The 1,153,433-nt window shown below is 44.0% G+C and overlaps 2 protein-coding genes across 2 annotated transcripts; one reads left to right on the top strand and one right to left on the bottom strand.

Moving 5' to 3' along the window:
• The first annotated feature begins 281,135 nt into the window (after positions 1–281,135).
• nkain2 (sodium/potassium transporting ATPase interacting 2) lies at positions 281,136–1,085,420 on the top strand. Its single transcript, XM_068018278.1, has 7 exons — positions 281,136–281,821; positions 581,018–581,155; positions 658,621–658,701; positions 891,330–891,530; positions 1,044,755–1,044,815; positions 1,058,217–1,058,298; positions 1,084,255–1,085,420. Exons 1-7 carry the CDS (start codon positions 281,768–281,770, stop codon positions 1,084,262–1,084,264), a joined length of 627 nt encoding a protein of 208 aa, XP_067874379.1. The 5' UTR covers positions 281,136–281,767; the 3' UTR covers positions 1,084,265–1,085,420.
• On the bottom strand, positions 536,727–537,626 carry LOC137353509 (N-myc proto-oncogene protein-like). The gene has a single exon (XM_068019897.1). It carries the CDS (start codon positions 537,624–537,626, stop codon positions 536,727–536,729), a length of 900 nt encoding a protein of 299 aa, XP_067875998.1.
• Positions 1,085,421–1,153,433: the final 68,013 nt, after the last annotated feature.

The raw sequence follows: 1,153,433 nt of genomic DNA, 5'->3' as shown, positions 1-1,153,433 counted from the left end.
CTACCTCTTCACCTGTGTTGACCCTTCCTTAATTAATGTCTCCGACTAAACCAGACAGTTCTCAATCTTGGTGCCCTATTTGACTCTGAACTGAACTTTTGACTTCATATCCGCTTCATCACAAAGATTGCCTAATTCCATCTCGAGAACATCACCCATTCCTGCTCCTGCCTCAGCCCATCTGCCATTGAAATCCTCATCCATGCCTTTGTTACATTCATACTCAACTATTCCAATGCTCTCCTGGCTGGTCTCTTCAGCTCATTTAACTTCAGCTCAGCTAAAACTCTTCTGCCCATGTTCTATCCTGCACCAGATCCTGCTCACCCATTCCTCTCACTGAGCAACATTTGCACCCAGTTCCACAAAGGCTCAAATTTAAAATTCTCATCCTTGTGTTTGAATCCTGTCCTCAGTCAACTTCCAGGCATGTACATTTTCCACTAGGTATCAGTGGATAATAATCAGGAGTGGAAAACATGGCTTATTTAATCCCTTCTAATTCCGAGATGTTGAGATCAACTGTATTGGCCTTACCACCACCGTGAGACGAGCTAGATGTTAAATCTGGAAAACTTCCTCAGAAATACTCAAAGCTTGTCAACTCAGGTATCGAGAAAGCTAATGCCACTGAAGCTAAGATTTTAAAAATTATTTGTTACTGAAATATTAGCAACATTGGCCAGACCACATTTAAAGTCCATCCATAGCTACCTTTGAACCACTACAGTCCTTAATTGGTGTTGCTGTCATGATATTGTTGGTTTAGAAATTTCAGGATATTAACTCAGCGACAAAGAAGAAATGGCTATTTGTTCAAGTCAGGATGCTGTGTGATTTGATGGGGAACTTGGAGGTGACAGTGTTCCCATGACATTGCTGCTCTGTCCTTCTTAGTGGTAGAGTTTGCAGAGAGGGAGGTAACCTTGTGCCAGTGCTTCCCATACATCATACATACTGCAGCCACTATCCACCTCTTCCACCACCAGTGGACTGAGTCCAGTGGCAAGGGCACTGATCAACCAAACTGCACTGTTCAGGATGGTGTCGAGCTTTTTGAATTTCGTTGCACTTGTACCCATCTAGCCAAGTGGTTAGTATTAGAATACGCCTCTGATTTGAATCTTGTGGGGATGGTGGAAATGCTTTGAGGGTTCAGGCAGTTAGCCACTCATTACAGAGTACTTATTCTCTGTCCTGTTCTTGTAAATGCAGCATTTATATAGTTGAGCGACTTAAGCTTCTGGCCATTGGTGACATCCAAAATGTTGATGGTGGTGGTCTTAATGATAGTGATGCCATTAAAGGTCAAATGGGTGGCTGGGCTTTCTCTTCTTCAAGCTGGTTACTGCCTGGTACTTATGTGGTATGAATGTTTGCTGGCACTTATCAGCCTTGGCTTGGATGTTATTCCAGCCCTACTGGCATTCCCTGCATTGTTATTGGAATTGTCAGTGTACTTTTTCACTTCTGACCTAATCACAAGGGATGACCATTGATGAACCAGCGGAAGATGGTCAGGCAAGGACACTTCCCTGAGGAACTCCTGCAGTGATGTTCTCTGACTGTGATGACTGGCCTTTTGACAATAATGGCGGGAATTTTACCAGCCCTCTGGACACAGGCTGGGAGGTGAGAGGGTAGGTAAAATGGTGATGGAAGGCGTCAGGAGAGAAGCTTGACGTCTTCCCATCGCCACAGATGTTTTCAGAAGTGGGAATGGCAGCGGTGTGGCCGCTTGCCTAACAGAGGCAGAGAGCCAATTGATTCATTTAAGTGGCCGATTGCCAGTCACTTTCCACCGCCATTGGCATTTTATTGGATCCTGCCTAGTGTGAGACCTCCCAATGGGTTACCGAGGTGAGGGAGGGCCTTCATTTCTGGGTGCTCTATGGCCCATGGAGCAGCCCCCTGGTGGCAATAGCTGCCCCTGAGGCTTTGACACCGCCGTTAGAGGGTTCAACTCTCTGATTACTGCAGCCTGCCTGCCTGGCCCTGGCACAATAAGAAAAATCATTATCCACCCTTCGAGGGCGCCTTATCATGGAGGCGCCTTCTCCTTCTTTCTGCAGCGCAGCAGCAGCCACTTCTATCGGTAGCGCTGCCAAGACTGCCGAGCTGCCAGCCCTCTGGTTGGGCGGCAGCTCTGAGAGGCAGGCCGCCATTCTTAATAGGATGGCTGTCCTGGTGTCGGCCTCTTAATCGGTTAGCACCGATAAAATCGCCCCTGGGTCCCGCTGTCCGCTCACACGGGCTTGGGTCCTGCTGGCAGGACTTCCTACCTTTTGGTAAAATCCAGCTCAACATCTTTGTTTCTGACAGGTATGATTTCAGCCACCTGGATAAACCCTTTGACTGCCTTGGCCCTCAGTTTGCTCAGGCTCCCTGGTCAAATGGTGCCTGATGTCAAAGGACAACTATTCTCACATCTCCTCTAGCATTCAGCTTGCATCCTTGTCTGAATCAAAGCTGTGCTGAGGTCTGGAGCCAAGTGGTTCTGGCAGAACGCAAGATGAACCCTGGTGAGCAGGTAATTGGTGAGTAGATATTCCCTGATAGACATATTGATAATTCCTTCCATCACTTTACTGATGATTGGCAAGGAGTTGATAGGGCAGCATGGGTTAGTTTAATCATGTTTTATTGTGGATAGGATACATCGAGACAATCCCAGTTTGTCAGACAGGTGTCAGTGTCACAGCTGAACTGATGCAACTTGGCTAGGGGGCAGCTAGCTCTGGAGTGCAGATCTTCAACAGTACAGTGAGCTGTGTTCACCTTTGACACTGTCAAGTTGACTGAACCTTTATTCTTTACTCTGTAAACTTTCCACCTCATACTGATCAAAACACATCTGGGGTAACATTAATTTGCAGATCTCCCTCAACTTAATTCTATTTTCCAAAAAGAGAATTGGGTCGAGTTTCAACTTGACACCCAGGGAAAAAACTGACATTGAAGATTGGCTGCCTGTTATAGAAACTGGCCAAATTTTATTTCTGTTGACATCAATGCAAATGGAAACCAGGTGGTTTCTATGATATGTGGCTGATCCACCATGTCAGTTTCACACCCCAGTGATAAGTTGAAAATGCACCCCATAGTCTTGCATCAGAGGAACAGTTGAACATGAAATTTATTTTAAAAAATCATTTGCAATACTTGTACAAATAAAAAATAGCACATTCCAGTAATGATGCTTTGTTCAATCTAATGACACTTAATTGCATCATCCATCGCAGAGCTTATTGATTCATTGAAATGAATAGCAGACATTCCACAGACTTGCAGATAAGGTGAAAATGCTGTTTGCCTGAAGTGAGCTAAATCAGTATCAATTGTGCCACTTATTTATTTAACTTGTTGAATTGAAAATGATCAATAGTAGATCCTCCACTAAGTAACAGACTTAACTAAATGTGAAATCCCTTTAACTGCTCAACTGTAAATTGACTATTTTGAAATTGAACAAAACTGCATACGTTGGGTAGACTTTAGAATCATTTAAAACCTGAAAACATTGCAAACACTGGGCTGGATTTTACAGGGCAGCGGTGGCCCCAACTACGGGCCAGAAAGCTGGTGGCAACACTGCCTCGGTTGTTTGGGGAGCCCCAGCCAGACACTATGCCAAACTAGCACCTAATGACCTGCCACAGTGGCTCCCAGCCCTTCAAGGGACGATAGCCCACCTCCAAGAGCTGCTAGCCAATTGGTGGGCCGGTAAATCTTCAGTCCCAGCAGCGCCAATAGGAGCAGTGGCCAGTGCTGGAACTGTACCCAGCCGAGAGAAGCAGCAAGGTAAGTGGGGTCGGGGTTTGCTGGGGCCAGTCAGACAAACCCCGTCAAGGGGGAGGGCTGGATCGTTGGTGAGAGCGGGGAGGTAGTGTTGCCACGGGGGCGGCCATTGCTGCTGGGGGACCCCTCCATGGGCCACAGGGTGCATGATTAGAAGGGATCCCACCCCCAAGCCCACAGGGAGGCCACCAAGGTTCACCAGGCAGTGTCCCCACATGGCGGAGGGTCTACCTGCCGCTGGTAAAATGCCAGCTGTGGCTGAAAGAGGCCACTCCTTTAATTGGCCACTTAAGTGGCACAATTACCTCTGGGCAGGAGGGACGTCCTCCAGCTTCCCCATCACTGGCAAAATGCCATTCCGGCAGGAAAGCAACGGACACGCTACCGGCCCCACCCTACCTCCTGATTCCGTCCCCCATCCTGCCTCCTATCCCATTCCTCCAGGCCCCATAAAATTCAGTCCACTGTAAATTTGGTAAACAGGTAAAGTACATTGAACTTGAACAGACAGTGTTAAAACATGAGCTGTATTCAGTAGGCTGAATATATTAATATGATATTTCAGGCATGAAACATAGATTAAACACAGCTTAATACAACAAATATACAATTTTAAAGGTTTTAAATCAAGGAGTAGGACGGAATGTCAAACTAGCCACTTGCCTTCCACTTACAAAAGAAAGCTCTGGGAGTGTGTTACATTAAGATGAGAAATCACCAACCTTTTCTTTTAAATGGAGGATGAGCTTCATCTGAATAAAAAGAAAGACAAGCGATTTTTTTTTGGCATGACATTTCTGGAAGATAACCCAATGAAAAATCACAGTCCTACTAATGAAAAAGGGGATTGGAAATATTCTTTGGGAATACTATTACCAAGGTATCCAGTATTCGCACATATCAACTTGATAAAAAAATTTTGTTCTTGCATATTTAAATCTTTTCCATAGCTCTCCAGGTGCAATTTTCCAAAACTCTGTAAATCTAGTATGATTCTATCCTTTCTCCAGATATGATAAAACTGAATTTTACTTTTTTCTGACAAAATGCATTACTTTTTTTTAATATAAAATTAAATCAAAATTTAGCAAATCAGTCAAAACAGACTAAGGTTATAAATCATTTCCAGAGCAGTTATAACTGCTTTCTATTGGGTAACTATTTATCCTTGGAAGCTGTAGGCTATCTTTAGAGATAAATGAAGCAAAATAAATCTTTGTAGAGAAGGAAATTACCACTGTTTGAATTACAAGAAGCGGAAGAACTGATTAGCTAGGCTTACAGTAGTACAATCATCAAAGATTGATAACTGTTTTCCAACAAACTCCATTCAGCTATATGGTGTTTATCCCCAACAATATCAAAAAGATTTCTTCCACAGATCATAGATGTGCAACGTAAACAACGTCCAGGCCAGAGTGAGTTTCCATCAGTTATGAGGGAATTGACACTAAGGCACAAGGTGTGGAATTTGGACCTCATTGATCCTGCTTTATGAGAATAAAATGAACTCAATTAGGGCCAATTTCAAGGACCAACGTCCCACAATCAAAGGACACCTAAAAAGGGTCTGATCCAATATTGTGTCAGGCTATTTATCTGGCATACTCAACAGGTCTGGCAGCATCTGTGGAGAGAGAAGCAGAGTTAACGTTTCAGGTCAGTGACCCTTCATCAGAACTGGCAAATATTAGAAATGTAAAAGGTTTTAAGCAAGTAAAGCGGGGGGTGGGGCAAGAGATAACAAAAGAGAAGGTGTTCATAGGACAAGGTCACAGAGAATAACTGACCAGAAAGTCATGGAGCAAAGGCAAATGGTATGTTAATGGTGTGCTGAAAAACAAAGCATTAGTCCAGAGAGGGTATTAAGGGACAGAAAACTGAACAGCCTAGCCCCAAGCACAAACATGAAAAAAACAGTGGGTAGGCACGGTAGAAACAAACTAAACAAACTAAAATAAAATAAACATATAAAAAAGAAAAAAGAAAAAATAGTGAAGAAGTGTAGTCGAGGTAGCTGTGGGAGTTGGTGGGCTTATAATGAATATTTGTAGACAGCCTATCCTCAGAGATGGAGACAGAGAAGTCCAAAGTGATGCCACTACCAAATGTATCTTCTCTTCCCCTCCGCTCCCCTGTCAGCATTCCGAAGGGATCCTTCCCTCCGCGACACCCTGGTCCACTCCTCCATTACCCCCACCACCTCGTCTCCTTCCCACGGCACCTTCCTCTGCAATCACAGGAGGTGTAATACCTGCCCATTTACCTCCTCTCTCCTCACTACCCAAGGCCACAAACACTCCTTTCAGGTGAAGCGACGATTTACTCGTACTTCTTTCAATTTAGTATACTGTATTCGTTGCTCACAATGTGGTCTCCTCTACATTGGGGAGACCGAATGCAAACTGGTTGACCGCTTTGTGGAACACTTCCGCTCAGTCCGAAAGCAAGACCCCGAGCTTCCGGTTGCTGGCCATTTCAACACTCACCCCTGCTCTCATGCCCACATCTCTGTCCTGGGATTGCTGCGGTGTTCCAGTGAACATCAACGGAAGCTTGAGGAACAGCAGCTCATTTATCGATTAGGCATGCTGCAGCCTACCGGACTGAACATTAAGTTTAATAATTTCAGAGCATGACAGGGCCCCCCCATTTTATTTTTATTTTTACTTACTTTTTCTTTTTTATGTGTTTATTTTATTTTAGTTTGTTTGTTTGTTTCTACTGTGCCTACCCACTGTTTTTTTCATGTTTGTGCTTGGGGCCAGGCTGTTCAGTTTTCTGTCCATTAACACCCTCTCTGTATTTAACACTTTGTCTTTCATCACACCATTAACTTGCCATTTGCCTTTGCTCCTTGACCTTTATTTTCTGTGACCTTTCCTATTAACACTTTCTCTTTTGTTATCTCTTGCCCCACCCCCGCTTTACTTGCTTAAATCCTTTTACATTTCTAATATTTGCCAGTCCTGAAGAAGGGTCACTGACCTGAAACGTTAACTCTGCTTCTCTCTCCACAGATGCTGCCAGACCTACTGAGTATTTCCAGAATTTCTTGTTTTTATTTCAGATTTCCAGCATCTTCAGTATTTTGCTTTTATTTATCAGGCAACCCTGGTTGCTCCTAAAACAAGTGTTAGGTCCCTTACATATGTAAATGAGGGGTCTAACTCCTATTTTAAGCTCCTTATGGGAAACTGGACATTGCAGAGTGCTTTGGATTCTTTAGCAGATATTGCAGCCTAAGCAGTGGCCCCTCCCCCAGGATGTCATTACACCCTCTGCCAAAGTAATTACTTCAGGCCCGCTGCCCGTGAGGCAAATGGCTTTATATTCATCTTTTTAAAATAGCCAAGCAGCCTGTGGAGGCTACCATATATTTCATCATGATGAAAGGTCACAGACCTGAAATGTTAACTCTGCTTCTCTCTCCACAGGTGCTGCCTGACCTGCTGAGTATTTCCATCATGTTTTGTTTTTATTTCAGATTTCTAGCATCTGCAGCATTTTGCTTCTACTTGATCAACTGAGGTCATCTAATTCAGCCCAGACCAGAAGCTGAACTTTGGACTGACCCGATAAAATCTTTCTACTCTGAAAATACCAACCTTTTCGCTTAGCTGGGGGGCGAAGAACTCCTATATTGGGTTAAATAAAAAGAAAAGAATCAGCTACATAGCACAATAAATAATTATAATTAAACATATACAAATGTGCACAATTAGATCAAGTAGCAAGTCATTACAGTGTTCAATTAATTAAAAGAAAACATCTTTCTCTATTGGGTAAGTATTTATCCTCAGAAGCTATATGTTATCCTCAGAGATAAATGAGGTACAAGAAAACAATGCAGAGAAGGAAATCAACATTGTTTGAACTACAAGAAGCAGAATAACTGATTAAATAGGTTTACAGTAAGTAGTACAATCTCTAAAGATTGATAACTTTTCTAACAAAATGCATTCAGCTATAGGGTGTTTATCCCCAAAGATATCAAAAAGATTCCTTCCACAGATCGTGGATATGCAACTTATACAACCTCCAGGCTGGAGTGAGCTTCATTCAGTTATCAGGGAATTGACATTATTTAACCCAATGTAGAAATCGGACCTCATTGCTTCTGATTTACGGGAATAAAATGAACTCAATGAGGGTCAATTTCAGGGACCAATGGAACACTGAAATATGGAATCACAGAAGAAAACACCAAAGCCTACAATCAAATCCATGGGGCATCATTACTTCAGGCAGTGGGCCTGAAGTAATTAGTCCATTAGGCCAGTAGTCCATGGAAAAAACAGAAATTGGGGTTTCCCCCATGCTGTGTGCGTGACATCATAAAAAGCGTCCGCGCCTGGAAGTCAGCCTGATCGACAGGCTTGAATTCCAGGCAGGCAGGATACACCAGAGAAGAGGATGCAGGACCAGGTAAGTTGAAGCTGCGACCCAGGGGTGGAGGTCCAATTCTGGTAGTAGGGGGTCCAACCCTGACCCTGACGGATGTCATGAGTTTCTTTGTGTTATCTTAAGCAACACAATGAGGTACGTGGATTCCAGTTCCTTGAAGATCTCTAGATTGTTTATGAACATCTAAACTAGTGCATACAATACAGAGCAAACTATATCGAGAACTTTGTCCACACTGTTGGCTGTACAGAGTGACTAGGGCTTCTACCATTCGCTCGGCAAGACCATTGAATCTAGGGTAATGTGTTGAGGACGTCACATGTTTTATGCCCCATTTGGCACACATATCTCTGAAAGGTCTGCTCATGTACTGTAGCCCATTGTCAGAAATAATTTCTCCAGGTGCACCGAACAGACTGAATATGGCACTCAATGTGTTTGCAACAACCATGCTTGAAGTGTCTTTTACCTATCTGATAACTGGAAATTTGGAGAAATAATTGGTGACTAAGATAAAGTTGCCTCCATTCACTGTAAATAGATCAGTCGCGATTTTGGACCGAGGGACTGACGGAATCTCGTAAGGGTGTAGAGGTTGTTGTGGCTGATGTCTCTGGCATGACTCGCACATCCTCACTAACCATTCGATGTCACTGTTGATCCCTGGCCAATAAACTGTGTCTTGTGCCAGTCAGCTCATTCACTCTGTACCCATATGGCTTTGGTAAAGTCATGACAAGATGTCCTGTCAGAGAGCTTTGGGCACAATCACTTGTTTTCCCTTGAAGGTGATGCCTCTCGAGATACCAAGTTCATCTCTGTAAGGCCCAAAGCATCTGAGGGTTTCTGGCACCTCTTTCACCGTATCAGGCCAACCTTCTATGATGACTCTCCACAGTGCCTTCAGTTCTGGGTCATTGGCTGTTTCTAATTGCAGTTGGTCTCATTTGTGATGACCAAAATGCAATAAATCAATTTTGAGTACATCTTCCCCCTCAATGTCCATGCTGTCTACTTGTGGATCCAGTGGGGCTTCTTCATTATTCTTCGGATTTGGCAATCTGCTCAGCGTATCTGAGGTGACCAATTTAGTACCCGGTCTGTAGCAGACATCAATGCCGTACGCCTGTACTTTCACTAAAAGTCACTGTAGTCGAGGTGGTGCGCTTCTCATTGGTTTATGCCAGATCATCTCCAGTGGTTTGTGGTCAGTTTCCACAGTGAACTGCTTACCGAACAGATAAAACAGTATATCATGCTCTATGTTTGAGTAATTGGATTGTGATGAGGATATACTTTTGGATCCAAATCCAAATCCTGCAGGATTCACACTCCTAGCCCTTTCGGTGAGACATTGACTTCTAGAATTGTCTTCTTCCTTGGATCATAGTACTGCAAGGTACATGTTTCTGCTGATAATGCTTGTTTGAGAGACTCAAACGTATGCTGATGGTCCTCCTGCCATACATATGTTACGTCTTTAAGAGCTCTCTCAGTGATGATGCTTTGTCAGAAAAATTTGGAATGTATGGTGTCAAGAAGTGAAAAATCCAAGACATCTCTCCAGATCTTCTTTGTCTTGTGGAGTAGGCATATGCCTTACATCTTTGACCTTTCCTGGGTCAGGATGGTTTCCGCAACCGGAATTGATGGAGCCAAAGAAATTGATCTGACTTACATTCACCTGGCACTTCTTCTGTTAAAAACAAACCCTTCGTGATGAGCTACTGCCATCAAGGAATAAAGATTTTGAGCATCCCCTTCTTTGCTTTCGCCTATTAATACAATATCATTGGCATTGCATATACATCCAGGCATGTTTTCCAAAATTCTGTCCATAAGCTGCTGAAACAGATCTTGACTGACTGATAAGCCAAAGGGTAGACTCTGGAAGCAATATCTTCTAAATGGTGTTCTGAAGGTGGTGACTTCCTAAGATTCCTTAGCTCGGTGTACCGACCAAATCCATGTTTAGCATCCAACTTGGAGAAGAATTTGGCTCCTGTGAACTTGGGATTCAATCCCTCTAGTGTTGGAATCTTGTGGGGACATCTCTTTAGGGAGAGGTTTAGACGCCTCTGATCTAGTCATACCCTGATTGTTCCATCCTTCTTTAGTACGCACATAATTGAACTGCACCAGTCTGATGATGCACACAGCGAATGATACCATTGCATTCCATGTCATCTAAGTCGTGTCTAAGCTGGTCCGCTTGTGTCTACCAGGTAAAATATTTGTGGTTTCCATGCCGACTTGCCATAGCTGCATTGCATTGTTAGTGTGCCACTGTAAAGGATGGGTGACCCATTGTATGCCGTTAATTTTGCAGTTCTCAGTTATGTCATTAATTTCCAACGAACCCAATACATATCCTTCAGGATTGGTAAGATATTTGCACTAGATCCTGCGTCAATCTTAATCCTGAGTGTGTGTTTGAGAGTGGGCATATGATATTAACAGGAGCAAAAGCTTCTAGTTGTTTGACTTCATCAACACAATGTGGCAGGTTCACAATGTGAAACGCTTGCTTGTCTTATGACTGAGAATCGCTCCACTCTAAGTCTTGTGTCAGGTCTATTTTGCGGTGGACTTCGTGTATTAGTTGGCATTTATGCAGGTCTCTGGTGCTGTTTTTGCTGCTGTTGCCCTGTTGCTGTGCCTGTCTTCTGTTTGTTTGTGTCTTATTGTGACTTCCGGCTGCACCTTTGGAGCCGGATTTCTTGCATAACCGGGCTAAGCGTCCTTTTGCACCACATGCCTTGCACAGATCTTGAAATGCAGGACAACTTTGTGGTGAATGGGGCAAACCACACTTACCATACAGCTTTCTTGCTTTTTGTGACCTGGTTACTGGGTCGATACTGCGAGCTGCACTGGTGCTTGCAGATGCTGTTGTCCAGCTACAATGGCTTTGCATTTCCTGCCATCTTTTAGCAGTGCATCAATGCTGTGACCTTTCTCTTTCCCAAGAGGTCTTTTAGCAATACTTCAATAGGTGTTGAGACAATCACCAGCTCCACTATTCACTCCGACAGCTCAGATTCTGAAAAATCACATTAGTTGCCCTTACTACAGCATCTATTGATGAATTGACCTATTGATTCCTGTGACTGTTACCTGTAGGACATCAATTCCAGGCGATGAATTCTAAAATTCACTTTTACCCGAAGCTGATCTTCTAGCACTTTCCATATCTTTGAGGGATCTTTCCAATCCTCTTCAGATAAGCCAGAGGTATTGATTCTTTATAACACCTAATTTACAACTGCTATCAGTATTTTCACAGCTTGCTTCTTTGGTGCTGCAACCATTTGGTCTATGAAGCATAACTGCATTCTTTGTTTAATAAGTTTGAACTCGGATAAGATATCAATGGCCTTCCAGTTCATGCTGGGAAATTTTATATCCATCCTTCTGCTGTTCTTTTGCTTTCAACTCTATATTTAACTTTGTTCAGCTCTGTGTGTGCTTTCAGCACTGCACATATTATGACTTTTCAATTTGTAGCTTGTTTTAAACTTGTTCACTTAACTCTGCGCTATTTCTCCTTTAAGAAATTCTTTTCTTTAGGCTAGCTACTTTGATGGAGTGTAACAGGCACTTGACAGTGTCTCTGTTTTTCTCTTTGAGCACTTTGCTTGCATGTTTACATAGCCGTTCAATTGGCATTTCAAGGGATTTCCCCTTTGCTTTTTTATTTGCTAGAGTTTATTTATCTTCTTCATGCTTGACTGGTTGAATGATTTTTTTCAGCTTGACCGCTCTAATGGAGACTGTGTTGTGTTCAAGGGTTTACCGAGCTTTTTTTCTATCAGACTTTTTTTTGAGTTTGTGCGCTTTACAGGGTTTCCCTTTTTTCCCCCATTCACACGGATCCTTTAGAAAATGATTTTTTTTTACTCTTCCAAAGACTTTTTTTACTACCAGGATTTCTCAATCATCGGCATAATTACTCACCTGATGCTTGCTTTTCAGCCATTTTTCCATTTTATGGAGCTTTTCTCAGCCTTCTAAAGTATGTAGTTTTCTTTCACTTTTTTCAGGTATGATTTTCAAAGTTTCTTAACTTGTTTACTGTTTTACCTGTGGGCTTCAAGCTAATAGCTTGTCTTTTCAACACCGCTGCCACCATTTCATGAATTTCTTTATGTTATCTTAAGAAACACAATGAGGTATGTGGATTCCAGTTCCATAAAGATCTCTAGATTGTTTATTGACAGCTAAACCAGTACATACAATACAGAGCAAACTATATACACAGCCTTTGTCCAGAGTGTTGCCATGCAGAGTGACTATGGCTTCTAGTCACATGACTACATCCTGGTACTTAGCTCATTCGCATTCTGAGTTCTTAAAGGGACATCATTATTAAGGTGATCATACAACAATGGGGGTTTGTCCAAGCCCAGGGTAGAGAGTAAGGGGGTTGCCATTGAAGGCCTCATGGATCGGAAGCTGAGTAGGTTGGGGGATGGGGTCAGAGGCTTTGGAGCTGGGAACGTTATAGAATCATAGAATCATAGGATGGTTAGAGCACAGAAGGAGGCCATTTGGCCCGTCATATCGTTGCAAGAACAATAAGCTAGTCCCACTCCCCTGCCTTTTCTATGTGACCCTGCAAATTTTTTCTCTTCAGGTGCTTATCCAATTTCCCTTTGAAAACAACGAGTGAATCTGCCTCCATCACACTCTCAGGCACTGCATTCCAGATCCTAACCACTTGCTTGGAAAAAGTTTTTCCTCATGTCACAGTTGGTTCTTTTGCCAATCACCTTAAATCAGTGTCCTCTGGTTCTCAAACTTTCCGCCAGTGGGAACAACTTCTCTCTATCTACTCTGTCTCCACACATCATGATTTTGAACACTTCGATCAAATCTCGTCTCAACTTTCTCACCTCTGAGGAGAACAACTCTACTTTCTCCAATCTACCCATGTAATTGAAGTTCCTCATCCCAGATACCCTTCTCATAAATATTTTCTGCACCCTCTCTAAAGCCTTCACATACTTCCTAAAGGGCAGTGCCCACAATTGGACACAATACTTCAGTTGAGGCTGAACCAGTGTTTTATAAAGGTTCATCATAATTTCCTTGCTTTTGTATTCAATGCCTTTCTTTATAAAGCCCAGGATCCCATATGCCTTTTAACCACTTGTTCAACCTGTCCTGCCACCTTCAACGATTTATGCATATATATCTCCAAGTCTCTATGTTCCTGCACCCCTTTGAGAATTGCACCCTTTATTTTATATTGCATTTCCTCGTTCTTCCTACAAAATGTTTCACAGGTTGGAGGCCTCAGGGGGAATTGAGGCCTCAAGAGGAGACTGGAGGCCATGGTGAGGTGGTGGGAGGAAGTCAGAGGCCTTGGGGTGGAGGAGGTTGGATGCCTCATTGTGGAGGGAACAAGATCGGAGCCCTAATGGGGGAGATTGAAGGCCTTGTGGGGGAGTGGATTTGGCTAGGGCTGTTTATTATTCTGTCATTAACTCTCTGTCAGCACTAATGCTTTGTCTTTCACCACACCATTAGCACACTCTTTTTGCCTTTGCCCCTTGACCTCCTTGTCATTTAGCTCTCCAGCCCTCTGTCCTATGAAACATCTTCCCTTTTGTTCTCTTTTCCCCCACCCTTGCTTTACTTGATTAAAACCTATTAAATTTCTAACCTTTGCCAGTTATGATGAAAGGTCATCTGCCTGAAACATTAGCTCTGCTTCTCTCTCCACAGATGCCACTTGACCTGCTGAGCATTTCCAGCACTTTCTGTTTTTGTTTCAGATTTCCAACACCTGCAGTATTTTGCTTTTATTTTAGGCTAATGGAAGGTTAGCCTTCATGACTAGAGGGCTAGAATATAAAGGGGAGGAAATTTTACTGCAACTACACAAATCCCTAGCTAGACCATGGGCTGACTTTTATGCCACCCCAGCGGGTTGGTTGGTGGCGTGGACAAAAAATAAAATTGAGCAGGAAGCTCAGGAGGCCTTCCCGCCCTGCTCCTGCCTCTGGCCAACTTTACGGCGGTTGAGCGTGGGCGGGGGGTGGAAACGACCCGCCCGCCCAAGGCCAATTGAGGCCCTTAAGTGACCACTTAACGGCCACTTAAGGGCCCTCGCTCGCCTCCACGGGTATTTTACCCATGGCAAGCGGGTGGGCTGGGGACGTAAAAAGCCGCACAGTGATAACTGCCAGCCTTTCCACGTGCCAGGTGGGTGCCATGGCAGTTGGAACAGGGGGTCCATTTGAGGGCCGCCCCTGCCTCCCAACTCACCCCCAGGACCCAAGACGCCCTCCTTCTCCCCAAATGACTACCCTTGCCTCGCCGCCACAACAGATCACCACCCACCCCCCCCCCCCCCCCCTCCCCCCCACCGGCGAAGCAAGCCCAACTTACCTGAAGTACTGGCTCCATGGTGTCGACTGGGCTGCAGTCCCAACAGTGGTCACCACTCCTGGTGGCACTGTTGAGTCTAAGAGCTGCCGGCCCGCTGATTGGCCAGCAGCTCAGTGAGGCGGGACCTCCTCCGTCATGCAGGTGGAAGTCCCATCTCGGGACAATTAAAGCCCAAGGACCAGTAAAATGCGGGTCGGATCCCCAGGCTAGGCGGAAGCGGGTTCGCCACCAACTTTTACTTCGGTGGCGAAGTCCCGTCCGCCTACGGTAAAATCCAGCCCCTAGTCTGGAGTACTTTGAACAGTTCTGTGCGCCACATCTTGGAAGGAACTCAGCGCATTTTCACCACAATGTTACCAGGGCTCCAAGTGTTAGATAATGAGTAGAGATTATTAACTAGACTTGTATTCCCTGTAATATATCAGGTTGGGGATGATTTGATTGAGATTTTAGGATTTTGAAATGAATTGCTAGTGTGATAGAGAGAAATTTTTCTGATATTTGGGGAGTCTGGGACAAGGGACTTAACCTTAAAGTCGGAGTCAGGCCATTCAGGAGAGAAGTTGGGCTATTACTTCTTCATGCAAAGCAATATAGAAGTGTGGAACTCTCTCCCACTAAAAGCAGTAGATGCTAGCTTAATTAATAATTTTAAATCTGAGATCAATACATTATTACTAGATAAAATATATAAAAGGATATGGAACCAAGGCAGGTGGATGAAGTTAAGATATAGATCTGTCATGATCTCATTGAATGACAAAATAGACTTAAGGGGCTGAATGGTTACCCTATGTTTGATCACCTGCTTTCTTTAGATAAGGAAACTCTGTCATCTGGAAATTAAATTGAATCACATCTTTTATTTTGACTAAAGCACTTCAATGAAAGACTTGCTCACAGCTTGAAGTCAATGGCAAAGAGAATTAGGCAGGGTTGTATAATGAGCAGCCGATCTGCTCTGGTCAGTTTTCTGCCTCCACTGAAGTGAAAAATATTCTTCCACCAATCACATCCCACCCAATCTGCTTTTGTTAACTTTGCAAATAAGTTTGCTCTTTATCGGCTGGTAATATTTTTGGGGTCATTTGTTTTGTTTTGTTTAGATCATTTTTCCTTCTTATTAAAATTACCCACATCACAGAACAAAGCAACAGGACAAAAAAATATGCAAGAAACTGGAATCAGAGGAATGAAGAGTTTGGGGGGGGTGGGTTTATTGGGCTGGAGCAGGTTAGGGAGATGGGGAGGAGTTCAGTCATGGAGGAATTTTAAAACAAGGAAGAGAAATTTAAATTTGAGGCACCAGTGGACTGAAGAAAATATAGATCAGCGAGGATAGGAGTAATGGTTAAGTGAAACGATGCAGGAAAGGAAGTGAACAGTAAAAGGTTTTAGATGAACTGAAGTTCATGGAGGGTGGAGGATGGGAGTCAGGTAAGATGAGCATTTGAAGCACTCAAGCCTGAATATGATGAAAGCATCTAGAAGAGTTTCAGCACAGATGGGCTGAGGTAGAGGTATAGGCGAGTAATGTTACAGAGGTTGTGATAGGCAGACTTTGAAATACAGAGGATATGGGGTCATAAGCTGAGCTCATGATCAGCTTGGATACCAAAACTGCAAATAGTCTATTTCAGTTTGAGACAGTGGGCTGGATTTTACCTTAGGCGGACGGGAATTCGCTACCAAAGTTGGTGGCGAACCCGCTTCTGCCTAGCCCGTGGATCCGTCCCGCATTTTATGAGTCCCTGGGCTTTAATTGTCCCGAGGCGGTACTTCCACCCGCTTGAGAGAAGAAGTCCCATCTCATTGAACTGCTGGCCAAACAACAGGTTGGCAGCTCCCAGCCACTGCTGGGACTGCAGCCCAGCCAACCAGATGGAGCCAGGAGACAAGATAAGCTGGGCATGCCTCACCAGGGAGATCAGTCCTTCCCTGGTGAGGATAGAGTGTTTGTTTGGGGAGAGTGGGTGTCTTGGGTCCCATGGGTGGGTTGGGAGGTGGGGCCACCCTCAATCGGGCACCCTGTGCCCGACTGCCACGGCATCCCTGCCCGGCGCGCGGAATGGACAGCAGCTATTGTTGGGTGGCCTTTCACGTCTCCAGCATGCCCGCTTGTCACGGGTAAAATACCCGTGGAGGTGGGCGAGGGCCCTTAAGTAGCTGTTAAGTGCCACTTAAGGGCCTTGATTGGCCTCGGGCAGGTGGGCCGTTCCCCACCGCATCCTCTCCCCCGCCCGACCGCCGTAAAATTGACCGGAGGCGGGAGCAGGGCGGAAAGACCTCCCGGAGCCCCCGATTCAATTTTACGCCGCCCCTACATCACCACCCGACCCGCTAGGGCGGCGTAAAATTCAGCCCAGTGATTAGGTAGGTAGATGGAGTCAGTTTGGATATTATTCTCTGGGCATCTGGATTTCCTTCACACTATAAAGTCACTCATAAATTCTTAGATATGTTTGAACCAAGGACAGTAGTACACTGACACAGTTACCACAATGACACTCCCCTAAAAACTGAGGGAATTAATTAAAGGCTAGCTCAGGTCACACTAAAGGCAAGATTGGATCTGTTCCCCTCCACAATAATTTTTTATTACCCCATCGTCATAGTGGCAGATCAGTGACTGGATTCACAACAATACATCTAGGGATGCCAAAGACGTTGGTAAATCTGGCACACTCCACTGTATGTCCTGCAAGAGTGCAGCAGAAGCATCATGAATTTGGCTAGGACCGAGATCCCAAAGCCCAAAGCCTTTTATTCATATATAAGGAGCAAGAAGGTAACTAGAGAAAGGATTGTCCCACTCAAGGACAAAGGAGGAAACTTATGCGTGGAGTCAGAGAAAATGGGTGAGATTCTAAACGAGTACTTTGCATCGGTATTCACCGAGGAGAGGGACATGACGGATGTTGAGGTTAGGGACAGATGTTTGATTACTCTAGGTCAAGTCGGCATAAGGAGGGAGGAAGTGTTGGGTATTCTAAAAGGCATTAAGGTGGACAAGTCCCCAGGTCCGGATGGGATCTATCCCAGGTGGCTGTGGGAAGCGAGAGAGGAAATAGTTGGGGCCTTAACAGATATCTTTGCAACATCCTTAAACACGGGTGAGGTCCCGGAGGACTGGAGAATTGCTAATGTTGTCCCCTTGCTTAAGAAGGGTAGCAGGGAAAATCCAGGTAATTATAGACCGGTGAGCCTGACGTCAGTGGTAGGGAAGCTGCTGGAGAAGATACTGAGGGATAGGATCTATTCCCATCTGGAAGAAAATGGGCTTATCAGTGATAGGCAACATGGTTTTGTGCAGGGAAGGTCATGTCTTACCAACTTAATAGAATTCTTTGAGGAAGTGACAAAGTTGATTGATGAGGGAAGGGCTGTAGATGTCATATACATGGACTTCAGTAAGGCGTTTGATAAGGTTCCCCATGGTAGGCTGATGGAGAAAGTGAAGTCGCATGGGATCCAGGGTGTACTAGCTAGATGGATAAAGAACTGGCTGGGCAACAGGAGACAGAGAGTAGCAGTGGAAGGGAGTTTCTCAAAATGGAGACGTGTGACCAGTGGTGTTCCACAGGGATCCGTGCTGGGACCACTGTTGTTTGTGATATACATAAATGATTTGGAGGAAAGTATAGGTGGTCTGATTAGCAAGTTTGCAGATGACACTAAGATTGGTGGAGTAGCAGATACTGAAGGGGACTGTCAGAGAATACAGCAGAATATAGATAGATTGGAGAGTTGGGCAGAGAAATGGCAGATGGAGTTCAATCAGGGCAAATGCGAGGTGATGCATTTTGGAAGATCCAATTCAAGAGTGAACTATACAGTAAATGGAAAAGTCCTGGGGAAAATTGATGTCCAGAGAGATTTGGGTGTTCAGGTCCATTGTTCCCTGAAGGTGGCAACGCAGGTCAATAGAGTGGTCAAGAAGGCATACGGCATGCTTTCCTTCATCGGACAGGGTATTGAGTACAAGAGTTGGCAGGTCATGTTACAGTTGTATAGGACTTTGGTTCGGCCACATTTGGAATACTGTGTGCAGTTCTGGTCGCCACATTACCAAAAGGATGTGGATGCTTTGGAGAGGGTGCAGAGGAGGTTCACCAGGATGTTGCCTGGTATGGAGGGCGCTAGCTATGAAGAGAGGTTGAGTAGATTAGGATTATTTTCATTAGAAAGTTGAGGGGGGACCTGATTGAGGTGTACAAAATCATGAGAGGTATAGACAGGATGGATAGCAAGAAGCTTTTTCCCAGAGTGGGGGATTCAATTACAAGGGGACACGAGTTCAAAGTGAAAGGGGAAAAGTTTAGGGGGGATATCCGTGGAAAGTTCTTTACGCAGAGGGTGGTGGGTGCATGGAACGCATTACCAGCGGAGGTGGTAGACGCGGGCACGATAGCGTCTTTTAAGATGTATCTAGACAGATACATGAATGGGCAGGAAGTAAAGAGATACAGACCCTTAGAAAATAGGCGACAGGTTTAGATAGAGGATTTGGATCGGCGTAGGCTTGGAGGGCCGAAGGGCCCGTTCCTGTGCTGTAATTTTCTTTGTTCTTTGTTCTTTGTTCTTTGAGATACAACAACCTGATATCTTTATATGGTATCTTTAAGATAGAAAATTTAGCAGAGGCATAATCAAACAAAAGGGAACTTAAGAACACGCAGACATTCAGCCCCTTGGGCATGTTCCACTATTCAATTAGATCATGGTTGATCTGCACCACAATTCTATTTACCTGCATTTGCTTCATATTGCTTTAAAGCTTTACTTAACAGAAATCTGTTGATCTTGAGCATTTCAAATGTTTCAGCATCCCCAGTCTTTTTGGGGAGCGAATTCCAGATTTGCACCACTCTTTGGGCTGGATTTTATTTTTCCACTGCCGGGAGTGGCGGCGGGCAAAAAAAATGGCAGCCCACACGTGCAGGCCAAGCGCCACCACGCTGCCGCGATCTTGAGTGTGACAGCTCATTTAAATATGCAGGGCAGCCAGCGCCCCCCGCCCCACCCCCAAATCACGTGGTGGGGGCGGCCTCGGTGATGCCTTGAATGACGTTAGCTGTTTCTGCGCAAGCGCTGATGCCGTTTTTAAAGGGCTACCAGCCCTACTCAGAGAATGCAAAGTTTCCCCTATCCCCCAACCTCCCACTACACTGAAAATAAATGTTTTCCCCATACTCCATCCCCAATACACTGAATTAGCAGAGTTGCCCCCTTCTCCCTCCAATGCACAAAGTGCAAGGTTGATCCCTCTCCCCAACAACTGCACAAAGTGCAGAGGTCACCTCTTCCCTCTCTACACGAAAAATGCAGAGTTAACCCCATTTCTCCTCCACCCGCCCGACTACACTAAAAATGCTCTGATCCCCCCTTCCCCACCTCAGTGGCGCCAGCTTTCCCTGCATGGGAAAGTTGAAGGCACGTGAGTGCTGCCCATCGCAATATTGCAGAGTTGCCCCCTTCTCCTCGCAACTGCACAAAGTGCACAGCTAACCCTTCTACCCCACACCTGCACAAAGTGCAGAGCTAACCCTTCTTCCCCACAACTGCACTAAGTGCAGAGGTCACCCCTCCCCTCCCCACACTAAAAATGCATTCGGATCCGACAGTAAGATTGCAGGGAATTGGATTTAAATGTATGCGTAAAGTTAATTTCAATATTTAAAGTTGGGTCCCATCGCCGAACGGCAGGAGGGCCACCACAGAACCTGGCCGCCACTGGGAAACTCAGGCCTGGCAATTCTGGCGTCAGGCTCTGTGGCAGCTGCTGCTACTGCAATTTTCAGGCCCCCTGCACCCCCTCCCACCCCCCAGCACCGCCACGGAGCCCAACGTCGGGAGCTCAACAAATCCAGCCCTCTATGAGAAAATGATTCCTGATTTCATTTGTGATTAAAAATAATTTTAAAAAAGGTCTAATGTTAAGATTGTGCCTCCTTTTCTGGATTCTCCCACCACAGAAAACAGTTTCTTTTGTTTAACTTTGTTTTTATTTTTAAAAACATTTTCGAGGGATTAAGTGAGATTTGGATGGTGTGCTCCATAAAAAGTAGCATCTGCAAATTGTGTAAATTAATTTGGTTTCTGATTAGCTTGACTGAATCTTTTTAAAATCCCTTGCTCATTCTCCTGAGTTTTTATAATGTCAAAAAATAAAACTGCTTTTTGCTGATTTTCCCTTGATTTACTGGGATTTTCGGAACAGCTATTTCACCAGTGATTTTCTCCCTCTTGAAACCAAAACTAAAACCCTATCAAACTGAATAAAATTTCAGGCTTTGAAAGTGGGAATCAAAACTCAAGTACTGAGGAAATGTTGCATTGCTAGGGTATTTAGGATGAACTGTTAAGCTGAAGCCCCAAGAATCAGCTCAGGTGAATGTAAAAAATAAACATATTTCACATTTCAAAGAAGGGTAGAACCTTCTCCTGGTGTTCTAGGTAACATTCCCCCATCAACCAACACCACCAAAACAGATTATCTGGTCATCCATTATTTTGCTGTCTTTGGATTCTTGCTGTGTGCAAATGATGGGGGAGCCCAGCACATCAGTGTGAAAGATAAGGCTGATGTATTTGCAACAATCTTCAGCCAGAAGTACCGAGTTGATGATCCATCTGGGCCTCCTCCTGAAGTCCCCACCATCACAGATGCAAGACTTCAACCAATTTGATTTACTCTGCGTGATACCAAGAAACAACTGAAGACACTGAATACTGCAAAGGCTATGGGCCCTGACAATATTCCGGCAATTGTACTAAAGACCTGTGCTCTAGAACTTGGCACACACCTAACCAAGCTGTTCCAGTACAGCTATAATACTAGCATCCATCTGGCAATGTGGAAAATTGCCTAGATATGTCCTGTCCACAAAAAGCAGGACAAGTCCAACCCGCACAATTACCGCCCCATCAGTCTACTCTCAATCATCAGTAAACTGATGGAAGGTGTCATCGACAGTGCTATCAAGCGGCACTTGCTTAGCAATAACCTCTCAGTGACACTAAGTTTGGGTTCTGCCAGGGCCACTCAGCTCCTGACCTCATTCCAGCCGTGGTTCAAACATGGACAAAAGAGCTGAATTCAAGAGGTGAAGTGAGAGTGACTGCCCTTGACATCAAGGCAGCATTTGACCGATTATGGCATCAAGGACCCCTAGCAAAACTGAAGTCAATGGGAATCAGGTGGAAATTCTCCACTGGTTGGAGTCATACCTAGCGCAAAGGAAGATGGTTGTGGTTGTTGGAGGTCAATCATCTCAGCCCCAGGACATCACTGCAGGAGCTCCTCAGGGTCGTGTCCTAGGCCCAACCATCTTCAGCTGCTTCATCAATGATCTTCTTTCAATCATAAGGTCAGAAGTGGGGATGTTCGCTGATGATTGCACAATGTTCAGCACCATTCGCGACTCCTCAGATACTGAAGTAGTCCGTGTAGAAATGCAACAAGACCTGGACAACATCCAGACTTGGACTGATAAGTGGCAAGTAACATTCGCGTCACACAAGTGCCAGGCAATGACCATCTCCAACAAGAGAGAATCTAACCATCTCCCCTTGACATTCAATGGCATTACAATCACTGAATCCCCCACTATCAAAATCTTAGGGGCTACCATTGACCAGAAACTGAACTGGAGTAGCCATACAAATACCGTGGCTAGAAGACATCTCGCCACCACCTTCTCAAGGGCAATTAGGGATGGGCAATAAATGCTGGCATAGCCAGCGATGCCCACATCCCATGAATGAATTTTAAAAAATTGTTTTTTTTATTCTTTCCTGGGATGTGATTATCACTGGCAAGGCCAGCATTTGTTGTCCATCCCTAATTTCCCTTGAGGAGGTGGTGGTGAGTTACCTTTTTGAACTGCTGCAGTCCATCTGGTGTAGGTACACCCACAGTGCTGTTCGGAAGGGAGTTCCAGGGTTTTGAACACAGTGACAGTGATGTGTTTCTCTACATAATAACAGTGACTGTACCCCAATAAGTAATTAATTGGCCATACAGTACTTTGAGATGGCCTGAACACATGGTATGACATTACATAAATGCAAGTTCTATCTTTACAAAACAAAAATGAATACTTCTTCAACTTTAAATTATTAGAAGAAGATATAGCTTAGAAACTCAGATGTGCACAACCATATTTTGGGAGCTAAATGGCCTCTTAAGTCTCCAATGTGGTAGGTAGGAAGTGCACACCCATTATGAACCAAAGGTGCACAACTCACCATATTGGTAAATACCACAAGAAATCAGTATGCAGTGCTCACACATGAAACAGGCATTAAGTCCCATTGTATATGCAAATATGGGACCTATCTGAGGCCACCACTGCAAATTTGGTTTGCTAATAGGTAGCCGGCACTAGCTGCACTCAGGAAAACCAAGCTCCAACCAACAAAAAGTTAATATATACTCACCTGAATGTGGAGCCATGAGGAGCGGCAGTTGCATTGAACACGTGCCACTCCCAGCCAACACAACCTCCCAATCCCTGCGTCCCTTTCTACCATCCCCCATTGACTACTGCTACTTCAGCTTGCTGGCTCAATGAAATGAGGCCCAATATCACAAACTCCTCAGGCCTCACCATTCAGTTGTGGAGAGTGGTCGCTGCATCTCCACGGTGTATCCAGTAATAGGTGCGTCTGAATTTCTATGCCTATATTTTCCAACACAATGGCTGGGAATTTACTGGCTCTGAGGCAATGGGCTGGGAGGCAGGTGAAGCAGTGAAATGGTGGGGAGCTGCATCAAGAATGAGTCCCTGATGCAGTCATGCCACAGGTGAAGCAGCGGCTTGGCTGCCTACAGACAGGTGGTGAGCAGCCAATTTAATTAATTAAAGGCCAAATTAAGGGCCATTTTGCTGGTGGCTGACTGGCCCCCTGCCACAATGGGAGGCCGCTAGTTGCATGGAAATGGCCTCCCAGCAGCTTCTGGGGCTCCATGGCTCAAGGTGGGGGTCGTCAATGGCAAAGGTTGCAATCATGGCCCCACCGCCACCACTGAAAGGGTTTCCTCTCCAATTTCTAGGGCCTGCCTACTTGGCCCCAGCAAAAGAAACAAATCTTTGCCACCCCTTGCATTCTGCTTGCTGCAGCCACCTATCTCATTGGAGCTGCCGAGGCTGTAAAGCTGTTGGCCTCCGATTGGGCCGGAATGCGGAAGGCCCACCCGCCTTCCTTAGTTGGCCGCTTCCCCCGCCTGCCATTCGATAATCGGATGGCCCCGACAACATTGCTTTCTCACTTTCACCACCGCCCCCACCACTCCCTGCCCGTGCAGCCACACCATCCGCTTTACATCCCAACATCAGTATTTTGTCGTTGCTGGCAAAATCTCACTCAATATAACTTCAATCAATGCAGAAAATAAATATTTCAATCCCACTAGAACAGTTTCATAATATAGCACTGAACTCAATTCATGTTTTTCCCTGCAGCAATGAAACTCTTTCTGTTTAGTTTTTAAAAAAATATGTACTGTGTGCTTTATATTCACCACATTTAGCTGCTTACTAATAAATGTCCTGAGGATAATGCTAGATTCCGAATGGAGTCACTCCAAGCTGAGATAAAGTTCATAGCAGCCTGTTTTGATATGCTGATAGTGATTGAGCTGCTTCAGAAAATGTTCACAGGTATTGAAACATAGAGGTGAATTTACCTCCAGAGCAGTGTCTCGGCAGCTGGCCAGTGGAACACCTGGTAATCCCACAAGGAGACCTAGTCCATTTGAAGGTGAGCATCATTTGCATCGGATGGACAAACCAAGGCTGAAAACTCCATGTGCCATCGGCACTGGGCCTCTCCAAAATCAGGGGCTGGGGCCAACAGATGTGCTCCTCCCAGTCCCATGCAATGAAGAAGCACTCACATACAGGATCCTAGTCAGGCGGACAGATACTGGTCAGACTGTGCACAGCATGCACTCCACCCATATCCAGAAAAAAATGGTAATAGGAGTCGAAATATTAAGTGCTAAAAATAAAAGATATATGAATTGAATTTTAATTGGATCTCATTTTTAGTGTGGAGCTTGCCACTGAAACCAATTATTGCTCACATTACTGACACATTGAATACCATGCTATACATATATTTCCTGTTCCCAGTTAATATATGTATGAATTTTTTTGTACAAAAATGCAAAATAATACATTTTATTTTGCTTTTTCAGAGAAAATTAAGAATAAGGGTTCATGTAGTTACTTCCTCCAAGCTACACAGCATTTGAAAATAAAGTATAAATAATATTACAAGCTTTAAAAATGAATCTGAACAGAATCCATTATGCTGCAGCTAACTTGACAGTGGACTAATAAATAATGCACAATAGAGATCAGTGCTCTGCTGAGATAAAACCACATCCAGCAGAGATCAAAGACAGAATCAAGGGACTTTAAAAAGCTGCTATCAAAATGGCCTCATTTGATATTTCTGTTTGTAAGGAAAATACATGTCAATTTTCTTTCAATACTAATACACACTATGGATTATACTTTACAGTATCAGTCATCATTGTCATATTTCTGGTTGGCTAAAATACAAACCTGTCCCTATGTTCTATATGATTGTGTTCTGTTAACATAACTGTTTTCCTATGGTATAACTATTTCATTCTGTCTCAGTTTAAATATCCAAAGTATTAGCAAAGTTGTTCAGCACAACAGGGGAGGTGGTGATGGAGTGGTATTGTCACTGGACGAGTAACCCAGAGACCCAGGGTATTGCTCTGGGGACATGGGTTTGAATCCCACCACAGCAGAAGATGGAATTTAAATTCAATTAATAAATCTGGAATTAAAAAGCTAGTCTAATGATGTCCATGAAATAATTGTCGATTGTTGAAAAAACCCATCTGGTTCACGAATGCCCTTTAGGGAAAGAGATCTGCTATCCTTACTTGGTCTGGCATCCACAGCAATGTGGTTGACTCTTAAATGCCCTTTGAAATGGCCTAGCAAGCTACTCAGTTGTATCTAGCCATTACAAAGTCAATAAGGAATGAAACTGGATGGACCATCCGGCATCGACCTAGGCACTGAAAACGACAATAGCAAGCCCAGCCCTGTCGACCCTGCAAAGTCCTCCTTACCAACATCTGGGGGCTTGTGCCAAAGTTGGGAGAGCGGTCCCACAGCCTGACATAGTCATACTCACTGAATCCTACCTTACAAAGACCCAGGCACCCCCAATACCATCCCTGGTTATGTCCTGTCTGACCAGCAGGACAGACCCTTCAAAAGTGGTGGCACAGTGATATACTGTCGGGAGGGAGTTGCCCTGGGAATCCTCAACATCGACTCCTAGACCCCATAAAGTATCATTGCATCAGGTCAAACATGGGCAAGGAACCTTCCTGCTGATTACCGCCCCCACTCAGCTGATGAATCAGTATTCCTCCATGTTGAGAAGCACTGAGGGTAGCAAGGGCGCAGAATGTACTCTGGGTGAGGAACTTCAATGTCCATCACCAAGTGTGGCTCGGTAGCACCACTACGGGTCCTAAAGGACATAGCTGCTAGATTGGGTCTGCAGCAGGTAGTGAGGGAAAAACATACTTGACCTCATCCTCACCAATCTGCCAGCTGAAGATGCATCTGTCCATGACAGTTTTGGTAGGAGTAACCACCGCACAGTCCTTGTGGAGACAAAGTCCAGTCTTTACATTGAGGATAACCTCCATTGTGTTGTGTGGCACTACAACCGTGCTAAATGGGATAGATTCCCAACAATGCAAAATTGGGCATCCATGAGGCACTGTGGGCCAGCAGCAGCAGCAGCTGTATTGTACTCAACCACAATCTGTAACCTCATTGCCCAGCATATCCCCCACTTTACCATTCCATCAATCGGAGGAATCAATGAAGAGTGCAGGAGGGCATGCCAGGAGCAGCATCAGACCTACCTCAAAATGAGGTGTCAACCTGATGAAGTTACAACCCAAGAATACTTGCGCACCAAACAGCGTAAGCAGCATGCGATAGAGCTAAGCAATCCCACAACTAACAGATCAGATCTAAGCTCTGCAGTCCTGCCACATCCAGTCATGAATGGTGGTGGACAATTAAACAACTAACTGGAGGAGGTGGCTCCTCAAATATCCCCATCCTTAATGATGGGGGAGCCCAGCACATCAGTGCAAAAGCTAAGGTTGAAGCATTTTCAACATTCTTCCCTAGCATCACAGATGCCAGTCTTCAGCCAATTTGATTCACTCCACGTGATATCAAGAAATGACTGAAGGCACTGGACACTGGGCCCTGACAATATTCCGGCAATAGTACTGAAGACCTGTGCTCTAGAACTTGGCACACACCTAGCCAAGCTGTTCCAGTACAGCGACAACACTGGCATCGACCCGGCAATGTGGAAAATTGCCCAGGTATGGCAAGTACACAAAAAGCAGGACAAATCCAACCCAACCAATTACCCCCCCCCTCAGCCTGCTCTCAATCATCAGTAAAGTGATGGAAGGTGTCGTCGGCTATCAAGCAGCACTTGCTTAGCAATAACCTGCTCAGTGACACTCACTTTGGGTTCCGCCAGGCCCACTCAGCCCCTGACCTCATTACAGCCTTGGTTCAAACATGGACAAAAGAGCTGAATTCAAGAGGTGAGGTGAGAGTTACTGCCCTTGACATCAAGGCAGCATTTGACAGGGGATGGCATCAAGGACTCCTAGCAAAACTGAAGTGAATGGGAATCGGGGAAATTCTCCACTGGTTGGAGTCATACCTAGCGCAAAGGAAGATGTTTTGTGGTTGTTGGAAGTCAATCATCTCAGCCCCAGGACATCACTGCAGGAGTTCCTCGGGGTTGTGTCCTAGGCCTAACCATCTTCAGCTGCTTCATCAATGACCTTCCTTCAATCATAAGGTCAGAAGTGGGTATGTTCGCTGATGATTGCACAATGTTCAGCACCATTCGTGACTCCTCAAATACTGAAGCAGTCCATGTAGAAATGCAGCAAGACCTGGACAATACCCTGGTTTGGGCTGATTAGTGGCAATTAATATTCACGCCACACAAGTGGCAAGCAATGACCATCTCCAACAAGAGAGAATCAAGCCATCTCCCCTTGACATTCAACGGCATTACGATCGCTGAATCCCCCACTATCGACATTCTGGGGTTGTGAGAAAGAGATGGGAGCAGACAGGAGAGATCTCCTCAGTCCAGGAGGAAACAGTCTTTATCAGTTCAAACTCTCTGTGGCTAGTTCAAAAGACCCTGGAACAGCCAGTTAGTCAATGTGACCAGCTGGTCTCACTGGTCCTGGATTGTATCAACTTAGCAGTCTCTGGAATGATTCCCTTACACACAATACCAGCTGATCAAGGTCCATTGTGGGTTGAATGTGTCAGGAAATGGTCCTTTGTCCTTCCAAGTACTCTCTGTTAATATGCAAATATCTTTTCCAGCCACAGCTGATCTGTTTGGCAAGTGTTGCCCCGCTCCAGCAAGAGTTTAAAATCAAGGTTCATGACAAAATTAATGTGCCTCATTCTTGGCAGGTGGGGGCCGAGCATTAAAATATAAATACCATGGCTACAAGAGCAGGCCAGAGGCTAGGAATCCTGTGGCGAGTAACTCACCTCCTGACTCCACAAAGCCTGTCCACCAACTACAAGGCACAAGTCAGGAGTCTTATGGAATACTCTCCACTTGCCTGGATGGGTGCAGCTCCAACAACACTCAAGAAGCTCAATATCATCTACGGCAAAGCAGCCCGCTTGATTGGCACCCCATTGACAAACATTCACTCCCTCCACCACCGACACACAGTAACAGCGGTGCGTACCATCTACAAGATGCACTGCAGAAACACTCCAAGGCACCTTAGACAGCACCTTCCAAACCCACGACCTCTACCAACTAGAAGGACAAGGGCAGCAGATGCATGGGAACACTCCCACCTGCAAATTCCCCTCCAAGCCACATTTCAACCTGACTTGGAACTATATCGCCGTTCCTTCACCGTTGCTGGGTCAAAATCTTGGAACCCCCTTCCCAACAGCACTGTGGGTGTACTTGCCCCACATGGACTGCAGCGGTTCAAGAAGGCAGCTCACCACCACCTTCTCAAGGACAATTAAGGATGGGCAATAAACGCTGGCCTTGTCAGCGATGCCCACGTCCCATGAATGAATAAAAAAGAAAGTGCCATTATTTAATATAAATAATAATAGCCTGGAAATTCTCATTGTATGAAGTGTCTGTACTATCCATGTGTTAGTGAACAGTGTATTGGGAATGTGCAATATTTTCACATATTGAAGCTTATGGGTGCTATAGCACTAAAAATATGCATTAGGATTGTTAAAGTAATTGTTACCAACAACAAGTATATATATCTGAAGTGCACCACATATCAGATGTATGGTGCTTTGCAACACTCATAGGAATCCGGCTGTACTAACAAATTTCTTAATTTTAGCTAGAAAGACTTGCCATAATTTTTAAAAAATTCTTCCTTGATTAGTTGATATTTTGTTCTGTGTGTACATGGACAGTTTGATGCTGTAAATCACCCACCTTTCTTTTTTGACTGAGGTTCAATTTCACCTAAATCAGAGAAAAACAAAATGAGACAGGGTAGCCATGTGGTTCCAACAGGCACAGGCTAAATTGAAGTATTGAAAACTCTACACATATCAATTACCATTTAATAAAGTATAGTATTAATGTTAACAACTGCCTTGTCAATGTAAAGATTATCATTCCAAAGCATAATAACATTTTCTGCACTTGATACCAACTTCCACAGCAAGAGCATGCAAAACAAATAAGCTCAGCAGCTCAACACATTCTCCTCAGAAAAGAATAAATGAACATAATTGATAAATATTCTGATACATCACATCCATTTTAGATTCTTTTCAGGAAGCAAAAAATCAATTATTCTTTCCAGTGTTACATTTTCAAAGATTTTGAAATGGAAACGCATCATTTTTGTTAAGTTCAAAGTTTACAAAGAAATTGTACTGTAAATAGAAAAGAGATAGGCTTTTGTTTTAAAATAACATGTTTGTAAATGTTCTACAATTCTAATAAATACAGAAAGCATTTAACAAAGGCTCTTGTCATACTACAACTTTCTCATGGGTGTGAATCCATTTGTTATGCATATTGACATAAAAACAGCAGTATAACTTGAGAGTGTCATCCCAATCTCCCACCCCAGTACACTGAAGATGCAAGGTATGAGAACAACTTTAGCAGGTGGTCTCACAACTCTTGGCCTTCACACCAGGTGGAGAATAATTACAAAGCAGTGTAAAACAATTTTTTTTAAATGCCCAGATGGCCCACTGAACTTCATGGGAACTTTATTAACTTAATGTTCAATCTTTAAAATGTCATGAGAAAAACAATATGGGAGATTTTCTATTTGGTTATTCCTGGGATGTGATGGGATCTAATGTTCCTGTCTGCACTCTTAAAGCATTAAAAGTTAATGGGTGGGTGTAGAATAGTGGGTAATATAACACGTTAACAGCCTGGTGTGGGTAAAAGGAGGCCATGGGTTAACTGGCATAGGGAGTTACAGAGAGTACAGCATGTGAAAAATAAGCAGCCTGAGAAAGACAAGACAGCTGGTGCACAAGTGATGAACTGTCTTAGTTTAAAAAAAATTCATTCATGGGATGTGGACATCGCTGGTTCAGCCAGAATTTATTGCCCATCCCTAATTGCCCTTGAGAAGATGGTGGTGAGCTTCCTTCTTGAACTGCTGCAGTTCATGTGGGGTAGGAACACCCACAGTGCTGTTAGGAAGGGAGTTCCAGGATTTTGGCCCAACGACAGTGAAGAAATGGTGATATAGTTCCAAGTCAGGATGGTGTGTGGCTTGGAGGGGAACTTGCAGGTGGTGGTGTTCCCATGCATTTGCTGCCCTTGTCCTTCTAGTTGATAGAGGTCATGGGCTTGGAAGGTGCTGTCTAAGGAACCTTGGTGCATTTCTGCAGTGCATCTTGTAGATGGTACACACTGCTGCCACTGTGCGTCGGTGATGGAGGGATTGAATGTTTATCGATGGGGTGCCAATCAAGTGGTTGCTTTGTTCTGGATGGTGTCAAGCTTCTTGAGTGTTGTTAGAACTGCACCCATCCAGGCAAGTGGAGAGTACACCATCACACTGCTGACTTGTGCCTTGTAGATGGTGGACAGGCTTTGGGGAGTTAGGAGGTGAGTTACTCGCCACAGGATTCCCAGCCTCCAACCTGCTCTTGTAGCCATAGTATTTATATAACTACCCCAGTTCAGTTTCTGGTCAATGGTGACCCCCAGGATGTTGATAGTGGGGGATTCTGCGAAGATAATGCCATTGACTGTCAGGGGGAAATGGTAGATTGTCTCTTGTTGGAGATGGTCATTGCCTGGCACTTGTGTGGCACGAATGTTACTTGCCACTTATCAACCCAAGCCTGTATATTGTCAGGTCTTGCTGCATTTCTACACGGATGGCTTCAGTATTTGAGGAGTTATGATTTGTGCTGAACATTGTGCAATCATCAGCGAACATCCCCACTTCTGAACTTATGACTGAAGGAAGGACTTTGATGAAGCAGCTGAAGATGAAGGTCTAGGACATGACCCTGAGGAACACTTGATGTCAAGGGCAGTCACTCACCTCACCTCTTAAGTTCAGCTCTTTTGTCTATGTTTGAACCAAGGCTGTAATGAGGTCAGGAGCTGAGTGGCCCTGGCGGTACCCAAACTGAACACGTTATTGCTAAGCAAATACTGCTTGATAGCACTGTTGATGATACCTTCCATCACTTTACGGATGATTGAGAGTAGACTGATGGGGTGGTAATTGGCTGGGTTGGACTTGTCCTGCATTTTGTGTACAGGACATACTTGGGCAATTTTCTATATTGCCAGGTAGATGCCAGTGTTGTAACCTATACCGGAACAGCTTGGCTAGGTGTGTGGCAAGTTCTGGAGCACTGTTAGTACTATTGTCGGAATACTGTCAGGGCCCATAGCCGTTGCCGTATCCAGTGCCTTCAGTTGTTTCTTGATATCACGTGGAGTGAACCGAATTGGCTGAAGACTGGCATCTGTGATGCTGGGGACTTCAGGAGATGAATCATCAACTCGGCACTTCTGGCTGAAGATTGTTGCAAATGCTTCAGCCTTATCTTTTGCACTGATGTGCTGGGCTCCCCCATCATTGAGGATGGGAACATTTGTGGGGCCACCTCCTCTTGTTAGTTGTTTAATTGTCCACCACCATTCACGACTGGATGTGGCAGGACTGCAGAGCTTAGATCTGATCCGTAGTTTATGGGATCGCTTATCTCTGTCTATCGCATGCTGCTTACACAGTTTGGCACGCAGATAGTCCTGTGTTGTAGCTTCACCAGGTTGACACCTCATTTTGAGGCATGCCTGGTGCTGCTCCTGGCATGCCCTCCTGCACTCTTCATTGAACCAGGATTGGTCCCCCGGCTTGATGGTAATGGTAGAGTGGGGGGATATGCCAGGCCATGAGGTTACAGATTGTGGTTGAGTACAATGCTGCTGCTGCTGCTGCTGATGGCCCACAGTGCCTCATGGATACCCAGTTTTGCATTGTTAGAAATCTATCCCATTGAACACAGTGTTAATGCCACACAACACGGCGCAGGGTATCCTCAAGGTGAATACAAGACTTTGGCTCCACAAGGACTGTCCGGTGGTCACTCCTACCAATACTGTCATGGACAGATGCATCTGCGGCAGGCAGATTGGTGAGGATGAGGTCAAGTATGTTTTCCCCTCTTGTTGCTTCCCTCACCACCTGCTGCAAATCCAGTCTAGCAGCTGTGTCCTTTAGGACTCGGCCAGGTCAGTCAGTCGTGGTGCTCCCAAACTACTCTTGGTGATGGACATTGAAGTTTCCCACCCAGAGTACATTCTGAGCCCTTGCCACCCTCAGTGCTTCCTCAAAGTGCGGTTAAACATGGAGGAGTACTGATTCATCAGCTGAGGGAGGGCGGTAGGTGGTAATCAGCAGGAGGTTGTAAAGCTGGTTTTTGACAATAAGCTCTTAAACAAGTTTAAGATAGTTAAATCGGGAGGGTTACCATGGATACAAAAGTATAGTGGAAAAGCACTGAAAAAACAAGATGAAGTAACCCTGAATCTGAGATTAGCGATGAAGCCTCCTTTCTGACAGTGTTATGCAGACTAGCCAGTGGTCAGACTGCTGCAGAGCTGGAAAAATCTGGTTTGAGTCATTTTCCAGACAAAGGAATAGCACAAGGTGCTCGAGTCACATCATATTTTGTGACCAGCGAGCGGGAAACAGCGAGAGTGGAGCCGGAACATAAAGAGACCAGGAGAGAGAGCGAGAGTTTGCTCAGCAAGCGGGAAACAGCGAGAGCGGAGCCGGAGCACAAAGAGACCAGGAGACAGAGAGAGAGAGTTCATTCAGCGAGCCGGCTTACCTTCCGGGAGCAGTCTGGGCACGCTAGAGTTTTGGAAAAACTAGTCAACAGTGACATCACAGGAAAGCTGCAAGGCAATTGGTTGGTGAATAACAGCTGTTAGGGAATAACTCTAAATAGCTCAGTAAGTAACTAAAGTAAAGATAAAGGTCTACAGTTCTTTTTACTATAGTAGGTAGTGTTTTTTGGGGGGGAACCAATATACCTAGTGTAAACCTAATATTTGGGTAATTTAAGAGAGTAAAAACAGAGTGAAAAAAAACAAAGAGTGACATCACAGGAAAACCGTAAAGTTCATCGGTTGGTAAGTAATTGCTAATTTGAATTACCTATTCTAATTTGATTTCAGATTAAAGGTGAATAGGGGAAATATTTTACAGATTAAAAACTGAAGACCAATCGGAAATTTAAAAAACACATTAACATCTAATTAAATAAAATAGAGATGCAGGGCCAGGCGATGTGTTGTACCTGCATGATGTTGGAGCTGGTGGACCCCATTGTGGTTCCCAGTGACCACATCTGTAGCAAGTGTTGGCTGCTCGAGGAACTCCGGCTCAGTGTTGATGAACTGGAGTCTGAGCTTCAGGCATTGCGATACATCACGGAGGGGGAGAATTCCTGGATGCTGTGTTTCAGGAGGCAGTCACACCCCTGAGATTAACTACCATGAATTCGGCCAATGGTCAGGGGCAGGAGGGTGTGACAATGAGTGAGGCAGGTGGTAGTGCTGCAGGAGCCTCAGCCATTGTCCTTGTCCAACAGGTTGGAGATTCTTGCTCCCTGTGTAGACGAGAGCAGAGACTGTAGGGAGGATGAGCAAACTGACAACAGCACCGTGGTACAGGGAGCCATTCAAGTGGGGGGAGAAAAGAGAAATGTAGTCGTAATCGGGGATAGTATAGTTAGGGGCATAGACACTGTTCTCTGTGGCCAGGATCGAGAGTCCCGAAGGCTCTGTTGCCTACCTGGTGCCAGGGTTCGGGATATCTCATCTGGGCTGCAGAGGAACTTGGTGTGGGAGGGGAAAGATCCAGTTGTCGTGATCCACGTAGGTACCAATGATATAGGTAGAACAGGGTTAGAGGTTCTGCTGAGGGAATATGAGCAGCTAGGGACTAAATTAAAAAGCAGAACCAAAAAGGTAATAATCTCTGGATTACTACCTGAGCCATGAGCAAATTGGCAAAGGGTCAATAAGATTAAAGAGGTAAATGCGTGGTTCAAAGATTGGTGTAGGAGAAATGGGTTTGAATTCGTGGGACATTGGCACCAGTACTGGGGAAGGAGGGAGCTGTTCCAATGCGACGGGCTCCACCTGAATCATGCTGGGACCAGAGTCCTGGCGAATCGTATAACTAGGGCTGTCGATTGGGCTTTAAACTAAATAGTGGAGGGAGGGTTCAGTTACATGGAAAAACAGGAAGTTAAAGGAGAAGGTAGGAGTGCAGGTTAGTGGTGAGGCTGATTGTTACCAAACTGCAAGATGTATACTGGTTAAACCAGAAGAGAAAAATAATAAACAGGCGAATAAAGTTTCAGTGCTGAGGGACAGGTTAGGGGGTATAGCCCAAATATGAGTTTTATATACAAATGCATGGAGTGTAGGAAATAAACTAGATGAACAGCAGGCGCAAATTCAAATGGAAGATTATGATGTGGTGGCCATTGCAGAGACGTGGCTGCAGGATGGTTGGGACTGGAAACTAAATATACCTGGTTATAAAGTTTACAGGAGGGACAGGGAAAATGGCAGAGGGGATGGAGTAGCCTTACTGATTAGAAATAATATCACCTCATTGGTGAGGGAGGATATAATGAGGGGAAAGCATCCAGTGGAGACCTTATGGGTGGAATTGAGGAACAGAAAAGGATCTAAAACTGTAATGGGTGTTGTGTATAGACCCCCTGGTAGCAGTTCTGAGGTGTTAGATTGTATAAATGCACAAATTAGGCAAGTGTGTAACAAAGGCAGAGTAGTATTAATGGGGGATTTTAACTTATACATAGATTGGCAGAGGCAGACTAGCACCTGTCAGAAAGGTAGTGAATTTCTGGAATGTGTCCGGGATAGTTTCCAACAGTAATATGTCCTAGATGTAACAAGGGGACAGGCAATATTAGATTTAGTTATGAGTAATGAGCTAAATTTAATTAGTAGCCTAACTGTGCGTGAACATTTATCAAATAGTGATCACAACATGATCGAATTCAAGGTAACGTTTGAAAGTGAAAAGCACGAATCAGCTACTAGAATTAGGCTGACTTTACCGGGATGAGACAGAGACTGTCCACAGTAAACTGGGTAGATCTGTTAATGGGTCAAACGACCGAAGAACAGTGGAGAATATTTAAAGAAACATTTAACGAAATACAGAGCGAGTTTCTACCCCTGAGAGGAAAAAGCTCCACTTCACAGAAAAAAACAGCCATGGACAACTAAAGAGATTAGGGATAGCATAAAACAAAAAGAAATGGCTTACAAAAATGCAAAACGCAGGACAGATCCGGCCGAATGGAATCGATACAAAGACCAGCAAAAGGTCACAAAGCAGCTTATAAGAGCTACTAAAAGAGGTTATGAAAGGAAACTTGCAAGGGACATCAAAATCAATAAGAACAAATTTTATAGTTACATAAAGGGAAAGCGGGTGGTCAAGAGCAATGTAGGCCAACTAAAAGCTGAAACTGGAGATATTGTCATTGATAATGGGGAAATGGCAGACATGTTGGACAATTACTTTGCCTCAGTATTTACAATTGAAAAGGAGGATAACTTGCCGGAAGTCCCGAAAAAGTTAATAGTCAATAGGGGACAGGGACTTAATATAATTAATGTAAGTAAATCATCAGTAACAAGGAGATTAATGGAACTAAAGAGTGAGAAATCCCCAGGACCTGACGGTTTCCATCCGAGGGTCTTAAAGGAAGTAGGGGAGCACATTGTAGATGCCCTAACTATAGTCTTTCAGAGTTCCCTAGATTCAGAAGTGGTCCCTCTGGATTGGAAAGTTGCACATGTCACTCCATTTTTTAAGAAGGATGAAAGGAGGAACCAAGGAAATTACAGACCAGTTAGCCTGACATCTGTGGTGGGCAACTTGCTGGAGTTGATAATCAAGGATAGGGTGACTGAACACCTAGAAAAATTTCAGTTAATCAGGGATAGCCAGCATGGATTCATGACGGGAAGGTCATGCCTGACAAATCTCATTGAATTTTTTGAAGAGGTGACCAAGGTCGTGGACAGGGGAGTGTCTATGGATGTTATTTATATGGACTTCCAGAAGGCATTTAATAAAGTCCCACATAAGAGACTGTTACAAAGGTAGAAGCCCATGGAGTTGAGGGCAAATTATTGACATGGTTAGAAAGTTGGTTGAGTGGTAGGCGACAGAGAGTGGGGATAATGGGTAAGTACTCCGATTGGCAGGATGTAACTAGTGGTGTCCCGCAGGGATGTGTGTTGGGGCCTCAATTATTCACATTATTCATTAATGATTTGGATGATGGCATAGTAAGTCATATATCCAAATTTGCTGATGATACAAAGTTAGGCGGCATTGTAGACAGTCTAGATGATGGCATAAAAATTGCAAAGAGATATTGACAGACTAGGTGGGTGGGCAAAACTGTGGCAGATGGATTTCAATGCGGGCAAGTGTGTGGTTATCCATTTTGGACAAAAAAGGATAGAGCAGGATACTTTATAAATGGGAAGAGGTTAAGTACAGTGGATGTCCAAAGAGACTTGGGGGTTCAGGTGCATAGATCTTTAAAATGCCACGAGCAAGTGCAGAAAATAATCACAAAGGCTAATGGAATGCTAGCCTTTATATCTGGAGGACTGGAGTATAAAGACACAGAGGTTATGCTGCAGCTGTACAAAACCCTGGTTAGACCCCACTTGGAGTACTGTGAGCAGTTCTGGGCACTACACCTTAGGAAGGATATATTGGCCTTGGAGGGAGTGCAACGTAGGTTTACAAGAATAATCCCTGGACTACAGGGGTTAAGTTACGAGGAGAGATTACACAAATTAGGCCTGTTTTCGCTAGAATTTAGAAGGTTAAGGGGTGATCTAATTGAAGTCTTCAAGATATTAACAAGAAAAAACAGGCTAGATAAAGATAAACTATTTCCACTGGTTGGAGATTCTAAAACTAGTGGGCATAATCTAAAAATTAGGACCAGACCCTTCAGGAGAGATTAACGCAAAGGGTGGTAGAGGTTTGGAACTCTCTCCCACGAACAGCAGTTGAAGCTAGAACAGTTGTTAATTTTAAATCTGAGATAGATAGATTTTTGTTAAGCAAAGATGTTAAGGAATATGGGCCAAAGGCAGGTATATGGAGTTAGGCTGCGAATCAGCCATGATCTCATTGAATGGTGGGATAGGTTTGAGGGGCTGAATGGCCTACTTCTGTTCCTATGTTCCTAAGGGGATGTGTGAGGCAAGTTCTTTACAAAGAGGGTGGTGAGTGCCTGGAACTTGCTGCTGGGGGAGGTGGTGGAAGCAGGTACGATAGAGACGTTTAAGAGGCATCTTGACAAATACATGAATAGGATGGGAATAGAGGGATACGGTCCCCGGAAGTGCAGAAGATTTTAGTTTAGACAGGCATCAAGATCGGCACAGGCTTGGAGGGCTGAATGGCCTGTTCCTGTGCTGTACTGTTCTTTGTTCTTTGTTCTTTGTGTATTATCGAAAAGGTATAAAAGGTGTATGAAAATCTCTTCAGTGGGATACTTCTAATCAGGAACAGCCTGAGTTGTTTACACAATTCCTGATGGATATATACCTGTGTAGAGAATAGATATAACTGCTTATGTGTAATCTCAGTCATTCAATAAAATGTCTCTGGAGTCTGAGCCTTTCCTAGGACTGGATTGGATGTCTTATAAGATCCCAGTCCCACAGCACAGTGAGGCACAGCTAGCAGTATAACTTGGGATCTTCTTGCTGCACCTCATAATCCACAGATATTGCTCCAAAAGCAGTGCCTATATTATAAGAACAACTAAAGCATAATTTACAGTTTTGTGGACTCTGACTAACCACATTTAAATGATCCTAACCTGAGAATCTGATTGTTTCGAAATGAGAATGGTACAATCTCATTTTCAGGCATGTTTTGATTTGGAAAAATTCCCATTTACTTTTATTGCTGCTGTGGCCAGGGGGAAGGAAGGCATAGACTTTGCGCTGCAACAGAGCAGAAATAAGCTGTTTCACTGAGTGCTTCCATCAGCTCAAAGCCTACAGTTGCAACTTAGAGTCTGTCTTCTTGAACTGTAACTTTTAGTGCTTTACATAGTCTCATGATACCTCTTTGATATATTCAATGATGTTCTAAGATTCTGCTCCACTGTAAATTACAGTCATTCTCTACCAGCCAGCCAATCAAATTGCTCAATAACAATAATCTGCAATGATCCGAGGCAGCAACAGGGAAGGCAAAGGGAAAATGAAATTTTTTTTTCAAAGGAAGGTTTTCCAAAAATACAGCAGAATGGAGTATACTTCCCTCCTGATTGGAAATTAAAATTAGGTGGACTGTATTACAGATGGCTGATATGATAACACTTATTTTGTGTTAGTGTCTAAGACAAATTTCTACCACCATATTCTTACCCTAGACCATTCCTTATCAAAATGCATTTATTTCATTATTTCATAATGTTTTAATTGATTTTAACATATATTTAGCCATTGCTGACTCCCGAGTTGGAGCTCTGTACTTATTGTAATTTCTCAGGTCTAGGAAAGATGGCCACAGGAGCCCTGAGGCATGTTAACTTATCATCTAGCCTAATGATGCCAGAGCCTTTTCCCAAATACCGAATCTCAATTGCTGGTAACATTTTTTATAGACCTGACCCACATTCTCAGTGGATAAGTAGGTAAACAGTCACATTGTGAGTGACTGAACCATGCAGATCAGCAAGCTCCAAGATTCGAATCCTGGTCCGTGCTAACTTAGCTGATCTCATCTGAAATTGAAACAGGTTTCGGTGCCCCTGGACTGAAGGGGAGATCCATATCCTCTCTAACATCAAGACCGCCTACTTCCATCTCCATAACACTGCTGTCTCTGCCCCTGCCTCAGCTCATCTGTGTTAAAACTCTCTTTCATACTTTTGTTAATGTTCTCCCATTTTCCATCTTCCATAAATTTAAGCTCATCCAAAACTCTGATGCACATATCCTAACTTGCACCCAAGTCCTGGTCACCCACCATCCCTATGTCACTGGCCTACATTTTCTCCCAGTCCACTAATGCCTTGATTTTAAAATTCTCATCCTCATGTTCAAATCTATCCATGATCTTATCCCGCCTATATCTGTATCTCCTCCATCCTGACAATCCTCCAAGAACTGCTTTTCTCCAACTCTTCTTGTGCATCTCCCACTTCTTTTGTCTCACAATTGGTTGCTGTGACTTCACATGTCTGGGCCCTAAGCTCTGGAATTCCAATTTTCTCTCCTCCTTTAATACATTCCTTAAAACCTACCTCTTTGATCAAGCTTTGGGTCATCTGCCCTGATATCTCTTTTGGCTTAGAGTCAATTTTTGCCTGATTATATTTCTGTGAAGCACCTTGAGATATGTACTTTGTTAAAAGTGCCACATAAATGCAAATTTTTGTTGTTCTTTGGAAAGGAACACTGGTTAGGGTTCCAGTTTTTAATTGATGTTGGGTGATCCCTGCTAGAAAGTGTGGATGTATAGATATCAAGTCAGGATTGGGTTGGGCTCAACTATGATGCCCCTACAGTAGATTTGGGTGCCAGGATCAACATATGAGGTGTGACCAATTGAGCAAGTTGGCATTTGGGCAACATGAACTGAAAGATATTTTGTGGCTAAAACCAAACAGATTCATCCTCCAATTTCAAACGCGCAAGTTCAGACAATTAAATATTTTATTTATAGTACCTTGTGCATCTCTTTAACAATATTAACTTTTCTGAGGAGTGTATATGATTCAAGTTCAAAATGCATACAGCATTCATCATAAAAATGTCAGTGTCAGTGAATCATACAAGGAATCAAAGTGAGACAAAATGCATTAGTTTTTCACTAACACTAACATGCAAATGGACTTAGAAAACTGGCTGTTTAGAAAGAAGATATGGCATTCAATAGGTAAAATGACAACTATACAAGGCAACTTCAAAACGACACAAGGGCATTTTAATCAAAAATCAGTCCAAAAATAATCATTCCTTCAACAAGATATCTTGGATGGTTATTCTCCTGCTTCCGTTGCAAGGCCAATGTGAACAAAAGCATTGTACTTTTAGCTTTGTGAATGTCTTAGAATATGAATTTGAATAAAAGAAAGTAAATTGTACCATAAAGCTGGTATTATAATCTCAATAATCATTCGAACATTTTAATAGCATTTAGGAACTGACATACTTATTGGACATTTCTATGGTATTTTGTTACTGCTGTTTCAGTAAATAAAACATGAACGCTTTCTTTTTGTAGTAGGGGTTAAATTGAAAATATTTTCTTGAAAACATATTTGATATGAATTATTCCAAGTTAAAAATATCTTTGTTTTCCCATGCCTAGATCACAAAAAAATTAAAAATATTACTTTTGATTTATCCTATGGTATTTCCGGCAAGAAAGTCTTTACCCTTTATTTCAATAATTCATTTACAGCCAGAACTTGGACGGCGAGAACAAATTAAAAATTGATCAAGGTAATCTTATGAAATATATGCTACCGGTTGGAGCCTTACTCACTGATAGAATAATTTCTTTTGTTGATAGAAATTAATGAATGGAAAACCGAGTGTCTGAATTCATGATATGCACTCTCAGCGGGAGAAGCTTTGTGCTAGGAGCATAATTTTGTTAAATTCTCTTTAAACTTATTAACATATGTTTATATATTTCTCTCTGCTTTCCCTCCCACGTGCTCTCCATTTATGAATGAATGTTGATTTCCTGGAGCTGAGTAATATTTATACTGAAAATTGGAACATTATTACACTTTTTGCACCCAGGTACGTCCTGGTTAAATGTCGCATGAATTAAATGCTCAATAGAACTCACTCAAATTTGCTGCAAAAATGTGCCTTAACCTGAGCCTCAGAAGTACATCTACCCACTGAGTCAGTGTGACATTTCCATTTTCTACACCAGCTTTTCCTCTGGCACCTCTGAATCAGAAGACTTGTTTAGTGCCAAATAGTGGCAACTTGTGATTGGTTTCATACTGTTTACCCAGGCCCATAGGGAACTGCTCAAACCAATTTCACATAAGACTCCTTACAGCAGAGAGAGATTTTCATCTTACCAGTCATTCCTAGGGGTGAAAGAACAAGTCCTAATCGATTATACCAACAATTCCCAATAATCAAGTACTGGCATTAACAGGGACCAGAACTTCATGTGCTTTTTAAAAATAAATGTAACTAATTTTAATATTGTGCTCTTAATATAAACATATGGAACTGATGAGACTTGGGAGAAGAACGCCCTCTTTTTAACTAACAATAAAGTAGAAAAGTACCACAGAATTTTCAATGCAAGAAGCTTTCCAAGTCCATAAAAATCAAAATGTCTTACTATAAAAACATAGAAAGCAGAAATATAGCATACTTTAAATTATAAAACGGGAATAAAGTAATTCTAATTACTTCAATCAGGTTGGACATAGTGCTCATATAATTTAATCATCTAATGCACGTGCTACATATAAAATGTATCTACTATACAAGTCTGTTTGTTCTGAATACCTTCATCCATATCGTCATCAGGGTATTCTGCAGTTGTTAATATATCACATAGTACAGACATAAAGCCATAGATCCAATCTGAGGTATCTTCCACAGCCTCATCTATGACTTTCATAGGGTCTGAGCTTAAATCTTTAAAACCTCCTGAATGCATATAAGGAAAGAGCAGTAAGAAATAAAGACAATAGTTCAGAGATTAAAAGGAGAAAATGGAATACCTGCAAAATAATTTATTGTTTGACTTCTGGTTCAGAGATGAGAAATTTATTTATTTTATGCACATTACTATTATGTACAATATTACATGTACATTTCTCTTTGAACTAGTTTACCAGATGCAATGGTAGAAATTAAAAAGTGTCAGGTACAAAAAATACTTTTCTAGTACATATAGGTATGAACGCTACTTCAGTGCATTTAGCCATAGTTTTTGATGAGAAAGCAATTTATTTGTAAATAAAACTCCATTGCTTAAAAAACCCTGTAATTTCATGAGCTAACATAAAAATGATAATTTTCTTAAGAAAATCTTATAAAATTATATTTAATTTGAGTAAGGATAAAGAAGACAGTAGTATTTTGAAATTACAGGCAATTCCCAGCCGGAGTTGAGGACAGACACTCTTTAACCTGGAACAGTTATTATTCTGTCACTGATCTAGCTCCATTTACACAAATACTTTTGTGTTATTTTGTCCAATAAACAAGACACAAATTTCAATTTCTGAAACTGGGTAGAGTAATTCTTTACGAATGCCCTTTAAAATGGATTAATTTGCTCAAGAACACATATGGGTACAAAGCAAAAAACGGCAGCTCACTTGAGTTGGGACAATTAAAAGAATTTGGACACAGCTGATTCTAGCTGGGTGTTTGTGGAACGGGTTTAAGTGATGTTCTCCAGAACAATGCAGAATAAATATTAAGGACAAAACCTAGAAAAACAAGTGTGACCATAGAGCTTGTGAATGGTGCTTTTTAAAAACCGCAACAAGAATTAAAGACACTCTGGGGTTGATTTGTATGTTTGCCATCCAAGCATTAACCTATGAAGTTGATCAACTGCATGGTTTAGAAGCCTACATAATTTAATTCATTGAAATCAATGGAATGACAATTAGGCAGGTTCTATAACCTGTGGGTGATTTGGTTTACCAAGTGGTTCAAGATAAAATCTACCCCTAAATGGTTTGAATCTGTGGTGTTCACAATAGAATATGCACAGAGAAATCTGTTGAAGAATCGAGGCCATTACTGCCCTCAGTGCTATTTAAGAATTGCTACTTCCTTGATATACTGTGTTAACCCTGTGCTCATTTTCACCATCAAGCAAAGATGCTGCAAAGGCAAAAGCAGTAAAACATGTATGTACATGCCACTCATTTGGAGACCATGCAATGATCATTCACAAAATCAAAAACAAAGCTGTTAGTTTCTCAATATATCAATGGGTGTTACGAATGAAAAAAATAATTCTACATCTCTTTGACCAGTGAGTAGGAATGTACAATCTGTTGCACTTTCAATTAGCCCATTTTTAGGGAGTAGGGTTGCTTCAGCACATTCTACCTTGTCAAATTAACCAGTATGGAGAACACAACATTGAACCAAGGCATAGAAGGAAGAGTAAAATGCTTGTAGAGCAGGATTGGTGAAACTTAAAAGACTTTTATCCTTCAAGGTTAAACAGTGAACAGCATAATTTCATAGAATGCAAAAATACTTCCCTTCAAGGAATACAAACATTTATTGATTGCACCTTTTGGTTAATGGTGTACCACAATTCTTTGTAAATGTATTACAATTTGTCACTTTGATTTGGCACGTAAGTCTAAGTATTATGGTTCCTTGAAGGCAATGCCAAGATTTTAATGAAGAACATGAAATGAGTCCTTGCCTCCAGGGCTCTGTGCTTCCTTTAGTACTTTGCCGACATCAACTTGATGTTTTCCTGTTAGGACAAAATGCATTAGAAAAAGGAGAATGAAGAGTAACAGGCATGCACCATAGGAAAAGTCAAGAGAGATCATTTTCATTCTCAGTACAGTACTCAAGATACCAGTGACTGCTAGCAAAAAGTAGCAAATACATAGACACACCAATAAACACTTCAGTGAAAACACTGACTCAATAAGAGGTAACACTGAGCCTTTAAAATTCAGTTCCACTCAGTTAATCAATCATAGAGGCTGCACTATGTTATGCATTAGGCTCATCGCAGGGCATGCTAACAACCAAGGTGCAATTCCTCTTTAAAAATACTAATACATATATTAATGCTGCATATCTCCTGTTTGCAAGTTTAGAAAGCAAGTGAAATTCTACTGATGAAACAAATAAAACATTTAATGTTGAACTTTGGCATACTTTATATCAATTATACCTTTTTTATTTTCAAAACAATGAAAATAAGTTTCAGGCAAACCTATATTGTTCATACTTTTTACATTGATCAGAGAATATTTATAAAAATAATTATTTATAATTATGTGTTTGTCATCTGATGTTGTAGATTATGATCTATAGCACGTTAAAAAAGGACTCTTTACTCCTCCAATGATTGGGAAAGTGCTACAAGTATAAACCATCTGTTTTCCCTATGTATTGTTTCGGTGTTTCTCAAAAGTACTATTAATGTGTAAAATGAATCTCTAAACAGTGGAAGCAAAATTTAAATAGCAAGCTATTAACTCGGCCTCCACAGGCACCTACCTAAGAATGTAAATGAGCTCAACAATATTCGAGACAATGCCCCAGCCTTATCATGCAGAAGGGGAGGGAGCGGGGTGGTCGTCGAAGGAGTGTGTAATTTTGTGGTTGGGCTCAGTTCCTGCTAAATTTATTACCAGTTTTTTATCTCTGTTTCCTGGTCGCAGCTAGCCAGAATGAAAGGCTGGGTTCTTCGGCAATGGACTTCAGCCAGGGAGCAGAGAGGAGGGAGGGATCAAAAAGCAGGAGAAGGGGGAAGGTAGAGGTCGGAGAGGAGATCAGAAGCATTGGTGGGGGGAGATCAGAAGGGTCAGGTTTGTGGGGGAGATTGGAAGGGTTGGGGGACAAATTAGAATGATTGGGAGGGCAGTTTCTGATCAAGGAGGGGTAGATAAATGGAAAGGCACTTAACTCCTGAATCCAGCAGCCCATGGCCAGAATTTTACGCCACCCCAGTGAGCCAGATGGTCGCAGGGAGTGGGTGGCGTGAAATTGAGCGGGAGACTCCAGGATGCCTTCCCTACCCGCTCCCGCCTCCGCCCTATTTTACGTGGGCTGGGTGTGGTAAAAAACGGGCCACCCACCCCAGGTCAATCAAGGCCCTTAACTGGCCACTTAACAGCTACTTAAGGGCTTTCGCCTGCCTCCACGGGGATATTACCTATGGCAAGTGGGCGTCTGGGAGACATGAATGGTCGCCCAGTGAAAGCTGGCGGTCTCTCAGCACCCCGGGGGTGGGCCCTGACAAACGGGCACAGCATGCCGAATGAGGGCCACCCCCACTTCCCCAACCACACCCAGGACCCGAGACACCCCCCTTCCCCATAAATGACCACCTTTGCCTCGCCGGGACACAATTGATCTCCCTGGCGAGGCAAACTAAACTTACCTGCACTCCTGGCTCCATGTCCTCAACTGGGCTGCAGTCCTAGCAGTGGCCACCGCTCACTGAAAATAGAGTGATTTACACAAGCTTTGACGTCAATGAATTTTAAAAATGGGAAAGATATTTAAAAATATCATCACAACCATAATGGCTGTTACAGCACAGATTTTTACATTTTTTTTTATTCATTCATGGGATGTGAGTGTCGCTGGCTAGCCAGCATTTTATTGCCAGTCCCCAATTGCCCTTGAGAAGGTGGTGGTGAGCTGCCTTCTTGAACTGCTGCAGTCCATGTGAGGTAGGTACACCCACAGTGCTGTTAGGAAGGGAGTTTCAGGATTTTGACCCAGCGACAGTGAAGGAATGGCGATATATTTCCAAGTCAGGATGGTGTGTGACTTGGAAGGAAACTTGCAGGTGGTGGTGTTGCCATGCATTTTCTGCCCTTCTCCTTCTAGTTGGTAGAGGTTGTGGGTTTGGAAGGTGCTGTCTAAGGAGCCTTGGTGTGTTGCTGCAGTGCATCTTGTAGATGGTACACACTGCTGCCACTGTGCGTCGGTGGTTGAGGGATTGAATGTTTGTCGATGGGGTGCCAATCAATCGGGCTGCTTTGTCCTGGATGGTGTCGAGCTTCTTGAGTGTTGGAGGAGCTGCACCCATCTAGGCAAGTGGAGAGTATTCCATCACACTCCTGACTTGTGCCTTGTAGATAGTGGACAGGCTTTGGGGAGTCAGGAGGTGAGTTACTCGCCATTGGATTCCCAGCCTCTGATCTGCTCTTGTAGCCATGGTATTTATAAGGCTACTCCTATTCATTTTCTGGTCAATGGTAGCCCCTAGGATGTTGAAAGTGGGGATTCAGTGATCATAATGCCATTGAATGTCAAGGGGAGATGGTCAGATTCTCTCTTGTAGGAGATGGTCATTGCCTGGCACTTGTGTGGTACAAATGTTACTTGCCACTTATCAGCCCAAGCCTGGATATTGTTGGGTCTTGCTGCATTTCTACACGGACTGCTTCAGTATCAGAGGAGTCACGAATGGTGCTGAACATTGTGCAATCATTAGCAAACATCCCCACTTCTGACCTTCTGATTGAAGGAAGATCATTGATGAAGCAGCTGAAGATGGTTAGGCCCAGGATACTACCCTGAGGAACGCCTGCAATGATCTCCTGGAGCTGAGATGATTGACCTCCAACAACCACAACCATCTTCCTTTGTGCTAGGTATGACTCCAACCAACAGAGAGTTTTCCCCCTGATTCCCATTGACTTCAGTTTTGCTAGGGGTCCTTGATGCCATACTCGGTCAAATGCTGCCTTGATGTCAAGGGCAGTAACTGTCACCTCACCTCTTGAATTCACCTCTTTTGTCCATGTTTGAACCAAGGTTGTAATGAGGTCAGGAGCTGAGTGGGCCTGGCGGAACCCAAAGTGAGTGTCACTGAGCAGGTTATTAGTAAGCAAGTGCCGCTTGATAGCCGACGACACCTTCCATCACTTTACTGATGATTGAGAGCAGGCTGAGGGGGCGGTAATTGGTTGGGTTGGATTTGTCCTGCTTTTTGTGTACTTGCCATACCTGGGCAATTTTCCACATTGCCGGGTCGATGCCAGTGTTGTCGCTGTACTGGAACAGCTTGGCTAGGTGTGTGCCAAGTTCTAGAGCACAGTTCTTCAGTACTATTGCCGGAATATTGTCAGGGCCCATAGCCTTTGTACTATCAGTCATTTCTTGATATCATGCGGAGTGAATCGAATTGGTTGAAGTCTGGCATCTGTGATACTGGAGACTTCAGGAGGAGGCCGAGATGGATCATCAACTCGGCACTTCTGGCTGAAGACTATTGAAAATGCTTCAGCCTTATCTTTTGCACTGATGTGCTGGGCTCCCCCATCATTGAGGATGGGGATATTTGCGGAGGCACCTCCACCAGTCAGTTGTTTAATTGTCCACCACCATTCACGGCTGGATGTGGCAGGACTGCAGAGCTTAGATCTGATCCATTGTTTATGGGTTCGCTAAACTCTGTCTGTTGCATGCTGCTTACACATTTTGGCATGCACGTAGTCCTGTGTTGTAGCTTCACCTGGTTGATATCTCATTTTGAGGTATGCCTGGTACTGCTCCTGGCATGCCCTCCTGCACTCTTCACTGAACCAGGGTTGGTCCCCTGGCGTGATTGTAATGGTAGAGTGGGGGATATGCCAGGCCATGAGGTTACAGATTGTGGATGAGTACAATTCTGCTACTGCTGATGGTCCACAGCACCTCATGGATGCCCAGTTTTGCATTGCTAGATCTGTTCAAAATCTATCCCATTTAGTACGGTGGTAGTGCCATACAACACGATGGAGGGTATCCTCAATGTGAAGGCGAGACTTTGTCTCCACAAGGACTGTCGGGTGGTGACTCCTACCAATACTGTTCTGGGCAGACGCATCTGCGGCAGGCAGTTTGGTGAGGACAAGCTCAAGTATGTTTTTCCCTCTTGTTGGTTCCCTCACCACCTGCCACAGACCCAGTCTAGCAGCTATGTCCTTTAGGACTCGGCCAGCTCGGTCAGTAGTGGTGCTACCGAGCCACTTTTGGTGATGGACATTGAAGTCCCCCACCCAGAGTACATTCTGTGCCCTTGCCACCCTCAGTGCTTCGTCCAAGCGGTGATCAACATGGAGGAGTACTGATTCATCAGCTGAGGGAGGGCAGTAGGTGGTAATCGGTAGGAGGTTTCCTTTCCCATGTTTGACTTTATGCCATGAGAGTTCACAGGCTCTGAAGTGGATGTTGAGGACTCCCAGGGAAATTCCCTCCCAACTGTATACTACTCCGCCGCTACCTCTGTTGGGTCTTTCCTGTCAGTGGGACATGACATACCCGGGGATGGTAATGGCAGTGACTGGGACATTGTAAGGTATGATTCCGTGAGTATGACTATGTCAGACTGTTGCTTGACTAGTCTGTGGGACAGATCTCCCAACACTGGCACAAGCCCCAAGATGTTAGTAAGGAGGACTTTGCAGGGTCGACAGGGTTGGGTTTGCTGTTGTTGTTTCCGGTGCCTAGGTCGATGCCGGGTGGTCTGTCCAGTTCAATAGGATATGCAGCACACGTTCCTGTACTTTGTTAGAAAATTGGAAATAACAAGAGATAAATGGGTGCTTTTACATGAATAGAGAATATTGTGTGTCTAGTAGTAAATTCAGAAATACAATAATTACATTTGATTTTCAAATGTTGACCTGAAACATTGGGCCGGATTTTATTCCAGCGATGTGGATCCCGATGCCAAGTCGAAAGGTGGATGCAAAACCCTGTTGCTATTTAACAGAAGGCAGCCAATTAACTACCCACCATCGGCCCCTCCACATTTAATAAGATCAGAGTGGAGGTGTAAAGAGGCCCTTAAATGACCATTTATTGGCCACTTAAGAGCCACAATTGGCCTGGGGCAGAAACGGTGCCCGCTGCCTCCCACCTGCGTGCCCGTCTCCAGGGGCAGAATAAAATCCTGTCCACTATCTTCTGTTTTGTTGTGTTTGGCATGGCTATCAATTAATCTGATCCCATGAAAACATATTACTGTCCAAATTGCAATATTACAGCACCAAGTACTTCACTGGAAGAACAGCACATGTTTAAAACTTGTCCTTCTTTATAGAGCTTATGCTATTCATAGATCACATAGAATTGGTTTAATTCATTACCAATGAAAACATCTAACATTAGATATGATAATACAAACCTACAATGTAAAAACATGAATTATTTAATGACCACTTTCCTAACAGTTATCCTAACTATTTGTTCAATAATCATAGCTAATGTAAGAAACCAAAATAAAAATATTGCAAATCTTGCATGAATCTTACATCATTAGTACTGACAACATTGTAAATCTTAGTATATCTGTTAACCCTTCATTTTCTTGCAATCAATTCACTTAGCACAATGCATCACACTTTAAAGCAATGTCTGGCAGCACGAGTAGTAAAGGTGCATCAGTACTTTAGAGGTTCGTGACAGTAATAAGACACACAGCACTTACAGGATACATGATTTTAAAAGTCAAAGGTAAACACTAGGTTTTGTACCAATTCAAGTGGCTGACTTATGCTTTCCATTTCAAGGAGAAACTGAGAGGATATTTATTTATATATTTTCTGCATTGTGTGTTTCACTTACTTTAATATGTTTACATATTTTATCAAGGCAAAAAAGGTAGCAGATTTAAGTTACATGGGCCATGGCGCATCCTTGTGTTTACTTTCATAACTGGAATTTTGATTTCACAAGGCATTCAGAGTTACTGAGGTTTTCTTACAACTTTCAGAATTCCTTTCACTTAACCTGTCTGTTTAACTGGAACCAACATTTTTCATAAATAGTGGAAGTATTAACTTTTGGACTCTGCTGTGCGTAAATTGGCTGCCACAGAACATCATAAGAAATAAGTAGTAGACTTACTACACATTGGTTTCAAATAATACAGAATATCAAGCTTTGGTATCTTGTCCACAGACAAGGTATTGCAGAGTTCAGTTAAGATCTAAGAAATAGGAGCAGGCCCCTCAAGCCTATTCCACCATTCAGTAAGATCGCGGCTGCCCAAGAGTCTATCAATCTCGTCTTGAATATATTCATCGATTGAGCATCCACAGCCCTCTGGGGCAAAGAATTCCAAAAATTCACAACACTCAAATTGAAGAAATTTCTCCTCATTTCAGTCCTAAATAGCTGAACTCTTATCCTGAGACTATGACCCCTAGTTCCAGACTCTCCAACCAGGGGAGACATTTTCTCAACATCTAGCCCTCTAAGAATCGTTTTTGTTTCATTGAGATCACCTCTCAGTCTTCTAAGGTGCAGAGAATATAGTGTTAATCTGTTAATTGTATGTCAATTGTGTACTTATATTTACTTATATGGAGGATGTTAATTGGAGTCTTACTTGAGCACTTATAAGCAGACACTTATTGAGGTTGGTGAAGGGGTTTGAGTGAGGAGCGACATGTTTATAATCCTTTTACTCTGTACAATAAATGTGAAACTGAGCAAAGATGGGCTTCAGCATCATCCTTCCACAACAAGCTTTCTGGAATTTAACATATAGATCCATTCTACTCAATCTCTTCTCATAGAACAGATCTCTCATCCCAGAAATCTTCACTGTGCCTCCACTAACACAAGTATATCCTTACTTAGGTAAGGAGAACAAAATTGTACACAATACTCCAGGTGTGATATCACCATGGCCATATCAAATTGCAGTGAGACATCTTTACTCTTATACTCCAGTCCCTTTGTCATAAAGGCTAACATATCTTTTGCCTTCCTAATTGCGTTCTGTGCATGTATGTTAACTTTATATGATCTATGTAAAAGTTCCCCAAATCTCTCCAAATACCAACATTTACTAATCTCTCACATTTAGATTAGATTTAGATTAGATTAGAGATACAGCACTGAAACAGGCCCTTCGGCCCACCGAGTCTGTGCCGAACATCAACCACCCATTTATACTAATCCTACACTAATCCCATATTCCTACCAAACATCCCCACCTGTCCCTATATTTCCCTACCACCTACCTATACTAGTGACAATTTATAATGGCCAATTTACCTATCAACCTGCAAGTCTTTTGGCTTGTGGGAGGAAACCGGAGCACCCGGAGAAAACCCACGCAGACACAGGGAGAACTTGCAAACTCCACACAGGCAGTACCCGGAATCGAACCCGGATCCCTGGAGCTGTGAGGTTGCGGTGCTAACCACTGCGCCACTGTGCCGCCCATTCAAAAAATATTCTGCTTTTCCATTCTTCCGACCAAAGTGGATAATTTCATACTTCCCCACATTATACTCCATCTTGCCCAATCACTTAACCAGTCTATAACCCTTTGCAGCCTCTTACATTACGATCGGTACCCTCATCTAAGTCATTGATAGAAATTGTAAATAGCTGAAGTCCAAGCATTGATCCTTGTAGCATTCCTCTAGTTACATCCTGCCATCCCTAAAATAACCTGTTTGTCAAACACGATTACCCTTTCATAAAATCGTGTTGACTCTGCCTAATCATATTGTGATTTTCTAAGTGCTCTGTTACCACATCCTTAACAACTGACTGATGTTGGGTTAATTGGCCAAGAGTTCTGTTTTCTTTCTCCCTCCATTCTTGAACAGCTTACTTTTGCTACCTTCCAATCTACAGGGACTGTTCTAGAAACAAAAGAATTCTGGAAAATTAAAACCAATGCATCCACTATCTCTGCAGCCACCTGTTTTAAAACCCTAAGATGTAGGTCATCAGATTCAGGGTTCGATTGGCTTTTAGTCCCATTACCTTTTGCTTTACTTTTTCTTTACTAATATTAATTACTTTAAGTTTCTCACTCTCATTAGACCCTTGATTCTTCACAATTTCCTGTATATTCTTTGTGCCTTCCACCATGAAGACAGACTCAAAATATTTGTTCAACATCTCTACCTTATTCCCCATTAAAATTTCTCCTGTTTCTGCCTCTAAGGGATGCACAATTGCTTTCACTAAACTCTTTTTTACATACTTGTAAAAACTCTTCAAATCTGTTTTTTATTTTTTGCTAGTTTATTCTCATATATTTTCTCCTTCTTTTTCAATTTCCTGGTCATCCTTTTGCTAATTTTCCAAACCCTCCCAATCCTCAGGCTTACTACTTTCCGGCAACATTGTGTAAGATTCTTCTTTTAAGATAATACTATCCTTAACTTCACAAAAGCAAAATTCCAAGCAAAATGTTGGAAATCTGAAGTAAAAGCAGAAAATACTGGAAATATCCAGCAGGTCGGGCAGCATCTTTGGGAAGAGAAATATAGTTAACGGGAGTAGGCTGGGAGGTGGGGGGGGTGCATTAGAATTAGGAGGGAAGGTGGGGGAGTTGAGTGCCCATCACCTTCCTGACACCGTGCTATTCACTCAGGGGCAGGGATGGCCTTCTTGCCCAGAGGCCAACTGAGGGCCACGTAAGGGCCTCATCCTGCCACTACTGGTAGAACACCAGTGGTGGGCGACCCTCTGCCACGCAAGTAGACTGAGTAAAAGCTGGCGGCCTCCTTACCGGCTTGGGGTTGGGAGGGGACCTCCAACTGGATACCCTGCTGCCCACAGAGGGCTCCCCTGGTGGCAAGAGCCACCTCCTCATAAATACCCCCCCCTTCCCTGAACAATGACCATCCCCCGCCCCCTACAACTGCCTCGCTGGGGCCTGCCTGACTGGGACTGAAGAGTTGCTGGCTGTCTGATTGGCCGACAGCTCGTGGAGGCGGGATCTCCACCCTTAAAAGGAGGGGAGCCCCGATGTCAGGCAGCTAATTGAACAAAGAACAAAGTACAAAGAAAATTACAGCACAGGAACAGGCCCTTCGGCCCTCCAAGCCTGCGCCGATCCAGATCCTCTATCTAAACCTGTCGCCTATTTTCTAAGGGTCTGTATCTCTTTGCTTCCTGCCATCCATGTATCTGTCTAGATACATCTAAAAAGATGCTATCGTGCCCGCGTCTACCACCTCCGCCAGCAACGCTTTCCAGGCACCCACCACCCTTTGCGTAAAGAACTTTCCACGCATATCCCCCCTAAACTTTTCCCCTCTCACTTTGAACTCATGACCCCTAATAATTGAATCCCCCACTCTGGGAAAAAGCTTCTTGCTATCCACCCTGTCATGATTTTGTACACCTCAATCAGGTCCCCCCTCAACCTCCATCTTTCTAATGAAAATAATCCTAATCTACTCAACCTCTCTTCATAGCTAGCGCCCTCCATACCAGGCAACATCCTGGTGAACCTCCTCTGCACCCTCTCCAAAGCATCTACATCCTTTTGGTAATGTGGCAACCAGAACTGCACGCAGTATTCCAAATGTGGCCGAACCAAAGTCTTATATAACTGTAACATGACCTGCCAACTCTTGTGCTCAATACCCCGTCCGATGAAGGAAAGCATGCCGTATGCCTTCTTGACCACTCTATTGACCTGCTTTGCCACCTTCAGGGAACAATGGACCTGAACACCCAAATCTCTCTGTCCATCAATTTTCCCCAGGACTTTTCCATTTATTGTATAGTTCACTCTTGAATTGGATCTTCCAAAATGCATCACCTCGCATTTGCCCGAACTGAACTCCATCTGCCATTTCTCTGCCCAACTCTCCAATCTATCTATATTCTGCTGTATTCTCTGACAGTCCCCTTCACTATCTGCTACTCCACCAAGCTTAGTGTCGTCTGCAAACTTGCTAATCAGACCACCTATACTTTCCTCCAAATCATTTATGTATATCACAAACAACAGTGGTCCCAGCACGGATCCCTGTGGAACACCACTGGTCACACGTCTCCATTTTGAGAAACTCCCTTCCACTGCTACTCTCTGTCTCCTGTTGCCCAGCCAGTTCTTTATCCATTTAGCTAGTACACCCTGGACCCCATGTGACTTCACTTTCTCCATCAACCTACCATGGGGAACCTTATCAAACGCCTTACTGAAGTCCATGTATATGACATCTACAACCTTTCCCTCATCAATCAACTTTGTCACTTCCTCAAAGTATTCTATTAAGTTGGTAATACATGATCTTCCCTGCACAAAGCCATGTTGCCTATCACTGATAAGCCCATTTTCTTCCAAATGGGAATAGATCCTATCCCTCAGTATCTTCTCCAGCAGCTTCCCTACCACTGACGTCAGGCTCACCGGTCTATAATTACCTGGATTATCCCTGCTACCCTTCTTAAACAAGGGGACAACATTAGCAATTCTCCAGTCCTCCGGGACCTCACCCGTGTTTAAGGATGCTGCAAAGATATCGCCTGAAGCGCATAGAATTGTGTCAGGGCTCCTCGAAGCGGCTGCGGCAAGATTGCCCCCAGCTTTGCAGCCAGCCATCTGGGCCACTGCGCAGCTATTAAACTTAGCCCAACGTTTCAGGTCAGTGACGTTAACTCTGTTTCTCTCTCCTCAAATGCTGCCTGACTTACTGAATATTTCCAGCATTTTCTATCCTTCTCAAATTAGCCATGGCTGTGCCATTTTCCCAGTGAAATCTTTATTCCTCAAGGGAATTTTATGTGTGTGTATATATATATGTTCATTGAGAATTATGATTTTTATTCTTTAAATGTTTGCCACTGATTATCTATCATTATAACGTTAATCTAATTTATAAATCTACCTCAGCCAACCTTGTTTAAATTTAAGACCCTGGGGCTGGGAGTGAGGTGGGAGGATTCATAATTTCACCATTAAAGGCATCAGGAGGGAAGCCCAATGTCTTCACATTGCAACCGCATATTACGAAAGGCGGCAGGGCTGGCGGGAGGACCTCACACAGGGACACGGCAGTAATTAAGCCTGCTAAACAGGCAATTGACTCCAATTTTACAAGGGTTTTCTAATTTTATGATGGATGGTAGGAAACAATGGGGCTTCATAGCCTCGCCAGGTATAAAGAGGTGATGGATTCATGGGAGGTCAGTGCTGGCTGCAGATGGCAGCCATTGTGAATGGCTGCATGGCTTGGCAGATAGGATGGAACACCCTAGGCAGCAGAAGTGGCAATTTGGAGCAGTGGCAAACATGCCCGCATATCAGGGGAATACCACTTGTGTGTCATTTTGGACGTGACACGTATTTAGAGAGCAAGATGGATGTGAGGCTCTGAAGACTGAGTTTAACGTTCCGCTATGGGCCCCATTCACTCAGGCTTTGAGACCTCCAGTGAAGAGGAGCATCAGAGAGGGAGAGAGCTGCAGCCACAGGCAGAGGGGCAGCAGCAACCTGAGGACCACCAGGAACTTCAGCCTCGGAGAAGGTATGGATAATGAGGAAACAGAGGGACACACAACCAGCCTCTTGTGTGCAGAAGAGGTTATCCACCAGACCGGGTCTATTGTCAAAGGATCAGCGTCCTGCAAAATGTCAGAGCAGCAGTGTTGCTGAAGACTGCGCCTCTCCAGAAAGACAGTCACAGAGCTGTGCACCATGATGGAGGATGAGCTGAGCCCTATGGGAAGTGGTGGCCACCCAATGCTTGTGGCACTGAAGGTCACTGTGGTGCTGAATTTCTATGTCTCAGGATCATTCCAGGATCTTCCAGAGATGTCCCAGTCTGTGACTCATTGCTGCCTCAAGATGGTCACCAAATGCCATCTTCAAGAGGGCTAGACAATGCATGTTCTTTTGTACCAATCCGGAAAGTCAAGCTGAGAGGGCCAAAGGGTTTAGGGCCATTGCTGGATTCCCCAAGTGCAGGGTGTCATCGACTGCACGCATGTGGCAATCAAGGCTTCCACAGACCAGGCAGCAGCTTTCATCAACAGGAAGGGCTTCCACACAAACAATGCACATCTGGTCTTCAGCCACCGGGAAGCAACCAAAGTACCTACGTACTAAGGCAGTCCCAGGTGTCAGACCTTTTCAGGCTCCCCGCGCACCTTCAAGGATGGATACTGGATGATAAGGCCAACCAATGAAGATATGGCTACTGAAACCTGTGAGGAACCCAAACACAGATGCAGAGGAGAGATACAACACCTGCCACTGGACAACTCAAGTGATCATCGAGCAGGCCATAAGGCTTCTGAAGATGCGGTTTAGATGCCCGGATATATCTGGTGGAGCCCTGCAGTATGCCCCAGTCAGGGTCTTGCACACCATTGTGGTGTGCTGTGCTTTGCATAATCTGGCATTACTGAAGGGAGAGGCTTTGACCAATGAGGACATCCTGGAGTATGATCCTCCTACAATGGGAATAGGGAGGAAGATGCTGACCAGGTGCTGCATGATGAAGGACCGCAGGCAAGGCACAATGAGATACGCGCAAGGGAGGCTCATGCCACACATTTCAGCTGATCCTGACTAACAGATCCATGCAATCCAAAAAACTACAGATTTCTGCAACTCTACAGGGGAAAATAGAGTATGAGAGTAAGCTTGCGGGGAACATAAAAAATGACTGTAAAAGTTTCTATAGGTATGTGAAGAGAAAAAGATTGGTGAAGACAAATGTCGGTCCCTTACAGTCAGAAATAGGGGATTTTATTGTGGGAACAAAGAAATGGCTGAACAAATGGTTCTGTCTTCACAAAGGAGGACACAAATAACATACCAGAAATGTTGGGGAATACAGGGTTTAGTGAGAGGGAGGAACTGAATGAAATTAGTATTAGTAGAGAAATGGTGTTGGGGAAATTGATGGGATTGAAGGCCGATAAATCCCCAGGGCCTGATAATCTACATCCCAGAGTTGTTAAGGAAGTGGCCTTAGAAATAGTGGATGCATTGGTGGTCATCTTTCAAGATTCTATAGACTCTAGAACAGTTCCTACAGATTGGAGGGTAGCTACTGTGGCACCACTATTTAAAAAGGGAGGTAGAGAAAAAACAGGGAATTATAGACCAGTCAGCCTGCTGTCGGTAATGGGGAATATTCTAGAGTCCATTATCAAAGATTTTATAGCAGAGCACTTGGAGAACAGTGGCAGAATTGGACAGAGTCAGCATGGATTTACGAAAGGGAAATCATTTTGGACAAATTTACTAGATGTAACTAGTAGAGTTGATGAGGGGAAGCCAGTGGATGTGGTTTATTTGGACTTTCAGAAGGCTTTCGACAAAGTCCCACATAAGAGGTTAGCGTGTAAAATTAAAGTGCATGGGATTGGGGGTAGTGTATTGCGATGGATAGAAAATTGGTTGGCAGACAGGAAACAAAGAGTAGGAATAAACGGGTCTTTTTCCGAATGGCAGGCAGTGACTATTGGGGTACCGCAATGATCGGTGCTAGGACCCAAGTTATTCACAATATATATTAATGATTTAGATGAGGGAACTATCAAACTTCTCACATTCCACTTGGTGTTGTCATCCAACAGAAAAGAACAAAGAACAAAGAACAAAGAACAGTACAGCACAGGAACAGGCCATTCGGCCCTCCAAGCCTGCGCCGATCTTGATGCCTGCCGAAACTAACAGCTTCTGCACTTCCAGGGCCCATATCCCTCTATTCCCTTCCTATTCATATATTTGTCAAGATGTCTCTTAAATGTCGCTATCGTATCTGCTTCCACCACCTCCCCTGGCAGCAAGTTCCAGGCACTCACCACCCTCTGTGTAAAAAACGTGCCTCGCACATCCCCTCCAAACTTTGCCCCTCGCACCTTAAACCTATGTCCCCCAGTAAGTGACTCTTCCACCCTGGGAAAAAGCTTCTGACTATCCACTCTGTCCATGCCGCTCATAACTTTGTAAACCTCTATCATGTCGCCCCTCCACCTCCGTCATTCCAGTGAAAACAATCCGAGTTTTTCCAACCTCTCCTCATAGCTAATGCTCTCCAGACCAGGCAACATCCTGGTAAACCTCCTCTGTACCCTCTCCAAAGCCTCCACGTCCTTCTGGTAGTGTGGCGACCAGAATTGCACACAATATTCTAAGTGTGGCCTAACTAAGGTTCTGTACAGCTGCAACATGACTTGCCAATTTTTATACTCTATGCCCCGACCGATGAAGGCAAGCATGCCGTATGCCTTCTTGACTACCTTATCCACCTGCGTTGCCACTTTCAGTGACCTGTGGACCTGTACGCCCAGATCTCTCTGCCTGTCAATACTCCTAAGGGTTCTGCCATTTACTGTATACCTCCCATCTGCATTAGACCTTCCAAAATACATTACCTCACATTTGTCCGGATTCAACTCCATCTGCCATTTCTCCACCCAAGTCTCCAACCGATCTATAACCTGCTGTATCCTCTGACAATCCTCATCATTATCCGCAACTCCACCAACCTTGGTGTCGTCCGCAAAGTTACTAATCAGACCAGCTACATTTTCCTCCAAATCATTTATATATACTACAAACAGCAAAGGTCCCAGCACTGATCCCTGCGGAACACCACTAGTCACATCCCTCCATTCAGTAAAGCACCCATCCACTGTTACCCTCTGTCTTCTGTGACTGAGCCAGTTCTGTATCCATCTTGCCAGCTCACCTCTGATCCCGTGTGACTTCACCTTTTGCACCAGTCTGCCATGCGGGACCTTGTCAAAGGCTTTACTAAAGTCCATATAGACAACATCCACCGCCCTTCCCTCATCAATCATCTTCATCACTTCCTCAAAAAACTCAATCAAATTAGTAAGACATGACCTCCCCTTCACAAAACCATGCTGTCTCTCGCTAATAAGTTTGTTTGTTTCCAAATGGGAGTAAATCCTGTCCCGAAGAATCCTCTCTAATAGTTTCCCTACCACTGACGTAAGGCTCACCGGCCTATAATTTCCTGGATTATCCTTGCCACCCTTCTTAAACAAAGGAACAACACTGGCTATTCTCCAGTCCTCTGGGACCTCACCTGTAGCCAACGAGGATGCAAAGACTTCTGTCAAGGCCGCAGCAATTTCTTCCCTTGCCTCCCTCAGTATTCTAGGGTAAATCCCATCAAGCCCTGGGGACTTATCGACTTTAATGCTTTGCAAGACACCCAACACCTCCTCCTTTTTGATAATGAGATGACTGAGACTATCTGCACTCCCTTCCCTAGGCTCATCATCCACCAAGTCCTTCTTTTTGGTGAATACTGATGCAAAGTACTCATTTAGCACCTCGCCCATTTCCTCTGGCTCCACGCATAGCTTCCCATCTCTGTCCTTGAGTGGGCCAACCCTTTCCCTGGTTACCCTCGTGCTCTTTATATATGTATAAAAAGCCTTGGGATTTTCCTTAATCCTGTTTGCCAATGACTTTTCATGACCCCTTTTAGCCCTCCTCACTCCTTGATTAAGTTCCTTCCTACTGTCTTTATATTCCTCAAGTGCTTCATCTGTTCCTAGCCTTCCAGCCCTTACAAATGCTTCCTTTTTCTTTCTGACTAGGCTCACAATATCCCGTGTTATCCAAGCTTCCCGAAACTTGCCAAACTTGTCTTTCTTCCTCACAGAACATGCTGGTCCTGGATTTTAATCAGCTGACGTTTGAAAGACTCCCACATGTCAGATGTTGATTTACCCTCAAATAGCCGCCCCCAGTCTAAATTCTTCAGTTCCTGCCTAATATTGTTATAATTATCCTTCCCCCAATTTAGCACCTTCACCCGAGGACTACTCTTATCCTTATCCACAAGTACCTTAAAACTTATGGAATTATGGTCACTGCTCCCGAAATGCTCCCTCACTGAAACTTGGACCCCCTGACCGGGCTCATTCCCCAATACCAGGTGCAGAATCGCCCCATCCCTAGTTGGACTATCTACATACTGTTTCAAGAAGTCCTCCTGGATGCTCCTTACAAATTCTGCCCCATCCAAGCCCCTAGCACTAAGTGAGTCCCAGTCAATATTGGGGAAGTTAAAATCACCCGCCACTACAACCCTGTTACCTTTACATCTTTCCAAAATCTGTCTACATATCTGCTCCTCTACCTCCCGCTGGCTGTTGGGAGGCCTGTAGTAAACCCCCAACATCGTGACTGCACCCTTCTTATTCCTGAGCTCCACCCATATTGCCTCGCTGCATGACCTCTCTGAGGTGTCCTCCCGCAGTACAGCTGTGATATTCCCCTTAACCAGTAATGCAACTCCCCCACCCCTTTTACATCCCCCTCTATCCCGCCTGAAGCTTCCAAAGCCTGGAACATTTAGCTGCCAATCCTTCCCTTCTCTCAACCAAGTCTCTGTAAGAGCAACAAAATCATATTTCCAAGTACTAATCCAAGCTCTAAGTTCATCTGCCTTACCTGTTATACTTCTCGCATTGAAACAAATGCACTTCAGACCACCAGTCCCGCTGTGCTCAGCAACATCTCCCTGCCTGCTCTTCCTCTTAGTCCTACTGGCCTTATTTACTATGTCCTCCTCATTTACTTCACTAGCTGTCCTACTGCTCTGGTTCCCACCCCCCTGCCACACTAGTTTAAACCCTCCTGAGTGACGCTAGCAAACCTTGCAGCCAGGATATTAGTGCCCTTCCAGTTTAGATGCAGCCCGTCCTTCTTGTACAGGTCCCATCTGTCCCTGAAGAGAGCCCAATGGTCCAGATATCTGAAACCCTCCCTTCTACACCAGCTGGTCAGCCACGTGTTTAGCTGCACTATCTTCCTATTTCTAGCCTCACTGGCACGTGGCACAGGGAGTAATCCAGAGATTACAACCCTAGAGGTCCTGTTTTTTAACTTACTACCTAACTCCCTAAACTCCCCTTGCAGGACCTCATCACTCTTCCTGCCTATGTCATTGGTACCGATGTGTACCACAACCTCTGGCTGTTCACCTTCCCCCTTCAGAATGCCCTCTGTCCGTTTAGAGACATCCTTGACCCTGGCACCAGGGAGGCAACATACCTTCCTGGAGTCTCTTTCACATCCACAGAAGCACCTATCTGTGCCCCTGACTATAGAATCCCCTATAACTATTGCTCTTCTGCGCTTTGTCCCTCCCTGCTGAACAACAGTGCCAGCCGTGGTGCCACTGCTCTGGCTGCTGCTGTTTTCCCCTGATAGGCATTGGTTCCGAACAACCGCTTGATTTGCTTTGGACCTGAAACTGAAAAAGCAAATTTGTGGTCACGATTTGGTCATTTGATTCGAACCCATTCTCCAATGTTTAATTGTGGTTCCCTTGTGCCTGTCCATTTGTCAAAGTATGCTTTTCTATCGCAAGCACTGTCTGCAATAATATTACAGCGAGACATATCAGCTACTCGGTTGCGTGAACCTGCAAGAATTTATATTGATGAAGATGATCGGACCATCTGTAGATGCACAGAGGTCGATGACCTGATCCTAATTGGGCTAACAATGTAGTCAACATTTGGTGATCGGTGTGGAGAATAAACTTTCTACCAAAAAGATACATGTACCAATGTTCACATGCACAGATACAGGCTAGTGCTTCCCGCTCACCAGTAGAATATTTGCGTTCACTTTTTGACAACGGACATGACGCATTAGCTATTGGTCGTTCGCACAGAGGGTCGTGAGTCTTTGGAACTCTCTTCCTAAAAAGTTGGCGGAAGCAGAGTCTTTAACTATTTTTAAGGAAGAGGTAGATAGATTATTGATAAGCAAAGGGGTGAAAGGTTATTGGGGGTAGGCAGGAATGTGGCCTAATCAGTTCCGCCATGATCTTATTGAATGGCGGAACAGGCTCGAAGGGCTGAGTGGCCTATTCCTGCTCCTAATTCATATGTTCATATGTTCGTATGTTCACATCTGTCAATGGACTGAGAGAGTACAGCTCCAATTGCAGTTCCTGATGCATCTGTGACATACTGCGTGTGGTCTGAAATGCGGAAGTGTGTGAGGACTGGCGGAGATGTTATCTTCACCTTTAAAGTATCGAACTCTGTTTGCTGTGCGATTGACCATTCCCATTGAGCATTTGCATAGTAGCTTCCGAAGAGGCTTCGTGATCTAGGAACGAATTTGTGATAAAAGTTGGTAGTACCGAGGAACAATGCCAACTCTTTCACATTAGACAGTGTATAAAAGCGCATGAAGGCCTTTGACGTTGTTGTGTGTACTCTAGCTGTACTCTAGCTGTTGTCACTCTGTACCCTAGAAAGTCAATCTCGGGTGCCACAAACGTGCATTTGTCTTTGTTGAGTCAAATCGCATTTTGCGAGTCGTGTGAGCACTATTGATCATCGTTGATCTTTTTCAGCTTTGTCCCTTCCATGGACAACGATGCCATCAAGTAGGTTGAGCATCCCCTCAACATCCAGCAAGACTTAAGAAACGATCTTCTGGAATGCACTAGGTGCTGAACTTAGCCCACTGGCCATTCTTCGGTACTGAAACACACCTTCATGAATAACAAAAGCTGTAAGATATTGGCTTTGTTCTTCTCGAGGTATCTGAAAATAGCTCTGTCACATATCAAGCTTAGTGAAAACTGTGGAGTCATGAAATGATGCCGACAGTTCTTGGATTGGAGGAAGTGGATACTTGTCTGGTATGATTGCATTGACCTTAAGGCAGTCAACAAAGCTTAGTCTAAGTTTGCCATTTTTTCATCGTTCAATAACTAGATTTGATATCCACGGTGATGAGTCGATTCAATGATACCATCTGCTTCTAATCATTTCAGCTCCTGTGACACTTCAGCCTGGATTGCAAATGACAACTGACTCAAATTTTGTGAAACTGGTTGAATTGATGTGACAGTGCAAGGAACATTACAGAACCCTTTGATCTCTTCAAATCCAGTAAATAAGGAAAGATCTTTGGCCTCCTTGTCTCGAGAGACAATGGGTAAGCACCTGGAGGTGGTCGGTGGTTTGTGAAGCAGCGCCTGGAGTGGCTATAAAGGCCAATTCTAAAGTGACAGACTCTTCCACAGGCGCTGTAGATAAAATTGGTTGTCGGGACAGTTACACAGTTGGCTCTCCCCTTGTGCCTCTGTCTTTTTTCCTGCCAACTGCTAAGTCTCTTCGACTCGCCACACTTTAGCCCTGCCTTTATGGCTGCCCACCAGCTCTGGCAATCACTGGCAACTGACTCCCATGACTTGTGATCAATGTCACAGGACTTCATGTCGCATTTGCAGACGTCTTTAAAACGGAGACATGGACGGCTGGTGGGTCTGATACCAGTGACGAGCTCGCTGTACAATGTGTCGTTGGGGAGCCTGCCATCTTCCATGCAGCACACATGGCCAAGCCATCTCAAGCGCTGCTGGCTCATCAGGGTGTATATGCTGGGGATGTTGGCCACCTCGAGGACTTCTGTGTTGGAGATACGGTCCTGCCACCTGATGCCAAGGATTCTCCGGATGTTAACTCGCTGGGGGCTTTCTTGTAGTTCAACAGTGCAATGCGCTTAGGGGCTATGACAGGTTCCAGCTCTTCAAAGTGAGATTGAAACCAGTCTGCATTCTGCTTCACACGTTTGCCAAAGGTGGTCATTGCTGAGTCAGAGATAACGTCTCTGATGTGGGCCCACTTGGTCTCTGCATCCCCTGTAGGAGTGTTTCGAAAGGGCTTTTTCAAGTGAATTTAGAAACTTATGTAACAGTTGTGGATAAGAATTTCTGCTAGTGTTAATGCACGGGCAGCCCTTCTGCTTGCAGTCATAGAGTCATAGAGTCGTACAGCATAGAATCAGTGATGCAGCTTCTTTGGTTTGAGTCTAACCTTGCTGCACGTTAGGGAGTGGTCGGTGTCGCAGTCCGCACTGTGGAAGCTGCGTGTGATTTGAATGCTGTTTAAAGAGGCTCGCCTTGTGATGAGGTCCAGCTGGTGCCAATGACGTGATCTTGGGTGCCTCTGAGAAACCTAGTGACAGGGTTTAGTATGAAAGAACGAGTTGGTGATGCAGAGGATGTGATAGGTACACAACTCAAGCAGGCTCTGTCCATTCTCATTCAACCTTCCAATACCATAGCGCCCAAGGCAGGAGGGCCATGAGTCATGGTCAGCCCCACTCCTGGCATTAAAGTCCCCCAGCAGGAACAGATGTTCAGTATTGGGGATGCTACTAATGCTATTATGGAGTTCCTTGTAGAACTGGTCTTTAGCTTCAGGTGGGGAGCAGAGTGTTGGAGCATAGATGCTGAGTAGGTGTACTGGACCAGAGGCGGTGAGCAGTCGGATGGACAGTATGCATTCCAAGCCATTTGAAGGTGGCTCTATCATGTTGAGCAAAGGGTTTCTGATGGCGAAGCCCACTCCAAGCTGTCTTGGTTCTTCAGGATCCCTACCCTGCCAGAAGAAGGCGTAGTCTTGCTCTCTTAGAGATCCGCTCGCAGGGAGGCGAGTCTCCTGAAGTGCTGCAATGTCCACATTGAGTCTACTGAGCTCATTGTTAATGATGGCGGTCTTCCGAGAATAGTTGATTCGTGTAAGGTCTTCCGACAGGCCAGGACATATAGTTCTGACGTTCCAGCTTGCAAAACGAAGGACTGGTACCTTCTTTTATTTTTTTGTCGTGCTGTTTGATGCGGTGTTGCAGTCCACTTTTCGGGCAATGACCCTGAGCTCCAAGCACCCATTGAAGCAGGTTGACTGTGGCGGGACAGAGCCTTACTGATCAGGGGCTGCCCGGTTTGAGGCGGGCAGTAGCTGTCCAGTGAGATGCGATGACCTCTCCCACTGACAGAGGCAACCCTTGGCACCCAGTCTCTACGCCAATTGAGCTGGACTTATAACCTGTAACTGCTGCCTTCCGTATTGTTTTGGTTGCTGTGAGGCGACTATGGAGTAACCTCTCCATGGCATATGCCTGGGCGGATGTATGGAGGTTGTGAGTTGCCCAAGCGTCAAAACCCCCCTCTCGGCCTTCCTGGTGGGGTCCAAAGGAGTGCAGAGCACGACGTTTGGCACCGGTATGGCTGCAGGAACTGCCGGAAATATGCCAAAGGTGACACATGACTGCCTTCGGGGTTCCGCTCCGGATTTTCTGTTAGGGTTTTACTCCCCTAGCCTTGGTCTCTCCCGAGACGCCCACAAGGCAGTGGGATAGGTGGATGCCAGTGGGAGGGGCTGCAGGGAAGGGGGTGCAAGGGGAAGATGGTGCGAGGGGGGAGCTGGGAAGGGGGATCAGTGGGGGGAGGGGGTGGAGGAAGCGGGTGCAGGCAATAAAATAATGGCGTGTATAATCGGCATCATAAATCATGTTAATGTGTTATCTGGTGGGGTCAGCGAGTTTGAATCCAAGCCCATCGAAAAGGTTTACCCCCATAAGGCTTCAGCCTTTAGCTACATAGAAAGTGAGATGTTTAGGGTGACATTTCTTCGTGGCGTACTGGAACTGTGATCATCCCCAAAACTGGAATGATCACATTGTCATAAGCTTGAATAGTGTCTATTGTAGGAGTGAGAGAATTGTGAAAAATAAAGATAGTAGAGTTTATCACTCAAAACAGATACTTTCGCACCAGCGAAGTAACACTGAGATGCCTACAATCTCGACTGATCACTCCTTAAAATGACCTGACGCTTTACCTTTTGTAATGGTATATACATGTTGTACCTCACTCAGGAAGAGACTCTGCCACGTGTCAAACCGATGAAGTCTTTCTCTTTGACGACCTGCACATCTTTGCAAAATGGTTCCACTTTAAGCATGAGTTGCACTTTTTCCCTCAGGCTGGACATGTCGTTATGTTGCGAAGAGCATTTCCACAGTTTGGGCACAGTTTTGAACGTATCTCACTGTGATGGGCATGTTTTGATGAGGTTGATGAGGTCTGCTTGTCTGTAACCCTTGCATTGAAGCTGGTTGGACAAGCTGTGTCTGCAACCCTGAATCTACAGGTACATGTGTGCATAACCTCTTCGAATCTAACGTGGCAGATTCAATTTGGACTGCCAAGGTTGTGGCTTTTTCCAAGGTTAAATCATCATTCTCCCTGAGGAGATGTTCTGTAATTTGCAGAATTGAAGCTTTTTCAATTAATTGGTCACAAATTAGTGTGCCAAATTTACATGTTGAAGCCAATTATGGCAACGCCGTCACATATTGATTAATGGGCTCACCACATCCCTGGGATCTCTGGCAGAATGTGTATCATTCAATCGTCACACTTTTCTGTGGCCCCAAGTATTTTTCAAGAGCTGTATCAAATGTAGACGCATCTTCTGTGAGTTGCTCAAATATTCGTTGTCCTTCTGCTCCGAGACAAAATACAAGTACACTTTCTTGCGGGTCACTGCTACATTCAGACTGTCGGTCATGAGCAAGTAAGTCTTGAACCCTGAAATCCATCGCTTCCAGGACATGGGCGGATTCCCCCAGCGATGAAAGAAATAGTTCTTGAGCTGATAAAGTTACACTTTAATCAACCATTCTCATAGCTACCTTTGATATGTATGCACCGGTTTTCTAGATATTTTATATCGTTGATTCATCTCAAAGAAATACAGGGATGACATTAGTTCTAAATCAACAACAGGTTTATTCATAGTACTTTAAAATATCTCAGCACTGACAAGCTTTCTACACATTGTCTATATAGAATTCCATCAGTTTTTTTTACCAGAACTTTCTCTTATGTAGTTTCAGCTTCTAACTCTTAAGCTCCACCCACAGGCTTAAACAATTAAGCACTGTGAACAATGATCAGTGAACAGGCTAACACAATCAAACACCGATCAATTAAACCATTGAACACTACATCCATGGAGCCACAGGAATGCCTCCTGCATGCAGCCACTCCATAGCGGCAGAGCAGGAGTCAATTCTGATGGATTGGGGTCCTTCATAAAGAGGCTGCCAAGCCTCTGACAGCCAATACTGCTCCTTGGCCATTGCCAGTGACTGGATGAGCATGCCCTTTCTACCAACCTTACATTTACGTCTAGCCACATGTAAGGCTGCAAGGCAAACAATGTGTGGTGCACTAACCTTGGCAGATCACATGAGATCATTAACCCTTTTCTATCACTGCAGCCAGGTTTGAGGGACGACCCCATGGCTGCAGACCTCCTGTGCAACCTCTGTCCTGGCTTGCTTCATCTGTCCGTCCGATCCCCTCCTCCTGTCCTGGGGCAAAAGGACCTCCCTCCTTGCCCAAGTGGCCTGGAGGAGAACAGGCAAGACGGCATCAGTCAACTGTAGGGGCACCCTGGATCGTCCTTCAGCCATTCCAAGTAGTGCCCTGTTCTTCAGGTTGGCCTCTGTGCTGCTTGTGTGGATGATTCCATTTACAGAATGCTGACAACCCTTTAAATATGACACCAGCACTTCCAGTGGAATGATCTGATATCACCTGTGCTTTCTGAGTGGATGGCTCCTCCGCCTCCCAGCAGTTACTTGGCCGGCTGCGACGTAATTGCGAGCTTTAGCCCAGCCCCATCTGTGCGGCAATGGCTCTTTCTTCCTATCCCAATGGCGGGACCTTGGGCATTCCATAAAATCCAGCCCCTAGTTTCAGACTTAAATACATCATTCTCAATCTCAATATAAAATTCTACCATAGAATTATCATTCTTCTCCAGGTGATCCCTTACTTGTTGACCCTGTCTCGTTACACAACACTAGATCTAAAATAACCTGTACCCTAGTTGGTTCCTCGACATGTAGTTCTAGAAAACTGTTTCAAAGGCATTCCTCCCAGCTACTTCTGTGTATTTGATTTTCCCACTCGATTTGAAGATTAAATCCCCCACGTTATTGCATCACCCTTGTTACATGCTCTGTTAATTTCTTGATTTATACTCTGTCCAACACTATGGGCTGAATTTTGAAAGCTGCAGCCTTCTTGCATGGAAGTGCCGCCGCACAGCCCCCGTGATATTACACGCAGGAACTGATTTAAATAGAGGGGATGGAGCGGCCCAAATTTACATTTTTAAAGGGATATTAGATTTCATTTGTTTTTAATAAATAATTAGAAGATGGAAGCCCTTTCCCAACCCCCCAATGGTCTTTTCATTGCCCTGTATTCAGAAAACTTGTTTTATTTCCAACCAAACTTTCCCCCCCAACCTTCTCACATTTGCCCTTCAATCCCTTCCGACCATCCCCACAGTTTTCCCCGCTCCCCCATCCCTCCCGCCCTGATAACTTTATTCCTACCCCTCCCCATCAGTGTCTCGCCTGGGAACTCCAACGGCCGATTGACCGTAAAATCGGCGTGGGATGGCCACAGTTGGCTGGGAAGTTAATTTGCATTTTATTAATCTCATTTAAATATTTAGATGAAGGCCAAGTGGTGCGGGGGGGAGGTGGGGTGCACACCGAAGTCTCACGGCCGCCACTAATATCCATTGGGGCCTTCTCAGCGTCGTGGGTCGTGGCGGGCCACTCCAGCTAGCATTTTATGGGCCTTCCCGCCATGACCCACAGTGTCGAGGGGCTGGTAAAATTCAGCCCTATGTTTATTGTTAGAGGGCTTATAAACTACTCCAGTGTTTGCTGCCCTTTTTTATTTCATAGCTCCAGCCATACTGATTCCATTTCCAGATTTTCTGGGCTGGGATTCTTTTTCTCGACTGCCTTTACTTCAGCCTTTAATATCAGGGCTAACCCACCTTCTTTTCCATTTTTCTTATCTTTTCTAAAAGTCAATACCCTGGAATATTTAGTTTTCAACCTTGGTCACCCTTTAACTACATCTCAGTAATGGCTACCAAAGCAAATCCATTTATCCATATTTATGCCATTAATTCGTCCACCTTGTCACGAATGCTTTGTGCCTTTAATTTTAGATTTTTACTATTTTTCCCTGATTTTCGCCATAGTCACTAAAACCCTATTACCATTATTAAACTCCCTGTCCCTTGCTGATGCGTTCTGTTTGATTTTACCCAAATTGTGACTGTGCTCTAGAGATTTGACTTTTCTCTTCAGCCTTATAAATTTACTATTATCTGAATCCTCCCCCTTCTTTGTTTAAAGCCTTATCTACTGCCCTAGTTATTTGATTCACTAGGACACTAGCCCCAGCCTGGTTTAAGTGGAGCCCATCCCAATGGAACACCTCTCTCTTTCCCAAGCACTGGTGTCAGTGCCCCATAAATTGAAACCCTTGCCTCCCATATCACTTTTTCATCACTCATGCATTTAAACCTCTAATTCTATATCTCTATGACAATTTGCAAATGGCTCAGGTAGTAATCCAGAGATTATTACCTTTGAGGTTCAGCTTTTTAATTTATAACCTCGCTCTTCAAACTCTCAGTTGAACCTCATTCCTAGTTCCAGCTATGCCATTAGTTCCTATGTTGACTACAACAAATTGATCCTCCCCTCCTTCTCAAAGCTCTTCTTGAGCCACAAGGAAATGCCCTTAACCCTGGCACTGGCAGGCAGCATAGCCTTTGGGCTCCCAGTCATGGCTGCAGAGAACATTATTCACTCCCCTGACTATAATATCTCCTACCACTACCATATTCCTTTCTTTTCCTTCCCACTTGAATGGCCTCCTATACCATGGTACCATGGCTAATTTGTTCATCCTCCTTACAGTCTTTGTTCTCATCCACACTGGTAGCAACTACCTTGGACTTATTGGACAATTGCAAAGGCTGAAACTCTTTCACCACTGCATCTGCTGTCCTCTTGCCTGCCTGAGTTGCAGTCACATCCTCCTGTCACTGACCTCTAACCAAATCTAAACCACTGCCTAACCTAAGGGATGTGACTGCCTCCTGGGTCAAAGTGTCTCGGTAACTCCTCCCCTCCCTGAGGCATCACAATGTCTGCATCTTAGACTCCAGCTCAAAAACCCGGAGCTTCTCAAGTTGCAGACCCTTATTGCAGATGTGGGCCTGAATTTAAAGCTACCCCCATCCGGGAGTGGACTAGGAGGTGGGTGGAGCATAAGGTAGCCCACCTGCACCAGGCCAATTGAGGCTCTTAAGTGGCCAATTAAATCCCACTTAAGGACCTCTTCCTGCCACCGCTGATATTTTACCAGCAACGGACAGACACTTCAGCACCTGAGGAGGCCACCCAGTCATACCTGGCAGCCTCCTTAGGGGCTAGGAGGGGCCCTCCTCCAGTTCATTGTCTTCAGCCCCCATCACAAACTCCCCTAGCAGCACCACCCCTGCTGCCCTGCTCTTCGACCCACTTTCTCACGTCACCGGGGCCCAGCCGACTGTCCTCGGTGAGGTCCGACCCCCACTTACTTCTTTGAAGGGCAACTCTGATTGGCTGGCAGCTCTTGGAGGCGGGACGTCCTGCCTCAGAGGGGTGGTTGTCCCAACCGAGGCCAATTAAGGGCCTGAGCCACACAAAATAGCAGCTTGGCTTCCAGGCCCAGCAGAAGTGGGCTCGCCCCTGGCTTTCCAGTTGGTGGGCAGGGCCACCACCTCAACGTTAAATTCCATGCTCACCTGAGGTCACAATGTTCTTTGTTATCTCCCACATGCTGCGGATGCGGCACACCTGCTGCACTGCCATCTCTATCTAACCTTGTTTTATGTATTTAATTAATTAAAGTTGTATGTAATTAATTCACTTGATTTATTTTAAACAAATTAATTTATCTAAAAGGAGCGCCTCCTTCCTCCTCTGCACCAAATTCCACACTCACCAAATTCCTACATTACAACTGTGATTACACTTCATTGGCTAGGAAGCACTTTTGGATATTCCAAACTTATGAAAAAGGTGCCATGTAAATGCAAGTTCTGTTGTTCTTCCTTTCTTTATTATGCATTGATTACCAATGTGAATCTGTTGATGCCTTACCTTCATCTGTTCACTTCGGATGAGATGTATATATGGGGGTTGTGAAGCACTCTTTTGCAATACTGCTTGTCAACCTGATGAAGGACTACTATCACATAAAGGGCAAAGTTTCCTATATTCAGGGACTGTGATGACCTCAGAGAAACCAGTGGCAACATTTTGGCAGGAATAGTTTAGTTATACAGAGGTTTGGTAGTAGGAGTTTATTCCTTCACACAATTCAAGGTTTTAATTAGATAATGACATATATACAAAGGAGGTTATAAATAACCAGCTCAGAGAAGAGGAAATCAGGGCAGTCCAATACAGGAATGTCCTAATTGCTCTAAGAAGGCAGCTTCAGAAATTGCTGATCAAGTTGAATGAGTCTAAGGTTCAAAACATCCAAAGAAACTCAACAGAATAAGACGATTTCAGGTGGAAGTTTGATGGTTAGCTCTGAGCATCATGGAGATGGGCTGGTTAGTGGTACATGGTGTGCCAAATGACATTTGGATTTGCATGGTCCGGGGGAGATTACAAACCAGGGGAGGGGTGGAAGAGGTAGAGTTGGAAAACCACACATGAGTGCTCAAGAGGGAACAGAAAGAAAGCTTACTCGCCACCTCACAGGCTGAATTTACAAAGGCACCATATCCTGGAAGAATCTGTTCAGTCACACAGTGTTCAGGGAGCTGGTCTGCAAAGTACTCACACAGGAAGAACTAGCACTATGTGTCTTATGTGCTCAAGATAGAGACACGGGAGCATTAGTGGTACAGCAACATGCTGGGGGGTGGGAGTTGTTCATTGGGCATGGCTACCTTTTCTAAACAGCAGATGGGCAGGCAGAGGTGGGCGTCGGTAGAATCCAGGAGTGGCACCGAAGGTAGTTAATATGCTAAATGGAAATTGTTTTCTCCAGAGACTAAACAAGTGATTTATTAGCTTGTTCTACTAACCAAAATAAAACCTCACAGCCTCTATGTTGAAAAGTCCTTTGCTTTTTGGCTGTGAAAAGAGAAATTGAAAGAAAGAGACTGGAACACAGGCAAGAAGCGAGACAACCTTTTCAGTGAAACAGAACAGCTACAGAGGTTTTAGAAGGAAAGCTGTGAGGGCTTTCGTGGACAGGAAGAGGTTAGAAATGCCGCAAGATAGTTAGAAACTACTTTGTTTCCAACCAGGATGGATGGCCTCGACTTTAATGCCAGGAGTATTACAGGTAAAACGGATGAGTTAAGGGCAAGGATTGACACATGGAATTGTGAAATAGTAGCCATCACGGAGACATGGTTGAGGGAGGGGCAGGATTGGCAGCTCAATATCCCAGGATATAGAATCTTCAGGCGAGACAGAGGAGGGGGTAAAAGAGGAGGGGGCATTGCAATATTAGTTAAGGAGTCAGTTACTGCAGTAAGGAAAGATGATATCTTGGAGGCGGCATCAAATGAAGCTTTATGGGTAGAGTTTAGGAATAAAAAAGGGACAGCCACATTGCTAGGTGTTTATTATAGACCCCCAGATAGTCAGCGGGAAATTGAGGAGCAAATATGTGAGCAATTTGCAGAGGTGTGTAAAAATAATAATAGGGTAATTATATTAGGTGATTTCAACTTTCCTAACATTAATTGGGATAGTCATCATGTTAAGGGCTTAGATGGAGTGGAGTTCTTAAAATGTATACAGGAGAACTTTTTAGCTCAATATGTAAAGGATCCAACAAGGGAGGGTGCTGTGCTGGACCTAATTCTGGGGAATGAAGCCGGACAGGTGGTTGATGTGTTGGTGGGGGGGCATTTTGGTGATAGTGACCACAACATGGTACAATTTAAGCTTGTTATGGAGAAAGAAATAGACAAGTTGCAAAAAAAGGTTTTGGATTGGGGGAGAGCGAATTTTAGTAAAATAAGGCAGGATCTGGCCAAGGTAGACTGGAAAGAATTACTTGTCGGGAAATCTACAGAAGAGCAGTGGAGGGCATTCAAAAAAGAAATGGGAAGGGTACAGGCCCAACATGTTCCCTTTGGAGTAATAGGTAGGAGCAACAAACCCAGAGAACCATGGATGACCAGAAACATTCAGGGTACGATGAGAAGGAAAAGAGAGGCTTTTAGCAAGTACAAGGAGAGCAAATCAACAGAAGCATTCATGGAGTACAGAAAGTGTAGGATGGAGATTATGAAAGCAATTAGGAGAGCAAAATAGGGATATGAGAAATCTCTGGCTGGTAAAAGTAGGGAAAATCCCAAGATATTCTATAAGTATATCAATGGGAAGAGGATAACCAGGGAAAGAGTAGGACCCATTAGGGACCAAGGGGGATATCTGTGGGTGGAGCCAGAGGACATTGGTAAGGTGTTGAACGAATACTTCACATCTGTCTTCACCCAAGAGAATGAGGATGTAGATATCGAACTCAGAGAGAGAGACTGTGTGGTTCTTGAACAAATTGTCATAGGGAGTGACAAGGTATTGGAGGTTTTGGCAGGCTTAAAAGTGGACAAATCTCCAGGTCCGGACGATTTGTGTCCCAGGATGCTGTGGGAGGTGAGGGTGGAAATTGCAGGGACTCTGACCCTAATTGTTCATTCCTCTCTGGAGGGAGGTGCCAGAGGACTGGAGAACAGCTAATGTGGTCCCACTATTTAAGAAAGGCTGTAAAGATAAGCCAGGGAACTACAGACCAGTGAGTCTCACGTCTTTGGTAGGGAAACTATTGGAGAAAATTCTGAAGGAGAGGATCTATCTCCACTTGGAGAGGCAAAATTTGATAAAGAATAGTCAGCATGGCTTTGTCAGAGGGAGGTCATGCCTAACAAATTTGATTGAATTTTTTGAGCATGTGACCAGGTGTGTAGATGAGGGTAGTGCAGTCGATGTAGTTTACATGGATTTCAGCAAAGCCTTTGACAAGATCCCACATGGGAAACTTATCAAGAAAGCAAATGCACATGGGATACCGGGTAACTTGATAAGGTGGATTCAAAATTGGCTTAGCTGTAGGAGACAGAGAGTGATGACAGACAGCTGTTTTAGTGACTGGAAGCCAGTGTCCAGTGGCGTACCACAGGGATCTGTGCTGGGTCCCCTATTATTTGTCATTTATATAAACGACATAGATGACTATGTGGGGGTAGGATCAGTAAGTTCACGGATGACACAAAGATTGGCCGAGTGGTTAACAGTGAGGTTGAGTGTCTTGGGTTACAGGAAGATATAGACAGGATGGTCAAATGGGCAGAAAAGTGGCAGATGGAATTTAAGCTTGAAAAGTGAGGTGATAGACTTTGGAAGAAGTAATATGACACGGAAGTATTCAATGAATGGCCTGACACTGGGAAGTTCTGAGGAACAAAGGGACCTTGGCGTGCTTGTCCATAGATCTCTGAAGGCAGAAAGGCAGGTTAATAGTGTGGTGAAAAAGGCATATGGGACACTTGCCTTTATCAATCGAGGCATAGATTACAAAAGCAGGGAGGTCATGTTGGAGTTGTATAGAACTTTGGTAAGGCCACAGCTGGAGTACTGTGTGCAATTCTGGTTGCCACATTATAGGAAGGATGTGATTGCACTGGAGGGGGTGCAAAGGCGATTCTCCAGGATGTTGCCTGGGATGGAACATTTAAGCTATGAAGAGAGGTTGGATAGGCTTGGGTTGTTTTCGCTGGAGCAGAGAAGACTGAGGGGTGACCTGAATGAGGTGTACAAGATTATGAGGGGCATGGACAGGGTGGATAGGGAACAGCTGTTTCCCTTAGTTGAAGGGTCAGTTACGAGGGGACACAATTTTAAGGTGAGGGGCAGGAGATTTAAGGGGGATTTGAGGAAGGACTTTTTTACCCAGAAGGTGGTGACAGTCTGGAATGCACTACCTGGAAGGGTGGTAGAGGCGGGTTGCCTCACATCCTTTAAAAAGTACCTGAATGTGCACTTGGCACGTCATAACATTCAAGGCTATGGGCCAAGTGCTGGCAAATGGGATTAGGTAGACAGGTCAGGTGTCTTTAATGCATCGGTGCAGACTCGATGGGCTGAGGGCCTCTTCTGCACTGTATTATTCTGTGATAATGTGATACTGTGATTCTGTTTCATTCATGTAAGATGACCCAATGGTGTGATATTGTCCTTTATGCAAAGGCAAGTTCTACAGATTGAATTAAGCGAATCTGGCTCTAAGATCTGGTCTGTATGGTCACCTTCCTGTATAATTAAGCAGTTATGTGATTCATATCTAAGCTTGTACATCAAGGGCTGGATTTACCTGCAGGCTCTGAACCCCACCGTCAGGCTTAAATGTGGGTCAGAAGCCCGCACTGTGTGGGAAACACTCATTGTGATATTCCCCGGGGCCGTCAATTAATGTTCCAAGGGTGGGTTCGCCATCCAATTAAGGATGGTGGGCGACTCTGGAAGCTGGAGGGCCAATCAGAAGCCTTCCAGCTTGAATGTAGCAGCAAGCTGTAATGACAGGTATGGAAGGGAGAGGGTGCTTCAAAATCGAGGTGCTCTCTCTCCAACCTCTTTAAATTTAAACAAAAAAATGGCTTTTGCAGCCAGGCCACCACTGTGCTAGGGGTGGGAGGGACCAGGGATGGGGAACCCTCTACAGGGTAGCCTGTGGCTGCTGCTGCACCTCGGCAGGCAGGGAGGGCCTCTAGACCTGCCTGGAGTGCTGGCCTCCCGGTCTGCCACCGGGAGGCCACTTTCAGGCAGGTAAACTGGCCCCCACTATAATGAGTTCTTTATGTTGTCTGATGCAACATAAATGAGGTGCTTGGAGTCCAGTTTGCTGAAGATCTCAAACAGGTTTATTAACAGCTAAACTATTATATATACAGTCGGCCTCCTTTAATTGGCCTTAAGTGAGCCATAATTACTTGGATTGACTACTTGCACATACAGATGGGTAGCCCTGTTGCCCCCCCCCCACATCCCACCTCTGTAAAAATGGCCTTGGGCAGGATGAAGTCATGAAACTGGCATACACGCTAGTGGCGCTATTATTTAAACATTCATCCGCCTCTGTTCCCGGCCCTGATCGGCCTAAAAATCAAGTCCCAAATATTTGCTTGGTTCGATTATCTGTTTTGAGTCACAAGTGTCTACAATCCACATCATGATATCATACAAGCAGATATAGGGGAGTATAAGTCAATTTGCAAATAAAAAAGACTTTCAGACTGCTCATGGTTATGACTGACACCACTAAACCTGAGAAGATACCTATGCCAGACCTGAAATTGTAACAGGAATGTATTGCTGACCTTGGGCATTTCCAGTTACATTGAATTAGTCTGCAAAACTGAAATCTTGTGGAAAGTAAGTAAGGATGGAGTGACTGAACACGTTGAAAATTTCCAACTGATCAGAGACAGCCAGCATGGATTTATAAAGAGTAGGCCACGTCTGATGAACCTGATTGTAATTTGTGAAGAGGTGACTTATGTAGTGGACAGGCGATATCTATGGATGTTACTTATATGGAATTCCAGAAGGTATTTGATAAACTCCCTCATAAGAGACTGTGAGCTAAGTTTGAAGTTCATGGAATTGAAGGCAAATTATTGCCTTGGTTAGGAGATTGGATGAATGACAGGTGACAGAAGGTAATGATAATGTTTAGGTATTCTAATTGGCTGAATATGACAAGTGGTGTCCCACAGGGATCTATGTTGGGTCCTCAACTATTCACTGTATTTAGTAGCAACTTGACTGATTGAATAGAAAGCCATATATGAAGATAGGTCGCATTGTAAATAGTCTAGATGGATGCATTAAATTACAAAGAGATATTAATTGATTAATGAATGGGCAAGATTCTGGCAAGTGGATTTCAATGCAGGAAAGTGTGAGGCCATCCACTTTAGACCTAAAACAGATAGATCAAAGTATGTTCTACATGGTGTAAAGCTAGAAACAGTGGGCATTCTAAGACACTCAGGAGTCCATATCCATAGATCATTAAAATGTCAAGGACAGGTGCAAAAATAATCAAAAAGGCTAATGGAATGCCGGCCTTTACATCTAGAGAACTAGAATACAAAGGGTTAGAAGTTATGCTGCATCTATACAAAGTCCTGGTTAGACTACACTTGGAGTACTGTGTTCAGTTCTGAGCCTTAGGAAGGATAAATTGGCCTTGGAGGGAGTGCAGCATAGACATACCAGAATGATATCTGGACTCCAAGGGTTAAACTGAAAGGAGAGATTACATAAACTCTGGTTGTGTTCCCTGGAATTTGATTTAAGTTTTTAAGATATTAGCCGGAACTGATAAGGTAGATGGAAAGTATTTCAGTTGGTTGGGGAATCTAGAAGTAGGGGTCTTAGCCTAAAATTAGAACAAGGCCCTTCAGGAGTTGAGTTAAGAAATATGCTCTACATACAAAGTGTGGTAGAAGTTTGGAACTCTCTTCCAAAAATGGCAGCTGATGCTAGGTCAATTGTTAATTTTAAATGTGGGATTGATAGATTTCTGTTTGCCAAAGGTATTAAAGGATATGGGGCAAAGGCGGGTATATGGATCTATGCCACAGATCAGCTATGGTCTCACTGAATAGTGGAACAGATTCAAGGGCTAAATGGCCCACTCCTGTTGTTACGTTCCTATGCATTGACAGAAAAATAATAATTCTATCAAAACTTTTTTGCCCTAGGTGCATTGTTTTTGCAATCATTGCAATTGAGTAGTTAATGCTCAATAACTTCATCAGTCTTTTCCTTTCCAAAGCTTTTTACTTTTTGTGTTGTTACTTTACCTTTGACTTTGCACACAGCAATATCAGCAGAAAATAATTGTTCATTAATACACTATTGTCACCAGCACAGCCTGAAATGCTTGAAAATATAGCAACAGTACTTTGAAAGACACCTTAGCTCATATTTGAAATGTTTTACAAAGTATGGAAATACAATTGATATGAAATCTATATTCAGCCATTCAGATCTTTATTTATTTGTATCCACAGATTAAATCCTAAGTATGGGGTCTGGTAATGTTTATGTTGTTTTAAATATTCATTTATTTCAGTCACTGTTGCATGTAAATAGCATGAGATCTGCCTTTGCCATCTTCACATAAACAAACTGATATTTAACTGACCTGTACTGTCATGGCTATTTATTCTATTATTAGGGTTTATTTAAATGGTTCAGGTATTAGCACCTTCTGCTCTATTGTGTTCTTAAAGACATATAAGAAAGAGATCAACATTAAATCTCGAAACACAAAACAACCTTCAATGACATGTTCAAGATCTGATTCTTCAGCAATATCTTTTAAAATCTGGATTTGTGCCTTTATATGTAACATCCCAGATAGTAGCTGGGTTGGCACAACTGAATTAAAGGTTTGGTTTCATTTTGAATTCTTCTCTTCCTCCTCCCAATATAATGAGCAAATGGAAAAAAAAGCTTATTTTAATCTTCCAAGAAAGAAAATCACAATTCATGCCATGTTTTTTCTTAAACTTAAAGGTTCAGGAATTAGGTCCATAGTGTAAAGGCATTTATTGAATATATGTTCTCATTTTTCTAATAAGAAGCATGCTATGGGTTTGTCAGGTCATATGTGTTAACCATCTGACTGCAAGCATTCTGGAGACATATTGAAAATCAGTCAGTCATGTTGTTGGTAGGCTACAAGTTAATTATTTATAGATCACTTCCATAATTGGACAGGAAGATAGGTTTGATTATTTTTGGAAAAATCAGCCATGTTGGATTAAGGTCAATTCGCTAAATTATAGTTGGATCTAAATATATTTTCAAACATTCCAGAAATTAAAGCAATCAAAGCAGTTTCAACACCACCACTGCATGCAGTATATCTTTACCAGGTGGCAAACAGGGCTCATCACAGTATAGAGAATAGGCGGGCTCTATGTCAGCTTTAGAAACCAGGACGACAACGAGATGAAGTGTGGCATGATCGATCAAGAAAGGAGGAAAAAGCATTAAAAGAAGTGAGGACCCAGAAATGGCTCAACCACTGTTGGTATTCAGAAAAACATCCATCATTTCAATAAAAGGTGACAGTACAACATTAGGAAATGACTGCATTGCAAAGTGTTTTGGACTGAACAGATTGTAGGCTATGACCAACTAGAGAAAGGTTCCCTTACAATCTTTAAGCACTACCCGCTGTAGTCGTACTTTCGTAATATTATCAGTTACCTGTTTTTGTTTTGACTTGGAACAAAAATGAAGATATTCCATATAATATTACAGAGTTAATTTGTTTGTTAGGTTACACAATGGAGCAAGGTTGTCACCTGTCCTGTTTTGAACTAGCCACTCAAAATTTTGAGTAGGTTGCCTGGACATGTACAAAAGGTATCAAAGTGGTAATTGCCCGACTTCACACCTGATGCAGCGTCTCGACCACTAAATGTACAAATCAGAAAATTGTGCATCATGCAGGCTGGAATTTGCAATATTGGCTTTTCATGACTGAGATACCCTACTAGGAACATACAACCAGAAAAATTCCCTCTCTGGCATGTTCTTCTAAAAGGATCTAGAATGCACTGCCTGAGAATGTGGGGAAGGCAGATTCAAACAAGGCCTACAAAAGAGAATTGGATAATTATCTAAACAGAAAAAAATTGCAGGGCTACAAGGAAAAGGCGGGGGATTGGGACTAGGTTAGTTGCTCTTGCAGGGAGCCAGCACAGATATGACAGCTGAATAGCCTCCTTCTGTGCTGTAACCATCCTATGATTCCAAAAAAAGTGCATTTTTTTTTGCACATTGCTTTTGGGTCTTAATGGCGTGTAGGGGATGAAAACATAGTGGTAATGTTACTGGACTAGTAATCCAGAGACCTGGACTAATGCTCCAGAGACATGAGTTCAAATCCCACTATGGTAGCTGGGGGAATTTGAATTCAATTAATTAATAAATCTGAATTGAAATGCTAGTCTCATTAATAATGATTATAAAACTCCTGGATTGTCATAAAAACTCATCTGGTTCATTAATGTCCTTCAGGGGAGGAAATCTGCTCTCTTTACCTGATCTGGCCTACATGTGACTCCAGACCCACAGAAATGTGGTTGTCTTTTAACATCCTAGCAAGCCACTCAGTTGTAGGTGGCTCACCACTATCTGCTCAAGGGAAATTAGGGATGGGCAATAAATGCTGGCCTTGCCAAGAATGAATAATAAAAAGTTTTCAATGAATTTATCAGCAGCAAAGCTGATATCAGCATCCTTGTCATAATGTAGCCCTTACCCTGTTCCTAACCTATCCTTCTGGCTTTCCTTCTGGAAAGGTGTCAATCCAAGATTTTACAGGAAGAGAGAAAGATATGCACTTTATACACATCCTATTGCTAACGACAGGTAAACAAACATGAAGATGAAATCTATCTAAAATGTCTCAGTTAACCTGTTTTCTCACCATTCCATAGTTTATCAATGGGAAAATCCCCACAGATGTGTTGGAAAAGTGAATTTTGTCGTCATGGTAACAGGGATACATCTACATGGAGACTTTGCAGCAAAATTGTGAATTTAGAAGTAAATTGAAGTAACTAATTTGCTTTTAGAAGCCACTGCAGGTTTTAATATTGCTCTTAATATAAAGTCATTTTTAATAGGTTCTGGCATATTATCAACCAGGAGTACAGAAGAAATTAGGGAACATACTAATTCATGAATAAAATCAATGCAAAATTCATTGCTATATCTAAAGCCTGGGTGAGATGGGAGAATATACCAATCCCCTCCTCACTTGCAAGATGTCACTCTTGAAAGCTTTCCATTGAATTTAAACTTATAGCTGTGATTGCTATCCCTCCCCATTTGCTTTTGCATCAAGTAGGCTCCTAAAACCCTGCCACTTTGTGAAGATTAGTGTAACAAAACATGAAGCCATCATATTTTTCAAGGTTAATAATGTCTGAGTCAGAGTGACATTCCTTCACTTTAGATAATTGGATTTGCAATGAACAAAAGTGAACCACACACATGATCCAAGTAAGAGAAGCTGCTTAATTGTGACAAGCAGACTTTTTCAGTCCTACTTATTCCCATTACTTTTCTACTGCATGGTACCAAATGTGATGTAAAATATCAGAGTGCTTACTTTGCAGTAGAAAAGCAATGGGAATAGCCATGGCTAATCATGGAGGAAGTACTCTGATATTTTTGATTACAGGTGAAGATAGACTGGTGAAACAGGAATGTATTTGGCGTCATGAGATGTGATAGTTGCAAAGCCCCCATTTGTTAGCGATACAAAAACAGGTTTGCTTAGATATGAATGTGTTGCTGTTTCAGTCACTCTTATTTTCATTTTTGCACAGCACCTCACAGAAGCAGTTTAAATCACGAGAATGTGGCCTAATTAGCTACTAGTTATTTACATTGTTTTCAAAATTCACAAGCATATTCAGTTATGAAATTAAGCTCATTGTGCTCCATAAATAAATTGATGACCTAGCTAAGATGTAAATAGAAAAATGTCAATTAGTATAACAACTTCTCTTAAACTCCTATTACGTGAAATATGCTAATCTATTAAAGCCAGTATTATAATTAGTAAATATGCCCTTTAAAGGAGCATTGCCAAATAGCTGTACAAATCATTGTTGTTTTGCTTATTACCACTGGCTGCATAAAAAAGTTCTTTCTCACACCCCTCTCCCATACTTATTGCCCAAAACCTTAAATCTGTGTCCCCTCAGCTAATGGGAACAGCTTTTCTTTGTCATTCGCCAATCTTACTTGAATCATCCAGAGTGATCCAGAGATTCCCAAAATAGCATCAATTATCTCTTAAATGATTCCAGTTTTTGGTTCCATTACCCTATATGAAAGATTATTCTGTGTTTTAGTCATTACATGTGAAGCAAAATTTCTTGATATAAGTCTTGAAATACCTTTTACTGTGCTCAGGCAAAGTAATATTCTGGGTTAACTTTTCCTATGTCCTTAACAATCATATACACCTCTGTAAGATCAGCTCTCAGATGCTTCCTTCTAGGCTGAGCAGCCCAAGTTTCTCTAGTCCTTCATAACTCAGATCCCTGGGATTGCAAATCAACCTTGTAGCTCTTTTCTGCACTGCCTCCAACACTTAATTGCATCACTTGTTTCTACATGCGGAATTCAAATTGCAGTCTTACCCAAACACTGGCAAGTTTGATCACTACCTCCTCTGACCTAGAGTCTATTGTTTTGACTATATAGTTCAACATCCTCAGCAGGTCTGGCAGCATCTGTGGAGAGATGCCACAGATGCTGCCAGACCTGCTGAGTATTTCCAGCATTTCTTGTTTTTATTTCAGATTTCCAGCATCTGCAGTATTTTGCTTTCATTTTAGTTCAACATCCTATTGGCTTTTGCTAAAGTCCTACATGAAAGGTAATTAATTCAATTTACAGTTATGGTTAGTAAGATTAAATCCTGAACAGGGTAGGAAACAATGAATACTCATTAGAGGAGTTGTCAGAGTGGGAGAAAGTACTGAGTGGGGTGCTCAAAGCTTGATGCTGAAACCATTATTACCTCTAATTTACATAAATAATCTGGATTCAGAAAGTCAATGCAAAGTGGTAACATTTGCAGATGATACCAAAGCAGGGGAAGGTCAGTGGAATTGGTTGCTGCTCTGGATTGGTTGGATGCATTTAGCATTGAGCTTACCAAGACTCCTGCATCTCTTTTAGATTAATCCTTAGCAATTTCAGCACCACTCATAGAGAACACCTGTCATCTATGTTTTCTTCATATGTGCAACTGTTCACAGTTATGTGCATTAAATTATTTTGTCCACTTATGTAACTTGTAATTCTGTAATTTCTGAGTTGCCTTTTCCAATTCCACTGACATTCCCAGTTGCTGATATGAATGTAATTTACCCCTTTCTGTCCCTTTCAGTATTCCTTCTAACCTTTCCTCAATATGTACAAGGTAGACTGCTCATTATCCTGTAGGTATTGCCCTTATGACAGGTATAGTCATCAACTTTCCTCAGTAAAGAATCTCTGGGCTGGATTTAATTCCCCCCCAGGCATTGGGGTCCGTGGTGGGGTGGGGGGCAGGGGGTGGTGCCTGAAGATACTTCCAGGAGAGGGCTGCCAAGCACCCTGATGCCAGGAGAATCCAGCCCGATATTGCTGGTGGCAGCAAGGCCTCGTGGTGGCCCTGCTGCCGCTCGGCGATGGGTCCCCCATTTGCATATTTAAATAAATTAAAATTAATGAATTAATCATACTTACCTTGCCGCCTGAGTTCCCTCTCCGATCTCCGGCCTGGTGGCCAGCACTCCCGCGCCTTCGGATCCCCATCCAGGGAAATGAGGCACTGGGGAGGGGGATGAGGTATGTTTCTCAGTGTGGGGGCGGTGGGAATGGAGTCAAAGTAACATCATTGGTGTAGGGGATGGTGGGAAGGGTTGGAGGTTAAAGTTTATGCAGTTTGTAGGGGGAGGGGGAAGATCAGATTGTAAAGGTAAGTGTTTTTTGGGGTGGGAAGGGAAAATTAATAATTTTATGGTTCTTGAGGGGTGGGAGAGGGACAAAATAAATGCAGTTAATTTTTTTAGTTTGCTTTATCTTTAAATATTTAAATCTGCTGGTAGAGCTTACAGCCCTTTAAAAACAGCGTCAACGCCTGCACACAGGCAGCTGGCACCATTGCCAGGGATGGGCAGCCCACCCCCTCCTACCTGATCAGGAATGGGGCGCGGCCTGCCCTGGCCATTCAAATGAGCCTCTGCATGGAAAATGACGGTCACTGAAAATTCAGCCCTCTATGACTACAATCCCTCCATGATCTGCAATCTGTCTTTGTTCAGATTGCTGTCTCTGGTTTCCTAACTATCCTTTCACAAGAATGCAATTACCTTCTGTAATGTTGAACTGTGCCTGATATATGTTTGCCAGTGTGATCTCCTGTACAGCTTCCCAGAGTCTCCTACCTTTCTTGCTTCTGTTGCCCAAGCTTTGTCCATTCAGTATCCCCATTTCTGTGGCTTCCTTCAGCATTTTCCCCTCCATCGTGGCAAATCTTTTCCTGATTGTACTTGTCTCTAGCTCTCATCACTAAAGGTTCACTCGTGATTTATGATTCTAGCCTGGCAAAACATTTACCTGAGATTATTATCTTACTGAATCTAACACTATTCTCAGGCCCACAAACATCGCCTTCTTTGTGCCCTTGTAGGCTCTTGTTTTCTAAAGATTATGGGCGGCACAGTGGCGCAGTGGTTAGCACTGCAGTTTCACAACTCCAAGGACCCGGGTTCAATTCTGGGTACTGTCTGTGTGGAGTTTACAAGTTCTCCCTGTGACCGTGTGGGTTTTCGCTGGGTGCTTCGGTTTCCTCCCACGGCCAAAGACTTGCAGGTGATAGGTAAATTGGCCGTTGTAAAGTGCCCCTAGTGTAGGTAGGTGGTAGGGAATATGGGATTACTGTAGGGTTAGTATAAATGGGTGGTTGTTGGTCGGCACAGACTCGGTGGGCCGAAGGGCTTGTTTCAGTGCTGTATCTCTAAATAAAATAAAAAATTATATATCTTTCTTTAAACGTACTGAATGACATTTTTTGTACATCTTTATGCCTCTATTGAATCTGGCTATCCTGTTTGTAAACATCAATGGCAATACACCTCATTTTTTCTAGTTTAGTAAAATTCACTTGGCTGTTTTCCTTATTCTTTATATTCCTCCTCTTGATCCCCTTTAATTTTACGTTTTTACTTCAGGTATTCCCTTTTGATCTACTTCTGTTTGATGTCACTTATAATTATTACTTGACTTAAGTATTCTGCTTTGCTTTTAATAGTCTCATTGGCCTTTCAGTTCATTTAGTTGTTCTCTTTGTAACAAATCTGTTTCTGCCTATTAGATTTCTTTGGCCTTGTGGTCCCTTTTTAGTTCTTTCACTCCCTTTGCTTTACCTGCTCGCTCAGATGCTCCATGCTGTGCTGAGCCGTTCTCGAGGCTTAGGAGCGTTTAACTTAGTTTTGTGGGGTTTTTCCCCACAATGTTCATCGCACCTAATGGAGTCTTACGTCCTACCTTGGTTCTAAATATAAAGTTTCTAGTTCTCCTCTTCCTTGATGTATTAGGTTTAGTAATTGCAGATCATGGAAAATCTCCAAAGTTACAGCCATCCCGATGATCAGAAGTGCCAGCCTACGGGAAGCGGCAGACTACCTCAATATTTAATATTACTTTAATATTTTTAAGGCAGAGGTAAATAGATTCTGCATAAGCAAGGGGGTGAAAGATTATCAGGGATAGGTGGAAATGTGGAGTAATCAGTTCAGCCATGAACTTATTGAATGGCTTGAGGGGCCGAGTGGCCTACTCCTGCTCTGTATTCGTATGTTCATATGCTCATATGTACCTTCAGCCCACCTCTGCAAGCTAGCCATGCATTTTTCTACAAATTGCTGGCCCATATGAACCTGCTTTTCACATCAGTGAATGTCAAGGCCATAGTATCAAAGTCAGATTCATTACTTTGGGCCAATTGTAACTGTGCAAATGATTATGAATCTTGACAGTCACTCTGGGATGCACTGATAGGACTGCTCCTGAGCTGTCTGGACAGTGAAAGCATTGTTTCAGGACACTGATGATTTGCTCAATCAGAACTCTTGTCATGACATGGCTCTTATTAGATTGTTGCACGGTGTCATTGTTAGGGTTCCTGATAGGAATCATGACTCATTTGCTGAGGATATTGTAGCATAAGGTTTGAAAGGGTTAATGTTTGAGACAGTGTGAGGAATACCTCCCAACATGATGATATAAGAGATCATGTGTGAGAGAGACTGGAGGGAGAAGCAGCATGGCTTCAGAGGAGTAATACAGACTTATGTAAATCTGTATATAGTTAAAATGAAACAATAGAGTGAATGTTAAAATTACTGAAGACTCAGTAATGTTTAGTTTAGTTTAGAGATACAGCACTGAAACAGGCCCTTCGGCCCACCAAGTCTGTGCTGACCATCAACCACCCATTTATCCTAATCCTACACTAATTCCATTTTTCCTACTACATCCCCACCTGTCCCTATATTTCCCTACCACCTACCTATACTAGGGGCAATTTATAATAGCCAATTAACCTATCAACCTGCAAGTCTTTGGCATGTGGGAGGAAACCGGAGCACCCGGAGAAAACCCACACAGACACAGGGAGAACTTGCAAACTCCACACAGGCAGTACCCAAAATTGAACCTGGGTTGCTGGAGCTGTGAGGCTGCGGTGCTAACCATTGCACCACTGTGCCACCCCAATCTCTCCTCGCTGGACTAACCAAATACACAAACAGTGGCAGACTAACCAAAAATATAAAATGGTGAACAGCAGTGGTTCTTACCATACAACACCCAGACGAATTTGAAGAAATACTTTGAAGAAAGCTGACCTGGAAAACAAAGGCACCAAAATTGAACTTGAGAAGATGCTGTGAAAAAGCTCCAGAGCTACTCTGTGAGTGAAGGATGCACAGAGAGTCAGGAAATCGGCTTGCAGAGGCATTTAGGCCAAACCATAAAGGAGTGATGGTCGGTGAAAAAACAGCGGTCCAGCGATCGCAGGCTTCAAATCAGAGAACCAAGCAACGGTTGGGGATCTGGTGAGCAACTCATAAAGAAAGCAAAATTTTGTTCCTAACGGCACAAGGCAGGCAGCACCGGGAAAACCAAAAGTCCTTAGCAAAGGTGGATCCGAGGTCAGCACCATTACATGTGGCGACCGCAAGGCAGAAAAAAAAAGAGACTACAAATATTCAATGCTCTAACTGAAGGGAGTAAAAAGAGTATAGAAAAAAAAAGCTGCAAAACTGTGTTTAAAGAAATAAATAAATACAGAGTCTCGATGCGAGATTTCATAGGGAGAAATGGTGAACATAGCAGGAGTCAGTGCGAGGCTGAAAAGCATGGGAAACTTCCGATACTGGAGGGAAATTTTTAAAAAGAAAGTAAACCAAATAGAAAGCCATGGGATCTTAAAATCACAATACCAGAGAGGTTTGGACACATGAAAGGACCAAATCAAACTCACAATTGGTCACTCTGGCGAGAAAGATTTTTGAGATACAGAATTGCTTCCAAATTAGACATCCAGTCCGAAGCAGAGCAAGTTAACATATTGCTGTATTCCATCGGAGCAATAGCAGATTGATGTTATTGCAAGACTAGGCATTAATGAGATATCAGACAAATTTGATTAAGTTTTAAAAGCCTTTGATGCCATTTCAATCTGAGGAGCAATAAGATTCTGGAAGGGTAAGATTTAACAGATGGGTCCAGAAACCAGGTGAAACTGTTGATACTTTTATTAATAACCTTTACAGACCAGCTGAAGGATGTGAATAAGCAGAATTAATAAGAGATCGCACTGTAGTAGATATTACTGATGAATCCCTATCAGATTTATTGCAGCCTAAGGAAGACTTTGCCCTAGACAAAGCAATGCAGCCAGTGAGACAAGCAGAGGTCCATAAGAAGAATAGTGCAATCCTGAGAGGAGAAGAAAAACCTTGCTTCAGGAAACCTCCAGAGACCGTACAGTTCCTTAATCAGAGGGCTGTAAAAGAAGCACTGGGAAAGTGGGGGGGGGCGGGGGGGGGGGGGCAGTACAAGACGCCACGAAACCCTGCCAGCGCTGTGGCACTAAAAAGGTACACGGGCATGAACAGTAACCTGCAAACAAAGCAGAATGCTTTCACTCTAAGAAAGTAGGCCATTTTGGGAAGATGTGACTAAGTAAAATCTCTACTCCTATAGGTTCGAAAGAAAAAGTCTTCAAGCATAGAGCTGTTAATGAAGTTGAGCAATCTCCATCAGAAGAGAAATCAGAAAATTTCCTTGGTGAAATCAATTACCCTAATCAGCATTCCGGACTGCAGATTTATATGTCAACGGACACATCACCAATTTTAAACTAGACACTGGAGCAAGTGTAACAGTTTTATCAGACAATGAACCGTGGTTATCAAAACATCAGCTGCGACCAACAGAAACTCAGTTATATGGCCCAGGAGAGCTAGAACTGAAGGTGAAGGGAAAGCTGCAGGCAACACTCCAGTACAAGGGAAAGCAGATATTGGGAACACGGTATATTCTAAGGAATTAGGAATTTTCTCTTTTATGTAGAATAGCTTATATTGACCTTCATCTTCATCTTATAAGAAAAGTGGAAGAAGTTAAACAACAAGAATCCAGGAGTCATTTCCAAAAAGACTTCCCAAAATTATTTACTGGTCCAGGAAGACTGAAGACCGAATACAGCATTAGGTTGAGAAAAGATGCTAAACCTGTTTGTCTTTTCACGCCTAGGAAGATACCATATCCACTAATGAAGCAAGTCCAACATCATCTGGAAGAGATGACCAGGACGGGAGTCATTTCTCCTGTCACTGAGCGTACAGAATGGTGGCTGAGAATATCAAGAGATATAGATGAAATGATTTCTAATTTCAGTTATGCACAGTCCACAGACAGAATCAGAGAGAACCTCTTATCTCAACCCAATTTCCAAGCAGACTATGGGAAAGCATGGGGATCCTACCTGATTGTCACCTGCCAAGAATGAGGCACATGAATTTTGTCATGAACATTGATTTTAAACTGTTACTGGAGTAAAGAAAGAACCTGTTAAACAGATCAGCCGGAGCTGGAAAATACATTTGCATATTAACAGACAGTGTTTGAAAGGACAAAGCAGCCATTCCATGACACATTCAACCCACAATGGACTTTTGATCACCTAGTCAAAAAGAAAAAGGAAGCATTCGTAAGGGCTAGAAGGCTGGGAACAGCCGAAGCCCTTGAGGAATATAAAGAAAGTAGGAAGGAACTTAAGCAAGGAGTCAGGAGGGCTAAAAGGGGTCATGAAAAGTCATTGGCAAACAAGATTAAGGAGAATCTCAAGGCTTTTTATACGTATATAAAGAGCAAGAGGGTAACCAGGGAAAGGGTTGGCCCACTCAAGGACAGAGGAGGGAGTCTATGTGTGGAGCCAGAGGAAATGGACGAGGTACTAAATGAGTACTTTGCATCAGTATTCTCCAAAGAGAAGGACTTGGTGGATGATGAGTCTAGGGAAGGGAGTGCAGATAGTCTGGGTCATGTTGTTATCAAAAAGGAGGAGGTGTTGGGCGTCTTGCAAAGCATTAAGGTATATAAGTCCCCAGAATACTGAGGGAGGCAAGGGAAGAAATTGCTGGGGCCTTGACAGAATTTTTTGTATCCTCATTGGCTACAGGTGAGGTCCCAGAGGACTGGAGAATAGCCAATGTTGTTCCTTTGTTTAAGAAGGGTAGCAAGGATAATCCAGGAAATTATAGGCCGGTGAGCCTTACGTCAGTGGTAGGGAAATTATTAGAGAGAATTCTTCGGGACAGGATTTACTTCCATTTGGAAACAAATGAACTTATTAGCGAGAGACAGCATGGTTTTGTGAAGGGGAGGTTGTGTCTCACTAACTTGATTGACTGTTTTGAGGAAGTGACGAAGATGATTGATGAAGGAAGGGCAGTGGATGTTATCTATATGGACTTCAGTAAAGCCTTTGACAAGGTCCCTCATGGCAAACAGGTACAAAAGGTGAAGTCACACGGGATCAGAGGTGAGCTGGCAAGATGGATACAGAACTGGCTCAGTCATAGAAGACAGAGGGTAGCAGAATGGAGGGCTGTGACTAGTGGTGTTCCGCAGGGATCAGGGCTGGGACCTTTACTGTTTGTATTATATATAAATGATTTGGAGGAAAATGTAACTGGTCTGATTACTAAGTTTGCGGACAACACCAAGGTTGGTGGAGTTGCGGATAGTGATGAGGATTGTCAGAGAATACAGCAGGATATCGATCGGTTGGAGACTTGGGCGGAGAAATGGCAGATGGAGCTTAATCCGGACAAATGTGAGGTAATGCATTTTGGAAGATCTAATACAGGTGGGAAGTATACAGTAAATGGCAGAACCCTTCGGAGTATTGACAGGCAGAGAGATCTGGACGTACAGGTCCACAGGTCACTGAAAGTGGCAACGCAGGTGGATAAGGTAGTCAAGAAGGCATACAGAATGCTTGCCTTCATCGGTCAGGGCATAGAGTATAAAAATTGGCAAGTCATGCTGCAGCTGTACAGAACCTTAGTTAGGCCACACTTAGAATATTGCGTGCAATTCTGGTCGCCACACTACCAGAAGGACGTGGAGGTTTTGGAGAGGGTACAGAAGAGGTTTACCAGGATGTTGCCTGGTCTGGAGGGCATTAGCTACGAGGAGAGGTTGGATAAACTGAGATTGTTTTCACTAGAACGACGGAGGTGGAGGGGCAACATGATAGAGGTTTACAAAGTTATGAGCAGCATGGACAGAGTAGATAGTCAGAAGCTTTTTCCCAGGGTGGAAGAGTCAGTTACTAGGGGACAGAGGTTTAAGATGCAAGGGGCAAAGTTTATAGGGGATGTGCGAGGCAAGTTCTTTACACAGAGGGTGGTGAGTGCCTGGAACTTGCTGCCGTGGGAGGTGGTGGAAGCAGGTACAATAGCAACGTTTAAGAGGCATCTTGACAAATACATGAATAGGATGGGAATAGAGGGATACGGTTCCCAGAAGTGCATAAGGTTTTAGTTTAGACAGGCATCAAGATCGGCGCAGGCTTGGAGGGCCGAATGGCCTGTTCCTGTGCTGTATTGTTCTTTGTTCTTTGTTGAAGGTGAGGGAGCTTGCATTCCAGGTTGACTGCTAAGATGGTCATATAAACAAACGGACATGGTCAAACCAGCTAGTCACATGACTAACCTGCTAGGCAACCTGAATTTTTCGAATTTATGCAAACAGTTTGGGCAGAAAGTCTGTTTGCTCCTGAGCTGAGAAGATCACTCCTGTCTGCGCCCATCTCTTTCTTACAAACAAGCCTCTAAATCCACTGAGGACACATGAACTCAAAAGAGGGAAAAGTCTTAGACAGCGAACAAGGTTTAAGAAGATTACTGAGCCCCAACGAAAAACAAGATCTACCTACAATCAAGGACTCTACAGTGAGCTAGAAGAACTGCAACAACAACTCTTCAGATTTTGCCTCAAACTTTTCCATTTTATTTTTCTTCTAATTTTTTCTGTCTCAATTTGCATGTGTGTGTTGTGTATGCATGCCAGCGTGGGGTGCGTCATGTATCCGTAGGTGTTAACCAAATTAAAGTTTAAGTTTAATAAATTTCAACTTTTCTTTTGTAAACCTAATAAAAACATGTTTGTGCTGGTTTCTTTGCCTTATAATTGGAAAGCATGAACAAGGATTCATCAAGGGGGAGCTAAAAACACAGTGTGTTTAAAATTAAACCCTGTTACAGTAAAACCAGGTGAAGGCTGAAAGGGAACCTTAGACCTCTTTCTCACCTGGTCATAATGCTATGTGGACTAGCACCATCAGAACTGGTGATAGGAAGGAAGCTTCAAACACAACTTCCCATCCTTCCCAAAAAATTCCAGGGATAGAAATCCAAGATTATCAGAGTTCAAGTCAGAGAAAAGTCTTACCGAAAGCAACAAGCATATAATTACAATAGGAAATATTGTACCAGAAACCTACCTAAGTTGATGAAGAAGAAACGTTATGGATATGAAACTAAGGCAGAGAAGGAGTAATTGTCCAGAGAGATGGGAATCGACAAAGATCTTATTTAGTGCTAATTTCAGATGGTACTATAAGAAGAAACAGGAGAAATCTTATTTCTATTGTTGCACCAATATGCTTTGTTGAATGATAATTTTCTTTAATGCACTGACTGCAGATCTGAATTTGTATATTTTTTAAAGGAGATTTTTAAAAAGACATTTGAAAAAAGATGACTTTGCTGGCAGCTTTGGATGTCACCTACTTTGTAACACTGCATCCTACATGCAAGGACTGTGAGGAGGGAGACAAAATGTCTGCTAATTTGCCAGCAAGAACCGAAACCCAGGAAGTTTAAGGGAACTGTTTGTTCTCTTTCTTTTAGCCAGAAGAAGAAATATTGCAAACTGCTATGTTTGAATCACTGAATGACTATCATGTGACAAGCCTCTCCCCATCCATGGTTTTCTGCTGGTGTTTTCTCTGCAGCAGAGAAGAAGCAACTGGACTCTGAAATGTGCAGACCCAAGTGGGGGGTCTCTTCCACCCTCTTTCTCTCTCTCTCTCCATTCCAGCTTGAAAGCTTTCAAATCCTGCCTGTTGACTGACCACCTTTGCATACTCTGGCAACAGTCAAAAACCCCGTTGAAGGAATTCCATCCGCATTGCTGTCTCCAAGAGACCCACCAAACCAGTCATCTGCATCTTTAATCTAAAAGCCTTAGGACCACTGAATTCAGCTAGAAGCCAGCCAAATCATAAAACCCCACAGGCTGTATACTCCTTTTTTCTGTGGACTCTAACTCAACCAATCTACCTTTCCCCATTCTGTAACCTATTTGTGTGCATATAAAACTCTAGTGTGTGTGTGTGTATGTGTGTGTGTGTGAGTGAAAGTTGGTGCATTGTTTATTATTTTTATTCATTAGGTACAATAAAGTTAACCTCTTTCTTTGTTAAACTCAAGAAAACCTGTCCGATTGGTTATTGTTATGATCATAGCAAGTAAGTAATCAAACACTACTTAATTGGTCAGTACATCCACTTTAAGAAAGAATTAATCCTGTTGTGGTCAAACAAGGAGAGGAAAAGAGGGAAACCCTTTGACCTCTCCTCACTTGACAGTGACACTATTCATCAAAGATGTCAATCTCAGTCATACATTTGGATGAACCAGATGTTGAACCTGGAATTTAGAAAACACTAGATACTACAAACATCAATGAAGGCCATCCCAAGTCAAGAAGCAAGAGTTCAGAGAAAGACTACTAATCTTCCATGTCTGACAAAAACACAATCAAGGAGAGTTGTGAAGCATCCTGACCGATCTCTGATGTCAAAGACTTGGGGGGAGATGAGATAGTATATAAAAATATAAAAAAATGAATGCATAAATATATATATGGATAAAGACTGGGGAGAAGATGTAGTATTAGGGTTGAAAGGGTTAATGTTTGAGACAGTGTGAGGAATACCTTCCACGTTGATGATGTAAGAGACAACGGCTGGAATTTTTCACTGGGGGGGTGGGGGGAGGCCCCGTCCACCAGCTGAAAAGTCAGTGGTGAGCCCATCTCCGCTGGGCCTGGGGAGCCAGACCAGGATTTTTCACTCCCCAGGCCTTAAGGGGGGCGGGGGAGTGTTGTGCATTGAGGGCAGTTGGGGCTTCGGGGGCAGCCTTCCATGGGGCACAGGGTGCCCGATCAGGAGGGCCTCCCACCAGCCCGCAAGAAGGCTGCCTGGTTGCACCAGGTGGGATCTTTGAGGCCTCAGCCACCTGCTAGCCAAGGGTAAAATACCCGTGGCAGCAGGCGAGGCCCTTAAGTGCCAGTTAATTAGTCACTAAAGGATCTTGATTGGCTCGGGGTGGGCAGGCCTTTTCTCGCTGCCCTGCATAAAATTGCAGCAGGGGCAGGAGGGGGTCAGGAATGGCCCCCCACCTCCCACCTCCCACTCAATTTTACGCCCAACCCTCCCCCCACCACCAGCCCACTCATTTGGGGGGGCGTAAAATTCTGGCCAATGTGTGAGAGAGACTGGAGGGAGAAGCAACATGGCTTCAGAGGAGTCATACAGACTTATGTAAAGCTGTATATAGTTAAAATGTAATCAATGTGTTAATGTTAAAATTACTGAAGACTCAATAATTTCTCCGAGCTAGACTAACCAAATACACAAATGGTGACAGACTAAACAAACATACAACAGATATACCCTTTGTCCGTCAGCAGTCAGTCTGTCACTCGATGGTCTGGATGGAATGAAGGACTGGCACAGTATGAAAGTACAGCATAGCATACTGGATGAAGTTGCTGATATCACCAGAAGCAGTTTGTAAGGGCTTCAATTTTATCTCTAATAGCTGTCAGAGATAATTCACTGTCTTCCTCATAGTCACTGTACACACTCTGTGAGGTTCAGCTATGATCTGTTTCTGAAGACCCATATGCTGTAAACCATTACTAATACTACCTCTTCCCATTCTTCATGCTGTTCTTGTATCCTCAGCAGTCTTTGCTGCCTACCTTGCTGCTACTCTTCCTCTTGATCTAGCAGCCTTGAGGATAAGCCCAGCAGCAACCTCATGTTCAGCAATTCTGAAGAAGCAAATCCTGGGAAAGAGCTCAACATTTCTGAAAACTCTCTCTCCATAAGAATTTCACGGCCAAACACTAGTCAAAACAACCAGAAAAATTGGCCAAAAACCACCCTCGAAGTCTAAAATGACTAACCAGCAACTCACTTCGAAAGAGGTGACGATCCCTTTAAATAGCACCTATGAGAGCTTACCTTTCCTGCTGTCGTATGCTGGGCAGGGTTTAGGAAGTGATGTTTCAGGCGTGCACTGGCAACAGTTTCACAAAACTGTTTCAGGTCCTGATTCAGGTGCAGGATCCTTATTAACATGTTTTAATGATGCCTGCATTTGTTACAGGTGGCCAACAAGAATGTTGAACAAGCACCCGAACAAATAAGGTGCTGAGCATACTTCCAGTGCACTGCAAAATCCCACTTTTGTGGTGTCTATTTTGGACACAGAAAATGGGCAAGACACACACCAATTTTTGCCCCTTATGTTTCTCTGTAGAAAACACTAATTATTGCAAGATTGTTTTTTGGGAAAATTAAACAAGTAATTACTCTCCCCTGTATTCCCACCTTCCACAAGTTAGATTTGAAATATAATGCAGGCCCAGGCAATGCTGTCACTCTAATAATACACGAAATGAGCTGCTAGCATGCCTCGTCTATTGCCCTGTTTAATAAATTATAGAGAACAAGATAGCTGACAGTGGGTTTCTGAGGATAAGACTCAGGTTGCATTGGCAGTGAGTGCCAGACGTCGCACATTCCTGCTGAACTGCACGGTATCTTGCTTATCCGCTACTTTGCTTTCCTCTTTGACCAAACTTTTGGTCATCTGCCCTAATTTCTCCTTATGTGGCTGAGTGTCATATTCTGCTTTACATTGACTCCGAGTGCCTTGGGACGTTTTATTACATTAAAGGCACTATATAAATACAAGCTGTTGCTGTAAATATAAGTTTCAGACAGAACACCTCCTCTCAAACCATAGCAGATATTTATAATATTTTACAAAATTATACCTTTATTGCAAAAATAATTTATTTTAATTCAACATAACCAAAACAGTCCTTTTGTGCTGCTAATAGCTTGAAAAAATGAAATTTGTTTTTTTGGAATCTTAAGTTGAAAGTGAATTAACAAGTTGAAACATAAACTACTGTGCACAAAACAAGCACTTTTTAAGCTGCTGGTTAGTTTAATTATTACAAATAAAACGTTCACACCTGATGCTTTTTGTTCATGGGTTGGGGGAGGGATATTTCTGCCATTGCATTAGCAAACTAGTGAAAACTATTCAATGTTATCATATTCGTCACCTCCATTTTTTGTTTTTTTTGAGAAATCAAATCTTTCAAGTACTTTCAATGAAGAAAAGGACTCATTTTCCAACTTGATACTCCTGTAGAAAGCTTCACCTGTCAAGAGTGCTTATCATAAATTTTGGCATGCATTTTGACCATTATTTGGTATGTTTGAAAAATTGTGTGTAATGTGCATTTGAATTCCTAATATGCACTGTCAGAAGGTGAGGATCATCAGCAGGAGTATGGAATTGGAAAATTATCCTTTTTACTGAGCATCTGGTAATCTCCTGCACAGTACTGAAAATATTCATTTCAGTATCAAGAATGGAAATATAGGTCAGTCTGAGTAAATTCACCTTCTTTGATGCTTCAGTCCTATTCTAGGTGAACAGTCAATTCAAAGCCAACCTCTCAGTGTTAAATGAAAATAGTTATCCACCATCTTGAGCATAGCTTAAAGGCATTGAAGATGTTTGCACCTACTTGTTTAATAATATGCAACAATTAAATTACATTTGAACTACGCGATTCTTGCAGTTTATCTGTAAAAATGGTGCAATTCTTCTTGTGGATTGTATTACATACCAACAAGGCTCTTGTAGTTGATCAAGTCAAACATCACAATGGCCACTGCTGACCAGGTTACAATCAAAGCCACGACTAGGAACCATGCTGCCGGAGAGCTGAAAGTTGTAGCAAGATCATCAGAGACAGATTTCTTCGATAACTTAGCCAAAGGTGCTGGGACAGCTCCATTCTTGTTATCAAATGTGGTGATAGTTGTTGGGTGACCTAGATAATTAATGTTATGAACAAGGTTAGAATTCAATATATTCAAAAAGCAAATTACAAGACAGTGACAAAATGCAATAGTACTATGCATTGGACTATAAAAGAACTTCAGGTGAGGTTTTTTACAACATATTGCTTTCTCGTGTCTAGTATCATTAGTAAATGTTATCAACACACAGGGGATTATTTTTGACCAAGTCCACCCAGTGGGAGCAGGGTGGTGGTGGTGGGGGTTGTTGCTGTAATAACACTGGCTACCATTTTAACTGCTCACTGCAGTTAGATGGCTGCAATGCCTACTGGAAGCAGGCGGGAGCCTCATGAATTAATAAAAGTTGGGGCGCTATTACATCAGTGGGACCCTGAATACATTTAAACCCAGGCCTGAACACAAAAACCGCTATGGCTCCTACCAGGTGAAGGAGGTTGACAGCTATCAGGAAGGAAGAACAGACCTTCCAAGGTACATGAAAAGCATTTCTTTGTGGGGCCCGGAAGAATAGAAGTGCTATTTTCCTCCTGTAGACTATTCCCTCCCTCTCCCACCTTGAGACTCTTCCAAATTTCTCCCTCTCTCTCTCTTCAACCTACCTGCTTGGCAGTGAGCCTTCTTTGGTGCTTTTGGCCTCCTCTAGCCACATGAGCATCCTGTCCTAACACCCTGCTCATCTGAAACTCACTGGGGTTAAAATTGACCCTGTAATATCTCCTGGTAGCATTTCTTGGCTGGTCCTTTGATAAGACCTGTAAACAGGTAGATTTAGTAATATTGGTTCCCCAGTGGGATGCCATGCTTAAATAGAGCATGGGTAGGAGAACTAGCCATTGTGCTCTAGCTTTACCTCCAACTCAGAATGTTGTGGGTTCGAGTCTATTCCAGAGACTGAGCACAAAAACTAAGCTGATACTCCAGTGCAGAACTGAGGGAGCGCTGCACTGTCAGAGGTGCCATCTTTCAGTTGAGATGTTAAACCCAGGCCCCATCTGCTCTCTCAGGTGGACGTAAATGATCCAATGGCACTATTTCGAAGAAGTAAAGGGGATTTATCCCTGGTGTCCTGATCAATACTTATACCTCAATCAGCATCAGTAAACACACATATTATCTGGTCACTATCAGATTGCTGTTTGTGGGAGCTTGCTGCATGCAATTTGGCTGCCACATTTCCTACATTACAACTGTGACTACACTTCAAAACTACTTCATTGAATGTAAGCTGCTTTGGGATGTCCTGAGGTTGTGAAGATGCTATATAATTGCATGCCTTTCTTCCTCTCTTTGGGAACATGGGAACAGGAGTAGGCCATTTAATCCTTCGGGCCTGTTCCGCCATTCAGTGGGATCATGGCTGATCAGTGAATTAACTCTATATACCCACCTTTGTCTTAATATCTTTGGGTAACAGAAATCTAGCAATCTCAGACTTAAAATTAACAATCAATTTAGCATCATTTGCTGCTTGCAGAAGATAGTTCCAAACTTCTACCATCCTTTGTGTGTAGAGGTGATTCCTAATTTCATTCCTGAAAACGCAGTTGCTGAATTTTCCCTACAATCTCATGATTGGTAATGTAATGGCATTGTCATATCATCACTTCCTAATGACATATTTTACCTCTTAGAATGACAGCAGCTCCAGGCAACTTTATGCACCCTGCGTCATCAATTTTTAAAGAGATTTCAGCACATACACTTGATGTTGAAAAATCCCCAAATATTACAGCTACAAAACTAATAAAGTGTTAGGAGTAACTTTAGTGCTGTAACATCAATGTGCATTAGCAAAATAAAGAAGCCCAGGAACTACTCTTAGCAATAACAGTGGATGAATGCTTGAGGTGTGTTATGACATTTTTCTGATCACTAGAAAATGGGGTAATATCAGGTGGTGAGGGGGACCTTAATTTCTCTTCCCAGCCCCATCAGCGCGGATACTGGTCACTCCTCCCCCACTCACCACATGCAAATGGCACTGGGGAGGCATAGCCTGTTTTTCCACCAGATTGTATTGCAGGAGATAATTCTCCAAAATAATAGCCCAGACTTTACATTGGTAATGAGGATCAAACTGTCAGCATTTACCACCTTTTAAAAATACAGGATTTTTTTTTATCATAATGGAGAAAACTGACATTCCACTAATATAAAATAAGTTTTTCAAAGCCAGTGAGGGTTTTTAGCTGTAATTCTGAAGTTAGTACGCAATTAAAAACCCAGTTACACCTCATTCAAAAAAATGTAATTTTTTTTCAGGGTTTTTTACAGTCAGACTAACAGAGTAAAAGTGGAAGTTTTCATCAATTCACTGATTTGTTAAAGATAGCACTCTGGGGGTATCTGAACAGCACACCCTCTATACGAGTGCAAAATCACAGACAGCAGCTTCTGGATTGCCACATTATTCTGCACATGTGGGGGCTCCTGAAGTTACTGTCAATATCAGTGAAGTTTTTAAAATTGTTAAAAGTTTGATATTTTAGCTTCTCTCTTAATCCAATCATTAGTATTTATTTTGCTATCTGAAAAATTAAAAGCAAAAGCATTCATAGCTTTCAACTTCCTGCTTTGCTGTCTGTGAGAATACCTCAGTGTGATTGATTGTTTACCATACTTGCTGACATCACTGTTGCTAAATGCTTGGAGATCCCCTTGACTTGGCAACAGATTCAAACTGCAGTCGGAAAAGGGGAAGTCCGTGCCACGGAGATCGGTAGATCGTTGCTGGCAGATTTCTTTGAGGTGAATGGCAAGCAGCATAGCTTTGCCACTGATCACAAAAATCTAGTCCCGTTTTATTTCATTAAGTTTTTGAGAGAATGTAGCTTAGTTTGGAATTGGGGGAGGCCCAGGATGTATGGCACCTGTGTAATATTTATTTATTTTATTTTGAGATACAGCACTGAAACAGGCCCTTCAGCCCACTGAGTCTGTGCCGACCAACAACCACCCATTTATACTAACCCTACATTAATCCCATATTTTCTACCACATACCCACCATTCTCCTACCACTTACTAGGGGATATTTACAATGGCCAATTTACCAATCAACCTGCAAGTCTTTTGGAGGTGGGAGGAAACCGGAGCACCCGGCGGAAACCCACGCAGACACAGGGAGAACTTGCAAACTCCGCACAGGCAGTACCCAGAACTGAACCCGGGTCGCTGGAGCTGTGAGGCTGCGGTGCTAACCACTGCACCACTGTGCCGCCCTGCTAACCACGGCGCCACTGTGCCATTGTGCAAGGATTCAGATGCTTTTACAGTGCAAATAGCATTTACAACACTTTATAGCTTCTGTGGCTCTTCTGTCAAAGTTTCTGTGGTCAAGTGAGAGATGCCACAGAAATTCACCCCTTCTATCATTTAAACCACCAAATCTATACTCCTCCGAATCCTTAATCTTCTGTAATGCACAGTACTTTTGTTTTTAAAATTTACCTTTTGCTTAAAACACTTACATGGCCTGGCTACCCTTAAAGGTCGACTTTAGTTTTCACCTAAAAAATAGATGGGATTAGAACAGACTCATTTTGCTGAAAGACTTTGGAGCCCCTGCTGCAGGAAGTCCTACAGTGAAGAGAGGCTCCATTTGTTGGAAACAGTCGCACTGTAGTCAGTGGCAAAGCAATGGTGCTAGTGGTTCACCTCAAGGAAAGTTGCCAACAACGATCAACCAATCTCCATGGCATGGACTTCCCCTTTTCCGACTGCAGTTTGAATCTGTCGCCAAGTCAAGGGGATCTCCAGGTGCCAACAACAGTGATGTCAACAAGTATGGTAAACTGTAAGAAGAGTATAGCCAAGAAAGGTTGATGGTAATAGAACATGTCAATGGAGTCTGAGCTGCAGATTGAACATAATACATGTGAGGCAGAGTTTTTCTAGCCTACATAAGATTGCTAAGGTAAGTATGGGACAACATCTTAATAGGTTATCCAGGCAAGCTTGTTTAATTCTTCTCACTATTCGTATGATCCACCATCACAGAAGGAAAACAGAGGGAACATAGCCAACTGCTGAACTTTTAATAAATGCACATACAGGATTTTTTTTTCTGTCCTGCTGTGGTATGTTGTCCCTGTCATCCATTAAATATCAAGCATCAAGTACTATGCCAGCTCAAGGTTCACTGTCTACTGGATGTTCACTGACTTAAAAAAAGATGGCTGATATCCTTGACATTTCAGTACAGGTCATTTATTTTTCAAAGTCCCCTTGCCAACAGACCTCATATTTTACATCTTCTTGCAGATGAAGAGTGCCTGTAACAGGAGGCAGTGCTTTCAGACAGGAGGGGAGTTACCAAAGCTATGACCTCTGACTTCTTATCAGGAAATGATTATCAACATTCTGAGTGTGGAAACACTAGATAATGGGGGAGAGTGAACTCAATGGCCTCAGCAAGCTCATGGCTGGTAGTTCTTTCTTTTCATTGCTTATCTTCTTATTGATTAACTCATTCAATCTCTTACACAGGTATGCATTCACACGATATTCTTTCATCATGCACAGCAGTGTTGCAAGAGGTATATTAATGCAAGGATTATAAAGTATGTTCTGCTGCTCCAGGTGCCCAAGAGGAGGCTATGGCCAAGAAAACTGTACAGCCTTGCCCAACCATCTCATTACTCTAAGTCACCCCTCCTATAGTGTCAAGAACCATAGATATATAAAAGACTTTGTTCGTAAGCAGCACCAGAGAGCAGTTGGTGAAGCACTGAGCATGAGGGAGGGGGGAAAGTATGGGAGATGCAAACTGCTGGCCTGAGGTTCAACTAAAGATGTTCTTTAGTTGTTATTCCCATGGATTTAGATTGCACAGGATCTGCCTGCAAATCATTTTTGTAGCTTAGCAGCAGCATTTAATACAATAATTTGAGAGTGAGCCACAAGCCTGTACAGTCCTTGGAGGAGTCCGCTATCTGTGAAGTGTCACATTACTGCCTGACCAAGCTGCAGACCATCATATAGCCATTCCAGAATACTTTGCAGAGGAGCATCCCTTGGCCAAGGTTCTGAGCTCAAGCATGGTTTCTCTCAGAAAGGTTTTGTTTTGAGCCATGGGGATCATCAGCTTCAATCTACAGTAACCAAGCTTAGAGCTTGGTGAGCATTGGGTGATTATGTTAAATGCAGTGGCTTGCTAATAGAGTTATAACAAGAATTTGTTAAGAGTGGGAATTAGGTGCAGGGCAGGAAGGTGCAGGGCAGGGAGGTGGTGCTAAATAACAAAGGGGCAACAGTAAAAAAGCAAATTTATAAATAATCAGAATAATTAATGAGATATAAGGGGATAGAATTAAAATTAACTAAGCAGAGGATGCAACATTGAAGGGAATGCATTAAATAAAAATTTTGGATACATAAATAATAGACAATTAATAAATAGGAATAAGAGGACACAAATAAAAACACACAAATACACAAATATACATTTAAGCAAAATGATCCATCAGCGGAGACCCATTGCCTGCAATTCTTGTACCATGTGGGAACTCCAGAAAGTTTCATGTGCCCTGGATAATCACATCTGCTGGAGGTGCCTTCAAGTTGGTCAAACGTGAAGGAGTGGTTGGAGTCATTGCAGAGCCAACAAAAGGGTGAAAATTTCCTGGCGTGCACGTTCCATGAGATGGTCACTATAGCATGCTACCGAGAACTCAGGAGGATATTAAGAGGATATTAAGAAGGAAGGTGACAGACAGGAAGAGGCAGGCAGTGCAGAAATCCTTCGAGAGGGTGCCACTTTATTAAGTGTAGATTTCTTCTTTTGTTTTCTCATCCTCTTTGATCTTTAATGTGTGCAGTTTACAATCTGAAAGTGCTGTAAAATGTTTTAATGTTGTTTTGATATGCAGATAGATTTTTAACTTCTTAATTAGAGAGCTGCATTGATTCGCTGAACGGTATGAGCAGATCTTGGCATTTGATGTCATGGAAGAGAATGCTACAAAACAAAGCTTCAAAACGCGGCACTTTGCCTACTTCTCAAACCTCATACTGATAATTCAACCGGAATTAACTTTGAAGTTTCTGTTTAGGAATTCCTTGTAGATTATTCTGTGATTTTAAAATAATCTAGTAAACAATTGAATAGTGTGGGATCGTGTGTGGAAAATACTAATTAAAAGATTCGAAGTTTGAGTCTTTAAGCAATTGAAACAGTTCCATTAATTTGGATCGTCACTGGGTGTCAAGCCAGCAACTTCAAACAATACTCAATTTTGGACTGTAATGTCTGAAGAAGCTTGTAGCATTATAAGCAAAACTTTAAGCAATATGAAGCGGTACTGGTTTAATTGCCAAACTAAGAAAAATAACCCGTTTGGCAGCATAATCCACTTTTTTTCTTAGAAATATTCAAATATCTGTAGCTATTTTCCTTGTCCATCATAACAACAATCATTTCACTGTTTTTCACTATGAAACATTTCACACCATTTGAAAGGTACATCAACAAAAAGATAAAATGTTGCTGCTGTATAAATTGGGCAACCAATTCAACAGAGAAGAATAAAAGAGAAACATCAAATGGACCATGTAGAGTTCCTACCATACAATAAATTTAAAGCAGTACAGTGATCAAGTGCCTCAGTTATATTCAGTCAGTAACTCATTAATATCTTGCCCATAGCGACAATGGGCAAATAGTGGCAATTACTCTTGTTAATGATTTTTTTTTCAACAGGTGGCAGAGAATGACCATTTTCTGATATTACAGTCTATACCAAGCCATTAAAGTTGGTAAGAAAGATATTTGTGGAGAAGGAGCTACAGAGCCATACATACTGATCTATTAGTGTTTATAAATTCCATCCCATTATTTGGCACCATGGAGTAGATTTTAATTGGAGCGGGTGTCCGGCAGCAATGGAAGGCCAATGTCATTTTAACTGCATTTGAAAGTCATTGGTCTACTTCCTGCCCAGAGTGGCTGTCAGCAGGGAAAGGTCAGGTAGCCTTTGGCTACCCACCAGCTTCCAGGTAAGTGGCAGGGAGGGGGTTCCCAGAGGGTCTTGCAAAAGAGTCCATGGCAGGGGAGGCCATAACCTTCATTGCAGACACATGGAGCACTCCTGTTCTTCCTGGCCCCACTACAAACATTTTCTGACTTACCCGGAGAGCCTCTTCATCCTTTTCACCGCTGTCAACTTGTTTCAACCTGGCAGGAAAGTCATGGTAGCTTTCTCCTTCAAGTATTGGTTAAAATGCCATCAGGGTCTTATTGACATAATGGGACCCCGAGTTACATGAATTCATGATGCTCCCATGTGGTTTAGTCGGGTGTCTCATGTGCCTTTTAGTATTTTGACTCTGCATACTCAATGGGAATGGAACGGTGAGGGTTAAACTAGTGGTAGAGTGCTTACTGCTGTGTTCCTGATGTGCTCCCATCCACCACCATCTTAACCATGTACATCTCTGAGTCGACTGAGAAGGCCAGCAGAGGTTCCCTAACTTTACTAGTCCTCTAAGGTACTCCCCTAGTGGCCTCAGCAAAGCTGGTGGAAGGCTGTTATTGCTCATGTTGTGAACCCTTGAGATGCTTGTGACTGGCGACTTCTGTGTGCTCAAGCCTGTGCATGATCGACTGCTGCACCTCAGTTGCTGCCTCGGCTGCCTGGCATCATGGCGGGTATTGGTTGAGGGGATGCTGAAGGAGCAGACATGCTGAGAGAAGGCAACATGTAAAGCTCCAATCATGCTATTGTCATTTCTTTGGGCTGGAGCTCATCACTTCCACTGATCCGCAGGCCTGCAGAAGATGAGTGAGTTCCTTGAAAAAGCTCAAATCCACTAACCTGTGGCTCTGTAAAGGGAATGTTTGCCTCTCCAAGGCAGAGCACATGTCTGATCCCAGAGTGTGCATGGCAACTGTTTCTGTTTCCACCAATGTTGCAAGGACCAGTGACACTGACCATCTTTGTCAGTACCCAGTTGCAGTGTCCCTGGAGGTGGTTACTTTCCAGGGTAGTCTAATGCCAGGAGAGATGACAGTACACAGGCTGGAAGTCATCTCCACTATACTTTTAACCATTGTGCTGAAACTCCCCTGAACATTTTAGGAATTTACAAACTATGGCAATAATCTTCTCCCCTTCTTTGATTGGGGCACATTCCCAATGAGGAAAAGTAAGACTCCTGTATAGAGGTGTGCCTGACCCTGGCTGATGTTTCAGCCTTGGGGTTATTAGCATTTTGGAGGGCGTTTTGCTGTTGCAGTCTACAAAAGCAGAATTTATTGCTAAAATCCATGGGGTCTTCACTTTGGCCTACATACTGTAAGCACTTGAAAAGACACTGGTGAAAACAAATTTCAGGACATCAGTGATCAAAGGATGTAAATTACCACCACCAAATTCAGGAAAAATTAGAGGGTGATGAACAAGCAATCTAGGCTAATAGGTGTAATAGGACTAACTTTGAAATTACACATCACTAGCAGTCAGATTATTAGAAAATCATAAGTGGACTGTCCTGATTTTTCTTTGTTGACATTAAAGATTTTGACCTCAAAATCATACAGTGGCTTAATAGCATGCAAACACATTTATTTGAAATATTTGCTTTTACTATTTTAACAGAGGCATCAACACATCTTAAGCCTGCTTATAACACATCTACTAAAGTACTGGAGAGAGGAACCGGAGGGACACATTAAGCATTTTCACACTGGCATCACAATACAATTTCTATCTCTTTGATGTTATCATCAGTGCACTACACAGGAAAAGTACTTTTAAGGTTCATGGAAATTCCTATTATAATACAAGCCAAAGTCCGAATATTGGTCCACAGTAATGTGAACAGCAATGTGTTGATTGAGTGTACTTCTATAATATTAATGCTTCAGACAACACAGGTGTTCAACTATGGAATAAATTGGTTTAGAGTGTTATTGGATGAGCAGAAAAAAAATTTAAATTCAAAAGGTAATTTCCTGTCCTGACAGCATTTCTAATAATATGATATCATGACAACAGTGCTTATGCACATGACATCAGTCATTTATCTTGGATCGGTTTCTGTGCTAGAAATTAGTTTCTGAATGTGTTGTGAAAATGCCAATTAAAATCATTAAGCAGTGAATCTTAGTAAAGAAACTCAAGTTGAAAGTTGAAATTACTTCATGAGCCTGAAAACATACAAATCCAGTTCAGAGCTGCTTTTAATTCGATAAACTCAAAGCCAAAAACAGCAAGAGGATGCAACATAACTGTTCAGAGGAGGACAGGGACAAACCAGAAGTTCAAATGCACAAGCAGAGGAGAAGACCATATCCAAGGGACATGGTTTAAGCGACCATAAGACCATTCTTGGTATTAATAGATGAGTAGGGCTCTTCAGGGATATGATTACTGAACTGGAACAATGTCTTGAGATTCTCTGTTATTTGAACTGCTCCGTCTGCAGATATGAAAAAAAATCACATATGTTCTGATTGTTCTCTTTTTCACATTTAGTTCATTCTAATCTGGTGCTGATTTGCTATGGATTAGCCAGGGTACAGTATCAATGCCTATTCAATGCTTGACTGATGCATTATTCCAGGAGTCACAAACTCATCCATTTCCAGAGAGATGCAGACTAACAGTTAGAGTCTATACCATTGTTACTTTTCCATTTTTGGCTGTAATCGATTATATTCAGGTGGGGTAAGGGTACCCACAATAGGTATTTTATGGCCTGTATCACTCATTGTGCAAGTTGTTGCAAGTCGTTAGAAGAATCTTGCATCTAAATGCACAATAGCTGGCTAATCATAGAATTCCTTGTTCTTCGGTCAGTGTCACCAATGTGACAACTGACTTCAAGGTTGGTTGTTGAGATTTTGGGCTATGATCTGATGAGAAAAATTATTTTCTCAGTAGTCATGACTAAATAATAATGGAGCAAAAATTATGGCTCTGTGCGTTAGTGGCATAGGTGTATGGCAGGCACTTGAGAGAGCAGAAAATTGTGATCATAATAATTTGTGTTTCACCCAGATTTTCTGATGGGCATGCATAGGGCCGTGGACCGGGTTTTCTAGGCCACATTGGCTTTAATTTGGATTGTAATGATCTTGTGCTTTTGTTGTCCTGTGAAGTTGGATACCTTTTGCCGTTGGGGTCACATCAGCTGCGTGGACCTTTAAAAGCTGGGGAAAAGCATGCTCCTACAGACATACAACAACTGGAAGTTGTCTTAAAACTGTAAGGACAGATCTTTTGATGACAACTGTCCTCATCATTGCCATTTTTGGTTTATTGGCATTACACCAAGGCTTGTATTTTTGTACTGTAAGTGTACCAGGTGCACATAAATGAGGGGCCAATAGAAAACCTGCATCAGCATTGTGAAATGTACTGATTAAAATGGCTTAATGCTGTTGATGTGCCAGAATGGAAGTTTAACCTGAATATAGATGGGTTGAAGTAAAATAAGTTGAACGAGCTACTATGCATCCAGTTACCTATCATATTGATACTATTGCTCCTGCTCAATGGACAAGAGAATTGAAAGTTTGATCGACGAACAAGACTCTTAGGGCAAATTTTTCAAATGAACTATTTATATTTAATTACAGAAAGTGCCATAAAATTTTAGTAGGTCCATAAACACCTGGAAGGTGAAAAGATATATCAACAATTTGGGTGTAGACATACGAACATAGGAACACCAACCACACAAGGAGGATTGGTAACTCAATTCAGTGGGTTCTTTATTTGAAGAGATTAAACTATATACAACAATAACTGGGAGGTTAGTTAACACGTCTGGTCTCTAGGACTGCTCCTATCTTCTGCCTGATGGTTAAATGAATATATACCTCACATCCTGTCTGGTGATGCACTGTAGTTTTAGACACACCCCTTAAAGGTATCCATAACAGACCCTGCTTCAGAACAGTTCTGATACTTGAAATGCTAAACTATCTGCTAAGTCTTTCCAATATTTTCTCCTCTTCTTTGGGACTTGCAGTCTGGGAAGTAAACAAAATGAGGTAGAAAGCTGCACAAGGTATTAATCTGCTCAGCCTGCATATGAGTTGGAAAGCTCATCTGCTCCTATGTGCTAGAATAGTAGTCTGTGTCAAAGGGATGCAGTGTGAGTGCTGCTTAGTACCCAGATAGACTGACAATGCTATCTATGGTGCTTGTAACATTGCAGTGCATCAAGCACAAGCTTCTTTCACGTTCAGACACTAGGGCTTATTCAGTGCCTGATGTGCACAGCAGGAAATAATCCAAAAGTGAAGCACTGTCAGCAAGGCTCATTAAAGTTCTGATTTGCATACAAATTGGGGTAATGCCCATAAGGTACCAGAAATGCCTAAGCAGACCTGCAGATGCTCAGTGCCTGTTCTAAATGCAATGGAGGCCCCGTTATTATTTTATTTTCTTGCTTAAAGTGGTCTTACTATTTCCTGTCATTATCTGATGCTTATTTTCACCAGTAAATCTCATTGTTTTACCCCTTAAGCCCAACTTTGAACTTTTTACAGTAACCTTGTCAAGGTCTGCTGAATCTGCCATCTCAGTCTGTTTGCAGAAAGATATTTTATGCTGCCTAGCTGAAAAGTTTTTTTTAGCTTTTCCTCTGTTTGGTGAAGGATTAGGATCAGAGAAGGCATGCCAGGCAGATAGTATTGGCACCTTCTGCAATTCTCCATGATCTATTCTTAAGTCGTTGTCTGTCAGTAGAGGGTGAGACATTCATATCTGTACATTCACCTGTAGGTAGAGATAACAAGGCCCCAGAGGAGGCATCATAGTTTTGCATAGTTCTACAGACAGACAGATAACTCAGTTTCATGACAGATGTGGCCCAGTAAGTGCTTTTTAAGGTAACCATGGCCTCAAACCTTGGCTTGCAGAGAATTTTGCAGCAATAGCAGGTGTATAGCACATCACCTAACCTGCAGTGTGCAGTTGCATCATGTAAATCAAAGGTGCCTTGTTTGCATTGGCAACTCAATCATGCACTTGCTGATTCTCAACACTCAGCAGCACAAGCTTGCTTTGAAAAGGTACCTACTATGATAGACAAGCACCAAATACCAGTGCCAAAATAAACCCCTCAACAAAAGCCAGTAAAGCTACCTATATATCTAACCAGTCAAATAGCTAAAATGAAAAAAAATTAGTGAATGATTATGTAACCACTAAATTGCCTTAAACATCCAGTGCAAAACAGTTATATACCTTTACATCAGGACTCCTTAACAGGCTTTCTCCCCAGCAGTAATACTCTGTTCCATCACAGATGAAATGTCAGTTCCAATTTATCCAAATTTTATTGACTGTCACAGTGAGTGTGTTCAGGTGTGTTCATTGGTTTTTCAACAATATTTACCTTTAGTGGCAATGTATGGGGTGTTTCTTCAACTTTCTACCCTGTGCTCCTTCAAAATGTTTCTCTGGTGGGTGTAACATGTGAGATGGATGTCTGCTGTGCATTAATGCATGCTTCTCAGGTTAGTGATGGTCCTGCAGCTCCTTGTGTCAGGTTAGTCGTTCATTGTGTAACTTCAGACATCCCAGGTATTGAAGCAGTGGGTGCCTATATGCTGTCCAATACCTTAATTCTGCAGCAGGCAGGTTATTTCTTCTCCAATTCTACCTTCCCTTGCTCCTCTTCACATGTGCCATTGGGTGCAATTCATTAACAAAGCCCCACTAGAATGGATATATCTGTGATGATGCCTGAAACACAGTCACTGCATGATTCTATTTTATTTATTTGTTCTTGAGATATGAGAATCACTGGCTAGGCAACACTTATTGCCCATCCTAATTGCCCTTGAGAAGGTGGTGGTGAGCCGCCACCTTGAACTGCTGCAGTCCATGTTATGTAGATACACCCACAGTGCTGTTAGGGAAGGAATTCCAGGATTTTGATCCAGCAACAGTTAGGAACAGCGATATAGTTCCAGGTCAGAGTGGTATGTGATTTGGAGGGGAACTTGCAGGTGGTGCTGTTCCCATGCATCTGCCGCCCTTGTTCTTCTAGGTGTTAGAGGTCAGGGCTTAGAAGGTGCTGTCGAAAGAGCCTTGGCAAGTTGCTGCAGTGCATTTTATAGATGATATACAATGCTGCCACTATGCACCGGTGCTGAAGGGAGTGAATGTTTAAGGTGATGGATGGGAAGCCAATCAAATGGGATGCTTTGCCCTGGATGGTGTTGAGCTTCTTGAGTCTTGTTGGAGCTGCACTCATCCAGGCAAGTGTAGATTATTCCATCACATTCCTAACTTGTGCCTTTTAGATAGTGGACAAACTTTGGGGAGTCAGGAAGTGAGTTACTCAATGCAAAATCCCAGCCTCTAACCTGCTCTGGTAGCCACAGTAATTATATGGCTGGTCCAGTTGATTTTCTGGTCAATGATAACCCCCAGAATGTTGATGGTGGGGGATTCAGCGATGGTAATGCCATTGAATTTCAAGGGGAGATGTATAGATTCCGTTCCGAAGAAGGGTCACTGATCTGAAACGTTAACTCTGCTTCTCTCTCCACAGATGCTGCCAGACCTGTTGAGTTTTTCCAGCACTTTCTGTTTATTTTATGTATAGATTTTCTCTTGTTGGAGATGGTCATTGCTGGCACTTGAATGGCACGAATGTTAATTGCCACTTATCAGCTCACGCCAGGATGTTGTCCAGGTCTTGCTGCATGTGGACACAGACGGCTTCAGTAGCTGAGGAGTCACGAATAGTACTGTACACTGTGCAGTCATCAGCGAACACCCCCCTCTGGACCTCATGTTGGAGGGAAGGTCATTGAAGCAGCTGAAGATGGTTGGGCCGAGGATACTACCCTGAGGAACTCCTGCAGCGAAGTCTTTGGGCTGAGTTAATTGGCCTCCAACAACCACACGATCTTCATTTGTGCTAGATATGACTCCAACCAGTGGAGGGTTTTCCCCCTGATTCCCATTGACTTCAATTTTGCTATGGCTCCTTGATGCCACACTGGGTCAAATACTATCTTGATGTCAAAGGCAGTCACTCTCACCTCCTCCCCTTTTGAATTCAGCTCTTTTGTCCATGTATGGATCACGGCTGTACTGAGGTATGGAGCCAAGTGACCCTGGCAAAACCCTAACTGAGCATCGGTGAGCAGGTTGTTGCTGAGTAAATAACACTGGATATGACACCTTCCATCATCATTGAGGTGTTGGTGGAGCTTCCTCTCCTGGTTAGTTGCTTAATTGTCCATCATCATTCACGACTGGATGTGGCAGGACTGCAGAGCTTTGATCTGGTCCGATTGTTGTGGGATTATTTAGCTTTGTCTATAGCATGCTCCTTCGGCTGTTCAGCATGTATGTCATCCTGTGCTGTAGCTTCACCAGGTTGGCATCTCACTTTTACGTATGCCTGGTGCTGCTCCTGTCATGATCTTCTACACTCCTTATTGAACCAGGGTTGATTCCCCGGCTTGATGGTAATGGGATGAGGGATATGCTGAGCCATGAGGTTACGGATTGTGGTTAAACACATTTCTGCTGCTGCTGATTCCCCACAGCACCTCATGGATGCCCAGTTTTGTGCTGTTAGATCTGTTCTGAGTCAATCCCATTTAGCATGGTGTCATACCCACACATCACACTGGAAGGTGTCCTCAGTGTGGAGATGGGACTATGTCTTCACAAGGACTGTGTGGTGGTCACTCCTACCAATACTGTCCTGGACAGATGCATCTGTGACAGGTAGATTGGTGAGGAAGAGGTCAAGTTGCTTTTTTATTCTCTACAGTAAGACTGTCTTGAAACATTGTTGCAAATAGCAAGACATTGCAGCAAGTTTCACTCAACTGTGTGTGAGGAAATCAATGAAAGTGTGAATAAAGAAATGAGAAATGAAAATGAAAGGATACTAGTCCTGCACTTGGGAGAAGTCTGACTTTATTCTCCCCCACTCTTTTCATTGTCTCCATGCCTATAATCTCCAATGCTGGCTCTTAATGAGTCAAGTGTTACAGCTTCGGTGACCACATTCTCTTGTCAGCAAGTACTGATTTCTGTTATGTGCAGAAGTAAAGGAAGCATATGTTGAAAAGAGGATTGTGAAACATGAATGCTACCCAAATGTCAAGGACATTAGCTGCTTTAACTGAATCTGTGAACACACAGCATTAATATCCTTGTGCTGACATAGTTATTGGTATTTGTTACTTGCCACATTTGATGGTTGACATAGTCAGCACTTTGATATGGAAACATACTTTTTGGAATGTCAGAACATGAGTATGACTGTACATTTAAAAGGAGAACAATTTGGCACTATTCACTGTTTCTGGGATGATGTTCTTAGCTCACAATGAAGAGCCATAAAGAAACTTGGCAAGACTACCAACTTCCTCACACCCAAGCAGACATTGCAGCATTTTAATGTATCACACTACAGTGCCTTGCCACTTGTGGCAATATTTCATGGTTGTCTTACTGCAATCGCTAGAAAATATGTTGTTCTTCTGCTTGTCCAAAAAGGAGAAGGTGGTAGAACTCAATATGCAAATTCAATTGAGTGAATGCTGTTCTGTGCTTAGCCAGCATTTCTCCTTTTAATAGCTGCTGGTATCAGAAATCTCATCCCACAGCCTCAGCACGCTCCTAATATGTCGTGCATGATGAGCTAGAAGCACCTTCTAAACATATTAAGCAGCTGCACTCACATTGTAAGGGAGAATCAGCATGGAATTCCCAGTTCTTGGCTGCATGGCCCCAGAGTGCACTGTAACCTAGGTAGACCAACTTTAAAACAGCAATTGTGAGGGAATGCTGATGGAAGAAAATCTTTAGCAAGATTGATTGTCTTTTGGTTTGGGGCCTGCCGGTGTGGAAGCAGAAGAGCAGCTCCAAAATTTTCCATTTATCTCCAGCCCAATTGGCTTGCTACTTGTCTGCAGAGTGCCAGGGTACTGCTCCAAAAATCCTTTATTAATGCAATGTTAGCACCTCTGTTGCACGGCAGCTTGTGTGGGTACAACCCTCAATATGTTGGTGAGCCTGTTGATGGGATTTGACATAGGGTCAAACCAGAAAGTGGAAATTCCACCCTGCTACACTTCCGGAAGAATCATTGTTCCATGGTAACTTCTAAACCTTCAAATCCTAATTTTTTTCCAGCCTTTTACACAACCTATGCCATTGAATAAAAATTAGGAGCTAAATATTGAGAGAGTGGTTAGCAAAGCATGTGAGATCTTGGGCTTCATAATTAGAGGCATAGAGTACAAAAGCAGGGATGTTATGCTGAACCTTTATTAATCTCTGGTTAGGTCCCAATAGTCCCCAAAAAATTTTGGAGCTGCTCTTCTGCTTCCACACTGGCAGGCCCCAAACCAAAAGACAGTCAATCCCCAGAGGAGATTTACCAGAATGGTCTGGGAATGGACGATTTTAGTTACAAGGTTAGATGGGAAAAGCTGGGGTTGTTTTTCCTGGAGAAAAGCAGATTGAAGGGAGATTTGATAGAGGTGTACAAGATTATGACATGCTTGGGCAAGTTAGACAAGGAAAACGTGTTCCCATTAACTAATGGTACAAGGACTAAGTGTCACAGATTGAAAGTTTTGGGCAAGAGATGCAGGGGTATGTGAGGAGAATTTTATTTACGCAGATGTTGGTAATGGTCTGGATGCTGCTGCCCACGAGCATGGTGGAAGCGGAGACGATCAATGATTTCAAAAGGAAATTGGATAGGCTGTTGAAGGAAATAAACTTGCAGGGCTACAGAGATTGTGCTGGGGAGTGGGACTGTCTGGATCGTTCCGCAAAGAGCCGTCGTGGGCCGAATGGCCTCCTTCTCTGCCATAAATGACTATAGCTCTAATGGTATTGGGATGATTTTTGTTTTGCTGAGCAGGATTGATGATGGCAATGGATCAAATGATATAATTATGAGCTAGTTTGGTACTGACCTCAGACACTGCGTTCAAAGTCAGTCAATCAGTCAGATTCTGACCAGGCGAATGATCAGCTGATCAGGTGCTAGTCATTGGAGACTTGAGAGTGTGGAAAAACATTCCTTGGCAAGGCTATACTCAAGGCAGCAATAGCAGCAAGAACTGCCAAGCAAGGCAGAATTTTTTTTTAATATTATGTAAAGAACTGAGAAAAAAGTTTGAGAGAAGAAAAAATTGCAATTCTTGCCTCTTAAGCAACTGTAATATCATACGAAACTAGAAATAAGAGAGATAGTAAAGTCCACTGTAACTCCAGTAAAGCCCACAGAGAAATGGAAGAAATGGCCATTACTACTGTTTCTCCGGGGGCTCCACCAGTCTCCCACCGGAGATATGTCAGAAGATGCATGGAACGCACATGCACTTTCAGGCCCAAGTGATTTTTGGAAGGAACAACAAAGCTACTTGCGTGTTAGAAAGAAAATATAACTGGCATTTCTATAGTCTTAGGCTCTCTGAAAATGCTTTACAGCCAATCTTATGAATGATTTTATAAGGTTTATGCAAGTGGCACTGAAAAATGTATTTATGAATCCTGTACCATTCAGTTGAAACATAGGAACATAGACCCCCAAGCCTGTTTCACCATTCAATTAGATCACAACTAAGCAGTAGGGATACTGTGGTGTAATGGTAATGTTACTGGGGTTAGTAATGCAGAAGCACTGACTAATGCTCTGGGGACATGGGCTCAAATCTGACCATGGTATCTGGCAGAATTTAATTAATAAATCTACAGTTAAAAGCTAGTCTTAGTCATGATAACCAGGAAACTGGTGAATTGTCATCAAAAAGACCCCATCGACTCACTAATTCCTTACTTGGTCTGGCCTACATATCACTCCAGACCTGCAGCAATGTGGTTAACACTTAAATGCCTAGCAAGTCATTCAATTGCAACAGAAAAGTTGAAAATAAATAAAACTGGTCAGACCACCTGGCATTGACCTAGGTACTGATATTGACATTGGCACAACCTGCCTGCCCAGTTGACCCTGCAAAGTCCTTTTTACGAACATCTGGAGAGTTGTGTCAACATTGGGAGAGCTGTCACATACACTCACTGAATCATATCTTAGAGCCAATGTGCTAGACTCCACCATCAACATCCTGGTAGGACAGGACATACCCACCAGAGGGTGACAGCACAGTGGTATACAGTGCGGAGGGAGTTGCTGCCTTAACCTGGCATGAGGGTAGTAAGGGCACAGAATGCACTCTGGAGGGGAACTTCAATGCCCATCATCAAAAGTGTCTCAGTAGCACCACTACTGGCTAAGTCCTGAAGGGCGTATCTGCCAGACTGTGCCTTCAGCAGGTGCTGAGGGAAAACCTTGCTTGACCTCGCCCTTGCCAATGCATCTGTCCAAGACAGTAATAGTAGGAATTACCACTGCACAGTCCTGCGGAAACAAAGCCCTGTCTTCACACTGAGGATACTGTCCATCATGATGTGTGGCACTAACACTGTGCTAAATGGAATTGATTCATAGCAGATCTAGAAGCTCAAAACTAGGCATCCATGAGGTGCTGTGGGCCATCAGAGGCAGCAGAATTGTATTCAACCACAATCTGTAAACTCATGGCCTGATATATCCCTCACTTTAACATTACCATCAAGCCAGGGGATCAACGCTGCTTCAATGAAAACTTCATGACAGTACGCCAGGAGCAGGACAAGGTGTACCTAAAAATGAGGTGCCAACCTGGTGAAGCTACAACACAGGACTACATGCGTGCTAAACAGTGGAAACAGCATGCGATAGACAGAGCTAAGCAATCTCACAACCTATGGATCAGATCAAAGCTCTGCAGTTCGGCCACATCCACTCGTGAATGATGATGGACAATTAAACAACTAATCGGAGGAGGAGGCTCCACAAACATCCCCTTCCTCAATGAGGGGGGGAACCCAGCACATGAGGCATTTGCAACCATCATCAGCTAGAAGTGCCGAGTGGATGATCCATCTCAGCCTACTCCTGAAGTCCCCAGCATCACAGATTCCAGTCTTCAGATAATTTAATTCACTCCACTTGATATCAAAAAATGGCTGACGGCACTGGATACAACAAAGGCTATAAGCCCTGACAACATCCCGACAGTAGTACTAAAGACTTGTGTTCCAGTAATAGCCATGCCCCTAGCCAAGCTGCAACAGTGGCATCTACCTGACAATGTGGAAAATTGCCCAGGTATGTCATGTCCACAAAAGGAACAAATCCAATCCAGCCAATTACCAGCCCATCAGTCAACTCTTGATCATCAGCAAAGTGATGGAAGGTGTCATTGATAGCGCTATCAAGCTACAATTACTCAACAACAACCTGCTCACCGAAGATGCTCAGTTAGGTTTTCACAAGGATCACTCAGCTCCAGGCCTCCATGCCTTGATCCATGCATGGAGAAAAGAGCTGAATTCAAGAGGTGAGGTGAGTGTGACTGCCCTTGACATCAAGGCAGCATTTGACCAAGTATGGCATTGAGGAGCCCTAACAAAATTGAAGTTGATGGGAATCAGGGGGAAAACTCTCCACTGGTTGAGTCATACATAACACAAAAGAAAGAGGTGTGGCTGTTGGAGGCCAATTATCTCAGTCACAAGACGTTGTTGCAGGAGTTTATCAGGGTAATGTCCAAGGCCCAACCATCCTCAGCTACTTCATCAATGACCTTCCCTCCAACTTAAGGTCAGAAGTAGGGATGTTTGTTGATAAACGCACTGTTTTCAGTACCATTCGTGACTCCTCAGATACTGAAGCAGTCTGTGTCCACATGCAGCAAGACCTGGACAACATTCAGGCTTGGGCTGATAAGTGGCAAGTATCATTTGTAGCACACAAGTGCCAGGCAATGACAATCTCCAACAAGAAATAATCTAAGCATCTCCCCTTGACATTCAACGGCATTAAATGAATCCCCACGATCAACATCCTGGGGGTTACCATTGACCAGAAACTGAACTGAACCAGCCATATAAATACTGTGGCTACAAGAGCAGGTCAGAGGCTAGGAATCCTGTGGTGAGTAACTCACTTCCTAACTCCCTAAAGCCTGTCCACCATCTACAAGGCACAAGTCAGGAGTGTGATGGAATACTCTCCACTTGCCTGGATGAGTGCAGCTCCAACAACACTCAAAAAGCTTGACATCATCCAGGACAAAGCAGCCTGTTTGATTGGCACCCCATTCACCAACTTAAAAATTCACTTCCACTGCTACTGGCACACTGTGGCAGCAGTGTGTACCATCTACAAGATGCACTACAGCAACTTCGACAGCACCTTCCAAACCCACAACCTCTACTACCTAGAATGACAAGGGCTGCAGATGCATGGGAACACCACCACTTGCAAGTTCTCCTCCAAGCCTGAGTGGGAGCTTTATTCTTGTTCCTTCACTGTCGCTGGGCCACAAACCTGGAACTCCCTTCCTAACAGCGCTATTGGTATACCTATACAGGAGGTATAGGTATACAGGAGAAATGCCGCGAACAACAGATGCCCCTCTACATTGCTTTCATTGATCTCACCAAAGCCTTTGACCTCGTCAGCAGACGTGGTCTCTTCAGACTACTAGATAAGATTGTATGTCCACCAAAGCTACTAAGTATCATCACCTCATTCCATGACAATATGAAAGGCACAATCCAACATAGCGGCATCTCATCAGACCCCTTTCCTATCCTGAGTGGCGTGAAACAGGGCTGTGTTCTCGCACCCACACTTTTTGGGATTTTCTTCTCCCTGCTGCTCTCACATGCGTTCAAGTCCTCAGAAGAAGGAATTCTCCTCCACACAAGATCAGGGGACAGGTTGTTCAACCTTGCCCGTCTAAGAGCGAAGTCCAAAGTACGGAAAGTCCTCATCAGGGAACTCCTCTTTGTTGACGATGCTGCTTTAACATCTCACACTGAAGAGTGTCTGCAGAGTCTCATCGACAGGTTTGCGGCTGCCTGCAATAAATTTGGCCTAACCATCAGCCTCAAGAAAATGAACATCATGGGACAGGACGTCAGAAATGCTCCATCCATCAATATTGGCGACCACGCTCTGGAGGTGGTTCAAGAGTTCACCTACCTAGGCTCAACTATCACCAGTAACCTGTCTCTAGATGCAGAAATCAACAAGTGCATGGGAAAGGCTTCCACTGCTATGTCCAGACTGGCCAAGAGAGTGTGGGAAAATGGCGCACTGACACGGAACACAAAAGTCCGAGTATATCTAGCCTGTGTCTTCGGTACCTTGCTCTATGGCAGCGAGGCCTGGACAATGTATGTCAGCCAAGAGCGACATCTCAATTCATTCCATCTTCGCTGCCTCCAGAGAATCTTTGGCATCAGGTGGCAGGACCGTATCTCCAACACAGAAGTCCTCAAGGCGGCCAACATCCCCAGCTTATACACACTACTGACTCAGCGGCGCTTGAGATGGCTTGGCCATGTGAGCTGCATGGAAGATGGCAGGATCCCCAAAGACACATTGTACAGCGAGCTCGCCACTGGTATCAGACCCACCGGCCATCCATGTCTCCGCTTTAAAGACGTCTGCAAACGTGACATGAAGTCCTGTGACATTGATCACAAGTCGTGGGAGTCAGTTACCAGCGTTCGCCAGAGCTGGCGGGCAGCCATAAAGGCGAGGCTAAAGTGTGGCGAGTCGAAGAGACTTAGCAGTTGGCAGGAAAAAAGACAGAAGCGCAAGGGGAGAGCCAACTGTGTAACAGCCCCGACAAACAAATTTTTCTGCAGCACCTGTGGAAGAGCCTGTCACTCTAGAATTGGCCTTTATAGCCACTCCAGGCGCTGCTCCACACACCACTGACCACCTCCAGGCGCTTACCCATTGTCTCTCGAGATAAGGAGGCCAAAGTAGAAGAAGACATCAGATGGACTGCAGCAGTTCAAGATGGCAGCTCACTACCAACTTCTCAAGGGCAATTAGGGATGGGCATCAAATGCTGGCCTTGCCAGTGACGCTTACATCCCGTGAAAGATTAGAAATAACTATCAATAAGGTTTGCAATATTTTCATCTCTCGTCAGTTATTTGATATAATGCATTAGTAGCTTCCCTGTACTAGCAATAGGTAAACCATTGTTGTATTTAGGCTGGAGGGAGACTTTCTCTTTGCATCCTTTGCAGTAACAATAGCTCTAAGTGAAGAAAGAGCATCCAATTCGGGCCATTATGATTAGCATGATTTCTTGTTGTCCATAAATCAGGGAAGGAGTGTCTTGAGTCATCAGCTGATGGTTTCACTATCTTTGAGAGGGACTTGTGTGAATGCATTACCTGGGCTCATTAATATAATTGTTGTTGACTTGAGGCCACATGTTTCAGTCCTGAACTCTTCATCTTAAGGTACTGTCAATCTGGCAGAAACAGATGATTGAACATTTGGAGGTCCAGCTGATCTTTGCAATCTCTCTCCAAAGTCTGAAAAACCTTCCCTTTATTTCCCCAAGACCTGTGAGTCAATAACTGCACTTGCTTGGATGGCTAAGCCCAAGCCAGCCATAGACAAATGCTGAATATTTTAAATGGGATAACCAGGGGCAAAAATGCTAGTTTGAACTCGCTTCAAAGAACTCATCATGAGTTGGCACTGAATGGTGGATGCTCTTCATGAATATTATTTTCTGTAGATCTTCAGTGAAGGGTTCCAGTACAATAAAAATGAGTGTACTATTCAGGTTTAATATATTCCGTTAGGAATATTCAGGGAATGGTCGATGTTTGCCATCATAATGCCTGCCAGTGCCAACATCTTCCTGTGCAAATAATTGACTCCCCAACACTCTGAGCAAGACAGTAATGTTATAAAACTATTCTTTCCCCTAAATATTTTTCAATGCTGTTGAAGAAATGCGTGAACTTCTTAACTCCCCAGAGAAGTGCATCAATCATCCCTTGGTACAAGAGGAAATGGTGCATTGCCTGATACCTGTATTAAAAAAAATCCTCCTGGTCCCAAATGATTAATGTGTCATCATGTTTAAAACCATAGCAAAAGTCATCATAACTTCTAAATGTCTGCTAGTCACTCAGCAGTACCTCCCAAGTTAACTTAAATCTTTAAATACAGTTTTTACAAAATGATATCTATTGAGTCCTGCTCTCATCTGCTAAACCTGCTCACAATTCTAGGATCATCTTAGAATGCAAAGATAACCTCTGGCTTCTTTTCTGTACTGCAAACTGACTTCTTAAACCCTTCTCCCCTGTCATCTCACCCTCACCTCCAACAATAAGTGCGAGGAGCTCATGGACTTCTTTGTCACTAAGATGGAGTCCATTCAATCAGCTGCCTTTGCCGCATCCCTCCCTTCTACTAGCCCACCTGGCCAAACTTCCTCTAAGGCTACCCCCCTGCCCTAGCCTTGAACTTCTTTCTTCTCCAGTTTTTCTCCTATCTCCCTTCATGCCCTCCCTGAGTACATCTTGTCCATAAGACCTACCTCCTGCGTTCTCGATCTCATTCCCACAAAACTGATGGCCACTCTACTTGCCCTCCGCTATCCATTTTAGCTGATATTGTAAGTGGTTCTCTCTCTTCAGGTGTCGTCCCTCTCTCCTTTAAATCCGCTGTTATCACCTCTCCCCTCAAAAAACAATCCTTGACCCCACTGCCCTTGTAAACAATGGTCTTACCTCCAACCCCCTTTTTCCTCTCCAAAGCCCTTGAACGTATTGTCGCCTTCCAAATCCATTCCCATATTTCCCAGAACTCCATATTTGAATCCCTCCAATCAGGTTTCCGCCCCTGCCACAGTAATGAAGCAGCTCTTACCAAAGTCACAAATGGTATGCTATGTGACTATGACAAAGGTAAACTTTACCTCCTCGTCCTTCTCAATCTGTCTGCAACCTTTGACACGGTCCTCCAATGCCTCTCCAATATGGTCGAGCTGGGTGAGACTGCACTCACTTGTTTCCATTCTTATCTATCTAATCGTCGCCAGAGAATCACTTGCAAAGGCTTCCCTTCCTGCTCCCGTACCATTACCTCTGATGTTTCCTAAGGATCGATATTTGTCCCCCTCCTATTTCTTATCTACATACTGCCCCTCGGCGACATTATCCAAAAGCACAGTATTTGTTTTTGCATGTTTGTGGGTGACACTCAGCTTCACCTTACCATCACTTCTCTCGACTCCTCCACTGTTGCTAAATTATCAGATTGCTTATATGACATCCAGTGAGCAGAAACGTTCTGCAATTAAATATTCAGAAGACTGAAGTCATTGTTTTCAGTCCCCACTCCAAACTCTGTTCCGTAGCTACTGGCTCCATCCTTCTCCCTGGCCTGAGATTAGTCTGAGATTAAGCCAGTCTGTGCGCAATCACATTTGACCCCAAGATGAGCTTCCAATCTCATATTTGTGCCATCATTAAGACTGCCTATTTCCACCTCTGTAACATCACCCGGCTTCTCTCCATAAACTTGAGGTCATCCAAAACTCTGCTGCTCATGTCTTAACTCGCACCAAGTCCCATTCCACTATGACCCCTGTGCTTGCTGACCTACACTGACACGTGGTCAAGAAACATCTTGATTTTAAAATTCTCATCCTCGTTTTCAAATCCCTCCATGGCCTCACCCCTCCCTATCTTTGCAATCTCCTCCAGCCCCACAACCCTCCTAGATAGCTGCGCTCCTCTAATTCTGGCATCTTTTGCAGCCCTGATTTTAATCGCTCCACCATTGGTGGCCGTGTCTTCATTTGCCTAGGCCCTAAGCTCTGGAGTACCCTCCTTATACCTCTCCACCTTTCCACCTCACTTTCCTCCTTTAAGACACTCCTTAAAACCAACCTCTTTGACCAAGCTTTTGATCATCTTCTTTTGTGGCTCCTGTGAAGTGCCTTGGGGCATTTTATTATGTTAAAGGCGCTATATAAACGTAAGTTGTTGTTCTTATGATATGAAAGGTCGATGTCGTCTCTTCCTCTGAGTTGGCATTTTCTTCATAGATTCTCCACATTCCACATTTCCTTCCTACTGTTCTTGATATGATTATGACTTCTGCAAGTGGCACAGATGTCATATTTTCAGACAAACAGCAACAGTTTAGCTTGCTGTTACGATTACTAACTGGTCCAAGTGTTAATTACGACTGTCCCAAGGTTCAGAATTCACAGCATTGATAGCATCCACTTCATTCCAAGATAAATGGCTGAGTTTTTTACTCGTTTACCAGTGTTAAGTAAGCTGCTGTGTTGGCCTAACATGAAAATTACAACTGACATCAGTTGGAAAAGAACTGCTAATACTTAGAATGCAGCCCTCATGATCTTCCGTGAGTTGTTATCTAGAAAATATCTCAATAGGGTCTGCGACAATAAAATTATGTGCACTCTTCCTATCTTCTTAGGCGGAACTTCAATATCTTGCTGCCGCTGTTCAACTCTGATTATTTGTTACATTTTTTTTTGCAATTGTTGATTCCCTTTATTGTTCCCCCTATGTTTTAGATAGAATCTGGTATACGTATTCCTCATGAGTTGAGCATCCTCCACCCTCTTTTGACATATAAGTACATAATTCCCAGGTCCCTTAGCATGGTTTTTCCACTATTCCAGCCTCTGATAAACCCCCGAGTTCCAATGTATTTGGTTTTTGCTATTTGTATATACTACTGGATCTACTATTGCTCAGATGGTTTAGGATTTCAGCATAGATGTTCTAATTATCGAGTTAATTGTAGATACATGTGAACAGCTGAGGTTAATCAGTGAACAACTGCAACCCTTTGTAAATGTTTAAGATGGCATCTGTAATAAATGTGGCTTCTGAGGTGTGACAGATGCACATCAGATGTAAGACTTTCACATAAATAGATATTCAACATGTAACACGGTTCTTAATCAGATACTTAGTACTTTTTAAAGTTAATAATTTGCACAGATTTAAATGCTTTAGATGCTAATGGATTCCATTACATTGCAGAGTAGTTGGGCTGGATTTTCAAGGTGATTAAATGGTGAGCATGGGTGCGGGCAAGGATTGAAGATCATGTTCCCAGAAGGCGCCTCGGGATCCCAATACCTCAAGGATGTGCAGCAATTTTTAAAGTGAAGGTAGAGGCGGGGTAGTGGAGGGAGTCAGGAACGCTCTGTTCAGCTCCTTCAGGAGTTTGTTAGTGGGATTGGGAGGGCGAGATCATGATTTTCAATTGGCAAGCCTGAACAGTCTGCTGCAAATCAGTGAACAGCTGTCAGGTTAAATGCTGGGAAAAGTTTAAAGATTTTTTTTTGTAAGATTAAAGATCATCTCGGGACCTGTGAGATCTTGGGCCAGATTATGTGCAGCACCTTTCATTTGTCCGTTTGGCCACATCCCTGCGTGGTTAGACTGCTGGCTCTCCAAGTTTCTGCCTGCTCTCTTCTGCAAGGCAGCGGCAGACCCCATCATGGCTGCCGTCTGCCTTTGCACTCGTACTGTGCAGGCAGCTCCTGCCTCCTGGTAATGCTCGGTACCACTAAAGGGTGCCAAGCTCGCCTCTGGCCCAATTAGGGCATTTACATTTAAAAATAGCATCGCGTGAGCATTGCAGATGCAGACGGGATCAGGATTGAAAAATTGTCCGGGTGTTGTGCTCCCAATCCCGAATTGAAAAATAAGCCAGTTGAGTCAGAGACCATCTTATTTTTCAAGGGAAGCAAAGACAATAATTGAAGTTGAGGCCTTATTTGATAACTGAACCACACTCTGCATATTTAAGGTAGGATCCCCGAGTTTGGCCACATGTCCACAATTGATGGCAGAAAGCTGATTTTTAAAAATTTGTTCATGGGATGTGGGCATCGCTGGCTAGACCAGCATTTATTGCTCATCCCTAACAGCCCTTGAGTAGGTGGTGGTGAGCTGCCTTCTTCAACCACTGCAGTCCATGTGGGGTAGGTACACCATAGTGCTGTTAGGAAGGGAGTTCCAGGATTTTGACAATGAAGGAACAGTGACATAGTTAAATATGAACATACGTACATACTAACATAAGAATTAGGAGCAGGTGTAGGTCACTCGTCCCTTCAAGCCTGCTCCAGCATTCAATAAGTTCATGGCTGAACTGATTACTCCACATTTCCACCTACCCCAAATAATCGTCCACCCCTCTTGCTTATCAAGAATCTATCTACCTCTGTCTTAAAAATATTCAATGACTCTGTTTCCACTGCCTTTTGAGGAAGAGCATTCCAAAGACTCACGGCCCTCTGAGAGAAAAAATTTCTCCTCATCTCTGTCTTAAATGGGCGACTCCTTATTTTTAAACAGTGACGCCTAGTTCGAGATTCTCCCATAAGGGGAAATATCCTTTCCACATCCACCCTGTCAAGACCCCTCAGGATCTTATATGTTTCAATCAAGTCACCTCTTACTCTTCTAAATTCCAGTTGATATAAGCCGAGCCTGTCCAAACTTTCCTCATTAGATAGCCCGCCCATTCCAGGTATCAGTCTAGTAAACCTCTGTACTGCCACCAATGCATTTACATTCTTCCTTAAATAAGAAGACCAGTACAGTACTCCAGATGTAGTCTCACTAATGCCCTGTATAGCTGAAGCATAACCTCCCTACTTTTGTATTCAATTCCCCTCGCGATAAACAATAACATTCTATTAACTTTCCTAATTACGTGCTGTACCTGCAGAATAACTTTTGCGATTCATGCACTAGGACACCCAGATCCTTCTGCATCTCAGAGCTCTGCAAACTCTCACCATTTAGATAATATACTTCTTTTTTATCCTTCCTGCCAAAGTGGACAATTTTCCACATTATACTCCATTTGCCAGGTCTTTGCCCACTCAATTAACCTATCTAAATCCCTTTGCAGCTTCCTTATGTCCTCGTCACAACTTACTTTCCTACCTATCTTTGTGTCATCAGCAAATTTAGCAAACGTACCTTTGGTCCCTTCATCTAAGTCATTTATATAAATTGTAAAAGGTTGAGGCACCAGCACAGATCCCTGTGGCACAATTACATCTTGCCAACCAGAAAATGACCCATTTATGCATACTCTCTGTTTCCTGTTAGCTAGCCAGTCTTCTATCCATGCCAATATGTAATCCCCTACACCATGAGCTTTTATTTTCTGCAATAACTTGATGTGGTACCTTATCAAATGCCTTCTGGAAATCTAAGTACAATACATCCACCGGTTTCCCTTCATACACAGCACATATAACTCCCTCAAAGAACTCCAATATATTGGTTAAACGTGATTTCCCTTTCACAAAACCATGCTGACTCTGCCTGATGACCTTGAATTTTTCTAAATGCCCTGCTACAACATCTTAAATAATAGCTTCTAACATTTTCCCTAAGACAGATGTTAATCTAATTGGCCTGTAGTTTCCTCCTTTCTGTCTCCCTCCCTTTTTGAATAAAGGAGTTACATTCGCTATGTTCCAATCTAATGGAACCTTCCCCGAATCTAGGGAATTTTGGAAAATTAAAACTAACTCATCAACTATCTCACTAGCCACTTCTTTCAACACCATAGGATGAAGTCCATCAGGACCCGTGGACTTGTCAGCCCGCATCTCCAACAATTTGTTCAGTACGACTTCCCTGGTGATTGTAATTTTCTTGAGTTTCTTGCTCCCTTCCATTTCCTGACATACAGCCAATAATGGGATGTTAATTGTATCCTCAAGACAGGATGGTGCGTGGCTTGGAGGGGAGCTTGCAGATGGTGGTGTTCCCTTGCATCTGCTGCCCTTGTCCTTCTAGGTGGTAGAGGTGGTGGGTTTGGAAGGTGCTGTCGAAGGAGTCTTGTTGAGTTGCTGCAGTGCATCTTGTAGATGGTACACACTGCTGCCACTGTGCGTCAGTAGTGGAGGGAGTGAACGTTTGTGGATGGGGTGCCAATCAAGTGGGCTGCTTTGTCCTGGATGGAATTGAGCTTCTTGAGTGTTGTTGGAGCTGCACCCATCAAGGCAAGTGGAGAGTATTCCATCACACTCTTGACTTATGCCTTGTAGATGGTGGACAGGATTTGCGGAGTCAGGAGGTGAGTCACTCACCACGGGATTCCTAGCCTCTGACTTGCTCTTGTAGCCAAAGGATTTATATGGCTATTCCAGTTCACTTCCTGGTCAATGGTAACCCCAGAATGTTGATAGTGGGGGATTCAGCGATGCTAATGCCATTGAATGTCAAGGGGAGATGGTAAGATTCTCTCTTGTTTGAGATGGTCATTGCCTGGCACTTGTGTAGTGTGAATGTTACTTGCCATTTATCAGCCAAGCCTGGATATTGTCCAGGTCTTGCTGCATTTCTACATGGACTGCTTCAGTATCTGAGGAGTCACGAATGATACTGAACACAATGCAGTCATCAGTGAACATCCCCACTTCTGACCTTATGATTGAAGGAAGGTCATTGATGAAGCAGCTGAAGATGGTTGGGCCTAGGACACTACCCTGAGGACCTTCTGCAGTGATGTCCTGGAGCTCAGATGATTGACCTCCAACAACCACAACCATCTTCCTTTGTGCTAGGTACGATTCTAACCAGAGGAGTGTTTTCCCCCTGATTCCCATTGACTCCAGTTTTGTTAGGGCTCCTTGATGCCATACTCAGTCAAATGCTGCCTTGATGACAAAGGACTCTCACCTCACCTCTTGAGTTCAGCTCTTTTGTCCCTGTTTGAACCAAGGCTGTAATGAGGTCAGCAGCTGAGTGGCCCTGGTGGAACCCAAACTGAGCATCACTGACCAGGTTATTGCTAAGCAAGTGCCGCTTGATAGCACTGTTGATGACACCTTCCATTGCTTTACTGATGATAGAGAGTAGTGTTACGACCAGGTGAGAAAAAGGTCTAACTGTCCCTTTCAACCTTCACCTGGCCTTACTGTAACAGGGTTTTATTTTTTAAACACACTGTGTTTTTAGCTCCCCCTTGGTGAACCCTTGTTCACCGCTTTCCAATTATAAGGGCAAGAAACAAGCACATACAGGCTTTCTTAGGTTTTAAGAAGAAAGGTGAAATTTTATTAAACATAAACTTAAACTCTAATTCGGTTGATGCCTACGGATACACAACGCGCCCACGCTAGCATGCATACGCGATACATACATGCAAATAGAGACAGAAAAGAGCAGAAGAAAAATAAAGTGGAAAGGTTTGAAGCAATCACTGAAGAGTTTTTGGTTACTGGTCTTTGAGCTCACAGTATAGTCCTTGATTGTAGGTAGTTCTTGATGTTCGTTAGATTAGAATATTACAGCGCAGTACAGGCCCTTCGGCCCTCGATGTTGCGCCGAGCTGTGAAACCATCTGACCTACACTATTCCATTTTCATCCATGTGTCTATCCAATGTCCACTTAAATGCCCTTAAAGTTGGCGAATCTACTACTGCTGCAGGCAGGGCATTCCACGCCCTTACTACTCTCTGAGTAAAGAAACTACCTCTCACATCTGTCCTATATCTATCACCCCTCAACTTGAAGCTATGTCCCCTCGTGTTTGCCATCACCATCCGAGGAAAAAGACGCTCACTATCCACCCTATCTAACCCTCTGATTATCTTATATGTCTCTATTAAGTCACCTCTCCTCCTCCTTCTCTCCAATGAAAACAACCTCAAGTCCCTCAGCCTTTCCTCGTAAGACCTTCCCTCCATACCAGGCAACATCCTAGTAAATCTCCTCTGCACCCTTTCCATAGCTTCCACATCCTTTCTATAATGCGGTGACCAGAACTGCACGCAATACTCCAGGTGCGGTCTCACCAGAGTTTTGTACAGCTGCAGCATGACCTCGTGGCTCCGAAACTCGACCCCCCGACCCAGGGCCCAGTATTCTTCTTAAACCTTGTTCACTGTAGGAGACTTTTCTCTCTTGGGGTTCTTGTGTCTTCAGTCAGTTTTTGGAGTTCCATGAGAAAGAGATGGGAGAAGAGAAGAGGAGAGGAGGTCTTTTCAATCCAGCAGCCAAGAGCTTTCTGCCAGTTCAAACACTGTCTCCACAATTTAAAACTCCCCAGGTTGGCCAGCAGGGTAGTCACGTGACTGGTATCACCACTTCTGGCTTTGTGTATTGGGTGGGTCAGGGAATGGTCCTTTGTCTACAAATACGACCATTAATATGCAAAAATGCCTTTCCAGCCAGGGGCTTGGCAACCCCTTTTATCAGGCCTTCTCATCTGCCCAGCAACAATTTGAAATTGAATGGCGAAATTAATATGCCTCATTCTTGGCAGGTGGGGGCCTGCATGACAGTAGACTGATGGGGCAGTAATTGGCCGGGTTGGATTTGTCCTGCTTTTTGTGTTCAGGATGTACCTGGGCAATTTTCAACATTGCCGGGTAGATGCCAGTGTTGTAGCTGTACTGAAACAGCTTGGCTAGGGGTGCAGCAAGTCTGGAGCACAGGTCTTCAGTACTATTGCCAGAATATTGTCAGGGCCCATAGCCTTTGCAGTATCCAGTGCCTTCAGTCGTTTCTTGATATCACATGGAGTGAATCAGATTGGCTGAAGTCTGGCATCTGTGATGCTGGGGACTTCAGGAGGAGGCCACAATGGATCATCCACTTGGCACTTCAGGCTGAAGATTGTTGCAAATGCTTCAGCCTTACCTTTTGCACTGATGTGCTGGGCCCCCCATCATTGAGGATGGGGATATTTGTGGAGCCTCCTCCTCCAGTCAGTTGTTTAAGTGTCTACCATCATTCACAACTGGATGTGGCAGGACTGCAGAGCTTCGATCTGATCCATTGTTTATGGGATCGCTTAGCTCTGTCAATCACATGCTTCTTACGCTGTGTGGCATGTATGTATTCCTGGCTTCTAGCTTCACCAGGTTGACACCTCATTTTGCGGTATGCCAAGTGCTGCTCCTGGCATGCCCTCCTGCACTCTTCATTGAACCAGAGTTGGTCCCCGGCTTGATGGTAATGGTAGAGCAGAGGATATGCCAGGCCATGAGGTTACAGATTGTGGTTGTGTACAATTCTGCTGCTGCTGATGGCCCACAGCAGCTCATGGATGCCCAGTTTTGCATTGCTAGATCTGTTTGAAATCTATCCCATTCAGCATGGTGATAGTGCCACACAACACGATGGATGGTATCCTCAATGTGAATACAAAACGTTGTCTCCACAAGGACTGTGCGGTAGTCAGTTCTACCAATACTGTCATGGGCAGATGCATCTGCGGCAGGCAGATTGGTGAGGACGAGGTCAAGTATATTTTTCCCTCTTGTTGGTTCCCTCACCACCTGCCGCAGATGCAATCTTGCAGCTTTGTTCTTTAGGACTCGGCCAGCTCTGTCAGTCGTGGTGCTACCAAGCCACTCTTGGTGATGGACATTGAAGTCTCTGACCCAGTGTACATTCTGTGCCCTTCCACCCTCAGTACTTCCTCCAAGTGCTGTTCAACATGGAGGAATACTGACTCATCAACTGATGGGGGGTGGTAGGTGGTAATCAGCAGGACGTTTCCTTGCCCATGATGCCATGAGACTTCATGGGGTCTGGAGTCAATGTTGACGACTCCCAGGACAACTCCCATCCGACTAAGTATCGCTGTGCCACCACCTCTGCTGGGTCTGTCAGACCGGTGAGACAGGACATACCCGGGGATGGTGATGGTGGTGTCTGGACATTTTATGTAAGGTATGATTCGGTGAGTATGACTATGTCAGGCTGTTGCTTGACCAGTCTGTGGGACTGCGCTCCCAACTTTGGCACAAGCCCTCAGATGTTAGTAAGGAGGACTTTGCAGGGTTGACAGGGCTGGGTTTGCTGTTGTCGTTTTCGATTCCTAGTTTGATGCCGAGTGGTCCGTCCAGTTTCATTCCTTATTGACTTCGTAGTGGCTTGCTAGGCAATTCCAGAGGGCATTTAAGAGTCAACCACATTTCTGTGGGTCTGGAGTCACATGTCGGACTGACCAGGTAAGGACAGCAGATTTCCTTCCCTAAAGGAATCAGTGGATATGGATGAGATATCAACAAGTAAGTCACCCTGTGGATTTTAATAGCTTACTTGCCTGGATTTTGGTATCTACTTATATACATTAAGCACGATCACTTAATAAATTTATAAAATTCAAAATGCATTTTTCCAACAAATTTCACATTTTAATTTGGAAGTTAATACATATTGAAGGTGGTCTTGTATTCATTTATTTCAAATCACTGTTTAAACATGGCAAAAGTATTTTTCGGGAACAGAATTACCCTATAATTTGAAGACAGCGAATAATGATTAAAACAGACTGCCTTTACTTTTCCAGTCAGACCATGAGCAGGTTGAAAATAACTTCACAGCTTTTCCTATCTTAGTCAGAAGCTCAGAATCTCATGCCAGATGCTGCCATCAGCACTAGTTATCTTCAGGCATGCAGGTCAGATTATGCCCAGTAATCAGTGATTATGATATAAGAGACCCTAGAAATCCAAGTTCAAGTTACAGCTAGTTAAACTCAGAAATATAATAACTGCCACAAAAACCCTCCTGAGACGCATGAAAAAGATATCTATGGAGATCATGCAAAGGACAATCCAAATGTAGAACTTGCCGTGCAACTTATTAGGTGCACTTTCTAAAACATAAATGTGTATGGGGAAGGAATGTTTCATGAAATAAAAGTGCACACAATCAGCAGTGCATGTTACATTAATAAAACATTCCCATATTGTTTGTACTGTACCAAGATAATAAACTGAAGTCCACTGATACTGAACTTGAATACATGAAAAACAATTAGTTTGCTTAATGTTACAAAGCAGCACCAGAATCTAGGCTGCTCAATCATAAATTGTGAAAGTGGAGAATCACAAATAATCATACTTGTGACTAACTTAATGACAGCTTACTGTCGACCACTACCTGCTTTTATATGATGCCAGCAGATCTCATGTGGCATAACCTGTGGCGAGTCAGAGATTTTATATAAACAGAGATGTTATACCATGTAATATTACAGGGGATACTGGGCGGATTCTTCCCGGTCTCGCGGAGATGGGTTTGGAGGTAAGACCAGGAGAAATCACGTGTCGGTGCGGCTCCCCAACACGTTCCTGCCTCCGAGCGATTTTGCCAGAGGCGGGGTCTGTCTGGCACTGGCTACCCACCTGGAAATGGCAAGTAGCTAATTATTACCAATTAAATGCCCACTTAGGGGCCAGGATCTTCCCAGTGGCGGCCGGGCCCTGCGCAGAAGCCAAAGCCGAGCAGGTGCCTGGAGGCAGCTTCCTGCGGTAGCCCAGGGGGCTAGCGAGGTCTCCTTTAATTTCTGCTCCACCTCCGGTGCCAGGGAACCTCTGTTGCAGCTGCAGGCAATCCTGTGAAGAAATCTTCACAATATGCTTCCGTTTTAAGGCGCCCTTGCAATCTCCCACCTATATCAGTAGCATCCACCTCTCCCAGTGGGGTTGCCAGCCAGCCATAGCCTCAGGCACTCCGCTTGGCCCTCCTGCTTGCAGAACCCACCCACCGTCCCTAATTTGATGGAGCTCCCAGAGGCAGCTTGTTAACTGGTTGCATCCAGGAAGATTGTGAGACTCATATACCTTCGAGGTCAGGACCTGCATGTGGTCCCAACATCTGTGAATCTTTTATGTTGGGAAGATTCCACCCACTAATTTATCAGTGGTAAAAATGACCCTTGGAGAAATGGGAAGGGCTCCAGGATGTGGCAGTATTGAAAATGAATCTTTGGGTCTTGCTATATTTTGCAGACGTGGACCTAGGTTCTGATAGCACTGAGGTGGAGAGATATCCAGTATTTTGGAAACACTGAAAGAGGAGGTTCCAGGAATACTGGGGCAGGTCCTGGGCTATGAAATGATTGAGAGAGAAATCCTGGGAATGTTGAGGAGAGAACAGTCATGCTGTGTAAGAATGAGGGCATTCAAGGATCTGGAGCAAGGAGAATGCAATCTAAGGGTTTGTGAGCATGGAGGATGTATCCCAGGATCCCAGGATCTGGGGGTGTGTGGGAAGTTTTTCAAAGTTTTCTAGACAAAGTAAAAGTCTCAAATACTTGCTGGATTAGAAAATGTCAGCTTCTATGCGGCACCACCTGTTGCTGCGCCAGGTGAACATATGGAGTTTGCAATCATGATGTTGAAATGCAACAAACTGCTATATTTTTTCAGGACCTCCATACATATATACCCAAAAAAGAAAAAAATTGCAGTATCTAAATTCACTTCACAGGGTTTTTTTCAAATACAAATTATGCTCCCAAGAATTTAGGTGTACACCGGGAATCTAAGGAATGTAAATTCATAAAATACTGTGATGAAAAAACACACCTGCCAAATGGAAACATATTAATATCCATATGGAACACTATTTGAATGCTTACTGGACATTGAAAATAACTTGTTTAAAAACACCACAGAGCAGTAGCTGAAAATATGGTGCACATTTGCATTCTGAGAGACAGTTGCGCAGAGAGACAATGGAAGTGCCCCCTGATTCAATCAGCCAGATGTGTTTTGTCAATAATGATGATCAAAAAACATTGAGAGTCAATGTCTGTGTAAGAGCTAGCATTCCACCCTCCCTCTTCCCCCACCCCCCCCACCCCCAACTGAGTATGTCTGGTAAGCATTTCAAACAAGGAGCTAGTCATCTGACTAACCTGCTGGCCAATCTGGGAATTGATTGAATTGTGTTCACAGTAAAGTTTTGGCAGACTGTTTTTGAAGACCAAAGAGAAGCAAGGTCTCTCTTTCTCTCTCTCTCTCTCTCTCTCTCTCTCTCTCACATGCAAAGTTGCAGGGGCCCACGGAAGTAACTTAAGCCTCAAGACAGAAGACCCTGCAGCCTTCTGGTACCAGCGAACCAAGCTTGAAAGTGTGCGCTGGGCCCCAACGAGAACTGCAAGACTTAACTTCAATCAAAGACTGTACATCCAACCCAAAACCCCAAACCATCTACTACTTAAAACCTTCCCCCTTTTAATTCTTTCCCCTCCTCTGTATCTATTTGTGTGTGTTTATTGCGTATGCATGCTAGCATGGTCATGTCACGTATTTTTAGTAGTCTTAACTGAGTTAGAGTTTTAAGGTTAATAAACTTACACTTTTCTTGTTCAAACCTAAGAAAACCTATTTGTTTGATTTCTTTACAATAACAATTAGAGAGCAGTGAGCAAGGACTCACTGAGGGGAAGCTTAAAAAAAATACATTGTTTTAAAAGTTAAACCCTGTTACAGCCAAACCAGGAAAAGGTCAAGAGGGGAGCCCTAGACCCTTTCCTCAAATGGTCATAATAACTAGTCACATGTAACAAAGATTGATTGCCAATAAATTACCTCTGAAAATCTGAGCACCAATCTTTCATTGTTTATCCCATAAGGAGCAGTAATACGCATCTCAGTTAATTTTTGGTATTAGTACTTCTAGTCATCTGGTATTTTATCACTATTTTTCCCCTTTTGAAAATGTTTATTCTGCTTAAACTACAGGAGCAAGTTAGCCTCAGGATCATTATCCTTCTCACAAGATAAGCAGTCAGCTTCACAATGGCTCAAAATGTGAAGGTGCAAGCGATGTCGTAATGCTTATGAGTTTTTTTCTGAATAGGTCACTTTCAGGATTCATGACTTGGTACTTTTTCCACTTCATCAAACTATTACGCACCAACTGTCAGCCAACCCTCAATTTTTGTATGAAAGCAATTTGAAAAGTTGCAATGCGTAACCTATTACACAATTAATCACAAGTAAGAATCATGGAGGTGTATTGCCCCCAGAGGAGATTTTGGGCAGCTGGTCAATGGAGCTATAGCTGGCTGCAAGATAGCCCTTGCAGCATACCGGCTCCATTTTGAGGACTAGACCTAATTAGCATCGAGTTGGCAGACTGTTGCTGGATATCAAACACTGCAGAGCAACCACTGGTTCCAGGTTGCTGCAATATAATGCCTTTGGGCCTGAATGTATGTTGGTTTCCTAGAGGAGGCCTCAATCTCTGGGGAGGAGCATGGTCCTGGAGATATTGAATCACAGTGGCCCAGCGTTACGATATAGAGTCGAAAGGAGCACTATTGCTCCTCCCAGCCCCACAAAAATTACATCTAACTTAACTTTGAGTCCTCTTCACTCCAGCTACCATCTGATAATGACATGCTCTTCTCAAAATGGCATCACAGTCCTATCAACATTATAGGATCCCAGCTTAAATATTTCAGTCAGCTTGGCACCCTATTTACGCAGTTGTTCAGGATGCCTATTGAGAAAACGCTGCAAAATGGCAATGGCCACCATGATGATGCAATGAGGCAGTAAGTTCTTACACTCCTTTTTTCAGATCATCACCATAGGAACAAGAGTAGGCCATTCAGCTCCTGGAGCATGTTCCATCATTCAATCAGATCATGATTGATCCATACCTCAACTCCATTTATCTCCCTTTGATCCAAATCCCTTCATTTCCTTACCTAATAGAACCTGTCAATCTCAGTCCTGAAGATTACAATAGAGTCAGCAACAATTCTAGACTACCTGGTGTGTGAAAAAGTGCTTCCTGATTTCACTCCTAAATGGTCAAGGTCTAATTTTAAGATTGTGTCCTCTTGTTCTGGATTCCCCACCAGAGGAATTAACTGTATCTACTGTTGCAGGTCCCACTGTCTCACAGCCTCCTTTTCCTTACAAGCAGCAGTTATTTAAGTTCTAAACAACTCTTCTAATGCACATAACACAAAGCAAGACCGCACAATGGATTAAAATTTGTCAGCCAATCACCGGTCCTGGTGGTAGGCCCGGAAATAGGTGCCATTTCTGAATGCAATGTAGATAGCCGCCCGCCGCAATCATGCAGTGGGTGGCTGTTTTACATACTGGAGGCAATGGCCACCACCCCCCACCTAGTAATGCGGTGGGAGGTGGGAGGTAAGTCAGTGATTACAACATCAGATGACTGCGGAGCAGGTGTTGGCACCATATTTAAAGGCCTGCCAGCCCTGCATTCACTCCTGCCTTAGAGTCACTGGCAGCTTTCATTGTACTGCTGAAAAAGTTGCTGAGCTCATTTATGGAACAGCCAACCCTCCGTGGAGGACAGCAAAGGATGCCTGAGGCCAAGGACTCGGTGGTCCCATGTTTCAGTGATGCCTCCCTGCAGATTTTCCGCCTGAATGAAGGGAAGGGAGGGAGGTTCTCTTCCCCAGTGATGGCAAGAAGAGGTCCTCCTGCCTGATCAAGCGAGCCTGGGTGGAGATCGCAGAGGAGGTCAGCAACTATTGAGTCACCCAATGGAACTGGGTCCAGTGTTGAGAAAGGATGAATGACCTCCAGCATTCGGCCAAGGTGAGTGCTCCATTACTCTCTCCTTTTTGGGGAGTGGATGTGACTATGCAGTAGAGTGCGCAATATGGAGAGGGTAGCACTAGAACAGAGCTTGCAGAGGTGCTAGTATATTACCTCATCCTGACAGATACATGGCTGCGTCTTGGCCACAGGCCACCTTCCTTCATAGCTCACCCCTCTTAACTCTCCTGATAGCATGTGGAAGCACGGGAGATATCAGATCTCCCAGTAGGGGATGAGGTGCTGACATTACCAGCACTGTCATGTTGATCTCACTGCCGTGCATTACTATCTCCCTCCTTCTTTTTGCATGACAAGAGAGCCTACAACAGAAGGGAAACGGCCTGGATTGGTGGAAGAGTTCCAGATCTGGGTCTTCTCACCACCGCCAAGGAAGAGGCCTTGGAGATGTCAGGCACCCAGGTTGGCCATACAATTTTGGACAGGGAGCCTGGAGTCAATGTGCAAGAGAGTAAGGATTGGCTCCCACTGGCATACGCATTAATGTGGAGACCCACATCATATATGCTTGGCATGAGGAGATCTGCACAGCCTAACCCACAAATGTTTGTGTTCTCTCATGCAGGTCGGCGTGCGCAGGAGACTGCAGTCACAGGGGGTAAGTCAGCACCTCTGAGGAGGAGGACCACTCAGAGGATGCACCATCCCATGATGCTCCTGTACCTTCCACCAGCATAGGGACTTTCATCTCAGTGGGTAACCGCGCGGCTGTAGAATCAGGGTCACAAGCTGTTGAGAGCATCGCACACACATCTGAGCAGCTGGCTGAGGCTGAGGCAGCTGAGGCCTCCGGCTGTCAGAGGACTTTGGGTGGCAAGGCCCCTGCTGAGTCCGAGGCTGATGATAAGTTACTGGTGTCGACAGCACAGCGCATGCTGGAGCAGGGGTCGGCAACCAATGTCCGTGGTAAAAGATTTTGAGGTCTGTGAATGGAAATTTCAGGGTTGAGAAATTTCCCATCGGCTTCTTCAGATTAGCTTTTAAAAAAATGTGCAGCTGTCAGTTTCACAGCTGACAGGTGCTGAAGCGGAACAGCACTTTTGAACTTCAGACAGATTTGTGGTTTTCCATAGCGTTCTGATTTGTTTTTAAAAGCCTGCCGGAAAACCATGAATATGTTTGAAGTTCAGAAACTGCTGTTCCCACTCTCTGTAATGGTCAGAGAGAAAGAGAGAGGGGAGAGAGAAGAGAGAGTGCGCGGGCAGAGTGGAGGAGAGAGAGAGAGAAGAGAGAGAGAGAGAGACAGGGGAGATAAAGGGGGACAAAAAGAGGGGAGGGGGGAGAGGGAGAGAGAGTGGTGAGAGAAATAGAGGGGGAAAGAGAGAAGGGAGAGAGAGTGAGGGTAAGAGAGAGAGTGGGGAGAGAAAGGGGGAAGGGAGGTGAGAGAAAGGGCGGAGAGAAAGGGGAGAGAGAGGGGAGAGAGTGGAGAGAGGGGGAGAGAGAAAGGGGGGAGAGAAAGGGGAGAGAGAGAGGAGAGAGTGGAGAGAGGGGGAGAGAGAAAGGGGAAAGAGAAAGAGAGGTGAGGGAGAGACAGAAGGGAGGAAAGAGAGAGGGGGGAAAGTGAGAGAGGTGGTGGGAGAGAGAGGGGTGAGAGAGTGGAGGAAGTGAGAGAGAGGGGAGGGAGGGGGAGAGAGAGAAGGGAGGAAAGAAAGAGAGGTGAAGGAGAGAGAGGGGAGAAAGCGAGAGGGAAAGAGAAGGCAGAGGGAGAGGGGGAGAGAGAGAGAAGGGAAAGAGGGGGAAAGAGAGAGAGGGGGAGAGCGAGAGAGAGGTGGAAGGAGAGCGGGAGAGAGAGAGGAGGCAGAGAAAGGGAGAGAAGTGGGAGGAGAGAGAGAGCGGAGGCAGAGAGGGGGAGAAAGAGGGTGGAGAGAGTGTGGGGAGAGGAGGGGGAGAGGAGAGAGAGAGATGGGGGAGATAGGGGGAGAGAGACGGCGAGAGAGAGAAGGGAGAGAAAGGGGAGGGGGAGAGGGAAAGGGAGAGAGAGGGAAAGGGGGGGACAGAGGAGGGGCAGAGAGAGAAAGGGGGAACGACACAGAGAGGGGAGGGAACAATACAGAGGGGGAACACAGAGAAGGGGGAACACAGAGAGGGAGGGGGAGAGAGAGACAGAGAGAGAGAGAGAGACCCCGAGAGAGAGGAAGGAGAAAGAGCAATCAAGATCACTCCTGACAGATGAACATTGGTACAAGCATGCAAATAGGCATTGTGCAAGCAAAAAAGAATGCTAGGTATCTCATGAATTTAGTGTCCAACATAGTGTTGAGAAAGTATGTCAATTAATTTCATTTAAAGCTTCTTCGCAAAAATGCACGTGTTTTTTAGATGACTTAGAAGATACATTTTTTATGCCTTATTTTTCATAAATTGTCTCAGCGGCCCCCTATGTAAGACAAAAATGGTAATGCGCCACCCCCCCCCCACACCACATGCAAAAAAGTTAGACACTCCCTCTGTCTCTGTCCCCCCTCTCTCTTTCTTTCCCCTCCCTAGCAGCTAGTTTATTTTAAAACACAAGTTTAATGGTTTGTGTTTTATAAACTCATTTTAAAATAGCAAAAATCACTTAGGGAATGGCTCAATTTCTATACTCTGGCATGCATTACATTCACTTGGGGCACGAGCTCAGTGACATGTTGAAAGTTGCTGGACTTTACTTCGATATAAATGTTGCAATTCCATGCTATCCTTTTGAAATCACATTGTTCCAGAACATTTATTGAGAGGAAAATGGGCAAGAAAATCCAAGGAATCTCCAGAAGTCAGCACTGTAAGTTCCTCATGAATGTAACAATACAGTATAATGGGGCTGAGTGATATTGGCAAAAACAGGATGTGGCTGACCTGTATACAATAGTTAATGGATAGCTTGAACAAACCTTAATCGATGAGGAACTGTCTACAATTCCTTCACAAAATCCGTACTGCATTTGTAGTTTATAAAACTGTTAGGAAGACATAGTAAAAATTTATTATGTTTCAATGGCCATGTTCGAAACAGTCATTAACTGAATTTTTTGCTGCAAATTGGATTAAAGGCCAAGTTTTACAAATATGTCAAAGATCAGTAACTGAAATTTACAACATCCACTATCCAGTTGGAGGGCAGATAACATGAGTGGCCAAAGTCATTTGTAAGTTGTCTGTATCATATAATTACATTACGTTAAAAGTCTTCTTTGGCCTCCTTATCTCGAGAGACAATGGGTAAGCGCCTGGAGGTGGTCAGTGGTGTGTGGAGCAGCGCCTGGAGTGGCTATAAAGGTCAATTCTAAAGTGACAGGCTCTTCCACAGGTGCTGCAGAAAAATGTGTTTGTCGGGGCTGTTACACAGTTGGCTCTCCCCTTGCACCTCTGTCTTTTTTCCTGCCAACTGCTAAGTCTCTTCGACTCGCCACACTTTAGCCCTGCCTTTATGGCTGCCCACCAGCTCTGGCGAACGCTGGCAACTGACTCCCACGACTTGTGATCAATGTCACAGGACTTCATGTCGCGTTTGCAGACGTCTTTAAAGCGGAGACATGGACGGCCGGTGGGTCTGATACCAGTGGCGAGCTCGCTGTACAATGTGTCTTTGGGGATCCTGCCATCTTCCATGCGGCTCACATGGCCAAGCCATCTCAAGCGCCGCTGACTCAGTAGTGTGTATCAGCTGGGGATGTTGGCCGCCTCGAGGACTTCTGTGTTGGAGATACGGTCCTGCCACCTGATGCCAAGTATTCTCCGGAGGCAGCGAAGATGGAATGAATTGAGACGTCGCTCTTGGCTGACATACGTTGTCCAGGCCTCGCTGCCATAGAGCAAGGTACTGAGGACACAGGCTTGATACACTCGGACTTTTGTGTCCCGTGTCAGTGCGCCATTTTCCCACACTCTCTTGGCCAGTCTGGACATAGCAGTGGAAGCCTTTCCCATGCACTTGTTGATTTCTGCATCTAGAGACAGGTTACTGGTGATAGTTGAGCCTCGGTAGGTGAACTCTTGAACCACTTCCAGAGCGTGGTCGCCAATATTGATGGATGGAGCATTTCTGACGTCCTGCCCCATGATGTTCATTTTCTTGAGGCTGATGGTTAGGCCAAATTCATTGCAGGCAGCCGCAAACCTGTCGATGAGACTCTGCAGGCACTCTTTAGTGTGAGATGTTAAAGCAGCATCATCAGCAAAGAGGAGTTCCCTGATGAGGACTTTCCGTACTTTGGACTTCGCTCTTAGATGGGCAAGGTTGAACAACCTGCCCCCTGATCTTGTGTGGAGGAAAATTTAAGTGCACCTTTGATAACAGGTAAGAGATTTGGCTTGGACATAAATTACTTAGTCTGGAGTACAATGTTAAAGACAGTGACTAAACATTTTATAACTGAATAATACATACAGTAACAACTGTTCAACATTTTGCAGAAAAGCTTTTTGTTAATAACTATCATCAGAGCTGTATCAGAATTGACAATGATAGACTGAGATATAGATATTAATAAAATTAAGAGAATCGTTTTATTGGAGGAACTGAAGCACACTCTTTATTTGTAATTGTGTTTATCCAATTTTGTCACTAGCTTTGGTGAGCAAATGACATTTTGTCTATGAGAGATTCTGTTGTTTCTGTATTTTAGAATCCAGGACCTAGTTTAACAGACTGTCAAGATGAATAAACTAGTCTTGGCTACCTACCATTAATATCTCAGTCTCTTCCTGTCCCACTCTGCTTTTTCTGTACATGACTCTTCTGAAGTACTATCTGTTCCATCCTATAAAATTGTCATAATTTGGAGATCACTGCCTTTTTATTGGATGCCCTGTCTTCAGACATATATTACAAGCAGGTGGAGAAGTTGCACAAACATTGACCATCGTGGTTTAAATTGTCTTGTGATAACAGCAGTGTGAGAAATGGTCCGTCTTCCTATTTCTTATTGTTTTTGCTACCTCACCTCAATAACCACAAGAACAATCAGCTCCTTGAGTTTCATGGTTTATTGGGTGAATTTGCACTCCTAACACAGTGTAAATTCACAGTGGTCATCCAATAAGGTTCATCTACCACCCCATGACATGGTGTAGGCTTGCTCTATTCTGTCAACAAAAGTAATTTGCAATGGCATTGCATACTATTTTGTTTTCTCGCTAGCTAATACAGTTGTGCTGCTCTCCATTGATGTTTGTATGCTTAGCTACTTTATTTATAGGGAGAAATGTGTTTTAAATTGGACTATACACTTTATATACAGATTAATTGCACCCATGTCCATGGCTGAGTCTATAATTTTGTCAAATGTCCGTAGTGCAACATGTTGATGCCTATCCCCGTGCTGGCGTTGCTGGAGATATGTAAGGCAACATCTGGCGGAGATGCCAGAGGCCATTTGTAGCCATGAATGGACGATGGAGGTGTGCTGCCATGTCTCAGGCTTGTGAAGGGATGGCTTCCTCCATCGAGAGGTTGGCAACCCTCATAGAGAGCCAGATCCCAAGGTTGCACACAGACCTGCACACCATCACCTTGGCCATGAGCTCAATGCAGCTGTGGTAAGACGAGTGAGGAACAGGAGCCTGGAGACTTCTCCTGCTCCTCGTCCTTCTCTGGTGAGTAGGGAGGTTCTTGTGAACCTTCAAAGGGAGGAGGAGACGCTCCTCTCCACATCTGGGGACTCCCCTCAGGGCGCTCTGAGTATGGACACCAGCTCCTCAGCCCCTCCGCCAGTAAGCCCAGTAGCCATAAAATCTGAGAAGAGCCCTGCATCGGGACCTTCCATGGCTCAGGCAGCCAGAGGATGGCTGCCGAAGTCATCACAGGCGAAGGGGCAACTGATCAGCAAGCTACCTCCAGCCCAGCTGCTGTCGCAGGAATCAGACCACATAAGAGCACTCACAAATATATTAGACAGACCACCTAGTCACACTTTAGGGATCACAGCTGTTTCTAATATGTTCTGTGGGAAATAATTAAAAGTTCTTTTGTCCAGATCATTAGCCATCATTGTCTGAAAGACATGTGTCGTTATACCTTTATTTTGAGCCGCTGACTTCCCCCTTCCCCCTTAGAGCAATGCCAATGTGACCACATCCCTCATTAACATGCCAATGTGAAGAGAGCCCTATGGTCTCCCATGGGCACTAACGTGCAAGACAGGGAAAACAAATGGAAAGGAGGTAACAGAGTTCATGCATTAAGGTGAGCCTTTATTTGACTCTTTTGAATCGATATCAGGGTGGCTGGAAATGGGTAATTATGAGGTTGTCTCTTGCCTCCTTTGCACATCGCTCAACTTATCTGGCCTCTTGTGCAGGATCTTCACCATCCATTATTACTTGCCACTCTCTGTCTTCTGTGTCCTTTTTGTTGGTAGATGAGTGTCGCACAGGCATCTCATCATCATATAAGGCCTCTCCCCTCTGCAGAGCTAGATTGTGTAGAGCACAGCAGACCACCACGATACATTTTACCTTCACTAGGACATACTGCAGGGCTCCACCAGATCATTCAAAGCAGTGACTTCTCATCTTCAGCAGTCCAATGACCTGCCCAATGGTCTCTCAGGTGGTGCCATTGCAATTGTTGTAGCTCTCCTCCACTGCATTGCAAGGTTCCTCACAGGTGTAAGTAGCCATGTCTTCAATGGCTATCCCTTACCCCTGAGAATCCATCCCTGAAGGCTAGAGGGGCGTCTGAAATGCTATGGCATCTGGGACTGATATCGGCATTGTTGCTGCTTCCCGAGAAGCGGGCACACACCTGCAGGAAACACTTTCAGTGGTTGATGACCAGTTGATTGAATGAAAACCCTTCATGTTGATGAAGGCGGCTGGGTGGTCCATAGGAACTTTGATTACCATACAACTTGCACCTGGGGGGAATCCATCAAAGGCCCTGAATCTGATAGCCCTCTCAGCTTGACTGTCAGGGCCAGACTGGTAGTGCACATAGTCACTGGCCCTCTTGAACAGGGCATTGGTCAGCTCCTTGATGCAGTGGTGGCTTGCTGCCTGACAGACCCCACACATTGTCCCCAGTAGATCCCTGGAAAGATCCAGATGCTGTCAAGAAAACATGCTATACCAAATAAAGATTTTTAATTCGTTGATTGGAAACCTACATTAAACTTTTAAATTTAAAAGGAGCTGGGATCCAGCAGTTAACTTTTAAAAAGCTGGCAGCCAAGATGGCCATCACAATTTGCATCTGAAATACCTCACATTCCAGGACATCGAATTGGAGACACATGTCTAACAAGAATCCTATCCAGGACAATGATTTGGCTAACTGAGTAGATTATCCATAGCTTCCTCATTAGCGGGACATACAAAGCCATCTTGAGGCATTCATGAGTGGAGATGTCCCTCTATGGGGTAAACACTGACAATACCACCTGAGAGAGGTTTGGATTTTAAACTTTGGACCTCATTAAAAACAAAGGGGATTGAGAGAACCATGTGACAGTCTCCCCAGGCTGTGTAAAACTGGGAGTTTTGTTACACACAGGAGACAAGCTCCTGAGACTTTGAAGCAGACAAGCTTTGAGTGCTAACCAGGCAGAACCCCAGTGGGGGCTGCCTCTCTCTCTCTCTCTCTCTCTCCAGATAGCATCGCAAGTTTGAAAACCATCTGCAACAGTGCACTATCCAAGCCTACAGATTGCTATGGACAGAGAGCCCAAGAGAAGAATGCCACCTACAGTTCTTTCTCCAAGAAAAACCTAAACCAGGTGGGCAAGCCACAAAGTACACTTCTACCAGCCAAAAACATCAAGAACACAACTTCAGCTGGAAGACAACAGAATTACCCAACCCCACAGACTGTATATTATCTTTTACTCATTCTGGACTCCAATCCAAACCAAACTGTTTCTTATCACTCTGTACTCCGTGTGTGTGATTCTCCTGTACGTGTGTGAGTCAAAGTGTAGCGTAGTTTTATTCAAGGAGATAATGTGGAGTGTCGCGGCGAGGAAGATGGAAAAGAGCATTGGTGTGATGTGTTGCAGCCTTGTTTGACCCCAGTTTGCACTCGGATTGGGTCAGTAGCAAATCCTTTGGCAAGGATTACAGCTTGCATGTTGTCTTGTTGGAGGATGGTGACGAATTTTTCCAGGAAGCCAAATTTGAGGAGGATGTTCCATAATCGCTCCTGGTTGATAGAGTCAAAGGCCTTTGTGAGGTCAAAGAAGTCCATGTATAAAGGTTGCTGCTGCTCCCTACATTTTTCTTGGTGATGTCTTGCTGTGAAGATCATGTTCACTGTGCCTCTTGATGGATGGGATCCACATTGTGATTCCGGTAGGAGCTCTTCTGCCATGGGGAGAAGGCAGTTGAGAAGGACTCTTGCGATGACCTTCCCTGTGGTGGACAGCTGGGATACCCCTCTATAGTTACCACAGTTGGTCTTCTTGCCTTTTTTGAAGATGGTCACAATTACGGCATCTCGGAGATCCCCGGCATGCTCTCCTCCTTCCAGATAAGGGAGATGAGATCATGTATTTGTGTCAAGAGTGCCTCTCTCATATTTTAGAATTTCAGTGGGAATCCCATCTACACCGGCAGCCTTATTGTTTTTTAGCTGTCGGATGGCTTTTTCAATCTCATGTCGGGCTGGGGTTGCGCTGAGGTCGTGGCGGGTAGCATGCTGTGGAATGTGGTCAAAGGCGCTCGCATCAAGGACTGAGTCACAATTGAGACGATCTTCAAAGTGCTCCTTCCAACGAGCGCTGACTGCCTCTCTGTCCTTGATCAGTGCCACTCCATTGTTTGCTCTCAGTGGTGTAGGTCCTTGGGTACTTGGGCCATAAATGATCTTGACTGCGCTGAAGAATCCATGCATGTTGTGGCTGTCAGTGAGTTGCTGTACTTCCTGTGCTCTTTCAGCCCACCAGCTGTTCTTTAGGTCATGGATTTTTTGTTGAAACTCAGCCTTCAATTGTCTGCATACCTGCTTTTTTCCCCTCGAATTTTGATGCTGCTTCTAGTTCAGGAACGCCTTGCGCTTGCAAATTATAGCTCCTGGATCTCCTGGTTGTTCTGGTCAAACCAGTCTTGATGTTTCCTGGTTGAGAAACCAAGAATACCTTCACAAATGCTGATTATGGTAGCTTTGAGGGTTGCCAAGTCGCTTGTAAGACTCTGCCTGAGTAGGTCTTTCTTCGCAGATTCTTTGATACCATCGACATCGATTTTCCCGCGGCAGTGCTTCTGCTGCCGCTGCCGTTTTTGGACTGGATTTATAGAGTTAGTAACTCGGATTAGGTGGTGGTCGGTCCAGCAGTCATCGGCTCCTATCATAACACAGGTGATGCGAGCATCCTAGCGGTCCTTCGATCGGACGATGATAATAGTCAAGCAAATGCCAATGTCTGCAGCGTGAAAAAATGTGACATCGCCACCGATTTGTGGGAATCTCTTGCCTGAGACTGCCCATAATGGAGAAGAAGCATCCACAACTGTGCCAGCCAGTTCGTACAATGTCGACATGCCCAGGCAGCGACCAAGTGCAAACAGCGGAAGGAGCGTTCGGAATTTCAAGCATCCCAATCACTCGCCTCACCAAACACCACCTGCCCCACGTGTGGCAGAATGTGCGGATCCAGAATTGGACTATTCAGTCACCTAAGGACCCACAAGCCTGGAGTGGAAGAAAGTCATCCTCGTTCCCGAGGGACTGCCTAAGAAGAAGGGCGTAGTTTTATTATTTTATCTAGATCGGGTATAGATTTTTTAAAGTACTATAAACTCACCTCTTTCTTGTTTAAACTCAAGAAAACCTGCCCAATTTGTTCTTTACGATCACAACAAAGATGAAAGGTAAAACACTCACTGAAGTGGTAAGCATCACCAGTGTTTTTTTAAGCATCACCACTGTGTTACCCCTCCCTCTGTCGGAGGCACTTCATAATGCCATGGGGGTCCAGAAATACAGGGTGTTTGAAACCCAAGCCAGATGACCTGTGGGCATGCAGAGCGCTGTTGATGCAGAGATGACCCTGCCTTGGCAACTAAGGTTCTGACAGTTCTCTTGGTGGAGTTGCTGATGGACCTCAGAGCCCAACCTTGATGATGGTCCACCCTCTGTTCCAGCAGTGTGAGTGACCAAACACATCACACAGCAGCTTGTCAACCCCATACTGCCCCTGCCCCATAACCCATGCTGAACCCTCTTGCAGAGCTCCCGAGACCCTGGACCCCTTTCCAGAGCCCTTGAGACCCCAGACCCACTTGTAGAGCCCCAGAAACCCCAGACCCCCTTGCAGAATCCACAGCAATACAGTCCCACAATGACTTCTGAACCCCCTTCTTCCCCTATGCAGCAATGCCCAAGGCTGCCTATCCATCACGGCAATGTGGCCTCTCGCCTCGTTGCCACCAGGTTTTAATTAGATGCATTTAGATCAGCATTTCAGCAATTTTAAATAGCTTCCTGTCGCTTGGGGTGGCAGTGCCACTGACAATATCTGGAACTGACGTCATGATGGATTTCTGGGGGGATGGATCTGGAGCGATTCTCTGTCCCTCCACACCACCATACCCGCCTTTGACGGCCGCATTTAATTCAGCCCAATATGTCTTTCAACTCTTCTCCTCCCAGAATCTTTCAAGCCCTACTTTTCTTGAACCTCCCCTTTAATGCTTAGCCAGCAGGGGAACATCTCCTCTCACACCATGTTCTTAAAGAGGCCGTATTCTTCCTCTGGGATCAGGGACCTCATCATTCTGCTAAACGTGCCTGCTGGAAGCTATATATATTAATACACAGGGCAGACAGAATGAACATGTACACACATTGCGCCTGTTTCAACTAAACAAAATAAGTGACAGCCATTCGCTGGTTCATTTCTCAGGGCCATGCCTTGACCAATCAGAGTCAAGCTGCCTGGTTTAAATTTCAAACAAAGCTTGGCAGTTAACTGTAAGTCACCATAAACTGATGGATTCTCCATGGCAATGCCTCTATCAATCAAATTCACTTGCCAACCAAGCAGCACTCTCTTCTCATACAATATAAAGTTGTTGTTTTCCCTTACATTGGTATTCTTGCGAATTGTCCTGATGAGTGCAAGAAGAAAAGCTTGTCTCTATTTTCAGCGATCACTAGATTAATGAATGAAAGGTAATTTTCATGTTTTTCCAGTAGAATGCAATAGCATGCCACTTTTGAATTGGAGTTTAACAGAAGTGGGGAATTACACATCCACCAGTAAGTAATGGCAAATGTTTTCTCAGGCTGGTATATGAGCAATTAAAGCACTTTCAAAAGCTGGTCAAATGTTGCTCAGAGAAGCCTCGTATAACTTGCTTAAAAAAATCATAGCTCATGATTGGCTGTACCACACACACGACTCTGGTTCCAGTATTTCCATCTTTAAATAGCTAGATGAATTCCAAGTAAATTTATAATAAATCAGTAGCAAAATTCTGCAGTAGATTTATGGCAGCTAGGACCATGACTCCAAGCTATAATGCAATTTTAGCATAATTGAGAAGTGGAAACCACTTTGCAATGATGCTGAAGTTGCAGGAAAAACAAACTCGTAGAGAAAGTCTGGAACTTCCATTGCAAATCCGTCCATTTTTGAGGGGTTTTGTGAGTTTAGAGGCGTGAAATGAGGCCAATATGGATTCCACCACAATCCCAGCACAAAAAAATGGCCACCAAATTGTTAATCTTAAACATCCACCAGTATTGATAACCATCTGCTCTGAGCCTTCCTTGCTGTATGGTAAACCTGGGCAGATGGATATGTCAAAGTTCTCTGAGCAATTTCCTCTAATTAGCATCCTAATCCAATCACATGAAACAATGCTACTATATCGGTGGTAGTAGATGCAGCAAAGCAGCATCAGTGACACAGAGAATGCATTGAGGAGGTCATCTTTGGTGGAACTACTGTAACTTTCTAAGACTTCCCCAGGACAGCAATGTGGATTGTGTTATGAAGAGGAGGATGATGATGAGATCATGGAAGTAGCCAGACTCTAAGAACTGAGAGTAATGTCATTTGTTTCCAACAAGCTGATACGTATTCCATAGGTTATGCTGACCTAGAGTTCTCATATAGATTTCTCTGCCCATCAATGTTTTTGAAGAATGCACTTCCCCAGAGGCTATCAGCGAATTATGCCAGCCCTTGTCTCATGGACTGCAGTCCACTTAATAAAGAGTTCAGAATTATTTTCAGAAGTGCAAATGACCAGTGCCTTGAAATTTATTTTTGGATTGTTCCAGGCAGCCTCAGGTGACCTTTGTCACATTAGTCAGACAGCATTTCAGCACTCTATAAAGAAGGTCACTGATACATTCTTCAGGTGGATCCTGTAGTTCAGCAAAACAAATCAATCTATTTCTATGAACTGGCAGGGTTTTCACAGGTTGAGGCGCTATTGACAGGAGCTATGTGGGCTTGAAATGTTCATAATGACAGTCCCCTCTATTTCATTAATAGGAAAGGGTTTCATGCTATCAATGTCAAGCTAGTGTGTGATGACAATCACCTTACCCTGAACATTAAAGTCTGCCAACCAGGACATAGTCACAATACTTTTATCATATGAAAATTCACTATGTGCTCCTATACCAGGCCTGATGACTCAAAACCATTTACAAGGATGGTTAACTGGTGTTATGGATCTCTCCTGCAGTCCTGGCATATTACTCCCATAGGCCATCTACAGACAGAGAGGAAAAACAAATATAATGAAGTCCAAGGGGCTACAAGTATGATAAAATAGTCAGTGGCTTTCTGAAGTTTCATTTTAAGTGGCTGGGCAAATCTGGAGCAGCCTTGCAATACAGCCCAGCCTAGAGCCCAGAATTCTGTAGTGTGCTGCATGCAGAGTAATGTTGCTATGCAGAAAATATTGGTACTTCCTGAACTTAAAGAGGATAATGATTAGAAAAGAGAAACGTCGACAGGAGAGTGCAAAGGAAGAAGCAAGAAATCCATCAACAAGCAGCCAAAGGAGGCAACAGATTATTTTTGAAAGGTCATGAAGACAAATAAACATACTTCACTCATAGCTGATTCCACACATCATTTCCATATGCCTCATTGAAACAGACATTTCCAATGGTGCTTGGACCTTATCTCAACAATGGAAATATCACATTTCATCAATTCAGTCCACTAAGTTGCATACATCTAGAAAAATGAAGTCTATGTGGTCAATCAATTTGTATTTTCCCGTATATTTTCCAAATGATTCCAATAATTTCAACACTAACTACAGCTACTTCTTACTTTCAGCTACTTCACTACCAAGTATTTCTTTAAACCCCTCTCCCCTGCCCCTCAACCCTCACTTCCAACAAGAAGTGTGAGGAGTTTAAGGACTTAGTTGTTAATAAATTGAGACTATCCATTTAAATGCTTCTGTTGTTTTCTACATTTGCCCCTTGACCACCAAGCCAAGTATTACCCTAAGCACTTTCCTGCCCTCGTCCAGATCCCACATCCTCCACTAGTTTCTCTCCTATTTTCTCTCAAGCCCTCTCCAAGCTCATCTTGTGCCTGAGACTCACCACTTAGTCTCTTGACCCCTTTCTCACCAAACTGCCGACCACTTCCCTTCCTGTCCTCCATGCTAGCTTATATTATAAATAGCTCCCTACCCTTAAATACTGTCCTCCCACTTGTCAAAACAGCCTTCATTACCCCTCAACCTACCCTGATCCCTCTGGCCTTGCAAATTATCACCTCGTCATCAACCTCCCTTTCTCCTCCAAAGTCTCTGAACAAGTTGTCACTTCCCAAATCTATGCACATCTTTCCTGCAATTCCATTTTTGAATCTTTTCAGTTAGATTTTCACTCCCGCTACACCACTGAAACAGCTCTAATCAAAGTGTCAGATGATATCCAATGTGACTGTGACCATGGAACATTTTGCCTTCTCAACCTGTCTGCAGCCTATGATAAAGTTGATCACACCATACTCCTCCAATACCTCTCCTTCACTGTCCAGTGCAGTGACACTGCTGTTACTCAGTTCCAATATTACTTATCAAATCATAGCCACAGCATTTACATCAATGCCTTCTCATTAGACTCCTGCACTGATCTCTCTGTGGTTTCCCCAAGGATCCATCCTCATGCTCTCCTTTCCTTCATTTATATGCGACCCCTAGATAACTATCCCCAAAGACATAGGCCCCAGCCCAATTTTAACAAGAGTGCATAAGCCCCGACGTGCACAGCGCCCCCAGAAGTAAATGACATTGAGACCCAAAGGATTTAATGGCGGGGTGTCATTACATGCCAATTGCTAACTTCCTAAGGAAAGTGGCTGGGAATTCCCTGGGAAGCATTAAAATTGTGTCTGTTGGAAACAGCCAGCAGTGACTAAAGGGAATGGTCGCCAGCAGTAACGTAAGTGAATAGTCAACATAGGGAGGGTGAGGGTTGCATGGAGGGAATCCAGGAACTGGGGAGGCTCAAGGTTGCCTTGTGAGGCTCAGCGCAACACTCGTATGAACATATGAACATACGAATTAGGAGCAGGAGTAGGCCTTTCAGCCCCTCGAGCCTGCACTGCGATTTGATACGATCATGGCTGATTTGAATGTAGCCTCAACTCCACTTTCCTGTCTGCCCCGCATAACACTCAACTCTCTTGCCTATCAAGAATCTATTTAACTCAGACTTGAATATATTCAATGAACCAGCCTCCACTGCTCTCTGGGGAAGAGAATTCCGCAGACTAATGACCCCCTGAAAGAAAAAATTTCTCCTCATCTCCTTCTTAAATAGGAAACCCCTTATTTTTAAATTGTGTCCCCTAGTTCTAGTCTTGCGCATAAGTGGAAACATTCTTCCAGCAGCCACCCTGTCAAGTCCCCTCAGGATCTTATATGTCTAAATAAGATCACCCCTCATTCTGCTGAACTCCAATAGGTATTGGCCCAACCTGTTCAACCTTTCCTCATAAGATAGCACCTTCATCCCAGGAATCAGTCGAGTGAACCTTCTCCGAACTGCTTCTAATGCAATTTTATCTTTTCTTAAGAAAGGAGACCAAAACTGTACTCCAGATGTAGTCTCACTAAGGCCCTGTACAACTGTTGCAAAACTTCTCTATTCTATTTTATATTCTATTCCTCTTGCAATAAATGACAACATTCCATTTGCCTTCCTAATCACTTGCTGTACCTGCATACTAACTTTTTGTGAATCGTGTACCAGGACACCCAGGTCCCTCTATACCGCAGAGTTCTGTAGTCTCTCTCCATTTAAATAATATTCTGCTTTTCTATTATTCCTACCAAAGTGGACAAGTTCACATTTTCCCACATTATACTCCATCTACCAAATTTTTTGCCCACTCACTTAATCTAACTATATCCCTTTGTAAATGCTTTATATCCTCTTGACAACTTACCTTCCTACCTATCTTTGTGTCATCTGCAAATTTAGCTACCATAATTCGGTCCTTTCATCCTGTAACTCTTGGATCACAAGGAAAGTTAAAAGGCTAACACAACCAACTTATGGCAGGCAGCATAACTTAGACAGAGGTCTGGAGTTAAGAAGATGCATTATTGGATCCACAAATTACTTAAAACCAGTGAATGACAAGAGGAAAACATGACAGGTGCCATCTCGTCTCCGTTTGGTGCAGCGGAAGGCTTTGTCACAAACCATAGATCTCTCCCTCAGGATAACCAGCAGCCTCAGTGATGGCAGATGTGCGGTGTCTAAGTGAGTCCTAACTTCATCTGGCCAGCTTCCATTCCCACCCTCACTGGTTCTAAGTGGACAGGAAACCAGTCTACCTATCAATGAAGGGTTCACTCCTGTGAAAATGTGAACTTTAATCAGTTTCTCACCAGAGGTGGGTCCCTGACCCAAAAACAGGCCCAACTCTTGTTTCCTGCACAGACATGGCTCCTGTTTCCTGCTTCCATGGCTAAAATCCAACCCTTTATCATTGTACTGATAATCAAGGACTTTGTATAGATCATTAGTTCTGTATTATTATTGCCAAAACAGGGCATTAAAGACTCAGACCTTAACTTTCCTCATAGTTGTCATCCAAGTTCTGTCAGTCCTGAGGCAAATCAGGCTATGAAATTGGTCAGTAGTTGTGCCGAACATAAATCCCTGCCATGTATAGAATCAGTCCCATAAAATTTAAATTTCAGCTTCTAATGGCCTTTTCCCGTGGACAACTGTGCCAAAGATGAACGTGCTCTCTGTTATAACTGCCATTTTCCAGGAATTGCTTTGGGATCAACACTGGTTCAATTGGGTTGGCAGAAAGCCAGCCTTGTCACACTTTAAGCAACAAAGCCACTGCTGAGGAAAATCTGAGCCTCAACTTTGTCCAATCTATATGTTGTGGCAGTCTGTGCTCATAGCATTGACATCCAGCACTCTTCCTCACAAACCTGGACATTTGCACAAGGTGATTAAAATGGTGTTATCGCACTGTTCACCAAATCAGAATGTTTATGAGCACCACTTTTTATGAGAATTAAAGTTAACATTTTATTGATATTGGAGGGCAGACCTTCTTCTTGGACTTAATGTAAAGGTTTGTCAGAGCGCAGTGCAGAGAGGAAATCTGAGCAGAGCAGAACCATTACCCTTAACAGAGCCAACGTCATTTTTTATCCTTTTATATTAATTAGTGGAAAAAAAGGATGGGCTCCTTGCCCAATTTTCCTCACTGTGTTGCACTCAGGCAATCCTTTATGCTTCAGTTCAATAAGAGGGATGTTCTGAGCCTAGCACCTTATCAGACAAGCAAGAAGATGGAGATTCTCAGCTCTTGGTTTTGACAGAGATTAGTCCACTGCTGTCTGCTTATATGTGAAACAATCCAACTTAATCACTTGTTTATATACTTTGCCACAGGTTGTTATATTTAAATTCAACTTTCCAAAAATAACTGGCAAAAGCAGTTTACTGCACTAATTACACCTTTAGTTCATTAGCACAATGCAAACAATTTTGCTAACTATCTTGGGAGAAATAATGAAACAAAATATGATTTAAAGAATTTAGACTATACATGGCCTTTCCAAGTAATAAAATGAATATACTTTAGTCTAAAATATCAGTTGAGTAAAGCATGATGCATTGCTTTTAATCAAAGCATACTAGATTATGTTGTCTTTTTCCCCAGTTCATATCAATCTCTATTATTTTCCACTGATATGTATTACACAGACAAGCAAATTGATAGAATCAGTGATCTGATTAATGCTGCCATCCATGTGGAATTTCAACAATGCTACTTCAATCATAATTCCCTGATGAATTTAAAATTCATGTAGCTGAAATTAATGTGCCCATCCCCCAAATGCACCCGCCATAAACTCCCCCACATAATTTCTCAGGCTGCACAATCTGTGTTATTTATAGAAAGCTATGGTAATCTAATTCTGCTGCTGACTGATGCAGCCACTTCCAATTCACACAGTAACTGGGAAAATCTTTTTTCAGCACAAAACATACTTTGATTATTTTTTTTATTCGTGGAGCTTTCAAATTAAATATATTTTCCATGCAGACACTAAACAAATGACAGAGGCACTTTTGCAGCTCTTCACAATACCTTCAGTTGTGATTTCAGTCATACTGGTCAAGATTCTTATTTCCACTCTCCTGGCAATTCAATGAACGTCTTCAAGTATGATGAATTTCGTTAATCAGAACTGTGATAATAAAAAGAAAGGAAGGAATGATCCTCACACATATCAAGTCATGGTACTGTTGAGATCTTCTGTGTCCTTTGTGGAGTCCTCCCCCCTCCCCAGCAAGAGCTTTCTAAACTGGAGACTTGTTGCTCGCAATAAGGATATCAACTTCAATCTAAAATAGAAATGTCTCACAATATGTTTCCATTTTAGAATCATTCATATCTGAAGGAATCCAGCACCATGGGACAGCAAAGCAGGAAAGGACACTACAAAGCACAGTTACTCTATGACACAGTTCAAGCCCTTGCAACTACCCCTCTGTATCTACTGCTGCCCAATGTATAAGTCAAAATAATGAAATATTTGCTTCAAGGTAACCTTATCCATATTACTCAGTTTTATTATTAGAACAGTTAATGCTTAGTCCATTCTGCATTGCCTTTTTTAGCCAGGGGAGGGTCCTGACACGACTGGTGTCAGGAGGCATTGAATGATGGGTACTGAGCTAATTTATTTTTTATGTTCCCTGATGATTTAAATTACAGCTGCCAAACAGGATTTACAGGGACTGGAGATTAGTCCTGTAATAAGATAGAGATTATACAAGAAACACTCCCATTTTTCTTGCTTTTCTTTGTTTTTTATGTGCTTTATATGGATGTGAAATATTTGCCTGCATTTGCCTTTATTCATGCAAGTAATTAATAATTTGATCTCAATTTTTATGATAAATGAAACCTATCAAAATCCTGATCATTGTTTACACGCTGTCCCAATACTGTATTGCTCCACATGAGCCAGATCACCTCTGCACCATAAGAAGAATGAGAGAAAGACTTGCATTTATATAGTGCCTTTCATGACCTCGGGACTTCCTAAAGCACATTTTAGCCAATGAAGTACTTTTGAAGAGTAGTCACTGTTGTAATGTAGGACATGCAGCAGCCAATTTGTGCTCAGCAAGATTCCACAAATAGCTATGAGATAAATAATCAGATAATCTGCTTTAGGTGTTGGTTGAGAGATAAATATTGGCCAAGACACTAGGTAGTACTCTCATGCACTTCTTCAAAATAATGCCTTGGGATCGTTAACGTCAACCTGAGAGGGTGAATAGGTCCTCAGTTTAACATCTCATCTGAAAGACGGGATACTCCGCAATTCCCATTTAACCAAATTATACTGTATCACAGAGTATGCAGGAGTCTTTTTTATTTAATAATTCTTGGGATGAGAGTGTTGCTGGCAAGGCTGGCATTCATTGCCCATTACTGCCAGGCCTACTTCTTGAACTGCTGCAGTCCTTGTGATGAAGGTACTCCCACAATGCTGTAGGTAGGAAGTTCCAAGATTTTGACCGAACAATAGTGAAGATATGGGTTAAATTTTAACCTCAAAAAGGCGAGTAAGTTCCTTCACACCTTCCTCCTGGATACAGGTGCCTGCCTGAGAAGCCTTCCTGATTGGGACCATCCTTCCCAACGACCTTCCCCCTGAAGCCTCCGATTCCATCATGAGGCCTCCAACCTTGCCCCCATCAGGCCTCCAATTCCACCACCACTAGTCCTCCAACCTCTCCCCTCTTCAGGCCCCTGACCACCTGCCCATCCCCGGATCGGCAACCCACCTGATCGACCTCCCCACTTTGATCAGCTCTCCATCTGATTGATCCCCTCTCCCATACCCGATTGATCACCTCTCCTCTCCCCAGTCAACCCCTCCCTGGTCAACCCCCACCCCCACTATCCTCAGCTTGGACTTACCTGCTGCTGCAACCTTCATTCTGGCTGACTGGAAGCCCAGCCTGTCAATCAGTTTGATTTCTGGACAGGTTCCGATCAATGATGACAGTGACACGCTGTGGAGTTCGAGCCTCACAGCGTGTGGGGGAATCTCGATTTGTGGGTCCCCCAGATTTTCTGACTGACCAATTTTCTGCAGATTCTTTCATTAACAATTCTGTCCTATATTTCCAAGTCAGGATGATGTATGACTTGGAGGGGAACTTGGATATGATGTTGTTCCCATACACCTTGTTCTCTTGTCCTTCGAGCTGGTGGAGGTTGTGAGTTTGGGAGGTGCTGCCGAAGAAGACTTGGCAAGTTGCTGTGGTGCATTTTTTAGATAGTAGACACTACAGCCAGGGTATACTGCTAATGGAGGGGGTGAATGTTTAGGCTAGTGGATGAGATGCCAATCAAACAGACCATTTTGTCCTGGATGGTGCCGAGCTGCTTGACAATTGTTGCAACTATTCCTATCCAGGCAAATACTCCTGACTTCTGCTACAGTAAATCATGACAGGATAATATCATTTTAAGGGATGACTGCTTCTTTTCACCAATGTTTTCAATTTCACTATTGATAAGGGCAGAAGAAATGCTCCTCCTATGTTGCTTCTTTTCTCCTAAATGGAGCACCACACTTGTACATACCCTCATGGCTTTCCAACACCAGCACAGGCTTGTATTCTGCTCATCAGTCAGCACAAGTTCTGGCACTCACGTCACTGAGGACAGGCTCAAGTAACAAGCAGTACAGAAACTTGATCCTGTGGCTGTCTGGTCAGAAATCTTCACTACTCAAATTGCTATCTAAGTTTATGGAAAGTTTAAAAGAAACTTTAAATAAGGAAAACATGCTTCAAACAAATCAGTGATTAATTTGCAAGTATTTATTCAAACTTGAATAATATATTCAAACTAGCATAGACCCACAAAACATTTATGGTAAAATTAGTATCTTTATTGCAATTGTTCTTTAAATATAGGATTTATAGCTATTTTTTCATTAAAAATTTTAACAGAATCAAAACTTTCACTGGAAAAAGCTACATAGAGATGTCCATGTGTAAAGACAGGCCTAGGAATATAAATACAAATTTTGTCAAGAGTATGGCTTTGTGACTTGTTTATAGTCATAGAATATGAAAGTATAATTGGGAACTGTTTTCTCCTGAGTTGAAAAGGCCGGTTTACATCTCAAATAAACACATTATTTCCTTGAAATTTCCCTGTTATAATTTCAGCATCTATCATTGAAAACTGCTTCCTAACTACCAATCTTGTTCCATGACAAAGTTCTTGTTTAGGATTCAAATTTTGTAGCAACATTATAACTGCTCCTTCCTTGAGTCTACGTTTGTGCAGTAGCATGCCCATTGGAGTTAGACTGTGGAAGGTATAGACTATTATCATCTGATTCATCTATATAATCAATGCTGACATATTCTTTTAATTCATCTGATAACTTTTCTAAAACCTTTTCATTCAAATCTAGTGAACCTTCATTTTTATCACAAAACATTGCTTTCAAATAAGTTGTATCAAATAATTGTCTCTACCATTTTGCCACTCTTAACCAATTCCAACATCTCTTCCACCCCTTCCATGCCATCCCCACCCTCCCATGCCGTTCCATCCTTCCTATACCATCCCTCTTATGCCATCCCCATCCCATTCCTTCCATTCCTCCCACACCATCCCCATTCCTCCCATCAATCAAATCCCATCCCTCAAAGAAACAATCTCTCCGGCCAGGGTAACTTTGTTGTTGGGCTGCCTTTGCCTTCGGCTGTTTTTGTTCTCCATCAATCCCTCATCCCACCGCCACTGCCTCTGCCACAAACCATTGGCAGCCACTCATGCACCACATGCTCCAGTACTCCACGTGCCCGACATGCCTCTGTGTGCACCAGTCACCACCCACCAAATAAACCCGTCAACAGACACATCCCTTAAACTGACCAATCAAAACAGTCCAGACTCTCAAAAACTGTGATTTATTATAGTTGCAAAATTTTTAGAAATTCATCAAAAATGATTGCTGGTGATTAAGCTTAACTAAATATTCTCTGAGGTCTACAATTTATTCTTTTCGTATACAGTACACACATGACCTTTTGGCCAGCTGTCGTATGACAGCTGGCGACACAGTGGTGCAGTGGTTAGCACTGCAGCCTCACAGCTCCAGGGACCCGGGTTCGTTTCTGGGTAGTGCCTGTGTGGAGTTTGCAAGTTCTCCCTGTGACCGCGTGGGTTTTCGCTGGGTGCTCTGGTTTCCTCCCACCGCCAAAGACTTGCAGGTGATAGGTAAATTGGCCATTGTAAATTGCCCCTCGTGTAGGTAGATGGTAGGGAATATGGGATTACTGGTCGGCACAGACTCCGTGAGCCGAAGGGCTTGTTTCAGTGCTGTATCTCTAAATAAATAAATAAATTGCATGCCTCTCATGCCATTCTGTGTTACTAATGCAGATGCAGTAAATAACTACCATTTCATACACAATATTGACGATCAACAGTATCCTAATCTATAATCTTCAAATCAAATGTGAAATTTTGTATGAGGTTCTCCAAGACAGTAGTGAAAAAATAATCAACTCTTTAATTTTTCGTGCTGCACAAATCGGCACAGACTCGGTGGGCCGAAGGGCCTGTTTCAGTGCTGTATCTCTAAAAAAATAAAAATAAAAATAACACAGCAGTAGCAGTCTGCATCTTTATGAAAAGACCAGTATCTTCGAACAATATAAAAACTATAGGTAATCCTTCTTTGTGTACGATAACAACTGTAGTGTTGTAGTGTTTTGACATTGCAATTGCATTGTGCATTGTGTACTCTCGAGGCTGCTGTAGAACACATGTGTTAGCAAAGTAAAAGTGAAACTAAGACAGAATAAATGGAGAAGCCTTTGAGTTCAGCTGCTGCAGTCTTTGTCTCTTTGGCTTTGCCTTATACCTTATACTAAACTTCGCTAAACCTCACTTAAGTCCTGAGGATATCACAATGGTGACAAGATCAACAGCAAAGGATAGAAAAAAAAGGAAATGTTGCTTTCAAGTATGAAAATTTTGGAAGGATTTTGTCTACTTTCACAGACAGCATTTTAACCTGGAGACTGTTAGAGTGACACACAGGAAGCTTGTACAGTATATACACACACACACTGATCTCTCCAAAATAATGATCCAAACAAAAAATATAGATATAATCTCAGATCACTGCAGAGAAGTATCCTCTGAAAGGAACGTGATCCCATATCCTTTCTCACTGCGTTGCTGATCAGTATGGCATTGTCGATGCCCAATCTGCCACCTTTTGATGTGCATTCAGAGCCATCACCCGTAAGCCCATGTTGGCAAAAGCGGCTGTGACATTTCACAGACGTGATGGCAGGTTTTGCAATCACAGACAATGCAAGCAAAAAGGCCTTACTTCTACACTATAGAGGTGAAGAATTAGCAGATATCTTTGAGACACTTACGCCTGAGCAAAATGACTACAACTTAGCAAAAATGCACACCTGAGAAAAACACCATATATGAAACCATTGTTTTCTGATGCAATAAGCAGGAAGCAAATGAGACAATTGATCAATATTGCATGAGGTTGAGGCAACTAGCAACCAAATATGACATCAGTGATGCTGAACATGTTGAATAGGAAATCAAACAGAAATAACTGAAGGCTGTCTCTCCAGTCAACTATGCTGAAAAGCACTCAAGAAAGATAGAAAGCTGTCAGAGCTGCTGCAGTTAGCACTTTCAGAATACAGAGCTACTGAAGGTAAGGCTAACGGCAACTACCACACTCCAAGTTCAACTCCTTTGAACATGATTCATCGCTCACGTACCAGCAAAGGAACAACAGCCATCTCACAAACAGAGCTGCGATTTATCCAAAGAATGTTTCCACTGTGGAGCTTACCCACACCAGATAGAGTGTCCTGCTACTGGTAAACAGTGTTAAGCCTATGGAAAACCCAACTACTTTGCTTGTGTTTGTCGCTCATCAGCAAAATCAACTACTACTCAAAGGTGCCCCCAGTTGTGCATTAATGGCGACGAATACCATTTCATGTCAGGAAAGAGACAGAGAAGGAATTTCAATGCCTACTTGACCTTGACATTATTGAGAAAGTTGGGGATGAGCCTATCCCTTGGATCTCACCTATACAAGTCATCAAGAAACCCAAGAGTGAGAACCAGATTAGAATCTGCGTTGATATGCAATCACCAAACAAGCCATACAACAAGAAAGACACTTGACACTAACAATCAATTATATCACAGAGAAAGTGAATGGTGCTAAACACTTCACTAAACTTGACCCCAATGCAGGCTACCATCAAATCGAGCTTGCAGAAGAATCAAGATAGGTTAATGTATTTGCTACTCACATCGGTCTTTTCTAATACAAGAGGCTCAACTTTGGTGTCAGCTCAGCAGCTGAGGTATTTCAGCATTTGATTCACACCGCACTTCAAGGACTTGAAGGCACACTGAATATCAGTGATGACATTCTCATCTACGGTCACGCTGAAAGGGAACTCGAGACACACCTACATGCATGTCTACATTATCTCAGAGAATGTAACCTCACCTTGAAAAAAGACAAGTGCTTGTTCAATGAAAGCAGAATTGAATTCTTCAGTCATGTGTTCAGTGGTGAAGAAGTATCACCAGATCCAAGGAAAGTTGAAGCCATTACAAAAGCTGTGAATCCTGTGAGCATACAGGAAGTCTGGAGTCTGCTAGGACTCATAACGTACTGCAGTCACTCCATTCCTGAATTCACTATACTATATGCAACCCCCCCACCATGTGATCTGACAAAAGAGACCACCATTTGGGAATGGACTAAATCACACAAACAGGCAGTACACAAAATCAAATGACTTTTGTCAACAAGTTGCATAAATGCCTATTTCAACCCAGATAGTCATGGATACAAGCCCAGTTGGCTTAGGTACAGTTCTTGTACGGGGCACAAGACAGGTAACCCATCAATCGTTGCAATCGCAAGAAGATCACTAACATCTGTAGAGCAACATTGTTCACAAACAGAGAGAGAAGTGCTCTCAATCACATGGGGTATCTTACACATTCATCTCTACTTATATGAAAGTGAATTCAAAGCACCAAATGATCATAGACCACCAGAGAGCTGGTAATGGAATATAGGTATAATAGGCTTAATTAGGTAGAATTTAGATATACTTAATATATTATACCTTTTAGAATTAAAGATTGAATAAATGGCCAGTTTTCAAGACTCACTGACATTCCCCTTTCAGAAGGTAGAGTTAAAAAAAATTTCAAGGTCTTTCAAAGTCCCTGTCACAATATAATGTGAACCAGAAACCAGTTGGAAAATCCATTTCAGTGTCTTTGTCCCATGGACTTGGACGATAAACAAACACATTGAAATATTCTGTGTGACATCAATAAAAGGTAGCTATAAATTTAATTAATTGATGGTGTTGGTAAATGTAGGCAGATTGACCCACAAAGAGGGTTTAACCTACCATAAAACACAATTATAGGTAATCAAAAAATAAAATGGAATAGTACTTATAGGAACAAGAGGTCAAATAAACACAATTATACATATTTTGACCAGATAAATGGTCACAACTTCAAGAGCAGGGGGATTCCAGTAAAACATGGTGGAGATCTTAGTTACTGATACTACTAAATATGGATATTGAAAACAAGAAAAACACACACAGAAAGGTAACACCTAGTTGCTAAAAGGTCATATGACACCTTAGAAACAGTATAAACATGAGAGTATCTGAAGCTAAAATTAGAAGTGTTGAATTCCTCAAACAATACTTCTCACCCCATGGCTTACTTGGGGGATTTAAGCTAAAAGTTTACTTTAAATTTTGATGGATATTCTAAGATATTTTGCTGTACCATTAGCAAGGTTAAACTTTTGTATTCTATGTTAGAAATAAGGTTATGTGCTACATCTCCTAGTAATATCTGATATTGTGATATACATGTCTACTTAAAAGTGTATTGCAAGTTAAATTCTTTAATAAATATATAAAAGTTAATAAATCATCTCATGTAGCATTCTGTAGACAACTACAAGAACCCCCTCTCTGTGTCTCTTTAGGTGGAGAGATACATATTGAAAAGAGTTTCCCAGTGCCTTATAATATCTGGGATATTTATGACATAGCCATAATTATTAAAAATAAGCTATCCGAAAGATGGTAATATTCTCTGTTAGTTTTCTTTCTTTGAGGGAAAGCTAGTTCAATTCTTTGGATCCAAATAAGTGTCTATAAGAATTTGTCTGGTTTGAACTTAATTAAAGAACTTAATTAAAGGAGATACATAGGGATGTACTCCTGATTTGGTTTAGTCCCTATAAGGGGTTAAAGTCATAAATCACTTCAAGTTTGTTCAACAATCCACATAGCAAATGACCAACTCGAATAGAACAAAAACAGAAAGTGCTGGAAGTACTCAGCAGGTCTGGCAGCTCAGACCTGCTGAGTATTTCTAGCACTTTCTGTTTTTGTTTCAGATTTTCAGCATCCACAGTATTTTGCTTTTACTAAATAGAACATCAGATACTCAGACTACAAGAGTATGTGTTTCATGTTGAGTATCAGCCAGGCAAGCTCAATTCAGCAGACTATCTTTTGTGACATCTGCTGCTGACAGTCAGTCCTACCAGTCGTGAGGAAAAGGTTGCTGAACAACTTCTTAACTACATAAGTGTACATCAGTGCTAAAGTCGCTAAAAGTAGCTGACATCAAAGCAACAACAAAACAAGATGAAGCTTTGCAACTATGCATGGAAGATATAGAATCATGAAACTGGAAAGACATGATCCAGAAAGCATACAAACATATGAATTAGGAGCAGGAGTAGGCCATTTGACCCCTCGATCCTGCTCCACCATTCAATAAGTTCATGGCTGAACTGATTACTCCACATTTCCACTTACCCCCGATAACCTTCCACCCTCTTGATTATCAAGACTCTTATCTACCTCTGCCTTAAAAATATTCAAAGACTCTGCTTCCACTGCCTTTTGAGGAAGAGAATTCCAAAGACTCATGACCCTCTGAGAGAAAAAATTTCTCCTCATTTCTGTCTTAAATGGGCGACCCCTTATTTTTAAACAGTGACCCCTAGTTCTAGATTCTCCCACAAGGGGAAAAATCCTTTCTACATCCACCCTGTCAAGACCCCTCAGGACCTTATATGTTTCAATCAAGTCGCTTCTTACTCTTCTAAATTCCAGCCGATACAAGCTTAGTCTGTCCAATCATTCCTCATAAGATAGCGCACCCATTCCAGGCATTAGTCTAGTAAACCTTCTCTATACTGCCTTCAACACATTTACAACCTTCCTTAAATAAGGAGAGCAGTACTGTACACAGTACTCCAGGTGGGGTCTCACTAATGCCCTGCATAGCTGAAGCATAACGTCCCTACTTTTGTATTCAATTCCCCTCACGATATACGATAACATTCTATTAGCTTTCCTAATTGCGTGCTGTACCTGCATACTAACCTTTAGCGATTCATGCACTAGGCCACCCAGATCCCTCTGCATCTCAGAGCTCTGCAACCTCTCACCATTTAGATAATATACTTCTTTTTTATTCTTCCTGCCAAAGTGGACAATTTCCCACTTTCCCACATTATACTCCATTTGCCAGGTCTTTGCCCACTCACTTAACCTATCTATATCCCTTTGTAGCCCCCTTATGTCCTCTTCACAGCTTACTTTCCTACCTATCTTTGTGTCATTGGCAAATTTAGCAACCATACCTTTGGTCTCTTCATCTAAGTCATTTATATAAATTGTAAAATGTTGAGGCCCCAGCACTGATCACTGTGACACACCACTTATTACATCTTGCCAACCAGAAAATGATCCATTTATGCATACTCTTTGGTTCCTGTTAGCTAGCCAATCTTCTATCCATGCCAATATGTTACCCCCTACACCATGAGCTTTTATTTTCTGCAATAACCTTTGGTGTGGCACCTTATCAAATGCCTTCTGGAAATCTAAGTACAATACATCCACTGGTTCCCCTTCATCCACAGCACATGTAACTCCCTCAAAGAACTCCAATATATTGGTTAAACATGATTTCCCTTTCACAAAACCACGCTGACTCTGCCTGATGACCTTGAATTTTTCTAAATGCCCTGCTACAACATCTTAAATAATAGCTTCTAACATTTTCCCTAAGACAGATGTTAAGCTAATTGGTCTGTACTTTCCTGCTTTCTGTCTCCCTCCCTTTTTGAATAAAGGAGTTATATTCGCTATGTTCCAATCTAATGGAACCTACCCCGAATCTAGGAAATTTTGGAAAATTAAAACTAACTCATCAACTATCTCACTAGCCACTTCTTTTAACACCCTAGGATGAAATCCATCAGGACCCGAGGACTTGTCAGTCCGCAACTCCAACAATTTGTTCAGTACCACTTCCCTGGTGATTGTAATTTTCTTGAGTTCTTCCCTCTCTTCCATTTCCTGACTTACAGCTAATACTGGGATGTTACTTGTACCCTCAGTAGTGAAGACCGATGCAAAATATCTGTGCAATTCATCTGCCATCTCCTTATTATCCATCATTAATTCCCCAGACTTACTTTTTATAGGACCAATGCTCACTTTGTTAACTTTTATCTTTTTTAAATATCTAGAGAAACTCTTATTATCTGTCTTTATTTTTCTAGCTAGCTTTCTCTCGTACTCTATTTTTACCTTCCTTATCAATCTTTTGGTCATTCTTTGCTGTTTTTTATATTCTGTCTAATCTTCTGACCTGCCTCCCGTCTTTGCACAATTATAGACCTTTTCTTTAAGTTTGATACTCTCTTTAACTGTTTTAGTCAACCACGGATGACGGGTCCCACTCTTGGAATTTTTCTACAAATGAAATCACTCACACACTACAATAAATGCCAGTTTTCAAATAGTAAATCAAACACACTTCAGAGATAGTTCTCATGATTTTGGCACATGCCTTTATAAAGTACCAACAGATGTACATAAAATTACCAGGCTGGGCATCATCTCTGCCCCTTCTGTCATTTAACAGTTAACTCCCCACAAAATCAATTGTTTTTTGAATATTCACACAGCCTCTGCTATGTATACACATGTAGGGCTGGATTTTAAGAGCCTGCCACCGATCTCACTGGTGAGCTCAAAAATTGGCATCCCATATTCTATCGCGAGGTGGCTCCTTTAAATAGCCAGGGCTCCCGCCCACCCCCACCCCTCCCCCAATCATGTGGAGGGGGCAGGCTGTCTGTCGCCAGCAATAGCATCAGATGCCTGTGTGCAGGCGCTGGCACCATTTTTAAATGGCAGCCAGCTCTGAAAGCACATTTAAATATTTAAAGAAGTAACCCCCCCAAAATTAAACAAATATACTTATGACGCCGCTTTCCCACCCACCCCCCCCCCCCCATAACAGTTACAGTAACTATTTGCCCTTCCCCCCAAAACACTTACCTTTGACACCTGACCTCCCCCCACAAACTGCACAAAGTTTAAAGTTCAACCCTTCCCACCATCCCCCACACCCATTACATTTATTTGACTCCGTTCCCCCATCCTCCCGCACTGAAACTCTTACCTCCTTTCCGGCCCCAGTGTGGTGCCACATTTCCCCGGACGGGGATTTGAAGGCGCGGGAGTGCCGGCCACTGCGCCAAAGATTGCGGTGGGCCCTCAAGATCGCAGGTAACTCTATTTAAATGTATTTATTTCATTGATTTGAATATTTTAATTGATGTTCCATTGGCCAGCGGTGGGGTGGGTGCTGCCACAGAGCCTTGCTGCCGCCAGGAGTATCGGGCCGGGCCCTCCCGGCATCGAGGTCCGTGGCGGGCCTCATCCAGAGCCATCTTCAGGTTCCCCCCCCCACCCCACGTCAAGAAACCCGACGCCTGGGGAAGAACAAAATCCACAGTACAAAAATGCACATGCAGCATAAAAATATTTAAAAATAAAGATATTAAAAAGTAAAGATGGCAAGATAGCAGCCAAGCAATCCAGGCAAAGTTAAGGCTAAACTACAGCATTGAGTTAGTGTTTATAATGGAATATTAATGCCTAATGGAATATTAGTGTAATAATGGAACAGGGCAGTGCAGAGGTTATGATATGGTTTAAGTTCAAGTCCCACATAGCTAGTTGTGAAACTGAATTCAATAAATCTGTTAATTTGTAAGCTGGCTCCAGGAAAAATTACCTTAAAATTTGCCCAATTGTCATAAAAACCGAAAGGTTGACTCTAGTCCCACAACTTGTGGCTGACTTTTAATGGGTTCTGAAGCCACTACAAAACAGTATAGTATCATAAAATATCGGAGACACCTATCAGCAATGATAAAGGCAATACCAGCTCAGTCGACCTTGTAAAGTACTCCTCACTAACATTTGGGGACTGGTGCTCAATTGGGAGAACTGTCCCACAAACAGGCACCTGCCTGGCATATTTGATCTCACAATCATATCTATCAGCCAACATTCATCACTACCACAGGTTTGTTATAACCCAGTGGCAGAATTGCCCCCTAGAGGTAGGGGCATAGTGGTATACCGTGAGGTGGGAATGGCTGTGGGAGTCAACACTGACTCTGAACCCAATGAAGTCTCAAAACTCAGGGTCAAACAGGGCCAAGGAAACCTCCTGATTACCAGCTATAGTTTTCTCTACTCATCAATGATGATTCAGTACTCTATCATGTTGGACATCATCTGGAGAAAACACTAAGGGAAGGTAGGGCACAAAATATACTCTGGGTAGGGAACTTGAATGTTCACCACCAAGAATAGCTTGTGAGCACCATAACATGCCACCACTGAATATGCTGTCCTGAGGAACAAGTTGCAAACACTTGGCCTGCATCAGATGACAAGGAAAACAGTCATAAGGGAATAATTCACTGGACCTTGTCTTCACCAAACTACTTCTCACAGACACATCGGCCCATGAAAGGATTGATGGAGTGACAATGTGTACTCACTGTGATGACAAAGTCTGTATTCTCAGTTAGATCACTATTCATCTTGCAGTATGGCAGTAAAAACTGGAACTGTGATAAAATCAAAATCAGATTTAGCAACCCAAAACTGGGCATCCATGAACTGGTGTCAATTAACAGAAGCAGAATTGCATATGATGGTGACCCAGTATATCTGCAGCAGTCAGTATGCCAAGCGCCGAGCGAGGTGCGATACACCGGCCTCACCAAGGGTACGTTTTGGCCCATGCATCTGGACCATGTAAAGGCAAAATTATATATTTTTTAATCTCTGGGTCTCCCTGCCTTGTTGAAGGGCTAATTGGAGCAGTGGCAAGGCCATGGGATGTATCTGACACCCCATGGTCGGAATTTTACATTGGGCGGGAGGCCCCACCCACCGGCTGAAAAGTTGGGGCGAGCTCGCCTCCGCTGGGCCTGGGGTGCCACGCTGGGATTTTCATTCCTGGCCCTTAATTGGCCTTGGGCAGGACTTCCACCTCCTTGAGTCAGGAAGTCCCACCTAATGGAGCTACAGGCCAATCAGAGGGCTGGCAGCTCTTAGTCCCAGCAGCGCCACCTGGAACGGTGGCCACTGCTGGGACTACACCCATCCATTGCAAGTAAGGTAAAGAATGACTCAGAACGAAAGTAAGTTTTTTGGGCCTTGCTGGGGCGATCAGCTGAGCCCTGGTGAGCCAAGCGGCGTCGGTTGGCAGGGCAGATTGTTGTGTGATGGGGGCAGTTAGGGATATGGGGGCAGCCATCTGTGCGGCACGGGGTGTCCGATCAGGACAGCCCTCCCCCAGCCCACAAGAAGGCCGCCAGCTTTTACCTGTCGGGGTTCTTGGGGTATTTGCTGTCTACCCGCTGAGGGTAAAATACCCGCGATAGCAGCAGGAGGCCCTTAAATGGCAGTTAATTGGCCACTTAAGGGGCTTGATTGTCCTGGGACAGGCAGGTAGTTTCTAGCCGCCCCTGCTCTGCATAAAATTGCAGCGGGGGAGGGAGGGGGTTGGGAACGACCCCCGCCTCCCACTCAATGATACGACCACACCCTCCCCACCACCAATCTGCTTGTTGTGGGGGGGCCATAAAATTCCGGCCCATACCTCTGAAAAATTTCTGTTTTAAACTGGGAATCATTCTTGTGGCCCTCCATAGAATCAGAGAGTTATACAGCACAGAAACAGGCCCTTCAGCCCTTCATGTCCTTGCCGGCCATCAAGCACCTTACTATTCCAATCCCATTTTCCAGCACTTCACCCCGAGCCTTGTATGCTATGGCGTTTCAAGTGCTCATCTCAATACTTCTTCAATGTTGTGAGGGTTCCTGCCTCTACCACCCCTTCAGGCAGTGTGTTCCAGATTCCAAACACCCTCTGGGTGAAAAGAAAATTCCTCAAATCCCCTCCAAATCTCCTGCCCCTTACCTTAAATCTATGCCCCCTGGTTATTGACACCTCTGCTAAGGGAAAAAGTTTCTTCCTATCTACGCAATCTATGCCCCTCATAATTTTGTATATCTCAATCAGCTGCCCCCTCCGCCTTCTCTGCTCTAAGGAAAACAACCCTAGTGCAATCACATCCTTCCTATAGTGTGGTAACCAGAACTGTACACAGTACTCCAGCTGTGGCCTAACTAGTGTTTTATACAGCTCCATCATAACCTCCCTGCTCTTATATTCTATGCCTCAGCTAATAAAAGCAAGTATCCCAAATGCCTTCCTAATGACCTTATCTACCTGTGCTGATGCCTTCAGTGATCTATGGACAATTACACCAAGATCCCTCTGACTCTCTGTACTTCCTCGGGTCCTACCATCCATTATATATTCCCATGCCATGTTAGTCCTCCAAAAATGCATCACCTCACACTTCTCAGGATTAAATTCCATTTGCCACTGCTCCACGCTTTTACCAGCCCATCTACATCATCCTGTAATCTAAGGCTTTCCTCTTCACTATTTACGACACCACCAATTTTCATGTCATCTGCGAACTTACTGATCATACCTTCTAATTTCACATCTAAATCATTAATGTACACTACAAATAGCGAGGGTCCCAGCACAGATCCCTGTGGTACACCACTAGTCACAGGCTTTCACTTGCAAAAACAACTCTCGACCATCACCCTCTGCCACCTGCCACTAAGCCAATTTTGGATCCAATTTGCCAAATTGCCCTGGGTCTCATGGGCTCATACCTTTTTGACCAATCTCCCATGCGGGACTTATCAATAGCCTTACTGAAGTCCATGTAGACTACATCAACTGCTTTACCCTCATCTACACACTTAGTCACCGCCTCAAAAAATTAAATCATATTTGTTAAATATGATCTCCCCCTGTCAAAGCTTGATTAATCTCTGCCTCTCCAAGTGGAGATTAATCCTGTTGCTCAGAATTTTTTCCAATAGTTTCCCAACCACTGATATTAGACTCACTGGCCTGTAAGTACCTGGTTTATCCCTACTGCCCTTCTTGAATAATGGTACCACATTTGCTGTCCTCCAGTCCTCTGGCACCTCTCCTGTGACCAGAGAGGATTTGAAAATTTTTGTCAGAGCCCCTACAATCTCCTCTCTTGCCTCACATAGCAGCCTGGGATACATGTTGTCTGGGCCTGGGGATTTATCCACTTTTAAGCCCGCTAAAACCGCTACTAGCTCCTCCCTTTCAATGCTAATTTGTTCAAATATATTACAATCCCCCTCCCTGATTTCTACACCTACATCATCCTTCTCCATAGTGAACATAGATGAAAAGTAATCATTTAAAACCTCACCTATGTCCTCCGGCTCTACATACTGATTGCCACTTTGGTCCCTAATGGGCCCTACTCTTTCCCTAGTTATCCTCTTGCTCTTAACATATTTATAAAACGCCATGGGATTTTCCCTTATCTTGTCCGCCAGTGCTTTTTTATGCCCCCCCTTTGCTCTCCTAATTAGTTTTTTAAGTACCCCCCCCCCCCCCCCCCCCACACCTTCTATTCTCCTCTAGGGCCTCCACTGTTTTCAGCCCTCTGAATCTGCCATAAACCTCCTTTTTTTCCTTATCCAATCCTCTATATCCCTTGACATCCAGGGTCCCCCAGACTTGTTGGTCCAACCTTCACCTTTACGGGAACATGTTGGCCCTGAACTCTCACTATTTCCTTTTTGAATGACTCCCACTGGTCTGATGTACCCTTTCCTCCAAGTAGCTGCTCCCAGTCCACTTTGGCCAGATCTTGCTTTATCATATTGCAATCAACCTTCCCCCAATTCAGTACCTTTGTTTCCAGTCTATCTTTGTCCTTTTCTGTAACTACCTTAAATCTTACAGAGTTATGGTCCCGATCCCTGAAATGGTCCTCCACTGACACTTCTACCACTTGTCTGACTTCATTCCCTAAGATTAGATCCCGTACCACCCCTTCACTTGTAGGATTTTCTACGTGCTGGCTCAAAAAGCTTTCCTGGATGTACTTTAAGAAATCCACCCCCTTTAAGCCTTTTGCACTAAGACTATCCCAGTTAATATTGAGGAAGTTGAAATCCCCTACTATTATTACCCTATTATTTTTACACCTCTTGAGATTTGCCTACATATCTGCTCCTCTATCTCTACCTGACTGTTTGGAGGCCTGTAGTACACTCCCAGAAAAGTGATTGCCCCCTTTTTGTTTTTAAGTTCTACCCAAATGGCCTCATTTGAGGAACATTCTAAGATATCATCCCTCCTTACAGCAGTAATTGACTCCTTGATCAGTAGTGTAATGCCACCTCCTCTTTTACACCACCCCCTTTCACGTCTGAAGATTCTATACCCTGGAATATTGAGCTGCCAGTCCTGCCCTTCTCTCAACCATGTCTCTGTGATAGCAATAATATCATATTCCCATGTGTTAATCAATGCCCTCAATTCATCTGCCTTAGTAGTAAGACTCCTTTCATTAAAATAGATGCAATCCAGCCTTGCATTATTCGCTTGTGCCTTAACAGGTTTATATTTGCTCTGCCTTCCAGACTGACTTAGTTTCTCTTCTATATTTGGCTGTGCATCACCCCCCTACTGTACCTCCACTCTGTATCCCGTCCCCCTGCCAAATTAGTTTAAACCCCCCCCCCCCCACCTCAACAGCACTAGCAAACCTCCCAGCAAGGATGTTGGTCCCGTTCCGGTTCAGGTGCAACCCGTCTGATTTGTACAGGTCCCACCTTTGCCAGAAACAGACCCAGTGATCCAGGAAACTAAAGCCCTCCCTGTTGCACCATCTCTTCAGCCACGCATTCATCTGCTCTATCCTCCTATTCCTATTTTCACTAACAGGTGGCACCAGGAGTAATCCAGAGATTACAACCTTTGAGTTCCTGCTTTATAATCTGCTATCTAGCTCCCTAAATTCTTGTTGCAGGACCTCATCCCTCTTTCTACCTATGTCGTTGGTACCAATGTGTACCACGACCTCTGACTGTTGCCCCCTCTCCCCCACTTCAGAATGTCCTGCAGTCGCTCCATGACATCCTTGACCCTTGCACCAGGGAAGCAACATACCATCCTGGAGTCACATTTGTGGCCACAGAAACACCTATCTGTACCCCTTACGATAGAATCTCCTATCACTATAGCTCTCCCACTCTTTTTCATGCCCTCCTATGCAGCTGAGTCAGCTGTGGTGCCAACGACTTGGCTCTTGCTGCATTCCCCTGAGAAGCTATCTCCCCCCAACAGTATCCAAAGCAGAAAATCTGTTAGAGAGGGAGATGGACCCGGGGCACTCCTGCACTATCTGCCTAGTTCTTCTACTCTACCTGTGGTTACCCATTCCCTTTCTGCCTGAGCAGTCTTTACCTGCGGTGTGACCATCTCCCTGTACACGCTATCCACGATGATCTTAGCCTCGCAGGTGCTCCAGTGGCCCCAGCTGCTGCTCCAGATCCGAAACGTGGATTCGAGTAGCTGCAGCTGGAGACACTTCCTGCATACATGTTCGCCCTGGACACTGGAAGTGTTCCTGACTTCCCACATTGCACAGGAGGAGCAATCCACACTTCTGAGCTGCCCTGCCATGATTACCCTTAATTTACTCCCTTAAATTACTCAAAAATTTAGATTATTTACACTAGGGACCTTGATTCCCTAAAAAACACTACTTACCATATAAAAAACTATAGATCTTACCTTTCTCTTTACTTTAGTTCCTAACCCAGCTATTTACTGATACTCCCTAACAGCAGTTACTCACCAACTAATCACCTTGCAGCTTTCCTGTGATGTCACTGTTTTCTTTGTTTTCACTTTGCACCTGGACTCCTCTCCGCTGCTCTCCCGGAAGATAAGTGTTCTAGGCCACGATCCTCAGGCTGCGTTTATTAGCTCCCCGCTCCATGCTCTTCCCGCACGTCTGCTCCTCTCCTGGAAGGTTAGTGCTCTGACAAACATTTTCTGAAGCCTCAATATCACCCACTATGTGAGCAGACCAAAACTGAACACAGTATGCTCAAGATGGCCTAACCATGTTCTTGTACAAGACAAAATGGTAAGTTGTGATTTTTAATGAATAATCCATTGACTGCAGTTCAGTGCTCTACTTACTTTCACTATAGCTTTGCCGGATTCATCATGAACCTTTAGATTGTCATGATTATTGCAAATGGTCTGGACCCCAGAAGAGGTACCAATTAAAAAAATGATAGGGCATAGATAGACCCCTTTGTTAAGAAGCAAATTAGACAAGTGTCGGGGTGGTGGATGTCGCCTGGGCCACCCCCTGCCAAGATCATTTGCAAACAATTTCAAGATCATGGGGGGAGTTTTATGCTGTCTGCCATGGCGGATTTGGTTCTGTGCAGGATGATATAATTAGACGAGAGGTTTTTTTTGGATTCCTGACAGCAGGATGTTTTAGAGAAATTAAGTCGGCGGCGGGTTGGCAGGGTTCCGGGACTCCCTCAGCATGGTGGCAGATTGCATCTTTGCATTCATTTAAATAACATGAATACTCATTACCATACTCATAGTTACAATTTAGTCCTACCTGCCAGATTAAGTGAATGGTGAGCGATACTCCTGTGCCACCCAGTTCCTGAATGTTTCAACGTGGCGTGCAACAGTTTGTGCAGTTGAATCTCAGGTCCCTTTAACTCATCCACTAAACTAACAGCAGCATTGGAATGGATGTTTGCTTCCAGGCCAGCATTGCAATGGATGTTTGTCTCCACACCAGCATCAGGAACATAGGAGCAGGAGTAGGCCATTCAGCCCATCGAGCCTGCTCTGCTATTCAATACGATCATGGCTGATCATCCACTTCAATACCTTTTTCCCACACTATCCCCATATCCCTTCATACCATTGGTATTTAGAAAGCTGTCAATCACTGCTTTAAACATACTCAATGACTGAGCTTCCACAGCCCTCAGGGTAGAGAATTCCAAAGATTCACAACCCTCTGGGTGAAGAAATTTCTCATCATCTCGGTCATAAGTGGCTTCCCCTTTATTTTGAAATTCTGGAATCCCCAACCAGGGGAAAGATCTTACCTGCATCTACCCTGTCTATCTCTTTAAGTATTTTATAGGTTTCAATGAGATAACCTATCATTCTTTGAAACTCTAGAGAATACAGGCCCAGTTTCCCCAATCTCTCTCCATAGGACAGTCCCGCCATCCCGGGAACAAGCCTGGTGAACCTTCATTGCACTCCCTCTATGGCAATAATATACTTCCTAAGGTAAGGGGAACAAAGCTGCACACAGTACTCCAGGTGCAGTCTAACCATGGTTCTACACAATTGAAGCAAGACTTTGCTATTCCTGTGCTTAAATCCTCTTGCGATAAAAGGCTAACACACCATTAGTCTTCTAATTGCTTGCTGCATCTGCATGTTAGTGTTCAGTGACTTATTGACGAGGACACCCTTTGCACATCTACCCTTTATAATCTCTTACCATTTAAGAAATACTCTGCACATCTATTCCTCCTACCAAAGTGGATAACCTCACATTTTTCCACATTATATTCCATCTGCCATGTTCTAGCCCATTCACTTAGCCTGCCCTAATCCCCTTGAAACCGCTTTGCATCTTCCTCATAACACACATTCCCACCTAATTTTGTGTCATCCGCAAACTTGGAAATATTACATTTGGTCTCCACATCCAAATCATTGATATATATTGTGAACAGCTGGGTCCCAAGTATTGATCCATGTGGTACCCCACGAGTTACAGCTTACCAATGCAAGAATGACCCATTTATTCCTACTCTCTGTTTTCTGCCTGTTAATCAATCCTTAATCCATGCCAGTATATTACCTCCTATCCCATGTGTTTTAATTTTGCTAACCAACCTCCTGTGGGGGACTTTATCGAACGCCTTCTAAAAATCCAAGTATACCATATCCACTGACTCCTCTTTATCAATTCTGTTAGTAATATCCTCAAAAACTCCAACAGGTTCATCAAATATGATTTCCTTTTCATAAATCCATGTTGACTATGCCCAATCAGATAATTATTATCCAAGTGTCCATTTATCACATCCTTTGGAATAGATTCTAGCATTTTCCCTACTACTGATGTAAGGCTAACAGGCCTGTAGTTCCTTGTTTTCTCTCTCCCTCCCTTCTTAAATAGTGGGGTGACATTTGCTCCCTTCCAATCTGCAGGAACTGTTCCATTGGAATGAATGTGTGCCTCCAGGCTTGGCACCAGCAAGGGTGAATCATCTCAGGGGATGGCAGAGAAGGCATGGGTGGGAGCAACATGGAGGAGAGGATGGTAGTCGGGGAGGGAAGGATGGGGAAATTGTGTGCATGGAGGAGCAGGGGAGAGTAGTCGGCGAGGGTAGGGTGGGACTGATGGGGTGCATTGGAGGGTGGAGTGGAGGGTCCAGGTTGTTGAATGGTTGATGTTGATGGTGAAGATGCATTTTGTTGGCTGCGGGGGTGGTGGATGGATTAGTTCAGTACTATGTGAAGACATTTAGCAAGGGCCTAATGGGAGGGATGAGTGCTGACAACATTAGGGAGCTGTGGGGAAAATTGAAGGTACTGGCTAGCAGAGGGAATGGTCACAGTCAATGGTGGAAAATGGATTCTGTCGGGGGGAACGTCAAGACTAATGAGTGGGTATTCAATAGCTTCGTATGCAGGGGAATGGGACTCAGCAACAATGGTCAGTTTGCTGTGAGGATGTTCAAGGGTAAGAATCAGCATGTTGATAGTAATGGGAGTAGGAATGGTGGGGAAGGATGGCATGAATATATTGATGGTTACACTGTGCATGGTAATGGGGGGAGGCTAAATGGTAATGGAGGGAAGGTTAACTGTGACATTGGTCAAGGGTGATGGGTTCAAGCTGGAAGGTTACAGGAGGAGGTTGGAAGGTGGGGAGACTTGCCCTGAATTCCACACACACCATTTTCTCTAACGATAATGGAAACCACGTGGACACTCAAGGATTGCAAAGAGAGTGGGAGGAGGCAAACAACAGTGGGTGTGTCTTCTACCTGGCTGCAATTTGAAGTTCATTGCCTCAATGTTTCAGCTTGCTGTCAACAGAGGGTTGAATGGGTGTGCTCTGTTTATTTATTGTTCAGAAAAGCCACAGCGACATGGGTCTCATACATCCAATTTGTCTAGTACCATGGAAATAAAAACAAAGAGAGAGACTAAGTAGAGCTCTTTTCCCTCAACTCATGATGCCTGAGCGCCAGCAACAGGCAGAACAGGAAGGCGAGGATGCTCCAAATGATACATCCAGGAAAGACCTTATCGAAGACAAGCACTAGCACGTCATAACATCCTCAAGACAAGGACAAATTACCTCCAAAGTTCAGAGAGGCAATGCCAGAGATGCCTAAGGATGTAACGTGAAATGGTCACAGAAATTTGTAGGATCCTGCAGCATGAACTGTAGCTGCTTGGCTTCGGTGGGAATCCCATGCTAGTTGCTCACAAGGTGACTGCTGCACTCAATTGTTTCTCCAGCAGCTACTTCCAGGGATCCACAGGCAACTTCTGTGGCATCTCACAGTCTGCGACCCACAGGTGCATCAAAGAAGTGACCAATGCCCTTTCTCAACGTGCCAACAATTTCATCTACTTACCTGTAGACGAGGACAGCCAGGAAGCAAGGTCTGTGGCCTCTGACGCCATCACTGGGTTCCCTAGAGTGCAAGGGGTGATCAACTGTACTCATGTGGCCATTAGAACTCCCTGGGACCAGACTGCTGTCTTTATCAATTACAAAGGCTTCCACTCTTTAAACGTATAGCTGGCTTGCGACCACGAGAGAAGAATCATGCATGTTTGTGCACATTTCCCAGGGAGCTGCCATGACTCCTACATTTTGAGGCACTCCCAGCTGCCAGTGGTTTTCAAAGAACCAGCCTAAATGGACAGATGGATCCTGAGTGACAAGAGTTACCCACTTTGTACATGGTTGATGTCACCAGTACATCATCCCCAAAGTGCTACTGAACAGCAACACAATGTTGCTCATGCATCCACTGAAGCCATCATTGAACACATCATTGGCATGCTGAAAATACGATTCTGCTGCCTTAACCAGTCAGGAGGGACTCTTCAGTATGCGCCACAGAGGTGTCACAAATAATCGTTGTCTGTTGTGCCTTGCACAACCTTGTAATTAAATGCGGCAACATTCTGCAGGCGGAGGAACAGGAGGTACATCAGTCCTCCTCAGATGAGGATGACTATGAAGAGGGTGAGGAGGAGGACAACAATAATAACGATGCTGTCGTTGATATTAATGCCATGGAGAGCCATGCAAGAGACATCAGGGAGAACCTTATTTATGCATGTTTCAGCCAATAATAAGCCACATCTTCAAGGAACATTGAGAGGAGAAACGTAACAATTCCTCACAGAAGTTCCCTTTTGCATGAGGTCTTATTCATCTCTGCAATCTATTGCTGCACTTTCATGTGATTGGCGTTTGGAATCATCTATGGGCTATGATGAATGCGACTACACACCACTGCAAGCAGCATTTAGAAATGACCGTAGAAAACAAAAGTAAGGCATGACAGTATTGGAAAAAGTTATTTATCATCAATGGGAAAACAGCTATCATTGAAGAGTGAAGGCTCAAATTCCAATGAGATATGAACACTGGACATTTCCTGAGAAGCTTTGCAAACATCATTGTGCTGCTGCCATAGGCCTCCAAAAAACTTCTTTGTATCCAACTGTAACCAAGCAAAATATTATCAAGAGTGGATCAAATTTAGCATGAAATAAAAATGTATTGATAAATCTTTTCAATCGTCACAATTTGTACAACACTCCTGCCTCCTTCATGATTAAAACTCTTTCAATTTCCTTTTTCTCCCATTACGTCTTGGTGCGACCCCGACATTAGCAGCTGAGGTGTTCAGTGTGCTGCCCCGTTGCTGTGGATGACCATGGCAAGCGTCTTCTGGGGGAACGGGACCTTGATGGCTCCATCCTACTGGGGGTCTGCAGCAATGGTGCTTGAGTATCCCCCATGTGCTCACCTGCTGGAGGTAAGGGGGTCACTGTCAGGGGGGAGGACGAGACGCTGCTTACCCTGGCGGTGTCCTGAGAGGAAGACCCGGGGGCAGCTGGCACGTGCTCCTCCTCCATCTGTGTGTGCACAATGGCACCTGCCAGTCTTCCTGAGAGGAATGAGCACCTGGAGGGTGGTCCTGGTTTCTCGTCCCCCTCTTGCATAGACTCTGCTGCATGAAACCATTGGCAAAAACGGCAGAGTGCAGGTCAGATTGAACATGGCTCGAGTGCTCAACGAGACTCGCCACGGAGCTCACCAGACTCTCAGCTGAGGAAGCCATACGCTCAAATGCCTGGGTCATGGCAGACGTCATGGCTTGCATAGACTCCTCCATGGCACGCGCAAAGCCACGTATGACCTCAGGCATCTCCAACATATTTTCCATATGGTTTTGCTGCACATCCAGCAGACTTGTTGTAGCAACAAACAGAGGATCATCATGAGCATGGGGCTGAGCAGGGGCCTCGTACCCAGCAGTCATCTGATTATCAGGGGACCTGGCTGGCACATGCTCCCTCAGCTGCTGAATGTGTCTGTATCATGCACACCAGCTTGTGACCTAGATTCTAATCTTAAACCCCCCGCAGACCATGTGGATGTATCTGCGCTGACAGAGGTGGAAGAAGAGGCAGGTGACAGTGCACCCTCCGGGGCATTGGCTTCTTCTTCCTCCCAGAAGAGGATTCTTGGGCCACGCAGCATTCTGCTACTCGCGTGCGGGCACCTGCATTGGAGATACAAACAGAGGCAGTTGAAGCATGTGCTTCACATGAGTTCACACAATTTCCTTCAGTTTTTACATATGGCTGCAAGAGCAGAGATGACACTTCATCTTTACGCCTTGTGGCTCCTGCCTCACCATCTCCACGCGCCCTGCTTCCCTCCTCTCTCGCGATCTCAGACACCTTCTCCTCATCATTGGTCAGCAGCCTTATATCAGGGACCCCTCCTCCCATTCTAGCATGCTCACGTTGGTTGTGGCTTTGTTTATCCTGGAGCAGACAGTGCAGATTTATTGAACTGGAAAATGATGCATCACAACCATTGCATACATGCATCAACATCACTCATTCTGCATTGGGTTTGCATGACACATCCAATCACATAAACAATGCAAATCTTCATCTTGGCAAAACATCATTTAGTGAATGGCACCAAGGCTGATCATGCATTCCACACATTCCTTGTGTACCCTCTGTCTTAAAGACGTGGAGCCATGGAAGAAAACAATGGAGCAACTTCGCCAGGGCCATTTACCCTCGCTGATCTGAGCAAGTCATTGATGCGCTTGCAGCACTGCACCCATGTTCTACGAGTGACCCCACAGTTCAAGACCTCCAGGCCGACTTCGTGACTCCATCTGCAAGGAAGAGGACCTCCCGCCTTTCCCTCATGGCCTGGAGGAGCACCTGCAGGGAAGCATCACTGAACCGTGGGGTGGGACACTGCCTGATGGCTGCCATTTGATTCACCTTGGCTGTAGGGGAAATAAATAATATGAAGTTGGTGGTGACTTTCACAAAATAAGGGAGGCAAAAACCTTTTGATTTAAGTAAAAGCTTCAATATAAGTTAGTCGGAAGATACTTACAGGAAAGGAAGGCTGCTGATCCTTGAGGCTGCAAGCACAGAATGTTTTATACCTGTGGCGAGCATGGTGCTCAGGGCAGTGATGGCGGGTTCCACCAATGAAAAGCCAACCCCGCCGTATGATCCCACATGTCCCTGTGCCCATCGCTGCATGACTAATTTATATACAAAATCGTGTGGGGAACGGGATTTGCAGCGGGACTGGAATTTGTCAGGAACCAGCAGTAGAGGCCAAATGCAGAAACATTTGTTTTTGCAAGCTGTTGTAATCTGGAATGTGCTGCCTGAAAGTTTGGTGAAAGCAAATTCAATAATAACTTTCAAAAGGGAATTGGATAAATACTGGAAACAGAAAGAAATTGCTGGACTATGAGGAAAGAACAGGTAAGTGGGACGAATTGGATAACTCTTTCAAAGGCACAGGGACAATGGCCTCCTTCTATGATTCAAGCAGAATTTCATCACATTGGCACTTTAGTTGCTGCCTATGTAAAACCCATTTCAACCAAATACTTTTTTTATTCTCTCCTGAGATGTGGGTGTCGCTGGCAAGCCTATTAGTGTCTAATAAGTTCTCTTAATGGATGTTAAATACCTCGTAGTTGAAGGTAATAGGGTGAACAAGTGTTGGGTGTTAATTAGTTAATTGTACTCAGATGTATATATAAAGAAGAGCCAGCTAACAGTGGCTGGGTGTTGTTCGGAATGGGGAAGTAAGCTCTATAGCAAGTAATACACAGTTTCCATCAAAACAGCTTACTTAGTGTTTTCTTCACCAAACAGGCTTGGCAGTTTCTCTAACGAAGGCCAGCATTTGTTGCCTATCCCTAATTGCTCTTGACAACTTAGTGGCTTGCTGGGCCATTTCAGAAGGCAGTTATGAGTTAATCACATTGCTGTGGGTCTGGAGTCACATAGGCTAGACTAGGTAGGGATGGCAGACTTCCTTCTTTAAAGGACATTAGTGAACCATTTTCTCATTGTAAATTTTAAATTGTCATTTATTGAAACTAACTTTACAAATCATGATGCAATATTTTTTCTTATGATTAAGTTAAATAAGAAAGGGATTACCATAAGATCCAGCTGCTTTGGCCAAATCGTCACATGGGTTCTTATGATTTGTATTGCTCTGCCCAATTCACTGCACTTTTCAGAGATTAATGTTTGAGATTTTTTAAAAATGTGACAACTTGCTACTATTATGATACATTAATTGACACCCGCCTCCCAACTATAATTGTTCTTTGCTGATGTAACATGCTGCATGTGGTGATGATGATGGGAAACTTGCCACTAACTGGCATTTATTCTGAGTGCTGATAACGCAACAAAGACAGCTCCAGAGGATACAATCTGTAATGGCAGTTTAAACACCAATGGAAAAAAATACTGACTTTTCTCTACTGCTGCACCCTGTGAGGTGCCATTATCATTATCCTGTGATTAGCTGAAGCTGCCATAATAACTTTTAAAGTGACTTGACTGCTGCATTCAATGATGTTATAATGACTCCGTATACCCCTGAGTATTCTTTAAATTGCTAAAACTTTTATTAAATTTGAATTTTTGTAGTTAACATATTGAGTTGGAAGCCAATAGGCCAGGAATTATGAAAAATACCATCTTGTTAACCAGCTAAAATACTACACATGCAGTCCCACAGCTGTGTAAATGTGTAGCATATGATTTATGAGGTCATAATTATTCAACTCCATTGACTAAGATTATTTTCTGTTGCTCCTTTCCCTTAGGTTTAAGCAGTTATCTTTTACCTGAGCACTAAATACAACCTTTTTGTCGTTAAAAAGTTGCATGATTTATTACTACAGAAAATTAACTACAACATAGAATGCATCATTGATAGTTGCATGGGAACAAAAAATGCTGAAATTAAATAAGAAATTGATACCTTTGAAATAAACAAGTGGATAAAGCTTTTTCAAATAAACTTACAAATGCTTGCAAGATTTTGCATTTGTGCTGCATTCAGGTCACTTTGGATTAACCTATCCTTTAACAAAGGCACAACGTGGAGTGGCATAGTAACCTCTACATAGATCCCACTCTGGGATAGGGATTCCATGTTTATGATGGATATACAGGTGCACTATGATTAACATCAAGCCAACAAAGATAGTTACTAGCGCTTAATTCTTGAGGGCATATTGAAAAGGAATAAATGCGTGGCTCAAAGATTGGTGTGGGAGAAATGGGTTCTGATTCATGGGACACTGGCACCAGTACTGGGGAAAGAGAGAGCTGTTCTGTTGGGATGGGCTTCACTTGAACCATGCTGGGACCAGTGTCCTGGCGAATCATATAACTAGGGCTATAGATAAGGCTTTAAACTAAATAGTCGGGGGGGGGGGGTGGGAGTGGGGGTTCAATTAAAGGGAAGTTTAAAAAGTAACAAGAGAGCAGAGATGCAAGTGAAGGGGCACATATTAATCAGAGTGTGACAGGAAGGGACAGAGAATGCAAGCATAAGAGTACAACAGAAATTAGAACCAGAGTAGGTAAAAATGGTAAAAAGTCAAAGATTAAGGCTCTTTATCTGAATGCATGTAGCATTTGTAACAAGATAGATGAGCTGATGGCACAGATAGAAACAAATGAATACGATTTGATAACTATCACAGAGACGTGGTTGCAGGATGACCAGGACTGGAAACTCTATGTTCAAGGATATTCGTTGTTCTTGAAGAATAGGCAGAAAGGAAAAGGAGGTGGGGTAGCTTTGTTATTAAAGGAAGGGATCAGTGCAGTTGTGAGTAATGATATAGGTATAATAGATCGATGTAGAATCAGTTTGGGTGGAAATAAGGAATAGCAAGGGAAAGAAATCATGGGTGGGAGTCGTCTATAGGCCCCCGAGGAGTTGCCTCACTGTAGGACAAAGTATGAATCAGGAAATAATGGAGGTGTGTAAGAAGGGCACTACAATTATCATGGGTGATTTTAATCTGCATATAGACTGGACAAATCAAATTGGCAAAGTGCATCAGAGATTATTTCTTGGAATAATACATTGCAGAACCGACCCGGGAACAGGCTATTTTAGATTTGGTAAAGTTTAATGAGGTAGGATTAATAAGAGATCTCATAGTTAAGGATCCTCTAGGGGAAGCGATCATAACATGGTAGAATTTCAAATTCAGTTTGAGGGTGAGCAACTTGGGTCTCAAACCAGTGTCTTCAACTTAAACAAGGGCATTTACAGAGGTATGAAGAAAGAGTTGTCTAAAGCGGGCTGGGAAAATAGACTAAAGGGAAAGTCAGTAGATGAGCGGTGGCAGACTTTTAAGCAGATACTTCAAAACACTCAGCAAACATGAAGGAAGGACTCGATGAGAACAATGAACCACCCGTGGATAACAAAAGAAGTTAAGGAGAGTATCAAATCAAAAACAAAGGCGTACAAAGCGGTGAAAGCTAGTGGTAGGCCAGAGGGTTGGGAATTTTTTAGGAACCAGCAGTGGATGACTAAAAAACTAATAAAGAGGGAGAAAATTGGATTATGAGAGTAATTGGCAAGAAATATAAAAACAAACAGCAAGAGCTTCTACGGGTATATAAAAAGAAAGAGAGTAGCTAAAGTAAGTGTGGGACCCTTAAAGAATGAGATTGGGGAATTATTAACAGGGAACAGGAAAATGGCAGATAATTTAAACCAATATTTTGCATCGGTCTTCATGGTGGAGGACACTATAAACATCCCAACAATAATAGATGAGCAAGGTGTAAATGTGGGGGGAGGAAGTTGTAACAATTTCTATCATGAGGGAAAAGGTGCTGGACAAACTGATGGGACTAAAGTGGCTGCAGAGATAGTGAAGGCATTGATCGTAATATACCAAAACTCACTGGATTCTGGTCGGGTACCAGCAGATTAGAAAACCGTTAACGTGATGCCCCTATTCAAGAAAGGAGGGAGACAGAAAGCAGGAAACTATAGACCAGTTAGCTTAACATCTGTCATTGGGAAAATGCTAGAGTCCATTATTAAGGAAGAAATAGCAGGACATTTAGAAAAATATAATGCAATCAGACAGAATCAACATGGTTTTATGAAGGGGAAATCATGTTTGACAAATTTGTTAGAATTCTTTGAGGATATAACAAGCAGAGCGTATAAAGGGGAACCAGTAGATGTAGTGTAATTGGATTTTCAGAAGGCTTTCGGAAAGGTGCTACATAAAAGGTTATTGCACAAAATAGGAACTCAGGGTATTCGAGGTAATGTGTTGGCATGGATTGAGGATTGGCTAACACACAGAAGGCAGAAAGTCGGGATTAATGGGTCTTTTTCAGGTTGGAAAGCCGCAACTATTGGGGTGCCACAAGGATTGGTCCTAGGGCTTCAAATATTTACTATCTATATTAATGACTTGGAGGAAGGGACAGAATGTCGTGTATCCAAATTTGCTGATGATACAAAAATAGGTGGGAAGACATGTTGTGATGAGGCCACAAAGAATCTGTAAAGGGATATAGATAGGTTTCGTGAGTGGGCAAAAACTTGGCAGATGGTGTTCAAAGTGGGAAAATGTGAGGTCATCCACTTTGGTAGGAAGAATAAAAAGGCAGATTATTATTTAGATGGAGAAAGACTACAAAATACTGCAGTACTGAGGGATCTGGGTGTTCTTGTATATGAAATAGAAAAAGATAGCATGCAGGTGCACAAAGTAATTAGGAAGGCAAATGGAATTTTGGCTTTTATTGCTAGGGGGTTTGAGGTCAAAAATAAGGAAGTCTTGTTACAAATGTACAGCGTGTTGGTGAGGCCACATCTGGAGTACTGCGTACAGTTTTGGTCCCCGTATTTAAGGAAGGATATACTAGCATTGGAGGCAGTTCAGAAAAGGCTCACTAGGCTGATTCCTGGGATGAAGGGGCTGTCTTATCAAGAATGGCTGAACAGGTTAGGCCTTTATGCATTGGAGTTTAGAAGAATGAGAGGTGATCTTATTGAAACATATAAGATTCTAAGGGGGCTTGACAGGGTAGATGTTGAGAATATGTTTCCATAGTTAGAGAATAAGGGGTCACGCATTTAAAACTGAGATGCGAAGGAATTTCTTCTCTCAGAGGGTGGTGAATCTCTGGAATTCTCTACCTCAGAGAGTTGTGGAGGCTGGGTCACTAAATGTATTTAAGGAGGCGGTAGACAGATTTTTGAAATCTCAGGGAGTTGAGGGTTACACCGAGCAGGCTTGAAAGAGGAGTTGAGGCATGGGACAGATTAGCCAAGATCTTATTGAATGGGTGGCAGCCTTGAGGGGCTGAATGGCCTATTCCTGCTCCTGTTTCTTATGTTACAGGGTCCTGGGAGTGGATTTAACAAGGCAGCAGGAGATGGAACGTTGTGACAAAGGGCAGTGGGAGGGAAGCCCGACATCGTTGTCGCAACCAGATATTCAGTAGGGCGACCGGCATGGCGGGAAGACATTGTGCTGAAACGTGGTGAAATGGTAATTAAGCCAGTTTAACAGGCAATTAACTACAATTTTACAAGGATTTCAAATTTTACAAAGAGTGCAAGGGAACCATGGGGCTTCAGAGCCTCACCAGGTATAAGGAGGCGGTGGATTAACGGGAGGTCAGCGCTGGCCCCAGACGGTAGCCATTGTGAATGCTAGCATAACTTGGCAGGGAGGGTGGAACAGCGTGGGCATTGGCACTGGCAGCAGTAAGGAGCAGGGACAAATTTGCCTGCACAGCAGGGGCATACCTCTTGAGTGCATTCTCGAAAGTGACAGTAGTATGAATAGAGTTGGAGGCATGAGAGGCCCTGAGTGCAGCTATCTGCCATGGGCCTCATTCACTCAGGCTTCGAGACCTCGAGTGAAGAGGAGCATCAGAGATGGAGAGAGCTGCAGCCACAGGCAGCAGGGCAACAGCAACCTTAGGGCCACCAGGAGCTTCAGCCTCAGAGGAGGACACAGAGAAGCACGCAACCAGCCTATTGTGTGCCAAAGTGGTTACCCAACAGAGAGGCTCTACCATCAGAGGCTCAGCTACCTGCAAATTCTGGAGCTGCAGTGTCGCTGAAGACTGCGACTCTCCAGGGAGGCAGTCACTGAACTGTGTCCCATGATGGAGGACAAACTGAGCCTTATGGGAAGTGGTGGTACTGAAGGTTACTGTGACGCTGAATTTCTATGCCTCAGAATCATTCCAGGGATCCTCCAGAGATATGTATGGGATATCCCAGTCTGCAGCTCATCGTTGCATCAAGATGATCACCTATGCTATCTTCAAGAGGGCCAGATAATACATTCATTTTCACACTGATCCAGACCGTCAGGCTGAGAGGGCCATAGGGTTTGGGGATGTCACTGGATTCCCCCAGGTGCAAGGTGTCATTGACTGCACACATGCAGCAATCAAAGCTCCCATGGACTAGACAGCAGCCTTCATCAACAGAAAGGGCTTCCTCACTCAAGGTGCAACTGGTCTGCGACCACCACAAATGGTTCCTTCAGGCCTGTGCTAGGTTCCTAGGAAGCAGCCACAGTGCCTACATACTAAGGCAGTCCCAGGTGTCAGACCTTTTCAGATCTCTCACGTGCATTCAAGAATGGATACTGAGTGATAAGGGCTACCCACTGAAGACAAGGCTACTGACGCCTGTGAGGAACCCAAGCACTCATGCAGAGGAGAGATACAGCACCTTCCATGGTACAAACTCAAGTGACCATCGAGCAGGCAAAAGATTTCTGAAGATCGATCTGACAGAGCCCTTCAGTATGCCCTAGCAATGGTCTCGCATATCGTGGTGGCACACTGTGCTTTGCACAACCTGCTGCTAACAGCGGGGAGAGGCTCTGAAAAATGAGGATATTGTGCAGCATGATGTTTCCTCTGACAATGAGGACATGGAGGAAGATGCTGGCCAGGTGCTATGTGATGAAGAACCCCAGTGACCACAGTCAAGGCACGAAGAGATGTGTGCAAGGGAGGTTCGCTACGTACTAATACAGGAACGTTTCAGATGTTCTTTAATAACAGATCCATGCACTCCAAGAAAGCTACAACCTTCTGCAGTCCTGTCGCCATTTCCTTGATCACCCTTACCATTTACCTGGACCCATTAAGATATTAGCCTGATGCATGAGGAATGCATTGACCTTGCGCAATGTGGTCCTTCCCAACACATCCTTTTGCGGGTACCAAGGTACTACTGACAGTCCAGCACCTGGATGAAAGGAAAGGATTCTTCTTGCCTTGCAACATTACACATTTATGGGAGAACAAAAATATTGCAAGGCAACATGCATTAATAAAATTTAAACCCATGAACCCTGGGCGCAGCTCGATGCTCTTCTTAAATCCCTTAAGTGTGCTCCTGCATGATGCTGCATCTGACTGTCAGCTGAGGTGGAGGATAGCTGCTGATCAGGCTGCCCTGTGGCTTTTGATGTCCTTGGTGGCCATCCTCTGGCTATCTGAGTCCTGGAGGGCCCTGGCATATTGTGGGCCTCCTGCACAAGTGCTGTCATTGTGGCTACGTGAGTCACTGGTCTTATTGGCAGAAGGGCTGAGGAGCCACTACCCATGCCAAGAGCACTCTGAGAGAAGCCCCCAGATGCATCAGGCTGCCACTCCTCTACCCTTTCAGGGCACACTTGTCTCTCCTTGCTCACCTGAGGAGTCTGGGGACCTGGCAGTGACTCCACACACCTCAAACCCTCCACTCCACCACCCCACCCACCCATCCCCCAACCACCAGTCACCCAGCCATTGCTCCACAGAACTCATGGAGGTGGCGATGGCATGGAGGTTTGCGCACATCTCTGACACTCCATGAAGGTCACTAATCTCTCAAGGGAAGAAGCCAAGCATGCACAAACCAGAGGGCATGGTGACACTCATGGCCTGGATGGACTCCTCCATCATCCGTGCTATGGTATGCATAGCTTCTGGAAGTTCCCACCAGATGTTCCCACACCTCACACTGCAGCTCCAACATCAACTGCCTTGTTGACGACTCCAGAGGCATGTCATCAGCCTGAGGCTCAGCATAGCACTGGCCTCCCACAATCCTTCGAGTCTGAGTGGCCTCAGCTGTCATAACCTTCATCAGTGCCAGGTTGTGAACTCAAACCTATGTGCTATATTTGGCTGGTGGAGGGTGCAGGGGAATGATGTGACGGTGTACCCTCTGAGGGTCTATCCTCCTCCTCAGAGATGGATGGCTGTCCTCCCGATCACTGGAGCTACCTGTTCTTGTCATTGGCCTGTGTGAGGGTGAAGATTAATTAGAGAGTAATGTGCATTCCATCACATCCTTCACTTTGGAGTCCATGTGACCAGTGGTGGAGGTATGAGCACTATGCCTTGTGTTTGGCATTGGCTGTCTTGTGCCCATCCATTCGGTCACTCACTCTCTCAGGGCTCCACTCCTCTGTATCTGCTGTGAACCAGCCTGTATACTGGCCTCTGAGCTCCAGAGCGTCCTTCACCATTGATGTCAGGATGGCCAGGTAAGGGACACCACCGCCCCTCTTGGCCCTTTCTTTGGTTTTCTCCTGTAAGCACAAAAATGACCATCATTAGTCAGCCACCAAAGACACGCATAATACCTATGCTGGTGGCAACCACTTAGTAGCGGCAGTACAGGAGTCAACGCTGACTGAACGGGGCCCTTCACAGAGAGGCTGACATGCCTCTGACAAGTCATGCTGCTGCCTAGCTATTGCCATTGGCTGGGTGGGCATGCCCTTTCTCCCAATCTCACATTCATGCCTAGTCACTTGTAAGGCTGTAGGATAAGTGATGTGTGGTGCACTCAACTTGGCGGAATGCATGAGGTCATTTAACTCACTTGTGGCACTGCAGCTAGGTTTGAGGGATGACCCCACAGCTACTGACCCCCTCTGCGATCTCCATCCAGGCTTGCTTCATCTGGCAGACTGTTCTCCACCTCCCATCCCGGGATAAAATGACCTCCCTCCTTGCCCAAGCAGCCTGGAGGAGAACCTATAGGGAGGCATCACTGAACTGTGGGGTCATCCTGGATCTTCTTTCAGCCATCCCTTGTGTTGCCGCCTTCTTCAGGGCTTCACTTTGTTACCTTTGTGGGTGGATGGAATTGTCAGAGTGCTGGCAGCCTTTAAATATGGCGCCAGCACTTCCAGCGGCGTGATCTCACACCTCCCATGGTGCCTGAGTGGATGGCTCCTCTGCTGCCTGGAAGTTAATTGGCCGTCTGCCACTGAATTGCGTCCTCTAGTATGCCCCTGACAACCAAGTGACAGCATCTCCTGCTTCCGGTCCCAGCAGTGAGACCTCAAGCCTTTCCACAAAATTCAGCCCCTGTTTTCTGAATCCAGCCAATCGTGATTATGCATTATTTTTTCAAACATTTTGCGTGAATGGGCTAGTGTAACATCTGACTCCCCTGTCATGGCGTCAATTTCCCTCATAAAGATATCAGATTAATCAGTCTTGGGAACCAGTTTTAATCCCTCTAGGTACAGAGCTGAGGGTAGTGAAGCAGAGCTCTACCCTGTTGCGTATCACAAAATGTAGGGTTAATTTTACAAGTCCATGCTATCAGCAATGTTTTAACCCCATCTCTGATCTGCAATCCGTTTGAGCATAGCTTAAAGCTGGAAATTCACAATCACTGAATCCCCAGGCAAGTTCACAAAAAACACAATATTATCTGCAAAATAAAGTTCTGCATTTCTGAAGTTGACACTCTAGGGGTATTTTTAACTTAAGCCACATGCTGAGAAACTGACATGATCAGATCAGTCATCAGTTTTATATACTGCTCAATTTTACTTTCCAATGGAACATTATATTGGGTGTTGTGTAAAATAAGCGTCCAATCGGATCTTGTCAGTTTCCTGCCTAGTGTGTCAAGTTAAATATTTATGGATTAATTGAAGGTAATAATTTGTAGAGAATCTGGATATAGTAGGGATGACTAAAACATAACTAGATAGAGAACAGGATTAGCAACTAAATATTGCATTTAGGAAGGAAAGGGAAAGAAGGAGGGGAGGTAGAGTAGCTATACTAGATAAAGATAACAATGGCAATGAAAAAAAAAGATGTAACTAGCATTAAGATAATCTGGAATCCATATGGATTGAGGGAAAAGATAAGGGATCGATCACTCTCATAGTAAAAGGGAATTGGAGGAAGAAATACAGAAGCAAATCTTGGAGCTGAGTAGCAGGCATAGAATAATGATCATGGGAGATTTCAACTACCCACAAATAAACTGGCAAAAAGAAGCAGAGAAAGGCAAAAAAGGAATCAAGTTTTTAAAGTGTATGCAGTACTCCTTTCTCATTCAGTAATGCAAGAAGTTCAACAAGTAAAGAATCACTGCTGGCAGTTGCAATGGATAATGAACTGGAACAGTTCGGAGAAGTAAGAGTAGGAGAGAATCTTAGTAATAGTGATCACAACATAGTGAGGTTCAAGATTAGAATTGAGAATGACATAAATCGGATGAAGATTAAAGTTACAGATTAGAGAAGAACAAATTATGAAAATAATGAGTATGGAACTGAAGAAAATAAACTGGGAGAAAATCTTGAAAAACAAAGAAACAGAAAAACAATATAAGAAATATTTAGGTATTAAAGGAGAGGAGGACAAAAGGGCAATAGAAGAATTTAGGAGTTAATTTTTTTTTTAAAAAGCATCAGGATGGCAAAGATAAAATACGAAATCAAATTATCAAGTGTTACGACAGTGCTTTCATTTTTTGTTAAATTTTTTGAGGACCCATATTTAAATTGTGGAAATGCATTAATTTTTTTGGAGGTTGAACATTTCACAGTTACTGGACTCTTTTTTTTTAAGTTCACTGAGGGGACACTTGAGGTGTTGTTGAAAACAACCTTTTGTTGGAAATCATGTGATTTAAGATAAATAAGCAACAGAAACCTTGGACTAAGGAGAGATGTTTACAGAGAAGCAACAAGGCAAGATTTATGAGAGTCAGGGGACATTTGACCTGCTGGCTGGAGTATTTCATTGAGCGGGAAGCCCTGTCCACCGGTTGCAAAGTCGGGGGCGAGCCTACCTCCGCCATGCCTGGGGAGCCGGACCAGGAGTTTTCACTCCCCAGGCCTTTAATTGGTCTTGGGCGGGACTTCTACCTCCTTAAGGCAGGAAGTCCCGCCTAATGGAGCTGCCAGCCAATCAGCGGGCTGGCAGCTGAGTCCCAGCAGCACCACTGGGAGCGGTGGCCATTACTGGGACTACACCCAGCCATCGCAAGCAAAATGAAAGATGGCCTAGGAACTAAGCTGTTTTTAGGGCCTTGCTGGGGACAATTGGTCACTCTCCAGCGAGACAAGGGGTGTCAGATAGGGGGGCAGGGAGTGTTGTGCTTTGGGGGTTGTTGAGGCTTTGGGGGCAGCCCTCCGAGGGGCACAGGGTGTCTGATCAGTAGGGCCCCCCACCAGCCTGCAATAAGGTCACCTGGTTTCACTTGGTGGGGTTTTTGAAGCCAGAGCTGCCCACCAGCCAAGGGCAAAGTACCCGCCACGGCAGGCAGAGGCCCTTAAGTGCCAGTTAATTAGCCACTTAAGGGCCTTGTTTGGCCATGGCGGGCGGGCCGTTTCTTGCCACCACCCTGCATAAAATTGCAGCAGGGTGAGAGGGGGTTGGGAACTGCACCCCCCACTCAATTTTATGCCGCCCCCCCCTCTACCAGCCCACTCGTTTGGGGGCCTTAAAATTCCAGTGCTGTTTGGAGTTTTGCTTTTGGAGAGATTGTTTTTGCTTTCTCTTTGGACAGAGTTGGGCGTGTGGACAGTGTTTTAAAAAAAACAGTTGGAAAAAACTTGCCAAGGGAGCAAACCCCAACTCAGCTTGTTCTATCTCTTTGAAAAGTCTTCCAGCTTTTCAATCTCTTTAACAAGCTCTGAGAAGCAAGTGTAAAAAACAGACTGAAACTGTTGCCACATTTCTCCTGAAAGGCCTGCCAAACTGACCCTCAATGCCACCTGAATGGAACTGTTCTAGGAAGATTTCAATGACAGCTGTCTATTGGTAATTGGGACGCCAGACAAAAAAGGGACAACTGACATCTTTCCATATCGTATCTTTTTTTTAATTCAAGAATTAGCAAGTACTTGGCCAAAGTATTCATTTCCTTTTTGTAACAGAGCTCAAAAGAGAAAATCTCTTTATTTTTCGGTTAACCAGTGTGTGTGTGAGGGGCGAAGGTAAAAGGGAACTTTCATATTTCAATTTGTGTATTAATGCTTTGCTTCGTTACTGGTTATGTCTTGTTTTATTATAATTTGATAATTTTGTTGCTTATTAAAGAAACCTGGTTGATGTATTTTATTCTGGGATAAAAATAGAGTCTATGGTTGACTGTATTGGTAACTGGGTAAATATTTAAATATATGTTGTGACCTGTGGAAAAGTGGAACTAGAAAAAACTGTGCACTCCTCGCACCTCGGTTGTAACACAAGGAATACATAAAGTGTTCTATAGACACATAGCTAAAGTAAAGATAGGGCCACCAAAGAATCAGCAAAATAAATTCACTGGTAATGACAAAAAAAAAATGGCAGAAGTATTGAATAATGACCGCCTAAGTTTTTACTAAGGAAGATTAACAAAATAGATATTTCACTTGATAATCAGCTTAAAAAGAATATTAATATAGTTGGGACAGAAAGGAGAAAAATAATTGACAAATTAGCAAAACTAAAAGAAGACAAACTTCGGGTCCAGATACTATACAACCACGCATACTCAAGAACATCAGGGAGGAGATAGCACAGGCGCACTAGTTTATATATGTAAAAAATCCATAGAAGAGATGATGGTGCCAGAGGATTGGTGGATAGCTAAAGTTGTTGCTATATACAAAAAGGAAGGTATAAAAAAACCGAGGAACTAGAGAACAGTCAGATTAACATCAGTGATAGGAAAGAATCTATACCAAAAGAAATGATAGAAAAGAGAGAAAGCATAATAAACAAAAATGTCAGCATGGATTCCAAAAGGATAAGTCATGTTTAACCAAGCTGATAGAATTCTTTGAAGAGATAACGGAAAGAGTAGACAAGATTAATGCAATACATGTCAAATGCTTGGATTGTCAAAAAGCGTTCGATAAGGCACCACATGGTAGGCTCATAAGAAAGGTTAGGCATGTGGATCAGGGACAAATAGCTGAAAGAGTAGCAAATTAGCTAAAAATAAAATAGATTGTAAGGGTAAAGGATAGTTATTCAGATTGGAGGAAGGTAGAAAGTGGTGTTCCACAAGGATCAGTGCTGTAACCACTGCTATTCATAATTTACAGTAAAGATTTAGGGGGAGAAATTTGTTTGCATAGCGTCAGTGTGCAGTCTTGTATCAATTCCCCAGGGCAGACAGTGCCACGGACAGCTACCTGCACGACCCATGTGAGTTTCCCCATTGATATAATGGCAGCAACCCGCACGGGCCACATAGGTAGTGTTCTGTGGTACTGTCTGTCCCTGAGGAACCACTTGAAGCAATGCTACACGATCAAATTTCTCCCTTTTAGACTTAGGAACAAGTAACTCAACTTCAAAATTTACAGATGATACCAAACTAGACAGCATAACTAACACTGAGGAAGAATGCAACGTAATGCAAAAGACATTAGAAAACTTGCAGACTGCGTAGTTAAGTGGCAAATAAACTTTAACATAGATGTTATGAGAGTGTTTCTATATTTTGTGAAATATATCTTTAAGGACTATAGTTGAATTATGGACATTGATTCATCTGGAAGCTTGAAGATATGCTGAACTTTGTGGGGTTTTTTAAGGGAGGTCACCAGAAGGTTTTTGTAAACGAGATCTAAAACCAAAATCTCTTTTATTTTTTACGGTTAACTGATGTGTGTGTGTGTGTGTGTGTGTGTGTGTGTGTGTGTGTGTGTGTGTGTGTGTGTGTGTGTGTGTGTGTGTGTGTGTGTGTGTGTGTGTGTGTGTGTGTGTGTGTGCGCTAAGGTAAAAAGGGAACTCTTATACTTCAATCTGTGTGTTTATGCTTTGCTTCATTACTGGTTAAGAATTGTTTTATACTAAACTGATAATTTTGCTGTTTATTAAAGAAACCTGGTTAGTGTGCTTTATTCTGGGATAAAAATAGAGTATCTGATTGAGCGTATCGGTAAGTGGGAAAAAATTTAAAATATATGTTGTGACCCGTGGATAAGTGGAACTAGAATAAACAGTGCACTCCTCCCGCCTCGGTCGTAACAAGATAAATGTGGAGTGATGCACTTTAGTAGGAAAAATGGAACCATCAGCTTAGAAATTTTTTTTAAAAACTGAATGGAGTAGAAGAGCAAAGGGATCTAAGGAAACAGGTGAACAAATTATTAAATGCAGCATTGCAGGCCAGCAAAGCAATTAAATGTGCTACCAAACCATTGGGATTTATTTCTAGGGATATAGAATTCAAAAGAGTGAGGCTATGTCAAACTTGTATGGAACTCTAGTCAGGCCACACTGAGATTACAGGGCATAGTTCTGGTCTCCATGCTATAAAAAGGACATAAGAGCACTGGAGAAAGTATAAAAAAGATACACAAGCATGGTACCAGAACTGTTGGTTACAGCTATCAGGAAAAATTGAAGAGGTTGGGCTTTCTTCTGTAGAAAGGAGAAGACTTAGAGGTGACCCAATAGCGACATTTAAAATTATGAATGGATTGGGCAGGTTAGATGTGGAGAGACTGTTTCTGTTCCAGGAAGAATCTAAAACTAGGGACCATGAATACAAGATAATTATTAATAAATCTAATAGGGAAATAAGGGGAAATTTCTTTACTCAGAGAGGAGTGAGAGTATGGAAATCACCACCACAGAAAGTGCTGGGACAAATACATGGCTAAAAATATATAAAGAGGAGGTTTTAGAAAGGCTGGCTGTACTTGAATTTGATATGTCACCAGGGCCAGAGCAGATGCATCTGAGTATACTGAGGGAAGTAAGGGTGGAAATTGCAGAAGCACTAGTCATAATCTTCAAATTCTCCATAGATACAGGGGTTGTACCGGAGGACTAGAGAATTGCATATGCTGTAATCCTGTTCAAAAAAGGGTGTAAGGATAAACCCAGCAACTACAGACCAGTAATCTTAACCTCAGTGGTGGGAAAGCTTTTAGAAATGATAATCTGCATCAAAATTAATAAGTACTTGGGCAATTGTGGATTATTTAAGGAAAGGCAGCGCAGATTTTCTAAGGACTATTATGAATGCTGGGCTTTATACCATGATTATGTTTATAAAAACTAGTATTTTTTATGTGGTGCAAGAAGGATTCAGAGGAGACATGTGACCTCACATCAACTCTAACTAGAGACAAGACAGTAATCCTGGTTACCATGTGAACAAGGAATCCAGATCAATGACCCTTCTGAAAGCAGAATGCAGTGGGTTTCACTCTCCCAGACTCTCAGATCATAAACAGGAAGCAGAGGCTTTGAAGGTACAATCTTGAGTTGAAATTTTTAACACCTGGAAACAAAGGAAGGCCCGGGTGGTTCTGTTGTGGCCAGACTTGTGGACTCTGCATATTAGAAAAGACAAATGGCTATTGACTTTTGATTCTGGATAAATTCAACAGACTTTCAGAAGTCTGGAAGCTATAAAGAAGACCGGAAGACACAGAGACCAGCAGATGCAGCCTCAGAAGAGAGAGAGAGATCTGCTGTCAGCAGACTGATACAGCAAAAGCCTGCTAAGACTTGAACCGATTTCGAAGGCTAAGGTTTAAGGAGAGATAAAAAACAATGGGGGTCACCAGAAATCGCCTTATTAACAGAAGTCCAGGTCAAAAGTGTTCAGAAGAAGTGAGTGAAGAGGACATTGACTTTGAAAAGGACTGGGAGATCCAACCGATTGCAACTGGGAGGAGTTTGGGACTTATAACTGCAAAAATATCACTTCAATGAAGAGTGTATAACATATAAATGTGGTGCGAGGTTTTCAAGTGTTTAATAAGTTGAAGGGTAATTCCTTTCCCTATAATTTAATGTATTAAATAATAATTTTTAGTTTAGTTATAGTAAAAGTCTTAAAATGCGAAATTGTGTGTGCTTCTTTAAGTTGATCTGAGGAGTTCGTATCTCGTTTTAACATTAACAGTCTCACTAAGGTTGTAATAAGGGCAAATTGTGTTTAACTAATTTGAGTTTTTCAATGACGGAATGGAGAGGGTTGATGTGATGTACATGGACTTCCAAAAGGCGTTTCTTCAAGTGGCACATTACAGCCTTGTCAGCAAATTTGAAGCCCATGAAATAAAAGGGACAGTGGCAGTATGCATATAGACTGTAGTCCTACAACTCTGGACAGCCCGCTTCTACCTCCTTCCCAAAATCCATAAACAAGACTGTCCTGGCAGACCCATCGTTTCAGCTTGTTCCTGCCCCACTGAACTTATTTCTTCCGAGCTTGACACTATCTTTTCTCCCCTGGTCCAATCTCTTCCCACCTACATCTGTGACACTTCTGATGCCCTACATCGTTTTGCCAATTTCCAGTTTCTTGGCCCTAACCGCCTCTTCTTCACTATGGACGTCCAATCTCTCTACACCTCCATCCCCCACCAGGACGGCTTCTTCCTTAAACAGAAGCCCAACCAGTCCCCATCCACCACCACTCTCCTCCACCTGGCTGAACATTGAACAACTTCTCCTTCAACTCCACTCACTTCCTTCAAGTAAAAGGTGTTGCTATGGGTACACACCTGGGTCCTAGTTATGCCTGTCTTTTTGTGGGGTATGTTGAACATTTCTTGTTCCAGTCCTACTCAGGCCCCCTCCCCCAACTCTTTTTCTAGTACATTGATGACTGTTTCGGTGCGTTTCCTGCTCCCACCCCGAACTGGAAAACTTCATCAACCTTGCTTCCAATTTCCACCCTTCTCTCACCTTTACATGGTCCATCTCTGATATTTCCCTTCCCATCCTCGACTTCTCTGTCTCCATATCCATGTCCACTAATATTCATGACAAGCCCACCGACTCCCACAGCTACCTCGAATACACTTCCTCATACCCCAATTCCTGTAAGAACTCCAGTCCATTCTCCCAATTTCTCCGTCTCCGACACATGATGATGCAACCTTCCACAACAGTGCTTCTATATGTCTTCCTTTTTCCTCAACCGTGGATTCCCAACCACCCAACCCACCCACCCCACTGTGGTTGACAGGGCCCTCAATCAAGTCCGACCCATTTCCTGCACTTCTGCCCTCACCCGTTCCCCTCCCTCCCAGAACCATGACAGGGTACTCCTTGTCCTCACTTTCCACCCCACTGGCCTAAACATCCAAAGGATCATCCTCCACCATTTCTGCCACCTCCACTGTGATGCCACCAACAAATGCATCTTCCCCTCCCCTTTCCTGTCAGCATTCTGAAGGGATTGTTCCCTCTGCGACACCCTGGTCCACTCCTCCATTAACCCCAAACCTCGTCGTCTTCCCACAGCACCTTCCCATGAAATCGCAGGAGGTGTATTACCTGTCCTTTTACCTCCTCTCTCCTCACCATCCAAGGCCCCAAACACTCCTTTCACATGAAGCAGCAATTTAATTGTACTTCTTTCAATTTAGAATACTGTACTTGCTGCTCACAATGCAGTCTCCTCTATACTGGGGAGACCAAACGTAGGTTGGGTGACTGCTTTGCGGAACACCTCTGCTCAGTCCGTAAGCATGATCCTGAGCTTCCAGTTGCTCGGCATTTCAACACATCCCCCTGCTCTCATGACCACATTTCTGTCTTTGGCCTGCTGCAGTGTTCAATCAACTGCAAGCTCGAGGAACAGCACCTCACTTTCCGATTAGGCACTCTACAGCCTTCCGGACTGAACATTGAGTTCAATAATTTCAGAGCATGACTGGCCCTTTTTTATTATTATTTTATTTTGTTTAATCATTTTTTTTTACCATGTGCCTGCCTTAAACTGGGTTTTTCATGGTTTTGCTTTTGGCTAGGGCTGTTAATCTCTCTGACCCTCTGTCCTATAACATACCTCCCCGTTTTACTTGCTTAAGACCTATTACATTTCTAACCTTTGCCAGTTCTGATGAAAGGTCACAGATCTGAAATGTTAACTCTGTTTCTCTTCCAACAGATGCTGCCAGACCTGCTGAGTATTTCCAGAACTTGCTGTTTTTAAGTCAAGGAACGAAGCCCGGTACAAGGAGGAGTGTAGAAAAGCATGCCAGAAGTAGCACCAGGCATGCCTAAAAATGAGGTGTCATCCTATTAAAGCTACAATACAGGATTGCATGCATGCTAAACAGAGGAGGCAGCATGCTATAGACAAGGCTAAACTATCCCACAACCAATTAATCAAAATAAAGCTCTGCAGTCATGCCACATCCAGTCAAGAATGGCTGAGGACAATTAAACATAGTACGTTGGTTAGTATGTTGAGACAGTATGTTTGATAGAATTATTTGAATGTATGTTTCTGCAGATATATACCTCATCACAGGAAGTAATGTAATCTCACATGTTGCAGCTATATTGCCCAGTCATTAGCACATGTACGTTCCACAAATATCCCTATCCTCAATGATGGTGTAGCCCAGCAGGCAAGTGCAAAAGACAAAGCTGAAGCATTGCAAACATCTTCAGCCAGAGGTGCCGATAGATGATCCATCTTGGCCTCCTCCTGAGGTCCCCACCATCACAGAAACCAGTCCTCAGCCAATTTGATTCACTCAACATTATATCAAGAAACAGCTTAATTCACTGGATACAGCAAAGGCTATGGGCCCCAACAACATCCCAACTGTAGTGCTAAACACTTGTGTTCCAGAATTAGTTGTGCCTCTAGCCAGGTTGTTCCAGTACAGCCACAACACTGACATCTATCTGACAATGTGGAAACTTGCTCAGGGATGTCTGTGCACTAAAAGCAGGGCAAATCCACTGCAGCCAATTTCTGCCCTATCAGTCTACTCTCAATCATCAGCAAAGTGATGGAAGGTGTCATCAACAGTGCTATCAAGCAGGAGTTACTCAGCAATAACCTGCTTACTGATGCACAGTTTGGATTCTGCCAGGACCACTTGGCTCTAGACCTTATTACAGACTTGGTCCAAACAAGAACAAAAGAACAAAACTCCAGAGGTGGGGTGAGAGTGAGTTTCCTTGATATCATGGCATCATTTGACCGAGTGTGGCGTCAAGGAGCCCTCGCAAATTTGAAAACAATGGGAATCAATCATGAGGAAATCTCTAACCTGACTGAAGAAAACTCTAAAATGTTAAACTGAAAACTATAAACTGTCCAGAGTACAAAGCAAGATGGTTGTAGTTGTTAGAGGCCAATCATCTCAGCCCTAGGATATCGCTCAGGCAGTGTCTTAGGTCCAATCACCTTCAGCCGCTTCAGCAAAGACTTTCCCTCCATCATAAGGTCAGAAGCGGGGATGGTCACTGATCATTCAACAGTGTTAAGTTCCATTCACAACTCCTCAGATACTGAAGTAGTCCGTACCCATATGCAACAAGACCTGGACAACATTCAGGCTTGGGCTAATAAGTGGCAAGTGACATTCATGTCACACAAGGGCCAAGCTAAGACATCTACAACAAGAGAGAGTCTAACCACCTACTCTTGACATTCAATGGCATTACCATTGTCAAATCCCCCACCATCAAAATCCTGGAGGCTTACCATTGACCAGAAACTTGACTGGAGCAGGCACATAAATACTGTGGCTACAAGAGCAGGTCAGAGCCATGGTAATTTAGTTTAGTTTAGTTTAGAGATACAGCACTGACACAAGCCCTTCGGCCCACCGAGTCTGTGCCGACCATCAACCACCCATTTGATACTAATCCTACACTAATTCCATATTTCTACCACATCCCCACCTGTCCCTATATTTCCCTACCACCTACCTATACTAGGGGCAATTTCTAATGGCCAATTTGCCTATCAACCTGCAAGTCTTTGGCATGTGGGAAGAAACCGGAGCACCCGGAGGAAACCCACGCAGACACAGGGAGAACTTGCAAACTCCACACAGGCAGTACCCAGAATTGAACCCGGGTCGCTGGAACTGTGAGGCTGCGATGCTAACTACTGCGCCACTGTGTGTACTCTATGGTGAGTAACTCACCTCCTGAATCCGCAACGCCTGTCCACCATCTACAAGACACAAATCAGGAATGTGATAGAATACTGTCCACGAGCCTGGATGACTGCATCTCCAGCAACACTCAGGAAGTTCAACATCATCCAGGACAAGGCAGCTTGCTTGATTGGCAACCCATCCATCTTCATAAACATTCACTCCCTCCCCCAGCACATCATGGCAGCAGTGTGTACCAACTACAAGATGCACTGCAGCAACTCACCAAGGCTTCTTTGAGAGTACCTCAGAAACCTGCGACATCTGCCACCTAGAAGAACAAGGGCAGTAGGCACATGGGAACACAAGCACCTGCAAGTTCCCCTCCAAGTCATACACCATCCTGACTTGGAACTATATCACTGTTCCTTCATTAGCATTAAGTCAATATCCTGGAACTCCCTACCAAACAGCACTATGGGAGTACCTTCAACACATGGACTGCAGCAGTTCAAGAAGGGATCTCAACACCACCTGCTTATGGGCAATTAGGAATGGGCGATTAATGCTGGCCTTGCCTGCGACACCCACATCCCATGAATGATTAAGAGTAAAAGGCTAGTTGGGCCGAATGGCCTGTTTCTGTACTGTACATTCTATGTAATTCTATGTACTCCCTCTGAGTCTGTCCTTACGATGCTACATCCATCATCATTGAAGAAGATATTGAATAAAATAAGTCATAATGGGCTACCTGAACTCACCACTCTATCATAAGAAATAAGAGCAGGAGTAGGCTATTCAGCACCTCAAGCCTGCCCCACCATTCAATAAGATCATGGCTGATCTGTCCCAGGCCTCAACTCCTCTTTCAAGCCTGTTCCGCATAACCCTCGACCCCCTGAGATTTCAAAAATCTATCTACCTCCTCCTTCAATACATCTGGTGACCCAGCCTCCACAACTCACTGAGGTAGAGAATTCCAGAGATTCACCACCCGATGAGAGAAGAAATTCCTTCGCATCTCAATTTTAAATGTGTGACCCCTTATTCTGTAACCATGTCCCCTAGTTCGAGATTCCCCCACCAGTGGAAACATATTCTCAACATCTATCCTGTCAAGCCCCCTTAGAATCTTATATGTTTCAGTAAGATCACCTCTCATTTTTCTAAACTCTAATGAATAAAGCCTAATCTGTTTAGCCGTTCTTGATAAGACAACCCCTTCATCCCAGGCATCAGCCTAGTGAACCTTTTCTGAACTGCCTCCAATGCTAGTGTATCCTTCCTTAAATAAGTGTACCAAAACTGTATGCAGTACTCCAGGTGTAGCCTCACCAACACACTGTACAGTTGTAACAAGACTTCCCTATTTTTAAACTCTAACCCCCTAGCAATATAAGCCAAAATTCCATTTGCCTTCCAAACTACCTGCTGCAGCTGCATGCTAACTTTTTGTGTTTCATGCACAAGAACACCCAGATCCCTCTGTAATGCAGTATTTTGTAGTTTTTCTCCATCTAAATAATAATCTGCCTTTTTATTCTTCCTACCAAAGTGGATGACCTCACACTTTCCCACATTGAACACCATCTGCCAAGTTTTTGCCCACTCACAAAACCAATCTATATCCCTTTGCAGATTCTTTGTGTCCTCATCACAACATGCCTTCCCACCTATTTTTGTATCATCAGCAAATTTGGATACACTGCACTCTGTCCCTTCCTCCAAGTCATTAATATATAGAGTAAATATTTGAGGCCCTAGGACCCAACCTTGTGGCACCCCACTAGTTACCACCTACCAACCTGAAAAAGACCCATTGATCCCGACACTCTGCCTTCTGTGTGTTAGCCAATCCTCAATCCATACCAACACATTACCCCCAATAACCTGAGCTCCTGTTTTGTGAAATAACCTTTTATGAGCATCTTATCGAAAGCCTTCTGAAAATCCAAATACACTACATCTACCGGTTCCCCTTTATACAATCTGCTTGTTATATCCTCAAAGAATTCTAACAAATTTGTCAAACATGATTTCCCCTTCATAAAACCATGTTGGCTCTGTTTGATTGCATTATGTTTTTCTAAATGTCCTGCTATTTCTTCCTTAATAATGGACTCTAGCATTTCCCCAATGACAGATGTTAAGCTAACTGGTCTATAGTTTCCTGCTTTCTGTCTCCCTCCTTCCTTGAATAGGGGCATCACATTAGCAGTTTTCCAATCCGCTGGTACCCTACCGGAATCCAGTGAGTTTTGATATAATATGGGCAATGCCTCCACTATCTCTGCAGCCACTTCTTTTAAAACCCTTGGATGTAGGTCATCAGGTCCTGGCGACTTGTCTGCCTTTAGTCCCACCAGTTGGTCCAGCACCTTTTCCCTCGTGATAGAGATTGTTACAATTTTCTCCTTCCCATTTACACCTTGCTCATCTATTATGGTTGTGATGTTTATAGTGCCCTCCAACGTGAAAACCGATGCAAAATATTGGTTTAAATTATCTGCCATTTCCATATTCCCTATTATTAATTCCCCAGTCTCATTCTCTAAGAATCCCACACTGACTTTAGCTACTCTTCTCCTTTTTATATACCCATAGAAGCTCTTACTGTTTGTTTTTATATTTCTTGCCAATTTACTCTCATAATCCAATTTTCTCCCACTTTATTAGTTTTTTAGTCATCTGCTGCTAGTTCCTAAAAAATTCCCAATCCTCTGGCCTACAACTAGCTTTCGTCGCTTTGTACGCCTTTGTTTTTGATTTGATACTCTCCTTAACTTCCTTTGTTATCCACAGGTGGTTCATTGTTTTCTTCGAATCCTTCCTTCTTACTGGAATAAATGTTTGCTGAGTGTTTTGAAATATTTGCTTAAATATCTGCCGCTGCTCATCTACTAACTTCCCCTGTAGTCTATTTTCCCAGCCCGCTTTAGACAACTCTTTCTTCATACCTCTGCAATTGCCCTTGTTTAAATTGAAGACACTGGTTTGAGACCCGAGTTGCTCACCCTCAAACTGAATTTGAAATTCTACCATGTTATGATCGCTTCCCCCTAGAGGATCCTTAACTATGAGATCTCTTATTAATCCTGATCTATCAGGAGAGTTCGGATCAGTAAGTCTTTTATACAATAACTACATAATTTTTGTATCACTCTGCATGAGCAGGAAGAATTCTCAGGGATCTTTATATAGTCGTGAGTGCCAAACAGGAGTGGAAAAGGTTAAACAGAAAATGAAAATGGTTGGGGTGGCATGCCCAATGCATAGTCAAATATAAGGGTCTGTGGATGGGTTAAAATCCTCCGAGTTAGCTTATCAATTCCAGGCCATTGCATTTCTGCTCGTTACATCTTCTCTTCACTGATTTTCAAGTTGGTCAAGGATTCTATTGCAGGCAGGCAGGTGCCTTATGATTATCATGCAAATTTGGACCTTAACACCATTTTAACAAAGAAAAGGAAGTCCCATCCATTGACCAGCTTGTTGCCGGGATTGTCTGAAGAGTGTAGAGCCTGACGTTGATCCCTAAACCCACCTTGCTGCAGGAGATCAGTTACAATAACATACCACAGCAATGAGGAGCATCAAGCTCACCATCCAGTTCTTCAAGCAACGCCTCAGATGTCTTGACAGGTATAGGGCTTCTTGCAATATTTTCCAGGCAAGGCTCCCAAATAATAATAGGCTACTAAGTCCTACCCAACATAGCCATCCAGAAAGGATTAGAGCTTCAGGAGGCAGATGAGCACTGACTCATCCTCCAATGAGGTGGGGGAATGCAATGCAGAGGCAGAGGAAGAATAGCCAGTGTGAGATGCAAGTGAAGCTCTTATTGAACAATGGTTCCATTAAGCATCTCAGTACCCAGCCAGTAAAAAAGGAGGCCAATGGCCCTTACAGTAACAGTCCTGATCAACTCAATGACCACTCCATTACACGAAAAGTGTTCAGCCAACTTTCAAATCAAAGTCTTAATGAGAACACACACTCATAACATTCTCTACAAACACTCTGCAGACTAAATGGAAGAAGATTTGAATGAGTGCCCAGACACAATCATTTGCATCAAATAATCCAAGTGTCAACCAAAGCTTCTGTTTAACAGAAGCTTTACTCACTTTGCTACTTCTATGAGGAGCTCCCCGAGTGGCTTCAGCAGAGCTGATGGTACACTGTTGTAGATCATGTTGGGGCACCTGATGGTCTCATGAGTGGTGACCTCTGGGTGCTCGAGCCCATGAGGGCACAAATGCTGACTGCAGCTCCTCAGTTGCTGCCAAGGCAATTTACCCAGCTGGCTTTCAGGCACCGTGGAAGGCATTGATTGAGGGGATGGTAAGGGAGTAAGCATTACTCTGTGCGTGACACCATCATTACTCCAAATGGCTGCAGTTCATCACTCCTACTGATCTGAGGGAGAACAGACTGCGGTAGATGAGTAACACCTTGAAAATCCCCATTGACATGGTCCACCAGTCAATCATTCAGGTGCACCAGTGTCTACCAGATGGTGCCCAAAGTCTGAGATTTCTTTCAAAGCTGAAAACATTTGTGACACAAACTCCTGCTGTGATGGCCTAGTTGCAGAATTTTTGGAGGTAGCCACACACTCCAGGGCAGATTGTGGAAATGCTATGCAAGAGAACTTCGCATAGAACTTAATAGAATTCTTTGAGGAAGTGACAAAGTTGATTGATGAGGGAAGGGCTGTAGATGTCATCTACATGGACTTCAGTAAGGCGTTTGATAAGGTTCCCCATGGTAGGCTGATGGAGAAAGTGAAGGCGCATGGGGTCCAAGGTGTACTAGCTAGATGGATAAAGAACTGGCTGGGCAACAGGAGACAGAGAGTAGCAGTGGAAGGGAGTTTCTCAAAATGGAGACGTGTGACCAGTGGTGTTCCACAGGGATCCGTGCTGGGACCACTGTTGTTTGTGATATACATAAATGATTTGGAGGAAAGTATAGGTGGTCTGATTAGCAAGTTTGCAGACGACACTAAGATTGGTGGAGTAGCAGATACTGAAGGGGACTGTCAGAGAATACAGCAGAATATAGATAGGTTGGAGAGTTGGGCAGAGAAATGGCAGATGGAGTTCAATCAGGGCAAATGCGAGGTGATGCATTTTGGAAGATCCAATTCAAGAGTGAACTATACAATAAATGGAAAAGTCCTGGGGAAAATTGATGTACAGAGAGATTTGGGTGTTCAGGTCCATTGTTCCTTGAAGGTGGCAACGCAGGTCAATAGAGTGGTCAAGAAGGCATACGGCATGCTTTCCTTCATCGGACGGGGTATTGAGTACAAGAGTTGGCAGGTCATGTTACAGTTGTATAGGACTTTGGTTTGGCCACATTTGGAATACTGCGTGCAGTTCTGGTCGCCACATTACCAAAAGGATGTGGATGCTTTGGAGAGGGTGCAGAGGAGGTTCACCAGGATGTTGCCTGGTATGGAGGGCACTAGCTATGAAGAGAGGTTGAGTAGATTAGGATTATTTTCATTAGAAAGACGGAGGTTGAGGGGGGACCTGATTGAGGTGCACAAAATCATGAGAGGTATAGACAGGCTGGATAGCAAGAAGCTTTTTCCCAGAGTGGGAGATTCAATTACTAGGGGTCACGAGTTCAAAGTGAAAGGGGAAAAGTTTAGGGGGGATATGCGTGGAAAGTTCTTTACGCAGAGGGTGGTGGAACGCGTTGCCAGTGGAGGTGGTAGACGCGGGCACGATAGCGTCTTTTAAGATGTATCTAGACAGATACATGAATGGGCAGGAAGTAAAGAGATACAGACCCTTAGAAAATAGGCGACATGTTTAGATAGAGGATCTGGATCGGCACAGGCTTGGAGGGCCGAAGGGCCTGTTCCTGTGCTGTAATTTTCTTTGTTCTTTGTTCTTATATGTTGGAAATTGAATCTTCTGTACTTTCAAAAGAAAGTAAAGGAAGAATTGGTACTCATGATCTCAAGCTATCCCAAAGTGATTCACAGCAAAATAAGTACTTTTGAAGTGTATTCATTGTTGTAATTTAGGAAACACGACAACCAGTTTGCATGCAGCAAGGTCCCACAAACAGCAATGAGATGATGACCAAATGATCTAGTTTTGTGATGTTAGTTGAGGGATGAATGCTATCCAGAACCCCAAGCAGAATCCCTTTCTCTTCTTCAAAAAGTGCCATGGGACCTTTTACGTCCACCTGAGAGGGGGCCTCAGTTTCATGTTCTCATTGGGAAGACAGTACCTCCAACAATGTCCTGCACATCCAGCAACACTCCTTCAGTACTGCACTGAAGCCTGGCTTATGTGCTTGAAACTTCAACTTCTGACACAGCATTGAGAGAGCTACTAGTGAACCAAGACTGATACTTTTCTTGCTATGGTGCTCAAAGTCTTTGGCAGGCTTTCCGATACCTCATATAATTGCTGCTGTGCCTCAAACACTTTTCATTTAATGGTCAGACCTCGAAGGTCTGCATCATTGTATTGTTCAGCAGAGACAGGACAGGACAGCACCTTCCAGTGAGTGATCACCTGGGTTGTCACTTGTTCACTTGGGGGATTTTTATTTTTCTAGATTTTTTTTCATGATTACTTGGGGGATTTTATTTTTCTGGAATTTTTTCATGATCTTTCCTAGGTTTAAGTTATAATTTTCCAAACTTTACTGTGGGGTTTGTTCAGTCAAGTTTGTTTTTTGTAAACTAATATTGACTGCTGCAAGAAATTATTTTGCAATAAAAAGCAAGAAGGGAGAATGCTGGAAACCTGGAAATAAAATATAAAATCAGGATGTTATGATGGAATCCCTTTCTCTGAGCTGAGCTCTGACAAATCTGCTGTATATTTTGAACACTTTTTCTTCTAATTTAAGAAATTATTCTTCAAGAGCTATAATTCATTACAGAGCATACAACGCTCTTTTGATGGCATATTGGGTAAGGGCCTCTCTTGGTGCAGTAGTAGATTATACAGACAAGAGGGCCAAAGTTCAATTTGTAGCTGGTCTCAGGTACAGTGACATTTTGGGTGTTACAAGTGATCTCTGTTAGAAGATAAATTAGCCTGTTGCTGCTGACTGCGATCCCATAACCTCTGCTGAAAAGTTTATTTTTGTGAATGTTGGATGGGGAGAGGAAAATGAAAATGAAAAAGACCAAAGAATATGTGGTGGTGTTCATCACAATCCTCTTTATATTAATGTCAGAATCAATCGTTAGCCATTCTAGATGTGCTATTAGCTTGCTATTATTCGGATCAATAACAGCAATATCAGTTATTCAAGTTGAAGAAAGATAAGTACTGCATCCTGTTGCAATAAAGTATTGTGTCCTGTTACAATATTAGCATTCTTGCTAATTTAACACTGAATGTTTAAAGTGGGCTGAATGTTAGATAGCATTCCTTTTTAATACATGCAGTTCCTACATTTTAGAATTAGAATTAGAACATTACAGCGCAGTACAGGCCCTTCGGCCCTTGATGTTGCGCCGACCTGGGAAACCATTTGACCTACACTATTCCATTTTCATCCATATGTCTATCCAATGACCACTGAAATGCCCTTAAAGTTGGCGAGTCTACTACTGTTGCAGGCAGGGCGTTCCACGCCCCTACTACTCTCTGAGTAAAGAAACTACCTCTAACATCTGTCCTATATCTATCACCCCTCAACTTAAAGCTAGGTCCCCTCGTGTTTGCCATCACCATCCGAGGAAAAAGACTCTCACTATCCACCCTATCTAACCCTCTGATTATCTTATATGTCTCTATTAAGTCACCTCTCCTCCTCCTTCTCTCCAACGAAAACAACCTCAAGTCCCTCAGCCTTTCCTCGTAAGACCTTCCCTCCATACCAGGCAACATCCCAGTAAATCTCCTCTGCACCCTTTCCATAGCTTCCACATCCTTCCTATCATGCGGTGACCAGAACTGCACGCAATACTCCAGGTGCGGTCTCACCAGAGTTTTGTACAGCTGCAGCTGTCGTGGCTCCGAAACTCGATCCCTCTAATAATAAAAGCTAACACACCATATGCCTTCTTAACAGCCCTATTAACCTGGGTAGCAACTTTCAGGGATTTATGTACCTGGACACCAAGATCTCTCTGCTCATCTACACTACCAAGAATCTTCCCATTAGCCCAGTACTCTGCATTCCTGTTACTCCTTCCAAAGTGAATCACCTCACACTTTTCCGCATTAAACTCCATTTGCCATCTCTCAGCCCAGCTCTGCAGCCTATCTATGTCCCTCTGTACCCCACAACATCCTTCGGCACTATCCACAACTCCACCGACCTTCGTGTCATCCGCAAATTTACTAACCCACCCTTCTACACCCTCTTCCAGGTCATTTATAAAAATGACAAACAGCAGTGGCCCCAAAACAGATCCTTGCGGTATACCACTAGTAACTAAACTCCAGGATGAACATTTGCCATCAACCACCACCCTCTGTCTTCTTTCAGCTAGCCAATTTCTGATCCAAAGCTCTAAATCACCTTCAACCCCATACTTCCGTATTTTCTGCAATAGCCTACCGAGAGGAAGCTTATCAAAAGCCGACTGAAATTCATATACACCACATCCACTGCTTTACCCTCATCCACCTGTTTGGTCACCTTCTCGAAAAACACAATAAGGTTTGTGAGGCACGACCTACCCTTCACAAAACCGTGCTGACTATCGCTAATGAATTTATTCTTTTCAAGTTGATTATAAATCCTATCTCTTATAACCTTTTCCAACATTTTACCCACAACCGAAGTAAGGCTCACAGGTCTATAATTACTAGGGCTGTCTCTACTCCCCTTCTTGAACAAGGGGACAACATTTGCTATCCTCCAGTCTTCCGGCTCTATTCCTGTCGACAATGACGACATAAAGATCAAGGACAAAGGCTCTGCAATCTCCTCCCTGGCTTCCCAGAGAATCCTAGGATAAATCCCATCTGGCCCAGGGGACTTATCTATTTTCACACTTTCCAAAATTGCTAACACCTCCTCCTTGTGAACCTCAATCCCATCTAGCCTAGTAGTCTGAATCTTAGTATTCTCCTCGACAACATTTTCTTTCTCTACTGTAAATACTGACGAAAAATATTCATTTAACGCTTCCCCTATCTCCTCTGATTCCACACACAACTTCCCACTACTATCCTTGATTGGCCCTAATCTAACTCTAGTCATTCTTTTATTCCTGATATACCTATAGAAAGCCTTAGGGTTTTCCTTGATCCTATCCGCCAATGACTTCTCGTGTCCTCTCCTTGCTCTTCTTAGCTCTCCCTTTAGATCCTTCCTGGCTAGCTTGTAACTCTCAAGCGCCCTAACTGAGCCTTCACGTCTCATCCTAACAAAAGCCTTCTTCTTCCTCTTGACAAGCGCTTCAACTTCTTTAGTAAACCACGGTTCCCTCGCTCGACAACTTCCTCCCTGCCTGACAGGTACATACTTATCAAGGACACGCAGTAGCTGCTCCTTGAATAAGCTCCACATTTCGATTGTGCCCACCCCCTGCAGTTTCCTTCCCCATCCTACGCATCCTAAATCTTGCCTAATCGCATCATAATTTCCTTTCCCCCAGCTATAATTCTTGCCCTGCGGTATATACCTGTCCCTGCCCATCGCTAAGGTAAACCTAACCGAATTGTGATCGCTATCACCAAAGTGCTCACCTACATCTAAATCTAACACCTGGCCGGGTTCATTACCCAGTACCAAATCCAATGTGGCATCGCCCCTGGTTGGCCTGTCTACATATTGTGTCAGAAAACCCTCCTGCACACACTGGACAAAAACTGACCCATCTAAAGTACTCGAACTATAGTATTTCCAGTCAATATTTGGAAAGTTAAAGTCCCCCATACCAACTACCCTGTTACTCTCGCTCCTGTCGAGAATCATCTTCGCTATCCTTTCCTCTACATCTCTGGAACTATTCGGAGGTCTATAGAAAACTCCCAACAGGGTGACCTCTCCTCTCCTGTTTCTAACCTCGGCCCATACTACCTCAGTAGACGAGTCCTCAAACGTCCTTTCTGCCGCTGTAATACTCTCCTTGATTAACAATGCCACACCCCCCCCTCTTTTACCATCTTCTCTGTTCTTACTGAAACATCTAAATCCCGGAACCTACAACATCCATTCCTGCCCCTGCTCTACCCATGTCTCCGAAATGGCCACAACATCGAGATCCCAGGTAGCAGCCCATGCTGCAAGCTCACCCACCTTATTCCGGATGCTCCTGGCGTTGAAGTAGACACACTTTAAACCAAGTTCTTGCTTGCCAGTGCCCTCTTGCGTCCTTGTAACCTTATCCCTGACCTCACTACTCTCAACATCCTGTACACTGGAACTACAATTTAGGTTCCCATTCCCCTGCTGAATTAGTTTAAACCCCCCCCCCCCCGAAGAGCACTAGCAAATCTCCCCCCAGGATATTGGTACCCCTCTGGTTCAGGTGAAGACCAGCCTGTTTGTAGAGGTCCCACCTACCCCAGAAAGAGCCCCAATTATCCAGGAAACCAAAACCTCCCTCCGACACCATCCCTGCAGCCACGTGTTCAACTCCTCTCTCTCCCTATTCCTCGCTTCGCTATCACGTGGCACGGGCAACAATCCAGAGATAACAACTCTGTTTGTTCTTGCTCTAAGCTTCCACCCTAGCTCCCTGAATTTCTGCCTTAAATCCCCATCTCTCTTCCTACCTATGTCGTTGGTGCCTATGTGGATCTCGACTTGGGGCTGCTCCCCCTCCCCCTTAAGGATCCCAAAAACACGATCCGAGACATCACGAACCCTGGCACCTGGGAGGCAATACACCAACCGTGAGTTTCTCTCGTTCCCACATCATCAATGATTTTCATCATCAAACTTTCAAAACAGATATGAGAAGCTTAAAGAAAGCTTGCATTGCAGATATCTAAACAGAGATCAATGAAACTAATGTTTCTTGTGAAATAGTGATAATTAAATTCCGGTCCCAAGAGTTCACACACAGCCTGTGAATGTTCTATTTCTCACTGTGCCATCTATTCTCAAGGATTGTTTTATTTTCAAAGGCTTGTTTTATTTTCTCTGAGTTCACTCTTCAGTGGATAAGAACTAAGTTAACATCTGAATACTAAACATGTGCATTTGGATTCCCCATGGAATTGCAGATATTGTGTACTAAGCTTCTTAGAATTCAAACTTAAAAATTAGCAAACAATCTGAAAAGTCACATCCATATTATTCTACTCACCTTCCTACAAGCAATAAAGTTATTCCAACAAATTCTGCATGTATTCTGGAGGTACCAGCATTAATATGGTCTTGATGAATCTTTGGTACATTATTTCTCTTTACAAAAATAAAAAGAATTATGTCAGCATAAGTAACATTAACAACAAAGTTATGGCAAAAAGTACTCTGTTTTGTAGAAAGTTTTCTAGGCAGCTTCTGCTGAGTTTCACACTGTTATATTGATGCACTCGGAGGCTAATTTTAACTCTCTTGTGAATTTCTGTACTCTTAGAAAATCTATCATGTTGTTCCTAACATCGTCACTCTGAACTTGTAGTTGCAGAATATCTAGCTGAAGTGTGTTAACTGACAGTTAGATATTGTGCCTTTGTATAAGGTATAATACAAGGAAATGTTAATAGGCCAGTTATTATACAGAGTTTACTTAAATGAAAAGTAGTTTCAGATTCACATGGATTCACAATACATTGTAATCACCTGAAAGGCACTCGCAGATGTGATTGCCCCTTGGAGAAAATATAACTAACTTAAGATGCCTGAGATCTTATGGAACTTAAGAGTTACTTTTTTCTGCTTGGATCAGAGTATAATGAATGCATGTTCTGTCAGATGTGCATGGAGTAGATCTCATGATATTTTGTGAGGTGTGATCAATTTCAAATATTCAGCATTCCAGTATGCACTACAGGCTGGGAGAAGAAATAACTGGTGCAGCAGTACATTTAAAACTGCAGTTGTGGCTTTGAGGGGCAGTGACAATTTCAGCAGTGCAAGGTAGCAGCAAGTATAATGAAAGATACAGTTGAGTATACTGCCAGAGCCTGAAGAAAAGTGAGAACTATTCTCGAGTGGTGATGCTGAGGGGCATGCAGCAAACAAGAGATGCCATCATTGGATCTAACAGGAACTCTCCTTAGAAGTCTGCTGCCTGGGCTACATAGAAAGAGAATGAAAGAGCAAGCAAATGTCATTTCACATGTGAGGAACATAGGTGAGAAAATAGTTTAACAGTTTGACTTAAGTTTGATAGAGTAATGCACACCCTGAAATTAGTTGCTTCAAGTTTAATTCTATGGAACAGATGTAACACATCATTTCACCTCATCCTGCTACATCCTAGCTTGTGATACATGAAGATCAAGGAACACAACATTTCTGGAGATGCTGGCACTGTCACAGTTAATGATCCATCATCAACTCACTTTTAAAATCAGTTAAATAAAAAAAAGAAACAACTTGCAATTATACAGCACCTTTCATGACCTCAGGACACTCCAAAGCACTTTACAGTCAATTAAGTACTCCTGAAATGTGGTCAGTGTTGTGGTGTCAAAAATAAAGTCACAGTTACTGTTATTATTATGCTTCTCTTATTGAATATTTTGGTTTAGTTATCAACAAAAATGATGACTGCAATGAGAAGCATTTTTTTATCCATTGCTGCCACCATGCAATGAGAAGCTTTTGTAATGTTGTCTGATGCAACATAAATGAGATGCGTGGAGTTCAGGTTGTTTGAAGATCTCAAACAGGTTTATTAAACAGCTAACAACTATATACAGTACAGAGCTAACTATTACAGGACTTGCAGCTTGGTGTTACAATAGCAGAGTGAGACTGGCAAGTAGTCACATGATTGCACCCTGATATTCAGCTCATTAGCATACCAAGATCTTAAAGGTACATTATTCTTAAAGGCAAACACATAACATCCCCTTCTTTCCATAGATAAGTCTTGTATGCTAACTGTAAAAACACATAACATTAAATAACATCAAAATTATTTACACAGGTATAAATGTTGAATTTTACCCTTGTCAGACGGGTAAAAAGTCGGTGGCGTTCCCACCACCGCCTAGCCTGGAGATCTAATCTGGATTTTACAGTCCTCAGGCCTTTAATAGATCTAAGGCAGGACTTCCACCTCATTCAGGCAGGAAGTCCCACCTAATGGACCTGCTGGCCAATCAGTGGCCTGGCAGCTCTTAGTCCCAGCAGTGCCACCAGGAGCAGTGGCCACTGCTGGGACTAAAGCACAGCTTCGTGACCAAAAGAATGGACGGCCCCAGGAAAAGGTAGGTTTTAGGGGCCTCACCGGGGATAATCGGTTGGGTGCCAGCAAGGCAAGGGTGGTCAATTGGGGTTGGGGGGGGGGGGTGGGGAGGGGTGTGCTGGACGTTGGGGGTGGTTGGGGCATCGGGGGTGGCCCTCCATCGGGCACAGGTTGCCTGACCAGGAGGGCCTCACCACCCCCCCAGGCCCTCAGAGAGCTGCCTGCTTTTGTCAGGCAGCTTATCTCAGGCCTGGGCTGCCTGACCAGCCAAAGGTAAAATCCCCATGGTGGCCAGTGAAAGCCCTTATGTGGCTGTCAATTGGGCACTTAGGGACCTTGATTGGCCTGAGGTAGGCTGGCCGTTTCTCGGTGCCGCCGCCCCACATAAAATGGCGGCGGAGGCAGGAGCGGGTCTGGAAGGGTGCCCCCACCCCCCACCATCCTGCTGTTTGGGGGGCGTAAAATTTCAGCCAAAGATTCATCTCGGTGGTTTGCAACCCTTGCTCGGGGACTTTATGTCTCATCTGTTGCTGTTCTTTCTGAAGTTTCTTCCTTTCTGCATTCAGTTTCTGTTGCTCCGCCTTCTCTGCCTTCAGCCGAACATGCTCTGTTACTTTTCTCAAGATGACCACCTTTGAGGCCTTGTCATTCTTGGAAAGTTCTAACACCATATCCCGAAGAGCCAATAGGCATTGCTTCAACTCATTTCTCCTCTGCCTCTTCAGGACATTGCGTGTCCTTCACCTCTCCTCATCCTCCATGTCTGAAGGCTTGGGGCTCAAGGTTGAGGACTTGTTGGGGAAAGAGTACTTGATCTCATGGAGATACCTGTTTATTTTGGCTCGGTGTGGTGCTGCGGTTATCTGGATAGCGGAAGTCCCGCGGCATAGTCATGCTGTTCCTGGGTTTTCAGACTGCACCACTTGATGCTGGTCGGAATCTGCGAGCGGGTTCCGGTTCATGGAGATTTCCCCTTGACAATGCACTTGTGAATAGTTATGATGTTGAGATACTTACACACTGGTAATTCTGCCACTGCTGGTCCACCTTTGTCTACTAGGTAGAATGTTTGTTGCTTCCATGCCAACTTGCTGTATCTGCATTGCATTGTTAATGTGCCACATTAAGGGATGGGTGACCCGTTATATGCAGATAACTTGGCAGTTGTCGTAACATCAATCTCCAATGACTCCGGTACATATCTTCGAGGATTCGGACTGGTAGGATATTTGCACTAGCACTGGTGCGAATCATTGCCTTGAATGTGTATTCGCCAGCTTTCTTTGGACACATGATGTTGATGGTGGTGAAATCTTCCAGTTGCTTGACTTCATCAACATGATTTGTCAGGTTCACAATGTGGAATGCTTGCTCGTCTTCTTACTGAGACTTACTTCTCACTGGGTCTTGTCTGAGGTCTGTTTTGCTGTGGACCTCATGTATTGGCTTGCATTTATACAGGTCTCTGGCACTTTCCTTGCTGCTGTTGCAGTGCTGCTGTGCCTATCTTCTGTTGGCTCGTGTCCTACGATGGCTTATGGCTGTGTCTTTGGAGCCAGAATTACTGCATAGGCAAGCCCAGTGTCTTTTTACACCGTACTCCTTGCATAGGTGTCAAAATGCACGGCAATTTCGCCGTGAGTGGGAACAACTACACTTACCACACAGCTTGCTTGCTCTTTTCGATCTGGTTATGATGCTGATACTGTTGCCAGTACCTAGTACTTGCAGGTGCTGTTGACCAGCTACAATGGCTTTGTATTTTCTGCCATCTTCCAGTAGTGCATCAATGCTGTGGCTTTCTTTTTCCCCTAACAGGTTTTTCTGAAATACTTCAATGGGTGTTGATACATACACCAACTCCATTAGTTGGTTTGACAGCTCAGCTTCTGAGAAGTCGCATTCATTACCCTTGCTGTAGCATCTGCTGACGAACTGGTCTATTGATTCCAGTGGCTATTGCCTGTAGGACATCAATTCCAGGCAGTGAAGTCGAAATTTCATTCTCAATCGGAGCTGATCTTCCAGAACTTTCCGTACTTTAGCAGGATCTTTCTCATCCTGTTCAGATAATCCAGAGGTATTGATTCTGTGCAATCCCTCAATTGCAATCACTATCATTATTTTTAGAGGTTGCTTCTCTGGTTCTACCATCACTTGGTCTGTGAAATGTTATGATCAGGTGAGAAAGAGGTCTAGGGGGTCCCTCTCAGCCTTCACCTGATCATATCATAACAGGGTTTAATTTTAAACACACCGTGTATGTAGCTCCCCCTTGGTGAATCCTTGTTCACCGCTTTCCAATTATAAGGCAAATAAACCAGCACAAACAGGCTTTCTTAGGTTTAAAGAAGAAAAGTTGAAATTGATTAAACTTAAACTTTAATTTGGTTAACGCCTACAGATACATGCCGTGCCCGATGCTAGCACGCATACGCAATACACACATGCAAATAGAGACAGAAAAGAGCAGAAGAAAAATAAAATCGAAAGGTTTGAGGCAATATCTGAAGAGTTTGTTGTTACGGTTCTTTGAGCTCACTGTAGAGTCCTTGATTATAGGTAAATCTTGCTTTTTATTGGGGCCCAGTATTCTTCTCAAACCTTGTTTGCTGTAGGAGACTTTTCTCTCTTGGGGTTCATGTGTCTTCAGTGGATTCAAAGGCTTATGAGAAAGAGATGGGAGCAGACAGGAGAGAGATTGTCTCAGTCCAGGAGCAAACAGCTTTCTGCTCAAACAGTTTGTACAAATTCAAAAAGCTCAGTTGCCCAGCAGGTTAGTCATGTGACTAGCTGGTTGAGCATGACCGTTTGTCTCTTCGGCCATCTTAGCAGTCAACCTGGAATGCAAGCTCCCCCACCTTCAATGTCTGGTAATCAAAAGTCCATTGTGGGTTGAATGTCAGGGAGTGGCTGCTTTGTCCTTCTAAACACTGTCTGTTAATATGCAAATGTCTTTTCCAGCCATGGCTGATCTGCTTAACAAGTCCTTTACAAGTACAGTGGTGCAGTGGTTAGCATCGCAGCCTCACAGCTCCAGCGACCTTGGTTCGATTCTGGGTACTGCCTGTGTGGAGTTTGCAAGTTCTCCCTGTGACCGTGTGGGTTTTCGCCGGGTGCTCCGGTTTCCTCCCACAGCCAAAGACTTGCAGGTGATAGGTAAATTGGCCATTGTAAATTGCCCCTAGTACAGGTAAGTGGTAGGGAATATGGGATTACTGTAGGGTTAGTATAAGTGGGTGGTTGTTGGTCGGTACAGACTCGGTGGGCCAAAGGGCCTGTTTCAGTGCTGTATCTCTAAATAAATAAAAATAAAATAATTTTTTTTTAACTCCAGTAACAGTTTAAAACCAATGTTCATGACAAAATTAATGTGCCTTGTTCTTGGCAGGTGGGAGCCTAGCATGACACCTCCACACCCAGCAGAATAAAATGCAATTTGAGAAAAGCGCATTTCATTAATAGGGTCAAGAGAAAAATGTAAGAGACAGAAAAAAACGTGCATTTCTCTCATTCATTCCCATTCATTCATAAATCCTAAAACTTATTACAGCCTGTCTTCTCTTGGTGCCAGTGCTGCAATAATTGCCCCCTTTTTTGCATCCCAATAAACATGTGGTTCTTTTTTTGGGGGAAGTTTCTCTTCCATTTGCCAATTTCCATGGCTGCCTAGAGTCTTTGTTCCTGCTAAGGTTTTTTTTTTAAAGAGTCAGCAGTGGGCAGGTCTATCCTGAACTCTCTTTCAGTGCTTCGCTGAGTCATGCAAAGGCTTTTGACTTCAGGGGATGAATGGTTCACTTTTTTTCTGACTGTGGGGTGGATTCTTTGCTAATCTCCGCTTTGTCCCAGAGAACACTCCGGCCTGCAGGTATTTGTGCAGTCTCTACTGCATAGAGTCATAGAGTCATAGTGTATTACAGCACAGAAACAGGCCCTTCGGCCCATCGTCTCTGTGCCAGCCATCAAGCACCTAACTATTCTAATCCCATTTTCCAGCACTTGGCCTATAGCCTTGTATGCTATGGTGTTTCAAGAGCTCATCTAAATACTTCTTAAATGTTGTGAGGGTTCCTGCCTCTACCACCCCTTCAGTCAGTGCGTTCCAGAGTGCAAACACTCTCTGGGTGAAATTTTTTTCCTCAAATCCCCTCGAAACCTCTTGTCCCTTACCTGAAATCTATGCCCCCTGGTTATTGACCCCTCCGCTACGGGAAAAAGTTTCTTCCTATCTAACCCATCAATGCCCCTCATAATTTTGTGCACCACAATCATTTCCCCCTCATCCTTCTCTGTTCTAAGGATAACATCCCAAGCCTTTTCAGTCTCTCTTCATAGCTGAAATGCTCCAGCCTAGGCAACATCCTGGTGAATCTCCTCTGCACCCTCTCCAGGGCAATCACATCTTTCCTATAATGTGGTGCCCTGAACTGTACACAGTACTCCAGCTGTGGCCTAACTAGCGTTTTATACAGCTCCATCATAACCTCCCTGCTCTTGTATTCTGTGCCTCAGCTAATAGAGGCAAGTATCCCATATGCCTTCTGAACCACCTTACCTACCTGTGCTGATGCCTTCAGTGATCGATGGACAAGTACACCAAGATCCCTCTGACCCTTTATACTTCCTAGGGTCCTACCATCCATTGTATATTCCCCTGCCTTGTTAGTCCTCCCAAAATGCATCATCTCACACTTCTCAGGATTAAATTCCATTTGCCACTGCTCTGCCCATCTTCCCAGCCCATCTATATCATCCTGTAATCTAAGGCTTTCCTCCTCACTATTTACAACACCACCAATTTTCGTGTCATCTGCGAACTTACTGATCAGACCTTCTATATTCACGCCGAAATCATTAATGTACACTACAAACAGCAAAGGTCCCAGCACCAATCCCTGTGGTGCACCACTGGTCACAGGCTTCCACTCGCAAGAACAACCTTCGACCATCACCCTCTGCCTTCTGCCACTACTTTCTGAACCAATCTCCCATGCAGGACCTTATCAAAAGCCTTACTGAGGTCCATGTAGACTATATCAACTGTTTTACCCTCATCTACACATCTAGTCACCGCCTCAAAAAATTCAATCAAGTTAGCCAGACACGATCTCCCCCTGACAAAGCCATGCTGACTATCCCTGATTAATCCCTGCCTCACCAAGTGGAGATTAATCCTGTCCCTCAGAGATTTTTCCAATAGTTTCTCTACCACTGATGTTAGACTCCCTGACCTGTAATTACCTGGTTTATCCCTGCTACTCTTCTTGAATAATGGTACCACATTCGCTGTCCTCCAATCCTCTGGTACCTCTCCTGTGGCCAGAGAGGATTTGAAAATTTGAGTAAGAGCTATCTCCTCCCTTGCCTCACATAACAGTCTGGGATACATATCATTTGGCACTTCAACTAGGTGAGGCATCACCCTCATGGTTTCTCTGCCCCTGGAGGACTTTATTTTTTCTCTGCAGGTTCCTGTAAATGCTGTTAGCAACTCTGGTGGGGTGCTTCTAGTGTCTGCATTTACCTAGGAGGAATCTTCAGGGTTGGCTGACAAGACAGTAGGGGTTTTCATCTGGGATTCCTCCTGGACTTCCTTTAATCTGCCCTCTTGGTCACTTTTTCCCTTTCCCTTTCTAAACTTTTGCCAGCCTTGTGCCTGCCTGTCCACTTTTGTTCTCGGCGGGGATCCCTTACAGTTCACCAGCCCTCTGTTGCAGGTACAGGACTTAGGGTTGCAGGTTTCACTGTACGTTCGGGTTTCCCCTCAACCTGGCACATGTGGCAACTCCTGCAGTACTCCACCACATCTTTGTGGAGTTCTGGCCAGTCTAACTGCTGTCTTATGCGGACTTTGGTCTTTCATATACCGGCATGTACAGCCACTGTAGTCTCGTGGGCCCTTCTTAATATTTCTCCCCCATACCTCTGCGGCACCACTAACTGGTGAACCACTGCCCACTCCTTGTTCTCAGGTCTATGAGGAGAACTCCATTTCCTCATCAGTACCTCATTCTTTAAATAGTAGTAATCAGGGACTCCCTCTGCTTCACTTTCTGACTGGCAGCCTCTGCTAATTCTTGCAATACTGGGTTGGCTCGCTGAGCCTCAGCTAGGAAAAATCCATTTAATTCATTCCTTGGGTCTCCAAATGTTCCAAAGAAAGCCTTGGACAGACAGACCTCATGATCCTCTGCCTGCCGTGCCAATGCAGTCTCCTCTGGGGGAGCTGGTTTGAGCATGGCCTGATTCACTACACATTCAGGGAAACTGCAGGGGTGCGTCTCCCGCCACTGCCCTGTCTCTCTGACCTCCTGCGGTCTTTCTTTCACTACCAGGGAGGGGCTACCACCTTCACCCCTGCCAGATCATTAATTAGGAGCAGGTCAACCCCGTCCACAGGCAAACTAGGGATAATCCCTACGGTCACCAGTCCCAAAACTAGGTCACACTCCAGGTGCACCCTGCGTATAGGTACAAGCATACACTGCCCTCCAATACCATTCACCATCATTTTGGTATTTACTGCACTCTCTGGGAGAAAGGTCAGTTCTTTTCCCAGTAAAAGGGATCTAGTGGCCCCTGTGTCCCTGAGAATCACTATGGGATTGCTTGTCCCACTCGAGGGGTGTGGGATTACTCGCCCTTCAGACACAATATCCTGATAACCCTCAGGAACTCTATTAAATGTTCATGCACCCTGATAACCTTCAGGAACCCTATTAAATTTTCCAGCACTTGCAGCGCTAGTCTTCCTGGGTCTCACTCTGACTGCAGTTAAAGCCACAGCTTGTTCTGCTGTGCTTTCCATCAAGTTCTCTTCATCACTGAGCGGGTGTGCCCTGATTACCCCTACAGGTTTTCCCTTTAGTTTCCAGCAGTCAGCTTTTAGATGACCTGCCTTATTACAATGGAAGCATACAGGTCTCTGGGTCTCACTCCTACTCACTGCACCTTCTTTTTTGGCTTATAAAGTAAAGCAAACTCATCGGCCAGAACAGCCGCTTACCGGGCTCTCCGAATCCGCTGCCCCTCGACATGTGTCTTTATGGAGTTTGGGACAGAGTTTTTAAATTTCTCGAACAGAACTCTTTCCCTGAGATTCTCATAGCTGAGCTGTACTTTAAGAGCCCTCAGCCACTGGTAAAAAACCAGCTGCTTACTTCTTTCAAACTTTGGATAAGTTTGATTAGCTTGCTTCTTGAGGGTTCTAAACTTTTGGCGATAGGCTTCAGGTACTAATTCATATGCCCCGAGGATAGCATTTTTGGTCAGTTCATAATTTGCTGAACTCTCATCTGGCAACAGGAAATAATCCTCATGGGCTTTTCCAACTAGCTTGCTTTGTAGTAAAAGAGGCCAGGTCTCAGCTGGCCATTTTAGCTGCCTCGCCTGTTTCTCAAAAGACCAAATAAATCTTCTACATCCTCCACTTTGAATCTTGGAATTAGTTGAGCTAGTTTGAACAATTCTGCACCCAGCCCTGAATTATGCTCCTCCATATTGGCCATGCTTTCACTGGGGTTACTCTGTCACTCCCTAGTTAACTCAAGCTGCTTCAGCTCTTTGTCTTCACATTCCTTCTGGAATATTCTTTCTATCTCTCTCTCCTCTCTCTCCTGTTTCTCTCTCCTCATGTTCCTTCTGGAAAGCTCTTTCTTTCTCCCTCTCCTGCCTCTCTCTCGCTCTCTCTTTCCCTTTCCTCAAATTCAAGTTTCCTCTGTTCCAATTGTATCTTTGCTAACAATGCCCTGTCATAATCTACTTCTAACCCTGTTTCTGCTTCTTCAGATTCAAGGGAAAAAAATGGTTGGCCACTAGCCTTAGAAGTTCAGACTTCGTCTCCTTGCCACGTACAGTGATCCCACACTACTCAGCCATTTTCCTCAACTCTTCCATAGACAGTGCTTTTAACTTATCCCAAATTACTTCACCACTGCCATCACCATCCCCGGGTATGTCTTGTCCCACCGGCAGGACAGACCCACCAGAGGTGGCGGGACAGTGGTATACAGTAGGGAGGGAGTTGTCCTGGGAGTCCTCAACATCGACTCCGGACCCCATGAAGTCTCATGGCATCAGGTGAAACATGGGCAAGGTAACCTCCTGCTGATTACCACCTACCGCCCTCCCTCAGCTGATGACTCAGTACTCCACCATGTTGAACACCACTTGGAGAAAGCACTGAGGGTGGCAAGGGCACAAAATGTGCTCTGGTTGGGGGACTTCAATGTCCATCACCAAGAGTGGCTCGGTAGCACCACTACTGACTGAGCTGGCCGAGTCCTAAAGGACATAGCTGCTAGACTGGGTCTGCGGCAGGTGGTGGGGGAACCAACACGAGGGAAAAACATACTTGACCTTGTCCTCACCAGTCTGCCTGCTGCAGATGCTTCTGTCCATGATTGTATTGGTAGAAGACCAACCCTGGTTCAATGAAGAGTGCAGGAGGGCATGCCAGGAGCAGTACCAGGCATGCCTCAAAATGAGGTGTCAACCTGGTGAAGCTACAACACAGGACTACTTGCATGCCAAACAGCTTAAGCAGCATGCGATAGACAGAGCTAAGCGATCCCATAACCAACGGATCAGATCGAAGCTCTGCAGTCCTGCCACATCCAGCCGTGAATGGTGGTGGACAATTAAACAACTAACTGGAGTAGGTGGCTCCACAAATATCCCCATCCTCAATGATGGGGGAGCCCCGCACATCAGTGCGAAAGATAAGGCTGAAGCATTTGCAACAATCTTCAGCCAGAAATGCCGAGTTGATGATCCATCTCGGCCTCCTCCTGAAGTCCCCAGCATCACAGATGCTAGACTTCAGCCAATTCGATTCACTCCACATGATATCAAGAAACGACTGAAGGCACTGGATACTGCAAAAGCTATGGGCCCTGACAATATTCCGGCAATAGTACTGAAGACCTGTGCTCCAGAACTTGCCGCGCCCCGAGCCAAGCTGTTCCAGTACAGCTACAACACTGGCATCTACCCTGCAATGTGGAAAATTGCCCAGGTATGTCCTGTACACAAAAAGCAGGACAAGTCCAACCCAGCCAATTACCGCCCCATCAGCCTACTCTCAATCATCAGTAAAGTGATGAAAGGTGTCATCAACAGTGCCATCAAGTGGCACTTGCTTAACAATAACCTGCTCAGTGACACTCAGTTTGGTTCTGCCAGGGCCACTCAGCTCCTGACCTCATTACAGCCTTGGTTCAAACATGGACAAAAGAGCTGAACTCAGGAGTGAGGTATGAGTGACTGCCCTTGACATCAAGGCAACATTTGACCGAGTATGGCATCAAGGAGTCCTCACGAAACTGAGGTCAATGGGAATCAGGGGGAAAACCCTCCACTGGCTGGAGTCATACCTCGCACAAAGGAAGATGGTTGTGGTTGTTGGAGGTCAATCATCTGAGCTCCAGGACATCACTTCAGGAGTTCCTCAGAGTAGTGTCCTGGGCCCAACCATCTTCAGCTGCTTCATCAATGACCTTCCTTCAATCATAAGGTCACAAGTGGGGATGTTCACTGATGATTGTACAATGTTCATCACCATTTGTGACTCCTCAGATACTGAAGCAGTCCGTGTAGAAATGCAGCAAAACCTGGACAATATCCAGGCTTGGGCTGATAAGTGGCAAGTAACATTCACGCCACACAAGTGCCAGGCAATGACCATCTCCAAAAAGAGAGGATCTAACCATCTCCCCTTGACATTCAACAGCATTACCATCGCTGAATCCCCCACTATCAACATCCTAGGGGCTACCATTGACCAGAAACTGAACTGGAGTAGCCATATAAATACCGTGGCTACAAGAGCAGGTCAGAGGCTAGGAATCCTGAGGCGAGTAACTCACCTCCTGACTCCCCAAAGCCTGTCCACCATATACAAGGCACAAGTCAGGACTGTGATGGAATACTCTCCACTTGCCTGGATGGGTACAGCTCCAACAACACTCAAGAAGCTCGACACCATCCAGGACAAAGCAGCCCACTTGATTGGCACCCCATCTACAAACATTCACTCCCTCCACCACTGACGCACAATGGCAGCAGTGTGTACCATCTACAAGATGCACTGCAGCAATGCACCAAGGCTCCTCAGACAGCACCTTCCAAACCTGCAACCTCTACCAACTAGAAGGACAAGGCAGCAAATACATGGGAACACCACCACCTGCAAGTTCCCCTCCAAGTCACACACCATCCTGACTTGGAACTATATTGCCGTCCCTTCACTGTTGCTGGGTCAAAATCCTGGAACTCCCTTCCTAACAGCACTGTGGGTATACCTACCCCAAATGGACTGCAGAGGTTCAAGAAGGCAGCTCACTACCACCTTCTCAAGGGCAATTTGGGATGGGCAATAAATGCTGGCCTGGCCCGCGTCGCCCACATCCCATGAATGAATTAAAAATAAAAACATGGCTTGAGGAGCTATGAGCTTCAGTTGCAGACATGTTAGAATTCAATCACACACAACCACAAGAAAACCTGTATTGAAATCTTGCTCGTTTTCCCTTGGGAACAATTTGGCTTCCCACTTCCAATTTCTCATTTGTCTGTGGCTTAATTCCAGATGCTAGCACCAAATTTCTGTTATAACCAGGTGAGAAAGGTGTCTCGGGCCCCTCTCAGCCTTCACCTGGTCTTACAGTAACAGAGTTTAATTTTAAACACACTGAGTTTTTAGCTCCCCCTTGGTGAAGCCATGTTTATTGCTTTTTAATTAACAGGCAAAGAAAGCAACACAAACAAGCTTTCTTAGGTTTAAAGAAGAATAGTTGAAATTTATTAAACTTAAACTGTAATTTGGTTAACGTCTATGAATGCATGCCGCGCCCCATGCTAACATGCATACACAATACACACATGCAAATAGAGACAGAAAAGAGCAGAAGAAAAATAAAGTTGAAAGGTTTGAGGCAATATCTGAAGAGTTTGTTGTTACAGCTCTTCGAGCTCACTGTAGAGTCCTTGATTGTGGGTAGATCTTACTTTTTGTTGGGGCCCAATATTCTTCGTAAACCTTGTTCGCTGTAGGAGACTTTTCTCTCTTGGGGTTCATGTGTCTTCAGTGGATTCAGAGGCTTGTGAGAAAGAGATGGGAGCAGACAGAAGAGATCTTCTCAGTCTAGGAGGAAACAGCTTTCTGCTCAAACAGTTTGTACAAATTCAAAAAACTCAGGTTGCCCAGCAGGTGGCTAGCCGGTCTTACAGTAACAGGGTTTAATTTTAAACACACTGAGTTTTTAGCTCCCCCTTGGTGAAGCCATGTTTATTGCTTTCCAATTAACAGGCAAAGAAAGCAACACAAACAAGCTTTCTTCGGTTTAAAGAAGAATAGTTGAAATTTATTAAACTTAAGCTGTAATTTGGTTAACGTCTATGAATGCATGCCGCGCCCCATGCTGACATGCATACACAATACACACATGTGACTAGCCGGTTTGAGCATGACCATTTATGTTTTTGGCCATCTTAGCAGTCAACCTGGAATATGAGCTCCCCCACCTTCAATATCTGGTAATCAAAAGTCCATTGTGGGTTCAATGTCAAGGAATGGCTGCTTTGTCCTTCTAAATGCTATCTGTTAATATGCAAATATATTTTCCAGCCACAGCTGATCTTTTTAACAAGTCCTTTCTTAACTCCAGTAACAGTTTAAAATCAATGTTCATGACAAAATTAATGTGCCTCGTTCTTGGCAGGATGGGGCCTAGCATGACAGAAGCATAACTGCTTTCTCTGTTTGAACATTTGGAACTCAGAATATCCAAGGCTTTCCAGTGATTGCTTGGAAAATTGGAACCCATCTTTCTGCTGTTCTTTTGCTTTAAAACTTGCTTTAGGAGCTGGTTCTGTAACTCTGTACTGCTTTCCCCTTTAAGAACCCCTCTTGGCTGATTTGATTGACAGCAGCAGCTTGTCTGTTTGTCTATTTTCCAGTACTAAGCCTGTTCTGTTTACACAGCTGTCGGATAGGTATTTCAAGTGCCTTTTTTGCTAGTTTGTTTATACAGCCATTCATTAGGCAATTCTTAACACTTGCATGGTTTTATGAGGTTTTTTTTAAACTCAGGTTGAGTGAACGAAAGCCCTTCATGCTTGAGTGACTTAAGGGGGTTTCTGTTTATAGCTCTAGCTGCGAGCTGCATGAATGGAGGATTCCTGTGCTTTTTGCTGCCAGGGACCTCCTATAATGGAGCCAACTACTGTTCAGCCTGGGAGGGGAGTCAGGTCTTCTCCATTTTTTTTTAGCAAAGGCTTTGAAACAGGTCAATTTTTAGACACTTCAGAGATTTTGGAAAAAAATTCTATTTGCTGAATGACTTCAAAGCTTTGTTTTAAAGTAGTAACACTTGCCCGTTAGCAGAATGACTCACTCAATTTCCTTGCAGCCTGTCATTCAGCTCTGTCTTCTGCAGCTTGAGGTAAGTGTTTTCTTCTTTCCTTGTTTGGGCCGGTATTTTTCTTTAACTTTCTCTCTTCCAGCTGTAGGGAGGTAGTTTTTAAAAGCTGTTTTCCTGTGGTCTTCAAACTTGGATTTTTTTTCTTCTCACCATATGCAATGAGAAGCTTTTTTTATGTTGTCTGAAGCATCATAAATGAGATGCGTGGAGTTCAGGTTGTTTGAAGATCTCAAATAGATTTATTAAACAGCTAACAACTATATACAGTACAGAGCTAACTATTACAGGATAATAAAAGCAGCCAAGCTTCCAACCTCATAGTCCCGCAACCCCAGACAGCCCGCTTCTATCTCCTTCCTAAAATCAACAAACAGGGCTGTCCTGGCAGACCCATCGTTTCAGCCTGTTCCTGCCCCACTGAACTTATTTCTTCCAATCTTGACTCTATCTTTTCTCCCCTGGTCCAGTCTCTTCCCAACTTCACCCGTGACTCTTCTGATGCCCTACGTCATTTTGACAATTTCCAGTTTCTTGGGCCTAACCGCCTCCTCTTCACTATGGACGTCCAACCTCTCTACACCTCCATCCCCGACCTAAACTATCTGAGGTCTTCTTCTTTGAACAGAGGCCCAACCAGTCCCTCTCCACCACGACCCTCCTCTGCCTGGCCGAACTTGTTCTCACATTTAACAACTTTTCCTTCAACTCCACGCACTTCCTTCAAGTAAAAGGTGTTGCTCTGGGTACTTGCATGGGTCCTAGTTATGACTGTCTTTTTGTGGGATATGTCGAACATGCCCTGTTCCAGTCCTACTCAGGCCCCAACCCTCAACTCTTTTCCCGGTACATTGATGACTGGATCAATGCTGTTTCCTGCTCCTGCCCCAAACTGGAAAAGTTCATCAACTTTGTTTCCAATTTCCACCTTCTCTCACCTTTACATGGTCCATCTCTGACACTTCCCTTCCCTTCCTCAACTTCTCTGCCTCCATCTCTGGGGATAGACTGTCCACTAATATTCATTATAAGCCCACCAACTCCCACAGCTACCTTGAATACAACTCTTCACACCTTGCCTCCTGCAAGGACTCCATTCCATTCTCCCAGTTTCTCCTCCATCTCTGTCATATCTGCTCTGATGATGCAACCTTCCACAAAAGCGCTTCTGATATGACTTCCTTTTACCTCAACCGAGGATTCCACCCCCCATACCCCGCCCACCGTGGTTCACAGGGCCATCAACCGTGTCCGGCCCATTTCCTGCACTTCACCCTCACCCCTTCCCTCCCCTCCCAGAACTGCGACAGGGTTCCCCTTGTCCTCACTTTCCACCCCACCAGCCTCCAGATCCAAAGGAGCATCCTCCACCATTTCTGCCACCTCCAGCGTGATGCCACCACCTTCTTCCCTTTGGTTCCATCTTCCCCTCCCCTCCCCTGTCAGCAATCTGAAGGGTTCATTCCCTCTGCGACACCTGGTCCACTCCTCCATTACCCCCGACAGCTCGTCCCCTTCTCACCGCACCTTCCCACACAATCGCAGGAGGTGTAATACTTGCCCTTATACCTCCTCTCTCCTCACTATACAAGGCCCAAGACACTCCTTTCAGGTGAAGCAGCGATTTACTTATATTTCTTTCAATTTAGTATACTGTATTCACCGCTCACAATGCGGTCTTCTCTACATTGGGGAGAACAAACGTAGACACGGTGAACACTTTGCAGAACACCTCCGCTCAGTCGGAAAACATGACCCCCTCCCCCACCCCGCAACCCCCCCCCCCCACCACCAACCAGCTCTCATGCCCATATCTCTGTCCTGGGTTTGCTGCAGTGTTCCAGTGAACATCATTGCAAACTCAAGTAACAGCACCTCATTTACCCATTGGGCACATTAGGCATACTACAGCCTATCGGACTGAACATTGAGTTCAATAATTTCAGAGCATGACTGGCCCTTTTTATTTTTACTTTTATTTTATTTCATCTTTTTTTTAACCATGTGCCTACCCACTGTTTTCTTCATGTTTGTGCTTTTGGCTGGGGCTGTTCATTATTCTATCATTTAACACCCTTTCCGCACTTATGCTATGTCTTTCACCACACCTTGAGCACACTCTCTTTGCCTTTGCCCTGTGACCTCCTGGTCAGTTAGTCTCTCCAACCCTCTGTCCTATCAATACTTCTCTTTTATTCTCTTTTCCCCAACCCCACTATATTTGCTTAAAACCTATTACATTTCTAACCTTTGCCAGTTCCGATGAAAGGTCACTGACCTAAAACATTAACTCTGATTCTCTCTCCACAGATGCTGCCAGACCTGCTGAGTATTTCCAACACTTTCTGTTCTTATTTACAGGACTTGCCTCTTGGTGTTACAGTAACAGAATGAAACTGGCATGACTGCATCCTGGTACTCAGCTCATTAGCATACTAAGATCTTAAAGGTACATTACTCTTAAAGGCAATCACACAGCAATGACTTAATCAGAGGAGTTTCAGAGACAGATGTTATGAGGAAGAAGAATTAACTTGCATAGTTGGAGCCAAAGCAACCCTAGTGAATGAATACATCTTTGCTAATGGTATTGAGTAGTTTATTTACCATAAACCACTTGACTGAATGCATATTTTGACTATTCTATATGTATGTTTATCTCCAAATTCAAGTGTAAAATGTGGTCATAGAGTCATAGAGTCATACAGCACAGAAACAGGCCCTTCAGCCCATTGTTTCTGTGCCAGCCATCAAGCACCTTACTATTCTAATCCCATTTTCCAGCACTTGGCCCATAGCCTTGTATGCTATGGCGTTTCAAGTGCTCATCTAAATACTTCTTAAATGTTGTGAGGGTTCCTGCCTCTACCGCCTCTTCAGGCAGTACGTTCCAGATTCCAACCACCCTCTGGGTGAAATTTTTTTTCCTCAAATCCCCTCTAAACCTCTTGTCCCTTACCTTAAATCTATGCCCCCTGGTTATTGACCCCTCCACTAAGGGAAAAAGTTTCTTCCTATCTAATCCATCAATGCCCCTCATAATTTTGTACACTTCAATCATATCCCCCCTCAGCCTTCTCTGCTCTAAGGAAAACAACCTTAGCCATTTCAGTCTCTCTTCATAGCTGAAATGTTCCAGCCCAGGCAACATCCTGGTGAATCTCCTCTGCACCCTCTCCAGTGCAATCACATCCTACCTACAGTGTGGTGCCCAGAACTGTACGCAGTACGCCAGCTGTGGCCTAACTAGCATTTTATACAGCTCCATCATAACCTCCTTGCTCTTATACTCTATGCCTCGGCTAATAAAGGCAAGTATCCCATTGGCTTCCAAACCGCTTTATCTACATGTGCTGATGCCTTCAGTGATCTGTGGACTAGTATACCAAGGTCCCTCTGACCCTCTGTACTTCCTAGGTCCTACCATTCATTGTATATTCCCTTGCCTTGTTAGTCCTCCCAAAATGCACCACCTCACACTTCTCAGGATTAAGTTTCATTTGCCACTGCTCTGCTCATCCTACCAGCCCATCTATATCATTCTGTGATCTAAGGCTTTCTCCTCACTATTTATGACACCACCAATTTTCGTGTCATCTGTGAACTTACTGATCATGCCTCCTATATTCACGTCTAAATCGTTAATGTACACTACAAACAGCAAGGGTCCCAGCACTGATCCCTGTGGTACACCACTGGTCACAGGCTTCCACTCGCAGAAACAACCCTCGACCATCACCCTCTGCCTCCTGCCACTAAGCCAATTTTGGATCCAATTTGCCAAATTGCCCTGGATCCCATGGGCTCTCACCTTCTTAACCAATCTCTCATGCAGGACCTTATCAAAAGCCTTACTGAAGTCCATGTAGACTACATCAACTGCTTTACCCTCATCGATACATCTAGTCACCGCCTCGAAGAATTCAATCAAGTTTGTTAGACACGATCTCCCCCTGACAAAGCCATGCTGACTAATCTCAATTAATCCCTGCCTCTCCAAGTGCAGATTAATCCTGTCCATCAGAATTTTTTCCAATAGTTTCCCAACCATTGATGCTCCTTTTTTTAACTTTAAGTAATGCTATTCCTTAGTGGGAGGATGACTTGCACTATGATACATTCATAATGCAATTTTCTTGATATCTGAGAAATATTAAACCCTCAGTTATTTGCTTGCAGCCTATTGTTAACATCAAGAAGTTTTACATAGCAGAGAGATTAGAAAACAGAAATAGATAAGGACAGGAAACAAATAAGGAGAACATGAGGGAAGAGAGAGAGGCTGGAAGATGGCTAGTGAGAAGACATGACAATGATACAATTTGAAGGAAGAATACAAAACAGAAAACAGATGGAAATTGGTGATAAGATGGGTTAGAATGGAAGACCCATAATATCAGACAGATTAAGAGAGAGCCAAAGAGGCATAGGGGAAAGCCAGTGAACAGAAGTATTAAGACAAAGACTCTTATAGCCATTATCAATGATGCTGATTATTGTGATGAGAAGCAGAAAGGAAGAGAATGCACATTCAAATATTCTAGAAGACATCTGACACTGGTGATTAGATTTGCCAAACCATTGAGTATGCTGCTTAGACCAGAAGGAAAAAAAACAGTTCTAAATATATTTAAATGATGAATTTCATAAAGGTTAAGAGGTATGTATAGACACAGGAGCCTATTCAGCACATCCACCTTATTTCTTCATAGAAATCTCCCAAATCCCTTTTTTATTCATTTGTGGAATGTGAGAATCACTGACAAGGCCAGCATTTCACATCACCCAATTGCTTTTTGGATGATACCAGAATTTTTGCACTCAATACATTATCCAGAAGACAATTCATGGTCTTAGTTATTCTCTACACAGGGAAGTGTCTCCATATGTCAGTTCTGATCTTATCTTTTACTCTCAATGGCATCCGTCCATCTCGGGAGATGATGGACTGTGCCCGGGATGTATATCACTTCTGGATTGAACATCGTCTGTTGTGGCTGTACAGGTTGAATCATCAGTGGCAGTCTCTTCCACATCTGGCAAAGATGGATAACATTGAACTGAGGTCGACTGATGTTTTTCCTTCTGCCGGGCTCTCTTTTCTGTCATCTGGTCATTTCTTTTGTCCTCTACTTTCTCCACGCCCTTCCTGACTGCTTGTCTACAAGCATTCCAGTCAGCAGCAAGGACTTCCCACGCATCGACTCTGATCCTAGTCAACTTGAGGTCTCACTTGTAGACATCCTTGTATCGCAGATGTGGGTGACCTGTTGGTCTTGTGCCAATAGCAATCTCACCATACAGCATATCTTTGGGGATGCAGCCATCATCCATTCAGCTCACATGACCCAGCCAATGGAGTCACTGCTGACTCAAGAGAACAAACATGTTGGAGATCCCTGCACACTGGTGTACTTCTATATTCAGCACTCTATCTTGCCAGGAGATGCCCAATATTTGCCTGAGGCAGTGGAGGTGAAAGCTGTTCAGCCGCTTTTCTTGGCTTGCATAAGTTGTCCATGCTTCGCTATTGGAAAGGAGGGTGCTGAGAACACAAGCCTGGTACTCACGAAGCTTTGTATTTTTAGTTAGTTTGCTTTTGGTCCACACTCACCTTCTCACCTTTGACATGACAGCTGTGGCCTTGGCAATTCTGGTGCTGATTTCGGCATCAAGGGACAGGTTGCTGGTAACTGTTGATCCAAGGTATGTGAAGCTGTCGACGACCTTCGGAGTGAGGTTGTCAGTGTTGATGGAAGGTGGAGTTTCTATATCCTGGCCCATAACTTTGGTCTTCCTGAAGCTAATTGTCAGTCCAAACTCCTTACAGGCCTAGTAGAAGCAATCTACAAGCTGTTGCAAGTGAACTTCAGTATGGGGTGCCAACGCGGCCTTATCAGCATACAGCAACTCATGGACTAGGACTTTACGCACTTTGGTCTTGCCAAGTTGAACAGCTTACCATCAGCACTGGCATGCAGGTAGACACCCTCCTTTGTGTCACTGAAAGGTACAATAGCAGCATAAAGAAAAATATGCAAAATAAAGTTGACACCAGGACGCAGCCCTGCTTTACCCCACATTCATGGAAATGCTGCAGCAGTGCCACTTTTCCACTCTTGATGATTTCAGGTGGAATGCCATCATTTCCACTGGCGAGACAATCAATGGCCTTGTTGAGCTCTACTATGGTGCGCTTGCTGTCCAGCCCATCCATGGCAGGAAAGTCTGGAATAGCGCTGATAGCTTCTGCAGTGACAACATTCTTCATTGCATAGAGTTCAAGGTAATGCTATACCTGCCTTTCCATCTGCCAGTTAGGTTCAGTGATGAATACCCTGTCATTGTCTTCAAGGGAGCTGATTTGGTTGCTGCTGGGCCTGTTGCTTTTTTAATTCCTTCATACATCCTTCCAGCATTCCAGGATTCAGCAGCAGATTTTATGCTGTTGCAGAGTTTCAATCAATATTGATTGGCTCAGTGCCGAGCAGTTGCTGAGACTTGATCCTGGCTCCTCTGAGAGCATCTAGATTTTGTTTGCTGGGGACTTGCTTGTAGTTCAAGAGAGCTCTCCTCTTAGTTGCGGTAACTGACTCCATTTCGGTCCAGTAAGCCTCAAACCAGTTAGCATTCCTCCAATAACAAGGGTCTGAAGAAGGTTCACTGACCTGAAATGTTAACTCTGCTTCTCTCTCCACAGATGCTGCCAGACCTGCTGAGTATTTCCAGCATTTCTTGTTTTTATTTCAAATTTCCAGCATCCGCAGTATTTTGCTTTTATTATCGCATTCCTCCAATCTCTTTTCCCACACGCAATGAGTGCAGAGTTACAGATGTGTGTCTCTGGTTGATGTGATGTCTCAAGTGTGTTAGCATAGTGGGTGGTGCATAGCAGTTAGTCTGCTTGACACCTCTCACCATTGGCTATCAGTACAAGTATTGTGAAAAAAAGAGCCGAGTGTGTAACTCTCTCCCTATCAGTACGTAGCCCTGTGTAGTGCCTCACCGTGGTGACATACGTAAACTGGGTACTCCACGGTCCCAGGTTAAACTACAGGGGACTTGGAGGAGGCCTGGCCCCCAGACACATGGCTTGCAGGTCCATTGGCATGTGGTTCCACTCTAATACCCATGAACCATACCCCCAGCTATAGATAAGTAGCCTCAATGCCTTGTAGGTATTTTGGGAGAGAAGAAGGCTAAGGGAATAAACACTGACAGAAGATCCAGAGTGGATTCCCGCAGGCCGCTATCTGTCATTTATCAGGCAACTCTCCGGCAACTCCTGCAGCAAAGCTGGTACCAAACAGTACTTTTTTGTCCTTACAATACTAGCAATGCTGAGAGGGGGTCCTGATGCTTGGGCAATCCAGGGTCTCCATGCTGTTTGCTCAGGCCTGTGCCCTGGTGAGGACACTCCAGCTTCATGGTTTATGTTGGCATAACACAGGAAGCAACAGTTACCAATTATAAGTTCTTGCTTGATTGGCATAGCGAATGAGTGCCAGGGGTTACTGCCAATGATGGGAGAGATCATTGTGTTTTATTCTATAGCTACCACCCGCCCTCAGCTGAGCTTCCCCCAATCAGTTAGATGCTGTCCCACCATGGCCTACTTGCTGCAGTGGGTGCTTCGAGCTTGGAGAGTCATCTCTCAACAGGCGGATCGATAATTTATGCAACAGACAAGACAAATTCAAGAAAGAAGACACCAGTCTAGTGCATTGTTAGCTGGAATATGCGTCCTGGCCTTACCAACGACCTTCTGCAGGTTGATGATGCATGCAAGACAGGTGTGATTGACAGAGAATTTACAGACTCAATGTGGACTTTGCTGCACTGCAAAAAACTAGGCTCGCTCAAAGTGGATCCCTTAAAGAGAAACACTACACGTTCTTCTGGCAGGGGGAAGCCCATGAGGCACCACGTGAGGAGGGAGTGGGATTCACCATAAAAATCATGCTACTTGCAAGGATTGAACTACCCACAGAAGGCTCAGAGGGACTTCTTACTTTTCACTTGTCAACAAGAATGTGCATCTATGCCCCAACACTCACCTCCACCATAGATGTCAAGGATCAGTTCTATGAGAGACTCAACGCTGACGTCAGCACAATTCCCAGCACCAAGGGACTGTACCTTCTAGGGGGCTTAACACAAGTGTGGGTATGGCTACACAACTTTGCCAATGTGAACAGGCACCAGAGAATTGGCAAGATGAATGAAAATGGGTAGGGGTTGCTAGAGCTATGCTGTTACCATGGGTTGTGTGGTGAACAGCTACTTCCAAACGAAGACATGCCACAAGGTGTCCTGGAGACATCTGAGATCTTTTGCTAATATATCCTAAACTTGCCTGATCCTGTAGCCAAAATTTAGTTCAAAGTAACATTCAAATTTAGCTTTCCTGCCTTGCATTTTATAATGCAAATAATCCCAATAAGGTCTCCTCCTCTCTCCTTTCAAAGCTGGACAGTCCATATTTTCCTGTCTTTCCTCTTAACTCTATCCACAGAACATTGAGTACCAAACAATTATTTTATGAAATGTACATAATGGCTTGAGGTTCAGCTAACAGTAGCGAGTAGAAATATTTCACTTAATTCTTCATAAATACCATAATGCTACATAATAGAAACTTTTTGGCTCTGGGTCCCGTGAAAAATTGTAAAGTTTACTTTTTGGGTGGAGATTCTTTTGTGCTCTTACGCTAAAGCTTGAGACATTAGTCTTCTATCTAAGGTGCTACAGTACAAGATTGCTCTTTTGTCAGCTGTGTAAACAAAAGAAAATACTTTCCCTATTGTTCAAATCATTTCTGATAGGCTAATATCTACAACAACAACTTGTAATTATATAAAAACAAGAAATGCTGGAACCACTCAGCAGGTCTGGCAGCATCTGTGGAAAGAGAAGCAGAGTTAACGTTTCAGGTCAGTGACCCTTCTTCGGAACTGACAAATATTAAAAATGTCACAGGTTATAAGCAAGTGAGGTGGGGGTGGGGCAAGAGATAACAAAGGAGAAGGTGTAGATTGGACAAGGCCACATAGCTGACCAAAAGGTCATGGAGCAAAGGCAAACAATATGTTAATAGTGTGTTGAAAGACAAAGCATTAGTACAAATAGGGTGTTAACGAACTGAAGGTTGAACAGCAGCAAGTACAAACATGAAAAAAAAAACAGTGGGTAAGCAAACTGAACAAACTAAGATGAAATGAAATAAACATTAAAAAAGTTTTTAAAAATGTAAAAAAGAAAAAAAGAAAAAACAACTAAAAATGAAAGTAAAATGGGGGGCTGTCATGCTCTGAAATTATTGAACTCAATGTTCAGTCGGGCAGGCTGTAGTGTGCCTAATCGGAAAATGAGATGCTGTTCCTCGAGCTTGCGTTGATGTTCACTGGAACACTGCAGCAATCCCAGGACAGAGATGTGAGCATGAGAGCAGGGGGGAGTGTTGAAATGGCAAGCAACCGGAAGCTCAGGGTCCTGCTTGCGGACTGAGCAGAGGTGTTCCACAAAACTGTCACCCAGTCTGCGCTTGGTCTCCCTAATGTAGAGGATACCACATTATGAGCAGCGAATACAGTATACTACATTGAAAGAAGTACAAGTAAATCGCTGCTTCACCTGAAAGGAGTGTTTGGAGTGAGGAGAGAGGAGGTAAATGGGCAGGTATTACACCTCCTGCGATTGCAGGGGAAGGTGCCATGTGACAGGGACGAGGTGGTGGGGGTAATGGAGGGGTGGACCAGGGTGTCACGGAGGGAATGATCCCTTCGGAATGCTGACAGGGGAAGGGAGGGGAAGATGCGTTTGGTAGTGGCATCACGCTGGAGGTGGCGGAAATGGCGGTAAATACCATTTACTCCTTCAAGTAAAAGGTGTCGCTATGGGTACCTGCATGGGTCCTAGTTATGCCTGTCTTTTTGTGGGATATGTCGAGCATTCTTTGTTCCAGTCCTACTCAGGCCCCCTCCCCCAACTCTTTTTCCGGTACATTGATGACTGTATCGGTGCCGTTTCCTGCTCCCGCCCCAAACTGGAAAACTTTATCAACTTTGCTTCCAATTTCCACCCTTCTCTCACCTTTACATGGTCCATTTCTGACACTTCCCTTCCCGTCCTCGACTTCTCTGTCTCCATCTCTGGGGATAGGTTGTCTACTAATATCCATTATAAGCCCACCGACTCCCACAGCTACCTCGACTACACTTCTTCACACCCTACCGCCTGTAAGGACTCCATTCCATTCTCCCAGTTTGTCCGTCTTCGACGCATCTGCTCTGATGATGCTACCTTCCATGACGATGCTTCTGGTATGACCTCCTTTTTCCTTAACCGAGGATTCCCCCCACTGTTGTTGACAGGACCCTCAACCGTATCTGGCCCATTTCCCGTACCTCTGCCCTCAACCCTTCCTCTTCCTCCCAGAACCGTGACAGGGTTCCCCTTGTTCTCACTTTCCACCCCATCAGCCTCCATACCCAAAGGATCATCCTCCGCCATTTCTGCCACCTCCAGCGTGATGCCACTATTGTAGCTATTATGGTTGAGGGATGGGCAGGACTGGCAGTTCAATGTTCTGGGGTACCGATGCTTCCGGCGTGACAGAGGTGGAGGTAAGAGAGGAGGGGGAGTTTCACTATTGATTAGGGAGAACATCACGGCAGTACTTAGAGAGGATATCCCGGTGGGAACATCAAGCAAGGCCATATGGGTAGAACTTAGAAATAAGGAAGGGGTGATCACTTTGATGGGATTATACTATAGGCCTCCCAATAGTCAGAGGGAATTGGAGGAGCATATATGTAGGGAAATCACAGATAGGTGTAGGAATTATAGGGTTGTAATAGTAGGTGATTTTAACTTCCCTAATATTGACTGAGACTGCCTTAGTGCTAAGGGATCAGATGGGGAAGAATTTGTTAAGTGTGTCCAGGATAGTTTTCTGAAGCAGTATGTGGATGGCCCTACTAGAGAAGGGGCTACACTTGACCTCCTCTTAGGAAATGAGGCTGGGCAGGCGGTTGATATGTCAGTGGGGGAGCACTTTGGGACCAGTGACCATAACTCTATTAGCTTCAAGATAGTTATGGAAAAGGATAGGACTGGGTTGGGGGAAGGCTAATTTCGATGGCATCAGACAGGAACTCTCAAAAGTTGAATGGGAGAGGCTGTTTACAGGTAAAGGGACGTCTGGCAAGTGGGAGGCTTTTAAAAGTGAGATAGGAAGAGTTCAGGGCCAGCATGCTCCTGTTAGATGGAAGGGCAAGGCTGGCAAGTTTAGGGAACCTTGGTTGACGAGGGATATTGAGGATCTGGTCAGGACAAAGAAGGAGGCATATGTCAGGTATAGGCAGCTGGCATCAAGTGAGTCCCTCGAGGAGTATAGGGGATGCAGGAGTACACTTAAGAAGGAAATTAGGAGGGCGAAAAGGGGCCATGCGTTTTCCTGGCAGATAAGTTAAAGGAGAATCCTAAAAGATTCTATAAGTATATTAAGAGTAAAAGGGTAGATAGGGAGAGAGTAGGTCCCTTTAAGGATCAGTGTGGTAATCTATGTGTGGAGCCACGGGAAATGGGCGAGGTCTTAAATGAATACTTCTCGTCTGTCTTTACCGTGGAGAAGGTCATGGAAGCTAGTGAGTTCAAAGGAGGGAACAATGATATCCTGGAGCATATCAACATTACAAAGGAGAAGGTGTTGGAGGTTTTGAAGCGCATTAAGGTGGGTAAATCCCCGGGGCCTGACCAGGTGTATCCGAGGATGCTATGGGAAGCAAGGGAGGAGATTGCTGGGGCCCTGGCAGAGATTTTTATATCATTAGCCACGGGTGAGGTACCGGAAGACTGAAGGATAGCTAATGTTCCTTTGTGCCTTTATTTAAGAAGGGCAGCAGGGATAGCCAGGGAACTACAGGCCGGTGAGCCTTACATCAGTGGTGGGAAAGTTATTGGAAGGGATTCTGAGAGACAGGATTTATATGCATTTGGAAAGGCAAGGTCTGATTAGGGATAGTCAGCATGGCTTTGTGCGTGGGAAATCATGTCTCACGAATTTGATTGAGTTTTTTGAGGAGATAACCAAGAGGATTGACAAGGGCAGGGTGATGGACGTTGTCTACATGGACTTTAGCAAGGCCTTTGACAAGGTCCCGCATGGTAGGCTGGTCCAGAAGGTTCGAACACATGGGATCCAAGGTGAGCCAGCCAATTGGATACAAAATTGGCTTGGTGATAGGCGGCAGAGGGTGGTAGTGGAGGGTTGTTTTCCAGATTGGAGGCCGTGTGTCGCAGGGATCGGTGCTGGGCCCTCTGTTATTTGTCATATATATTAATGACGTGGATGTGAATGTAGGGGGCATGATTAGTAGGTTTGCAGATGACACCAAAATTGGTGATATAGTGGACAGTGTATAAGGTTGTCGAAGGTTACAACAGGATATCGATAAACTGGGAAAGTGGGCAAGGGATTGGCAAATGAAATTTAACGCAGACAAGTGCGAAGTGATGCATTTTGGGAAGTTAAACCAGGGTAGGACATATACAGTGAATGGCAGGGCCCTGGGGAGTGTTGTTGAGCAGAGAGACCTTGGGGTGCAAGTACATAGTTCCCTGAAAGTGGCAACACAGATAGACAGGGTAGTGAAGAAGACATATGGCATGCTTGCCTTCATCAGCCGAGGCATTGCGTACAAGAGTTGGGACGTTATGTTACAGTTGTACATAACTTTGATTCGGCCGCATTTGGAGTACTGTGTGCGGTTCTGGTCGCCGCACTACAGGAAAGATGTGATTAAGCTGGAGAGGGTGCAAAAAAGATTCACAAGGATGTTGCCTGGTTTGGAGGGCTTGAGTTATAAAGAGAGATTGGATAGGCTGTGTCTGTTTTCCCTGGAGCGAAGGAGGCTGAGAGGGGACATGATAGAGGTTTATAAAATTATGAGAGGCATAGATAGGGTAGATAGCTAGAGTCTGTTTCCTATGGTAGGGGTGACTAAAACTAGAGGGCATAGATTTAAGGTGAGAGGGAGGAGGTTTAAAGGGGATCAAAGGGGTAAATTTTTCACACAAAGAATAGTGGGTATCTGGAATGAGCTGCCAGAGGAGGTGGTGGAGGCAGGAACATTAGCAACATTTAAGAGGCATCTGATACTTGAATGAGCAAGGCATAGAGGGATATGGAATTAATGCCGGCAGGTGGGATTAGTATAGATAGGCATTATGGTCGGCATGGACGCGGTGGGCCGAGGGGCCTGTTTCTATGCTGTACGACTCTATGACTCTATTACCTTGGAGCAGGTCAACCCCGTCCACAGGCAAACTAGGGCCAATCCCTACAGTCACTGGTCCCGAAACTAGGTCGCACTCTAAGTGCACCCGGTATAAAGGTACAGGCATATGCTGCCCTGCAATACCATTCACCACCTTTCTGGAGTTTACTGCACTCTCTGGGGAAAAGGTCAGGCCTTTTCCCAGTAAATGGGATCTAGTGGCCCTTGTGTCCCTGAGAATTATTATGGGCTTGCTTGCCCCACTCGAGGGGTATGGGGTTACTCTCCCTTCAGACACAAAACCCTGATAACCCTCAGGAATCCTATTAAATTTCCCTGTACTTGCAGCCTTACTTGCAGTAAGCTTCCTGGGTCTCACTCTTACTGCAGTTAAAGTCATAGCTTGTTCTGCTGTGCTTTTCATCAGGTTCCCGTTTTCACTGAGCGGGTGTGCCCTGATTAACCCGACTGGTTTTTTCCTTTAGTTTCCTGCAGTCAGCTCTTAAATGCCCTTCTTTATTACAATGGAAGCACATCGGTCTCCGGGTCTCACTCCGTCTCACATCACCTTCCTTTTTGGATAGAGGGGGGCCCCTGTGTCTCCTGCTTTCCCTTTCCTCCCAGGACTGCTTGAGCTTCTATCACCTTCCCACCCTTTGTCTTTTTCAGATGTAGTGGGTAATTAAGAAAGGTTTTCCCCTGGGAAACTGACTTATAAATGACAGCAAACTCATTAGCCAGGACTGCTGCCTGCCGGACTCTATGAACCTTTTGTTCCTCTGCATGGGTCTTTATGGAAAGTGTGAAAGAGTTTTTAAATTCCTCGAACAAAATTTCTTCCCTGAGGTTCTCATAGCTGAGCTGTACTTTAACAGCCCTCAGCCACTGGTCAAAAGCCAGCTGCTTACTCCTCTCAAACTCCAGGTAAGTTTGATTAGCTTGCTTCTTGAGGGTTCTAAACTTTTAGCGATAGGCTTACGGTACTAACTCATATGCCCCGAGGATAGCATTTCTTGTCAGTTTGTAATTTGATGAACTCTCATCTGGCAACATGGAATAAACCTTACGGGCTTTTCCTCCTAATTTGCTCTGTGACAGCAGAGTCCAAGCGTCAGCTGGTCATTTTAACTGCCTTGCGAGTTTTTCAAAAGACACAAAAAATGCTTTCACATCTCTTTCATTGAATTCTGGCATCAGTTGGGAGAGTTTTAACAATTCTGTACCCAGCCCTGAATTACGCTGCTCCATATTGGCCGTGTTTTCACTGGGGTTACTCTGTCAGCCCCTAGTTAACTCAAGCCACCTTAGCTCTCTCTCTTCACAGTCTTTTTGGAAGGTTCTTTCTCTTTCTCTCTCCTCCCTCTCTTTGTCTTCACATTCCTTCTGGAAGGGTCTTTCTTTCTGTCTCTCCCTTTCCTCAAATTCAAGATTCCTCTGTTCCAATTGTAGCTTTGTTAGCAACACCCTGTTGGAGTCTACTTCTAACCCTGATCTGCTTCTTCAGACTCAAGGGGAAAATGGTTGGCCACTAATCTTCGAAGATTAGACTTCCTAATCTTACCACAGACAGTGATCCCACACTGCTCAGCCATGTTCCTCAACTCTTCCATAGACAGTGCTTTTAACTTATCCCAAGTCACTTCACCCTGGCTTAGGGAGCTACCAGCTTCAGTCACAGACATGTTAGTATTCTAGTACACACAACAAGAAAACCTGTATTGAAATCTTTTCCTTTTTGTTTGGGATAATTTGGCTTCCCACTTCCAATTGCCTCATTTGGCTGTGGGTCAAATTTCTGTTACGACCAGGTGAGAAGGGGTCTAGGGGTTTCCTCTCAGCCTTCACCTGGTTTAAACATAACAGGGTTTAATTTTAGAAACACCGTGTTTTTAGCTCCCCCTCAGTGTATGCTTCTTCACTGCTCCAATTGTAAGGCAAAGAAATCAGACAGGTTTCCTTCGATTTAAACAAGAAAGGTAAAAGTTTAATAATTTTTAACTCTAATCCAGTTAACGACTACAAATATGCGACGTGACCACGCTCGCATGTTAATGTGACAAACACACACACAGATAGAGACAGAAAAAGTAGAAAAGAATAAAAGGAAAAAGTTTGAGGCAATATTGGAATTATAATTACAGTCCTTTGAGTTCAATGTGGAGTCTTTGGTTGCTGGTAAGTCCTGCTATTCATTAGGGCCCAGTTCATGCTTCAACTTGTTTCCATATCAGAGTCTTTTCTCTCTTGAGGTTTACATGTCCTCCGTGGATCCAGTGGCTTGGGAGAAAGCAAGAGAGAGACAGCCAGGAGAGAGGCTTCCTTGTTCCAGCTTTAGTTGCAAACGCCCTTCTGTTCCTTTCTGTGTGGCACAATTCAACTCCAAGTTGGCCAGCAGGTCAGTCATGTGACTAACTAGCTTAACCACTTCTACTTTTGTGGATTGTATCATCTTAGCAGTCCCTAGAATATGTTTCCTTACACCTTCAATGTCTGGGTTAATTGGTCCAAGGAGTAGTCCTTTGTCTCCACAAGCACTATCTCTTAGTATGCAAATATCCTCCAGTCAAAGGTCTGGTGATCTCTTTAACAACTCATTTCTTCACTCCAGCAACAGTTTAAAATCAATGTTCATATGACAAAATTAATATGCCTCATTCTTGTCAGGTGGGGGTCTGCATGACATCATGGAGGGATTTGAAAACAAGGATGAGAATTTTAAACTCAAGGCATTGCTTAACTAGGAGTCAATGTAGGTCAGCAAGCCCAGGGGTGATGAATGAATGGATTTGGTGTGAGTTAGGATATGGGCAACCTAGTTTTGGATAGCCTTATGTTTATGGAGGATTGAATCTGGGAGGCTGGCCAGAAATGCATTGGAATAGTCAAATCTAGAGTTAACACAGGCATGTGAGGAATCAGCAGCAGATGAGCTGAGGCAATGGTGGAGCCAGGCAATGTTACAGAAGAAGAAATAAGCAATCTTTGTGATGCAAAGATATGTGATCGGAAGCTCATCTTGGGATCAAAGATGACACTAAGGTTGCAAAACGTCCGATTCAGCCTCAGACAGTTGCCAGGGACAGAGATGGAGTCAATGGCTAGAGAAAAAGGTTTGTAATGGGGATTGAAGTCAATGGCTTCAGTCTTCCCAATATTTAATCGGAGGATATCGCCTGATGATTTACCAGTGCATAAACAAACCATTAGATTTTTCAGTGTTTGGTAAGCTTGTTCTGTTGCTAAGAATGATTGTTTAATACTGTAACTTTTCAAATCCTGAATTTTAAGCACTAATCTCAAACTTGTTAACAGAATATCATGAGAGTTAATTTTCATTTACATGTGTCATGACGTATTTTTTGGAGCTGACATAATCATTGCCTGCGTTTGTCATGGATTATAGAAACTGATACAAGCAGATCATACGTCAAAATTTCCCTTGAAAACTATAAAATCATGAATTTGGAAAATATACATTATTTGACCCAAGAACTTACTCTGGCAATATGACGATTGTTGAAACAATTGGCTATCCAGTTAGATATTGTCAATCAAGGTGGCCGAGCAATTGACAGATAGTGAAACAGCACCGAAAATATCAAGAAGAGAACACTTGTAATTTATCTGAGCTAAAATTAGCCTTTTTAGCTCTTTATTGCAGTCTATGTATTGATTTATATACATTTTATTTTTTATGATTACTTAATTGCTCATAACACAAGTAGAAGCTGACATATAATTGCCACTCTTGAAATATTGACTTTGTCTGGATCAGTTGTTTATTGAATGCATTATTTTTATGGAATCATCTAGAGTCTAAGCTCTTTGATATATCATTTTGTTCTTTTAGTTTGTTTGTCTCTTATGATGGGATTTGATAAAAGGTGAGACCGCAGTGAACAATCACATGTGTAGGAAGTGTTGTCAGTTAGAGCTCCAGGTTTTGGAGTTTGCGCAGCAGCTGGAATCACTGCAATGCATCTGCAAGGCTCAAAGTTTCACGGATAGCATATTTCAGGATGTGGTCACCCCGCAGCTGAAGGTTGTGATGGCAGAGAGGAAATGGGTGACTGCCAGCCAGTCAAGGAAGACGAAGCAAGTAGTGCAGGAGTCCCCTGAGCGCACCTTGCTATTCAACAGGTATTGAGTTCTCAATACTGGTGAGAATGATGGTTCCTCTGGGGTGTGTAGCCAGAGCCAAGTCCACGGCACCACAGTTGACTCGGTTGTACAGGGGGCAGGAGGAAGATTGGGATAGCAATATGATAGAGAATGCAATAGTTAGGAGAACAGACAGGTATGTCTGTGGCCGTAGATGTGAATCCAGGATGGTATGTTGCCTCCTTGGTGCAAAGGTCCAGGATGTCACTGAGTGGCCACTTTGAGTGGGGAGGGCGAAAAGCCAGCCATGGTGGCCCTGATTGGTACAGATGACATGGGTAGAAAGAGTGCTGAAGTCCTGCAGGTAGATTTTAGGGAGCTAGGAAGGAAACTAGCAAGCAGCAGCTCAAAGGTAGTAATCTCTGGATTACTCCTGGTGCCATGCGCTAGTGAATATAGAAACAGGAGAATAGAGCACATGAATACGAGGCTAGAGAAATGGTGTAGGTGTGAGGGCTATAGATACATGGGATATTGGGACCACTTCTGGAGGTGGTGAGACCTGTACAGGCCAGACAGATTGCACCTCACAGGCCAGACCAATGTCCTTGAGGGACAGCTTACTAGTGCTATTGAGGGTTTAAACTAACTTAGCTGGGGATGGATACCAGGATTTAACATTGCAAAAGCAAACAAGGTTCACCAAGGACTGGGAGAAACAGATAGCGCTCGAGTGGAAATAGTAAGGTATGAGGTGGGGTCAGAATAAGGGACAATGCGATAAGGTCTAAATTAGGTTTACTGTGCATGTGTGTGAATGCATGCAGGGTGGTAATTAAGGTTGGTGAGCTGCAGGCATGGTGAATGGAGATGTGGCTCAAAAAAGGGCAGTACCGGGTACCAAATATTCCTGGATACAATGTGCTCAGGAAAGATAGGGAAGGAAAGAAAGGAGGAGGGGTAGCAGTATTAATTAAGGACAATGAAATCGTGCTGAAGAGAAAGGATGTTCTAAAGGGATCAAGGACAGAACCAATCTGGTTGGAGCTAAGAAACAATAAAAGTACCACTGCACTACTGGGTATATTATATCAGCCACAAACTAATAGGAAAGAAGTAGAGGAACAAATTTGCAAAAACTATAGAGTAGTTATAATTATCCTAATATATACTAGGATATTAATAGTGTAAAGGACAGAGAGGGGGAAGAGATTCTGAAGTGTGTTTAGGAGAATTTTCTTGGTCAGTATGTTTTCAGCCCAACAAAGGAGACATTGCTGAATCAGGTTCTGGGGAAGGTAGTGAGTCAAGTGGATCAAGTGTCAGTAGGGGAACATTTAGGGGACAGTGATCATAGTATCATAGGCTGGAATTTTACCCGCCTACCAGGAGTGGGCTGGGAGGCGGGAGGGGGGCATTAAATCGGGTGGAAGGTGAGGGGATGCCATGCCCATTGCCTACCCACCTACCCACCTCCACTGTTATTTTACCAGTGGCAGGGGAGGTTGTAGGTGGCCCGCCCACTCTTTGGCTAACTCAGGCCCTTAAGGGCCTCTTCCTGACGCTGCGTTTTTTTGTTTACCAGCAGTGGATGAGCAATTTGCTACCTGGAGAGGCTGCCCAGTAAAACTGGGCGGTGTCCCTGTGGGCTTACGGGTAGGTGGTGGAGTTCCCACTAGATTGGGCACCCTGTGCCCCAGGACGTCCCCCCAGCAGCACAGGCTACCCGCACTGGAAGACTGTTCACCTGCCCTCCCCTTACCAGGGCTGGGCTGATTGGACCCAATGAGCCCAGACCCAACTTACCTGCACTCCAGGGCCTCCTTGATGGCTGTTGCTCTGGGGACTGCTGCAATCCCAGCAGTGGCCACTGCTCCCAGTGGTGCTGCTGGGACTGAAGAGCTGCTGGCCCCAATTGGCCAGCAGTTCTTGGAGTTGGGACATCCTGCCTCAGAAGGGCAGCAGCCCTGACTTCAGGCAATTAATTGCCTGAGCCACACAAAATCGCGTTGTGGCTTCCAGAGCCGGCAGAGGCGGGCTCACCCCTGACTTTCCAGCTAGTGGAGGGGCCCCTGCCTCTTCATTAAATCCCGGCCATAAGGTTTATGTTAGCTATGGAAACTGACAAGGTGCAATCCAGAGTAAAAATAATTAACTGGGGGATGGCCAATTTCAATGGGGTAAGAACAGATCTGGCCCAGGTAATTTGGAATCAAATACTGGCAGTGAAAACTGTAACGGAACAATGGGCTGCCTTTAAAGTGGAGATGGTTCGGGTACAGTCAATGTATATTCTCACAGCAGGGAAAGGAAGCACAAACAAATCTGGAGATCCCTGGATGACGAAAGAGATAGAAAGTAAGATGAAGTAGCAGAAGGGTGCTGTTTACGACCAGGTGAGAAAGGTGTGTAGGGGTCTTTTACTGTCTTCTGGTCTTATTGTAACAGGGTTTAATTTTTAAACACACTGTGTTTTGAGCTCCCTCTTTGTGAATCCTTATTATAAGGCAAATAAATGAGCATAAACAGGCTTTCTTTGGGGTAAAGAAGAAAAGTGAAATATATTAACCTTTAAACTTAAACTCTAATATAGTTAACACCTATGGATATACGACACGCCCACGCTAGCATACACAGAAAAGAGCAGAAGATAAAATAAAATGGAGAGGTTTGAAACAGTCTCTAAAAGGGGGTTTCTTGTTACTGTTTCTGTGTTTCCAGATCACCGTTGAGTCCTTGATTGTAGACAGCTCTTACTTTTCGTTGGGGTCCAGTATTCTTCTTAAACCTTGTTGACTGGAGGAGACTTTTCTCTCTTGGGGTTCATATGGCTTCAATGATTTCCAAAGCTGGTGAGAGCGAGATGAGAGCAGACAGGAGAGAGGTGTTCTCAGTCCAGGAGAAAACAGCCTTCTTAGTTCAAAATTCTGTTAGAAGCTCAAATTTTAAAAACTCCAACAGTCAGTCAGTCATGTGACCTAACTGGCCGACTACTTCTATTTGTGTATTCGGCCATCTTCGTAGTTAACCTGGAATGCTCAACGTCTGGTAATCAAAAGTCCATTGTGGATTAAATTGGAGCAGGGAATAACCCCTTTGTCCTTTGAAGTACTTGTCTGTTGGATATGCTAATGTCTCTCTCCAGCCAAAGTCTCCAATTGTGTGCTTACAGTTGATAAGTCACCAGGATCAGATGAGATGCATCCGAGGATACTAAGGGAAGTTAGGGTGGAAATTGCGAAGGCACTGGCATCTTCCAAACCTGCTTAGATACATGGGTTGGTGCCAGAGGACTGAAGAATTGCAATTTATTTTATTCGTTCATGGGATCTGGTTGTCGCAGGTTAGGCCAGCATTTATTACCCATCCCTAATTGCCCTTGGGAACATGGCGATGAGCTGCATTTTTGAACCACTGCAGTCCATGTGAGGTAGGTACACCTACAGTGCGGTTAGGAAGGGAGTTCCAGGATTTTGACCCAGCAACAGTGAAGGAACAGCAATATAGTTCCAAGTCAGGATGGTGTGTGGCTTGGAGGAGAACTTGCAGCTGTGTTCCCATGTATCTGTTGCCCTTGTCCTTCTAGGTGGTAGAGGTCAGGGATTTGGAAGGTGCTTTCAAAGGAACCTTGGTGAGATGCTGCAGTGCATCTTGTAGATGGTACACATTGCTGCCACTGTGCATTGGTGGTAAAGGGAGCGAATGTTGAAGGTGGTGGATGGGGTTCCAATTAAGTGGGCTGCTTTGTCCTGGATGGTGTCGAGCTTCTTGAGTGTTGTTGGAGCTGCACCCATCTAGGCAAGTGGAGAATACTCCATCACACTCCTGACTTGTGCCTTGTAGATGGTGGACAGGCATTGGGGAGACAGGAGGTGAGTTACTTGCAGCAGAATTCTTAGCCTCTGAGCCACTCTTATAGCCACAGCATTTATGTGGCTAGTCCAGTTCAGTTTCTGGCCAATGGTAACCACTAGGATGTTGATAGTGGGGGATTCAGCAATGGTAATGCCATTGAACATCAAGGGGAGATGGTTAGATTTTCTCTTGTTTGAGATGGTCATTGCCCAGCACTTGTGTGGTGCGAATGTTACTTGCCACATATCAGCCCAAGCCAGGAGGTTGTCCAGGTCTTGTTGCATATGGACATGGGCTGCTTCAGTATCTGAGGAATCACGAATGATGCTGAACATTGTGCAATCATCAGCAAACATCCCCACTTCTGATCTTATGATGGAGGGAAAGTCACTGGTGAAGCAGCTGAAGATATTTGGGCCTAGGACACTATCCCAAGGAACTCTTGCAGTGATGTCCTGGGACTGAGATGATTGATGTCCAACAACCACAACTATCTTCCTTTGTGATAGGTATGACTCTAAATGCTACACCCTTGTCAACAAAGGGTGTAAGGATAAGCACAGCAACTACAGGCCAGCCAGTTTAACCTTGGTGGTGGGAAAGCTGTTAAAATTTTTTTATCCGAGACAAAATTAACAGTCACTTGGACAAATGTGCCTTAATTAAGGAAAGCCAGCATGGTTTTGTCAAAAGAACCAGAGGCAACAAGAGGAAAAACATTTTTACGCAGCAAGTAGTTAGGATCTGGAATGCACTGCCTGAGAGTGTAGTGGAGTCAGATACATTTGTGGTTTTCAAAAGGGAATCCGATAAGCACCTGAAGAGAGAAAATATGTAGGGCTAATGGGGAAAAAGCAGGGGAGTGGGACAAGCTGAGTTGCTCTCGCAGAGAACCAGAATAGACACGCAGGGCCAAATGTCGTCCTTCTGTGCTGTAACCGTTCTATGATTCTGTTTCTATTTCCCAGCTATTTGGTGATGGACGTCTGAAAATATAGCTATTCTGATATATATTGTGTCAGCATATAATTTTGCTGCTGCAAATAGCTCACAGGGCCTCTTTGCTGCCCAGTTTTAGGCTGTTAGATCAGTGTCCTAACTGTGGAGTCAAGACTCTGGTTCCAGCATTTCTGGGGACATGTACATCAGATCGGAATCCCCATCTTCCCATGTCGGTAGCCAAAGACCCTGTCCCAAATTGTAGGGACAGTATTATATGCCTGGCTGGGGATGGGACATCATGCCTCCAAGGGTGCTTCAGCCACACCCACTCCAAACCACTGACTGGATTGTTGTAGTATTGCCCTTCCACTCCAAAGACAGAGTGAAGAGCCAGTAAGCACTGACAAAAATTCTCTTCTTTCTAACTTCTGCTCCAAATGGAGCAATCAGGCCTCTTTGGGAGAGTAAGCAATCCGGCACCAGATCAATTACTTCTCCCTAGTAAAATGTTGGGGGTGTTAAGGTTCAGAGTGGGACTCACATTAGTTTTCAGCTGTTGAGAGTGCCTTTTTAAGGACAGCAATCCACGGTACTCAGGGATGTCGCCCAGGAATGGCTGGTGTCATTAACTTCCAAAACAGCAGCTTGCCAATGCTGTTTTTCCTGTCACCTCCTTTGGGAGGCACCAAAGATGTGCCCATAACGTAGCAGGTACTTGCCTCCTGCATGCTAATTAGCTGACATTTCTCTGACCTAGAAACTCTAGTGATGTCAGGAGCAGATGTCCACAACACCTGTTCTGCCACAAGTCTGCTGTGGAGTGAGGCTGAGGATTTTTGCATTTTATCAGCAGCAAAAGAACATTACCTCTTCAATAACTTCTTGTATACATTACTAATACAGGCAGGTAAGCAAAGGGAAAAAATGGATAGAATATTTCTATCCAAATATTCACAATATTGCCAAAAATTGTCATTTTCCATGCAGTCATTGCAGAGATCCATGGCCATATTTCATGTTATGCAATTAGGCTGGGAACACTTGACAGAACAGACTGTTTTCTAATCATTTTTCCCACCACAATGTTGTGAAATTGAAAGGTCTCCTTGCACCAATTCAAGAATGTTGCCATTCAAGTCTACCTGGAGCCCATAATTAGCCATGATAGTGCAGAACAATCAGACGTTTCTCTGTAGTCTTCAGATTAATGCAACCCAGATGCGGTGTGTTACCCTTTGTGTGATAAGGCCTCTCAGAGCTTCATGATTAGGTCTTGAGGATATGGCTAAGTAGAAGAAATGTGAATCTTTTTAATATGTATTCCTCACAAGACATTCAACACAATAAATGCTCAATTCCATTATTAATTTTCGATTGTTGTTTTCACTTACTTATACTGAGATAAGCAGACTGCCTCATGATCAAAATCTGGAAACATAATGGTCCTGATACTTCTCTCCATAATGCTTGCCAAAAATTAGCATAAACAAGAAAGACAAGAAGAATGAATGAGAATCAAAATATTTGTAACATAAACTCTGCAGGTGAAATAAAACCAGTTCAAACTAAATTTGAAGAAGTGCTCAGGATGCCTTCTTCCACTAAAAAACAATGGCCCAAAATTCCTGAAGCAATATAACCAGGAAGTTAAGTCGAAATTTATGCAGATCTTCACGTTGGCATGAATTTAATTAGCATATGCTGGAGCATAAAAAAACAATGCAACGCAAGTGGAAATCTGCCTTAATAATTGTGGCTGCAGAAAAGTACCAACATTACTCCATATTCCATACTTAAGTCCCTCATTATGCATGAAAATGAAAGTTTAAAGCCATCAACACATAATTTATAAACACGAGGTACAGCATGGTAGAAATTGCATCTTGCTGCACATATTTAATTAGGTGGAGTTATGTTAATGAGCGACAAAAGGATTCAGTAGCATCATTATAAAATATGAAGGAAATTCTGGCATATTGGAAAAAGTGGCATAAGTCACTTACGCCCAAATTTCCTTGATGTCTTGCACCAAATTATTCCATAAATATGCCGTCATTTCAGCTCAAGATTCCAGGTCAATGTATGCAGAAAATTGGATTAAGGAACATTGGAAATAGGAGCAGGAGTAGAACATTCAGCGCCTGCTCTGCCATTCAACTAGATCATGGCTGATCTTCTACCACAAGGCCATTTTCCCACACTACCCCCATATCCCTTGATGCCTTTAATATCTAGAAATCTATCGATCTCTGTCTTAATACTCAATGAATGAGCCTCCACTGCAGGGAATTCCAAAGATTTACCATCCTCTGAGTGAAGAAATTCCCCCTCATCTTAGTCCTAAATGGCCTACGCCTTATTCTGAGACTGTATCTGTTTATTCAATTATTCAAATGACTAGCTAACTGTGTCAGTGTGTGTCTGACCAGGCCATTCGAAAGACTTGCCCGACCAAATATAGGCATAGTCAGATCCAGTGTCAGGAAAATCAGGCCTTTGCAAATAAAATGTGTGGAAAGTGATCACAATCTGCCTGAAGCCATTTTGAGCAACAATCTAACTTGTATAAAAGGGTCCAAAGAATTATGTTATTTTTTACAAGAGAAGCAAGAAGATACTGAACACAGCATAACTGTCTCATGTGGTCTGACATGAGAACTGCCACCTTTTGATTAGTGTACTTCAAAATCAGGGAGGAACACAGGGCTAGATTTAGTGTTCCTGTCGCAGCTTCCGGCAGCGAACCGAGAGGTGGTCACCATCACCACTCATCATGTGTGTGGCCTGCCCACCACAATTATGCGGTGGGCAGCCAATTATAAAAATGGAGGTGTGGGACCTGGTCAATTCTGTGACGGGAGCAGGAATCGATGTGCCGAATGTGGCATTGAATGATACAAGAACAGGTGCTGGCGCATATTTAAAGACCTGCCAGACCTTCCAGCCCTGCTTGCATTGCTGCCTTCGAGTCATTTGTTGATTACTGCTAAAACTGGTGTTGGAGGGACTCCTGGAACAAAGAATAAAGAACAAAGAACAGTACAGCACAGGAACAGGCCATTCGGCCCTCCAAGCCTGCGCCGATCTTGATGCCTGCCTAAACTAATACCTTCTGCACTTCCGGGGCTCATATCCCTCTATTCCCTTCCTATTCATGTATTTGTCAAGATGTCTCTTAAACGTCGCTATCGTATCTGCTTCCACCACCTCCCCTGGCAGCAAGTTCCAGGCACTCACCACCCTCTGTGTAAAAAACTTACCTCGCACATCCCCTCTAAACTTTGCCCCTTGCACCTTAAACCTATGTCCCCTAGTAACTGACTCTTCCACCCTGGGAAAAAGCTTCTGACTATCCACTCTGTCCATGCCGTTCATAACTTTGTAAACCTCTATCATGTCGCCCATCCACCTCCGTCGTTCCAGTTAAAACAATCCGAGTTTTTCCAACCTCTCCTCATAGCTAATGCCCTCCAGACCAGGCAACATCCTGGTAAAACCCCAGCCCGCCTGATAAAGAAACCACAGTATGGCATAGGCAAGACACTAGGTAGCCTCATGGTTTAGCGATGCTTCCCTTGAGATTCTCCTCCAGGCTGCAAGGGAAAGGCAGGTGGTCCTTTTCCCCAGTGATGGCAAGAAGAGGTCCACCCACCTGACCGAGCAAGCCTGGATGGAGATCACAGCGGAGGTAAGCAGCCATGGGATCACCCCCTCCCCCCCAAACATGGTGCAGTGCAGGGAAAGACAATGACCTGCTTTGGTTTGCCAAGGCAAGTGCTCCATACCTCTCTCTTTTTTGGGGATTGCATGTGGATGCATGAGAGGAAGCAGGACATGGGGTGGGAGGTACAGCAAAGAGGGTTAGGCATCACCACATCCCACCAGATGCAGGTGGGTCTTTCTCAGCATCGCCAGCTGCTGTTGCTTGTGTCATGGAGCTTCACAGGCAGGCAGAGCTGCCTCCTGGCCCTCCCTCTCTCAGAGGTGCGGCACCACGCCACAGGCTCTACAAAGACAGGGTGTATGAGACCCATGCTAGGTGATCAGTAGGCCTCCAGAGCACTGGTCTTGCAGAGACAAAGTTGCCTTGGCTACTTCTCTCGGCTTACGCACTGATAGCCTTCAGTGCCCACCCTTGCTGAGAGCCAACCCTCTCAACCGATAGTATGGTCACTCGACCCTCTCACCCAACAGTATGGCCACCCATGTAGATGGGCCTGCAGTATGGCCACCCATGCTGACCATCTGAGAATGACCCTACCCATGCAGAGCGCATAGCACAGCAGGCCTACAATGGCTTCCACTCCTCCAATTGAGTGCTGGTCAAGGCTGCCTACCTGTCATGGCACTGAGGCCTCACCTGGATGATACCACCTTTCAATAGTTGGGAATCCGAAGGTATGTGTGGGCCACCTGTTGTCCACTTAATCCCAAGCCCCCCATTGAATTACTTTCAATTACATGCAAATGTATTACAACTAACTGTTCTACAATTTAAATGGCAGTCCCGTTGCATCGGGGTGGCAAAGCCACCTTGGCACTTTCCCGCCGCTGACTAAATCCAGAACCGCATCACAACATCAGATTTCCGGGTGGACACGTCCAACACTATTCCGCGATTCCCCACGCCTCCATTCCTGCTCCCAACAGGCTTACTAAATTCAGCCCCCAGTGTACTGTTTAAGAGCATAAGAACATATAAATGTAAGAAATAGGAGCTGTAGAAGGCCATTTGACCCTTTGATCCTGCTCCACCATTCAACAAGATCATGGCTGATCTTCTACTTTAACTCCACTGTCATGTTCATGCATGGAGAAATTATGAACTATATAATGAACTTATGGAACAAACCCAAAATGGACCCTTTTCCTGAAAAACAAGATGGAGTCGAGACATCAGGTGACCTTATCCTGTAACTACAAGAACCCAGAGTCAATCTTTATGTCTGGACCAGCCTTGGAGAAGGCATTAAAATGTAAATGGTCTATTCTGTGTTAATGGCTACCTCTCTTCAACAAACTGGGTTAGCAATGGCATAGCAGATGTGGTGTCTCTAAATTCAAATTCAAATGAATGGGTGTGAAAAAGTAAACTTTATCAAAATGGAATGAAGAGGGGTGACAGCCGGACCCCATTGTCTAACAGTGGCCCTACCATCAGACACCCTTTATGAAGACAATGGTAAAAAAAACCATGGTCATGATTACCAGGGGTCTGATAAGGCGCTTAATAAGAGTTTATGCTGGGCAGACAAAGAGAGAGCCAGAGAAAGAGAGAGAGAGAGAGACAGAGATTCCATCTGTTCCAGCGGAAGAAGAAGGACCCTGCCTAAGACCACAATCTTTATACTACAAGTAGTCAGTGACCTTGAACTCCATACCTGAAAAATTATACCAGGGTTTTCAACATTGAACTGTGACTGAGATACAATAAAATGAAGTCTGCAACAATGCATTCACCCTCCTGAAATTTTCCAAGTTTTGTCTTCAGTGAACCAGGAAAAAGGAAAAACAGGCCTGCACCATTTTGTAAATCTTCACCCCACCCCCAGCCCCTGCCCCCAACCCCAAGTAAGAACACCAGCTTTACAGTGAACATTTTTTGTTAAAAAAGCCATCAATCCTAAACACATTATCTTTTAATCTCTATCTTTTCTTGTCTGTGTGTGCCTGTGAGCTTGTGTGTGTGGGTGAAATTGTGAATATTTTCAAGTGTTGTTTACTAAACAGTTACCTTTCTTCAAACCTACGTGAAAACCCAACTTTTGTCTGTTTGTTTGTCACTTTAAGGCTGAAAGCAAGAAAGCCTGAGATCCTTAAAACACTAGCTAGTCTTTTTAATATTGTCTCAGAAATAGAAGAAACAAGCTTGAAACCTGAGACTGACCAAGTATCCTTAGCTAGAATTCAAATGGAAAAAGAACTTGCCATGTGAAAATTGGAATTAGAGTTTCAAATTCAAAGGGAAAAATAGCAACAAGAGAGAAAGAAGCAGAGAAGCAAAAGAGTTTGAACTAGCTAAGGAAAGGATGAAATCACAAAGTGAAGGTACAGCCAGCAATTCAGACACTGGCCCGAATTTGGAGCAAAGCTTTGATCTTTATGAGACATTCACAATTAGTGCCAAAATGTAATGATGCTGAGGTCAAATCATATTTTATCTCTTTTGAGATAATTGCCCACAGCTTAAAGTTGTCAAAACAGTTTTGGACCCTCCTTTTACAAGGCGAATTAGTGGGAAGAGCCCATGTAGCTTACTCCATGTTGTCAGAGGAAAGCTCTTTAGATTATGAGCAAACCAAAGTTACTATATTAAGCGTCTATGAGTTAGTCCCTGAGGCATACTGCCAAAAACTCAGAAATACTAGAAAAAGGCCTACTCAAGCCTTCATTGAATTTGAGCGAGTTAAATACATGGCATTCGATCACTGGGTGAGACCTCTGAAGTTAGAACCCTTGTATGAGAACTTATGGGAGGTGATCCTATTAGAGGAATTTAATAACAGTATTACAAATAATATAAAGACCCATATTGAGGAGCAAAGGGTCATAAAGGTGAGGGACGCTGCTGCGATGGCAGTTAATTATGAACTCACAAACAAGCCCTTTCATCATGGAAAACCCTTCCCTAATAATCCCCAGCGGTCCAGGCAGGACATAAAGTGGGATAGCAATAGCCAAGGGCTGGTAGTGAAAGGGAGGAGTGAGAACGCAGGGGGCCCTCCACAAGTTAGGAAAGAAGGTGCAGAGGGTAAAAGCTCTGTGTTCCCACTGTTGTAAATCAGGGTGTGTGAAAGCCTACTGTTGGAAATTAAAGGGGAAGCTAGTGGATTTTGTTGGGGTTCACAAGGACAGTCCAGGAAATAGTGCTCTAACAGGTGGCAAGGCGAACCAGTCTGTGGCCCTAACCACAACTAATGATCCCTCCAGGAATATTGCCATGGGTGTGGTAGAGAAAGACAAAATCCCTGAGGGCTGCCAGAATTTTGCCTTCAAGGGAAAGGTGACCCCATACCCAATTGTCGTGCTTGGGGATATAGGGACCACTCACTCCTTAATGCTGGATAAAGGCATGACCATCCCACCAGAGAGCTTGGTGATTGCAAAGGTTCTTATAAAATGCATTGAGGGCAGGTACATACCCGTACCCCTATTTTGAGTCCACATCGAATGCGAGCTAGTTCTCTGGACTGGTTACATTGGGAATTGTTCCTCGTTTGCCTGTGGCTGGAATAGATTTGCTGTTGGGCTATGATTTAGCTGGGGGTAGAGTGATAGCCTACCCGGTAATCTTAGACGAGCAAAATGAGGCCAGGGAGATGGAACAATTAGAGGAGGAAGTCCCTCGAATATTCTCTGACTGTGTAGTGACCAGGTCCATAGCTAAGCAAGCTCTGCCAGAGAGAGCTGAGCCAGTAATGTGGACAGATGACCCAGAGGTTTGACTGGCTGAAACTTTTTTCAGAGATTTAGGAGAGAAGGAGGTATTCAGCAGATACTCCTTGACTGAGACTCAGTAAGCAGATCCAGTCTTAAAAAGAATAGCACAGACTGCCTGTTCTGAGGCAGAGGCAGAAGGAGTTACCGAATGTTACTACTTTAAAAACAGGGTAGTAATGAGAAAGTGGAGTCCTTCGCAGCGACCTGCAGAGGAGCAGTGGACAGTGGTTCACCAAATTTTTGTTCCCCCCAAATATTGTAGGGAAATCTTGAGGATTGCCCACAAAATCCAAATGGTTGGACATGTGGGCATCCAAAAGACCCAGGCCTGGATAATCCAACACTTTTATTGGTCTCACCTCCACAAAGATGTGGTTGAATTTTGTAGAGCCTGCCATACCTGCTTGGTTGTTGGGAAACCACAGCCTGCAATCAAGCCCACCCCACTAATGCCCATGCCTGCTTTTGCAGAACCCTTCAGCAGAGTTCTGGTAGATTGTGGGACCTTTACCTAGAGCTAGGACAGGTTTTCATTATCTCTTAACAATCATGGATATGGCCACCCAATTCCCAGAGGCCATACCCCTCAGAAAAATCACGGCAAAAGCCGTGATCGAGGGGCTGATCCAATTTTTCACCTGCTATGGACTGCTCAAAGAGATCCAATCAGATCAAGGATCTAATTTTCTGTCCTGGGTATTCCAAGAGGTTATGAATAACCTCAGCATCGAACAGCTAAAATCCTCGACATACCACCCACTGTCACAAGGGGCTCTAGAACGGTTTCACCAAACCCTGAAAACGATGATCAGAGCCTAGTGCTGTGAGTATCCCCATGATTGAGATAAGGGGTTGCTTTTCTGCTGTTTGCTACTCAAGATTCACCCAGTAAATCAACAGGCTTCAGTCTGTTTGAACTGGTCTTGGGGCATGAGGTGAGAGGCCCCCTTAAGCTGATAGAAGAAAAATTTCTAGATCAAAGGGAGGAAACCTTGCTATTAAATTATGTATCAGCCTTTCGCGAGTGACTTTTAAAAGCATGCCAGGAAGCACCTTAAAGCCTCTCAGCAGAGCATGAAAAGGCTAGTACCCATTCTTCCATAATTCTGTTCCTTAAAGGAGTTAGTCCTTCATTTGCAAATTCTCCTAACAGTATCTCATATCATGGCAAATAGTGGTGAATTTATTCCGTGGCGATTACAATGTGTGCTTTTCCTCATTGTATTTCTGTAGGGCTACTGGTGGAGAAGCTGCTCACAGCTTCATTCACTTTGCACCACACTGCATCATGAACTTTACCTGTGACATCATGCACTCAGGAATATCGCCTCCAGGATTAGAACAATTGGAAAAGTGAAATGGGTCCCAGCACAAGTACAAGAAGTGGATAACAGAACCTACAGTGTAAGGATGGGAGATGGGAAAGTTTTTAAGATGTAGCTGCAAAAACAGAACCATCATTTGTACAAAGACTCAGTAGTTTCTTAAATGCTCTCTAAACATGGCAATTTAACTCAAGCACTGAGAAAACAGAAAAAAAGACAAAAACAAAATACTGTGGATGCTAGAATTCTGAAATAAAAACAGAAAATGCTGGAAATGCTAAGCAGATCTGACAGCATCTGTGAAGAGAGAAACAGAGTTAATTGGCTGAATTTTCTCAGATCCATGGAGATAGGGTTGGAGGTGGGAGGGGTGGGGGAATGGGGGGCAGCCACATTGGAACATTCCCTGCATTGGAGGTCTTTTCCAGGGTAGGCTAAGACCAGGGTCGGAGGCCCTCTCCAGGGAGGTGGGCAGCCAATTTGGGCAATTAGTTTTCCACCATTGAAGCAGCCCCCTTGTCATGTGTGGAAGCCACCAGCTCATTGGGGTTGGCCTCCCCATGGTAGGCCGGGCAGCCATCAAAGCCAGAGGCTCCATGATGGGGTCACAGGGGTTAAAGGCCGCAACTTTGTCCATCACTAAACCTGTGGAGGGGTTTCCAGTCTATCACGATGGCCTTACTGGCTTTGAGCCTCTTTATTTGATGACTGCTTAGCAGGCAACCAAGGGTGTCTCCATGTTGAGGCTCCCTCGCGCCTGTCTGCCTGCCTCAGCAGCATCCACCTCTTTCGGTGGGACTGCTGGCCTGACATTGCTGTAGGATCTCTGATTGGGTTTCGCTTTGCTCTGGTCTGCCCACAATCCTTAATTGGACAAGGCTCCCAGAAGCGGCTTCTTTCATTGGCTGCATCTGGAAGTTTGCATCCTATATCCCGCCACAACCACTTCTGGGTTCCCGACCCAGAATTGAGGCCGATGTAAGGATTGTGCCTCAACTAGGAAAATCAAGCCCAACATTTCGGTTTGATGACCTTGAATCAAAAGAAAAGACATTGCTGCCAACCAACAAAATAGTGAACTAGCAATACAGCCAGAACCTCAGAAGAAAAAGGCTTCAATCAACAATACAAATAGTGAGTTTGCTACTCGAATGACAAGAAATGATAAAGTAATGTAAAAGTCATCTAACAATTTTATCTACCAGCAATTTTTTTGAACTATTAAGACAGGTACTAAAACTGTTGATTTATGCTTGACGTAGATTTCATCATTGCTGATGAAATGTTGCCATTAAAAATGTTCATTACTTTTCTGGAGAAAATTCCTCAACTGTTCCCTCTAACCTGAAAATACTTTTATGATTAATAATTCCATGCCGTTGAGTTGAAATGACAGATTGCTAAACACAATTTTTTTGTGATGGCAGAATTGCAACAGGGAATGACTTGACCCTGCTTGATTCCTGCAGATCATGGATATTTGAATATTTTGGTTTGGTACCAATGCAATTCCACATTGAAGCAAGGAAAACAATACATTGAGGCAAGTTACTCCATTGTAAGTGGACCATATTTCTGGGGAAACAGGTAAATATATTGCTTTTAAAGTTGCTTGTTTTCCATTTTGCCAGTTTCTGTAATGTAGTTAATCAATTTGTGATCAATTACATTAACAAAACTGAATTCTAAAATGTAAATTACTTCCCCCAGGGTCAGTAGTAACTCTGGATGCATAGGCACTTCAAGTGCGCAGATGACAGGAAATATGTTGTGTGAAATGTTGCCTTCATTTGGCATGATTAAAATATGCTGGCCATATTTGGGTGGGTGCATTATGCCACTTTAATCAGAAGATTCTGTAAGTGTTGTTAGTGGCACAAAGATCTGGCAGAATGGCTCTGTGCCTGAATTTCTTCCCTCAACTGGCATAAGACTGACAGGAAATTCAACATTGACACACTTTAAGCTTTGTCGTCTTTTCTAACTTTTTAACAACTGAACTGAATAATAAATGCTAAAGAACTCATTTTTACCTACCTATTTTACTTTATACATATATATCACTAATTTTCTTCTCTTCACTCCCCACCTTGTCTTCAGTTATTATTCATCTGTAAATCTTGATAAAGGTTTAGGAGACCATTTGAACAGGGTAAGGGGAACAGAGGTGGAGGGGAGGCATTGCGGCTGAGCCTAAAACAGTAGTCATCTGATGTTCACATGCACCTTCCAACAGACAGAATTCACTTGAAGATAATAAAAAAAAACTTAGATTACTATTCTAAAAGGGTAGATCAGGTTTAAGAGAAAATGAAAACTCAAGCTGTGTCTTGTAATTTCTAAGCAATAAAAAACTACTTGTCAGTAAAAAGATTTTCCATTTATATGGAATATTACAGGGCCTCAGAATGCCCTAAAGCACTTTATAACCAATGAAAGGCTTTGTGAAATGCAGTCACTGTTATTATGCATAGCAAGCTCTCACAAATAGCAAATAAATAAATTACCAAATAATCTGTTTTTGGTAATAATGGTTAAGTGCTAAATGTCGACCACGACACTGATGCAATGACATACTGTTCTTCAAACAGTACCATGACATCTTGTACATCCACCTGAACAAACTCAACAGGTCCTTGGTTTAAAGTTTCTTCAAAAAGGAGTGCATCCAATGATGCAGAATTCCCTAAGTATTGCACTGAAGTGTCAAGCTTGGCTTGTGTGCTCAGGATTTGAAATGGGCTTGAATCCATAGCCTTCTGACTCAATATAAATCCCCATTGCAATTGGGCTAATCTTAATTTACCCTGCTCATCAAGAAACTAACAGGTCAGGTCAAACACCACTTTTACACCCTTACCAATTTTACTCTCAAAGCAACTGATAGCAAAATCAGATGGGTGCAAAACTGTCATTCAACCCAATCAAGTCAGGTTCCTTTAAGGCAGGTTAAATTAAAGTTATCCCAATATCTCTGAACATTTGATTGATTAGAGAACAGGTGGAATATCTGGGTTCAGCTTCTGGTGAGTCAAAGTCTTGGGACAGGGTATTCCTTCCGGCAGCAGGAAATAGAAGTTAGGACTGTTTTGGGTCCCAAGCCTGCCCCTGGGTGGCGGCGGGGGGGTGGTGGTTGGCAAAAAGTCATCGGCCCAGGTTTCATGACGGTGCCCCCTTAATTAGCATGGAGACGGGTTTGGTGGCAAATTAGCGGCTGCGGGGGCAGGGATGGGATGAAGGTGGGCCCGATTTAAACAGATAATGGTAGCCAATACTGTGGCTTCCGTTTGGGTGCTATAACTTCAGCTTAAAAGATATTAGATTGCGAGAAACTTAGAATGTCTCAGGACAGCCAGAGGCCTGGAACCCTGGGGAGGGCAATCCTTGATTCACTGATGCAGACCTCAATGCCCTCCTGGCCGCCGTAAGGGAGAGGAAGGAGGTCCTCTTCTGGGAGGGTGGCAGCCAGACTAAGCAGGCCTGAATGGAGGTAACTATCACAGTCAGGATAAGGAATGTGGCACGCAGAAGTTGTATCCAGTGTCAAAAGAGGTTCAATGACCATATACGCTCTAGCAAGGTGAGTGCAGCCTCCAAGCCTCAAGATAGACCTCTAGGTATTCACCCTCCAGTAGACACATCAGCTGAGGACCCTCAGGGCACATGCTGCTCCTGAACACGGTAGGAGTGTGTGACGAGGACAATTAATCACCCCTCAGAATGGCTAAGAGCCATAGTGCTACTGTGGACCTACCAGCACTGAACCTTGCAACTTATAATGAATTGGAGCACCTGGTACTGGGCATAGAGGACAGCAGTTCCTTATCATGCTCTTGTTTGTCCATGCAGGAGAAATGGGCTCATAATGTATGGGAAAGGGGCCAAAATGTAGGTGGGGTTCTGTACCTACATGTGATCAGATCCATGGAGGATGGAGCCATGGAAATCACCTGGATCACTAACCATGAGGACGTCAGACAAGATGAAATGGGCATCCATGCTGGAGATGGTGATTAGCGAGTGCAATGCATTTAGTAGGAGGATGAATGCACTCCATCCCATCCAACAGCATACTGAACACGGAGTTGCATTGGGAAGCTTTAGCATTACAGAAGCTTCTGCTCTCCAAGGATAGTTCTCATGATCCCTTCTTGTGTCTCCCACAAGTGCAGATATTAAAGCAAGGAGACCAACTCCCTCACCATCACTGGGCCAAGAGCAGTAATAGCAGAGCTCAGAAAAAGTACCATCAAAACTTACAAGTGCACCCTCCATCAGTGCAGATACAGTCACCTCCATGGTGACTTGCGCACGGTTAGATAGGGTGGCACTGGATGATAAGCACAGGTGCCAGAGGCAAAGGCAGCTGTGGGCCATTCCCCTCAGAGGAGGGAGGACAGACACGGTCCTGCACAGCTGGGCACAGATGCATGACCTCAGGAGTCACTGTAATTTGTAATTTGGGTTATCAGCTACTTACAAAATACTATTTAGTTAATGGGGATTTCTTTTAGGTGCGTTGATATAATAAAAATCTTAAAATGTGAAATCGTGTCATGTAATTCTTTAAATTGGTCCGGGGGTTCATATCTCGTATTTTTAATATGAATGGACTTACTGAGGTTGTAATAGTTAGCCCTGGCAGCTCAGAGTGAGTTCCATACCATGATGTTCTTCCTGAGGCAGAGGGGCTCACTCAAAAAATTTCTGAATCAGATGGCGCCTGATGTTGAAGGCATCCTGACAAGATGCTCGCAGACCACGCTAGGCCCGGCCATCTCCCTGTGCAGCTGGGGCACATCAGTCTTCTGCACCTTCCCCCTCCACCTCCTCTTCCTCATCCCCTTCCACATCCTCTTCCTCTGATGAGCTGTGTTATTCCAGGGCCTCATCCTTTTCAAGGTGCACACTTCTCTGAGGGCCATGTTATGGAGAGTGCAGCAGAATATCACAATAAATGAGACCCTTGCAGGACTGTATTGCAGTGCACCACCCAACTGGCCCAGGCACCAGAACCGCATCTTCAGAAGCCTGATGGCCTGCTTGTCCTCGTGAGCAGATGATTTTGGTTATATTGCCTTTGTATCCAGGGCTGTCCCAGAGGAGTGAGTAGCCATCTCTTCAAGGGATATCCTTGTCCCCTAGAATCCATCCTCAGAATGGGGGATGGAGTGAAGAGCTGCGGCAGCTTGGACAGGGAGAGGACGAAGGAGTCATGTCAGCTGCCAGAAAGGCAAGCGCACACATGAAGGAAGCTCTTGTGGTGGCAGACCAGATGGACATTGAAGAAATGGAAAGTCTTCCTGTGAATGAATCTCACTGGGGGCTCAGTCAATTCCTTGATGGGTGTAATCAATGATGTCCTGCACCTGGGAAATTCCAGCAATGGAGGCAAAACTCACTGCCTTTTGTGCTTGCAAGGCTGCATCTGTCTGAAATTGAAAATACTGTCCAGTTTTCGCAAATAGAGCATCAGTGACCTGGTGGTGTGAGGCCATTTGTGAGATGCCACCAAGGTCTACAGCAAATCTTTGGAAGAAGCCAGAGGCAAAGAAGTTCAAGGCATCAGTGACTTTCATGGCTACTGACAGGTTATGGAATCAGTGCTGAGAGGTGTGAGGTCTTCAGCAACAAGGGCACAGATCACAGAATTGTTACAGTGCAGAAGGGGGTCATTCAGCCCATCATGTCCGCACCACTCTCCAAAAGAACAATTCACTAAGTTCCACTCCCCCGCCTTCTCCCCGTAAGCCTGCACATTTTTCCTTTTCATATAACAGTCTAATTCTCTTTTGAATGCTTCAATTGAACCTGCCTCCACCACATTCTCAGAGAGTGCATTCCAGACCTTAACCACTCTCTGCGTGAAAAAGATTTTCCTCATGTCACTTTTGCTTCTCTTACCAAATACTTTAAATCTGTGCCCTCTCATTCTTGATCCTTTCACGAGTGGGAACAGTTCCTCTCTATCTGCTCTGTCACCTCTCAGCCTCCTCTTCTCCAAGGAAAGTAGACCTAACTTCTCCAATCTATCTTCATAACTGAATATCCTCATCCCTGGAATCATTCTTGTGAATCTTTTCTGAACTGTCTCCAATGCCCTCACATCTTTCCTAAAGTACGGCACTCACAAGTGGACACAATACTCCAGCTAAGGCTGAATTAGTGACTTATACAAGTTCAACATAACTTCCTTGCTCTTGTACTCAATGCCCCTATTAATAAATTCCAGGATACTATATGCTTTATTAACCACTCTCTCAACCTGTCCTGCTATCTTCAATGACTTATGCATAGAAACACCTCGGTCCCTCTGCTTCTGCGCTCCCTTTAGAATTGTACCCTTTGTTTTCCATTGTTTCTCCATGTTCTTCATACCAAAATGAATCACTTCACATTTCTCCACATCGAACTTCATCTGCCATCTGTCTGCCCATTCCACCAACTTGTCTATGTCCTTTTGAAGTTCTACACTATCCTCCTCACAGTTCACAATGCTTCCAAGTTTCGTATCATCTGCAAACCTTGAAATTGTGGCCTGTACACCAAGGTCTAGGCCATTAATATATATGAGGAGAAGGAAGGGTCCCAACAATGATCCTTGGGGAACTCCACTTCAAACCTTCATGCAGCCTGAAAACATCCATTAACCTCTACTCTTTGTTTCCTGTCACTCAGCTAATTTCATTTCCATGTTGCTGCCGTACCTTATTTTTTTTATTCATTCATGGGATGTGGGTGTCGGTGGCTAGGCCAACATTTATCGCCCATCCCTAATTGCCCTTGAGAAGGTGGTGGTGAGCTGCCTTCTTGAACTGCTGCAGTCCATGTGAGGTAGGTACACCCTCAGTGCTGTTAAGAAGGGAATTCCAAGATTTTGACCCAGCGACAGTGAAGGAACGGCGATATACTTCCAAGTCAGGATGGTGTGTGACTTGGATGGAAACTTGCAGGTGGTGGTGTTCCCATGCATTTGCTGTCCTTGTCCTTCTAGTTGGTAGAGGTCGCGCGTTCGCAAGGTGCTATCTAAGGAGCCTTGGTGCATTGCTACACTGCATCTTGCAGATAGTACACACTGCTGCCACTGTGCGTTGGTGGTGGAAGGAGTGAATTTTTGTGGATGGGGTGCCAATCAAGCGAGCTGCGTTGTTCTGGATGGTGTCCAGCTTCTTGAGTGTTGTTGGAGCTGCACCCATCCAGGCAAGTGGAGAGTATTCCATCACACTCCTGACATGTGCCTTGTAGATGGTGGACAGGCTTTGAGGAGTCAGGAGATGAGTTACTCACTGCAGCATTCCTAGCTTCTGACCAGCTCTTGTAGCCATGGTATTTATATAACTACTCCAGTTCAGTTTCTGGTCAATGGTAGCCCCTAGGATGTTGATAGTGGGGGATTCAGTGATGGTAATGCCATTGAATGTCCAGGGGAGATGGTTAGATCTTCTCTTGTTGGAGATGGTCATTGACTGGCACTTGTGTGGCATGAATGTTACTTGCCACTTATCAGCCCAAGCCTGGATATTGTCCAGGTCTTGCTGCTTTCGACACAGACTGCCTCAGTATCTGAGGAGTCACGAATGGTGCGAAACATTGTGCAATCATCAGCGAACATCCCCACTTCTGACCTAATGATTGAAGGAAGGTCATTGATGAAGCAGCTGAAGATGGTTGGGCCTAGGACACTACCCTGAGGAACACCTGCTGTGATGTCCTAGAGCTCAGAAGATTGACCTCCAACAACCACAACCATCTTCCTTTGTGCTTCATATGACTCTATCACCAGAGAGTTTTCGCCCTGATTCCGATTGACTTCAGTTTTGCTAGGGCTCCTTGATGCCGTACTCGGTCAAGTGCTGCCTTGATGTCCAGGGCAGTCACTCTCACCTCATCTCTTGAGTTCAACTCTTTTGTCCATGTTTGAACCAATGTTGTAATGAGGTCAAGAGCCGAGTGACTCTGGCGGAACCCAAACTGATCGTCACTGAGCAGGTTATTGCTCAGCAAGTGCTGCTTTATGGCACTGTTGATGACACCTTCCATCACTTTACTGGTGATTGAGACTAAACAGATGAGGCAGTAATTGGCCGGGTTGGACTTGTCCTGCTTTTTCTGTACAGGACATACCTGGGCAATTTTCCACATTGCCGGGGAGATGCCAGTGTTGTTGCTGTACTGGATCAGCTTGGCTAGGGGTGCAGCAAGTTCTGGAGCACAGATCTTCAGTACTATTGCCGGAATATTGTCAGACCCCATAGCCTTTGCAGTATCCAGTACCTTCAGTCATTTCTTGATATCATGCGGAGTGAATCAAATTGGATGAAGTCTGGCATCTGTGATGCTGGGGACTTCAGGATGAGGCTGAGATGGATCATCAACTCGGCACTTCTGGCTGAAGATAATTGCAAATGCTCCTGCCTTATCTTTCGCACTGATGTTCTGGGCTCCCCCATCATTGAGGATGGGGATATTTGTGGAGCCACCTCTTCCAGTTAGTTGTTTAATTGTCCACCACCATTCAAGGCTGGATGTGGCAGGACTACAGAGCTTAGATCTGATCCGTTGGATATGGGATTGTTTAGCTCTGTCTATCGCATGCTGCTTACACAGTTTGGCATGCAAATAATCTTCTGTTTTAGCTTCACCAGGTTGACACCTCATTTTGAGGTATACCTGGTGCTGCTCCTGGCATGCCCTCCTGCACTCTTCATTGAACCAGGGTTGGTCTCCTGGCTTGATGTTAATGATAGGGTGGGGGATATGCTGGGCCATGTGGTCACAGATTGTGGTTGAGTACAATTCTGCTGCTGCTGATGGCCCACAGCGCCTCATGGATGCCCAGTTTTGCATTGCTAGATCTGTTCGAAATCTATCCGATTTAGCACGGTGATAGTGCCACACAACACGATGGAAGGTATCTTCAATGTGGAGGCGGGACTTCGTCTCCACAAGGAGTGTACGGTTGACACTCCTACCAATACTGTCACGGACAGATGCATCAGCGGCAGGCAGATTGGTTAGGACGAAGTCAAGTATGTTTCTCCCTCTTGTTGGTTCCCTCACCACCTGCCGCAGACCCAGTCGAGCAGATATGTCCTTTAGGACTCAGCCAGCTCGGTCAGTAGTGGTGCTACCGAGCCACTCTTGGTGATGGACATTGAAGTTCCCCACCCAGAGTACATTCTGCGCCCTTGTCACCCTCAGTGCTTCCTCCAAGTGGTGTTCAACATGGAGGAGTAATGACTCATCAGCTGAGGGAGGGTGGTAGGTGGTAATCAACAGGAGGTTTCCTTGCCCATGTTTGACCTGATGCCATGAGACTTCATGGGGTCCGGAGTCAATGTTGAGGACTCCCAGGGCAACTCCCTTCTGACTGTATACCACTGTGCCTCCACCTCTGCTGGGTCTGTCCAGCCGGTGGGACAGGACATACCCGGGGATAGTGATGGCAGTGTCTGGGATATTGTTTGTAACGTATGATTCCGTGAGTCTGACTATGTCAGGCTGTTGCTTTACTAGTCTGTGGGACAGCTCTCCCAACTTTGGAACAAGCCCCCAGATGTTAGTAAGCAGGACTTTGCAGGTTCGACAGGGCTGGATTTGCCGTCGTTGTTTCTGGTGCCTAGGTCGATGCCGGGAGGTCCGACAGGTTTCATTCCTTTTTACTGACTTCATAGTGGTTATATACAACTGAGTGGCTTGCTAGGCCATTTCAGAGGGCATGTAAGAGTCAACCACATTTATTCCATGTGAGGTAATGCATTTTGGAATGTATAATGCAGTTGGGAGGTATACAGTAAATGGCAGAACCCTTAGGAGTATTGACAGGCACAGAGATCTGGGCGTGCAGGTCCACAGGTCACTGAAAGTGGCAACGCAGGTGGATAAGGTAGTCAAGAAGGCATTCGGCATGCTTGCCTTCATTGGTCGGGGCATAGAGTATAAAATTGGCAAGTCATGTTGCAGCTGTACAGAACCTTAGTTAGGCCACACTTAGAATATTGCGTGCAATTCTGGTCGCCACACTACCAGAAGGACGTGGAGACTTTGGACAGGGTACAGAGGAGGTTTACCAGGACGTTGCCTGGTCTGGAGGGCATTAGCTATGAGGAGAGGTTGGAAAAACTCGGATTGTTTTCACTGGAACGACGGAGGTGGAGGAGCGACATGATAGAGGTTTACAAAGTTATGCGCGGCATGGACAGAGTGGATAGTCAGAAGCTTTTTCCCAGGGTGGAAGAGTCACTTACTGGGGGACATAGGTTTAAGGTGCGAGGGGCAAAGTTTGGAGGGGATGTGCGAGGCACGTTTTTTACACAGAGGGTGGTGAGTGCCTGGAACTTGCTGCCAGGGGAGGTGGTGGAAGCAGATACGATAGCGACGTTTAAGAGACATCTTGACAAATATATGAATAGGAAGGGAATAGAGGGATATGGGCCCTGGAAGTGCAGAAGGTGTTAGTTTCGGCAGGCATCAAGATCGGCGCAGGCTTGGAGGGCCGAATGGCCTGTTCCTGTGCTGTACTGTTCCTGTGCTGTACTGTTCTTTGTTCTTTGTTCTTTTCTGTTGGATGACAACACCAAGTGGAATGTGAGAAGTTTGATAGTTCCCTCATCTAAATCATTCATATATATTGTGAATAGCTTGGGTCCTAGCACCGATCATTGCGGTACCCCAATAGTCACTGCCTGCCATTCGGAAAAAGACCCGTTTATTCCTACTCTTTGTTACCTGTCTGCCAACCAATTTTCTATCCATCGCAATACACTACCCCCAATCCCATGCACTTTAATTTTACACGCTAACCTCTTATGTGGGACTTTGTCGAAAGCCTTCTGAAAGTCCAAATAAACCACATCCACTGGCTTCCCCTCATCAACTCTACTAGTTACATCTAGTAAATTTGTCCAAAATGATTTCCCTTTCGTAAATCCATGCTGACTCTGTCCAATTCTGCCACTGTTCTCCAAGTGCTCTGCTATAAAATCTTTGATAATGGACTCTAGAATATTCCCCATTACCGACAGCAGGCTGACTGGTCTATAATTCCCTGTTTTTTCTCTACCTCCCTTTTTAAATAGTGGTGCCACAGTAGCTACCCTCCAATCTGTAGGAACTGTTCGAGAGTCTATAGAATCTTGAAAGATGACGACCAATGCATCCACTATTTCTAAGGCCACTTCCTTAACAACTCTGGGATGTAGATTATCAGGCCCTGGGGATTTATCAGCCTTCAATCCCATCAATTTCCCCAACACCATTTCTCTACTAATACTAATTTCATTCAGTTCCTCCCTCTCACTAAACCCTGTATTCCCCAACATTTCTGGTATGTTATTTGTGTCCTCCTTTGTGAAGACAGAACCATTTGTTCAGCCATTTCTTTGTTCCCACAATAAAATCCCCTATTTCTGACTGTAAGGGACTGACATTTGTCTTCACCAATCTTTTTCTCTTCACATACCTATAGAAACTTTTACAGTCATTTTTTATGTTCCCCGCAAGCTTACTCTCATACTCTATTTTCCCCTGTAGAGTTGCAGAAATCTGTAGTTTTTTGGATTGCATGGATCTGTTAGTCAGGATCATCTGAAATGTGTGGCATGAGCCTCCCTTGCGCGTATCTCATTGTGCCTTGCCTGCGGTCCTTCATCATGCAGCACCTGGTCAGCATCTTCCTCCCTATTCCCATTGTAGGAGGATCATGCTCCAGGATGTCCTCATTGGTCAAAGCCTCTCCCTTCAGTAATGCCAGATTATGCAAAGCACAGCACACCACAATGGTGTGCAAGACCCTGACTGGGGCATACTGCAGGGCTCCACCAGATATATCCGGGCATCTAAACCGCATCTTCAGAAGCCTTATGGCCTGCTCGATGATCACTTGAGTTGTCCAGTGGCAGGTGTTGTATCTCTCCTCTGCATCTGTGTTTGGGTTCCTCACAGGTTTCAGTAGCCATATCTTCATTGGTTGGCCTTATCACCCAGTATCCATCCTTGAAGGTGCGCGGGGAGCCTGAAAAGGTCTGACACCTGGGACTGCCTTAGTACGGAGGTACTTTGGTTGCTTCCCGGTGGTTGAAGACCAGATGTGCATTGATTGTGTGGAAGCCCTTCCTGTTGATGAAAGCTGCTGCCTGGTCTGTGGAAGCCTTGATTGCCACATGCGTGCAGTCGATGACACCCTGCACTTGGGGAATCCAGCAATGGCCCTAAACCCTTTGGCCCTCTCAGCTTGACTTTCCGGATTGGTACAAAAGAACATGCATTGTCTAGCCCTCTTGAAGATGGCATTTGGTGACCATCTTGAGGCAGCAATGAGTCACAGACTGGGACATCTCTGGAAGATCCTGGAATGATCCTGAGGCATAGAAATTCAGCACCACAGTGACCTTCAGTGCCACAAGCATTGGGTGGCCACCACTTCCCATAGGGCTCAGCTCATCCTCCATCATGGTGCACAGCTCTGTGACTGTCTTTCTGGAGAGGCGCAGTCTTCAGCAACACTGCTGCTCTGACATTTTGCAGGACGCTGATCCTTTGACAATAGACCCGGTCTGGTGGATAACCTCTTCTGCACACAAGAGGCTGGTTGTGTGTCCCTCTGCTTCCTCATTATCCATACCTTCTCCGAGGCTGAAGTTCCTGGTGGTCCTCAGGTTGCTGCTGCCCCTCTGCCTGTGGCTGCAGCTCTCTCCCTCTCTGATGCTCCTCTTCACTGGAGGTCTCAAAGCCTGAGTGAATGGGGCCCATAGCGGAACGTTACACTCAGTCTTCAGAGCCTCACATCCATCTTGCTCTCTAAATACGTGTCACGTCCAAAATGACACACAAGTGGTATTCCCCTGATATGCGGGCATGTTTGCCACTGCTCCAAATTGCCACTTCTGCTGCCCAGGGTGTTCCATCCTATCTGCCAAGCCATGCAGCCATTCACAATGGCTGCCATCTGCAGCCAGCACTGACCTCCCATGAATCCATCACCTCTTTATACCTGGCGAGGCTATGAAGCCACATTGTTTCCTACCATCCATCATAAAATTAGAAAACCCTTGTAAAATTGGAGTCAATTGCCTGTTTAGCAGGCTTAATTACTGCCGTGTCCCTGTGTGAGGTCCTCCCGCCAGCCCTGCCGCCTTTCGTAATATGCGGTTGCAATGTGAAGACATTGGGCTTCCCTCCTGATGCCTTTAATGGTGAAATTATGAATCCTCCCACCTCACTCCCAGCCCCAGGGTCTTAAATTTAAACAAGGTTGGCTGAGGTAGATTTATAAATTAGATTAACGTTATAATGATAGATAATCAGTGGCAAACATTTAAAGAATAAAAATCATAATTCTCAATGAACATATATATATACACACACATAAAATTCCCTTGAGGAATAAAGATTTCACTGGAAAAATGGCACAGCCATGGCTAATTTGAGAAGGATAGAAAATGCTGGAAATATTCAGTAAGTCAGGCAGCATTTGAGGAGAGAGAAACAGAGTTAACGTCACTGACCTGAAACGTTGGGCTAAGTTTAATAGCTGCACAGTGGCCCAGATGGCTGGCTGCAAAGCTGGGGGCAATCTTGCCGCAGCCGCTTCTAGGAGCCCTGACACAATTCTATGCACTTCAGGCGATATCTTTGCAGCATCCTTAAACACGGGTGAGGTCCCGGAGGACTGGAGAATTGCTAATGTTGTCCCCTTGTTTAAGAAGGGTAGCAGGGATAATCCAGGTAATTATAGACCGGTGAGCCTGACGTCAGTGGTAGGGAAGCTGCTGGAGAAGATACTGAGGGATAGGATCTATTCCCAATTGGAAGAAAATGGGCTTATCAGTGATAGGCAACATGGTTTTGTGCAGGGAAAATCATGTATTACCAACTTAATAGAATTCTTTGAGGAAGTGACAAAGTTGATTGATGAGGGAAAGGTTGTAGATGTCATATACATGGACTTCAGTAAGGCGTTTGATAAGGTTTCCCATGGTAGGTTGATGGAGAAAGTGAAGTCACATGGGGTCCAGGGTGTACGAGCTAGATGGATAAAGAACTGGCTGGGCAACAGGAGACAGAGAGTAGCAGTGGAAGGGAGTTTCTCAAAATGGAGACGTGTGACCAGTGGTGTTCCACAGGGATCCGTGCTGGGACCACTGTTGTTTGTGATATACATAAATGATTTGGAGGAAAGTATAGGTGGTCTGATTAGCAAGTTTGCAGACGACACTAAGCTTGGTGGAGTAGCAGATAGTGAAGGGGACTGTCAGAGAATACAGCAGAATATAGATAGATTGGAGAGTTGGGCAGAGAAATGGCAGATGGAGTTCAGTTCGGGCAAATGCGAGGTGATGCATTTTGGAAGATCCAATTCAAGAGTGAACTATACAATAAATGGAAAAGTCCTGGGGAAAATTGATGGACAGAGAGATTTGGGTGTTCAGGTCCATTGTTCCCTGAAGGTGGCAACGCAGGTCAATAGAGTGGTCAAGAAGGCATACGGCATGCTTTCCTTCATCGGACGGGGTATTGAGCACAAGAGTTGGCAGGTCATGTTACAGTTATATAAGACTTTGGTTCGGCCACATTTGGAATACTGCGTGCAGTTCTGGTTGCCACATTACCAAAAGGATGTAGATGCTTTGGAGAGGGTGCAGAGGAGGTTCACCAGGATGTTGCCTGGTATGGAGGGCGCTAGCTATGAAGAGAGGTTGAGTAGATTAGGATTATTTTCATTAGAAAGATGGAGGTTGAGGGGGTACCTGATTGAGGTGTACAAAATCATGACAGGGTGGATAGCAAGAAGCTTTTTCCCAGAGTGGGGGATTCAATTATTAGGTGTCATGAGTTCAAAGTGAGAGGGGAAAAGTTTAGGGGGGATATGCGTGGAAAGTTCTTTACGCAAAGGGTGGTGGGTGCCTGGAAAGCGTTGCTGGCGGAGGTGGTAGACGCGGGCACGATAGCATCTTTTAAGATGTATCTAGACAGATACATGAATGGGCAGGAAGCAAAGAGATACAGACCCTTAGAAAATAGGCGACAGGTTTAGATAGAGGATCTGGATCGGCGCAGGCTTGGAGGGCTGAAGGGCCTGTTCCTGTGCTGTAATTTTCTTTGTACTTTGTTCTTTGTTCAATTAACTGCCTGACATCGGGGCTCCCCTCCTTTTAAGGGTGGAGATCCCGCCTCCACGAGCTGTCGGCCAATCAGACAGCCAGCAACTCTTCAGTCCCAGTCAGGCAGGCCCCAGCGAGGCAGTTGTAGGGTGCGGGGGATGGTCATTGTTCAGGGAAGGGGGGGGGTATTTCTGAGGAGGTGGCTCTTGCCACCAGGGGAGCCCTCTGTAGGCTGCAGGGTATCCAGTTGGAGGTCCCCTCCCAACCCCAAGACGGTAAGGAGGCCGCCAGCTTTTACTCAGTCTACTTGCGTGGCAGAGGGTCGCCCACCACTGGTGTTCTACCAGTAGTGGCAGGATGAGGCCCTTACGTGGCCCTCAGTTGGCCTCTGGGCAAGAAGGCCATCCCTGCCCCTGAGTGAATGGCACGGTGTCAGGAAGGTGATGGGCACTCAACTCCCCCACCTTCCCTCCTAATTCTACAGCACCCCCCCCCCCCCCCCACCTCCCAGCCTACTCCCGTTAACTATATTTCTCTTCCCAAAGATGCTGCCCGACCTGCTGGATATTTCCAGCATTTTCTGCTTTTACTTCAGATTTCCAACATTTTGCTTGGAATTTTGCTTTTGTGAAGTTAAGGATAGTATTATCTTAAAAGAAGAATCTTACACAATGTTGCCAGAAAGTAGTAAGCCTGAGGATTGGGAGGGTTTGGAAAATCAGCAAAAGGATGACCAGGAAATTGAAAAAGAAGGAGAAAATATAATATGAGAATAAACTAGCAAAAAATATAAAAACAGATTTGAAGAGTTTTTACAAGTATGTAAAAAAGAGTTTAGTGAAAGCAATTGTGCATCCCTTAGAGGCAGAAACAGGAGAAATTTTAATGGGGAATAAGGTAGAGATGTTGAACAAATATTTTGAGTCTGTCTTCATGGTGGAAGGCACAAAGAATATACAGGAAATTGTGAAGAATCAAGGGTCTAATGAGAGTGAGAAACTTAAAGTAATTAATATTAGTAAAGAAAAAGTAAAGCAAAAGGTAATGGGACTAAAAGCCAATCGAACCCTGAATCTGATGACCTACATCTTAGGGTTTTAAAACAGGTGGCTGCAGAGATAGTGGATGCATTGGTTTTAATTTTCCAGAATTCTTTTGTTTCTAGAACAGTCCCTGTAGATTGGAAGGTAGCAAAAGTAAGCTGTTCAAGAATGGAGGGAGAAAGAAAACAGAACTCTTGGCCAATTAACCCAACATTAGTCAGTTGTTAAGGATGTGGTAACAGAGCACTTAGAAAATCACAATATGATTAGGCAGAGTCAACACGATTTTATGAAAGGGTAATCGTGTTTGACAAACAGGTTATTTTAGGGATGGCAGGATGTAACTAGAGGAATGCTACAAGGATCAATGCTTGGACTTCAGCTATTTACAATTTCTATCAATGACTTAGATGAGGGTACCGATCGTAATGTAAGAGGCTGCAAAGGGTTATAGACTGGTTAAGTGATTGGGCAAGATGGAGTATAATGTGGGGAAGTATGAAATTATCCACTTTGGTCGGAAGAATGGAAAAGCAGAATATTTTTTGAATGGGCGGCACAGTGGCGCAGTGGTTAGCACCGCAACCTCACAGCTCCAGGGACCCGGGTTCGATTCCGGGTACTGCCTGTGTGGAGTTTGCAAGTTCTCCCTGTGTCTGCGTGGGTTTTCTCCGGGTGCTCCGGTTTCCTCCCACAAGCCAAAAAGACTTGCAGGTTGATAGGTAAATTGGCCATTATAAATTGTCACTAGTATAGGTAGGTGGTAGGGAAATATAGTGACTGGTGGGGATGTTTGGTAGGAATATGGGATTAGTGTAGGATTAGTATAAATGGGTGGTTGATGTTCGGCACAGACTCGGTGGGCCGAAGGGCCTGTTTCAGTGCTGTATCTCTAATCTAATCTAATCTACACTTCAAGAATTCCTCCTCTGCGGTATTGTGACTAATTTGATTTGCCCAATCTATATGCAGATTAAAGTCACCTATAATTACAGATGTTCCTTTGTCACATGCATCTCTAATTTCCTGTTTTTTGCCATTCCCAACATCACCACTCCAGTTTGGGGATCTCTTTACAACCCCCACTAACGTTTTTTGCCCCTTAGTGTTTCTATGCTCTACCCATACAGATTCCACATTGTCAGAGCTAATATCTTTCCTCACTATTGCGTTACTTTCCTCTTTAACCAGCAATGCAACTCCACCGCCTTTTGCTTTTTGTCGGTCCTTCCTTAATATTGAATATCCCTGGATGTTGATTTCCCATCCCTGATCACCTTGCAGCCATGTCTCCGTCATCCCGACTATATCATATCTGTTTACATCTATTTGCGTGATCATCCACTTTATTGCGAATGCTCCGCGCGTTAAGGCACAAAGCTTTAAGGCTTGTCTTTTTAACATTACTTGTCCTCTTCCCACTATTTTTCACTGTGGCCCTGTTTGATTCTGGCCCTTGATTTCTCTGCCAATCACTTTTCTTATTCCCTTTACTGTCTTTTGTTCTTGTCTTTGATCCTCCCTCCTCTGACTCCTTGCAAAGGTTCCCATCCTCCTGCCATTTTAGTTTAAACCCTCCCCAACCACTCTAGCAAATACTCCTCCTAGGACATCAGTCCCGGTCCTGCCCAGGTGTAACCCGTCCAGTTTGTATTGGTTCCACCTCCCCTAGAACCGGTCCCAATGCCCCAGGAATCTAAAACCCTCTCCCTCATACCATCTCTTCAGCCACGTATTCATCCAATATATCCTGCTATTTCTACTCTGACTAGCACGTCGCACTGGTAGTAATCCTGAGATCACTACCTTTGAGGTCCTACTTTTCAACTTACTTCCTAGCTCCCTATATTCTGCTTTTAGGACCTCATCCTTTTTTTTTACCTATGTCGTTTGTACCAATGTGTACCACGACCACTGGCTGTTCACCCTTCCCCCTTCAGAATGTCCTGGAACCACTCTGAGACATCCTTGACCCCAGCACCAGGGAGGCAACTTGTCATCCTGGAGTCTCTTTTGCGGACACAGAAACGCCTATCTATTCCCCTTACAATTGAATCCCCTATAACTATTGCATTCCCAACTGTGATGCAACAAATTGGGCTGTTGCTGCTTTCCCCTGAGAGGCCACTCCCCCCAACAGTATCCAAGGCAGTATATCTGTTTTGCAGGGGAATAGCCAGAGGAGATTCCTGAACTGCCTGCCTAGTCCTCTTGCTCTGCCTGGTGGTCACCCATTCCCCTCCTGCCTGTGGGGTCTGAGCCTGCAGTGTGACCACCTCTCTATACATGCTATCCATGATACTCTCCACCTCGTGGATGCTCTACAGTGCCCCCGCTGCCACTCCAGCTCCGAAACCCAGGCTTCCAGGAGCTGCAGCTGGAGACACTTCCTGCACACATGCTGGTCCCGGGCACTGGAAATGTTTCCGGATTCCGACATGGAGCACGAGGAGCACACCACGGCTTTGAGTTCTCCTGCCATGACATAACCCTTTAAATTAAATTAAACCTTCTGGAAGATCTTAATGTCCAATAATATCAGTTACTCCAGGGCCCTTCTTCCCTGGTCCTTGGTGCTACAGAACTCCATTAAAAAAAACACTACTTACTGCATTTGAAATAAACTTTAAACTTTTAAACTTTTCTTACCTGAGTTACTTACCCAGCTATTTGGAGCTATTCCCTAACAGCAGTGACCTAACACCAACCAATCACCTTGCAGCTCTCCTGTGATGTCACTTAGTTTTTTCAAAACTCCAGCGCGCTGGAAGAGCTCCTTTCCGCTCCGCTCCCAGAAGGTAAGAGTTGATGGTGATGGTGTAGTACAGTTCCTAAGGATTGGAAGGCAGCAAACATTTATTGAAGAAGTTTATTTAAGAAAGGAGGAAGAGAGAAAACAGGGAACTATAGGCAATTTGCCTTACATCTGTAGTAGGCAAAATGCTCGAATCTATTGTAAGGAATATTGTAACAGGATGCTTAGAAATTCATAATATGATTAAGCAGAGTCAACATGGATTTATGAAAGCAAATCATGTTTGATAAATCTGTTTGTTGAGGATGTAACTACTAGGGTGGATAAGGGGGAACCAGTGGATGTAGTGTATTTGGATTTTCAAAAAGCATTCAATAAGGTGCCACACAAGAGATTATTACACAAAATTAGTACTGATGGGATTAGGGGTAATATATTAGCATAGATTGAGGATTGATTAATGGTCAGAGAACAGGAATAAATAGGAGATTTTCAGATTGGCAGGCTTTAACTAGCAGGGAACTGCAAAGATTAGTACTTGGGCCTCCGCTTTTTGGAATCTATATTAATGACTTAGATGGAGGGACTGATTGTAATGTATCCAAGTTTGCTGATGACACAAAGTTAGGCAAGAAAGTAAACGGTGAGGTGGACACAATAGGGGCTGCAGAGGGATAAAGACAGGTTGTGTGAGTGGTGAAGAACATGGCAGATGGAATCCAATGTGGCAAAATGTGAAGTTATCCACTTTTGTAGGAAGAATAAAAAAAGAATATTTTTTGAATGGTGAGAGACTGGGAAATGTTTGCATTCAGAGGGACTTGGGAGTCCATGTACGTGAATCACAGAAAGTTAACATGGAGGTATAGCAAGCAATCAAGAAGGCAAATGGTAAGTTAGCTTTTGTTACAAAGTGATTGGAGTATATGAGTAAAGAAGTCTTAATACAGTTACACAGAGTATTGGTGAGGCTACATTTGGAGTACTGTGTGCAGTTTTAGTCTCCTTACCTAAGGTCTGGACAGACTAGATAGTAAAAAACTGCTCCCATTGGCCGAAGGATCCAGAACCAGAGGACACTGATTTAAGGTGATTGGCAGAAGAAGCAATAGCGACATGAGGAAAAGCTTTTTTACGGGTGAGTGGTTAGGATTTGGAATGCACTGCCTGAGAGTGTGGTGGAGGCAGATTCAATCAAGGCCTTCAAAAGAGAACAGGAGAATTATGTGAAAACGGGTGCAGGGCTATGGGGAAAAGGCAGAGGATTGGGACTATGTGAGTTGCTCTTGCAGAGACCCAGCATGGGTATGACAGGCCGAATGGCCTCCTTCTGTGCAACAAATGTTCATTCGACTGGCTCCTAGGATCAGGGGATTGTGCTATGAGAAGAGATTAAATAGAATAGGCCTGTATTCCCTGGAGTTTAAAGGAACGAGAGGTGATCTAATTGGAACATAAAGCATTGTTAAGGGGCTTGACAGGATAGATGCTGAGAAAATGTTTCCCCTGGCTGGGGAATCTAGATCACGGGATGACAGTCTTAAAATAAGGGATTGGCCTTTTTGGACTGAGTTGAGAAGAAATTTCTTCACTCAAAGGATTGTGAATCTTTGGAAATCTCTATCCTAGAGGGTTGCGGATGTTCAATTTTTGAGTATACTCAAGGCAGAGGTTGATAGATTTTTGGGTACGAAGGGAATTAGTGGATATAGTGATAGTGTAGGAAGGTGAATTTGAGCTAAAAGGTTAGCAATAATCTTATTCAATAGCGGAGCAGGCTCAAAAGTTCAAATGGCCTACACCTGCTCCGACATCTTATGTTCCTGTGTTCTTTTGACAGCAAAATAAGAAGAAACTGCTGTGGGCTTTTCTGGAATAACATGTTTTTCAAATGGAACAGGGCATTGCTAATTGTACCCATATAGTTTTGCATGCTCCATATGAAGACTTAGGACAATTCCTAAGCAGGACAGGCTTCCACTCATTCAATGTGCAGCTGGTGTGTGACAAATGGAATTGAATCATGCATGTCTGTGCTTGGTTTGCTGTCACTGTCATTTTGCATTTATTCTATGCCAGTCTTTAATCCTGCTTATGTTCCACCAAGACCATTGAGTGTCAGGCTGACTGCTTGGGATCAAAGGGTATCCCCTGAGATTATGCCACACAGATCTTATCAGGAACCTGAGCACAGATGCCGAGGCATGCTACAAGGAGTCATGCCTCTAACAGAGCTCTGATTGAGGAAACAATTGGAATTCTCAAACAGAAGTTCCTGGATAGGTCTGGAGGCATCCAATGTTGCAGCCCTGGCAGTGTCTCCAGATTCTTTATGCTCCACTGGAATGTCTTGCAAAAGCCACCTGGGGGAGAAGTAGTGGAAGCACATAAACAGAAAGATCAGCAGGAAACTGTGGATGAAGAGGAAGAGAAAGGGCTACCAATGCTACCATCTGACAGAGTTCTATGGCATCAAATGATTGACAAATGCTTCAGTTGAATCATGACTCCACAGCAAATCCCCCGCCCCCACCCCCACACCAACAGTCCCTCCTACCAGCACACCCAGTTCTAACATCTTCCAAATAAATGTTCTTAAATTCATGCATGTGTACTGGAATTTCATCACTAGGCAAGGCCAAGCAAATCACCAATCCAAAGAAACTGTGTGCATTAACAACACTGTTTCCAAAGAAACTGTGTGCATCAACAACATTGTTTCCATGCCCTGTGCAAATAGCCCACACAAGGTGGAGTTGGACTCCATCATGCTCTCTGATATTGTATGCAGGTTCCCTGACAGGCAACCCAATGTACTGAGTGTTTGGTGGAGCAGAGGAATCAGTCTTCTTCTGGAGGCTCAGCCCTTGAAGTCAGCATCTGTGCCTTCTGCAATATGGCCAGGTAGCAAGCTCCCCTTCCAATACCTCTGCCTTTGTTCTTTCATACGTGCTTGGTAAATCTACCTGCAGATCCCTCTAACTGACTCGCTGAACTATGGAGGGCCTTTGCTGCACTGAATTTACCTGCTATTTTCAATGTACAGCACAGATTATGTTAAGTCAAAAAAGTGCACCTCCGCTTTAAAAAGTGAAAGCTGCCCTTAAATAGCTTCATTGACACCTGATTTCCTGCTGTTCCCCATCAGAAAACAGCCAATAATCAGCACGGGTACCACTGGCTGTTCATTAATTTTAATGAAATATGGCACTAAGTTTGTACATGCATCACCCTGACTTAATCAGTAGATATTCCAATCTTGCTACCTATTTTACTCCTGTTTCCAGCACTAATTGAATTTCACCCCCAAAAGGTTTCAGTTTGTTTCACTATTCTCACCATACCTCTATACAGTCACTTTATATTCATGATGAACCAATAATAAATTAATTTGATTTTAAAATATTACCAGCAAAGTGCATGACTCAGAGACTGACAAAATCAATACACTCAGGTATTTATTTAAAAACTAGAGACAGGGAGCACAAAATGTTTAGCCAGTAGAAAAAGATGTAAGTATGATAATTATAACTAGACAAATATATGGAGATTTTATTACCCTTTTAATGGCAGCGTTCATGTATAAACATGTTTAGTGAAGGATTCAGCATCTTCATCATATTTAATCACTTTTGTGTTGATTTGAATTGAAATTTGATGTGTTTGATGCAAATTTCACATTACGATCTCCTCTATCAGACCAAACACCACAACTTAGAAGAAATCTGCTAAGCTGAAATGATCAACAATTTTTTACCTGTTGGAAGCCACACGAAATTGTTCTGTGAAATCTTAATATTTTGTCTTTTCTGGATAAAAGCAAGAAATTACTTATGCTACATAGGAGCATAGGAGGATAGGAAGATCTCAGGGCCGGCATGAGAGATAGGAAGAGTTCAGGGCCGGCATGTTCTTGTTAGATGGAAGGGCAAGGCTGGCAAGTTTAGGGAACCTTGGTTGACGAGGGATTTTGAGGGTCTGTCAGGACAAAGAAGGAGACATATGTCAGGTACAGGCAGCTGGGATCAAGCGAGTCCCTTGAGGAGTATAGGGGTTGTAGGTCTACACTTAAGAAGGAAATTAGGAGGGCGAAAAGGGGCCATGAGATTTCCCTGGCAGATAAGATAAAGGAGAATCCTAAAAGATTCTATAAGTATATTAAGAGTAAAAGGGTAGCTAGGGAGAGAGTAGGTTCCCTTAAGGATCAGTGTGGCAATCTATGTGTGGAGCCACGGGAAATGGGCGAGATCTTAAATTAATATTTCTCATCCATATTTACCGTGGAGAAGGTCATGGAAGCTAATGAGTTCAAGAGAGGGAACATTGATCTCCTGGAGCATATCAACATTACAAAGGAGGAGGTGTTGGAAGTTTTGAAGCACATTAAGGTTGATAAATCCTCAGGGCCTGACCAGGTGTATCCTAGGATGCTATGGGAAGCAAGGGAGGAGATTGCTGGGTCCCTGGCAGAGATTTTTGTATCGGCGTTAGCCACGGGTGAGGTACTGGAAGACTGGAGGAAAGCTAATGTTGTGCCTTTATTTAAGAAGGGCAGCAAGGATAAGCCAGGGAACTACAGGCCAGTGAGCCTTACATCAGTGGTGGGAAAGTTATTGGAAGGGATTCTGAGAGACAGGATTTATATGCATCAGGAAAGGCATGGTCTGATTAGGGATAGTCAGCATGGCTTTGTGTGTGGGAAATCATGTCTCACGAATTTGATTTAGTTTTTCGAGGAGGTAACCAAGAGGATTGACGAGGGCAGGGCGATGGATGTTGTCTACATAGACTTTAGCAAGGCCTTTGACAAGGTCCTGCATAGTAGGCTGGTCCAGAAGGTTCGAACACATGGGATCCAGGGTGAGCGAGAAAATTGGATACAAAATTGACTTGGTGATAGGAGGCAGAGGGTGGTAGTGGAGGGTTGTTTTTCAGATTGGAGGCCGGTGACCAGTGGCGTGCCGCAGGGATCAGTGCTGAGCCCTCTGTTGTTTGTCATATATATTAATGACTTGGATGTGAATGTAGGGGGCATGATTAGTAAGTTTGCAAATGACACCAAAATTGTTGGTATAGTGGAGAGTGAAGAAGGTTGTCTAAGGTTACAACAGGATATAGATCAACTGGGAAAGTGGGCAAGGGAGTGGCAAATGAAATTTAATGCAGACAAGTGTGAAGTGATGCATTTTGGGAAGTTAAACCAGGGCAGGACATATACAGTGAATGGCAGGGCCCTGGGGGCTGTTGTTGAGCAGAGAGACCTTGGGGTGCAAGTACATAGTTCCCTGAAAGTGGCAACACAAGTAGACAGGGTGGTGAAGAAGGCATATGGCATGCTTGCCTTCATCGGCCAAGGCATTGAGTACAAGAGTTGGGACGTCATGTACATAACGTTAGTTAGGCCGCATTTGGAGTACTGTGTGCAGTTCTGGTCGCCGCTCTACAGGAAAGATGTGATTAAGCTAGAGAGGGTGCAGAAAAGATTCACAAGGATGTTACCTGGTTTGGAGGGCTTGAGTTATAAAGAGAGATTGGATAGGCTGGGTCTGTTTTCCTTGGAGCGAAGGAGGCTGAGAGGGGATATGATAGAGGTATATAAAATTATGAGAGGCATAGATAGGGTAGATAGCCAGAGTCTGTTTCCCATGGTAGGGGTGACTAAAACTAGAGGGCATAGATTTAAGGTGAGAGAGAGGAGGTTTAAAGGGGATCAAAGGGGTAAATTTTTCACACAAAGAATAGTGGGTATCTGGAATGAGCTGCTGAGGAGGTGGTGGAGGCAGGAACAGTAGCAACATTTAAGAGGCATCTGGACAGGTACTTGAATGAGCAAGGCATAGAGGGATATGGAATTAATGCAGGCAGGTGAGATTAGTATAGATAGGCATTATGGTCAGCATGGACACGATGGGCCAAAGGGCCTGTTTCTATGCTGTACAACTCTATGACTCTATGACTCCATGATCAATGCAGAAAATGGCCATAATCTTCTGAATATGCAGACAATACATTTCAGAAATGCAAACAGATTCATACAACATTAAAAATGTTATACACATGCAAGTATTTTAACTAGACACAAATTTTCACCGCCCCTTCAGGAACATTGATTTATTTTGTCCCTAAAGACTTGCTTAAATCACACATCTTCCACATGTTCATGATAGCAACAACTGGTTTGATCAGGCCACTTGAAATCTTATAGTTACAACTATGTGTCCATCGGCCATTTAACATATCTAGTCACCATATGAACTTTATTTTAAGCTGACTAAAACAACATCCAGCCAATTATTATAAAAGTACTTCATAAGCTTACTTTATAGAAAGCTAAAGAAATGAGTCTAGAAATTACGTTGCCTATATCATCAGATGAACACTTAATGCATTTGTATAAAATTACTTTGTATGCTATTTTAATTGAGTTATTAATTTATTTAAAACAGATGGTTTTTTTATTCCTTTGAAAGAGTTGACAGGAACACATTACGTGGTTCTACAGTAATAATACTGCATAATTTCTGAACGATGATCTTATTGGGTTTATCTCTCTCTTCAAGATTTGGTGAGGAAACATTTTAAATATATATAAAGCAATCTGTAGTGTTACTAAGGCACGCTCAGCAATGCTGCAGTTGTATAAAAAGAAATCGGATGTATCCTGTCACAATCCTCTCAAGACAGAAATGTATTTTTAATTAAATGCCCTCCCTGAAATACCTGATACAAAAAACAGATGTGTTTTTTTTCCATTATTTTCAAGATAACAGCCTTCAAATCTGCCCCGTATTGTAGTGGCAATGCTAGGTTGTTATTTTAGTGACAGCTAATTATCAAGTAGTCATATAGGTTTATGGTCATGTTTAGATTTAGGCCTAATTATTCTGATCAGCAGTAACATTTTACTCACCACTAACTTCCAGCAAAATGGGAATCCGATTATCAGAATTTTGCATGACTAAACAAATAATATCTTATGTATGGACCGAAACGCCTAATTTACCTATTACAATTTTACACTAAATATTGTTTTGAGGTTTTATTAATTAAATTGGAGTTCAGTCTGAGCCCCGTGCCCGCGCCTAATATAAGTGCTTAAGAAGAATTATTCTTTAGTATTTTAATTATAGTATGTTGCTTGACTTTAAGTACAGATATAATGAAGCTTTCACGCAGCTGAGCAATTGTCAGAAAGAACACTGTCGACGTTTGCCAATGGCATTTCCCAATACTGTCGGTGATTGAAGTAGCCAGAAGAGGTCGCTTTGATAACCAGAAACTGCCTCCGGGCTTCTTCCTGACAAAACAGTTTCACCCTGGACGAATCGATATCGTTAGTAATTATTGTGTGTACAGGAGTACACTTACCGTAAAGGTGTGAAAAGTACTTTAACTGATGGATACTAGTTGAGTTGCAGATTACTATACTGTATACGAAAAGACGTATGTGAATGGGAAAGAGCCTGATGCCTAACAGAACTATACTCAGAGGCAACAATAGTGTAGCCCTTTGGCAGCATTGCAGGCAGGCATCTTAGATCGAAAGTCCCCACAGTATATACCGAATAGGTTACTCTATTTCCCTTGAGTCTTCAATTCCGTACAATTTGCGTGGCATGTAATTTGGAAAATACTTAGCTTTGGAGAAGAAACGTGATTTTTGATATTTGCTCATTAAAGAAAGAAAGCATTCGAGATAGTTTGTAATCAACGTAGCGAAAATAAAAATAAATTCTGTTAATACTCTTGAGCTAAACGTGAATTAAAAAATGTATTAATATTTAACAGGAAATTGTAAAAATCCTGCAGTGGAAAAATGCATTACTAGGTACGAAGCAGGGACTTTGAGATTATTATTCCCACGCTGCCTATGTTGGTAATAAAAGCAGAACCTGCTGGAACCGTTCAGTAGGTCAGCCAGCCTCTGTGGAAAGAAGTCCACGTTACAGTTCATTTCAGACTATTTTTCTCTGTCTCTGAAGTGATCAATTATGCAATATTTTCGGCAGTATTGGCTTTATCCTTACATAAATTAAGATCAAGTAAAGCCGTGGTTTTACACTTTAAAAACGCTTGGTTCAATAACAATTTGTAGATAAAAAAGTAACTTTTCATCTGGGGCATTAAAATATGTTCGGTAGTGTCACTGATCTCATTGTTTATAGCACAACACCGTCCCTCGGTCATTAGCATTGAAAACACTACATAAAGATACGGCGTAACTGGATAAATGGTTGTTAAAATGTGGTAGCGACGATCGGTTGTTGTTTCAAGCATACAAAATACACTAGAAATTTCTCGTTACATTCTGATAAAGAGATAGGGCATTACCATTCCGTTGTTCATTCTAATTGTGGAATACCTTTCATATTATTGTACAATATTTCTCAGATTAAAAGATATAAAGAATTCACACACTTTGCTTCTTAAAGTAGTCATCGAAACTGAGGAGCTGGAACAATAATAACTATTCAATGCCATATGTTCTAGCTGAAAGGCGTCCTAATACAGCTATTCGAGCTACAACGGCAAGTCTTTGATTTCCAACAAGGGGGTGACACAGTGCTCGCTTTGCCAATCTGTAGCGTCAGATGGCATCTCTGGGTATTTATTGCATGGTGTCTCCCCTCTCTATAATCTCTATTGCTGTTCCTGTTCTGGTGAGAGCAAAAGGGGAGAAAATAACTGGAGGATAGAGAACAAGTTGTTAAAGCGATTAATTTGGCAACAGAAACTGAGCAGATACTCTCTCTTACATCTCAGCAGCAGTAGCAGGAGTGAGGATTTTTTTGTCTGACAGAGCCGAGCTCCATTTCAGCGCTCGCACTGAACAGGAGAGCGAGACCGACTGGAGGGCAGAAAGGAGATTATGATCCGGGTTTGTTCAACATTTCGCATCAGTAGTTTCCACCCCCACCCAGTCGCGGCGTCAGCAAAGCTGTGAGCTGGAAAAAAAGATTCACCTAACAACCATCGCCAGCAGTGACACAGTTAGCATCAAAGATAAAGGAGGTGTGCCTCTGCCAATCTTCTGACAAGTGAATTGTCGGGAAGCCTGTCTTAAACACGGTCTTGTGTGGATGGTAACACTACAACAACAACAAAAAGAGTTTGCACAGCCCGCCCCCCGCCCCTTTCCTTGCCTGCTTGGCGAGTCGTGTTCCTGTTGTGCGGATTGTGTGTGTGTCTGTGTTGCTTGCCACAGTGATGGTGATGGTGAGGAGGAGGATCGCGAGCTGCGTGTCCTAGCCTGGCGGACAGTCCGTGCTGCTGAGACCGGGAAAGCCGCGCGCTCGCCAGCCAGGTGTCCCCAGGCCGGCAATCAGAGCGGCAGGAAAGGTGCAGAGAGACAGAGACTGAGAAGGGGCTTCGACACCGGATAGGCACCTTACCCCCACCGCCCACCCACTGCCAACCATGGGCTGCTGCAGCGGCAGGTGCACCCTCATATTCCTCTCCAGCCTACAGCTCGTAAGTGAAAACAGAAACTTTATTTTAAGATATAATCATATGTTTTATATATTTGAGGGGGGGGGGGAGTTCGTGCTTCTGTGTTCTTACAATAGCATTTTTTTTCTTATTTCTGGCTCCAGTAACTGGATGAAATGAATACTGGAAAGTTTTACATCTTGGTCCATTTTAATTGGTGTTATGGATTAGATGCGAACTAATGCAGTATGTTGTTTTTACATGCCTTAGATCCGCGTGTTTAACGATTTTCACAGCTTGGAATGGTGCTTTAGTACGGTTAGGACAGTCACAGACAACTGAAGTTTACCTTTGTTCAATAATTTACATATCTGAAGCAAGGTTCTCCTAAATATATAGTGCATCAAGTGTACACGTTGAGGATGCGTGACTGCTTTTTGATTACACACCGCGATTTTGCATTTATCAGTAGAAATGGTTTAAGTGCGGTCACATTTTGGGTGTCAAAGCGTTGAATTACATTGTCCCAGAAAATAGACAGGTGGCCAGATAAGTATTGGCAGCCACTCAGTGTGTCAGGTTTCTGATTTACAGAAGATTCACATATTTATTTAGCTTTTATCCTGGCACAGTAATATGTAAGTGTGCTAGGTGAGCGGTCGCTCCAATCTACGTGTTCACTTCTGCTGTCTGATTTATTGCAGCTTTGGTTTACTGTGAACTCTGACAATAGAGTTGTACTTGTGTATAGTTTTGTAATCGAGTGATGCAGTGAGCAAGGTGTGCACTCTTCTTTTACATTTCCAGTGGATAAAGTAATGCGATAAATTGCGAGCTCACTCCGTTTCTCCCTTCCTACTATTTATGATATCATTTATCATCTCCCTGCAAGCCAGATGTGCGTGATACCAGAAAGTTTTAATAGTGCTTTAAATTGATTTGCTTGTAGCTGCCTGTAAAAAGGAAAAATAATAAGGTGGGATAAAGCATGCCGATTGATACTGCTTGATACAGTTGAGATTTCTTTACCAAAGGGGACCTGAATTGTGAAATTGTACGTCAAAGTTCCAATCGTTGTAAAGCTCGATCCATGTAGGCTACCAGCAGTACTATTTTATTTTAAGCTGTCATTTGTTCACTGAACCAAAATGATTTAGAGTCATAGAGTCTTGGATTTGTCTAATTGGGCCTTGTTTCCATGTCAAAGTTATTGAAATGGTGTCTTCCAGATTTGAAAACAATATAAGCAGCATTCATTTTGGGTTCCACGAGGCCACTTGTGCCGTAATATCCCTCTTCACTTACACAGTCTCTGTGTAACCAGGACATGAGTACTACTAACTCAACGGCTAAAATGTATTAAAACCACTCCATCTTGTAGTCTGTATACAAAGAAGTCTGTATATACAATTGCAGCAGCTCATACAAGTGACTGTGAAGCCCGTTCCCGTCCGATTTTATTAAGCGTGCAACATTTCTTTAATGTTATTTCTCATCGTGGATTGAGATTTTTGAATTGAGCTGTTGTTATTTGTTATCGATGCGTTCGAACACTAGTCATTGTATCAATCTTTGCGATGTTTTTGTTCCAAATATTTACAGCATTGCACTGAAACCAAGTTAGGACCAGATTAGTTGTATTTCTTCCCAGCTTATTAATATTAAGACCATTTTATTCTAATCCCTGCTTGATAATTGGTCACACTGGCTGTTTCTATTATGTTGAATGCACATTTGTCATGGTTTTATTTGCAAACATGGAAATTAAGCAGTCTCAAAAATTGAGTGGAGTGAGGGTGATGAAATTTGAACTTAAGTCCTTATTAGATGCATTTTTTTGATTTCTCGTAAGTTTTCAGAAAAAAATACATTCTGTAGCTGTAACGACAAACGAGCTGCTGGCTGGTGTACAAAATATGTGGGGTTCCAAAGCAATTCTATTATTGATATCAGCAACAAAAATCTACAATTGTCTTCTGACAAGCATTTTGTTGGGACAATATATGGACTTTTACACACCATGTGGATTTTGTTTCCCTGCAAGTACCACTTGTCTATTGTCTAGATGGGCTCTTAATAGTACGATGGTACAATTGTTATTAATTTCTGATTAAAGATCTTCTTCATGTAGATACATTTTATTAATGATTATAAATTGTTCTAGTTGTAAAGGCATGTGCCTCATAGACCAATTAACATTATATAAAGATTTTACACTGAAAGAGCTAACAAAGTAGATGCATCTTTAATATAGTAATACCGAACTTACAGTGGAGCATGCAGCTTTCTGCTGCTGCCAAGTGAGGGTTGTGCCAGGCTGCATGCTAGAGAGAACTTGTACTCTTTAGTGAATATGAACAATTAATATAGAGACTTTTGGAATTGCAACTGATCTTTCTAGCCTCTTCGAATGACGTTCAGAATGGCTGAATGTAAACGTCACCAAGATATATTGTAATGATCCTGTATTTTTTTTTCTTTTCGGGGAAGTATGCAGTGTGCCTTTAAGGCTGTAACAGGATCAGTACTGCTTTAAGGCAGCAAGCTCCAGGGACTGAGTCAAAGGATGCATTCTCATTGCCGTAGGATACAGCCAGCTTCAAATGTGCATTCTTGTTGCTGTAGGATACAGCCACTCAGGGTCAAGGACACGATATACAATGTTGTCGATTGACATTTGAAACTAGCTGAAAAACTGGCTTTTGAGACACAGTTGACAGACACAGTTGGACAGCTGGACCAGCATGAACACAACAGAGTTCTCTGATCGTTTAAAGGTGAAGGAAGGTGAATTTTAGACTGATCACTTTTTCACCCCTCAAAATTCTAAAGCTAAATTGATTCATTGAAGTGTTTGTGAGTTGTTTATCTGTAATTGCTGAAATTCATCGCTGGAAAAGAGCATCAATTCAAATGTTGAATTAGACTACTGACTATCCTACTGTTGAAGTACTTTTTTTCCTCATCGGACAGCTGTGAGAACTTCAAGCAACCTCGGACTGTTCCACATTGGAAGATTCCACTTTGGCAGGAGCGCAAATCTGCAAGGACACTAATTTTTCTATTTTAAATATTGTTTATATTCTAGTTTAAGAATTTGGTTTTTCTATGTAAACAGTTAATTTGTTGATCTAAAGACACCTGGTTTGGTTAGCCTCATTCGGGGGTTAATAGATGGTACAATTTGGCTGGGTCTTTCTTTAAGTTGGAAAGTTTAAAATTATATGTTAGGTGATCTGTGGAGGGGTGGGACTGAAACAATGGTGCGTTTCTCACACCACAATCAGAATCATATATCTTGATTGGGGGCTTTGTCTTAAGCGGTCGGTCGTAACATATTAATTGGGGGCTCGTCTGGGATTGAATCATATTTAATTCAGTGGCTCACGTCTGGGATCAGAATCAGACTATTTTGGAGGGCTCGCATTTGGAATCATATTGATTACTCATTTCTGGGAAAACATATTTAAATTGGGGTCCTGTATTTGGCATCATATTTATTTCTCTCGCATTTGGGATCATAGCAATTGGAAACTCAATTGTTGGGATCTAAATCTAATGCCAATTAAAAAGAAATAAAAGAACCAGGTCTCTTGTAGAATAAGGTACAGTTTATACCATTGTAATGACATTAGTGGTTGAAGCAGAGTTTTTGGGAAAGCAGAATCTTTCTTTGAGTGACTTGATAACTTTAACTAAGAACAGCTTGAAAGAATTGGCAGTAAAATTGGGGTTGGATTTGAAATTAGGTGCCAAAAAGCAGAGATAATTGACATAATAGCCAAACATCTGGAATTAGTAAAAGAAGGTGATGATGATGTTGATGATGCTGATGAAGGGGAATATGAGAAACATGAAAGTAGTAGGTCTGAGAGTGATGCAGTCATATTGGCTCGCATTCAGTTAGAAAGGAACAAACGTGAGGCTGATAAAGAACTAAGAAAACTTGAATTGGAAGACAGGGAGAAAGAGAAGGAATTTCGTCTAAAAGAGTTGGAACTAAGACAAAAGGGTCAAGAAGAATATGAATTTAGATCAGAACCCAGCGAGCAGTTGTTTAAATTTATAAAGGCTCTTCCTAAGTTCGAGGAAAGGGATGTAAAGACATTTTTCATATCTTTTGAAAAAATAGCCAAACAGATGAAATGGCCAAAAGAAAGCTTGACACTGCTTATTCAGGGCAGGCTGGTAGGCAGAGCTCATGAAGCTTATGCCATCATTCATGAAGAGGCTTCTGCAGATTATGAGATGGCAAAAAAGGCTATTCTCACTGCATATGATTTAGTCCCTAAAGCTTACCGTCAGAAGTTTAGGAACTTGCGAAGATTGGCTAGGCAGACATATATAGAATTTGAGAGGGTGAAACAAATTACTTTTGACCATTGGATGCAGGCATTGAAGAAACCTTCGAGAATTGATTCTCTTAAAAGAGTTTAACAACTCCATTCCTTCAGTAGTGAGAACTCATATAGATAATGTTAAAGTTTTGAAAGCTAGGCAAGCAGCAGAGATTGCTGATGATTTTGAGCTTGTGAATAAGTAGGACATGCCATAGCTGTGAAATAGTGGGAAAACCACAACTTACCATAAACCAGGGATGAAGTATTAGTGTTGTTACATTGCAGGGAGAACCATTAGAATCATGGTTCCATGGCTCATATAGAGTGATCAAAAGAGTGGGTAAGGTAGATTACTTGATTGACACCTCTGATCTCCGGAAGAAGAACTGGATGTGTCACCTTAATATGCTCACGCAATATTACCACAGAGAGGAGGATAAGCAGTGCAGGTATGTCAGGTAATCAGGACTGTGGAGAAGGGAAAGGATAGTGTGGAAAAGGCAGAAGCAGGCCTAGGAAATTCTCAGATTGGATCTCCAACTATCTGATTGGCGAATACAGAATGGCTTTTACACTTAGAGGCAAAACAGTGTGAAGTCCTAACCAGGGTTTTCACAATGTTTTAAAAAGTTTGTAGGGATAACCAAGGATATAGAACCTTAGCCACACATGATGTGATTTCCTGCATTTGGAAGATTAGCCTCACTTCTTGTTTTGGAAGCTGAAAACTCTTTTAATCTCTTGACAACACAGAAGAACTTTGAGATGCTATTGTTCAAGTAAAGATATATAGGGCTGGATTCTATAGGCCCGCCGTTAAAATAAGCGGCCCACACACACAGGGCGCACGTCGCAGAGCTGCTGCAATTTCAAACACAGTGGCTTATTAGCATGGCCGGGGTGGCCACCTCTCCCCCCCACCTCCAATGACGTGGATGGGGCATGCTATCCCCAGCAACAGCATCTGGTGCCACTATGCAGGTACCGGTGCCATTTTTAAAGGATTTAGAGCCCCAAATGACAATTTACATTTTTAAAGGTACAGTGCTTTTAAAGTTAATAAAAATGAATAGGAAACATTTCCATGCTTTCTCCCACCCCCCAATAGCGTTACATGTCATTCCTGCCCTTGCCCCACCCCTCCCCACTGGAATACTTACTTTGAATGTATGACCTTGCCGCCCACGAAAGTTCACAACCTTTGTCCTTTACCCCTTCCCATCACCCCCTCGACCAATCAGGTAAGTTTGACCATGGTTCCCCCCCTCCCCCACCTCCTGCACTGAGAAAATTATCCCCTCCCCCTTCCCACAAGTGTCGCGCCTCCTTTCCCCAGACGGGGATTCGAAGGCGCACCGTGCTAGCTGCCACAATGAAGATCGGTGCGGCAAATCAGGAGGTGACGGGAGCTTCATTAATGCGGGTGAGGTACTTAATTTAAATATGTAAATTGTGGTCCTGTCGCTGAGCGGCGGAGGGGCCGCCATGAGGCCTCTCCGCCTCCGTTGAGATCGAGATGAGCCCTCATGGCATCGGGGTTGGTGGCAGGCCTCATGTGGAGGGATCTTCATGCCCCCTGCCACCATTCCCAATGTCAAGGGCTCTATAAAATTCAGTGCATAATGTTATACATTAGGGCATTCTAAGCAAAATGTCTGCTTTTAGACTGACTCCAATAAGAAATTATAAATGTCAACGATATGCCAAATGAGGAATTTTAATTGATCGGTGGAAAACTTACATTAAACTTTTAATGAGAAAGCCCCTGCAGTTAACTTTAAAAAAAATTGACAGCCAATATAGCCGCCATGGTTTGCATCTGAAACACCTTTTCATATTCAAAAGATCCACCTCTAGCCAGAGGTTTGAACCGCATCGACCCAGGACAATGGCTTGCTCTCAGTGATTGAATGACCTAAAATGACTTCATTAGTACGGCAGTCAAGGCAATCCTAACACATTGACATTCAAAGAGCAAACCCCCTCCAAGTGTAAATTGGCACACTGGGGCCTGTGAAGCCAATTCCTAACCTTGAATTTCATTAGAAGGTTCCAGAAAACTTGAAACACCCATGTGACTGCCTGTCCATCTCGGAGAAAGCTTTCTTTTCCCCTTGGACAAAGAGGCAGGTAGTAACTCAGACTGTGCAGCAGCAAAAGTCTGCGTGCCTTTCTCTCTCTCTCTCTCTCCAGAAAACGTCAAGTTTGAAAATTGTCTGTGACGGTAGACCCTCCAGGCTTATAGACTGCTGCAGGGGAAGAGAGACAACTACAATTCTGTCTCCAAGAGAACCAGGCAAGCCAGAAAGTGGACTTTGACTAGCCGAGGACTTCAAGGATACAGCTCCAGCCAGAAGGTGACTGGATCATCCACTTCACAGACTATGTATTTAAGTTCCATTTATTCTGGGCTCTAATCCAACTACCAGATCTATGTTTCCCCTTGGAATCTATTTGTGTGTGTGATTCTCGTGTGAATGTGTGCGTGTATGTGTAGCATTTTTTAAATTATATTTAAATCGGAGTTAGATTGTTAAGCATAATAAACTTACCTCTTTCTTGTTTAAACTTAAGAAAACCTGTCCAGTTGGTTCTTTCATGATCACAGTAAAGGGAAAAGGTAAAACACTCACAGAGGTGATAAGCACAACCACTGTTTAAAAGGAATAAACCCTGTTGCGGTCAAATAAAAGGAAGGGCAAGAGGAATGACTGTGACCCCGCCCCCCCCTCACTTGGCCGTAACATAAAGCATTTTATGCAATCACAAGGAGTGGCTAAGAGACATCAAAAATTATAGAAATATCTCCCTTTATAACATTTACAATATGTAATGTTTCAATAGAATGCTTATCATCTGTACGGAAATGTTAATGTTAGAATAACAGCTACCTACTCCACGCCCCTCCACTATTTCAACCACACTGCACCTCTACTCAGCATGGAGCTCGCACAGGTATAGGGATAGTAAAGATTATTTGTGGTCTAAAACTTGGTTGCACCTTCTTTCATATGTTCAGCAACACTGACCTATGGCATGGTACTGAAAGCCTTCCTCATAAGCATTTTCACTTCATCAGCTATCAAATAGGCAGCCAAGCAGTGGGCTGCACTCCCACTTGTCTGCAGACTCATGCCTGCACCTATGTTTCCTTTCCCTTCATCCTGGCCTGCCACTTCTTAATTGCATACCTCTTAAGCCTAAGTAAAGGTTGCTGATGGGTTACGATGCTTTTTAATGCTCCGCAGAAGCTTACTAAACTTTTATTCTCCTTCTTGTAACACTCATTTTTAATTATTTAAATTTAAATTTGATTTGCACACAAGTTTCCTCTTCTACCAGTGGTGTCATCCCTCAATCCACTGAGGTTGCATTTGGAGTATAATTAATGAACAAATAAAATTAGATAGAACACTTAGTGCTGTTAGCATAGGGTTCAGGCTGATCTTAAAGCAGTGTCATCCAAATTGGAACAGTGCTCTACTTGAAAACAGAAATAATTTAAATGAAATTTTAAAAAAAAATTTCCAGCCCGATATCTTTTATGAATTAAGTCATAAAACCACAATGTGGAAGTTTCATCTTGAATAATATGTCATTAACAGATAAATGTAAAATAAAAAGTTGTTAAATATTTCAAAAAATACATGCAATGCTTATGCGGAGGGTTTTCAGCACTATCCCATAGGTTCGTGCTGCAGAATATCTGCAAGAAAGTGCAGCCAAGTTTCAGGTCACAGCTAACCTTTAGTGCCCATACACATCCACAAATTCTATGCGCGTTGCAGCCACTGGTGTTCAGTAATTGTTACCATGAATGATTATCTAGCTGTCTCAAGATATTTTTATGACAACCCATTAAATAATGTACCAGGCTTAAAAAGGATTTAGAACTTTAAATGTTGGAGACTGTCAATGATCAAATTTGGGAATCTGGCTTTTTCCATGAATAGGACCCAGACATGAAGAGATAGAAATTTGTATGCGTCGTCCTCAATTTAACGTACAAATTATATGCATAAAATAGTTTTACAATTTTGGGCTTTTAGTGGAGAGTCTCACTTGCTGACAGTGCTTATTGAAAATTTGGGCATATGCTGCACATGATTGTCTGGTGATTTATTTAAATGGGCAGAAAATCATTTGTAGTTTGCACTCAGATTTCTGATGTGCGCCACTGGCAGGTAAGCCTCCCCACCAGAAGCACAAAGTTGAAAAAGAGCCCCATAAAATTTACTTTTGGCACATTCAAATACAAATTGTGTGCCACAAACCACATACACAATGCTTACTGGGAGCAAGGAAATATGGGAGAAGTGGTCAAATGATTAACCTATTTTGATACCATATTATTTCTAATGATTAAGCTTTTCAAAACCAAAATAGTTGCCCTTTTGTTTTTAATTTATATTTTCAGTCTCTGAATCATATTTATTCAGTATGTAACCATTGTTTGTTCACAGGGTAACCACAATAAACTCTTATTGGAATCTCAAAGTTAACAGATTACACTCTCCCCAGCTCCTATAGGAGCTGCAACCCCATAAGAATGTTTTATGTTAATTTATGTTTTACATTCATAAAATATGGTTGAAAGTTCAAAGCCAATAACAACCAAGAACTTAAAGCAAATTAGGACAATTTTAACTTGAAAGAACATCAATGGCGGAACTGTGTATTACAGTCCCAGTAATGTAATGGATTTACATTGCAGATAAATTCCTTTATATATATATATATATATATATATATACCTGATGAGAGGCTAAGCTGTGATGGCATAGGACTCTGCTGAGCATTTTTGTTTTAAGGTGCCACTACCTTTCTTGACTCTTATTTCCCTGTTATTCCCTGTTATTCTAAATAAAGACAACATAGAGGCTGTTCCCATTCTGTCAGTAAAATGATCAAGTATGTTGTAATCAATGCCAGGCAACAAACATATTCTTTGAGGATGCCGCTATCTGACATCAATGAAGTGTGTCTTTTTCACTTTCCTTTAAATGAAATTTTGACTTCTGGGCTCCATGCAGCATTTGTCTTTGAAAGATTGAAGCACACATGGAGGGTGCAATGAAGTGAGAACTTTGTATTCTTTAAGTTTTATGTATTTCATGTTTTTTGTTGTCACAGTAAGGAACTGTAATGCTGGTGTGTAGGATACCTTTTCATTATAGATACTGCTGGCATCAAACAATTCCTAATTAATTGCGGCAAAACCAATTATGACAAAAGCTCTCTTTACACTCCCCAACAATATGCCTCAACTGAGAACAGCACCATACTTCGTACCAGTACAAATATTTCCACTTACACACAAAAGTCTTTATGGCTTATTGTAGTAAGATTATAAGAGGCAGAACCATAGAAATTTACGGCAATGACCATGTACAGTAAAGCTGCCAAGTGAGAGGGCAGAACCATAGGGGTTTACTGTGGAAAAGGAGGCCATTCAGCCTATTTTCTCTGTGCTAGCTCTTTACTGGAACAGGCAAACTGCCTTGCTCCCTGCTCTTGCAACTTCCTTTGCTTCAAATGTTTAGCTGCTTTTCCCCAAACGGATGAAACAGTCGATGCCTCAACTACTAGCTGTGGCAACTTTCCATAAAGAAATTTCTACTATCCTTTCTCTGTACTTTCTTATGGATAATTTGAATTTGGTAATCCCTCATCATTGACTCAGTCACCAAAGGAAATAGTCTTCCCTATCCAAGCAACAACTTATAGTATCTTTAGAATAGGAAAGCATCTTAAGGCCCTTCATTGGAGCGTAATCAGTGTGGAAGATGGGAAGCTGGCCAAGAAAACATTGGAATAGTTGGGTCTGGAGGTAATAAGAGCATGGCTGACGGTTGTAAATACATAATTCCAATGAAGCCATGATACCGATTGCCCTACTCTGTCACTGGAAGTGAGCTGGGACTGGACTTAAGTGTGCTCATAAAGGAAGATACTGACACCCTCCACATTGTGGGAAGACGGTTATCTGTATAGTCAGAGCATACCACCAGAGCCTGTAAAGTTATATCGATGGGATCAACCTAAATCTGCTAGCGGAGAGCGGTGTCGATGAGAGCTGCTCTTCTGTGACCCAAAATTAAAAATATCCAGAAGTTCTTAACTAAACCTCCTCTGGATCTCAGCCAGCTCTCAGCTGATGAGAGTTTTACTGAAGCTGCAAACTTGCCCAGACATTCCCCTGCCACTCATCCCTATATTGGAAAATATCTTGAGATAACAAAAAGTGCAGAATCTGTCCTGGATTCTGTGGCAGGAAGGCAATTTTGCCTTTTTCCCTCCATGGGCATCTAGAATTTCAGGCCCCAAGTGTTTACAGTTTGCTTAAAATACCAAAGGAAATCTTCAGGAACACATTTCCAGTATCACTGCACATGATGATCAAAGTAATTATTGCTCCCTAGTGATAAGCTATATTACAAACGGGTGACAACTCTGCCTCAGTGGTAGATTTCTTGCCTCTGAATCAGAAGATTGTGGGTTCAAATCCCACTCCAGTGTCTTGAGCACAAAATCCAGGCTGGCAATTCAGTATAGTATGAGGAAATTCTCAACTATCAGTCGGTGCTGTCTTTAACATGTGATATTGAATAGAGGTCCCATCTGCTCTTGCATGTAACCATAAAATATTCCAAGACACTCCAAAGAAGTTCAGGTAGCTCTCTGGAGTGTCCTGACCAATGTTTATCTCTTAACCATCACAGGGCTGCATTTTAAAACTCTGCCGCTGAAGTAGGCGTAGACCTTAAAAAATTAGGCCTTCGCGCATGGGGACCACGTCACGGAGCCGCCGTGATTTCAAACGGGCGACTCATTTGCATGGCCATGGCGCCCGCCCCCCTGCAATGATGTGGAGGGGGCGGGTGAGCTGTCATTGGCAACGACGTCGGGCGCCAGCGCCATTTTTAAAGGGCTTATGGCCCTCAATGTTCATCTTAAAATTAAAGGGTCAGGTAATGTCAAGTTTCGTAAAACTGAATAAAATAACCTAACCATACAATCCCACCCCCCCCCCCCCCCCCCCACCAAAAGGCATATCGCAACATTCCTGCCTTTTTTCCCCCCCGGAATACAGATATTAACAATTTGACCTTCACCCACCCCCCCCCCCCCAAAGTTGAGCACCTTTGTTCTTTACCCCTTCCTATCATACCCCCCCGATCAATCCGCAGTGTTGTAACCCCGCTCCCCACCTCCCGCACAGGGGAAAAAACCTCCTTCCCCTCCCCACAGGTGTCGCACCCTCATTTCCCTGAACGGGGATTCAAAGGCTGTCTGAATGAAGATCGGTGCGGCGATTAAGGAGGCGATGGGAACTTTATTAAATCAGATATGTAAAATAATTTCCATATGAAAATCGTGGTCCCGTCATCAAGTGGCGGGGCGGCCGCCACAAGGCCTCGACGCCACTGACGAGATCGGTACGGGGCCTACGGCCATCGGGGTTGGTGGCAGGCCTCCGCCGTACCGATCTTCATTGCCCCCTCAGCACCATTCCCGACAGTGGAGGGGCTTTAAAATCCAGCCCATAATAAAACAGATTATCCGATCATTGTTGTTTGTGGGACCTTACGGTGTGCAAGTTGGCTGCCACTTTTACTACAGTACAACAGTGACTATGCTTCATTGGCTGTAAAGCATTTTGGGATGTCCTAAGGTTCTGAAAGGCATTATATGAATACAAGTCTTTTTTAAAATGGTGATGCGGAGCGGTAGCATTGTGGTTATGTTGCTGGGCCAGTAATCCAGAGGCCAGAGCTAATAAATGGGAGATGCAAGTTCAAATGCCACCGTGGCAGCTGCAGAGTTTAAATGCAGTTGATAAAATAACTCTGGAATAAAAAATTATTATCAGTAATGGCAAGCATGAAACTATCGGATGGTTGTAAAAGCCCATTTTGTTCACTAATGTCTGACAGAGAAAGAATTCTGCTGTTCTTCCCCAGTCTGGCATACCTATGATTCCAGACCCACATTAATATAGTCGACTCTTAACTGCCCTCTGAAATGGCCTAGCAAGGCACCCAATTAACGGCAATTAGGGATGGCCAAGAAATGTTCAACTTGCCAATGACACCCACATCCTGTGAATGAATAAAAATAAAAGTTTATGCTATGTTCCTAAGAAGCAAACAAAAAAGCAATTATATTGGAACTTCTGCAGTTATTCCATATAAGATCCTCAAATTATCAGAGAGAAATGTTTTATCACATTAACCTTGGTCCGACAAATGAAGGATTTCTCCACAATCTCCTATATTCTTTAGGCTTAAAGCTACCTAGGGAAGCCAATCTATATATATCCAAGCAGAAAGTTGTCAAACTGACTGGATACTGCTGTATACCTATAGAAGATATATCTATTCAAATAACAAATATGCAGGCTGTTTGATGGCCTCCATTGAAGGCATTGCCACTTTCTTTTTGTTAAAAGAAAGCTTTAATTCAATATATCAGTTCACAAAAGCTATCAGTTGCAGTGTTGCATTTTTTCTTTTTATTGTGCTTGCCATGTTCAGCATTACTGCAATACATTGTATTTAGTTACATAGGTCAGCTGTCTTCTATTTGCTTGTTTTAACATCTGGAAAAATACATTAAAAGTGGTCTGATTTAGAACCAGATTAGTCTTTCAAGCCTTGAAACTCATTTAACTGAAAAATTAATCTCATGTACATAATGGATGGTGGGATCTCAGAGGCTGAATTTAAAATAAAGTGCGTCTGATAAAAGAACTGTTTCTATTTAAAACTTCCTCAAAAGTATTTGAAAAGGCTAGAGGACAAATTTCAAAAACTTTACTGAGGTTAGATTTATATTGTGTTTTTTTTTTAAAAAGCTGTGTGTATGAGAGAAAAACTTTGTTCGTGGAGTGCCTTGGCATTCTTCAATGATATCAATGAGGAAAGCAGTGCAGACCGCGCAGATATCGGCCCATGGCGTTGACTGCCCCAGGGAATCGGCATAAGTCTGCTTAGCACTGATTGAAGTGGTGCTAAATGAACAAATTTTTCTCCCAAAGTGTTTTTCATTCTGCAAGTGTTAGAAAGTGAAGAGAAAGAGAGACTAGCCATGTCCCTGAGGGTTCAAACTGATCTCTGGTCAGAGTTACACCAGAAGATGGGTTAATCTGATCTGGAGTGCATTCCCTGAAACAATGTTGGAAACAGCTTCAACTGTAACTTTCTAAAAGGAATTGCTTATATAACAGATGTTACAGACAAGAGAGAGATGATCGGGATGCCTCCCATTTTCACCTCTTGACTGACCGAAGACAGCGTGTTTAAAAAAATGTTTTAGCTCCTGAGTGCTTTAATTGTCAGGAACAGTCAAATGACAGGTTTTCTCCTAAATTTTAAAAAGAAAGGTAAATGTTTATTGTTCAACACCCGAATATATATGCAAATATACCCAATCTCGCACTCATACAGATACACGCACACTCAAGAAAAGATTACGATTATAAAAGTAGCATGTGTTTAGGTCCTGTGATTTCAAGTGATTACACTTGCTTTTCCCCGGGGAGAAGACTTGAAATGATCCAGGCCTGTCATTTTTTTTGTCCACTGAAGAAAAGCCCTGGAGGGTTAGGAGGACAGATTCGCTGTTTGATGTTCGCAGTAGCGGGCCTCTACTTATACTGCAGTCACAGTTCAATGGCGAAGCCTGATATGATTCCTCATGTGAAGAGTTCAAGGCCAACTCGAGTCACTGCCTATATCTGGCTTAAGTTGGTGGTCTTAGGCAGGATCTTTTCTCTTCATTGGCATATATGATACTGTCTCTGCCTATCCGGAATGTGCCTTATTAAAACCCCTTATGAGAAACCTAGTTTCTGTCATGTGACCAGAGCATCTCTTTCTATTGTCCTCATAAATAGTTTCTGATGGTTAGGCCATTGTCAGATAATGGAGTTCGGGTATCACTCATCCATATACCATGTTGATAAAATAGAGCTTTTCACACTCATTTTCTGGAGTTCAAGTTTGGAGTTGAAGAATCTGCAACAGTGTTGTGAACCCTGTTCTTTCTTTAATTAGTTGGAGAAAGGGAGCCATTACCACAGGAAGGGTCATTTGCATTTTAATGACTTCTCAAAGATATGCCCAGAAAAGTCATTTGCATTTTAATGACTTTGCCAAGAGTTGTTACAGACATGAAAAGTAGCTCAGGGTTCTTGCAGTTCCATGAGTATTGGCAAGAAAGAAAAGGTCACCTGACCCCTCAACTCCATTTTGTTTTACATTAAAGTGTCCATTTCGGGTTTACTTCATAAGTTCATATTTATAGTTCATAAGTTCATATTGCATGAGCATGACACAGAAAAAGAAAAATTTGCAGGGTCTATGGGAAAAGAGCAGGGGAGTGGGACTTATTGGATAGCTCTTTCAAAGAGCCAACACAGGCACGATGAAGCAAATGCCCACTCTGTGCTGTATGATTGTATGATTTTTACCAACCCCCCTCCCCCACCACCCCCATGAAATTTCTGGGTCTCCGTATTTAAATGAATTATATGAAATGTTATATATATTTTACATTGATTCATTTTGACTGTCATTTCTTTTTTCCAAACCCCTAACTTCAAATGCACTCACCACCCAAAGCCCTCCCTTTTTTTCCTACATGACCTCAACACCCATACATGAAGGCTCTACTACAGTCCTTGCCTCCAGCCATCTCTCTCAACAGCACATTTTCATCTACTTACCAAACAGAGGCCACTAGTCACTGCTCGAGGACCATCTTCCTCTAAATACAAGTAGGTCACATTCACAGATGATAGATGCCCATGATCAATAATATTTATATTTATAAAAACAATAGTACCTAATTAATTTCTCATTTATTATTAAAAGGTATATCAAGTAAATCTAACAGCTTAATACAATAATCCTAAAGTGTACACCTCTGAAATTTATTTTATTATGAAATGACATCACCTATAAAAAAGCGGTTTGGCTGAAAATTGTAATAGACCTTCAATGAAAGATCATGCACTGAACGCAACCCCAACCATGATCCATGTATAATTAACAACTACACAAATGCATAACTGAGATCAGGAGGAAAAAATATGGGTGGGATTATAAGTACAACTTTGCAAAGTATGACACCGCAACATGATGATCCTGATTTTGCTCTGAGTGGCAAATGAACAGTATTAGCGTTTTGTTAGACTTGCACTTGCCCCTAGGCTTTCTATAATTAAAATCTGAAAGAATGAGACTGTACACTTGAATTTTCAGTGCTGGAGATGTTGCTTGGCAGTAATTAAGACCTACCATGCTGTTAAAATAGTACTTTTACTGAAATGGACAAGCCCGATCTTTTTCTGGCGACTTCAGCCCTTATTTATGAGGTAAGTACAGGAACTCACATGGTTCAATGTATTTAACAGCAACTTCCGAATTTCCATATTAAACTGTGTATGTGCAGTAGTCGGAAGGAGCTGTCTGATTTACACTTAATAACAATGAACGCTGTTCGCCTCACTGTTACCTTAATAGCAAATTCTTGCCTAATGTGTCAGAGCTCCAAAACACAATGCTACGCATCTGCTGATAAATGTACCAACTATGGTTCACACATCTTTTAATTGACCTTCCTCTGTCTCAGCCCGAAATTTCACAGAGCTGCTGCATGTGCATATTTGTCTGATTGCTGTCTGTTTTCATCTCTACCGGCTCACAATCCCATTGCTATTGTATTATAAGTGGATGCTTCCAGTTATGAGCGGCAAAGCAGTGGGATGAATTGTGCTGTCATTCATGCTGATCCACTCTGAAATTCAAACATAAATTGTTTCCAGTGGAGGTTCTCTCTAAGTTCTGACAAGTGTCAGAAATAACAGACACATTCTGTAATTTCAGTAAACATTGGCAGAAGTATTGTTCCAATATTGTTAAGGAACAGATTGTAGAGTGTATGTAGCAATGACAACAACAACTTGCATTTATTAAGTGCCTTTAATTATAGCAAAACATTCCAAGGCAATTATCTAGAGTTATCAATAAAAATGTTGACATCGAGCCATAGAAGGAGATATCATGACAGATGACCAAAAGCTTGGTTGAAGAGGTAGGTTTTAAGGATAGAGAGGTGAAGAGGTTTATGGAGGGAATTCCAGAGCTTAGACCTAAGGCAGCTGAATGCACAGCCATCAACAGTAGAGCAATTAAAATTGAGGATGTGTAAAATGCCAGAATTGGAGGAATGCAGAGATCTCAAAGGCTTGTAGGGCTGGAGGAGGTTACTGAGATAGGGAGGGGAGTGGTCATGGAGTGATTTGAAAACAAGAATGGGGATTTAAAAATTGATGCATTGTCAGATCAGGAGCCAGTGCAGATCAACAAGCACAGGGGTGATGGGTGAATGGATTTAGTGCCAGTTAAAATACAGGAAGCAGAGTTTTGGATTATGTCACACTCATGAAAGGGACAGTTATGAACTAAAGTGAACTGCAGCAATTAGGAACTATAAAAATGAACTGATGAGTTAAAGGCCAAAAAATGGACACACATTTGCTCCAGACAAGATGGAGTAAAAGGTTAGGTGATCTCTAATGTACTGCAAATATAGATGGGGACTATTGGAGACAAAACCCATAATCACATCTGGACTAGTCCTAGGGAAGGCACATTGAAATGCTAAACAGCCCAGTCAATGCCAAATGGCTCCTATCTCCAAGAATTGGGTTGACAAAGGCCTTCACAGACAGGAAGACTCAGATTCAAAGCCAAGATAATAGGTGGGGCATAACACCACTTTATCAAGTTAAACTACATTCAACCCCCATTGTGTAACAAAGGCCTCATGTTCATAGACATTTTATGAACACACCAGGGGAGAGCATCTATAATCAGCTGATCAAAACCAAACCTGATAAGATTTTTTCTTAAAATGGAAACTTCTCTGAAAGACAGAAGAGAAAGACAGCCAGCCAGGAAGCTGAGCGATCCATTCCAGTCAAGAAGAAGACCCTGCCTGCAACATCTTTAAACCACAAAGGCAGAGACTGCAAGGTGACCTTGAAAACTCCCCATCTGAGAAATCGTAACAGGCTTCTTGCCACCGACTTTGACTGAATCTTAACCAGAGGAGTCTGCAATATTTCAGTGAACCAAGAAAAGGAACACCAGGCCTGCACTGCTGTTAAAAAATTCCTCCCAGAAAACCAAGCAGGTTTCAAAATGAACTCTTTTTACAACAATAGGACTTAAATGCATGCTATCCTGTAATCTCTATCTCTTCTTGTGTGTGTGCATGTGTGAGTGGATGAGGTTGCAATACCTATTGGGTATTTTTAAATAAATAACATCTGTTATTTAATCCTATGAGAAAACTGTCATTTGTCTGTTTATTTGACCTCTAAAACATTCAGGGGCTAAAACAATATATTTTTTAAATCAATGTTTACAGTCAGTTGAGAGGTGAAAAGTGGAAGTCATCCATACGATCTCCCCCCTATCTGTAACAATGAGCACAAGTTTATGTAAGGTGGGAGACCAGCCAGGAGAGCATTGGAATACTCAAGTCTGAGGTAACAAAGACATGCATAAGGGTTTCAGCAGTAGATAAGCTAAGGCAAGGTCAGATGAAGGCAATGTTATAGAGGTGAAAGTAGGCAGTCTTACTGATAGAGTGGATATGTGGTTGGAAGCTCATCTCATGGTCAAACTCAACACCAAGGATGCGAATGGTGTGGGTAAGCTTCAGACAATTGCAGGGAAAGGGGTGGAAATGGTGGGCAGGGACCAAAGATAATAGCTTCAGTCTTCTCAGTATTTAGTTGGAGGAAATTTCTGCTCATCCAATTCCAGATGCTAGACAAGCAGTGTGAGAAATCAGGGACAAGAGAGGTGGTGGTGAGATAGAGCTGAGTGCCATCAGCATAATGTAGAGTGTGATGTATTTTTGGATGATATCAATCATGTAGATGAGAAATAGAAGGGGCCAAGGATAGATCCTTGGGGGAACTCCAGAGGTGAGGGAGCAGGAAGAGAAGCCATTGCAGATGATTCTCTGACTACAATGTGCTAGGTAAGAATGGGACCAGTAAGAGCTGTTCCACCCAGCTGGATGATAGAGAAGAGGCTTGGGGAAAGATGTTATGGTCAACTGTGTTGAAGGCTGCAGATAGCTCAAGAAGGATGAAAAGGGATAATTTATCGTTGTGACAGTCATAGAGAATGCCATTTGTGGCTTTAATAAGGGCCATTTCAGTACAGTTGCACAGGTAGAAACTTGATTGGAGAGATTCAAATGTAGAATTGCAGGAAAGATGGATTTGGGATGCAAAATTATGATCAAGGACTATGGACAGGAAAGGAATGTTGGAGATGGGATGGTAGTTCGCAAGGACAGAGGGGTCAAGGGTGTTTCTTTATTGACGCGAAGGGTAATGGCAGCAGATTCAAAAGGGAAGCGGTCATAGGGGAAGGAACCAATAACAGCGTCAGCTAACATTGGGGGAGAAGAAGGGAAGTTGAGGGTCAACAGGTTGGTGGGAATAGTGCCGACGGAGCAGGAGGTGAGACTTAAGGATAAGATGAGATTGGAGAGAGAAGGGCAGGAGATGGAATAGAACCTAGAGTGGATGGAATACTGGTATCCTACATTAGTTTTATGAATTCTCAGGATGTGTTGCTAACAAGTCTGGCATGTATTGCCAATTCCTAGGTGCTTTTTATTTATTTATTTAGAGATATAGCACTGAAATAGGCCCTTCGGCCCATAGAGTCTGTGCCGACCAACAACCACCCATTTATACTAACCCTACAGTAATCCCATATTCCCTACCACCTACCTACACTAGGGGCAATTTACAATGGCCAATTTACCTATCAACCTGCAAGTCTTTGGCTGTGGGAGGAAACCGGAGCACCCAGCAGAAATCCACATGGTCACGGGGAGAACTTGCAAACTCCGCACAGGCAGTACCCAGAATCGAACCTAGGTCCCTGGAGCTGTGAGGCTGCGGTGCTCACCACTGCGCCACTGTGCTGCCCTTTTTTTTTAGCTACCCCAATCAACTTTTTTTTAACTACCCCAATATTAACTGGGATTATTTAGTGTGAAAGGAGTTGAGGGAGCAGAATTCTTGAGGTGCATACAGGAGAACTTTTTTGCCCAGTAAGTAGCAAGTCCAACAAAGAGAGGCCATAGTTTGAGACTTAGTTTTAGGAAATGAAGTTGGGCAGATGAAAGGGATGGCAGTGGGAGAGCATTTTGGTGGTAGTGTTCATAATTCAGTCAGTTTTAACATAATTATGGAAAATGACAGAGATAGAACAGGAGTTAGAGTTCTTAATTGGGGCAAGGCCAATTTTACTAAACCGAGGAGTGATTGAGCAAAATTGGACTGGAAGCAGCTACTTGAAGGTAATGTCAGAACAGCATTCAAAGGGAGATTCAAGGGGTTCAGAGTAAACATGTTCCCATAAAGAAAAAGGGTGAGACAAATCTAGAGCCCCATGGATGTCAAGGAGCCTACAGAGTAAGATCAGGCAGAAAAGGAAAGCTTATGTCCAAAACCAAGAACTCAATACTACAGAACGCTAAGAGGAGTATAGAAAGTGGAGGGGAGAAATCAAAAAGGAAATTAGGAAAGCAAAGAGAGGGCATGAAAGAATATTGGCAAGTAAAATCAAGGTGAACCCAAAGATGTTTTATCAATACATTAAGAGTAAGAGGATAACTAAGGAAAGAGTAGGGCCCATAAAAGACCAAAAAGGTAACCTATGTGTAGGAGCGGAAGATGTTGGTATGGTTCTTGATGAATATTTTGCATCTGTCTTCACAAAAAAGGGGGACGATGCAGATATTGCAGTTAAGGAGGAAGAGTGTGAATTATTGGATGTGATAAGCATAAAGAGAGAGGAAGTATTAATGGGATTAGCATCCTTGAAAGTTGATAAATCACAAGGGCCAGATGAAATGTACCCTAGGTTGTTAAAAGAAGCAAGAGAGGGAATAGAAAAAGGTCTGACCATCATTTTCCAGTCCTCACTGTATACAGGTATGGTGCTGGAGGGTTGGAAATTTGATAACAAAGAACAAGAACAAAGAACAGTACAGCACAGGAACAGGCCATATTCGGCCCTCCAAGCCGAATATACCTCTGTTTAAAAAGGGAATGAAGGATAGACCGAATAATTACAGGCCAGTCAGTCTAACCTCAGTAGTGGGCAAATTATTGGAATATATTCTGAGAGACAAGATAAACTGTCACTTAGAAAGGCACAGGTTAATCAAGGACAGTCAGCATGGATCTGTTAAGGGAAGATATTGTTTGACCAACTTGATCGAATTTTTTGAAGAAGTAACAAGGAAGATAGATAAGGGCAGTGCAATTGATGTGGTCTACATGGATTTTAGCAAGGCTTTTGACAAGGTCTCACATGACAGACTAGTTAAAAAAATAAAATGCCATGGGATCCAGGGAAATGCAGCATGGTGGATACAAAATTGGCTCAGTGGCGGGAAACAAAGGGTAATTTTGTTGGGTGTTTTAGTGACTGGAGGGCTGTTTCCAGTGGCGTTCCTCAGAGCTCAGTACTGGGCCCCCTGCTTTTTGTAGTATATATTAATGATTTGGACGTAAATGTAGGGGGGCATGATCAAGAGGTTTGCAGATGATACAAAGATTGGCCGTGTGGTAGATAGCAAGGAGGGTAGAAGTAGGCTGCAGGAGGATATTGATGGGCTGGTCAGATGGGCAGAAAATTGGCAATTGGAATTCAACCTGGAGAAGTGTGAGGAGATGCATTTGGGGAGGTCAAACAAGGCAAAGGAATACATGATCAATGGAAAAATACTGAGAGGGGTAGAGGAAGTGAGGGACCTTGGAGTGAATGTCCACAGATCCCTGAAGGTAGCAGGACAGGTCGATCGGTGGTTAAGAAGGCATATGGAATCCTTTCCTTTATTAGCCGAGGTATAGAATATAAGAGCAGGGAGGTTATGCTGGAACTGTACAACTGATTGGTTGGGCCACAACTTGAGTGCTGTGTGCAGTTCTTGTCACCTCATTACAGAATGGATGTAATTGCACTGGAGAGGGTACCAAGGAGATTTACGAGGATTTTGCCAGGACTGGAAAAATGCAGCTATGAGGAAAAATTTGATAGGCTGGGGTTGTTCTCCTTGGAACAGAGAAGACTGAGGAGAGATTTGATTGAAATGTACAAAATTTTGAGAGGCCTGGATAGAGTGGAGGTGAAGGGTCTATTCACTTTAGCAGAGAGGTCAGTGACTAGGGGGCATAGATTTAAAATGATTGGTAGAAACATTTCGGGGAGATGAGGAATAACGTTTTCACCCAGAGAGTGGTGGAGGTCTGGAACTCAATGCCTGAAAGGATAGTTGAGGCAGAAACCCGCAATTCATTTGAAAGGAATCTGGATATGCACCTCAAGTGCCTTAATCTGCAGGGCTATGGACAAATGCTGGAAGGTGGGAATAGAATAGGTGGTCGTTTTTTGGCCAGCACTGACACGATGGGTCAAATGGCCTCTTTCTGTGCCTTAAACTTTCTACTCAGTGGGGAAATCAGAGGTAAAATCAACCAAGACCTTAAACTTTTATAACAATTGATTTTATTAACATTAAAACACAATAGGGTTACAGATAGAGTTGCATACAACTTAAGTCAGTAGTACCGCTCTAAAATTAGAATGGTCACATACTTCTCCTTTGGGAAACCAAGTGGTTAACTCTCAGTTTGCATCTTTTTTAGTTTTATTCTGATCTGTCTCATGGTCTGTTTCCAGTCTGTCTTGCGGACTGTCTCTGAATCTGTCCTGTGAACTGTCTCGGCTCTGTCTCAAGAACTCTTCTCCTTTCATTTTAGAATGCCTGCTCTTCAGTCATCCTCACTAGCAAAAACAAACTAGCTGGTATTTCTCCCACTTTTTTCCCCATAGTTCAGACAGACTGGTGCTACAACATTTGATGTTTATGAGCGCTTTCCACAGACTTTCAAATCCTACAAGGGCAGTTGTTTTATCTTTAACTTGTCCATACCTCCATAAAATTGCATTGTTTCAGCTAGCCTTATAAATAGTCCAAAGTAATAATTTTTTGCCTTCTTGAGCTGCTGCAGTCCATGTGGGGTAGCTACACCCACAGTGCAGTTAGGAAGGGAGTTCCAGGATTTTGACCCAGCGACAGTGAAGGAACGGCAATATAGTTCCAAGTCAGGATGGTGTATGACTTGGAGGGGAACTTGCAGGTGGTGTTGTTCCCATGCATTTGCTGCCCTTGTCCTTCTAGTTGGTAGAGGTCGCGGTTTTGGAAGGTGCTGTCTAAGGAGCCTTGGTGCGTTGCTGCAGTACATCATGTAAATGGTACACATTGCTGCCACTGTGCGTCAGTGGTGGAGGGAGTGAATGTTTGTAGATGGGGTGCCAATCAAGCGGGCTGCTTTGTCCTGGATCGTGTCGAGTTTCTTGAGTGTTGTTGGAGCTGTATCCATGCAGGCAAGTGGAGAGTATTCCATCGCACTCCTGACTTGGGTCTTGTAGATGGTGGACAGGCTTTGGAGAGTAGGAGGTGATAATACCTTTTGAACTTGGTTAACCTCCCAGACTGTAGGTAGCTGAGCTCAGTTAGCTCCATGTGAAACATTTGCTTTGGTATTATTAAATAATTAAATTTTAATGTTATCTATGTAAGAGAAGGGAGTTGCTTTTTTCATTATGCTTTTTGAAATAAAATAAGTTTCAGAAAATCTTTAGATTCCATGAATAATAATGTGACCAGCATAATTAAAATCTTTTTCTGATGGCTTTGCTTAGCAGCTAGTATTAAATCATATTTTCAGATATAAAGTTAATACAATGGATGTTCTATCGATCAAAGCACCCAGCTACTTTATATAGAGTTATAGAGAGATAAAGCACTGAAACAGGCCCTCTGGCCCACCAAGTCCATGCTGACCATCAGTCACCCATTTTTACTAATCCTACATTAATCCCATTTTCTTTCTCACATTCCCATAATTTTCCTATCACCTACCTACACTACGGGCAATTTTTTTTTTGACAATGGTCAATTTACCTATTGACCTGCAAGTCTTTGGCATGTGGGAGGAAACCGGCACACCTGGAGGAAGCCCACACAGTCACAGGTAGAACTTGCAAACTCCGCACAGGCAGTACGCAGAACCAAACCCGGGTCGCTGGAGTTGTGAGGTTGCAGTGCTAGCCACTGCAGCACTGTGTCACCCGTATGAGGTAGAAAAGCATCTGTAATAGGCAAAGATCATTTCAGCTAGGTACTTTTCACACTTACTTTAATGCTTTAAAGCACTTTACTGAATTGGAGAACATGCACTGAAAATTGTATATATTCTTGAAAAAGAGTAAAGAGCTCCATATCATGCAGAATAAAGGGTTTTTAAAATTCAGATTATTATTCAAAAATTGAATTAATGAATGTAGGATAAAGATTGCTGTAAATAGAGAAATACATTTTCATTGAAAAGAGAATTTTAAAAAAGTTGAACATGTCTCCTTACAATTTATTTCATTGAACCTTTTTTTAAGAACAGAGAACCATGTCAGATAATTATAAGTAACTTTCTGGTGTAAAGCTTGGTAATCTCAGTACATCAGGAGTGATCACAGTCAATTTCCTGAGATGCACCACTTGTGAATGACACTTCCTGCTGGAAGCGCTGGATGGCAAAATCATCCCTGAAGAAAAATTTATTTTGAGGATCTTAGAATGAAAGCCATTAGGCTTATCATTACTTTATTTGCCTATGTACAGTAAATTATATTGAATTTCAAAAAGTTATAATACATATTCAGGATACTTAATGGATGAAACGATGGCTACTGCAGAAGAGTTTATAAAGCACAAAGAAACTGTATATGTAATGTTGTGAGTGCTTCTATATCTTTAAGGGTTTTTTGAGATCTCATTTTAGAACTGGACATTGGTTTATTTTAGGAAAACCTGAAAGACTCCATTGGTGGGTTTTTACCAGGACCACTAAGAGGTCTGGCTTTGAAAACAAACAGTTACTGGAAGACACCTGTTTTCAAATAATAACCCAGCAGGGGTTGTTTTTGACTTAGGGAAATATATATACAAAGGAGTGATAGGTCGAGATTTATAGTGGTCAGGAGGCTTGACTCCTGACACTGTTTATGATTTCAGTTTGGACAGTGAGTTTGGATATGGACAATAGTTTGAAAAGACAGTTGGAGAAAACCTGCCCAGAAGAACAAACCATCCCAACTCAGTCTGTTCCAGCAGTTTGGAAAACTCCTGCTAGTGAAAAGCAAGTGTAAGAAGCAGATTGAGACTGCTGCTGCATTCCTCCTGTAAGGCCTATCACTGAAACCTCTGTTGCTGCATTTCTCCTAGAAAGCCTACCCAACCTGATCTTCAACATTTCCCAGAAGGTACTGTTCTAGTGTCATCCTAGTGACACATTTGGGATGGCAAAACAAAACAAAAAACATCTTTCCATATCTTCCCTTTCTTCTTCAAGAATTAGCTAGTATTTAACCCAAGTGTTTGTGTCTGTTTTTGTTTGGTAATAGAGCTCTAAAACGCACATCCCTTTATTTTTCCAGTTATCCGGTATATGTGTGCGTGAGTGTGAGGGTCTAAGTTAAAAAAGGAACTTTAATATTTAAATCTGTGTGTTTATGCTTCACTTCATTACTGATTAAGACTTGTTTAATAATAAACTGATAATTGTGCTGTTTATTAAAGAAACCTGCTTGGTGTGTTTTATTCTGGAAAAAATAGAGTATATGATTGATTGTATCAGTAAGTGGGAAAATTTAAATATATGTTGTGACCTGTGGAGAAGTAGAACCAGAATAAACAGTATACTCCTCCCGCCTTGATCGTAACAGTAGCTAAAGTCAAAAGAAGGGCATATGGCAAGAGTCCTCATGTAAAAAGGCAAATTGACATCAAAGTTATTTAATAGATTAAAATAATGCAACTTTTAGGAAAACAAAGATGTATATCATTCACAATTGATCGAAACAAAAGCTGCTATCAGAGCAGCTAAACATTTGCGATACAAAGGATAAAAGCTGTTCTTAAGCTATGTCAGGAGTCAGGGAACTGTTAAAGACTGTATAAGACCATACAAAGATTTCCAGGGACAAATTTGAATGAATTCCCATGGGATAGCAAAATTATGACTTGATTATTTCACATCAGTCATTAGTCCTGAAGATGATGATCAACTACTTAGAGTTAACAGAACAATTGTAAATATTAAAATAAATAGAATGAGAAACCTGAAAATAGATCATACTGCCAGGCCAGATGAGATCCATTTGAGGGTTAGTAAAGCAATGTGGTATGTGCTTTGTGATCCCCTTGCTCATGGAACCAAAGGTTATTGCAGAAAATAAAAGCTCATCCTGTAGGGGGTAACATATTGGCATGGATAGAAGATGGCTTGCCTACCAGAAACACAGAGTAGGCATAAATGGGTCATTTTCTGATTGGCAAGATGTAACAAGTGGTGTGCCACAGGGCTCTGTGTTGGGGTCTCAACTTTTTACAACTTATATAAATGACTTAGATAAAGGGACCAAAGATATGGTTGCTAAATTTGTTGATGACACAAAGAAAGACAGGAAAGTAAGTTGTGAATAGGACATAAGGGGGCTGAAAGGGATATAGATAGGTTAAGTGAGTGGGCAAAGTCCTGGCAAATGGAGTATAATGTGGGAAAGTGTGAAATTGTCCACTTTGGCAGGAAGAATAAAAAAGAAGCATATTATCTAAATGGTGAGAGATTGCAGAGCTCTGTGATTCAGAGGGATCTGGGTGACCTAGTGCATGAATCACAAAAGGTTAGTATGCAGGTACAGCTGGGACAGGTAATTAGGAAAGCGAATAGAATGTTATTGTTTATCGCGAGGGGAATTGAGTACAAAAGTAGGGAGGTTATGTTTCAGCTATACAGGGCATTGATGAGACCACATCTGGAGTACTGTGTACAGTATTGGTCTCCTTATTTAAGGAAGGATGTAAATGCGTTGGACGCAGTACAGAGAAGGTTTACTAGACTAAGACCTGGAATGGGCGGGCTGTCTTATGAGGAAGTATTGGACAGGCTAGGCTTGTATCTGCTGGAATTTAGAAGAGTAAGAGGCGACTTGATTGAAACATATAAGATCCTGATGTGTCTTGACAGGGTAGATGTGGAAAGGATATTTCCCTTTGTGGGAGAATCTCGAACTAGGGGTCACTGTTTAAAAATAAGGGGTCGTCCATTTAAGACAGAGATGAGGAGAAATTTTTTCTCTTAGAGGGTCGTGAGTCTTTGGAATTCTCTTCTTTAAAAGGCAGTGGAAGCAGAGTCTTTGAATATTTTTAAGGCAGAGGTGGATAAATTCTTGATAAGCAAGGGGGTGGAAGGTTATTGGAGGTAGGTAGAAACATGGAGTAATCAGTTCGGCCATGAACTGACTGAATGGCAGAGCAGGCACGAAGGGCCGAGTGCCCTACTCCTGCTCCTAATTCATATGTTTGTAATTACGGCACAGAAGCAGGCCATTCAGCCCATCGTGTCCGTGTTGGCCGAAAAAAAACTAGCCTCCCAATCTAATCCCACCTAGCAGCACCTGGTCCATAGCCTTAGAGGTTACAGCACTTCAGGTTCATGTCCAGGTACCTTTTAAAAGAATTGAGGGTTTCTGCCTCCATCACCATTCCTGGTAGCAAATTCCAGACACCCACCACCCTCTGGGTGAAAATGCTTTTTCTCATGTCCCCTCTAATCCTTCTACCAATCACCTTAAATCTGTGTCCCCTGGTAACTGACCTCCCCTGGGATTTTATTGGGATTTTATTTTTTTTAACCAGTCTGCCATGTGAGACCTTGTCAAATGCCTTATTAAAATCCATGTAGATCACATCCACTACACTACCCTCGTCAATCCACTACACTACCCTCGTCAATCCACTACACTACCCTCGTCGATCCACCCTGTTACTTGCTCAAAAAACTCAATAAGTTAGTAAGACATGACCTTCCCCTACCAAATCCATGCTGACTATCCCTGATTAATCTGTGCCTTTCTAAGTAGCAGTTTATCCTGTCCCTCAGAATAGATTCTAACAATTTACTCACCACCGAAATCAGACAGAGTGGCCTATAATTACTTGGCCTATCCCTCGCACCCTTTTTAAACAATGGTACAACGTTCGCAGACCTCCAATCATCTGGTACCTTGCCTGTATCTAGTGAGCATTTGAAAATAATCCTCAGCGCATCTGCTATTTCCTCCATAGTTTCCTTTAACAACCTGGGATGCAATCCATCTGATCCTTGGGATTTATCCATTTTCAAGGATGTCAAACTGTCTAGTACCTCCTCTCTCATTATGCTTATCGTATCTAAGATTTCACACTCCTGTTCAACTACAATGTCTGCATCAACCCTCGCCTTTGTGAAGACAGAGACAAAAAACTCATTAAGAATCCTGCCCATATCTTCTGCATCCATGCATAAGTTCTCTTGTACATCTCTGGTAGGCCCTACCCTTTCCGTAGTTGTCCTATTGTTCTTAATGTACTGATAAAACATCTTTGGGTTTTCCTTGATTTTACCTGCCAATAATTTTTCATGTCCTCTCTTTGCTTTTCTAATTTCTTTTTTTACTTCACTCCGACACTTTCTATACATCTCTAGGCTTTTTAAAGTATTAAGATATTTGTGATCATCATAAACTTTCTTTTTCTGCTTTTACTTACCCTGTAAGCTTCTAGATAACCAGGGGGCTCTAGATTTGACAGTGCCACCTTTAATCTTTGTGGGGACATGCCTACACTGTGCCTGTAGTATCTCGCTTTTGAATGCCTCCCACTGGGTTTGCCACTGATTTTTCTTCAAGTAGTTGTATCCACTCCACTTTCACCAGGTCACCTTTCAGTTTCGTAAAATTTGCCTTCCCCCAATTTAGAACATTTGCTCCTATTTTATCTTTGTCCTTTTCCATGATTATGCTAAAACTAACTGTATTATGGTCACTATCTCCAAAATCATCACCCACTGTTACTTCATCCACTTGCCCAGCTTCATTACCGAAGACTGAATCTAGAATTGCACCCCATCTCTTTGGGCTTGTTACGTGCTAGCTAAATAAGTTCTCTTGAACACAGTTCAAGAATTTTGTCCCCTCTGTGCCCTTCAAACTGTTTGAATCCCAGTTGATTTTGGGGTAGTTGAAGTCCCCAACTATTATTGCCCTATACTTTTTGCACTCAGAAACTTACCTACATATTCGTTCTTCTATCTTCCTCTCACTATTTGGGGGTCTACAGTACACTCCTAGTAATGTGATCTTCACACATATGACCCTGTTTGAAGATTCATTTCACATACCATCCCTTCTCAAAGCTGTTATTGATTCCTTAATTAATAATGCTACACCCCCCTCCTTTTTATCTCCCTCTCTATCCCGCCTGAAAACTCTATATCCAAGGATGTTGCGCTGCCATTCTTGCCCCTCTTTAAGCCAAGTTTCCATTATAGCAACGATATCGTGTTGCCAAGTATCAATCTGCGCCCTCAACTCATCAGCTTTTTTTTTCATTCATGGGATGTGAGTGTCGCTGGCTAGGCCAGCATTTATTACCCTTCCCGAATTGCCCTTGAGAAGGTGGTGGTGAGCTGCCTTCTTGAACCGCTGCAGACTATGTGGGGTCGGTACACCCACAGTGCTGTTAGGAAGAGAGTTCCAGGATTTTGAAGGAACAGCGACAGTGAAGGAACGGCAATATAGTTCCAAGTCAGGATTGTGTGTGGCTTGGAGGGGAACTTGCAGGTGGTGGTGTTCCCATGCATTTGATGCCCTTGTCCTTCTAGTTGGTAGAGGTCACGGGTCTGGAAGGTGCTGGCTAAGGAGCCTTGGTGCGTTGCTGCAGTGCATCTTGTAGATGGTACACATTGCTGCCACTGTGCTTCGTTGGTGGAGGAAGTGCATGTTTGAGGATGGGGTGCCAATCAAGTGGGCTGCTTTGTCCTGGATGGTGTCGAGCTTCTTGAGTGTTGTTGGAGCTGCAACTATTCAGGCAAGTGGAGAATATTCCATCACACTCTTGGCTTGTGCCTTATAGATGGTGGACAGGATTTGGGGAGTCAGGAGATGAGTTACTCGCCGCAGGATTCCTAGCCTCTGACCTGCTCTTGTAGCCATGGTATTTATATGGCTACTCCAGTTCAGTTTCTGGTCAATGGTAGCTCCTAGGATGTTGACAGTGGGGGATTCAGTGATGGTAATGCCATTGAATGTCAGGTGGAGATGGTTAGACTCTCTCTTGTTGGAGATGGTCATTGCCTGGCACTTGTGTGGCGCAAATGTTACTTGCCACTAATCAGCCCAAGCCTGGATATTGTCCGCGTCTTGCTGCTTTACTACACGGACTGCTTCAGTGAGGGGTTGTGAATGGTGCTGAACATTGTGCATTCATCAGCGAACATCCCCACTTCTGACCTTATGATTGAAGGAAGGTCATTGATAAAGCTGATGAAGCAGCTGAAGATGGCTGGGCTGAGGACACTACCCTGAGGAACTCCTGCAGTGATGTCCTGGAGCTCAGATGATTGACCTCCAACAACCACAACCACCTTCCTTTGCGTTAGGTATGACTACAACCAGCGGAGAGTTTTCTCCCTGATTCCCATTGACTCCAGTTTTGCTAGGGCTCCTTGATGCCATACTCGGTCAAATGTTGCCTTGACATCAAGGGCAGTCACTCTCACCTCACCTCTTGAGTTCAGCTCTTTTGTCCATGTTTGAACCAAGGCTGTGATGAGGTCAGGAGATGAGTGGCCATGGCGGAACCCAAACTGAGCATCACTGAGCAGGTTTTTGCTAAGCAAGTGCTGATTGATGGCAATGTTGATGACACCTTCCATCACTTTACAGAATAGACTGTATGTGACATTTCATATGGGGACTTTTAGTCATCCAGGATGTCCACCTGAAACAGGTGTTCGACTTATTAAATAAGCAACTCGGGGTCCTATGATGGTTGTAGAACCGCAACTGTAATATTCAAATAAAAATGTTAGAGATTTTTCCGTAAGATCTCTGCCACACTGTACTTGATCTTAAGTGACCAGTACGTTTGAGGCCCTCCTGTTGCCCCACCTGCAAACCCCTGCATCCCCACCCCACCCCACCCCCCTACTGACCCAACCTGTCAGGAAATGAAAACCTAAGCAAGCATAATGCTGGATGCTTCCTCAGAAGTGTTATGATTTGTGGTTCCCAGAGTTTCTTAAATAATCACACTTTCGGCACAGATACTTGCATCATATTTTCTCATGCCTTGTCAATTCTGGCAGAATAATACAATGTGTGTTTGGTACACAGGTTGTAGTGAAGTAGTGAATGATGTGTCATTGTGGAGATATATATATAAATACACTTGAACAATGTAGTCCCGAAGTCATTTTGGATAATATAACAATATAAAAAGTATACAAATCAGAGTATGTCATACCTTTGGTTGCAGTGAATGAAAGAAGGCAGGTCAACTGGCCAGCACAACTGGATTGGCTGCATCTGCCAAGATGCCATCAAACTTATTTGCAGTCACCAAAGTGCATATATGGTAATGACGTTGGGGCACTCTCTTCACAATGTCTCAGTCAGCAAAGAACCAGATTCAAGACTTTGCCATCTGCTGCTAGGACACCTGCAGCTATCATGCAGTGTAGGTTTGGCACAGCTAGTGATAGTACTGATCAGCTGTGGCCTCGACCACCTTTGTTGTATGCATGTGTGCATGCACACATACACACATGTACACCCATAGCCAAGAAGCTGCATGTATTAATCCATTACTCTGAGGCAGCTTACTGGTTGGGGAGAGTGAGAAATTGGCTGATGTTTATGTGGAGCTGGCTACATCAGAGCCTGTGGGGGAGGTGATCCTGGGGAGGTGCATATGAGACAGCAGAAGGCCAGGGTAATTTCATGCGAAAATAAATATAAGTTAAAAGCATTTTTGGGCAGTTCTTTGAGATGCTTTGAGCTTTAAAGACTGATAATTAGGCTGCACTTAGACAGTACGGATGGCTTTCCACAGATGGCCCTATTCACCGAGGGTCTTCAGGCAGCACTTCTTCTCCTTCAATCTTAGCCAGTAGCAATGCCTGACTCACCTGCAATTCACCATAGGAGTTGGTCACAGAACAGTGGCACCTCCTATAACAGGACCTGCAGCATCATAGCAAGACAAGGACAGTGCTTCCAGTGGCTGAAAAGATCACCGTCGCTCTTAATGTCTACGTGACTGGATCCTTCCCGGAAGGAGCAGATGACATTGCCAACATTATTGGGCTCATCATCCATCATTGCACCTGAGAGGTGATGGAGGCCCTGTATTCCAGGAGAGGTAATTTGATCATATTTAACCAGAGAGAAGCAGGTTGAGTGAACACGTGGTAGGGAGTCATCAATTGCACGCATGTGGCTCTGCAGGCACAACCCATGTAAATGGGGAGATGTACTGTAACCGCAAAGGGTTCCACTTCATTTACATGTAGTTGGTGTGTGACCATGCCTTGACAATCATGTCAGTGAATGCCCGCTATCCTGGCAGCAGCACGACACCTTCATCCTGAGGCAGACTGCCGTTCCTAACATCTTCAGGCCACCATGAAGGACCAGAGGCTGGTTGCTTGGAGATGAAGTATACCCACTGTGCATCTCCTCCACTCTACCATGTGAAGACAACCAGCTTATAACAAGAGCATGCTGCTGCCACCAAGAATGTTATGGAGCAGATCATCGCCATTCTCAAGCAATGTTTCTGCTTTCTGGACCGCTTAGGAGTTGTCCTACAATCCTCCTGGAGCATGTCTCCAAACTTATGGTGTTCTGTTGCATCCTCCAGAACCTCACTATAATGAGTGCGCAACTCTTGCCATGGGATATATGGAGGCCACCTGAGGAGGGCGAACAGAAGGAAGAAGAAGAGGAGGGGAAGCGGAAGCAGGGAGGAGGCATGCAGGATCCCTTTGCTCCAGATGGGCTGTCCATGAATGCCTACTGAGACTCCGGTTCCTTTAGGACACCATCCGATCCTCACCATTGCGTCACAATTCCACACTTTCCCATCCATCTGCGATGTCCCACCTCAGCCTCCACTTGGTCAAAATCCTGCAATAAAAGCTACCAACAATAACCTCTCCCAAGCAAGGTTATCTAACAACACACCCAATAATACAAACAGAAATGAACTATTCACCCTGGCTTGGTGCTTCTACACAGTGCTACTCCAGTGGTTGCAGTATAGTGGTGGTGGCTGCTGACTTTCACAAGGGGAGACTGAGATGGCCTATCAGGACACCATTAATGAACTATGATCTTGAGACCACATTGTGGACTGCACCACCTCAAAATGGCTGGCAGTAGTCTGTGCTGGCTGACTGAGAGACAAGAGCAAGGGCACTGGTGAAGTGATATTGGTGGGAGTACGAATCCTGTCATCCTGAGAAAAGACAGCAAGTTTGTCCACCACAAAGGTACTGGCACTCCCTCAAGGCAAAGCCTCAGCAATTCTAGTAATCTACTGAAGGACAGATTGCTGGACAGGTGTGTGAGCTTGCAAGCCCCTTTGAGCACTGAGATCCACAGCCATGATGGTAGCACTCTGAGCTTGCTGGGCAGCAAATATGGGTCTCATGATCTGAACTTCCAATGCAGCACTGAGACATTAGGTGGCTTCCACTTGTGCTGCAATGGAAGTTGAGACATTGGCCACCAAATGCTATATCACAGTTGGGTCCGCAAGTGCTGTCATGGAGTTGGTCACCATTTCCATGCTGGAAAGCATGAGCTTCAAGCTGTACATGAAGCCCTCTGTCAAGTTGGAGCCGGACTCTTCCATGCTCCTAGACAGTGACAGGAGGCCACCTGGTCAATGCACGAAGTATCTCGGTGTGCATACTCTTCAGAATTCTGATACAGGCTGTGGCCATTAAAGTCTTTATCTGAGTCCCCTGTAGAAGAACTCATCTGTGACCTCACACTGCTTGGAGCTGGCAAATGAACTGTTCTATTTCCCTGGCCTGGCTGCAACCACCTATGTTCCATGACAGTTCTTCGAGCTCACAGTAGAGTCCTTGATTCTAGGTACATCTTGCTTTTCGTTGGGGCTCAGTATTCTTCATAAACCTTGTTCGCTGACGGATACTTTTTTCTCTTGAGGTTTAGTGGATTCAGAGGCTTGTGAGAAAGAGATAGGAACAGACAGGAGAGATCTTCTCAGTCCAAGAGCAAACAGTCTTTCCCATTTCAAACTCTCTGTGGCTAGTTCAAAAATCCCTGGAACAGCTAGTTAGTGATGTGACCTGCTGGTCCAACCTGTCCTGGCCCCTGTGGATTGCATCACCCCAGCAGGCCCTGGAATATCCTTCCTCACCCCCTCACTGTCCAGTGATCAACATCCATTGTGGGTTGAATGTGTCAGGGAATTGTCCTTTGTCTACATAAGCACCATCTGTTAGTATGCAACTGTTTTTTCCAGCCACAGCTTATCTGATAAACAAGTCATTTCCTCGCTCCAGCAACAGTTCAAAATCAGTGTTCATATGACAAAACCAATGTGCCTCATTCTTGGCAGGTGGGGACCTGCATGACAATACTTATACACTTATCTAAAAAAAAACGCATGGTCTGCTTTCCCCCCTCTTTCACCATATTTTCCGATGATACCAAACTTGGATGAGTGCCAAACAGTCAGCATGATACAAATCACATGTAATAGGACATAGATAGGCGAGCAGAATGGGCAGACAAGTGGCAGATGAAATTTAATACAGACAAATGTGAGGTGATGCATTTTGGCAGAATGGATAGAGTGAGACAATATAAACTTAATGGCACATTTCTGAAGAGTATGCCGGAACAGAGGGACCTGATGGTGCATCTGCGTCGATCTTTGAAGGTGGCAGGACATATTAAGAGAATGGTTAGCAAAGCAGATGGGATCTTGAGCTTCATAAAAAGAGGCACAGTGTACAAAAGCAGAGAAGTTATGCTCAACCTTTATGAAGCTCTGGTTAGGCCCCAACTACAGTATTGCATCCAGTTCTGATCACCACACTTTAGGAAGGACGTGAGGGTCATTGAGAGGGTGCAGAGGAGATTTACCTGAATGGTTCCAAGGATGGGGGATTTTAGTTACAAGCGTAGGTTGGAAAAGCTGGGTGTGTCGTCCCTGGAGCAAAGGAGATTGAGGGGAGATTTGATAGATGTGTACAAGATTATGACAGGGTTAGATAAGTGAGACAAGGAAAAACTAATGGTAACTAATGGTCCAAAGACTAGGGGACACAGCTTGAAGGTTTTGGGCAAGAGATGCAGAGGGAATGTGAGGAAGAACGGTGGTAATGACCTGGAACTCTCTGCCATGAAGGTGGTGATGAAAGTGGAGACAATCAATGATTTCAAAAGGAAATTGGATGGGCACTTGAAGGAAATAAATTTGCAGGGCTACAGGGATCGAGCAGGGGAATGGGCCTGACTGGATTGGTCCGTGGAGAGCCAGCATAGACTTGATGAGCTGAATAACTTCCTAGGCCATAAATGACTCTCTGACGTGCAGATCCTGACTCAATGCAACCATCTCAAGTACGTGCAGTGCCAGTACCTGAGCTGAGGCTGTGGATGTCAGATCAACTGATGGTGATTCTTCCTCAGAGGCATGCTGTTCCTGTGAGCCTTCATTCTCAGGTGCCACTGTCTAGCCAGGCAATATTTCTTAGCTATCTGAATGTTTAAATGCAAAAGCAGAGGGTTGGGATGAGGTGGAAAACAAGAAGCCTAAGGTCACACAGGTAGCAAGTTGAGGGCGATGGGATTTGAGAAGGACCATAAGGCAGGAAGATATCAACACCCTGAATAGCCCAGATGCAAAGATCTCTGTCTCATGAAGGCCCCATGATGTGGATCACTGTCTCTTCCAGCAGGCTTAGATGATGCAGTTGTGCCTTTTCCCCTCCAGTTCTGCTCCCTAAAGTTATGGGTGATATTGTCCTGCAAGAGAGAGGGACGAATGCCAATGATTGTGTTACACTTGGTTGATGTGCCTGCCACAGGTGAATAGCCGGAGGTATATGGAAGCAGGGGTGGATGTGAGTCTGACATCATTGGAAGGTTTATGAGGGTGAGGTGGAATATCTGAATGTTACACATGAGTCCTCTGTGCTAGAAATTGCTGATGGCTGAGTGATAGGTGTTTGGTGCTTTGAGCAGCATGAGAAGTTGGTGGTGTGGTGGGTCAGAAATATCATGCGAAAATGCTTTTTTTAATTCATTCATGGGATGTGGGCATAGCTGGCTAGGCCAGCATTTATTGCCTATCCCTAATTGCCCCTGAGTGGCTTGCTCTGCCATTTCAGAGGGCATTTAAGAGTCAATCACATTGCTGTGCATCTGGAGTCACCTGTAGGCCAGACCAGGTAAGAACGGCAGATTTCTTTCCCTAAAGGACGTTAGTGAACCAGATGAGTTTTTACAACAATTGACAATGGTTTCATGGTCACCAATAGACTAGTTTTTTTAAATTCCAGATTTATTAATTGAATTCAAATTTCACTAAATGCCGTGAGGGGATTCGAACCCATGTCCCCAGAGCATTAGCCTAGGCCTCTGGATTACTAGTCCAGTGACATTACCACTATGCCACCTCCTCCCCCATTCACTGACCTTGACCACCCACGTGAGATCGTTGCACTTCTTGTGGCATTGTTGCCTACCCTTGGGCAAGACTGTGGGGATTGACCTCCCCAACCACCTGTTCCCGTTCCCTTCTGAGGGTTTTCTTTCAGTGCCTCCTTCCCCTCCGCCTACCCCTCGCCACCCTGCACCACCACCACCACTGAAACATGGCCTCTCTCCTTCTGTTGACCTCCTGGACTAAGGCCTCCTATACCGTATCCAAGAACTTAGAGTCCTCGCTCTCCCCTGGTGCCCCATTTGGTGTCCTTCTCCTTACAGCCACTTGCACTACAGGCAGTCAGCAGTAGCTTCTGTGCAATGAATGCAGCTCCTCTTTAAGAGGGGCAGGCCACCTTTAAGAGGGACAGGCTAGCTGAAACACATGCTGGCGAAGCACGCTGCTAGGCCCTCTGTTGAAAGTTTAGCTAGCCAGCACTGTGGGTTGCGCTTGGCTGAATGCTGAAATAATTCAAATGAGAAGGCAGCACAAAGCTAATGTGCTACCTGCCTGAATGGAATCAGGCACGGGCTGATGGCAAATTGCACCCCCTGTACCCGAAAATGAGAGTAAACTAATTTTTAGCCTCCAATTTTAAGTTTTCCAATCCTCCCCTTTTTTGAACCAGGTCTATGTTATTTTCATGATATCATCATCCTCTAGGTGACAATGGACCCTGCACTGTTGAACTTTGACGTGTCCATCTTGAACAGGTCACTCCAGCCCCAGAACGGGTTTCAATGCTTTAGCAATCTGAAGCCCTCCCTCCTGGACCATTTCTTAAACCTGTCTTATGCTACTATTCTTATAGTCAGCATTGCATAGCACTGGGAGTAATCAACAGAATACTACTTTTGAAGTCCTGCTTTTTAATTTCCTTCCTAGCTCCTGAAACTCTAACTGCAGGACCTCAACCCTTTGCCTTCCAATGCCATTGGTTCCGATATGAACCACAACTACTGGCTGTTCTCCTACCCCATTAAAATGTAAAATGTTCAGCACCATCTCAGTGATGTCCTTTACTCAGGCACCAGGGAAACAAAACACCATGCAGGACTTATGTCAGCGATTTCAAAAAACCTATCTATCCCCTGACTATCGAATCACCTAGTACTACTGCATTTCTACACTTTGCTGTGCCCTCCTGTGCAGTCATTTGCCCCATGGTGCTATTGGTGTGCATTGTAGACTGTACTCCCCATGGTGTCATCACCCTCACTGGTATTGCCCCTATATGCCCAACAGTAGCTCCAGCCACTCCTCAAGTTGAGCAACTCTGAATTCGAACTCAAACATCAGGGAGCACTTCCTGTACACATGGATATCCAGGATACAGGAATTGACCTGGAGTTCCCACATGGCACAGGAATTACAGGCCATGGTCTCAGTTGCTCCATCATTTATATATTATATATTTGTGTGTGTATAGTTTTAATTTACTATCACCTTACTCCTATTTATTATTTATTTATACCAAATTTATATTTATTGCAATTTGGATCTCTTTATTGTTGGTTACCTCTGCTTAGTAAAGTTTAATTTTATCCCCTTAGATCTAACTAATTAGTCTGATTAATTATATATTTACTTATCTACTGTTGTCCCTTGCATTAAAATACTGAGCACTTCCTTAATCCTCTGCACTGAATTCCCACTCTCACTAAATTCCCATTGTCACTCTGTTTAGCAAGCCACTGTTTTGCTGATTCAACCCACTCTCACCACGCTCTGTGCTTAAAGTTCTTAAACATCTTAATGTTATTGAATTGAGACACTAACAGAATGAACTTTGTGAGAGAGCCACTGGCACAAGTCTGATGTATTCTCTGACCAACACAATTCATTTGAAGTCTATTTAATAACTGTCAGAATATCTTGAAAAATAAATAGAAGTCATGTTATGTAAATGCTTTCCTAAATCAGTATATTTATTAAGAGTTACTACCTTGGTTTATAAGCAAGAACTTCAAGTAATCAGTGCCACCAGTTGTGGTTAATGAATTAGGATTAATACAGTAAACATTTATCATTTAATTGCATCATGTAAGCACTGATTATAATACAAATGAGCTAACAAGCTCATGTTGATTCAATGCACTGCTCAGTCTGACAAATATGCTGATTTGGTGTTAATACATTGTGCAAATCATGAGTGGAAATTTACGGCAGATCAAGACTAGGCCCAACCATCTTCAGCTGCTTCATCATAAGGTCAGAAGGCAGATGTTCACTGAAGATTTCACAGTGTTCAGTACCATTCTTTATGCTGAAGCAGTCCATGCCCACATGCAGCAAGACCTGGGCAACATTCAGGCCTGGGCTAACAAATAGCAAGTGACATTCACACCACACAAGTGCCCGGCAATGACCATCTCCAACAAGGGACAATCTTCCCTTGATGTTCAACAGCATTAGCATCACTGAATCCCCCACCATCAAACATCCTGGGGATCACCATTGACCAGAAACTTAACTGGACTAGCCATCTAAATAGTAAGCCTATAGAGTGGTCAGAAGCTGGGAATTCTGTGCTGAGTGACTCACCTCCTGACTCCCCTAAACCTGCCCTCCATCTACAAGGCACAAATCAGGAGTGTGATGGAATACTCTCCACTTGCCTGGATGAACACAGCTCCAAAAACATTCAAGAAACACAACACCATCCAACACAAAGCAGCCCGCTTGATCGCCAACCCATCCGCCATATTAAATATTCAGCACTGGCACACAGTGGCAGCAGCGTGCACAACTTACAAGATGCACTGCAGCAACCTGCCAAAGCTTCTTCAACAGCAACTTCCAAACCCTCTACCACCTTGAAGGACAAGGGCAGCAGATGCATGGGAACACCACCATCTACAAGTTCCCCTCCAAGCCACACGTCATCCTGACTTGGAACTATATTACTGTTCCTTCATTGTCACTGGGTCAAAAACCTACAACTCCCTCCCTAACAGCACTGCGGGTGTTAGGAAAGTGCTTCCATTTTTAAATATTTTTTGAGGACTTGTGCTTTAGAATTGTTGAGATGGATTCATTGGAGGACTGAAGTGATTCCATAGATGCTGGACTTTGTTTTTAAAGGGTCACTGGAAGAATTCTGTCAAAAAACAAAAATTTACTGGATATCACATGCCTTCAGCTAAGTGCCATCTGACCCTATGGGAGTTGTTTACAAGAGAAGTGACATGTTAAGATTTATGGTGCTCAAAAGTGGGTTTCATTTTTGCATACTGTTTTGAGTCAGTTCGGTTTGTAGCCTGCTGAAAGAAACACCCAGCTCATCTTTTCTCCACCTCTCAGAGAAACCCTGAAAAAAAATCCAGTGTGTGATAACTATAACACCCGATGCTGCATTTCTCCTGAGAAGCTTTTGGAAGACTTCTTCTCGACATCTCCTGAACGAAATGCTTCTGAAAAGATCCCAGTGACCCATCTAAGTGTACTCGGATGCCAAACTGTATGCGATTTGGGACATAACATATTTTATCCTTTTTCTTCAAGAATGAACAAGCACTTTGGCCAAAGCATTTTTATTTTTCCTTTCACGTGTGTGTGTGTGAGTGTGTGTGTGTGTGTGTGTTGAGTATTTAAAAGGGAATGTATATATTTACTATCATATTTCAAATTGTATGTTAAAGCTTTGCATCTTTATTGACTAAGTCTTGTTTGAAAATAAATTAATACTTTTGTTGTTTATTCAAGAAAGCTGGTTGGTGGATTTTATTCTGAAACTAGAATAGATAGAATATATAATTGGCTGCAGCAGTAACTGAGTACACATTTAAATATATGTTGTGACGTGGAGAAGTGCAACGAGAGAAAGACAGTGCACTCCTCCCACATTGGTCATAACAGGGTGTACCTACACCATATAGATTGTTCAAGGAGGCAGCTCCACACTACCTGCTCAAGGGCAATTAGAGATGGGCAGTAAATGCTAGCCTTGCCAACGACACCACATTCCATGAACGAATGAAAAAAAAACTTACAACTCAAATTCTCCGTCTGTCTACCTGACTATCTCTGTTCATGTTAAAGCTTTGAGAACGTCAGTCACACTCCAGCCAATATAGTTTAGATGTTACTGTTTATATAAGACATAAAGGCTGGTATTTTATGTGGCCCCCTTTGGCAGGATTGGAGGTAGGGGGTGGGGCCTGGAGTGTCACGATGGGTGGTGGGGGGCATGGAGTATCGCGATGGGTGGCGGGGATGGCTGGAGCGCCTGTCGCCTCCCTGTCATCAAGCATTCTTCCCAGGGCCGGGATAGGCCAATGACGACCAATTAAGGGCCTTCTTCCCACTGCCACTGGGATGTTACCAGCGGTGAGGATGAGGTATGGTATGCCTTCGCCACACAGGAAGGTCACCTTGTAAAATGAGGCGCCCTCCCTGTGAGTTTGGGTGGGGGGGCCTTCTTCCTCCGCAGGCAATCTGTAGCCCATAGAGGACCCCCGCCAGGAACCAGTTTACCCCCTGGTGTCCCCCTCTCCCTGGACTGCACCACCATCCGCAACCCCCCCCCCCCTCCCCCGACGCCTCGCCAAGACTTTCCAGACTGGCTCCTCACTCACCTTGGGTCCAGGGTTGCAGCACTGGGTCTGGGTCCGAGGCCTCTGCTCTATCAGCAGTGGTCACTGCTCCCCAGTCAGAGGGCTGGCAGCTCTTGGAGGCGGGATCTCCATCTTTAAAGGGACAGGGATTGCTCCGATGAGGGTTGGGCACGAAAAGGCAAAGGCGGGCTTTACCCTGCCTTTTCAGCCCAGTGCCAGCTCAAATCCAGCCCAAACGATGAGAAATTGAGATAAATTGTACCCATATTTTGGGCACTACAAGTGCCCTTAGAGCTTAAAAATGCCATCTGCAGATGCATGCACTTTTGGGCAAATCACAGTGGATGCCACTGTGGTGAGGGTATTAGTCTGCACACACTGAACAACAGAGCAGGCAGATCTTAATGGCAATCGGTGTACAATGCTGATTTGATGCCAATTGTGCCATTTTGGAGCTCTATGCTTCAGCTAATTCCCTATCTTAACCTTGCACAGCTGAGCACAGGTTTTGTAGTAGGAAGAATCCCACCTCCCCCCACCACCAACACAATTTAACGGGATCAACAACTTCTTACAGGTTCGTTGCTAGTTTATTTCTTCTGGCTGTTGCATTGATTCTACAAGTATTTGGTGCTTTATATAGTTGTTGACAGTTGCAAACTTCTACAGGGAGAGGTGTGGCAGGTACTGAACGAGATTTTGCTGTCTACATGGATTCTGCAGAAACCAGATGCTCCAGATATGGATGCACTTGTAGGCATTCCACTTGGAGCATAGCATGACTTGGAAAATGAACAGAGGGCATGCAGAACAGGACAAGCTGCTGGAAGAGGGAGGAGGAGGAGGAGGGGAGAGAAAGGCTCTCAGCAGGAGGCCATATCAATCCAGGGTGTTCAGGGAACAATTTTCCTATCTGGACCTCAGTGAGGAGCAATCTTCTGAGATCTACAACCCAGGCCTGGACCTCCAGTAGGGGGCCTGCTTCCACCAACTGGCAAGCCAGTGCACATGCTTTTTCTCAGCCTTTCGACCTATGTATCATGCATGCCTCTATTATCTCTAGACTTGACAATTCTAATGCGCTTCTGGCTGACAAGCCACATTCTGTCCTCTGTAAACTTATGGTCATCAAAAACTCTATTGCCCGTGTCCTAACCAAGTCCCTTTCATCTATCCCCTGTGCTTGGTCAAGCAACTCCTCAATTTTAAAATTCTCATCCTTGTTTTCAAGCACCTTCATGGTCTCACCCCTTCCTATCTCTGCAATCTGCTCCAGCCCCCCAACCCTCCAAGTATTCCTCCAATTCTGGCCTCTTGATCATCCTTGATTTTAATTGCTCCACCATTGATAGCCGTGTGTTCAGCTGCCTAGGCCCTAAGCTCAGAAATTCCCTCCTGAAATCTCTTCACCTCTCTTTCCCCCTTTAAGACGTTCCTTAAAATCTACCTATTTGGCTAAGCTTTTGCCATCTGTCCCTATATCTCCTTATATGGCCCGATGCCCAATTTTGCTTCATTATGCTTCTGTGAAGTGCCTTGGTACATTTTATTGTGCTGAAGGCACTATATAAATACAAGTTGTTATAGTTGTTATTGATATTCTTCCAGGCCAGGCACATGAAAACTTGAGGCTTAGGTGTCTGGTCCATTGGCGTCATCACCTCCTATGCAGCTGGCTTTGTTTGTGACAGGCAGAGCATCTGCTTCTTACTGTGCCCCATGAAAACTGATGTGGAAGGCGGGACCCTGTATATCTCAGTCTCTGCATGATCTGCAGTCCTTCTGCCAGAGTTGGATCATAGTTATAGCAAGTGTGCCAAAAGACCCACAGATTTTTAGCTTGGATGCACTTCCTGTGATTCACTGTGAGCAATGACACAGGAGTTACAGTTACAGAGATACAGCACTGAAACAGGCCCTTCGGCCCACCGAGTCTGTGCCGACCATCAACCACCCATTGATACTAATCCTACACTAATTCCATATTCCTACCACATCCCCACCTGTCCCTATATTTCCCTACCACCTACCTATACTAGGGGCAATTTTATATAATGGCCTGATAACCGAACTTGTACTAATACAAAACTTAGGTCAAGCATGTATTTTGTTCATCACATTTCAATTCACAAGAGCATCTGATCAGTTTAAATGTCATTAACATTAAACAGCAACAAATTATATTTGGACAGGTTGGGGAAGAAACTTTCAAAACCTGAAAATGTCAGAATAATAGGTGTAATTTTCCAAATATGTGCTGGCGGTAGAGAAGCAGTTGGACCGCAGCTAACAAGGTGAGATTTTAAAATATATTTACCTGATAGCAGGAGTCTCCTCTCGACTCCACATTAAAAGAGCGCAGGCTGATCTCCCCACCATCCCATAAACACACACATACACACATGCGTACACAGTCACCAATCATCCTGGCAGTTGCTGCAATGCCAGCAGGGGCCCAATCTTCGCTTATGCTTTTCAGGCAGCTCTGTGCAGCTCGCCAGCTCCATGGAAATGAGGCCTGTGGCCCAATATTGGGTGTGCTTCAGGCTTCACCCCTTAGGTGTCGGGGTCATATCTAAAATGGACATGCCTGAAATTCTAGGCCATGGTGTTTGAGATCTACTGATTCTGTAGAGATTGTAGTGTTGATCTGGGCTACCTACCAATATTTTTGGGTTTGAGAGCATGCTAAACTTTATTTTTCATTCTGTGTTTGCAGTCTTTGATAATTAGCAATGATCTCACACTGTTTCTAAGAGCCCAAGTTTACAGTATGCACTGCTAGCTTTCTACTGGGAGTGCAAAGTCATAAAATTACCACTTACATTTCCAACAAAAAGCCCCTGCCTGTGATGCTGGTTCACCAAGGTTATATGAAAAAACTTATATCGGCCAACACTTCCCATCTCCAAATTCTCACTGCTTCATGATTTTGTCACACCTTTGTGCCAATTTAACATTTAAATTGTTATTTGTGTCAATTTCTTCCCACTATGAATTCCTATGTTCAGCTTTATAATGGAAATTGACTAAGTGAACTTAACGTTGCATCTCATTTTTGTATCTCTTAGCTATTTGGTATGTACTGCAGATAAACTCTTATGCTCTGACAAACTGTACTTCTCTACTTCCTAAAAGGCCTCAGTTGTGCATGTTAACTATAAATAATATTACATCAAAGTATTTGATAAAATGATCAGATGTCACCTGGTATTACTCATGATGATTCAGAGGATTCACTCTTTTATAATCGGGATGCTTATGCCATGTTGTATGTAACATCTAGACAACTGATTTATGGAGATTAAATAACTCAAATTCTATGTTTATTTATATATATTCTGGGATATTTTACTGGTGCATTGAGGATTGAATTCCACAACTTTGTCCAATATTTTTTTGATAACGATAAAACAGTGACCTTTATATTTTGTATACAGTTCCCGCTGCTATTAGCAGGCACGTTGGTGTGAACATAGGTGGCAAACAGTATAACAAGTCGCAAGAAGGCAGGAGGAAGATGTGTGACTAACTACACTGCTCCTCTGACTGTGGCAGCTGCAAATACAGTGAGACCAATCTGCATGTTCAGTGCCACACAGTGATTCCACATTTTCCCTTTTTCTAATCAAAAATCACAGTTCTAGCCAACCGCTGACTATGGAGCAACTCTCAGGGGTACTAGGGTGCAGGTTTACCTTTACAGTTTCCCCATTCCTGCCTCAAACTGAGCAACCTGGGGTGGGAGGTGTGCATTATGCAGTGCCAATGGAAAGGGAAGGGGAACATGGATGATATGGAATTGTGGAGGTAGATAGCTGGGCTTGAAACTCCTCAGAGGTTCTCCAGGTTTTCTGACAAAGTTGTAGTGGGAGATTTTGGGAATCCCTGTGGAATTTCTGGTGTTTAGCAGTATTGTGGAGGGGCAACAGAATATACCTTCACTTGGGGGCAATGAGAATTTTTGTAACAGAGGGGACTATCCTTAGCTTTGGTAGCACTGGGAAGCAATCCTATAGAAACATAGGAAATTTTTAGCACATTTGGCTTATCATATTGGTGCTGGCTAAGAAAGAGCTATCCATCTTAATCCCGCTTTCCAGCTCTTGGTCCGTAGCCCTGTAGGTTACAGCACTTCAAGTGCATATCCAAGCATTTTTTTAAAATGTGAAAACAGTTTCAGTCTCTACTATAATTTCAATCAGTGAGTTCCAGATCCCCACCATCCTCTGGGTAAAAAAAATCTCCTCAACTCCTCTCGCATCCTTCTGCCCCCTGATTGTTGACCTCTCTGTTAAGGAAATTCCTATGCACTCTATCTAGGCCCTTCATAATTTTATACACCTCAATTAAATCTCCCCTCAGCCTCTTCTGTTCCAAAAAAATTGCTCCAGCCTATCCAATCTTTCCTCACAGCTAAAATTCTCCATTCCTGGCAACATCCTCGTAAATCTCCTCTCTAACGCAAGGAGAAATGCACTTGCAATGCGGTGACCTGAACTGTACCTAGTACTCTAGATGCTGCCTAAATAGTGTTTTATACAGTTCTATCATAATCTCCCTGCTCTTATATTCTATGTTTTGGCTAATATGCTTGCTTAACCACCTTATCTACCTTCTTTTTATTCATCTTCATGGGATGTGGCGTCGCTGGCAATGTCAGCATTTGTTGCCCATCCCTAATTGCCCTCCGCCTCTATATTAGCTACATTTTCTTGCCTTTTTGTTGTGGTACCATATGTATTGGCATTGGTCTTAGTAGTTGATTTTGCTGATGAGTAAAGTGGTTGGGTTTTCCACAGGATTTGCACTGTTTACTAGTAGCAGGACACTCTGTTTGGTATGGGTAAGCACTGCCATCGTGGAAACATTCTTTGGATAAATCACTGCTCTGTTTGTGAGATGGCTGTTCTTGCTTTGCAGGTGGTTTCCTTGCACGTTAAGGATGAATGGTGTTCACAGGAGTTGCACTTGGAGTGTGGTAATTACTGTTAGTAGCCTCAACTTTAGCAACCCTGGTCTCTGAGAGTGACATTGATTTGCTAGCTCCGGCATCTCTGTCAGCTTTCTGTCTTTCTTGAGTGCTTTTTGGCATAGTTGACGGGAGAGACAAGCCTTTGATAATTTGTGTTTTGATTTCCCGCTCAACATGTTCAGCATCATCGAAGTCACATTTAGTTGCTAGTTGCCTCAATCGCGTGCAATATTGGTCAATTGTCTTATTTGCTTCTTGCTTAGTGCATTGGAAGTCAATAGTTTCATATTTGGTGTTTTTCTTGGCTGTGAAGTAGGTCATCAGTGCATTTTTTGCTAAGTCGTAGTCATTCTGCTCAAGCGAATGTGTCTCAAAGATATCTTCTAATTCTTCACCTCCATAGTGTAGAAGTTAGGCCGTTTTCCTTGTGTCATCTATGATTGCATAACCTACCATCGTGCCTTAAAATCATTGCAGCCACTTTTACCAACATGATGATGGCTCTGAATGCACATCAAAAAGTAGTAGGTTAGGTACAGACAATGCCATACTGATCAGCAAGGTAGAGATAAAGGATCCTGGATCACGCTCCTTTCAGAGGAAATTTCTCTGCAATGATCCGAGATTATGTATATTTTTGATAGGATGGTTATTTTGGAGAGATCAGTGTGTGGGTATACACTGTCCAAGCTTCCTGTGTGTTACTTAAACAGTCTCCAAGTTAAAAGTAGACAAAAACCTTTCAAGAGTTTCATACCTGAAAGCAATGTTTCTGGTTTTTGACCATCCTTTTCTCTTTACCTCATTCCATTGTGATGTCTCTCAGAGCTGGAGTGAGGATTAGCCAGGATTGGTGTAGGATATTTGAGACAGAGGCTGAGACAGAAGCAGCAGGCTGTTGAACATAATGGATTCACTTTCCCTTTGCTAGCATGTGTTTTGTACATTGGCCTCAAGTTAACAAAATGTACAATGCAATTTCAAAACACTGCAACACTAATTATTAACTACCAATATGACATAGGCAAAAATTTGAGGTTTCAACTCATAGGTTCTTATTTTTTAAAAATGAAATTAGGAAAGCCAATCTGACTCTTTAGAAATAATTTTAACCTTCCGGGAGAGCAGACTTAACTTCCAGGACAGCAGCAGAGAGGAGCGGTCCTGCGGGAGGAGCAGGGAGCAGTTAAATACAGCCCAAGGACCGCAGCTAACAGCACTTATCTTCCAGGAGAGCAGTGGAGAGGAGCGGACCTGCAGGAGGAACACAGAGTGGACAGCAGTCAAATCCAGCCCAAGGATCGCAGCGGACAGGAGATCAGGTGCGCCAGAGTTTGAAAAACAAGTGAATAGTGACATCACAGGAAAGCTACAAGGTGATTTGTTGGTGAATAACTGCTGTTAGGGAGTATCTGTAAATAGCTGGGTTAGTACACTACTGTTAGGGTGCGTGTGTAAAAGTGCAAGAACAGGGCAGCAATGGTGGGGGATTTTAACTACCTCAATATTAATTGGGATAGTTTTAGTGTGAAAGGAGCAGAATTCTTGAGGTGCATTCAGGAGAACTTTTTTGCCCAGTATGTAGCAAGTCCAACAAGAGAGGGTGCAGTTTTAGACATAGTTTCAGGAAATGAAAATGGGCAGGTGGAAGGAAGGAGAGCATTTTGGTCGTAGTGATCATAATTCAGTCAGTTTTAACATAATTATGGAAAAGGACAGAGATAGAATAGGAGTTAGAGTTCTTAATTGGGGCAAGGCCAATTTTACTAAACTGAGGAGTGATTTAGCGAAAGTAGACTGGAAACAGTTACTTGAAGGTAAATCAGTGTCAGAACAGTGGGAGGCATTCAAAGGGAGATTCAAGGAGTTCAGAGTAAACATGTTCCCACAAAGAAAAAGGGTGAGACGGCCAAATCGAGAGCCCCATGGATGTCAAGGAGCTTACAGGGTAAGATAAGGCAGAAAAGGAAAGCTTATGTCCAAAACCAAGAACGCAATACTACAAAAAGCTGAGAGGAGTATAGAAATTGGAGGGGTGAAATCAAAAAGGAAATTAGGAAAGCAAAGAGAGGGCATAAAAGAATATTGGCAAGCAAAATCAAGGTGAACCCAAAGATGTTTTGTCAATACATTAAGAATAAGAGGATAACAAAGGAGAGAGTAGGGGCCATAAAAGACCAAAAAGGTAACCTATGTGTAGGGGCAGAAGATGTTGGTATGGTTCTTAATGAATACTTTGCGTCTGTCTTCACAAAAGAGGGGGACAATGCAGATATTGTAGTTAAGGAGGAGGAGTGTGAAGTATTGGATGTGATAAACATAGGGCGAGAGGAAGTATTAATGGGATTAGCATCCTTGAAAGTTGATAAATAACCAGGGCCGGATGAAATCTACCCCAGGCTGTTAAAAGAAGCAAGAGAGGATATAGCAAAAGGTCTGACCATCATTTTCCAGTCCTCACATAACTCTGTTTAAAAAGGGAGTGAAGGATAGACCGAATAATTACAGGCCAGTCAGTCTAACCTCAGTAGTGGGCAAATTATTGGAATATATTCTGAGAGACATGATAAACTGTCACTAAGAAAAGCTAGTCAAGGATAGTCAGCATGGATTTGTTAAGGGAAGATCTTGTTTGTTGAACTTGATTGCATTTTCTGAAGAAGTAACAAGGAAGATAGATGAGGGTAGTGCAGTTGATGTGGTCTGCATGGATTTTAGCAAAGCTTTTGACAAGGTCCCACATGGCAGACTGGTTAAAAAAAAATGATCTCATGGGATCCAGGGAAATGTCGCAAGGTGGTGTAACGGAAACCACACCTGCCAAAATGAGACATATTAATTTTGTCATATGGAACATTATTTTTGAACTGTTACTGGACTTGAAATAACTTGTTTAAAAAGACGACAACAGTGGCTGAAAACATGGCTGCACATTTGCATTCTGAAAGACAGTTGCATGTAGAAGACAATGAGAGTATTCCCTGATTCAATTAGCCAGATGGATTTTTGTCAATAGAGATAATCAAGAGACACTGAGAGTCTTTGAGCCAGCATTCCCACCCTGTCCCCCACCCCCACTGAGAGTGTATTGGTGAGCTTGAAGGAATCCACAAATCTCACAGGAGAGGTTGTTCCAAATAAGGAGCTAGTCACATGACTAATCTGCTGACCAACCTGGGGGTTTATGAACTGTGCCTGGCACAGAACAGTTTTGAAGGAAACTGCAAGGGAACTTCAAGAAGGGAGCACCTCTCTCTCTCTCCCTCTCTCTCTCAAAAAGTTCCTGGGACCCACAGATGTAACACAAGAAGACTAGTGAAGCAAGTTTGAAAGTGTGGACTGAGCCCCAATGAGAACTGCAAGACTTAACTTCAATCAAAGACTTTACATCCAATCCAGAACCAGTAACTAAATTTCATTTACTGCTTCAAACTTTTCCCCTTTGATTCTTTCTCCTTTCATGTCTCTATTTGCGTGTGTGTTTATCGCGTCTGCATGCTAGTGTGGATGCATCGCATATTTTTAGTAGCTTTAACTGAATTAGGGTTTTAAGGTTAATAAACTGACACCTTTCTTGTTTAAATCTGATAAAACCTGTCTGGTTGATTTCTTTGCCACTACAATTAGAGAGCAGTGAGCAAGGCTTCACTGAGGGGAAGTTGAAAACACAGTGTTTTAAAAATTAAACCCTGTTACGGCCAAACCAGGAAAATATTGAGAGGGGAGACCTAGACCCCTGCCTCACCTAGAGTCATAGAGTTATACAGCACAGAAACAGGCCCTTCGACCCATTCTGTCTGTGCCAGCCATCAAACACCTAACTATTCTAATCCCATTTTCCAGCACATGGCCCGTAACCTTGTGTGCTATGGTGTTTCAAGCGCTCATCTAAATACTACTTAAACGTTGTGAGGGTTTCTGCCTCTACCACCTCTTCAGGCAGTGCGTTCCAGATTCCAACCACCCTCTGGGTGAAAAACTTTTTCCTTAAATCACCTCTAAACCTCCTGCACCTTACTTTAAATCTATGCCGCCTGGTTATTGACGTCTCTGCTAAGGGAGAAAGTTTCTTCCTATCTAACCTATCAATGCCCATCATAATTTTGCATACCTCAATCATATCTCCCCTCAGCCTTCTCTGCTCTAAGGAAAACAACTCCAGCCTTTTCAGTCTCTCTTCATAGCTGAAACAGGCCCTTCGGCCCACCGAGTCTGTGCCAACCAACAACCACCCATTTATACTAATCCTACATTAATCCCATATTCCCTATCACATCCCCACCATTCTCCTGCCACCTACCTACATTGGGGGCAATTTACAATGGCCAATTTACCTATCAACCTGCAAGTCTTTGGCTTTGGCTATATCATCCTGTAATCTAAGGCTTTCCTCCTCACTATTTATGACACCATCAATTTTCATGTCATCTGCGAACTTACTTCTCATACTTTCTATATTCATGTCTAAATCATTAATGTACACTACAAACAACAAGGGCCCCAGCACCAATCCCTGCGGTACACCACTGATCACAGGCTTCCACTCGCAAAAAGAACCCTCGACCATTACCCTCTGCCCCCTGCCACTAAGCCAATTTTGGATCCAAATTGCCGAATTTCCCTGGATCCCATGGGCTCTCACCTTCTTAACCAATCTCCCATGCGGGACCTTATCAAAAGCCTTACTGAAGTCCATGTAGACTACATCAACTGTTTTACCCTCATCTACACATTTCATCACCGCCTCAAAAAATTCAATCAAGTTAGTTAGACACGATCTCCCCCTGACAAAGCCATGCTGGCTATCCCTGATTAATCCCTGCCTCTCCAAGTGGAGATTAATCCTGTCTCTCAGAATTTTCTCCAATAGTTTACCAACCATTGATGCTAGACTCACCGGCCTGTAATTACACGGTTTAACCCTGCTACCCATCTTAAATAATGGTACCACATTCGCTGTCCTCCAATTCTCCCCTGTGGCCTGAGTGGATTTGAAAATTTGTGTCAGATCCCCTACAATCTTCTCTCTTGCCTCACATAACAGCCTGGTCATAACAGTGGATAGAAAATTAGCTCAGTGGCAGGAAACAAAGGGTAATTGTTGACGGCTGTTTTAGCGACTGGAAGGCTGTTTCCAGTGGTATTACGCAGAGCTCAGTACTGGGTCCCCTGCTTTTTGTGGTATATATTAATGATTTGGGCGTAAGTGTAGGGGGCATGATTAAGAAGTTTGAAGACGACACAAAGATTGGCCATATGTTAGATAGTGAGGAGGATAGCTGTAGGCTGTAGGAAGATATTGATGGTCTCGTCAGATAGGCAGAAAAGTGGCAAATGGAATTCAACCCAGAGAGGTATTTGGAGAGGTCAATCAAGGCAAAGGAATACATAATTAATGTTTAGTTTAGTTTAGAGATACAGCACTGAAACAGGCCCTTTGGCCCACCGAGTCTGTGCCGACCATCAACCACCCATTTATACATTTCATCCGGCCCTGGTTATTCCTACCACATCCCCACCTGTCCCTATATTTCCCTACCACCGACCTATACTAGGGGCAATTTATAATGGCCAATTAACCTATCAACCAGCAAGTCTTTGGCATGTGGGAGGAAACCGGAGCACCCGGAGAAAACCCACGCAGACACAGGGAGAACTTGCAAACTCCACACATGCAGTACCCAGAATTGAACCCGGGTCGCTGGAGCTGTGCGGCTGCAGTGCTAACCACTGCGCCACTGTGCCGCCTTTTCCACTGTGTGGGAAAATACTGAGAAGGGTAGAGGAAGTGAGAGACCTTGGAGTGAATGTCTACAGATCCCTGAAGGTAGCAGGACAGGTCGAAAAGGTGGTTAAGAAGGCATATGGAATCCTTTCTTTTATTGGCTGAGGTATAGAATAAAAGAGCAGGGAGGTTATGCTGGAACTGTATAACTCAATCGTTAGACCACAACTTGAGTACTGTGTGCAGTTCTGGTCACCTCATTGCAAAAGGGATGTAATTGCACAAGAGAGGGTACCAAGGAGATTTACGAGGAAGTTGCCAGGAAACATGGAAAAATGCAGCTATGAGGAAAGATAGGATAGGCTGGGATTGTTCTCCTTGGAACAGAGAAGGCTGAGGGGAGATCTGATTGAAATGTACAAAATTGTGAGGGGCCTGGATAGAGTGGAGGCGAAGGGCCTATTAACCTTAGCAGAGAGGTCAGTGACTAGGGGGCATAGATTTAAAGTGATAGATAGAAAGATTAGAGGGGAGATGAGGAAACATTTTTTCACCCAGAGGGTGGTGGGGGTCTGGAACTCACTGCCTGAAAGGGTAGTTGAGACAGAAACCCTCAACTCATTCAAAAGGAGTCTAGATATGACCTCAAGTGCCGTAATTTGAAGGGCTACGGACCAAATGCTGGAAGGTGGGATTAGAATGGGTGGATTATTTTTTGGCCAGTCCAGACACGATGGGCCAAGTGGCCTCTTTCTATGATTCTACGATTCTATGATTCTAACCTTACCCTCCCGGCACCTGTTTCCGATGCCACTCGACTTTTACTTCCTATTGACCTGCATCGGACTAACTGTAAAATGGGCAGCAACTTGATCCATCCCGTGAGTTTCCTGTCGGGTGCGTTAGGTTAAAATTTCTTCCTCTGTGTCTGACAGCTGTTAAAAACTAGAAAGTTTACATTTTGTGTTGTTTTAGTATGCGCACATTTCTGGGTCTACCACTGGGATCTGCGATGGGCGCACTAAATACAGGCCTTTGTCACTATGGTGGAGAACATCTGATTAGCTGCATCTGTCGCTTTACTCCCTTCTCCTAGCCCACTAGGGTCCAACCTCCTCTAAGGTTCCTGCCATGCCCTAGTCTTGATCTTGCATCTTTCTCTGGTTTCTCTCCCATCTCCCCTCATGCCATTTCCCAGCTCATCTTGCCCATGAGATCCACCTCCTGTTCCCTTGACCCTATTCCCACTAAGCTGCTAACCACATAATTTCCCTGTCTGGCTCCCATGTTAGCTAAAATTGTTAACAGTTCTCTTTCCTCAGCTACTGTCCTCTCTCCTTCAAATTGAAATTTAACATGCAAGTACAGCAAGCAATTAGAAAGACAAATACATACGAATTAAGAGCAGGAGTAGGCCACTCGGCCCCTCGAGCCTGCTATGCCATTTAATAAGATCATGGCTGATCTGATTGTAACTTTAACTCCACATTCCTACCTACCCCGATAACCTTTCACCCCCTTGCTTATCAAGAATCTATCTATCACTGCCTTAAAAATATTTAAAGACTCTGCTTCCACTGCCTTTTGAGGAAGAGTTCCAAACACAACCCTCTGAGAGAAAAAAATTATATGCTAGCTTTTATTACCCTCATCCCTTCCCCTGCCTCCCAGAATCACGACAGGGTTCCCCTTGTCCTCACTTTCTACCCCATCAGCCTCCACATCCAAAGGATCATCCTCTGCCACTTACACCACATCCAACGTGATGCCACTACCAAACGCATCTTCCCCTCCCTTCCCCTGTCAGCATTCCAAAGGATTGTTCCCTCGGCGACACCCTCGTCCACTCCTCATTACCCCCACCACCTCGTCCCCATCCCACGGCACCTTACCCTGCAATTGCAGGAGATGTAATACCTGCCCATTTGCCTCCTCACTATCCAAGGCCCCAAACACTCCTTTCAGGTGAAGCAGTGATTTACTTGTACCTCTTTCAATTTAGTATACTGTATTCGCTGCTCACAATGTGGTCTCCTCTACCTTGGGGAGACCAAACGCAGATTGGGTGGCCACTTTGTGGAATACCTCCGCTCAGTCCATAAGCATGACCCCAATCTTCCGGTTGCCGGCCATTTCAACACCCCCCCCCCCCGCCCGCTCATATCTCTGTCCTGGGATTGCTGCAATGTTCCAGCGAACATCAATGCAAGCTCGAGGAGCAGCATCTGAATATTGAGTTCAATAATTTCAGAGCATGACAGGGACCCCCTTTTTATGTTTAGTTATTTTTTCTTTTTTCTTTTTTCTTTTTTATTTGGTTATTTTATTTTAGGTTTTTTAGTGTGTTTAGTTTGTTTCTACTGTGCCTACCCACTGTTTCTGTTTTTAAAATTTTTTTTGAATGTTAGTGCTTGGAGTAATTTGTGCTTTACAATCTATTCACACCCTCTCTGTACTAGTGCTTTGTCTTTCAGCACACCATTAACATACCGTTTGCCTTTGCTCCATGACATTCTGGTCAGTTATTCTCTGTGACCTTGTCCTATCAACACCTTCTCTTTTGTTATCTCTTGCCCCACCATCCACTTTACCTGCTTAAAATCTTTTACATTTCTAATATTTGTCAGTTCTGAAGAAGATTCACTGATCTGAAACGTTAACTCTGCTTCTCTCTCCACAGATGCTGCCAGACCTGCTGAATATTTCAAACATTTCTTGTTTTTATTTCAGATTTCCAGCATCTGCAGTATTTTGCTTTTATTTATTACAAAGGAATTGGAGTATAAAAGTAAAGAAGTCTTATTAAAATTATATAGGGTCTTGATGAAATCACACTTGGAATATTGTGTACAGTTTTGATCTTCTTACAAAAGGGAGGATATATTTGTCTTAGAGGGAGTGCAACAAAGGTTCACTATACTGATTCCTGGGATGAGATGATTGTCCTTGGAGGACAGATTGAGTAGGCTAGGCCTATATTCCGTGGAAATTAGAAGAATGAGAGATGATCTCATTGAAACATATAAAATTCTTAAGGAACTTCAAGGAGTAAATGCTGGGAGGATGTTTCCACTGGTTGCAAGTTTAGAACTAGGGGTCACAGTCTCAGAATAAAGGGTTGGCCATTTACAACTGAAATGAGGAGACATTTTTTCACTCAAAAAGTTGTGAATTTTTGGAATTCGCTACCCTAAAGAGCTATGGATGCGCAAGCGTTGAATATATTCAAGATAGAGATTGATAGATTTTTGAGTAGTAATCAAATTAAAGGATATGGGGATAGTGTGGAAAGGTGGAGTTGAGGTAGAAGATCAGCCATGATCTTATTTAATGGCAGAGCATGCTCGAAGGGCTGAAAGGTCTACGCCTGTTCGTATTTCTTATGCTCATACAAATCTGCTGTTATCAACCCTCTCCTGAAAAGATTAACCTTTCCCCCTCCATCCTTGCAAACTATTGTTCCATCTCCAACCTCCTTTTCCTCTCCAAAGTCCTTGAATGTGTTGTCACCTCTCAAATCCATGCCCATCTTTCCTAGAACTCCATGGTTGAATCCCTCCCATCAGGTTTCCGTCCCTATCACAGTACCAAAGCAGCTCTTATCAAAGCTACAAGTGACATCCAATGTGACTGTGACAAAGGTAAACTATCCCTGTTCATTCTTCTCGACCTGTCTGTAGGTTGACCATGCCATCCCCTTCCAATATCTCTCCAACGTCATCCAGCTGGGTGGAATGCACTTACCTACTTCCATTCTTATCTATCCAATCATAGCCAGAGAATCACCTGAAAAGGCTTTTCTTCCTGCTCCCACACCATTAGCTGTTGTATCTCCCAAGGATCTATCCTTTTCCACTCTTATTTCTCATTTACATGCTGCACCTTGTCAACATCATCTGAAAACACAGTGTCAGTTTCCATATGTACACTGAAGATATGCACCTCAACCTCACTGACAACTCTCCTGACCTCTGTCTCTAAATTGTCAGATTGCTTTTCTGACATCCAGTACTGTTTGAGCAGAAATTTTCTCCAACTAAACATTGGCAAGAGCGCCATTGTCTTCAGCACCTGCCACAAAGTCTATTCTCTAGCCATCGATTCCATCCCTCTCCTTGGCAACTGTCTGAGGCTGACTGAGACTGTTCGCAACCTTGGTGTTATATTTGACCCCAAGATGAGCATCTGACCACTTATCCATGCCATAACTGAACACTTATTTCCACCTCCATAACATCACACAATTCCATCCCTACCTCAGCTCATGTGCATGCGTTTGTTACCTCTAGACGTGACTATTCTAATGCACTCCTGGCAGACCTCCGATGTTCCATCTTCCATAAACTTGAAGCCATCCAATAACTCTGCTGCTGTTACGGCCAGGTGCATGATGGCACCTGATCCTCCCAAATGACCACAGTGAGTGTTTATGTTACTAGGGTTTTAACCTCTTGTGTTTATTTCTCAAATAAACAGACAGTGACGGGTTTTCTTGTGGGTTTAAAAGAGAAGATTAAATATTTATTGAACAATATTCATTACCGAAATGGTTTCAACTGCACCAACACATACATTCACTCACACACATACAAGAACAGATGGATAGAGAGGAAAAGGGTAAATGGTTTGAAGTGAGGTAGGTGTTCAGGGTTCATGGTCAACCTGTTGAATTTTTCGGAGGACAGTTTCACTTTTAAAGTTGCAGGCCTGGATGTTTGTAGTCTTTTTGGTGGTTAAGACTTCAGACTGGAGGCCGTGGTCAGTTAAAGTGTAGAATTTGAAACAGGGCTCCTTCTTTATATTTTGCTGGGCTTCTTTTCACAATCCTTGGCTGGACTGCTTTTCTGTGATGTTCCTGTGATCTCTCTTCCTCTCTCTCCAGTGGCGCAGTGGTTAGCACCGCAGCCTCACAGCTCCAGCGACCCGGGTTCAATTCTGGGTACTGCCTGTGTGGAGTTTGCAAGTTCTCCCTGTGTCTGCGTGGGTTTCCTCTGGGTGCTCCGGTTTCCTCCCACATGCCAAAGACTTGCAGGTTGGTAGGTAAATTGGCCATTAGCAATTGCCCTTAGTATAGGTAGGTGGTATGGAAATATAGGGACAGGTGGGGATGTGGTAGGGAATATGGAATTAGTGTAGGATTAGTATAAATGGGTGGTTGATGGTCGGCACACTGTTTCAGTGCTGTATCTCTAAACTAAACGAAAGAAACCTCTTAAGGTAAAAAAACTCTTGCATTAGCTTCTGTTAGGAGATGCATGGCCCCCTCCCTGTGATGACCACACAAAGGACCAGGATGTGGCTACTTAACACCTTCTTTGTTTAAGAAGAACCCGCTCAATTCAGGAATGTCTCTCGACGGTTACAGGATGAGTGTAATTGACACCTCCTAGCCTGGAACATATCCATCTGTCCCTAACAGGCAATGAGACAGTTTGAATATAGAGGCAAGTCATCTGACCTTTGGTGGCCATTTTGCAGCACATTGTCCACTTTTTAAAGGAAAAGTCAGTATTTTTATAACACTTCAGTTTGGTTCTGTATTTGCATCACTGCCCTTCTTGTGAGCATGATAGCTGCCCATGCCCTAACTTGCACCAACTCCTGTTCACCCATCACCCTTATATTTGCTGACCTATATTGGTTCCAAGTTAAACAATGCCTCAATTTTAAAATTCTCATCCATGTTTTCAAATTCCTCCATTGCCTCACCCCTTCCTATCCTTGTAATCTCCTCCAGCCCTACAACCCTTTGAGATACATGCTCTCCTCCAATACTGGCCTCTTGAGCAGCCCCAATTTTAATCACTCCACCATTGGCAGCTATGCCTTCAGCTGGAAATGCCCAAAGCCCTAGAATTCCCTCCCTAAACTTCTACACTCTCTTCCTCTATTTCCTCCTTTAAGGCATGTCTTAAAACCTACCTCTTTGACAAAGCATCATATTCAGGTCATCAACCTGAATATCTCCTTATGTGGCTTGGTGTCAAGTTTTGTTTGATAATGCTCCAATTAGCTACCTTGGGGTGTTTTACTACATGACTGCCACTATGTAAATGCAAGTTGTTGTTGAAACAAGGTACAATGCACATGCTCATAGCACACAATCCAAACTTGGTTCACAGAATCATAGGTCTGGGAAAAATGTCAAGTTCAAGCCTATGAATTTTGGAAGTAGGTGTGATCTTCAAGTGAAATTGGAATGAAGGCATTAAAGGACACACAAGTCAATTCAATGAATTAATGTTATCTTAATATTGTGAAATATGCAATCTCTTCGAATTTTTCATTTTAGTTTAACATGTTATTTTAGATATTTCAGTTAATCAGGAAATAATTGGTGGATGAAAAATAATTTCAGAAAAGACTTTCATATCAGATTTTTAATAATGTAAAAAAAAATGTCATTATCTTCACACTGTCCGACTCATCATCAGATAGAAAGGTGATCCTCTCAGCAAATGTTCCTCCTCTTCATCTCTAGAGTTAGATGCAACGTAACTATTTAGAACTCTGTTACCTCTTCATCCTGCAACTTCAGTTCCCACTATTGTGCCTAAAGCATTAATATTTTATCTTATCATTTGTTTACTACATGTATGTGTTTGAAAAACACTTTATTGAAGCACAATTGATTTTATTAAGGTTAAATGTACTTATTTTGGGATTCTCATTTTTCTTCCTGCATAGTTCACTTTGTAAAGATGTTAGTACATCTCTCGATTAGGCACTTTTCAGCCTTCTGGACTCAACATTGAATTCAACAATTTCAGACTGTAATCCCTGTCCCCTGCTCCATTTTGTTTCCTTTTCTTTGCAGGTTTCAGTCTTAATCTTGTTTTCTCTTGTTTTGCTTTCGGATGACAGATGATCATTATTCTGCCATTCACACCTCCTCTGGACACATCTTTTCTCTTATATAATATATCTTTTCTCTTACTTGTCCCATTATTACTCCCTTTGGCTCTGCCCTACTAACTGTTTTGTCATTTAATGTATCCCGTCTTCCGCTCTGTCACATAATTTCCCTTTTGTTTCTTTTCCGCGCTCCCCTATTTGACCTACTTAAAGCCTATCATATTCCTAACTTTTCCCAGTTCTGATAAAGGATCATCGACCTGAAACATTAACTTTGTTTCTCTCTCCACAGATGCTGCCAGATCTGCTGAATATTTCCAGCCTTTTTTGTTATCTTATTTCAGATCTCCAGAATCTGCGGTATTTTGCTTTTGTATTAGTACATTATTTGCTTTAGCTGGAAGCCTATTTCACATACCCACGACTTCATCAGGGGAAAAAAAACTCCTAATCTCAGGAAGGAGGAGGAGGTTTACCAAAATGGTTCCAGGGATGAGAGATTTTAGCTACAAGGTTAGTTTGGAGAAGTTGTGATTGATCTCCTTGGAGCAAATGAGATTGTGAGGAGATTTGTTAGAGGTGTACAAGATTATGACAGGTTTGGATAAGGTAAACAAAGAAAGGCAGTTACCATTAATGATGGTACAAGGACTAAGGGTCACAGATTTAAGGTTTTGGGCAAGAGATTCAGTGGGATGTAAGGAAGAACTTTTTTATGCAACGAGTGGTAATGACCTGGAACTTGGTGCCAATGAGGGTGGTGGAGACAGAGGGCCAATCAATGATTTCAAAAGGAAATTGGATGGTCACTTGAAGGAAATAAAGTTGCAGGGCTATGGGGAGAGAGCATGGGAATGGGACTGACTGGATTGCTCTATGGGGAGTTGGCATGGACTCGATGGGCCAAATGGCCTCTTTCTGTGCTGTAAATGAGTCTATGACTATTCATAAAGCAAATATAATTGATCTGGATTCCATCTCAACTATAATCTAAATAATTTGTTTCTATCTAAATTATAATTTGCATTTTTGTTGCATGTGATGTGATGGAAAACTGTAAAAATAATTTGATTCAATACAATCCAAATGAAACAGAATCTAAAAATATATGAATAGACTACATTTAGGTAACTGTGAATGGATTTGAGTTGCTTGAAATCGATCTCGCTTTGGATTTCTAAAGGTTCAGTTATCTGTCCATCTGGAGTCATAATCAGACTGATCTACTTGTTCTTCCATTGATTGGAGATGAGATCTGTTTTATAGTTCCCATTTGGAATTTTAAAAATTCTAAAATGTAGCAGGTGGCTTATTAGAAAGAGAGATTAACAATTTATTGCTGTTCTGCTTCTAGATATTACTAATAAAAAGAATTGTACAAACAAAACCAAATATATTTAATTTCATGCTGTGTTTTTAAATGAAATCAAACTTCAGTCCATGTCCATAGATTTCTATTAATAAAATTTTCAAAATGGTATTTAAGGCTTCTATTTGGGTTTTTGAAAAGACTGTCTAGGACACAGATATTGGGCTGAATTTTACCAGTCCTCTAGAGATGGGCAGGGAGGCAGGGGGCCCATAAAATAGCAAGGGAAGGCAGAGGTTGGAGTGCCCATTGCCTTCCCAATGCCATTGAATTTTGTCAGAGGTGGGGAAGGATGAGGACAGCCAACCTGCCCAGTGGCCAAATGAGGCCAATTAATGGCCACTTAAGGGCCTCTTCCTGCGCCTGCTGGTATTTGAACCAGCAACAGGAGGGAGCTCTACCACATTGGGAGACTGCCCAGTAGAACCAGGTGGCCTTCCTGCAAGCTTGGGTGGCCCTCCTGCTTGGGAAATCTGTGGTCCATTGAGGCCCCTTGTTACCTCCCCCGCCCCCCTCCAGTGGCAATAGCCATCGTGTGCCAACAACTCCCTGCGCCCTCAACAGCCACCATCCCCCCAACTCCTCGCCAGGGTCTGCCTGAGTGGTCCCTCTGATTGGCCAGCAGTTCTTGAGGGTGAGATTTCCCTCCTTAAAGGAACGGGAATCCTGGCCCCCGGCAATGAGATGCCTGAGTGCCGTAAAATGCGGCTGAGTACCCTAAACGGCCGAAGAGTGGAAACCCTGCCTTTCTGGCCTGGCGGCGGGACCCCTGCTGCCTCCATAAAATTCAGCCTCATTGTTACACTGGATTCAGAGAAAATTATGAAGTCTAATACTCAAGTCAGAAGGTCAATTCTCAACATGGTTGAGGCTCATTATTGTCTTGGCAACATCATTACCTGCCAATGTTCTATCCTTTGATCTAAAAAAGCAAAACAGACTAATCTTATAATTGTGTCACACTTCCTGCCTGTGCTAAACTGCGTAGTAATAATTCTGTTGCAGAAAATTGATCAACTGCTGCAACATAAGTTTTATAAACTCCAATATTACTGATGCCAAACACTTTTGATACAGCCTGTTCCAGAATCTCAAGCTGCCCTCAAGTTCCCCAAAGGATATGCATTGTGCAGTAAAAAAAACACAAAAAAGGCATCTTTGACACTGTCAAATTTGGTCTCAGAAGACCACATCTCAACATGGCCAACAAATAGTAGCTCATTGCTTTCAATGGCAGTCAAGCTGAAAACAGTGAGTAATGCTTTTCAAAAAAGCTTTCAAGTGAAGCAATGCAAAAGACAAAATGAAATCTCAAAAACGAGTTCCTATTTAAAAATGAAATATTATTAACGCATAATTTTAGTGATGCCAATATTTTACATCTGTTATATTTCTGTGTTTTATGATTGAAATACTGCTCTATTATTAGCTGACTGCAACATGTAGTTATGAAGGTTGTTGTGCAATGTAAGATTACTTATTATTCAAGGCTGAATTTTAACCTGGAAGCGTGCATGCGCTTGGGTGCAAGTGAGGGTTTAAAACCAAGAAAAATGTCACTGTGTCCGGACACCAGCTCCAACCAGCCAACATTCACATTTCTCTTCAGCTCGTTAGGCTGCATGTCTGCAACTCCCCTTGGGAGAGGTGGGTTCCAATTAACACATGTTGATCACTCAATTAAAGCAATATTAACACACACTTTTGACTTTAATGTTGGGTGTACAGGTTTCTCAGACTTCCTGAAACTCCGTGTGAAAGCAAGTTTAGTATACAATTGCATAAAATCCGGGAAAAATGCCAATAAATTCTCAGTACTCACAGCTGCTTTCTCGAATGGTGTGGGAAAGGTTTGTTCACAATAATTTGCTGAAAGGTTACTTTCTACATTTTAGAGGTTTGCTCTATTTCATCCAGATACCTGCTGCTTATCCTGCCTTGAATTGGACCTCAGATGAGAACCAAGATGACCAGCAATATCACCAGCCACAGCACCCGCAGCAATCTGTAGTTCCACAGCAAAGTTTTGCAGCAGAGAGGTGACCAGCAGAGAGGCGCAGCTTGTAGAAGGCAAAAGCCATGTAACAGGGTCTACAGGCAGAGACTGAGCTTCCTTGACTTCTCTGAACACTAGTGTCTCAAGAAGCTCAGGCTGTCGTGTCAGGTCGTGGCAGACATCTCCAGCCACCTAGATGAAGACCTACTGCCTGCTAGATCAGGTGGTCACACATTACCGATGACTGTCAAAGTTACCATCATCCTCAACTTCCTTGCCTCCGATCGCTTCAAGGGCTCTCCCAAAAACAAGGATCTCCCAATTGACCAGCCATAAATGCTTAAGATAGGTGACTGATGGCTTGCTAGGGCCGGCAGTTATGTCAACTTTGCCACCAATGATGCCAGTCAGCATGAGCAGACGCTCAGCTCTGTGATTCTGGCTGGCTTCCCACAGGTGCAAGATACCAACAATTTCACACATGTGTCAATTTGGGCACTCTGAGATAAACCAGGCATATTCGTGAACCACTCTATCAATGTGTAGCTGGTGTGCAACCACAAAAAGATGTTTATGCAGAGGTGTGCAAAGTTTATTGGCAGCATCCATGATGCAATCTAAGCTCCCAGATCTGTTCAGATTTGAAGCAGAATGATTGCGTGGTGAAAAAGGATACCCACTGTAAGCCTGGCTCATGACACCACTCAGGCCACTGAAGCCCACATTGAAGTGGTACAGTGAATACTACATCAACACCAGATGTATGATTGAACATGCCTTCACATGTTGAAGATGCATTTCAACTCCTGGACAGATCTGGCAATGTCATTCAGTATGCACAGATCAGGGTCTCCAGAATGGGGGTGGTTCGCTGCGCTCTGCACAGCATGGCACAGCTGCGAGGCTTGGATCCACAGGAGAAACAAGACAAAGAGATCAGGTCCTGGAGGACAAGGAGGCTGATGAGGCAATGCACCCAATGCACCCACTAGCTGCTTACGTTGCTGCCCAGGATTCCAGGGATGCCCTTATTAATGCAAGATCCACTTAGGCTGCACCAGTGGATGCATGTCACAAAGAAATGTAAACATCATTCTTCCTGGTATACCCTCCACCAATGCCACTGATACAAAGCATTTCTGGCACCAACCAACCCTTCAACAACCTCCCATGATTCCCCAGCAATTCATGCCCTCACATTCATCATCAAGCAACTTAGAAGGCCACTTACCATCCAGCACCCAGGAACAATCTGCTACTCCTATGTGGTGCCACCTGTCTTGCTTCATCAGGAGTAGAGGCAGTTTTTCAGATCCCTGCTCTGACTGTTTAGATGCTCTGGAATGACATCCTCTGGGTGTCAGACCCCACCAGAGTTTGTGAGGGTGAATGGGCATTGTGGCTGTAGAATGTGAGTAAGTAGATACAAAGAGAAGGCTGGGTTCACCTGCAAGGTAAGTGGGTGTGAGGAGTGATGTGATGGAATAAACTTGAAAAGGCAGAGTGAGGGGATGCAATTATGTGGAAAGCAGGATGTTGGTGAATGTGCACTGTACTTACCTTTCCTGCCTTGCTTCGGTCTTTCAATCTCTTTCTACATTTAATCCAGGAGCGTGGCACCATGCTTCTGTTGCTGTCCTACTGGCAACCTCCAACCATGCCTTTTTTTGTCTCACCAGCAGACTTCTTTCCCTATTGCTAGGAAAGTGTACTGCCTTCTGGCCCCTCACAGACCCCAGCTGGATAACTATGGAGGTATCTGTGAGATGAATGGGGTGGGGGCAGGCAGTGGGGGTGACGGGGCAGTTGCTGCCTTTGCCCATCTCAACTTCATTGCCACACTTCCAGTTCCCTGAAGGCAACTCCAACTTCTTCCACTTGGATCTGTGGATTGTCTCTTTAAGTACTGGAGTTACGATCGCAGGTCATGCGGGTCCCCATCACACTGAAGGAAAATGATTATGAAGTGGCTGAGTTAAAAAGCCACTGACAGATGCGCGTAGCATTTTTTCAGGTTTCCTCCATGCTTTAGGACCCCCCCCCCCACCCCCCACCAGTGCGCCTGCACATTAAACTCCAGCCCCATGTGTGATGTTTGTTGTACTTATTACAAGGTCTATAAAATATATATTTACATATTATTACAGTGGAGTTTGTCACAAGGCAATAGGGATGAATTTTTTCTTTCAACTAAAAAGGCCAAATACCTATTTTTATCTCTGCAATTAATAGCTCACTAAGAAAATTATGGGAACATCTGGCATTGAAACATGCAATTTCAGAGACAGGGATTTCACTTGAAACTGGTTACTTACTAAAAGTAAGCTTCAGGGATTATGATCACTAAATCCTGCATAGTACTCGCAGTGAATATAAAATATTTGCCCAGAAATTGCTGTCAAAATAATGGCGAGGTTAATAGCACCTTGCTAAAGTGGCAAATTTGCTGTTGGGGATGTGCAGCTCCTGTTAGCTTTGCAAAAACGGCATCTAGCTCACCATTCAAATTCATTGGGTGGCGTGAAGTTCCTGTCCTTGCACTCATAATACAATGTAAACACACCACTAAAAGTTAAGTCAAATCATTTCCTATCTAAGTACCCTTTTGATGACTTGCATAAATATTTTTGCAAAAATATCATAGAGATTAATTAGGCAAGACGGAGTCTAACTAACAGACTTTTGTTGACTGGTTACAGGAATCTTTGGGCCATTGTATTGAGAAATTTCTACATATGGCCTATATTAGTTAAAGGGTAAAGGGCAAATATTCACCCTTTTTCATCTATAGATCTGAATTTGCTGTTTATATTTTTGAGTTTATATCTTTTGCCCAAATCATCACACTTCAAACTATACCACATAACCCTCTCTGAAAGATACTGGAATTTGTCAGCCAATTGTAGGACCACATTACAACACTGAATGAAATAAAACTTAATTTTTACTTGCCACAGCCATCAAGAACTAGGCTACATCACTAACACTGCTTTACTTGATGACACCGACTTGACAAGAATAGTGCCAGCATAAGATTTTGTATTGGTAATTATCATAAAAGTAACTGATATTTTAGATCAATCAACAAAATGCAAATTTTCATAAGCACAGCATTAAATTTCTTTGCAAGTACCACAAATATTAGCATTAGTTGAGTTTCATTTAACTACAGCAAAATAACTTTGATGTCCAGGATTACAACACCTACTAACTTCATAGTTCATATTGAAAGCTGACATTGCTACTCCAAGTGTTAAATTTGTTCTTTGAAGGATGTTCCCGTAAAGGTATCCAGCCTATCCTTAGGTACTAGGCTGGTTGTGTTGTTAGGGATTTCTGTTTCCCTTTACAACTTAGTTTTCTCTCAGGCATACATCCATTGTGAACCATCTTTCACTGGAGGTAATTTTAACTTTCGGTGGTGGTGTAAAACAGTGATATTGGATAGGCTTCCTGCGAATAACAGACCACCAATGCGATATCATCCATTTTACATCAGCGCTTAAAGCTAAAATGATAAAATTATCTCCTCTTGTTTTTTTTTTCTTTTCTTTTCCATTTCCAGATTTACAGACATAAAATGTATCCCTTAATCCTACAGTTGGACTCACTGCAAGGCCTTTGTTTTCTTTAAAAAAAGGAATTTCACTATCCACCTGACCAACAATGTCATTTGGAACAATAAATGAACAACAGCTTCGGCTTAGACCTCTATCAAACAACTGTCGAGAAAGACCAAAGTATATTGACCTCAGCGGTAACCACTTTTTCAATATATTCTTCAGTATTAAATAATTTTGATAACTATTAAAATATGTATTAGAATATCCAATTTATGGTGATACAATGATATTTAAAGAATCCAAGTTATGTTTTTAAAATCTTATTACATTCAATTCTTCATATGTCATGATACTTATCCACGTCTTAGCAGTAGCAGAAATAAATTCGTACTAGAACTTCAATTTATCCTTTCTCATTATCATCATTTGTAGGCATCTGTTTTCAGGGTATAGGAGAGATAGTGAGTGGGTTAAGTGCTACTTGGCTGCTAAACCATTTTCCATCCTTTCCAATGGTACTGGTGGTAGTGGAGATAAAGCCACATAGAAACTAGTTCATCTCCAAAGTAGGCTGCACAGAATTCTCCTTTGGCTGATGGAGCTTGGATTATGGCTTGAATTCTGATCCTTTGTGGAACAGAATTTCAACTATGTATGACATAAAATGGTTTTTGAGAAAAAACAAATCAACTTGCTGAATGTATATAGTTACTAGAGACTGGCTGCATTTTACTGTTTCATTTCACTGGCAGTGTGGTCTGGTTCTTTAACATGCAAGATGGAAATTTGACCAATATCATTCAATTGGACCACATGTATCTAAATGGCATATATTTGTTAATTATTAGACTGAACATCATATTTGTACTGCCAATTATGTTATTCATAGTGACTTTTTAAAACTTTTTTTTAGCTCAGAAGGGATACAATGATAACTCCTGGTCTTTTGTTTTAATATTTAAACTTTGAAATCTCTAATCAGGTGCAACTTGGCAGCTATGATTTTTGCACATTCTGTTCTGCAATAAGATCAAGTTCTGCTTCAGTGATATCTATAATTGGAGATAGAGGGTGCTGGACAGCACTCCCAATTCATGATCTCAGTAGAGATGAGTCAGACAACATGACCAAAGGAAGGGTTTTACACCACATGGCTATTCGCACCAACTAAGAGGTGTCACTGAGTACACAGTTGATAATGATGAAGCATTGAATGAATAAAGATTGTTCCAACAAAACCCATTCCTTTCACAGACTTGGCATAAATGGGGCTGTAGCGGTCTGGAAATGGAGTTGGATCACTTATCACTCCATTTATGCTGCCATTCCAGTCAGAAACAAGGACAATGGAACAAGCAAAATGGGCATGTTGTAATTCCTTTGGGTGTTCAAGATCTCAAGGGCAGTCACTCTCACCTCACCTCTGGAGTTCAGCTTTTTTGTTCATGTTGGGCCCAGTCTGTAATGAGGTCAGGAGCTGAGTGGCGCTGGTGGAACCCAGACTGAGTGGCAATGTGGAAAAAACAATGCTGAGAACCCTACATTGCCTCTTCTCCGGAAGGCCCGCCGAATCTATGCCAATCAGGCACTTAAGTGGACAGCAGCGGGTCTTCTGCAGGATCACAGACCCCAGCGGAATTCTTTCAGGGGGTTACACATGCTGTGGATAAAGGGGAACCGGTGGATGTAATGTACTTAGATTTCCAGAAGGCATTTGAGAAGGTGCCACATCAAAGGTTATTGCATAAAATAAAAGCTCGTGGTGTAGGGGGTAACATATTGGCATGGATAGAAGATGGCTAGCTAACAGGAAACAGAGAGTAGGCATAAATGGGTCTTTCTTTTTGGTTGGCAAGTAACGAGTGGTGTGCCACAGGGATCTGTGCTGAGGCCTCAACTTTTTACAATTTATGTAAATGACTTAGATGAAGGGACCATAGGTATGGTTGCTAAATTTGCTGATGACACAAAGATAGGTAGGAAAGTAAGTTGTGAAGAGGACATAAGGGGGCTACAAAGGGATATAGATAGGTTAAGTGAGTGGGCAAAGATCCGGCAAATGGAGTATAATGTGGGAAAGTGTGAAATTGTCCACTTTGGCAGGAAGAATAAAAAAGAAGCATATTATCTAAATGTGAGAGATTACAGAGCTCTGAGATTCAGAGGGATCTGGGTGTCCTAGTGCATGAATCACAAAAGGTTAGTATGCAAGCACAACATGTAATTAGGAAAGCTAATAGAATGTTATTATTTATCACGAGGGGAATTGAATACAAAAGTAGGGAGGTTATGCTTCAGCTATACATGGCATTGGTGAGACCACATCTGGTGTACTATGTACAGTACTGGTCTCCTTATTTAAGGAAGGTTGTAAATGCGTTGGAGGCAATACAGAGAAGGTTTACTAGACTAATATCTGGAATGGGTGGGCTGTCATATGAGAAAAGCTTGGACAGGCTAGGCCTATATCCATTGGAATTTAGAAGAGTAAGAGGTGACTTGATTGAAACATATAAGATCCTGAGGGGTCTTGATAGGGTGGATGTTGGAAGGATGTGGGAGAATCTAGAACTAGGGGTCAGTGTCTAAAAATAAGGGGTCGCCCATTTAAGATGGAGATGAGGAGAAATTTTTTCTCTCAGAGGATCATAAGTCTTTGGAATTCTTTTCCTCAAAAGGCAGTGGAAGCAGAGTCTTTGAATATTTTTAAGGCAGAGGTAGATAAATTCTTGATAAGCAAGGGGGTGGAAGGTTATCGGGGGTAGGTGGAAATGTGGAGTAATCAGTTCAGCCATAAACTTATTGAATGGCGGAGCAGGCTCCTGGGGTCGAGTGGCCTACTCCTGCTCCTAATTCATATGTTCGTATGTAAGACTTGCCCTCGGAGAGCTGCCGGCCAATGGGAGGCTGGCAGCTCTTACACTGAGCAGCACCACCATGGAGGTGGTGGCTGCTACCAGTGGAGCAACTATTCGAGGCCCAGCTGTGGCGCAGGACCCAGGCCACTGGTAGGTCAGGGAGGGAGGGTTCTCGTGGGGTCGCAGGGTGGGAGGGCCTATGGGGGTTTTTAGCAAGGGTGTGGTGTGGCACTCAGCAGGCCACTCCCTTCCTGATGCCGTGTTCTTCATTCAGACACTAAGTGCCTTTTAATGAAGGACCCCTCCCCCCGCCCTCCCCCCCCGCCCCACCCCCACACCGGAGCCAGGAAGCAGTGTGCACGGTTTTTCTTGGTGTGCTTCCTGTGCGGCGACAGGGCCGCACGTGGCATGGCTAATTTCGGCAGCGATGGGATGAGGCCCTTAACTGGGGATTAATTGGGTTACAGTTATGGGTAACAGTTACAGTTGGGTAATAGTTAAGGGCCTCAATTGGTGACAGGGCGGGAAGGCCGTTCACGGGTCTTCCCACCCCAGACTAAATTTTGGTGGAAGCAGGAAGGTGATGGGAATCCATCCGCGGCACCATCCCATCCAATTTTATGCTTTCCTCACCTCCAAACCAACTACGGGGGAGAGCATAAAATTCCCCCCATACGATCCAGTCTAGACATTTCAGGGTAATCCTGTACTTTGATGCCTCTGTAGATTTTTTGAGTGTAATGAGAGAGGTCGTGGTGTAGTGGTATTGGCGTTGAACTAGTAATCCAGTTATGATCCAGTTTTGATCCAGAAACATGGGTTCAAATCCCACCACAGTAAGTGGTGAAATTTGAATTCAATTAATAAATCTGGAATTAAAAGCGAGTCTAATTAAAACCATTGTTGTTTGTTGTAAAGAAAACCCCATCTGGTTCATTAATGTCCTTTAGGAAAGGAAATCTGCTGTCCTTATCCATTCTGGCCTACTTGTGACTCCAGACTCACAGCAATGTGGTTGACTCTTAAAAGCCCTTTGAAATGGCTGAACAAGCCACTCAGTTGTATCGAACTGCTTTGAAGTCAATAAGGAATGCAACCAGACAGAAAGTAACATCTGGGGGTTTGTGCCAAAGTTGGGAGTGATGTCCCACAGACTAGTCAAGCAACAGCCTGACATAGTCATACTCACGGAATCATACCTTGCTCACAATGCCCCAGACAGTGGCATCACCATTCCCAGGTATGTCCTGTCCCACCGGCAGGAAAGACCCAGCAGAGGTGGTGGCACAGTGGTATACAGTAGGGAGGGAGTTGCCCTGGGAGTCCTCAACATTGACTCCAGACCCCATGAAGTCACATGGCATCAGGCCAAGCATGGGCAAGGAAACCTCCTGCTGATGACCACCTACTGCCCCCCCTCAGCTGATGAATCAGTGCTGCTCCATGTTGAACAGCACTTGGAGGAAGCACTGAGGGTGGTAAGGGTGCAGAATGTACTCTGGGTGGGGAACTGCAATGTCTATCACCAAGAGTGGCTCGGTAGCACCATTACTGACTGAACTGGCCGAGTCCTAAAGGACATAGCTGCTAGACCGAGTCTGGGGCAGGTGGTGAGGGAACCAACAAGAGGGAAAAATACACTTGACCTCGACTTCACCAATCTGCCTATCGCAGATGGATCTGTCCATGAAAGTATTGGTAGGAGTGACCACCGCACAGCCCTTGTGGAAACAAAGTCACGTCTTCACATTAAGAATACCCTCCATCGTGTTGTGTGGCACTACCACAGTGATAAATTTTTGAACAGATCTAACAATGCAAAAATGGGCATCCATGAGGCACTGTGGGTCATCAGCAGCAGTATTGTACTCAACCACAATCTGTAACATCAAGGCCCGGCATACCCCCCACTCTACCATAATCATCAAGCCGGCGGACCAACCCTGGTTCAATGAAGAGTGCAGGAGGGCATGCCAAGAAGAACAACAGGCACAACTCAAAATGAGGCGTCAACCTGGTGAAGCTTACAACCCAGGACGACTTGCGTCCCAAACAGCGTAAGCAGCATGTGATAGACAGACCTAAGTGATCCCATAACCAACGGATCAGATCTAAGCTCTGCAGTCCTGCCACATCCAGTTGTGAATGGTGGTGGACAATTAAACAACTAACTGGAGGAGGTGGCTTCCACAAATATCCCAATCCTCAGTGATAGGGGGATGGTGGTGGGGGGCAGCACATCAGTGCAAAAGATAAGGCTGAAGCTTTTGCAAATATCTTCAGCCAGAAGTGCCAAGTGGATGATCCATCTTGGCCTCCTCCTGAAGTCCCCAGCATCACAGATGCCAGACTTCAGCCAATTCGATTCACTCCATGTGATATAAAGAAACGCCTGAAGGTATTGGATACTGTAAAGGCTATGAGCCCTGACAACATTCCGGCAATAGTACTGAAGATCTGTGCTTGAGAACTTGCCGTGCCCCTAGCCAAGCTGTTCCAGTACAGTGGCATCTACCCGGCAATGTGGAAAATTGCCCAGGTATGTCCTGTACACAAAAACCAGGACAAGTCCAACCTGGCCAATTACTGCCCCATCAGTCGACTCTCAATCATCAGCAAAGTCATGGAATGTGTTGTCAACAGTGCTATCAAGTGGCACTTGCTGAGCAATAACCTGCTCAGTGACGCTCAGTTTGGGTTCCGCCAGGGCCACTCAGCTCCTGATCTCATTACAAACTTGGTTCGAACATGGACAAAAGAGCTGAATTCAAGAGGTGAGGTGCGAGTGATTGCCCTTGACATGAAGGCAGCATTTGAAGGTGTATGGCAACAAGGAGCCCTAGCAAAACTGGAGTTAAGGCGAATCAGGGGGAAAACTCTCCGCAGGTTAGAGTCGTACCTAATGGAAAGGAAGATGGTTGTGGTTGTTGGAGGTCAATCATCTCAGCTCCAGGACATCACTGCAAGAGTTCCTCAAGGTAGTGGTCCTAGGCCCAACCATCTTCAGCTGCTTCATCAATGACCTTCCTTCAATCATAAGATCAGAAGTGGGGATGTTCGCTGATGATTGCACAATGTTTAGCACCATTTGTGACTCCTCGGATACTGAAGCAGTCCGTTTAGAAATTCAGCAAAACATGGACAATATCCAGGCTTGGGCTGATAAGTGGCAAGTAACATTCATGCCACACAATTGCCAGGCAATGACCATCCCCAACCTGAGAGAATCTAACCATCTCCCTTTGACATTCAATGGCATTACGATCGCTGAATCCCCCACTATCAACATCCTGATGGTTACCATTGACCAGAAACTGAACTGGAGTAGCCATATTAATACCATGGCTACAAGAGCAAGTCAGAGGCTAGGAATCCTGTGGCGAGTAACTCACCTCCTGACTCCCCAAAGCCTGTCTGCCATCTAAAAGGCACAAGTCAGGAGTGTGATGGAATACTCTTCACTTGCTTGGATGGGTGCAGCTCCAACAACACTCAAGAAGCTTTTTTTTTAGAATTAGAATATTACAGCGCAGTACAGGCCCTTCGGCCCTCGATGTTGCGCCGATCATCTGACCTACACTATTCCATTTACATCCATATGTCTATCCAATGACCACTTAAATGCCCTTAAAGTTGGCGAGTCTACTACTGTTGCAGGCAGGGCGTTCCACGCCCCTACTACTCTCTGCGTAAAGAAACTACCTCTGACATCTGTCCTATATCTTTCACCCCTCAACTTAAAGCTATGTCCCCTCGTGTTTGCCATCCTCATCCGAGGAAAAAGACTCTCACTATCCACCCTATCTAACCCTCTGATTATCTTGTATGTCTCTATTAAGTCACCTCTCCTCCTCCTTCTCTCTAATGAAAACAACCCCAAGTCCCTCAGCCTTTCCTCGTAAGACCTTCCTTCCATACCAGGCAACATCCTAGTAAATCTCCTCTGCACCCTTTCCAAAGCTTCGACATCCTTCCTATAATGCGGTGACCAGAACTGCACGCAATACTCCAGGTGCGGCCTCACCAGAGTTTTGTACAGCTGCATCATGACCCCGTGGCTCTGAAACTCGATCCCCCTACTAATAAAGGCTAACACACCATATGCCTTCTTAACAGCCCTATTAACCTGGGTAGCAACTTTCAGGGATTTATGTACCTGGATACCAAGATCTCTCTGCTCATCTACACTACCAAGAATCTTCCCATTAGCCCAGTACTCTGCATTGCTGTTACTCCTTCCAAAGTGAATCACCTCACACTTCTCCGCATTAAACTCCATTTGCCATCTCTCAGCCCAGCTCTGCAGCCTATCTATGTCCCTCTGTACCCTACAACACCCTTCGACACTATCCACAACTCCACCGACCTTCGTGTCATCCGCAAATTTACTAACCCACCCTTCTACACCCTCATCCAGGTCGTTTATAAAAATGACAAACAGCAGTGGCCCCAAAACAGAACCTTGCGGTACACCACTAGTAACTAAACTCTAGGATGAACATTTGCCATCAACCACCACCCTCTGTCTTCTTTCAGCTAGCCAATTTCTGATCCAAAGCTCTAAATCACCTTCAACCCCATACTTCCGTATTTTCTGCAATAGCCTACCGTGGGGAACCTTATCAAACGCCTTACTGAAATCCATATACACCACATCCACGGCTTTACCCTCATCCACCTGTTTGGTCACCTTCTCGAAAAACTCAATAAGGTTTGTGAGGCACGACCTACCTTTCACAAAACCGTGCTGACTATCGCAAATGAACTTATTCTTTTCAAGATGATTATAAATCCTGTCTCTTATAACCTTTTCCAACATTTTACCCACAACCGAAGTAAGGCTCACAGGTCTATAATTACCAGGGCTGTCTCTACTCCCCTTCTTGAACAAGGGGACAACATTTGCTATCCTCCAGTCCTCCGGCACTACTCCTGTCGACAATGACGACTTAAAGATCAACAACAACGGCTCTGCAATCTCCTCCCTGGCTTCCCAGAGAATCCTAGGATAAATCCCATCTGGCCCAGGGGACTTATCTATTTTCACTCTTTCCAAAATTGCTAACACCTCCTCCTTGTGAATCTCAATCCCATCTAGCCTAGTAGGCTGTATCTCAGTAATCTCCTCGGCAACATTTTCTTTCTCTACTGTAAATACTGACGAAAAATATTCATTTAACGCTTCCCCTATCTCCTCTGATTCCGCACACAACTTCCCACTACTATCCTTGATTGGCCCTGTTCTAACTCTTATCATTCGTTTATTCCTGATATACCTATAGAAAGCCTTAGGGTTTTCTTTGATCCTATCCGCCAATGACTTCTCGTGTCCTCTCCTTGCTCTACTTAGCCCTCCCTTTAGATCCTTCCTGGCTAGCTTGTAACTCTCAAGCGCCCTAACTGAGCCTTCACGTCTCATCCTAACATAAGCCGCCCTCTTCCTCTTGACAAGCGCTTCAACTTCTTGAGTAAACCACGGCTCCCTCGCTCGACAACTTCCTCCCTGCCTGACAGGTACATACTTATCAAGGACACGCATTAGCTGCTCCTTGAATAAGCTCCACATTTCGTTTGTGCCCATCCCCTGCAGTTTCCTTCCCCATCCGACACATCCTAAATCTTGCCTAATCGCGTCATAATTTCCTTTCCCCCAGCTATAATTCTTGCCCTGCGGTATATACCTGTCCCTGCCCATCGCTAAGGTAAACCTAACCGAATTGTGATCACTATCGCCAAAGTGCTCACCTACATCTAAATCGAACACCTGGCCGGGTTCATTACCCAGTACCAAATCCAATGTGGCATCGCCCCTGGTTGGCCTGTCCACATACTGTGTCAGAAAACCCTCCTGCACACACTGGACAAAAACAGACCCATCTAAAGTACTCGAACTATAGTATTTCCAGTCAATATTTGGAAAGTTAAAGTCCCCCATAACCACGACCCTGTTACTCTCGCTCCTGTCGAGAATCATCTTCGCTATCCTTTCCTCTACATCTCTGGAACTATTCGGAGGTCTATAGAAAACTCCCAACAGGGTGACCTCTCCTCTCCTGTTTCTAACCTCGGCCCATACTACCTCAGTAGACGAGTCCTCAAACATCCTTTCTGCCGCTGTAATACTTTCCTTGATTAACAATGCCACACCCCCCCCTCTTTTACCCTCTTCTCTGTTCTTTCTGAAACATCTAAATCCCGGAACCTGCAACATCCATTCCTGCCCCTGCTCTACCCATGTCTCTGAAATGGCCACAACATCAGGGTCCCAGGTACCAACCCATGCTGCAAGCTCACCCACCTTATTCCGGATGCTCCTGGCGTTGAAGTAGACACACTTTAAACCAAGTTCTTGCTTGCCAGTGCCCTCTTGCGTCCCTGTAACATTGTCCCCTACCTCACTACTCTCAACAGCCTGTACACTGGAACTACAATTTAGGTTCCCATTCCCCTGCTGATTTAGTTTAAACCCCCCCGAAGAGCACTAACAAATCTCCCCCCCAGGATATTGGTACCCCTCTGGTTCAGGTGAAGACCATCCTGTTTGTAGAGGTCCCACCTACCCCAGAAAGAGCCCCAATTATCCAGGAAACCAAAACCCTCCCTCCTACACCATCCCTGCAGCCACGTGTTCAACTCCTCTCTCTCCCTATTCCTCTCTTCGCTAGCACGTGGCACAGGCAACAACCCAGAGATAACAACTCTGGTTGTTCTCGCTCTAAGCTTCCACCCTAGCTCCCTGAATTTCTGCCTTAAATCCCCATCTCTCTTCCTACCTATGTCGTTGGTGCCTATGTGGACCACGACTTGGGGGTGCTCCCCCTCCCCCTTAAGGATCCCAAAAACACGATCGGAGACATCACGTACCCTGGCACCTGGGAGGCAACACACCAACCGTGAGTCTCTCTCGTTCCCACAGAACCTCCTATCTGTTCCCCTAACTATGGAGTCCCCAATGACTAATGCTCTGCTCCTCTTCCCTTTTCCCTTCTGAGCAACAGGGACAGACTCTGTGCCAGAGACCTGCACCCCATTGCTTACCCCTGGTAAGTCGTCCCCCCCAACAGTATCCAAAACGGTATACCTGTTGTTGAGGGAAACGGCCACAGGGGATCCCTGCACTGCCTGCTGGTTCCCTTTCCTTCCCCTGACGGTAACCCATCTACCTACTTCTTTTACCTGAGGTGTGACTGCCTCCCTATAACTCCTGTCAATAATCCCCTCCGCCTCCCGAATGATCCGAAGTTCATCCAGCTCCAGCTCCAGTTCCCTAACGCGGTCTGCGAGGAGCTGGAGTTGGGTGCACTTCCCGCAGATGCAGTCAGCAGGGACACTCTTGGCGACCCCTACCTCCCACATTCTGCAGGAGGAACATACAACTGCCTTTACCTCCATTCCCACTATTCTAGATTCCCAATAAATCTACTGAAAAAACAAACGAAAAAACAGCTCAAAACTTGTTCGCTTAGCAATCCGACGGACTGAACTTTTTAAATAAAAAGCTTACCTTATCAACACACTAGAGTCCTTTTTTTTTGGTTAGAGGAGGAGGGTGGGTGGGAGACACTACACGTGTAGTGTCTCGGGTACTGCCACTGCCCAAATAAATAGTTTTCCCCTACCCAGCAGTCCCCGGTCCTCCGAAACAAAAAAGGGATTAACTTGTAACTTACTGAAATTGACCGCTCAGCTGAAAGTCCGCTCCGCACCCCGTTCTATCAAGGCTGTTCCTCGCAAAAGACAAAGATTTTAAAACTGCCCAAATAAATAGTTTTCCCCTACCCAGCAGTCCCCGGTCCTCCGAAACAAAAAAGGGATTAACTTGTAACTTACTGAAATTGACCGCTCAGCTGAAAGTCCGCTCCGCACCCCGTTCTATCAAGGCTGTTCCTCGCAAAAGACAAAGATTTTAAAACTGCCCAAATAAATAGTTTTCCCCTACCCAGCAGTCCCCGGTCCTCCGAAACAAAAAAGGGATTAACTTGTAACTTACTGAAATTGACCGCTCAGCTGAAAGTCCGCTCCGCACCCCGTTCTATCAAGGCTGTTCCTCGCAAAAGACAAAGATTTTAAAACTGCCCAAATAAATAGTTTTCCCCTACCCAGCAGTCCCCGGTCCTCCGAAACAAAAAAGGGATTAACTTGTAACTTACTGAAATTGACCGCTCAGCTGAAAGTCCGCTCCGCACCCCGTTCTATCAAGGCTGTTCCTCGCAAAAGACAAAGATTTTAAAACTGCCCAAATAAATAGTTTTCCCCTACCCAGCAGTCCCCGGTCCTCCGAAACAAAAAAGGGATTAACTTGTAACTTACTGAAATTGACCGCTCAGCTGAAAGTCCGCTCCGCACCCCGTTCTATCAAGGCTGTTCCTCGCAAAAGACAAAGATTTTAAAACTGCCCAAATAAATAGTTTTCCCCTACCCAGCAGTCCCCGGTCCTCCGAAACAAAAAAGGGATTAACTTGTAACTTACTGAAATTGACCGCTCAGCTGAAAGTCCGCTCCGCACCCCGTTCTATCAAGGCTGTTCCTCGCAAAAGACAAAGATTTTAAAACTGCCCAAATAAATAGTTTTCCCCTACCCAGCAGTCCCCGGTCCTCCGAAACAAAAAAGGGATTAACTTGTAACTTACTGAAATTGACCGCTCAGCTGAAAGTCCGCTCCGCACCCCGTTCTATCAAGGCTGTTCCTCGCAAAAGACAAAGATTTTAAAACTGCCCAAATAAATAGTTTTCCCCTACCCAGCAGTCCCCGGTCCTCCGAAACAAAAAAGGGATTAACTTGTAACTTACTGAAATTGACCGCTCAGCTGAAAGTCCGCTCCGCACCCCGTTCTATCAAGGCTGTTCCTCGCAAAAGACAAAGATTTTAAAACTGCCCAAATAAATAGTTTTCCCCTACCCAGCAGTCCCCGGTCCTCCGAAACAAAAAAGGGATTAACTTGTAACTTACTGAAATTGACCGCTCAGCTGAAAGTCCGCTCCGCACCCCGTTCTATCAAGGCTGTTCCTCGCTTGACACCATCTAGGACAAAGCAGCCCACTTGATTAGCACCCCATCATCAAACATTCACTCACTCTACTACCGATGCACAGTGGCAGCAGTGTGTACCATCTACAAGATGCCCTGCAGCAACGCACCAAGGCTCCTTCGACAGCACCTTCCAAACCTGCGACCTCTACCAACTAGAAGGATAAGGGCAGCAAATGCATGGGAACACCACCAACTGCAAGTTCCCCTCCAAGCCACACACCATCCTGACTTGGAACTATATTGCCGTTCCTTCACTGTTGCTGGGTCAAAATCCTGGAACTCCCTCCCTGACAGCACTGTGGGTGTACCTACCCCACATGGACTGCAGCAGTTCAAGAAGGCAGCTCACCATCACCTTCTCAGGGGCAATTAGGGATGGGCAATAAATGCTGGCCTAGCCAGTGATGCCCATATCCCATGAATGAATAAAAAAAGGCCATTATCGATGTCACTTACTTGACCATCTATCCAGTAGTCAACGTATGTCAGCCAAGAGCGACGTCTCAATTCATTCCATTTTCGCTGCCTCCGGAGAATACTTGGCATCGGGTGGCAGGACCGTATCTCCAACACAGAAGTCCTCGAGGCGGCCAACATCCCCAGCTTATACACACTACTGAGTCAGCGGCGTTTGAGATGGCTTGGCCATGTGAGCCGCATGGAACATGGCAGGATCCCCAAAGACACATTGTACAGCGAGCTTGCCACTGGTATCAGACCCATCGGCCGTCCATGTCTCCGCTTTAAACACGTCTGCAAACGCGACATGAAGTCCTGTGACATTGATCACAAGTCGTGGGAGTCAGTTGCCAGCGTTCGCCAGAGCTGGCGGGCAGCCATGAAGGCGGGGCTAAAGTGTGGCGAGTCGAAGAGACTTAACAGTTGGCAGGAAAAAAGACAAAAGCGCAAGGGGAGAGCCAACTGTGTAACAGCCCCGACAAACACATTTTTCTGCAGCACCTGTGGAAGAGCCTGTCACTCTAGAATTGGCCTTTATAGCCACTCCAGGTACTGCTCCACACACCACTGATCACCTCCAGGTGCTTACCCATTGTCTCTCGAGATAAGGAGGCCAAAGAGAGAGAGAATATCCAGTAGGCTTTTTAAAAAATGTGTTCGGGGAATGGCTGTGTTGAGGTCTGAAGGTGGCAGAACTGAGCATCACTGAGCATATAATTGTTGGTGGGTAGATGTTGCTTGATGGCACTATTGATGATTCCTTGTGTCACTTTATTGATGATCAAGGAGATGCTTCTCGCTGATAATTGAGCAGGTTATATTAATCTTGTCTTTTATGGTTATAACATAGTTGGACAATCCTCCACATAGTCAGATTGATGCGAGTCATATATGTATTGGAACAGCTTGCCTAGGGAAGCAGCTAGGTCTGGTACAGGTGCCTTAAGCATTCCACCTGCAATATTGTAAGTGCCAATAGCCTTTTTCATGTCCAGTGCACTTAGCCATTTCTTAATGTCATGTGGAGTATACCAAATTGCCTGGATAACTATGTTGGTGGGAACCTTGGGTTCATCTACTCGACACTTCTGGCTGAAGACATTTGCAAACACTTCAGCCTTGTCTCTTGCTCCTTTGTGCTATCTATGGAGGCATCAAAGTACAGGATTACCCTGAAATGTCCAGACTTGATTTTACGGGGGGATTTTTATGCTCTGCCCCCGTGGCGGGTTTGGAGGTGGGGAAAGCATAAAATTGGGTGGGATGGTGTTGTGGTTGGTGAGTGGGGTGGGGGTTCCCGCCACCTTCCCATCTCCACCCCAGTTGAGATTGGGAATGTTCATGAAACATCCTGCTTTCTGTTAGTTAGTTTCATCTTATTTCCCACTATCACATACTCCTCCCCATGCTCCCTGATAGTATCCTCTGGGATGTGTTTTCTTTCTTGTTGTTGCTTTCACACTTTGATGAAAGAGATCCAGATTATCATGTAGCTCTTCTTTAATGTGGGCTACTGACCATGCTGACAGGCTGGTCTCCAGATGTACAATGATGAAAAAGGGATAATTGATTTAAATGGAAATTAAAATTGCTAGACACATATGATGGTCTGCTGTCTTACTATCAATATCACACAGGCAAAATCTACCTAAATTTGTTTGGGGAGAGAACATAAAGCGAACTACAGTGAATACTGGAAATGTGCTGTTTTATGGTCTTATACACTATCTGAATTTGAAGTACCTTGGCTACGGAAAGTCTCTAAGAATTTTTGAAAACTGACAGTGCTTTGCATATGCCAGATGTAGGTGTGAATCATCAAAATCAATCCTCAATCTTTCTCAGCTGCCTTGTTCAGGGTTCTCCTGTTGCATCCTACTATGCCTGTTCTCAGCCATGCTTATTGCTTCTCTTTGTGTTGCAGTTACAGCAGCTTAAATTCAGGCTAAATATATAAAGGTAGTCAAGCAAATTTGACTGGTACCTGTAACTTATTTTAGCAGGCATCAGTGGATATCAAGATTCATGCACATGCATTATTTTGCTTTTGTTTTTCTGGGAAAAAGCACTATTTTAGTCCTAGAATTAATTTTAGGTTTTTTTGATCTCATCTTTCACAGTCAGATTTTTTATTATTGTATTCATAGGCTGTGAAATTCCACGAAGTTGCTTCCACTCAGCTGGTGCCACTTAGCTGGAAGTGTGGTGGAACCACTGTTTATTGTCCACTGCACTTCCAACAAATTAAAGCCAGCAGAACTGAGCAGTACTGAGAAATTTCTCAGCAGTAGGCCAGGATTTTCCAGGCTCTTTGAGGACGGTGTTGGAGGCTAGAAGGCATCAGGTGCTGTGCCTGACACCTTCCAGCCGCCATGCCATTTTGCCAGCTGTGGGAAAGGTGACAGACGCCCATCCCGCTCAGAGCCCAATTGAATCACTTAAGTGGCTAATTAAGGGCCTCTTCCTGCCTCTGCTGGCATTTTACCAGCAGCAGGGAGCCCTCCTCCACGTGGAGAGACTATCAGGTAAACCCTGGTGGCCTCCCAGCGGGCTCCGGGGAGGGTCCTCTGTTTTGGGCACTCTTGGGCCCACAAAGGGGTCCTGGGGCAATGGCCACCTCCGCAGCATCGACACCACCCTCCCTCAGTGACAACCACCCTCCCCCGTCGGGGCCTGCCTGACTGGCCCCAGCGCCCCTAGACCCTGCTCACCTGGTTGTGAGCACACACGTCGATTGCTGCATCTTCTTCCTCCAAGTGCAGACCCAGCAGTGACCACTGCTCCTGGTGATGCTGCTGTGGCTGCTCTTGGGGGCAGGCCAGCATCCTTAATTGGTTGGCAGACCCGGCGGCTACCACTTAATTGGCTGCTGTCCCTAAAATGTCGCACCGTATCCCGCCGCCTACCGACGCAGGGTCACTCCCCTGTTTCCAGCCCTGGCAGTAGGATCCTGCCCCCTCAGAAAAATCTCAGCCCTAGTCTTTAAATTAAATTTACCCAGTCTTAGTGGAGGGGTATTGACCCTGAATCATTTTGCTGACATTATCACTACCCGGGAACCTCTGTTTATAGTTTCCTGCATAGACAGCTGGATACGTCAACAAAAACTTATATTTATATAATATATATAAAGGAGATCTCTGTTTGCCACCTCTGCTTCACAAGACAGGATGTCACAGATTTGTACCATCTGCTGCAGCATGACCTGCAGACAACATGTGGATCCGGAACTGCTCTTTCATAGAAATGAAAGTTACCACAGCATGAAACTTTCAAGCTAACAGATTCTTCCAATCCATTCCACACCAGGAAGTTTGTACTTCAGACCTTTATCAAACAAGTGACAAATTCTGTGTTTGCAAGGCTAAATACCTTCACCACTTTCCCTGTGAAAAAGAGACATGAAACAGTCATGGCAACATTTCTTCATATGCAAGGCATTGAAGATTGCATCCCATGGTCATCAGAGCTTCTAACATCAACCCCTTAAAAATATACAAAGGTTTGCACTTAATTAACATGCTGGTGGTATCTAACCATAAGACCATCATTATGACATCCTTAGACAGCACCTTCCAAACCCGCGACCTCTACCAACTAGAAGGACAAGGCAGCAAATACATGGGAAAACCACCACCTGCAAGTTCACCTCCAAGTCACATACCATCCTGACTTGGAACTATATCGCCGTTCCATCACTGTCGCTGGGTCAAAATCCTGGATCTCCCTTCCTAACAGCACTGTGGGTATACCTACCCCCAATGGACTGCAGCGGTTCAAGAAGGCAGCTCACCACCACCTTCTCAAGGGCAATTAGGGATGGGTAATAACTGCTGGCCTGGATAGTGACGCCTACATCCCATGAATGAATAAATAAAAAAAATGCATGTCAATGGTCATTATTCAGAAAACAGCCATGACTATGCATCAGTCCATGGTGCCTGCACTGATTAGAAGGAGCACAACTACTGAGGGGATTGACAGGTTAAGAAGAGGAAAATTAGGACCAGCAAACTTGGCTGCAGGACTACTGCTTGAGGGCATAATTTACAATTTTGGGGCAGTGCAGCAAGTTACGGAACAAAGGTAGGCTACACTGAAGGGATGGCCTTCACCTAATCTGAAATGGCACAAATGATCTTGCGAGAGGGCAAATAGAGCAGTGGGGTAGGATAACATATGGCAGGCAGTGGGGAAAATCTTGGGGCACAAAATTTGGCTCCATAGCGCTCATGATTTTGGCTCTATGCGTGCCGTTTTGGAACCAAAATGGTGGCTGCACCATGCGTACACGCAGACTTTTGGCATTTCTGGATATGATCTTGCTGAAGGTATTGGGTACCTGTGCTGGAAGCATGCAGAGTAGGCATTTGATGCCGATCTGACACCAGCACTGCCATTTTTGACCTCACTGCTCCAGCTTAAGGACTTTCTTAAATTTGCACAGATGAATATGTGTTCAGCAGCATGAAGGATCCCACCCCAACTCCTAGTGCTATTTAAGGGGATCATCAAAAACTTGCAGGTTAGTTGCTGATTAATTCGTACTGGCTCTGGTTGAGTTTGTGGAAGTGTTCGATATTTTAAGGAGGTGGCTACAGTTGGTCAAGTCTACCAAAAGTGGTGCTGCATGATGTGACTGCAAGGGTTCTGGGTACATCACTTGCTCATGCGTGCTTAGACTGTAGTATGAAGGAGATGGAGCAGTGGAAGAAAATAAGAGGACAGGCTCTCACAAAGGAAGGAGGAGGGGGTAGTAGGGCTTTCAGCAGGTGGTCTTATCCCTCGGCTCTTCTGAGAGTATTTCTCTTATCTCAAATTAAGCTAGCAGCATAGTGTGCATCATCTGCACTTTACAAGAAAGGAACTCACAGAACACTGCCATTTGTTGTAACCAGCCCTGCAGCGTCAGTGCAGGGCAGGCTTTCTGGTTGGCCTACCATGCACCAAGCATTTCTATGTGCATACCCATCTGCATTCTTCTATACGCTACCCTGTCAAAATCCTCATCTGAGTCCTCGGCAGCAGAACTTGTGTGCGTCCTTGCTCTCCTGGGAGCTGGCACCCTTGCTATTCTTTCCCTCTGTCCTGACTGCAGTCCCACCATGTGTCACCTCTATACTATCCTCTAACATTCACACAATGCCAGTAACTGAGATGGTGGCTGCAATTGTGAGATCGAGTGTTTATTCTTAATTAGTCTCCTGTTCCTCTTGCACATTGAGCTCATGCACCAGTTGTTGACAAGTCAGCAGCTCTTGGGTACCTGAAAGAGTAAAGGCACAAGGGTGGGGCTGGGGTCCAGGAAGGAGGGGAAGAAAAGAGGTACATACTTAGATCATCTGCAGCATGTAAATCAGAAGAAATTGTGGGATGAGGAGAAGTGGGATGTAAGAAGGTGGATTGGATAGAAGCATACTATCGTCCTTGATAGTTTCAGCCCCACCACTGGCTACAGCCTCAGTCATGGCCACTCCATTGATGGAGAACACCGTCTCCTCCATGCGGGTAAGAAAATACCGGTCCGGATCCAGTTGCATGCTGCTACCTCCAGTTGTGCACCACCTTGTCCTGCAAGAGGGAGGGAAGTGTGTCAGTAAGTGGGGTACAATGTGTTTGGCTGATGTGCCTGTCATGGTTGAATAGCTGGCAGTATGTGCAAACTGTGGAATATGGGTGTGATGCTTGCAGCAGTGCTAAATGTGTAATGGTGAGGTGAGGCTTTGAATGTTTGGTTTGAGTTGTGAAGTATTGTGGGGATGGTGAATTGAGCCATGTGTGAGGCTAGTCATTCATTTGTAAGGATATGGCATTTCAAGATGAATTCACTGACCTTGACCACTTGTGTGAGGTCATTGAACTTTTTGTGGCACCACATTTGAGTCCTCGGAGCAAGACTCCTGGCATTGACCACGATGGTTGTCTGCCTCCTCTGCCTTTGTAATGTCTGTCTGGAGGGCCGCCTGAGGGAAGAGGACCACTCTCTTCCTGTCCTTTCCCTGCACCGAAGCTTCCATTTCTGCATTGGAGAATCTAAGGTCCTCTGGCCTGTTGAATCATATCCACTCCTCATTCTGCTCATAAACTCTTCCACACAAACCTCCACCACCTGATGCAGCCAGCCAGCATGTAATTCGCCTTGAAGAGGTATAGGCTGGCTTTAAGTGGTACAAGCTTCGTACAAATTTCAGCAGGCAGCCACTCAGCAGTGTGCTTAGAGCTTGGAGCTGCACATCACTATCACTTAAAGTAGTAGGTAGCCTGCATGCGCTGACATTACTTTGAACAGGTGCAGGTTAATCTCACATTGCAATCCCAGTGCCCGTTTTAGGGGGCAATCAAATTTTTAGCCCTTGGTTTGAGAGTAGCGAGGCAGAGAAGGATCGATAAAGCTGTTGGAATAGAAGCAGTAGGTTTACAGGAAGTAAATATTTTTTATTATTTTAGAGATACAGCACTGAAACAGGCCCTTCGGCCCACCGAGTCTGTGCCGACCATCAACCACCCATTTATACTAATCCTACATTAATCCCATTACCCTCTCACATCCCCACCTTCCCTCAATTCCCCTACCACCTACCTATACGAGGGGCAATTTATAATGGCCAATTTGCCTATCAACCTGCAAGCCTTTGGCTGTGGGAGGAAACCAGAGCATCCAGCGAAAACCCACGAGGTCACAGGGAGAACTTGCAAACGCCGCACAGGCAGTACCCAGAATCGAACCCGGGTCGCTGGAGTTGTGAGGCTGCAGTGCTAACCATTGTGCCGCCCTTTTAATGTCTCATCTGGAAGACCACACCTCCATAACAACTTGAAATAGTCTGTTTACAGTAAGAGTTCAATCTTAAAAACAATATGAAAGGAAATTCTATGAAGTGTACAGAGTATTGAAGTTGGAGCTCTCCCTCAGGACTGCACTGAAGTTTAGCTGAGATTTTTGTGCTCAAGTCCTAGAGTGGGACCTGAGCCCACAATCTTGTGACTCAGAGGTGAAAGTGCTACCCACTGAGCCACAGCCAACATCTAAACAAAATAGCAATAAAATATTTTCAGAGAAGAAATTAAAAGAAACTTTGAGGTTATGAGAGTCAAAAACACTGTTTAGTAGGGGTAAGGAACATAAAAAATTAAATGAGATGGGAAAAGAAAATTGATAAGTAAAATATTTTATCACAGTGTTCGAATGTAAAGTTGTCCTAAGAGATTGATAAAACTGAATTTAACCGATGATGTTGAAACAGACAGTCAGGAGATAGCCACAATTTTTAAATCCTCCTTTAAAAGACAAATTGTGAAGTAGAGCTGCAGAGAAACTAATGAAACATTTTTATTCAAGAAGGGAAATTGGAGACCAGTAAGTCTAATGTCAGCTCTGGCCTTACTGTTAAAATCCACAATTCAGCATAAAGTTATTAAGCATTTAGAAATGCAATGCTTATCAAGGGCAGCCAGCAAAGAGTTGTTAAAGGAAAGTTGGGCTAGATTTTTCTCTCAAAATAACACTGAGACTAACAATGCTCACTGTCATTTATATATACAAGTAGTACAGCAGATTTAGGCCGGGACAGATACAAGGTTAAGTGCAAATATCGAAAAGTTGCTGTCGGAGGTGTGGCACTCTGCCATTAGCTTTGCAAAACTGTCATCAGGTGAAATAAGATATGCATAAGGGAGGCTTGGGACGCCATCATACAGAGCCGTTTCCTGTCACCCTTGTGTCCTTTTGGAAAGATTCCAATGAATCAGTCCTGCTGTCATCTCCTTCATTTGGCTGTCCATAGTCCAGGTGCATAATGCATAGTAGCAAGGCTGAGGAGCTAAACAGATGCAGTTTAGTCCACCGTTTCCAGCCACTTGAGGGAGAAAGGATGTAGATGCGATCTTACAGGGCACTGAGAGTTAAAATGAGAAGCAAGAAGATTGAGTGAAAGATTTATTGAGGTGCACACCAGAAAGGAAACTTAACATCTAGATCTGTAAATCACCTGTGACCACCAAGTGCAGCTAAATGATTTTCTTAACTCTCTTACGGGTGCTCCTACGTGTTGCTTCCCCTGTGCTTTCAGTTGAAATGGAAGCAGGTTGCTGATCATGCTGCCCCATGGCTTGGATGACCTTAGCCATCGACATCTGGCTGCCTGAGGCCTGAAGGGCTCTGGCATGCTGAGGGGCTCCTGCATATGTTCAAGACCCTTCTCGGTCATCATGGCTATTGGAGCTGGTGTCACTGCCAGAGGGTCTGTGGAGCCGCTATCCATACCAGGAGCGCCCTGAGTGGAGTCTCCAGAAGCGGAAGGCAGCTATCCTCCTCCCTTGCGAGGCAAACTTGTACCTCCCTGCTGACCTGTAAAGGATGAGGACCATGTGGTGGATCTGATGTCACTAAAGTAGAGGGTATGCAAACAGGAAGGAGAACTGTGAAAGGCAACAGGAATACTCAGACAAAGTAGGAGGATGTATAGACAGGTGGTAGATGCAGTTTATTATGGGGTTATGACCAGGTGAGAAAGTGGTCTATGGGTTCCCTCTTCTGGTTTGACTGTAACAGTGTTTGATTTTTAAAACACCATGTTTTAGCCTCCCGTCAGTGAATCCTTGTTCACTGCTCTCCAATTGTAAGGCAAAGAAATCAACCAGACAGATTATCTTAGATTTAAACAGGAAAGGTGTAAGTTTATTAACCTTAAAATTCTAATTTGGTTAAAACTACTACAAATATGCGACATGACCATGCTAGCATGCACATGCGATAAACACACATGCAGATAGAGACAGAAAAGGAACAAGAATAAAGGGGAAAAGTTTGGGGGCGGCACAGTGGCGCAGTGGTTAGCACCACAGCCTCACAGCTCCAGCGACCCGGGTTCAATTCTGGGTACTGCCTGTGTGGAGTTTGCAAGTTCTCCCTGTGTCTGTGTGGGTTTTCTCCGGGTGCTCCAGTTTCCTCCCACAAGCCAAAAGACTTGCAGGTTGATAGGTAAATTGGCCATTATAAATTGCCCCTAGTGTAGGTAGGTGGTAGGGAAATATAGGGACAGGTGGGGATGTGGTAGGAATATGGGATTAGTGTAGGATTAGTATAAATGGGTGGTTGATGGTCATCACAGACTCGGTGGGCCGAAGGGCCTGTTTCAGTGCTGTATCTCTAAACTAAACTAAACTAATAGCTGGAGTTTATTTACTGTTTTGAGTTCAATGTGGAGTCTTTGATTGCAGTTAAATCTTGCCGTTTCATTGGGGCTCAATGCACGCTTTCAAAATTATTTCAAAAGTCTTCTCTCTTGAGGTTTAAATGGCTTCAGTGGATATGGAAATTCGTGAGAGAAAGAGAGCCAGGGAGAGAGGCCTTCCTTCTCTTTGGTCTTCAAAGCAGTCTCTGTCTTCAAACTGTTCTGTGAGCACAATTCAAACATCAGAGTTGGCCAGCAGGTTAGTCATGTGACTAGTTTTTTTCAACAAACTCTCCTGCGTTTTTTATGGATTCTCCATCTTAGCAGATACCCTCAGTGCGGGAGGCGGGGAGGGGGCGGGGGGAGTTGCGTGGGTGGAATGCTGGCTTGTTCCACATTCATTGGTAATCCAAATCCATTTGGGTTAATTGGATCAGGGAGCAGTTCTATTGTCTCTTCAGACAACTATCTCTTAGTATGCAAATGTTTCCAGCCACTGCTGTGATTTCTTTAAACAAGTCACCTTTTCAGTCCAACAACAGTTTAAAATTAATGTTTCATCTGACAAAATTAATATGTCCCATTCTTGGCAGGTGGGGTCTTCATGACAATGTGGAACACAGTATGTTTTGGCAGGTAAAAAAGAATGGCTCCCGCGGGGGAGAATTTTATTTGAGCTCTACGCAGGCCTACACCGATTCCCCTGGGGCTAGTAGAACAATGACCCATGAAGGATTCTCCATTGATATAAGTGAGGAACACCGCATAGGCTGTGTAGACCTGTAGGTAATGGCCCACAGTGCTACAAGCCCCCGCGGAATCTAAGTAGTCTGCGTAGAGCCACCAGAAGTGGGGCTAAGTGAACATATTTCTCCCCCATAGTTTTTAATGTATATAATTCAATAACTAGATAAAACCATAACAAAGGCCTGAAGCATTTTGGGTTTGCAAAATAGGGACAAAGGGCACAGGACTGAATAAACAAGTCCAATAACGTTGTATAAAATACGATTAAGCCAGAGAACTTAAGAACATAAGAAATAGGAGCTGGAGTAGGCTATTTAGTCCTTCAAGCCTGCTCCACCATTCAACAAGATATGGGTGATCTTCTACATCAACTCCACATTCTCATACTATCTCCGTACCTTTAATTCCCTTAGTACCCAAAAATCTATTGATCTCTGTCTCGACTATATTCAGCATCTATCTGGGATAGAGAATCCCAAAGGTTCACAATCCTTTGGGTGAAGAAATTTCTCCTCATCTCAGTCCTAAATGGATGACCCCTTATTCTGAGACTGTGATCCCATGTTCCAGAATCCACAGCCATGGAAACATTTTCTCAGCATCTACGCTGACAAGCCTCATAAGATGTTTTTTTATATATTTGTTCTAGGGATAGGAGCATCACTGGCAAGGCCAGCATTTATTTCCCAATCCTAATTACTCTTGAGAAGATGGTGGTGAATCATCAGCTCTCCCTAGATTTGAGGAGGATATCTACTCAGGGTTGTGAGTTTCTACCAGGGGTCTTCATGCGACTGAGTGGGCAGATTTTCGACCTGCAGATCTTTGAGCACATGGGGCAGGGCATCCCATGAGTTCATGGGATCCGGAGTGCAAGATTTGTTTCCTTTTCATTCCTTCTGTGCTGTTGCTCCACCTTATCATTAAGGCGTTAGGACTCAAAGCATGGTGCAGTTTTGTGGACAAGTTGTTACCACTCTGAGATATTGGTAGCAAGATTTTCCCGGTCATTAAGGTTGGTGGTGAGCCACCTTCCTGAACCGCTGCAGTAGTTACACCCACAGTGCTGTTAGGGAAAGAGTTCCAGGATTTTGACCCAGAGACAGTGGAGGAACGGCGATATAGTTCCAAGCCAGGATGGTGTGTGGCTTGTAGGAGAACTTGCAGGTGGCAGTGTTCCCTTATGTTTGCTGCCCTTGTTATTCTAGGTGGTAAATGTCTTGGATTTGGAAGGTGTTTTGAAGGAGCCTTGGCGAGTTGCTGCAGTGCATCTTGTAAATGGTACACGTGCTGCCACTGTGCACTGGTGGCAGAGGGAGTGAATGTTTAAGATGGCGGATGGGGTGCCGATCAAGCATGCTGCTTTGTCTTGGATGGTGTTGAGCTTCTTGAGTGTTGTTGGAGCTGCATTCATACAGGAAAGTGGAGAGTATTTCATCACACTCCTGGCTTGTGCCTTGTAGATGTCGGACAGGCTTTGAGGAGTCAGGAGGTATATTACTCACTGCAGACTTCCCAGTCTCTGACCTGCACTTGAAACCACAGTGTTTATCTGTCTGGTCCAGTTAGGTTTCTGGTCAATGGTGACCTCCAGATGTTGATGGTGGTGGATTCAGCGATGGTAATGCCATTGAATGTCAAGGAGAGATGGTTAGATTCTTTCTTGTTGGAGATAGACATTGCCTGGCACTTGTGTGTGAATGTTACTTGACATATGCTTCAATTAGATCATTTCTCATTCTTCTAAACTCCAGGGAAAAGAGGCCTAGTCTACTCAATCTCTTCTTATAGGACAATCCCCTCATCCCAGGAACCAGTCCAGTGAACTTTTGTTGCAATCCCTTGAGACAAATATATCTTTCCTTAGGTAAGGAGAACAAAACTGCACACAATAGTCCAGGTGTGGCCGCATCAATGCCTTGTATAATTGTAGTAAGACTTATTTACTCGTATATTCCAATCCCTTTGTATCAAAACCTAACATATCATTTGCCTTATTAATTGCTTAATGTACTGGCATGCTACTTTTCTGTGATTCATGAACAAGGAGACAGACCTAGGGTCCTTCTGAATGCAAGTATTTCCCAGTCTCTCACCATTCAAAAAATATTCATTTTTTAAAAATTTTTCCTACCAAAATGGATAACTTCACACTTTGCCACATTGCATTCCAACTGCCATATTCTTACCCACTCATGCAACCTGTCCATGTCACTCTGCAACCTCTTTGCATCTACCTCACTGCTAACTTTTCCTATTAACTTTGTATCATCAGCAAATTTGGATATGTCCCCTCATCATTTGGGCGGCACAGTGGCGCAGTGGTTAGCACCGCAGCCTCACAGCTCCAGCAACCCGGGTTCAATTCTGGGTACTGCCTGTGTGGAGTTTGCAAGTTCTCCCTGTGTCTGCGTGGGTTTTCTCCGGGTGCTCCGGTTTCCTCCCACATGCCAAAAGACTTGCAGGTTGATAGGTAAATTGGCCATTATAAATTGCCCCTAGTATAGGTAGGTGGTAGGGAAATATAGGGACAGGTGGGTATGTGGTAGGAATATGGGAATAGTGTAGGATTAGTATAAATGGGTGGTTGATGGTCGGCACAGACTCGGTGGGCCGAAGGGCCTGTTTCAATGCTGTATCTCTAAACTAAACTAAACTAAATCATTAATATAAGTTGTAAATAGCTGAGGCCCATGTATTAATCTATGTCTACATCACCACCACCACCCCCCACCCCCCCGCACCACGCGGGCCATGTTACAGCCCTAAAATGACCCAGTTATTTCTACTCTCCGTTTTCTGTCCATTAACCAATCCTCAATCCATGCTAATATATTACCCCCAATCCCCTGAGTCCTAATTTTGTGCAATAATCTCTTGTGTGGCACTTTATTGAATGCTTTGTCAAAATCGAAATACATTACACCAACTGGTTCTCCCTTATCCATTTTATTAGCTACATCCTCAAAAAACTCAACAGATTTGTCAAACATGATTTCCCTTTCATAAATCTGTGTTGACTCTGCTTAATCATGTTATGATTTTCTAAGCAAGAGCAAAATACTGCAGATGCTGGAACTCTGAAATGAGAACAGAAAGTGCCAGAAATATTCAGCAGGTCTGACAGCGTCTGTGGAGAGATAATGTTTCAGGTCTGTGACCCTTCACGTTATCACATCCCTAATAATAAATTCTAGCGTTTTGTCTCCTACTTTTGTGAGGCTAACTGTCCTATAGTTCCCTGTTTTCTCGCTCTTCCTCCTTTCTTAAATAGCTGTGTTATGTTTGCTACCTTCTAATCCTTGGAAACTGTTCTAGAATCTAAGGAATTCTGTAAGATCAAAACCAACGCATCCACCATCTCTGCAGCTACCTCTTTTAAAACCCCACGATGCAGATCATCAGGCCCAGGGGATTTGTAACCACTCAGTCCCATTAATTTCTCTTGTACTGCTTCTTTACTTATACTGATTTTTTTAAGTTCCTCATTTTCGTTGGATCCTTGGTTCCATTATTTCTGGATTTTTTTTTGTGCCTTCCACCTTGAAAACAGACGCAATGATTTTGTTTAATGTCCCTGCCATTTCCTTATTCTCCATTATAATTTCACCTGTCTCTGCCTCTAATGGGCCTACATTTACTTTCACTAATCTCTTCCTAGTTACATGCCTATAGAAATGTTTACAATCTGTATTTAGTCTACTCGCATGTTCTGTTTTCACTTTTCTTATCAATTTCTTGGTCCTCCTTGCCTAAATTCTAAAATCTTCCCAATCCTCAGGCTTCGTACTCCTTTTGGCTACATTGTAAGACTCTTCCTTTGATCTAATACTATCTTTACCTTCTCTAGTTCGGCACAGTTAAGTCACTTTTTCAGTGGCATTTTTGTGCCTTAATGGAATATATGTTGCAAATTATGTATTAATTCTTTAAATGCTAGACATTGCTTGTTTACTGTTGTTTCCCAATCTACCTTCGCCCACTTACCTCTCATACCTATAGAGGTTTTTTTGTTTAGATTTAAGACAGAGCAGTTTGTGACGTGTTGGATAGCTAACGGAATAAGGATATTGATGTGTCAGGAAGTGTTTACCGTAGATACACCAAAATTATACTAGAAATGGGAAACCATGGTTATGAGGAGAAATTTGATGGTCCTTACAAGAATGGAAGAATAGACTTAAAATAGAATGATATCAGCAAATTTCTCTCTCATTGGCAGTCAGTTCCAAAGGATATTTGTGACTCTGTTGGCTCTTTTAATTACCTCCTTCCCTGAAGTTTGCATCTGTGCTTTCACTGGTGGCTGGTTTTCACCTCAAATAGTCTACCCTCTTTTATTGAATCTGTGGTCGGACCTCCAAAGCATCAGCATCAATTGGAATATTATACATATATGTCACCTTTGTATAATTCTGAATAATTAATCTTTTTGTTACTGCTGTAACTTTTGTTAAATTCCAGGAAGCATGTTCTGGAAGGATAATGCTGGACTTTTATAATGCTTTACTCAGTTTCACATTTATTGTACAGAGTAAAAGGATTATAAACATGTAGCTCCTCACTCAAACCCTTCACCAGTCTCAGTGTCTGCTTATAAGTGCTCAAGTAAGACCCAAATTAACACCCTCTACCTGCATATAATTAAACAATTGATACACAATTGACAAATAAACAACTTTTACTTCAATGATAAGTTGTGACACATAAAGAGCTTGTGGCTTGGTGAATTTTACACTCCACAGCCAAATGTGTTACAAATTGAGCTGTCACAAAGGTATTGTGTGTAAATAGTTTATTGGAATTTGAGACTTCCATCATAAAATTTAGTCCAGCCTGCCATCTGAGCAGCCAGCAAAGGTGAGTCTGTGCCATGGACCACTTTGACTATTTCTGTGTAAAAAAAATAGGGCACCTATTCCCGAATTACCCTGCTATAGTATATTAAGGCACAGTAGGTAGTTAAAATCTGATGCTCAGATTATAATGTTATACCTATAAGCCATATCTCTATGCACCCTGGAGAGATGGTGCAGGGGTGGAGGTGCTGGTTAGATTGCTGAGGCTTCTGGGGGAGGTGGGACCTGTACAAGCCAGACAGGGTGCAACTCAACAGGATCAGGACCAATATCCTCACAGAGGGTTTTGCTAGTGCTGTTGGGGAGGTTTTAAATCAGCTTGGCAGGGGGATGGGTACCTGAGAATAGATTCAGAAGTGAGAGAAGAAAAGTTGGAAATGGAAAGCACAAAATTAGTAAGCTTGTTTCAAAGGTAGAGTAAATAAAGGCAAGAAAATAGACAGCAAGGTACTTTGGCAGTGATAAATGCTATATACTTCAATACAAGAAGTTCAGAGAATAAGGCTGATGAGCTGAGAGCACAGATTGGAATGTGGGAATATGATATTATAGCTATTACTGAGACATGGCTGAAAGAAGGGCAGGAATGGCAACTCAACATTCCTGGTTACAGGGTTTTCTGATGAGATAAGGGGGATAGAAAAAGGTATGGGGGTATGCAATATTGATAAAAGAAACAATTATAACTGTGGGGAGGGATGATATCATGGAAGGATGATCAAATGAGGCCATATGGGCTGAACTGAAGAACAAAAAAGGGAAATCATACTACTGGGGGCATACTCTAGCTCCTCAAACAGTCAAAGCGAGATGGAAGCGCAAACATTTAAGAAGTATTAAGATGAGCACTTGAAACGCCATAGCTACGGGCCAAGTGCTGGAGATGAGATTAGAATAGATAGGTGTTTGATGGCTGGCACAGACACGATGAGCCGAAGGGCCTGTTTCTGTGCTGTAAAACTCTATGACTAAATATTAACTGGGATAAAATTAGTGTGAAAGGCACAGAGGGAGCAGAATTCTTAAAATGCATTCGGGAGAACTTTTTTCAGCCATTGTATAGCAAGTCCAACAAGAGAGGGGGTGGTTCTGGACTTAATTTTAGGGAATGAAGCTGGGCAGGTGGAAGGGGTATCAGTTGGGGACCACTTTGATGGAAGTGATCATAACTCAGTTAAATTTAGGGTAGTTATGGAAAAGGACAAAGATAGACCAGGAATAAGAGTTCTCAATTGGGGAAAAGCTAATTTTATTAAGCTGAGATGTGATTTTGTTAAAGTGGACTGGAGAAAGCTACTTAAAGGTAAATCAGTGCCAGATCAGTGGGAGGCATTCAAGGAAAACACAGTAATAGTTTGGAGCAACTATGTTCCCTTAAAGAGAAAGGGTGGTACTAACAAATCCAGAGCCCTCTGGGTATCAAGAGCTTAAAGAAGAGGATAAAGACAAAAAGGGAAGTTTATCACAGGTACCGAGGGCAAGATACTGCAGAAAACCTAAAGCTGTGTAAAAAGTGTAGGGGTGAAATTAAAAAAGGAAATTACGAAAGCAAAAAGAGAGCATCAAAAATATTGTCAAGGAAAACCCAAAGGTTTTCTAGAAATACATAAAGAGCAAAAGGATAACGAAAGAAAGAGTAGGGTCATTGGGGCTGTAAGGATAACCTGTGTGTGGAGGTGGAGAATATATTTATGGTTCTTAATGAATACTTTGCATCTGTTTTTACATATAGACATTGCAATCAGGGAAGAGGAGTGTGAAATATTAGCTGACGTTAGCATAGTGAAAGAGGAAGTATTAAGGAATTTAACATCTTTGAAAGAGATGAAATGTATCCTAGCCTGTTAAGGGAAGTAAGAGAAGAAATAACAGAGGCTCTGACCATCATTTTTAAATCCTCTCTGGCTACAGTTTTCGTGCCAGAGGACGACAGGAGAGCTAACATTGTAACATTGTTTAAAAAGGGAGAAAGGAATAGACCAAGTAATTACAGACCAGTTAGCCTAACCTCAGTGGAGGGAAAATTATTTTAAAAATTCTGAGGGAGAGGATAAATCATCATTTAGAAAGACATGGATTAATCAAAGACAGTCAGCACAGATTTGCTAAGGGAAGGTCATATCTGACAAACAAGATTGAATTTTTTGAGGAGGTAACAAAGAGGGTCAATGAGGGTAGTGCATTTTATGTAGTCAATATGGATTTTGGCAAGGCTTTTAATAAGGTCTCACATAGTAGGCAGACTGGTCACGGAAAATAAAAGCCCATGGAATCCAAGGCAAAGTGGCAAGTTGGATTCAAAATTGGCTCAGAGACAAGCAGCAAAGAGTAATGGTCAATGGGTGTTTTGTGACTGGAAGCCTGTTTCCAGTTGAATTCCACAGGGATCAGTACTAGGTTCTTTGTTTTTTTTGTGGTATATACCAATGATTTGGATTTGAATGTAGGGAATGAGCTGTGGGCTGACAAGTCCCCGGGTCCTGATGGACTTTTTCCTAGGGTGTTAAAAGAAGTGGCTAGTGAGATAGTTGATGCGTTAATTTTAATTTTCCAAATTCCCTAGATTCAGGGAAGGTTCTGTTAGATTGGAAAATAGTGAATGTAACTTCTTTATTCAAAAAGGGAGGGAGACAGAAAGCAGGAAACTACAGACCAGTTAGTTTAACATCTATCTTAGGGAAAATGTTAGAAGCTATTATTAAAGACGTTATAGCAGGGCATTTAGAAAAATTCAAGGTAATCAGGGAGAGTCAACATGGTTTTGTGAAAGGGAAATCATGTTTAACCAATTTATTGGAGTTCTTTGAGGGAGTTAAAGGTGCTGTGGATAAAGGGGAACCGGTGGATGTATTGTACTTAGATTTCCAGAATTGGCATGGATAGAAGATTGGCTAGCTAACAGGAAACAGAGAGTAGGCGTAAATGGGTCATTTTCTGGTTGGCAAGATGTAAAGAGCGGTGTGCCACAGGGATCTGTGCTGGGGCCTCAACTTTTTACAATTTATATAAATGACTTAGCTGAAGGAACCGAAGGTGTGGTTGCTAAATTTGCTGATGACACAAAGATAGGTAGGAAAGTAACTTGTGAAGAGGACATAAGGGGGCTACAAAGGGATATAGATAGGTTAAGTGAATGGGCAAAGACCTGGCAAATGGAGTATAATGTGTGAAAGTGTGAAATTGTTCACTTTGGCAAGAAGAATAAAAAAGAAGCACATTATCTAAATGGTGAGAGATAGCAGAGCTCTGAGATGCAGAGGGATCTGGGTGCCCGAGTGCGTGAATTGCAAAAGGTTAGTATGCAGGTACAGTACGTAATTAGGAAAGCTAATAGAATGTAATCATTTATCCCGAGGGGAATTGAATACAAAAGTAGGGAGGTTATGCTTCAGCTGTACAGGGCATTGATGAGACCACATCTGGAGTACTGTATACAGTACTGGTCTCCTTATTTAAGGAAAGATGTAAATGCATTGGAGGCAGTACAGAGAAAGTTTACTAGACGAATACCTGGAATGGGTGGGCTATCTTATGAGGAAAGATTGGACAGGCTAGGCCTGTATCTGTTGGAATTTACCTCCTTCACCAGCTAGTAACTCCCAACTGTGGTAGTTGACATTTACGGCTTTCATATCAAGAATTCTTGAAGTGGTGCTTTGGGCGCCCCACTGGTCGTCTGGCCCTAGCTACCTCAACATACAGAAGGTCCTTGGGTATGTGACCATCTTCCATCCTGCGGACATGTTGCAGTTCTGGTCACTGGACTATAGAAAATATGTGATTGCACCAGAAAGTGTACAGAGGATATTTAGAGGATGTTGCTTGGACTGAATTTTAGTTATGAGGAAAGATTGGATAGGCTATTGTTGTTTTCTTTGGAACAGAGAAGGCTGAGGGGAAACCTATTAATGAATTGTATAGAATTATGAGGGGTCTAGATCTAATGGAAAGGAAGGTCCTATTGCCCTTGTTTGAGGGATCCCTAACCAGTGGGAACAGATTTAGGTTAAGAGGTAGGAGGTTTAGAAGGGTTTCAAGGGGAAATTATTTCACCCAGAGGCTGGTGGGGATCTGGAACTCACTACCTGAAAGGGTGGTAAAGGCAGAAACCCTCATAGCATTTAAAAAGTACTTGGATATGCACTAGAAATGCGTAACCTACCAGGCTATGGATCAAGAGCTGGAAAGTGGGATTAGGATGGCTAATTGTCAGCTGATGTGGACACAATAAACCAAATGGCTGCCTTCTGTGTTGTAAATTTCTGTGATTTTATGATTCTGTTCAGTATTATTCTGAGACTATACTTGAATTGCTAAAATATGTTGCATGGTCTTCAAGCAATCACAGCACTAGTACAATTTGAATAATAGTATTTTTTCAATGACAGGTAGGAGTTTATGTGGTACTTTTTCTGAATGATTCTGAATTGAAATTTGTATTATTTGATCTACTACTTTTAAATTATTGTAATATTCACAATTAGACTCCATGAAGATTGTGGAAGCAAATCTGTATGATATTCAATCTAACTATAAAAATGTAGAATGGCATGTCTAATTTGACTATATTATTACTATTCAGTGCTTTGAATTTAATTCAGAAGCACACTGACTTCGTAATATTGTAGAGTGTAATTTACTACGTAATGTATTTTTGACACCAAAGCTGAAATATTCCCCTGGTGGCAAGTGGATGGTAAAATTATCAACATCATTATATCTGACTTCAGAAAATTTTTTAATATGCTAGAAAGGTTAATTACTCAGAAGCTGAAAAAAAATCTTTGAGTCCACAAGGAATATAGTTGAAAGTTATCTGAATACGTTCTCAGATGGATACTTCACCTGTCAGTTCAAAAGAATTAAATTTTTTTGAATAATCATATGTTCTACAGACAAGAGAATTGGAAGCAATTTGCATTTGATAATAGCTTCATTTTGTGTTCAAGAATAAGGAAAGAATAGATTTCTCATCAATTGTCACTCTACACAATTTGTGTCTCAACACTATTGATCACATAACTGCACTGTGCCAGCACCTTATCATCTTTTGGCTAACATATAGAAGGATAGAAATTCTGTAATATGCAGTCCCAGATGGGAATGGTACACAATGGTGTTCCTGATGGAACATCCTTTTTGACTCCTAACAAATTGTGCATGGTGAAGTCTAACATACATTGTGAAAAGCTGTTGGAAGTTCACAGGTATCAACAAAGGATTCCAAAGTGTTGCTGCAGTAATGTAAAGAGCTGTAGCAAGAAACGTTGCATGTTTTATCTCTCTTCTCCCCACCCTCTTCCACCCCATACTGCACTTGCTGATAAAATTAGGAATTTGGATGTAAATGTGAAAGTGCAGATGTTAGACCATGCTGTTTAATAATGAGTGCATAAACAGGAAAACTGAGTGCACAGATCTATTCATTTAAAAGAGTGAAAAATCATAAGCTTATGAAGACAGTAAACTAAGGCCTTTTTTAATTTTTTCATGGAATGTGGGCGTCACTGGCAAGGACAGAATTTGTTGCCCATCCCTAATTGCTCTTAACCAGTGGCTTGCTAGGTCATTTCAGAGGCCAGTTAAGAGGTAACCACATTGCTGTGGGTCTGGAGTCACATGTAGGCCAGACCAGGTAAGGACAGCAGATATCCTTTCCTAAAGAAAATTAGTGAACCAGATGGGTTTTTATAACAATCAATGATAGCTTCATGTCGCCATTACTGAGAATAGATTTCAAGGCTAAATTTTATTAATTGAATTTAAATTCTACCAGCTGTTGCAGTGGAATTTGAACCTGTGGTTCCCAGGGAATTAAATGTTACTAACAGAATTGATAAAGTAGAGTCAGTGAACGTGCTATACTTGGATTTTCAGAAGGCTTTGATAAAGTCCCCCACAGGAGGTTGGTTAGCAAAATTAGAGCACATGAGATTGGAGGTAATGTACTGGCATGGATGAAGGATTGGTTAACAGATAGAAAGCAAAGAGTAGGAATAAATAGGTCATTCTCGCATTGGCAGGCTGTGAATAGTGGGGTACCCCAGGAATCAGTGTTTGGGCTCCATCTGTTCACAATATGTATCAATGATTTGGGTGTGGGGCCCAAATGTAATATTTCCAAGTTCAAGATGACACAAAACTGGGTGGGAATGTGTGTTGAGGAAAATGCAAAGCGGCTTCAAGGGAATTTGGACAGACTTAGTGAATGGGCAAGAATGTGGCAGATGGAATATAATGTTGAAAAATGTGAGGTTATCCATTTTGGTAGGAGGAACAGATGTGCAGTTACATTGCTCGGGCTTGTCTATAGGAAACTAGCTAGTGGGAAGGACGTGGAGGAACAAATTTGCAAGGAAATTACAAAGAGGTGCAAAAATTATAGGGTAGTTTTAATGGAGGACTTTAATTATCTAAAGAGAGCTTGGGATAATAGTAGTGTAAAGGGCAGTGAAGGGCAAGAGTTCCTAGTGTGTGTTCAGGAAAAATTTCTACAACAGTATGTTGCTAGTCCAACAAGAAAGGAGGCACCGCTGGAACTGGTTCTTGGGAATGAGGTGGGCCAAGTGGATCAAGTTTCAGTAGGAGAGCATTTCGGGGATAGTGATCATTGTATCATTTAGATTTAGGCTGACTATGGAAAAGGACAAAGAGCAATCCAGGGTAAGAATAATTAACTGGGCAAAGGCCTACTTCAATGGGCTCAATAAATTGGAGTCAAAAGCTCACAGAAAAACCAGTAGATGAACAATGGGCTACATTCAAAGAAGAGTTACTTCAGGCACAGTCGAGGTATGTTCCCTCAAAGGGGAAAAGTAGAGCAAACAAATCCAGGGCTCCCTGGATGACAAAAGAGGTAGAGATTAAGATAAAGAAGAAAAAGTGTACTTATGACAGATGCCAGGTGGAAAATACTATTGAGAACCAGGCTAAATATGGAAGGTCCAGAGGGGGAGTGAAAAAGCAAATAAGAGAAGCAAAGACAGAGCATGAGAAGAGACTGGCAGTTAGCATTAAAGAAAATCCCAAAGTTTTCTATAGGCATATAAATAGTAAAAGGGTGGTAAAAGGAGGAGTCGGGCTGAATAGAGACCAGAAAGGGGATTTATACATGGAGGCAGAAGGCACAGCCGAGGTATTAAATGAATACTTTGCATCTGTCTTTACCAAGGAAGAAGATGCAATAAAGGCAATGTTGAAAGAGGAGGTAAGTCAGACACTAGAGGTGTTTAAAATTGATAAAGAGGAATTATTAGATAGGCTGTCTGAACTTAAAGTGGACAAAGCATCAGGGTCGGATGAGATGCATCCAACGATATTGAGGGAAGTGAGGGTGGAAATCGCAGAGGCATTGGCCATAATTTTTCAGTCTTCCTTAGACTCAGGGTTGGTGCCAGAGGACTGGAGAATTGCAAATGTTACACCCGTGTTCAGAAAAGGTGTAACGATAAGCCCAGCAACTACAGGCCAGTCAGTGTAACTTCGGTGGTGGGAAAACTTCTAGAAAAAATAATTCGGGACAAAATCAATAGTCACATGGAAAAATGCAGGTTAATTAAGGAAAGCCAGCATTGATTTCTTAAGGGAAAATCATATCTAACCAGCTTCCTGGAATTTTTTAAGGAGGTAACAGAGAGGGTTGATGAGGACAATGCTGTTGATGTGGTGTACATGGACTTTCAAAAGGCATTTGATACAGTGCCACACAACAGACTTGTGAGCAAACTTGTAGCTCATGGAATAAAAGGAACGGTAGCAACATGGATACAGAATTGGCTGGGTGACAGGAAACAAAGAGTAATGGTTAATGGATGTTTTTCGGGCTGGAGGAAGGTTGGTAGTGGAGTTCCCCAGGGATCAGTATTGGGGACCTTGCTTTTCCTGATATATGTTAATGACCAAGACCTTGGTGTACAGAGCACAATTTCAAATTTTGCAGATGATACAAAACTTGGAAGCATTGTGAACTGTGAGGAGGATAGTGTAGAACTTCAAAAGGACATAAACAAGTTGGTGGAATGGACAGAAAGGTGGCAGATGAAGTTCAATGCAGAGAAATGTGAAGTGATTCATTTTGGTAGGAAGAACATGGAGAGACAATATAAAATAAAGGGCACAATTCTAAAGGGGGCACAGGAGCAGAGGGACCTAGGTGTATATGTGCATAAGTCATTAAAGGTGGCAGGACAGTTTGAGAGAGCAGTTAATAAAGCATACAGTATCCTGGGCTTTATTAATAGGGGCATAGAGTACAAGAGCAAGGAAGTTATGTTGAACTTGTATAAGACACTAGTTCAGCCTCAGCTGGAGTATTGCGTCCAATTTTGGGCGCCGCACTTGAGAAAAAACATGAGGGCATTGGAGAGTGTATTGAAGTGGTTCACGAGAATGGTTCCAGGGATGAGGAATTTCAGTTATGAAGATAGATTGGAGAAGTTAGGACAGTTTTCCTTGAAGAGAAGGCTGAGAGGTGATTTGATAGAGGTATTCTAAATCATGAGGGTCTGGACATAGTAGATAGAGAGAAACTGTTCCCACTCATCAGAGGATCGAGATATTTGGTAAGAGAAGCAAAAATGACATGAGGTACAACTTTTTCACGCAGCGAGTGTTTAAGGTCAGGAATGCGCTGCCTGAGAAAGTGGTGGAGGCAGGTTTAATTGAAGCATTCAACAGGGAACAAGATAGTTATATGAAAAGGAAGAATGTGTCGGGTTATGGGGAGAAGGTAGGGGAATGGGACTGAGGGAATTTCTCTTTCAGCGAGCCAGTGCGGACACAATGGGCGGAATGGCCTCCTTCTGTTCTGTAACAATTCTGTGATTCGGTGATTCTGTGCCTAGTATTTCTTAAATGGTAAGAGATTAGAAAGTGTAGATGTACAAAGGGATCTGGGTGTCCTTGTCAATAAGTCAGAGAACTAACATGCAGGTGCAGCAAGCAATTAGGAAGGCTTAGGAAGGTATGTTAGCCTTTATCACAAGAGGATTTGAGTACAGGAGCAGTGAAGTCTTGCTTCAATTGTATAGAACCTTGGTTAGACCGCACCTGGAGTATTGTGTGCAGTTTTGGTCCCCTTACCTTAGGAAGGATATTATTGCCACAGAGGGAGTGCAACAAAGGTTTATCAGACATGTTCCTGGGATGGTGGGACTGTCCTATGAAGAGAGATTGGCGAAACTGGGCCTGTATTCTCTAGAGTTTCGAAGAATGAGAGGTGATCTCATTGAGAACCTACAAAATACATAAAGGGATAGACAGGGTAGATGTAAGATGTAAGGTAGATGCAGGTAAGATGTTTCCCCTGGTTGGGGAGTCTAGAATCATGGGACACAATTTCAAAATAAGGGAAATCCACTTAGGACAGAGATGAGGAGAAATTTCTTTACTCAGAGGGTTGTGAATCTTTGGAATTCTCCTCCCCAGAGAGCTGTGGAAGCTCAGTTATTGAGTATGTTTAAAACAGGGATTGACCGATTTCTAAATACAAATAACATAAAGGGGTATGAGGATAGTGTGGGGAAAAGGCATTGAAGTGGATGATAAGCCATGATCATATTGAACGATGGGGCAGGTTTGATGGGCTGACTGGCTACTCCTTCTCTTATGTTTCTATGTTCCTAACTGTTCCTTTTACCACTACACCACTATCTCTCCCACATTCCAGGGAGTAACAATGTACTATGTTAAGCATCTTTTGATCACTTTAAATCATTTGTTTGCAGGTTTAACTAAAGAACAGTTTGTTTAGTTCGAAAAAAGTTAAGGTTCGAGGGATTTTGTTCCAAATTGATTTCCATAGTTTCCAAAAGCAGTGGTGAGCATGCTTTTAAGTTTTCCCCATGTGACATACAAATAAAATACATTAACTAAGGAAATGAAAGAAAATATTGAAGTGCAAGTTAGTTAATAATGTCATGTGATCTGATAGCAAGTGTCTTATGCCGCAAAATTTGGTTGCATTACAACCATATTTTCAGTGCTGCCGATGCTGTTTCCTCCCCCAAAACATTGTCCACACCAGGTGTGCACATTTCTGGTGTGGGCCGCCCCAGATGGCATTTTGGGTAGGTCATTAGCATGGGCGCTGGGAAATATGCAGAGTCGGCAGATTGTGTGTCAGTCGGTGTTGCTGCAGTAACTTAAAGGGCTGCAGTAATGAAATGCTGAATGTTTTTTTCCTCTTCTCCCCACCCTCTCCCACTGCACTGCACTGAAATATGCCACCTTTTGCAGGCTTATCTGCAGCCTCAGAGCAGGGCGAAGACAATTTTGCCAGTGGCTGTGAAGACAGCTGTGGCCATGATCTTTGCATTGAGCTTCTTCTAGGCTGGAACAGTTAATACTTGCAACATCTTCTAATGTGCCGTCCACTATTGCGTGGTGGAGTTCATGTGGCTTCCCTGGGATTGTGGGCTTTCCCATTATGCAGGATGCCATTGACTGCATACACATCACTTTGCGGGTGCTACATCTAAGTTCAGAGATGTACCACTCCCTCAATGTCCCCCTGGTGTGCGACCATATTCAGCGCAACATGCAAGTGAATGGCAGCAGTCATGATGGATTATTCTGTGGCAGACCACTATACCATCTGCATTCGAACCACCACAATATACCAAAGGATGGCTACCAGGTGACATGGGCTATCCACTGAACAACTAGGTCATGACTGCAGTGCACAACCCACACACATGTTGGCAGCATGCCTATAACAAGAGCATGAAATATCATCAAGCAGACTATTAGAGTGTTTTAGGAACACTTCCGCTGCCTGGAGTGCTCTGGAGGAGCCCTGCAGCACTTGCCAGAGCTCATGTCACAACTCACCATGGTCTGCTGCATGCTGCACAACCTCACCATCATGAAGGCAGAGTCCTTGCCACCAGGTATACGGTGAGCAACAGAGGACGAATAAGGGAGGTGGCAACCAACACATCCCCCTTCTGGCGAGGCTGTCTGTGATTGGCTCATTTGACTGTGGTACCCATGAACACAACCCGAACTCCCCATTCACCAACTGTCCCATATGTAACCTTCCCTCTATTACTGACCATCACAACTTCTTCTTGGCCACAGTGCTGAAATATAACCAGAACAAAATAAACATTCCAACCAACCTCATAAATTAGCCATCCAATATTTCATACAAAAGTCAATTTTTTTTTTCATTCACGGGATGTGGGCGTCGCTGGCCAGGCCAGCATTTATTGCCCATCCCTACTTGCCCTTGAGAAGGTGGTGGTGAGCTGCCTTCTTGAACTGCTGCAGTCCATGTGGGGTAGGTACACCCACAGTGCTGTCAGGAAGGGAGTTCCAGGATTTTGACCCAGCGACAGTGAAGGAACGGCGATATAGTTCCAAGTCAGGGTGGTGTGTGACTTGGAGGGGAACTTGCAGGTGGTGGTGTTCCCATGTATTTGCTGCCCTTGTCCTTCTAGTTGGTAGAGGTCGCGGGTTTGGAAGGTGCTGTCGAAGGAGCCTTGGTGCATTGCTGCAGTGCATCTTGTAGATGGTACATACTGCTGCCACTGTGCGTCGGTGGTGGAGGGAGTGAATGTTTGTAGATGGGGTGCCAATCAAGCGGGCCGCTTTGTCCTGGATGGTGTCGAGCTTCTTGAGTGTTGTTGGAGCTGCACCCATCCAGGCAAGCGGAGAGTATTCCATCACACTCCTGACTTGTGCCTTGTAGATGGCGGACAGGCTTTGGGGAGTCAGGAGGTGAGTTACTCGCCTCAGGATTCCTAGCCTCTGACCTGCTCTTGTAGCCACAGTATTTATATGGCTACTCCAGTTCAGTTTTAGGTCAATGGTAGCCCCTAGGATGTTGATAGTGGGGGATTCAGCGATGGTTATGCCGTTGAATGTCAAGGGGAGATGGTTAGATTCTCTTTTGTTGGAGATGGTCATTGCCTGGCACTTGTGTGGCGCGAATGTTACTTGCCACTTATCAGCCCAAGCCTGGATATTGTCCAGGTCTTGCTGCATTTCTACACAGACTGCTTCAGTATCTGAGGAATTGCGAATGGTGCTGAACATTGTGCAATCATCAGCGAACATCCCCACTTCTGACCTTATGATTGAAGGAAGGTCATTGATGAAGCAGCTGAAGATGGTTGGGCCTAGGACACTACCCTGAGGTACTCCTGCAGTGATGTCCTGGAGCTCAGATGATTGACCTCCAACAACCACAACCATCTTCCTTTGCACTAGGTATGACTCCAGCCAGCCGAGGGTTTTCCCCCTGATTCCCATTGACCTCAGTTTTGCTAGGGCTCCTTGATGCCATACTCAGTCAAATGCTGCCTTGATGTCAAGGGCAGTCCACTCTCACCACACCTCTGGAGTTCAGCTCTTTTGTCCATGTTTGAACCAAGGCTGTAATGAGGTCAGGAGCTGAGTGGCCCTGGCGGAACCCAAACTGAGCATCACTGAGCAGGTTGTTGCTAAGCAAGTGCCGCTTGATGGCACTGTTGATGACACCTTCCATCACTTTACTGATGATTGAGAGTAGGCTAATGGGGCGGTAGTTGGCCGGGTTGGATTTGTCCTGCTTTTTGTGTACAGGACATACCTGGGCAATTTTCCACATTGCAGGGTAGATACCAGTGTTGTAGCTGTACTGGAACAGCTTGGCTAGGGGTGCGGCAAGTTCTGGAGCACAGGTCTTCAGTACTATTGCCGGAATATTGTCAGGGCCCATAGCTTTTGCAGTATCCAGTGCCTTCGGTCATTTCTTGATATCACGTGGAGTGAATCGAATTGGCTGAAGTTTGGCATCTGTGATGCTGGGGACTTCAGGAGGAGGCCGAGATGGATCATCAACTCGGCACTTCTGGCTGAAGATTGTTGCAAATGCTTCAGCCTTATCTTTCGCACTGATGTGCTGGGCTGCCCCATCATTGAGGATGGGGATATTTGTGGAGCCACCTCCTCCAGTTAGTTGTTTAATTGTCCACCACCATTCACGGCTGGATGTGGCAGGACTGCAGAGCTTAGATCTGATCCGTTGGTTATGGGATCGCTTAGCTCTGTCTATCGCATGCTGCTTACGCAGATTGGCATGCAAATAGTCCTGGGTTGTAGCTTCACCAGGTTGACACCTCATTTTGAGGTATGCCTGGTGCTGCTCCTGGCATGCCCTCCTGCACTCTTCATTGAACCAGGGTTGGTCTCCTGGCTTGATGGTAATGGTAGAGTGGGGGATATGCCGGGCCATGAGGTTACAGATTGTGGTTGAGTACAATTCTGCTGATGGCCCACAGCGCCTCATGGATGCCCAGTTTTGCATTGCTAGATCCGTTCGAAATCTATCCCATTCAGCACAGTGATAGTGCCACACAACACGATGGACGGTATCCTCAATGTGAAGGCGGGACTTCGTCTCTACAAGGACTGTGCGGTGGTCACTCCTACCAATACTGTCATGGACAGATGCATCCACGGCAGGCAGATTGGTGAGGACGAGGTCGAGTATGTTCTTCCCTCGTGTTGGTTCCCCCACCACATGCCGCAGACCCAATCTAGCAGCCATGTCCTTTAGGACTCAGCCAGCTCGGTCAGTAGTGGTGCTACCGAGCCACTCATGGTGATGGACATTGAAGTCCCCCACCCAGAGTACATTTTGTACCCTTGCCACCCTCAGTGCTTCCTCCAAGTGGTGTTCAACATGGAGGAGTACTGAGTCATCAGCTGAGGGAGAGCGGTAGGTGGTAATCAGTAGGAGGTTACCTTGCCCATATTTAACCTGATGCCATGAGACTTCATGCGGTCCAGAGTCGATGTTGAGGACTCCCAGGGCAACTCCCTCCCTACTGTATACCACTGTGCCACCACCTCTGCTGGGTCTGTCTTGCCGGTGGGACAGGACCTACCCGGGGATGCTGATGCCCTTGTGCATTCCCTTAGTCAATGTCTTCTGTGTGCAGTCACTCAACAACAGATTTAGCACTGCTGCATGCTACAGTCATGAACAGTGTTAAGACCAGGTGAGAAATGGGTCTTGGGCTCTGGTATTATCTTCACCTAGTCTTCGTGTAACAGGGATTTTTAAATACACTGTTTTGAGCTCCCCTTTTTGTGAATCCTTGTTCACAGTTTTCCAATTATAAGACAAAGAAACCAATTCACACATGCTTTCTCAGGTTTAAAGAAGAAAGATGGCATCTTATTAGAACTTAAAACTTAAACTCTAATACGGTTCACGCCTACAGAGATATGACGTACCCACAATAGCATGCACACGCAATATCACATGCAGATAGGGACAGAAAAGAGAAGAGGAAAATATAGTAGAGGGGGGTTTGAGGCAATCTGTTGTTAGTGCTTTGAGCTCACTGTAGTCCTTTTGTAAGTAGTCTTGCTTTTCTTGGGGCCCAGTAGTCTTCTTAAAACCTTGTTCACGTAGGAAACTTTTCTCTCTTTGAGTTTCACGTGTTTTCACAAGATTCAGTTCTGTGGGAAGGAGCTGGAAGCAGGCAGGAGAGGGGTCTTCTTGCTTCAGTTCCAGGAGAGATCTTTACTCCATGAGCACACAGCTTTGTCTCAGTTCAAAATCCTTTGTTGGAAGTTCAAATTCTCTAACAGCCATTTAGCCATGTGACTAAAACGGGTCTGACCACTTCTTCTGTGTATTGGGGGAGCAACCACTGGGTCCCCATTGTTCCAACACTGCTAGTACTATGCAAATGTCCTTCCAGTCAGAGCATCATAGATGCCAGTCTTTGGCCAATTTGATTCACTCCACGTGATATCAAGAAACGACTGAAGGTACTGGATACTACAAAGGCTATGGGCCCTGAAAACATTCCAGCAATAGTACTGAAGACTTGTGCTCCAGAACTTGTCGCGCCCCTAGCCAAGCTGTTCCAGTATTGCTCCAACACTGGCATCTACCTGGCAATGTGGAAAGTTGCCCAGGTATGTCCTGTCCACAAAATGCTGAACAAGTCCAACCTGGCCAATTACCGACCCATTAGTCAACTCCCGATCATCAGTAAAGTGATCGAAGGTATCTTTGACAGTGCTATCAAGCAGTACTTGCTCAGCAATAACCTGCTCAGTGACTCTCAGTTTGGGTTCGGCCAGGGCCACTCAGCTCCTGACCCCATTACAGCCTTGGTTCAAACATGGACAAAAGAGCTGAACAGAAGAGGTGAGGTGAGAGTACCTGCCCGCGACATCAAGGTAGCATTTGACTGAGTATGGCATCGAGAAGCTCTTGCAAAACTGGAATCAATGGGAATCAGGGGAAAACTCTCCGCTGGTTGGATTTATACCTAGCACAAAGGAAGATGGTTGTGGTTGTTGGATCATCTCAGTTCCAGGACATCACTCGGGAGTTCCTCAGGGTAGTGTCCTGGGCCCAACCATCTTCAGCTGCTTCATCAATGACCTTCCTTCAATCATAAGGTCAGGCTTGGGAATGTTTGCTGATGATTGCACAATGCTCAGCACCATTTACGACTCCTTCGATACTGAAGCAGCTCATGTCCAGATGCAGCAAGACCTGGACAATATCCAGGCTCGGGCTGATAAGTGGCAAGTAACATTCGCACCAAACAAGTGCCAGGCAATGACTATGTCAAACAAAAGAGTATCCAACCATCTCCCCTTGACATTTCATGGCATTATGATCACTGAATCCCCCACTATCAACATCCTGCGGGTTACCATTGACCAGGAACTGAACTGGAGTAGCCATATAGGTCTACAAGAACAGGTCAAAGGCTGGGAATTCTGCGGCGAGTAACTTACCTCCTGACTTCCCAAAGCCTGTCCACCATCTACAAAGCACAAGTCAGGAGTGTGATGGAATACTCTCCACTTGCCTGGATGGGTGCAGCTCCAACAACACTCAAGAAGCTCGACACCATCCAGGACAAAGCAGCCCACTTGATTGGCACCCCATCCACAACATTCACACCCTCCACCACCGACGCACAGTGGCAGCAGTGTGTACCATCTACAAGATGCACTGCAGCAACGCACCAAGGCTCCTTAGACAGCACCTTCCAAACCCGCAACCTCTACGACCTAGAAGGACAAGGAAAGGAGATGCATGGGAACACCACCACCTGCAAGTTTCCCTCCAAGCCAGACACCATCCTGACTTGGAACTATATTGCCTTTCCTTCACTGTCATTGGGTCAAAATCCTGGAACTCCCTTCCTAACAGCACTGTGGATGTACCCACCCCTCATGGACTGCAGCAGTTCTAGAAGGTGGCTCACCACCACATTCTCAAGGGCAATTAGGGATGGGCAATAAATGCTGTCCTAGCCAGCGAAGCCCACATCCCATGAACGAATAAAAAAAAAATGTATGGCCATGGTGCATCATGATACACATGCAGAATGCAGTTTAAATATAGAACTATTGTTACACTGAAATCTTAATGATGTTTCGCAAGACAAATCCTGCATGATGGTGCTCTATCACGGGCACACAGTAACATCTGTAGGATACTATCAATAACCTGCTCTACTTTATGAAATGCAGCAATGTGCTGAAATTGGGTAATCATCTCAGTTACTGACAGACAGATTGTCACAGAGATGTCATCAGTGACCTCCTGCACCATGTGAAACGTAACAATATGGTGAAAATGAGTAATCATGTCAGGCTGCTAGTGCTATTCAATGAAAAAATAGGTAAAACTATTTGTTGAACAATGCCTTCGTCACTTGTTTGATGCATCAATGAACATCAAATAGGCTTATACTACAGATAACCCCTCTTCATGCCTGCAAAGAGTTGGAGGCATAACATTTTAGGGAGCACATGAACTCGACTGCCTCTGGAAGTGTGGCACTTATGATAGAATTTTGCTGAATTTGTTGCAACAGATGGCAAGCATCTTCAATGACCTCTGTGCCAAGAGCCTGCAGAGGGGAGTTCCCTTTGATCCTTGCCAGGTAGGTGTACCAGAATCTGCCCATTGTTATGACCGAGGTTGGAGGAATGCAATGTCTTTCTCTGGCTCCACTACTCCATTAGTCACAATATATATTTAAATGTTTACCCAGTTACCGATATGTCCAATTATATACATATAATACTTTATATTAGTTTCCAAATAAAAATCTACCAACCAGGTTTCTTTAATAAAGAACAAAATTATTGATTTATTATAAAACAAGGTTTATTCAATAAAGATGAAAATCTTATTAACACACTGTTTGAAAGATGAAAGTATAAATATCTACCATTCCAAATATCTTACCACACTCACACACACACCGGTTAAAGAAAAAGCAAAGAAAAATGAAAGAAACTGGCTCTGCAGAGATAGACTTTTAAAAAAAAAAATACTTTAGCCAAGTTATTGTCAATTCTTGAAGAAAAAGGATATGATATGGAATGTTCCAATGACCCTTTGTTCTGGCATCTGGGTAAACACAGATAGCTGTCCCTGGGATCTTTCTGGAGCAGTTCTGTTCAAGAGACATCAAGGAGCAGTCTTGCATGCTTTTCGTGAAAATTACTGCATCAGTTGAGTTCAGCTATCACACTGGATTCTCAGAAGATTTTCTAAAGTAGGTGGAAAAGCATGAGTTGGGTGGCTTCTCTCTTAGCAGAATACATCAACTGAACTCCAAACAATATTTAAAAAGAAACCAAAACTCCTGATAGCCATAAATCCAGACATGTGACTTCTCTAAGTCCAAACAGTTCCATAGTCCATAAGGCTCCGGATGTTTAATTAGCTTAAGACATGTGACTTCTATTAAGTTTTTTTTTAAACAAAGTCCCAAGTGTCCTTCCAGTGACCCTTAAAAAAAATGCCAGGGACCTTCTCAGGTATTTTCCACAATCTTTTAAATGCAAGTTCTCAAAAAAATATTAACAGTGGAAGCACCTTCATGACAACATACAATTGGTGGCATAATTGTGGGTGCTCACAGTCTGGCTATGATGACAGCTGATCTTCCTGGTGAGTTTTTTCTTGATGTTCTTCAAATTAAAATATGAAAACATGTCATGAAAATGCTTAAACATATTTATAAAAGAAAAGTCATTTTAAAAATGGCTGTGTACTCTTAAGTGTTCCCTTACCAGCAAAACTAACTGTGTCTCCAGCCAACTTTTCCACTGCAAAACTGGCATCTACCCAACAAAGTGGAAAAGTGTCCGGGCATGTCTTATCGACAAAAAGCAGCACAAATCCAATCCAACCAATTACTACCCCATCAGTCTACTCCTCATCATCAGCAAAGTGATGGAAGGTATCATTGACAGTGCTAGAAAGAGGCACTTACTCACCAATAACCTGCTCACCATTGCTCAGTTTTGGTTCCACCAGAACCACTTGTCTCCAGATCTCATTACAGCATTGGTCTAAACATGATGAAAAAGATGAATTCCAGAGATGAGGTGAGAGTGACTGCTCTTGAGATCAAGGCAGCATTTAACCGAGTGTGGCACCAAGGACCTTAGTAAAATTGAAGTCAATTGGGTATCGGGAAAAAGCACCCAGATTGGAGTCATACATAGCACAAAGGAAGATATTATAATTGTTGGAGACCAAAATCTCAGCCTCTGGACATCGCTGCAGGAGATTGTCAGGGCAGTGTCCTAGGCCCAACCATCTTCAGCCAATTAATAAATGACCTCCATCATAAGGTCAGAAGTGGGGACATTCACTAATGATTGCAGTGTTCAGTTTCATTTATAATAAAAACAAAAAAATACTTGAAGTACTCCGCCGGTCAGGCAGCATCTATAGAGGGAGAAACAGTTAATATTTCAGGTCAGGGAAAAGTTAGAAATATAATTGGTTTTCAGCAGGTGAAATGGGGGAAGGTAGGAAATGAACAGAAATGAAAGTCTGTGATAGGCAGAAGATGAAAGACATGAAATGACAAAAGAGTTGGTGGTGCAACATCAAAGAGAGTGGTAATGGGATAAGTAGAGAAACAAAAAATGTTTCTCGAGGAGGTGTGAAAGGTAGAATGATGAACTGCTGCTGTCCAAAAGAAAAAACAAGAGTAAGACTGAAACATGCAAACAAAATGGGGCAGAGATTATAGTCTGAAAATGTTGAACTCAATGTTGAGTCTGGAAGGCTGTGAAGTGCTCTACATTGGGGAGACCAAAGGCAGAGTGTATGACCGCTTTGCGGAATACTTCCATTCAGTCTGCAAGCGTGCCCGAGCTTCTGATGGCCTGCCATTTTAGTTTTCCTCTTGCTCTCACTGATCTCTCTGTCCTCGGCCTCCTGTAATGTTCCAGCGAAGAACACTTGACCATGATTTGTCAGGGCGCTCGACGTGTCCGATCCATTTCCCACATTCTGCTCACAACCCTTACCCTCCCTTCGAGAGCCACAATAGAATTCCCCTTGTCCTCACCTTTCACCCCACCAGCCTTCGTATTCAACAGATCATCCTCTGCCATTTCCAGCATTTCCAGCTTGATGTAATCACCTCTTCTTGCAGCATTCCAAAAGGATGATTCCCTCCATAACACCCTGTCCTTTCCTCAGTCACCCTCATCCCAGGGCACCTTTCCATGCATGTGCTGGAGATGCAACACCTGCCTTTTTATCTCCTCACTCATCAGCGTCCAACGCCCCAAATACTCCTTCCAGATGAAACAGCGATTTCCATGTACTTCTTTCAATTTACTAGACTGTGTTCAGTGCTGATAATGCAGTCTGCTCTACACTGGGGAGACCAAACACTGATCGGATAATTGCTTTGCAGAACACCTCAGTTCAGTCCACAAGCATGACCCCGAGCTTCTAGTGACCTGCCATTTTAATTCTCCACCTTGATCTCACGCTAACCTCTTTGTCCTCAGCCTACTTCTGTGATGCAAGCTCAAGGAACAGCACCTCATCTTTCGTTTAAGCACTTTACAGCCTTCCAGAGTCAACATTGAGTTCAAAAATTTCAGACTGTAATCACTGCCCCTATTTTGTTTCCTTTGCATGTTTCAGTGTTATTCTTGTTTTTCTCTTGTTTTTGCTTTTTGACGTCAGCTGTTCATTATTCTGACATTCACACTCCTCTAGACAGATTCGTTGTTTCTTTACTTATCCCATTACCACTCTCTTTTTCCCTGCACCATCAAGTCTTATTATATAATGCCCGCCCTATCACAGACCTTCCCTTTTGTGCTTTTTCCACCCTCCCCCCTTTCACCTACTTAAAACCTGTTACATTTCTAATTTTTCCCAGTTCTGATGAAAGGTTATCGACCTGAAACATAGGGCAGAATTTTATCCTGTCCTTAGAGATGGGAACTGGAGGCGGGAGGAGGGGCACACAAATGGCATGGAGTGGCATCAGGAAGCATGGCCGACTTCATCCTGCCCCCATGTTATTTTGCATGCAGTGTGGAAGTTGGAGGACGGCCTTCCCGCTCAAGGCCAATTAAGTGCAGCTTTCCACCTCCGCTCCCACTTCACCAACTTTGGAGAGGCCTGCTGCTGTGTTGAGATGCTGTCAGGTGACCTGGTGGCCCTTTAGTGGGGTCAGGGTGGGGGTCCCTTCTCTGGGGGCAATCCTTAGCCCACAACGGGCCTCCTGGCAGAGATGGTCACCCTGGGGAAAGACACCCTCCCCACCGCCCTCACCAATGCCCCCACACCCCCTCACCAGAGTCTGCCTGACTGGCCCAGGTGACCCCAAACCTGTGTCCTGAGGCCTCCGACATCTTTGCCACTGTCAACCTCCTGCAGTACCGTCAGTGGCCACCTCTCCCAGTGGAACTGCAGAGTTAGAAACATAGAAACATACAAAATAGGAGCAGGAGTAGGCCATTCGGCCCATCAAGCCTGCTCCGCCATTCATGATTATCATGGCTGATCATCCAACTCAGTAACCTGTTCCCGCTTTCGCCCGATATCCTTTGATCCCTTTAAACCCAAGAGATATATCTAACTCCTTCTTGAAAACATACAATGTTTTGGCCTTAACTGCTTTCTGTGGTAACGAATTCCACAGGTTCACCACACTCTGTATAATTGCAGCAAGACATCCCTGCTCCTGTACTTGAATCCTCTTGCTATGAAGGCCAACATACCATTTGCCTTTTTTACCACCTGTTGGACCTGCATGCTTACCTTCAGCGACTGGTGTACAAGAACACCCAGGTCTCACTGTATATTCCCCTCTCTCAGTTTATAGCCATTCAGATAATAACCTGCCTTCCTGATTTTGCTTCAAAGTGAATAACCTCACATTTATCCACATTATACTGCATCTGCCATGCATTAGCCCACTCACTCAACTTGTCCAAGTCACACTGAAGCCTCTCTGCATCCTCCTCACAGCTCACCCTTCTATCCAGTTTTGTGTCATCTGCAAATTTGGAGATATTACGTTTAGTTCCCTCATCTAAATCATTAATATATATTGTGAATAGTTGGGGTCCCAGTACCGATCCCTGCGGTACCCCACTAGTCACTGCCTGCCATTCGGAAAAAAACACATTTATCCCTACTCTTTGTTTCCTGTCTGCCTACCAAGTTTCTATCCATCGCAATACACTACCCCCGATGCCATACGCTTTAATTTTACACACTAATCTCTTATGTGGGACTTTGTCGAAAGCCTTCTGAAAGTCTAAATAAACTACATCCACTGGTTCCCCCTATCAACTCGACTAGTTACATCCTCGAAGAATTCTATTAGATTTGTCAAGCATGATTTCCCTTTCGTAAATCCATGCTGACTCAGTCCGATTCTACCACTGTTCTCCAAGTGCTCTTTGATAATGGACTCTAGAATTTTTCCCCACGACTGACATCAGGCTGACTGGTCTATAATTCCCTGCTTTCTCTCTACCCCCATTTTTAAATAGTGGGGTTACATTAGCTACCCTCCAATCTGTAGGAACTGTTCCAGAGTCTATCGAATCTTGGAAGATGACCACCAATGCATCCATTATTTCTAGGACCACTTCCTTAAGTACTCTGGGATGCAGACTATCAGGCCCTGGGGATTTATCAGCCTTCAATCCCATCAATTTCCCCAACACCATTTCTCTACTAATACTGATTTCTTTCAGTTCGTCTCTCCTCCAATTGGCCGGCAACTCTGGAGGCGGGGGCTTGTCCCTTAAACCGACAGTGTACCCCACACTGGGCAATTAATTGGCTGCCCGCCATTGGCTGCAGCAGAGGGCCGAGGCCAGAATAAAATCCAGCCCAGATATTATTTTATGAAGGATTTGTAGAGCAACAATTCCTTTATGTCTAATAACTTTATATAATCTAGGAGACTGAATAATTTTGCACTCACTCAGCATAATAGGTTTTTTTAGCATAGTAAAAATATTACACAAAATATTTCCTGCTCTTAGTTAAGCTCTGCTCTTCCTCATTAGACTGCAGGTCCACAATAATTACTATGAAATTCATACCAATTAGGCATGGACAAAAATGGGTACCTTTTCAAATGCTCACTGGCAAAGACTCCTGCTTGAGTCTACAACAGTGCATGTACACTGAAATATCATTGACTATATTTGTCTGCGCTGCAGCATATGGCAAGTAGCATGGTTATCTTGGTTAGCTAAATCATTATATGATGATATAATACCAAAAACTCTACAGGAGCAGTCATCCAGCTGAGAGCCTGAATTTTATTAATTTGTTGTTAACCTTTCTCTGTCCTTGAGCACAGTGTTGGCTTCTTGCGAATTTATTGCCTATATTTACATTAGCAACCGCATTTTAAAGCCTTGAGTTTTGTTTTAAGAAGACAGCATATGGGCGGGACAAAATGATAATCAAACATCATTCTCGTCTATTGCATTTAATTTATGCAGTGTTGTCGTGTTTTGAAATTGCATTGTGCATCGTGTACACTAGAGGCTGCTGCAGAACATACATGCTCGTAAAGAGAAAGTGAAACTAAAAGGGAATAAAAGGAGGACCCATTATTTTCAGCTGCTGCAGTGTCTGTCTCTCTGTCTTTGCCTTATATCTAATACTAAACCGGCTAAACCTCACTCAAGCCCTGGGGACAACACAATGACAATGTGGTAAACAGAAAAAGAATGGAAAAAAGCAGAAACATTGCTTTCAGGTAAGAACTTTCTGGACAGCTTTTGTCTACTTTCAGAGACAGCATTTTAACTTGGAGACTGTTAGTGACACACAGTAAGCTTGTACAGTGTAAACACACACACCGATCTCTCCACTCCAAAAAAAAATGATCTTGGATCACTGCAGAGAGGTTTCCTCTGAAGGGAGTGCAATCCCAGATTCTTCATCACTGCTAACATTTCAGGTCTGTGACCCTTCATCAGAATTGGCAAAATTTAAAAATGTAACAGTCTTTGAGCAAGTGAAAGGGGAAGGGGGGGGGGGGGGGAAGAAGAACAAGAAGGAAGGTCTGTGATAGGATGGAGGGGGGTGGGGGAAAGAGATTAAATAACAGATGTCATGGAACATGATGCAAATAAAGTGTTAAATAGTTGTAGCGAAAGACAAAGCACGAGTCCAGAGAGAGTGCTAATGGCAGAATAATGAACAGATCTCAATAAATTTCGTGCACGACATGATGTTGAGCTTTTCTTCTGTCACCTTCATCCCTGGGCTCACTTCTCTGGCCAGGAGTCCTCCCCCTGACCAGCAGACCCAGTCACCCACCTCCAGTACTCTCCCTCCATCTAGACCCCTCCTTTTGGCCACTTATCCGCTCTTGATCTTTTATTTGAAAACTGTCGGCATGACATCGGCCATCTTAATTTCTCTGCCCCCCTCACTTACTCCAACCTCTCTCCCTCTGAACCTGCTGCACTCTGTTCTCTCAGGTCTAACCCTGACATTGTGATCAAACCCACTGACAAGGGTGGTGCTGTTGTTGTCTGGTGCACCGACCTCTACCTTGCAGAGGCTGAGCGCCAGCTCTCAGACATTTCTTCCTACCTCCCCGTGGACCATGACCCTACCACCAAACATCAAGCCACTGTCTCCAGGACTGTCACTGACCTCATCTCCTCTGGAGACCTTCTCTCTACAGCTTCCCACCTCAGTCTCGCAATCCCGAACAGCTGACTTCTATCTTCTTCCAAAAGTCCACAAACAGGACAGTCCTGATAGACCCATCGTTTCAGCCTGTTCCTGCCCCATTGACCTTATTTACTCCTATCTTGATTCTATTTTTTCTCCCACCTACATCCGTGACTCTTCTGATGCCCTGCGTCATTTTGACAATTTCCAGTTTCCTGGCCCTAACCAGCTCCTCTTCACTATGGATAACCAATCTCAATACACCTTCATCTCCCACCAGGACAGTTTGAGGGCTCTCTGCTTCTCCCTTGAACAGAGGCCTAACCAGTCTCCATCCACCACCCTCCTCCGCCTGGCTGAACTTGTTCACATTGAACAACTTCTCCTTCAACTCCACTCACTTCCTCCAAATTAAAGGTATTGCTATGGGTACCCACATGGGTTCTAGTTTGGACAAGTTGAGTGAGTGGGCTGATGCATGGCAGATGCAGTATAATGTGGATAAATGTGAGGTTATCCACTTTGGTAGCAAAAACAGGAAGGCAGATTTTTTTCTGAACAGCTATAAACTGAGAGGGGAATATGCAGCAAGACCTGGGTGCTCTCATACACCAGTCGCTGAAGATAAGCATGCAGATCCAACAGGCGATAAAAAAGGCAAATGGTATGTTGGCCTTCATAGCAAGAGGATTCGAGTACAGGAGAAGGGATGTCTTGCTGCAATTATACAGGGCCTTGGTGAGGCCACACCTGGAATATTGTGTGCAGTTTTGGTCTCCTTATCTGAGGAAGGACATTCTTGCTATAGAGGGATTCCAGCGAAGGTTTATCAGACTGATTCCTGGGATGGCGGGACTGAAGTATGAGAAGAAATTGAGTCGGTTAGGATTATATTCGCTGGAGTTCAGAAGAGTGAGGGGGGATCTCATAGAAACCTATAAAATTCTAACAGGACTTGACAGGGTAGATGCAGGAAGGATGTTCCCGATGGTGGGGGAGTCCAGAACGAGGGGTCATAGTCTCAGGATATGGGGTAAACCTTTGAGGACTGAGATGAGGAGAGATTTCTTCACCCAGAGAGTGGTGAGCCAGTGGAATTCATTACCACAGAAAGCAGTCGAGGCCAAAACATTGTATTTTTTCAAGAAGGAATTAGATATAGCTCTTGGGTCTAAAGGGATCAAAGGGTATGGGGCGAAAGTGGGAACAGGCTACTGAGTTGGATGATGATGATAATGAATGGTGGAGCAGGCTCGAAGGATCAAATGGCCTACTCCTGCTCCTATTTTCTATGTTTCTGTGTTATAGGTCTTTTTGTGTGATAGGTCAAACATTCCTTGTTCCTACTCAGGCCCCCTTCCCCAACTCTTTTTCCAGGCCATTGATGATTGTATCAGTGCCACTTCCTGCTCTCGCCCCGAACTGGAAAATCTAATCAACTTTGCTTCCAACTTCCACCCTTCTGTCACCTTTACATGGTCCATCTTTGATACTTCCCTTCCTTGACTTCTCCGTCTCCATCTCTGAGGATAGGCTATCCACTCGTATTTATTATAAGCTACCTTAACTACACTTCCGCACACCCAGCCTCCAGTAAGGATTCCATTCCATTCTCCCAGTTTCTCCATCTCCGACGCATCTGTTCTGATAATGCAACCTTCCACAACAGCGCCTCGGATATGTCTTTCTTTATCCTCAACCAAGGATTCCCCTGCACTGTGGTGGACAGGGCCCTCAACGTGTCCAACTCATTTCCTGCACTTCTGCCCTCATCCCTTCCCTTCCCTTCCAGAAGTGCAACAGGGTTCCCCTTGTCTTCACTTTCCACCCCACCAGCCTCCACATCCAAAGGATCATCCTCCGCCATTTCTGCTGCCTCCAGTGTGATGCCACCAGAAAACACATCTTCCCCTCCCCTTCCCTGTCATCATGCCAAAGGGATTGTTCCCTCCACGACACCCTGTTCCACTCCATCACCCCAACACCCCTTCCCTTTCCCATGGCACCTTACCATGCAATCGCAGGAGATGTAATACCTGCCCTTTTACCTCCACTTTCCTCACCATCTAAGGTCTCAAACACTCCTTCCAGGTAAAGTAGAAATTTACTTGTATTTATTTCAATTTAGTATACTGTATTCTCTGCTCGCAGTGTGGTCTGCTCTACACTTGTGAAACCAAATTCAGATTGGGTGATCCCTTTGCAGAACACCTCCGCTCGGTCTGCAAGCGTGATCCCAAGCTTCAGGTTGCTTGCCATTTTAATTCTCCACCTTGTTCCCATGCCCACCTTTCTGTCCTCAGCCTGCTGCAGTGTTCAGTGAACATCAATGCAAGCTCGAGGAACAGCACTTCATTTTTCGATTAGACAATCTACGGCCTTCTGGACTCAATATTGAGTTCAATAATTTCAGAACATGAGCCCCATTATTTTTTGTTTTTTTATTATTTTAATTTTATTTTTATATATATTCTTTTGTAATTGTTTTTATCCATGTGCTAGTCTTAAACTTATTTTTCATGTTTTTGCTTTTGCACAGAGCTGTTTATTATTCTGCCATTAGCGCTCTCTGTGGACTTGTGCTTTGTCTTTCACTACAACTATTTAGCACTCTATTAGCATTCTGTTCCATGACATCTGTCATTTAATCTCTTCCCCCCTTCATCCTATCACAGTCCTTCCTTCATGTTCTTCTTCCCGCCTTTTACTTGTTCATTTCTAACTTATGCCAGTTCTGATGAAGGGTCACAGATCTGAAATGTTAATTCTGTTCTTCTCTCCACCGATGCTGCCAATCCTGCTGAGTATTTCCAGCACTTTCCATTCTCATTTCAGCATTCCAGCATTTATAGTATTTTGCTCTTACTTCCTTTATTGCTGATCAGTATGGTGTTGTCTGTGCCCAATCTACCACCTTTTGATGTACATTCAGATCTATCATCCATATCCCCACATTGGCAAAAGTGGCTGCGACATTTCGAAGGTGTAATGGTGGGTTTTGCAATCACAGATGATACAAGGAAAAATACCTTCTTTCTGCACTATGGAGGTGAAGAATTAGAAGATATCTTTAAGACACTTACGTCTGAGTAAAATGACTACAACTCTGCAAAAAAATACACAAATTACCTAGTTTATGCCTAAGAAAAATACCATATACAAAACCATTGTCTTCCGACACTCAGAGCAAAAAGCAAACAAGACAATTGACCAAAATTGCATGCGATTGAGACAAGCAACCAAATGTAACTTCAGTGATGTAGAACATGTTGAGTGGGAAATCAAAACACAAATAGTTGAAGGCTGTCTCTCCAGTCAAATACAGTAAAAAGCAGTCGAGAAAGATAGAAAGCTGTCAGAGTTGTTGGAGTTAGCAAGATCGCTATCACTCTCAGAGTCCAGAGCTACTAAATTTGAGGATACTAACAGTAACTAACACATTCCAAGTTCAACTCCTGTGAACACTGTACATCGCTCACATGCCAGAAAACTACCTGCAAAGCAACAACAGCCATCTCACAAACAGAGATGTGATTTATCCAAAGAATGTTTCTACTCTGGCGGTGCTTACCCACACCAGACAGAGTGCCCTGCTACTGGCAAGTGGTGTAAAGCATGTGGAAAACCCAACCATTTTGCTCTTGTTTGTCGCTCACCAGCAAAATCGACTAGTAAGACCAAGACCAACAGAAGGTTGCCGCATATGCGTACCACAGCAAAAAAGCAAGAGAATGTAGCTAAAGTAGAGGCAGATGACCTTGAACATACTTTTGTCCTCTCTCTTAGATACAGCAAACAGCCACAGGAGCATCTGTCAATGTCATGAGACACAAAAAATTCAACCAACTTCAGGATTGGCCCATATTCTGCAAACCAGGAAATACAGAAATTTTCCCATACAATAGCGACAAACCGCTGAAAATTCTCGGAACTTTTCAAACACCTGTCTCATTCAAAGGCACTAGAACGAATGCTGTATTCTACATCATATCTGGGGAATGTGACAGTTATCAGTTTCCACATAGCAACAGATCTGTACATGATTGCAGTCACATTCGTGATTCCTTCGCATAACAAAAACATTCTCGAACTGTATGCTGAAAGGTTTTACATGCAATTTGGATGTAGACTTCAATATACCCCCAGTTGCACATCAATGGTGATGAATATCATTTTATGTCAGGAAACAGACAGAGAAGGAACTTCAATGCCTACTTGTCCTTGACATTATTGAGAAAGTTGGGGATGAGCTTACTCCTTGAGTCTCACCCATGCAAGTCATCAAGTAACCCAAGAGCAAGAACCAGATTAGAATCTGCATTGATATGCGATCACCAAACCAAGCCAAACAATGAGGAAGACACTAGACACCGATAATCAATATCATAGAGAAAGTGAATGGTGCTAAATACTTCACTAAACTTGACCTTAATGCAGGCTACCATCAAATTGAGCTTGCAGAAGAATCGTGATATCTTACTGTATTCTCCACTCACGTTGGACCTTTCCGATACAAGAGGCTCAACTTTGGTGTCAGCTCGACAGCTGAGGTGTTTCAACACATGATTCAATCTGCACTTCAAGGACTTTAAGGCACACTGAACATCAGTGATGACGTTCTCATCTCTGGCCACACCAAAAAGGAACTTGAGACACGCCTACAAGCATGTTACAACATCTCAGAGAATGTAACCTCACCTTGAACAAAGACAAGTGCTTGTTCAATGAAAGCAGAATTGAATTCTTTGGTCATGTGGTCAGTGGTGAAGGAGTGTCACCAGATTTATGGAAATTTGAAGCCATTGCAAACGCTGTAGATCCTACAACTGTGCAAGAAGTGGATTCATCACATACTGTAGTCGTTTCATTCCTGACCTTGCTACCCTATCTGCCCCGCTACACGATCTGGCAAAAGAGTCCACCAAGTGGAAATGGACTAAATCACACAAACAGACAGTACACAAGATCAAAAGACATTTGTCAGCAAGTTGCACAGGTGCTTATTTTGACCCTGAGAAAATCACCCAGGTACTCATGCATGCAAGCCCCATTGGCTTAGGTGCAGTTCTCCTGCAGAAAGACAAGACAGGTAACCCATCAATCGTTGCGATGGCAAGCAGATCACTAATGCCTGTAGATCAACGTTATTCACAAATAGAGAGAGAAGCACTATCAATCACGTGGGGTATCTTGCACTTTCATCTCTACTTATATGGAAGTGAGTATAAAGTAATAACCGATCATAGACCACTTGTGAGCTTGTTCAACAATCCACATAGCAAACCACCCACTCGAATAGAACGTTGGATACTCAAACTAGAAGAGTATGAGTTCCATGTTGAGTATCAGCCAGGCAAGCTCAACCCAATGGACTGTCTTTCACAACATCCGCTGCCGATAGTCGGCCCTACTCGTTGGTGAGGAAAAGGTTGCTGAACAACATCTTAACTATGTAAGCATAAATGCAGTGCCAACATCGTTAAAACTAGCCATCATGAAAGCAGCAACAAAACAAGATGAAGCTTTACAACTATGAATGGAGGCTATGGAATCTCAAAACTGGAAAGACGTGATTAAGAAAGCGTCTACAAGCAAAATCGCTCGCACACTACAAGGTCTTCACAATGTTCGAGATGAGCTAACCGTTGCAACCACATCTGATCTTGTATTATGCAATAACTGTATTGTTATTCTACACTCATTGAGGGAATATGTTGTCGATATAGTACATGAAGGACACCAAGGAATAGTCAAAACCAAAGAACTGCTTACGGAAAAGGAGTTAGGGACCAAACAACTCCTTGGGAATTGACCCTATGGTAGAGCACAAAATCAATGTTTACCATGTCAAGCAACTACAATGTCAAATCTTCATGATCCTCTCAAAATGTCTGAACTACCTCCAGGACCATGGATTAAAGTCAGCATTAATTTCGCAGGTTTGCCCACTGGTAAACACTTACTTATTGTCACTGACGACTACAGCAGATTCCCAATCGTGGAATTAGTTATGTCAACTTCAATGAAAGCAGTCATTGTAAAGCTTGACCAGGTCCTCGCTTTGTTTGGAATCCCTCAAACGGTAAGAAGTGACAATGGACCCCCAATCAGCAGGGATTAGTTCAGCTAATTTGCAAACAACCTAGGGTTCACTTATAGGAAAATCACATCCCTTTGGCCAAAAGCTAATGGTGAAGTCAAGAGATTTATGCGAACCTTGAAAAAAGTGATATGTACAGCTACAGCTGAGCACAAGTCATGAAAGCAAGAGCTATATCACTTTTTTTGTAATTACAGAGTGACACTTCACCCAACTAATGGAAAACCTCCAGCTGCACTCATCTTTGCACATGCAAAGTGCACACATCTTCCTGAGCTACCCCGCGGAGTTAACGATCAACATGTACGCAAATGCGATCGAGAACAGAAGGATTGAATGAAAGTGCATGCAGAGTGAAACATGAAACTTAGAGCGACACCATTTAAGCCAGGAGATAAAGTACTTGTGAAATGTGATGGTCATGTTGGAAAACAAACTCTCCTTATGATATCCAACCATTCGTTGTGACCAACACAAAAGGATTACTGATCACTGCTAAACCCAATTCACAAATCACCACAAGAAACGTGTCATTCTTCAAAGCACTGAAAACACCACTCGCAAGCATTGAATCTGATCTTGACATCAACACCTCAGACGAAGAACATGAGTCAAATGAGACTACGTCTGATTTCAAACGATATCCTATACTTGAGAGAAAACACCCACTATACTTAAGTGACCATGTGACGAAGTGAACTATTTATGTTTGAGTTATTGTTTACAATTTTAGAAACCATTGAAACATGCTATATCTCTCATTTACTAAGAAGAGGGAAGTAGTGTTGTAGTGTTTTGAAATTGCAACTGCATTGTGCATTGTGTACTCTAAAGGCTGCTGTAGAACACACATGCTGGCAAAGAGAAAGTGAAACTAAGAGAGAATGACAGGAGAAACCTTTACATTCAGCTGCTGCAGTCTTTGTCTCCCTGTCTTTGCCTCATATCCTATACTAAACCTCACTCAGGTCCTGAGGACATCACAATTTAGTCACTGATACCTTTCATCTAAAAGATAATTTAAATGTGAGTGACTCTCAGTAGTCTTTTATGCAGAGTTTGAACTGTTGTTTACTGCTGTTATTCTGAGACTATTGAAATAAGAACTGTCTGTTGGATAACCATTTATTCTTTGACCCTTTAATTTTTTGCTGACCTATCTATTAGCGATGGTTTAAGTACCTGCAATTGGAACTGCTGTCATCTATGCAACTATATCACATTTTAACATAAAGGGCACAACATTGGGTTCTGTAATGGCACTGGAGCTCGCACTATGGAAACCGAAGGCCCTTCAAGTGAGGCACGCAGTGCCTGGGGCAACTTCTGGCAAAGCCCATGCGGCGCCTCATGTTGGGAAGGACACTTGCATGGGCTTTCTGTGCATGTGCTGAAAGCTTCCCAGCTGGCCAGATTGTGATGTCAAACAGCTGTACCAGATGATTTGATACACAATCTACAAAGTTGGACCACACAGGTCCATTCAATGTATTTACTTGTCACTCACCATAGAACATTTGTACGGCTACAAGAGGGACCCACCACAAATGTTATTTAAAGTGCCAGACACCCAACTTGCAGGTAAGGTGATTGGGGCTGGATTTTATTCCAGCAACAAGGATCCTAGCAACGGGCCGGAAGGTGGATAAGACCCCATCTCTACCCTCCACTGGGCTCCCATTGCTATTTCATGGTGGGCAACCAATTAACTGCCCGCCATCAGAGAGACTGTCCCTTTAAGGCATGAGCTCCTGCCTCTAGAGGTACCAGCCAATCGGAAGACCAGCAGCTCTGCAATACCGACAGTGCCATGGGGAGTGGTGGCTACTGCTGGTACTGCAGGAGGCCCTGCAGAGTAGAAGAGTGATGAAGATCCCAGGAGAGGTAAGTGGGGTTGGGGTCACCGTGGCCATTCAGGCATGCCCTGGCGAAAGGGTGGGGGGTTGTTAGTGAGCGTGGTGTGGGGGTCTTCTGGGGAGTCGGGGGCTGTCCGGGAACCCTGGATTGCCCCCAAAGGAGGGACCCCTGACCCTGCTAAAAGACCAAAATAAAAGCAGAATGCTGATGAATTCTGATGAAGGGTCACTGACCTGAAACGTTAACTCTGCTTCTCTCCACAGATGCTGCCAGACCTGTTGAGTATTTCCAGCATTTCTTGTTTTTATTCCTGCTAAAAGAACGTCAGGTTTTACCTGGCGGCATCTCCCTGCTTGGAGGCCCCTCTGCCTTCAACAAAATTGAGGTGGAAGCGGGAATGGGCCCTTAAGTAGCCATTAATTGGCCACTTAAGGGTCTCAATTGGCCTGGGTCGGGAAGCCTGTCCTCCGCCTTCCCTGCCTCGCACTAAAATTGAAGGCTTCGGGAAGGGAACGGGCACTCCACTCCATCCCACGCAATATTGTGGGCCCCCCGCCTCTGTTTCCATCCCTAGCAGGCCCATAAAATTCAGCCCTAACTTATGCTATTGTGAAGTTTGTGGAAGTACAATGGAGGGTTTTTGGAAGTGTTGTGGTGTGTTGCATGAATTTGGCAGGGCGTATTGGGGCATCCTGACAGGGAGGGCAGAAAATTTGGTGACCTGTCCAAACAAAAGCTGCAACAGGTATTGGGGCTGCTGTTGCTGTGCCTCTGGGTCTGCAACGCAACAGAGAGATAGAGCAGAAACAGCAGAGAGGGTAAGCTCTGCACGATGCCCTCTGCCAAGTTGGAGCTAGAATCCTCCATGCTCCTTGAAAATGACAGGAGACTGTCTGATTGGCCAGCCAATGCACACAACATCTCGGTGTGCCTCCTCATCCTCATTCTTTTGTATGCCACCCCACCAAAGCCTCATCTGAGTCCCCTGTAGCAGAACACATCTGCACCCTCACCCTCCAGTGAGCTCATTGTAGCCTACTTGTGCCTGGTGACTCACCACCTGCAGATCCCAACTTTGTACTAATCTCTAAGGTAAGTGCAGTGCCAGTATCTGAACTCATGGCTGTGAATATCAGATAAAGTGACCGGGCCTCTTCATCAGTGCTGTGGTGTTGATCTTTCTCTATTTGATGGGCAAGTGGCTGTTCTTGGGTACCTGAAGGCAGAAAAACAGAAAGTGGAAGGTTGGGGGTGAGGGAAAGGGGTTGGGATGGAAAGCAAGAAGTTTATGGTCACACCATCAACAGCTTGCATATCATTCCAGACAACAGAATGAGGATGTGCTGGAAGTTGAGAAGGGGCATAGACATATCAACATCCTCAATGTTCTCAGCAACGGTGGATGTCATGGGCTGTGTTGTAGCCTGAATCATGATGCGGAGAACTTCCACCACTGGGCTCAGGAGATGCAGGTGTCCTTGTTCCCCACTGGTTCTGTTCTGACCACCATTTGTTGCCTCAGCGTTACGATCACTTAGAAAGTTTTGTGGCCACTGGAATTGAATGTTCCTGAGGGCAGACATCGATCCATTGATATGACATGAGGGCATGGCATCAACAATTATTAATTTAATATTTTAGACAATCAAAATTTGGAAAAACTCTTGTTTCTGATTAAGGACAAATGTTCATAATTGTATCTATGCATTATAGAAATAAAAACAAGTACTGCTGGTAATGTGTTGTACATAAGAGTTTTGCCAGTGTTTTATGGCAGTATGGACATACTGCAAATTACATTTAGCACTATCTCACCATACAGAAGGAAGTAAATATAACATACTGGTAGTGATAGTACAAATTGCACAATACAGCAACAATGCTCCTGTTTGTACTATTTGTGAGATTGATGTGATGTCAGGGCTGATGTCAAGACAAGGCTGAAGCATTTGCAACCATCTTCAGCCAGAAATGCCAAGTGGATGATCTATCTAGGCCTCCTCCTGAGGTCGCCAGCAAAACAGCTGTCAGTTTTTAGCCAATTCGATCCACTCCACATAATATCACTGAAGGCACTGAATACAGAAAAGGCTCTGGGCCTTGACAACATCTTGGCTGTAGAACTGAAGACACGTGCTCCAGTAATAGCTGCGCCCCTAGCCAAGCTCTTCCAGTACAGCAACAACCCTGGCATCCATCTGACAATGTGGAAAATTGCCCAGGTATGTCCTGATCACGAATAGCAGGACAAATTCAATCTAGCCAATTATCACTCCATCAGTCCACTCTCAATCACCAGCAAAGTGATGGAAGGTGTTATTGACAGTGCTATGAAGCGGCACTTACTCAGCAATAACCTGCTCACTGATGCTCAGATTGGGGCACTTGGCGCCAGACCTTATTACAGCTTTGGTCCAAACATGGATAAAAGAGCTGAAATCAAGAAGTGAGGAGAGAGTGACTGCCCTTGACATCACGTCAACGTTTGACTGAGTGTGGCATCAAGAAACCCTAGCAAAATTGAAGTGAATGGGAATCAAGGGAAATCTCTTCATTGGTTGGAATCATATACTCATCTGAGTCCCCTGTAGCAGAACTCATCTGCGACCTCACCCTCCAGTGAGCTGGTTGCAGCCTACTCATGCCTGGTGACTCAGGAAGATGGCTGTGGTTGTTGGAGGCCATTCATCTCAGCCCCAGAACATAATTGCAAGAGTTCCTCTGGGTAGGCCCAACCATCTTCTGCCGCTTCATCAATGACCTTCCCTCCTACATACGTTCAGAAGTGGAGATGTTTGCCGATTATTGCACCAGTACCATTCACGACTCCTCAGATACTGAAGCAGTCCATGCCTGCCTGCAGCAAGACCTGGACAACTTTATGAATGGGCTGATAAGTGGCAAGCTGCATTCATGCCCCACAAGTTCCAAGCAATGACCATCTCCAACAACAGAGAATCTAAACATCTTGCCTTGACATTCAATGACATTACCATGCTGAATTCCCCATCAACATTCTGAGGGTTACCATTGACCAGAACTTAACTGGACCAGCCATATAAATACTGTAGCTACAAGAGGCTGGGAATTCTGCTGCGAGTAACTCACCTCCTGACTCCCCAAAGCCTGTCCACCATCTACAAGGCAAAAGTCAGGAGTTTGTTGGAATACTCCCCACATACCTGGATGAGTGCAGCTCCAACAACACTCAAGCAGCTCGACACCACCCAGGACAAAGCAGCCCGCTTGATCGGCACCCCATCCACCACCTTAAACATTCATTCCCTGCACCATCGGCGCACAGTGGCAGTAGTGTGTACCATATACAACATACACTGGACCAATGCGCCAAGCCTCCTTTGACAGCACCTTCCAAACTCACGACCTTTTCCACCTAGAAGGAAAAGGGCACTAATCACATGGTCACCTACAAGTTCCCCTCCAAGCCACACATCATTCTGACTTGGAATTATTGCCATTCTTTCACTGTCATTGGGTCAAAATCATGTAATTCCCTAACAGCACTGTGTGTGTACCTACACCAGATGGACTGCAGGAGTTCAATAAGGCAGCTCACCACCACCTTCTCAAGGGCAATAAGGGATGGGCAACAAATGCTGGCCTGGACAGTGAAGCTCACATCCAGTGAAAGAAGAAAAAAAAATTCAAAATTAGTGATGTTTATTTTATCTATTTATCTATTATTACCCTCTGAGTCAAAATGTTGTAGTTTCAAGTCGCACTCCAGGATGTGAGCTCAAAAAGCACAGCTAATAATCCAGAACAGTACTGAGGCCCTATCTGCCCTCTCAGGTTGATCCCGTGGCACTATTTAAAAAAAGACCAGGGGAATTATACCCAATCTCCTGGCCAATATTTGGCCTTAATCAACATCACAAAAAACATGTTATCTGGTTATTATCCATTGCTATTTGTGGGAGCTTGCTGTGTCTAAGTTGGCTGCTGCATTTGCTACAACAGTGACTGCACTTCAAAAGTAATCTGTAAAGTGCATTGAGATATCTAGCGGTTATGAAGGGCACCATATAAATGCAAGTCTTTCTTTTATTTTCTTTCTATTTGCAATATTGAAATATGCATGAGATGACATTTTAAAATATTTGAATTGGAACAAATTTATTATTCTAAAATGGTTGCTGGTTTCAGGAATATAAATCAGGGAAGATTAAATCATTTGGAGTTAGCCTCATTAAAAAGGGATTCATCTTCAAGGTAACCTAATAAAAGTTTTCAAGGTGAAAAGGCGATGGATAAAATTGGTGAAAGTTTGAAAAATAGGTGAAGTAGTTATTACAAACTCGCAACCAGTAAATATTCCTTCAAGGAATTCAGCTTAATGAGATTTGAGCTTTTTCACTGTCAAGAATTACATTTTTAAGGCAAACAAAATTGTTTGAGTAGGAATTTGTAATATCAGGGCTCAGCTCAGTCCCACTCTTTCCTCTGAGTCAGAAAGTTGTGTGGGTTCAAGCTGAGTTACCGTATTTAAAGTAATGCTGTAAGGATGAGATAAAGTGCCATATCAATGAAATTCCTTTCTTTATGACAAAGCCCACTTTGTAATTGATTTTTATATTTGTACTTTTGCAATTGAGCATGGCAGAGTGGAAGTAAATCATCTTTGAAAAATCTGCACTGCAATCTGAATCTTTTTTTTGGAAACTATTTCAAAATCTAGATGAAATGTTTGCTTGGATAACAAAATAAATATCGAACCAATTCTGTAATTTTTTTTAACTAAATGTCGGGGAGTATTTTACTACAGGGAATGAAGTTAATATCTGCCATGTGTTCATTTCTTGGTTGAATGCTTTATTTACCTTCTGTTAGTCAAGGTTGCATGTGGAAAAAGAACAATTCTCATTATAATTGCCAATATTCCAGGTGACAAAACTGAAGGACAGCAATGGATTTTTCATCGCTCCAGGGCACGATCACCATGTGAAAGCAATTCAGTAGTGTGATCTGTCACTAAAGAAAACAAGCAGTGCTCTGAAATGTCTGCTATTCTGATGAACTAATTACAGATAAATGTATTGAGCCTTTTGTACAATATTTATGACAAAAAAAATTCAGTCAGCTCTTCAGAAAATGTGTAGTATCATTCCAGTAAGTATATACTGAAAGGCACAAAATTCCCAGAACTTTGTCACACCATGCTATACCACAGTTCAGTGTAATATATTAGTTGAAGGACAACAGTATATCTTTTTGCAAGATGAGAATTTTTGACAGATTTTCCCAAAGGATTCAGCTTGGCTGCCAGACCTAACAATTATTCCCCTGAAAGGAGGTCATTTTGAAAGTATCTGAGGTACTAAAAGGTTAAAGTCATAGCGAGAAACATAGAAAATAGGAGCATTCGGCCCTTCGAGCACGCTCCGCCATTCATTATGATCATGGCTGATCATCCAACTCAGCAATCCGTTCCCGCTTATGCCCCATACCCTTTGATCCCTTTAGACCCAAGAGCTGTCTCTAACTCCTTCTTGAAAACATACAATGTTTTGGCCTCAACTGCTTTCTATGGTAGCGAATTCCACAGGCTCACCACTCTCTGGGTGAAGAAATTTCTCCTCATCTCAGTCCTGAAAGGTTTACCTTGTATCCTTAGACTATGACTCCTGGTTCTGGACTCCCCCACCATCGGGAACATCCTTCCTGCATCTACCCTGTCAAGTCCTGTTAGAATTTTATAGGTTTCTATGAGATCCCCCTTCTTCTAAACTCCAGCGAATATAATCCTAACCGACACAATCTCTCCTCATACATCAGACCCACCATCCCAGGAATTAGTCTGGTAAACCTTCGCTGTACTCCTTCTATAGCAAGAATGTCCTTCCTCAGATACGGAGACCAAAACTGCATACAATATTCAGGTGTGGCCTCACCAAGGCCCTGTATGATTGCAGCAAGACATCCCTGCTCCTGTACTTGAATCCTCTTGCTATGAAGGCCAACATACCATTTGCCTTTTTTACCACCTGTTGGACCTGCATGCTTACCTTCAGCGACTGGTGTACGAGAACACCCAGGTCTCATTGCATATTCCCCTCTCTCAGTTTATAGCTGTTCAGATAATAATCTGCCTTCCTGTTTTTGCTACCAAAGTGGATAACCTCACATTTATCCACATTATACTGCATCTGCCATTCATTTACCCACTCACTCAACTTGTCCAAATCACCCTGAAGCCTCTCTGCATCTTCCTCACAACTCACCCTCCCACCCAGTTTTGTGTCATCTGCAAATGTGGAGATATTACATTTAATTCCCTCATGGTTGGTTGGTACAGACTCAGTGGGCCGAATGGCCTGTTTAAGTGCTGTATTTCTCTATGACTCTAAATCATTAATATATATTGTGAATAGCTGAGGTCCTATCACCGATCCCTGCTGTACCCCACTAGTCACTGCCTGCCATTTGGAAAAAGACCCATTTATCCCTACTCTTTGTTTCCTGTCTGCCAACCAATTTTCTATCCATCGCTAGACACTATCCTTAATCCCATGCGCTTTAATTTTACACCCTAATCTCTTATGTGGGACTTTGTCGAAAGCCTTCTGAAAGTCCAAATAAACCACATCCACTGGCTCCCCCTCATCAGCTCTACTAGTTACATCCTCGAAGAATTCTAGTAGATTTGTCAAGCATGATTTCCCTTTCATAAATCTGTGCTGACTCTGCCCGATTCAACCACTGTTCTCTAAGTGCTCTGCTATAAAATCTTTGATAATGGACTCTAGAATTTTCCCCACTACCAACGTCAGGCTGACTGGTCTATAATTCCCTGCTTTCTCTCTGCCTTCCTTTTTAAATAGTGGGGTTACATTAGCTACCCTCCAATCTGTAGGAATATGTCGGGCCTTGAGGTTACAGATTGTGGTTGAATACAATTCTGCATTGCTGATGACTCACAGCACCTCATGGATGACCGATTTTGAGTTGCTAGATCTGTTCGAAATCTATTCCATTTAGCACAGTGGTAGTGGCACATGATATGATGGTGGTACCCCCAATGTGAAGATGGGATTTCCACATTATACTGCATCTGCCATGCATTAGCCCACTCACTCAACTTACCCAAATAACCCTGAAGCCTCTCTGCATCCTCCTCACCATTCACCCTCCCACCCAGTTTTGTGTCATCTGCAAATTTGGAGATATTACATTTAGTTCCCTCATCTAAATCATTAAAGTATATGGTGAATAGCTGGGGTCCTAGCACCGATCCCCGCGGTACCCCACTAGTCACTGCCTGCCATTCAGAAAAAGACCCATTTATCCCTACTCTTTGTTTCCTGTCTGCCAACCAATTTTCTTTAATTTTACACGCTAATCTCTTATGAGGGACTTTGTCGAAAGCCTTCTGAAAGTCCAAATAAACCACATCCACTGGCTCCCCCTCATCAACTCTACTAGTTACATCCTCGAAGAATTCTAGTAGATTTGTCAAGCATGGTTTCCCTTTCGTAAATCCATGCTGACTCAGTCTGATTCTACCACTGTTCTCCAAGTGCTCTGCTATAAAATCTTTGATAATGGACTCTAGAGTTTTCCCCGCTACCGACGCCAGGCTGACTGGTCTATAATTCCCTGTTTTCTCTCTACCCCCCTTTTTAAATAGTGGGGTTACATTCACTACCCTCCAATCTGTAGGAACTGTTCCAGAGTCTATCGAATCATGGAAGAATGACCACCAATGCATCTACTATTTCTAGGGCCACTTCCTTAAGAACTCTGGGACGCATACCATCAGGTCCTGGGGATTTATCGACCTTCAATCCCATCAATTTCCCCAACACCATTTCTCCACTAATACTGATTTCTTTCAGTTCGTCTCTTTCACTAAACCCTGTATTCCCCAACATTTCTGGTATGATATTTGTGTCCTCCTTTGTGAAGACAGAACCAAAGTATGCATTTAGTTGGTCAGCTATTTCTTTATTCCCCATAATAAATTCCCCTGTTTCTGACTGTAAGGGACTTCCATTTGTCTTCACCAATCTTTTTTCTCTTCACGTACCTACAGAAACTTTTACAGTCAGTTTTTATGTTCCCCGCAAGCTTGCTCTCATACTCTATTTTCCCCTTCTTAATCAATCCCTTGGTCCTCCTTTGCTGAATTCTAAACTGCTCCCAATCCTCAGTTCTGTTGTTTATCCTGGCAAATTTATATGTTTCTTCCTTGGATCTAATGCTATCTCTAGTTTCCCTTGTAAGCCATGGTTTGGCTACCTTCCCGTTTACTTTTGCAGCAGACAGGAATAAACAATTGTTGCAGTTCATCCACGCACTCTTTAAATGTTTGCCATTGTCTATCCACCGTCATCCCTTTAAGTAACGTTTCCCAATCCGTCATGGCCAACTTGCACCTCATACTTTTGTGGTTTCCTTTACTCAGGTTCAGGACCCTTTATATCAAGAGATTAATGAATTAAGATATAACCCATAGATTTGTGCATTTCTCTTCTATTCAATAACAGTCAGCATTCTTTCTTTTGGGCCTCCTTATCTCGAGAGACAATGGATACGCGCCTGGAGGTGGTCAGTGGTTAGCATTACGGAAATAATAAATGACCCTTGCAGACATTAGAAAAAAGGGTTCTAAATTCCTTAGTGCCCCAAACCGGGCAAACTTCCAATGCGGCAGACCATAGAGGCCCAAGGATCAAAGTAACTTCATCTTTGGTTCTTATCAGAATAAATCAGACAAGTTGTGGGTGCCAAAAAACTACATCAACTCAGCTCACCTGTTGGGTCCTTATGAATTTTGGCCTGTGCTTAGGCCCAGAGATAAGTCCAGGGAATAGGTGATCAGGAGAGAGTAAGGGCTAGTTATTGGGGGCCTGTGGTTGTTTTGTGGAGCCAGGATGACTACTCATGCTCCTTCCAGCATGATAAAATACAATTTCCCAAATTTTTTGGCCTTTTTCAGTGATCTGTTTATGGATCTCGGATTAGGGTGCTCAAGACTTGGAGCTTGCAGTGGAAGCTTACACATCGGAATATTTAACTAGGGCAAATTAATTTAGGGATTTGGGCTTAATGCATTAGTTGAGCTCCTATGTAGATTTGGCATGGGTTGCTGAATTGTTAAATTGGTTATTGTGCCCATTTTAAGTCCATATAACAGACACAACAATGTTAAATTTAGACCTCCATGCATGCTTACACTAAAAACTGCAATGCATAACTAAAATTGATAAATAGATGATTAAATAGTGATATGACATGTATTTAAACCTTGAGCACTATGAGCATAATTATAGAGATAGAGGTTAAGGATACACTGTCACACTTTCAATTATCTATTTGTCAATATTAATTTAGTTTTATAAAATCAGAATAGCAACTAACATATTTCCATTTATCGATTGCTTTACTGGAATGTCTGAAAACTGATCAGTGTTTAAAATTTATTTCCACTTTAACATGCAACAGAATAGGCAGCAATAGCAGGGAGAGGACAGAGGTTCAAATGCGTAAAAGGCAAGAATTTTGATTGATGTCACAAAGTTCTTCTTCACATGAAAAGAAAGCATCGGGTGGAATAGTGGAGGAAAAGAAAACCTGAAATAACTTCAAGTTTTGTTTCTCCATGACTTTATCCATTACTTAAACACTTGGATGCCACAATTGGTATGGTAGCGTCTGTCCAGATGAATGAAGTAAGAATTATCTTCACCTGTATTTATCTTGTATTCTTGTGAAAGACTTCCTTGCATTATAAGAATTCTAGTCTCATCTTCAAATAAACTCCTTTAATCAGCCTTTTACTTACTTTTGCATGTAATCAAAAAACCATTTGATACATTTATCAGATACTGACATGTGGTGGGCAGTGTGATTGCCTGCCAATGTCACTACCATGAGGCTTAAGTAATTTTAAGAGTTGGGTCTAATTTATATTAAACTAGTTAACTGGGAGTGCAGCTCCCTAGTTGTGGCAGTGCGAATTTCGGTGACTCAGATGTGGAATCGAGCCTGCAGGATTGGTTGGTGGCATTCACACTCCTGGTCCCACAATTTTTTTTTTTTAAATGAAAAAGAGACCTTTCCTCAAGTGACCAACAACAGTCCCTTTAAGTATTTTTGCTTAGATGGCTCAACACCTGGTACTGATGTGTGGTGTGCAGGCAATGCAGACTTCATTCTCATATTCCACCCATTGGTGTGGATTTATGGATTAGAAACTGGACAGAAACAACAACATTCAAGCTGCTGTACCTAGTATTAATGTGTTCTTTGCACTTTTTAATTTGCACTCGGGGTAGGTAGATATTTTTAATCACTATTTTCACTGATGTATTTTATAAATTGCATTGTTATCCTAGTGTATGGCACAGGGCCCATATTCGAATATTTGACTGAGGCTCGCCCCTGAAATAGGCAGGCACCTAGGCCAACCTTCTAGATGTCCCAGGAAAACGGTGATGGGCAGGAAGGGGATAGTAAGTATAGCATTGTAATATTCTGGCCTCTACAGCCCTATTCCTGATGGATGGATGACTTAAAATCCTCCAGTCCTTTGACTCTGGTGTTCAGTGTCCACTCCTTTGTCCACTCCTCCCTCGGTAGTAAAATTGGCTGCTGCCTTGTCTGTACTCTTTGGAACTCCACCTGTTAATCGCACCACCTCACTACTATCCTCCTCATTTTTAAAAGCTGTCTGAAACATTTAGTCATCTCTCCTAACTCTTAAGTAAAGGCTTGGGACCATCTTTTATCTTATTTGATGGGCCTTGGGCATATTTCTACATTAAAGACATCATAGGGTTGAATTTTCTTTGCCTTGCTCCCAAATTACATCCAAAACATGGGTGCAATGCAGAGCAGAATGATCACTATTCTTTTGCTCCTATTTTATTTTTGAAGAGCACTTCATCCAAACCTTCTCCATAACTTTTATAGAGGGACAAATTCAGGATATTTCTGGGAGGAAAAAAATAATGAGGGTCAAGTTTTGGGTTGTGATCTCCCACACCCAATTCTGTCTGGAAGTGCAGCAGTCAATATGTTTGGGTCAGGCAACGTTTAGTTACCCCATGCAAGAATCTTGATAAAATATAAAATTGGGGTCTTTTGCTGATTGATGGTCCTGTTTCCCAAATTGAACTGAGGGAGTGCTGGATTCATGGATTTCTAATCCTGCCCAATATTCTTAGCACCAACTGTTTATAAACAGGCTGCATCAATGATTTTTAGAGGGATCCTTAGCTGTATATAGATAGGTATCTAGTTTCTGTTTTTGGCTGCGAGTGGGCTTGTAGGCCTTATTTGGCTGTGTTTCCCATATTTGTTTGCAAAACTGACTTTTAGGAGCATTAGCACTATTTAAGTGCAGGTTGGTGAAAAATGGCTGCCATTGGGGGCTAGCGAATGAGGAGTCAGAGCAGACTTGCAGCTGCTGGTAGAAGAGTGCGAAGGAGGGGAGGGAGCAGAAGGCCTTACAACTTGTGGGTTTTCCACAACAGAATGTCCCACCTCACATTTCCTGAGGAGTGTTGTGTCCAGTAGTTCTGATTCATTAGGGAGGCAGTTACTGAGCTATGTCATCTGTTTCAGGACCAACTACAGCCAGTACCAGGACATATACATCGTTTGTGGCTATAAAGGTAATTAGAACAGGTAACGTTAGCAATAAAAGTAATCTGAGTTAAAGGCCTGCTCAGGTCTGCAAATGAGACCCGACCCGAGCCCAACAGAACCCAATCCAACCCCCAACACGACCCAGTCCGAGTCCTTCCATTTTTTCCTGCGCCCGACCCGACCTGACCATCATTTAACCTACCTTCCATTTTTCACTTTGTTCCTTACCTGCACAAGCTTAAAATAACTCTAGCAAAACCACCATTAAAGTCCAAAAAGTAAATTAACATTAAAGTCAGTTACCTGAGGTGGTGATGGAGCGTGTCCAATCTGGCCCAAACCGACCCGAGCTCGAATGCCAGACCCAGAAATGCAGCCCGACCCAACCCGAACCCGACACGTGTCGTCGGGTCCCGTCGGGTATTGGTCGGGTAGCAGGCCTGTAATCTGAGTTGCCATCAGACCTTTTGGACTTGTCACCAGAGGCTCGATCTCAATGGGCCCTGGTACAATGTTAATAGAGCTAGTCACATGGTCTGTGGTTAACTGCATTGTTTCTATGCCTTGCGTGACTCCTCACAAGGGACAAAGATGAGCAAAGGCAGAAGAGTGGCAGTTCAGAGCAGCACCAGTTTGGCATGCAGAGTGTATTTGGGAAGAGAAAAAGAGGGTTAGATGGCCAAAATCTATCCAGAATATGTCCTCTAGCCTTAGAAGTTATAGTGTTCCTGACTGACCTCGTGCCCACAATCGCTATTACTCCCTCCTTCAATAGGAAGAGGACTTGATGGACAGTGGTTCACCTCTTGTCTATACCTTCACCCTTTGCTTGTAAAGGGATATGTTCTGCAAGAATGCAGGAAGAAAGGTTAGTTTGTGGCTTGCTGAAAGATTGTGAAGATGTGTGTGTCAGGATAGAATAGTGTTGCTGGTGCATGAACGATGACACAGGTGTGGCGAGGTAAGGGCATTAATTGTGAATATTGGAGCAGGTGCAGAGAGTGCCAGTAGCAGCAGAAGGAGGTCGAATGAAGGAAATATCCTTGGAGAGAAAGTAATTGCAAGCGGGGAAGAGAAGGCCTGTGAGTGCTAGGGCTACAGGTGATGCAGGGCTAAGAAGAGAGTGAGAAAAGATATGAGTAGGAATCACACCTTAGCAATTCTGGTGAGATCCTTGAATGTCTTGTGGCATTGAGTCATGCGCACTGCTCCTTACATTGACCCTCTCTGCCACATCCTTCCACCAGTGCTGGGTAACTTGGCGTGAAACCTCTCTGTCATTGGAAAGAAAGAGCAGCTCCTTTCTCCTGGTCACTTCTTCTACTTATTCTGATATACCTCCAAAGCAGCATTAGAAAAGCAGGGAGTACGTTCTGCAGCAACTTTGCTTGCTATTTCACCTGTGCAAATTGAATTCAGTTGATAGTAGCCAAAGGGCACCTCCCTTTTAAGAGGTGCAAGCCACTTTTAAGTAGCATCTTTAACACGTGGGACGAAATATTACCTGCCTTGAAGGTTTCTGCCATTGGGACCAAAAGTAGATTCCAGCCCTGCTAGTGTCGGCTGTCCACAGGGCGTTGCGCTCTTACGGGAGGCGGTCACTTAAGAGGGCGTCTCCACATTTGCCATCCAATTAAGGACAGCCAGCAGGTTCCTGAGGTGGGAGACCCAATAAAGGGCCTGAAGCTCTGGATGGCCGGCAACCCCACCAGAAGAGGTGGACGCTGCTGAGGCCGGTGGGGGACCACAAGGGCACCTCAAAACGAAAACTTCTGAAAATTTAAAACGAGAAAACAGCCACAGCTGTCAGACCATCATTGTGGAGGGAAACCACTTCACAGGATTGCTTGTGGTTGCAGCTGTCGCCTGCTTATCCCAGTTTCTCTGTGTTGAGGGATTGAGAGGAAGCGTTGATGAGGCCGCCTCCAGGTACCTGCCAGGCTCTGGCCTTAGTGGGGTGAGCCCATCCAATATTGGGAAGATCCGGGATGCCTCAGGAACTTATCCCCACTTGGTCCCGTGGATGGGGAGCTGCTGCCACGTTGACCCCACCTGGAGCAAGAATACTCGGATGCAGAACCGCGTCAGGGAGCTGTCCCAGCATGTTATTATGCTTCTGGTCCCGCCTCCACCCCCACCTCCACTGAGCTGATAAGATTCTGTCCATCACCTCCATGCCCACAACCTGGAAACTGCCGATAAATAGTGTAACATTGGCAGCTTGTCATCTTATTTAATTAAAACTAACATCAATTTTGGTCATATTTCTCCCTCATGTGATTGGGCACTGTCACGCCAATGTGCTTTGTTGCATGGTAATTTTCTTTAATCCACTGACTGGAGATCTGAATTTATATATTTTTTAAAAGACATTTAAAAAAAGAACAGCTAGAAGGATGACTTTGCTGGCAGCTAAAGGTGGCCATCTAATTTGCAACACTGTATCCTACATTGCAAGGACTGTGAGGAGGGAGACGAAATGTCTGCTCATATCCCAGCAACAACCAAGACCCAGGAAGTTTAACGGAACTGCTGGTTCTTTTTCTTTTCGCCTGAAGAAATACTGCTAACTGCTATGTTTGAATCACTGAGTGACTGTCATGTGGCAAGCCCCTCCCCATCTGTGGTTTTTAAGCTTGTGTTTCTCTGCAGATGAAAGAGAAGCTTCTGGACTCTGACACATGCAGACCCTATGTGGGGGTCTGTCTCTCTGTCTCTCTCCCTCCATTCCAGCTTGCAAACTTCGAACTCTGCCTGTTGACTGACCACCATTGCATACACTGGCTACAATCAGAAACCAAGTTGGAGGAAATAATCCAGATCGCTGTCTTCAAGAGACCCACTGAACCAGTCATCTACCTCTTCAAACTAAAAGCCTCAGGACCACTGAATTCAGCCAGCCAAATCACCAAACACCACAGACTGTATACGCCCCTTTTTGTGGACTCTAACTCAACCAATTTACCTTTCCCCATTCTGTAACCTATTCGCGTGTGTGTAAACCTCTAGTGTGCATATGTGAGTGAAATTTGGAGTGTAGTTTATTATTTTTATTACTTCAGTTTAGGTACAATTAAGTTAACCTCTTTCTTTGTTAAACTCAAGAAAACCTGTTCGATTGGTCCTTGTTATGATCACAGCAAATAAGTAATCAAACACTTACTGAATAGGCCAGTACATCCACTTTGAAAAAGAATTAAACCTGTTGTGGTCAAACAAGGAGAGAAAAAGAAGGAAGCCCTTCAACCCCTCCTCATTTGACAGTAACAGGCACAGTTTTAGATCATGCCACTCATTTTATGCTGGAAACCGGCACAACTTGAATTTCCTTCCCATGGTGTCAGCACCTGATAATGCTGGAAGAGGGTGCAACAATGTAAATTTCAGCAGGTGAACGTTAGAAGGCTTAGAGTTTATTATTTCACAGGCTATCAGTGCTGAGATATTGCACTTTTTTGCCTCCAGTGGGCAGAATTTAATGGGCCCCCAGGAGATGGGCTGGAAGGTGGGGCGGGGCATAAAATTGTGATGGAAGGCGGTGGCGGACAGGTGGGGGGTGATGCAGAGGGCCAGTTGACGTACCATTAGGTCGGCGGCAGGAACGGCTGAAGGCTGAAGACGGCCTTCCTACCCAGAGGCCAATTGACGCCTTTAAGGGCCTCTTCCCACCGCCACTGGAATTAAACCAGTGGCTGGGGTCCTCCACTACACAGGGAGGTCAGTCAGCAAGACAAGGCAGTCTCCCTGCAGGCTTGGGGGAGGCCTCCTCTGTGGGCAATATGTGGCCCACAGAGAGTCCCCAGCGGCAAAGTCTGCCCTTCGGTGAACATGCCCCCCACCACATTGGCCACCTCCCCCTCCCTCACCTCACTGGGGTTTGTCGGACTGCCCCCTGTGATCTCACCACACTTAACCAGGGTCCGGGGCTGTGGTGATAGGCCTGGTTCCAGGCCTTGAATAGTACCGGCAGTGGTCACCGCTCCCGGTGGTACTGCCAATACTACTGAGCTGTCAGACCTCTGATTTGCCAGCAGCTCTGGGAGATGTAGGGACGTGGACCCTGGCACTGCTCAGTTAGGTGCCTGAATGTTGTTGAATAGCGCCGGTGGTACCTCCTAATGGCCGAAGTGGGCATCGGGACCCCTGCCGGCTTGACTAAATTCAGCCTAGTGTTTGCATCAAGAACACCTAGATGAGTTATGAGTAAAGGGCTTCTTGCTATATCTAACAGTGCTCCTTAATTCAGTATTGGACAGGGTGTCCTCTATTACACCAGTGCAATATTTCCATTTCCTGCACCAGTAATCCTTATGGTCTCCTTGTGAGACTGTCAAACAAATCACAATTAGCAATAAAATAATATTTGAAACTAATAAACAGACTTATTTCATGTAAGACACTTAGGCTCCAGACTTTGTTTCTGTAGCATCCATATTTTCAGCGTGATGGGTGCTGTTTTGGGTCCAAAATGGTGTCCATGGCGCATACACATCTCTGGTGCTGGCCGCAGCAGATGCTATTTGGTAAGGGCATTAGAATGGGCGCAGGTAAATGCCCTGGAAGTAGGCAGATCATGACATCAGTCAGAAAAAGCCTTGCTGCCTGCATCAGAAGGAACAGATGCAGGTTGCTTGCACGTCACAATGCCCGCTCCCATTTTCTGGGGTTACATAATTTTGCCCCCTTATAGTCCACATCCCAAAGGTAAAGAGACAGTGTTCTAAATGAAATAAAACTGCTGAAAAATAATTTCACAAGATCATATGTTGATGCTTCTGAGCAAGGCTTCAGAATTCATAACAATCAAAACTACATCTTGGGTGAATTCATTGGGACAGTGGACAACTTAATGATTCACATGAATGAGTCTCTTCAAGAGTAATCTGATGTTGACTGGTAGTCACAAAAAGCACATCAACCATCTTAGTCACTGACATTTAGAAGGCCACAAAAGACATGCAAGGCACAAAATGAATCTCTCATATGTGATGAAGTTATTAAGGAAAGCTTACGGGACAATGCTTTCAAGAAAACATATTTTAAATATGATTTAAATCATCCCATTGTGTGTTTTAAATAATATACTTAAAGGAGTTTCTTATGTTGGTACTGCAGTTAGCATCTTTATAACAGCTAAGGTGGTTTCAGGTCTTCATAAGTGATAGCACGAATGTTACATTGATATAGTGTGGGGGTTAAGATTCTGCAGATGTTCTTCCAATTGTCCAGCGGCAGGTCTACAGAAACCACAGACAAAAACAATATTTTATCCTGTTTTAGCAGGATTTCCATGGATCCTCCATCTAAATGGTGGTGGCGTAGTAGCAACGTTACTGGACTAGTAACCCAGAGGCCCAAGCTAATGCTCTGTGGCATGGGTTCGAATCCCACCATGACAGATGGTGAAATTTGAGTTCAATTAATAAATCTGGAATTAAGATCTAGTCTAATGGCAACCATGAAACCATTGTTGATTATTGTAAACATCCATCTGGTTTACTGATGTCCTTTAGGGAAGGAAATCTGCCATCCTTACTTGGTCTGACCTACATGTGACTCCAGACCCACAGCAATGTGGTTCACTCTTAACTGCCCTCTCAAATGGCCTAACAAGCCACTCAGTTGTATTAAACCGCCATAAAGACTAAGAAAAGCAATGAATTCGGTCAGATCACCCGGCATCGACCTAGGTATGGGAAACAACAATAGCAAACCCAGCTCCGTCGACCCTGCAAAGTCCTCCTAACCAACATCTGGGGCATGTGCCAAAATTGGAAGAGCTGTCCCACAGACTAGTCAAGCAACAGTCTGACATAATCATACTCAGTCTGGTAAACCAGATTCCTGGGATGGCGGGACTGACGTATGAGGAGAGATTGAGTCAGTTAGGATGATATTTGCTGGAGTTCAGAAGAGTGAGGGGGGGGGTCTCATAGAAACCTATAAAATTCTAACAGGGCTTGACAGGGTAGATGCAGGAAGGATATTCCTGATGGTGGGGGAGGCCAGTCTAAGGATTTGGGGTAAACCTTTCAGGACTGAGATGAGAAATTTCTCCACCCAGAGAGTGGTGAGCCTGTGGAATTCACCACCACAGAAAGCAGTTGAGGCCAAAACATTGCATGTTTTCAAGAAGGAGTTAGATATAGCTCTTGGGTGGAAAGGGATCAAAGGGTATGGGGCGAAAGCGGGAACACGTTACTGAGTTGGATGATCAACCATTATCATAATGAATGGCGGAGTAGGCTCGAAGGGCCGAATGGCCTACTCCTGCTCCTATTTTCTATGTTTCTATACCTTACAGACAATGTCCCAGACACAACCATCACCATCCCACTGGCAGGACAGACCAACCAAATGTGGCGGCACAGGGAGGGAGTAGCCCTGGGAGTCCTCAACATTGACTCCAGGCCCCATGAAGTCTCATGGCATCAGGTCAAACATGTGAAAGGAAACCTCCTGCTGGTTGCCACCTACCACTCCCCACTTGGCTGCTGATCAGTGCTTCTCCATGTTGAAACACCAATTGAAAGAAGCACTGAGGACAGCAAGGGCACAGAATGTACTCTGGGTGGGGAACTTCAATGTCCATCATCAAGAGTGCCTCCGTAGCACTACTACTGCTGAGTTAGCTGGGTCCTAAAGGACATAGCTGCTAGACTGGGTCTGCGGCAGGTGGTGGGGGAACCAACAAGAGAGAAAAACCTGCTGGACCTCGTCCTCACCAGTCTACCTGTCGCAGATGCATCTGTCCATGGCAATACTGGTAGGAGTGACCACCGCACAATACTTGGAGACGAAGCCCTGTCTTCACATTGAGGCTATCCACCATCATGTTGTGTGGCACTACCACCCTGCTAAATGGGATAGATTTCGAACAGATCTAGCAGTTCAAAACTGGGCATCCATGAGGCGCTGTGGGCCAACATTAGCAGCAGAATTGTATTCAACCACAATCTGTAACCTCATGGTCCGGCATATCCCCCACTCTACCATAACCATTAAGCCGGACCAATCCTGGTTCAACGAAGAGTGCAGGAGGGCATGCCAGGAGCAGTACAGACATACCTAAAAATGAGGTGTCAGCTTGGTGAAACTACAACACAGGACTACCTGCATGCCAAACAATGGAAGCAGCATGCAGTAGACAGGGCTATACGATTCCACAACCAATGGATCAGATCTAAGCTCTGCAGTCCTGCCACATCCAGTCGTGAATGGTGGTGGACAATTAAACAACCAACAGAAGGAGGAGGCTCCACAAATAACCCCATTCCCAATGATAGGGGAGTTCAGAAAATCAGTGCAAAAGACAAGGATGAAGCATCCATCTTCAGCCAGAAGTGCCGAGTGGATGATTCATCTTGGCCTCCTTCTGAGGTCCCCTGCATCACAGATGCTGATCTTCAGCCAATCCGATTCACTCCAAGTGATATCAAGGAACGGCTGACAGCAATGGACATTGCAAAGGCTATGGGCCCAGACAACATTCCGGCAATAGTACTGAAGACTTGTGCTCCAGAATTGGCTGCACCCTTAGCCAAGCTGTTCCAGTACAGCTACAAGATTGGCATCTACCCAGCAATGTGGAAAATTGCCCAAGTATGTCCTGTGCACAAAAAGCAAGACAAATCCAACATGGCCAATTACAGCCCTATACACTCTCAATCATCAGCAAAGTGATGGAAGGGGTCATCGACAGTACTATCAAGCTATCAAGCAGCACTTGCTCAGCAGTAACCTGCTCACTGATGCTCAGTTTGGGTTCCGCTGGGGCCACTCAGCTCCTGATCTCATTACAGCCTTGCTCCAGACATTACCAAAGAGCTGAACTCGAGAGGTGGGGTCAGGTGAGAGTGACTGCCCTTGACATCAAGGCAGCATTTGATTGAGTATGGCATCAAGGAGGCCTAGCAAAACTGGAGTCAATGGGAATCGGGAAAATTCTCCGTTGGTTGGAGTCATACCTAGCACAAAGGAAGATAGTTGTGGTTGTTGGAGGTTAACCATCTCAGTCCCAGGACATCACTGCAGGAGTTCCTCGGGGTAGTGTTGTAGGCCCAACCATCTTCAGCTGCTTCATCAATGACCTTCCTCCCATCACAAGGTCAGAAGTGGGGATATTCGCTGATGATTGGACAATGTTCATTACCATTCGCGTCTCCTCAGATACTGAAGCAGCCCATGTCCAGATGCAGCAAGACCTGGAGAACATCCAGGCTTGGGCTGATAAGTGGGAAGTAACAGTCGCACCACACAAGTGCCAGGCAATGACGATCTCAAATAAAAGAGAATCTAACCATCTCCCCTTGATGTTTAATGGCACTATCATCACTGTATCCCCCACTATCAACATCCTAGAGGTCACCATTGACCAGAAACTGAACTGGAGTATCCATGTAAATGCTGTGGCTACAAGAGCAGATCAGAGGCTGGGAATTCTGTGCCAAGTAACTCGCCTCCTGTCTCCCCAGTGCCTGTCCACCATGTACAAGGCACAAGCCAGGAGTGTGATGGAATACTCTCCACTTGCCTGAATGGGTGCAGCTCCAACAACACACAAGAAGCTCAAAGTAACCTGCTTGATTGGCACCCCATCCACAAGCTTCAACATTCACTCCCTTTCACCACCGACACACAGTGGCAACAGTGTGTACCATAAAGAAGATGCACTGCAGCAATGCACCAAGGCTGCTTCAACAGAACCTTCCAAACCCATGACCTCTACCACCTAGGACAAGGGCAGCAGATGCATGGGAACACCATCAACTGCAAGTTCCCCTCCAAGCCACACACCATCCTGACTTGGAACTACATTGCTGTTCCTTCACTGTCGCTGGGTCAAAATCCTGGAACTCCCTTCCTAATAGCAGTGTTGGTTTACCTACACCCCAAGGACTACAACAGTTCAAGAATTAAGGATGAGAAATAAATGCTGGCCTAGCCAGCAACACCCACATACCCCGAACAAATTAAGAAAAATAAATTACAGTGGCCAATCAGTCCCCAGGGAAATTCAACTCCTCTCTAAAATATCCCTTCTCAGATGTCTATTCAAAAAAGCAAAGTCCAGGGTTGTCAATCTTTCCTCATACAATGTTTCTTTAAAGTGCCTCCAACAACTGAATAACTGACGGGGAGTCCAAAACTGCATGCAGCACTCCAGACAGTTTTAAATACAGTTTTAAAATGACTTTCCTGGATTTATTTGTTACACTTCTTGCAATGCATCCTAACATTCTGTTTGGATTTGAATATTTGTACTCATGTTTTTAATGACCTGACAATGAAAACCCCAAGATCTATTTCCTGCATCAAGTACATTCCTTTTTAGCACATAACGCACACCATTTCTAACTTTGCTAAATCTCATAACCTTCCTTTCCCTGTATTAAATTGCATATGTAACTTCTCTGCTGACCGTTATTATCACTGGAAAAGCTTTCATTAAAGAGTTTTAATGAAGGCTGTTTTGTATCTGTTGAAATCACAGTGAAAGATATTATTGTGTATTTGTAAACTTAAATTTAGTTATGACAAATGAAAACTAATGATTACTCTCAAAACTGAGATTTCTCCCAACCTTTGGGAGAAAATTATCATGGTTATGTTGGAGAATTTTATGCCTGCTGTTGCAATTGGCTCAGGCTGTGTGTTCATAGCAGTGTTATGATCAGGTGAGGAGGGGTCACAAGCCTCCCTTCTTGTCCTTCTCCTGGTTTATCCACAATAGGGTATATTCTCTTTTAAAACAGTGGTTGTTGTTGTGTGATTACCTTTAAGAGTGATATCCCTTTAAGATCTGAGCAGGCTAATAAGCTAAATACCAGGACACAGTCATGTGACTCAGAGTCAGAGTCACTCTGTAACTGTAGCACCTAGAGGCAGGCTCTGTAAATAGTTAGCTCCATACTGTATAGTAGTTCAGCTGTAATAAACCTTGAGATCTTCAACCAACTGAACTCCACGCATCTCATTTATGTTGCATCAGACAACATAAAAAAAACTCATTATATGGTAACAGTTGTGGTGAAAAGACAAAATCTAAGATTGAAGACCACAAAGAAAACAGCTTTAAAAACTACCTTCTTATAGTAAAAGAGAGAAAGTTAAAAAACAGGAAAAGAAGAAATCACTTACCTCAAGTTGTTGAAGACAGAGGGCTGTACGACAGGCTGCAAGTCAATCACTGCAATTGGGTGAATCATTGTGCCAAAGGTCCAGGAATCCCTGTTCATAAAAAAAAGCATTGAGGTGCTTGCAAAGTTGATTTTTTTTTTAAAAAAGGTTCAGTAAAAGAAAAAAACAGGGAAAACCAAACCCCTATCTCAGGCTGATCGTTTGTTTTTTTAAAGGCTCCCCTCCCAAGCTGAATGAAGTCCGCGCCATTATAGGAGGCACCCAACAGCAAATAGCACGGGAATCCTCCATTCATGCAACTCGCAGCTAAAGCATTAAAAAAAATCATCAAATCACTCAATCGTAAAGATCTTACATTCACTCAGCCAAGGTTTAAAAACCCATGAACCACTCAAGTGTGAAGAATTGCCCATTGAATGGCTGCATAAACAAACTCTAGCAGAGAGGAAAAATGCACTTGAAATGCCTATTGCGCAACTATGTAAACTAGAGTGCTGGAAGCAAGATAAACAAACAAGCATTGCAAAACACCTGCTCCTGTCAATCAAAGCAGCACGGAGAGTTTCTTCAAGGGGAAACAGTACAGAACCATAGAACAAGTCTTAAAGCAGATTTTAAGCAAAAAAAAGTGGCCAGAAAATGGACACCAGATTTCCCAGCATGAATTGGAAGGCCATAGATATCCTATCCGAGTTCCAACTGTTCAAACAGAGAATGCAGTTATGCTTTATAGACCAAATAATTATAGAACCAGAAAAACAGGCTGCAAAATATTAATAGTTTTTGGAAATGAGGGATTACACAGAATCAATATCTCAGGCATATCTGAAGAGGACCAGAAAGATTCCACAAAGATATGGAAAGTATTAGAAGATCAGCTCAGATTAAGAGTGAACTTTAGAATTCATCGCGTGGAATTGATGCCCTCCAGCTCATCAGTGGATGCCGTAATAAGGGCAATGAATGCGATTTTTCAGAAGCTGAGCTGTTGGACTGAATAATGGAACTGGTGATTGTATCAACAACCATTGATGCCTTTCAGAAAGACCTGTTGGGGGAAAAGAAAGGTCACAGTATTGATGCACTGCTGGAAGATGGCACTAAATATGAAGCCATTTTAGCTGGACAGCAGCACTTCAAAGCACTAGGTGAAGCCAACAGTATCGGCACCATAACCAGGTTGAAAAGAGCAAGCAAGCTGTGTGGAAAGTGTGGTTGCTCCCACACGAGGTTGTCCTGCATTTCAAGACCTATGCAAGGCGTGCGGTGCAAAAGGACACCAGGGCCGCCTATACAGAAATTCTAGCTCTAAAGACGCAGCCAGAAGTCATGGTTGAACACAACCAACCAAAAAACAGAGCAGCAGCAGCAGCAAGGAAAGTGCCAGAGACCAAGCCGATGCACCAAGTCCACAGTCAAACAGACCTCATTTCCTCATAGAATTTACAGAACACTCTAGGTTGTCTTTACGGGTGCTGGGAAATCTAGTTGCGTACACCTATCTTTAAAATTGAAGTCTTATTGCTGCTGAACAAATTTAAATTCAAACTCTTAATATGTTTTTCTTTTTATTTTACACATTCTATTCCTCATGGGTAATCTGGAGTCCAGAGCACAGTTGTGAGGTTTAACAGCTAAGCCAGTCTAGCCCTTTAAAGCCATTGCTGAAGTGTTTCCTGTGGGGAGGTGGTACACATATACAAATCCAGAAAATTACCAGTTTATAAATTCTTGGGGTCAGTCACAGGGCAATTACTCAAGGGGGTGGGGGGGGCACATTGGGAGTCACATAATTGACACATTATCTGGGAGCAGTATGAACTGCCCAGGGGCATGTCTGCTTCAGCTAACCAGCTATCACATAAATTGGGAGATCTGGCTGCCAGGTCCTTAAAGCTCTTTCAGCTACAAATGTTGGGTAGAACTGGATATTAGATTAGAGGTACAGCACTGAAACAGGCCCTTCGGCCCACCGAGTCTGTGCCGAACATCAACCACCCATTTATACTAATCCTATATTCCTACCAAACATCCCCACCTGTCCCTATATTTCCCTACCACCTACCTATACTAGTGACAACTTATAATGGCCAATTTACCTGTCAATCTGCAAGTCTTTTGGCTTGTGGGAGGAAACCGGAGCACCCGGAGAAAAACCCACGCAGACACAGGGAGAACTTGCAAACTCCACACAGGCAGTACCCGGAATCGAACCCGGGTCCCTGGAGCTGTGAGGCTGCAGTGCTAACCACTGCGCCACTGTGCGCGATTTGGCCAAACAGCAAGCACAGGTCAAACAAGGCAGCACCCACAGCTCTGCTGCATAATGTAAAAAGATCACAACTAGTGCAATACGTAGCAGATGGGAGGGGCACAGTAAGCACACTTTTCAGGCAGAGTTTCATGTATCCTGTGAAGTGCTGGAACTGGAGAGCCTTGTTGACACCTTCTCATGTGAAATTTATAATAGGAGCCATAGTTGCTGCTTCTCTGTTCTTTGTGCTTTCAAACCAATACTGACCATGGCCAGCACTATGGGGGTACAGCAGCTCAGCATTTAAATTTTTATCATTCTTTCTTTGCCCAATATTAAGAATGGGGTTGATTTTAGTGTGGTGTGTAGACTGGATAGGCCCTGGCTCCAACCACTTTCAACAGTAATTACACTGCTTATAGGCAGCTCAACGTTTGGGAGTGGAGGAAATTCAACAAGGCAGATACTCACTATGGGCTTGCAGGAATACATTTCAATCGGAGAAATGGAAGCATCGGGGGTTAAATGGAACAACAGATTTCAGGAGCAGAGAAATTTTATGACCATGCACAGCAGAAAGGAAATCAAATTTGGAAGACTTTTCAGCTTCCAAATTTTCAAGAGCGCAATGAAAAGATGAGTGCGGGACCATAGGTGGTGCAGGGCTAAGAAGGAAATAAGAAAAGATGAGTGGGAATCATACCTTAGCAGCTCCAGTGAGATCCTTGAATTTCTTGCAGCATTGCAGCCAGACCTGTTTCCAGCTTCCTCTAAATGCAGCTACAGATAGAATCACTTTATATAACATTGTAAATGTCTGCCCCCCTCCCCCATACTGCACCACTAATAATTTGTGGGCGGTTTGACTTAAAATGCCATTGAAGGCCCAAACAACATTAGTTGGCCCTATTTGAATATTTTAATTAGGCTCAGGCTGCTTCTAAATGAATACTAGCACCTAAATCAAGGCTTGTATAAAATCAGAACAGGCATATCCCATCAGTTGGTGATTTTTCCAGAGTTTTAACTCATTACCTCCTTGTTTACAAACAAAGTTTTCCCCGTCATATGGTTCATCCAGGACTGTCCTATGTAAGTCATACATTTGCAATTTAAATGTGCCTTTCACCTGACACGAGCGGGCTTTCTGACTGACCAGTGGCAAGATTGTGGTGGCCGCAGCCATGGTGGCTGTAGGTCATTCCACAACATTTTTGAGGTATTGCTGCTCCTTTTCCACCAGAAAGGAGGCCTCAGAATCTGCCCCTATGTGTCAAGCAATACTTCCTGATATCAGTCCTGAACTTATCTTGCATGTCTTGTGGTCATGATTTAACTTGGATTGGTTCTCACGCTTAACTCCTTTCAGATCAGCCATGCTCTAATAGAATGGCAAAATAGGCTCGAGGGGCTGAATGGCCTACTCCTCTTTATATCTTCCTATTTATTTTCTCTCCTACCTCTATAAAGTCATCTTTCATTAGTCTTTTTGCATTCACAAATTTAATATTAATAGAAGCGCAGTAATTTGAATAGTGTAAACAGCAGGGAACACAGAACAATCTTTTTCAGAATAATCACTGAAGCCCATACAAAACTTTTTTTCATTTATCATATCACTTTTATCATCAGCCAATTTTCATTTCAGCCAGCTAATTAGCAGTGAATTGCATATGCCTTTATCTTCTTCAAAAGCTACCAATGTCATAACGTATCTGAAAAACACAAGTAAATTAGAATCAGCATTTTTGTTGCCTTGTTACAGCTTCTGCAATTCATTTTAATTATCCTCAATTAGTTATTGTGCGACTTCCAGTCCTCACTAATTTTGATGTCTTACATAACAAAAATAAGCAGGCGGAGGTAACTGTCAGCATCAAAGCTCCTTTCCAGCCCAGGCAGGTGTACACTTTTCAATTTCAAAGCTACAATCATCAGTTTTTTTTCTCGAGGCAGTCCTGGAGAGAATGTTTACTGTCTGAAGCTGGAGGACAGATTATTCACCTGAACACAGATTATGGGTGGAATCTTTTGAATACTGCAGCGTTCCCAACGGCGGGACCGGAAATTGTTGTAACTTCTGCTTCTGCCGCAAATCCCATTTCCCACGCAATTTTTTATTTAAATTAGCCATGCGGCAATGGGCAGGGGAACACGTGGGATCATGGGGCAGGCGCGGCCTTTCATTGGTGGAACCCGCCATCACTGCCCCAAGCATCATGATCGCCACAGATATAAAACATACTTGCAGCCTCAAGGATCATCAGCCTTCCTTTCATGTAAGTATCTTCAGATTAACCTAAATTGAAGCTTTTACTAAATTCAAAATGTTTTTGCCTCCTTTATTTTGTGAAAGTCACCACCAACTTCACATCATTTATTATCCCTGCAGCGAAAGCGAGTCAGATGTCAACAATTACCCTCAATTCACCGCACTGCTGTCTGACCTTGACAGCATTCATCCGTCCCTTTAGGCCCTTGCCAAATATCTTCACAAAGTATTGATCTAATCCACCCATTAACTCCACAGCCAACAAAATGCATCTTCAGCATCTAAATCAACCATTCAACAACCTGGACGCCCCTGCTCCTCCATGTAGCCCCTGCCCATGCTGTTGCTGCCATTTTCAAAGATGATTCACCCTTGCTGATGCTGAACTTGGAGGCAAACATCCATTCCAATGCTGCTGTTAGTTTAGCGACTGAGTTAAAGAGAGAAGAACACAGTCCTGAGACTCAACTGCATAAATCCGACTGTTGCACGCCAATTTGAAACATTCATGAACTGGGTGGCATGGGAATATCGCTCACCATTCGCTTAATCTGGCAGGTAGGACTAAACTGTAACTATGTGTTTGGTAATAAGTATTCATGTTATTTAAATGAATGCAAAGCTGCAATCCACCACTGCGCTGGGGAGCCCCGGAATGCTGCAAACCTGCCGCCAACTTAATTCCTCGAAAATATCCCACTATCAGGAATCTGAAAAAACACCTCCCGCCTAATTATATCACCCAGCACACCACCAAATCCACCACGGTGAACAGCATAAAACTCCCCCGAACAACAGCTCTTTCATTGTGGCTTTTGCCATCAATTGGAAAGGTATTTTACTGGTTTGCTCTGGCAAGAAGGATGTTCGAAACCTGTTTATGCATTGCATACTGGGAGATGCGGGTTGCGTCTCCAGTAGCAACCTCAAAGGTGCTTGTGGTGAAAATGTTAAGCGAAGAGGTGACTTTGGCAGCTACTGACAGAGCATGACCCCTGGTTCAGCAGACAACAAATCCTGCTGCAACAGGTTGCATAGGTCAGCAACAGCCTGTCAAGTGTAGCATAACCTCATCCTGCATTACTCCTGTGAAATACCCAAGAAACTAACTCTTGGCCTATAGACTGTGTGATCTGTTAAGGCCTTCGCTATCTTACTGGTACAGGCGCCTGGAGATTAGTGCAGAAATTACTGTTCGGCCAAAGAACCAGAAGTGACATGAAAAACTTTCTATGCAATGACTAGTTAGGATTTGGAATGCACTGCCTGATAAGCTGGTGGAAACAGTTTCAATTAGTACCCTTCAAAAGAGGATTGGATAGATACTTGAGGAGAAAAATTTGCCGGGACATGGGGTAAAAGCAGGGGAATGGTTCTAACTTGATTGCTCTTCAGAAGAGCTGGTGCAGAATCAATTGGCCTAATGGCCTCCTTCTGTGCTGTACTATTCTATGATTTCAGAATATATATGTATTACATTTGCTGATTTAAATTGTTGGAGCTCAGTCGTTGAAGTCACAGCACAGCAGCACATACTAGTCCTCCAGCAATCTATGAATATGGGTAGCATGATTTATGCCAGATTTTCATTACTCCACCATTGGTAACCATGCTTTCAGCTGCCTATGCCCTAAGCCCTGGAATTTTCTCCCTAAACCTCTCCACCTCTCTCCTCCTTTAAGACCCTTCTTAAAAACTACCTCTTTGACTAAGCTTTCTCTGCCCCAATATCACCTTATATAGCTCAGTATCAAATTTTGTTTGATAGCATTTCTGTGAACTTCATTGAGACATTTTACTATGTTAAAAGTGCTATATAAATGCAAGCTGTTGTTGTTGAAGAAAGGCATTGTTACGACCGACTGCTCCAGTCAAAACCCCCAATCTAAATATATGATTCTGATTGTGGTGGGAGAAACACACTGATAATTCAATCCCATCGCTCCACAGATCGCCGAGCATATCATCTAAAATTTTCCAAATTAAAGAAAGACCTAGCCAAATTGTACCATCTATTATCCCCCGAATGAGGCTAACCAAACCAGGTGTCTTTAAATCAACAAATTCACTTTTTAATTAGAAGAACTAAATTCTTAAACACTATGAAGATATAAACAACATTTAAAACAGAAAAAATTAGAGTCCTTGCGGTACAGTGGCGCAGTGGTTAACACTGTAGCCTCACAGCTCCAGTGACCCAGGTTCAGTTCTGGGTACTGCCTGTGCGGAGTTTGCAAGTTCTCCCTGTGACCGCGTGGGTTTCCGCCAGGTGCTCTGGTTTCCTCCCACAGCCAGAGACTTGCAGGTTGATAGGTAAATTGGCCATTGTAAATTGCTCCTAGTGTAGGTAGGTGGTAGGAGAATTGTGGGGATGTGGTAGGGAATATGGGATTAAAGTAGGATTAGTATAAATGGGTGGTTGTTGGTCAGCACAAAGTTGGTGGGCCGAAGGGCCTGTTTCAGTGCTGTATCTCTAAATAAATAAATAAATTTACAGTCCAGTGTTGCTTGAAGTCCTCATAGATGTTGTTTGAAGACCTCACAGTCGTCTGATGCAGGAAAAAAGGTCCTTCCATAGTAGAATAGTCCGTAGTCTAACTTCAGCTGTAGGTGAAGCTTTCCTTCTCCAGCGAATTTCAACAACTAACGACTTGCAAACACCTTCAATAGATTCAAGCTGACTTTAGAGTTTTTGAGGGATAAAAGATTGTCACAGTCTAACTTCCCTTTCTTCAATTTAAATTGCCAGAGATCAGAGATTATCAGAAACCTCATACCTTTCCCCAGCAAGAGTGTTTGGCTCGCTCCTGTATCCCTGAGTATAATGATAGGTTTTCCTGCCTCACTTAAAGGATACGGAGTTACTTTCCCCTTTGACAAAAAATCATTATAACTCTCAAGTATTTTATTCTTAACCTCTACACTCCTCTTAGTTTTAGTATCTGGTTTCACATTCAGAGCTGTTGTTAAAGCTATAGCGTGGTCTGCTATACTCTCAGTCAGAGTCTTTCCCTCTGCACTAACTTTGCATGCGCCAACAATTCCTATGGGTTTACCTCGCAATTTCGAGCACTCTGAACGAAGATGACCCGTTTTGCTGCAATGATAACACTTTGGCTTGTGAACCTCACTTCTACCCTCAGCACCTTCCTTTCTGACCTGAGGAGGTGATCCTGGGGCATTCCCAGCTGTTCCTTCTTGTCCCTGACTACTTGCCTTCCTTTCACTCTCCCACTTTCTATCCTTCTCGGGTTTATGGGGTGATGGACAAAATGGGTTGGCTTGTTCACAAGCTCAAAATCATCAGCAATCTCTACTACTTGCCTAGCTTTCAAAACTTTCAGTTATCTAATTGAGTTCTCACTACTGAAAGAATGGAGTTTTTAGACTCTTTTAAGAGAATCATTTCTCGAAGGTTCTCATACGTGGTTTCTCTCTTTAATGCCCGTATCCAATGGACAAAATTCATTTGCTTCACCGTCTCAAATTCTAAATATATCTGCCCAGTCAATCTACGTAAGTTCCTAAACTTCTGACAGTAAGCTTCATGGACTAACTCATATGCAGCGAGAATAGCCTTTTTTGCCATCTCATAATCTGCACAAGCCTCTTCAGAAAACATGGCATAAGCTTCATGAGCTCTGCCTACCAGCCTGCCATGCATGAGCAGTGTCCAGCTTTCTTTCATCCATTTTATCTGTTTAGCTATTTTTTCAAAAGATATGAAAAATGCCTCAATGTCCCTTTCTTCGAACTTCGGAAGAGCCTGTATAAATTTAAACAACTTCCCGCTGGGTCCTGATCTATGTTCAGATTCTTCCTGACTCGAATTTTCCCTGGATTTAAGACTACCCCTTTGTCTTAGTTCCATCTCTTTTAACCTAAATTCCCTCTTTTCTCTTTCACTTTCTCTCCGAAATGCTCTCTCTTTCTCCCTTTCCTCCAATTCAAGTTTTCTTATTGCAATTGCGTTTTCTTTTTCCTGCTGAAGCTCCAGTTTTTTCATTTCTAACTGAATTCTAGCCAATTCCACAGCATCACTCTCAGACCTACTACCTTCATGTCTTTCGTATTCGCTTTCTTGCTCATCGTATTGCCCCTCATCTGTATTACCATCATCATCTTCTACCAATTCCAGATGTTCGGCTATTATGTCAATTATCTATGCTTTTTTGGCACCTGATTTCAATTCCAACCTCAATTTTGCTGCCAATTCTTTTAATTTGTTCATAGTTAAAGTTATCAAGTCACTCAGGGAAACATTCCGCTTTCCCAAAAACTCTGCTACAACCATTAATGCCATAACAATGGTATAGATTGTACCTTATTATACAAGAGACCTGGTTCTTTTAATTTCTTTGTAATTGGTTTCAGATTTAGATCCCAACAATCAAGTTTCTAAGTGACAAGATCCCAGACTCGAGAGCAATTAATATGATCCCAAACGCAGGACCCCAATTTAAATATGTTAGCCCAGAGACGAGTAATTACTATGATTCCAAAGCCCTCCAAATTAGTCTGATTCTGATCCCAGATGCGAGCCACCGAATTAAATATGATTCAACTGCAAGCAAGCCCCAATTAAGTTATGATTCAAATCCCGGGACGAGCCCCCAATAAATATGTTACGACCGACTGCTCCAGCCAAAGCCCCCAATCTAAATATATGATTCTGATTGTGGTGGGAGAAGCACATTGATAATTCAATCCCATTGCTCCACAGATCACCGAGCATATCATCTAAAACTTTCCAAATTAAAGAAAGACCTAGCCAAATTGTACCATCTATTATCCCCCGAATGAGGCTAACCAAACAAGGTGTCTTTAAATCAACAAATTAACTCTTTAATTAGAAGAACTAAATTCTTAAACACTATGAAGATATAAACAACATTTAAAATCGAAAAAATTAGAGGCCTTGCAAATTTACAGTCCAGTGTTGCTTGACGTCCTCACAGATGTTGCTTGGAGTCCTCACAGTCATCTGATGCGGGGAAAAAAGATTCTTCCACAGTAAAACTGTCCGTAGTCTAACTTTAGCAGCAGGTGTTGCTTTCCTTCTCCAGCGAATTTCAACAATTAACGACTTGCAAACATTTTCAATAGAATCAAGCTGACTTTAGAGTTTTTGAAGGATAAAAGATTGTCACAGTCTAACTTCCCTTCCTTCAATTTAAATTATCAGAGATCTCTATTTTGGCTTGACTTTTTTTTAGAATTTTGAGCAATAATAATAAACAGACTAAAATCCTCTTCCTTCAGCTTAAATGGTTGAGAGCTCTTTCTTCAGGTACCAACGCCAGCTGTGTCTGTATGTCTCTATGTCTTTGTTCTGTTAGAACAAACTGTCTTCAACTAAAAGCCAGTTCAAAATTGAATTGGAACAAATGTATCGCTTGCTACTCACTCCCAGTGGCTGCATCTGTGGTAACGAGAATGCACCCTTTGAATTGCAGTCTCCAAATGGCTGTTTCTAACGGCAACTGAAAATGCACCTTTCTCTAACTCCTGAGGCTTGCCGGTTCTTAAAGCAATACTGATCCTGCAAAGCTTAAAGGCAAACTGCATATTCCCGGAAAAAATAACTACAGGACCATGAGACCATCATAGTGAAAAAAGGAGAAAGGCAAACTGAGAAATAAAAACTGTTACCTCAAAGTAGAAGCCAGAATTGTGAGATGGAGCTGAGATGACCAGGGCTTAGAATCCATTACATGGTAGAATGGACCAACCGCAGGCAAATAGAAAAATAATTCCTGGAGATCTCCCAAGTGCAGTGGGGTGTGCCAAGTTGACTGCTAGATGCTGAAAAATACCAGTAATGTGATAATTTTTAATTGGAATCTCACTTATTTGCTCACTTTGTTCTGAAAACAGTCAATTAAGGCAAAGCTACTTGGAACCAGGCATGAATGGTTTTGTGTCCAGCATCTATTATGAGATCATCAGTCCATGGTCACTCAGGTTCCATGGTAGCTTTTGATTATTGAATAGCAATCTCAAATGCCAACAATACTTGAACTCAAGTGATATCCCGTTTCTCACTGCAGGGAATGTCCCATAGGATATCCCCAGAGAACTGGATTGCTCCAAGAGATAAATATATTTGGCGTAAAAACAAGAAATGCTGGAATCACTCAGCAGGTCTGGCAGCATCTGTGGAAAGAGAAGCAGAGTTAGCGTTTCGGGTCAGTGACCATTCATCAGAACTGACAAATATTAGAAAAGTCACAGGTTATAAGCAAGTGAGGTGGGGGTGGGGCAAGAGATAACAAAGGAGGTCTAGATTGGACCTGGCCACATAGCTGACCAAAAGGTCACGGAGAAAAGGCAAACAATATGTTAATGTGTGTTGAAAGACAAAGCATTAGTACAGATTAGGTGTAAATATACTGAATATTGAACAGCAGCAAGTGCAAACCTGAAAAAAAACAGTGGGTAAGCAAACTGAACAAACAAAGATGAAATGAAATAAATGCAAAAAAAAGATTGTAAAAAATGTAAAAAAGAATGTTAAAAAAAAGGAAGAAAAAATAACTAAAAATATATTTGGCGGCTTTCTACTAGTTTACAGGTTTACATAGGATTACATTACATAGGATGTCCAGCACAGAAACAAACCATTTGGCCCAACCAGTCCATGCCAGCGTTCACGTTCCACTCGAGCGTCCTCCCACCTCTCCTCATCTAAATATATCCCACAACCAATGGATCAGATCGAAGCTCTGCAGTCCTGCCACATCCAGTCGTGAATTATGGTGGACAATTAAACAACTAACATAAATTAGTGGACAGAAAATTACAGACCATGTGCATTTTCTTTCCAAGTTGTGCTCTCCTGCAATAGTGCTCCACACTAGAAATGCCATGGATTGATCCCTGCAGTACATATAGATTCCACATTTATCAGTTAGAAAATGTTCAGAAAAAATATCTATAGCCCCTAAATAGCAGTTTATGTATCTAAAAACTGCATTCCTATATGTTGTGCATGGATATAAGTGGAAAATCAATTCAGATTGTGGATGAGTTTATGGTGTTTGGTAAGATGCAGCACTGGGTAGGAAAATATAGGGTTGATTCCTTTTTACTGACATCTTGGTTGTATGTCACAAGCTGACCAAGGGAGTGAGTTTGAAGGGCTATGTCTGCTGAACAAGAACAAATGTGCTTGGATGCTGGTTACAGGGTTCTCTCAAAGTTTCTTAAAGGAGCAATGAAAATATCAAAATAACACAAGCAAGAAATGAAAACAGATAAAGGAAGGAGGTAAAAGAATGCAGGAAAATACAAAAAACTAGAAAAAATGTCTAAACATTTTCATCATCTTTCCCTGCTACATTTTCTTTTAAAATGTATTAAAAATTAATTAGATCTTCAAAATAGGGCAATATATTCCTTGTTCTGTTGGTATATCATGTATCCTATTGAGATAAGGCAGGAGATTGCTAATGTTCAGGGGCAGGGTGGACAGCCTGGGTCAGGAAATTTCTTTTGAATGATGGCATCCAGATTTAAAAGGAACAAATAAACATCCAATCCAAAGAAGTATCGAAAAGCGCACAGCACTGGTCTAAAGCCTATCGGAATTCCCAGAGCCACATGGATACCTCTCCACAATATCCACCTAAAATTAGTGCTCCGAAGTGAGTTACATGATGGAATGGCACATCCCTTGTGCACCCCCATGTTCATTGGTCAAGTCCACTTGGAGTGGAAGGTCCAGTTGTCATGGTCCACATAGGTGCCAATTACATAAGTAGGGCTAAGAAAGAGGTTCTGCTGAGGGAGTATAACAAGCTAAGAGCTAAATTCAAAAGCAGAACCACAAAGAAAATGATCTCTACCTGGGCCATAGGTTCAATAAGAACAGAGAGTTGAATGCGTAGCTCAAAGATTGATGTGGGAGAAATGTGTTTCAATTCATGGAGTACTGGCACCAGTAGTGGGGAAAGAGGCAGCTGTTCCATAGGGATGGGCTTCACTTGAACTATGCTTGGTCAAGTCCACTTTTCCACATCCTCAGTGCCTGGCATGAGTCTGTAGGAGATGAATTTCAGCCCCTTAATTTGAAAACTTATCAGTTAAGCAGTACTGGTTAATTGTATCACCTGTGTTATTAATTCTAAAAGTTCTAATATATGTTACCTGCATTATAAAATAAAGAAACAGGGGTGAATTTCCTCACCGATTCCAGCAAATTAGCTGTATATAAACAGTGCAGAAAAGCTTTTTGGTGAGGAAATTAGGTTGCAGTTGTTTCCATTGCCTGTGCACCTTCGCCAAGCCTTCCCATGATCTTTCTGCTAAGCTGCTAATTATTCCACTTGCATATGTCAAAGTGAGAGCCAGGGTCATAGCAGCTGCAAGTTTCCTGATTTTACACTGCTATTGTACGCAGGGTAAGTTAAGCTGATATTTATGTGATGTGATAGCTGCCAGTATCACCTGATCAAGGTTTAAGTCAATTTCTAAGATTGAAGCATCTGAAGCGTTTATACAGTGTCATTTGCAAACACTTTTTGAGCTTTTTTTACGTAGTTCTCGACAAAAATTTGCGCTTTCTTCTGGTTGCGTCTCTATTATGGATCAACTCAGGAGGGTGTGACTACGAGTGAGGCAGGAATGGGGATCCAAAAGGTGGCATTGGAGGAGCCTCAAACCTTGCACTTGTCCAACAGGTACAAGGTTCTTGCCGTCTGTGTGGATGAGAGTGGGAACTGAAGGGAGAATGAGCAAACTGACTACAGCACCATGGTGCGGGGACCATTCAAGTTGGGGGAGTTAAAAGGAATGTAGTAGTGATAGGGGACAGTATAGTTGAGCATTAGATACTATTCTCTGTAGCCAAAAGCCTGAGTCCGGAAGGCTGTGTTGCCTGTAAAATGCCTGAGTTAAGAATATCTCCTCAGGGTTGGAAAGGAACTTGGAGTGGAAGGTTTAGTTGTCATGGTCCACATAGGTACCAATTACATAAGTAGGACTAAGAAAGATGGTGTATAAAAAGCTAGGGGCTAAATTAAAAAGCAGAACCACAAAGATAATAATCTCTACCTGAGCCACAAGAAAATTGCATAGGTTCAGTAAGAACAGAGAGTTGAATGCATAGCTCAAAGATTGGTGTGGGAGAAATGTGTTTCAATTCATGGAGTACTGGCACCAGTACTGGGGAAAGAGGGAGCTGTTCCGTTGGGATCGGCTTCAATTGAACTATGCTGGGACCAGTGGCCTGGTGAATCAAATAACTACAGCTGTAGATAGGGCTTTAAACTAAATAGTGGGGTAGGTTCAGATGAAGGGAAATTTAGAAAGTTAAAAATAAAGGACAAGGCAATAGTGCAGGGTGGTTGTATCAGTAACAATTACCAGAGTGTGACAGGAAAGGGCAGAGTGTACCAGTAAGTAGGGTTAGAGTGGGGAAAAATGGTAAAAAGACAAAATTAAAGGTTTTTTATCTGGATGCATGCAGCATTAGTAATAAGATAGATGAATTGATGGCACAAATAGAAATAAATGGGTATGACCTACATTGCCATTACAGAGATGTGGTTGCAAGGTGACATTTAGGAAGGATAGGCAGAAAGGAAAAGAGGTAGAGTAGCTCTGTTAATAAAGGGTGAGATCAGTGCAGTAGTAAGAAGCAATCTTGATTTGGATGTTCAAGTTGTAGAATCAATTTGGGGAGAGATAAGACATAGCAAAGGAAAAAGGACACTGGTGGGAGTAGTCTATGGGCCCTCTAACAGTAGCTACACTGTAGGACAGAGTATAACTCAAGAGATAATGGGTCTCGTAAGAAAGGTATTACAATAATTGTGGGTAACTTTAATCTTCATGTAGATGTGCCAAATCAAATTAGCAAAGGTAGCCTTAGGGACGAGTTCATAGACTATATTTGGCACATTTTCTTAGAATAATACATTGTGAAACCAAGCAGGGAGCAGGCTATTTTAGATCTGGTAATGTGCAATGAGACAAGATTAATTAATGATCTCATAGTAAAGGATCCTCTAGGGAAGAGTGATCATAACATGATAGAACTTCACATTCAGTTAGAGGGTGAGAAACTTGGGTCTGAAACTAACACAAAGGAAATTACAAATGTATGAAGACAGAGTTGGCTAAAGTGGACTGGGAAAATAGATATAAAGGTAAGACAGTAGATAAGCAATGGCAGACATTTAAGGAGATATTTCATAATTCTCAACAAAGATTAATTCCATTGAGAAAGGGTTTCTACAAGTATATAAAAGGGAAGAGTGCAGCTAAAGTAAACATTGGTTCCTTAGAGGATAAGACTGGGGAATTAATAATGGGAAACAAGGAAATGGTAGAGTCTTCAAATCGATATTTTGTATCTGTCTTCATGGTAGAAGACAATAAAAATGTACCAATAATAGTAGACAATCTGAGGGCTAAAGGGAGGGAGGAACTTAAAACAAACAAAATCACTAGAGCGAAAGTACGAGGCAAACTTTGGCCTCATAACAATGCAGCTGAATGATAGAGCCAACCAGTTTTATGAGGTTGCTGGCTTTCCGTAGGTCCGGGATGCAATGGATGGCATCATCATTGCATTGACAGAACACCCATTCAGCTACCTCAACAGGAAGCGATTCCACTCCCTCAGGGCACAGATTGTGACAACAGTCACAGGATCTTCCGTGTCAATGCATGATATGCAGGAGGTTGCCAAGATACCTTTATCCTTCTACATTCAGTCCTCTATAATCTCTTCACTGAACAGAATCACATATACAAATTGGAATATTTTGTTCTTAATCTTCTACACTCTTGGTGATTGTGACTTGCATAATCCACACTGTGTTCTTTTCAAATTTTGAGCATCTTACAAGGCTGCTTTTACTAAAATGTTAAATAAAAGGAACTTCTAAAAGCAGCTGGATTGAAGTGGTAGATTTACAAGTGTTTTATTTAACTTAGAGATTGTAAGCTCATTAGATAAAACAAATACGTTTTCACAGTTAGGTGTTGATCTCCACAAGCTCATTTTTGCCCCCCTCCACACCAAAGAAGGTATAACTCTCTCCAATTTCTTATTTTAGTAATTCATTCTATCACCCAATTGTCATTTTGCTGGTATTAGGTTTATATTGTTGTCATAATAGATTGCCTGAGGGTGAAAGGTTCCTCTAGCAACCAGAATAATTTTATGCCACCTCTCATTCTGCATCAAAAATATTCAGTTGATTAAGCTAGATTCTGCAATGTGATTTTCACAACATATTCTGTATAAAAGCAATATTTCAAAAAACTGATGAGCTGTAATATCTATCTGTCACTTTTCTTTCAAACATATTCCCATAAAGATCTGGAGATGTTAATACAAATAAATATTTAAAAGGTTAATTATGTAAATGTGGTCTGCTTTTAAATGAAATGCTGTGTTCCACAATTTCTGGTAATCACACCTTTTTGGCTTCTTGTACAAATATTGTGATAGAAAATACTGGAAACACTCAATGGATCAGTCAGAATCTGTGGAGGTAACAGATGAGTTAATATTTCAGGTGGGGAACCTACCATAAAACTGAGATATTATAAATGCCAGCAGTAAAAAATTGAATAGAATGGAGGAAAGCGAGGGACACACACAAAAAACTATAAAGACCTATAAAGTGCTTTAACATGAATCTGTTAAATGTGTGAGGTGATCTCAATATAAAGCAATAGGAGACACAATGAAAACATTTTTAAAAAGACATTTTTTGAAACGTAAAATGTTTCAGTATCTAAGGCAATGAGAGGTAAGGCATTAGAAGTGGAAGTTCGAGCAAAGAGCACACCATAGAGTGAGGGGAAGAACAGAATGAAAACAGAGCTTCCAAAAACAGGAAATAAAAACATGAAATGCTGGAAATACTCAGCAGGTCTGGCAGCATCTGTGGAGACAGAAGCAGAGTTAGCATTTCAGGTCAGTGACCCTTCTCCAGAACTGGCAAATATTAGAAATGTAAAAGGTTATAAGCAAGTAAAGTGGGGGTGGGGTAAGAGATAACAAAGGAGAAGGTGTAGATAGGACGAGGTCACAGAATAGCTGACCAGAAGGTCATGGAGCAAAGATATGTTAATGGTGTGTTGAAAGACAAAGCATTAGTACAGAAAGGGTGTTAACGGACTGAAAATTGAACAGCCACAAGTACAAACATTAAAAAAACAGTGGGTCAGCAAACCGAACAAACTAAGATGAAATAAAATAAAATAAACACAAAAAAAATATTAAAAAAAGGAAAAAGAAAAAAATAACTAAAAATAAAAGTAAAATGGGAGGCCCGTCATGCTCTGAAATTATTGAACTCACTGTTCAGTCCGGCAGGCTGTAGTGTGCCTAATTGGTAAATGAGATGCTGTTCCTCGAGCTTGCGTTGATGTTCACTGGAACACTGCAGCAATCCCAGGACAGAGATGTGAGCATGAGAGCAGGGGGTCGTGTTGAAATGGTAAGCAACCGGAAGCTCAGGGTCCTGCTTGCGGACTGAGCGGAGGTGTTCTGCAAAGCGGTCACCCAGTCTGCGTTTGGTCTCCCCACTGTAGAGGAGACCACATTGTGATCAGCGAATACAGTATACCACATTGAAAGAAGTGTCTAGGGCCTGAGATAGTGAGGAGAGAGGAGGTAAATGGGCAGGTATTACACCTCCTGCGAATGCAGGGGAAGGTGCCATGGGACGGGGATGAGGTGGTGGGGGTAATGGAGGAGTGGACCAGGGTGTGGCGGAGGGAATGATCCCTTTGGAATGCTGACAGGGGAAGGGAGGGGGAGATGTGTTTGATAGTGGTATCACGCTGGAGGTGGCGGAAATGTCGGAGGATGATCCTTTGGATATGGAGGCTGATGGGGTGAAAAGTGAGGTCAAGGGGAACCAAAAGACTCAAACAAGTTAAGTAAACACAATTTGCCAAATCCAGTTTTGCTTTCCTTAATTAATCCACACGTGTCCCTTGTTAATTTTGTCCCGGGTTATCATTTCTAAAACTTTCCCACCACTAAGGTTAAACTGACTGGCCTATAGTTTCTGGGTTTATCCTTACACCCTTTTTTGAACAAGGGGGTAACATTTGCAATTCTTCAGTCCTCTGACACCTGCCTTGTAGCTAAGGAGGATTGGAAGATTATGGCCAGTGCCTCTGCAATTTCCCTGCTTACTTCCCTCAGTATCCTCGGATGCATCCCATCCAGTCAAAGAACAAAGAACGAAGAACAGTACAGCACAGGAACAGGCCATTTGACCCTCCAAGCCTGCCTGAACTAAAACCTTCTGCACTTCCGGGGACCATATCCCTCTATTCCCATCCTATTCATGTATTTGTCAAGATGCCTCTTAAACGTCATTATCGTACCTGCTTCCACCACCTCCCCGGCAGCAGGTTCCAGGCACTCACCACCCTCTGTGTAAAGAACTTGCCTCGCACATCCCCTCTAACCTTTGCCCCTCTCACCTTAAACCTATGTCCCCTAGTAACTGACTCTTCCACCCTGGGAAAAAGCTTCTGACTATCCACTCTGTCCATACCACTCATAATTTTGTAAACCTCTATCATGTCACCCCTCCAGCTCCTGGTGACTAATCAACTTTAAGTACAGCCAGTCTTTCTAATACCTTCTCTTTATCAATTTTTAGCATATCCAGTCTCTCAACTACCTCCTCTACCACTATGACTTTAGCAGCATCATCTTCCTTCGTAAAGACAGATGCAAAGTACTCATTTAGTAACTCAGCCATGCCCTCTGCCTCCATGCTCCCTTTATGGTCCCTAATCAGTACTACCACTCCTTTTAATACCCTTTTACTATTTATATGCCTATAAAAGACTTTTGGGTTCCCTTTTATGTTAGCTGCCAATCTCTTCTCATGCTCTATTTTGCCTCCCTGTGTTCCTTTTTCACTTCGCCTCTGAACTTTTTATATTCAGTTTGATTCTTTACTTATATTATCAACCTGACATTTGTCATACACATGGTTTTTCTGCTTCATCTTACTCTCTATCTCTTTCATCATCGAGGGAGCTCTGGATTTGCTTGAACTACCCTTTCTCCTGTGGGAATGTACCTCTAGTGTTCCTGAACCATCTCCTTTTTAAAGGCAGACCATTGTTTTGTTACAGATTTTCCTGTCACTCTTTGATTCTATTTTACCTGGGCCAGATCTGTTCTCACCCCTCTCAGCCCTTCTCCAATTCAGCATTTTTACTCTAGCTTGCTCCTTGTCCTTTTCCATAGCTAATATAAACATTATGATACTATGGTCACCATTCCCTTAATGTTTCCTTACTGACACTTAAACCACTTGATCCAACTCATTTTAAAGAACCAGATTCAGCAATGCCTCCTTCCTCATTAGGCTGGAAACATACTGATCAAAAAAATTATCCTGAACACATTTCAAAAGTTCTTCCTCCTCTCTGCCTTTTAGAATTACTTTCCTGGTTTAGATTCCGATAAATAAAGTGCCCCAATGTTATGACCTCTATCGTTTTTGCACCTCTCTGTAATTTCCTTCCACATTTGTTCCCCTAGATTTTGGTCGACAGAATATACCCAGTACAGTAATGGGGCCTTTATTGTTTCTCAATTCTAACAAAATAGATGTTGTCCTTGACCTATCTAGGAGATCTCTCTCCAGCACTGTATTATTCTCGTTAATCATACTTTCTTTCCTTCCCTATCTTTGCTGAACACTTTATATTCAGGAATATTTAGTACCCAGTCCTGCCCTTTTTTGAGCAGGTCTTCATTATCGCCACCCACGTGGCTATCTTTGCCTGCATTTAACTACCTTATATATCATGCTTTGTGCATTTACATACATGCACCGTAAACCTAAATTAAACCTTATTGCATTTCTTCTTACTCTGACCACAGCTAATGCCTTATTGTTTCTTATTCTAATACTCTCTGTCTCTCTGAATCTTTTGTGCAATTTGTTTCTTTTATAATTTTATATCCTGTTTTCCATCCCCTTGCTAAATTAATTTAAACCCTCTCCAACAGCACCAGCAAACTGCCTCGCGAGGACATTGGTCTTGGCTCTGTTTAGGTGAAACCCATCCAGCCTGTATAGCTCCTGCCTCCCCCAGAACTGGTCCCAATTCCCCAGAAATCTAAAGCCCTCCCTCCTGCACCATTTCTCCAGTTACTCATTTATCTGCTCTATCCTCCTATTTCATGAGCGTGTTGCTCCGGGAGTAATCTGGAGATTACTACCTTTGAGGTCCTGCTTGCTACTTCCCTTCCAACTCCCTAAAATCTGCTTGCATGACCTCATCCCTCTTTCGACCTATGTTGGCACCGATATAGATCGCAACAATTGGCTGCTCACCCTCCCCCCTCATAGTGCTTTGTAGCCACTCAGTGACATCCTTGATCCTGGCACCAGGGAGGCATCATATCATCCTGAATTCACATCTGTAGCTGCAGAAATGCTTGTCTGTTCCCCTAACTATAGAATCCCCGATCACTACAGTTTTACCAATATTTCTCCTGCCCCCTGTAGAGGTGAGCCACCCATGGTGCTGTGGACTTGGCTCTGGCTGCACTCCCTATCACTCTCAGCAGTATTCAGAACTAAATAGTAGTTGGAGAACAAGATGCTCTCAAGGAACTCCTACACTACCTGCCTGGTCTTCCTTGACTACCTGGCAGCCACCCATTCTCTCTCTGCTGGCACACCCTTAAGCTGCAGGGTGGCCACATCCAAAAATTTGCTATTCACTTATCTCTGCACCTCGCAGATGCCCCATAGCGATAGCAGCTATTGCTTAAGCTCTGAAACATGGAGGTCGAGCCGCTCCAGCTGACGAGAAGCTCCTGGAGTTCCCATGTGGAACAGGACATGCATTGCACAGGACTGAGGTGCCCTGCCAAGCCTCTATTTGCTCATTTTTAGTTATTTTTACCTCACTCCCTGGCACCCATACTCATTCTGCTCTGCTGCTCTGTCCCCAAACTCCTCCTGGTCTGCTCTTCTTACCTCACTGCTCTCTGATTGAAGCCTACTCCCTGGACTTCACTCTTTTTTTTATTCGTTCATGGGATATGGGCATCGCTGGCCAGGCCAGCATTTATTGCACATCCCTAATTGCCCTTGAGAAGGTGGTGGTGAGCTGCCTTCTTGAACCGCTGCAGTCCATGTGGGGTAGGTACACCCACAGTGCTGTTAGGAAGGGAGTTCCAGGATTTTGACCCAGTGACACTGAAGGAACGGCGATATAGTTCCATGTCAGGATGGTGTGTGACTTGGAGGGGAACTTGCAGGTGATGGTGTTCCCATACATTTACTGCCCTTGTCCTTCTAGTTGGTAGAGGTCGCGGATTTGGAAGGTGCTATCGAAGGAGCCTTGGTGCATTTCTGCAGTGTATCTTGTAGATGATGCACACTGCTGCCACTGTGCGTCGGTGGTGGAGGGAGTGAATGTTTGTAGATGGGGTGCTAATCAAGCGAGCTGCTTTGTCCTGGATTGTGTCGAGCTTCTTGAGTGTTGTTGGAGCTGCACCCATCCAGGCAAGTGGAGAGTATTTCATCACAATCCTGACTTGTGCCTTGTAGATGGTGGACAGGCTTTGGGGAGTCAGGAGGTGATTTACTCGCCGCAGGATTCCTAGCCTCTGACCTGCTCTTGTAGCCACGGTATTTATATGGCTGCTCCAGTTCAGTTTCTGGTCAATGGTAGCCCCTAGGATGTTGGTAGTGGGGGATTCAACAATGGTAATGCCATTGAATGTCAAGGGGAGATGGTTAGATTCTCTCTTGTTGGAGATGGTCATTGCCTGGCACTTGCGTGGCATGAATGTTACTTGCCAGTTATCAGCCCAAGCCTGGATATTGTCCAGGTCTTGCTGCCTTTCTACATGGACTGCTTCAGTATCTGAGGAGTCACGAATGGTGCTGAACATTGTGCAATAATCAGCGAACATCCCCATTTCTGACCTTTTGATTGAAGGAAGGTCATTGATGAAGCATCTGAAGATGGTTGGGCCTAGGACATTACTCTGAGGAACTCCTGCAGTGATGTCCTGGAGCTCAGATGATTGACCTCCAATAACCACAACCATCTTCCTTTGTGCTTGGTATGACTCCAGCCAGCCGAGGGTTTTCCCCCGATTCCCATTGACCTTAGTTTTGCTAGGGCTCCTTGATGCCATACTTGGTCAAATGCTGCCTTGATGTCAAGGGCAGTCACTCTCACCTCACCTCTTGAGTTCAGCTCTTTTGTCCATGTTTGAACCAAGGCTGTAATGAGGTCAGGAGCTGAGTGGCTCCGGTGGAACCCAAACTGAGTGTCACTGAGCAGGTTATTGCTCAGCAAGTGTCGCTTGATGGCACTGTTGATGACACCTTCCATCACTTTACTGATGATTGAGAGTAGGCTGATGGGGCGGTAATTGGCCGGGTTGGACATGTCCTGCTTTTTGTGTACAGGACATACCTGGGAAATTTTCCACATTGCAGGGTAGATGCCAGTGTTGTAGCTGTACTGGAACAGCTTGGCTAGGGGCGCAGCAAGTTCTGGAGCACAGGTCTTCAGTACTATTGCCGGAATATTGTCATGGCCCATAGCCTTTGCAATATCCAGTGCCTTCAGTCGTTTCTTGATATCACGCGGAGTGAATCGAATTGGCTGAAGTCTGGTATCTGTGATGCTGGGGACTTCAGGAGGAGGCCGCGATGGTCACTCTCTGGTCACTCTGCTTCATCCTCTTTATCCTCTCTGGTCACTCTGCTTCACTTCCCCCAAATTTCTTCAGGTCCACGCTCCTCACCCCCAGGCTCTCTGAACTTGCTAATGAAAGAAAGGAATTAATTCCTGTTTACTCATCCGATTTACTGCCACATCAATCTACTTTCAATCATCAGCCAACTGTTGGAAGGTATTGTGACAGTGCTATCAAGTGGCATTTACTCACCAATAACCTGCTCATCGATGCTCAGTTTGGGTTTTGCCAGGTCCACTCGGCTCCAGACTTATTCCAGTCTTAGTCCCTCGATGGACAAAAGAGCTGAATTCCAGACGTGTGAATGAATGCCCTTGATATCAAGGTAGCATTTGAACAAATGGGGCATCAAGGAGCAGTAGCGAAATTGAAGTCAATGGGAATCAGGGGGAAAAGACTTCGCTGGCTGGAGTCTTACCTAGCACAAAGGAAGATGGTTGTAGTTGTTGGAGTCCAAAATCTCAGCCCCAGAACATTGCTGCAGAAGTTCCTCAGGGCACTGTCCTATCCTCCCAACCATGTTCACCTGCTTCATCAATGACCTTCCCTTCATCATAAGGTCAGAGTGAGGATGTTCACTGATGATTGCACAATGTTCAGCCCCAACTCCTCAGATAATATGGTCGTAAGTGCTTGCATGCAGAAAGACCTGGACAACATTCAAGCTTGGGCTGATAAGTGGCAAGTAACATTTGTGCCGTACAAGTGCCAGGCAAAGACCATCTCCAACAAAAGGGAAACTAACCATGCCCCCTCGACATTCAATGACATTACCATTGCTGAAATCCCCCACCATCAACATCCTGGGGTACCATTGATCAAAAACATAACTGGATTAGCCACATAAATACTGTGGATACAAGAGCAGGTCAGAGGCTGGGAATTCTGTGACGAGTAGCACATCTCCTGATTTCCCAAAGCCTGTCCACCATCTACAAAGCACAGATCAGGAGTTTGATGAAATACTTTCCACTTGCCTGGATGAGTGCGACTCCAACAACACTCAAGAAGCTCAACACCATCCAGGACAAAGCAGCCCGCTTGATTGGCACCCCATTCACCTCCTTAAACATTCACTCCCTCCACCATCGGCACAAAGTGGCAGCAGTGTGTGCCATCTACAAGATACACTGCAGCAACTTGCCAAGGCTCCTTCAACAGCATCTTCCAAACCCGTGACCTATTTCACCTTGAAGGACAAGGGCAGCAGGTGCGTGGGAACACCATCACCTGTAAGTTCCTCTCCAGGCCACACACCATCCTGACTTGGAAATATATCGGCATTACTTCACTGTCGTTTGTTCAAAATTCTGGAATTCCCTCCCTAACAGTACGGTGGAAGTACCTACACCACAAGGACTGCAGCAGTTCAAGAAGGCTGCTTACCATCACCTTCTTAAAGGCAATTAGAAATGGGCCCTGCCAGCGATACCGACATCCCATGAATGAATACCAAAAAAACTCAAACATGTCCCCTACATTAGAGCAGGCATGAGTCTCCAGAGTGAGGGTTTCTTTAGCACCAGCCTACAATCCACTGGGTGGTTGTGCTCCCGGTGAAACAAGTTGCACCAACTGACAGAACTAGAACCCACTACTGGGCCTTCAAGCTTGAACCTTGGCTTGGACCCCTAAAATGCCTTTCCCACCTTCTCGGCTTATTGATTTCCTTCACAAGAAAGCCAGTTGACCTTTTGAAAATTCTTACTTTGGTCAGTGTTCTAGGGGCATGTTTGAGTGCCTACCCCACACCCTGCTTGGGTAGTGCAGGTGTTTGGTGGTAAAATGTGAACTATGGAAGCCCTCAGAAGGGCCGTAAATAAGGATGAGAGCTGCTAATACTGGGTTCTGACTATTTGTTGAACATTCTAGGATGGCCTGCTGGAGCTAAACCCTCTGCACCTCTGTCATTGAGGATGGGTATATTTGTAGAGCCTCCTCCTCCAGTTAGTTACTAAATAGTCCACTGCCAGACACGACTGGATGTGACAGGACTGCAGAACTTTGATCTGATCCTTTGGCTATGGGATTGCATAACTCTGTCTATTGCATGCTGCTCCTGCTGTTTGGGCTGCATGTAATTTTGTTTTGTAGCTTCATCAGCTTGACACCTCAACTTTAGGTATGCCTGGTGCTGCTCCTGGCATGCACTCCTGCACTCTTTATTGAGCAACAGTTGATCCCTTGGCTTGCTGGTATTGGTAGAGCGAGGGATGTGCTGGGTTATGAGTTTACAAATTGTGGTTGAATACAATTTTGCTGCCTCCGATGGTCTGCAGCACCACATGGATGCCCAGTTTTGAGCTGCCAGATTTGTTCTGAATCTATCCCATTGAGCATAGTGGTGGTGCCACACAACACAATTGATGGTATTCTCAGTGTGAAGACGAGACTTTGTTTTCTAAAGGATTGTTCGGTGGTTAGTCCTACCAATACTGTCATGGACAGATGCATATGCGACAGGTAGGTTGATGAGGACAAGGTCTAGTGGGTTTTCCCTCTTGTCGGTTCCCTCACCACTTGAATCAGGCCCAGTCTGGAAGATATATCCTTCAGGATTTGGCCAGCTTGATCAGTAGTGGTGCTACTGAGCCACTCTTGGTGATGGACATTGAAGTCCCCCACACAGAGTGCATTATGTGCCCTTTCCAGCCTCAGTGCCTCTTCCAATTGGTGTTCAACATGGAGGAGTACTGATTCATCAGCTGAGGGAGGGCGGTAGGTGGTAATCAGCAGGAGGTTTCTTTGTCTGTGTCTGACCTGATGCCATGAGACTTCATGGGGTCTGCAGTCAATGTAGAGAACTCCCAGGGCAACTCCTCCCAACTGTATACCACAGTGCTGCCAGCTCTGGTGGATCTGTCCTGCCGGTGGGATGGTGATGGTGGTGTCTGGAATATTAGCTATAAGGTATGTTTCCATGCATATGACTATCATACGAATGTGTAAGGCAGTTGCTTGACTAATCTGTGGGACAGCTCTCCCAATTTTGGCACAAGTCCCCAGATGTAAATAAGGAGGACTTTGCGGCGTTGACAAGGCTGGGTTTTCCGTTGTTGTTTCCGGTGCCTAGTTTGATGCCGGGTGTTCTGTCGGTTTTATTCCTTTTCAACCTTTGTGTAGTTGTTTTGTACAACTGAATGGCTTGCTAGGGCAGCTAAGAGTCAACCATATTACTGTGGGCCTGGAGTCACAGGTAGGGAAGACCAGGTAAGGATGGCAGATTTCCTTCCCTAATGGACATTAGTGAACCAGATGGGTTCTTATGGCAATTTGGTAGTTTCCTGGTCACTATTACTGAGAGTAGCTGTTATGGCCATGTGGTGTGACGTTGGTGGTTCCTCACAGCTCCAGCGACCCGGGTTCAATTCTGGGTACTGCCTGTGTGGAGTTTGCAAGTTCTCCCTGTGTCTGCGTGGGTTTCCTCCGGGTGCTCCGGTTTCCTCCCACAAGCCAAAAAAAGACTTGCAGGTTGATAGGTAAATTGGCCATTATAAATTGCCCCTTGTGTAGGTAGGTGGTAGGGAAATATAGGGACAGGTGGGGATGTGGTAGGAATATGGGATTAGTGTAGGATTAGTATAAAATGGGGGGGTTGATGGTCGGCACAGACTCGGTGGGCCGAAGGGCCTGTTTCAGTGCTGTATCTCTAAACTGTTCAATTCCCCACCTGACCGCAGCAAGTGTATTTGTATTAAAGTTTAGCCCCTTTGTGTTTTATTTTTCAAATAAACAGGAGGCGACAGGTTTTTAAAAGCAGAAATTCAATTGTTTATTGATCAATATGCCTTATCCCCCAAATTTGTTACAACCGCATACACTCACGCATTCGCTCACATGCACGCACACACATACATAAAGAAACAGATAAAGAAGGTAAGTTTCAGCTACATTTTCTTCTTTGCAGTCCCCAGTTCAATACAAATTATTAAAAATATGATATGCATAAATGTAACTTAAACAGAATGTCAAATTTGCTGATTCATGGTGGGGCTGAAGAGCTGGGATTGGCTGAATTAGGGGAAGGTAGCAAATTTGGATTAAAAACTGATTAGAAGACAAGAAATAGAGTAAGAGTTAAGGAAAGTTTGTCAGCACAGATGGACACTCTGGGACCGCTGCTGTTCGCTTTGTACATCAATGATTTGGATTTAGTGCTAAAAGGAGCGGTATCCAAATTTGCAGATAACGCTAAAATAGGAGTTCTGATAAATAATTCTGAGGGCCAAAGGAAACAGCAAAGGGATAGTGATAAGATCATGGAATAAGCAAAGAAGTAGTAGATGGATTTAATATTAGTAAATATACATTTGGCTTAAAATGCATAATTGTATTTTGAGGTTTTGATATTTTATGATTTGGTGAACAGAGGGATTTTGGACAAGACAGTAAAACAACACCTTAAGGGAAGAAAGCCATAAAAAGGCTAATGGAATATTGAATTTTATAAAGAGGTATAAAATGTAAAGATCAAGATGTCATGGACACTCTATATAAAACCTTAGTAAGTCCATAGTTGGATTACTGCAAGCAGTTTTGGGCTCTGCGCAACAGGAGGGATGTTGGAGCAAAAGAGAGCATACATGTTTACTCGGATACTGCCTGGTATGAGGAAATTTAAGTCAATCCTTCAAGCATCGGTCGTAGTTTGTACATACTATAACTGTTTTACTGGAATACATAATTCTGGATGAAAGAAATATGGCTACAATTACCTCCTGCTGGACTCCATTTTGCAAAATTGCTGTCAGCATTGTGTGATATCACATTGATATGCATTTGTTAGTATCTGTTGTACCTAAAATGTTGGAATAACTGTACTGATTGAATGAATAATGAATAGTACGGTATTTTAACAATATAAATGATATCTAGTCTCAACTTACCATTGCCGGTAAACTTAAGATATTGGTTTATGGGAATTGTTGTATTCATGCTTGGCTGGTAATTATGGCACTCTACTGCCAGAATACCACCTTAAGAATTTTAATGCCTGCAAGCAAAGTAATCGTCTCAAAGTAATTTTTGTTGAAAAGTAAGTTGACTTTTCAATTCTTTCACACCTTGTCCAATTTCATAAATATAAGATATATATCATAGCATTCATTCTTCATTGAAAAATATAATTTCATACACACATCACTATAGCCAGCCTTTCTGGAACTTAGTAAAAGTAACAAACACAAGACTTTTAGTAACATAAAGCTGTTTGTTATACATTCAGTAAGTTTTACAATGTGTCATTTCAACTTCGACTTTTCTATTATGGCTAGCAGACTTGACAGTCAGGCACTGGGAAGTTAGTATCTTACTGCTTGGAGACAATGATCCTGAAAAGCCACTGAGTGAGAGCTAATGAAATTACATTAGTGTCACAGAGTAGTGACTGTCATAAGTGTTCATGTTATTTGTACTATCATTACACATGGTTTCTTTTCAAAGCTGTTTTATTAGCTATATATTAGAAAGCAGATAAGTTCTGAGTGACTTGTTGACTCTCACTATACAATTATTTTACTATACCAATATGTAATAGAATAGTTTTGGTAAGGGCTATATGTCAATCTTTTTAAAATTCTATTCTTTGAACCTGCTTTGAAATGTTTATCTTGTTTTGATTCATCTTTCTGGTTAGCTGACCCTTTAGTTGTCTTTAATTCAATATCTTTGATTCAAGGTTCTTGTCATTTTTGATAGGTGTAATTGTGCTGAAAGTTACTTTGGCAGTGTCCTTATTCATTACTTTACAACCTCAAAAACCATATAACTGAATTTTGCAGAACAGATACTCAGTGGGTGCTTCCCATGACAGAAAGGAGGAGCTGCTGGCAGGTGTTCAAAGTTCAATTGAAAAGTCCATAATAAAGTCTTGAGTTGCAACCAGAAATGGTGAGAAATTGGCTGACAATATAAGTTCAGTATAGACACATGTTTTCAAGTCTGGTTGAGTTTTGACTGCTTGGAGGTGTGTAGACTGAAACAAAATTTCCTCAGCTGTCGCATCCAAGTGGTGATTGATCTGTAGCTCAGTGAGTCATTTCTTGTTGTGCTTATTAGTCAGTGCACAGAATTTCCTTAGAATCCAGCCAGCAAATCCATTTCCAAGAAGCTTTGTTTTTAATGCAAAATATTTTTAAAAGTTATTATTTATCCAAGAGGTTCATCCCATCTGGAAAAAAAGTAAAAGGAATTACTTTAAATATAATAAGCAAACTCCATGACATTTTAAACATTACAATAAGTTGATACACATTGGTCCTCTACTATTCTATCCCTTAAGTTAAAATTGTGATCTCTAGTGGTTGACAATGTAACAGTTAAGATACTAGTTTCCCAGTGCCTGACTGTCAAGTCTGCTAGCAATAATAGAAAATGAAAGTTGAAAATACACATTATTATCCTGTTAAACATTTTACAAACACCTTTATATTATTAAAAGTTTTGTATTAATCAGGGATGGGGGAAACAAATGGGGTTGGAATTGAAGATGTGGGGTGGGGAAGTGGCAGAGGAGTGAGGGAAGAGGGATGTTAGAGGGGATAATCAAAGTGAAGGAGTACATAAGAACCTAAGAGATAGGAACAGGAGTAGACTTTATGGCCCATCGAGCCTGCTTTGCTATTCAATCCGATCATGGCTGACTATCAACTTCAACTCCACTTTCCTACCCGCTCCCCATATCCCTTGATTCTCTGAGAGTCCAAAAATCAGTCTATTTGAGCCTTAAATATATTCAATGGTGGAGAATCCATAATCCTCTGGGGTAAAGAATTCCAAAGATTCACAACTCTTTGAGTGAAGAAATTTTTCCTCATCACAGTCTTAAATGATCGGCCCGTTATCCTGAGCCTGTGTCCCCGTGTTCTAGATTCCCTAGCCAAGGGAAACAACCTCTCAGTGTCAATCCTGTGAAGACCATTCGGAATCTTCTTTATTTCAATAAGATCTCCTCTCATTCTTCTAAACTCCAGAGAATATCGCCCCAATTTACACAACCTCTTATCATAGGACAACCTCTCATCCTAGGGACCAATCACTGTAGTGCCTCCAAGGCAAGTAGATCGTTCCTTAAATATGGATTTCAAAACTGCACACAGTGGGTGGATTTTTATGGGCTTCCGGGAGACTGGATGGGAGGTGGGGGGCCCATAAAATAGCGACAAAGGCAGAGGACAGAGTGCCCATTGCTTTCCTATCACCCTGCAATTAAGTCAGGGGTGGGAAATACCGAAGACAGCCTTCCTGCCTAGAGGCTAATTGAAGCCCTTAAGTGGCCAATTAATATCCACTTATGGGCCTCTTCCCACTGCCTCTGGTATTACACCAGCAGTGGGTGGGGGGTCGGGGGGTGCCTCTGCCACCGTGGAGAAGTCCCCCAGTAAAACAAGGCAGCCTCCCTGCAGGCTTGGGGGTGGGCCTCTTCCGTTGGCAATCTGTGACCCACGGAGAGCCCATCCTCTAGACCCCGCCCCCTGCCCTCAACGCCCACCGGCCCCACCTCGCCAGAGGCTGTAGGACTGGCCCCAGCAACCCCATCACACTTACCTGGGGTCTATGGCTCCAGCAGGGGGTCTGGTCCCTGGCCTTTTGTAGTATCGGCAGTGCTACCGCTCCCGGTAGCACTGCCGATAATACTGAGCTGCTTCCCTCTGATTGGCCAGCAGCTCTGGGAGGCGAGATCCCTGTCCTTAAAGGGACGGACCACGCTGCTTGACAGTTAATTGCCCAAGTGTCGTTAAATTGAGCCGTGGGGTTCTCCTCACCTTTTCAGTCCAGTGTAGGGACCCCTGTCAGCTCCACAAAAATCAGACCAGTATTCCAGATGTGGTCTCACCAAAGCCCAGTACAATCGTAGCAAGACTTTTTTATTCTTGTACTCAATCCCCTTGCAATAAAAGCCAACATGCCATTTGCCTTCCTAATTGTTTGCTGTCCCTGCATGCTAACTTTCTGTGTTCATTGTACAAGTACACCTAAGTCCCTCTGAACATTAGCTTTTACAAATTTCATACCTTTTAAAAAATATTCTGCTTTTCTCTTCTTACCACCAAAGTGAATAACCTCACACTTCCCCACATTATACTCCATCTGCCACCTTGTTGCCCATTAACTTAACCTGTCACTATCTTTTTGCAGCCTCTTTGTGTCCGCTTCACAACTAACATTCTCACCTAACTTTGTATTGTCAGCAAACTTAGATACATTACTCTTGGTCTCTTTGTCTAAGTCATTCATATAGGTTGTAAATAGCTGAGGCTCCAAAACTGATCCTTGCGGCACTCTACTAGTTGCAGCCTGCCAACTTGAAAATGCCCCATTTATCCCTACTCTTTGCTTTCTGTCTGATTTTCCCAAAGTTGCAGGCCAGGTGATGGAAGGGATCTGACTAGTATGCAGGGCCGTTTTGGAAGTAGAATGAAAGAAATAGCACTCCAGATCCTCTGTCTGATGGCTGCTACTGTAGCCTTACATCCTGTTTTGCTATCTGCCACTTTGCCTTACCACTAAACCCTCACTCCTATTCTCTTATGCATCTTGCTCAACCCCTTATCTAATTGTTGTCAATCATTCTGCTCACTCTCATGATCCTGTTCCATCTCTTTCCTCCCTGCTTCACCCCCATGACCTTGCTCCCATTCCTCCCTTACACCTTACTCATCCCACACAATCTCCCCTTCCTCATTCAGGCACTAATGAAAAAATGTCAAATTTTGTCTGAGAATGCTGCTATGAAGTGCATTGGGCTAAAGGCGCTATATAAATGCAAGTTGTTAATGGTTTAGAAAAATGTATTTAAAGGAACTGTCAGTGTTATTTTCCCTTTTGTATCTGTTAATTCGAGGCTAATTTCATTTGAAGTATAAGAAACCTAAAACTGAGCAAGATATCTTTATTTTTTGCTAAATAATTTAAGCTGTAGTGGTCCATCAATGTAAAAACCCCATATGTATCAAATAAAAAACAGTCAATGCCACCCTTCTGTTCTGTAAGTGACTATGATTGTCTTATATATGAAGCCACAGTGAAACCGTCCAGCAATATCATAAACTGAAATATAGTTTTTATATCCGACCATATCATGTGAATCAGTGGTCACAGAATCTTTGTTTTGATCTGACAGGATCACATGCAGTCATTTTTCAGGCATCATTAGGACTGATTTTGAAAAGTGAAATGTTCTGATGAAATGAATAGCTAATACTATATGAAGAGTTATTTTTGAATCTACAGGCTGTCTGGCTATCAGCAGGGGACTGGCATGATGTATAGCACAGGCTGATTTTGTGTAAAATTCATTCAGGACTTAATTTCACAGGCTGGTCACTTAAAATTAGGAATGTAATTTGAAAAATAAGCTCTGTTGATGCAACTGTGCTGTTGTGTTTTATGAAAACTCACGTTATCCTCTGGATATTTAAAATCTATTTATGAATAGAAGTTTTGTCTATTAATTTGCTTTAATTAATTAGTACTTATGCCCCAGAAAGCAGAGATGAGAATTTTGATCTTGCAATACTGAATTGACATCCAGAGGGGTACTCAAGTGTGATGGGAATGGTGTGGAGATTTCCCATCACATCCAGCAAGTCCACCTGGTAGGGAGCTATGAGTAAGGCTAATTCCCTGTTCACATTAAAAGAAGGAGGTCTGAATTTTCAGACCCCCACCCCCCACCAAGGTCAGGAACGGAGATGAGAGATGGGGGGGCCCGAAAATACCGGTGCCAGCTGGCTTATCACTACCAAGATGCTGTTCCTGCACCGGCAATGTTCACCAGGGCGGGGGGGAGGCCGAGTCAGCAATCCTGCCCACCTCCTGAATGAGGCCAATTAAAGTACTTAAGAGCTTGTTAGAGGGAAAGGTTCGAAGTTTGAAGGTGGCACACGGGTTTCACGCAGTGTCCATTGCTGATCAGCTGAAGGGAAGTGGGTACAGAGTGGGGAGCCAGTCATGGCTGCCCCAGGGAATTACCCTGGCCCCATAAGAGGGTCAGCGTAGGAAAGAGTTCTCGGCATTTGGAAAGAAGGTGCCCTTGGCAATGCACCGGTGGTGGGGAAAGGCCAGCACCCGGGTATTGAACAGGGTCAGAAGAGCAGGTGGCTAGGCTGCCAATCACAATAGGGCAAGCCACCTATCCAAAAGGAAGGCTGCAACTGGCAATGGAAGTATGACTGTCAGATTTTGGACCCATTGGCGATGAGGGGCAACATTTTCTGGAGGAAGGACAGAACTCTGGGCATCAGGAGGGTACACAGACTGTGAAGGGACAGAGCATACAAATCTAAGAGTAAATCAACAGATAAGGCTAGAGGTTACAAAAATGATAAAAGGACAAAATTAAAGGCCCTGTATCGGAATGCACGTAGCATTCGAAACAAAACAGATGAACTGAGAGCACAAATAGAAATAAATAAATACAATCTGATAGCCATTACAGAGACATGGTTGCAGGACGACATAGATTGGGACCTGAATATTGAAGGGTACATCGCATTTAGGAAGGACAGGAAGCTAGGAAAAGGTGGAGAGGTATCTCTGTTAATTAATGATGGTATAGCGCAATAGAGAGGGATGACCTAAGTTCAGGAAAACAGGATGTAGAAACAGTTTGGGTAGAGATGAGAAATCATAAAGGCAAGAAGTCAATTGTGGGAGTGGTGTAAGGCCACCTAACGTTAACCACACTGTAGGATGAAATATAAAGGAAGAAATAATGGCAGGTTATCAGAAAGGTACAGCAATAATTATGGGGGATTTTAACCTACATATAGACTGGAAAAATCAGATGGGCAGAGGTAGCCTGGATGAGGAGTACATAGAATGTTTACGGGATAATTTCTTGGAACCATACGTTCTAGAGCCAACCAGAGAGCAGGCTATACTAGACCTGGTATTGTGCAATGAGATAGGATTAATTAATGACCTTATAGTTAAGGTACCCCTAGGTAGCAGCGATCATAATATGAATGAATTTCACATTCAGTTTGAGGAAGAGAAGAGTGGATCCAAGACAAGTATTTTAAACTTAAGTAAGGGCAATTATGAGGGCATGAAAACAGAGCTAGCTCAAATGAACTGGAAAATTAGGTTAAGGGATGGGTCAATAGAAATGCAGTGGCAGACATTTAAGGGGATATTTCAGAATATACAGAATAGATACATTTCAACGAGAAAGAAAAATTCCAATGGTGGGACTTGCCATCTGTGGTTAACTAAAACAGTTAAAGATAATATCAAACTTAAAGGAAAAGATGGGAGGCAGGGAAGAATATTGGACAGAATATTAAAAAAAAGAAAAGAATGATTAGAAGATTGATAAGGAAGATAAAATTAGAGTATGAGAGAAAGCTAACTAGAAATTTAAAGGCAGACAGTCAGAGTTTCTATAGATATTTAAAAAAGAAAAGAGTTAACAAAGTAAGTCTGGTGAATTAATAATGGATAATAAGGAGATAGCAGAAGAATTGAACAGATATTTTGCACTGGTCTTCACCGTTGAAGATGCAAGTAACATCCCAGTATGAGCTGTAAGTCAGGAAATGAAAGGGAGAGAGGAACTGGTATTGAACAAATTGTTGGAGCTGCAGGCTGACAAATCCACGGGTCCTGATGGACTTCATCCTAGGGTGTTAAAAGAAGTGGCTAGTGAGATAGTTGATGCGTTAGTTTTAATTTTCCAAAATTCTCTAGATTCGGGGAAGGTCCCATTAGAATGGAAAATAGCGAATGTAACTTCTTTATTCAAAAAGGGAGGGAGACAGAAAGCAGGAAACTACAGGCCAGTTAGCTTAACATCTGTCTTAGGGAAAATGTTAGAAGCTATTATTAAAGAGATTATAGCAGGGCATTTCGAAAAATTCAAGATAGTCAGGCAGAGTCAACATGGTTTTGTGACAGGAAAATCATGTTTAACCAATTTATTGGAGTTCTTTGAGGAAGTTACACGTGCTGTGGATAAAGGGGAACTGGTGGATGTATTGTACTTAGATTTCCAGAAGGCATTTGATAAGGTGCCACATCAAAGATTATTGCAGAAAATATAAGCTCCTGATGTAGGAGGTAACATATTGGCATGGAAAGAAGATTGGCTAGCTAACAGAAAACAGAGAGTAGGCATAAATGGGTCATTTTCTGGTTGGCAGGATGTAACAAGTGGTGTGCCACAGGGATCTGTGCTGGGGCCTCAGATTTTTACAGTTTACATAAATGACCTGGATGAAGGGACTGAAAGTATGGTTGCTAAATTTGCTGATGACACAACGATAGGCAGGAAAGTAACTTGTGAAGAGGACATAAGGAAGCTACAAAGGGATATAGGTTAAGTGAGTGGGCAAAGACCTGGCAAATGGAGTCTATTGTGGGAAAGTGTGAAATTGTCCACTTTGGCAGGAAGAATAAAAAAGAAGCATATTATCTAAATGGTGAGAGATTGCAGAGCTCTGCAATACAGAGGGATCTGGGTTTCCTAGTGCATGAATCGCAAAAGATTAGTATTTAGGTACAGCACATAATTAGGAAATCTAATAGAATGTTATCGTTTATCGTGAGGGGAATTAAATACAAAAGTAGGGGGGTTATGCTTCAGCTATACAGGTCATTGGTGAGACCAGTCTGGAGTACTGTTTAGAGTACTTGTCTCCTTATTTAAGGAAGGATGTAAATATGGTGGAGGCAGTACAGAGAAGATTTACTGGACTAATACCTGGAATGGGTGGGGTGTCTTACGAGGAAAGAGGCTTGTATCTGCTGGAATTTAGAAGAGTAAGAGGTGACTTGATTGAAACATTTAAGATCCTGAGGGGTCTTGACAGGGTGAATGTGGAAAGAATGTTTCCCCTTGTGGGAGAATCTAGAACTAGGGGTCAGTGTTTAAAAATAAGGGGTCACCCATTTAAGACAGAGATGAGGAGAAATTTTTTCTCTCAGCGGGTCGTGAGTCTTTGGAATTCTCTTCCACAAAAGACAGTGAAAGCAGAGTCGCTGAATATTTTTAAGGCAGAGGTAGATAGATTCTTGATAAGCAAGTGGGTGGAAGGTTATCGGGGGTAAGTGGAAATGTGGTGTGATGAGTTCAGTCATGAACTTATTGAATGGCGGAGCAGGCTTGAGAGGCCGAATGGCCTACACCTGCTGCTAACTCGTATGTTCGTATGAGAGGAAAGAGGGGCAGAAAGGACATGAATGCCATACCCTCACCAGGGATCTACCGCCGATAACAGAGCTACCAGGAGATGACCAAGACGTAGTGCTGCAGGAGACAGTGACTCTCCAGGCAGATGGTCATTGACATCTGTGACATCACCGACGACCTCACACCTTGCAGCACTGATTGCCATGCCATACTAGTAGCCATCAATGTCACTGTGGCCTTGAAATTCTTTGCCTCTGGCTCCTTCCAGGGATCAGCTGTGGACTTTGATGGCACCTCGCAAATGGCAGCACATGACTGCATATTTTTGGTCACTGATGCCATCTTTGCCAGAGCTGGACAATATGTTCATTTCACGGCAGACATGGCCTTGCAGGGACAGAGGACATTGTCTTTTGCTGCCATCGCTGGATTTTCCCAGGTACAGGGCATCATCGATTGCATCATGTGGCCATCAATGACTGGCCAGTGAGATTTATCAACGGAAAGGGCTTCCACTCCCTCAATGTTCAACTGATCTGTGACCACAAAAAGAGCTTCTTCCATGTGTGTACTTTCTTTCCTGGCAGCTGCCATGACTCCTTCATGCTCTGCCAGCCCAAGCTGCCTCAGATCTTCACTCCAACCTGCAAAATGTGTGGATGGACCCGAGAGGACCAGGGATATCCCTTGAAGAGATAGCTACTCACCCCTCTATGGGAGCCCCAGACAGAAACACGGAGGTGATACAACCAATGCCACCTGCTCGCCAGGTCAACCGTTGAGTCAGCCAGCGGACTTCTGAAGATGCGTTTCAGGTGCCTGGACCAGTCAAGTGGCGCACTCTAATACACTCCTGCAAGGGTCTTGGTCATTGTCCTGGGCTGTTATGCTCTCCAAACATAGCCCTCCAGAGAGGTGTGGACCTTGAGGACAGTGAGGCCCTTGAAGGAGACAGCTCAACATGGGAGGATCAGGATCAGGAGGTGAGAGAAGAGAAGGAAGTGGAGGTATAGGGAGATGACGCTGAACAGAGAGACCTATTTCGTTTTAGCTGCTAGCTTCCTCCTGCCACCCTCCGTGAGGAGGACCACCCTCCTCTTCCGCATGGCCTCCAACATTAAATCAAGGTTCGCATTAATGAAGCGAGGGACAGCCCTGCCCTGGGTGCCAGGCCTCTGGCTCTCCTGTGATATCTTGCTTCCCACTGGTGTTGTGGAAGGCTTTGACAACCAGCAGCCTCAATGATGGGGAGTCTAAATCAGTTCCCCACTTCATCTGATCCCCCACCATTTCCATCCCCACTGACTCTAATTGGACAGGGAACCTGTCTCCATACCAATTTTAAAGGTTCACCCCTACACAAATCGTGAATTTTATCAGTTTCCCACCCGTAAACAGTCCTGACTCCTGTTTCCCACCTCTGCAGGTAACATTCAGCCCAAAGTCTTTGTTATAGATACAACCCAGAGCACAATGTTTTGGATGTGCAAGCAATGGAAGAAATGGGTTGCCTCATGTAAAACATGTAAGAAAATGAAGAATCAGCAATCACAAAGTGATGTTGATGGTACTTTGTTCTGACAAGCACCCGAATTTTTGATGTGTGTCATAATTAAAGACTATGTCTGGTAATTTCCTCAGTGCAGTTGCCAGATCACTACGCCAACCTTACCTGAAGTGCAGTGGAAGGTTTCTTTGCTAAGGTAACGGCTTGCTTCGTAACTAGAAAAGTACAGCTAACCCTAACTGGTGGAACTGGATGCTTCTTCTTCTGTATTACCTAGTTTGGCTGTCTTCAATTTCTCTCCTATATCCTCTCCCCCAAGTCTCCTTGTCCTCCCATTCATTGTCTTCCTGCCAAATATCAAGCAGATAATGGGTGGAGAGGACTAGCCAGCCGTCCGATAGTGCTGAGAGCAGGCCCAGTCCATTTGGAGGGCTGGGCCTCATTACCACATGATCAACAGTCTGCCTATTGGAAAACGAATGCCCCGGGACAGCCTGCCAGTGGAAGAAGTTAGATCCAATCTCGGGAGGAGAGGGAAGTTGGTACGGCACAGCCCAGGATGTTTTTGTGGAGCACAGAAGAGCATTATTGTTCCAGCCCCATAAAAAAAACTTAACCTGTTGGGTTCCCCTTTCGTTGGACCAACAGCTGATATTATATTGATGTTTTGTGCGTGTTTTATGTACTATGTACATCATTAAACCCCGATTTGCATATTAAAAGGACCTACCACCCAACTCAGATGGGCACTCCTGTTATCTGGTGGTAGTTCCTTCCAAAGTCCCTGATAAATCCATATTAAAGGCTAACCAAACAAGCTTCAGCAGGTTTTTCCAATGGACAATACCCAGCTCCAGACATGAATGCAAAAGCTGAAGGCCAGAGGAAAGGTGAGAGTAGCCACCCTCACCGTCAAGGCAGTGTTTGAACAAGTATGGTACCAAAGAGCCCTAGCAAAACTGAAGTCAATGGGAGATCAAGGGGAAAACCCTCCAATAACTGTAGTCATATCTTGTGAAAAGGCAGATGGTTGTGGTTGCTGGAAACCAGTTATCATAGCTCCTGATATCACTGCTGAAGTGTCATTGGCCAACCATCTTTGGCTGCTTTTTCAATGAGCTTCCTTTTGATAGAAGATCAGGAGTGGAGCTGTTTGCTAACAGCTTCAGCTATATTTACAATTACCCCAATAATAAAGCAGCCCAAGCCAGTCTACAACAGGATCAGAGTAACATCCAGGCTAGGGCTAACAAGTAGGAAGTAACATCATGCAACCTAAGTGCCAGGTATTGAGATATATGAGAAAGCCATCTCCCTTGACCTTCAATGGCACCTCCATCTATGACCCGCTCCATCATCAACACGTTGAGATTGCCATTGACCAGAAATTTAACTGAATCAGCCATGTCAAAACCATGGCTACAAGAATAGGGCAGAATCTTGGTACTCTGTGATCAGTGGCTCACCTCCTGACTACTCAAAGTCTCTCCACAGAGCTCAAATGTGTGATGGAATATTCACTACTGCATTGGTGCAGGCTCAACAACAGTCAAGAAGCTCAACACTGTCCATGAGTGAACAGTTTGCTTGATCGGTGCCCCTGCCACTGGACTCAATATCCACCCCTGCACAAACAATGAACTGTGTTTGCAGTATGTATTATTTCCAGGATGCACTACAACGACTCACCAATATACTTTGTCAGCACATCTTCCTGTGCCCTTTAGCACCAAAAAGGACAAGAGAAGTAATGTATTGTGAATGCCATCATCTTCATGTTACATTCCAAGTCACACATCATCCTGACTTGGACATATGTCACCATTCTTTCACTAAATGAGTTGCCATGAAGACATATTAATTTCAAGATATTAAATGATTTTGTAAACCTTCTGTGTCATTTCCTCTTTAATGTTTACCTTGTTCACATAAGAACCAGATGCAAAGAATCCAAGTGAATCACCCTTCATTTGCATGTACTAAGGTCAGAAGTGACAGATTAATTAAACATTTCGTTGCCAAAGATTTCAGTTGTATTTGTTAACTTGCTATACTGTAATTAAAATGAAGCTAGTTTATTATGATTCTTCTGCTTTCAGCATTAAAAACTCTTCTTTTTATATTAATTTTTTTTTAATATCCTGACAATTGACATTTCATTAAAAAAATATTTTTCACTTGTGCATCTGGCAGTAGTTCTAATTTGCATTCTGTTTCAATGTGACCTATTATCAGTATTACAGCTTCCACTTGTTTCAAAACCTGGTTAGTGACTTTTTTTAGGTGACTTTTTAAAAAATTAGTTCTTGGGATGTGTGTCACTGGCAAAGCCAGCATTTATTGCCCACCCTTAATTGCCCTTGAACAGGTGGTGGTGAGCCACCTTTTTGAACCCCTGCAGTCCATCTAGTGTAGGTACTTTCACAGTGCTGTAAGGGAAGGAGTGTCAGGAATTTTATCCAGCAAAGGTGAAGGAATGGTGATATAGTTAGTTCCGAGTCACGATAGCATATGACATGGAGGGGAACTTGAAGATGGTGCTGTTCCTGTAGGTCTGCTGCCCTTGTTCTTCTAGGTGGTAAAGGTCATGAGTTTGGAAGGTGCTGTCGAAGGAGCCTTGGCGAGTTCCTGCAGTGCATCTTGTAGCTGGTGCACACTGCTGCCACTGTGCACAGGTGGTGGAGAGAGTGAATGTTTAATGTGGCAGATTGGGTGCTGATCAAGGCAGCTGCTTTGCCCTGGATGGTGTTGAAATTCTTGAGTGCTGTTGGAGCTGCATTAATCCTGGCAAGTAGAGAGTATTCCATTACTCTCCTGACTTGTGTCTTGTAGACGGTAGAAAGGCTTTGGGGAGTCAGGAGGTGAGTTACTTGTTGCAGAATTCCCAGCCTCTGACCTGCTCTTGTAGCCACAGTATTTATACGACTGGTCTAGTTAAGTTTTTGGTCAATAGTAACCCCTAGGATGTTGATGATAGTAATGCCATTGAATATCAAGGGGAGATGGTAAGATTCTCTCTTGTTGGAGCTGGTCATTGCCTGGTACTTGTGTGGCACGAATGTTACTTGCCACTTATCAGCCTAAGTTTGAATGTGTTCCAGATGTTGTTGCATGCTTCAGTATATGAGGAGTTGCAAATGATACTGAACAATGTGCAATCATCACCAAGCATCCGCACATCTGACCTTATGATGATGGAAAGTCATTGATGAAGCAGCTGAAGAAGGTTGGCTCTAGGACACTGCTATGAGGAACCCCTACACCAATGTCCTGGCTGGAAATGATTAGCCTCCAACAACTGCAACCATCTTCTTTTGTGCAAGGTATAACTCTAACCAATGGTGCATTTTCCCCCGATTCTTATTGACTTCAATTTTGATAGGTTTCCTTGATGCCACATTCAGCCAAATGCTACCTTGATGTCAAGGGAAGTCATTCTTACCTCACCTCTGGAATTCAGCTCTTTTGTCCAAGGCTGTAATGAGGTCTGGAGCAAAGTGGCCCTGGCGGAACCCAAACTGAGCATTGGTGAGCAGGTTATTGCTGAGTAAGTGCCATTTGATAGCACTGTCAATAACACCTTCCATCACTTTGCCGGTGATTGAGAGTAGACTGATAGGGTGGAAACTGGCCATATTGGATTTGTCCTGTTTTTTTGTAGACAGGACACACCTGGGGAAGTACTACAGATGGGATGTTGTCAGGCCCCATGTCCTTTGTGGTATCCGATGCCTTCAGGCACTTCTTGACATCACGTGAAGTGGGTCAAATTAATTTATTTTAATCAAAATGACAGGAGTGCAATTTTAATATGACCAATTTCCCACAAAAAGATTTCATTAGATGAGCAGCAGAAAAAGACATCCAATTCAACACATCTATTATATTGGTATTTTAAAACTTCTCAACCAGCTAATAAACCATTTAACCGATGGAAATGACAAAATAAAATTCATTTGTGGATTGTGAAAAATTATTGTTGTAAAGCCTGTTTCAGAATGAATGCCTGACTGTTCTACAGAGCAATGGATATATCTTTATGGTGGTGAAGAGGCATGGGGGAAAGCTATGTGGAGATAATTGGCCAAGCATGTGAACCATTCAGAGGACTTGTTGGGAGGCTCAATAGCTCTAAAGAATACCAAGTTAAGGTAAACATATTTCAACAAAAGATTTGTTTTCAGCAGACAGTCGCTTCGATACACACAGAAGTGAAATGTGGTATGCATGGGTTGGATGTACAGTTTTTTTGCACGGCAGTTCTCCAGTGGCAACCTCCATAATGTAGATCATAGATAATAGGAGTATTTCTTGTGAATGGTTCCACATCTGCTATGGATGATGTCCAAACTCCAAAAAATAGTCAGCACCAGTTTCCACTTGCATGGAGAACATCGTGGGGGAAACATTGAAAGACCTCGGGTGCATTGTTCAATGCTCAGAAATCTCAATGAGCATTGTGAGAAGACAGCTCCCAAAAATTGCATGTATGCAGAAGCATAGGTTCAGTGACATTTTTGGATCACAATGAAATTCAACACAAATCACTGCAATACCAGTGAACTATCAGGGACTTGAGAAAGAAAGATGTATGGCAGCATTGGCCATCAATTTTGGTTAGCAGGAGATACATGCTGTGACCCTAAGGAAATGGGAGAGGACACCCATTGCATCAGATCTCCACCCCCACTGTACTGTCTCGAGATTTCTAGAGCTTCTTCAATTCAGCATAATTGGGCCTATGCCTACAATCATTTCAGCCTTAGCATGAGAATGCTAATGAAGTGAGAGCGAACAGGCCAGTATCCTATTTCACTTTCCTCCAACTTTGCCCATGGGGGAACTCAAATGAAGATGTATTCAACTAAACCTGATTCCAAGGTTTCCATGGACTGCAGAACAGCCTAAAGGTATTTGGAGGCTCAACACTACCTAAGTAGTCGGGGCAGCACAGTGGCGCAGTGGTTAGCACTGCAGCCTCACAGCTCCAGCGACCCAGGTTCAATTCTGGGTACTGCCTGTGCCGAGTTTGCAAATTCTCCCTGTGACCATGTGGGTTTTCGCCGGGTGCTCCGGTTTCCTCCCACAGCCAAAGACTTGCAGGTTGATAGGTAAATTGGCCATTATAAATTGTCCCTAGTATAGGTAGGTGGTAGGGGAATTGAGGGAAGTTGGGGATGTGGTAGGAATATGGGATTATTGTAGGATTAGTATAAATGGGTCGGCACAGACTCGAAGGGCCTGTTTCAGTGCTGTATCTTTAAATAAATAAATACGATACATGTCAGTTCTTTCCCCTCCAGAACAAATCTTCATGTCTTGAGACCTTTTAACTGCTGCCCTGCAACTACACTCCTGTTTCCATCCTCAATCCCATCTCAAGTCCCAGAGAGAAAACTGCATGCTTTTCTCTTATTCTTTTCACTAGATTAATGTCAGTCCTTACATTTTACTTATATTGCAAGAGAGTAATGAAAAAAAGTTGTCGTGGATCAGATATCCTGACAGTGACATTTCTTTGGCAATTTGAAAAAAATAAGAACATCTAAAAGATAAGTTTTAATGTGAGGAGGGAATTAAAGAGTCCCCCGAAAATAATTACTGTGATTTAGATACAAAAATCTAAGCTGCACTGAGAAAAATAGAAGGACATTTTGCCTGCTTTCTCTATGTTTATACCATTTTGATTTAGGCCTGAAGAGACATACTTGTAAGTTGACTTTGTCCACCACTGTGCATCACTGTCTGTAAGTATATCAAACATTGTAAAATGATATATTGGTCACAATAATATTAATGTTGCATCCAAGATGTTTTACACCATCTGACAAACTATCTATTGCTCATGTTCTGCATGTGGCAAAGACTAGTATGCTGTAACTGACAGACTATATTTTACAGTAACTTGCATATTAAGTGAATATTTGTACTGAAAATTGCCTTACTATAGATAATGCAAAATAAAATATAGACATTAATACATCTGTCCTTTTTCCTTAGTTAAATTAAATAATAGCTTTTCAAATCTATTTAAAGTGCATCTGAAGTCATGCATGGGTGGAGCATTTTAGCTCTTCTGACCAACACCATAAGAGCAGCAGAGAAAATGCTATGAAATACTAGTTATACTTGAACCTGTGCTTCATCAAGAATTTGCCATGTGTTACACCCTGGTGAGAAAGGTGTCTTGGGGTCCCTTTCTGCCTTCACCTGGTCTTACTGTAACAGGATTTAATTTTAAACACACTGAGTTTTGAGCTCCCCCTTGGTGAATCCTTGTTCACTGCTTTCCAATTATAAGGCAATGAAATGAGCACAAACAGGATTTCTTAGCTTTAAAGAAAAGTGAAATGTATTAAGATTTAAACTGTAATTCAGTTAATGCCTACGGATACACGATGCGCCCACACTAGCATGTATAAACAATACGCACATGCAGATAGTGACAGAAAAGAGCAGAAGAAAAATAAAGTGGACAGGTTTGAAGCAATATGTGAAGCGTTTCTTGTTACTGTGCTTTGAGCTCACTGTAGAGTCCTTTTATAGGTAGTTGTTGCTTGTCGGTAATTCTTGCTTTTCATTGGGGCCCAGTATTCTTCTTAAACCTTGTTCGCTGTCGGAGACTTTTCTCTCTTCGGGTTCATGTGTCTTCAATAGATTCCAAAGCTGGTGAGAAAGGGATGAGAGCAGACAGGAGAGAGATGTTCTCAATCCAGGAGCCAGGAGCTTTCTGTCTTCAAAACACTGTCTCTCCAATTAAAAACTCTCAGTTCAAAACTCTGCAACAGTCAGTTAGTCATGTGAGTAAACTGGTCTGACCACGTCTGTTCTGTGTATTGGAAGGAGGGACTTGTTCCTTTGTTCCAATACTGCCTGCTAGTATACAAAAATGTCTTTCCGGCTAGGGGTCTGGCAATTCCTTGTAATAGGCCCTCTTTTCTTCCCAGCAACAATTTGAAGTTTAATGTCCACGTGCCGAAATTAATGTGCCTCATTCTTGGCAGGTGGGAGTCTACATGACACCATGTAACATGTGCTCATGAAGAAATAGCAATTTTTTGGTATCTATTCGAAGAGTGGCTATAGAAAAGTTGCAGGCTTATCGTTTGATGAACTGTGTAGGTATGTTTTTATTCACTGTGCTTGGCCAGTCAATATCTATGAACTAAGCTTGCCACAGACAATTAAGTCTTATCCATGCCAGTCTAAGAAATCTTTTGGCAATGTGATAAGTGTTAAGTACTGCCAAGTAACCTCTCTCGTACTGAAATTTAACTATTACAAATGTGGAGTTTAATTCCTTCTGGTTTTAGTTGTTGGAGATTTTAAAAAATAACAGTTAAAATGTCAATATTTTTGTTTTGCTTTTCCTTTCTGTATTTTTTCTCTTTTTCTTAATCCAATCTTTCCCTCTCTTTATTTTTCTTTCTGTACCTGATTTGGCATTGAATTCACCCATTCCAATTTACACTTCCATCTCAGCCCCTATGCTATTAATTTCACAATTTTTCAAACTAATTGGTTAAGGCGATGCACGGTTTCTTGTCCTGATCACTCAGGTCCCAGATGCCCAGTTTTCCTCACTGCGACATTATCAGCTTGCACTTTCAGCAACTTGCCATGTCAAAAATGTCAAAACTTAAACATACAAGGACAAGTCTAAGCAATGGCAGACGCCATTAGATGATCTGTGCAGCAAATTGTGGCCTATTATCTGAACAGCTCACAAGGCCTGAAAGAAATCAGGAAAGAAATCAAAGCAAATTGACTTGTATTATTTACTCCTGCCACTGCTGTGGTGAGCTTTCAAGGCTTCTCATTTGTTCAGCTCATTAACACCAGCTCAGATTTGGAGTAAAGCAATCAACTTTTGGCTTAACACTGCAGCTAAGGAAAGCTGCACGTTTCCTCATCGATGACCTTTACAAGCATAACATTAGCTATTTTTCTCATTATTCACAAATCCAATGTTGGAGTAGTAGGAATACTCAAACCAGCTTTAAATACTGAAAAATATGTGAAATTGACTAACCCCCCAAAATTGGCGTGTGGATCATGGTGCATGATTATCCCATGCCCGTTCATTGTGTTGCAGGTGGCACATTAACATGATTTTACATGATTGCTGTGTGCAGCCAGCATTACCTGCTCTGTTCATTGGCTGCACACATTAGCAGGGGGCCTGATATAATGAGTGGCTGGTGCTACTTAAAGGCAGCGTTCACCTATTTAAGAGGAAGTGCATTGTGGCATGAGAAGTGGTGGGAGTTTTTTCAAAAGGCAATCTGTGTTGCGATACTTTGAGCAATGGCTGAACATGCAAGACAGCAAGTACAAAGGTGATAAGACAATGCACTAAGAACTTGGTGAAAGAGCTAGAAAGAAGGAGTGACGTCCTTCACCCTAGGACGCCAGGAGGCCTTCCAAACATATGTGCAGGAGTCAATGGGAGCATTTAATAGCAGAGATAAATGTCAGGAGTATTACTTCAAGAAAATGGAAGTTCAACAATCTCACATGAATTTTCAAGGTGAGTTCACCTTTAAATGGCATATTCTGTCAACTGTACCACGAGTACCATCAATTCACTACACCCCCATTGCCCATCTACCAACAAGCTCTATCAATCAGTACTCAATCCTAAAATGCATATGCTTTACCTCACCCTCATACACGTAGCACTATTGTAAGTCTCACATCTACAACTCACAGCTTACACACACTGACATTTATTTAACCATGACAGCCATATCATGGAAACATATTGCACAATGGTCACTGGCAGGCTTCCTTCTTTCATGCAGGTGAAGGTAGCACAATAGCAAAGAACTGGAGAAGGAAAAGCACATGTTTGACCTCCATGGAGGAGACAGTGCTGGCCAACATGGGAAGGGGGATCACTGAGATCATGGCCACTGGTGGGGCTGAATGCAACCGATGATGAGGGTAACTGCATTCTTAATCCTCCTTTTCTCATCCCAGTTCTCTCTCATCCCACATTCTCTTCTGACTTAGAGGTTTCTGATGGTGTAAGCATACACTTTGTACCTTCTCCTACCTCTCATCACAACCAAACCCTTGTCCCGCTTTCATTTCAGATGCTCAAGAACTGGAGCATTCCCAGTCATGGAGGAAGAAGACAGTGAAGATGAAGAGACACAATCGATCAATCGTATACTGTCAGCCACCATCTCAGATACTGACATGGCACATATTTTGAGGCTAGGATAGTGGAGTGATCTGGATGTGGTGAGACACTGGGCACAAATGTGCAAGAGCCAGGGCAGGGGAAAAGGCTAATGCAGATGCCAGCTTGCCGGAAGACGAGGTCACACACTAGTTCAGCTACAGAGGAATCAGATGAGGGCTTTGATGGGTCAGGCTACACAAGAAGGCTGATGTACATACATAACCAAATGTTTTTGTGCACTGGAAAACCTGCCGGAAAGCCTGAGCTCAAGGTCAAGGAACATGGAGGAATCCAACACCAAGTTGGCACAGGGATTTGTGCAGACTTGGAGCCCATCCTTTCCAACATAGAATGGTGGTGGGGGTCACCTGCATCACTCTCCATTGCATTACAAACAGCATCCATCAAATGTCTGAGTGCTGCAGTGGAAGCTCAGACTGCTGCATTTGCCAGCTGAGACTGTCCCCATCATGACTTTGAATAGTACTGTTCAAAGGAGCTTCCAGGGCATCACAGCAGTCCATCAGTCTGTTCACCAACAGATCAGTAGGATTGCTGAGGCTCTGCCCCGGAATAATGCCAGTGGCTCAATGGAGCGCAAGCCTGCCATCTTCTCTCAGGAAGACAGCATTCCTGCTCCCATTTGTGCCACTCCACCGGTGCCCTTGCTGTTGCAGATGTGGTGCAGTCAAGGTCTAGAGCTGCTCAAGGTTGCCCTCCAAAGCCATCTGCAGTCAGCTCCACCGTCCATGCTGCAGCTACTGAAGAACGACCTCGTAGGATCACTAGAAGAGGCAACATCACACAGAAGACCGGCAGCAAGGGATGATTATTTGAAATTGCTATTTCAACACTCCCCCCTGCTCTCATGCTCACATCTCTATCCTGGGATTGCTGCAGTGTTCCAGTGAACATCAATGCAAGCTCGAGGAACAGCATCTCATTTACCGATTAGGCACACTACAGCCTGCCGGACTGAACATTGAGTTCAATAATTTCAGAGCATGACGGGCCCCCCATTTTACTTTTATTTTTAGTTATTTTTTTCTTTTTCCTTTTTTAATTTATATTCTTTTGTGTTTATTTTATTTTATTTCATCTTAGTTTGTTTAGTTTGCTGACCCACTGTTTTTTTTTCATGTTTATACTTGCGGCTGTTCAATTTTCAGTCTGTTAACACCCTTTCTGTACTAATGCTTTGTCTTTCAACACACCATTAACGTATCTTTGCTCAATGACCTTCTGGCCAGCTATTCTGTGACCTTGTCCTATCTAAACCTTCTCCTTTGTTATCTCTTACCCCACCCCCACTTTACTTGCTTATAACCTTTTACATTTCTAATATTTGCCAGTTCTGAAGAAGGCTCACTGACCTGAAATGCTAACTCTGCTTCTGTCTCCACAGATGCTGCCAGACCTGCTGAGTATTTCCAGCATTTCATGTTTTTATTTGATGATTATTTTTGTATTTATTATGTAATGATTGAATTTATAAATTTGGATTGGAATGTGCATTTTCTAGTGGTTCTTATTTTTGTGTTGTTGGAAAGAGGATGCTGTGATGATCAGTGATCTAGGAAAGGTAAGGAGTATGGGACTGTTGGCGAATGAGATTACTGATATCATTTATGAATTATTTGATCACATAGAGACTGGGTAGGAAGGGTCCATCATGTTGCAACCTCCCTATTGCGACCAGGTGAGAAAGGTGTCTAACGATCCCTTTAGCCTTCACCTGCTCTTTTTGTGACAGGGTTTTGTTTTAAACACACCGTGTTTTGAGCTCCACCTTGGTGAATCCTTGTTCACTGCTTTCCAATTATAAGGCAAAGAGATGAGCACAAACAGGCTTTCTTAGGTTTAAAAAAGAAAAGTGAAAATTATTAAAACTTAAACTTAATTTCTAATTCAGTAAGCGCCTTCAGATACAGGCCGCACCCCACACTACCGTGCATACATGATACATGCAAATAGAGACTGAAAAGAGCAGAAGAAAAATAGAGAGGCAATCTTTGAAGAGGGGCTTTTCTTACTGTGCATCGAGCTCGCTGTAGTCCTTGTTTGTAGGTAGATCTTGCTTTTCCTTGGGGCCCAGTATTCTTCTTAAACCTTGTTTACTGTAGGAGACTTTTCTCTCTTGGGGTTCATATGTCGTCAATGGTTTCCGAAGCTGGTGAGAGAGATGAGAACAGACAGGAGAGATCTTGCCAGTTCAGGAGCAAACAGCTTATGAGTTTTAAAACTCAGTGGCAAGTTCAAATTCAAAAACTCCAACATCCAGTTAGTCATGTAACGAAATTGGTCTGATCACGTCTGTTTGTGTATTCGGCCATCTTAGCAGTTAACCTGGAATGCTAGCTTCTCCACGTTCAATGTCTGGTGATCAAAAGTCCATTGTGGATTAAATTGGAGCAGGGAGTGGCCCCTTTGTCCTTTCTAAGTACTGTCTGTTACTATGCAAATGTTTTTCCAGTCAAGGGTCTGGTGTTTTTCTTTAAGCAAGTTCTTTCTTTACTGCAGTAACAGTTTAAAAATCAAAGCTCATGTGGTGAAATTAATGTGTCTCATTCTTGGCAGGTGAGGGCCTGCATGACACTCCCTTTTCCTCCATGTGCCCCCTCATCCTCCTGCTCCTTCTCCTCATGCTCCTGTTCTTCAGCTTTTCACCTGATAGAGTCATAGAGTCATTTACATCATAGAAAGAGGCCATTTGGCCCATCGAGTCCATACCAGCTCGATGGAGCAAGCCAGTCCCACTCCCTCGCTTGATCCATGTAGCCCTGCAAGTTTATTTCCTTCAAGTCCCCATCCAATTTCCTTTTCAAATCATTGATTGTCTCTGCTTCCACCACCCTCATTGACAGCGAGTTCCCCAGGCCATTATCACTCGCAGCGTAAAATGTTTCTTACTCATATTCCCCATGCATCTCTTGCCCAAAACCTTCAAACTGTTTCCCCTAGTCCTTGTACAATTAGTTAATAGGAACAGTTTTTCCTTGTCTAACTTATCTAAGCCTGATGAGTGGTGGTAAGGGCTGTTCTTTCATATCAGTGAGGTTGTGCAACATGCAGCATACTATCACAAATCTTGATGCCCACTCAACTGAGCAGGGATCCCCCAAAGAGGCCCAGGCAGTGGACGTATTGCTTGAGGTTGCCAAAGATATATTCTATTACGTTCCTTGTGCTAGCATGACTTTCATTGGATACTTACTGTGCACGTGTGCATGGGTTGCAGACATCAATTAGCGTGCAATGCTGATTTACTACCAGTGTTGCATTTTTGAATGTTATGCTCCAGCCTACATCGCACAACTGAACACGCTGTTAAATAGCATGAAGGACCACTTCCACCAGTGCTATTTAAAGACATCATGAACTACTTGCAGGGATTATTTCCCCATGCTGTAGCTGGATTAGTTCCTCCGCATTGTGTGTGTTTTGGAGCTTTTCCATACTTACCTAAAGTTTGCATTATCTATAGGGAGTGGTCTGACTGGTACTAAAGTCATGTATGGATCACCCTTGTCACCCAGTAACCAGCCTTCGACTTTCCATCCTGACCCAAATACAGCTGGCACAAAGGACTGCCACAGAGTGAAGGAATTGTGACTACTGCCAGGATAATGGGCAGTAACCTGCCTGATGCCCTGCCTGTAGTTGAAGGAGTGGAATCCATTTCATTTCATAAAAAAAGCTAATTTAGATGAGGCACGTGCAAAGTAGTATGAATACAATCAATGGCACCCGACAGCATGGGGAAACTTGCAATCTAAGCAAACCCCCATGATTGCTCTACCAGCTTGTCTTTGGCAAGAAGAAATGAGATGACAGTTTCTCAGTGTATAGAGAGCATCAGTGGCCTCCTTTATGCACAGTGTACTGCAAACTGTGAGATGATGAGAGAGATGAGAGCAGACAGGAGAGGCGGCGACAAGCCAGCCACGAGAGGTCTTGCCAGTCCTGGAGCAAATAGCTTATGAGTTGACAACCACATGCAATGCTATCCTTACCATGCTTTAAGGTGGCAGTCGTGGATGCAGCAGTTAGCTAGTTTCAGTCATGACCTCTTTATTGAAGCAAAATCATCGCATGCATTGGACCTCGCTGAAGCTGAAGTAAGGGAATTGCTCCCTAAACACCCTCTGCTGATATGGCCTCCTACTGCGAGTGCTTCTCCCTCTCCCTCTTGTAGCTGTTTCTCCTGCTATGTATGACCTCTCTAAATTCTCCCGTTCATGCACAATTTCAGGAGGAAACCCTACCAGGCCACCAATGTCTGGAAGCAACTTGTTTCAGTACAAGCTCGTAAATCAACAAAAAGGTACTTCAGCACCAGCCAGAAAACTTCTTATAGATTATGCAAACTTTAGACAAGTATAGGAAAGCTCCAAAAACACACAAAATTGCACAAGCAGACACAGGAAATAATCCAGCTACTACCCTGTAAGTAGTACATGATGTCTCTAAGTAGCACTGGTGGAAGTGGTCCTTCATGTCATGTAAAGGCATGTTCAGCAGTGTGATGTAGGCTGGAGCGTAACATTCAAAAATTGTAGCACTGGTAGTAAATCAATGTTGCACACTGATTGATGTCATAATCTGCCTGCTCTGAATGCTGCTGGTGGTCATTAGATGCGTGGGAACAAATTCCTTTACCAAGATAACATCCAGCACACTTCTTTCTGGAAGTGTGCACACACATCTCGGACGCCATTTTCCACTGTGACTGAAAGGTCACAGACCTGTAATGTTGGCCAGAATTTTATGCCACCCCAGCGAGCCGGATGGTGGCAGGAGGGTGGCGTAAAATGGAGCGGGAGGCTCCGGGAAGCCTTCCAGGCCCGCTCCCGCCTCCACCCCACTTTACATGGGCTGGGGGGTGGGGGGGGGGGATCAAGAAAAGGGCCGCCCGCCACAGGCCAATCAAGGCCCTTAAGTGGCCACTTAATGGCCGTGGCCACTTAAGGGCCTTCGCCTGCCTCCACGGGGATTTTACCCACAGCAAGCGGGCGTCTGGTAGACGTGAGAGGCCACCCAGCGCTACCTGGCGGCCTTCCAGCGCACCGGGGTGGGGGGTGGGGAGGGCCTGACAAGCAGGCACAGGGTGCCCCCGCTTCCCCAACCACCCCCAGGACCCGAGACTCCCTCCCATACCCCCCAAATGACCACCCTTGCTTCGCCAGGGCGCAACTGATCTGCCTGGCGAGGCAAACCAAACTTACCTCAGTTCCGGCTTCATGTCCTTGGCTGGGCTACAGTCTCAGCAGTGGCCACCTCTCCCGGTGGCGCTGCTGGGACTAAGAGCTGCCGGCCCGATGATTGGCCGGCAGCCCATTGAGGCGAGACTTCCTCCCTCAAGCGGGTGGACAAGTCCCGCCTCAGGACAATTAAATCCCGGGGACCCGTAAAATGCGGGTCGGATCCCCGGCCGGGCAGATGCGGGTTCGCCACCGACTTTTACGTTAGTGGCCAGCTCCCGTCCGCCCATCATAAAATCCAGCTCGTTGACTCTGCTTCTCTCTCTACAGATGCTGTCTGACCTGCGGAATATTTCCAGCACTTTCTGTTTTTATTTCAGATTTCCAGCATCTGCTGTATTTTGCTTTTATCTAAGAAATGGATCCTACAGAGCCAAATTTCTCCCTCAGCGCCTTTTAGTGTTTTCTACCACCATTACAGATTTTATTCATGCCTACATTTTTGTAAAATTAAAGAAAGGAAAATATAGTTCAATATTTTGTAGCATCATTTTTACTATAGAATGCTTATACTTATTTTCAATTACAAATTGTCTAATATTGTCTCAGTGTATATTCTTCCAAGTAGGCACAGATAAATACTTACTCTCAGTAAGTATTATAATAATAAAAATAGAAATGTTAACAGATATTATAAAAGCAAAATACTGTGGATGCTGGAAATCTGAAATAAAAGTGCTGGAAATACTCAGCAGATCTGGCAGCATCTGTGGAGAGAGAAACAGAGTTAATGTTTCAGGTCTGTGACCTTACATCAGAACAGATATTTTAAACTGATAATACTTCAGTCATTCTTTAATGTCATTTAAATTAGGAAGTGAAGCATCTCCAACATAATGTAATGCAATGAGCATGAAGCAGATTGTTCAGTTAATGATTTAATATATACTTAATTATAAAGATCAGACTTGATTATAAAGTGACAGCTGCAGCAAACTAAATAATTAAATGTGCCACATGGATGAATGATATTTCACCCATTTTACTCCCCTGATATGCCTACTTGTATGTTATCTTTGAATAAAAAACATTGAAACAAGTTTTTAAGACTATTCTATACAAACAGCATACAACAGCCCAAGCATTGGAGTGGTTGCTTCCCAATCAGATTATCACATGTTCAAGGACGTGCTTAGGTGGAGACAAGGAAGACTGGGCAGAAAACTGCAATTTTTTTTAGGCGATAGAAATGTATTATGGACCTGGTTACAGAAGGAGGCTGATGTAGGGTATTCTGATCATCCACAAGTGGTGTGGTGAGGAGGTTAAAAGAAGAAAAAATATTTGGAAACATACACTATGCAAAATCTATGCTACTGCACTGAAAATCCTTAAATAAAAAGGGAAATATGAAATATCCGTTTTCTTTTTTCCATGGGCCACAATGGTCCATGTGCTGTTGGGGTTGGAGGGCAGTAAATTAGAGTATAATTGTGTGCCAGGGTTGATGAATATTCTGGAGTTTTACTGGAGTAACTTTGGGGGTCAGAGAGTAGAACATTTCCTCAGGAGATGAATGGGGTGTAGGTTGTGAGAGGGCAGTTTGAAAATGGTCTGTGGAAAGAGTCAAATGGTCTTTTTCTTTTATTTGTTAATAGGATGTGGGTCATGCTGGCAAAACCAGCATTTAAATCGCAACCCTAATGGCCCTTGAGATGGTGGTGGTGAGTTGCTTTCTTGAATCGTTGCAGTCGTGTGGTGTGGGTACACCCACAGTGCTGTTGCATTGGGAGTTCCAGGATTTTGACCCAGCGGCAAAGATGGAATGACGATATATTTCCAAGTCAAGATGGCATGACTTGGAGGGGAGCTTGCAGGTGGTGGTGTACCCATGTCCTGCTGCCCTTGCCCTTCTAGTTGGTAGAGGTCACAAGTTTGGAAGGTGCTATGGTGGAGGGAGTGAATGTTTTAGATGGTGAATGGGATGCCGATCAAGGGGCTACTTTGTCTTAATTGTTGTTGAAGCTGCACTTATCCAGGCAAGTGAAGAGTATTCTATCGTACATGACTTGTACCTTGTAGATGGTGGAAAGGTTTTGAGAAGTCAGGAGATTGAGTTACTTGCTACAGAATACCTGGCCTCTGCTCTTGTCACCACACTCCACCACCTTAAACATTCACTCCCTCCACCACCAGCGCACAGTGGCAGTAGTGTGTGCCATCTACAAGATGTACTGGAGCAACTCACCAAGGGTCCTTCGACAGCACCTTCCAAATCCGTGACTTCTACCATCTAAAAAGACAAGGGCAGCAGCCGCATGGGACCAAGTTCCGCTTCAAGTCACACATCCATCTGATTTGGAGAAATATTGTTGCTCCTTTACTGTCATTAGGTCAAATTCCTGGAACTCCCTCCCAAACAGCATTGTGGGTGTACCTGCATAACAAGGACTCCAGCAGTTCCAGCAGGCTGCTCAAAGACAATTAGGCATGGGCAATAAAATACTGGCCTTGCCAGCGACACTCACATCTCATGAACAAATTAAAAAACAATATAATGTGGCTAATCCAGTTAATTTTCTGGTCAATGATGACTCTCCAACCACCACCCACCCTGCCCCCCTCCTCCCACTGGCCCAGGATGTTGATGGTGAAGCTTCCCATTGAATGTTAAAGGAAGGTGGTTAGACTCTCTTGTTGGAGATGATCATTATTTGAGACTTGTGTGGTGCAAATGTTACTTGCCACTTATTAAAATAAGCTTGAATGTTCAGGTCTTGCTGCATGCAGGCACAGATTGTTTCAATATCTGAGGAGTTGCGAATGGAAGTGAACATAATACAATCATCAGCAAACATCCCCACTTCTGACCTTATGATGGAGGAGAGGTCGTTGATGAAGCAGGTGAAGATGGTTGGGATTAGGTCACCGCACTGAAGAACTCCTGCAGCAATGTCCAGGGGTGGAAATGATTGGCCTCCAACATCCTCAACCAGCTTTCTTTTTGCGAGTATGAAAGCAAAATACTGCAGGTGCTGGAAATCTGAAATAAAAACAGAAAATGCTGGAAATACTCAGCATGCCTGGCAGCATCTGGGGATGATCTCTGATGAAAGGTCACAGACTTGAAAGATTAAGTATGTTTCTCTCCCCACAGATGCTGCCAGACCTGTTGAGTATTTTCAGCATTTTCTTTTATTCATTCCTTTGTGCAATGCTTGATTCAAGCCACTGGAGAGTTTTCCCCTGGTTGCCATTGGCTTCAATTTTACTAGGGTTCCTCGATACCACACTCAGTCAAATACTGCCTTGATGTCAAAGTAGATAGTCACTGTCACCTCACCTCTGGAATTCAGCTGTCTTGCCCAGAGATGGAATAAAGTTGTAATGAAGTTTGGAACTGAGTAATCTTAGCGGAACCCAAACTGAGTATTGATAAGCAGGTTATTGTAAAATTACTTGATTCTTTTGGTATGTGTATTATGGTAAGATTCACAGGACTCCAAGTAATACCCAAAGAAAACTTGGGTTTTATTATAACTTAACTAGAACGTATATATACAGTTACTGCACGAACACATCTAAACACATCTCACTTTGTCAGGCTCCACCGACAACTCCCTGGTCATTTGCAACATGGCATCACTTCTGCTTGTGATCTTGGTTTACAGCTCTTAAGGTGGTCTGCTCTTAAGGTGGCCCCCTTCTTAAGGTCGTCCCACAATTTCTTCCTTTTTCCAAAGATAAAATCATACATACAATATACAATGATGTTACAGTTTGGACTAACTATACATGAGTAAAACATTTACAAGTAAGCAAATTTGACACTCTCTAAAACGTAGAGGAGGTTTGCTTATTTGTCGTGATCTTGTTATCATAAAACTCTTGTTGCGAAAGCTTAGAAAAATGATGACTGGCAACATTACCAATCACCAGCAATCCCTCAAGCCTCCGGATACTTGCTGCAATGGACTGAAGCCCGAGGAAAGACTCCGGGTCGTATCACCTCTTTGTGTCAATGTGCCCAGCCTTTGTGTCATGCTTTACATGGACTGACCCTATACACTCAACCTGGGTATTTCCTACCATCTTCGGTGCATTACTGAATTCATGTATTGTGACAATTCGTAAATCTTGGCATACTGGAAGTCCTGTGACAGCTGGTCTCATTGCGTCTACAATGTAAAACATTTGTGGTAGCTATTCGAAGCTCCCATAGTTGCACTGTAAGGTTATCGTTCCAATACACTTGATTGGAGAACCATTGTAGGCAGTCAGCCTAGTTGTGGTGGGTCATGCCATATATTCCCAATTCTTTAAGTACATGCCCTTCAGTAGACGCATGGGCAGAATATTTGCATTTGCTTGGGTGTTGATTTTTACTCCGATCTTGTGCTTGCCATCTCCAGTGGCAGATGCCTCACATTGTGTAATACCTTTGACACGTTGATCCAAGTTAACTATGTGAAATGCTTGCTTACTGTTCGCACGAGTCCATTCTTCACCTGTGTCCTCCTGGAAATCTGTCTCTCTGCTGACCTGATGTATCTGCTTGGGCTTTTGTTTTGTATTGGCATACCTCTTGTTGCATTTGCCATCCTTTCTCGTGGACGTTCTCTCTCCATGTGATCTGCCACCATTCCTGTCTGCAGTATGTTATGGTCAAATGAGGAGGGGTCAAAGGGCTTCCCTCTTTTCCCTCTCCTTGTTTGACCACAACAGGTTTAATTCTTTCTTAAAAGTGGATGTATTGGCCAATTCAGAAGATGTTCGATTCCTTACTTGCTATGATCATAGCAAGAGCCAATTGGACAGGTTTTCTTGAGGTGACCTAAACCGAACTAATAAATAATAAACTACGTGCCAACTTTCACTCACACACAGACACTAGAGGTGTACAGACACACAAATAGGTTACAGAGTGGGGAAAAGTAATTTGGTTGAGTTAGAGTCCATAGGAAAAGGGATATATGGTCTGTGGGTTTGATGATTTAGCTAGCTTCTAGTTGAATTCGGTGGTCCTGAGGCTTTTAGTTTGAAGAGGTAGATGTCTGATTCAGTAGGTCCCTTGAGACAGTGATGCGGATGATTTTCTCCAACGGGGTTTCTGATTGTAGCTGGAGTATGTTAACGTGGTCAGTCAATAGGCAGGATTTGAAAGCTTTCAAACTGGAATAGAAAGAGAGAGAGAGAGACACCCACTCGTGTCTGCACGTGTCAGTGTCCAGATGCTTCTCCTTGCTGCTGCAGAGAAATGCAAGCTTAAAACCACAGATGGGGAGGGGCTTGTCACATGACAGATAGTCATTCAAACATAGCAATTAGCAGTATTTCTTCTTGCTAAACGAAAAAGAACAAACAGTTCCATTAATTTTCTTGGGTCTTGGTTCTTTCTGGAGAATAAGCATCAATTTGTTTCCCTGCTCACAGGCCTTGCAATGTAGGATACAGAGTTGCAAATTAGGTGGCTGTTTTAATCTGCTAGCAAAGTCACCTATCTTTTTTTTTCAATGTCTTTTAAAAATATATAAATTCAGATCTCCAGTCAGTGGATTAAAGAAAAATATCATTCAACAAAGCAAGTTGGTGTGACACTATCAGTCTGTAATGCTGGAGTCACCAAGGTATGTGTTTTTGAGCTGGTGGAGGGTGCACAGGAGTCATGTAATGGTGCATCCTCAGAGTGCTCGCTCTTCTCCCTCATCCCTCATCTCCTTCATCCGGATCCGAGATGAACCTGTGAGAGATGGAAGATAATGATTTAGTTCTGAAAGTAGATGAAATAGATTCAAAGTTAGCATAGTACAGATCATGATATTTACTGTATTGGTGACATCGATTCAACATGAGTGACAATTGTATGTCAAGTGCTTCATCTAATGCTATCTCCAGGTCTCTGGGCGACCCCCATCTGTTCATTGACAATGGCCAGTATTTGAGCCACCCTGCTGATCTCAACAGTTTCCTCCTCCATCAAGGTCAGGGTAACCATGGCTGCTGATCCACCCCTAGTTCTCTGTCTCTCACTGGTGTGTGGGCTCTCTCCTCCTGAAATGAGATAATGCAGAGAATTAGGAGTGTGAGAAGTGAAATGAGTACTGCAGGGTGGAGGATGAGCATTTGAGGAGGGTGACTGTGAGGAATGGGAGTGAGAGGGCAATGGGATGAGGGTGAGTGTGAGTGTTGTCTGTTGAGATGGAGATTTGAGGAGGAAGCTGGAGAGAAAGGAATATGTGTGACAACAAATTGTGTTTGGTCAGGGGAGTGCAGTGCAGGAAAATGCTGAAAGAATGATGACTGCCAGCTGACAGTTGTAGAACACTCACAAGTTCATTAAAACTTTTATGACACTGGATCCTAGTCCTGGGCACCAAACTTTAATTGCTTACCTCCTGTGCTACTTGCAGCCATGCCAGCTTGGTCAGGGTGGCTGGTCTCCTCCTGCCGTCCAGGATTTATCTTCTGGCCCTGAATGCATTTAACATGAACTTCAGGGATGAGGGTGAGAACTAGTGGCAGCCTTTTCATGTCTTGCTTCCATCCTGCAGCAGTTACCTCCTTCCCACTTATATATTCAGTGCTCCATTTACTGTTGCGGTTGTGAGCCCTGCCTGGGTCCCTTTGTATAGTGATCCTTCCATGTGTGGTTAGGTGCATCATCACGCCTGCCCTCCCAAATTAGTTGGGCAACTTGGAGGCGGAATGATAATGCGCTGGCTCTGTGAAGGGCCTCGGCAAATCCTGCTAATTAGTAAAACAGTTTCTCCATGTAACTATTTGTTTTCACATGTCATAGGCTAATGAATAGGGTTGTTCTTGAGTTATCAGCTTTCTGGGGACTGTGGCAACTGCATTGAAGCTAGTGGTCAGCTATTGCATAAATTTTGTATTTTGCATGTATGGTGTCAGCTGGTACTGGGGAGTAGGGAAACATTACCAAAAACCTTTCCATCTGTTCACCTCACTCTTCAACTTTAAAAATCTTCTCAAATCCAATCCCGTCAACCAAGCTTCACCCTCATAGTCTCTCCCTTTCAGGCTCAGTGTCCATTTCCTTACCCTATTTATGAAGTGCCATTAATTTAAATGGAGATAACATCAGATGGGCTCCTTTACTGGCATCAGCTCTATTCTGTTGGATTATTGAATATCCAGTGCACCTGGTTGCAGACTCAGTGAAATCTTCCCTATTTAATTTAGGTTCAAACATTTCATTTGCTATTGGCAATTGCTTTAAACAATGAAAATGAAAAAAATGCAATGCCCTTATACAATCACTCAGTGATTAGAACATAGCAGTTAGCAGTATTTCTCTCTTGCTTAAAAGAACAGGCAGTTCCCTTAATCTTCCTGGGTCTTGGTTCTTGCTGGGAAACAAGCAGACATTTCGTCTCCACCTCACAAGCCTTGAAGTGTAGGATACAATGTTGCAAATTAGTTGGCCTTCCAATTTCTTCAAAAAAAAATAAATTCAGATCTCCAGTTAGTGGATTAAAGAAAATTATTATTCAACAAAGCAAGTTGGTGTGCCAAGTCTCAGAGCTCGGCCTGCTGCATTGCCTTCCCCAATGTCTTCACATGCCACAAGCTTTGCACTGGTCCTGGTACAGTGGACAACTTAGCAGACTGCTGAGCCTTGGTTACCATACTAATTGTCGTAGCCGCCCCCAACACTTGTAGCTGTTGGCGCCCAGCGTGATAATGCGCTGGCTCTGTGAAGGGCCTAGGCAAATCCTGCTAATTAGTAAAACAGTTTCTCCACCTGCGGATGGTCCCATCGTTTAGGCAGGGAATAAGTCTGAAAATTCTGTTCATTGCTTGTATTTTTTCCCCTCTAATACAAGTGAGGGAATGCTGTGTTTGCCTGATTTCAGATTTCCTTCCTCATCTATTGGGTGCCCTTTCTTCTTTTCTAGCTGGTCTTTTTGAAAGGTCTCTAGTGGGATAGACATAATTACTAGTGCTATAATCCATTCTAACAATTCGATATCTGCGAAGTTGCAATATTGAGCTTTGTTTTGGCAGCTTGTGACAAACCGGTCGATGGGCTCATCTTGCCTTTGTGGGTAAGTCATATGTTCAAGCCTATGTACTCAGTAATTTACCTTCATCTTCTGCAGCTGCCCAGGAGTGCCCATATCTTGCTAGGGTCCTTCTGATCCTCAGACAACAATCCTGATGTATCCATCCATTAGAGGCCCATGTTGCCCAGCTTGATCTTAGTCTTGATAGCTTGTTTCTCTGGTTCACTCACTTCTTGATTCTGGAAACACAGTCTATTCATTGTTGGAACAGTTTAAATTCTGATGCAATGTCTAATGTCTTCCAATCTATAACTGGATATCTGAGAGCCATTGTCTTAATGATCCTGCTTTTTAATAAATACAGGCTTTTTCACAGGTTTTCTTTTTCAGACAGGTACCTTTTTGCAGGCCTGACCCTTTTAAGAGTGAGAGACTATAACTTTTGTTGTTTACACAGCTTGATTTTTTAAACCAAGAGATCATTTCATTGTTTATGCAGCTGTGTGATTTTTTTTTTAACTGTGAGCTGCCATTTCTGTTAAATTGAGAGAGAATTGTTTTTAAAAGAGAGCTTCAGCTTGCAGTGCTGGCAGCTGCCCCAACCAGGCTTTCTCACTGTGCTGTGAGCCTCCAGTGGCGCTGTTGAGTTCTTCCCTCTCTTTTCAGCTTAGGCCATGCCCATGAAGCAAACAAACCAGGAAAACTGAAACAGTAATAGCTTCAGCTACTGCTTTTTAAATTTTTCAACCCATTGCCAGATTAGGTGAAAGCTCCAGTCCCCTGGCAAATTGCCTGCAGTACTCAGAGTTTCAACACCTCCTGCGGTCCTGTCTGCAGCCCAGCTCACCACAATGCTGTGGGGTCTCCTACTAGATCCTCAGCCAGTCCAGGCAGGCAATTAGCTGTTCCTTGTTTTCTCTTAGTGTATTATTCAGAAAACAAAACAAGCATTGCTGCAATGTGACATTTGGTGGTGTTCAGAAAAAATGTATCCCAGACATTGCCACCATGTAATATTACTTTATCCTTTGGTATGTGAACTCATAGGACTCCAAGTAATGTCCAAAGAAAATATGGGTTTTGTTATAACTTAACTGGAACATATATATATATATATATGTATATATATTTATATACACACATACATACAGACAGTTGCTGCACAAACACATCTAAACAGATCTCATTTTGTCAGGCTCCACTCACAACTTCCTAATCATGTGTAACAGGACATTACTTCCTCTCGTGATCTTCACTTACAGCTGTTAAAGTGATCTGCTCTTCAGGTGATCTTCTGTTAAAGTGGCCCCTTCTTAAGGTTGTCCCACACCAGTTATTGCTGAGTAAGTGCAACTTGATGGCGCTGCCAACAACACCTTCCATCACTTTGTTAATTGTGTGTAGATTGATGTGGTGGTAATTGGCCGGAATGGATTTGTTTTTCTTTTTGTGGACAGATCATACCAGGGCAATTTTTCACCTTGTCAGGTAGATGCCAGAGTTGTGGCTGTACTGCAACAGTTAGGAACATAGGAGCAGGAGACGGCCATTCAGCCCATCAAGCCTGCCCCGCCATTCAATATGATCATGGCTGATCATCCACTTCAATGCCATTTTCCCACGTTATTCTCATATCCCCTTATGTCATTGGTATTTAGAAATCTGTCAATCTCTGCTGAGACATACTCAATAAGTAATCTTCCACAGCCCTCTGGGGTAGAGAATTCCAAAGATTCATAACCTTCTGAGTAAAATTTCTCCTCATCTCTGTCCTTAGTGGCTTCCCACTTATTCTGACATTGTGTCCCCTGGTTCTAGACTCCCTAACCAGGGGAAACATCTTTTAAGTATTTTGTAGCTTTCAATGAGATCACCTCTCATTCTTCAAAACTCTAGAGAATACAGGCCCAGTTTCTCCAATCTCTCTTCAAATGACAGTCCCGCCATCCCCGGAACAAGTCTGGTGAACCTTCGTTGCACTCCCTCGATGGCAATAATATCCTTCCTAAGATAAGGGGACCAAAAAACTGCACACATCACTCCAAGTGTGGTCTAACCAAGGTTCTATACAATTGAAGCAAGACGTCATAACTCCTGTACTCAAATTTTCTTGCGATAAAGGCCAACATACCATTAGCCTTCCTAATTGCTTGCTCCACCTACATGTTAGCTTTCAGTGACTTATTGACAAGGACACCCAGGTCCCTTTGTACATCTATACTTTCTAATCTCTTACCATTTAAGAAATACTCTGCACATCTGTTCCTCCTACCAAAATGGGTAACCTCACATTTTTCCACATTATATTCCATCTACCACATTCTTGCCCACTCACTAAGTCTGTCCAAATTCCCTTGTTGCCGCTTTGCGTAGTCCTCACAACACACATTCCCACCTAAATTTGTGTCAAAAACGAACTTGGAAATATTACATTTGGTCCCCACATCCAAATCATTGATATATATTGTGAACAGCTGGGGCCCAAGCACCGACCTCTGTGGTATCCCACTAGTCACAGCCTGCCAGAGCGAGAATGACCCATTTATTCCTACTCTCTGCTTTCTGCCTGTTAACCAATCCTTAATCCATGCCAGTATATTACCTCCTATCCCATGTGCTTTAATTTTGCTAACCAATCTCCTGTGGGGGACTTTATCAAAAGCCTTCTGAAAATCCAAGTATACCACATCCACCGACTCCCCTTTATCAGTTCCGTTAAAACATCCTCAAAAAACTCCAACAGGTTCGTCAAACATGACTGTCCATTCATAAATCCTTGTTGATTATGCCCAATCAGATCATTATTATCCAAGTGTCCATTTATCACATCCTTTAGAATAGATTCTAGTATTTTCCCAATGACTGATGTAAGGCTAACAAATCTGTAATTCCCTGTTTTCTCTCTCCCTCCCTTCTTAAATAGTGGGGTGACATTTGCGAACTTCCAATCTACAGGAACCGCTCCAGAATCTCGAGAATTTTGGAAGGTGATCACCAATGCATCCACTATCTCCATAGCTATCCCTTTCAACACTCTGGGATGGAGAATATCAGGTCCTGGGGACTTATCAACCTTTCTCCCCATTAATATCTCCAATATAACCTTCTTACTGAGACTAATTTCCTTCAATTCCTCATTTCCCCCTAATCCCTTAGATCTCTAATTCTGGGAGATTTCTTGTATCTTCCTCAGTGAAGATAGACACAAAGTAATCATTTAGCTTCTCTGTCATTTCTCTGTTCCTGATTTTAAATTCTCCTTACTCTGCCTGTAATGGACCCACATTTGTCTTAGCCGATTGTTTCCTTTTTACGTACCTATAGAAGCTTTTACAGTCCGTTTTAATATTTTGTTAGCTAGAAGTGCAGCAAATTCAGGAACACAAGCATTTAGGACTATAACTGGGATGTTATTGGGGCCCCACAGCCTTTGCTGTATCCAGTGTGCTTTTTCATGTCAATTTCTTTATCACGTGGAGTGAATCAAATTCGTTGAAGACTGGCATCTGTGATTGTGGGGAACTCAAGAGGAGGTCAAGATGGATCATCCACTTGATGCTTCTGGCTGAAGGTGGTTGTGAATGCTTCAGCCTTGTCTTTTGCATTCACATGCTGGACTCTACTATCATCGAGGATTGGTATGTTCGTGGAGCTTCCTCCTCCTCCTGTTGTTTAATTGTCCACCACTATTCACGACTGAATGTGGCAGAACTGCAGAGTTTTGATCTGCTCCGTTGGTTGTGGGATTGCTTATCTCTGCCTATAGCATGCTGCTTCTGCTGATTACCATACATGTAGTCCTGTGCTGTAGCTTCACCAGGTTAGCATTTAATTTTTAGGTATGCTTGGTGCTGCTTCTGCAGGTTCTCCAACACTCCTCTTTGAAACAGGGTTTGCCCCCTGACTTGATGGTAATGGTAGAATAAGGGATATGCCAGGCCATGAGGTTACAGATTGTGGTTGAATACAATTCTGCTGCTGCCGAAGGCCCACAGTGCCTCATGGATGCCTCATTTTGAGCTGCTACATCTGTTCAAAATCTATCCCATTTAGCATGGTGGTAGTGCCACACAATGTGATGGAGAGTATCCGTGGAAATTGAACTTCCTCCACTGAGATTCTGTGCCCTTGCTACCCTCAGTGCTTCTTGCAAGTGGTGTTCAACACAGAGGAGCACTGATTCATCAGCTGAGGAAGGGTAATAGGTGGTAATCAGCAGGAGGTTCCCTTGCCTGTGTTTGACCTGATGCCGTAAGACTCCCTGGGGTTCAGAGTCAATGTTGAGAACTCGCAGGGCTGCTACCTCCTGACCATACCACTGTGCTGCCATGGCTGATGGGTCTGACCTGCCAGTGGGAAAATATATACCTAGGGATGGTGATGTTGGTTTTAAGGTATGATTCTGTGCATATGACTCTCTCAGGCTGTTGCTTGACTGATCTGTGAGGCAGCTCTCCCACTTTTATCACAAGTCCCCAGATATTAGTGAGGATGATTTTGCAGGGTTGACTGGGCTGGGTGTGCTTTTGTCATGTTCATAGTTTTTATGTTATGAAAACAAAATAAAGAAGCATTTGTCTTTGTGTTAAATCAAATTTCAATTTAACTGATTGAAGGATTCTGGACTTTTCGATATGGACTTTGTGGTGCCTGCTCTTTTACAGAATACTAAGAGCTATGAAGTAGGAAATGTTAAGTCAACTCTCGCTTGGAAACCATGAGATGGATAAAGAAATGGCTGAAACTCGAGATTAGTAGGGTGAATACTTGCTAAAAGAGAAAATGGGTTAAAGTATGGACAACAAATGAAGAATAACCCATGCACAGTCGAAATTGGCATGTGGACTACTTTGCGATTGATAGCCTATTTAGGAACAAATTCATTAAAATCCACTGGTTATAAACGACTATGATAAACTTGGTCAAAATCAAAATGCATGATCTTCACTTACTTTTCTTTTCAACATTGTGGACAGTATCATGAGTTTTATTTAATTTAAATGCCTTGGGAAGACTGCCTGTTTTTGTCTGTAGGCAAGGGCAAGGGACAGATAAGCTGTGATAGCTGCCTGCTGAATCTGTGAGAAAACAGTTGAAAGAATGGGAGTGTGGTGGGGAGCGGTAAAAACAAATCCATTTACAGCTGTTCTGCCCAGTAGCAGACTTGGGGAAGATATAAATAAAAACACAGGCTTAGAGTTATTTTTAGAACAAGTCATTGACTAAAATTAACCCTTCAGCTCCTAAAACAAACTGGCTGTTCTGAGTTTTGTGTTGTACTCCTCAGAAAAGTTTGTATGTAATTTTTATCTCAGAAACCTGTCACATCTTAATGTCAATAAAATTATTTAGATGCCACGAAATTGGGCTCTGTAGCGGCACTGGTATTGGCCTATACTGGTGCCAGTTGCTGTTGCAATATGGCCCACATGACACCCCATGTTGGTAAGGCCACAAGGGCGTGTGTTCTGTGCATATACTGGAAGCATCAGAAGAGGTGCTATCCTGAGGTTAGGTAGCTATTTCGGCTGCTTTGACACCATTTAACAAACGGTCTGTGCATGTGCACTGATCGCCAGTGCTAATCAGTCCCAGCTGAATATGCGATTAGCAGCACAAGGAAGCAGCCACCCACACCACCACCACCCCCTCCCCACCACATCCTCCACCCCTCAGCCTACGCTAGCATTATTTAAAGGGCCAATCACCAACATGCAGGTAAGGTGTTTTTGACTTGCATGTGCTTAAGCAGAGTTTGTGGAAGTACTGTGTTGTGTTTTGGGAGGTGTTTTGGAGAGCTGCTGCATTAAATCAGGGAGGCAACAGCATTTGTTGACCAAGGTGTGGGGGCTGTGGTTGCAGTGCTTCTTGGGCTGTAACGTGACCAGCAAATGGAGCAAAGGCTGCAGAGAGGGGAACCTCTGCAAGGAGGGAGAAGGACAAAGGCTCTCCACAGTAGGCCCTACCCACCAAGGGTTTAACCAGAGCTCTTCTCCTACCTCCACCTAACCCAGGAGCAGTGCCGAGGATGACTCAAATTCAACAAGTAAGTGGTCACAGAACTGGGCTGCCTCCTTCAACCCGACCTAGAGTCCTGCACTAGGGAGAGGACCATAAAGATCACCATTGCATTAAAGTCTTAAGTATTGTTATAACTGAGGAGGGAGGAGTGCACTGTCATTTCTAGTTCCACTTCTCAGAAGGTCACAACATGTATTTACATGTTCACCCGGTTACCGGTACTGCAAATCAAATACTTTATTTTTTTTAAATCCCAGAATAAAATACATCGACCAGGTTTCTTTAATAAACAACAAAATTATCATCAAAGCAAAATACTGCCTTGTTTGACGAACCTGTTGGAGTTTTTTGAGGATGTTACGAACAGTATTGATAAATGGGTGTCGATGGGCATAGTATACTTGGATTTTCAGAAGGTTTTTGATTAAATCCCCCACAGGAGGTTGGTTAGCAAAATTAAAGTACATGGGGTAGGAGGAAATATACTGGCAGGGATTTTCCTTTGACCTCCTTGTCTCGAGAGACAATGGGTAAGCACCTAGAGGTGGTCAGTGGTTTGTGGAGCAGCGCCTGGAGTGGCTATAAAGGCCAATTCTAGAGTGACAGACTCTTCCACAGGCATTGCAGGTAAAGTTGGTTGTCGGGGCTGTTACACAGTTGGCTCTCTCCTTGCACTGCTGTCTCTTTTCCTGCCACCTGCTGAGTCTCTTCAACTCCTCTCTCTTCAGCCCCGTCTTTATAGCTGTCCACCAGCTCTGGCGATCGCTGGCAACTGGCTCCCATGACTTGTGGTCAATGTCACAAGACTTCATGTCACGTTTGCAAATGTCTTTAAAGTGGAGACATGGACGGCTGGTGGGTCTGATACCAGTGACGAGCTCACTGTATAATACGTCCTTGGAGATCCTGCCATCTTCCATGCGGCTCACATGGCCAAGCCATCTCAAGCACCGCTGGCTCAGTAGGGCGTACATGATGGGGATGTTGGCTGCCTCGAGGACTTCTGTGTTGGAGATACAGTCTTGCCACCTGATGCCAAGGATTCTCTGGAGACAGCAAAGATGGAATGAGTTGAGACGTCGCTTTTGGCTGACATATATTGTCCAGGCCTTGCTGCCGTAGAGTAAGACACTTGCTTGAAACACTCGGACTTTTGTGTTCTGTGTCAGTGCGCCGTATTCCCACACCCTCTTGGCCAGTCTGGACATAGCAGCAGACACCTTTCCCATGCGCTTGTTGATTTCTGCATTGAGAGACAGGTTGCTGGTAATAGTTGAGCCCAGGTTGGTGAACCCTTGAACCACTTCCAGAGTGTCGTCACAGATATTGATGGATGGAGCATTTCTGACATCCTTTCCCATGATGTTCATTTTCTTGAAACTGATGGTTAGGCCAAATTTGTTACAGGCAGCCACAAGCCTGTCGATGAGTCTCAGCAGACACTCTTCCATGTGGGATATTAATGCAGCATCATCAGCAAAGACGAGTTCCCTAATGAGGACTTTCTGTACTTTGGTCTTCGCTTTAAGACGTGCAAGGTTGAACAACCTGCCATCTGATCTTGTGTGGACGAAAATAATTTCTTCTGAAGACTTAAATGCATGAGAGAGCAGCAGAGCGAAGAAGATCCCAAACAGTGTAGATGCGAGAACACAGCCCTGTTCCACACTACTCAGGTTAGGAAAGGGTTCTGATGATGCACCGTTATGCTGAATTGTGCCTTTCATATTGTCATGAAACGAGGTGATGATGCTTTGTAGCTTTGGTGGACATCCGATCTTTGCTAGTAGTCTGAAGAGACTACATCTGCTGATGAGGTCAAAGGCTTTGGTGAGATCTATGAAGGCAACGTAAAGGGGCATCCGTTGTTCACGGCATTTCTCCTGTAGCTGGCGAAGGGAGAACAGCATGTCAATAGTGGATCTCTCTGCCTGAAAGCCGCACGTTCAGCCAACTTCTGGAGTCTGTTTAAAAAGACTCGATCGAAGGCTTTCCCCACTGTGCTGAGCAGGAAGATTCCACGTTATTTGTTGCAGTCACCACAGTCACCCTTGTTCTGGAATGGAATAAGGATTGGTTAACAGACAGAAAACAGAGAGTAGGAATAAACAAGTCAATCTCGCGTTGGCAGGCTGTGACCAGTGGGGTACCGCAAGGATCAGGGATTAGTACTTGAACCCCAACTGTTCACAATATATATCAATGATTTGGATGTGGAGACCAAATGTGATATTTCCAAGTTTGCAGATGACACAAAACTAGGTGGGATTGTGTGTTATGAGGAAGGTACAAAGCAGCTTCAAGGGGATTTGGACAGACTTAGTGAGTGGTCAAGAATGTGGTAGATGGAATATAATGTGGAAAAATGTGAGGTTATCCATTTTCGTCGGAGGAATAGATGTGCAGAGTATTACTTAAATAGTAAGAGATTAAAAAGTGTAGATGTACAAAGGGACCTGGTTGTCCTTGTCAATAAGTCACTGAAAGCTAACATGCAGGTGGCAAGAAATTAGGAAGGCTAATGGTATGTTAGCCTTTATCGTAAGAGGATTTTAGTACAGGAGTAGTGAAGCCTTGCTTCAATTGTATAGAACCTTGGTTAGACTGCACCTGGAGTATTGTGTGCAGTTTTGGTCCCCATACCTTTGGAAGGATATTATTGCCATAGAGGGAGGGAACGAAGGTTCACCAGACTTGTTCCCGGGATGGTGGGACTGTCATGTGAAGAGAGATTGGAGAAACTGGGTCTGTATTCTCTAGAGTTTCAAAGAATGAGAGGTGATCGCATGGAAACCTATAAAATACTTAAAGGGATAGACAGGGTAGATGCAGGTAAAATGTTTCCCCTGGTTAGGGAGTCTAGAACCAGGGGACACAATTTCAAAATAAGGGGGAAGCCACTTAGGACAGAGATGAGGAAAAATTTCTTTACTCAGAGGGTTATGAATCTTTGGAATTCTCTACCCCAGAGGGTTGTGGAAGCTCAGTCATTGAGTATGTTTAAAGTAGAGATTGACAGATTTCTATATACCAATGACATAAAGGGATATGGAGATAATGTGCGAAAAAGGCATTGAAGTGGATGATCAGCCATGATCGTATTGAAGGTTTTTGAAGAAGGGTCACTGACCTGAAATGTTAACTCTGCTTCTCTCTCCACAGATGCTGCCAGACCTGCTGAGTATTTCCAGCATTTCTTGTTATTATTTCAGATTTCCAGCATCTGCAGTATTTTGCTCTCATAATATACTTTACCAATTCTCTCGACCACTTTATATGAACCACCGAACCATGCTTTCAGTGGTTCACCCTGTAAAGGCAGTAATACTAACACTTCATCCCTTGGTTGAAATATTCAGATTTTGGCATGCTTGTCTGCCCATGTCTTCATGATTGTTTGGGAAGCCTTAAGGAGTTCCTGAGCCACTTTGCAGGCTCTCGTGAGCTACTCCCAGAACACAGATACATCATCTAGCACAGAGAATTTGTCCCTGTATTCAAAAAACCTTTCTTTAAATAGTTTTAGAGGACCTCTTATCTCATGTCCAGAAAACAATTCAAAAGGACTAAAACTGGTAGACTCATTAGGTGAATCCCTAGTGACAAACAAAAGAAATTCTAGCCAGTTATCTCAATCGTGGGGATATTCATAACAGTATGCCCTCATCATCATTTGAGTCTCTCATGGTACCTTTCTAAAGCTCTTTGGGTCTGTGGGTGGTATGCTGAAGACTTTAACTTTGTTATACCCAAATTATTCATAAGCTCCTGGAAAATTTTAGACATAAAATTTGAACCTTTTTCCGACTGAATCTCAATTGGTAATCCATATCTAGTGAAGAACTGGGTTAACCACCACCACTACTTTAGCAGAAATTGTTCTCAAGGGAATGACCTCTGGGAACCAAGTAGCACTATTATTGATAGTGAGTATATATTGGTGTTCCGCCTTTGTATTCAGTAAAGGTCCTATACAGTCCACCAACACTGTACGAAATGTTTCCTCAAAAACTGGTATGGAAATTAGAGGTGTCAGTTTTATGGCAGGTTGTGGTTTTCCCACAATCTGGCATGTATGGCACGATTTACAAAACTGCACCATGTCCTTAGAAAGACCTGACCATTAAAAATGTCGACCTGTACGTGATTGGGTTTTCCGGATGCCCGCATGTCCCGATATAGGAATTTCATGGGCTATCCTTAATATTTGCCAGCGGTACTTGGGTGGTACTACTATCTGACGAACAACCATCCATTCTTCGTCCACAGGTCTGTGAGCGGTCTCCACTTCCTCATCAGAATCCCCTTTTTTAATATAGCAGCCTCCCAGAACACCCTTGGCCTCAGCTTCAGTTAGAGCTGATTGTGCCATTTTATTTAATTCTGGATTGGCTTTCTGAGCCTTGATCAGAGAAGACTGCTTAAACATTTCGTTTGGATTATCCAAATCCCCAAAGAAAGTTTCAGACATTTGGCTATCTGTGGTGCCAATTTTACCTCTGACAATGGAACTTGTTTAACTATTGCTCAGGTCACTACACATGAAGGAAAAGCTACTGGAACCTTTTCGTGAAACAGTTCTGTCTCTTTTAATTTCACTTGGTTTTTCCGTGACTACTGGACAAGCTACTACCTTTGCTCCGACCAAATCATTCCCCAGGAGTAGATCAACTCTGTCTACAGGCAAACTATGGGCAACTCCTACAGTTACCGTTCCAGACATTAGGTCACACTCCAGGTGCACCCGATACAAAGGTATATACCATTCACTAAAATCTTGGCATTCAATGCTCTCTCTGGTGGAAAAGTTATGCCTTTCCCCAGCAAAGGAGTTTGGGTGGCTCCTGTATCCCTAAGTATAACTAGGTTTACCTGCCTCACTTAAGGGATAAGGAGTTACTTTTCCTTTTGACAAGAATTCCCTATAACTCTCAGGTATCTTGTTCATGTCCCCCTGTACTCACGGTGGTCTTTGTGCTTGGCTTTACAGCTGCAGTCAGAGCTACAGCCTGATCTGTCGGACTTCCGGTCAGGGCCACTTTCTCTGCATTGCCCTTGTGCACCCCAATAAGTTCCATGGGTTTACCCCGCAACTTCCAGCATTCTGCACAAAGGTGTCCCACCTTGTGACAATTGTAACACTTAGGCTTTCGGACCTCACTTCTACTCTCAGCACCTTCTTTTCTCGCCTGAGGAGGAGATCCCGGGGTCTTCCTAACTGTCCCTTCTTGTCCCTGGCTACATGCCTTCCTTTCACCCTCCCATTTTCTATCCTTCTTGGGTTTATGGGGGCGATGGACAAAGGGTTTGGGCTTGTAAACAAGCTCGTAATCATCAGTGATCTCAGCTGCCTGTCTGGCTGTTAAAACCTGCTGATTCTCTATGTGCATTCTTATGAATTGAGGGAGTGAATTTTTAAATTCTTCCAGGAGAATTAGGTTCTCATACATGGCCTCTACCTTTAGTGCCTGCATCCAAGAATCAAAGTTAATTTGCTTTACCCTCTCAAATTCCATATAAGCCATCCCAGGCTGTTTCTGGAGGTTCCGAAATCTCTGCCTGCCTGCTCAGGGACTAACTCTTAAGCAGCGAAAATTGCCTTTTTTGCCATCTCATAATCTGCAGAAGCCTCCTCAGAAAGCATGGCATAAACTTCATGAGCTCTTCCCATCAACCCGCTTTGCATAAGCAGTGTCCAGCTTTCTTTCTTTGGCCAGTTCATCTGTCTGGCTATCTTTTCAAAAGAAATGAAAAATGCCTCTACGTCTCTTTCCTCATACCTCGGGAGGGCTTGCACAAATTTAAACTGTTCTCCACTAAGTACTGAGCTGGAGTCAGATATTTCTTCACCAGTATTTTTCCTGGAGTCAAGACCACCCATTTGTCTTAGTTCCATCTTTTTAAATTTGAATTTTCTTCCTTTTCTTTCATTTTCTCTTTTGAAATTCGAGTTCAAGTTTATTCATTGTCAATTCTCTTTCATGTTCAAGCTTAAGTTTTTCCAATTGCAACTGAATCCTCGCTAATTGAACAGCATTAGCATCTGGGTCCCCTTTTTCTTCTTCCAATTTCAAATGGTGTGCTATTCCCTCAATTATATCTATTTTCGTACATCGTGGCTTTAACTCCAACACCAACTTTTCTGCCAATTCCTTTAGTCTAACCTTGGTTAAGTTTCTCAAATCACTCAGGGATACAGCCTGCTTCCTCAGAAAGGTTGTAACAACTGACAAAGACATTCTGGTAGTGTACTTTAATGCATAAGAAATCTGTTTTTGTTACTTTTCCTCTTTTCAATTAGTATTATCCCACTTACAATTGCACGTTGTTGGCTTCGGATATGCCGGACGATAAGCCCCCAATTACATGCTACGACCGAGACGGGAAGAGTGCACTGCCTTTTCTAGTTCCACTTCTGCACTGGTCACAAAATATATTAAAATGTTTACCCGGTTAGCTGTACAGCCAATCATATACCCTATATTTTTTACCCAGAATGAAATACACCAACCAAGTTTCTTTAATAAACCACAAAATTATCAGTTTATTATGAAAGAAGACTTAACCAGTAACAAAGCAAAGCATTAGCATACAGATTCAAATATGAAAGTTCCCTTTGTAACTTTCCCAATTACACTCACACACATACTGGTAAAAATATAGAAATTCTCCCTGCAGAGGTCTATTACAAAAAAAAAGACTTCTTTGGCAAAATACTTGCTAATTCTTGATGAACAAAGGGAAGATATAGAAGGATGTCAGTTTTGTCCCTTTTTTGGTCTGGCGTCCTGGTATATGGCGACAGGTCACTGGGATCGTTTCAGAAGCAGTCTATACTGGAGGTGTCGAGAATTATTCTAGTAGGCTTTCCAGGAGAAATGTGGCATAAGGGTTTTCCGGCAGCACACACTTGAATTGCAGGATTTTTTTCCAGCTTCTCAGGAGCTATGCAGCACCAGGGATTTTAGTTTTCCCACACTGGATCTTTGCAGGATTTTTTCAAAGGGGTAGAGAAAGATGGGTGGTTTCTTTTTCCTTAGCAGGAAAAACACCAACTTTCTTCAAACAGTTCACACCCAACTGCACTGAAACAATATCCAAACCCCAGAGAGTCAACCTCCTGACCTCCATAAACCTTGACATGTGGCTTCTCTGTAACCATTTTTCCCCAGGTCACCAAGGGTTCCGTTGTTTACTGAACCCAAAGCATATGATTTCCAGCACAGGTGGCTTTCAAACAACATCTCAAGTGTCCTTTTGGTCAACTTAGTAAAAAAAACTTATTGATGGAATCTTTTCAGTTTTAACACAAGTTCCCAAAAAAATTGAAAAAAAATTGAAGCACTTTTGTAACAGTATCCATATCTTTCATAGTGAGTGGAGGACATCACAAAGATCTCACAGTACATCATTTATTGGCATATCTGAGAGGTAACAAAGGCCATCTATGCCAGGAGAGGTGAGTACATCATTTTCTCCCTAGCAAGGAGGAGCAGGATGAGAGGGCACATGGTTTTGCCAGGATAGTGGAATTTCTGATGATGTAGGGCGCCATTGACTGCAAACACGTAGCTCTGCAGACCCCCCACATCAGTGGGAGAAGTACAGGAACCACAAGGGCTACCATTCTATCAATGTGCGGCCACTCACAATACTGATCTGCTGTTCCCTCCATAACAGAGTCATCATAAGGCCACAGCCATTGCCCCCAGGAATCCAGAAGCCACCTTGGAGGGGTGGGGGTGAAGGAAGAAGAAGAGGCGGAGACACGGAGGATACATCTTGGACCCCTTTGCTCCAGAAGGGCTGTTAGAGAGCACCTGCTCAGATTCCAGTTTCAATAAAACTACTTCCCTCTACCACCTTGAATCCACATTTTCCTGCCTTTATATCTGGGTTGTCTGGCTGCGAGGCAACAGTAAGGACACTGGCAGAGTGGCAGTGGTGGGAGTGGGAAAGGTGTCATCCTGAGAGAGGACAGCAGGTTCATGTTCTATGGTGCCGGTGCCACTGCCACTCCTGTGGGCCGGCACCTTAGGAATCCTAGTAATCTGCTGGAGCATGGATTGCTGGTCTGCAGCGAGAACCTACCTTCCCTTTGAGCACAGATCTGCAGCCATGTACAGCAGTCTTCTGAGGCTGCAGAGCATCAAGAATGGATCTCATGACCTCCATCTGAGATTCCACTGCAGCATTGAGATCTTTGGGAGCTTTTGCCTGGTGTTGCAGTGGAAACTGAGACAGCTACCACCAAACTCTGAATCACAGCTGGGTCTACTAGTGCTGTCAAGGAGTTAGCCACTACTTCCATGGAGGAAAAGATGATCAAGCTATGCATTATGCCCTGTGCCACATTGGAGCTGGACTCCTTCATGCTCCTTGGCAGTGATAGGCTGTCGCTCAGGTCTGCCAATGCCCCCAGCATTGTGTGCATCGTCAACAGTATTCTCCTGTATGCTGTCCCATGATGCCCTCATCTGAGTCACCTGTAGCAGACCGTGTCTGCAACCTCGCACTCTGGGAAGCTGGCACATGTGCTACCCTTTTCCCCTGGCTTGACTCCAGTCCACTTGTGTCCTGTGGCTCACCATGTGCCGATCCCCACTTTGATGCTGCCCTCTAAAGTTTGTGTAATACCTGGGCTTATGGCTGCAATTATCTGATCATGTGACAATGCATCCTCATCACTTGAGTGGGGTTGCACTCTTGCTTCCTCCTGGATGTGTTATGGGTGGCCAGGCAGCAGTTCTTGGATATCTGATAGCATAAAATCAGAAGGCGAAGGTTGGGGTGAGGGAGTGGGTTGAGGAGGAAAGGAAGAGGTCCATGATCACACCATCTGCAGCTTGCACATTATGCCAGATGCAGGATGAGGGTGAGGATGGAGTTGCGAATGGACATTAGGCTGTACATACCATTATCATGAATAGTCTCAGTCTCTGTGACATCTGTTGTTATGGGCACTGTACGGAACCATATTTATTTTCTCCTCGGATTAGAACAGTGTGCCCTTAAATCTATGTTAAAAACAGTGTTCCTTTAAGACAGGGAGAAGCTTTTGGATTTCTGAGGCACAGTGTGCCAGCTGCACTTGTTACTTAGGCCACAGCAGGAGACAGAGAGGTCACATGGTATAATGTTTCGATTTGACTATGTGTAAAACTGGCAAAAACTAGACTGAACCAATTTGTTTTGAGAGACTTGCCAGAAAGCGTGCTTTCTCTCAGTAGAAATTCTACAAGGAGCTACAAGCCAAGTTAATAGCCTAAGGGGGGGAAAAGCCTTTTTTGAAGAGACCATTAGTACTGCTGAAGGTAGCAAAATTCATTTTCCTTACTTCCAATTCAGGAAGTATTCGCTTCAAGATTGAATCTCTCTTGACTGATTGTATTTTCTGGAATCGCCGGTGGTTCTGATGCCTGCTGCAGCCGAAGTGTTTTGAATGCTTATCTATTGAAGGACTATTTCATCAAATCCACGTGGAGACTTCAAGTAGCATTTGATTATTTTCACATTAGAATGCCTCACCCATCAGGAGTGTAACCCACAGAGGCATATTTATATGTTTATTTATTCTTAAGAAGAAGCTAATTTTTAAAAACACCACTTTTTAAAACTGGTTAACTGTTAGTTTTGAATGTAGGTGTGTGAATGGGGGAAGTTAGGTTAAAATAATAAGTGATAAGGTCTTTAGACATAGGTTTATCTTCATAGTGTTTAAGATTTAGTCTTAATAAAGAGTTAATTTGTTATTGTCTAAAAATACCTGGTTTGGTCTGTTTTACTCTGGGGTTACTATAGTGTTTAATTTGGTTGTTTTCCGGTTGGAAGGGAAAACTTTAATACTATGCTGCGACTTGTGGAGTGATGGGACTGAATTGACAGTGCATTGCTCCCTCCGCAGTCGTAACAACTTGAGTGAGGTTGTACTCTTACTTCCTCCTGGGTGTGTTATGGATGGCCAGGCAGCAGTTATTGGGTATCCAAAAGCATAAAATCAGAAGGGGAGAGTGGGGTGAGGGAGTAGGATGGAGAAGAAAGGAAGAGGTCCATTATCATATCATCTGCAGCTTGCACATCGTGCCAGATGCAGGATGAAGGTGAGGATGGAGTTGAGAATGGACATTAGGCTGTAACATACCATCATCATGAATAGTCTCAGTCTCTGTGACATCTGTTATTATGGGCTCTTTACGGAACCGTATTTATTTTTCTCCTCAGATTAAAACAGTGTGCCTTAAGACGCTATTAAAAACAGTGTACCTTTAAGACAGGGAGAAGCCTTTGGATTTCTGAGGCACAGTGTGCCAGCTGCACTTGTTACTTAGGCCACAGCAGGAGACAGAGAGGTCACATGGTATAATGTTTCGATTTGACTATGTGTAAAACTGGCAAGAACTAGTCTGAACCAATTTGTTTTGAGAGACTTGCCAGAAAGCATGCTGAAGGAAAGAGCTATCTATTCTCTCTCAGTAGAAATTCTACAAGGAGCTACAAGCCAAGTTAATTATCTAAGGAGAAAAAAAATCCTTTTTTTGAAGAGACCATTTGTACTGCTGAAGGTGGCAAAACTCCTTTTCTTTACTTCCAATTCAGGAAGTATTCACTTCGAGATTGAAACTCTCCTGACTGATTGTATTTCCTGGAATTCGCCAGTCGTCTTGATGCCTGCTGCAACCAAAGTGTTTTGAATGCCTATATATTGAAGGACTATTTCATCAAATCCACGTGGAGACTTCAAGTAGCATTTGATTATTTTCACATTAGAGTGCCTCACCCATCAGGAGTGTAACCGACAAAGATGTATTTATTTATTTATTTATTCTTAAGAAGAAGCTAATTTTTAAAAACACCACTTTTTAAAACCAGTTAACTGTTAGTTTTGAATGTATGTGAGTCAATGGGGAAGTTAGGTTAAAATAAGAAGTGATAAGGTCTTTAGGCATAGATTTATCTTAATAGTGCTAAGATTTAGTTGTAATAAATAGTTAATTTGTTGTTGTCTGGAGATACCGGGTTGGTCTGTTTTATTCTGGGGTTACTAGAGTGTTTAATTTGGCTGTTTTGCGGTTGGATGAGAAAACTTTAATAATATGCTGCGACCTGTGGAGTGATAGGACTGAATGAACAGTGCATTGTTCCCGCTGCGGTGGTAACAACTTGAGTGGGGTTGCACTCTTACTTCCTCCTGGGTGTGTTATGGCTAGCCAGGCAGCAGTTCCTGGGTCTCTAAAAGCATAAAATCAGAAGGGGAGGGTGGCGATGAGGGAGCAGGTTGGGGAAGAAAGGAAGAGGTCCATGATCACATCAACTGCAGCTTGCACATCGTACCAGATGCAGGATGAGGGTGAGGATGGAGTTGAGAATGGACATTAGGCTGTAACATACCATCATCATGAATAGTCTCAGTCTCTGTGACATCTGTTGTTACAGGCTCTGTTGTAGCTGGCCCCATGATATGGAGCACCATCTCCTCTCAGTTGGGCTCAGTGGATGAAGACCTGCCTGGCCCCTGCTGGTTCTCTACTGCCTCCTTCTATTGTATTTTATTTTATTTAGAGATATAGCATTGAAACAGGCCTTTGGCCCACCAAGTCTGTGCCGACCAACAACCACCCGATAGACATATGGATGAAAATGGAATAGTGTAGGTCAGATGGTTTCACAGGTTGGCGCAACATCGAGGGCCGAAGGGCCTGTACTGCGCTGTAATGTTCTAATTCTAATTCTAATTCTAATTCACCCTTTTATACTAATCCTACATTAATCCCATATTCCTACCACATCCCCACAATTCCCCTACCACCGACCTACACTAGGGGCAATTTGTAATGGCCAACTTACCTATCAACCTGCAAGTCTTTGGCTGTGGGAGGAAACCGGAGCACCCGGCGAAAACCCACGCGGTCACAGGGAGAACTTGAAAACTCCGCACAGGCAGTACCCAGAATTGAACCCGGGTCGCTGGAGCTGTGAGGCTGCAGTGTTTACCATTGTGTCTCTGTGCCTTCTGAGAGAGGGAAGAATGTCTGTGATTATTTTGCATTGTGTTTGGGAGATTAGACTGCCATAGCTGAAAAAGTAGAGGTACAGTGGAGGCAGCAAGAGATAGGTATGAGGCTGTCAACAATGAAAGGTGTGTGAGCATGAGGTGGGGCATATGAATATCAGGCGTGACTCCTGATTGCTAGGGACCAGTGTTATGATGGGGTTCTGGTGCTGCGATAGTGTTAGAGGCTGATAGTGTGGTGGGTAGAAGATGTCATGTGAAGAATGCATTTACTAACCTTGATGAGGCACATGAGGTCATTAAGCATCTTGAAGCACTGCTGCCAGGTCCTCAGGACCAGACTCCAGGAGATCATCTCTCTTGGCACCTGATCCCAGAGTCTCTCTCCTCCTATCTACCTCCACTATTAAGGCCTCCTACACTGCATTGGTGAACTGTGGAGCCCTCTGTCTGCCCTGGTATTCAATTACCCTTTGCAGAATTGAAACACTGTCAGTCAGCAGCAGCCTCCATGATTCTGTGGAGCTTTCCATTAAGAGGGAGGGACTGCCTTTAAGAGCTGGAGGCTCTCTACAACATGTGCTAGCCTTGCATGCTGTCAGGTCCTCTTTGGTGCCTGCAGCCAGCCAACAACACAGGTTGTGTTGGGCTGCACACAAAAATCATGCAGCACAAAGTTTGCATGCTGCCTGCCTCAGAGGGAACAGGCCCAGGTGGTCGCAAATCACAGCCTTCATACACAAAAACAGGTGCAGATCAATTTTTAGCATAGGATGTTGAAAACCATTCTAAGGTGCTTCAGTCTTGATTGATTTTTACATTTTGTAACAACCATACATCATGTTTGCTTTACTTGAGGTGGGGGTACCAGTTGATAAAGATTTTATTTTCATTTTGACAGCATCATTTACTTTCTGGTTAAGTATTGCTTGAGCCAGAGTCACAAAGGACCATAGGCATCTCTCCCCATTTGGGAGAGACAATTGGTGATGTATAGCTTGAGGATCACCACTCCTCAAGAGTGGGACAAGGCAAGGAGGCAGGCCTCCATGAACTACCACAACCAGTATAGAGGATTGAAACCATGCTATTGGTATCTTTCTATATTTCATGCTAGCCAGCTAGCCAACTGAGCTAGCTGACCACCCCCCGCCCCCCCCCCCCACCCCCCCATGGTTAAATGCTACATGCAGTGAATAGAAATTTGGGTTTCCCGGTGTTTCTCTGGCAATCTGTTGTTCAATTCAGTGTGTAATCCCACTGCCTTGTTTTTCTATTGTCTCAGTTTAAGCACAAATTCATACGTACAGATTTACAAACAAACAAACTGTTTGTATACAGATGCAACCTGCATGCTGATTTTTTTTTTCATATATTAGCCCTGCACACTGCAGCACTGTGCTATTTGCCTTTTCCATACTTTATCCTACTGATATTTTACTGAGTCAACTTGTGCTGAATCTGGGACAGTTTTTGTGCTACTGGCATGCATGCACTGGGAACTGGATGGAGTCCATCACACTGATTTCACTTATGGCTTACATCCCATTTGTCTGTGTTGTATTCAAACTGCTGTCCCAGAGGTAAAAGAATAGAGCCTAATGATACATTTGCCTAATCGTTTCACTAATTGCATTTTATGAAGAGGTTAATCATCACTGTCTGCTGAATGTCTGTTTTAAACAGGAGACATTTGCAACATTGCAAAGTCACTCTTATACTGGCACTGTTTTCATTCAAAATCCGGGAGACTAATATCCATAAACTAGTTTCTGGGCTGTACATTGCTGCATCGGTCATGGCTCAGTTGGTAGCACTCTTGTCTCTGTGTCAGAAGACTGTGGGTTCAAGTTCCATTTCTGAAACTTGAGCATAAAAGCTAGGCTGACACTTCAATATAGTATTGAGGGAGTGCTGCACTGTTGGAGGTGCTGTCTTTCTAATACCACATTAAAGTGAGGCCGTATCTGCTTTCTAAGGTGACGTTAAAATTCACATGATGCTATTTCAAAGAAGAGCTTTCCCTTGTGCCCTGCTCAATTTTTATTCTTTCATGGGATGTGGGTGTCACTGGCAAGGGCAGCATTTGTTGCCTATCAATTGCTCAAATAATTTCTAAATACTATCTATGCCCACTATTATCCTCATTTTACACAGACGGGTGTTTAAAGCTGGAAATAATATTAATAACAAAACACATATGCAAAAATTACACCCATTCATTACACCTTTCCACTCGAGATACATTAATGCACCTTTCATGGAACACAACAAAGTCTCTGTAGTTTTAGGTAGAAAAGTCGACACAAGAATGATTGTACATATTATGTTTTTTAATTGCCATAGTAGCAACATTTAAGTCTTGTGTACAGCTATTCAATAAATAATTATTTTGTTTTGAACCCCTGAAGGCAGCTCTGAAATACTGAATATCATTGACTTTTTTCCAATTTAATGTATTGCAAAGTACCAATCATAATAGAACGTATTCATTATTGATTTATATATGATTACATTATTTAAGTATGACTTAAAGTATACAAAGTCATTTCAGTTTAAAGATGGGTAGCTTTAAACGCTGAAACGTTTAGTGGCCCAGCTGGAAGGAAGCACAGTTTCTTATGCATTGATCTTAGTGTGTATTGTTTCTGTAATTTCCCAGTTGTTGATCTGTAAGACATTTCCAAGCTGTAATTGTACATGTTAGTATTGTCATGGTCCTGTAGTTTTTTTTCTCAGGAATATGCAGTTTGCCTTTAAGGCTTGCAAGGGATCAGTTTTGCTTTAAGAGCCGGCAAGCCTTAGGAGTTATAGGAAGGTGCATTTTCGTTGCCTTAGAAACAGCCATTTGGAGACTGCGATTCAAAGGGTGCATTCTCGATACCATGGAAACAGCCTCTGGGAGTGAGTCTCATGCGATACATTTGTTACAATTCAGTTTTGAATTGGCTTTTAGTTGAAGACAGTTTGTTCTAACAGAACACAGACACAGAACACACAGACAGACACAGAGGACACAGCTGTGTTTAGCACACCTGAAAAAGTGCTCTCAACTATTTAAACTGAAGGAATAGGATTTTAGTCTGTTTATTATTATCTCTCAAAATTCTAAGAAAAAGTCAAGCCAAAAACAGAGATCTCTGGTAATTTAAATTGAAGAAAGGGAAGTTAGACTGTGACAATCTTTTATCCCTCAAAAGACTCTAATATCAGCTTGATTCCGTTGAAAGTATTTGCAAGTCGTTAATTGTTGAAATTTGCTGGAGAAGGAAAGCAACATACTGTGAGGACTTCGAGCAACATTCTGTGAGGACTTCAAGCAACATTGGACTGTAAATTTGCAAGGACTCTAATTTTTTTCTATTTTAAATGTTGTTTATATCTTCATAGTGTTTAAGAATTTAGTTCTTCTAATTAAAGAGTTAATTTGTTGATTTAAAGACACCTGGTTTGGTTAGCCTCATTTGGGGGGTTAATAGATGGCAAAATTTGGCTGGGTCTTTCTTTAATTTGGAAAGTTTTAAATGATATGTTAGGCGATGTGTGGAGCGATGGTATTGAATTATCAGTGTGTCTCTCCCAACACAATCAGAATCGTATATTTTGATTGGGGGCTTTGACAGGAGCATAACAATATAAAATTAACAATTCAAGAAAGAGAAAGGCTCAAGTTAGTTTGCAGATTAACCAAAAATCAATGGTTACAAAAGTATGATTCAAGTAAATAATAAATGATATATCCAATATGAAATACCAGACTTGCACAGAATGAGGAAATCCCTACATCCTTGTGCTGAGCAGTTGAGTAATTTTCGTCTTTTACACTCGAATGTTTTAAAAATATATGAAAGTAATGATGATGATGATAGCAGATTTCTCACAGGCGTAGATCATGGGAAGGCTTGTCTCTGTGGTAGTTGACATGATTGTTGGTGACTGAGGAGGCCAATTCTTGATCTGTAATAAAGGTACTCAAATATCAGTGATAGATTTATTACTGCAGGTAGGTACAGACTCTACTGACAAAAGGTGTATATAGTGCTGCTCACAGTGAATGTTTCCACTCTGGTAAACGGCCACGTTTTATAGACGGGGACCTTTATTGTGCTGCTTGGCATCTGGAGAGATGGGGCAGGTTGGGGTGGAATTGATCTATGTTGGTAGCAGAAAACGCGTTCATAACAAATTGACAGCCTGTTTTATACTGCAGCTGCTTTATTTTCCACCCCCAGGAGCTCTTGCAATGTCAGATTTTGATTCTTACAGGAAAGTAAGAGGTCACATCAGACTTTTGTCAAACGACATGATGTTTTTGAACCAGATGAAAAGGTCTATACTGAAAGTCATTGTCAGTACAGCAAAACTTGCATTTGTATAGTACCTTTAATATCGTAAAACAACTCATGGCACTTCACAAGAGCTTGATCAGACAAAAAATTGACACTGAGCCAAAGAAAGAGGCATTAAGACAGGTGATCAAAAGCTTGGTCAAAGAAGTAGGTTTTAAATAGAGTCTTAAAGGAAGAGAGAGGTGGAGACGCAAGGAGGTTTAGGGAAGGAATTCAGAGCTCGGGGACTAGATGGCTGAAAGCCGGCTGCCAAAGACATGGGGAAGGACATGAGGGATGTGCAAGAAGCCTGAGTTGGAATTCTCAGAGGGTAGTAAGATTGGAGGAGGTTACAGAGATAGGGTGGGCAAGGCCGTGAGGTATTTAAATGTGTGGATGAGAACATGTGGAAATTGTGTTTGACAAATTTATTAGAGTTTTGTGAGGATGCAGCTGGTAAGGTAGATAAAGGGGATCAAGTAGATGTAGTATACCTGGATTTCCAAAAGGCATTTGATAGGGACCACACAAAAGGTTAAAAGGCAAGATAAAGGCTCATGGAGCTGGGGGTAAGATATTGGCTTGGATAGAGGATGGGTTAATAGACAGGAAGCAAACAGTAGGCATAAATGGGGCATTTTCAATTTGGCAGGCTGTGACTTGTGGAGTGCTGCAAGGATCAGTGCTGGCACCTCAGCTATTTACAATCTATATTCATGACTTAGACGAAAAGACTGAGAGTAATGTATCTGAGTTTGCTGATGATACAAAGGTACGTGGAAATGCAAGCCATGAAGAAGACACAGAGAGGCTGCAAAGAGATATAGGCAGGTTAAGTAAGTGGGCAATAAGGTGCAGATGGAGTATAATGTGGGGAAGTGTGAGGTTATTAACATTGGTAATAAGAATAGAAGAGCAGAGTATTTTTAAAAGGCATGAACCTTGACTTGTAAATGTTGATGTTCAGAGAGACTTAGGCAAAAAAGTACAAGGAACAAGGTACAGCAAAGAATTAGGAAGGAAAATGGCATGTTGGCCTTTATTGCAAAGGGATTGGAGTACAAGAATAAAGAAGTCTTGCTACAATTGTACAGGGCTTTGGTGAGACCACACTTGGAATACTGTGTGTGGTTTTAGTGTCCATAATTAAGGAAGTATATACTTGCTTTGGAGGCAGTACTGCAAAGGTTCACTTGATTGGTCCCTGGGATGAGAGGGTTGTCCTGCGATGACAGGCTGTGTAAATTGGATCGATATTCTGTGAAGTTTAGAAGAATGAGAGGTAATCTCATTGAAACATACAAGATTCCGAAGGGGCTTGACAGGGTAAACACTGAGAGGTTGTTTCTGCTGGCTGGCGAATCTAAAACACGGAGGTACAGACTCAGGATAAGGGGATGATCATATAGGACTCAGCTGAGGAGAAATTTCTTCACTCAAAGGAATCTTTGGAATTCTCTTCCCCAGAGTAAAATGTGGCTACGCGACCAGCCCCGACGATATGTGTTGGGTTCGGGTCAGGTCGGGTCTCTCTTCTGGGTCCAACATTCAGGCTCGGGTTGGGTCGTCTGGATGTGGACAGTGCTGCCTTGCTCCAGGAAGTAATCTTTAAATGAACATTTAGGACGTCAAGGCGGGAAACGTGCAGTCCAGACTCCGCACTCTGTAGTAAAGCCTGGCTACCCGACCAAACCTGACTACATGTGTCAGGTTCGGGTCGGGTATTTAAAAAAAATTAAAGGATTCGGGCCTGGGTCGGGTTCAGGTTGGCTGTTGTCGGGTCGGGTTGGGGTCAGGTTTTAATTTTATACCCGAGCCAGGCTTTACCCCAGAGGGTATTGGATGCTCCATAATTGGATATACTTAAGGCTGGGATAAACAGATTTTTGGTCTCTAAGAGAATCAAGGGATATGGGGAGCAGGCAGAAAAGTGGAATTGAAGCCCAAGATCAGCCACGATCATATTGAATGATGGAGCAGGCTCAATGCGGCACCTGGTTTACTCCTGCTCCTATTTCTTATGTTCTTATGTCCATAATTTTAAAATCATGGCATTGATGGACTGAGAATGAACATAAGTCAGAGAACACAAGGGTGATGGGTGAATGGGATTTTTTTGTGAGTTAGGATACAAGCAGCAGAGTTTTGGATACATCAAGTTTATGTAAGGTGGAGGTTTGGAGGCCGGTGTGGTGATCAGATCCTGAATAACATCACACCACAAACCTATTTTTTAATGGGGCCCCGAAAATCGATTTGGAGATAGAAGAGAATGAAATAAGGAATAGCTTAGGTACTAAATGAAAGTAACATTAAAATATAAGATAATCACCAAAAAATCAAATAGGGAATAAAGTTGGTCAAACGAGACTTTCCCTTTTGAAATCCATCCTGACAATTCATTATTATTTTTGGTTCCTAAATGGTTTTTCTATTTTCTTCTTTAGTCGGGATTCCATTATCTTTCCTACCACCGATGCTAAGCTGACTGGTCTATAGTTCACTGGACATGTTCTATCTCCTGTCTTAAATTTGGTATAACATTAGCTATCCACGAGTCCCCTTTTCTAATTATTAAATATGCATAATAGTGTGTCTGCTATCTCTTCCCTAGATTCTTTTAAAATGCACAGATGCAATCCATCCTTACAAGAGGTGTTATCCACTTTGGCATTGTTCATTTATTTAGTATTTCATCTTATTTTAAATGCAGTTAGATCATTTCTTCTTAGAAGCAAAATTATTCTAATGTTTCTGTCATTTTGCCATCCCTGTCTGTTATTTTATCCTCTCCATTCCTTAGTGGCCCTCATCCCATGCTAATTTTCCTTGCTTTATTGGTGTCCCTGTATAAAAATATTACTATTTTGTTTTATGTTCATTCGATAATTTGATTTCATAGTTCCTCAATGCCTTCCTGTTTTTTTTAATTCCTCTTATTCTCTTCATATTCTCCCTCATCATGCTCTCCTCTGCTGTCCATATACTTAATGTATGCCTCTTTCTTTGCCCTCATTTTTCCTTTGCATCTTTATTCATCCATGGTGTCTCATTAATGTTTAGTTTGTTCTTGTTTTTTAGTGGATTATAATATATATCATCTCTCTAATGGGGAGAGATGCCTATGGTCCCTTGGGACTCTGACTAGAGCAATTTTTTCTGGATTCTGTTGAACACTGTTTTAAATGTTTCCCAATGCTGTTCTATATCATTCTTTGTCCATATTGTTTTCCATTTTATTTTCCCTGATTTCTATACTCAGCGTCTCAAAATCAGCTTTCTTCCAAACTGGCCTTTGTCATGCTTATGTCCTTCTCAATTATTAAACCATATATTGTAGTCATTATTGTCAAGATGCTCCCCTACTTTTCCTGTCTGCTCTGGATCATTCCCCATTACTAGATACAGTAGTAAATCCTCCCTTATATAAAAGCAAAATACTGCAGATGCTGGAATTCTGAAATAAAAACAGAAAGTGCTGGAAATACTCAGCAGGTCAGGCAGCATCTGTGGAGAGAGAAGCAGAGTTAAAACGTTTCAGGTCTGTGAGCTTTCATCAGAACTTAGTAAATCCTCCCTTGTTAGTCTTCTTACATACTGTTTGAGAAAGAAGTCCTGTGCACATTGTGGAAACTCCATTCCCTTATCCCCTTTACATACCTCTTCTGGCCAATTAATTTTGGAATTGTTGAAATCCCCCAGGATTATTATTCTATATTTTCTGCTCATTTCCCTAATTTGTTTACATAATTCTTTTTCCAACTCCCTTCCACTTTTGGGTGGTCTGTAGACTGCTCCTATTAGTGTGATTGATCCCTGATTATCCTTTATCTCTATCCACATTGATTCTATTTCTAACTTACTGATGACTGCATCACTTTATTTTCTACTGCCATTATATTATCTCTAATAAAAACAGCTACTCTGCCTTACCATTTTCCCTCTCTATCTTTTCTAAATGCTATACCATGCACTGTTTAATTCCCAGTCTTGATTTTCTGTATCCATGGCCAGAATTTTACACCCCCCCCCCAAAGAGCAGGAAGGTGACTGTATTGTGGGGGGGGGGGGGGGGGGGTAGTAAAATGGAGCGGGAGGGTCCGGTAGCTCTTCCCGACCTGCTCCCACCTCCACCGCCACTTTATGCAGGGCAGCTCTGGCTAAAAACGGCCCATCCTCCCCAGGCTAATCAAGCCCCTTCAGTGGCCACTTAACGGGGATTTTACCCGGGCTAGTCGGGGGGCCAGGCCCGAAAAAAGCCGCCTGTGAAAGTAGGCGGCTCTCTGATGTCCTGGGGGTGACGGCCCTCATGATCTGGTGCTCGGTGCAGTCCCAGCAGTGGCCACCGCACCCGGTGGCGCTGCCGAGTCAGAGCGTTGCCGGCCCCACTGATTCGCTGGCAGCTCTATTAGGTGGGTCTTCCTACCTCAAGCGGGTGGAAGTCCCACCTCAGACCAATTAAAGCCCGGGGACCTGCAAAATACGGGTCAGATCTCCAGGCCAGGTGGAAGCAGGTTTGTCACTAACTTTTCAGTCGGTGGATGGCACTCGTCCGCCTAGCGTAAATCCCGGCCCATGTCTCAGTAATCCCTACTATATCTAGTTCCTTGCAATGTATGCAAGAGCAGATAGTAGTATCTCTGAGCTTGGGAAAGCCTCTGCCTGCACCTTCCCTGACTCCCTTGATAAGAATTTCCCGGGTGATCTCATCAAAAGGAGTAATGGTCATGGCGTCATAGAGTCATTGGGTGGGAAGCCCCGCCCACTGGCTAAAAAGTTGGTGGCGAGCCCACCTCCGCCAGGTCTGGGGAGCCAGGCCAGGAATTTTAGCTCCTCAGGCCCTCAATTGGTCTTGGGCGGGACCTCCACTGCTGGGTGACCACTGCTGGGACTACACCCAGCCTTCGCAAGCAATGTGAAAGACGGTCCCGGAAGACAGGTAAGTTTTTGGGGCCTCACTGGGGACAATCGGCTGGGCCCTGGTGAGGCTAGGGGGAGTCAGTCAGGAAGGCGGTGTGTGTTGTGCGTTGGGGGCGGTTGGGGCTTTGGGGACGCCCCTCCTTGGGGCAATGTGTGCCCGATCAGGCGGACCCCCCCCCCCCCCCCCCCCCACCAAGCCTGCAGGAAGGCTGCCTGGATTTATCAAGTGGGGTTCTTGAGGCTTTTTCCATCCGGCCGCCGAGGCCAAAATACTGCGGCGACAGGAGGAGGACCTTAAGTGCTAGTTAATTGGCCCCACGTAAGAGTCTTGATTGTCCTGGGGCGGGCCATTTCTCGCTGCCGCCACCTGTGTAAAATTGCAGCAGGGGCAGGAGGGGGTCTGGAATGGTCCCCCGTCTCCTACTCAATTTTATGTCCCCCGCCACCACCAGTCCATTTGTTTGGGGGCTGTAAAATCCCAGCCAGTGAGTAATTTATGGCACAGAAGGAGGCCATTCGGCCCATCGAGTTCTTCTTCAGTTTGAGCATGTTCTCTTGTATTCAATGCCGTCTTGTCTTGCAAGTAGAGAAATAGTCTTGAGATGTGTACAACCTGTACCATGTGTTCATATGTCATCATGCATCAAACAGCTAGGTTGTGTTTCAATGATCTGTTGTGTGAAACCTTTGGAAGTTGGCAGCATATCAAGTTTTTCAGTTGTTATTTCCAGTTTGTATGTGTGTAGTGGGCACATCTAATTTTGTTGGAGCAAAATCCTGAGGTCCTGGACTAAACCCCTTTATTAAACTTTGTAATCCCTTGTTTCTTGTGGCTCATACAAACACACCAGCATTTTTGATGCACATAAACAAGAGCATAAAGTAATGGGATTCAGTATGGGAAGCATAAGGATTATTTGTAAAATAATAGTGTTAACAGTCAGTATGAAGTCAAAAGTGGAAAGTTCTACCTGTCCAACATCCTCAACACCTTTGAGGAACTGACAGCCCAAATAGATTGTTGGAAGCCCTACAATGAGGTATAACTAGTATTACGACCGCGGCGGGAGCTACGCACTGTTAATTCAGTCCCGTCACTCCACAGGTCATAGCATATTATTAAAGTTTTCCCACCCAAATGGAAAACAGCCAAATTAAACACACTATTAATCCCCAAAATAAAACAGACCAAACCAGGTATCTATAGACAAAAACAAATTAACTATTTATTAAAAACTAAATCTTAAACAGTATTAAGATAAACCTTATAACTTAAAGATCTTATAACTTTTTATTTTAACCTAACTCCACCATTCACACACATACACTCAAAAATCAACAGTTAACCAGTTTAAAAAATGTTTTTAAAAAATGTTTTTAAAAATTAGCTGTTTCTTAAGAATAAATAGATATCTGGGTTATAAGTCTTTGCAGGTTACGTTCCTGATGGGTGAGGTATCCTCATGTTAAAATAATCAGATGCCACTCGAGGTCTCCACGGGATTTCATGAAACAGTCTTTTCATGATAGGTATTCAAAGCACTTCGGCTGCAGCAGGGCGTCAAACAGTTATTTCAACATGGGGTATAATGATAGGCCTGTGTTTGATTTTTTTAAATTGTTGGATTTCAGTCAAAGCTTTACTGCGAATTCCAGAAAATGCAGTCAGTCAAGAGAGAGTCAATCTTGAAGCAAAGACTCTTAGATTGGAAGTAAAGAAAAAGGAATTTTGCTACCTCCAGCAATACGAATGTTCTCTTCAAAAGGTATTTTTTTCTCCTTAGGCAATTAACACAGCCTGTGGCTCATTGTCAAAGAGTCATAGAATTATACAGCACAGAAACAGGCCTTTCGGCCCAACGTGTCTGCACCGACAGTACCCATCCAATCTAATCCCATTTTCCCGCACTTGGCCCTTAACCTTGTATGTTATGGTGTTTCAAGTGCTCATCTAAATAATTCTTAAATGTTGTGAAATTATAGAATTTTTGGTGAGAGAATTCTGTTCTTCCAAGGCAAGCACGCTTTGCTGGTGTCTCTCAAAACTGGTTTTAGCTTGTTTTTACACAGTTAAATTGTGACAGTACCACGTGACCTCTCTCCTGCTGTGGCACACTGTACCTCTCAGTTCTTAAAGACACACTTTTTTAAACAGAGTCTTAAAGGCACACTGCCACTATCAGAGAAGAAAAATAAATAGTTCTGTGACACCTCTGCCCTTGGCAAAATTAAATGCCAATCTTAAAATGTGTTTCATTACAATGCAAAAAAAAAAGAAACTGGGAAAAAAACTCTAACATTTTAAAAATATTCATGTACCCATTCACACTACTGATAATTTGCAGCATTTTCTTTGTACCATCGCCATCCATATAACTTAAAATGATTAAATTTGTGACAAAGTGTCAGCGATAACATTGTTCTTCCCCAAAATATGTACAGTTTTCAAATGATAATGCTGTAACAACAAACTCCATCTAAATATTCTACCATGTCAGTTTTTATATTTTTCCACAAAAGTTAATGGGCTATGGTCAGTGTATATTAGTGTTTATAGTCTTGATGGACATATACTTTGAAATGTTTGAGAGCTAGCAAAAGTCCTAATGTTTCTTTTTCCACACTGGAAGACTTTTTTTGATGGCAATTTAGTTTTCTTGAAAAGTACCCTACTGGCTTCTCTATGCCCGATTCGTCATCCTGCAATAAGACTGCACAAATCCCCAGGTTGCCTGCATCGATCGCTATTTTAAAGGGTTTAGCAAAATTTGGAGCAGCCAACATTGCCTTTAGCTTTTCAAAAGCTGCCTGGCATTTATCCAACCATACTTTTTTTCTTTTCTGCAGCAAATCGGTTTATGGAGCAGCCACAGTACTAAAATTCCGTACAAATTTCCTGTAAAAAGCGCACATCCCTAAAAACCTCATTATTTCCTATTTAGATTTAGGGATAAGGAACCATACTAAGGCTTGTACATTTGCCATTTTTGTCAGGTGTGACAAAAGCTGATATCTTTTTGACTCGAGGAGTCAAAGGAATTTGCCAGTATCCCAGTCGATCTTGGTAAGAGACCTACCACTGCCCAATCTGTCGATACAGTCTTCTAAACGTGGAATTGGGTAGCAGTCTGTCTTCTGCGTTGACTTTTCCATAGTCTATACAAAATCAGGTTGACCTGTCAGGTTTAGGTACAAGAACTATGGGTGAACTCCAGCTGCTTTGACTAGATTCGACCAAGTTGTTTTCCAGCAAAAGATTTCTGCTTTTACTTGGGTCTGTTTATCTGGACTTAAGCGGTAAGGATGTTGTTTTAAAGGAACGGTTCCCCCTATATCCACATCATGTGTGGCTAAGGTTGTGCATCCTGGCTTATCCCAACAGACTCTTTTGAGTGTTTTGAAAAACCTGGATAGGTCTTCACATTGTTTTGCCTCTAAGCGCAAAAGCATGTTGTCCAATTTTACTAGCCATTCTGTATCGCTAATCTGATAGTTGGAGGTTCAATCAGAGAATTGTCTCGGCTTCCTTCTGCCTCATCCTCACTATCCTTCTCCTTCTCAACAGTCCCCATTACCTGACATTCCTATACTGGCTTATCATCCTCCTGCGATAATATTGCTTTCACATATTGACGTGACACAACCATTTCTTCAACCGGCCATCAGGGGTGTCAATCATGTAATCTAACTTACCCACTCTTTTGATCACTCTATATGGGCCACTGAACCGTGCTTTTAATGGTTCCCTCGTAACAGTAACAACACCATATTTCATCCCCAGGTTGAAAATTGCAGGTTTTTGCATTTTTGGCTGCCCATTTCTTCATATTGGCTTAGGATGCTTTAAGGTGTTCTTGAGCCATACAAAACCACTTTACATCCTTTGTAAGGCCTAGCCAGTAATACTGTCAGCTTATACATGATTTGGTCTTCCGAATTCCCCTATGTTCTGCAAAAGGAATGTCATGTGCTAACCCTAATAACCCTTGGCGATATTTAGGTGGTACCACTGTCTGTTCAACAACTGTCCAGTCTTCATCCACAGGTTGATGAGGCAGTCTCCATTTCCTCTTCAAAACCCCATCTTCCATATAAGACCCTTCTGGAACTCATTTCGCTTCAACTTCTGCCAGATCCATCTGGGCTATTCGGTATAACTCTGGATCAGCTTGCTGTGCTGCAATTATAGAAGATCTGTTAAACATCTCATTTGGATTATCTAATTCCCCAAATAAGGTTTCAGATGCCCAGCTATCAGTTTGTGGTGCCACTTTTACCTCCGACAATGGATCCTGTTTAGCCATTGCTCGGGTGATTACACACACAGGGAATATTCCTGGAACTTGTTCCTGTAATTGTTCTGTTTCCCTAATTTCACTTGATTCCTCTGTAATTATAGGAGAAACTGATACTTTGATCTGGTCAAATAATTTCCTAGGAATAGATCAGTTCCCACTACTGGCAAACTGTGGACAACTCTTCCAGTTACCATCCCAAATATTAAGTCACTCTCTATAAAGGTATGGGTATATACTCCCCGCCAATTCCATTAACTGAAACTTTAGCGTTCAAGGCGCTCTTTAGTGAAAATGTTATATCTTTCCCCAGCAAGAGTGTTTGGGTTGCTCCTACATCCCTGAGTATAATGATAGGTTTTCCTGCCTCACTTAAAGGATATGGAGTTACTTTCCCCTTTAACAAAAAATCATTATAACATTTGGGTATCTTATTCTTAACCTTTACACTCACTTTAGTTTTTGTATCTGGTTTTATAGCTGCCATTAAAGCTACAGCCTGGTCTGCTGTACTCTCAGTCAGAGCCTTTTTCTCTGCATTAGCTTTGCGTACCCCAACAAGTCCTATGGATTTACCTTGCAATTTCCAGCATTCTAAACAAAGATGACCCATTTTGTGGCAATGATAGCACTTCGGCTTGCGAATTTCACTTCTACCCTCAAAACCTTCCTTTCTGGCCTGAGGAGGTGATCCTGGGGCATTCCCAGCGGTTCCTTCTTGTCCCCGGCTACTTGCCTTCCTGTCACTCTCCCACTTTCTATCCTTCTCAGGTTTATGGAGGTGACGGACAAAAGGTTTTGGCTTATTCACAAGCTCAAAATCATCAGGAATTTCCGATGCTTGCCTGGCTTTCAAAACTTTCGGATTATCTACATGAATTCTCACTACTGAAGGAATGGAATTTTTAAACACTTCCAAGAGAATCAATTCTCGAAGGTTCTCCTATGTGGTTTCCATCTTTAATGCCTGTATCCAATGGTCAAAATTAATTTGCTTCACCCTCTCAAATTCTACGTACGTTTACCCAACCAATCTTTGTAAGTTCCAAAACTTCTGACAGTAAGCTTCAGAGACTAACTCATATGCAGCGAGAATAGCCATTTTTGCCATAATCTGTAGAAGACACTTCAGGAAGCATAGCATAAACTTCATGAGCTATTCTTATCAACCTGTTTTGCATAAGCAGTGTCCAGCTTTCCTTCAGCCATTTCATCTGTTTGGCTATTTTTTTTAAAAGATATGAAAAATGCCTCTATGCCCCTTTCCTCAAATTTAGGAAGAACTTGTATAAATGTAAATAGCTTTTCGCTGGGTCCTGGGCTGAATTCAAATTCTTCCAGATGTGACTGTTCCCTGGAGTCAGGACCATCCCTTTGTTTTAGTTCCATTTCTCTTAACCTAGATTCCCCCTCTTTCTCCCTTTTCTCTTTTTCAAGTTCAAGTTTTCTGATTCCTTTCTCAGCCTCAAATTTTCTTATTGCTATTTTGTTTTTCCTGTTCAAGTTTTTTAGTTTCTAACTGAATCTTAGCCAATTCCACTGCGTCACTCTCTGACTTATTATCTTCTTGTCCCTCTTCTTCTTCTTCTAATTTTAAATGTTGGGTTGTTACGTCAATTATCACTACTTTTTTGGCACCAGATTTAAATTCTAACCCCAATTCTGCCGCCAGTTCTTTTAGTTTATTCTTAGCTAAAGTTGTCAAATCACTGAGGGACACATTCTCCTTTCCCAGAAACTCTGCTGCAACTGCTAATGCCATTCCGATGGTATAGACTGTACTTTATTACAGAGGAAACCTGGCTCCTTTTATTTTTTTCTTAATTGGCATTAGATTTGGATCCTGACAATCGAGTACCCCAATTAATATGATCCCAGATGCGAGAGCAATTAATATGATGCCATACGCAAGACCCTAATTTATATGTTATCCCAGAGATGAGCAATTAATATTATTCCAAACGCAAGCCCCCAATTAATCTGATCCCGGATGAGCCCCCAATTAATATGTTACAACCGAGGCGGGAGCAATGCACTGTCAATTCAGTCCTGTCACTCCACAGGTATCAGAATATTATTAACGTTTTCCCATCCAAATGGAAAACAGCCAAATTAAGCACTCTAGTAACCCCCAGAATAAAACAGAGCAAACCAGGTATCTTTAGACAATAACAAATTAACTCTTTATTAAAAACTAAATCTTAAACACTATTAAGGTAAACCTATGTCTAAAGACCTTGTAACTTCTTATTTAACCCAACTCCCTCATTCATACACATACACTCAAAAATCACTGGTTAACTAGTTTAAAAGACATGATGTTTTAAAACAAATAGCTCTTTCTTAAGAATAAATAAATAACTGGGTTATAAGTCTTTGTGGGTTACGTTCCTGATGGGTGAGGTATCCTAGTGTAAAAGTAATTGGATGCCACTCGAAGTCTCCATGTGGATTTGATAAACAGGCACTCAAACACTTCAGCTGCAGCAGGCATCAAACAGTTCTTTCAACATGGGGTATAACGACAGGTCTATGTTTAATTTTTTTTAACTGTTGGATTTCAGTCGAAGCTTTACTGCCAATTCCAGAAAACACAATCAGTCACGAGAGAGTCAATTTTGAAGCAAAGACGCTGTTATGACCAGGTGAGAAAGGGGTCTAGGGTTCCTTCTCATCCTTCACCTGGTCTTACCATAACAGAGTTTTATTTTTCGCACAATGTTTTTTTAGTTCTCACTTAGTGAATCCTTGTTCACTGCTTTCCAATTGTAAGGCAAAGAAACCAGCCAAACAGGTTTTCTTAGGTTTAAAGAGGAAAGGTTGAACTTTATTAAACTTAAACTCTAATTTGGTTAATGCCTACAGATACGCGACGTGCCCATGCAAGCATGCATACACGATACACACATGCAGATAGAGACAGAAAAGAGCAGAAGAAATAAAGTGAAACAGTTTGAGGCAATACCTGAAGATGGTTTTGGTTACTGTTCTTCAAGCTTGCTGTAGAGTCCTTGATTGTAGGTAAATCTTGCTTTTCATTGCGGCCCAGTATTCTTCTTAAACCTTGTTCAAAGTAGGAGACTTTTCCCTCTTGAGGTTCACGTCTTCAGTGGATTTGGGGTCCCATGAGCAAGAAATGGGAGCAGACAGGAGAGGCTGTGGCGAGCCAGCCAGGAGCGGTCTTTACAGTCCAGGAGCAAACAGTTTCTCTCTCAAACTGTGAGAGAGAACTGTGTTACAATTTTAAAAAACTCAGGTTGCTAATCAGCTTAGTCATGTGACTAGCTGGTTTGACCACGTCTGTTTGTGGATTTGGCCATCTTAGCAGTTATCCTGGAATGTGAGCTTCCTCACCTTCAATGTCTGGTGATCAGAGTCCATTGTGAGTTGAATGTGTCAGGGAATGGTCCTTTGTCTCCACACGCACTGTCAATTAGGATGTAAATGTTTTCTCCAGCCATGGCTGATCTGTTTAACAAGTCATTTCCTCATTCCAGCAACAGTTTAAAATCAATGTTCATATGACAAAATTAATATGCTTCATTCTTGGCAGGTGGGGGTCTGCATGACAACACTTAGTTTGAAAGTAAGAAACAGGAATTTTGCTACCTCCAGCAATATGAATGTTCTCTTCAAAAGGGATTTTTTTTCTCCTTAGGCAATTAACACAACCTGTGGCTCATTGTAGAATTTCTGCTGAGAGAATTCTCTTCTTTCAAGACAAGCACGCTTTACTGGTGTCTCTCAAAACTGGTTTCAGCTGTTTTTACACAGTTAAATTGCTATAGTACACCATGTGACCTCTCTCTCCTGCTGTTGCCTCGGTAGCAGGTACAGCTGTGGCACTCTGTGCTTCTTAGTTTTTAAAGACACACTTTTTAAACAGAATCTTAAAGGCACACTGCCCCAATCAGAGAAGAAAAATAAATAGTTCTGTGACACTGTACAAACTGAGGAAACATCACCCAGGTGCATCTAACAGCATGGTGCCATGCGGTCCTATCCATTTCTACGGGGTGCTCCCCTGTGACAGCCTGTTCCATTGTTGCTGTTCGTGGGAGGCATCCGAAAATAATGGTGCCAGCCGGAGACACTTGTCCATGCCAGCGTTGGCCCTCTGAGGTCCCTGCTGCTCCATTACTTCAGTGAACAGTAAGCCCAGCCATGACTGCCATCCACCTTTGCAGAGGACCGTCCATTACTGGTTCCCGCCTCCAGGATGCTCGCGGTGCCACTAATTGGACACTGAACTCATCTCAGGCCAATTACGCCCTTTACATTTCAAAATCACATCACCTCACTAATACTGACACGACACAGGGTCATGATCTGGAAATGATCTGGGCATCGGGTTGCCGACCCCAGATTGAAAACCCATGATCTTATAAGCGCATTGCGCCCTCGCAAAATATTTTATGAGTTCCAGCTTATGAACATACGAATTAGAAATAGGAGTAGGCCACTCAGCCCTTTGAGCCTGCTCTGTCATTCAGTAGGTTCATGGCTGACTTGATTACTCCATATTTCCACCTACCCAGATAACCTTTCACCCCCTTGCTTATCAAGAATCTAACTATCTCTGCTTTAAAAACATTCAAAGACTCTGCTTCCAGTGCCTTTTGAGGAAGAGAATTCCAAAGACTCACGACCCTCTGAGAGAAAATATTTCTCCTCATCTCTGTCTTAAATGGGCAACACCTTTTTAAACAGTGACCCATAGATCTGGGTTCTCCCACAAGGGGAAACATCCTTTTCCCATCCACCCTGTCAAGACCCCTCAGGATCTTATATGTTTCAATCAAGTTGCCTCTTACTCTTCTAAATTCCAGTGGATACAAGGCTAGCCTGTCCAATCCTTCCTCGTAAGACAGCCTGCCCATTCCAGGTATTAGTCTAGTAAACTTTCTCTGTACTGCCTCCAATGCATTTACATCCTTTGTTAAATAAGGAGACCAGTACTGTACACAGTACTCCAGATGTGGTCTCACTGTACAGTTGAAACATAACCTCCCTACTTTTGTATTCAATTACTCTTGCGATTTCCTAATTACATGCTGTACCTGCATACTAACCTTTTGCAATTCATGCAGTAGGGCACCCAGGTCCCTCTGCACCTCCGAGCTCTGCAATCTCTCACCATTTAGATAATATGCTTCTTTTTTATTCTTCCTGCCAAAGTGGACAATTTCCCACTTTCCCACATTATGCTCCATTTGCCAGGTCTTTGCCCATTCACTTAACCTATCTATATCCCTTTGTAGCCCCCTTATGCCATCTTCACAACTTACTTTCTTACTTATCTTTGTGTCATCAGCAAATTTAGCAACCATACCTTCGGTCTCTTCATCTAAGGCATTTATATAAATTGTAAAACGTTGAGGCCTCAGCACAGATCCCTGTGGCACACCACTCATTACATCTTGCCAACCAGAAAATGACCCATTTATGCCTACTCTCTGTTTCCTGTTAGCTAGCCAATCTTCTGTCCATGCCAAATTGTTACCCCCTACAGCATGAGCTTTTATTTTCTGCAATAACTTTTGATGTGACACTTTATCAGATGCCTTCTGGAAATCTAAGTACAATACATCCATTGGTTCCCCTTTATCCACAGCACATGTAACTCCCTCAAAGAACTCCAATAAATTGGTTAAACATGATTTCCCTTTCATGTTGACTCTGCCTGATTACCTTGAATTTTTCTAAATGCCTTGCTATACCGTCCTTAATAATAGCTTCGAACATTTTCCCTAAGACAGATGTTAAGCTAACTGGCCTGTAGTTTCCTGCTTTCTGTCTCCCTCCCTTTTTGAATAAAGGAGTTACATTCATTATTTTCCAATCAAACAGAACCTTACCCGAATCTCGGTAATTTTGGGAAATTAAAACTAATGCATCAACTTCTCACGAGCCATTTCTTTTAACACCCTACGATGAAGTCCATCAGGACCCGGGGACTTGTCAGCCTACAGCTCCAACAATTTGTTCAGTACCGCTTCCCTGGTGATTGTAATTTTCTTGAGTTCCTCCCCCCCTTCCGTTTCCTGACTTACAGCGAATACAACTTGGGTATCTCAAGAGTTGGCATTCCAACTCACTTTTCGTAAAAGTCACGAGCTTGATAAAGTCTCGGTGCATTTCCTAACTAGGTTTCTGAGTTCATTTATCAGTAATTATGAGGTAAATAGCTAAACAGTATTTAAAATTTTACAGTTCCATAATTGATGACCTTGTTTCGTTTACTGAAATATATTTGCAAAAACTAAGAATTTATAGATTTTGTTGCTTTGCATCTTGTTACACCGCATTAACCACCTGCATAATTAAAAATATTATGTAGTGCTATTTCAATCAGCTTCACAACTGGAGCATATAATTCCTCTTGACAACCAACCAGATACCCATATTTTGCACTTTAATAAGGTTCAAGTCATAACTGTTTATTGTTGTCCAATAAATAATAGCGTAACTCATGCACATTATTTATTGGAGGTTCAAATTCCAAAGTAGTTTCATAATTTTCCACCTGCTCTGTGAAAATTTAAGAGTGACTTCTCTAAGTATACTCAAAACATTAACAAAGATGAATTTACAATGTGATAGTAGTGTAAATGGTTACAAGGAACTGCTGAAATTTTCAGCAATTTCTACTGAGACAGGCAGTCAAAGTAAATTATTGTGATCATTGTGAACAAACCCTGTACACATAATCTATGAAAAAATGCATTGAACTTGGTCATGCTTTATATTTTGAATGCCATTTGTTACATCTGGCTGTTGTCTGCCATTGTAATCAAGTTGACAGCATAAACAATTGAAGATTCAAACTTATGTAACAGAAGTTATCAGTCCTAAATCAAATCATACTTCTATATCTTGTACATCTTTCTTGTATTTTGTTAATGGCATTGTGTACTTTTTTTCCTATAAATGTGAATGAGAACAGATCGCTATCTTAAACCACTACAACTATCTTAAACCAACTACAGTTGATATCTTATCTTTTGATTCTTTTTTCAATACCTCAGAACATCTGCAAGGCTCTATTTTGTCCATATTGTCTTCCTTAATCATTTCAGTGACTTCCTCCACTTGTTATCCAGTACTAACTAGTATTTTGCTGATGATTAAACTGTAGTCATTAACGCCTTTCATACTATATATGCTCAGTTGTATAAAACCTCCAGTTATCTTGCATTGGTATGACTGGAATCACCACAGTTTATCTCTTGCATGCCCTTTCTCTAATTCTAGCCAAGCATTATTCGTTGTTATCTTTGACTCTAAACAATAGTATTTCATCTATCTTCAGCTTTGTCTCACTATGTTTCTTAGATGTAACTCCCACATCTATTTGCTTGTATCTTACAAGCTTTATTTTCATTGTGCAAGTTTTCTCTCTCAATTCTTAACCCTTTCAAGCCTGACACTGAAAGGTTGCTCCCAGATCTGGGAATACTCTCCAGCATCTCCTTTTCACTCATGTCAGGGTACAAGATAATGCTTATAATTTTAAAGGTAGTTTCTGTCAACTCTACCCCTCAAAAATGTCTTATATATCAGATGTTGGGCTGAAATTTATGTTGCCACTGCCATGATTGGCGGTGGCTATAAACAATAGTGGCCCGCATGTGTGGCCGAGCTTTGTGGAGCTGTCATGATATTACACGCGGCGGCTCATTTAAATGGCAGGGGCAGACCGCCGCCCCGATAACATGGAGAAGGTGGATGGTCTGTCCCTGTCAATGGCGTCAGGTGCAACTGCGCAGGCGCCAACGCCATTTTTAAAGGGCATCAAACCCTTCCATTTCATTTAAATATTGAAGCATATAGTTTATCAAAATGGAATCAACAAAATGAAATAAATGTTTCTATCTCCTGTCCTATCCCCCCAATAATTCACCTCCTGACTCCCCAAAGCCTGTCCACCATCTACAGGGCACAAGTAAGGAGTGTGATGGAATACTCTCCACTTGCCTGGATGGGTGCAGCTCCAACAACACTCAAGAAGCTCAACACCATCCAGAACAAAGCAGCCTGCTTGATTGGCACCCCATCCACAAACATTCACTCCCTCCACCACTGAGCAACAGTGGCAGCAGTGTCTACCATCTACAAGATTCACTGCAACAATGCACCAAGGCTCCTTAGACATCACCTTCCAAATCCGCAATCTCTACCACCTAGAAGGACAAGGGCAGTAGCTGCATGGAATACCATCACCTGCAAGTTCCCCTCCAAGCCACACACCATCCTGACTATATTGCCGTTCCTTCGCTGTCGCTGGGTCAAAATCCTGGAACTCCTTTCCTAACAGCACTGTGGGTGTAGCTACCCAACATAGCCTGCAGCAGTTCAAGAAGGCCATTCAGCACCACCTTCTCAAGGTCAATTAGGGAGAGGCAATAAATGCTGGCCTAGCCAGCGACACCCACATCCCAGGAACAAATAACAAAAAAAAATTCATCCCTTGCCTTCTCTCCCCCACAAAATACTTACCTTGTGCACCTGACTTTCCCCCCACCACAGTTCACAAACTTTAATTTTTACCCCTTCCCACCATCCCCTACACCAATCGGAGGAGGTTAACCCCACTCCCTACCTCCCGCATTGAGATACCTACCTCCTCACCCCTGCCCATCAGTGTCCCACATCGGATCCCCGGACGGGTATCCGAAGGCACTGGAATGCCAGCCACCGGCACCAATATGGCACCGGAACGGACAGCGGGAGTAGATTAGTACTTAATTCATTGATTTGAATAGATTTCCCTATGCTAATGTAGCTCCCATCACCGAGTGGTGGGGGGGCCGCTATGAGTCCTCGCTGCCATTGGCAATATTGGGCCAGGCCTTCCTGGCATCGTGCCCATGGCGGGCCTCTGCCTGAGACATTTTCCGCAACCCCCCCAAAACCCCCCCCGCCAAGACCCCCAACATCGGGGGGGATGGGGTCTGTAAAATTCGTCCCAGTGTTTCCACTTGTTTCCAGTTGTACTGGTACCAGTTCGCATCCATTGTCAACTGGGAAATGAAATCCACTTCACCAGTTGGAATGTCTGCTGGTTATACCAGTTGTGCGTGTGATTTTTACCAGTTCAGCTGCTGGCATGTACCTGTTGAGATGGGGATTTTTACCAATTCAGGTGGTATTTACCAGTTATACTGGTCCAAGTAACTAGGCCAATTGAATATCGCAATTGGAACCATTTGAACTGGTGATATAACTTTATCATGTTGATACTATTAGCCATTATGTACATTCAGTGTACAGCAGTGTACTGCATCATTTGGTGTAGTGTGGGCATGATATATCAAATCTAGCAGAATTTGAATTCTCCATTTGTCCAGAAAAAATACTGAGAATAAAAGTTTGAATAAATAAGCTGAACAAATTTTATTGTGACAGCTGAAATACATGTCTCCAAAATTCAAACTCATTGCACTTTTGATTTCTGATTGAGATCCTGCATCTTCTCAGTTATATAGCCGTTGAATCTCACAAGCTCTTTTGAGGCAGCCTCCTCACTCAGCCCCTTTGTTTGTAGGTATTGGTGGAAACATTTTGAAAAGATGAAAGAGAAAAAGTTAAGCAATGACTCATTGAGACCTTCACAAAATATCGTAGAAAAGGTACATCCATGACATTTTTTTTAAAAATAGATTGGTGTCAGGGTGAGGGCTTGCCCAGGGACCCAAAAACGCCTCGAGAGTTGGATGTCTTGTTCAAACGAGCTATCTATAATGAGCATGCAAGGAGAAGTCCTACTCTCATGAATGTAGGGATTCTACCAGTAGAATGTTTGAGCAGTCATTTCATACAGTTGACAGGAGGTTTACTTGACAAGCTGTTTCTTTAATTACATCATCTCCCATCTACTGTCTTCCCTAATCTCATTCTGCCTTGATTATATTATTCACCTCGTCAGCCTCCTGATTAGGTTATTCATATGATTCGGGTGTCTCCTTCCTGGATCTTTTCATTCATGGGACATGGGCGTCACTGGCTAGGCCAGCATTTATTGCCCATCCCTAATTGCCCTTGAGAAGGTGGTGGTGAACTGCTTTCTTGAACCGCTGCAGTCCATGTGAGGTAGGTACGCACACAGTGCTGTTAGAAAGGGAGTTCCTGGATTTTGACCCAGTGACAGTGAATGAACAGCGATATAGTTCCAAATCAGGATGTTGTGTGACTTGGACAGGAACTTGCAGGTGGTGATGTTTCCATGCATCTGCTGCTCTTGCCCTTCGAGGTGGTAGAGGTCGTGGGTTTGGAAGGTGCTGTCTAAGGAGCCTTGGTGCATTGCTGCAGTGCATCTTGTAGATGGTACACACTGCTGCCACTTTGCGTCAGTGGTGGAGGGAGTGATTGTTTGTAGATGGGGTGCCAATCATGCGGGATGCTTTGTCCTGGATGGTGTCGAGCGTCTTGAGTGTTGTTGGAGCTACACCCATCTAGGCAAGTGGAGAGTATTCCATCAGACTCCTGACTTGTGCCTTGTAGTTGGTGGACAGGATTTCGGGAGTCAGGAGGTGAGTTACTTGCCGCAGGATTCCTAGCCTCTGACCTGCTCTTGTAGCCACGGTATTTATATGACTACTCCAGTTCAGTTTCCGGTCAATGGTAGCCCCTAGGATGTTGATAGTGGGGGATTCAGCGATGGTAAATTGCCATTGAATGTCAAGGGGAGATGGTTAGATTCTCTCTTGTTGGAGATGGTCATTGCCTGGCACTTGTGTGGCGCAAATGTTACTTGCCACTAATCAGCCCAAGCCTGGATATTGTCCAGGTCTTGCTGCATTTCTCCACAGACTGCTTCAGTATTTGAGGTGTTGCGAATGGTGCTGAATATTGTGCAATCATCAGCGAACATCCCCACTTCTGACCTTATGATTGAAGGAAGGTCATTGATGAAGCAGCTGAAGATGCCTGGGCCTAGGACATTACTCTGAGGAACTCCTGCAGTGATGTCCTGGAGCTCAGATGATTGACCTCCAACAACCACAACCATCTTCCTTTGCGCTAGGTATGACTCCAACCAGCAGAGATTTTTCCCCCTGATTCCCATTGACTCCAGTTTTGCTAGGGCTCCTTGATGCCATACTCGGTCAAATGCTGCCTTGATGTCGAGGGCAGTCACTCTCACCTCACCTCTTGAGTTCAGATCTTTTGTCCATGTTTGAACCAAGGCTGTAATGAGGTCAAGAGCTGAACCCAAACTGAGCATCACTGAGCAGGTTATTGCTAAGCAAATGCTGCTTGATGGCACTGTTGATGACACCTTCCATCACTTTACTGATGATTGAGAGTAGACTAATGGGGCGGTAATTGGCCGGGTTGGACTTCTCCTGCTTTTTGTGTACAGGACATACCTGGGCAATTTTCCACATTGCCAGTTAGATGCCAGTGTTGTAGCTATACTGGAACAGCTTGGCTAGGGGCGCGGTAAGTTCTGTAGCACAGGTCTTCAGTACTATTGTTGGAATATTGTCAGGACCCATAGTCTTTGCAGTATCCAGTGCCTTCAGTCGTTTCTTGATATCACGTGGAGTGAATCGAATTGGCTGAAGTCTGGCATCTATAATGCTGGGGACTTCTGATTCGGTTATTCAAGTGTTTAATGGGCAAGCTTTTCTCAATTTTCAGGGACCTAAGTTATGCCAAGTGTCCCATGATCCCCATATGTCAGTCAACCCTAGAGACCCCTCCTTTTGGCCCTTTGCCAGCGCCTGGCCCAAGGTAGCCATCAGTCATTACCCGAGAATCCTCTGCCCATCGAATAATCCAGGGATCCTACTGGTTTCACTGAGCTTTGGATCCTTCCCTAGCATCCTTTTACAACCTCACCTGTGTCCTAATGACCAGGCTTAGTCTTGGATTGATACTTTGTGTTGTGCTACATAAATTACAGCAATTTAGTCAAGCTTGCAGTGCTCCTGGGGTTGACCATTTCAGTCCCCCCTTTTGGCCCTTGGCTACTAGCAAGATGGCCAACTAACTCTAAGTGCTCCTTGCTCCATCACTGTTGGCCAGAAAGGAGGTTAGATTTGCATGGTTACATTTTCTAAATTATGTCTAACATCTCAATTTAGGTGCCAGAGTACAACATTCAACCAGAAGTCCGAAAGCAATTAGCAACTGCACCATCACCAGTGCATGGGAAGCAATTCTAATCCAGGGGTGAACGTCCACCCTAATACCCCAGTCCCAAACTGTCTCCCACCATGATGCATCCTCCAGTTGGGCTATCACATCCTCTCCCAGTTGGTTGACCTCTCGTTGGGATTTGGTGATACTGCTTCAATGCTGTCTGGGCCACTTCCCTCACCTTCAGTAAGTGTTCCAGCAGTTTAGGGATTCACTCCCCTTTGGGAAGCAGGTCTCTGGTCAAGTCCTCTGTGAGATCGGCGGTTATGTTCATCCACTCCCTACGGGGAGGCCGGATGTGAGTTATCACTGTATGTCTTATTGTCGTTGGGGCCGGGGGGTGAAAGCAGAAACTCGAGTTGATCACTGGGCAGTGGATGTTACCATACTGGTATTGAGGCTCGCTGGTGGTCACGCAGTATTGCCCTTCTCCACGGTGTGCTACCAGCGTCGGTTCATGGCAGGCGGTGGAAATTTCAAGGATACAGTTTAGGGTGGTATTAAAACCATGTGCAGCTCTCGTCCCTATCTCTATGGGATGTGGACAGACAACATTATTCCCTACACCCAGCCAGCAAGATCCCGTAAGTAGGGAATCTCTCTGGGTCATGTATTTGAGCGCAAGGTAGTACTTTGGCCAATTGCTATCTCCCACGATCCCTGTATTCTCTACCCGGAGTAGGGTTTGGATGCCCTTGGTTCTTTAGTGTTTTGCTAGCATGTTGGTTAAATTCAAAGCTAACTTAAAATTCCATTTAAAAATTGCTTTGCTCAATATGATTTAGAAGTCAGCAAGTTTATTATAGCTAACAGCCATAATCAATTAATAAATATCGACTGGCTCTACACAATTATTCTAGCAATTTAGTTTTTTTTTTAAATTAAGAGTTACAATTGAATCAGTGAATCTGGCTATGCAGTTCAGCCATGAAGCTGGCCAATGTGTTCATGTACACTTAATGGAGTCTAACAACCTCTCTCGTTCAGGATACAAATAGTGAACAGATTATCCAAAATGGGACCCTGCAGTCAACATTAACATTGGTTAGACAATTTAACAATAAATAACTTGAATAGAACTTAATCCAACAAGTAACTGCATTCAGATAGAATAGGGGTTATAAAGTTCGAACCACAGTGGGTGACTGCTTTAAGTATAAAGGGAATTTTCATTGCCAAGCTTTGCAACTTCAGGTACTGCTGTTCCCCATTTCCAACTGCCCTGAGCTACTCCTTAGCCATACTAGTTTGTTAACCATGACATTTAACGTTCCACGTGCCCGATCGCAATTGGTATCGCGTGAGTTCTTAAAGAACTGGTCTTGTTGGGTCCCTCAGTCAACCGACTTGGTTCCTTCTGCGATTGTGGTTACCAGACATACTAGCTGTACTGTGATTTTCATGGTCCTGTAAAGAGAGAATATAGCAGACAGTGGTTGTCACCAGTTAGTCCTTATTATTCTTTGCATTTCCGTACTCCTCGATCTGTTTCCAGTGTTTCCACCGGCCTTTCCCTTCCACATCCACATGTACAAGTGCTGCTGGTCATCGGGACCACATAAGCTCCTTGCCAGCAAGGTGCTAAGCTTGGTTTTGCAAGTAGGACCTGAACAATCACTCGATCCACTACTCCTGGCAGCTTTTCCCTGTCCTTTAGAATAACTTCCAAGTTCTGATGTTCCCTACTTAACCACATTTGAATTGCGTCTTCTTTAACTTGCTGCAAAAGTTTGAAAGGTTAAAACTGGATTTCTGCTGGACTTTTACAAGGCTCCAAACTTATCTTTATATTTGGAAAACAAACTGGAGCTTCATCCCCAGTTGCCAGTAGTTTGCGCCAGTTTGTCTTAGTTTTAAAATCACACTGAAAATCACAAATTCAAGCACACAAATATCATGCGCCCAAATAAAATAAATAAATCCACACACACAGACAGAAAAGAATAGCACGTGTGTTTAAAGGAAGACCAACAGAAATAAATCGATTACGTCAACGATCCCAATTCTCCTTTCTTCAGATCTCTTGCACCAACTATAATTAGAAACTAAAGGAAAAAGATAAAATCTCACAAAGCAGACAAACTCCAAGAGGTTATGCAGCAGCCTTTCACAGTCATTCTTTGATGAGTATTCTGAACTAACTGAAAAGCGTCCCCTTTTCCGAGGCCCATAGCCCTGGTTATCCAAGTCTTCATTTTGTGCCAGGTGCCTCAAGCCATTCTCCCTTCCTCTGGTAGGGCTGAGTAAATCCCTGAGCTTACTGCATGGTCTATCCTGGTCTCGCACTCTGACTGCAAAACCCGGTAGGCAGCCTTAACATCATCTCGCTCCTGCTCAACTTCACTACACCTCTTCTTCAACAGTCTCTCGTCCGCCTCCCTCTTTTCCATTTCCCTTGATATATCTACACAATATGACTTCAGGAATTCCACTTTCCCCGCCCTCCGACCTGTCTCTTAACTGACTCTTTGCCCTGTCAACTATGGCACACCTATCTTCCTTCTCTTTCCTTCATTTATTCAATTCTAACTCCAACTGTCTACACTTTTCCTCTTGCTGCTTACACTTAGCCTGAAACTCCACCAGCCAGACTGCTTTCATTTGTCTGTCTTTACATGTGGATCCCTGCATCTACCATTCTGCCTCACTGACAGGATTGTCTGAAATCTGTACAACCCGGACCCACCCTATAAATTTTACTACCACCAAATAAAACAAGTTAGAAAACAATGCTTTCTAATAACTTAAACACTCATCTGTATCATAGTTTCTTCTAGCTTCTTCTTCTTTTAACTTACACCAATTTAATACAAGTTCACTCAGAGACGCTTCACACACATTCACATTTACCATTCAACAACATCCGAACACACAGAGAGACCAAACACCAACATAGACTTACACACACATACACCACACATACACACACACACACACACACACACACACGTTTTCCTTCTTTTGTCCTTTCAACAGCTTTCAAGACTATTGTGGTACTTCCAATGTAATTTCTACCAATTGTTTTCTGAAACTTGTCACTATCTCTGGACTTGTTTCTGGATTTGCTATTAATTTGTTTCTGCTTTTGGGAATGTTTGTAGACTCACCGGCAGAGTCCCATATAAGAATTGATTTTGATCCTAATTGCCTTATCCTTCTGACCTTTCTTTTGGCCCTTCCACCATGCTCTTTATGCTTCTGGAGGGTCATTAGATTTTCACTCACCTTTTTTCATTTTACTGATGAAATTTTTCATCTGCTATAAACCTGGTCAGGGACCCCCACCTAGTCCCCAATCTAGGCCTTCTGCCCTATTGGTCATTCTCTCAAAGTGTGGTCTGCCAGAGCGGTAATGGCTTTCGGGATAACTCTAAATCCCCTGTGCAGCTTCACCTACTATGTGGCTCTGCATTGCGGCTTTCTCAGTGCAGAGCTCTGCCCGGTGCTCTCAACTCATGACCTGCTACCCTGGCGCACGCTTTGATCACTCGGCACTCGAATCTCCAGTTGTTGGTTCTTTGATACCCACTTAAAGTACCAGTCCTGCAACTGTGAGGTAGACTTTTCCTAACTACGGGTGGTAAAATAAAAGGTACTCACCCCTTGATCACTGTCGCGGTCTCGATGTGTATCCTGCGACTATGCCATATGTAAGTGTGAGGGCTTGCCCTGGTACCCAAAAACGCCTCAATAGTCGGATGTCTTGTTCAAATGAGCGATCTTTATTTTGAGCATGCAAGGAGAAGTCTTACTCTCATGAATGATCATAGGGATTCTACTAGTACAATGTTTGATCAGTCATTTTATACAGTTTACAGGAGGTATACTTGACAAGATGTGTCTTTAATTCCATCATCTCCCATCTACTGTCTTCCCTAATCTCATCCTGCCTTGTTATTTTGTTCACCTCGTCAACTTCCTGATTAGGTTATTCATATGATTTGGGTGTCTCCCTCCTGGCCTCGTTACCTCCTGATTACATTATTCATATGATTTGGGTGTCTCCCTCCTGATCTTGTTACCTTCTGATTAGGTTATTCATATGTCTAATGGGCAAGCTTTTCTCAAGTTTCAGGGATCTAAGTTACGCCAAGTATCCCATGATCCCCATATGCCAGTCTACCCTACAATTGGAAACATGGAATATCTACTGCAGAAATTTACAACTTAAAAAGTACTTGTAAGTTGTTACCTTTGACCTTTGAGTTTCTTCGGCGAGAGGGGCAGTGGTTTCGCATGGGAATATGTACCACTGGCATTTATGAACTGTGGGCCCACTCTCCCACAGATAGATCAACACAGTGGACCCCACACGGCAACAGCCAGGGACTTAACAAACAATGAATTGGTCCTCTGGCTAGTAATAGAGGTCCACTGATGCTCAGGGATTTCGATCCCCCCTGCAATTGCACCTGTAAGGAAAATCAGGGACATATCAGTATCCTGTGTGTAAGTTTTGAAAATACAGACTATAAATTACTGTACAGACTCGACCTGAATACAGAAGAAACATATGGTTCAGACTCACAGGGCTGTATTTTGTGGGCCTCCCAAGGTGGGGTCGGAGGCAGGGGTGCTCATAGAATCACAACGGGTGGCAAGGGCAGAGGGCCAATCGCCAAGAGATTTTCCCAGTGGAGGGATTGGCTGAGGATGGCTTTTCCGCCCAGAGGCCAATTAATTTTAAATCTGAGATTGATAGATTTTTGTTAACCAAAGCTACTAGAGGATATGGGGCATGGGCGGGGATATGGAGTTAAGCCACAGATCAGCCATGATCTCACTGAATGGCAGGAAAGGCTTGAGGAGCTAAATGGCCTACTCCTGTTCCTGTGTTCTACATGGCTGTCATGAGGGTGCAGCCCATGCCACCAGGCCTTGGGAGGAGGGGGAAGAGAGGAGGAATCCGGGACCACATCGCACCAAACCAGCTGTCCGTGAGCAGTTAATCAGGCTCTGGCTCCCTTAAAATCATCCACACATCACCACTGTTGAGTTTATAGAAGTGCTTAGTGGTTTGTACTGTAAAAGTGGCTTATCATGTTGTTGAAGTCTACAGGGAGTAGGGTGGTATGTACTGAAGACTTTGGTTCTGACTTCAGGGTTCTGCTCAGGCAATCTACTCCAAGACATGGATGCAGTAGTTCATATCCCTCTTGGCCTGAAGCATAATAGGGAGAATGAGCAAAAGCAACACTGGAGTACAAGTTGCTGGAAGAGAGGTGAAGGAGAGGGAGAAGGGCTGTTAGCAGAAGGCCATATCTACCCAGGGTCCTCAGGAAGCAATTCTCTGTTGTATGTTTTGTTAGTCTAGATAGGAGAGATTACTGAGTCTTCACTAAGTTTTAGCAATAACTAGTTTATTACATATTAAGGAACTATATACATAAGTATATCTAACTCCACTGATGCCATGCTGCTTCTCCCTCAAGTCTCTCTCTCATGTGATCTCTTACGTCATCATAGTGGGAGGTATTACTCACACTGTCCCAAACATTAACCCTTTAAAATCCTTATATTGTAAGTGTTCTTTGTGTTCTCTTGCACAACACAATGAAGTATGTGGATTCCAGTTTCTTTGAAGAGCTCTAAAAGGTTTATTAACAGCTAAACTAGTATATACAATACAGTGCAAACTATGTACAGAACCTTTGTCTAGGGTGTTATAGCTGCAGAGTGACTATGGCTTCTAGTCACTTGACTATGTCCTGGTGCTTAGCTCATTATCATACTGAGTTCTTAAAGGGACATCACTCTTGAAGCAATCAAACGACATCCCCTTTCTTTCCATAAATAAGTCTCATACACTATAAGTAAAAACACATAAAATTGGATAACATCAAAATTAGTTGTGCAGGGATAGTGATTATAAAATTTACAAGTACGAGAATAGGAATTATGAAATTTACGAGTGCAGATGCTTAACAGTCCATATATCATTTTGGTAGTTTGACAACTCTGACTCGGAGAATTTGCGTCTCACTGTTGCTGTTTATCCTGAAGTTTCTCCCTCTCTGCTTTCAGTTTCTTCTGCTCTGCCTTCAGCCTGCTAATATACTCTCTTGTTTTTCTCAGGATGACCACTTTTGAGGCCTTGTCATTCTTGGAGAGTTCGAGCACCTCATCTCGAAGAGCCAACCGACAATGCTTCAACTCATTCCTCCTCTGCTTCTTCGGGACATTGTGTGTCCTTTGCCTCTCCTTATCCTCTGCGTCTGAAGTTCTGGGGCTCAAGGTCAAGGACTTGTTCGGGGAGGAGTACTTGGTCTCACGGAGGTACCTTTCTGTTCTGGCTCGTTTTGGTGCTGGCAGTTTTCTGGAGAGCAGAGGTGAGGGCACGGCATAGTTGTGCTGCTGCTGGATTTCCAGACTGCACCATTTGATGCTGGCCCGAGTCTGTGAGCGGGTTCCGATCTCTGGAGATTTCCCCTTAGCAATGCTCCCCACTGCCAGCCTTTGCTTCTCACTGGTTACAACGTCAACCTCTTCTTCTGAGCCACTGGAGAGTGAAGAAACACTGCCTGTTGACAAGTATTTTGGATTTTTATTCTCTTGGTTTGGCTTCTCTGAGAAGGGGCTGCTACTCTCCAAACCAGAACCACTGAGATCCTGGAAGAACTGTGACTCAATCTCAGACATCAGGGGGCTGGACACAGGAAATGTATCTTCCTTGAGGTGCAGTACGGCATCGCCTTTGAAATCTCCTGTGGCATCGAACCTGCCTGGGTACATTTGTTGAGAGTCCTGGACTGATTCAATACAGGTACACTTGATCTCTTCTGCTGTAATGGGTGCCTTGGTGACCTCGTGGATAGTCACAATGTTGAGGTCCTTACACGCTGGTAGTCCTGCCACTGCTGGTCCGCTCGTGTATACCATGTAAAATATTTCTGGTTTTCATGCTGACTTGCCATAGCTGCATTGCATTGTTAGTGAGCCACTGCAAGGGATGGGTGACCCATTGTATGCAGTTAACTTTGCAGTTGTCAGTTTTATCATTAATTTTCAATGACCCCAGTACATATCCTTCAGGATTCTGATTGGTAGGATGTTTGCATTAGTTCTCATGTTAATCTTAGTCCTGAGTGTGTGCTTGCCAACTTTCTTTGGGCACATGATATTGATCGTAGCAAAAGTTTCCAGTCGTTTGACTTCATCAACACAATGTGTCAGATTCACATTGTGAAATTCCTGATCATCTTCTGGCTGAGAATCGCTCCACTCTGAATCTTGTCTCAGGTCTATTTTGCTGTAGACTTCATGTATCGTCATGCATTTACGCAGGTCTCTGGTGCTCGCCTTGCTGCTGTTGCCATGTTGCTGCACCTGTCTTCTATTTGTTTGTGTTCTATTGTGACTTCTGGCTGCATCTTTGGAGCCAGATTTCTTGCCTAGGCAGACCCAGTGTCCTTTTGCACTGTGCACCTTGCACAAATCTTGAAGTGCAGGATAACTTTGAGGTGAGTGGGACAAACTACACTTACTACACAGCTTGCTTGCTTTTTGCGACCTGGTTATCGTGCCGATACAGTTGGCTGCATACTAATGCTTGCAGATGCTGTTGTCCAGCTACAATGGCTTTGTATTTCCTGCCATCTTCTAACGGCACATCAATGCTGTGGCCTTTCTTTTTCCCAAGAGGTCTTTTTGAAACCTTCAATAGGTGTTGAGACAATGACCAGCTCCATTATTCGCTCCAACAGCTGAGTTTCTGAAAAATCCATTTCTTGCCCTTACTTTGGCACCTACTGACAAACTGATCTATTGATTCCTGTGGCTGTTGCCTGTAGGACATCAATTCCAGGTGATGAATTCTAAAATTCACTCTTACCTGAAGCTGATCTTCTAACACTTTCCACTTTGCAGGATCTTTCTGGTCTTCTTCAGATAAACCAGAGGTATTGATTCTGTATAACCTTTCATTTCTAACTACTATCAGTATTTTCACAGCCTGCTTCTCTGGTTCTACAACCGCTTGGTCTGTGAAGCAAAACTGCATTCTTTGTTTACAAAGTTTGAACTTGGATAGGATATCGATGGCCTTCCAGTTCATGCTGGGGAATTGATATCCTTCCTTTTGCTGCTCTGTATTGTATATACTAGTTTAGTTGTTCATATATCTTCTTGAGATCTTCGACAAACTGGAAGGTGTGAAACTGGTAAGTTTTGATGTTCAGAGAGACTTGGGGGTACTCATACAAGAAGCGCTCAAAGTTAACATGCAGGTGCAGTGGGATAGTAGGAAGGCAAATAGCATGTTAGCCTTAATTGCAAGGGGATTGAAGTACAGGAATAAAGAAGTCTTACTAAAATTGTACAGGGCTTTGGTGAGACTGCACCTGGAGTACTGTGTGCAGTTTTGGTCTCCACATTTAAGAAAGGATATACTTGCAGTGGAAGCAGTGCAGCAAAGATTAACTTGATTGGTCCATGGGATGAGGGGGTTGTCCTATGTTGAGAGACTGAGTAAATTGGGCCTATATTCTCTGGAGTTTAGAAGAATGAGAGGCGATCTAATTAAGACAAACAAGATTCTGAAAGGGCTTGATAGGGTAGAAGTTGAGAGATTGTTCCCATTGGTCAGGGAATCTAGAACACAGGGACACAGTCTCAGGATAAGGGGTCAATCATTCAGGACTGAGATGAGGAAAAATTACTTCACTCAAAGGGGTGTGAATCTTTGGAATGCTCTACCCCAGAAGATTGTGGATACGCCATCATTGAATACATTTAAGGCTGGGATAGATAGATTTTAGGTCTTGCAGGGAATCAAGGGATATGGAGAGCAGGCAGGAAAGTGGAATTGAAGCCCAAGATCAGCTCGATGGGCCATATGGTCTACTTCTGCTCCTATTTCTTGTGTTTTTGTGTTCTTTTGCTTTCTGCTCCATATTTAACTTTGTTCAACTCTGTGTGTGCCTTCAGCACTGTACTTATTATGACTTTTCTATTTGTGGTTTGAAAGTGGTTTTAAAACTTGTTCTATTAACTGCGCTGCACCCCCTTTAAAAAAAAATTCTCTTTGATTTAAACTAGCTGTTTTGATGGAGAGTGACAGGTTTAGTTCAGTTTAGTGATACAGCACTGAAACAGGCCCTTCGGCCCACCGAGTCTGTGCTGACCATCAACCACCCATTTATACTAATCCTACACTAATTCCATATTCCTACCACATCCCCACCTGTCCCTATATTTTCCCTACCACCTACCTATACTAGGGGCAATTTATAATGGCCAATTTACCTATCAACCTGCAAGTCTTTTGGCATGTGGGAGGAAACCAGAGCACCCGGAGGAAACCCACGCAGACACAGGGAGAACTTGCAAACTCCACACAGGCAGTACCCAGAATTGAACTGCTAACCACTGCGCCACTGTGCCGCCCTTGTGCTTGACAGTGTTCTCTGTTTATTTTGCTATCAGCAGTTCAGCTTGTATGTTTACACAGCTGTTTGATAGGCAGTTCAAGGGTTTTCCCATTTGCTTTATTTTCTAGAGTTTATGTTCTTCATGCTTGACTGGTTTAATTTTTTTCAGCTTTGTCTGCGTAAATGGAGACTCTGATATGTTAGGGGGTTTCTGTACTTTTTTTTTTGGATGCCTCCTGTAATGGAGCCGACCTTGATCAATTTGAGAGAGGAATTGGGTTTTCCCAGTTTTTTTCTCTCTCCCATGGAGCCTTCAAAAAAATCAAATTTTTCAGCACTTCAAAGCTGTTTTTTTTGAACCGGGATTCCTCGGCTGTTGGCACAATGACTTACCCGATCACAGGAATTGAGTTGTAGCCTGTCATTCAGTGCTCTGTATCCCGCAGCTGGAGGTAAGTTTTCTCTTCTTTCCATTGTTTGGGCCAGTATTTCTTTTGAACTTTGTCTCTTTTGGCTGTTTTCTTTCACAGCAGTTTTACCTGTAGTCTTCAAGCTTAGATCTTGTCTTTTCACCACTGCTGCCACCATATCATGGCTTTTGTTCTGTTATCATAAGCAACACAATGAGGTATGAGTACCCCCAAGTCTCTCTGAACATCAACACTTACCAGTTTCACACCTTCCAGTTTGTTGAAGCTCTCTCGAAGATTTATTAACAGCCAAACTAGTATATACAATACAGAGCAAGCTATTTACAGAACCTTTGTCTCGGGTGTTACATTTGCAGAGTGACTATGGCGTCTAGTCAAATGACTACATCCTGATACTTAGCTCATTAGCATGCTGAGTTCTTAAAGAGACATCACTCAAGGCGATCATACAGCAGGTTTTGTGGCATCTTGCACTTTTCCTCCCAAGTGTACCTTCTTTTCTGGTGCTTCTTTTACAGTTCTGTGTTTAATGAACTGTATGGTCACTGGAGGTTTCCTGAACCAAGATTTCTCTGGTCTGCTTACATACCTCTGCTTGTCTCACCAGCACTGTATTGCTTTGTCTAGGGTAAGGTTTTCCTTAGCAATAATCTGAAAGGGATTCATCAGCAATGCCGACTACAATACAGTCGCGTATTAATTCTGCTTTTAGGTCTCCATATTCACATCCGTGAACTAACCTGTAAAGGTCATTCATAAAAGCATCTACCAGTGCGCTTGGTTTCTGGACCCTTCTGTTGAATTTGGTCCTTTCTAGAGTCTTGTTATTCCTCAGGTTGAAATATTTATCAAAGACTTTTACAACTTCTTCAAATATATCTGATATCTCAGAAATGCCATGTCTTGCAATAACATTGTCTGCTATTGCTTCTATGGAATAAGGTTGACTTGTTCTCCTTCAGACTTGCTGTCTAATTTTGAAGCAATTCTGTACCTCAAAAATGTTTTTCTCCAAAGTCACCAGTTTTGAGTTTGATTTGGTCCTTCCATGTATCCAAACCTCTCTGGTAGCGTAAATGTAAGATCCATGGCTTTTCTAAGCTTTCTAGGTAGTTCAGTTGCTAATTGCTGAAAATAGAGACATGTTGTCGAAGATTTTTGTCTTGCACTCATCAGGACAATACGCAAGAATAACCAATGTAAGGGAAAACTACAACTTATACTCCATGAGAAGAGAGTTCTGAATGGTTGGCAAGTGAACTCTGATTGGTAGAGGCGTTGCCATGGAGAATGCACTAGTTTACGGTGACTGACAGTTAACTGCCAAGCTTTTTTTGAAATGTAAACCAGGCAGCTTGACTCTGATTGGTCAAGGCATAGCCCTGAGGAATGAACCAGCGAATGGCTGTCACTTATTTTGTTCAGCTGAAACAGGTGCAATATGTGTACATGTTCTTTCTGTCTGCAAAGAACAGGGCCCTGTGTATTAATATATGTAGCTTCCAGTACGCGCAAATGCACCATACTGCGAGCCTTACTGACAACCTTAAATTGGTTGTCAGCATAATTCTTAGTACACTGCGGATTATTTAGCAAATGTTGTCCAATCGCGGAATCACATCTAATGCTAGACAGTGTTTTGAGTTTTGCAAGCACGGGCTGGTTGGGTAAGGCCTATACCTTGCCCATTGCGAACAGCGGAAGGGAGATGTTGTTTGATACGATCCGCCGTCTTTGGGACGTACGGCCTATATACCTAGCATCACACTGGTATTGAAAGTCATATATCACATTACTCAATTGTGTGATAACAGGATGTCATTTTGGCTTGACGACAGCATCCTGTTAGTGGTGAACACCACATATGTTGCTACTGCATAGCAGCAGCGTGAAACAGCTAGCTTTACCCTGTTGCTCAAATTTCTGGGATACATTACCCTTCCAGGGTAATTTGAGGTAGACCTGGCACTTTACAGGGCTGAAGATGATGGCCATAGGCCTGCACATAGGTTTGTGCGACTTGCAGCGAAAAATTATCTGTTCAGGGTAGCCATTGTCACGCAGGATGTCCTTGATTCGCCCTATTTCAGAATCAAGCTTGCATGGTGAGCAAATGGCTCGGGCCCTATTTACAAGGTTGCCGATAAGGCAATCTTATAGTGTGTGGGACTGTAAGAATCCCAACACGTATATTGACCAGTGAAGGTAGGTTTGTGGTAGACCGTGGTAGAGAATCCCGTAACAGATTTCTCAACTAGTACATTAAGGAAAGGGAGCTCATTTGACTGCTCTATTTCAAAGGTGAATCTGAGCGCAGGATGGAGCCCATTAAGACATGCAAACCTACCTTCACTGGTCAATACACGCTTTGGGATTCTTACAGTTATATTATCATAGTGGGAGGTAACCCTCACACTGTCCCAAACATTAACTCTTTCAAACTCTTACACTCCTACCTCAACCTCAGCGAGGAACAATGTGACAGACACTTCCACTTTATTATGTAGATCCTCACTGCAATTTGTCACCTACTGCAACCTCAGAGCAGAGCGAGGCCAACAGTGTTGATGGCTGCAAAGGTGACGGTGGCCATGACATTCTATGAGTCTGGCTCCTTCCAGACTGGAGCAGGTGGCATTTGCAAAACCACCCAGTTTGCCATGCACTGTGGCATAAGAGAGGTCACTGAAGCTTTGTATGCAAAGACAGCTGAATAGCTTTCATTCTTGCTCATCAAAAAGAAGCAGGCATAACGAGCACACGAATTGGCCAGGATTGGAGGCTTCACCATGCTGCAAGGTTGCATTGACCGCACACATGTTGTTTTATGGGTGTCTCATGCCAATTAGGATATGTACCACAACAGTAAGGATACCACTCGCTCAATGTCCATGTGCGACCATACTTCGCAAAAGTCAGCATGCAGGTACAGCAAGTAAATGGGAAGGCAAATGGAATGTTGGCCTTTATTGCAAGCGAGATGGAGAATTAAAGTAAGAAAGTCTTTCTACAACTGTACAGGGCATTGGTGAGACCACACCTAGTGTACTGTGTAGAGTTTTGGTCACCTTATTAAAAGAGGGACATATTGCATTGGAAGCAGTTCAGAGAAGGTTAACTAGGCTTATTCCTGGGATGAGGGGTTTGTCTTATGGGGAAAGGTTGAGCAGGTTGGGCCTATACTTATTGGTGTTTAGAAGATTGAGAGGTGATCTTATTGAAACATATAACATTCTGAGGGGGCTTGACAGCGTAGGTGCTGAGAAGATGTTTCCCCTCATGGAGGAATCTATAACTAGAGGGCACAGTTTTAAATTAAGGAATCTCCCATTTAAGATGAAGATGAGGAGGAATTTCTTCTCTTAGATGGTCAGTAGTGTTTGAAATTCTCTTACCCAGTGAGCAGTGGAGGCTACGTAGCATAGGCTGTCTTGCGTACACGTGCTGTGGAGTTTGAGTTGCTGTTCACTCCAGGACACAATCTCCTCACATTCCAGCTTCCAAGCTGAAAGGTTACCTTTCTTTGTTTGCTGCGTAGCCTAGGCATGGTTTTAGGCAGTGCAGACTTGCCTAGTTTTTGCACCCACCTCTTGACCTCAGAGGCTGATGTCCAGAGGAAAGACGAAAGCCTATACGCCTGGGGTCCATTCAATTACAGGAGTTGGCGAAAGGTGCGAACTTGAGGGAAACAACAACCACCTAATGGGACTCCACGAAGGGGTTTACTCCCTTAGGGCGGCACAGTGGCGCAGTGGTTAGCACCGCAGCCTCACAGCTCCAGCGACCCGGGTTCAATTCTGGGTACTGCCTGTGTGGAGTTTGCAAGTTCTCCCTGTGTCTGCGTGGGTTTCCTCCGGGTACTCCGGTTTCCTCCCACATGCCAAAGACTTGCAGGTTGATAGGTAAATTGGCTATTAGCAATTGTCCCTAGTATAGGTAGGTGGTAGGGAAATATAGGGACAGGTGGGGATGTGGTAAGAATATGGAATTAGAGTAGGATTAGTATAAATGGGTGGTTGATGGTCGGCACAGACTCGGTGGGCCGAAGGGCCTGTTTCAGTGCTGTATCTCTCTCTCTCTCTCTTACCCATTAGCTGTTACTGTTGTTGTTCATGTTGAAGGCACCAACCGGCAAGGTCCAAGATCGGCACAAAACTAGATGTGATCTTATCTTCCAGGTGTGTGAAGGGAGCAGCTACTGGCCACTGCTTCCCACTTCCAGGTTGCTGCCTCCATCCTCTGAACCTTCCAGCTACGCTACCCTCAGGTGGTTTGTCTGAGATGACTGTAGGTCACTTAGGAGTAAACTCAGCACAGGCGAGTGATTTTCTAGCCAGGAATAGGCTGAAGCAGAAAAAACCATCATAACCAGTGGCCAGTCACATGCTCAGCAGGAGATTGAAATCTCTCAATCACATCAATGATGTGGGAGTGTAGTAAACTGATCAAAATATCACAACAGAGCAGCAATTCAGAGACAAAGTTGGGTCTTATGTTATAATCAGTGTAGTCCAGAGCAAAATCATCCTCTTTATGTTGAGTTAAGTCCAGATAAGGGGGTGTCTGAGATCATTTGTAATCCACCCCCTTCCCCCTTTGACCAGGAGCAGGGCATCCTACAGTGGGGGTGTCTGAGATCACTTATAAATCACACCCCTTCCCCCTTTGATCAGGAGAAGAGGGATCCTGCACCGGGGGTTTCTGAGATCACTTATAAATCACACCCCTTCTCCCTTTGGTCAGGAGCAGAGGGATCCTACACTGGGAGTGTCTGAGACCACTTATAAACCACCTCGGTCATTGAATATATTCAAGGTTGAGTTGGACAGATTTTATCTACAAGAGAGTCAAGGGTTACAGGGGACAGGCAGGAAAATGGAGTTAAGGGCACAATCAGATCAGACATGATCTTACTTAATGGCAGAGCAGGCTCAAGAGGCTGACTGGCCTACTCCTGCTTCTATTTCTTATGTTCTTATGTTCACGCATCATGTAAGGCAATGCTCAGAATCCTGGCAGCAGTCAGGATGTCTTTACACAAGAACACAACATCCTGCCACCACGACAAACTAGGGGATGGCTACTGGGTCACAAGGGCTAACCGCTGACCACATGGTTTATGACTCTAGTGCTCCACCCACGCACACATGGGCAGCATTCATATAACAAAAGCTGTGCTGAATGTGAGCATAACATTTCAGGTGCTTAAAAGACTGTCTGGACTGCTCTGACTCAACAGAGCACATGTTAAGATTCTTTGTGGTCTTGTCATCATGAGAGCACAGTCCTTGCCACTAGCTATACGGTGAGCAGTAGAGGAAGAGAAAGGGAGGAGGCAACCAACATATCCCCTTTCTGGCTGGGCTGTCTGTGGTGGATGCATCTGACTGCAGTACCAATGAAGGTAACCCCAATTCCCCAACAGTCCCACATCTTACCTTCCCTCACGTTACAGCCGTGGCTCAGTTGGTAGCACTCTCACCTCTAAGTCAGAAGGTTGTGGGTTTAAGTCCCACTGCAGGACTTGAGCACAAAAATCAAGGCCGGCATTTCAGTGGCGTACTGACGGAGTGCTGCAGTGTCAGTGATGCAGTCTTCTGGACAAGGTGTTAAACCAAGGCCCCATCTGCCCTCTCAAGTGGATGTAAAAGATCCCATGGCACTATTTTGAAGAACAGTAGGAGCGTTATCCCAGGATCCTGGCCAATCAACATCACAACAGATTATTTGGTCATTATCTCATTGCTGTTTGTGGGAGCTTGCTGTGTGCAAATTGGCTTCTACACTTCCTACGTTGTGTAACGGGAGGATTGCACTGTATCCTCATTAGCTGCTGTGAACCAATAAGCAAGCGTTTCCTCAGAGTTTGGAGCAGCTTCAGCTTTATCAGATATTCTCCTCAGATTGGGCACCTCTGGGTCAGTAGGTGGTGGTAATGGTGTAGAGTGCTGGGTTGGGGTAGTTTTTGGCACCGGGAAATCCCTTCGGGAACTCGAGCAGTGTCTTTCACGGGCTCTGGGCTGGAGCCAGAGAGCCATGGGCAGCAGGCAGAAGCATGGGCAGAGGAAAGAGCCAAAGGGAGTGGCCTAATGTCAGCGATTGGGAAATGGTGCTGGCAAGGGGGAAATGGGGTAGATAATAAGGAAATGGTGGATGAAATGAACAAATATTTTGCTTCTGTCTTCACTATAGTGGATACAAAAAACATTTCAGTAATAGCTGTAAATCAGGAGGTGGAAGGAAGAGATGAACTTGGCGAAAATACAATAACCAGGGAAACGGTACTGAGCAAGCTAATGGAGCTGTGGGCTGACAAGTCCCTGGGTTCTGATGGGCTTCATCCTAGGGTCTTAAAAGAGGTGGCTAATGACGTAATAGATGCGGTGATGTTATTTTTTCAAAATTTACTGGATTCTGGAAAGGTTCCATCAGACTGGAAAGTAGCAAATATAACCCCTCTACTCAAGAAGTGGGGGAGGCAGAAAACAGGTAACTATAGGCCAATTAGCTTGACATCTGTCATGGGGAAGGTGTTAGAATCAATCATTAAGGAGGCTTTAGCTGGGCATTTAGAAAAACTCAAGGTAATCGGGAATAGTCAGCATGGTTTTGTGAAAGGGAAATCATGTTCAACCAATTTATTGGAATTCTTTGAAGGAGTAACATGCACTGTGGATAAAGGGGAGCCCATTGACGTACTGTACTTGGATTTCCAGAAGGCATTTGACAAGGTGCCACATAAAAGGTTATTGTGCAAAGTAGGAGCTCATGGTGTAGGGGGAAACATATTAGCATGGATAGAAGATTGGCTGGCTGGCAGAAAACAGACAGTATGCATAAATGGGTCCTTTTTTGATTGGCAGGATGTGACGAGTGGAGTCCCGCATGAATCTGTACTGGGGCCTCAACTTTTTACAATTTATATCAATGACGTAGATGAGGGAGTGATGGCTTGGTAGCTAAATTTGCAAATGACACAAAGATAGGTAGGAAAGTATGTTGTGAAGAGGACATAAGGAGGTTGCAGACTGATATAGGTTGAGTGAGTGGGCAAAAATCTGGCAGATGGAGCATAATGTGGGAAAATGTGAAGTTGTTCACTTTGGCAGGAGGAATAAAAAGGCAGAGTATTACTTAAATGGAGAACGACTGCAGGATTCCGAAGTGCAGAGGGATCTAGGTGTTCACGTGCATGAGTCACCAAAAGTTAGTAGATAGGTACAGAAAGTCATAAAGAAGGCTAATGGAATGCTATCCTTAATTACAAGAGGAATTGAAAATAAAAGTAAGGATGTTATACTTCAGTTATACAGGGCATTGGTGAGACCACATCTCAAATACTGTGTGTAGGTTTGGTCTCCTTATTTAAGGAAGAATGTAAATGCATCGGGGGCGGTTCAGAGGAGGTTTACTAAATTAATATAAAAACAAGAAATGCTGGAAATACGCAGCAGGTCTGGCAGCATTTGCGGACAGAGAAGCAGAGTTAACGTTTCAGGTCAGTGACCCTTCTTCAGAACTAAATTGATACCTGGTTGTCTTATAAGGAAAATTGGACAGACTGGACTTATTTTCACTGGAGTTTCGAAGAGTGAGGGGATTCTTGATTGAAGTTTATAAGATCCTGAACAGTCTTGACAAGGTGGATATGGAAAGGGTGTTTCTTCTTGTGGGGGGAGTCCAGAACTAGGGGGCACTGTTTTAAAATTAGGGGTCGCCCTTTTATGACAGTAATGAGGAGAGTTTTTTTTCTCAAAGGGTTGTGCAACTTTGGAACTCTCTGCCTCAGAAGGTGGTGGAGGCGGGGTCATTGAATATTTTTAAGGCGGAGGATAGATTCTTGTTAGGCAAAGGAATCAAAGGTTATCGGAGGTAGATGGGAATGTGGAATTCGAAACACAAACAGATCAGCCATGATCTTATTGAATGACGGAGCAGGCTCAAGGGGCCGAATGGCCTACTTCTGCTCCCAATTTGTATATTCGTATGTTCATATCAGCTACCAAGGGCCCCGGAGGACTAACTAGGGAGCACAGAAGCCCCATTGATCAAGAAGCTTTGAGATGCTGAAGAGGCCTCTGGTGATCTGGATATCAAGGTAATCTGTGGCTCACAGGTTCAAGTGGAACTATCAACAGGAGGGCCATGAGTGCGCCTGCTCTTAACTTTGTTCTTACGGTGCTTCTTGTGCAGTATTTAAGTCTAAAGTCCCCTTGTGAAAAGTGGGGATAAGAGGTCAAGAGGAACAGGTTCAGGATCATAAACCTGCACTCCTGCTGGAGTGAGGCATTCATGCATCCCATTATTTAACCAAAAAAGTCTGTAACATGGTTGTTTCAAAACAAAGAGTTAAACTCTCAACGGTTCTCCTGCTTTGGGGTGGTGAGCAACGGTCGTCCTCTGTAATGAGTTTGTTTCTTTAATGTAAAATTTTAGTCTTCACGTGTGTACTTTTATATTTGGTGCCAATGAAATAAATAGACACTGAGCTGGAACCTTCACATGTTCAATGTGCTTTTTCCTGCATTTACAATTGCAACAGTGACTACACTTCAAAAATACTTCATTGGCTGTAAAGCACTTTGAGTCATCCTGTAGTCATGAAAGGTGCTATATAAAAGCGAGTTTTTCAGGCACAATGGGCTGAATGGCCTCCTTCTGGATTGTATCATTTTATGGTTAGTTATACAGCCTTGTCTTTTTGGGTCAGGGCTGTAGTTATTTGTTTCAGCTCCTCCTGAAATGCTGGGCTTTGTTTCCAGAATATTGGTGGTATGCCATCGTAGTTTTTCTTCCCTCTGTATTTCTTCTCTCAGTATAACTAACCTTGCCCCTGTTCTCAGGATCTTAACTCTTACAGATAAACACACTTCTTATCTTTGGCTAACTGTTGAATCAGTATTCATCCACGTTGAACATCATTTGGGGGAAGCTCTGAGAGAAGCTCGGACACAAAATATATTCTGGATGGACGACTTTATGTCCAACACGAAGACTGCCAGGTAGTACCACCACTGTCTGAATTGGCCAACTCTATAAAGTTGCCAGACTGGAGCTGTCAAGTGTTAAAGGAATCATCATAACTAAGAAACATGCTTGACCCTATTTTCACCAACCTACCTGTAACAGATATATCTGGTCATGATAGCTGAGAAGCAAATAACATATTTCCTGTCATTTGCAACTTAGTAACACTGCGACAAAATATGCTAATGCATTCCTCTGGCTGGATTTTATGGACCTCCCTGAGATGGGGTTGGTGGCGGGGGGGGACCCACAGTATCACAACAGGTGGTGGTGGGGGGGGGTGGTGCGGGTGGACACGGAGGGCCCATCGCCACCCCATAGCCAACTGATTTCCCCGGGAGCAGGATAGGCCAACAGCAACCTTCCCGTCGAGAGGCCAGTTGAGGCCCTTAAGTGGCCTATTAACATCCACTTGAGGGCCTCTTCCCACTGCCGCTGTGATCTAACGAGCGGCGGTGGATGGCTCTGCCTTATAGGGAGGGTGTTCTTCCTTCTTGGGCAATCTGTGGCTGACGGAGGATACCCACTGGCAATACCAACAACTTCATGGACCCGCCACCGGACTTCACACCCACTCTCGCCAGAGCCTTCCGGACTGGCCCTGGCAACCCCGCCTCACTTACCTGAGGTCCGGGGTTCCGGCACTGGGCCTGGGTCCGAGGTCTCTGCAGTACCAGCAGTGACCACTGCTCCCGGTAGCACTGCCGATACTGCTGAGCTGCTGGTCTTGTGTTTCGCCGGCAGCTCTTGGAGGCAGAAACCCCGTCTTTAAAGGAACAGAGATCGCCTCCGGAACAACAGAGGATCACGCTGGTGGGGCACCAAAAGGCCGAGACGGGGTTCCCCTTGACTTTTTGGCCAGGCGCCCAGAACTCCGCCTCCTCCACAAAAGGAGTCCAGTGCTCCTTTGTGCGATGACAAGTTAAAATTGTAGGATTGATTTTTAATGGTTAAAAATGCAAATTCAAGAAGCAGCAAAAATCATTACAGATCTTCAGCTGGCAGCAACAGCCACACTACACTGTGGCAATGTACAACAATTCTCCTCCACTGCACTTGAAGTGGGCATTGCAAGACAGTATAAACTTCCCGAGAGCCCGCTGAAATGATAAAGAGCATGATTCTGTGAAACCAGCGGGGAGCATGGTGCAGCTATGGATTCACAGAAATTCCGTCCTGCTGAAGATTTCCTGTTATTGTGGCAAAGATGATGATTTTCCCAGACACATAGTATTAAAAACACAGAGAAATGTCAAGAAAAGTTTGTCCCAAGTTAATCTTTTCTGTTGTTACTATGTCCAGGCAACAGACAAAGGTAGAGATAAAGGTAGAGAAAAAAAGGAATGAAACTGGACGGACCACCCGGCATCAACCTATGCACCAGAAACAACAATGGCAAACCCAGCCCTGTCGACCCTGCAAAGTCCTCCTTACTAACATCTGGGGGCTTGTGCCAAAGTTGGGAGAGCTGTCCCACAGACTAGTCAAACAACAGCCTGACATAGTCATACTCACGGAATCATACCTTACAGACAATGTCCCAAACACTGCCATCACCATCCCCAGGTATGTCCTGTCCCACTGGCAGGACAGACCCACCAGAGGTGGTGGCACAGTGGTATATAGTAGGGAGGGAGTTGCCCTGGGAGTTCTCAACATCGACTCTGGACCCCATGAAGTCTCATGGCATCAGATCAAACATGGACAAGGAACGCTCCTGCTGATTACCACCCTCTCTCTCAACTGATGAGTCAGTACTCCTCCACGTTGAACAGCACTTGAAGGAAGCACTGAGGGTGGCGAGGGCACAAAATGTACTCTGGGTGGGGAACTTCAATGTCCATCACCAAGAGTAGCAAGGTAGCACCGCTACTGACTGAGTTGGCTGAGTCCTAAAGGACATATCTGCGAAACTGGGTATGGGGCAGGTGGTGAGGGAACCAACAAGAGGGGAAAACATACTTGACCTCTTTCTCACCAATCTGCCTGCCACAGATGCATCTGTCCATGACAGTATTGGTAGGAGTGACCACCGCACAGTCCTTGTGGGGACGAAGTCCCGCTTTCACATTGAGGATACCGTCCATTGTGTTGTGTGGCACTATCACCATGCTAAATAGGATAGATTTCGAAGAGAACTAGCAATGCAAAACTGGGCATCCATGAGGCGCTGTGGGCCATCAGCAGCAGCAGAATTGTACTCAATCACAATCTGTAACCTCATGGCCCGGCATATCTCCCACTCTACCATTACCATCAAGCCAGGAGACCAACCCTGGTTCAATGAAGAGTGCAGGAGGGCATGCCAGGAGCAGCACCAGGCATGCCTCAAAATGAGGTGTCAACCTGGTGAAGCTACAACATAGGACTATCTGCATGCCAAACTGCGTAAGCAGTATGCGATAGACAGAGCTAAGTGATCCCATAACCAACGGATCAGATCTAAGCTCTGCAGTCCTGCCACATCCAGCCGTGAATAGTGGTGGACAATTAAACAACTAACTGGAGGAGGTGGTTCCACAAATATCCCCATCCTCAATGATGGGGGAGCCCAGCACATCAATGCAAAAGATAAGGCTGAAGCATTTGCAACAATCTTCAGCCAGAAGTGCCGAGTTGATGATCCATCTCGGCCTCCTCCTGAAGTCCCCAGCATCACAGATGCCAGACTTCAGCCAATTCGATTCGCTCTGCATGATATCAAGAAACGACTGAAGGCACTGGATACTGCAAAGGCTATGGGCCCTGACAATATTCCGGAAATAATACTGAAGACCTGTGCTCCAGAACTTGCCGCACCACTAGCCAAGCTGTTCCAGTACAGCTACAACACTGGCATCTACCCTGCAATGTGGAAAATTGCCCAGGTATGTCCTGTACACAAAAGGCAGGACAAAGTCCAACCCAGCCATTTACCGCTCCATCAATCTACTCTCAATCATCAGTAAAGTGATGGAAGGTGTCATCAACAGTGCCAACAAACGGCACTTCTTCGCAATAACCTGCTCAGTGATGCTCAGTTTGGGTTCCGCGAGGGCCACTCAGCTCCAGACCTCATTACAGCCTTGGTTCAAACATGGACAAAAGAGCTGAACTCAAGAGGTGAGGTGAAAGTGACTGTCCTTGACATCAAGGCAGCATTTGACCAAGTATGGCATCAAGGAGCCCTAGCAAAACTGAGGTCAATGGGAATCGGGGGTAAACCCTCCGCTGGCTGGAGTCATACCTAGCACAAAGGAAGATGGTTGTGGTTGTTGGAGGTCAATCATCTGAGCTCCAGGACATCACTGCAGGAATTCCTTCGGGTAGTGTCCTAGGCCCAACCATCTTCAGCTGCTTCATCAATGACCTTCCTTCAATCATAAGGTCAGAAGTGGGGATATTCACTAATGATTGCACAATGTTCAGCACCATTCGTGACTCCTCAGATATTGAAGCAGTCCATGTAGAAATGCAGCAAGACCTGGACAATATCCAGGCTTGGGCTGATAAGTGGCAAGTAACATTTGCGCCACACAAGTGCCAGGCAATGACCATCTCCAACAAGAGAGAATCTAACCATCTCCCCTTGACATTCAATGGCATTACCATTGCTGAATCCCCCACTATCAACATCCTAGGGGCTACCATTGACCAGAAACTGAATTGGAGTAGCCATATAAATACCGTGGCTACAAGAGCAGGTCAGAGGCTAGGAATCCATAGGCGAGTAACTCACCTCCTGACTCCCCAAAGCCTGTCCACCATCTACAAGGCACAAGTCAGGAGTGTGAATGAATACTCTCCACTTGCCTGGATGGGTGCAATTCCAACAACACTCAAGAAGTTCGACACAAATCCAGGACAAAGCAGCCCACTTGATTGGCACCCCATCTACAAACATTCACTCCCTCCACCATCGATGCACCGTGGCAGCAGTGTGTACCATCTACAAGATGCACTGCAGCAATGCACCAAGGCTCTTTAGACAGCACCTTCCAAACCCACGACCTCTACCAACTAGAAGGACAGGGCAGCATGGGAACACCACCACCTGCAAGTTCCCCTCCAAGTCACACACCATCCTGACTTGGAACTATATCGCCATTCCGTCACTGTCGCTGGGTCAAAATCCTGGCACACCCTTCCTAGCAGCACTGTGGTATACCTACCCCAAATGGACTGCAGCGGTTCAAGAAGGCAGCTCACCACCACCTTCTCAAGGGCAATTAGGGATGGGCAATAAATGCTGGCCTGACCAGTGACGCCCACATCCCATGAATTAAAAAAAAATCAGAGGCTTTGCCATTTTATTCATGACATTCTTAATGGGATATCTATGGGTTTAATCCAGATGGGTGAATTGTATGTTGACAAGTGGGTCCCGATACTGTGCCTGGAGCTAGTCTTCTTTAGTAGACAGCATTTATTTCAGAAACAGATGGAGAAACATCAATTATCAATTCTGCCTTCTGTTTGTTATAAGTAGATAAAGACATGGGAATAAGACCATTAATTATAGAAGGTGTAACATCAGGCAGGTACTTAGAGAGAGCAACAGATTTACTTTCTAATTCTTTGGAAATTACTTACATTATGTTTCATGTTGTAATTCAATTCTGTTGAGATTTTATAGTGTTATTCATTATAGCTATGTGTAACAATCTATTTCATTTTTATCCTTAATTTAGAACGGCTTTAATTCATCAAATTATGGCAATTCTTGCTTAGTTCACGAATGGATGAACAGACAAAGCAGCTGCTCTCTTGAAATTAGCCTCTTCCTGTGCAGTTTGTGGAAATGACAGAAATGTCGTATATAGTATTTGCTACTCTTTTATAGAAATTTAACTTTATTATTTGTATTTGGCATAATGAACAAACACCATAATGTGAAAACCTTGATCCAGGATTACAACTATTTAATAGAGGAATGTTTCTTAATTTATTATTCACTGGGGTGGGGGGCGGGGGGTGGGGAGGCTATTCAATAGTGCAGGCGTCTGCTCAATAAGGACCATAGTATAAATGCTAAAAAGTGGATCTTACACAATACCCGGTTATTTGGCTAGCTTTGACCTCAGATATGTGCAAGTGAAAGATAATACATGGAAACACAATTTAGCCAGCTCTGAAACCATGGACTGCTCACTGATTCATTAGGAAAGTCTGTAAAATATTGATATTACTGCTTTGCTGCATTAATCAGGTGAAAGACAAACATTGCAAAATGATCAAGCTCAGCTTCCAGAATTCAGCAACAGCTTCCGCTAATATTTTAACATGCATGAATAAATAATCTTTGGATATTGCACATGTTAGAAAAATAGAATGCTAAATGTACAGTTACACTTGTTGCTGTTTCAACAAAAAGTACTGGCTATGACCCTGTATAATTTTGGAAGCTATTAATGTAATGGCCCGAATTTTGTGGTCAGCTGTGAACGAGCGGCACTAACTGTTGCACTTACACTTGCCCACAAACTTTCTGTGGGCTTTTGCGCTGCAACTTGCAGTAATTAGAGAGCCAAAGCTCTGCAGGGTGTAAACAGTGCAAGTAAAAGTGTGTCTTCTCAATCAGATTGAAGAATTCTTACTGAGACACACAGGTCTAGATTGTAACAGGGACACAATGAGTATGCTGGGGGATAGGGTTTCAGACAGGAAACCTGGTCATGCTGTTTCGTTTTAACTCCACAGCGAGCGTCTTTTCTCCTTGGCAGGTTCCCCACCTGGATGTTAGCCTGATTCACAGGCTTGGCTTTCAGTCATGCAAGGAGGACTCTGAAGTAGGTTGCAGGAGCAAGTAGGTCCAATCTCCCACTGGGAAGGGGCAGTGTAACCAATTCCATTTGGGGGTAGGGGGTGGTATTATTACTGACCCTGGGGGTCTTTTTAAGGAGGAGGGGCGTTGTGTGGTGCTGATGGGGAAGGAGCTTGGAGGATTGGGGTGGGGTGGGGGGAGTACTCCTGCTCCTCCTAGCCCTTAAACGGTGCTGTAAAGGCATGTACATTCTCTCCAGAACTGTCCTCTCCTGCCTTCAGCTGTTATGTTTCAGGAGGCCTGGGAAATCTGCAAAGTAGGTTAAATCAGAGGCTGTCAGCCTCATTAAAATATGTAAAATTTCAACCTGTCTCTTAAGAGTGGGTTGTCTGCCCACCCCTTGTCGTGCCTCTGTTAAGCCCAAAAATGGGTTGGTTGGCATTGGGTTTCAGGTTTTTAAAATTTTAACGTCTAAACTGACCTCACAGCCCACTGTTTTTGGCAGTTATTGACCTGAAAAGTCTAAACCAAGAAGTGAAGGTTAGAATATTTAATTAAATGCCAAATCATGTACAGAAAGTGAAATAGAGAGAAAGAAAGATGGAATTAAAACAGAGATAAAAGACAAAATAAAAACACTTATCTCCAATAATAATTAAAACCTGAATAACAGACTTCACATTGTTAAAAGTTAATTTTCTGTGCAGGAGAGCTTGTTTGGTAGTCATTAAGAATTATCACACCATTAAACATTCACATACACTTGGATGGTGTTACGACCAATGGCAGGAGCAATGCACTGTTAATTCAGTCCCACTACTCCACAGAACATAGCATAGAAACATTGAAAATATGAGCAGGAGTAGGCCATTCAGCCCTTCGGGCCTGCTCCGCCATTCAAAAAAGATCATGGCTGATCGTCTAATTCAGTAAACTATTTCCGCTTTCTCCCCATATCCCTTGATCCCTTTGGCATTAAGAAATATATCTATCTCCTTCTTGAATATATTTAATGACTTGGCCTCCATTGCCTTCTGCGGTAGAGAATTCCACAGGTTCACTACCCTCTGAGTGAAGAAATTTCTCCTCATCTCATTTCTAAATGGCATACCCCATATCCTGAGACTGTGACCCCTGGTTTTGGACACCCAGCCATCAGGAACATCCTCCCTGCATCTAGCCTGTCTAGTCCTGTTAGAATTTTATAGGTTTCTATGCGATCCCCTCTCATTCTTCTAAACTCCAGTGAATATAGGCCTAGTCGACCCAATCTCTCCTCATACGTCAATCCTGCCATCCCAGGAATCAGCCTAGTAAATCTTCTTTGCACTCCCTCCATGACAAGAACATCCTTCCTCGGATAAGGAGATCAAAACTGCACACAATACTCCAGATGTCGTCTCACCAAGGTCCTGTGTAACTGCAGTAAGACATCCTTGCTCCTGTACTGAAATCCTCTTGCAATGAAGGTCAACACACCATTCGCCTTCCCAACTGCTTGCTGCACCTGAATGCTTGCTTTCAGAGACTGGTGTGCAAGGACACCCGAGTCTCGTTGCACCTCCCCCTTTCCCAATCTATCACCATTCAGATAATTATCTGCCTTTCTGTTTTTACAACCAAAATGGATAACATCACATTTATCCATGTTATACTGCATCTGCCATGCATTTGCCCACTCACCCAACTTATCCAAATCACAATGGACCCTCATTGCATCCTCCTCACAGCTCACATTCCCCCCCCAGATTTATGTCGTCTGCAAACTTGGAAATGTTACATTTAGTTTCCTCACCCAAGTCATTGATATATATTGTGAATAGCTGGGGCCCAAGCACTGATCCCTGCGGTACCCCACTAGTCACTGCCTGCCACCCAAAAAAAGACCCGTTTATTGCTACTCTCTATTTCCTGTCTGTCAACCAATTCTCTATCCATGCCAGTATATTACCCACAATCCCATGTGCTTTAATTTTGCACACTAACCTCTTATATGGGACCTTATTAAAAGCCTTCTGAAAATCCAAATACACCACATCCACTGGTTCTCCCTTATCTATTCTACTAGTTACATACTCAAAAAACTCCAGTAGATTTGTTAAGCATGATTTCCCTTTCGTAAACCCATGCCGACTTTGTCCAATCCCATTTATGCTTTCCAGGTGTTCTGCTATCACATCCTTTATAATAGATTCTAGCATTTTCCCCACTACTGATGTAAGGCTAACTGGTCTGTAATTCCCTGTTTTTCCCTCCTTTTTTAAATAGTGGGGTTACATTTGTCACCCTCCAATCTGTAGGAACTGCTCCACAGTCTATAGAATTTTGGAAGATGACCACCAATGCATCTATTACTTCCAGGGCCACTTCCTTTAGAATTCTGGGATATAGATTATCAGGCCCTGGGGATTTGTTAGCCTTTAACCCCATTAATTTCCCTAGCACTATTTTTTTACTAATACTGATTTCCTTCAGTTCCTCCCTCTCATTAGACCCTTGGTTCCCTAATTTTTCTGGGAGGTTATTTGTGTCCTCCTTTGTGAAGACAGAACCAAAGTATGTATTTAATTGTTCTGCTATTTCTTTGTTCTCCATTATAATTTCCCCTGTTTCTGACTGTAATGGACCCACATTTGTCTTCACTAATCTTTTTCTCTTCACGTATTTATAGAAGCTTTTACAGTCAGTTTTTATGTTCCCCGCTTAATCAACCTCTTTGTCCTCCTTTGTTGATTTCTAAACTGCTCCCAATCCTCAGACTTGCTGCTTTTTCTGGAAATTTTATATGCCTCCTCTTTGGATCTAATACTTTCCCTAATTTCTTTTGTAAGCCACGTTTGAGCCACCTTTCCGGTTTTATTTTTGCGCCAGACAGGAATGTATAATTGTTGTAATTCATGCACACGTTCCTTAAATATTATCCATTGCCTATCCACCATCAATCCTTTTAGTAAAGTTCCCCAATCTATCATAGCCAACTTGCGCCTCATACCTTCGTTGTTTCCTTTATTTAGATTCAGGATCCTAGTTTCGGATTCAATTACTTCACTCTCCATCTTAATGAAGAATTCTATCATGTTATGGTCATTTCTCCCCAAGGGACCCCGCACAACAAGATTGTTAATTAATCCTTTCTCATTGCACAATACCCAGTCTAGGATAACCTGTTCTCTCGTTGGTTCCTCAACTTATTAGTCTAAAAAACCGTCACGTACATACTCCAGGAAATCCTCCTCCATAGTATTATTACTGATTTGATTTGACCAAACTATATGTAGATTAAACTCACCCATGATTACAGTTGTATCCTTAGTGCATGCATCTCTAATTTCCTGTTTAATATCATCCCTTACATCTCCACTACTGTTTGGGGGCCTATAGACAACCCCCACCAATGTTTTCTGCCCCTTGGTGTTTCTTAGCTCCACCCATACAGATTCCACATTATGATTTTCCAAGCCAATATCCTTCCTCACTACTGCATTGATTTCCTCCTTTACTAACAACGCTACCCCACCTCCTTTCCCTTTTTGCCTGTCCTTCCAAATATTGAGTAACCCTTGGATGTTTAGTTCCCATCCTTGGTCACCCTGCAGCCATGTCTCCATATTCGCAACTATATCATAACCGTTTATATCTATTTGCGCTGTTAATTCATCCACCTTATTGTGAATGCTCCACGAATTAAGACACAATGCCTTCAGACTTGTCTTTTTAACATTGTTAGTCATCTTAACTTTATTTTGCACTATGGCCCCATTTGTTTCTCGCCCTTGTTTTCTCTGCCTTCCATTTTTGCTTCTTACCTTTCTGTCTTTCATTTCTATCCTTGTTTCCCCCTTGTCTGTCTCCTTGCTCAGATTCTCATCCCCCTGCCATTCTAGTTTAAACCCTCCCTGACAGCACTAGCAAACACCCCAAAGAGGAAATTGATCCTGGTCCTGCCCAGATGCAACCCGTCCAGCTTGTACTGGTCCCATCTTCCCCAGAACCGGTCCCAATGTCCTGTGAATCTGAATCAGTCCCCCTCCCACAGCATTTCTCCAGCGACTTATTCATCTGATATATCGCATGTGGCACTGGTAGTAATCCTGAGATTACTATCTTTGTGGTCCTACTTTTTAATTTACATCCTAACTCCCTATATTCAGCTTGTAGGACCTCATCTCTTTTTTTACCTATGTCGTTGGTACTGATATGTACCACGACAACTGGCTGCTCACCCTCCCCCTCAGAATGCCTTGCAGTTGCTCAGAGACATCCTTGACTCTAGCACCAGGGAGGCAATGTACCATCCTGGAGTCTCTTTTGCAGACGCAGAAATGCCTGTCTGTTCCCCTTACGATTAAATCCCTATCACTATAACCCTGGCACTCTTCTTCCTTCCCTCCTGTGCAGCAGAGCCACCCATGGTGCCATGAACTTGGCTCTTGCTGCTTTCCCCTGAGTCATCTCCCCCAACCGTATCCAAAGTGGTATATCTGTTAGAGAGGGGGACGGCCATAGGGTACTCCTGCACTACCTGCCTTCCTCTACTCTGCCTGGTGGTCACCCATTCACTTTCTGCCTTTGCAGCATTTGCCTGTGGTGTGACCACCTCGCTAAACGCGCTATCCATGATGATCTCAGCATCGCATATCAAATAAATTTTCCCACCTACCGAAGAATAGCCAAATTAAACACTGTATTTTTCCCCCAGAATAAAACACACCAAACCAGGTTTCTTTAAACAACAACAACATTAACTATTTTTTAGAAAAGAAGTAATAGGTCTTAACTACTAACGAAATAAATCTATATATGGAAAACCCCTTATTTCCTTAACCCTCATGCACACACACATACATTAAAAAAGAAACTGGTTAACCATTGAAAAAGGCTTTTTAGTTTACAGCTGTTTCTCGGGAATAGAAGGAATGATAAAAATAATTGAGTTCATCATGTTCTGGTAGGCTGTTTTAGGTACGGTGACGTGTCCCAGAGTCAGATAGTCAGATTCCACTCGAAGTCTCTCCAGGCGAGATTGATTAACAGTCTGTGATGGGTAGGTGTTCACGGCAATTTAACTGCAGCAGGTGTCATATAGGTCTTCCATCAGGGTTGTAGCAACAGGTCTGCTTGGGTTTTGAAGCAGCAGTCTAGTTGTAGAAGAATTCTTTAGATTTCAGGATTTATTAGAACACAGGAGGCGGCAGGAATCTCACTGGATGCAGGAATTCTTTAGAGACTGGAGGCAACAGGAATCTGCCACCTTTCAAATGCAGGATTCCTTTTCAAGAGATGCAAGTCTCCTTTACAGAGAGAGGTAACAATTTTCTGTGTCTTTTCTCTCTTGCTCCAGGCAGGTCAAGAAAATACTTCAAATGCCTGCCCTTTGTCCAATTCACAGGCTTTTTAAAAGGTCCAAGGTGAAAAATGAACCTTCCTGAACATAATCACATGTTCAGACACAGTATCCCCCACTGTCACTCAAAAGCAGCTTAGAAGAAAAGTCAAACCCGTGTGGTTTCCTTGAAATTGCTGGCTTTTCTGTCCTTGTACAATTTCAACTTCCTTTCAAAGCACCCATAAAGTTCAGCTCTTGTTCTGAACTTCCTTTCAAAACATTGCAGGAATTCCAATTATTTGGAGGTGTCCTTCACTGATCAAAACCCTTTTCTCAGTTGTTATTAAAACACACAGAATTCTAAGTTCTGAATACAAAAATAAAACCTTTGTAACAATGGTCAAGCTGAAATTTTTGTCTGACATGTTAAGTGGCCACGTACTGAAACTTCATGCCTTTTATATGTTTTAGTGCTGAGTTTGCTGCCAAAATACGTAAAAATATAACACAAGAGCATAAGAAATATGTGCTTGAGCAAGTCATTTGGCCCTAGGAGCCTGTACCGCTATTCAATAATTTATTCAATCTCTTCTCACAGCACAATCCCCTCTTCCCAGGAATTAGTCTAGGAAATCTTTCTTGTACTCCCTCTGAGGTAAATATATCGTTTCTTAGGTAAGGTCCAAAACTGTACACGGTACTCCAGGTATGGACTCACCAAGGCCCTAGATAATTGCAGTAAGGCTTCTTTTCTCTTCACCTTTATTACAAAGGGATTGAAGTGTTCTTAATTGATTGCGTTGTCAGCATGTTAACTTTCTGTGATTCACGTACAAGGACACCCAGATCCCTCAGAATACCAATATTTCCTGGTTTCTCAACTTTTTAAAAAATTCTGCTTTCTATTTTTCAACCAAAGTGGATAACTTCACACTTCTCCACATTATATTCCATCTGCCATGTTTTGCCTTCTCACTTAACCTCTCTATATCCTTTTGTATCATCTTTGCATCCTACCCACAGTTTACTTTCCAACCTAACTTTGTATCATCAGTAAACCTGGATATATTGCACATGGTCCCCTCATCTAAATCATTGTTATAGATTGCAAATAGCGGAGGCCCAAGCACTGATCCTTGCAACACTACACAAGTTATAGCCTACCAAACCGAGAACGACCCATTTATTCCTACTCTCTTTCCTGTCCATCAACCGATCCTTAATTCATGCTAATATATTACTCTCATTCCCATGAGCCATAATTTTGCATAATAACCTTTTGTGTCAGCTGTGGCTCAGTTGTAGCACACTTGCCTCTGAGTTACAAAGTTTCAGGTTCAAGTCCCACTCCAGGACTTGAGCACAAAAATCAAGGGTGATACTTCAGTGCAGTGCTGAGAATATGCTGTACTATCAGAGGTGCTGTCTTTTGGATGAGATATTAAATTGAGGTGCCATCTGCCTACTCTGTTGGATGTCAAAGAACACAATATGACACTGTTTTGAAGAAGAACAGGGGAGTTATCCCTGGTACGTTCTGGAGCCAACCAGACAGCAGGCTATACTGGACCTGGTATCGGGCAATGAGATAGGATTAATGAATGACCTCATAGTTATGGCACTCCTAGGAAGCAGCGATCATAATATGTTGAATTTTACATTCAATTTGAGGAAGAGAAAAGTGGGTCGAAGACTAATATTTCAAACTTAAATAAAGGCAATTATGAGGGCATGAAAGCAGAGCTAGTTAAAGTGAACTGGTAAATCAGGATAAGGGATAGGTCAATAGAAATGCAGTGGCAGACATTGGGGGATATTTCAGAATACACAAAATAGATACATTTCAACGAGAAAGAAAAATTCCAAAGGTGGGACCTGCCATCTGTGGTTAACTAAAACAGTTAAAGATAGTATCAAACTTACACAAAAAGCCTATAATTGCACAAAGATGGGAGGCAGGTCAGAAGATTGGACAGAATATAAAAAACAGCAAAGATTGACTAGAAAATTGATAAGGAATGCAAAATTAAAGTACGAGAGAAATCTAGCTAGAAATATACAGACCGATAGTAAGAGTTTCTATATATATTTAAAAAAGAAAGAGTTAACAAAGTGAGTGTTGGTCCTACATAAAGCAAGTCTGGGGAATTAATAATGGAAAATAAGGAGATGGCAGATGAATTGAACAGATATTTTGCATCGATCTTCACTATACAAGTAACGATACAAGTAACATCCCTGTATTTGCTTTAAGACAGGAAATGGAAGGGAGGAAGGAACTCAAGAAAATTACAATCACCAGGGAAATGGTACTGAACAAATTGTTTGAGCTGCGGGCTGACAAGTCCAGGTCCTGATGCACTTCATCCTAGGGTGTTAAAAGAAATGGCTAGTGATATAGTTGATGCATTGGTTTTAATTTTCCAAAATTCCCTAGATTCGGGGAAGGTTCCATTCGATTGGAAAATAGTGAATGTAACTCCTTTATTAAAAAAGTGAGGGAGACAGAAAGCAGGAAACTACAGGCCAGTTACTTAACATCTGTCTTAGGGAAAATGTTGGAAGCTATTATTAAAGATGTTATAGCAGGGCATTTAGAAAAATTCAAGGTAATCGGGCAGAGTCAACATGGTTTTGTGAAAGGGAAATCATGTTTAACCAATTTATTGGAGTTCTTTGAGGGAGTTACATGTGCTGTCGATAAAGGGGAACTGGAGGATGTATTGTACTTAGATTTCCAGAAGGCAAATGATAAGGTGCCACATCAAAGGTTATTGCAGAAAATAAAAGCTCATGGTGTAGGGGGTAACATATTGGCATGGATAGAAGATAGGTTAGCTAACAGGAAACAGAGAGTTGGCATAAATGGGTCATTTTCTGATTGGCAAGATGTAACAAGTGTGTGCCACAGGGATCTGTGCTGGGGTCTCAACTTTTTACAATTTATATATATCATTTAGATGAACTGAAAGTATGGTTGCTAAATTTGCTGATGACACAACGATAGGCAGGAAATTAACTTGTGAAGAGGGCATTAGGAGGCTACAAAGGGATATAGATAGGTTAAGTGAGTTGGCAAAGACCTGGCAAATGGAGTATAATGTGGGAAAGTGTGAAATTGTGCACTTTGGCAGGAAGAATAAAAAGAAGAATATTATCTAAATGGTGAGGGATTTAAGAGCGCTGAGATGCAAAGGGATCTGGGTGTCCTGGTGCATGAATCGCAAAAGGTTAGTATCCAGGTACAGCGTGTAATTAGGAAAGCTAATAAAATGTTATTGTTTATCGCGAGGGGAATTGAATACAAAAGTAGGGAGATTATGCTTCAGCTATACAGGGCATTGGTGAGACCACATCTGGCGTACTGTATACAGTACTGGTCTGCGTATTTAAGGAAGGATGTAAATGCGTTGGAGGCAATACAGAGAAGGTTTACTAGACTGATACCTGGAATGGGTGGGCTGTCTTATGAGGAATGATTGGACAGGCGAGGCATGTATCCGCTGGAATTTAGAAGAGTAAGAGGTGTCCTGATTGAAACATATAAGATTCTGAGGGGTCTTGACAGCGTGGATGTGGAAAGGATGTTTCCCACTGTGGAAGAATCATGAACGAAGGGTCACTGTTTAAAAATAAGGGGTCGCCCATTTAAGACAGCTATGGAGAGAAATCTTTTCTCTCAGAGGATCGTGAGTCTTCCTCAAAAGGCAGTGGAAGCAGAATCTTTGAATATTTTTAAGGCAGAGGTAGATAGATTCTTGATAAGCAAGGGGGTGAAAGGTTATTGGGGGTAGGTGGACATGTGGAGTAATCAGTTCAGCCATGAACTTATTGAATGGTGGAGCAGGCTCAAAGGGTCGAGTGGCCTACTCTTGCTGCTAATTTGTATGTCCTGGTCAACATTTATCCCTCAATCAGCAACACAAAAACAGATTATCTGGTCATTATCACATTGCTGTTTGTGGGAGCTTGCTGTGCGCAAAATTGGCAGCTGCATTTCCTGGATTAGCACGATGATTGTAGTGTTTTGAAAGTTGCTTTTTGCATTTTGTTCACTTGAGGCTACTATACACACACATGTAAGCAGAGGGACTGGAAAGTGAAAGTAAAAGAATAAAGAAGAATCCATTGTTTTCAACAGCATGCAGTCTCATATCACTTACTAAACTCGGCTGACGCTTACTTCTGTCCGAAAGCACCACAATGACAATGAGGTAAATAGAAAATGGATATGAAAAATAGGAAACATTGCTTTCAGGTATGAAATTTTAGAAGGTTTTTGTCTGCTTTCTGAAGACAGCATTTTAAATTTGAGACTGTGTTAGACACATACAGGAAGCTTGTACAGTGTATATATACATAGTGATCTCTCCAAAATAACCATCCAATCAAAAAATGTTAATCTTGAATCATTGCAGAGAAGTTTGCTCTGAAAGGAATGCGATCCCAGATCCTTGATCACGCATTATCACTGTGTTGCTGATCAGTATGGTGTTGCCTATGCCCAATCTACCAACTTTTGATGTGTACTCAGAGCCATCATCTGTATTCCCATAATAAAAGCAAAATACTGCGGATGCTGGAAATCTGAACTGAAGAAGGGTCACTGACCTGAAACATTAACTCTGCTTCTCTCTCCGCAGATGCTGCCAGACCTGTTGAGTTTTTCCAGCACTTTCTGTTTTTATCTGTATTCCCAGGTTGGCAAAAGTGGCTGCGACATTTCAAAGGCGCGATGGCAGGTTTTGCAATCACAGATGACAAAAGAAAAAATGCCCTATTCCTCCACTATGGAGGTGAAGAATTAGAAGACATCTTTGAAACACTTACACTTCAGCAAAAAATGCACTGACAACTTACAATATACCCATAAAAATACTATACGAAATATGAAACTATTATCTTCCAACACAGTAAGCAAGAAGGAAATGAAACAATTGACCAATATTGCACGTGATTGAGGCAATTAGCAACCAAATGTGACTGGTAATGTTGAACATATCGAATAGGAAATCAAACCACAAATATTTGAAGGTTGTCTCTCTAGTCAAGTATGCCAAAACGCACTCGAGACAGACAGAAAGCTGTCAGAGCCGCTGGTGTTAGCAAGATTACTGTCGCTGTCAGAGTACAGAGCTACTGAAGTTGAGGCTACCAATAGTAACTACCACACTTCAATTTCAACTCCTGTGAACACTATTCATCGCTCACATGCCGGGAAACCACCTGCAAAGCAAGAACAGCTGCCTCACAAATAGAGTTGTGACTTGTCCAAAGAATGTTTCCACTGTGGCGGTGCTTACCCACACTGAAAAGAGTGTCCTGCAGGGATGGACATCAACATGTTGCACCATGGACATTTGACAAAATTATTGTAATAAAAGAAAAATACTGCAGATGCTGGAAATCTGTAATAAAAACAAAAATTGCTGGAAATATTCAGCATCTGGTAGCATCTGACAGTAGAATGGAGTCCTCCCCTCCCCTGTAAGGACTCCATTCCATTCTCACAGTTTCTTCGTCTCCGTGCATTTGCTCTGAAGATGCAACCTTCCACAACAGTGCTTCTGATATGTCTTCCTTTTTCCTCAACCAAGGATTTCCCCCCACTGTGGTTGACAGGGACCTCAACCATGTCCGTCCCATTTCCCGCACCTTTGCCCTCACCCCTTCTCCTCCCTCCCAGAACTGCGACAGGGTTCCCTTTGTCCCATTTTCCACCCCACCTCCACATCCAAAGCATCATCCTCTGCCATTTCTGCGACGTCCAGTGTGATGCCCCTACCCCTACGAAACGTATCTTCCTCTCCCGTCCCCTGTCAGCATTCCAAAGAGATCATTCCATCCGCGACACCCTGGTCCACTCCTCCATTAACCCCACCACCTCGTCCCCTTTCCACATCATCTTCCCCTGAAATCGCAGGAGGTGTAATACTGCCCGTTTACCTCCTCTCCCCTCACTATCCAAGGCCCCAAATACTCCTTTCAGGTGAAGCAGCAATTTACTTGTACTTCTTTCAGTTTAGTATACTGTATTCACTGCTAACAATGTGGTCTCCTCACATTGGGGAGACCAAATGCAGATTGGGTGACCGTTTTGCGGAACAGCTCCGTTCAGTCTGAAAACATGACCCTAAGCTTCCTGTGGCTTGCCATTTCAACACACACCCCCTGCACTCATGCCCACATCTCTGTCCTGGGCTTGCTGCATGTCCCAGTGAACATCAATGCAAGCTCAAGGAACAGCACCTCATTTATCGATTACGCACGCTACAGCCTACCAGACTGGACATTGAGTTCAATAATTTCAGAGCATGACTGGCCCCCCACTTATTTATTTTTTAAATTTTATTTTAGTTTGTTTCATCATTCAATTTTTTTTTACCATGTGCCTGCCCACTTTTATTTATGTTTGTGCTTTTGGCTAGGGCTTCCATTATTCTGTCATTTAACACCCTCTCTACACTAAAGATTTGTCTTTCACCACATCATTAGCACACTCTCTTTGCCCTTACCCCATTACTTCCTTGTCAACTATTCTCTGTAACCCTCTGTCCTATCAACACCTTCCCTTTTGATCTCTTTTGCCCCACAAATGCTTTATTTGCTTAAAACCTATTACATTTCTAACCTTTGCCAGTTCTGATGAAAGATCACTGACCTGAAATGTTAACTCTGCTCCTGTCTCCACAATTATGACAAAATTAATAACTCAGCCACAGACATGGGTGCAATTAATCTGTATACGAAGTGTATAGCCAACCGAATGCCATCAAAACACAGTCCGATTTAAATCACATTTCTCCCTAATTAGTGAGATACCTGGCATTGTTTTTGCTTGCACAAGTAGTTAATGTCTTCCCGCATGCTTGATGAGTGATGCAGAGAATTCGGATAGATGTCCATCTGTTAGGAGTGATCTTGATCTCTTTCTCTCTCTCTTTCTACCCTCTCCCCTCTCCCTCTCTCCTCTCTGTGTCCATTCCTCCGTCTTTCCTCTGTGTCCATCCCTCCCCCCTCTGTGCCCCTCTCTCTCCCACCTCTGTGTCCCCATTTCTCTCCCTCCTCTTTCCCCTCTGTGCCCCCTCTCCCTGTTTACCTCCCCCCTCCTTCTGCCTCCTCTCCCTTTCCCACTTCTTTACCCTTCACCTCTCTCCCCCTGCTCCCCTCGCTCTCCCACCTACACCCCTCCCTTTCTTTCCCCTTCGCCCCTCACTCTCCCCCTCTGTCCTCTCTTCCCCTTGCACTCTCCCGTCCCGCTCTCTCTTCCCCCTCTCTCCCCCACCCCCTTTCTCTCCCTATCTCTCCCTCTCTCTCTCCCCCGCCTCCTCTCTCTCCCCCTCGCCCCCTCCCTCTCACCTCCTCTCTCTCCCCCAATCACTCTCCCCCTCCCCCCTCTGCTCCTTCTCCCTCTCCCCACCTCTCTATCCACTCTCCCCCCCCACTCTCTCCCTCTCTCCCCCTCTCTCTCTCTCCCCACTCTCTCCCTCTCTCCCCCCTCTCTCTGCCCCTCTCTCTCCTCCCCTATCTCCCTCCCTCGTTCCCGCCCCCGCTTTCTGCCCCTCAACCCCAATGCACAAGGAGTGGAAACACATTGCCCCTTGGCACCAGCCCTACACGCTCAGATAAAACAGGGCGTTTGGAGAGATGAGAAAGTGGATTGTCTGCCTATATAAAAAAAGCAGCTTGCTCTGGCTCAAAGAAGTCTTGCCTTTCCAGTTTGAGCATTGCTTTCCTGTGCGCTATCCTATCTATTCTACTCACACCAACACTCTCCAGAGCTGATTCCACAGGTCAGACATGGGCAGAAAACACTTGATTGATGGCTCCAGTCTTCCCAGCGAGTTCCACCTCCCCCGTTTTCCCCCAGCTCCGCCCTCTGCTCCCATTGGTCAGCGCTCCCTGATTTGATGGCTCCAGTCTTCCCGGAGAGTCCCACCTGCCACCCTCTCTCCAATCCGACACAGGTCCTCGCGCAGGCATACCATTCGCACTTTTGATTGGTGGGCCGGATACAAAACTTTGGCGGGCTGTAGGAACTAGCCCAATGCTCCAATGCCCCGATCCTTTGTAATTATTTTCACTCCCGATAATTATAAATGTCTTCGTCTAAGCCTGTTTTAAAACAGAAGTTTAAAGGCAAGACATTTAAAATTACCACAGCCATCAACATTTTTACCGCGGACACTGGTAACCCCAGTTGCCAACCCCTGGTGTCCTGCTACTGGTAAGCAGTGCGAAGCTTGTGGAAAACCCAACCACTTTGCTCATGTTTGTTTCTCATCAGCAAAATCAACTACTAAAACCAATACCAACTGGCAAAGGTTAGAAATGTAATGGGTGCCACAAATGCATACCACAACAAAAAGGCAAGAAAATGTAGCTAATGTAGAGGCGGATGACCCTGAACATACAGATAGTACATACAAATAGTACATTAGAGATAGTCAGCACGGTTTTGTGACGGGTAGGTCGTGCCTCACAAACCTTATTGAGTTTTTCGAGAAGGTGACCAAACAGGTGGATGAGGGTAAAGCAGTGGATGTGGTGTATATGGATTTCAGTAAGGCGTTTGATAAGGTTCCCCACGGTAGGCTATTGCAGAAAATACGGAAGTATGGGGTTGAAGGCGATTTAGAGCTTTGGATCAGAAATTGGCTAGCTGAAAGAAGACAGAGGGTGGTGGTTGATGGCAAATGTTCATCCTGGAGTTTAGTTACTAGTGGTGTACCGCAAGGATCTGTTTTGGGGCCACTGCTGTTTGTCATTTTTATAAATGACCTGGAAGAGGGTGTAGAAGGGTGGGTTAGTAAATTTGCAGATGACACTAAGGTCGGTGGAGTTGTGGATAGTGCCGAAGGATGTTGTAGGGTACAGAGAGACATAGATAGGCTGCAGAGCTGGGCTGAGAGATGGCAAATGGAATTTAATGCGGAAAAGTGTGAGGTGATTCACTTTGGAAGGAGTAACAGGAATGCAGAGTACTGGGCTAATGGGAAGATTCTTGGTAGTGTAGATGAACAGAGAGATCTTGGTGTCCAGGTGCATAAATCCCTGAAGGTTGCTAACCAGGTTAATAGGGCTGTTAAGAAGGCATATGGTGTGTTAGCTTTTATTAGTAGGGGGGTCGAGTTTCGGAGCCACGAGGTCATGCTGCAGCTGTACAAAACTCTGGTGAGACCGCACCTGGAGTATTGCGTGCAGTTCTGGTCACCGCATTATAGGAAGGATGTGGAAGCTATGGAAAGGGTGCAGAGGAGATTTACTAGGATGTTGCCTGGTATGGAGGGAAGGTCTTACGAGGAAAGGCTGAGGGACTTGAGGTTGTTTTCGTTGGAGAGAAGGAGGAGGAGAGGTGACTTAATAGAGACATATAAGATAATCAGAGGGTTAGATAGGGTGGATAGTGAGCGTCTTTTTCCTCGGATGGTGATGGCAAACACGAGGGGACATAGCTTCAAGTTGAGGGGTGATAGATATAGGACAGATGTGAGAGGTAGTTTCTTTACTCAGAGAGTAGTAAGGGCTTGGAACGCCCTGCCTGCAGCAGTAGTAGATTCGCCAACTTTAAGGGCATTTAAGTGGACATTGGATAGACACATGGATGAAAATGGAATAGTGTAGGTCAGATGGTTTCACAGGTCGGCGCAACATCGAGGGCCGAAGGGCCTGTACTGCGCTGTAATGTTCTAATTCTAATTCTAATTCTAATACCTTTGTGCTCTCTCTCTCAAACACAGTAAATAGCCACATGTGACAGTGACCATTGGCTGCTCGGGCAGAGATGCTCTCATAGATATGGGAACATCTGTCAAAATCATGGGGGACAAAACATTCAACAAACTTCAGGATTGCCCTATTCTCTGCAAACCAGGGAATACGTAAATATTCCCTAACAACAGTGACAAACCGCTGAAAATCGTAGCTACTTTTGAAATGCCAGTCTCATTCAAAGACACTAGAATGAATGCTCTATTTTATATCATATCTGGAGAATGTGACATGTTTATCAGTTTTCACACAGCAACAGATCTGCACATGATTGCAGTCACATACATGATTACTACGCATAACAACAACATTCTCAAACAGTATGCTGACCGCTTCACCGGCATTCACAAACCGAAAGGTGTTACATGCAATCTGGATGGAGATCCTCATGTGCCCCCAGTCACGGATCAATAGCAAAGAATACCATTTCATGTTAGAAAACAGACAGAGAAGGAACTTTAATGACTACTTGGCCTTGACATTATTGAGAAAGTTGGTGATGAACCTACCCCTTGGGTCTCGCCCATACAGGTCGTCAAGAAACCCAAGAGCAAGATCCAGATTAGAATCTGCATTGATATTGTTCCACTTCGCCGCGGGTCACAACATATATTTAAATGTTTTACCCAGTTACCGATATGGCCCATTATATATTTTATCTATTCTAGTTTCAGAATAAAAATCCCCCAACCAAGTTTCTTTAATAAGCAACAAAATTATTCATTTATTATAGAACAAGACTCATTCAATAAAGATGCCAAGATTATTAACACACAGGTTGAAATATGAAAGTATAAATATATTCCCTTCTAAATAACCCAACACACATGCACACACACATAATAGTTAAAGGAAAAATAAAGAAGCTTTCTCTGCAGAGATCAACATAACAAAGAAACCAAAAACAAACTTTGGCCAAGCACTTGTTAATTCTTGAAGAAAAAGGATAAGATATGAATGTTCCAGTTGGTCGGGTGACCAGACACACATAGACGGGTGTCACTAGACATATGCAATTGTTACTTGGATCTTTTCAGAAGCAGTTTATTCAGGAGATGTCAAGAGAAAGTCTTGAAGAAGCTTCTCAGGAGCAATGCTGCATCAGTGTCTCCAGTTCTCACACTGGATTCTCAACGTCTCTCAAAGAGGTGGAACAGGTTGAGCTGGTAGCCGCTCTCTCTTCGCAGGCTTACAGCCCAACAGCCCATTCAAACAGTTCAAAAATGAAACCATCTCCTGACCACCATAAATCTGTAAATGTAACTTCTCTGTAAAGAGCTCCAACAGCCAGAAAGGTTCCTGCTGTTTACTTAGCTTAAGACACGTGATTTCCAGTAAGTATTTGTTTTTAAGAAAGTCCCAAGTGTGTTTCTTTTAAAGAAAAAACACGCCCAGCATCTCCTCAAATATTCTCCAAAGTCCTCAAAAATATTAACAATGGAAGCAACTGCATGACACTTCCACCCTTACTTCTAATTTCAGAATAAAAATCCCCCAACCAAGTTTCTTTAATGAGCAACAAAATTATTCATTTATTATAGAACAAGACTCATTCAATAAAAACCATTTTTAAATGTGTTTCATTACAAAGTGTGGACAAAAAAACAGAATATGAAAAAAATTAATACATTTACACATTCATTCCCATTCACTCTTTAGCTGTAAGTAATACAGTTATGCTATATACCATCATGGCACTCAGATAACTCAAAGCAAAGTAAAATTCTAAACAAAGCATCAGCAATTACATTGTTTTCCCTGCAATGTGGATAATCTTTAAGTGATAGGTATGTAATAGTAAACTCCATCGAAATAGTCTGGCATCTGGTATTTGAATTTTTCCACAAAGACTAGGGGTTATGATCAGTATATACCAGTGTCTCTCTGTAGCCATGGTGGACATAGACTTCAAAATGTTTAAGAGCTAGTAGTAAGCTCAGGGTTTCTTTTACCATTGTAGGGTATCTCTTTTGGTGTCAATTTTGCTTATTGGAAAAAAATATCCCACTGGCCTTTCTATGCCCAATTCACCTTCTTGTAACAGGAATGCATCAATTGCTACCTTGAATGGCTTACTGAAATCTAAGACAGCCAACACTGACTCATTGATCAAAATTGCTTTGAGCCTCTGAAACGATGCTTGGCACTCTCCTGACCAAATTACTTTGTTTTGTTTTGCAACAAATTCCTCTGTGGAGCAGCTATGTTGCTGAAATTTGGTACAAACTTGCAGTAAGAAACTGCATATCCCTAAAAACTTCACGATTTCTCGTTTAGTTTTAGGGGCGGGGAACTCCACCAATGCTTGTACGTTTGCCCTGCTATATGCCCAGGGTAGGTTACCCGCGCTTTTGCAAATTCACTTTTGGCAAGGTTTATCACCAAATCAACTAACTGTAATTTTCTAAATAGAGCTACTAGTTGTCCCAAGTGGTCCTTCTAAGTGTCACTGTATACCAGCACATTTATTTATTTATTTAGAGATACAGCACTGAAACAGGCCCTTTGGCCCACCGAGTCTGTGCCGACCATCAACCACCCATTTCTACTAACCCTACATTAATCCCATATTCCTACCACATCCCCTCAATTCTCCTACCACCTACCTACACTAGGAGCAATTTACAATGGCCAATTTACCTATCAACCTGCAAGTCTTTGGCTGTGGGAGGAAACCAGAGCACCCGGCAGAAACCCACACGGTCACAGGGAGAACTTGCAAATTCCACACAGGCAGTCCCCAGAATCGAACCCGGGTCGCTGGAGCTGTGAGGCTGCGGTGCTAACCACTGGGCCACTGTGCCGCCCCACATTGTAAAGATAAACCACACAGTTAGGAACACTGGCTACCACTTTGTTGATTCGTCTCTGGAAAATTGCTGAGGCATTTTTTAGCCCAAATGGCATCACTCGGCATTGGAAAAGACCATCTAGTGTGACAAAGGCCGATATTTGTTTAGTTCGAGGTGTTAAAGGAACCTGCCAGTATCCCTTTAACAAATCTATTTTGGTAAGAAACGTGGCATGGCCAACTCTGTCAATACAGTCTTCCAAGCAAGGAATTGGGTATAGTCTGCCTTTGTTTCTGCATTAACCTTTCTGTAGTCTATGCAAAATCTAGTTGAACCATCAGGCTTAAGCACTAAAATGACTGGGGAACTCAAGCTGCTTTGACTTGGTTCAATTAGATGATTTCCCAACATGTATTGGATTTCTGCTTTCTTCTGGGCCTGTTTCTCTGGATGTGAGCAATAAGGATGCTGTTTTATAGAAGAGGTTTCTCCGACATCCACATCATGTATGGCAGAGATTGTACATCATCGTTTGTCCCTACAGACTCCTTTAAATGCTGTGAGTAGCCTTGTTAGGTCTTCCTGTTGTTCTGCATCTAAATATGAAGGCCTAGTGTCTAATCTCCCCAACAATTCAGTGTTAGGTAACCGGATAGTAGGAGGTTCATTTTGGGAATTGTCTAGGCCTCCTTCTGCCTCATCTTCACTATCCCTTCCATCCTTCACTGTCCTTACTACCTGACATACCTGTGCTTGCTTATAATCCTCCTGGCGATGATATTGTTACAATTTATTGATATGACACAGCCGATTCTTTTTCCGGCGATCTGGCGTGTCAATCAAATAATTTACTTTACCAATCCTTTTGACTACTCTATATGGACCACTGAACCATGCTTTCAGCAGTTCACTTTGTAAAGGCTGTAATACTAACACCGCCTCCCCTGGTTGAAATGTTCGTGTCTTGGCATGCTTGTTTGCCCATTTCTTCATGGTTGTTTGGGAAGCTTTAAGGTGTTCCTGAGCCACTTTGCAGGCTCTTGTGAGCTGCTCCCAAAACACAGATACATAATCTAACATGGAAGATTCATCCCTCTGTTCTCAAAACTTTTCTTTGATTAGTTTTAGAGGACCTCTTACATCATGTCCATAAACTAATTCAAAAGGACTAAAACCTGTAGACTCATTAGGAGAATCTCTAGTGGCAAACAAAAGAAATTCCACCCCTTTGTCCGAATCATGGGAATATTCATGACAATATGCCCTGATCATCAATTTGAGGGTCTGATGGTAACGTTCTAAAGCTCCTGGTGTCTGTGGGTGGTATGCTGAGGACTTTAACTATGTTACCCCAGATTACACATAACTTCCTGAAAAATTTTAGACATAATATTGGAACCTTGATCTGACTGGATCTGAATCAGTAATCCATATTGAGTTAAGAACTGAGTTAACTTCTCTACCACTACCTTAGCAGAAATTGTTCTCAAGGGAATGGCCTCTAGGAACCAAGTAGCCATATCCATAACATGAGTATATATTGTTTTCGGTAAAGGTCCCACATAGTCTTCCAACACCTGACTAAATGGTTCCCATAAACTGGTATGGGAATTAGAGGTGCCGGTTTTATTGCAGGTTGCGGATTTCCCACAATCTGGCACGTATTCTATGTTTTACAAAACTGCACCACATCCTGGCCAGTAAAAATGTCAACTTATACGTGATTGGGTTTTCTGGATCCCCACATGTCCCGCGAAAGGAATGTCATGAGCTGTCCTTAATATTTCCTGGCAATACTTGGGCGGTACCACTATCTGGTGAACCAGCATCCATTCTTCATCCACTTATTCATCAGAATCCCATTTTTAATATAGTAGCCTTCTGGAACTCTCTTTGCCTCAGCTTCAGTTAGAGCCAAATGTGCCACTTTACTTAACTCTGGATCAGCTTGCGGAGCCTTGATCAGAGAAGACTAACTGAACATATCCTTCGGATTAGCCAATTCCCCAAAGAAAATTTCAGATATTCAGCTATCTGTCTGTGGTGCCAATTTGACCTCTGACAAAAGAACTTGTTTAGCCACTGCTTGGGTCAAAGAGAACTATTGATGTTTAAGTTTATTGTTTACATTTTTGGAAACAAACCATTGAAACATGCTATGTCCCTCATTTACTGAGAAGGGGAGGGATGTAGCATTTTGAAAATTGCATTGTGCATTTTGTTCACTTGAAGCTGCTATATAGACACATGCCAACAGCGGGACTGGAAAGTGAAGGTATAAGAATAAAAAAGAATCTATTGTTTTCAACAGCATGCAGTCTCTTATCTCTTTTTAAATTCAGCTGGCTCTTACTTCAGTCCCGATTTGCTTGCACTCAGGCAAGTTGGTGGAAGCACTGTGCTGAGTTCCTGTAGATGTTTGAAGGTTTCTGCTGACTACAGAAAGGCTGGGAGAATTATATAGGCTTTCATAAGTTTGTGGGCAGTAGTTTCAGTACAGCATGAGTAGGACAGGCAGAAGAGTAGGCAAGGAGGGGAATCTCTGAGAGGAGAGAGGAGAAAGAGGCCTCTCCTTAGAAGACCCTGCCCTGAGAGAGTCTTCCAGGAGCACTAGTCCTGCATTGGGATGAGCCAGGAACAATGCCTCAGGAAGCTTCACCTTTCTATAAGGACGTGGTGAAGGAGTTGTCATCTCCTTCACAAAGACCTGGTGCCTCATGCGTCACAGTTCACTATTCACAGAAGTATCCGGGTGGTGACAGAGGCACTCAACAGGAGGAGAGGGGACTTCATTCTCTTCTCTCTGAGGAGGCAAACCCAAGATGAGAAGATAATTGGGTTCGCCAGGATAGCTGGCTTCCCAATGATGCAGGGTACTATTTGTACTATATCTGAAAAGATTTATGTCTAAGATATTGAGAGTAGACCACTCCCACTGCAGTGATGATGATGTAATAGTCACTTGGGGATTAGGCTTGGAAGAAGCTAGAAGCATCAGGAGATGTGCTAGTTCAATAGACTTGTGGAGAGTGTAAATAGTTATATGTATATCATAAACAAGTTATTCTTGAGTCCTACAAAGACTCCCGAGACTTCTTTGAACAACCCTCGATTTACGCTATAACAATACACACTATTGACTGTGCACACATGACTCTGCAGGCACCCATGTCAATGGGAAGCAATACTGCAAGGGCTACCAATCAGTCAATGTGCAGTTGGTGTGTGACCACACCAAGAAATTCATCTTGGTGAATGCCTGCTATCTTGGAAGTACCCATGATGCTTTCATCCTTCAACAGTCTGCACTACCCAAAGTCTTCGGGCCTCTAAGACTGACAGCAGGGTGGCTGCTGGAAGATGACGGATACCCTCTCCACACATGGGTCACCACCTCCTTGCGTCATCCCACTACGCGAGGTCAGAGGATCTTCAATGAGAGCCATGGATCCACCGTAATACCATAAAAAAAACTATCGGTAGAGATTTCGCTGTCTTGATTGTCTGAGGGGATCTCAGCAGTTCATGCCTGAGACGTTTTCTTTGTGGTAATGTAGGTTAGTGACTCATTATCCCTTCTGCCCCAAAGTATGCCTTAATGTGCCCAATGTCTGGCTAATTTGCAGTGTGCAGGGGGAGCAAATAGAAAACTCCTCGTTATTCTATTGTGAGTTACTGGGCACACCACTTCCCCTCACAATAATTATTGACTTCAAAAGGCAACAGTATGAATGCATCACTAGCCTGTGGCTTACAATTGTCAAAATTATTACTGGATAATTAACAGTCGCAATAAACACAGGCCGTACATAATAGGATTCCTGAATAATGAAAGTAGAAAAAAGGGATTAGCGAGGAGGAAAATAATCACAACCAATCTGGAAGAAGATGGTTCAATGACTTGACAACCCAGATGTTGAATGGCATACATGAAAGCCAAAAAGCTTCAAGATTTATGAATGATATGTAATAAAACGTGGCAAATTGCTAGATAAATAAATTGCATAGTTATCACTTTCTCTCTTTCAGGTGTGATACCTAATCTTGGTGATTTTCCTAATGTATTCTTCTAATTATCCTCTGACAATTGTATCATGACTTCACAAAATGTATGTACTTATTAAAATAATAAATGCTGACTAACTATTGAGCATCTTACACTTGAAGAAAACAAGCTTAGGAAACATACACAATATCTAGCAGCAATTTACAGAAGTATCGAAAAATTTATTTTGAAGCACCTTTTTTCTATATAAAATGATACCATGTGAAGGGCGGCACAGTGGCGCAGTGGTTAGCACTGCAGCCTCACAGCTCCAGCGACCCAGGTTCAATTCTGGGTACTGCCTGTGTGGAGTTTGCAAGTTCTCCCTCTGTCTGCGTGGGTTTCCTCCGGGTGCTCCGGTTTCCTCCCATATGCCAAAGACTTGCTGGTTGATAGGTTAATTGGCCATTATAAATTGCCCCTGGTATAGGTAGGTGGTAGGGAAATATAGGGACAGGTGGGGATGTGGTAGGAATATGGAATTAGTGTAGGATTAGTATAAATGGGTGGTTGATGGTCGGCACAGACTCGGTGGGCTGAAGGGCCTGTTTCAGTGCTGTATCACTAAAACAAACTTAGCAAAGATTTCTTCATTAACATAATTAGAATCCACTGAGCTAACCTCTAACAGCAAACAAATAAGAACCTTTTTTTGCAAACTTGTAAGCCAAGCTAGCAGAGCGTTAAATTCACATGTAATAGTATGGGTAATAACGCATCTATCCTTCAGTGGTCTGAATTGAGAATGGCATATCCTTATGGTGAAGCTGGTGGAAGAGCAGAACAATTTGAACAGATTTCTGTGTTTAACTGTGCTTGTGTAGATGGCAGAAGTTGCTGCCCAATTTATTCCCTGGTAATGGTGAACGCTGATCGCCTTACTGTTACCGTTAGTTTGGTATGTTATTCTGCAGTTACCAGGTCCTTACTGAAAGTCTGCCGTTATTTCATTGAAAAACAAAAGAGAGTGATTCTATGGCCTGGAATTTCCTCTTCGGGGCAGTGACTTGAGGATTGGAGGGCAGGGTGGGGGTGATGCATGGTACTTCCATCCACTTCTTCTGGGTCAGGGCCAATTAGACATGTACTGCTAGTTTTCATCAGGATTCCCACCAACAATATGAGCCTGCCGGTGCCCAACATGAAATATTTGTGGTGCTGCAGTGGAAATACTGCTGAAGCGCTAAAGATCCAACGAGAGATTTAAAGGGGCACAAGCACTCCAAAATGTCAGAAGGAGGCCAGCTAATGAAGGTCTCAGTCGAGACCAAGGGCTTCAGCAGTTATGTCTGTGAGGTCAACTGCTAGGAGACGAGTTTAGTTTAGAGATACAGCACTGAAACAGGCCCTTCAGCCCACCGAGTCTGTGCTGACCATCAACCACCCATTTATACTAATCATACATTCCTACCACATCCCCACCTGTCCCTATATTCCCCTACCTATACTAGGGGCAATTTATAATGGCCAATTTACCTATCAACCTGCAAGTCTTTGGCTGTGGGAGGAAACCGAAGCACCTGGTGTAAACCCACGCAGACACATGGAGAACTTGCAAACTCCACACAGGCAGTACCCAGAATTGAACCCGGGTCGCTGGAGCTGTGAGGCTGTGGTGCTAACCACTGCGCCACTGTGCCGCCCTCAGTTCCCAGTTTATATGGATGAGGTACATGCTGAGATTGGAATCTTGCTTGAAGTGAAATGATTGAACAGGGACCTGTTTTAAATCATTTTAAGTGAGGCTTGTTAATGTCAATAACACAGTCTTTTTTTTTAGCACCAAATCACCCAATTGGAATATTGATGCAATACAAATTGGACAGTGAAGTTAGGGTTGTATATTTTGACTCTCACTGTGGTCACACACACAGAAATTTGGGGCTAACATTTAATGGTGCAATATCACAGTGCGAGAATCATGTTTCTAAAAAAACAGTCTAAATGCTTTCAAAAATTATTAATAGCGTAAAATGAATAAATAGCCTGAGTAATTGTTAAAGGGCCAGAGGCTTCATGCATGGCTTTAGCCAACACCAAGTTATTCATCTGTATCCTTAGTGGATATCAGACTCCATCTGAAAGTGAATGCTAACTCTTGTCTTCTGGTCCAGCATCTGAAAACTTGAGATCAGTCAAGCCCTGAGCTAATGTGATAATGATACAAAGTCTACCTCATGCTGTTCCATATTCTGGTGATTACAGTTTGCTTGCAGAACACACCTGGCATTTTCTTAACTGGTTTTCTATGGTTTGCATGAGAGTGTTAACTTCACACGTGATCTAAAACCATGTGCTACCTGACCACTTTTATTGGGAGATAATTAAAATTAACACGTTCTCCCAGCCTCATGGTCTCTCAAAAGTCTCTCAGGATATTGATGACAGTGGCAAAACTGCATTTATATATATATCTATGCATAGATTAACTGCGCTGAGAAGATTGTGTTGCGCTTTCTCTTTGAACCACTGTAGTCCTTGTAGGGATAGTGCTTCCACAATGGTGTTATGTAAGAAATTCCAGGAAATGGACCCAGTAACAATAAAGGAATAGTAATAAATGAATCAAATCTTAATCCATGTTACACCTGGCAGGTGAAGGCTTGTTGCCTTTCCTGGGTAAAAAGTAGAAAAATGTAAATTTTTCAGAACTGCCATTTGTCATCTCCAAAAGCACAATTGTGCTGAATTTAGTCGTGCCAGCAGGGCTCCTGGCATCGGGCCAAAGAGGCGAGGGGAACCTCGCCTCAACCTTTCAGAGACCCCCTGGTATGATTCAACAATGCTTGGGCACTTAACTGCCCAACACCAGGATTGCCGATCAGAGGGCTGGTAGCTCAGTAGTATCGGCAGCACCACCAGGAGCAGTAGCCACTGCCGGTACCACAGGAGGCTTGGGAACAGGCCCAGTGCTGGAATCCTGGACCAGAGATGAGTGAGGTGGGGTCACCGGGGCCAGTCCAGCAGGCCTGGGCGATGAGGGCAGGTGACTGGGTGTTACTGGAGGGGCAGCCTTTGCCTCCATGGGCCACATATGGTCTACAGAGGAGGCCCCTGCCCCCAAAGCCCTCAGGGAAACCACATTGTTTTACTGGTTTAATTTCAGCAATGGCACGAGGTCCTAAGTGGCTGGTGATTTCCCATTTATGGGCCTCAATTGGCCTCTGGGCGGAAAGGCCATCTTTGGCTTTTTCCGCCCCCAAATTAATTGGGTGCAATGGGAAGGCAATGGGCCAACTTCCCCCACCTCCCGCCTTCTGTCGCATTCTATGGCCCCCACCCCCCGCCTCCTTGCCTGTCTCTGGGGCAGCCCATTATATTCTGCTCTTGCACCCAAAATATTAGCACAGTTTTGTGTTACAAAGATCCCCAGGATTCCAACACAAATTTGTGGTTTGAAGTTCTTAGATTACCTTAATTACACTTGTATTATCACAGCATAAGAGAAAGATGAAGAGAAAGTAAAGATGTGATGCTTGAAGGATAACATAATTTTAGTATTAATATTTAAAGTTGAAAGGCATTTTCTATCAGCCAATTACGATGCAAAAAAATCAGAATTTTCAGATTCCCAAACAAAATATATATATTTTTTTATGACTATTGTACTCAAAAAAGTATATTTTATACTTGCGGCATCTATTGAAAACTAGCGATTAAAGCAGAAACATGTATTATGCTGCTTCTTAAAAGCATGGAGCCTGTCATTGAGATTCCTTCTTCATTGTTATCATGCTCATGTTCCTCTTCTGATTTTTTTTGAACAGATATGTGTGTTGGAGAGACAAATCTTTGATTTCCTTGGCTACCAATGGGCACCTATCCTGGCCAATTTTTTGCACATTGTCACAGTCATTTTTGGCCTTTTTGGGACAATCCAGTTCAGACAACGATATGTAATCAGGGTGAGTAGAACACTTTAAAGTTCTAAAAACGGTATTATTGGCTGAGTCAAGAGATACAGAGGGCAGTGAAGCTGTCAGAAGAGGATGTTAATTTTTCATGCTATTTAAAGAAATAACTGAACTGGAAAATTGAACAGACAAGATCACAAATCATTTTGTCTTATTGGTCTTCAAGTTAAATCATTTGAATCATATTAAATCATGGCATAATTTTCCACAATTTTATTTGATATATTGATTTAAAGGATCAGTTACTTCCATAGATTGATTACTGTAATATTTTCTCTAGCTATGTACCATTATTTTAAATTGATAGCCCAAACCTTGCAATAAACTTTTATACATTGTTATGGTTGTGATATAACACATACATAGAAGCTGCAATTGCTAAATTCCTAAAATAAAGTAGTCAAAACACTGACGTGCATACGTTTAACCGTATTGAGTGGATAGTAAGAAACAGCTACATTATATTTTTCATCTCAAAGCTGAAGTAGAAGTTACAGTAGAGGCTCTGAATAAGCTAAAGTTGAGCCACAGCTCATTCTCCTGCCAGAGGGCACATATTGTGGAATTACGCAACTCCAATATGGGCTGGCTTGTGTGCAGTTTCATATGTGTTTCTGGTGTGTGCTGGAAGTGCTGGAGCAGAATTTGTATCCTAAATTTCTTGGTATGACTTTGTGATAAGTAAATTTTTGCTTTGCTTTGTTTGTTATATGTTTTGTTTGATTTTGATAGTTGAATCTCTTTAATTTGTGAGTACTAATGTTTATCTGCGCAAGAACACTAAAGCATAATCACAAATCACAATGTGAACTGAGTGCATTGTAAACAGACTGGGAAGTTGAGAATTTGGTGAGAGTGGAAATTTAGCGAAGGGGGGAAGGACCTTTACCGTTAACATTTGTAGTGGCTTGTATATGCTCGAGGCCGTCAGTATTTAAAACTAGGAACCTGTAACTTATACTTTATGAAATTAATAATTTAAACTGGTTAAATTAGTTATTAAAAAAACAAAAATAACAAAGTGAATTAATTACATTAAACTTTAATTAAATATATAAAACAAGGATCGATGGAGATGGGTGTGCAGGTGGTGTGCTGCTTCTGCAGCATGTGGGAGTTTGTGGAGAGCAGCATGATCCCAGGCAACTATATCCCATAACAAGTGTCTGCAACTCAAACTTCGACTCAGTTGTTGAGCTGGTGTCCAAGGTGTAGATATTGTGATGCATCAGGGAGACAGAGAGAGTTACATAGAGGCAGTTACATCCCATAGTGCTTTAGAGTTCCTTTGTTGTCAGGGACAGGAGGATGTTACTGTTACTCAGGCAGGTAAGGGGACTTCAAAAATGGTGGAGTGGAGCAGCCTCAGGCTTTGCCACTGTCCAACAGATACAAGATACTTGCTACTGGTGTAGATGAAATCAAAGATTGCAGGGAGAAGGGGGAAATTGATCACAGCAACATGGAGTCCATTCAATCGGGGGGAATGTAAAGTAAAGTAGTGAGAAACATTAAACCGGACTGAAAAGCTTCTATAGGTATGTAAAAAGGAAAAGACAAATGTGGGCCCATTACAGGCAGAGACAGGAGAATTGATAATGGGGAACAAGGAACGGCAGAGAAACTAAACAAATACTTAGGCCGGGATTTTACCTGGTAGATGGGGTTCCCGACTTCTGGCAAAAGCGCCAACAAGAACCCCGGGTCGCCCCTTCTGTGGGAGGCCCACCAAATCAAGTGCCAATTAGGTACCTAACATGACAGTGGTGGGCCTTCCATTGGATCAAGGACCCCAGCGATAGAAGCCCTGCCCTCTGAGAGCTGCCGGCCAGTCAGAGGCTGGCTCTCTTTAACTGAGCAGCGCCACTGCAGAGGCGATGGCTGCTGCTGGTAGAGCACCGAGCCAAGGCCCAGAAGTGGCGCTGGATCCAGGCCAGGTAGGTCACAGCAGGAGGGGTCTCGCCGGGTGGAGGTCGCAGGGGAGAGGGGTGTAGGGGTTCAGTAGCAAGGGCAGGGTGGTGGCTCTCAGCAGGCCCCCATCCCCACCGCCTTCCTGATGCCAGGTCCTTCGTTCAGGTACTAAGTGCGTTTAAACGAGGGACCTCACTTCCGGAGCCGGCAGCAACCCGCACAGTTTTTCTTGTCGTGCTTCCCATGAGGCAACAGGCCCACCCGTCACTCGGCTAATTACGGTGGTAGTGGGATAAGGCCCTTAATTGTCCAGTAATTGCCCACTTAAGAGCCTCAATTGGCAGCGGGGTAGGAAGGCCGTTCACAGGCCTTCCCACCCAGGACATAATTTCGGCAGAGCCGGGAAGGTGGTGGGGTCCCACCCCCTGCTAACAACCCATCCGATTATATGCTCTCCCCGCCTCCAAACCTGCCGTGGAGGAGAGAATAAAACCTCCCCCTTTTTGTCTGTCTTCACGGAGAAAGATACAAAAAACCTCCCAGAAATACTAGAGAACCAAGGGAGCAGCGAGAATAGGGAACTGAAAGAAATTTGTATTAATAAAACAGTAGTACTGGAGAAATTAATGGGACTGAAAGTTAGTAAAACAGCTGAACCTGACAATATACATCCCAGAGTGTTGAAAGAGGTGGCTGTAGAATAGTGGACACATTGGTGATCATTGTCCAAAATTCTATAGATTTTGGAACAGTTCCGGTAGATGGAAAGGTAGCAAATGTAACCCCACTATTTAAAAAAGGAGGGAAAGGGAAAATGGGGAACTTTAGACCTGTTAGCCTGACATCAGTAGTAGAGAAAAGGCTAGAAACTATTGTAAAGGATGCGATAACTGGACACTTAGAAAATAATGGTAGGATTGGGCAGAGTCAACATGGATTTATGACAGGGAAATCATATTTGACAAACCTGTTGGGGTTTTTTGAGGATGTAACTAGCAGAATATTTAAGGGGGATCCACTGGATGTGGTGTATTTGGATTTTCAGAAAGCTTTCGATAAGGTCCCACACAAGAGGTTAGTAAACAAAATTACATTACATGGGACTGGGGTAATATACAGGCATGCATTGAAAACAGAGAATGGGAATAAATGCGCCATTCTCAGGTTGGCAGGCTGGGACTAGTGGAGTATCACAAGGATCAGTGCTTGGGCCCCAGCTATTCACGATCTATATCAATGATTTGGATGTGGGGACTAAATGTAATATTCTCAAGTTGCAGATGACACAAAACTAGGTGGGAACGTGAATTGTGGGGAGGATGCAAAGAGGCTTCATGGGGATTTAGACAGGCTAAGTGAGTGGGAAAGAACATGGCAAATGGAATATAATGTGGAAAAATGTGAAGTTATCCACTTTGTTTGGAAAAACAGAAATGCAGAGTATTTTTAAATGGTGAGCGATTGGGAAGTGTTGATGTCCAAAGGGACCTGGGTTTCCTTTTTCATAAGTCACTGAAAGCTAACATGCAGGTGCAACAAGCAATTAGGAACGCAAATGGTATGTTGGCCTTGATTGCAAGAGGATTTGAGTACAGCAGTAAAGAAGTCTTGCTGTAATTGTATAGAGCCTTGGTGAGACCGCACCTGGAGTATTGTGTATAGTTTTGGTCTCCTTACCTAAGGAAGGATACACTTGCCATAGAGGAAGTGCAAAGAGACTGCAAAGACCAGTTAAGTGATTGGGCAAGAAGGTGACAGATGAAGTTTCATGTGGCAAAGTGTAAGGTAGTAAGAATAGAAAAGTGCTGAGTATTACTGTAGCAACGTTAGGAAGGGAGTTCCAGGATTTTGATCCAGCGACAGTGAACTAAGGATGATATAGTTCCAAGTCAGGATGGTTTGTGGCTTGGAGGGAATTTGATGGCGGTGGTGTGCCCATACATCTGCTGCCCTTGTCCTTCTAGATGGTAGAGGTCGCAGGTTTGGAAAGTGCTGTCAAAGGAGCATTGGTGAGCTGTTGCAATGCATCTTGTATATGGTACACACTGCTACCACTATACATCAGTGGTATGGGAGGGAATGTTGAACGTGGTGGATGGGGTTCCAATCAAGCTTGCTGCTTTGTGCTGGATGGTGTTGAGCTTCTTGAGTGTTGTTAGAGCTGCACCCATCCAGGCAAGTGAAAAGTATTCCATCGCATTTCTGACTTGTGCCTTGTAGATGGTGGGAGGCTTTGGGGAGTCAGGAGGTGAGTTACTCACCTCAGAATTCCCAGTTTCTGACCTGTTCTTGAAACCACAATATTTATACGGCTGGTCCAGTTCTGTTTCTGGTCAATGGTAACCCCCAGGATGTTGATAGTGGGGCATTCAGCGATAGTAATGCCATTGAATGTCAAGGGGAGATTGTTAGAATCCCCCTTATTGGAGATGGTCATTGCCAGGCATTTGTGTGGCACAAATGCTACTTGCCACTTATCAGCCCAAGCCTGAATGCTGTCCAGGTCTTGCTGCATATGGACACAGGCTGCTTCAGTACCTGAGGAGTTGCAAGTGGTACTAAACATTGTGCAGTCATCAGTGAACACCCCCACTTCCGACCTTATGATGGAGGGAAGGCCATTGATGAAGCAGCTGAAGATGGTTGGGCCTAGGACACTACCCTGAAGAACTCCTGTTGTGATATCCTGGGACTGAGATGATTGGCCTCCAACAACCACAACCATCTTCCTTTGTGCTAGGTATGATTCCAACCAGTGGAGAATTTTCCCCATGATTCCTGGACTTCAATTTTGCCTGGGCTCCTTGATGCGGTAATTGGCCAATTGGATTTGTCCTGCTTTTTGTGGACGGGACATACCTCTGCAATTTTCCACATTGTTGGGTAGATGCTAGTGTTGTAGCTGTACTGGAACAGATTGGCTAGTGGTGTGGCTAATTCTGGAGCACAAGTCTTCAGTTCTACTATTGGGATGGCATCGGGGTCCATAGCCTTTGCTGTGGAATGAATTGAATTGGTTGAAGACTGGCATGTGTGATGCTGGGAATCTCAGAGGGAGCTTGAGATGAATCATCCACTTGGCACTTCTGGCTGAAGATGGTTGCAAATGCTTCAGCCTTGTCCTTTGCACAGACGTGTTGGACTCCCTCATAATTGAGAATAGGGATGTTTGTGGAGCCTCCTCCAGCTGCTAGTTGTTTAATTGTTTTACAACATTCACGACAGGAAGTGTCAGGCCTGCAGAGCTTTGATCTGATCTGTTGGCTGTGGGATCGCTTAGCTTTCCCTATCACATGCTGCTACCACTGTTTAGCATGCATGTAGTCCTGTGTTGTAGCTTCACCAGATTGGCACCTCATTTTTAGGTGTGCCTGGTGCTGCTCCTGGCATGCTTTCCTGTACTCCTCATTGAATCATGGTTGATTACCTGGCTTGATAGTAATGGTAGAGTGTGAGATATGCTGGGCCATGAGGTGACAGATTGTGGTTGAATACAATTCTTCTGCTGATGCTGATGGCCCACAGAGCCTCATGAATTCCTGGTTTTGAGCCGCTAGATCTGTTCTGAATCTATCCCATTTAGCACAGTGGTCGTGCCACACAATGCAAGGGTGGGTATCCTCAATATGACGATGGGACTTTGTCTTCACAAGGACTGTGCGGTGGTCACTCCTACCAATACTTACATAGACAGATGTATCTGCTACAGGTAGATTGTTGAGGGTGAGATCAAGTGGATTTTTCCCTCTTGTTGGTTCCCTCACCACCTGATGCAGGCCCAGACTGAAAGCTATGTCCTTCAGGACTCAGCCAGCTCAGTCAGTAGTGGTGCTGCTTAGCCACTCTTGGTGATGGGTATTAAAGTCCACACCCAGAGTACATTCTGTGCCCTTGTTACCCTCAGTGCTTCTTCCAAGTGGTGGTCAACACAGAGGAGTAACGATTTACTTGCTGAGGGAGGGCAATAGGTGGTAATCAGCAGGAGGTTTCCTCGTGCATGTTTGACCTGATGTTATGAGCCTTCATAGGGTCCAGAGTCAATGTTGAAGACTCCCAGGGCAACTCCCTCCTGACTGTATACTACTGTGCTGCCACCTCTGGTGGGTCTGTTCTGCCTATGGGACAGGACATACCCAGCGTTGATGAAGGAGGATTCTGGGACGTTGGCTGTAATGTATGATTCAGTGGGTATGACTCATCTGTGGGACAGCTCTCACAATTTTAGCACAACCCCCAGATGTTAGTAAGGAGGACTTTGCAGGGTCGACTAGGCATCGTCATTTCAGGTGCCTAGCTCAATGCTGAGTTGTCCGTCCAGTTTTATTCTTATTCGACTTTTCTCTAGTAGTTTGGTACAACTGAGTGGCTTGCTAGGCCTTTTCAGAGGGCAATTAAAAGTCCACCACATTGCTGTGGACCTGGAGTCACATGTTGGCCAGACTGTGTAAGTATGGCAGATTTCCTTCCCTAAAGCACATTAGTGAACCAAATGGGTTTATATGGCAATCTGGTAGTTTCATGGTCACCGGATTTATTAATTAATTGAATCAAAATTCCACCAGCTGCCATGGTGGGATTTGAACTTATGCTGCCAGAACATTAGTAAGGGACTCTAGATTACTAGGCCAGTAACATTGCCACTATGCCATCGTCCCCTTATTTGACTCACTTTGATCATAATACTTGGAACTGCTAGAGTGACAATTTTGTTTTTGATAATTTGAACTAAGTGAAGGGATATAGATTATGATTGTCCACTTCAGAGTTGTACTTTTGTCTGCCTCTCAACATATGCCCCAACACCAACCTAATTCGCTGTGTTAGAGGTCATCAGAGTTGTATAATGCCATTCCCAAGGCCATGAGGGAGCCTTCCAGTGCAAATTGCAGAATCTCGACAGTTTATAGCACTGGACAATCCAACAAGAGACCGAAAATGGGAAGTACCAAAGGATTGAAATGCATGTCCAACTGCTGGCTTATCCAAAGCCAGGGCTTTCAGCAGGTAGGTGACAGGTGCCAGATTACCAGGAGTGGAGGATACAGTGACCTTCAGGGCCATTGCCACTTCTTTTCAAGCCCACTGCCACCTTCTCCATAGAAGTTCCGAGAAGCAGCAGCAACGCAGGTGGACAGAAGGCAATATACTGGGACCATTTGCAAATGGAAAGGTCACTAGCAATCTCAGTGGGGGCAAGGGAGGAAAATACAAATCAGGGTGGTTATGGTAATAGGCTTAATTCTCTACACAGATCTCACTGATTTTCAGCCATAACCCCTTTGTAAAGGCCAATCCATCGATGAAGTAGTAAAGGAGAAATTACCAACTTACTGTTCCCCAGGAGGCTCATGCAGATGCTTTTACAGCATGGTTCCTGTAGGAAAAACTAACTATGACAGATCTTTCAAAAGGAAATTGGGGAAATGGGTTCTATGATTAAAATACATGATCTCAGTGGTCATCATTTCTGAATTGCTCCCAGTAAAATGAACATACAAACATACATACGAACATACAAATTAGGAGCAGGCATAGGCCACTCGGCCCCTCGAGTCTGCTCCGCCATTAAATAAGATCATGGCTGATCTGATTGTAACCTCGACTCTGCATTCCCACGTATCTCCAATAACATTCCACCCCCTTGCTTATCAAGAATCTAAATATCTCTGCCTTAAAAATATTTAAAGACTCTGTTTCCACTGCCTTTTGAAGAAGAGTTCCAAAGACTCGCAACTCTCTGAGCCAACAATGTTCTCCTCATCTCCGTCTTAAATGGGCCACCCCTTATTTTTAAATTGTGACGCCTAGATTTTCCCACAAGGGGAAACATGCATTGGACTAATTAGGGATATGACAAGATCGATGACATAAGAGGAGAGGTTTCTGATTCTTGAGACATTTGGACATAATGGATCAAAGGTGGGTAAATGGATTTGAGGTACAGCTCTAATGAAGTGGCAGAACAGACTCCAGGGGTTTAATTGCCTACTTCTGATCATAGAACAGAGTTTTGGGGCTGTGGAAAGAACGACGAGTCTTCACTGAGCTCAGTGTTACAATGTCCTTGCAGAGAGGGTAAATGGAGCAGTGGAGGGAAGATTGGATCAGGTGGATACATCCTAGAACTCTCAAGGAATTAAAAAAAGAAAATTATTGCTGCTTTGGTTCAATAAATGCTATCATTGTAATTTAGGTCTGAAGGATAGAATATAAACCTCAACTATTCAAAAAAGGAGCAAGGCATGAGATTGATAATTATAGACTAGTTAGCCTAAAATCTAAAGTAAGAAAAACGCTTGAGGATATTCTACAAATGGGTTTTCAAAATAAATTATCCATACTTTATAAATCTACTAGAATTCTTTGAAGAGGTGATTAAACTAATGGACAAAAGTAATCCAGTAGATGTAGTTTTTGTTTGAATCTTTCAAAGTTCATAGAGTCATAGAGAGATACAGCACCAAAACAGGCCCTTCGGCCCACCGAGTCGGCGGTGTCAGAAGTTGTTTGACAAATTGCCTTGTTAGATGAGTAGAAAGATTAAAGCACATTGAATGGATGCTGAGTTGCCGAGATGGATAACAATTGGTAAAGTAAACAAAGGTTTGGAGTGAGGTTGGAAATAGAGACTTTGGCATTTGAAAGCAAGTTTCTTCAATTTGGCCCTGGGAATCTGCATTGGGAAGAATGCTGATCCTGGTCGAAATGCTGGATGTGCATCCAGTCTTTGTTTCTGACCCTGCCAAGTTTCATAGGGCAGCAGGGAAGGGTCACACCTAGGGGAAATTGGCAGGGTTACTCCAATGTGGCCAGACGTATGGCAGAAGTCTTCAGGTCTAGTGTGTTTGCTGGCTTCTTCCCTCTTCCCCCACCCCCATAAAGAAGCCATAAAGTGTCACTTGAAAAAAGAAACAACAATTTCAGGCCCTCATCTTCAGGGAACCAAGCTCAATCCCAACCTAGACCCCCAGTTGACTTCACATCCATCCCTGTCGACAAGGTGACCAGGTACTGATGAAGGCATGGGATGCAGGAGCTGATGCCTTAGAGAACCCTCATCTCATAAGACCATATAGGAAATGCAGGTACAAATCAAAACTACAGTAGAGGTCCTTCAAAACAGCTGTAGATTTTCAACAACACTGTCTTTAGCTGGACTGGGTGAATGTGAACTCGCACATTTTACTTTTTTCATTTTTGTTGCATTTAATTTGCATCTTGTTTTGCCCTTTTGCACTTAATTTTTGGAACTTAATTTCCTTTATTTTCAACTTGAAGTGAATTTTACTCTCAATTCAAATACTATAAATATATACCAGGATTTTAATTTAATTTAAATAAGGAGTTAGAAGGCAAGGAATTCAGAAATGATCTAACTTGACCGACTCTTGCCCAAGAAGCCAGAACTATAGATACTGTTGGATCTGTGGGCATCCAGATTTAGCATCTGGCTTTGCTATTGATATTTATCAGAGATGCAGGCTCAGAAATTTGCAATTCCTGCATATTAACTGCAAATTTCCACCAGGACTGGGACTGCTGTGGCTATGATGGTGAATGTCACTGCTGCCTTGAACTTTGATGCAATCAACTCCTTTTTATCATACCTTGGGTAACAGTTCTCAGGTTAGCTATTATGCACCACAGTGTGCATCAGGTCACTGATGCCTTGTATGCCTAGGTTAATAACGGAATCACTTTTCTGAGAGAAAGCAGCCTGTAGTAGAAGAATGCTTTTCCAGATGGCTACATTTCTAAGAGTTCAGAGCTTCAGTGATGGAACCATATGGTCATGCAAGCTGCTTTCAACAATAGTATGGGATTTAAAATAGGAAGTGGTTCCATTCAATTGACATGTATGACCATCAGCACATCATGCTGATGGATGGTTGATACCCTAGAAGTGCCATAAAACTGCAATTCTATAGCAGTTCAAACTGCCAAAATTATTTTAATGAACATCAAGATTAGAAGGATGGATCTGTGCTGTGGCTCATGGTACAGCTGAAAGAAAATATAAGAAGCATACAACTTCACTTGGATGCAAATAAAGTACAACATGGGCATTCTAAATCAAAGATTTTCCATGTTGACCAGGCCTGTGTCCTATTTTTCAGTCAGGAAAAGGTATCTAAAATTATTACACTGGTTTGGCCCCAGCTGGAGTATTGTGTCCAATTCTGAGCACCACACTCTAGGAAGATGTAAAATCTTTGGAGAGGATAGAGAAGAGATTTACTAGAATGGTTCCAGGGATGAAGTATTACAATTAAATGGATAGACTGAAGAAGCTGGAATTGTTCCCCTTAGAGCAGAGAAGACTAAGAGGAGATGCGATAGAGATATTTAAAGTCATAAATAGTTTAGGTAGAGTAAATAAAGAGAAACTATTTCCACTGGCTGAAGGGTCGATAACCAGAGGGCGCAGATTTAAGGTTACTTACAAAAGATCCAGAGGAGACATGAGGAAAAACTTCTTTACACAACAAGTGATTAAGATTTGGAAAGCACTGCCTGATGGGGTGGTGGAAACTAATTTAATAGTAGCTCTCAAAATATTTGAAGGAGAAAAATTGCAGAGATACGGGGAAAGAGCTGGGGAGTAGGATTAACTGGATTGCTCTTCGAAAGAGCCTGTACAGACTCGGATGGGCCGAAGGCCTCATTCTGTGCTGCACTAGTCAGTGATTCTATTCTATGAAAAGCTAGTGTTGTGAGATAAGGAAACCGCAGGTAGACAGCTACACTGTTTGCTGAATATCATTTTCCTAAAAATGTGGTCTACAGAAATAAGCTTCATTTTCATAAATGTAATTCTAAAGATCCACTGCAGTTATTATGGGTTATGATGATCACAGAAGGGGAAATGGAGAGTATGATTATTTGAGGTCTTATGCTCTGTTCATTTAGACTGAAGTGGCCTGTCACTGAGCTGTTTTATCTTTCCAGTCTTTACTACATTGCTGCATGCTTTCCGAGTATTCTGTCCTGTACATCGTTCCCTGCAGACACTAAGTACCATATATAGCTAGTACTTTTGCTGCTGTGCTTAATTATGTAACCACATCATTAACAGTGTCTTAAAAACATACTTTAGTTACCATTCTACTGGAAAGTATCATTTCCACTATTGAAATTTAATCATAGATTTTGTAAGACCACTAAGTATTATCATTTACATTAAAAGGCTTCAATGTATGCAGGTGAAGGTTTCGTACACCTTGTGTATAGGTGTGCAGATTATTTCTGTATTCATTCATATATAGAAAGACAATCTATATATATTTATATGTAATTTCTCTTTTGTATCCTGTATGTATAGTAGGAATTTTCATATTGGTCAGATGCAAGGTCAAGCTCTCGTACAGTGTCACGAAAATATTGCTACATAAAACTAAGAATATCTACCACTGCAGTTCTGTACTTTCTCCACTTCTCAATCTGTCATTATGGCTTTAGCAACGGAGCTTGTCAAAATTAATGCATGTTGCAATGAACACAGTTTTGTACTGTGAATACATATCCTTTTAATAGTTTAACGGGATTGCACACACATTTCACAGACATATTGGGCTGAATTTTATAGAGCCCTCGACGTTGGGAATGGTGGCAGGGGTGCATGAAGATTGCTCCGGATGAGGCCCACCACCAACCTCAATGCTGGCAGGGCACATCCCGATCTTGGCGGTAGCGGCAAGTCCTCGTGGTGGCCCCACCTGCCGCTAGGCGATGGGACCACCATTTAAATATTCAAATTAATTTACATACCTGATTTAATTGCCAGCCCGCTTCCGCCTCTGGTCCCGTTGCGATCTTTGTGCCCCTAGCCGGTACTCCCACGCCTTTCGATCCCTGTCCGGGGAATAGAGGTGCGAAACTGGAGGGGGAGGAGGTCAGTTTTCTGTGTGGTGGAGTGGGGGGGAGGGGGAGCTGCGATGAAGTCTTCCCATTGGTGGAGGGGATGGTGGGAAGTGTATTTACTATTCATTTACTGAAGTCCATACAGACAACACCCACTGCCCTTCCTTCATCAATCATCTTTGCCCCTTCCTCAAAAAACTCAATCAAATTAGTGAGACACGACCTCCCCTTCTGAAAACCATGCTGCCTCTCGCGAATAAGTTTGTTTGTTTGCAAATGGGAGTAAATCCGGTCCCGAAGAATCCTCTCTAATAATTTCCCTACCACTGACGTAAGGCTCACCGGACTATAATTTCCTGGATTATCCTTGCTACCCTTCTTAAACAAAGGAACAACATTGGCTATTCTCCAGTCCTCTGGGACCTCACCTGCAGCCAATGAGGATGCAAAGATTTCTGTCAAGGCCCCAGCAATTTCTTCCCTTGCCTCCCTCAGTATTCTGGGGTAGATCCCATCAGGCCCTGGGGACTTATCTACCTTAATGCTTTGCAAGACACCCAGCACCTCCTCCTTTTTGATAATGAGATGACTGAGATTATCTACACTCCCTTCCCTAGGCTCATCATTCACCAAGTCCTTCTCTTTGGTGAATACTGATGCAAAGTACTCATTTAGTACCTCACCCATTTCCTCTGGCTCCACACATAGATTCCCTTCTCTGTCCTTGAGTGGGCCAACCCTTTCCCTAGTTACCCTCTTGCTCTTTATATATGTATAAAAAGCCTTGGGATTTTCCTTAATCCTGTTTGCCAATGACTTTTCATGATCCCTTATAGCCCTCCTGACTAATAATCGTTTGCAGTATTAAGTTTTAAATTTATTGTTCATGGTACCTATTTGAAATAAAGGATAATATATCCTCTAGAAGAAATCAGATATTGGTTGCAGCATAAGCACAGCACTAGTTAAAAACGATATTCCATCTGCATAGAAATTGCAACATGTTAACAGACTATTTGGCCTAATCAAATGTTGGTGTTAATCCTCCACTTGGACAGTAGTCCTAATCCTAGGTGCCTGCTCTGTTCCTATATTTCTTATTCCTCATTTCTTTAACTGCCTATCTAGCCTGTTCTTAAATGTTGAGATGGTCTCTGTTTTAATCAGAACCTTCTATGTAAAATAGTTTCTCCTGCTTTTCTCCTGCTAAATATCTTACATTTAATGTATATCTGTTATTTGTGTACTTTGCCCCAAGAATATTCTCCATTAGAGCAGGGTTGCGGCATGGTAGGACTTCAGTCACTTCTTTGAATTTCTCCCAATGTTGACCCATGTCCCTGGTTTGGGGGTCAGTAGTGACACAGGACAAACTCATGGTGTGATACCTGCTGAAGAGGGAACCCATCGCTCTTGCTCCTGAACAGTGGGTATTGCTGCAATAGGACCACCACTGCAGCACCCAAAGTGATGAAACAGTAGGTGGATGGATAGAAGAGCTCCAGTGAAGAATCTCAGTTGCAATTGTAGTCCTCAGCCAAGAATGGTAGGTGTCTGGGCCAAAATGGAAGAAGTGGTATCCTCTTTCAAGCAAAATAGAATTGAGCATTTATAGTGTGCCAAGCACACTAGGGGAAGGGAGTTGAATAAAGTGGGCTGCCGATCCTGGTTTGTTGGTGGGGAAGGGGGGGGAGGTTAGAATCTCGGTGAGGGAGGTTGCTGGGTGGGATTGGAGGCCTGTGGGTGGGGCGGTCAGAGGCCCGTGGTGGTGGGGGAGGCCAGGTACCAGTCGGGGTGGATTGGAGGAGGAGGGGGAAGGTCAGGGGCCTGGTGGCCGATAGGGGAGGAGTCAGGGAGGGGTTGGAGGGGATATCGAATTCCTGGGGGGATGCTGGGTTTGAAGACCTCATAGGGATAGACAGTTGGGGGCGGAGGTGTAGTACCAGATCATTGGGGTTGCTCAGGCAATCACACTGGTTCCAGGAATTAGATGTAAAGACACTTAGCTCCTGGTTCCATCAAGCCCTTGCCTGGATGTAGCTGTCGGCAAAGTTCCCTATAAGCTGCACGGCTGGGCAGCAATCTGGAAGTACCTGCACAGGCCACGCACATGTCTGTCCATTTAAGTTACTATGCAAAAAGCATTCAAGGGGCTGTGCACTTAAATAAATCACCAGCATACTCCCAAAAATCATTTGACGAAACATTGGCTGTCGGGTTTCCCAAAGCTCAGGAAACCCAGCCAACCAGAGTTAAAGTTGAAAAGCTCGCAGCCTCATTATCATATTTAAAGTGCCACCCACCTCCGGCCTCAGTTAAAGCAGGAAATGGGCGGGTTGGAGGCAGGTTTGGGTCAGGAAAATGATTTTTAAGACTTTACCTGACCCCACCCGCACCCCTCCCCCAACCATAAAACTCCCCCCATAATCTCTAACGTACCCTTCATTTTATTATTTAAGTATTGGAATATAAATTAAATTACAAAAATGGCAGAATGTCCAGCAAAACCAAGACATGCATGGGGGAAAAAATGCAATTGCAGATGCCAAAAGAAAAACTCTTTTACCAATAAATGAAACAATAATCTTCCTTTAAAAAGCCTACTTGAGCAGGCCAGGACCCATGATTTGAAAACAGCAATTTAAATGAGTAAGATGTGCACTGTGAGTGGAACCTTACTTAAAGGCCTGAAATTTCTTGTAGGTCCTAATTTTTATAAAAACTGTGTTCGTGAATCTCACACTAACCTGTAATGCAACATCATTCTGCCCCTCAAAATCATGCATTGCAAATTGTTGCAATCTTGCACACCTGATTTTACATTTCAAGACCACCACCAATAAGGCTGCACACTGCCAGCAGAGCCTTGTAAAATTTATTCTAATAAACACCAGCACTGCTGACACTTCAAGGGAGAGAAATTTGTCTGCTATGCAGACTTATGTCAATTTCCCGGGGCAGGCAGTGCCGCTAGCCAGTATCTGTGCTGCATTCTCCAATGATATCAGTGATCAATAGAAGTGACGCCAAACAAGTTTCTCACGCCAGATCTTGGCCTTTCTCTATAAACAGCCCAAGTTAAGAAAGTTAGTTCAGGACTCATTTTTTATTTACTTCCTCTGAAATTCCATAATTGTTTACAGGTCTCAAAAGTTTTTATTTTTTTCCATCTTTTTAGGACAGAAGCAAAACTCAAAGCAGTGGTAATGGACATAAGGTTCATTGTGGGTGTGTTCCTGTCTTTTTTGCCTGTTTACTCACGGCATCTTTTAATTAAACTTAATGTACAGAGGAATATATACCTGTATAGTTCTCTCCAAATTTCCTTTACTTTCATTGACTCCTTAATAGTGATTTTCCCAATTCTCTTTCTCAAAATTTTCCCTAACCAAACGATTGATCTGTGTAAATTTCCTGCTGCTACACTGTTACAACTCAGAAGCTTAGCCTTATAATAGAAAAATGTTAATTTTATTTTACTATATTCACCTCCCTCCTGATTGAGGATTCTCTGTGACTACAAATCAATTGCTGTCATCTTATTGTTCCACTTCCTTTTTCTCCTCTTTTTTTGGCAGAAACTGTGTTTATACTGTCACTGTCTGTCACATTCAGTTTTCCATTTCTTCTCCTGGGCTTTATTGCAATGCTTCTGGCATGTGTCAGCTTCCCTTTTTTATAAACACTTCTCAGATAGAAGCTTTTCTTTCACATGATGAATTTATGTGTTTCCATGTGCTGTGTCGTGAAGATCAGATTACAGTGGGCAAGTCTCATGCATAATTATGTCAGTTTGGTTAACCTCTGTCACATAAGCTTGTGGGTTCAAGCCCCACTATAAAATTTAAGCACACTATCTCAACTGACACTTGAGAGTGGTACTGAAGGAGCACAACATTACTGAAGGTGTTATTTTTAGGATCAGACATCAAAGTGACTCCAATTATGTCTGCTTGGGTGAATGTAAAAGATCCTGTGGTATTGTACAAAGATGAGCAGACCAGCCACACTGAAAGTTCTGGAGGTTCTCACTGACAGGAGTGCAAGAGATTCATTAAGCTCTAAAATTTTTTATGAATGCTGTAGACTCACTATGTTTCCAAGATAAATTTCCCAGGAAATTTGCAGCGATCCCCCAAAAATGATCACTCTCTGCCCTGTACCTTTGTCTTACTTAAAACATTGTAGGTTTGAGATTGTTACTCACATTGTTGCATTCTTTTGCATATTTCAGATGTTTTTGTATTTTTACATTTTTGGAGTTTTCTTGCTCATAATTATAACATTTCAGTGAGCTTAAAATACATTTCAATCTCCCTAAGATGTTGTAGTAGACATTCCCTTGAGAATTCCTCATGCTGTCAGTAAACTTGCGGATGATTGTGAGTTGCATAGAAATGGCAAGAGAAAGAACAGCTTGCATATGCAGCACCCTGGACAGACCTTCCATTAAAAGTACATCAATACTAGACCTTGTCATATCTATTTGGGCATGCTAGAAGAGTTGTGGCTTTGCCATCTACTCTTCACCAGACAGGCTTTTCTCCAGGTTGAAATTGTGTATTTTGAATTGACCTCACATTCCTGGTTCTAGCTTTTCATACCAACAGTTCACATCAGAAATCTGGGCATCCACTCTGCACAATTTTCCAACTATTTAAAGTAATGATCAGAAAATTGTGCATAGCATGTGTCCAAATTTCCAATATGCACTTTCAGCAGGCATGGCTCCCAGCTAGAGGAACAATGTCAGAAATTTATCTCTGCATGTCATCTAGTACTACAAGCAACAATATAGCCTTGAGATGCTGTAAGTTGAAGGAGCGCTTGAACAATGACAAACATGCATAGCTTGAGTGTCAGTAAGTGACAGTGCATCATGCAATGACTTGAGGTGTGATTCCCTCAGAGGAAGGAAGTGCGGCAAGGCTGTCAAATATGGTGCATCTTGAATGCGTACTTTACTGTGGTATGGGTATAAATAAAGTACAATGAAAGAGCAATGAGGTTCTTTGAGGACTTGCCATAGTCAAGCAGTAAATGTGGAACATGTTGACAGACAGCATTTTGAGGTATGCAATCTTAGGCTGCCTACCAAATACATGATACTGTCGACAAGTCTTACCTCACTAGATTCCTTGAAGTGCACCATCTTCTTTTGCATCTGTTCTCAATTCCTGCAAGTAATGTACATAGGGTTCAGCCTCGTGCTCATCTGCTGCCAGGAAGAATGCTCTCCAATCCTCTTGGGTGGATGCCCTGGAATGTCAAACAGGCAACCCACCTTGCAACCATCTCCTCCAGTAGTACTTCTATTTTACCAGCCATGGAAAATGATGCTGAGTGCTACAATCCTCCATCAATTACCTACAGACTCAGTTTTATGCCTCCATATCAGGTTTCCACTCATTATAATGTTTTTACCCTTGGCAACTCTTTCACCTCTCACCCTTCAAACTTGACTTAGCTTGCTAAAATGTGAAAGTACATTTAGTATTTATCAAGGTACTTAAGAATGCCAGTATCCTGCATAAAGCCAAAACTGTGCCGACAGCTATGAATAATTATGTAGATGAGTTGAAACTGGAAAAATGCAGGCATTCAGCTCACTGTACTGTTGGTTAGCTTTGGGCCACAGCTAGGCATTCAGTCTACACATAACCTACAAGGCAAAATTGGCCTGATAGGGTTTTTTTTAGAATCAATTTTTAGGTCTGATCCTGTAAGAATATGTTTAGGGTGAAATACTTGGAATTAGTGTTCAACTGAGAAATGAAAATATGCATTTAACAGTGATAATTTGGGCATATTATACAAGGCATATCAGTAACCCAGGAGTTTTACCTATGGCAGCTGCCCAAATGAGTTCATGTCCTCCAGACCTTCACAAACCTGAACTCATCTTATTTGATCTAAATTTAATCTGTTCTCAGTACAAGATAATAGGCCTCAATATTGTGCAGCATTCTACCTCGAGGAGAGGTAAAACAGACACCATAGGGATAATTTTCTGTATTTGTAGTTTGGTCAGAGAGTACATTTTGGAAATCCACGCATATGCTGAATATCATTCTCTGACCATTTAAATTAATGATCAAATAATCATGCACAGAGTATCCTTGAACTTTTGATACACTGTTCAGAGGGTAAGGTTCCCCACCAGGAGCACAAAGTCAGGAGCTTGTCTTGTTTTATTGATTGTTCATCGCGTGTTATTTCCTCTACTGCATGCGATAGACAGTGTCATACAGGCCCCCACCTGCCAAGAATGAGGCACATTAATTTCGCCACATGGACATTAAATTTCAAATTGTTGCTGGGAAGAAGAGAAGGCCTGTTACAAGGGGTTGCCAGGCCCCTGGCTGGCGACATTTTTGCATATTAACAGACAGTGTTGGAACAAAAGAGCTATCCCCTGCACCAATACAATACACAGAACAGACCTGGTCAAACCAGTCAGTCACGTGACTACCCTGCTGGCCAACCTGGGGAGTTTTAAATTATAGAGACAGTTTTTTGAACTGGCAGAAAGTAGAACGCTCCTGGACTAAAGCAGACCTCCTCTCCTGCCTGTTCCCATCTCTTTTTCACGGAACTCTAAAAACTGACTGAAGACACATGAACCCCAAGAGAGAAAAGTCTCCTACAGTGAACAAGGTTTAAGAAGAATACTGGGCCCCAACGAGAAGCAAGATCCACCTACAAACAAACACTCTACAGTGAGCTCAAAGACCCGGAACAAAATCTCTTCGTGTATTGCTTCAAACCTTTCCACTTTATTTTTCTTCTGCTCTTTTCTGTCTCTATTTGCATGTGTGTATCGCTTATGCATGCTAGTGTGGGGCAGAGCGTGTATCCATAGGCATTAACCAAATTAGAGTTTTAAGTTTAAGTTTAATAAAATTACACCTTTCTTCTTTAAACCTAAGAAAACCTGCTTGTGCTTGTTTCTTTGCCTTATAATTGGAAGGCATGGATTCACCAAGGGGGAGCTAAAAACACAATGTGTAAAAAAATAAAACCCTGTTACAGTTAGACCAGGAGAAGGCTCTTTCTCACCTGGTCGTAACAACCGAGTGCAGCGATCCCACAACCAACAGATCAGATCAAAGCTCTGCAATCCTGCCATATTCTGTTGAGAATGGTGGTGGGCAATTAAGCAACTAACAAGAGGAGGAGGCTCCACAAACATCCCCATCTTCAATGATTGTGAAGCCCAGAATGTGAATGCAAAAGACAAGGCCAAAATGTTTGCAATGATCTTCAGCCAGAAGTGCCGAGTGGATGATCCATCTCAACCTTTCCTAAGGTCCTTAACATGATGGATGCCAGTCTTCAGCCAATTTGATTCACTCCACATTGCATCTCCGCTGCAGTTTTGAAGACTTGTGCTCCAGAACTAGCTGCACCCCTACTCAAGCTGTTCCGGTACCGTTACGGTAATGTACACTGGCATTTTCGTGACAAAGGAAAATTTTGCCCTGCTATGTCCAATCCATAAAAAGTCAGGACCACCCATCTCTAAAACCCATCATACCCTTGGAGCAAACATGGAAAAAATAGATGAATTCCAGAAGTGAGATGCCATTGAAATCAAAACAGCATTTCTCCGAGTATGGCATCGAGGAGCCCAAACAAAATAAAGATTAGTGGGAATCAAGGGGAAAATGTTCCACTGACTGGAGTCATACCTAGCTCAAAGGAAGATGATTGTGTTTGTTGGAGGCCAAACATTTCAGCCCCAGGAGATTGCTGCATGAGTTCCTCAGGGGTTCTGTCCTAGGTCCAACCATCTTCAGCTACTTCATCAATCATGTTCCCTCCATCATAAGGTCAGAAGTGGGTTGTTCACTGATGACTGCACAGTGTTCACTTCCATTCGCAACTCCTCAGTGAATGAAGCAGTCTGTGCCCGCATGTAGCAAGACTTGGACAACGTTCAAGTTTGGGCTGACAAATGGCAAGTAGCATTCATGCCACACAAGTGCCAGGCAATTGCCACCTCCAACAAGAGAGAATCTAACATAAGGACATAAGAACATAAGAAATAGGAGCAGGAGTAGGCCATTCAGCCCCTCAAGCCTGCCCCGCCATTCAATAAGATCATGGCTGATCTGTCCCAGGCCTCAACTCCTCTTTTGGGCCTGCTCCGCATAACCCTCAACTCCCCGAGATTTCAAAAATCTATCTACCTCCTCCTTAAATGCATTTAGTGACCTAGTCTCCACAACTCTCTGAGGTAGAGAATTCCAGAGATTCACCACCCTCTGAGAGAAGAAATTCCTTATTCCGTAACTATGCCCCCTAGTTCGAGATTCCCCCTGCAGTGGAAACATATTCTCAACATCTACCCTGTCAAGCCCCCTCAGAAACTTATATGTTTCAATAAGATCCCCTCTCATTCTTCTAAACTTCCATGAATAAAGGCCTAACCTGTTTAGCCGTTCTTAATAAGACAACCCTTTCATCCCAGGAATCAGCCTAGTGAACCTTTTCTGAACTGCCTCCAATGCTAGTATATCCTTTCTTAAATACGGGGACCAAAACTGTAAGCAGTACTTCAGGTGTGGCCTCACCAACACCCTGTACAGTTGTAACAAGAATTCCCTATTTTTAAACTCTAACCCCCTAGCAATAAAGGCCAAAATTCCATTTGCCTTCCTAATTACTTGCTGCACCTGCATGCTAACTTTTTGTGTTTCATGTACTAGAACATCCAGATCCCGCTGTACTGCAGTATTTTGTAGTCTTTCTCCATCTAAATAATAATCTGCCTTTTTATTCTTCCTACCAAAGTGGATGACCTCACACTTTCCCACATTGAACTCCATCTGCCAAGTTTTTGCCCACTCACTTAACCTATTTATATTCCTTTGCAGAGTCGTTGTGTCCTCATCACGACATGCCTTCCCACCTATTTTTGTATCATCAGAAAATTTGGATACACTACACTCTGTCCCTTCCTCCAAGTCATTAATATAGATAGTAAATAGTTGAGGCCCTAGGACCGATTCTTGTGGCACCCCACCAGTTATGGCTTTCCAACCTGAAAAGACCCATTAATGCCGACTCTCTGCCTTCTGTGTATTAGCCAATCCTCAATCGATGCCAACACATTACCCCCAATACCCAGATCTCTTATTTTGTGCAATAACCTTTTATGTGGCACCTTATTGAATGCCTTCTGAAAATCCAAATACACTACATCTACCAGTTCCCCTTTATCCACTCTGCTTGTTATATCCTCAAAGAACTCTAACAAATTTGTCAAAGATGATTTCCCTTTCATAAAACCATGTTGACTCTGTTTGATTGTATTATGTTTTTCCAAATGTCCTGCTATTTCTTCCTTAATAATGGACTCTTCCACCTCCTCTTGACATTCAACGGCGTTACCATCACTGAATCCCTTACCATCAACATGCTGGAGGGGTCACCAGTGACCAGAAAATCAACTGGACGAGCCACATAAATATTGTGACTACAAGGGCAAGTTAGAGGCTGGGTATTCTGCAGTGAGTAACTCAACTCCCAAAGCTGTCCACCATCTACAAGGTACATGTCAGGAGTGTGACGGAATATTTCCACCTGCCTGGATGACTCCACACAAGAAGCTCAATACCAGCCAGGGGCAGAACCAGGCATACCTAAAAATGAGGTGTAAGCCTGGTGGAGCTACAACACAGGACTACTTGCATGCCAAACAACGGAAGCAGCCGGCAATAGACAGGGCTAAGTGATTCCACACCAACAGATCAGATATAAGCCCTGCAGTCCTGCCACATCCAGTCATGAATGGCGGTGGACAATTAAACAACTGATGGATGGAGGAGGTTCCACAAATATCCCCATCATCAATGATGGGGGAGCCCAGCACATCAGTACAAAAGATAAGGCTGAATCATTTGCATCCATCTTCAGCCAGAAGTGACGAATGGATGATCCATCTCAGCCTTCTCCTGAGGTCCCCAGCAGCACAGATACCAGTCTTCAGCCAATCTGATTCACTCCACATGATATCAAGAAACGGCCGAAGGCACTGGATACTGCAAAGGCTATGGGTCCTGACAATATTCTGGCAATAGTATTGAAGACCTGTGTTCCAGACTTGCTGCGCCCCTAGCATAGCTGTTCCAATACTGCTACAACACTGGCTTCAACCCGGCAATGTGGACAATTGCTCCTCTGCACAAAAAGCAGGACAAATCCGACCCGGCCAATTACTGCCTGATCAGTCTTCTCCCGAACATGAGCAAAGTGATGGAAGGGGTCGTTGACTGTGCTACCAAGCGGCACCTGCGCAGCAATAACCTGCTCGCTGACGCACATTTTGGGTTCCACCAGGGCCACTCAGCTCCTGACCTCCTTACAATCTTGGTCCAAACATGCACAAAAGAACTGAACTCCAGAGGTGAGGTGAGAGTGACTGCCCTGGACATCAAGGCAGCAGTTGACCAAGTATGGATCAAGGAGCACTAGCAAAACTGGAAACAATGGGAATCAGGGGGGAAACTCTCTGCTGGTTGAAGTCATACCTAGCACAAAGAAAGATGGTTGTGGTTGTTGGAGGTCAATCATCTCAGTCCCAGGACATTACTGCAGGAGTTCCTCAGGATAGTGTCCTAGACCCAACCATCTTCAGCTGCTTCATCAATGACCTTCCATCATAAGGTCAGAAGTGGAGATATTCGCTGATAACTGCACAATGTTCAGCACCATTTGTGACTATTTTGGGTCAAAATCCTGGAACCCCCTTCTTAACAGCACTGTGGGTGTACCTACACCCCAAGGACTGCAGCGGTTCAAGAAGGCAGCTCAGCACCACCTTCTCACGGGCAATTACAGATGGGTAAAAATGCTGGCCTAGCCAGCGATGCCCACATCCCATGAACAAATATAAAAAAAAACATTCAGGACAAAGCTGCCCATTTGATTAGCACCCCACCACCACCTTAAACATTCACTTCCTCCACCACTGGTGCATCGTGGCTGCAGTGTGTACCATCTACAAATACACTGCAACAATTCACCAAGGCTGCTTCTACAGCACCTCCCATACCTGTGACTTCTACCACCTATAATAACAAGGGCCGCAGATGCATGGGAAAACCAAACTCTACAAGTACCCCTCCAAATCACACACCATCCTGACATGAAAATATATTGCTGTTTCTTCAACGCCACTGGGTCAAGACTCTGGTACTCATTCCCTAAAATCACTGAAGGTACACCCAGAGCACATAATCTGCAGTGGTTCAAGAAGACAGGTCAAGAAGACCTTTTCAAGGACAATTATGGACACCCACATCCGATGAACGAATTATAAAAAATAATCAATATGGAAGTTGGGAGCGGGGGGATCTGGTTGAACATATGAGGGAAATAGATCTAAAAATCTAGCTCAGGGCTTGAGGGCTTTATTTACTGGTCATATCTTATAAATTGATGATGGACAGTATTAAAAAGACACGAACATTTCACAAATGAAGCTTTTACAAGATCTGAAAATAATGGGTAAAATGTTGTCATGTCCTTATATTAATTGTGCTGGCTTGTACAATGCTAATAATAAATAAATACCCTTATTCCAACAAACCTACTGCAATGTACTTTTGATAGAGCAGAATGAAGATGATATACACAAAATTAATCTCTTGCCCACCAACACAAATATCATTAACATGCCACAATGCATTGCAGAGTATTTGTGTCATATCTTTCTTAAGTTAATTTCAATTAAATCATACATGCATCAGATCCAAGCATCCAAATTTTGCAGGATTTTGCCCTTTCCATCTTCTTTTTAACTATATGAAGGAAATGGTCTTCACATTTGTAAGGCCAATTCCTCTGTTCCTCCTCTTCTCCTGAAAACTTCTAAATTAGCTTGTAGAAGAGGCTGTCATCAAAGAAAATAACAAAATTTCTGCTTGCAGGTATTAAGATGTATATTGTATTACACATACATGTCAGTATGGCAATAACAAAAGCTGGTGCCTTATACATCAAAGATAGAATACCATAAATAATATACGTGAGCGAAACAATTGGCCCAAGGTTTGCAGTCAGCAGCAAACAAATGGCACTCGTCATTCAGTAGGCTAACAGCTGCTCACAGACTTTTAGTGGGCTTTTGCATTGCAACCTACAGTAATTTGAGAGCCATTTCAGCATGATGCTCTCTACAGGTGATCTGCAACCTGTGTGAAGAAGGCAACCAACAGCGTGTCTCCTCAACCAATCTGATTGAAAATCTTTACTGAGCTACACAGAGTCAAAACCAGGAAGTGCAAGTTACAATATTAAGTTCAATGTAAAGTCATGTAAAGAAAGCGAAATAAGAGGGGGGAATGCGGTGGGATTAAGAGAGATTGATAAAGAAGACAGAAAGAAAATGTTTTTAAAAGTTTTTTAAAATTCTCCAACAATAATTAAATCTGAAAGAATGAGATTCCATGCCTTTAACAACTAATTTTCATTGCCAGAGAGGTTGTTTGGGAATAATTAAGACTTATCACAACATTAAAAATTCACTTAAAAATGAATGGACAAACCCCAACTTTTTTTGATGTGTTCAGGCTAAGCACTGGGTAATTACTGCAACTTCACACCCTTCATGGCCAGGATTTTACTGTCCCCCCCCAGAGGCAGGGTCAGAGACGGGGGTGGGGGGGGGAGACACAGAAAATTTGACGGGTGACTGGGGGTGGGGGGTGGATGTGGTGCAGCGGGGCGGAGGGCCCGTTGCCTCCCCATCACCCAGCAATCGTCCCGGGGCCAGGATAGGCTGATGACAGCCTTCCTGCCCAGAGGTCAATTGAAGCCCTTAAGTGGCCTATTAAGGGACAAACCCTTTCAAGATGGCTCCTGGGCTGGAAGCTCCCGAGGAAGCTCCCTTGCTGTTCAACTCTATCCATGGCCATCTGCTCCCATCCCTAACGTTTTCTCCCCCAATCTGCCCTCTTAAACTGTTTAAATTCCCCTGGCTCTTTAAATCAGTTCATTTTAGCCCTATCTAAAAGTTAACAGTTAGTTCAGTGGATGTTACCTGGGCCCACTGCCCTCCCCCAGCCACACCTGCTCTTTGTTTTCTCAATGAAATTGATCCGGATGAAACTGACGAGAACAGCTGCCGATACTTTAATCTCCGATCCTGCTGTCTTCACAGTCCAGAGTGTCTGCAGCCACGGCATGCGGTAAGTCCATTGAGGTGAAGAAGGAGCTGCGGGACCCGAGAGAAGTCCTGTGAAAAGGTGCCCCGAACACCCAAAACATCCACGAACGGCCCCCCCGGCCGCTACTTCAAAGCGCCCGCGGGAGATGGCTTGGAGAGCATCTGCAGCGCACTGTCGGCAATGCTGCATGCCTTTATTTAAACCACTGCAAAAAAAAAAACCCTTAGCAAATGTAATCACCTCTAAGTCTGCCAAATGATGCTTCACCTCCCGAAGGACGTGGATGAGCTTTCCGGACGTCGATGGTGGGCACTGAGGAAATGGCTTATTACCTGCACCAGATTCCACCCCCCCTCCCCCCCCCCCCTTTACCCCCCCTTCCACCCCCCTCCCCTTCCCTGCTCCACCCTCTCAGCTCACCCCCTCACAACCCCGTCCCAGCCCGCCCCCCCCTCGCACCATCTTCACCCCGCACCCCCTTCCCCTGCACCCCCCCCCTCCTCCCTCTACCCCTCCCCCTTGCATCCCCTCCTCCCACCGGCACCATCCTACACCTGTGTAGGGGCCCCAACAACCCCACTGCCTTGTGGGCGTCTCGGGAGAGACCAAGGCTAAGGGAGTAAACCCTAACAGAAAATCCGGAGCGGAACCCCGTAGGCGGTCATGTGTCACCTTTGGCATGTTTCCGGCAGTTCCTGCAGCCATACTGGTGCCAAACGTCGTGTCCTGCACTCCTTTGGACCCCACCAGAAAGGCCGAGAGGGGGGTTTTGACGACTGGGCAACTCTCAACCTCCATAAATTTGCCCAGGCATGCGCCATGGAGAGGTCACTCCATAGTTGCCTCACAGCGACTGAAACAACACGGAAGGCAGCAGTTACGGGTTATAAGTCCAGATAAATTGGCGTAGAAACTGGGCGCCACGGGTTGCCTTTGTCGGTGGGAGAGGTCATTGCACCTCACTGGACAGCTACCGCCCGCCTCAAACCGGGCAGCCCCCGGTCAATAAGGTTCTGTCCCGCCACAGTCTGCCTGCTTCAATGGGTGCTTGGAGCTCAGGGTCATTGCCCGAAAGGTGGACTGATACACCGCACCAAACAACATGAAAAAAGGAAAGAAGGTACCAGCCCTTCGCTTTGCAAGCTGGAACGTCAGAACTATGTGTCCTGGCCTGTCGGAAGACCTTACACAAATCAACGATTCTCGGAAGACCGCCATCATTAACAACGAGCTCAGTAGACTCAATGTGGACATTGCAGCACTTCAGGAGACACGCCTCCCCGCGAGTGGCTCTCTAGCAGAGCAAGACTACACCTTCTTCTGGCAGGGCAGGGATCCTGAAGAACCAAGACAGCATGGAGTGGGCTTCGCCATCAGAAACTCCTTGCTCAGCATGATAGAGCCTCCCTCAAATGGCTCGGAACGCATACTGTCCATCCGACTGCTCACCACCTCTGGTCCAGTACACCTACTCAGCATCTATGCTCCAACACTCTGTTCCGCACCTGAAGCTAAAGACCAGTTCTATGAACAACTCCATAACATCATTAGCAGCATCCCCAACACCGAACACCTATTCCTGCTGGGGGACTTTAATGCCAGGGTTGGGGCCGACCATGACTCATGGCCCTCCTGCCTTGGGCGCTATGGCGTTGGAAGGATGAATGAGAACGGGCAGAGACTGCTTGAGTTGTGTACCTATCATAACCTCTGCATCACCAACTCGTTCTTTCACACTAAACCCTGTCACCAGGTTTCATGGAGGCACCCAAGATCACGTCGTTGGCACCAGCTAGACCTCATTGTCACAAGGCGAGCCGCCTTAAACAGTGTTCAAATCACACGCAGCTTCCACAGTGCGGACTGCGACACCGACCACTCCCTGGTGTGCAGCAAGGTTAGACTCAGACCAAAGAAGTTGCATCATTCCAAGCAGAAGGGCCACCCGCGCATCAACACGAGCAGAATTTCTCACCCACAGCTGTTACAAAAATTTCTAAATTCACTTGTAACAGCCCTTCAAAACACTCCCACAGGGGATGCTGAGACCAAGTGGGCCCACATCAGAGACGCCATCTATGAGTCAGCTTTGACCACCTACGGCAAAAGTGCGAAGAGAAATGCAGACTGGTTTCAATCTCATAATGAAGAGCTGGAACCTGTCATAGCCGCTAAGCGCATTGCACTGTTGAACTACAAGAAAGCCCCCAGCGATTTAACATCCGCAGCACTTAAAGCAGCCAGAAGTACTGCACAAAGAACAGCTAGGCGTTGCGCAAACGACTACTGGCAACACCTATGCAGTCATATTCAGCTGGCCTCAGACACCGGAAACATCAGAGGAATGTATGATGGCATGAAGAGAGCTCTTGGGCCAACCATCAAGAAGATCACCCCCCTCAAATCTAAATCGGGGGACATAATCACTGACCAACGCAAACAGATGGACCGCTGGGTTGAGCACTACCTAGAACTGTACTCCAGGGAGAATGCTGTCACTGAGACTGCCCTCAATGCAGCCCAGCCTCTACCAGTCATGGATGAGCTGGACATACAGCCAACCAAATCGGAACTCAGTGATGCCATTGATTCCCTAGCCAGCGGAAAAGCCCCTGGGAAGGACAGCATTACCCCTGAAATAATCAAGAGTGCCAAGCCTGCTATACTCTCAGCACTACATGAACTGCTATGCCTGTGCTGGGACGAGGGAGCAGTACCCCAGGACATGCGCGATGCCAACATCATCACCCTCTATAAAAACAAAGGTGACCGCGGTGACTGCAACAACTACCGTGGAATCTCCCTGCTCAGCATAGTGGGGAAAGTCTTTGCTCGAGTCGCTCTGAACAGGCTCCAGAAGCTGGCCGAGCGCGTCTACCCTGAGGCACAGTGTGGCTTTCGTGCAGAGAGATCGACTATTGACATGCTGTTCTCCCTTCGTCAGATACAGGAGAAATGCCGTGAACAGCAGATGCCCCTCTACATTGCTTTCATTGATCTCACCAAAGCCTTTGACCTCGTCAGCAGACGTGGTCTCTTCAGACTACTAGAAAAGATCGGATGTCCACCAAAGCTACTAAGTATCATCACCTCATTCCATGACAATATGAAAGGCACAATTCAACATGGTGGCTCCTCATCAGAGCCCTTTCCTATCCTGAGTGGTGTGAAACAGGGCTGTGTTCTCGCACCCACACTTGTTGGGATTTTCTTCTCCCTGCTGCTTTCACATGCGTTCAAATCCTCTGAAGAAGGAATTTTCCTCCACACAAGATCAGGGGGCAGGTTGTTCAACCTTGCCCGTCTAAGAGCGAAGTCCAAAGTACGGAAAGTCCTCATCAGAGAACTCCTCTTTGCTGACGATGCTGCTTTAACATCTCACACTGAAGAATGCCTGCAGAGTCTCATCGACAGGTTTGCGTCTGCCTGCAATGAATTTGGCCTAACCATCAGCCTCAAGAAAACGAACATCATGGGGCAGGATGTCAGAAATGCTCCATCCATCAATATTGGCGACCACGCTCTGGAAGTGGTTCAAGAGTTCACCTACCTAGGCTCAACTATCACCAGTAACCTGTCTCTAGATGCAGAAATCAACAAGCGCATGGGTAAGGCTTCCACTGCTATGTTCAGACTGGCCAAGAGAGTGTGGGAAAATGGCGCACTGACACGGAACACAAAAGTCCGAGTGTATCAGGCCTGTGTCCTCAGTACCTTGCTCTACGGCAGCGAGGCCTGGACAACGTATGCCAGCCAAGAGCGACGTCTCAATTCATTCCATCTTCGCTGCCTTCGGAGAATACTTGGCATCAGGTGGCAGGACTATATCTCCAACACAGAAGTCCTTGAAGCGGCCAACATCCCCAGCTTATACACACTACTGAGTCAGCGGCGCTTGAGATGGCTTGGCCATGTGAGCCGCATGGAAGATGGCAGGATCCCCAAAGACACATTGTACAGCGAGCTCGCCACTGGTATCAGACCCACCGGCCGTCCATGTCTCCGTTATAAAGACGTCTGCAAACGCGACATGAAATCGTGTGACATTGATCACAAGTCGTGGGAGTCAGTTGCCAGCATTCGCCAGAGCTGGCGGGCAGCCATAAAGACAGGGCTAAATTGTGGCGAGTCGAAGAGACTTAGTAGTTGGCAGGAAAAAAGACAGAGGCGCAAGGGGAGAGCCAACTGTGCAACAGCCCCAACAAACAAATTTCTCTGCAGCACCTGTGGAAGAGCCTGTTACTCCAGAATTGGCCTTTATAGCCACTCCAGGCGCTGCTTCACAAACCACTGACCACCTCCAGGCGCGTATCCATTGTCTCTCGAGATAAGGAGGCCCAAAAGAAAAAGAAAGAAGAATAAGGGACAATTAAGGGCTTCTTCCTGCCGCCATTGGGCTTTTACCAGCAGCAGGGAGGGGTTTCTGGTGCGGGGAGAGGACACCTTGTAAAATGAAGCGTCCGCCCTGTGGGCTTGTGGAGTGTCCCTCCTTTGTGGGCAATTTGTGGCCCAAGGAGGACGCCCACCAGGAACAACTTTACCCCCCCCGGGACTCTCCCATCCCAGACAGAATGACCATCTCTCCAACACCCTCATCTAGGCCTTCCGGACTGGCCCCGAAGACCGCACCTCACCTACCTCTGTTCCAGTGTTCCACAGCTGGGCCTGGGTCCAAGGCCTCTGCAGTACCAGCAGTGGCTTCTGCTCCCAGTGGCGCTGCTGATACTGCTGAGCTTCCAGCCCTCTGAAAGGCCAGTAACTCTTGCAGGTGGGATCCCCGTGTTTAAAGGGACAAGGATCTCGCCTCCTAAAACTTTGACTAAAAAAGACAAGAGAATCGCTCCGGGAGGCATGAAATGGCAGAGGAGGGGAGGCGGTGGCGTACTGGTATTGTCACTGGACTAGTAACCCAGAGACCCAGGTATTACTCTGGGGACATGGGTTCGAATCCCACCACAGCAGAAGGTGGAATTTGAATTCAATTAATAAATCTGGAATTAAAAACTAGTCTAATGATGGCCATGAAACCATTGTCCATTGTTGTAAAAACCCATCTGGTTCACAAATGTCCTTTTAGGGAAGGAAATCTGCTGTCCTTACCTGGTCTGGCCTACATGTGACTCCAGATCCACAGCAATGTGGTTGACTCTTACATGCCCTCGAAATGGCCTAGCAAGCCACTCAGTTCAAGGGCAATTAGGGATAGGCAATAAATGCTGGCCTGGCCTGCGACGCGTACATCCCATGAATGAATTTTAAAAAAAGGTGGGGTTCCCCCCGCCTTTTCGGCATGGCACTGGGAGCCCCATCTCCAGCACAAAATCCAGCCCCAAGTGTTTGAATGCTGACTCTCTCGGCGAGTGGCCACTGTAGTGAAGCATGTGGAAGAGCAGGGCAAATTGGATAGCAGCTTCCTGATTTCCACGATAAACTGCACATATGCAGAATCTGAAGTTGCTGTCCAATTTACTCAGTAATAATGGTGAGCCCTGATAGCATCATCGTAATTCCTGCTGGGGAATCTGAGACATTGCTTTTGAAATACAAGTCACTGTGATTGAGGTTGTAGAAAAAAATAATGAGAAATGCATTTAATAACTATATTATGGCAGCGAATGACACTTGTAGAGTTCAACCTGTGTTTCCTGATATTAGCTCCCATAAGGAATCATTTTGGTTTGCTCACATGGAATCTGCTATAACTATAATGTACCATTCCTTTAAATAAACTGATTATCTATCTGGTAAAGCTTTGTGGAATCCCTTTCCTAGCCTAGAATGTTATTTAGAGTTGAATGTTTTCAATGATTGACATTTGTTCACTTGCAGCTGGAGTCGACTGCACTGGGCTATTTACAGAACTTCTTGTAGTGAGGGCTTCATGAGTGAAGTAGAATTGTAGATTAACAGCAAAACAAATCAAATCATGCAGGTAACAAAATGGAAATTTGTGTTTGCTTGGAGAATATACTTTTAATTACTATGTTCCGAGGACTATTGGATCACCTGTGCACAGTGAAAAGAGGAAAATTGGGTGTGATCTTTGACTGTGTCCAGGCGATACAATGGCTGAACTTTGTGCAGACATCAGGGACAGGAACAAAGGTGGGTGGGGGCATAAAATTGGGAAGGGGACGTCAGGCAGGAAGTCAGGCGTTGTGATGTCCTATCCCAATTTTGCCCATGGTGGCAAACATGGAGATGGCCACATGCGTGACGCAGATCAGACATCGACATAGCGGGCAGGCAATTAAGGTACTTAAGAGGCCTATTGACAGTGATTTTATTCTTAGTTTTATATTTTATTAATGGCGCATGGGAATCAAGGAGCTTCAGAGCCTCACCTGGTTGATGGAGGTGGCCTGAGAGTGAGAGCTCATTGCTGCCCATTGGGAGAGGCAGCATCGGCTGCCGGGCAGGGTGGAGAAGGAAGGGCATTGGGCATTGTCTCAGGAGTGGGGGCAAAGGTCCCAGAACTGTGGGGATGCCATACCAGGGAGGCAACAGGCAAGTGCCACCTCATCAGATGTGCCAAATGGGGGAAAGGAGGGGGGGCCGTTGACAGTGAAGGCCATGTACTAAAGGACAGGCCACCTATCATGCACCTCATTCATCCAGGCTTTGGAAACCCCATTGAAGATGAGGTGCAGCAGTACGGAAGGGAGGTCCAGGCATTTGTAGCGGCACCACTATGAGCTGTGAGGGTTAGCAGCAACCTCCAGACAGTAATGAAGGCAGCCGAGGGGAAAGACCAGGTGGCTTCCCCATGCAGAAGAAGGGACCCTCCAGAGAGGGTCTTTGGATCAACGCTCAACTAACTGCAGTTCCAACAAAGACTCTGACTCTTCAGGGAGGCCATCACTTTACTATGTGCTGTGATGCAGAATGAGCTGTGCCCCAAGGAACTTGGTGGAAATCCAATGCCAGTAGTCCTGAAGGTCACTGAACTTCTACACCTCTGGATCATTCCAGGGATTCAATGGGGACATGTGTGGGATCTCACAGTCAGCAGTCCATCAAGGAGGTCCCTTTTCTGGAGCGCAGACGACTATATACGCTTTTGCATGGATCCAACTCTCAAGCAGAGAGGTCTATCAGGCTCGGGGTCATTGCTGGACTCCCCCATGTGCAGGGTGTCATTGACTGCACGCATGTGGCCATCAAGGCTCCTGAACACCAGTCAGCAGCCATCATCAACAAGAAGGACTTCCAGTCTCTCAAGGTATAACTGTTTTGCGACCACTGTAAATGGATTTTGTAGGTCTGTGCATGATTCCCTGGAGGTTGTCATGATGCCTACATTTTCAGTTATGTAGATAGACTGGAAAAGTTGGGATTGTTTTCCTTAGAGAAGAGAAGGCAGGGAGATGACTTGATAGAGGTATTTAAAATTATGAGTGGTCTGGATAGAGTAGATAGGGAAAAGCTGTTCCTACTCATGAAAGTATCAAGAACGAGAGGGTACAGATTTAAAGTAATTGGCAAAAGAAGCAAAAGCGACACGACGAAAAAAGGCAACTAGACTGTTATCTGAAAAGGAAGAATGTTCAAGGCTACGGGGAGAAGACGGTGGAATGGCACTAGATGAATTGCTCATTCGTAGAGCCAGTGTGGACACAATGGGCCAAATGGCCTCCTTCTGTGCTGTATCGAATCTATGATTCTGCAATTGTGAGGCAGTCCCAGGTGCCAGAGCTTTTCTGGCCATGCGTGCACATTCAGGGATGGATCCTACCCACTGAGGACATGGCTTCTGATGCCTGTGAGGAGCCCTCGCACAGATGCAGTGGAAAGGTACAACACATGCCATGGGAAAAATGTGAGTGAACATAGAGCAGACTATTGGTCTGCTGAAGATGAAATTCAGGTGCCTAGATCGGTCCGGTGGAGCCCTTTAGTATGCCCTGGCGAGGATCTCACTATCGTGGCGATTTGCTGTGCACTTCACAACCTGGAGCTACAGAAGTGGGAGGCGATGAACAATGATAAATGCGAGGATTGTGCTGCTACCTCGGACGATGAGGATGCGGAGGAAAAAGCTGGCCAAGCATCGGCAGCTGAAGGACCCCAGGGACAACAGGGGAAATGTTATGAGATACATGCAATGGAGGCTCATGATGCTCTTATACATTCCCGTTTCCCTTGATCCTTTCTGCCAGTTGTGTATGTTGACCAATAAAGACTTACCTTTATGCAGCCATGTTGTCACCTTCTTTTCTTCAGGAAACAATCGCTCATTGATCAGTTGCTCAACGCTGAGCTGGCAGGGCTCCAGACTGGACCCTTCACAGCATGATGCCTCACCTCAAGCATTTCACAGAGGCAGGGTTGAAACGAAGCACCAAAAGCCATACAAAATAGGAAGGCGATCTTGTTTGTTGGAAAAAATTCTTTAGGTACCAACAACATAGGCAGGACAAGGAAAGAGGTTCAGCATAGTCAGTATGAGGAGCTAGGCACCAAAATAGGAAGCAAAACCTCAAAGGTAATGGTTTTTGGATTATTACCTGAACCACGTGCAAACTGAAGTAGGGCAAATAAGATCAGAGAAATGAATTCGTGACTCAAAGACTATGATAGAAGTGGGTTCTGGTTCGTGAGGCACTGGCACCTATGTTGGGAAAAGTGGGCGCTGTACCGTTGAGACGGTCTACACCTGAACCATGCTGGGACCGGTGTTCTATCAAGTCGCATAACTAGGGAAGTAGAGAGGGTTATAAACTAAATAGTGGGGGCAAGGGATCAAATTTGGGAAGATGTGGTAAATCAAATATATTGTTATAGAGACAAGGCAAGAGAGAAAGGTATTAAAATGGGATAAGATAAACAGACCATGACAGGAAGGGACAGTGATTACAAATCTAAGAGTAAATCAGCAGACAAGGCGAGAGGTTACAAAAATAATAAAAAGACGACTAAATGTTCTGTATCTGAATGCACGTAGCATTCAGAACAAAACAGATGAACTGCAAGTGCAAATAGAAATAAATAAGTTTGATCTGATGGCCATTAGCTGCAGGATGGCATAGATTGGGACCTGAATATTGAAGGGTGTATGACATTTAGGATGGACAGGAAGCTAGGAAAAGTTGGTGGGGTGACTCTGTTAAATAATGATGGTAATAGCACAATAGAGAGACATGACCTAAGTTCAGGAAACCGTATCTAGAAGTGGTTTGGGTTGAAATGAGAAATAATAAAGCCAAGAAGTCACTTGTGGGAATGGTGTACAGGACCCCTAACAGTAACCACATGGTAGGACAGAATATAAAGGAAGAAATAATGGGTGCTTGTCAGAAAGGTATGGCGATAATCGTGGAGGATTTTAATCTACATATAGATTGGAAAAATCAGATGGGCAAAATTGCCTAGATGAGGAGTTCTAGAATGTTTTCGGGATAGTTTCTTCGAACAGAATATTCTGGAGCCAACCAGAGAGCAGACTATACTAGACCTGGTATTGTGCAACAAGATAGGATTAATTAATGACCTCATAGTGAAGGCGACCCTAGGCAGCAGCGATCATAAAATGATTGAATTTTACATTCAGTTTGAGGGAGAGAAGAGCGGGTCCAAGACTCGTATTTTGAACTTAAGTAAAAACAATCATGAGGGCATGAAAGCAGAGCTAGCAAAAGTGAACTGGCAAAGTAGGTCAAGGGATAGGTCAATAGAAATGCAGTTCCAAAGTGATAGAAAAATTCCAAGGGGAGGACTCACCACCATCTGTGGTTAACTAAAAAATTAAAGATAGTATCAAACTTAAAGAAAAAGCATATAATTGCGCAAAGATGGGTGACAGGTCAGAAGATTGGACAGAATATAAAAAGCAATAATGAACAACTAAAAGATTAATAAGGAGAGAAAGATTAGAGTACGAGAGAGAGCTGGCATGAAATATAAAGACAGATAGTAAAAGTTTCTATAGATAATTTAAAAAAGAGTTAACAAAGTGAGCATTGGTCCTATGGAAAGTGAGTCTGGGGAATTAATAAAGAAACATAAGGAGATGGCAGATGAATTGAACAGGTATTTTGCATCGGTTTTCACGATAGAAGACAAAAGTAACATCAGGAAATGGAAGGGAAAGAGGAACTCAAGAAAATTACATCACCAGGGAAGTGGTACTGAACAAATTGTTGGAGCTGCGGGCTAACAAGTCCCCGGGTCCTGATGGACTTCATCGTAGGGTCTTAAAGGAAGTGGCTAGTGAGATGGTTGATGCGTTGGTTTTGATTTTCCTAACTTCCCTAGATTTGGGGAAGGTTCCATTTGATTGGAAAAAAGCCATTGTAACTCCTTTATTCAAAAAGGGAGGGAGACAGAAAGCAGGAAACTACATGCTAGTTCGCTTAGCATCTGTCATAGGGAAAATGTAAGAAGCTATTATTAAAGACATTATAGCAGGGCACTTAGAAGAATTCAAGGTAATCAGGCAGAGTCAACATGGTTTTGTGAAAGGGAAATCATGTTTAGCCAATTTATTGGAGTTCTTTGAAGAAGTAACATGTGCTGGGAATAAAGAGGAATAAAGAGCTGAACTGTACTTAGATTTCTAGAAGGCATTTGATAAGGTGCCACATCAAAGGTTATTGCAGAAAATTAAAGCTCATGGTGTAGGGGGCAACATTTTGGCATGGATAGAAGATTGGCTAGCTGACAGGAAACAAAGAGTAGGCATAAATGGGTAATTTTCTGTTTGGCAAGATGTAACAAATGGTGTGCCACAGGGATCAGTACAGGGGCCTCAACTTTTTACAATTTATATAAATGACCTGGATGAAGGAACTAAAAGTACGGTTGCAAAATTTGCTGATGACACAAAGATAGGAAGGAAAGTAACTTGTGAAGAGGACATAACTAGGCTACAAAGGAATATAGATAGGCTATGTGAGTGGGCAAAGATCTGGCAAATGGAGTATAATGTGGGAAAATGTGAAATTGTCCATTTTGGCAGGAAGAATAAAAAAGAAGCATATTATCTAAATGGTGAGAGATTGCAGAGCTCTGAGATGCAGAGGGATCTGGGTGTCCTAGTCCATGAATCAGAAAAGGCTAGTATGCAGGTACTGCAAATAATTAGGAACGCGGATCGAATGTTATAATTTATCACAAGGGGAATTGAATACAAAAGTAGGGAGGTTATGCTCTAGGTATACAGGGCATTGGTGAGACCACATCTGGAAAATTGTGTACAGTATTGGTCTCCTTATTTAAGGAAGGATGTAAATGCATTGGAAGCAGTTCAGAGAAGGTTTACTAGACTAATACCTGGAATGGGCGGGTTGTCATATGAGGAAAGGTTGGACAGGCTAGGCTTGTATCTGCTGGAGTTTAAAAGAGTAAGAGGCAACTTGATCGAAACATATACAATTCTGAGGGGTCTCGACAGGGTGGATGTGGAAAGGATGTTTCCCCTTGTGGGAGAATCTCGAACTAGGGGTCACTGTTTAAAAATAAGTGATTGCCCATTTAAGACAGAGATGAGGAGAATTTTTTTCTCTCAGAGTGTCGTGAGTCTTTGGAACTCTCTTCCTCAAAAAGGCGGTGGAAGCAGAGTCTTTGAATATTTTTAAGACAGAGGTAGATAGATTCTTCATAAGCAAGGGGGTGAAAGGTTATCGGGGGTAGGTGGGAATGTGGAGTCGAGGTTACAATCAGATCAGCCATGATCTTATTGAATGGCGGAGCAGGCTCAAAGGGCTGAGTGGCCTACTCCTAATTCATATGTTCGTATGTACTGACCATGAAAGCAAATGCTACCCTTTCCATCTACAATACGCATTCACCCATGAATACCCCGTGCTTCACGGTGGTCTTCTTCATTCTTTTGTGTACACTTCTACAAGGTACTCCATGTGCACTGTCAGCGGAAGTGGAGGAAGGCTGCTGACCTTGCTGGTGCCTGGCTGGGGATGACCTTGGCTGTTGTCCTCTTGCTGCCTTAGGGCTGGCGGGCACCGACAAGTTGGGGGCCTTCCTGTATAGAAGCAGTAGCACCCTCTGTCATCAGGGGTGATGCAGGCCCTGCGTCGCTGGCGGAGGGGCAAAGGAACTGCTGGCCGCAGCACGAGCAACCAGAGAGGAGCCCACAGCAGTGGTGGGCAGCCGTTCCCCCTTCCGTGCAAGACAAATCTGTACCTCCCTGCTGACCTGAGAGGGTAGAGGACCTTGTGGTGACTCCAGGTCCCCTTCCCCCTGCTGCCTTGAGCAAGGAATACAGATCTGCACGAATGTCCTGCAGACACTGAGTGCTCTGCTGGATGTTGCGTTCCAGAACGCTAGGTTTAAGGTGCGAGGGGCAAAATTTAGAGGGGATGTGCGAGGCAAGTTCTTTACACAGAGGGTGGTGAGTGCCTGGAACTTGCTGCCGGGGAGGTGGTGGAAGCAGGTACGATAGCGACGTTTAAGAGGCATCTTGACAAATACATGAATAGGATGGGAATAGAGGGTTACGGTCCCCGGAAGTGCAGAAGGTTTTACTTTAGACAGGTATCAAGATAGGCGCAGGTTTGGAGGGCCGAATGGCCTGTTCCTGTGCTTTATTCTTTGAACCACCGCCAATCTCTCAATAGAGGATGCCACTCATGCACCAGTCAGACACAGTGCAGCACTCAAGGGCTGGATGGACCCCTCCATTTTTATTTATTTATTATTTAGAAATACAGCACTGAAACAGGCCCTTTGGCCCACCAAGTCTGTGCCGACCAACAACCACCCATTTATACTAACCCTACAGTAATCCCATAACCTACCTTCACTAGAGGCAATTTACAATGGCCAATTAACCTATCAACCTTCAAGTCTTTGGCTGTGGGAGGAAACCGGAGCACCCAGCGAAAACCCACGCGGTCACAGGGAGAACTTGCAAACTCCGCACAGGCAGTACCCAGAATCGAACCTGGATCCCTGGAGCTGTGAGGCTGCGCCACTGTGCACTTGGGCATGCATTGCCTCTGGCATCTCTGCCAGATGTTGCCACACTGCTCACTGCAGCTGCAGCATTTCTTGTGAAGCATGTCATAAGCATGGGACTCAGCATGAGCCTGGCCACCTACATTCCTCCGGTTGTCAGAGGCCTGGGTTGTCACAGCCTCTGTCAGCTGCTCGGGTGCGTCTGTGATGTGCTGGCCAGTTTGCGTGCCTGAATCTAACCACAAACGCATACCCGCCAATGTGTGACTATCTGCGATGGTGGAGTGTGCAGGGGGATGAGGAGACGATGCACCCTCTGAGGCTCTGTCCTCCCCCTCAGTGGTTGCAGACTGTCCCACAGTCTCAGATACTCTTCAAGTAGGTTCTATGTGACTTGGTTTTGTGAAAGGGAAATCATGTTTGACACATTTATTAGAGTTCTTTGAGGATGTACAAGCAGGGTGGATAAAAGGGAACCAGTAAATGTAGTGTATTTGGATTTCCAAAAGGCATTCGTTAAGGTGCCACATAAAAGGTTACTACACAAGATAAAAGCTCATAGTGTTGGGGGTAATATATTAGCATGGATAGAGGACTGGCTAACTAACAGGAAACAGAGAGTTGGGATAAACGGGTCATTTTCAGGATAGCAAACCGTAACTGGTAGAGTGCCACAGGGATCGGTGCTGGGGCGTCAACTATTTATGATCTATATTAATGACTTGGATGAAGGGACCAACTGTGTTTTAGCCAAATTTTCTTATGATACAAAGATAGGTAGGAAAGCAAGTCATGAGGAGGATACAATGAGTCTACGAAGGGATACAGAGATGAAGTGAGTTGGCAAAATGTGGCAGATGAAGTACAATGTCAGAAAATGTGAGGTTGTCCACTATGGCAGGAAAAATAGAAAGGCAGAATATTGTTTAAATGGAGAGAGACTGCAGAATGCTGCTGTACAGAGTGTTACAGCCAGGTGAGAAGGGGTTTAGGACTTCCCTCTCAGCCTTTGCCTGGTTTAATCGTAACATGGTTTAATTTTAGAAATGCCATGTTTTTAGCTCCCCCTTCAATGAATCCTTGTTTACTGCTCCAATTGTAAGGCAAAGAAATTGGACAGGTTTCCTTCGGTTTAAACAAGAAAGGTAGAAGTTTATTAATCTTAAACTCTAATCCGGTTCACAACTACGAATATGCAACGTGACCACGCTAGCATGCATACGCAATAAACAGACACGCAGATAGAGACAGAAAAGGTCGAGAAGAATAAAGGGGAAAAGTTTGACGCAATATTTGTTATTTACTGTCCTTTGAGTTCAATATGGAGTCTTTGGTTGCCAGTAAGTCCTGCAGTTCATTGCGGCCCAGTTCATGCTTCAACTTGTTTCAATGTCAGAGTCTTTTCTCTCTTAAGGTGTCTTCCGTGGGTCTGGTGGCTTGGGAGAAAGCAAGAGAGAGACAGCCAGGAGAGGGAGTTCCTTGCTCCAGCTTCAATTGCGAACTGCCTTCTGCTCGTTTCTGTGTGGCACAAATAAAAACCCAAGTTGGCCAGCAGCTCAGTCATGTGACTAACTGGCTTAACCACATCTGAGTTTGTGGATTGTATTGTCTTAGCAGGCCCTGGAATGTGCTTCCTTACACCTTCAATGTCTGGTGATCAAACTCCATTTGGGTTAATTGGATCAGGGAATTGTCCTTTGTCTCCACAAGTAGCATCTCTTAGTATGCAAATGCCTTTCCAGACCAAATGTCTGGTGATCTCTTTAACAAGTCATTTCTTCACTCCAGCAACAGTTTAAAATCAATGTTCCTATGACCAAATTAATATGCCTCATTCTTGGTAGCTGGGGGTCTGCATGACAAGAGGGACCTGGGTGTCCTCGTACATAAATCACAAAATGTCAGCATGCAGGTACAGCAAGTAATTAGGAAGGCAAATGGAATGTTGGCCTTTATTGCAAGGGGGATGGAGTATAAAAGTCGGGAAGTCTGGCTGCAGCTGTACAGAGCATTGGTGAGACCGCACTGTGTACAGTTGTGGTTACCTTATTTATGGAGGGACATACTTGCATTGGAAGCAGTTCAGAGAAAGTCCACTAGGCTAATTCCTGGGATGAGGAGTTTATCTGATGAGGAAATGTTGACCAAGTTGGGTATATATTCACTGGAGTTTAGAAGATTGAGAGGTGATTGTAATATTAATTGTCCCTTGGTGTGTGTGGTCTATTGTTAAATGTCATGGGAATACAAGTAATCCTACAACAGTGATCAAATATATAAGATTCTGAGGGGCTTGACAGGGTAGATGCTGAAAGAATGTTTCCCCTTGTGGGGAAATTTAGAATTTGGAGGCACAGTTTCAAATTAAGGGATCTCCCATTGAAGACGGAGATGAGGAGGATTTTCTTCTCTCAGAGTGTCATTGGTGTTTAGCATTCTCTTCCCAGAGAGCAGTGCATCATTGAATATATTCAAGACTGAGTTACACAGATTGACGAAGGAGTTAAGGGTTATGCAGGGGCAGGCAGGAAATTGGAGTTAAGGCCACAATCAGATCAGCCATGATCTTATTGAATGGCAGAGCAGGCTTTTTTTTTTTGAAGGGCCAAATAGCCTACTCCTGCTCCTAATTCTTATGTTCTTATGCATAAGGGAACAGAGACATTGAAGGGTCAAAGGCTTCCTCTCCCACCATAGCACACACCCCTACAATGCAGACCCCTGTAGGTACTGGATGCTTGATGAACAACATGGCTCCATCCCTGCAGATGCACCCTTGTGCCCCATAATGATCTTATTCACTGTCTTGGGAAGCTGCCCCTGTCTTTCCATCTGCAACGCTTATTCCATCCTCTGGCCTAGCTAGCTCCATGGCCTCCTCCTCCATTGGGCTCAGTATATGGAGAATCAGCAGCCTACCGTGGGTATTGGCCTGCTCTCTGTGATTGTGTGCAATCTTCTCCTGCAGACACAAGCATGAATGCTGTTGGTCTCCACGTGCGAACAATCCCACTACATATGCTGGTGTTTATCCATCGGTTACCGATGGGGGCATCCAGATGCCTCCTGTATCTGGCCCATTTCCAGAATGTTATGACCAGGTGAGAAAGGGACCTAGGGGTTCCCTCTCAGCCCTTGCCTGGTTTGACCAGAACAGGGTTTAATTTTTAAAACACCGTGTTTTTAACTCCCCCTCAGTTCACTGTTCTCCAATTGTAAGGCAAAGAATTCAACCAGACAAGTTTTCTTATTTTAAACAAGAAAGGTGTAAGTTTATTAACCTTAAAACTCTAATTCAGTTAAAACTACTATGAATATGCGAGACAACCATGCTAGCATGCATACGCGATAAACACACACGCAGACAGAGGCAGAAAAGGAGCAAGAATAAAGGGGAAAAGTTTGAAGCAGTAGCTGGAGGTCATTTACTGTCCTTTGAGTTCCATGTAGAGCCTTTGATTGCAGTTAAATCTTGCTGTTTTGTTGGGGCCCAGTGCACACTTTCAAACTTGTTTCGCTATAGGAGTCTTCTCTCTTGAGATTTAAGTGACTTCAGTGGATCTGGAAATTCATGAGAGAGAAAAAGCCAGGCAGGAGAGAGGCGCTTGCTTCAAGTTCAGTTGCAGTCTGACCCAAACTGTTCTGTGAGCAGTTCAAAACCAAACCTGGGCCAGCAGGTTAGTCATGTGACTAGTTGTTTTTTTTTAACAAACTCTCCTGCGTTTTTGTGAATTTCTTTCATCTTAGCAGACACCCGCAGTGGAAGGGGGGCGGGGAGCGGGGATGGAATGCTGGCTTGTTCCACATTCAATATCTGGTGATCAAAATCCATTTAGGTTCATTGGATCAGGAGCAGTTCTATTGTCTCTCCAAGCAACTGTCTCTTAGTTTGCAAATATTTCCAGCCACTGCTGTGATTTCTTTAAACAAGTTATCTTTTCAGTCCAGCAACAGTTTAAAATTAATGTTCATATGACAAAATTGATAATCCTCATTCTTGGCAGGTGGGGTCTTCATGACAAGAGGGTCTCCAGTGACAAATGACCTCCATTTAAGGCCATTTCATTATGCCTCAAGCAGTTTGTCTGCATCCCCTGACCCTTTGCTCACATCTGGGTGGGCACTCCCTGTCCACCCAGCACACCCTCCTGCTTTGCCAGATGCAAGACTTAATAGCTGAAGGCTTTACGAGGTATTCACATTTGCTGCCCGGATGAGGTTATTGAACTGCTTGCAGCACTGTGTCCATGTCTTTAGAGTGACCCCATGGCTGCTGACCCCCTCCGCAATCTGCAACCAGTTTTGCTTGCTCAGGCTCCCAGCTCTCCTCCTTCGGTCCCTGGGGAAGAGAACCTCCTGCCTTACCCTGGCAGCCTGTAAGAGCACCTGAAAGGAGGCATCACTAAAGCATGGCACCATCTGGGGCCTACTCTCCACCGTTACTCTGCAGCCTTTCGACACTCTGCAAATCCTCAGTGCAGACAGCAACATTGAATGCAGGTCAGGCAGCCCTATAAAAATGGCGCCAGCATCTGCCGTGGTGTCAGCTGATGCCAGCATCTCTGCCTCCACCCCCACCACCGTCACATAATTGATTGGCCCTGTGCCTCATTCACCTTAATTGGCTGGCCGCCGCTGGATCGCATGTGGCCAGATGCTTGTGGCCCCAATATAAGCTGCACCTGCTTCCGATCTCGATGGCGGGACCGGCGGCTGCATCACAAAATATGGCCCAACAGACCCGAATACAGGCACAGAAAAATCTATTCAATGTATTTTTTTTTTAAATGAAACATGTATCTCACAAAAAGCAATAAGCCCATTTAATCTTTTTTCTGCTATTGGTTGAAGGAGGACATTTTTTCAAACAGTGTTGTTGGACTTTTTAAAATTCCCCTAAGCAGGCAGAGGTTTTTACACAAAAACAAGAAATGCTGGATTCACTCAGCAGGTCTGGCAGCATCTGTGGAAAGAGAAGCAGAGTTAACGTTTCGGGTCAGTGACCCTTCTTCGGAACTCAATAGCCAGGCGGAGGAGGGTGGTGGTGGATGGGGACTGGTTGGGCCTCTGTTCCAGGAAGAAGCGGAGAGCCCTCAAACCATCCTGGTGGGGGATGGAGGTGTAGAGCGATTGGACGTCCATAGTGAAGAGGAGGCGGTTGGGACCAGGAAACTGGAAATTGTCAAAATGACGTAGGGCGTCAGAAGAGTCACGGATGTAGGTGGGAAGAGACTGGACCAGCGGAGAAAAGATAGAGTCTAGATAGGAAGAAATAAGTTCAGTTGGGCAGGAGCAGGCTGACACAATGGGTCTGCCGGGACAGTCCCGTTTGTGGATTTTGGGAAGGAGATAGAAGCGGGCTGTCCGGGGTTGCGGGACTATGAGGTTGGAAGCTGTAGAGGGAAGATCTCCAGAGGAGATGAGGTCAGTGACAGTCCTTTGGACGGTGGCTTGATGTTCGGTGGTGGGGTCATGGTCCAGAGGGAGGTAGGAAGAGGTGTCTGTGAGTTGGCGTTGAGCTTCTGCAAGGTAGAGGTCGGTACGCCATACAACAACAGCACCACCCTTGTCTGCAGGTTTGATGACCATGTCGGGGTTAGACCTGAGAGAACGGAGTGCCTCAAGTTCAGAGGGGGACAGGTTAGAGTGAGTGAGGGGGGCAGAGAAATTGAGACGACCAATGTCTCGCCGACAGTTTTCAATGAAGAGATCAAGAGCGGGTAAGAGGCCAGGGTGAGGGGTCCAGGTAGAGGGAGAATGCTGGAGGCGGGTGAATGGGTCTGCTGGTCGGGGGGAGGACTCCTGGTCAAAGAAGTGAGCCCGGAGGCGGAGGCGACGGAAGAAGAGCTCAACGTCATGCCGAGCGCGAAATTCATTGAGGTGGGGGCGTAAGGGGATAAAACTGAGTCCTTTGCTGAGTACAGAACGCTCAGCATCAGAGAGGGGGAGGTCAGAGGGTATAGTGAATACACGGCAAGGGGTCAGATCAGAAGGGGTGGGGTCAGAGGGAAGTGAAGCGGAAGGAGGATCTGGAGGGGCATTAGTCCCCATCAGCTGCTGGAGCTTGCGTTCCTTAACACCTGAAAGGAAGAAAAAAAGTTTTTTGTTAATGCGTCGGATGAGACGTAAGATGAGATGAAACTGCGGAGTAGAACAGATTTGAGATAAGGTGAGACGGTGCTGCTGGAGAGAGAGGTCCAGTGTGTGCATATGGCGGCGCATAGCACTGAGTGTAGATCTCAGGATGCGGCGAGAGTAGCAGTCCGAGGAACGTTGTATTTCTCGGAGATACCTGTGATCCTGGGTGGTTTCAAAGCATGATGGGTGAAACTGCAGTTGGAATCCACGTGGAATCAGTCGGAGCCGGAGACAGTCACTGAGGAAGGAGATGTGGCTGTGAAAACGAGTTTTGGTAGATACCTTATCAAACACCAGGAGGGAAATAGAAAGCAATGAAGGTGAACAAGGTAAAAGAGACAAACGAAAATCCCGTCGGAGAGAAGAGCAGAACTTCTTCAAGGTAGGCATTCCTGGAAGAGAAGTGGCAGTGAATTAAACACTAAAATAAAAGCAAAATACTGCGGATGCTGGAAATCTGAAACAAAAACAAGAAATGCTGGATTCACTCAGCAGGTCTGGCAGCATCTGTGGAAAGAGAAGCAGAGTTAACGTTTCGGGTCAGTGACCCTTCTTCGGAACCGTTTTTACATCTCATTTGAAAAATGGCACCTCTGACAATGCAGCATTCACTTGTTACTTCCCTGAAGTGTAGAGTTCAGGCCCTGGTGTGGGACTTGAATCCACAACCAACCCACCCAGAGGTATGAGCATGAATGCAATCAACTGATTGAAGTTGCCATCCTCAACCATCTGATTAGTTGGAATTCACACATAATTTATCATTGCCTACAAATATGTTGGGCTGGATTTTAAAGGGTCCCCGATGCCAGGAACGGTGGCGGTGGGGGGGGCGGGCATGAAGATCACTATGGATGAGGCCTGCCACCGACCCCGATGCCAGCAGGGCCCGGCCTGATTCAACAGAGGTAGAGAGGCCTCATGGCGGCCCCCTCATCGCTTGGCGACAGGACCATGATTTCCATATGTAAACAAATTAACCTACCTGAATTAATGAAGGTCCCATCGCCTCCTTATTTACTGCACCGCTCTTCATTCTGACATGCCGTGCCTTCGAATCCCCTTCCGGCGAAACAAGGCATGACTCCTGTGGGGAGGAAGAGGAGGTACTTTTCTAAGAGCGGGAGCGGGGTACCAGGGTCAAATTCTTCAGATTGTTTGGGGGGGTGGTGGTGGGGGTGATGGGAAGGGGTAAAGGACAAAGCTTCTGAACTTTGTGGGGGAAGGTCCTATATTTGCAGTAGGTATTCCGGGAGGTGGCGGGGGGGGGGAAGAGCAGAATGACGTGTAATGCCATTTGCGGGGGGCGGTGGGAGAGGGCATGGAAAGATTTTTTCATTCATTTTTATTGCCTTTACATTCACTGTGTCTTTAAAAACTTAAATGATCATTTAGGCTATAAGCCCTTTAAAAATGGCACCGGTGCCTACGCATTGGCGCCAGACGCCGTTGCCGGGGACAGCTTGCCCATCCCTTCCACATCATTGGGGGGGTGGTCGCCCCAGCTATGCAAATGAGCCGCCACGTTTGGAATCGCGGCGGCTCCGCAACTTGCACCCCGTGTGTGCGGGCCACCATTTTTTTGCCCGCTGCCTATTTCAGCGGCGGGCATTTAGAATCCAGCCCATGGTGTTTTCTACTTGTAGTTTAAACTTCCTTTTGATGAATTTCCACATTTTTCTTGCCCCATGTAAAATGCAAATAGAAGTATCTTGACAGATGAACAAATTTTTTATTTTTCCATAAGTAATGCTGTTAACAGATTAATTTGAATTCATTTTTAATTTTCTGGTCTCATTGCAGCCTGGAGAAATGCCAAATGCAGATCCACTATGCACTACCAGTTTATGTTGCTTTGGTAACATTTCATCTGAACTTGCCTAATTGAGAGTGACAGCAGAATTCACCATGCAAAATCCATACCAGCTTTATTTGTTAGTTGGTATTTCAACTGAATAATCTTTCCAGTCAATCAATCAAGTTTCAACATGATGCTGATAATTTGTTATGTTTTTAAAAGTTTATTTTATTAATTTTCTATAATAAAATACGCTAAGTGCATATTTATGTTTACCATTCAGAAATATATAACAGTAGAATTGGTCTCGTCAATTACATGGCAAGAATACTTATAATGCCCCAGTTGCAACCAGTTCCCTGAAAATGTCCTCAGCACCATATCTAAATAAAACATATCATAAATCACTATTCAAAATTTTGCAAAGAAACTGAAGACATTGACATTTAGAATTTTTACCACTTCTGAAAAGGATTCTGGATGTGGATGCAGTAGACATAATGGAAGATGGTGAGCTCATTGATCCCTTAAGCACATGATGAATATCATTCTTTGTTTTTCATGTTTTCTTCCCTCATTCGCTTCCTCACTCATTATAATTTGGTACTTGTGGTTATACACCAGCTGAACATTCACAGTATCAAGCTAAAATAAAATGTCTGCACAAATGCAAGGTAAAGTGGGAATCGAGCAGGCTGGGAAAGCTATAGAAAGCAACAAGGGGATTACAAAAAACTATTAAGAAGTACAAAAGGGAATACAAAAAAAAACTTGCAAGGAATATGAAAGCTAATGTTGAAAGCTTTTATAAATGTATTAAAAGAAAGACAGTGGTAAGAGGGAATGTGGGCCCATTCAAGACAAATGCAGGTGAGATTATAATGGACAGTATAGAAATGATTTATTGAATGAACACTTTCGATCTATTTTTGCGGTAGAGGAAGAGGACAAAATACTTGTTATACGAAAGAGTCAAGGAGAGAAAATTACTGGATTTAACATAAGTTTTTTAAAAATGGTAATGGAGATAATAATGAAACTTATGATCGGCAAATCTCCAGGACCTAATGGTTTTCACCCAACGGTATTCAAGAAAATAAGTGAGGAAATTGCAGGTGCATTATTCATAATTTTCTAAATAACAACAACTTGCATTTATATAGTGCCTTTAGTGTAGTAAAATATCTTAAGGCACTTCACTGGATATTAATTAGACAAAAATTAACATTGAGCCAAAAAAGGTGGCATTAGGACAGGTGGCCAAAAGCTTGGTTGAAGAGGTAAGTTTAAAGACCATCTTAAAGGTGGAGAGATTTAGGGAGGGAATTTCAAAGCTTAGGGCCTAGACAGCTGAAGGCACAGCAGCCAATGGTAGGATGAAGGAAGTCAGGCATGCTAGAATTGGAGGAATGCAGAGTTCTCAGAGGGTTGTAGGTGGTCATGGAAATAGGTAGCAGTGAGGCCATGGAGGGATTTGAACACATGGATGAGAATTTTAAATTGGAGATGTTGGCAAACCAGGAGCCAATGTAGGTCAGTGAGTGCAGGGGTGATGGGTGAGTCAAATGTGGTGCGAATTAGAACATAAACAGCAATGCTTTGGATAAGCTTAAGTTTAGGAAGACTGGGAAATGGGAGGCTGGCCAAAAGAACATTGTTCAAGTCTGAAGGGGACAAAAGCATGGATGAGAGTTTCAGCAGCAGCTGAGCTGAACTAATGCAGGGACAGCAGCAGGAGATATGACAGAGGTGAAATTAGATGGTCTTGCTAATGGAGAGGATTTGAATTTGGAATATCAGCTTGGTGTCAAATGGTGTCAAAAAGTCTGGTTCAGCCTGAGACAGTGAGCAAGGAGAGGGGTGGAGTCAATTCCTAAGGAAGAAAGTTTGTGGCGGAGGTAAATGAATATTTCTTAGCTCATCCTAATATTTAATTGGAGGAAATTCCAGCTCATTCAGGACTGTATGGTGGCAAGCAGTCTAACAACACAGAGGCAATGAAGGAGTCGAGACAGGTGATGGTGAAGTAGAGCTGGGTGTCGTTAATGTGCATGTGAAATTTGATGTTGTGTTTTCAGATGATGTCACCGAGTGGGAAGCATGTAGATAAGAATTAGGAGAGAGTCAAGGCTCGACCCTTGTGGGACTTGTGGTGTGAGAGTGAGAAGTGAAGCCATTGCAGGAGATTCTCTGGTTACAACTGGAAAGATAAGAAAAGAAACACTATTATTTAAAATAAAAGCAAAATACTGCGGATGCTGGAAATCTGAAACAAAAACAAGAAATGCTGGATTCACTCAGCAGGTCTGGCAGCATCTGTGGAAAGAGAAGCAGAGTTAACGTTTCGGGTCAGTGACCCTTCTTCGGAACTGACAAATATTAGAAAAGTCACAGATTATAAACAAGTGAGGTGGGGGTGGGGCAAGAGATAACAAAGGAGAAGGTGCAGATTGGACCAGGCCACATAGCTGACCAAAAGGTCACGGAGAAAAGGCAAACAATATGTTAATGGTGTGTTGAAAGACAAAGCATTAGTACAGATTAGGTGTGAATACACTGAATATTGAACAGCAGCAAGTGCAAACCTGAAGAAAAACAACCTGAAAAAAACAGTGGGTAAGCAAACTGAACAAACTAAGATGAAATGAAATAAATTGCAAAAAAGGAATGTAAAAAAAAGGAAGAAAATAACTAAAAACTAATAACTATTATTTAAAAGTTGCGTATGAAGAGTTGCTTGTACACTTGGAGTTGGGTGGAAGGATGTATTGACTAAACATATATATTAAACACAAGTAAACTAAGTCTACTATCTATTTGCTAATTGGTATTTTGCAAAATAAATGTTCTTGCTGCTTTACAACAGAGCTAGTTAAAAATTTAATGTTCTGTCACTTGTGATGGCAGGTATTAGAACTTGCGGAGGCATAGGTTAAGTTTAATAGCTCATGACAATAACCGTATGGGGGTTTGCTGTTCTTTTCCCCAATCGCAATGCTAAAGTTTGCCTAAATTTTAAGGCAAGGATAAAAACTCTCAAAAGTGTAGGGAGTTGGGACTGACTTAAGAGAGTGATCTAAAATATAAGAGCTAACTTTTTCTGGCATAAGGAAAGATGGATGCATGCAAATACATAAAATAAATGCAGCTATTCAAACCATTTTGAGTGCATTACAAAATATATAAGTATTGAGCAATGACATTTCAGATACACTGTACTTGCTCAATAAATAACTGCCTGAATATAACTAAAATACAGTCAATTTAAAAGTTGCCTTAGATAAATATTCAAAGTTTATAATTTAACACTGTTTCAATAATTTTATATTAAAAAAAATTCGAATTACCTTACGTTCTTCTAATGATGGGAGGAATTTTAACTTACTGGATCCTTTGGAAGCTGGGGTGCTGGTACAGCATGGAGAACACAAAAGTTGGGGTTGCCCAGCATGTTGTGAAGTTTGAACTCCACAGCATGTGTGCAGCACACCGATTGGTTCCCTACCCGGAGTCCGATCCCAGCCTCCGGGCACAGTGGTAGGGTGGGTATTGAGGGCCTGAGTGGAGGGTGCCAGAGGACTGGTCAGTTGGTGGAGGTTGGAGGTCTCGAGGGGGATCGGAGGCCTGGGTGGAGTGGTCAGTGGCTGCAGTTGGAGGGAGGTGGAGGAGATTGGAGGCCTTATGTTTGGGGGTGTGTTAGTGGGGGAGATCAGAGACCTCGGTGTGGAGAGAGATGGGAGACCTTGTGAAGGGATTAGAGGCCTTGGAAAGGCAGGGGGGGGAAGGTTGGAGACTCTGGGCTGAATTTAGTGCAGCGGTTTGGAGCAGGAATGGAGACATGAAGGGCGGGGGCAAAGAATAGCATCAGGCGCGTCCGCCCGGAAATCCAATGTTGTGACATTGATTCCAGATTTAGTCAGCAGCAAGAAAGCACCAAGGTGGCATCGCCGCCCCGACATGATGGGACGGCAATTTAAATTGCAGAATATATAGGTATAATGCATTAGCATGTAATTGTAAATGATTCAATGGAGGGCTTGGAATTAGGCACACGGCAGACTTCACGTGTCTTCGGATTCCCAGCCATTAAAAGCTGGTGGCACCAAGGTGAAGCCTCAGTTCTGCAACATGTAGGCAGCCATGACCAGCACTGCATAGGGGAAGATGGAGGAGCAGAGGCCATTGTCGGCCTGCAGTGCAGTGCTGTCTGCATGGGTGGGCTGGGTCTCGGGTGTGAGTCCCGGGTGAGTTGGGTCTCTTGTGGGAGTACCTGGTGAGCTGAGTCTTGGGTAGAAGTACTGAGTGGGTTCGGCCTCGGGTGGTCTGCAAAGGGGGCCTGGTTTTGGGTGGCCAAACTGTTGGGTGAGAGAGTTTGGTGCCCATGCTGCTGAGTGAGAGGGTCAGCTATCAGCAAGGATGGGCATTAAGGGCCATCAGGGAGTCTTCTGGGAGAAATAACAAAGGCACAGCAGCCAAGACAGGGTCTTCTCTGCAAGGACAGTGCTCTGATCACCTGGCATGGTCTGATGCACCCTTTCTTTTCAGACCCCTATGGTATGATGCAGCGCCTCCAATGGAAGGAGGGCCAGGAGGCAGCTGTGCCTGCCCGTGTAGCTTCACGATGAGAGCAACAGCAGCCGGCCATGCCAAGCAGGGCCCACCTGCGCCAGAGTGTTTACTGGACTCGACTCAGCTACCTCCAAATGTCTAAGCGGCATTGTCAGCGAAGGCTACATTTCTCCAGGCAGGCTGTCACTGACTTATGTGCCCTGCTGCAGGTCACCCTATTCCAGTGGCCTTGAAGATCATAGTGACACTTAACTTTTATGCATCTGCATCGTTCAATGGATCCACCGGGAACATGTATGGAATCTCCCAGGCAGCGAGCTACTGCTGGAACAAGGTAGTGACCTTGCCCTGTTCAAGAGGGCTGCGACTACCTACGATACTAGACTGACCCTGGCAGTCAGGCCAACAGGGCCATTGGATTCAGGGCCATCGCTGGATTCCCCCAAGTACAAGGTGTCATCAATTGCACGTATGTGGCCATCAAGACTCCAAAGGACCAGCCAGCTGCCTTCATCACAGGAAGGGCTTCCATTGCACCAACGTTCAGCTGGTCTGTGACCATCAAAAGTGTTTCCTGCAGGTGTGCGCCTGCTTCCCGGGGAGCAACCACAACAGCTATATGCCAGGGATAGGCACCGACATGTTGCAACTTGGACATTTGACAAAATTATTGACTCAGCCATAGACATGGGGGCAATTAATCTGTATATAAAGTATATAGCCAATCTAATGCCATCAAAACACAGTTCTCTTTGAAACACATTTATCCCTTTAAATAAAGTAGCTAAGCATACAGACATCAATGGAGAGCACCACAACTGTATTAGCTAGCTAGCAAGCAAATTAGTATGCAGCGCTGATGTGAATTAATTTTGTTGACAGAGTAGAGCTAGCCTACACCATGTCACGGGGTGGTAGATGGACCTTATCAGATAACCTCTGTGGATTCACAATGTGTGCAAGTTCATCCAATAAACCATAAAACTCAAGGGGATGATTGTTTTTGTGGTTATTGAGGTGAGGCGGTGGGAACATCAGCAACAGGAAGATGGACCATTTCTCACACTGCCATTGTCACAAGACAATTTAACCTGCGGTCAATGTTTGTTCAACTTCACCACTGCTTGTAATATGTGCCTGAAGACAGGGCAGCCAACAAAAGGGCATTGATCTCCAAATCAGGAGAATTTTATAGGATGAATCTGATAGTACTTCAGAAGAGTCATGTAAAACAGAAAAGCAGCCTGGGACAGCAAGGGACAGAGATTAAATGGTAGGTAGCCAAGACTAGTTTATTCATCTTGACAGGCTGTGAAACTGGGTCCGGGATTCTAAAATACAGAAACAACAGAATCTCTCATGGACAAAATGTCATTTGCTCAACAAAGCTAGTGACACAGTTAGATAAACCAAATTACAAATAAAGAGCATCCATCAGTTCCTCCAATAAAGCAATTATCTTAAATTCACTTATGTCTATATCTCAGTCTATCACAGTTGACTCCAATTCAGCTCTGACATGAAAATTATTAACAAAAAGCTTTTCTGCAAAAAGTTGAGCAGTTGTTGCTACATGTATTATTCAGTTACAATATATTTAGTCACTATCTGTAAAATTGTTACTCCAGACTAACCAATTTACATCCAAGCCAAATCTCTTACCTGTTAGCAAAGGTGTACTTGTAATGGAATTATATGATACAGACAACTTTCAAATGACATTGGCCACTCAGGTTATCTGCCCTCAAACTGGATAGTAAATAATGCACATTGCAGTTACTGATTTTTGACATACTTCTGAAACTTGTCCTTTAGTCCTATTTGCAGCAAAAAAAAAAATCAGTTAATGACTTTCTAACATGGTTATTGAAACATAATACATTTTTACTATGTCTTCCTTGACAGCTTTTAAAACTGCAAATGCAGCATAGATTTTGTTAAGGAGTCGTAGACAGTTCATCATAGATGAAGGTTTAATAAAGCTATCCTTTACATTGTATTTACAAACTATTGTAGCATCTTGTTTTTGCCACTATCACTCAGGCCCATTAAACGTACCTTGTATTCATGAGGAACATTCAATGCTGACTTCTGGAGATTCCTTGGATTTTCGTGCCTGGTTTCCCCTTAATATAAGTTCTGGAACAATGTGATTCAAAATGGATAGCAGGGGAATTGTGACATTTATATAGAAATAAAAGTCCAGTAACTTTGAACATGTCACTGAGCTTGTGTCCCAAGTAAAAGTAATGCATGCCAGAGCGTAGAAATTGAGACATTTGTTAAGTGACTTTTGCCATTTTAAAATGAGTTTACATAACACCAGCCTTTAAACTTGTGTTTTAAAATAACTTAGCTGTTAAGTTATTTTAAAACACCAGGTTAAAGACTTGGAGCAGGGATGTCCAAACTTTTTGCATAGGGGGCCACATTACAATTTTTATCTTACATAGGGGGCCAGTGAAACAATTTCAGGAAGATAAAGGCATTAAAAAATTATCTTACTATGAATCAAAACAACAACAAATATGCATTTTGTGAAGAAGCTTTAAATGAGAAGACGAATTGATTGACTTACTTTCTCATCATTATGTTGGATACTGGTTTAGTGAGATGCCTGAAATTTCTTTGCTTGCACAAATCTGTCAGGAGGGATCTTGACTGGTCTTTCTCCCTCCTCTCAGTCTGTGTCTGTCTGTCAGTCTCTGTCTCTCTCTGTGCCTCTCTCTCCCCCTCCTTGTGTCCTCCCACTCTATGTTCTCCCTCCCTGTGTTGTCCCCCCCGTGTTGTCACCCCCTCTCTTTGCTGCCCCCTCTGTGTTGTCCCCCTCCCGTGTTGCTCCCTCCCCTCACTGTCTTGCTTCCCACTCATGTCATTCCCCCCTCCCCATGTTGTTCCCCCATTGCTGTGTTGTCCCCCCTCTTTGTGTCATCCCCGTGCTTTCTACCCCCCCCATCTCTCTCTCTCTCGCTGTCCGCCCCCGTCTCCCTCTCCTCTCTCTCTGTCCCACCCACCTTTCTCTCCTCTCGCTCTGTCCCCACCTCTCTCTCTCTGTCCCCACCTCTTTCTCTCTGTACCCCTCTCTATGTCTGTAGCCTCCTCCCCTTTCTCTATACTCCTGTCTCTCTGTACCCCTTTCTCCCTCTCTCTCTGTACCCTCCTCTCTGTGCACCCCACTCCCTCTCCCTGTGTACCCCCATTCTCTCTCTCTGTACCCCCCATTCTCTCTTTCCATACTCCCACTCCCTCTCTCTCTCTCTTCCAACTTTCTCTCTCTCTCTCTGTACTCCCCGCAGTCTCTCTCTCCCATTCTCTCTCTATACCCCCACTCTCTCTCTCTCACCCACTCTCTTTCTGTACCCCCTCACTCTTTCTCTCTCCCACTTTCTCTCTCTGTAACCCTCCACCCGTCTCCCTCTCCCTCTCTCCTTTTGTATGCTCACTCTCTTTTCCACTCACTCTGTCTGTATTCCTCTCTCTCTGTACCCCCTTTCTCTCGCTGTACCCTCCTCTCTCTCTGTACGCCCCCACTCTCTCTCTGTACCACCTCACTCTCTCTCTTTCTCCCACTTTCTCTCTCTGTACACCCACACTCTCTCTCTCTCTCCCACGTTCTGTGAACCCACCCCACCCCCCCCCCCCACTCTTACTGTCTCCCACTCTCTTTTTCTGTAACCCCCCCAGTCTCTCTCTCTCCCACTCTCTCTCTTTCTCTGTACTCTCCTCCCTCTCTGTACCCTCTTTCTCTCTCTGTACCCCCTTCTGTCTCTGTATGCCCCCACTCTCTCTCTGTACACCCCACTCCCTTTGTCTCTGTATCCCCCACTCTCTCTCTCTCTCTGTAACCCCCATTCTCTCTCTCTCTCTGTAGTCCCCACTTTCTCTCTGTATCCCCCACTCCCTCCCTCTGTACCCCCCTCACTCTGTACCCCCCACTCTCCCTCTCTCTCCCCCCCAACTCTCTCTCTCTCTCCCCAAATCTCTCTCTCTGTACCCTCCCACTCTCTCTCTCCCCCATTTTCTCTCTCTGTACCCCCACTCTCTCTCTCCCCCACTTTCTCTGTCTGTACACCCCATTCTCTCTCTCACGTTCTCTCTGTACCCTCCACTCTCTCTCCCCCACTCTCTCTCTCCCCCACTCTTTCTCTCTGTACCCACCCCACACTCTCTCTATGTGCCCACCACCCCACTCTCTTTCTCCCCCACTCTCTCTATGATCATTGCTGAGAGCAGGAACAGCGCTTTTGAACTTGAGACAACTTTGTGATTTTCTGGCGTACTTTTAAAGCAAAATCGGAACCCGCAGGAAAACCCTGAATCTGTCTGAATTTCAAAAGCGCTGTTCTGTTTCAGCACCTGTCAGCTGTGAAACTGACACTTGTGATTTTTGAAAAAGCCAGTCTGAAAAGCCAATGGGAAATTTCTCATCCGAAATGACCAGTCAAGGACCCCAAAATTGTTTACCACGGACAATGATATCTGTGTACGGACACGTTGCTGACTCCTGGTCAGGACATGTAGCTTGAAGTCTCTATAGCATCTGAGTTGTCTAATCACCCCAATGTGGCCAGCTTGCATGTAGGTTGTTCCATCCAAGCATTATTTTGCACAGCTTGGAATGAATGTTATAGAGAAGATCACAATTGAGAAAAAATCCTCTTGCCTAGTACACCCACCATCCTTGCCACCTTTATCACCTCTGCCCATTGCTTTATCTACCTAGTGCCCCTGCCATTCCTACTATATCTTGCACTCTGTCACTGCTGTCATATACCCCTCCTACCTGTGCCAGGAAATCCTCCTGGCATGTGGCTCACAGGTGGCACCTGAAATTCAAGCCTTTGTCTCACTTCTTTGTCATCTGAAGTTGATTATGAGCAACATTTCTGAGGCTCCAGGAAGCTGTATGACCTTGTGCTATTGGATCAGTTCAGGTCTTCCTTCACAGATGCATGGAATGCCTGAGCAGCACTGTCAGCGACATTTTTCCATGAAAACTATCAATCAACAGCCTTGACTCTTGCTGTTTTACTTAGGGTTGAATTTTCTTCTTCTGCCACCGGGATCAGCAGCTGGTGAAAAAAATGGGGCTGTGTGCCACCATGCCACCGCGATCTTCCTCACAGTGGCCCAGGATAATAAGCCAGTTGGGCCGCACCCCACCCACCCCCCAAATCACATGGAAGGGGCGGGCTCTCTGATGCCGGCAATGGCGCAGCTGCCTGTGCATAGGCGCTGGTGCCGTTTTTAAAGGGCAGCTAGCCCTGCCGGGTCATTTACATTTTTAAAGGGTTATCCCCACATGTACTGCTAATAAATCTATCGCCCCTTCCCCCCCCAACAATAACAATTAAATTCAACATTTGCCCTCTCCCCCAAAAAACATTTACCTTAAACACTTGACCTTCCCCACCCCCCTCAAACTGATCAAAGTGCAGAGGTCTCCCCTACCCACCATCGTCTACACTAGTAATTTCCTTTAGAGCCCATTCCCTGCCCTACTACACCACCACCCCACACCCCTCAACACGCTAAAAGTTATAAGCTCCCCCCTTCCCCACCACGGTGGCGCCTTCTTTCCCTGGATGGGAAAGTGAAGGCGTGTGAGTGCTGGCCGATGTGTGGAAGATAAGGTAAGATCACTGTTGACTTTATTTAAATATATTCATTTCATTCATTTAAATATGTTAATCTGCGTCCCGTCACCCAGCAGCAGGGGGCAGCCTTGGAGCCTCGCTGCCGCCGGGAAGATCGAGCCCGGAACTCCTGGCATCGGGCTCCGTAGCAGGCCGCTGCCAGAGTGATCTTCCAGCACCCATGCCATGGAGCCCGACGTCGGGAGCTCAGTAAAATCCCGGCCCTAGTTTCTGAATTTTTATCTTTTGTCCTTTTTAAAGCCCAGGATACACTATAAGCTGAGAGTCAATATCTACCAGGTTGGTGGTATTTGTTATATGTTTTTGAGTTCTGTATGCTGTCACCGAACTGAGTCTACCAGAGAGGTTCTTAGACTGTAGTATTTAAACATTAATATTTATTTCTATAAAAACTACATGCACTCCACACTAGCCTGTGTGTCTCCTTCAAAAGCTACGCTGTATCCATTCTCAAATTGCACCCACATGATCTCTTACATCATCATGGTGGATGGTAATCTTTACACTCTCTCAAGATTAACCCTTTCATATTCTTACACTACAGTATTTACCTGGTGTTTAGTAGTATTGAGAAAGGGAGACGGTAGTTTAGCAGTATTGGTAAGGTCCTGGCCTTTGGTAGTACTGGCTGGTAGTATCCAGGTTTGACTAACACTATAGTGAGTGAAGTTCTGCAATCTGGCTTAACTGTAATGGGGTCCTGGAGAATTTTGAGGTTAAGCAGAATGGCACAAGTCTATAGACCTGGCAGCATGAAGGACGTCATTTTGGGATTTGGCACCACTGTGGTGGGAGGACCTGGGATTTAGAAAAATTGAAGGTGAAATGTATGATTTGGCAGCATGAGTGGAAAAATGTCCAGGTTTTGTAGGACTGGGAAGGGAACAGTTTGGAGTGATCTTATAGATAGCTTAAGTGACAGGGATGTAAATAACTTTTGAATGGTTATTAGTTGTTTATAATAAATATTAATTGCATGTGTAACAACCTCTACTAATACACTGCAGCTGTAATTTATAGGACATTTTGCTGGTATCCCACCATAACTCCAGGGAGAAACCAGAGGAATCAACTGGAAAATGGCAGAAGCCTATTTGTGTGGAGACTCTGCCATTTCTGGGAGTTTCTGATTTGCTTTGTAAGGGATGGAACCTCCTCCCACTTCTAGCAAAACAATTATCATCTTGCTCCAGTTGTTCATTCAAGGACTGTAGTGGTTGGTAAGTCCAGTGAGGTGAAGTGTACCAGCCTTCACGTGGTTAGATGTGGTCACCACCAGTGGCTTCTAGGCCAGGGTAGTGGCCTGGAATAAAAATAAAAACAAGAAATGCTGGAAATACTCAGCAGGTCTGGCAGCATTTGTGGAGAGAGATGCAGAGTTAACGTTTCAGGTCAGTGACCCTTTTTCTTTATTTTAGTGGCCTGAAACCCTGAAGAAGTGGTTGTATTAAATTTTCAAGGCTATTCTCTTTGCTCAAGCGGCTGAGGGGAATATGGTCTGAGTCAGGGAAGAGTTCTGGGAAATATGTTACTTTCCATTCGCTGGTAGGTACCAGACGTCCTGCCGATGTGGGGTAGGCATATGCCAGAGACACACTCATCGTGGTACTCACACATGCCCCCTAACTAAGTGCGCAGTCACTGACCCACCCAATTCTAACAGGATCAGGAGCAGAGGGCACCAGGAAGTACAATCCTAGCGTAACCACTGGGATCAAGTCTGCAAATGTTTTTCCACAATATCTTTTGTATCAGAGATTACCTTGCAAAACCTTCAGTAGTTAATTTGCTACATGGTATCTACTCATTGTTGTATGTAGGATCGGTGCAAATATGTGCTGAAGGTACAGAATGTCTATTTACACCATTGCATCAGTCAATCCATTGGGGACAGGGTACTTGCAGAGGGAGTAATAGCAAACAGTCTATTTTACAGCAAACAACGTTTATTTACTCAGCAAACAGTAAACATAATCTAAACATAATCTATTTGAGCAGCTCACTCGTGAAAACTGTGGGCTGGATTTTCTTCTTCCGTTGTCCAGGCGAAGAAAATGGTGGCCCGCATCATGCGTCGTGATCTTCCTCGCAGCAGCCCAGGATAATGAGCCAGTCGGGTGCTCCCCACTAACCCCCACCCCACCCCCACAATGACGTGGAGGGACGGGCTCTCTGACGTGGGCAATGGCGTCAGCTGCTTGTGTGCAGGCACTGGCGCCATTTGTAAAGGGCATTCAGCCCTGCCAGGTCATTTAATTTTTTAAAGTGCTACCGCCACAATGTACTGCCAATAAATCTATCACCCCTTCCCCCCCATAATAATTAAATTCAACATTTGCCCTCTCCTATTCCCAAAACACTTACCTTCAACACTTGACCTTACCCCCCAAATCTATCAAAGTGCAGAGATCTGCCCTTGCCACCCTCCCCTATACTAGTAATTTGCATTCGAGTCTGCTGCACCCAACCATTGCACTAAAAATCATAAGTTTCTCACTTCCTCACCACGGTGGCGCCTGCTTTCTCTGGACGGGAAAGTGGAGGCACATGAGTGCCGGCTGCCGCTCAAAACATCGTGGCTCAAAGGTAAAATCGCTGTTGATTTTATTTAAATGTATTCATTTCATAAGTTTAAATATGTTAATCCGGGTTCTGTCACCCAACGGCGGGAGGGCCGCTCCGAAGCCTCGCCATCAGGCCCAGCACTCCCGGCGTTGGGCTCCATAGCAGGCCGCTGCCAGAACGAACTTCCAACACGCCTGCCCCGCCGCCATGGAGCCCGATGTCTGGAGCTCAGTAAAATCCCCATCAGTATATTTAGTCAGCAAACAGAATCTATTTAGAAAGAGACTCTACAGACTACATTAACCAGAATTCATGACCAAAACTGCAGCAATCAGAATGATTTTGCCAGAAAAATGCAGTGAGTGGAGGGTAGTTACACAATACAAATTATTTGTGTAAAATCAATCCCAGCCACTTACAGCAGTGCTATCTCCAGACGTGTTGGATGGGGAAGTTAATCATCTCCATTCTGGCCAGAATAGTGGTGTCACTATATGTAGCTGTAAAAATGTTAATGGAATCACAACAAAATAGGACTTCATCCGAGGGTCTTAAAAGAGGTGGCTAATGAAGTAGTAGATGCATTGGTGTTAATTTCTCAAAACTTGCATGATTCTGAAAAAGTTCCATCAGACTGGAAAGTAGCAAATATAACCCCCCTATTCAATAAGGAGGGGGGCAGAAAACAGGTAACTATAGGCCTGTTAGCTTGACGTTTGTCGTAGGGAAAGTGTTAGAATCAATCATTAAGGAGGCTACAGCTGGGCACTAAGAAAAACTCAAGGTAATCGGAAATAGTCAACATGGTTTTGTGAAAGGGAAATTATATTTAAGCAATTTATTGGAGTTCTTTGAAGGAGTAACATGCACTGTGGATAAAGAGGAGCCCGCTAACATACTGTACTTGGATTTCCAGAAGGCATTTGACACGGTGCCACATAAAAGGTTATTGCGCAAAGTAGAAGCTCATGGTGTAGGGGGTAACATATGAGCATGGATAGAAGATTGGCTGACTGGTAGAAAACAGAGAGTATGCATAAATGGGTCCTTTCCTGATTGGCAGGATGTGATGAGTGGAGTCCTGCAGGGATCTATGCTGGAGTCTCAACTTTTTGCAAGTCATATCAATGGACTTAGATAGCAGGTTGCTCAGACTTAAATGAGGGGAGTGATGGCATGGTAGCTAAATTTGCACATGACACAAAGATAGATTTTTTAGATTTAGAGATACAGCACGGAAACAGGCCCTTCGGCCCACCGAGTCTGTGCCGACCATTAACCACCCATTTATACTAATCCTACACTAATCCCATATTCCTACCACATCCCCACCTGTCCCTATATTCCCCTACCAACTACCTATACTCGTGACAATTTATAATGGCCAATTCACCTATCAACCTGCAAGTCTTTTGGCTGTGGGAGGAAACCAGAGCACTCAGAGAAAACCCACGCAGACACAGGGAGAACTTGCAAACTCCACACAGGCAGTACCCAGAATTGAACCCAGGTCGCTGGAGCTGTGAGGCTGCGGTGCTAACCACTGCGCCACTGTGCCGTAGGAACATATGTTGTGAAGAAGACATAAGGAAGTTGCAGACCAATATAGATAGGTTGAGTGACAGGGCACAAATCTGGCAAATGGAGTATAATGTGGGAAAATGTGAAGTTGTTCACTTTAGCAGGAAGAATAAAAAAGCAGAGTATTACTTAAACGGAGAATGACTGCAGAATTCCGTGATGCAGAGGAATCCAGGTGTCCTAGTGCATGAGTCACAAAAAGTTAGTATGCAGGTACAGCAAGTAATGAAGAAGGCTAATGGAATGCTATTCTTTATTATGACAAAGTGATTCCTGACAATGCAGTGGCCCACTGATGTCATCAGAGCGCTCCAAGCTGCGTACATGCGCAAAGGGTCTCCTGCACTCTGAGGTGCTGCGCGTGCGTAGCCTACGTCTTGCTTTGCCAAGACTGTCAAGCACATGCACAGAAAAACGCTCTCCCCCATCGGCCACTCACTCCAGGCTGCTCGCTCCTCGCTTCCCCCCCATCACCATCCCCACCACCCCCCCACTCCAGCTCTCCGGTCGCTTCCCCCCGCCCCTCCCCACCCCGCTAACCTGGAATAAAGCTGCCCGTAAAAACTTAGCAAGTTCTAAAGCATCAGTTGCCTCTATTCCAACATGACTTTGAACTGGAACCATCTATAGTGAATCAGTGGTGTCCAGCAACAGTGAATTCATTCCGCGGGTTGCTCAGATTGAAGAATTCTCACAGGGAGCAAACCAGGATGTAAAATGTGCAGTTTATAATTCACACATTTTAGCATTCTACAGAAAGCAAAATAAAGATTGGGACATACAAATGGAATTAAGGTGTAAGCATCTCTATTATGAATTTAAAACATACTAAAAACGTATTATTTCAAAAATCAGGGAATTTTTAAATGTTATTCTGAGAGACTGAGGTTTAGATTTTACCAGCTCACCGATGTCAGGGATCGTGGCAGGAATATTCTGCCCGGAAAATTCTGTCGAGAGAGGCCTGCCTCAACCCCCGACGCCGAGAAGGCCCCGTCGCATTTTGTCGGCAGCGGTGAGGCCTCGATGCGGCCCCCTGCCGCCAAGCAGCAGGTCCTTCATTTGCATTGCAAAATGTATTCAAATAAATGTAAATAAACCTATCTAAACCAGCTGTCCATCCCATGCCAATATTCCGGCCAATGGCCAGATCCCCATTTGGGGAACCATGCGAGACACTGCTGGGGAAGGGGGAGGAATGTAATTCTCAGGGCGGGGTGGGGGGGGGGGTGGAGAAGCGGGGAACAGTCTTTTGATTGGTGGGGGGGATGGTGGGAAGGGGTTAAGGTTTAAAGTTAATAACGGTCAAGGGGGGACTGGTCAGAATATGCATAAAGTGTTTTTGGGGGGGAAATGGGCATTTAGTAAATCAATTCTTCGATGGGGGTGTGGGTGAGGGGGGTGAAACTTCCCTCCGTAACTTTAATGTGTAACTTTAATTTTGAACTTTTGTTCCTTTTAAAAATGCAAATGCGAGTGAAGGGCTTAAAGCCCTTTAGAAATGGCGCTGGTGCCTGCGCGGTGCCGCCAGAGGCCATTGCCAGGTATGGATCAGCTGCCCCCTCTATGTCATCAGGGGTGCCGCTCCGCACCTTCTATTTAAATGTGCCCCTGCACGAAATATCGTGGGGGCTCAGCAGTGGCCGTTGCATGTGGATGGACCGCCGACCTCAAAGCGCGCCATCGCGAGTTGCGGCACAAAAGTAAAATCCAGTCCTGACACTTCACACTTGTCAAATTAGTTTTCAGGACCAGAGAGATTGTTCATTAGTAATTATAGTATTGTACACCATTAACAACTGACCTCATTCAACAAGGCTTAACATTTTCAAAGGCTTTTCAGGGAGAATATTGCATAAAACTCTGAAGTTCACATTAATTCACTGATTCTGTGTGGATTGCATCTTCAAAGATTGCAACAGTGCACCCTGTGGAGGAGCAAGGTATCACTGACACCAACTTCCAGATTTAACTGTGTTTAACTGTGCATTTGCGGATGCCAGAAGTTAATACCAGTTTTGTGCAATAATGAGGCCGAACACTGACAATTTTGTCATCGTTACAACCACAAATTCCAGGCTATTTTGTATCCTGATGTTGTGGCATTGCAGCGTGCATTGATTTCTGAGGCATTGTGCTAACCTCAACTGTAGGACTTGAGCCAACACAAAGCTGCTTCATCCTTGAACCACCTGCTTGGTCTTTCTGCCTGGAAAATCAGAAGCCAGATAAAAATGTAATTTGAATGCTCTGTGATAGGATTTTCATTCCATTATATAGAAAGTCACCATGAGAAGTTTGGCTTAACATCTCCCTTTCTCTCTCTCTCTCCTTGGGAGAGTTGTGCATCAATTTACAATATGATAAATAGCTGCACAAATCCTAAAATTAGTCATTTCTTTTAACAGTTGTTGTACTGCAGGTGGTATTTATGGAAAGACTTCTTTAATTCTGTAGAGTCTGTATGATGAGTGTAAGATTAACAGGTGTGAAATTTGAAATTAGATGCAAGTTACTGCCACTGATTATCATCATTTTCCAGAGTGAGTGACAATGATTTTTTTTTATCTACACTTGTCTTCTAGGTATACCAGCTATTATTGCAACTGAATGATACAGGAACTACAGATTTGGAGGAACAAAAATGTGACTGAAAATCCTGTACTATCATAAAAACAGCAGATCAGGATGTCCATTTCACTTTGTGCCTCGCCCATCAGAATTTTTGGCTTCAAACAGTAGGGATATAGTAGCCAGGTGCTGGTTGGTATAGTTGGAGTACTTTTTAAGTGGGAGGCAGAACAGGAATCTGCCACAGAAGATGGTGGAGATGAACAAAATTACCCCGTTTCCAGGACAGCCTGATTCCTTACAGCACCTGGTTGTTTTGCAACTGCTTGGGGTAAGGAGGTAGCCTATCAGTATCTGATGAGTGCCATTTGCCACTGGTTTTGACTGCTGTACGCCACCTTCCTACAGGCGTGCGGTACACTGTGGACAGGACTACCTGAATTCCAGCATGTGATATTGTCATGCTCCAGGATTCTTATTGACTATTTTTCTTTGGAAAAGACTTGTATATTAGTAATTATTTTGGTTTCTCTGGACTACCCCATACTGATTTGTGGAAGCGTAGGCAGATGAAAAGTATTTAAAATATAGAATGGCCATTTGTTTTGCACAGATCTCAAACCATTTCTCTCAAGCCTCACACCCACATCTTACAGCTTGAACACACGACCAGCTATTTAACCATGACAGCCACATTACCCAAACAGACTGCACCACACTCACTGACACACTCCCCCTCTCTTACAGGACAAGATGGCACACAACCGATGACAGCATGTCCTTACCCCCATGGAGTTGGCATTGAAGCGCCCATTGCTGAGGATGTTGCATGCGGTGTGGCTCAAACCATCGAAAATGATGGCATATCTTCCTACGACTCCTCCTTCTCACGTATCCATTTGTCCCTCATCCCGCAATATCTTCTGATTTAAAAGCCAGAGATGGTGTAAGCATTCATTGTTCCAATAAAGCTCAATGCAAGCTAAAGGAACAGAACCACATCTTTCAACTGGGACTTCATAGCCTTCTGCACCCAACATTGGGTTCAGCAATTTTAGATCATAACTTCTGCCAATATTTTGTTTCCTTTTCCTTTGCTGGTTTATTTCTTTTCTCTCTTTTTTCTTTTGTCATGCAGACCCCCACCTGCCAAGAATAAGGCTTATTAATTTTGTCATATGAACATTGATTTTAAACTGTTGCTGGAGTGAAGAAATGACTTGTTTGAAGATCACCAGAAACTTGGTTGGAAGAACATTTGCATACTAAGAGACAGTGCTTGGAGAGACAAAAGAATTGCTCACTGATTCAATTAACAGAGATTGGGCTGGGAAATGGTGATCCACATCTTGTCGGGGTAAGAGGCAGTCCTACACCAACCACCCCCCTTCCTCCCCCACTGAGAGCTTTGAAATCTACAAACGCAGGAGTGGTTAAACCAGTTAGTCACATAACTAACCTGTTGACCAACTTGGTGCTTTGAATTGCTCAGAAAGGAACAGAAGGCAGTTTACAACTGAAGCTGGAACAAGGAAGCCTCTCTCCTGGCGGTCTCTCTCTAGCTTTCTCCCAAGTCACTGGACCCACGGAAGACACGTAAACCTCAAGAGCGAAAAGACACCAACATCAAAGCAAGATGAAACAGGAACTGGGCCCTGGCGAACAGCAGGATTTACCGGCAACCAAAGACTCCACTTTGAACTTAAAGGACTGTAATTATAATCCCGATATTGCCTCAAACTTTTCCCCATTATTCTTTTCTACTTTCTCTGTCTCTATCTGCGTGTGTGTTTTTTACATGTGCATGCTAGCATGGTCGCGTTGCATATTCGTAGTCATTAACCGGATTAGAGTTTAAGATTAATAAACTTCCACCTTTCTTGTTTAAAGCTAAGAAAACCTATCTTGATTGATTTCTTTGCCTTACAATTGGAAAGCGGTGAACAAGGATTCACTGAGAGGGAGCTAAAACACGTTTTTAAAATTAAACCCTGTTACGGTTAAACCATGCAAAGGCTGAGAGGGAACCCCTAGGCCCCTTCTTACCTGATCGTAACACTTTCCTTTGCTTTCAGATGGCAGCTATTCATAATTCTACAATTCAGACTCCCTCCAGAAACATCTTTTGATTCTTTACCACTTCCTTTTGCATTTTGTAATTTAATCTCTCCTATCCTCCATCCTCTCACAGACTTTCCCTTTTGTTATTTTTCCCAGCCTCGCCCCTTTCACTTGCTCAAAAACTATTACATTTCTAACTTTTCTCAGTTCTGATGAAAAGTCATGGACCTGAAATGTTAACTCTGTTTCACTCTCCACAGATGCTGTCAGACCTGCTGAGTATTTCCAGCATTTTCTGGTTTTATTACAGAAAAAGGCTGATGGGTATGCACAATGAAATGCTTGGCTCATTGTGAAGCCTGCCATAAAGTTTGCGTGCTATGTCAAGGAGCATGGAGGAGTCCAGCACCAATTTTGCGCAGATTATGGAACCCATCCTCTCCAGCGGTGGAAGTTGTGGCCAACTCCATTCGCACACTTGCAGACCCAACCATGACACAGCATCTGATGGCCAATATCTCAGCTTCTATTGCAGCACAAGCAAGAGTTACCCAACATCTGGGTGCTGCAGCAGAAGCTCAGACTGAAGTCATGCAAGGTCAGCGTGCAGTCATGCAAGCTCAGACTGCTGCCATCATGACTGTGAATACCAATGTTCAAAGGGGCTTGCAGAGTGTCACAGCAGTCCAGCAATCTGTGCTCCAACAGGTTACTAGGATTGATGAAGTGCCATCCCAGGGGAGTGGTGCTGGCTTCATGGAGCACAAACCTACTGTGCTTGCTCAGGATGAGAACATTCATGCTTCTATTACTGTCACTCCACCAGTGCCCTTGCTGATGCCTGTCAAGCAACCAGCCCAGACTGTTTCTTCTGGGCTTCTAGGCACAGAGCTGTGTTACAACAATGTGTTTTGTTGAATGATAATTTTCTTTGGTCCACTGACTGGAAATTTGAATTTATATTTGTTTGAAGAAATTTAATAAGAATATTTAAAACAGGATGACTGCTGGTAGCTGAAGATGATCACCTTGTTTGCTACACTGTATCCGACATTGCAAAGGACTGTGAAGAGGGAGAAGAAATGGTGATTAAGCCCATAGTCATACTTAGGGATATAGGGGCCACCCAATCCCTTCTGCTGGGAAAAGGAAAAACCTTTCCCCCAGAGAGTGCATTGAATGCTAGAGTGCTAGTAAACAGTATCAGAGGAAAGTATATGCCCATACCTTTATACAGGATGCACATGGAATGCGGCCTTGTTTCAGGACCAGTAATCGCGGGGATTGTCCCTAGCTTACCTGTGTCGATGGTGTCGACCTGCTCCTGGGTAATGATCTGGCAGGGGTGAAGGTGGTAGCTTCCCCAGTGGTTTTAGAGAGACCAAAAGAGGTTAGGAAGACAGAGCAGTTACTGGAAAAGGTCCCTGGCATTTTCCCTGACTGTGTGGTGACCCAGTCCATGACCAAACAAGCTCCGTCAGAGAAGGCTGAACTGAAACCTTCTTTGGGAAGTGAAAGGACCCAAAGGATGGGTTAAACTGGTCTTCCTTGGTCGAGGCTCAGCAAGCCGACCCAGGGTTAAAAAAGTTAGCATAGACTGCCCAACTCAAGCTGAAGCATAGGGAGTTCCAGACTGCTACTAATTAAAGGATGAGGTGCTGATGAGGAAGTGGAGACCTCCTCACAGACCTGCAGATGAAGAGTGGTTCAACAGGCAGCGGTGCCGCTGAGGTACCGTATGGAAATATCGAGAATAGCCCACGATATTCCAATGGCTGGACATGTCGGTATCAGAAAAACCCAATCCCGCATCAGACAACATTTTCACTGGCCACAACTCCCCAAGGATGTGGTGGAGTTCTGTAAGATTTGCCACACGTGTCAGGTTGTGGAATAGACTCAAACTGCAATAAAACCTGCACCTTTAATTCCTATGCTGGCTTTTGGGGGAACCATTCAGCAGAGTGCTGGTAGATTGTGTGGGGCCCCTGCCAAAAACAAAAGGGGGCTACCAGTATCTTCACACCATTATGGATGTGGCTACTCAACTTCCAGAGGCTATTCCTCTAAGAACTATCTCTGCCAAGGTAGTGGTGGAGGGCCTAACACAATTCTTCACCTGATATGGGCTGCCTGCTGAGATCCAGTTGGATCAGGACACAAATTGCATGTCCAGTATTTTTCAAAAGGTCATGGGTAATCTCGGCATAACCCAGCTAAAGTCCTCATCCTACCACCCACAGTCACAGGGGGCTTTGGAGCAGTACCACAAGACCCTAAAGACAATGATCAGGGCATACTGCTATGAGTACTCCCATGACTGAGACAAAGGGCTGGGATTTCTTCTGTTTGTTACCAGGGACTCACCCAATGGGTCCACTGGCTTTAGTCCCTTTGATTTAGTTTATGGACAGGAGGTGAGTGGTCCTGTAAAACTAATCAAGGAGACGAATCTTCCCTGTTAGACTACATCTCCATGTTCCGAGAAGGACTCACAAGAGCCTGTGCGGTGGCTCAGGAACACCTAAAAACCTCCCAGACAGCTATGAAAAGGCAGGTGGATAAACATGCCATGGTCAGATCATTTCAACCCGGAGACCATGGGCTGAATTTTACTGGCCCCCGACGTTGGGGGTCATGGTGGGAGAGACCTGCCGTGCTCCCCGATGCTGGGAAGGCCTCGCCACATATTCCTGGCAGCGACGAGGCCTCGTGGTGGTCCCCCACCACTCGGTGATGGGAGCCGAATCTACATATGTAAATTGCTACTTACTTTGCCTCATTATGCATCCGGCTGCCACTTTGGAAACACTTTCTAATATTCAGCTGAATGGCCGTAGCTCACGTGCCTTCCCGTTCCTGACAGATAAAGGCCAGCAGGACAGAAGTTGCAGTGCTCGGAGCCTGTGGCGAGACGGGGGCACAACTCTGCATACGTGTAGGGAGATGGGACGAGGATGGTATTACTGGGGCGCAACTCTACATACATGTATGAGGGAGGAGGGGGAGTGCATTAAAGGGGGCACAACTCTGCATACGTATGGGGAGGTGGGTGGGGGAGTGCATTATAGGGTGCACAACTCTGCAGGCATGAAGGGAGCTACTGCATACCCTCCCTCCGTAAAGGGGGGCACTCTGCGCCATTGAATATTTGTGTGCGTGAAGGAGAAATGGCACTCCAGTCACGCTGTGTGTTGGAAGGGTGCCAGAAACGGTACGCATTTAAAGGTAATCTGGCGGGTGGGCCAATCGATGCAACTGCTACAATCTGAATGTGGTAATGCTGTGCCACTTTTCATGGAAGCTAAGACGGCCAATGCAATGCCACGCCACATAGTTGATGCTTGAAAGCACCTGATGTACCAGTCAACATCATTCTTTGCCCTGTTGAGTACCTTCGAAGAACTTAGGGACCGAGTTTAATTGCAACTTGGAGATGGGGATGGTTCACCCAATATTCATTGATCCGTTTGTCATGAGGAGCCATATGCGCCGCAGGCAAAACCAACAAGAAGGTGCAGCCCATGTAGAGGCTCCCAGTCATGAGAGCAGCACCCAAGGAGAGCTGTCCACTACAGATCGCCGTGCATCTACAGGTCCCGAATGACATACCTGAAGGTGTCTGAGCACCAGTGTTAGAGGCGACTGTGGATGTCGAGAGAGGTGGTAACACATCTCTGTGCCATGCTCAATGATGACCTGCAACTGATGGGTGGACATCCTATACCTGTGGCCCTCGAAGTGTCAGCTCTTAACTTCTATGCCTCTGCATCATTTTAGGGACCCACCGGCAACCTTTGTGGGATCACACAGTCAGAAGTGCACCGCTGCATCAGGGAGGTCACTGAAGTCCTCTACCAGAGGGCTGGTGACTATGTCCGCTTCAGGAGGGATACTGAGAGCCAGGCCGAGAGGGCCATCAGTTTTGGCTCCATCGTGGTATTTCCACAGGTGCAAAGGGGCATAGACTGCACCCATGTGGCCATCAAGGCTCCCGCTGGGTGACCAGCTGCATTCGTAAACCGAATTGGCTTCTACTCACTCAATGTGCAGCTAGTATGTGATCACCATAAATGCTTCATGCAAATCTATGCCCGCTTTCCAGGCAGCTGCCATGAAACCTTCATCCTGCGTCAGTCCCAGCTGCCGTTGCTGTTCAATGAACTGGCTCACATCAAGGGGTGGCTTCTTGGAGACAAGGGCTACCCTTTGAAGACCTGGTTCCTGATGCCGGTGAGAAACCCCACTAGTGATGCAGAGGAGAGATACAACTCCAGCCACAGCACTGCAAGAGCCACCATTGAGCAGGCAATCGGCATGCTGAAAATGTGTTTCTGCTGCCTGGATAGATCGGGTGGTGCCCTGCAGTACAAACTGGAAACGGTAGCTTGTATGTTAGCTGTTTGCTGTGCTCTGCACAACTATGCAATCAATATGGGAGAGGCCTTGCAGGATGAGAAGAGATGTGAGCAGGACTCCTCTTCGGACGATGAGGATGCAGAGGACTTACAGCAGGAAACGTGGATGGGAGGACAGAGAGCATCCAGGCACCACATGCAGGGCGAACAGTGAGCAAGGGATGCACAGCAACGCCTTATTGATCAAAGGTTCTCCACACCAGTTGTTGGATCCCATTAGTTACACAAAGAGAGACGAAGTCCGACTGTAACTTTAAGAAACTTTATTGCAGTACTTCTTGGTTACATCATCAGCAAAGCAAACAACAACAACACCTGGGCTCTTCTCTCCTCTCCTTCTCTCCTCTCCTGCCTGAGCAGGGAAATCAAGCATTTCTTATAGTTCTTCATACACATCAGTGATACCCCCTTTATGTTCCCAATTAGTTTACAAACTTTGCAGTTTCTTGGTGTCATGGCCTGATTGGGGTACTGCCTTGTCACCTTCCCCTCTAGCAGTTTCTCATCCCCCTTATCTCCTTGGACCGTTAGGCTGATTGCTATACAATGGGCTACTATGAAGCAGCTTGCAGCTGTCCTGTTAGTTTTTGCTTGTTATTCTACTTCTACTGATAAGCTGTCTGTGCAGCCATGAAGCTATGAAGTCATTTCTGATAAGCTGTCTCTGCAGCTCCGAGGTTAGTTTGTTAGTAGTACATGATTGATTAATTATTTCACCTTAAATTCCCCATATTATTCAGTTCTCGAAAATTCTGTTCCCACATCCACACCATAAAAACCACCATATTCCCTGGCAGCCGCACAGCACCTTTGTTCACCTGTTGTGCAGAAATCTATATCTGCAACATCTTTGTCTCCACCAGCAGACTAAGCCATTGTCCATGTTACTGCATCCATGGAGATGCAAGTGTGGAGTGCTGGCATATAATGATGTTATTCCATACATTGGCAGTTCTGAAAGGCCAATGATGTGATGGGAGGAGACATGATCAGTACATACTGGCACTCATCATTCACACAGTAAAAATGTGATTTAACTTTGTTCACAAAATAATGATTTAACTTTTTACAGTTCAGTGTCATCAGTGCAGACCGCTTTGTGTCACGGTGTTTTTTAAAAACTCTTGTGGGTGCTCCTTCACGGTGCCACCTCTGCGCAAACAGCCTGACTGGAGGAAGGCTGCTGATCGGATTGCCCATTGGCTGTGGATGACATTGGCGGTCGTCCTCTGTGCACACAAGGCCCCGGCTGGCTGGGCGAATCCTGCATCAGTATAGAACTCTCCTCAGACGTTGTGGCTGCTGGAGCTTGACTCACCAGTGGAGGGGCGGAAGGGTCGGCGTCCACATTGGAATCACCTTGCGGGGCGACCCCAGATATGGCATGCAGGCTCACCTCCTCCATCTCAGGGCTCGTTTGAACCCCTCTGCTTTCCCAGGAAGGACCTGGGACAGGGACAGTTTCCATGCCCCTGGTCCCTTTTTCGCCGAGCCACTGCTGAATGGATCTGATGGCCTCAGCGAGGGATTGCAGGTCAGCGCATATTTGTGGAATCTGGCTCACCAAGACGGCCATCGCCGTCTCCATGGATGAAGCCATGCGCTCAAATGCCTCGGATATGGCAGTTGTCATGGCCTGGATGGACTCTTCCATCATTCGCTGAAGGCTGCACATGGCCAGTAGCATTAGCACCAGATGTTACCACGACTGCTGCTGCAGCTCCAGCATGCCCTGTACTGTCGAAAACAGAGGGTCATTAGTAGCCTAGGGCTCAGCATGGACCTGGCCACTCACAGCCCTCCAACTGTCAGGGGCCTCGGCTGTCTCAGCCTCAGTCAGCTACTCAGGTGCGTGTGCAGTGCTCTCACCAGCTTGTGACCCAGACTCTATGTCCGATTGCATTCCCACCGAGGTGACTGTATCTGCGCTGGTGGATGGTGCGGGAGTGTCATGCGATGCTGCGTCCTCTGAGGATGTCTCTTCCTCACAGGTGCAGGAGGAGTCCTGGACCGCCGGGGTCGATTCAGAAGGTTGATCTGCAAGATACAATGAGAAGAGCACACTGTAAGTCTTAATGGTGCACATGTAATGGTTATGACGGCATCGTCTCAAACGATAAGATTTTCACAGTGATCATTCTGTATATAAAATGGCTGTATGTTCACCCAGGATCCTGAGCTCTACATTACTGACTGAACGGTCCACATGTATCGTGCCAGTTCCAGTGCATCCCCCTCAGTCTGTGTGAGCGCCCGCAGATCTGGCACTTCTCCACCAGTCCGACTCGCCACCTGAGCATTGTGGGCCCTCTTTGTCTGGAGGAGCAAACAGGCAGATATTAAGCATGGCAAGTCAACAACACGACACATGTTACAAGAGGGGTGCTGGGCCCAAAGGTGGGCAATGCTCGGTGTGCACTACTGAGTGAGCCACTCATGTAGATGCCATGCTCTGAGCAGCAGACAAAAGTGAACTCTTTCATACATTCATCCATTGATGTCACGTCATTCCTCCCTGCCCAACTTTTCTGTCTTTGGCATGGCATTGGCACACATGTGCCACTCTGTGTAGGAACACCTTGGTTCAGTGGAGCCATGATACAAAGTGCCATTTACTTTTGCAGTGCAAAGCAAATCATTCATCCTCTTGTGGCATTGGACCCAGTCACGCCGGATGGTCCCACGGCTACTAACCTCCTCTGCCACCTCCAGCCAGTCTGCCTTGGTCAGGCGGGAGGGCCTCTTTTTACAATCACTGGGGGAAAGGACCTCCCACCTTGCCTTCACAATCTGGAGAATGAGCAGGGAGGGATCGCTGAACCTTGCGGCCACCCTGGAATACCCCTCTGCCATCTTCCGATTTTTATCTGGTGCTTTAAATGCACAAGTTTGGTTCCACAATCTAACTGCTCTAACTTCTGGCTGCAAGGTTGTTTTTTCAGCTTTTTATGCTAATGCAGGACTGGCTGTCCTTCAAATAGAGTCCCAGCACCTGTGCCTCATGTGACCCGATGCCGATCACAGCGGTGTCAATCCTGCCCCCTCCACAATTTTGGGAGGGTGGCGTGTCATGGGTATGTTAATGAGCAGCCACACTGAATATCGTGGCGGCTGCGCAACAAGCGGTCCGAGTGAGTGGACCGCGATCTTTGAAGCTCTCCGACAATCTCAGTGGTGAGCTGATAAAATTCAGCACCATGTGTTAGTGCTATTAGCAGTACAGGGAGAACTGTTGAAAGCCCGGTTCAGTGCGTAGTAAAGAGAATTAGCAAGGTGAATTATATATTTGACACCCAAGATCATAGGAAAAAGCAAAGGCCGTGCCACATCAATCTGTTAAAACAGTTTTACAGCCGGGAAGGGGACAAATAAGCACAGTCTGTCAAGCAGTCAGTCCTATTTAAATGCAGAACAGAGATGAGACCTAACAAGGCTGCTCACAGTATTTAAAGGGATCAGCAGGGACAGGCCAGGGTGCACAACCCTAACCCGACACCACGTGAATGTAGAAAAGACCCCTCCCATAAAACAAAATGCCTATCGCCTAGGTCCCAGAAAACTGACCCAGGTTCGGGAAGAAATTCAGACTGAAGACCTATAAATTAAAGATTTAAATTCTGAAGGGAGGCACAGAAAAGTTCATGAGCCAAGGGAAAACCCTAGGCCCAAAAAGGTTTTTGTGGCAGATTTGGAGGGTGGCGATGGTGGTGGTGACTGCAAGTCAAGCATCCTAACTGAGGAGAATTGTGGGCCAGGCTGGATGAGCTGGAACAACAGGAAGAGATGCAGGATGAAATTAATAGATGGTCTGAAGCTGCAAGGGAAAAAATTCCAGCACTTGGCTACAGTACAAAATGATTATGAAGCACTTCAAGACAGGCTTAAAACTTTGCCTGACAAAGTGTCTTATGGGGCTGAATTTTACAGATCCCCTGATGGCAGGGGTTGTGGCGGGGGGCGTTGGGGCCTGCCGGAAAATGCCTCCGGGAGAGGGCCACCATGCACCCTGACGCCGGGAGGGCCTGGCCTGATATTGCCGGCAGCAGCGAGGCCTCGTGGCGGCTCCCTCTGCTGCTCGGCGATGGGACCGCCAAAAATTCAGCCCATGATGGTTTTTTTTTGGTGGCTTTTATTTTTTTATTGTATTTACAGAGGGAAGGTAAGGTGTGTAATTGTTGGTGAATGGGGAACTGGAGATCATGCTTACTAGTATCGCAGTTGAATGAGTTGTTCATGGAAATCCCAGGCAGAAAGGCACTGTCTAGGTTGACTGCTGCCTTTCTGTTGCTCTTCTTTCTCCTCCACAGCTGCTGGCTATATAGCTGGTGGCAAGGGCTGTGCCCTCATGATCCCGAGGTTGTGCAACATACAGTAGACCACAATGAATCCTGACACCCATTTGCTCTGCCAAGTGCTTCAAGGCTGCTCCAGAGCAGTCCAGGCAGCAGAAGCATTGTTTCAACATGCCAAAGTTCTGCTTGATCACATTTTATATGTCCGCATGACTTTCATTGTATGGATGCTCAGTATGTGTGCATGGGATGCACACCAAAATTATAAGCCACGTCGCCAAACGATAGCTCTTGTCACACATTAGCCACACTCTGGTTTGTCGTGTTAGCTCAAATGTAAATGGCACAGCAGACTGTCACAGAATTAAGGCATCATGACTGTTGCCAGGATACTGGACATCTACCTGCATGATTCGTTACGTATGATTGCACACCAGCTGGACGTTGATAGAGTGGAATCACTTTCGGTTAAGCTACATCTTAGAGGTGACATGCGGTGCCTGAAAGGTGATGTGCATGCAGTCAATGCAACATGGGGAAGCCTGAAATCCTTGTGAAGCCACATGCTCACTATGCCTGCTGCTCTCTGGCAAGAGATAATGAAATATGTCAATTCCCTTTGAATAGAAAGCATCAGAGACCTCCTTGATGCAACATTGGGTGGCAAACTGCAAGATGTTGCAAATATCTACAACTCCAGCCTGGAAGGAACCTGTGCATAAAAGTTCACGGTCACAGGCACCTCCACAGCCAGTGGCAATGCTGTCCTTGCTGTGCTGTGAGGTTGCAGTTGTGGCTGCAGCAGGTGGCACATTTCAGTGAGGATGTCCTTACTGAACACCTGATGTCTGGCACATTGTTTCTCACTGAGGTCAGGTAGCAGAATCACCCCGTGAACACCCTTGGCAGATAAAGCCTTCTACTGAGAGCCCTCCTCCCTCCTGCCTCATCCCTCTTCTAGTAGCTTTCCTTGCTCTGTGTGCCCTCTGCTCATTCTCCAGTCATGCTATAGTCCAAAGCCAATGCTTACTACAGTGCCCACATCTGAGAACAACTGGTTTGTGCAGAATTCTTGAATTCAGGACTAACTCCTTCAGCACCTACCACATCACCCCCTGTAGACTTTAACAATTTCAAAGAATTCTGGAAAGCACCAAACTCTTGTACAATTGTTGCAAAAACCAGTAGCGCAGTGGCTAGCACTGCAGCCTCACAGCTCCAGCGACCCAGGTTCAATTCTGGGTACTGCCTGTGTGGGGTTTGCAAATTCTCCCTGTGTCTGCATGGGTTTCCTCCGGGTGCTCCGGTTTCCTTACACAGCCAAAAGACTTGCAGGTTGATAGGTAAATTGGCCATTATAAATTGCCCCTAGTATAGGTAGGTGGTAGGGGAATATAGGGACAGTTGGTAGGAATATGGGATTAGTGTAGGAGTACTATAAATGGGTGGTTAATGGTCGGCACAGACTCAGTGGGCCGAAGGGCCTGTTTCAGTGCTGTATCTCTAAATCTAAATCTAAAATCTAAAAATCAATCAGTAATTAATTTGAATATAGGTGATGATCCCTTTAAATAACACTGCTAGTGTGTTCTTTCTACTGCTTAACACGTGCTCAGCCATTTGTGATTAAGAGTCTGTGTTAACTGGAGTACTGATCTCCAAAATGGCAGTGTTGGCATCAAGTCAGCAATGCACACTGATTTGATGCCAGTGCCGCCATTTCGGAGATGCACGCAGATTGACATTATGATCTGTCTGCTCTGCATTCTTCCAACATACGCTAACTTTGCACGTGCTAATGCTCTTCCCAGTATGGCATCCAGTGCGCACACTGCAGGCACCATTTTGTACCTCCAAAGCAGCTCCAGCACACTGCCTATGTGTTTTCAACTTCATGGCGTTTCACAGCCACTTACAATTGTTATAGATACATATTTGATTTATTTTGTTTCAGGTTGAACTTCAAAAGGTTTGAAAGTATATCTTAGACAATTTTTCGCCAATTCATTACTCTTGCAGCCATTAAAGAGAGTGAAGCTGTAGGAAATCACATAATGCCAAAAGCAAAATACCACAGATGCTGGAAATCTAAAATAAAAATAGAAAATATGGAAACACACAGCAGGTCGGGGAGCATCTGTGGCAAGAGAGAGAGAGAGTTAACTTTTCAGGTCGATAACCTTTCATCTGAATGGGATAAAGTTAGAGATTTAACAGTTTATGAACAATACAGAACCAGGAAGAAACTTGAGTTGGGGAGAGGTGGGGAGAGGAGGAACAAAAGGGAAAGGTCTCTGATAGGGGGGGATTGAAGTGATTGAATGAAAAAAAGGATAGTGCAAGGCAAAAGCAGGGATGGTAAATGTACAACAACGAAACAAAATATGGGTCCAGAGGAAGAGTAAATAGCACAAGCAGAACCATTAATTGTTGTTTGAGAGAATCATAGCAATGGTCATGATCTGACACTGTTGAACTTAATGTTGAGGCCAGAAGTTGTCACTGAGGGGCAATATCTTGAACTGAATTTTATGAGGTCTCCGAGGTCGGGGTCGTGGTGTGGGGGGACCTGGAAAATTCTTCCGGGAGAGGCCCCGCCACGACTCCTGATGGCAGGAAGGCCTCGCCGCACTTTACTGGTGGCGGCGAGGCCTCAGTGCGGCCCCCCCAGCCACTCAGTGGCAGGGCCTTCATTTTCATATGCAAATGATATTAAAATTAAATAATAATTACTTATCTGGTAGCGATGGCCGTCCCACGCTGATATTCCAGTCGTTAGCTGGAACTCCTGCGCCTTCGGAATTCCGTTTGGACTTCCGAGGTGTGACAGTGGTGGGGAGGGGGGGCGGAGTGCAATTTTCAGGGCAGAGGAGGGGGAACGGCAGAATCCTATTAGATTGGTGGGGGGATGCTGTGAAGGGGTCAAAGGGTAAAGTGGTGCAAGGTCGGGTGCGCGGGGGGGGGAAGGTTGGCATCTAATCTTTAATATTTTTGAATGTAAAGGGCTGTTCAGATATAGTGTTCTCATTGGGGGGGAGGGGAGTGGGAGAGGGGATTTGCACTGATAATAAAGCTTAAACTTTAATGTTTTAACACCTATCCCTTTAAAAATGGTAATTAAACTGCAGGGCTTGAGGCCCTTTAAAAATGGCACAGGAGCCTGCTCTGCGCCGCCAGACTTTGTTGTCAGGGATGGAGCGGCCGCACCTTCTATGTCATTGGGGGCAGCCACTCCACCCCCTCCATTTAAATGAGCCCCCGCGCGAAATATCTTTTAAGTTTTATTATTTTCTATAATTGGGAGGAATAGCTAAATACCATAAGCTACTGGTAATCTGCTGAATTGTCATTGTTACTGCTTCTGTATCTATTTATTGTTGGTAAACCTGTGCTGTAGCTTATAACATAAGCAAATTTATTCTACTGTTTTCTGATATACCCAGTCAGCTTAAGACAGCGATAAAGGTTTCTATTTGACCGCCGGCTGTGATACCTTACCGGATGTTGCACAGATAAAAACACAATCACTTACTGTTACAAGGAGTACCTATGGAAATGAACTTTAGTCCTGAGCATAAGGAAAATATCTGTGTGAAATTCTGATAAATTTAGTTGGAGTTACATATCAGTTTTTAAATACATCATTTATTAAAGTCTTCAAAATTCTAAGATTGATTATATCTATAACTCACTGTTTTAAGAAAGGTATTGAAATCTGATTGTTCCATCCATAAGGCCAGTTATATAATCATTTATGAAGTAATTGTTATATACTATAATATTGCCAACTTATTCTAAATGTAAGTTTTATACACTGAAATTCTAACACCTAATGTACGTGATCAGAGTTACATGCATCAGAATCTTTATTTTGTTTAAAGTAAGGCATCTTCAAATCAGTCATTTTACAAGCTGTTTTTCTCTTTTCTTCCCCTCCCCCAAAGTATGCCATCTGGATGGTCCTCTGGGTCACGTGGAATGTGTTTATTATCTGCTTCTACTTGGAGGTTGGAGGCCTTGCAAAGGTAATTTGCCACCTGATGTTCCAAAGCTGTTCACCCTCTAATAATGCAAGCTATTAAACAAGTCTTGATTTATGTGAAACATTCTTGATCCTGAGATATTTTTTAAGATTATCACGTCATTCTGAATAGGTAGGACACAACTGTGGCTATATCTGTCCTGTGCAAAATTTATTATGACAAACAAATGTAAAATGCTGTAAGTCCATTGATGTCGGGAAAGCTGCAGGCAAATAGTGTTTATTCCAGCAGCAATTGCATCAGCCTCTGATATATCTAAATGTTTCTCTGCACTGAAGAAGTTACAATTATATGTAATTCTTTTTCCTCAAGGGAAAAGAACTCCTTTGGTTGTTCTATATAATGTTGTTATGTTCACGCATTGATTATTGCTATCTCTAGAGGAATAAGTGCCACCAGGGGTTTGAGGTACTGCTGATGGAAATACAAAACAGTACAATGAGATAGTGCAGTGCAACCATTTCACCCAACTAACATGAGATGAAAATTAGTCGTCTAGACCTTAAAACATGAATTAAGCAATAGAAAGTCCAGCATTTAAAATATAGCCAAAGCAAGTTAAGAGATAGTTGTACAGTTGTGGTCAAAATGATTTGTCACATGAGGTTGATTGCGGCTCTCAAGATCATATTTTTTGGTCAGAACAGTCATTGCTAGATATCTGTCTGTGATGAAGCATTCTTCTTTGGGAAGCAAAAAAGCTGTTAGCTCACCCTGCTACAAGAACACTTTCTCAGGACTACAAGCAGCACATTGCTCAGAGCGACTGTATTGAAGCCTAATCTCAAATGAATTCTTTATCAACTGACAGAGCAGTGGCTGATTGCTGTGAGATGTTACATACTGAGGACAAATAAAAATGTGGTTTGTGTATTTAAGCACCGATCTCTACTTTGTCAGTTTGTTGGAAGTCTGCATCTATCACACACGTCATCATAGCCCTTTTAATCTCACCCGTCGTCGAGGTATGTTTTTCTAAATTCCATCCTGCTCGTTGGATTTTTTTGTTGTTGTTGTCTTTCACCTGAAGTTTATGTTTTGTAAGTGCTGTTCCTGGTAATTGTGTACTTTTTAATGTTGTCCCCAATCTTTCTGTTTTTAAGTATAATTCTGCGTTTTTCTTTTAATTTCTGCTTTTTTAAAATCAAAACTGTTTGTCTTTAGTCCCACTCTCTGTATTTATGAAGGGGAGATGGATAACCAAGGAGCCACCTTTTTTCATCACTGTTTTCAGTATTTTGGCATTTTGTTTTAGTACTTTTTTTCTGTTTTTAACCACATCTATTGTTTCCTTTTAAGTCCTAGTCTCAGGGTAGATGCTCAGATTCTGGTGCAGGGGGCATCCATTCATGATGAGCCCCCTACCACCCTCACTGACCCCACCCTCACCCCACAACCTGGCCTTTGAAGTCAATGGAAAAGAAAATTGGGTTACCGGTTCATTATGAACCCATTTCACACTACTGGTGTAGACCAATTCCACCCCAACAAGATTTTCTCAGTACTACTATGGAAACCCTTTCAAGAAATTCCCCTTGTCCCAACCTGCCACAACTGGGTTTAAAAAAATGTAAGGGGTAAAAGGATTTACTTACAAATATGCACATAATTATAGAAATACAGTCCAAAATATCATTAACATTCCTCCAACAAAAACAGAATCTAGATAATTTAAATGCTTTAAATCAGTAGCCCTGATGATATATGTTAAGTCACATGGCATGAAAATTACCCTCCAACTCACTGTGAACAATGCCACAGGAGATCTGCTAATTATTCAATCTAAAAGCTCTCAGTGAGCACCCTTGAAAGCAAATTCACACTTTACATTTACTGCTGGAATGAAGGGTTAGAAAATACAAAGAGTGCAGAATATAGATACAACAAACAACCTCTTAGCCTGAAAGAATTTTTTTTTTATTATACGCTGAATCATACAATGTTTATCTTCATTTTTTTGGTTTGCTTGCAGTAACATATTTTATAGTATTTATATGATTTACTTGGTGACTATGCAGAGGACATGTAGTTATGAAAGGTCTTCAAATCACTAATGCATGATTCTTCATTTACATAAGTACATATTTTTTGAAGTAAGTAGTGGCCCCAAACAAAATAGTAATGGGTGGGATTGCAGCGGGGGGGTGTTGGTAAATGCAGTACTCCAATTTTAGACTACTATTGCTCCTGTGAATTGAGAATTTCACCATTTCTTGGTCAGCCAGGATATTGACCCCACCTGTGGAGCCTGGGCAGATGCATCCTCCGAGGGGCAGAATAGCAGTGGCAGGCAAAAGCAGAAGACCTAAGGCTGGAAGAAAATCTAATGGTTGGTTGGTCATTGACTAAGGAGCCATTTTGCAGGCATGACTAAAGTGTATAATTCTTTAGAAATGTGCAGATTTAAATTAATTTAAACAATATTAAATAAGATAGGCAATGAATTTAAATAATGTTCCATTCTACTATTTCAAACTGGACTTTGTAAGATGTATAACAATGGACATCTATTTTGAATACAAAACAGTCGTACGAACTCCAATTTCCAAAATTCATGTTGTCAACGTGAATTTTTATGAAATTAATGTTTGGATACTAAATAATTTTGTTCTTTCATTATTTCCCTTGCATAATTATTCAATTGCAAAATCTGCCACTTTCATGGAAATCTCTTCTATTTCTACAACTACTGCAATCTGAGATCCAAAAGGTGTAAGGAGCCATAACTCTCATAAAAAGTGTTAACTGGCCACTTACGCAGTTTTTAAAAATTATCAACATTCTTAGTTATCATCCTAGCTCCGGGACTCATTATTGTAGTGTATTTGCTTTGAACTAAGATATATATTTACCCTGTGAATTTCGTCCTTGCTAGGGAATTTTTAGTTGCTCAGCCAACTTCAAAGCATGAATTTCTGGTCCCTTATGCTGTCTTGAACAGACATCCACAACAAGTGCAGAATACTTCCTTGTGTTAGTTCCTTCGCCACCTATTAAAGGCCAAGTCAAGAAGCTAGTTCCATGAGGATTTAGCCAGCTTGGTCAGTGTCGGTACGATTGAACCACTCATGATGGTGAAAATTGATGTTCCCCACACTGATTCCATGATACTTCATTGGCATTCTATATTTTATAGATCATACTGGGTACAATAATATCACTCAAAGGGAAATAGAAATTATGGTCCTTCACCATAGTACTTGGAGTACTTGAACACTAATCCAGATGCTAAGCATTTAAAGGAAGCAGGACAAGAAAAATAAAACCTCACCTTGGTGAACCTCTCTTTGACATATCACCAAAACATTTTTTGCTGAAATGTTTCAATATTATGGTTCATATATGAAATTCCACAACTTTACCGGCCATGTAGGTTGTGCAAAAATTATTATCCCATTAAACACAAATGAGCATGAGGGCTGGCACAATGGTGGTTGCAACTAACATATTAACCAATCAAAAAGATAAGCAATGCAGCCTTCTGTTTCCTCTCAGGACCTTTGCTTGTTAAGTATGATCTGTGCTGAAACTTTTCAACTCATTAACATATTTAACTAGCGCTCATGGTTATAGCACATGACTGGGTCCGCCACATAGAATCTCAAGCACCAGAAGGCATCAAAGGGCCATTCGTTGCTTTAAAATATCAGCACTATCTTTTTTTAAATGTGAAGATTTAAGTCTCTTTGCAAGGTATGGCTGTTTGGAGGAAAAAAAGGACCAGAAAATGACCCACACCTCAGTCCTCATAAAGACAAGTCTTGACTCCACTAAGTGAGTATCCTCCATTGTGTAGTGTGGCTCTAGATCAGGGATTTCTCCAGGGAAATTCCACCCCATATGTCTTTTGACTTTGAGAGTCAGAGAATTCGAGCAATAGTGTTATAGTCCTATTGCGGACTTACATTTCCATCCAGTGAACTCCATTTATGACATTTAGAAGACTAATGTAATTCTTCCTCTCAAATGAAAATTAATTTCTCATGAGGCTACAAATATTTTAAATATGAAAAATGTAGTTGTGGGGACTTTATTTTCAATGGGCTCTTAACCTTTATACATCATGGGCTGAATTTTATAGGTTAATGGTGGTGAGCTTCAAAAACGGCATGGCGCACATTGATGGGGCTGAATCTTATGAGTGTGCCGCAGTTTGCTTCCCATGCGGATGCACCGTCCCTAAGCCCCCGTGATATTACATGCGGGGGCTCATTTAAATAGAGGAGGTGAAGCGGCCGCCCCGATGACGTAGAAGGGGTGGCCTCCGCATCCCTGGCAACGACAACTGGCGCCACCACACCGGTGCCATTTTTAAAGGGCTTTAAGCCCACACAAGTAAGTTTAATTTTTAAAGGGACAATGTAAAGGATTTTTATGACATTTGAAAATAGGTGATGGAGGCCCTTCCCCGAATGGTCATTTCAGGCAATGAAATTACCATCAATTAATTTATGTAATACCCGAACTTTGCCCCCCAATCTTCAATCTTCTGTCCTTCAACCCCTTCGCACCATCCCCACATTCAATTAAAATTTATTTCCCCGCTCCTCCACCCCTCCTGCCCTGAAAATTTTATTACTCCCCCCTCCCCACCAGGTTCTCACCCGGAACTCCGTATGGAGTTCCGAAGGCATGCAAAGGTCGAACGGCGGCCGTAATACCGGAGTGGGACAGCTGCCGCCTGCAGGTAAGTTTATTTGCATACTTTAATTGTTCATTTCCATATCCTGATGAAGGGCCCGCCGCCAGGCGGCCGGGGGGCCGCACCAAGGTCCCGCCAACACCGGTAATATGTGGCGGGCCCTTCTTGACGTCGCAGGTCGAGGCAGGCCTCTCCCTGCAGCATTTTACCAGCCCCCGCGCCCAACCCACGGCATCGAGGGGCCGGTAAAATTCAGCCCGTGATGTGTGCCGCTGAGCTGGAGGGGGCAGAATGCCCATCCCCGATGACAGAGAAGGGGCGGGCGCTCCATCTCCGGCAATGCTGTCCGGCACCACCGCACAGGTGCCTGCGCCATTTTTAAAGGACTTGAAGCCCTTTCATTAGATTGAAAGTTTTAAAGGTCCTGGTCTTCAAAAAATAAAATTACAATTTTAGTTGCACTTTGAATGCCCTCTTCCAATGAATAATCAATATATAAATTGCCCTCTCCCCCCAAAAAAAATTTATGCAATCCCGAACATCCCTCTAAACTTTATAAACTTTGACCCACATCCCCTTCCCACCATCCCTGCAACCAATAGGAACTGTTTTCCCCGCAGCAACCCCCCCACCGGCCCTGAAAACTTTACTCCTCCCTCCTCCCCACCAGTGATACACCTTGGATCTCTGAACAGAGATCCGAAAGCGCGTGAGTTCCAACATCCAGCCAGAATATCGGCATGGGATGGTCGTCTGGACAAGGTAAATGATTCTTCATTCATTAACATTTATCTGACTATTTAAATTAAGCTTCCGTCGCCAAGTGGCAGGGGGTGCCACCATGAGGCCTCACCGCCACCGGTAAAATGGAGCGGGGCCTTCCCGTCATCTCGGCCCGTGGCGGGCCTCTCCCGGAGTTTCTTTCCGGGCCCCCCACCTTGACCCCCAATGTTGGGGGGGCTGATATAATCTAGCCCCTTGTTAGTTTATCATGAACATAAAATAATCCAAATCAGCAGCGCATGTTACAGACACAAGACAAAATTTCCTCACTATCACATTTGTCCCATCTCAGACCTTGGGCAGCCTGTAGATGGGCAATTGATTACTTGGATTGAAGGACGAAGTATAATAGCCCCAGGAGGACTGTGGGTGTTCCAATATCAATGAAGTAAAATCTTGGAACCAAGTCCTGATGAGGGGTCACATTCCAATATTCACCTGTCTTTTCCTCATTTAATTGCCCATCAAACTGCTGTGCATTTTAAATATTTTCTGATTTTAAAATCTTAATACACAAGACTAAGAATTAATATTAGCAATAAAAACTTAATGTAGGCAATCTGGACAATGCCCTTGAATTGGGCTGCACTTATGAGGCGGCAGCTGCCTATGATTTACTGCCCCTTAGCCATGCAAATATCCCAGCAGGACTCCAGGCATAGGCTCCCCTTGGACTGAGCTGTGCACCAAAAAATTGCAGGACCAAATCTGAGGGCTTCTGCAGGGCTGATGATCAGAGCCTTATGATCAACCTGAGGGAATGCATAATAAAAATTGTAAGCATTCCTCTTGAGTCTTAGGCCTGCCTCCAGAACACCCAGAGCCCATGTGTGTTTGGGAGCAGGACTATGCATCAGATATCTTTAGGCACTGCCCAGCAGGGTTGCCCAACAATCGCAGCCAGACTGAAATTGAGGCTGCAGGCCAAGAACAATCCCTCCCATCTTACTGAAATGCTAAACCTGCACCTACGACAAGTTTAAGTCCATTTGCATGGTTGGAGGGGTCCAAGGAAATCCAGTGGTAATGCAGAAATAATAGGGACTTGATGTAACAATGTCAGTGGCTGGTGAGTATTGATTTTCCGGGTACAGATCAAAGGAAAATATACCCTGGCATGTTTGTATGATATTCGTCTGTTCACTGTTTATTTTAAGTAGGTTAATGCTGCTCTTAGAATAGCAGAGAGAAGTATGCCTCTGAAATGGTACATCTGTTACATTCTGCTAAAGAAAGAGAGAAAGTCTGGTTATTGTGAGATTAGTTTACAAGTGAACCTTCAAAAGAGAATTTGCTCATAATTTTGATGTATTAAATACCTACTTTGCTGATATCATTAAAATTGATTTGTCATCATTATTCTTGCTCAAAACAAATATAATGCATTTCCATCATCATTAATCCTCTCTGAAAAGATCAATTCATTTATACATGCAATGATACCCGAACACAGTTGCACACACATGCACAACCATTTTTAGCCATTTTAACTGTATCTTTTTGTTTAAGATGAAAGACAGTCTGACACATTTGAGGTTGAAGGTTGTGTACATCAGGAAGCTTCTGGGGTGTTTAGCTGCCTGGATGAATAATGTCAAGGGCAGAGCTGTCAACTGATACCCTGCTTATTTTGATGGTAAAATATGATTAGCATGAAAGGAAGCCTTAGGGGCCAGAGAAACAGCATATCGGTGCAATACCCTCTCAGCTGTCTTTAGGTTTCTGCACGCATCAATGACTGAGACAGCCATCAGAATATAGATCTACCTCTGGAATCATGGAATTAGGCACAGTGGGATTTATGTTTTAATATAAATAGACTGCACAAAGAGGAAGACATTTGTTTTTAAAGAAAATGTCACACAAATGATGTTGTGTGTTTTATTTAAATAAGCTTGTGCTATCATTGCTGTAAATTTTATTCATCAAGTTACATGCAGTAAAATATTATTAGCTTAAAGCTTGTATTGCTACAAAATTTAATGGTTTATGCCCAAAACGGGAAACAATCACAACTCTGTAACATGTTATTACAGAGTTCAGGTTCACTGATAACTATGAAGAGTTTGGTTTGATAAGCCACTGGTCAATGTTGCCTTTATTGTTGGTTTCGGGGCAAAAATAGAATTGAAGTAAGATACCAGGTGGTCAAAAATCCATTAATTTGTACGTATCTGAGATGCTATTGAGACAGAGGAGTAGTTAGTGGTAGATCAGATTATCCCATTGGACATATGCCAGGCTATTTTCAGACAGTGGAGAGGGTGCTTCTTGCATCTACCTCCTTCACTCATAACATTCAGAGGAAGGGGCCAGCAAGATTACATCATTTGTCAGAATTCTCATGTGGTTGGCCTCGGCTTTCCTCAATGTAAAGTCGACCTACATGAAGCAGAAGTACATCACTTGCCAGGATTGTATCTTGCAGGATCAATTGGATTTTGAAAAGGCAATTTGCTGACAGCAGCCAATGACTGTTGTAGGGATACTCACCTTTTTTTGAAAAGGTTGAACTTTTTTATAAAAGAAGCATCTTCATCTGGGCCCCTTGCACTGGCGATCTGGCCCATGAAGTGGTAATGCCAAACCTATAAAAATGATATAGGCCAGAGTTGTAATATTGTTTCCAGCTTTCGGCATAAAAAAATTAATTCAGAAAAGTTAAACTCCACAAGGCTTGGTTTTGTATTGTCACAAAACTTTTTATTTTCTCCTCTGATTAAAACAGTGTGCCTTTAAAAACTAAGAGGCACAGTGTGCCACAGCTGCACCTGAATCCTAGGCCACAGCAGGAGAGAGCAGTCACATGGTGTAATGTTTCAATTTGACTGTGTGCAGGGACTGGCTGAAATGAGTTTTGAGAGAGACACCAGCAAAGCGTGCTTGCTTTGAAGGAAGAGAATTCTCTCAGCAGAAATTCGACAATGAGCTACAGGCTGTGCTAATTGCCTAAGGAGAAAAAAAGAAACCTTTTGGAAGAGACATTTGTATTGCTGGAGGCAGAAAAATTCTTTTTCTTTACTTCCAATCTAAGAGTCTTTGCTTCAAGATTGACTCTCTCTTGACTGATTGTGTTTGCTGGAATTCACAGTTAAGTTTTGAGTGCAATCTACCAATTTTAAAATCCAAATAATAGACATGTTTTATACTCTGTATTGAAAGAACTGTGTGACGCCTGCTGCAGTTGAAGTGCTTTCAATGTCTATTAAGTAAAGACTGTTCATCAAATTCGTGTGGAAACTTCGAGTGGCATCTGATTATTTTTACACCGGGATACCTCATCCATCAGGAACATAACCCACAAAGACCTAGGGCTGAATTTACAAGGCCTCCGCCCTATTGATTGTGTAGTTGTGCAGAGTACAGCAAACAGCAACGATGCAAGCTACCCTTTCCAGCCCGTACTGCAGGGCACCACCCCAGCTATCCAGGCAGTGGAATCGCATTTTATGCATGCCGATCGCCTGCTCAATGGTGGCTCTTGTAGTTCCATAGCGGGCATTGTATCGTTCTTCTGCAGCAGTGCTGCGGTATCTCACTGGTGTCAGCAACCATGTCTGCAAGGGGTAGCCCTTGACTCCAAGAAGCCACCCCTCCATCTGAGCCATTTCAGTGAACAGCAACGGCAACTGCGACTGGTGCAGGATGAAGGTGTCATGGCAGCTGCCTGGAAAGCAGGCACAGAAATGCATGCCTCGCTTCCAGTGATCACATATGAGCTGCACATTGATTGAGTGGAAGCCCTTACGGCTTACATATTCAGCTGGTTGCCCGGCGGGAGCCTTGATGGCCACATGGGTGCAGTCTATGACCCCTTGCACCTGTGGGAATCGCGCAATGGAGCAGAAACCGGTGGCCCTCTCGGCTTGGCTTCCAGGGTCTGTCATGAAGCGGATATAGTCACCAGCCCTCCGGAACAGGGCATCGGTGACCTCCCTGATGCAGCCGTGCACTTCTGACTGTGTGACCCCACAAAGGTGAGCCCCTGAAATGATGCAGAGGCATAAAAATTGAGAGCTGCTGTCACTTTGAGGGCCACAGGCATAGGATGTCCCCCGAAGCCCCTGGGCTGCAAGTCATCATGAAGCAGGCAACAGAGATGTGTCACCGCCTCTCTCGATATCTGCAGTCACCTCTGACACTGGTGCTCTGACATCTGCATGTATGTCATGCGGGACCTTGTCTTGTTTGCACTGGATTGCTGAATTGGGTTGTATTAGAGTTGTATTAAAGTGGAAGTTTGGTGAGTGAGAGTAATGACGGGTTAATTTTATCTTAAGTTTATTCTGTCTTTTATTTAGCAGATTAACTTAACAGTTGCTGTTTGGGTTGGAGAAGGTGAGTTTTAAACCAGCTTGAAACAGGGTTCACTCAGGCTTTGCTTGCAGCTGCACCTTGTTAATTAGAGAATTGGCTTAAACCAGTTTTCAGGGGCTAGAGTCAGTCAGTATAAAAGTGGGCCATCTTACAGTGCTGATCTTGTTTGCACTAGAGTGCTGACTTGGGTTGCATTAGAGTGTTAAAGTGGAAGTTTGGTGAGTGAAGAAGTTCAGTGAGGAGGGAGCGAGGAGCTCCTTTCATTTCCCCCCTGTCCTCAGAGTGAGGGCAGCCAAGAGTTTCCAAAGAGCACAGCTAACTGGTGAGTAAGTCCTGGTGGATATTTTTCAAACTGGATTGAATTGTTAGTCATTGTTTTAGCAAGACTTAGTTGTTTTTTTTAAATTATAATAATCTTCTAAATTTTTAAATTTAAAGGGTTTAGTCATGGCAGGAGAGCTTGAAGCCATGATTTGCTCCTCTTGCTGCATGTGGGAATCCGGGAACATTTCCAGTCCCCGGGACCAGCATGTGTGCAGGAAGTGTGTCCAGCTGCAGCTCCTGTAAGCTCAGGTTTCAGAGCTGGAAACACTGTGGAGCATCCGCGAGTCTGAGAGCATTGTGGATACCATGTATAGAGAGGTGGTCACACCGCAGCTGAAGGGACTTGAGGAAGGAAGGGAATGGGTGACCACCAGGCAGTCCAAGAGAAACAGGCAGGTAGTTCAGGAGTCCCCTGGGTCCCACTTGCAAATCAGTATTCCATTTTGGAGGCTGATGAGGCTGGTTCCTCCAGGGAGTGCGGACAAAGCCAAGCTTCTGGCACCACAAGCAGCCTGTCAGCACAGGAAAGGGGAAAGAGAGGAAGAGCAATAGTAATAGGGGATTCTATAGTCAGGGGAACAGATAGGCGCTACTGTGGCTGTCAACATGACTCCAGGATGGTGTGTTGCCTCCCTGGTGCCAGGGTCTGGGATGTCACTGAGCATCCTGAATGGGGAGGGTGATGAGGCAGAGGTCATGGTACATGTAGGTACCAATGACATAGGTAGAAAGAGGGATGAGGTCTTGCATCAAGAATTCAGGGAGATAGGCAGTAGACTAAAAAGCAGGATCTCTCGGGTTGTAATCTCTGGATTACTCCCAGTGCCACGTGCTAGCGAGTATAGAAATAGGAGAGTAGCACAGATGAACGCGTGGCTTGAGAGTTGGTGCAGGAGGGAGGGTTTTAGATTCCTGGACCACTGAGACTGTTTCTGGGGAAGGTGCGACCTGTACAAGCAGGACGGTCTACATCTGAACCAGAGGGGGACTAACATCCTTGCTGACGGGTTTGCTAGTGCTGTTGGAAGAGTTTAAACTAATTTGGCAGGGGGAGGGGATGCAGACTCCTAGCAGAATAGGGACACAGCTAAACACAGGAAAGCGAACAAGTCAGGAATACAGTGGAAGTAAGTTTCAAGGGAGTAAGACCAGGATGGAAGGCCTCTACTTTAATGCCAAGAGTATTGCAGGTAAAACAGATGAGTTAAGGGCAAGGATTGACATGTGGAATTGCGATATAGTAGCCATCACGGAGACATGGTTGAGGATTGGCAGCTCAATATCCTGGGATATAGAATCTTCAGGCGAGAAAGAGGAGGGGGCATTGCAATATTAGTTAAGGAGTCAGTTGCTGCAGTAAGATGATATCTTGGAGGGGGCATCAAATGAAGCTTTATGGGTAGAGTTTAGGAATAAAAAAGGGACAGCCACATTGTTAGGTGTTTATTATAGACCCCCAGATAGTCAGCGGGAAATTGAGGAGCACATATGTGCGCAATTCGCAGAGGTGTGGAAAAATAATAGGGTAATTATATTAGGTGATTTCAACTTTCCCAACATTAATTGGGATAGTCATCGTGTTAAGGGCTTAGATGGAGTGGAGTTCTTAAAACGTATACAGGAGAACCTTTTAGCTCAATATGTAGAGGATCCAACAAGGAAGGGTGCAGTGCTGGACCTAATTCTGGAAAATGAAGCCGGACAGGTGGTTGATGTGTTGGTGGGGGTGCATTTTGGTGACCACAACATCGTACAATTTAAGCTTGTTATGGAGAAAGAAATAAACAAGTTGCAAAAAAAGGTTTTGGATTGGGGGAGAGCGAATTTTAGTAAAATAAGGCAGGATCTGGCCAAGGTAGACTGGAAAGAGTTACTTGTCGGGAAATCTACAGAAGAGCAGTGGGGGGCATTCAAAAAGGAAATGGGGAGGGTACTGGCCCAACATGTTCCCTCTAGGGTAATAGGTCGGAGCAACAGCCCAGAGAACCATGGGTGACCAGAAACATTCAGGGTACGATGAGAAAGAAAAGAGGCTTTTTGCAAATACAAGGAGAGCAAATCAATGGAAGCATTAGTGGAATACAGAAAGTGTAGGATGGAGCTTAAGAAAGCAATTAGGAGAGCAAAGAGGGGATATGAGAAAGCTCTGGTTGGTAAAAGTAGGGAAAATCCCAAGATATTCTGGTATATTAATGGGAAGAGGATAACCAGGGAAAGAGTAGGACCCATTCGGGACCGAGAGGGAAATTTGTGGGTGGAGCCAGAGGACATTGGTAGGGTGTTGAACGAATACTTCACATCTGTCTTCACCCAAGAGAATGAGGATGCAGATATGGAACTTAGAGAGAGAGACTGTGAGGTTCTTGAGCAAATTGTCATCGGGAGTGACAGGTATCGGAGGTTTTGGCAGGCTTAAAAGTGGACAAATCTCCAGGTCCGGACAATTTGTGTCCCAGGATGCTGTGGGAGGCGAGGGTGGAGATTGCAGGGACTCTGACCCTAATTGTTCAGTCTTCTGGCGCCTCCCCTGTGGCCAGAGAGGAATTGAGAACAGCTAATGTGGTCCCACTATTTAAGAAAGGTTGTAGAGATAAGCCAGGGAACTACAGACCAGTGAGTCTCACGTCAGTGGGCGGGAAACTATTGGAAAAAATTCCGAAGGGGAGAATCTGAATTCCGAATGGGCGGCACAGTGGCGCAGTGGTTAGCACCGCAGCCTCGCAGCTCCAAGGACCCGGGTTCGATTCCGGGTACTGCCTGTGTGGAGTTTGCAAGTTCTCCCTGTGTCTGCGTGGGTTTTCTCCGGGTGCTCCGGTTTCCTCCCACAAGCCAAAAGACTTGCAGGTTGATAGGTAAATTGGCCATTATAAATTGTCACTAGTATAGGTAGGTGGTAGGGAAATATAGGAACAGGTGGGGGTGTTTGGTAGTAATATGGGACTAGTGTAGGATTAGTATAAATGGGTGGTTGATGTTCGGCACAGACTCGGTGGGCCGAAGGGCCTGTTTCAGTGCTGTATCTCTAATCTAATCTAATCTATCTCCACTTGGAGAGGCAAAATTTGATTAGGAATAGTCAGCATAGCTTTGTCAGAGGGAGGTCATGCATAACAAATTTGATTGAATTTTTTTGAGCATGTGTAGATGAGGGTAGTGCAGTTGATGTAGTTGACATGGATTTCAGCAAAGCCTTTGACAAGGTCCCACATGGGAGACTTATCAAGAGAGCAAATGCACATGGGATACAAGGTAACTTGATAAGGCGGATTCAAAATTGGCTTGTCTGTAGGAGACAGTGATGACAGATGGCTGTTTTAGTGACTGGAAGCCAGTGTCCAGTGGCGTACCACAGGGATCTGTGCTGGGTCCCCTATTGTTTGTCATTTATATAAATGACATAGATGACTAGGTGGGGGGTAGGATCAGTAAGTTTGCGGATGACACAAAGATTGGCCGAGTGGTTAACAGTGAGGTGGAGTGTCTTAGGTTACAGGAAGATATAGACGGGATGGTCAAATGGGCAGAAAAGTGGCGATGGAATTTAATGCTGAGAAGTGTGAGGTGATACACTTTGGAAGGAGTAATGTGACACGGAAGTATTCAATGAATGGCCTGACACTGGGAAGTTCTGAGGAACAAACGGACCTTGGCGTGTTTGTCCATAGATCTCTGAAGGCAGAAGGGCAGGTTAATAGGGTGGTGAAAAAGGCAGAGGGACACTTGCCTTTATCAATCGAGGCATAGATTACAAAAGCAGGGAGGTCATGTTGGAGTTGTACAGAACTTTGGTAAGGCCACAGCTGGAGTACTGTGTGCAATTCTGTTTGCCACATTATAGGAAGGATGTGATTGCATTGGAGGGGGTGCAGAGGCAATTCACCAGGATGTTGCCTGGGATGGAACATTTAAGCTATGAAGAGAGGTTGGATAGGCTTGGGTTGTTTTTGCTGGAGCAGAGAAGACTGAGGGGTGACCGGATCGAGGTGTACAAGATTATGGGGGGCATGGACAGGGTGGATAGGGAGCAGCTGTTGCCCTTAGTTGAAGGGTCAGTTAAGAGGGGTCACAAGTTTAAGGTGAGGGGTGGGAGGTTTAAGGGGGATTTGAGAAAGAACTTTTTAACTCAGAGGGTGGTGACGGTCTGGAATGCCCTGCCTGGGAGGGTGGTAGAGGCGGGTTGCCTCACATCCTTTAAAAAGTACCTGAATGAGCACTTGGCACGTCAGAACATTCAAGGCTATGGGCCAAGTGCTGGCAAATGGGATTAGGTAGACAGGTCAGGTGTCTTTAATGCATCGGTGCAGACTCGATGGGCCGAAGGGCCTCTTCTGCACTGTATTATTCTGTGATTCTGTGACCTGTAGATGCGTGGCAATCTGTAGTGGCAATCTCCTTGGGTACTGCTGCTGACGACTGGGAGCTTCTATGTGGGCTGCATCTACCTGTTGGTATTGCCTGCAGTGCATTTGGATCCTCTCAAGCAGCACATCAATGAATAAGGGTGAACCATCCCCATCTTCAAGTTGCAATTCAACTCTGTTCCTTCAATGCTTTGAAGGTTCCTGACAGGGCAGAGATTGATGTTGAGTGGAACATCAGGTGCTTTCATGCAGCAACTGTGTGGTTTCTAACATTGCCTGGCATAACTCCCACTAAGAGTGGCACTGCATGACCACATAGAGATTGAACATGCTGCAGAGATTGACCCACAAGACATATAAGCTTCACATACCTACTGTCTGTGGCACCCTCTCCACATACAGGGTGACTCGAGTGCCATTGCTCCTTCAATGACAGAGGCAGTCGATGGCCCAGTCAACCATTACGGAGTGTGAAATGCAGTGGCTCCCTTGCAGAATGCAGAGTTAGACCCCTTTATATCCCCCCCTCCCGTAATGCAGAGTGAGACCCCTGAATAACACAACTTACCTTAACTGGTGACAACTTCTGCCTCTGAGGACCCGCCGGCTTTTCAAATCATGAACGGGATGGCACATGACAGCTGCCCCTTCAACGGAAAGTCCGGAGGTGTCGGTGCAGAGGCAGTGGGCTGCATAATCAGCATAGGTAAGTAATCATTACCATCTTCTAATTATGGTGCTGCCACCATGCAGCGGGGGGGGAGGGGGGGGTCGCAGCAAGGCCCCCCCCTGCCGGTAAAATGCAAAGCAAGCCTCTCCCTGCAGCATTTTACTGGCCCCTGCACCGTGACCCGCGGCAGCAATCCTGGCTGTTATGTTGGGATCACATCCACCAGGGACCCCCAGCATGGACCCTGCTGCAGTATGAAGGATCAAGAGTAGGTCCCCTAATATAAAAATCCATGGCAAGTGCCTACACCACGAGAGGTACCAGTCAACATAGCCCTTTCACTGCATTCTTACCTGCGTTCTGGGAGTGCACTGAAAGGGCTGTGGAATATCAGCACCATTCGGTGAAATTTTACTGGCCCCATTGGGATAGACTTTGTGACAGGGGGTGCTGGGAAAATGGTGGGAGAGTGTGTAGGAGTGGATATCTGATGTCTTTCCATTGCTGCCAGATTTCCCAGGGGCATCCAGGCAACAGGATTGGGAACGCACAGGCAGACGGTGGGCATCCAATTGAACCCACTAAGTTGTCAATTGACAATATTCCAGCGAGTTTAGAATTTTCCATGCAGCACACAGGTCCCATGGAGCTTCAGCAGCTCGCAAGCTTATAGGAGGTGAGAGCTGAGTGGCAGGTGAATGTTGGCTGTAACTAACAGCCATTCATTTCTGCTGTGTTTACAAACAGGAAGGCTCAGGGCAGAGATAGAAAGGCAGGGATCTTTAGAAGGATTGTTGTAGAGAAGACCAGTATCGAGGGCTGTAACTGGAAAGGTGTCTCCCAGGTCTACTGCAGCAAGCACAGACAGCACAAGGGGGTGAGAGCCATTGCACCATGAAGGCTCCAAAGGGAGATGGGTGCTATGCACTGAGTTTGACTCCTCCAGTCAAAAATAAAGGGGAGAGAGAGACTGCATCAGTCGCAAGGCATTCCACAGGGCTCAGTGTTGGGTCCCTTGCTGTTTGTGGTATATATTAATGTTTTGGACTTAAATGTGGAAGGCAGATGGCATAAATTGGCTGTGTAGTTTATAGTGAAGAGGATAGCTGTAGACTCCAGAATTATATCAATGGTTTTTTTGAGTGGGCAGTAAGGTGGCAAATGAAATTTAATCTGGAACCGTGTGAAGGGCAAACAAAGAGTGGAAGGCAAACAAAGCAAGGGGATACACAATAAACAGGAAAATATTGAGAGGAGTAAAGGAAGTGAGACATTGGAGTGCATGTACAGGACAGGTAGATAAAATGGTGAAGAAGGCATATGGAATGCTTTCCTTTGTTGGCTGAGGTATAGAATACAAAAGCAGGATATAATGCCTGAACTGGATAAAATGCAGGTTAGGCCACAGCTGGAGTATTGTGTACAGTTCTGGTTACCACACTACAGGAAGGACATAATTGCTCTGGAGAGAGTACATAAGAGATTTACAAGAATGTTGCCAGGGCTAGAAAATTGCAGCTATGAAGAAAGATTGGGTAGGCTAGCTTCAGAGGAGGCTGAGGAGTGACTTAATTGAGGTATGCAAAATTGAGGGGCCTAGATAGAGTAGACAGGAAGGACCTATTTCCCCAAGAGGATAGGTCAATTACCAGGGGGCACAGATTTAACGTGATTGGTAGAAGGCTTAGAGAGGACATGAGGAAAGACTTTTTCAGCCGGAGACTGGTGGTTACCTGGAATTTGCTGCCCAAATCAGTGGTGGAGGCAAAAACCCTCAACTCATTTAAAAGGTACCTGGACCTGCACCTGAAGTGCTGTAACCTGCAAGGCTACGGACCAGGTGCTGAAAGGTGAAATTAGATTGGGCAGATAGTTTTTTTTTCAGCCGCGCAGACACAATGGGCTGAATGGCCTCTTTCTGTGCCGTAACTTTTCTGATTCTATGGTTCTATGGGAGGGGTAGCAGCAGGCAGAAGAGCACCAGTGGTTGTAATGGGCCACAGTTATGGAGGACGTATGGGCCAGTAAGCCAATCGAATGTTGGCAGAAGGTGGCACCCAGCGCAAAGGGTGTACAGACAGAGACTAAATTTCATGAAGATGTCGGAGCACCAGCGTATCCGAAAACTCTCTGTCAAGACAAGCGGTCACTGACCGATGTGGAATGCTGGAGGAGTAGTTCAGGCCGATGGGAAGTAGTGGGCTCCCATTGCCTGTGACGGTGAAGGTGACTGTAGCAATCAACTTTTTCACTATGGGATCCTTTCAGGGATCGTCTGGAGACAATTGTGAGATCTCTCAGTCTGTGGCCATTGCTGCATCAAGCAGGTGACAGATGCTTGGTTCGAGAGTAGTCAGGCTGAGCACATGATCGAATTTGGCGCCATGGCAGGATTCCCTCAGGTCCAGAGGTTATAGACTGCACGCATGTGACCAAGTCTCCCTCAGAGCAGCCAGGCATGTTTGTGAACAGGAAGGGGATCTACTCGCTCAATGTTTAAATTGCCTGCGACCATCACAAAAGGATCCTCCAGGTGTGCTCAGGGGTTCTCAGGAAACTGCCATGATTCATTAATCCTGAGACAGTCCCAGTTCCTCAACTGTTCACAGCACTAGAATAACTTTGTAGATGGATCCTGGGTGACTAGGGTTATCCACTAAAGACATGACTACTTACAACTGTGCGGAACCCCAACAGAGGCAAAGGAAGCACACAACTGCTGCCCTGCGACTACGAAGGCGACCATCGAGCAGGCAATCGGGCTTCTAAAACTCCAGTTCAGCTGCTTAGACCATTCTGGGGGAGCCCTCCAGTATGGCCCCTCAAGGCTCTCCTGTAGTGTGATGGTATGCTACGCTCCGCACAACCTGGTGTACAAGAGAGAAGTTGAACTGGTGACAGATGACAGCATTAAGCATGCTGCCTCCTCCCCTGTGGAGGAGAAGGATGAGGGAATGCACATCTAGACCTGATATGCATAGCAATTGCCCATGAGGTGATGATGAGCATGGCCATTGACATGTGTGTCAGGGTCACATGATTCCCTCATCCGTACACAATTCAACTGTGAATCCCTGTCGTCCTACTGGATATGAGACAGGAGTCTCCCTGTGGATGCCATGGTGACATGTGATGAAGTTCCATCATGTGGTCCAGTGCCCTGTAATGAGTCCACCCTAAGTGCTTCTTTCACAGTAGCCCTACATTCAGTGGCCACCATTTCATGGGCACCATCTCAATGCCTCAAAATCTGATCACAGGCCACTGGGGTAGAAAGAAACACGAGCTATCTAAGATTGGATTTCAACAAATGCTAGATTGCACAAAGCAAATACACAGTGGCATACAGGAAATAAATATCTCTCAGTGAGACTCATGTGCAACTAGGTGCCTTTAAGTGACAGCTTCCACGTGCTCCTACATTGTGCTGTCCTGGCAGTTGGAGCTGATATGGAGGCAGGCTGCTGGCCTTGCTGCTTCGGTGCATGAGATGCCCACGGTGGACAACCTCTGGATTGCGGAGCCCATGAGCCTGGCACAGCTGTACTGCAGCATCTAAACAAGGGCTGCTTCTGCCAATGGGGCTGGCTGCAGCATTCATGTCACCTTCTAAGGGGCCGAAGGGTTATCATCAACACCAGGAGCACCTTGAGCAGAGATCCCATAGCCTTCAGCCAAATGGTCCTCGACCCTTTCATGGCCCACCTGTACTCCTCTGCTTACCAGGAATGGGATGACAGCTGGTAACAGGTCCATACGTCTCTGAGCCATATCGCCAAGCCACTGCGCTACACTGCTCAAGGATGAGACCATACTGTGGAGGATGGTGTGCATCTCCTGCATGGTGGTCTGCTGCATGTGACTCTCCATGAAGATCGTCACTTTTCCGTTGGAGGAGGCCATGAACTCGTCCACCTGAGATATAATGCCACTCATGGCATTGATGGACTCCTCCATTGTCCTCTGGGAACTCTGACAGATATCTAGATATTTCACACTGCTGTTCTAGTATCAGCTGCTTCGCTGATGACCCCCCCAAAGTTTGGCATCTGTGTGAAGCTGAGCATTGCTGGGCCTGTTCTCAATTCTCTGACGGGGACTGGAGGCAGCTGTCAATAGCTCTGTTACCCGCTCCAGCACGTTTGTGCTGTGTTCACCAGCTGGTGCCACTTGAAGGCAGAATACTGGCCTTAAAAACTGGCTTTAACCTCCCTGCAAGCTCTACCTCCTGCTCACCACCCATTACTGGCCAGCTTTAACGCTGCCCAGATGCTAATTGGCCACATAGTGGAAAATAGCCACAGAAGTCCTGCCACCCGCCAGTGCGATTACACAACAAGCAAATGACCCCAGTGACAGGTAAACTCCAGCCCATTGTTTCTGGTGCTGCAACCATGTAAATTCTACTCTTTTTATTTCAAATTTTCTACAAATTCAAGATGTCTTTAGTACGGTGCTAGATTCCCCTTTTGATGCATTTTATAATCCATGCTAGAAGATAATGCAAATTTTTAATACAAAAAATGGTTCAATGTGAAATAGTGATAATTTATTTAAATAAGTATTGTCACCATTTAATTTAAAATTAAACATTCAAATTTAAAAATATGCACAAATGTTAGGTTCAGTTTTGTAACAGAGAAAATGTTGGATATGCACAGATCAGTCAAAATCCTTGGAAAGAACAGATAAATTAATGCTTTGAGTTAATTAACCCAGGAAAATCTCGCTTCATATCTAATTCTGCAATATCATGTTTGTTTTTAAGTTAGTTGAAGCTCTTCATTTTCATCAAGGATTTTACATTAAAAATTAATTAAACTGCACGCATTTTCTGTTTTGCTTCACATTTCTAACATCTGCAGTAGTTTAAAAAAAAAATAGAAATGTTCTACATATTAACCAGACATTGGCTGGAATTTTACATCCCCCAAATGAGCAGGCTGGTTGCGGGGGTGGGGGGAGTAAAATTCAGTGGGAGGTTGGGGGGGAGGTCAGTGCAGTTCCCAACTCCCTCCCTGCCCTGTTGCAAATTTACGCAGGGCGATGGCAGCAAGAAACAACTTGCCCACCCCAGGCCAATTAAGGCCCTTAAGTGGCCAATTAACTGGTATTTTACCCTTGGTTGATGGACTGCTGAGGCCTCAGAAACCCCACTTGGTGAAAACAGATGGCCTTCTTGCAGGCTGGTGGAGGGCCTTCATGATTGGGCACCCTGTGTCCCACGGAGGGCCATCCCCGAAACCCCAAACACCCCCAATGCACAACACTCCCCTTAACCTCCTAACTAACCCCACTTGCTTCAGAGGCCCGACCGATTGGCCTGGAAAGGCCCTAAAAACATACCTTTTTTCTTGGGCCGTCCTTCATCTTCTTCCAATGCTGGATATAGTCCCAGCAGCGACCACTGCTCCCAGTGGTGCTGCTGGGGCTAAGAGCTGCTGGCCCACTGGCTGGCAGCTCCATTAGGTGGGACTTCTTGCTTCAAGGAGGTGTAAGTCCTGCCCAAGACCAATTAAAGGCCTGGGGAGTGAAAAATCCCAGTCTGGCTCCCCAGGCTCAGCGGAGGTGGGCTTGCCACTGACCTTTCAGCCAGTGGATCGGCCATCCCGCCCAACGAAAAATTCCAGCCATTATCTTGTTAGATACTGAAGTGTTTTTTCATCCTAAATTGCAATCAGAACTGTAATTTCTAATTAACAAGCACTTCTGGATTGTGTTTTGGTTCATTGGAGGAAAAACTCATTCACATAGTGCTGCTTCAAGCAACACTACTATAAGACCCTCGATCTGATCTAAAGCTTCTGGCCTTTACTCTGGGTATCAAAGGCACATAGCAATTTGGATACTGTTCCACTAGCTCTTGTATACCTTTATTTATACCACTAAGCAACAGTATATAATCACAATAATACTGGTTGATCAGCAGTCCTGCGAGCCTGAGTCCATCTCAGTGGTCAATCCGCCGATGAATCTTCCATGTGTGACTTCCAGATGGCTGGCCACAGCACCCTAACCGCTTCAGCAAAGATACTGATGTGAGGTCTTTCTTTATACTTTTTTTTTTCTATAGCCCTGTTCCATAGAAGGCAAGACCTGTCTTTAACCTCTTCAGTTGGTCTGCAGTTACCTCGCTGTCTTTTTCAAAACAAGGCACTTACTTCTCCAGATGGTGGCCAAATTGGACATGATGCAGGAATTTCAATGCCCACTACTTCACATAACAAAGACAGTTTCTCTGCTATTTTATCTCTGGCACTGTTATCAACCTTCAGGCTGGTACAGACAGACATTTTTTTTTGCTCTTAACAAGCAAAGCCTAGATATCTTCCCTGATGTTAGCACTTTTGCAGTTTAATTGATTTTGCAGAACTTGCTAATTCTGGCAAGGCTCTGTCATGACCAAAATTGATCATCCTGCCTTGCACCTTCAGGCCCACAATACAGTTCATTAGATGTCTTGGATCTGGGTACTTCGATGCTCCATGTTGCCACCATGAGACAGACTCCACACACACAGGACTCCACCAAAACCGTTCTACATTCATTAATACAAAAGGAAATAAAGGAACAGTTACATGGTTAAAAAGTGATTGGCTTACACTGTGCAGACTACGTCAATTCCTTAGGGGCAGGCAACACAGCAGGCCACCGTCTGCTCAACTCAGTGTTGTTCAATGATATCAAAGGAGTAAATATGGGCAAAATAGGCTGTGATGTTATTATTTCGCAAAGTGAAAACTTTGATGAAGAATAACAGTTTCCACGAGCTGCTGAAAGAAGCATAATACTGTCTCATTAGACGTATGGAGAGAGATTTCCTACGCTTGGACTCGGATGCATTGGATCATGCGGTGCAGTGAATACAGAACAATTGAACAATCATTTATAGATACGCACTCCAACCTGTCCACTTTTCTAATAGCTGAAGGACCTGGGCTCAGACCCAGGAAAATCTCTCCTATTATCTTTATTATATTTAAAATGTGTCTGCATTTGATATAGGATTAAAAGGTGTTATAGTTAGTAGATGTAGTTCTGAAAGTGAATATATAAATATGTATATCCCCGAGGTATGTGGGACATTTGAGACTTGTGACTGTCATTGTCTTATCAAAATGAATGATCAAATGATGAATGCATTATATCTGAATTGCAAGTTATTAAGGAAAAAAAGAATAATTCTAGAATCAAACTTAAGATGTGTGCCAAAAAGCTTACTTCACAGAAAAGGCAGTACAGACACCTTTGTGGTTTTTACAAATTAGCATTTTATAGGAAGTGAGACGATTAGAAGAATTTCTTCAGTACACTGCTGGTAAATGAATCCTGACTATTAAAGTACACTTCAAACATTTCTGGGAGGAATTTGTATTCATAGCAACTTTACACAGTTTTCCACAATGCTGCAGTAGTGCAGTCTTCTCTCTATTCTCCTCGACCTAAAATAACAGTAAATCCAAGTGCCAGTGATGGGAGCTGATGAGAAATGATAGCCATATTGAGCTGCTTCTTGGACTGTATCTCATTTGTTTTTGAGACCTATGGTGACGGCACTCCATTTCTACCTTCCAGCAAGATTGAGTATAAGACACTTTATCATTTTCACACTGATGCTTTATCAAAATGCTCCACTTTATATGCCATTTGAGAACTACTGACAGAAGATGCATTTAAAATTCAGGCTGGCAAATCATAAGGTAGGCATTAACAAACTCTTCTGAGGTTTAAACAATGATGTCATATGGGTCAGTAATATCATAGTCTTTCAGAGGTTATGTGTAAGTGAGCTCATTCAATTTTCCAGCAATAATTTAACTGGATAGAAAATCAGGTGGGCTCCCTTGTAATCCTCCCCACCTGATTTTCCACTATGAAATGTGCCCTGCTAAACCAATACACAATAACAGGAAAACCTGCTCCAATCATTTTAAACATTTAGAACTCCTCCAGTAATTAAAAAATGAAGTATAGATTGTGATTCATATCAATAAATGTTGACAATACTGATGTTTAATTGATTTTAAATAACATTTTAACATGTCTTCTCTTAAGGACTTTTTTAACATTTCCCTCTTGAATAAAGCAATGGCATGTCATGGTCTCCACACTTCTGTTCTTAATGCTATTTATACGTAAACTTTTATTTCTAATTTAGGGATAAATATATGAGACAAAGTGTCATCACTCTATTTAGTTTGATGACCAAAGCAAGCAGTTACACATATGATATACATTGAGGGTAAAAAAAGAAAGATTTGCATTTATATAGTACCTTCTCAAAGCGCTTTACAGCTAATGAAGTACCTTTGAAGTGCATTCACCAGCATAAGAATCATAGGGCTGAATTTTATTAGTGCCCTGCACGTCGCAGCGGCACGCTTTGAACTTGGCGCCTTCTGACACGGAATATTTCGCGGGGGGGTTCATTTAAATTGAGGGGGTGGAGTGGGCGCCCACAATGACATAAAGAGGGCAGTCCCATCGTACCCAGCAATCGCATCCAGCACCCAAAACCTTTAATCTGTGTCCTCTAGTCCTTGTACCATCAGCTAATGGGTTTGGCTTTTACCTTATTTAAACTTGACATAATCTTGCATACCTCTATCAAATCTCCCCTCAATTGCCTTTTGCTCCAAGGAGAACAACCTTAGCTTTGCTAGAATCTAACTTGCAGCCAAAATCCCTCAGGCTGAATTTTATGTGCCAGCCACCAATTTTGGCAGCGGGTGAAAAAAACAGTGGCCCGCCCATGCTGGTCACATGTTGCAGAGCCTCCGCAATCTTCCGTGCAGCGGCTCATTTAAATAGTCAGGGCGGGCCACCCCAATCATGTGGAGGGGGCGGGCTGTCCGTCCCCAGCAATGGCGTTAGCTGCCTAAGCGCAGGCACTGATGCATTTCTAAAGGGCTGTCAGCCCTATCGGGAAATTTAAATATTTAAAGGGAAATGGAATTTTTAGAAAATAAGTATATCTCTTTTGGCCCTCTACCACCCCCCAATAACAATTAAATTAATTATTTTCCCTTCCCCCCAAAAAAACACCTACCTTTACCATCTAACCTTCCCTCCTTAAAGTGCACAAACTTTCACCTACAACCCTTCCCACCATCCCCTCCACCCATGATGCTAACTTGATAAACTTACTTCGTCCACCCTCCCCACCAGTGTGGCACCTCATTTCCTCGGTCACGTGCCCAAAGGCATGGGAGTGCCAGCCACCGGGCCAAAGATCGCAGTGGGACATCAGGTGGCGATGTGAGTGTCATTAATTCGTTCATAATTGGGGTCCCATCGCCGAGTGGCAGGAGGGGTGGGGGCCGCCATGAGAACTCACCTCAACTGGAGATATCGGGCCAGGCCCCCGGCATCGGTTTGCGTGGTAGCCTTTTCCTGGAGGCATCTTCAGGCCCCATCCCACCAAGGAACTCGACACCTGGGTGAGAACAAAATCCAACCCCTCATCTCTGGAACCATTCTGTAAATCTCCTCTGAACACTCTCATCCTTCCTAAACTGCGGTGACCAGAATTGGGTGCAATACTCTTCTTGTGGCCTAAACAGAGCTTTATAAAGATTCAGCAAAACATCCTGCTTTTGTACTCAGTACCTCTATTTATGAAGCCCAAGGTCCCATATGTTTTGCTAACTACTCTCTCAATATGCTCTGCCACCTTTAAGGATCCCTCTGTCTCTGTACACTCTTTAGAATTGTACCATTTAATCTATATTGCCTCTCCCTGTCCCTTCTGCCAAAATGCATCACCTCACATTTCTTTGTATTAAATTCCATCTACCACTTGTCTGCCCATTCTGCTCGCCTATCTATGTCCTGTTGCAGTCAATTAGTATCATCCTCGCCGTTTGGCACACCTGAAAGTTTGGTATCATTGGCAAATTTTGAAATTATAATCTGTATTTCAATATTCATGTCATTATATATATATATATATATATATATATACATACATACATACATACATACAGTGGACCTCGCACTGACACTTGGGGAACCCCACTGCCACAACCATTTACCACGACATGCTGTTTTCAGTCCTTCAGCCAATATTTTATCCAAGCTGACACTGACCCTCCTATTCCATGAGCCTCAATTTTGTAGGAAACATAGCAGTCAATTTGTGCACAGTATTTCCCACAAATAACAATATGATAATGACTAGATAATCTGTTCTTGTAATGTTGATTCAGGGATAAATGTTAGCCAGGACAACAGGGATAACTCCCCTGCTCCTCTTTGAAATAGCATCACGGGATGTTTTACATCCACCTGAGAGAAGGCCTCAGTTTACCATCTCATCCAAAAGACAGCATTGTTGGCAATCCCTAAATACTGCACTGGAGTGTCAGCTTTGATTTTTTTGTTCGAGTCCTAGAGTGGAACTGGAAATCCACAATCTTCAGACTCGGAGAGAAGACTAAGCCACGGCTGACACACCGAGCAAAGACGCAAGTAGCTTCCCAGAATAGAGGGTAACCAATAGTTATTGTGACAGCAGGTTGCATTCCAGTATTTTAGAAAGATTATCATATCAGAACCTTAAAGATAGTCCAGAATTTGAAAAGGAAAAGTAAGACCTAACAAGATAATTAACAATCTGTACCACAGACATTTTTGGGAACGAGTCACATACATCTCAGTCTGCCCTGTGAATTAAAGTCAGTGATGGCTGATGGATTAAGGGGCCCATGGAGAGGAGAGTTCGTCTGAGTGAGACATAGTCAGAGTGTGAGGTGGGAATTTGGTTCACATGGGAATTTGGTGTGGAGGGGGAAGAGGTGCTCCTTTTTCAGCTTCCAGTAGCTGTAGAAGATGCAAGTAGCTTCCCAGAATAGAGGGTAACCTAGACATGTTGGCGAGAGTTTGAAGAGTTAGGGTGGTGAGTCTGTGGGTTCAGAGCATTCCAAAGAAAATTGGCGTGTGACATTACAGCAAAGAAGGTAAGTGATTGGTTGGTGAACATTTTCTCTTTTTCTCTTATCTAAACTAAAGAATTTTCATTGTGGTTAGTATAACATTAATTGAAACAATAAGAATCTTCTGAAACTCAGGGAATTTATTGGTAAGGTTTTAATAGTAGTAAGATTCAACAGCAGTAGTAAAGCTTTTCGTACGAATAGGGCTTGGTAGTAGTGGGGTTTATTAATTATAAATTAACTAAGGAAAATAAATTAATTAACACATAATAAAGATAGCAGGGTAGGTGATGTGCTGCGGCTGCAGTATGTGGAAGCTGGTGGATTCCAGTGTGATCCATGGCTAACACGTCTGCAGCCAGTGTCTGTGACTAGAGGAGCGTCACAATGTACTATAAATATCGTGCATTATTTCTTTCTGTTTGTCATTTTATCATGGAACATAATTGGGGGAATAGAGAGAGTTACATTTAAGGGTTTTATTTTAAAACAAAGTGCATGCATACAAGAATGAAAAGACACTGAGATGAAAGTAGATTAAAATGCTAATGAGCTAAACTTGATGTTGTTTCTGCCAGGAATGTAAATGATAAATGATTGGTTTGTCTGTCACAGGCAATAATAAATCAGTTCAGTTTGGTGCTCCCAGGTGCTAGACGGGGGTTGGCTGGCATTGGCTCGCTTACTAGGTTGCAAATTTAGTGACATAAAAGGACATAGACATAGGGGCCAGGATTTTACTGAGCACCCCACATGGGCTCCATGCTGCGGGGGTGTGGGGGGGTGGGGGGGTGGTTGCGGAAGATTGTTCCAGCAGCGGCCCGCCACGGAGCCGGCGCCGGGAGTGCCGGGCCTGATCTTCCTGGCGGCGGTGAGACTCCGTGGCAGCCACCTCCCCCCCCCACCCTGCTGCTGAGCGATGGGACCCTGATTAACATATTTAAATTAATAAAATGAAAACATTTAATAAAATCAACAGAAATCTTATCTTTGGGCCATGATCTTCTGAGCGGTGGCTGGTACTCATGTGCCTTAACTTTCCCGTCCAGGGAAAGCATGCACCACTGTGGTGGGGAAGGGGGAAATTTTTGATTTTTAGTGCAGTGGACCGGTTGGGGGGGGTGAGGGGTGGTGGTGTGGAGTATGGACTCCAATGCAAATTACTAGTGTAGGGAAGGGTGGGAAAGGGAGACATCTGCATTTTGATCGGTTTGGGCAGGGGGAAGGTCAAGTGTTGAAGATAAGTGTTTTGAGGGGCGAGAGGGCAAATGCTGAATTTAATTGTTATTGGGGGGAAGGGGAGATAGATTTATCGGCGGTACATTTAATGGAGGGGGATAGCACTTTAAAAATTTAAATGACCCGGCAGGGCTGGCTGCCCTTTAAAAAGGGCGCCAGCACCTGCACATAGGCAGCTGATTCCACTGCTGGTGTTGGAGAGCCCGCCTCCTCCACGTGATTGGGGAGGGCAGCCCAACCGGCTCATTATCCTGGACCACAAGCCCCAGGGCTGTTCATTTTTCTGTCACTTAACACCCGCTCTATACTAATGCTTTGTCTTTCACCACACCATTAATATACAGTTTGCCTTTGCTCCATGACCTTCTGGTCAGTTATTCTCTGTGACTTTGTCCTATCAACACCTTCTCTTTTATTATCTCTTGCCTCATCCCCGCTTTACTTGCTTAAAACCTATTACATTTCTAATATTTGCCAGTTCTGATGAAGGGTCACTGACCTGAAATGTTAACTCTGCTTCTCTCTCCACAGATGCTACCAGACCGGCTGAGTATTTGCAGCATTTCTTGTTTTTATTTCATATTTCCAGCATCTTCAGTATTTTGCTTTTATTTATCCACCCATATCCTACCTGAATCTCACCGAGGAGCAATATGTGAGTCATCTGAACTTCAATAAGGACATTCTCACTGAAATCTGCCATCTGCTGCAGCCATAACTCCATACTCAGAGCAGGGCAAGGTTGGCAATTGTCAGTGGCTGTGACAGTGACTGTGTCTGTGAACTTTTATGCATTTGGCTGCTTCTAGACTGGAGCTGGAGATATTTGCAATAGCTTGCAATTTGCCAGCCACTCTTGTGTAAGGCCACTGAGACTCTATTTCAATCTCTCTTGCAAGAGTCCAGCAGGCGGAGCAACACATAGCTTTGCCAGGATTGCAGGCTTCCCCATGGTACAGGGTGTCATTGGCTTCACGCATATCACTTAGTGGGTGCTGCATGTCAACTCTGCTATATACCAAAACCAAGAGAGATTTCACTCCCGCAGTGAAATGATGGTGGGCGACCACAGGAAATGAATCATGCAGGTCAATGCCCGGTATCCTGGCAGCAGTCATGATAACTTCATTCTATAGCAGTCCACTCTGCCATCTGCATTTGAGCAAACTCAAAGAGTAGCTACGAAGCAGCAAGGGCTATCCGCTGACGACATGCCTCATGACTCTAGTGCACAACACAAGTGCATGTGCTTAGCATGCATACAATGTAAGCCATGCTGCCATACAGAAGTGATAAAACACATCATTGGCATGCTGAAACAATGCTTCCACTGCCTGGACTGCTCTGGAGGAGACCTGTAGGACTTGGAAGAGCAGATGTCAAGATGTTGTGGTGGTCTGCTTCATGCTGCATAACCCACTGTCATGAGAGGACACGCCTTGCCACCAGCTATACAATGAATAGCTAAGGAGAAAGAGTATAAGGAAGAGGAAGTGGAGAAGGACGAAGGGAGGAGGCAGTACCTTTCTGCTCGAGCTATACGTGAAGAACTAATTCAAATACGATATCAGTAACTACAATCCCAATTATCCATTCAGAACCGACCACACCTTACCTTCCTTCTGTAGCTGACCATCACAGTGTCCAAATAGCCACAATTCAAAGAAAAGCTACCACAAGATAAACATTCCAAACCAAATTTGTAAATGAAACCATGCCAATATTACATACAAAAGTCAACTAATTTCTCTTGTTCATTTCCTTAGTGCCTGCCTTGCATGTGCCTTTGCCTGTCTCAGTGCTCCAATGCAGTGCCACCCGAGTAGCTGCAGCATAGCTAGTGGAAGGCTACTGACTTTCAGTGGAGAGGTCCTGATGGCCTTGGAGGATGACCTCAAGTTGTTCAGGGCCTAGAAGGTCTGGCTTTGAACTGCACCGCCTTGGCATGGGTGGCAGCTTTCTCGGCTGGCTGGTGAACAGGCAATAGCAAGGGCACTGATGAACTGACGGAGATGAAAGAATGAATGCTGTCATCCTGAGAGAGGAATGTATTTTCATATTCCATGGAGCCACTGCCACGCCCCCAGGGTGGCTTCAACAAACCCAATAATCTATTGGAGGACAGGTTTATGAGCTGCAAACCCTTTGCACACTGTAATCCACAGCCATGATGGCAGCAGGCTGAGCATGCATGGCAATAAGCTGACCTTGCATGATGGCAGTCTGAGCTCCTAATGCAGCTCTCAGATTTTGAATGGCTGCTTCTTTTGTTGCAATAGAAGTTGTGGCCATCAGTGCTGCATTATGTTTGCGTCCACATGTGTATGAATGGAGTTGACCACTACGTCTATGCTAGGAAGGATGAACTCCAAGCTCTGTGCAAAGCCATATCCCAAGTTGGTCTCGGACTCTTCTATGCTTCTTGATATTGAACACAGGCTTTCTGACAGGCTTCACAATGCAGCAAGCATGTTGTTGTGCATACCTGTTATGACCAGGTGAGAAAAGTGTCCCTCTCAGCCTTCACCTGGTCTTACCATAACAGGGTTTAATTTTAAACACACCGTGTTTTTAGCTCCCCCTTGGTGAATCCTTGTTCACCACTTTCTAATTATAAGGCAAAAAAAACAGCACAAACAGGCTTTCTTAGGTTTAAAGAAGAAAAGTTGAAATTTATTAAACTTAAACACTAATTCGGTTAACACCTACGGATACATGCCGCGCCCCATGCTAGCATGCAAACGCGATACACACATGCAAATAGAGACAGAAAAGAGTAGAAGAAAAATACAGTGGAAACATTTGAGGCAATATCTGAAGAGTTTTTGTTACAGGTCTTCGAGCTTACTGTAGAGTCCTTGATTGTAAGTGATTTTGCTTTTCGTTGGGGCCCAGTATTCTTCTTAAACCTTGTTAGCTGTAGGAGACTTTTCTCACTTGGGGTTCATGTGTCTTCAGTGGATTCAGAGGCTTGTGAGAAAGAGACGGAAGCAGGCAGACAGAAGAGGCTGTGGTGAGCTAGCCAGCAGAGATCTTCTCTGTCCAGGAGCATTCTGCTTTTTGCCCAAACTGTACAAATTCAAAAAACTCAAGTTGCCCAGCAGGTTAGTCATGTGACTAGCTGGTTTGACCATGTCTGTTTGTGTATTCAGCCATCTTAGCAGTCAACCTGGAATGCAAGCTCCCTCACCTTCAACGTCTGGTGATCAAAAGTCCATTGTGGGTTGAGTGTATCAGGAAATGGCTGCTTTCTCCTTCCAAACACTGTCTGTTAATATGCAAATGTCTTTTCCAGCCACGGCTGATCTGTTTAACAAGTCCTTTCTTCACTCCAGTAACTGTTCAAAAATCAATATTCATGACACAATTAATGTGCCTCATTCTTGGCAGATGGGGGCAAAGCATGACAATACCCATCAACATTCTTCTGTAGGCTTCCCCATCAAAGTGCTCACCTGAGTTTTCTGCAGCAGAACCTGTGTGCCACAGTGGCGCAGTGGTTAGCACTGCAGCCTCACAGCTCCAGGGACCCGGGTTCGATTCCGGGTACTGCCTGTGTGGAGTTTGCAAGTTCTCCCTGTGTCTGCGTGGGTTTTCTCCGGGTGCTCCGGTTTCCTCCCACAAGCCAAAAGACTTGCAGGTTGATAGGTAAATTGGCCAACATATAAATTGTCACGAGTATAGGTAGGTGGTAGGGAAATATAGGGACAGGTGGGGATGTTTGGTAAGAATAGGGGATTAGTGTAGGATTAGTATAAATGGGTGGTTGATGTTCGGCACAGACTCGGTGGGCCGAAGGGCCTGTTTCAGTGCTGTATCTCTAATCTAATCTAATCTAATCATTCTCTGGTGAGCTGGTAGCTGCACTATCCTTGCCCCATGCAGCCCACTCATGTCCACTGACTCACCATGTGCAGATTCCTGCTCTAATCTCTCCCCTAAGATATGTGCAGAGTCAGTATCCAAGCTGGTGGCTGCAAGTGTGAAATCAAGTGACGGTGCTGTATCTTCATCAATCTCTTGTTGGTGTTCCTCCACTGCCTGGCCAGGTTGAACCTCTTGGATATCTGAAAGGAGAATGACACATGAGTAAGATTGTGGTGAAGGGAAGGGGGGAAAGTAAGAGGTGCATGTTCACATTATCTGCAGCTGGTAAATGAGAAAAGATTGTGGTACGAGAGGGAAGTGGGATGTGTGAAGTAAGATTAGGTGTGGAGATACCATCATCTTCAATGGTTTCAGCCCTGCCACTAGCCACAGCCTCAGTAATGGCCATTACAATAAGGGCCAGCAATGTTTTCTTCATAGGGGTTAGGACATGCAGGGTGAGCCTGTCCCCCTCCAGTTAATTCCTTCTACCTACAGTTATACACCACCTTGTCCTGCAAGAGAGAGGGAAGTGTCAGTGAATGTCATGCAATCTGTTTTGGGGTAAGGCTGTAATGGTTGAATAGCTGGCAGTGTGTGCAACCCATGAGATGTGAGTGTGAGGGTTACAACAATGCTAAATATGTGAGGGTGACATGAAGCTATGATTGTAAGGTATGAGTCAAATTTGATAGAGAGTGTTGGTAGATAAGTGATGGGGTGTGGTCAACTGAACAGCGGCTGAGGCCAGTCGTGCAGTTGGTTGGATATGGCATTTAAAGATGCATTCATTGTCCTTGACCGCACCAAGAGGTCATTGAACTTCTTGCGGTCAGTTTGCCATTAAGTTTCAGTCACACTCAGAAAGACAACACATTTCTAAAATGAGAGATGGAAGTGAGATAGTACTGTAGTAGGGGGTACTATTTCAACATTTTTTTATTGTATAGAAAACAGGTAAACAGCCATAGTTCAGGATGCTGCTAAGGTTAAAAAGAGTAAGAATGATGGTGTAAGTTAAAAAGTAGCAATTAGATGATGCCAAACTTGAGCTATAAATACTCATAGTCGTGTGAAGGAGGAAGACAACAACGGATGTTAATAAACTCCTCTTCAATTGATTAAAAAAGCTTTGCATACAGCGCTTGGGACCTGAGATTGACAAGAAAATTAAGAAAATGCAATTTCAAGGCAGACAAGACTCATAGCTATGATGTTTTACAATGTGAAATGAGATATACTTGACATTGGCAGCCACACACTCCTTATGGAAACATGCTTGACTAGCCTTACATTGAAAATTTTGACAGCACGAATGCTGGATCGCAACAGCTGTCAAAAAATACAATTATTTTAATATTCTATGCAGCTTTTGTTATCAGTAATGATGTTGCTGCTGTCCTGATTTTAAGTCAAAACCTCTCATTTTTTTTTGTAACTGATGTATAAACCCCCTGTTTTCAAGGAAGTTCTGATCCACAATTAAATCTGGGCAAAATATTTTTGCACTTGCGACTTTATTTCACCATCTTTCACACATTCTGGCTTCAACATTAGTCAGGGTCCAGACCTGGTGCTGCAAAATAATTTTGCATCCAAACCAGGAGGCCCAAGGGTCGCTGGAAATTGTCCTTAGGCCTCATCAGCATACTTGGTGTCAGCTGATGATACTGCTGCCAGAGGCAGCTTGTCCATGTGAGGACATCAATTTCGAACCTGCTGCCTTACTGATGGGTCAGTCTTGGGGCTCCGGCAATGGGGTACAGAGATTTTCTCATTGCAGCTCCTATGGAGTCAGAGGAGGAATCCTGGTTCTGCAATATGGATTGTTTTACACAACAGTTTTTAAAAACTTACATGGAATTAGCACTCACAGGGGTAGCTGAAAAATCCTGAGGAATCAGCCTTCCTCCTGAGTGAGGCAGACCCTACACCTGACATGATGATTGCTGACTAATTTCTCATTGGAATCTTTCAAAAGGTAGTTTCTTTTGGGCCTCCTTATCTCTAGAGACAATGGATACGCGCCTGGAGGTGGTCAGTGGTTTGTGAAGCAGCGCCTGGAGTGGCTATAAAGGCCAATTCTAGAGTGACAGGCTTTTCCACAGGTGCTGCAGAGAAATTTGTTTGTCGGGGCTGTTGCACAGTTGGCTCTCCCCTTGCGCCTCTGTCTTTTTTCCTGCCAACTACTAATTCTCTTCGACTCGCCACATTTTAGCCCCGTCTTTATGGCTGCCCGCCAGCTCTGGCGAACGCTGGCAACTGACTCCCACGACTTGTGATCAATGTCACAGGATTTCATGTCGCGTTTGCAGACGTCTTTATAGCGGAGACATGGACGGCCGGTGGGTCTGATACCAGTGGCGAGCTCGCTGTACAATGTGTCTTTGGGGATCCTGCCATCTTCCATGCGGCTCACATGGCCAAGCCATCTCAAGCGCCGCTGACTCAGTAGTGTGTACAAGCTGGGGATGTTGGCCGCCTCGAGGACTTCTGTGTTGGAGATACGGTCCTGCCACCTGATGCCAAGTATTCTCCGGAGGCAGCGAAGATGGAATGAATTGAGACGTCGCTCTTGGCTGACATACGTTGTCCAGGCCTCGCTGCCATAGAGCAAGGTACTGAGGACACAGGCCTGATACACTCGGACTTTTGTGTTCCGTGTCAGTGCGCCATTTTCCCACACTCGCTTGGCCAGTCTGGACATAGCAGTGGAAGCCTTTCCCATGCGCTTGTTGATTTCTGCATCTAGAGACAAGTTACTGGTGATAGTTGAGCCTAGGTAGGTGAACTCTTGAACCACTTCCAAAGCATGGTCGCCAATATTGATGGATGGAGCATTTCTGACATCCTGCCCCATGATGTTTGTTTTCTTGAGGCTGATGGTTAGGCCAAATTCATTGCAGGCAGCCGCAAACCTGTCGATGAGACTCTGCAGGCACTCTTCAGTGTGAGATGTTAAAGCAGCATCATCAGCAAAGAGGAGTTCCCTGATGAGGACTTTCCGTACTTTGGACATGATGATTGCTGACTAATTTCTCATTGGAATCTTTCAAAAGGTAGTAGACCGCTGATTTGCATATTTAAAAGGATTAATGCCTGCGTTAGGCATCCACTTGGTCTACAAAAAGACCCTATGAATTTAGCAGTGAGACAAATGGCAGCACAGATTGGGCACAGGCCATCCCACTACCAAGCTGGTATGCTTTGTGCCCAATTTATGCCCAAATTATGGGCACAATGCTTTGGAATTTGGTACCCCTCTGTATGTATTCGTGAAAGTACCACCAACACTTCCAAATATGAAAATTCAGCAACTTGTCATTTAGAAAGTGATTAACATGCTAATAGGCTGGTGTAAAAGAAACATAATTTTCAATAAGGGAATTTTTTACTTCACAAGGCACGTTTATATGATTTTTGTCGAAGGCACAAGAATTGACCAGAGATAGGCATTGACATGTTGCACCGCAGACATTTGACAACATTTTTGACACAGCCACGGATATGGGGGCAATTAAGCTGTATATAAAGTGTATAGCCAATCTACTGCCATCAAAACCACAGTCCGATTTAAAACACATTTCTCCCTATAAATAAAGTAGCTAAGCATACAAACATCAATGGAGAGCTGCATAACTGTATTAGCTAGCTAGCAAGCAAAATAGTATGCAGTGTCAATGCAAATTACTTTAGTTGACAGAATAGAGCTAGCTACATCATGTCACAGGGTATAGATGGATCATATCAGATGACCTCTGTGGATTCACATTATGTCAGGAGTACAGATTCATCCAATAAACTATGAAACCCAATGAGAGGATTGCTATTGTGGTCATTGAGGTGAGGCAGTCGAAAAATCAGCAATAGGAAGACGGACCATTTCTCACACTGCTGTTGTCACAAGACAATTTAACTCGTGACGTTCTCTGTATAACTTCTCCACATGCTTGTAATGTCTATCTGAAGACAGGGCAGCCAACAAAAGGGCAGTGATTTCCAAATCAGGAGGATATTATAGGGTGAAGCAGATAAAACTTCAGTAGAATCATGCTTAAGCAGAAAAGCAGAGTGGAACAGCAAGGGACAGAGAGAATAGCGGTAGATCGCTAAGACTAGTTTATTCATCTTGACAGGCTGTGAAACCAGGTCCTGGATTCTAAATTACAGAAACAACAGCATCTCTCATGGACAGAATGTCATTTGCTCACCAAAGCTAGTGACACAGTTAGATAAACCGAATTACAAATAAAGAGCACCCTTCAGTTCTTCCAATAAAGTGATTTTCTGAAATTCACTTATGTCTATATCTCTGTCTAACACTGTCGATTTTGATTCAGCTCTGACAAGATAATTATTAACAAAAAGTTGAGCAGTTGTTACTACATGTATTATTCAGTTCAAACTGTTCAGTCACTATCTGTAAGATTGTACTCCAGGCTAACCAATTTATGTCCAAGCCAAATCTCTTACCTATTCGCAAAGGTGCACTTTTAACATAATGTAATTATCTGAGACAAACAACTTTCAAATTACATTGGCCACTCAGGTTGTCTGCCCTCAAACTGGATAGTAAATAGTGCACATTGCAGTTACTGATCTTTGATATACTTGTAAAACGTGTCCTTTAATCTAATTAGCAGCAAAAAAAAGTTTGTGACTGCTTCTAACATGGTCATTGAAACATAATAAATTTTTACTATGTCTTCGCTGACAGTTTTTATAACTGCAAATGCAGCATAGATTTTGTTAAGGAATTGTAGAGAGTTCATCATAGATTAAGGTTTATTAAAGCTATCCATTACGTTGTGTTTACTAACTATTGTATATGGATCAGCAGAATCCTGTTTTTGCCAATGTCACTCAGCCGCATTACGTCATACTGTTGTATTCATAATGAACTTACAGTGCTGACTTCTGGAGATTCCTTGGATTTTCTTGTCTGTTTTCCCCTCAATAAAAGTTCTGGAATAATGTGATTCCAAATCTATAGCAGTGGAATTGTGGCATTTAGATAGAAGTAAAAGTCCAGCAACTTTCAACATGTCACTGAGCTTGTGTTCCAAGTGAAAGTAATGCGTGCCAGGGAACAGAAATCGAGACATTCCCTAAGTGACTTTTACCATTTTAAAATTAGTTTACATAACAGGAGCCTTTAAACTTTTGTTTTAAAATAACCAAGCAGCTAGGTTATTTTATTTTAAAACACAAGGTTAAAGGTTTGAAGCAGCAGTGTCCAACCTTTTCGCACGGGGGCCACATTACAATTTCTGTCTTACAGAGGGGGCCAGTGAGACAATTTTCAAAAGATAAAGGAATTAAAAAATCTTCTCACTATTAATTCCAAGCATGGAAGCATTGTAAACTGTGGGGAGGATAGTGTAGAAATACAAAAGGGCATAAACAAGTTGGTGGAATGGGCAGACAGGTGGCAGTTGAAGTTCAATGCGGAGAAATGTGAAGTGCGTCATTTTGGTTAGGAGGAACACGGAGAGACAATAAAAAATAAAAGGTACAATTCTAAAGGGGGTGCAGGAGCAGAGGGACCTAGCTGTATATGTGTATAAGTCATTGAAGGTGACAGGACAGGTCGAGAAAGCGGTTAATAAAGCATACAGTATCCTGGGCTTTATTAATAGGGGCATAGAGTACAAGAGCAAGGAAGTTATGTTGAACTTGTATAAGACACTAGTTCAGCCTCAGCTGGAGTATTGCATCCAGTTCTGGGTGCTGTACTTGAGGAAAGACATGAGGGTATTGGAGAGAATACAGAAAAGGTTCACGGGAATGGTTCCAGGGATGAGGAACTTCAGTTATGAATATAGATTGAATATAGGACTGTTTTCCTTGGAGAAGAGAAGGCTGAGAGGTGATGTGATAGAGGTATTCAAAGTCATGAGGGGTCTGGACAGAGTAGATAGAGAGAAACTGTTCCTGCTCATGAAAGAATCAAGAACGAGAGGCCATAGATTTAAAGTATTTGGTAAGCGAAGCAAAAGTGACATGAGGAAAAACTTTTTCATGCAGCGAGTAATTAAGGTCTGGAATGCGCGGGCTGAGAACATGGGGGAGGCAGGTTCAATTGAAGTATTCAAAAGGGAATTAGACAGTTATATGAAAAGGAAGGATGTGCAGGGTTAAGGGGAGAAGACGGGGGATGGAACTGAGGGACATGCTCTTTCAGAGAGCCAGTGTGGACACGATGGACTGAATGGCCTCCTTCTGCACTGTAACAATTCTGTGATTCTGTAATCAAAACAACAAATGTACATTTTTTTCAAGATGCTTTACACGAGAAGACTAATTTATTGACTTATTTTCATGTCACGATGTTGGACATTGATTTAGTGAGATACCTGGCATTTGTTTTGCTTGGACAAGTCGTCAATATTTACCCGCACACTTGTTGTAGCGATGCAGAGTTTTCCAGCTAGATGTCGATCCGTTAGGATTCAGCTTGATCGCGCTCTCTCCCTTCTCTCTATCTGTCTGTCTGTCTCTCTCTCTCCCCGTGTCTCTATGTGTCCCCCTTTCTGTGTTATCTCCCCTTCGCTCTACCCCCTCTTTCCCTCTCTGCCCTCTCTCCCTCTCTGCCTCCTATCTCTCTCTCTCCCCCCTCTCTGTGCCTTCTCTGCCTCTTTTTGCCTCCTCCCTCTCTCTGCCCCCTCTTTCTCTCTGCCCCCCACCCCCCACCGCTTTCTCTCTCTCTCTGACAGTTGCAGAGAGCAGGAACTCACCCCAGAGCAGCTTTCTGGTTGGTCAGTTTTGAAAAAATTTGCAGCCATCAGTTTTACAGCTGGCAGGTGCTTTGAGCAGAGACAGCACTTCCGAACCTTGGACATGTTCGTGGTTTTCCATCTAGCTTTTTTTTTTAAATTGGAACCCGCTTTTTAAAGTCAGACTGTTCTGGGAGAAGCAACCAATGAGAAATTTGTCATCCCTGAAATTACCAGTCACGGAGCTCAAAATGCTTTACCATGGACACTGGTGTCCATGTAGGAAATGTTGCCGACCCCTGAAAATGACCTAGATGAGTGTTATTTCCAACAATTATTAATGTTTTGTGATCTGGCCAATATATTGTATTTTCTATACTTTCATGAAAAGATTTATCCATTTTGCTTTTGCCGCCATGATTTTAGCAAGATTTGTTTTAAATTCCGTCAAATCCCATAAATATGTATGGTATTGCTGTGGAATATTATCCAAATGCAATGGATCCCGCAATCCCACAAGTGGAATATTTCAAACTTAATATATGCACTTTTTTTTTCTAGTCAACTAAATAGGCATTGTGTTTAAGCCTGACATCTTATCGAGCCCTATGAAAAACAGCCCAATATCAGAATATTAGCCAAAACATAACATTTGGTAGCAATCTATTGGAAATTCCTAGTTTTTAGAGGGATACGTTTTCTTTCACTATAACTATATGAAAGGCTTATAAATATGCCCCTCTTGATCATACAAATTCTATTCCTTGCTCTCCTGTGCTCATTATATTGGTTATTTCTTTTATAATGCACTTCCACCATAGGATAATTGAGAACAGTTATGTAATTGTACAATCACATTGTATTGACTTTTATTGTTTCTATACAGCAGCAGCTCTAAAACAAATCACAGACTTCACACAGTCTCATGGTAGCAGAGAGCATTAAATTAAAATAAATGTTTTGTCTTAGTAGCAATACTATACATCAATAAAAAAATAAGAGAATAAACTATAATTATGGTGATGATCTATTGGTCTTGTTATCCTTTGATTTGTTAGTTACTTTGATGCAAGAAAGGCATAAATGCAATAAACTATGGGACCCAAGGAGGCTGCTTAGGAAAAAAAAATTGTCTCATCACTTGGCACTGCCTTTCTGTATGTAGCAGTTACTCATAATTCTTTGCCATGTATGTTCTTTAGATGCCAGTAAATAAATAATAGACAATTGGCTTGAAATGAATTTGAAGACAAGTCAAACACACTTGTGCTCTTTTAGGACTGGTAACCTGAATGGTTTTCGGCTGCACTCCAGGGATCCATTTTTTAACTGTCAATTTTTTATTAAGTTGTGCAAAGCTTGCATGGTTCTCGAGTCCTCGTAAATCACTAAGGATACAGAACTTATAGATATGTATATGAAGAATTTTAGACAGTTATGTGTATTTGAGTGGAGTTTACACATTGATAGGGCTTCTCTTGGTGTGAGGCTGAGATCAAATGGGTGTAGTGGGTGGGGTGGATTGGTGGAATTGAATCTATAATGTTTAAATTGCAGTAGTTTCTACACTTCTGAATTTCAATCATGCAGTTACTGAATGGGAACTACGGCTGTTCATCAAGTTACAATACAGCTGACATTTGTTGCCTCAGGGCACAATAAGGAGTTGAAAACCTTCCAGTACTGTGAAACAATCTGTGTTTACATGGTTATATTATGGCCTGAAATTGTTGGATGGAAGGATGAACTATGATACTGATAAAATGGAATTGCACTACCACAATTCTACTGTGAACTGTATTGATATGGAGACAAATTTTCATTTTGGTGCAAGGAAGTAACAGGGGGAATTTTAACCTGCCAGGGTAGGTGGATGTTTGTACATGAGGGAGGTTAAAGCAACAAAAAATTGCAGCGTGTTGGGAAACCGGCAGGAGCCTGCCAAATTCCACATTTAACTAGACTGATTTCGCAGGCACATGGGAAACTCCTGTGGGACAGACGGGTCTGCGATTAACTCATGCTGAAAGGTAATTGACTGCATCTTTAACCTTGGATTCTGGCTTTAACTGTCAGCACATGAGTTTCTTGGGCTTCCTGGACCTCGCCAGGTTGAACAAGTCGAAAAGACAGCAGGAATTGACGGCGATGAAACCAACAGGCTCAAAAGCCTATAAATACTGAGATCTGACAGTCGCTACTTTATCTATGTGAAAGGCTTTTGCTCACAGGACTTGTTCTGAGAATGTGCTTTCACTGCCTTGGAGGTGCTTTCTAAAAATTTGGAAGACATTTCTGCTACCTTGAACTTTTTTCCCTTTGATTGTACTTGCCAGCTGTCAGCTTTCTCTACATCATGGGAGCAGTTCATGCCACTGTACCTTGATTCTTTTATGAGGAACAGAAGGACCAGTACCAGCAACACCATCAACAGCAGGGACAGCACCATCAGGAGCTTTCTCCTCATCCACAGAACAAAGCTCCAGCTCACAGTTGTTGATACCCCCAGCACAGGATATGCAGGCAGAGGATGAGCTTTTCTGGACATGACAGAGCACCAATGCCTCAGGAGACTCAGACTCTCATGTCAGGTCATTGCTGGCATTTTCAGCCTCCTGGCAGAAGACCTCCTGCCAAGTGTACCAAGTGAAAATGAATTACCAGTGACGGTCAAAGTCATTACAGCCCTGAATTTCTTCACCTTCGGCTCCTTCCAGGGATCTGCGAATGACATCTGTAGAATCTGACAGTCTGCTGTGCATACATGCATCTCCCAGGTGATGGTTGCAATGTTTGCCAAGGCCACCACTTAGTCCACTTCATTGCTTATGAGACCAGTCAGAATGAGAGGGCCCTTGGATATATTGCTCCGGCTGGATTGCGGAAAGTACAGGGAGTCATAGATTGCACACATAGAGTCATAGAGTTATACAGCACTGAAACAGGCCCATCAGCCCATCATGTCTGTGCTGGCCATCAAGAACCTAACTATTCTAATCCCATTTTCCAGCATTTGGCCCATAGTCTTGTATGCTATGACTTTTCAAGTGCTCATCTAAATACTTCTTAAATGTTGTGAGGGTTCCTGCCTCTACCACCTCTTCAAGCAGTGCGTTCCAGATTCCAACCACCCTCTGGGTGCAAAACATTTTCCTCAAATCCTCTCTAAACCTCCTGCCCCTTACCTTACATCAATGCCCCCTGGTTAATGACTCCTCCGCTAAGGAAAACGTTTCTTCCTACCTAACCCATCAATGCCCCTCATAATTTTGTATACCTCAATCATGTCCCCCCTCAGCCTTCTCTACTAAAAGGAAAATAACCCAAGCCTTTTCAGTCTTTCATAGCTGAAATGCTCCAGCCCAGGCAACATCCTGGTGAATCTCCTCTGCACCCTCTCCAGTGCAATCACATCCTTCCTATAGTGTGGTGCCCAGAACTGTACACAGTACGCCAGCTGTGGCCTAACTAGCATTTTATACAACTCCATCATAACCTCCCTGCTCTGATATTCTATGCCTTGGCTAATAAAGGCAAGTATCCCATATGCCTTCCTAACCACCTTATCTACCTGTGCTGCTGCATTCAGTGATCTATGGATAAGTGCACCAAGGTCCCTCTGACTTTCTGTACTTCCTAGGGTCCTACCATCCATTGTATATTCCCTTGCCTTGTTAGTCCTCCCAAAATGCATCATCTCACACTTCTCAGGATTAAATTCCATTTGCCACTGCTCCGCCCATCTTACCAGCCCATCTTTATCATCCTATAATCTAAGTCTTTCCTCCTCACTATTTATGACACCACCAATTTTTGTGTCATCTGCATACTTACTTATCATGCCTCCTATATTCATGTCTAAATCATTAATGTACACTGCTAACAGCAAGGGTCCCAGCACCGATCCCTGTGGTACACCACTGGTCACAGGCTTCCACTCACAAAAACAACCCTCAACCATCACCCTCTGCCTCCTGCCACTAAGCCAATTTTGGATCCACTTTGCCTAATTGCCCTGGATCCCATGGGCTCCTACCTTCTTAACCAATCTCCCATGCGGTACCTTATCAAAAGCCTTACTGAAGTCCATGTAGACTACATCAACTGCTTTACCCTCATCTATACATCTAGTTACTACCTCGAAAAATTCAATCAAGTCAGTTAGACATGATCTCCCCCTGAGATGACACTAAGGTTGGTGGAGTTGTGGATAGAGTCGAAGGATGTTGTAGGGTACAGTGGGACATAGATAGGCTGCAGAGCTGGGCTGAGAGATGGCAAATGGAGTTTAATGCGGAAAAGTGTGAGGTGATTCACTTTGGAAGGAGTAACAGGAATGCAGAGTACTGGGCTAATGGGAAGATTCTTGGTAGTGTAGATGAACAGAGAGATCTTGGTGTCCAGGTGCATAAATCCCTGAAGGTTGCTACCCAGGTTAATAGGGCTGATAAGAAGGCATATGGTGTGTTAGCTTTTATTAGTAGGGGGATCGAGTTTCGGAGCCACGAGGTCATGCTGCAGCTGTACAAAACTCTGGTGAGACCGCACCTGGAGTATTGCGTGCAGTTCTGGTCACCGCATTATAGGAAGGATGTGGAAGCTATGGAAAGGGTGCAGAGGAGATTTACTTGGATGTTGCCTGGTATGGAGGGAAGGTCTTACGAGGAAAGGCTGAGGGACTTGAGGTTGTTTTCGTTGGAGAGAAGGAGGAGGAGAGGTGACTTAATAGAGACATATAAGATAATCAGAGGGTTAGATAGAGTGGATAGTGAGCATCTTTTTCCTCGGATGGTGATGGCAAACACGAGGGGACATAGCTTCAAGTTGAGGGGTGATAGATATAGGACAGATGTGAGAGGTAGTTTCTTTACTCAGAGAGTAGTAAGGGCGTGGAACGCCCTGCCTGCAGCAGTAGTAGATTCGCCAACTTTAAGGGCATTTAAGTGGTCATTGGATAGACATATGGATGAAAATGGAATAGTGTAGGTCAGATGGTTTCACAGGTCGGCGCAACATCGAGGGCCGAAGGGCCTGTACTGCGCTGTAATGTTCTAATTCTAATTCTAATTCAAAGCCATGCTGACTATCCCTGATTAATCCCTGCCCCTCCAAGTGGAGATTAATCCTGTCCCTCAGAATTGTTTCAATATTTTCCCAACCACTGATGTTAGACTCACTGACCTGGTTTATCCCTGCTACCCTTCTTGAATAATGGCACCACATTCGCTGTCTTCCAGTCCTCTGGTACCTCTCCTGTGGCCAGAGAGGATTTGAAAATTTTTGTCAGAGCCGCTGCCATCTCCTCCCTTGCCTCACATAACAGCCTGGGATACATCTCATCTGGGCCTGGGGATTTATCCACTTGTAAGCCCGTTGAAACAACTAATAGTTCCTGCCTTTCAATACTGATGTGTTCAAGTATATCACAATCCCCCTCCCTGATCTCTACACCTACCTCGTCCTTCTCCACAGTGAACACAGATGCAAAGTAATCATTTAAAACCTCACCTGTGTCCTCCGGCTCCACACACAGATTGCCACTTTGGTCCCTAATGGGCCCTACTCTTTCCCTGGTTATCTTCTTGTCCTTAATATACTTATAAAACGCCTTAGGATTATCCTTTATCTTGCCCGCCAGTGTTTTTTCATGTCCCCTCTTCGCTCTACTAATTACTTTTTTCAATCCCCCCATACACTTTCTCTACTCCTCTAGTGCCTCCACTGTTTTCAGCACTCCGAATCTGCCATAAGCCTCCTTTGTTTTCCTGATCCAATCCTCTATATCCCTTGACATCCAGGGTTCCCTGGACTTGGTGGTCCTACCCTTCACCTTAACAGGTGCATGTTGGCTCTGAACTCTCACTATTTCCTCTTTGAATGACTCCCACTGGTCTGATGTAGACTTTCCTACAAATAGCTGCTCCCTTCCACTTTGGCCAGATCCTGTTTTATCACATTGAAATTGGCCATCCCCCAAATCAGTACTTTTATTTCCGGTCCATCTTTGTCCTTTTCCATCACTACCTTAAATCCTACAGAGTTATGGTCACTATCCCCGAAATGCTCCCCCACTGACACTTCTACCACTTGTCCAGCTTCATTCCCTAAGATTAGGTCCTGTACTGCCCCTTCTCTTGTCGGACTTTCTACGTACTGGCTTAAAAAGCTCTCCTGTATGCATTTTAAGAATTCTGCCCCCTTTAAGCCTTTTTTTAAAAATGCATTCAGGGAGGTGGGTGTCGCTAGCTAGGCCAGTATTGATTGCCCATCCCTAATTGCCCTTGAGAAGGTGGTGGTGAGCTGCCTTCTTGAACCCCTGCAGTCCATTAGGGGTAGGTATACCCACAGTGCTGTTAGGGAGGGAGTTCCAGGATTTTGACCCAGCGGCAGTGAAGGAACGGCCATATAGTTCCAAGTCAGGATGGTGTGTGACTTGGACCGGAACGTGCAGGTGGTGGTGTTCCCATGCATTTGTTGCCCTTGTCCTTCTTGTTGGTAGAGGTCGCGGGCTTGGAAGTTGCTGTCTAAGGAGCCTTGGTGCATTGCTGCAGTGCATTTTGTAGATGGTACACACTGCTGCCACTGTGCGTCGGTGGTGGAGGGAGTGATTGTTTGTAGATGGGGTGCCAATCAAGCGGGCTGCTTTGTCCTGGATGGTGTCGAGCTTCTTGAGTGTTGTTGGAGCTGCACCCGTCCAGGCAACTGGAGAGTATTCCATCACACTCCTGACTTGTGCCTTGTAGATGGTGGACAGGCTTTGGGGAGTCAGGAGGTGAGTTACTCGCCTCAGGATTCCTAGCCTCTGACTTGCTTTTGTAGCCATGGTATTTATATGGCTACTCCAGTTCAGTTTCTGGTCAATGGTAGCCCCTAGGATGTTGATAGTGGGGGATTCAGCGATGGTAATGCCGTTGAATGTCAAGGGGAGATTGTTAGATTCTCTCTTGTTGGAGATGGTCATTGCCTGGCACTGGTGTGGTGTGAATGTTACTTGCCACTTATCAGCCCAAGCCTGGATATTGTCCAGGTCTTGCTGCATTTCTACGCGGACTGCTTCAGTATCTGAGGAGTCACGAATGGTGCTGAACATTGTGCAATCATCAGCGAACATCCCCACTTCTGACCTTATGATTGAAGGTAGGTCATTGATGAAGCAGCTGAAGATGGTTGGGCCGAGGACACTACCCTGAGGAACTCCTGCAGTGCTAGGTATGACTCCAGCCAACGGAGGGTTTTCCCCCTGATTCCCATTGACCTCAGTTTTGCTAGGGCTCCTTGATGCCTTACTCAGTCAAATGCTGCCTTGATGTCAAGGGCAGTCGCTCTCACCTCACCTCTTGAGTTCAGCTCTTTTGTCCATGTTTGAACCAAGGCTGTAATGAGGTCAGGAGCTGAGTGGCCCTGGCGGAACCCAAAGTGAGCGTCACTGAGCATGTTATTGCTAAGCAAGTGCCGCTTCATGGCACTGTTGATGACACCTTCCATCACTTTACTGATGATTGAGAGTAGGCTGATGGGGCGGTAATTGGCTGGCTTGGACTTGTCCTGCTTTTTGTGTACAGGACATACCTGGACAATTTTCCACATTGCAGGGTAGATGCCAGTGTTGTAGCTGTACTGGAATAGCTTGGCTAGGGGCGCGGCAAGTTCTGGAGCACAGGTCTTCAGTACTATTGTCAGAATATTGTCAGGGCCCATCGCTTTTGCCGTATCCAATGCCTTCAGTCATTTCTTGATATCACATGGAGTGAATCGAATTGGCTGAAGTCTGGCATCTGTGATGCTGGGGACTTCAGGAGGAGGCCGAGATGGATCATCAACTCGGCACTTCTGGCTGCAGATTGTTGCAAATGCTTCAGCCTTATCTTTCGCACTGATGTGCTGGGCTCCCGCATCATTGAGGATGGGGATATTTGTGGAGCCACCTCCTCCAGTTAGTTGTTTAATTGTCCACCACCATTCACGGCTGGATGTGGCAGGACTGCAGAGCTTAGATCTGATCCGTTGGTTATGGGATCGCTTAGCCCTGTCTATCGCATGCTGCTTACGTAGTTTGGCATGCAGATAGTCCTGTGTTGTAGCTTCACCAGGTTGACACCTCATTTTGAGGTATGTCTGGTGCTGCTCCTTCATTCTGGTGGGTCTGTCCCGACAGTGGGACAGGACTTACCCGGGGATGGTGATGGCAGTGTCTGGGACATTGTCTGTCAAGTATGATTCCGTGAGTATGACTATGTCAGGCTGTTGCTTGACTAGTCTGTGGGACAGCTCTCCCAAATTGACACAAGCCCCCAGATGTTAGTAAGGAGGACTTTGCAGGGTCGACAGGGCTGGGTTTGCCGTTGTCGTTTCTGGTGCCTAGGTCGATGCCGGGTGGTCTGTCCGGTTTGATTCCTTTTTATTGACTTTGTAGCAGTTAGGTACAACTGAGTGGCTTGCTAGGCCATTTCAGAGGGCATGTAAGAGTTAACCACATTGCTGTGGGTCTGGAGTCACATGTAGGTCAGACCAGGTAAGGACAGCAGATTTCCTTGCCTGAAGGACATTAGTGAACCAGATGGGTTTTTTCAACAATCGACAATGATTTCATGGCCATCATTAGACTAGCTTTTCTAAATTCCAGATTTATTAATTAAATTCAAATTCCACCTTCTTCTGTGGTGGGATTCGAACCCATGGCCCCAGAGAAATATCCTGGGTCTCTGGGTTACTAGTCCAGTGATAATACCACTACGCCACTCTCTACCCTTTTACACTAAGACTACCCCAGTTGATATTAGGTCAGTAGAAATCCCGTATTATTTCCCTATTATTTTTACACCCGAGATTTGCCTGCATATCTGCTCCTCTATCTCTCTCTGACTGTTTGAACACTCCCAGCCAAGTGATTGGCCCCTTTTTGTTTTTAAGTTCCACCCATATGGCCTAATTTGAAGAACCTTCTAGAATATCATCCCTGCTTACCGCAGTAATTGACTCCTTGATCAACAGTGCAATGCCAACTCCTCTTTTATCCCCTCCCCTGTCACACCTGAGGATTCTATACCCTGGAATATTGAGCTGCCAGTCCTGCCTCTCCCTCAACCATGTCTCTGTGATAGCAATAGTATCATAATCCCATGTGCTAATCAATGCCCTCAATTCATCTGTCTTACTAGTAAGACTCCTTGCATTAAATAGATGCAATCCAGCCTTGCGTTTTTCACTTGTGCCTTAACAGGTCTATATTTGCTCTGCCTTCCAGACTGACTCAGTTTCTCTTCTATATTGGACTGTGCATCACCCCCTACTGTACCTCCACTCTGTATCCCATTCCCCTGCCAAATTAGTTTAAACCCCACACCCCCCCAACAACACTAGCAAACCTTCAAGCAAGGATGTTAGTCCTGTTCCAGTTCAGGTACAACCTGTCCAACTTGTACAGGTCCCACCTTTGCCAGAAACAGACCCAGTGATCCAGGAAACTAAAGCCCTCTCTCCTGCACCATCTCTTCAACCATGCATTCATCTGCTCTATCCTGCAATTCCTATACTCACTAGTACATGGCACCGGGAGTAATCCAGAGATTACAACCTTTGAGGTCCTGCTTTTTAATCTGCTGCCTAGCTCCCTAAATTCTTGTTTCAGGACCTCATCCCTCTTTTTACCTATGTCATTGGTACCAATGTGTACCATGACCTCTGACTGTTCACCCCCCACTTCAGAATGCCCTGCAGCTGCTCCATGACATCCTTGAACCTAGTACCAGGGAGGCAACATACCATCCTGGAGTCACGTTTGTGGCCACAAAAATGCCTATCTGTACCCCTTACAATAGAATTACTACAGTTCTTCCACTCCTTTTCCTTCCCTGCTGTGCAGCAGAGCCATCCGTGGTGCCACAAACTTGGCTGTTGCTGCATTCCCCTGGGAGGCCATTCCCCCCCCAACAGTGTCCAAAGCGGTCTATCCGTTTGAGAGGGGAATGGCCACAGGGGACTCCTGAACTACCTGCCTGCGGCTACTACTCCACCTGGTGGTCACACATCCGTTTTCTGCCGTTGCAGCCATTACCTGCGGTGAGATCACCTCGCTAAATGTGCTATCCACAACATCCTCAGCATCGCGGATGCTCCACAGTGAATCCACCCGCAGCTCCATCTCCGTAATGCGGGTAGCCAGTAGCTGCAGCTGGCTACACTTCCTGCACACATGGTCACCAGGGACACTGGAAGCGTCCCTTATTTCCCACATAGCACAGGAGGAGCATATCACGGGTGCGAGCTCTCCTGCCATGACTTACCTTTAGATTAATTAGTTACTCCCTTTCAAAAATACTAATTACACTAGGGGCCTAGTTCTACTCCAAACACTACCCACTACAATTTAAATTGCACTAATTTGAAAAAAAAAACACACTAGTAGTACTCACCTTATTACTTGTGGTCTTTTTTCAAACAAAAAAAAAGCAACTTTCCCCTTTTTGTTCAAAGCTATTTAAATTGACTAACAACCAATCACCTTGCAGATTTCCTATGATGTCACTGTATGTCTTTTTTTTTCCTTTTTCAAGTCTCAGTGCGCGCGGAGAGACACAGGGAGCCTGCTGCCACTCCGGATCAGCTTCCTCCCAGGTCCGCCAGTCACCGCTCCGTTCCCAGGTAAGTAAGGGCCTCGAGCCCCGCTCTTTATTTATAGCCGCCGCTCCAGATCAGCTTCCTCCCAGGTCCGCCAGTCACCGCTCCGTTCCCAGGTAAGTAAGGGCCTCGAGCCCCGCTCTTTATTTATAGCCGCCGCTCCGGATCAGCTTCCTTGCAGGTCCGCCAGTCGCCGCTCCGCTCCTAGGTAATTAAGGGCCTCATGCCCCGCTCTTTATTTATAGCCGCCGCTCCAGATCAGCTTCTTCGCAGGTCCGCCAGTCGCTGCTCCACTCCCATGTGGAAATCAAGGCATTTTCAGGTTAGCCAGCAGTATTCATCATCTAAAGGGATTTCACTCCATTCATGTTCAACTGGTATGTAACCACCAAAAGATTACTATGCATGTCAGTATAAAATTCTCAGGAAGCTCCAATTAAGTCTCCCACAGATATTCAGACCTCCAAACAGAGTCAGCAGATGGCTCTTGAGAGACAAGAGCTCCCCTCTATAGACGGGGCTGATGACACCTGTGAGGAGCTTCATCACTGATGCGCAGGAAAGGTACAAAAGAAGCCACATGAACACAAGAGTGGTTATTGAGTAAACACCAGGATGCTGATGACGCAATTCCAGTGCTTGGACCGATCTGGGAGAGCCTTTCAGTATGCACCTGAAAGGGTTTCCAGAATGATGGTGGTGTGCTCCGTCTTGCACTACATAGCAAGTGGAGAGGACTGGAGCTGCAGGAGAAGGAGTGTGAAGACCACTCTGCATCTTTGGAGGAGGAGAGGGAGCCTGATGTGGCCAGTGTACCTGCAGCCACACATTTAGCTGCCATAGGACAGACTCGTTCTGGCAATGTTTCAGCTGACCTAAGGCAGTGCAACCATCTGGCACACCAATTCTGAACCCCACTGTGCCCAATCCGAGCTCCCAAAACAAAGCCATCCCACAGTCAACAATCCATTCCTCTCACTGACGCCCATTGCTCATCCTTTGCTCTTGTTATTCCATTTTCCTCAAAGCTGATGGCCATTTGGCAGGTGACAGGCAGCAATGTGGATAACAGGACAATGGAGCTTTGAAATAAAGTTTATGGATCATAAACATTGACAATAAAAGTGACAATTTAGCCTTTAAACATCCATGTCTTTCTCTTACATTTCCTATTGCTCCTATGTGGCTTCAGCAGAGTTAGAGGCAGACTGCTCTTTCTCCTGCTCTGACTGCTGAGATGCTCATGACCAACATATTCTGGGTTTTGGAGCCTGTGAAGACCCTGCCAAAGATTGCACCTGGAGGTGGACTCAGCCATCGGGGCAGGAGGCAGCATGTAGAGCTGGCTGAGTGGTCAGCAAGGTGTGGCGGGGTGGTGTGGGAGGAGTTCCCCACTTCTTTGTCCCCTTTCTCCATCTTCCCTCTCATGGCCCTCCCGGGAGAACCCATCCACCATCCGAAATGGCTATGCATTCCAAGGCTCTGCTTATCTCTGGTGCAACGTCCTTCGAAGCGGTCAGGGTGGCTATGACTGGAGGTCAAAAAGAGAGACACCCCAGCAGGAGGAGAAGGCAGCATCCAGAAGCTTGTTTTCCAGCAAACCAGAAGGCATGTGCCCTGCTGTGAAATTCTGCATCTACACTGAACAGCAGTGAACTGAAAGTGATCCACTGACTTCAACTGAACTTTCAACCAAGAGAGAAATCTGCAATCACCTCAGGCCTGCAACCAACGAGAACTCAATTTCCAAGAGAATTCACAAGAGAATTTACCATGATCTCACCCCCAAAACCTATCCCCCACTTATGCATGATTGGATGCGGTTGTGACAATTTTGGGATAAGGCATATTGAACAATAAACAATTCATTTTCTGTTTTTATACCTATACAAGAAAACCTGTAGCTGTCTGTTTATTTGATAAATAAAACACCAAGGGATTAAACTCTAATAACAAAGCACACTTGCTGTGGTCAGGTGGGAGTTGACTAGTGGGAACCACCCTAACTAACCAAGTGGCATAACAATGTGTTTTAAAACAGAATTCAATTCTTGTGGCTGAGGTATAGAGGCTGATGATGTGCTCCCAGTACAGAATTTGGTTTGTCCTTCACGTCTCTGAACATTAATATATGTGAACTTTCAAGCGCATGTCAAACACTTCGGAGTGATGTTTGATGGCTCCTTGAGGCGCTAAAGAGCTTTGAGGTAGCCAAGATGGGATCCTGAGATTAAATACTGGTTCAGTTCGCTCTTAGCGTAAGATATCAAGGTAAAAACGTTGGAGCTTGCATTGCAAATAACTGCTCAGAGAATCGTTAAGGGGCTGATTGCCACTTAAGTTGCCTCATTAATGAGGTTGCATGGCATTTTGGTGGATAACGCTTGACCTACTGCCCTTTCCTAACAGCAATCAACTGACAAGTCGTTGCTGAAGATTTTGAGCACTACTTAAAGGTATATCATCTTTTACTGTTCACTTGTAACTGAAGGTTTGAAGGAGAATTTTGAAGCACATCAGGAGTCTTTCTGGGACATCGTGTCAAGACTTCACCAACATATTTTTAACATTTATTCCAGAAATTCTCTGAGAACTTCACCTAAAAAGAGTGAGTGCTGAGCTACTTCATCATATTGGACACCTCACAGGAGACACGAGGAGTAAGGGATGCTTGGTCATCGGCATCTTGGTAGGGGTTCCTCTTGGTGTGCACGAAGAATGGGGGAAACGACATGAGGCCAGGTGGAGCAGCATTATCTTCTGCAGAAGAGAAGGAGAGGAAGGACAGGAGAGCAAGGAGGACTCCTTCGCCCATCCAGATATAAAACATCCCTCCTTATCTACACCTTATCCACCAGGACTTGCAGTGCTGTGTCTGAGAACCTGTGCTCCCTCTTACTTGGTTCTTGAGCTGTCTGCAAACTTGCTGCTGTGTCTCAGCCAGCGCACTCCAAACCTTCAGTGAAAAAGGGTGTAAGGAGCCCACATATAGGCCGGAATTTTACGCCACCACAGCGAGCCAGATGGTGGCGAGGAGGTGGCATAAAACTAAGCGGGAGGTTCCAGGAAGCCTTCCCGACCCGCTCCCGCCTCCGGCCCACTTTACGTGGGCCAGGGCTGGGGGCGGGGGGGGGGCGGAAAGAAACATGCTGTCCGTCCCAGGCCAATCAAGGCCCTTTGCCCACCTCCACGGGGATTTTGCCCATGGCAAGTGGGCGTCCTGGAGATGTGAAAGGCTGCCCAATGAAAGCTGGCAGCCTCTCAGCACTCTGGGCTGAGCCCTGAGAAACGGGCACAGGGTGCCCGATTAAGCGCCACCCCTGCTTCCCCAACCACCCCCAAGACCAGAGACTCCCCCTTCTCCCCAAACGACCACCCGTGCCTCGCTGGGATGCGACCGATTTCCCTGGTGTGGCAAACCAAACTTACCTGCACTCTGGCTAGTCCCAGCAGTAGCCACCGCACCCGGTGGTCCCGTAAAATGCAGGACGGATCCCCAGGCCAGGCAGAAGCGGGTTCGCCACCAACTTTTATGTCGGCGGCCAGCTCCTGTCTGCCCTATGTAAAATCCAACCCATGGAGTTCCACAAAAATGGCAACTAATCACCGCTTGAGAGTTAAACTTGCATGTGTTTGTTTTAGCACCTCCAGCAAGTTCAATGATGGTAATTAGCAATGATGACAAAAATTGCATGCTAAAAGCAGATTTTCAAACAGGCATTTCTTATTCGCACAGCGCCCATTTAGCGGCCTTTTTCACCCTTTCATCAAAATAGAATGGTTTCTCTTATCGCCCGACATCCACAGCAAATCATTCAACTGGCAACCAGTAGACTGCTGCTTGTCTTTAACCAACTGAGCAGTAGAAATATTTTTAAAAAGCATGGTAAAATGCAAGAGGATGATGTTTCCTTCATGTTTTGTATTGGCAAGGGAGTAAATCCGTATGATTCAACCGTTCCGAAAAATGATTGCACTTGTTTGTGAATTCGACATAATGCCATTTACATTTCAGAAGTGTCTAAAACAATACATTTATTCTATACATATGTATAAAGCATTCCCATGATAACTAATTTCAGAAGTGCAGCTAATCAAATCATTCAGATGATTTTATTTACATGCTGCACTGCTGCAATATTTGCCTCTGAAATATTTTAGCAAATGTGCTCTGCACCACACTAACAGCATAATAGGAATTATGCAATGCAGATTATACTTGCCGTGAATTTGTAATAAACTTTTCTTGAGAACATATTTCACTGTTGAGGAGATTCTGAAATAATTCTATTGAACATGACAAGTCTTAATTTGTTTCTCAGTCTTTAAAGACTGTGGGAGATATTTTCACCTTCACCTTTCAGCTCAGGCAGTAAACTGGTGGAGCAGATCACCCACCTTGCATAGAACCCACTGATTTTCATTTCTAAAATGGTTGATCCAATCCACCAATTTGGTGTTCATGTGGTGAAAGTGGAAATTGCCCCTTACATGATTAAAATGCTTGAGACTTTGCGCAACCATTTGTCATGCACATTTCCTTTGCCAATCTTGAGGCATTTTTCTAAATTCTGTGGAAGTGAAATGTTGGATTATGCAAGAATGCTTTGGTTCTGTCTGATTGCCTGTCAGGCATCTAGTTGTGGATAAGGAAGAAATTCTTCCAATTAAATGCTGGCAATACTGAAGCCATCTTTTTTGGACCTTGGAAAAATTTCCATCGCCTTGCTTCTTGCCATGTTGGTTAGACTAAATATTAGAGTGGGTAACCTCAGCATCCTGCTCAGCCCTAAGCTGAGCTGCAAATCCCACATCCTGTCCATTACCAAGACTGCTTATTATTTCACCTTTCAAATATCCCCTCATCTCTTCATCTCTGCAAGATGGATGCAGAACAGGCTCGGTCAGCAAGATGGATACAGAACTGGCTCGGTCAGCAAGATGGATACAGAACTGGCTCGGTCATAGAAGACAGAGGGTAGCAGTGGAAGGGTGCTTTTCTGAATGGAGGGCTGTGACTAGTGGTGTTCCGCAGGGGTCAGTGCTGGGACCTTTGTTGTTTGTAGTATATATAAATGATTTGGAGGAAAATGTAGCTGGTCTGATTAGTAAGTTTGCGGACGACACAAAGGTTGGTGGAGTTGCGGACAGTGATGAGGATTGTCAGAGGATACAGCAGGATATAGATCGGTTGGAGACTTGGGCGGAGAAATGGCAGATGGAGTTTAATCCGGACAAATGTGAGGTAATGCATTTTGGAAGGTCTAATGCAGGTGGGAAGTATACAGTAAATGGCAGAACCCTTAGGAGTATTGACAGGCAGAGAGATCTGGGCGTACAAGTCCACAGGTCACTGAAAGTGGCAACGCAGGTGGATAAGGTGGTCAAGAAGGCATACGGAATGCTTGCCTTCATCGGTCAGGGCATAGAGTATAAAAATTGGCAAGTCATGCTGCAGCTGTACAGAACTTTAGTTAGGCCACACTTAGAATATTGTGTGCAATTCTGGTCGCCACACTACCAGAAGGATCTGGAGGCTTTGGAGAGGGTACAGAAGAGGTTTACCAGGATGTTGCCTGGTCTGGAGGGCATTAGCTATGAGGAGAGGTTGGATAAACTCGGATTGTTTTCACTGGAACGACGGAGCTGGAGGGGTGACATGATAGAGGTTTACAAAGTTATGAGTGGCATGGACAGAGTGGAAGCTTTTTCCCAGGGTGGAAGAGTCAGTTACTAGAGGACATAGGTTTAAGGTGTGAGGGACAAAGTTTAGAGGGGATGTGCGAGGCAAGTTCTTTACACAGAGGTAGGTGAGTGCCTGGAACTTGCTGCCGGGGGAGGTGGTGGAAGCAGGTACGTTAGTGACGTTTAAGAGGCATCTTGACAAATACATGAATAGGATGGGAAGAGAGGGATATGGTCCCCGGAAGTGCAGAAAGTTTTAGTTTAGGCAGGCATCAAGATCGGCGCAGGCTTGGAGGGCCGAATGGCCTGTTCCTGTGCTGTACTGTTCTTTGTTCTTCCCTAACTCACGTTAAACACTGTTGAAACCCTAAAATTATACCTTTGTAACTGCTAGGCTCAACTTTCATTATACCCTAATATAAAAACAGAAAATTCTGGAAATACCCAGCATGTCTGGCAACATCGGTGAAGAGAGAAAGGGTGTGAGTACTGCTGAGGCAGGTTGGGGACTGCGAGGGCATCGCAACTAGGAAGTGCCCTCAGAGGCATGCAATTAAAGGTAAAATGTTTAGGGCCCTCGAAGTGAAAGGGAAACCCTTCCAGTTGGTTCATTTGGGCCAGAGGTGTGGCCTTTCCTGGCTCCAATGTCACCAACCAGCCTGCTGCAGGGAGTCTGCCTCCATTGTGATGGCAGCTCCCGCTCATGGTGGGGGCAGGGGGCCACTTTGCAGGCAATAAAATTCCTGTGCACCTGTAAAATCAGATCTAATTGGGTCCATAATCTGCTGCCCACTTCTGTGGTGCGGGCAGCCGATCTGGGACCTGCCTACGCATGGGAAATTTCCCTGGTGGCAGGAATGCATCGGGGAACCATCCCAATGTGGCTCACCCCTATTTTCCCAGCTCCCCCACCTCCAAGCCCACCATCACAGGACTAGGGAAATTCAGCCCATGTAAATTCTTGTTCAAGATCTGGGAGTACTGGGAATTGCGTCCCGGTAACAGGGAACATGAGGAAACATGTCCCAGGGTCTTATGTTGCCAGACCATCCCACCCTCGCAGTTCTGTTTCTCCCAGGAATCTCTCTGTGCTCGATACCCCAGCATGCTACCCAATGATTTTACCTCCGCTTCCTGCATCCCTATTGCTGCCACTGCTGCTGTAGCCATACCTACCAATCACTTTATAAATGTTGAATTATTCGACCACTTCTAATGCCCTGCATGGTGCCTCCTGCATGTGGGTTATGCTCAAACCACTGGGTGGGTTGGAGGCTTCAGGCTTTCTGATCTGACAATACAAGGAAATGGCATACAAAACACTTCAGTCCATCCGACTCCTGCCATAACATTATCAGCCTCTTTATATACAATCAATTTCTCTTCAGAACAAGTTGTTTTGCAACAAAAGCATGTTCTTAATCAAATTTGCTCTTATCATTGATTTATTAGTTTATTTAATGAGACTTCTATAAGAAGCATGGGGCCAACAATTCTCTAAAAGTCCAATGGGAATGCAGAAGAAGAACTGTCCATGATGGTCAATGCCAGTCATGCCAATGGGCAAAGTATTGAGATGTTTCAGTGAGAGGATCCCTGGCATCCCTCATCCCCAGTACCAGCACAAGTTCCAAATAGGTGCTTTAAATACTCCCCTTGTGATACAGATGCCGGCTAGTTGAAAGAGGCGACCATCACATACCCCATACACTTTAGCACGATTAGTGCTGGAGGTGACTGGTGAGCAGATTGTGGCATTGATGGCAGGAAATAAAGACCAGTAGGTTTCTGACCCTAATGCTTGCTTTGCTAATTAATTCAAAACCTGGTGCTTAAAAGTAAAGAGTTCTTTGTGCAAATACATAATTTTGTAAATTAATATGTAAAACACTATAGTTATCTAGAAAAATACATAGACTTTAAATAGCTAGCTGACAGATAGGCCCTTGCAAAACTTATTGTGTGTTGTTGTTGTAGTTGCAGCGTAGCTAGGGTTTATTGAGAAAGTCTCAGAGTCTGGATAAGGTCAATTAATAGCTCATTATTTACACATCCCTATTTACACTCTCCTTGTGCCTCTTTAGCTCGCATCCTTCGAGCTGCCACTCTCTTCTTTTTCAGCCCATTACCCTGTGCCTGTTACATCATCACCCTTACAGTGGGAGGGGTTGCTCTCATTGCCTCCAGCATTATCCCTTACATATCCTTATACTACACCTATCGACAAAACCCTGATGTGAGCTGCCACATATGTTTAGTCTTGCCTTGTGATGCTTTCTCCCCCCCATGGAATTAAGATCATTAAAGGATGATTAATGGTAAAGAATGCAAAAATAGCTTAGTTCATTTGGACATACTGCAACTGAAGAAAACATGCTTAGAAATTCATCTGGAGCATTTGGAGAAGTGCAAAATGGCAATTCACTATCACCTGTTTTGTGCTGCCACTCAAAACTAATTTCTACCCATTTAACAATAAAACTGTGATCACTTAAGACATAATGACATAGAATTGACTAAATTTACAATTAATTTGAACTCTGGCTCAAACACGCCAATCCATAACAATACCTAAACAAGCCAGAGGTGCCAAAATATATTGCAGTGAGTTGAAAATAACCTTTTTCAATTGAAGTCCACAAGCAGAAAGAATGATCTGAGAGTTGACATTTCACAAAAGTAGTTTTTTGACTTCTATCTCCCAGCTTAGATTTTCACCCACCATCAGTGCTTATTGGAAATATGGGTGGGTGCTGCATATTGTGTTTTCTACTTTACACAAACACACCAATTTCACAAAGAGGACTGGTAATTCAATTAGGTGGGTTCTTTATTTGAAGAGATGAAACTATATATAACAATAACTGGAAGGTTAATTGACACTTCTGGGCTCTAGGACTGCCTCTATATTCTGCCAGATGATTACATGAGTATATATATCACAGCCTGTCTGGTGATGGACAGTGGTTTTAGATATACCCCTTAAAGGTATACCACAACATCCCCCTATTTTCTAACTTAAAGTTGTACCCTTAAACGATCAGAACTATTTACATTACATCAAGAGAAAACTGTTATGTGTTTAAACATACACTTATGAGTCTCTGAAGTAGTGGTGGTTTGCTGATACACCCAGACTTGGTCACTGTGAAGTTGGTTTAAGATCGCTGTATATTCTCACAATTCTGGTTATCTGTCAGAGGTTGTGCTTGGATCATGTCTTAAATCGTGTTCTACTTGCGATTGTTCACAATGTGAATACTGGCAGAGGCTTCAAAAGATACAATGAGTCAGCAAATTCTATGATGCTGACTCACTGCGTGTGTCAACGCTCTGGTCATCCTCATCATTCAAATTTTGCCATCTGGTCATTTTGTGGATTTGCCACTTGTGATATCTGGTGCGCTCCTTTTGTTTGCTGAAATGCTATACTTGTCTTGCATCCGACTATGGCGTGTCCTGGTGTTGAGCCACCTGTTCTGGCTTTGGCTTCCTGCATTTGGCACTTCCAGTGTCCTCTGGTGCCACATGCCTTGCATATGTCATGGAAAGTGGGACAGTTTCTGGGTACATGCATGAAACTGCACTGCTTGCATGGCTTACCAGATCTGTTTGAATTGGCTACCTGCCAATGGTGGAGGTAGTGCACAGAGCCTTTAAACTCTGTCTACCTATATGGATAGCTTCATACTTCCCTCTGCTTTTAAGCAACGCTTCCAAGCTGTAACCTTTAGGTTGTTCCAAAAGATCATTTTGAATTCCTCGAGAGGTGTAGAAGCTATCATGAGCTTGATAATTCTGTCAGCCAGCTCTGCCTCTAAAAAGTCGCAATCACGTTCCTTACGTCTGCATCGGCTCACAAACTGATCTATCGTCTCCTTGGGTTACTGTCTGAAAGACATAAATTCAAGGCAGTGTATGTGGAAATTGAGATTAACTCTTAACTGGTCTTCCAGTGTAGACTATATTTGCCTTAGGTCTTTGAGGTAATCCTCCAACAGTTCTGACATGTTTAGTCTGTGGAGACAATTGTTTCCGATGGCTAATTTTACTTTGATGGCCTGTCTGTCTGGTTTGGTGATAGCTAGGTCCAGAAAGCATAGTTCCATCCATTCCCTGAACAATTTGAATTCAGTAAGGAGAATGGCCACCTTCCAATTCAAGGATGGGAATTTTATAGTCATCCTGTCAGTGTTCACAGGAGTTTTATTTATATCTGAGGCAGGAACAAACAACCAGGCTTGCACAGCTCTTCAGTGGTTAAATTCTGTGGCTCCACTGACTTGCAGCACCTTGGTTAGCCACACCCTGTTGTTGGACTTAGGATTGATGGCACTATTGCTGCTTTCGCATGTTTTTGCTAGGCCCCACCCAGGAAGCTGCATTTCAGCAGTAAATTTTTTTTAAAGGCAATTAAGGTCTTTTCAACCTTCTTTAAGCTGCTCAATGGACTTTTTTCTGGCCCTGCCTCAAACGTTTGGTCCCACCCACCCCAGTACTCCTGATCTGGTGCCCTGCGGAAGAAGTAGTTGAGCACATTAATGGAGTCCAGACCTGTGTCACACCTAATGGAGTCGGTTCAAAACAGTTTTTTTCTGCACAAGCTGTAGCAGCAGTTGAACTCAGACTAACACTCCCCCGATTAGCAGTTGGTTTACCAGGACATGAAACTTACCTGTTGAAGCAAAGGAGTGGTGTCCCAACCATGCAGCTCTGCTGTTTAATGGTTGCCTACTCGGTTGCAGAATCACTTACACAGAGATTTCCATGCTGCTGTAAGTACTGAAGATGTACTCGTTAGGACCTCAAACTTCCTGTTGTGTGTGGAGGAATTCAGTGTTGCAGGTTCTGCAAAATCTTCAATTCAAATTTTCAAACACCACCAGCTGCCACCATATTGTGTTTTCTGCTTTACACAAACACACCAAGTACAAAAAGAGGAGTGATAACTCAATTAGTTGGGTTCTTTATTTGAAGAGATGAAACTATATACAATAATAACTAGGAGGTTAGTTAACATGTCTCGTCTCTCGGACTGCTCCTATCTTCTGCCTGATGATTACAATAGTAGATACATCACATCCTGTCTGGTGATGGACAGCATTTTTAGATATGCCCTTTAAAGGTATACCACAACACTGCACACAATTTTCTGACCTTTAATTTTAAGTTTGCACGTCTGGAGGGCAAAGCTGCCATCAGGAGTACAAATTCAGAACATTTACCTTTCTGTTTCTGCTATTGTTAGCAAAATGGTTGCCATGAGTAATGCTGCAGAATGTCAGGAGAAACCCCGGCAGACAATCTATCTGCTGTGAAAATTTCTATAACTCAAGTAAATGAGTGAAATAATTTGCAAAAATGACCAAAGAGAAAAAACAATTTATTTAGTCGTGGAAAATTGCATCGGACCAAGTTCAATTTTTTTAAGAGGCTAAAAGGTAGGTTTGTAGCCATGTAGAAATGCCTCATTGTGCCCAGTGAAATTGCCCATTGGAAAATCAGAATGGGAAAAACATAAAGTGGAGAAGAGCCCTGGATTTTAGCTATTAGCTGATATTGTTAAAAGTTCTCTCTCTTCAGGTGCTATCCTTTTCTTCAAATCTGCCATCACCACCCTCCTTCTCAAACAAAAAATCCTTGATCCCACTGGCTTTGCAAACTGCTGTCCCCAACTCCAACCTCCCTTTGCTATCCAAAGTCCTTGAACATGCTGTCATCTCCCAAACAGGTGCCCATTTTTTCCAGAACTCCCTGTTTGAATCCCTCAAATAAAGTTTCCAAACCCTGCCACAGTACCAAAATGGTTCTTATCAAAGTCATAAATGACATCCAAGGTGACTGTGACGAAGGTAAACTTTCCCTCCTCATCCTACTCAACCTGTCTGCAGCCTTTCACACAGTTGACCATACCATCTTCCTCCAATGCCTCTCCACTGTCATCCAACTGAGTGGGACTGCACTCGTCTGGTTTCGTTCTTATCTATCCAGTAGTAATCAGAGTTTCACTTGCAGTGGCTTTTCTTCCCACTCCCACACCATTAACCTCTGGTGACCCCGAAAGTTTTATCCTTGGCTCCTCTTATTTCTCATCCACATGCTGCCCCTTGATGACATCATCCGAAAACATAGCCTTAATTTTCACATATACACTGACGACACCCAGATCTACCTCACCACCCCCTGTCTCAACTACTCCATTGTCACTAAATCATCAGACTGCTGTCTGACATCCAGTACCAGATGAGCAGAAATTTCCTCCAATACAAATATTGGGAAGATTGAAGCCATTATCTTCAGTCCTCACTACAACCTCCCTTCCCTAGCCACTGACTTGATCCCTCTCCCAGGCAACAGTCTGAGGCTGTACCAGGCTGCTTGCTACCTTGGTGTCATATTTGATCCTGAGATAAGCCTCTGATCACATATTCATGCCAACACTAAGACCGTCCATTCCACCTCTGTAACACTGCCCAACTCTGCTCCCGCCACAGCTCACGCACTGCTGAAACCCTCATCTATGCCTTTGTTACCTCTAGTCTTGACTATTCCAATGCACTTCTGACTGGCCTCCCACTTTCTACCTTCCATAAACTGGCCATCATCCAAATTCTGCTGCCTGTGTTCTTACTCATAACAAGTCCCATTTACCCATCATTCCTGTGCTTGCAAACCAACATTGGCTCCCAGTTGAGCAACACCTCAATTTTAAAATTTTCATCCTTGTTTTCAAATCCCTCCATAGCCTTGCCTTTCACTATCTCTGTAACCTCCTCCAGCCCTACAACCTCCCCAAGACATCATGCTCCTCCAATTCTGGCCTCATGGCCCTCCCCCATTGAAATCACTCCACCTTCGGTGGCCATGTCTTCATCTGCTAAGACTCTCAGCTGTGGAATTCTCTCCCTAAACCTCTCCACCTCTCTACCTCTCTTTCCTCCTTTAAGACACCATCTACTCTAATATCTCCTTATGTGGCTCGATGTCAAATTTTGCTTTATAATGCTCCTGTGAAGTGACATGGGGCATTTTATTATGTTAAATGTGCTATATAAATACAAGCAGTTGTTGTTGTTAAACCCATGCAAGTCCACTAGTAAGGTTCCTGCTGTGTGCACAGCCTTGGAAAATTCCTGCTGATATGTTGATCACTCTGTGAAGAAGAGCTTCCTAATATCAGTAGTGTATTGTTCATTTATTGTTCATTTGATAGTGTATTGTTCATTTGAGGCCACTGTATATGCTTGGTGTAGCATGCAAAGTGTATCACTAGATGGAGTTGATAATAAAGGTTTAGTTTACAGCAGCAATTGAGAAGGTAGTGCTGTGTTTCGTCCAGTGATTTACTGTAGCAGATCTACAATGTGATATTATACAATATCAATCCTAGTTTGCATACTATTCCTTTGAATGTGTAGCCTCTTGGCCTAGCATCACAAATTAAATAATGTTGCACATTTATCATTTTTTAACTGTTTATTTTCTTACATACCTTGACAAAGTCATCTCTCAGTCACTTCCTTTCCAAGCCTAAAAGCTCAGGTTTCTCGAATATTATCTCATAAGTCAATCCTCTGATAATGGAGATCGGTTGTGTGACTCAAACTTGTCTCCAGGGTTTGAATGTCTCCCTTGTGTCTTGATGAACAGAACATGGCAGAATACTAAAGATGCAGTCTGAAGAGAGCACAACGCAGGTTTAACATGCTTTCACAGAATCACAGAATTGTTACAGCGCAGAAGGAGGCCATTCAACCCATCGTGTCTGTACCAACTCTCCGAATGAACAATTCACCGAATGCCATTTCCCCACCTTCTGCCCATAACCCTGTATGTTCTTCCTTATCAGATAATAGTCTCATTCCCTTTTGAATGCCTCGATTGAACCTGCCTCCACCGCACTGACAGGGAGTGCATTCCAGACTCTAATCACTTGCTGCATGAAAAAGTTTTTCCTCATATTGCTTTTGCTTCTTTTGCCATTCACTTTAAAACTGTGCCCTTTCATTATCGATCATGAGTGAGAACAGTTTCTCCCTACCTACTCTGTCCAGACCCATCATGATTTTGAAAACCTCTATCAAATCTCCTCTCAGCCTTTTCTCTTCCATGTAAAACAGTCCCAACTTCTCTAATCTATCTTCATAACTGAGGTTCCTCATCCCTGGAACCATTCTCGTGAATCTTTTCTGCACTGTCTCCAGTGCCTTAATATCTTTCCTAAAATGCAGTGTCCAGAACTAGACACAATATTTCAGCTAGGGCCAAACTAGTGTTTTATACAAATTCAATATAACCTCTTTGCTCTTGTACGCTATGCCCCTATTAATAAAGCCTAAGATACTGTATGCTTTATTAACTGCTCTCTCAACCTTTCCTGCCACCTTCAACGACTTATGCATTTATACACCCAGGTCCCTCTGCTCCTGCACCCCCTTTAGAGTTGTACCCTTTTTGTTATATTTTCTCTCCATGTTCTTCCTATCAAAATGAATCACTTCACATTTCTCCATATTGAACTTCATCCATCACTTGTTGGCCTATTCCACCAACTTGTCTATATCCATTTGAAGTTCTACACTATCCATTTCATAGTTCACAATGCTTCCAAGTTTTGTATCATCCATAAATTTTGAAATTGCGCCCTGTACACCAAGGTCTAAGTCATTAATATATATCAGGAAGAGTAAGGGTCCCAACACTGATGCCTGCAGAACTCCACTACTAACCTTCCTCCAGCCCAAAAAACATCTATTAATTACTACTCGTTGTTCCCTGTCACACAACCAATTTCATATCCATTTTGCTACTGTCCCTTTTATTCCATGAGCTATAATTTTGCTCACATATCTGTTATGTGGCACTGTATCAAATGCCTTTTGGAAGTCCATGTACACCACATCAACAGCATTGCCCTCATCAACCCTTTCTGTTATCTCTTCAAAAAACTCCAGCAAGTTAATTAGACATGATTTTCCCTTAACAAATCTGTGCTGAATTTCTTTAATTAACCTGCACTTGACCATGTAACTATTAATTTTGTCCCCGAATTATTGTTTCTAGATGTTTCCCCACCACCAAAGTTAAACTGACTGGCCTGTAGTTGCTGGGTTTATCTTTACATCCTTTTTTGAACAAGGGTGTAACATTTGCAATTCTTCAATCCTCTGGCACAAGGAAGACTGGAAAATTATGGCCAGTGCCTCTGCAATTTCCATCCTCAGTTCCCTCAGTATCCTTGGATGCATTTCATCCGGCCGTGGTGCTTTATTAAATTTAAGTTATAGACAGCCTGTCTAATACCTCCTTATCAATTTAAAATCCTTCTACTGTATTAGCGGTGGTGGAAGCGGAGACGATCAATAACTTCAAGAGGACGTTGGATGGCCACCTGAGAGAAATAGACTTGCAGAGAAATGGGAATCAAGCCAGGGTGTGCATTTGACTGCATAGCTCCATGGAGATGGATGGGCCGAATGGCCTCCTTCAGTGCTGTAAATAAAAAAAATTAAGTACCTCTTCTTTCACCATGGCCTGGGTAGCATCTTCTTCCTTGGTAAAGACAGATGCAAAGTATTCATTTAATACCTCAGCTATGCCCCCTTTGCTCTCTGATCGGCCCTACTCCACCTTTTATTACCTTTTTACTACTTATATGCCTATAGAAGACTTTGGGGATTCCCTTTTATGTTAGCTGCCAGTCTCTTTTCATACTCTCTCCTTGCTTCTCTTATTTGCTTTTACACTTCCCCTCTGAACCTTCTACATTTAACCTGGTTCTCCATTGTATTTTCTACCTGGCATCTGCCATAAGCACATTTTTTCTACTTCATCTTCATCTCTATCTCTTTTGTCATCCAGGGAGCTCTGGATTTATTTGCCCTACCTTTCCCCTTCAAGGAATATACTTTGACTGTGCCCGAAGTATCTCTTCTTCAATGGTAGCCCATTGTTCAGCTACCATTTTTCCTGCCAACCTTTGATTCCAATTTATTCGGCCCAAATTGATTCTTACCCCATTGAAGTTGGCTTTCCCCCAGTTAATTATTCTTACTCTAGATTGTTATTTGTCCTTTCCCATAGCCAACCTGGACCTTATAATACAATGATCACTGTCCCCTAAATGTTCTTATACTGATATTTGATCTACTTGGCCCACCTCATTCATTCAATGTTAACTCTAACATTTTAGCTATATAGCTCTGAATTCAATTAGCTTTTTTTGGTTGCTGCTCCATAATGATTGAACATGTTGAGTGTCAGGTTTACTCAACCTTAAATATCATTCAACCTCATCTTCAGCTATTTCAACATTATTCATGAAATAAAATATCAATTTTTCCTTCCTATGTGCTGTACTTTATACTTAACAATATCAAATTTCATTTGACATTGTTCTACCAACTTGCAAGTATTGTACAACTCATTTTGTAGTTCTCAAGTTGCCTCCTTAGATTCAACAGCTCTTCCTAGTTTGATATTATTTGCACATCTAGGACTAAATTTTATCTGGTCAGCCAGAGTGGAATTCAAGGTGTGGGGGCCAAAAAATTGGAAGCGGATGTGCTTCCCTGGAAACCCAACATCGTTGCATCAGTTGCAGATTTTGTCAGCATCAGGAAAGGTTCAAGGCTGGGTTGCTGCTACGACGCGGTGGGACTATAATTTGAATTGCTGAGCTGGTACTGAACATGCATTTACATGGACCTTACTTCAATTTTATGAAGTGTTACGACGAAGCCTTTTCCTGGTTTGGCTGTAGCAGGGTTTAATTTTTAAAACACCATGTTTTTAGCTTCCCCTCTGTGAGTCCTTGCTCACTGCTCTCTAATTATAATTGCAAAGAAATCAACCACAGATTTTCTCAGATTTAAACAGAAAGGTATAAGTTTGTTAACCTTAAAGCTCTAACTCAGTTAAAACTACTAAGAATATGTGACACAACCACGCTAGCATGCATCTGCAATAAACACACATACAGATACTGAAGTTGAGAAAGAATTAAGGGGGAAAGGTTTTAAGTAATAGATGGAATTCAGTTACTGGTTTTGGTTGAATGTAAAGTCTTTGATTGAAGTTAAGTCTTGCAGTTCTCGTTGAGGCCCAGTGCACACTTTTAAACTTATTTAGCTGCTACCAGAAGGCTGCAGGAGTCTCTGGCTTGAGGCTTGAATTACTTCAATGGGTCACTGGAACTTTATGTGAGAGACAGAGAGAGGGAGTGCTCCCTTCTTGAAGTTCAGTTGCAGTCTCTTCTAAAAACTGTTCTGCGAGCACATTTCAATTAATTCCAGGTTGGCCAGCAGGTTAGCCATGTGACTAGCTTTTTTCTTGAGACAGCCTTGCCTATGAGGTTTGTGGATGTGGATTCCTCACAGCTTACCAGACACTCTCAGTGGGGGGGGGGGGGGGGCCGTTGAATGCTGGCTCTTACACTTTCAATGACCCTCAATGTCATCATCACTATTGACTAGACCCATCTGGCTAATTGGATCAGGGAGTGCTCCCATTGGCTCTCTATGCAACTGCCCTTTAGTATGCAAATGTGCAGCCATGTTTTCAGCCACTGTTCTGTGGTCTTTTAAAACAAGTTATTTCAATGTCCAGTAAACATTCAAATAATAATGTTCCATATGACGAAATTAATATGTCTCATTTTGCCAAGTGTGGTTTCCATCACTGAAGGGTTTCAAATTTAACCAACAACGCATGGGATCACCTGCCTTCCGTTTCCCACTTGGTTAAAGGTGGCAGTACTGAGGCAAGGCCTCAGTGCCCCCCATTGAAAGTAGCCATGGGAAGCGTTGGATGATTGTAGGAAGGGGAACAGGTGGGGAGCTGTGGCCATTGCCTAACAGTGATGCAGCCCTCACGACAAGGGTGGACTTTGTCTCAGGTGGTGGACTGTCTGCAAGAGTTGGTGTTGAGGAGCATTGGCCTGTATTCAGAGGGGAGTGGCAAGGTGAAGTTTCCAAAGGCAAGGACCTCTCACCAAGGACAGTGCACAGGAGGGAAGCAACCAGCTGGCATGGGTCTCATGCACCCAGTCTTTGTAGACCCCCATGCTGCGCAGCAGAGACTCAGAGGGAGGCAGGGTCAGGTGATGGCTGGACAAGTCGGTGAAGATTGACCAGGGCAGCCATAACAGCTGGCCATGCCAAGAAGGGCCTATCTGCGGCAGAAAGTGTACCAGACTCCCCTCAACTACCTCTAAATGTCTGACCAGCAGTGTCAGTGAAGACTGCGGCTCTCCAGGGAGGCTGTCACTGACTTATCCACCATGCTATAGGATGAGCTGTGGCCCATGAGCTTTGGTAAACATCCAATGCCCGTGAACCTGAAGATCACTGTGACACTCAACTTTTAAGTCGCAGGAACTTTCCAAGGGTCCACTGGGGATGTGTGTGGGGTCTCCCAGGCAGCAGCCACTGCTGCTTCAAGGAGGTGACCAATGCCTTTTCAAGAGGGCCAGCAACTATGTGCAGTACCAGAGTGACTCTGACTGTTAGGTGAAGAGGGCCATCAGCTTCAGACCCAGGTGCAAGGTGTCATCGATTGCATCCATGTGGCCATCAAAGCTCCATGGAGCAGCCAGCAATCTTCATCAACTGGAAAGGTTTCCATTCCATCCACGTCCAACAGGCCCTTGACCATGAAAGCATTTGCAGCAGTTGTGTGCCCACTTCCCAGGAAGCAGCCTTGACGCCCACATACTGAGGCAGTCTCAGGTACTACAGTTTTTCTAGCCCCCTGCTTGTCTTCAGGGATGGATTCTTGGGGACAACGGGTACCCATTGAAGACATAGCTACTTATGCCTGTGAGGAACCCTTGCAATGCAGGAGTGGAAAGGTGCAACAACTGCCACAAGTCCACCCAGTCGACGATCGAGCAGGCCATTGGGTGCTGAAGATGAGTTCCGGTGCCTGAATCAATCCACTGGAGACTTGCAGTATGCCCCAGCCAGGGTTTTGCATATCGTGGTCGTTTGCTGTGCTCTGCATAATCTAGCACTGCAGAAGGTGGAGGGGGGGGAGGACTTGCATCAAGAGGACATGATTGAATGCCACTCCTCATCTGATAAGGAAGATGTGGAGGAAGATGCTGAGTAGGCAGCATGGGATGATGAAGTCCTTGTATGGGAGGGGAGGGCCATTGAGAGACATGCAAGGGAGGCTTGGACCAATCTCATACATACCCGTTTTCTGCCACCATGGTGCCCATTCCAAGTGAACGCAATAAGGACTCACCTGACTGTATTCTGTATGTCGCCTCTTTCCTATCACACCTCCATGCCTTGCACCCAGACTCACCAGGCTCACGCACATTGTTGAGACGGTGCCCATATGCAGCCTGCCCCTGCACAGGCAGCCATGGAGGGAGCAAGGGTGAAGATGGCATCTGACCAGGCAGCAGGGAAAGCATGAGAGATTCTCAACAATGAAAGTGATTTCCATTTATTTAAATGTTCACAATACATAATAACAAGATCAAGTTGCACACACCCTTGAAGCCCCTAGTGAGTCTAGGTGCTCTTCTTCCCGCGCTTCCTTGAGCTTCTATGAAGCACTGCCTCAGTGCTGGTAGCTGAAGTGGAGACAGGCTGCTGAACTTGCTGTCCCATGGCCTAGGATGACTTTGGCAGGCATTCTCTCATTGCCTGAGGCCTGGAGTGGGGAGGGGGGGTGCGGGTGGTTCACAGGTGCAGGACTTTCTTCAGTCATCACAGCTATTGGAGATGGGCTCACTGGTGGAGGGACAGAGGAGATGTTGTTCACATTCGGAGCGCCCTGAGGGGAGCCCCCAGATGTGGAGGTCAGCCTGTCCTCCTCCCTTTCAAGGCTCACTTGAACCTTCCTGCTGTCCATAGAATGACGTGGACCTGGAGAAGACCCCAGATGCTTCATCTCCATCTTGCCTTGCCACTGGTGGGTTAAGCTCATGGCCAAGGCATGGGTATGCAGGTCTTCGCGTATCTCTGAGATCTGGCTCACTAGGAGGGAGATGGAGGAAGCCATGCGCTCACACGTCTGAGACATGGCAGCATTCATGACGTGGATGGACTCCTCTATCATCTGCGCATGACTGCTCATTGCCTCTGGTAGCTCTGCCAGATGTTTCCTTGCCTCTCTCTGCAACTCCAGCATGTTCTGTGCTGTTGACACCAGAGGCTCATCATCAGCCTCTGACTCAGCATGAGCCAGGCCACCCACAGTCCCCTGACTATCAGTGGCCTCACCTATCACAGCCTCTGTCAACTGCTTGGATGTGTGTGTGGTGCTGGTTTGATCAGGAAGGAGGGTCTCTTCCTATCATCCCTTGGGAAGAGGAGCTTCCACCTTTCCCTTACTGCCTTGAGGAGCATCAGCAGGGAGGCATTCCTGAACCGTGGGGCCACTCAGTGTCTCCGCCTGACATGGTCCCTCTTGGCTGCCGGTCAGCTCCTAGCCTTATGAGGCCTTAGTCAACAGAACAGCAGCAAAGGGTCTCCAGCACAGGAGGTGGGGGGTGGAGGGTTGATGGTCAGCGGCACAGCAGCATAGCAGCACAAAGGCAAACCAGCATCAAATTCAAGTGAAGCAGCAATTCCAGCAGGGTTGACAGCCCTTTAAATATGGCACCAGCACTTGCATTCATCTCAGTTGGTGGTGCTATCTGCATCTTGTTGCCCACTCCCGTCCTCCAAGGGGATGGTTCCTGCACCTCCTGCATTCAAATGAGCCAGCTGCTGCATGATCGCGATCGGCCAGTCGAACACATGATGTGCGGTGACGGTGCCCACTTCCAATGCTGCTGCAGGGGCCCACGACATGCTGATAAAATTCAGCCCATAGTCACTGCTGGTGCATTTTGATTGGTGAGTGGGTTTCTTTTCAGCTGGTCCATGAGTTAATCGAGCATTGTTTTTGTCAGTGCCCAAAGTAGCTGAATCAACCTGCAGACATTTTGAGCCAGTTTCTTGTATTTAGTATTGAAACATAGTTCAATATAAATGTAGTATTTATCAAGGATATATTCAGTTGAGAGCAATACATTTCCAGCTCAGATTATAATAAATTGAGATAGTTTTCTTTAAGAGTCCTACTTCAAATTAACTTCGCTAAAGAAGTTTATACATATATATATCAACAAAATGATTTCAGTTGAAAACTGCTATTTACAATCTTCATCTAGAGTAGGTTAATGAAACATCAGTCTGAGTAACTTAGTGATCAAAGTTGCACAGGTATCCATGTTTCATACTGACTCATTCTGAACTGAAGTACAATTGCCTTTTGCCAAGTTCATTTCCCAATGACAATTGTCTTAAGTCTCAATGTAGCTTCTGTCAGAAGTCACATCTTGTCCTTTGCATCTTTTTTATTTGTGTGCAACTTTGAGAATGGAAATTATTTTTCAATGGGCTGGATTTTACTGAGCCCAAGAAGTCGAGCTCCGTGGCGGGGGGTCTGGAAGATGGTCACGGCAGAGGTTCGTCACAGATCTCAACACCAGGAGGGCCCAGCCTAATCCTCCCAGTGGTGGCGAGGCTCTGTGGCGGCAACCCCCCCCCCTCACCAGCTGCTGGGCAAGGGGACCTGCAACCACATATTTAAATCAATGAAATGAATAAATTTAAATGAACTTACCCGCAATCTACCAGGCCCACCATGATCCTCAGTGCGGCGGCCAGCACTCCCGCGCCTTCAATTCCCCATTTGGGGAAAGCAGCATAACACTGGCGGGCAGGGGTTAAGATTTCCAGTGCGGGGGGCAAGGGAAGGGGTGACAGGGTCAAATAAACGCAATGAGTGTAGAGGATGGTGGGAAGGGGTGAACTTTAAACTTTGTGCAGTTGTGCAGTTTGGGGGCAGGGAAGGTCAGATTTAAAAGGTAAGTGTTTTGGGAGGGAGGGGGAAAATAGGGAAAGGGGCGGTAAAATTTTATTTAATTAATTTTGGGGGGATTTATCTTTAAAAATTTAAATATGCCGGCAGGGCAGGCGGCCCTTTAAAAATGGCACCACTGCGAGTGCACGGACAGCTGACACCATTCCTGGCATCAGACAGCCTGCCCCCTCCACGTGATTTGGAGGGCAGCTATTTAAATAAGTTGTCACATGGGAGATCGCATCGGCTCTTTGGCATGCAGCCCACTCGTGCAGGCTGCCATTTTTTGAGCAATGGTGGGCTCTTAAAATCTAGCCAATAGTGTTTAAAATCAAAATCTGAAAGAGAACTTTGGCACTATTTTCTTGATTTATGAGCACTCTTTTTCCATTGGTCCCTTGGTAGTGGAATGTCTAAATTGGCCACATTTAAGTTATTGGCAGGAATTTTACGCCTTCCCAAAGAGTGGGGTGGTGGTGGGGGTGGGGGGAGGGGTGGGGGCATAAAATGGAGTGGGAGGCTCGGGGGGGCCTTCCTGATCTGCTCCCACCTCCACACCATTTTACATGGGGCGGTGGCAGTGAAAAACGGCCTGTCTATCCCAGGCCAATCAAGGCCAGTAAACGGACACTTAAGGGCCACTGCCCGCCACCATGGAGATTTTACCATTCGCAGGCGAGCGGCCCAGGCCTGAGAAAAGCCACCTGTAAAAGGTAACCGGACTTCTGACAGCCTGTGGGGGGGGAGGGGTCTTCCTGATTGAGCACCATGTGACAACAGATGGGAACAACGCCGAAGCAGTGGGGGCAGGCATGCTTTCAGCCCCTGAGCCTGACAGAAATGGTGCTTCGCCTCATGGGGCTGGCTGTGACAGAGCACACAGCATCACCAAGATCATTCAGGATGACAGCCTTATGGCTGTTCTCAACTCCCACCTCACTCTCATCCTGCTATCTAGAATGATGTGCCATAACAAGGACACCATCTGCAAGTTCCCCTCCAAGCCACATACCATCCTGACTTGCAACTATATCACCGTTCCACCACTGCTTCTGGGTCGAAACCCGGAACTCCCTCCCGAACAGAACTGTGGGTGTACTTACACCACATGGACTGCAGCTGTTCAAGAAGGAGGCTGATCACCACATTCTCAAGGGCAACTAGGGATGGGAAACAGATGCTGGCTTTGCCAGCAATGCGCACATCCCATAAAAGAATGGAAAAAAGCTGTAGATGATGTGACCACGGTAAAGGTCTGCAAAGGAAACCTGACCCGAGCCCGAATGCCGGATCCGGAAGTCCGACCAGACCCAAACCCGACACACGTCTTTGGGTCCCGACGGAGTCGGGTTGGGCAACAGGCCTTTACCCATAAAGGCCTGCTACCCAAGCTGACCCTGACGGGTCCCGACGACATGTGTCAAGTTCCGGTCGGGTTGGGTTGGACTTCTGGGTTCGGCATTCAGGCTCGGGTCGAGTTTCCTTTGCAGACCTTTAGACCATGAACCCATTTACACCCCACACATCTCCCCACCTCATACCAACCATATTATGCTTTCAGATACCCAAGAACTGTGCCTGGCCAGCCATAGCAGTCCCAGGTGGAAGTGAGACAGCAACACCACATCAGTGATAAGAAAGCAACATCAGTTGATCTGACACTCACAAACAACTGCTCAGATACTGGCTCTGCACAAACTTTAGGGGGTAATATAGAGTTGGTTCTGCATGTCGTGAATCACTGGGCATGAGTGGACTGTGGCAGGATCGGGGGAAAGAATGGCTCATATGCCAGCTCACCAGAGGGCATTTGAAAAAAAGACGTAGCTGAGATACTGGACGGGCTAAAAGAAGTCAATACTGGATAGGTTGGCTGTACTTAAAAGTAGATAAGTCAGCCGGTACAGGTGGGATGCATCCTAAGTTGCTGAGGGAAGTAAGGGGGAAATTGCAGAGGCAATAGATAAGGGGGTGATGCCAGAGAACTGGAGAATTGCATATTTTACACCCTTGTTCAAAAAAGGGTGTAAGGATAAGCCCAGCAACAATAGGCCAATCAGTTTAACCTCAGTGGTCTGGAAGCTTTTAGAAATGATAATAGAGACACGATTAAGTCACTTGGACAAGTGTGGATTTATTGAGGAAAGCAGCATGGATTTGTTAAAGGCAAATCGTGTTTAACTAACTTGATTGAGTTTTTTGAAGAGGTAACAGAGAGGGTTAATGAGGGCAATGTGGTTGATGTGGTGTACATGGACTTCCAAAAGGCATTCGGTAAAGTGTCACATAATAAGCCTTTCAGAAAGGTTGATTAAAGGGGCAGTGGCAACATGGATTTGAAATTGTCTAAAGGATAGGAAACAGAGTAGTGGTGAACAGTTGTTTCTTGGACTGAAGGAAGGTATACAGTGGGGTTCCCCAGGGTCTGTTACTAGGACCACTGCTTTTTGTTATATATATTAATGACCTAGACTTACAGGGCACAATCTCAAAATTTGAAGTGCAGTGAACAGACAGGCTGGTGGAATGGGCGGACACATGGCGGATGAAATTTAGCATTTTCTTTCTTTTGGGCCTCCTTATCTCGAGAGACAATGGATACGCGCCTGGAGGTGGTCAGTGGTTTGTGAAGCAGCGCCTGGAGTGGCTATAAAGGCCAATTCTGGAGTGACAGGCTCTTCCACAGGTGCTGCAGAGAAATTTGTTTGTTGGGGCTGTTGCACAGTTGGCTCTCCCCTTGCGCCTCTGTCTTTTTTCCTGCCAACTACTAAGTCTCTTCGACTCGCCACAATTTAGCCCTGTCTTTATGGCTGCCCGCCAGCTCTGGCGAATGCTGGCAACTGACTCCCACGACTTGTGATCAATGTCACACGATTTCATGTCGCGTTTGCAGACGTCTTTATAACGGAGACATGGACGGCCGGTGGGTCTGATACCAGTGGCGAGCTCGCTGTACAATGTGTCTTTGGGGATCCTGCCATCTTCCATGCGGCTCACATGGCCAAGCCATCTCAAGCGCCGCTGACTCAGTAGTGTGTATAAGCTGGGGATGTTGGCCGCTTCAAGGACTTCTGTGTTGGAGATATAGTCCTGCCACCTGATGCCAAGTATTCTCCGAAGGCAGCGAAGATGGAATGAATTGAGACGTCGCTCTTGGCTGGCATACGTTGTCCAGGCCTCGCTGCCGTAGAGCAAGGTACTGAGGACACAGGCCTGATACACTCGGACTTTTGTGTTCCGTGTCAGTGCGCCATTTTCCCACACTCTCTTGGCCAGTCTGAACATAGCAGTGGAAGCCTTACCCATGCGCTTGTTGATTTCTGCATCTAGAGACAGGTTACTGGTGATAGTTGAGCCTAGGTAGGTGAACTCTTGAACCACTTCCAGAGCGTGGTCGCCAATATTGATGGATGGAGCATTTCTGACATCCTGCCCCATGATGTTCGTTTTCTTGAGGCTGATGGTTAGGCCAAATTCATTGCAGGCAGACGCAAACCTGTCGATGAGACTCTGCAGGCATTCTTCAGTGTGAGATGTTAAAGCAGCATCGTCAGCAAAGAGGAGTTCTCTGATGAGGACTTTCCGTACTTTGGACTTCGCTCTTAGACGGGCAAGGTTGAACAACCTGCCCCCTGATCTTGTGTGGAGGAAAATTCCTTCTTCAGAGGATTTGAACGCATGTGAAAGCAGCAGGGAGAAGAAAATCCCAAAAAGTGTGGGTGCGAGAACACAGCCCTGTTTCACACCACTCAGGATAGGAAAGGGCTCTGATGAGGAGCCACCATGTTGAATTGTGCCTTTCATATTGTCATGGAATGAGGTGATGATACTTAGTAGCTTTGGTGGACATCCGATCTTTTCTAGTAGTCTGAAGAGACCACGTCTGCTGACGAGGTCAAAGGCTTTGGTGAGATCAATGAAAGCAATGTAGAGGGGCATCTGTTGTTCACGGCATTTCTCCTGTATCTGACGAAGGGAGAACAGCATGTCAATAGTCGATCTCTCTGCACGAAAGCCACACTGTGCCTCAGGGTAGACGCGCTCGGCCAGCTTCTGGAGCCTGTTCAGAGCGACTCGAGCAAAGACTTTCCCCACTATGCTGAGCAGGGAGATTCCACGGTAGTTGTTGCAGTCACCGCGGTCACCTTTGTTTTTATAGAGGGTGATGATGTTGGCATCGCGCATGTCCTGGGGTACTGCTCCCTCGTCCCAGCACAGGCATAGCAGTTCATGTAGTGCTGAGAGTATAGCAGGCTTGGCACTCTTGATTATTTCAGGGGTAATGCTGTCCTTCCCAGGGGCTTTTCCGCTGGCTAGGGAATCAATGGCATCACTGAGTTCCGATTTGGTTGGCTGTATGTCCAGCTCATCCATGGAGAGGTGCAAAGTAATACATTTTCTAGGGATCTAGACAGAGCATTAGGAGAACAACTGTTCCCATTAGTGGAAGGGTCAAGAACCTGAGGACACAGATTTAAATTAATTGGCAAAAGAACAAAAGGCGGCATGAGGAAAAGTTTTTTAACGTAGTGAGTGATTATGATCTGGAATGCACTACCAGAAAGGGTGGTGCAGGCAGATTCAATTTTGGCTTTCAAAACAGAATTAGATAGGTAATTGAAGGGAAACATTTGAGGGGTACAAAGAAAGGGCAGGGGAATGGGACTAGCTGGATTGCTCTTGCAGATATCCAGTATGGACTCAAAGGGCTGAATAGCCTCCTTCTGTGCTGTAATAATTCTATGATTCTATGGAAGAGAAGAGGGACAAAGGTAAGGTTATGCTGAGGGGAGAGGGGAAAGTAAAAAGTGCATACTTACACTATCTGCTGCTTGTAAATCAGAAGAGATTGTGGGATGAGCGGGAAGTGAGATGTGAGAAGGAAAAAGAAAGGAAGACTCGGAGTTAGAAAGTTGTGGGTTCAAGTCCCACTCCAAGACTTGAGCACAAAGCCAAAAGTGGACACTCTAGTGCAGTACTAAAGAGTGCTGCACTGTTGGAGGATCCATTCAGATAAGACGTTAAACGAAAGCCCTGTCTGCCCTCTCAGGTGGATGTAAAAGATCCCATGGTATTAATTTGGAGAAGAGCTGGGGAATGCTTTCTAGTGTCCTGGCCAATATTTATCCCTCAATCAACACCCCAAAACAAATCATCTGGTCTTTATCATAATGTTGTTTGTGGGATTTTGCTGTGCATTTCCTATATTGCAACAGTGACTACACTTAGAAATGGCTGTAAAACACTTTGGTACATGCTGAGATAGTGAAAGGCACTATATAACTGTAAGTTTTTTCTTTCGGACTAGCTTTAAGCAGTACCGGCTAGGTTTAAGCAGTGCTGGCGGGCCCCCTACTGATGTGTACAGTCAGTGAACGGTGCAGTTAGCCCAGGCTCCACACAGCAATCATTCCAATGAACAGGCAGCATGAAGATGCCACTCTGCATCACATTCATTGGGTGCAAGGCAATCTCGCATCATGAACCCCACGCCTGCTATCCAGTTTTGCCCCCCATCTGTTTTTAGTGATCTTGCTTGAGGGAAAAATGTTGGCCAGGACACCAAAACTGCTGTGCTTTTATAAAAATGTGTCATAGGATCTTCTGAGAGAGCAGATTAAGCCTTGGTTTAATACCTCATCCAAAATTAATTATATCTAACGGTGCAGTACCCTCTGATTATTGTCATGAAGTGTTTACCTAGATTATGTGCTTAAGGGCAATTAGGGATGGGCAATAAATGATGTCCTCGACTGCGATGCCCACATCCCATGAACGAATAAAAAAAGCCTGGAGTGGAGCTCAAATCTACCACCTTCTGACTCACAGGTGAGAGTGCTGACACCAGGAAAGAGAAACAAATTAGAGGAAAGTAACTTCTCCAAAGCTGGTATGGTGTGGCAGGTAATTCTGCCTTATAGAAGATTTAATACAATAGGTTAGTCTCAATGCTGGAAGCAGATGGCTTTTTAATCTCGTGTACTAGACTTTGGCATCTGTTCTAAACTCACACCACTAAAGCTGATCATTGAACTGTATCTGTCGGCTTTTTTTCTCAATATGACTTCATTTGGAGCTTTGCTTTCTGTCTATTTGGTTGCCCGGCCTTTCTCATCTACCAAAGCATTTCTATGTTTTTTTGGCTAAGCTAATGCTCTAGGACCTCTTATTTACACCAGGACTGTGATCTAATTCTAATGTTTAGCTTCTGAACTCTAATATGGTGCTCTGCAGGATTAGATGTGAACTAATTAATGAGAATTTAAATGAAGACTGGATCATTTGACTGTTAGATAGAGTCTATGTTGGAGTTAGCCACTTCCTGTTTAAGCAAACCCTGTATTTTTTTCAACATACTAACTAAAAATACTTGGGTGCAGAGCCAGTGTTATACTAATTTTTGCTTCAATATATATGCTAGATCATTGTGGACATATAGGCCAGAATTTTCCCAGCACCTTAGAGTCAGTTTTGGAGACAGTGGGGTGGGGGGAAAAACACATCAGGCTGGTTCCCTAATGTGTTTCTGCCTCTGCGCACTTTTACTGTGGGTGGCATCGCAGTGCTGATGGCTACTTGCCGGCAGGTGCATGACTGAAATGTGCAGAGTGGGACCTGGAAATGGCCTCGACATCTGGTTTCCAAACTTGTGGCAAAATTCAGCCCACAGTTCCAACCAGATGGCAAACCTGCTAGGTGAGATTGTTAGTGACTGTAAAGGGAGTGCAGCATATCCATGCTCATGCTTTATTGCTGTCTATCCAGTCCTAATGGTGCTGCCTTTCATTTAGCTTTATATCAACAACTGGCATGATGAGAAGAGAATTTGCAGTGAGATAAGCCAAATGATGGGGCAGGAACATTTGCCACTCTCTGTTGACTCTCTTACGGAGTAGGCTAGTTTAAACTAGTATTAATTTGGTGTTCTGAATAACACCCTGAACAGGATGAGTAAAACGAACTTCAGGTTGAGAATTCAAGTCAACATTAAGGCTACCAAATGCTAAAAAGAGGAGACTGTCATCTGGCCTGTCAAGATATCTTTTATTATCAGTACGACATTTAACTTAGGCAATTGCTAAACCTTGCCAGACAAGCAAACCACTATCAGGCCCATAAGGTTTTATATTATGGTGATATTGAAGACTCATCTGGGAACAGTTAAGATCTTAAATAGCACTATAAAAACAATCAGATAATCACGGCAAATTGATACCAATCTCATATCCGTATACAACCTGTAGCCTAGAATAGTAAAGTGTATAACCGTTTTGTTATGGAATTGTTAGATTTCTTTCAAAATAATGTGTGTGTTAAACTAATCTTCCATTTGTCTATCTCACTAAACAATTGAAAATCAACAGAGAGCAGTTGAAACAGCCATTTCTGCCTCAATAGAGAAATACATCACAAATGCTTCAGGGTTGACTGCTGATTATCCAAGCATGCTGGTTGCCCTGTGAAACTGCCAGAAATCTAAAAGCAAGCACAGTTAATGCAATACATACCAAAGAGACCAGTGGCCCACAACCATCAGTCTGTAGGGTAGTGCAAATGCAACAATTGCCATGTGGGGTCAAAAAAGAATGCTAACAGTCATCCTGAAATCAAGTTATAATAGACACTGAAAATACTAAAAACAGGGCATCTTTATTAATTCACAGTAGAGAGATTATAAGAGTATCAGCAGCAGCATGAGGAATCTAAATGCAGAATCTCCTCTGCAATTCATTGACAAGCAACCCCAAGGATGTTTATGGTCAAGGCCCTCAATGAGTAACCTGAAAAGTCCAACCATGTCAATTAGATCAGATGAAAAAGAAATTTGTCAGCCTAAGAAAATCTTCCAAGAAAAGATTACCCTATTAGATAGGCAAAGCGTGAATGTCATAAAAGTGTTTCCCCTAACCTATTATACCATGATTGCACCACATGCAATGCACAGTCAGTCTTGCAACTCTTTCATAGCTTAACATTTATGTCAATCTGCAGTGGAGCACATAAGCTCATTTATTCAAGGACATATTCTGGTATGCAGAATGTACATCTGATGTTGCTGGTTGGGTTGTCTTCGAACTTCTAATATCTCAAAATTACTTCTCTGCTTACAGAACAAGGCAGCACATAACAGGAGTAAGTAAATCCACACAGAAGGTGGGCCTGCAATTTCAAGGCCTTGAGTGCACTGAAAATGTTCAGTGTAGAAGACTGGCACCAGCAAAAGTATAGTTTATTATAGTGTCTGAAATGTTATCACATCAGCAAAGTTGCCAAAATAGATACTATTCTGAGACTGAACCAGTATGAAACCTTTCCAGTGATTACAGTTCTTTAAAATAAATGAATCCTTAACTAGGTGCAATGTTCCTTAAGCATCACTTTGTTTCAGTTGGTAAAACCCTTGCCTTTGAGTCCAAAGATTGTGGATTTAATCACTCTGATGGACTTGAACACATAACATAAACAGACAGTTCAGTGCAATACTGAGGGATTTCTGCACTATCAGAGGTGCAATCTTTGGCATGAGATGTGAAACCCATTCAAGTGGAAGAACAAGATTCAATTGCACTAGCTAAAGAAGAGTAGAGGAGTTCTCCTGAGGTACCTAATATTCTTCCCTCAGCCCACATCACCAAAAGAAACAGACTAACTGGTGATTTATTTTGTGTGCTGTTTTCAGGACCTAACTATGCACTCGAATGCTGTTGTGTTTGCCTACATAACAACAGTGGGCAGAATTTTGTGCAGCCGTTTGAAGTGGGAATGGTGGCGTGAGAGGACAGAGAATCACGTCGGGAGCGTCCACCCGGATATCTAGCGTCATGATGTTGGTTCCGGATTTAGTCAGCGGCAGGAAAGCACCAAGGTGGACTCGTGCCCCAAAGCGCCGGGAATTTATTTTAAATTGCTGAGCAACAATTTTAATGCATTTGCATCTAATTTGCTGCGCTTCAATTGGGGACTTGGGATTAAGTGGATGGCGGGCGGCACTCACGTGCCTTCGGGTTCACAATCAGTAAAAGCTGGCAGCACCGAGGTGAGGATTCAGTGCCGTACCAGAGGCAGTTATAACCAGCACTGCATAGGGGAAGAGGGGGATGCGGAGGCCATTTTTGGACTTTAATGCTGTGCTCTCTGTAAGGGGGGTCATGGTCTCAGGAGCTCTGCAAGGCAGGGAATCAGTGTCTCGAGAGCTCTGCAATGGGGGAATCAAGGTCTTGGGGGTTCTGCAAGGGGGGAGCTTGGGTTTGGCTGTATCTGGTGAACAAACTGTTGGGTGAGATGTGTGGTTGCCAGTACTGCTGGATGACAGAGTTGGCCATCAGCAAGGATGAGCACTGAGGGCCATCAAAGAATCTGCCAGGAAAAGTAGCAAAAGCTTGGTTGCCAGGGCTGGGTCATCTCTGCATCAACAGCACTCTGTAGGCCCACTGGTCACCTGCACGGGGCGCATAGACCCTGTCCTTTTGGACCCCTGTGGCGTGATGCAGCGCCTCAGACAGAGGGAGGGCCAAGAGGCAGCTGCGCCTGCCCGTGAAGCTCCATGATGACAGCGACAGCAGTAGGCTATGTCAAAAAGAGCCCACCTGCGCCAGACAGTGTACCAAACTCGAAACAGCGACCTCCAAATGTCCAAACGGCATTGTCAGCGAAGACTACGGCTCTCCAGGGAGGCTGTCACCGACTTATGTACTGTGCTGCAGCACGAGTTGCAACCTATGGGATTTGGGGGTCACCTTATGCCAGTGGCCCCAAAGATCACTGTGGCACTGAACTTTTCTGTGTCTGGATCATTCCAAGGATCCACCGGGGACATGCGTGGAGTTTCACAGGCAGCAGCTCACCGCTGCATTAACGAGGTAACCTGTTCAAGAGGGCTGACGACTATGTGTGCTACTGGACTGATCATGACAGTCAGGCCAAGAGGGCCATTGGATTCGGGGCCATTGCTGGATTTCCCCAGGTGCAAGGTATGATTCCACGCATGTAGCCATCAAGGCTCTAATGGATCAGCCAGTTGCCTTCATCAACAAGAAGGGCTTTCAGGCCATCAATGTTCAACTAGTCTGCGACAACCAAAAGCATTTTCTACAGGTGTGTGACTGCTGCCCGGGAAGCAGCTACAACCCCTACATACTTCGACAGTCCCAGGTGCCACAGCTTTTCAGGCCCCCACTCGCCTTCAGGGATGGATTCATGGGGACAAGGACTACCCATTGAAAACTTGGTTACTGACGCCTGTGAGGAACCGTCACAATGCAGTGGAGGAGAGGTACCAACAATTGCCACAGCACCATCCGAGTGACCATCGAGCAGGCCATTCGGCTGCTGAAGATGAGAGTGTGCTGCCTAGATCAATCTGGTGGAGCCTTGCAGTATGCTCCAGTAAGGGTTTTGCATGTTGCGGTCATCTGCAGTGCTCTGCACAATCTAGCACTGCAGAGGGGGGAGGCTTTGCATGGCGATGGGATGCCTGAGTGACACTCCTCCACCGGAGAGGAGGACACAGAGGAGGGAGATGAGCAAGCAGCACTTGATGTTGAAGCCTTTGCGCAAGAGGCCAGGCACATTGAGCGACGTGCCAAGGAGGCAAGAGACAATCTCATTATTACCCGCTTCCAGCTTAGAGGTGTGAACCCAGTGCTAGCAGCTGGTATGGAGGCAGGCTGCTGATCAGGTTGCTCCTTGGCCTGTGATGATGTCGGCGGATGTCCTCTGGCTGCCTGAGCCCTGGAAGGCACCAGCTACCTGAAAGTTTCCTGCACTTGTGCAGGACTGTTCTCAGGCGTTGTGGCTACATGAGCTGAGCTCACTGGCAGAGTGGCTGAGGAGCCGGTGTCCACACTGAGTGCCCTGAGGGGAACCCCCAGCTGTGCAGGCCAGCCTCTCCTTCTCCTCATTTTCAAGGCTGACATGTACCTCTCTCTTCACCAGAGAAGAACAGGGAGCTGGAGAAGACTCCAGGCTCTTGTTCCTTCTCCCTCCTTGCCACTGCTGCATTGAGGTCATGACCAAGGCAATGGTGTGCAGGTCTGTGTGCTCCTGTGGGATTTGGCTCTCCATGAAGGTCAACAACCTCTCAATGAAGGAAGCCATGCGCTTACATGGCTGAGATATGCAGCACTCATGGCATGGATGGACTCCTCCATCATCTGCTCATGGCTGTGCATGGTCGCTGGCAGCTCCACCAGATGTTGCCTTACCTCTCTCCAACTCCAGCACACCCTGTGCTGTTGACAGAGTATCGTCATCAGCCTGGGGCTCAGCATGGCCCTAGCCACCCGCAGTCCTCCGACTGTCAGGGGCCTCGGCCATCTCAGCCTCAGCCAGCTGCTCGGGAGCGCGTATGGTGCTCTCACCAGCTTGTGACCCTGATTCTACAGCTGAGCAGTTGCCTACCCAAGTGAAAGTATCTGAGCTGGTGGAAGGTGCAGGAGAGTTATGGGAAGGTTCATCCTCTGAGTGCTCCTCTTCCTTAGAGGTGGACAGCGGTTCTGCTTCTGGTTGAGTCTCCTGAGGATGCTGACCTGCATGAGAGAACAAAAACATGTAGTTTAGGCTGTGCAGATCTCCTTATGGTGACCATATGTGATGGGGGTCTCCAGAAGGGATCTGTATGTTGATGGAAGCCAATCCTCATTCTGTTGCACAGGAAGAAGTGGGAGATGGGGAGGGTGACACCACAACTGCAATGGCAGAGGAGTTTGGGCATCACCTTATGCTGACAGATGCATGGTTGCATCTCGGCCACAGGCCACCTTCCTTCACAGCTCACCCCCATTAACTTCCCGGAGAACGGATGGCAGCATGAGCTATGTGTGAAAGCCCAGTAGGGCACGAGAGGCTAACACAAGCAGAACTGTCATGTTGATCTCTCTGCCCACAATAGGAGGGAGACAGCCCAAACAGGCGGAGACCTTCCGGATCTTCCTGCTGCGTAGCCACTTGCAACCACTGAAAAAGAGAAGAGTGGAGCACTCACCTTTGCAGAATGCAGGAAGTCGTTGACCCTCTTGCAGCACTGTATCCAGTTCCGGAGGATGACCCCATGGCTACTGAGCTCCTCGGCTATGACCATCCAGGCTTGCTTGGTCAGGCAGGAGGACCTCTTCTTGTCATCATTGGGGAAGAGGACTTTCTCTTGCAGCCTGAGAAGAATCCGGAGGGGGACATCACTAAACTGTGGGGACACCACTAAACCGTGGGGCCACCCTGTGTCTTGGCTCAGCCATCCTGCAGGGTCTGCCTCAGGGAGTGGGGTGGTCCAGAGTCACTGCAACATTTGTGTCAGTTTTGAGCAGCTAGTAGCAAATGAATGCAAGGAAGCAATGCAAGTAGGGCTGTAAGGGCTTTAAATATGGTGCCAGCACTTGCTCTGGAGTCATTTGATGCCATATTCGGTGTCTTGCCTCCCACCCCCACCGTGTGATTGGGGGGCCCTGTGCCTCCATTATGCAAAATGGCTGCCCGCTGCATGATCACAGTGGGGCGGCCACCCACATGACAAATGGGAACAAAGCCGATCTCTTGGTCAGCAGCCGGCACTCATAGCGGGCTCACTAAATTCAGCCCAGTGACTGCACTTCTAATTTGCTGGCTGTGTAGTGCTATCAAAATGTACCAGGATACCATCAAAAAGCATCAGAAAACTCACTAAATTCCATAAAGAAGCTGTGAAAGACACTGAAGATATGATAAGATGCTATAACAAATGTGGTTTCATTCTTTAATCTGCAGTTTAAGTAATTTCACAGGAAAGAGCATCTTGTGATATTTTTCACCCTTTTTTAATGTTGTGTAAAAATAGGTCAATAGGAAGCTAATGAAAATGGAAACAAGGAAATTGAATAAGGCAGAGCTAGCCAGCTGTCATTTCATCTGTGATTATTTTCAACACCTCAATTTGATCACTCCTCAAACTTCCGAAGTCAAAAGAATACAACCAATTTTGCATATCATGGCCTCAAAATGTAACCCTTTTAGCCAGTATCATTTGAATAAATCAGTACTGTACTCTGTCTATGGCAATATATCCTTCCTAAGGTGTGGTGCCCAGCATTGAAAGCAATACTGTAGATGAGATCTGACCAAGGCTCTTCACAACTGAAGCATAACTTCCCCTTTTTTGTACTCCAACCCTCTTGCTATAAAGACTAACATTTCATTAACTTTTTACATTATTTTTTGTACGTGTGCATTAGCTTTTAGTGATCTGTGTACCTGGACAACACAAATCCCTTTGCTCCTCCAGTTTTTAAGTCTCTCACCATTTAGAAAGTATTCCAATTTACTTCCACACTTCCACACATCGAACTCCATCTGCCACAGATTTGCCATTCACTTAAACTGTCTATGTCCTTTTGTAACTTTCTTGTCCTGTCTACTCAATTTACTGTCACTCCTAACTTAGTGTTAACCACAAACTTGAATATATAACTCTCTATTTGTTCACTCAAGTCATTGATATATTTTGGTGAAAAGCTGTTATCCCAGCACAAATCCCTGTGGAACATGACTTGTCACATTTAATCAATCAGAGCGCATTCCCTTTATCCAAACTCTCCATCTCCTATCTCCCAACCAATTTCCAATCCATGTCTGAAGATTACCTCCAGTTCATACAGATAATACCCATAATGCATCCGCTTATATGTCTTGTTAGTGCCCTCCTCAAAAAATCCAACCAGAATAATTAAGCATGAAATACCCTTCTTAAATTCATGCTGACTCTCTTTAATCAACTCATAATTGTTCAAAAGCTCTGTCATCGAGTCATAGAGTCAAACAACACAGAAACAGACCCTTCGTGTCTGTGCCAGCCATCAAGGACAGCACTTGGCCCGTAGCCTTGTATGCTATGGGTTTCAAGTGCTCATCTAAATACTTCTTAAATGTTGTGAGGGTTCCTACATCCACCATCTCTTCAGGCAGTGCATTCCAGATTCCAATCACCCTCTGGGTGAAAACATTTTCCTCAAATCCCCTCTAAACCTCCTGCCCCTTACCTTAAATCTATGCCCCCTGGTTATTGACACCTCCACTAAGGGAAAAAGTTTCTTCCTATCTAAGCTATCAATGCCCCTCATAATTTTGTATACCTCAATCATGTCCCCCCTCAGCCTCCTCTGCTCTAAGGAAAGCAACCCTAGCCTTTTCAGTCTCTCTTCATAGCTGAAACGCTCCAACCCGGGCAACATCCTGGTGAATCTCCTCTGTACCCTCTCCAGTGCAATCACATCCTTCCTATAGTGTGGTGTCCAGAACTGTACACAGTACTCCAGCTGTGGCCTAACTAGCTCCATCATAACCTCCCTGCTCTGATATTCTATGCCTTGGCTAATAAAGGCAAGTATCCCATATGCCTTCCTAACACCTTATCTACCTGTGCTGCTGCCTTCTGTGATATATGGACAAGTACAGCAAGGTCCCTCTGACCTTCTGTACTTCCTAGGGTCCTACCATCCATTGTATATTCCCTTGCCTTGTTAGTCCTCCCGAGATGCATCACCTCGCATTTTTCAGGATTAAATTCCATTTGCCACTCCTCTGCTCATCTTACCAGCCCATCCATATCGTCCTGTAATCTAAGGCTTTCCTCCTCACTATTTACGACACCATCAATTTTTGTGTCATCTGCGTACTTACTTATCATGCCTCCTATATTCATGTCTAAATCATTAATGTACACTGCTAACAGCAAGGGTCCCAGCACCGATCCCTGTGGTACACCACTGGTCACAGGCTTCCACTCGCAAAAACAACCCTCAACCATCACCCTCTGCCTCCTGCCACTAAGCCAATTTTGGATCCATTTTGCCTAATTGCCCTGGATCCCATGGGCTCTTACCTTCTTAACCAATCTCCCATGCGGTACCTTATCAAAAGCCTTACTGAAGTCCATGTAGACTACATCAACTACTTTACCCTCATCTACACATCTAGTCACCGCCTTGAAAATTCATTCAAGTTAGTTAGACACGATCTCTCCCTGACAAAGCCATGCTAACTATCACTGATTAATCCCTGCCTCTCCAAGTGGAGATTAATCCTGTCCCTCAGAATTTTTTCCAATAGTTTCCCAAACACTGATGTTAGACTCACCGGCCTGTAATTACCTGGTTAATCCCTGCTACCCTTCTTGAATAATGGTACCACATTCACTGCCCTCCAATCCTCTGGTACCTCTCCTGTGGCCAGAGAGGATCTGAAAATTTATGTCAGAGCCCCTAATCTCTCCTCCCTTGCCTCACGTAACAGCCTGGGATACATCTCATCTGGGCCTGGGGATTTATCCACTTTGAAGCCCACTAAAACAGCTAATACTTCCTCCCTTTCACTGCTAATATGTTCAAGTATATCACACTCCCCCGCCCTGATCTCTGCACCTACATCGTCCTTCTCCATAGTGAACACAGATGAAAAGTAATTATTTAAAACCTCACCTATGTCCTCCGGCTCCACACACAGATTGCCACTTTGGTCCCTAATGGGCCCTACTCTTTCCCTGGTTATCCTCTTGCCCTTAATATACTTATAGAACATCTTAGGATTTTCCTTTATCTTTTTTTTAGAGATACAGCACTGAAACAGGCCCTTCGGCCCACCGAGTCTGTGCCGACCAACAACTACCCATTTATACTAACACTACAGTAATCCCATATTCCCTATCACCTCTCCACACTAGGGGCAATTTACAACGGCCAATTTACCTATCACCTGCAAGTTTTTTTGGATGTGGGAGGAAACCAGAGCACCCGGCGAAAACCCATGCAGACACAGGGAGAACTTGCAAACTCCGCACAGGCAGTACCCAGAATCGAACACGGGTCCCTGGAGCTGTGAGGCTGCGGTGCTAACCACTGCGCCACTGTGCCGCCCACCAGTGTTTTTTCATGTCCCTTCTTCGCTCTCCTAATTACTTTTTTAAATACCCCCCTACACTTCCTATACTCCTCTAGTGCCTCCACTGTTTTCAGCACTCTGAATCTGCCATAAGCCTCCTTTTTTACCCTTATCCAATCCTCTATATCCCTTGACATCCAGGGTTCCCTGGACTTGTTGGTCCTACCCTTCACCTTAATGGGTACATGTTGGCTCTGAACTCTCACTACTTCCTCTTTGAATGACTCCCACTGTCTAATGTAGACTTTCCTACAAGTAGCTGCTCCCAGTCCACTTTGGCCAGATCCTGTTTTATCATATTGAAATCAGCCTTTCCCCAATTCAGTACCTTTATTTCCGTTCCATCTTTGTCCTTTTCCATAACTACCCTAAATCCTACAGAGTTATGGTCACGATCCCTGAAATGCTCCCCCACTGACACTTCTACCACTTGTCCAGCTTCATTCCCTAGGATTAGGTCCAGTACTGCCCCTTCTTTTGTAGGATTTTCTCCGTACTGGCTCAAAAAGCTCTCCTGTATGCATTTTAAGAATTACGCCCCCTTTAAGCCTTTTGCACTAAGACTATCCCAGTTGATATTGGGGAAGTTGAAATCCCCTACTATTATTACCCTATTATTTTTACACTTCTCTGAGATTTGCCTATCTGCTCCTCTATCTCTCCCTAACTGTTTGGAGGCGTGTAGTACACTCTCAGCCAAGTGATCGCCCCCTTTTTGTTTTTAAGTTCTATCCATATGGCCTCATTTGAGGAACCTTCCAAGATATCATCCTTCCTTCCTGCAGTAATTGACACCTCGATCAACAGTGCTATGCCACCTCCTATTTTACCCCCTCCCCTGTCATGCCTGAAGACTCTATACCCTGGAATATTGAGCTGCCAGTCTTGTCCCTCCCTCAACCATGTCTCTGTGATAGCAATAATATCATATTCCCATGTGCTAATCAACGCCCTCAATTCATCTGCCTTACTAGTAAGACTCCTTGTATTAAAATAGATGCAATCCAGCCTTGCATTGTTCGCTTGTGCCTTTACAGGTCTGTATTTGCTCTGCCTTCCAGACTGACTCAGTTTCTCTTCTATATTTGACTGTGCATCACCCCCTACTGTACCTCCACTCTGTATCCCATCCCCTTGCCAAATTAGTTTAACCCCACCCCCCCCCCCCCCCAACCCCACCCCACCAAAAGCACTAGCAAACCTCCCAGCAAGGATGTTGGTCCCCTTCCAGTTCAGGTGCAACCCGTCCAACTTGTACAGGTCTCACCTTTGCCAGAAATCCCAGTAACGTCCCTACAACTGACAATAACTTCACGGATCCATAGGTTCATGGGTTTTTTCATCCTGTCTTAAATAATGGTTAACATTTGTAATTTGCCAATCCAAGGGCACAATTCCTGAATCTAGAGAGCTTTGGAAAAATATTACAATTGCATTTGCAATTTCTTCACCTGTTTCTATTAATACCCCAGAGTGGAAACCACGGTTCCTGGAGATTTATCAACTACAAGTTCCATTATTCTCTTCATTACCTTGTTATTTTACTTACATTAAATCCATTAAGTTCCTCCCCTTGACTTATTTCTAGGTTCTACCTCAAGTTTGTGTACAATTAACAGTGGGGGAAAGCAGCATCTGATTGGTTGATAGCTTCTGGTAGCCTTCAAACCCTCTCAAAACCCAATGGAAAAAATGTGATATATTTTGTAAAACACGGACAAGCTGACACAAGGGTTCAAATGTTGACTGTCAGCTGAAAAATCTGATAGTTGGCATGTTTGGTCAAATAGAATAAAGCTGTTGTTACAAACAGACATTAAATTGATCTTATTTAATAGCAGAGAAGGCTCTAGAGACTGTATGAAGTACTGTGGCTCCCATTTCTTATGTTCTTATATCAACTTTACACATAATAGCCACCAAAATAACTTGTTCTGCAAATGGAAACACTCACATTCATGGAATAGAAGATGAATTTCTAAAGATGGGAAACTGGTACATTACTTGGCAGAGCAGAGAAAGCTTTATTCTGCATCGAGGATTGCATTATGCTGGCACAGTTTCCAAAGTGCACCATATTCCATCCCCAACATGAACATCTCTCACTTCCACAAACAAACAAAAAAATCTCTATTTACTTTAATTTTCCAACACATTTCAATAAATGTAATCATCACCGTTAGAATTATTTTAAAAAATAATTGACAAGGTGTGCGTGTAATTGATTGGACCGTGATTATTTTTTCAAGCTGTTTCATTGGGCAGGATCTTGATTTAAATACAAAGGCAGGAACAGAGGCAGGTGGTCGCTTAAACCTGCTCCTCGGGTTGGCGTACCGGTTTCCTGACGCGAAACCGACACACTCAAAGTTTGAAAGTTCTGAGGAGAGCAGGAAATGGCAACACTCCCAAAATGGATAAATGAACAGTTAAGACTCTTTAATGAGCTTGTTGTCAGCTTGTTGAGGGCCAGTTTGAAATTATTTCTGTAAGGCACAGGATCCAAGCAGGGTCGCATCCACGACAGGGAGGAAGAGGCAGTAACACAGTGGGGAGCATGTTAGAACGGCAGGGCAGCGGCAAGAGGCACCATTGGAGAGGGTAGGCTTGGAGAAGGCCCTCATTCACAGGCAACCAGTTGTACAGCATCAGGAGAATTATTTGTAATATCTCTTCACTCTTGACAAGGGAATTTGGGGAGGTGGCTTTGGGAAGTGGACGGTCCTTCTGCATACAGGCCTCAGGGTGTTCAGGAAGTCTCCACATTCCAAATGAAAGGCAGGAAATGGGATTAAGCTACTCTGACATTGGATCAACTAGCAATGAGGAGGAGCAGCATCTGCAGGAGGAAAGGCGGACCCTTGAGCAACAGGGCGCAGGGGTGAGGAATGAGGGGCAGGAAGGTAACAAAATCAATGCCTCAGCATACCGCCAAAGGAGAAGCTACCTGAGCATGTCGAAGCGTCAGAGCTGCAGAAGGCTGTACCTGTCCAGGCAGATGGTTGCTAACCTGTGTGCCCTCATTGATCGTCATCCTGGGGTTCGTAATATTTCACATGGCTGTGAAAGTGATAGTGGCCTTGCACTTTTTTCCAACCAGTTCCTTCCAAGCAGCAGCAGACATTTATGGCATCTTGCAGGCAGCAGCATCATGGAGGTAATGTATGCTCTGTTCGAGAGGGCAGGAGATTACATTGAATTCAAGGTGGATAGCAGCATTCAAGCTCAAAGGGCAATGAGATTTCCCTCAGTCGCCAGATTCCTTCAGGTACAGGGGATCATCGTTTGTTCACATGTGGCCATCAAGGCACTGACTGACTCGCCAGGGAGATTCCTCAATAGGAAGGGATTCCACTCCCTAACTGTTCAGCTGGTATGCAACCACAGAAAGTGCTTTATGCAGGTGTGTGCATGCTATTGTGGAAGCTGTCATGATGTCTTCATCCTTTGGCTATTGCAGTTTCTATAGATATTTAAGAAAAAGTTAACAAAGTGGGCATTAGTCCTAGAGAAAGTGAATCTGAGGAATTAATAATGGAAAATAAGCTGATGGCAGATGAATTGGACAGGTATTTTTCATCGGTCTTCACTATAGAAGATACAAGTAACATCCCAGAAACAGCTGTAAAACAGGAAATGGAAGGGAGGGAGGAACTGAAGAAAATTACAATCACCAGGGATGTGGTACTAAGCAAATTGTTGGAGCTGCGGGCTGACTAGTCTCCGGTCCTGATGGACTTCATCCTAGGATCCTAAAAGAAGTGGCTAGTGAGATAGTTGATGTGTTGGTTTTAATTTTCCAAAATTCCCTAGATTCGGGGAGGGTTGCATTAAATTGGAAAATAGTGAATGTAACTCCTTTATTCAAAAAGGGAGGGAGACACAAAGTAGGAAACTGTTAGCTTAGCATCTGTCTTAGGGAAAATGTTAGAAGCTATTATTAAAGACATTATAGCAGGGCACTTAAAAAAATTCAAGGTAATCAGGCAGAGTCAACATGGTTTTGTGAAAGGGAAACCATGTTGAACCAATTTATTGGAGTTCTTTGAAGAAGTAACATGTGCTGTGGATAAAGGGGAATCGGTAGATGTATTGTACTTATATTTCCAAAAGGCATTTGATAAGATGCCACATCAAAGGTTATTGTGGAAAATAAAAGCTCATGGTGTAGGGGGTAACATATTGGCATGGATAGAAGATTGGCTAGCTAACAGGAAACAGAGAGTAGGCATAAATGGGTCTTTTTCTGGTTGGCAAGATGTAGCGAGTGGTGTGCCACAGGGATCAGTGCAGGTGCCTCAACCTTTTATAATTTATATAAATGACTTAGATGAAGGGACCGAAGGTATGGTTGCAAAATTTTCTGATGACACAAAGACAGGAAGGAAAATTAGTTGTGAAGATGATATAAGGAGGTTACAAAGGGATACAGATAGGTTAAGTGAGTTGGCAAAGATCTGACAAATGGAGTACAATGTGGGAAAATGTGAAATTGTCCATTTTGGCAAGAAGAATAAAAAAGAAACATATTATCTAAAAGGTGAGAGATTGCAGACCTCTGAGATGCAGAGGGATCTGGGTGTCTTAGTGCATGAATTGCAAAAGGTTAGTATGCAGGTTCAGCACATAATTAGGAAAGCGAATAGAATGCTATGGTTTATTGTAAGGGCTATTGAATACAAAAGTAGGGAGGTTATGCTTCAGTTATACAGGGCATTGCTGAGACCACATCTGGAGTGCGGTGTACAGTATTGGTCTCCTTATTTAAGGAAGTATGTAAATGCGTTAGAAGCAGTTCAGAGAAGGTTTACTGGACTAATACCTGGCATGAGCGGGTTGTCTTATGAGGAAAGGTTGGACAGCCTAGGCTTGTATCCGCTGGAGTTTAGAAGAGTAAGAGGCAACCTGATTGAAATACATAAGATCTTGAGTCTTGACAGGATGGATGTGGAAAGGATGTTTCCCCTTGTGGGAGAATCTAGAACTAAGGGTCACTATTTAAATATAAAGGGTCGCCCATTTAAGGCAGAGATGAGGAGAAAGTATTTCTCTTAAAGGGTTGTGAGTCTTTGGAATTCTCTTCCTCAAAAGGCGGTGGAAGCAGAGTCTTTAAATATTTTTAAGGCAGAGGTAGATAGATTCTTGATAAGCAAGGGGGTGAAAGGTTATCAGCGGTAGGCGGGAATGTGGAGTTCAGGTTACAGTCAGATCAGTCATGATCTTATTGCGTGGCGGAGCAGGCTGGAGGGGCCAAGTGGCCTGGGGTCCTGCTCCTAATTCATATGTTCGTATGTGCCATGGCTCTTCGTAGAGCCATCAGAAATCTGTGGATGGTTGTTAGCAGATAAAGCTTATCTCTCAAAGATAAAAGCAAAACACTGCCGGTGCTGAAAATCTGATATAAAAACAAGAAACACTGGAAATACTCAGCAGGTTTGGCAGCATCGGTGGAGAGAGAAGCAGAGTTAAAGTTTCAGGTCAGTGACCCTTCATCAGAACTGTCAAAGGTTAGAAATGTAATAGGTTTTAAGCAAGTAAAGTGCAGGTGGGCGAGAGATAACAAAACTGAAGCTGTTGATAGGACCCTGTCCTGTCAACACCTTCACTTTTGTTATCTCGTGCCTCACCCCCGCTTTATTTGCTTAAAGCCTATTACATTTCTAACCTTTGACAGTTCTGATGAAGGGTCACTGACCTGAAACTTTAACTCTGCTTCTCTCTCCACCGATGCCGCCAAACCTGCTGAGTATTTCCAGCATTTCTTGTTTTTATCTCTTGAAGAGATGGCTGATGACTCCAGTGTGTAACCCTGCCTTGGAGGCTGAGACATTACAACCCTGAGCACAAGGGTCATCATTAAGCAAACCATCAGCCTCCTGAAGATGAGGTTCGGGTACACTCCCTCGAGGGTTTTGGGCATTGTTGTGGTCCGCTGTGCTCTCCATAACGTGACCCTCCACAAAGGTGTGGACCTCGAAGATGGAGAAATGCTGGAATGGCACAGCTCCTGAGTGGAGGAAGACGAAGATAAGGATGAGGCTGAAGGAGAACGAGAGAATGGTCCCCAAGCTTTGCAGGATGTCACCGTGGCAGGCTCAGGAGGCGGAGCACTCATCAGGATGGCAGGGACGCCAGGGCCGCTCTGATCCAGACCCGTTTCACCAGAGAAGGACTCAATCTGCAGGACATTTGGTGAGAAGAGTCTCCTTTATTTGAGTGAGAGAGCAAGCATCCCTTAACAACAAAAGTCAGCAACCTTCCAAAGGCACAAACACTGCAAGGATCCAGCGTCTCCACCTGACACACTCTTCTCCATCACATTCCTTTATTCTGCAAACCCATATTTTCCATTCTGCTGCCTTTTGCCATGATGAAATGGAAACACACAAGTCTGCCTTAGTGCAACAACATGCCCAGCACTTTATAGCATAACAGTTTGATGTCATATACGACAGAAACACCCAAGAGACCCACAAAGTGACATCACCGATGCAGTGGCCTGCATTCATGGCTACTCCTACAAATTGCTCCCCCTGTGGCTTAGGATGAGGTGGAGGCAGACTGCTCACTAGTGCCTGTCCAACACTGAGAAGCCCATGGTGTTCGGCCTCGTCATGGAGATGCCGTGGGGGGGGGCCTCCAAAGGCTGCTGCACCCGGATTTACTGCAGGGGTAGCCTCTGTCACAGGGCGTGTCTGTACAGATACCTTGACTGCCAGACGAGCCATAGATGCAGATGATGTCGAAGCCTGTGCGGGGTGGCCCCCTCATCACCATCTGTCGCCTCCTCAGGCCTTTCATGGCCCCCTTGATTACTAGAGGGAAGTACCAGCTGGATCCCAGCTGGCATCCACTCCATGCTTCTTTGTGCCATTTACACCACTGACTATCAATGCTACTCACTGCAGCATGCATTCTGAGCATGTCAGTGTACTGTTCCTGCATCCACTCTGAGTGATGCCGCATACGGCTCTCCATGAAGTTGCCCACTCTCAATGGAGGAGCTCATGTGCTCAAAGCATTGCAACATCATGGAGCACATGAGATGAATGGACTCCTCCATTCTCATCCTATGACTCCGCAGTGTCTTAGGTAACTCCAAAATGTGGTCACACATTTTACGCTGATTCTCCAGGTAGAGCCGCCTGTTTCATGACTCCCTAGGCTCTGCATCTCCCCTGCTAAGCAGGGCTGCACTGTCCTCCATCCTCCGAGGGGGATTGGCCACAGCAATGCTGCCTCCCCCATCTCCTCCTGCTCCAAAGTGCTGTGCACTTCACCCTGTGCCACCAACTCTAATAGCACACAAGGACCCACTGAGGTGCGAGTGTCTGCACTGGTTCTGGGTGCACAAGAAAGATGAGACAGCGCAGGCTTGGAGATGTCTTCCTCCTCTGACTCCTCCACAACACGGTCTGGGCTCCTGCCCCTCTGCAGCTGGTCCTGTGGGAGACATAAGAGAAAGTGGTTATGAGAAATTGGCACAATCAGCAGACGCCTCTGCTGTTTTAAATAATGAGGTGACAGCTTATGCATTGACAGCTTGTTGCGCAGGAAGGATTACCATGGAAATGTTGAGAACTTTTCACCCTGTCTCTGTTGGACTCCCATTTTTCCATCTCCAACGTCCCAGTGGCTTGCCACTCTGGCCAGATCAAGGGCAAGTTTCTGAAAATGCATCAGTGAAGTGAGCTGGGGAATCCCATGGCCCAAACGTACCTTCTCGCTCTCCCTGGCTTTTTTCTCTCATTTGGCCTGCAAAGTGAAGAAAAATGCCATTATGACAATGTCTCTTTCCCTCACCACTTGCAGCTTTTCAGTTACATAAGATGTTGCAGTCTTCACTGTAGCCTACTGTCCAATAGTGCTTGAGTTATGAACTATGCTTATGGGTCATCAATGTTGCACGCATCTCTTCTATGATTAGGAGATCTTTATGTACCCTCAGGATGCCGCTCAGTTTTGCACTCCTGGTGACTGCTGACCAGGAGACATGAAATCTGGGTCTATCATTGGACTCACCTTGCCAGACCTAAACAAGTCATTGAAATGTTTCCTGCACTGGACCTAGTTCCTCCTCACTATTCCTCTGCTGCTGACCTCATTAGCCATCTCCAGCCGGGCCTTCTGTTTCAGCCTTGCAGGCCTTCTCATGCTGCTGGCAAGGAAAAGGAATATATCTCCGTGAGGTCACCCTTCCAGCAGCACCTCAAGTGAGACGTCAGAAAAACACAGGGGGCTGCCCTGGCACGGGGGCCCTCCCTACCCAATGCCCTTTGCTTAGGACCTCCTTCCATCATTGAGACAAACAGCAACCACAGCAATGGCTGCCACTCGCCCTTTAGTCGAGCATGTAGATTCCTGTGTCCCGCCTCCTTCACATGCTCCCTGCCGCTCATTGAATGCAACTCTGGGACAATTAAGTTGATTTTCAAATAAAATAGCAATGTGCCTGCGGTGCAGGGTCGGGACCTGGAAATGAATGCAACGCCACAGTCCCGACCCTGGAACTGAAATCCTGCCTATTGTCTCTGAAGCAGATCAGAAATTATACAGCTCTAAGTCAAGCAGTTCATTATCTTATCCTGTTGTTGTCTTTCCCCATCTTTTGTTTATATTTATCTGTTTCCGTTTCTCAATGGAGGGTAGCAGTGGCAGGGAGAGGGATTAGCAATTGAAGAGTCTGGTGATGATGATCATGAGGGAAGTGGGAAGGCAGCCAAAGGCCATCAGTGGCCTGCCATTGTAATGTCGACTGCTCCTCCCAGCTTCATATTCATATTCAGTCCTGCCACATCCAGCTGTGAATGGTGGTGGACAATTAAACAGCTAATAGGTGGAGGACACTGCACATCTATCCCCATCCTCAATGATGTGGGAGCAGATTAGTGCAAAAAAAGAGACTGAAGCATTCACAGCCATCTTCAGCCAGAAGTGCCAGGTGGATGATCCATCTCAACCTCCTGCTGAAGTCTCCGGCATCACAGATACCAGTCTTCAGCCATTCTGACTAATTCCACGTGATATCAAGAAATGGCTGAAGGCACTGGATACTGCAAAGGCTACAGGTCCTGTGTCCTTGTTAAGTGAGGTTTAACCGAGAGAGAGCTCAAAAGTATGTTCAGATCATCTGCCTCTATGTTGGCTCTCACCTTTTTGAAATGGTACACATATGTGGCACCCTTCTGTTGGTATTGGTTTTAATAGTTGATTTTTCTGATGAGCAACAAACACAAGTAAAGTGGTTAGGTACCACAGGTTTTACGCTGTTTACCAGCAGCAGGACATTCTATCTGGTATGGGTAAGCACCGCCACAGTGGATAAGTCACAGTTCTGTTTGTGAGACAGCTGTTGTTACTTTTCAGGTGATTTTCTGGCACATGAGTGATGAATAGTGTTCACAGGAGTTGAACTTGGAGTGTGGTAGTTACCATTAGCAGCCTCAATTCAGTAGCTCTGGACTCTGAGAGTGATAGTAATCTTGCTAACTCCAACAGCTCTGACAGCTTTCTGTCTTCCTCGAGTGCTTTCCGGCACATTTGACTAGAGAGACAGCCTTCAATTATTTGTGTTTTGAATTCCCGTTCGACATGTTCAACATCACTGAGTCACATTTGGTTGCTAGATGCCTGACTCGCGTGCAATATTGGTCAATTGTCTCATTTGCTTCTTGCTTAGTGCATCGGAAGACAATGGTTTCGTATAAGGTGTTTTTCTTGGGCATGAAGTAGGTCGTTAGTGTATTTTTTGCTCAGGCATAAATGCCTCAAAGATATCCTCTAATTCTTCATCTCTGTAGTGTAGAAGCAAGGCCTTTTTCTTTGTGCTGTCTTTGATTGCGAAACCTGCCATCACGTCTTCGAAATGCTGCAGCCACTTTTGCCAACATGGGGATACAGATGATGGCTCTGAATGTACATCAAAAGGTGGCAGGTTGAGCATAGACAATGCCATATTGATCAACAACGCAGTGATAAAGGATATGGGATGAAGCTCCTTTCAGGGGAAATTTCTCTGCAGTGATCCGAGATTATACACTTTTTTAGGGGATTATTTTAGAGAGATCAGTGTCTCAATGTACACTGTGCAAACTTCCTGTGTGTCATTCTATAACACAGTTTCCAAAATAAAATGATGTCTGTAAAAGTAGACAAAAACCTTCCCAAATGTTCATACCTGAAAGCAACGTTTCCAGTTTTTCACCAAACATTTCTTTTTATCTCTCGTCATCGTGGGACTTAAGTGAGGTTCAGCCAAGCTTAGTATAAGATATGTGAGACAAAGATTGAGACAGAAGCAGCAAGCTGATGAACACAAAGGCTTCTTCTTTATTCTGTTTTAGTTTCACTTTTCCTTTGCTAGCATGGGTGTTCTACAGGAGCTCCAGTGTACACAAAGCTTGATGCTATTGCAATTTCATAACACTATAACACTACAGGTCCTGACAACATCCCGGCTGTAGTACAGAAGACTTGTGCTCCAGAACTAGCCGCACCCCTAGACAAGCTGCTCCAGTACAGCTACAACACTGGCATCTACCCGACAATGTAGAAAATTGCCCAGGTATGTCCTATCCACAAAAAGCAGGACAATTCCAATCTGGCCAATTACCTTTCCATCAGTCTACTCTGCATCATCAGCAAAGTGATGGAAAATGTCGTTGACAGTTCTATCAAGCGCCACTTGAACAGCAATAAATTGCTCATCGATGCTCATTTTGGGTTCCACCAGGGCCACTCAGCTCCTGACCTCATTACAGCCTTGGTTCAAACATGGACAAAAGAGCTGAACTCCAGAGGTGATGTGAGAGTGACTGCCCTTGACATTAAGGCAGCATTTGACTGACTGTGGCATCAAGGAGCCCTAGTCAAAATGAAGTCATTGGGAATCAAGGAGAAATCTCTCCACTGGTTGGAGTCATACCTAGCACAAAGGAAGATGGTTGTGGCTGTTGGAGGCCAATCATCTCAGCCCAAGGACATCGTCATCACTGCAGGAGTTCCTCAGGGTAGTATCCTAGGCCCAACCATCTTCAGTTGCTTTCTCAATGACCTTCCCTCCATCATGAGGTCAGAAGTGGGGATGTTCACTGATTGTACGATGTTCAGCACCATTCTCAACTCCTCAGATACTGAAGCAATCCATGTCCATATGCAACAAGACCTGGACAACATTCAGACTTGGGCTGATAAGTGGCAAGTAACATACACACCACACAAGTGCCAGGGAATGAGTTTATCCAATAAGAGAGAATCTAACCATCTCCCTTTGACATTCAACAGCATTACCATTACTTAATCTCCCACGATCAACATCCTGGGGATTATCATTGACCAGAAATTGAACTGGAGTAGCCACAGAAATACTGTGGCTACAAGAGCACGTTGGAGGCTAAGAATTCTGTGGTGAGTAACCCACCGCCTGACTCCCCAAAGCCTGTTCACCATCTACAAGGCACAAGTCAGGAGTGATGGAATATTCTCCACTTTCCTGGATGAATGCATCTCAAACAACACTCACGGAGCTCGACACCATCCAGGACAAAACAGCCCGCTGGATCGGCACCCCCTCCACAACCTTAAATATTCATTCCATCCACCACCGACATACGGTGGCAGCAGTGTGTACCATATACAAGATGCAACTCATCACGCCTCCTTTGAGAGCAACTTCCAAACCCACGAGCTCTTCCACCTAGAAGAACAAGGACAGCAGGCACATGGGAACTCCTCCATCTGCAGAATTCCCTCCAAGTCACACACTATCCTCACTTGGAAATATAATGCCATTCCTTCACTGTCACTGGATCAAAATCCTGGAACTTCTTCCCTAACAGCACTGTTAGTATCCCCGCACCAGATGGACTGCAATGGTTCAAAAAGGCACTCACCACCACCTTCTCAATGCAAGGGAAATTAGGGATGGGCAACAAATGTTGGCCTTGCCAGTGACAACCTCATCCCATGAAAGAATAAAGAAAATAAGTATTTTTAAGAAACTTAACACCTTTTTCAAACGCAGGCCTTAGATGCCTATTTTTTGCCTATACCAATATGATGTGTGCACCTTTCCATTTCGTAATGAGCGTGTGCTTCCTATCCTCCATATAGGAGGCATAAGCACCTGTTTAGTGCCCAAAAAACGAGCATGACACCAACAAATTTCTAGGCCATTGTCTCTTCTGTGTGTATCTTCTATCTGGTTCCTACTATTAATCTTTTGGTTTAGGTCTTTTTCTGTCTTTTGTTCTTCTCTTTTTTTCTCCAACAGAAGTTCAGACTTTATGTTTAGATAGCAAGTGGAATTTGACTTCACACCAACTGCTATTGACAACCAGAGCTCTGTGATTCTCACTGACTTTTAGTTAAATTAAGCTTAACAATTATTTTGAAGCAATAAAATGGAATTTCTAGATCAAGGCTCATTTGATAAGAAAATTGCTTTAAGGGAGTATTTTAAAATAAAAATGTTTGAAATGTATTTTTAATTGAATTATAAATAATTAACTATTACATTGTGTTCCAAGGGCCTGTGACTCTAAACCAATATTTATTTTTTTCATGCATTTTAGTGCTGTTAAATAACCAGTTTCCTCCTGTTCCCTTTCCTTTGTTCCACTTTATTCATTTAACATGAAGATTAGTGACAGTTGAAGTGAATCACCACTGGCAGTTGAGTAATCAACCTGGAAATTTCTATCGGTCTAAATTGTAGGTTCCAGAAAAAAGACGCACAAATCCCATCCACCCACATGTTATAAAAAATGCTAATGTTGGCAAGCCAGCGAACATACTGAGCAATATTTTTCTTACTGACAATAAAAAGTTTAATGAACCAAAACTGAGAAATTACTATTAAAGGATCTTTTGAAAATGTTCCCATATCCACACTAGCCAGTAAAACTACATTCAACTAAGTTGATTTCCATGGCATTCACCCTTTTTTAAAAATCCCTAGTACACGTAAAGTGATTGCAATCCTGGAAAATAATGATTGTCTCAATCTGATCCATTTTGAAGCCATAAAGCACTAATGTTTCAATGACTGTATTCAAAAAAACCTGCCTAAATTGGGACTCTGTTACTGGCTAGCAGCTATAGAGGATGATACCCTGTATGTAGTGGATTATAATCCCTCGGATCAGGCATACTTCTCAGATGATCACTGTCAGCCTAAGGTTGAGGAAGACAGATCCTAAAGACACTTGAATGGGTCTGAAGGACTGATCTAACTCTCGCTCAAGGAAAGGAACCAGCTGAGAATATTACCATCCTCCAGATAGCCTTGTTAACAAGTTTCAACCAGATTATAATAACCCGATATTATGAGGGTCCGGGAATCTGTCCTCACCAAAGAGTGTATGGAGACGGGTTCACGAATTAGCAATGCAGAAGACCATGTGAGACAATATAAATTCTAATTTATATAAAAGTTTATTAAAGAACCGAACCTGCAATTAACAGTTGGTGAGACAGTCAATTGCAACGTTAATAGTTCCAGGAAAAGATAAAAAGTACAATCTTGTTTCTAGTAGAGAATCCAATTTTTAAATCTAAGTATTTTTACAGTAAAATATTAAAGTAGAATATCCATCAATTATTAAAGTAACATTTACCTTAAATCTCTTAGTAGAAGACTACAGAGTTAGTGAGATACCTCTGCCCCAGTTAAGGGGGAATAGCATCACCTCACTCCAATAGTCGTACCTTTACCATGAGAGATGTTGGAGCGAGTCCAACAAATCTAAAAATCCAATGTGTGCTTCCAATATTTGTACTGTTCTTAAAATTGCATAACTAATTTCTTACATATAGGGGTGTTACCTCAATTGTAAGTAAGTTTATCCTGCCTTTTACCCAAAAAAGGTTGTATAACTGTTAATTAACTGTTATTTTCCAGGTAAGGTCCATCCTCTTTGATTCCTGAAAGATTGTATAGCTATTAATTTCTAGGTAAAGTCCGAGCCTCTGATTTCTAAGAAAGCTAAGCTACGAGCTTCGTGATAGTCATTTTTTTCATTAGTCATCCAACTGTGTTTCAAGACTTTGGCCGGAATTTTACAGTGGGCAGGGGGATCCGTCCACCCGCCGAAAGGCCGGTGGCAAGCCCACCTCCGCCGGGCCTGGGAATCCAGACCAGATTTTATGCTCCCCAGGCTGTTAATTGGTCTTGGGTAGGACTTACACCTCGACGAGGCAGGAATTCCCACCTAATGGAGATGCCGACCAATCAGCAGGCCGGCAGGTCTTAGTCCCAGCAGTGCCACTGGGAGCGCTGGGACTACACCCAGCTGCAGGAGGAAGATGATGAATGGTCCCGGAAAAAAGGTGAATGTCCCCGGCGAGGCTCTAAAAAATCGATTGGGGCCCAGCGAGGCAAGGGGGGTCGGTTAAGGGACAGAGGACGTGTTGTGCATTGGGGTTGGGGCTTCAGGGATGGCCCTCCATGGGGCACAGGGTGCCCGATCAAGAGGGCCCCCCCAGCCTGCCAGAGGCCGTCTAGTTTTATCAGGCATGTTTACTGAGGCCTCAGCTGCCCGCCAGCAGGTGGTGGCAGGTAGAAGCCTTTAAGTGGCAGATAATTGGCCACTTAAGGGCCTTGATTAGCCTGAGGCGGGCAGGCTGTATCTTGTCGCTGCCCCTCCAGCTTCCCACTCCATTTTACGCTCCCCCATCCCCGCCACCAGTCCGCTCTTTTGGGGGGAATAAAATTCCAGCTTATAATTCAGTGTTTGGGTTTGGTTAGCTTTGTCAAAAATGCAGATGACTGTGGTTTACGGCTATCAGCATAAAACCATCATATCAACTATTACACAGTGGTAGCTTTTGCAAGACTTTGCAAAACTATGTTATCAATGTTTTACCGTGTGATTAGGTTCATGACTTTAGAAGCGAATCCATCTTCAAAAGCTGCCTTTTTAGTTCTAAGTTGAGGCAGGCTATTTCACACAGAGGCATGTGCACTTAGCATTATACAGATGAACTTTTTTAACTTTTTAGGAAGATAAACACTTTTTAAATTTTTAATCCCTCATTCAGAGGAAAACAGCTCTTTACACCTCACAGTGGCACAGTGGTTAGCACCGCAACCTCACAACTCCAGCGACCCAGGTTCAGTTTTGGGTACTGTCTGTGCAGAGTTTGCAAGTTCTCCCTATGACCGCGTGTGTTTCCGCCAGGTGCTCTGGTTTCCTCCCACAGCCAAACCCTTGCAGGTTGATAGGTAAATTGGCCATTGTAAATTGCCCCTAGTGTAGGTAGGTGGTAGGAGAATGGTGGGGATGTGGTAGGGAATATGGGATTAATGTAGGATTAGTATAAATGGGTGGTTGTTGGTTGGCACAGACTCGGTGGGCCAAAGGGCCTATTTCAGTGCTGTATCTCTAAATAATAAAATAAATAAACCTTATAACCCCTCATTATGGCCAGACTCCTTCACACATGATGATATCAACTCTGCATATTTATATCTATAGAAGCATCCCTTTACCATTCACAAATTCGCCATATGAAGCTTGCATCATAGTAATCAGGTGTGATAATCAAGAGAGTCATTCCATACCTTCACAAGTATTTACAACAGTTGTGGTAACAAAGGTGCAGGATTTCCATCTCTACCTATATTGAGGTCTGCGTTGCACTCATTATGATTACCAAAGAGAGAGCAAAAGTGAAATTCTGCCTTTAAATATTTACTAAAGCAACCACTTCTTTGAAACCTGGTTAAGAGGTACAGAATGGAATACTTCTTCCTGTTGCTTTCCCATAAATTCCCAGAAATAGACTTTAACCCCCTTCTATATCATAACCCACTACTATATATAATCTGAACTCTAATATATTAATTAAGGTGGCCACTGCTGAGACTGCAGCCCAGCTGAGGACATGCAGCCAAGAGTCCAGGTAAGTTTAGGTTGCCTCGCCGGGGGTCATCGGTCGGGCCCTGGCAAGGCAAGGGTGGTCGTTTGGGAGGAGACGGGGTGTCTTGGGTCCTGTGGGTGGTTGGGGAAGCAGGGGCAGCCCTCAATTGGGCACATGTGCCTGATTGTCAGGGCCTATCCCCGGGCGCTGAGAGGCCGACAGCTTTTCCCGGGGGGCCTTTCCCGGCTCCAGGACGCCCACTTTCCATGCGTAAAATTTGTGTGGAGGTGGGAGAAGGCCCTTAAATGGCTGTTAATCGGCAACCTAAGGGCCTTGATTGACCCTCTGGCTCATTGGGGTGGCGTAAAATTCTGGCCTATGTGTTTTGCTTTTTCAAAAAAAAAATTCAGCTGATTTCTTTTGTGCTCCAGTTTAATGTTTTTTTGTTTTACAATACGATTGATTTAGTAATTTTAGCTTGGGTCTTTTGGTCTGTAAGTTTGGTGTTTTTACCTATCTAAGGTTACACCATTCAAAATATAAGAACATAAGAAAATAAGAAATAGGAGCAGAAGTAGGCCATTCAGCCCCTCAAGCCTACCCCGCCATTCAATAAGATCATGGCTGATCTGTCCAAGGCCTCAACTCCTCTTTCGGGCCTGCTCGACCTAACCTTCGACTACCCGAGAATTCAAAACTCTATCTACCTCCTCCTTAAATATATTTAGTGACCTAGCCTCCACTCTCTGAGGCAGAGAATTCCAGGGATTCACCACCCTCTGAGAGAAGAAATTCCTTCGCATCTCAGTTTTAAATGTGTGCCCCTTTATTCTGTAACTATGTCCCCTAGTTCGAGATTCCCCCACCAGTGGAAACATCTTCTCAACATCTACCCTGTCAAGCCCCCTTAAAATCTTATTTGTTTCTATTAGATTACCTTTAATTCTTCTAAACTCCAATGAATAAAGGCCTAACCTGTTAAGCCGTTCTTGATAAGACAACCCCTTCATCCCAGGAATCAGCCTAGTGAACCTTTTCTGAACTGCCTCCAATGCTAGGATATCCTTCCTTAAATACAGGGACCAAAACTGTAGGCAGTACTCCAGGTGTGACCTCACCCACACCCTGTACAGTTGTAACAACACTTCCCTATTTTTAAACTCTAACCCCCAAGCAATAAAAGCCAAAATTCCATTTGCCTTCCTAATTACTTGCTGCACCTGCATGCTAAATTTTTGTGTTTCATGCACAAGAACATCCAGATCCCTCTGTACTGCAGTATTTTGTAGTCTTTCTCCATCTAAATAATAATATGCCTTTTTATTCTTCCTACCAAAGTGGATGACCTCACACTTTCCCACATTGAACACCATCTGCCAGGTTTTTGCCCATTCACTTAACCTATCTATATCCCTTTGCAGATTCTTTGTGTCCTCATCACAACATGCCTTCCCACCTATTTTTGTATCATCAGCAAATTTGGATACAATACACTCTGTCGCTTCCTCTAAGTCATTAATACAGATAGTAAATAGTTGAAGCCCTCGGACTGATTCTTGTGGCACCCCACTAGTTACAGCTTTCCAACCTGAAAAAGACCCATTAATCCTGACTCTCTGCCTTCTGTGCCAGTCCTCAATCCATGCCAACACCTTACCCCCAATACCATGAGCTCTTATTTTGTGCAATAACCTTTTATGCTGCGCCTTATCAAACGCCTTCTGAAAATCCAAATACACTACATCTACTGGTTCCCCTTTATCCACTCTACTTGTTATATCCTCAAAGTACTCTAACAGATTTGTCAAACATGATTTCCCTTTCATAAAATCATATATATCCAATTGACACAAAAATAGATTGTTAACCATGAGGCACATTATATGAAGTAACTTCACACATAAAGCTAAGTTTCAGTTCATAATAGGTGCCTGGCTATTTATGGAACTGTCTTTTGTTGTGAATAAAAAAGAGACTGAATCCTAACAGTGACAATTACCATGAGGTTATTAAGCTTTATGTATACATCAGCTTTGGGGAAACTGGTGCACGGAAATCAGCAACTCCTTCAAACACACATGAATATGTTACACTTTATTCCTTCAAGGTAAATTTTTAATATCCTTTGAAATAAACTTTTCAACCCCAATTTTGGTGATATTTTATATTCATCAAGGTATATAGATGTCAGTGCTAGGAAGCAGTATTGTTTTTCATCCAATGTTGAGATCAAGCATTCCTGTGTTCAGAATAACAGATGCCAGTTGCCTAACGGTTTGCTTTAGCCCCAAAAGAGCAATCTCAGTTTGTGCATCAGTACTTTCGTTTCATACACCAGTTACTTTTGTAAGTGTTGTGAATGAAATGATCAATTATTCATAAATTGAGGGCAATTCTGTATTAGTATGGATTAACAACCAATTAGACTTGTGCAGCTGACAGAGTGTCATGAGCTTCATCCACCATGTTGACTGAATTTGAACTAGTTAACATTATTTACTTCAGATAATTAGGGTGACTAAGTTAGAAGCCTCATATCTAACTATGCTTCACATGTGAAATAGCTACAGCGTAGAAACTTCTAGGCTAGAAATAGGCCGATCTATTCTGCCTTCCTACTGTCCGAGCAGTTGTATCTGATATGTTTCTCTTGTCCAATTTTGTCTTGAAGATTTCCATATGATTCCTTTGATTGTAACTTCAGTGGGGGATTAGTGCAATTGCACAGAGAAATGATGTAAACACTTGGTTTTCGCCACTTATGACATTTCGCTAGGATTTCCGCCAATTTTTCACTGGAAATTTCATATGGAAATGTCATGCACTCATCTCTACAATGTTCATTGATATAAACTATTCCAATAACCTCCTTTAAGACACTCCTTAAAATCTGCCTCCTTTACCAAAATATTTTGTCAGCTGTCCTAACATGTCCGAACATGGCTCAGTATCAAATTTAGTTTGAAAATGTTCCTGTGAAGCATCTTGGGACATTTTGTTATGTTGCTGTTGGTTTTAATATAACTGATTACCTTTTCAACCACGTAATGTTTCCTTACATCCTTTCTCATTCTACAACTTCTCCAATTAAGCTCACGTCTCCTTATTCTGCAGCCTTGTGCCCATATAAATAGCACTGATTTATCTTCTCCATCTTTGACCCTTGCTGTTTTGAATATCTCATTCATATCTCCCCTTTAGACATCTTCTTTCCAATGAAAATAGTTATGGTCCTTAGGTCTAGTCTCACATATTTTATTCTTATTATCACAGTGGCTCTTTTTTGTGCCTTTTCCAGCTCAGCTACATCCATTCTGTAGTGTGTCTCCAGAAATGCATGCAATACTCTGCATGGGGTGGAACCAGTGCTTGGTATAATCATAGGATTATTTTCTTTGATCTATTATCCATCTTTTTATGCAATGCAACATCCGATTTGATTTTTGACTGCTGCCAGAACATTGGCTTAATGACTTCCCAGATGAATATATTATGATCATCAAGAACCCCTTCCTGATCATCATAGTTAGTAATTTCCCATGCATGTTGTTATCTGTCCACCTATTGCTTGTCCCTAAGTCCATTGCTTTACATTTTATAAATATTAAATTGTACCTGCCATTTCTCTAAATAATCTAAGTCTTCCTGTAGCTTTTCAACATCCTCCAACCGAATAATTACATCTGCTATTTTGGTGTTATTTGCATATTTTGAGATGTGGGGCAAGATTTTGAGGTTCTGCCAGGGGCGGGCATTGAAAATAATGCCACCAGCCAACATGCTGGTTTCCCATCGCTATTCCTGCAACCGGCAAGTTTCATTAGAATGGGGGAAGGCCGACTCCGGAAACCCACCCGATTCGGCAATAAGATTATTTAAGCTAGTTGAGGAGCTCATTGAGAGCTTGTTGAAGGCCAGTTTGGGATTTTGGTGGGGGCGCGTGGATTGCACACTGGGTCAGGACAGACCAAGTACATGGAGGCAGCAACACAGTGGGGAGCCAATCATAGCCGCCTTCTGAAATTAGATGGGCCCATAAAAGGGAGAAATGCTGAGAGGGGTACTCAGATATTGGCACACAAGTGCCACTGGCTGTGCACAGGTTGAGGGGAGAGTGGTCACTATGCGTTCGGGCAGTGCAGTGGGTCGTCACCCCCTGGCATCATGTGGTCATGAGGAGGGCATAAGGCTTCCAAACATTATTGGGAGTTCAGCTGAGTGCAAGGAAGGCAACAGCTGGTCATGGAAGCATGACGCTCAGATTTTTGGCCTAGTGACAATGAGGAGAAGCACCCTCCACAGGAAAGGCAGAACTCTAAGCATGAGCAGGGCAACAGAGAGGGACGAGTGGCAGGAAGGCACAGATGCCATATCCTGAGCATTGGATCTACCAGTGAAGATGGAGCTACCTTGAGATGTCAGAGAACTAGTGTCGCAGGAGACTACAACTTTCCAGGCAGTTGCTCACAGAGATTTGTCCCCTTGCCCATGAAGACCTCACACCATGCAGCACTGCTCACCATGCCCTGCCAGTAGCCGTCACTGTGGCCTTGAACTTCTTTGACTCTGGGTCCTTCCAAGGAAGATTGCACGTCTGTCATGACGTATCAATATTAAAAAACAGAAGTGCATATTTACATGTGAGGCAACCCCCATTGAACCACTCGGTGCTCTGCTTGACCTGGTGGCCTCCGATCTCGGCCACTTCCACATGGTGCACCCTTTGAGACCTCGGATGAGGTGGAGGGAGCCTACTTGATTGTCTCTGCTTGCAGATGAGATGCACATGGCAATCATCGTTGTCGTGGAGATGGCAATGGGGCACCTCTAGAGGCTGCTGCACCAGTGTCAATGCAAGAGCAGCCTCTGTCACACGGCCCTATTACACAGATGGTGCCTAAATCAAATGAGCCAAGGAGGTCGATGATGATGCCACTCCGTGAGGGGTGGCACCTTCATCCTCCTTCCTGATAGCATCAGCCCTTGGCTGGTGCTCTGAATGGCCAGAGAGCGCATCAGCTGGGGCACAGTTGGCATCCACTCCAAACATCTCTGCGCCATCAGCACCACTAACCGATCAATGCTACAGAGCGTGGCATGCATTCTGTGTATGTCAGTGCATTCTCCTGCATCCACTCCGAGTGCTACTGCATATGGTTCTCCATGATGTTGGCCACTCTTTCAATGGAGGAGCTCACGCATTCAAAACCCTAAGCCAGGATCATGCACATGAGCTGATTGGACTCCTCCATTCTCAGCCCATGATCCCGCACTGACTCAGGGAACTCCAACATGTGGGAACTCACCTGTTGCTGCTGTTCTAAGTAGAGCCTCCGTTCTTGTGACTCTCAAGGCTCTGCATCTGTGCCCAGCTGTGCATGTCTGTGCCTGTCCTCCATCCTCCGAGAGGGACTACCCACAGCTGCCTCTGCCTCTCTCACCTCCCCCTGCACACTTGTCACATGCTTGTCACCCAGTGCCACCCTATATAAACGTGTACGAGGACCCACCAGGGTGACAGTATCTGCACTGATGAAGAGTGCACTTGTAAGATGTGATGGTATTTGCTCTGGCATCTCTGATGCCAGCGCTTGCCCTGGTGTAGACACAGGAATCTGTCCTTTCCCCTCCACGTCAGAACCTGTGGGAGACACAAGAGATCTTGAGAACTAGAATAAAAGCAAATTACTGCAGATGCTGGAAATCTGAAACAAAATCAAGAAGTGCTGGAAATACTCAGCAGGTCTGGCAGCATCTGTGGAGAGAGAAGCAAGGTTAACGTTTCAGATCTGTGACCTTTCATCAGAACTGGCAAAGGTTAGAAATGAATTAGGTTTTAAGCAAGCAAAAGGGAGGTGGATGGGGGAGAGAACAAAGCAGAAGGTGTTTGATGGGGCAGGAGAGATTAAATAACAAAGCTGTCCTGGGACAAAGGCAAAGCGAATAGTCAAGCTTCACCACAAACACCTTCCCCTTTGTTCTCTCCCCCCACCCCCCTCCACTTCACTTGCTTAAAACCGAATCTCTTCTAACCTTTGCCAGTTTTGATGACAGGTCACAGACCTGAAACTTTAACTTTGCTTCTCTCTCCACAGATGTTGCCAGATCTGCTGAGTATTTCCAGCACTTTTTGTTTTTGGATCTTGAGAACTAGACTTGGTGAGCAGAAGCCTCTGCAGCACTGAGGCTTCCCAATACAGCTGAGCCTTTGGCATGCTGTTGGACAAGGTGGAGTGCACACCACCCTCTACATTTACAGATTGCAATGCCCATTCACTCTCTCCAGCAACTTTCCCTGACTTGCTCCTGTGGGGGCAACCCTGGCAAGCACCCTGGCTGAGATTTTATCTTGGGGACGGGGGTATCGACCACAGGCTAAAGCGCTGGGGAGAGCCCCGCGTTGCCTCCTCTGGGGAAGGCCCGCTGGATTATCTGCCAATTAGGCACTTAGCTGAACAGCGACAGGCCTTCTGCAGGCTTAAGGACCATGGTAACAGAAATCCCGCCTGCTGAGAGCTGTCGGCCAATCAGTACGGGACTCACCGGAGGTGTTGGACCCAGGTCATAGGTAGGTCAGGGCAGGAGGGGTTTCACAGGTCATTGGGGAGGCAGGAGTAAGGGGGTCAGCAGCAAGGGAAGGAGGGTGATTCTCAGCAGGCCCTCCCTTCCTGATGTCAGGTACCTCGATCAGGCACCCCCCACCACCACCCAGAACCAGCAAGCAACAAGCATGGGTTTGCTTGGCGTGCTCCCTATGTGGCGACAGGCCTGTCCGCCACTGGGCTAATACCCGCAGTGGTGGGATGAAGCCCTTAATTGAACATTAATTGCCCACTTAAGGGCCTCAATTGATGACATGGTGGGAAGGCCAGTCACAGGCCTTCCCATCCCAGACCTAATTTGGGTGGAGGTGGAAAGGTGGCAGGGTCCCAGCCCACTACCATCCCACCCAATTAAATGCTCTCTCTACCTCCAAATCCAATGCGTGGGAGAGCGTAAAGTTCCACCCCCACCCCCCCATATCTCCGTCCTCCCTGGCAGTGACAATGTGCACGTGGGGCACTCCTTCTCCTGTCAGCACCCTGTCTCAGGTGTTATGAGCTCTTTTCACCTGCAATGACAAAACAGTGAGAAATAAGGCCTATGGCCTATACCATCAGCTCATTGACATAGGAAACTGCATGTATTAGTTCTGACAAGTCCTCAATAGCACTATGGCTTGCTGAAGGGTCAGTTGATACCCAGGGCACACATTCATCCTATATTCAGGAGCAGCGTGTGCCCTCAAGCTCATCAGCTGGTGTATCTGCTGAATATTGAATACCCAGAGGCCGGTCATAAGGGTCTGATGTTACATGCACCTTGCCAGAGTGAATAAGTTCATTGAACCTTTCCAGCACTGGACCCAGTTCCTCCTCACCACACTTCCTTTGGTAACATTCTCAGCAACCTCGATGCATGCCTGCTTGGTTTGGGATGGTGGCCTTCTCCTTCCACCCTCCAGAAAGAAGACCTCCCCCCTCTCCATCACTGCCTCAAGGAGGACCTCCAGGTCAGCACTGGCGAAGCATGTGCATTTCTACCCCAGATGCCAGCTCTCTGCTTTTCCTCTCCCATCACTGCTGCTTCAATTCACTGACTAAAATGATAGCAACAGTAATGGCTGCCCTGTTCTGTTTAAATTGAGTCCATTCTCGGTCAGTCCTGCCTCCATTCCCACCCCCACAACCGTTATTTGGTGGTCCAACCCACCCTCTAGCCAATTAGCAGGCCGCCGTAGGTTTCCTGACCCCCGAAAGGAAATTCTGGCCTGTAGTTACTGGAGCCTTTTTCTAGAATATTTCTAAAGATTACCAGCCCCACTACTGAGCCCGGTAAAACTCACATCACACCTCTCCACCCAGAATATTTCCCATTCACACAGCCTCTCAGTCTCCTACCATCCAACCAATTTTCAATCTGATGAAAGGCCACAGACCTGATGTTTCTGTCCACAGATGCTGCCAGACCTGCTGTGTATTTCCAGCACTTTCTGTTTTTATTTCAGATTTCCAGCATTCGCAGTACTTTGCTTTTAGTTTTCAATCCATGTCAGGAGTGTATTTCTTGCCTGTTGCCTAAATGCTGTTAAGTAAATGCATATTTTCTGATTATCAACAGAAACATGATTGTTTTGGCTCAGTAAGTGACTTATATAAATAATATATAACTAATCTTCCAATTAACAACTTGAAAGATTTTTGTGCACTGTTGGCATTACCATTGCATTTTAACAAATCAAAAAAGTCAAAGCTGCTCTTGTGCAGATACAGACCCTAATCCCAAATTCCTATTAATTATGTAAAATTTCTAAAGAGCAATACAAAAAACCCAACTGTAGATCCATCTCAAAACCTGGAGTTAAGCTATCCTATATATATAATAAAAAAACTGAGAAATTACTAATAAACTATATGAGAACCAAACTACATCCCAATCCATTTCATTGTGGTACGTAAAGTGCTTTCAAACGCTATGACATTTCTTTGTGCAAATTGAATGCAAAATGTACAATGTGTTTGTGTCTGTGTCTGTGTGTGTGTGCGCATTTTAAAGAAATGTTCAAAAGATAATAGATTTTTCTGATTGTATTATTATCTCTAGACTATTCTTGCAACACAATCATTTCAAACAAATAATGTCCTTTCAAAGTTATTCCACAGGAAAGAGACTGTCAAGGAAAATGCACTGCACATGTGAATACCCAATATATGTGTAGGAGCTTATAAAATTATATGGTAGGGATTTTTTACCCCCAAGAACAGGTGAGATAGGGGCAGACAAGAAGGTAGAATCGTTTTAAAGATCTCAAACCCAACACCTGCCCACTTCTGATTTTAATGGAGCAGAGTCAGGTGGCGCGCATCCAATCTGGTCTCAGGAGACAGGTCGGTCACTGAAATCTTTTAAGGAGGTGGAATGCCTCCCTGGGATTTAATTTTTTAACTTTAAGCAGGTAAAAGGAGGCAAGAGGTATGTGCCTTTATTGTATTGCTTGGGGGTCAGAAGGAGCAGGAGTGTTTCCTCTACATCCAACAAGCTTAGCTGCATGTGATTGTACCCCCAAGGTGGGCCGGCCCCCTACAATTGTCTGACACCCTCTGCAATGTCCAACTCCCTCATGATGTTTGACCCCTCCCCTGAAATGTTGCGCTTACCCCCCACCCCGACCTTACACAATTACCAACCATCCCCTGTGATGTCAAACTTGCCTGATAACTGCACCGCAGCTGCTTTCCCACCTGACAAGCTGGCTGCTTGTCAATCTGTCTTGCAGCCAGGCAAGAAAGCTGTTGAAAAAAATTAAAACAGGTTAAATTTGGCAGGACCTGCAGGAAACACATAGGTTTCTCATCCAAAGATCCTCCCCCTCACTCTTGTCCTGGCCTTCAGTAAATATTGGGACCTAAGAGTGCCTAGCATTTTTAAATATCACAGACATAATATAGGAAATTTTTCAAAAAGTGCATTAGTCTTGGCATTAAAGATATCTGGATAGTGAAAAAGGGTGTTCATTAATACTTATGGCACCTTTGGAACCATAGGATGATTAATTAGAGCTGAAAATATATGCTGGATGTTTGTGACAGTGTGGTGGGAAATTTTGCAACAAAAATAGGCTGCAACAAATTCACAAACATTTCCTCCTCACAGCAGCTAATATAAATAGTATATTGTTTAATATATTAATGAAATAATAAGGGATCATCATTTTGCTGAACGGTAATATTTTACAATATGTAATATATACTATGAGCAAATGATCACAGAGCTACTCCAACAATTCCATGATCTCAGGAGTAGTGCAACCATAGTATTCCAAGTAGTGGTTTTTCTATGTTGTTCCTACCATCATAGACTGTCACCATGTTCTCAAACAGCGATCCATCTAACTCCTTTCAAAAACAACAACTTGCATTTATATAAAGTCATGGAGTCACTAATGGCTTAGAAGGAGGCCATTTGGCCCATCAAGTCCATGCCGGCTCTCCAGGGAACAATCCAGTCAGTCCCACTCACCCGCTCGGTCCTTATAGCCCTGTAAGTTTATTTCCTTCAAGTGGCCATCCAATTTCCTTTTGAAATCATTGATTGACTCCGCTTCCAACACCCTCGTGGGCAGCACATTCCAGGTTATTACCACTCTGCATAAAGAAGCTCTTCCTCACATTCTTCCTGCATCTCTTGCCCAAAACCTTCAATCTGTGACACCTAGTCCTTGTACCATCAGTTACTGGGAACAGTTTTTCCTTGTTTAACTTATCTAAGCCTGTCATAATCTTGTACATATCTATCAAATCTTCCCTCAATCTCCTTTGCTTCAGGGAGAACAACACCAGCTTTTCCAACCTAGCCTTGTAAGTAAAATCCCCCATTCCTGGAACCATTCTGGTAACTCTCCTCTGCACCCTCTCAAGGATGCTCACATCCTTCCTAAAGTGTGTTGACCTGAACTGGACACAATACTCTAGTGGAGCATAACCAGAATTTTATAAATGCTCAGTATAACTTCCCTGCTTTTGTGCTCTATGCCTCTATTTATGAAGCTCAAGATTCCATATGCTTTGTTAACTACTGTCTCGATATGTCCTGCCACATTCAAAGATCGATGCACATGCACCCCCAGGTCCCTCTGTTCCTGCATACTCTTTAAGATTTGCCATTCAGTCTATATTGCCTCACCCTATTCTGTCTGCCAAAACTAATTTCTTCACACTTGTCTGTATGAAATTTAAATTGCCATTTGCCTGTCCATTCTGCTAGCCTATCTATGTCCTATTGCAGGCGATTCGTATCATCCTCACTGTTTGCCATTCCTCCAAGTTAGGCATTATTTCGACCGATGCGGGAGGATTGCACTGTTAATTCAGTCCCACTTCTCCACAGGTCACAACATTTAAAAAATTTTTTCCCACTTACTGAAACAGTCAATCAGATACACTATTTTTCCCAGATTAGAACACACTAACCAGATTTCTTTACTTAACAACAAAATTAACAGCTTATTATAAAAAAAAAGTCTTAACTAGTAATGAAGTAAAACAATATCACAGATCAAATTTTTTTTAATCCAACACTAAATTTTTAAAAGTCCTCTTTTTACCTTAACAAAATGTTAAAGTCCCTTTTTACCTTAGTCCCTTCACACTCATACATGCACATATGGCTGGCACAGATACGATGAGCTGAAGGGCCTGTTTCTGTGCCGTATGACTCTATGACTCAAAGACATATACGCTGGTTAACCAAAAAAATAAAAGGGATTATTCTTCTTCTTTGGCCTCCTTGTCTCGAGAGACAATGGGTATGCGCCTGGAGGTGATCAGTGGATTGTGAAGCAGCGCCTGGAGTGGCTATAAAGGCTAATTCTAGAATGACAGACTCTTCCACAGGTGCTACGGATAAAATTGGTTGTCGGGACTGTTGCACAGTTGGCTCTCCCCTTGCGCCTCTGTCTTTTTTCCTGCCTACAGACTTAAAAACACACCCACACAGATCACTTGCCCACCCCAGAAAAAAATAGCAGATGAGATACACTGCACCAAAATGGCACACAGTCCAACCTCCAAGCATGTGCAGACAGGTCACTAGAATCTACCAGAATAGATCTCCTCAGGCGGCATTGAAAAGTTATTTAGCAGGCCTTTCTCAAATACAGGAAACAAGACAAATTAACACAGTGAACTTCACAGAATCTCTTATGGAATTGCTGGGAAGTGAGCTGGGTTGTGGTCTTCTCTTCTTTCTTGACTTTTTCTTCAGATTTGACTTTATCTCCTTCCTGAAGGTATAACCACACTCACACTCTAACAACCAAAAGGCTTGGTGAGTTTTTTTCTGCCCATCTCAGGTGTGCTCTGCTACAACTGGGCTTGTCCAATCAAAAGAGCACTTGTCACTTTTCTGCCTCTGCTACCAGGGTTTCTGTTCGAAACCTAACCTGAGCCATGTGACAATCAGCAACACTGTTGCCAATCTGGCTCCCTCAGTCCTCTTGATAGCTTCATTTAAAACAAAACCTGGTCCAACATTTATTCAGCTTAACCATAAATTCCTTTAATTTTTTTTTAACAAAAATGAATCCACCCTCGGAGGAATGAAACACCATTTTTAAGTACATTTCATTGCAAAGTATGGGAAAAATAGAAAACATATTTTTACACTCATACTCATTCACTCTCTTCATTCAAATAACATGAACAAAGTTAGATTCTTGAGAAAGCATATGCAATAACATTTTTACCTGCAATGTGGATAATCTTTAGGTGATAAGGTTGTAACAGTAAACTCCATTGGAATAGTCTGGCCTTCTGATTTCTAAGTTTTTCAACAAAGATTAGGGGGTTATGATCAGTATATACTAGTGTCTCTCTGTAGTTGTGGTGGACATAGATTTCAAAATGTTTAAGAGCCAATAATAGACCTAAGGATTATTTTTCTATTGTGGAATGTCATTTTTGATGTTGATTTAGCTGTTTTGAAAAGTATTCCACTGGCCTTTCTATACCCGACTCATCGTGTTGTAACAGGACTGCACCGACCCCCGGGTCACTAGCATCAATTGCTACCTTGGAGGGCTTAGTGAAATTTGGAGCAGCTAACACCAGTTCATTAATTAAAATAGCTTTCAGCCTTTCAAATGATACTTGGCACACCCCTGACCACATTATCTTGGTTTTCTTTATCTGTAGTAAATCTGTCAGTGGGGCAGCTACGGTACTGAAATTTGGTACAAACTTTCGGGAGATACCACACATCCCCTAAAACCTCAAGATTTCTCACTTAGTGTTAGGGGTAGGGAACTCCACCTATGCTTGTACTTTCACGGTTCTTGATAATACTTGTCCTTGTCCTACATTCCCGAGATAGGTCACTCTTGCTTTTACGAATTCGCTATTGGCAAGGTTTATTACTAAATTGGCTGATTGTAATTTTTTGAACAGAATTTCTAGTTGTTCCAAGTGGTTCTTCCATGTGTCACTATAGATCAGCACATCATCAAGGTAAACTGCACAGTTAGGAACACTGTCTACCATTTGGTTCATTGATCTCTGAAAGGTTGCTGGGGCATTTTTTAGCTCGAATGGCATCACTCAGCACTGGAAAAGACCGTTCGGTGTGATAAAAGCCAATATTTCTTTAGCTCAGGGTGTTAAAGGACCGTGTCAGTATCCCTTTAACAAATCTATTTTTGTAAGAAACATGGCACTACCCGCTCTGTCAATACAGTCTTCCAAGCAAGGAATTCGATAGGAGTCTGCCTTTGTTACTGCATTAACTTTTCTGTAGTCTATGCAAAGTCTGGTTCAGCCATCAGGTTTAGGCAATAATACTACTGGTGAACTCCAGCTGCTTTGACTGGGTTCTATTAGGTAGTTCTCCATCATGTATTGGATTTCTGCTTTTACCTGGGCCTGTTTCTCTGGACTTAAGCAGTAAGGATGTTGTTTTATAGGAACGGATTCCCCAATAATCACATCATGTATGGCTAAGGTTACACATCCTGGCTTATCCCTACAGACTCTTTTAAATGCTGTGAGCAGCCTTGTTTGGTCTTCTCGTTGATTTGCATCTAAATATGAAAGCATGTTGTCCAATCTCCCTAGCAATTCAGTAGTAGTTAACTGGGTAGTAGGAGATTCTATTTGAGAATTGTCTAGGCCTTCTTCTGCCTCATCCTCACTATCCCTTTCATTCTTTACTGTCCCTACTACCTGACATACCTGTGATTTCTTATCCTCCTCCCGGCAATAATATTGTTTTAACATATTGATTTGACACAGTCGATTCTTTTTCCGGTAATCCGGAGTGTCAATCAAATAATTCACCTCACCAATTCTCTTGACCATTTTAGATGGACCACTGAACTGTGCTTTCAACGGTTCACTCTGTAAAGGCATCAATACAAACACTTCATCCCCTGGCTGAAACTTTTGAGTCTTAGCATGCTTCTCTGCGCATTTTCTCATAGTTGTTTGGGAAGCTTTAAGGTGTTCCTGAGCCACATTGCAAGCTCTCGTAAGCCGTTACCAGAACACAGATACATAATCTAGCACAGAGGAATCATCCCTCTGTTCCAAAAATCTTTCTTTGATTAGTTTAAGAGGACCTCTTACCTCATGTCCATAAACTAATTCAAAAGGACTAAAACCTGTAGACTCATTAGGTGAATCCCTAATGGCAAACAAAAGAAATTCTATCCCTTTATCCCAATCATGGCGATATTCATGACAGTATGCCCTGATCATTGTTTTGAGGATCTGATGGTACCTTTCTAAAGCTCCCTGTGTTTTTGGGTGGTACACTGAAGACATTAACTATGTCATGACTAAGTTATGCATAACTTCCTGAAAAATTTTAGACATAAAATTGGAACCTTGATCTGACTGAACCTCAATTGGTAATCCATATCGAGTGAAGAACTGAGTTAACTTCTCTACCACTACCCCAGCAGAAATCGTTCTCAAGGGAATGGCCTCTGGGAACTGAGCAGCCATATCCAAGATAGTGAGTAGATATTGGTGTCCCACTTTTGTTTTTGGTAAGGGTCTGCACAGTCTACCAACACCCTACTAAATGGTTTCTCAATAAATGGTATGGGAATTAGAGGTGTCGGTTTTACGGCAGATTGCAGTTTTTCCACAATCTGGCATATATGGCATGTTTTACAAAACTGCACCCCGTTCTTGGAAAGACCTGGCCTGTAATAATGTTGATGTATATGTGATTTGGTCTTCTGGATCCCCATATGTCCCGCTAGAGGAATCCTATGCACTAACCTTAATATTTCCCAGTGATACTTTGGCAGTACGACTATCTGATGAACAACGATCCAGTCTTCATCCACAGGTCTGTGAGGAGGTTACCACTTCCTTATCAGAACCCCATTATCAATATAATAGCCTTCTGGAACTCCTTTTGTCGCAGCTTCTGTTTGAGCTGATTATGCCACCTTCTTCTACTCTGGATCAGCTTGCTGAGCTGCAATCAGAGACGACTTATTAAATATTTCATTTGGATTATCCAAATCTCCAGAATGTTTCAGATATTCAGCTATCTGATGGTGGTCCCAATTTTACCTCTGACAATAGAACTTGTTTAGCCATTGCTTGGGTTACTACACAACAAGGAAACATTTCTGGAATCTTTTCCTGTAACTGTTCCATCTCTTTAACTTCACTTGTTTTTTCCGTGAATACTGGCGAAGCTACTACTTTTTCTCCGGCCAAATCATTCCCCAGGAGTAGGCCAACTCGAACTACTGGCAAGCTATGGACAATTCCTACAATTACTGTTCCAGACAATAGGTCCAGGTGCACCCGATACAAAGGTTCAGGTATATACTCCCCGCCAATACCACTCACTAATACTTTAGCCTTCAGTGTGCTCTCTGGTGGAAATGTTATGCCTTTCCTAGCAAAAGAGTTTGGGTGGCTCCTGTATCCCTAAGTCTAACTATAGGTTTACCTTCCTCACTTGAGGGATCAGGAGTTACTTTTCCTTTCAACAAGAATTCCCTATAACTCTTAGGTATCTTATTCACAACCCTTACACTCAACAGTGGTTTTTGTATGTGGCCTTACAGCTGCAGTCAGAACTACAGTGTGATCTGCTTTACTCTCAGTCAGGGACCCTTTCACTGCATTGGCTTTGTGCACCCCAAATAAGTCCCATGGATTTACCCTGAAACTTCCAGCATTCTGCACAAAGGTGTCCCACCTTGTGACAATGGTAACATTTAAGCTTGCAGACTTCACTTCCACCCTCAGCAGCTTCCTTTCTGACCAGAAGAGGAGATCCCCTGGTGATCCCAGCTGGCCCTTCTTGTCTTCCTTTCACTCTCCCACCTTCTATCCTTTTTGGATTTGTGGGGGTGTCAGACAAGCTCAAAATGATCAGCAATTTCTGTGATAATAATAATAACATAAAAGCAAAATACTGCAGATGCTGGAAATCTGAAATAAAAACAAGAAATGCTGGAAATGTTCAGCCGGTCTGTAAGCATCTGTGGAGAGAGAAGCAGAGTTAACATTTCAGGTCAGTGATCCTTCATCAGAACTGGCAGAGCCAGAAATGTAATAGGTTTTAAGCAGGTAAAGCGGGGGTGGGGCAATAGATAACAAAAGAGGTGTTGATAGGACAAGGTCACAGAGAATAACTGACCAGAAGGTCATGGAGTGTTAGTACAGAGAGGGTGTTAATTGACAGAAAACTGAACAGCCTGGCCCCAAGCACAAACATGAAAAGAACAGTGGGTAGGTAGGCACAGTAGAAACAAACTAAACAAACTAAAATAAAATAGACACATAAAAAAGAAAAAATAACTAAAAATAAAAATAAAAAGGGGGGCCCGTCATGCTCTGAAATTATTGAACTCAGTGTTCAGTCCGGCAGGCTGTAGCGTGCCTAATCGGTAAATGAGTTGCTGTTCCTCGAGCTGGCGTTGATGTTCACTGGAACACTTCAGCAATCTCAGGACAGAGATGTGAGTGTGAGAGCAGGGGAAGGCTTTGAAATGGCCAGAAACCGGAAGCTCGGGGTCATGCTTTCGGACTGAGCGGTGGTGTTCCGCAAAGCAGTCACCCAGTTTGCATTTGGTCTCCCCAATATAGAGGTGACCACATTGTGAGCAACGAATACAGTATACTAAATTGAAAGAAGTACAAGTAAACAGCTGTTTCACCTGAAAGGAATGTTTGGGGCCTTGGATAGTGAGGAGAGAGGAGGTAAATAGGCAGGTACTACACCTCCTGAGATTGTAGGGGAAGGTGCCGTGGGAAGGGGACGAGGTGGTGGGGGTAATGGAGGAGCGGACTGAGGCGTCACGGAGGGAATGATCCCTTCAGAATGCTGACAGGGGAGGGAAGGGGACGATGCGTTTGGTAGCGGCATCACGCTGGAGGTGGTGGAAATGGCAGATATTGATCCTTTGGATGTGGAGACTGGTGCGGTGGAAAGTGAGGACAAGGGGAATCCTGTCACAGTTCTGGAAGGGAGGGGAAGGGGTGAGGGTAGAGGTGCGGGAAATGGGCTGCACACGGTTGAGGGCCCTGTCAACCACAGTGGGGGCGAATCCTCGGTGGAGGAAAAAGGAAGAAATATCAGAAGCGTTGTCATGGAAGGTAGCATCATCAGAGCAGATGCTTCGGAGACGGAGAAACTGGGAGAATGGAGTGGAGTCCTTACAGGAGGCAGGGTGCGGAGAAGTGTCGTCGAGGTAGCTATGGGAATCGGTGGACTTATAATGAATATTAGTAGACAGCCTATCCCCAGAGATGGAGACAGAGAAGTTGAGGAAGGGAAGGGGAGTGTTGGAGATGGACCATGTAAAGGTAAGAGAAGGTTGGAAATTAGAAGCAAGGTTGATAAAGCTTTCCAGTTCCGGGTGGGAGCAGGAAACGGCACTGATACAGTCATCAATGTACTGGAAAAAGAGTTGGGGGAGGGGGCATGAATAGGATTGGAACAAGGAATGTTCGACACATCCCACAAAAAGACAGGCATAACTAGGACCCATGCGGGTACCCATACCAACACCTTTTACTTGAAGGAAGTCCGTGGAGTTGAAGGAGAAGTTGTTCAATGTGAGAACAAGTTCAGCCAGGTGGAGGAGGGTGGTGGTGGATGGGGACTGGTTGGGCCTCTGTTCAATGAAGAAGCAGAGAGCCCTGAAACTGTCCTGGTAGGGAATGGAGGGGTAGAGAGATTGGACGTCCATAGTGAAGAGGAGGCGGTTAGTGCCAGGAAGCTGGAAACTGTCAAAATGACGTAGGGCATTAGAAGAGTCATGGATGTAGGTGGGAAGAGACTGGACCAGGGGAGAAAAGATAGAGTCAAGATATGAAGAAATAAGTTCATTGGGGCAGGAACAGGTTGAAACAATGGGTCTGCTTGGACAGTCCTGTTTGTGGATTTTAGGAAGGAGATAGAAGCGGGCTGTCCAGGATTGCTGGTCTATGAGGTTGGTAGCTGTAGAGGGAAGATCTCCAGAGGAGATGAGGTCAGTGACAGTCCTGTGGACAGTTTCTTGATGTTCAGTGGTGGGGTCATGGTCCAGGGGGAAGTAGGAAGAAGTGTCTGAGAGTTGGCACTGAGCCTCTGCAAGGTAGAGGTCAGTACGCCAGACAACAACAGCACCACCCTTGTCTGCAGGTTTGATGATGATGTCGGGGTTAGACCTTAGAGAATGGAGTGCCTCAACTTCAGAGGGGGACAGGTCTTGATTGCTGCCTGTCTGACCATTGAAGCCTTTTGGTTCTCTACATGAGGTCTCACTACTGGAGTGAGTGAATTTTTAAATTCTTCCTGGAGAATTAATTCTTTAAGGTTTTCATATGTGGCTTTCATCTTTAGTGCCCATATCCAACGATCAAAATTAATTTGTTTCCCCCCCTCAAATTATATATAATTCTGCCTAGCCAATCCCTGGAGGTTCCAAAATTTCTATCAGTAAGTGTTGCAGGATAACTCAATCATCTCTCGAGGAGACTCAAGTACAGGTTTTGATCATTTATTCAAGCATACGCAGGGAGAGACTATCTCAGGCAGTCCGAGGTAGAATTCTGATTTTACACTCAAACATGTAAACTTATATATTGTTCTTGTCACACAATGGGCTGAATTTTATGAGTGCCCCGCAGTTTGTAAAAACAGCGTGCTTCCCTCACAGATGCACCATCCCTGAGCCCCCACGATATTACGCATGGGGGCTCATTTGACTCGAGGGGGCAGAGCAGCCACCCCCGATGAGATAGAGGGGCCGGCTGCCACATCCCCGGCAATGCCGTTTGGTACCACCATGCAGCCGCCGGCGCCATTTTTAAAGGGCTTTAAGCTCTTGCAAAATTTTACATTTTTAAAGGCACATTAGTGCAGATCTTTATGAAATAAACACTTATGTTATGGAGTCCCTTCCCCAACCGCCCCAGTGGCCATTTAACTGGCCCTCATTGACAAAAAACACTTTATTCCCTACCCGAACCTACCCTCCCAACCTTCAATCATTTGGCCTTCAACTCCTTCCCACCATTCACAGAACCAATAATAATTGATTTGCCCGCTCCTCCCCCCTTCCCACCAGGTTCTCGCCTCAAATCTCCGTACGGCATGGGATGTCCACTGCCTGCAGGTAAGTTTATTAGCATGTAATTTAGGTTAATTTGAATATTTAAATGAAGGGCCCACCACCAGGTGGCAGAGGGGCCACAACGAGGTCCCCCTGCCACCGGTAATATGCAGCAGGGCCTTCTCGAAGTCGGGGGTCGAGACGGGTCTCTCCCCGCAGCATTTTACCAGTCCCCACGCCGCAACTCACGGCATCGAGGGGCCAGTAAAAGTCAGCCCAATATGGTCAAACAATGGATAATTGATCATACACTCCTATGAATACCCAGTTCTAGTCTTATCAGTGCTCACTACAGATGTCTCCAGTCTTGGTCCTCTATCTCTTTGTTTCACACTAGTCAAACATTCCACAGTCTGCTGATTGTGCAGCCTGGGCCGATTCTGGCTTTAACATTCACTCCATAACCTTGTCTTTTGTCCTAGCAGCTTGTTTATCTTTTTCCCATCCTTACTTTACTATATTCTACAAACATTCACTCTCTCCACCACCGACGTACAGTGGCAGCAGTGTGTACCATCTACAAGATGCACTGCAGCAATGCACCAAGACTCCTTAGACAGCACCTTCCAAACCCGCGACCTCTACCAACTAGAAGGACAAGGGCAGCAAATGCACGGGAACACCACCACCTGCAAGTTCCCCTCCAAGTCACACATCATCCTGACTTGGAACTATATGGCCATTCTTTCACTGCCGCTGGGTCAAAATCCTGGAACTCCCTTCCTAACAGCACTGTGCGTGTACCTACCCCAAATGGACTGCAGTAGTTCAAGAAGGCAGCTCACCACCACATTCTCAAGGGCAATTAGGGATGGGCAATAAATGCTGGCCTGGCCAGCGATGCCCAAATCCCATGAATGAATAAAAAAAAAATTCTATCCATGCAACCCCTTCAGTCTCCCCTTTTGGACCTTGGTCTAGCCCAAGACGGCCAAAAGACCTAAACAGTGATATGCTCAACTCTCATTGTTCTCCGCCACCCATTGATACTGTGTTACGCCGTCTGTATGAGTCGGCCCTGCAGTAAGGGCTCATAGACAACCTGTCTAGCCCCCATGTTCTCATGTTCCCATACTGATTGCCTCTCCTTGTGTGTCCACCTGGCTCTGTATATATCTCCAAGAATCCCTCTGCCTTGACATCTTGTCTATACTGTGTCCTATTTCCTAAGTTTTCCCACTTAATCATTCTACAAAGAAGGATTCTAATAAATCTAAATGTTAGACTCTAAAATGGGACATTCTCTCCTTCCATGGATCATTGTCTGAGCATTAGCACTATAACTACCCCATCTGTGGATGCTTATATCGTGATGGCAACATCCATGGATCTATGGCCCAATCATACTAAATCACAAAAGCATCATATTACACGATACTGCCATCATGCATTTACTTAAAAGATTCTCCAGCTCTCTCTTTGCCTGTATCCATCTTGTGGATAATTCTTACAAAATATTATTATTTTTCTAGCCCTTTAACTGTCTTTCTGAACTTTATTTTTACTCCCTCTGATCATTACCACTGTGTTTAATTTATCCTGTTTATTGTAAAGTCATTTTCTCTATGCAGTGTGTGCCAATACCTTGATAATGTAAAGTGTTATCTCACTCGACTGGCCGCATTAACTATTTCATGCCAGGTTGTTTGTCAAGTAGGTAAACACGTTTGAGACCCATTCTTCAGTGCATTTCACCATGCATTTTGCATGTTAGTTGCTCTATATGTAACAAACCACATTTGCACACTTACGCCAATATCCCAATATCATGCCACACATTCTCAACTCTCAGGTGATCTTATGAAAAGATCAGAATGTCGGGGGTGTGGGGAGGGTGCTGGTGGTGTCTGTCTGAGATCTTTGATTACCTCCCCCTGCATGATCCCGATGTCTCAGGTAGTGGCCAGACTTTCAAATGCAGCTGTCTTGAAAGCTCATATCTCCACGAGACAACTATCAAATTACAAGTCTTATCTACACTTTATTGACTTTCTTGACTGGAAAATTCTAGGCTTCTTGGAAATTCTACACTATATTAATTTAACGGTTTGAATTCTAATTTCACCCTTGTTTATCACCAGAATTCCTTTATTAGCTCTTGCATCAGTCAGATCTAATTGCCAATTCCCATTAATTATAATTCTATTTCATTTTGAGCCCTGGAGAAACTTTACAGTCATTCATAATGTCTTTAAAACAGAAATCAAGCATTCCCATTTGATTCTAGGCTCTACCATTTTTTGGTTGTTTTTTTGCTCTATCTTAGATGACATTTTAATTTCTTAGAAGTAACTAGCTAAATTACGCTGGATTTTCGACACCTCAAATTATTCCAAATTCAAATAACAGTGTTGCTGGAGTGACAGGTTTTCTTAATGTTCCATTTAATATCTCTCCAAAAGAAACTTTGTTTTTTATACTTAGGAACCACCTAGACTTCTTAGTTTTCTAAAAATTTGAATATCCACTTAAATGTCAAATAAATTACCCTTTAAGTGCTTTAAATAACCACTCATATCAATGTAATTTTGTTTATCGATTCCAATTTCTTTGCCCCGACTTGGTGGTGCATGTTTATTTTACATTAAAGACGGAAGTGCTTGCAACTATCTCTCCTTCTCAAGCACTTTGTCTCATAGATAACAGATAAAGGTTTTGGAAAAGGCAACGCCTTTAGTCCAAATTGTGACTATGCTGTGACATTTGTTGTCTGCTGTTATGTTCTTAAATTCTTGAAGCTGCTGGATTACTTACTGCGGCATCAGTTCTCATGTGGCCTTGGAACCTACCGTCACCTGCTTAAGAAAACACAAAGAATCGATTATGGCTCTGCCCCAAAGCCCAATGGGTTAGTTTTACTCTCAGCAATGCAAAAATTGTGTGGTGGATTAAATGGAAAAACAACAGCTGCAGCAGGGTTAATTTTTTTGCTTGTCTCCAAGGGGGTGGAGCAAAACATTCTCAGCTGTGTCACTTTACTTAACCTTTTCTTTCCGATCGAAATGAACTAAACTCCATTTTAAACTGTTTTTTTTCCTCCATTCTTTTGGTATCCTTAGGGCTTTAAAACAACAAAATCATTCGTAACATTATCAACTCCAAAGGAAATCATCTCCATTAGAGAAGATAGCATTTTAGATTAAACTCCAATTGTTTCCAAACTTTTAGCATCTTTTGTAAGAGGTTTCTAATCCAAGGATTTTTTTTTGATGCAACCAAGATGATTCCAAATTCCAGTGCACGGCAATAAACATTTAAAATTCAAAACTACCAAGTTATATGAGCGAGATATCCGGGATTAAAGCCTCCCTCAAAATTTGACATAATATACTTGGAATTCATTGTAGCTACAAATGAAATTCCAGTTTCTCAACTTGACAGGTTAGTTAACCTTAATAGTATAAATTTAATTCAGACTTATGAACTTATAATACTTGTTAACTATACACAGAACTGAATAGCACGTGCTTTTTTTTAAAGAACAGGTATATTACGTCATTTTTTTTTGTTCTTTCTTCATAAAACCAAAAATTAAAGAAAAGGTTATTTAACATTCTTACAACAAAAGATTTAACACCAGTTTCTTACACAAACATTATCCAATTTCTGACATTTGCTACTTAAAAACAGTCAGTAAGACATGTCTTCAACTTAAACTGCAAAATAAAGCAATAGAAGATTAAACCAAAGTGTTTTAAACTTCAGATTGGATTTCTGCCAGGCATTTTCAGACATTCAAAGCTGAAGTTTATCTCTTACAAAATTGTTGATTGCCTTTTCAGTTGCAAAACCAACTTTTAAAGTATAAATAAAAACTTTAATTTAAAATACAATTCAATTTTATAAACCATTCCTGGGTGCACAACCTTAAATTGAAATGAACATACTCAACAATCACTTCCCAACTCATTCAATTCCAAACAACTTAGAAAATTGATTTCAAAGTACCAACAATCTGTGTTAAATTCCCTGTCCTGGTCCCAAGGAACACAAGGCCACATGAGACCTGCTGAGTATTTCTAACACTTTCTGTTTTTATTCCTGTTGATTGTCTGCCTGATTATTGTTTCTAAAACCTTTTCCACCACTAATGGTAAACTAACTGCCTTGTAGTTGCTAGGACTGTCCTTACAGCCTTTCTTGAATAAGGGTGTCACTTTTTCTCTCTCCCATCCTCTGGCACCTCCCCCGTATCTAGGGAAAATTGGAAGATTATGGCAAGCCCTTCCACTATCTCCACCTCCACTTCCTTTAGCAACCTGGGATGCAAGCCATCGGATCAGTTGACTTATCTAGCCTAAGCATAGCCAGCCTTTCCATCACTTCCTCCCTCTCAATTTTCACTCTATCCATTGCCTCTACTCTCTCCACTTCTACTGATATTTTGTCAGATTCCTCTTCCTTTTTAAACACTAATACAAAGTACTCGTTAAGCATTCTAGTATTTCTCTGTGGCTCTAACCATATATCACCCTCTTTGTCCCAAATAGGCCCCACCCCACCTCTTACTACCCGCTTACTATTTACATGCTGGTCGAAGATTTTTGGGTTCCCCTTTATGTTGCCTGTCATTCTATACTCATTCTCTTTTTTCCACTCTTATTTTCCTCTTTACCTCCCCTCTCAACTTATTGTATTTGGCCTACTTCTCACTTGAATAATTCATCTGACATGCATTATACACCCTTTTTTTGTTTCTTCAGAATCGCTATCTCCCTCGTCATCCAAGGAGCCCTGTTTTTGGTTTCCCTACATTTTGCCCTTGTTTGAATGTACCTAGGTTGTACCTGAAGCATCTCTTCAATAAAGATAACCCATTGTTCCATTAGAGTTTTTCCTGTCAGTCTTTGGTTCCATTTTATCATGGCTAGATCCCGTCTCATCGCATTAGAATTATCTCACTTCCAATCAAGCTGTTCTACCTTATATTGTTCCTTGCTTTTCTGCATTATGAGTCTAAACCTTACGATACAATGATCAGACTTACCCAAGTGCTCCCCGACAGACACTTAGACAACTTGGCCCACCTCATTTTCCAACAACAGATCAAGCAACGCCTCCTTTCTAGTTGAGGCGAAAAAATATTGATCAAGGAAGTTTTCCAGAGCACAATCCAGAAATTCCTGCCTGAATTTAGAAACTTATGTAACAGCTGTGGATAAGAAATTCTGTTCGTGCTGATACGCTATTGCCCTGTTAATCTACAGGTCATAGCATATCAAATAAAGGTTCCCACCTACCGAAGACTAGCCAAATTAAACACAATTTTTCCCCTAGAACAAAGCACACCAAACCAGGTTTCTTTAAATAATAACAACATTAACTGTTTATTAGAAAAGAAATAATAGGTCTTAACTACTAACGGGTTAACTCTATATATGAAAAAAACCCTTATTCCCTTAACCCTCATGCACACACACATGCATTCAAAAAGAAATGGTTAACCGGTTTCAAAAGGGTTTTGGATTATAACTATTTCTTAGGAATAGAAGGAATAATAAAAAAATAAGTGAAGTTCACGTTCTGGTAGGATGTTTTCAGTACGGTGAGGTGCCCCACAGTTCAATAGTCGGATGCCACTCGAAGTCTCTCCAGGCGAGGTTGATGAACAGTCTGTGATGGGTAGGTGTTCACAGCAATTTAACTGCAGCAGCCATCACATAGGTCTTCCATCGGGGTGTAGCAACAAGTCTACTTGGGTTTTGAAGCAGCACTCTAGCTGTAGAAGAATTCTTCGGATTTCAGGATTTTCTTAGAACACAGGAGGCAGCAGGAATCTCACTGGGTGCAGAAATTCTTCAGAGACAGGAGGCAACAGGCATCTGCTACCTTTCAAATGCAGAATTCCTTTCCAAGAGATGCGAGTCTCCTTTTCAAGAAATGCAAGTCTCCTTTACAGAGGGACAGGTCACACTTTTCTGGGTCTTTTCTCTCTGGCTATAGGTAGGTCAAGCAAAGATTTCAAATGCCTTCTCTTTGTCCAGTTCACTGGCTTTTAAAGGGTCCAAAGTGAAAATAAACATCTTCCTGAACATCGTCGCATGTCTATACACAGTGTCCATATACCCTTGTCACTCAAGCTGCTCTGAAGAAAGGTCAAACCCCCGTGATTTCCTTGAAACTGCTGACCTTCCTGCCCTTTTACAAGTTTAACTTCCTTTTAAAACATCCATAAAGTTCAATGCTTTGTTCTGAATTTCCTTTCAAAACATTGCTGGAATTCCAATTATTTTTGCACTGAGCAACATTCTTTTTTTCAGTTTTATTTTAAACACATAGAAGTCCAAGATTTTAGTACAAAAATAAAATCTTTTGTGACAAATCATTGGGTTCAATGTCTACCCATTAACCAGGAATGGATGTAGTCTAGACCACTGTGAATCCATGTTTTATGATTTTTTTATTACAGTATTAAGTTACATTTCTCATTAAATTCCATTTCCTCTTCCTCAAGTCATCTACTTAAATTGACAATGAGGCAAATATTATGAGCTCACTTACTGCAAGAACAGATTGGACAATTGTGTGTGAGGTAAGTGTGCCCAAGTTGCAACTTTCCTAAAGATCCACTTCTTAATTTTAGTGACTTGAAACTCAGGAGGGCTACAAATTGGGGGCACTGACTTCCATGCTGATTGCCCATGGTAGGAGTGCTAACCCATTTACCCCAAATCCATTTAAGCACTATCAGTTGCCCCACACTGTTCACCTGGCCTTAACATTATCAACAAAGGTGAGACAGTCAAAAAGATAGCCATGAGTGTGGATTTGGGTGATTATGTTGAAGTTGAAGTTGATGGAGTTCAACAGGGCAGAGAAATCAGAGAAGATGGGATGGGCTGAGTTAATATGCAGGTTAAATTTATCAAGGATAATGATTTGCATCTTACAAAGATTAAGTGAGAACAAAATAGAACAGGTTAATTAAAATTGTGGAAAAGAGGGTGTAGCATGGTAATGAAGAAAGTCAGAGCAGTAAAGGAGTTTGCCAAGTTAAGACTAAGACAAGAGTGCCACACCACTTCAACCTGTATTGAATGGAGAAATGTAATGGAACAAATATCCTACCAAGGCAATCTTAATAAGAGGAAAAGAATCAAGCCTAGATTCAGACACAATTCCTTTAAGGTAGACAACCCTCCTGGATTGGCTGGTAGTGACCCAGAATGGAAGATGAATCTTCTGGGCATAGCTGCTTACAACCCAGAGAGAAAGGTTAAACCAAAAAAATTCTCCAAGAATACTATTAGATGCATCAAAATATAACCAATTTTTAGAATGAATGTTAACTAATTTTTTTTAATGATTTTTCAGAGGAAATTGTAACAAAATCTGCAAAATGCACAGATTATATTAGGCAACTAGGGATCATTGCACTGTACTAGAATTCAATAGGACAGAACATTTTATATTTAGGTTGAACTGCTCTTGTCCATAATGTTGAGGTGGTATATTTTGTGAAGCAGAAATAAAGAAACCATTGAGTAGAAAAGAAGGCATCAAGAAACCCTAGCAAAATTGAAGTCAATGGAACTCAGCGGGGAAACTCTTCACTGGTTGGAGTCGTACCTAGTACAAAGGAAGATGGTTGTGGTTATTGGAGGCCAAATGTCTAAGCCCCAGGACATCGCTGCAGGAGTTCCTCAGGGTAGTGTCCTAGGCCCAACCATCTTCAGCTGCTTCAATGACCTTCCCTCTATCATAAGGTCAGAAGTGGGGATGTTCACTAATGATTGCGCAGTGTTCAGTACCATTAGCAACACCTCAACTACTGAAGCAGTCCGTGTCCACATGCAGCAAGACCTGGACAGCATTCAGGCTTGGGCTGATAAAGGGCAAGTAACATTCGCGCCACACAAGTTCCAGGCAATGACCATCTCCAACAAGAGAAAATCTATCCATCTCCCCTTGACATTCAACAGCATTACCATCGTGGAATCCCCCACCATCAACATCCTGGGGTGGGGGGAGGGGGGTATTACCATTGACCAGAAACCTAACTGGACCAGCCACATAAATACTTTGGCTACACGAGCCACAACTTCTAGCTCACTCCTCTCCCTCTGCAAAATATCCTGCACCCTCTCCATGATGTCCTTTACCCTGGCATCAGGGAGGCAACACACTATTTGGGACTCACGATGATAATTACAGAAATACCTGTCTGTTCCCCTGACAATGGAATCTCCTACAACAACTCAATTTCTACACTTTGCTGCTCCCTCCTGTACAGATCAAAGGCTGGGAATTCTGTGCCAAGTAACTCACCTCCTGACTCCTGAAAGCCTGTCCACCATCTGCAAGGCACAAGTCAGGAGTGTGATGGTATACTCTCCACTTGCCTGGATAAGTGCAGCTCCAGCAACACTCAAGAAGCTCGACACCATCCAGGACAAAGCAGCCCATTTGATCGTCACTTCAATTACCACATTAAACATTCATTCCCTCCACCATCGACTTACAATGGCAGCACTGTGTATCATCTACAAGATGTACTGCAGCACCTTCCAAATTTGCAACGTCTACCATCTAGAAGGACAAGGGCAGAAGACATGTGGGAACACCACAAACTGCAAGTTCTCCTCCAAGTCACACATGATCTTTACCTGGAAATATGTCGCCACTCCTTCACTACCATTGGGTCAAAATCCTGGAACACCTTAACAGCACCAGATGGACTGCAGCAGTTCAAGAAGGTGGCTCACCACCACCTTCTCAAGAGCAATTATGAATGGGCAACAAATGCTGACCTTGTCAGCAACACTCACATCCCATGAAAACACAAAAATAAATTAGTGGAAACTTCCAATGGTGATTAATTCATCCTGGGGATGTGGTCAGTTTTGTGGGCAGGGTTATCTTCTTGTGTGATTTTTTTTTAAACAAGCCCAGAATTTGTGCTTAAAATTCTGACATCTCTTGCACTCATTTGGCCAATTTCAGGTGAATTGCGCCCAAATAACCAACGCAACTGAGCGTAAACGCTACTTCAATGTGATTAATTTTACAGTGGCTACAAACAGAGCAACCCACCCAGTCAATCATTTGTCTAAAGATGCATGGATGAAACATATGCAGCTTATTCTTTCCTTTTTCTCAGCTATTTCACATTTGTATTTGTCATAGTCATTGTCCCTCATACATCAACACCAATTTCTCTTTATATCATAAAGGTGAACTAGTGGGGCTATGCATAGAATTCCCTGATAATACAAATTACAGATTACAGTATTCTGGGGGTGAAATTGGTGTGGAAATTGCTTTGTAAAATAGTGCCAAGATTTTTAATTTCAAACCAAGTGAAAATGACAGTGAGACTAGGAAGCTAGTCTCCCAAGAGAGTTTGAACTATTGATCTGTGAACTTCAGTTGCACAAGATAGGGTGTGATGAAAAAATCAGCTGCACATTCGCGACAAGCCCATTTCGCACTGCTGGTGTAACTCAATTTCACCCCTTCTGTGTCATGCATCTAATGTTTGACCTGATATGAATCAATATACTTATATAATGTAATCTATGCAACACTATTACAAGGACATATAAGTCATGTTACAAATAATATATACATTATATACTTAGAGTCATAGAGTAATTTATGGCACAGAAGGTCACTTGGCCTATTGAGTCCATACAATCAGGGTTACAGTCAGACAGATACTTATCTATATAAATATATGTAGAATTTTTTCAGCAGTTTGGCTAATAAACTTAGTTTGTGGAGTCTAAGGTGAGTGCTTTTGCAAATGTGGACACCTTACAGTATCACTGACTTTCCTTATTCAGGATGGTGGGAGCAAATTCGGAACCCTTTTCTCAACGGGTATCTATCCAGTTGATAATACCTAACTTTGCTTGAAATTGAGGGCTGGATTTTGCCACAGAGGCAGAGGCAGGTTAGGAGGCAGGCGTGCCAGCAACTTCACTCAAGCTGATGTGTTGCAACCTCTGTGTGATTTTGCGTGAAGCGACATCTAAGGGATGAGGGCAACCTGCTGTGAAGCGACAGGACATCAAATAGGATCATTGTTAATCCAATTGAGTCGTCTATTTTCTCACATCTGCAATTTTTCCAATGCTGCATGGGCCCCCTGCTGAAGGTGACACCTGGCCATTGTCTTTAGGCAGACTCCTGGTAGCAGGCCATGGGGCTATTGACACCTCCTTTAAATTCTCCCCCTCAGGGAGCTGTGGGGATCTGTTCCACAATGATGGCCTGGCAACTTATTTTTTAAAAAATTTAAAAGTCATCAAAGGATGCCTCCATTTTGAGGTACCCTCCCGGTCCCCTACAAACATTGGCAGCGCCCATTTCTCCTGGTGGGGCTGCTGGCTACTCACAGCCTTGGGCACTCTAATTGGACCTCCATCTGTCTTCATAGTAGAAGACACAAGTATCGTACCAGAAATATACAATAACCCAAGGGATAAAAAGAGTGAGGAAATTAAGGAAATTAATATCAGCAGAGAAAAAGTATTGGAGAAACATAAGGGAGTAAAATCCGACAAAACCCCAGGATCTGATACAAAAACAAGAAATGCTGGAGTCACTCAGCAGGTCTGGCAGCATCTGTGGAAAGAGAAGCAGAGTTAACGTTTCGGGTCAGTGACCCTTCTTCGGAACTGACAAATATTAGAAAAGTCACAGATTATAAACAAGTGAGGTGGGGGTGGGGCAAGAGATAACAAAGGAGAAGGTGCAGATTGGACCAGGCCACATAGCTGACCAAAAGGTCACGGAGCAAAGGCAAACAATATGTTAATGGTGTGTTGAAAGACAAAGCATTAGTACAGATTAGGTGTGTATACACTGAATATTGAACAGCAGCAAGTGCAAACCTGAAGAAAAACAACCTGAAAAAAACAGTGGGTAAGCAAACTGAACAAACTAAGATGAAATGAAATAAATGCAAAAAAAGATTGTAAAAAATGTAAAAAGGAATGTAAAAAAAAAGGAAGAAAAAATAACTAAAAATGAAAGTAAAATGGGGGGCTGTCATGCTCTGAAATTATTGAACTCAATGTTCAGTCCGGCAGGCTGTAGTGTGCCTAATCGGTAGATGAGATGCTGTTCCTCAAGCTTGCGTTGATGTTCACTGGAACACTGCAGCAATCCCAGGACAGAGATGTGAGCATGAGAGCAGGGGGGAGTGTTGAAATGGCAAGCAACCGGAAGCTCAGGGTCCTGCTTGCGGACTGAGCGGAGATGTTCCGCAAAGCGGTCACCCAGTCTGCGCTTGGTCTCCCCAATGTAGAGGAGACCACACTGTGAGCAGCGAATACAGTATACTACATTGAAAGAAGTACAAGTAAATCGCTGCTTCACCTGAAAGGAGTGTTTGGGGCCTGGGATAGTGAGGAGAGAGGAGGTAAATGGGCAGGTATTACACCTCCTGCGATTGCAGGGGAAGGTGCCCTGGGACGGGGACGAGGTGGTGGGGGTAATGGAGGAGTGGACCAGGGTGTCGCGGAGGGAACGATCCCTTCGGAATGCTGACAGGGGAAGGGAGGGGAAGATGCGACTGGTAGTGGCATCACGCTGGAGGTGGCGAAAATGGCGGAGGATGATCCTTTGGATATGGAGGCTGGTGGGATGAAAAGTGAGGACAAGGGGAACCCTGTCACGGTTCTGGGAGGGAGGGGAAGGGGTGAGGGTAGAGGTGCAGGGAATGGGTCGGACACGGTTGAGGGCCCGGTCTACCACAGTGGGGGGAAATCCTCGGTTGAGGAAAAAGGAGGTCATATCAGAAGCACCGTCATGGAAGGTAGCATCATCAGAGCAGATGCGTCGGAGACGGAGAAACTGGGAGAATGGAATGGAGTCCTTACAGGAGGTAGGGTGTGAAGAAGTGTAGTCGAGGTAGCTGTGGGAGTCGGTGGGCTTATAATGGATATTGGTAGACAACCTATCCCCAGAGATGGAGACAGAGAAGTCAAGGAAGGGAAGGGAAGTGTCAGAGATGGACCATGTAAAGGTGAGAGAAGGGTGGAAATTGGAAGCAAAGTTGATAAAGTTTTCTAGTTCGGGGCGGGAGCAGGAAATGGCACCGATACAGTCATCAATGTACCGGAAAAAGAGTTGGGGGAGGGGGCCTGTGTAGGACTGGAACAAAGAATGCTCGACATATCCCACAAAAAGACAGGCATAACTAGGACCCATGCGGGTACCCATAGCGACACCTTTTACTTGAAGGAAGTGCATGGAGTTGAAGGAGAAGTTGTTCAATGTGAGAACAAGTTCAGCCAGACGGAGGAGGGTGGCGGTGGATGGGGACTGGTTGGGCCTCCGTTCCAGGAAGAAGCGGAGAGCCCTCAAACAATCCTGGTGGGGGATGGAGGTGTAGAGCGATTGGACGTCCATAGTGAAGAGGAGGCGGTTGGGACCAGGAAACTGGAAATTGTCAAAATGACGTAGGGCGTCAGAAGAGTCACGGATGTAGGTGGGAAGAGACTGGACCAGCGGAGAAAAGATAGAGTCTAGATAGGAAGAAATAAGTTCAGTGGGGCAGGAGCAGGCTGACACAATGGGTCTGCCGGGACAGTCCCGTTTGTGGATTTTGGGAAGGAGGTAGAAGCGGGCTGTCCGGGATTGTGGGACTATGAGGTTGGAATCCCAGGATCTGATAGCTTACACACTAGGGTTCTAAAAGAGATAGCTGCAGATATTGTGGATGCGCTAGCTATGATTTTCGAAAATTCCTCAGCTTCGGGAATGGTCCCAACAGATTGGAAGTTGGCAAATGTTACACCACTTTTTAAGAAAGGAGAGAGAGAGAAAATAGAAAACAAGGCACAAGTCAGGAGTGTGATGGAATATTCTCCACTTTTCTTGATGAGTGCAGCTCCAACAACACTCAAGAAGCTCAACACCATCCAGGACAAAGCAACCTACTTGAGTGACACTCCATCCACAAACATTCACTCCCTCCACCACTGACGTACAGTAGCAGCAGTGTGTACCATCTACAAGATGCACTGCAGCAATGCACTAAGGCTCCTTAGACAGCACCTTCCAAACCCGCGACCTCTACCACCTACAAGTACAAGGGCAGTAAATGCTTTGGAACACCACCACCTGCAAGTTCCCCTCCAATTCACACACCATCCTGACTTGGAACTATATCGCCGTTCTTTCACTGTCGCTGGGTCAACATCCTGAAACTCCTTTCCTAACAGCACTGTGGGTGTACCTACCCCAATGGACTGCAGCGGTTCAAGAAGGCAGCTCAGCACCATCTTCTCATGGGCAATTAGGGATGGGCAATAAATGCTGGCCTAGCCAGCGACACCCACATCCTTGAAACGAATAAATTAAAAAAACATGTATAATCCAAGTATTTCTGAAGATCATCAATCACTTTTCTACTTGTTGGTTGTCCCCAGTAAATTTAATAATACATCAGTACTATGAATGCCCTGTTCCATATCATTCAGATATTATGAGTAGAAGTCGTAGACATATCCCTGTGGAACACCACTGGTTACTTTTTCCAGCAAAGTACTTTGTTTTATCTCTACCTTCTGCCTTTTGTTGCTAAGCCAATTCTCAAATCCATTTAAACAATTTGTCACCTGTTCCGTAAGTATTAACCTTTACCACTCAAAACACTTGAAGAACACTATTGATTACCTTTTGAAAACCCAAATAAACACATTCAGTGAATTACACTCACCTATTAGGTAGTTATGTCCATTAGATGTTTATGGCAAGACTTAAGGCTTTGAAAATCCTGCTACCTGCTCCTTATGATACTTGTGCTTTTCAGCTGTTCATTTGCCGCATCCTGTAGATGCTATTCCATTTTACAGGACTCAGGCAGGAATTGGCAGTTGGCAGATGCTGCATCATTTGCAGCTCATCACCACGATTGCATATTTTTTTTATTCATTCATGGGATGTGGGCGTCACTGGCCAGGCCAGCATTTATTGCCCATCCCTAATTGCCCTTGAGAAGGTGGTGGTGGGCTGCCTTCTTGAACCGCTGCAGTCCATTTGGGGTAGGTAGACCCACAGTGCTGTTCGGAAGGGAGTTCCAGGATTTTGACCCAGTGACAGTGACGGAACGGCGATATAGTTCCAAGTCAGGATGGTGTGTGACTTGGAGGGGAACTTGCAGGTGGTGGTGCTCCCATGCATCTGCTGCCCTTGTCCTTCTAGTTAGTAGAGGTCGCGGCTTTGGAAGGTGCTGTCAAAGGAGCCTTGGTGCATTGCTGCAGTGCGTCTTGTAGATGGTACACACTGCTGCCACTGTGTATCGGTGGTGGAGGGAGTGAATGTTGTGGATGTGGTGCCAATCAAGCGGGCTGCTTTTTTCTGGATGGTGTCGAGCTTCCAGAGTGTTGTTGGAGCTGCATCCATCCAGGCAAGTGGAGAGTATTCCATCACAGTCCTGACTTGTGCCTTGTAGATGGTGGAAAGGCACTGGGGAGTCAGGAGGTGAGTTACTTGGTGCAGAATTCCCAGCCTCTGACCTGCTCTTGTAGCCACAGTATTTATATGGCTGATCCAGTTCAGTTTCTGGTCAATGGTAACCCCCAGGATCTTGATAGTGGAGGATTCAGCAGCGGTAATATAGTTGAATGTCAATGGCAGGTGGTTAGACTCTGATTTCTTGGAGATGGTCATTGCCTGGCACTTGTCTGACTTAAAGACTCATTTGGCACCAACCTACCATTTTGGACTATGCAAGTCCAATTAACGCCCTCTTTTAAACACTCCCAGCTGAACATGCATTCAGTTGCACCAAGGACCCTCTGTCCTCCAACCACCCATCAGCACTATTTACAGGGCTCACTATTCAACTTCCAGATGATGTGATTTTGACTAACGTTTGCTGTTGCACAGGCACAGATAGACTGTTTTCTGTGTAGTTGGAGGAGTTTGGACTTTTTGGATTTTCAAGGAAATGGTGTTGGATCTTGGCAAGGAGGTCAGAAGAGTTGGTTGGCTTGTTAGGAGAAAGCCTGTTTCAGTAATCGAGGCTATATTGCAGTCTGCTTATGCTGCAGCATAATTTGGAAATGGAAGAGAGAGGAGAAGTGGTGTGCAGAGGGATGAGGAGAGGGATGAGGGGCGTGTAAAGAAGGAGAGGGGGCTTCATCATCTTCTCACTGACCAGAGAGAACCAAGAAGAGAGAGTACATGGATTTGCCAGACTGGTGGGATTCCCATGGTGCAGTGTGCAAACAACTGCATGCACAAGAATCTGCATGCCCCACATGTTAACAGGGAGCTGTTCCATAACTGCAAGGGCACTACTCTATTAGCATCCAGTGGTGGGAAACCATTGCCAAAGGATCCTCTTGGTGATTGTTCACTAACCTGGCAGCAGCCAGGATGCATTCATCCTGCACAGTCAGCTTTATGCATCATCTTTGAACCACCACATAGAACCAGAGGCTGGCTACTAAGTGACAAGGGCTACTCACTGTACACCTGACTAATGACTTCCCTCCACCACCTAACCATGCGAGGAAACAGCACCTAGAATGAGAGCCAAGCAGCAATCTGAAATGTCTTGGTGTGCTGAAGCAATGGTTCCACAGCCTGGACTGCTCAGGGGAGCCCTCCAGCACTCACTGGAGCATGTCTCCAAGATTGTGGTGCTCTGCTGTATCCTCCATAATCTTGCTATCATGAGGGCATAGCCCTTGCCACCAGGCCTTCAGAGGTCACCTTGCGAGGAGGACAAGGAAGAGGAGGTGTGAGTGGGTACTCAGACTCTGGTTCCCCTGAGATGTCATCCTAATACTACAGTTGATTCACTATTCCTGACCTTTTAATCGATCTGCTATGGACCATCACAGCATTCGCTTGGCCAAAATCCTGAAATAAAAGCCACAAACAAAAACCCATTCCATAATAACTTTACCCAACAACACTTCCAATAATGCATACAAAACTGAACTATTCACGCTAGTGCATTCCATTAGTGCCTATCTTACAGGCACCTTTGCCGATCCTAGTGCTCCGACAGAGTGCTACCCCAGTGGCTGCAGCATGGCTGATGGAAGACTGCTAATTTTCACTGGGAGAGGCTATAGATGGCCTTGCAGGGCAACCTCAAGCAGCTATGGGCCGAGAAGGCTCAGCTGTGGATTGCAGCACGTCGGCATCGGTGGCAGCAGTCTGGACTGGCTGGCTGACAGACAACAGCAAGGGCACTGGCAGAATGACAGTGTCCTGGGTGAGGACAGCAGGTTTGTGCACCATGGAACCACTGGCACTCCTCTGGGGTAGTGCGTCTGCAATCCTCGCTATTGATTGAAGAACAGATTGCTGGATTGCTGTGAGAATCTGCGTGTCCCTTTCAGCATTGGTATCCGCAGCCATGATGACAGCAGTCTGGGCTTGCATGGCAACAGGCAGGGCTCTTATGATCTCAGACTGAGCTTTCACTGCAGTACTGAGATGTTGGCTGACTTCTGCTTGTGTTGCAATGGAAGTTGAGAAATCAGCCATCATACACTGCATCACGGATGGGTCCACAAATGCTGTCATGTAATTGATCACCACATCCACACTAGAAAGGATGGGCTCCAAGCTCTGCACGAAACCCTGTGCCAAGTTGGAGCCAGACTCCTCCATGCTCCTTGATAGTGACAGAGGCTCCATGACAGGCCTGCCAATGCACTAAGCATCTTAGTGTGCAATGCCCATCAACGTTCTCCTGTACACAGCCCCATAAAAATCCTCATCTGAGGCCTCTGCAGCAAAAGTCGTCTGAGTCCTCAACCTCTGGTAAGCTGGCACACAAACTATCCTTTCTCCCTGGCCTGGCTGTAGCTCACTCATGCCCAGTGACACACCACATGCTGATCCCTAATCTATACTACACTTTAAAGTATGCACAGTTCCAGTTTCTGAGTTAGTGGCTATGATTGACAGATCAAGCAAAAGTGCTTCTTTGTCAGATGTCTGGTGTAGCTCTCGCCCTTCATGATAAGGCCACACTGGCTGACCATGCAGCAGTTCTTGGGTATCTGAAGGCTGAAATGCAGAAGGGAAGGGTTGGAGTGCAAAGCAAGAGGTCCCTGGTCATACCATCTGCAGCTTGCACTTCATGCCAAATAGCACAAAGAGGATGAGTGCGATTTGAGAAGGGCATAAGGCAGGAACATACCGTCATCCTGAATGCTCTCGGTGATGTCACATGCATGCCAGATCAGGTAAGGATAGAAGATTTCCTGAAAGTACATTAATGAACCAGATGGTTTTTACAGCAAAGGGCTCTATTACAACTGGCTACATCATGTGGCGCATCATCTCCTCCAGAGGCTCAGAAGAAGCAGGCATGCCTGTCCTCCCCACAGTTCTCTGTTGATCGTGTGGCTATGGACCAACTTGCTCTTCAAGGGAGAGGGAAGAGTGTCAGTGAGTGCAATGTATTTGGGTGATGTGCCTGCCATTGCTGAATAGCTGGAGGTAAGTGCAGGCAGTGAGAGGTGGATGTGGGGCTGGCAGCATTGGTACATGTGTGAGGGTGAGGTGGAGTATCTGAATGTCAGTATGAGTCCTGATTGCTGATGAGTGAGTGATGGAGCTGTGGTGCATTGAGATGTGTGAAATGTTCGTGGTGCGGTGGACAGGAAGTGAAGATGCATTCATTGACCTTGACCATATATATGAGGCCATTGAACTTTTTCTGGCACTGCAGCCCAATCCTGGGGGTCAGACTCCAGGAATTGATTTCCCTGGCCACCTGCTCTCATTGCCTTCTGAGGATATGCCTTGAATGCCTCCTGACCAACCCCCACCCCATCCCTAATGGAAATATGGTGTTTCTCCTCCTTTCCACCTCCATCACTAATGCCTCCAGTGTTGCATCAGAAAACCGGGGAGCCCTCTCTTGCCTGTTGCTCCGTTTGCTGTTCTTGTCTTACCAGATACTGTATTTAGCAGCAACTCCTGCTGCATAAGTGCAGCTCTACCTTAAAGAGGAGATGGCTACCTTTAAGAGGGCTAGACTTGCTGTGCATCATGCCAGCCACACAATTCACTGAGCCCCCCTGTTGAGTGTGCACGTCGCTTATTAGTGAATTAAGACTTTTAGACCACTAACATCCAAGCTACTGTCCTAGAGGAGGCTTTTTTTAAATTCACTCATAGGCTGTGGGGGTCACTGACAAGGCCAGCATTTATTGCCCATCGCTAATTGCACAATTGATTGACTTGCTAGGCCACTTCAGAGGGCAGTAAGAGTCAACTACATTTCTGTGGGTCTGGAGCCACATTCAGGCCAGACCAGGTAAGGATGGCAGATTTCCTGAATGAACCAGGTGGGTTTTTATGACAATTCAGTACTTTATGGTCACCATTACTGATACTAGCTTTTTATTTAACCAGAGGGGTAAAATTCAACTTTGGCAGTGTGCAAAATGGATGGTAATGAATCAGTCGCTCGTTGTATCTGCTATCTGATTTTATTCCAAGACTTCAATGCAAAAGAAAATTGGGCAGGATGTACAATGGGCAGCCGATCGATTTTCATTTTGCCCCCAAGAGGCCCTGGAGAAATTGAAAGCGTTAGTATTGTATCATCAGCACATTTAATTTCTTTTCTTTAAACCATGCAGAATGGCAATGTGGGGACAGTTAAAAATAATATGAACAAATAGATAATAACATTTGCTAAAAGCACAATTATGTAGCTCTATTATTTTCTGGCATACAGCCAGCACTTAGACAAGCTAATGTGAACTGACTCATTAGCAGATTGGGTGGTAGTAAATCATTTTGAAATGTTAAAATGTTAAAAAAAAGTCTGACTTAATAAATGCTATCCATGTTTACTTACTAGAAATGTTTAATGATGTTTCACTGCTCCAGTTGCTTGCTATATTGTCAATTCCACAGTCATTTCTCTGCAACACCATTGTACTATTGATTTTTAATCAGCTGTTGCAAGTTCATATTAAACAAGCTTTTATGGTTGAAAAGTTTAAATAAAGGTCACTATCTTGTTATCAAAAAATCTGACGTTATTTTATATTTTATTCTCATCAATTCTCTCTGTCAAATTTTCTTCACTTCCTTGCTCTCCTGCAGGCATAGTTTCCTGCTGGGGTACAGTTCAAGGGTAGCAGCCTTCTGTACCTTGCTAAATTAGTGTATAAATCTGGACAGCATTGACAGACTATTCAAATATGTGGGACATTGTAACCAAATCGAAGACGGTATTCACCCAATATCCTTGAAAATATGTCAAATATGAAAAGAATATTGACAAGTATATTTTCAATTCCATTATAATACAGCTTCATGGTTTACTAGGAGAAATCTAAGAGGAGACCAGGTTGATCCATTGTTCTGCCGGTGTGTGTAGTAGAGCAACTATCCACGAAAAAGATTTTGAGTGGAACTTTTCTGACCTTCCCTTCTCACAGATTACAATAACATTGCCTCCGGTGGCTATTTTCAGTCTCCTTCTATTAACAGATTTCTTAATCATAATGTAAATAGTTCCACAGTGTTATGTCTTGTGACTCCTAGAGCTTCTTTAGATAATCACACCTTCGACACAGATACTGAATCTAGCATGGGGTGTATTATCGCACATCTCTCCATTTGTGGTAGAATGATATAATGTGTGTTTAATACACAGGTTGTAGTGCATTAGTGAGTGATGTGGCATTGTGAAGATATATAAATATACACTTGAACAATGTAGTTCCTAAATCAGTTTGGATAATATAACAACGTTTTGTCATCATGCCTGTTTGCAATGAGTTAGTGCACTGTACTGGCAGTGTTGTACTTGTTGCTTCTGGTGTTGTAGAGTTGTGCTTGATGTTGTTAATGCTGGTGATGTTGCTGATGTTGCATTGCTTGCTGGTAATGTTGCACTACTAGCTGATGATGTTGCTGATGTTTTGTTACTTTTTTGCTTTTCCAGTTCTGGTGTAGGCTAAATATGGACTCTGTTCCTTGTCATCTGCTTACCGGTTTCAGCCTTGCTTATGTATGTTGTTAGACTCTGGACTTTACCAACAACTTTCATTGGGTTCCAGGTTTTCAGGATTGTGTCCTGTACATGCACAATTTGTCCTCTCAACAACTCAGGCAATGATTTGGTATGTTTGTTGAAGTGTTGACTTTCTTCTGACTTCCTTTTACCTGTGCATCAGTGATTTGTTGTCTTACTTCCTCATGGTCGTTTGGAGGATGTATCTTACTTGGTAGCGTTATCTTGTATTTTCTGCCATTCAATAACTCTGCAGGCGATTTCATGTTGGTCTTGAGAGGTGGCAAGGTTTGGGTGTTCCACCAGGCACTTCAGAAGAGTGGCGGCAGAGAGAGAGAGAGCGGGACCAGTGAGCATTACAGAATAAGGGGACACTCATTTAAAACTGAGATGCGAAGGAATTTATTCTCTCAGAGGGTAGTGAATGTCTGGAATTCACTATCCCAGAGAGTTGTGGAGGCTAGATCATTGAAAGTATTTACAGAGGAGGTAGATAGATTTTTGAAATATCGGGGAGTTGGGACTCTGAGGAGCTGGCACGAAAGAAGAGTTATGGTCTGGGGCAGATCAGCCATGATTTTATTGAATGGCGGGGCAGGCTTGAGGGGCCGAATGGCTCCTGTTCCTATTTCTTATGTTCTTATGTCCTTATCACATATTACCCTTTCTGGAATCCCTTGCTCAGCAAACAGGACTCTTATTGCTGTGGTGATTGTTGTAGCTCTCAAATCTTTTACCTTTCGGATGAATGGGAATTTTGAGGAAGTCTGCTACTGTAAGATACCATTCTTGGTTGTGCGTGAATAAGTCAGCTCACAAAGTATGCCATAGTCTGAATGGTACCTTACTAGCCATGATCTCCTGTTTCAGCTGTGTGTTTCTATACTTCTGGCACACACTGCATGTAGATGCCTTTCTTTTCATATCTTTGTAGATGCCTATCCAGTACACAACTGATCTGACTCTAAGCTTACACTTCTCCATTCCCATGTGGCCTTTGTGTATCTCCTGGAGAACATAGGAAATAGGAGCAGGAGTAGACCATTCGGCCCCTAGGGCCTGCTCCACCCTCCAACTTGATCATGGATGATCTTCTACCTCAACACCATTTTCCTGCACTATCCCCATATCCCTTGATATCCTTAATATTGACAAATCTATCGATCTCTGTCTTGGTTATACTCAATGACTGAGCCTCCACAGCCCTCTGGGGGAGAGAATTCAAAGATTCACCACCTTCTGAGTCAAGAAATCCCTCCTCATCTCAGTCCTAAATGGCCTACCTCTTATTCTGAGACTGTGTCCTCTGGTTCTAGACCCCTCCCCCGCACCCCACCCCCCGCCCCAGGCAGGGGAAACATCCTTCCTGCATCTACCCTGTCGAGCCCTGTAAGAATGTTTTATGCTTCAATGAGATTCTTCTAAATTCATAGAATCATAGAAATCATAGAAAGTTTACGGCACAGAGATAGGCCACTTGGCCCATTGTGCCTGTAAGGGCTGCAAAACAATCCACCCATTCTAATCCCACCTTCCAGCATTTGATCCATAGCCCTGCAGTTACGGCACTTGGGGTGCCTATCCAGACTTCTTTAGAATGAGTTGAGGGTTTCTGCCTCAACTACCTTTCAGGCAGTGAGTTCCAGACCCCCACCACCCTCTGCGTGAAAACACTTTTCCTCATCTCCCCTCTAATCTTGCTGCTAATCACTTTAAATCTATGCCCGAGTCACTGACCTCTCTGCGAAGGTAAATAGGCCCCTTCACCTCCATTCTATCCAGGCCCTTCAAAATTTTGTGCATTTCAATCAGATCTCCCCTCAGCCTTCTCTGTACCAAGGAGAACAACCCCAGCCTATCCACTTTTTCCTCATAGCTGCATTTCCCAGTCCCCGCAACATCCTCGTATATTTCCTCTGTACCGTCTCTCGTGCAATTACATCCTTTCAGTAATGAAGTGACCAGAACTGCACACAGTACTCAAGTTGTGGCCTAACCAATGATTTATATAGTTCCAGCATAACCTCCCTACTCTTATATTCTATACTTTGGCTAATAAAGGAAAGGATTCCATACACCTTCTTAACCACCTTATCGACCTGTCCTGCTACCTTCAGAGATCTATGGACATTTACTTCAAGATTCCTCACTTCCTCTACACCTCTCAGCATTTTCCCATTAATCATGTATTCCTTTGCCTTGTTTGACCTCCCCAAATGCATCACCTCAGGTTGAAATCCATTTGCCACTTTTCTGCCCATCTGATCAGACCATCAAATATCTTCCTGCAGCCTACAGCTATCGTCCTGCTATCTACCACATGGCCAATCTTTGTGTCGTATGCAAACTTCTTGATCATGTCCCCCACATTTGCTTCCAAATCGTTAATATATACCTCAAAAAGGAGGGACCCCAGTACTGAGCCCTGCGGAACGCCACTGGAAACAGCCCTCCAGTCGCTAAAACACCGTCAACAATTGCCCTTTGTTTCCTGCCACTGAGCCAATTTTGTATCGACCTTGCTTCATTTCCCTGGATCCAACGGGATTCATATATTTAACCAGTCTGCCATGTGGGACCCTGTCAAAAGCCTTGCTAAAATCCATGCAGACCATATCAACTGCACTACCCTAATCTATTTTCCTTGCTGCTTCATCAAAAAATTCGATCAAGTTGGTCAAACAAGATCTTCCCTGAACAAATCCATGCTGACTATCCTTGATTCATGCTTTTCTAAGTGATAGTTTGTCCTGTCTCTCAGATTAGATTCCAATAATTTGTCACTACTGAGGTTAGACTGACTGGCCTGTAATTATTTGGTCTATCCTTTGCTCCCATTTTAAACAGAGGTACAACATTACCAATTCTCCAATCCTCCGGCACCACACCTGTATCCAATGAGGACTGGAAAATGATGATCAGACCTTCCGCTATTTCCTCCATGGCTTCTTTTAACAGACTGGGGTACATTTCATCTGGCCCTGGTGGTTTATCAGCTTTCAAAGAAGCTAATTCCATTAATATGTCCTCTCTCCCTATGTTGATCATATCCAAAACTTCACACTCCTTTTCCTCAACTACAATATCTACATCGCTTTCCTCTTTTGTGAAGACGGACGCGAAGTATTCATTAAGAACCATACCAACATCTTCTGCCCTTACACATAGGGTATCTTTTTGGTCTTTTATGGGCCCTACTCTCTCCTCAGTTAACCTCTTACTCTTAATGTATTGATAAAACATCTTTGGGTTCACCTTGATTTTGCTTGCCAAAATTCTTTCACACCCTCTCTTAGCTTTCCCAATTTCCTTTTTGATTCACCCCTCCACTTTTTATACTTCTCTCGGCTTTCTCTTGTATTGAGTTCTTGGTGTCGGACATAAGCATTTCTTTTCTGCCTTATCTTACCCTGTAAGCTCCTTGATATCCATAGCGCTCGAGATTTGGCCATCCCACCCTTTTTCTTTGTGGGTACATGTTTACTCTGAACCCCTTGAATCTCCCCTTTGAATACCTCCCACTGCTCTGACACTGATTTACCTTCAAGTAGCTGTTTCCAGTCCACTTTCGCTAAATCACTCCTCAATTTAGTAAAATTGGTCTTGCCCCAATTGAGAACTCTAATTCCTGTTCTCTCCTTGTCCTTTTCCATAATTATGTTAAAACTGACTGAATTATGATCACTACCATGAGATGTGGAACAGCTGGTCAAGAGGAAGAAGGAAGCTTACTTATGGTTGAGGAAGCAAGGATCAGGCAGGGCTCTAGAGGGTTACAAAGTAGCCAGGAAGGAACTGAAGAATGGACTTAGGAGAGCTAGAAGGGGACATGAAAAAGTCTTGGCGGGTAGGATTAAGGAAAATCCCAAGGCGTTCTACACTTATGTGAGGAACAAGAGGATGGCCAGAGTGAGGGTAGGGCCGATCAGGGATAGTGGAGGGAACTTGTGCCTGGAGTCGGAGGAGGTAGGGGAGGTCCTAAATGAATACTTTGCTTCAGTATTCACTAGTGAGAGGGACCTGGTCGTTTGTGAGGACAGCATGGAACAGGCTGATATGCTCAAACAGGTTGAGGTTAAGAGGGAGGATGTGCTGGAAAGTTTGAATGATATGAGGACAGATAAGTCCCCGGGGCCAGACGGGATATACCCAAGGATATTACGGGAAGCGAGGGAAGAGATTGCTGCACCTTTGGCGATGATCTTTGCGTCTTCACTGTCCACTGGAGTAGTACCGGATGATTGGAGTGTGGCAAATGTTGTTCCCTTGTTCAAGAAAGGGAATCGGGATAACCCTGGGAATTATAGACCAGTCAGTCTTACGTCGGTAGTGGGCAAATTATTGGAGAGGATTCTGAGAGACAGGATTTATGATTATTTGGAAAAGCATGGTTTGATTAGAGACAGTCAGCATGGCTTTGTGAGGGGCAGGTCATGCCTCACAAGCCTTATTGAATTCTTTGAAGATGTGACAAAACACATTGATGAAGGAAGAGCAGTGGATGTGGTGTATATGGATTTTAGCAAGGCGTTTGATAAGGTTCCCCATGGTAGGCTCATTCAGAAAGTAAGGAGGCATGGAATTCAGGGAAAGTTGGCTGTCTGAATACAAAATTGGCTGGCCCATAGAAGTCAGAGGGTGGTAGTAGATGTAAAGTATTCAGCGTGGAGCTCGATGACCAGTGGTGTTCCACAAGGATCTGTTCTGGGACCTCTGCTCTTTGTGATTTTTATAAATGACTTGGATGAGGAAGTGGAAGGCTGGGTTAGCACGTTTGCCGATGACACGAAGGTTGCTGGAGTTGTGGATATTTTGGAAGGCTGTTGTAGGTTGCAACGGGACATTGACAGGATGCAGAGCTGGGCTGAGAAGTGGCAGATGGAGTTCAACCTGGAAAAGTGTGAAGTGATTCATTTTGGAAGGTCGAATTTGAATGCGGAATACAGGCTTAAAGACAGGATTCTTGGTAGTGTGGAGGAACAGAGGGATCTTGGGGTCCATGTCCATAGATCGCTCAAAGTTGCCACCCAAGTTGATAGGGTTGTGAAGAAGGTGTATGGTGTGTTGGCTTTCATTAACAGGGGGATTGAGTTTAAGAGCCGCGAGGTTATGCTGCAGCTCTATAAGGCCCTGGTTCGACCACACTTGGAATATTGTGTTCAGTTCTGGTCGCCTCATTATAGGAAGGATGTGGAAGCTTTAGAGAGGGTGCAGAGGAGATTTACCAGGATGCTGCCTGGACTGGAGGGCATGTCCTACGAAGAAAGATTGAGGGAGCTAGGGCTTTTCTCATTGGAGCGAAGAAGGATGAGAGGTGACTTGATAGAGGGGTACAAGATGATGAGAGGCATAGATAGAGTGGATAGTCAGAGACTTTTTCCCAGGGTGGAAAGGGCTATCACCAGGGGGCATAATTTTAAGGTGATTGGAGGAAGGTTTCTGGGAGATGTCAGAGGTAGGTTCTTTACACAGAGAGTGGTGGGTGCGTGGAATGCGCTGCCAGCGGTGGTAGTAGAAGCAGATACATTAGGGGCATTTAAGCGACTCTTGGATAGGTACATGGATGATAGTAGAATGAAGGGTAGGTAGTTAGTTTGATCTTAGAGTAGGTTAAAGGTTCGGCACAACATCGTGGGCCGAAGGGCCTGTACTGTGCTGTACTGTTCTATGTTCTATGTACCACCAAAATGCTCTCCCAGTGCCACTCCTTCCACCTGCCCATCTTCATTTCCTAAATCTAAGTCTGAAACTGCACCCTCTCTCATTGGATTTGCTATAGACTGGGCAAAAAGTTCTCCCCCAGAGCTGGTCCCAGCGTCCCAAGAATCTAAAGCCCTCCCTCCTGCACCAACTTTCCAGCCACGCATTCATACGTCTTATCCTTCTATTCTTGCATTCACTTGTGCATGGCATTGGGAGTAATCCAGAGATTACTACTTTTGAGGTCCTGCTTGCTAATTTCTTACTTAGCTCCTTAAATTCTGACTGCAGGACCACATCCCTCTTTCTACCTATGTCATTGTTTCCGATTTGGACCACAACTGCTGGCTGTTCATCCTCCCACTTCAGGATGCTCTGCAGCTGCTCAGTGACATCCTTGACCCTGGCACCAGAGAGCCACACAGCATCCAGGATTCAAGTCTGCGGCCACAGAAACGCCTGTCTGTTTCCCTGACTATTGAATCACCTATCACTATGGCTCTTCCAGTCTTCCCTGTACCCCACTGTGCAGCTTAGCCACCCATAGTGCCATGGACTTGGCTCTGGCTGCACTCCCCAGATGATCCATTACTCTCATCAGCATTCAGAACTGAATACTTGTTGGAGAGTGAGATGTAATCAGGGGTCTCCTGCACTACCTGCCTTTTCTTCTTGACTGCCTGGCGGTCACCCATTCCCTCTCTCCCTGCATAATCTTAAGCTGTGGTGTGACCACATCTATAAACGTGCTATCCACATATCACGCATCCTCATGAATGCACCGCAGTGTTGCCAGCTGCCGCTGAAGTTCCAAAACTCGGAGCTCAAGCTGCTTCAATTGACGACATCCTGGAGCTCCCACATAGCACAGGAGGTGCACTCTCGAGGTTGAAGCAATCCTGCCATACCTTTATTGGTTGACCCTTTGCTACTGCTAAAAAAATTGTTACCAATACATAAACACCTTAGAACTATTAATAAAACCTTACTAGTACTGATCAATACAGTTCACCAGTTAAAATAAACCTTACTCAAAAAAAATACTCAGCAGCTACTCACTTGTTCCTTATTATTAACACTTAATTTTACTTCTCGTTTTTAGTCTGCCAGTTGTTGAGGCGAAGTCCCTAAGCTGCAATACTCACCAGTCAATCACCTACCTGCTTCCCTGTGATGTCACACCTCTTTTTTCTCTTTCCGAATGCGAGCTCTGACTGGTGACAGGTGACAGCCCCAATGGTCTCTCCGGTTCACGCCATTTATAGCCCTGCTGGTCTCGCTGGTTTGCGCTGCTCCGACTGAGTGCAGTCAAATTTCTTTTTTTTCTTAATTTCTCGTTCCCCTCCTTACCGAACTCCCTCACTTACCAAACTCCCTTCTTGACATTCTGTACCCTCCAGCAGCACTCAGTGCAGACCAAATTCTAGTGAATATAGACCCAGTCTCCTCAATCTCTCCTCATCTGACAATCGCGGCATCCCAGGGATCAGTCTGGTGTACCTTCATTGCACTCCCTCTATGGCAAGCATATCCTTCCTTAGGTAAGGAAATCAAAAATGAACACAGTACTCCAGGTGCAGTGCTATCAAGGTTGTATACAATTACAGCCAGACTTCTTTACTCCTGTACTCAAATCCTTTTACAATAAAGGCCAACATACCATTTGTCTTCCTATTTGCTTGCTGCACCTGCATGTTAGCTTTCAGTGACTTATGAGCAAGGACACCCAGGTCCCTTTGGACATCAGCACGTCCCAATCTCTCACCATTTAATAAACACACTACATTTCTGTTTTTCCTATCAAAGTGGATAACTTCACATTTTTCCACATTATATTCCATCTGTCATGTTCTTGCTCTCTCAATTAGCCTGTCTAAATCCCCTTGAGGCTTCTTTACATCCTTCTCAGAACTCATTGGATCCGGCCTGCAGAACACCATCTTTATTTATTTATTTATTTATTTATTTATTTAGAGATACAGCACTGAAACAGGCCCTTCGGCCCACCGAGTCTGTGCCGACCAACAACCACCCATTTATACTAATCCTACATTAATCCCATATTCCTATCACATCCCTTCAATTCCCCTACCGCCTACCTACACTAGGGCCAATTTACCTATCAACCTGCAAGTCTTTGGCTGTGGGAGGAAACTGGAGCACCCAGCGGAAACCCACGCGGTCACAGGGAGAACTTGCAAACTCCGCACAGGCAGTACCCAGAATCGAACCCAGGTCGCTGCAGCTGTGAGGCTGCGGTGCTAACCGAATGCAAAATCTGCCATGAACCAGCATGATCGAGCAGCATTTTAGTATGTAAACATTGGGAAAAAAATTGCTTTATATTAAGGAGTGGTAACTTGGTGTAGTTTTATCAATACAGCTAAAAATGGATTGATCACAAAAAAAAAACATTTTTAATCACTATCAATTCTCTACCTGAGTGTAACCCAATTTTAAATTGCTGAAAATTACTTTCAACAAATATACAAAACCATTTGGTTATATTAGGGGTACAGCCATCAATTTCTTAGTAAATTAAATCATTTTTAAATTGAAAAAGCTTTTGAATTGTGCCTACTTGTGTCCTCATGCCCAAAAGAACCAGTCTCTTTGAAGATCCACAAATGGGCACAATTAGTGAAAACTCCCAATGTGATTAATTCATCTTGGGGCCTGGGCAGCTTCTTGTGTGGGGCTGGCTTCTGCTACTATCTTTTTAAAACAAGCACGAAGAATCATGGAAACAAGACATGTGTTGATCGCAATTTGTGCTTAAGATTATGAGATTGTACCAGTTACAACAATTTCAGACGAATTACAACAAAAAACCAGTGCAATCAAGCAGAAACTCTACCCCATAAAAACGAAATGTAAACTTTGTTCACTACGCAAAATATGTGACCCAAGTACAGTCTAATCCAATTCATTGGAAGTTGAGTTTTACTTCAAAAAAATGGAACTATCCTGTAATGTGAAGGACGTAATTTAAATGAACAGCACAGGAGGGACTTTTTAATTCAAATTAAAATGGAGTAGACGGAATACAATGACCAGATCAGAATTAGCACAGGTCAAAGGAAGGATTGAAAGGACCAAACTCAAGCCTTGCTCTCTCTCAGGGTGGAATTACAAGAAGTGCTAAGAGTAAATATATTGCTCTTGCCAAGAGAGAGACTGAAAAAGATTGGTAACTCTACAGCTATCAGCTCTTCCCATCTGTTAACGAGGCAACTCCCTGTTTAAAATTTCTAGTGATATGTCATCTCTGATTAACATACTGTATTACTGATTGTTTGTTACAACTTATCTGGTCATCCCTGAATCACTAGCTGAGAGAACATCTGTAACCCTTCATCTTTTCTGGTCTCATCTCTGATTTGACTCAATTTCGGTGGTATCACATTCACTAGGTGATGTAATATAATACCTAGATCTTTTATCTCATGTTTCTCATGTGGCGACAGAGCAGATAAGTATCGGTCAACATCATTTCTCTTCCTGGCTTGTATTTCAGAGTGAAATCGTAACTCTGAAGTCTCAAGAGTAACCTCTGTGTTCTTGCTGGTGCTCTATACATATTTTTCTTGTAGATCTGTTCTAGTGGATGATGATTACTCTCCACTATGAATCTTCTCCCATAGATTTATGTATGGAATTTCTTGTATCCATACACCACTGCCAAAAGCTCTCTTTCTATGTTGGCATATCTGGTCTCAGCTGATGTTAGAGCTTTGGATGCGAATGCATTCAGCTTTCCTTCTTGTACCAGGTCCACTCCTAGTCCTTTCATAGAAGCATCTACTTGCAGGTGACAGATTTCACTCTGTTGTAGTATGACTGACTTGCCTCCTTGCATATTACTTGTTTGAGTTTACTGAAACTCCTCTTATGTGACTCATACCACTGGTACTCAATAACTTCTCTCATCAATTCTCGTAGGTTTGCTGTGTGCTTTGCCATGTGAGGTATGAGAGAGCTCATGTACTGGATCAAGTCAAGGAAACTTCTCAGTTCTTTCTTGTCTCTTGAAGCTTGCATCTCAGAGATAGCTGTGACTCTTTCAGGACTCGGCTTGACGCCATCAGGGTTGTATACCATTCTGAAGAACTGGCATTCTGTCACCTTTACAATTCATCCCAGCTTTTCTGGTTCTCTCCATGGCTTCATGAAGGTGGTAGTTATGATCTTTCTCATCATAGATCTGAATATCATCAGCCATGCCGATTGTTCCTTTGCATCCCCTGCTTGTCTTATCTGCTTTCTGTGGGACGCATCCTGGCTCACTTTAATGCCAAACGGCAGATGCAGGAATTTGTACTGTCCAAAGGGTGTGTCAAATGTTGTCAACAGCAAAGATTCCTCACCAAGCTTCACATTCCTGTAGCCATTTCTGGCATCAAGTGTCCTGAAAACTTTTTCTCCTGCCAGTGCTGGCATGGTCTCTTCCAGTGTTGGAACAGAGTAGTGATTCTTGTTTACTTGATTAAGATGTTTGGGATCCAAGCAAATTTGTAGACATCCATTTGGCTTTTCTCTCACCATGTTGGAATTTACCCAATCTGTAGGCTCTGTGGCTCTGGCAGTCACCTTATTTTCTTCCATCTTTTTGAGTTCTCTTTCAAGCTTTCCTTTTAGATTGAATGGTTACTTTATGTGGGGGATGAATCACTGGTTTCTTCTCTGGGTCAATGGTGATGTGATACTCTAAATCTTCAAAGTATGCAACCGTCTCATCAAAACACTCTGGATATATGTGGACCAGATCTTCCTTGCTTCTGATTGGAGGCTGCATTTCAATAATTCAATGCGTTTCAACCTTCATTGATGTCTCCTTCATTTCATGGTTTACTGAAATCAGCTGCAGCGCTTCACAACTGCTCAACCCCAAGATAGCTGCACCATCTGTTTCAATGAAGTAGAATATACAGTTGACATCTTTTCCTTTGTGCATCACTCTGATTTGGGTTGTTACCAGCTGTCGAAACACAGTTCTACTGGATGCTGTAAGCATGACGTTGTTCGGTTTCAAAGCATCTTTCTTTGGGTAACCATTCTCTTTCAGATTTTCAGGAAAGATCTTCGAGTGTAGTCTAGGCAGGATAATGTTACTCTGTGCTCCAGTGTCAAGCTTCAGCTTCAGGTTTATGGTTGTGGGCTTACCTCTCACCTTCTTTCTGATCTGTATGGTTGTGTAAATTTCTTTTCTTTGGGAACTTTCACATCCAGACATTTCATGTAAGTCTATGGTTCCTATGTCTATTGTGTCCTCAAACTCCCTGTCATCTTCCACGGTGTGGATGTTTTGGTTTCTTTTATTTCTTATTTGCCCTGTTGCTCTGCCTTAGCTAATTTCTGATTTATCTACTTTCTTTGTCCTGCACATCTTCTCCTTGTGATTGGACTTTCCTCAAGCTCTACAGTTTGGTCTATATGTGGCATATTTCTTTCTGTCTGTAAACTCAAGTAGTCGTCCACATCTCTTGCACACCTTTCTCTCTGTCTGGCTGGTGTGCATACCTTTGTTGTTGCTTCACTGCATCAACTCTGTTTCCCTTCCCTGACTTAACTGATGGCTATCCATTTAGGTAATCAGCATTTTCATCTGTCTACTCATGGCTTCATGTGCTCTGGCAGTGTCTACAGCCCGCAAAATTGCAAGCTTATCCTTTCCGATTAAAGCTTTTCGTACATCAGGGTGTGTAGATCCCCAGATGAACTGATTTGCCAGCCTTTCATCAGTGTCCTTGAATTTACACTTGCTGGCTACATTTCCCAGTCTTGTTAAGAAATTGTCAACATGCTCACCTGGTTCCTGTCTCAGACTCTGAATTTCATCATGGTGGATCCGATGGTTTTACTTTGGCTAAAGATGTTTGCTGAATTTCTCAAAAATCTTTTCTGGGTTTTTACAGTCGCTCTCACTCATTTCCCAGCTATTGAAAAGATCTAATCCTTTCTCTCATGTCCATAAAAAGAAGTAGCTGACCTTTTCCTCTTCACTAATGCCATTCAGAGAACTACTGAAAGTCAGTTTGCACTTCTGGTTAAAATTTTCCAAGGCCACCATGAAGTCATTAGCCTCCAATTCATCATCGGCTGGAACTATGCATTCATTGCTACGGAGGCAGCCATCTCATTTTTCACATGATTTACAGTGGGGTTTTTTCTGGTACTAACTCGGGTTGTTTTTCACAGTTAAATTCAGCATTTGCATCATTCATAGGGTTTGAGTTCTACTCACAAACAGCTTACTGCCACTATATTATGTCTTGTGGTTCCCAGAACTTCTTAAATAATCACACTTTAGACACAGATACTGGAACTTGCACTGAGTGTATTTTCTCTTTCCATTTGTGGTAGAATGACACAATGTGTGTTTGGTACACAGGTTGTTATACAGTAGTAAGTGATGTGGAATTGCGGAGATATATATACATATGCTTGAGCAATGTAGTTCCTAAGTCATTTTGGATAATATAACAACATTTTGGGTAATACAACAATATATCACACAGCTTGAGAGGTTCTATTGTGCAGCTGTGGTCAATGACAGTGACTCATTTAAATAAAAAGGCTAGTGTAGCTATTAAAAGGATATAAAAGAGGTCAACCAAAATGATTGAAGAGATGGAAGGATTGGATTATGATGAGTGATTATGTAAATTGGCAATGTTCCCACTAAAGAAATGATGGTTGAAAGTTAATTTTTAGGATTCTAAAGGGGACTAGGTAGTGTAGACCATTACAAGCTGTTCCACCTTGTCAGGTACAGTAGAATCAGAGGACAAGGTCTACACTTGAAGGCTTGCAAAGTCAAAACCAATCTGCATGAACATTTACCTCAAATTCTAAGGGAGAGGGGGAATGGGAAGGGTGTGCACGAGCTGGATAGTGGACGGCACACACGCTGACAGGTTGGGGACGTGAAGGCCCCACCAATCTCAATGATGCCTCATTTAGATAAAATATTCTGGGTTCCCTCCCAAAACGTGACCTGATTCACTACCTGGCTGGCAGGAGGAAGCAGAAATTTGGCCACAGGAAGGTGCAGCCAGGGACCCGTGAGGACAGTCCCCAACAGTCAATGGAAGGAGGTGTTCTAGGGCTGCAAAGCAGGACAGGAATGGGCTGGCAGTCGACTCTGTGCTCCTCCTGGTCCCACAAAAGCTCGAAAACAAAAAACACCTTTTTTGGAGAGGCCTTTGACAGCCCCACTAAGGACTATTGTTTGGTCTCTTGACACCTGGAGAAAGTGGGGCTGGCATGTACCATGCCAATTCACCCATTTTTCCTTGGAAGTTGCAATCGGGGTCTTATAACAAGTGTAGATTCACAAATTTACATACTTAAATAGCCTCGCCTCTGTTTTGGTTGCAAGCCTATTGAAAGCTCTGTATGAAAATTGATGTAGGCAGTCAAATAGGTGCACATGGTCCGCACCAGAGTTTCAGCTGCTGGTCATCCATTTTTCTGGTGAGGAATGGGGGTTTGGCAATTGAAAATATCCACCACAATGTTATAAACCACTTCACCATCCTATCAAGTCCAGGTATAATCATTTATCAATAAAGAAATGGCACAAAACTCATGTAGCAACACTGCTCCATCAAGATTAGAAAACCATACAGTTTGTTTTTGCATCTAGAACTTACTGCACTATTACAGATGAGGTGAGAACTTGTTCCCTCCATTGTACTGCAATATATAAATGCTACATTACTATTAATTTGAGAGGAATATTTGAGAAGGATTTTAGGCCATGCACTGGACAGATGTAGGGTGGTAGCATCCTGAAAATGGTGGGGTGTGATATACTGCCTGGTTCCATTATTATCTTCACCAGAGTCTACCATTGGGTGGCTGGATTGCCCACCTGAGTAAGAAGGTAGGCTTTGTTAATATTAAAATTGGATTCAATGATGTACGAAGGACGCCAATGCCATTTTAAAATCCTCATCCTTGTGTTCAAATCCGTATATGGTCTCACCACTGCTTTTCTTTGTAACCTTCACCAACCCTACAACCTTCAATGATATCTGCTCTCCTCCAATTCTGGTGTCTTTTGCGTTTCAATGCACATTTTCATTGTTCCACCATTGGCGACCATACCTTCAAGTACCTAGGACCGAAGTTCTGGAATTCCCACCCTAAACCTCTCCACCTCTCTCCCTCTCTTTACTCCTTTAAGATGCTCCTTAAAACCTACTTCTTTGTCTAACCTTTTGATCACTTTAGGTCACCTGTCCTCATATCTCTTTATGTACCTCAGTGTCAAGTTTTGTCTGATTAAGGTCCAGTAAAATGCCTTGGGACATTTTTACTTTATTAAAAGTGTTACATAAATGCAATTTTTTTGTTGATGATGCCATTTTTGGGCTCAACTGGGTGGAGAACCATTAACGCGCCACACAGTTTCAGCTGGCAATCTAGCCAAAGGAGAGTCCAGAAGGTAGTTTTTATTTATTTTTGTTGGGCCAGGAGGAGAAGGAGCAGGCCTCCAAGCACCCACATCAGACCTCTTTCCAAGCTCAAAGGCTGGGTGAGCCACCCAATATTACTGCTGCCCCGGGTGCTCGTTTTCTGCCCGCAGCTTGCTGGCCCTTAAAATGGACTGGGCCTCCCACCAGTACTATCAGGAAACCAGCCAGCCATTCAACCAAAAACTGCACAATGGGCAAAACTAACCCAATGGTATTACCAGCTTTGCGACACAGTGGATAGAAATTACTCCAGAAACTAGAGGGTTATATGCCTCACTAGAGGGGACCATAAGCAGTTGATATTAATGTGGCCTATAATAGAGATAAAATAGAAAACAATCATCAATAAAACTACTGCAGTTCTGCAGCACCCAGCAATTTCTGTGATAATAGAAAGGAAAAAAGTAGACAGAAATTTGCAGTGTGCTAGCACAAAAATCAGTGAAGTTTCAAGATTTTCAGATATAACAAATTGCAAAAGTTTAAGTTTTGTAACAGCAAGCAAACAGCGTACTGGAGTAAATATTTAAAACATTTTATTGCTTCATGAGCCACAGAGAGGTTAGCCAAAATCCTTTTTACACTACTGGATTATTTATTTTAATATCATCTTGTTGCTGCCGGAGTCTATTTGTGCTCCTGGAATCTATCTTCCTACATTTTCTTTTTTGCATAATCATTCTGAGATCCATTAATAAATAATTATATATTGCTAACTCTTGTTTCCATGTGTATATTCACGTCCACATGGAATTAACATTTGGAAGTCGAGTTTCCACTTTGGGCACAATCGGCAATCCAGGTGCAAATTGTGTTCACAATTGCACCAGTTTTCCAAAATGATTTTATGGTTCAAGTTTCAGCTTCAACTCATTTGCATAATCACAAATGTAAAATCTTCCATGAACCATCGCAATCATACAGTCTTTCAGAAGGTAATTGTTTATTTCTTTTCTTGCATTAAATAATATTCATTGATATATTTAAGGTTGATAACCTGGTGCAGTTTTATTAATGCAGCTAAAAATGGGTTTATCACAAAAAAGTACCGATGAGCAACCCGATTTTAAGTAACTGGAAAAGCTATAAAAATCCATACAGAACCATTTACTAGTTTCATTGCTGTACAGCAGTCAGTTTTTCGTACATTGAATATTTTTTTATATTTAAGAGTTTTTAAAATGTGCCTACTAGCACCCTTGTGCCTAAAAAAAAGGCTTAATTTTAAAAGCCTCCTCGAAGGCTCACAAATGGGCACAATTAACAGAGACTCCCAATGTTGATTAATTCAATCTGGCGGCATGGCCAGTTTTGTGGGCAGGCCAGCTTCCAGCACAATATTTCTTAAAACCAGCACAAAACATTGCAGAAACTCAATCTGTTTCTTTTGCGATGGTTTGGATGATTTAGGGCGAATTGTGATGGAAAAATGAACGCAACCACATGGAAACTTCTGACCATGAAGTTGCATGGAGATGGATAGAATGGCTTTTAAATTACTGAATGAAGAATTCAATAGCTCAGCACCGACTTGATATACTATTGTTTCTGTAGAGTTTAGTTAATACTTTTAGTACTTTCTTGGACTATGGGGGCACCAGCTTCTCACTCTTTGTCGCTGAATAAAATATTTACAAAGTAGCCCATTGCTGCAGGCTGTACTAGATTAACATAGCTGATCTCCCATGGCATTCTTCCTCATGAGTCAGAGGATAAACCAGTCCCTTTAGCTGTATGCTCACCTCTGAACTATTTCTTAAAGTACACAATAACCATCAAGATGGTAGACAGATGTACAAAATTGGAGGTAGGTGTGTGATGTATAAGACTATCATGAGGATTGATATTATGGTTTTGTAACACTTAGGACAGCTAGTTTTGGCATGTTTCCACCACCCTCAGTGCAGCAAGAATGGGGCCATTTCTTTTTCTGTGTGTATAGACTTTTTATTCAGGCTGGCTTTCTGGATCTGGCTGAGTTTCACTTTTGGAACTATGCCTCCTCAGGGTTGACTGACAACACAGTGAGAAGCCTTACAAAAACAGCACAGAGCAATCAATAACTTAATAATTAAACACAATATATTTTCTGCCTTGTAGATTAAGGAGCTTATTTTGAATTAAACCTTCATAAGCATCAAACAGGTATATATTGAGTTATTTCTTAGCGTCTGTTTGTTCCTCGAAGTACACAAATAATCTTCAAGATATGGAGGTCTCCTGTAATGGCACCGCGATTGACGAAGACATGGTAGTGGTAGCATCATTTTGAGATAGATGATAAACATCGTGATCTCTAATCAGAAAAGGAATTGTACCCTCGTGGTCACGATTGCCAAAATCTCCAGGTCTTCTCGCAATCAAGTATCTCACATCACACTTGGTGTTGTATCCAAGAGATAAGTGTTGGTACCGAGAATTCACTTGATCTACTTAGGTTGCGACAGAGACGACATGAGCTTGTCATTGCGATTTGGACATTGGATGTGAACCCAATCTCTGAATCATGGTTTGCTTGCGCATGTTCGCTTATTGGAGTATGCTTTTACTTTGCCTTGTCGCTTCACGATTTCTTTTCGTTTTGCTCTGCCAGGATCCTGCCCCCAAGAGCTGCCAGCCAATCACAGGGCCGGCAGCCCAGCAGTATCGGCAGTGCCTCCAGGAGCGGTGGCCATTGCCGGTACTCCAGAGGCCTCAAACCCAAGACCAGCGGTGAACCCCGGAGAAGAGGTATGTGAGGAAGTCCGGAAGTCCCCGGCGAGGAGGGTTGGGTGAGTGGGCGTTCGGTATAGGAGGAGGGGGGTCCTGGGGGATACAGTTGTTCCTAGAGGGCGGTGCTCCGTGGGCCACAAATTGCTCACAAAGGAGGGACACCCCCAAGCCCACAAATCCCAGCCGCAGCGACCCGATATGTGAAGAGTAAGGTAGGAATGGCTTGTTCAAATGTTTTCCCCTACCACATGCTAGCTCTCAAACTGTCCTTGATCACCCTGTTGAAACATTCAATGCCACCATTCGATTGCAGGTTGTATCGTGATGTCAGATGGTGGTGAATTACCTAGCTTGTTAGGAACTCCATGAACTGACTGGAAACAAACTGCAGTCTGTTGTCCGTGGTAATAATCTCCAGCAAACCCCATTTTGTAAACTACTTCTCTAGAATGTCAATGATCGAAATGGTGATTATGGAATTTGTTGTAGCGATTTCCGGCCACTTGCAATGTGGATCATGAGCAACAAGCGAAAAACATTGAGTGTTAGGAGCTGCATGCACCTCTGTGGAGTTGTTGCCATGGTTTTGTTGACCATGGGGTTATTTGTAGCGGTGTGGGTCATGGTTCAGCAGATTTTTCACTCAGTGTACATGCTACGTAGTTTCTGATGAACTCTTCTATGTGGTGATCTATTGCTGGCTACCAAACTGTTTCATGGAATTGTTTCATCCTAACAACACCCAGATGTCCTTCATGGGCAAGATGCAACACCCGTTGCTGTAGCACTTTTACGATAACCACTCGAGTTCCGCATGTGATATCAAACATTGCAACTCATTGCATAATCTGGCACGGGACCAGTTCCTCCTCTATTTCGCAAGGCCGGTCTGTTTTTAGGTACTGGCTTATGCTCTGCAGTACGCTGTCTGCCACCAATCTGCCTTCAACTATTTTTGCATCACAAGATTCGTGATTGTGTGCAAAATCCCCGCGACTATGTAGTCGTCAATGTCACAATCCACTTTGCTACACTAACACTGTTTGCAATAGTAGTGCAGCTAAGCATGTCAACGACTTGGTTGTGTGAAATGGTGGGATACTTGGAGTTGTACTGATAAACGCAATCAGACCATCCGTAGATGCATAGAGGTCGATTGCCAGATCCTGATGTGGTTAACAATGTAGTCAGCACTTGGTGATCGGCGTGGAGGTTGAACTTCCTACCATAGAGATACGTGTGCCAATGTTCATAAGTGTAGATGCAGGCTAATGTTTCCCACTCTCCAGTGGAGTATTTGCATTCAGATTCTGACAACAGGCATGACGCATATACGATCGGCCGTTCAATTATTACAATGTACTGTGACAGTACAGCCCTTATCGCATTTCCTGACATGTCTGTTGTGACATCCATTTCTGCATGTGGGTTGAAATGCGCAAGGACCGGCAGAGTTGCTATCTTTGACTTTAATGTGTCAAACGCTGTTTGCTGTGCTACTGTCCATTCCCATTGTGTATTTTTGTGCAGTAGTTTTCCAAGAGGCTCAGAATCTCTGTGGACTGGGGCACAAATTTGTGATAATAGTTGGCAGTGCTGAGGAGCAACAACAACTCTTGCACATTAGATGAGGTCAGAAGCACATGAATGGCTTTGACTCTGTCATTCATGGGCTTTACCCCTGCCGCTGTCACTCTGTACCCAAGGAAGTCAATCTCAGATGCCACAAATGTGTATTTGTCCTTGTTGAGTGTCGAATTGTGTTGTGCGAGTCAAGCGAGTGCAGCAGATAACTGCTGGTTGTCTTCTGCTTTGTCCCTTCCATGGACAACGCCATCGTCGAGAAGGTTGAGTGTCCCCTAGATGTCTCACAAGACTGAAGAGACAATCTTCTGGAATGCGGTAGATGCTGAATTTAGTCCATAGGGAATTCTGCGGTACTGAAACACGCCATCGTGTGTAACAAAGGTTGTAAGACATTGGATTTGCTCCGCTAGTGGTATCTGAAGATAGCTCCATCACATGTCAAGCTTCGTGAAGACTGTGGACTCATGAAATGATCATAGCGAGCAGGTACTTGTCTGGAATAATTGCTTTGTTGACTGTCTTAAGGTCAATGCATGGTCTAAATTCTCCATTATTGCATCGTGCAATGACTAGGTTTGCTGTCCATGGGGATGAGCTGAGCTGGTCAATGATACTGTCTGTATCATCGATCACATTAATGTGTGCTCCGGTGGGGTCTGCAAGCTTGAAGCCAAGTTTATTTGAGCACGTCTTGCTACATAACACATTTGGCCACATAGAACGTGAACTTGTCTAGGTTGACATTTTTCTAGCGCACTAGAACTGTGATTGTTCCAAAGATTGGGATAATCGAGTCATCGTAAGTTTGAAGAGTGTCTGTTGCAGGAGTGAGAAAATGTTGCAAACAAAACCATGGATAAGCATAGTAGAGGTCTTCACTCAATGTGGATACTTTCACAACCACATCAATGAGGAGCAACACTTAAATGCCCATGACCGTAATTGCAATCCTTGAAGTGACCCTGTACATGGGACCAGGCACTTTACTATCCGTAACAGTATACACATACCATATTTCGCTCTCAAGAATAGGTTCCTCCATGTGTCGAAATGACAAAGTATTCTTCTTCGGCTACCTGCGTACCTTTGAGCATGAGTTGCACCTTTTGCCTCATGCCAGACATTGTGATTTGAATCCATGGGTACCCCGCCACCCCTCCCCCGCCAAATTTGGGCATATTCTTGAGGGTGCCTGACCATGATAGGGTAAGTATTGATGAGCCTGCTGATATCTCTTTGTCCGTAACCCTTGCACATGAGCTGATCGAGCAAGCTGTATCTGCGACCCTGAGCCTGAGGATGTATCTTTGTGTAACATCTTCAAATATAGCAATGCAAATTCGATTTGGAGGGCCAAGGGCATGGGGTTTTCCAGAGTCAAACAATCATTCTTCATGAGTAGGCGTCCCCTAATTCATGGGATTGAAATTTTTTCAATTCGTTGGTCACGAATTAGTTCATTAGTTAGTCTGCCAAATTTGCACATAGAAGTCAAATGACACAGTGGACATAGGGGGTCCCTCCTGATCAGGAACCCTGTGCCCTGCTCCCGATGCCCCAACCACCCCAAATGCCCAAAATGCTCCCTGCCCCTCCCAATCGACCCACCCTTGCCTCGCCGGGGCCCAACTGATCACTCCCGGCAAGGCCACAAAAAACCTACTTCTTTTGCAGGCCGTCCTTCCTCTTCATCTTGAAGCTGTGTGTAGTCCCAGCAGTGGTGACCGCTCCCATCCATTAGCTGCTCATATATGCGCTGGCCCTCTGCTCTGAGGCAATGCATGAGCATCACCTTCTTACGGGTCACTGTTACATCCATACCGTCCATACTCTAGCGAGCATGTAGGTTTCCTTGCCTCTGGATCCTTCCATGGATAGCAGTGGACCTTGGTCGCATCTCAGAATTGGCTGCACACCACTGCATTTTGCAGGTCACTGATGCCCTTTTTCCAAAATCTGAACAGTACATTCAATTCCAGACAGATGATGCCTCACAGGCACAGAGGGCATTGGGTTTTGCCTCCATTGTTAGATTCCCCCAGTTGCAGGACATCATCGATTGCACCCATGTGGCCATCAAGGCACCGACTGAGTGCTCAGTGAGATTCATTAACAGGAAGGGCTTCCACTCCCTCAACATTCAACTGGTCTGCGACAACAAGGGCTTTCTGCATGAGTGCACTCTCTTTCCTGGCAACTGCCATAACCCCTTCATCCTTTGCCAGTCCAGGCTGTCATAGCTATTCATTCCACCCTCAAAACTCTGTGGATGGATTCCAGGGGACAAGGAATATACCTTGAAGAGATGGCTACTCACCCCTCTCCGAGAACCCAACACAGAGGCAGAGAGGGACTACAACTGAAGACATCTGCTCACTCGGGCAACCATTGAGCAGGCCATCAGGCTTCTGAAGATGCAGATCCAGTGTCTGTACCAATCAAGTGGCAGCCTGCAATACACTCCTGCAAGGGTCTTATGCATTGTGGTGTCCTGCTGCGCTCTCAATACATGGCCCTCCAGAGAGGTACGGACCTTGAAGATGGTGAAGCACTGGATGAACATAGCTCTTCAGATGAAGAGAAGCAGCAAAGTAAAGTGATGGAAGGTGTCGTCGACAATGCTATCAAGTGGCACTTGCTTAGCAATAACCTGCTCACTGCACTCAGTTTGGGTTCCGCCAGGGCCACTCAACTCCTCACCTCATTACAGCCTTGGTTCAAACATGGACAAAAGAGCTGAACTCAAGAGGTGAGATGAGAGTCACTGCCCTTGACATCAAGGCAGCATTTGACCGAGTATGGTATCAAGGAGCCCTAGCAAAACTGGAGTCAATGGGAATCAGTGGGGAAAACTCTCTGCTGGTTGGAATCATACCGAGCGCAAAGGAAGATGTTTTGTGGTTGTTGGAGGTCAATCATCTCAGCTCCAGTACATCACTGCAGGAGTTCCTCAGGGTAGTGTCCTAGGCCCAACCATCTTCAGCTACTTCACCAATGATCTTCCTTCAGTCATAACGTCAGAAGTGGGGATGTTCGCTGATGATTGCACAATATTCAACACCATTTGCGACTCCTCAGATACTGAAGCAGTCCGTGTAGGACTGCAGCAAGACCTGGACAATATCCAGGCTTGGGCTGACAAGTGGCAAGTAACATTCACACCACACAAGTGCCAGGCAATTACCATCTCCAACAAGAGAGAATCTAACCATCTCCGCTTGACATTCAATGGCATTATGATCGCAGAATCCCCCACTATCAACATCCTAGGGGGTTGCCATTGACCAGAAACTGAACTGGAGTAGCCATATAAACACCGTGGCTACAAGAGCAGGTCAGAGACTAGGAATCCTGCAGCAAGTAACTCACCTCCTGACTCCCCAAAGCCTGTCCACCATCTACAAGGCACAAGTCAGGAGTGTGGGAATATTCTCCACTTGCCTGGATGGGTGCAGCTCCAGCAACACTCAAGAAGCTCAACACCATCCAAGACAAAGCAGCATGCTTGATTGGCACCAAATCCTCACTTTCAACATTCACTCCCTCCACCTCCACAATGGCAGCAGTGTGTACCTTCTACAAGATACACTGCAGCAACTCACCAAGGCTCCTTAGACAGCATTTTCCAAACCCGGGAACTCTACCACCTACAAGGACAAGGGCAGCAGATGCTTAAGAACACCACCCCCTGCAAGTTCCCCTCCAAGCCACTATATCGCCGTTCCTTCACTGTCACTGGGTCAAAATCCTGGAACTCCCTCCCTAACAGCACTGTAGGGTACCTACCCCACATGGACTGCAGCGGTTCAAGAAGGCAGCTCATCACCACCTTCTCAAGGGCAATTAGGGACGGGCAATAAATGCATCGAGGAGGACCTCCAGGCCTGTGTCCACCAAATGAGGGTCAGCCCTGCCTGATGTTCCAGGCCTCTGCATCTCCTGCTCAATCTTTAATCCAGAAAAGAATGCACTGAAGTGGCAGCCACAGTAATAGTTGCTGCGGTGGGTTTAAATCGGGCCTGCACTCTTTCAGACCCGCCTCTGTTCTCATCATCGTGACTGCTAATCGGCCACCGAACTTGCCCTCTAGCCAATTAGCAGTCCACCCCAGTGAAAATTGGGGGCTGTGACTGTTACCCTCCCCCTGGGGGCGGGAGAGGGACCTGGAAACAGTCTCGACGTCCGTTTCCTGTCCCCAGAAGCAAAATCAGGCCCACTGTCTCAGTCCTATATATCAGCAAAGGGTCTGGCTGCGGACATGCACGGTGTACAAGCTGGTGTACTCTGCATGAGGGTCATTCCGCAATCCTGTACATGCCCTTACTATTTCGCACCCAGATCAGATACATTGGCCATTGTTTGATTTCTTTTTGTCATCAAAAAATAACAGATTTAATGACAGTGTTGTGGTGCTTCCTCAATAGTCTCAGTGGTATAGTTGGACATTAGCCAGTGCACTATCAGGAAAAAATGTTTTGTCGCTATTGTCTAACTCCTCGGCCTCCTCCTAAGATCCCCAGCATCACAGATGCCAGCCTTCAGCCAATCCGATTCACTCCACAGTGATATCAAGAAACAGCTGAAGGCACTGGATACTGCAAAGGCTATGGGTCCTGACAACATTCCAGCAATAGTACTGAAGACTTGTATTCCAGAACTAGCCACACCCCTAGCCAAGCTGTTCCAGTACTAGCACCTACCCGGCAATATGGAAAATTGCCCAGATATGTCCTGTACAGAAAAAGCAGGACAAGTCCAACCTGACCAATTACCGCCCTATCAGTCTGCTCTCGATCATCAGCAAAGTGATTCCACCGCCTCAATGTCCAGTGATGTGTGACCATAGACAGCGAATCATGGAGGTCAATGCTTGGGAACTGGCAGCACTCATGATGCCTTCATTCTGCAGCAGTCCACTGTGCAAGTTGCTATTGAGCCACAACAGCAAACTAAAGGATGGCTGCTGGGCAACAATGGCTAACCACTGATGAGATGGCTCATAACTCCAGTGTACAACCCACACGCATATGGACAGCATGCATACAATGAAAGCCATGCTGCCACACAAAATGTGATAGAGCAGACCATTGGCATGCTGAAACATTTCCACTGCCTAGACCATTTTGGAGAAAGCCTAGAGTTCTCTGCAGCATGGGTGTCAAGGTTTGTGATCATCTGCTGTGTAAACTTACCATCATCTAGACAGCAAACAACTGGGGAGCAGGAGCATGAGGAGGTGGACGATGAAGAAGAGAAAGAAGAGGAAGAAGAAGGAAGGAGGTAAACTAGACAGCCCCTTTCTGTCTGCAAACCCAATTGCCCAATTTTCCAACAGTCCCAAACCTAACCTTCCCTCTGACACTGACCATCACAGTCTTCTCTTGGCCAGAACACAAAAATAAAAGCCACCAAAAATTAAATATTCCAAAACAAATTTATAAATGAAAGCATGCCAGATTGCATATAAAAGTCAACTAATCACCCTTGTGCTTTTCCTTAGTGCCTGTCTTCCATGTGCCTTTGCCTGACCTAGTACTCCTACATGGTGCTATCCCAATAGCTGCAGCATGACTGGTGGAATGTTGTTGACGTTCCATGGAGGAGACTTCAGATGGCCTTAGAAGATGACCATGAGTAACTCTGGGCCCAGAAGGCCTGATTGGTTTTTGCCTGCCAAAAGAAGAAGACCCAGCTCTCTCTCTGTTGAAAAGAAATCCTACATTCAGAGTGTCAACTTCCTATTTCCAACTGTATTTGAAGAAACCCTGCATATCAAATGTGTGGGAACTGAAACCTTGTTGCTGCATTTCTGCTGTAAGCCTGTCTGAGGCCTCTGCAGCTACATTTCTTGGAAAGCCTACCCAAAATGATCTTCAATGTCGCCTGGAAAGAAATGCTCTAGGAAGATTCCAGTGACAGCTGTCTATACGCATTGGGGCCACAAACCAAAACCAAGGACAAGTATTCTGCCTAAGTGTTGTTTTTTTTTGTTTTCTTTGTAACAGCGCGATAAACAAAAATCCCTTTTATTTTCCCCTGTTAACCGGTATATGTATGTGTGTGTGAGGGGCTAAGATAAATAAGGGGCTTTAATATTTCTATTTATGTGTGTATGTTTTACTTCATTATTGGTCAAGACTTGTTTTATAATAAACTGATAATTTTGTGGTTTATTAAAGAAACCTGGTTGGTGTGTTTTATTCTGGAAAAATAGAATATATGATTGACCGTAGCAGTAAGTGGGAAAATTTAAATATATGTTCTGACCTGTGGAGAAGTGGGACTAGAATAAACAGTGCACTCTTCTCGCCTCGGTCGTAACATATGGAATATTATTTCACTGTGCTGACAGCTGATAAAATTACACTTTCAGTTACCTCATTGCACCAGTGTAAATTGCTAAACAAAACTGCCCCTATATTTCCCATTTTGGATGAGAGCCATAGCTGTTATTACCTTTGGCACTTTCAATTCTAAAGGAACTGGGGTGTTCATAATAAAATAGATCTTACACAGCTTTTAACCTTTAACCTGCTGAATAAACATAATTTTTATTGAGCTCACACAGCAAATGCAGTAATTAGTATTTTAGTTGTTAAAATGAGATAAATGAAATAAAAAATAAAGTGCACCTGTTTTGTTAAACTTCAGTGCATTCACTCCTTCAAATGGAAACAGTAGGAAAAAGATGAAGCACAAAATATTTAATAACATTTTCATAGTTCAAGCAAATAAAATTCCTACAGTCAGAATGTTTTTGTATAGTTTGCATTGAAGTTTAAATAGATCAGAAATCTGAGAAGAGACAAAACTTGAAACATGGGGTGGGATTTTTATTTAGAGTCATAGAGTCATACAGCATAGAAACAAGCCCTTCCGGCCCATCGTGTCCATGCCAGCCATCAAGCACCTATCTATTCTAATCCCATTTTCCAGCATTTGGCCCGTAACCTTGTATGCTATGGCTTTTCAAGTGTTCATCTAAATACATCTTAAATGTTGTGAGGGTTCCTCCCTCTACTATCACTTCAGGCAGTGCATTCCAGATTCCAACCACCCTCTGGGTGAAAAAGTTTTTTCTCAAATCCCCTCTAAACCTCTTGCCCCTTACCTTAAATCTGTACCCCCTGGTTATTGACCCCTGCACCAAGGGAAAAAGTTTCTTCCTATCTAACCTAACAATGCCCCTCATAATTTTGTATACCTCAATCATATCTCCCCTCAGACTTCTCTGCTCAAAGGAAAACAACCCTAGCCTTTTCAGTCTCTCTTCATAGCTGCAATGCTCCAGCCCAGGCAACATCCTGGTGAATCTCCTCTGCACCCTCTCCAGTACAATCACATCCTTCCGATAGTGTGGTGCCCAGAACTGTACACAGTACTCCAGCTGTGGCCTAACTAGCATTTTATACAGCTACATCATATCCTCCCTGCTCTTACATTCTATGCCTTGGCTAATAAAGGCAAGTATCCCATATGCCTTCCTAACCACCTTATCTACCTGTGCTGCTGCCTTCAGTGGTCTATGGACAAGTACACCAAGGTCCCTCTGACCGTTTGTACTTCCTAGGGTCCTATCATCCATTGTATATTCCCTTGCCTTGTTAGTCCTCCCAAAATGCATCACCTCGAAAAATTCAATCAAAGTTAGTTAAACACGATCTCCCCCTGACAAAGCCATGCTGACTATCCCTGATTAATCCCTGCCTCTCCAAGTGGAGATTAATCCTGTCCCTCAGAATTTTTTCCAATATTTTCCCAACCACTGATGTTAGACTGTAATTACCTGGTTTATCCCTGCTACCCTTCTTGAATAATGTCATCACATTCACTGTCCTCCAGTTCTCTGGTCCTGTGGCCAGAGAGGATTTGAAAATTAGTGTCAGAGCCCCTACTATCTCCTCCCTTGCCTCACTTAACATCTCATCTAGGCCTGGGGATTTATCCACTTTTAAGCCTGCTAAAAGAGCTAATACTTCCTCCCTTTCAATGCTAATATGTTCAAGTATATCACAATCTCCCTCCCTGATCTCTACACCTCCATCGTCCTTCTCCATAATGAACACAGATCAAAGTAATCATTTAAAACCTTACCTGTGTCCTCCGGCTCCACACACATTTTGGCACTTTGGTCCCTAATGGGCCCCACTCTTTCCCTGGTTATCTTCTTGCCCTTAAAATACTTATAAAATGCCTTGGGATTTTCCTTTACCTTGCCCGCCAGTGTTTTTTCATGTCCCCTCTTCACTCTCCTAATTACTTTCTTTAGTACCCCCCTACTTCCTTTACTCCTCCAGTGCCTCCACTGTTTTCAGTGCTCAGAATTTGATTGAGAGCACAGGATTGGGGGCAGGTGATTGCTTAAACCTGTCCCTCAGGTCACTGTGCCGGTTTCCAGATGAGAAACCGGTGCGTTGCAAATTTAAACGGTTCTGCCAAGAGCCGGAAGTGCTGACCCACCCAAGATCACTAAATGACCAGTTAAGCCACTTAACAAGCTTGGTGTCAGGTTATTAAGGGCTAGTTTTGCATTTCTGTTCAGAGGCACGGGGACCACGCAGGGTCCAGACCATGACAGGGAGAAGGAGGTGCAGACACAGTGAGAAACCACTCAGAATGGTGGGACAGCAGTAGAAGCTCCATCAAAGAGGGAAGGCTCAGAAAAGGTCCTCAATCACAGGCAACCAGTCCCAAAGAGTTAGGAGGAATATCTGTCATATTTCCCCACTCTTGACAAGGACATTTTGGGGGTCGGTGGTGGGGGCAGGGGGTTGGTGCGGTGGCTTTAGGGAAGGCTGGTTGGTTGGACGAGTCCCACTGATTACGGGCCTCATGGGTTCTAGGGGGGCTCAAGATGTCTGCACATTCCAATAGAAAGGAAGACATAAAGGAAATTGGATTAAGGTACTCTGAGATAGGGTTGAATTTCAACGAGGAGCAGCATCTCCACGAGCAGAGGCAGACCCCCAGGCAACAGGGGCACAGGGGTCAGGAAAGCAACCAAGGTGAAACCCACAGCTGAGGGTCTATTACCAACTGAGAAGTTACCTGGACATGTTGGAATGTCAGTGCCGCAGACGGCTGTGCCTGTCCAGGCAGATGGTCGTTGATTATGTGTGCCCTCGTTGAGGGTCATATGAGGGTTCGTGGCAGCTGTTGCCATGATGAAATGAAGACTCACAAGTTTGCCCTAATGCAACTACATGGCCAGTGCTTTATTGAAGTACTGTGTGATATTACTGACAACAGGCACACCCAAGTGACATAAAGTGACATAAAGACACAAAGTGTCATTACCGACACGGTAACCTGAGCTCACAGCCACTTCAACAAGGTAATCTCCCTGTGGCTTAGGATGAGGTAGAGGCAGACAGCTCACCAGTGCCTGTCTGGGCCTGAGATGTCCGTGGCAAACAGCCTTGTCGTGGAGGTGCTGGGGCAACACCTCCAATGGCTGCTGCACAGTGGCTGCCTCTGCCATACGACATAACTTTACTGATGCTTTGTCCATTGGAAGGTCCATGGAGGCAGAGGATGATGATGGAGTCCTTTGAAGGACCCCTCATTGTCATCTGTTGCCACTTAACCCTATCATGGTGCCCTTGATCACTGGAGGGAACCATCAACTGGGGTACAGCTGGCACCCACTCCATGCTTCGTTGCACCATTTGCGCCACTGACTGATCAATGCGACAGACTATGGCATGCATTCTGTGTTATTGCATCCATTCAGTCTGCCTCCAACCCATCTTCAGACACATGGGGAGACACTCGTAGGAGTAGCCATAAGCGCAAGCCACCGTGTCAATAATGTCGCTTTCTGGGTCACTTGGGTGTACTTGATGTAAATATTAGTGAACTGCTAAATGATAAAGCACTGAGAAATTTGTTGCACTAAGGCAGACACTGTGTTTCCTGCAATGAGAAGATTTTTTATGTTATCTGATACGGCATAAATGAGATGTGTGGAGTTCAGTTGATTGAAGATCTCAAACAGGTTTGTTAACAGCTAACAAGTATATACAGTGCAGAGCTATATATTTGCAAGTCTTGCCTCTTGGTTTTACAGTTACAGAGAAAATCTGGCAAGTAGTCACATTACTGTGTCTTGGTGCTTCGCTGACCAACATACTAAGAACTTAAAAAGACATCACTCTTAAAGGCAATCACACATTTCCATCTCATCATGCCAAGATGCAGGATAATGGGAAGTAACGGTTGCCAAAGCAATGGCATATGATGGGGAAGAGTGAGGTAGGTGCAGACTCTGGAGCCTTGTGGTGTTTGTGCCACTGGAAGGTTGCTGACTTTTGCTATGAACAGATGGCTGCTCTCACTCAGATAAAGGAGACTCTGCTGTCCAGATGTCCTGCAGAGTGAGTCTCGCACAGGTGAAACATCTCTGCATCAGAGTGGCCCTAGCAGCCCTGCTATCCTGATGAGTGCTCGACCTTCTGAGCCTGTCATGTTGGCAGCGCTGCAAAGCATGGTGAATGCTCTCCAGTTCTCCTTGAGCCTCCTCCTCATCCTCATCTGCCTCCTCCTTTTTGTCCTCCTCCGAGGAGCTGTGCCATTCTAGCGCTTATCCCTCCTCAAAGTCCACACCTCTCTGGAGGACTATGAAATAGAAGGCTCAGAAGACCACCACAATGCACGGGACCCTTGAGAGAGTGTACTGGAGGGTGCCACCCAACCAGTCAAGGCACTTGAGCCTCATCATCAGGAGGCTGATGGGCAGCTCAATGATGACCCGACTGCTCAGGTGGCATCGTTGGCAGTGTCTCTCAGCCTCTGTGGCAGGGTTACGCGCCAGAGTCATCATCCATCTCTACAAGGAGTAACCCTTATCTGCTAACAGCCATCCATGGATCTCCAATGGCTTCATGAAGAGCCATGGCATCTGCAAGTGCCAGAGGCTAAATGCGCAATGGCAACATCCAGGAAAACCTGCACATCTGCATAAAGTGCTTTCTGTGGTCACATGGCAACTTGACATTTAGGAACCCATGCCACTATTTCAAAGAAAAGTTATCCCACAGAGTCCTTGCCAATATTTTCTCTCAATCAACATCACACAAACAAATTATCTAATTATTTAGTTCATAAGTTCATTTTTATAGTTCATAATTGCTCCAGTTCACTTTAGCTCACAACTGTTCCTTGCATGAGCGTGACAACATAAAGAGCTAGAGGATAATAAGGATAGAGTAGATCCTCTTAGGGACCAAAAAGGTAACCTAAGCGTGGAGGCAGAGGATGTGTGTCAAGTTCCTAATGTTTATTTTGCAGCCAATGATGATGTTGTAGTTAAAAGGGAAGAGTGTGAAATATTGGATGGGAAAAACATTGTGAAGGAAGTATTAAAGGGTTAGATGTCTTTGAAAGTAGATAAGTTGCCAGGTCCGGATGAAATATATCCCAAGTTTTTAAAAGAAGCAAGGGAGGAAATTGCGGAGGCTCTAACCATCATATTTCAATCCTCCTTGGCTACAAGAGTTATGCCAGAGGATTGGAGGACTGCCAATGTTATATCATTGTGTAATGGTTTATCCCTTGAGGCAGGAATAATCTGTGTAATTACAGGCCTGTTAGCTTAACTTTGGTTATGGGAAAATTATTGGAATCAATTCTAAGGGACAGTATAAACCTTCATTTAGAAAGCCACAGATTAATCAAGGAAAGAAAGCATGGATTTGTTAACAGAAGGTCATATCGAATTTTTTGAGGAGGTGACCAGTAGGGCTGATGAGGACAGTGCAGTGGATCTGGTCTACATGGATTTTATCAAGACTTTTGACAAGGTCCCACATGGCAGGCTGGTCAAAAAAGTAAAAGCCCTTGGGATCCAAGGGACAGTGGCAAATTGGATCCAAAATTGGCTTAGTGGCAGGAAGCAAAGGGTAATGGTTGACGGGTGTTTTTGCAACTGGAAGGCTGTTACCAGTGGGGTTTCGCAAGACTCAGTACTCGATCTGTTGTTTTTTATAGTTTTTATCAATGATTTAGACTCAACTGTAAGGGGCATGATAAAAAAGTTTGCAGATGATACAAAAATTGTTGTTGACAGTGAGGAGGAAAGCTTTAGACTGCAGGAAGATATATATTGCCTCGTCAGTTGGGCAGAAAAGTGGAAAATAGAATTCAATCCAGAGAAGTGTGAGGCATTTTGGGAGGTGCAACAGGCAAGGGAATATACAATAAATGTGAGGATACTGAGTAGTGTGGAGGAACAGGGAGATCTTGGAGTGTATGTCCACAGATTCTTAAAGGTAGCAGGACCAGTCAATAAGTTGGTTAAAAAGGCATAGGGCACACATTCCTTGATTAGCCGAGGCATAGTCTATAAGAGTCAGGGGTTTATGCTAGAACTGTATACAACACTAGTTAGACCACAACTTGAGTAGTGTGTTCAGTTCTGATCACCGCATTACAGGAAAGATGTGTTTGCACTGGAGAGGATGCAAAGGAGATTTATAAGAATGTTGCCAGGACTGGAAAATTTTAGCTATGAGGAAAGATTGGTTAGGCTGGGGTTGTTTTCCATGGAACAGAGGTGTATAAAATTACATGGGGGCCTGGATATAGTAAATAAGGATATCCTATTTACATTAGCAAAGGGGTCAAAAACCAGGAGGCATAGATTTAATGCAATTGGTTGACGGATTAGAGGAAAGATGAAGAAACCTTTTTTTTAGCCAGTGGGTGGCAGGAACCTGGAACTCACTGTCTGAAAGGGTGGTAGAGGCAGGAATTCTCACCACATTTAAAAAGTACTTGGATGTCTACTTGAAGAGCTGTGACCTGCAGGGCTGCAGACCTAGTGCAGGAAGGTGAGATTAGGCTGAGTAGCTCTTCGTTGACTGGCATGGACACGATGGACCGAATGGCCTCCTTCTATCTCTTAAATTTTCTATGATTTTTATGACACGAAACTCAGAAAGTAGTGAACAGTGAAGAGGATAGTAGCAGACTTCAGGAGAACATAGACAGTTTGGTAAAATGGGCAGACACAGAGCACATGAATTCCTTGGCTTTATAAACAGAGGCATAGAGTACAGAAATAATGAAGTTGGGGTAAACCTTTATAAAATCACCAGGAAGTATAAGTTAATTCAATGCCAAATCATGTACAGAAAGCAAAATAACGAGGGAAAGAAAGATGGGATTCAGGGAGAGAGAGAGATAAGAGACAGAAAACAAAGTAAAAGAAAATAATTAAAGAGCTAAAGAGCCGCTGAGACAGCCAAGTTGAGATCTTAAGCTGAAACACTGCTTTAACACAAGACAATGATGTAACAATGATCAACTAGTTGGGAGTAAACACAGCAATGATGTGGATTTCAAGTGCAACGAAAGGGATACTCACCATTTCATATTCATTACTATTGGAGTTGTGAAGAAAACCTCTGAAACACATCAGATTTTCTGGGACACTTTGTCAAGGCTTCAACACTCAAGCGCCATTTATTCTGGAAATTCTCTGAGCTATTCTGCAATGTGTTGCTGTGTACTAGCCAGAGCACTCCACACTTTCAGTGGAAGGGGGACAATTAACCCACAAACACTGCTCCACAAAAAAAGTAGCACGAGTGCTCAACATTCATAACAGTACTCAAACACCAAGGGGAACTTTATAATCAAATTTAATAAAGTTATTTCTAAAATCCTTTCTTGTTACAAACTTTATATTAAACGTTTGAGATTTCAGTTACTGAGAAAAAACATATTGAGTTATTCGATTGGTTCGGCTTCTCCTTTCCTTTTCCAGTCGGTTCTTCTGAAAGGTCATTTAAAATTCCTTGTTTTCCTCATCCTTATTAGTTTCTCATTAGCAGCTAACAAGCCTCTTTTTTTTTCCATTTGGCATCTCCTACACTGATTTGCTGATTTTTTTTTTAAATCAATCAACAAAAGTGAAAGCAATATCATGACAGCAAATGTGTGATGTTACAGGAAGTGAGTTGACAAACAGGAAGTGCATGCTAGATGCATGACTTTGAATATATTGTAGATCACGATCTTAAAAATGAAAATAGACTTAAGACATAATTAAATGTCAATTGATATTACATTGGCAGTCTCACTCAGAGGCCATTTTTATTCATTCTGTCAAGTGAAAATGCTTTACTTATGCAGTGGCAAATAGTCGAAACTGGATCAATGCACATGGTTCAGGCAGAGTAGAAACAGCTTCACTCTGCTCTAGCCCATGCTAAACCTGACATATAACTGCTTGATGCTAAATCTGGCAGTAAAAAAAATGGAAAACATTCTGATATACTTCACATTCGTTAGTGCAAATTCATGAAGAACAGCTTTAAACACATCTAAGCTACCAATAATCACTGGGCCCAGAGTATACACAACCTAACTGCAGTAAGCTTCTCTTTGTAAAAGTAACTCCAGTTCTGAAGCTTTTTTTTTTAAAGTTGTCCTGTCTTCTTGTTGTTTTAGAAATTGTTTCTGTTGTGCTACCTTTCATTTTTAGCCCTTCTGTTTTTCCCCAATGGTCACAGCTATATTAACTTTTAAATAAGAATGCCCTGTATTGTGCTGCTTTAAAAAAAAGTTCCAGTTATTCTGCTGTTTTAGTGACCTGGGTTCTGCTCTTTTTGCAGCATAAGGCTTATGAGCACTGCCAGAGGTGATTGGCTACCAATAATTAAACAGGGGAAATGAATAATGGAACAAAATTAATTATTTTCATATTTTGGTTTATCTTTCCTTTGGAAAGAGATTATGACAAAAATTGAAATGACTGAAAGAGTTCACCTTTATAACCACATTTATGTCCCAGTTTTTGCTGCTCTAAACAGCAGTACTGTAACATAGCTGTGATAGTTGATACTAGTGCCTCTGGTATCATGAAAACCCACCACAGGAGCTGGTTTCTTTCCCGAACATCACTAAAGCTTTGCCATCAGCAAACATAAATAGTGCTGCTACCGGTGCTGAGTGTGGCATGCCACAATATTTAATGAGAAAGATTTTTTTTTTAATGTAGATGTTTGTTTTTCCTACCAGAAACAGTGGTGGTAAGAAAATCCATATTAGGCTTTAAAAAGAAAGCGGATAAATATTTGAAGAAGAATTATTTTTAAAAGGGTTTTCAGAAAGAGCAGAGCACTGGGACTGAGCAGATAGTTCTGTCAGAGTGCCGACGGCTGTGATGGGGTAGTAGTCACTTTCTATGCTGCAAAATTCTGTGTTTCTTTAAAAGTTCAGTCCACCATGCAGATTGGCAATGAAGTGCAGAAAAATGTGCTTTAAGCGTTTAACTGTGGAACTGAGCCAGACTGATGATCACTGTGCTGTTAAACAGCTCATCACAGTATTATAATGGTAAACGCAGATTGCCACGTGACTTATCAGCATACGATTGAAGGAAAATTCTTACTTTAAGCTGGTGATTAATGCAGAAATTGTGTGGCTGACGTGGATTACCCCAACACTAACACAAGCAAATTTTGTGCTTCCTGCTCATTTCCATGAATGTGACATTCAGTCCAGGGCTGAACATGCTACTGAGTGACTGCAGACTTACAGCCAGCCTCCACCTCTTAAAGGGGAGGTGCAGCAAGAGCTGGAGGTTTCTGGGCAAAATTGGAAGCATTTCAGGAAGGACCCAAAATGATTCACTCGGCAAGAGATCATGCCCCTAGGTTTTCTGATGCTGCACTGCAGTAGGAGGTGGACCAGAGGAGAGAGGTTCTCCTCCCTCTAAGGGCCAGGAGGCCTTCCAGACAACTGCTGAGAAGTCAGTGGGAGCAAGTAGTAGTGGCAGTCAATGCCAACTGGCTGGTGCTGAGGATATGGATGCAGTGCTGCGTGATGTTTATGGACCTTATACAAGTGGTCAAGGTCAGTGAATGCATCCTTACATTGCCAAGTCCTACCAACTGCACCACTAGCATCATGTGTTGCTCCAGCCACCATACCCACTTCATTCACCTACGAGCAAACTATATCAACCACAACTCAAACTTTATTCTCATGTGTTTAATGCGAAGGTATTAGAAAGACTGACTGTACCTAAAGTTGATAAATCGCCAGGACCAGATGGGATGCATCCAAGGATACTGAGGGAAGCTTGTCTAAGGAAAAACACAGCAACAACAGGCCAGTCAGTTTAACCTCGGAGGTGGGAAAGCTTTTAGAAACGTTAATTCATCACTCTGACAAGTGTGGGTTAATTAAGGAAAGCCAGCACAGATTCGTTAATGTGAATTGTGTTTAGCTAACTTGATTGAGTTTTTTGATGAGGTAACAGAGAGGATTGATGAGGGTAAAGTGGTTGATGTGGTGTATATGGATTTGCAAAAAGTGCTGAATAAAGTGCCGCACAATAGACTTGTCAGCAAAGTTCAAGCCCATGGAATAAAAGAGACAGTGGCAGCTAGGATCCAAAGTGGGCTGAGTGACAGGAAACAGAGATTTGTGATTAATGGTTGGTTTTTGTGGACATAAGAACATAAGAACTAGGAACAGGAGTAGGCAATTCAGCCCCTCGAGCCTGCACCGTCATTCAATATAATCATGGTTGATCTCATCTCGGCCTCAACTCCACTTTCCTGCCCATTCTCCATAACCCTTCAACCCATTACTAATTAAAACTCTGTCTATCTCCTCCTTAAATTTATTCAAAGTCCCAGCATCCACCGCACTCTGGGGTAGTGAATTCCACAGACTCACAACCCTTTGAGAGAAGTAATTTATCCTCATCTCTGTTTTAAATCTGCTATCCCTTATCCTAAAACTATGACCTCTCGTTCTAGATTGCCACAGAAGAGGAAACATCCTCTCTACGTCTACTTTGTCAATCCCCTTAATCATCTTATATACCTCGATTAGATCTCCTCTCATTCTTCTAAACTCTAGAGAGTAAAGGCCTGAACTGCTCAATCTCTCTTCATCAGACAAACCCCTCATCTCTGGAATCAATCGAGTGAACCTCCTCTGAACTGCCTCCAATGCAACTACATCCCTCTTCAAGTAAGGGGACCAAAACTGTATGCAATACTCCAGGTACGGCCTCACTAATGCCTTGTACAGTTGCAGCAACACTTCCCTACTTTTATACTCTATTCCTTTAGCAATAACTGCCAAAATTCCATTTGCCTTCCTTATTACCTGCTGCACCTGCATTCTAGTTTTCTGCGATTCATGCAGGAGGACACCCAGATCCCTCTGCACTGAAGCACTCTGAAGTTTCTCTCCATTTAGATAATAATTTGCCTTTCTATTCTTCCGACCAAAATGGATAACCTCACACTTATCCATGTTAAACTTCATCTGCCAAATTTTGGCCCATTCATTAATATAGGGCTCGAGAAAGGTGTAGAGTGGGGTTCTCCAGTGGTTAGTCAGTACTAGGACCACTGTTTTTCTGGATGTATATTAATGAACTAGACTTGGATGTACAGGGCACAATTTCAAAATTTGCAGATGCCCAAAACTTGGAAGTATTGTGAACTGTGAGGAGCATAGAGAAAATTGTGAAACTAGCTAAGAGGAAAAAGGAAGCATACATAAGGTCTAGGCGGCTGAAGAAAGACGAAGCTTTGGAAGAATATCGGGAATGTAGGACCAATCTGAAACGAGGAATTAAGAGGGCTAAAAGGGGTCATGAAATATCTTTAGCAAACAGGGTTAAGGAAAATCCCAAAGCCTTTTATTCATATATAAGGAGCAAGAAGGTAAAAAGAGAAAGGATTGGCCCACTCAAGGACAAAGGAGGAAAATTATGCGTGGAGTCAGAGAAAATGGGTGAGATTCTAAACGAGTACTTTGCATCGGTATTCACCGAGGAGAGGGACATGACGGATAGTGAGGTTAGGGATAGATGTTTGATTACTCTAGGTCAAGTCGGCAAAAGGAGGGAGGAAGTGTTGGGTATTCTAAAAGGCATTAAGGTGGACAAGTCCCCAGGTCCAGATGGAATCTATCCCAGGTTACTGAGGGAAGCGGGAGAGGAAATAGCTGGGGCCTTAACAAATATCTTTGCAGCCTCCTTAAACACGGGTGAGGTCCCGGAGGACTGGAGAATTGCTAATGTTGTCCCCTTGTTTAAGAAGGGTAGCAGGGATAATCCAGGTAATTATAGACCGGTGAGCCTGACGTCAGTGGTAGGGAAGCTGCTGGAGAAGATACTGAGGGATAGGATCTATTTCCATTTGGAAGAAAATGGGCTTATCAGTGATAGGCAACATGGTTTTGTGCAGGGAAGGTCATGTCTTACCAACTTAATAGAATTCTTTGAGGAAGTGACAAAGTTGATTGATGAGGGAAGGGCTGTAGATGTCATATACATGGACTTCAGTAAGGCGTTTGATAAAGTTCCCCATGGTAGGTTGATGGAGAAAGTGAAGTCGCATGGGGTCCAGGGTGTACTAGCTAGATGGATAAAGAACTGGCTGGGCAACAGGAGACAGAGAGTAGCAGTGGAAGGGAGTTTCTCAAAATGGAGACGTGTGACCAGTGGTGTCCCACAGGGATCCATGCTGGGACCACTGTTGTTTGTGATATACATAAATGATTTGGAGGAAAGTATAGGTGGTCTGATTAGCAAGTTTGCAGACGACACTAAGATTGGTGGAGTAGCAGATAGTGAAGGGGACTGTCAGAGAATACAGCAGAATATAGATAGATTGGAGAGTTGGGCAGAGAAATAGCAGATGGAGTTCAATCCGGGCAAATGCGAGGTGATGCATTTTGGAAGATCCAATTCAAGAGTGAACTATCCAATAAATGGAAAAGTCCTGGGGAAAATTGATGTACAGAGAGATTTGGGTGTTCAGATCCATTGTTCCCTGAAGGTGGCAACGCAGGTCAATAGAGTGGTCAAGAAGGCATACGGCATGCTTTCCTTCATCAGACGGGGTATTGAGTACAAGAGTTGGCAGGTCATGTTACAGTTGTATAAGACTTTGGTTCAGCCACATTTGGAATACTGCGTGCAGTTCTGGTCGCCACATTACCAAAAGGATGTAGATGCTTTGGAGAGGGTGCAGAGGAGGTTCACCAGGATGTTGCCTGGTATGGAGGGCGCTAGCTGTGAAGAGAGGTTGAGTAGATTAGGATTATTTTCATTAGAAAGACGGAGGTTGAGGGGGGGACCTGATTGAGGTGTACAAAATCATGAGAGGTATGGTGGATAGCGAGAAGCTTTTCCCCAGAGTGGAGGATTTAATTACTAGGGGTCACGAGTTCAAAGTGAGAGGGGAAATGTTTAGGGGGGATATGCGTGGAAAGTTCTTTACGCAGAGGGTGGTGGGTGCCTGGAATGCATTGCCAGCGGAGGTGGTAGACGCGGGCACGATAGCGTCTTTTAAGATGTATCTAGACAGATACATGAATGGGCAGGAAGCAAAGAGATACAGACCCTTAGGTTTAGATAGAGGATCTGGATCGGTGCAGGCTTGGAGGGCCGAAGGGCCTGTTCCTGTGCTGTAATTTTCTTTGTTCTTTGTTCTTTGATATAGGTAGGCTGGTGGAATTGGCAGACACATAGCAGATGAAATTTAATGCAGGGAAGTGTGAAGTGATACATTTTGGGAGGAAGAATGAGGAGAGGCAATATAAAATAAAGGGTACAATTCCAAAGTGGGTGCAGGAACAGAAAGACCCAAGGGCATTTGTACATAAATCATTGTGGGTGGCAGGGCAGGTTGAGAAAGTGGTTGAGAAGGTCTATGGGATCCTGGGCTTTGGGCAAAGAGTACAAACACAACAAAGTTATAATGCACCTTTATAAAATACTGGTTTGGCCTCAACTGAAGTATTGTGTCCAATTCTAAGCACTGCAATTTAGAAAGGATGTGTAGGCCTTAAAGAGGGTGCAGAAAAGATTTATGAGAATGGTTCCAGGAATGAGGGACTTCGATTATGTGGACAGATTGGAGAAGCTGGGTTGTTCTCCATGGAGAAGTGATGGTTGAGAGGAGATTCGATTGAGGTGTTCAAAATCATGAGGGGTGTGGACAGAGTAGATAGAGAGAAACTGTTCCCATTGGTGGAAGGGTAGAGAACCAGAAGACAATGACTTAAAGTGATTGACCAACGAACCAATCATAACATGAGGAAAAAAGTTTTTTATGCAGTGAGTGCTTAGGATCTGGAAAGCACTGCTCACAGTGTGGTTAAGGCAGATTCAATAGTGGCTTTCGAAAGGGAATTGGATAAGCACCTGAAAAGAAAATAAATTGCAGGGCTATGGGGAAAAGGCTAGTGGGACTAGCTGAGTTGTTCTTGCAGTGAGCCGATACAGACATGATGGACCCGAATGGCCTCCTTCTGTGCTGTAACCATGCTAGGATTCTATATGACTTAACCCTCACACACATAGCACTGCTGGGAGCTGCACACAAACATCTCAGAGCTTGCACAAACTGCCAGCTATCCAACTGTAGCAGGAAACCATCCGAACACGTAGCCACACACCTATTGACACACAACCCTCTCTTTTGCAGGACAAGTTGGCCCATAATAGATGACATCAACAGCAAACCTGCAGGGGAACAGGCATGGTTGCATGTGCTGACCCCCATGGAGGTGATGGTGCTGTGGGTAATTGGAGCAGCCGTTATAAGTAGCATCTTTGAAGCCATCAGGGCTGATGTCATATTCCTGCCTTATGTACCTTCTCAAATCCCACTTCACCCTCATCCTGAAATCTAGTATGATGTACAAACTGCAGTTGGTGTAACCATGCACCTGTTGCTTTTCTTCGACCTGGCCCCTTCCCTCACTCCAGTCCTCCCCTTTTGCATTTATGCTTTCAAATTCCCAAGATCTGCTGCCTGGCCAGCCAGTGGTGCCTGAAGTTGAAGGCCTAGAAGTAGAGCACACCTCTGAGGAAGAAACACCATCATTTGATCTGACAGTCACAACCACTAGTTCTGCAAGCATTGCACTTACTTTAGAGGGTAATATAGAGGTGAGATCTGCACCTGATGAGTCACTGAGCATGTGGGCCACAGCGAGGCCAGGGGAAAGGATAACATGTTTGTTAGCTCAGCAGATGACGAATTCTGCTGCAGGAACCTTAGATGAGGACTTTGATAGAGTAGCATACAGGTAAATAGCTTGCACATAGAGATGTCTGGTGGATTGACAGGCCTGCCACAGAGCCTGCTGTCACTGCCAATGAGCATGGAGGAGTCTGGCTTCAGAACTTTGTGCAGAGCTTGGAGCCCATCCTTTCCAGCATGGAAATGGTGGTTAACTCCATGACAGCTCTTGCAGATCCAACTGTGATGCAGCTTCTGATGGCTGATGTTTCAACTTCCATTGCAACACAGGCAAAAGCCACACAATATCTGAGTACTGCAGTGGAAGCTCAGACGAAGGTCATGACATCCATGCTTGGTGCTTTGCAAGCCCAGCTTGGTGCCATGCAGGCTCAGACTGTTGCCATCATGGCTGTAGATGCAAGTGTTCAAAGGGGCTTGCAGGGTCTCACTGCAGTCCAGCAACATGTGCTCCAACAGATTACTAGGATTGCTTAGGTGCCATCTGAGGGAGTGACAGTGGTGCACAAACCTGCTGTCCTCTCAGGATGACAGCGTTCATCTTCCCACTACTGCAACTCTGCCAGTGCCCCTGCTGTTGCCTGTCAATCAGCCAGCCCAGACTGCTGCTGCCCATGCCGAGGTAGTGCAGTCCGAAGCAGGGCCCTCAAGGCCCAGAGCTAATCCAGGGTGCCCTGCTAGGCCATCTGCAGTCTCACCCATTGAAAGGCAGCCTTCCATCAGCTCTGCTGCAGCCACTGGGGTAGCATTGTGTAGGAGCAGTAGGCCAAGCAAAGGCACCCAGAAGACAAGCATTAAGGGAATGCTCATGGGTGGTTACTTGAGTACTGGATGTGTAGTTGGATAAAGTTGATATGAAATTGTTCTTTTGTGGTGTCTTTCATTTTAGGGTTGTGGCCAAGAGGAAGCTGTGGTGGTCTGTACCAGGGGATGGCAAGGCGGGGAAGTGTTGAACAACTGGATGTGGAAATTCAGGACCTGGGGGTTCATTCAGGGGAACTGGAGTCTGATGATATGCTCACGGACAATGCATCCGAACTGTGAATATGCTACCTGCTTCCTCTCTTCCTCCTAAAGTGGTCACCGAAGCCCTAGTGGCAAGGGATGTGCCCTCATGATGGCCAGGTTGTGGAGGATGCAGCAGACCATGACGAATTGGGAGACATGCTCTGGTGACTACTGGAGGGCTCGCCTCCCAATTCTGGAACAGTCCAGGCAGCAGAACCATTGCTTCAGTATGGCAATGGTCTGCTATAAAGATGTTCCTCATGGCAACATGGTTCTCATTGTATGAGCACTGGCAACATTTGGCGGGGTTGCAGAGGTAAGTCATTAACCATCTGTACAGTGGATAGTCCTTGACACCAAGCAGCCAACCTCTGGTTTGATGAGGTGGCTCACGATGGCTGGAACTGCAGAGTGGTGCAGGATGAAAGCATTATGCCTGCTGCCAGGTTAGCAGGCATTCAACAACATGATGTTCTGGGTGTGGTCGTAAACCAACTGCACAAAGAGTGAGTGGCACCCCAGCGGTGTCGGTACTTTATATTGATGAGTTAACAAGATTATAATGCATGAATTATTTTAAATTGATTTCAGTTTAAAATTGGCAATAATATTATTTGGTGCTTTTGCTAAACAGCCAAAAGGATCAACAGGAAATCCCCTCAGAATTTAATCTTCAGCTTGGAGTAGCCCTGACCTGCTACTTTCATCAGTTAAATTGGCAAAAGTAGCAATTGTCTTGGTGTCGTTGAATTAGAAATCTACTGTTTGAGAACGTTTGCTAACAGAATGCATTTAACATTTGGCATTTACATTTAGTTTTTAACATAAATAAATTAAATTGTTATTTTTTAATCAATGTGTTCCACCTGAAATTGCAGAACCCTCCCCTCACCAGGACTATGGCCCAATTGTGCTCCCCAATTCATATTTCTGTGCTGTACATTCTTGTGCCCCCAATATAGAGGTTAGAAATTGACATCTAATACAGGTAGATTCATTTGCTCACTGTTAGATGATTGCAATCTCTGTAAACATTTAGTTACAATTTCTTCAGGTCAATGTTTCTCTGCGACAACTTTGAACTTTTCACACTTTAAGTTCTATTGCCTCCCTCACTGCCACAAGTACAGTGTGTGGACTTTGCATTTCCTCTGGCACAGAATGCTAGGTGAGGAATGAAGCTGATTAAAATTTTCAACTTTACTTGGAGTAATTTATCTCTGTCTGCCACGTTTTGAAGTTTCTGGGTTTCTGCTCTGTCCCTGGAAGTGCAGTGGTATGGGACTTCTGGTCAACTCCTGGCAGTGTTAAGACCGAGGCGGGAGTAATGCACTGTCAATTCAGTCCCATTACTCTACAGGTCACAGCATATTATTAAAGTTTCCCACCAAACGAAAATTAGCCAAATTAAACACTGTATTAACCCCCAGAATAAAACACACCAAACCAGGTATCTTTAAACAACAACAAATTAACTATTTATTAATAAACTAAATCTTAAACAATACTGAGATAAATATATGTCTGAAAAGACTTTATAACTTCTTATTCCTCCTAATCCTCATGCACACACTTACTTCTTCTTTGGCCTCCTTGTCTCGAGAGACAATGGGTAAGCGCCTGGAGGTGGTCAGTGGTTTGTGAAGCAGCGCCTGGAGTGGCTATAAAGGCCAATTCTAGAGTGACAGGCTCTACAACAGGTGCTGCAGAAAAATGTGTTTGTTGGGGCTGTTACACAGTTGGCTCTCCCCTTGCGCTTCTTTCTTTTTTCCTGCCAACTGCTAAGTCTCTTCGACTCGCCACACTTTAGCCCCGCCTTTATGGCTGCCCGCCAGCTGTGGTGATCACTGGCAACTGACTCCCACGACTTGTGATCAATGTCACAGGACTTCATGTCGCGTTTGCAGACGTCTTTAAAGCGGAGACATGGACGGCCGATGGGTCTGATACCAGTGGCGAGCTCGCTGTACAGAGTGTCTTTGGAGATCCTGCCATCTTCCATGCGGCTCACATGGCCAAACCAACTCAAGCGCCGCTGACTCAGTAGTGTGTATAAGCTGGGGATGTTGGCCGCCTCGAGGACTTCTGTGTTGGAGATGCGGTCCTGCCACCTGATGCCAAGTATTCTCCAGAGGCAGCGAGGATGGAATGAATTGAGACGTCGCTCTTGGCTGACATACGTTGTCCAGGCCTCGCTGCCATAGAGCAAGGTACTGAAGACACAGGCTTGATACACTCAGACTTTTGTGTTCCGTGTCAGTGCGCCATTTTCCCACACTCTCTTGGCCAGTCTGGACATAGCAGTGGAAGCCTTTTCCATGCGCTTGTTGATTTATGCATCTTGAGACAGGTTACTGGTGATAGTTGAGCCTAGGTAGGTGAACTCTTGAACCACTTCCAGAGTGTGGTCGCCGACATTGATGGATGGAGCATTTCTGACGTCCTGTCATATGATGTTCGTTTTCTTGAGGCTGATGGTTCGGCCAAATTCATTGCAGGCAGCTGCAAACCTGTCGATGAGACTCTGCAGACACTCTTCAGTGTGAGATGTTAAAGCAGCATCGTCAGCAAAGAGGAGTTCCCTGATGAGGACTTTCCGTACTTTGGTCTTCGCTCTTAGACGGGCAAGGTTGAAAAACCTGCCCCCTGATCTTGTGTGGAGGAAAATTCCTTCTTCTGAAGACTTGAACGCATGTGAGAGCAGCAGGGAGAAGAAAATCCCAAACAGTGTGGGTGCGAGAACACAGCCCTGTTTCACGCCACTCAGGATAGGAAAGGGGTCTGATGAGGTGCCACTATGCTGAATTGTGCCTTTCATATTGTCATGGAATGAGGTGATGATACTTAGTAGCATTGGTGGACATCCGATATTTTCTAGTAGTCTGAAGACACCACGTTTGCTGACGATACACATACACACATACATTCAAAAAACAATGGTTAAACAGTTCAAAATTTATGTTTTAAATTAAAGCTGTTTCTTAGGAATAATGAACAGACTGGATTGTAAATCTTGGCGGGTTATGTTCCTGATTCAGTTGGGTGTCGCAGAGTCGAATGGTCAGATGCCACTAGAAGTCTCCAGGTGAGCTTGATCAACAGTCTGTTCATGTTCATGGCACTTTGGCTGCAGTAGGCATCACACAGATCTTTCAACAAGGAGTATAGCAACAGGTCTATTTAGATTTTGGATTAGCAGTCTATCAGTAGAAACTTTACTGAGATTCTAGAACTCCCAGAAACACAAAAGGCAATAGAAAGTCACTCCTGAGGTACAGACGTCTTAGAGACTGGAAGTAAAAAGGAATTTTCTACCTTCAATATTGCAAATATTCCTTTCCAGGAGTCTTTTCCTCTTTAGCCGAAACACAGCCTATAGGCCAATGTAGATTTTCTGCTGAGAGAGACAAATGCTTCCTTCCTTCAAGAAAGCACGCTTCGCTGGTCTGCCAGTTCAAACTGGTTCTAGCCAGTCTTTACACATAGTCAAACTGAGGCAATAAACATGTGACCTCTCTCTCTTGCTGTTGCATAGAAAACAGGCTTAGAGCTCACACACTGTCTTCAGAGAGACAAACAACTCTCAGACTTAAAGGCACACAGACCCCCTTTAGTTTTTAAACAGAGAAAAATAACACTTCCATGACAGCAGCTAACTTCACCCCAAGTCTTATGGACAAGGTAATTGTGATATTTAGGCAAGTAACCCACACCTGTGTGAGCCAAACAGAGGCCCCTGCCTTGAAGAGATGCTGGAAAATTGGGTTGGCCATTAAATACAACAGCAATTTTGGTGAAGCCCACTTTTCCAATTCACATCTCCTCACTAACATCCTCATTATTGCCTAATTATTCTTTGGGGGAAATGTAATATTTGGTGACACACTTCCTAAATTTTGACTCAGTCATTTCTTCCATTCTCTCCTCCCCATAGGAAAATGTCATACCTGTTCCTGAAAAACATGCTGTGGGGTGGACAGTTAGTGGGCTCACATGCCTACAGGCAGTTAGAAGAAAGTCCAAGGCTGTCAAGATTTATTGCCAAAAATGCTCCAGAAATTCACTTACAGCTGACAGTACAGTCACCACAACTCAAACTTTCAGTCGTCTTCAAGCTTTTAAGTCCCTCATTTCTACCAGCCTTAGCTGACCCTAGTAACAACTGTGCCTTCTAGTTCTGTAAATGGAGGAAATTCATGGTTGTCGTGCCACTGTCCCTCATGTTAATTTATGGTAATTAGGCAAATAGGTACTCAACAGAAGTAGAAACTGGCAGGAATAGTTTCTGTTCCAATTTGTTGCCAGTAAAGGGAATTTCCCTTATTTTATATCCCAAAATACCACAAGGAATTTCAGAGCCAAGATATCGGTCATACATTAGATCCTTTAAGTTTATTAAGTAACTATAAGCAGATCAAAATCCAACAGCAGTGCAGTATAATTAATAAACAATAATTTACAATAACACAATGGATGAACTTATAAAAGATGATGAAAAAGAAAGCAACTTTTGGCAGCACATTCAGGTGCTAACAATCCTCCAAGGTGTCCAAGATGAGGTTGTGAGCTAAAATGCCAATTCCCCCACATCTATTGCAAGACGCTATCTTGGTAAAGGAGTTGAATTCTGTGCTAACAATGGCCACCTGGAGGCTCATTTAGGGGCTAATTGCCACTTTAAATGGCTGCTGGTACTAGTTAAAGAGGTCACACAGAATCTTAGTGCCCAGTGCTTATCCTCACACTCTATGTTAACACAACCAGATGTTTGAGAGTAAACAAGGCATTGGCATGGATATCAAGTACTATTTAAAATGATACACATCATTTTATGTTCTGTTGCTTCTGGAGTTGTGAAGAGAACTTCTGGAACACTTTAGAAGTCTTTCTGGCACACTTTATCAAGACTTCACCAATACTGACAACATTTATTCCAGAAATTCTCTGAGGACTTCACCAAAAGCTAGTCAGAGGTTAACAATTCTGCAGGGAGTACCTCACCTCCTGACTCCCCAATGGCTGTCCAGGAATGGAGAGCAGTCAGACCTGTGTAGGAATGCCCAGAACCGGGAGTGGATAAATTCAGCACCAGGCTCAGGGCCTTCACTTACCTTCCAGGAGCGGAGAGCAGTCGGACCTGTGTAGGAATGCCTAGAACCGGGAGCGGATAAATTCAGCCCCAGGTTCGGGACCTTCACTTAACTTCTGGGAATGGAGAGCAGTCGGACCTGTTTGGGAGCACCTGGAACTGGGAGCGGATAAATTCAGCACCAGGCTTGGTCCTTCACTAACCTTCCGGGTAGTGGAGAGAAGGCGCACTAGACTTTTGAAAAAAGAAGGAAAAAAATTCAACAGTGACATCACAGGAAAGCTGCAATATGATTGGTTGGTGAGTAACTGCTGCTCGGGAATAATTCTAAATAGCTGGGTAAGTGACCAAAGTAAAGACAAAGGTCTACAGTTTTTTTAAATATAGTAGGTAGTGTTTTCTTTTCGGGAATCAAGGTCCTAGTGTAAATAATCTAATTTTGGGGTAATTTAAGGGAGTAAATTAAGTGTAAGTCATGGCAGGGCAGCTCAGCAACATGGAGTGCTCCTCCTATGCAATGTGGGAAGTCAAGGACATTTCCAGAGTCCAGGGAGAACACGTGTGCAAGAAATGTCTCCAGCTGCAGCTGCTCGAAATCCGCGTCTCAGATCTGGAGCAGTGGCTGGAGACACTGTGGAGCATCTGCAAGGCTGAGATCATCGTGGATAGCAAGTAGAGGGAGGTGGTCACACTGTAGATAAAGACTGCTCAGGCAGAAAGGGAATGGGTGACCACCAGGCAGAGTAGAAGAACTAGGCAGGTAGTGCAGGAGTCCCCTGGGTCCATCTCCCTATCTAACATATTTTCCGCTTTGGATACTGTTGGGGAGATAGCTTCTCAGGGGAATGCAGCAAGAACCAAGTCTGCGGCACCATGGGTGGCTCAGCTGCACAGGAGGGGAAGAAGAAGAGTGGCAGGGCTATAGTTATAGAGGATTCTATCGTAAGGGGTACAGATAGGTGTTCCTGTGGCCACAAACGTGACTCCAGCATGGTATGTTGCCTCCCTGGTGCTGGGGTCAAGGATGTCATGGAGCGGCTGCAGGACATTCTGAAGGGGGAGGGTGAACAGTCAGAGGTTGTGGATACACATTGGTACCAACGACATAGGTAGAAAGAGGGATGAGGTCCTGCAACAAGAATTTAGGGAGCTAGGTAGCAGATGAAAAAGCAGGACCTCAAAGGTTGTAATCTCTGGATTACTCCCGGTGCCACATGACAGTAAATGTAGGAATTGGAGGAGAGAACAAATGAATGCGTGGCTGAGGAGATGGTGCAGGATGGAGAGCTTTAGTTTCCTGGATCACTGGGTCTGTTTCTGGCGAAGGTGTGACCTGTACAAGTTGGACGGATTGCACCTAAACCAGAACGGGACCAACATCCTTGCTGGGAGGTTTGCTAGTGCTGTTGGCGGGGGAGGGTTTAAACTAATTTGGCAGGGGGATGGCATACAGAGTGGAGGCACAGTAGGGGGGTGATGCACAATCAAATATAGAAGAGACTTTGAGTCAGTCTGGAAGGCACAGCAAATATAGACATGTTAAGGCACAAGTGAAAAATGCAAGGCTGGATTGCATCTATTTTAATGCAAGGAGTCTTACTAGTTCGACAGATGAATTGAGGCTGTTGATTAACACTTGGGATTATGATATTATTGCTATCAGAGACATGGTTGAGGGAAGGGCAGAACTGGCAGCTCAATAATCCAGGGTATACAATCTTCAAGCATGACAGGGGAGGGGGTAAAAGAGGCGGTGGCATTGCACTGTTGATCAAAGAGTCAATTACTGCAGTGAAGAGGGATGATATCTTAGAAGGTTCATCAAATGAGGCCATATGGGTAGAACTTAAGAACAAAAAGGGGTCAATCACTTGGCTGGGAGTGTTCTACAGGCCTCCATACAGTCAGGGAGAGATAGAGGAACAGATATGTAGGCAAATCTCAGAGAGGTGTGAAAGTGATAGGGTAATAATAGTCAGGGATTTCAACTTCCCCAATATCAACTGGGATAGTCTTGGGGCAAAAGGCTTATAGGGGGCAGAATTCTTAAAGTGTACACAGGAGAGCCTTTTGAGCCAGCATGTAGAAAGTCCTCCAAGGGAAAGGCGGTACTGGACATAATCTTAGGGAATGAAGCCGGACAAGTGATACAAGTGTCAGTGGGGGAGCATTTTGGGAATAGTGACCATAAGGTAGTTATGGAAAAGGACAAAGATGGACCGGAAATAAAAATACTGAATTCGGGGAAGGCCTCTTTCAATATGATAAAACAAGATCTGGCTAAAGTGGACTGGGAGCAACTATTAGTAGGAAGGTCTACATCAGGCCAGTGGGAGTCATTCAAAAAGGCCGACATGTTCCTGTAAAGGTGAAGGGTAGGACCAACAAGTCCAGGGAAACCTGGATGTCAAGGGATATAGAGGATTGGATAAGGGAAATAAAGGAGGCTTATGGCAGATTCAAAGTGCTGAAAACAGCAGAGACCCCAGTGGAGTATAGAAAGTGTAGGCGGGGTACTTAAACAAGTAATTAGGAGAGCGAAGAGGGGACATGAAAAAACATTGACGGGCAAGATTAAGTAAAATCCCAAGGCATTTTATATGTTTATTAAGGGCAAGAGGATAAACAGGTAAAGAGTAGGGCCCAATAGGGACCAAAGTGGCAATCTGTGTGTGGAGCCGGAGGACATAGGTGAGGTTTTAAATGATTACTTTTCATCTGTGTTCACTATGGAGAAGGGTGATGTAGGTGCAGAGATCAGGAAGGGGGATTGTGATACACTTGAACAAATTAGCATTGAAAGGGAGGAAGTATTAGCTGTTTTAGCGGGCTTAAAAGTGGATAAATCCCCAGGCCCAGATGAGATGTATCCCAGGCTGTTATGTGAGGCAAGGGAGGTGATAGCAGGGGCTCTGACACAAATTTTCAAATCCTGTCTGGCCACAGGAAAGGTGTCAGAGGACTGGAGGACAGCGAATGTGATACCATTATTCAGGAAGGGTAGCAGGGATAAACCAGGTAATTACAGGCCAGTGAGTCTAACATCAGTGGTAGGGAAACTATTGGAAAAAATTCTGAGGGACAGGATTAATCTCTACTTGGAGAGGCAGTGATTAATCAAGAATAGTCAGCACAGCTTTGTGAGGGGAAGATCATGTCTAACAAAGTTGAATGAATTTTTTGAGGAGGTGACTAGGTGTGTTGATGAGGATAAAGCAGTTGATGTAGTCTACATGGACTTCAGTAAGGCTTTTGATAAGGTCCCACATGGGAGATTGGTTAAGAAGCTAAAAGCCCATTGGACCCAGGGCAATTTGACAAATTAGATCCAAAATTTGCTTAGTTGCAGGAGGCAGAGGGTTGTTTTTGTGAGTGGAAGCCTGTGACCAGTGGTGTACCACAGGGATCGGTGCTGGGACCCTTGCTGTTTGTAGTATACATTAATGATTTAGACGTGAATATAGGAGGTATGACCAGTAAGTTTGCAGATGACATGAAAATCGGTGGTGTCGTAAATAGTGAGGAAGAAAGCCTTAGATTACTGGACGATATAGATGGGCACAGCAGTGGCAAATGGAATTTAATCCTGAGAAGTGTGAGGTGATGTATTTTGGGAGGACTAACAAGGCAACGGAATATACAATGGATGGTAGGACCCTAGGAAGTACAGAAGGTCAGAGGGACCTTGGTGTACTTGTCCATAGATCACTGAAGGCAGCAGCACAGGTAGATAATGTGGTTAGGAAGGCATATGGGATACTTGCCTTTATTAGCCAAGGCATAGAATATAAGAGCAGGGAGGTTTTGATGGAGTTGTATAAAATGCTAGTTAGGCCACAGCTGGAGTACTGTGTACAGTTCTGGGCACCACACTGTAGGAAGGATGTTGCCTGGGCTGGAGCCTTTCAACTATGAAGAGAGACTTGATAGATGTTTTGGTCAAACATCTGCTCTCCTTAGAGCAGAGAAGGCTGAGAGGGGACATGATTGAGGTATACAAAATTATGAAGGGCATTGATAGGTGAGATAGGAAGAAACATTTTCCCTTAACGGAGGTCTCAATAACCAGGGGGCATAGATTTAAGTTAAGGGGCAGGAGGTTTAGAGGGGATTTGAGGAAAAAAAATTTCACTCAGAGGGTGGTTGGAATCTGGAACACACTGCTTGAAGAGGTGGTAGAGGCAGGAACCCTTACAACATTTAAGAAGTCTTTAGATGAGCACTTGAAATGCCATAGCAAACAAGGCTACGGGCCAAGTGCTGGAAAATGGGGTTAGAATAGATAGGTGCTTGATGGCCGGCACAGACTGTTTCTGTGCTGTATAACTCAATGACTCTACGACTATCTACAAGGCACAAGTCAGGAGGGTGATGGTACACTCTCCAATTGCCTGCTTGGGTGGGTGCAGCTCCAACAACACTCAAGAAGCTTGACACCATCCAGGACAAAGCAGCATGCTTAATTGGCACCCCTTCCACCACCCTCAATATTCAGTCCCTTCACCACTGACACACAGTGGCAGCAGTGTGTTCTATCTACAAGATGCACTGCAGCAACTCACCAAGACTCCTTCGATAGCACCTTCCAAACTCATGACCTCTGCCACTGAGAAGGACAAGGGCAGCAGATGCATGGGAACACCACCACCTGCAAATTTCCCTCCAAGCCATACACCATCCTCACTTGGGACTATATTGCCGTTCCTTCCTTGAGTGGCTGAATCCGAGAGAACTGGTGTAAATTACAGTTTTCAGCCCTTTACCTTGTTTCCCTGAGTGTTTTTCCAGTTTTCTGATGAAAGTTTGTCCACAGTCAAGTAGAATCCCTATGAAATTTCACAGACCCTTTCTCCTAATTGCACTCATGACAATTTTGAAATAAAATGCAACCAGTTTATTTTCTTACTGGCACACTTAAACACTTTCATCTTGCTATCTCTCACCAGACACAAAAGCCTCCTCAAAATCGACATTTTCAACAATTCCTTAGGTCACCCACACTAAATCTTCTCCTACCACTACTCAATATGCATTCCATACCTCTGTGAAGTGTCTTGGGATGCTATGCTATGTTAAAGCTGTGATGTATATGGTGATATGGTGCTTATGTTGTAAGTATAGCTTTAATAGAGATATAGCTTTACAAGATGAGTTAAGACTCCATTGCTATGCACATTTTCCCGGCTAGGTTATTTTTCACTCAGCTTAGAGTTGCTTGATTGATAGGAAGCAAAATAACATTAAATGAAACCATAATTTTTTATTTTCTCTATCCATAGTTTCATGCATTTTGGTATGTAAATTCCTTCAAATCTATCAGTATATTAGTGCTGCTCTGTACACATGGTTATAGAACTTCTAACAGTTCATTTGATGTATGTACTTTTTTGATGAAATGACAAACCATTATTTTTCATATTTTGCTATCTAATAAAGGCGATTTATTATTATGCATGAGTTTCCTATTATCACAAGAGACATTTTTCAAATTAGCATATGACAGGTTGAGGATGGTGAAAGGCTGAGGATCAGATTTATCACTTACAAATAAAACATCGTTCACACAAAATGATAGCAGGTTCCCTGTTGGTAATCCCTCACATGAAACTAGTGAAGCAAATGGTTGCATCAGTGTAACCAAAATTGATGCTATTGAGTTACCATGTATATCAACAGTGACTTGAATTACCATAGAATTGCAGCCGTGAACGTGATTTGATACCTCTTTGTGTATTTTCATATACTCAAGAATTAATTAGTGCCTCAATAATAGTTAAATGCACCCTTGAAAATTGATAAGATATAGGTTAATCTGAATGACCAAAACAAGTTTAACAAAAAGTTTTTTAGTCAATCGTTCAGCTATTCTCAATGTTTTTCCTATGCAGATTCAATTACAGCATCATACAATGTTCCAGCACAGAAATATGTCACTTGTCTACCAAGTGGGCACTGATGTTTTTCTCCACCTGAGCCAACTGTTCTCCTGTTTGCTTCCAATTTGCAATAACTTGTATTTTTATAACTGTTAATGCAAACAATGTTCCAAGATGTTTCACAAAAAACGGCATAGCTGACCGAGGGAGTAGAGATTAAAACATGCATAAAACAGCTTGATTGGACAGATGGTTTTTAAAGGAGGAGAGAGAAATAGAGAAGTAGAGGAATTTAGAGAAGAAGCTCCAGAGAGAAAGATTGACGAAGTCGAAGACTCTTCTACCAATGGTGGGGTGAATGTCGGGGGATGTGCAAAAGGCCACATGCATGAGACCCAAGCATGCTGGAGAGTATGAGATTCAGATGCAGCAAGGCTGCATTGGAGTTTGCAGACAAAGATTTTGAATTTAATACAATGAGGAGCAGGTAGCCATTGAAGATCAGCAAGGATGGGGATGAAGGGAGAGCAGAACTTAGTGTGGTGCAATATATTAATAGCCTTGAACACATTGAAGATTTTTTGGATGGTGAAGGAGGACATGGGAAAAATCAGGGCTGGAGGTGACAAAAGCTGGGTTGGAACCCAGCTCCACTGTGTTTCTACTCATTCTGAGATTTGTCTTCAAATTCCAAGGTGGGGGATATGCACTTCTTCCACCCATTCTTACATCCCAATATCAGTTTGGGGGCAATGTCAGCAATCCTGCCAGATATGCTACTTTATCGCAGGGAATGAACTTTTTGTTTTTTCAGATAACTAAATTTGGAAGAAACTCCAACATTGACATATTAGGTATCAAATGTAACACATGTGCGATTTTGAACTATTGGCCCAGACTTTGCGGTCAGCGATGAAGCGACAGTGCTTGCGGCTGCCCACAAAATCTAGTGATTTCTGTAGCATGGATGTCCCCTTTCCCAATCTTAATTTTAAAAATATGCGGATTTTTTTTTATCATAATGGAGAAATTTGACATTCCACAAATATAAAATTAGTTTTTTGAGACCAGAGAGGTTGTCCAACAGTAATTATGAACTTAATACGCTGTTATAGGTACAGTTAAATCTCTTTCAACAAGTTATAACTTTTCAATGTTCTTTACAGCAAGATTAACAGCATAAAAGTGCAAATTCTCATCAGTTCGGTGATTTTTAATTGATTGCAGTGTGCAGGGACTTCAACAGCACATCCTATGGAGAAGCTTAGAATCACTGTCAGCCACTTCTGGATTTCTGCATTTAACTGCAGATGTGTTGACTCCGGAAGTTGCTCTCAGTTTCAGAAGAATAAAGGAGTAGTGAAATCTGATAGTTCCGCTGTTATTACTGCATCAAAATAGGGCCATCATCTTTCAGTCATTCTCCAATGTACTTTATGTACTTGACCATGCAGTCCCAAACTATAATGTTACATATCCAGCTGGTACAAAGAACAAAGAACAAAGAACAAAGAAAATTACAGCACAGGAACAGGCCCTTCGGCTCTCCAAGCCTGCGCCGATCCAGATCCTCTATCTAAACATGTCGCCTATTTTCTAAGGGTCTGTATCTCTTTTCTTCCTGCCCATTCATGTATCTGTCTAGATACATCTTAAAAGACGCCATCGTGCCCGCATCTACCACCTCCGCTGGCAACGCGTTCCAGGCACCCACCACCCTCTGCGTAAAGAACTTTCCACGCATATCCCCCCTAAACTTTTCCCCTTTCACTTTGAACTCGTGTCCTCTAGTAATTGAATCCCCCACTCTGGGAAAAAGCCTCTTGCTATCCACCCTGTCTATACCTCTCATGATTTTGTACACCTCAATCAGGTCCCCCCTCAACCTCCGTCTTTCTAATGAAAATAATCCTAATCTACTCAACCTCTCTTCATAGCTAGCGCCCTCCATACCAGGCAACATCCTGGTGAACCTCCTCTGCACCCTCTCCAAAGCATCCACATCCTTTTGGTAATGTGGCGACCAGAACTGCACGCAGTATTCCAAATGTGGCCGAACCAAAGTCCTATACAACTGTAACATGACCTGCCAACTCTTGTACTCAATACCCCGTCCGATGAAGGAAAGCATGCCGTTTGCCTTCTTGACCACTCTATTTACCTGCGTTGCCACCTTCAGGGAACAGTGGACCTGAACACCCAAATCTCTCTGGACATCAATTTTCCCCAGGACTTTTCCATTTATTGTATAGTTCACTCTTGAATTGGATCTTCCAAAATGCATCACCTCACATTTGCCCTGATTGAACTCCATCTGCCATTTCTCTGCCCAACTCTCCAATCTATCTATATTCTGCTGTATTCTCTGACAGTCCCCTTCACTATCTGCTACTCCACCAATCTTAGTGTCATCTGCAAACTTGCTAATCAGTCCACCTATACTTTCCTCCAAATCATTAATGTCTATCACAAACAACAGTGGTCCCAGCACGGATCCCTGTGGAACACCACTGGTTTCCATTTTGAGAAACTCCCTTCCACTGCTACTCTCTGTCTCCTGTTGCCCAGCCAGTTCTTTATCCATCTAGCTAGTACACCTTGGACCCCATGCGCCTTCACTTTCTCCATCAGCCTGCCATGGGGAACCTTATCAAACGCCTTACTGAAGTCCATGTATATGACATCGACAGCCCTTCCCTCATCAATCAACTTTGTCACTTCCTCAAAGAATTCTATTAAGTTGGTAAGACATGACCTTCCCTGCACAAAACCATGTTGCCTATCACTGATAAGCCCATTTTCTTCCAAATGGGAATAGATCCTATCCCTCAGTATCTTCTCCAGCAGCTTCCCTACCACTGACGTCAGGCTCACTGGTCTATAATTACCTGGATTATCCCTGCTACCCTTCTTAAACAAGGAGACAACATTAGCAATTCTCCAGTCCTCCGGGACCTCACCCGTGTTTAAGGATGCTGCAAAGATATCTGTTAAGGCCCCAGCTATTTCCTCTCTCGCTTCCCTCAGTAACCTGGGATAGATCCCATCCGGACCTGGGGACTTGTCCACCTTAATGCCCTTTAGAATACCCAACACTTCTTCCCTCCTTATGCCGACTTGACCTAGAGTAATCAAACATCTGTTCCTAACCTCAACATCCGTCATGTCCCTCTCCTCGGTGAATACCGATGCAAAGTACTCGTTTAGAATCTCACCCATTTTCTCTGACTCCAAGCATAACATTCCTCCTTTGTCCTTTAGTGGGCCAATCCTTTCTCTAGTTACCCTCTTGCTCCTTATATATGAATAAAAGGCTTTGGGATTTTCTTTAACCCTGTTTGCTAAAGATATTTCATGACCCCTTTTAGCCCTCTTAATTCCTCATTTCAGATTGGTCCGACATTCCCGATATTCTTTCAAAGCTTCGTCTTTCATCAGCCGCCTAGACCTTATGTATGCTTCCTTTTTCCTCTTAGCTAGTCACACAATTTCACCTGTCATCCATGGTTCCCTAATCTTGCCATTTCTATCCCTCATTTTCACAGGAACATGTCTCTCCTGCACGCTAATCAACCTCTCTTTAAAAGCCTCCCACATATCACATGTGGATTTACCTTCAAACAGCTGCTCCCAATCTACATTCCCCAGCTCCTGCCGAATTTTGGTATAGTTGGCCTTCCCCCAATTTAGCACTCTTCCTTTAGGACCACTCTCGTCTTTGTCCATGAGTATTTTAAAGCTTACGGAATTGTGATCACTATTCCCAAAGTAGTCCCCTACTGAAACTTCAAACACCTGGCCGGGCTCATTCCCCAACACCAGGTCCAGTATGGCCCCTTCCCGAGTTGGACTATTTACATACTGCTCTAGAAAACCCTCTTGGATGCTCCTTACAAATTCTGCTCCATCTAGACCTCTAACACTAAGTGAATCCCAGTCAATGTTGGGAAAATTAAAATCTCCTATCACCACCACCCTGTTGCTCCTACATCTTTCCATAATCTGTTTACATATTTGTACCTCTATCTCACGCTCGCTGTTGGGAGGCCTGTAGTACAGCCCCAACATTGTTACCGCACCCTTCCTATTTCTGAGTTCTGTCCATATTGCCTCACTGCTCGAGTCCTCCATAGTGCCCTCCTTCAGCACAGCTGTGATATCCTCTTTGACCAGTAATGCAACTCCTCCACCCCTTTTACCTCCCTCTCTATCCCGCCTGAAGCATCGATATCCTGGGATATTTAGTTGCCAATCATGCCCTTCCCTCAACCAAGTCTCAGTAATAGCAATAACATCATACTCCCAGGTACTAATCCAAGCCCTAAGTTCATCTGCCTTACCTACTACGCTTCTTGCATTAAAACAAATGCACCTCAGACCACCAGTCCCTTTACATTCATCATCTGCTCCCTGCCTGCTCTTCCCCTTAGTCACACTGACTTCATTATCTCGTTCCTTACAGGCTTTTGTTACTACCTCCTTACTGTCAACTGACCTCCTCAATTGGTTCCCATCCCCCTGCCACATTAGTTTAAACCCTCCCCAACAGCGTTAGCAAAAGCACCCCCAAGGACATTGGTTCCAGTCCGGCCCAGGTGTAGACCGTCCAATTTGTAATAGTCCCACCTCCCCCAGAACCGGTCCCAATGTCCCAAAAATCTGAACCCCTCCTTCCTGCACCATCTCTCAAGCCACGCATTCATCCTGACTATTCTTTCATTTTTACTCTGACTATCACGTGGCACTGGTAGCAATCCTGAGATTACTACCTCTGAGGTCCTACTTTTTAACTTGGCTCCTAACTCCCTAAACCCTGCTTGTAGGACCTCATCCCGTTTTTTACCTATATCATTGGTGCCTGTGTGCACAACGACAACTGGCTGTTCACCCTCCCCCTTTAGAATGTTCTGCAGCCGATCTGAGACATCCCTGACCCGTGCACCTGGGAGGCAACATACCATTCGGGAGCCTCGTTTTCGACAACAGAACCGCCTATCTACTCCCCTTACAATCGAATCCCCTACGACTATAGCCCTTCCACTCTTTTTCCCGCCCTTCTGAACAGCAGAGCCAGCCACGGTGCCATGAACCTGGCTACTGCTGCCTTCCCCTGGTGAGCCATCTCCCTCAACAGTATCCAAAACGGTATACTTGTTTTGGAGGGAGATGACCGCAGGGGACTCCTGCGCTGCCTTCCTGCTCTTTTTCTGCCTTTTGGTCACCCATTCCCTTTCTCCCTCAGCAATCCTAATCTGCGGTGTGACCAATTCACTAAACGTGCTATCCACGACCTCCTCAGCATCGCGCATGCTCCAAAGTGAGTCCATCCGCAGCTCGAGAGCCGTCATGCGGTCTAACAAGAGCTGCAGTTGGACACACTTCCTGCACGTGAAGGAGTCAGGGACATCAGCCATGTCCCTGAGCTCCCACATTGAGCAAGAGGAGCATGACATGGGTCTGAGATCTCCTGCCATTTTTAATCTTAAACTTAACTTAGTTAAATGAAAAAGGAACGAAAAGTTTTTACCAATCACGATAAAACCAGAGAAATAGAAAAAGCCTTACCTTATATACACCCCAGCGAGTCCTTTTTTTTGGTTAGAGGAGGAGGGCGGGTGGGAGACACTACAAGTGTGGTGTCTCGGGTTCAGAAACCGCCCAAATATATAGTGTTTTACTTACCCAGCAGCCCCCTGGCCTCCGCCGAAAACAAAAGGAAATTAAGTTTACTTTCAAACTGACCTTCCCAGCTGCTCACTCGCTCGCACTCTCTGCTCCCGAAAAAGCTGCTGCAATGAAAGGAAAGTTATTTTAAACCGCCCAAATATATAGTGTTTTACTTACCCAGCAGCCCCCTGGGCGCCGCCGAAAACAAAAGGAAATTAAGTTTACTTTTAAACTGACCTTCCCAGCTGCTCACTCGCTCGCACTCTCTGCTCCCGAAAAAGCTGCTGCAATGAAAGGAAAGTTATTTTAAACCGCCCAAATATATAGTGTTTTACTTACCCAGCAGCCCCCTGGCCTCCGCCGAAAACAAAAGGAAATTAAGTTTACTTTCAAACTGACCTTCCCAGCTGCTCTCGCTCGCACTGTCTGCTCCCGAAAAAGCTGCTTCCCAGCTGCTCACTCGCTCGCACTCTCTGCTCCCGAAAAAGCTGCTGCTTTTTAATACACATTTAACACAAAGCCCCAGACTTTGCAGTCAGCAGCAAAGTGACGGTGCTCACCCCTGATCTCGAAGAAAGCTCCCCACAAATATCTAGCAAGCCCTGTGGCATGGATTTCATCTTTCCTGACTTAAATTTCATTCTGGTGCAGGGAATATAGGGAATCTGTGGCATCAAGTGTGAGTTATATTATCAAATAGACTAAACAGCAAATCACATGGAAGATTTATCACAGGCAACAAACCAAAAGTAACAAGCAGGTTTTATCATTACCTTTTTTCTGATTTTACAGAAGCAAAATAAAGATTGGGACAAACACATGGGATTAAGGTAGAGGCTGAAATGTCAAACATTTTTTAAAAATAGCTAATTTATATTATTTTGAAAAGTTATGAAATTTTTATCATGGAATGGAGAAATTTAATATTCCACAAACATAAAATTGTATTTTTCAGGACCAGAAAGACCATTTAGCAGCAATTATGACATATTATGCCATTAAAAATCCAGTTACATCTCATTCAACAAGGTGGAACTTTTTCAGGGTATTTATAGTGAGAATAATAGCCTAAAAAATGGAAGTTCACATCAATTCAGTGATTTATAACCAATTTCCATCTGCAAGGACTGCAACAGTGCATCCTGTTAAGGAGTGGGGATCACTGACAGCAACTTCTGGATTTCCGCATTTAACTGCGCATGCATGGGCACCAGAAGATGCTGTCAGTTTTACAGAGTAATGATGGCAAATGCTGATACTTTCACTGACCTTACAACCACAAAATCCCAGCCAAAATCTGGACAATAATCCAAAATACTATTCTCATAACAAAGTACCCCAGCTGTTAATTGAGTCAAGGAAATGAGCCATTTGATCTTGGTCAAATACATGAGTCGGAATTTTCTTAGGAGATGTTATGTCCCAGCGTCCCACCATGTGCGGGTGCCAAGCCCACATGGGCAGGCAGTGGGACAGCAGCAGCAATCTTTCCGGAGGTGGATCGTAATTGGTTGACGCCGGGCCAACCGTCCAATTAAGAACAGTGGGCAACCGAACCAGTGCCATTCCTGCTGCTGGAAACTTCCCTGGCTGTGGGACTGCGTCAGTGCTCCCCGGCATTTTATTGAAACCCCCCACCACCCCCCACCCCCACCCCCCCGCCCCCCCCCCACCCTGCAGCCTCCTAGCCAGCCACCTGGGGGCCAGTAAAATCTCACCCACAAGGATTGATTTTATGAATGCACATTTCCTGTAAGGAACCTTTGAAGTAGGGACCACATATTGGGAAGTGATGGGTGCATGCCATATGGTTTTCAATCAATTAGGAATCGAAAATTGTGGAGTGCAGATGTGATTTCCTTATGTGCTGTGTCAGGCAAAGCTCCTGAAAAGAGTATGGATTCATAAAGTTGGCCCAAAAGACTGATTGCTAAGTACTTGAAACAAGAAATCAAACCGTGCAATGCAGTTGGTAGATTTCAACATCTAATTTGCCTTGCAAACAAATATGACTAGTTTCAAATGGAATGATGCATGTAAGCTGCTGTTAAAGAGCTACGTTTATAACACATGTGTGCACATACACACATTGAGAAATTAGGAACAGATGAGTGTCAGAAAAATGCATTTTTCCCTCAACAATCTGGCTTTTGCATGAAAACATCTATCCTTAATGTACAAGGAAGTCCTGATGTATATCTCATTCTCTTCTGCTAGACCAGACAGACAAAACATTTTTTTTATTGGAATGAAGAATGTTATTTTTCTGCACAAGAAACTGAGAAATGCTATCCGGGACAGATGGGGTGAACGTTTTCTCTGTTGCCTAAATGGACAGTATGTGAAATAAGTTGGAGCAGTCTCAAGCCAATTCCACAGTGATATGGACCCAAAGCACAAAACATGTCCCAAGCTGCATCATGTCACTCAGAGAAGCCGCAGGATGGCTGGTGCATGAAACATGTCATCCATGCATCAAAAGAGGTTCTGGAGGCAATGTAGAGGGAGGTTTATTTGGCCTCTGCTGCATCTGGCATGGGGATACTTGATGCTGACATTGTGAGGGCGAAATCTTGCATGATGGAAAAGAAAACCAGGCGCAGTGTAAAACAGACTGCCGATTTACAATGAACCCATTGAACAATACCACCCCCATGGTATTTCAAATGGGAAAGTTTTCTGTTCCTCAATATTAACATCACATATTGCACCAAAAGTATGGAAATACTTGAAATGCTGTACAGTGCAGTTATCTGTTACTGATTCACGCAATAATTGTATTTTAAGAAAGCATGCATTTATCACTGAGTAGCACAGCCATTTTGAAGCTGTGCCCACTCCTATGTCACAGAATATTCATAATCTTGTGCTAAAGTGCAGGATGCCATTATTTTCTTGTTCTAATGTTAATGAAGATGGCACAATCTTGAAGTATATTACAGGGCCTAATAATATGGTTCACATGACAGAATTTAGGGCCCTCTAGACTGTAATTTTTTCAGTTTACATTTATCAGACAGTAATTACCAATGACCCCTCCTGTCTTTGGTAATTGCTGCTGTGCTGCCTCTGCCTTTTATGTAGATTCAAACTGCTATGGAGCTGTGCCAAGCTGGAACTATCTGGTCACTGGAAACAGACAATTTTTCTTTGGTTAACTCACCTTGACTTGTTTGTGAATGCTTCATGAATTTATATAAGGGAATTGATTAATCCTGTCAGTTATGACTCCAACATTGCTCAACATTACCCTCTTTATCAGTCGTGATCTGGCTCAGTCGAATGAAAGAGTATTTGCAAAATCTACAAAATGTTGAATCATGTTTATTGTACCTCCCTCACTGTATCCTTTAGAAGGATGGATTTGTTTGTCACTATGCTACATCATAAGTTTGCAAACACAGAGTTGGAATGTGATTTTGAAACATAAATATAGCAAGTCAGATTAAAATACAATATTATAATAATGGTAATATTACAGCCAAAATGATTTTTTTTTTAATGATTCTTTAGATAATGAAGTATGCTTTAGCCTATCTATGCTATCTTTATACCAGCACTGAATTTTTGAATGTTATCAAGTATCACAATGATTCCCCAGATTTCTTTTTTTTTGGATAAGATCCAAAAGCCTTTGTGGGGAGAATCCAAAATGTGCCTTTGATTTATTGAAGATCACTGGGATATTAATATCCATGTGTGAGCAAATCCTATTTATCATAACATATGCCAAAATGAACCAAAAACAAGATTTATAATTTTAGTCAGTAGAAAAATATAATGTTCATTTAATATGGAGCATACCAGTTCTTTGCTCTGATATAGCATATAGTTTTAAATATTACATTTTTCAACAGCTCTCTTTATGCAATTAATAATCTTCAATAAATGTGGTTTATTTTCTGGAGGATTGTTGATTATTTATAGACTTAGACTTCTGCTTTCACAACCTCAGGTTTTTCCAAAACGCTTTACACTCAATGAAGTACTTTCTTTTGGGAGTACAGTCGCTATTCTAATGTAGGAAATACAGAAACCAGGGGCTGAATTTTACCAGCCCCTCAACGCCATGGGTCACAGCACGGGGCCCAGTAAAATGCTGCGGGGAGAGGCCCACCTCGATCCGTGATGTTGAAACAGGCCTGCCTCATTTTACTGGTGGCGGCGGGACCACGATGCGGCCCCCCCCCACCCCGCCGCTTGGCAGTGGCACCACAATTAGCATATGGTAATGCTTACTTACCTATGTTGATTATGCAGCCCGCTGCCTCGCCACCGCCACTGACGGATTTTTCGTAGAACAGGCGGCCGTTACGTACCGTCCTGTTCATGATCTGAAAAGCCGGCGGGTCCGCACTCTGCATTACGGAAGAGAGGAGGGAGGGGGGATACACAGGGGTCTCACTCTGCATTCTGGAAGGGAAGGGGGATATGCAGGGGTCTAACTCTGCATTCTGGGAGGGAGGGGGGATATGCAGGGGTCTCACTCAGCATTCTGGAAGGGAGGGGGTCTGGGATTACTGGAGGGAAAACTGTGCTGGCATGAAGGGAGGTACCGTGTACCATCCCTCCATTAACAGTGTACACTCTGTGTTTGTGAGGGGACAATGGCACACTAGGCACCCTGTGTGTGGGGAAGGTGCCAGAAAGGGCAGGAGCATTAAGGTTTTATGGATGATGGGGGCAATCGATTCAGCTGATATGATCTTGATGTGGTCATGCTGTGCCACTCTGAGTGTTGGCCAAGATGGGCAATGCCATGGCATGCCATATAGTTGATCCAGGAAAGCAGCTGATGTGCCCATCAACACCAATCCCTGCCCTGTCAGGAACCTTCGAATACATGCATAGTTCAACTTTATTTATCACATGGAAATAGGTATGGCTCATCCTACATTGTGTGATCCTCTGCACATGAGGATCCGTATGCACCAGAGGCAATGCCAACAGGCAGGTGTGATCCACGTAGAGGATCCCGGTCGTGAGCAGCAGCCACCAAGGGGAGCTCGCCATTACATTTGCCGTGCATCTATAGGCCCCACATGACATGCCATTGGATGTCAGAGCACCAGAGTCAGAGGAGTTTGTGCATATAGAGAGGATGGTGACACGTCTCTGTGCCCTGCTCAAGGATGACCTGCAGCCCATGGGTTCCGGTGGACATCCCATGCCTTTGTTCCTCATAGTGGCAGTGGTTCTCAAGCCTGAAGCCTCTGCAGTCTTTTAGGAGCCCACCAGAGACCTTAGTGGAGTCACACAGTTAGCAGTGCATCACTGCATCAGGGAGGTCACCAATGCCCTGCACCGGAGGGCCAGTGAGGATCTCCGCTTCAGGACGGACTCTCAGCCAGGCCCAGAGGGCCAGTGTTTCTGGCACCATTGCCGGAGAACCATAGGTTGTAATGTTCATAGACTGCACTCATGTGGCCATCAGGCCAACTGCCAGGCTACCACCTGCAGACATCACCATTAAAGGGACCCTCTAAATCCAGGTGAAGCTGGTATGTGAACAACACAGATGCTTGCAGCGTGTGTGTGACCGCTTCTCAGGCAGCTGCCATGACACCTGGGTCTTGTGCCAGTCCCGGCTGCCACCGCTGTTCACTGAACTGACTCAGATGGAGGGGTGGCTTCTTGGAGATAAGGGCTATCCTTTGCAGACATGGCTCCTGACACCAGTGAGAGGCTCTACCACTGCTGCAGAGGCGAGATACAACGCCAGCCACTGAGCTACATGAACCACCATTGAGCAGGAGATCGGCATGCTGAAAGAGTACCTCCAATGCCTGTATGGATGGGGTGATGACCTGTACTACGGGCCGAAAAAGCCAGCTCCTTTCTTTGCTGCTCTGCACAACTACGCACCCAATAGGGGCCAGGCCTGGCATGATGAGGAGAGACATCAACAGGATTCCTCCTCGGTCTATGAGGACGCTGAAGACCTACAATATGAAAATCGCATGGGAGGGCAGATGGCACCCAGGCTCTGCACGTAGGGCTAGCAGTGAGCTAGGGATGTACAGAAGTGGCTTATAGACAAAGGCTGTCTGCTCCATAGGAACCAACATAAGCTCTGGAAGCCACACATCACCCTCGCTCACCTGCTGTGCACCAGTTTACATCTGCAGTATCCCTGTGTAAATCATTAGAGGTAGCAGCTGACTGACCCAATGTCCATGTCACTGAGTCCATGGAGACGCTCCTGAGTAATGGTGGCATGGCAATGCTGTTGTTGCATACATTGGCTCTCCTGAAGAGCCAAAGGTGCAAAGGGATGTAACATTTGCGCTACATGCTGGCAAACATCATTCCCACAGAGCAGAGGACACATGTTGGTGAGGGACATTTAGTAAAAGACATATTTACATTGCTGTGACACCCGTGCATTCCCATTTGTGTCAGTGTGTTCTCTGTAAACTTCTGTAATACCTTTTATGGTCTATTTAAGTCTCACTCCTGGAATGTGCAAAATTAAGATTACTCACCCAGGTGCGGCACGCCTACAAAAAGGAATGTTACACTTGAGTGGGAGAAGAGGATCGCAACTTCACAGGACATTGGGACACAGCAGAGTAAGTATGTGGCAGCAAAACAGAAAGTGCTAGGGTAACTCAGCAGATCAGGCAGCATTTGTGGAGAGAGAAACAGGGTTAACTTTCAGGTCTGTGAACTTGGACAAGTTCTGCTTCTCTCGCCACAGATACTGCCTGACCTGCTGGATTTCTGCAGCACTTTCTGCTTTGCTGCCAGATTGACAGCAGCCCCACTCTTCAGCAGTCTGGTAAGCATTTCTTTGACAGCTGTCAGGAAGCAGGTGCTGGGGTGCTTAAAATAGGGCCCCAGCACCTGCTGCACAGCTGTCAAAGACTTTTTCACTGCGCCGAAAGTCCCGCCTCACCCCGCGTAATATGGGGAGGGCGGCTCGCACGGTGATTCTGATGAGTCCCCGCGATTAATATCGCGGAGGCTCTGTGGCGGCGGGCGAATGCGGACGCCCCGCTGAGTTCAAATGGCGCCGCTGCTCACGGCAGTGCTCCAATAAAATTCAGACCCAGTTTGCATAGAGCAAGGTCTCACCAATAGCAATGTGATATGACCAAATAATCTGTTTTAGTGATTTCGGTTGAGGCATAATAATTGGCCAGGACACTTGCTCTTCTTTAAAGTATTGCCATGTGATCTTTTGCATGCAGCCGAGAGTGTAGGTAGTTTAATGTCCTATCCAAATGGCAGCACAGCACTCCCTCAATACTGCAGTGCAGTATCAACTTAGATTGTGTTTTCAAGTCTCTGAAGTGAGACTTGAACCCACAACCTTCATGGACTGAAACACAAGAGTGCCACCGACTACTGAACCCTTCACTATGCTATATTGAAATAACCTGGGGTTGCTATAAGGATTATTCAATACCTTCCCTACAATGAAACACGTGAGCTATTTCCCATTATTTATGAGTAGTTAGATGAATTCAATCAGATACTGAAGCAGCCTGTGTCCAGATGCAGCAAGACCTGGACAATATCCAAGCTTGGGCTGATAAGTGGCAAGTAACATTCGCGCCACACAAGTACCAGGCAATGACTATCTCAAACAAGAGAGAATCTAACCATCTCCCCTTGATGTTCAATGGCATTACCATTGCTTAATTCCCCACTATCAACATCCTGGGGTTTACCATTGACCAGAAACTGAACTGGATCAGCCACATAAATACTGTGGCTACAAGAGCAGGTCAGAGGCTGGTTATTCTGCAGCGATTAACTCATCTCCTGTCTCCCCAGTGCCTGGCCACCATCTACAAGGCACAAGTTAAGAATGTGATGGAATACTCTCCATTTGCCTGGATGGGTGAAGCTCCTGGAGCTCGACACCCTCCAGGACATTGCAGCTCACTTGATTGGCACCCCATTCAACACCTTCAATATTCACTCCCTCCACCAGTGACGCACAGTGGCAGCAGTGTGTACCTTCTACAAGAAGTACTGCAGCAACTCACCAAGGCTCCTTCGACAACACCTTCCAAACCCGCAACCTCTACCACCTGGAAGAACAAGGGCAGCAGATGTACGGGAACACCACCACCTGCAAGTTCCCCTCCAAGCCACACACCATCCTGACTTGGAACTATGTTACCATTCCTTCACTGTTGCTGGGTTAAAATCCTAGAACTCCCTTCCTAAAAGCATTGTTGGTGTACCTACACCCCAAGACTGCAACGGTCCAAGAAGGCAGCTCACCACAACCTTCTCAAGGGAAATTAGGGATGGGCAATAAATGATGGCCTAGCTAGTGATGCTTACATCCCATGAATGAATAAAAAAAACTATGGAAGCCTCTAAGTTTGTAAATGGTGTGCGCTGTGCTTCCAACCACTTCAAGTATGGTCCGCATGGCATCCTAGACTCGTAAGACCACTTGCATGCATGCACCAGAATCATCAAGAGTGGCTGGATGGTAACATCAATCAGCTGTTCCAGCTGATTTGACACATGTTGTACAAACTTGGACAGCTCAGGTCCAGAGTATGCATGTGCTAATTACTCTCAGGTTACCATGCATTCAGCTGCACAAGGGACCTCCCACTCGTGCTATTTAAAGAGACTGGCATCCAATTTGCAGGTGAGATGCTTTTGACTTCCCCTGGGGTAAAGTTTGTGAAAGTTTGGCTTGTTTTTGGAAGTGTTACCATCAGGTGAGGAGGGGTCGAAAGGCTCCCCTCTCGTCCCTCTCCTTGTTTGACCACAACAGGGTTTATTTCTTTTTCAACAGTGGATGTGTTTGCCAATTGTCTTGAGTTTAAACAAGAATGAGGTTAGTTTATTGTACTTAAAATCAAATCCCGATCTAAGTAAAATGATAAAACTATGCTCCAACTTACACACACATGACAATCACACATGCACAAATAGGTTGCAGAGTGATGAAGAAGAGTTTGGTTGGATTAGAATCCAGAACAAATAAAAATAATATACAGTCTGTGGGGTCTGGTAATCAGTTGTCTTTCAGATGAATTCATGGTTCTAAAGTCTCTGACTGGGAGAAGTGCACTTGCAGATGGTACACCTAGTTCAGGGTTTTCCTAGAGACAATGATGTAGGTGCCTTTCTCCCCCGGGGTCTCTGACTGTGGCAATGGTGGGTTTGGACATTCTGCAGTTACAGATAGGTTTGGAAACCTGCAATGCTACCCTGAAAGAGAGAGAGAGAGAGAGAGAGGGAGAGAGTGAGACAGAGCCTCACTGGGGTCTTGCATTGGTTATCTCTGGAAGCTTGTCTGCTGTGTGCCACAAAAAACTCCAAGTTCACACAGATTGAGGTGACTGTCACATGGTTCTCTCATTACTCTTTCTTTTCTTTAGTGAGGTCCAAATTCTAAGAATTCCAAATCTCTCTCAGGTTGTATTGTTTCAATGTTTACCCCCGAAGGTACATCTCCACTAGTGAATGCTCCAAGTTGACTTTGAATGTTCTACTAATGAGGATGATGCTGGATAATTTACTCAACTGTTTAAGCCATTGTCCTGGATGGGAGCTTTTTAGACATGCGCATCCACTTCGATGTCCTTGAATGTAAGGTATTTCAATGTAAATTGTGGTGGTCATCTTGGCTGCCATTTTTTTGAAAGTTAACTGTAGGATCCCAGCATTCCTTTTTAAAAGTTTAATGTAGGTTTCCAACCAATTAATTAAAAATCCTCATTCAGCAGAGCATGTTTTCTTGACCGAAATCTTTTGGTGAGTTGATGCATCATTAAGGAGGGCAGAGGAATTGGTAACCTGTACATACCAAGTTGCAAGAGCTATGGGGCTGTAGTTGCAGTGCAACATGACCAACAAATGGAGCAGGGGCTGCAGAGAGGGGAAGCTCTACAAAGAGGAAGGAGGGCTCTCCATAGAAGGCTCTACCCACCATCGGTTTTCAGAGAGCAGAACAGAATTGTACCACCTCCTTCAAGACACTAAGGTGAGGACAGCGCTGCCAATGGCCGTAAAGGTCACAATTACATTACGCCAAAAGACTTGCAGGTGATAGGTAAATTGGCTGTTACAAATTGCCCCTAGTGTAGATAGGTGGTAGGGCATATGGGATTACTGTCGGGTTAGTGTCAATGGGTGGTTGTTGGTCGGCACAGACTCGGTGGGCCGAAGGGCCTGTTTCAGTGCTGTATCTCTAAAAAAAAAATGTCTAGGAACCAGGTCATTCCAGGAGGGAGTGGGTGATATAGCGAACATCTCCCAGTATGCCATCCATTGATGCATTCAGGAGGTGACGGAGGCTTTATATGCAAAGAGAAGTGATTTCATTGTGTTCTATGTAAGCAGAGAGAAGTAGAATGAGCGGTGCATGGACTTGTCAGGATAGTGGGCTTTCCAATGGTTCAGAGAGCCATTAACTGCATGCACATGGTTCTATAGGCTCCCTTTGTCAATGGGGAGAGACACAGGAACTGCAAGGGCTGCCATTTTATTAATGTGCAGTTGGTGTGTAACCATGCACAAACCATTATGTTCATGAATGTTTGCTACCCTGGCAGCAATTATGATGCCTACGTCCTGAGGCAGTCTGCCATTCACACCATCTTCAGGCCTCCAGGAAGAACCAGAGCCCGGCTGCTTGGAGACAAAGGCCTCTTTACACATGGTTGATGACCCCTCTCCATCACCTGACCATGCAAGGCCAGCGAGTGTGTAATGAAAGTCATGCAGCAACCAGAAAGATCGTGAAGCAGAACGTCGGCATTCTCAAGCAATGATTCTGCTGCCTGGATCACTCCGGGAGAGCTCTCTTGTACTCGCTGGAGTGTGTCTCCAAGTTCATGGTGGTCTGCTGCATCCTTTACAAACTCGCGATCATGAGGGCACAGCCATTGCCACTAGACATTTGGAGGCCACCCCGGGAGAAGAGGAGATGGAGGAGTTGGAGAAAGAGGAAAAAGCAGCAAGATGCAGCCAAGACCCCATCTCTCCAGACACACTGTCAAAAGCGCCTGCTTAAACTCTACTTCATTAGGGGAATATCCCTTTGACACCATAGCTCCACCCTTCTCCACCTTATGGGATGCCCCATCCCCTTGGCCAAGTTCCCGCGATAAATGTAACATCTTTATCCAGAAACACATCCAAGTATACAAACAAAAATGAAGTATTCACCATTATGCATTCCCTTGCAGTGCCTTTGCCAGTCCTAGTGCCCCTGCATGGTTCTACCCCAGCAGCTGCAGCATGCCTGGTGAAAGGCTGCTGACTCACTGGGGAAAACTGCAGATGGTTATAGGCCTACAAAGTGTTGACTGCACCATCTCAGCATGGGCAACAGCAGTCTGGACTGGCTGGCTGAGAGACAACAGCAATGGGATTGACAGAGTGGCAGTGGTGGGGCAGCACCTTACCAATCCTCGAAATCTCTTGGAGGACAGATTGCTGGACTGCCATAAGAGCCTGCATGATCATTTGAGAACTGAAATACGAAGCCATGATGGCAGCAGCCTGAGCCTGCATGCCACCAAGCATGGATCTCTTGACCTCAGTCTGAGCTTCCACTGCAGCATTGAGACATTGGGTGGCCTCCGTCTGTTCTGCAGTTGAAGCTGAGACATTGGCTACCGGATGCTGCATCATGGCTGGGTCTGCATGTGCTGTCATGGACCTGACCACTATTTCCACGCTGAAAAGTATGGGTTCCAAGTTGTCTGGCAGGCCTTCAGGTGTGCATTCTCATCAGCGTTCTCCTGTATTCTGCCCCATCCAAGTCCTCATCTGAGCCTCTCTGGCAGGACTCATCTGCAACTTTCTCCTCCGGTGAGCTGAGACATGAGTTACACTTTCCCCCTGGGCTTGCTGCAGCTCACTTGTGCCCGGTGACCCACCATGTGCTGATCCCAACTCTATACCGCCCTCTAAAGTTCATGCAGTGAGAGTATTTGAGTTGGTGGTTACGAGTGTCAAATCAAGCAACAGTGCTTCTTCCTCAGTGATGTGGTGTTGCTCTCTCTCTCTCTCTTCCTACCAAGGCTGCTGTGGCTGGACAAGTAGCAGTTCTTGGATATCTGAAAGCATAAAATCAGAAGAGGAGGTTGAGATAAGGGAATGGGCGGTGGTGTGGTGGTGGTCCATAACCACCTGCAGCTTGCACATCATGCTAGATAGTAGGATGAGGATGAAGTGGGAGTTAAGAAGTGGCAAAAGGCAATAAGATACCACCATCCTCGATGTTCTCAGTGACACTAGATGCAATAGGCTCTGTTACAGCCGAACCCATGATGCGAAGTAACATCTACCCTTCGGGCTCAGGTTATGCAGGTGTGTCTGTTCCCTGCTGTTTCTGCTCTGCTCCCTTCTATTGCATGCCATCTTGTCCTGCAAGAGAGAGAGAAGAATGTCAGTGACTGTGTTGCAATGTGTTTGGGTAATGTGCCTGCCATTGCTGAATAGCTGGAGATATGTGGAAGCAACAAGAGGTGGGTGAGACTGGCATCATTGGAAGGTGTGAGAGGGTGAGATGGAGGATCTGAATGTAAGACTTGAGTCCTGACTGCTAGGGATGGGTGAGTGATGGGGATGTGCTGCAATGAGCAACGTGAGGTTGGTGGTGTGGTGGGTATGAAATGTCATGTGAAGATGCATTCACTGACTTTGACTACTTGCGTGAGGTCATTGAACTTTATTCAGCACTGCATCCAGGTCCTCAGGACCAGATTCCAGGCATTGACCTCCCTCGCCACCTGTGCCCATTACCTTCAGAGGGTGTTCCTTCAGGGCTTCCTAGCCCCCTGTGGAAGCATGGTTCTCTCCTCCTGTGGACCTCCATACCTAAGGCCTCCAGGAACTTGGGATCCCACTCCATGCCCTTGGGCGGCACAGTGGCGCAGTGGTTAGCACTGCAGCCTCACAGCTCCAGGGACCTGGGTTCGATTCTGGGTACTGCCTGTGTGGAGTTTGCAAGTTCTCCCTGTGTCTGCGTGGGTTTTCTCCGGGTGCTCCGGTTTCCTCCCACAAGCCAAAAGACTTGCAGGTTGATAGGTAAATTGGCCATTATAAATTGTCACTAGTATAGGTAGGTGGTAGGGAAATATAGGAACAGGTGGGGATGTTTGGGAGGAATATGGGATTAGTGCAGGATTAGTATAAATGGGTGGTTGATGGTTGGCACAGACTCGGTGGGCCGAAGGGCCTGTTTCAGTGCTGTATCTCTAATCTAATTAGTGAGAGCATTTGTTTAAGTGGAGTATTTGCATAGGTATAAATTCATTTAAAGGTTTTAATAATAGCAATTGGCTAAAGGCAATAATTTACCTAACAGGCGTGTCCTCCTTGGATAATAAAAGCAAAATACTGCAGATGCTGGAAATCTGAAATAAAACAGAAAGTGCTAGAAATACTCAGCAGGTCAGGCAGCATCTGTGGAGAGAGAAGCAGAGTTAACGTTTCAGGTCATAGAGTCATAGAGTTATACAGCACAAAAACAGGCACTTCAGTCCATCATGTCCATGCCGGCCATCAAGCACCTAATTATTCTAATCCCATTTTCCAGCACTTGGCCTGTAGCCTTGTATGGTATGGCATTTCAAGTGCTCATCTAAATACTTCTTAAATGTTGTGTGGGTTCCTGCCTCTACCACCCCTTCAGGCAGTGTATTCCAGATTCCAACCACCCTCTGGGTGAAAATATTTTTCCTCAAATCCCCTCTAAACCTTCCGCCCCTTAGCTTAAATCTAAGCCCCCTGGTTATTGACCCCTCCACTAAGGGAAAAGGTTTCTTCCTATCTACCCTCTCTATGCCCCTCATAATTTTGTATACCTCAGTCAGGTCCCCCCCTCAGTCTTCTCTGTTCTAAGGAAAACAAGCTCTCTCCATAGCTGAAATGCTCCAGCCCAGGCAACATCCTGGTGAATCTGCTCTGCAACCTCTCCACTGCAATCACATCCTTCCTATAGTGCGGCAACCATGATATGATGTGACATGATATGTTGGAAAGTTCATCAAATGAGGTCATATAGATCGAGCTAAGGAACAAAAAGGGCAATCATACTGCTGGGATTGTACAATAGACCCCCAAAAAGTCAGGGAGATAGAAAAACAAATATGTAGGCAAATCCCTGAGAAGTGCAATAACAGTAGGGCAGTAATAGAAACTGATTTTAACTATCCCAATATGAACTGGGATAGTTTTAGTGTAAAAGGAATTGAGGGAGCAGAATTCTTGAGGTGTATTCAGGAGAACTTTTTCGCCCAGTATGTAGCACGTCCAACAAGAGAGGACGCAGTTTTAGACTTAGTTTTAGGAAACGGAGCTGGGCAGGTGGATGGAGTGGCAGTGGGAGAGCATTTTGGTGGTAGTGTTCATAATTCAGTAGGTTTTAACATAATTATGGAAAAAGACAAGAATAGAACAGGAGTTAAAGTTCTTAATTGGGGCAAGGCCAATTTTACTAAGCTGAGGAGTGATTTAGCAAAAGTGGACTGGAAACAGCTACTTGAAGGTAAATCAGTGTCAGAGCAGTGGGATGCATTCAAAGGGGAGATTCAAGGGGTTCAGAGAAAACATGCTCCCATGAAGAAAAAGGATGGGACAGCCAAATCTAGAGCCCCATGGATGTCAAGGAGCCCACAGAGTAAGGTAAGGCAGAAAAGGAAAGCTTATGTCCGACACCGAGATCTCAATACTACAGAAAGCTGAGAGGAGTATCGAAAATGGAGGGGTGAAATCAAGAAGGAAATTAGGAAAACTAAGAGAGGGCATGAAAGAATATTGGCAAGCAAAATCAAGGTGAACCCAAAGATGCTTTATCAATACATTTAGAGTAAGAGGATAACGAAGGAAAGAGTAGGGCACATAAAAGACCAAAAGGGTAACCTATGTGTAGGGGGGGGGGGGAAGATGTTGGTATTGTTATTAACAAATACATAGAAACATAGAAAATAGGAACAGGAGTAGGCCATTCAGCCCTTCGAGCCTGCTCCGCCATTCATTATGATCATGGCTGATCATCCAACTCAGTAACCTGTTCCTGCTTTCGCCACATATCCTTTGATCCCTTTAAACCCAAGAGCTATATCTAACTCCTTCGTGAAAACATACAATGTTTTGGCCTCAACTGATTTCTGTGGTAGCGAATTCCACAGGCTCACCACTCTCTGGGTGAAGAAATCTCTCCTCATCTCAGTCCTGAAAGGTTTACCCCGTATCCTTAGACTATAACCCCTGGTTCTGGATTCCCCCACCATCGGGAACATCCTTCCTGCATCTGCCCTGTCAAGTCCTGTTAGAATGTTATAGGTTTCTATGAGATCCCCCCTCACTCTTTTGAACTCCAGCAAATATAATCCTAACCGACTCAAGCTCTCCCCATATGTCAGTCCCACCATCCCAGGAATCAGTCTGGTAAACCGTCACTGCGCTCCCTCTATAGCAAGAACATCCTTCCTCAGATAAGGAGACCAAAATTGCACACAATATTCCAGGTATGGCCTCACCAAGGCCCTGTATAATTGCAGCAAGACATCCCTGCTCCTGTATTCGAATCCTCCCGCTACTTTGCATCTGTCTTCTCAAAAGAGAGAGATGATGCAGACATTGTAGTTAAGGAAGAGGAGTGTGAAGTATTGGATGTGATAAACATAGGACGAGAGGAAGTATTGATGGGATTAACATCCTTGAAAGTTGATAAATCACCAGGACCAGATGAAATGTACCGCAGGCTATTAAAAGAAGCCATGGAGGAACTAGAGGACGGTCTGTCCATTATTTTCCTATCCTCACAGGCTACAGGTGTGGTCCCAGAGGATTGGAGGTCTGCTAACATTGTACCTTTGTTTAATAAGGGAGCAAGGGATAAACCGAATAATTACAGGTCAGTCAGTCTAACCTCGATAGTGGATAAATTATTGGAATCAATTCTGAGACAGGAAAAACTGTAACTTAGAAAGGCATGGATTAATCAAGGATAGTCAGCATGGATTTGTTAAGGGAAGGTCGTATCTGACTAACCTGAATAAATTGTTTGAGGAAGTAACAAGGAGGATTGATGAGGGTAGTTGACATGGATTTTAGCAGGGCTTTTGACAAGGTCCCACCTGGCAGAGTTATTAAACAAAAAGCTTATGAGATCCAGGAAAATGTAGCAAGCTGGATACAAAATTGGGTCAGTGGCAAGAAACAAAGGATAATTACTGACGGGTGTTTTTGCAACTGGAAGGCTGTTCCCTGTGGAGTTCCGCAGGGCTCAGTACTGGGTCCCCTGCTTTTTGTGGTATATATTAATGATTTGGATGTAATTGTGGGGGGAATGATCAAGAAGTTTGCAGACGACAAAAAAATTGTCTGTATAGTTAATCGCGAGAAGGATAGTTGTAGATTGCAGGAAGATATCAATGGGCTGGTCAGCTGGGTAGAAAAGTGGCAAATAGAAATTAACCCAAAGAGGTGTGAGGGGATGCATTTGCAGAGGTCAAACAAGGCAAAGGAATATACGATAAATGGGAGGATACTGAGAGGTATAGAGGAATTGAGGGACCTTGGAGTGTATGTCCACAGATCCCTGAAGGTAGCAGGACAGGTTGATAAGGTGGTTAAGAAGGCATATGGAATCCTTTTCTTTATTTGCCAAGGTATAGAATACAAGAGCAGGGTAGTTATGCTGAAACTATATAAAACATTCGTTAGGTCACAACTGTGTGCAGTTCTGGTCACCTTATTACAGAAATTATGTATTTGCATGAGAGAGGGTGCAGAGGAGATTTACGAGGATGTCGCCAGGACTGAAAAATTGTAGCTATGAGGAAAGATTGGATAGGCTGGGGTTGTTCTCCTTGGAGCAGAGGAGGCTGAGGGGAAACTTGATTGAGATGTACAAAATTGTGAGGGGCCTGGATAGAGTGGATGGGAAGAGCTTATTTACCTTAACAGAGAGGTCAGTGACGAGGGGGCATAGATTTAAAGCAATTGGTAGAAGGATTACAGGGGAGATGAAAAATGTTTTCACCCAGAGGGTGTTTGGGGTCTGGAACTCACTGCCTATAAGGGTGATAGAGGCAGAAAACCTCATCCCATTAAAAAGGTGCCTGGATGTGCATCTGAAGTGCCATCTGAAGGGCTACGGGCCAAATGCTGGAAAGTGGAATTCGGCTGGGTAGCTCTCTTTTTTTGGGCTGGCACAAACATGATGGGCCGAGTGGCCTCTTTCTGTGCTTTCTGATTCTGTGATTCTATTCTATGATTTAATTAAATGTTACATCAGAAAAAGTAATCTGTAATTGTATCTCCACCACTGACCACCCATCCCCATCCCCCACCTCCCTACTCAACACCCACAACATACAGAGAAAATCTGAATGGCTTCAGGCAATCAATTTTACAATCTTTGGTGTAAATGTAGTCTAGCAGAGCAAGACTACACCTTCTTCTGGCAGGGCAGGGATCCTGAAGAACCAAGACAGCATGGAGTGGGCTTCGCCATCAGAAACTCCTTGCTCAGCATGATAGAGCCTCCCTCAAATGGCTCGGAACGCATAATGTCCATCCGACTGCTCACCACCTCTGGTCCAGTACACCTACTCAGCATCTATGCTCCAACACTCTGCTCCGCACCTGAAGCTAAAGACCAGTTCTATGAACAACTCCATAACATCATTAGCAGCATCCCCAACACCGAACACCTATTCCTGCTGGGGGACTTTAATGCCAGGGTTGGGGCCGACCATGACTCATGGCCCTCCTGCCTTGGGCGCTATGGCGTTGGAAGGATGAATGAGAACGGGCAGAGACTGCTTGAGTTGTGTACCTATCATAACCTCTGCATCACCAACTCGTTCTTTCACACTAAACCCTGTCACCAGGTTTCATGGAGGCACCCAAGATCACGTCGTTGGCACCAGCTAGACCTCATTGTCACAAGGCGAGCCGTCTTAAACAGTGTTCAAATCACACGCAGCTTCCACAGTGCGGACTGCGACACCGACCACTCCCTGGTGTGCAGCAAGGTTAGACTCAGACCAAAGAAGTTGCATCATTCCAAGCAGAAGGGCCACCCGCGCATCAACATGAGCAGAATTTCTCACCCACAGCTGTTACAAAAATTTCTAAATTCACTTGTAACAGCCCTTCAAAACACTCCCACAGGGGATGCTGAGACCAAGTGGGCCCACATCAGAGACGCCATCTATGAGTCAGCTTTGACCACCTACGGCAAAAGTGCGAAGAGAAATGCAGACTGGTTTCAATCTCATAATGAAGAGCTGGAACCTGTCATAGCCGCTAAGCGCATTGCACTTTTGAACTACAAGAAAGCCCCCAGCGATTTAACATCCGCAGCACTTAAAGCAGCCAGAAGTACTGCACAAAGAACAGCTAGGCGTTGCGCAAACGACTACTGGCAACACCTATGCAGTCATATTCAGCTGGCCTCAGACACCGGAAACATCAGAGGAATGTATGATGGCATGAAGAGAGCTCTTGGGCCAACCATCAAGAAGATCACCCCCCTCAAATCTAAATCGGGGGACATAATCACTGACCAACGCAAACAGATGGACCGCTGGGTTGAGCACTACCGAGAACTGTACTCCAGGGAGAATGCTGTCACTGAGACTGCCCTCAATGCAGCCCAGCCTCTACCAGTCATGGATGAGCTGGACATACAGCCAACCAAATCGGAACTCAGTGATGCCATTGATTCCCTAGCCAGCGGAAAAGCCCCTGGGAAGGACAGCATTACCCCTGAAATAATCAAGAGTGCCAAGCCTGCTATACTCTCAGCACTACATGAACTGCTATGCCTGTGCTGGGACGAGGGAGCAGTACCCCAGGACATGCGCGATGCCAACATCATCACCCTCTATAAAAACAAAGGTGACCGCGGTGACTGCAACAACTACCGTGGAATCTCCCTGCTCAGCATAGTGGGGAAAGTCTTTGCTCGAGTCGCTCTGAACAGGCTCCAGAAGCTGGCCGAGCGCGTCTACCCTGAGGCACAGTGTGGCTTTCGTGCAGAGAGATCGACTATTGACATGCTGTTCTCCCTTCGTCAGATACAGGAGAAATGCCGTGAACAACAGATGCCCCTCTACATTGCTTTCATTGATCTCACCAAAGCCTTTGACCTCGTCAGCAGACGTGGTCTCTTCAGACTACTAGAAAAGATCGGATGTCCACCAAAGCTACTAAGTATCATCACCTCATTCCATGACAATATGAAAGGCACAATTCAACATGGTGGCTCCTCATCAGAGCCCTTTCCTATCCTGAGTGGTGTGAAACAGGGCTGTGTTCTCGCACCCACACTTTTTGGGATTTTCTTCTCCCTGCTGCTTTCACATGCGTTCAAATCCTCTGAAGAAGGAATTTTCCTCCACACAAGATCAGGGGGCAGGTTGTTCAACCTTGCCCGTCTAAGAGCGAAGTCCAAAGTACGGAAAGTCCTCATCAGAGAACTCCTCTTTGCTGACGATGCTGCTTTAACATCTCACACTGAAGAATGCCTGCAGAGTCTCATCGACAGGTTTGCGTCTGCCTGCAATGAATTTGGCCTAACCATCAGCCTCAAGAAAACGAACATCATGGGGCAGGATGTCAGAAATGCTCCATCCATCAATATTGGCGACCACGCTCTGGAAGTGGTTCAAGAGTTCACCTACCTAGGCTCAACTATCACCAGTAACCTGTCTCTAGATGCAGAAATCAACAAGCGCATGGGTAAGGCTTCCACTGCTATGTCCAGACTGGCCAAGAGAGTGTGGGAAAATGGCGCACTGACACGGAACACAAAAGTCCGAGTGTATCAGGCCTGTGTCCTCAGTACCTTGCTCTACGGCAGCGAGGCCTGGACAACGTATGCCAGCCAAGAGCGACGTCTCAATTCATTCCATCTTCGCTGCCTTCGGAGAATACTTGGCATCAGGTGGCAGGACTATATCTCCAACACAGAAGTCCTTGAAGCGGCCAACACCCCCAGCTTATACACACTACTGAGTCAGCGGCGCTTGAGATGGCTTGGCCATGTGAGCCGCATGGAAGATGGCAGGATCCCCAAAGACACATTGTACAGCGAGCTCGCCACTGGTATCAGACCCACCGGCCGTCCATGTCTCCGTTATAAAGACGTCTGCAAACGCGACATGAAATCGTGTGACATTGATCACAAGTCGTGGGAGTCAGTTGCCAGCATTCGCCAGAGCTGGCGGGCAGCCATAAAGACAGGGCTAAATTGTGGCGAGTCGAAGAGACTTAGTAGTTGGCAGGAAAAAAGACAGAGGCGCAAGGGGAGAGCCAACTGTGCAACAGCCCCAACAAACAAATTTCTCTGCAGCACCTGTGGAAGAGCCTGTCACTCCAGAATTGGCCTTTATAGCCACTCCAGGCGCTGCTTCACAAACCACTGACCACCTCCAGGCGCGTATCCATTGTCTCTCGAGATAAGGAGGCCCAAAAGAAAGAAAGAACCCCAATCCACATGCCTGGACACCTGCATGGAAAGAAATTACAACCAATCTACATGCAATGTTGGAGATGAGGAATGATTCCATTATGAGCCCACCTTCATCACAATCTGGAAAGACCACTCATGAACGATAATTAGGAGGTTCAGCTTTAAGGGACCCAGAGAAATCAGTGATGGAACTGTAAAGCCTGGAGCATATGAGAGGATAAGTGAGGGTCAAATAGGCTTAAGCACAGGAAAATCCAATATCTTCTCTTCAACAATTCTATTACAATTTTACTAATATGAAGCTTAATCTACAATAATAGTTGAAAGGTGTTATTACCTAAAATTGATTGTCTTCTGTATGTTATCTGTCTTTTGGTATCTACCTATAAATAATAATTTTTGCCTGTGGTACATCTCTTATGCGGTTACCAACTAAATTCACCCTTTTCCATCCAAAGTACAAGCTGGACTATCCAGACTAAACCACAGTGGAAGCTGCATGCACAATCAATAAGACAGTACCAGGCACCAGCACAAACACAGGCACTTTTAGCTCCTCATGTTATTTTATCATCAGCATGTGAGAATGAAGGAGATAACACTTCCAAGAGTTGAGAGTAGGTTACAGTGAGAAAAAAATTGTAGAATTTTCAACACAGCTGGCTGATTAGTATGATGGATCTGTACATGAGACCTAGTGTCAGCCACACCTCAGAATGACTTTTGCATGAGAGATTCTTTCAATTGAGTGACAATCAAATCATCCTGTTCTTTCCATTTCTTCATGAGCAGGATTATGGCAGCAGAAAACGAAAAATTAAGATAAATATGAATCATCATAAAATTTATAATATTTCAAAATTTGCAAATAGTAGTGGATGGTAAACATGCAATAACGTTAGCAAATACCTGATCATAGTGGGCTGGATTTCTTTTCGGCAATGGGGGTCCTGACAGTGGGCTGGAAGGCAGAGAGAATATCCTGCCTTGCCCCTCCATCGAACCCTCGTTGCAATTCAGTGGCAGTCAGCCAATTAACTGCCTGCCATTGGGGATGCCTTCCCTTTACGGGATGCGTTCCCGCCTCCAGAGCTGCCAGCCAAACGGAAGGAGCAGTGGCCACTCCCAGAACACCAGGAGGCCTGCAGAGGAGAAGATGTTAGAGACCCCCAGGACTCAGGTGAGTGGGGTCGGCATCACCGGGGTAAATCAGGCAGGCCCCGGAAATGGGGTAGGGTTGGTGGTGGGCGGTTGGAGGTCTTGCTGGGGGTGGGGGTGGCCATCGCCACCAGCGGGGCTCTCCGAGGGCCATGATTTGCCTCCAAAAAAGGGACTCCACCCGAGCCCATTAGGTGGCCGCCAGGTAAGACATGGCGGCATCTCCATGAGGCAGCGAGCCCCTCTGCCTTCAACAAAATTGAAGTGGAGACGGGAAGAGGCCCTTAAGTGGCCATTAATTGGCCAGTTAAGGGCTTCAATTGGCCTGGGTGGGAAGGTTGTCCTCGCCCAACCTGCCCCGGACAAAGTGGCAGATGGCCTGGACAATGACAGGGCACGAAACCCCTTGCTATTTTGATTTCCCCCCTGCCTCCGTTCTTGTCTCCAAGGGCAAGATAAAATCCTGCCCACTGCCAAAATAAGTTTTATGTTGCTTACTGTTACTGCTTTGAGAAAATTGCATTCAAATTTTAACCTGAGTCAGCAAATCATTTTTTTACTGTTCCATTTGGCCTGTATTCAAAATCTTGTTTTTTTCCAGTCATTTATATTAATTTATAAAGCCAAAGAAATATGAGTTGATCTGACAGCATCTGTGGAAAAAGAAACAGAGTTATTGGGTGGAATCCTATCAGGCGCGTAGAGGCAGATTTGGAGGGTGGGGAAATTTTGAAATGTGTGCATCGGGGCGTCTACCTGACACGTTCCTGCCTCTGGGTGATTTTGCAGGAGGCAGGATGAAACTGGCATCAGTTACTGATCTGGTAACGGTAGGTAGCTACCAGCAGCAATTAAGTGCGCACTTGAGGGCAAATGGTTGACGCCGCCAGGATCGTGCCATCTTACCAGATGGTCCCCCTGCTGAGGCCAAAAGCCCGGCAGGTACCTGGAGGTGGCTTCCCAGTAGCAGGCCGGGGGTGGGGTGCGGGGGTGTCAGCAAGTCCTCCTTTTATTTCCACCTCTCTGGAGCCACGGGTGCCAGAAGGTCACAGCTGCGGCCAAGGATCCCCCTGCACAGTGATGGCCTGGCAGCTATGGCCACACTTATTTTTGTCAATTTCTGTCTTCAGAGGGTGCCTCCATCTTGACACTTCCTACATCAGCAGTGCCCACCTCCCCCAGTGGGGCTGCCAGCCACCCACAACCGCTGGTGCTCTGATTGGCCCTCACACCTGCACAGCCCACCTGCCGTCCCTAATTGGACAGGACTCCCAGAAGCAGCCTGTTAATTGGCCACCTCCAGACGGGCAGACCTCAAAAATCTTTGGGGTCGGGACCCAGAAATAGTCCTGGCCCACGTTTAAAGACTGAGGCTGTAAGATCCTGCCGGTCGTTTCAGATGATCTTTCACCAGGATTGGAAAAACAAAATTAGAGATTTAACAGGTTTTAAGTAACTACAGAGACAGGGTAAGTAGGGAGAGGGAAATAACAAAAAGGAAGGTCTGTGATAGGGTGGAAGGCAGAAGAGATTAAATGACAACAGGGAAGATGGTGTAAGGCAAAAGGACATGGTAATGGGATATGAAGAAACAAAGGACTGGATTTTTCTTCTTGGGTCAGGAACCCGACATTGGGAGAACTTCTGGGTCCCGATCCCACACCACACCAAAAGTAGACCCCCCTACAATTTTTCAGTGCTAGTCCAATTAAGGCCAGATGGCACGCTCACCATCCAGTTAAGGATTGTAGGCAGGCTTCCAAGGCTGGAGGCCAATAAAAAGCCTTCCAGCAATGGTACATTGGCAGCCCCACCGTTCGAGGTGGAAACTGCCAATAGGAGAGAGAGACAGAGGGTGCCTCCATCTCGTGGTGCCTTCTGAACACTTTTAAAAAATTTAAAATTAGAGGGAGGCCTTAGCTGCCAGACTGTCCTTGTGGAGGGGATCCCCTCCACATGGTACCCTGTGGCTGCGTCAGTGGTCTTTGTGGTACGGCAGCTGTCGGGGGGCGGGTTTAAAGAGCCACTGGAGTGCTGGCCCCCCGATCTGTCACCAGGATGCTGCATCCTGTCACTGGCCATGTTTTGGCCACTGCAGGTTGCCTGCCAACTGGAAAACTCCAGTTTTGCGCCCGGAGTGTAGCTTTAATAGGTCCCTTAATTACCTTTATTGGCTGCATGCTGCTTGCGGGTGGGTAGACATTCCATCCCCAATTTGACCTTTTTGAAAATGACTCGGGCAGAACTGTGCTGGCAAACAGGCACACCAGCCGGTGGCAGAAAATTCCGGGACTGCCTGCCTCCAGGCCCACCCCCATCAGGCTTCAGCAATTTGTCTAGAGGAATCATAGAGTCACCTATGGCACAGAAGGAGGCTATTCGGCCCATTGAGTCCAGGCTGGCTCTCCACAGAGCTATGTTGTCATTCCCACTCCTTGGCTCGATCCCCACAGCCCTGCATGTCTATTTCTCTCAGGTGACCATTCAACTTCCTCTTGGAGTCATTGATCATCTCCGCTAACATTACCCTTATGGCAGCGACTTCCAGGTCATTACCACCCACTGCATAATAAAGTGCTCCCTCATATTCACCCACATCATTTCCCAAAACTTTAAATCTGTCCCCCCTGGACCTTGAAACATTTGTTAATGGGAACAGCTTTTCCTTGTCTAACTTATCTGAGCCTGTCATAATCTATAAATTTCTATATTAAATTTCCCCTCAATTTCCTTTGCTCGAAGGAGAACAAACCCAACTTTTCCAACTTAACCTGGTAACTAAAATCCTCCATCCCTGGAACCACTCTGGTAAATCTCCTCTGCACCCTCTCAAGGACCCTCACACCCTTCCTAAAGTGTGGTGACCAGAATTTGGCGCAGTACTCCAGTTGGGGCCGAACAAAAGCTTTATAGATGTTCAGCATAACCTCCCTGCTTTTGTACTCAATGCCATTACTTATGAAGCCCAAGGTCGCATATGCTTGACTAACCACTCTCTCAATATCTCCTGCCACCTTCAAAGATCTATGCACATGCACCCCTCAGGTCCCTCTGTTCCTGCACACTCTTTAGAATTGTGCCATTAAGTATATATTCCCTCTTTCTATTCCTTCTTCCAAACTGCATCAGTATTAAATTCCATCTGCCACCTCTCTGCCCATTCTGCAAGCCTATCGATGTCCTGTTGTAGGCAATTTATATCATCCTCACTGTTTGCCAGACCTCCAAGTTTGTCGTCAACAAATTTTGAGATTCTACTCTGCCTTTTACAAATTCTTGCTGACTATCATTAATCAACTCAAACCTCTCTAAGTGTCTGATGATATTTTCCCTGATTATAGTTTCTAAAACCTTATCCACTAACTGGCCTGTAGTTTCAAGGACTGACCTTACACCCCTTCTTGAATAAGGGTGTCCCATTTGCCACACTCCAATCCTGTGGCACCTCCCCTGTATCCAGGGAAGATTGGAAGATTATGTCAAATCCTTTCACTATTTCCATCCCCACTTCCTTTAGCAAACTGGGACGCAAGGCATCCGGACCAGGTGACTTATCTACCCTAAGCATAGCCAGCCTTTTTAGTACCTTCCCCCTCTGAATCTTTATCTGATTCGTTGCCTTTCCTCTCTCTGCTTCTACTGATATTTATCAGCCTCCATTTCATCAGTGAACGCTGATGCAAAGTACTCATTAAGTATATTAGCCTTGCCCTTCGCCTCGAAGCATATATTACCCTCTCTGTCCTTAATAGGCCCCACTCCTCTGCATACAACTCACTTACTATTTACATGACGGTAGAAGATCTTTGGGTTCCCTTTTATGTTGACAGCCATTCTATTTTCATATTCTCTCTTCGCCAGTTTTATTTTCCTCTTCACCTCCCCTCTCAACTTATTGTATATGGCCTGGTTCTCATTTGATGAGTTCACCTGACATGCATCATACATCCTCTTTTTTTGTTTCATCATCATCTCTATCTCCCTCGTCAACCAATGAGCCCTGTTCTTAGTTCCCAAACCTTTCACCCTTGTAGGAATGTTCCGAGCCTGTACCTGAAGCATCTCTTCCTTAAAGATAGGTTTATTGGAATTTATATAAAATACACAATTTACATGTTCAATTCTAAGTACAATAATGCAAATCATGCAATTACAATCAATGAATTGTAATTTTTTCTCATACAATTCGTACACAAATACCTAGAAGATCCAAAATGGAAAATCACTCCCTGTCCAGATGCAGCAAAACCTGGACAACATCCAGGCTTGGGCTGATGAGTGGCAAGTAACATTCGTACACACAAGTGCCAGGCAGAGACCATCTCAAGCAAGAGAGAATCTAACCATCTCCCCTTGATGTTCAATGGCATTACTATCGCTGACTTCCCCACTATCATCATCCTGGGGTTACCATTGACCAGAAACCGAACTGGATCAGCCATATAAATTCTGTAGCTACAAGAGCAGGTCAGCGGCTAGGAAGTCTGTGGCGAGTAACTCACCTCCTAATTCCCTGCCTGGCCACCATCTACAAGGCACAAGTCAGGAGTGTGGTGGAATACTCTCCACTTGCCTGGATGGGGGCAGCTCCAACAACACTCAAGAAGCTCAACCATCCTGGACAAAGCAGCCCGCTTAATTGGCACCCCATCCACCACCTTCAACATTCACTCCCTTCACCACCTATATACAGTGGCAGCAGTGTGTACCATCTACAAGATGCACTGTAGCAATTCACTAAGACTCCTTCGATGGACCTTCCAAACCCATGACCTCCACCATCTAGAAGGACAAGGGCAGCAGATGCATGGGAACATCATCACCTGCAAGTTCCCCTCCAAGCCACACACCAGCCTGACCTGGAAATATATCGCCGTTCCTGCACTGTTGATGGATCAAATCGTGGAACATCCTTCCTAACAGCACTGTTGGTGTATCCACACCCCAAGGACTGTAGCGGTTCAAGAAGGCAGCTCACTACCACCTTCTCAATGGCAATTAGGGATGGGTAATAAATGCCAGCCTAGTCAGCAATGCCCACATCCCATGAACAAATAAAAAGAACGTTACTGGTGTGCAGTAAGAAAGGTAGGTGCGAATACTTTTTTATGTGTGGGCATGGTTGAAGTTTTGTTGCAGGCATGGAAATTATAGCCTGTAGCCTTCACAACAGTTAATGCTACTTTGATTCCTTCCTCATCCACTTCAAGCTGCCATGACTTTTTGCAACCTTAATTTTTCCATTCTGTCAAAAAATAATTCAGTTGTGTTCTTCTTTGTTTCTAAAACAACAATACTTGATAAGTATTATAGTACAATGTAACCATTATTGTTGCTTTCCAAGTCGAGGGAAATTTCTTTTTGCACATTTCTTTTGATCATCCACTGTCAGCAAGTAATTGCTCTAATCTTTAGGATGGTACGTTAAGGACTCCTCACACCTTGATCGAATCATCTTGATCTCGTTTAATCGTTAACTTCCTCCATTTCAACTCATATTTTCATTTTGTCATGTGACTGCTAACACCTAAATCATTATCTTCTTTTTTATTTTTAATTATATCTACACCATTTAATAGTTTGCAGTTTTTCTTGAATTGTAGTATGCCTTTTAATCTGCAAGATCTACAACATACTTCACACAGTCCGATTTCTTTGGTGAAAGAATATATTTGGCCAAGTAAATAGCTGTATTTTAATCAACTGTTATGGCATGTTTACTGGAATTGCTATGACAAGACTGTTTGTACCTATGAGTTTCTACTGGAAAATGGTTACCAGTGATTTAGATTTTACTATAATTAACTCCGCTTATGGGAACTGCTTTAGTTAACAGGGTATGTTAAATTCCCTTGGCTAGATGATTGCATCAAGTGGAATAATCCATTGATCAATATTTTAGTCTTTTACGACAACATATTTGAAGCGCATCGTGTACAGATGTAAATATACCTTTAAATGAAAGTCTGACAGTGCGAAATGCAGTACGAATGAAATATAAAATAAAGGGCAACAAAAGCACATTTGTTATATATAACCTTATTTAAAATAAAAACTTCCTTTCATAAAAGCACATGCATTTTCACTTTGATTCTCTTAAATGGAATCTGATGATCCCTAAAATGAAACAAACATCATATACCAGCAGACTGGATTTTTTATTTTGATATTGAGAGTAACAGTTACATTTTGTGGGCCATTTTTACACTTTACGCTCAAGATTATTTTGGCTGTCACACCTTAGATCAGTCTCATGGGTGAATCCCAAATCCCCACATCTTTCAGTATGTCTATTTTAGCCTTAAGATCTAGGTAAGCTTTCAGTAGCATGTTCAAGATAACAAAGCAGAAAATCAATTCAGTTAATTACTTTTAGCTACTGGGCTTAATGCAGTAACTTCAAAGCATCTCTCTCATCTTCAAGGACTGAATGGAACATTACACCTTCAGACATTGTTTTTACTATTATCATCCTTACTCAAAAACAAATAGTGACAAAAATATACTGTTTGTCTTTACACAATTTTTATTTGGATACTTTATGGTTGGAATCAGCATGTAAAGACTTAAAATGTATCACACAGAGTTAAGATCTGTTACGATTTGCTACTTTTTACAAATTAGGGATAATTTACATCCAAGTTTTGCATGGAAAAGAGGTGTCTTTAGATGCATTATTCCTCAGAAGCATTCGGTGGCATCTTGCTGTATTCGTATTCATTTTACTCTGTTTCGTACTTCAATTATAGATAGTCAGGTGAAAATCTACTGGCAAGGCATCTTTATACGGATAAAAAAAATCAGTGGGCCTGAGGTAGTGGGTTTGATTGGCAGGTTTATCTGACATTACTGAATAGGGGACAGGGCTTTTGACTGGCTGTAGTCTTCTTTGACACAATAGCTGGTGGCCAGGGATCTCCTATCAGAGGTTTATTTTGGGCTCTTTGTGTAAGTCTGCCATCAGATTTTCAATCCTGCAACCAGTAGCCTGAATGTTTGTGTTCTTTAAATTTTAGGCAAACTAGCAAGCAGCTGAGTTTGTTTTCAGATTGTAGCATTTCACAGTGTAAGAAATGACCTTATATTTGAAAGTCTTTATTTAGAGAAAAGGTTAGCAGCTTCCTTAATATTTTGCATTTCAAGGAGGATACGAAATGTATGATTTGCTGTTTCATACCAATTATTGTTTATTCCTTTGTGCCTGGGTCTCAGTCTGATGGATAAATTTGCAGCAGAAATCCTTCCACCTAATTCCTTGCATAACAAAATATTAGAAGGATCATGAGTCCCAGTATTAAGCTACTCCTTTGTAAACAAACAGGGTAGAAATGTCATACAAGCATACAGAATTCTGATGGAGATGTGGTGGGAGAATCAGAATTTGAAGAGGGATATGGAACCAGGAAATTTGGCCATCTTCAGTTACATTAAGTCGACAATTTGAAGGCATTTCTGGCAGAGCTCCTGGGCTACCTTTGGAACAGTACCAAATGCACCACAGTAGGCCTAGTTGGACCTACATCTGCTGGGAACAGGCACAGGATCTGGACTTAGTGAAGACCCCAATAGTTGAAAATCTAGAGGGATTAATTACCATGCAAAACTGGACCCATTATCCTGGAATTGGAGCTACAAAAGTATTTTTTCTTCAAGACTATCACGGGATAAAGTGGCAGGCTGTGCTGCCCCATTTTGGCAACAGCACCATGGAATTTCTCCAGAATTTTTGTTGTTCTATGTTTCTTTTTATCAAACTTTTATCACTGAAGGAATTTTCTCATGTTATTTTACTGTTGTCCATTTCAAACTCACCAGTTACTTATCACCTCTTGATCCCACAATAGGCCATGCCATGTCAGTTGGCCAACAATATGTTTGTTGTCTCCAAAATTTTCCTCTCAATAGCACATGTGTTAATCAGTATCTTCTCTACTATTTAACTGTAGGCCTGTTCTGCCAGATTCACCATTGATGCCTTTGTGCTGAGAAGGCAGGGCATGCTTGTCATTGCAGCCACCAGCCAGCTTCATATGGTTTAGACAATTACACATGAAAATTGGATGCTTCCCAAGGATCAAGTTAATCTTGTTGATGCTCCTGCCCATCACATCGAGATGCTCCCTCTGGATAAAGTCCTACCCATCCTACTATTCTTTTTAACATTGTTAAACAGAATTACACTGGCTGTATCAAGGATAAAACATGTTCTCAATTTGGGTAAGTGTGTACTCCAGTGAAAGACAAGAGGATCTAAAGTATTACAATCCCCATGAAAACTTTAAGGTAGGGCATGTACAAAGGAAAACAGTTTTGTTTCTGACTTTGAGCAGAAAAGATCACATTAGGAAAAGTCATGATTAAGGTGTAACATTTTAACAATTTCAGTAATTAACACAATGTACTGGTATGATATCCATATTGGATGTGCAGTACCTTTTATAGAGGAATAGAGTCAGGCAGCAAGACCTGGACAATATCCAGGCTTGGGCTGATAAGTGGCAAGTAACATTCGTGCCAAACAAGTGCCAGGCAATGACCATTTCCAACAAGAGAGAATTGAACCATCACCCTTTGACATTCAATGGCATTACCATCGCTGAATCCCCCACTATCAACATCCTAGGGGCTACCATTGACCAGAAACTGAACTGGAATAGCTATATAAATACCATGGCTACAAGAGCAGGTCAGAGGCTTGGAATCCTGCGGCGGGTAACTCACCTCCTGACTCCCCAAAGCCTGTTCACCATCTACAAGGCACGAGTCAGGAGTGTGATGGAATACTCTCCACTTGCCTGGATGGGTGCAGCTCCAACAACACTCAAGAAGCTCAACACCATCCAGGATAAAGCAGCCCGCTTGATTGGCACCCCATCGACAAACATTCACTCCCTCCACCACCGACGCACAGTGGCAGCAGTGTGTACCATCTACAAGATGCACTGCAGCAACGCACCAAGGCTCCTTAGACAGCACCTTCCAAACCCACCACCTCTACCACCTAGAAGGACAAGGGCAGCAGATACATGGGAACACCACCACATGCAAGTTCCCCTTCAGGTCACACACCATCCTGACTTGGAACTATATCACCGTTCCTTCATTGTCACTGGGTCAAAATCCTGGAACTCCCTTCCTAACAGCATTGGAGGTGTACCTACCCCACATAGACTGCAGCGGTTCAAGAAGGCAGCTCACCACCACCTTCTCAAAGGCAATTAGGGATGGGCAATAAATGTTAGCCTGGCCAGCGATGCCCACATCCCATGAATGAAATAAAAAAAAATTATGGCATAGAAAGAGGCCATTCAGCCCATTCTGTCCATGCTGGTTCTCCATGGAGCAATGCAGTCAGTCTCATTTCTCCACTCGATCCCCGTAGCCCTGAAAGTTTATTCCTTCAAGTCTTTGATTGTCTCCGCTTCCACCCCGCTCCTGGGCAGCGAATTCCAAGTCATTACCACTTGCTGCGTAAAAAAGTTTTTACTCACATTCCCCCTGCATTTCTTATCCAAAGCCTTCAATCTGTGTTCCCTCGTCCTTGTACCATCAGTTAATGGGAAGAGCTTTTCCTTGTCTAACTTATCTAAGCCTGTCATAATCTTTTACACCTCTATCAAATCTGCCCTCAGCTCCAGGGAAAACAACCCCAGCTTTTCTAGTTGCACATTGTCTGTTTTCAGCCAGTTGTTTCTGGATATCTCTGAGAACCTCTTTGATGGTTTTTCAAGCAATCAAACAAAGCACAAATTATTCCTTGGCACAGAGTATTATATTAACTAGACTTGTGTTGTAAGAATAATCTTTTCATAGGATTTGGTTGAAAAGGCACTTAATCCGAGGGTCCTCCCATCACCTATTGTTGCAGCAAAAATTTCCAATTCTTTAAGAACTCGGGGTACTTTCCCCAAGTTCCATGTAATTTAAGGTGATTCCAAATATTGTAAAAGGTACAATGCTGATGGATTATGTATGGGACAAGGAGACATGTTGATATGGATCAAGGGGTTGGTTTTCTTCCTGGCCTCCTAGGCATCTGAAGAAAATGTATTTCAGAGAATTCAAAAATGGGACAGAGGGAATGTAAACCGTTTTCCTGAGATGTATTAAGTTGCTTAACTAATAATCACAAACAAAAATTCTGTGTTCATTCAGCATCATGTTAGCCTGAAAACCTGTAGGGGTGGGCAGAAGTGGGGGCAGCTCAACATAACTGCTGAGATGCACCTGTCTGTGACTTCTCCATTGGTACCATCAAAGTCCCCTATTTTGAGTGTGTTAGTAAATGCCTATATCACCCAGACAAATCTGCGACATTGTCATAAAAATTAAGCTGGAAAATCCATCGGAGGTGGCCTAGCTGGAGAAGGGGGAAGGTTGGGATACCACTTGGAAATAGGTTGTAGCTTAACTTGTGGTCTACCTTATAAACTGCACAAAAAAAATTGGGTTGCGAGTCTAGCCCTTGAACCCAACCAGGATCGCTACATCAGTTCTACAGCCACCAATGATGGGGATGGTAGACCTTATCTGATTGGGTGTACCTCTGTCAACTTTATGCCGTGTCCCATTAAGATTCTACAAAAAAGGATCTTCTGAAATGAAGAGGTCCTCCCCCAGAGTCCATCACGCTTCGTACTTAAATCGGTCCTTCAGCTCCTCGAGCTTATTCTGCCATTCAATTATAACATGGTTAATTTGAATCATAACCCGTTCACCCACTGCTAAATACCCATTGATACCCTTCCCTTACAAAAATATAATTATGCTAATCAAACTATTCTCATTTTTTACCTCCTGGTATTCTTCCATTTTTCGCTGAAATATTAAAGCTAACTTTCCAAAGAATTTAAGCATTAGGATTTTGTCTTATAGTCAACTAAGAATTTACTAATAATCAATGATAACCATATTGTATTACAGTGTAAGATGTAACCTTCTACCCTTGACAGGTTACTCAACTGTTCCGATATGAGAATGATGAGAAATAATGAGACAGCACTCAAGCCCAAATTAAACACTAGTGTCCTAACTAGGTTTGGTAGGAATACCAGTTAGCAGTACAATACACCCGTTAGTCACAAATACGTTACAAGGAGTTATACATGTGATCACTCAGCGAGCAGTCACCTCCCCTTGATACTCTTCAGTAGCTGACCAAGCTACTCAACTTAAGAACTGAATCACTCTTTGCAATGAATTTTATGCATTTCTTTCCACAGTGGGCAGCAATGATTCATTGACAAGATCGTACTCTCTTATCAAAATCCACCTTAAGCCACAATTGTCCAATAAGACATCTAATTCTATGTTCAAACTATGATATTAGAGATTGCCTTGACGATCAGAACATAATTACAATTCCTTCAATAATTACATCACCCCTCATGTATGTTACTAATGCTCTCAAGATTTTTATCAGTAAACACAATAGCAGCTTCCTATCCTGGGGCTGAATTTTACCTGCTCCTCGACACCATTGGTCGTGGCGGGGGGGCCCGTAAAATGTTAGCGGGAGTGGCCCACCACGACCCACGAAGCCAAGAAGGCCCCGTCGGATATTAGTTGCGGCAGTGAGGCCTCGGTGCGGTGCCCCCACCTCCAAGCAGCAGGGCCTTCATTAAAATATTGAAATTAGTTAAATTGAAATGCAAATGAACTTACCTGCCAGCTGTCCCACGCTGATTTTACGGTCAACCGGCCGCAACGCGTGGGTCTCTGGAACTCCGTTGGAGTCCCAAGATGAGACACTGGTGGGGAGGGGGGAGGTATAAAATTATCAGGGCGGGGGAGGGAGAGCAGGGAAAACCATTCCTATTGGTTGTGGAGATAGTGGGAAGGGGTTGAGGGTCAAAGATATTGAGATTTGGCGGGGGGGAAGGTCAGAATTTCAAAAAGTGTATTTTTTGGGGGGATAGGTCAATTTATGTGTTGAGGACTCAGTGGGGGTGTGGGAGAGGAATTCCAATGTTGAAATAAACATTTATTGAATTTTTTCATCATTCCAGCACCTTTAAATATATAAATCTATCCTGAAGGGCTTGAAGCCCTTTAAAAATGGAGCCGGCGCCTACACAGAGGCACTGGATGCCATTGCCAGGGACGTAGCGGCTGTTCCCTCTATGTCATCAGGGGAGGCCGCTCCGCCCCCTCCATTTAAATGAGCCCCCGCGGAGCTTGGCGCACTGATAAAATTCAGCCCCTGGTCTCACACATATTTAAAACCACAGGACAATTAAACAATCCAAGTCCCTTACATTATTCACTTCTTATAAATTGTTATTTGGTGAATTAAAGACAGAGTTTATCAGTTAAAGCATATAAAAAAAGCTTCTTTATGGAGTTAGTTTCTCTGCATTTCAAAAGAAGGCAAACTCTGATGTCATCAATTAATGTCAGTTTATGTCACTCTCTCATAGCTTTTCAAAACACTTTGGACCACTTGGGCCAGCTAAGTCAGCATTTTTAAACATGTTCTTGTCTCTTATCTTTGAGTTTCCAGACACCATGGCTCCATGTTTTTGTGTATGTGAAGCTTCTCCAAAGTTCTAACTTGGCATCAAAGTGAAACATAGCTTTGAAGTATATCTGTTTATTGGTTTTAACTCACTTTTTATGACTTTTCTGCTTTTTGCTCAACATTCCGTAGCCTCAAAATGCTTTTCTTCACCTGAGACTCTGTTAATCTGTAACAAAAACAGCTTGCTGCATTTAACTGGTTACTTTTGCTCAAAAAAACCCTTTTGGCCTTTGTAATGCATCCTGGTCTGATGCAGTCAGTTTTCTGTCCACCTGTATACAGCATAACTTCCTGTATTTCATTTAAACCATTAATGCTGCTGGGTTGGATAGCCTCACAAGTCTCAGCCACAAAATTTGATTCAAATAATATTACCGTCTCTTACAACAGGGTACATTGCATTTCAACAGCTTCTTAAACCCATCATCTTTTTCTGCTACAGGAGACTGACCTGATTATGACCTTTAACATTTCTATGCATCGCTCTTGGTGGATGGAGAATGGACCTGGATGTGTGGTGGCAACTATAACTGATCCTCCAGAATGGGTACCAGAGGATCACCGCTACATTTATATCAGAGGGTGCCTGCTAGAATACCAGTATATAGAAGTGGCACATAGTTCACTACAAGTTATCCTTGCAGTAAGTACCCATTGACTTTCAGTAGTTCACTTAATTTAATTTATAAAGTGGCAATGAATCTCTGTAGGTGTTTTCCCCTTCATCCACTGTAAATTTGGGAGAAGAGCAACAGAAACGCAGGAAAAATGTTGTAAGCTTCATTTAACCATTTTAATGGGGTTTCTGCAGCTTTTTCACCAAAGTTACACCAGACAAGTCAAAGAACCCCAACAGAAATTGGTCCAGAGTGTCCAAAATCTTAGATTGTGGCATGTAAGAAAATAACTGACAGTTAGGAGTTTTTTTTGTTGAGAAAGGTGAGGAGCTAAGTCCATTGTTGTAGAATAATGAAGAGATTGAAAAAGGTGCCATAAATCAGAAAAGGTGATTATGTGGCACTAACTTTGGGTTTTAAAAGCATGAAGGCTGTAGAGGGAAGGCATAACAGGTATATGGAAAGAAAGAACAAAATAACAAACCATGATAAGTTTTGGGCTGTGATTGTCCCTTTTGTAATGAATTTCTGGCAAGGTGAGACCTGAATCTAAAATGCACCATGAGGTCCTAGTGAGATTGCTATCACTGATAGAAAGCCCGCAATGAGCAATGAGCAGAATATTGATGGTACTGCAGAGGAACAACATTTCAGTATTAGAAGCACAAGAAAGAAGCACTGAGGGTAACAAGGGCTCAAAATGTACTCTGGGTGGGAGATTTCAATGTCTATCACCAAGGGTGGCTTGGTAGGACCACGACTGACCAAGCTGACCAAGTCCTCAAGGATATATCTGCCAAAATGGTCCTGCGGCAGGTGGTGAGGAAACCAACTAGAGGCAAAAACCTGCTGGCCCTTGCCCTCACCAATCTACAAGTTGCAGCTGCATCTGTCCATGACAGTATTTTCATCCGTCTTCAGCCAGAAGTGCACAGTGGATGATTCATCTTGGCCTCCTCCTGAGGTCCCCAACATCACAGAAGCCAGTCTTCAGCCAATCCGATGCACTCCACGTCATATCCAGAAATGGCTGAAAGCATTGGATACTGCAAAGGCTACGGGCCCTGACAACATTCTGGCAATAGTACTGAAGACTTGTGTTCCAGAACTAGCCGCGCCCCGAGCCGAGCTGTTCCAGTCCAGCTACAACACTGGCATCTACCCAACAATGTGGAAAATTGTCCAGGTGTGTCCTGTCCACAAAAGGCAGGACTAATCAAACCTGGCCAATTACCGCCCAAACAGATTACTCTCAATCATCAGCAGAGTGATGGAAGGGGTTGCCGACAGTGCCGGCACTTACTCAGTAATAACCTGCTCACCGATGCTCAGTTTGGATTCCACCAGGGCCACCCAGCTCCTGACCTCATTACAGCCTTGGTCCAAACATGGGCAAAAGAGCTGAACCCCAGAGGGCAGGTGAGAGTGACTGCCCTTGACATCAAGGCAGCATTTGACTGAGTCTGGCATCAAGGGGTCCTAGCAAAACTGGAGTCAATGGGAATTGGGGAAAACTCTCCACTGGTTCTAGTCATACCTAGCACAAAGGAAGATGATTGTTGGAGGTCAAACATATCAGTCCCAGGACATGACTGCAGAAGTTCCTCAGGGTAGTGTCCTAGCCCAAACATCTTCAGCTGCTTCATCAATGACCTTCCCTCCATCATAAGGTCAGAAGTGGAGGTGTTTGCTGAAGATTGCATAATGTTCAGCACCATTCGTGACTCGTCAGATACTGAAGTAGCCGTGTCCATAGCAGTAAGGCTTGGACAACATCCAGGCTTGGGCTGATAAGTGGCAAGTAACATTCGTGCCACACAAGTGCCAGATAATGTCCATCTCAAACAAAAAAAATCTAACCATCTCCCCTTGACATTACCATCGCTGAATCCCCCACTATCAACATCCTGGGGATTACCATTGACCAGAAACTGAACTGGACCAGCCACATAAATACTGTGGCTACAAGAGCAGGTCAGAGGCTGGGAATTCTGCAGCGAGTAACTCACCTCCTGTCTGCCCAATGCTTGTCCACCATCGACAAGGCACAAGTCAGGAGTGTGATGGAATACTTTCCACTTGCCTGGATGAGTGCAGCTCCAACAACACTCAAGAAACTCGAAACCATCCAGGATAAAGCAACCCACTTGATTGGCACCCCGTCCACCACCTTCAACATTCCCTCCCTCCACCGCCAACGCACAGTGGCAGCAGTAAGTACCACCTACAAGATGCACTGCAGCAAGTCACCAAGGCTCCTTCAACAGCACCTTCCAATTCCGGGACCTGCAAGTTCCCCTCCAAGCCACACACCATCCTAACTTGGAATTATATTGCTATACCTTAACCATCGCTGGGCCAAAATCCTGGAACTCCCTTCCTAACAACACTGTTCGTGTACCTACACCCCAAGGACTACAACAGTTCAAGAAGGCAGTTCACCACCATCTTCTCAAGGGCAATTAGGGATGGACAGGTGGTAAAGGGACCAACAAGAGGAAAAACCTACTTGACCTCATCCTCACCAATCTACCTGTCACAGATGCATCTGTCTATGACAGTATTGGTAGGAGTGACCACCCCACAGTCCTTGCGGAGACCAAATCCCATCTTCACATTGGGGGTACCACCATCATATCATGTGCCACTACCACTGTGCTAAATGGAATAGATTTCGAACAGATCTAGCAACTCAAAATCGGTCATCCATGAGGTGCTGTGAGTCATCAGCAATGCAGAATTGTATTCAACCACAATCTGTAACCTCAAGGCCCGACATATTCCTACAGATTGGAGGGTAGCTAATGTAACCCCACTATTTAAAAAGGAAGGCAGAGAGAAAGCAGGGAATTATAGACCAGTCAGCCTGACGTTGGTAGAGGGGAAAATTCTAGAGTCCATTATCAAAGATTTTATAGCAGAGCACTTGGAGAACAGTGGTTGAATTGGGCAGAGTCAGCACAGATTTATGAAAGGGAAATCATGCTTGACAAATCTACTAGAATTCTTTGAGGATGTAACTAGTAGAGTTGATGAGGGGGAGCCAGTGGATGTGGTTTATTTGGACTTTCAGAAGGCTTTCGACAAAGTCCCACATAAGAGATTAGCATGTAAAATTAAAGCGCACGGGATTGGGGGTCGTGTATTGCGATGGATAGAAAATTGGTTGGCGGACAGGAAACAAAGAGTAGGAATAAATGGGTCTTTTTCCAAATGGCAGGCAGTGACTAGTGGGGTACCGCAGGGATCAGTGCTAGGACCCCAGCTATTCACAATATACATTAATGATTTAGATGAGGGAACTAAATGTCCGAAATTGCAGATGACACAAAACTGGGAGGGAGGGTGAGTTGTGAGGAGGATGCAGAGAGGCTTCAGGGTGATTTGGACAAGTTGAGTGAGTGGGCTAGTGCATGGCAGATGCAGTATAATGTGGATAAATGTGAGGTTATCCACTTTGGTAGCAAAAACAGGAAGGCAGATTATTATCTGAATGACTATAAACTGAGAGTGGGGAATATGCAGCAAGACCTGGGTGTTCTCGTACACCAGTCGCTGAAGGTAAGCATGCAGGTGCAACAGGCGGTAAAAAAGGCAAATGGTATGTTGGCTTTCACAGCGAGAGGATCCGAGTACAGGAGCAGGGATATCTTGCTGCAATTATACAGGGCCTTGGTGAGGCCACTCCTGGAATATTGTGTGTAGTTTTTGTCTCCTTATATGAAGAAGGATGTTCTTGCTACAAAGGGAGTGCAGCGAAGGTTTACCAGACTGATTCCTGGGATGGTGGGACCGACATATGAGGAGAGATTGAGTCGGTTAGGATTATATTCGTTAGAGTTGATTTAGATTTAGAGATACAGCACTGAAACAGGCCCTTCGGCCCACCGAGTCTGTGCCGACCATTAACCACCCATTTATACTAATCCTACAGGAATCCCATATTCCTACCACATCCTCACCTGTCCCTATATTCCCCTACCACCTACCTATACTAGGGGCAATTTATAATGGCCAATTTACCTATCAACCTGCAAGTCTTTTGGCTGTGGGAGGAAACCGGAGCACCCGGAGGAAACCCACGCAGACACAGGGAAAACTTGCAAACTCCACACAGGCAATACCCAGAATTGAACCCGGGTCACTGGAGCTGTGAGGCTGCGGTGCTAACCACTGCGCCACTGTGCCACCCAGAAGAGTGAGGGGGGATCTCATAGAAACCTATAAAATTCTAACAGGACTTGACAGGGTAGATGCAGGAAGGATGTTCCCGATGGTGGGGGAGTCCAGAACCAGGGGTCATAGTCTAAAGATACGGGGTAAACCTTTCAGGACTGAGATGAGGAGAAATGTCTTCACCCAGAGCGTGGTGAGCCTGTGGAATTCGTTACCACAGAAAGCAATTGAGGCCAAAACATTGTATGTTTTCACGAAGGAGTTAGATATAGCTCTTGGGTCTAAAGGGATCAAAGGGTATGAGGCGAAAGCAGGAACAGGTTACTGAGTTGGATGATCAGCCATGATCATAATGAATGGCAGAGCAGGCTCGAAGGGCCGAATGGCCTACTCCTGCTCCTATTTTCTATGTTTCTATATTCCTCACTCTACCATTACCATCTAGCCGGTGTACCAACCCTGGTTCAATGAGAAGTGTAGGAGAGCATGCTAGGAGCAGCATCAGATATAACTGAAAATGAGGTGTCAACCTGGTGAAGCTTATAAGCCGGTTTACCCCAGGTACCTTCCCCCAAATATTGTGGAATCTTATCTTACTCTTGCTATCAACGGCACATGAAAAGGACACATAAAGTATTTGTTCTCACAAACTACTTTATTTGTCTTCTACTCAAACGACAGATATATTCACTGTGATTGTAGTTGGTAAATTCTTGTGCAAGGGTTTGTCCTTGGGTGGGCAGTCTGCCGAACGAGTTCTCTTCACATCTTCAGTGATTGACCAGGTCACTCTTCCCGACTGCAGCAACAATGTCCTTGTGGTCTGTGGCTTTAGACCCCTTTCTGACCCTGGACCCTTGGCATATTAGATAATGTCTAATCCGATTGGATTTCAGTGCCTTATCCATGCCACCATGGCTAAGCAAGACAACCTGCATGTGGTCATATCCTGCTCTCAGCAGGGTGGTTGTGGAACGGGGGCTGCGGTGTTAGGTGCATAGCAGCAATGGATGTGATATCTGCATCTTGAAAAGGCAAGAGGAAACCATTCATACATATTCTGAGAGACCATTGTCTATGAGAACTAATGTAGACAGAATGTCTGATGTTGTAATGGTTAGTGGCCTGTGCTGGTGTGTGTGTGTGTTGTGTGTGTGTGTGTGTGTGTGTGTGTGTGTGTGTGTGTGTGTGTGTGTGTGTGTGTGTGTGTGTGTGTGTGTGTGTGTGTGTGTGTGTGTGTGTGTGTGTGTGTGTGTGTGTGTGTGTGTGAGATGGGGTTGGGGGGGGAGGGGGGGTTCCTTGTTCAGTTAAACTGTCTTTATTTTTAAAAAGTCCAATATGAGCCCCAGCAATGATGTCTTTAGTCAGAATTCTTCTCTATCCATTCTGATTCCTCGGCACTCCATGTTCTTACTGCCCTTTGTCAAACTCTGCACACAACATCACCAAGTCCCAGTTTACATCTGTAAGAAGCACATTTTGCAATTTGACAGAACAATTAAAACAAACTACAATCCAGCAAGAACTGTTACAAGCAGATAGCTGAATGAAAATATGGTATAAAAATACATTCCCCTTACAAGCTACAACACAGGTCCAATGGAAGCAACATGTTATAGATAGCGCTCAGAGATTCCACAACCAGTGGATCAGATCAAAGCTCTGCAGTAAATGGTGGTGTACAATTAAAAACTAAACCAGAGGAGGAGGTTCCAAAAATATCCCTATCCTCAATGATGAGGGAGTCCAGCATGTCAGTGTAAAAGATGAGGCTAAAGCATTTGCAACCATTTTCAGCCAGAAGTACCAAGTGGATGATCAATTCGGCTTCCTCCTGAGGTCCCTACCATTATTGATGCCAGCCTTGAGCCAATTTGATTCACTCCATGCGATATCCACAAAGGGCTGAAGGCACTAAATACAACAAAGGCTATGGGCCCTGACAACATCCTGGCTGTAGTACTGAAGAATTGTGCTCCAGAACTGGTTGTGCCCTTAACCAAGCTGTTCCAGTACAGCTACAACACTGGCACCTACCCAAAAATGTGTGGAAAATTGTCCAGGTATGTCCTATCCGTAAAAATAGGACACATCCAATCCAGCCAATTACCGCCCCATCAGTGTACTCTCATCATCAGCAAAGTAATGGAAGGCATCATCGTCAGTGTTGTCAAGCAGCACTTACTCAGGAACACCTACCATCTGAGCTGTCAGTTTTTAACAGAGGCTCCATATGGTGGACACCACTGTTGTGCTCATGGAGTTGACTACCAGCTCCATGTAGGACAGAATGGTTTTCATATTCCCCACAAAGTTCTAGAACAAGTTGGACCTGGACAGCTCCATGCTCTGAGCCATTACACACAAGCCCATTAGAAGGCTGCCCACTCCACCTTGCATTTCCTGATATATACCCATCAGCCTTCTCCAGTAGGCTGGGGCCTCAAAGTCTGTATCTGTGTTCTCTGCAACAAAGCTAATATACAATCTCACCCTCTAATGACTGGCACCTCTGGTAGCCTATCTGCCTACCCTAGCTTCTGCACACTTGTGATTCATCATGTTATTACCCTTCCTTTAGCCTATACTCTAACGTGTCCATATTTGTGTTGGAGCTTGCTAGGGTCAGAACGAATGCCGGAGCATCTTCAGGAAAGCTGACCTCCTCTTGCTGAAGTGGCAGAGGAAAGTCTACATTTCAAGACCTGAAATGAAAGAGAGAAACAAGAGTTAGCTTTTGGTGTGAAGCTTTCCAAATCAAACTATTGTCCTCAAAGGCTCAATAATTTGCATTTTATTCAAAAAAAATTGTGGAATACAATGTAGGATATGGATTAACATAAAATACAATTGATTGGGGTTAAATTGGATAATCCCTGAAAATGGGCACAGGGATCATGATGCACAGTTAACCCGTTGCCATTGATTGAAATGCAGGCAGAATGCCAACTTTTTGCATTTGTACTTTCGTATTTCATAACTCATACTTAACATTCATAAGTTTCATCTCGCCCTCACACACATAACACTGTTGCAAGCCTCAAACCCACATCTCACCGCTTGCACACACTGCCAACTATTCAACCATGACAGCCACATCACCGACACAGTTTGCATAACGCTCAGTGATACACTCCCCTCTCTCTTGCAGAAGGCAGCAGCACACAACTGGAGGCAGCAGGAATTAACCGGAGGGGGAGAGGTGCGGTTGCATGTTCCAACCCCATGGAGGAGACAGTGCTGGTCATTATCGGAAGGGCATTTCTGAGGCCATGGCCAGCGGTGGGACTGAAATCATTGAAGATGAGAGTATCTGCATACCTAATCCGGCTTCTCTTATATGTTACGACCGAGGCAGGGGGAATGCACTGTTTATTCTAGTTCCACTTCTCCACAGGTCACGAACATACGAACATACGAATTAGGAGCAGAAATAGGCCATTCGGCCCCCCAGCCTGCTTCACCATTTAATAACATTATGGCTGATCTATTTGTGTCTCGAATTCCACACTCCCATCTATCCCCGATAACCTTTGATTCCCTTGCCTAACAAGAATCTATCTCCCTCCGACTTAAAAATATTCAATCGCCCCCTCCTCCACCACCTTCTGAGGCAGAGGGTTCCAAAGTCGCACACCCCACTGAGAGAAAAAAGTTCTCCTCATCGCTTTCCTAAAAGGACCACCCCTAATTTTAAAACAGTGCCCCCTAGTTCTGGACTCACCCACAAGAGGAAACATCCTTTCCATATCCACCTTGTCAAGACCATTCAGGATCTTATATACTTCAATCAAGTCTCCCCTCAGTCTTCTAAACCCCAGTGAAAACAAGCCCAGTCTGTCCAACCTTTCCTCATAAGATAACCCACGCATTCCAGGCATCAATCTCCACTGAACTGCCTCATTTACATGCTTCCTTAAATAAGGAAACCAAACTGCACACAGTATTCAAGATGTGGGTCTCACCAATGCCCAGTATAACTGAAGCATAACATCCTTACTTTTATTTTCAGTTCCTCTCATAATAAAGGATAGCATTCCATTAGCCTTCTTTATAACTTGCTGTACCTGCATTCTAACTTTTTGTGACTCATGCAGTAGAACACCTAGATCCCTCTGCACCTTGGAATTCTGCAGTTGTTCTCCGTTTAAGTAATACTCTGCTTTTTTATTCTTCTTGCCAAAGTGAACAACTTCACATTTTCCCACATTATACTCCATCTGCCAGATTTTTGCCCACTCAGTAAACCTAACTATATTGGTCTGCAACCTCCTTATGTCCTCTTCACAACATATTTTCCTACCTATCTTTGTGTTGTCTGTAAATGCCATCGCATTTACCAAGCCATCGCTCCCCTCATCTAAGTCATTGATATAAATTATAAAAAGTTGAGGCCCCAGCACAGATCCCTGTATGACTCCACTCGTCACATCCTGCCAATCAGAAAAGGACCCATTTATGCATACTCTGTTTTCTGCCAGCCAGAAAATCTTCTATCCATGCTAATATGTTACCCCCTACACCATGAACTTTGCGCAATAACCTTTTATGTGGCACTTTGTCAAATGCCTTCTGGAAATCCAAGTACAGTACATCAACGAGCTTTCCTTTATCCACAGCGCATGTTACTCCTCCAAAGAACTCCAATAAATTGGTTAAACATGATTTCCCTTTCACAAAGCCATGCTGACTATTCCTGATTACCATGAGTTTTTCTAAGTGCCCAGCTATAGCCTCCTTAATGATCGATTCTAACACATTCCACATGACAGACGTCAAGCTAACTGGCCCATAGTTACATGTTTTCTGCCTCCCCACCCCCTTTCTTGAATAGAGGGGTTATATTTGCTATTTTCCAGTCTGATGGAACCTTTCCAGAATCTAGCAAATTTTGAAAAATTAACACCAACGCATCTACTACCTCATTAGCTCCCTCTTTTAAGACCCTAGGATGAAGCCCATCAGGACCCAGGAACTTGTTAGCCTGCCACTCCATCAGTTTGGTCAGTACCGCTTCCCTGGTGATTGTAATTTCACCAAGTTCCTCTCTTTCTTCCACCTCCTGATTTATAGCTATTACTGGAATGTCTTTTGTATCCTCTACAGTGAAGACAGAAGCAAAGTATTTGTTCATTTCACCCGCCATTTCCTTATTATCCACTATTTGGGCGGCACAGTAGTGCAGTGGTTAGCACTGCAGCCTCACAGCTCCAGGGACCTGGGTTCAATTCTGGGTACTGCCTGTGCGGAGTTTGCAAGTTCTCCCTGTGACCGCGTGCTCCGGTTTCCTCCCACCGCCAAAGACTTGCAGGTGATAGATAAATTGGCCATTGTAAATTGCCCCTAGTGTAGGTAGGTGGTAGGGAATAGGGGATTACTGTAGGCTTTGTGTAAATGGGTGGTTCTTGGTCGGCACAGACTCGGTGGGCTGAAGGGCCTGTTTCAGTGCTGTATCTCTAAATAAAATAAATAAATTAACTCCCCATTCTCACTCTCTAGAGGACCAACACTCACTTTACTTACTCTTTTCCTTTTTAAATACCTGTAGAAACCCTTGCTATCTGTTTTTACATTACTAGCTAGCTTCCTCTCATACTCTAATTTCTTTCTCCTGATTAACCTTTTAGTCTTTCTCTGCCATTCTTTATATTCTGACCAATCATCTGACCTGCCACTCATTTTTGCGCAATTATATGCTTTTTCCTTAAGTTTGATGCTTTCCTTAACTTCTTTAGTTAACCACGGATGGCGGTCCTCCCCTTAGAATGTTTCTTTATAGTTGAAATATACTTATGCTGAGTATTCTGAAATGTCTCCTTGAATGTCTGCCACTGCTTCTCTATTGATCTATCTCCTAACCTAGTAACCCAGTTCACTTCAGCTAGCTCAGCTTTCATGCCCACATAGTTGCCCTTATTTTAGTTTAAAATGCTAGTCTTAAACTCACTCTTCTCTCTTTCAAACTGATGTAAAATATTGTGGTCACTGCTACTTAGAGGTGCCTTTACTCTGCGGTCATTAATTAATCCTGTCACATTACACAATACTAAGTCCACTATAACCTGCTGTCTGGTTGATTCCAGAATGTGCTGCTCCAAGAAACTGTCTTGAAAGCATTCTATGAACTCCTTATCCAGGCTACAATTGCCAATCTGATTTTCCAGTTTATATGTAGATTAAGATCACCCATGATTACTGTCGTCCTTTTATCACAAGCACCCAACAAAGTATACTTTGTCCTACATTATGGTTACTGTTAGGGGGCCTGTAGACCACTCCCACTAGTGAATTCTTTCCTCTACTATTCCTCATCTCCACCCAAACCGATTCTACATCCTGATCTCCTGAACCAAGGTCATCTCTAACTATTACACCAATGCCATCCTTGATTAAGAGTGCTACCTCTCCACCTTTACCTAGCTTCCTATTCTTCTTGAACGTCTTATACCCCTCAATATTCAGGACCTAATCCTTGTCATCCTGTAGCCACATCTCCATAATGGCTATCAGATCATATTTATTTACTTTAATGTGTGCTATCAGTTCGTCTACTTTGTTATGAATGCTACGTGCATTCAGATATAGAGCTTATAGTTTTGACTTTTTGTTATCTTTGAAACATCTAGACTTGACTGTTGGTGTGTTCTTAGGTTTTTTCTCTCTGTCCCTTCCCATATTATTCTGTTCTCCTGCCTTGACTCTACCCCTTGATTTGCTACATCAACTCAGGCTTCATCCCTCACCCCCCCACCCCCCACCCCCCCCCCCACCCCTTGTTTAGTTTAAAGCCCTCTCTACTTCCCTATTTATATGGTTTGTTAGAACACTGGTCCCAGCATGGTTCAGGTGCAGACCATCCCAATGGTACTGCCCCCACTTTCCCCAGTACTGGTGCCAGTGCCCCATGAACTGAAACCCACTTCTCCCACACCAGTTTTTGAGCCACTTATTCATTCAACTAATCTTATGTGCCCTCTGCCAATTGGCACATGGCTCAGGTAATAATCCAGAGATTCAATTTGGTGCCTAGCTCCTCATAATGTCAAAGCAAAACCTCTTTCTAGTCCTACCTATGTTGTTGGACCACAACAATTGGATCCTCCCCTCCCACTCCAAGCCCTGCACAGATGTCCTGAACCCTGGCACTTGGTAGGCAACACAGCCTTCTGGACTCTCACTCTCAGCTGCACAGAACAGTGTCAATCCTGCTCACTATACTATCCCCTACTACCCGACATTCCTTTTTGCTCCCCACACTTGAATGGCTTCCTGTACCACAGTGCCATGGCCAGTCTGCTCATCCACTTTGCAGACCTCGCTTTCATCCACACAGGTGGAGAGTACTTCAAACCTGTTTGACAATTGCAAAGTCTGAGGCTTCTCCACTACTGACTGCTCAGTCCCTTTACCTGCCTCACTCACGGTCACATCCTCCTGTCCCTCACTGCTGACCAAAACAGATGACCCTGTTCTAAGAGGTGTGACCATCATTCGGATCAAAGTGTCCAGGTGTTTCTCCCCATCGCTTATGTTGTGCAGTGTTTGCAGTTTGGCTTCCAAATCAATAATCCTGATCCAGAATTCCTCTAGCTGCTTACACTTTCTGCAGACATGTTTGTCCTGGATCACCTTGGCATTCAAAAGCTCCTACATACCACAGCTGCAACATGACACCTGTCCTGCCATTGTTACTTATTTTTATTTATTTAGAGATACAGCACTGAACAGGACCTTCGGCCCACCGAGTCTGTGCCGACCATCAACCACCCATTTATACTATTCCTACATTAATCCCATATTCCTACCACATCCCCACAATTCCCCTACCACCTACCTATACTAGGGACAATTTATAATTGCCAATTTACCTATCAACCTGCAAGTCTTTGGCTGTGGGAGGAAACCAGAGCACCCGGTGAAAACCCATGCGGTCACAGGGAGAACTTGCAAACTTCGCACAGGCAGTACCCAGAATTGAACCCGGGTCGCTGGAGCTGTGAGGTTGCTGTGCTAATCACTGCGTCACTGTGCCGCCCATAATGCTATTATGCCACTTATGCTATTATTTAATGTACTTTAATTACTTTCTTAATCACTTTATTAATTAATTCTCACTGTTCTACTAATCTACTAAGCGTAACTAGTATTACTATATAAAAACCTTACAATTTCTAAAATTACCTGAGTTTTCAAAGATAAATGATACAACACCCACCAACTAATCACCTGCTTTGGAGTTAAAGGAAGAAGACTTAGCTGCTAGAGGCCAAAAAAGATTTGTAAAGGAGCCCCACTTTCCCTCTCTGCTCTGAATTCCCACGTGCACCAAATTCCAGCTTCACTCTGGCAATGCCTCACTCATACAAATGTCTCTTCTCACTGTGTCACCTCACTGCATTCAGCTAGCCTGGTTTATATAGAAATTTTGATGACTCACTAGCTCAGCTTCTGCTACAAAAATTAGCACCTATTGAACCTAACTACTTTCAACTGATTGACAGATAACTGTCGCAACATATATTTTAAATTTTTCCCACTTACCGACACGGTCAATCATAGACTGTATTTTTATCCCAGAATAAAACACAGCAACCAGGTTTCTTCAATAAACAACAAAATTATCAGTTTATTATAAAACAAGTCTTAACCAATAACGAAGCAAAGCATAAACACCCAGTTCAAAATATAAAAGTTCCCTTTTGACCTTAGCCCCTCACACAGACACACACACATACATATACTGGTTAACCAAAAAAAAAAGAGATTTGCTTTTTAGAGCACTCTTACAAAAAAAAAACTAGAAAAGAATACATTGGACAAAATACTTGCTAATTCTTGAAGAAAAAAGAGAAGATACATAAAGAGGTCAGATGTCCTTTTTCTTGGTTTGGCATCCCAAATACACGTAGACAACTGTCACTGAAATCTTCCTAGAACAGATCCTGATAGGTGGCATTGAAGATCAGTTTGAGCAGGCTTTCCAGGAAAAATGCAGCAACATGGGTTTCAGGCAGTTTCTTACAATTGCTTCTCAGCTTCTCAAGAGATGGAAAACTGGCAGGCTTTTCAAAGAGGTGGAACAGACTGAGCTGGAGTTTGCTCTCTTGGTAACTTTTCTCCAATTGTCTTTTTTAACACTGTCCACACCCCCAGCTCACTGTCCAAAGTGAAACCAAAAAGAATGTCACAAGAATCAAGCCTCCTGACCCCTGTAAATAAATCTTGACCTGTCTCTTCTTCGTAAACATCTTTCCCCCAGTCAAAAAAACCCTGCTGGGTAATTATTTGACAACAGGTGCCTTCCAGTAAGGGCTGGTTTTTAGCACTCCTTCATTCTTCCAGTCAAGCTCAGTCCAAAAGACAGAGTGCCAGCATCTATGGGATTTTTTTTCAGTTTTAACATTCAAGTCCTCATAATTTAACAAAAAAATGAAGCATTCGTAACATATCCTATTTCTTTGTCATCCCACAATCTCTTCTGACATAGAAGTTACTGATAGTGTAAGTATGTACTTCTTACCCTCTCCTCTACCCTCACCACAATCCTACCCTTGTCCCTTTTTCTTTTCAGATATCCAAGAACTGTGACTTGCCCAGACAATGAAGGAACAGCAGAAGCCAGGGAAGATGAAGACACACTGTCACTCGATTTCACAGTCGCAGCCACCAGCTCAGATACTGACACTGCATGTAATTTAAAGGAGAACGTAGAGGTGGGATCTGCACATGATGAGACACTGGCACAAGTGTGTTGCAGCTCGGGCAAGGGGAAAAGGTAGCACAGGTCCCATCTCGCCAGTGGGCAGAGGACTCAGATGATGACTTTATAGGCCAGGCCACAAAAGAAGGCAAATACAAAAGCAAAATAACTGCAGATACCGAAAATCTGAAATAAAAACTGAAAACACTGGAACTGCTCAGCAGGTCTGGCCGCATCGGTGGAGAGAGAAACAGATTAATGTTTCAAGTCAATGACCTTTTGTCAGAACTGGAAAAGGTTAGAGATGCAACAGGCTCTAAGCAACTACAGTGACAAGGGGAGGGGAGGAAAGAACAAAAGGAAAGGTCTGTGATAGCGTCGAAGTATTCCTCACAGATGACAACAGGGATGATGGTGCAAGGCAAAAGGAGATAGTACTGCGACAAATAAAGAAACAAAAGATGGGTCTAGAGGAGGTGTAAATGGGAATCACAGAATCATCACTAACAGCCAAAGAAATGGGTGCAGACATTATGATCTGAAAATGCTGATTTCTATGTTCAGCCTGGAAGGCTGTAAAGTGTCTAATCGAAAGGCAAGGTGCTGTTCACAAGCTTTTGCTAAGCTTCATCAGAACAGTGTAGGAGGTCGAGTACAGCGAGACTGGAGAATTAAAATAACAAGTGACTGGATGCTTGTGGACTGAATAGAAGAAGGCTGTTGGGTGTACACACTCAAATGGTTGGTGCATTGGAAAGCTTGCTAGAAAGACCTGAATTCAATGTCAAAGAGCATGGAGAAGTCCAGCACAGGGCTTTGTGCATAGCTTGGTGCCTATCCTTTCCAAAATGGAGCAGGTGGCTACCTCCAGCATCACACCTGTGGAACTAAGCATGATGGAGCATCTGATGGCCAATATCTCAGCGTCCACCTAATGTCTGAGTGCTGCAGTGGAAGCTTAGACTAGTGTCAGACAATCTCAATCGTCTGCTCGATCACATATCTTGTAATAGTATAGCTCTCATGATAGGCCTGCTATGTATATGTTCTTGCAGACTGGAGTCATCAGTCATGTCATCAGCAAGTAACCATCTTTGGTCGTACCACCCTTTGGTTTGCCCTGGAGGTTTAAATACAGCTGGCACAGAGGACTGCTGCAGAATGAATGCATCGCAAGTCCTGCAGGGATACCAGGCATTGACTTGCATGATGCGCTGCCTGTGGTCACACACCAGCTGCACATTCAGGGAGTGGAATCCCTTTTGTTTCAGGTGCAAGGCAGAGTTCACATCAGGCACATACAAAGCAATGCGTATGCCATCAATGGCATCCTGCAATCCTTGTAAACTCTCACGCTTATTCCACCAGGTTCTTTCAGTTAAGTGCAATGAAGTTTTCTTCTTTTGCATAGAAATCCTCAGTGAACTCCCTTACGTGCTGCAAATTGAGAAATGTTGCTTTCATCTTCAGCAGCAGCTTGGAAGGAGCCAGATGCAAAAAAGTTCAGAGCTGCAGTCACCTTGACAGCCACAGACAACACATTCCTAGCCCTGCTCTGAGGTCGTGTTTGTGGCTGCACCAGTTGCCACATTTCAGTGATGACCTCTTGTGAAGTGCATTGGTTGTGGCTGAAATTCAGATAGGAGAATTGCTCCCTAAACACCCTTTACGGCTATAGTCTTTTGTTGAGAGCCCTTCCCCCCCACCCCTTCAAACCCCCTCCCTCTTCTAGCAGCTTTCCCTGCTCTGTGTAGTCTTGATCATTATCCCAGTCATGCTCAATGACAACAGAAAGGTCTACTAGTCCACCTATATCTGAGAGCAATTGGTCTATGTAGCAGCCTTAATCTCAGTAAAAATGTACTTCAGTACTGCCACACCACCCCCTGTACACTATTGAAACTTTAAGCAATGTGAGAAAGCATTCAAACTCATAGGATTTAAGCAACAGCCGGAAGAAGTAAACCAACAAACAACCTGTAAGTAGTTTATGATTCCTTTAAATAGCACTAGTGGTGGTAGTGGGGGTGGGTTGCAGGGGTGGGTAGGGGAGCCTTCATGCTGCTTAACATCATGTTCAGCTGTGTGACATTATGGTCGGGCATAGGCTGCAATGTGGGGCTTCAAAATGGAAGCGCTGGTGCCAAATCAGCATTGCACACTGATTGGCATCACAAACTGTCTTCTCTGCATGTTGCTGGCAAACGAGAGTTGCTAACCTCTTAACAAGTATGGGGTCAGGTGCACTTCCCTTTGGAAACTGAGCATGCACCACAGACACCATTCTGGATGTTTAAGGGGCCTCATAATAGCCAAAACACGGGCACTACCGAGCCCAATTGCATCCCCTAAGAGTTTAATGCAAATAAGGCATATCAGGTTTTGTTTGCAGTAAATAGATTCTGCAGAAAAGTATTGGAAAATTTTACAATCTCAGACTAATATAGATCTGCAATTGATTAACTTTTACAGGTTATAACAATGTAAAGGCCCAAGTCCCAAATAGAAATATCAGCTTTGCCTACATCATTACCTGATAATTTTAACTGACGTCCAATGATTGCATTTCTTTCAGCTTCACTTGTCCCATTATGTCTCAATGGGCTTTCATTTTTCTGCAGGAATAAAGGTTCATTCTGGTTTATTCGAAGCTGTTCATCACTGATGTTGACAAAGGAAACCTGTTACAAATGTAATTAGCTTTTGAAGCCATGTGTAACTGTTATAATGTGAATAAGCTCAAACAGCAGGTGTTCCGCATAAGAAATCAGTTCAAGTTTGTCTTTAAAGAATTATTAGTTTTATTTTTAAACAACACTCCTGCAAAAACATACGTGTAAAAAATTAATATGACACACTGAAGTGTGCCACTTTTTCTCCTGTTAACAGCCTTTTCTAATTAAAATGGGGTTTATTTTCTAAAATGAACTAGGATCAGTTAATTGTAGAAGGATTTATTGTCTATATCTAATGGGATTAATGGTACGAATTCACGCCTTCTAGCTCTTTGAACTAGATTACTTTAATTCATAAAAAGAGCTCACTCTGAGGGAAATGAGTCTAAATTCATTTCACATGCAGTATTTGCACCAATTAATGTAGCCTAGTCTCTGAAGATTAAGCCATTATAGTTACGATGACTCACTTGATATTTGTCTGATGTGCAAGGTCTTTAATGAGAAATGTCACCAGTATGACTGGCACAAGATGTCTTGTGGGGATATTGGGGCTTAATGTTTTTCATGAGGAGAGGTTGTTTTATGTTGGCAATGCATCAAGCTGTCCTAATAAGAGAAGTGGGGATTCGGATACTTGAAATGTGGCCTTTCCTTTTTGATGAGAGTAACACACCATGCTTGCAACATTTCTATTTCCCACACATTTGCACAGCTGTACACAGTAGTCACTTTCCAATTGCCTCAGGACATGATTAAATTACAGCATGAAACTTATGGTATTGATATGAGGGACAGAAATGCTAAAAATCATAAGGCAGGACTATGGAAATAGGAATTTAAAGTTAGCCTAGAATAAAGCCATCTGCCTAAATGCCAATAACCACCTAAGTAAGATGGCACACTTCTTCACAATTTACTTATTATGCTAAATTAATTTCTTAATGTTGCCTCATTATAAACAAGTACAATGCAGTCCTGAGTTAAACTCTGATGTGCCTCCAATGGTAACTGACGTAGTTGCAAATCCTCATACCAGCAACTCTGAGTTGCTCTTTAATTTTTATAAGATTGGTAAGAAGTGAAACAACATAATTTGTTGATGGTAATATCATTAGACTTCTGCATCAATGATCAAATCAACATTCAAGCTACAGATCTATCCATTTAAATATAAAGGGGGAAAAATTTGTTTGTGTAGTGCATTACCTGCACAGCGTTCTTCATTAACATTGAGGAAAGCTGCATGGGCCACGCAAGTAGCGGCCCATGGCAATGCCTGTCCCAGTGAACCGACGTAAGTCTGCATAGCGCTGCGAGAAGTGGAGCTATGTGAACGAATTTATCCCCCGTAATGTTTGAAATGTGATAGAAATGTATGCTTTTGTACTGGACTATCTAGGAATAGAAATTCAACTCACAGCCACTTGTTTTTCACTTGAAAAGCAGACAGCCAGTGGTTGAAAATTAGGTAGTGAACTTTTGATGGGCAAAGCCAACCTGATCCTATAAATGAATGTCTGAAACAGATGTAAAGCTGCTTTAATATTCAAATCGCTATCCTATGCAGGTTGTAAGACCCCAATTGCAAAATCAGGTACAAATAGTCAAAGCACGTGCAATGCATGCTCCGCCTTGTTGTATTAGATATTGTGTGGTCTAACCAGTGGCCCTTAAAGGTATGACAGGCGGCCATTCAGAAATTGGTGCAGATAGAGAATTTTTATTTTGTATTTATGTTGGTTCAGAAGAACCGGGAGTGTTCCTCCGGGCGCACAAAAAAACTGTCCAATTCCCAGCTGGTTTGAGCCTCGCATGTTTGGCTAGTATGGCTTTCCAATGGATTTTAAATGAGACCTGAACCCAAATTTGGTTCAGGACTCAATCTGGCAGGAACCGCTGAGCTGAGCAGCTGCTCTGTCGAGTGCCCATTTTGGCAAATGTTGAATTTATTGACATTTATAAAGATTTATGACAGATACTCAATCTTCCAAAGACATTTCTATCCCAAAACTTTGTCCAAATCTCAGCATAACGTGATATATAAGGACAATCTTTAACTTCCACGCAAAATGCTACAAAGTTGGGAGAGTGCCTGTGCTGCCCGCCCGTTCTTGCAGGCGTGAGACCCAAGCCATTATGAGGGCTGAGTTGTGTGGGTGAATCTTGAATTGCGGGTTCCCTATGGCTTTCTGACCAACCCGCTTCCTGTGGGTCAGGTAAGTAAAAATTCTTCTCAGTGTTTCAGTTTTTGAAGATTCCAGATCCAGCTCAGTGATTGAAACAGGGAAAGCTATTAAATGCTTATGAAACTGTAACAGCTGCTCAGAGTCCCAGCATTTTCTGTTTTTGTTTCAGATTTTTAGCATCAACATTTTTTGCTTTTTGTTTACCTCTTTATGCATTTTCTTTCCGAGCTATTTTGAATCAATTTTAATTTGAAGATTAGAATAATCACTTACTTCAATGAGTTGCATAATATACTTGTCTGTAAAGCGAACCTTCTGCTTTCTAATCAAAAATGGTGTTGGATAAAATGGAGTGAGGATCAACTGTGACAAAAAACAAATTAGTTATTTCAATTCACAAAGCTCCAATTACTGTTCTATAAGGATTTAGCAGCTTTACCTGTTCAAATCACAGAGCTTGACCTGGAATTTTCAAAAAGAGGTTATACTAGGAAAGTATTATTTAACAACAGTTGGTTGGCATCCTTTCATCTACAAAAGATGGTGGACACACATCAAACAAAATATTTAGGTGGGGTGTCTCTTGGTGCGCCCTTTCTGATGGCTGTGAAGGCCAATCCTTGAGAGGCAGGTTCTACCACAAGTGCTGCATGTGAAACTACAAGTGATGCTGTGAGTTGTTGGTTTTGACATTGGCGCCTATTGCCAAGCTGCTGTAGCAACTAGTCGTCGTGGTAGTGCACACCAGTCCACAGGATGTGTCACCAATTCCCTCTTTCACCAGCTAGTGGCTCCCAGGTGCGATAGTCGACATTTAGGACCTTCATGTCACGCTTGCAAGCATCCTTGAAACAGAGCTTTGGGCGCTCCACTGGTTGTCTGGTCCCAGCTACCTCACCATACAGGAGGTCATTAGCTATGCGACCGTCTCCCATCTTGCGGACGTGTCCGATCCACCGAAGCCACCTCTGTTTGATTTGTGACAACACATTTGGGAGCTGTGCTTTGAGAGTACTACCATATTTGTGGTTTTGTCCTGGCAGGATAAACGCATAGTGCGCTGCAGAGAGTGAAGATGGAAATTATTGAGCTTCTTTTCCTGGTAGCTATAAGTCACCAATGTTTCAGAGCCATACAGTAAGATACTGAGAACGCCGGCCTTATAAACCATCAGCTTGGTCCTAAGGGTTGGCTTGATGTTATCCCATGCACGTTTCACAAGTTGGTCAAAGCTGTTGGTAGCTGCTTTCCCTATGCGTGTGACATGAGGAAAAACGTACTTTTTCACACAACGAGTGGTTCAGGTCTGGAATGCGCTACCTGAGAAAGTGGTGGAGGCAGATTCAATTGAAGCATTCAACAGGGAATTAGACAGTTATATGAAAAGGAAGAATGTGCATGGTTACGGGGAGAAGGTAGGGGAATGGAACTGAGGGAATCGCTCTTTCAGAGAGCCAGTGCAGACACAATGGGCTGAATGGCCTCCTTCTGCACTGTAACAATTTTGTGATTCTGTGTATCAAGCCCTGCATCAAGGGACAGATTGTCTGTCACCCTGGAGCCATGGTAGTAGAATTTGCGAACCACCTCCAGTGGGTGTAATTAAGCATGATCAGGGGTGGAGATGCAACACCTTGTACCATCACAACTGTTTTCTTGTTTCTTATAGTCAGGGATAGCAAGCTACATGCATGAGAGATGCAGTCCATGAGTCTTTGTAGGCAAGTTTCTGTTTGAGCGACTAGTTCACCATCATCAGCATAGAGCAGTTCTTTGTTCAGGATGTGATGTGCTTTGTCTTCGCTTTCAGTTTTGTTGAGCTGTAGAGCTGTAATTATATATTATGAATAGATTTCCTGTGGCACTGCTCATAAGAAATTGGTCAAACTTAGTTCACTTTGAGGCATGAGGTATTGGAACTTCGAAATCAAAACAGAACTGAATATCAAGATGCACCAAGGAAAAGATTGAAGTTAGAGGCCTGAAATAGTGGGAATCAGGCACTCAAAAGAGAGGAAATGAGTGAAATAGAGGCCCAAAGAAGTTAGATGCTGCAAATGAAAGACCCAGCCAAGAGAAATTGCGCCTGTAGCGAAGGTGTGAATGGGTCAAAATCATGGGAGCAAGAGGTCGTAAGGGAGTAAATGAATGAGTGAGGAGCCCCATGGGGGTGATTGGTGACACCAGCTGATGGTGTTGAAAGTTGACGGGGAATTTTAAACTAATCCCTCTGGCAGGAAATTACCGGGAATGGTTCAGCTGCCAATTTTGCACCCTGCCCATATTTATTTTCCACTGAAGTGCAATTAGTTAAAACATAAAACAGGCAGGTGATCCGATCCCATCAATTTCCTGCCAGATGGGTTAGGTTACAATTATCCCTGCATAATCTGCTCCATACTAACCCCTGTGGTTAGAGAATGGAACTGCAGGGAGCAGAGAACAATTGTGGCTGGCAGAGACCATCATAAACAGGGTAGAAGAACCCAGACTGTAACACCCACATTGAATTAAAAAGAAGCAGGAGGCCAGTGCTACGGAGCATAAAATTTGAGTATTTCCAGTACTGTGGCCAATCTTCATGTTAAACTTAATCCAGTGATACACCAGCCAAAGCATAGCAAGCACAGCTGCTCATCTTCCAACTCACTTTATCAACACTAGTCTCCTGCTCCACTTTATCCAATTTTGCACTTTTGTCTAAAAGGTAGAGGAAAGTTTTACAATTGAGTACACATATTACAATGGTATTGTGTGGTATGGCACACTAATGGTATGTCATTTTGCATTTTTTTATTTCCAAAATATACTTTATTCATAAAAAACTGTAAAAAATACATTACAAAACAGTTCAAAAAAGCACCAAGTCAACAATACAAAGAGTGCAAATGAGATCAGTTTCCTTCAATACAGGAGTAAGTTGCCTCACAACCTTTCCATTTCATTTTACCTGCCACGTACCTTTTGCAGCAAACAAGTATTTTGCATGACTGGGCCACTCTATTCTCCCATTGGAGGCAAGGGGAAAGTTAATATCTCTTTACAGCACTTCTCCAGCAACTACTTTTCGATCTCGGGAGTCTATGTGTGGAAGATTTGTCCTGAAGTTAAGGAAAAATTACACACAGCAATAACTCAATTTTCCAATCTGAAGGAGGTGCTTTGCCTTAGAGAAACTACCTTCCTCTAATTTGTTTCTCTTTTTAAGTGTCAGCCTTGTCGCAGTAATAGCATTCTCACCTCTGATTGGTTCAAGCACAGTTCAGTGACTTTGGCACATCATAAAGGCTGACAGGGCTAAATTGTGGCGAGTCGAAGAGACTTAGTAGTTGGCAGGAAAAAAGACAGAGGCGAAAGGGGAGAGCCAACTGTGCAACAGCCCCGACAAACAAATTTCTCTGCAGCACCTGTGGAAGAGCCTGTCACTCCAGAATTGGCCTTTATAGCCACTCCAGGCGCTGCTTCACAAACCACTGACCACCTCCAGGCGCGTATCCATTGTCTCTCGAGATAAGGAGGCCCAAAAGAAAAGAAGAAAGGCTGACACTCCAGTCTAGTACTGAGTGAGTGCTGCACTGTTTGATCTGCCTTCTTTCAGATGAGACATTAATTTGAGGCCCCATCTACTCTCTCAGCTAGACGTTAAAGATGTTGTGGCACTATTTGAATTAGAACAGGGGAGTTTTTTATTTATTTTTACTAAGAGATACAGCACTGAAACAGGCCCTTCGGCCCACCGAGTCTGTGCCGCCCATCAACCACCCATTTATACTAATCCTATACTAATTCCATATTCCGACCACATCCCCACCTGTCCCTATATTTCCCTACCACCTACCTATACTAGGGGCAACTTATAATGGCCAATTTACCTATCAATCAGTAAGTCTTTGGCATGCGGGAGGAAACCGGAGCACCCGGAGGAAACCCATGCAGACACAGGGAGAACTTGCAAACTCCACACAGGCAGTACCCAGAATTGAACCTGGGTCGCCGGAGCTGTGAGGCTGTGGTGCTAACCACTGCGCCACTGTGCCGCCAAGTCACAGTTTTCCTGGTGTCCAGGCCACCATGTAACCCTGAGCCAATACCATTAAAAACAGATTATGTGGCTAGTTATCTCATTGCTGTTTATGTGATGTTGTTGGTGTGTGCAAATTGTCTGCCATTTTGCCTATATTACAACAGTCACAACACTTCAAAAGTACTTTCTTGGTTGTAAAGCACATACTGAACGGTAAATTTACGATTTTTCTTTCTTAAACACAGTATTATGTTATTTTTGGGAGTTTTTAGAATTAATAATACATTTGTGATATGGTATGTACCGATTACATGAAGCAACATTTTGCAAGACATGCAAAGCTTTGTCTATATGTGTCTGGCAACTTTTAATAAAAACTGGAAGGCACTACAGTGAAGAAAAGTACCTCACCAATAAACGTTTGCAGTTTTTTGTTTTTCCTGTATTTAAGATATAAATAGCAGATATTGCATTCAAAGTAATGTTTTTACTCGACTCTCATCATTTCTTGCCACTCTCAGGTTGGCCTCTTACTGAACAGATTTGTAGTCCCTCAGAATAAGACAAGCATATGAGTAATAGTCCCCTTTCTCATGAAAAAATAATGATGAAAGCAACAGAGTGATTTCGTTGTATGCTTTTATTGTAATACTCTTGTGATTTTAGTTCAAATATAATATATTTCATTTTATTTAAGATCCATGGCGTGTGGGAAATCATGAAATCAAAACAGGAAATGCTGGAAATACTCAGAAGGTCTGGCAGCAATTGTGGAGAGAGAAGCAGAGTTAACGTTTCAGGTCAGTGACCCTTCATCAGAACTGGCAAATGTTAGAAATGTAATAGTTTTAAACAAATAAAGCAGGGTTCGGGCAAGAGATAACAAAAGACAAAGTGTTGATAGGACAGAGGGTCACAGAGAATAGCTGACCAGAAGGGCGTGGAGCAAAGGCAAACGGTATGTTAATGATGTGCTGAAAGACAAAGCGTTAGTGCAGAGAGGGTGTTAATTGACAGAAAAATGAACAGCCCTGGCCCAAAGTACAAGCATGAAAAAAAAGTGGGTAGGCACATGGTAAAAAAATGAATGATGAAACAAACTGAAATAAAATAAACAAATAAAAAATAATAAATAATAAAAAAGAAAAAAATAACTAAAAATAAAAAGGGGGGAGCCCATCATGCTCTGAAATTATTGAACTCAATGTTCAGTCCAGCAGGCTGTGGCCTGCCCAATCGGTAATGATGTAATGAGATGCTGTTCCTCAAGCTTGCGTTGATGTTCACTGGAACACTTCAGCAAGCCCAGGACAGATATGTGGGCATGAGAGCGGGGCGGGGGGGGGGTGGGGGGGAGCGAGGGGGATGTTAAAATGGCAGCCGGAAGCTCAGAGTCATGCTTTCGGACTGAGCGGAGGTGGTCTGCAAAGCGGTCACTCAATCTGCGTTTGGTCTCCCCAATGTAGAGGAGACCATCTTGTGAGCAGCGAGTACAGTATACTAAATTGAAAGAAGTACAAGTAAATCGCTGCTTCACCTCAAAGGAGTGTTTGGGGCCTGGGATAGTGATGAGAGAGGAGGCAAAAGGGCAGGTGTTACAGCTCCTGCGATTGCATGGGAAGGTGACGTGGGAAGGGGATGAGGTGTTGGGGGTAATGGAGGAGTGGACCAGGGTGTCGTGGAGCGAATGATCCCTTTGGAATGCTGACAGGAGTGGGGAGGGGACGATGTGCTTGCTAGTGGCATCATGCTGGAGATGGCGGAAATGGCAGAGGATGATCCTGTGGAGGCTAGTGGGGTGGAAAGTGAGGGCAAGGGGAACCCTTTCGTGGTTCTGGGAGGGAGGGGAAGGGGTGAGGGTAGAGGTGCGGGAAATGGGCCGGACACGGTTGAGGGCCCTGTCAACCACAGTGGGAGGGAATCCTCGGTTGAGAAAAAAGGAAGACATATCAGAAGTGCTGTCGTGGAAGGTTGCATCATCAGAGCAGATGCGCAGTAATGGAGAAACTGGGAGAATGGAATGGAGTCCTTACAGGAGGCAGTGTGTGAAGAAGTGTAGTCGAGGTAGTTGTGGGAGTCGGTGGGCTTATAATAAATATTAGTAGACAGCCGATCCCAGAGATGGAGACAGAAGTTGTGGAAGTGAAGGGAAGTGTCAGTGATGGACCATGTAAAGGTGAGAGAAGGGTGGAAATTGTAAGCAAAGTTGATAAAGTTTTCCAGTTCGGGATGGAAGCAGGAAAAGACATCAATACAGTCATCAATGTATTGGAAAAAGAGTTGGGGGAGGGGGCCTGAATAGGACTGGAACAAGGAATGTTCGACATATCCCACAAAAAGACAGGCATAACTAAGACCCATGCAGGTACCCATAGCAATACCTTTTACTTGAAGGAAGTGAGTGGAGTTGAAGGAGAAGTTGTTCAATGTGAGAATAAGTTCAGCCAGGCGGAGGAGGGTGGTGGTGGATGGGGACTGGTTGGTTCTCTGTTCAAGGAAGAAGCAGAGAGTCCTCAAACCATCTTGGTGGGGGATGGAGGTGTAGCGAGATTGGACGTCCACCCTGCCTCCTGTAAGGACTCTATTCCATTCTCCCAGTTTCTCCGTCTCTGCGCATCTGCTCTGATGATGCAACCTTCCACGACAACGCTTCTGATATGTCTTCCTTTTTCCTCAACCGAGGATTGCCCCCCACTGTGGTTGACAGGGCCCTCGACCTTGTTGTACTAATTTCCTGCATCTCTACAATCACCCCTTCCCCTCCCTCCCAGAACCGCGACAGGGTTCCCCTTGTCCTCACTTTCCACCCCACCAGCCTCCATATCCAAAGGATCATCCTCTGCCATTTCTGCCACATCTGGCGTGATGCCACTACCAAACACATCTTCCCCTCCCATCCCCTGTCAGCATTCCAAAGGGATCATTCCCTCTGCGACACCCTGGTCCACTCCTCCATTACCCCCAACACCTCGTCCCCTTCCCACGGCACCTCCCCATGCAATCGCAGGAGGTGTAAAACCTGCCCTTTTACCTGCTCTCTCCTCACTATCCAAAACCCAAATACTCGTTTCAGGTGAAGCAGCGATTTACTTATACTTTTTTCAATTTAGTGTACTATATTCACTGCTCACAATGTGGTCTCCTCTACACTGGGGAGACCAAACACAGATTGGGTGACCGCTTTGCGGAACACCTCCGCTCAGTCCAAAAGCATGACTCCATGCTTCCGGTTGCTTTCCATTTTAACACCCCCACCCTGCTCTCATGCCCACATATCTGTCCTGGGCTTACTGCAGTATTCCTGTGAACATCAATGCAACCTCAAGGAACAGCATCTCATTTACCGATTATGCACGCTACAGCCTGCTGGACAGAACATTTGGTTCAATAATTTCAAAGTATGATGGGCCCCCCATTTTATTTTTAGTTATCTTTTTCTTTTTTCTTTTTTTATTTTGATTTATTATTATTTTTTATTTGTTTATTTTATTTCAGTTTGTTTCATCATTCATTTTTTTACCATGTGCCTACCCACTGGTTTTTCATGTTTGTGCTTTGGGCCAGGGCTGTTTATTTTTCTGTCAATTAACACCCTCTCTGCACTAACACTTTGTCTTTCAGCACATCATTAACATGCCATTTGCCTTTGCTCCATGACCTTCTGGTCAATTATTTTCCGTGATCCTCAGTTCTATCAACACCTTGCCTTTTGTGATCTCTTGCCCCACCCCTGCTTTATTTGCTTAAAACCTATTACATTTCTGACATTTGCCAATTCTGATGAAGGGTCACTGACCTGAAATATTAACCCTAATTCTCTCTCTACAGAAGCTGCCAGACCTGCTGAGTATTTCCAGCATTTCTTATATTAATTTCAGATTTCCAGCATCTGCAGTATTTTGCTTTTATATATATGGGATATCATTCTCTTTTAGAGTTGTTTCAGCTTTCACAATCTACTGCCCATAAGTGCATCTCCCAGGTCACCGACACCTTATTTTCCAAGGCCACAACTTTGCCATGGATGAAGCCAGCCAAACACAGAGGGCTGTCGGTTTTGCTGCAGGTGCTGGATTCCACAGGTGCTGGATTCCACAGGTGCTGGATTCCACAGGTGCAGGCAATCAAGTTGCCCTCAAATCAGCCTGGACTGTTCATCAATTGCAAGGGGCTCCCTCAAAATTCAAATAGTTTGAGACCACCAGAAGGTTATCATGAAAGTCTGTGCAAGATATCCTGGGAGCTGCCACGATTCATTCATTCTGCAGCAGCCACATCTCTAACATGGTTTTTGGATCTCCACACAGAGTGAGCAGGTGTCTGCTTGGACATGAGGGCTACCCTCTGAGGACCTGGCTGATGACTCCTGTAATGAACCCTACCAGTGATGCAGAGGAGAGATACAGCAAAGCCTCATGACCACAGGAACAATAACAGAGCAAGCCATTGGGTTGCTGAAGATGCAATTCAGGTGCCACGAAAGATCTGGGCGTGCCCTTCAATATGCTCCGTTATGGATCTCCAGAATGGTTGTAGTCTGCTGTACCCTTCATAACATCGCGCTGCAGAGAGGAATGCAGCTGCAGGAAGAGAAAGCTGCACACCGATCATTATCCTGCAAGGAAGAGGAGGTGGAGGAGAAGGGGTCAGATGTGGCCATGGTGCCTACAGTCACTCATCTGGCTGCCAGAGAAGCCGGTGATAGCCTCTTACAGGCATGCTTCAACTAATCTGAGTGTGTGAAGGCATCTGAAATCCTGTTCTCCCACCTACCACCTCCACAAGCAAAATTCATTCCAACAGTCAATAATTCAACTGTCACGTTCACATCCTTTCCTCCTCATAAAATCTGGTCATATCATTCAACTGAAAGCTACAGTCCAAGTGGAATTCAGGATACAACAAAGTAGAGACAAGGAGAATGAGGAGTTCACATAAAGTGTTTCATTCATTGAAATAAACACTTACATAACACCATAAACATTGCTATGAATAGCCAAGTGAATTCCCTTGTGTAACTAATATGTCTTTCTCATCTGCGTCCTGTTACTCCTACATGGTACAACTCCTGTGGCTTCAGCAGAGCTGGAGGCAGGCTGCTCATTCCCCATCTCTGACAGAAGAGATGTCCTTGGCAGATGGCCTCTGGGCTTTGGAGCCCGTGAGGGCCCCGCCAAACAGTGCCCCACCTGCACCTGTGCAGCGGCAAACTTGATCATTGGGGCAGGAGGCAGCATGTGCGGCTTTGTTTGACGTGGGAGGGCAAGGGATGGTTAGTGAGAGTGCCTTGAAAAGAGCCCCCACTGCCATGTGCCCTTTCTCCATCTTCCCTCTCATGACCCACCTGCCAGCCACGATCTGGAGAGCCTTTGGTTGCATTTCAATGAGCCATTGAGCCACCAAGGCAAGGCTTACCTTCATCCTGTGTAAAGTGGCAGACTGAGTGTGCAGAACATTGACCTGGGCCAGCATGCACTCAATGGCCTGCCATGTCTGATTTTCCATCAAGTGGTTGTAATATAGGGTCTGAAAGGGTTAATGTTTGAAATTGTGAAAGTAATCCCTCCCACTATAGTAATGATGATGTAATAGTCACATTGGTATTAGGCTTGGAAGAAGCTAGAAGCATCATGAGAAGTGTTAGCTGGACATGCTTAATGAGAGTGTAAATAGTTATGTACATAAAATAAACGAGTTACTATTTAGCCATACAAAGACTCTGAGACATCTGTAAACAGTGCTGGAACTACACTAACAACAATATACAACATGGTGGCAATGGTGAACACACGCAGAAATTATTGAAAGACCTCACCTCATACAGTAGCGCCAAGAAGACAGCAGATCTCGAAGGACGACTGAAAAGAGCTCCAGAGCTGCTCCATAGCCAAAAGAAGATGCAGACAGTCAGTGAGTCAATCATGCAGGCACTAAGGCTACACTACAGAAGGGTGTTGGTCTGCGAGCAGAAACCAGGTCCAGTAATCGGGCTGCAAGTCACAGTACTGAGCGTCGGTCAGGGATCGGGTGAGAAACCATTTGGAAAGAGTGAATTTAATGTTTAACTACGCCTGGGCAGATGAGATGGAAAGAAAAGGTTGATCCCTTGCGAGGGCAGGTCCGGAGTCGGCGACCATTACCTGAGCAGACCGCGGAGGGAAAGCACTGGAACACCTGAAAAGAGCAGGAAATCTCAGAAAAATGTGGGAACTCCTGAAAAGAGCTGGAAACCTCCAAAAAGAGCGGGATCACGTCCATTAAAGCAAAGAAAATTTTCTTAGAAGAAAGAGAAATTTTAAAGAGTTAGGAAAAAATGGATTCGAAATACACCATGCCTGAAAGCTTCCAGAATTTGTAAGGACTCAATCAGATACAGAATTGGTCTATATGCCGAAAAAGATTTCTAAGATTTAGAATAGCTTCTCAGCTACACACCAAATCTGAAGCGGAGCAAGTAAAAACACTTTATTATACTGCATGGCTGCAATTGCTGATGATGTGATCATAAGGCAAGGCAACAATGAGGCTTCAGACAAGTTTGATGATGTGTTACAAGCCTTCAATAAATAATTTAATTTTAAGAAGCAATAAGATCCTGGAAAGAGCAAAGTTTAATAAAAGGATCTAAAAGCTGGGAAAATCAGTGGATGCTTTCATTAATGATTTGTACAGATTGGCTGAGGGATTTGATTCTGGAGAACTGAAGTCTGAGTTGATCAGGGATCGATTAGTAGTGGGAATGGCTGATGAGTCTTTGTCAGATCTCTTACAGTCGAAAGGTGACCTCATTCTTGAGAAAGTGATTCAGATGGTGCGACAGGCAGAGGTCAGAAGACAAAATAGAGCCATCCTGCAGGTTGAAGAGAAGCCGTGGATCAGAAAGAATCTGATAACAGTACAGTTCCTGAAACCCAGGACAGAAAAGCACAGATCAGAAGGTAGACTCGGGGGAAGGTGCAAGACGCCATGAAACCCTGTAGCATTGTGCAGCCAAAAAGACCCACAGATGTGAACAGTGTCCTAATAATCAAGCTGAATGATTTAATTGCAATAAGACAGGTCATTTTGGAAAGATGTGCCAGAGCAAGTCCTCTTCTCGCAAAAATGCCAAGCAAAAGGCTTTCACACATCGAGCTGTGAATGAACAACATCTATTGGAATGCAAACCAGGAGACTTCCGAGGGGAAATTAATGACCCCAATCAGGCATTCTGGACAGCAGACATTTATGACAATGGACATATTACTAATTTCAAATTGGACACAGGTGGAAGAGTTACAGTGTTATCAGACCAAGAACCATGGTTGTCGACGCATTGCTTACAACCCACGGACACTCAGTTACAAGGTCTAGTAGGGACAGCTACAAGCAACACTCCAATACAGGGGAAGGTGGATAATGGAAACCCTGTACATTCTGAAAAGCCAAGAATTTTCTCTGTTAAGCAGAAAAGAATGCTTAGACCTACATCTAATTAAAAAAGTGGATGAAGTCAAATAGCCAGAGTCCAACAGTCGCTTTCAAGCAGACCTTCCAAAACTATTTTCAGGTCTAGGAAGACTGAAGACCGAGTATAGCATAACGTTAAGAGAAGCTGCCACCGAGAAAGATACCACCCCCGTTGATGAACCAAGTTCAATATCAGCTGAAAGAGATGACCAGGTTGGGAGTCAGTTCTCCAGTCATGAAAACAACAGAGTGGTGTTCGGCTGTGGTTCCAGTTCCAAAACCAAATGGTACTCTTCTTATCTGTGTGGACTTAATGCAGCTTAACAAAGCCGCGGCAAGGGAAATCCATCCTATATCTTCGGTGGACGAAAGCCTGGCAAAGCTATCCAAAAGCATAATGTTCACTAAACTCGACACAGATAGTGGCTATGGGCAGGTTCCATTGGACGAGAAATCAAGATTACACATAACATTTGTCACACCATTTGGAAGATTTTGCTTCAATCATTTACCATTCTGCATTACACCTGCACCTGAAATCTTCCCAAGGACCATGTCCAATATTTTGCAAGGCCTCAAATGGGTGATATGTCACGTGAACGTCATCCTGGTCCATGGGGAATCCATCAAAGAACATGACCAGAGAATAAAAGAAGTTTTAAGTCATCTTCAAGAAAAGGGCTGACACTTAATGATAAGTGTGAATTCTCAAAACCATCTATTGGTTTCTTGGTCCATATTGTAAGTAGCAAGTGCATAATGGCAGACCTGCAAAAGAGAATAGTCATTAGTGAATTCCCAATCCTAACTTCAGTCCAACATCTCCAAAGATTCCTTGGAAGGGTGAATCAGTTGGCAAAATGTTTACCCAATTTTGGGCACGTAACAGAACCATTAAGACAACTCTTGAAAAAAGATCATGCTGTTGCAACATACATCAAGAGCAGACATTTCGAAGAATTAAGGAGATGCTAGTCTCACCAGAGATATTAACGCATTACAACCCTTCATTACCAACTACAATGGCAGCAGATGCCTCATCTACATCGAAGACAACTAAATGGATGTTGAAGACTGATCTATTATGCATCTAGAGCTTTGTCCAAGACAGAGACAAGGTATGCTGTCATTGAAAAAGTAGCACTTGCAGTCACGTGGGCTTGCGAGGAGTTTTCTGATTACATTATTGGCCTGAAAGTGGTTATTCAGACAGACCACAAACCCTTGGTTTCCTCACTGGATGGGAAGGAAATTGCAAAGGTGCCTCCGAGAATTCAGAGATTCCAATTGAGGTTGATGAGATATGCCTACAAGACTGTATATGTTCAGGGAAAGATGCAAACTTCTACTGATGCATTATCAATCATTGGCCATCCTACACAACAGGATGTTAACTTTGTTGCAGAGATAGTCATAGTCACAGTACACAGCGCCACAATGACTGGCAAGTACACAGAAACTTCAAGAAATTCGTCACACTCAAAAGCAGGATGAGGAATGCATGTGGGACATCAGTACTGTACACGAGGTTGGCCACAGGAACGTCCTAGTGGGCATGTAATAGACTCATACAGCACTGAAACAGGCCCTTTGGGCCACTGAGTCTGTGCTGACCAACAACCACCCATTTATACTAATCTTACATTAATCCCATATTCCCTACCACATCCCCACCATTCTCCTACCACCTACCTACACTAGGGGCAATTTGCAATGGCCAATTTACCTATCAACATGCAAGTCTTTGGCTGTGGGAGGAAACTGGAGCACCTGGTGGAAACCCACATGGTCACAGGGAGAACTTGCAAACTCCACACAGGCAGTACCCAGAACCGAACCCGGGTCGCTGGAGCTGTGAGGTTGCGGTGCTAACCACTGCGCCACTGTGCCGCCCTGGTATTGAAAATTTTCTTCAAATTCAGGAAATACTTCACCATCGTAGACGATTTGCTGGTGTATAATGACAGACTGGTCATTCCGATTTCTCTTCGATCAGTTATGTTGGCAGGAATCCATCAAGGCCACATGGGAATCACAAAATGCAGAGCATGAACTCAATCATCTGTTTGTTGGCCAGGAATATCCAAAGACATAGAAACATGATCTTGAATTATGAGTACACAGACCAGACCAGAGGGAACCTCTGATAACTGCACAATTTCCAACCAGACCATGGGAACGTCGAGGAATGGATTTATTTATGTACAATGGCAAATTTTACATCATAGTGATTTATTATTTTTCAAGATGGATTGAAGTGAAAAGATTGTACTGAAGAACAACAGGATCTGTTATTAGAGCTTCACAAGAGATATTTGCAATGCATGGTATTCCTGACAAGGTTGTGTCAGACAATGGACCACAGTTTGCAAATGAATACTTCACACAATTTGCTAGGAAGTTCCCCTCGTTACCCTTAATCGAATGGTGAAGCAGAGAGAGGAGTACCAACTATTAAATTGTTATTGAAGAAGAACAAAGATCTTCCAAATGCACTATTGAATGATCAATCGACTCCATTGTTAGGTGGACTTGCACCTTCAGAGCTGTTGATGGGGAGGAAGCTAAAAACTCAACTTCCTATTCTACCCAGAAAACTACTTCCAGGGCTAGATGTACAGGACAACAAAAAAGTTCAAGGCACAGAGAAGTCTTCCAGGAACCAACAAGCTCACAATTACAATAAGAGATTTTGTATCAGAAACCTATCAATATTAAAGGAAGGAGAGAAGGTATGGATATGAGATCTAGTACCTGTAGGTAGAGCCATCCAGAGAGATGGAGTTCATCTGAGATCTTATGTAGCACACACTCCCGAGGGTACTATATGCTGAAATAGGAGAAACATTATCCCTATTCCTCAAACAACAACTCGTCATATATCTGGAGGAACCAGACGATGATCAAGAAACCCAGAGACAACAGGACACTAAACATTGGTCAAGGCCAACCAAATAGTCGAACAAAACTTTCTAGAAAGACTACTGATCTTCCAAGTCTGACAAGAACATAATCAGGAAGAGTCGTGAAGCCTCCTGACACACTGTCAGAGACTTGAGGGGAGATGGGGTTGTATGTAAAGTTAAAATGAAGGAATGTATAGATAGATAGAGATAGATTGATTGATGAAAAATATATAGACAAAGACTTGGGAGGAGATGTAGCATAAGGGTCTGAAAGGGTTAATGTTTGAGATGGTTAGCATTAAAAGGGACGAGGTATTAGCGGGTTTAGCAGGCTTAAAAATGGATAAATCCCCAGGCCCAGATGTGATGTATCCCAGGCTGTTATGTGAGGCAAGGGAGGAGATTGCAAGGGCTCTGACACAAATTTTCAAATCCTCTGGTCACAGGAGAGGTGCCAGAGGACTGGAGGAGAGCTCATCTGTTACTAGCAGGGATAAACCAGGTAATTACAGGCTGGTGAGTCTAACATCAGTGGTAGGGAAACTATTGGAAAAAATTCTGAGGGACAGGATTAATCTCCACTTGGAGAGGCAGGGATTAATCAGGGATAGTCAGCATGGCTTTGTCAGGGGGAGATCATGTATAACAAGCTTGATTGAATTTTTCGAGGAGGTGACTAGATGTGTTGATGAGGGTAAAGCGGTTGATGTAGTCTACTTGATCTGCAGTAAGGCTTTTGATAAGGTCCCGCATGGGAGATTGATTAAGAAGGTAAGAGCCCATGGGATCCAGGGCAATTAGGCAAATTGGATCCAAAATTGGCTTAGTGGCAGGATTGGAAGCCTGTGACCAGTGGTGTACCACAGGGATCGGAGCTGGACCCTTGCTGTTTGCAGTGTACATTAATGATTTAGATGTGAATATAGGAGGTATGATCCATACGTTCGCAGATGACATGAAAATTGGTGGTGTCGTAAATAGTGAGGAGGAAAGCCTTAGACTACAGGACGATATAAATGGGCTGGTAAGATGGACGGAGCAGTGGCAAATGGAATTTAATCCTGAGAAGTGTGAGGTGATGCATTTTGGGAGGACTAACAAGGCAAGGGAATTTACAATGGATGGTAGGACCATAGGAAGTACAGAAGGTCAGAGGGACCTCAGTATAATTGTCCATAGATCACTGAAGGCAGCAGCACAGGTAGATAAGGTGGTTAGGAAGGCATATGGGATACTTGCCTTTATTAGCCGAGGCATAGAATATAAGAGCAAAGAGGTTATGATAGAGCTGTATAAAATGCTAGTTAGGCCACAACTGGAGCACTGTGTACAGTTCTGGTCGCCACACTATAGGAAGGATGTGATTACACTGGAGAGGGTGCAGGGGAGATTCACCAGGATGTTACCTGGGCTGGAACTTTTCAACTATGAAGAGAGACTGGATAGGCTAGGGTTGTTTTCCTTAGAGCAGAGAAGGCTGAGGGGGGACATGATTGAGGTATACAAAATTATGAGGGGCGTAGATAGGAAGAAACTTTTTCCCTTGGTGGAGGTATCAATAACCAGGGGGCATAGATTTAAGGTAAAGGGCAGGAGGTTTAGAGGGGATTTGAGGGAAAACTTTTTCACCCAGAGGGTGGTTGGGGAATCTGGAACACATTGCCTGAAGGGGTGGTAGAGGCAGGAATTCTCACAACATTTAAGAAGTATTTAGATGAGCACTTGAAACACCATAGCATACAAGATTACGTATGGAAAATAGGATTAGAATAGATAGGTGCTTAATGGCACAATGGGCCGAAGGGCCTGTTTCTGTGCTGTATAACTCTACGACTTTATGACTATGTGAAGCATCATGAGAAGTGTGAGCTTGTGATGCTTAATGAGAGTGTAAATAGTTATGTATATAAAATAAACGAGTTGCTATTTAGCCGTATAAAGCTTGTGAGACATCTGTAAACAACACTCAAAACTACGCTAACAACCATATACAACAGTGGTCACTCTTTGCATGGAAGTGGACATCAGCGCAAATGCCTGAGAGATCATAGCATTCATGCCAGAGATGGACTTATCCATTCTCTCTCCAAAGGAGCACAATGCTGTCAGAAGCACAGACATTTCCAATTGCTGCTCCACAAGTTCCCTCTTCATGGATGAGCCCTGAGGCTCAGCATCTACATCCTGCTGAGCAGAGCTTGGAGTGTCCTGCATTCTCTGACGGGCTCTCCAATGCTGTCCCTGTCTCCAGCATCTGCTCCTGCTGACATCTGTTGTGCACTTCACCATGTGACAGCCTAGCTATCTATAATGCAGTTCCCACTGAGGTGTGTGTAACTGCCCTGGTGGAGGGTGCGCACAAATTATGTGGCACCCTTGTCTGTGCACTCATCGGTTTCCTCCCACAGTAGCACTGCCACCATTCTTGAAGGACCTGTGGGAGATAAAAGACATGAGTTAGTGCAGACATGGGGAAAGTGGTCACACTCGACATAGTGCATATTATGACATTCCGTTAAGTGGTCACATCTGTTCAACATGAGTGACTGTTAAGTGCCAAGTGGCAGTGTGATATCTAATGCTGTCACAAGGTCTGTGGGCCATTCCAATCTTTCCATTGCCAATGCCTAATGTCTGTGCCACCCTGCCGATCTCCAAGGCATCCTCCCCCAATGCGATCAGTGTATTTATTGCTGCAGGTTCACCCACACCACTCCCACCCCCGGCTGGTTCTCTGCCTCTCCCTGGCATTGTGTGCTCTCATCTCGTGCAGTGAGAGAAAGTAGAGAGTTATGAGTGTGAGAAGTAGAATATGTGTTGAGGACGGAATGAGAGCATTTGTGGAGGGTGATTGTGAAGGATGAATGCGAGATGGCAATAGGATGAGGGTGAGTGTGAGCGTTTGCTGTTCAGATGGAGATTTGAGGAGGTACCTGGAGAGAAAGGAATGTGTGGAGCTGCAAGATGTGGCAGTCAGAGGAGTGCTGTGCAGGAGAATGCTGGAGAAGTCAGAGAGTGATGGACACCACCTGAAAGTGGTATGACACTCACCTTTTCTGACCTGATGAGGTCATTAAACCTTTTCTGTTATAGAATCCATGTCCCGGCCACTACACTCCTTAGCTACTTCCAGCCATGCCTGCTTCTTTTGGATGACTGATCTTTTCTTCCCATCTTGAGGAAACGGCATGCCCTACCTGGCCCTCACTGCCTCCAGCAAGACCTTCAGGGAAGAGTCAGAATTGGGGGGGTTGGGGTGGGGGCAGCCTTCCCACATCTCTTTATTTGCCTCTACAAGCCTTCACAATCAAGGTTTCCTACAGTGATTCTGACCCCTACCTTTAAACAGAAATCCTTCCTTTGACAGATGCGGTGCATCATCCAGCCTGCACTCTTTGGTTGGGAATCCTGGAAACGGGATGCTTATGCCGTGGATGAGTTAAAGAGCCATGGCAAAGCCTGCTTTCAATGACAAATGGGTTCCTGAACTATTACTGGTTTCCCTGCTGTGTGCAGATCGGTTCAGATAAAATTCTGCTCTTAACCTAGGAGGAGCAATCTTATTCTATGGGAATGTACCCTTCTAGCCAATTAGTCTTGGAATACCATTAAATTCAGACTAGAGTGCCTCACTCTTCCTGTTAAAGCAGAAAGCAGGCAACAACTTAAAAGGAAATTTATGGGGCAAAATTATTTATAAGGAAACTAGTGCTTTTTTATCTTTGTTTGTGGGATGGGTGGGTGGTGTGGGGGATTGGTGAGGAGACAATGCCAGAGGAGCCATTCTGTCTGGATGTTGTTTTATCTTAACTAGGAGAGAATCCTAACTCTGCCAGACTGTGTCATGCCCGTATACTGCATATCTATGGCCATGGCTTAATCACTTTCCTTTTCCATTTTCATTTACCTAATGAAGTTGCCCCTACCTCAAGCTGCTAATTAATATGAAAAGTCATGAAGTTGTTATTGCTAGTCAGAATAATCTTGGTTCTCGTTGCTTCTAGTAGATGTTTTGTTATAGTCAATCAAAGCGTTTAAAACTTGTTAAATTTGGTGTTCCTGAAAAGAATTAATTTGCACATGGGTTTGTGATCGTGAATTCCTATATTTTATGGAACTTGTTGTGATATCACTTTCAGTTTGAGTACTTCACAGATCATCACAGAAAGTGATGTCAACCAGCACGTGATAACTCAGTTGGAGTTATGTTTGTCACCTAGTCACATATGTATTATAGAGCTCTGTTGTAAACTTGTTACTTCACAATAAAGAACCCACTCTTTAATTACCATTCAACTCAAGATTGTCTGGTAACTTATTACTGAAGAAAGCAATAACATACCAGAACTTTTGGATAATCCCGACTTATTTCAATGTACAGTTTTTTAAAGTGGTAATATGAAGTGTGTTTTGGTTTACAGAAGCTAATCTAATTACTGCAAAAGAAACTCTTATAATAAAATCAAAATACATGAAATATGAAATTGAAGCATAACATGCTGGACTCAGCAGATCAGGCAGTATTTGTGGAGGGCAAAACAGATTTAACATTTCAGGACAATTATTTTACATCAGAGCTGGAAGATGTTAGTTTATAAGCAAGTACAGAGCTCGAGAAAAGAGGGTTGTGGGGTGGGAGTGGTAGTGTTGTAAAGGAAAGAACAAAGGGGAAGGTCTGTGATAGGATGGATGACAAGAATGATTCAAAGATGAAAGGATGATGGTGCAAGTCAAAAGTGGGTGGTAAAAAAGATGGGTCCAAAGGAGGTGTAAATGGCTACAGCAGAATAGCAGAGGGTGGGGGGTGGGGAACATGAAAAATCTGGCAACAACAACTACTACTTATATTTATGTAGCACCTTTAAGGTCATGAAACATCCCAAGGTGTTTTATGAGACAAAGTGTGACACCGAGCCACGAAAGGAGATATTAGGCCAGATGAGCAAAAGCTTGGTCAAAGAAGTAGGTTTTAAGGAGTGTTTTAATGGAGGAAAGCAAGGTGGAGAGGCAGAAAGGTGTGGGGAGGGTATTCCAAAACTTGGGGTCAAGACAACTGAAGGCACAGTCACCAATGGTAGAGTGATTAAAATCAGGTATACACAAGAGTCCAGAATTATGGGTCAGGATTGAAGAAATGTGGGTAAATCCCAAACATGTGGACCACCAGCCAGACACGTAACAAATTTTAATAAAGTGTTTATTCATGAAAAAAATACTGAATTTGGCATTTAGACAATAATTTTGGGCTGGACTTTGTTCCCTTCCCGATGTTGGGCTCCTCGGCATGGGGGGGACGGGCTGGAAGATAGGAGCGGCAGCAGCCCACCACAGAACCCGACGCCAGGATTGCCGGGACCACTCTGCAGAGGGACCCGACTTTACATATTTAAATTAGCTGTTTGCATTAATTAAAATCTAATCCGCAGCAAACTTACCTGCAGTTCCAGATCTTCAGCGCAACAGGCGGTGCTCACACGCCTTTACTTTTCCATCCAGGGAAAGTAGGCGTCACCAAGGTGGGGAAAGGGGGAGCTCTGCATTTGTAGTGTAGTGAGAGGGAATGGAGTGAACTCTGTTTTTAGTGTAGTGGGGGAGGGGAAGGGTGCAATCTGCGCTTAGTGCAGTTGGGGGGAGAAGGGGTCAATTCTGCATTTGGTAGTGTATTTGTGAGGGGAACAGGGAAATATGTGTTTTTAGTGCAGTGTGGGGGGAGACGGGGCAACTCTACAGTTTCTACACAGGGCTAGCAGCCCTTTAAAAATTGCACCAATGCCTGCGCAGATACAGTTAATGTTGTTCATGGCGTCGCCGAGGCCGCCCCTGCCACGTGATTTGGGGGGTGGGTGCGGCTGATCTGCATATGTTAATGAGAAGGGCGGCCGGCATTTTCTTACGGCTGCTGTCTCTCCCAGCGGCAGGCCTACAAATTCCTGCCCTTTCTCTTTGCAAGATGTGTGATGATATTAGCATTTTTAATACACTAATCAGATGAAAACTGAATGCTTCTGAGTTCATATATTTAGAACACCCTAAATTCTCCAAGGCCATCGTTAGTAGCCCAGATTTTGCATTTGCCTTGCGTACAGTTGTCCACAGACTTTTAGTGGACTTGTCAGTAGAAACTTCCTCTCTTCCAGCATCAGTTTGAATTCAGCGTCCACTACAGGGATTTGTGACAAGCAGCAAGGGAACTGTTCAACTAATCACATTAAAGAATACTCACTAAAACACATGGACAAAGAAGCGGGAAGGAAAAAACAGGAAATACAAATTACACTTAAATTGCTGTACAGGAAGCAAAATTAAAATTGAGACATGGGATTAAGGGAAGTACATAAAAAAGCAAAATAAGGAAACTATAAAAAATACATCTTTAAATAATATGAAACAATAATTTTCTTCTAAGAGAATGAGACTCCACACTTGTCAAATTAATTTTTCAAGGTCAAGTTGTTCAGCAATAATTATCATTTACTATGCTGCTAAAACTGCAGTTTCTTCTGATTGAACAAGCCCTAACTTTTTCAGGCATTTTTTAAAGCAAGAACGGTAGGTAATTAGCCAAAGTTCACACCATTGTAGTGATCTCTGTGCAGATCCCATTGGCAGAGACTAAAACTGAGCAGCCTGTGGAAGAGCAAGGTAAAACTTTCTGCTTTCAACTGTACATGTGCAGATGCCAGAAGTTGCTATCAGTTTTACACAGTAATAACAGTGAGCACTGACAGCCTTGCCATTATTAGTACAACAAAACTCGTGCCATTGAGGACACAGTGAGCCATTTCTCATCTCATTTAATACGTATTAAACTCAATTGCTTTTCTTGAATTGCTTTATTACTTCATTAACACACCACAAAATATTTTTAGGAATGAATATTTTCCATTAAATTTTAAATCAAGTCTTTTTGTAAAATATTTCCACTGCTTTGAAGAACGATTTGAATCATCATGCTTTGGTTATCACATCAGACTTTACAACTCTGCACTTTACTTATTATCAAGGGATAAAGAAACATAGTGTATTTACAAAGATAGAATTACATATAATATAGAGCACAGAAGCAGGCCATTTGGCCCAACCAGACCATGCCAGCATTCATGCTTCACTTGAACCTCCTCCCATTCTTCCTTATCAACATAAACCTCTATTCCCTTCTCCCTCATATGTTTCTCTATGATTTACATTGCAACTAAAACAATTGAAGTGCGCAGAATTAAAATTGCTTATTTTTTATGAATGTTGCTTATATTCAGAAATGGTAAAACCACATGCAACAATTCAGGATCACAGGAATAAAAGAGACGATGGGCAGGATTTTGCCCTTTGGTCAGGATTTTGCCCTTTGGTCAGGACACCGGGGCAAGATCAAATGGGGGTCACAACCCCCCCACTACATGGGAAACAGTCACCCAGCAGTGATTTTTCTTGAATTGGCCAATTGATGGCCAGAGGGCAGGCTTGCCATCCAATTAAGGATGGTGGGCGGGCTCTCAAAGCTAAAGGACCAATAGGAGGCCTACCAGCACTGAAGAAGTAGCAACTTGCAGTTCACCGAAGGTAGATATAAAGGCATCTACATTTTAAGGCACCCTCTCTCCAACTTATTAAACTTTCAAATTTAAAAATGCCTTTAGCAGCTGGGCCATCATTGTGGAGGGAAATCCCCTCGGCAACCGCAATTGAGGCCAAACAGACAGAGAGGGCCTCAAAGTCTGCCTTGAGTGCTGGCCCCGCAGGTCTGCTGGCGGGAGGCCGCCTCCAGGCAGCTGGCCTAGACCCCTATGCACCAGGGGGGGCCCGGAGGCCAACTGGAAGATTCCAGTTAACGTCTGACAATAGGACCTGAATTTTACCATGGGCATTGAGGTAAAAAGAGGGTCCCGAACCCACACTTGCCGGCAATGCGACTGCCTCTGCAATTTTTACCACAGGCAGCCTCCACCTGGGGGGGTGGGGGGGCACCATCCAATTGGTACAGCGGGCATGCTCCTGTGCTGCTGGCCCAATCAGAGGGCTGGCAGCTCCCAAGCCTCAGCAGCGCCACCAGGAGAGGTGATGCAGGCAACCTCGGGAGTGGGCCTGGTAAGTATTTAAAAATTAATAAATCTGGGGGCCAATTGTTGGAGGGGAAACCCCTCCAGGGAGATCGTTGGGTCGTTGGGACTGCAGATGCTGCCTACTCTGCCTGCCCCGCCCCTTTCCCCCCCCTCCCCCACTTTGGGCCATCAAACCTGGACCCCCACCCGCCCCCCCCACCCCCGGCTGCGGCAGGGAGGCCACCCCCATAAAGCTAGCGGCCTCCCCACATGACAGGGTGTCATGTTGATGGCACCATAAAATATCCCTGAATTGGGCTTTTAATTATGGTAAATGCCTTCTTGGAGCAGGCACCCCCTCTATTTCTGGACCCGCCGCTGGGAAAATACCCCGATGTGTCCTGGCACGTCTCCCTGCCATCTTACTCGCCACCGCCCGCCTGTCAGCCCACCTCCCAGGGGCCCATAAGATCCTAGCCTAAGCCTTAATAGGCATTTAACTGCTGTTAATTGGCTACCCACCGCTTGTGGGCACACTGGCTGGTGGCGTGAATCTCCACACTCACCCATATCGGGGCCTACAAATCCTGCCCGACTCTCTGCAAACACACATTCATCATCTGCGAGAAAGTTTCAATTAGTTTAATATGCCTGATCTCTGTGGCTATTGATAAATAACTTGCAAAACTAAAGGCTCTGTATCTGAATGCACACAGCATTCGAAATAAAACAGATAAACTGATAGCACAAATAGAAATAAATAAGTATGATCTGATAGCCATTACAGGCTGCAGGATGGCATAGATTTGGAACTGAATATTGAAGGATACATGACATATGGAAGGACAAGAAGCTCAGAAAACCTGGAGGGGTGGCGCTGTTAATTAATGATGGTATCAGCACAATAGAGCAGGATGACCTAAATTCAAGAAACCAGAATGTAGAAGAGGTTTGGGCTGAGATGAAAAATGATAAAGGCAAGAGGTCACGAGTGGGAGTGGTGTGCAGGCTCCTTAACAGTAACCACATGGTAGGATAAAGGAAGAAATAATGGGTGCTTGTCAGAAAGGTACAGCGATAATTATGAGGGATTTTAATCTACATATAGATTGGAAAAATCAGATGGGTAAAGGCAGCCAAGCTGAGAAGCTCATAGAACGTTTTCGGGATAGTTTCTTAGAACAGCACATTCTGGAGCCAACCAGAGAGCAGGCTATACTAGATCTGGTGTTGTGCAACAAGATAGGATTAATTAATGACCTCATAGAGAAGGCACCCCTAGGCAGCAGCGATCATAATATGATTGAATTGAATTCAATTATAAGGCAAAGAAACCAGCACAAACAGGTTTTCTTAGATTTAAAGAAGAAAGGTTGAAATTTATTAAACTTAAACTCTAATTCGGTTAATGCCTACAGATACACGACGTGCCCACACTAGCATGCATATGTGATACACACATGCAGATAGAGACAGAAAAGAGCAGAAGAAAAATAAAGTGGAAAAGTTTGAGGCAATCGCTGGAGCGGTTTTTTGTTATGGATCTTCAAGCTCACTGTAGAATCCTTGATTGTAGATAGATCTTGTTTTTCATTGGGGCCCAGTATTCTTCTTAAACCTTGTTCACTGTAGGAGACTTGTCTCTCTTGGGGTTCATGTGTCTTCTCTGGATTTGGAGTTCCATGAGAAAGGGATGGAAGCAGACAGGAGAGGCTGTGGCGAGCTAGCCAGGAGCAAGCAAACACTCTGAGTTCAAACTGTTTGTACAATTCAAAAGAAAACAGGTTGCCAAGCAGGCTAGCCACATGACCAGCTGGTCTGACCACGTCTGTTTGTGGATTCTCTGGTTTTAGCCAACCCTGGAGTGTCTCTTCTTGCACACAATACCTGGTGCTCAAAGTCCATTGTGGGTTAAATTGGATAAGGGAAGTAACCCCTTTGTCTCCACAAGCACTGTCTGTTAATATGCAAATGTCTTTCCAGCCAAGGGCCTGGTGATTTTTTAAACAAGTCCTTTCTTCACTTCAGCAACAGTTTTCAAATCAATGCTCATACGACAAAATTAATGCACCTCATTCTTGGCAGTTGTGGGGTCTGCATGACAATATAAAAAGCAGCAAAGAACGACTGAAAGATAAATAAGGAGGGAAACATTAGAGTACGAGAGAAAGCTGGTGAGAAATATAAAGACAGATAGTAAGAGTTTCTATAGATATTTTTAAAAGGAAAGAGTTAACAAAGTGAGCATTGGTCCTATAGAAAGTGAGTCTGGGGAATTAATAAGGGAAAATAAGGAGACAGCAGATGAATTGAACAGATATTTTGCATTGGTCTTCACCATAGAGGATAGAAGTAACATCCCAGAAGTAGCTGTAAATCAGGAAATGGAAGGGAGGGAGGAACTCAAGAAAATTACAATCACCAGGGGAGTGGTACTGAGCAAATTGTTGGAGCTGTGGGCTGACAAGTCCCTGGGTCCTGATGGACCTCATCCTAGGGTCTTAAAAGAAGTGGCTAGTGAGATAGTTGATGCATTGGTTTTAGTTTTCCAAAATTCCCCAGATTCGGGGAGGGTTTCATTAGATGGGAAAAATAGCCAACGTAACTCCTTTCTTCAAAAAAGGAGGGAGACAGAAAGCAGGAAACTACAGGCCAGTTAGCTTATCATAGAGAAAATGTTAGAAGCTATTATTAAAGATGTTATAGCAGAGAACTTAGAAAAATTCAAAATAAGCAGGCAGAGTCAACATGGTTTTGTGAAAGGAAAATCATGTTTAACTAATTTATCTTTGAAGAAGTAACGTGCTGTGGATAAAGGGCAACCAGTGGTTCTACTGTACTTAGATTTCCAGAAGGCATTTGATAAGGTGCCACATCAAAGGTTATGGTGGAAAATAAAATCTCATGGTGTATAGGGTAGCATATTGGCATGGGTAGAAGATTGGCTAGCGAACAGAGAGTATGCATAAATGGGTCATTTTCTGGTTGGCAAGATGTAATGAGTGGTGTGCCACAGAGATCAGTGCTGGAGCCCAAACATTTTACAATTTAAGTAAATGACTTGGATGAAGGGACCGAAGGTATGGTTGCTAAATTTGCTAATTACACAAAAGTAGGTAGGAAAGTAAGTTGTGAGAGGACACAAGGAGGCTACAAAGCAATATAGATAGGCTAAGTGAATGGGCAAAGATCTGGAACATTGAGCATAATGTAGAAAAATTTGAAATTGTCCATTTTGGCAGGAAGAATAAAAAAATATATTATCGAAATGGTGGAGATTGCAGAGTTCTGAGATGCAGAGGGATCTGAGTGTCCTAGTGCATGAATCGCCAAAGGTTAATATGCAGGTACAGCAAGTAATTAGGAAAGCGAATAGAATGTTATCATTTATTGCAAGGGGAATTGAATACAAAAATACGGAGGTTATGCTTCAGCTGTACAGGGCATTGTTGAGACCACATCTGGAGTATTGTGTACTGTATTGATCTCCTTATTTAAGGAAGAATCTAAATGCGTTGGAAGCAGTTCAGAGAAGGTTTACTGGACCAATATGTGAAATGTGGAGAGAGAAGCAGAGTTAACGTTTCATCTGATGAAAGGTTCATCTGATGAATGATAACTCGACTTTTCTCTCCACAGATGCTGCCAAACCTGCTGAATATTTCTAGCACTTTCTGTTTTTATTTCAGATTTACAGCATCCGGAGTATTTTGCTTTTAATGCCTGGAATGGGCTGTTTGTCTTATGAGGAAAGGTTGGACAGTCTAGGCTTATATCCGCTGGAGTTTAGAAGAGTAAGAGGCGACGTGATTGAAACATATAAGATTCTGAGGGGTCTTGACAGGGTGGATGTGGAAAGGATGTTTCCTCTTGTGGAAGAATCTAGAACTAGGGGTCACTGTTTAAAAATAAGGGGTCGCCCATTTAGGACAGAGATGAGGAGAAATTTTTTCTCTCTCTCGAGGGTCGTGAGTATTTGGAACTCTCTTCCTCAAAAGGCGGTGGAAGCAGAGTCTTTGAATATTTTTAAGGCAGAGGTAGATAGATTCTTGATAAGCAAGGGGGTGAAAGGTTATTGGAGGGTAGGCAGGAATGTGGAGTTGAAATTACAATCAGGTCAGCCATGATCTTATTGAATGGCGGAGCAGGCTCGAAGGGCCAAATGGTCTACTCCTGCTCTCAATTCATATGTTCATATGTAATTTCCCAACAGGTAGAATGTTTCTTTTTCCCATTTGTTGTTGAATGGTTAGCACATTTCATACCTTGCAGAAGTTTATCTGCGTAAAAAATATTTGTTTCAATCACTAGAACCAGTGCCCTGTTTGTGAAATTGTTAGGTGATATCAGTTATGCAAAGGTGCAGGAATTTATTTCCTTGAAGAATTTTGGGTGTTTTATTTTGTTGTTTTTTGGCCCAGATTTTGCTCTCAGTGGTGAAGGAACAGCATCCACTATTCAACTCACTAACAACTGCCCACAGAAACTTTGCGGGTTCATCAGTGGAGATTTCCTCTAATCCGGCATCTTTTGCAGCCTGGTATAGGAACTATGGTGTGTGTAAGCCAGGAAAACAACAGCATGGTTCTTCAACCAATCAGATTGAAGTATCCTCACTGAGACAGGCAGCGACCAAACCAGGAAGTATAAACTAGGAAATAGAATTGAGATTTAAATGATGTAGAGACTGTAAAATAAAGATTGGGAAAGACATATGGAATTAAGGGAGAGTGATAAATAAGTCAGAAAGAAAATGTACAAAAAAGTTTTATTTTTATATTTTAAAAAAATCTCCAAAACTTGTTTTCTTCTGAGGGAATGAGATTCCACACATACAAAATTATTTCTTCAGGACCAGTGAAGTTATTCAGCAGTAATTATCACTTATCCAGATGTTCAAAACTCAATTCCTTTTGAATGCACCAGCCCCATCTTTTTAAGCCATTTTTAATGCAGAACTAGTGGACAAGTACCCCAAGTTCATGCCATTACAGTCTATTAGCAAGGACTGCAAATGTGCACCCAGTGGAGATACAAGATATCTCTGACACTAGCTTCTTGATTTTCGTATTTAACAGCATGGGCTAAATTTTATGGGTCCCCTAGGGAGGAGAGTGCCCGTTACCTTTCCAACACCTTGGAATTTAGTTGGACGTGAAGAAGGCTGAGACGGCCTTCCTGCTCAAAAGCCAATTGAGGCCACTTAAGGGCCTCTTTCCACCAGCAGCAGGGAGGGATTCTCAGCCACGTGTGGAGGCCACCCAGTAAAAAAAGGCAGCCTCCCTGTGGGCTTAAGGGGGCGGGCCCTCCTCTGTGGGCAATCTGTAGCCCACGGAGGGCCACCGGCGGCATAAGCTGCCCCTCCGTTAACAACCCCTCACCCCCTAACAAGGGCCTACCACACTGACCCTGGCGATCCTGCCAGACTTTCTAGGGTCTGGGGCTCCAGGATTGGGCCTGGTTCCAGGCCTCTTGTAGTACTGGTAGTGGCCACTTCTTCCGATGAGGCTGCCGATACTACTGAGTTGCTGGCCCTCTGCTTGGCTGGCAGCTCTTGGAGGCAGGATCTCTGTCCTTAAAGGAATGGGGACCCCAGTTCAGGCAGTTAATTGCCCGAACGCCGTTAAATAGAGCTGGGGGATCTCCAAAGGGCTGAGGCAGGGTTCCCCTCGCCTTTTGGACCTGGCACCAGGACCCCTGCCAGCTCCATTAAATCCAGCCCTACATGTGCGTACCCCTGAAGTTGCTGTCACTTTTCTTCCATTATAATGGTGAGCACTGTCAGCCTCATCATTATTCTCATGGCAAATTCTGGACCAAATTATTTGTTTTTTCCTGTGGTTTTAAGCTTAATGAAAACAGTGAGATGTTATAATACATTATAATATCTGTTGATAATTCATCATTTCCAGTATTTGGACCTTTTTCATGCTTCTTCAATTTGATTCTGCTTATTGGTTTATGGGGAAAGGTGGGAAATGCATACTCAACAAGACTGCAGTTATTGCAGTGTTACCAAGAGGATCTAAGATAGAATTTTAGATTAGAATGAGAATTTGTCCATTAAGTCAGGCATAGAGTAAATGTATTGCATTACTATTCATTGAATTGTTATACAGAGAAATGTTCTTGCTTGGAGAGACTTCATATATCTCAACTCTTAAATTAAATTGAAGCTATTTTCTTCTGATGCAGGCAAGACACAACCAACATCTGTGTAGTTATCAGATTAGTCAGCTGAAGAGCACAGTGGTCTAAATAAGTGATGGAGAATTTACCATCACTTTATTCTGTACCAATGACACTACTCAAACAGAAATTCCCCTCCATGATTTTACTATATATATTTGCACATCAAACTACAAACTATTTGGGGTCTACCTGGGATCATAATTAAATCATTTAATTGTAGGGTACAGTTCATTCTAATGAGCGCACTATCCTGGCCCTAACCTGGTCCTGCTCTGCTGTTTATTTTGGACTCTCTAGTACTAGTCACCATTCAATCTCCTACTCCCTTTACTCAAATTCCTACTTCCTGACGAGGCAGCAAGGGTAATACATTGAATTTTCATCCACTTTTTCAAAATTACTGATGAGATGTTTTATGTTTTCAGTTATTGGTTGTTTTTCCAGTTTTTTGGCTGGAAAGTAAAAGAGTTGTTTTATATGTGGATCACTTTATATGTGAGTACATATGGTAACTATGCATATGTCCACTAACAGGTCTTTATGTACTGCAATGATCTACATGTCAGCTGTTGACAAGAAAATCAACAACAGTGCAGAATAACTCTTCCAGTACAATTAGCAATTTATTTTTTTTAAACCAATTTATAATTGTTTTCCAAAATGTGTTATTTTTTTAATAAAAATTGTTGCTCAAGGACAGCTGGTTTCACTGAGGGCTGAAACATAGGGCTAAATTTTACCTCGGGCTTTAAGGGTCTTCACGCAAGCCAATAAGCGGGTCCGGAGCCTAAAATTGCCGGTAGCGGGACCAGCTCGGCAATTTGACCACAGGTCCTAATTGGTTGCCTCCATGCCTGCCATCCAATTGAACCTCAGCAGTGCAACTAGGAGAGATGGACACTGCTCAGGCAGGTTAGAGACCTCATAAGTACCTCAAGCTGGAGGCACCTCATACAGGTAAGTATAAATTAAAATTCAGGAGGGCTGAGGGGAAAAGCCCTGCTGTTTGGAAGGCAAACCCCTCTGAGGGGATCGTTGGGGCTGCAGGGGCTGCCTTTCCTGCCTGTGGGCCCCTCTGAAGGGAATGCAGCCTCAGGCACTGATAGTCCCTCGGACTGCTGCAGGGAGGCCAACTCCATGAAACTGGCGGCCTCCCCACGTGGAAGGTGCTGCCCCGCCATCAACAAAATGCTTCATTGGAGTGGGCAGCCAATCTGTCTTGCAGCCCACTACTGGAAAACATCCCCCATGGCAGGGCTGCATCAAGGGAGCCATCCCAATATGCTTCCCACTTTCTTACTGGCACCCCTGCCTCCATTCCCATCACCCGAGGGCCGGTAGAATACAGCCCATAGAATCATAGAATAGTGCAACAGAAAATTGGACCATTTGGCCCATCAAACCTGCACCGGCTCTTTTGAAGAGCAATCCAGTTAGTCCCACTCTTTGGCTCTTTCACCATATCCCTGCACTTTGTCTCCTTCTTGTGTTTATCCAGTTTCTTTTTGAAAGCTACTTTTGAATCTGTTTCCACCACTCCATCAAGCAGTGCATTCCAAATCATAAGCACTCAAAAGAAACTTTTTCTCATGTCGCCTGTGGTTCTTTTGCCAATCACCTTAAATCTGTGCCAGCTGGTTATCAGTCCTTCAGCCATCGGAAATAGTTTCTCTTTATTTACTCCATCTAAACCCTTCATGATTTTAAACGTGTCTGTTGAATCTCCTCTTAGCCTTCTGTGCTCTAAGGGGAACAACTCCAGGTTCTCCAGCGATCCACATAACTGTATTCCCTCATCCTTGGAAGCATTCTAGTAAATATCTTCTGTGCCCTCTCCAAAGCCTCCTCATCCAGAATTAAACAGAATACTCCAGTAGGGAGTGTTTTATATAGTTTTAGTATAACTTCCTGGCTTTTGAATTCTCTGCCTCTATTTATAAAGCCCAGGATTCCATAAGTTTTATTAACTGCTTTGTTAACCTCTTCTGCCAACTTAAAAGATTTGTGCCCACGTACCCCAGGTTTCTCTGTTCTTGCACCCGCTTTAAAATTGTACCATTTAACTTGCATTCTCTCCCCTCATTCTTCCTACCAAAATGTATCACCTCAGAGTTTTCTGCGTTGCATTTCATCTGCCATATGCCTGCCCATTCCACCAGCCTGTCTTCCTGAGTTCTATTACTATCTTCCAAGTTTGTGTCATCTGAAAATTTCAAAATTGTTCCCTGTACCCCCAAGGCCAAGTCATTAATGTATATCACAAACAGCAGTGTCCCTAGTACTGAACCTTGGAGAACACCACTGTATACCTCCTCCAGTCTGAAAAATAGCCATTCATCACAACTCGCTGCTTTCTGTCCCTTAACCAATTTTGTTCACATCCTACCACTGTTCCTTTCATTCCTTGGGCTTCAATGTTGCTAAGATATTCCTACTGCTATAATACTGACTACCACCCACCACCACCCCCCGCCCCCCCCCCCACTCCTTCACCATAAAAAGAGATGGGGAACGGATGCCCTCACACATTATCCACTCTCTAATAGCAGCTGCAGGCTCCCTTCTATAGCTACTGTCTGCTCCAGATTGCTCCCTGACCGACTGGAAACGAAGCCTGTCAATCAGGCGAGCTGCCAGGCAGGGATCCTACTTAAAAAGTAAAACTCCATAGCATGTGGGGAAACTGGACTTTTGGGTTTCCCAACCCACACCAGTTAATGTAGGTCTTTCAAAATAAAAAAAAAACATATTTCTTCTGGAGTTCTTAAAAGGGTACTTTACCATTCTGAGCTGTGCTTATTGAATTTTTGTTTATATAACGTAGCTACAATATGTTAAATATCACTATTTAATTAAAAGTAAATATATTAGTTAATATATTTGATGAAAACTGATCTACTTTATTATCCACTATTCTGAAATGAGCACGTCAAAGTATCATAAGATGGAATTTAATAAAATAAAAACATTACTGCAAATGTATTATGTAGCCAAGCACAAGAACACAAGAATTATGAGCAGGAGTGGGCCATTCGGCGACTTGAGTCTGCTCCACAATTCGATAAGATCATGGCTGATCTGATTGTGGCCTCAACTCCACTTTCCTGTCTGCCCCCCATAACCCGTGACTCCCTTGTTAATGGAAAAACTATCTAACTCAGCTTTGACTAAGTTCAATGACCCTGCCTCCATTGCTCTCTGGGGAAGCGAATTCCACAGACTAACAACCCTCTGAGAGAAAAAAATTCTCCTCATCTCTGTCTTAAATGGGAGATGCTTAATTCTTAAACTGTGTCCCCTAGTTCGAGACTCCCCCACAAAGGGAAATATCCTCTCAGGATCCACCCTGTCAAGTCCCCTCAGGATCTTATATGTTTCAATAAGATTACGTCCCATTCTTCTAAATTCCAATGGGTATAGGCCCGAACTGCTCAACCTTTCCTCATAAGATAACCCCTTCATCCCAGGAATCCGTGAGTGAAAGTTCTCTGCATTGCTTCCAATCCAATTATATCCTTTCTTAAGTAAGGAGACCAAAACTGTTCAGATGCAATCTAACTTAAGGTCCTGTACAGCTGCAGCAACATTTTCCTACTTTTATACTTGATTCCCCTTGCAATAAAAGCCCACATTCCATTTGCCTTCCTAATCACTTGCCGTACCTGCATACTAACTTTTTATGATTCATATGCAAGGACACCCAGATCTCTTTGAATACTGTAGAGCTCTACAGTCTCTCATCATTCAAATAATATATTGCTTTTCTATTCTTCCTGCCAAAGTGGACAAGTCCACATTTTCCCACATTATACTCCATCTGCCAAATTGTTGCCCACTCTTAACCTATCTAAATCCCTTTGTAGTCTCTTTATATCCTCTTGACAGATTACTTTCCTATCTATCTTTGTGCTGTGCTGTCAGCAAATTTAGTGTCCATACATTTGGTCCCCTCATCCAAGTCATTGTTATAGATTGTATATAGTTAAGGCCCCAGCACTGATTTCTGTAGCACTCCACTAGTCACAACCTGCCAACCTGAAAATGACACATTTATCCGTACTGTCTTTTTCCTGCTCTTCCTGTTATCTAACCAATCCTCCATCCACGCTGTCATGCAAATTGGCTTTGTTGAATGATAATTTTCTTTAATCCATTGACTAAAGATCTGAACTTATATTTTTTCGAAGAAATGTAAAAAGAACATTTTAAAAAGGATGACTTTGCTGGCAGTTTAAGATGGCTACCTAATTTGCAACACTGTATCCTACACTGCAATGCTTGTGAGAGGGAGCCAAAATGTCTGCTCATGCCCCAGCAAGAACCAAGACCCAGGATGTTTAAAGGAACAAGCTGTTCTTTTAGCAAGAGTGAAATACTGCTAACTGCTGTTTGAATGACTGAGTGACTGTCATGTGACAAGCCCCTCCCCATCTGTAGGTTTAAGCTTATGTCTTTCTGCAGCAGAGAAAGGAGAAGCAACTGGACTGTGACACCTGCAGACAAGAGTGGGGGCCTCTCTCTCTCCATTCCAGATTGAAAGCTTTCAAATCCTGCCTGTTGACTGACCACCTTTGCATACTCCAGCTACAATCTTCCCCTGTTGGAAGAAATCATCCACATCGCTGTCTCCAAGAAACCCACTGATCCAGTCATCTACCTCTTCGAACTGGAAGCCTTAGGACCACCAAATTCAGCTAGAAACCAGCCAAATCACCAAATGTCATGGACTGTGTACTCCTTTTTTTTTTCTATGGACTCTAACTCAACCAATATATCTTTCCCCACTCTGTAACCTATATGTGTGTGTGTGTGTAAACCTCTAGTGTGTATGTGTGAGTGAAAGTTGGCGAGTTGTTTATTATTTTCATTGGTACGGTTTAGGTACAATAAAGTTAACCTCTTTATTTTGTTAACTCAAGAAAACCTGCCTGATTTGTTCTTGTTATGATCATACCAAGTAAGAAATCAAACACCCACTGAATTGGCCAGTACATCCACTTTAAGAAAGAATTAAACCTGTCGTGGTCAAACAAGGCAAGGGAAAAGAGTGAAGCCCTTTGACCCCTCCTCACTTGACCATAACAATGTTAATAGGTTACCCTGTTAGGGCCCATAACAGCGGGGAGACATCCCGGACTGACGGAGGCATCCCTGCAGGAATAGGCACCAACATGTTGCACATTTGACATTTGACAAAATTATTGGCTCAACCACGGACATGGGGGCAATTAATCTGTATATAAATTGTATAGCCAACCAAATGCCATTAAAACACAGTTGGATTTAAAGCACATTTCTCCCTATAAATAAAGTAACTAAGCATACAAACATCAATGGAGAGCAGCATAACAAGCAAAGTAGTATGCAATGCCAATGTGAATTACTTTTATTGACAAAATAGAGCCAGCTACACCATGTGCTAACATTTCATTAGCATGTAGCCAGCCAGGACCAAGCCCAATGCCCCAATGATCCCGATTCTTTCCAATTACTTTTGCTTCTGGTAATTTTAAATATCTTGCTCCAAACCTTTAAACTTGTGTTTTAAAATAACTATTTATTATTTATTTTAAAACACAAGTTTAAAAGCGCAGGGGTGTCCAACAAAGAACAAAGAACAGTACAGCACAGGAACAGGCCATTCGGCCCTCCAAGCCAGCGCCGATCTTGATGCCTGCCTAAATTAACACCTTCTGCACTTCCGGGGTCCGTATCCCTCTATTCCCTTCCTATTCATGTATTTGTCAAGATGTCTCTTAAACGTCGCTATTGTATCTGCTTCCACCGCCTCCGCTGGCAGCAAGTTCCAGGCACTCACCACCCTCTGTGTAAAAAACTTGCCTCGCACATCCCCTCTAAACTTTTCCCCTCACACCTTAAACCTATGTCCCTTAGTAATTGTCTCTTCCACCCTGGGAAAAAGCTTCTGACTATCCACTCTGTCCATGCCGCTCATAACTTTGTAAACCTCTATCATGTCGCCCCTCCACCTCCGTCGTTCGAGTGAAAACAATCTGAGTTTTTCCAACCTCTCCTCATAGCTAATGCCCTCCAGACCAGGCAACATCCTGGTAAACCTCCTCTGTACCCTCTCCAAAGCCTCCACGTCCTTCTGGTAGTGTGGCGACCAGAATTGCACGCAATATTCTAAGTGTGGCCGAACTAAAGTTCTGTACAGCTGCAACATGACTTGCCAATTTTTATACTCTATGCCCCGACCGATGAAGGCAAGCATGCCGTATGCCTTCTTGACTACCTTATCCACCTGCGTTGCCACCTGTGGACCTTGACGCCCAGATCTCTCTGCCTGTCAATACTCCTAAGGGTTCTACCATTTACTGTATACGTCCCACCTGCAATAGTCCTTCCAAAATGCATTACCTCACATTTGTCCGGATTAAACTCCATCTGCCATTTCTCCGCCCAAGTCTCCAACCGATCTATATCCTGCTGTATCCTCTGACAATCCTCATCATTATCCGCAACTCCACCAACCTTTGTGTCGTCCGCAAACTTACTAATCAGAACCAGCTACATTTTCCTCCAAATCATTTATATATACTACAAACAGCAATGGTCCTAGCACTGATCCCTGCGGAACACCACTAGTCACATCCCTCCATTCAGAAAAACACCCATCCACTGATACCTTCTGTCTTCTATGACCGAGCCAGTTCTGTATCCATCTTGCCAGCTCACCTCTGATCCCGTGTGACTTCACCTTTTGTACCAGTCTGCCATGCGGGACCTTGTCAAAGGCTTTACTAAAGTCCATATAGATAACATCCACTACCCTTCCTTCATCAATCATCTTCGTCACTTCCTCAAAAAACTCAATCAAATTAGTAAGACACGACCTCCCCTTCACAAAACCATGCTGTCTCTCGCTAATAAGTTCGTTTGTTTCCAAATGGGAGTAAATCCTGTCCCGAAGAATCCTCTCTAATAGTTTCCCTACCACTGACGTAAGGCTCACCGGCCTATAATTTCCTCGATTATCCTTGCCACCCTTTTTAAACAAAGGAACAACACTGGCTATTCTCCAGTCCTCTGGGACCTCACCTGCAGCCAATGAGGATGCAAAGATTTCTGTCACGGCCCCAGCAATTTCTTCCCTTGCCTCCCTCAGTATTCTAGGGTAGATCCCATCAGGCCCTGGGGACTTATCTACCTTAATGCTTTGCAAGACACCCAACACCTCCTCCTTTTTGATAATGAGATGACTGAGACTATCTGCATTCCCTTCCCTAGGCTCATCATCCACCAAGTCCTTCTCTTTGGTGAATACTGATGCAAAGTACTCATTTAGCACCTCGCCCATTTCCTCTGGCTCCACACATAGATTCCCATCTCTGTCCTTGAGTGGGCCAACCCTTTCCCTGGTTACCCTCTTGCTCTTTCTATATGTATAAAAAGCCTTGGGATTCTCCTTAATCCTGTTTGCCAATGACTTTTCAGCCTTGGGATTCTCCTTAATCCTGTTTGCCAATGACTTTTCAACCTTGCGCGTGAGGGGTCACATTGCTATTTTTGTCCTTCATAGGGGGCTGGTGAGCAAATTTCGGAAAGATAAAGGCATTAAAAATTTATCTTACTATTAATTATAATAATAAAACATGTATTTTTGTGAACTTGCTTTGAATGAGAAGATTAATTGATTAACCTACTTTCTCGGCAGTATATTGGACACTGATTTAGTGAGATCCCTGGCATTGCTTGCACGAGTACTCAATGTCTGCCCACACACTTTATTTAGCAATGTGGAGTATTCCGGATAGATGTGCATCTGTCAGGAGTGATCTTGATCTTGTTTTGAGGCTTTTCATTCTTGAAAAAGTTGTTTGCAGCAATATGTGCTGCCAAGCAGTGCAATGAATCGACAGGCATGTTTTGATAAATTTGGATAAGACACTAAGAGATCATATTGACTAAAGGTTCATGAACAATTCCATCAAGCTATACATAAAGCAAACAAGGTTCTAGGTTGTATCACAGGACAATTCACTCCTAACCAAAGCATACCATTTTGTCCTTGAATAAGACCTTGATTAGAATACGGCATTCAATATGGTCTAAAATAAAAGCAAAATACTGCAGATGCTGGAAATCTGAAATAAAAACAAGAAATGCTGGAAATACTCAGCAGGTCTGGCAGCATCTGTGGAGAGAGAAGCAGAGTTAACGTTTCAGGTCAGTGACCCTTCAGCAGAACCTTCTGACAGGAGGTAGGTACCCTGTAATACAAATCAGGGCCAATGTGATCTCCTTGGCTAGTTTCAATCAGCTAAAGGGGTCAGAGAGGAACTTTCCAAATCTTTCCCTTTCCTAATTGACCTGGGTTTTTGCCTCTCCCAGGTTACATGGCTCTGGGTGGGTAGGGAGTGTAATGTATAATGCATCACAAGTCGGCAGACAGTATTTTCGAGTCCATTATATTCATAAGTTTGTATGTATGAAAATCCAGTCTGGTGTTAGGCAGAGTCCTGTAGAGATCAATGGTTCCTTCCTTTTATTCATTAATATTAAACCCATGGATTACATCCAGTTGAAGGTGCGTAGATGATATGGGTCACCTGATATGGAGTCTAGAATTCGGAAATTGGTAATGTATGTTTATGAGCAGCAACAGATGACTGTTTGGTGAAAAATACCCATTTCTTGTTTCAAGAATTATTTTAAAATATGATTTTCATGGCAAAGTAATAAAATTTCATAATCAAATATTAGTGAAAGCATTTATATTATTGATGTTATGAAAAGCACTATATATTTCGTTTAAATTATGATTCAAATCATACTTCAATTCTGTCCCAAATATAAAAATATTTTACCTCTGACATTTGTGAACAAACTAGAAGTTTTTAAATAAAGTTATGTCATTGCTTTTCAAGAAGATCCTTTCAAAATTATAGGTTCTATATATCCACAGGGCCATGTGTCATGTGTTATTACAATCGTAATAATTCTTTCTTTGATTGTGACACATAGTTGGTGCTCATAGGACATAAATATTTTTAAATTGATAAATCCCTTGTAGATCCAGTGGAATGTTTGAATCTTCATTATCCGATCGACAGTGCCTTGTACCTGCAGCTGCTGCCAGCCCTCCCCCTCCTTGTGCCGCCACTCGGGAGCTCAGCCTGTTTGTTGACAGATGTGACGTAGGGCCTGAAGACGTTACTTTGTTGCTCGGGGAGGCAGAGTCACATGATGGCCCGGGCAGCACTGTCTCCATGGGAATTAACAAACACTACAAACTACATTGCCTGCTGGTTGCAGAGTTGAATGTGGATCTGCCGCCTGGCAGTGCTCTCCTCCTCAGGATTGGCAGATTACCACGGACCTCAAAGTTCTTACTACGGACACGTTGCCAACCCCTGCATCCCAGACATAAGGCCTCTCTCCACAGCTGAGGAGGTGGCACTTGATCTAGCAGTGACCCAGGGCAGCCAATCAATAGCGAATGGTGAGACTGCGAAAAGAGTGAGGATTGTCTTCCATTGACATACAGTTCACTTCTGGAGACCCACTTCATGTATTGTTGGCATGACGAGATCTGCACAACCTAACCCACACATGTTTGTGTTCACTAATATAGGTCAGCGTCTGCAGGAGAGCCAGGTAGAAGGGGGACCGAATTTCACCTCTGAAGAGAATCAGGAGTCAGAGGAAGCACCGTCACATGATTCGCCTGCACCTCCCACCAGCGCAGATACTTTCACCTTGGTGAGTTTTCACTCGGTTGTAGAATCAGGGTCGCAAGCTGGTGGGAGCACCACACATGCACCTGAGCAGCTGGCTAAGGCCACTGACAGTCGGAGGATTATGGGTGGCAAGGCTCATGCTGAGCCCCAGGCTCATGATTATCCTCTGGTGTCGACAGCACAGGCCATCCTGGAGTTGCAGAGAAGGGTAAGGCAACAATTGGTGGAGATGCCAGAGGCAATACGCAGTCATGAGCAGACGATGGAGGAGTCCATCCATTCATGTCTCAGGCATGTGAGCGCATGGCTTCCTCCATCGAGAGGTTGGTGACTCTCGTGGAGAGCCAGATCCTACAAATGCGCGCAGACCTGCTCTTGGCCATGAGCTCAAAACAGCAGTGGCAAGCCGAGAGAAGGATGAGGCCCCAGGAGCCTTCTCCAGCTTCTCATCCTTCTCTGCTCAGCAGGAAAGTTCAAGTGAGCCTTGAAAGGGCAAAGGAGAGGTTGACCTCCACATCTGGGGTCTTGCACATGGTGCTCTGAATGTGGACATTGGCTCCGCAGCCCCTCCGTCAGTGCGTCCACCTCCAGCAGCCGTAACACCTGAGTACAGTCCTGCACCTGTTCAGGAAACCCTCAGGCACCCAGGGCCTTCCAGGCCTCAGGCAGCCAAAGGACATCACCGAAGTCATCACAGGTCAAGGCCGCCTGATCAGCAGCCTGGCTCCAGCCCAGCTGCTAGCACTGGGAGTTACACCTTGTAGAAGCACTCGTACACAGAAAAAGAAAACTACCTCGACACACGTGGGGTTTAACGGGTGTTTGACATTTGACATTTGTTTTCTCTTATAAAGTTCTTGAGTTTTTGCAATTAACTTTCATTGTGGAAAATAATTATTCTATCTTGCCTTACTTGTGAGCTGCTGACTTCACCCTTTCCCCTTAGTGGATGGTGTGCATTGAGGTGAGCCTTTTTTGATTTTACTATGAGAGGCCAACAGGGTGGCTGAAATAGGATAAGTATGAGACTGTCCCTGGCGTCCTTGGCCTGTCGCTCAATGTGCCTGGCCTCCGGTGCAAGGGATGCAACATCCAGTGCTGCCTGCTCATCACCCTCCTCCGTGGCCTCTTCGTTGGTTGAGGATGGCAGCCAATCATGTCCTCATCATTCAAGGCCTCCGCCCTCTGCAGTGCTAGATTGTGCTGAGCACAGAAGACCACCATGATACGCGAGACCCTTGCTGGGACATACTTCAGGGCTCCACAGATCAAGCCAAACACCGGAATCTCATCTTCAGCAGCCCAATGGTCTGCTTGATGGTCACTCGGGTAGAGCCATAGCAAGTGTTGTACCTCTCCCCTGCTGCAGTCCGAAGGTTCCTCACAGGCATCTGTAGCCATGTCTTTAATGGGTAGTCCTTGTCCCCGAGAATCCATCCCTGAATGTGAGCGGGGGGGCCAGAAAAGCTGCAGCACCTGAGACTGTCGAAGTATGTCGGCGTCGCGGCTGTTTCCTGGGAAATGGACACACACCTGCAGGAAACACTTTCGGTGGTCGCAGAACAACTGAATGTTGATGAATGGAAGCGCTTCCTGTTGATGAAGCTGGTCCATTGGAGCCTTGATGGCCATATGCGTGCAATCTATCACACCTTGCGTCTGGGGGAATCCAGCAATGGACCCAAATCTGATTTTCCTCTTAGCCTGACTGTCAGGGTCGGTCCAGATGCTCACATCGTCATCGATCCTCTTGAACAGGGCATTGGTAAACTCCTTGATGCAGCTGTGGACTGCTGCCTGAGAGATGACACACCTGACCCTAGTGGATCCTTCGACTGATCCAGTCACATAAAAGTTAAGTGTCACAAAGATCTTCAAGGCCATGGGCATTTCGTTACCATCAAATCCCATACGTTGCAACTTGTCCTGTAGCAGAGCATATAAGTTGGTGGCGGCCATTGTCTTTGCTGACAATGACGCTGGACATTGGGAGGTAGCTGAATCGGGTCCGGTACATTTTATGGCGCAGGTGGGCACTTCTTGACATGGCTGGCTGTTTCGCTCTTGTTGTGGAGCCTCATGGGCAGGCGCAGCTGCCTCATCACCCTCCCTCAGTAGGAGGCACAGCATCATGCCATGGGGGTCCAAAAAGAAAGAGGGCTGAATTTTAAATGCTTGCTGCTGATCCCGCGGACCACCACTGCGCAGGCGCGGTCATTTTTAAAGGGCTCCAAGCCTAAAGTACAATTTAATTTTTTAAAGGACTACTCAATTTAAAAAAAAATAGTGATCCCAACCCTCTCCCACCCACCCCACCCCCCCCCCCCCATAATAAGCATACAAGTAATTACCTGCCCTCTCCCTGCCGCCAAAACACTTACCTTGTGCTACCAACCTTCCCCTCCCCAAAGTTCAGCTTTTATCTTTAACCCTTCCCACCATCCCCGACACCAATCATATTAGTTTGACCTCACTCCCCCACTCCCACACTGAAATACTTACCTGATCCCCCCTCCCCGCCAGCGTCCTGCATCGGATCTCTGGACAGAGATCCGAAGGCTCAGGAGTGCCAGCCACCGGCACCAATATCGGAGAGAGATGGATGTTGGGAGCGGGTAAGTGATTAATTCATTTATTTGCATTGTTTTAAATATTTAAATTCTGCTCCCGTCACTGAGCGGCAGGGGGATCTCCACGAGGCCCCGCCTCCACCAGCGATATGGGACCGGCCTTCCCGGCGTCAAGGCCCATGACAGGCCTCTGCTGGAGGCATTTTCTAGCCACCTCTGCTATGACCCCCGACATTGGGGGAGGCTGTAAAATTCAGCCCAGAGTGTATGAGACCCATGCCAGGTGATCAGTGGGCTTACTGAGTGCTGGCCTTGCAGAGACAAACCTGCCTTGGCAGCTTTTCCTTTGCTACTTCACTCAGCAGACTCACTACTGCCTCTCAGTGCCCACCCTTGCTCATAGTCGACCCTCTCACCCAGCAGTATGGGCACCCGACCCGCTCATCTTACAGTTTGGGTACCCAATTCTGCCATCCAACGGTATGGGCACCTGGTACTGCCACCCAAAACCAAGGACCCCCTTGCAGAACACCCAAGACCCAGCTACTCCTTGCAGAAGACCCGAGCCCCAACCACTGCTTGTAAAACACCAGAGACCCACTCCATTCGGCACTGCCACCTGAGCCCCAACCCATCAAATACTGCCACCCAAGACCCTGCCCATCTATGCAGAGCGCACAGCACTGTAGTCCGACAATGGCCTCCACTCCCCACTCTTCATCTATGCAGCACTGATCACAGCTGCCTGCCTATCATGGCACTGAGGCCTTGCCCCTGTGCCACCAGCTTTCAATTTCTGGGGTTCCGAAGGCACGTGAGGGATGCCCGTCATCCACTTAATTCCATGCCCCCCACTCATTGAATCACTTTCAATTACATTAAAACTAACTCCTCTGTAATTTAAATTGCAGTCCCATTGTGTTGGAGCGGTGTTGCTGCCTTGGTGCTTTCCCGCTGCTGACTAAATTATCAGATTTCCAAGCAAACTCATCCAACGCTATTCTCCACCCACCCCCAGCCCCCAAGCCTCCATTTCCGCTCCAAACGGCCTCACTTTATCTAGCCTAATATTTCAATTCTTTGCATTTCCTCACACAAGGCGGCATCCTAATGAATCTGTTCTGTACCCTCTCTGGAGCCTCAATATTCTACTTCTAATGTGGAATCCAATATTACACACAGTGCTCTAAGTGAGATCTTATTAAGGTTTTGTATTGGCTCATCAATACCTCTTGGCGTTTAGATTCTGCACCTTGTGATAAAATGTAGAATTCCACAGGTGGCTGATAGCCTGGTCATACGAACCTCATATTTCATTAACTTCACCATGGACTAAGAAGACAGAGTGAAAGTGTAATTATTTTTGATTGAGTGATGTGATTTTCCTCGAAGTTCAGGATGCCAAGCTGTGCCATTAAAAGCTCAGTCTGAAAGTGCATTCAATTTCGTCATCAGGAAGGGTTTTATTCATTGGAAGTACAGATTCTGAGTGATATAAGCTGTCTCAGTTGGCATGTTAATGCATGCTTCTCAGAAGTCATCAGTGCTTCTTTTTTTTCTGAGGCAATTCAAGATATCTGTACTGTTTAGCCAAAGCCATGTGTCAGCTGCTCGTCGCACCTGATTCAATCAGAGCTGAACGCACATTCAATCGAGGACAGAGGTCAAAAACTGGTAATGTGAAGCACTGAATATTATAAAAATAATTGTTGAGCAGACAATAAAGTCCTGCTTTCATTGGATGTATGAGGTGAGGTGAGCAGTACAATCAGCAAGGGTGTCAAGAATTGTAGCAGCTTGCTGTATGTTCCATGCTTCATGCAGTTAAAAAGGATCAGACATTCTAACCACAGAGGATGAGGAGGAAAAAGGTGGAGGTAACCAATCCTGGATCATGACAATAGTGCCCAGGGAAGAGATCAGACAGCTGGCAAAAATATCTTCATAACTGTTTCAAGAAGAAAGGTTGCACTCCACCTGCATAAAAACACTATGTTATTGATGATCCTTCAATCACTTTCAGCAACAATTATTCAATTCAGCAAAACATTGAACATTTTTTCAAGGAAAGGACACTTGTGAGCCTTCATCACCAAATGACATTTAACTAATTCACTATGTTACGACCGACCACTCCTGTCAAAGCCCCCTGTCAAAACATATGATTCTGATTGTGGTGGGATTCAATCCCATCGTTCCACTAATCGGCTAACAAATCATTTAAATCTTTCCAAATTAAAGAGAGACCCAGCCAAATTGTACTATCTATTAACCCCCGAATGAGGCTAACCAAACCAGCTGTCTTTAAATCAACGAATTAACTCTTTAATTAGAAGAACTAAATTCTTAAACGCTATGAAGATATAAACAACATTTAAAATAGAAAAAATTAGAGTCCTTGCAACTTTAAATTACCAGAGATCTCTGTTTTGGCTTGACCTTTTTTTTTAGAATTTTGCAAGATAATAATAAATCCTATTCCTTCAATTTAAATGGTTGAGAGCTTTTTCCAGGTGCTGTCATTCCAGCTGTATCTGTGTGTCTGTGTTCTGTTAGAACAAACTGTCTTCAACTAAAAAGCCAGTTCAAAACTGAATTGTCACAAATGTATCACATGAGACTCACTCCCAATGGTTGTATCTATGGTAACGAGAATGTACCCTTTGAATCATAGTCTCCAAATGGCTGTTTCGAAGGCAACAAAAATGCACCTTGCCATAACTCCTGAGGCTTGCTGGTTCTTCAAGCAATACTGATGCCTTGCAAGCCTTAAAGGCAAACTGCATATTCTGAGAAAAAACTACAGGACCATGACACCTCCGCCTCTAGAGGCATGAAATGCCATTCCTGAAATGCGCTTCATTACAATGGGTAAAAAAAAACAAATTGAAAAAACGCAAACACTTTTATTTTACGCATTTACAGATATACACATTTTTTTTAAAGTGTTTAGACTACAGCAACAAGTTCCACCAGAACATTTCGGCTTTAAATTTTCAAAAGGTTGTTCCAATTAACCCATTTTAAATTTCCAAGTGTAGTCTTCCAATTGTTTTGTGTTTTCCTTCCAAGTGTCCCTATTGTCCATCACCTCAGCCAGGTGAGCTGCACAGCTAGGAGCACTAACCACTACTGGGTTCACTATTCTCTGAGAAGTTTCTCGAGTACCCCTTAAACTATGTGGCATCACTTGACACTGGAAAACTCTGTCCGGTGTAACAGAAGCTGATTTTGTCTTACTCTGGGGTGTCAAAGGAATTTGACAGTCTCCTTCCAACACATCTGTCTCTTTAAGACACATTGTGTTGCCCACTCTGTCCATCCAGTCTTTTAAATGAGAATTTGGGTAGGAGTCTGCCTTCTTTACCACAGTGACTTTTCCAGAGTCTATACAAGTTTGAGTGGTTCCACCAGGTTTAGTCATCAAGACCATCTGCGAATTCCAGCTGTCCTGACCAGGTTCATCTAAGCTGCCCTTCAGCATGCATTGTACCTCTGCTTCCACGTGGGCCTGTCCGGCTGGACCTAAGCAACAAGGATGTCGTTTTAAAGGAATGGCTCCCCCTATACGCACAACATGTAAGGCTAAGGTTGTACATCCTGGCTTATCCCTACAAACTTTTTGAAACATTGTGAAAACCCTGGTTAAGACTTCAAGCTGTTTTGCCTCTAAGTGTAAAAGCCTGTTTAATTTTCCTAGCCATTCTGCATTTGCTAATGGGATAGTTGGAGATTATATCTGAGTATTTCCTAGGCCTACTTCTGCCTCATCCGCAATATCCTTTTCATTCTCCACAGTCCCGATTACCTGACGTACCTGCTCTGGCTTATACTCCTCCCTGCGGTAATATGGTTTGAGCAAATTAATGTGACACAACCGATTCTTCATCCGGTGATCAGGGGTGTCAATCAAGTAATCTACCTTACCCACTCTTTTGATCACTCTATATGGGCCACTGAACCGTGCTTTCACTGGTTCTCCCTGTGACGGTAACAGCACGAATACCTCATCCCCTTGTTTTATGGTAGGTTGTGATTTTTCCACCATTTGACGGGTGTGGCATGCCCTACAAAATTGTCTCACATCCTTTGTAAGAACTGGCCAATAATCATGTTTGCTTATGTGTGATTTGGTCTTCCGAATTCCCCTATGTCCTGAAAAGGAAATGTCGTGTGCGAACCTTAATAATCCTTGGCGATATTTAGGTGGTACCTCTATCTGTTCAACAACTGTCCAGTCTTCATCGGCAGGTCTATGATTCCTCCTCAAAACCCCATTTGCCATAGAATAGCCTTCCAGAACTCCTTTCACCTCGGCTTCTGATAGAGCTGTCCGTGCTATTTGGTAGATCTCTGGATCAGCTTGCTGTGATGCAATGATAGATGAATGTGTAAAGCATCTCATCTGGGTTATCTAAATCACCAAATAAGGTTTCAGATGCCTGATTTTCAACTTGTGGGGCCCCTTTTGCCTTCGAAAATGGATCCTGTTTAGCCATTGCTCGGGTAACTACACACACAGGAAATATTCCCGGAACTCTTTCCTGTAATTGCTCCATTTCATAGAGTCATAGAGTTACACAGCACAGAAACAGGCCCTTCAACTCATCATTTCTGTGCTGGCCATCAAGCACCTAACTATTCTAGTCCCATTTTCCAGCACTTAGCCCATAGCCTTATATGCTATGGCGTTTCAAGTGCTCATCTAAATACTTCTTAAATGTTCTGAGGGTTTCTGCCTCTACTACCCCTTCAGACAGTGCGTTCCAGATTCCAACCACCTTCCGGGTGAAAAAATGTTCCCTCAAATTTTTGGTCGCCACACTATAGGAAGGATGTGATTGCACTGGAGCGGGTGCAAAGAAGATTCACCAGGATGTTGCCTGGGCTGGAGACTGAAAAGGCTAGGGTTGTTTTCCTTAGAAAAGAGAAGGATGAGGGGGGACATGTTTGAGGTATACAAAATTATGAGGGGCATTGATAGGTTAGATAGGAAGGGACTTTCTCCCTTAGCGGAGGGGTCAATAACCAGCAGGCATAGATTTACGGTAAGGGGCAGGAGGTTTAGAGGGGATTTTTTTTTGAGAGATACAGCATTGAAACAGGCCCTTCGGCCCACCGAGTCTGTGCCGACCATCAACCGCCCATTTATACTAATCCTATACTAATCCCATATTCCTACCACATCCCCACCAGTCCCTATATTTCCCTACCACCTACCTATACTAGGGGCAATTTATAATGGCCAATTTACCTACCAACCTGCAAGTCTTTGACATGTGGGAGGAAACCGGAGCACCCGGAGAAAAACCACGCAGACACAGGGAGAACTTGCAAACTCCACACAGGCAGTAACCAGAATTGAACCCGGGTCGCTGGAGCTGTGAGGCTGCAGTGCTAACCACTGCACCACTGTGCCGCATATTCACATCTAAATCATTAATGTACACTACAAACAGCAAGGGTCCCAGCACCAATCCCTGTGGTACACCACTGGTCACAGGCTTCCACTCGCAGAAATAACCCTCGACCATTATGCTCTGTTTCCTGCCACGAAGCCAATTTTGGATCCAATTTGCCAAATTACCCTGGATCCCATGGGCTCTTACCTTCTTAACCAATCTTCCATGTGGGACCTTATCAAAAGCCTTACTGAAGTCCATGTAGACTACATCAACTGCTTTACCCTCATCTACACATCTAGTCACCTCCTCGAAAAATTCAATCAACTTAGTTAGACACGATCTCCCCCTGACAAAGCCATGCTGACTATCCCTGATTATTCACTGCCTCCCTGCCTCTCCAAGTGGAGATTAATCCTGTGTCTCAGAATCTTTTCCAATAGTTTCCCAACCACTGATGTTAGACTCACCAGCCTGTAAATTACCTGGTTTATCCCTGCTACCCTTCTTGCATAATGGTACCACATTCACTGTCCTCCAGTCCTCAGGCACCACTCCTGTGGCCATAGAGGATCTGAAAATTTGTGTCAGAGCCCTTGCTATCACCTCCCTTGCCTTACATTGCAGCCTGGGATACATCTCATCTGGGCCTGGGGATTTATCCACTTTTAAGTCCACTAAAACATCTTCCTCCCTTTCAATGTTAATATGTTCAAGTATATCACAATCTCCCTCCCTGACCTCTACACCTACATTGTACTTCTCCACAGTGAAAACAGATGCAAAGTAATCATTTAAAACCTCGCCTACGTCCTCTGGCTCCACACACAGATTGCCGCTTTGGTCCCTAATGGGCCCTATTCTTTCCCTGGTTATCGTCTTGCCCTTAATATACTTATAAAACGCCTTAGGATTTTCCTTTATCTTGCCCGCCAATGTTTTTTCATGTCCCCTCTTTGCTCTCCTAATTACTTTTTTAAGTACCCCCTAAACTTTCTATACTCCTCTAATGCCTCCGCTGTTTTCAGCGCTCCGAATCTGCCATAAGCCTCCTTTTTTTCCTGATCCAATCGTCTATATCCCTTGACATCCAGGGTTCCCTGGACTTGATGGTCCTATCCTTCACCTTAATGGGTACATGTTGGCTCTGAACTCTCACTATTTCTTCTTTGAATGACTCCCACTGGTCTGATGTAGACTTTCCTACAAGAAGCTGCTCCCAGTCCACCTTGGCCAGATCCTCTTTTATCAAATTGAAATTGGTCTTTCCCCAATTCAGTACCTTTATTTCTGGCCCATCTTTGTCCTTTTCCATAACTACCCTAAATCTTAGAGTTATGGTCACTATCCCCGAAATACTCCCCCACTGATACTTCTACCACTTGTCCAGCTTCATTCCCTAGGATTTGGTCCAGTACTACCCCTTCTCTTGTAGGACTTTCTACGTACTGGCTCAATAAGCTCTCCTGTATGCATTTTAAGAATTCCTCCCCCTTTAAGCCTTTTGAACTAAGACTATCCCAGTAGATATTAGGTAAGTTAAAATCCCCTACTATTATTACCCTATTATTTTTACACCTCTCTGAGATTTGCCTACATATCTGTTCCTCTATCTCTCCCTGAATGTTTGGAGGCCTGTAGTACACGCCCAACCAAGTGATTGCCCCCCTTTTGTTTTTAAGTACTACGCATATGGCCTCAGTTGAGGAACCTTCGAAGATATCATCCCTCCTTACTGCAGTCATTGACTCCTTGATCAACAGTGCAATACCACCTCCTTTTTCATCCCCTCCCTATCACGCCTGAAGATTCTATGCCCTGGAATATTGAGTTGCCAGTCCTGCCCCTCCCTCAACCATGTCTCTGTGATAGCAATAATATCATAATCCCATGTGCTAATCAATGCCCTCAATTCATCTGTCTTAATAGTAAGATTCCTTGCATTTTTCACTTGTGCCTTAACAGGTTTATATTTGCTCTGCTTCCAGACTGACTCAGTTTCTCTTCTATATTTAGCTGTGCCTCATCCCCCTACTGTACCTCCACTCTGTATTCCATCCCCCTGTCAAATTAATTTAAACGCCCACCCCCCCCACCAACAGCACTAGCAAACCTCCCAGCAAGGATGTTGGTCCCGTTCCGGTTCAGGTGCAACCCGTCCAACTTGTACAGGTCTCAACTTTGCCAGAAACAGACCCAGTGATCCAGGAACCTAAACCCCTTCCTCCTGCACCATCTCCTCAGCCACATATTCATCTGCTCTATCCTCCTATTCTTATACTCGCTAGCACGTGGCACAGGGAGTAATCCAGCGATTACAACCTTTGAGGTCCTGCTTTTTAATCTGCTACCTAGCTCCCTAAATTCTTGTTGCAGGACCTCATCCCTCTTTCTACCTATGTCGTTGGTACAAATGTGTATCACGGCCTCTGACTGCTCACCCTCCCCCTTCTGAATGTCCTGCAGCCGTTCTGTGACATCGTTGATCCTAGCACCAGGGAGGCAACGTACCATTCTGGAGTCTCGTTTGCGGCCACAGAAATGCCTATCTGCACCCCTTGCAATAGAATCCCCTATCACTATGGCTCTCCACCCCTTTTCCTTCCCTGTTGTGCAGCAGAGCCCTCCGTGGTGCTACGAACCTGGCTGTTGCTGCTTTCCCCTGGGAGGACATCCCCCCCAACAGTATCCAAAGCGGTATATCTGTTTGAGAGGGGGCTGGCTACAGGGGACTCCTGCACTGCTTGCCTGCACCTACTACTCTGCCTGGTGGTCACCCATCCCTTTTCTGCCTGTGCAGCCATTACCTGTGGTGTGACCACCTGCTAAACGTGCTATCCACGATGTTCTCAGCATCTCAGATGCTCCACAGTGAATCCACCCGCAGCTCCAGCTCCGTAATGTGGGTAGCCAGTAGCTGCAGATGGGTACACTTCCTGTACACATGGTCGTCAGGGACACTGGAAGCATCCCTAATTTCCCAAATAGCGCAGGAGGAGTATATCACAGGACTGAGCTCTCCTGTCATGACTTACCTTTAGAATAATTAGTTACTCCCTTAATTAAAAAATAGTAATTACACTAGGGGCCTTGTTCTACCCACTACAATCTAAAGTCCTTAATAAGTTACAATGAATTTTTAAAAAACACTTTAGTAATACTCACCTTATCACTAGAGGTTTTTTCCAACAAAAAAAAAACTTTCCCCTTTTTTTAAGCTATTTAAATGCACTAACAGCTCCTACTCACCCAACCAATCACCTTGCAGATTTCCCGTGATGTTACTGCAAGTTTTTTTTTGAGCCTCAGCACGCGCTGAGAGAGAGAGCAGGTCTGCCAGCCGCCGCTTCTCCTGTCTTCAGATAAGTCCTTAATTTCACATGATTCCTCTGTAACCATAGGCGAAACTGTTATTTTTGATCCTGCCAAATCATTTCCTAGGAGTAGATCAATTCCCTTTACTGGTAAACTGTGGACAACAGCTACAGTTACTATCCCAGATATTTCGTCACTCTCCAGGTGTACTTTACACAAAGGTACGGGTACATACACCCCGCCAATTCCATTTACTAAAACTTTAGCGTTCAAGGCGCTCTCTGGTGGAAACCTCATATCTTTCCCCAGCAAGAGTGTTTGGGTTGCTCCTGTATCCCTACGTATAATGATATGTTTTCCTGCCTCACTTACAGGATATGGAGTTACTTTCCCCTTTAACAAAAAAAATCATTATAACTCTCAGGTCGTTTATTCTTAACCTCTACACTCCCTCTTAGTTTTAGTATCTGGTTTCACATTCACAGCTGTTGTTAAAGCTATAGCCTGGTCTGCTATACTCTCAGTCAGAGTCTTTTCCTCTGCACTAACTTTGCGTACCCCAACAAGTCCTATGGATTTACCTCGCAATTTCGAGCACTCTGAACGAAGATGACCCATTTTGTTGCAATGATAACACTTTGGCTTGTAAACCTCCCTTTTACCCTCAGCACCTTCCTTTTTGACCTGAGGAGGTGATCCTGGGGCATTTCCAGCTGTTCCTTCTTGTCCCCGGCTACTTGCCTTCCTTTCACTGTCCCACTTTCTATCCTTTTCGGGTTTATGGGGGTGACGGACAAAATAGGTTGGCTTATTCACAAGCTCAAAATCATCATCAATCTCTGCTGCTTGCCTAGCTTTCAAAGCTTTCAGGTTATCTATGTGAGTTCTTACTACTGAAGGAATGGAGTTTTTAAACTCTTGTAAGAGAATCAATTCTCAAAGGTTCTCATATGTGGTTTCTATCTTTAATGCCCGTATCCAACAGTCAAAATTCATTTGCTTTACTCTCACAAATTCTAAATATGTCTGTCCAGCAAATCTCCATAAGTTCCTAAACTTCTGATGGTAAGCTTCAGGGACTAACTCATACGCAGTGAGAATAGCCTTTTTTGCCATCTCATAATCTGCAGAAGCCTCTTCAGAAAACATGGCATAAGCTTCATGAGCTCTGCCTACCAGCCTGCCCTGAATAAGCAATGTCCAGTTTTCTTTCAGCCATTTCAGCTGTTTGACAATTTTTTCAAAAGATATGAAAAATGCCTCGACGTCCCTTTCCTTGAACTTAGGAAGAGCCTGTATAAATTTAAACAACTTCTCATTGGGTCGTGATCTAAATTCAGATTCTTCCTGACCCGAATTTTCCCTGGATTTAAGACTACCCTCTTGTCTTAGTTCCATCTCTTTTAACTTAAATTCCCTCTCTTCTCTTTCACTTTCTTTCCGAAATGCTCTCTCTTTCTCCCTTTCCTCGTTTTCCAATTCAAGTTTTCTTAATTCTTTTTCTGCCTCAAGCTTTTTTGTTTCTAACTCCTGCTGAAGCTCCAGTTTTTTCATTTCTAATTGAATCCTAGCCAATTCCACTGCATCAGTCTCGGACCTATTACCTTCATATCTCTCATATTCCCTTTCTTGTTCCTCGTATTGCCCTTCATCTGTATTATCATCAACATCATCATCTTCTTCTACTAATTCCAGATGTTTGGCTATTATTTCAATTATCTCTGCTTTTTTGGCACCTGATTTCAATTCCAACCCCAATTTCACCGCCAATTCTTTTAATTTGTTCTTAGTTAAAGTTATCAAGTCACTCAGGGAAACATTCTGCTTTCCCAAAAACTCTGCTACAACCACTAATGCCATAACAATGTACCTTATTATACAAGAGACCTGGTTCTTTTAATTTATTTGTAATTGGTGTCAGATTTTGTTCCCAACAATCAAGTTTCCAATTGATAAGATCCCAGACTCAAGAGCAATTAATACGATGCCAAACGCAGGACCCCAATTTAAATATGTTATCCCAGAAGCGAGTAATTACTATGATTCCAAATGCGAACCCTCCAAATTTGTCTGCTTCTGATCCCAGACATGAGCCGCCAAATTAAATATGATTTAACTGTGAGCAAACCCCCAGGTAAGATATAATTCAAATCCAGAAACCCAATTATGTGATTCAAATATTGAATGAGCCCCCAATTAATATGTTATTCAAGTCACGAACAAGCCCCCAATAAATATGTTACGACTGACCACTCCTGTCAAAGCCCCCAATCAAAATATACGATTCTGATTGTGGTACGATCAATGTACTGTCAATTCAATCCCATCATTCCACAGATCAGCTAACATATCATTTAAAACTCTCCAAATTGAAGAGAGACCTAGCCAAATTGTACCATCTATTAACCCCCTAATGAGGCTAACCAAACCAGGTGTCTTTAAATCAACAAATTAACTCTTTAATTAGAAGAACTAAATTCTTAAACACTATGAAGATATAAACAACACTTAAAATAGAAAAAATTAGAGTCCTTGCAACTTTACAGTCCAATGTTGCTTGAACTCCTCACAGAATGTTGCAGCAAATTTACAGTCCAATGTTGCTTGAAGTCCTCACAGTCGTCCGATGCGAGAAAAAAGGTTCTTCTACAGTAGAACAGTCCATAGTCTAACTTCAGTAGATGGTGCTTCCTTCTCCAGCGAGTTTCAACAATTAACGACTTACAAACACTTCTAATGGAATCAAGCTGTCTTTAGAGTTTTTGAGGGATAAAAGATTGTCACAGTTTAACTTCCCTTTCTTCAATTTAAATTACCAGAGATCTCTGTTTTAGCTTGACTTTTTTTTTAGAATTTGCGAGATAATAATACAGACTAAAATCCTCTTCCTTCAGTTTAAATGGTTGAGAGCTCTTTTTCCAGATGCTGTCATCACAGCTGTGTCTGTGTGTCTGTGTTCTGTTAGAACAAACTGTCTTCAAAGAAAAAGCCAGTTCAAAACTGAATTGTAACAAATGTACCACATGAGACTCGCTCCCAGTGGTTGGATCGATGGTAACAAGAATGCACCCTTTGAATCATAGTCTCCAAATGGCTGTTTCTAAAGCAACAAAAATGCACCTTCCTATAACTCCTGAGGCTTGCTGGTTCTTAAAGCAATACTGATCCCTTGCAAGTCTTAAAGTCAAACCGCATATTCCGAAAAAACTACAGAACCATGACAACCTGTAGCAATATATTGTAAAGTCGCAATAAAATGTGTGTAGGGACAGAACCATTGAATCGAAATCCAAGAAAATTATATTGAAATTCTACAAAGCATAAGTGAGATTTAACATAAGGGATTATTTTTACAAATCTATAGTTATGAATCCCTGGTTTGAAACTTGGCCTACTCAGACGGCATATTAGGAATTTGGGTGTTCATCCCCTGTAATTTCTCTCCATTAAAATTAATGGATGAAAAATCATGGAAATTGGAAATGGCTTATCCCAAATCATGAGTGCCACTTAATGGGATCATCAGCTACTGAAAGCTTAGCTGTTGTTTTTTTTTGGCTGTTGCTACCCTACACATTTTTGGTGCTCTTATTCGTTGTTTCAAATGTGTCAGGTGCTGAAGGACTTTTTGCTGACTTCAAGGCTTCTGTACAAACCAGCTACTTCCAGTCAACTTAGAGGGGGGAGGTGAAGGCGTAGTGTTAATGTAGTAATGTCACTAGATTAGTAACCCACAGCCCCAGGCTAATGCTCTGGGGACATGGGTTCAAAACCCATCATGGCAGATGGTGGCGTTTGAATTCAATTAGTAACACTGGAATTAAAAACTAGTCTAGTGCTGATTATTAAACTAACATTGATTGTTCTACAAAACCATCTGGTTCACTAATGTCCTTACCTGATCTGGCCTATATGTGACTCCAGAACCACAACAATGTAGTTGACTCTTAAATGCCCTCTGAAATGGCCGAGCAAGCCACTCAGTTATATCAAACCACTACAAAGCCTAAGAAAAGGAATGAAACCGGACGGACCACCCGGCATCGACCTAGGCACTGGAAACGTCAACGGCAAACCCAGCTCTGTCAACCCTGTAAAATTCTCTTTACTAACATCTGGGGGCTTATGGCATAATTGGGAGAGCTGTCCCACAGACTAGTCAAGCAACAGCCTGACATAGTCATACTCACGGAATCATATCTTGCAGACAATGTGTCCTAGACACCACCATCACCATCCCTGGGTATGGCCTGTCCCACTGGCAGTTCAGACCCATCAGAGGTGGCAGCATAGTGGTATACAGTCGAGAGGGAGTTGCTCTAGGAGTCCTCAACATTGACTCTGGACCCCATTAAGTCTCATGGAATCAGGTTAAACATGGGCAAGGAAACCTCCTGCTGATTACCATCTACAGACCACCCCTCAGCTGATGAATCAGTTCTTCTCCATGTTGAAACTAGGAAGAAGCACTGAGGGTAGCAAGGACACAAAATGTACTCTGGGTGGGGGACTTCAATGTCCACCACCATGAGTGGTTCGATAGCACTACTACTGACCGAGCTGGCTGAGTCCTAAAGGACATAGCTGCTAGACTGAGTCTGCGGCAGGTGGTGAGGAAACCAACAAGAGGGAAAAACCTACTTAAACTTGTCCTCACTAATCTACCTGTCGCAGCTGCATCTGTCCATGACAGTATAGGTAGGAGTGACCACTGCACAGACCTTGTGGAGACCAAGTCCGTTCTTCACAGTGAGGGTACCCTCCATCGTGTTGTGTGGCACGACCACCGTGCTAAATGGGATAGATTCAAACAGATCTAGCAACTCAAAACTGGGCATCTATGAGGCGCTTTGGGTCATCAGCAGCAGCAGAATTGTATTCAGCCACAATCTGTAACCTCATGACCCAACATATCCCCCACTCTATCATTACCATCAATCTGGGGGACCAACCCTGATTCAATGAAGAGTGCAGGAGGGCATGCCAGGAGCAGCATAGGCATACCTCAAAATGAGGTGTCAGCCTGGTGAAGCTACAACACACGACTACTTGCATGGCAAACAGCAAAGGCAGCATGCAATAGACAGAGCTAAGCGATCCCACAACCAACGGATCAGATCTAAGCTCAGCAGTCCTCCCACATCCACTCATGAATGATGGTGGACAATTAAACTACTGACAGGAGGAGGCTCCACAAACATCCCCATCCTCAATGATGGAGGAGCCCAACACATCAGTGCAAAAGACAAAGCTGAAGCATTTTCATCCATCTTCAGCCAGAAGTGCCGAGTGGATGATTCATCACAGCCTCCTCCAGCATCGCAGATGCCAGTCTTCAGCCAATTCGATTCACTCCACATGATATCAGGAAACGGCTGAAGGCAGTGAATACTGCAAAGGCTGTGGGCCCCAACAACATTCCGGCAATAGTATTGAAGACATGTGCTCCAGAAATAGCCATGCCCCTACCCAAGCTATTCCAGTGCAGCTACAACACTGGCATCTACCCGACAATGTGGAAAAGTATGTCCTGTGCACAAAAAGCAGGATAAATCCGACCCAGTCAATTACCTCCCTTTCAGTCCACTCTCAATCATCAGCTAAGTGATGGAAGCAGTCGTCGACAGTGCTATCCAGCAGCACTTGCTCAGCAATAACCTGCTCAGTGACGCTCAGTTTGGGTTCTGCCAGGGCCACTCAGCTCCTGACCTCATTACAGCCTTGGTCCAAACATGGACAAAAGAGCTGAACCCCAGAGGTGAGGCGAGAGTGATTGCCCTTGGCATCAAGGCAGCAGTTGACTGATTATGGCTTCAAGGAGCCCCAGCAAAACTGGAGCATAGGGCAATACTCTCCATTTGTTGGAGTCATACCTACACAAAGGAAGATGGTTGCAGTTGTTTGAGGTCAATCATCTCAGTCCCAGGACATGACTGCAGGAGTTCCTCAGGGTAGTGTTCTAGGCGCAACCATCTCAGCTACTTCATCAATGACTTTCCCTCTATCATAAGGTTAGAAGTGGTAATGGTCACTGATGATTCTACAATGCTCAGCACCATTCGTGACTCCTCAAATATTGAAACAGCCCATGTCCAGATGCAGCAAGAGCTGGACAACATCCAGGCTTGGGCTGATAAGTGGCAAGTAACATTCGCACCACACAAATGCCATGCAATGACCATCTCAAACAAGAAAGAATCTAACCATCTCCCCTTGATGTTCAATGGCATTACCATCGCTGAATCCCCCACTATCAACATTCTGGGGGTCACCATTGACCAGAAACTGAACTGGTCAGCTACATAAATGTTGTGGCTACAAGAGCAGTCAGAGGTTGAGAATTCTGTGGTGAATAACTCCCTCCTGACTCCCCAATGCCTGTCCATCACAAGGTAAAAGTCAGGGGTGTGATGGAATACTCTCCACTTGCCTGGGTAGGTGAACCTCCAACAACACTCAAGAAGCTGAACACCATCCAGGACAAAGCAGCCCACTTGATTGGCACCCCATCCACCATCCGGAACATGTACTCCCCCCACAACCAACGCACAGTGGCAGCAGATTGTACCATCTACAAGATGCACTTCAGCAACTCATCAGGGCTTCTTTGACAGAACCTTCCAAACCAATGACCTCTACCACCTAGAAGGGCAAGGGCAGCAGATGCATGGGAACACCACCGCATGCAAGTTCCCCTCCAAGCCACACACCATCCTGACTTGAAACTATATCGCCGTTCCTTCACTATCACTGGGTCAAAATCCTGGAACTCCCTTCCTAACAGCACAGTTGGTGTACCTACACCCCAAGGACTGTAGCAGTTCAAGAAGGCAGCTCACCACCACCTTCTCAAGGGCAATTACGGATGGGCAATAAATGCTGGCATAGCCAGTGATGCCCACATCCCCAGAATGAATAAAAAAACGTCAAAGGTGCACTAGTAGACCTTCTTCTTGGAATTGAGCATGATCACGAGAATGAGTAGAGGCAAAGCAGAGCAGGACATGCTACTAGGAGACGAGGAGAATGAAAGGATGAGGAAGAGGAGGAAGTGAAAGAGGAGACAAAGGAAGGAAGGCTGCAATCTAGACAGCCCCTTTCTGCCCAGGCTGAACGTGAAGAACTAATTCACGTACAATACCAGTAACTTCAACGCCAATTCCCTATTCAGCAACAGTCCCACACTCGTTACCTTCCCTCTGTTACTGACCAACACATCACCCTTTTGGCCATAATGCAAAAATAAAAGCTAACAGAAAATACGCATTGCAAACAAAATTTATATATTAATTTATGCTATGTTGCATACTAAATTGAACTATTCACCCTTGTGCATTCCTTTAATGCCTGACTTCCATGTACCTTTGTCTATCCTCGTGGTCCTGCAAAGTGCTACCTGAGTAGCTGCAGCATGGAAGCCCCTTTGAACACTGGTATCCATATTTAAGGAAGGATATGCTTCTATTGGAGGTGGTACAGCAAAGATCCACTAGATACACATGAACACACACACCCTGTCAAGACCCCTCAGGATCTTATATGTTTTAATCAAGTCACCTCTTACTCTTCTAAATTTTAGCAGATACAAGCCTCCCCTGTCCAATCTCTCCTCATAAGATAGCCCACCCATTCCAGGTATCAGTCTAATAAATCTGCTTCCAACGCATTTACATCCTTCCTTAAACAAGAGACCAATGCTGTACACAGTACTCCAGATGTGGTCTCACCAATGCCCTGTATAGCTGAAGCATAACCTCCCTACTTTTGTATTCAATTCCCCTCGCGATAAAAATAACATTCAATTAGCTTTCCTAATTAAGTGCTGTACCTGCATACTAACCCTTTGCAATTCATGCACTAGGACACCCAGATCCCTTTGCATCTCAGAGCTCTGCAATCTCTCACCATTTAGATAATATGATTCTTTGTTATTCTTCCTGCCAAAATGGACAACCTCCCATTTTCCCACATTATACTCCATCTGCCAGACTTTTGCCTACTCACTTAACCTATCTATATCCCTTTGTAGCCTCCTTATGTCCTCTTCACAACTTACTTTCCTACCTATCTTTGTGTCATCATAAAATTTAGCAACCATACCTTTGGTCCCTTCATTTAAGTCATTTTATATAAAGTGTAAAAAGTTGAAGACCCAGCCCTGTGGCACACCACTCGTTACATTTTGCCAACCAGAAAATGACCCATTTATGCCTACTCTTTGTTTTCTGTTAGCTAGCCATGCCAATATGTTATCCCCTACACCATGAGCTTTTATGTTTTGCAATAACCTTTGATGTGGCATCTTGTCAAATGCTTTCTAGAAATCTAAGTCAATACATCCACCGGTTCCCCTTCATCCACAGCACATGTAATTCCCTCAAAGAACTCCCATAACTTGGTTAAACATGATTTCCCTTTAACAAAACCATGTTGACTCTGCCTGATTACCTTCAATTTTACTAAGTGGCCTGCTATAATATCTTTAATCATAGCTTCTAACGTTTTTCCTAAGACAGGTGTTAAGCTAACTGGCCTGTACATAAGAATATAAGAACTAGGAGCAGGAGTAGGCAATTCAACCCCTCGAGCCTGCTCCGCCATTCAATACGATCATGGCTGATCTCATCTCGGCTTCAACTCCACTTTCCTGCCCATTCTCCATAACCCTTCAACCCATTTCTAATTAAAAATCTGTCTATCTCCTCCTTAAATTTACTCAATGTCCCAGCATCCACTGTACTATGGGGTAGGGAATTCCACAGACTCACAACCCTTTGAGAGAAGTAATTTCTCCTCATCTCTGTTTTAAATCTGTTACGCCTTATCCTAAAACTATGACCTCTTGTTCTCGATTGCCCCACAAGAGAAAACATCCTCTCTACGTCTACTTTTTAATCCCCTTAATCATCTTATGTACCTCAATTAGATCTCCTCTCATTCTTTTAAACTCTAGAGAGTAAAGGCCTGAACTGTTCAATCTCTGTTCATAAGACAAACCCCTCATCTCTGGAATCAGTCTAGTGAACCTCCTCTGAACTGCCTCCAATGCAACGACATCCCTCTTCATGTAAGGGGACCAAAACTGTACGCAATACTCCAGGTGCGGTCTCACTAATGCCTTGTACAGTTACAGCAACACTTCCCTACTTTTATACTCTATTCCTTTAGCAATAAATGCCAAAATTCCATTTGTAGTTTCCTGCTTTCTGTCTCCCTCCCTTTTTGAATAAAGGAGTTATATTCGCTGTTTTCCAGTCTAGCGGAACCTTCCCTGAATCTAGGGAGTTTTGAAAAATTAAAACTAATGCATCAACTATCTCACTAGCCACTTCTTTTAAGACCCCAGTATGAAGTCCATCAGGACCCCCAGGACTTGTCGCCCGCAGCTCCAACACTTTGTTCAGTACCACTTCCCTGGTGATTGAAATTTTCTTGAGTTCCTCCCTCCCTTCCATTTCCTGACTTACAGCTCATTCTGGGATATTACTTGTATCCTCTGTAGTTAAGACCGTACGTTATATGTTGTATGCAAGGTGTGCAAAGTGGGTATGAGGCTTGCAATAGTGCTAAGCATGTGAGGATGCGGCGATGCAGATTAACGTTAGGTTTGAGTCCTGATACAGAGAGGTTATTGGTTGGTGAATGATTGGGATATGGTTAATTGATAGTGGCTGAGGCTCATGATGCAGTTGGTAGGATATGACATTTGAAGTGGCATTCACTGATCTTGACCACTTGTGAACTTCTTGTGGCACTGCATCCAATTCCTTGCGGCTACACTCCTGGCATTGACCTCCGCAGCTATTTGCTTCCACTGCCTTGATATCATGGGCTGGATTTTTAAAGGCAGCTGGGGGCGGGAGCGGATACGGCGCAATTTGAATATTGCGTTCTTGGAAGTTGGCACTAGGTCCTGCCACCTCCAGAACATAAAGTCTTTTTTAAAGGGATGCTGGGAGGGAACAGCAATTCCACACGCCTCCAATTAATTGCCTGTTGAGCTCATTATGGAGCTCATCAAAAGCTTGTCAGCAGCATATTGCAATCTTCTAAGGAAGGGTGGACAAAATGTCATGTCTGGAGCTTGACAGAGTATAGAAGTGAGGAACACTGTGGGGCGGGAGGAGGGAGAGGTCATGAGGGCTATAGGAAGGCCTGCTTGAAATAATGCAGAGGCACAAAATAAAGCTCAGCTGCTCCAAAAATGCCATAGAGTAGCCATTACAGGAGCTGTAAGACTTGCTTTTCTCAGTGATGGATGGTAGGGATCCAGAGAGGGATGTGAGGCTGCTGGCATTGTTACAAGTGCTTCCATTTTTTTTTGTTAAATTTTGAAGGTTTGTGTTTTAAAACTGAAAAGGAGTCCATGGATTTTTTTTAGAAGGGTCACTGAGAGGTCTGAATTGTAAATATTTACTGGAAGGCACCTGTCTACAAATTATTACCCAGCAGGGGTTATTTTTGACTTGAGGAACGATGTTTACAAAGAAGTGACAGGTCAAGATTTGTGGGGGTCAGGATGCTTGTCTCTTGTTACATTGCTTTTGCTTTCGCTTTGGACAGTGGGTTGGGATATGGATAATGTTTTAAAAAGACAGTTGGAGAAAACTTGCCAAGGGAGCAACACCCTTGTGTCTGTTCCACCTCTTTGAAAAAGACTGCCAGTTTTCCATCTCTTGAGAAGCTGAGAAGCAAGTGTAAGAAACTGCCTGAAACCCCTGTTGCTGCAATTTTTCCTGGAAAACCTGCCCAAACTGATCTTCGATGTCGCCTGACAAGAACTGTTCTAGGAAGATCCCATCTATACGTTTTTGGAACCCTAAACCAGAAAAGGAGCTCTGACATCTTTTCATATCGTCTCTTTTTTCTTCAAGAATTAACCAGTATTCCATTTTTTTGCTTTTTTGTACTAGAGCTCTAAAGAGAAAATCTCTATTTTTTTGGTTAACTGGTGTATGTGAGGGGCTAAGGTAAAAAGGGAACTTTTATATTTTGATCTGTGTGTTTATGCTTTCCTTCATTACTAGTAAGACTTGTTTGATAATAAACTGATAATTCTTTGTTTATTAAAGAAACTTGGTTAGTGTTTTTTTATTCTAGGATTAAAATAGAGACTATGATTGTATTAAAGTGGGAAAAAATTTAAATATATGTTGCGACTTGTGGGGAAGTGGAACTAGAATAAACAGTGCACTCCTCCTGCCTCGATCATAACAGCATCACTTGGGCAGCTGGGGTTGGCAGGGGAAGGCCTGGTGAATGCATAAAGCCCAGCTGAGGGATGTCAGATGGGAACAGGCTATTCTGACATTGGACAGAGCAGCCAGGATGAGTTTCAGCAAATGCAATCTCCTAGATAGAAGGAGGCCAGAAGAACACAGCGGCAAGCTACAAGGGGTCAAAGGCACTATCCAAGATATCGGTTCTGTCACCCAAGAATCAGCTCCCTGCAAATGACAGAGCACCAATATCACAGAAGGCTACGCCTATCCAGGCAGATAGTGTCATTCCTGTTTGCTCTGATGCACAATGACCTGAGGTCTCATGGCCCCCATGGCAGTCCCTGACCTGCTGCCATCAAGGTCACTGTCACACTAAACCTCTGTGCAACGGGGTCAGTACAGGGGTCAGCTGCAGAACTAAGTGGCATCTTGCAGTCAGCAGCTCGTCAGGCCGTCAGGCAGGTCACAAATGCAATATTCCAGATCGTGGGACGCTACATCCACTCTGACACAGATGGGCCAGCGCAGGTACAAAAGGCTTTAGGCTTTGCCACCGTTGATGGATTCCCTCAAGTCCAGGGTGTCAATTGCACTCAGTAGCCATCAAGTCACCGAAAGACCAGCCATTCAGATTCCTGAACAGTGAGGGCTACCACTCATTGAATTTCCACCTGGTCTGTGACCACAGGAAGCAAATCTTGCAGGTCTACGCCTGGTGCATGGGCAGCTGTCATGGCTCCATCTTGCAAGAGTCCCAGGTGCCGCACCTCTTCATTTTAAAAAATTCTTTCATGGGATATGGGCATCGCTGGCAAGGCCAGCATTTGTTGCCCATCCCCAATAGCCCTTGACAACTGAGTGGCTTGCTAGGCCATTTCAGGGGGCAGTTAAGAGTCAACCACATTATCGTGGGTTTGGAGTCACATGCAGGCCAGACCAGGTAAGGACCATAGCATTCCTTCCCTAAAGGACATGCGTGAACCAGATGGGTTTTTACAATAATCAATGATAGTTTCATCGCACATTACTGCCAGGAGCTTTCAATTTCAGATTTTTATTAGTTAATTGAATTTAAATTCCACCAGCTGCCATGGTGGGATTTGAACTTGTGGCCCCAGTGCATTAGCCTGAGCCTCTGAATTACTAGTTCAGTGTCAGTACCACTATGCTACCATCTCCTATCTTCAGGTCCACAACCAGACTCCATGGGTGGCTGCTGGGGGATAAGGGTTATCCCCTAAGGAGGGTGGCTCCTGACGCCCATTGGAAACGCAGACACAGATGGAGAGAGGCACTACAACCAGAGCCTTCTTCTAGTATGGACCTGCACTGAACAGACCATTGGTCTCTTGATGATGTGCTTCCATTGCCTTGACCGTTCGGGTGGTGCCCTCCAGTATGAGCCAGACAGAGTCGCCCCTATCGTAGCCATCTGCTGCGTCCTGCACAATGTAACAATGCAAAGAGGCCTGGAGATGGATGAAGAGGAAGAGCTAAAATGCCACTTCATCCTGGAGGAAGACGGCGAGGAGGAAAAATGTGAAGTTATCCAATTTGGCAGGAAAAACAGAAATGCAGAATATTTCTTAAATGGTGAGAGATTGGGAAGTGTTGATGTCCAAAGGGACCTGGGAGTCCTTGTTCATAAGTCACTGAAAGCTAACATGCAGGTGCGGCAATCAATTAGGAAGGCAAATGGTATGTTGGCCTTTATTGCAAGAGGATTTGCTTACAGGAGTAAAGTCTTACTGCAATTATATAGACCCTTGGTGAGCCGGCACCTGGAGTATTATGTACAGTTTTGGTCTCCTTACCTAAGGAAGGATATACTTGCCATAAAGGGAGTGCAACAAAGGATCACCAGACTGATTCGTGGGATGGCAAGATTGTCCTATGAGGAGGGATTGAGGAGACTGGGTCTATATTCTCTAGAGTTTAGAAGATTGAGAGGTGATCTCATTGAAGCATACAAAATTCTTACAGGCTCAACAAGGTTGATGCAGGAAGAATGTTTCCCCTGGCTGCGGGGTCTAGAACCAGGGGACACAATCCCAGAAGAAGAGGTAGGCCATTTAGGATTGAGATGAAAAGGAATTTCTTCACTCAGAACGTGGTGAATCTTTTGAATTCTCTGACTCAGAGAGCTATGGAGGCTCAGTCACTGTTCAAGACAGAGATCAATAGATTTCTAGATATTAAAGATATCAAGGGAATGGGGATAGTGTGGGAAAATGGCATTGAGGTAGAAGATCAACCGTGATCTAGTTGAATGGTGGAGCAGGCTCGAGGGGCCGAATGGCCTACTTCTGCTCCTATTTCCTATGTTCCTATGTAAATGCTGTCGCAGACCTCAGAGTGAACTGCAGGCTGGCATGGCAGCAAGGCCACACTGATTCAGCAGCGTATCATGTGATTGCCCCTGCACCCTTGTGGTTGAAGACTGCTAACCTCATCTTCCAGCATACAGAGCTATCTCACCAGCATGACCCTGAACTGCAAGGTCACATTGGCAGATGGAGGGTACATCCATCCACCATTGTTCAACATAATAAGGCATGGGCACATAACATTCTCAGGGCCCATGACCCGCCACCCGTCCCACAATGCGACATCCCCCTTTTGAGGTGAGACATCAACACATCTGTCAGAGGGGTGAAATAAAGAAGTTACATTGTGAGGCAAACGAAATGTAGACAATAGCACCCAGGTGATCAATTAAGTGACTACAACACCAAGGCACCTTCTGCTCCCCCTATGGCAGAGGATGAGGTGAAGGCAGCCTGCTCCCTACTTTCTGCCACTGACTGAGATGTCCATGGCTTCCGCCCTCATCTCAGAGATGCCCGTGGGGGCTCTTCCACAGGCTGCCGCACCTGCATCATTGCAGGGGCTGCCTCTGTCACCAGGTCCTGGCACACAGATGGCTCCTGAATGGGAGAGGGCGAGGAGCCAATAGGTGATGCCAGTGCCCCTGAAGGGTGATCCCTTCACCTGCCATGATAACCATCTCAGCCTTTTCCTGGTACCCATGGATGCTGGAAGCAGCCACTGTGTGGGATGCAGATGGCATCCACTCAGAGTACCTTTATGCCATCAGCTACTGAGCAGTCAATGCTACAGAGATTTTCACTCTTTCTGTGCATATTCAGCTCGCTGCTCCTCCACCCACCCAGATTGGTGCTGTATATTGCTCTTGCTGTGCATATCAGCACGTTGCTCCTGCACCCACCCAGATTCCTGCTGTATATTGCTCCCCAAGATGTTCCCCAATCTCTCAATGGAGGAGCTCATGCGATTGAATCCCTGAGTCATGATCAAGCACGTGCACACTGCATGGACTCCTCCACTGCCTGCCATGGTTCCGCAAGGCCTCTGGGTACTCTGACAGACAGGAACTTACCTGTCTCTGGCTCTCGAGGAAGGCCCTGCATGTCTGTGACACCCAAGGCCCAGCATCTTCGCCCAGCAAAGCATCGCTGTGTCTGTCCTCCTTCCTCCAAGGGGGCTGCCCACAGCTGACTCTGCCTCACCCTCCTCCTCCTGGTCGTGCATGCTATAAGGTTCACCCATTGCTTCCCTTTCTGCACTAACTTGTGGACCAACCAAGGTGAGTTTCACTGCGCTGTTGGAAGGTGCCGAGGTATGATGTGATGGTGCAGGTTCCATGGATTCCCGCCCCCCTCACTGTGGATGTCGGCGCCAATTCAGCAAATCCACTTTGGTCCCACTGTGCAACTGGCCTTGTGGGAGACAAAAGAAAATGGTTATGAGAACTGGTCCTACTCAGCAAGTGCCCCAGCACAACCAACCCCCTCAGATGACAACAGTCTCAGACCCATTGTTCTCATTGGACAGGAGTCTCCTCCATGCCCTTCACCTCAAGAAACAGCTATCCAATGAACCTCCCAGCCCACCATTTCACACCGATTGCCTTGATGGAAACCTGGCACTCTCCGGCACCGCCTCCTCCACTGCTGCCAGCTTTGGAGCTGGGCCATTCTACTTCCCCTTCTAGCCATCACCCACATATTATGAGCTCTCTTCTCTTCATGAAAGATTCATGAGTAGGTTTCCCTCCCTCATATCTTCCAGCATGGCCCACATGAGGGCTGCTGTTCCCTTCAGTGATGACCCCATCTGAATATTGCCCCATCTGTGAGGGTGGCTGCATCTCAGTGTACTGTTGACCAACTCTGACAATGCAAAGGAGAACTATGGACATTCTGTCAGGTCAGTTCGTGTGTATTCTAGTGTTTAGAGATTTGGTGCCCAATCAACTGGGTGCTACTGGCCACTCACCTTACCAGATCACAAGAGGCCATTGAACCTTATTCTACACTGGACTGAGGTCCTTTTCATGGGTCCCCAGTTGCTAACCTCCATGGCCACCTCCATCCATGCCTTCTTGATCTTGGTGGGCAGATTTCTTCTTCTTCCTGAGACTGGGAAGAACAGCTCTCTCCTCTGTGACACTGCATCAATGAGTGCCTCCAAGGAGACACCAGAGAAACAGGGTGCCGCCCAAGGACGCATGCCCTTGTCCACACAGGCCCTACAATATCCCTGGTGTTGCATCACTGAAGGCAACGGCAAGCCTAATTATGGCTGCCACCTGCTTTTTAAAATTGCCCTCAGTGACATGTTCCCCCATTCAGGAGGTTTCCAGCGCATCTAATTGGGCGCTGGACTCACACCCAGGCCACTACTTTGAAGGCGTTGCACATTACTATCTGACAATGTGCAGATGATGCTTCTGTAACGTTTTTCCTTTGAAAAGACATCACCTAGCCATTATTCTTTGTAATTGCAATATTGTTAATAATGGTAGGCCTGAGGGGAACCCAGTACAATAGCCACCCAGGTTGTTTTTGAAGAGCCCTGAGGAGTACTCCTGCGCTTCCCAGTCCCACACAAATAACTAAAATCTTCCCCTCTGGGTTTCTCTTTGGCTGGACCTCATGTTGAAACTGTCCAGAACGTACGCAGAGCATACTGGACCTATTTGATTGCCAAATACCAGTTGGAGTGCTATGTACATAGGACCCCAATTTCCATTTATAAGAGCCTATTACCTGACTTAGGTAACCGTTTTGGCTCGCCAACAGTAAAATTGCAATATAGCATGGGCCACCCCTTTAACCGGAATGGTGTTGTAAGTTTTACTGTATCATTTTTGGGGTGCTACCAACCCATTTCCTCAGAGAAGAAGATCTCAAAATCTCTTCCTGAGCATTAATCAATGTTAGGTGAAAGCTTTGCTGATAGCTTTGCAACAGGCCTCCTTAAGCTCCTTTTTGGATTTGGCATGCTATCATCTGTTATTTCAACAAAGGGATATTTCCATAATTTTCAAGTAGTAGTATTGTGAATGGATGACAATCAGTGGTGTAAGTTAGGAAAATTATAAATCTGGCTATAACATAATATAAATAATCTTGAGCTACTATTTTTTTTAATTGGATACCCATAATTGTGTCATAGTCTTGTAACACCCCAACCCAAACATTGAACTGTAACCTGTAGCTAAGAAAATCTATTTTTATAGTTTCTGCCTGGTGCTTTTGCAGAACTGATGAATGTGAAGTTGCTTTCCCAAAGGGAAGAAAGGAGATATCCCAGAGGAGATAAAACAAACACAGTCATTCTACTGCTCTTTTATGTCAATGGCAGACACTTCCTGTCCATGGCAAAAACAGCAGATCATCTGCCTGTCCTCTCAGTTGGGAAAATATCTATGATACGAAGGAACTTTAAAAAAAGTAAAAATAAATAGCTGAAAACATCTTGCGGAGTATTGAGAGGGTTAGGAGAGTAACTACACAAATTATAATTCACAATCAGACATGAGGATGGATATTACCCGTTGCGAAGGAACTCGGATAAATAAATCCACAAGGCAAATTAAAGCAATTTCTAGCAATAACATTAAATTACAGTTTGCAGAGAAAATATTAAAAGAAAAAAAAGCAATTCAGTTGATAATTTTAATCATATTTTTGTAAAAATATGTAGGCCAGAATTTTACAGCCCCCCAACAGAGCTGCCTGGTGGCAGGGTGGGGGGTAGGTACGTAAAATGGAGTGGGAGGCTGGGGGAACCCTTCCCAACCCGCTGCCACATCTGCTGCCAATTTACACAGGGCAAGTGATGGCGAGAAATGGCCTGCGCGTCCCAGGCTCGTTATCTGCCACTTAAGGACTTCCGCCCGCCGCCACGTTTGGCTAGCAGTTGGCTGAGGACTCAGAAAATATGCCTGATAAAACTAAGCAGCCTTCTGGTGGGCTGGGGGGGTGGGGGGTTGCCCTCTTAATTGAGCACCCTGTGCCCCATGGAGGGTTGCCTCCGAAGCCCCAACCGCCCCCAACGCACAACATGCCCCGCCGCCCCCCTAGCAGACCCCACCCCCCCCCCCCCTTGCCTCACCGGGGCCTGACCAATTGCCCCCGGCGAGGCCCCAAAAGCTTACCTCTTTTCCTGGGCTGTCTATCATCTTCCTCCTGCAGCTAGGTGTAATCCAAGCTACCGCTCCCGATGGTGCTGCTGGGGCTAAAAGCTGCCTGCCCGCTGATTGGCCAGCAGCTCTATTATGCAGGACTTCCTGCCTTAATGAGGTGTAAGTCCTGTCCAGGCCCAGCGGAGGCGGGATTGCACCTACTTTTCGACTGGTGGATGGGTCCACCCTGCCCACCGTAAAATACAGCCCGCAATCTTTAAAAATAATTGTTTAAACCTTACTTTAAACATGAAAAAGAAAAACTAGATAGGAAGTGCACAAAGAAGGAAGACTTTTAGTGTAATATAGAATATAAATAGGCAGGAATCATAGTAGAAAAACTCTACCCCTTGTAATAAATGCAGTCCCAGGTGAAGATGCATTTACTTGCATTGTTCATGTGATAATGTTTCAGCATAGAATTGAGGCTTTGGGACAGTTAGATTCTGATATTTTGTACTGTAACAAAAGTGTTTGCTCTCAGTATATGACTCAAATATATTTTTACTCTGTCACAAATAATAATGGCCTTATTTATCCATTTTGCTGCACTGTGTCTCTTTTATGACACACCGTGAAAGTAGGGTACAAAGTGCATTAGTACATCATTCATATACTACTAAGTCCATTGTCTTAGTGTTAAACTTGCATGCTTGTCATAACCACCCCAATGGCAATACTTCACGAAAATGGAGAACTTACAAAGCCTGTAAATTGCATGTTCAAATATGAGAATCTGCAGAGAACATTTCTGTGATTTCTCCTTTCAATATAAAATGGCTTCTGTGTGGTAACTCTTGTAAGTTCACACAGACATTGATCATCATTAACAATAGCTACCTGACCTGGGCAGTCAATATTCTTTGATTTGATACTGCACAGCACTTTGTTCCACTAAAAAGTGACCAAGGCATGAGCCTTCTGCTTCTATACTGACAAACACTAAATGTTATCCTTCGTATACTGCAGGATGGAGTCAGACTTTATGAGAAGAGTAAAGAGATCAGAATGCATTTCAGTCAAAAAGTTAATGGCCCAAAAAGAAACAATGAAAATAAATGAATGGATTAAGATGAGAAAATACATAGAGGAAAATAGATTGCAGTCTATTCTTTTATTAGCTTTTTTTTTTTAGCACAAATTGGAAACACATAGGACTGTATCTCCAATGGGTTGGTGGTTAGCAACAGAGGGTGGGGTTTCTGCCCACCACTTCAATCAGTGATCCTGAACCATTTTCATACAACACTGCTCATTGTCATGCCAACTTCCTTTGCTGAATAATAATTTTCTTTAATCCACTGACTGGAGATATAAAATTATATTTTTTGAAGTAATTTTAAAAAGAACCGATTAAAAAAAGATGACTTTGCTAGTAGTTTAGGATAGCTGCCTAATTTGCCACACTGTATCCAATATTGCAAGGCTTGTAAGGAGGGAGATGAAATGTCTTCACATTCCCAAGCAAGAACCAAGACCCAGGAAGTTTAAGGGAACTGTTTGTTCTTTTTCTTTTAGCAAGAAGAAATACTGGTAACTGCTATGTTTGAAGTGACTGTCATGTGACAAGCCCCTTCCCATCTGTGCTTTCAAGTTTGTGTTTCTCTGCAGCCAAAAGGAGAAGCTTCTGGACTTTGGCACGTGCAGACCTAAGTGGGGGTCGCCCTCTCTCCCTCCATTTTAGCTTACAAGCTTCGAACCCTGACTGTTGACTGACCACCTTTGCATACTCCGGCTACAATCAGAAACCCTGTTGGAGGAAATCATTTGCATTGCTGTCTCTAAGAGATTTACTGACCCAGTCATCGACCTCTTCAAACTAAAAGCCTCAGGACCACCAAATTCAGCTAGAAGCCAGCCGAATCACCAAATGCTACAGACGATATACCCCCTTTTTTTCTATGGACAACAACCTAACCACTCTACCTTTCCCCACTCTGTAACCTATTTGTGCATGTGTAAACCGTGTGTGTGTGTGTGTGTGTGTGTGTGTGTGTGTGTGTGTGTGTGTGTGTGTGTGTGTGTGTGTGTGTGTAAGTTGGCATATAGTTTATTGTTTTCGTTAGTTTGGTTTAGGTACAATAAAGTTAACCTGTTTTTTTGTTAAGCTCAAGAAAACCTGTCCCATTGGTTCTTCTAATGATCATAGCAAGGAAGTAATCAAACACAAACTGAATTGGCCAGTACATCCACTTAAAAAAAAAAATTAAACCTGCTGTGGTCAAACAGGGAGAGGGAAAAAGGGAAGCCCTTTGACCCCTCCTCACCTGACTGTAACTGAATTTAGCATGCAGGGGGGACTCCAGGCAGGATCCCTTCTACCAGAATGTATGGTGGAATATTCTAGCGCTATTGGAGTCCTACTGCTGAAGGTTCAGAGAAGATTTAAAGTGGCAAAGAACTCAGCTAAAAGTGATCCCTAAAAAGATCTGTCAGTATGGTCCAAATTGAAGCAGAGGAGGTCTTTCTTTCCATTCTGCGACTCAAGACGATGCTACTACAGGAATATTGTCACCTTTCTCCTGGCATTCCCTGGGATCCATGGAGATGGTAGGGTAGAAATTCATCTGGGCCTGTTTTCAGGCCAAAATTCTGCACTGCACTGCACAGGAAGTGTGCATCCAAACCAGGCTGAAGTTGGCTTCAGATGTCAATCACATTATTTTGTGTGACCTGCCAGTTCCTGTTCCACATCCAGAGCAATTCATGCATTTTATTTAGAAGAGTATTGGGTACTTGCATCATTAGCAGTGGCCAAAGGTGAATCCCATCAGAAGGGCTAGAACAGGTAACAGGAGGGGGCAACCATGAAGACTGTGGATTGGACCCACTTGGCTCCACAGGGATTGTTTTATTGGAGAAATTGAACTTTAGTTTGAGGCCACTGTTTAAGCTGCAGTGGTCACTGAGGAATATTGGCCAGTTGCTTAATTGGTCCAACCCAATTTCAGATCAGATGGTTTTCAGGGGCACAGGACATTGGTCAGTTAAATTGGGCTTCATTACACCAGCTTTATGCTCATAAAATGGATACAGTGAGGTCCAATTTCTACCCTAGTGGCTGTAAACAGGGAAATGGTGAGGCTTTTCAGGCTCCATCTTCCTACCGGTATTGGCATATTGCAGTGCAGACAGGTCAGGCATCCTAGTGTGGATTGTAAGAGGAAATTGAGAGCATGACGAGAGTACAGCAGTATGCCTGACCACGCAATTTTCCACCTTCTCCTTCACTATCTTTCCCAATTTCAGGTGGGGAAGCCGAGGGAAATACAGCCTCAGAACTGTAGCATAAGGACATACAAGGGTTAATGTTGGAAACAGTGAGAGCACCCCTTCCACTGTAAGGGTGATGATGTAATAGTCACATGGTAATAGGCTTAGGGAAGAAGAGGTAGCAGCAGGAAGAATGCTAGCTAAGGAGACTTAAGCAGAGTGTAAATAGTAATGTGTATGTATACAAAATAAAGAGTTATTAGTCGACCGACTATAGACTCCTAGACTTTATCTACAATGCCCTAGCTATGCTACAACAACAACATGTAACATGGTGGCACGAGTTAAAATGACCAGCAAGTTTTGAAGATCACCTTACCTCATGCAGTAGTGCCAGGAGAACAGCAGGTCTTGTTGGAGGACCGCTATGAGCTCCAGAGCTGCTCCACAGCCAAAGAAGATGCAGACAGTCGGTGAATCAGCCATATAGGATTTCAGACCGCACCACAGAAGCGTGGTGGTCTGCAACAAACCATCCAGGTCCAGCGATCAAGTCCCGAGTTTCAGCATCAGACGGTGATCCAGGATCAGGTGAGAGAATTTCAAAGGGGCCATTCTTGGCTAGCGGCGCACTGAGTCGAAAAAAACTTCTGACTTGTATGGAGTTGGGAAGCAATCCTAAACCGTAGGAATCTTTTCCTCCATATGGACAAATTTTGAACCTGATTGGGTCCTCTTGATCTTGAAAACTTTCTGGCATTCTGTATTTTGAATCCATCTTACTTCCTTTGCTTGAGTAAAGCTTTCTATGGTTTTAAAATCTTGCGAGTTTGACTGGAGGCTTTCAAGGTCTTTTGGAGGTTTCCTGCACTTTCCGACCTTTCCCATGCTTTCTCTCTTTGGTCTGGATGAGTAATGGCTGCCGACTCGACCCGACTCCCAGGTTGTCCCTCCATCCAAGATCGACTTCTCTACCTGTGGTTTTGACCCAGTGGGCTGTCAACTATTACTCACTTTGTGACAAAGATGGGATTTCAACATCTCACGAGTTCACCAAGGTATCCACAGTTGAATGGTGAAGCGGAAAGAGGTGTAAGAACCATTAAGTCATTACTAAACAAGAATGATGATCTTTCAATCTCACTTCTAATTGTATCGATCTACACCGCTGATGTGTCGAATATCACCGGCAGAACTACTGATGGGCAGGAAGATAAGAATACAGTTTCCTGTGTTGCCGAAGTAATTGCTTCCCAGATTGAATGCTCAAGAATATGAAAATGTAAAAGACAGGGAAAACTCTTACAGAAGGCAACAAACCCTGATTTATAATAGAATTTATTTTTTTTATAATTTATTTTTATAATAGAAGGTTTTGAGCAAGAAACTTACCTGAACTGCGAAATGGTCAAAGGGTATTGACGTGGGACCTGGAAAGAGAAGATACAGTAATCTATAGACCTGAGAACTACCAGCGATCGTATGTGATACACACAACTGAAGGAAACATGCAAAGAAGTGGGAGAAATGCCATCCCTAATCCCCAAAAGATACAGATGAAGATGGACAAACCCAATCCAAACAGAATGCTACATTCTGTAGTGAAGAGCAACCAAGTTAGCGATCCAGACTTACAACGAAAACAGTCAAAACAGTCCCAGTCAAAATACAACCAGATCGGGGACAGTTGCCAAACCTCCTAACCAACTAAATCTGTGAATTCAGTGACTTGAGGGGAGAGAGGGTCATAGTTAAGTAAAAGATGTATATATATTTGATAAAGTTTTGGATAAAGACTTGGGGGGAGATGTAGATGTAGTGTGCTGAAGATAGTGAGAGCAATCCCTGTAAGATTGATAATGTAATTGTCACATGAGAATAGGCTGGGGAGAAGAAGAGATAGCAGCATGAAGGATGCTAGCTTAGGAGGCTTGATGAGCATGTATAATAACAGGAATATATATAAGAAGAGAAGGTATAATATTATGTAAATAATAGAGCTCTTAGTTGACCTTATCCTAAGTCTGAGACTTTCCAAAATGTCCCTGTTACGCTACTCAATACAACAACACACAACAATTTCCTGCTACTAAAGCAGAGTGATTCAATTGTAAAAAGACTGAACATGTTGGGAAAATGTACCAGAGCAAGACCTCTTCATGCAAAGTTGTTAAGCAGAACACCTTCACAAAGAGAGTGGTGAATTAAGTGCACCAACTTCTAGCAGAAAAGGAACCAGGAGATTTCCTAGGAGAAGTGAATGACCCAAATCAAGGATCTTGGATAGCGGACATCTACGTAAACAGACATCTAACAAATTTTAAACTGGACACAGGTGCTAGTGTTGCAGTTCTGTCAGACCAAGAGCCATGGATGATGAGACTTTGCCTACAACCAGCGGACACACTGTTGAGTGGTCCAGGCAGCACTCAACTGAAAATGAAGGGTAAGCTTCAAGCAACTCTCCAATATAGAGGAAGACAAATTATGGAGTCTTTATATGTCTTGCAAAACCAATAATTTTCCTTGCTAACTAGAAGAGCGTGCTTAGACCTGCATCTGATCAAAAAGATTGACGACATCAAACAGCCACAGGTAAACAGTCACTTCCAGGCAGACTACCTGAAACTTTTCACAGGTCCCGGTAGACTCAAGACAGACTATAGAATCACATTTAAGGACAATGCCAGGCCAGTGTGTATCTTCACACCCAGAAAGATACCTCACCCACTGATCAACCAAGTTCAAGACCAGTTGGAAGAGATGACCAGAGGGGAGTAATTTCTCTGGTTACACAACCAATGGAGTGCTGTTTGATCATGGTTCCTGTCCCAAAACAAAACAAAACTCTATGTATTTGTGTGGATTTAATGCAGCTTAACAAAGCAGTGATGCGTGATATTGTTCATGGTGGATGACAGCTTAGTGAAATTGTCTCAGAGCACCATCTTTACCAAACTCAACACCAATAGTGAGTTTTGGCAGGTACCCTTAGATGAGACCTCAAGATTACTACCCACATTTATAACACATTTTGGGAGGTTTTGTTTCAATCGGTTACCATTTGGAATAACTTCTGCACATCTTACAGAGACTTAAAGGAGTTATTTGTCACATGGATGACATCCTTATGCATGAGCGGACAGTAGAGGAACATGACTAAAGAGTCCGAGCAGTTCTGTGGAGAGCTAATGATGCAGGACTAACTCTGAATGAGAAGTGCAAATTTTCCAAGACTTCAGTTCATTTCTTGGGACACATAGTGAGCAGTAAAGGTATAATGGCAGATCCACAGAAGACATGGGCCATTACAGAATTCCCTTCTTCTACTTCCGTTCAGCAACTCCAAAGATTCCTGGGAATGGTGAATCAATTAGCAAAGTTTTTACTTCATATAGCGTAGGTAACATAACCGTTGAGACAATTTCTCAGAAAAGAGAAGCACGGTATTGGAGTTCATACCAAGAACCAGCATTGCAGGATATTAAAGATATGCTCACATCACTGGACATCTTGGCGCACTATAACCCGACACTACATACGACGATAGTGGCAGATGCCTCCTCAACTGGATTAGGGGCAGTTCTTTTCCAGGAGCAACCTGATGGTTCTCATAGGCCAATATACTGTGCACCGAGAACTTTTCTGACGCAGAGGCAAGGTGTGCGGTAATTGAAAAAGAAGCATTTGCCGTAACATGGGCATTTGAGAAGTTTTCTGATTATATTGTCAGATTGAGACAGACCATAAACCTTTTGTATCTTTGTAGGATGAAAGGAGATTGCAGAAATTCCTCCAAGAATCCAAAGATTTCATTTAAGATTGATGAGATAAACATACGAGACAGTATATGTCCAGGGAAAGATGCAAACATCTGCTGATGCCCTATCAAGAGCGATGGTAGACCATCCAACACAAAAGATGTGAATTTTGTGGAGGAAATAGAGTCATCTTCATAGTATACTGCACAAAATTGGCCAGCAAGCATAAAGAAATTGCAAGAAATTTGTCAGGCACAGAAAAGTGATGAAGAATGTATTCGCGTAAGGCAGTATTGCTCCCTAGAGTGGTCATAAGAACGTCCTGTGGGAAAACCATGCAAACCTTCTATGAGTGTAGGAAATACTTCACAGTCATCGATGACGTGCTAGTTTATAATGACTGACTAGTCATTCCTAGTTCACTGAGATTGGATATCTTAGAACGTCTACATCAAGGTCATATGGGAATAACGAGGTGCAGAACAAAAGCACAGTCGTCAGTGTGGTGGCCAGGAATATCCAAGGACATCAAAAATCTGATATAGAACTGTCAGATCTGTGCAATACAAAGACCAGAACAGTGTGAACCTCTGTTAACTACTCAATTTACGACCAGACCATGGCAATGCCTCCTTCTTCTTTGGCCTCCTTATCTCGAGAGACAATGGATAAGCGCCTGGAGGTGGTCAGTGGTTTGTGAAGCAGCGCCTGGAGTGGCTATAAAGGCCAATTCTAGAGTGACAGACTCTTCCACAGGTGCTGCAGAGAAATTTATTTGTCGGGGCTGTTACACAGTTGGCTCTCTCCTTGCGCTTCTGTCTTTTTTCCTGCCAACTACTAAGTCTCTTCGACTCGCCACACTTTAGCCCCACCTTTATGGCTGTCCGCCAGCTCTGGCGGACGCTGGCAACTGACTCCCACGACTTGTGATCAATGTCACAGGATTTCATGTCGCGTTTGCAGACATCTTTAAAGTGGAGACATGGACGGCCGGTGGGTCTGATACCAGTGGCGAGCTCGCTGTACAATGTGTCTTTGGGGATCCTGCCATCTTCCATGCGGCTCACATGGCCAAGCCATCTCAAGCGCCGCTGACTCAGTAGTGATGGATTTATGGTATCTATGGTATTTATGGATCTCGGTATGGATTTATTCATGTTCAACGGAAAGTCCTACATAATCAGCATTGATTACTTCTCAAGGTGGATAGAGGTGAGAAGGTTATATTCAACTACAACCAAAGCAGTTATAAGAGTCCTACAAGACATCTTTGAGACACATGGTAACCCTGACAATATATTGTCAGACAATGGACCACAGTTTGGGAATGAATGTGTCATACAGTTTGCCAAAGAATGGGATTTCAACATCTCACAAGTTCACCATGGTATTCACAGTCGAATGGTGAAGCGCAAAGAGGTATGAGAACTATTAAGTCATTTTTGAAGAAGAATGAAGATCTTCCAACATCACTTCTGATTTATTGATCTGCACTGTTGATGTGTGGACTATCACCTTCAGAGTTACTGATGGCAGATAAGAACGCAGCTTCCTGTGTTGCCTAATAAATTGCTTCTCAGATTGAATGTCCGGGACTATGAGAGAGTAAGAGACTGGGAAAACTTTTATAGAAGGCAACAAACTCGAACTTACAACAGAAGATTTTGTGTCTGAGACTTGCTGAAACTGAATGAAGTCCAGAGAGTATGGATACGTGACCTGGAAAGGGAAGGTACTGTAATCCACAGAGATGAGAACTACCAGAGTTCATATGTGGTACACACAACTGAAGGAAACATACATTGAAATAGGAGAAACATTATCCTATTGCCTAGAAGCAACAGCCAATCATTCATTTGGAAGACCCAGATGAAGATGAACAAACCCAAAGAAAACAGAATACTACAATCTTTAGTAAAGATCAACCAAGTCAACGATCCATATTTACAAGGAAGACTACTAATCACCCCAGTCAGACTAGAACCAGATCGGGGAGAGTCGTGAAACCTCCGAGTAGACTAAATCAGTAAATTCGGAGACTTTGGGGGGAGAAAGGGTAGTAGATAAGTCAAGAATGTATATATGTTTGAGAAAATGTTGAATAAAGACTTGGGGGGAGATATAGTATAAGGAAATGTAAGGGTTAATGTTGGAAACAGTGAGAGCAGCCCGCCACCGCCCACCCCCCCGCCCCCACTTTAAGCATGATGAAGTAATAGTGACATGGTAATAGGCTTGGGGAAGATGAGGAAGCAGAACAAAGGATACTTAAGGAGGCTTAAGGAGAGTGTAAATAGTAATGTATCTATATATATATAAAAAATAAAGAGTTATTAATTGATCTACTATAGACTCCTAGACTTTATCTACAACACCCTAGCTTTGGTATAATAACAACAACAACATACAAGAACTAGTGGCTTTGATTTAAAAATGGCACCATGTATATTAATGGAAAATTCAAAAATCAAAGGTTACCCTCTGCAAGCCAGTTTTGAAGTACAGAACTCCAGAATCAGGGATAAATGTTGTGAGAAAGGTTGTAATATTGATAAACAATTACAGCTCCTTACATGTGCGCATAGAGTTTTAGATTTAAAATATATCAATACGTGAGACTTCAAGTTTTTCATTCCAGGCATCATGTGTAAAATGAAAACTGGAGCATACTTCTTCATGTAATTCAATAGCAGCAAACATTTCTTCCAGATAGTTGAAGGCCCAGCAGGCCCTTCACTAATGATGTAGTACTTACTGTGTGAAAAGCAAGCCAAGTGACCATAATCCCACTGAAGAAATCAGTTTTTATAACACGAAAGTCATTGCAATTTACAACATACAAGAACACATTTGTGGAAGCAAGTCCCCAGTATTTAAAATTAATTGTAGACAGTCTGCATTTCATGTTTTATTTCACTGAAATATTTTTTGGGGAAACAGCTTTTCCTTGCCTGTGCCGCAAACACAGAGAGGTTATATCACACTGCACAGGTACTCGAAAACTGCATATACTGTGCTGCAATGTAAAACATACAGGAGAGCTTTGTGAGCCATTACGTAGAAAGTCCTACAAGAGAAGGGGCGGTACTGGACCTAATCCTAGGGAATGAAGCTGAAAAAGTGGTAGAAGTGTCAGTGGGGGAGCATTTCGGGGATTGTGACCATAACTCTAAAGATTTAAGGTAGTTATGGAAAAGGACAAAGACGGACCGGAAATAAAGGTACTGAGTTGGGGGAAGGCCGATTTCAGTATGATAAAACAGGATCTGGCCAAAGTGGACTGGGAGCAGCTACTTGAAGGAAAGTCTACATCAGACCAGTGGGAGGATTTCAAAGAGGAAATAGTGAGAGTTCAGAGCCAACATGTACCCGTTAAGGTGAAGAATAGGACCATCAAGTCCAGGGAACCCTGGATGTCAAGGGATATAGAGGATTGCATCAGGAAAAAAAAGGAGGCTTATGGCAGATTCAGAGCGCTGAAAACAGCAGAGGCCCTAGAGGAGTATAGAAAGTGTAAGGGGGTACTTAAAAAAGTAATTAGGAGAGCGAAGAGGGGACATGAAAAAACACTGGCGGGCAAGATAAAGGAAAATCCGAAAGCATTTTATAAGTATATGAAGGGCAAGAGGATAACCAGGGAAAGAGTAGGGCCCATTAGGGATCAAAGTGGCAATCTGTGCGTGGAGCCAGAGGATATAAGTGAGGTTTTAAATTATTACTTTTCATCTGTGTTCACTATGGAGAAGGATGATGTAGGTGTCGAGATCAGGGAGGGGGATTGTGATATACTTGAACATATTAGTATTAAAAGGGAGGAATTATTAGCAGTTTTAGCTTAAAAGTGGATAAATTCCCAGGCCCAGATGAGATGTATCCCAGGCTGTTATGTGAGGCAAGGGAGGAAATAGCAGGGACTCTGACACAAATTTTCAGATCCTCTCTAGCCACAGGAGAGGTACCAGAGGACTGGAGGTACCATTATTCAAGAAGGGTAGCAAGGATAAACCAGTTAATTACAAGCCGGTGAGTCTAACATCAGTGATTGGGAAACTATTGGAAAAGATTCTGAGGGACAGGATTAATCTCCACTTGGAGAGGCAGGGATTAATAAGGGATAGTCAGCATGGCTTTGTCGGGGGGAAATCGTGTCTAACTAACTTGATTGAATTTTTCGAGGAGGTGACTAGATGTGTAGATGAGGGTAAAGCAGTTGGTGTAGTCTACATGGACTTCAGTAAGGCTTTTGATAAGGTCCTGCATGGGAGATTGGTCAAGAAGGTAAGAGCCCATGGGATCCAGGGCAAATTGGCAAATTGGATCCAAAATTGGCTTGGTGACAGGAGGCAGAGGGTGATGGTTGAGGGTTGTTTCTGCGAGTGGAAGCCTGTGACCAGTGGTGTACCACAGGGATCGGTGCTGGGACCCTAGCTGTTTGCAGTGTACATTAATGATTTGGACGTGAATATAAGAGATACGATCAATAAGTTTGCAGATGACACGAAAATTGATGGTGTCGTAAATAGTGAGGAAAAAAGCCTTAGATTACAGGATGATATAGATGGGCTGGTAAGATGTGCGGAGCAGTGGCAAATGGAATTTAATCCTGAGAAGTTTGAGGTGATGCATTTTGGGAGGACTAACAAGGCAAGGGAATTTACAATGGATGGTAGGACCCTCGGAAGTACAGAAGGTCAGAGGGACCTTGGTGTACTTGTCCATAGATCACTGAAGGCAGCAGCACAATTAGATAAGGTGGTTAGGAAGGCATATGGGATACTTGCCTTTATTAGCTGAGGCATAGAATATAAGAGCAGGGAGGTTATGATGAAGCTGTGTAAAACGCTAGTTAGGCCACGGCTGGAGTACTGTGAACAGTTCTGGGCACCACACTATAGGAAGGATGTGATTGCACTGGAGAGGGTGCAGAGGAGATTCACCAGGATGTTGCCTGGGCTGGAGCATTTCAGCTATGAAGAGAGACTGAAAAGGCTTGGGTTGTTTTCCTTAGAGCAGAGAAGGCTGAGGGGGGACATGATTGAGGTATACAAAATTATGAGGGGCTTTGACAGGTTAGATAGGAAGAAACTTTTTCCCTTAGCGGAGGGGTCAATAAACAGGGGGCATAGATTTAATGTAAGGGGTAGGAGGTTTAGAGGGGATTTGAGGAAACAAATTTTCACCCAGAGGATGGTTAGAATCTGGAATACATGGCCTGAAGAGGTGGTAGAGGCAGGAACCATCACAACATTTAAGAAGTATTTAGATGAGCACTTGAAACACCATAGCATACAGGGCTGTGGGCCAAGTGCTGGAAAATTGGATTAGAATTGGTAGGTGATTGATGGCCGCTACAGACACGATGGGCTGAAGGGCCTGTTTCTGTGCTGTATAACTCTATGACTCAATGTGAACTTGTGATTTTAGTTCATGTGGGTAATAAACTAGAGCAGTGTCTGGATTTCTTCTGCTGTCATAAAATTTGTTGATTAAAGGATGAATGCACAGACATTTACTTCCAAAACTTGCAATGCCGTTTAGTTAGCTATTATATAATGAGGCTTATCTACATTTCAATATGAGTTTTGTTCTTCTACCTCCCTCCAGCCCAACAGTAGTCCAGGTGGGCATATATTTCCAATTGCAGTCAATGTCACCACAGCCCTTAATTTCTTCGCCAGGGATCTGCTGCTGATATTTGTTGAATCTCACAATCTTCTGCCCACAAGTGCATCTCGCAGGTGATGGATGCAATGTTTGCACTTAAGTGCACTTTGCTACTGATGAGGGCAATCAGAATGAGTGGGTGCTCCGATTTACTGCTCTGGCTGGATTCCCATAGGTCCAGGGAGCCGCTGATTGCATGAAAGTGGCCATATGTGCACACATGCCCAGGAAAGGTACCTCAGAAGCCACATGAGTACCGGAGTTGTAATTGAACAAGCAATCAGGATGCTGAAGATGTGGATCAGGTGTCTGGACAGATTTGGGAGCGCCCTTCAGTACTAGCCAGAATTTTCAGAATGGTAGTGGTCTGGAACTCCAGAACTCCAGGAGGAGAAAGGTGATGAAAATTCTGCATGTTTGGAGGAGAAGGAGGATGAAGAGGAAGAGCCTAATGTGGCGATGGTACCTGTAGTTGCACATTTAGCTTAAAGATGGACCAATTCAGCCACACTTCAGCTAACTGGAGGCAGTGCAGCCTTCTAGGGTGTTAATTCAGAATCCACTGTGCCCTCCCAGCCCCCAGCACAAAGCAGTTTCACAAACAACAATACATCCGTCTTACAGATACCTATTGGTGCTCTTTTACTCTTGTCATACTATTCTTCACAAGGCAGAAGGCCACAAGGCAGGCAGCAGGCAAAAATGGGCAAGACAGTACAATGGAGCTTTGAAATAAAGTTCATGGTCATAAATATTAAACCGAAATATGAAAATATAACCTCGTCTTAAACGTCCATGTGAATACCTGTGTGCAACTACAATTCTATCTCTTCCTTTCACTACTACTCCCACATGGTGCAACCCTTGTGGCTTCTGCAGAACCAGAGGCAGGCTGCTTGTATCCTGCTCTGATGGCTCAGATGATCTTGGCCGACATCCTTTGGATTTTGGAGCATGTTAGGACCCCGCCAAAATCTGCCTGTCTGTACCTCTGCTAGGGCAGACTCGGCAATCGGGACAGGGGGAGCATGTGGGGTACTGAATGAGTTGTCGGGCAAGAGATCACGAGTGGAAGTGCTTTGAGCAGTGTCCCCTCTTCAATGTATGATGGGTTTGACATTACTATATGATGAGGGTGAGTGTCAGTGGTGGCTGATATGGGGATATGTGCACCTGCAAGGTGTGCTGGTATGAGGAGCGATGTGCAGCAGAAGACTGGGGAAGATAGAGTGAAGAGATTTGTACTTGAATGTGCCATGCTACTCACTTTTTCAGCCCTGATCTGGTCACTGAAGCTCTTGAGGTACTGTATCTAAAAGCAAAGCACCACACTCCTGCTGCTGACCTCCTCTGCCACTTCCAACCATGATTTTAAACACCTCTATTAAACCTCCTTTTAGACTTCTTTGCTCTAAGGTGAACAGCTCCAACTTCTCCAGTCTATTTACATAACTGTAATCCTTCATCCCCAGAACCATTCCCGTCCTTGATAAAGTGTGCTGTCCAGAATTGGGCACAATATTGCAGTTCTGTCCAAACCAATATGGTATATAGATTTAGTATAACTTTCCTGGCTTTTGTACTCTATGCCTCCATTTATAAAGCTCAGGATCACCTATGCTTTATTAACTGCTATGCTAACTTGTCCTGCTGCCTTCAAAGATTTGTGCACAAGCATCTCCAGATCTCTCTGTTCTTGCACCTTCTTTAAAATCTTGACCTTTTAAACAATGGTAACATTTGCAATCCTCCAATCCTTTGACACCACCCTTGCATTGAAGGAGCATTGGAAGATTGTGGCCAGCATGTCTGCAACTTCTACTCTTACTTCCCTTAGCAACCAAGGATGCATCCCACCTGGACCAGGTGACCTATCCACTTGAATTAAAACCAGCCTTTCTAATACCTACTTTTTATCTATTTTTTAAATCTCATCCAGTATCCCAGCAATCTCCATTTTTACCTTGGCTTTGCTAAAGCTCTCTTCCTTGGTAAGCACCAATACAAAGTACTGAATGAATACTTTAATACTTCAGCCGTGTCTTCTGCCTCCACCTAAATGGCTCCACTCTTCCTTTGACAACCTTAGAAGGGAAAAAAATTGCAGGGATAGGGGGAAAGAATAGGGGAATGAGATTAATTGGGTAGCTCTTTCAAACAGTCGGCATAGGCACTATGTGCCAAATGGCCTCCATCTGTGTTGTGTCATTCTATGGTTCAATGAATGAGGCAGTAACAAGATCAAAAGTGCTAAATAATGATCTACCATTCCTGTTGCAGTCAACATCTGCCCAGCTTACATTTGGTGCAAGTGGGAAGCTTGATGGCTAAAGCTCCTGCTGGAAACAGACAGACGCCTCATTATTTCATTCAAATAAAGGTCCTATGACATGCATAGAGCTCAGATGACATTTTATAATTCCAGTAGATGGCGCGCACACTGTGTTAGTCCAACCAAGTGGAACACTGTAAAGTAGCCTAACCTTCCATCCTTACAGAAAGGATGCTTCTAAACTGCACTAGGCGAGTTGTTTTAAGGATTTTGGTGGGGTCAGGAGGAGCTCTCATGTCCTTCCCCTTCAGATCATCTGGCTCGCCCCTTTGAGTTGACCACCAAAGTGGTTCAGGTATTTGGCTGGTGACTTAGGGTTGGCACTCGATTGCTCTGTCCATTGCCCACCTGATGTACACGGTATCTGAAATTCGACTCCATTGTGTTTTACATGGTACGATGTTCCTCTCCTTATAAAACAGTTTAACTTCTTACACATCATGAGCAATGCCATAAGAAATTTTCTAACATATACACCGAAAACAATTTGTTGCTATTCTGAAGTTAATGAATAAATCTGGCCTACAAATTGAAAAAAAGATTGTCATTTGAGCAACATAATGCAATTGTGAGTTTCACCAACTTTGTTTTTATATTTATGTAAGTTTCAGTGCTGTGTATAAAATCCAAGTGACCTATGTAGAGTTCCCTGCTCTTTTTAAAAGCTCCATTGTAGACTTCCAGGATCATTTTAGAGATCTTAAGATACAATGTAGAAATATGACTGCTGTAATGTCATTATACAGTTCACTAATGCAAAAGGCATAGCAGACATCAAAAAGCTCTAATCTTTTCCAAAAGCAGAATGACAAGATATGATCTAAAGGTTTATAATACTGAAAGGCAGAGGTGTAGCAGATGTAATCAGGTTTTTAAACTGTGATTACAGAAATAGAAGACAAAAGTGCAGAATTATCAAGTCTCAAGTGAGATGGGAGTAGAGAAGATTCTTTGTCCACAGAACAGCAAATATGCAGAATAGATTCCCAGCAGGTGCAGATAATGTAATTTCAATTACCTCCTCTAATAAGAACTTAAAAAATATCTAGCTAAAAATGTGATTAAAGGTTTTAAGTGTAAGTAGAAACATAAATGATCAAGTACTCAGTGGAACACAATAGTGCTTGTTTCTCTGGAATATGTCCTCCATGGCATGTAAGATAAAGCAGTAAAGGAAAGCTTATGACAGTCACAAAAAACTTCCTACTTTAGAAAGTCTCGAGGAGTATAGAAAGTGCAGGAGTGAAGTAAAAATGGAAATTAGGAAAGTAAAGAGAGGACATGAAAAAAAATTGGCAGGTAAAATCAAGGGGAACCCAAAGATGTTTTATCAGTACATTAAGAGCAGGAGGATAACTAAGGAAAGGGTAGGGCCTATCAGAGAAGTATAAGGGAACTTATGCGTGGATGCAGATGATGTGGACAAGGTTAGAGTTATAGTCATAGAGTCATGGAGTTATACAGCACAGAAACAGGCCCTTCGGCCCATCGTGTCTGTGCTGGCCATCAAGCACTTAACTATTCTAATCCCATTTTCCAGCACTTAGCCCGTAGCCTTGTATGCTATGGCAATTCAAGTGCTCATCTAAATACTTCTTAAATGTTGTGAGGGTTCCTGCCTCTACCACCTCTTCAGGCAGTGCGTTCCGGATTCCAACCACCCTCTGGGTGAAAATTTGTTTCCTCAAATCCCCTCTAAACCTCCTGCCCCTTACATTAAATCTATGCCCCCTGGTTATTGACCCCTCCGCTAAGAACAAAGAACAAAAGAACAAAGAACAGTACAGCACAGGAACAGGCCATTCGGCCCTCCAAGCCTGCGCCGATCTTGATGCCTGCCTAAACGAAAACCTTCTGCACTTCCGGGGACCGTATCCCTCTATTCCCATCCTATTCATGTATTTGTCAAGATGCCGCTTAAACATCGCTATCGTACCTGCTTCCACCACCTCCCCCGGCAGCAAGTTCCAGGCACTCACCACCCTCTGTGTAAAGAAAAATACTTAGCTAGGGGGCACCCAGATTTGAACCGGGGGCCTCTTGATCTGTAAGGGAAAAAGTTTCTTCCTATCTAACCTGTCAATGCCCTTCATAATTTTGTACACCTCAATCATGTCCCCCCTCAGCCTTCTCTGCTCGAAGGAAAACAACCCTAATCTTTTCAGTCTCTCTTCATAGCTGAAATGCTCCAGCCCAGGCAACATCCCGGTGAACCTCCTCTGCACCCTCTCCAGTGCAATCACGTCCTTCCTATAGTGTGGTGTCCAGAACTGTACACAGTACTCCAGCTGTGGCCTAACTAGCATTCTACACAGCCCCATCATAACCTCCCTGCTCTTATATTCTATGCCTCGGCTGATAAATGCATGTATCCCATATGCCTTCCTAACCACCTTATCTAACTGTGCTTCTGCCTTCAGTGATCTATGGACAAGTACACCAAGGTCCCTCTGACCGTCTGTACTTCCGAGGGTCCTACCATCCATTGTATATTCCCTTGCCTTGTTAGTCCTCCCAAAATGTATCACCTCACACTTCTCAGGATTAAATTCCATTTGCCACTGCTCTGCCCATCTTAAAAGTTCTTAATGAATACTTTGTCTCTGTCTTCACAAACGAGAGGGATGATACAGACATTATAGTTAAAGAGGAGGAGTGTAAAACATGAGGTATGATAAGCGTAATGAGAGAGGAAGGACTACAGGGTCTGATATCCTTGAAAGTGGATAAATCACCAGGTCTGGATGGATTGTATTGCAGGCTGTTAAAGGAAACCAGGGAGGAAATAACGGATTTCTCTGAGCATCATTTTCAAACAGAATTGTTATCTCTGGGTTGTTGCCCGTGCCACGTGATAGCGAAGCGAGGAATAGGGAGAGAGAGGAGTTGAACACGTGGCTGCAGGGATGGTGCAGGAGGGAGGGATTTGGTTTCCTGGATAATTGGGGCTCTTTCTGGGGTAGGTGGGACCTCTACAAACAGGATGGTCTTCACCTGAACCAGAGGGGTACCAATATCCTGGGGGGGAGGTTTGCTAGTGCTCTTCGGGGGGGTTTAAACTAATTCAGCAGGGGAATGGGAACCCAAATTGTAGTGCCAGAGTACAGGATGTTGAGAGTAGTGAGGTCAGGGATATGGTTACAAGGAAGCAAGAGGGCACTGGCAAGCAAGAACCTGGTTTAAAGTGTGTCTATTTCAACGCCAGGAGCATCCGGAATAAGGTGGGTGAGCTTGCAGCATGGGTTGGTACCTGGGATCTCGATGTAGTGGCCATTTCGGAGACATGGGTAGAGCAGGGGCAGGAATGGATGTTGCAGATTCCGGGATTTAGATGTTTCAGTAAGAACAGAGAAGATGGTAAAAGAGGGGGGGGTGTGGCATTGTTAATCAAGGAGAGTATTACAGCGACAGAAAGGACGTTTGAGGACTCGTCTACTGAGGTAGTATGGGCTGAGGTTAGAAACAGGAGAGGTGAGGTTACCCTGTTGGGAGTCTTTTATAGACCTCCGAATAGTTCCAGAGATGTAGAGGAAAGGATAGCGAAGATGATTCTCGACAGGGGTGAGAGTAACAGGGTAGTTGTTATGGGGGACTTCAACTTTCCAAATATCGACTGGAAATACTATAGTTCGAGTACTTTAGATGGGTCAGTTTTTGTCCAGTGTGTGCAGGAGGGTTTTCTGACACAGTATGTAGACAGGCCAACCAGGGGCGAGGCCACATTGGATTTGGTACTGGGAAATGAACCCGGCCAGGTGTTAGATTTAGATGTAGGTGAGCACTTTGGTGACAGTGATCACAATTCGGTTAGGTTTACCTTAGCGATGGGCAGGGACAGGTATATACCGCAGGGCAAGAATTATAACTGGGGGAAAGGAAATTATGATGCGATTAGGCAAGATTTAGGATGCATAGGATGGGGAAGGAAACTGCAGGGGATGGGAACAATCGAAATGTGGAGCTTATTCAAGGAGCAGCTACTGCGTGTCCTTGATAAGTATGTACCTGTGAGGCAGGGAGGAAGTTGTCGTGCGAGGGAGCCGTGGTTTACTAAAGAAGTTGAAGCGCTTGTCAAGAGGAAGAAGAAGGCTTATGTTAGGATGAGACGTGAAGGCTCAGTTAGGGCGCTTGAGAGCTACAAGCTAGCCAGGAAGGATCTAAAGGGAGAGCTAAGAAGAGCAAGGAGAGGACACGAGAAGTCATTGGTGGATCGGATCAGGGAAAACCCTAAGGCTTTCTATAGGTATATCAGGAATAAAAGAATGACGAGAGTTAGATTAGGGCCAATCAAGGATAGTAGTGGGAAGTTGTGTGTGGAATCAGAGGAGATAGGGGAAGTGTTAAATGAATATTTTGCGTCAGTATTTACAGTAGAGAAAGAAAATGTTGTTGAGAATACTGAGATTCAGGCTACAAGGCTAGATGGGATTGAGGTTCACAAGGAGGAGGTGTTAGCAATTTTGGAAAGTGTGAAAATAGATAAGTCCCCTGGGCCAGATGGGATTTATCCTAGGATTCTCTGGGAAGCTAGGGAGGAGATTGCAGAGCCTTTGTCCTTGATCTTTATGTCGTCATTGTCGACAGGAATAGTGCCGGAAGACTGGAGGATTGCAAATGTTGTCCCCTTGTTCAAGAAGGGGAGTAGAGACAGCCCTGGTAATTATAGACCTGTGAGCCTCACTTCGGTTGTGGGTAAAATGTTGGAAAAGGTTATAAGAGACAGGATTTATAATCATCTTGAAAAGAATAAGTACATTAGAGATAGTCAGCACGGTTTTGTGACGGGTAGGTCGTGCCTCACAAACCTTATTGAGTTTTTCGAGAAGGTGGCCAAACAGGTGGATGAGGGTAAAGCAGTGGATGTGGTGTATATGGATTTCAGTAAGGCGTTTGATAAGGTTCCCCACGGTAGGCTATTGCAGAAAATACGGAAGTATGGGGTTGAAGGTGATTTAGAGCTTTGGATCAGAAATTGGCTAGCTGAAAGAAGACAGAGGGTGGTGGTTGATGGCAAATGTTCATCCTGGAGTTTAGTTACTAGTGGTGTACCGCAAGGATCTGTTTTGGGGCCATTGCTGTTTGTCATTTTTATAAATGACCTGGAAGAGGGTGTAGAAGGGTGGGTTAGTAAATTTGCAGATGACACTAAGGTCGGTGGAGTTGTGGATAGTGCCGAAGGATGTTGTAGGGTACAGAGAGACATAGATAGGCTGCAGAGCTGGGCTGAGAGATGGCAAATGGAGTTTAATGCGGAAAAGTGTGAGGTGATTCACTTTGGAAGGAGTAACAGGAATGCAGAGTACTGGGCTAATGGGAAGATTCTTGTTAGTGTAGATGAGCAGAGAGATCTTGGTGTCCAGGTGCATAAATCCCTGAAGGTTGCTAACCAGGTTAATAGGGCTGTCAAGAAGGCATATGGTGTGTTAGCTTTTATTAGTAGGGGGGTCGAGTTTCGGAGCCACGAGGTCATGCTGCAGCTGTACAAGACTCTGGTGAGACCGCACCTGGAGTATTGCGTGCAGTTCTGGTCACCGCATTATAGAAAGGATGTGGAAGCTATGGAAAGGGTGCAGAGCAGATTTACTAGGATGTTGCCTGGTAGGGAGGGAAGGTCTTACGAGGAAAGGCTGAGGGACTTGAGGTTGTTTTCGTTGGAGAGAAGGAGGAGGAGAGGTGACTTAATAGAGACATATAAGATAATCAGAGGGTTAGATAGGGTGGATAGTGAGCGTCTTTTTCCTCGGATGGTGATGGCAAACACGAGGGGACATAGCTTCAAGTTGAGGGGTGATAGATATAGGACAGATGTGAGAGGTAGTTTCTTTACTCAGAGAGTAGTAAGGGCGTGGAATGCCCTGCCTGCAGCAGTAGTAGATTCGCCAACTTTAAGGGCATTTAAGTGGACATTGGATAGACACATGGATGAAAATGGAATAGTGTAGGTCAGATGGTTTCACAGCTCGGCGCAACATCGAGGGCCGAAGGGCCTGTACTGCGCTGTAATATTCTAATTCTAATTCTAAATCCTCACTAGATCCAGTTGAGGTACTAGAGGATTGGAGGTCTGTAAACATTGTACCATTGTTTAAAAAGGGTACGATGGATAGGCCAAGTAATTATAGGCTGGTCAATCTGACCTCGGTGGTGGGCAAATTATAAGAATGAATTCTGAGAGATAGGATAAACTGTCAGTTAGAAAGGCATGGATTAATCAGGGACAGTCAGCCTGGAATTGTTAAGGGAAGGTCGTGTCTTACTAACTTAATTGAATTTTTTGAGGAAGTAACAAGGAGGACTGATGAGGGTAGTGCAGTGGATGTTGTCCACACGGATTTTAGTAAGGCAAGGTCCCACATGGCAGATTGGTCAGAAAAGTAAAAGCCCATGGGATTCAGGGGAATGTGGTGAGTTGGATCTAAAATTGGCTCAGTGACAGGAAACAAAGGGTAATGGTCAACAGATGTTTTTTTGTTTGTGGTAGAAATTAATGATTTGGACTGAAACATGGGAGGCGTGATTGGGAAATTTGCAGATGACACAAAAAATGGCCATGAACCCATCTGGTTCACAAATGTCCTTTAGGGGAGGAAATCTGCTGTCCTTATCTGGTCTGGCCTACATGTGACTCCAGACCCACAGCAATGCCCTCTTAAATGCCCTCTGAAATGGCCTAGCAAGCCACTCAGTTGAACCGAACCGCTACAAAGTCGATAAAAAGGAATGAAACCGGACGGACCACCGGCATCGACCTAGGAACCGGAAACGACAATGGCAAACCCAGCCCTGTCGACCTTGCAAAGTCCTCCTTACTAACATCTGGGGGCTTGTGCCAAAGTTGGGAGAGCTGTCCCACAGACTAGTCAATCAACAGCCTGACATAGTCATACTCACGGAATCATACCTTACAGACAATGTCCCAGACCACAATCTGTAACCTCATGGCCCGGCATATCCCCCATTCTACCATTACCATCAAGCCAGGAGACCAACCCTGGTTCAATGAAGAGTGCAGGAGGGCATGCCAGGAGCAGCACCAGGCATACCTCAAAATGAGGTGCCAACCTGGTGAAGCTACAACCCAGGACAACTTGCATGCCAAACTGCGTAAGCAGCATGTGATAGGCAGAGCTAAGAGATCCCATAACCAACGGATCAGATCTAAGCTCTGCAGTCCTGCCATATCCAGCCGTGAATGGTGGTGGACAATTAAACGACTAACTAGAGGAGGTGGCTCCTCAAATATCCCCATCCTCAATGATGGGGGAGCCCAGCACATCAGTGCGAAAGATAAGGCTGAAGCATTTGCAACAATCTTCAGCCAGAAGTGCCGGGTTGATGATCCATCTCGGCCTCCTCCTGAAGTCCCCAGCATCACAGATGCCAGACTTCGGCCAATTCGATTCACTGAAGGCACTGGATACTGCAAAAGCTATGGTCCCTGACAATATACTGGCAATAGGACTGAAGACCTGTGCTCCAGAACTTTCCACCCCCCTAGCCAAGCTGTTCCAGTACAGCTACAACACTGGCATTTACCCTGCAATGTGGAAAATTGCCCAGGTATGTCCTGTACACAAAAAGCAGGACAAGTCCAACCCGGCCAATTACCGCCCCATCAGCCTACTCTCAATCATCAGTAAAGTGATGGAAGGTGTCATCAACAGTGCTATCAAGCGGCACTTGCTTAGCAATAACCTGCTCAGTGATGGTCAGTTTGGGTACCGCCAAGGCCACTCAGCTCCTGACCTCATTATAGCCTTGGTTCAAACATGGGCAAAAGAGCTGAACTCAAGAGGTGAGGTGAGAGTGACTGCCCTTGACGTCAAGGCAGCATTTGACCGAGTATGGCATCAAGGAGCCCTAGCAAAACTGAGGTCAATGGGAATCAGGGGAAAACCCTCCGCTGGCTGGAGTCATTCCTAGCACAAAGGAAGATGGTTGTGGTTGTTGGAGGTCAATCATCTCAGCTCCAGGACATCACTGCAGGAGTTCCTCAGGGTAGTGTCCTCGGCTCAACCATCTTCAGCTGCTTCATCAATGACCTTCCTTCAATCACAAGGTCAGAAGTGGGGATGTTCGCTGATGATTGCACAATGTTCATCACCATTCGTGACTCCTCAGATACTGAAGCAGTCCGTGAAGAAATGCAGCAAGACCTGGACAATATCCAGGCTTGGGCTGATAAGTGGCAAGTAACATTCGCGCCACACAAGTGCCAGGCAATGACCATCTCCAACAAGAGAGAATCTAACCATCTCCCCCTGACATTCAACGGCATTACCATTGCTGAATCCCCCACTATCAACATCCTAGGGGCTACCATTGACCAGAAACTGAACTGGAGTAGCCATATAAATACCGTGGCTACAAGAGCAGGTCAGAGCTAGGAATCCTGAGGCGAGTAACTCACCTCCTGACTCCCCAAAGCCTGTCCACCATCTACAAGGCACAAGTCAGGAGTGTGATGGAATACTCTCCACTTGCCTGGATGGGTGCAGCTCCAATAACACTCAAGAAGCTCGACACCATCCAGAACAAAGCAGCCTGCTTGATTGGCACCCCATCTACAAACATTCACTCCCTCCACCACCGACACACAGTGGCAGCAGTATGTACCATCTACAAGATGCACTGTAGCAACGCACCAAGGCTCCTTAGACAGCACCTTCCAAACCTGCGATCTCTACCAACTAGAAGGACAAGGGCAGCAAATACATGGGAACACCACCACCTGCAAGTTCCCCTCCAAGTCACACACCATCCTGACTTGGAACTATATCACCGTTCCTTCGCTGTCGCTGGGTCAAAATCCTGGAACTCCCTTCCGAACAGCACTGTGGGTGTACCTACCCCAAATGGACTGCAGCGGTTCAAGAAGGCAGCTCTACACCACCTTCTCAAGGGCAATTAGGGATGGGCAATAAATGCTGGCTTGGCCAGCGATGCCCACATGCCATGAATGAATAAAAAAAATGTAGCTTTTAGTGAAGAGGATAGCTGTGGACTCCAGAATGATATCAATGGTTTGGTTGAGTGGGCAGAAAAGTGGCAATTGGAATTCAATCTGGAGAAGTATGACAATGCATTTGGGGAGGGCAAAAAAAGCAAGGGAATACACAATAAATGAGAGGATATTGAGAGGGGGTGAGGAAGTGAGAGACCTTGGAGTGCATGTCCACAGGTCCCTGAAGGTGGCAGGACAGCTAGTGGAGTGGTGAAGAAGGCATATGGAATGCTTTCCTTTATTAGCCGAGGTATAGAATACAAAAGCAGGATGTGATGTTTCAAACTGTATAAAATGCTGGTTAGGCCACAGCTGGAGTATTGCGTCCAGTTCTGTTCACCACATTACAGAAAGGACATAATTGCTCTGGAGAGAGTACAGAGGAGATTTACAAGAATGTTGCCAGGGCTTGAAAATTGATGAAAATGAGGAAGGATTGAATGGGCTGGGGTTGTTTTCCTTATAACAGAGGAGGCTGAGGGGTGACTTAACTGAGGTGTACAAAATTATGAGTGGCCTAGATAGAATAGACAGGAAGGACCTGTTTCCCCTCGCAGAGAGGTCAATTATCAGGGGGCACAGATTTCAGGTGACTGGTAGAAGGATTAGAGGGGACATAAGGAAAAATGTTTTCACTCAGAGGCTGGTGGGTGTCTGGAATTCGCTGCCCCAGTTGGTGGTGGAGGCAGAAACCCTCAACTCATTTAAAAGGTACCTGAACCTGCTCCTGAAGTGCTGTACCTGCAAGGCGATGGACCAGGTGCTGGAAGGTGCAATTAGAATGGGCGGCTAGTTTTTTTTTCAGCCGGCGCAGACACGATGGGCTGAATGGCCTCTTTCTGTGCTGTAACTTTTCTATGGTTCTGTCCCTGGCTAAGTTTAAATAAAATAGTTGATTGATATTTTGTAGTTTCATTAATTGTATTAAGAGGGCTTAGAAGTTTTGAACATGGCTGTTTAACTTCCTTCAGCAAGCTAAATAATTGATACATTGTTAAATTGCAGAGACAGACATTGGAGATGGTGGCATAGTGGAAATGTCGCTGGACTTGTAATCCCAGGCTAATGTCTTGGGGACAGGGTTCAACTGCCACCATGGTGGCTGGTAGAATTTAAACAGCTAAATAATTAATTCAATTAATCAATAAAAATCTGGAATTGAAAGCTAGTCTCAGTAATGGGTGCCATGAAACTATCATTGATTGTTGTGAAAAAACCATCCGGTTCAGTAATGACCTTTGGGGAAGGAAATCTGCTGCCTTTACCTGGTCTGGTCTACATGTGACTCTAGACCCACAGCAATGTGGTTTACTCTGAAATGGCGGAGTGATAAGGACAAGGAGTGATAGGAAACGAATGTTGGCCTTGCCGTCAATGCCCACATCCCATGGAAAGAATTATTTTTAAATCTATCAAAGGGATTGTGCGTGGTAAAATTTAAAACAAAGTGATTATTGACAACGCAGCCAGCAGCTGACGTCATCAGATTGGATTCTACTGCCTGCGCATGCGCTGCATTCCGCAGTGCCAGGACTGGTTGGCGCATGCACAGATGACGTCATTGCGTAACGCGGGGAGAGAGCGGGGTGGGGGAAACGGGGTGAGCGCGGCCGAAGACCTTGGTGATGACGTATGTGCTCTCCTCCTCCCCGGCCCGCTTGCGCCCTCCACCCCCGGCCCGCTCGCTATCTCCCTCCCCCACCACCCCCCCCAGCCTGCTCACTATCTCCCTCCTGCCATTGTGTGCTGCCATGTGTTTAGGTTGCCTTTGTGTGATTATTTGAGCAGCGCCATCTTTAGTCCTGGCAGCTGTCCGATGTCGCAGACTGTGACGTTTTAGTGGCAGAGGCTGCATTTGTGCATGTGCCACTGCATTGCCACCTAGTGGTAGCGTTGTCAGCAAACGCAGCCAATAAAAACATTTAACTCATTCCATGCTTTTTATTACATTGTACTAAATCTTTAGATTTTCTAAAGTTCTGTTCTATGGTTATTATACTTGGCCATATTAGATTTTTTGAGTACAGTGCAGAGAGGAAAATTGGCCAAGGAAGATCACATGCCAATCCAGCAGAGTTTTTATCTCCCAAGCTTGATTACAATGGCAATAGTCCCAACATAAGGTAACTGCTGGGGTGGTGGTGGTTGGGGAGAGGGGAGAAGTCTGAGAAGAGGAGAATCAAGGGTTATTTGTGAGGCCTGAAGGAGCACTCAAGGAAACTATTTTTTTTTAATGTTGATATCCCTGGGCTTCTTGTGGCCCGGAATCAGAATTGTGCCTCGCAGTCATGATCCAAAGTTAAAATTGCTTTTGGATCCTAACTGTGTCATAAAACTTGTCAGGCAAGCCCCCACCTGCCAAGAATGAGGAAAATTAATTTCACCACATGAACATTGATTTTAAACTGCCGATGGTGAAGAAAGAACTTGCTTTAAAAAAACAATTAGAGACTTTGGCTGGAGCGAGACATTAGCATATTAACAGACAAGTACTTCAAAGGATAAAGGAGCTATTCCCTGCTCCAGTTTAATCCACAATGGACTTTTGATTACCTGACATTGAAGCATTCCAGGTTAACCGCTAAGATGGCCAAATACACAAACAGACATGGCCGGGCCAGTTTGGTCACATGACTGACTGTTGGAGTTTTTTGAATTTGAGCTTCCAACAGGGAATTTGAAATCAGAAGGCTGTTTTCTCCTGGACGGAGAACACCTCTCTCCTGTCTGCTCTCATCTTGCACTCACCAGCTTCGGAAACCATTGAAGACATATGAACCCCAAGGGAGAAAAGTCTCCTACAGTGAACAAGGTTTAAGAAGAATACTGGGCCCCAACAAAAAGTAGGAGCTGTCTACAATCAAGGACTCTATGGCAAGCTGGAAACACAGAGACAGTGACAAGAAACCCCCTTTTAGAGACTGCCTCAAACCTCTCCATTTTATTTTTCTTCTGCTCTTTTCTGTCCCTATTTGCATGTGTGTATCGCGTGTGCATGCTAGCGTGGGTGAGTCGTATATCCGTAGGTGCTAACCATTTTAGAGTTTAAGTTTAAGGATTAATAAATTTCACTTTTCTTCTTTAAACCTAAAGAAAACCCAGTGTGCTCATTTCTTTGCCTTATAATTGGAAAGCTGTGAACAAGGATTCATAAAGCACAGTGTGTTTGAAACTAAACCCTGTTACAATAAGACCAGGTGAAGACAGTAAAAGACCCCTAGACTCCTTTCTCACCTGGTCCTAACAAACTCAAGCATTTATGTACTCATGAGATGCCCACTTGATTGCAATGGGCACACCCGATACTGCCAAAAACCTGGCAGTTACAATGGCAGCGGGCAGAAGCACATCAGGAATGGCGAGGCCTACAGTTTCCATTTTACCCACGCTCCGCCCCATTCCTGGAAGGCAGGCACGGTTAAAATTGTTTTTTTTATTTAGAGTAAATCATCTTGTACTGTACCCAACAATGTGTGCTGGGTTGAGGTAGAGATGATATTCTTGTGTGGCTAGAAATTGATTTGTACTTAATGTTGGTTATACAGATAATACAGCCACAGATTGCTGTAATAAGACTAGTTAGTCTTAATATATTAATACTTTTTGATCACTAAGTAAGTAGAAAGCACATAGCATGGATTACTAGCTTTGTCTTGAGAACAAAATTCTTTTGGGGAGAGTGATGCTGGATGGGGGTGTGGGTGGGGTCAGTGAAAGAATTTGGGCCAAAATTGGTTTTACCAGAATTCCGTTCCAACCAAAGTGCAGCTTTAAATTCAAGTGGGATGTTGTGGGCGATCATCCACCCATCACCCCTATGTCAGGAGGGAAGTCTGGGGAGGTTCCTGGGCTACTCATAATGGTAAGGATCAATTATCTTTTCGAAGATGACTTCAATGGAAAACAAATAGGTGCAGTGTGAAAACAGGCTACCAATTCACTATGAGCCCACTTGGCACTACCAGCGTAGAACAATTTAATTCCCTTGATTTTTCTGTTATTCGAAGGTTAGGAGAAGGCTCATGTCAATATAATGAGCTTATTATGGTAAGATGCATTCTCCTATGCCTGAATAATGTTATATTACCGGAAATGATGACCCTGAACTTACTCATAATTTTTGGTGAGTTTATGAACTTAAATGAGCATATCAGCATTTTTGCAGATGGAATCTGGGCAGCTACTTTTCCTGTCAAGTTTTCACCCCCTAATAACTGCACTGTCATTTCAACAATCTGGGGACTTTCATGTGTACATGCACTAATACCTGGGGACCCATCAGCATTTGTCAAATGAGAAGGAATGAAGTCCCCAAATCCCATGGCTTGCACTCCCAATGCACCAAGGATAAAACTTAGCATGAAATAAAAGAGTCTTCAGTTGATATTGTTAAAGGATTTCACTTTGGAGCCTCAAGAAACATTCAAGAGAGATTGCTGGAGTTACAGAAGAGCTTTTAACTCTGTTTTACTAAGTTAAAAGTAGTATATAAATGTGAGTTGTTGATTTCTGCATCCAGAGACAGGTTACTGGTGATAGTTGAGCCGAGGTAGGTGAACTCTTGAACCACTTCCAGAGCGTGGCCGCCAATATTGATGGATGGAGCATTTCTGACGTCCTGTCCCATGATGTTCGTTTTCTTGAGGCTGATGGTTAGGCCAAATTCATTGCAGGCAGCCGCAAACCTGTCGATGAGACTCTGCAGACACTCTTCAGTGTGAGATGTTAAAGCAGCATCGTCAGCAAAGAGGAGTTCCCTGATGAGGACTTTCCGTACTTCGCTCTTAGACGGGCAAGGTTGAACAACCTGCCCCCTGATCTTGTGTGGAGGAAAATTCCTTCCTCAGAAGACTTGAACGCATGTGAAAGCAGCAGTCCGAGTGTATCAAGCCTGTGTCCGCAGTACCTTGCTCTATGGCAGCGAGGCCTGGACAATGTATGTCAGCCAAGAGCGATGTCTCAATTCATTCCATCTTCGTTGCCTCCGGAGAATACTTGGCATCAGGTGGCAGGACCGGATCTCCAACACAGAAGTCCTCAAGGCGGCCAACATCCCCAGCTTATACACACTACTGAGTTAGCGGCGCTTGAGATGGCTTGGCCATGTGAGCCGCATGGAAGATGGCAGGATCCCCAAAGACACATTGTACAGCGAGCTCGCCACTGGTATCAGACCCATCGGCCATCCATGTCTCCGCTTTAAAGACGTCTGCAAACGCGACATGAAGTCCTGTGACATTGATCACAAGTCGCGGGAGTCAGTTGCTAGCGTTCGCCAGAGTTGGCGGGCAGCCATAAAGGCGGGGCTAAAGTGTGGCGAGTCGAAGAGACTTAGCAGTTGGCAGGAAAAAAGACAAAAGTGCAAGGGGAGAGCCAACTGTGTAACAGCCCCGACAAACAAATTTTTCTGCAGCACCTGTGGAAGAACCTGTCACTCTAGAATTGGCCTTTATAGCCACTCCAGGTGCTGCTCCACACACCACTGACCACCTCCAGGCGCTTACCCATTGTCTCTCGAGATAAGGAGGCCAAAGAAATAAATGTGAGTTGTTGAGACCACACCTGGAGTTTTGGTCTCCTTACCTAAAGAAATATATACTTGCCTTAGAGGAGGACGCAACAAAGGTTTCACTGGGTCATAATCCATTCCCCAGTCAAGGGGACAGGAAAATGACTTATTCCCATTCCTCTTGACCAGCAGCCAATGGTGGATGTGTGAAAATGGGCTGGCTTGACTCCCTGTTGTTTTCAGGTTCCCTCCATCCCTGTGACACCACTGTTGACCTCTCCCCAATAGAATCAGTATTCACTGAATTAGGATTTGTAAATGTGAACCTGTGTTCCAGCACCATGATGTGCAGGGATTTGATGCATGAAAAAGATATCACCACTTGACTTTCAAAAGGATGCATTAATAGAGATCTTGTGGTACAGTGTAGATCAGTTAACAAAGGGAAAGTCAATTACACTTTGTTTTAGTTTAATTTGTTGAATTCATCAGGGGCTAGTTTCTGCTGAAAATATAATGGTGTGTGAATGACATGCACTGTTATTAATGTGCAAATTAATCAGCAGGTTGTGGCGAGGAAGAGATACCCATGAATTGCGAATTGCCATAAGGTGCTGGAGTATTTGTGCCATTCTGCCATGAGCTTTGCAAAAGCATCTCACCTTAACCTCCCAGTCAGTTTCATGAAATTGCTGTATTTGTGCATTAATTGCCCCAGAAAGTTAAGTCTAGTAATTAATAGTATAAGTACACTTTTACCAAAATGATAATTGGAAATGACTACCACTCAATCTCTCAGGCCCAGAAAATGAACAATTAAAAGGGTGGAGTCACATTCTTTCAGGTAGTAAATTGTTGTTGGAGACTTCACACTTTTTTCTTACTTTTCCTTTCTGTCTCTTTTTTTCTCTTTTCCTTAATCAGATCTTTCTTCACTCTCTTTATTTCTCTTTCTGTGCTTGATATGACATTGAATTCACCCTAAATCGCCCGTCTGGTGAGGTGTAACACAACTACAAAAGTTACCATGCACTCAATGTGTAGTCAGCCTGCAACCACACTCAGTATGTCATGCTGGTGAATGTCTGTTATCCTGGCAGAAGTCATAATTCGGTCATCCTGCACCAGTCCACTGTTCCAGGAATCTTTCAGCCACCAGGTGGAAGCAGAGCATGGCTGCTTGGTAATAAGGGCTAACCACACGACACCTTGCTGATGACTCACCTCCACAACCCAACCACACATGGCCAGCACTCATATAATGAGAGTCATGCTATGACAAGAAGCATCATCGAACAGATAATTGGGGTGCTAAAGCAGCAGTTCCGCTGCCTCGACCCCTCTGGAGAGCCTACTAGTAATTTTCTGAATGGATGTCCCGATTTGTGGTGGTCTGCTGCATTCTCCACAACCTGCCCATCATGAGGGCACAGTCTTTGTCACCATGGGTTCAGCAAGCACCTCAGAAGGCATAGGAGGAGGAGAAGGAAGAGGAGGAGCTAAAAAAAGGAGGCGATGGAAGGGAGGACGTAGCCAGCACATCCACCTTCTGGACAGGCTATCCATAAACACACCATTGGACTCCAATTCCCCTGCATGAAATCCTAGATATGCATTACACAACAATTTCACACCTTACTGAACCACAGTGGCAGACCATCACTGCATCCTCTTGGCACAATCTTGAAAGAAAAGCCACCAGAGAGCAATCATTCTGTATCAACTTTATCCATAAACATATCCAATACTCTACACAGTACTCAACTAATCACTCTTGTGCATTCCTGTTGTGCCTTTCCTGTGAGTCCCTTTGCCTGTCCTAATGCTACTGCACAGTGCAACACCATTGGCCACAGCACACCAGGTAGAAAGCTGCTGACTTTCACTGGGGGAGACTGCAGATGGCTTTGCAGGATGTCCTTCAGGAGCTCTGGGCCTTGAAGGCCTAGATTTGGACTGCACCACCTCGGCATGGGTGGCAGCAGCCTGGGCTGGCTCGCTGACAGGCATCATCAAGTGCATTGGCGGAGTGGCAGTGTTGGGAGCATGAATGCTGTTATCATGAGAGAGGGCAGCAGATTCATCTTCCATGGATCAACGGTCACTCCCCTGGAACAGCACTCCAGCAATCCTAGTAATCTGCTGACAGATTGCAGGCCTACTGTGATCCCCTGAAACCCTCTTTGAGCACTGGTATCTGCAGCCATGGTGGCAGCAGTCTGAGCCTACATGGCACAAAATTGGGCTTGCATGCCAACAAACAGAAATTCCTTGGTCTCTGTCTGAGATTCCACTGCAGCACCCGGATGTTGGGTGACTTCTGATGGGTGCTGCAATGGCAGCTGAGATGTTGGCCATCAGACACTGCATTATGTTCTTTTCTATTTGTTCGGGCGATGTAAGCATCGCTGGCTCTGCAAGCATTTATTGCCCATCCCTAATTGCCCTTGAGAAGGTGGTGGTGAGTTGCCTTCTTAAACGCTGCAGTCCTTGAGGTGTAGCTACAGCAACAGTACTGTTAGGAAGGAAGTTCCAGGATTTTGACCCAACGACAGAGAAGGAACGGCAATATAGTTCTAAGTGAAGATGGTGTGTGGCTTGGAGGGGAACTTGCAGGTGATGGTGTTCCCATGCATCTACTGCCCTTGTCCTTTTGGGTGGTAGAGGTCGCGGGTTTGGAAGGTGCTGTCGAAGGACACTTGGTGAGTTGCTGCAGTGCATCTTGTAGATGGTACACAGGGCTGTCGCTGTGCGTCGGTGGTAGAGGGAGTGAATGTTGAAGGTGGTGGATGGGGTGCCAATCAAGCGGATTGCTTTATCCTGGACGATGTCAGCTTCTTGAGTGTTGTTGCAGCTGCACCCATCCAGGCAAGTGGAGAGTATGCCATCACACTCCTGACATTAACCACTACGACCACCTGCTCCTCTGGCCTTCTTAATACATATATGGAGAGCCTCCAGGCTCCATGTGGGAAGTGAACCTATCCCTTCCTGACCACCTCTTGCACCAAGGTCTTCAGTGTGCCATCCAAGAATCTTGATGAAGGCTCTCTGCCCTATTACGCCATTTTGGTTGCTTTGTCCAAGTCTTCCACTCTTCTCCAAGCAGTTTCAACCTCTGCTGCAGCCAGAATACAACTCACCTTTAAAAGGTGCAGTCTAGCTTGAAGTAGTGCAGGCTAACTTTAAGTAGTGGTCGCCTCGCACTAACTTGGACCCTCTGCTCAGGTGTGCAACCATTCAGCTGTGTGGTTAGTGACGGACTGCATGCCGCAATCATTATAGTTAGCAGGCATCACAAAGTTTGTGTGCTACCTGCATCATTTTGAATGGGCGCAGGGTAATTGCACATCACGATCCCTGCGCCTGATTTCCGGGGCTATCCAATTTAGCCTCCACACCCATGGGCACATCTTTTAGCAAGGTCCCAGAGGCCCTGTTGACCTTGCAGCGCTATATCATCTCACACTTTCAGCAACTTACAGGGCAATAACATTTTGAATTGAAGTGTGCAAGAGAATGTCTATCTGATCAAGCCCTGTTCCAGCCCCATGTTTCTTCAAATGTTTAAATCAATCTAACAATTTTATTTTCTATATGTAAGTTTGTGGCGGTTATAATGAAATCACATGTAAAACTTAGCTGTTTGCAGTTGTGAATCATTGCCACAGAGAGATTTAGCTTTTAATAAGCAGCCATTAACAATATTGATTCTGTTTGATTTAGATAGCTTTTTATTGGAAGATGGCAGCTAAGTGACAAATTAATTCCATTAGTTTTTTTTTAACCGTAACTGAGAATAGCAAACAATAAATTAATCATCAAAATTTATATTCCCTGAATGATACAACAGGGTAAAAACAAATCTTACATCGGAACCTATATAAGTCTTTTCTAGTCTTTGAAGATTTGATTTATTTTATTATATCCTTGAAAATTAACCTGAAAAAGAATATGCTAACTGAAGGATGTATCAATTCATACTTCTGCTTTGTTCACCAATTATCCTTGCAAAATATCACAGGAACTGAATAATTCCTGGATCTTAGTCACTTTGCAACATTTTATCGTTCAGAACAAAACTGTAATATTGTATGCAGACATTTATGGAATAAATATACATATTGTAGATTTTGTTTATTTTATTCACTGTTATTAATATTTTGATCTTGAAAAGTTGTACAGTACACAGTCCTCTCAGGCCAATGAATTATGCTTAACTGAAAAATAATTTTTGTTAAATGTGTTCACTAAATCTGCTACTTCCTTGTGGAATGTTAAATTTATCAGTCTCCTTTATCTTTTTTATCCACTTAAAATGAGCTATGTGTTTATATTTCTTCAGATTGTCTTCCAAAATGCACTCATCCAGGAAATTCATAACGTAATTTATTTTGATTAGAACAAGTAATGGTTTCTAACACCAATCAAGAGCCTTGGAAATGAAATGTCATTTCACATTACCAAATGTCGCATACATCACATCATCTCCTGCAGTTTCTTGGTGATGAAAATTGATTATCCATTGTCCTTTAACAAAGCTGAGGTACAGCAGTTATATCTGTCTTGACAGCACAGACTCCAGCTTCAGGCTTGGCTTTTAATGATGAAGTCTTGTAAACCTTTATTTGAATACTTGTGGTTTATTATAATGAGTTAATCCATTTAAGTTAGTGTGTGCTTTTAGCAGATAGAGCACCTCATGAGAGAAAATAAATTAGGAATAATGGAAAAGGATTGGGTGCAGTTGTATGTTCAGAATGTGTCGTCTCACAGCTTACTTTATTACTTGTTGGTCCCAGCTGGTATGCAAGTCCATGAAACATACCATTTGATGAGTTATGTATCGAATAGGATGTCTAAAAATAATATGCATCCCATCCGACTATGTGAATAAAGATAACGTTATGGAAGGGCAAGGCCATGAAGGGATTTGAACACAAAGATGAGACTTTTAAAGTTGAGACATTGCTTGACAGGGAGCAATGTAGATCAGTTGGAACAGGATTGATTGGTGAAAGGAACTTGATGAGAGTTAGGACAGGGATAAACTGAAGTTTATGGAGGATGGGAGGCAAGTCAGGAGAGCATTGGGTTCACCGAGTCTGGAGATTTAAAAAAAAGCATGAATGAGGGTTTCACTAGCAGATGACTGAGGGAGGAGTGAAGATGGATGATATTACAGAGGTGGAAGTAGGTGGTCATGGGATTTGGGATTGCAAGTTCAGCACCAGGCTGTAACCAGGGGGCGGAGAGGAGGGAAGGAGTGTTTGGAGGCTGGGCAAGGGGTGGAGTAGGAGGTTGGAGGTCTGAGGGATCATAGACTGGGGTGTGGCAGAATCGGGAGCCAGGGAGGGGGTCGGAAATGGGAGTGGGAGAGTGGGAGATCAGAGGCCTGCAGGATCAGAGGTTGGGGATGAGGGCAGGGGTGTGGGAGGTTGGAGGCAGGGGCTGGGAGTTTATGGGCCCCCCTGAGGCAGGGTGGGGGCGCAAGGAGTATCGAGATGGGTGGCGGGGGAGCGGAGGTCCCGTCGCCAAGCAACCTTCCCAGGGCGGGATAGGCCGAAAACGGCCTTCCCGCTCAGAGGCCCATTGAGGCCCTTAAGTGGCCTATTAACAGCCAATCAATGCCTCTTCCCGCTACTGTTGGGATCTTACCAGTGGTGGGAGGGAGGGGCCTCCACAACGTGAGGAGAGTGCCTTGTAAGATTCACTCCCTGCAGATTTGGGGTAGGTCCGTTGTCCATGGACAATCAGTGGCCCATGGAGGACCCCTTCCAGGAGCCATCTTACCACCACCCGCCCCATCCCCCGGGACCCCTCTACCCCAGACTGCACAAGCACCCCCGCCCCCACCTCAGCTCGCCGGGGCCTTCCTGACTGGTTCTGGTGACCCCGCCTCACTTACCTGAGGTCCAAGGTTCCAGTGCTGGGCCTTGTCACATCGTAGGCTGAAGAATCACACTTGAAGTCACAGATTTAACTTTAACAAATATTCAACAAGCTTTAATAAAGAATACTGTGTACTCTGCTGCGTATTGTCATGAGTTTAAAAAGAAAGAGGTCGGTGTGCCTTTACACTGAGAAAAAAAGGAATTTCTGTGAACAGTGACTGCAGCGACTTTAAGGTACAGACTATGAGACTGGTTTCCAAACAACCAGAAAGATTTATGACTATCTTGTGACTAGGTTGTTGTTGAAAAGCTAGTTTCACTTTTGGGTTGTTCAGTTACTGCTGGATACTAGCCAGGAATACAGCCCAGAAAACTCTTTCTTTTGAAAAATAATTCCTGTATCAAGTGAAACTCTAAATTCTTAATGAAGTGAAAAGAACTTTGAAGGAGTTGCAAATAAAATGTATGGAAGCTAAAACCCTTGTTGCTGTTTACGTCTGAAGAGAAAGGAAAAGGCACAGAGAAAGATGAGTTGCTGTAGTTTGTGAAGAAAGGCTCCTTCACTGAGAGGAAGCCTGCATTGTTGAAAGTAGCAAAATTCCTATTGCCTCCAGTCTCACAAATCTCTGCCTCAAATATGACTCCTGTTGCATTTTTGTATTTTTGGAAGTTACTGCAATCTCATGAAAGTTTCTACTGTTAAGACTGCTACTTTAAAAGTTAAGTAGACTTGTTGCTACACCTTTTGCTGAAAGATCTGTGTGATGCCTGCTGCAGACAGATTACCTTGAATGCTTACCCACCACAGACTGTTGATTAATTTCATCTGGAGATTTCAAGTGGCATCTGACTATTCAACACTGGGACACCTCACCAATCTGGAAATATCCTACCAGAAGTTGCAACCCAGTTATTTTATGATCCCTAAGGAACCATTGTTAAATCAGTACATCTGTTTTCCCTGGTTAACTGTTTTTGTGTGAATATATGTGTGTGCATGAAGGTTAAGAAGATTAAGGAGTTATAAAATATTTTCATACATATAGATTTATATGTTCATTTAAAATTGGTTTATTGATAAATTGGGTGATTGATAAATAGTTAATATTGTTGTTGTTTAAAGAAACCTGGTTTGATGTGCTTTATTCTGGGGGATAAATAATGTGATTGATTTGGCTAATTTTCAGTAGGTGGGAAACTTTACTAATATGCTGTGACCTGTGGAGTAATGGGACTGATTTAACAGTGCATTACACCTGCCTTGGTCTTAACAACATGCCTATCTGACCTTACAACAACCCCCAGGAGAATTGTTTTCCCCAAAACAGAAACACAGAATCACAGAATCGTTACAGTGCAGAAGGAGGCTATTCAGCCCATCGTGTCTGCACTGGCTCTCTGAATGAGCAATTCCCTCAGTTCCATTCCCCCCCCCCCCAATTCTCCCCATAACCCTGCACATTCTGCCTTTTCATATAACTGTCTAATTCCCTTTTGAATGCTTCAATTGAGCCCGCCTCCAACAGGTTCTCAGGCAGCACATTCCAGACCTTAACCATTCAACGCATGAAAAAGTTTTTCCTCATGTCACTTTGCTTCTCTTACCAAATACTTTAAATCTATGCCCTTTCGTTCTCAATCCTTTCATGAGTGGAAACAGTTTCTCTCTATCTACTCTGTCCCAACCCTTCATGACTTTGAATATCTTTATCAAATCACCTCTCAGCCTTCTCTTCTCCAAGGAAAATAGTCCTAACTTCTCTAATCTATCTTCATAACTGAAATTCCTCATCCCTGGAACCATTCTCGTGAATCGTTTCTGTACTGTCTCCAATGCCCTCAAGTCTTTCCTCAAGTACGGCGCCCAGAATTGGACACAATACTCCAGCTGAGGCCAAACTAGTGTCTTATACAGGTTCAACATATCTTCCTTGCTCTTGTACTTGCATGCTTTATTAACCACCCTCTCAACCTGTCCTGCCACCTTCAATGACTTATTCACATATACACCCAGGTCCCTCTGCTCCTGCACCCCCTTTAGAATTGTACCCTTTATTTTATTTTGATTTTCCATGTTCTTCCTACCAAAATGAATCATTTCACATTTGTCTGCATTGAACTTCATCTGCCACCTGTCTGCCCATTCCACCAACTTGTCTATGTTCTTTTGAAATTCTACACTATCCTCCTCACAGTTCACAATGCTTCCAAGTTTCGTATCATCAGCACACTTTGAAATTGTGCTCTGTACACCAAGGTCTAAGTCATTAATATATATCAGGAAAAGCAAGGGTCCCAACACTGATCCACTACAACCTTCCTCCAGCCTAAAAAACATCCATTAATGACTGCACTTTGTTTCTTGTCACTCAGCCAATTTTGCATCCATGTTGCTACCATCCCTTTTATTCCATGAGCTACAAGTTTGCTCGCAAGTCTGTTGTGTGGCACTGTGTCCAATGCCTGTTGAAAGTCCATGTACACCACATCAATAGCATTGCCCTCATCAACCCTCTCTGTTACCTCCTCAAAAAACTCCAGCAAGTTAGTTAAACATGATTTTCTCTAAAGAAATCCATGCTGGCTTTCCTTAATTAACTCAAATTTGTCCATGTGACAATTGATTTTATCCTGAATTATTTATTCTAGACATTTTCCCACCATCGAAGTTAAACTGACTGGCCTGTAGTTGCTGGGCTTATCTTTACACCCTTTTTTGAACAAGGGTGTAACGTTTGCAATTCTCCAGTCCTCTGGCACCACCTCCGAGTCTAAAAAAGACTGAAAAATTATGGCCAATGCCTCTGTGATTTTCACCCTCACTTCCTTCAGTATTCTTGGATGCATCTCATCCGGCCAGGATGCTTTATCCACTTTAAGTGCAGACAACCTATCGAGTACTTGCTCTTTATCCCCTTAAACCCCTCTAGTGTCTTACTCACCTCCTCTTTCAAAATTGCCTGGGTTGCATCTTCTTCCTTGGTTAAGACAGATGCAAAGTATTCATTTAATACCTCAGCTATGCTCTCTGCCTCCATGTGTAAATCTCCTTTCTGGTCCCTAATCGGCCCCACTCCTCCTTTTACCACCCTTTTACTATTTATATGCCTATTAGCTGCCAGTCTCTTTTCATGCTCTCTCTTTGCTTCCCTTATTTGCTTTTCACTTCCCCTCTGGATCTTCTATATTCAGCCTGGTTCTCAATAGTATTTTCTACCTGGTATCTGTCATAAGCATACTTTTTCTTTTTTATCTTAATCTCTACCTCTTTTGTCATGCAGGGAGCTCTGGATTTGTTTGACCTACTTTTCTCCTTCGAGGGAACATACCTTGATTGTGCCCGAACTATCTCTTCTTTGAAGGTAGCCTATTGTTCATCTACCGGTTTTGATGCCAGCTTTTGACTCCAATTTATTCACCCCAACTCCATTCTTACCCAATTAAAGTTGGCTTTCCCCCAGTTAATTATTCTTACCCTGGCTTGCTCTTTGTTCTTTTCCATAGTCAGCCTCAACCTTATAATACAATGACCACTATTCCCTAAATGCTCTCCTACTGATACTTGATCCATTTGGCCACCTCCTTTCTCGTTGGACTAGCAACATATTGTTATAGAAAATTTTCCCAAACACACTCTAGGAACTCTTGCCCCTCACTGCCATTTACATTACTATTATCCCAGTCTATGTTTGGATAATTAAAGTCCCCCATTATAACTACCCTATAAATTTTGCACCTCTCTGTAATTACCTTGCAAATTTGTTCCTCCACGTCCTTCCCACTAGCTGGTGGCCTATAGACAACATTGAGCAATGTAGCCCGCATCGTTTTTGTTCCTTAGCTGTAGCCAAGTTGATCCTGTCCTTGACGCATCTGGCACATCCTTTTTCTCCAGCACTGCAATGCTCTCCTTCATCAATACTGCCACCCCTCCCCCTTTTTTCCCGTTCCTATCTTTCCTGAACACCTTGTATTCAGGAATATTTAACACCCAGTCCTGGCCTTCTTTGAGCCAGATTTCTATTATAGCCACAACATCATATTTCCACATGCCAATCTGCGCCTGTACCTCACCAGTCTTAGTAACCACACTCTGTGCATTCACATACATGCACATTAACTCTGATTCAGACTTTATTACTTTCTCCCTTACTCTGACCCCACCTAATAACTTACTATTCCCTACTCTAGTGCTAGCTAACTCCCCCAGTATTCTGTGCACCTTGGTATTCCTCTCTGATACTTGCTCCTGGTTCCCATCCCCCTGACAATTTAGTTTAAACCGTCCCCAACAGCACTAGCAAATCTCCCTGCGAGGATATTTGTCCCAGGCCATCTAAGTTGCAACCCGTCCATCTTGTACAGGTCCCACCTGCCCCAGAACTAGTCCCAATGTCTCAGAAATCTGATGCCCTCCCTCCTACACCAGTTCTCCAGCCACGTATTCTCCTCTTCCTATGCTCACTTGCACGTGGGACTGGGAGTAATCCTGAGATTACTGCTTTTGAGGTCCTGCTTTTTAATCTCCTTTCTTGCTCCCTAAAATCTGCTTTCAGGACCTCATCCCTCTTCTTACCTATGTCATTGGCACTAATGTGGACCACGACCTCTGGCTGTTCACCCTCCCCCAGAAGAATGTCCTGAATTCCTTTCAGTTTCACTTCCAAGTACTGTATAGTCTCTAATACTCAAGCCCACACATACGATCATGACATTCCTCCCTTATCAGACTAAAAAATGTCCGTATTCTTCCTGCTTGGCGTATCTTAAATTCCATCTTTTACCAAAAATACTGTAATAAATTTTGTAACCAAACTTAACAAATCATTATTTTCCTAACTCACTGAGTAAATGAATTTCTTCAATTACATTTGCTTTCAAGGGCCGCATTCGGTTGACACCCTTTTTTATTTTAAACATAATCACAACGCAAAATCTTCATGTTGCTTTGGTAGTCTCTTCTCGTGCCATGGTCTTCCAGTTGTCTCAGAAATTCTGGTCACCACGTCTGGGTTAGGAAATGTTGTCAGCCCCTCTGGAACTGATGTTTGTTCCTCTGGATAGCAAGTTATCTGCCTGCCATCAGAGTCACTGGCTTGGATATCTGGATTGCTGGTTTTCAGCTTCACCTCAGCTCCTACATCTGCTTCATCTGTTGTGTCTTTGTCACCATGATACCTTTTAACGCATGAAGAATTTCTGTCATACAGTACTCCTTCTGGCAACTGCACAGTCACACTGTTTCCCTTCTTGGAAATAATTGTGTATGGCTTAGGATAATATGGTGTATCCATCTTACTCAGACTCTCCCATGTCAGCAATAATTCATCACCTGGCATCACATCAGACTGTCCAGCTGTCTTTCTATGGTCTGCATAAAACTTTGCAGCACCCTTTTTCTCAGCATCATGATCTCGAACCTCTTGATCAACTCTAATGTCCCTCAGTCCTTGTATCTTGGTGCATATTTTGCGTCCAAGTAACAACTCAGCTGGGCTTTTTCCCGACATAGCGTGTATAGTTGCTCTATGCATGGCCAACATCTCCTTCCAGTCTTTACCCTCAGCCTGAGCAATCCTCATCTGTTTCTCGAAGAATTGGTTTTGGCTTTCCAATTCCTTATTTGCCTGTGGCTAGTTAGATGTTACTCTGTGATGGTGAATGCCTGTGACTTGCATGTAATCTGCAAAGGTCTGTGAAATGAATTGTAGGCCATTGTCAAATGCAAAGTGACTGCTATTCCATGCCTTGCAAATATTTCAGTCAATGCAAACACCATTTTCTCTGTCATTGTAGACTTCATTACCACATACTCATAATAACGGCTGTAATAGTCAATCACCACTAGTATGGACCCTGCTGATGGAAATGGGCCGAAAAAGTCAAATGCTCCATCCTCCTTGGTCCAACCGGTAACAGTGTGCTGTGTACTGGTTCTGATGGATTGGGTCTACTGACATGTTGACATTCATGACATGTTTTGACAAACTGCTACACATCTTTTACCATCCCTGGCCACCATAATTTGGTTCATAAGTTTTGCTTAGTACCAACCACTCCCAAGTGACCCTCATGAGCTCGCATTACCAATCTAAGCCTAAGCTTTTGTGGCACTACAAATCTGTTACCTCTGAGAACACACTTCCCAATTGTGTACAGTTCATCTCGTTTCACAATGTATGCCTAGAATGGGCAATTCTCCCAATTTCCAGCTTGGATTCTCTGTCTGATGTCATTCAATTCTGGATCTTTGTCTGACTCTCTTTCAATCTCTCCAGTTGTCATTGCTCTGGGTGTAGCATGAGCTGCCACAAACCGCACAAATGATTCAGCTTCCTCCTCTAGTGAAGATCTGTGTGTTTGTCCTTCAACTGACTCTATGATGTCATTGTCAACCAATTCCCTGTTCTTTGTCTCAACTTGCCCTCTCAAACCAATCACTATGAATTCTGCTTCCACACTCTGTTCTCCAGCTCTCAAACTCACAGTGAAACATCCAACAGTTTGAAGTGGGGTTTTAGATGTGCAAGGATAAAGCGCTTTGACACATTTTTGAGATGTGCCCTTGATTCTCTTTGTCTTCAATTCCTCTCACAGTGCCCTGTTGATGACATGCCTGTCACTTCCTGAATCTACAATAATGCTCACTTCAACACCCCAACAATCACTGGAACTTTCTCATAGTTGCTTCCATTGACAGAAAACATATATCCATGATTACTATTCCTGTCCTCATTCACTGGGTCTTCTTCAACTCGTCTCACAGTTGTACTACTTCCATCTCTCTTACCTTTACATGGTTTGCCAGGCTTGCCACTCTGTTTAGCTTTGCTTATGCACTTCTTGGAAAAATAGCCTCTGCCCCCACATTTTCTGCATATCTTTCCCTTGGCAGGGCAGCAATCATCTCTTCCATAGTGCCCCAAGTTGCCACATCTGAAACACTCTCTCAAACTTTTGCTGTTTACATTTATGCGTACCTGAATTCCATTGTGTCACTCAATTAACCTCAGATTTTGTTATGCCAATGGTGGAAATGGGATCAACTTTCATGTTGTGAACTTGTCCACCCACCGCTTCCAATGCAGAAGCTATTTTCAAAGTGTCATCCAACGTTAAGACACCTCCTCTTTTCAGCAGCCTATGCCTCAACTTATTCAACTTGAAAGGTTGGAACACCTGATCTATTATCTGGTTATTCAGATCTGTTGCAACATAATTGCATCTATCTGATGCCAGCCTCAAACGAATCACAAATTGAGCTACTGTTTCCCCCTCTTCCTTTCTCATTTGATGGAAAACATACCTTTGGAATGTGGCATTTGCCATCATCATATAATGGTCCTTCAAAGCTTTTACTGCACATTCATAATCCGTCTTTTTTCCCATGTCAGGCAACATCTTGAAAGTCTCCCTCACCGATGCACCCACGTTGAACTGTAATATAGCCCATCGCTGTGCTTCCTGCACTTCCGTCGCCCCATCCAAAAACAAACCATGACTGTCAGCATACGCTTCAAACGCCTCCAGCCACACTTTCCATTTCACACTGATGATACCGGCATCACCCGTTAGATCAAATGGCTCAATTCCCCGGACTGTAGACATATCAGCTCTAGCAAATGCCATGACACAATCCTAAGTATCTCTGAATGTACCTCTGTATCATTTGTCTTTATAACCTTGTTGCCAATGTCACATCTCAGGCTGAAGAATCACACTCAAAGTCACAGATTTAACTTTAACAAAGATTTAACAAGCTTTAATAAAGAGTTCTGTTCACTACAGCAGCATATGCGTATCTGACCTTACAACAACCTCCAGGTAAGGTGTTTTCCCCAAAACATTGAGTTCCTTTCAGTTTCACTTCCACGTACCATATAGTCTCTAATACTCAAGCCCACACATACCATTATGGCAGGCCTGGGCCCAAGGCCTCTGCAGTACTGACAGTGGCCACTGCTCCCAGTGGCGCTGCCGATACTCCTGACTGCCATCCCTGTGATTGGCAGGCAGCTCTTGGAGGTGGGATCCCCGTCTTTAAAGGGACGGGGTTCCTGGCGTGGGACACTTAGGCAAAAAAAAACAACAGAGGATCATTCCTGGGGGACACGAAAATGCAGAGGCAGGCTTTCCCCCAAACCCCACCTGCAGCCCAAAATCCAGCCCAGGGTATGGGGTGGGTGGTTGGAGGTTGGATGGCGGTGCTGGGAGATGGGAGCCTGAGGATGTGGGGTTGTTGGGGGTGGGGTTTGGAAGTCAGGGGGAGTGGTGGGTGCTCGTTGACCTGCAGGCGGTGGGGGGTGTTGTGGTTGGAGGCTGGGAAGGAGCATGGGAGATCAGGAGCTGGAAAGGTATCAAAGGCCTGGGGTCTGAGGGTTGTTGGAGGAGGTAGATGGGAGATTGGTGACTGGGAAAATGGGTGATGAGATTGGAATCCTCAGGATCGATCAGAGACTTCAGGGTGAGATTCCAGGTCTTCATGGTGAGGTTGGGGGGAGATCAAAGAGTTGAGGGAGGTGTCTGATCACAGGGGGTTTGGCAAAGCAAGTATGTTGGATAAGTGGAAGGGTACTTACCTCCTGGATCTGGCAGCCCTCATCTTCCTTTAGCTGCCAGGATTCTCGAAGCCTGGGAAACCCGATTGGTCAGAGTTAAATTTGAAATTGTGGATCAATGTGAGGCTGTCAGCCTCATAATAATACTAATTGCCAACATACCTCCTGGGAGCAGGTTGGTTGCCCGTTCTTCACCCTGCCTAGATTAAAACTGGAAATGGGTATGTTGGAGGCAGGTTGGGGTCAGGATTCAGATATTTAACATTTTAACCTCTCACCTGACCCAAATATGCCTGTTATTTGGGGTTAAAATTTCCCTCTTTGGGCTGGATTTTGTTTCCTCCCAGTGTCGGGTTCCGTGATGGGGTGGGCCTGAAGATGGGTCTGGATAAGGCCCGCCATGGACCACAATGCCGGGAGGGACGGCCCAAACCTCCCAGTGGGGGCGAGGCTCCATGGCGGCCCCCCCGCCGCTAGGCGACAGGGCCTCAATTAAAATATTCAAATGGATATAATGAATGACTTAACATAGACTTACCTGCAATCTTGAGGGCCTGCCATAGTCGTCAGCGTGGCAGCTGACACTCCCGCGCCTTCAAATCCCCGTCTGGGGAAGGCAGCGCGACGCTGGTGAGGAGGGGGGAGGAGATATGTTTATCAGTGTGGGGTACGGGAATGGGGTCAAATGCACATAATGGGTGTAGGGGATGATGGGAAGGGTTGAACTTTGTGCAGTTTAATGGGGGGGAAGGTCAGATGCAAAAGGTAAGTGTTTTGGGGGAGGGAAGGGCAAAAAGTTAATGTAATTGTTGTTGGGGGGGGGTAGGAAAGGGCATAAGAAATTTATTCTTTTAATTTTGGGGGGTATGTGTTTGAAAATTTAAATTAGGCGGCAGGGCTGGCTGCCCTTTATAAATGGTGCCAGCACCTGCGCACAGTCAGCTGCCACCATTGCCGGGGACAAACAGCCCGTCCCCTCCAGTCTCTGATCTAACTGCTTCAAATGTAGCTGCAAAATTGCAACATGATGCAGTGGATCATATTTTGTAAAAGATGGCAATATGTGATACCTCTCTGCTATGCTGTTGATGTCATATACAGTTTGAAAAATATCACAACATTAACAGTATTTAAACGATTTATTTTTGTATTAAATGTAAAGTATGTAAATGCGTGTGCCCACACCACAATAATATAATTGTTAATGTATTAACCACTTTCAGAGTTTGAAGAATACTGTTTGACTTGTGACTTAATCTTTTTGATCCTCTCCTTAGATCTTAGATCTAGTGGGGTTAATTAGAAAGCTGACTGTCTGTGTTGGCAATGCATGCTGCTGTAAGGTAAAGTAATTAATGCATTTACATCTGAATTTAAAAAGAAAATCTCTTTTATTCCCTTTTCATAGAGCTGTATTTTCAAATGCTGGTGAGGTCAGGACTGCATGCGGGCGCAATTTAAAAATTGCAGTTCCAGTGGGCATCTCTAGAACCTGACGCCTCCGGAAGAGACTCCAATTTAAAGTGAGGGCAAGGAGGAGGGAACAGGAACCCACTTGCCTCCAATTAACAGCCCATTAAGGTCTTAGAGGAGCTTGTTCAAGGGGCCGGGGAGGTCAGGACTGTAATTTTCAAATGGGATTCCAGCCAACCCGAACAGTCTGGTGCACATTAGTGCACAGCAGTTGGGTTCACAGCGGGGCAAAGGAAAGCTTTTTTTTGAGGTTTAAAATTATGGGGCCATCAGAGATCTTGTGCCTGACCATGCGCATTATCACAATTTAGGATGTTGAATCCCATCTTATCCTTCTATCCTGCTGGCCCTCTAAGGAGCCGCCTGCGCTCTTCGTTAAGGCAGTGGCAGGTCCATCAAGACTGCCATCTGCTTTTATTGTTCATAGTTTGCAGGCAGCTGCCACCTCCAGGAGATGCTCTATGCCACTAATTGGGTACCGAGCTCACCACCTGCCCAATTAGGGTATTTGCATTTCAAAATAGCACCGCGTGAGTGATGCAGTTGAGGTGCAGGATCAGAACCCGGGAATTATTCAGGTGTGGGGTTCCCAACCCCATTTGAAAATCTGGTCCATAGAGTTATTATGGCACAGAAGGAGGCCATTCAGCCCATCGAGTCCATGCTGCCTCTCTGTAGAGCAATCCAATCAGTTCCATACCCCTGCTGTATCCCCATAGCCCTGCTGGTTTATTTCCATCAAGTGCCCATCCAATTTCCTTTTGGAATCATTCATCATCTCCGCTTCCACCAAACTCATAGGCAGCGAGTTCCATGTCATTACCACTTGCTGAGTAAAAATGTTCTTTTCACATTCCCCCTGCATCCCTTGCCCTAAACCTTAAATGTGTCCCCTAGTCCTTGTACCATCAGCTAATAGGAATAGCTTTTCTTTGTCTGCTTTGTCTAAACCTGTCATAATCTTGGACACCTCTATCAAATCTCCCCTCAATCTCCTTTGCTCCAAGGAGAACAATCCTAGCTTCTCCAACCTAATCCTGTAGCTAAATTCCCTCATCCCTGGAACCATTCTGGTAAATCTCCTCTCCACCTGCTCAAGGACCCTCACATCTTTCCCAAAGTATGGTTACCAGAACTGTATGGAATACTCTAATTTTGGCCTAACCAGACCTTTATACAGGTTCAGCATGACTTCCATGCTTTTGTACTCAATATCTCTATTTTTCAAGCCCAAGATCCCATATGCTTTGCTAACTAATCTCAATATGGCCTGCCACCTTCAAACATCTATACTCATGATCTCCCAGATCCCTCTGTTCTTGTATACCCTTTAGAACTATGCTATTTACTCTATGTTGTCTCTCCCTATCCCTTCAGCCAAAGTGCATCACCTCACACTTATCTGTAATAAATTTCATCTACCACTTGTTTCTCCATTCTGTTAGCCTATCTATGTCCTGTTGCAGTCCATTGGCATCATCCTTACTGTTTGCCACATCTCTAAGTTTGGTATCATAGGCAAATTTTGAAATTTTAGCTATATTCCAAGATCCAATTCATTTATAAATCTCAAAAAAAAGCAGTGGTCCTAGCATTGAACCTTGGGGAACACCATTGTCTACCATCCTCCAGAAAGAAAAACAACTATTTACCATAACTTGCTGCTTTCTGTCCTTAAGCCAATTTTTTATCCAAGCTGACAATGACCCTTCTATTTCATGAGTCTCAATTTTGTTAACGTCTTTTATGTGGTACTTTGTCTAAAACTTTCTTCAAATCCATATAGACAACATTCATTGTTTTCCCTTCATCAACCTTCTGTTACTTCGGGCTGAATTTTACAGCCCCCCAACATCGGTAGTCGTGATGGGTGGTGGTGGTGGGGGAGAGGGTGGGTGGCAGGGCCTGAAAATGCCTCCGGCAGAGGCCTGCTACAGGCCTCGACACCGGGATGGCCTGGCCCGATATTGCCGCAGGCAGCGAGGCCTCATGGCGGGCCCCATCCCCCACTGCCGTTCAGGGACGGGAGCAAAGTTTACATATTTAAATAAATTTAAATAAAGGAATTGATTACCTGCTCACCTCCACCTTCTGTCCCGCTGCGATTTTGGTGCCTGTGGCTGGCACTCTCGTGCCTTCGGATACCCGTCCGGGGAACCGAGGCAGGACACTGGTGGGGAGGGGGCAGCAGGTAAGTTTTTCAGTGCAGGGGAGAGGGAGCAGCATCAAAGTAATTTCATTGGTGGAGGGGGTGGTGGGAAGGGCTAATGTTTATAGTTTATGAACTTTTGGGGGGACTGTCAGGTTGGCAGGGGAAATGTTTTGGAGGGGAAGAGGGCAAGTAATGCATTGCACGGTTATGGGGGGAGGGGGGAGGGTGATGGAAAGGGCCAAATTAAATGTTTTCAAAATTTTTTACAACATCTCTCTTTAAATTAAATGGAAGGGCTCAAAGCCCTTTAAAAATGGTGTCATCGGGGTGGGCAGTCTGCCCCAGTCATTTAAATGAGCCGCCGCACTGAATATCGCGGAGGCTCCGCGGATGCGTCGTTTACGCCCGCCCCTGATTTCAGCGGCGGCAGTGTAAAATGCAGCCCTTCATTAAAAAATTCAATAGATTATTCAAGCATGATCTGCTTTTTACAAATCTGTGCTGGCTCTCCTTAATTAACTCAAACTTCTCCAAGTGCCTGTTGGATTTTTACCTGATTGCTGTTTCTAAAACCTTACCCACCACTGCTGTTAAACTGACTAGTATGCACTTACTCGGAATGTCCTTACATCTTTTCTTGAATAAGGGTGTCATATTTGCCACTCACCAATCTTCTGGCACCTTCCCTTTATCCAGGGAAGATTGGAAGATTATAGCAAGCCCTTCCACTACCTTCACTCCCACTTCCTTTAGCGGCCTGGAATGCAAGCCATCTGACCAGGTGACATCCACTCTCAGCATAGTCAGCCTTTCCTGTACATCCTTCCTATCAATTTTCACCCCATTCATTACCTCTACCATCTCCACTTCTATCAATATTTTGTGAGCATCCTCTACCTCAGTAAACACTCATTAAGTATTCCAGCCTTGCTCTGCACTTCAAAGCATATATCATGCTCTTTGGCCCTGCGGCTGGAGGAACTTCAGCTCAGAGTCATTTAGCTGGAGGCTGAGCTGCAGACACTTCAGCACATCAGGGAGGGGGAAAATTACCAGGACACTTTGTTCCAGGAGGCAGTGATACCCCTTAGGATAGGGTCCTCTGATTTGGTCCATGGTCAGGGACAGGAGTGTGTGACTGTGAGTGAGGCCGGTATGGGATTTAGAAGGTAAAGTGGAGGAGCTTCAGTCCTTGCAATTGTCCAACAGGTTCATGCAGTTTGTATGGAGAAAGTGGGGCTGCAGGGTGGATGAGAAAACTGACCATGGCACCATGGTGCAGGAAGCCATTCAAACGGGGGGGAGTTAACAGGAATGTAGTGGCAGTAGGGGACAGTATAGTTAGGGGGATAGGCAGTGTTCTCTGCAGCTGAGAGTGAGAGTCCAGAAGTCTGTGTTGCCTGCCTGGTGCCTGGGTTCAGGAAATCTGCTCTGGGCTGAAGAGGAATTTTTAGTGGGAGGGGGAGGATCCAGTTGTCGTGGTCCACTTAAGTACCAGTGACATCGGTAGGACTAGGATAGCGGTTCTAGTTAGACAGTATGAGCAACTAGGGGCTAAATTTAAAAAGTAGAATCTCAAAGGTAATAATTTCTGGGTTTCGATTCATGGGGCACTGGCACCAGCACTGGGGAAAGTAGGAGCTGGACCGCTGAAATAGTCTTCACCTGAACCATGTTGAACCAGTGTTCTGGCGAATCATATAACTAGGGCTATAGAGAGAGATTTAAACTAAATAGTGGGGGCGGTGGGGGGGTGGGTGGGAGAGGGATCAAGGGAGGGAAGATGTGATAAATTAAAGAGAGAGGACAAGGCAAGAAAGCAAGCTAGCAATAAGGGAATTGATAATCTGAGTGTGACAGGAAGGGACAGAGTGTACAAACTTAAGAGTGCACCAACAGATAAGGCTAGACGTTGCAAAATAATAAAAAGACAGAATTAAAGGCACTGTATCTGAATGCTCACAGTATTCGCAACAAGTTAGATTAATTATCAGCAAAAGTGGAAGTAAACAGGTATGATCTAATTGCCATTACAGACAAGGCTGCAGGGTGACCAAGGCTAGCAACTGAATGTCCAAGGGTATTCAACATTTAGGAAAGATAGGAAAAAAGGAAAAGGAGGTGGGGTAGAACTGTTAATAAAGGAAGAGATCAGTCCATTAGTGAGGGAGGATCTTAGATTGGAAGATCAAGATGTAGAATCAGTTTGGTGGAGCTAAGAAACAGCAAGGGGCAGCAAGCATTGGTAGAATTGTTTATAGGCCACTAAACTGGTGAGGTAGGGCAAAGTATAAATCAGGAAATTAGAGGGGCATGTAGCAAGGGTAATACAGTAATCATGGGGGACCTCAATCTACATATCGATTGGGTAAACCTAAGTACCACTAATGCCGTGGAGGACAAATTCCTGGAATGCATATGATATGGTTTTCGAGAACAGTATGTTGAGGAACCATCTAAAAAATGAACTATTTTAGATCTGGTATTGTTATAAAGGGCCCTCTAGGGAAGAGTGACCATAATATGAAAGAATTTTACATGAAGTTTGAAAGTGATGTTGTTCAATCTGAAAGTAGGGTCTTAAATCTAAACAATGGAAACCACAAAGGTATGAGGGGCAAGTTGGCAGTGGTAGATTGGGAAACTACATTAAAAGGTATGACAGTAGACAGGCAATGGCTTGCATTTAAAGAATCAATATGTAGTTTACAACAAATTTACATTCCTTTGAGTGACAAAAACCCAACAGGGAAGGTGATCCAACCATGGCTAACAAGAGAAGTTAAAGAATGTATTAGATCAAAGCAAGAGGTTTATAAAGTTACCAAAAAAAGTAAGCCTGAGGATTGGGAGCATTTTAGAATTCAGCAAAGGAGGATGAAGAAACTGATAAAGAGAGAGAAAATATATGAAAGTTAAAGAGAAACATAAAAATGGACAGTAAAAGCTTCTATAGGTATGTAAAAAGGAAAAGATTAGCAAAGACAAATGTGGGCCCACTACAGGCAGAAACAGGAGAATTTATAATGGGAAATAAGGAAATAACAGAGAAACTAAACAAATACTTTGTGCCTGTCTTCACTGAGAAAGATGTCAAAACTTCCCAGGAACTCTAGAGAACCAAAGAACTAGCAAGAATGAGGAACTGAAAAAAATTACTTCTGGTAAAAAAAAGTAGTACTGGAAAAATTGATGGGACTGAAAGTTGATAAATCCTATGGACCTGATGATCTACATCCCAGAGTACTGAAAGAGGTGGCTGTAGAGATGGTGGATGCATTGGTGATCATCTTGCAAAATTCTATAGATTCTGGAACGGTTCCTGCAGATTGGAGGGCAGCAAATGTAACCCCACTATTTAATAAAGGGAGAGAAAAAGTAAGGAACTACAGAACTGTTAGCCTGTCATCTGTAGTAGGGAAATCATTTTTTAAAAACCTGTTAGCATTTTTTGAGGATGTAACCAGCAGAATAGATAAGAGGGAATCAGTGGATGTGGAGTATTTGGATTTTCAGAAGGCTTTCAATAAGGTCCCACACGGGAGGTTAGTAAGCAAAATTGGAGCACGTGGGACTGGGGGCGGGGGGGTGTAATATACTGGCATGGATTGAGAATTGGTTAACAGACAGAAAACAGAGAGTAGGAATTAACAGGTCATTCTCAGGTTGGCAGGCTGTGACTAATGGAATACCGCAAGGCTTAGTGCTTGAGCCCCAGCTATTCACAATCTATATCAATGATTTGGATGTGGGAACCAAATGTAATATTTCCAAGTTTGCTGATGACACAAAACTAGGTGGGAATGTGAATTGTGAAGAGGATGTAAAGAGGCTTCAAGGAGAATTAGACAGGCTAAGTTGAAGGGATTTATGACTTGTAGGAACTGTACCAAATCAGGAGAACATTCCCATGAATTTCCTTTAATAAAGTTCAAAACAGACAAATTCTCAGACACTTATTTGGGTCCAATGAATTGCACTAGCTTTCCCTCAAAGAACGAAAACCAACAGAGAATTTTACCATCTTTTAGATAGCCAACTTTTAATATTTTTATGGCTGCCATAAATATCCCAGATATTATAAAGGTCTGGGAAACTCTCTTCAATATGTATCACTCCACTTAAAGAGACACAGAGAGGGGGTTCTTGTAGTTGTATACAGAATGCTACATGAGACGATTTATTAACTTTTATATATTTATTAAAGAATTTAACATGCAATAAACTTCTTAAGTGGATAAGTATATCACAGTATCAAACATTACTGAGAGACATAACACATATTCTTATTTCTATCATAGAATCCAAAAGTTTAACCTTGCTAATGTTACAGCAAAATTATCTTAAAATATCCAGAATATCCATCAAAATTTAAAGTAAACTTGTACCTTAAATCTCTGAATAAGGCATGGGATAAGAAGTGTTGTTTGAGGATCCAATACTCCTAAGTGTCCTTCAGAACCTTGTATTTTTATACAATTTATAAGGTGTCATATGACTTTTCATTCGATGTGACCTTTCTGTGTTCCCTTTTAAAATCTATACTTTAATTTAGTGTTTTACTGGAATTTGCAGTTTGTGAGCTTTTATCTGATCAAAATGTTCATAATTGTGTTTACCTGACCTCTCTTGTTCCTGTGAGTACCTTCTATTTATTGTTAATTACCCTTTCCATGGTACCCACAGCAACCTCCGGAGCCGACCTGTCTGAACAACAACCCCATAAACCAATTAAGTTTTATTGCTACCTCTTACTGAGGTCACACAGGATATTTCAATGTTTGTGTTTATCTTCTAAGCCACTGGAAACAGCAATTCTATTCTAACAGAGATCCCTGGCAATAGAGATTCTATTCTAACAGAGACCTTGAAATGTACCATCTTAAAGGGGAACTTCAGTGAACTCTGAAAACTAACCATTTATTCAATCTTTAACTCGAAATGCATAATACACTATTTACAAATTCTACTTAATCAAGCCTATTATACCTATATTCCTTCACAAAGTGAGTGGGCAAGAACATGGCAGATGGAATATCATGTGGAAAAATGTGAAGTTATCCACTTTGGTAGGAAAAACATAAATGCAGAGTATTTCTTAAATGAGAGATTGGAAAGTGTTGATGTAGAAAGGGACCTGGATGTCCTTGTTCATAAGTCACTGAAAGCTAACATGTAGGAGAGAAAGCAATTCGGAAGGCAAATAGTATGTTGTCCTTTATTGCAAGAGGATTTTAGTACAAGAGTAAAGAAGTCATGCTGCAACAGAGCATTGGTGAGAACGCACCTGGAGTATTGTGTATTATAGAAAAGCGCTTTGTACAGTCTTGGTCTCCGTACCTGAGGAATATTATACTTGCCATAGAGGGAGCGCAACAAAGGTTTACCAGACTTATCCCTGGGATGGTGGGATTGTCTTATGAGGAGAGATTGAGGAGCCTGGGCCTATATTGTCTAGAGTTTAGAAGAATGAGAGGTGATCTCATTGAAGCATACAAAATTCTTACAGAGCTCAACAGGAAGTATATTTCCCCTGGCTGGGGAGATGGTTTAGAACCAGGGGACACAGTCTCAGAATAAGAGGTAGGCCATTTAGGACTGAGATGAGGAGGACTTTCTTCACTCAGAGGGTGGTGAATCTTTGGAATTCCCTACCCAAGTGGGCTGTAGAGGCTCTGTCATTGAGTATATTCAAGATAGAGATCAATAGATTTCTAAATATTAAAGATATCAAGGGATATGGGGATAGTGCTGGAAAATCACATTGAGGTAAAAGATCAGCCATGATCTACTTGAATGGTGGAGCAGTCTCAAGGGGCTGAATGGGCTACTCCTGCTCCTATTTCCTATGTCCTATGTTCTATGTAATTGTCCCCACCCTGCCTTTTACTACCTGCTTACTATTTACAGTAGAAGATTGTTGGGTTCCCTTTTATGTTAACTGCCATTCTATTATCATATTCTCTCTTTGCCAGTCTTATTTTCCTCTTCACTTCCCTCTCAACCTATTGTATTTGGCCTGGTTCTTGCTTGAAGAATTCACCTGACATGCATCATGCAGCCTCTTTTTTATTTCATCATATTCTCTATCTTCCTTATCATACAAGGAGCCCTGGATTTGCTTTCCTTACCTTTTGTCCTTGTTGGAATGTACCTACTTGAACCTGAAACATTCCCTCATTCAAAATCACCCAATGTTCCATTATCGTTTTTCCTGTCAATCTTTGGTTCCATTTTACACCAGCTAAATCTCCTTTGATCCCATTGAAGTTAACCCTCTTCCAAGTTAGAAGTCCTACTTTAGATTGTTGCTTTCTCATCTTTATTACTAATCTAAACCTTGTGATACAATGATCACTCTTACCCAAGGTCTCCCCCACAGATACTTGGTCCATTTGGCCCATCTCATTCCCCAGCACCAGAGCTAACAATGCCTCCTTCCTTGTTGGACCAAGAACATACTGGTCAAGAAAGTTCTTCTGAACACATTTCAGAAATTCTTCCCCTTCCTTATCCTTTACTCTAACATTATCCCAATCAATATTTGGGTAATTAAAGTTCCCAATGTCTGTCTATAGTTTTTGTACATCTCTGTGATTTCCCTGCAGATTTGCTCCTCTCTCTCTCTCTCTCTATCACTATTTGGAGGCCTATAGAATACCCCCAGTAGTATGATCATACCCTTTTTGTTTCTCAACCCTAACTGAATGGATTCTGTCTTTGCCCCATCAAAGACATCCTTCCTCCCTTTTCAACATTACAATGTCTTCCCTAATCAGTACTGCCACCCCACTTCCCTTTTTTCCTTCCCTAGCTTTTCTGAACACTTTGTATCCTTGAATACTAAGCACACAGTCCTCATAATGTTTAAGCCACGTTTCCATTATTGCCATTACATTATATTCCCACATGGATATTTGTGCTTGCAGCTCACCAACCTTATTCATCACACTTTGTACATTTTCATACATGCATTATAAATCTGTCTTTGTATTCCTCGTAGTCTTCTTAGTCTGCTCCTATCTAATATGATATTACCTCCGTCTCTAGTACTATCCAGCACTTCCACTCCTTTATGCACCTTATTGTTCTTTTCCACTTTGATATGCTCGTGCCCATCCTTCTGCCAATTTAGTTCAAACCCTCCCCAACCATACTAATGAAACTACGCCCAACTGCACTAGTGAAACTCCTCGTGAGAACATTCATCCCTATCCTGTTGAGATGCAACCTGACCCTTTTGAGTAGGTCCCTCCTGCTCCAGAACTGGTCCCAATGTCCCAAGAATCTGAAGCTCTCCCTCCTGCATTATGCCTCAAGCCATGCATTACTCCCTATCTTCCTATATCTCCTGTTGGTGGTGGATGGCACTGGGAGTAATCTAGAGATTAGTACCTTCGAGGTCCTAGTTTTTAACTTCCTCCTTAGCTCCTGAAAATCTGGCCATAATATCTCAATACCTCCTCTCCTTATGTCATTGGTACCGACATATACAACTTCTGACTCACTTCCTTTCAAATTCACAACTTCCTGTTCAATCAATGCAGCAGAACATGGTCCAATCTTTGGACATCTTCATGATCACTATCGCTATTAAGTGATATTAATAGGAAATGCTTCAAATACACAGCAGGTCCATTTGCATTTGAAAGAAATAGATTAACATTTCAGGTGTGGACTTTTCACCAGAATTGTCCTTGTGCAACATCCACACCCAAATTATTAACCTTTTTTTTCAGATGCTGATAGACATGCTGTGCATTTCCAGCATTTTATGTTATTATTTCAGATTTCCAGTTCTTTTAACATCATTTGTTACACATGCTGCGTCGATGTGTTCTTTGTTAGTGTAGAAATGATTCCTCTAGGCTAGATTTCTCCCAAAACAAGCAAGTCAATCTGAATAAAACTTGCCCTCCAGCTCAAATTCAATGCATTTATTGGTTAAGGCTTGGAATTCAAGTTGAGTTTCGTCACTGTAAGACCAGCACTCCAGTGTTGGAGCAGCTAGGTGCTCCACCAGATGACCACCTTCATCAAAGGACTACGAGCAGGAAATAAATATGTTTCTAATATATCTGAAATGTATAAAACCAGCTGAGGTGTTTTGAGTTTGTGTATAGTTAGCCAAAACCAACTGGGGAACAACACACATTTGTGATCACTCCCTAATTATACAATATTTTCTTTCTCATATTGTAATTAAAATAATGTGGGTGTATTACTATTCCCATGTTTCTACTTCTAGCAGCTGCTAAAGTGCTGTGCAGCCCAGAAGCACTTGCCCCAATTTTGATCCCCTACACCTGATGAGAGTGGAGTTTGTGAGAAGTTAAAGTCAATGATGTGTTGCACTCACCTGATCCTCTCTAGTCTTGCACCAGGTGCCATCTTAACAAGCATCTTACTGGCCAGCTGGTGAGGACTTTGCACCAGGCAGGCAGGGGCGTCTTTGAAATTTAAAAGTTGGGATCTGAGGATGTCATTCAGACACTGACTATATTTTAATTCAGGGCAATTAATTTGAACTACCACCCAGAGCAGGCCTCACTGGGTGTAAGCGAGCAGACAGCTCAAAAGGGGAACAAAAAGCTAAGTGCAGTTTATGTTTTGAATGTTTCCTTGGGATCTGGGAAGAGCACGAGTGCTCTTTAAATGGCTCAGGCTTCACGTCAGCATACTGCCTCGAGCTTGAGATTATTACGTCAGCCCCACACTCATTTCTTGCCCACTTTAAAATCAGCGCCATAGTCTAAACTATCAGTTGAAGGAATAAACCTAAATCAGAACCACAAGATGTGTTTCCTTTTCCCGGTACTTAATTTTGATGGCTTTCATGAATTCTCCTCCAATCCCAACAAATATCCTGCTACTGCCTGACTTAACTACTGGGAAGAAAGGACTATCTCTATCCCAAAGGCTCATAGCCATACTGAACAGCCATGTATTCCTACCACAAAACCTGGAAGAAGTGCACAGCTAGGATTAAGTGGGAAATTGCTGTGGTAACAATTATTGGCAATGCTTTAAGATTTAAATCTGTTTGAACTGTGTTATTATGCAGAGATTCTTCTTGCAATTATGTGTAATATTTCATTATGTGGCACAATTGTGATTTTTGTGAATTCCATGTAAGATTCAAGGGACTGTAAATAAAATAACAAATAAAATATTTGTGGAGGCTATGGGAAGATGTAGTCAGCACTGATACCATGGTGGACACATATGTATATTCCAGAAGGTGTCCTCTATGGAAGCTTGTGAAATGCTCTTGCAACTGACATTGGCTTCTGTTCTACAGCTTCTGTAGGCTCTTCCTGTTCCCCTTAGTGTTCCCTTGATACCTATGGGCCTTCTTCCTCTGGTGTCCCTTTGCAAAGTGAGGTTATACAGCATTTCGCAATAATCCTTAAACCCTTCAACCAAGCTGTATTGCAGGATACCTTTAGATTTTTCTAGGAACTTGAGAACAACATTTTTTTTAATACTTTCATGGGATTTGGACATCACTGGCAAGGCCAGCATCTGTTGCCCATCCCTAATTGCCCTTGACAACTGAGTGGCTTGCTAGGTCATTTCAGACAGCAGTTAAGAATCAGCCACATTGCTGTGGGTCTGGAGTTACATGTAGGCCAGACAAGGCAAGGATGGCAGATTTCCTTCCCTAAAAAACGTTAGTGAACCAGATGGGTTTTTACAGCAATCGATGATAGTTTCATGGCACCATTACAGAGACTGGCTTTCAATTCCAATTTCTTTTTATTAATTAATTGAATTTAAATTCCACCAGCTGCCATGAATCCGTGTCCTCAGGGCATTAGCCTGGATCGTTGGATTACTAGTTCAGTGACATTATTACTATGCCGCTGTCTCCCCTATCTCATTATACTTGTGCAAACTGGTCTCCTGGAATAACACAGAAGTGTTATGTGCCATGAACCTAGGTTAGTCTTTACTGCTCAGGAGACACACTGAAGCTTGCCATTATGGATCAAATATTGGTGGATCAGTGGGTTGCCTTAAAATTAGAGTTGGATGTAGGCTGGTAGCTTAGTTGGCAGCAATCTTGCCTCCAATCCGGAAGGTTGTGGAGTGAAGTCCCAGTCCAGGACATGAGCATAATAAACCAAGGCTGACACTTCAGTGCAGTACTGAGGGAGCGCTGTACAATCAGAGGTGCCATCTTTGGACTAAACTTTAAACTGAGGCCCCATCTGCACTCTCAGGTGGACATGAAAGATCCCATGGCACTATTTTGAAGGAGAGCATGGGAGTTATCCCTTATGTCCTGGCCAACATTTATCCCTCAATCAACATCACAAAATCAGATTATCTGGTCATTATCACATTGCTGTTTGTAAGAGCTTGCTGTGTGCAAATAGGCTGCCACATTTCCTACAATACCACACTTCAGAAGTACTTCATTGGCTGTAAAGCACTTTGAAATGTCCGGTGGTTGTGAAAAGTTCTATATAAATGCAAGTCTTTCTTTTTTTCTTCAGAATGGCAGCTGCCTGGGAAGTAAGCACTGAAGTGGATGATTGCAAACAAGTTGAATTTAGGGAAGGTCAAATCCTTTTCTATTCCTCTTGGTGGTGTAAGGGACTACATAGACCCATTTGGGCAGAATCTATAATTCCCAAATCTTTGGGAATCTTGCCACCTTCAAATGGCAAAGTCCTCTCATGCTGCTGTCAGTTGTCCTTGGGGAAGGAAATTAACTGACTTGCTTGAGCAATCAAGTACTTACCTGACACAGTTAACCTGTTTATGCTCGTGATGTCCCCAGTGGCAGCTAGAAATAACCGCTAAGTGTAAGACTAAGAATTACTATGTCCTTGACAGCCACTGGCATTCCTCAATCACAGTATTCCTTAAAAACTGGAATCTCTGCAGCCACTGCTTCTCTGACAAATAAAGTGTGTGCAGCTCTGCCTGTAGATTCTGGTGCACTGAATACCTCTGGTGCATTCTGATTCGCTTGGAATCACTCCATTTGTTCTCCTTTTATTCCTCCAAAAGGCAGAGAACTAGATATTCATATGAGAAAACTAATTCTGGCATTATTGCAGCTATTGGGAGAGATGGGGGAATACTCCTGAAAAGCTAAGCCAGATCAGTGAACAAAAGTTTGGCCTGGAAAATGTTCAAAAATCTTATTTTACAGCTCTTTACCGGAACTTCAGCAAACCCATCCATCTCTAATAGCCCTGGACTCACTTTTGTATAGACTGGCTCATCACTTCGTGTAATGCACAAACATTGGATGTGTGCACATCTCGTATACTGTGAATCAGCTGGTACTACATCCTCAAGAGCATTATCTATTCCTGCAGGTGAAAGAATCTGAGCTGGTGCATGATAATGAGAAAGCAGGTAATATTGGCAGGTTGGTGGTGGGGGGTGGGAGGGGTGCAAATTTGCAATGGTTGGGCAGAGGAACATCTGACCACTGACCATAGGGAACTTCCTTCACAGGGTTTGGGTCAAAAAGAGCACCAGATGCAAAGCTGTGTTGTCTGTTGGCGGCTATTAGTTGGCATAGAACTGACACAGCCAGTGCCAGCACCTGTCAAGCATAGCCTCTAACTTGCCTCCATTTCCTTTCAGGAATGCTGAAATGCTGACAGAGAAGACTTCTGTCTACTTTAGGTTGTTGAGTTCTGGGCTGCACTGTCACTTGTCTGCAAACTTATGCCTTGGGTTTCTTTTTCACAGAATCACAGAATCACAGAATAATACAGTACAGAAGAGGCCCTTCGGCCCATCGAGTCTGCACTGATGCATTAAAGACACCTGACCTGTCTACCTAATCCCATTTGCCAGCACTTGGCCCATAGCCTTGAATGTTATGATGTGCCAAGTGCTCGTCCAGGTACTTTTTAAAGGATGTGAGGCAACCTGCCTCTACCACCCTCCCAGGCAGGACATTCCAGACCGTCACCACCCTCTGGGTAAAAAAGTTCTTCCTCAAATACCCCTTAAACCTCCCGCCCCTCACCTTAAACTTGTGACCGCTCGTAACTGACCCTTCAACTAAGGGGAACAGCTTCTCCCTATCCACCCTGTCCATGCCCCTCATAATCCTGTACACCTCGATCAGGTCACCCCTCAGTCTTCTCTGCTCCAGCAAAAACAACCCAAGTCTATCCAACCTCTCTTCATAGCTTAAATGTTCCATCCCAGGCAACGTCCTGGTGAATCGCCTCTGCACCTCCTCCAATGCAATCACATCCTTCCTAGAATGTGGCGATCAGAATTGCACATAGTACTCCTGCTGTGGCCTTACCAAAGTTCTGTACAACTCCAACATGACCTCCCTGCTTTTGTAATCTATGCCTCGATTGATAAAGGCAAGTGTCCCATATGCCTTTTTCACCACCCTATTAACCTGCCCTTCTGCCTTCAGAGATCTATGGACAAACACGCCAAGGTCTCTTTGTTCCTCGGAACTTCCCAGTGTCAGGCCATTCATTGAATCCTTCCATGTCACATTACTCCTTCCAAAGTGTATCACCTCACACTTTTCAACGTTAAATTCCATCTGCCACTTTTCTGCCCATTTGACAATCCCGTCTATATCTTCCTGTAACCTAAGACACTCCACCTCACTGTTAACCACTCGGCGAATCTTTGTGTCATCCACGAACTTACTGATCCTACCCCCCACATAGTCATCTATGTCGTTTATATAAATGACAAACAATAGGGGACCCAGCACAGATCCCTGTGGTACGCCACTGGACACTGGCTTCCAGTCACTAAAACAGCCATCTGTCATCACTCTCTGTCTCCTACAGCTAAGCCAATTTTGAATCCACCTTATCAAGTTACCTTGTATCCCATGTGCATTTGCTTTCATGATAAGTCTCCCATGTTGGACCTTGTCAAAGGCTTTGCTGAAATCCATATAAACTACATCAACTGCACTACCCTCATCGACACACCTGGTCACATGCTCAAAAAATTCAATCAAATTTGCTAGGCATGACCTCCCTCTGACAAAGCCATGCTGACTATTCCTAATCAAATTTGGCCTCTCCAAAATGGAGATAGATCCTCTCCTTCAGAATTTTCTCCAATAGTTTCCCTACCACTGACGTGAGACTCACTGGTTTGAAGTTCCCTGGCTTATCTCTACAACCTTTCTTAAATAGTGGGACCAGATTAGCTGTTCTCCAGTCCTCTGGCACCTCCCCCGTGGCCAGAGAGGAATTAAAAATTAGGGTCAGAGCCCCTGCAATCTCCACCCTCGCCTCCCACAACATCCTGGGACACAAATCGTCCGGACCTGGAGATCTGTCCACTTTTAAGCCTTCCAAAACCTCCAATACCTTGTCACTCCCGATGACAATTTGCTCAAGAACCTCACAGTCTCTCTCTCTAAGTTCCATATCTACATCCTCTTTCTCTTGGGTGAAGACAGATGTGAAGTATTCGTTCAACACCCTACCAATGTCCTCTGGCTCCACCCACAAATTTCCCCCTTGGTCCCTAATGGGTCCTACTCTTTCCCTGGTTATCCTCTTCCCATTGATATACTTATAGAATATCTTGGGATTTTCCCTACTTTTACCAGCCAGAGCTTTCTCATATCCCCTCTTTGCTCTCCTAATTGCTTTCTTGAGCTCCATCCTACACTTTCTGTGCTCCACTAATGCTTCCATTGATTTGCTCTTCTTGTATTTGCTAAAAGCCTCTCTTTTCCTTCTCATCGTACCCTGAATGTTTCTGGTCATCCATGGTTCTCTGGGCTTGTTGCTCCTACCTATTACCCTAGAGGGAACATGTTGGGTCTGTACCCTCCCCATTTCTTTTTTGAATGCCCCCCACTGCTCTTCTGTAGATTTCCCGACAAGTAACTCTTTCCAGTCTACCTTGGCCAGATCCTGCCTTATTTTACTAAAATTCGCTCTCCCCCAATCCAAAACCTTTTTTTGCAACTTGTCTATTTCTTTCTCCATAACAAGCTTAAATTGTACGATGTTGTGGTCGCTATCACCAAAATACTCCCCCACCTGTCCGGCTTCATTCCCCAGAATTAGGTCCAGCACTGCACTCTCCCTTGTTGGATCCTCTACATATTGAGCTAAAAAGTTCTCCTGTATACGTTTTAAGAACTCCAGTCCATCTAAGCCCTTAACATGATGACTATCTCAATTAATGTTGGGAAAGTTGAAATCACCTGATATAATTACCCTATTATTTTTACACACCTCTGCAAATTGCGCACACATTTGCTCCTCAATTTCCCGCTGACTATCTAGGGGTCTATAATAAACACCTAGCAATGTGGCAGTCCCTTTTTTATTCCTAAACTCTACCCATAAAGCTTCATTTGATGCCCCCTCCAAGAAATCATCTTACTGCAGTAACTGACTCCTTAACTAATATTGCAACGCCCCCTCCTCTTTTACCCCCTCCTCTGTCTCGCCTGAAGATTCTATATCCCGGGATATTGAGCTGCCAATCCTGCCCCTCCCTCAACCATGTCTCCGTGATGACTACTATATCACAATTCCACGTGTCAATCATTGCCCTTAACTCATCCGTTTTACCTGCAATACTCTTGGCATTAAAGTAGAGGCCTTCCATCCTGGTCTTACTCCCTTGAAACTTACTTCTGCTGTATTCCCTCTGACTTGTTTGCTTTCCTGTGTTTAGCAGTGTCCCTATTCTGCTAGAAGTCTGCATCCCCTCCCCCTGCCAAATTAGTTTAAACTCCTCCCAACAGCACTAGCAAACCCGCCAGCAAGGATGTTCGTCCCCCTCTGGTTCAGATGTAGATTGTCCCGCTTGTACAGGTCCCACCTTCCCCAGAAACGGTCCCAGTGGTCCAGGAACCTAAAACCCTCCCTCCTGCACCAACTGTTAAGCCACGCATTCATCTGTGCTATTCTCCTATTTGTATACTCGCTATACACTGACACGGAACACAAAAGTCCGAGTGTATCAAGCCTGTGTCCTCAGTACCTTGCTCTATGGCAGCGAGGCCTGGACAACGTATGTCAGCCAAGAGCGACATCTCAATTCCTTCCATCTTCGCTGCCTCCAGAGAATACTTGGCATCAGGTGGCAGGACTGTATCTCCAACACAGAAGTCCTCGAGGCGGCCAACATCCCCAGCTTATACACACTACTGAGTCAGCAGCGCTTGAGATGGCTTGGCCATGTGAGCCACATGGAAGATGGCAGGATCCCCAAAGACGCATTGTACAGCGAGCTCACCACTGGTATCAGACCCATCAGCCGTCCATGTCTCTGCTTTAAAGACGTCTGCAAACGCGACATGAAATCCTGTGACATTGATCACAAGTCATGGGAGTCAGTTGCCAGCGTTCGCCAGAGCTGGCGGACAGCCATAAAGGCGGGGCTAAAGTATGGCGAAGCGACTTAGCAGCTGGCAGGAAAAAAGACAGAGGCGCAAGGGAAGAGCCAACTGTGCAACAGCCCCGACAATCAAATTTTTCTGCAGCACCTGTGGAAGAGCCTGTCACTCTAGAATTGGCCATTATAGCCACTCCAGGCACTGTTCCACACACCACTGACCACCTCCAGGCGCTTACCCATTGTCTCTCGAGATAAGGAGGCCAAAGCTACTCGCTAGCACGTGGCACTGGGAGTAATCCCGAGATTACAACCCGAGAGGTCCTGCTTTTTAGTCTACTGCCTAACTCCCTGAATTCTTGACGCAAGACCTGATCCCTCTTTCTACCTATGTCATTGGTACCAACATGTACCATGACCTCTGCCTTATCACCCTCCCCCTTCAGGATGTCCTGCAGCCGTTCAGTGATTTTTGGTAATTTTTTTCTGTCACTCCTTATTCCTTCCTTTCTTCAGCCTTGTTAAAGGCGACCAATTAGTTCAGGTGCTTTTTGAGCTTTTCCAGCGGTTTTTAGATTTTTTCAATCTTGTCTGACAATTCCCTCTAATTGTCAAATACACAATCTTATGCTTTCACTGCTATTGTCCTTGATGCTCTGGTCATATAAATACCGTGGCTACAAGAGCAGGTTCGAGGCGAGGAATCCTGCGGTGAGTAACTCACTTCCTGACTCCCCAAAGCCTGTCCACCATCTGCAAGGCACAAGTCAGGAGTGTGATGGAATACTCTCCACTTGCCTGGATGGGTGCAGCTCCAACAACACTCAAGAAGCTCGACACCATCCAGGACAAAGCAGCCCGCTTGATTGGCACCCCATCCACAAACATTCACTCCCTCCACCACCGACACACAGTGGCAGCAGTGTGTACCATCTATAAGATGCACTGCAGCAACGCACCAAGGCTCCTTCGACAGCACCTTCCAAACCTGCGACCTCTACCACCTCGAAGGACAAGAGCAGCAGATGCATGGGAACATCACCACCTGCAAGTTCCCCTCCAAGTCACACACCATCCTGACTTGGAACTATATCGCAGTTCCTTCACTGTCACTGGGTCAAAATCCTGGAACTCCATTCCTAACAGCACTGTGGGTGTACCTACCCCAAATGGACTGCGGCGGTTCAAGAAGGCAGCTCACCACCACCTTCTCAAGGGCAATTCGGGATGGGCAATTGATGCCGGCCTGGCCTGTGATGCCCACAGTCCATGAATGAATAAAAAAAACAAAAAAGAAATTGTGTTCCCTGTGTGTATCCATAACTACACTTAAAGCAGTAACAAGAAGCTGACCTTGTAATATTACACACATATCAAGTCAGGATGGTGAGTGACTTGGACGGGAACTTGTAGGTGGTGATGTTCCCCTGCATCTGGGCAGCACAGTGGCGCAGTGGTTAGCATCGCAGCCTCACAGCTCCAGTGACCCGGGGTCCGTCCTGGGTACTGCCTGTGCGGAGTTTGCAAGTTCTCCCTGTGACCGTGTGGGTTTCCACGGGGTGCTCTGGTTTCCTCCCACAGCCAAAGACTTGCAGGTTGATAGGTAGATTGGCCATTGTAATTTGCCCCTAGTGTAGGTAGGTGGTAGGAGAATGGTGTGGATATAATAGGGAATATGGGATTAATGTAGGATTAGTATAAATGGGTGGTTGGTGGTCAGCAGTCTCGAAAGGCCTGTTTCAGTGCTGTATCTCTTTATGACTCTATATAATGCACTTCCATTTAAATCTGTCAAAAATATGCTTCTAACCATTCAGGTCTACACTGCACCCTTGTGGGGAAATTTAGGCTTAATAAATGATGCCTGCATACTTTGATGATTTATTGTCACTTTTTTGTTATTTGCTTATGCTTACATCGCTTTGATTGATTATGAGTCTATTGTCATAGCTTTTCTTCAATGACAAATGACTTATGGGTAGGTTGAACATAATGCAGAGAGATGTCCAAGCTTTTTGTTTTTGTGAATGACTTAGGTGTGTATTGTGGAACATCGGGAAATGTCTACAAAGATTAAATTAATGTTCCCATTAATTTGCACAAATCTCAAACTACTGATACAAACAGATTTCTGTGTACTCAGTTAGGATTTATCCCCCAATAAGGAAACAGCACTATGAACAGTCTTTTCCAACCCAACAGTCCACAGTATGAAATAGGAGAAACTGGTGAATTGAAATGAACATGCTTGGGACTGTGTTCCCTGGATTCCAAGGTCTGGACTGCCAGCTCTTCAGCTGTAATTTGGACACTCCTGGTATGAAAGATCTTCAAAGGAGGATTGATTTCTGTATTTTAACATATCTAAGTGTAATCAACCGTTGGTGAAGTGTGTTGATTTGTCATTGGGCCATGGAACAGTAGGATGCATATTATCTTCCAAATCATCCATTCAGTGACTGCAACAAATGAAGTTCAAATGGAGGGAGTGCAAACTGGAGAACACCTCAACCTGGACAGTTTTCACAAACTATGTACCAGCAGATGGTTACAGAATGTAGCTTCCCATTTGTGATTCTTCATTTAGTGAGTTTATCATTTCACCTGGGTAATGTTGCAAGAAGTGTTATAGTGAAGCCCTGTGAGAGAGGAAGGGAGGATGAGAAGTCAAACAGAAAGTTTGACTCTGTCTCTGTTAAGGCTTCAAGTGACACAGTCGAAGGCTTGGGTACGTTACCTGTCTGCTTATCTGGACTTATTTTTATTGCCTATAAACTTGTTATGTTCTTACTTTAAAATGAGCATTCCTTTGCTGACTTCCAATCAAAGCAAGCTTCTTTGGTCAGGGCAATATGCTGAACGGTAAAAAGGCAAATGGTATGTTGGCCTTCATAGCGAGAGGATTCAAGTACAGGAGCAGGGATGTCTTGCTGCAATTATACAGGGCCTTGGTGAGGCCACACCTGGAATATTGTGTACAGATTTGGTCTCCTTATCTGAGGAAGGATGTTCTTGCTATAGAGGGAGTGCAGCGAAGGTTTACCAGACTGATTCCTGGGATGGCGGGACTGACGTATGAGGAGAGATTGAGTCGGTTAGGATTATATTCGCTGGAGTTCAGAAGAGTGAGGGGGGGATCTCATAGAAACCTATAAAATTCTAACAGGGCTTGACAGGGTAGATGCAGGAAGGATGTTCCCGATGGTGGGGGAGTCCAGAACCGGGAGTCATAGTCTAAGGGTACGGGGTAAACCTTTCAGGGATGAGATGAGGAGAAATTTCTTCACCCAGAGAGTGGTGAGCCTGTGGAATTCGCTAACACAGAAAGCATTTGAAGCCAAAACATTGGATGTTTTCAAGAAGGAGTTAGATGTAGCTCTTGGGGCGAAAGGGATCAAAGGATATGGGGGGGAAAGCAGGAACAGGTTACTGAGTTGGATGATCAGCCATGATCATAATGAATGGCGGAGCAGGCTCGAAGAGCCGAATGGCCTACTCCTGCTCCTATTTTCTATGTTTCTATTACCTGCCAGGAGAACCACTTTAACGAGAGGGCGAGGGAATAGCTGTAGTATTTCTCCATCCCTATCTGATAACTCAAGCAAAATTTTTAAACTCAATGAGAAGCCTGAGTTTAAGATTTGAACTTGCATTCACGTCTCCTGACTGAGAGTTCAGTGTATCGGTATTGTATGTTCATTTTCTCTGGACCTCCATCCCCCACAAGGACGGTTTGAGGGCTCTCCGCTTCTTCCTTGAACAAAGGCCCAACCAATCCCCATCCACCACCACCCTCTTCCACCTGGCTGAACTTGATCTCACATTGAACAACTTCTCCTTCAACTCCACTCACTTCCTTCAAGTAAAAGGTGCTGCTATGGGTACCCGCATGGGTCCTAGTTATGCCTGTCTTTTTGTGGGATATGTCGAACATTCCTTGTTCCAGTCCTACTCAGGCCCCCTCCCCCAACTCTTTTTCTGGTACATTGATGACTGTATCGGTGCCTATCAACACCTCTTTTGTTATCTCTTGCCCCACCCCCGCTTTATTTGCTTAAAACCTATTGCATTTCTAATATTTGCCAGTTCTGATGAAGGGTCACTGACCTGAAACATTAACTCTGCTTCTCTCTCCACAAATGCTGCCAGATCTGCTGAGTATTTCCAGCATTTCTTGTTTTTATTTCAGATTTCCAGCATCTGTAGTATTTTGCTTTTATTATCAGTATTTTAACTACCTAACTATTCCCTTCATTTTTTTTTAGTTTTTACATTTGTAGGTGATGAATATGTTGTTTCTTTTCCAGCTTCTTGGGTTTGTCTATGCCTGCTACGTTATCAAAATTGTTGCTGAAGAAGAAGACAGCTGTAAGTACTTAAGATGTCAAAGATGCAGAAAATCAAAAACTCTAAATGTATGCATGTTAATGAGGCTAATGAACACTCCAGCATATTTTGTATTGAAATAAGGGATTAGAGCAAATTTTAAGTTGTCTATTTCAATACAAATAACACAAGAATCTTCATTGTTCATTAATAGCTTGATCAAATTAAATAGTGATGCAATTGTCGAGCTGTAGTATTGCAACTTATTATGGAAAAATGAGCTTTTGCCATACATTGAAATGTTCATTCTGTTGGCCAGTTGGAATACTTACTTGCAATCAACTGCATACTAATTTTAAATCATACCTAAGTTGAAACCCAAAGGTTTCGAACAGAAATGCATGCATATTGCACATTTTCTAATAATGCAATGGTATTTTGGTCTCAAGCATTTTGTGCTGAAGTAGAGTATGACAGTCTTCTTAAAGTCACCATAACAAATTTGTCACTTTCTCTCTGCCATTAAAAAAGCAATCATTCAAAGTATCATTATATTCAATTTATGTGAACAAATGTATTTTGGCAAGTGTTTTCAGGGACAGAATAGTGTTCCATATATTTCGTAGAGTGATAAAAAGTGATCTGCAAACAGAATCTGGGCAGAATTTAGCAAGGCCATTAGGATCAAGAATGGAGGCGTGGGGGGCCAAAGAATAACAACGGATGCACCTGCCTCGAAATATGAAGTCATGACATTGGTTCCGGATTTAGTCAGCGACAGGATGCAAGGCAGCCTCTCCACCCCAACGTGACAGGACTGCTATTTAAATTGTTGAATAGGTCATTGTAATATTGTAATGCATCACAATTCAAAGGGGGGGCTTGGAATTACATTTTGGCAGGCGGGCCTCACGTACCTTTGGATTCCCAGTCATTGAAAGGTGGCGGGGCCTCAGTGCAGTGATGGGAAGGCACCCACAATGATCACTGATCAGGGGAAATGGGGGTGTGGAAGCCATTGTCAGCCTGCAGTGTTGTGAACTCTGCACGAGTGGGCTTGGTCTTGAGTGAGAGGGTTGGGTGGGCTTAGTTTCCGGTGAGAGGGTCGGGTGGCCATACTACTGGGTACTGGGCTGGTTTTCAGCAAGGGTGGGAACTGAGAGCCATTCGCACAAAAGCTAAGTGGAGCAGCAAAGGCAAAGATGCCAAGGCAAGTTCATCTCTTCAAGGTCAGCGGTCTGGAGGGCTACTGATCAACTGGCATGGGTCTTATACACCCTGTCTTTTTGGACTCCTGTAGTGTGATGCAGTGCCTGCTATGGAGGGAGGTCCAGGAGGCAGCTGTGCCTGCCCGTGAAGCTCCATGAAGGGAGCGACAGCAGCTGGCCTTGATAAGAAGGGCCCAACTGTGCCAAAGGGTGTACCGGACTCCACTCAGCTACCTCTGAATGCCCAAGCAGCAGTGTCAGCAAAGACTGCAACTCTGCAAGGAGGCCATCACTGACTTAGGCGCCATGCTACAGGACAAGTTGCAACCTGTGGGATTCGGTGGTCACCCTATGCCAGTGGCCCTGAAGATCACCGTGGCGCTCAACCTTTATGCGTCTGGATCATTCCAAGTATCCACCTGGGACATGACTGTGGTCTCACAGGCAGCAGCCCACCGCTGTATCAAGGAGGTGACCAATGCCCTGTTCAAGAGGGCCTGTGGCTATGTGCACTACCAGACCAACCCTGACAGTCAGAGAGGGCCATTGGTTCGGGGTCATTGTTTGATACCCCCAGATGCAAGGTGTGATAGATTGCACGCATGTGGCCATCAAGGCTCCAATGGACCAGCCAGTGACCTTCATCAACAGGAAGGGCTTCCATTCGTCAACATTCAACTGGTCTGCGATCGCCAAAAGTGTTTCCTGCAGGTGTGTGCCTGCAGCCATGGCACTTACATACTTCCACAGTCCCAGGTGCCACAGCTTATCAGGCCTCCCACTCGCCTTCAGTGATGGATTCTCGGGGATAAGGGCTACCCACTGAAGACGTGGCTCTTGATGCCTGTGAGGAACTCACACACTGCAGCTGAGGAGAGGTACAAGACTCCACCTGAGCAACTATCAAGCAGGCCATTGGGCTGCCAAAGATGAGATTCCAGTGCCTCGATCAATCTGGTGGAGTCCTGCAGAATGCTCCACTGAGGGTATCATGTAATATGGTTTGTTATGCTCTACACAATCTAGCACTGAAATGGGGGGAGGCCTTGCATGAAGAAGACACGATTGATCACCAGTCCTCAACCAATGAGGAGGATGTACAGGAGGCTAATGAGCAGCCAGCACTTGATCTTGAACCCCTTGCAGCAGAGACCAGGCACATTGAATGACAGGCAATGGGGGGAAAGAGACAATCTCATACTTACCTGCTTCCAGCCACCATGTTGGCCTTTCAAAGTGAAATCAATAAAGACTCACCTCAATGGATTCAGTCTGTTACCTCTCTATCTGCATTCCCTGCCTATTGCCCAGCTTAACCATTCACTCTGACACATCTGAGGTGCTTACCAAAGGAGGACTGTGCCTACACTGGCAGGCCCATGAGGGGGCAAGAATGAAAGCAGGATCTCACAATTAAGCATGAAAGAGTACGCATTTTTCAACAGTGAATGTGAACTATAATAACGAACGAACTTTATAACACCATACAAATGGCAAATGTCAAAGACCCATGAAACCCCAAGTGTGTCTGGGTGCTTTTCTTAATACGTTTGAGTGTTTCTACGAGGTGTGACCCCGGCGATAGTGGCTGGGCTGGAAGCAGGCTGCTGATCAGACTGCCCTTTGGCTTGGAGTGACTTTAGTGGCCGTCCTCTGGATGCCGAAGACTTGGAAGGCCCCGGCTGCCTGAGGGTTTCCTGCACAGGTGCCAGACTCTCTTCAGACATCACGGCTGCTGGGCTCACTGGCGGAGGGGCTGAGGAGCTGCTGTCCAGACACAGAACGCCCTAAATGGAGTCCCCAATTGTGGAGATCAGCCTCTCCTCCTCCCTTTCAAGACTCACTTGAACCTCCCTGCTGACCAGAGAAGGACAAGGACCTGGAGAAGACTTCAAGCGCCTTGTCCTTCTCTCGCCTTGCCGCTGCTGCAAGGAGCTCATAGCCAAGTTGATGGTGTGCAGGTCTGCGCATATTTATGAGAGTCGCCAACCTCTCGATGGAAGAAGCCATGCGCTCACACGCCTGAGACGTGGCAGCACTCATGGCATGGATGGGCTCCTCCATTGTCCACTCATGGCTGCGCATGGTCCCTGGCAGCTCCGCCAGATGTTGCCTTACCTCTCTCTGCAACTCCAGCATTCCCTGTACTTTCGACATCAGAGGCATGTCATCAGTCTGGGGCTCAGCATGGGCCTGGCCACCCACAGTCCTCTGATGGGTCAGTGGCCTCGGCTGTCACAGCCTCAGCCAGCTGCTGAGGTACGTGTGTGGTCCTCTCATCTGCTTGTGACTCTGGTTCTACAGCCAGGTGCAAACCCCCGAGGTGAAAGTATCTGCCTGGGGGGAGGTGCAGGAGAGTCATGTGGCAATGCATCCTATGGCTGCTGCTCCTCTTCAGAGGTTGATGGCTGTCTCCATTCAGCTGGGGCCTCTTGCGGACGACGACCTTCATGAGAAGCCATCTGCGGGTTAGGCTGTGAAGATCTTGTCATTCCAACCATGCATGATGTGGATCTCCAGAAGTGAGGTGGATGTTGAATGAAGACAATCCTCACTCTCTCGTGCAGAGACTCCAGTCTCACCATCCGCTATTGAGCGACTGCCCTGGGCCCCTGCTAGCTCCAGTACCTCCTCCTCAGCCATGGACAGAGGCCAGATATTGACTATTCTTCAGCCAGTCCATGAGGTCTTGCTGGAATTATGGCCCCATTTCTGCTGCAAGTGGAAAGGAGGACATAGTAAAGCTTTGGAGAGTGAGCAAGGGAACAGTTCTGCTCGTGGCAGCCTCTCGTCCCCTGATGGAGTTTCCTACATGGCTCCTCCCTATGTCTGCTCTCAGGGGACATCATTGGGCTGAGCTGTGAAAGAAGATGGCCTGTCACCAAGATGTATCCATGCATCAGCCAGGGTGTGATGATGCCTACCCCCCTTTGCCATCGCCTTTGTAGTGACTCCCTCCCCATGTCCCGCTGCCTCCCGCGTAGTCACAAGCAAGCCCCAAAAAGGAAAGAGGTATGAAGCACTCACCTTGGCAGAACCAAGTAGGTCATTAACTCTTTTCCTGCACTGGATCCAATTGTTTTGGGTGACCCCCACAGCTGCTGACCTCCTCTGGGATCGCCATCCAGGCTGGCTTGGTCAGGCAAGAGGACCTCTTCTTGACATCCCTTGGAAAGAGGATCTCCTGCCTTTCCCTTGAAGCATGGAATAGAATCTCCAGGGATCCATTGCGGAACTGTGGGGCCACCTAGTGTCATCGGCTTGACAGGGTCCTTCTTGGCTTCCGGAGAGCTCCTGACATTTTGAAGCCTTGGTCAGCAGCACAGCAGCACAGGGACTCCAGGCAGGTGGTCAGTAACACAGCAACAGCAAAGGCAAAGTAGTAGCAAAGACAATCATTGAATCAGCAGTTTAAGCAGGGCTGGAAGCACTTTAAATTTGGTGCCAACACCTGCGTTTGTCTCCGCAATGATGCCATCACCATCAAATGGAACGGGCCCCTCGCCTGCTGCAAATGGGCCAGCTGCTCTGTGACTGTGGTCAGCCAGCTGCACACATGACAAGCAGCAACGGCACATTTCCAGGTCTTCCACCGGCACCTGCGACGCGCTCACTAAATTCAGCCCAGAATGTGTAACTCAGCAAATGGGCAATATAACATAATGATATAACCTAAAATACTTGGATACAATGTTTACCAATGACATTACATGGCTGGCTTCAGACCTTAGATTAGAACTGAAAAAATTCTAGGTGTATTTAATTTGATAACAAGACTAAAGTGTGGCAATAAAATTGCATGGGACATAGGAATTCAAGTAAAAGGATTATTACAAGGAATTTCCTCAGGGTGTCGCCCGATCTGCTGCCAGACCTGAGCAGAAATACAAAATGAACAAACTGAGTTACAGCTGCAGAGGGGGAAAAGACTGGAGGAAATTCCCAGCTTAAAATTGGGGGAAATTTGCTTAGGTGCAGTATCACCACCGGAAGTGGGTTGCAGCAGGACTTTCAGACTTGGCAACAAGGACTATGTCATGTCTACATGGCTCATGACATCATTTTGATCACTTTCATAGTCTCCTAAATTACACTTCAAAAGTACTTCATTAGCTGTAAAGTGCTTTATGACATCGGGCTGGATTTTGCAGCCCCCCAGATGTCGGGGGTCGTGGCGGGGTGGGGGGAGGGGTCGGAAAATGCCTCAGGGAGAGGCCCGCCACGGGCCTCAATGCAGGGAAGGCCCTGCCTGATAATACCGGCAGCAGTGGGAGCCAAATCTATAAATGTTAATTTATTAAAATAAATGAATTAATTACTTACCTACTCTCGCCATCCCCATTCCGCAGCGATATTGCTGGCGGTGGCCATTTAAATGAGCCGCTGCGCTGAATATTGCGGCGACTCTGTGACGTGTGGTGCGTAGGGGCGAACAGCCATTTTTGAAGCTCACCACCAAGATCGGCGGCGCACTTATAAAATCCAGCCCATCCAGTGGTCATGAAAAGCAGTATATAGGCTGGATTTTAAGTGCCTGCCACCGGGAATGGTGGTGGGCAAATAAAATGGTGACCTGCATATACGGGCCACGCGCCGCCATGCCGCCACGACCTCCTACATGGCGACTCATTTAAATACCCCGGTCAGCCGCCACCCCCCCCCACCAATCACGTGGAGGGGGCGGGCTCTCGGCGGCGGCAGTGGCATCGCTGACTGTACGCAGGTGCTGGCGCCATTTTTAAAGCGCAGCATGTCCTGCCAGCTAATTTAAAATTTTAAAGGGAACCACCACCATCCCCCACCCTGATCAAATCAAAACACTAACCATACAAGTATGACCTTCCCCCCCACCAAACTAAACACAGTTCACCCCTTCCCACCATCCCCTAGACGAATGATGAGAGTTTGACCCCATTCTTCACCCTGCACTAAAAATCTCACATTCCCTCCTTCCCCTCCTTTCCCAGACAGGAAAGTGAAGGTGCAGGAGGGCCGGCCGCCACACTGAAGATCGTGGCCAGACCATAGGATCGCTGACAAGTTTATTTAAATGTATGCATTGTACTCATTTCAATATGGTAAGCCGGGTCTCATTGCCCAGCAGCGTGGGGGGGGGGGGGGGGGGGGGCGGGGCGGCGGCTGCCATGGAGACTCGACCCTCCAGCACCCACTGCCACAGAGCCCAATGTTGGGAGCCCTGTAAAATCCAGCCCTATAAGTGCATGTCTTTCTTTTTCCTGCTGAACAACGTTACAACAATAGCCATGGGGGTATCCATGCCATCATTGAGCAGGGCTTAGGAACTTAAGAATTTCACCCTGTGCAGAAACCTCTAGCTCACTATTATTCACACCCATTGAGCTGGTGATTGCTGAAGTCTGAATGGGTGATGCAGGCTGGTGCAACTTGCCTTCTTCTGAAGAACTTGATTTCGCAGAGGGACCTGGAAGTCGAAGACAGGGTGGCTCAACAGCAAGTACTGGTTAGATTTGGGAACCTCATATATGTGGAAGTGGCGAGGCATCAACAATTTGAACAGCTACCTGAAGGCAATGCACATCAAGGACAAAGAAGAGTTGAGGGCAAATAACTGACCCTGAAACAAAAACAGAGAATGCTGGAAATACTTAGCAGGACAGGCAGTATCTGTGGAGAGAAAGACATGTTTCAGGTCATCCCACAACCTTTTATTCTTTGTCTTTATTTTCACTGCCATCTGTAAAAACAAGGCACTGCTTAAAATAACGTGTACAAGAGCTCTAGAAGCAGAATTATTTGAATGTGGTAAGATAATTTTAATCGATGTGTGCTGCTAATTCACAGGGGTTTGAAATTACACTGTAGATAAGAGCTGTTCATTGCTTAATACATTGATCTGAAATCCCTCTCTCTGCTATAGGAACCTAAACAAGTGTTAACCCATTTTAAATAAATGGGTGACAACCTCTGCTAAAATAATGGAGGAATTTCAGAGGCACACATTAAATGCTTGTATTACCACAGCGTCATGTCAGTGCCAGGGCTTTTATTCGGCTTTACACCATGGTTGTGTACTCTGACATGGTATAATACCATCATTTTGTGAGACTAGTGCAGAGCTGAAGAACATAGAAACTGCTGATAGGAAGAATTTTTTTTTCCCACAGAGTGGTAAATATGTAAAACAGACTCGCAGTAAAAATAATTAATTATATTTCAATAAACTTCTTCAAAAAAAAATGAACAACTGGTCAAAACTCTGGTTGGAATCAGGATTGAAGGAGGTAGGGATAAATATAAACTGAAATGATCAAATAATCCATAGGACATGATGGTTCCTGTGCTTTTGGGCCAGAAGGGGAATGTTGTGTACGGAGGGGAGCCTACCAAGGTTAAATAATGAAAATTTGGGGATGAAAGAACATTTTAGTTTATTACATTAGAGCCATTCTGCTGAAAGGTCACAGACCCGAAACATTAACTCTGTCTTTCTCTCCACAGATGCTGCCTGACCTGCTCAGTATTTCCAGTATTTTCTGTATTTGTTTCAGATTTCCAGCAACTGCAATATTTCACTTTTGTATTAGTATTTAAACCACAGACCCTGTTGTTATACTATTCCCACCTCTACATACCCAAAGCTGAGAGGGAGGCCTGCTCCATAAAGCTTAGGACATGTGTGTGAGCGGATCCTACGCAGCTTCTTTCCTCCTCCCTGGCATCATGTACCACCATGTCCTGCAGAAAGAAAGGGAACTTATTAGTGAATAGCATCCCTGTGAGACTTGAGATTTGTTGTGAGGCGTACTGATTTATGTAATGAACAAACAATGGGCAGAATGGAAAGGTATTATAGGGCAGGAATGTGACATGAGGGTGATATATGATGGTAAGGACAAGCAAAGAGTGCAAAGCGTTCCCATTGCAAACATGTTACAGCAGATTGTTGCATCTGTTTGCTGTGAAGGCAACAGCAGCTGCAGATAGTTCAGCCATAAGTCAGAGGAGGGAAGGCTCAGTTCCTAATGTTGATTAGAGTATAAGCAGATACAGAGGGGAATGAGAGTGCTCAGGGTAATATGGAGGATAAGTGATCTGGCAAGATGTGATGCAGAGCTGGAGTCATGACAAAAATAATTCCTAACTTTGTTGAACGTGTAAGATTGTTATATTTCTTGCGGCATTGGAGCCATGTCCTGGTGGTGAGGCTGATGCACTGACTAGCTCCAAGATGTTCTTTAGGTCCTGTCTTAAATGAGACTTTCATTGAGGGGAGCAGGAGGTCATTGTGTGGTCCTCACTTTCTGCATTAAAATTTCCAGCGCTGTACCTGAGAATCATGGTTTCCTTTCTTAGGACTTGCTGACGTTTAATGTGACCTCACAGTTTTGCAGCGCTAACCTGACATCCTTGCTTTAAGAGAAACTGCCTCTCTTTTTATGACACTGGACCCACCTGAAATCCCAAACCCCTCATTGACAATCTGCCTGTAAATGTTGGAAAACTCACGGGCAGCTTACCTGCAATAGGATAATGAAGCACAGCCACCAAGAGGACTGGAACCTCTCACAATTTCTCATGGTTAAGCAACAAGGTTGCCCCACCCATCGGCACAAATCCACTTATCCAAATAACCCCAGACTCTCCATGAACTGTAAGAGATCAACTAGTAAATAAAATTGACATTTAACTTTATTAAAGTTATAATATTTTCTTATCCCAGTTTTGTAATTCTCAGGAAAGCACGATGCAAAATCTCAGCCCTATTCTCATTTCGTACAAACTGAGTTTCTTAATTCATATTCTGCTCTGAATCCCTGTAGTGCGTACATCACTCTGCCCACAACCACTAATTCTAAGTGCAACATAGAACACTAGTATAAATGATATGTATAACACTCTTGGTTGAGTGAAAACAAAGCAGGATATTCAATCAGTGTGGGTGTCTCAGAACATATTTACCCCGAGTTTTATTAAGGTGAAGCACTATGGGGTGAATTTCTGTGGGGGTAACTCCATTTCGCTTGCTGTTACTATAGCAGAACTGCTACAGAAACCCCAAAACATGGTGTAATCACTGTTTAATGCCATTTTTCTGAGCTTTTGCTGCTCTTCCCTCAAAATTACAGCAGACAATTGGGAAATTCACTCGCCCTATATCTTTTATTGTTGAATCCTATCCAGCTTGAATTAGATTTTCACAGTAATTTTTGGACAAGTAACAACCAGTATTCTGCAGAAGTATGTACTTTATCCAAATAGACTACTATACATCAATGATGGCATTGTGCAAGTAATTACAATTAATTGGAAGATAAATCTCTGTCAATGCAAGATTTCACTAAATCATTCCCCAAGAACATGAAGTAGGATGTTCCTATCAAAATATACCACATGCAGTTGGGAATCTGCGCCCATTATCACAAGAAAATTAGGTTTGGTTTAAAGAGGGAATTTAGACCGAGCTTTGAGAAATTGAAGGTGGAGAAAAGCCGGGTTGATGATAAAATTCACATGGCAGTGATAGATTTACATTTTCTTTGTTTGTACAATTAATTACTAATGTTTTAAACTGAGTGCCTCAGCTTGTACATCGAACAAGATTGACATGGAAGGAAAATTGGTTATGGATTGCTGCTTTCAAAAATAATGAAAGTGCTGCAGAAAGTGTTCTCAAGAGGCCAGGGCATAGTCGTACGCAAAAACTTAATTGGGCAGAGGTGTTTTGATGGTTTTGTACATGTTAATTTTATTTCGTGTAAGGCTTGTCATTTTTGGTTTTAGGACAGCTAAACAATACAGTTTAACACTTTCATCAATGTGAATCCTTTTTTGTAAGGGAAATCGTAACGTACTCAGTATATGCCATTCAAAAGCTTCACAAGAATAATATTTGCATGAATGAAGGGAGCTTAATTAAAACCAACATATTTATTAATTCACTAAAAGCACACTGAAATAATTTTCACATTTTATTTAAGTTCAATTTAATTTTTGCAAAATATTTTAACAATTTTTGATCACTTTCAGTCCTAACTTTCCCCCTTGAGGATTTTCCTGCAAAGGAATCAGATCAGGCATAATTAAGGTTGATTTTTGCCTACGTACCAATTTAGGTCATTCCGTTGGCCACCATACTCAACATAATTACAATTTAAATTATCTTCAAATAGAAATAAGCCGTATTTAAATCTGTGCAGGGTAGGAACACCCGCAATGTATGAAAAGTTTGTAATTTCTCGTTAATGATTTTTAGAAAAATACTTTATACTCCAATAAAATGAAAATGGTATCATGACTATTTTAATGGTCAATCTGTTGACAGTAAATAAATCAATCTTTTTATATTATGCTAGCCACACAACAGAAAGCTTTTCCATGACCTTGCTTTTTATGCATAATTTTTTATGCTTGAAACAATATTGTAAGCTACTCGTAACATATATTTCCCCTTAATTTTGACAATCGGCAGTCTCCTTTGTTAAAAATGGTGCAGCAACAGAAAACCAAAAACAAATTAGACAAAGTGCCAGTTTTTACCTGAGAAACATTTACTCTCTCATTTTGGAAAATTGTGTTTCTGCTGTTCAGAAAAAATGTTTCAATGCATTTTCAGTAAATATTATTTGTCGGCTAAAGCTAAAAAGTAAAGTTACTTGTGCGCTTTTTTTCAAAATATTGGATCATTATTGGTGAGATGTTTCATGTTGAGTCTGAGGATCTGCCGCTTTATAAAACAGTCTCACAAAGAGAAAAATCCTTTCAGGACATAGAAAATAGAATCATAGAGAGTTTACTGCACAGAAAGAGGCCACTTGGCCCATCGTGTCCGTGTCAGCCGAAAAAAAGAGCCACCCAACCTAATCCCACTTTCCAGCATTTGGTCCGTAGCCCTGCAGGTTACGGCACTTCAGTTGCACATCCAGGGACCTTTTAAATGAGATGAGGTTTTCTGCCTCCACCACCCTTTCAGGCAGTAAGTTCCAGACCCCCACCACCCTTTGTGTGAAAACATTTTCCTCATCTCCCCTCTAATCCTTCTACCTATCGCTTTAAATCTATGCCCCCTTAGTCACTGACCCCTCTGCTAAGGTAAATCGGCCCTTTCCCATCCACACTATCCAGGCCCCTCACATCTCAATCAAATCACCCCTCAGCCTCCTCTGTTCCAAGGAGAACAACCCCAGCCTATCCAGTCTTTTCTCATTGCTGCATTTTTCCAGTCTTGGCAACATCCTCATAAATCTCATCTGTACCCTCTATAGTGCAATTATATCCTTTTGTTAATGAGGTGAACAGAGTTGCACGCAGTGCTCAATTGATCTAGCTAATGTTTTCTGTAGTTCCAGCATCTTATACTCCCTACTCTTATATGCTATGCCTCAGCTAATAAAGGAAAGGATTCCATGTGCCTTCTTAGCCACCTTACTGATCTGTCCTGCTACCCTCAGGGATCTGTGGACATACACTCCAAGGTCCCTCACTTCCTCTACACCTCTCAGTATCCTCCTATTTATTATGTATTCCTTTGCCTTGTTTGACCTTCCCAGTCCTACAGAACAGAGCATTAACAAGGGTTCCACTCAGGTAAAAGGTCAGGCAGATAAACTAAATAGAAAAAAATGAATACCTTTTTTAATAGCTCCCAGCCTATTCTCATTGATTGGAGTTTGTGATATGTTTTAGCTGATTGTTGGTTGGACCCTGTTACATCCCAATAACAACAAGCATTTCTATGTTGTTATGAAAGTCTTTCTGTTTTTTGTTGAAATTTTTTACAGGAATTTATAGTTAAGCTGAATAAATGTTTTTTTAATCAAGAGGGCACTGAAAGAACTAATTTGGCAACAGTGTTGCTGGTTGTCACATGACTCAGTTTGGAGATAGGTAGAAACCCTGGTAACAGGGGCAGAGAAGTCACAAGTATTCCTTTGACTGGACAAACCCAGTAGCAGCAGAGCTGGGAGGGGCAGAAAACTGACAAGCTTTCTGGTTGTGGGTCAGTGTGGTTTTATCTTCTGGAGTGAGATAAAGTCAAGTCTGCTGCTGAAGTGTGTGTGAATGCGTTTTACCTTCTGGAATGAGATAAAGTCAAGTTTGCTGCAGAAGAAGGAGCGAATTCCAAGGAAGAACAGAAGACTACAACCCAGCTCGCTTTCCAGCAATTCCCTAAAAGAGTCTGAGAAGTCTATTGTGTCAATTCATCTTACTTCCTGTGTTTGAGAAAGGCCTTCTAAATTACTTTTCAATGCCGCCTGAAAAGAACTGTTATGGAAGATTCTAGTGACCTGTCTGTGTGTGCTCAGAGGTTGGACTGTGTGCTAGTTTTGGTGCAGCGTTTCTCATCTGCTGTTTTCTTCAGGAGTGGGCAAGTGATCTACCAGCTCTGAATCGACCCCGGCGGCCCAGGACCCCTCACGCACCTGTGAGGAAGAGACATCCTCAGAGGATGCAGCATCCCATGACACTCCCACACCTTCCAACAGTGCAGAGACAGTCACCTCGGTGGGAATGCGATCGGCCATAGGGTCTGGGTCACAAGTTGGTGAGAGCATTGCACATGCGCCCGAGCAGCTGACTGAGGCTGGGACAGCTGAGGCCCCTGACAGTCAGAGGGCTGTGAGTGGCCAGGCCTATGCTGAGCCCCAGGCTAATGATGACCCTCCCTTGATGCCTGCAGAGCTGTGCCCCCGATAATACCATCCCCCTCCCACCTCTCTTGATGTCTGCAGAGTTGCGCCCCTAGTAATACCATCCCCCTCCCATCTCTGCATACGTCTGCAGAGTTGTGCTCCCATCTTGTCACACTAATCTTCACAGGCTCCGAGCACTGCAACTTCTGTCCCGCCGGCTTTTATCAGTCGGAAACAGGAAGGCAGCTGTGACACACCCGTTCAGCTGAATATTAGAAAGTGTTTCCAAAGTGGCAGCGGGATGCATAATGAGGCAAGGTAAATAGTGCTTTGGATATGTAGATTCGGCTCCCATCGCCGAGCGGCGGAGGGGGGCTGCCACGAGGCCTCTCCGCTGCCGGCAATATGGGGCGGGGCTTCCCGGTGTCGAGTAGAGCATACATACATATGGAACCTAATGTGTTTTCGGATGATATCACTGAAAGGCAGCATGTAGAGGAGATGAGAATCTCGCATTAATTCTATTACAGCTAGAACGGCTTTTTTTTTTAACACAAACAGGAATCTTTTAAATAATCATTGCATCCACTGGAATCTAATGACATTTCTGTTTTCCACAACAGTTGATTTCATAGGAGGATTTGACTCATATGGCTACCAGGGCCCACAGAAAACATCTCATTTACAGTTACAGCCCATGTACATGTAAGTAGATCTTTTAGTTGAACTTTCTTTGTAACTTAAAATTCCACCATGCTTTCTTAATTGTTTTATTTGAATTGACTATATGGCCGGGATTTTATAAGCATAGCTAAGGAGCAGACACCAGGGCTGATACCTGATTGCACTGCTGTCTCGCACCGGTAAGCCAATTAACTGCCACCAGGCAGAGGTGGATGGGGGGAGCAGTGGGACAACCATTCCAGGGTTGGAGACAAGCATTTAGACAGCGACCCCAGCAGCAGCTAATGCCGACAGATGTGCTGGTGCAATCTTTAAAGGGCTGCCTGCCAGCACCGGAACACAGCCATAGCCCTCCTTGAGTGAAGCCAGTGCTCCTGGAAGCCCTCCTTGAGTGAAACCAGCCTTCCCTGAAGATCCAGCCAGCAGTACCATCCTCCTGGAGGACCTACCTCCTGAGTGGATGATACCCATGGCAGGTGGACACTCCTGGCCTCAAGGGCCATTCTCCCAGATATTTTCTCCAACCACCCCACCCCACCCCCTCTCAGTCCCCTTTCAACGCACCAAAGTGCCAGCAGCCAGATGGCACTATGGACGCTCGACCCCAAAGCCCTGGACAATTTTTGTATATCTGAAAATTTCTTCATCATTCCCCCAGATTCAAGCCCAGATCATTGCCCCTCGTTGCTGCAAAATGCTATGGCCACTTTGCCCCAGCCTTCCTGTAAAGAAACCCTGCCTCACCTGATCTAAGTGTAGGGGCAGAATTAAAAAGAAAACTAGGAAAGCAAAGGGAGGGTATGAAAAGATATTGGCAAGTAAAATCAACAAAAAAAAACAAAGATTTTTTATAAATACATAAAAAGCAAGAAGAGAACTAAAGAAAGAATAGGGCCTATTAGAGACCATAAGGGTAACTTATGTGTCGAGGCGAAGGATGTTGGTATGGTTGTTAATTAATACTTTGTGTCTGTTTTCAAAAAAGAAAGGGGCAGTACAGTCATTGCTATCATGGATTAGGTGTGTGAAATATTGGATGAAATTAACGTAGTGAGAGAGTAAGTATTAAGAGTTTAACATCTTTGAAAGTGGATAAATCCCCAGGCCAGGACGAAATGTATCCTAGGCTGTTAAGAGAAGCAAGAGAAGAAATAACGGAGGATCTGACAATCATTTTTCAATTCTCTCTGGCTACAGGTGTGGTTCCAGAGGACTGGAGGACAGTTAAGCTTGTACCATTGTTTAAAAAGGGAGAAAGGGATAGACCAAGTAATTACAGGCCAGTCAGCCTAATGTCGGTGGTGGGAAAATTATTGGAAAAATTTCTGAGGGACAGGTAAATCTTCATTTAGAAAGGCACAGATTAATCAAAGATAGTCAGCACAGATTTGTTAAGGGAAGATCATGTGTGACTAACATGATTGAACTTTGAGGGGATAACAAGGAAGGTCGATGGGAGTAATGCATGTGATGTAGTCTATATGGATTTTAGCAAGGCTTTTGATAAGCTCCCACATGGCAGACTGGTCATGAAAGTAAAAGCCCATGGGATCCAAGGCTAAATGGCAATTTGGATCCAAAATTGACTCAGAGGCAGGAAATCAAGGGTTAATGGGTGTTTTTGTGACTGGAAGACTGTTTCCAGTGCATTTTGTGGTTATATATCAATGATTTGGGCTTGAATGTAGGGGTATGATTAAGAAGTTTGCAGATGGATCAAAAATTGGCTGTGTGGTTGATAATGAAGAAGAAAGCTGTAGACGACAGGAAAATATCAATGAACTAGTCAGGTGGGCGGAACAGTGGCAATTGGAGTTCAATCCAGAGAAGTGTGAGGGAATGCATTTGGGGAAGGCTAACTAGGCAAGCAAATACACAATAAATGGTAGGATGCTGAGAACTGTAGAGGAACAGAGGGATCAGAGGGAGGTTCACCATACTAAACCCTGGGATGGCGGGGTTGTCTTATGAGGTGCGATTGCAGAAACTGGGCCTATATCCTCTAGAGTTTCGAAGAATGAGAGGTGACTTCATTGAAACTTACAGGGCGTGACAGGATAGATGTGGCTAGGATGTTTCCTCTGGCTGGTGAGTCTAGAACCAGGGGACACAGTCTCAAAATAAGGAGCAGGCCATTTAAGACTGAGATGGGGATTTATTTTACTCAGAGGGTGGTGAATCTGTGGAATTCTCTACCACAAAGGGCTGTGAAAGCTCAATTACTGAGCATGTTCAAGACAGAAATTAATAGATTTACGGATGCTAATGACATCAAGGGATATGGGGATAGTGGGGAAAAACGGCATAGAGGTAGATGATCAGCATGATCTGTTTGAATGGCAGAGCAGGCCGAATGAGCTACTCCTGCTCCTATTTCCTATGATCACATGATCCTATGACCTTGGAGTATCCATAGATCCCTGAAGGAGGCTGGAAAAGTAAATAAGGCATATGGGATACTTGCCGAGACATAGAATATAACAGCTGTCAGGTTATGCTGCAACTGTATAAAACACTAATTAGGCGACAGCTGGAGTACTGGGCTGGATTTTCAAAAATGTCAGTCTGTCCGCGTCGACCGGACGTCACAGAACCGCCACGATATTCAGCGCGGCAGCTCATTTAAATGGCCGGGGCGGGCTGCCACCCCCACCAATGATGTGGAGGGGCTACGGACCAAGGGCGGGAAAGTGGGATTAAGCTGGATGGCTACTTGTCAGCTGGCACAGACACGAAACGCCAAATAGCCTCCTTCCATGTTGTAAATTTCTATGATTCTATGGTATTGGCATTTACAAGGTATGATCTTCAGAAAAGTAATTTATCCCTCTGTTCATAGAACAAGATAATATAAGTCTTGCAAGAAATATGCTAACAATTTACCATTGATTTCCCTTCAAACAGAGCACACTTTTTAGATCTTGCACAATTATGTATTTCTTATTGCTAACTCAGTGCTAGACAGTCTTGAAGTGTGAGGATAATCTATTAATCTTACAAAAGCATACCTTGAAACAATGGTTCCTTTGAAAATATTAATAATCTGTTACTGTTAAAGCCCCTTAAATAATGCTGCAGTGGTAAATTCAGTCATCTTACCACCAAAATGGGAATCCAGAAATTTACTCAAACCAGCATTTTAACTTTCGATCTAACTGTAACAACAGCAACTTGCATTCATATTGGCCCAGATTTTGTGGTCAGTGACCAACCTATGGCGTTCACTGCTGACCTAGAAGATAACTGCTCACAAAGATCTAGTAATTCCTGTAACATGGATTTCTGGCTTCCCGATATCAGTTTTAATCTGGTGCCAACTCAAGGAGATCTCCAGATGACCAGCAACAGTGATGTCATCAAGTAGGATAAGCAGCCAATCACATTGAAGTATTCTCACAGACAGCAAACCAAGAAGTTGAAAAACACTGATTTTATAGAGAGCTAAATAAGTGATTGTCAAATACACATGGGATTGAGATAGAAGATGAAATAGCATAAACAAAGCTTTTAAAAAATCATGCTGCAGAAATTTGACATTACACAAATATAAAATTAGTTTTCCAGGGCCAGAGAGGTTTGTCAGTAGTAAATTATGAACTTAGTATGGCATTAAAAACCCAATTACACATCATTCAACAAGGTGTAACTTTTTCAAGGGTTTTTATAGCAAGACTAAAACAACAACTTGTAAGTAGGAAGGAGATTAGTCAAAGTAAACATGGACCATTAACGGCCGAGACCAGTGAAATTATAATGGGGAGTAAGAAAATGGCAGAGACATTAAACAAATACTTTGTATTCACAGTAGAAGCACAAAATACATTCCAGAAATAATGGGGAGCTAAGGGTCTAGTGAGAATGAGGAACTTAAAGAAATCAGTATAAGTAAAGAAATACTACTGGAGAAATTATTGGGACTAAGTGGCGACAAATCCCTTGGACTCAACAACCTACATCCTAGCGTTTTAAAAGAGGTAGCTGCAGAGATAGTGGATGCATTGGTGTGATCTTCCCGAATTCCTTAGATTCTAGAACAGTTCCCAAGAATTGGAAGTTAGCAGATATAACCCCACTATTTAAGAAAAGAAGCAGAGAGGGAACTATAAACCAGTTAGCCTAACGTGAGTAGTAGAAAAATTGTTAGAATCTATTATTCAGAACATGATAACAGGGCTCTTAGAAAATCATGATATGATTAAGCAGAGTCAACATGGATTTATGAAAGGGAAATTGTGTTTGAAAAATCTGATAGATGTTTTTGAAGATGTAATGAATAAGATGGATAAGGGGGGAACCGGTGGATGTATTGTATTTTGATTTTCAAAAAGCATTCAATAAAGTGCCACACAAGAGGTTATTACACAAAATTAGGACACATGGGATTGGGGGTAATATATTAGCATTGATTGAGGATTAGTTATTGGACAGAAAACAGGACATTTTGGGCTGACAGCCTTTAACTTAATGGGGTACCGCAAGAATCAGTTCTTGGACTTCTAATGAATGACTTAGATGAGGGGACCGAATGTAAGGTATACAAGGTTGCTGCTGATACAAAGATAGGTAGGAAAGTAAGCGATGAGGAGGAGGCAGAGGGATATAGACAGATTGGGTGATTGGGCAAGAATCTGGCAGATGTGTGAAGTGTGAGGTTATCCACTTTGGTAGGAAAAATAATAAAGAAGTATATTCAAAAAATGTGAGAGACTGAGAAATGTGTGCATTCAGAGGGACCTAGTGTCCTTGTACATGAATCACAGAAGTTAACATACAGGTACAACAAGCAATTAGAATGGGAAATTGTATGTTAGCTTTTGTTACAAGTATAAGAGTAAACATGTCTCACTACAATTGTACAGAGCATAGTTGAGGCCACACCTGGAATACTGTATGCAATTTTGGTCTCCTTACCTAAGGAAGGACATATTTGCCCTAGACGGAGTTTAACAAAGGGTCACTAGACTGGTTCCTTGGATGAAGGGATTGTCCTATGAGGAGAGATTGAATAGACTGGGCCTATATTCCCTGGAGTTTAGAAGGATGAGAAGTGATCGAATTGAAACATATCAAGTTCTTGAGGGGCTTGACAGGGTAGCTGCTGAGAAAATGTTTCCCCTGGCAGGGAATTTTGAACATAGGCTCACTAGGTGGAATCCTCCCGGTCCCGGGGAGGAGGGTTGAAGGCATGACTGTGAGAAAAATGGAAGATTAGGGCATCAGGTTGGGTGCCCTGATGTGTTCCTGCCTCCAGGCAACCTTGCAGTAGACAGGTGAACACCGGGAGGGGATACATGCCCGGCAGTGGCGGGTAGCCACATAGGCCAATTAAGTACCTAATGGGATGGACAGCAAGGACTCCACCAGGATCTTCCTGTCGTCGGAGCGGACCCCCGCTGAATGTAGAGCCCAGTAGTTCTGTGGAGGCAGCTTCCCAATAGCAGGCCAGGTGTGGGGAATGGGAGGGGCATCAGAGCTGGAGGCTTCATTGCGCAATGATGGGACTGCAGGGACGAAAAGCCACACCAGCAGCTTAAACGAATCCTCCGGAGGGGTTTCACCTCAGCTCCGAGGGCCCTACTGACTTCAGGCCTCTTCATTTTTGGAATTTTACTCATGCTTCTGAGGGTGCCTCCATGTTGAGGTACCATTGTACCCTGGCTCAGCAATGCCCACCTCTCCTGGTGGGGCTTCTGGCCTGACATCGCTGCGGACCCTCTGATTGGGCATCCAACTTCAGAAACACACCTGCCATCCTTAATTCGATGGTGGTGCAGAGGCAGCCAGTTATGAGGCTGCCTCCCAGAAGATCAAGCCAGAGAATGCACTAAAGACCCTTGTGAGGTCAGAACTCAGAAATGGTCCTGACTCCTGAAAATATTCTATCAGCAGAACATTCTGCCTGCAGTCTTAGAATTAGGGTTTGGCCATTTAGGACTGAGGCGAGGAGATATTTCTTCACTCAAAGAGTTATGAATCTTTGGAATTCTCTACCCCAGAGAGCTGTGGATGCTCAATTGTTGAGTATATTCAAGACAGGGGTCGATAGATTTTGGGGTACTAAGGGAATTAAGGAATATGGGGATAGTGTGGAAAGGTGGAGTTGGGGTATAAGATCAGCCATGCTCTTTTTGAATGGTGGAGCAGGCTCGAAGGGCCAAATGGCCTACAATAGCTCCTATTTCTTATGTTCTTATGTTCGTATGTTATCTTTATATAGCACCTTTAACATAATAAAACATCATAAGGTGGTTCACAGGAGAATTATAAAGCAGAATTTGACACTAAGCCACATATTGAGGAACATCTTAAAGGAGAAAAGAGTGGTAGAGAGGCAGAGAGATTTAGGGAGGGAATTCCAGAGTTTAGGGCCTTGGCAGCTGAAGGCACAACCACCAATGGTAGAACAATAAAAATCAGGAATGCTCATAAGGCCAGAATTAGAGGAGTGCAGATATCTCAGAGGTTGTGCAAGTAGAGGAGATTGCAGAGTTAGGGAAGGAACAAGGCTGTGGAGAGAATAGAAAATGAGGATGAGAATTTTAAAATTGAGGCATTGCGTATCCAGGAGCCAATGTAGGTCAGCGAGCGCAGTGTTGATGAGTGAAAAGGGCAAGTTCTTGTCAAGTCAGTGATTTTTACTTAATTACAGTCTGGAGGGGACATCAACAGTGCACCCTATGAAGATGCGTAGAATTACTGACAGCAACTTCTGGACTTTCATGCTTAACTGCGCATGTGCAGACTCCAGAAGTTACTTTCAGTTTCGGAGGAGTAACGACAGTGAACATTGACAATACTGCTGTCTTTACTAATGCAGAATCCAGGCCATATGATGCCAAGGTTGCAAACAGTTGATGCAGCCTGAGACAGGGGCTTGAGAGTGGGATGAAATCATTGACAACCGTATGGTGTTTGTGTGGTAGCTGCAATCCTCCCTATGTTTAACTGGAGGAAACAGTGGCTCATTCAAGATTGGATTTCAGAACAGTCTGACATGACAAAGTTGATGGAGGATTTAGAAATGATGGAAATATAGAGCTGGATGTCATTAGTGTGCATGTGGAAGCTGATCCCTTATCTGCAGAGGAAGTTGCCAAGGGGCAGCATATAGATGAGGAAGAGGAGGGGGTCGAGGACAGATTCTTGGGGGACTCCAGTAGTAATGGTGCAGTGGCAGGAAGAGAAAGCATCAGTGGACTTGCTCTGTCTATGATCAGGTATGTAAGAGTTGAACCAATGAAGCAATCCCATTTAACTGAGCAATGAAGAAGAGGCATTGGAGGAGGATGGTGTTGACCATCTCAAATGCTGCAGAAAGAACAAAAAGGACATGAAAGGAGAACTATTTACAGCTATTTGGTGTGGTAAGGGGACAGGGCAGCAATTTAGTAGGAATTGAGTCAAGTGAGCAGGAAGTGGGGTCATGGACAAAATGAAGTCACAGAGAGCATGATATGAGATGAGAGGTGAACGGGAGAAAGTAGCAGCAATGGCTAAATTTATGGTTTCAATCTCTAGTGACAAAGAAGTCCATCAGGTCCCATACTTGTTGGAGATAAAGATAAAGAGGGCAGGAGTGAGGAGTTTAAGATATCATTCAGCTGTTAGCTGTCATTTGTACACCCTCTAACAAATAATAGTGATGCGAATGAATGTGGCATCACATGCTGCACAATGAAACTCAACAACTGTCATGTTTCTCAAAGGAGAAACTGCTTAATATGGTAACATTTCTGTAATATCAAAATGCATTATCAGAACTTGACAATGTTATCAACAAGGCAAGGGGACATCATGTGAATAACTAAAAAGAACAGAAAGTTGCAAAACACCAACCATCACAACAGTGTGAAAAAGGGTCATCATTTTGAAAAAGGTGATGGAAAAAAAAATTAAGTTTTGATGCTGAAAGCTTGAATGGACATTTTTAATGTTCCCTGTCACCAAAGAAAAGTCAAACGTGACTGGAACACTAAATTATAGAGATCTTCAAAATGATACCAAAGGGCCAAAACACCTAGCCTGGAGTCCTGATTTTCTGGTAAGTTTAAATTACAATCTTTTTTGTGTTGAAGTCTCCCAGTGCAGTGCAGCATAAATAGTTTGAAAGGCACCTTGCATAAAAATAACTTAATGCCAATAGCATTCTAGGTTTTATAAATAAGGGCATGTAATACAAGAGTAGAAGAGTAATGATAATTTTTTATAAGGCAAGGGTTGAGCCATAGTTATAATATTGTATGCCATTTTAGGCACCCCATTATAGAAAACACCTTAAAACTATAACAAGCACATGATGTACATTCAGCAAGATGATATAAGTGATGAATAAGTATAGATTGAATCGTGAAAGAATTTTTCCTCTATAATAAATTAAAGCAAAATACTACAGATGCTGGAAATCTGAAATAAAAATAAAAAATGCTGAAAATACTCAGCAGATCTGGCAGCATCTGTGGAGAGATAAGCAGAGTTAACGTTTCAGGTCAGTGACCTTTCATCAGGATTGGCAAAGATTAGAAATGTAATAGGTTTTAAGCAAATAAAGCAGAGGTGGGGGAAAAAGAGAACAAAACGGGAGGTATTGAAAAGATGGAGAGCCGGAGAGATTAACTGACAAGGAGGTCATGGGGCAAAGGCAAAGAGTATGCTAATGGTGTGATGAAAAACAAAGCATTAGTGAAGAGGGAGTGTTAATGACAGAGTAATGAACAGCCCTAGTCAAAAGCACAAACATGAACAAACAGTGGGAAGGCACATGGTAAAAGAAAATGAGTGATGAAACAAACTAAAATGAAATAAAAATAAAAATAAAAATAAAAAAGGGCCAATCATGCTCTGAAATTATTGAACTCAATGTTCAGTCCCGGTGGGCTGTAGCGTGCCTAATCGGTAAATGAGGTGCTGTTCCTTGAGCTTGCATTGATGTTCACTGGGACACTACAGCAAATCCAGGACAGAGATGTGGGCATGAGAGGAGGGGCATGTGTTGAAATGGCAAACGACAGAAAGCTTGGGGTCATGTTTTCAGACTGAGCAGAGGTGTTCCGCAAATGTACAGGAGACCCCATTGTGAGCAGCGAATACAGTATACTAAATTGAAAGAAGTACAAGTAAATCACTGCTACACCTGAAAGAAGTGTTTGGGGCCTTGGATAGTGAGGGGAGAGGAGGTAAAAGGGCAGGTTGCATGCGATTGCATGGGAAAGTGCCGTGGGAAGGGGACGAGCTGGAGGAGTGGACCAGAGTGTCGCGGAGGGAACGATCCCTTCGGAATGCTGACAGGTGAGGGGAGGGGAAGATGCATTTGGTGGTGGGAAGATGCTGGAGCTGGCGGAAATGGCGGAGGATGATCCTTTGGATGTGGAGGCTGGTGGGGTGGAAAATGAGGACAAGTGAATCCTGTCATGATTCTGGGAGGCAGGGGAAAAGGTGAGGGCAGAAGTGCGAGAAATGGGCCGGACACGGTTGAGAGTCCTGTCAACCAGAGTGGGGGGGAATCCTCAGTTGAGGAAAATGGAAGACATATCAGAAGCACTGTCATGGAAGGTTGCATCATCAGAGCAGATGCGTTGGAGACGGAGAAACTGGGAGAATAGAATGGAGTCCTTACAGGAGGCAGGGTGTGAAGAAGTGTATTTGAGGTAGCTGTGGGATCAGTGGACTTATAATGAATATTAGTGGACAATCTAACCCCAGAGATGGAGACAGAGAAGTTGAGGAAGGGTTGGAGATGGGCCATGTAAAGGTGAAAGAACTGTGGAAATTGGAAGCAAAGTTGATAAAGTTTTCCATTTTGGGGCTTTTTCCTCTGGTTAGGCAGTCAGAGATATAGGACATCACTAAAATATGAAATCGTCACAAGACAGTAAGGAGAGAAGTTAGGAGAAATTTATTTACACAGAGGAAGGATGCGAAGGTATTAGGGAGGGTGCAGAAAAGACTCACAAGAATGGTTCAAGGGATGAGGAACTTCAGTTACTTGGATAGATTGGAGAAGTTGGGACTGTTTTCCTTGGAGAAGGGAAGGTTGAGAAGAGACTTGATAAAGATATCCAAAATCATGAGGAGTCTGGACAGAGTTGAATGGGAGAAACTGTTCCCATTGGTGGAAGGATCGAGAACAAGAGGGCACAGATTTAAGTTAATTGGCAAAAGAAGCAAAGGCAACATGAAGAAACACGTTTTCATGCAGCAAGTGGTTAGAATCTGGAATGCACTGCCTGAGAGTGTGGTAGAGGCAGGTTCAATCGAGGTATTCAAGAGGAAATTGGATTATTATCTGAAATGGAAGAATGTACAGGGCTGCAGGGAGAAGGCGGGTGAGTGGCATTAGGTAAATTGCTCCCTCAGGTAACTTGCCTCAATGCAGTGGAAGTATTGATAGTAAAACATATTAATTTCTACTGAAAGATAAGATCTAATTTACTTGTAATATCTTTAGATTTATTGAAGTAAAATGCACTTGTTCTTCTTACGTCTGTCTTCAGTGGAATGCCTTTTCCTCTTCCAAGTCAACCCTTCAAACCTAGTGCATTTATTGAGAAGATCCTTCACCCTCTTGTAACTGTTTCTGGAACATTCTGACTGATTTGATGCAGGTTTTTCTCCTCCTGAAAATATCAAATTATTCATATGCAGGATGTCCTGCTTGGTGCAAGTTGCAAAAACTTATATATGTCCTCCATGTACATGTTGCAAAGGCTTCCATTCAGAATAATGCACTGTCCTTATATGATGCAAAGTGTGCTTGCAGTGCAAAGTAACAGGCAGTAATATAATCACCACTTCTCTGTATTGAAGCAGAATGCCTCCACATTCATATTTGTAGCTTTGTCACTGACACATTCTGCACAGTAATAAAACAGCTTTCATCACATTAATACCACTAAATGGTACAATTAAAAAGGGGTTGCAGAAACAGAGAGACCTGGGGGTTCACATAAAGAAATGTTTAAAGGATAAAAACATTCAAAAAACAGAATCATGGCTTTATAGAGTACAAAAGCAAGGTTATGCTAAACCTTTAAAAATTACTGGTTAGGCCCCAGCTGTATTGTGTCCAATTCTGGGCACCACACTTTTGGACATATCTCAAGGCCTTGGAGAAGATGTAGAGGAGATTTATCAGGGATGATGATCATCAGTTATGTGGTGTGACCAGAGAAACTGAGATTGTACTCCTTAGAGCTGAGAATGTTGAAGGTAGCTTTGATAGAGGTATTCAAATCACAAAGGGTTTTGATGGAGTAGTTAGGGAGAAACTGTTATCCCTGGCAGGAGGGTTGGTAACCAGAGGACATAGATTTAAAGTAATTGACAAAAGAAGCAGAGGGGTAGATGAGGAGAAATATAGCAAGTTGTTATGATCTGGAATGCACTGCCTAAAAGGATGATGGAAGCAGATTCAATAGTAATTTCAAAAGAGAATTGGAAAGTACATGAAAATGAAGCATTTTCAGGGCAGTGGGAAAAGAGCAATGGAGTGGGATGAATTGAATAGATCTTTCAAAGAGCCAGTACAGTCACAATAAGCTGAATGGCCCCCTTCTGTGCTGTGTAATTTTATGATTTCTAACATTGATGTCAAATGAAGGTCTGGACTGATGCTTGATAGATAACTCCAGTTGACTACCACAGCAACTTAGATATTACAGTTTGGCGGAAGTTAATTGCATCTGCACTCACCTTTCCCCCACCCAAATCAAAATTATGTTTTTAATTCACCAATATTAAAACTATATGGCCAAGTTAAACTTAACGCATGAAATGCACATGTTCATTACCAACACACAGTTGCACCATTATTTTGCAACATTTTTCACATTCTGATGTGCACCATAACGTTATCAGAGAATAAGTTAGTTATTGAAGAATTCAGGATGTTAGATAATATATTGTGTATGATTTGCAAAACAATCAGCAAAAGAACAGTTACCTCAAAGTCACTAAATGAAAATAATGCTACTTTTCCTGGCATGTAAATTCCATATGAATGCTCAAGATTACAGAAGGTATATTTACATAAATTTAGCATTAATGAGAAGTTATTTGCTTTGTACTGGCACTAAATTTATGGAGTATGAATCAAGTGCTAAAAATTTACCTGATCCAAGGGAATCACACTTCAGTGCTAAATTGAACTTCGACTCTACATTCCGGCTGATTTACACCAATTTTGATGATTTGCAGCATTGGTACAAAGCAAAACTGATGCAGTATTTGTAGGATTAATACACCATCAATTGCAGGTGCAAGCACATTTAGCATCAGCTAATTTTTATTTCTTCTGTTTAAAGTGATACTGCATCTAGTTTTTGAACTATTGCTGCTAAGAGTTCACTTTTGAACTGCGGACAAGCAGCGCTCACCAAAATCCACCTGACATGTTGGTGGGGAGGCCCACAAAATTTTGAGTTTGCATCTCATTTTAATATTGCCCATGAGCTTCATACTCCAAATTGATGTCTCACTGCAGCTCGTTGGTTCCAGACCGGTGCAATATTAGGTAGTTGGACACTCCGCCGATCCACAGGAAGATGCTGAGGAAGGAGATGAATACAAAGTGGAGCATGTGCAGGACAGCAATAACCTAAAGTCATTTGGTGAAGCACTCCTGCTCCTACTGGCTCCACAAACTTGTAACTGGTCCATTTTGAGAGGATGAGCAGAAGTCCCTTCAACAACTGCTAGTTAAGCCATGGGCAAGTTGTAGGCAGTCCCATTACCATCCTGTTAACACTGACAATCAGGCCCAATGTTAATAATCAGCATTCACAAACAACTGTCAGTTATTGTGCATAAGTTCGAATTTATATTAGAGTCATAGAGTTATACAACACAGAAACAGGCCCTTCGGCCTATCGTGTCTGTGCCGGCCATCAAGCACCTATCTATTCTAATCCCATTTTCCAGCACTTGGACCATAGCCCTGTATGCTATGGTGTTTCAAGTGCGAATCTAAATACTTCTTAAATGTTGTGAGGGTTCCTGCCGCTACCAGCCCTTCAGGTAGTGTGCTCCAGGTTCCAACCACCCTCTGGGTGAAAAATATTTTCCTCAAATCCCGTCTAAACCTCCTGCCCCTTACCTTAAATCTATGTCCGCTGGTTATTGATCCCTCCGCTAAGTGAAGAAGTTTGTTCCTATCTATCCTATCAATGCCCCTCATAATTTTGTATACCTCAATCAGGTCCCCACTCAGCCTTCTCTGCTCTAAGGAAAACAACCCTAGCCTATCCAGTCTCTCTTCATAGCTGCAATGCTCCAGCCCAGGTGACATCCTGGTGAATCTCCTCTGCACCCTCTCCAGTGCAATCACATCCTTCCTATAGTGCGGTGACCAGAACTGTACACAGTACTCCAGCTGTGGCCTAACTAGCGTTTTATACAGCTCCATCATAACCTCCCTGCTCTTATATTCTATGCCTTGGCTAATAAAGGCAAGTATCCCATATGCCTTCCTAACCACCTTATCTACCTGTGTTGCTGCCTTCAGTGATCTATGGACAAGTACCCCAAGGTCCCTCTGACCCTCTGTACTTACTAGGATCCTACCATTCATTGTATATTCCCTTGCCTTGTTAGTCCTCCCAAAATGCATCACCTCACACTTCTCAGAATTAAATTCCATTTGCCACTGCTCCACCCATCTTACCAGCCCATCTGTATCGTCCTGTAATCTAAGGCTTTCCTCCTCACTATTTACGACACCTCCAATTTTTGTGTCATCTGCAAACTTACTGATCATATCTCCTATATTCACGTCTAAATCATTAATGTACACTACAAACAGCAAGGGTCCCAGCACCGATCCCTGTGGTACACCACTGGTCACAGGCTTCCACTCACAAAAACAACCCTCGACCAACACACTCTGCCTCCTGCCATTAAGCCAATTTTGGATCCAATTTGCCAAATTGCCCTGGACCCCTCGGCTCTTACCTTCTTAACCAATCTCCCATGCAGGACCTGGTCAAAAGCCTTACTGAAGTCCATGTAAATTATATCAACTGCCTTACCCTCATCTACACATCGAGTCACCTCCTGGAAAAATTAATTCAACTTAGTTAGACACAATCTCCCCCTAACAAAGCCATACTGACTATCCCTGATTAAACCCCACCTCTCCAAGTTGAGATTAATCCTGTCTCTCAAAATTTTTTCCAATAGTTTCCTTACCACTGATGTTAGACTCACTGGCCTGTAATGACCTGGATTATCCCTGCTACCCTTGTTGATTAATGGTACCACATTCGCTGTCCTCCAGTCCTCTGGTACCTCTCCTGTGGCCAGAGAGGATTTGAAAATTTGTGTCAGAGCCGCTGCTGTCTCCTGCCTTGCCTCACATAACAGCCGGGGATACATCTCACCTGGGCCTGAGGATTTATCCACTTTTAAGCCAGCTAAAACAGTTAATACCTCCTCCCTTTCAATGCTAATTCGTTCAAGTATATCACAATCTCCCTCCCTGATCTCTACACCTACATCGTCCTTCTCCATAGTGAACACAGATGAAAAGTAATCATTTAAAACCTCACCTACGTCCTCCGGCTCCACACACAGATTGCCACTTTGGTCCCGAATGGGCCCTACTCTTTCCCTGGTTATCCTCTTGCTCTTAATATGCTTATAAAACACATTGGGATTTTCCTTTATCTTGCCCGCCAGTGTTTTCTCATGTCCCCTCTTCGCTCTCCTATTACTTTTTTAAGTACCCCCCACCACCCCCACCCCAACACTTTCCGTACTCCTCTAGGGTCTCTGCTGTTTTCAGCATTTTGAATCTGCCATAAGCCTCCTTTTTTTCCCTTCTCCAATCCTCCATATCCCTTGACATCCAGGGTTCCCCAGACTTGTTGGTCCTTCCCTTCACCTTTACAGGAACATGTTGGCCCTGAACTCTCATTATTTCCTTTTTGACTGACTCCCACTGGTCTGATGTCGACTTTCCTACAAGTAGCTGCTCCCAGTCCACCTCAGCCAGATCCTGTTTTGTCATATTGAAATCGGCCTTCCCCCAATTCAGTACTTTTATTTCCGGTCCCTCTTTGTCCTTTTCCATAACTACCTTAAATCTTACAGAGTTATGGTCACTATCCCCGAATGCTCCCCCACTGACACTTCTACCACTTGTCCGGCTTCATTCCCTAGGATTAGGTCCAGTACTGCCCCTTCTCTAATAGGACTTTGTGCGTGCTGGCTCAAAAAGCTCTCCTGTATACACTTTAAGAATTACTCCCCCTTTAAGCCTTTTGCACTAAAACCATCCCAGTTGATATTGGGGAAGTTGAAATCCCCTAATATTATTACCCTATTATTTTTACACCTCTCTGAGATTTGCCTACATACCTGTTCCTCTATCTCTCCCTGACTGTTTGGAGGCCTGTAGTGCACTCCCAGCCAAGTGATTGCCCCCTTTTTGTTTTTAAGTTCTACCCACATGGCCACATTTGAGGAACCTTCTCAGATATCATCCCTCCTTACTGCAGTAATTGACTCCTTGATCATCAGTGCATTGCCACCTCCTCTTTTGCCCCCTCCCCTGTCATGCCTGAAGATTCTTCTTCTTCTTCTTCTTCTTTTGGGCCTCCTTATCTCGAGAGACAATGGATACGCGCCTGGAGGTGGTCAGTGGTTTGATTCTATACCCTGGAATATTGAGTTGCCAGTCCCTCCCTTCCCTCAACCACGTCTTTTTGATTGCAATAATATCATATTCCCATGTGTTAATCAATGCCTTCAATTCATCTGCCTTACTAGTAAGACTCCTTGTGTTAAAATAGATGCAATCCAGCCTTGCATTATTTGCTTGTGCCTTTACAGGTCAATATTTGCTCTGCCTTCCAGACTGACTCAGTTTCTCTTCTATATTTGACTGTGCATCACCCCCCCTACTGTACCTCCACTCTGTATCCCATCCCCCTGCCAAATTAGTTTAAACCCCCCCCCCCCCTCCAACAGCACTAGCAAACCTCCTAGCAAGGATGTTGGTTCTGTTCCGGTTCAGGTACAACCCGTCCAACTTGTACAGGTCCCACCTTTGCCAAAAACAGACCCAGTAATCCAGGAAACTAAAGCCCTCCCTCCTGCACCATCTCTTCAGCCACACATTCATCTGCTCTATCCTCCTATTCCTATACTCACTTGCACGTGGCACCAGGAGTAATCCAGAGATTACTACCTTTGAGGTCTTGTTTTTGAATCTGTTACCGAGTCCCAAAATTCTTGTTGCAGGACCTCATCCCTCTTTCTACCTATGTCATTGGTACCAATGTGAACCATGACTTCTGACTGTTCACCCTCCGCCTTCAGAATGTCTAGCAGCCGCTGTATGACATCCTTGACCCTAGCACCAGGGAGGCAACGTACCATCCTGGAGTCATGTTTGTGGCCACAGAAACGCCTTTGTGTACCCGCAATGATAGAATCCCCTATCACTATAGTCCTGCCACTCTTCTTCCTCCCCTCCTGTGCAGCCATGGTGCCATGAACTTGGCACTTGCTGCTTTGCCCTGAGCCATCTCCCCCTACAATATCCAAAGCGTATATCTGTTAGAGAGGGGGATGGCCACAGGGGACTCCTGCACTAGCTGCCTTCCTCTACTCAGCCTGGTGGTCACCCATTCCCTTCCTGCCTTTGCAGCGTTTGCCTGCGGTGTGACCACCTCGCTAAACGTGCTATCCATGACGCATTCAGCATTGTGGATGCTCCACAGTGAAACCACCCACAGCTCCAGCTCCGTAATGCAGGTAGCCAGGAGCTGCAGATGGATACACCTCCTGCACACATGGTCATCAGGGACACTGGAAGCGTCCCTGATTTCCCACGTAGCGCAGGAGGAGCATATCACAGTTGCAAGCTGTACTGCCATGACTTACCTTGAGATTAATTACATACTCCCTTTGATTAAAAAATGCTAATTACACTAGGGGCCTTGTTCTACTCCAAGCACTACCCACTACAATCTAATAGGTTTTATTACTACTGGTAAACTTTACTACCAATAAAACCTTACAATTACTGATAAATTATCTGAATTTTGAAAGATAAATGAGAAACATAACAAAATACTTACCAACCAATCACTTACCTGTTTCCCTGTGACACCACTTTTTAATTTATTCTCTGAATGTGATGCGGTCAAAGACTGAGCCCCAGCTCCCGGACTGCTCTCCTCTCCCGCTGTTTTGAAGCTCTCGGACCGCTCTCCTCTCCCGCTGTTTTGAAGCTCTCGGACCGCTCTCCTCTCCCGCTGTTTTGAAGCTCTCGGACCGCTCTCCTCTCGCCCTGTTTTGAAGCTCTCGGACCGCTCTCCTCTCATGCTGTTTTGAAGCTCTCAGACTGCTCTCCTCTCGCACTGTTTTGAAGCTCTCGGACCGCTCTCCTCTCGCACTGTTTTGAAGCTCTCGGACCGCTCTCCTCTCATGCTGTTTTGAAGCTCTCAGACTGCTCTCCTCTCGCGCTGTTTTGAAGCTCTCGGACCGCTCTCCTCTCACGCTGTTTTGAAGCTCTCAGACTGCTCACCTCTCCCGCTGTTTTGAAGCTCTCAGACCGCTCTCCTCTTGCACTGTTTTGAAGCTCTCGGACGGCTCACCTCTCGCGCTGTTTTGAAAATTAACTGATGGGAAATCTATTGGTATTAGCTTTGATGTGTTATTGATAATGTAACAAATCACCAGCACTTTTGAGACATTAACATTCCTGCCAAATACAAACAAAATCATCTGTTATTCCGGATGGAATTTTTCTGAGGCGGTGGAAGTGCCGCCGCCAGGTCTGAAAGCGGGAAGCAACCCAGCTTCAGCAGGCAGCGACGCCCAGGGCCACATTTTGCCAGCAGCAGCCAATTAAGTGGCTGCCACAGGGGCTGCTATCCTATTAAAGATGGCAGCCTTCCCCCAAGAGCCGCCGATCCAATCAGAGGGCCAGCAGCTCAGCAGTCCCAGCAGCACCACTGCTACTGGTAACCATTTCTGAGGCTGCAACTGCAAAATGAGGGCGCCTCAGTGGCCGGATACCCTCAAAGAGGGTTAAGTGGGGTTGGGAGTAGCTGGGAATACAGGCCCCGATGATCAGGTGTATTGGGGGTGTTCGATCGTTGAAGGCAGGCAGTGGCGTTGCCGTGGAGGGAGGCCATTGCCTCTGGTGGGCCTCTCTGTGGACCATGGAGTACCCCTAAAGAAGGGGCTCCAACTGCCGGAGTCTGCTGGGAGGCTGCCAGGTTTCACTGGGCGGTCTCTCCAACCGGCGGCGGGCCCTCCCAACGCAGGCAAAATCCCTGTGGATTTAAGTGGTTCATTTGGCCTCCTGGTGGGCAGCCAATTAGTCAACTTCACCGCCACCATGGCATTTCGCTGCCCGATACCTTCCTGCTCCATTTTGCCAGCCTTCCTGCCTCCCAATTCCTCACCAAAGGGCTAGAAAAATTCAGCCTACCAGCTTTAATGTTAACCTACTATGAATTGTAATTATAAAGGTTAAACAGTGGTAATGAAAACTCACTGAGTGGTGTTGGGAAGGTGTATGGTTAGTAAGTTGGTTACTTTCTAATAATTTAAGATAGAGAGCAGAAGAAACTTTTTTCACAGAGGGTTGAGAGACTGTGGAATTCGCCACCAACTTGATTGAAGTAGAGACCATGGTCATGAATTTCCTTAGAGCTATTCTCACTCCACTGCTGTAACTTCACTGTCAGTTTGCACACATAGGGCAAATTTAGTGAACCTATCGCGGACCCTGGAGGTGGACCCGGAAGTAAGCACCGTCACCATTCATCTCGTGCGGGTTGCACAATGCAATCACAGGGCAGGTGGTCAATTATAATTAAGGAGGAGCAGGGCCCGGCCAATCACAGTGCTTCTAGGCACTGAATACGGCATCAGATAACTCCAAAGCAGGTGTTAGCGCCATATTTAAAGCCCTGCCAGCTCTGCTTGCCTTACTGCCTTAGAATAATTTGCTGTTTCATGGTTTCTGCTGTCTGGCAGAGGCAAGTTATAGGGTGGCCCCATGGTTTGGTGATGCGTCCCTGGAGATTCTCCTGCAGGCTACAAGGGAAAGGTGGTAGGTCCTATTCCCCAGTGATGGCAAGAAGAGGTCCTCCAGCCTGACCAAGAAAGCCTGGATGGAGAGTGCAGAGGACGTCAGCAGCCATGGGGTCACCCTCCGAACATGGGTCCAGTGCTGCAAGAGGGTCATTGACCTCTTTCGTTCTGCCAAGGTGAGTGCTTCATTCCTCGCTCCATTTTAGGGATTGCATGTGGCTATGCAGGAGGAAGCAGGACATGGGGAGGGAAGCACCATAAAGGCACTGGCAAAGGAGGTTCGGCACCACCTCTTCCTGACAGATACATGGCGGCATCTCAGCCACAGGCCACCTTCTTTCACAGTTCACCCCCATTAACTCCCCTGAGAACTGACATGAGGGTGAGCAGGGGTCAAGGGTTTTCCACTAGTAGAACTGCCATATTGATCTTTCTGCGAAGTGTGGCTAAATCCATTTTTCCACTTGCAGGTCAAGAGGGCCCATAACAGCAGGGTGACATCCCAGACTGGTGGAGGAATTCCAGACATCTAACCTTTCTCAACAGCTGAGGTGAAGGCTGGAATTAGCAGGGACCCAGGGCGGCAGCGCAATAGTGGATGGTGAGACTAGAGTTTCTGTGCAAGACAGTGAGGATTGTCTTCAAAGAACATACAGCACACTTCTGGAGATCCACATCACACATGGTTGGCATGCTGAGATCTCCACACCCTAACAAGCAATTGTGTTCTCTCATGCAGGTCGGTGTACGTCGGAGACTCCAGTAGAAGGGAGACATCATTCAACCTCTGAGGAGGGGAAGCAGTCAGAAGATGCACTGTCACATGAGTCACTTGCACTTTCCACCAGAGCAGATACTTCCACTTTGGTGGGTTTCTGCTCGTAGAATCAGGGTCACAAGCTGATGAGAGCGCTGCACATGCACCCAAGCAGCTGGCTGAGGCTGAGACAGCTGAGGCCACTGGCAGTCGGAAGACTGTGGGTGGGAATGACCATACTGATTCCTAGGCTGATGACGAGCCTCTGGTGTCAACAGCACAGGGCATGTTGGAGTTGCAGAGAGAGTATCATCTGGAGGAGCTGCCAGAGACCATGTGCAGCCATGACGATGGAGGAGTCCATCCATGCCATGAGTGCTGCCATGTCTCAGGCGTGCAAGCATATGGCTTCCCCCATCAAGAGATTGGCAACCCTCATAGAGAGCCAGATCCACAGATGTGCACAGACCTGCACATCATCACTTGGCCATGAGGTCGACACAGTAGTGGCGAGGCAAGAGGAGGACGAGGTTCTTGGCGTCTTCTCCAGCTCCTCGCCCTTCTCTGGCCAGCAGCGAGGTTCAAGTGAGCCTTGAAAGGGAGGAGGAGAGGCTGACCTCCACAGCTGGGGGCTCCCCTCAGGGCACTCTGAGTGTGGAGAGTGGCTCCTTAGCCCCTCCGCCAGTGAGCCCTGTTCCAGCAGCCATGATGCCTGAGTAGAGGCCTGCACCTGCGCAGGAAACCCTCAGGCAGCCAGAGGATGGCCGCCAAAATCTTCACAGGCCAAGGAGCAGCCTGATCAACAGCCTACCTCCAACCCAGCAGCTAGCGCTCAGGTTACACCTCATAGAAGCATTCAAAAACATATAAAGAAGTTTTTTCGTTACTGAATTAACTTTCGTTGTGAAAAATGTTAATTCCTTCATGCCTTAATTGTGAGACGCTGACTTCCTCCTTTCCCCTTAATGGGCTGCTTGTGTAGGCACAGCCCTCATTTGATAAGCATCTTACATGGGCCAGAGCATGTGGCTAAGCTGGGTGCTAGTCACGGAATCCAAATAGAAAGGAGGTGACAAATTGAATGCATTGAGGTGAGTCTGTATTGATATCATTCTGAGAGGCCATCATGGTGGCTAGAAGCAGGTAAGTATGAGATTGTCTCTTGGCTCCCTGGCCTGTCGTTCAATTTGCCTGGCCACTGGGGCAAAGTGTTCAACAGCCAGTGCTGCCTGTTCATCACCCTCCTCCGTGTCCTCCTCGTTGATTGAGAAGTGAAGAGTTGCGTTCAATCATATCCTGGTCATGCAAGGCCTCCCCCCTCCAAAGTGCTAGATTGTGCAGAGCACAGCAGACCACCATGATACACGTGACCCTCGCTGGGGCATACTGCAGGACTCCATCGGATCAATCTAGGCAACGGAATCTCATCTTCAACAGCTCAATGACCTGCTCAATGGTCATTCGGGTGGAGACGTGGCAAGTGTTGTACCTCTCATCTGCTGCAATGCGAGAGTTCCTCACAGGTGTCAGTAGTCATTGTTTTCAATGGGTATCCCTTGTCCCCGAGAATCCATCCCTGAAGGCAAGTGGGGGGGACCAAAAAAACAGTGGTACCTGGGACTGTCAAAGTATGTGTGCATCATGGTTGCTTCCCGGGAAGCAAGCACACACCTGAAGGAAACGGTTTCAGTGGTCACAGACCAACTGAACGTTGATTGAATGGAAGCCCTTCCTGATGATGAAGGCAGTTGGCTGGTCCGTGGGAGCCTTGATGGCCACATGCGTGTAATCTATCATACCTTGCACATGGGGGAATCCATCGATGGACCCGAATCCGATAGTCTTCTCGGCCTGACTGTCAGGGTCAGTCAGTAGCCTACATTGTGCAGGCCCTCTTAAACAGGGCATTGATCACCTCATTGATGCGGTGATGGGCTGCTTGCTGGGACACACCACGCATGTTCAAATGATCCAGAGGTGCAAAAGTTAAGTGCCACGGTGATCTTCAAGGCTAAGGACATAGGGTGACCATCGAATCTCATAGGCTGCAACTCGCCTGCAGCAGTGCGCAGAAGTGAGTGACGGCCTCCCTGGTGAGGTGTAGTCTTTGCTGACAATGACGCTCGGATATTTAGAAGTAGTTGATTCGAGTCTGGTACACTCTGTGGTGCAACTGGCCCCTTCTTCGAATGGCCGGCTGCTGCTGCTCTCATCGTGGAGCTGCATGGGCAGGTGCAGCTGCCTCCTGGCCTTCCCTCCATTGGAGGTGCTGCATCATGCCACAGGAGTTCAAAAAGACAGCGGATTGGATTTTGTGCTGGAGGCAGGGCTCCTGGCGCCGGGACAAAAAGGCAGGGGGAGCCTCGCTCTGCCTTTTCATGACCCCACCCAGCAAGAGCAATCCTCCAATCTTTTTAAATCAAATTTTCAGGAGCTGGGATCCCTATCCATTGTAAGACAGAGATCCCACTTCCAAGAGCTGCTGGCCAATCAGAAGGCCAGCTGCTCAGCAGTATCAGCAGCACCACTGAGAGCGGTGGCCACTACCAGTACTACAGAGACCTCGGACCCAAACCCAGCGCTGGAAGCCCGGACCAGAGGTAGATGAGGCGGGGTTGCCGGGGCCAGTCCGGAAAGCCCCAGCGAGGGGGTTGGGGGTGGGCACGCAGTCCAGGGAAAGTGGGAGGGGTCCCAGGGTAAAGTTGTTCACGTTGGGGGTCCTCCAAGGTCCACAAATTGCCCACAAAGGAGGGACCCCCCACAAGCCCACAGGGAGGGCGCCTCATGTAGCAAGATGTCCTCTCTGCACAGCAGAGGCCCCAGAAGATCCCAGCAGCAGCAGGAAGAGTCCCTTAAGGGTCTCAATTGGCCTCTGGGTGGGAAGGCTCCCTGGAAGATTGCTTGACGACGGGGATACGATGGCCCCACCGCCCTGCCACCACGCCTCCCCCCCCCCCTCGGCTCCCTATCGTGATACTCCATGCCCATCCGATTCTGCCTCGGGACGACACAAAATCCTGGCCAGGGTGTATGAGTCCCATGGCCTTGCAGAGATGAAGTTGCCTTGACAGCTCTGCTTTCGCTACTCCTCTCGGCTGTCTCACTAATGGCCCTCAGTGCCCACCCTTGCTGATAGCCAACCCTCTCACCCAATAATATGGCCACCCATGCAGATCACCTGAGACCAAGCCCGCCTAGTACTGCCAGCTGAGACCAAGACTACCCCATAGTGCCATCCGAGACTAAACCCACCTGTGCAGACCACCCGACACCACGAGCCTCCATGCATACCACACAGCACTGTAGGCTGAAAATGGCCTCCGCTCCCCCCTCTTCTCCTATCCAATGCTGTTCATTGCTACATACCCATCGCAGCACTGAGGCCTCATCTTGGTGGCACCAGCTTTTAATGGCCGGGGATCCAAAGACACGTGACAGCTGCCCGTTTGTCCACTTAATTCCAAGTCCCCCACTGAATCACTTTCAATGGCCTGCAAATGTATTATAAGTAACTGTTCTGCAACTTAAACTGCAGTCCCATCACGTTGGGGTTGTGATGCCACTGTGGCGGTTTTCTGCCGCTGACTAAATCCAGAACAAACGTCACAACATCAGGTTTCCGGGCAGATGGGTCTGATACTATTCTCCGGACCCCCACGCCTCATTCCCACTCCAAACATGCTCAGCAAATTCAGCCCATAAACTGGATTTACGAACATACGAACATATGAATTAGGAGCAGGAGGTCACTCAGCCCCTCAAGTCTGCTCTGCCATTCAATAAGTACATGGATGAACTGATTACTCCATATTTCCACCTACCCCCAATAACCTTCCACCCCCTTGCCAAGAATCCATCTACCTCTGCCTTAAAAATATTCAAAGACTCTGCTTCCACCACTTTTTGAGGAAGAGAATTCCAAAGACTCACAACCCTCTGAGAGATATAAATTCTCCTCATCTCTGTCTTAAATGGGCGACCCCTTATTTTTAAACAGTGATCCCTAGTTCTAGATTCTCCCACAAGGGGAAACATCCTTTCCACATCCACCTTGTCAAGACCCCTCAAGATCTTATATGTTTCAATCAAGTCACCGCTTACTTTTCTAAATTCCGGTGGATACAAGCCTAGCCTGTCCAATCTTTCCTCGTAAGACAGCCTGCCCATTCCAGGTATCAGTCTAGTAAACCTTCTTTGTACTGCCTCCAATGCATTTACATCCTTCCGTAAATAAGAAGAACAGTACTGTACACAGTACTCCAGATGTGGTCTCATCAATGCCCTGTATAGCTGAAGCATAACTTCCCTACTTTTGTATTCAATTCCCCTCACAATAAGCAATAGCTTTCTATTACTTGCTGTACCTGCATACTAACCTTTTGCGATTCATGCACTAGGACACCCGGATCCCTCTGCATCTCAGAGCTCTGCAATCTCTCACCATTTAGATAATGTGCTTCTTTTTTATTCTTCCTGCCAAAGTGTACAATTTCCTACTTTCCCACATTATACTCCATTTGCCAGGTCTTTGCCCACTCACTTAACCTATCTACATCCCTTTGTAGCCCCCTTATGTCCTCTTCACAACTTAGTTTCCTACCTATCTTTGTGTCATCAGCAAATTTAGCAACCATACCTTCAGTCCCTTCATCTGAGTCATCTAAATAAATTGGTAAAATATGAGGCCCCAGCACAGATCACTCTGGCACACCATTCATTACATGCTGCCAACCAGAAGAAGACCCATTTTTGCATACTCTCTGTTTCCTGTTTGCTAGACAATCTTCTATCCATGCCATTATGTTACCCCTACACCATGAGCTTTTATTTTCTGCAATAACCTTTGATGTGGCACCTTATCAAATGCCTTGGAAATCTAAGTACAATACATCCACTGGTTTCCCTTTATCCACAGCACATGTGACTCCCTCAAAGAACTTCAATAAATTGGTTAAACATGATTTCCCTTTCACAAAACCATGTTGACTCTGCCTGAATACCTTGAATTTTTCTAAATGCCCTTCTATAATGTCTTTAAAAATAGCTTCTAACATTTTCCTTAAGACAGATGTCAAGATAACTGGCCTGTAGTTTCCTGCTTTCTGTCTCCCTCCCTTTTTAATAAAGGAGTTACTTTCCCTATTTTCCAATCTAGCAGAACCTTCCCCGAATCTAGGGAATTTCCACTGCACTTCCAACGAAGCTATGGGGGCTAAGTGAGAGTGGACTACTACTTGTAGTTGCACTTAACCTAAGCATCCTAACATGCATTTACACTTAAGTGCGATGGTTCCAACACTTGCCATTTAATGAATCAAAAGGATATTTATGACACTTTGTTCTACCTTTCTCTCTATGTTCTGTCTGTTTGCATTTCTTCAGCAATGGCTGAGTTGTTGCATATCCTTCTACTGTGATACACTAAGTACTTAATGATAATCAATATATTCAGTTCCCAGTGGTCTATGCATCTTATGTGCTTGGTGTAGCAGTGCTCAAAATGCGCAATTCCCTAATGTTCTGGTGAGGTTATCAGTGCAGTGCTCAGCCAGTCTCAGGTCTAGTTTCCTAGCATTCCAATAGTAGTTGGTCTTGTTTCCCAGGTTATTTATATTTATTAAGAGTTTTACTTTACTTTTCTAACATTATTATAGTAACATCTATCCAGTTCCTTCCAAATGTGCTTGGGTTGGGGAAAACCAGGCTTGAAGTAGCAATTTGTTTTCAGGGTTTTGATTTTGAATAATCTGAATTGAGGAGCAGCGGGAGGTTACGAAATTGAAACTATTGCAAATACTCATTAATGTGAGTGCTGGATCCAACAGTTTTTGTTCTGAATCACAGTAAGTGTGGCAGTGCAGATTCCTGGACACAGTACTAAGGAAGGACAAAACGTCATCCCAAATGCATCCAAAATCTAAGTGATTTGCATCCGCTTTCTGACTTCAATGAGTTGGACCCTGAAAAACTGTGGTGATTTCAGTCATCCCTCAGCTTGCACATTGGTATTGCTGGTGTGTAGCAGCCCTCTGGAATCAAATACTTCTCAGAGTTCTATGGGTTAGATCAAATCTGCTGAAAATGCAATTGTTATTTAATCTCTTTTAAGTTTAACAAATACTTGAAACTTTAAGCAATATTTGATTAATATACCTTTTAATTTATCATTTTAGGTCAAAATAAACTGGCAACTGGATGCCTTATAATCCTCCTGACTTCAAACTTTTCACACCTTAATTTCAAAGTATCTGGTGGTGATGACTTCTGTATTGTTCAATGGAGAGCAGGACTGATCATGCCTGGAGTGATGGCCTAGCTCAGAGACCTGGGATAACAGAAGACTCAATTAAAATGCAGATATATGAAAGACTTCAAAGTTTTAAAACTGTACACAACAACCAGCAAGCTTCCTCCTGTGTGTTTGAACATGCTGAATAATGCAAGTTTGGTGCCTAGAAGATCAAACTAAAATATTGGTGCCCTCTGCAGGCCAATATGAAAATCTCACTGCACAGTTCTCTTGTATGATTCCAGATTGCCAATTATAACTGCAACCGTTCATCAACAAATTAGATTAACGGTTTATGCTTCAAGGTCATTGTTGAATATACATTTTTCTGGATTAGCCGCAAATGGTGAATTGAATTAGTGCCATGATTTTACTAAGGATTAGATGATGCTACCAAATGTGAGCTATTTTTCACACAAGCAGCACATTTGCCTTAATATATGCAGGTCTAAACTCTCTGAATAGGTTACAAATGTAGGCATTTTTTTTATAATGTTGAAATTGTTTTCCCGAATGATAACTTATGGAGTCAATGCTCAATGATAACACTGCTACCATATAGCTTTGCAGGAAATGCTTTGAATACCCCGGCTCTTCAGTAAGTAGACCACTTCACCTTTTTTTATCCCTGCACAGAAGTAAATGTGAAATTGTGGAAGAAATAGGCTGTAGTAGTAAAATTGAATAGTTGAAAGCCTTTATAGGTCACATGAAAAATAGATGAAAGGCAAGAGACAAACAAAAGTTGGTAGTAGAGAGTAGAGAAGAGAGATTTGTTTCTTAGTCCCACTGCTTCTTCCATGATCCACTAAATCTAGGTACATTTTTATACCTTAATGTATAGAGCAGTTATTATGTTTGAACACAGGGATATATGTACATTTAGATTCATTGATGCAAACTAAATGCTAGAAGTTGTATTTGATGTTATTTTTTAATGCAAACGTCTGTTGAAATACTCTGTGGTGATCACCTTTGTTAATACCTGTACAAAAGGAACATGATTTTCTTCTCTGTATTAATGCTCTGTTGGTCCTATGGTACTTGGAAAACCAAATCTGCAGTAAAATGTGTTTCAAACATATGCCTTTGCTGTATTTGTGATTCATGGTACTGCTTTGTTTGGCGGTGCTATTAAGAACTAAACTGTAGTAAAATGTGGTTGTAAAAACATTCTGTACTTGCCTGCTCAAACCCCCTTTTATTTTTGGCAAATGCTTATATTTGATGCCAAATGCTACAGCCTGGAGTTTTATTTCAGCCTATGTATTTCTATTTATAATACAATAGGAGTATAGTGATTGGTTTGTTACCTAACATATTACCAGAGCACTTAAACCATACCGTTTTTCTTTAAGATAGAGGTTGAATGATATGGTGAGTAAAAGCATGTTCTTAATTCTCATTGATTATGTTGGAATTAGTCCAAAAGCTAACAGAAACATTGCCCCAAAGGGAGTCTACCATCTGTGCAATTAAGATGTGATTCTTTGAGACCAGATAATGGCCAGATTGAGATCTTTATTAAAACAAGTAAAATTAATTGTTTGTTAGATTCTACTTTTAAAATATATTCGTTTGGTAGTACAGAACTTGAGTATTGCTGAAAATAGAGACATTATATCGAAGCTTTTCGTCTTGCACTCATCAGGACAATCCGCAAGAATACCAATGTAAAGAAAACAAGAAATTTATACTGTATGAGAAGAGAGTGCTGATTGGTTGGCAAGTGAACGCTGATTGGTAGAGGCATTGTCATGGAGAATGCACCAGTTAACGGTGACTGGCAGTTAACTGCCAAGCTTTGTTTGAAATTTAAACCAGGCAGCTTGACTTTGATTGGTCAAGGCATTGCCCTGAGGAATGAACCAGTGAATGGCTGTCACTTATTTTGTTTAGCTGAAACAGGCACAATGTTTGTATATATTCTTTCTGTCTGCAAAGAACAGGGCCCTGTGTATTAATACATGTAGCTTCCAGTACGCGCAAATGCGCCACGAGCCCTACTGACAATCTTAAATTGGTTGTCAGCATAATTCTTAGCACACTGAGGATGATTTAGCAAATGTTGTCCAATCGTAAAATCACATCTAATGTCAGTGCCCGTTAACTGGTGCATTCTCCATGGTCACGCCTCTACCAACCAGAGTTCACTTGCCAACCAATCAGCGCTCTCTTCTCATACAATATGACAATATGAATTTGTTGTTTTCCCTTACATTGTTATTCTTGCGGAATGTCCTGATGAAAGCAAGACGAAAACCTTGGACATAATGTCTCTATTTTCAGCAATGCTTTTAAAAAAATACTGCCTTCAAACTCAGTTTATGCTGGTTATGCTTGAAAAATGGAAACCTAAGCTGATTTATTTGGAAATCATCTTTTGTCCAAGCATAGTCCGGGCATCAAGGGGCAGTAATTCACCATGGGTGAGTGCAGTATCGCAACGATTGCCTATTATATGCCCAGCCCAATATTCAGTCGCGTTGACTTCAGTAGAACTGACAGCCAATTTGATATTGCCCATTTTGAACTGCCAGTCAAGATGAATTACTACACCCATGGATCTCTACCAAGATCATCCAAAACAACTAGAGAATATTAAGAATGTTTTACTTTTAATTATTTAACCATTTGTCATCATTAGTGAGTTATAAGTCCTTAAAATAATGACTGCAACCTAAATGATTAAGCCCATTGTTTTGATTTGTCTGGCAAGTTACCAGCAAGAACACTAGGTAGATTTTCAGCTTCACCAGCTGAAATGCATAGAATGAAAATTGGGCGGTTTCTATAATGGGCAGATGATCCACTTCACCAGAATTCTGTCCAGGTAGCGGAGTTGAAAACCGACCCATTTTCTTTCACATATTTCAATGAAACATTTATTTTTTATAGTTGTAGATAATACTGAGGAACTTTTTCTCATTCTCAACTATAAAAGGAGATCTGAGCACTGATGGACTTCCATCCAAGAAAAAATCAGAGATTGGAGTCAAATTTGGCAAATTTAAGTTTATACTTATTTTAAACTCCTCGTAATGCCTGATTTTTACGATCTGATCTCTTCTTTGAAAGGAAGTTTAGTTCCTGTTTACTTGCACATCCTTGTGCTAAAGGCACTTTTCAAAAAGCCTTTTTATTTTAAACAAATAAATTTTGCAGGATTAATATATTGCTGTGGGAAAGTATTTAATGCTCTGCGTATTTATTGCAATAATGTAAAACAAAATGTTATTGACTCAAAAAAGTGGCAATATTATTGATTTTATCAATGCCACTGCTAGGTATAAGAAGTGAACACTTTTCCCCTTGCGACATACAGTGCAAGCATCAATTTACAGGTAATTCACAGGGAGTGAAAGGTTATCATGGGTAGGCGGGAATGTGGAGTTGAGGTTACAATCAGATTAGCCATGATCTTATTCAATGGCAGAGCAGGCTCGAGGGGCTGAGTGGCCTACTCCTGCTTCTAATTCATACTGTCATGCAGGCCCCCACCTGCCAATCATGAGGCATATTAATTTCGCCACATGGACATTAAATTTCAAACTGTTATTGAAGTGAAGAAAGGACTTGCCTTAAAAAATTGCCAGATCTTGACTGGAAAGACATTTGCATATTAACAGACAGTGTTTGGAAAGACAAAGCAGCCATTCCCTGACACATTCAACCCATAATTGACCCTTGGCTGGAAAGACATTTGCATTTTAACAGATAGTGCTTGGAAAGGACAAAGGATCATTCCCTGACACATTCAACCTACAATGGACTTTTGATCACCAGACATGGAAGGTGGGGGAGCTCGCATTGCAGGTTGACTGCTAAGATGGCCGAATACACAAGCGGACATGGTCAAACCAGCTAACTTGCTGGGCAACCTGAATTTTTTAAGTTTGCACGAACAGTTTGGGCAGAAAGCTCTTTGCTCCTAGACTGGGAAGATCTCTCCTGGCTGGCTTGCCACAGCTTCTCCTGTCTGCCTATTCCCATCTCTTTCTCACAGAACTCCAAATCTACTGAAGAGACATGAACCCTAAGAGAGAAAAGTGTCCTACAGTGAACAAGGTTTAAGAAGAATACTGGGCCCCAACAAAAAGTAAGATCTACATACAATCAAGGACTCTATAGTGAGCTCGAAGAACCATAACAAAACCTCATCAGATATTGCCTCAAACCTTTCCACTTTATTTTTCTTCTGCTCTTTTCGGTCTCTATTTACATGTATGTATCGCGTATGCATGCTAGCGTGGGCACGTCGTACATCCGTAGGCGTCAACCGAATTAGAGTTGAAGTTCAAGTTCAATAAATTTCAACTTTTCTTCTTTAAACCTAAGAAATCTTGTTTGTGCTGGTTTCTTTGCCTTATAATTGGAAAGTGGTGAACAAGGATTCACCAAGGGGGAGCTAAAAACACAGTGTGTTTAAATTTAAACCCTTTTTTACAGTAAACCAGGTGAAGGCTGAGAGGGACCCCTAGTCGTAATAGTATGTTCGTGTGTTCATAATTGTGAGCTCCACATGGATGAATGAATGAATGAATGAGAAACAATTTCTCCTATTCCCCAGCAATGACTTGTCAATAGCATCAAAGGTGATTGTTGATGGCACCATATTGCCAACTCTCTAAGTAAGGAGAACACGATGGCCAGAATTTTTCGTTGGGTGGGAGGCCCCGGCTACTAGCTGAAAAGTCAGTGGAGAACCCGCCTCCGCCGGGTCTGGGGAGCTAGGCCTGGATTTTTCACTCCCCAAGCCCTTAATTGGCCTTGGGTGGGACTGCCACCTCCTTGAGGCAGAAAGTCCCACCTAATAAAGCTGTCGGCCAATCAGAAGGCCAGCAGCTCTTAGTCCCAGCAGGGCCACCTGGAGTGGTGGCCATTGCTGGGACTACACCTAGCCATTGCAAGCAAGGTAAAGGACAGCCCCGAAGGACAGTTACTTTTTCAGGGCCTCACTGGGGACAATCGGCCGGGCCCCGGTGAGGCAAGAGGGGTCGGTTAGGGGGGCAGGGGGAGTATTGTGTGTTAGGGGCAGTTGGAGCTTCGGGGATGGCCTTCCGTGAGGCACAGAGTGCCCGATCAGGAGGGCTCCTCCCCGCAGCCTGCAAGAAGGCCGCCTGGTTTTACCACTTTTGTCGCCGAGCCACCGAGGGTAAAATACCCATGGCAGTGGGAGGAGGCCCTTACGTGCCAGTTAATTGGCCACTTAAGGGCCTTGATTGGCCTGGGGCGGGTGGGCCATTTCTCGCCACCGCCACCCTTCGTAAAATTGCAGCGAGGGCAGGAGGGGACTGGGAACAGACCTCACCACCCCCCTGTCTCCCACTCAATTTTATGCCCCCGCCACCAACCTGCTCATTTGGGGGCTGTAAAATTCCAGCCAATGTTGTTCATTCAAGCACAGCCAACTCCCTCTCATCAAAATGTGCATCTTGTCACTAACCTCAGGAAAGCTGTCCACAAAAACAATTTGAATTTCTATTTCCCACAATAAATATTCTTATGGTGCCAATTTAGTGTAATTAATGTCATGGATTTGTGCCTGAAAGAGAAGAGCTTCTTCCTATTGCAAGATGATGACTGATGTGGATGAAGAAAGTCATTATTCCCATTTCTAGCTCATCCATCTTGGAACAAAAACATAAAGACAAATTTTCCTCTTATTGTGCTTGAGCGTAAAAAATCACCAGGGTGCAACCTGAACATCGAGTGGAGAGAATCATACATGTACGACATGTACATGCAGAGCCTGCCATTTTCCTATCCATTAATATGAGTGGATAGCAATCAGGCAGGCTGCATTACACACATGGATCCTCACTGTTCGATAGCTGTCTACACTACATTCAGGTGATCCTTTGCATCCAATTGTAATAACAGGAAACTCTTCTCCTTCCAATTACAGCACACAGCTGTTTCTCAAATGCAAGTTTTCTAATTGGAATTTTATTTCATTATTATTGTTGTTGTAGTAAGCAAGTCGGGTGCCTCATTATTCACAGTTCCTTAAATTGAAGATATCATCTCTGTGTTAAGGTTTTGGTGGCCATTGCAATTTAAAATTTTAAGTTCATTTGCACATCTCCCAAAATACTATTTTTCAATGAAGCAGGGGTCTACTTAGCATTCAAACACCAGGGGGGTCCTCACTGTCATCAACCACGGTAGAAACACTGGTCTGAAGAGGACAAGGTAAGTTTCTTTTTTAAATGCCTTTTTGAAACAGTCACCTCCCAATCGTTCTGGAACATTTCCACCATCCACCCCCGCAACACACACCCCCCACCCCCCATCCCCCCAACCCCCACAAGCCACCATCCCCCCATCTCCCATCAGCCTCTGATTCACTGATTGCTGGGAACTGTTCTGACTGCTGCGGCCTCCTGATGCAAAATTCCCCCTCCAGTCTGCCACCCAGAAAGTGAATCTGGCCAGGTACCAGGCTGGGCTTTGGGAACTATAATTTAAATGGGACACTGCTGTTAAGTCCCTGAACTCCCTGGGTGTGCCAACCACAATCGAGCTCGTGTGTACCATTCCCGCATCCTAGTAAAAATCGAGGGCCAACAGTCTGACAGAACTTTGAAGGATTATTTTCTGGGTTAAGCAGTTCAGGGGATTCTCCTTTAAACTTCAATACCCAAGTTTTCTCATCTGTCTAGGTTTTCCAGTTTAAGGTTCTGAAATTCTCAGTGGGCCACTCTCCCAACAGAAGAGGGTATCCCCCTCATCTGTCTCCAATAGAAAACACAGACCTCATTCCAAATCATGGGCACAGTCAATGAAGAGTAAAATCGCCGAGTGTAAAACAGGCAGCCAATTCACAGAATCACAGAATTGTTACAGTGCAGAAGGAGACCATTCAGCCCATCATGTCCACACTGGCTCTCTGAAAGAGCAATTCACTCAGTTCCATTCCCCCGCCTTCTCCCCGTAACCCTGCACATTCTTTCTTTTCATATAACAGTCTAATTCCCTTTTGATGCTTCAATTGAACCTGCCTCCACCACGTTCTCAGGCAGCGCATTCCAGACCTTAACCACTCACTGTGTGAAAAAGGTTTTCCTCATGTCACTTTTGCTTCACTTACCAAATACTTTAAATCTTTGCCCTCTCGTTCTTGATTCTTTCACGATTGTGAACAGTTTCTCTCTAGCTACTCTGTCCAGACTCCTCATGATTTTGAATACCTTTATCAAATCACCTCTCAGCCTTCTCTTCTCCAAGGAAAATAGTCCTAACTTCTCCAATCTATCTTCATAACTGAAATTTCTCATCCCTGGAACCATTCTCGTGAATCTTTTCTGTACTCTGTCTAATGCCCTCAGGATTTTCCTTAAGTGCGGCACCCAGAACTGGATGCAATACACCAGCTGAGGCTGAACTAGTGTCTTATATAAGTTCAATGCAACTTCCTTGCTCTTGTACTCTATGCCCCTATTAACAAAGCAAAGGATATTTTATGCTTTATTAACTGCTCTCTCAACCTGTCCTGCCACCTTCAATGGCTTATGCACATATACACCTAGGACCCTCTGCTCCTGAACCACCTTTAGAATTGTACCCTTTATTCTATATTGTCTCTCCATGTTCTTCCTACCAAAATGAAGCACTTCACATTTCTCTGCATTGAACTTCATCTGCCACCTGTCTGCCCATCCCACCAACTTGTCTATGTGCTTTTGAAGTTCTACAATATTCTCCTCAGAGTTCACAATGCTTCCAAGTTTCGTATCATCTGCAAACTTTGAAATTGTGCCCTGTACACCAAGGTCTATGTCATTAATTCGATCCAGTCAGTTTCCTACTGGGTGGATTAGGTTAAAATTCTACCTATTTTAATACTAATTCACATAGACCAAAAGATCACAGACTCAGTTCTTATTCTGTGCTGAGGTAGCTGATCTCAGCTGGGGCTTGTTATGACCAGGTGAGAAAGGTGTCCAGGGGTCCCTTTCAGCCTTCACCTGGTCTTACTTTTAAAGGTTTTTTTTAACACACTGTGTTTTTAGCTCCCCCTTAGTGAATCCTTGTTCACCAATTTCCAGTTATAAGGCAAAGAAATGAACACAAACACACAGGTTTTCTTAAGTTTAAAGAAGAAAGAATGAATGTTATTAAACTTAAACTCTAATTCGGTTAATGCCTACGCATACACGGCGTGCCCAAGCTAGCATGCATATGCGATACACACATGCAGAAAGGGACAGAAAGAACAGAAGAAAAAATAAAGTGGAAAGGTTTGAGGCAATATCTGATGAGTTGTTTGTTACGGTTCTTCGAGCTCACTGTAGAGTCCTTTGATTGTAGGTAGATCTTGCCTTTCGTTGGGGCCCAGTATTCTTCTTAAACCTTGTTCACTGTAGGAGACCTTTCTCTTCTGAGGTTCATGTCTCTTCGGTGGGTTTTGGAGTTCCATAAGAAAGAGATGGGAGCAGACAGGAGAGGCTGTGACGAGCCAGCCAGGAGAGATCTTTTCAATCCAGGAGCAAAGAGCTTTCTGCCAGCTCTCAGTTCAAGCTGTACAATTCAGAAAAAAACTCAGACTGCCAAGCAGGTTAGTCATGTGACTAACAGGTTTGACCATGTCTGTTTGTGGATTGTATTGGAGCAGGAGATAGTTCCTTTGTTCCAACACTGTCTGTTAATATGCAAAAATGCAGCAGCAGTCAGCAACAGACCTGGAAGAAGACGGATCTGGAGCAGGACCTAGAGAAATAAAGAGCAGGGTTCGAGGCCCTTACCTACCTTAGACCGGAGCAGCGGCAGTCAGTGGCGGGGCTAGGAGAAGGCAGATCTGGAGCGGGACCTGGAGAAATAAAGAGCGGGGCTCAAGGCCCTTACCGACCTTAGACTGGAGCAGCGGCAGTTGGCAACGGACCTGGGAGGAGGCGAATACAGTGTCGGACCTGAAGAAATAAAGAGTGGGGCTCAAGGCCCTTACCTACCTCAGACCGGAACAGCGGCAGACCTGGAAGGAGGCGGATCCGGAGCAGGACCTGGAGAAATAAAGAGTGGGGCTCGAGGCCCTTACCTACCTCAGACTGGAGCAGCAGCAATCAGTGGCGGACCTGGAAGGAGGCGGATCCGAAGCGGGACCTGGAGAAATAAAGAGTGGGGCTCGAGGCTCTTTCCTACCTTAGACTGGAGCAGCAGCAGTCAGTGGCGGACCTGGAAGGAGGGGGATCCGAAGCGGGACCTGGAGAAATAAAGAGTGGGGCTCGAGGCTCTTACCTACCTCAGACCAGAGCAGCGGCCGTCGGCAGGCTCTCTAGCTGTGTCGACGCACGCTGGGTTTGAAAAGAGGAAAGAAACTACCTGTGACATCATGGGAAATCTGTAAGTTGATTGGTTGGTAAGTAACAGCTGTTATTACCAGTAAATAGCTTAAAACATCAGGGGGTAAAAAGTTCTTTTTTTTAAACCCTCAAATAGCTACCTTTTAAGTGATAAGGTTAGTACTACTCAGGTCCTTTAATTTACTAATTTATTAATAATTACTAATTAGAACAGTGCTGTTTGGACAGAGTCAGGCTGTAAGTTGTGTGTGAGGGCTTTTACTGACTAGGGGAAAGGGGTGCTCTTTGCAGTATTTCTTTTCTCTTCTGCCTTTTCATCCTCGACAGTACAGGAGAAGAAGCTGATTGGCAAGTAACTGGTAAGTTATTCCACTTATTACATTAGTAATAGTTAGTTTGTAAAGCTAAGTAATGGCAGGGCAGGGCAGCCAAGTGGAATGTGCATCCTGTGGCATGTGGAAACTCATGGATGCACCATGTGTCCTTGACAAAAACATCTGCAAGAAGTGTCACTGGCTGCAGAAGCTTGAGCTCCAGGTTTAGGAACCCGAGCAGCGGCTAGAGTCACTGTAGTGCATCCGCGAAGCAGAGAACCAAGTGGATAGCATGTTTCAGGAGGTAGTCATCCCGAAGCTTAAGAGAGTACCCCTTTCCCCTAGTCAGTAAAAGCCCTCACACACAACTTACAGCCTGACTCTGTCCAAACAGCACTGTTCTAATTAGTAATTATTAATAAATTAGTAAATTAAAGGACCTGAGTAGTACTATCCTTATCACTTACAAGGTAGCTATTTGAGGGTTTAAAACAGCAGCAGCCAGAGCAATGGCACAACAGCTGGCACTGTTGTTCAGCAGGGAGGGACAAAATGCAGAAGAGCAATAGTTATAGGGGAATCTATAGTCAGGGGCACAGATAGGCGCTTCTGTGGACGTGAAAGAGACTCCAGGATGGTATGTTGCCTCCCTGGTGCCAGGGTCAAGGATGTCTCTGAACGGACAGGGGGCATTCTGAAGGGGGAGGGTGAACAGCCAGAGGTTGTGGTACACATCGGTACCAACGACATAGGCGGGAAGAGTGATGAGGTCCTGCAGGGGGAGTTTAGGGAGTTAGGTAGTAAGCAAAAAAAACAGGACCTCTAGGGTTGTAATCTCGGGATTACTCCCTGTGCCACGTGCCAGTGAGGCTAGAAATAGGATGATAGTGCAGCTAAACATGTGGCTGAGCAGCTGGTGTAGAAGGGAGGGTTTCAGATATCTGGACCATTGGGATCTCTTCAGGGACAGATGGGACCTGTACAAGAAGGACGGGTTGCATCTAAACGGGAGGGGCACTAATATCCTGGCTGCAAGGTTTGCTAGCATCACTCAGGAGGGTTTAAACTAGTGTGGCAGGGGGGTGGGAACCAGAGCAGTAGGACATCTAATGAAATAAATGAGGAGGACATAGTAAATAAGGCCAGTAGGACTAAGAGGAAGAGCAGGCAGGGAGATGTTGCTGAGCACAGCGGGACTGGTGGTCTGAAGTGCATTTGTTTCAATGCGAGAAGTATAACAGGTAAGGCAGATGAACTTAGAGCTTGGATTATATGGTGTTGCTATTATGTTGTAATATGATGTTGTTGCTATTACAGAGACTTGGTTGAGGGAAGGGCAGGATTGGCAGCTAAATGTTCCAGGCTTCAGAAGCTTCAGGCGGGATAGAGGGGGATGTAAAAGGGGTGGGGGAGTTGCATTACTGGTTAAGGAGAATATCACAGCTGTACTGCGGGAGGACACCTCCGAGGGCTCATGCAACGAGGCAATATGGGTGGAGCTCAGGAATAGGAAGGGTGCAGTCACGATGTTGGGGGTTTACTACAGGCTTCCCAACAGCCAGCGGGAGGTAGAGGAGCAGATATGTAGACAGATTTTGGAAAGATGTAATGGTAACAGGGTTGTGGTGGTGGGTGATTTTAACTTCCCCTATATTGACTGGGACTCACTTAGTGCTCGGGGCTTGGATGGGGCAGAATTTGTGAGGAGCATCCAGGAGGGCTTCTTGAAACAGTATGTAGATAGTCCAACTAGGGATGGGGCCATTCTGGACCTGGTATTGGGGAATGAGCCCGGCCAGGTGGTCGAAGTTTCAGTGGGGGAGCATTTCGGGAGCAGTGACCATAATTCCATAAGTTTTAAGGTACTTGTGGATAAGGATAATAGTCGTCCTTGGGTGAAGGTGCTAAATTGGGGGACTAATTATAACAATATTAGGCAGGAACTGAAGAATTTAGATTGGGGGCGGCTGTTTGAGGGTAAATCAACATCTGACATGTGGGAGTCTTTCAAACGTCAGCTGATTAGAATCCAGGACCAGCATGTTCCCGTGAGGAAGAAAGACAAGTTTGGCAAGTTTTGGGAAGCTTGGATAACACGGGATATTGTGAGCCTAGTCAAAAAGAAAAAGGAAGCATTTGTAAGGGCTGGAAGGCTCGGAACAGATGAAGCACTTGAGGAATATAAAGACAGTAGGAAGGAACTTAAGCAAGGAGTTAGGAGGGCTAAACGGGGTCATGAAAAGACATTGGCAAACAGGATTAAGGAAAATCTCAAGGCTTTTAATAAGTATATAAAGAGCAAGAGGGTAACCAGGGAAAGGGTTGGCCCACTCAAGGACAGAGATGGGAATCTATGTGTGGAGCCAGAGGAAATGGGTGAGGTGCTAAATGAGTACTTTGCATCAGTATTCACCAAAGAGAAGGACTTGGTGGATGATGAGCCTCGGGAAGGGAGTGCAGATAGCCTCAGTCATCTCATTATCAAAAAGGAGGAGGTGTTGGGTGTCTTGCAAAGCATTAAGGTCGATAAATCCCCAGGGTCTGATGGGATCTACCCTAGAATACTGAGGGAGGCAAGGGAAGAAATTGCTGGGGCCTTGACAGAAATCTTTGCATCCTCATTGGCTACAGGTGTGGTCCCAGAGGACTGGAGAATAGCCAATGTTGTTCCTTTGTTTAAGAAGGGTGGCAAGGATAATCCAGGAAATTATAGGCCGGTGAGCCTTACGTCAGTGGTAGGGAAACTATTAGAGTGGATTATTTGGGACAGGATTTACCATTTGGAAACAAACAAACTTATTAGTGAGAGACAGCATGGTTTTGTGAAGGGGAGGTCGTGTCTTACTAATTTGATTGTGTTTTTTGAGGAAGTGATGAAGATGATTGATGAAGGAAGGGCAGTGGATGTTATCTATATGGACTTTAGTAAAGCCTTGGACAAGGTCCCGCATGGCAGACTGGTACAAAAGGTGAAGTCACACGGGATCAGAGGTGAGCTGGCAAGATGGATACAGAACTGGCTCGGTCATAGAAGACAGAGGGTATCAGTGGATGGGTGTTTTTCTGAATGGAGGAATGTGACTAGTGGTGTTCCGTCTGGATCAATGCTGGGACTTTTGCTGTTTGTAGTATATATAAATGATTTGGAGGAAAATGTAGCTGGTCTGATTAGTAAGTTTGCGGACGACACAAAGGTTGGTGGAGTTGCGGATAATGATGAGGATTGTCAGAGGATACAGCAGGATATAGATCGGTTGGAGACTTGGGCGGAGAAATGGCAGATGGAGTTTAATCCGGACAAATGTGAGGTAATGCATTTTGGAAGGTCTAATGCAGGTGGGAAGTATGCAGTAAATGGAAGAACCCTTTGGAGTATTGACAGGCAGAGAGATCTGGGCGTACAGGTCCACAGGTCACTGAAAGTGGCAATGCAGGTGGATAAGGTACTCAAGAAGGCATACGGCATGCTTGCCTTCATCGGTCGGGGCATAGAGTATAAAAATTGGCAAGTCATGTTGCAGCTGTACAGAACCTTAGTTCGGCCACACTTGGAATATTGTGTGCAATTCTGGTCGCCACACTACCAGAAGGACGTGGAAGCTTTGGAGAGGGTACAAAGGAGGTTTACCAGGATGTTGCCTGGTCTGGAGGGCTATGAGGAGAGGTTGGAAAAACGCAGATTGTTTTCACTCGAACGACGGAGGTGGAGGGGCGACATGATAGAGGTTTACAAAGTTATGAGCGGCATGGACAGAGTGGATAGTCAGAAACTTTTTCCCAGGGTGGAAGAGTCAGTTACTAGGAGACATAGGTTTAAGGTGCGAGGGGCAAAGTTTAGAGGGGATGTGCGAGGCAAGTTTTTTACACAGAGGGTGGTGAGTGCCTGGAACTTGCTGCCAGGGGAGGTGGTGGAAGCAGATACGATAGCGACGTTTAAGAGACATCTTGACAAATAGATGAATAGGAAGGGAATAGAGTGATATGGGCCCCGGAAGTGAAGAAGGTGTTAGTTTAGGCAGGCATCAAGATCGGCGCTTTCTTGGAGGGCCGAATGGCCTGTTCCTGTGCTGTACTGTTCTTTGTTCTTTGTTCAGAGAGGGACTGGGTGGCTGTCAGACAGACAAGAAGGTCAAGGCAGGTCGTGCAGGAGTCCCCAGAGGGCATCCCACTTTCTAACCAGTATTCAGTTCTGAGTACCAACGGGAGAGGTGGTTCCTCTAGCGAGTGCAGTGAGAGTCATGACCGGAGCACCATGGGTGGCTCAGCTGTGCAGGGAGGGAGGATAAAGGACAAGAGAGCAATAGTGATAAGGGGTTCTATAGTTAGGGGAACAGATATGCATTTCTGTGGTCGCAGATGTGATTGCAGGATGGTATGTTGCTTCCCTAGTGCAAGGGTCATGGATATCACCAAGCGGCTACAGGGCATTCTGGAGGGCGAGGGTGCACAGCCAACGGGTGTGGTCCACATTGGTACCAACGATATAGGAAGAAAGAAGGATGAGGTCCTGCAGACTGAATTTGGGGAGTTAGGAACGAGATTAGCAAGCAGGATCTCAAAGGTAGTAATCTCTGGATTACTCCCAAGGCCACGTGCTAGTGAGTCTCGAAATAGGAAATTACACCAGATGAATGCGTGGGTGGAGAGATGGTGCAGGAGGGAGGGCTTCAGATTTCTGGGGCATTGGGATTGGTTCTGGGGAAGCTGGGACCTGTAAAAGCCGGATGGTCTGCACCTGAACAGGACTGGGACAAATACCCTTGCAGAAAGGTTTGCTAGTGCTGTTGGGGATGGTTTAAACTGGCTTGGCAGGGGGATGGGAACCTGAGCACAGTCTTAGATCAGACAATTTCAGGGCAGGGAACAGGAGGCAGAAAATTAGCAAGTGACTCTGAAAGACAGAAGAAGCAAAGGTTAAAAAGTGTGCAGCACAGGAATTTAGCAGTGTTAAAGGGTATTTATTTAAATGCAAGGAGTATAGTAAATAAAGCCGATGAGCTGAGGGCACAGATAGACACATGGCAACATGATATCGTTGCTATAATGGACACTTGGCTTAAGGAGGGGCAAGAATGGCAACTGAACATCCCTGGATATACAGTTTTCAGGCGGGATAGAGAGGGAGATAAAAAGGATTATTAGTTAAGGAATCAATAACAGCTTTGAGGAGGGATGATATGATAACTGAATCATCAAATGAGGCCATATGGGTGGAGTTCAGAAATAAAAAAAAGGGAAGCCACCCCAAATAGTGAGAGGGAGGTAGAAGAACAAATATGTAGGCAAATTTCAGAGTGCAAAAACTATAGGGCAATAATAGTTGGGGATTTCAACTATCTCAATATCAAGTGGGATACAAACAATGTGAAGGGCACAGAGGGGACAAAATTCTTGAACTATGTTCAAGAGAACTTTTTTAGCCAGCACGTAACAAGCCCAATGAGAGGGAGCAAAATTCTAGATTTAGTCTTCAGTAATGAAGCTGGGTAAGTGGAGGAAGTAACAGTGGGTAACCATTTTGGAGATAGTGACCATAATACAATAAGTTTTAGCATAATCATGGAAAAGGACAAAGATAACATAGGAGTAAAAGTTCTAAATTGGGGGAAGGCAAATTTTACGAAACTGAGAGGTGACCTGGTGAAAGTGGACTGGATGCAGCTACTTGAAGGAAAATCAGTGGCAAACCAGTGGGAGGCATTCAAAAGCGAGATACTACAGGCACAGTTCAGGCATGTCCCCACAAAGATAAAGGGTGGCACTGCCAAATCTAGAGCCCCCTGATTATCTAGAAGCTTACAGGCTAAGTTTAAGCAGAAAAAGAAAGCTTATGATGATCACAAAAATCTTAATACTTTAGAAAGCCTAGAGGAGTATAGAAAGTGCAGGAGTGAAATAAGAAAAGAAATTAGAAAAGCAAAGAGAGGACATGAAACATTATTGGCAGGTAAAATCAAGGAAAACCCAAAGATGTTTTATTAGTACATTAAGAGCAAGAGGATAACTAAGGAAAGGGTAGGGCCTTTCAGAGATGTACAAGCAACTAATGCGTGGATCAGAAGATGTGGGCAGGATTCTTAATGAGTTTTTTGTCTCTGTCTTCACAAAGATGAGGGTTGATGTAGACATTGTAGTTAAACAGGAGTGTGAAATATTAGATACAATCAGCATAATGAGAGAGGAAGTACTACAGGGTCTGACATCCTTGAAAGTGGATAAATCGCCAGGGCTGGATGGATTGCATCCCAGGTTGTTAAAGGAAGCCAGGGAGGAAATAGTGAATGCTCTTGGGATCATCTTCAAATCCTCACTAGATACAGGCAAGGTACCAGATGATTGGAGAGCTGCGAACGTTGTACCATTGTTTAAAAAGGGTGTGAAAAATAGGTCAAATCATTATAGGCCTGTCAGTCTGACCTCAGTGGTGGGTAAATTGTTAGAATCTATTCTGAGGCGTAGGATAAACTGCCACTTAGAAAGGCACGGATTAATCAGTGATAGTCATCATGGATTTGTTAAGGGAAAGTCATGTCTTACTAACTTAATTGAGTTTTTTGAGGAAGAAACAAGGATTGATGAGGGTACTGCAGTGGATGTTGTCGACATGGACTTTAGTAAGGCATTTGACAAGGTCCCACATGGCAGACTGGTCAGTAAAATGAAAGCCCATGGAGTACAGGGGAATGTGGCAGGTTGGATCCAGAATTGGCTTAGGGACAGGAAACAAAGGGTAGTAGTCAATGGATGTTTTTGTGAATGGAAAACTGTTTCCAGTGGCATTCCACAGGGCTTAGTGTTGGGCCCCTTGCTGTTTGTGGGATATATTAATGATATGGACTGAAATGTGGGAAGCATGATTGGGAAATCTGCTGATGACACAAACATTGGCCATGTAGTTGATAGTGAAGAGGATAGCCATAGGCTCCAGAAAGATATCAACGGTTTGGTTGAGTGGGCGTAAAAGTGTCAAATGGAATTCAATCCAGAAAAGTGTGAGGTAATGCATTTGGGGAGGGGAAATAAAGCGAGGGAACACACAATAAACGGGAGGATATTGGGAGGGGTAGAAGAAGTGAGAAACTTTGGAGTACATGTCTACAGATCCCTGAAGGTGGCAGGACAGGTAGATAGAGTGGTGAAGAAGGCATATGGAATGCTTTCCTTTATTGGCTGAGGTATAGAATTCAAAAGCAGGGACGTAATGCTGGAACTGTATAAAACGCTGGTTAGTCCACAGTTGGAGTATTGCGTACAGTTCTGGTCACCCCATTACAGAAAGGACATAATTGCTCTGGAGAGAGTACAGAGGAGATTTACAAGAATGTTGCCAGGGCTCGAATGTTGCAGCTATGAAGAAAGAGTGGATTGGCTAGGGTTGTTTTCCTCAGAACAGAGGAGGCTGAGGGGTGACTTAATAGAGGTGTACAAAAGTATGAGGGGCCCAGATAGAGTCGACGGGAAGGACCTGTTTCCCCTAGCAGCGAGGTCAATTACCAGGGGCACAGATTTCAGGTGATTGGTAGAAGAATTAGAGGGGACATGAGGAAAAGCTTTTTCACCCAGAGGATGGTGGGTGTCTGGAATTCACTGCCAGGAATGGTGATGGAGGCAGAAACCCTCAATTCTTTTAAAAGGTACCTGGACATGCATGTGAAGTGCTGTAACCTGCAAGACTATGGACCAGGTGCTGGAAGGTGAGATTAGATTGGGCGGCTATTTTTTTTTCTGCCAGCATGGACATGACGGGCTGAATGGCTCCTTCTGTGCCATAATTTTTCTATGGTTCTATGCTTCTATTCTATATCTTTCCAGCCAAGGGCCTAGAAACCCCTTGTAACAGGCCGTCTCTTCTTCCCAGCAACAATTCGACATTTAATGTCCATGTGGTGAAATTAATGTGCCTCATTCTTGGCAAGTGGGGGCCAGCATGGCAGGCTCTACAATTTTTCCTAACACCCCGTGGCTAAGGAGGAGAAAAATATAGTTATGGTGCCCACTGGTATGTAGTGTATGTGTTGGAATCAGAAGAGAAAAAGATTAGGGTCAATTGTGATGCACTCCATAACAAAAGAGCCCTCCTATATTCCTGTCTTGGCTCACATATCAAGATTGACCCTTTGGGTCAGATACCTGAGGGCTACTGGCATCCATGTAACCATATTGCAGTGGGAGTCTACACCTTCAGGAAAGGGCAGAAAAGAGAAAACAAACAATAAAATTGTCTGCTCTTCATCACAACAGTAATATCTCTTCCTGAATGTGTGCTAAAGTGGAAAATGATTATACATGTTAATACTAGGCTCATGCTAGGCCCCGCCTGCCAAGAATGAGGCACATTAATTTTGTCATTGAACATGATTTTAAACTGTTACTGGAGTGAAGAAAAGACTTGATAAACAGATCAGCCGTGGTTGGAAAATAAATTTGCATATTAACAGACGGTGATTGGAAGGACAAAGGACCATTCCCTGACACATTCAACCCACAATGGACCTTGATCACCAGGTATTGTGTGTAAGAGGAGCATTCCAGAGATTGCTCAGGTGATACAATCCAAGATGTGGTCGACCAGTTAGTCACATGACTAACCTGCTGGGCAACCTGTGTTTTTTACTGAATTGTACAGTTTGAACTCAGAGTGTCTGTTTGCTCCTGGACTGAAAAGATCTCTCCTGTCTGCTCCCATTTCTTTCCCACAAGCCTTTAAATCCACTGAAGACAAATGAACCCCAAGAGAGGAAAGTCTCCTGCAGCGAACAAGGTTTAAGAATACTGGGCCCCAATGAAAAGCAGGATCTACCTACAATCAAAGGACTCTACAGTGAACTCAAAGAACTGTAACAAAACCTCTTCAGATATTGCTTCAAACTTTTCCACTTTATTTTTCATCTGCTCTTTTCTGTCTCTATTTGCACGTGTATATCATGCTTGAATTCTTCGAGGATGTAACGAGTAGAGTTGATGAGGGGGAGCCAGTGGATGTGCTTTATTTGGACTTTCAGAAGGCTTTCGACAAAGTGCCACATAAGAGATTAGCATGTAAAATTAAAGTGTATGGGATTGGGGGTAGTGTATTGCAACGGATAGAAAATTGGTTGGCGGACAGGAGACAAAGAGTCGGGATAAATGGATCTTTTTCCGAATGTCAAGCAGTGACTAATGGGTTATCGCAGGGATCAGACCCCAGCTATTCACAATATACATTAATGATTTAGATGAGGGAACTAAATGTAATATCTCCAAATTTGCAGTTGACACAAAACTGGGTGGGACGGTGAGTTGTGAGGAGGATGCAGAGAGGCTTCAGGGTGATTTGGACAAGTTGAGTGAGTAGACAAATGCATGGCAGATGCAGTATAATGTGGATAAATGTGAGGTTATCCACTTTGGTAGCAAAAACGGGAAGGCAGATTATTATCTGAACGGCTATAAACTGAGAGAGGGGGATATGCAGCGAGACCTGGGTGTTCTCGTACCCCAGTCGCTGAAGATAAGCATGCAGGTGCAACAGACAGTAAAAAAGGCAAATGGTATGTTGGCCTTCATATCGAGAGGATTCGAGTACAGAAGCAGGGATGTCTTGCTGCAATTATGCAGGGCCTTGGTGAGGTCACACCTGGAATATTGTGTGCAGTTTTGGTCTCCTTATCTGAGGAAGGATGTTCTTGCTACAGAGGGAGTGCAGCGAAGGTTTACCAGACTGATTCCTGGGATGGCAGGACTGACGTATGAGGAGAGATTGAGTCAGTTAGGATTATATTCGTTGGAGTTCAGAACAGTGAGGGGGGATCTCATAGAAACCTATAAAATTCTAACAGGACTTGACAGGGTAGATGCAGGAAGGATGTTCCCGACGGTGGGGGAGTCCAGAACCAGGGGTCATAGTCTAAAGATATGGGGTAAACCTTTCAGGACTGAGATGAGGAGAAATTTCTTCACCCAGAAAGTGGTGAGCCTGTGGAATTTGCTACCACAGAAAGCAGTTGAGGCCAAGACACCTTTCTCACCTGGTCGTAACACAGTGCAATGCAGTTTATGTCAGTACATAATGTGTTTCCAAAGAAATTATATAAAGACTTGCAAACAATTTTCACGAAGATAGAAATCCTTGAAAATCCAATCATTTCTTTGAGACACATTTGCATTGAAAATTAAGCCAATAAAAGACTCACAGTAGAAACCATATCATAAATCCAGACACTAAAGACTTCTGTAAAGTTAAACCAAGGACCAGCTTTGTTTGAAAATTCATGGACACAACATGGGGTGACAATGCACACACACTTCAGTGAGCAACTCTAGCACTGGTACTTGACTGCTGAATATTGTACACCAGTCTAGGCAGGCAGCAGTTTAAAATATCTCAGGGTGCACAGCTTAATGTCACAATAAAAATCATAACTGGAACATTAAAATCAACATCCATTCAGTGGTTGCTCACTGTGACTTATATACGCCCACCTAAAATAGGGAAAGACAAACACACAACTTGTAAGTACAATTGAACCATGCCAACCTGAACTTATCAATTCATGAGGGCCTCTAGGATCTCCTGAAGACAGAGCTGAAATCTCACTAGCCTTTTTATGACAAGATTAATGCTTTGGAAGCACCCTCATTCAATGCTGAGGCATACTGGAAAGAATTTTGGGACAATGCTAATTTCCCAAACAAAAAGCTGATTGCTGACCCTACAAAATAACTTCCAAGCTTCAATCTAACCTGGAAACAATGGACTGTTGAACATTGAACTGTTTCAGAATTTGTATGGCAGACGAGGGAGGCAGTGGCCTAGAGGAATTGTCACTGGACCAGAGACCCAGGATATTGCTCTGGGGGACATGGGTTGGAATCCCACCACGCAGAAGGTGGAACTTGAATTAAAATAATCAATCTGGAATTAAAACCTCGTCTAGATTGTCTAATGATGGCCATGAAACCATTGTCGATTGTTGTAAAAACTCATCTGGTTCACTAATGTCCTTTAGGGAAGGAAATCTGCTGTCCTTATCTGGTCTGGCCGACAGGTGACTCCAGACCCACAGAAATGTGGCTGACTTTTAAATACCTTCTGAAATGACCTAGAAAGCCACTCAGTTGTATCCAACTGCGACGAAGTCAATAAGGAATAGCACCGACAACGGCAAACCCAGCCCTGTCGACCCTGCAAAGTCCTTCTTGCTAACATCTGGGGGCTTGTGCAAAAGTGAGGAGAGCTGTCCCACACACTAGGCACACAACATCCTGACAGAGTCATGCTGACAATGTCCCAGACACCACCATCCCCAGCAGAGGTGGCGGCATAGTGGTATACAGTCGGGAGGGAGATGCCCTGGGAGTCCTCAACATTGAACCCAAACCCCATGAAGTCTCATGGCATCAGGCCATACATGAGCAAGGAAACCTCCTGCTGATTACCAACTACCGCCCCCTCAGCTGATGAGTCAGTACTCCTCCATGTTGAACAGCAATTGGAGGAAGCACTGACGGTGGCAAGGGTGCAGAATGTACTCTGAGTGGGAGATTTCAATGTCCATCACCAAGAGTGGCTCGGGAGCACCACTGCTGGCTGAGTCCTAAAGGACATAGCTGCTAGACTGTGGCAAATGATGAGGGAAAAGCTTACTTGATCTCGTCCTCAACAATCTGCCTGCTGCAGATGCATTTGTCCATGACAGTATTGGTAGGAGTGACCACCGCACAGTCCTTGCGGAGCGAAAGTCCCATCTTCACATTGAAGATACCCTCCATCTTGTTGTGTGACACTACTACAGTGCTAAATGAGATAGATTTCAAACAGATCGAGCAATGCAAAACTGGGCATCCATGATGCACTGTGGGCCATCAGCAGCAGCAGAATTGTACTCACCTACAATCTGTAACCTCATGGCCCAGCATAACACCCACTGTACCAGAGATCAACCCTGGTTCAGCAAAGAGTGCAGGAGGGCATGCCAGGCACAGCACCAGGCATACCTCAGAATGAGATGTCAGCCTCGTGACGCTACAATCCAGGGCTACTTGCGTGCCAAACTGCGCAAGCAGCATGTGATAGACAGAGCTAAGCAATCCCATAACCAACAAATCAGATCTAAACTCTGTAGTCCTGTCACATCCAGTTGTGAATGGTGGTGGACAATTAAGCAACTAACTGGAGGAGGTGCTCCACAAATATCCCCATCCTCAATGATGGGGGGCGCGCAGCACACCAGTGCAAAAGACAAGGCTGAAACACTTGAAAGAATCTTCAGCCAGAAGTTCTGAGTGGATGATCCATCTCGACCTCCTCCTGAAGTCCCGAGCATCACAGATGCCAGTCTTTAGCCAATTCGATTCACTTCATATGATATCAAGAAACGACTGCAAAGGCTATGGGCCCTGACAACATTCTGGCAATAGTACTGAAGACCTGCGCTCCAGAACTGGCCGCACCCCTAGCCAAGCAGTTCGAGTATAGCTACAACACTGGCATCTACCCAGCAATGTGGAAAATTGCCCAGGTATGTCCTGTATACAAAACGCAGGACAAGTCTAATCAGGCCAATTACCGCCCCATAAGTCTACTCTCAATCATCAGTAAAGTGATGGAAGGTGTCATCAACAGTGCTATCAAGCAGCACTTGCTTAGTAATAACCTGCTCAGTGACTCTCAGTTTGGGTTCTGCCAAGGCCACTCAGCTCCTCACCTCATTGCACCCTTGGTTCAAACATGGACAAAAGAGCTGAACTCAAGAGGTGAGGTGAGAGTGACTGTCTTGACTTCAAGGCAGCATTTGACCGAGTATGGCATCAAGGAGCCCTAGCAAATCTGGAGTCAATGGGAATCAGGGGGAAAACCCTCCACTGGTTGGAGTCATATCTAGCACATATGAAGATGGTTGTGGTTGTGGGAGGTCAGTCATCTCAGCCCCAGGACATCACTGCATGAGTTCCTCAGGGTAGTGTCCTAGGCCAAACCATCTTCAGCTGCATCATCAATGACCTTCCTGCAATCATGAGGTCAGAAGTGGGGATGTTCACGAATGATTGCACAATGTTCAGCACCATTCACTCCTCCTCAAATACTGAAGCAGTCTGTGTAGAAATGCAGCAAGACCTGGACAATATCCAGGCTTGGGCTGATAAGTGGCATGTAACATTCGCACCACACAAATGCCAGGCAATGACCATCTCCAACAAGAGAGAATCTAACCATCTCCCCTTGACATTCACTGGCATTACAATCACTGAATCCCCCACTATAAACATCTTGGGAGTTACCACTGATCAGAAACTGAACTGGAATAGCCATATAAACACCGTGACTATAAGAGCAAGTTAGAGGCTAGGAATCCTGCAGTGGGTAACTCACCTCCTGACTCCCCAAAGCCTGTCCACGATCTACAAGGCACAAGTCAGGAGTGTGATGGAGTACTCTCCACTTGCCTGGATGGGTGCAGCTCCAACAACACTCAAGAAGCTTGACACTATCCAGGACAATGCCGCCCATTTGATTGTCACCCCATCCACAAACATTCACTCCCTCCACCACCGACGCACAGTGGCAGCAGTGTGTACCATCTACAAGATGCATTGCAGCAATGCACCAAGGCTCCTTAGACAGCACCTTCCAAACCCGCGACCTCTACCACCTAGAAGGACAAGGGCAGCAGATGCATGGGAACACCACCACCTGCAGTTCCCCTCCAAGCCACACACCATCCTGGCTTAGAACTATATAGCTTTTCCTTCACTGTCGCTGGGTCAAAATCCTGTAATTCCCTTCCTAACAACACTGTGGGTGTACCTACCCCACATGGACTGCAGCGGTTCAAGAAGACAGTTCACCACTACCTACTCAAGGGTAATTAGGATTGGCAATAAATGCTGGCCTGGCCAGCGACGCCCACATCCCCATGAATGAATAAAAAAAAGATGCAGTTTTTTCTTACACCTCTGGAAGATGAGAGACAGTGTACAATGTGACTACAGACACCAATGTGGACCACATGGTGCATGTTTTGATTGTTTGATGGAGGCATCTCAGACTTACACCTAGCCACTTCCAAAGCTACCCACTGGTTCACCAATCTTGACTTGGTTATTTGAATGTTGCTATTCACCTCTTTTGGCATGCAATTTATAATCCACACACCACTGTCAAACTGATTCCCATATAAAGCAGAAGACTTGTACACAGTCAAATGTAAATGACTTGTTTTTGCCATTCAATTCTCAGCCATGCCAATTATATAGTGAATTAGAAATCAAACTGTGACATGACTTGTGTTGGTTCATCATTCATTCACAAGTGAATGATCAATCGGGCAGCAGGGTTGCAAGGATTGAACCCACAGCATAAAACTCAAAGCCTGATAAACCCAGACTGCTGGAAAAAAAAATCTGTGATGTTTGAAACTCTTATACTTGCTGTTATTTGTTTTATCCTGTTACCAATTTTTTTTGTTGTAAATGTCTTGGTATTCAAACACTGGATGAAAAAGTTATTGCAAAGCAACTCACTCAAAACCCATTAACTTACATAGTTAAAACCATGCTCATTAGATGTTGGAATGAGTTTTTCTTTATTTTTTCATGGGATGTGAGCGGCGCAGGCGAGGCCGACTTTTATTTCCCATCCCTAATTGCCCTTGAGAAGGTGGTGGTGAGCTGCCTTCTTGAACTGCTGCAGTCCATGTGGAGTAGGTACACCCACAGTGATATTAGGAAGGGGATTCCAAGATTTTGACCCAGTGGCAGTGAAGGAACGGTGATATAGTTCCAAGTCAGGATGGTGTGTGGCTTGGAGGGGAACTTGCAGTTGATGGTGTTCCCATGCATCTGCTGCCCTTGTCCTAGGTGGTAGAGGTTGCGGGTTTGGAAGGTGCTGTCATGCATCTTGTAGATGGTGCACACTGCTGCCACTGTGCGCCGGTGGTGAAGGGAGTTAATATTTGTGCATGGGGCACCGATCAAGCAGGTTGCCTTGTGCTGGCTGTTGTCGAGCTTCTTGCTTGCTATTGGAGCCGCAATCATCTGGGCAAGTGGAGAGCATTCCATTACACTTCTGACCTTGTGATGGAGGAAAGGTCATTGAGGAAGCAGCAGAAAATGGTTGGGCCTTGGACACTACCCTGAGGAACCCCTGCAGTGATGTCCTGGGACTGAGATGATTGACCTCCAACAACCACAACCATTTTTCTTAGTGCTAGGTATGACTCCAACCAGTGGAGAGTTTTGTCCTGATTCCCATTGACTTCAGTTTTGCTAGGGCTCCACGATGCCACACTCAGTCAAATGCTGCCTTGATGTCAAGGGCAGTCACTCTCACCTCACCTCGTGAGTTCAGCTCTTTTGTCCTTGTTTGAACCAAGGCTGTAATGAGGTCAGGAGCTGAGTGGCCCTGGCAGAACCCAAACTGAACGTCACTGAGCAGGTTTTCTTTTTCTGAGGTTATTGCTGAGTACGTGCCATATGATAGCACTGTTGACGATGCCTTCCATCACTTTACTGATGATCGAGAGTAGACTGATGGGGCAGTAATTGGCCAGGTTGGATTTGTCCTGCTTATTGTGTACAGGTCTTACTTGGTCAATTTTCCACATTGTTGGATGGATGCCCAGTGTTGTAGCTGTACTGGAAGAGCTTGGCTAAGGACACAGCCAGTTCTAGAGCACAAGTCTTCAGTACCATTGCTGGAATACTGTCAGGGCCCGTAGCCTTTGCAGTATCCAGTGCCTTCAGTCGTTTCTTGATATCACCTGTAGTGAATCAAACTGGTATGATGCTGGGGACTTCAGGAGGAGGCCAAGATGGATCATCAACTCGGCACTTCTGGCTGAAGATTGTGGCAAATATGTCAGCCTTACCTTTTGCACTGATGTGCTGGGCTCCCCCCTCATTGAGAATGGGGATATTTGTGGAGACATCTCCTCCAGTTAGCTGTTTTATTGTCAACCACCATTCACGACTGGATATAGCAGGACTGCAGAGCTTAGATCTGATCCATTGGTTATAGGGTCGCTTTGCTCTGTCTATCACATGCTGCTTGTGCTGTATGGCACACAAGTAGTCCTGTGTTGTAGCTTCACCAGGTTGACATCTCATTTTCAAGTATGCCTGGTGCTGTTCCTGGCATGGCCTCCTTCACTATTGAACCAGGGTTGATGCCCCAGCTTGATGATAATCGTAGAGTGTGGGATATGTCAGGCCATGAAGTTGCAGTTGTGGTTGAATACAATTCAGCTGCTGCTGATGGCACACAGTGCCTCATGGATGCCCAATTTTGCATTGCTAGATCTGTTCAAAATCTATCCTATTTAGCATGGAGGGTCCTCAATGTGAAGACAGGACTTCGTCTTCATAAGAACTGTGCGGTGGTCACTCCTACCATTACTGTCGTGGACAGATGCATCTGAGACAGATAGATTGGTGAGGATGAGGTCAAGTAGGTTTTTCCCTCTTGTTGGCTCCCTCACCACCTGCTGTAGACCCAGTCTAGCAGCTATGGACTCGGCTAGCTTGGTTAGTGGTGGTGCTACTGAGCCACTTTTGGTGATTGGCATTGAAGGCCCCCAACCAGAGTACACTCTGTGCCCTGAGTTCGAAAAAGCTACACTGAAATTTTCGATAATTTCTTTAAAGGGCCAAAATTGTGATGGTGGCAGGTTTGGGGTCATGTCGCATATTGTGCAAACCTACCTCCTCTGACAAAAACAATTGATCTTACTGAAAACTGCGAGGTTAACCATCTGGTCCCCACAGTCTGGAAAATAGGCAGTGGGGCAGAGTGGGATATAATGGGGAGGGTGATGTTATTTTGGTGAAAAGTGAAAACAGGTACTGAGTGGGTGCTGTACTAATATTTTATGTCCATTTGAAAGTCCAGTTTTAGCATACAATTTTGATCTTAGTTGCTGATTACCATAATTTGAACTTGCCTGGAGCTATTAAAACAGACAATTGCAGGTTTAGTACTCAACCACTGATTTAATGCAATTTTTGTGCAGCAGTATATGGGGGCTCCATGCACCCAATTCCACTGACGGTGTGGAGTGAGCTGGCTAACACAGTAGCAGGTTTCAGAATGGCTCAGAGTCCAAGTGAGAGAGCACACTGAAGGTCCTGCTGGAGGAGGTCCAGAGGAGGAGGAACATCCTGTACCCATAGGGAGGAGCGAGCTCGCTTTGTCCTCTTGTCCCTCCTGTCCCTCTCTTCTGCAGCAGCTGGTGCTACTCTATGTACCCTCACCTGCTCCTCCCATTCCTCTTCCAAACCAAGGTATACCCCCTGCAAGATAACAATGAGCAAGCATTTCCTTTTTCCTGGTGACTCCTCTAAGGTGTCCAATAAGGTAGAGTAGCACAGCATTCACTCTTTTTACGCGAAGTCCTCGACGAATTTCCAGAATAAACGTTGATAGTGTGTTGGTGAAGTCTTGACAAAGTGTCCTAGAAAATCTTCCAATTGTGTTTCAAAAGTTCTCTTCAAACCTCCAGCAGTAAGTGAATGGTAAATGGTGATATATACCTTTAAGTAGTGCTCAAAATCCTTAGCAACGACTTGCTTGTTCCCAATTGCTTGTCCACTGTTCGAGGATGTTAGGTCAAATACTATTCCAAATGCTGTGCAACTTCCATTTTGAGCGCTAGTAGGCAATTTAAGTGGCATTCAGCCCCTTAACAATCCTCCAGGTAGTTGTTCTTAGCACAAGTTCCATCTCCTTTACCAAGGTGGTGTCTTGCACTAAACATGGGCTAAACTGACGTTTCAGCTCAAGACCCCATCTTGACCACCTTGTAGGTTCTTTAGCATCTGAAGGAGTCATCAAAAATTATCCCCTGGGAGTTAATCCCAGCAGCAACACGACTGTTGGAATAATTGGTATGGAAACTAAGGAAATAGGCAAAAATCACAGTATGCCAAAATAATCTAAAGCAGGGAGCAAAATCAACTAATTATATGTGTTTGCACCAAACTAACCCAATTTTCCCATATACTTCAGAATGGAAGCTAGCTATAAGAATCCAACTGCAAAAGGCTAGGTCACTTACTTAAAAATTCATCCATTTAATATGGACACAAGAAGTACTGGGGAAGTGCCCACTAACACAATATGAATTTCAATGTACAACCTCATTAACATAACTCTTTTGCAAAGAGACTGATCCTGGCTGGCAATGCCGCTTCCCTTTATCTTAATTTTTTTCAGGTTGAGAATTGCAGTACACGGCAATTTGGATAATTACCCATGCAAAATCAAAATCCCAATCACAATCACTGTGGGACCTAAGTCCAATAGTGCCCAATAATGGGTGTGAAATGGTGTGCGCACTGGACTCATGCATGTGAAGAAAGAAGCCTAAAGACCATTCTAAATTCACCCATAGACCTCATTGAATAAATCCGGCAAGCTGCAGGCACCTGTTGGATGCCCCAACATGGCTTGACAATCATGGACCTTTGAATTTTGTATGTTTGAGAGAAGGAGACAAACAGGGGGTGGCGGGGGGGTGGGGGGGGGGTGCGTTAAAGGCGGGAGGGGGAAGTGGTGTCCGTGAGCGGCGTGCTCATTTAATGTGGAACAGAGATGTGGACCAGCTCCACAATTAGGTCGGTAGAAAAGTTAAAATGTAACTTTCAGATGGCAGCCTCCAGCGCTCCCTTTAAGTATCATTGGTTTGGCTTCAAAGCGCCTGAAGGAACAGGCTACAGCATGCATAATGATGCTTGTGATGTGGAATGAAGCACCAGAGCATCCTCAATGGGATTCACTCTCCAATTTTGTCTCTCTTCCTAAGAGGAGCAATAATCCTTCACACAGGGTCTTTCCTCAACGTGTCATAATTTACAAGTCCAAACTGGCACCCAACTGACCATTGGCACATAGAGTCATAGAATCATAACAGCACAGAAGGTGGCCATTTGGCCCATCAAGTCCATGCCGGCTCTCCGTAGAGCAATTCAAATCACTCCCCAGCTCTATCTTCATAGCCCTGCAAGTTTATCTCCCCCATCCCAAGACATGGCAGAGGCTGCTGATTAGATGGTTTCAATGTCAGTGACATAATTCCATGAGCTCCTTGTACTTATTGTTGGAGGTGAGAGTGGAGGGCACAGGGGAGAGGGGTTTAAGAAAGTGGTTTGTAGTTGAGAAAAGAAGGCCCTTTCAGAATGTTCTTGACACAATGGCGAAAAAGAAAACAAAGATTGACTCTTAAAGGAATGAATCACAGAATGAGGAATTATTAAGATGCTGCTCTAAAACTTTGCCACATCTCCACATAGAATAGATGAAAGCTTTTTACAAAAAATAATGCATAACATGGCACTGTTATTGGAACAGTTATTCATTTGGTCCTGTTCACTGGAAATCTATATATATATTGCACACTAACAGAGTTATGGAAAATGATCGTTTTTTTTCTTTCAATCACAGCCACTCAAAAGCTACACTTAATGCACCACATCAGTAGTACAGTGTAACAACTGGTTAAACTAGTTATGTGTACCATGGCTCAACTATTTCTTTTAATTTTCTGGTTGGAATCCTTTAAAAGAGAATTATAGGGCAAATTTGGGCATTTTCCTCTTCACAGAAAAGTTAGTACTTAAAAACACATAGATGCAAGAGATTTAAGGAACTAGAGTATACATCATAGAGAACTACAGGGATTGGAAGGATGGAAGAAAAGAAGAAAGACAGAAAGACAGAGTGACTGACAGACAGACTGACTGGAATTAAATCTAGCATCTTTTGCGATCTTAGGGTGTCCAAAAGTGCTTTACAGCCAATGAAGTACTTTTGAAGTATAGCCATTGTTGTAATGTAGGAAATATGGCAGGCAGGTTGCACAGAGAAAGGTCCCACAACCAGCAAAGAAATAAATGATCAGATGATCTATCTTAGATGTTGTTTAAGGGATAAAGTTTGCTCAGTTTACTGTGAGAACTCACCTGCTCTTTGTTGAAATAGTGCCATGGGATCTTTTATATCCAACTAAATGATTAGCCTGCTCTGTCATTCAATACGATCATGACTATCATCCACTTCAATGCCTTTTTCCCACATTATCCCCATATCCCTTTATGTCATTGGAATTTAGAAATCTGTCAATCTCTGCTTTAAACATACTCAATGACTGAGCTTCCACAGCCCTCTGGGGTAGAGAATTCCAAAGATTCACAACACTTTGAGTAAAGAAATTTCTCCTCATCTCGGCCCTAAGTGGCTTCCCCCTTATTTTGTGTCCCCTGGTTCTAGACTCTCCAACCAGGGGAAACATCTTATCTGCATCTACCCTGTCTACCCCTTTAAGTATTTTGTAGGTTTCAATGAGATCACCTCTCATTCTTTAAAACTCTAGAGAATATAGGCCAAGTTTCCCCACTCTCTCTTCAGAGGACAGTCCTGCCATCCCGGGAACAAGTCTGGTGAACCTTCGTTGCACTCCCTCGATGGCAATAATATTGTTCCTAAGGTAAGGGGAACAAAACTGCACATATTACTCCAGGTGCGGTCTAACCAAGATTCTGTACAATTGAAGTGTTATGACCGACCGTTCAAGAAATAGCCCCAAATCAAGATATATGATTTTGATTGTGGTGGGAGAAACGCACTGTTGATTCAGTCCTGTCCCTCCACAGATCGACTAGCACATCACTTTAAACTTTACAAATTAAAGAAACCCATAGCCAAATTGACCATCCACCAACCCCCTGAATGAGGCCAACCAAACCAGGTGTCTATAGATCAACAAATTAAATGTTTAATTAGAAAAACTAAATTCTGAAACACTACTAAGATGTAAACAATGTTTAAAATAGAAAAAAATAGTGTCCTTGCAGATTTACGCTCCTGCCAAAGTGGAATCTTCTAATGTGGAACAGTCCAAGGTTGCTTGAAGACCTCACAGCTGTCTGATGGAGAACAAAAAGGTTCGTCAACAGTAGAACATGCCGTAGTCCAGTTCAGCAGTTGAAGTGATGCTTTTCTTCTTCCAGCGATGAGCACTAATCAACAAATTGGTTTTTTTTCTCTGGCTTGACTTTTCAGAATTCTGAGAGTATAATAAATAGGCTTTAAACAACCAGAGGGAGAGCTTTCTTTTCCTTCAGTATATGCTGGCAAAACAGCTGTCTGTGTCTGTTTGTTAACTGTGTCTGTCAAAAGCCAGTTTTTTAGCTAGTTTTTCAAAAGGCAATCGGCATTCGAACATATGAATTTGGAGCAGGAGTAGGCCACGCGGCCCTTCAAGCCTGCTCCACCATTCAATACCATCACAGCTGAACTGATTACTCCACATTTCCACCTACCCCCAATAACCTTCCACCCCCTTGCTTACCAAGAATCTATCTGCCTCTGCCTTAAAAATATTCAAAGACTCTGCTGCCAGCGCCTTTTGAGGAAGAGAATTCTAAAGACCCACAACCCTCTAAGAGAAAAAATTTCTCCTCATCTCTGTCTTAAATGGGCGACCCCTTATTTTTAAACTGTGATCCCTAGTTCTAGATTCTCCCACAAGGGGAAACATCCTTTCCACATCCACCCTGTCAAGACCCCTCAAGATCTTATATGTTTCAATCATGTCGCCTCTTACTCTTCTAAATTCCAGCAGATACAAGCCTAGCCTGTCCAATCGTCCCTCCAAATACAGCCCGCCCTTTCCGGGTATTAGTCTAGTAAACCTTCTTTGTACTGTCTCCAATGCATTTACATCCTCCCTTAAATAAGGAGAACAGTACTGAACACAGTACTCCAGATGTGGTCTCACCAATGCCCTGTATAGCTGAAGCAGAACCTCCTTACTTTTGTATTCAATACGCCTCGCGATAAACGATAACATTCTGTTTTCCTAATTACTTGCTGTACCTGCATACTAACATTTTACGATTCAAGCACGAGGACACCCAGATCCCTCTACATCTCAGATCTCTGCAATCTCTCACCATTTAGATAATATGCTTCTTATTTATTCTTCCTGCCAAAGTGCACAATTTCACACTTTACCACATTATACTCCATTTGACAGGTCTTTGCTCACGCACTTACCCAATCTATATTCCTTTGTAGCCTCCTTATGTCCTCTTACAAGTGTCATTAGCAAATTTAGCAACCATACCTTTGGTCCCTTCATCTAAGTCATTTATATAAATTGTAAAAAGTTGAGGCCCCAGCACAGATCACTGTGGCACACCGCTCATTACATCTTGCCAACCAGAAAATGACCGAGTCTCTGTTTCCTGTTAGATAGCCAATCTTCTATCCATGCCAATATGTTACCCCCCTACACCATGAGCTTTTAATTTCTGCAATAACCTTTGATGTGGTACCTTATCAAATACCTTCTGGAAATCTAAGTATAACACATCCACTGGTTCTCCTTTATCCACAGCACATGTAACTCCCTCAAAGAACTCCAATAGATTGGTTAAACATGATTTCCCTTTCACAAAACCATGTTGACTCTGCCTGATTACCTTGAATTTTTCTATAATTTAATAATAGCTTCTAACATTTTCCCTAAGACAGATGTTAAGTAACTGGCCTGCAGTTTCCTGCTTTGTGTGTCCCTCCCTTTTTGAATAAGGGAGTTACATTTGCTATTTTCCAATCTAACGGAACCTTCCCCGAATCTAGGGAATTTTGGAAAATTAAAACTAACGCATCAGCCATCTCACTAGCCACTTCTTTTAACACCCGAGGATGAAGTCCATCAGGACCCACAGAATTGTCAGCCCGCAGCTCCAACAATTTGTTCAATGCCACTTCCCTGGTGATTGTAAATTTCTTGAGTTCCTCTCTCCCTTCCATTTCCTGACTTACAGCTAATACTGGGATGTTACTTGGATCCTCAATAGTGAAGACCGATGCAAAATATCAGTTCAGTTCCTCTGCCATCTCCTTATTATCCAGTATTAATTCCCCAGACTCACTTTCTATAGGACCAACACCCACTTTGTTAACTCTTTTCTTTTTTAAGTATCTATAGAAACTCTTACTATCTGTCTTTATATTTCTAGATAGCTTTCTCTCATACTCTAATTTTATCTTCCTTATCAATCTTTTAGTCATTCTTTGCTGTTTTTAATATTCTATCCAATCTTCTGACCTGCCTCCCAACTTTGCATAATTATAGGCTTTTTCTTTAAGTCTGATACTATCTTTAACTGTTTTAGTTAACCATGGATGGCAGGTCGCACCCTTGGAATTTTTCTTTCTCATTGAAATGTATCTATCCTGTGCATTCTGAAATATCCCCTTAAATGTCTGCCACTGCATCTCTGTTGACCTATTCCTTAACCTGATTTGCTAGTTCACTTTAGCTAGCTCTGATTTCATGCTCTCATAATTGCCCTTATTTAAGTTTAAAATACTAGTCTTGGACCCACTCTTCTCTCCCTCAAACTGAATGTAAAATTCAATCATATTATGATCACTGCGCCTTAACTATGAGGTCATTAATTAATCCTGTTTCATTGCACAATACCAGGTCCAGTATAGCCTATTCTCTGGTTGGCTCCAGAACATATTGTTCCAAGAAATTATCCCAAAAACATTCTATGTACTCCTCATCTAGGCTATCTCTGTCCATCTGATTTTTCCAGTTTATATGTAGGTTAAAATTCCCCATAATTATTGCTGTACTTTTCTGACAAGCTGCCATTATTTCTTCCTTTATACCCCAGTGTCGTTAATGTTAGGTGGCCTGTACACCACTCCCACAAATGATTTCTTCCCCTTATGATTTCTCATCTCTACCCAAACTGCTTCTACATCCTGGTTTCCTGAAATTAGGTCATCCCTCTCTATTGCGCTAATACCATCATTAATTAACAGAGCTACCCCTCCACCCTTTCCTAGATTCCTGTCCTTCCTAAATACCATGTACCCTTCAATATTCAGGTCCCAATCTATGTCGTCCTCCAGCCAAGTCTCTGTAATGGCAATCAGATCGTACTTATTTATTTCTATTTGTGCTCTCAGTTCATCCGTTTTGTTTCGAATGCTATGTGCATTCAGATACAGAGCGTTTAGTTTTGTCCTTTCATTATTTGCCTTATCTGTTGATTTACTCTTAGATTTGTACGCTCTGTCCCTTCCTGTCACAGTCTGTTTATCATTTCCCATATTAATACCTTTCTCTCTTGCCTTGTTTCGACTCTTTGATTTACTATATTGTCCATTGCCTCCACTATTCAGTTTAAAACCCTCTCTACTTCCCTAGTTATGTGGCTCACTAGAACACCGGCCCCAGCATGGTTCAAGTGTAGACCGTCCCAATGGTACAGCCACTACATTCCCCAGAACCGGTGCCAGTGCCCCACGAACCGGAACCCACTTCTACCACACCAGTCTTTGAGCCAGGCAGTAATTTCTCTAATTTTATTTGTCCGATGCCGATTTGCACGTGGCTCAGGTAATAATCCAGAGATTACCTTAATTTGGTGCCTAGTTCCTCATACTGACTATGCAGAACCTCTTTCCTTGTCCTGCCTATGTAGTTGGTACCTACATGGACCACAATTACTGGATCCTCCCCCTCCCACAGTAAGTTCCTCTCCAGCCCTGAGCAGATGTCCCGAACCCTAGCACCGGGCAGGCAACACAGCTGTCTGGACACTCAATCTTTGCTGCAGAGAACAGTGTCAATCCCCCTAACTATACTGTCCCCTACTACCAGTACATTCCTTTTTTTCTCCCTCCACTTGAATGGCTTCTTGTACCACGGTGCCATGGTCAGGTTACTTATCCACACTGCAGCCCCAACTCTCATTCAAACAAGCTGAAAGATCCTCAAACCTGTTGGACAATCACAAAGGCTGAGGCTCCTGTACTCCTGTCCTCTGGGTCCCCTTAACTGCCTCAGCTGCAGCCACACTCTCTTGTTCCTGACCACTGACCAAATCAGAAGACTCTATCCTAAGGGGTATGACTGCCTCCTGGTACAAAATGTCCAGGTAAATTTCCCCCTCTCTGATGGGTCACAGTGTCTGCAGCTCGGACTCCAGTTCAATGACTCTGAGCCGAAGCTCTTCGAGCAGCAAACACTTACTGCAGACATGTTTGCCTTGGATCACACTGGCATCCAGGAGTACCCACATGTACCATGAGCTAATGGTATGTTCAATATTTAAATTGAAATGTAGGACTCAAAGCCCATTAAAAATGGCGTCAGCGCCTGCGCAAAGGCTGCTGACGCCATTACCAGGGATGGACAGCCCGCCCCCTCCATGTCATCGGGGTGGGTGGTCCGCGCCATCGATTTAAATGAGCTGCCCGCTTAATATTGTGGCGGCTCTGTGACGTGTGGCCCGTGTGAATGGGACGCCATTGTTCGGGACCACAAATTTCAGCCCTCTATTTTCCCCCAGAATAAAGTACATCAGCCAGGTTTCTTTAATGAACAACAAAGTTATCAGTTTATTATAAACCAAGTTTTAACCAATAATGGAGTAAAATATACATACAAATTGAAATGCTAAAGCCCCTTATTTATCCTAACCCTTACTCAAACACACACATACACAACCGGTTAACTGGGAAATAAAGGGATTTTTGTTTACAGCTGTTACAAAGAAATTGAAGGAATAAAAAAAAACCCACTTAGGCTGAAAAGAAGGTATGGAAGGAGTCCTTTGTTTTGGTGAGGTGTCCCAAAAGCAAATAGGTGACTGTCAATGGGAGCTTCCTAGAACAGTTGTTTTCAGCTGATGTTGATGATCAGCCTGGGTAGGCTTTCCAAGAAAGCTCCAGTCAGGCTTTACAGCAGGAAGCAGCAACAAGGATTTTCTTGGGTCTTATAGCAGCAATTAGGTAGTAAAGGTTTCTCCAAATACAGGAGGAAATAGTAAAATAGTGAACAGACTTTATGCAGGAATTCTTTATAAGAGAGAAAGATATCAGCTGTCTTCTCCTGGCAGGCACGCAACAACCGACTTTTTGTAATCATTCAAAATGAAACCAAAAACTGTTCAGAAGCAAGACTCATAATAACCATAAATCTTGGCCTGTCACTCCTTTGCAAACATTTTTTTCCAAGTCAAAAGCACAACCCATGCCTGATTATTTGACCCCTTTCCTATCCTGAGTGGCGTGAAACAGGGCTGTGTTCTCGCACCCACACATTTTGGGATTTTCTTCTCCCTACTGCTTTCACATGCGTTCAAGTCCTCGGAAGAAGGAATTTCCCTTCACACAAGATCAGGGGGCAGGTTGGTCAACCTTGCCCGTCTAAGAGCGAAGTCCAAAGTACGGAAAGTCCTCATCAGGGAACTCCTCTTTGCTGACGATGCTGCTTTAACATCTCACACTGAAGAGTACGTGCAGAGTCTCATCGACAGGTTTGCGGCTGCCTGCAATGAATTTGGCCTAACCATCAGCCTCAAGAAAACGAACATCATGGGGCAGGACGTCAGAAATGCTCCATCCATCAATATTGGCGACCACGCTCTGGAAGTGGTTCAAGAGTTCACCTACCTAGGCTCAACTATCACCAGTAACCTGTCTCTAGATGCAGAAATCAACAAGCGCATGGGAAAGGCTTCCACTGCTATGTCCAGACTGGCCAAGAGAGTGTGGGAAAATGGCGCACTGACACGGAACACAAAAGTCCGAGTGTATCAAGCCTGTGTCCTCAGTTCCTTGCTCTAGGGCAGCGAGGCCTGGACAACGTATGTCAGCCAAGAGCGACGTCTCAATTCATTCCATCTTCGCTGCCTCCGGAGAATACTTGGCATCAGGTGGCAGGACCGTATCTCCAACACAGATGTCCTCGAGGCGGCCAACATCCCCAGCTTATACACACTACTGAGTCAGCGGCGCTTGAGATTGCTTGGCCATGTGAGCCGCATGGAAGATGGCACGATCCCCAAAGACACATTGTACAGCGAGCTCGCCACTGGTATCAGACCCACCGGCCATCCATGTCTCCGCTTTAAAGACGTCTGCAAACGCAACATGAAATCCTGTGACATTGATCACAAGTCGTGGGAGTCAGTTGCCAGCATTCGCCAGAGCTGGCGGACAGCAATAAAGGCGGGGCTAAAGTGTGGCGAGTCGAAGAGACTTAGTAGTTGGCAGGAAAAAAGACAGAGGCGCAAGGGAAGAGCCAACTGTGTAACAGCCCCAACAATCAAATTTTTCTGCAGCACCTGTGGAAGAGCCTGTCACTCTAGAATTGGCCTTTATAGCCACTCCAGGCGCTGCTCCACACACCACTGACCGCCTCCAGGTGCTTACCCATTGTCTCTTGAGATAAGGAGGCCAAAGTGAAGTGAAGGTGCCTTCCAGTCTGTTGACATTTCACTCAGTCCCAAACTTTCTGTTGACCTTCCTTTATAAAAAAAAACTCAAAGGTCAGCAATCTCCAGATGAACCCATGTCCATAATTTAACTAAAAGTTCTTTAAAACATATTTTACAAAAGAAACAGAAAAAATCTCGTAACAAAATGTAACACCGCTATTCAAGAAAGGAGGCAGAGAGAAAATAGGACATTTAGCCTGACATCAGACACCAGGAAAGTGCTGTAATCTATTATTAAGGAAGTATTAACAATGCACTTAGAAAATCATAATATGATCAGACAAAATCAACATGGTTTTACGAAAGGGAAGTTGTGTTTGACAAATTTATTAGAGTTTTTTGAGGATTGGGTAGATAGACAAATGTTTAGTCTGTCAGGAAATGAAGGGACATGGGGAGCAGTGGGAAAATGGAGTTGAAGCTGAAGATCAGCCATGATCGTATTGAATGGTGGAGCAGGCTTGATATGCTGTATGGTCTACGCCTGCTCCTATTTCTTATGTTCTTATGTTCTTGACCTGTCTGCAGCCTTTGACATGGTTGACCAACTATCCTTTTCCAATGCCACTCCACTGTCATCCAGCTGGGTGGAACTGCTCGCACCTGGTTCCATTCTTATCTATCTAATCATAGCCAGAGAATTGCTTGAAATGGCTTCTCTTCCTGTCCCCACACTGTTACCTCTAGTGTCCCCCAAGGATCTGTCTTTCGCATTTGATACTAAGCCAGTTTTTCTGCAACCTTGGGGTCACATTTGATCCCGAGCTAGCTTCTGGCCTCATATTAATGCCATCAGTAAGACCACCTATTTCAACCTACGTGACATCACCCCTGTCTCAGCTCATCTGCTGCTGAAACCCTAATTGATGCCTTCATTACTTTGAGACTTGATTTTTGCAACACATTCCTGGTTGGTCTCCCACATAATACACACCATAAACTTTAGGGTCTCCAAAGCTCTGCTGCCCATGTCTTAACTTACACCAAATCTCATTCACTTTTCACCTCTATGCTCACTGAGCTACTTTGGCTCCCAGTCAAGCAATGTCTTGATTTCTAATTCTCATCCAGGTTTTCAAATCCCTCCATGGCCACGCTCCTTCATATCTATGTAATCTCCTCCAGCCCAACAACTCTCCAAGAAAGGGCGGCACAGTGGCGCAGTGGTTAGCACCGCAGCCTCACAGCTCCAGGGACCCGGGTTCGATTCCGGGTACTGCCTGTGTGGAGTTTGCAAGTTCTCCCTGTGTCTGCGTGGGTTTTCTCCGGGTGCTCCGGTTTCCTCCCACAAGCCAAAAGACTTGCAGGTTGATAGGTAAATTGGCCATTATAAATTGTCACTAGTATAGGTAGGTGGTAGGGAAATATAGGGACAGGTGGGGATGTTTGGTGGGAATATGGGATTAGTGTAGGATTAGTCTAAATGGGTGGTTGATGTTCGGCACAGACTCGGTGGGCCGAAGGGCCTGTTTCAGTGCTGTATCTCTAATCTAATCTAATCTATATCTGTGCTCTTCTAATTCTGGCCTCTTGTGTATCCCCGATATTAATCGCTCCACCATTGGCGGCCATGCCTTCAGTTGCCTAAGCCCTAAGCACTGGAATAACCTCTCTACACCTCTCCACCTCTTTACAGTTATGAGAGGCTTCTATTTTAAAAAAAAAAAATTTTTAAGGACTTATAATTAAATTGTGGAAATGGATTAATTTGGAAGCCTGAAAAAATGCTCGACTGTTTTTTACCCATTGAAAGGACTCTTAATTGTAAACACTTACTGGAAGAATTAATAAGTGCTAAAAACAACCTCTACTGGAGATCACCTGCCTTAAGATAAATAACCAGCAGGAATCTTGGGCTAAGGGAAGATGTTTACAGAGACATGTCAAGGTTTATGGAGGTTAAGAGGTTGACTTTCTGTTTGGGGTTTGGATTGTTTTCAGTTCAGTTGTGGTGTGAATTGTTTGGAAGACAGTTGCTGTTTTGCCTGTGTTACGACAGAGGTGGGTGGAGTGCACTGTTTTTTCTAGTTCCACTTCTCCACAGCTCAGAACATATATTTAAATGTTTACCCAGTTATTGATATTGTCAATCATAGACTCTATTTTTATCCCAGAATAAAAATACACCAACCAGGTTTCTTTAATAAACAACAAAATTATCCGTTTATTATCAAACAAGATTTAACCAGTAACAGTTATGACCAGGTGAGAAAGGTGTCTCGGGGTCTCTTTCAGACTTCACCTGGTCTTATTGTAACAGGATTTAATTTTAAACACACTGTGGTTTGAGCTCCCCCTTGGTGAATCGTTGTTCACTACTTGCCAATTATAAGGCAAAGAAATGAGCATAAACAGGCTTTCTTAGGTTTAAAAAAGAAAAGTGAAATTTATTAAAACTTAAACTCGAATTCAGTTAACGCCTACGGATACACACCGCGCCCCACGCTAGCATGCATACGCAATACGCACATGCAGGTCGAGACCGAAAAGAGCAGAAGAAAAAAATAAAGTAGAGAGATTTGAGGCAATCTTAGAAGAGTTTCTTGTTACTGTGCTTCGAGCTCACTGTATTCCTTTTGTAGGTAGTCTTGCTTTTTCATTGGGGCCCAGTATTCTTCTTAAACTATGTTCACTGTAGGAGACTTTTCTCTCTTGGGGTTCATGTGTCTTCATTGAGTCTTCAGTTCCATGAGAAAGAGATCAGAACAGACAAGAGAGAGGTTTTTTTAGTCCAGGAGGAAACAGCTTTCTGAGTTTTTAAAAACCTGTGGCAAGTTCAAATTCAAAAAATCTCCAACAGCCAGTTAGTCATGTGACTAAACTGGTCTGACCACGTCTGTTTGTGTATTCGGCCATCTTAGCAGTTAAACTGGAATGCTGGCCTCTCCATCTTCAATATCTGTTAATCAAAAGTCCATTGTGGATTAAATTGGAGCAGGGAATGGCCCCTTTGTCCTTTCCAAGTACTGTCCGTTACTATGCAAATGTCTTTCCAAACAAGAGTCTGGTGTGTGTTTTTTTATAAAACAAGTTCTTTCTTTACTCCAGTAACTGTTTAAAAATCAATGTTCATGTGGCAAAATTAATGTCTCATTCTTGGCAGGTGGCAGCCTGCATGACAGCATTAATGTAGATTTTAATATGAAAGTTCCCTTTTACCTTAGCCCCTCACATAGACACACATACGCACCAGTTAACCAAAAAATAAAGAGATTTTGTTTTTCGAGCTCTGTTAAAAAAATAGACAAAAAAGAACGCTTTGGCCAAATACTTGCTAATTGTTGAAGAAAAAAGAGGAGTTATAGAAAGATGTCAGTTGTCCCTTTTTGGTTTGGCATCCCAAATACGTGTAGACGGCTGTCACTGGCATCTTTCCAGAATAGTTCTTTTCAGGCGACGTTGAAGATCAGTTCCGAAGAAGGGTCACTGACCCGAAACGTTAACTCTGCTTCTCTTTCCACAGATGCTGCCAGACCTGCTGAGTGAATCCAGCATTTCTTGTTTTTGTTTCAGATTTCCAGCATCCGCAGTATTTTGCTTTTATTGAAGATCAGTATGCAGGCTTTCCAAGAGAAATGCAACAGCAGGGTTTCTGGACGGCTTTTCAGAAGAAATGCAGCATCAATTTCTTTATTTCTTACACTTGATTCTCAGGAAGTTCTCAAAGAGATGGAAGAGGGTGCTGATGGTGACTGCTCTCTTGGCTGGTTTTCTCCAACTGCCTTCAAAACAGTTCACACACCAACACACTGTCCAAAGTCAAACCAAAAACGATGGTCTGAATTTTACAGGCCCCCCAACATCAGGGGTTGTGATGGGGGGGCCTCAGAAAATGCCTCCTGGAGAGGCCCGCCATGGGCCTCGATGCTGGGAAGGCCCGACTCAACATTGTCGGTGGCAGTGAGGCCTCGTGACAGACCCCCTGTCACTCATTGACGGGAGCCCAATTTAGATATGTAAAATAATTTAAATAAATGAATTAATTACCTTTGCATTCCCGCCGTCTGTCCCGGAGTGATATTGTTGTTGGTGGCCGACACTCCTGCACCTTTGGGTCGCTGTCCAGGGATCTGAGGTGGAACACCAGTGAGGAGGAGGGAGCAGGTAAGTTTTTCAGTGCGGAAGGGGGGGAGCGGGATAAAACTCATCTCATTAGTGTAGGGGATGGTGGGAAGGGTTACAGTGCACAGTTTATGAATGTTGGGGGAGGAAAGGATAGGTGAACAAGGCAGATATTTTGGGGGGGAGACAGCAAGGAATTCATTCTATGGCTTTTGGGGGTGGGGGGTGGGAGAGGGTCAAGATCAATTTATTTAATTTTTAAAAAAACAATGTAGTTTTAAATATTTAAATTGAAATGTAGGGCTTGAAGCCTTTTAAAAATGGCGTTGGTGCCTGCACAAAGGCAGCTGATGCCATTGCCAGGGATGGACAGCGCACCCCCTCCACATCATCGGGGCAGGTGGTCTGCCCCGGCTATTTACCTGAGCCTCTGCACTGAATATAACAGCAGCTCTGTGACATGTGGCCCCTGCGGGCGGGCCAACATTGTTTATGTCCGCCGCTGATTCCGGCGGGGGAAGTGTAAATTTCAGTCCAATATCTCAAGAGCCAAGCCTCCTGACCCCTATAAACCTTGACCTGTCACTTCTCTGTAAACATGCCCCTGAGTCAAAAAGCCCCTGCTGGGGATTTATCTGAAGATGGATGAATTCCAGTAAATGTTGTTTTCAAATCAGACCTCTCAATGTCCTTTCAATGATTCCAGTGAAAAAAACATCCATGGGATCCTTTTACATTTTCCTAAATAAAACAATATCCATAATTTTAAAATACATGAGTCCTCAAAAGAAATACTTAACAAAAGATGGAAGCACTTTCATAACACTTCCACCCTTGGAGGAATAAAAGGCCATTTTGAAATGCGTTTCATTACAAAGTATAGAAAAAACAAATGAAAAATATTAAAACACATTTATGCACTCCTTATCATTCACTCTTTATCCATAGCTAATACAGTCTCATTTCATGGCAGGTTGTGGGTACACATGGCCAATGCAGAGAAAGGGCACCTGACCGAGAGTAAGAAAGGTATGGGTATATACTCCCCACCAATACCATTCACCAAAACCTTGGCATTCAGTGTGCACTCTGGTGGTAAATTTATGCCTTTCCCCAGAAGAAGTGTTTGGGTGTCTCCTGTATGCCGGAGTATAACTACAGGTTTACCTGCCTCACTTGAGGGATAAGGAGTTACTTTTCTTTTTGACAAGAATTTCCTATAACTCTCAGGTATCTTGTTCAGGTCCCCCACATTCACAGTGGTCTTTGTACTTGTCCTTAGAGCTGCAGTCAGAGCGACAGTCTGAACTGTTGTACTCTCGGGCAGGGGCCCTTTCTCTGCATTGGCCTTGTGTACCCCAATAAGTCCCATGGGTTAGAATAATAGTAAGTTTATGGCACAGAAAGAGGCCACTTGGCTCATCATGTCAGTGCTGGCCAAAAGACAATCCACCCATTCTAATCCCACCTTCCAGCATTTGGTCTGTAACTCTGCAGATTACGGCACTTGAGGTGCATATTCAGACACTTTTTGAATGAGTTGAGGGTTTCTGCCTCAACTATCCTTTCAGGCAGAGTTCCAGACCCCCACCACCCTCTGGGTGAAAAAGTTTTTCCTCATCCCCCTCTAATTTTTCTACCAATCACTTTAAATTTTGTTTTTATTCATTCATGGGATGTGGGCGACACTGGCCAAGCCAGCATTTATTGCCCATCCGTAATTGCCCTTGAGAAGGTGGTGGTGAGCTGCCTTCTTGAACCGCTGCAGTCCATGTGAGGTAGGTACATCCACAGTTCCAGGAGTTTGACCCAGAGACAATGAAGGAACGGCGATATAGATCCAAGTCAGGATGGTGTGTGACTTGGAGGGGAACTTGCAGGTGGTGATGTTCCCATGTATTTGCTGCCCTCGTCCTTCTAGTTGGTGGAGGTCGTGGGTTTGGAAGGTGCTGTCTAAGGAGCCTTGGTGCATTACTGCAGTGCATCTTGTAGATGGTACACACTGCTGCCACTGTGCGTCGGTGGTGGAGGGAGTGAATGTTTGTAGATGGGGTGCTAATCAAGCGGGCTGCTTTGTCCTGGATGGTGTCGAGCTTCTTGAGTGTTGTTGGAGCTGCACCCATCCAGGCAAGTGGAGAGTATTCCATCACTCTCCTGACTTGTGCCTTATAGATGGTGGACAGGCTTTGGGGAGTCAGAAGGTGAGTTATTCGCCTCAGGATTCCAAGCCTCTGACCTGCTCTTGTAGCCACGGTATTTATATGGCTACTCTTGTCACATCTCTCCCTCCATTCTTAAATAGTGGGGTACTGTAATGTCAAAGGACACTGCTCTAATACTCTCCTGGCCAGCCTCCCATTTTTCACCCTCCCCGTTGAGCTTGAGCTCATCCAAAAATCTGCAACCCATTTTCTAACTCACGCCTAGTCCCATTCACCCATCTTTCCTGCACTTGCTGACCTACATTGGCTCATGGTCGGGCAGTGTCATCATTATAAAATTGGCATCCTTGTTTTCAAATCCCTCTAAGGCCATCCCCTTCCTTTCTCTGTAACTGTTTCCAGTCCTACACCCTCCGAGATCTCTGAATTCCTATAATTCTGGCCTCTTGCAGATCCCAATTTTAATCACTCCACCATTGGCATGTGTGCCTTCAGCTGCCTAGACCCTGAGCTTTGACCATAAACCTCTTTACCTCTCTATCTCTCTCTCTCTTGCGCCCTTTATAACGTTCATTAAAACCTACCTCTTTGACCAAGCATTTGGTCATCTGTCCTAATATCTCCTTATGTGACTCAGTGTCAAATTTTGTTTGATAACTCTCTTATGAAGCTCTACATTAAAGGTGATATATAAATGCAAGTTGTTAAATGTTGCTGCATGAAGCTGCAGTAAATTTGCAGTCTTGCATATACTCATTACCAGTAAAGGCAATGAGAGAGAATTTCATCTCACAGCCAACTATTTTGCATCTATAAAATGGGCAGAAATTGAGGGGGGACGGTACCTCCGCCACTTTGATGCAATATTCAAGTGGGCCTGCAAATGGTGAAAAGACATAAGACTGCTTAGCTCTGCAAATAGGGGTCTTGTGTCAGTTGTGGTACACTGATAATAATGTTCAGGTATAATCCATCTCGGGCCCCTTCTGAAGTGCTCAGCATTACAGATGCCAGACTTCAGCCAATTGGATTCACTACGCGTGGTCAAGAAACGACTGAAGGCATGGGATACTGCAAAGGCTATGGATCCTGACAATATTCCGGCAATAGTATTGAAGACTTGTGCTCCAGAACTTGCCGCACCCCTAGCCAAGCTGTTCTAGTATAGCTACAACACTGGCATCTACCCTGCAATGTGAAAAATTTCCCAGGTATGTCCTGTACACAAAAAGCAGGACAAGTCCAACCCAGACAATTACTGCCCCATCAGTCTACTCTCAATCATCAGTAAAGTGATGGAAGGTGTCATCAACAGTGCCATCAAGCAGCACTTGCTTAGAAATAACCTGCTCAGTGATGCTCAGTTTGGGTTCCAGCAGGACCACTCAGCTCCTGACCACATTACAGCCTTGGTTCAAACATGGACAAAAGAGCTGAACTCAAGAGGTGACGTGAGAGTGACTGCCCTTGACGTCAAGGCAGCATTTGACGGAGTATGGCATCAAGGAGCCCGAGCAAAACTGGAGTCAATAGGAATCAGTGGGAAAACTCTCTGTTGGTTGGAGTCATACCTTGCGCAAAGAAAGATGGCTGTGGTTGTTGGAGGTCAATCATCTGAGCTCCAGGACACCACTGCAGGAGTTCCTCAGGGTAGTGTCCCAGGCCCAACCATCTTCAGCTGCTTCATCAATGACCTTCCTTCTATCATAAGGTCAGAAGTGGGGATGATTGCTAATGATCGCACAATGTTCAGCACCATTCGCGACTCCTCAAATACTGAAGCAGTCGGTGTAGAAATGCAGCAAGATCTGGACAATATCCAGGCTTGGGCTGATAAGTGGCAAGTAACATTTGCGTCACACAAGTGACAAGCAATGACCATCTCCAACAAAAGAGAATCTAACCATCTCCCCTTGACATTCAATGGAATGGACCAGCTGGGCTTTACCTGTACTTCATTTTTGAATGTTCAAGTGTTGGTGCATGCTGTAATGTAAAGCAGGTTACATGTGCAATATAATGAAAAAAATTCCACCTATTAATCAGAACACTTTCAAAATTTAATATGCAGAAATTGAGTTTTATATTACTATTTCTATTGTTTTCAAACATAATTACGTATACACCTATGTACCTATTCGCCATATTTATTTTCCACATCAGTTCTTACTTACTTGGCATATTATGCACCATACTTCCGTCATACAACAAATAAAGCTTTGATTTAGTGCCTGGTAAATAATTATTTGCACCTTCCAAATACTAACTTTGTTTCATTATTCACTATTTCACCGTAGCAGGATCACAACTGCTGGAAATGCACATTGAAACATTTGCTCCATTCTTTTCTGTCCAAGTGCAACATGTCTGTGATGATATTTATGCATGGTTCCAATTGCTATTTTCAGAACATTCTCGTCAGCAAAAACTATTTCTAAACTCATTTAAAGGCATGCAGTTTCTCCTGTTGGGAAACAATTCTATATAAAGCTTAGATTCCTTATCAGGAGTAAGATCTTATTCGCACAAAAATGTGAGATAAATTACAATTTGCAAAAACAAGTTATTCTTTCTCAAAGTGTCACACTATAGAAAGGCTTACCGGCCTGAGATACTCTAACTGCAAAAGAGAGTTGGCAAGTCGACAAAAACTGGAGAAATTACACAAATGACAGCAAAGCATAATGGGCTGGATTTTAAAGGCCCTCCGCCACCGGGAACAGTGGCAGGGCCCATGATGATCGGAGCAGAGGAGGCCCACCACCAACCCCGATGCCGGCAGGCCCTGTATCAATCTCGGCAGCAGCGGCAAGGCCTCGTGGCAGCCGCCCCGCCACTCGGTGACAGGACCTGCATTACAATATGTTAATGCTTACTTAACATGCAAGACACAGCTATTCAGGCAGCACGTTTCGATCTTTATTCTGGCGACTGGCAATACCGCGGCTACGAATCCCCATTCAGGGAAACGGGCGCGCCACCCATGGGGAGGGGAGAGAAGGTGATTTGCTGTGCGCGGGAGGGGCAGAGTGGGGTTACAATGCTGCGGATTGGTCAGGGGTTGTGATGGGAAGGGGTAAAGGACAAAGTTTTTGGAATTTGGGGGTGGGGGGGAAGGTCAATTTTTAAAGAAGGTATTCAGGGCGGAAAAGGGCAAGAATGTTGTGATATGCCATTGGGGGAGGGGCAGGTGGGAGAGTGCACGGAAAGATTATTTTATTCATTTTTTAAAAACTTTATAGTAACTGGCCCTTTAAATTCCAAATGCTCATTGAGGGCTGTAAGCCCTTTAAAAATGGCATCGGCGCCGGCACATTGGCGCCAGATGCTGTTGCTGGCGACAGCTCACCCACCTCCTCCATGTGATCGGGGAAGCAGCCGCCTCGGACATGGTAATGTCCTGCCGCATTCGGAATCGTGGTGGCTCCGCAACGTGGTCCCCGTGCATGCAGGATGCATTTTTTTACACATGCCGCCTATTTTTGCGGCGGAGTCTTAAAATGCAGCCCGATGTGGTTGGTAATATCCCTGAACACGTTGCAATGTCATTTACAGAATGGCTGTGGCTTTTTCTTAATTCAAACATTCTTCTTATTATGTGATAATAATACATGCCATTCAGGGGGTAAACTGATCAACACTCAACACAGAAATTTTCTCTCTATTTCCAGGTTATCTCAAAAGGTCTTACTGTCTTCATAATTCCATATTTTTAAAACAGAAGCAATCTATTTATTTCCTCAGTTCATTTTTTTATTCATTCACAGGATGTGGCCGTCACTGGCTAAGTCAGCATTTATTGCCCATCCCTAATTGCCCTTGTGAAGGTGGTGGTGAGCTGCCTTCTTGAATCGGTGCAGTCCCTTGGGGTGCACGTAGACCTACAGTGCTGTTAGGATTGGAGTTCCAGGATTTTGACCCAGCGACAGTGAAGGAACGTCCATATAGTTCCAAGTCAGGATGGTATGAAGCTTGGACAGAAACCTGAAGGTGATGGTGTTCCCATGCATCTGCTGCCCTTGTCCTCCTAAGTGGTAGAGGTCATGGGCTTGGAAGGTGCTGTCGAAGGAGCCTTGGTGAGTTTTTTTTTAGAGATACAGCACTGAAACAGGCCCTTCGGCCCACCGAGTCTGTGCCGACCATCAACCACCCATTTACCCATTGATACTGATCCTACACTAATTCCATATTCCTACCACCTCCCCACCTGTCCCTATATTTCCCTTCCACCTACCTATACTAGGGGCAATTGTTAATGGCCAATTTACCTATCAACCTGCAAGTCTTTGGCATGTGGGAGGAAACCGGAGCACCTGGAGGAAACCCACGCAGACACAGGGAGAACTTGCAAACTCCACACAGGCAGTACCCAGAATTGAACCCGGGTCGCTGGAGCTGTGAGGCTGCGGTGCTAACCACTGCGCCACTGTGCCGCCCCAACTGAAACAGGCCCTTCAGCCCACCGAGTCTGTGCCGACCAACAACCACCCATTTATACTAACCCTACAGTAATCCCATATTCCCTATCACCTACCTATACTAGGGGCAATTTTACAACGGCCAATTTACCTATCACCTGCAAGTCTTTTGAATGTGGGAGGAAACCGGAGCACCCGGCGAAAACCCACGCTGACACAGGGAGAACTTGCAAACTCCGCACAGGCAGTACCCAGAATCGAACCCGGGTCCCTGGAGCTGTGAGGCTGCAGTGCTTACCACTGCGCCACTGTGCCGCATAATCAACAATGGTTTCACGGTCACCATTAGACTAGCTTTTTAATTCCAGATTTATTCATTGAATTCATATTTCACCATCTGCTGTGCTGTGCTGAGTTGTTGCAGTATATCTTGTAGATGGCACAGACTGCTGCCACTGTGTGTCAGTGGTGAAGGGAATGAATGTTGAGGATTGTGGATGGGTGCCAATCAAGCAGGATGCTTTGTCCCGGATGGTGTCGAGTTTGAGTGTTGTTGGAGATGCACCCATCCAGGCAAGTGGAGAGTATTCCATCACACTCCTGACTTATGCCGTGTAGATGCTGGTCAGGCATTGGTGAGACAGGAGGTGAGTTATTCACTGCAGAATTCCTAGCCGTTGACCTGCTCTTATAGCCACTGTATTTATGTGGCTGGTCCAGTTTAGTTTCTGGTCAATGGTAACCCCAAGGATGTTGATAGTGAGGAATTCAGCAATGGTAATGCCATTGAACGTCAAAGGGAGATGGTTAGATTCTCTTTTGTTTGAGATGGTCATTGCCTGACACTTGTTTGGCACGAATGTTACTTGCCACTTATCAGCCCAAGCCTAAATGTTGTCCAGGTGTTGCTGTATCTGGACATGGAGTGATTTTCCATTTTGGATCTTCTAGGTTTTTGTGTATGAATTGTATTAAAGGAAATTACAATTCATTGATTGTAATTGCATGATTTGCATTATCATACTTTGAATTGAACATGTAAACTGTGTATTCTATATGAATTCCAATAAAGCTATGTTAATCAGTGTATGTGTATGTGTGTGTGTGAGTGTGAGGGGCTAAGGTAAAAAAGGAACGGTAATATTTCAATTCGTGTGCTTATGTGACTGAGGCGGGAGAAGTGCACTGTTTATTCTAGTTCCACTTGTTCACGGGTCACAACTTATATTTAATTTTTTTCCCACTTACTGATACGGTCAATCATAGACTCTATTTTTGTCCCAGAATAAAACACACTAACCAGGTTTCTTCAATAAACAACAAAAATTTTGCTTTATTATGAAACAAGTCTTAACCAGTAATGAAGTAAAGCATAAACGCTCAGATTGAAATATTAGTTCCCTTTTTACCTTAGCTCTCACACTCACACACACACATACACTGATTAACCAGAACAATAAAAGGGATTTTTGTTTAGAGCTCTGTTACAGACAAAAAAAAACTTGGGCTGAATACTTGCTCAATCTTGAAGAAACAGCAGAAGAGATATGTTGTGTTCCAAAACTGGCATACAGTCTGGCCTTCGAGTACACATAGATGGGTCACTGGGATCTTTTAGAACAGTTCTTTTCAGGCAGCGTTGAGAATTAATTTAGCAGACTTTTCTTTAAAGACAGGAGACGAGCTGAGTTGACACAGTGGACTTCTCATGGCCTTTTAGAGAGGTGCTGGAAAGCTGAGCTGGGCTGTGGTCTTCTCTCCTTCCTTGGGAATTCTCTTCTCTTCTTGGAAGTTCTCTTCTTTCGTTGGAAGCTCTCTTTTTATTCTGTAGGCATTTTAAAGAGATGGAACAGGCTGGGCTGAGCTGGGGTTCTGTCCTTCAGTTTTATTTTTTAAAACTCCAACCCCTTTTAAACAGCTCATTCCCAAATCCAAACAATTCAAAAGTGAAACAGAAAATAGAAAGTCCATCTTCTGACCTGACACTTCTCTGAACATATTTTGCCAAGTTACCAGGGTTTCTGTTCTATTTTTAACTTCAGTCATGTGACAACTAGTAAATGTTGCTGCCAAACAAGTCTCCTCAGTGTCCTTTTGATGACCCTTTTGAAAAAAAAACTGGCCGAACATTTCTTCAGTTTGACTATGAATGCTCAAAAAATATTTTAAAAAAACAAAAGCACTTTTGTAACACCTACTAATTTAAATAAATATCTCCTTTGTTTTTAACAGATTTAAAGGAACACTACAATTTTATATTATCCAGTTTTCATTCTCTGTATGGTTGGATTTGATCATTTTCCTCCTATCCACATTTTCCTTACTAAAAAGAGTGAAGGAATTTTCAATGTATTAGTTCAGACTCAATGGGGGAATTTTGGCTTTGGGTGAAGTTACCCTCAGCAGGAAATTCTGTTTCCATTGAAGTTATTGGAAACAAAAATTGGAAGAGATGTATGTATACCAGACATCTGAATGAATATCATCTGTTTAAAACTATCATTCAAAGTCAAATTTACCCCCAGCATGTGTTCTTGGTTATCCGGTGTTTTCAAAAATGCAGTAAAATCCTATTAACTGTTTACCAAGAAACCATTTGTTGAGACAGCACTCCTTTACAATGTCAGTAAGTGCATTGAAATTGCATCCTCAAGTTAGGTACAAGTATCAATCTAGAGGCTAGATGTAGGTTTGGGGGAACAATCTGCAAATATGCAGGTAATACTAAGATCTGTGAGAGTGTTAAAACCATAGAAGATGCTCAACAGCTTCAGATGGATCGTAATATGTTGAGAGATTTGGCTCATCTCTAAATGTACATAAGCAATGTTGTGAAGCAATAGCTAGAGTAAATAGGGTGTTGGAGAGCTTTTATGAGATAATCAATAATAAAATGAGGCATACTATTTTGTCCTTGTGCAAGACCTTGTTCAAGACCTCACTTGGAATACTGTGTCCAGTGTTGGTCCTCTCACATGGTGGCTTCAGAAAGGGTGCAGAGGACGACCACTAGACCAATTCCCAGTATAAAGCATCTTAGTTATCAAGATAGGCTAAAAGCAGTGTAGGCGGAACCAAGGGGAGATAGAAGAGGAGGGCCCGAAGACAATGTTCTTCAGGTAAAGTGCACTCGATTCCTGTGAGTATAGGAAGAAAAACTATGGGGAGGACAGCTACAATGCTGACCTAGGCACCATGAAGCTGTGCAAAGAGGGGAGGAACACAATAGAAATGTAGTAGTTGTAGAGGATTCAATAATTAGAGGGATAGATAGTTTTCTCCGCAGCCATGATTGTAGTCTCGGAGGGACTTTCTGGTGCTAGGGTAAAAGATATTTTGATGTGGCTGGAAAAGAATTTGGAAAGAGAAGGGGAAGACCCAGTTGTCGTGGTCTATGTCGGAGCTAATGACTTAGGGAAAAAAGGAGGTGATCCTACTGAGAGAGTTTCAGGAGTTATGAGCTAAATTTTTAAAAAAGGACCTCAAGGGTGGTAATCTCAGGATTATTATTCAAGCAACATGCTAACTGGTATAGGAACAAACAGATCAGGAATGTGAACCCCGAACTAAAGGACTGGTGTGCAAAATAGCGGTTCCATTTCATGGGACCCTGGAACCAGTACTGGGACAGTAAGAAGCTGTACCATTGAGATGGGCTTCATCTGAGCTGGACAGGGACCAGGATCCTAACAGAAAGGATAAATAGAATGGTAGAAAGGACTTTAAACTAATAATTGGGGGGGGGGGGGGGGGGGGTTGATGGGCTCAGACAAAAATAATAGTAAAAATGACAAATTATTGATTAAAAAAGGATAAGAGCAGAGTTTGGGTCACAAATCATAATATAGGCCGAGATTTTACTGACAGCAATGAGGTCCCAACATCAGGACCTTAAGTGATTGGTATGGCCGCACAGGCGGGGGTTGGCAGTGGGAGAGCGATATTGTCAGAGATTTTCAATTAATGGCCAGCAGGCATGGGAGTCAACCAGTTAGGAGGCACTGGTGGGAGGAAATACCAGTTCAGGCAAAGCTGGCACCATCTTTAAAATGCCGTCAGCAGTACTTTTAAAGGCAGCAGCCCAGAGGAATCTGAGAGGGAGCCCTGGCAACTGCAGACATTGACAAATGGCAAAAGGCAGAGCAAGGGTGGCACCCAGGTTCTCCAATGCCTTCCTGGAGGTGCTCCACCAGACGGCACGGGCTTGAACACATGTCTTTTTCACTCGGGCTGGGGGAGGAGACTGGATCACCAGACATAAAGGGCATGGATGGAGGTAGCAGAGGAGGTGAGCAGCCGTAGGGTGATCCTACATGTGTGACTGCAGTGTCAAAAGAGGATCAATGACATGATGCATTCTGGCAAGGTGAGTGAAATGCATAAAATTAAGCTTGCAGCCTTAAATGTAACTAAAGATGAGTATGATTGTGGCAAAAGAGGTTCCCACTCAGTCAGTGGCAGTGCCCAGGTGGCAGCATTGTCTGTCACTTGCATGGGATCTTCTCTGTGGAGGACACTGGTCAGTCAGAGTTGACCCCGTCACAGCTAGTGCTGAATGGCTGCATGTAGGAGACATCCCTGTGGCACCACAGTAGGGACAAAGAGGGTAATATATGCTTAGATGCACAGGGCAAGGCTAATATACTAAACAAATACTTTGTATCACTGTTCACTTTGGAAATGGAATCTAACAAAATAACAGTAGAAGCAGAGAGAGTAGAGGCAATGGATAAGGTAAGAATTGAGAGGGGGAGGTACTAAAATGCTGGCTATGCTCAAGGTAGAAAAGTCACCTGGTCCAGATGGTTTGCATCCCAGGTTGCTAAAGGAGGTGGGGATAGAGAGAACGGAAGGGCTAGTCATAATCTTCCAATATTCCCTGGATATTGGGGAGGTGCTTGGGGATTGGAGAGTGGAAAATGTGACACCCTTATTCAAGAAAGGATATAAGGACAGTGCAAGCAACTATGGGCCAGTTAGTTTAACATCAGTGGTGGGTAAAGTTTTAGAAACAATAATTAGGGGAAAAATCAACAGACATTTAGAGAGGTTCAAGTTAATTAAGAAAAGCCAGCATGGATATGTAAAAGGAAGATCATGATCTAATTACATTTTTTGATGAGGTAACTGAGAAGGTTGATGAAGGGAATGCGATGGATGTTCTTTATATGGATTTTAAGACAGCATTTGATAAGATACTACATAAAAGGCTAATTAACAAAATTGAGGCTCATGGAGTAGGAGGGTCAGTGTTCAACTGGATAAAAAATTGGCATAAGGACAGAAAACAGCAAGCCATAGTAAATGATTGTTTTTTAGACTGGAGGATGGTAAACAGTGGTGATCCCCAAGGGTCAGTGCGGGAACCACTGCTTTTTTTACCATATATAAATGAATTGGATCTTGGAATACAGAGTAGAATCTCAAAATTTGCTGATGACACCAAACTTGGAGGTGTGGCAAACAGTGAGGATGATATGAACCGCCTGCAATAGGACATAGATAGGCTAGCAGAATGAGCAGACAGGTGGCAGATAAAATTTAATACTGACAAGTGTAAGGTGATGCATTTTGGCAGAAGGAATAGGGAGAGGCAATATCGACTTAATGGCACAGTTCAAAACAGTGTGCAGGAAAGACTTTAGGTGCAAGTGCATAGATCTTTGAAGGTGACAGGACATATTAAGAGAGTGGCTAATAAAGCATATGGGATCTTGGGCTTCATAAATAGAGGCATTGAATACAAGAGCAGGGAAGTTATGCTGAAACTTTACAAAGCTGTGGTTAGGCCCCAACTGGAGTATTGCATCCAGTTCTGATCATCACACTTCAGGAAGAATATGAGTGTCCTTGAGAGGGTTCAGAGGAGATTTACCAGAGTGGTTCCAGGGATGGAGGATTTTAGTTACAAGGTTAGGTTGGAAAAGGTTGAGTTGTTCTCCTTAGAACAAAGGACATTGAGGGGAAATTTAATAGAAGTGTACAAAATTATGATAGGCTTAGATAAGTTAGACAAGGAAAGACTGTTCCAGTTTAGCTGATGGTACAAGGATTAGGGGATACAGGAAGAAAGTTTTGAACAAGAGATGCAGGAGGAATATGAAGAAAATTTCTTTTTACACAGTGGGTGGTAATGACCTGGAAGTCGCTGACCACAAGGGTGGTGGAAGCAGAGATGAGCAATGACTTCAAGAGGAAGTTGGATGGCCATTTGAGGGAAATAGATGTGCAGGGCTATGGGGATCAACCGGGGCAGTGGGACTGACTGAATATCTCTGTGGAGAGCTGGCATGGACTTGATGAGGCGAATGGTCTCCTTGTGTGCTGTAAATTACCCTATGACAGCTCAGCTGCCACCAACATAGGCGTGGTGCATGTCTATGATAGGCGACTAACAATGTGCAATTATATATTTGCAGGAGAACAGAGCTCCCAATGCTCGAGAAAGAGCAAGAACTGGAGGCGGCATCCCATATATGGTGATCCTTATCCTAATGAAGGAAGAGGCATTAGAGTTGGGACGCCTGGAGACAGGAAAGGCTATCGCTGATGGTGAGACAAGTGTGCATCCCTGAGAGAGATTGACCTAATGTTTGGCGCAACAGACCCTTTAGTGAGCACAAAGCTCACATGTCCACTACTGGTCACACGTGCTCACATGTCCACTACTGGTCATTTAGAGCTCCAGATGTTGAGTTCTCAGAAGGATGCGTTGGAATGCACATTGCTCTTTTATCACTCCTCTCCCTTGCAGGTCAGGGACAAGAGCATCCATCTGCAGGGCCTGAGGGACAGCCTACCACCTCTGAGGAGGAGGAGGAGACCTCAGGGGATTCACAATCACATCATTCCCCCACATCCTCCATCAATGCAGACACTCTCACGTCGGTGGGTAGTTGAGCTCAAATAGCAAAGGGGTCGCAATCTGGTGAGCACAGCACAGGTGCGCCCGAGCAGCTGATGGAGACAGTGACAGATGCAGCCACTCACACTTGGAGGACCGTGGGTGGGCACGGTGATGCTGAGCTTCAGGCTGATAACCTGCCTCCAGAGTCATCAACAAGGCGGCAGATGCTGAGGTGAATTTCCAGCAGAGCTTCCAGAGGCTATGTGCATCCGGACACGAACCATGGAGGAGTCCAATCAGGCCATAGGTGCAGCCATGTCTCTGGCATGTGCGTGCATGATATCCTCCATTGAGAGAATGACAACCCTCACGAACAGCCACATCCAGCAAACAATGGAAGTCGGAGATGTGCACAGACTGCATGCCATTGTCACCTCCATGAGTTCTGTGTAGCAATGGCCAGGGGTGCGAGAGGGGTTTGAGATGCCTGGAGTCATCACCAGGTGCTCAGACTCCTCAGATGAGCAGGGAGGGGCAAGTGTGCCCAGAAAGGGTAGAGGAGTGACTGCCTGAAGCACCTCGGAACACATCTCAGGGTGATCCTTGCATAGACAGTGGGTCCTCTTCCCCTATGATGGTGACACCAACAATGACAGAGGCAGCTCCTGTACCTGTGCAGGAAGCCCCCAATATGCCTGGGCCCTCACGACCTCAGGCAACCAAATGACGACTGCACTGGCCATCAAAACCCACAGAGCAGAAAGGTCAGCAGCCTGCCTCCACCTCAGCTGACAGCGCAGGGGAGGCACCATGTAGGAGCACAAGTACATGAGAAAGTCAACTTAGCTGCACTTGGGTTTCATGGGATTACATTATGTAGCTCAAAGCTACTTTGTTGTTTATTTTTCTTTAATGAAATCTGATATGCTACACCACAAAAAGAATCCTTTACTCATTTATCCACTACTGAACCATTAACAGTTCAGTGGCTCTTGTAAAGGGTGCCATGGGAAAGACTACACCACATGACGTCAATGCATTTCCCATGCCGTAGTCTGATGTGATGATGGGTCCAGTGAGATGGTAAGGGCATTCAAGGAAAGGGCAACAGTGCAATAGAAAATTTATTTGATTGCAGTGTAAGGAATACTCATGAGAAAATTGTCTGTAATAGTGAGTTGTGAGCCTCCCTTGCACACATCTCATTACACCTTGCCTGCGTCTCTCAGGGTTTTCATCATATTCCACCTGGTCAGCAGCCCCCTCCAAATCCTCATCCTTGGAAGAGGTATCATGCGCCAGGATGTTCTCACTGTTCAAAGTTTCTACCCTCAGTAGCGCCAGGTTGTGCAGAGCACAGCACTACCACCACAATACGCGAGACCTTTACTGGGGTATATTGAAGGCCTCCACCAGATCTATCAATGCATCTGAACCACATCTTCAGGAGCCCCATGGCATGCTTGATTGTCATTCGAGTAGTCCCATGGCAGCTGTTGTATTTCTTCTCTGCATCTGTGCTGGGATTCTGCACAAGGGTAAGGAGTCATGTCTTCAGTGAGTAGCCCTTGTCACCCAGTATCCATCCTTAAAGGCGCATGGGGACCCAAAAACCTAGGACTGCCTTAGTATGTAGGCATTGTGACAGCTTCCTGGGAACCTTGCAGAGACCTGAAGACTCCATTTGTGGTCATCGCAGACCAGTTGTACATTGAGCAAGTGGCATCCCTTCCTGTTGATGGAGGCTGCTGCCTGGTCTGTGGGAGCCTTGATGGCCACATGCCTGCAGTTAATGATACCCTGCACCTGGGAGAATCCGTCGATGGCCCCGCACCCTATAGCTGTCTCAGCCCAAGTGTCCAGATCGGTGTGAAACCACGTGGTGATCCCTCTTGAACATGGCATTGATGACCATCTTGATCCAGCGATGAGCCGCAGACTGATTTTTCCAGATTTCTCCAGAAGATCTCTTGAATCATCCTGAGGTGTAGAAAATCAACACCATGTGACTTTCACCACCACAGGTAGTGGGTGCCTGCCACCTCCCATTGGGCTCAACTCTTCCTCCTTCATGACGCACAGCTCGGTTACTGCCTCCCTAGAGAGGCACAGTCTTCAGTGACACTGCTGCTCCGACATTTGCAGGAAGCAGAACCTCTGACAATAGACCCTGTCTGATGGGTAGCAACATATGGATACAAAAGGCTGGTTGTGAGACTCTCTATTACCTCCCCGTCCATGCCCCCTTCTAGCCTCATGATCCTGGTGATCCTCTGAGTGCCACAGCCCCACTCCCAGAAGCTGCAGCTCTCTCCCTCTCTGATGCTCCTTCTCTCTGGAGGTCTCAAAGCCTGAATCCCATTGCAAATTGATGCACTCATTTCTCAAGGCTTCTCACCCACTCTTATTCACTACATACAGAGGGTGGCACAGTGGCGCAGTGGTTAGCACCTCAGCCTCACAGCTCCAGCGACCTGGGTTCAATTCTGGGTACTGCCTGTGTGGAGTTTGTAAGCTCTCCCTGTGTCTGTGTGGGTTTTCGCCGGGTGCTCCGGTTTTCTCCCACATGCCAAAGACTTGCAGGTTGACAGGTAAATTGGCCATTATAAATCGCCCCTAGTATAGGTAGGTGGTAGGGAAATATCGGGACAGATGGGGATGTGGTAGGAATATAGGATTAGTATAAATGGGTGGTTGATGGTCGGCACAGACTCGGTGGGCCGAAGGGCCTGTTTCAGTGCTGTATCTCTAAATAAATAAAAAATAAAGAGCAGAAGGTCAAGTTTGGGCCTCCTACCCAAATAAAAGTTTTATATACTAATGCACAGAGTATAAGAAATAAGTTCAGAGAATTCGACACTCAAATGCAGCTTAGGCATGGGGGCCATTATAGAGACATGGCTGCAAGCTTGTCATGATTGGGAGTTAAATATTCCAGATTATAAGGTCTTTTGAAAGGGTATTGAAACAGGATATCATTATAATATTAGTAAGAGAGGATATAGATAAGGCAAAGCAATCAGTGGAGACTCTATAATTAGAATTGAGGAATAAGAAAAGGCTTAAAACTGTAATGCATGTTGTCTACAGGCCTCCGGGTAGCAACAATTAAGTGGTAGAATGTATTGATTCAGGACTTAGAAAGGTTTATACCAAAACTAAAGTTATTTTAACGGGAGGGATTAATGTTCATATAGATTGGGGGAAACAGAGGAGCTCAAGTCAGGAAGGTGATGAATTTCTTGAGTACGTTCAAAATAGTTTTCTGAAGTAATATATTCTCGAACCAACTAGAGGGCAGGCCATTCCAGATTCAGTAATGAGTCCTGCTTAATAATCTAACAATTACGGAATATTTATCTAACAGTGATCATAATATAATCAATTTCAGGTTAGGTTTGAAAAGGAGAAATTTGTCACAGTTATTTAGATTCTAGATTGTGGTATGGCTATCTTTAACAGGGTGAGATAGAGACTGATAACAGCAAATGGGTCAAAACTGTTACTGGGTAAAGCTACAGGTGAAAACTGGGAGGAATTCAAAAGAATTTAGCTTAATCCAGGACAAATATAAACGCTTAAGGAGAAAGAGCTCCACCTAGCAAATAAAACAGCTAAGGTTGACAAAAGAGGTACAAGATAACAAAACTAAAGGAAAGAGGATATAAAAGTTCAAAGAATAGCATAGCTCCAGAGAACTGAGAGAGATATAAAGAACACCAAAGGAAGTCAAAAAAAATACCAAGAGCTACAACAAAGAATATGAAAAGAAACTTGCGATGGACATCAAGATAAACACAAAACGTTTTTAACTATTATATTAGAAGGGAAAGGGCAGTCACGGGCAATGTGAGCCCTCTAAAATACATGCAGGTAATATTGCAAATAAAAATATGGAAATGGCAGACTTGTTGAATAATTAATTTGCATCAGTCTTCACAGTAGAGGAAAAGGATAATATACATGACATTGCAGGGAAACTAATAATGAATCAAGGTCTAGAAGTCACTAAAGTTAACATAAGCAAGCAAACAGTATTAGAAAAAATAATGGCAATAAAGACTGACAAATCCCCAGGATCTGATAGTTTCCACCTCAAGTTTTTATAGGAAGTAGGAGAGGAAATCTTCCAATACTCTCTTGATTCAGGCATTGTCCCTTTTGATTAGAAAATTCCAAATGTATCACTATTATTTAGGAAAAGTATAACCTGTTAGACTAACATTTATTGTGGAAAAATAATTGGAATTTATAATTAAGGACAGAGCAACTGAGCACTTAGAGAAATGTGAGCTAATTGAAAAGATCCAACATGGATTTCTAAAAGGTAAGTCATGTCTAACAAACCTAATTTTGAGGATGTAACTAAATAGTGGACAGGAGGATGTCAATGGATCCACTTTATATCGACGTCCAGAAGGCATTTGATAAGAATCATAGAATCATAAAATCATAAAATGGTTACAGCACAGAAGGAGGCCATTCAGCTCATCGTGTCTGGACCGGCTCGCTACAAGAGCAAATCACTGAGTCCCACTCACCCACCTTTTCCCTATAGCCCTTCAAATAATTTCTCTTCAGATAATTATTCAGTTCTCTTTTGAAGGCCTTGATTGAATCTGTGTCCACTACACTCGAAGGCAGGGCATTCCAGATCCTAATCACTCGCTGCATAAAAAAGTTTTCTCTCATTTCGTCGTTGCTTCTTTTGCCAATCAACTTAAATTGGTGTCCTCTGGTTGTGGATCTTCCTGCCAATGGGAACAGTTTCTCCCTACTGTTATGGACAGGTGAGAGATGATAGGGATTGTTCCTCCTTTTCCACCTCTTGACTGACCAAAGACAGCATTTCTTTTTAAAGGTTTTTTTTAACCTCTGGGTGCTTTAATTATCAAGAACAGACAAATGACAGGTTTTCTCGTAAGTTTAAAAGAAAGATAAATGTTTATTATCCAACACTTGAAATATAGGCAACACACCCACTCCCACACTCATACAGATACACACACACTAATGAAAAGATAGAGATTATAAAGATAATATGTGTTAGGTCTGATGGTTTTAAAGAGTTCTCAAATAGACTTGCTTTTCCCTGGAGTGAAGACTTGAAATGGTGCAGGCCTGTAATCTTTTCCTTAGTTCACTGAAAAAAGACTTGGGAGGTTTAGGAAGACAGACGCCCTGTTGCAGACTGCTCTTGTTATATTCCAGGCAAAGGTCAATGGTGAAGTCCTGGTATGATTTCTCAGGTAGGGAGTTCAAGGCCAAACTCTAGTTGCTGCCTAAATGTAGTTCAAAGCTGGTAATCTTAGGGAGGGTCCTTTCTCTTTGATGACATAAATGAATCTCCTTTGTCTGCCCAGAATATACCTTTATTAAGCTCCTTATCAATTTCTGTCATGTGACCATAGTTTCTCTTTCCTTTGTCCTCATAAATGGTTTCTGATGGTGAGGCCATTGTTAACAATGGAGTCCAGGTGTCATTCATCCTCATCTCACCTTGATAAAGTAGTGCTTTTCACATCCATTCTGTAGAATTTGAGTTTGGAGTCCAAAAGTCTGCGACAGTATTGTCAACACAATCAGTTGGAGAGAAGCAGCCATTACTACTGAAAGGGTTGCTTTTATTTTAATGACTTCTCCAAGACTTGTCTAAACTTGAAAATTAGCAAAGGGTTCTTGTAGTTCTATGTGTATTGGCTGGAAAGAAAAGGTTGCCTGACCTCTGACTCCATTTTGTTTACAAGAAAAGTATCCATTTCAGGTTTACTTCATAAGTTCATTTTATAGTTCATAAATTCAGATTGCATGGGCGTGACACTATCTAATCTGTCCAAACCACTCATGATTTTGAACACCTCTATCAAATTTCCTCTCAATCTTCTCTTCTCCAAGGAGAACAGCCTCAGTTTCTCCAACCTACCTACGTAACTGAAGTCCCTCATCCCTGGAGCCATTCTCGTGAATCTATTCTGCACCATCTCTAATGCCTCAACATCCTTCCTAAAATGTCGTGTATAGAACTGGGCACAATCCTCCATTTGAGGCTGAACCAGTGCTTTATACAGGTTTATCATAACTTCCTTGCTGTTGTACTCTATGCCATTATTCATAAAGCTCAGGATCCCATATGCTTTCTTAACCACTTTCTCAATCTGCCCTGCAACCTTCAATGATATGTGCACATATACCTCCAGAGCCCATTGTTCCTGCACCCACTTTGTAACTGTATCTTGTAATTTATATTGCCTCTCCTCATTCTTCCTACCAAAATGAATTACTTCACACTTTTCAGCATTACATTTCATCTACTGCTTGTCCACCCATTCCACCATAGCCTGTCTATGTTCTCCTGAAGTATATCACTATCCTTCTCACAGTTCTCAATACTTCCAAGTTTTCTGTCATTTGCAAATTTTGAAATTGTGCTCTGTACACCCAAGACTAGGTCACTAATATATATCAAGAAAAGCAGAGCTCCTAACCCCGAGCCCTGGGATCCCCACTATATACCGTCCTCCAGTCTGAAAAACAACTGTTCGCAATTACTTTCTGTTTCTTAAGGTGCCATATAAGACTGTTTGTTAAAATTAAAGCTCATGGAATAGAAAGCAAAATATTGATCTGGATGTGAGATTGGTTTGGCAAGTAGAAGACAGAGAGTAGGGATAATGGGTGTATACTAGAATTGGAAGAAAGTGACTAGTGGTGTCACTCAAACATCTGTGCTGGAGCCACAACTGTTCACTATATTTATTAATGACTTTGATAACATAATATAGAGCCATATATCCAAGTTTGTCAATGATACAAAGTTTGCTGGTACAGTACTTAGTGTAGACAGGAGCATATAATTACAAAGAGACACTGATAGATTAAGTTGGCTGGATTTTACCAGCCCTCTGGAGATGGGCTGGGAAGCAGGAGGGCTGGTAACATGGTGGTGGAATGCATCAGTAAGGGATCCATTGCCTTCCCTTTGCCATCGGATATTACCAGTGGAGGGAACTTCAGCAGCAAGGCAGCCCACCCAGCAGCCAATTATGCCAATTAAGTTCAAATTAATGGCCACTTCCAATACACACTGGCATTTTAGGATCATAGAATGTTTATGGCACAGAAAAAGGCCACTTGGCCCATTGTGTCTGTGTCAGCCAAAAAATGATCCACCAATTCTAATCCCACCTTCCAGCATTTGGTCTGTAGCCCTGCAGATTACAGCACTTGAGGTGCATATCCAGACTCCTTTTGAATGAGCTTGAGACTTTCTGCCTCAACTACCCTTTCAGGCAGTGAGTTCCAGACCCCCATCACACTCGGGGTGAAAAAATTTTTCCTTATCTCCCTTCTAATCTTTCAACCACACACTTTAATTCTATGCCCCCTAGTCATTGACCTCTATGCTAAGGTAAATAGGCCCTTCACATCCACTCTATCCAGGTCCCTCAAAATGTTGTACATTTCAATCAGCTCTCCCCTCAGCCTTCTCTGTTCCAAGGGGAACAACCCCAGCCTATCCAATTTTTCCTCATAGCTGCATTTTTCCAGTCCGAGCAACATCCTCGTAAATCTCCTCTGCACCCTCTCTAGTGCAATTATATCCTTTCTGTAATGAGATGACCAGAACTGCACAGGGTACTCAAGTTGTGGCCTAACCAGTGATTTATACAGTTCCAGCATAACCTCCCTGCTCTTATATTCTATACCTCGGCTTAGAAAGAAAAGGATTCCATATGCCTTCTTAACCACCTTAGCAACATGTCCTGCTACCTTCAGGTTTCTGTGGGCATTCACTCCAAGGTCCCTTACTTCCTCTACACTTCTCAGTTTTTTCTCATTAATCATGTATTCCTTTGCCTTGTTTGCCCTCCCCAAATGCACCACTTCACGCTTCTCCGTGTTGAATTCCATTTGGCACATCTCTGCCCATCAATATCTTCCTGCAGTGTTGGGAGGCGCCGTCACTGCATGAGGAGACCACCAGGCTACGGGGTCACCGCTGGAAGGCACTGGCATGGTAAGAGAATAAACTTACCTTGTCTTCCAGGGTGCCTCCAGAAAATTCTCACGTTCTCAGAAAATTCAGCCCAGTGAGTGAAACTGTGGCAGATGGATATCAATACATGTGTGAATTCATCCATTTTGGACCAGAAAACAATAGATCCGAGAATTATTTATACGGTAAAAAGCTAGTAACAATGAAGGTCCAAAGAGTTTTAGGGGTCCATGTACATAGATCATTAAAATGTAGTAGTCAGGTGCAAAAAAATCAGCAAAAGGCAAATGGAATGTTAACCATTATAACTGGAGAACTAGGATATACAGGGGAGGAAGTTTTGCTACAGATATACAAATACCACATCTGGAATGCTGTGCACAGTTCTGGGCATCACACCTCAGAAAGTATATATTCAAAGAACAAACAAAGAACAGTACAGCACAGGAACAGGCCATTCGGCACTCCAAGCCTGCGCCGATCTTGATGCCTGCCTAAACTAAAACCTTCTGCACTTCCGGGGCCCATATCCCTCTATTCCCTTCCTATTCATATATTTGTCAAGATGTCTCTTAAACGTCGCTATCGTATCTGCTTCCACCACCTCCCCTGGTAGCAAGTTCCAGGCACTCACCACCCTCTGTGTAAAAACCTTGCCTCGCACATCCCCTATAAACTTTGCCCCTTGCACCTTAAGCCTATGTCCCCTAGTAACTGACTCTTCCACCCTGGAAAAAAGCTTCTGACTATCCACTCTGTCCATGCCGCTCATAACTTTGTAAACCTCTATCATGTCGCCCCTCCACCTCCGTCGTTCGAGTGAAAACAATCCGAGTTTTTCCAACCTCTCCTCATAGCTAATGCTCTCCAGACCAGGCAATATCCTGGTAAACCTCCTCTGTACCCTCTCCAAAGCCTCCACGTCCTTCTGGTAGTGTGGCGACCAGAATTGCACGCAATATTGTAAGTGTGACCGAACTAAGGTTCTGTACAGCTGCAACATGACTTGCCAATTTTTATACTCTATGCCCCGACCGATGAAGGCAAGCATGCCGTATGCCTTCTTGACTACCTTATCCACCTGCGTTGCCACTTTCAGTGACCTGTGGACCTTGACGCCCAGATCTCTCTGCCTGTCAATACTCCTAAGGGTTCTGCCATTTACTGTATACCTCCCACCTGCATTAGACCTTCCAAAATGCATTACCTCACATTTGTCCGGATTAAACTCCATCTGCCATTTCTCCGCCCAAGTCTCCAACCGATCTATATCCTGCTGTATCCTCTGACAATCCTCATCATTATCCGCAACTCCACCAACCTTTGTGTCGTCCGCAAACTTACTAATCAGACCAGCTACATTTTCCTCCAAATCATTTATATATACTACAAACAGCAAAGGTCCCAGCACTGATCCCTGCGGGACACCACTAGTCACATCCCTCCATTCAGAAAAACACCCATCCACTGATACCCTCTGTCTTCTATGACCGAGCCAGTTCTGTATCCATCATGCCAGCTCACCTCTGATCCCGTGTGACTTCACCTTTTGTACCAGTCTGCCATGCGGGACCTTGTCAAAGGCTTTACTAAAGTCCATATAGATAACATCCACTGCCCTTCCTTCATCAATCATCTTCATCACTTCCTCAAAAAACTCAATCAAATTAGTAAGACACGACCTTCCCTTCACAAAACCATGCTGTCTCTCGCTAATAAGTTCGTTAGTTTCCAAATGGGAGTAAATCCTGTCCCGAAGAATCCTCTCTAATCGTTTCCCTGCCACTGATGTAAAGCTCACCGGCCTATAATTTCCTGGATTATCCTTGCCACCCTTCTTAAACAAAGGAACAACATTGGCTATTCTCCAGTCCTCTGGGACCTCACCTGTAGCCAACAAGGAGGCAAAGATTTCTGTCAAGGCCCCAGCAATTTCTTCCCTTGCCTCCCTCAGTATTCTAGGGTAGATCCCATCAGGCCCTGGGAACTTATCTACCTTAATGCTTTGCAAGACACCCAACACCTCCTCCTTTTTGATAATGAGATGACTGAGACTATCTGCACTACCTTCCCTAGGCTCATCATCCACCAAGTCCTTCTTTTTGGTGAATACTGATGCAAAGTACTCATTTAGTACCTCACCCATTTCCTCTGGCTCCACACATAGATTCCCATCTCTGTCCTTGAGTGGGCCAACCCTTTCCCTGGTTACCCTCTTGCTCTTTATATATGTATAAAAAGCCTTGGGATTTTCCTTAATCCTGTTTGCCAATGACTTTTCATGACCCCTTTTAGCCCTCCTAATTCCTTGCTTAAGTTCCTTCCTACTGTCTTTATATTCCTCAAGTGCTTCATCTGTTCCTAGCCTTCCAGCCCTTACAAATGCTTCCTTTATCTTTTTGACTCGGCTCACAATATCCCATGTTATCCAAGCTTCCCGAAACTTGCCAAACTTGTCTTTCTTCCTCACAGGAACATGCTGGTCCTGGATTCTAATCAGCTGACGTTTGAAAGACTCCCACATGTCAGATGTTGATTTACCCTCAAACAGCCGCCCCCAATCTAAATTCTTCAGTTCCTGCCTAATATTGTTATAATTAGCCTTCCCCCAATTTAGCACCTTCGCCCGAGGACTACTCTTATCCTTATCCATAAGTACCTTAAAACTTATGGAATTATGGTCACTGCTCCCCCACTGAAACTTCGACCACCTGGCCGGGCTCATTCCCCAATACCAGGCCCCATCCCTAGTTGGACTGTCTACATACTGTTTCAAGAAGCTCTCCTGGATGCTCCTCACAAATTCTGCCCCATCCAAGCCCCTAGCACTAAGTGAGTCCCAGTCAATATTGGGGAAGTTAAAATCACCCACCACCACAACCCTGTTACCTTTACATCTTTCCAAAATCTGTCTACATATCTGCTCCTCTACCTCCCGCTGGCTGTTGGGAGGCCTGTAGTAAACCCCCAACATCGTGACTGCACCCTTCATATTCCTGAGCTCCACCCATATTGCCTCGCTGCATGACCCCTCTGATGTGCCCTCCCGCAGTCCTGCTGTGATATTCTCCTTAACCAGTAATGCAACTCCCCCACCCCTTTTACATCCCCCTCTATCCCACCTGAAGCTTCTAAAGCCTGGAACATTTAGCTGCCAATCCTGCCCTTCCCTCAACCAAGTCTCTGTAATAGCAACAACATCATATTTCCAAGTACTAATCCAAGCTCTAAGTTCATCTGCCTTATCTGTTATACTTCTCGCATTGAAACAAATGCACTTCAGACCACCAGTCCCGCTGTGCTCAGCAACATCTCCCTGCCTGCTCTTCCTCTTAGCCCTACTGGCCTTATTTGCTATGTCCTCCTCATTTATTTCACTAGCTGTCCTACTGCTTTGTTCCCACTCCCCTGCCACACTAGTTTAAACCCTCCCGAGTGACGCGAGCAAACCTTGCAGCCAGGATATTAGTGCCCTTCCAGTTTAGATGCAACTCGTCCTTCTTGTGCAGGTCCCATCTGTCCCTGAAGAGAGCCCAATGGTCCAGATATCTGAAACCCTCCCTTCTACACCAGCTGCTCAGCCATGTGTTTCGCTGCACTATCTTCCTATTTCTAGCCTCACTGGCACATGGCACAGGGAGTAATCCAGAGATTACAACCCTAGAGGTCCTGTTTTTTAACTTACTACCTAACTCCCTAAACTCCCCCTGCAGGACCTCATCACTCTTCCTGCCTATGTCATTGGTACCGATGTGTACCACAACCTCTGGCTGTTCACCCTCCCCCTTCAGAACACCCCCTGTCCATTCAGAGACATCCTTGACCCTGGCACCAGGGAGGCAACATACCATCCTGGAGTCTCTTTCACATCCACAGAAGTGCCTATCTGTGTCCCTGACTATAGAGGCCCCTATAACTATTGCTCTTCTGTGCTTTGTCCCTCCCTGCTGAACAACAGTGCCAGCCGTGGTGCCACTGCTCTGGCTGCTGCTGTTGTTTTCCCCTGATAGGCTATCCCCCCCCAACAGTATCCAAAACGGTATACTTGTTAGAGAGGGGGATAGCCACAGGGGATTCCTGCACTGACTGCCTGCCCCTTCTAGCGGTCACCCATCTATCTGCCTGCACTTTGGGTGTAACCACTTCTCTAAAACTCCTGTCTGTGACGCTTTCCGCCACCTGCATGCTCCTAAGTGCATCCAGTTGCCGCGCCAACCGATCCATGTGATCTGTGAGGAGCTGCAACTGGGTACACTTCCTGCAGATGTAGTCGTCTGGAATGTTGGAAGCGTCACGGACCTCCCACATCTCACAGGTTAAGCACTTCACCCCTCTAACTGTCATTTCTAGCACTAATTAGTTAATTAATATAAAATAAATAAATACTGATTAAATCCTTACTAAATTATGATACACTTAACTATATGGTCCCTAGTGCTAGATTTCTACAATAAATACTAAATGCTCACCTTGGAAGGAGTGCAGAACATAATATTATCAGGGCTCTAAGGGTTAAAATTATGAGCAGTGATTACATGAACTAGGCTTGCATTCCCTGGGATTTACAAAATTTAGGTCATGATTTGATTGATACTTTTTAGGATTTGAAAAGGAATTGATAGATTAGACAGAGAGAAACTTTTTTCCGCAGGTGGGGAGTCTGGGACTAGGGGGCATAACTTGAAAATCAGAGCCAGACCATTCAGAAGAAAAGTTTGGAAACACTTCTTCACAAAAAGGATGATAGAACTGTGGAACTGTCTCCCACTAAAAACAATAGATGTTAGCTCAATTAATAATTTGAAATCCAAGATCAATGGATTTTTGTTAGACAAAGGTATTAAGAGCCAAGGTGAGTGGATGGAGTTAAGCTCTAGATCAGCCACGACCTCATTGAATGATGGAACAGTGTTACGACTGGGGCGGGAGTAATGCACTGTCAATTCAGTCCCACCACTCCACAGGTCACAGCATATTATTAAAGTTTCCCATCTACCAGAAATTAGCCAAATTAAACACTTTATTAAGCCCCAGAATAAAACACACCAAACCAGGTATCTTTAAACAACAACAAATTAACTATTTATTAATAAACAATACTGAGTTAAAACTATGTCTGAATAGACTTTATAACTTCTTATTCCTCCTAACCCTCATGCACACACACATACATTCAAAAACCAATGGTGAAGCAGTTCTAAAATTATGTTTTCAAAATTGGAGCTGTTTCTTCGAAATAATAAAATAACTGGGTTGTAAGTCCTGGCGGGTTATGTTCCCGGTTCGGTGAGGTGTCCCAGAGTCAAATAGTCTGATGCCACTCGAAGTCTCCAGGCGGGTTTGATGAACAGTCTGTAATTGATTAGCATTCACAGCACTTCGGCTGCAGTAGGCATCACACAGATCTTTCAGCAAGGTATATCACAACAGGTCTGTTTAGATTTTGAATTAGCAGTCCATCAGGAGAAACTTTACTGTGTTTCCAGAACTCCCAGAAATACAGACAAAAAAACAGAAAGTCACTCCTGAGGTAGAGACCTCTTACAGACAGGAGTAAAAAGGAATTTTCTACCTCCAACAATGTAAAGATTCCTTTCCAGGGGTCTTTTCCTCTTCAGGCAAAACACAGTCTGTAGGCCAATGTAGATTTTCTGCTGAGAGAGAGAGACAAGTCCTTCCTTCAAAGGAAGCATGCTTTGCTGGTCTGCCAGATCAAATCGGTTCAAGCCAGTCTTTACACACAGTCAAACTGATACAATATGGCATGTGACCTCTCTCTCTCTCTTGCAGTTGCTTATGAACAGGCTTGCAGCTTGCACACGCTGTTCCCAGAGAAAATTAAAACTTCTTTCAGTCTTAAAGGCATACAGACCCCCTTTCATTTTTAAAACAACAAAAAAAAACACTTCCATGACAACAGACTCAAGGGGTTTAATAGCCTACTCCTGCTCCAATGTCCCCTTATACAATGAAAAGAAAATCAGATCTAGTTGGCCAACAAAAGATAATGGATTGTGAGCTCTGTAATAAATCGCAAAAGGAAAATGCCTAACGTATAGTCAAATCTGTATATAAAGTTAAAATAATACTGTGCTGAAGTATTCAAAAAACATTCTCATTGGACAGAGAATAGACAAGAACACTGATTGAATGAGAGTGAGAATGACTTTTTATCGATGCATTTCAAAAGGATTATGCTGAATGAACAAAATAACTATCCATTTTAAAGACATGGGGAACTATCCATTTTAAAGACATGGGGCTGAATTTTGTCCTAAGGGCAAAGGTCACGGCAGCAGCACCGGAAGCGGGTTCCCATTCCATTTGGTAGTTAAGTGGCCGGCCGCACACGATCTCACAGCATCCAGCCAATTAAGGAATGCGTGGAGCGGGGGCTGTCCAATCCCAGGCCCGAGGCAGCAAGTCAGGTGGTGAGATCAGCACCAGCTGACGCTATGGCAGGTGCACCATATTAAAAGGGCTGAAAGCACTGCATATGTTACTGCCTGAACAAAGGACTCCTTTCTGCTGCTGCTGCCTTGATCCATACTGGTTCTGCTGTTGCTGCTGACCTTGACTGAAGAGTCAAACCAACCAAGGGGCTCATTGGAAAGCTACTTCAATAATGGCAGAAGTAAGACCTTGGGTGGACCCACGGTTCAGAGATGCCTTCCTGC

This window comes from Heterodontus francisci, chromosome 3 (genome assembly GCF_036365525.1).
Source record: "Heterodontus francisci isolate sHetFra1 chromosome 3, sHetFra1.hap1, whole genome shotgun sequence".
NCBI classification, from domain to species: Eukaryota; Metazoa; Chordata; class Chondrichthyes; order Heterodontiformes; family Heterodontidae; genus Heterodontus; species Heterodontus francisci.
The sequence above is the reverse complement of the archived record's forward strand: the minus strand, read 5'-3'. Positions and strand labels throughout refer to the sequence as shown.

Coding starts and splice junctions, on each gene's coding strand:
- nkain2 (XM_068018278.1), top strand. CDS start 281,768: ATGGGCTGCTGCAGCGGCAGGTGCACCCTCATATTCCTCTCCAGCCTA. Junction 581,156..658,620: donor GACAACGATATGTAATCAGG/GTGAGTAGAACA, acceptor CCTCCCCCAAAG/TATGCCATCTGGATGGTCCT. Junction 658,702..891,329: donor AGGTTGGAGGCCTTGCAAAG/GTAATTTGCCAC, acceptor TTTCTGCTACAG/GAGACTGACCTGATTATGAC.
- LOC137353509 (XM_068019897.1), bottom strand. CDS start 537,626: ATGGTATACACGAGCGGACCAGCAGTGGCAGGACTACCAGCGTGTAAG.